We start from the raw sequence: 1,085,932 nt of genomic DNA, 5'->3' as shown, positions 1-1,085,932 counted from the left end.
GCTCTTTCTGGGAGATTCTTTCTACTGTGTCCTCCAACTTGCTGATCCGATCGTCTGCCTCATTGATCCTGCTTTTCATTCCTTCTACTGTGTTCTTCAGTTCTGAAATTGTATTCTTCATTTCCTCCTGGCCTTTGCTGATTGTTTCTATTTCCTTTTTCATGTTGATATAGTTTGCGGAGAGTTCATTGTAGCTACCCTCTAGTTTTTGGTAGCTCATTGTGAGCTCTTTGAATTTCCTGATAACTAGTGCTTTGAATTCAATATCTGATAGCTGACTTGCCTCTCTTTCATCTGACATCATTTCTGAGACTTCCACCTTTTCTTTCATTTGGGCATTGTTTCTTTGTCTTCCCATTGCTTATGAGACTCTTCTAGTTAGCCTCAGCTTCTTAAATTGATCTGTTCTGACTCCCTGGGTTTATGGTGTGAACTTATGTGGTAGAATACCTGTGAAATTCAGTGGTGCAGTCTCCTGCAGATATCTTGATGTTCTCCACTTCCACCTACTCCTTTCTTTGTGTGTGTGTGATCAGTTGGAGGGGGAGGCGAAATCGTTTATGACAGCAGGAGAGTACTTTATGATATTTACAGTCACAGCTGGTAGAGAAGATAGAAGATCTTTAGGCTATATATAGTGTTAACTGTAATCTTCAACCCAATTTGCCACTTTTAAGAAAGGATAGACCAAAGATAAGTCTCTTGTTGGGGAGGGAAGGCTTGTGAGTTATATCTCGAAAGCAGTGAGGTTGCGGGTGGTCAGATTTGGAGGTAAGGTGAGAGTAAAGAATAGTAAATAGATGTAGCGTGTGAGCAAGCAGAGTTAATCACTACAGTAATAGAATTCGGGAACCTGTAAAGTGGGCTAAGACCCAAGAGATGTGTTGTGAAGTATTTACAGTGGTGTAGAAAGCAACAAACAGACAAACAAACAAACACACAAAAAAGGGCAAGAGAAGTGAGGAAAAAGCAATAAGTTTGGGGTGAAAGGAAGAAGGAAACAGGAAAAAAGAAAGGAGAGGAACAGAGTACTGAAAGATACAGCAACAATAAAATTTAAAAAATATATGATTACTGAAAAAAGTTTTTAAAAAGTTAAAAAAAAACACAAAAAAACTCCTCCATTGTTGGTTTCCAACTGTCTAATCCGGTTTTTCTGGTTTCGGCAGGACCCCTCTGTGGGCTGGGTTGTAGGCCCAGGCACACACTGGCCCGCCAGCCAGGCTACCAGAATGGGGTGCAGGTGCCCGCCCACCCACAGGCTGCCTGGGTCCCACGGGATCTGGTACTGGTCCTTTCCAGTCCTGTGGCTGGGTGAGAAGCAACTTAAGCTGCCTTCACAGGAGAACACCTCAGTCCACTTTCCAGTAAAAACTTCTCCAGAAAGCGTGCCTCTCAGCACAGCCCAATCCCCAACCTGACTGGTTAGGACAATGCTCCTCTCAAATTTCCTGGGCTGGCAGGCTGGTGGGCTGGTGACCACAGAGATCGCAGCTGAACATGGCCCCCTGTCCTTGCCACCCTCCCTGTACACCTAGGCATACAGGTCTCTGCCCCCAGCCCTGCCTAGATGGTGAGGGAGGGAGCCAGCTCTTCCAAGGACCCTGCAGTCGGCCCAATGCTCCACTGGGTGCTGGGCTCCCTATGAGTCCTCCGTGGCACTGGCTGCAGATGGAAGCCTCTACACCCCTAACGCGGTGGCAGCGGCGGCTTTGAGGCGTTTGGGCTGGCTGAGGGAAGCTGGCCCTGCCACTGCCACTTTTGTCTTTACTCACAGGTGCTGGGCTCCCGGTGAGTCCTCTGTGACATACGGCCTGACGCTGGCTGTAGACAGAAGCCTGGGGCGGCAGCAGCGCTGAAGTCTTTACGCACTGGCCAATGGCTGCTGGTCCTGCCACTGCCGCTTTTGTCTTTACTCACAGGTGCCAGGCTCCTGATGAGTCCTCTGTGTCAGACACTCCTGTCCCTGGGTGCAGGCAGAAGCCTCTGGGCCCTGACCGCTGTGGCAGCCATGGCTCCGAGGTCTTTATGCGCTGGCCAATGGCTGCTGTCCCGCTGCCGTCCCGGTGCCCTCCCGCTGCCGTCCCGCTGCCGTCCAGCTGCCGCTGCCGCTGCCGCCCTTGACTTTACTCAGGGTTGCTGGGCTCCGGATGAGTTCTCTGTGGCAGACGCCCCTGTCGCTGGGCACAGACAGAAGGAAGCCTCTGGGCCCTGACCGCTGCAGCAGCCACAGCTCCAGGGCCGTTAATGAGCCAGTCGAGGGCTGTTGCCGGCCTGGCCGCCTCGTCCTTACTCACGTCCCTGAGATCCCAACGACCTGTAGCTGTCTGGTTCATCACTATCTCTGGTCTCTTATTTTCATAAATGCTGGGGAATTGTTGCTTGGGGAATTGATTGCACTGTTCTTCAGTAAATCTGCCAGGATTTTCTCCCAGGGGTAGGAGAACTGGAGTAGCTCCGTCTTACTCCGCTGCCATTTTCCTTCTCTCTATGTCTTCTTTAATTTCTTCAGGACTTTTATAATTTCAGTGTACAAGTCTTTGCCTCCTTCATTTTTCCAAAGTGTTTATTCTGCTTGATGCCATTATAAATGGAATAAGTTGTTAAATTTCTTTTTTAGGTTGTTCATTGCTTGTGTATAAACATTGAACTGATTTTGCCCTGGTTGGTGTGGCTCGGTGGACTGAGTGCCTACCTGTGAACCGGCAGTTGCTGATTCCCAGTCAGGGCACATGTTTGGGCTGTGAGCTGGGTCCCTGGTTGGGGGCATGCGAGAGACAACTGACCGATGTTTCTCCCACACATTGATGTTTCTCTCTCTTTCTCCCCCCCTTCCCCTCTCTCTAAAAATACATAAATAAAATCTAAAAAAAATTGAACCAATTTTTGTGTGTTGATTTTGTATTCTACAACTTTGTTGAATTCATTTATTAGTTCTAACAGGTTTTTGTGGGAACTCTTTCAAGTTTTCCACATATAAAATGATGTCTTCTGCAAAAAGATAACTTTACTTCTTCTTTCCCAATCTGGATTCCTTTTATTTCATTTTCTTGCCCAATTGCTCTGGTGAGGTATTCCAGTACCATGTTGACTAGAAGTGGCAAGAATGGGCATGCTTGTCGCGTTCATGACTTGGGAGGGAAACTTTCAACCTTTCATAATTGAGTGTGATGTTATCTATATAGTTTTTTGTATATTCCCTTGATCATGTTGAAGAAGTTTTCTTCCTGAGATTAAGTTTCTAGAAAGCCAGTATCCTCAAGGTGGTTGGAAAAAGTTTTATTGTTTTAGTAGTGTTAGTTTTAGTAGCTACTAAATGGTAGTATTTCAAGCCACAGATGGCGCTGGAACGAACTGGTACAACACTTTGGTAAAGGCAGTCCATTTAAAAGCTCTAAAACTAGCTGTAAGCTTGAGCCAATAATTCCATTTCTGGTAAATTCATTTCGAGAAAAGGGTTTATCGTAAATGTATAAAGAGCTTTATATGAAAAAGTAGAAAGAAGACTTTCTGTATATATTTTACCTTCCCATGACATAACTGGAAAATTTTAAGTAAAAGCGTGGATTAGTCCACAGCTGTAGAAAATTAAACTTTAAGGTCCGTTACCAGAAAAACACAGAGAAACTCGGGTGCTTTCTCTTTACTCTATATCCACAGCGCCTTTGTGAAATAAACCATTAAAAAAATCAAAATCAATGTTGTGCTCAGCACTGTTTTGGTGGCTCACTAAGATCTCACATTAAGGAACAAAATAGATTTATTTGGCAAGAAACAAAAGTGGGGTAAGATATAAAAAATGAATTTCGGAGTGGGCTAAGTGTTATTTGCATCAGAACTGCTCAAGAACAGTGGTTCTGAATTGGGTGATTTTTGTCCCAAGGGACATTTGTTAGTGCTTGGGGACATTTTTTGTTGTCCTGACCAGGGTTTGAGGGTAGGAGTGCGTTACTGACATCTAGTGGTGAAGTTCAGGGATGCAGCTGAACATCCCACGCTGGCTCCGGACAGTTTCCCTTAGTGAGTTACTGGCCCAGATTGTCAATAGTGCTGAGGCTAAGAAACTGGCTCTAAAAAAGTACTCAGCATAATTATACTATCGCAGGCATTCATTTACAAGGATAAGGGGAGTAAAGAAATAGATTCTGTATGCTATCACCATGTGTGGGATAGAATCACAAATGTGTTATGTTTGAACTGCGTGAGAAGAGCCTGATGGGTGGATAATCACATTCCAGAGACACATCCTATTCTCTGCAAAGGTGTCTTATAATTCTCCACCCCATGCTAAATTATTCTAAGAATATAATAAAAAATGGACAACACTGAAATAATAGAAATGAATTAGCATCCGTTCTCAAATAGATTTACATGAAATATACTATCATAAGAGGGTTTACAATTTAAAAAAACTTTTTTCATCCTCATCTGAGGACATTTTTTTCATTGCTTTTAGAAAGAGAGGAAGGGAGACAGAGAAGCATCGATGCAAGATAGAGGCACCGATTGGTTGCCTCCAGTACTTGCCTGGACTGGGGATTGAACCTGCAGCCCCTTGGTTATGGGATGATGCTTCAACCAACTGAGCCACACTGGCCAGGGCCATAGATGGGTTTGTAATATCTGATCCATGCAAAAGAATCTGTATAATTATGTACATTTATATTTTATATATGAATATCATATATGATGATGTAAATATATATAAATAATAATTTATTAAATGTCCACCACCCAACTTATGAATTAGGACAATAGCAATACAGTGGGGATCTCCTGGGTAAAATGCCCCTGCTTCTCCCAAAGAAGAATTCAAAAATTCACTGTATGGAATTTTGTAGTTATCATTCCTTGGTCCTTTAAAAATAGTGATATCATGTGTACATATCCCTATATTATTTTCTTTTAGTTTTTCTTTTTTTTTAAGATTTTATTTATTTATCTTTAGAGGGGAAGGGAAGGAGAGAGGGAGAGAAACATCAATGTATGGTTGCCTTTCGCACATCCCCTGCTGGGAGTTGGCCTGCAGGGAACTGGCCTGCAACCGAGGCATGTGCCCTGACTGAGAATCGAACCGCGATCATCTGAGTCGCAGGCCCGCGCTCAATCCACTGAGCTACACCAGCCAGGGCCTGCTTTTTTTTTTCTTATGTAAAAAATGGTATCATAATGGAGTTAGTCTTACATGACTCGCTTTTTCCAATCAACATTACGTATCTTATCACAGGTAGTTGTTGTCACCCATTACTGCCGTATCATGTTTCTTTGAGTAGTTATTCCAAACTTCTATCTATTCTCCCATTGCTATACATTTTTTGAGTTTCATTTGGGTTGAATTGCGTTCGCGAAAACTCACATGTTGAAATCCTGACCCCCAGCACCTTGGAGTATGACTGGATTTGGAGACAGAACCTTCAATGAAGTGATAATGTTAAAATGAGGCCCTTCAGAGAGGACCTAACCTATTCCGACTGGAGTTCTTCTAAGGAAAGGAAATGGGGCACGCAAAAAGGCAGCAGGGATGTGGGGAACAGAGGGAGGCTGTCCATCACCAGCTGAGGACACAGCAAGAAGGCAGCCATCTGCAAGACAAGAAGAAAGAGGCCTTAGAAGAAACCAAACCTGCCTACACCCTGAACTCGGACTTCTGACCTCCAAAACCGTGAGAAAATAAATTTCTGTTGTTTAAGGCTCCCAGTGGTACTTTGTTATGGCCTCCCCGGCAAACTAATGTAGGGTTGCTTCTCATTTTTTAAAAAGATTTTATTTATTTATCTTTAGAGGGGAAGGGAAGGAGAGAAGGAAAGAAACATCAATGTATGGTTGCCTCTCGTGAGTCCCCTGCTGGGAACTGGCCTGCAACCCAGGCATGTGCCCTGACTGGGAATCGAACCGCAATCGTGTGGTTCACAGGACTGCACTCAATCCACTGAGCTACACCAGCCAGGGCCTTGTTTCTCATTTTTAATATGAACAATGCTGCTAAAAGCATTTCTGTTTGTATACATATGATCATGAGATTTTCTACTATACCCTCGTACATACCTAAGTGGAACTGCTGGGTTGTAATGTATACAGATTTCATTTTACTAAGATAATGTCACATTTTCAAAACATGTATAAAGCTTTCCATAACTCCACAATCTTGCCGATACTTGGTATTATTAGATTTGTTCATTGTTCTTTCTTTTTTGGAATTTTTTTCTTACTCATGTTACCTCTTCCACCAGTTTGGAAGTTACAGATATTCTTTTCTTTATTTAGTGCTTACCCTTAGTATTTTACCGTAATAAAGTTAATCATAATGTTTCCTTCCCAGGGTCATAAAAAGCTTCAGAACATTGGTTTGTGACCATTCTTTCCAACTTATTAATGTATGCTGCTGTAGCCCAGCATTTCGACTTCATTTTTACCCATCAAACTAGACATTATCGTCTTATACAGACAATATCTGCTTTAGGTGTACACGTGCACACACACATTGACAAACTTCTCTGTGTCTTTGTTCATTCCTTCCTCCTCAAATCCCACCCTTTGCTCCCACAGCAGATTTTTATTTCTTTCTTTTCTGAAGATCTTTTACAAGCCTCTTCGAAGGTGTAGTGGAGTACACTCTCAATTTTGGTTTACCTCAAAACGTCTTCATTTCTGCTTTATTCCTGAAACATAGTTTTTCTGAGTGCACAATTCAAAATCCATAGCAGTTTGCTCTCAGCGTTGGGTAGATAGGGTTCGGCAGTTTTCTGGCTTCCATTGCTGCAGGTGAGAAGTCTGCTGTCCGTCTAAGTGTCATTCCGCAGAGGTGATCTTCTTGTGTCAAAGCCCTTGCATAGGATGACCCTGTCTCTGGGTTTGCTCAGGATAGCCTGGTGTGAGTCTGTTTGTTGTCTTAGGATAATGACTCCAAAAGAGCGTCCCAATTTGGACAATAAGTAATGTGGTTACCATAGCATTTAAGAATTTTTTTCTCTTTCATGTTCTTCCATTTCACAAATGTGTTCAGAATAAGATTTATTTTTATTCATGCCACTTGATACATGGCATATTTTTTTTAATGGTGATCTCTGAACTTTTAATTGGCCTCCTAACCCCCAACAGGTGCACCTCTTGAGCTGCCTCAATCCCTCAGAACTTTGGTGTCAATGACCGCAGACACCATGTTGCTGTCCAGCCCTGAGGCGCAGTGGACTGCATGGAGTTGCTGTTGTCCAGGGTGTCGCCAAGATCCACGTCCTCCTCTTATTCCAGCAGGAGGTGGTAGACGGTGATCTCAGCCTCCAGCTTGACCTTGATGTTCAGCAGGGCCTCGCACGCCTGGGCCTGGTGCTGCCCCTCTGCCTGGGTCTGGGCCAGGTCTGAGCCCAGGTACAGCGGATCCCGCTGAGCTGTTCCCTCTGCCTGGCACAGCACGTCTCCACTCCCTCAGGCTGTGCTTGGAGCTGGCCTGCGGGGTTCCCCTGGAGTCTAGGCTGATCTCCGAGGACTGGGTGGTTCCTCTCAGCTGTGTGAGTGTCTCAGCCATCTGTGAGGTGACCACTGTGGTGCTTTCCTCAGCCTTCTGAGACCAGCACTTGTTTAACTCCTCTCCATTCTTCGCAGCTAGTTTGTCATACTGGACTGTGATGTCCACCACGATCTTCCTGAGGCCCTGAGATTTGTGGGCATCCAACTCCATGGTCAACCCGGAGTCAACAATCTCGTTTTGTAGAACATTTACTTCCTCCTTGTGGTTCTTCTTCATGAGGAGTACTTCTCCACGGAAGCCTTCATCTCTGTCTCCAGCTGCAGCCAACTGACATTGATGTCATCAGTGTCCTTGCAGAGCGCATTGATGTCACTCCTCATTGACTGGTGCATGGTCAGCTCCCTGTCATACTTGACTCTGAGGTCATCAGCAGCAATTTGGGGCATTGGCAATCTGCACAATGATACCAGCATTGTCCACAGAACTTGCAAAGATCTGAGCCCTCAAGTCCTTGATGGTCTTGAAATAACGCCCCCAGTCTCTGACCTGGGGTCCCTTCTTCTCCTGGTGTTCCCAGATCTTGGTCTGCAGTCTCCGATTATCAGTATCCAGGCTTCTCGCCCTCTCCAGGGAGGCAACCAGACAGTCTTTTAGGTGTTGCATGGTTTTCTTCTCATTCTGGATGCCTCCCATGCCCGCCAGATCCCTGGTCATCCCCACAGTCAGGCCCCCACATGCTCAGTTGCCCCACGCACTGGTGGAGTGAAACACACAGATCCAGGAGCCTGAGTCCCCGGAGCCTGTATACACCCTGGCCTTGCTGCCAGCTGGCTGGGCCTGGTGGCTGAGCGACTGCATGGAGCCCAGGGGCTGGTAGCTTATGGAGAAGCCAGAGTGTCGAAGCTCATGTTGTTCAGGGAGGAAGGTGAGAGGCCAAGACAGGTTGGGCAGCAATGAGTGCCGGGTGCATGGCACATCCTTTATTTATTTCCCTGTCTTTGCATCAGTCTGTGCTATCTCTTCTAACCGAGCCTTGTGTTTGCTAGTTTTTTTCCCCAACCACATCAGTTCTGCCATTTTACCCATTCATGGAGGCTTCAGTGTCAATGATTAGAGTTCAAAGATCTATTTAGTTCTTTAAAAAAAGAGTTGGCTCATGTCGGTTTCGTTGCTTTCACATTCTCATTTTCTCCCTCAGCTATGTAAACTTTTCCCTCTTCATACAAATTAATTTTGTATTCTGTGCCTGATAATTCCAATACAAAAGTTCTTGGAGTTCTGAGTTTATTGTTTCCGAACTTTTGCTCATGGTGGCTTATTTCCCCATATATTTGGTAATCTTTCACTGTGAGCCCAGATGTGGTCGATTTTAATCACTTGGAGTACTGAGGGCCTGAATTGAGGCTGCTTTCTTAAGAAAGAATTGTTTTTTACCTTCTGGTGTGTGCCAGGGGGACTACCTTGGTGCCTTCAGAAGACCCAGCTTCATGTGAGACTCTGAGGTTCAGTTGTCAGACCTTGCGGTGAGCTCAAGGGCTGTGGATTTTTCCATGTCACCATTTAGTTCTGCCATTCTTGTTGCTTGAAGTTTAAAATACTTCAGGTTTTAAAACCTGAAGTATTGTAGGTTTTAAACTATGCAAAGTATTTAAACTCTGTTGCATAGTGCATACGTTCAGGATCGCTTCGACTGCTTGGACACTGGCCCCTTTTTCACTGTGTATTGCCCCTGTGTCTTGGACAGTATTTCTTGTTTGGAAGTCTACTTCAAAACAAGATATTAATGCAACCACTTCAGCTGTTTGTTCGATTAGAATTTGCATGGTATATTTTTCCCATCCTTCTACTTTAACCTATCTATGTCTTTATATTTCAAGATTTTTTTATTAGTCAGCATCTAATTGGTTCTTGCTTACTCTAATCTAATAATTTATCTTTTCATTGATCCTTATAGAGTTAATTTTATTGTATAGGATTTATACAAGAGAGGCCTAAAATTCCTAAACTGAAATTTTCAGTAGCATTATTGATATAACAATTTCATAATGATTAGGTGAGTCAAAAATTATGAAATACATTCATGATGTGGAACTTCTCAATGTTACCTAGTATTATTCAGCTCAAATAGCCGCCCAGGCTCTGGAGAAGCCCCAAGCACCAGTTCACGACCTTGGAGTTAGAGTCCCGACTCAGCCATTGATTTGCTCTGTGACTCCCGAGTAGATTCAGACTCCTCAGGATGGACCCACAATAGCTGCCAGTTTCTGACCCACGCCCCATTAAACAAAGAAGAAACCCATGGGTGATGTGAAACATTAAAAAATTTTTTGCTTTCTTAGTTTAATATTAGATTAACAAATGCAATTTTCATACCTTTACCATCAGAATCATGTTTGTTTAAATCTTTCCACAGCCTTCAAAAATTGGGCCTTCACTATCTGGATAGTCTAGACAATAACACTGAAAGTTAGCAAAAATGTTCCAATGTTCCCTACTTGCATACATATTTGCTTGTTGTGAAAGATGTTTTTAAAAATAGAACGGATCCTGCCCTGGCTGGTGTAGCTCAGTGGATGGAGCTCGGGCCTGCGAACCAGAGGATCGCGGTTCGATTCCCAGTCAGGGCACATGCCTGGGTTGCAGGCCAGTTCCTGGCAGGGGACGCATGAGAGACAACCACACATTGATATTTCTCTCCCTCTCTCCTTCTCTACCCCTCTAAAGATAAATAAATAAAATCTTTTTAAAAAAGAAATGTTATGAGCCAATTACTGAAAATCATTAAAAATTAAATGATACAAGTTTACCATTAAATTAAAAACATACTCAGAACTCATCACTTCTCTGGCCTTCACTGCACTTCGCTATTATCCGTGTCCTTGAGATCAGGTCCACTGTCTGTGCGTGGTAGGAGCACTGAACGGAAGGGCGCTGCTCTGCGTCTGTTCCCAACTGCACACTCAGCGGCAGCTTGAAATTGGCCATGTGGTATAAACAACAATTACACTGCGGAAATTGGCAAATACAAACCAGGCTTTGTTTATTGTTTTGTTTATTGTCCAGACTTAAGGATGTGACACAGAAAACATTGATAATGCAGATAAAACTTGACATTGTGTTGCATCATCATGCATTGTGAACAGTATGAAATGAGGAAAGGTGCTTCCAATACTTGAAAGCTATTACACAATTCAGCAAAGAAGTCTCTCACATCATTAATAAATGATGTTTCACTTATGTTTTACTCATCGATGACAATGAAAATACCAACCAACAGTCATGCTGGAACTATACTTCTTCATCAATTGCAACCATAAGGTTAGCCACAGTTTGGCAAAATTACCAAAGCATTCTCTAAGAATGAATTAACTTTATGAAATTTACAAAAACAAATGTAAAACATATCCAATGTTGTAAATTGTGTACTACAGATTGTTTTTATTAGCAAAATATACAGTATGTTTATGTGTGTATGGAATATCTACATTGTTGTTGGGGGTTTTTTTTTTTTGGTCTTTTTTTCACCCCGGGGTGAAACACAGGAATCTACATTTTAAATGAGCATCTCAGGTATTTTTGTGCCTATTAAATTTGGAGAGCCACTGTTTTCGCCACTGAACAAAAATATCAGGACCATTTATAGTCTCCAAAGGTTCTTCCTGATTCTTCATGAAAGTGAGATACAGAATGTGTTCTTTCAAATGCAGAGGTGTGTTTTTGAAATTTTAAAGTTAATTTAAAAATAGCTTAATAAAGGTATAAATAATATACAATAGACAGCACATATTTGGAATTTATAACTGGCTAAGTTTGGATATTACTATGTTTTGACAAAACCATCACTGCAATCAAGAATATGAACATAGCCCTGGCTGGTGTGGCTTGGTGGATTGAGCATGGGCCTGCGAACCAAAGGGTTGCTGGTTCGATTCCCAGTCAGGGCACATGCCTGGGTTGCAGCCAGGTCCCCAGTAGGGGGCACATGAGAGGCAACCACACATTGATGTTTCTCTCCCACTCTTTCTCCTTCCCTTCCCCTCTCTCTAAAAAATAAGTAAATAAAATATTTTTAAAAAAGAATGTGTACATACCCATTACCCCCCAAAATTTTCTCATGTCCTTTTGTGATCCTTCCCTTCTCTTCCTCCCTGCTCACTCCATACCCAAGCAATCGCTGATCTTCTTTCTCTCACTCTAGGTTAGTTTGCATTTTCTGGAATTTTATATAAGTGAATTCATAGAATATGCACTGTTTTTAGTTTGGCTTCTTTTACTCAGCATAATTGTTTTGAGGTCCATCCATGTTGTTGAGTGTCTAAATAGTTCATTCCTTTTTATTCTGAGTAGTATTCTGTTATATGAATAAACCACAGTTTCTTTATTCTTTTGCTGTTGATGGACATTTGGGTTGTTTCCAGTTTTTGCCTATTACAAATAGCACTGCTGTGAACGTTTGTGTGCAAATCTTTGCTTGGCATGTATTTCCTGCTCTTTTGGGTAAATGTCTAGGAATGATATGGCTGGATCATGTGGTTGATATGCGTGTAACTTTTAAAGACATGCCAAATTGTTTTCCAAAATGGCAGAGGCCAATGTTTTTCTTTCTTTCTTTTTTGGTAGTAAAAAAATATCAGTGTTTCTGACGCTGGCTTAAGGTTTTCACATGCACAGTCCAAGCAAGCTAGTACTGCAACACCACTCAGGTTACATTCTTTCAAGAACAATGTACCCTTCATTTAGTGGGAATGGGAAGAAACTGGTTTATAGTAATGAACAACTTCATTGGCTGATGATATATTTACTTAAATTTACTTACCATTTTTCTGCAGTTTTTGTGTGCACTTCCATTTCCTTTTGTGATTTTTATGAACCAGATAGCATCTTAGGGCATATATTCAAGGGGTTAGAATTTCATACATTTCAGTAAACATTATGGCATCCATTATTTCAGGCAACTAGTTACTATTTGGCACTTACACACCAACAAAATACCCAACAGAGATAGGCACGTGTGTGTGGTGTTTGTTTTCCCACTCCAGAATGTCATATATCGTGAGAGTGGTGAGACCGGTTACATTCTACTCAGACTAACTGGGGCTATAATTCTGACTTAGGTTAGTAAAATGTTAGTTTCCTTTTTTAGGCTGTTACTCTGCCTGCTGGCCTCTCAGTTTCTCTAGATCTGAGCGGTCCCTTTGGAGAAAGACAATCTAAAAGGTAAGACTAGGTATGCTTCTTTTATAACATGAATGTATTTTGCAACCCTCTCACTCCCCAACTAGAAGGGCATAGCCATTGGCAATCTCCAGTTAGTTGTAACTAAAAATTCAGAGCTGTGTCAGGCTCCTGCCAGGAGAGGACCCCAGGGACCCTGGCTAGGAAACACTTTCCCCCCCGTAAGCGTGACAGCGTCTTAACCACTTCCAAATGTGATGTTACTTCCCAACTTCTCTCAGAGTTGGGTTGTTTGGTGGCAGGATTGGAAGAGAGCATGAGCCTAGCCTCTGCTGATGCTGGGTGAGTTCTCTGGCAATGTCCTAGTGTGAGAGTTGGCCCCAGCAGCCTCTTCCGTCCCCGGGGACAGAGGCAGCACAGGCATGGGACCCCAAAGTTTAAGGAGGATGCCCAATTCTCTTTTGATGAAATTCAGCTGTAATGTGGTGTTGTGAAGTTATTTATCTGCAATCATAATATGACTCTGAAGACAAAAATAGAACTGCACATATGTCAACAAGCAGTATTCCCTCCTCCCCCGCTTTCCTGGGCGTTACTCTCTAACGCGAAACGGAAGTTATGTAATAAGTCTTCAAAAAGCCCTTTATCAGTGAGGGAACCATCCTCCTTTCTCTGGCCAATCAACACAAAATCTCTATCTAGATGGAAGCTCTGTTTATAGATCTTGGGACTGGTAGTCTTCCAAGATGCTGATGAAAAAAACAAATTAGGTAGGAACAAGAAGTGTCTGTTCTGTGAGAAGGAAAAACAACAAAAAAGCATCGCTATCTGGATAGGTAAACACAGGATGACTCTAGTTGTTGGCTTAATAAATGGAGAATGCATAAATGATGTTGATTATTACCTCAGTTAGAGTACAAAACATGATATCATGTGACTACAGGACAAAGCAAATGATGACGCAGGTCCATTAATTAGAATCTTGTTCGACTTTGCATTGCAATGCTTTGCTTCACTTCCCAAAACTTGGGTTGGTTATGTCTAGAACACACTGGAAGGACACGTGTGACGCCCAGTGAGGAGCACTGGTTTGTGAGTCAGGTGAGCTAGGCCTGAATTCTGGACTGTTATTATTTTTGTCTCATAAACATAATGTTTTGAAAAATTTTATGAGTTATCTGAACTCCTTTGTCTCAGGCTAAGAAGTGGGAACCCTAGGGTTGTGTCCGAGGGGAAAGAGAGTTGGTCTGGGTGTGAATCCTAGCTCCATGTCCTGTTGGCAGTAAGACCTGGGGAAAACTATATAAGCTCTCTACATCCCATTTAGCAGTGCCTGGAATATAGCAAAAGCCAAAAGCTCAGTAATGATAATATCAAAATAGTGTTGTCATTATTTGAACTAACCAGATGGAAGAGTTGGCCCTTCTGAGAGCTGGCTAGTGGGCCCACCCACAATGCCCATGGCATGTAAGAAACTTTGGTCTGAGTGATGTTGCTGAACTTTGAAGGGAGTGTGAGAGTGGGCAACAGGAGTTTAGGTGTGATGTTGTTATTATTTTTCAGGTGCAGAGATCTAAACTTACTTGGCCTGTGTTGTCAGGGTCAGAGCAGGATTCAGTCTGAGGACAGTATTGCAGATGGAGGAACTGAGCCTGGAAAACAACAAGAAGGAACCAGCCAGTAGCTGGCTTCAAAGCAGAAGTAATTCTCAGAGGACTCATACCTCCAGAAAACCAAGCCCAACTCTTAAAACTGCCTGGAAAAGCAGATGCTAAAGGGAGAGGGTGTAGCTGCTGGCAGGCAGCTGCTCATAGTGGACACAGACTGAGGGTAGCAAGACCAGTGACACCCCCTGCTCTGTGGCGGGGCCGTGGACCCCAACAGACCACCATATTTGTCTAGGACTAATTCAGGGATGGAACACAGCTGGGTCTGCAGATTAAAGGTCTCGAGGTTTTATAACAAAAATGACTGTTTCCATTTGTAGTTATATTAGTTTTCTATTTCCTCTCTGATCCAACTCACCATTATCAAAGGGATATAATAAATTTATGTCATTGCTTGAATGTTTGACATGATTACAATGCTAAAAATCAATCAGGAGCAGTAAACTGGCCACCCACTTGGCCCTGGCCAGTGTGCCTCAGTTGGTTGAAGCATCATCCTGTGATCGGAAGCTTGTGGGTTCGATTCCCCATCAGGGCACATACTGTACCTAGGTTGAGAGTTCGATCCCCAGTCTGGGCATGTGCAATCCCCAGACAATCCAGGTCTGGGTGCCTATGAGAAGCAACTGATTGATGTTTTTCTCTCTTTTCTTTCCTCTCTCTCTGTCTAAAAAAAAAGCAATAAAAATGTCCTCAGGTGAGGATTAAAAAAAAAAACCACATACAGACACTTGTGCCCTGTTCATGGCTTCTGGCTGCTGAATTCAGGTTGCTGTTTTCCAGGCCATGATTGATGACACATGGAATATTCTGTGCATGGTGACAGGGTCACCGTTCACGTCCCAGACAGTTCTATGATGTCATCAACAGCAAATTAGCTTGGGCCCAATGTAAAATGTCAGTGTAACTGCACATATTTTGTATAATTCTAGTAAAAACCAGCAAAATTTCTATATTTAGTTAGCAGATGCAGTTTCATTGTGAATAAATATACCTTTTCTTTTGGGTTTCCAAAATGCTAATAATGGTTCATCTACAGCTACAGTAACCTCTTGACAAAAACCCATGGATGCTACAGAATTCTGTGTGTAATATCATCCACCTCTTGAAGCTCTCTGGCCCCTAAGACACATCTCTGGTCCCCCTGTCTTTCTCTCCATTTCTTCCCAATTTCCTTTGCAGAACCCTCTCTGTCACCTTGTTAATCCTAACATTCCTCAAATCTTGCTGTCAGCCACCTTCTTTCACATGAGATGGCTTTCACTAGTTGGTCCTCTCATTCTTATTTAAATGATTACATTTTTTTAGATTTTATTTATTTATCTTTAGAGGGGAAGGGAAGGAGAGGAGAGAAATATCAATGTATGGTTGCCTATCGTGAGTCCCTTGCTGGGAACTGGCCTGCAACTCAGGCATGTGCCCTGACTGGGAATCGAACCACAATCGTGTGGTTTGCAGGCTCGTGCTCAATCCACTGAGCCACACCAGCCAGGGCTAAATGATCACATTTTTTTTTACGCGGAGGACTCCCCATCCTTGCTACACCTCTGGCTGTGGCCTATCTCTGTTTCTAGTTGATGCCAGACCTCTCTTCTAGAGTATCCCGCAGATACCCCAGTTCAGCCATTTTTCACACTGATTTTCCTGTTGATTCACCCCCAAACCCCCAGAGCTGGGGGTGTGTTTACTGCCATTTGGGGGCCTTATGGAGCATCTTGGAGATGGGCTTTGAACAAAGTTAGGGTTCTTCAGCCAGCAAGAAACGCTGTTGATCAGACAGCTAACAGAGCCTATTCACAAACACACTTTCCCACCCACTGAAATTCATAAAGCAAATCCCTTGGCTGTCATTCAGAGTCCTCCATTACCTAGACTCAGGCCACTTTTTAGACTCTTTACTTTTCTCCCTAAATGTCCCCTAACTCTGGCCACTGAGGATCACTGTCTGCAGGACACGCACAGCACGTACCCGTCTCGGCTTCACTGGGGCCCCCTCCTATTTTCTCTGCCCACCAAAATCCCACTCCTCTCTGAGGATCTGTCTTAAAGCTACTTCTCACATGAAGCCATCCATGGGCAGCTCATGGATCTCTCTCATTTTTTCCTTTGAATTTTTACAATATTGTATTTGGCTTTTCTTTGAGGTTCCTTGAGGTTAAGGACTGTGCAGAGTTACGGCTATAGTGCCCCTCAGCCTGGCACTCACTCACTGCCTCACTGCCTGCTGTCGGATGAATTATAACTTGACTAAACACCCTCCGGTTGTGCTCACAAAAAGCCGCCTCTGTCTCCAAGAGCAAGGGGGACACCACTGACATCATCCGCTTGGAGCACGAGTGTGCAGTTATGCATGATGGTGCCCTTGCCCACACAGGTTTCAGATACTTAAGAAGAACAGAAAGCAAATACTCTTCCTTGAAATGGGTAAAGTTTGGTTTCTGTATCAGCATCATCTTTGCCTCTCTACGTCTTTTTCATTTTCAGGTGGGTGTCTCCCTTGTTGCCTCTCTCTCAGGCACATCTCGTGTTTGGGTCTATTGATTTTGAAATCAATAGATTTCCCGTCCTGTCCCCAGGTCACTGTCCTGGGTCAGTGTTAATATTTTGAGCAGTAGCACTCCTGTTCTACACCCGCAAGTGCACCTCCATACATCCTCTTTCTGCTGTCAGGAGCAGAAACTCTTGTAACAGTGTGAGTTGTTGAAACAGTCTCCCATTCACGGAGCCCTTTCCCTTGTAGCAGTGAGAGGACAGCGGGTGGGGCCCGAGCACGAACCACATTTAGCAGAGGTTGACTTAGATGATGAATAAGCTATTTTTAATATATTTTATTGATTATGCCATTACAGTTGTCCTATTCCCTCCTTCATTCTCCTCCACCCTGCACACCCCCCTCCCCCCCCTTTAGTTTATGTCCATGTGTCTCAAGTTCTTTAGATTCTATATTTCCCCTACTATTCTTGCCCTCCCCCCTATCTATTTTCTACCTACCATCTATGCTACTTATTTTCTGTACCTTCTCCCCCCTTCTCCTCCTCCCACTCCCCTGTTGCTAACCCTCCATGTATTCTTCATTTCTATGGTTCTGCTCCTGATCTAGCTGTCCTCTTGGTTTGCTTTTGTTTTAGGTGTGGTTGTTAGTAACTGTGAGTTTGCTGTCCTTTCACTGTTCATATTTTTTATCTTCTTTTTCTTAGNTGTAGGTCTTTGGATTTCATGACTTGGAATACTTCTTTCCAGCTCCTTCTTGCCTGGAAGGTCTCTTTTGAGAAATCCGCTGACAGTCTGATGGGAACTCCTTTGTAGGTAACTGTCCCCTTATCTCTTGCTGCTTCTAGGATTCTCTCCTTCATTTTAGTCTTGGCTAATGTAATTATGATGTGCCTTGGTGTGTTTCTTCTTGGGTCCAACTTCTTTGGGACTCTCTGAGCTTCCTGGATTTCCTGGAAGTCTATTTCCTTTGCCAGACTGGGGAAGTTCTCCTTTATTATTTGTTCAAATAAATTTTCCACTCGTGGCTGTTTCTTTTCCCCTTCTGGTACCCCTATAATTCGGATGTTGGAATGTTTAAAGATGTCCTGGAGGTTCCTAATCCTCTCCTCATTTTTTTGAATTCTCGTTTCTTCATTCTTTTCTGGTTGGATGTTTCGTTCTTCCTTCTGGTCCACTCCCTTGATTTGAGTCCCAGTTTCCTTTCCATCACTATTGGTGTCCTGTGCATCTCCCTTCATTTCAATTGGTTTAGCCTTCATGTGTTCCTCTAATTTGTGACTAAAATCAACCAGTTCTGTGAGCATCCTGGTCACCAGTATTTTGAACTGTGCATCTGAGAGGTTTGCTATTTCCTGGCCACTTACAGTTATCGACTCAGGGGCTTTGAATTCTTCTTGAGCCATATTTTGGACTGTTGGTGCCTGTTATGTATGAGGAGCGGAGCCCTACGTGTTCACCAGGGCGGGGCAACTCAGTCACTGGGTTGTGACGCTGTATGTGGGGGCGGGGCCAAAGGAAATCAATGGCGGGCACCCTTTGCTTCCTCTCGCCACCACCGAGGGCCGCTGGATTCTTCCCACTGCTTGTGAATGTGTAACCGAGGTCAGCTGCTGCTGGGTTCGTAGCTGGGGGCTTCGCAGTCTGTCTCACTGCTCACTCCCGCCATCTGGAGCCCTCACTGGGTCCACCCGATGCTACCCCAGATGCCTGGGTGCCTGGGGTCCGGGGATCTTTCCTGCCCAACCCTGCTCCGCTGCTGGCTCTGCCCCTCTTACCCATCCGGTAGACCGGTTCGTTGTTGTTGGACTTCCGTATAGTTCAATTTTCTGTTCTTTGGCTGCGTCTTTGTTCTCCAAACCTTTATTGTATTCAAACTTGGTTGTGGGAGAAGGCACAGTGTTTCCACCTACACCTCCATCTTGGCGGAAGTCCTGAATAAGCTATTTTTTGAAAAAAAAAATGTCAATAACCCTTGGAAAGCAACAACAATAATAATTTGAAATAGTCTATCCATCAGAGTAAAAAAAAATAAGCTGGAGTGAAGGGCAGAGGACCTCCTCTCTGTAAACCGAAGAGACTTGAGTCATCCCAGGGAAATGTTTGGAAACCAGTGTTCCGGGTTTGGGAAACGAAAGGCCTGGGTGAGCCAAGTGCGCGTGGCTGGATGAGTGCAACTCCTATAGAAGCGAGAGGAGGATTTCGGGCTGTTCTGTAGTTAGTTATCTGGAATTTATGTCAGGCAGACACAGACCAGATGTGGATTAGTCTCTGGTGCTTCCCTGCTCTTGTTTTTCTGTAGTTCCCATGGTAACCCTTTCGTTTTCTTCTTTAAACAAGGGGGCGGCAAAGTTCTGGGCACAGAAGTTGAACGGAAGAGTCGAGCTATGCAGCACTTGGTGCACTAGGTGGCTCTCATGGGAACCTGCAGTGTTACTGTTGAAGGCATGGAGCTGCCCCAGTCACCTGTCATTTGGGGACAGAGATTTGTGGGTAAGCAGTGAGGAGAGCCTGTCCTTTTTCTGGAGTGATCTGGGCAGAAAGGGCACGAGTAATGCAGAGTGTAAGATGGAAAACATTATGAGCCAACCCACTCATCTGGTGTGCGTACTTAAAGATGTCAATATAAAGCATCCAGAAAAAGTTAAAGGCATCCCTTGTTCAGTCAACAATCTTAATTAAGCCCGAGTAGGCTGGAGTTGCAGTGCGTATCGAATGAGGTCTTCAATGTGGGTGATTTTTTTTTCCTCCCTAGAGAAGTAAAGCTTGCTTTTCTGGGTCATACATTATTTATTTTACTCATGCAAAATGAAAACCTATTTGGGAGTATATTGCATATTTTCAAGATTCTAAAGTAGACTATGTGGACTATAATTAGATCCTATCCTAGTGATTTAGCACCCACAGCAGGAGCATCTGGCCCGTCTTTATGCCTTAGTACCGCAGACCTCTCCCGCCTAACGAGCTACCTCTGACCACGCAGCACATTTGCTCTGATCTGAAAAACCAGATAACGCTGATTATTAGATCTATCAAAAGAGTCAACACAACGCAAGTGATCACCTGGTGCATCTCTTAGAAAGCAGAGTAATCGTATTTTAATGAATGAACTTCACGGCTGCTCTTTCAGCTCCTGGTTCTCTGGGTCAAGGTTCTCCAGGGTCCTGGTGAGTCTGAGAAGTCTGACCTTGAACCGTGTGAAATATGTCTGTACTCAAAGCTTAATGTGTATGCAGTATATCTTGAAAACAAGCTATTAAAAATTAAATATTGTACATATTTTACATTTTATGAGTATAAAAGTTTGACGCCGTATGTATTGTTTTAGAATTTATTTTTACACAGACTAACTTTCCCACCCCAAGGGGATAACATCACTCTGGCAACATGACCTATTTCCAGAACTTTCTACGTATTCTTTATTGCAACCACATCACTAGCCCCATATTAAGTTACCTTTATACTATGCTTGAAAATTCAAATAACATATTTTGATTCCTAAATCGTGACGGTTATGAAAAATGTATAACTACATAAAAACACTGCAGTGAAAGCTAAAATCCATGTGAAAAACATTTTTTTGGTAGTAAGCCTTGAAAATTGTTTCTTAACATCTGGGTTTGGTGATCAGCCCAGTGTTTCTAATCCTTTGGGCTTTGAAGTGTAAAGAAACACATTCTTTTACCAGCTCCACCGTCTCAGTTTTGCCAGGCAGTGTTTTGGAAGGGGACCTGCAGAGGCGGGCTGGCTGGTCCTTTCCCCTCCTTGATGTTTCTGCCAGTGATGGAGACTGAGGGTGACTGACACTGCTTCCTAGTGATAGTCCCCGGAAGGTCATCCAAACTGTAGCTCCTAAATAATAATCAGAATAATATCTACTTTCTTTACGGGTAGTGCATCTAGAAAAATGAATCTTTTTTCACACTATAATATCACTGACTTCCATAGTTTTATTACTTTTTCAGCTCCCTTATTTTTTTGAGATCACTTATTTATTTATTCTTAGAGAGAGGGGAAGGGAGAGAGAAAGAGACGGAGAGAAACATTGACGTGAGAGACGAACATACACTGGTTGCCTCTCCTTTGTGCCCCAACGGGGGATGGAACTTGATACCCAGGCATGTGCCCTGATGGGGAATCAAACTGGTGACCTTTTGCTTTGCAGGAGGTTGCCCAGCCCACTGAGCCACACCGGTCAGGGCAACTCATGTATTTTTTCAACTAATTATTGTCAAGATGTATCCAGAGGCACCAAACACTTAGCTAGTACTGGATTTATGACTCTTGATCTATATTGATGTGTACTGATATGCCACATATTGATATATTAGTACCCTCATATATTTGTATCCTAACTGTAAAAGTTTGGAAAATTTCTTCAGGTATCTTGACCAGAGTGTTTTGAGCCCCTAAAGGCAATGAAATTAATTCTGAAGTGATCTTCCTTTTTCTTCTCAAGGACAGGAATGGAGACAATCGCAGCCTCCTGCACCTTCCCTGAGCCAGTCCACTGAACCTAGCCTCTGAGTCCACCTCTGTACCCCTAGTCAAGTACTTGGTTTGCCTGCCAAACCAGGTTCCTTGCTTAAACTCTATTAGATAGAAATTCTGGTGACATCCCTGAACAGTGATGGGAGATACCTCAGAAGAGGAAAGAGTATCAATGCTTTAACATGAAGGAATGGGAATGTTTTGGTGACAGCTGGAGGTCTTTGAAGATGTTACCTGTTTATCCCAAGTGGGCTCCACTGTGTAGGCTGAAGCCCCTACACAACTGGTCACCGATGCCACCTCCATGAGGCCCTCCCGCCTCATCTGCCCCAGGGTGTTGTTACACATTTGCCTCCCCAGGCTGCTGTGAAATGATGCATGGAGGCTGCTTGGCCAATGGCGTGTATGTGGATGATTCCTTCCTCGTTCCTAAATCCCAACTGAGTTGCTGTGAGGATTTCATGCCCTGATGATGACTGACTCAGTCTGGTGTAGGGGTGGGGACAGAGACCCCTGAGTTCCCAGGGCAGCCTGGGTTGGAAGGAGGATAGACCCAGGTGGGCCGGGCAGTTGGTGGGAAGCGAGAAATTTTTCCAGGGTGCTACCCCAGGTAAGTAACTGCTTACCGGATGCTTCAGGACTGCCTATTGCCTCTAGGACTGCTATCCCATGCTCATCTAAAGTCTGGTACCCCCGAATCTCCCAGACTCGGGCTTTATGCATTCTGAAGGCCAGGCAGTAGAAGGAGCACCGTCAGGGACCGGTTTCTACCTCTGGTTCTGCTCTGATGGCTCAGCGGAGGGGCCTCTGCCAGTTGCATGTGTAGCACTGGAGAGTTGACCTCGCCTGACCTAACATTGATTCCTCTGAGTCTCCTTCATTAGCCTGAGAATTGCGGATCACAATACTCCCAAACGTCCTCTTCCTCAAAAAAATGCTGCAGCAAATATTTACAAATAAAAGGCATTCAAGGGTGCGTGCTTGTGCCCGTGGTTTTTGTGTGTGGCTTTTAGTACCCAGTAACACCCCGCTTACCTGTTTTCCATCCTTATCCCGCTTCCTTTCCTAGGCCTCCCAGTGACCGTCAGGGGTCTCTGCAGACATCACTTCCCCACCGTGGTGGGGTCTCAGGGCTTCGGGGGTTCTGACCTCCGCCGTAAATAAAAGCTCCCTGGTGAAAGCGTTATAACTAACCAGCGTCGCAAAGACACAGACTACAGAACAAATTCTCCAAGGTCCAACTTACAAAGTTTTTGTGAGCAAGTCGGCCCACAGAGGGGAGAGCAGCCCAATAAGGGCAAAAGAAAGGGGCTGGACGGGGACGGTGGGGCCTGGGGAACTCGTTCTTCAAAGAGGAAGGACCACATACTTGTGGGATAGGCACCTGATCACCCCTCTCCCGGCCGCGCGCCAGTGTCTTAGCCCCTTCCCTCAACTTTTCCGGATCTCAGTGACCAGTCACGTGCAAAACCGCCCACCTGCAGGGGACCCAGGTCTGCGGGAGTGCCCCGATCAGAGGGCTGACAGGCTTCGGCCAGGGCGCTCCGCTCGGAGCGGGCAGAGGGACGCACTGCGGAGGGGCGCGGGGGAAGCAGGTGGGCGCAGCCAAGCGCGACCCCCGCCGGCCGCCACAGCGCCGCTCGCGGCCCCGCGGCCCCCACGCGGCAGCGAGCGCTGGGGCTCCGCTGTGGTTCCGCCCGCCCGCCGCCGCCGTCGCCGCGGCTCCCCGCCCCTCCGGGTCTCTGGAGGCTCCGCGGCTGCCGGAGCCGGAGGTGGAGTCGAGCCCCCGCCGGCCGCGCAGGAGGGAAAGTTCAGCGGCGCGGGAGCAGCAGGAGCCGGAGGGCAGCCCCGGGGGCACCACGGGTGAGCGGGGACCCCTTCCTGGCCGGCGGGGTGTGGTGCGCCGCGCGCGGGGGGTGGGGGGGGCGTTGGTGCGGCTTCCTCGCAGTCTCCGGCCCGCGACCTCGGGGAGGCTCNGCCAAGCGCGACCCCCGCCGGCCGCCACAGCGCCGCTCGCGGCCCCGCGGCCCCCACCCGGCAGCGAGTGCTGGGGCTCCGCTGTGGTTCCGCCCGCCCGCCGCCGCCGTCGCCGCGGCTCCCCGCCCCTCCGGGTCTCTGGAGGCTCCGCGGCTGCCGGAGCCGGAGGTGGAGTCGAGCCCCCGCCGGCCGCGCAGGAGGGAAAGTTCAGCGGCGAGGGAGCAGCAGGAGCCGGAGGGCAGCCTCGGGGGCACCACGGGTGAGCGGGGACCCCTTCCTGGCCGGCGGGGTGTGGTGCGCCGCGCGCGGGGGGTTGGGGGGGGGCGTTGGTGCGGCTTCCTCGCAGTCCCCAGCCCGCGACCTCGGGGAGGCTCGTGCACCCGGGAGGAAGGTGCGCCGCCCGGCCTGCCGTCATCCTGTGCGCTGGGGCTGCGGGCATAGGTGCGGGGTGGGCGCTGCGGGCGGCTCGGCCCGGGAGGGCGCAGCGCCCCCAGGGGGTCGCACGGGGACCTGGGAAGAGGGCTTCCAGGGAGGGTCCCGACTGCGGCCGCGCCGGGTGTCACTTGGCTCCACCAGTCTTTCTCGTGGCCTTTGGCTGTTTAATGAGTTTCTCCTACACCCACGAAAAAGTAGCCCTTTTTCCATGCACATCCGCGGGGCTACTTTGCGGGTATTGGTGTTATTTTTGCCGCTATGGAGAGGGTGGAGGGGGCGTGCCGAGGGTGGCTGGTGGGCAGCGCGCCTTTCTGTCTTGGCCCCAGGCCGTGGTCACCGTGGCCGAGGATGCCCCGAGGAAGTGTTTTTGCGAGGTCAGCGGAGGGAAGCTGTTGGAGGGCATGGTCTGGGGGTACCCGGGTTTGCCTGGCGCGGGGAGGAGGAAGGCTGTACAAAGAGATGGCGAAGTTGTTGTTTCCGCGACACTTCCTGCACCTGCACTACCGTCAGTGATTTTTGAAGTTATCTTTTCATCAATGAGCAAAGAAAGATGTTGGGAGAGGAAACGATTTTAACAGAACTGTGCGGGCTGAAACAGTGAGCCGTGGGAAACACTAATAAACGACAGAGCGGCTATTTCGCAAACCCCGCTTTTATTCTGATTTCAAAGCCTCAGAGTACTTTTAACTTAAATGTCATTAGATGGGGCTAGATGATAAAGATAATTAACTGTTCTTTCACCTCTCTTTACTAGAAATTTAAATGTAAGTCTACTAGATTTCTTGGATTTTGTTAACAGTGCTCATACAAGAAAGTCATAATTATCTTAATGTTACTTGTAACAATGAGCGTCAATGAGCCCTGTGCGGTGCTGTCATGTTGCTAATTGGGAGGAGAAAAGTCTCTCCACTGTGAACGGAGTAAAGCGAACGCGAAAGCCCGAGTCACAACAAGGGGCCTGAGAACGTGTAGTCGTGCAGAATAGGGTATGGGGGTTTGTGCTGTGTACCCAGAGAATGGCAGCGCCCTGACAGCAAGGGTGGGCCATGCCCACTGTGGGAACCCAGCAGCTGTCTCGTGATATAGTTCCTCTACGTCGAACTGCCTTGCTGTGTGTACTCCAGATTACACAGTGCGGTTCATTGCTGTGCCCCACGTCTCCTACGTCAGTTTGCACACTGCGTCGATGGGGCTCAAAGCAAAGAGCCATCCCAGGTACCTGGGTTCCAGGCGGCCTCTCCCATGTGTTAACTGTGTGAGCAAGTGGAAGTTACTTCTTTCCTGGTCTTGCTTTCCCGCGCGCTGTGACGCTCGTCACATTCCTCACCTGGAGGGCACCTGAGGCAGGACCAAACGACATTCAGGAGCCCAGTCCTGTGTCTGGAGCCCCATAGCAACTTTGTCAGCGTCGCCTCTTGTCTTTTGCCTTCCTTTATTTGTGGGCATCCCCAACTTTGGCCTATTTCAACCTTTTTTTTTACATTTAAAATTCATCCTTCTTTGCAATCAATCTTGCTTGTCATTTATTTATCCAATTATGATTTGTTGAAGAACCTCAGATGCTGCCCCGGGTAGGCATTTGACAATGAGGAGCCGAGGCTTTGAGGTTGGGGTGGGCGATACTTGGGCTTTTCCTGTGGATAAGGATCTGTCATGGGGTCCTATGATGATAAATTGTATGTCCCGGTCTTCATCTCGCCTGAGCTCTGTCCTCCGTGTGATGTTATTACACCGAAAGAAGTTCAGGGGCGCTCTGTGAGGGTGTTCGTCTCTCCGTGCCCAGCTCAGGGCCTGGCAGTGTGTTGGGCTTAATAAATATTTGTTGCTTTGAAATACAGAATGCAATGGAGTTATTCTTCAGGTCCCATTTTTCTTCTTCTTCTTTTTTTTTAATATTCCTGATGAAAGAACCTTGGGATTCTAAATGATAGCCCTACTATATTTCAGGGCTAATAGAGGTTATTAAAGAAGCAAACTCAGGTAGGCTTTATTACCTATTGATTTTGCCCTTGTGATGAAGCAGTCTTATAAAATGGATCAAGCCAAGTTGGAGCGATGGCCTCACCACTAGGGGCCTCCTCTGCCTCGTGTATCACCCCAGGCTGCCATTTACTGCCGTTATTCTGTTCTTTAAGGCAGTGAAGGAATTTACTTCCTGGGTTCTCGACATGGAATACTTTATTAGAAAAGAGCAACCTTGTGTGAAAAGCATTACCAAAGGTCTAAAAATAAATGAAAGCGGCCTTAAATGACAGATGAGGCACCCTTTTGGAATAGCTTTCTACTTAAAGGCTTAAAGTAGATTGAAGAATTGGGTTTTTTACTTTGCACATCCTGATATTCAAATATATGATTAAAAAACTTTCTAAAAATCAAATATGGGATTTTGATCTAGTGTTTTCTAACTTTTTTGTGTGCCTTTCACGGAGCTTATTTTTATTTTTTCTATTTTAGAGAAAGGGGAATGGAGGGAGAAAGAGAGGGAGAGAAACATCAATTGGTTGCCTCTTGTACCTGGGGACTAAACCCACAACCAGGAATCGAACCGGCGACCTTTCGCTTTGAGGGACAATGCCCAGCAAAGCCATCCTGGTCAGCGTGCTTCTTTTTCTGTTTTAGAATGGCTTTGTTTCCTGACAGGTGCCCGTAGCACTAACAACAATATGAATTTTATTGTAGAGAAACAGGAATTTTATCTGGTCAGTGAAAACTCCCAGTATCTCTTCTTTATCTAAATGTGGGCCACATTAAACTCCACCTTTAAGAAACTGTTTTACACTCCAAGATGCAAAAAAAAAACCCCTCTTTTTAATTTTAATTTGTTTTTTTCTTCAAAGAATTTTTATTTAATTCTTGTTCAAGTACAGTTTTCTGTCTTATATTCCCAGCCCTGCCCGCCCCCCGCCCAGTGCTCCCCACCTCCCTCCCATTTCCACCCCCCACCCTTAGTTATTGTCCATGTGTCCTTTACACTTGTTCATGTGAGTCCATCCCCTTTTCCCCTATGATTCTGTCCCCCTTCCCTCTTTTTAATTTTAATTTGAACAAGGTTAGTCAGGCTTGAGACTATGGAACAACTTGAAGGTGTGTTGGTGTTTTTATTTGTCAGCTGTAACTTGCTGTTTGGTGGGAAAAGTACCGACAATATATGCAAGCAGACATTATTACTGCAAATACTGTGATACTGTTGGCATGTGAGTGAGAGAATACTATCTATTTCCAGGTTTTCAGTGAATTTAATTCCAGTGCCACACCGAACACTGTGAATCTCTAACGTAAAATTAACAGCAGTGAGAGAAGCGTTCGGGGCATCGAGGGCCGTAATCTCGCCGAGGGCCTTCTTCTGTCAGCAGACGGACCGCCTCTGAGTTCAGAACCTGATCCCGCCTCCAGTTCTGGTTTCCACGTGGTGGGATCTTAAACCAGGGCAGTCTGATTGTTGCTGTTTCTCTACCCCGGTCTAGATCAGTACTCTTTAGGGAACTGGGTGAGAGGAGTCACTTTTGTGTGAAGGTCGCAGATAACTTTTATCACTTCCCTCTAATTAAGCTCACTTTGGGGGATTATTTTTAGGATTTTTAGCATAGGGAAGATTATACAGATCCCGTTTGCATGAAGTAATGCTTCTCTAGAACTGAAAACGTATTGCTTTCGTCCTCAGACATCGACTAGCGAAGGCTGTGGCATCTCCCTGCTTCTCTCTTCTTCCCAGAAAGAAGCCGAGTCCAAGCCAAAAGGAGATGTATCAAGCTGTGTGCAGAACAGGGCGTTTCCGTATGGACGAGAGCCCTCCAGCTGACCAAGGTTGTGGATGCCCTCGGTGGCTGGGGATGAACAGGTCTTTTACATACACAGGAGTCATTTTTAGGGACCTGCACTTGGGAGGTGTGTCCTGGACTGTCTGTTCACTACAACTGGCAGTGAAATGTTGACCCTCTTACTTAGTGAAAATATCACTGTGCTGCACAAGTAATTTTTGTTGTTGTTTTTAGATAATGCAAAATATAACATTTGGTTATCCCGGCGTCATGTCTGATACTTTGTTTTATTTTCATCCGCAGGGACATTTGAGTTGATGGAGGAAAAGGGAAGCAGGAAGCAAGGTGGAGGTGGACAGGAATTGTGTATTTGTACTGAACAGGAGGGCCTGCTAATTTTTGGGTTCTCAAAGCATTTAGGTACATACTGTGAAGCTTAATAATAGGTGTTGTTTACTGGTGACTTTGGGATTACTCATCTACTCTCGTAATGAAATTATAGTCACGTGCCACGTGAGATTTTGATCAATGACAGACCGAATATATGATGGTGGTTCTTTAAGATTGTAATGGAGCTGAAGAATTCCTATTGCCTAGTGGTATCTAGCTGTAGTAACATCCTCGTGTAACTCATTACTCATGTGTTTGTGATGATGCTGGTGTAAACAAACCTGCTGGGCTGCCAGTCGTGTAAAGGTATAGAGATGTGCCTACAGTAGTATGCTCTACCATCGAGGTTTGTGTTAGAGCGCTCTGTGATGTTCGCACAATGACAGAATCTCCTAATGACAATTTCTCATACTGTATCCCCATCGTTAAGTGGTACATGATTGTCCTAAAATGATGTTCTTCCGCTTAGGTCCTAGGTACTCTCAGAAGTGACTTTCTACTTCTGTCTTCCATTTGTAAGAAACTTGTTGAAGTTAATGCATCAGTTCCCATGGAAACAGGGCACTGCTGGCCCACAAAGTGCCCTTCGTGGTGGACTGTCCTGTGTCAGGGTGCGTGGTGTGGTAAGCAGCGCGTGGACTGGACTCCAGTCCCACTCACTTCCCACTGGGCACTCTCGTGTGGCATGGTCTGCACAACCTGTGTGATGCTCTTGTCCGCAAAAGTGGTTAGAACAGTGCTTGGCACATAGTGAGAAGGGTATCACTGCCTGCCATCATCATCATCGTCATTAGTGGTGGCATTGCTTTCAGGGTGGCTATTTCTAGTAACCACAGTAACCTAGACCAGAGGGTTCCGGTGAATTTAGGGCCTTTAATAATGTTTACAAAGCAAGTGACTCATTTCAGGTTTCTTGTTGCACTTCCACTGCAGTTCTTTTTCTCTCCACGTGGTAGAAGTGGCCAACGCCTGTGGAGCGATTACCCACCTGGCACCCGCTCTGCCCAGTGTGGGCCGCGAGTTACTCATTTAGTCCGTACAGCCAGGGTAGGAAGTGGCATTGTTACTGTGTGCATTTTACAGATGGGAAAGCCCAGGTTGGGAGAGGTGAGTTACTTGCCCAAGGTCAGCTCGTAAGCAGTGGACCTTGAGTCTCTGGCCGCCTGGCTCCAGCACTGGGGCTCATAAGCTCTGTGCTGTCTTTTCCAGCACAGATCCTCGTTAAACGGGCAGCCCAGAAACGCTGTAGAGTTCTAAGGGTTAACAAAACATGAAGACATCGATTTTCCTTAGAATATTGTATTTGTATCCATTTCTGGGCATGATAGAGCGAGATGACAAGTGAGTTTTTATCAGTGGGTCTGCTTCAGCACTTTTTATTTATAGTTTTTTATATGTAGCTTTTCCTAGTAGCTCAAAATACAATACAATGTAGTACAACTTATTTACATACAACATTTAACTTCTTATCAAGGCACTTTGCAGGCGAGTTACAAGCAGAATATATGAATAAAATCAGGTGGGTTGCAGAATATTAAGGTATGAAGGCTGGAATCAACCATTTATGCATTCACTTAACAAATACAGGGTGGGGCAAATGTAGGTTTACAGTTGTTTGAATGGAAAATGGTACAATAATTAATAGTAACACAAGAATAAATTCTGTGTTTTGCACACTCACAACCATAAACCTACTTTTGCCCACCCTGTATTTATTACTTGCCCCCTATATGAAGGCACTTGGCTAGACACTTCAGAGATGTCAAAGATGAGGAAGACTGTGGTAGACAGGAAGGCATTCACGCCTTTGGAGCTGGGCAGTCCTGGAGTTTGAACCCCGGCTCTACCACTGTCCAACTGGGAGTCCTGGTTCCTGTCTCCCATCATCTTGAGACTTAGTGTCCTCATGTGCCTAAAGGAGATGGTCATACCTTAAGGCTGTTGCAAGAATCGAATGAGATGCCTAGGAAAGCTCCAGGCTGCCAGAAGTAGGAGGTGGTGGTGCCTTTCCTGTTCTTCCTTCTTGTCTGTGTCTTTGTACTTGCTCCCTTCATCCCTTTCCCCCTCTTGCTCCCACACTTATGGGGTGGTAGAGATAAAGATATCTAAAATCCATGCTAGACTGTGATGAATTCATTTAAAACGTTACTTTCTAATCCTTCCTCTTGGGACTGTGACAGAACTGGAGTGGTGCGGAGTGAGCTGGTGCCAGGGTAGGGTTCCCATCTCACTGGGCTGTTACCCAGGCTGGCCAGAAGCAGAGGAATTCCAGGAGGCAATGGCATCTTGGAGGCCAAGACAGGTGCCTGGGGTGACAAATAAGGTTTGGGTCCAAGGGGTGATGGTGAGGCTATTCGGGGAAGTGGCCAAGAACTCAGAAGCCAGAAACAGAAGGTTGAAGTGGGTCAAACGGACAGGGTTTGGGATGTAGGTGGAGAGCAGGGTGAGAATATGAGCAGCTTATTCTTGAGGGCATGAGGTGGGGCTCAGTGGCTCAGGTGTGCAGCTCCAGGCAGGGTGGGCTCTGCTGAAGGTTAAGAAGAGGTCTGCATCCCCCAGGGGGTGCTTGCTGTGTGCTTCTAGCTTCCTAGTCTCCTGCTGCAGGGTTTTGCCAAAAGCAATGCATCCTTTCTCAGCAAGGAGCTGAGTCAAAATTATTAGCTCTTGCCAGTTCTCACTCCAGATCTTCAAGGGGTAATTGGTGTCAGGAAAATAAACCTTTTTAATTTTTTTCCAGTTGGAGATTTGGTTAAATACACAGTGAGGTAGAGAGCCAGCTCCAAGGGGCTCCTGCAGGGGGTCCTGCTGGCATTTCTGTAGAGCGGGCTGGGTTGTGAGATCAGAAGATGTTTTTAGAGAGATGTTTCTGGTGGTTTTGCGATAATGAGCTGCCTCGTTTGGTGTCCAGGGTGGATGCCGTGGGTGGTAGGGAGGGAATGAGGGTTTTACCAAATCATTACAGTTCAGGACTGTCTGCCTCAGCCAGGGAGCAGGGTACCTTGACTCATTGTTTACTGTGCCTTAGCATATAGGCACACACCAGCCATTCTGTGAATAAGCAAACGGAACCTGCCCAGGTGCAAGAGAAGGTTGATTCAGGGTTTTGTAAAAAACGCAGAAAATTCGAAAAACGGTCTTGAATTGGGAATAGTTTAAAGCAAGTTACTGTAATTTTCAACAGCCCATTTTATAGACTTAATAGAGTGCCTGAAAGTGAAATGAGCAAACAAATGTGAAGAAAACAACACAAAGATAGCTTTGTAGGAGGAGGCATAGCCCTTGAAATGAAACCCAAGTTAGTTCGGATGGTTTGGGGGAAGAACAGCAGAACGACTGCATGCCAAGCGCTGTAAAGAGTGAGAAAATAGGGGAACCAAATGAGGAAGCACCTGGCTGTGAGTGGGCTTGTGTTCACTTCACTGGGCCAGTTCACCCAGTTTCACAACTTCCCTCTCTCTTAACTGTGATCTCAGACGAGTTGCTTACCATATTTTGCTGTGTATAATGCCCACTTATTTTGCTCAAATTTTTGTGGGAAAAATAAGACGCACATTATACATAGGTAGTACCTGAAACACCTAGTATCTCTGTTCTTGTGTTTTGGAATTATTTGATACAGAACATTTCTTGTACTATAATATATATTCAAAAATAAATGCTAAAATTTCTTTATTATACAAAAAGCAAGTATCTAAATATAAATAAATAAATAATTGAGTTAAAACATTAAAACAAAAGATTTTTTCCCTGAAACTTTGGGCCCAAAACTTGGGTGTGCATTATATACAAGAGTGCATTATACACCGTAAAATACGGTAACTCTTGAGATCTCAGTTTTCTCATCTGTAAAACGAGGGCCATAGTGCCTATCTTAATGGGCAGCTTGCTGATGGATGTAGAGAACGTACATCAACTGTTTAGCACATGGCACAGGAAGGAAGCGTGGAAGAGAACACAGGGGCCCAGGTACATTGGGAAGACTAGGAGGACCGGTCTCTATTTGTTGGATCTGGACCTTAACTCTTCTAATTCTGTTCTTGGATGGTTTTTTAATGGCTTAAGTTCTAGATGATTATAATAAAATGTGTCTTGAACATCCGCTGTGTACATGTCACTTGAGAAGGTCCCTTGGTTTGGAAACGAACTCAGAAAAACCACCCTTGGTATCCTTACGTAGCTTCCAGTCTCGGACTGAGGGGGCAGTGAGGCAGTGAGTGGGGCTTGATGTTAGAGAATGAATTCCTAATGCCCCCTGGCTACTTTAATTAGCTGTCCAAAGGATAGTAGCTGTTCTTTTATTTGTCATTCGCTCTATATACAAATGGAGAGGAAATAAATACTTCTTCTTGGGCTTCCATAGACATAAGTAACTCAAAATACCCAGGGTATTTTTGGATATATTATTTACGTAGAAATAAGATTGATGTAAGTATGTTTGCAGCTGCGTAAGGGGGAAAGAAGGGAGGAGACTCGTGTTTCGGGCAGATATTTCTTTGCATGTACCTATGACCTGCGAGCTCTGGTTTCTATCTAAAGTATGTTCTTTGGTGGGCAGGTTCCTTTTGCTTTTTTTCACCAAACTCATGGCCTTTAGGTTTCTGGGGCCCATAGATTTCTGGCCCTGAATAACAGGAGAGAGCTGAGTTTGAGGGTTTTTTATTTTTAATATCTCCTCCAGGTGGAGGTGTAGACAATTGCTAGAGAAGGTGACTGGCTGACAGCAAAGCTGAATGAAGGATTCCAAAGCTGACTCAATCTGTGGCCATAAGTAAGTTCTTAAAGTAGGAATTAAATCATTTCGACTCAGGGGCCATTTGAATGCAAATAAATGAAATTTATGGACTGTGAATGAATTCATCAATCCAAATAGTGGCTGAAGCCAAAATCTGAATGTAAAATTCGTTACTTCGTTGGATCTGATTCAACATCTTGGGTCTTGGATTGTCTGAAAAGTGTTTTTTCTTTGTAGAGAATGTTTTATTCACTTAAGTAATTAAACATCCTGAGGATTTTTTCCATGAATACCTTGGGTACTCAGGAGAACTTATCCAGTTTTACTGGAATTACCTTTTCGTCTTCCTCTGAGAGTGAGTCTGGGTCAGAATGAGTCTGGGCTGAGGGTAGTGTGGACAGCAGAGGCCATAGGAACACCTCTGTAGACCCTGCAGGCGGAGAGGGTGACTTCAAGATCATGTTCTGATGGAAACAAGATAGGGGGGATGCAGGAACTGTAGGCTTCTTGGTGTCTCTCCCACTCAAGACCAACCGTGGAAATGATCTGCTCACTGACGACCAGGACTGTGATTTCTTTCCCATCTTCCCCAAATGGTGAGTTTTGTTGCTGACCAGTGGGTAGCCAGTGGGTGTTGGAACTTTTCACTGGGGTGGGGCAGGTGGGAGGTGGATGTGGGTCCTTTATAGAAAACCCTCTGGATGCCTGAGAAGGGGCGTGTTTTGCTTGTGATGGTCCAGCCTGGGGTGAAGGTGCATGCATTGGAGGCGCCAGCTTCTTTAAACTCCTTTCCCTGGTCCCCACAAGTGACTGTTTGATTATTTTGGGGGGCACATGTCACACAGGTGTGAAATGGACAAGTATTACTGCTACTGTTTATCACTTAGGAATGAGGGTCAGAGAATAAGTGGAGAAGCTTTGATAAAGCTGGCAGTGTTGACTTATTTTATTTATATAAATTAGAAATCTCTGAAAAGGCAATATTGTGCATTTGAAAGGGATACTTGGGTCCTGGAGGATTTGTAGATCCCACTAAGTAGTCTGGACAATGACTTGTTGGAATTGGAAGTAACAGGAGGACCTCTGGTTAGCAAGATTACATCAACAAAAACAATATTGTCTGAGATCATTAGGTCTAGCATTTGTCTTTTGCAGAAATGATAGCATGTTTGAGATCATTTTGATGGTCTTCATAATCAGTTATCTTCATGTTTTGCAAATGAACAGAAAGAAGCCCAGAGAGGTGAAGTGACTTAATTAAGAGGACCCAGCTACTTAGTGGAATGACATTGTTGGGGATGGAAGTCAGGTCCCGTGTGTTCCGTGCTGCTCTGGATGGGCCACATGGCGCCCTTAGTGCCATAGCCACGGGCAGGCCATTTCCAGTTCCCCTTCAGCGATGCCACCTACACAAACCTCTGCTCTCAGAATCTGCTGAGAAGGTGGTTATGAAGCTCCTACCATGTGGCTGGCACTGTGCTCAGTACTAGAGGAAAATACAGGAGTTTCTGACCTTAAGGAACTCACCGTAGAGTGGAATACAGAGTAGAATATATTACGGAGCTATGGCTTAATGACATGTGGAACATCTTCCCTGGGGATGGCAAGCTTTCGGTACCTACTTCAAGGCCAAGGGGATTTTATTTCCTGTTGATTTTAGAATATCAGAAATGGAAACAATGGCAATAAGCTTTATGAATCGAATCAACTCTAAATGATCTCAGCTTCATCTGTAAACACACGGCTAGTAAATTAAACCTTGAAATCCTTTGTTCTCTGAACTTCAAAACCATGATCGATTCTGGAAATACTTGGTAAGAATAGTTTTGGAGGAGTTTGGTTAGGGACACAAGTCAAAAATGTTTGTGCCCGAGGAGAGAGAAGATTCACATCTTACCCGGGTATCATTAGATACAGTTATCATTGCAGCTTGAATACTTGGCTTTCCGATGAAAAGGAGGCCCATCTTTTCTCCTGGGAACACATACACAAATGGCAGAGGTTAGGGGAAAAGAATCTGTGCGCTAAACACTATTTGCAGCACTTTATTTGTGGAATTGAAAACAGAACCCGTACAAAAATCCTCGAAGAACTGAGATTCAGGTAGATGGAGCACCCGAGCTCCTTCAGATGACCACGACAGGGCCAGCATTTCAACACAGGTCCGTTCGCCATTGAGGCCCCTACTCCCATGACTGCCATGGCACCTCCATAGGTACCCCTGTAACCACACACTTCATGGCGACGGGCATTGTGGTTGCTTTTACGTCATGCTGGACAAGACCGGGCACTCCAAGAGCATCGGGACCCCGGTTTACACATTTTAATGTGTTCCACGGAGTGCGGTAGGCATGGTGGTAGTGTGCAGGCACAGTAGGTTCTCAGGGAATATGTGTGGGATGAATGAATGCAGCAACTTCATAGTCAGCGGGGTTGGGAGGAGACTGTTCACAAATGTGCAGATTGCCTTCTGGGTCCCCATCTTGAGTGTCATTCTGACCCTGGAGAAACTGAACAGATAACCTACCCTTAGAAATCTCCTTTGCTATAACTTTTAGTTCATAAGGAAGCCTGTTTTTATATTCATTTATACTGTCTTCTTTGTTTTCTTGAAAGATACCTATAAACAAATTATGTATTCATATTCTTTGGCAGCCTAGGTGGATTTGATAGAGTCAGGAAGGCTTCCAACACATTAAGTGTTCTTGAAGGTAATAAAAAGGAGGGTGAATTATCTAACTGAACGGATTATAGGTGGCGTTGGACATCTTGAGTCACTGGGCTTTTGACAGCAGCACAAATGGTTCAGAAAAGACAGCTCTGAGAAGCAGTGACGATGGTCTCTTGGAACCCAGTTATTTTGTCAAGTCTGTGGTGTGACTGTAGCTGTGGCCTGCTGAGCAGGACGACAGGCCTACATGATGAGCGGGGTGTCTGGGTTGAAGTGGCAATTTGAAGGTATGTGGCTGCTGTTCACAGCTGGAGCCTGTGAGGTCTCACATCTAATGCCTATACCTTTCCCGTAGCCATCTGTCTCTCTCTTTAATAAGCACTATTCCTTATCAGGCCTGATTTGTGTACATTGATTACACCATTATACTTGTTAAATATTAACGCGTTTTCCCCCTTGCGTGAAGTCTAATTAGGCAAAGTGTTCTGTGCAAGCCTGGCATTATCATTCAGAATCATAGCCCTGTCATTACCTGTGACATACCTCGGCCTCCCGGGTCATTTATCTACCCCCACCCCTGTCCCCTCTCCGAGTCCAGTGCATCCAACGCAGGGCATGAAAGTTGGATGAAGCAATCGGCACTGCTGGGCCATTAAGAAGGGTCGTGCTGCAGAGGTTATGAGACCTTTGAAAAAGGATGCTGAAATTTGTTTTCTGTAGTTTGCATTTTTTCATGAACCAGGGTACTGAATAGAGATATCTGAGAAAATTAATTTTACTAGATTAAATAATTTTAAAACAGCTCTAAAGGATAGAAATGCAAGTTGTAATGATGTTTAGAAGAAAAAAACAATCAGTAGGAGGTGGCATTTTATAAATGCTCTTGATAAAAAGAGTAATTTTAGATATAAGACCACTGTCACCCGAAAGTCCAGGTGGTGGTTCATTCTTACTTTTTCCACTTCTTCTCTCAGTCTAATTCAAAAGTTTATTTGCATCATTGACTTCATAGCAAGCATTTTGTTAGTACAGGGCCAAAGAAAGTAAGATTATGCATGCACAGACCAGGACAGATACACACACGTGTGTGCACAGGCACACGTGTGCCTCTTTGGAGCTCCAGCCAGGAATGCTCATCACTTTGCAGATTATGAATCATTTTAGCACCTCGGATAAGCTATCTAGCATCGCTTCAAGACAGCCACTGTGATGGATGTTGTCCTTTTTTGGAGTGTTCACAGTACTTTCTCATCTATTATTTACATTGCTAAAAAACCTGCAGTGTGCTGTGAGCACATACAAACACACAGGCACACACATGTGCACACATTGATTGACATGAACCAGATGAGGAGTAAGCCCAGTGGATTGCTTATTATCCTCAGGGAGAAAAGCTTTAAAGCCGTAAGTTTCATGTAACATATGGTTATCAGGCCAATACGATTTTTCCTCTCAGTGGTCCCAGCAGCAGCTCCGGTTGGGGGGTTTGAAAGTGCCTGTGTCCCTTCAGAGCTGCAAATAGCAACAGCATTGCTTTCTACTTATGCATTGTGGAAAGCAGTGCATCTCTTTAGAGTGAGCTATTTTGAGTTGCTTTTGAATATGATCAAATCAAAATGAGCTCTGGCTCTGAATTAAAACATGGATATAAAGATCAAAGAATGGAAGAGAACTTACAGATAATCTGGTCTAATTTTTCTGCTTCTCAAAATGGGGAAACTGCTGAAGCTCAAAGAGCCAAGGGGCTCAGTCAAGTTCACTGGGTGTCAGCAGCAGGAATGGAACTGGAGCTCTGTGCATTCGCTGCACTTGGCCTTCAGGTCGCTGGCAGCCCTTGGCAGGTGATGATGTTTGGACCAGTTCCCATTCGCGGGCCCTTCACAGGTAGAGTAGACCTTAGTTTGCGCAGGTTAGAAAGGTTCTGAAGGGAGGTTGTTCCTTTACAACCTGCTGAAGACAGAGTTGATATAATCTGAATCTATCTGGGGTTCCAGAAGAGTTTATATTTTATATTTGTGGATTGGCATATTGCTAGAAACTGAGAACTCAGAGTCTGGGGCCTGTCTCTGAGAATTGTCACTCAGTAGGGTGTCAGGCAGGATGGCCGACAGCTGTCCTGGGAGTATTGAAGGTTAGGTTGGTTGCTGTTGGCCCCGACCAAGGCTCAGCTGGGGAGAGTCCAGTCTCTGTTTTGAAGGCCCAGAGTCTGGCTTTCCTCAGCCTGCAGTGGTCGCCATCAGGCCTTGAGTAAGCCATTGAACCAACATGTCCCAAGGTCAAGGAGGACTCCAAAGGCACAGGTGTTAATTTACCTTGACAAATAACTGTGGTGGTGGTGAATAACAAGCATGATGGTTAAGCACATGGCATCTGCAGCCCATGGAATCTAGGCAGCTTGCTTTACTGCTCAAATAAACTGGAAATAATAGCAAATGTTTGTCTCGCACTATGTGACAGCTTCTGTCTCAGTGCTTTAGGGACAGTAACTCATCGAGTCTTCCCAACAACCCTGTCAGACAGGTATTGATTACCATCATTCCACCTCACCGATGGGGAAGCCGAGGCCCAACGAGGCTCAGGGTTATACAGCTACTAAGGGCGAGAGCCCTTATCATTGGAATCCCGGCCGTCTGCTGCTCTTTATCACTTTCCCATGCTGCCTTTCAGTGGGGTTCAGATTATTGTGAGGAGCAAGTGGGATAAGCATGCAAGAAATATTAGTTGTCATTGTTAATGGTAATAAAGCTAACATTGCCTTCACAACAACAATAAAACCAACATAATCAGCAGCTCCTTGCCCCACAGACAAGCGCCGTAGAAGCCAGATCATAATCAGCAAGTTGGGTCGGCAATTATAAAAGTAATGCAGAGAGACTCAGAAGACTTCATAAAACGCCCCTACTGTCAGGCGGCCGAGGGGGAGCCACATGGAGTTGGCCAGCAGGGTCAGCTCGTTTGAGGTTTTGGCCAAGACTCCTCTTCGGCTTGGAGGGCTTGCAGACTTCTTGCACCACGGATGGCTCTGGGGCGCCAGGTCACCTCTGCAGTGCTCCCCCCAATCTTCCCATCCGGACGGTGAAGGAGTGTGGTGCCAGCATCGTCTCTGCCACGGCGCTAACTGCCACTGCCGAAGTCCTCAAGAGCAGGACCCATTTTTTGAGAGAATCCTTTTTCCACTTGTAAAAGTCATTTTTTGACCAGCTTTCTCCATTTCGTGTGGCGTTCATAGGTTTATTCTCAGAGCGCAGTCTTATTTCCAAATTGTTTTGCTGTGCAGTTTAGATGCTATCTTCTGTCTGGTGTTTGCTTACATTTAAGTTAATAAATTATGAATAAATATATGTGTATATAACAGGTGTGTACATTTTAACTTACACTAATAAAGTAAATAACCATCCAAATAAGCATCCAGAACATTCCCTTTGAAGCCCCTGGTATGTGCTTACTGGTCATATTTCCTTCCTTCCTTTACCCACCGCCCCCCAGCCCCCACCTCAGGAGTAACTGCTTTTCCAAATATTGTATTAATGGTTTCCTTGCCTTTCTTTATAGTTTTAACATGAATGTGCATTCCCACATAATTTATTATTTTTGTGACAGGCTGTTGAATTGGAAAATTTGACTAATGCCTCAAGGTATACTAGCTAGCAGTTGCTAAAATAAGTTGTGAGCAAGACCACAATGGGGATTTTCAAAGAAAATCGCTGAACACCAGGTTCACAGCTCTTGAAAATCCTCCTCCCTCTGTGGGTATGAAAAGCATCGATGTAGGATTTGTAAGGGGATTTCTTTGGAGAAGCTTCTGCTGTGAGCCTGCATCAAACCCTCCTCCTGGAGGAAGTGTGAGGTGGGGGTGCTGCCCGCTCACCCCAAGTCTCGAGAGAGGCTGCCCGGAGAGCATGCTGTGTGCCCCCTCCAGCTGGGAGCGTGGGGGGCTGGCTCTGTCCCTGTTGAGACATTCTGGTGGTGGGACTGAGTGGACAGCAGATGGAGAGTTTGTTGGAGCAACTGTGGGTGCTTCGCAGGGACCAGATGTAGTCCCTGTAGAGATGGAGAGCCGTCCTGGAACTGGCTGACCTCAAGAGGCACAGCCCACCGAGCTTGTGGAGTGAATTTCTGAGGCTGGGTGGTGGTGAGGAGTGACAAATAGAACACTTGAATGCATTACCTGTACCACAAGGATTTTGAGGGGAACCCCCGGAGAACCCACAAAAGTACCCATGGGAGACAGGAAGTTGGGTTTAAGTATCAGCTGGTCCAGACAGTGTGAAGCCATCTGTAGTAGTGAGGAGTAAGTTTGCCTGCATATGAATGAAAGAACAATGGCAACACAAAATAGAAGTTTATTTCTATCTTACGTAGAATAATTCAGGAAGTAGGCAATACAAGCAAGGATGGGGTGGTGGCTCTACACAGTTATAGGGAATAAGCCGCTGAGGATGCTGCTCCCACAGCCCATGAATGTGAACTTCATGCCCATGGTCAGAGAGAGCTGCTGAAGCTCTAGCTACCACGGTATGTTCCAGGCAGCAGGGGGAAAGGAAAGGCAGAGGAAGGTTCTCTTTCCTCCTTTGTAAGGATACTTTCAGGATATTGCACCCAGTTATTTTTGCTTATATCTCACTAGAGAGGGTTCAGTCATAGGTTCACATTCAGCTCTAAGAGAGGCTAGGAAATAGGACCTTGTTGCAGGATAGCAATGGGCTCAGCTTAAAATTGGGATTCTTTTTTTTTTTAAATCCTCCCCAGAGGATATATTTACTGATTTTTTTTGTTTAGAGAGCGAGACACACATACAGACATTGATATGAGAGAAACATCGATCAATTGCCTTCCATACATGCCTGGACCAGGGATTGTACCCACAACCTAGGTGTGTGCCCTGGCCAGGAATTGAACCTGCAAACTTTTGGTGCACAGGATGATACTCCCGTTAACGGAGCCACCTGGCCAGGGCAGAACTGGGACTCTGATTTTTTTAAAGAGGAAGGGGCTAATAGATGTTGGGAGGCAGCCAGCAGTCTCTGTCACTCCGGGTTTAGCAGCCAGTAGCAGTCAGTGGTCTTTCTCCATTTGTTCCATTTATCCATTTGGAGTAACAGCAGCTAGCAAGGAGGGGAGGTGATGCACATCCTTGGTGGGGGTGGGGGGTGGGGGGTGGAGCAAACAACTCACTCTTTGGCCTTACTTAAAGGGTCAATTAATGTATTGACTCGGACATTCTGTTTTCTGAATCACAATTGTGTTTGTGACTTAATGTAACTTTAGGACTTCCTGTTACCTACAAGTGGCTGGGGAGTTATGGGACGTACTAGAATTTCCCTTGAGTAGCAGGGGGAAACATACTTCAACTTGATAAGGTCTCTATGAATGTAATCATCATGCTGTTTTTCACAGCTAAAATAATTATAATCATCCTTTAAAATCACCTAATGCCCATTCCTTGATTTATTTCAAGAAGTATCTCCTTTTGTTTGTTTGAATCTCACTTGCCGAAGGCCAGCGGGTGGCAGGCACAGGTGAGCACCCCAGTTCCGTGTCAGCAGACAGGCCCAGGCCTCTCTGTGTGCAGCGTGCCTTGTGCGTTGCTTGTTGCCCTTTGATTCAAGTTCTGTCTTAGGAGTGTGGAGGAGGTTGGCAATAGTTTATATGGGCATAAAACTTCACGTGTCACACAGCTGCCGACTCCTGCATCAGAAGGTTTGAGACAGTGGAGTTTAACCAGATGGTTCTCCTAGACAGAGAATTGATTTATTCTTGCTAATGGAAAGGACAGGTGTTTGAAGTGGGAAGTAATGGAACCTATTTTATGCTTAAGTAGAACTTCCCGTTGTCATTTGGTAGAGTGTGGGCTTTGGATGTGCTCCCGTAATGCAACGTACCTCAAGTACCACGTTCCACATCGATGAGAGGGCTTTATAACATTGTGTGTTTAGAATATATGATAAGATTTTTCTATTTAACCTGAGTTTGCTGGATACCTTCCAGGTAAAGCACAGCTGGGTAAAGCAATAGGAAACAATGGTTTTTGTTAGGTTGATGTTGCCTGTTCCTTCCACTTCTGTCCAAATGTTCTGCTCCTTGTCAGACTAGGTATGACCTGCCGAAACCCTTCGTCGGCAGCATCCCATTCCCCAACGAGGGCTGGTTGGGAAGTATCATTTGTGAGTACAGACAGTCCACTTCGTAGTTGTTTATTTTTTATCCTCTAGTTATTTACTTTTATCCTATTTTTTATTTAGTTAGTTATCCCCTTCATACTTCCAAAATGATTTGGAGATAGCTACGTGTTCTACTTTTATTATTATTATTTATTTATTTTTGCCACTCTGGATTTAAAAAAAATTTACATATTTTATTGATTATACTATTACAATCTATTCCCCCCTTCATTCCCCTCCACCCTGCACACCCCCCACTTTAGTTCCCCCCTTTAGTTTATGACCACGTGTCTCAAGTTCTTTAGATTCTATATTTCCCCTACTATTCTTGCCCTCCCCCCTATCTATTTTCTACCTACTGACTATGCTATTTTCTGTACCTTCTCCCCCCTTCTCCTCCTCCCACTCCCCTGTTGCTAACCCTCCATGTGTTCTTCATTTCTATGGTTCCACTCCTGATCTAGCTGTCCTCTTGGTTTGCTTTTGTTTTAGGTGTGGTTGTTAATAACTGTGAGTTTGCTGTCCTTTCACTGTTCATATTTTTCATCTTCTTTTTCTTATATAAGTCCCTTTAGCATTTCATATAATAAGGGCTTGGTGATGATGAACTCCTTGAACTTGACCTTATCTGAGAAGCACTTTATCTGTCCTTCCATTCTAAATGAAAGTTTTGCTGGATAAAGCAATCTTGGCTGTAGGTCTTTGGATTTCATGACTTGGAATACTTCTTTCCAGCCCCTTCTTGCCTGTAAGGTCTCTTTTGAGAAATCCGCTGACAGTCTGATGGGTACTCCTTTGTAGGTGACTGTCCCCTTATCCCTTGCTGCTTCTAGGATTCTCTCCTTCATTTTAATCTTGGGCAATGTAATTATGATGTGCCTTGGTGTGTTCCTTCTTGGGTTCAACTTCTTTGGGACTCTCTGAGCTTCCTGGATTTCCTGGAAGTCTATTTCCTTTGCCAGACTGGGGAAGTTCTCCTTTATTATTTGTTCAAATATGTTTTCCACTCTTGGCTGTTTCTTTTCCCCTTCTGGTACTCCTATAATTCAGATGTTGGAACGTTTAAAGATGTCCTGGAGGTTCCTAAGCTTCTCCTCATTTTTTGAATTCTTGTTACTTCATATTTTTCTGTTTGGTCATTTTTTTCTTCCTTCTGGTCCACTCCCTTGATTTGAGTCCCAGTTTCCTTTCCATCACTATTGGTATCCTGTGCATCTCCCTTCATTTCAATTAGTTTAGCCTTCATATGTTCCTCTAATTTGTGACTATAATCAACCAGTTCTGTGAGCATCCCAATCACCAGTGTTTTGAACTGTGCATCTGAGAGGTTCGCTATTTTCTTGGTCGCTTACAGTTATCGGCTCTGGGCCTTTGAGTTCTTCTTGAGCCATATTTTGGACTGTTGGTGCCTGTTATGTATGCGGAGCGGAGCCCTAGGTATTCACCAGGGCAGGGCCACTCAGTCTCTGGGTTGTGATGCTGTATGTGGGGGCGGGGTCAAAGGAAAGCAATGGCAGTCGGATCTGCCGCCTCCTGATGCGGGACCGCACCTCTGTCCCACTGCACGCAAATGTGTGACTGCGGTCAGCCCGCCGCTTTGCGTACTCACTGGGTTTGCCCACTGGGGCCTGCACGGTCCGTCTCACTGCTCACTCCTTTGCTGGTTTATCTGTGCGCAAACGTGTGACCTTGGCCAGCCTGCCCCGCACCCTCACTGGGTCCTCACTGCCACCCGCTGCTACTCCAGGTGCCTGGGAGCCTGGGTTAGGGGAGCTTTCCTGCTGGACCCTGCTCCGCTGCTGGCTCCACCCCTCTTACCAGTCCCAGTTGAACGTTTCATTGTTGTCGGACTTCCGTATAGTTCAATTTTCTGTTCTTTGGCTTCGTCTTTGTTTACTAAACCTTTGTTGTATTCAAACTTGGTTGTGGGAGAAGGCACAGTGTTTCCACCTACGCCTCCATCTTGGCAGAAGACTACATGTTCTACTTTTAAAACCAACGAATCATCATCAACAACAGTAAATCCAATATCATAAAAGTTACAAAATAGATAAATTAGGAAATTATCCACGTTCTTAAAAAGAACCACCAAACTTTCCTTCATAGGATGCAGTGATGCAGGGTGATACAGGTAGCAGTTCATATAGCAAGGCTCTGCATTTGGAAATGGAATAATTTATGAAGATCCACGTATGTAACTCTTTGCAACTTGATGTGAAAAGTGAGCTGCCATATATATATATATATATATATATATATATATATATATATGGTATATATTGTAAACTCTTGAACCTTGATATTATGTAAAATTTTTTAAAATTTTTATTTACTTATTTTTAGACAGAGGGGACGGGAGGGGGAAAGAGAGGGAGATAAACACCAATATGTAGTTGTCTCTTGGGCACCCCCTAATGGGGACCTGGCTCGCAACCCAGGCATGTGCCCTGACTGGGAACTGAACCAACAGCCCTTTGGTTTGCAGGCTGGCGCTCAGTCCACTGAGCCACACCAGCCAGGGCTGGTATTATTTTTTTTGTTGTTTATTCTTTTAGCATATGTTCACTGAGCCCCTGCTCTGTGCCTGGCCATTGTGTTGGTGCTGGGGAAAAGTCACACGAAGATACAGCAGTTTTTATTCTAATTTCAGGATTGTGGAAATTTAATATCTAAGTGAAGGGCCAAGTACTGGCAAGTCAGAATTTGTGTTCGTGTTCTGGTTTCCAAGAGATTGTCCTTGCACACAGCCACTAATTCTGGTACATGTTTTATGGCAGCTGATAAATAGAGTTAACCACAATAGATATTTATTTATTGATCTTAAATTGGTATATTTTGTTGTAGAAATACAGTTAAAAACTCTTTTTGACTTCTTCTGTATTTCAGGAAAGTAAAAGTAGTGGTTTTGATGGCATTTTTTTCTTGCTATTAATATACATCAAAGACAGTAGGAGGAACCCAATTAACCATTTTTTAATTTATTTGAAAACATGCCATTTTTATCAGACTAATTTTTAGAAAAAGAGATGTAACTAAAGCCAGATTGGTCCAGATTGCAATGTTACCTGATTCTACGAAGGTAAAAGATTTCGAACTGATTTAAGAAAGAGTTTTTCAAATGACGCTTCTTCAAAGAAATGGCCTTGTTTTCTGTGCGCTCTCAACGCATTTTGGATTCAAAACCAAAGACAATTGCAGTGTGGCCTGACAACTTAGTTATTAACTGATTCGACATTTTACTTAGTACCTAAATTATTAACCATTGCAACAGTTTAAAAGAGGTTTTCATATAAAATTATAGAGGATGTCGGTCAAGAATTAAAGTCTAGCCCTGGCTGGCGTGAGAGTGGTCCTGCAGACCGAAAGGTCGCCGTTTTGATTCCCGGTCAGGGCATGTACCTGGGTTGCAGGTTTGGTCCCTGGTCAAGGCTGGTACAAGAGGTAGCTGATCTATGCTTTTCTCACACATTGATGTTTGTCTACCTCTCTTTCCCCCTTCCCCTCTCTCTTAAAAAAAAAAGAAAGAAAGTCTAAGCAAGAGCTTTTCAAAAAGATGGTGATGTTAATTACATACCTCGTGGTAAAATAGACAGAACATAGAATTTACCATCTTCACCATTTTAAGTGTGCAGCTCAGTGGCATTACATGTACCTGTGTTGTTATACAATCCTGGCCACCACCCACCTCCAGAGCTCTTTGGGGATCTTTTTTTCTTTTAAAAATATTTTATTTACTTTTAGAGAGAGGGGAAGGGAGAGAGAAAGAGAGGGAGAGAAACCTCGATTGGTTGCCTCTCACACACCCCTAACTGGGTGACCTGACCCACAACCCAGGCATGTGTCCTGACTAGGAATCAAACCAGCAACCTTTTGGTTTGCAGGATGACACCCAACCCACTGAGCCACATCGGCCCAGGGTGGAGGACCTTATTTTCACTCCTAGTTATTCTGAGGCACTGTGTTCTAGCCAGCCTGATGGAGTTGCGTTACAGAAATGTGGCACCCCAAGTTTCTTTGGTCTCGAAGCTGTAAGATGATGTGTCACAAAACACCCAACTCTCAGGGGCTCCTCATTTCCTTTCTTTAAAGGAGTCCTTCCACTTTTCCCCACTCCCAGCGGGGAACCCTGTCAAGGTTAGTTCTCTCTGGTGCTTTGATGAGTTCTCCCACGCTTTCTCCCCGAGAAAAGTCCCTGAAAGCTTCAGAGCATGTCTTGGTGGCATGAAGACTGCAGTTGTCCCAAACTTGGTGCGTGAGGTCTGTTTTCAGGCTGCCTGGGAACCCTGGTTCTGGGTGAGTGAGGAAGTTCTGGCCAGTGGCAGTTGGAGTGTAGTTTGCAAGATGATTAGAATGACAGAACACAAGAATTATTTCAGTGTTACTGACAAACACCAGTGACTTCAAGGGCGCACTGCTCTAGGAATACAGTCAGAGGGATGAACGGAGACCATTGGAAAGGTCTGCAGACCTGTGGGCTGTCGCTCCTACTCAGGAGACCAAACTCCTGTAGTCGTTGGATGGAACTGGAACCGGGAGGGACAGCTGCCAGGCGGACCCATGTCCTCGGCTGTGCACACCAGAACAGCCAGCAGTCAGCTCAGAGCAGTGACCTTCTTACTCCCTCCTGTGGGTTCACCTTATACATTTAACTTTTTTAACCCCCCCACCCTCTGTTTTGGATAAAGTCTGTTCAGAAGAGCAATCTACTCAGGCTTTGTCGTTCTGTCCTCAGCATGCATATAATAGAAGGTAACTATGCAGAACATTTCTGGTCCTCTAGCATAATTAGCTTCTCTATTAGTATTTCATTGGAAGTCTTCCCTTGCACAGATTCCCTTAGTGACTGAATTTTAAACCTCTCCGCAGCCAGCTGGAAGCTGTGCTGGGAGACATGTGCCCCTTTTCCCCATAGTTGTTCCGTCTTTGTCTTCATAAGCCTTTGGCTGAGGCCTTAGGATATGGGAATGGAGCTCTTGAGAGTCTCGAGAAGGGACTGTGCTGACTTTTAATGTAGCATTTGCTTTGTACTCCTCAAGGATGAGCTTTCTGTTTCCTGTGACCCAGGCAGATGAGAGTTGAGATTGTACACTAGGAATCTCTGAATATTTCACGGGCACCATGAGAAAGAATTTTTAAAAAATCCTCACTCCAGGATATGTTATTTATTGATATTAGAGAGAGAGGACGGGAGAAAAAGAAAGAAAGAAACATTGACTGGTTGCCTCCTGTATGTGCCCTGACTGGGAATAGAACCCGCAGCCTATAAATATGCCCTGACCAAGATTTGAACCTAGAAACTTTTGGTGTACAGGACGATGCTCCTACCACCTGAGCCACTCGGCCAGGGCAGGAAGATTTTTTTTAAATTTATTTTTTGATTATAGTTTGCATTCAACACTATTTTGTATTGGTTTCACGTGTACAGCACAGTGGCTGGACATTCACATAGGTTACAAAATGTTCTCTGATTATTCAAGTGCCCACCTGGCCCCATAGACAGTTATTACAGTAATGCTGACTCTGTTCCCTGTATTTTACCTTACATCCCCATGACTATTTGGTAATTACCCATTAACTTCTTCATCCCATCACTTTTCAGAAAGATTTGAAAGGATTTACCTGGGAGGTCTCCAGTCCGCTGGGCTCCCCTTGGAGCCCTGACCTGGGGTCTCCCCCTCTGCACCCACGGGCGGGCAGCAGACCTCGGCACTGGGCCTGTTCATGACCCGAGTTCCCCTCCTGGGAGCTCATGGGAGAGCTTCCACCTCCCAGAGCTGAAGCAGCTGCGGAGAGGAAAGCGAGCGTGGGCATTGATTTTTCAAAGGGTATTTCTTTCCTTCCTTGCCACGGGGCTACTTTTCAACACACACTTAGTTGAATCTGGTAAGTCTCTGGTTTACCTGGTTTAAACTGTTATAGAAATATCCATGGATTATTTTGTGAGAAGACATAAGAGGAAATTTGTGTTAAAATTGTCTTGGGAAAATACATTCGGCTTAAAAAAAGTTAATATTCTCCCCTTAGTAATCTCCTTGAGTAACCTGACACCCGTAAACCCACATATACATAGCTCCTTAGAGACCAGGCTGCTTGTCCAAGGAACTACGTGTACTTAATTCTTCATTTCATCTTCTTGGAAGGCCCAGGCTTCAGGTGAGTTAAGTCTCCTGGGATCAAGGAAAGAGTTAATTCCTTTCCACAGAGCAGCAATGCACACCAAAAACATTCTCGAAAGTTTGGGAGGAATTGGAACAAAGTGTTAAAACGGGAGAAATGAATTAACAAGCCACCTTTTATGAGGCAGCAGTGTGCCTCCCCGTCGAATGAATAGCACTTTATTCCACAACTGCATAAATCGTGGGCTGAATGTGGAGGGAGCCTGTGGCCTCTCAATCAATGAGGGTGTGTGTGTGCCGGTGCATGCACACTCAGATTAGAACAAGTGTGTGCAAACAAGATTAAAAGCCTGCCCTGAACTCACAGAAATCGGAAACAAGCATTTAGCATAAAGCTCTACCTTCTGCTCACACCGGTGAGTTTAACCATTGCTTTGGGCTCCTCAGACAGCTCATTGCTAATTCCTGCTACAGAAACAGAGAATGCTCCCCATGACACTTAACTTTCATCCTTGTTCGCTTTTTACTTGGAGGGCCGACTTGTAGAAGTGTTAATTTTTTCCAAGTCAAATAGGTGAAGTGTGATTGTAAAATTGAGAGTATCTGTTTAAAAGTAATGTAGAAATGGTAAAAGTGATTCGTTTGTGCGAATCACTCTTGTGTTTTCATCCTCACAACAGTCCTCTGAGGTAGGTACCGCCGTTAGCTCCATTTTGTAGATGGGGAAACTGAGGCACTGACTGGCTCCATAGTGTGGCCTCTAGTAGGTGGTGGAGCCCAGGGTCAAGCCCTGGCTGTCTGCTCCTGAGTGTGGACGCCCACTGACCACGTGCCCTCGCCTCTCAGAGTGTAGCTCGCAGCACTACTATCACCCTCACAATGGCATCTCACTTCTATTGTATTCATTAGGACAAGGCCCAGAGGTTACAATAAAGGGTCTCAGCAATAATTTTAGTGGCTTAAAGAAATACAAGTTTTGGGGGCATTCCAGGTGAGCAGGGCAGTTTTGTCTCATGAAATCTTTCCAGGGCCCAGGTGCCTTGCAGGTCACGGCTTCGTCTTTGAGGAACTGTTGTCATTTGAATGATGGGAGCTGGGGGTGGCCACATGCAGAGTCCCCCCTTCTCCGCTGGGAAAGGGAAGAAAGAGTGGGGGTTGCAAATCTCCTGTTCTAAGGCCCCCTGGTTCAGAGGGGGCGCTCATCTTCCACTGGAGAGAGTTTAGCCATACCTGCCCTAGTCGCCCCACACCTGTCTGCAGAAAAAGGTGGGAAATGTAATCTATAGCTGTGGTTTAGGACCAAGGGGAGAGCAGGTTTTATGGGCAAGCAGCAGTCTCCACCATGTGTATAAAAAAGAACATACTTATTTCAATATAAAGAGCATATCATCATGATAAGAAACCCGGCAAATAAAAATATATTTAAAGAAGAGAAAAAAGTCACTCCTAATTCTACCAAAGCTGCTTCATTTTAAATTGCCCACCACCCTGCCCTTCCCCTGGGCCCTTTGACTTCCTTTTGGGGGATGACATCCCCCCCCCCCGAGGGTGGAGTCTGGTGGGATCGATGAGCAGGTGCCTTGCTCTCCCCTGGCCCCTGGGGTGTGTTTGAGGACAGTGACAAAGAGGTTAAAAATACTGGAGCTCATTCACTCCTGGTGGTGGCACACTGGCCAGCACTCCTGTCCCAGGACATTCCTGAAGTTGTCATTGGCAGAGCAGGCTTAGATGCCACTTACTGACAAGTGCAGCCCCCCAGCTTTCATGCCCTGAGTATTGTAGTGAGACCCCTTTCACTCAAGCTACTCAGAACTGGTCCCTGTTGTTCGCAACTAAAGATGGCTGATGGATACATGTGCTGTGCGGGGGAGTCTCTGCCCACATTTGATGCATTTTCCTTCTACAGTGTCTTAATATATTTTTACATAGTCGATGCTATATTGTTCTCAAAATTTTATACCCATTCTAAAAATACATGTTTTTTTTTGTAATTCACGAAAATAGCTGTGTCATATTAGATTGGATATGCCACTTTTATTAACATAGCTAACAATTCTTTGTGTCTAAAATAAACATTTTTAAATCCTGCACTGTGTTAGGCCACAGGGCTATTTCATTTACTAACGGTCCTGAATTTTATTGCATTAAAATTTAATTTTCACTTATGTTAAAGTTTGTAACTATTTACAGTATCCTTTAACAAAATTCTAAATATGCGGAGCTTATGTGCTTTCTAACACACAGGCAGTCCAGGCAAAAAGTGACAGTGTTTTGGGAGGGAATTCGAGGCCCTATGACCTTCCCCAGGTAATGTGGCTGCAGAGTCTTTGCAAAAGTTCAGGCCTGTCATTCCATTGTCTGGGGCTGTATCTTACTTACTGAGCCGCCTTCTGGAGCCACGCCGGGTGCTCCCCAGTGCCTCGGGCAGCCAGCAGGTAATCATTCGGATCGCTGCGCATCCCAGAACTCAGCCAGCTCTTTAATTAGAGTGCAGGGTAGGCGGCAGTGGCAAGAGACTCGCCAAAGGTTAGTGCGTTAGAATTCTCCACCCATCTGAAAGTGGCCAGTTCCACTTGCAGAGGAAGACTGTGTGCTTATTCTGATCTGATGTAGCTTACTGGGCAAGGATGAAGTCAGGGTCAAGTTAAACAGCAGTGGTCATGGGTGGATAGAGGCATAGATAAAAACGAGGTTGGAGTATGAGACCACCGCCATGAAGCCCATCAGAGGCGTCGGGGGTCAGGGACGGCTGTAGGTCAGGTCTGCTTGTTCAGGAGAGCGTAGTCATCCACCGAGGGAGGGATGTGGGCACACCAAGCGCATTCGGTGCTCTCTCCTTTCCACCTGGCTGACCCCCCGTGCCAGCCCTCTAGCCCCCCTGAGGGGTCACGACACAAAGGCCTGACTGACGAAGAGAGTTGGTAACTTGTGTACACGTGCAGCCCATGAGGCTGTGGGACCTAGGACATGTGAGCAGAATAGACTTACATTCGTGCCCTGTTTTGGACTCTGCAGCTTCACTGCCCTTTGTCAGTCCTTATTTACTAGTGGAGAGTGTGGGGGCCGGCCGAACCGTGGCCTCCCAATGGTGGCCACACCTGCATCCCTGAAACTGGCGTGTGTTACCTGACGTGGCAAAAAGGGCCTTGCAGCTGCGATTAGGAATAATCACACTGAGATGGGGAGATGATTCTGGATCGTCTGGGTGGGTCCAGTGTAATTACAAATCTGAAAGGAGTCAAAGAGGGAGACATAATGAAGAACACAGAGAACCGGAACGGTGCGGCGTGAGCAACATTCATTGCTGGCTTTGAAGACGAGGAAGGAGCCACCACCAAAGAATGACGGTGGCTTCTGGAAACTGGGAAAAGTCAAGAAGTGGGTTCCCCCAAAGGCTCTCCCCCGCGTTCCAGAAGGAGCACAGGCCCGCTGACACCTTGACTTACCCCAGAGAGGCCTGTTTTGGACCTCTGACGTCAGGAGCGTGAGAGAGTGAACGAGTGGTGGCAGTGTGTCCCAGTGGCCACAGGAATGAGTGTGAGTGTGCAGCTGGCTGGCTTTTGCTTCCCTGGCTAAGCCCCGCTCAGGTGCTGGACAATGGGAAGCCAGTAGGGATGTTTGCTGCAGAAACCCCACTTTATGCGGGGGACGTATGGGCACAAATAGACCCAAGGGTCAGAAAACTGTAAGGGTTTGGAAGTGGGATATTTAAAGTCCCCCTCCTCAAAATAAATGATAATATATTCCTATTCCATTGATAGAAAAGAGTCTTCTACCCTTTAAAGTTAGATAGTTAGATTCTTTGCTTAAAAATAGAACTATAGGTGAGTGCTCTATTTCAAACCAGCCGTTTTTATTTTCATTTGCGTTTGGGGCCAGGACTGTTTACAGATTATAATGCAGCCACTTGAATTTTCCAAAGTGTTTATAGAATTTTCTCACGTACAGTACCATTACATAGTAGAGGTGTATCATTAAGCTTAATTATGAACTTCACATAGGAGGCACTTTTTCCAGAAAAAGGTCGCACAGCGTGGGAGGAGCTAACCATGATCTCTATACTCTTGAACTAGAAAGTGAACCTGTTGACTTACCTTCCTCACCTGCCTTCCTTTTCTCTTTTTATCCCAGCAGCATCTACTTGTTGGTGGTTAGTTTTATAAATTCCATTTCCTTTTATTTTACCGTCGGTAACCTGAGACCCGACAAAGTCAGCTACTCTAGAGGTTTGAGATGAACACTGGTTCTTTTTCAGAATAGTGCATAGTATTTGGATAGCATGGAAATAATCTGATGTTTTCACTGATACAATGCTAATATTTAGTGTGCTAGCATATAATGTTAATACAGAGTGGCGATGGTCAGATTTTTGCTGTTATTGGTGCACGTCTTTTATTAGCATGTTAAAAATAGTAAACTCATGCCCTGGCCAGGTGGATCAGTTGGTTGGAACGTCATCCCCTAAACTGAAAAGTTGTGGGTTTGATTTCTGGTCAGGGCACATGCCTAGGTTTCAGGTTTGATCCCCAGTCCGGGTGCATACCTAGATTTTGGATTTGATCCTTGGTCGGGATGTGTACAAAACGCAGCCGATTGATGTTTCTCTCTCTCTCTCCCCCTTCCTCTCTCTCTAAAATCAATAAACATACGAGTATCCTTGGGTGAGGATTAAACAAAATCTTAAACTCACTCATGTATGATGCTGTTTTTGGTCCTTCCAACCATAAGAGCTTGAAAGTGAAGGAAATAAGGATTACCCTCACATCTTGACATCACTTTGTCGGGTCTCCAGGCCAGAAGGCCTTGTCTTTTTGAAGAGGTGAGGAGTTCCAGGACTTGAGCCAGCAGCTGACCAGAGTGAATTAGCTCATGTAAACAGAAGAGGCTTGCTCGAAGGTGGGGGCTTTGAAAAGGGGAAATCTTTCCACAGGGACTGGAATTGCCTCTCTACACTTTGTCCCTAGAGCAGAGATGGGTGGCAAGTAGTGACAGCCAGTGAAATCCATAGTCCAGCTGCTCTGAAAAGACTTGGAAATGACCGCACCCACCCTTGTCAGGTTTCCCCAGCAACCTGCGGAGGATTCCGTGGCTTCTCGGGTTGCAGACCGCGCTCTTCTGGAGAACGGAGAAACGTGGGGTCCTGTAATGTCGTCTCCCATCGCGGAGGAACTGGTGCTCCAGTTCTGCCTGGCACCGTGGGCCTGGTTAGTCCATGAGTGTTCGAGTGATGAGTCTGCACGCGCCGGAGGCGCGAGGCGGGGCCCGTGAGGCCTTGGGCGCGGGGTGGGGGAGGGGCGCCAGATTCCGTCTGGTGATCTCACACTCCAGTCTGCACGCTCCCCAGTAACCACCCACAGGCGCGAGGACAAAGAAGCCATGCGCAGGAGGCGGTGGGGGTTCGTGGGTAGCCTCAAGGCCTGATTCCTTTTGCTGCCATAATGTTTTATGTTTCTTTTTCATCGTCTAATTAGAAAATAAATAAACTAGTAAATACTTACTTGAAACCATTTGAAATGTAAGCATGTCAAGGTAAATGCTTGACCCAGAACTAACCTGTCAGCTTAAAATCACAGAAACTAGAATTCAATACAAAATTTATTTTTTGCTTGCATTGAAGACTCACTAGGTGCTGGCTGCCAGCATGTTAAAACACAGTGACATTTTAGCTTTAAATCTTTATATCGCATTCAACCGGGGATTTGTTTTCCTAGACATTGACTTCTCTTTTGACGTTAATATGCTAACGGCGGTATTTAATGATCCATAGAAATATCAACTTTCCGTAAAAGAAACAGCCAAAGCCAATTAGCGTGGATTGATTTGCATATGTAGTCCAGTTCATCAGTTGCAAGTGTGTTTTTGATGTAACACATATTTTTGATTGTGTGATGCGGTGAGAAGACTTATGGCTTTTTCAAATTTAACCTTTTAAGACAACAAACAGAATTCTGTTGACTTGTCGATCCCATATAACGCATTTCTGTGGTTACTGATTTCTTAGGGATGTGTTTCGATGGCAGTGTTTCGTTTCGATGGCAGTGTTTTCCGTACTTTTTGACCAGACTCCCTCTGCCTATGTGGGGAGGGGTAGGCAGAGGCGGAGAGCTTGAGGTCTTGGCTGGGGAACTTGGGCTTGTTGGGTGTGTCTGGAGGACCAATTTCATTGTCTCCGGGGTATTGTTTACAGGGAGGACCAGGAGACATCTGGAGAAAAGGTGCAGACCAGGCAAGATAGCCCTGAGGGTCAGTGGCTATGATCAGCTTTGGAAGGGAACGTGGGGTTGGCGCCCAGCACATTGTGTCATTGTGCCTGGCCTGGCCCGAGTCCCGGTGGACAGTGGTGCTTTCAAATCAAAGTGCAACGAGGTGAGTGAACACTGTCCGGCCTCTGGCAGGAGGCTGAAAGCACGGGGCAGTGTTGTTTCTGACTGCATGGAGTATGTGGGGGGATGAAGGGTGGTGCCCCAGTTGGGATTATGGGTGAGTCAGAGACTTGCAGGGGAAGAGTGAGGGACGGGCCAGCCCAGTCTGGTCGAGTGCAACAGCGGTAGGTGGTGGAGACTGCCTGTCACGGAGGACTCACCAGTGAGTCAAGAGGAAGACATGACAGATCCCCCATGTGGTTGTGGACACTGGCCTCGAATGGACAACCCAGTGGGGAATGTTTCAGGGTGACCAAGTTCAGGGACGGAAAGGGCTGGCTGCATAGTTTGGTGGCTATTCCTTGAGATCCCATATTGATTTCCTGGGCCTCCCAGCATCTGGGAAACAGCGCTGCAGCCTCTGCGTGGTTTTCTTGGACGTCCTGACTGTGCCACTACTACAGAAGATGAGCTCAGAGAGTCTCAAGACCTCTGTCCGTGGCTGTTACAGCCTCAGCAGGGCCAGTGTCAGGCTCAGATCCCGCATCAAGCCACTTGTGATGGCTTAAAACTTCGACCCAAACCCCTCCGTCTTCAGGGAGCTCTCGGCCAGGGCTTCCTTGGGTGTGAGCCAACAGTATCAGAACCAACTAGTGAGGAATGGGGCAAAGTTGTCCCGCCTTGGGCCCTGACAACACACATTTAGGACTCTGAGAAAACATGGGTGCATGGAAGGGAGAAGGGGAGGGAGAGTGGAGAGAGAATCCGAGGGACGCGTCTGTATGTCCAGGCCTGGTGCAGCCGCACTCTTCAGCCTTGGCTGGGGGGAGTGGGGTGGGGCGCCGCTGCTGGAAGATGCTTGGATGCACCCAGTTCTACCAGCAGAGATTTATTCTCTTGGCTTGAACAGCATCTCTTTAAGGAGGGATAAATATGATTATTTCAGAGTGAAGTGGCCCAATTGAAGTGCTTTTAGCTAGATTCCATTCCCTTTCCTCTGAACTCTCTTTAGGGCTGCAGCTCCGGCTCATGAACTTGTCACGTTCCATCTGGTGTAATGACTGTTCCTCGGAGTTTCTTATCTCCCCTGATAGTTCACTCCTGTTCAACGGCTGGGGCCAGGTCTTAATTCTCTTATTGTCAAGCCCATGGTTTCCCTGCATCACCTGGGGACTGAGTTCGGCTGCATGTTACAGAAAACCTTCAACTCTGGCTTGAAGTGTAGGGGTTCATTTTTCTCCTGCAGCAAGATGTGCAGAGGTTATGTCCAGGACTGGGGTGGCAGCCCCTCCACGTCACAGTGTTCCAGGGCCCTTTAGCTCTCTGCTCTGCTTTTCTGTCCTTCTCAGGTGTACAAAATGACTCTGGTGCCTCTGTCATTACGTCTGCCTTGCAAGTAGTGAGAACGGGAAACTGCGCAGTCAGAAGGCCTGGGCCGGCCAGGTGTGCTGCTTTCTTTGGAAAATGGCCCCTGGAAGGCCCCACCAGTAGGCTTCTGCTGACAGCTCACTGGCCGGCAGTACGCCATCCTTAGCTACGATGAAATGAATATTTTTTTAAAGGAGGGTACTTTGCTGTCTGGAGCAAACTTGGTGCTCTGTTGGGAGAGGACGAAGGAGAATGGAGGCAGCAGGCATTGTCAGGCCTACTCCTGTACTCCAGTCGTAGAAACGACTGAAACACTTGCCAAACAAGTGGCCGTAAGCTGGACAGGAAGCTGCATAGCAGGAGGGAAGACCAAGGTCCAGACCCAGAAACAACACAGGGATTTGGGGCGGCTGCTCCCATCATCAGACTATTTCGAGCATTTAGCTTTTGGTATTCATCCTCTTCTTGTTGTTTTTCCTCTGCCCTAGCTTTACTGAGGTATAATTGACAAATACATTTGTGATACATTTAAAGCATACAATGATTTATTATATATATATATGCATTAGGAACTGATCATCACAATCAAATTAACTAACACATTTGTTACCTGGTAGAGTTACTTTTTTTCTTTTTGGTGAGAATGCTTAAGATCTATTCTGTTAGCAGATTCAAGTATGTGAGACCGTATTGTTAACTAGAGTCAGCACGCTGTATCCTCAGGACTTACTCCTCCTGTAACTGAAGTGTGAGCCGTTTCACCAACATCCACCTGTTTCCCACACTTCCAGCCCCGGGTGACCGCCGGTCTACTCTCCTTGTCGACAAGTTTGAGTATTTTTTTCTTAAGCTCCCATGCATAAGTGACACCATGCAGTATTTGTCTTTCTCTGCTTGGCTGATTTTGCTTAGCAGAAGCCCTCCGGTGCCATCTACGGTGTTGCAAATGGTAGGGTTTTAGTCTTTGTCGTGCCCGAATAACAGTCCACTGTGTGTGTGTGCGTGCATCTTACATGTGTGATACATGATACATTTTCTTCACCCATTCATTCGTTGATGGGCACTAGTTGCTCACCTTTACTGACTACTGTGAACGACGCTGCGGTGAACGTGGCATTGCAACCATCTCTGCGAAACGGTGACTCCATTTCCTTTGGATAAACACCCGATATGGGCTCGTTGGATCCTACGTTGGAGTTCTAGTTTTGACTTTTTGAGGAAGCCCCACCCTGCTTTCCACAGTGGCCGCGCCCGTGTACATTCCCACCACCCGTGCACAGAGGTTCCCTTTTATCTGCATCCTCACCAACACTTTCATCTGCTGTCTTTTTGGTAGCAGACACCCTGGCAGGTGTGAGGTGCTGTCTCCTTGTGGTTTTGGTCTGCCTTTCCCTGATGATTAGTGATGTGGAGCATCTTTTCATGTGCCTGTTGGCCATCTTCTTTGGGAAAATGTCATCATTCAGGTCCTCTGCCCGTTTCTAAACCAGGTTATTTAAGGTTGTTTTTTTATCGTGTTGTAAGAGTGTCTGGTACATTTTGGATATTAACCCTGTAGCGGACATATGGTTTGCGAATGCACCTCCCCCCCCCGCCCCCGCCACTCATGCAGCTGCCTTTTCACTTGTTCCTGGTCTCCTGTGCTGCGCAGAAGCTTCCTAGTTTGATGTGGTCCCACTGGTTTACTTTTGCTCTTGTTGCCTTTGTTTTTGTGTCAGATCCAAAAAAAGTCATCGCCAACACCAACGTCAAGGAACTCTCCCCCTGTGTTTCCTTCTAGGAGTTTTATGGTTTCCGGTCTCACATTTCAGCATTCAGTCCATTTTGAGTAGGTCTTCGTGTGTGGTGTCATTTCGTTCTTCTGCATATGGCTATTCGATTATTCCAGCACCATTCGTTGAAGAGACTGCCCCTTCTCCGTTGTTTATTCTTGGCAACTTTTTAAAAAGTTAGTTGACTGTGTGTGCCTGGGTCGCTTTCTCGGCTCTCTGCTCCATTCCGTTGTCTGTGTTTATGCTGACACCATATTCTTTGGGTTTCTCCAGCTCTGTCATGCAGTTTGGAATCAGAAAGTGTGACACCACCAGGTTTCTTCTTGCTCAAAGTTGCTTTAGCTACTTGGGGTCTTTTCTGGTCCCATACACATTTTGAGATTTTTTTTCTATCTCAGTTAATAATACCATTGGAATTTTTATTCAGATTTCACTGAATCTGTAGCTTGTTTTGGGTAGTATGAACATTCTTGTCAGTTTTTCTAAAAATAGTTCGAAGGACTAGGAAATGTCTTGAGGGCAGGGTGGGGCTTCAGTGTGGTTTTCTGTCCCACATGGGTCCTGGTGGGTCACAGCAGTGGCAGCCTGAAGAACCTGTGCTTACTTCCAGACCCTCTTTCTATGATGACAATGTCAGCAAGTTTTGAGGGCTGATGACAACTTTGCATCATGGAGGGCGCAGGATGTGTGCACCAGTCACGGTCAGGGAGAGTCTGTCTTTCACGCATTTTCTTCTTTGCTCCAAAGAAATGCAAACACGTAGCATGAAAAATAAATTACGAGTCAGAAGACAAAGGAGTCAAAAGAAAATAAGGGTAGGGACCTATGATTTGAACCAGGGCTGAAGCCAAAGTTACTATACAAAATGCATGCCATAAAGTCCTGTATTCTTGCTAGAAGTAGGGCACAGGTTTAGCTCTGAGGTTTTTAGCAGTCGGCAGATAAAGGGAAAGAATCCGTTATCCAGTTCACAGTGTCCACAGGCCAAGACAGACAGTCCCTGGGGAGAAGCTTGATTCCTTTTTAAAAAATTAAAAAATAAAGGGAGAGGGAGAGAGAGAAACATCCATTGGTTGCCTCCCATACACACTCTGACTGGGGCTCGAACCTGCAAGTAGGTATACGCCCTGACTGGGAGTTGAACTAGCAACCTTTTGGCGTACAACCAGCTGAGTCATGCTGGCCAGGGCAGAAGCTTGACTCTTTGTGATCCTTGCAGAGATCTTGCAGGGCAGAGAGAGACCTGTCGACATCCTCACACACGAAGGTAGCTTAGGGTAATGAGGAGGTTGGGTCATAGAAACCCGGGTGAGGGAGGAAACTCGTTCCTGTTCGTGGTGGCGTGAGAGGACTGCACGGGGGTGGTGACACCCGCAGAAGGGGCAGGGAGGGAGTGGAAATACGTCCGGTTTGGCCAGAGCAGAGCTCTGCGTGGAGGCGTGTGGGAGGCAACGTGGCCAAATTTAGGGATGGCTGAGTGGTCTGGACTTTATCGGGTAAACAACAGCAAACTGTGAAACGGTCTGGGGCAGGGAAGTGACATGATTAAAGCAGTGTTTTGAAAACATCACTAAGTGCTCGTGATGAGAAAACACTGCAGAGAGTGATGATGAGTTCAAATAAAACCGAATCAGTACATGGATGGCAAGGGAAAAGAAAAGAGAATGTGTTCAGTGAGGTCATTTAAAAACGTATTTCCTGTGACCGTGCATTTCTCTCAGTAACAGGAATTGTACACATTTGCTTCAGCATCCATCTCTGGCTTCTACTTTGTAAATAAGAAGACAGATAAGAAATGAGAGCCTGTTGTGTGTACTGGACCGTTCAGGCATCACAAATGGGGACTGTCGGCCCCGAGCTCTGGGTCTCCAAGGAGAGAGGCTTCTGAGGCCCTTGACCAGCATGCTCCAGTCTGTGGCCAGGGAGATAAGGCAGGGATCATTGTAGGGCTCCTTGGCCACCCCGGATACTTGGTGCTTGCCATGTAGCAGTGCCCGAGGATGTCCTAGGGGACACTTTGGGGGTTAAAGTGTGAGAAACTAGAAATGGTCACTAGCTGTGAGGAAAACAGCCTGCAGAAGGACGGCATGGGTGGTCCTTGGGCCACCCAGCTGCGGTGGTGGCTAACTTGGTCCTAATCACTATCTTGGGAAACTGGGTTCTGGGACCTGAGTCTGGCATGCTAGCTTTTGGTGTTACCCTGATCCCCAAACTACACACAGGGCAGCAGGGTGGAATTTTCGGAGCAGTGGCACTGCTGTGTGGCGGCGATTACGTGACTTGTTGCGTCTGTCGACACCCTTATAGCTGTGCACATGCAGTGAACTCACTGATGTGTCACCGCACTGCCACCTCCTCATGCATAACCCTAGTGTCTCCATGACCCTCGAGAGGTTTTCTGCAGTCATAAGAAAAAAGCAACCACTCACTGTTATGCAGGCCACTTCAGCAGCAACACAGTAAATTTGTGACTCACTTCTGTCACTCAAGGTGGCACTCTCTGGAACCTGCATTGAATGAGACACAATGACGGTGACTTTCTCTAAGGAAATTGAAGTTGCTCATTAGTTGCTCAGTGAGCCTGGCAGGGCAACTTGAGAGGAGGTAAAGGAGAGATCAGCCCTGCACCCATTTCCACTGCGGTCATGCGTGTGGTGTGCTGGGCTCCCTCCCCGCTGCCTGGGAGGTCTCCTGGGCTGAGGCCTGGTGAGACAGTGGGTCCAGGGGTTTGGAGTACACCTTCTGTTTCTATAGTGGCCTTTTCTGAATGGATATGGGCATTTCACCAGGCAGCCCCCTCCCCTCCCACCAGTGCCTTGTGACACTCACCCTTACAGCCACAAGGGTTTGTGCCAAGTGGCCAGTGCTGTGTGCTTCTCCGAGGCCTTGGGTCCGCTATGAACAGAGTCACTGCACAAATCGCCAGGCCCAGTGGGCTGGTGGGGCAGTACTGGGTGTGGGAAAAGCCTCTGGACAGCCAGACTGGATCTGTCTTTGCCCCTTGTCAGTTACGTGACTCTCAATAAGCCACTGAGCTTCAGTTTCCTCACATCAAAATTTGAGTGGTGGTATGTGTATCTCTGAAGCTGGGCAGCCTCAGTGGGATAGAGACGGAGAAACACAGAGTTCTGTGCTTGGGACTCAGTAGAAGCTCATTCCATTTCTCCTCTGTCAAAGTGATGATTTCTTAAGTGATAACTATACAAAAAATTCCAATAGCTGTATAATGCTTATCACATGCATTTTCTCTTTTAATCTTCACCATTCTGTGAACTAAGTATTAACTCCCCACCCCCAACTTATCCCCACTAAGGCTTAGTGGTGTAAGTCATTTGCTTAAAGTCACACAGTTACTGAGAGGGAAACTGTGGCTCTAATATAAAACTGCTGACCTTTGCCCTGTCCAGGTGGCTCAGTTGGGTGGCTCAGAAGGCTTGGGGTTCAATTCCCAGTCAGGGCTCATACCTGGGTTGTGGGCTTGATCCCTGTCTGGGGTGCATGTGGGAGGCAACCAACTGATGTTTCTCTCTCTTTCTCACTTCTCTCTCTAAAATCAATAAATATATTTAAAAGAAAATAAAACTGCTAATCCTTAATAATGCATAATTACTACTATATTGTAATAACTGGCAGAAAAGGATCAGATGAATCTTGACTTCTGTGCCCTTTGTGTATTCGAAGGTTGAAAGAGGGTAAAAGCAGTGTGAGAGGAAAATAGTCATTTTTTAAAAAGGGAAAACATTTGTGTTGTGTTATCAAAGAACAAATGGTTTTGCTTAAGACACAGGACAGGCATGTATAGACGAATTTGCACTTAGAAGACAAGACTGACACCCAGGAACACCGTATGCTCTGCAACAGGGGGTAAAACATACTGCCTATCAGACAGCATGTGCTAAGCGCAAAAGGGGAACGAATACAGGGCTCTGGAGCTCCGAGGAAGGGGAGTGGCTGATGACTGGGAGGAACGAGGAGTGCTTCTGATGGGTCTGTAATAGTGGAGATGGGTTTTGGTATTTAGAGCTAAGTAGGAAGGCCATTCTCGGTGGAGGGACTAGGATGAAAATGCACAGAGGTGTTCAGTCTCTGGTGGGAGATGCAGAAAGACCGGGGAAGAACGTCACTCTCAGCCTCACAAGGAATCAAAGCTGCACAAACAGCTACTTAGCGACTGTTCTTGAACCCACAGGAGGGCTCAGGGTGCAAGGGCCAGAGCGTAAGGACAGACAGGCCTCTACAGGGACAGACACAGGCACTAACTTACCTGGGCAAGATGCTGCTTGACCCTGGCAAGCGTTCAGCTGGGTGACTGGAGAATCGGTGGAGGCTGGCTGAGTGTGTGCTGGTGAAAGTGAGCGGGCCCCTGTGGGGTGCAAAACTGGGGAGGGAATCTTTACCCTCCTGCAAGTTTTTTCTCATCCATGAGTCACATCAGTCATTCATAGAGAAGATTGAGACAGTCCAGAGAAAGTCTTCCTTGACAGGGAGAAGTGGGGGATAAAACAGACACTGCTGTGGAAAGGGCAAGGAAATTTGCCTCGACGCGTCTCCTTCATCTTCCTTACAGAGCCGAGGCTGCATTTTGGGAGACTGCCATCTTGAGGGCACTGGGGAAGTCTCACTATAGCTGGGGGAAGAAAACACACACAAAAAAATCTCAACCCCTGGGGGAGGAGCAAGATTACGGGTTGCATTCAGGACTGCAGGTTGAGGGGAGGACAGCATCACTGAAGGATGGGTAGGATCACTGAGTAATCCATCTCCCAGAGGTCCAGGCATACAGTGTCAGCATAAGACTGTGGTTCATCAGAACCACAGAGGACACCCTCCACTCCCACCGCACCCCCCATCCCTTCAACAAGCATGGAGTGTTGCAAGAGGCAGACTTTCTCTGGGGTATGATGCAAAGGACATACTTAAGGATGAGGATACAGCAGTCATCAGAAAATGAACAGACTGGCATTTGACCCTCAACCTGAACACAGGGTATTAATGGCCTGTGAGGCACTGAGGATGACCTGAGAACGCAACAACAAACCTCAAAGCCAGCCCAAACCTAATTGGATGAGCTCACACCTTCACATGAAGTCCTAGCAGAAGAAAAGTGTTCCCATTTACAGGCATTAAAAAATATTTGCCTTAGTCTGTTCTACCTAGATGTCCAACTTTCAATAAGCAATTAGCAGGCATATGAAAAGGTCAGAACCACTGCCCCCCACCCCCAGGAGACAAAGCAGTTATTAGAACCAGACTGAGGTATCTCACAGACCTTGGAAGTATCTGACAGGGAGTTTAAAATGACTAGGATTAGCTAGACTCTAGTAGAACATGCGGACAATGTGCAAGATCGGATGGGTCAATGGAAATTACCCAAACTGAAACAGAGAGAATAAAAAGTAAAATCAACAAGAACAAAACAAAACAAGCACAGAACATTCAAGAGCTGTCAAACATGCATGTCACTGGAATGCCAGAAAGAGATGTGAGAGCAAAAAGGGGAAAGAAAAAAATATTTGAAGAAATAATGGCTGAGAAATTCCCAAAATTGATGACACCACATAACTGCTCTAAGCAGCTCAGAGAATACAACAAAACAAAACACATGTAAGTGTATTACATTCAAACAGCTGTAAGCAAAGGAAAAAGTAGGCATCTTAAAGGCAGCCAGAGAAAAGGACACACAACAGAGGAACAAAAGTAGGAATGACAGCAGAGCCCTCCTCAGAAACTATGCAAGTTAGAACACAATGGAGTCACATGAAGGTAAAATAAAATTCAATTTTGCCTACTTTTAATTGTTCTAAAAGAGAACATTGTCTGAAGCAAAAATAGTTGCTGTGTATTGTCTATTTCTAACCTCCCTTTAAAAATATATGACAATAGTACAAATAATGGGAGTGAGGAGTTAGGAACATGCCCTGGTAAGGCTATCACTGTACATGGAGTAGTGTAGGAGGTAAAGTCAGATTAATTGAAGATGCATATTGTAAACCTTCGGGCAAATACTAAAAATAATTGCTCTAATGGAGGTTTGTATAAAGTACAGTGGTAACATATGAAAGGAGCACCTAAATTATCTTGAGCCAATGCAGGAAACAGAAAAAGAGCCACCCGGGAAATGAATGGAGTGTATTCCTCTAGGTGTCAGAAGAGGAGAGCGTTCTAAGTAGGGAGACATTGCACGTTAGTGTTGAGCAATGCAGAGGATTTGCAGAGAATGCAAAGGAAAGTGTCCGTTAAAGAGTCAGCGATCAGGTGGTGTAATCAGCACCCCTCCTGAGGAGCTTTGATAAAGGGTCAGGAGAGGTCATTGCAACAAAAGGTTGAGTCACTCATGTGGAGAGTAGAAGAATCTACTTTTAAAAGGAAAGAACGAGAGGGCCACAGTTGGGGAGCTGGCAGGGAGGAAGGGGAATTGTGGGAAGTATCTGGTTTACCCGGTGGACAACAAAAGTGCAAAATTGTTGGAGCAAGATGGTGAAATAAGTGGAGGTCACTGGGCAATGTTTAGAGGAGGCCGAGTCAGCCTGTGAAGGGAGAAAGAGCTCATTTTAAAGACAGGCTAGGAGAGAGGGAGGTGAAGTGAGCGCCCTCTGGATGCAGAGCGGGGTATGGGAGCGAGCTCATTCTACGTCAGGTGAAGGCCAGGAGGACGCAGGTCTTCTGCAGCTTGAAGGCATTTTCCAAATGTGTTCTGTGGTTTCCTTTCACCATGTCTTGTTTTTTTTCCTTTTCTTCGAATCCTCTACTGCATTACTTTTTTAGGGCTGCCATTACAAAGTACCAAGCACTGGGCGACTTAAAAACATTTCCTTTCTCAGTTCTGGAGACTAGACGTTCAAAATGAAGGTGTGGGCAGGGCCACGCTCCCTCTAGACCTGCAGGGGAGAGCCCTTCCCTACCTCCTCCCAGTCTCTGGTGGTTTGTCAAGTACTCCTTGGTGTTGCTTGGTTTACAGCTGCAGCCTTTCAACCTCTGACTGTTGTCACGTGGCATTCTCCCTGTGTGTCTCCGCCTTCACATGGTCGTCCTGTAAGGGCACCATTCACGTTGAGGTGAGGGCCCACCCTACTCTTGGCCCATGCTACCTCCTTTCATCTACTTTCTCATGCAGCGATCCTCTTGCCAAATAAGGCTACATTCTGAGGTACTGTGGGTTAGGGCTTCAACCTATATTTTCTTGGGGGACACAGTTCAATTCATATACCTACTAAGTCTTAGTCCCTCTTTACAAAATAAATTTTCTTCTGGGGAAATTTAACTCAGTGTCTAAGGCCCACTGAAATGTCACCTCTTATCTGCAGCCTTTCATGAACTTCCTTCCCTGTTGCTCTCTTTTTCGTGATCCCCAAATAAATTATGTCTCTTATGTGGCTCACGATCCCTGTCTGTTCAGCATGGCCCCTCTTCCTGAGAGCAGAACGTGTCCAGTTGCCTCCACACGTTCACACGGCCCAGTGGCTCGCCTTCGTGAAATAGCTTAGGTCACGGGTGTCAAACTCATTCATTTTTCACTGGGGCCACATCAGCCTTGCAGTTGCCTTCAAAGGGCCGAATGTAACTTTAGGACTGTGTAAATGTAACTACTCCTTACCAGTTAAGTGAGAGCTCGGCACTGCTGCTGGGTAGGAACGAGGTGCCGGGCTGGATAAAACAAGGTGGAGAGCCAGATTCAGCCTGCAGGCCTTGTGTTTGCCACCTGTGCCTTAGGGTCTCATGAGCCCACACAAATCATTACTTGGGGATTCGGAGATAAGGGAGAATGTGGGAGTTCAGGATAAAGGGGCTGCAGAGTGAATGGAAACCAGTCAGGTGAGTGTTCCTGAAAGAGATGGAATGCTGTGTTGGCAGATTGTAGGAAAGGAGCACATTCTGGGCCTTAAGACAGTGGTTCTGTTGGATCGGTCACTTCCTTGGTGAATGTGGAGACTGTCTCACTAATCCTCCTTTCTGCAGGGTTTGTAGGAAAAGTGTCAAAGAGGTGCTTAAGGCAGTGATTCAGTTGAGTAAAAATGAAAGAAGAGAATGTGAAATGGACAATCTACTGAGTAGTTAACTGCATGCTCCTTAGCCCTTGTGTAGAAATGTAACAGGAGCGCAAATGCTAACGACAAATTCGGGACCATCGCCTCCGAAACTGGCAAACAGCACTGGTAAGAAGTAATTACAGGGTTTCAGCCCATTTTAACACATTATGCAAGAAGTGTTAGATGAAGACTTTTTACCCTTCAAATGTGTTCTCTTTCCTTTTTCTTATATACAGAAAAGTACAGGGAGTAATATAACAAGCACTCATAGGTCACTCCAGGGAATTAATAAATATTAACACTGTGCCATATTTGCTTCTGATTGTTTTTAAAAATGCGAGAAGTTAAATACGTCTGGTAAGTACACCCTGTCCTCCTCGCTCCCTCCCCCGAAGAAACCGTGGTGGTGAACTCGGTGGGCTTTCCGCCTCTTCTCTTTCAGGATCCGCGTCTTCTACAGGCAACGTCCTTGTCACAGATGAGCTGCCTGCTTTCTGACAAGTGCCATAAAGTCATAGAGGGCACGGCAGCCCCTCGCCGTCTCCGCGGGGCATTATGTCTTGACCTTCGGATTATAAACCATATTTACTCCCCATGCATAGTCAGGCTGGGTTAATGTTTAATTTTGCACTTTATAGACTGAGACAATTATAATTAATTTATGCTTTTTGATAGGTGTATTTTTAACACTTTAGGTCAAAAGGCACAGGTAATTTTCAGAAATGTGGGTTAAGCCGATTTAGTTGCAGTGTTTTCCTAGAAGTATTCCTCAGGAGGGGGGAAAACCCCTAGCCTTCAGGGAGTAAATATTCACACACACACTGTCTCGCCTCCTTCCAGGCTGTGAGGTAAATAAGTAGTCACTCGTTTGCACCTATTGTGGACATGCCCCTCACCTGGCATCGCTGACCCGGGTGAAAGCTCTTACCAAAGTCCTTAAAAGAGGAAGGCCTCCATCCCCGAGGGCCCAGGGCTCTGTCCTGAGCCCGCTTACCTGTTGTGGTTCTCAACTCGGGCAGCGCCTCAGAGACACTCAGGAAGCTGGGTGAACGCCCTGTGCCCCGGCTCACCTAGATCATCACAGGAATCTGGCAGGTGGGGGGGACTTGGGAGTGGGCTCCCCTGTCAGCTGTCTAAGGCCCTCCTGGGGATTCTATCACTTACCAAGTTGAGAAGCACTGCTTGAAAGTATTGAGCCACCCTGGGCGCCTCAGAGCCCCTTGAACTTGCCGCGAGCTTTCCTAGTCCCAGTGGCACTCCTGGTCCCTCTGTTGGAGATAGTCCCTTTGTTCAGATTGTACCTCTTCAGACTTTCCTTAACCATTCTGCCTCAAACAGTCCCCCCACTCCTGACCAGCTGGACCAAATTTCCCTGGACCAAAGTATGGCACCCTATTTCCCTTCCTAGCACAAGAGTCATCTGAAATTGTCTGTTCATTTGTCACTTGCCTTGTGTCCCCTCTCCCCACTAGACCTTCAGTGCAGGACCTTGCTTTCCCATTTACCGCTGTATTCCTGGGGTGCATGGTGCCGATGCAACACGTACATATAAAATAATCATTGCAATGAATTCTAGTATCAAAATGCATCGAAGGGCCACTGAGCATTAGTCTGGGTCCTTTTCTATGATCCGAAGGAGGGTTAACTTCTTTTCTGAGAGGATGCCTCTGTCTCTCTGTAATGATAACGCAGGGCAGCATGTCCCTGAATCCTGCCCTGGTCCTCATCACCTCATGTGAATGACAACAACAGAAACTCGGCTGCAGACACAGACAGACATGTGATGACAGTCAGCTTTAAGGAGCGTCTGCACACTTTAGCTGGTCTGGTCCTTTCCTGTGGGTGGGTGTGAAGTGACGTGCACAGACGCTGAACCGGGCTGAGGGCAGTCACACAGTGTGTCACAGTGTGTCCAGGCCACAGACGTGGGGAGCGATGGCACTGGAGTGCACACCTACTCCAGGACACCGTGAGAGGGGTGCTATAGTGCGTCCAACTTCTCCAGGATTAGGGGGCACTCACTGCCCCTCCCCTCAGTGCTGACGGTTACTCTCTTGCCCCCCGATCTTCCATGCTCTCCTGGTTTAAAAACTCCCAGGCAGTGGATAGGATAGTGAGTTAAATGGAGACAGGCTGGAGAGGTGTGGAGGAGGAAGCCGTTGTCCCCCTTCCCTCTTGTTTTTGGGCGCAGCCCTGAATCTTTGCTGACTTCCTTCACTGTAATGGTTCACGCACACCCAATGCACACAACCTTCCTAACTCTCTGTGAATGCTGGGCAGCAGGATTTTTTAGACAAGGAGTTGGGGCTACTTGGCTTTATTTCACTTGGTTGGCTTGTGAAGGAAGCCACCCCTCCTCGGGGCACTGCTGGGGGGTGCTCTAATTGTGGTGGACAGTGAGTCTCACTCAGGAAGAGGCCCTACAGTCCGGAGTTGCTAGCTAGTGGGTCGGTGTCGAAGCGCCCGATTAACAGACATTCAAGAGCGTCACCTTGCCTGGCCTCCCGTGCCTTGTGATGGGACCGGTGCTGCTCTGCTTCTGAGATGGCTGCTGGGCTCACGGGTGCTGAGTTTACTTGTTGTCTTCGTCACTTACGTTCCTTCGCATGTGGGGAATATTGCATTATTCAGCCATTATAACATAAGAGACAACGCGGGACGATGTGACTGCTTACCTTGACCTCAGGACAAAAACAGCTGCTTCCCTCCCCCTCCTCAGTGCTCGCCTTTGTCACCGCCCCAGCTTGCCCTTCTGCCTTTCCCAGTGTGGATCTCCAGCGTATTTTTGTGACTTATATTTAACATGGTTTTAAGGGTGTTTTGGGGTGGACTTTAAAATCTCGTTAAACATGGGTCTCCCATCATTGATTTATTTGTGTGTACCCCTGAGCAGGGTCACTCTGCACCCTGGTTTGCCTGGGACAGCCCAGGTTGTGTCTGCTGTCCCAGCACGATTATTAACAGTGACGCCTTTGCTCTTAGAAGTGTTCTGCTTCGGATGATAAACTACAGAGGTCACTCACTGCAGCACAGTCTCCTCCCCAACTCCCCATGTTTGACCAATAAAGAAAACGGTCCCCATCTTTGGCACTGTACTCCTTACATGCAGGCTCGTAGAGGTCTGGCTGCTGGCCTATCCCCCACGTATGTCGTTGTTTTAAATTAAGCAGCTCTAAAGGACATAATCAGTAAATTGGTGACTGTTGTGTTATTTGGCTTCTTAGTTCACAGAGCTGTTAATTGCGATTTAAACCTTGTAATCGGCTATGCTTAATTATACAGTGCTTTTGGACACGGGCTCCTTGATCTTTCAACAAAGAATTTCCTGGCTCCAATAGCAGTATTTCCAGCCAACCGTTGGCATTTTCAGATCCTGTTTAACCTCATACTACTTTTATTTGTTTAAATCCTTACCTGTGGATATGTTCATTGATTTGAGAGGAGAGCAAAGGGAGAGGGAGAGAGAGAGAGATGTGAGAAACCGTGTTCAGCGGGCTCCCATATGTACCCCGACCAACTGGAAATTGAACCCACAACCTTTTGCTGTGTGGGACGGTGCTCCAACCAATTGGGCCATGTGGCCAGGCCTAACCTCATGCTGCTTTTGTCTGCACTTTTGCGACTTGGGTGATTTCAGTCAGTAGATTAGAGATGCAACAGCCTCATGGGGCCCCTGGTGCTGGGAAGAGCTCACGCAGGATCTGCCTCACTCTCATGCATCCTTAGGGCTGCGAGTTTCCTGTGGTGAAGTACTTTTAACTCAATGACGTCTGACTGTCCGCGGTGTTGATCCCGCTCAGGTCAGAGGTGGAGGGAAGTGAGGCCCACCACATGAGGCCTGTGCTTGGCATCACGGTCTGGAAGTGGGGGGCCGATCCCCAGACACCCTGGGGTGTGGCCACTGCAGACGTTTGTCATCGCTATTCATTCTCCCCCTAAAGTCACTCCTCTTCCTCCCTCGGGGTAGGAGGCCACAGGGGGATTCTTCTGGGTGTCTGTGCACTTGAGACCAGGAAGGGGCTCTCCTCTAAGCCTGAGTCGGGGCATCCTGGTGTCTGATTATAGTGCTGCGTCCTTCACATTCCTGGTGGCCTGCGTGACAGCGGCCCGACTGCTCCCAGAGGTGACCGTCCACCTCCATGGCAGTTTCCTTTTAGGAAGTCGTGTTTCCTTTGAGGATCTTGAGGAAATTCTGTTCCCCACAACACAGAGATATGGATTGAGCTGGGCTTTGTTCACATACCACAGGGTCAATGCTTTCTGCCCTATTGTGAAATCCTCTTAGAGCTGGGAACAGAATTATCCCAATGTAAGTGAAATAAATATTAAATTGGGAGGGAGTTTGGGGAGTTCACTGACAGATAATTAAAGAGAGGTGTGAACCTGTCTCCTCCACACTGTGGTTTACTTTGTAAGGGTGCTGTGTGAGTGGGGGGCGGACAGAGATTAGAAATCTATTTTTAAATGAAAAAAGAAAGTCTTTGTGATGCTTTGGAAAACTCCACCTAGCCTCCAATTACCAGGGGATGACAAGGGTGCGTGGTTCAAATGCCCGGTGACTTTTCTTTTCTCCTCTCTGGCAGTGCATTCATTTGTTGCCTCATTTCTCCAGGAGTTGGAGGAGGTGAGGGGAGTGGAAAGAGGGAAAGGAGAGAGAGGGGAGAGAGAGAGAGAGAGAGACTAATTGAATTGCTCAATTAACCATTAAATTTGGAGCATCCTTGTGCTTCCCTTCATTCAAAACTTGAAATAACTCTCCCACATGCAGTGTCTTGTGTTAGTCTTGACTGGGGGCTATAAAAGCAGATCAGAATAATCAAGTTAAAAAAAGAAAGACAGTCCCAGCTGGGTGGCTCAGTTAGCTGGAGCATGGTCCCATGTACTAAAAGGTTGCAGGTTCAATCCCCAGTCAGGGGACATGAACCAATGAATGCATAAATAAGTGGAACAACAAATTAATGTATCTCTCCCGCCCTACCCCCCCGCACGCCCCACTGTTTTCTCTCTCAAAAATCCATAAAAAGACATATCCTTGGGTAAGGTTTTAAAAAAATCAAAGCAAATAAAAATAATCAGGAGCTGATAGCTAGGAGGATGGATGCTATCTGAGGCAGCTGAGAGTGACATGCGATGAGGGGGGAAAGCAAGCCTGAGCTTGTGACTGGGCAGTTTCCTAGGCAACACCATCAATTATGATTTACCTTGAGGAGAAGTGAAATTAGTCATACCAAAAAGCTCCAGATTTGGACGTTGGTTTAAACGCGTAACTTGGTTTAGATTCTGTTGTGTTATGTGAATGAGTCTGATACCTTTCTATCAGTCAGCGAGACTTCCAAAGCGGGAAGGGGATTCTTTGTATTTGGTTAAACTTTGCTTCCCTGTGCACAGGTCGTGAATCCACCATAGTTAGTCTTCCAAGTTACCAGAGTGTCTTAGGAGAAGCAAGCCCCTTCTTATGATGTAACAACCTGGAGCAAGCTGCCTCCTGGATTTTCTGACTTGCATGATTTTGGTCCATAGGTGGGAAAGGCTTCTTGTCGCCTGGACCCCTCAGCACCAGGACCAGCTTTGCCATGGCCTCCCTCTTTCTGCTTTTTCCCGAATCCTTAGGGCTGCAAGTCTCCCTTTGGTGAGGTGTCTTTCGCCTGAAGACTGTCTGCCCACAGAGTTGATTTTGATCAGATAAAATGTGCTGGGAGGTGAAAGTGCACTGGGGAGGGAGGCTGAGGAAGGCAAGTTGTGGAGAAGAGGCCTGGAGTCCTTGGCCCTGGTTTCCGTGGGGGATGCTGCGTGGCTGCGTATCCCTTATCCCCTCTGTAGGGGAGACTCCGAAAGCCAGTGCTTTCCCTCCAAAACCATATCCATGCAGTGCAGCCCAGACTGGAGGGAACCACTGATGTGGCACGTGAGACATTTGACGTGGGTGTGAGGTGAGGTGTGGACACATGGAGCCGGGGAAGGGATGGGAGAGGATGTGCATCCCAATGGGCTGGGCAGTGTGTGTCCAGGACTGAGGTGGAAAATCCCAGGTGAATACAGGGCTCATCAGTGGCTTGGTTTGGCTGGAGGATTTGCAGGGTGAGGGGGAGTGGTTGGAAGGTGGGGCAGGTTGGGGAAGGCGGGGGAGGTGAGAAAGGTTGGGGCAGGTGCAGGCTGAAGAGTTAGGACTGTATTTAGGCAACAGGCATCCACTGAAGACTTATGTGAAGGGCTAATTTGTGGTCAAAGCTCCATTTTGGGGGGGATTAATCTTGCATTGGTGGATGGTGGGGAGGAAGAACTTCTATCAAGAGACTATGGGAATGGTCCAAACAGTATTTTATGTAACATGCAAGGCGGTTATGAAAGCAGTCAGGTGTTCGCCAGACCTTCAAGAAATCATTTCCCAAACAGAAGAACAATTTAGGGATGACATAATAATGAGAATTTTCTTTAATGAATCAATAAAACTTATTTGGAGACTAGTATATCTGTGGAGATTAGCTTGTGCTGTGTATATTAGTTTGTTGTGCTTGATATAATTGTCTTGTAGTTAAAGCATGGACTGTGGAGCCAGTCTGCCTGTATTCAAAGCCCAGCCTCACCACTTAGTAGCCGTGAGACCTTGGGTAAATTACTTAATCGTTCTGTGCCTCAGTGCATGCCAGCGAGGATACGCTTCATAAGGTTAATGTCATCATCATGATCATCATCATCCAGTAACATTTATTAATATTTATAGCAAATTAAATGTCTTACTTCACAGAGATGCAGAATCTTTTCAGTATCCTAAATATGCCCTCTTAGGCATTGCAGTTGGTTGACAGTAACAGATACTGGCTAACCCCACCCATTCCACTGCATGGTCTTAAACTCCTGGAGGCTTATTTCCTTAACGTAATGGGGAGACTAGAGTTAGACAGTTGCTGGCATAGTTTTGGTGTCGTAAGGATATGAAGGTAACTGAGATTCTCTTGCCTGATTTCCTTTCTTCACGGGCTCAACATGGCCACTGCAGCTCCAGCCATCACGTCTGGATCACCGAAGGGAGAAGAATGAAGGTTGGGAGGGAGAGGCAAGGGGGGGGATTGGGACAGCTATAATAGCACAATCAATCAAATATATTTTGAAAGGGTACCTGCAAATTGATGGACAAGTGCACTTTAAAATTTCTTCCTAGAAATCCCACCTAAGGACTTCTAGTGCCTACTCACCATCTCTATCTTCAAGGGATGTTGGAAAAGATAATTTTCTCTGGGCATTTTGCCCCTCTTAAAAATACAGATGATCTTTTAATAGCGTTGTTTTTCTTTCTGGTGTTGAGTTGCATAAGTTCTTTTACATTTTGAAAATTAACCCCTTATCAGATGGATTGTTGGTGTATATGTTCTCCCATGCAGTGGGTTGCCTTATCATTTTGTCAATGGTTTCTTTTGTTCTGCAAAAGCTTTTTAGTTTGATGTAGTCCCATTTGTTTATTTTTTCATTTGTTTCCCTTGCCTGAGGAGATATATTGGCAAAAATATCGCAAAGAGAGATGTCTGAGATTTTATTGCCTATGTTTTCTTCTAGGATTTTTATGGTTTTGCAATTTACATTTAAGTCTTTTATCCACTTTGAGTTTATTCTTGTGAATGGACCTGGAAATTATTATGCTGTGTGAAGTAAGCCAGGCAGAGAAAGACAAATACCATATCATCTCACTTATATGTGGAATTTAATCAACGAAATAATTTAACAAACAAAATAGAATCAGAAGCACAGATACATAGAAAAGATTGACAGCTATCACAGGGGAGGGGTTGGGGGAATTGATTAAAAAGGTGAAGGGGTTAAGCAAAAATATATGTATATGATGCATAGAGGTGGACAGCAGTGTAGTGACAGAGAGGAAGGGGAGGTGGAGGCGGAAGTGAACAAAAGGGGTAAGTGGGGACAGCAAGTGACCTCATTTGGGGTGGCAAGTGCATGGTGCAGCGTGTGGATGATGTTCTGTTGACTTGTACACTGGAAACCTGTATGCTTTTATTAACCTGTATGCTTTTATTAACCAATGTCACCCTAATAAATTCAGGAAAAAATACAGGCGGTTTGTTACTAAGGAAGAAGGGAAGGAGGGCTATTGGTGGGCGGTGCCTGATCTCTGCCAGAGTGGGACCTCGCCTCAGGGGCGCCACCTACAGGGCTTCAAGGAAGTTGTGTCTATTTCTAAGGTAGCAGTTGATTGCCTTCTCCAGGTTGACAGCTTCTGGTAGTCCAGTCATTTATACTTTTTGGTCTTGTTAAATTTTTGCCTTTCAAAATTTTAGAAAAGACGATGACAGGAAAAGATGGGGACATGGGATGGTTTAAGCCTAGTTATTGGCAGCATGAGGTGTAGTGGGGTTCAGAGCTTCTAACCAAAGATTCACCCTTTGGGTCACATAGTAGGCTCTTCGCGCATGATGGTGAGAAAGGCTTTGTTGTATGGTCCACAGCCTGTCTATTCAGGTTGGGTAGGAATGTAAAAAGCACTATCAATAGCATCATGAAACACAGAGAAGGAAGGAAACTAGTGTGATTCTGCAAATAAGAAAGATGATTCAGCAAGGTTTAGACATGAGGAAGAACCATGGCAACAAGTTATAAAGACTTGTTTAATCTCAAATTCGAGTCAAAGTTGAAGGCAAACCCATGTATGGGTTTGTGCATCACATCACATTGTCCAATGTGATCACAGGCTTGGAAGCAGGAGGGTTAGGTTCTCAGCCCACAGCTGCAGTCAGGGGTTTATATAATGTAGGGTGAAAAGACGAAGGGATTAAGCAGACTCCCACCCAAAAAACCCAGGAAACAAAGACAAAAACAAAACGCTTAGTCACAGACAACAATATGGTGATTACCAGAGGGAAAGAGGGGGGAGGGCAGGTGGAAGAGGAAACAGCAGGGACAAATGGGGGTGGAAGGAGAGGTGACTTGGGGTGATGAGCACACCATACAATGTAAACATGGGGTACTATAGGATTGTACACCTAAGACCTATCTAATTTTGTTAACCAATGTCGCCCTCATAAATTCAATGAAAAAAGAAAAAGAAGAAAAAATGCCTTCTCTTTTTTGTGCCTTAGTTCTCATTTTAAAACGAGAAGTAATGCCTACCTACGTTTTTGTTTTAACTGTGGTGAAACGCATAACGGAGTTTATCTTCTTGAACCATTTTTGGGTGCCGCTCAGTGGCTTTAAGTACATTCACATTGTGTAATTATCGCCACAGTCCATCTCCGGAGGCCTTCATCTTGCAGAACCGAAACTCTGCAGCTATTAAACAGTAACTCCTCACCCCCCTGCCCCCAACCCCTGGCAACCACCATTCTGTTCTGGCTCTATGAACTTCTACTCTAGATACCTCATAGAAGTGGAATTATGCAGGGTTTGTCCCTTTGCGACTGGCTTATTTCACTTAGCATAATATTTTCCAAATTCACCCTGTTGTAGCATGCATCAGAATTTCCTTCCCTTTTAGGCTGAATAATATTTCATAGTATGGATGGACCACATTTTGTTTACCTACTCATTTGCAAATGAGTGCTTGAGTTTTGTCTATTATTTGTTACAAATAATGCTGCTATGAACAGATGTACAAACAGTATTTCTTTGAAACACTGCTTTCAATTTTGGGGGCTATATATCCAGAAGTAGGATTGCTGGATCATATGGTAATTCTGTTTTTAATTTTTGAGGCACTGCCACACTATTTCCCATAGCAACAGTGCCAACAGTGCCCAAGGGTTCCAGTTTCTCCAAATCCTTGCCACCAGTTGTTATTTTCTGTCTTTGTTTTTCTGACAAAGAAAAACACCTTAAAAGGTGTGTGGCACCTCCCTAACTTTTAAAGTTGTATCAGCAGTGCCTCTGTATTACCTTCTTTTTGAATCCCATTTCCTCTGCTTAATCCCCGTGCCTCCTGGGCAGGTTACTTAGCCTGTGAGCGTCAATTCTACTTCTGTACAATGTAAGTGTCTTTATGGAAGGGCTGTGTGGATGTGGATGGAATATTGCCTCGTGCTACGTGCCCACTTGAGTATTAATTCTGTTGCTCTGGAAAAGCTAAAAACACTAACAAGTGTACATTATTGTTAATATTCCTGTTGTTTCTAGTGGTGGGTTTCCTCCCATATCCTAATCCACAGCGTGATATTTCCAAGTGTTACGGAGCACTGATCTTGCAGCCAGAAGTCACGGAGCTGAATTCCAGCTTTCCTGCTTTCTAGTTGAGGGACCGCGGGCAGACTCCTGGGCCTTACCAGGAGTAGCAGTGGGCACTGCGCGGGGCTACCCTCCCCCAGGTTAGCTTTTCTCCAGCTTCATTGAGATGTTGTAGACGTACAATGTATGTATGTTTAAGGTAGACAGTGTGATCATTTGATACATGTATATGTTACAAATGGATGGCACAGTAAGGTTAGTTAACACTTTCATCCCCTCACCCAATTCCAATTGTGTGTGTGCGTGGTTATAACATTCAAGATCCCTTGTCTTAGCAACTGTCAGGTATGTGGTACAGTGTTGCTGATCACAGTCGCCCTGTTGTACGGTAGACTCCCCACTTACTCATCTAATAACGGGAAGCTCTTAAGTTTTGAACAACAGCTGCCGTTCTCCCACAACCCAGCTCCTGGCAACTCCATCCTACTTGCTGTTTCTGTGAGTCTGGTGTTTTTAGACTCACGTGTAAGTGAGAACATCAGGTATTTGTCTTTCTCTGCCTGACTTCTTTCACCTGGTGTAATGCCCTCAGTGTCCCTACTGTGTTTTCTTTATCCATTTGTTGTGGATGGGCACTTAGGTTCTTTCTGCGTCCTGGCTATTGTGAATTGTGCCGCAGTGAACACGGATGTGTGGGTGCCTTTCTGAGACAGTGTTTTCGTTTCCTTCGGACATGCTCAGAAGTGGGGTTCCAGCCCTGGCTGGCGTAGCTCAGTGGATTGAGCGCGGGCCTGCGAACCAGACGATCGCGGTTCGATTCCCAGTCAGGGCACATGCCTGGGTTGCAAACCGGTTCCTTGCAGGCTAACTACCAGCAGGGGATGCACAAAAAGGCAACCATACATTGATGTTTCTCCCCCTCTCTCCTTCCCCTCTAAAAATAAATAAATAAATAAAATCTTTTTAAAAAAAAGAAGTGGGGTTCCAGCCGCCCATTCACTCTCTACCCCCTGCAGCTCGAGCCCCCCTGCGAACTTCTCCGACCTCCTTGCCATGACCTTCCAGTTAGCGATCGGAGGTGCTCTGGGCCTCCGTCTTCCTTGACTTGCTTGCAGCATCTGACAGTACTGATCCCCATTCTCGCTTTGTTTTGCTTTTTAAAATTGATTTTTAAAATTTTATTAGGTTTATTAGGGTGACATTGGTTAATAAGGTTAAAAAGGGTTTTAGTCACACTTTGAATGATTTTCTTTCGCCACAACGAGCAGATGTGTTTAGTGCCGGTGGGATGTGCGCACGTGAATATGGTTATGTGGATAGACCTGCCCGTCTCCACTCTCCAGAGCGCATACTCCGGCAGAGTCCCCTCCTACACTGTATGTGCGACTCAGTAGAAATGATGGACTTATCAGACTGCGTCATGGACAACATCAGCACCTCCAGCGTGCTCCCTTAGCTCGCTAGCCTTGGGGGAGTCCAGCCGCTATGTCCTGAGGACACTCACGTGGTTCGGGGGAGAGGTCCCTGGGGCAAGGAGCTGAGGCCTCCTGCTGACAGCCAGTGCCACTGCCAGCCATCCCAGTGAGCCGCCCTAGACGCAGGCCTCCCCAGCTCAGGCGAGACCCTGAGACAGAATCACCCAGCAAACCACGTTTTCTTGACCTTATAGAAAGTGCGAATAACAGACGCTATCATTTTTGAAGCAATTTGTTCATGCAACAATTAATGCTAGGCACAGGTTTACTTGATCTGAGATTTGTGTTGTATCATATCCTATAAGCTCACTCTATAGTGAAAGATTATATAGGTTTCAAGGGCACATTTCTAAGGTACATGCTCTGCATATTGCATTGTGTGCCCACCACCCAAAGTCGAGTCATCTTCCATTACCATATATTTCACCTCCTTTACCCCTTACTGCCCCCACCTCCCTTCCCTCTGGTAACACCACATGGTTGTGTGTGTCTGTGAGTTTCAGTTTTATATCCCACACATGAGTGAAATCATATGCTTCTTAGCTTTTTCTGACTGACTTATTTCACTTAGCATGATATTCTCGAGGTCTGTCTATGTTGTCACTGATGGCAGTGTTTCATCTTCTGGCTGAGGAGTGTCCTGTAGTGTATGTGGACCACATCTTCTTCATCGGGTCATCTACAGAGGGACACTTTGGTTGTTCCCACGTCTTGGCCACTGTGAATAATGCTGCAGTGACCATAGGGGTGCATGTATCTTGGAGACTAAATGTCTTCAAATTTTGGGGTAGATACACAGCAGAGGGATTGCTGGATCATACAGTGCCTATCTTCCTAATTTTTTGAGAAACCTCCAGACTGTTTTCCGTAGTGGCTGAACCAACTCTTGACCTTCCTGTTTGGTTCCTGGGATGCTGTATCCTTTTGATTTCCCTTCCTCTTCAGGTAGTTCTCTCAGTGCCCACCGTCTCCCCTTCCTTTAATCCTCCTCCCTCTCCCCGGGAGGGACACCCACCACGAGCTTCCTGTGATGACCCTAGAATTTGTATTCCTGGACCTCCTTTTCTGAACTTCTGACTCCTTACAACCTTCTGAGATCCTTAAAGTCAGCGTGTCCCAAAGTGAGCTCATACCTCCAGTTCCACTCCGCCCTGCTGAGGGCCTTGAGGCAGCAAGGCCAGCAGTGTGGCACTTGCTGGCCCTCCATTCCCGGGAGGGACAGTGCCACCCACTCTCTGATGTCCCTGCCCCAGCCACACTTGGTCCCGTCTCCAGGTTTTACTGACTGTTAGTCTTCCATCCTGCTGCTGCCTGGCCCTGTGATTTGGTGCCTTGTTATCCTGCAGGGATACGGCTGGATGCTCCCAGGGTCTGGGTCCCTCCACGTTCATTACTGTTCCCCTGCCTGGATTCCCATCATGGAGGGTCAGTCCTACCGATCAAGGCCAGAGGTCTGGGCATCATTCCCAACTCTTCCTCATTCCCCTGTGACCCACAGGGAAGGGCCACTATGACTCTGAAAGTGTCTCTCGTGGCTTCCAAGTCCTCATCTCCTCTGCGTCCTCACCACCATTTTTCTTTTTCCAGGGCTGTGGTCATTGGTCCTCGAAGCCCCTTACCCATCTTGTCCTCATCTTTGCCTCCTCCTGACCATCCTTCTCTCTGTTGTTAGGTCACGTGTTGTTCATGTTCTCAGCTGCTTAAAACTCTGTGTCCCCTTGTGTGTGGCATCAGGGGCCAAGTCCTATGAATGGCACATACAAGCCCTCTGCGATCCCTTCTCATCCTCTTCATCTCCTGCCTCTCAGCCTCCTTCACTTGCAAGCTACACCAGACCACTCCGGGCTGCTTTTCATGCTTGTCTTCATTGGCCGGCCCTGGTTTCTGCCTGGAAGGTTCTCCTGCCACCTGCCTTCCTGGGAAATTCCCACTTACCAGCTAAGATGCAGTTCACTCGACCCTCTCAGTCATAATGAGAGCAGCTAACATTTGCCCGCACTTCCTGTGTACCAGTTACTGTCCGGGATGCACTGCGTGAATTAATTTGCTGAGTTCTCACAACCCTCTTGTGGTGCCTGCAGGGGAGGCAGCGTTGGTATCACCCTCATCTTACAGTTGAGAAACGGCGGCACACAGCGGTTGCATATCTTAAGAGAGTTATGCAGCTAGCAAATGGCACACCGTCTGAAGGCAGTTCTCCTTCTGGCCTGTGGGTGCTTAACCACCAGCTGTGGCAAACAAAGGGGACCACTTCCTCCTTGTGCTGCCCGCCCTCAGCAGACTCATAACCACCTCTTGCACCGCATTTAGTATACACGCTTCCAAGCACACACACACCCTTTGGGGGCAGGCCTGTCTGTAAGTCACGCTGTATCCCCGGTGCAGGGCCCCCGACTGGCCCGTTTCTGTCCCCCCATGTTCTAGTGAAGCACCTGGCACATGGTTCATGGCGAACAAATATTTTTTGAAAGAATAACCGAAGGCATATAATGAATATCATCAGTTGGATACATGATTAGTGAAACAGTTTGTAAATGGGCAGACTCACAGCTCTGGGCAGACCCGGCCCGCTGCCTGCTTTGCGCTGCTCATGAGCTCAGAAGGGCTCCTGCAGATGGACATTTACAGCCCGTCCGAGGGCAGGGAGCGGCGGCGCTGAACCTCGGTGAAGTGAGACGTCACCCTCCCCAAAGAACTGTGCTCTTCCTCATTAGTGGATCTGTGCTATGTCCGGTTGTTATTACTATCTTTGAATTTTGTCAACAACAAATTTGAGGACACTTGTGTGCTCTCTGATTGTATGAGTACCTACATAATATCCACAGGTTTTCTCTTGCCCTGAAAGTCCCTACTCTTTGTAAGTAACTAAAATAGTTACTGGTCAGCCTTTTACGAGCAGAGTTTGCTGGCCCCTGCCCAGAGTGCTGTTTAAGCAGGGTTACCTTGTTTTGGGTTGTTATATATTTTTTATGTCCAAAGTATTTGATAACACATTAAAAATACTCATCCCCAAAACTGTTACTGTTATTGGTATGCATTACGATGGGGGTGATAAAAAAACATTAAGATGTTTTGGGCATACTGGGCATCAGGGGCTAAAAAAGTGTTATTTTTTTCTCTTGTTTCTAGACCTAAATTAGGGAAATGCCTAACTGGTCGGTCTGAGGGTAGGTGACTTAAATACGACGCACAATGTGTCGCTTCACTGGGTTATGCCGGAGGTTGGATAGTAGTGTTCAGGACAGATTGTATAAAACTTGAGTTGGAGACAGAGTCTTTTTCACATCTAAGGTCCCCAAATTCCTGGTGACAATGACCTGGACTGCAGGGTACCTAATTATTCATAATGGCTTGGGAAAAGGCAACACTCAGTAGGAGCCATAGCAGTACTTTGTACACATTAAAAAAAAAAGGCTACAGGCTTATGTATATGTGTGTGTGTATTTTGCTACTAGTCTTGTATCTTTAAAGCCTTTACAGATTTATATTCAGAGTGCGTTTCTGTCTCATTCTTTATTTTATTAAGAGGGAGCTATGACTAACCCTGAACAGTGCCATCATTTCTCACTGGTGCTAATGGCTGTGTGACGGGGGAAGGCCCACGTAGTGTAACGTTTGGCTTTTTTCTTCCTCAGATGCTGCCAAGCTGGATCACTTAGAAATATTACAAACTCCTCTGCACTGAAGGGAAAAGCTTTTGACTCCAAATTAAAAAAAAGCATGTGCATTACATCCTGTGAAGCCTTAGTGACTTCCGGACGCTACTCAGAATCACACAGGTGCCTTTGTCTGTACGTCGTTGTTGTGCTTATATTCCCAGTCTCTGCCCAAGCTGGAAGGCAGCCTCCAAAATACTTTAGAAATCTAAGGCCAGAGGTTTTATTTAGATGCTTCATATTTACCTCGCATTAAGATCTGGATTTGTTAGGTTATTATTCTGGAGACAACTGGATAGCTGTTTAGTTTATTTTTAGTTTTGTTATTGAGGTGACATTGGTGTATAACATTCTGTGTTTCACATGCACAACACCACAGCTTGACATCTGCATGCACTTCGACATGTTCCCCACCCCAGGTTCAGTGTCCGCCTGTCACCACACAGCTGGCTGACCCCCCTCAGCTGGTTTGCCCTCCCTCTACCCCTTGTCCCCTCTGGAAACCACTGACCTGTTGTCTGCCTCTATGAGCTCTTTTTTGTTTTTGTTTTTTAATGTTCCACATGTTAGTGAATTTGTCCTCTGGTATTTGTCTTTGCCACCTTGACTCATTTCACTTAGCACAATGTCCTCAGGGTCCATCCCCGTCATTGCAAATGGAAGGATTTTGTCTTTTTATTGCTGAGTCACATTCCATTGTGTGTGTGTGTGTGTGTGTGTGTGTGTGTGTGTATCACATCTTCTTTATCTGTCGTTCCATCGGCAGACACTCACTTTGTTTCCTTACCTTGGCCATCATAAATAGAGCTGCAGTGAACACAGGTGTACATATCTTTTTGAAGTAGTTGTACAGTCGTTTTAATAGGAACACTTTGGGCCTCAGAGGGACCAACCACCTGTTTACAAGGAAGAAAATGAGGCCAGAGAGAGATTATGAAATACGTTCATGGTAACATAACTAGATAGTGGCAAAGTCAAGAAGCAGGTGAGACCCCTCCCATGCTAAAATTTTCTTATTGAAATTTTTCCCTTTTGTAAATGTTCAGGGATGAAATTGTCCAGAAACTTGAGTGGGAAAAATAATAGGAGTCCCAATTCTTATTTTTGAAATTAAGTTATTAGGACTTAAATTATTTCCAATTCTGTAGAAACTTGAAATTAAGGCAATGGTTTTAGGGGAAAAAAAAGTAGCAACGTACTTTGAAAGTGTGCTGAAGCAATGTTTCTATAGCTAGGCTTGCTTGGGACTTCCCGTCACTGTTCACAATGTTAGGTGATGTTAAAATGCTCAACTGCATAAGCACTCAACTGCAAAGCAAGACAGGGTACTATTTTGGCCCACAAGCTTCTCATGGTGTCTGGTCCCCCCGGGCTTGGCAGGTGGGAGGGGCTCGGGCTCTTTGCAGGCCTGGTGCCTCTGGGCACAGTATTTGCTGTACAGGCATCACAGCACAAACTCGGGGGGACTTTGTGGGTTTGTGCAATGGATTGTTTCAGAAAAAATCCCGTAAGTTGGTGCCTCCTTCTTCTTTTTATTAATGTGCTTTTTTAAAAGACAGTTGCCTGCAGTTGCTTAAGGGAGAACTGGGAATAGCTGAGCAACTACAGAAGGACTCAAAAGCACCCATGAAGGAAGCAATCCCTTCTGGTGCTTATTTGACATTAAGGAAACCCATTCCTTTCCTGTGCTAGAAGGCCTCTCGGACGCTCCAGGAGCTGTGGTGCAGAATGCAACACGTATAAATATAGTGCTTGTCTGCCCAGGGGACTTGCTGTGTCTGCCAGTCCTGGCTCCAGTCCCGAGTCATCAACGCCACAGTCTTTGTTATGTGCAGTTGTCTCTGTTTTGATTGTTTAACTTTTTGAAAAATTAATTAAGAGAGTTGACCTTTCTAAGGTTGGTCATTAAAGATAATTCAGTGATTTCTTTTGGCATGCAAGACTTGAAGTGGGGGCAGCTCTCTCTGCAAAACAAAAGCCGTCACACAAGTGTAGTCATTAATACTGTATTTACTGCATTTATGAGTAGTTGCCAATAGCATCATCAGTTTCTGGAACACTGTGTTCTGACTCTAGTTGGTTCATCTGTGGTATCTTTTAGCCAAAAGAAAGTGGGATGTTGTGAAAAGATCAGGTGAGTTTGGGAGCCAGTTGGATAGTTATTTCAAATGGCAAATTTACTTTTGCCTGATTAACTTAGTGATTAATGGTATATGGTTGTTCCTGGAAAAAGTTTGCAGTATAAAATATTTATTGAGAACCTCAGTCTGCAGGCTAACTTAGTTACAGAGTTCAAGGACAGGCAAGTGGCAAATGTCAGTCCCCTATAGTGCTTGGGGTTAGACGGGTGTCAAAGTCTGGGTGGTCAGGGCTGGGGCTGGTGTTGGGGCACAGTTGCATGGGCTGGTATCAAAACTGGTGATCACAGACAGGTAAGAACTGAAGACCTAAATGAGAGCAAGGACTCCCCATAGGAGAAAACAGCCCCAGGGAAAGCGTTGGATAGGGAGCTGACTCAGTAGGGCAAGCATCAGGTAAGGCATGCTCCAGGCTGAAGATGTGAGAGGAGACGGCATTAGTCATCACCCGTGGAGTCAAACAGAAAACCTTTAAATGCAAGGACTTAGTTACAAAAGTCTTTGGAAGATTTGAAAGCCAAATAGGGGACGATGAGGTCATCCAGCGATTTACCAATAGCAGGAAACCACTAACACCTCTGAGGCTGATGGAAAAAAAGAGAAGGAGGGTGGGGTGTTGCTGCCAGAGGCTAGGAGCTGAGTCTACACAGAAGCTCCCAGAAGCAGCTGGGACCATCAGGGAAGGCCTGTCTGGTGGGAGTGGAACCCTGTGGAAGACAAAGCCACTGCTGGAGGTACTATCCAAAGCAGAGAGTGCAAAGGGGAAAAAATGCTCTGCCTTCTTTCTCCTTCCTTTCTTTCTGTCTTCCAGCTAAACCTAGCTAGAGCTAGTTGGCAAGTGTGTCTGGAAAGGTAGTTTGCCTGGGGAGTGGGGTGAGGGGTTGGGGAAGTGGGGGGAAGGGCAGGGAGTGGATCAGATTGCACACGGGCAAACCATCAGCACAGGGGCACAAGTCTGGGGCTGGATTGGGGAGACTCCCTTGTGCTGACAGGAGGCCATAGGCTAATGGACCCCACTGGGGCATAGAGCCAGACTTCACAGAGGGGTAAAGAGCCTGGAACATTGGCCTTATCTGGTTTTCCAAGTCTGGTGCCCGAGAACCCTGCGTGTGTGTGGGGTGACTGGAGGCTCAGGCACACCCGGGGGAGGTGGTATCCTTTCCAGAATGCAGGCACTCCGTTAGAGTCCTACCCCGTGTGAAGGCTCAGCAGCTGGCCCCCGACCAAAACTCCCGGAAACCGCCCTGTGAGTGAGTGGTTGAAACTCTCTGGATGAGTGACGAAGAGTTCTGTGGCCGTGAGTAGTAATCTAAAGGAAAATTCTGTAGAGAAAGTGTTCTTTCATGCCTTTCTGCCCCGGACAGCTACAGAAGCAGCGCTTCTCTGAGTTACTCATATAACTTCTCAGCCATGAATTAGGGCATCTTCTGGTCTCTGCCCCCTTTCTGGTCACTCTATTTAGAAAGACTGTCATTTGTCATCATCCCTCTTGTTATCATGACCATCTCCGTTGTCATCATTCCAGAGATTGAATCCACTGTAGGTAGAACATCGTTTTTTTGTGGTGGAGAAGGGGTGAGCTCAGCTGAATTCAGCTGTTTGTCACCATGGTAATTATCATTTATGGAACCATTAATATATGCCAGGCCCTGTGCTTTCAGAAGAGTTGTGCTGGGGTTCTCAGTGTGACTCAGAATCACCTCCAGGGCTTGCTAAAATGCAGACAGCTCCTTCACTTGTGGCCTCCCACTCCGTTTCCGATGCAGCAGGTGTGGAGTGGGGCCTGGTGGTTTGCACCTCTCACCAGTTTCTGGTTGTCCTGATGCTGTTGGCCCTGGGCCCCACTTGGGGAGCCTCTGCCCTGGCGCCTTGGCCGTTCACAGAGGCAGGTGTTCTTATCTCCATCCTGCAGCCTGGGAACTGAGGCCTAACGAGGTCACCCAACTAGGTAAAGGCACATGGCTGAGAGGCAGCAGTGGAGGTCATTGGTGATTCAGCTGTTGGTGTCCTCCCCGGCCTGACAGTCTTGGCCAGGCCGGGACCATCGGCAGGACCCACAGCTGCCATTGTCAGTGGGCCAGACCATTAGACGCCTGTGGAATTTGTGTTTGGTCATACAAATTTCTTTCTTAAATTTTATTCTCTGGTGAAAATAAATTAGTGAGTTATTATTTTTTAATTGGGTCCTGTTTATATTGGTTTGAGGATTTCCCCCTTTTGGCACAAACGCCCCTGCTGGCCGAGGCTGGTGTGTGCTGTCTGAGGCCGTGAGCCCCCACTCTGGGCATTTGGAGAGGGAGCCCCCGCAGGGCCAGCCAACCGCTGTGCCAGGACCCCCCGGAGGTTTGGTGGGGCACCTGGGACCCAGCGCCTGCGCTGTTGGGCGTTTGCCACCATGCCAGACCTCTCCTTCTACCCCGGTGCGTGGCCTGTTGCCTGCATTTTGTTTCACAGTAAACCAGGGATGCATTGAATAAGATCGGCCCCCACGTTGATGGATGTGTGACCCTCCTTAGTGACTGTGGCAGCGTCGTGGGTCCCTTAGCCCTGCTCCCTGACCCCTCACCAGCACACTTGCCTCTTTTCCCAAGTCGTCCATCGAACCAAACGGCCCATAGGAAGACCCAGGGCTTGATGAAAAGGGTTCAGTAGTATGCATAACACACCACCTCCTTCCCTTCTAGATTTCAGCCACATATTAATTATTAATTCAGAGTATCTTTATTTTTTCATCTGCACACTGCAAATGTGAACTCCAGCCATGTATTTTTAAACAGCGCCATTCTGATCAAGCAAATTTGAATATCTCATGTAGGTTATTACAAGTGGGCTTTGCTTGTAAAGGAAAAGGCTATTTTACATATGGTTTCTGTTTTCCATCTTGGCAAACTGTAGCCAAATCCTGAGTTAGGAGAACTGTGAGCCGCTTGCTATTGATTAGTTGTCGTTATCACACTTGCGGTGGCTCCCACCAGGTCTCCTTCGCAGAAATAGTGAGTTCAGACCCAAAGTAGAGAAATCTGTGTCCTGGGCCCTGGATTAGACTAGAAAAATTGATGCATTTATAAAAATATAGATCTCTGGATAATAAAGATTTAAAAACAGCATTACCTGGCTATAGATGCAGTTGGTGCTCTCATGTGGAAAGACAAGATGTAAAGTCATATTTTCTGTTAGTTTACACATTGATTCCAAAAGTACTCATATATTAATTACCCAATCCAGGAAACCTGTTAGAAAATAACTGCTTGTGACCTTTTTTTAAAACACAGTTTTCAGGCTCTGGTAAACTTGTACCTGTAGCACTCTAAAATATAGTTTTGTATTTTATATAATAGATTAAAAAATAGGAAATTCTCTCCATATTTCTTCTAGAATTTTTACAGAGAAGCCAGAGTCTGCTATGGTCTTGTGCACCAGTCGTTTGTTGCTGGGCGGCAAACCTTCCCCGCAGTGGATCAAAGCCGCAACAGTCACTTACTGAATCCACAAGTAGGGAGTTTGGTCAGAGCTTGGCATGGGAGACGTGCACGTTCTGTACATTCGCCGAGTGGTTCAGCAGAAGGACGGAAGGGTCAGGGGGATGGGAGGGCAGGGGGGGCGGGCTAGAGAGTCCTCTTCCCACATGGCCATGCACATGGCTGGGGAGTTGGCACTGGCTGTAGACTGGGAGCTCGATGGGGGCTGAGGGCCAGGAGCCTTGGCTCCTCTCCACGCGAGACACCCCAGGACGTGCCTGTGCTTCCTCAGACCATGGCAGCTGGGCTCTAAGAGTGATCACCCGAGAGAAGCAGGTGGCAAGCTATGATGTGGTCTCCATGAGGGCCTCGGCAGTCTCATGGCATTACTTCTGCTGGGCTCTGTTGGTGGGCCAATGCCGAAGGGCTAGGGACTGTGGACTGTCCCTGTTGATGAGGGAACTGCCAAAGAATTTGACATGTTTTAGAACTGCCGCACCCTAATAGGAGCTTCTGATGAACTTTTAACAGTGGCTTCTAAATGAAAGACTTGATCACTTGTTGACAGAGTGAGGCTGCACTGCTCCCCATAAATCACGTGGCCCGTTGGAGTCTGTCTCGGCCCATCCACTAGGCGTGCGCTGAGTGGAACAGTGTTCTCGAGGTCTGCAGAGCAGTGGGCCGGGTGAGCTGGCTGGGCGAGGGCAGTCCTGCTGGAATGGGAGGGAGGGAGTCAGGCTGCAGGGCCACCAGGAGAGGTTTAATCATGATGATGAGGTGAAGACTGTTGGGAACTGCCCTGCCTGGTTTCAGGAATTGTAACTGCCTCCTGTGGCTAAGTGAGCAACCTCTGGATTTCGGGCTACAGGAGACAAAGCTTGTCTCTGGTAGCAAGTACTGCTTCTGCTTCTTCTCCTGCCCCCAAAGCATGGTGCCGACCCCCAAAGCATGGTTGATATTCATGGTGGATACGACCCCTCAGAGAGGGACAACGTAGGCCAGACACGATCACTTGGGAGGCCATGATGGAAGGACCTGGGGGTGGGGGTGGGGTGGGGGTGGCTACGACAAAGAGGGGGCGATGGACCCTCGTCCCCCCAGCTATTGTGACAAAACCGAAGTTCTGTCTGGGAGAAGTGCTGCCTGGCTCTAATCCACTTAAGCCTAAAACCCTGTGAAGGAGAAGGTGGTGCAGCTCTGTGCTGGAAAGGGCGGGTATCGGGGTAAATCAGGCCTAAGAAAGAATATGTAAAAATCCTGTGAAACTTGCTTTGTTTAGAATACTCTCATTTAAATGATAAGTGTCCAAGCAAGAAGTTTGTTCATCAAAGTTTTATGGCTCTTTAGCTATCTGACCCTGACTGAGAATAAGCCCTCATAGTTCTCTGAATGCTATCTATTGTTTAATCCTTACCTGTATTCTTGTGCAAATGAACCCAATAAAAGCCCCTTGAGCAGGGGGCTCTGGGCCCTCCCCCTTTGAGGGATAGGCCACCTTTCCTCCCCAAGCAGATCATGTCTTGGTAGTGTTTACTTTCACCTGTGGCATGGGGCGGGGCGGGGGGGGGGGGGTGGGCTTGCTTTGTGGATGAAGTTGCCCCCACAGGAGACACTAGGTACAGGCAGTGCTATCAAAATGCTTGGTGGAGACGCAAAGAGAGAAAGGGCAGTGACAAGAGGCCGACACCAGCCAGCCAGCGTTTCCTTTTCCTTTTTCAAGGATAGGAGAGTTCATAGGGTGAAGGAAAGGAGCCAATGCAAACTGTAAGGCAGTGTTTTCCCCATTCACCTGTGTGACTTAGTTTTTCTTCTAGATTTTCTTAAGCGCAGGGATGATGGCCCAGTTTTGTACATACAGGCGCATTAAAAGTCTGCTGCAGAACAGAGGAATCCCGCCGGTAGAAGAGCATGGTACTCGGGGACCCTCACTACCTGTGCTGGCCTCCCTCCCTCCAGAGTGTGGCCTTTGCCTGTCATTTTGTTTCACAAGAGACCACAAGGAGTTTAAATGAAAATCTCCCACACTGATGGATGCCGTGGTCACCCCCAGTGACCTTCACTGGAATTCATAGTGAGTTCTCTTACCCTGACCTTAAACACCTCAACAAGAAACTAACCAAATTATTCACTGAAGTGAAACGACCCATAGGCAGACCCGTGGATTGGGGGCTCCAAGAAGCCCCCAGGGACCAAAACAGTATCTGTCAGAGCATCATTTTCTCTCAGGGTGTCAACTCGTTATCTATAAAACGGAGCGTGAACACCTGCTTCAGAGGGAGGTTGTGAGTGAGGAGGGATTGATCACTTGTATGAGCGCTTTCCAAACGGTCACAGCTGTGATCTGCAGAGCCTGTACTAATGTGAGGAACTGATGACTGGTATTCCTGGAGGCCACTGTGGGTGGCCTCTACATTTTAGTAGACATCTAACTCGTTCTCCGAGGGCCATAGAGCATCTGCTTCCATCAGCTTTCCATTTTTCGACTTCTCTAAGAAATTGGCATGGCAATGTCAGCCATTGAAAAGTTGCAGTGAGTTTTTGCTTCATGATCTACAGTGGTGATGGACACAGTAATACCTGTACCCTGCGTATAGTCTTTTCTCTAAGGAGTAAAAACCACCGACTGGAGTAAATAATGGGAGAAGGGTGCTTTATCATTGGAACGGCATGTCTTTAGAAGTCAGATTTTCTTCGACACGTGAGAATTGGCCGAAGACATTTCCAAAGTCACTCCCATTGTTACAGAAAACAACTCAGCCACTTTTGGGTGTACTGAGTGGAACTTTATTTATGCACGTGGACCCAGAGGAGGCAGTCTCCAAATTCTGGGCCCCGAGCTCGGGCAGGGGCTTATTTATATAGTGTGGCATGTGGAAGCGATTTTACTAAGCCTATGTGGCAGAAGCAGGTTTATAGAAGCAAGAAAGCAGGGCTGCTGAGAAAGCAGGGCTGTTGATAGGGTCATACAATGTTCTTTTGTTCTTACTTCTTAGTTACTTAGTTGCTCACCCTTCCTTATCTAGTGGCTCAGCAAAGGGACTGTGTCCTTCTGACTTGTCTGGGCTTGGCTAGGCAGGTCTCCTGCTACACTATTAGCGTGGTAATGGTCCGAGGCACACACCATGTAGATAGTAATACAATCCAGTTTATAATTTGTGCTAATTAACTGCTAGAGAAAAAGAATTTCAGCTTTAGTTCATTTCATTTTCCAGTGACTTGCACGTCTGTATGGCATGAGACACCAGATCATTGTTGCAATGTGCATACGTGTGATGTTTTTCAGTAAGGCATCTCTTTCCGGTCAACTGCGGCCTTTCCAAACCAAAACTTTTAATGGGGACAAAGGGTGAGACGTGAGTTGTGCATTTATTTCCTAAGTGTTTCTGCTCGGCAGAGGAAGAGCGTGGGTTGAAGCGATCACAGGTGGAGATCGACACTGGAGTGTTTGGCACCAAGCTCGGGGGTGGTCTGAGGCCTCAGTGACATCCGCTTCCTTCGGTAGAGTGCAAGTCACAAGTACAGTCCTAATTTCCTAGTGTGCGCGCCTCTGTGTTCTATAAGATCCTGTCCCTGATAGGAATTTCTGTGTCGGGCATGAGAGGCAGACGTATGTGGCCAAGTTGGAAGTGGAGTCAGTGAAGGGAGAGACGTGACTAACTGGACTAACCGCGGGCCCCGACTCTAGTCCCACCACCACAGTGACCCCTGTCGTTTACCTAGGGTGTTAGTGGCCTGACGCTGTCCCTCTCTGGGATTGCCACTTCCCCAGTGTCCTTGCCCAGGCCAGCTTGTTCTTTCTGTGCCAACTCGGGGGGAGGGAGAGGTGGTGAACAGCCACCGTCTGCAGAGGAGCCTGAGCTCTGTGTGGCCCGTTTCTGTGGGAACCAAGCGTTCAGAAGACTGCACATTTGTTTGGGCTTTTGCTGTCACGTCCATGTGGGGGACACCCCTTCTGGGTGTGGTCTGGGTGGCAGGCAGGCATTCACCCTGGCTGGTCACAGGTACGCCTCCTAGAATAGCCCCCTGGAACTTTGAAACTTTAAACTTCTTTTTAGACTTTATTTATTTATTTTTAGAGAGAGGGGGAGGGAGGGAGAAAGAGAAGAAGAGAAACATCAACTGAGAGAGAAAACATTGTACACGTCCCAGCGTAGGACCAAACCTGGAACCCAGGCATGCGCCCTGATCAGGAATTGAACTGGCGACCTTTCACTTTGTGGGGACAATACCCAACCCACTGAGCCACACCGGTCAGGGCAGGAATCTCAGCTCTGGAGCGAGCAGTTCACAGAGGAAAGATGAGTGGATCTGTCTGTGGCCGTGGTGGCGGCATTCCTGTGGGCTGCCTCGATGCCCAGTGGGCCCCTCCTGTGGATAAAGCGAGAGTGAGCTTTTGTTAGTCTGATTTTTTTCTCTTAAACTGCAGGTGTTGGATTTAGCCCTGTTATCAAGCCCTGACTGACATAGATAGAGACCCCCTCCCCTGGGTGGCTTCTGGGTTGCCATTGGTTTCACACTCTCATTTCTGGGGCATTCTTGTGGGTCTTCTCCTGCCCTGGGTGGAGCAGGAAACAGCATTGAAACTTCCTCCGTTAGCCCAGGTTGGTTTACCGAGGAGGAGAACCGGGGTCCTCTTGCCTTTGTTGTGCATGGCTAACGGGTGTCATCACCTTGGTCTCTACCTTTGCAGGACACTTTGCTTGAGCATGTGTGCACCTGATCCTTTTGATGTCTGCATACAGCTAAATACTACTATCCAAGTAGTATGGGTGGTCAAACAGTTTCAGTGAAGCTGAGTGGTGTGGTTGTAGAGCTGTTAACTGGCAGAAAGAGGACTTGAGCCCTGACATATCTCTCGGATACATCAGAGTTAGCCTTGTCATGAAACATCCTTCATTGAGAGATCACACCTATCATATTGAGAAATCTCAGCTACCGAGAATTGCGGATGAGGAATGTTTGAGTAAGAAGAGTTACCAGCTGATGTCATCACCACAAACAGTCTTGTTCTGAGTTCCCTGGGGGCGTGTGGGTCATGCTAGGTCCCATTGCCTGGGAAGGTGAGGGGCTGGTAGGCTGAACACCTTCTCTCTCTCTTCTCCATTTGAAACAGCACTGGGCTCTGCAAAGGTGATGGTCAAGGACCAGCCAGGATCCACACCCAGGCCCGCGCCTCTGGTCCCAACCCATTGGCAGCTCGTTCAGTCCCACGGGACAGCGTGATGGGTCAGCTCCCAAAAGGCAGTTCACTTTGAAGCTGCTCTTTCTATAGAGCTATTTGACACTGAGAACTAGTTAATATTAATTAGGATCATCCCAAAATAACTCCCCCCTTTTTCTCAAATAATACATGCTAATTGCAGAGAGATTAGGAAATACAAATAAAAAAAGTAAAGAAAAATTAGAAAATACAAATAAACAAAAGAAAATAAAGAAAAAGTCTCATCTTGCCATTTGGAAATAACTACTTTAAACATATATTTTCCAGACCTTCTTTCTATTTAAAGTTTTACTACTTTGTATTAGGTGTAGTTCTTAGCATGTTTCAAACCTAATCTCATCAAGTTCTTCCCAATTTGCAAGGTATGGTAATCCTTATTTTATAGGAAAAGGAACTTGGGCTTAAAGGGGCCTGTCTAATTTCAAAGGTTGTGCTTTTACATAAATGTACGTGTAATAAACGTGTGGCTGTTAGATGAATACTTACCGAGCACTGCCTCCAAAGCTCGCTCATGCTGGGCTGCAGTAGAAGTGTGTGAGCTGGGATGTGCCCAGGTTTTGTGGGGCCCGATGCTTAGGCAATTTTGGTTTTCTTTTTAAGAAAAAAAAAAATACCACTTTGAGTTACAGAATTAGATACAAACGTGCATATTTATAATGAGAAAAGCAATCACAAGAAATCACCGATGCTTTGGAGAGTCAAGCCCCCCTTTTCCTTGTGAGCTCTCCTTCGGCAGTTGACCGGAAAAGCTAACCCGGTAAGGCTTCCAGGTGGGACCCTGGCCTTCCCTCCTGCCCAGGACGCTCTGCCCTCCCAGGGCTGGTGTCAGGGAGGGGCCTTGCTGCTTAAGCTTCATTGTCTTCCCAGGCTTAGCAGGAGACAGTGCACCAGGGAGACCCAGGGTCCCAGGGCTGTGGCAAGGGGAGGAGAGCTCATGGGGGCTGTGGAGCGTCACCCCAGCAGGAGTGACACGGAATTCTTGTTTTGTTTCAAGACGCTATAAATGTTTGCTGGCATTTTCTTCTCATAGTTTTGTGGTTCCATGTCTTGTCTTTGTTATATCTTATTTATTATTATTATTTCCCCCAAATCTTAACCAGTTGCTTTAATACTATTTGTTTGCAGTTTTTTTGTGTTCAGTTCTAGGTAGTTATTTTTATTTTTCATATAAAAGGGATCTTATATCCTCCCCCAAACTCTTTTCTAACTGGCTCTGGTTGGTCTGTATAAAGGCCTTACAAAAAAGAATTTGACATATTACGAAATTCTTAGTAATTCTAATAGTTTTTCAATTTTCAGACCTTCAGATCTTCATGACCTGATCAGGCAGGATTACCGATCAGAATGATTGTGATTGACCAAAGTAGGGTAGAGGTCAGGATGCACAGAGCTGGTAGCATTTATCATAAATCATTGCAGGCCTGACCGAGTGTGAATCGCATGGCAGAGATTGAACTACAGCACCGTTCCAATCACATATCCTGATCTGACATTTAGCTCGGTTACAGTCCTGCGACAGAGCACGGCTGTCTGTTAGTTACCCCGTCCCTCCCGTCTCTCACGGGAAGTCAGTTTCCCCAGGGTTGTTTAAAGGGATGCTGTGCTCAGGGTGAACTTGGCCTACCACCTGCTCTTTGCTGAATAAAGGGCTGCAGCACACTGAGCCAGGTGGCGATAAGCACAGATTTTAGGGGTTTGTTGAACAGTTGTGTGTTGCTGGGTGTCCATACTGGTGGGGCTCCCACTGCAGCACCCCGCCTTCAGATGCACCACAGGACCGGGTTACCCCTTATCTGTGCCTACTGGAAAGGCAGACAGGCCTGTCCCAGATGAGCAGCTTCCCTCAGGCTGTGCTGTGTCATGGCCCCGGCTTGCGTGGAGGTGAGTAACCCGAGACGTGTATCATCTGTGACTTACTTGTGATTTAGATGGATTTTTCTTGAACATTGTTTCACACGGAAACACCATGATCTGTGGGTTTTACACCCCTGTGTGGTTAGTGAGTTCTGTTCTTCAAGAGAACCTGCAGGGGGAGGCTGCAAGTCCCAGGGGTGTGGCAGTACCTGGGGTCGACTGGGGTAATCTTAGATCTTACAGGTGCAGTATGTGGCAAAGGGAAGTGCCCCAAGTGGGGTGGGGGTGGGGGGATTTGGGGAACCTTCTGTTTGGGAAGTGCTGGGAGCCATTTAATTTCTAATTAAGAAGAGCCCCCAGGAAGGGAAGTTAGCTTGCCAGCTCATTAGCAGACTTGCTGGCCTGGTGGCCAAACGCAGGGAGAGGAAAGACATCCTGCCTCTAACAGTTGCTGGGCCCGGGGCAGGAATACACACGAAGGCCTCCACCCCATGTTTCTAAATAAATACTTCATTAAAAACTTTGTTTCAGTTATAGTTCACATTCAATATTATTCTGTGTTGGTTTCAGATGTACACTGTAGTGCTTATTTCAAGTGCCCACTCGGCCCCGCACGTAGTTATCACAGTTATCATTGACTGCGTTCCCGGTGCTGTACTTCACGTCCCCATGACCACTCTGTAACCGCCAGTTTGTGCTTCTCAGTCCCTCACCCTGTCCACCCCCCCCCCCCAGCCCTCCTCCCCTCTGCAGGCCATCGATCCGTTTTCTGTATCTATGAGTCTGTTTCTATTTCATCCATTTTGTTAATTTTGTTCTTTAGATCCCACATATAGTAAAATCATACGGTATTTGTCCTTCTCTGTCTGGCTTATTTCACTTAGCATAATAACCCCCCCAAACTAAATAAGTATTTCAAAGTCATAAGTCAACCTTTGCATGAATCCAGTTCTATCCTCCTGTCTTGATAAATACACCTTCCTGTCATCCTGGATGGCCAGATTCAAATTTAGAATTCCCAGACTCCTCAAGTTTCTGTCTAAAATCTCCCTGTGGTACGTATAGACATCCCAGGCCCCAGGCCCCAAGTCTGGCCACACCCTCTGCAAACAGCCTCCCTTGTACAAACTGAAGGTGTGTTCCACCTTTGAGAGACTGGGCCAAGCAGGTGCTGGAGCAGGCCCCATGGACCTGTGGTGTGGTCTGGAAGATGGGGAGGGGTCTGGGTAGGTGCATCCCAGGGCTCTGTGAGCTCCTGGCCCCTGGGCACATGTGGCTGGAGGAGGTCTGTGCAGGGACCTTTAAGCATGGTATCCAGCGCATAGTCTGAGCTCTTGCCCAGCCTAATATCGACTGGGTGGGGAGGGAGATGGGAGGAATGGGTGGGGCAGACAGGAGCATGAAATCCTGTCCAGGGCAGGTGAAGTGCTGTAAGGGCTGAGATCGAACACCCCAGGCACAGGGGTAATGGGAAGTGCCAAATTGTGTTCTTAGAAATGCCCTTTTAACTTCTGGATTGTGGGTGACTTGTGCACAGAATCACCATGCATCTGAAGTGGACCCAGTGGATGAGTCCTGCCCCGTCTCCGACCCCCTCTCCTTCCCAGAGCCCAGTGTTTCCGTGGAATGTGGCTGTGGTGTTGGGGGAAACCGGTCTGCTGTGACGAAGGGAGCCGCTAGTGGAGTTGGGGACGAGCCGGAGTGCAAATGGCTTCTCTCTCTCTGCTCCCCTCTGCTCTTACGGGTCTGCTGGGCTGGTCCGCAGTCTTTGCCCCACCCACCCAATATCTGTCTTTCCATTTCATTTCTGTTCTCATTCTCGCTTCCTTCTTTTTGTCTGAGAATCTCTTTCCTGCTGATGATGGTGGCTTGGCAGGGGTAGTAGGTGCTTTATAGGAAGGGGGGAGATGCTTCTCTTGCATCCCAGTGGGCTGGGAGAGCATTGTCATTGTACTGTATTCAGCTGTTTTACAAATTAAATAAGTTTTGTGGGCTGCCATGGAAATGCAAAGATCCCCAATAACATTATTTCTATGGAGAAGTACCTTCCAGGTTTCAAATCATTGATTTTCAAATGACCTTTCAGAACAAAACCTGCTTGTTGTTGTGGCTGTTACTTTCAGAAGTTTGGATCTGAAAGGTGTTCTGTGTCCATCAGTAAATGGATTTAATTAAACCTAAATTGTGGTGTGGGGCCCCTTCCATTCCTGAAGTGTCAATGATTTTTGTCCATTCCCCTCCTTTTAGTAGGTGAGGAAACTACTTTCAGGGAATCTGAAGAGATTTATATAGAAGGAAACAGAAAGCCCTGTCTGGAGCCTCTGATCCCACCTTGCTGTTGTCTCTTATCACTATCAGGATATAAGTGTGCCTTCTGCTTATCAGCGGGTCAGGCCCCAGAGTCTGTTCGGGAGCAGGGAGCTCAGGGAGGGTGAGCAGGGGCACACTACGGCCTGGGACCACCGTGGGTGCTGCCGGCGCCTGCCTGTGTGCACAGAAACCTCAGTGCCCCTGGTGCTCGTTAGATTTCATACACGTGGTCACACTAAAATGAGACCATATTTGAAGAGCAGAAGCAAGAATCATAGCTTTTCAGAGCCTAAAGATGGCCATGGGGCCATCCGATCAACATTCTCAAACCGTGCCCTCCTCCGTATTTTAAGGTGAGATTGGTCTGTACGTGGAGTACATTGTCGGAAGTGTTTTTATGGCTTTGCAGTGGTCTTGAACTTCCCTATCTTTCAGAGTTCTAATACCCAGAATGACAACTGCTGTTTCTCCGGACTCAGTGAAATTTATTTTCTGTGGTACTGATTGTATAACATCCATGAGGCTGTTGGCCATCTATAATATATAATATCTTCATATTCTGAAGAGCTCTCTTTCATGGATCAAGAGGTACAGAATTTCTTCTTTTTAAAAAAAATGTTTTTAAGATTTTTGGTTTGTTACATTCCAGGAATTCCTTTTATTCCTCTCGGCTACCTCGGAGTCTTTTCAGTTACAGCTTTTTTTTCTTGACCTTTCCCTATGAACCTCTCGTCTTGGATCTGGTTTTCTTGATAAGCTGGGGACATAGAAATATTCCTTAAGCTTACTTACCTTCTCTGTTGGGTGCCTGATTTGCATGCGTGTCAAACATCATTAGTGATCGCTCAACTATGAGGACAACAGCAGACAAGACCTCTGAGGTTGAGCCACCCTTTCCTGTGGCTTCTCCCAGAATCGTTTTTTGCGTATCACTGGTTATCTGGTGAATGACCAGTGCCAGTCTGGAGTTTCCCTCTCCCTTTTCTGACCTTTACCTGTTGGCTAGGTTTCACTATTTCACAGTAATTCTCACTATCTGATCCCAAGCCATGAAGCAAATATACAGAGACATTTCTCTACCTCCTGTCCATCCCTTTGCCCCTGATTGCTGGGTTTTTAGGTTAAAGTGATGGTGTAACATTTGGGATTAGTCCCAGAGGAAATGACTTGGGAAATGTGTTTATATTGTAGCTGAGCAGCATTTAGTGGGGTGTGATGTTTTCAGACAATTTGAAAATTCCAGTGATCTGTACCATAACATTCCCCACCGAGGAATCCTACCTGTTTCCGTGCACATTCCCCCATCCACTTATTCTCATGCTTCCAAATGACTTTTCACACCTTTTCTCCTCTAACCTCCAACATCTCCTCCTTTCCTTACTATTATCTGGTGATCTTGCCTTTTGTTTCACGGATGAAGTGAAAACACTCTGAAGGCAGGGACTATATCCTTTCAATGCAGAAACTACAAGTCCGTCCCGTCTATACTTCTGGACTCTGATTTTGCCCCACTAACCATCGTATTCAGCCAGGGCCTGTCCAAGGTCTGTGCTGCTTGTTGCCCTGGATTCTGTGTCCTCTCACTACTCAAGGGTGGCCTTTAAAGTTCTTCCTTTTCTTCCTGCATCATTGATTTTCCTTCTTGCCTGGGTCGGTAATGTCAGTATCCACCAATACCTTCTATCTTAAAAAATGTACTCTTGAACGCAGTAGGCCGTAGCTACTGCTCCTTTCTCCTCCCCTTTACAGTTACACTTTCAAAAGAATATCTACACTCCTCCCTCTCTCCCTCCATTCCTTCCCTCCTTCTTAATTAGTTTGGCCTTCGTCCCTGCCACTTTGCCAAACAGTTCTCATCAAGATCACCGATAGCTTTTACCATTGTCAAATCTAACAGTTGGTCCTCAATCCTTTAGCATACTTGGCTCATCAGCAGCACCTGACACAATCCTCTGCTCTTTTCTTCTTGATTTTCTTCCCTGATTCCAGGACCCATCTTCTCAGTCCTCGTTCCTTCCTTTTATTCCTCTCACTGTTGGTGGTTTCTCTTCCTCTTGCCAACGTGGGGACACCCCCAGGCCCAGTCATTTCGTCCCGTCTTTTCTCTCTTCACTTACTTGACCAGTGTTCTTACCTAGTTTCATGATTTTATTTCTTCAGATAATCATTTTTGGTCTTAGTTTAATGATTTGTTCCTTTTTATAAAACAGCAGTGTCTATTAGATCTCTAAGATTGTCCCGCAGTTTCCCGAGGCTGTGGTTTTTATATCACTCTCATATTGTTCTCTCTCTTCTTCCCATTCGGTAATGTCTATTGATCTTCGAGTTTACTGAGTTTTCCTCTTTCATCTCTATTCTGCTTGTGCAAGGGCCCCATGAGTTTTTGATTATAGGTATTCTAGTTTTCAGTTCTGTATTTCCATTTGGTTCTTATTTATAGTTTCTCTTCCCCTGTTGGGAGTACCCAGCTTTCCATCGATTTAAAGAGTACTTACCTCACGGAACATAACTGTAATAGCTGCTTCAAAGCCTTTGCTTGAATATCCTGTCGTCTTAGTCATGTTGAGTTGGCATCTATTGACTATCTTTTCTCTTGGGAGCTGTTTACGTTTCCCTGGGGTCTTTCTGCATTGAGTAATTTTGCATACTCCTGAGTGTTATGTTGTGTAAACTCTGGGTCCTTTTGTAATCCTGGAGAATGTCGGGGTGTTTTTTTGCTTTAGCAATCTACATGGCTCGGGATAGGCCCCTCTGTCTCACCCTCTTTGAGTGGCGGTTTTAACAGAGTTGAGTTTCCCAAAGGCTCTGCTTTCTGTTCTGGGCCTGTCCTGACACCTACAAACTGGGGGTGAACTTGAGACTTGGCTGGTTCCCGCACAGAGGTAGAGGGTCCCCTTCTCTAGCGCTCTCCTCTCTGTGGTTCACTCACACTTTTTGATTAACAGAAGAGAGATAGATGGGCTTTCTTTTGGAGATCTGTCTGACGGTGCACTTCTGTGAATGGGGCCTACTGTGGAGCAAAGCTGAGAGAGAGGGAGAGGGAGAGGGAGAGGGTGAGGGAGAGGGAGTGGGTGAGGGAGAGGGTGAGGGAGAGGGTGAGGGAGAGGGTGAGGGAGAGGGAGAGGGTGAGGGAGAGGGTGAGGGAGAGGGAGAAGGTGAGGGAGAGGGAGAGGGTGGGGGAGGGGGAGGGAGGGGGAGGGGGAGAGGGAGAGGGAGAGGAGCACTAACCATTTACAGGTCACTTTTCCAACTTTTGCCTCATTTCTACACTGTACTTTTTCCCCATTCTTTATTTTTGTAAAATACACTTAACATAAAATTTACCATCTTAAACATTTTAAGTAAATTGTTCAGTAGTATTAAATGCATTAATAATGCTGCATGGCCATCACCACCATCCATCTCCATCGCTCTTTTTATCTTGTAGAATTAAAATCTTTTTAGCTGACAAAACTGGAACTCTTTACCCATTAGACAACAACTCCTCATTTCCCCCAGTCCCTGGAAAAGGAACCACCGTTCTACTTTCTGCCTGTATGGTTTTAACTACTCCAAGTGTCTTATATGAGTGGAATCATACAGTAGCTTTCTTTTTTAGTGACTGGCTTATTTCACTTAGGATAATGTTTTCAAGGTTCATTCGTGTTCTCCCATACATGAGAATAGACTTCCTTTTTCAGGCTAAACAATATTTTGTCATATGTATATACCACATTTTGTTGATCTGTTCCTCAATCTGTGGACACTTGGGTTGCTTCTACATTTTGGGTACTGAGGATAATGCTGCTATGAACGTGGGCATACAAATACCTCCTCGAGACCCTGATTTCAGTTCTTTTATGTATATATTTATAAATGGAAATGCTGGATCATGTGGGAATTCTATTGTATTTTACTTTTCTGAGAAGCCAACACACTATTTTCCAGGCGCATCATTTTATGTTCCACTAACAGTGCATAAGGATTTCAATTTGTCCACATCCTCGTCAACACTTGTTATTTTCTGGTTGGTTTTGTTTGTTTGTTTGTTTGTTGGCAGCCATCCTAACAGATGTGAGGTAGTATCGTATTGTAGTTTTGGTTTGTATTTCCCTAATGATCTGTGATGTTGTGCATCTTTTCATGAGCTTACTTGCCATTGTATGTCTTGCTTAGAGAAGTGTCTATTCAAGTTTTTAGCCCATTTTTGGATCAGGTTTTCATTATTGTTGTTATCGTTGAGTTTTAGGAGTTTTCTGTATATTCTAGATATTCATTCCTTATCAGATATATGATTTGCAAATATTTCCTCCTATTCTGTGGGTGCCTTTTACCACTGTTGATATTGTCTTTTGGTGCACCAAGTTTTAATTTTTCATGAAATCCAGTTTGTCTATATTTTCTTTTGTTGCCTGTGCCTTTGGTATCCCATCTGAGAAATCATTAACATATCCAATATCACAAAGCTTTGTCCTATGATTTCTAAGAATTTCATAGTTTTAGGTGTTTGATACATTTTTTTAAAAAAATATTTTATTTATTTATCTTTAGAGGGTAAGGGAAGGAGAGAGGAAGAGAAACATCAATGTATGGTTGCTTCTCGTGCATCCCCTCCTGGGAACTGGCCCCTGCCGGGAACTGGCCTGCAACCCAGGCATGTGCCCTGACTGGGAATCGAACTGCGATTGTGTGGTTCGCAGCCCCGCGCTCAGTCCACTGAGCTACACCAGCCAGGGCTGTTTGATACATTTTTGAGTTAATTTTTGTATAGGGTGTTAGGTAAGGGTGCAACTTCGTTCTTCTGCACGTGACCACCCAGTTTTCCCCGCACCATCTGTTAAAAAGACTGTCCTTTACCCATTGAGTGGTTTTGGCACTCCTGTCAAAAATCATTTGACTGTATGTGCGAGGGTGTATTCCTGGGCTCTTTATTTCATTCCATTTATTCATGTATCTGTCCTTATGCTGGTACACACTGTTTTAACTACTGTAGGCACAATCTGCCTGCTTTTGTTTCCTTTTCACAGTTCTCAGCTTTTGGTCCTTTTTCCAAAGTTTCCAGTTGCAATCAGAAGGAGGATGATTATCACAGGCATTCACCAGTAAGATAGTTCTGTGATTTGAAACTTCTTTTTGGCCACACCCAGATTCTTATCTCTTGCCTGTGCTTCTCACTTAAACTCAACTTCTTCAAATAGTTGTTTGCTGAGGTCAGCATCCTCACCCTCTCTATTTTCAGCATCTGTGAAACACAACCAGGTTGGTCGTGAAGATACAGTAATTGTGTAGCTCAGATACTTAAACCCAGAAACCCATCAAAATCTCTGAAATCCTTCTCACCTTCATTCTAGCATCTAAGGCCCCATTTAGTGCAGTGAATGAGTGGCCATGTGGGTTATTCACAGAAAGGACAGTGGTCACTCCACGGTGTGTGTTCTCACTGCTGGTGAGTATTAAGAGGACATTTGCCTCTGGTTCTTCAGCTACATTATAAGTTAGGAAATATTTTGAGATGGCTTTCTAGATTCACTTTCCACTTCTGAAAGTGGACTTTCAGAAGGAGGATTTTGAGGATGTTATTCTAACAGCGAAATACGGTGCTGACAACTCAGCTCCCACTGCCTCAACAATGAAACTATTATTGCTCAATAGAGTGATCGCATAATGTACCAGCTTAAGTGGTAAATAACTGACGTGTCCTGTTCTTTCTTCGCTTTTTTGAGTGCAGTGTTTTCTTGTTTGTCAAGTTTATGCATGTTATTTAAGGCTTTTTTTCTTTCTTCATGTGACAGTGTAAGTGTCTTATTTCTATTTTTATGAGAGTAGCAGTTTAATAATGCCATGGTTGGAATTTAGGATGAATTGCGGTTTATGAACTATTAGAAGATAGACTTCTCATTTGTGTTTTGAGAGTAAGAAATTATACAATTGTCATCTTTAAGTAACTATTAAGGGGGAAATAGTAGAAGTGTTTTCTGCAATGTCTCTGTGTGCTGGTCAGCATTTTATTTAAATGGTTAATAGTATTCCTTAGCTGGCCAGGTCATATGGCAGTTTCCAGCATCCTGAAGACACTGTTACAGGAGTCCTGTTAGGAAGATGCTGACTGTGTCTGAGACAAGACTCAGTTCTCTTGGTGGAAGGAAGCCTTAGGGGGAGGGAATATTTCTAAGAGTCTCCCAGTTGTATGAAAGCCAGAGCATCTTTTGAGTACTCATTTGTTTTTTTGTTCATTTATTAATCAACTTTGATACTTATTGCATGCTCTGCTCTATCTATATCAGACCCTGTACTAGGTAGGCATCTAGGGAGGAGTTCCTTTCTGATATATGGACTTGCCGATGGGGGAGGGATGGGGAAGCCATAGCACTCTGGGAGCCTAATGAAAAGATGGTCAGGTGTGAGCCCTGGCTGGTGTAGCTCAGTGGATTGAGCACCGGCCTGTGAACCAAACGATCGCGGTTTGATTCCCAATCAGGGCACATGCCTGGGTTGCAGGCCAGTTCCCAGCAGGGGACTCACGAGAGGCAACCATACATTGATGTTTCTCTCCTTCTCTCCTTCCCTTCCTCTCTAAAGATAAATAAATAAAATATTTTAAAAAAAAGATGGTCAGGTGTGGGTGGCAGTAACCTTGACAGGAAGAGAGGAAGAGTCCGAGCCTTACATGCTCTAAGATATTGCTGTCCAGTGCTGTTAAAGTGTACACCATGGGCCTCAACCTTGTTTGTACCCAGTTCTATGTAATTTCACTTTTTTGTGTTTCTTTGGAGGAAATAGAAGCAGCATTTATAATAACAAACAAAAGGGAGAGAAGCTAATTGACCCGTCGACCAGAAGGATGAAATTAATTATGGTACCTTCATGAGATGGAGTTCTCTGCAGTCATTAAAAATCATATTGCAAAAGAATATTTAATGGCGTGGGAAATACCATCTAATAAGGGGGGGGAGCCTATAAAGCAGTATGATCTCAATTGGGTAATGCTACATTCTCAGTCAAGCCCACCTGGACTGCCCAACTGAAATCGCAGCCATTCCCACCCCCTGCCCCCGTGCACTTCCAGTGGCCTTACCCTGCTCTGCTCCTTACTGCTCCATACTTACCACTTTGTAACAAATACATACAGTTTCCTTGTTCATTATTGCTTGTTGTCTTTTTCTACTGATGGAATATAAGTAGTAGAAGGGCAGAATTTTTTTTTTGGTCTGGTTTATCCACTGATATATCCAAAAAGCCTAGGAAAGTGTCTGGTACGTGGCTGGCCCTAGTAAATACGATAATTGTTGAATAAATGTTGAAGGAAATGTGGTTGGACTATAATAGAGATGGTTGTTGAATTTTTTCTTTTTACTTTTCTGAATTTCACATATTTTTGTAGTAAACTGGGATTAAGCTTTAAGAAGATATTGGTACATAGGCATTCCTCCTGTAACAGACCAAACTCGTTTATCTGGGGAAGTGGCTGAAGGGACAATCAAAGAGGGCGGAACCAAAGCCTCCCAGCTGTGTGCAGAGAACAGTGTCCGGCTGGATCTCAGGACCTGACGGCTGTGGTCTGGGTCCTGACCTGGACTGGCAGCTGGGTGTTGTGCTGTTTCGCCGGTTGTGCCCCCTGCCTGTGGCTGCCTCCATTGCCTTGCTCCTGCATTCTCCTTCCTATTTTTCTTGGTCACCGTTTCAAGTTTTGCGTTTCTTTCAACTGCCAGCTTGAGTCATGCTTTCTTTTTACGGCCTTCTGTGACTACCCTGGTACATGGTCCTTGGAATTCCCACAGCACCTGCAGAGTGTGCCAAGCACAGTGTTAGAGGAGACCCTGCCCGTCATTCTTAGCACCTGGCTCTCACAGCTGGCCCTCAGGGGAGCCATGTTTGCGGTGGCCATCGACCAAGGAGGCTAAAGCTACCATTGCTGGGAGCCAAGTGGGAGCTATTTTAAGACAGAAACCATAGAAATACTTTAAGCACATATGTTCCATTTGTCTTATGTTATCTTTTCTCTGCAAGTAAATGACAAGCTGCTGAAGAAAAAGGTTTCTATTTTCCACTTTTCTTGCCCTCACTAGTGCATAAGCAGTTCTGGTTTCCAAGTTGATATTGCGTCCTTGTTGGTTGGTCCTTGGTTCCCATATATAAAATAAATGTTTCTGACCTTTCCTAGATGGCATAAGAATAATATAAGGGCAGTGATTCGAGTGCCTTAGAAGGCATTATATATGTATGCACATATATATTTAATGACATTTTGTTATTAATAATTTAAAGAGCTAATAAACTGAAGTGAAATGTCCAAGATATGACTTGGCTGCAGTAACATTCTGCCTTAGACTTGTACCATTTTTATTCATGGAATACAGATTGATATTTTGGCAGTGAGGTATCAGACAATAGATTATTCAACTCAGTAAATATTTATTGGGAGTCCTCTACTTCTGAGGTAGTGCAGTCAGCGCTGAGGGGAATGCAGAGGTCAGGCAGAGGCTGCATGCGACCCAGGGCAGGAGAGCATGTGTGGAGTGGGGCGCTCTGTGACGAGCGCAGCATGAGGAATTTTGTTAGGTGGGAGGCTGTAGACATGGGGAAACAAGGGATTCCAGGTGGAGGTAATAAAATCGAAGAGGGATGGGGGTGAAGTCATTTGGGAGAAGAGTGGGTTACTCCTGGGCAGGACCCTAGGGAACATGGGGTGAGGGGTGTGGGTGATGAAGCCGGCAGGGGGGGTTGGGCAGCGTGGGAAGCCTTCGTGCTGAGTGAAAAGCTCTGCTCTCAGCCTCCCAAGAGGCCTTTGGGTGTTTTATATTAGAAATGGGTTTTTATATAGTTTGATAAATAGAAGAGTGATCATATGCTTTTGATATCTGTGATATTTATGGTAATGCCTTTCATCTCATAATGAAATTTATTCAGTGAGAATACATAAAATCAAAGAGAGAATTGTTTGCTTCCAGAAACAGGTTTTTTTTTTCCTTTTTTCCCCTGTAGTTGCATAGCCACTGGATTGTACTAGAGATCAAATTGGCAAATTTACTCAAACCACCCTTGAGGAAATAAAAGTAAATTTCACATAGTTAAATTATTTTCTCAAAGCCAATATAGCAAATCATTAAAATATTGTACTTTTGAATAAGATCCATGTGTCTGGACTCTAAGAAAGCTGCTAAGAAGCTTTGTGCTGATTTTCAGAATGTTATCAATAAGATCCATGCCGTGTGTACACAGTGAGTGTTTTGATATCAATGCTCTTTCTGTCTATTGCTTTGTGCAGAATTTGATTTAGAGTCAAAAAATAGTCATCTGCAACCAGTTTTTAAAAAAGTTTTTGGGGGAGATATGTAAACCATGATTCCTGGCTCCCGTTTTGGCTGCATCTCTGTGTTTGTTTCTGGGTTTGGGCAGACCCGCATGGCTGGTGCTCACCTGAGTCAGACCCTGCCTGTGACTAGCCCTCCAACCACGGTTACTGGGAATTCGAAAATTATCTCAGAGTATTTAAGGAGGCTTCACAAGTATGTGTTCCTAACCCTATGTGAGCTACTCGTTTTCTTATTTAAATAGATTAGGAGTTTAGAATTATATAGTTAAGAATCTTTGGGTTTGGCTTTTCTCATGAAGTAATTGATCAGTGACTTAATAATGTTTTTCCATTACATAAAAAAATTTAATTTCTTCTTTGTTTAGTTTTTTAGATTCTGAAATATATTCAAAGAAAGCCAATTGACTCATATGTGGAATGTTTATTTTTGTAAAAACTAAATTTTCCTCTATTTTGTGTGTATATGTATGCATGTGTGCATATGAGTATATGTGTATGCATGCATGGTGTGTGGATGTATGGGTGTGTTGTATGCATGTGTGTGTACATGTGTGCATGTGAGTATATGTGTGAATGTGCACGGTGTGTGGATGCATGGGTGTGTTATGCATGCGCATGTGTGAATGTGTGTGCATGTGAGTGTGTGAGTGTGCATGGTGTGTACGTACGGGTGTGTAATGTGTGCACATGTGTGTGTGTGCATGTGTGCATACGATTGCGAGTGTGTGCACACACACCATGTGCATGTGTGAGAGTGCACATGTACACACGCAGGAACCACACATGTTTATGCATGTGTGCGATGCGTGCACACACAGCAGGTATGCATACACATGTGTGAGCTGTGGCTCTGGGAGTGGAGCAACAAGCTGAGGAACATCTGTTCCAAGACTGCATCCTTGAGCTGGCTGCCAGGATGAGGGTGGATTGAAGGGCTGGAGGAAGGGACAGTCACTACTTTCATAATTTTCAAAGAAATGGTGAGCGCATGTGTGATTTTACCTTTCTTTTTGCCCTTTTGAAAGAAAAGTAGAAAAAGTGCTTGTCAGAACTACTCCCCACTGTGTAGATGGCCGTGTTTCACATGTGGGGCCCATGTTCTCTTGCCGCTGGAAAAGGCGAAGGGCACGATTCATGCTGCTCACATTTCTCCTTTCTCAGTGCACTGCCAGCTTCTCCTCCTATCGGAATTGCGCAGTTCTGTCCAACTTCACTGGCCTCGTTTTCACAGCAGTTCTAATCTGCACTTTAATTATAGTCCTTCTAAAATATTAAGTGGAAGGAAATTCCATGGTCATTCATAGAGTTTAATACCTTTTCGTATGCTTTATCAAATGGTTGCATTCTTACCCATATTTAGTACTTTTATAATGAAATTGTGTGGGTGGCATAGTCTCATAGTCCATTCTCTGGGGTGTCATTTGTAGTGATTTGTGATAGCCTGCGATCTTCATGTTCTCTCTTGCACAGCCGCAGTGACCCTCTTGGCATTTTGAAAGTGTTCCTCGCTCGAGGGAGAGACATTCGGCTTTGAGCCGCGCGAACCGTTTTCCTTCCTGTCATTTCGTGGTCACGATGGACTTAGTTAGGATCCTGACCTGCTCGCACTCCCGTCGGGCTTGGTCATTGGGTGTGCACGGCACGCCCTGTTCCCTGGAGGTTATGTGGAGTAACGCTTAAGTCACTTCACCCTGTAAGTACTTGGGCAGAGTGGAAATTATGTGTTTTGAGGAGAAGGTGTTAATAAATGCCTGGGTGAACTAGCTAACTAGGACAGGAAGAAGTAAAAGAGATGGGGTTTTCTTAGGCCTGGGGCAAGCTATTGGATTTCTTTGGGCCCAGGTTTAAATGAACTAATTTAAAGGGAGGGCAGTGGATTGGATACTTTTTATTTCCCTATAGCACTGGTGCTTTATAGTCTGACTGCCAAAGGCCAATACCTTGGGCTTTGGGGCTGCAGGAAGAACACTGGTAGAATATTCTTCTCGTTTTCCTCTAGCGTGTGGATTGCGCTTCTGTGAGCTTTCACAGAGTGTGGAAAACCCTCCTCTTACCGTGTGCATTTCACACCAGGAAAGAGAAGTATTTTGCATGTTGCCTGGACTTAAACTAGATAGACAACTGGGAATGACTCGTAAAGGAATTAAATAAGCTAAATCCGGGCTGCCATGGGAAAGCTGTCATTGAGAGAATGTAAAATAATGAGGAAAAAATTTTTAAAGATTTATTTATTTGTTTTTAGAGAGAGAGGGAAGAGAGGGAGAAAGAGAGGGGGAGAAACTTTGATGTGTACACAAGCGATGTACACTGCTTCCTTCATGTCCCCAAGTGGGGACCTGGCCCACATCCCAGGCATGTGCCCTGTCTGGGAATTGAACCAGTGACCTTTCAGTTTGGTCGTGCTCAGTCCACTGAGCCACACCAGCCAGGGCAAACAATGAGGAAATTTTGACTGGAAAAATGAAAGATGAAGCTAAATCTGGAACATCATCAATATGTGGGCAGATAGATGTGGGCCCTTGACCTTATCTAGGGAGAAGAGATCACAACCTTACCTCTTGAAAGTTGAAATAAGTTTGAATGAGTGGAGGATGTGCGTTTGTCTAGGAGATAATACATTTTTAGTTACTCATTATCCCAAATGTAACTGACCCACTAGCTTACACAATGTGTGACGTGTGGGAGAAAATCAGTGTCCTTAGGGAGATAACGGGGAGAAAACCATGTCTTCTGAAGCTACCAGTCTCCCTTGGTTGCAAGGACGGCACCAAATGCCGTGGTGGGTGGATTGTGGTTCTGCTTCAGGGCTGCAAGTCAGCGAGGATGGTGGTGAAGGCCCCGGCCCTCCAGCTGGGTGCCGGGAAGAGGTGGGGTGAGTCATCCACACAGGCTGTGAATAGGAGCATTTATTCCATCAAAAGTCCACTCAGAGCCTGAGCACCTTTGAGACAGTTGCCTGTTTTCCATCCTTCCTTCTGAGTTCTGGCCCCTCTGTATTTATTATCTTAGGAGGCAAGCTAATGATTTTATACCTGTTTTAAACACTGCATTAAAAGCCTGAAGGAGCCGTGGTATTTAACACAAATCCGTGATGAGTACAAACAAATCTGTACTTTATTTTCATAAATTCCAAGTTTATCAATTAGGATAGTTTGAAGCTGAGTAAAAAATGCCATTTCTGCATCCAGCAACCCAATAAAACCAGTAATGTCTCATTCCCCTCCTAGATTTACAGCTTTGAAAAATGTTTTCAGCACAAATGGGCATCTGAGGAACTTTGGGGAAGAATATACCATAACTAAGAGATCATGAGACCAAGCTGCTCTATTTCCAAGAGTGTACCCTGAGCCCTTGCACGGGCCCTCCAAGGGCCTGGGAGCCCCTCTGCTGGTGACTGGAGAAGTCTTTGCTCTGAGGGGAGTTTCTGGTTTTGTATGGAAAGTGACGTTTGTCTATTGTTTTAAAACTGCCAGGGTCTTGGACCTGGCCAGGTAGCTCAGTTGGTTAGAATGTTGTCCCGACACACAAAGGTTGTGGGTTCGATCCCTGGTCAGGGTACCTATAAGAAGCAACCACTGAATGCATAAATGCGTGGAACAACAAATTGATTTCTCTCTTTCTCTCTCAAATCAGTAAGTAAAAATCTAAAACAATTGCCACAGTCTCATCAAAGCCAGATCTGAAGGCACTTTCAGGGCCACCTAGAACACCGAGGGGCGAGAACTGTGGTGCTGGGGAGAAGGGGACTGTTATTGGCTTGGCTCTTCTCAGCTCTCATTCCTAAGATTCCCTCTCGAGTTGAAACTTTTTGCACAACAGAAGTATGCTATTACGTTTCACTGGTTGCTTCAGGTAATACACATGTCTCTTTAAGTGCCATATAGTACAGGCTTTCCCCTAACCCCCCTCCTGTATTCTCAGTTTGTTGTCATTCTTTATACCTTCCTTCTTTGTCCAGGATTGAAGCCTAAGGAAGTGCTTCCATCCCTGGCCATGCGTGCCTGGACTGTCAATGAGGCCTTCTCTGTAGCCTCTAGGATGGTCTGTTCCCAGCTCCCGAAAGCATGCACACTGTGCCGTTTGGAAGGGAGCCCGTTGTAGGAGTCCCCCATCCTAGGAGGAAAGGCAAATTGGGGTGTTGGTCATTGGTTGCTTTAAAGTTGTGATTTTCTCTGGGTATATTTAGTCATAACAAGCAACACCTTTTGCTTTTAGATTGGGGTGGGGTGGGAGAGAAGTTTAAAAACAAAATAATCACCCAGAGAAACCATAGGGTTTTCACAGTGTTTTATATTTAAGCCATGGTAGGAGATAAAAAACATCCCAGAAGTTCAGACCTGATCTTAAGTCATGGAAGATGGAAAAATTCATCTTGAGGACTGCGGTCATTTTTAAATATGTTGATGGTGTTCCAGGGAAGTGGTTTCACAGCCGTTTGGGGGATCTGTGGCATTGCAGTGCAGAGTGATTGTGACTGATGAGAAACGTAATAAGTCCACAGACCGAAAGCGTGCAATAGTTCCCCTTGTCTGTGGGAGAGGATGCCCGAAACCGCGCCTAGTACCGAATCCTATACGTGCTATATTTTCTCCTGTACCTACACCCTTTTCACTTAAAGGAAGCACCTCACTGCTTCTCTTTGGCTTATCTGACTTGCCAGCATTGCTACTCTTGTGCTTTGGGGCCATGATTAAGTAAAATAAGTGTCACTTGGACATGAGCACTGTGGTAATGCAACAGTGGATCTGTGACCTAGGTGGCTACTCAGCGACTCCTGGGTGGGGAGCGTGCACCGTGCAGACACGACAGACAAAGGGGTGATGTCCCAGGTGGGACAGAGTGGGATGGAAAGAGATTTTACCCACTGGACACTGATGAACTGTCTACTTCTGGAATTTTCCAGGTATTGTTTTCAGACTGCAGTTGACAAACCGTGGGAAGTGCAACTGCAGACAACAGGGGCTGCCGTCCATCCCCCTGCAGGTGTGTGTGACCCTGGCTGGTTTTCCCCTCTGTGGGTGTGCTTGGCACTCTAGGCAGGGGATGCATGGGCTTGGACCTTTGTGGGTGTCCAGGGGGTGGCGAGCTGCAGGCAGAGGCATTTTCTCTCTCGGGAGTGGCTGAAGGCCCAGAGAGGCTGGATGCCCAGGGCAGCCACCTGACGGAAGGGAGATGGCCGCTCTGATGATGCCACAGCAGATGGTCTTGCCGTCACCCCGTCGCTCACAGTGGATGGTAGTGAAGGAGCCCGACGAAGCTATTACCAGCGTTGGGCACTGTTACCGGCGGAGTGAAATGGAGCAGTATCATTTCTTTCTGATATGTTTCCTACTCGTCGGAACGCCTGGGGCCAGTTGCTGTGTTTCACTTCGAGACTAAAAGGTTTCTGATCGGGAAAGAGGAAATCATAAATTATAGGAGGCTTTTCCTGAGGAGGAAATACTATTTACTAGTAACATGCAGTCATTATCTAGTTAGATGACATACAAGCCTTTTTTCATGAAAACATCGCTAACTTGTTTTTCAGAATTGAAATTTTATCTTATGTACAAAGAGCTAGCTGGTTAGCTAACATTGTTTCTGTGATGGGGTAGGTGCCTTAAATGACCCATTCAAGGAAGTGATTTTGGCCCAACTTAACGAAGCCCGTGTCCTTCCCGTGCTGACGGAAACACCAGCAGCCCATGTTGAGGCCATGTTTCCGACCGAACAGATGTGGCAGGAAAGAAAGCCTTGGCCAGGTTTTCTCCGATGTTTCCAGGAGAGCGGCTGGTGACGCATCTCGCTCTCTCGAGGGCAAAGAGGCAAAAAGGCTCCCCTTAACATGTTAACTTGGATTTTTAAAAATCAGTGAGCGTGTTGGGAACATAAATTTATGTTGTCCTTGTTTTAGTTACTGAATTTCAGTAAAGAGCAGGAGAAAAGGCAGAGAGGAACAGCTATAAATGATAGGTGGGAAGGAGTAGCTGCCAGACTCTAAAAATATCCAGCCTCCCAATCAGAGGACAGTGGGAATAGGGAAGGGGGATCGGGGGCGTGGAATCTGGTCTGTTACCAAACGTTGCCACACTGGCATGAAAGGGCACTCTTTGATCACAGTTAGTTTAAGAGGAGACACTGTGCACAGATGGAATTTACTGCTGAGGAGTGGAAAGGCAGGACATAGCTGCGACTTTGTGTCAGCGGGAGGTCCACAAGGATGTCTGCTAGGAGACAAGATGTACCTGACCTTTTGGGCTGATGGAAAGGGCTGACCCTGGCCTTCCACAATAGCAGGATATTCTAGGTGTCTGTCGCATTTAGTTTTACTGGGGTCATAATCCAGATGGTCATGAAATAGATCAGGAATGAAGGACTTTGTGTCTCTTCCAATCCAGACTATACTCGCCGGTGCTACTTAAAACAAAACAAAACAATATATCAGCGGTAGTACTATATTATGTAACATTTGAAAAGTCTTAAAGTGTGAGCCGTGATGTCAGATCCCTCACAAGGAATACATTCCTTGGATTCTAGAGAGTTTTTTTCATTTTAATTTTTGACCTTCATTGTGTAAACAGCGTTACTCGACGCCGCTGAGTGAGCGAGGTGGGAAAGGATTTTGCAGCGGTCCACTGAGGTCCTGTGTGGGGTGATGAGAGGAAACTGCTCCAGGTGATGAGAGGTGATGCAAGCAGGAGGTGCTTCCCAGGTGGTGACTCGTTCTCACCGGCTCTGAGCCGGGTCTCTGCCCGATGCCCAGGAATGAGGAGGGGGACGCCCAGCACACCGCAGCTCCAGGGTGGGAGGACTGAAAAAACCCCATCCCTCTAGAATGAGGTCGCTCTAGGAGATTTGGGGATGTGCACTCTATTTAACGTGGTGTTTGCTGGGTGAAGAAGGGAGTGTGTTCTGAGCAAAGGAGACGTGAGTGCTCCTGTGGCTGGTAGTTCTCACATAGGAGAGCATCGCCTTTGATCATGAGAATGGCCTTTTTTTGTGTGACGGCAGGCGGATTAACTCGGAACCCCAGAGTCTGTAGATGTCACGGGGCCAGGAGGTTCTGGTTGGAGGTACTCTGGCCTCCAAACCAGCCAGCAGCAGGGAAGCACTGGTATTTCCCACAGTTTTGCAAGATTGTAATCTTTTGGAGGATGTGGTACCATAGTGTTATGGAAAGATTATGGGGTTGAATCTGACTTCTGCCACTCATCAGCAGTGATAGAAGGTGTAATTATCTCCAATTTACAGATGAGGAAATTGAGGCTTAGGGGGATTAAGTAATTCCCTCCGGGCTGCGTAGTTAAAAGAGCCGGGCCACGGCTCAGGCTTTCCTGGCCCCCTGCACTGCACTCTTAAATCTGCTGTGCTCTCTCATCTTCTTCTCCTTTTTAAAAAATTGTGGAGAAGACATTTTTATCTCCTCTGGTCCCGTGGCCAGAGGGATAGGATAATACAGTAGGCCCTTCATAGTTGAGTGGATGAAATTGGGATTAACAGTGTGCATTCTAGAGCGCAACAGATGGACCAGGTTTCAATCAAGACCTGGACATTTCCTAGCTGGGAGACTGGGCAAGTTACTGAACTTCGCTGTGCCTCAGTTTCCCCATCTATAACCCAGGGACAGTGACAGTACCTACCCTGTAGTTGCTAGAATTTTAAATGAATGACTACCCAGAAAGCACTTAAGACAGAGTCTAGCCTACGACAAGCCTCCGATAAATGTGAGCCATTATTATTTTTGCTGTAAATCACTCCCATCTCTTCAGACGAGAGAAAAGGTAGGCCCTTTGTGGTTGGTAGGGAGCCCAGCTTTATCCCCTTGGCAGGTGCCTCGCTGCAAGGTTATGCACCCTGATGGCTGAGGTCTGGGCCGGCAACGTTGTGGGCAGCGCATGAAGCAAAGGTGGATGGCCTGCTCGTCGTTAGCCGACAGCCTAGGCTGTGGTAAGCAGGGTGTGTGTCCTTTACTTGTATTGTGCAAAAAGGAAAATGAGAATTTAAGCCGGTAGCTGATTTTGATGACCATCTCTTTCATTGGTAATTTATGAGGTCTGGGCAGATTCAGTCTGAATACTGCACAGCCAGTAGAGACATCCGTGCTCTGAGGGATTCCTACGACTAACTGTCTACTCCCGAGAAACGTTCCCTTTTGTGGTAAACACACAATCCCTTGCAGATGGCTTTATGGAAGTGTTCGAAATGGCAGTGAAAATTAATGTTTCGGGTCAATGCAGAGAGAGTGGGGAGCATCTAGGACAAGGGAAGGAGCCCTAGTAACAGATGATAATGTAGCTGGGGCGCAGAAAGGGTCGCTTAGAGTTGAGAGTTATGGGTGGGAAACAATGGAAGCCATAGGCGAGGTGGGGTTGGGTTGCGGAGTTCTGGTTTCCATCGTGAACTTAAGATGACGAGCAAGGAAATACCATTGCACCCTCTTCTTCTAGGAGATCTCTCGATCAACTCGCCCAGAAAATAGTATGTATTTCTGTAAAGGAGAACTCGATACTGAAATGCCAGAGCCTTCCTGCAGGAAATGTACATGGTAAAGACATGTACATTGTAAAACAAAATAAAACAGTATTATCAGTGAGAATTGAGCGAGTCATTCCATTACTTAGATTAATAGAAAAATCATTTGTGAAGCTAGTTACTACTTCAGCAAATGTAACTAGCTCTCACATACTGGCTTTTGAATATCACACCCCAAGGACCTATTTAACACACAGTTTTGTAGATTAGAAGGTGAGTGGCATGTATTACTTTTAGCCCCAAAATTTCCTTAAAGGAGTAGAAGTCTGCTAAAATAGCGTGGCTGATAAAAATCCGGTGGAGTTAGGACTTGCTTTAATTGTGGAATTCCTTATGACTCTTCTTGGTGGTTACTATTTTGAAACATATCTTAATAAAGGATGGTTGGTTGGATAATAATTAACCATAATTCTTCTATCACTGTTCTGCCTGAATAAGATTTCAAAGTTGAAGGATGCTTTAATGACAGCTAGTTAGAACACAAAGTGGATGCCCGAGGCTTCTCTGCATCAGGCGTCTAACTGATGTCTGGACACAGCGATACGGGGCTCAGCCCACGCGGCCTATCGGCCCCTCCTCTGGCTTCGCAGAGGAGAAATGCAGGTTCTCAAAATTAGCTTTGAAGGCCCATGTAATCTTCCCCCATGGTACCCTCTGTCCCGTCTCCTGGCACTCCATTCCCTCTGCCTTTGTCATACTGTCCTTGCCTGACTATCCCAAAGCATGTGCTCATCTCCAGGTGTTTGTACTGTCTGTTCCCTCTGTCTGGAGTACTCTTTCCATGGTGTATTTATTTTGCCCTCCTTACTAAGATGTTTTCTTAGTCTCTGTGAGTGCTAGATTGACATTGACTTTTCTCTCATCCCATGAAAATATTATTCCATTGGTTTTGGGCTTGTATTATAACTCCAGAGAAATCAGCTCCATGTTGTTCTTTTGAAGGTAGTTTTTATTCTGGGTGCTTTTCAGATCCCGCTGTCTTGAGTGTTCCGTGGTGTCTCTGTGCTGTGTTAGGTGTGGAGGTCTTTTGAAGAGTCGGTTCTGGGTGTATTGGGTCTTCTGTATCTTTGCATGGATGCTTTCCATCGCTTCTAGAAAATGCCCAGCCATCGTCTCTTCATACACTGTAGGGATGTCAAACCCATTTTCACTGGGGGCCACATGAGCCTCTTGGTTGCCTTCAAAGGGCCAAATGTAATTTTAGGACTGTGTAAATGTACCTGCTCCTTAACTAGGGGCAAGGAGCTCAGTGCTGCTGCCTGGTAGAAACAGGGTGCTGGGCCAGATAAAACCAGGTAGAGGGTCGGATTTGGCCCCTGGTCCTTGTGTTTGCCTGCCACCTGTGATATATTGTCTCTAACCCATTATCTTTCTTTTCGCTTGGAAATCTAGTTGGTTCTGTCAGATATCTCCAGCATCCTTATGTGTTTTTAACTCTCACTTAATATGCCATGTAAGTCCTTCTCTGCTTTATTGTCAATAATTTATTCAGCTTTATCTTCAGGCTCACGAAATGTCTCTTCATGAGTGCCTAGTCTGCTACTAAACATATCCTTTGTTTTAAATGAAATTCATCTTACGCACTTTTAATTCTAAAAGTTCTATTCAGTTATTTTAAAAATCTGCTCATTTTTAATAGTTTCTTGTTTCATACTCATCAAGTGCTACTTTTATTTCTTTAACCATAATTGTTTTATATTTTATGTTTGATAATTCCAGTATCTGAAATCTTTGCTGATCTGTTTTTTGGGGGGTGGGGTTCTGCTGGTTCTTGCTCCTGTGTATTTGTGACTTCTAAATGTGTATTCAGTTTTTTGGGTATTTGTCTTTGGGGATTCTTGGAGATCTAGACTGAAAGCGGTTTCTCCAGAGAATTTATGTTTGCCGCTGCCAGACCTCTGGGTTCCTCCCAACCTGGGACCACCTTAAAACAAATTTTTGGCTTGAGGTTTTCCAGGCCACCCAGGCGCTGTGAATTTGGACTGGAGGTCCTATGTGATGACTAGATTTTGGTGACAGATTTTTAGGGGAGTTTCTCTTTTCTTCACATATTTGTAGGGTCTGAGACAGTCAAATTTTCTTGCAATCCTTGGGACACAGCCATAATGCTTGCAGGTATTGTGACATTGTGTGAATTAGGAAAAGGCACTTTTTTCTCAAGACACTTTATTGCTATTGGTTAGAAAATTTTCATAACGTTAAAATCTAAAATGACTGTGAAGTGGATGATAGTCTTGGAGTTGCGTGACTCACAAGTTGCCCTGACTTCTGCTGTAGTGTACCCCCACCCCATTCTGCCCATCAAATCCTGTCCAACCTTTGGTGCCTTACTCTGCCCATCCCCCGAGCAGACACCCCTGACTTCCTTACTCTCATATGAACAGCATCTTCTCTTCTGAATTAGCATAGTAGCAGTGGTGCATTTTTCATAAATGTACTACTTTTTGTTACTTACAGTTTCAATCTTATCTCCACTACCAGACCGAGAGCTGCATGTTTTATTCATATCTCTATGTTCAATAGCACTCAGTGGAAGGCCTTAAGCGCATAGTTGGAATATTTTTCTTCAATAATTAAAGGAAAGAATTTAATTGAATAACAGGATGCAAACCTACTAAACAAAGGATTACAAAAGGCTAGCAATTTGGATGGTGCATAAAGATTCTTTGAGTCTGGCATGCATAGTTCAGTAAGGCTGTCGGAGTGGGTAAAAGTCTCCTCTGGGGAGTGGCGTCCTGTGTTAGAAAGAGCTTAGGATTTTTTTTTTTTGCACTGACTCAATGTTTGAAGTTTAGAGTAGTTTGGCAAAACTTTTGTCTGATTCAAACAGAGTCAGAGATGTCTGTTACAGAGGAAAGTCTTTGTATTCTTCCGGGAAAATGAGTTTTACCAATCACTGCTTTATTCAGAGATTAGGTCACACTGTTCTGCAAAGATTATTGCTCTAAAATTTATTTGATCAATACTCAATTTGTTAAGTGAGTGAACGCATGCCACAATTTCTGTTAGTTTCCAATTCTTTTCATTATGAGGTGATTTTTGAAAAATTTTAAAAGTTATATTTTAGTAGAAGTGGAAAAATGCTTTATTTTAAATCTCGACTTTGTTATGATACCCCTGGAAATTTCCTTTATATTGGACACTTTTTATAAATTACCTGACCTACATCTTTTTTTTCTTGCATTTTTCAAATTTAATTGTTGTTCAAGTACAGTTCTCTTTTATTCCCATCCCACCACCCCCGCAGTGCTCCCCACCTCCCTCCCATTTCCAGCCTCCTTAGTTGTTGTCCATGTGTCCTTTATACTGGTTCCTATAAATCCTTCCCCTTTCCCCCCTGAAATCCCCTCCCTTCTCCCTTCTCTGGTCATTGTCCCCCTGTTGTCTATTTCAGTGTCTTTGGTTATATTTTGCTCGCTTGTTTGTTTTGTTGTTTAGCTTCCTGTTAAAGGTGAGATCATATGGTATTTGTCTTTCACCACCTGGCTTATTTCACATAGCACGGTGCTTTCCAGTTCCATCCATGCTGTTGCAAAGAGTACGAGCTCTTTCTTTCTTTCTGCTGCATAAAATTCCATTGTGTATATGTACCATAATTTTTTGATCCATTAATTTACTCTGATGGGCACCTAGGTTGCTTCTAACTCTTGGCTATTGTAAATTGTGCTGCTATGAACATTGGGGTGCACAGGTTCTTTTGGCTGACCTACACCTTTAAAGATTCCACAAGCCCTGGCTGGTGTAGGTCAGTGGATTGAGCACAGGCCTGCGAACCAAAGGATCGAGGTTCTATTCCCAGTGAGGGCACATGCTTGGGTTGCGGGCCACTTCCCAGCAGGGGGCACATGAGAGGCAACCATTGATATTTATCTTCCTCTTTCCTTCACTTTCCCTCTAAAGATAAGTAAATGATATCTTTTTAAAAAAGATTCCACAAGATTTTCATTTTAAAGATGGGAAAACTTTGGCCAAAATAACTTGTCCCGGTCACTCAGCCAGTTAGGGATGGGGCTGCCATGTGCCGGGTCTAGGTTCCCCAGAGGACAGGGCTCTGGATGCCGCACACTCACAGATTTGGCTCCCTAGTATGATTTGGTCAGGCTTTTACATTGTCAGCATTAAGTGTGTTTAAACTTCTTCCCTACCCATTTGGAATTTAAAGCTCATTATGACAGTAACAGGATATGACCCTGTAGGAAAGTGATGATTTCTGTTCTTGTTTATTTGTATTCGGAGGGGCAGCTGGGAAGTATTATGTGAAGTGGCCATGACTGACCTGCTGCCGAGTGTTCACAGCCCAGTGTGGAGGTTCTAAAGCCCTCCAATGGCAGTCAGGAGGTGTGCATTTCACGATTGTGGAACAAGGCACTTTCGTGCAGTGGGCACACCGAGAGGGGTGCCGGGCTCTGACCAGATGGACCTTGCTTCTGGTGGGATATCCCCTACGAAGACTTCCTTATGAGGAAGACGAGTTCCATCACAGAGGAAGTGGGGCGTGGAGGGAGGCTGCACAGTCAAAAACTGCAGCTGCGCGTGCACTTGCAGCAACTAAGTGGATTGGGGATGAGTAGTTGGATGTAGGGCCTGGTGCTTGGGAGGAGCGAATGGCTAGAGACTCGGACTGAGTACTGAAGGCACACAGAGCGATGGGACTTAAAGCCACGTGGTTGGACCAGAACCAGGGGCTGGGGCCTGAGGCACACAACAGCCAATGAGAAGGGAGCCTCCGGGTGGTAGTGATAGCGAGTGCTGGGAGAGGCTGGAATGTAGGACCTGCACAGTCAGGGAGGGGCTTGCCCGCTCAGGGAGCACTCAACTGTGTCCATACCGAGGAGCTCTCAGGTCATAATGACGTGGAAAGTCCCCACTGGAGTCATGTGGCAACGAACTACAAGAAATTGAAACTGACAGGAGATGATTGTGGGTTGGAAAGGTGGGTTGAGGAGAAGAGAAGCAGAGGAGAACAGAAGTGTTCTGGGCTGAGTCACCAGGTGGTTGCCGGTTCCTTTTAGGGGCCGGCAAATCTGGGAGGAAGGAGCAGGTCTGAAGAGAAGGGGATAGATTCAGTTTTCATCACTTCATAATTCACGTCCAAGGCTTTCATTAAAGTAGTGGTTCCATGACTGTCAAACCTATATTCCATACATTATTGCATAGACAGAGTGGAAGTTAAAAGCAGAAACCTGGTGAATGGAGGTACTTGAAGGAAGAGGAGGAGTAGAACGTGAGGAAGGCTGAAGGCCAGAGAGGCCACAGGCAATGGAAGCTGGTGTCATCTCTTCAGCCAGGCGGGGAGAGAGTTTGGAGGAAAGGATGACTGTCAGCAGTTTCCATCGCTGGAGAGGGATCCAGTGAGTTAACGACTGAGAAGTGACTATTGATCTTGGCAGACTCTTCAGAAGTGTAGAGGGTCAAAATCCAATTTGCACAGGGGTTTTAAGGGAGTTTAAGTGGGTATGCTGAGAAGTGGGGAAAGCCGGTACAGTTTGCCCTTGCCTGAGGTTGACTGGGGGTGGAGATATAACGGGGTGTGGCCAAAGAAGTGAGGGGTTATTATTTGGGGGGATGGGATACATTTGTGCCATTCGTTTGCTGATGGAGAGAGGCCATGTAGAGAGGGAGTCTGAAGATCCCAGACAGGAGAACATTTAAGGAGTCTGGTGCCAGAGGAGATGGTGGATAGGAGGAGACACTTCAACTAATGAATTAGGAGGGAGGTAAAGATGAGAGGGAGCAGATATTTCTAGATATACATAGATACTTAACAGTCAATGAATATTTGAATTACTATCAGTGTCATAGTCGGTTTCATCAACTTCCGCTCCTGATCTTGGTCCAGAAATATTTAGCTTTGGGAAAGTTATTATCACCCCCATTTTACAATTCAGGGCATTGGCAAATCCAGCCCACCTGCTGCCTGTTCTGCAAACTAGTTTTACTGAAACATGGCCCTGGTCCAGTTCATTCATTTACAAATGGCTTATAGCTGCTTTTGCATGCACCAGCAAACCCTAAAATATTCACTGTCTGGCCCTCTTTAGGAAAGTTTGCTGCCCTGTTGTACAGTTGATAAAACCGAGGCTCGGAGAGAATGTTGACTTCAGAGGACCCATGCCTCACCATCCATCTCTGAGACCACTTTTTCTTCTGTGTTACTTGGTGTTGTCCAGGTGCTGTACACTCTTAGAATTATTTGGTACCTCCTGAACTGGGAACTTTTAATAGTTACCATTGTAAAGAGATCAAATTTAAACCTGTCCTGGCCTCACCCTAAAACACTACTTTGTCTCAGCTCTTCCTAAAGAGGAATGTGCTGGACAGGGGAGTGTGTCATGGCTCTGCTTTCCATGACCTAGGATGCACTGCTTTGTTCTGCTGTATTGGATAGCTTTTCTTCACCTTTTCTTTTCAATATTTAATTAATTTATTTTTAGAGAGGGGAAGGGAGGGAGAAAGAGAGGGAGAGAAACATCAATGTGTGGTTGTCTCTTGAGCACCCCCTACTGGGGACCTGGCCCACAACCCAGTCTTGTGCCCAGACTGGCCATTGAACCAGTGACCCTTTGGTTCACAGGCCAGTGCTCAATCTACTGAGCCATACAAGCCAGTTCTTTCTTCACCTTTTCTAAGCTAAGACTCATTTCCTCTCCAAAATCATGGCCCAAACTACTACATATGTGTTCCTTATCCCAGTGATTTTGTTTCTTTGCTTTGAATTTCATTAGCAGTTGAGTATGTTGTCGCCCCACCCCCACCTCCACCCCCCACCCATTTTTGGTTCTTGTCCATCTCTCATCAAAGATCCCTCCTGTCTGGGGGCTTCTGTTCTGTCTCCACATTGAATACCTGGAGGGCAGGGACCACATTGCTCCCGTCATCAGCACCTTGTGTCCCACCACTGCTGAGCATTCTTGGTGCTCATCAGATGAATTTTCATTAAGTTGAAAAAATGTAAGCGCTTTGCAATTGCTCACTTACATAAAAAAAAATGGTGTGCTGATTACCAGCCCTGCTCAACTATTCTTGAGACCAGATCCTTTCCTGAATTTTTTGAAATCTACATTGCTGTGACCAAACTTTGATGTATTTATAGGTGCATTTTTCCTCTCTGTGTCATACTGCCCAGTTTTCAAGCGAAAATGCAAATCTGTTCAAATCCATTTCTTTGCCAAATTTTCAAATGCTTCTGAAAGGGTTGTGCTTTTGACAGTGGTAGTTTAGGTCTACCCTTGAACTTATCAGATTGTGCTTGTATTCGCTTACACGTATTGGCTACCACCCTGCTACTCAAAATGTGGTCTGCCTACCAGCGGTGTAGCCATCGTTTGGGGGCACTTTAGAAAGGCAGAGTCTTGGGCCCCACCCCAGACTCGCTGAACCGGAAGCTGCGTTTTAACAAGATCCTTGTGATGTGTTACTCACTGAAGTTTGGGAAGCACTGCACTGGGTATTGACCTTGTAGTTCAGACAAGCACACGAAACCTAGGGTCCTACCTCACAGCCCTTGTATACCTTTCCTGTGTTACGATGGTGTGGTTCTATATTTTATGGTGAATATTTTCTCTATCAGAAAAAGATGCTGTTTTTCTCTGTTATTGTTAGAGATAGATCATAATTAAGAGATAGATCAAGTTTGCTTTCGCTCTTTACGCCACCTGGAGTGCATTAATTTCTCTCTTTATGTAGAAATAGCAAAGCCTAGCAACGAGTTGGGGGTGGTCTGTGAGAGGTGAGCAGCCTCAGCCCGCACTGTCGCAGTAGACAATGCCGTTTTTATGTGTATTTTATTATTTCCCTTTGATAATCTTGGAAATTGCTGTTATGTATAACTGTGAATTCTGTACTGCGGTTTTATTTCCCATTTTTTCAAGTCCTTGAAAACAAGTCAACATATGCATAAAACTACATTTCTTCAAAAACATTGTATATACAGGGTCCAGCACAAATAATGCCCCTTTTTTATAAGCTGGTAATCTATACCAAATCTAGTATTACAAAATCATAAGGATGCAGCATGTAATTCTATAACATTACAATATCACACTCAAGCCTACCATATGACATTTTAGGAGAAATGTTCAAATTGCTGTCCATCTCGTGTGAGACATTCATGTACCCTACCAACCACATTCCATGGTGTTTCTTCTGTCGGACCTTGTATTTCATTCGTAACAGTAATTCCTATCATCCTTCTTGCCCATGAATCCAAGCCGGCAGAGTAAAAAATTATTGCATATGTTTATTTTTGGACAGGTCACCCACATGTACAGAATTCACAAGGTTCAGTGAAAAGTTACACACTCCTTCCTACCCCCACCCTCTGGCCAGGTAGTTCTCTCCTTGGGGATGACTGTTCATACCAGCTTCTTATGAACACTCTCGGAGATAGTATGTGGACTAGAAAGTTTAATGTAGTTGTGGCCAAGGGGGTGAGCTCTGGGGCCAGAGTTTGAACCTCGGCCACTAACTTGGCGACCTTAACCTCAGTGTGCCTCAGTTTTCTTATCTGTAAAATGGGTATGTTAATGGTATATACAGAGTTGCTGAGAAGAACTAATGAGATATTTCATGTAAAGTGCTAAGAGCAATTCTTGGCATGCAGAACACATTCAACAAATATTAACTACTGGTATTATGTGAGCATTTCTTTGTCTTCATAATTTCTCTATATAAACAGTAGCATACCCTATATGCTTTCATTCCTTGCTTTAAAAAAAAAACAACTTAACAATGTGGATTTCCATGTAACCCTGTAGCTATTGTTTCATTTATTATGCATAGAACTGCCTCGTTCTTTTTAGTGAGCCCACATCATTCTGTTTCATGGATATAATTTATCCAGGCCCCTATTGGCGTTTATGGAGGTTGTTTTCATTCTTATACTGTTACAAAAGGTTTTGGGGAAGTGGCACTTGTCTGCGTGGTGGCGAGTCTGCAGGGCAGATTTGTAGAAATGGAATCTAGAAATGGTCAGCGGAGAGGTTTGGGTTTGGCTAGGCTGCCCTCCATAGAGTGATGTGTCCCTGCCCACACAGGAGTCTCATACTTGTGTCGACAGTCAAATGTTAACTTTAATTTTTAAGATAACAGTTTTCTTCATGGATATATTAAAAACCCCCACACACTTGGAATTTGATTAAGATTGCTTGATTCTTTAAGTGTGAGAAGGAGGAACGAAGTGGACCTAGTGAGCTGTTTTCAAAGAGGAACTGTGCAACATGCAACACACTGGCATTACGGTCACCTCCTCCTGCAGTGTTTTTGAGATGCTGAAACAAAACACAGCGTTTGGAAGCGCGCCCCCCCCCCCCCCAGCCCCAGGACAGCAGTGTATTTTTCGGGCTTCAGTTCGCATCCAGCCCGGCCAGCCTCTCCAGAGCTCCTTGAAAGGTCTTGGCTGCGCAGCGCTGTCTGTTGCATTTGTTTTCTGAGTTTGCCCCCACACAGAGGGCCTTTTTCTTTTACTCAGATGCCTCATTATACAAATCCTTGCTGCCAACCGAGCTGGCCATACAGCTTGCGTTTGGGGTGTAGGCAAAACAGTTTCTTCTAAGGACTTTTAAATAGTAATGTGATCTCTGAAGTAAATAGGAGCAGAATCTAGTATTCTATAACATGTGTGACCTTCAGTTAGTAATTTTTGAGCAATCCAAAATATTTGGAATTTGTTTCTTATCTATTTTTCAGTTTGGAAACAGTTCAGTCATTGAGTTTTATGGAGTGATCTGTTCTCCTGAAATATAACTCTAGTCTGTGGTGAGACTTGTGATTAGTACTGAGATACACATTTTTAATTCATTTAGCAAATGAGCGCCAGCGAGGTTCTTTTTGATTATTCAGATGAGATGAAGAATTGAAAGAGAAGAAAACGCAACTTGGCACTCCAGGAGGAGGCACGTGAGCACAAGGCCGTTTTTAGTCACTGGCACCCATCAGAAAATGCTGGCTGCGTATCACGCGTGTCCAACATGGCACTCGGTCGAGGTGACGCTGGGTGAGCGGGCACTCAGTGGACCTCTCCCAACCTGGTAGGAACGCCCGTGTTGCTGTGGGACTTTTGGAAATGACCTTCAGAGTGGCCTGTGATGCCTGAGGTTGGCGGCTGTGGATTTGTGGAGTCCATGGCAGAGGGTGTCGTGGGGACCACAAAAGGTTTGCTCTTGTTGAGGGGACCAGCAGACAGGTAGGGCTCCCAGATGCTCTGGGCTGGGCCGAATCACTCAGACATCTAGATAATGTGTGTTTTCTCGGAGGAGCCAGGCACCAGACTGTCAACATGGCGGTCATCCTTTTCTCTTAGCAGCTTGACACGATCTTGACATTGAGGATGTGTGTCTTTCCCCTGCTCTTTTGAATATAGTCAACACAAGAGATGCTGTTAAGCTTCACGATAGGTACGATTTATGTGGCTCTTACTATGTGGTAGGTCTTTTTGTCAATCAGTTGTCAAACACCAATGAGAAAGATGAAAGATTAAGGCTCATGGAGTTTAACTAACGTGTGCAAACTAGTGAGGCGACAGCAGAGATTCACACCCGTGTCTTTCCTACATGCTCTCCTGCCGGCTGAAAATGGAAGTGCCTGCACCAGGGGAAGGAGCTGTCCTGTTTGTTTGACACAATTTTCTTTTTCTAAGTAAGGGCTTGTTATTTCATTATTCTACTACCTGTAATGTAATTACAACCAATTTTAATGTTGCTAATGATTTTCAGTATCTCCTCACGTTACTTCTATAAAAACTGAGGTCTTGATCCATCAACAGGTTGTTAGAATTGCCCTTTCACTTTTGTTTTCAGCCATATCACCTGGGATCTTTCATCAGCTTCTGGTGATGGCTGGAGCTTTGCAAGTCTGTCTCTGTCTGTCTGTCTGTCTCTCTCTCCAAGGTCAGTGTCTGATTCTCTTATGCACACCAGGCAGCATTCATATTGTACAAATACTTATCGTGTATTTCTAGTATATTTCTCTTACCTGTCTACCGAGTATTATTGATTTTTGTCTTCATAATTCTTCCCATCACTGCCAGTTTTCTTCATCCTTTGTTCAACATATTTTTAAAAATGTCATTCAATAGGCTTACTCTAGAATTATTGATTTCTCATTCTTAGCTCATTTCTTGTTATTATAAAGCTTATTGTGCTTCCTAGAATGTGCGTCCCTTCTCCTGCGGTTATTTTGTAACTTTTCAGGGGATTATTTTGCTGTGTTTTTCCATCTCTTTGTCCCCAGCTCTGTTCCAGGCTGTTTGGAATCTGGGCTGAGGTATCGTGGAGCAGAGCCCAGACCAGTTGCCTGGGGAAACCCACAGGGACTGACCGGGCCTGGGTTTATATAACCACTCAGGGTTAGTGCTGTGTCATCCTCTCCCTACCTGTCTCAGCGCCCCCTGTCAGCTCCATGCCAGGCTTTTCCCCAGCGCCTGCAAGTCGGCCAGGAAGGGGAAAAGTAGGGCCCAGCACATCAGGGGTGCATGGTTGGCCTCTGTGGCCCCTGGTTTCGTAGGAGAGTAATGGGCTCCATTCATTGATTGGCACACTAGGCTTGAACTAGGCATCTAGTAGTTACTGTCTCAGACCTTGCACCCACCCTGCAAGGTTACTTACTATCTGTGTTTGATGGCTGGGCGAGGAGACGCATGCTCTGAGAGGTTAAGAGTCTTGTTAGAGAGCACAGTTTGTGAATGGGTGTGCTGGGATGCCAACTCCTGTCTGTGTGACTCCACAGTCTGCACCGTTTCTGCCCCAGCCTATCTTTCTCTGCCAAAATGAACTCGGTACTTGAGCATTTGGATTAGGTCCTTCGTGTCCTCATTAGAGGGTGTCTTCGGTGTTCCCTACTATTGTATCTTGATACCAGTGTGTCATGCTCCCTGGAGTTACTCGTTTCTCCCTGTGTGATTCATTAATAATCCTAGTCCATTGCTTCCTTTGTTCATTGTATCAGAACCAAGTAAACGGCAGTCTTGTTTCCCAGCTTCCTGCCACAGTGAGAGCAGGCCTAAATTAATTATAACATGTTGCTCTATAATCTAATAATATAAAATGAAGGTTATTGACTATTATTGTTACCGAACAAAGGGTCCGAGGGGGGGGGCAATACTTGGCCCACCGAGGGATGCCAAAAACTGCTGCAGAAAACAGGGGCCCCTCCCAAGGACGATACACTAATATCTATAGGGCTCTTCTGTCCACCGCCAATTGGAAACACATCTCTCAATGCCAGAGATTTGTGAAAAGGAAACAAAATGTTTATTTAATGCTATTCAGGCCTAATGCCTTCCTTAAAATATTAAAGTCTTTAAGGGTATACACCTACACACACACACACAGCGCTCCCTTCTCCCACTGTCCCAACTCCGGGTACCGTAAATCAGGAAAAGAGCACACGTCTGTTTTTCAGGTCGCTGGCACGTGAGCTGTGTCGCCTGCCTGTCCAGGCAGGATCTCCAAGTAATCCAAAGTCATGCGGCACCTCTCACCGGCAAGAGTTCTTTGTACCAAGTCCTAGTCAAAGTCTCTCCTGCTTTCCAGGCCACTCGGCCAAAGGGAGCACGCCAAAGTTGCGTGGGCCTCTTCTACCAAAGCCGCACTCCACCGAAAGCGCGTCTTTCTTCTTCACCTGGCCGCAGGGATCTCCATTCTGGCAAAGCTGCGTGGTTTTCCCTTTCACCTGGCCAAGAGGGGGTCTTCACTCTGCTAAAGCCACATGCCTCTCTCGCAGGCACTCTCTCTCCGAGAAGCAGCTTTCAATTCCAGCCTGGTTAGGCCCCACTCTGCTAAAGCCACATGGCTCTCAAGCAGGCCCTCTCTCAGAGAAGCAGCTCCCAATTCTAGCCTGGGTTCCCCACTCACTTCTCCCTGGCCCAAAAACTTGGCCACAGCTATTTAGCATATATATGAAACCAGTTAAAGGTTATAGATATGTTAAATACCATTCCAGAGGTTAGCTGCAAAACTGTTGCTATGCAAAACAGCTCCCAATGGCCCTGCTCCATTCATCCCTTCCCCCAACTGACAGCTTGTGGGGGGGTGGTGGTGAGGATACCTTAATATTTCCTCCGATATTCCTGTACACTTTGAGTTCTGGACACCATTCCAAATCTTTCCTGGGCACCCCCCTTTGGCTGCACCCTGTATCATTATTTCCCCTTTAATGAATTCGACTTTGCTGCTCACGAGGTTTGTAGATGAACCCTTTCCTTATTTGCGCCAGTGCTTTTGCTCTCAGACCCGTGTCTTGCCCGCGCTGCCTTACAGTCTGTACGGGTCTGTATATACTGAGGAATGTTAATGCTTTCTCCCTTACGTTTCCTGAAAATATTTTCCTAATTAGTTGTTGGCTTTTATTTTTTCATAGTTTTTGATGTTTACCTGTGTTTAATTGACTAATTTTATTTAGCATTTTAACTTAGTAAATAATTTATAATATTTAAAATGACTAAAATTATTTAGTAGAAAAATTTCTTATATGTAGTTTTCTATGTGAAAGCAAATTTATTAATTTAATTTACTGTTTTTATTTTTTAAACTTTTAACTGTATCTTTTATGTGTGTATATGTGATTTCTGCCATAATTTTAGGAAGTCTTTCCCCATACAGAAAGAGGGGAACTATATTGAACTATGTGTTTTTCTAGCTCCTCTATGATTTACTTGGAATTTATTTGGGAGTATATTTGTAGACTTAAAAACACCCAATTTGATTCCCTTGGAGATACTCGTTGACGCAGCGATATTTCTGTTGAATAAGCTGCCACGGACGTTTGTCACTGCTTCATCATGGATTTACCCTGTCTTAGGGTCTGTTTCTATGTTATTTTATTTAGCTCTTCCTTGTTTACTCTAGAATCACACTCTTAGTTACTGTAGCTTTGTAACGTTTTATTATTTGAGAGGTCGTGTTTTTTCTTCTTACGGTCATTGTCTGGAACTTAAGTATTTCAGCCTTTTAATTTTTAAAATAGATATGACATGAGTCATTTTGCCGACCTCTTCATCCTCCTGCCCTGAACCAAATCAACAACATAAAAAAAACAACAGGAAGCAGACGGCTCAGGGAGTTCTGCTGGAATTGTGTAAAACCAATAAAATGATTTAGGCAGAACTGCACTTTTTGACAGCTATCTAGAAAAACACTTTCCTTTTAAACCGAAGCTTGTTAATTTTCTGGATTTTGCCTGATCAGTAATTGTGTCAGGTCAGAGGTGGTCATTACGCATCGCTGTGTAGGCACCAAAGACCTTGCAAAGGCAGGTCTCTGCGGTGCAGCCTGCACGTGGCCCATACGCCGAATGCGGCCAGATATAATGTCTCTTGAGCTAGAACGTTTTTTATGCTTTTAAAGGGTCATAAAATAAACCAAACAAAAATATTCGATGAAAACCTATGTGGCCCACAAAGCTTAAAATATTTACTATCTGCCTCTTGACAGATACAGTTTGCTGGGGGCACCGCACAGCAAAATACTGGCGAGCAAACAGGAAGCATGTGGCGTTCACATGTTAGTTCTGAGTCATAGCTTTCATTCACTTGCTCCCTCGTCAGCACATTGACTGGGAAGTTTTTTTTACTGCCTTTAAGATAACCTTATGTGAGGCTATGAGTGAATGCTTACAGGTGTCGTGTCTTTCTTCCCTTATTTTCTTCCTGTGTCTTAAAATGTTTTTTTATTCATTTAAAAAAATGCTTTGAGTATGTGTTGCAAAACTTGAAACCTGGTACTTCCTTTTGGGAGATCATGTCTGCTTGTGGGAACATCTCATTTTAATGACCTAGCCCTTGGAGGAGGGCAGGTGAGGCCAGCCCCTGCCAGAGCAGGAACACTGGAAGACTCCAGGAGTCCCCAGGTTGGCTCTGATGCCGCAGCAGCTCTGAAACCCTAGCAGCAGCGCTGTATTGTAGAAATCGTAATAGAGTAAGGCGTTTTGTTAACCTGCGGTAGTCTGGCTTACTATTTGCCTAACTCTTGTTAATCTTAAAATGAAAAGCCAAAATAAGAGACCACAAATCCTTATTTGGGATCAAAAAGAATTGCAACTTGGGGAGCACCGATTTAGGCAGAAACCCCAACTGTGTCCAGATTATAGGGCGAAGGCAAGGAGTTTTTATGAGAAAAGGAAGGGAAATGATTACAGAAGGAGAAGAAAGACATTTCTATTGGTGCTAACAAGTTGAATTATTTTCTTTAGCTATATGCATGGCTAATTCCTGATCCTATCTTCAGAAAGAGTCTATGATCAGCAGTCCTTGTGGTTAAGATGTCTGCTTTCCTATTAGCTTAGCAAAAAGCTCTTGGTAATGCAGTGTCGTTGTGGCCCAGGCCGCGGTTATTTGCCCATTCAAACATTCCAGAGGTTCAAGGAGCAAGATGGTGCAAGCAGTTTTGCTTGGAGTCGCTGCTCTGGCTCCCTTTAAACATGGCTGCACTGAGGTCATTTTTTCACACTCCCATTTGTTTTCCCTGGAGAAAGTCCAAACTCCCCTGGGGATGGACCATGGCGGGTGTGTCTAGCAGGCTGACTTGAGGATCAGTCCAGTGGAGGCTTTGGGGGTTTCTTTAAGGAGCTTGAAGACATTTGCAAGGTCTTGGAAGGAGATGAGTGATTGTTAGAAAAAGAGTCAAAGACAATCTATACAGGTCATGGCTACTGGTAATGTGGGTAGGCTCTATGTTGAAGGGAGACATGAAAACCTCGAGGAAGGAGAGGCTTCAGAGAGATGAGCCAGAAAACCGACACTGATGCTGCTTCTGTTCCAGATGCTTTTACCGGTGCTGAGAAAATAGCAGGAGAGGACGCAGTGAGGCTGGTTTCGTGTTTAAGCAGCCTGAGTCTCACGGGGCAGGTCCAAGCTAAGGGGTTTCATGAGGGTTTCCCTTCTGTTTCTTAGACAGTATAATTGTTCAGGCATTGCATCTAGCTTTTTGGATAATCTGAAAGGAAACACGACCAAAGTGTAAGTCTTAAGCCCCTAAGTTTACTTTTGAAATGCAGAAGGTGTTCGCTAGAGGTCTCATATCTTTTTTCCCTACCAAGTGTAGAATTATTCCAGAGTAACGTAAGGTCCTGCAAATTTTGCTTAATAGAATTTGCAGCAGGCAAGTCAGGCAAAGACCAACTTTCACGGAAAAACTTCTAAAACAGAGTTGTTGGAAATTTAAATTAGATTTGAGTGTGACAGATTGACTACTGAGAAATGCTATAGTGCCTTATTGTTAAATTGTACATGAATCAGCCTAGAATTAATGGCATTGTTTTTTTCTGTTGCGGTGCAGTTCTGATCTTGAGTTTGAAGTCCAAGTATATACATTTTCCAGATGGAATGATTGTACCCAAGTAAATGAAAACACGGCTGTATCAGGGACTCAGTGCTATTGCATTGAGAACATGCCTAGCAGCAGTTTGGTGGTGTGTCAAGAATATTCTAGCAGCTGAACTCTAAGGAGTCTTTGGAGCAATTCCTGCTTCAGAAAAGCGTAGTTTCAAGAATCAAGGAGAAAACAAAAAGATTAAAATATTGGGAGATTTATATGTGTATGTATAAATACAAATATGTATTTCATGAAGGGAGCTGGATATACAAATATTTCTTGTTACAGTGATGCCATGTCTGGTGTGTGCTGGACGTGATGTGAGATGTTAATGCTGATAAGACACAGGGTGGGGCAAAAGTAGGTTTACAGTTGTCTGCATGGAAATCGCTATAATAATAAATTATCATTTAGTTTATAATTATCAATGTGTTGACATATTTATTATTTCTAGCAATGAAGTAATTAATAGTGCAACAATAATAATAATAATTCAAGAATAAATGCTGTGTTTTGCAGACTCATGACTGTAAACCTGCTTGTGCCCCACCCTGTGTTTGGTGACATGATTAACTTTGCTGGAAATCAGCACTCTCTCCCTGGCGTATCTTTGTCATTTCTGCTTGCATCAGCCGCGTCGAACATTGAGAGTTCTCATCAGTGGGCAGGACAGTTTAGTGAGTCCCACACGTGGCCTGGGCTGGGGCCTCGGGGGCCCCCTCGATGGCTGCTGTCGTACATCAGGTCCTCAGCAGGGTGGGCCTTCATTCCTCTCCAAGTCACTGGAGCAGTCCACACATATTTATGGAGAATTATGCCCAAACTGCCTCTGAAGGGGTGTCTAGATAATTTAAAGACATACGGTTTCCTTGGGGCTATATGAGCTCCAGAGTCTGTCTTGACCATCACTGTATATTCAGCTCCTGTTCGTATCTTGCATGTTGTAGATATTCAGTTAAACACCTGATGAGGGACTTAATGGACTCTAAATTAGGCGTCTTGAGATTATGATCCTAGTTCTCACATTTTGCCACTGTATAATTATAATAATGGGGCTGACTTCATTAATTGGTGACTGGACAGGCACTGTATCAAGAACTTCCTCTAAATTTCATTTGATTTTCACCACAAACCATGAGGAATCCATTAATCGCCGTATGTTAAATTCTGTGGTCACAACCCCACAGTTTCAGTGTCCTCAACCAACAGGGCAAAGTCCACTGCAGCCTGGACAGCATCACTCCATGAGGTGACTCCGTGACCCAGGCTGCTTTCATCTCAGCGTGACTCTGCCACCTCAGCGCAAGGCTGGGCAAGAGAGAGGCTGCAGCATCGCATGTTGTCCTAGCCTGGATGTGACATGCCATACAGCCGCTCGTGTTTCATTGGTCAGAACCAGTCACATGGCACCACTAACTGCAGGGCGGTGAGAAGGGCCGTGTTCCGTACTCTGGGAAGGGGAGGAAAACCAGAAACCGGCAGGTTCGTTATAAATTAACCCCGTGTTACAGGTGATACAGGTGATGCAATGGAGGCCGGAGAGGATAGGTTACTTGTCCAAAGTCAACGGCTGACCCGTGGCAGAGCAAGGCCTGGAACGGAGATTTGTTTGTTTTCAAAGCCCATGCTCAGCCACCATGCAATTAAGGGCAAGTTTTCGTTCTCCTAAAGAAAACTTGCCGTTAATGAGGGGGAGAATAATGAAAAGTATTGGATTTGGGGGTTTCATAGATGGATTCCATCACTGACTCTCTTTACAGCCGCCTCTCTGGGTGGACTTCTTCACAATAACAACTACTTTGACAGTAAAGTAACGTAATGCATGACGCGGCAGCTGGAGAGGCACGAGGCACTGTCTATAGGTGTCACGGTGGTGCTGCCGACGCCTGCTGTATGCGTTGGTCTTGTGCAGGTCTGTTCACAGGTAACAAGCGTCATGGTTGTTACAAGAAAATAAACCCTTGACCGGTCGTGGTACATTTAGTTGCTTTCCTTACAAAATAATACATGTTACAATATAAAACTTAACTTTATTGGCCTAATCTTTCAGACATTTCATTAGATTGAAATGATACTCAGTTTCAGCTAAACTGATTGGTTTTCACCTTCCAGTCACCAGCCCCCTACCTTTTTATTATATATTTCTATAAACTATTCTTTTAAAAGTGAGTATCCCAAAGAACACTCCCAGGTAATGCAAATGGAGGTGTCTCTGTAAATGCAGGGAACTCTTTAGTGCTTTGCCATGTGTTTGCGGGGCTGTGGAGTAGGTCAGAGCAGCTACACGTTGTCTGTGGCCTGATTCAGGAAAGCAGCCCTCTCCCCTTGCAGGTGTGGAAGGAGAGGGAATCTCTTCGACACATTTGTCGAAATGTGTCAAATTACTTGACCCAGCTTCCTGTCACTAGGAACTTGGGGTAAGGTTGTAGTTCTCAGTGCGGATTCGTCTCCTGTTTTCAGTATCCCCCAAGCCTGGCATTTTCTGTGCATCTCTCCTCCCAGTACCCCTGGCAGCCCAGTCACGTCAGAACATGCCGGGCACTCAGTGCCGTGGTTCTCTGTCGGTCCTGTCCCACATCCCTTCAGATATGCTTAGTAGACTTTTATAGTTCTTTGACTTATTCCTGGCAGTGGTTCACAGTGGAGGCAATAATGAGATTAGAAAAGAAAAAGCTTTCTGTGGAAATCTGGGAGCAAAATTTCCATTAATTAAAAAGGAAATACTCAGCATTTTTTTTTCTCAGACCCTATCTTATAGACATGTTTATCCCTCATTGTTTAAATATCACCCTTCTTGACCCAGGGCAAGCATGCTCTGCCCTTCTCCTTCGCTCCCATTTGGACATAATGCCCGTTATTGTTGACCACTCTGCAGTTGGATCGCTTGAAAACGAGATTTCATTTGAGTAGAGCATTTTAATTACAGGATAACGGGTATCTTTAATTTTGTTCTTATAGAGGGCTTAGGAAAACATTTGCATTTACTCCCAATTTTCCCTTTTCAGAGTGCTTAAGAGACAGGGAGCTTTCATTAGCAAATAGATCATTGCGGCGCGTCTATGGATTTGGGAGCCATGAAAGATCAGAAAAGAACACAGAAAGTAGACATTTAGGGTATTAAAAGCCTTCAGCAAATGATCTATGTGGTGGTTTTAACTGACCTTGGAAGTTATGTAAGTCTTTGTGTGTGCTTTTGTGTCAGAATGTGGTCTATAAAAACAGCGATCCTCTCCTGAATTTACAAAATACCTTCCCGGAGGCCTAGTTCAGCTGGTTCATGGCACTGAGCCGTGAACTGATACTGTATTTTCTTAGCTTCAGGAAGTAACCACTCAGTGGTATTCCTCTCTGTTCCTGTTCTTTTCAGTCCATTTGCATAATCACTTCTTGCAAAAATCTCCTAAAACTCTTTAAAATTCCAGATGGGTCAGTCTTCTGTGCATTTAGATTTCATTCCATTATAATACATTTCAAATACCCTTTTCTTCTGTGTGATTCTTTCTTCCTGTTGTTGCCTTTCCAATTCCTCCAGTTTCTTTTACTTTACTTTGGGACGACCTATTTGATGCTGCCGGGAACCGCAATTAATTAGACCAGAGCCAAGCGAGATGAAAATCTTACAAGGCACAAGGAAGAAGGGTAGGTCCCAGCTTAGGCTGAGCCCAAAGACAAGTAGGCACTGATGGGGCGTGGCTCGCACTCCCCGAAGCCTCCTGCCCGCTTCTTCCCTGAAGGCTGGCCTTGTCTGTTTCTCATTTTCTGCTCTGCCTTCTGTAGCAGTAAACATAGTCAGGGATGGGACTGGTCAAGGTCGAGCTGAGGCCCGAAGGGTGAGGTGGACCCATCTATGCTGAAAGGCAGGAAGGGAATTTCAGGTGGAGAGGACATCTCAGCGTATGTCAGGGGTAAATGAATCTTACATAGTGCCGGGTCAAGGAACTGACGGTGTGTTGTCAAGCGCTAAGCTTGATCCGAGGCCACTTCCTGCCTTCCTGAAACCCACATGTCCTGTAGCCTCTGGTTTCATTTAAAGGAGTTTTTCTCTTTCAGCCAGCAAGGTGGTTCTAGAAAACCTGAAAGGGGGCTCCTGAACCGATCCCTACAGCTAACTTCTGCTAACGTGTGTAAGAGGCACCGATTCTGGTGTGTTTGTTAAAGACGAACAACAAAAAAACTGGTCGGGTGAATTTAGGGTGAACGCTCATAAAATGGGGACAATTCTTAGGCTGCTATTTTCCATGTCAGATGAAAATGCGACTCAGAAGTCACTCAGTCCTGCGACAGCAGTGACACACTCACTCCTAGTTCCGTGCCCTTCCTCTTAGTGATTGCCTTTTAAAAACTCCAACCCCAGCTTTGCAGTCAGATCCGCCCTGAAGGGGAGTTGCTCACTACATGCGCTGCATTAGACTTAATTTGCATGGAATAATATTAACAGTATCTGTAGGCTTTCCCCCCAATATATGCGTGTGACCACATAATCATTCCACTACCATGAAGTTTTAAATGCTTTCATTGTAAAAATCAGCCTTTGGGGGGAATAATCATCAAGACCTAACAGAAGGGAAAATTAGGCTTGTGACATTATCATACAAAAAAGCACATTAACTCCAAAGTGGAAAGAAAAACAGTAGAATAAAAATCTTACCAACTGCATATGGTAAATAAAAAAGAGTGATTGCTGCCATTAAATCTAAATTCTAAAATCACCAACTCTAACTTGAGAAAAGTAGAGGTTTCTCATGGAAAAGAACAGGGTGGTTTGGCTGCACATCAGGTAGGAGAGAGAGAGCCTTTGGAAGCAGAACAGTTTCCTTAAGACATTTTAATGAGAACAGTTGTCACAGTGTAAGACACTGCTTTCTTTAATGAATGATGCATTTGAAGCCATTGTCTCAAGTATCCTGATTAGCTTATGAAAGCATCCATATTTAAATGGTATAAAATGATGCATTACATAATCAGGTTTCACAAAACCTCTGAGAAGAAAGACTCTCAGCCATTTCTGTTGAATGGAAAAGTCTAGAAGGATGTTACAAAGACCTCTCTAAAACTGGGAAAAGCACTGCTGGCTGTGTGTATGTGGCACCAGTGACCCACAACTGCTGTGAAAGCTGATTTCGGCCGACGGGTTTGTTGGCCAGGCGTATAAAAAAGTGATAAACCAGTCCTGCCTCCGTGGGACCTGTCTGTCCATCATGCTGTTCAGAGACAAACATAGAGAGACAGACAGACAGAAGTCAGCCCTCCTCAATGATATGACCCCAACTATGGAAAAGTAGTGCTGATTTCAGAAGTATTACTTTTTCTGGAATTCTGGCTTCTCCTGTGTATCACTTCTAGGAATGCTACCATGAAATTGGAGACATTGTGTGGGAAACCTTCTGCAAAAAAGCTTGAAAAGAGCCGGGAAGTGAAAAGATGAAGAGGAAAGTGGGAAGACTGCCTAAATGCCCACTCTGGGCGCCTCACGTTCTTTCTTCCGATGCCTTTATGAAGTGACCCCGGTTCCGTGAGGAAGTAGGTGGAGATGCATGGGGGTGGCTGAGGGGAGGAGCAGTAGACGTTCGGCTACTACAGACAGGAAGTAAGTACGTATCAGGGAAGATGGACAGCGAAGCCGCCCTGATTCACCCAAGCCTTGACTCCAACATGCATGGCCTTGCACAGTCACCACTGACCAGCAGGTGCCAGCCACAGCCCAGAGCCTTTTAACCAGCGTATGCCCCGGAGAAGGTAGGAGAGCCCTCTTCTCCCCCTCCCCTCCTTCCGACAGCCAACCCCAGGGCACAGGGCAGTGCTATGAAACATGAAATCAACAGATCTCATTTATTATTGAGAGAAAAGGAACGCAGAAACTTAGACACAATTGTTTAAACATTTGTTTGCTTAAAGTGCCTAAAATTTCCAGTGAAGGGGATAGCCCATTGATACCTGATTACCACGACTGTGTGTCTGAGGTGTTCTCATCACTTCATTAAATTGTGTTCTCATTTCTGTGGCAATTCNGACACCTGGGGGGGGGGGGTGAGGACATCCTAATATTTCCTCCAATATTTCTGTACACTTTGAGTTCTGGACACCATTCCAAATCTTTTCTGGGGCCTCCCTTGGCTGCACCCTGTATCACAAGTGCAAGCTTCGTAGGTTTCTGGTCAGGACTCTTCCTGGTTTATACACTTCCACCTTCTTATGGTGCCCTCACCTGACAGAGAGGGAGAGAGACAGACAGACAGACAGAAAGCTGCCTGGCAGCTCTTCTAGTAAGTGCACTAATCCCATTATGAGGGCCCCGCCCTCATGACCTCATCTCACCCTTACTCCTTCCAAAGGCCCCACCTCCAGATACGATTCCGCTGGAGGTTAGGGCTGCAGCATATGGATTTGGGGTGAGCACATTTCAATCCACACCAACAACTTTTAAGCCAAAGCTATTTTATATGCATAAAAGCAATTCAATATATTTTTAGGATTAATAAATATGACATAAAATATCCTAGGTACATTTTAATTTTAAGGTGAAATTATGGATTTCCCAGCATATTTTGTTTTTTTTTAAAATATTTTATTTATTTATCTTTCGAGGGGAAGGGAAGGAGAGAGGAAGGAAACATCAATGTATGGTTGCTTCTGGTGCATCCCTTGCTGGGAACTGGCCCCTGCCAGAAGCTGGCCTGCAACCCAAGCATGTGCCCTGACTGGGAATCGAACCGTGATAGTCTGGTTCGCAGGCCATATTTTGTGTTTATTAAATACCAAACTAACAAAAACAAGCTCATGAGTTCATGGGTTCTGCCCATAGACCTTTGGGTAGTACCACTGGAGGCCATGTCCTGGCCAAGGGTCCTGTGGGGACAGGTGTCAAGACACTGACTCTGGGTTTGGGCAGGATTCCGGCCCCTGGGGATGGGGTGACTGCTGCAAGACACCACACAGGGGCTTTGAGTGGTGTGTGTGTTTGTCCAGACGGCAGAGCGTGCACCTTACCTGACTACAGAACCCACTTTTCACAGGACATCACAGGGTCCGTGTGTTGGTTTGTTTTCCTTTTTATGGTTAATTTTATTTTTATTTCCCCTAGCTTTATAGAGATATAGTCAACATGTTGTAGAAGTTTAATGTATACAGTATGTTGATTTGATATATTTATTGATATATTTCTATATTGTGAGATGATGACTACCATAGCATTAACTAGCACGTCCATCTGATTGCAAAAATTACTTCTTTGTGCGAAAATATTTAAGACCCACCCCCTTTGCAACATTCATGCATATGATTCGGTATTATTAGCTGTAATCACCACACTGTATGTTAGAGCCCCAGAATCTGTTGTCTTGTAACTGGAAGTTTACAGCTTTGACCAACATCTCTCCACTTCTGTCTGTAACTCCTCTACTCTGCTTTGTTTCTCTGAGTTTGGCTTTTTTGGATTTAACATGTAAGGGATGTCATATAGTATTCACCTTCCTGTGTCTGACTTATTTGACTTAGTATAAGGCCCTTAAATTCCATTGAAGTTGTCGCAAAAGGCAGGCTTTTCTTATTTTCACGGCTGAATACTATTTCATTGTGTATGTATACCACGGACCCTTTAGCTGTTTATCTGTTGATGGACAGTTAGATTGTTTCCATGTAGTGGCTTTTGCAAATAATGCTGCAGTGATCATGGGGATGCAGGTATCTCTGTGAGGTCCTCATTTCAGTTCCTTTGGGTATAACCAGGGGTGGGATTGCTGGGTCGTATGGTAGTTCTGTTTTTAATTTTTGAGGACTCTCCATGCCGTCTTCCACAGCAGGTGTATCAACTTGCGTTTCTACCGACACTGCACGAGGGCTCCCTTTGAATTTTCCTCCACCCTTGTATCTTGTGTTTTCGGTGACAGCCACTCTAACTGGTGTGAGAACTGGTGAGAGGTGGTACTTCGTTATGTCTTTGTCTCGCAGGGATGCGAGCTGATGATTAGTGATGCCATGGACCTTTTCACACACTGCTAGCAGTTTGGATGTCTTCTTTGGAAAACTGTCTATTCAGTCGCTCTGCCCATTTTTAAATCAGTTTTTTTTCTGTTGAGTTCTTTCTATACTTTGGATATTAAGCCCTTACCAAGCAAGATTTGCAAATGTTTCCTCCCCCTCAGGAGGCCGCCGTTTCGTTTTGTTGGCTTCCTTTCTGCACAGAGCCTTTAGTTGAACGTAGCCCCACCTGCTTGTTTTTGCCTTGGTTGTTCGTGCTCTTGGTGTCGTACCCAGGAAATGGCTGCCAAGACCAATGTCAAGGAGCTTTCTTTTCTATTTTGTCTGGAAGTTTCACAGTTTCACGTCTTAATTTTAAGTCTTTAATCCATTTGTAGTTCATTTTTGTGAGTGCTAAGAGAAGTGTTCAGTTTAATGCTTTTGCATGTGATTATCCGGTTTTCCCAACACCACTCATCAAAGAGACTATCCTTTCCCCACTGTGTATCCTTGGTGCCTTTGTCAAGGATTAGATGTTTATTTGTGGGTGTATTTCTGTGCTCTCAAATCCATTCCATTGGTTTATGCATCTATTTTTATGCCAGTACTGTACTGTTTTGATTACTATAGGTTTGTAGTGTGGTTTGAAATCAGGAATCATGATGCCTCCAGCTTTGTTCTTCTTTCTCAGGATTGCTTTGGTCTTTTAGTGTCATTTTTGGCTCCTGGCTCCATGCAAATTTTAGGATAGTTTTTTTTATTCTGTGAAAAATGCCATTGGAATTTTGATAGGGATTCAATTGAATCTATAGATGGTGTTGGATAATAAGGACATTTTAATAATATTAATTTTTCTGACACATGAACATGGGATATCTTTCCATTTGTTCATGTCTTCATTTCTTTTTTAATTAATGTCTTTTCAGTGTATAAATCTTTCACTCCTCCTTGGTTAAACTTATTCCTAAGTGTTTTGTTGTTTTAATATTGTTGTGAATGGGATTGTTTTCTTTATTTCTTTTCTCAGATATATTGTTGTTAGTATATAAAAGCACAACTGTTTTCTATATGTTAATTTTGTATCCTACAACTTTACTGAATTTGCTGATCATCTCTAGCAGTTTTTTTGTGAGTCTTTAGGATTTTCTGTATATAAGATTATGTCTTCTTTAATCAAAGACAGTTTTACTTCTTCCTTTCAATTTGGATGCCTTTTAATTCTTTTTCTTACCTGATTGCTCTGGCTAGGACTTTTAGTACTATGTTAAATAGGAGTGGTGAGAGTAGGCACCCTTTTCTCGTTCCTAATCTTAAAGGAAAAGCTTTCAATCTTGTATTAGTGAGTATGGTGTTGGCTGTGGGTTTCTCATATATTACCTTTACTGTGTTGAGGTATTTTCCTTTTATACCCAATTTGTTAGACATTTTTTATCATGAAAAAGTGTTGTATTTTGTCAAATGCTCTTTCTGTGTCTTCTGAGATGAATGTATGACTTTCACTTTTCATTATACTAATGTGGTGTATCACCTTGATTGTTTTGTGTATGCTGAATGTTCCTTGCATCCCAGGGACAAATCCCACTTGATCATGGTGGGTACTCATTTTCTAAGGCTGCCACAACAAATTACTACAAACTGAGTGACTTAAGACAACAGAAATATATTGTCTCACAAAACCGGAATTTAAAAATCTGAAGTCTTTAAGTCTAAAAGGTGTCAACAGGGCCATGCTCCCTCCAAAAGGTGAAGGGAGTTCTTCCTTCTGGCTTCCTAGCTTTGGGGGATGGCCGTTGAATCTAGGCCTTTCTAGGCTTGGAGCTGCATCTCTCCAACCTCTGTCTTTGTGTTTATGTTCTCTCCCTAGGTCCTCACATTGTCTTCTTGTAAGGACCCCAGCCCTATTGAATTAGGGACCCAGCTACTCCAGTATGACTTAACTGCATCTTCAAAGATGCTATTTCCCAATAAGGCCATTCCTAGGCACTAAGAGTTTGGACTTCATATCTTTTAGGGGCACACATTTCTACTCATAAAAGTGTGCTAGAAAATTTTCCATCTCTGTTATGGATGGGAGTAGTGTATTTATCAAGGTATAGGGTGGAAAAGGAAAGAAATGGATTACAAAAATTTCCCAGTTACTTGTCCTATATTAAACATCTGCAATTCTCCTCTCCTGGAAACTTCAAAACACAGTAAGTAAGGATATATGGTTGAGCTGGTGAAGATACTGTCAATGCAGCAATGATAAACAAGTATTCTCTGGGCCAGAAGTACCTCACTGGAAAATTTTAAAAAGTTATGATATTTGAGTTTTACTAGTCCCCAAATTACCTTTAAAAAAGCTCTCAGCAGAATGCATAGTCACTCTGCTCAGGTTGACAGCAAAGTAATGGGGAGAATTTTCTTAGCGCCACTGAAGTGTGGGTGTTTCAGCTTTTTATTTGAAGTTTTTTACACTAGAGGATGTTGCCGTATAAAATATGTGGACCCCTGCTATGAATCGTATAGTCCAGTGGATTGAGCTCAGGCCTGGGAACCAGAGAGTCAGTGTTTCAATTCCAGATCAGGGCACATGCCTGGGTTGCAGGCCAGATCCCCAGTAGGGGGCGCGTGAGAGGCAAACACACATTGATGTTTCTCTCCCTCTCTTTCGCCCCTCCCCTCTGTCTAAAATAAATAAATAAACTCTTCAAAAAATATATGGGGACTCCTAGCACCAATTCTGGTATGTAACCAGTGGTTAAGAACAGAAGTATTTGGGTGCACCCTCCAAAGTGCAGTGATAAAAATACAAAAGGTATTACAAATGTTATTCTTATTCCTGGCAAATGCTTTTTTTTTTGTTTGGTACTTCTCTTAAATATTCTGCCATTTGGTTTGGAGAAGTTTTCAGGCATCTTTGCACCTAATTATGGACTATTTCCAAGGCTTTTGAGGAGCTGCCAGAAACAGCAGATCCATTGTTGAGGAAAAAGCACCTGTTTTATATGGTTATATCTTGCTTGTTAAGAATGAGACCACAAAATGGGCTATTTAAACATTTAAGATAATTGCCAATAATTTTCAAGGTAGATGTATTATGTGACTTTTGATTATGTTAAGTTTCATAATCATAAAGCCATAAGTATGGCACACTTAGTTGTTTGCAAAAAATGTGAAATTGAATGACTTCTCTTCCTTCAAGAATTTCTTTTGCACTTTATTGCCTAACTCCTCATAGAGATAAGAGCATGCAGGTGTGAAATGCTGCTTTGAAATAAACATAGTAAGAAAATAATGTTGAAAATTCAAGCCGTAATAGGTGCAATAATATACAGCAAAAACTTTCTTCTCGTTATTCTGTTGCTCCAGTTTCCATAAAAGCTCTGAGAGAACATCTGGATAAGCTATAGAAGAAGGAAAAAACACATACCTACTACTCTAACCTATTCAGAACTTTTAGTGTCTTAGAAATAGGACAAAGCAGTTTAGGAGCGCACACTGTTTAAGTCTGAGCAGAACTGCATTAAAGCTCAGATGGATGTTAAAGTTAATGATGGGTCCATGTCATGATATATCTGTGGAGACCCAGTGAACCTTAGTGCTAAAGCATAATTTCAGCTAATAATAAATAATGCATTAATATCGGTTCAGTCGTGATAATGTACCACACTGATACAAGCCGTAAAGAACAGGGGAACTTGTGCGTGTGGGGGGAGAGGTAGTATGTGGGAACTCTCCATACTTCCTGATTCATTTTTCTGTAAACCTGAGGCTGCTCTAGAAGAAAAACTTTATTAGTTAAAAAAATAAAGATCTATCAAGCCATGAAAAGACATGGAGGAACTTAAAAGCATATTGTTGCATGAAAGAAGCCAGTCTGAAAAGTTACATCCTATGCGATTCCAACTATATGATATTCTGGAGACAGAAAAAATATCAGTGGTTGCCTGGGGTGGGGAGGGATGAGCATGCAGGACTTTCAGGGACTTTTCAAAGTGAAACTATTCTGTGCGATACTATGAGGGTGCACATGTCATTATGCATTTGTCAGAACCCCTAGGACTCTCTAGTTTGTAACAGCAACTTTCCACCGGTACGCTGCAAGAATTTTTAAAACATGCAGCACCTCACTATTTATCCAGGGGCACTGACCTCTTTTCCCTGAGATTGTCCAATGAAAAATGACAACAGCCAGCACAACAATAGCCATCTGGTGTACAGGGTTCAAAATTATACCTATTTTTTGTCAGGTTGGCAAAAATATATATGATTTGATATGCTGCACGATTTCAGTAATCAGTTTATGTGTGCAGTGAGGTGAACAAGGTTTATAGTGATGTAACCACATTGGGCCATCATTCGTAATGACTGTGCCACGCAGCGTAAGATGTTAATAACGGGGGGGAATTGAGGAGAGTGGTTGGGAATATGGGAACTCTGTACTTTCTTTCCAATGTTTTTGTGAACCTAAGACTTCTCTAAACAATAAAGTCTGTTAACTTTTTAAAAAAAATCAGCAAAAAGTTATAGGAAATTTCAATGTCAGTGTCCATAAATAAAGTTTTATTGGAACACACATGTAAGCACACACCTGGGGGACTTTGGTGGCATACCACTTCTGACATCTTCACCAAGGCTAGTGTAACTGGCTGCGCAGGGCAGAGGCTGGGGAGCCAGCGACTGCCAATGGGCCCCGTTGGCTGCATGAGAAGAGTCCTTCCGGCTGGGCCCTTGCTCTGAGGAGGCTTCCACTGGGCGGTACTCATTCTGTTTTGAAATTCAGGAGTTTGCGCTCCCCAACCCCCCAGTCTCTTTCCATCTGTACACAATTTTGGTTCCACCCCTGCCTTACTGGGCAGCTCGGTTCCTCGTCTGTAGAGTAGGAGTCGTTGTGCTAACTCTGTCTCTTTAGTTTCTTCTAATTCAATCTGTCATACCCCATTGGGATGTTGTGAGGAGAATGCTAATTAGAAACATAGGGTAACTTACTGGACAAAATTGAGTTTCGAAAAGAAGGGCCTGACAGAGATAAAGCTGATGTCAAATCTGGATAGTCACATTCTGAGGGATAGATATTTTTGCAGCTGGAAGAGACTGTAATCGATGATTTGATTCACCTTTGCGCTGGCTCCCCAAGTTCATTAAGTCTCGAAGTTTAGCAGTGTGTGAGCAATGTAATGGAAAGGTCTGGGCTCTGAAGGCAGAGAACCCTGGGTTTGACTCTCACGTGTGCATCCCTGGCAGCTTGAAGGGCTCCTTTGAAACTCTGGTTCCATGTCTGTAACATGCGAATGAATGGCCACACCTCCATTATAATTAGCTGGTTAAGACAAATAGTATGTGTGTGATTTCTCCTCTATTCAGCCTCACACAAGGCAGGCTGCACCGTCTGCACAGGTTTAATTTTCAGTAGAATGAACTGTCAGTTTCATTTTTCCTCTTGAAGGTCTCAGGGAAGACAACATCCCGTTAATCTGCTTTAGCTTTATAACACCTCAGATGGTCAGGAAAATACCTTATTTTAAAATTTTCTTATTTACTTATCTTTTATTCAATTTATTGGGGTGACGTTGGTTAATAAGTTTTAAGTACACGTTTCTATGATACATGATCTGTGTATTGCATGTGTGCCCTCCACCCAAAGTCAAGTCATATCCCATCACCATGTATTTGGCCCCCTTTCCTCTTTACTATCTCCCACCCCCTTCTCTCTGGTAACCACCGTACTATTGTGTGTCTATGAGTTTCAGTTTTATATCCCCCATATGCATGAAATCATATAATTTCTTAGCTTTCTTCTGACTGACTTCACTTGGCACGGTGCTGTCAAGGCTCATCCTTGTTGTCACAAATGGAGGTGTTTCGTCTTTTCTTCTGGCTGAGCAGTGTTCCATTGTACATACTTATCACATCTTTATCCAGTACTTTATCCAAGGACACTTCGGTTGTCTCCCATCTTGGCCACTGTGACTAATGCTGAAGTGAACCTATGTTGCATATGTCTTTGCAAATAAATGTCTACAAGTTTTGGGGGGTAGATGCCCCAGCAGAGGGGTTGGTGGGTCATATGGTAACTCTATTCCTAATTTTTTGAGGAACCACCGAACTGTTAATAAAAGATTTGTTGATGTCAAACGCCCTTTTTCTTTTTTTACAATTCAAATCTCCTTTCATTGGTCCGATATCCTCTGCAAGTCTCTCTCAAAAGTCTTCATAATTGGTAATTAAACCACTTCTTGATTTCCTCTAGATTAAGCCCAATTGCTCTGATTGTTCTAATGGGAACTGTTTAACATTTCTTTGAAAAAGTTCCTGCCTCTCTACAGCTTCCCCGGTCCTTTAGCAATGTCCTGATCAAAACAGAAGGTTTTATCAGTGTATCTTCCTAAAGATTATTCTGGGGGCCCTTGCATGCCTTGCTCATTTTACTTTGTATTTTTGTGCTCTTTTTCTCTTCCTCCATAGTATTAACTTTTATCCTGACCTTTTCTTTGTCCTGCCTACCCCCCCCCCCGCCCCCCACCCACCCCCAACACCCTTCAGAAAGTGTTGCTTATTAGTTAAGATCAAGGGCTCTGGAACTGGACTTCCAGGGTTCGAGTCCCATCTCTATTACTTGCCAACTGGGTTGAGGGATGGATAAGTTAATTACCTAAATGCCCAAATTACTTAACTTTTCTGAAACTCAGTTTTCTCATCTGTAGAATATGATGAATGCATTATCTACCGCAAGATTTAAGTATTTAGTATGTTGAAATATACATATATAATTCTCAGAACAAATGGCTACATAGGGTACACTCAATGAATATTAGCTATTTTTTTAACTTTTTATTTTGAAGTAAGTTCAAAATGTAAGTTCCCATGTACCCTTTCTCCAGCTCTCTCTAATGAAAACATCTTCCATAATTATAATCCTTTTTCAAAACCAATTACTGGTATTGGTACAACACTACTAACTGAACTACAAAGCTTATTCAGAGCTTATTCAGATACCAGTTTTTTATGCTTTCTTTTGTATGTTCATGTCTATGTGTGTATAGTTCTACAACACTTCACTACGTGTTTAGGTCTGTGTAACCACCACCACAGTTGGGATACAGAATTTTTCCACTTTTACAAAGGCTGTTCCATTTTAGATATACCCTCCCTCCACTCCTACCCTGTGGCAACCACCGATTTGTTGCCCAGCACATTTTGAGAATGTCATCCTATTGGAATCACACTGTTTGAGATTGCCCTTTTCATTCAGTAATGACCTTGAGTTCCAGCTAAGTTGGTCATGTATTGTCCACCCTTCCTTCCTCCCTCCCTCCCTCTCTTTCTCCCTCCCTCCCTCTTTTTCTCTTCCCCTCTTTCTTTCTTTTTTTTAAATTACTGATTATTATTTCATTGTATGGGTTTACATGTTTGTTTATCCATTTATTCCTTGAAAGGCATTTGGGTTGTTTTCAAATTTTTTGGCTCTTACAAACAGAGCTGCTATGAAAATTCATGCACATTTTGTGTGAGCATGTTTTCATGTTCAGGTGTAAATACCTAAAAATATGATTGTGGAGTTGTGTTAAGTGCATATTTACCTTAAAAAAATTGTCACACTGTTTTTTTCTAGTGGCTTTACTACTTTACATTTCCACCAGGGATGGATGAGAGAGCCAGCTGCTCTGCATCCTGGCCAGAATTTGGTGTTACCACTATTTTAAAAGTTTTTGCTGTTCTAATAGATATGAAGAGGTGTCTTATTGTGGCTTTAATTTTCCTAATGGCTAATGATGTTGAACATCTCTTCGTGTACTTATCGGCAATCCATACGTTCTTTTTGGTGAAGCTCTGTTTGAGTCTTTTGCCCATTTAAAAAATTAGCTTCTTTGTGTTCTTCCAATTGAGTTTAGAAAGTTCTGTATATATTTAGAATACATGTCCTTTGTCAGATGTGTGATTTATGTATATTTTCTCCCTTCTTGTGGCTTGTCTTTTTGTCTTTTTCACATGGCCTTTTGAGAATCAATTCAATTTATTGATTTTGTTCCTCTTATTAATCATGCTTTTTGGTGTTATGTCTAAGATTTCTTTGCCTTACCCTGTCACAAAGATTTTCTCCAGTTTTTCCCTAAAAAGCTTATATTTTTACATTGAGATGTAAAAATGGATTCATTTTTTATTTAGTGTTTGTTTAAGGTGTAAGGTTTAGATTGAAATTTTATTTGCATGTAGATAATTCCAACATCATTTGTTAAAAGCCCTATCCTTCTTCCATTCAGTTGCTTTTGTAACTTTCTGCTGGTCATGTTTATGTAGAGCTATTTGTGGGTCTTAAATCTGTTTTATTGATCAGTACGTCTATTCCAATGGCAATAGCACACTGTCTTGATTACGTAGTTATATAGTAAGTCTTAAATTTGGGCTTTGTGATTCCTCTAACTTGATTCTTCTTTTTCAAAATTGTTTTCAGCTATTTTAGCTCTTTTCCTTTTCTGTATACATTTTAGAAGAAGCTTGTCTAGGCCTGCGAAAACCTTGCTGGTATTAACTATTATTTTAAATGTTACTATTACTACTTTTCTTCATTTTGTATTTGTTTCATTGTTTCACCTTACAGTTCTCATGTTATCTTAGAGCCGAAGGGGATTTATAGATCATTTAGCCTGACTGTAACATTTGCCAGTGGAGAAAATTTAATCTCTCTTTGAAACAGATTCAGAGAGGGTAAGTGACTTCTGGAGGTCACTCAGGAGGTTAATTGGTCAAGGACCAATTTCATGGCATCTAGCTCCTTGGTCCGTGGGGCTTTCAGTTTGTCCCAAGGCCCTGCTCTTAAATCTACTGAATCTTATCTGCTGTTCATACATTTTCCTACTTTCTTGAAAGGGCTTATTTATGTTGTTCAAAGGGAGCATGATCAAGTTTAGTAGAAAGTCCCCTTGGAAACGTGTTAAAAGTGTGGGTTCCTATGCCCTGGAGACTCTTGATCAGTAAGTGTGGTGTGGGACTCAGGAACCCACAGTCTGCAGAGGCACTTCCCGCGGGCTATAGGCCGCACTCGAGCAAGCTGAGATGAGCAAGAAAGAAGTGTGGGTCTTGGAGTCAGATAGACCTTGTTTTAGTTACTTGTTTAATAACTCTATGCTTTAGTTTCTTCGCATATAAAATGGGGATCATAATGTCTAGTTCGTAAGTTTATTTTCTGTTTCAACACAGTGTGTATAAAGTTCTTAGCATTAAACTTGTTACCCCAAATCAGTGAATGCTGCTTCCTACCTTTCCTTCCTCCTTAATATACTATGAGGTTTCATCTCTTTTTGAGGCAGAGACAGTGTTATGTTTAACAAACCATTTCACTTTCCTCCTGATCACTGGGAAATAGTCTTTCCAAAATAGTCAGCTCCTTTTGCAGCTAGGTAAGTTCATGTGACTAGTTCTGACCAATGGAATGTGAGCATAACCCATGTGCACACTTCCAGGCTGAGAGATCAAAGATCTGATTTGACCTGCCTTTGTGCTCCTCTTCTGTCACTAGCTGGTGGTCCCAGGATGACACTGAAGCAAGAAGGTGCTAGCTGCCTGATTCCCTGAGTCACCATTTGGAGGAAAGTACCCCCTTTAACTACGTTAGATGGTGATTTGTTCAAAAGGGAACTCAATCTTTGTTGAGATTTGGGGAATGGTATATAGCACTGAATGTTCATTATTCCAGTTAATAGTGAGAGGTTTTCTTAGGCTCCGCCGAGAAAGAAATGCCAATCAGCCATAAAATAGGCAATAAAGAGCTTTATTGGGGTTTGTGCACCCAGGTGAGATTCCACGGTCTGCAGGATGAGGCCATGGAAGTCACGCCCGAGCAGAGAATGTAGTGGGGTTTTATTTTCGTTGGCTCCCCGTGGGAGCTGGGGATTGGTGCCCTCTGAACAAAGAAGCAGTACAGCATTGGTGGTCTCTTCCTCGGACTCAGGTTACTATGAGGATGTCCGTCTTGGCAAAGTCCAGCCGGAGCTTCCTCCTATCCCCGCCCACCCTAACAAATATACTGTTGGATTTTAAAAACTTAAAATTATATTTTGAATATAATTCAAATACATTTGAATTATATTCAATATATATTTGTTATAATGTTCTAACTACTTTATGATTTAGCTATAGGAAGTACATCACAAAGCATGCAAACAATTCAGTAGGAGGCGCTAGCATGAGGAGATCTTCATTTGCGGTGAATAAAAAAATTTTTTTTTCAAGCCAGAATATTTCTGTGGCTTTGTTATATTGGTGTATTTGGTGTGTATATTGGTGTATCAGATGTAACTCCTGAGACTGGATTTGGTGCATTTTGGTTTTTATGTACTATTTGTGTATAGATGCAATTCCCAACATCACAAGGCAGGTCCCTTGTTGAGATAATAGTCCCTTTGGTATATTAGGACCATCAGGCACCAGAATGGCATGTACAGACCCTCAGCACTGTTGAGGAGGTGGTTCAAATAGTCTAGATGGGGGTGGCCATTCTATCAACAGGAGACTGGAAGGAAAGACAAAGGGTCTTTTCCTTTTCTGCAACATCTGTAGAGATGATAACTACAGCATCTCACTATGAAACAGAAGGGTGTTCTTGTGTTCCAGGGCGTGGCTACCCAGGGTCCAGATCCATGGTATTTAACCATTTGCCTTAAATGACCTCCTAGATGGAGGACAGGGTGCAGGCCCCTTCTTAAGCATGGGCTCAATGTATGATCCACTAGTAAAAATAGCAGATATCTTTGGTCAGCACGTTGTTGAAGGGGCCAAATATCCACCACTTGTAGTGGGTGGATCAAAAGACCCTTCTTGGCTTAGAGGTTTCCCTCTAGAAGGACTTATATTTTCATTATCATTTAGTTCTAAGTAGGTTTTCACTCATGAATTATTTAAAAATAATGTAATGAATTATTTAAAAGTTTATTGGTTAATATCCAAACACCTGAGGATTTTGCAGTTCTTTCTATTACTGGTTTCTGGTTACTGTGATTAGTGAGTCCACTCAATGTAATTTTAATCTTTATAGATTTGTTGAGATATACTTTCTGGCACAGCGTGTGGTCAATTGCTATAAACATTCTATTTACTCCTGGAAATGATGCATATTCTACAGGTGTTGGCTATAGTATTTAACAGTGTTAATAATATTCAATTAAAAATGTGTAAGACCATAAAGACCAACTTTATGCTGCTTACTATAGACAGTTCTTAAATTAAGGCTATAAAGAGGTTACAAGTAAAATCATAGGAAAAATGACTTTTCCTTCTGTTTATTCTATTAACTCCTGAGAGAGGTGTGTTAAAATCTCATTATGATTGTGGATTATAGCTCATGATTATTTCTCCCTTTAGTTTCTTCACTTTTTGCTTTATCTATTTCAAAGCCACCTTATATACACACAAAATACAGAAGAATTGCTGTATTAGTTGGTGATCATGGGTTTTCTCCTAGAGTCTATTTTGATTAACATAGCTCTTACAGCTCTTAGTGTTTGCATGGTATATCTTTTTTAAAAAATCCTAGTACTGTCAAATATTCTGTATCTTTATGTTTAAAGTACTAGGTCTGTCAGGAAAAAGTCCAGCCATTGTTGATGTAATGAGAATGGTTTGCATGACATTGATATAAGCTGGCAGCTAAAGAGAGTGGACTGGAATGTGCATGTGTGAACAATGATGACTTCACTGTAGTCAGTGGGGATGGTAGATGCTGTTGAGTGAGCATGTGTACTGTGTGGCTGTTCCATTCAAAATGACTGAATGAGTAGAGTAACGAATCTGCATCTGATTTTGCAGTAAGCTTGAACATTCCTCTGTGGAAACTATTCAGATGATGCAGAAGGCTTTAGGGGGTGATGCAATGAGTGCAGCCCAAATAAATGTGGCACAAATACTTCAAAGATGGTTGATAATCTGTTGAAAGTGATCCACATTCTGGAAGGTGTGCAATAAGCAGAATACCTGAGAGTGCTGGACATGTACAGGCTGCAGTCAACAAAGGTTGGTGACTGACAGTGCAAGAACTAGAAGCTGATCTGGGAATTCCAAAAATGATGATGCCTGAGATTTTGGCACAGGATCTTGGCATGCAGTGTACTGTGGCAAAATTCGTAATGTGGCTTCTGCTACCAGAGCAGAAGGAACATCGTGCTGCAGTTGCTAATAACCTGATTCAAACAGCTACCAAGGAGGTTCACCGATGGTGAATCATGGGTCTAGGGCTATGATCTGGAAATGAAGGCCCAGTTGTCCCAATGGAAGCTGCTTGGTTCTCCACCCAAAGAAGATGTGGCAAAGTCACAGCAAGCTCTAGACCATGTTAACTGTGTTTTTTGATTGGGAAGGGGTTGTCCAACATGAGTATGCCCCTCCAGGCCAAACAATTAATAAGGAATACTACCTCAGTCAATGTTCTCCGTTGGTTGAGAGCTGCAATAGGATGAAAACAGCCACAGCTGTGGGCAACTGGTGATTGGCAGCTTCATCACACAAATGTGCCCGCCCGTGTATCACGTCTTGTGCCGAGTTTTTTGGTGAAACATCAATTCACCCAGGTGACTAACCCCCTACAGCCAAGATTTGGCTCCCTGCAACCGCTGGCTTTTCCCAAAACTAAAATCACATTTGAAATGGAAGAGATTTCAGACCATCAGTTGAGACTCAGGAAAATATGACGGGGCAGCTGATGGTGATTCCAACAAAGGATTTTGCAGAGTGTTTTTGAAGAGTTGAAGAGATGCTGGGGGAACTGCGTGAGGTCCCTAGGTGCCTACTTTGAAGGGGACTGAGGCATCATTGTCCTATGTACAATGTTTCTTACATCTTCCTCAATAAATGGCTTTATTTTTTATATCACATGGCTGGATATTTTCTGGACAGACCTTGTATATTTCTTAAAAGCAGCGTAGTTAAATTTTGCTGCACGTCTAGTTTATCAGTCTTTGTCATTTAATTGGATCATTTAGTCTGTTTATCTTTAATGAAACCTCTTCGGCTTTCAATCTGCCATCTTTCTGTTTGTTTTTTTCCCCACCTGTTCTTGTGTATTGTCTCTCCTTTCTTGCCTTCGTTTTTCTTGTCCAATCTTTTTATTTTTAAAATTTAACTATAACTTAATGACACATTTATATAATTCACTTTTAATAATGAATATATTTAATACCCAGCAAAATTTCTAAACATTTAATAATTATCTCGTGAGCCGATACGGGTTGGCTCAAGTACACTACTAAGTGAGGTCATGTCTTAGATTGGTAGTCAAGTCTAATACAGATAACCCATGGAATTACAGACATCTCAGCATCCAAACATGGATATCTATGATTCCTGAACAGCCAAACAACCGCCATGTTTTGTCAAGTGCACCAAAAGGGGGCACATTTGTACCGATGACCCGGATGAAGGAATCGAGAAGTTTGCGTATGTGCAGCAGCAGAGAGTCTGTACGGTGGAGACACAGTGGAGCAATGTGCTAGTGCGTATGCCTTCCCAACATCGTGTTCAGTGGGGCTCATGCCGCAACTTGAAATTGGCCACGTTGGACTATGTACTTCATGGGAATGTTGACTGCACATCAGCACGTGGTTTATTGTTTTGTTTTGTAGATCTGAGACAATGAAGACAGTTGCTGATTGAACTTAATAGTGTTTCCTGTCTGTAGCGTTAGAACATGAGTAGCACCAAAAGCTGTGGGAATAGTCTTCTAATATTCAGAAACAATTATCTAACTCAGCAAAAAAGTCATTCTTGCCATTGATAAGCAGGTGATGTGTTGTCTTACTCTTTTTAAAAAATTTTTAAATATATTTTATTGATTATACCATTACAGTTGTTCTATTTCCCCCTTCATTCTCCTCCACCCTGCACACCCCTCCTCCACCCTTCCCCCCCTTTAGTTTATGTCCACGTGTCTCAAGTTCTTTAGATTCTATATTTCCCCTACTATTCTTGCCCTCCCCCCTATCTATTTTTTACCTACTGTCTATGCTACTTATTTTCTGTATTTTCTCCCCACTTCTTCTCTTCCCACTCCCCTGTTGCTAACCCTCCATGTGTTCTTCATTTCTATGGTTCCACTCCTGATCTAGCTGTCCTCTTGGTTCGCTTTTGTTTTAGGTGTGATTGTTAATAACTGTGAGTTTGCTCTCCTTTCACTGTTCCTATTTTTCATCTTCTTTTTCTTAGATAAGTCCCTTTAACATTTCATATAATAAGGGCTTGGTGATGATGAACTCCTTGAATTTGATCTTATCTGAGAAGCACTTTATCTGCCCTTCCATTCTAAATGAAAGCTTTGCTGGATAGAGCAATCTTGGATGTAGGTCTTTGGATTTCATGACTTGGAATACTTCTTTCCAGCCCCTTCTTGCCTGTAAGGTCTCTTTTGAGAAATCCGCTGACAGTCTGATGGGTACTCCTTTGTAGGTGACTGTCCCCTTATCTCTTGCTGCTTCTAGGATTCTCTCCTTCATTTTAATCTTGGCTAATGTAATTATGATGTGCCTTGGTGTGTTCCTTCTTGGGTCCAACTTCTTTGGGACTCTCTGAGCTTCCTGGATTTCCTGGAAGTCTATTTCCTTTGCCAGACTGGGGAAGTTCTCCTGTGTTATTTGTTCAAATAAATTTTCCACTCGTGGCTGTTTCTTTTCCCCTTCTGGTACCCCTATAATTCGGATGTTAGAACGTTTAAAGATGTCCTGGAGGTTCCTAATCCTCTCCCCATTTTTTTGAATTCTTGTAACTTCCCTTTTTTCTGTTTGGGCATTTCTTTCTTCCTTCTGGTCCACCCCCTTGATTTGAGTCCCTGTTTCCTTTCCATCACTATTGGTTTCCTGTGCATTTCCCTTCATTTCAATTAGTTTAGCCTTCATATGTTCCTCTAATTTGTGGCTAAAATCAACCAGTTCTGTGAGTATCCTGATTACCAGTGTCTTGAATTGTGCATCTGAGAGGTTCGCTATTTCCTGGTCACTTAGAGTTATCGGCTCTGGGGCTTTGAGTTCTTCTTGAGCCATATTTTGGACTGTTCGTGCCTGTTACCTATGGGGAGCAGAGTCCTAGGTGTTCACCAGGGCGGGGCGACCCCGTTGCTGGGTTGTGATGCTGTATGTGGGGGCGGGGCCAAAGGGAAGCAATGGCGGGCACCCTTTGCTTCCTCCTGCCACCACCGCCAGCCGTGCGATTTGTCCCACTGCTTGCGAATGTGCGACCGTGGTCAGCCGCTGCTGGGTTCGTTGCTGGGGGTTGCGTGGTCCGTCCCACTTCTCACTCCCACCGTCCCAAGCCCTCACTGGGTCCGCCCGACGCTACCCGATGCCTGGGCACCTGGGGTCGGGGCATCTTTCCTGCCCGACCCTGCTCCTCTGCTGGCTCTGCCCCTCTTACCCATCTGGTAGAATGGTTCGTTGTTGTTGGACTTCCGTATAGTTCAATTTTCTGTTCTTTGGCTGCGTCTTTGTTCTCCAAACTTTTGTTGTATTCAAACTTGGTTGTAGGAGAAGGCACAGTGTTTCCACCTACGCCTCCATCTTGGCAGAAGTCTGTTGTCTTACTCTTAAAGTAAAATAAAATATCAAGCATTTGTGCTGGAAATGTACTCGTTGATCAATTGCAACTGTAGGTTTTCTACAGATACAGGGATTTGGCAAACAATGAATGAGTCAGGTACATGAAGTTATTATAAGGAATAGTGTACATTTTATTTTTATTTGTAAAATTGTGGAGTAGTGCTTTATATCAGTAAAATTTATAAATGACTCTGTACAAGATACAGATATAGGTGTGATGTTTTCCTGGGAGAGCTGGCTGCTAAACACTTGCCAGATTCCACCGACCCCATCCCTCCAAACTGCAGAAGCAGCATCGTTACTGTGTCTACTGAGTTCCCGAAGCATCCTGGGATGGAAGTGAACCCATGATACTGACTTAAATAAAGCAATGGCTGCTTTGCGCATTCCTTATTCTGCCAGGGTCTTCCTAGAGACTGGACTAGTGGTCCTCTCATCACCTCAAAGCCACCGAGGATTCAAGGTTTTCACAATATTTTTACAACTGTTTTTTCATAGTATCGAGTTTCTCTGCTTATCTGTTGTGGACCTCTTTGCCTGGTTCTAGGAATTGTATCTGGACCCCTTGTGGCTAAGGGTGAGGGACAACCTCTGGAATGCGAGCCGCAGGAGACAAAGCTTGTCTCTAGTAGCAAACGCTGCCTCAGTTTCCTCTCCCTGCTCCCAAAGCTTGGTCAGAAGTCAATGATGGGTAAGACCCCTCACAGTGGGAGGGGCAACCTAAGCCAGACTCGATCACTTGGGAGGCCTTCATGGAAGGACTGGGGGGGCTGCAACAAAGAGCAATGGACTCCCCCCCACATACACACACACAGTGGCTTTGACAAAGCCAAAGTCCCCATGTTCCCTGGGAGAAGCGCTCCCTGGCTCTGATCCCCTTAAGCCTGAATACCTGTTGGGGAGAGGTGCAGCTCCTTGCCTTGCTAGAGAGTGTCCTAGGGAAAAATCTGGCATCACAAAGACTTCCTGATAAACCTGTGAAATCTGCTCTGCTAAGAGTGCTTTCATTCATATGTTAAGGGTTCGAGCAAGAAACCCTAAAACTCTGTTCCTGACAGACTCTGACTCACAGTAAGCCCTCAGATTTCTTTGAAATGTTATCTACTGTTTGATCCTTGCCACCCTGTATTCCTGTGTATTACAACCCAATAAAGGCCCTTGGAGGAGGGAGCTCAACACCTTTTTTGCCTGAGAAACTGGCCACTGCTCACAGCCTTTTTCCTCTAGGAAAATGGCCACTTCTCCTCCCCAAGTAGATCACATCGTGTCTCAGTCATGATTACTTTCATCCGTGGTGGCTCGGGGACTGGTGAGGAAAGTCGCCCCCACGCTTATCAATTCAGAACACAACATAGTTAATTCCTCTGCTTTTGCCTAAAAGGTTTTTGTCACTGCGTCATCATCTTGTAAGCTTTTATTGCCAGAGTTCTTCAGATAGATTTTGTTTGTGGGAGCATCTCACATGTGAAGAGCTGTGCTTCTGATGACTCGCCTGAAACCAGGAAGGTGCATCTGACAACAGCTTTAAATGAACCGCTACCCACCAGGGTACTGACGCTCTCTTTCTTTCCCAATACCCAGAACTCAGGGTATCTTAACAATAAAACCTAGTACTTCAAATTCAAAGATTATTCTTTTGCAGCCCCAGGAAATCCTCTATACTCCATAATAATGGTGTGCATTCAACAAGTATTCCTGGTATCAGATGCTGCATTTTGCACTTCCCACTTCCTGATTCACTTCTTAGGTAGGTCCTTATTGTCACCCTCATTTTAGAAATGAGAAACCTGAGGTTTAAAAAGGATAACTTGCCCAGGATTTCAATTAGTCAGACTGGGATTTGAACCCAAGTTCAGCTGACATCACAACTACTGTATTAGAAATTCTGTGACTTGTCCACAGGTCTATTCTGTTTCTTCTTCGTTTCTCAAATAACTCATTGGCCTATGCTTCACTTCCAATTGTCAGAATTTAGTCGATATTTCTTGAAATTTAAAGTCTGAGGACAAGTGCCATTTCGTTATGACATGAACGTGTAACTGATTCAAAATGTTTTCTGAAAAAGAAGAAACTTGAAACTTTGAGTACATTCTTCCCATTCCCTCGCCCCTTGTGAAAACGACCACCCGTTCTGGATTACACATCCAGATATTTCTCAAACCTGTCCCTTGGCTGGCACCAGCGCCCCGTCCTCAGTTGGGTAACTGCCGGAGGCTTCTGGTTGGTTCCACACCTCGGGTCTTCACCTCTCCAGGGCACCTCTGTCATGACCCCACAAAGAGCATTTGAAAACACAAATACGACCATTTCGGTTTCTTGCATAAATTCCTTTAGTGACTTTGTTGCCTTTCAGACATGATTCCGTCACTTACTGCAGGTCCCCAGCCTTCTCTGTCACCTTACCTACCGCTTCCACTTTCCCACAGACACCTGGCATTCCAGCCATGGTGAGCTCCTGGCAGGTCCCAAACGCTGCCACACTTTGACATCTGCTTCTTCCGAGGGCCGCCCTGCTGGGAACGCTATTTCCCTGCCTTCCGTTTCTGTCCCTCATCTCCCCTCCCTGCATGTCAGGTGTGAGCCTGATTAGTGTAATCTAGGTGCTCTGTTCCCTCAGAACCCTGGCGTGCTTCCTCGTACCCCGTCACTGTCCAACAGTGGACGGTTGGAGGGCAGATAATCTGTGAACTCCCTGGGGGCCAGGACTGCAGCCCCATCATGGAACTTGACACTTGGGAGGCACTCAGGGCGTTTCTGTTGAGGGAATGAGAGACGAGAGATTTGCCTGTTCAATCATCTGTGTTCCATGCTATTAAAAATATCTTTCTTTTCTCCTTTGGGGTAAAAAGTTCAGTGTGGAAGAAAATGGATGGTGGTGATAATGACATGATCTAAATGCAGCGTGAAGGAAAAATTCAGAAGAGGATAGAGATGCAGCTAGGAAAAAGGGCCAGCTAAAAACCTGGGCCAGTCAGTTCACTTCTCCCTATTGTGGCTTCTACAAGAATTGGAAGTGGGACACCATGGTTGCTAAGGTTCTTTGAGGTCTATGAAGACTAATCTTATAGTCACACTTGATAGCCCTTAGTATTAGAATGTTGGTTGGTATATATTGTGCAAAGATTGAGGACTCCAAAGATGTGGAATCTGATTATTTCCCAGTCATGATAGCTAGAACAAATCTCATGTGAAGTGTGGAGGATTACAGTGTCTCTTGGTTCTCTCTTCTTAAAGCTTATCTACTCTTCTTTCAAATTGTTAAACAAGTGATATGTTAATGTGAATCAGTAGAATTTTATTTTAAAGTGTCCTAACATGTCAAAATATATACATGAAAATGGATGCAATGCGATTCAATGAAGATACTTTGGGAGGCTATTCCCATGAGACTGCCTTGGCTTAAAATATTTCGGAACTTCTTGCTCAGAATTATTCTTTCTCAAGAACTTGCACATTCTTTTTTTTTTAACATTGGTAAATCTGTGTCTTTGCAGGATAGATTTATAAACAAAGTGGGTGATTGAACTGTGTTATTGTTTTGTTTATTTTTTGGTTATTTTCTCTGCTTAAGAAAGTAGCATATGTTCATTTAGAGAGCATAAAATTTAAAAAATTCACTAGAGCGCAGTAAAACATTAATCAGTCTTTGGAAGAAAACACTAAAAATCATGGGGCTTTAGAGCCTGAAGGTGATAGGAGGTTTGGAATTTTCATATAGTACAAAAATCTTTTCTCTGACTCCCTCGTCAGTGCCCTGGGATGGAGTTCGTCTGTGTCAGGAAATCCAGACGCCTGAGTCATTTAAAGAAACAAAGTCCCCTCATGCTATCTTTTCATTTATCTTGGACCTTGGGGTTCTCTCATTTTTCCTAATGGGAAAAAATAGCATAAAGAAGTAACTAGAAGTCTCCTCTAATTTAACCGGAGCATTATTGTAGTATATTTTCTCTAATTTTTTATTATTTTTTCATTTGCTTTAACATTTTATTGTTTATGCTATTACAGTGATCCGTTTTTCACGTTTTGTCTCTCTCTACCCAGAATGCCTCATTCCCTCAGGCAATCCCCACAGCATTGTCCATGTCCATGGGTCATGCATATATATTCTTTTTTTTAAAAGACTTTATTTATTTTTAGAGAGAAGGGAAGGGAGGGAGGGAGAGAATCATCGATGTGTGGTTGCCTCTTGCACACCCACTACTGGGGACCTGGCTTGCAACCCAGACATGTACCCTGACTGGGTATCCAACTGTGACCCTTTGGTTCCCAGGTTGATGTTCGATCCACTGAGCCACACAAGCCAGGGCTGCCTATATATTCTTTAGCTACTACCCTGTGCTGTGCTTTACATCCTTATGACTGTTCTGTAACTGCTAATTTGTATTAATCTCTTCACCTCTTAAGCCCATCCTCCCCACTCCCCTCACAACCATCAAAACATTCTCTGTATCTATAATTCTGTTTCTGTTCTGCTTTTTTGTTTATTTTGTTTTTTAGATTCAATTATTGATAGATAGGTATTTATTGTCATTTTATCACTCATCATTTTGATTATCTTCTTAAAGAAGACCCTTTAACATTTCATATAATACTGGTTTGGTGGTGATGAACTCCTTTAAATTTTTCTTGTCTGGGAAGCTCTTTTCCTGCCCTTTGATTCTAAATGATAGCTTTGCTGGGTAGAATAATCTTGGTTGTAGGTCCTTGCTTTTCATCACTGTGAATATTTCTTGCCAATCCCTTCAGGCCTGCAGAGGTTCTCTTGAGAAATCAGCTCATAGTCTTAAGGGAGCTCCCTTATAGGTAATGAACTGCTTTTCTCTTGCTGCTTTTAAGATTCCCTCTTTGTCTTTAGCATTAATTATGATATGTCTTGGTGTGAGTCTCTTTGGGTTCATCTTGTTTGAGACTCTCTGTGCTTCCTGGACTTGTATGTTTATTCCTTTCACCATGTTAGGGAAGCTTTCTATCATCATTTTTTCAAATAGGTTTTTAATTTATTGCTGTCTCTCTTCTGACATCCCCATGATACGGATGTTGGTATGCTTAATGTCCCAGAGGCTCCTTACACTATCCTCATTTTTTGGATTCTTTTTTCTTCTTGCTGTTCTGATTAGTTTTTTTTTTTTTTGCTTCCTTACATTCCACATTGCTGATTTGATTCTTGGCTATATGCACTCTCCTGTTGATTCCCTGTAAATTGTTCTTCATTTCAGTTAGTGCATCCTGCATTTCTGACTGATCCTTTCTGATGGTTTCCATGTCCTTTTGAATGACGTTCTCTTGAGTTCATCTCCTCTTCCTCTAAGTTCACTGAGCATCTTTATTGTCAGTGTTTTGAACTCTGCATCTAGTTGATTGCTTATCTCCATTTTGTTTAGTTCTTTTTCTGGAGTTTTGTTTTGTTCTTTCATTTGGGTCATGCTTGTTTCTCTCCTCATTTTGTCAGCTTCCCTGTTTTTGTTTCTATGTATTAGGTAGAGCTGCTATGACTTCCTGACTTGGTAGAGTGGCCCAATGCAGTAGTTGTCCTGTAGGGTCCGGTGGCACAGACTTCCCTTTCACCCAAACAGGGTACTTGAGGTGTGCCCACTGTGTGGGCTGTGTACAGCCTCAATTTATCTTACATAAAATGTACTTGTAGGTGAGCATCGATTGCTGTTGGCAGGTCAATGGGAGTGATTTACCCAGGCTGATCCGCTGTAAGGAATGGCTGTGATCACTGACCACCAACCTCTGACCACAGTGGAGGGTTAGTTGTGCAGGGGCCCACTCCTGCACAACTAAGTAAGAACAGGACTTACTTTAGCAGGGCTGTGGTGCCCACTGAGTCTACCGCTTCAGTGTGTTGCTTGTGGAGGTGGTTAGGTGGTGGTGCTTTGACGTGTTCTGTAGCTGTCTACTAGGTGCACAAACTCTGGGGCCTCCTGGGAGGTTCAGGCCAAGGTCAGCCACCACCTGCATTCTGTCCGGGGACCCCTGGCATAAGCTACACAGTGGTCTGCAGATGTCTGCTACTTGGGCTGGGCTTGGAGGTGCCAAGTGAGACCCAGCTGTAAACCAAGGCCAGCTGCTGCTAGTTTTGGTCTTGGGGCCACTTAGTACAGGGATGTCTACCTCGTAGCCCACAGGCCGCATGCAGCCCAGGATGACTGTGAATGCAGTCCAACATGAAATCGTAAATTTACTTAAAACATTTTCACTAGGCTCTGGCTGGTATAGCTCAGTGGATTGAGCATGGGCTGTGAACCAAAGGGTCTCCTGTTCAATTCCCAGTTGCATGCCTGGGTTGTGGGCCAGGTCCCCTAGTAGGGGGCAAGTGAGAGGCAACCACACATTGATGTTTCTCTCCCTCTTTTTCTCCTTTCTTTTACTTCTCTCTAAAAATAAATAAATAAAATGAATCTTAAAGAAAGAACAGTTAAACATTTTTGTTAGTGTTTATGTATTTAATTTGTGGCCTAAGACTACTCTTCTTCTTCCAGTATGACCTGGAGATGCCCAAAGGTTGGACACCCCTGAGAGTGGTACGGGAGTTGCTGAGGCCATATGCCACTTGTTTGGGAGAATTTAGGGAAATCTGAAGCATGAGCCAGGACAAACCATTTGTACGGAAAAGCCACTAGAAATAGCTTGGGTGGCCTGAAAGCTGGGTGGCTCGGTTGGTTGGAACATTGTCCCAGTCACCGAAAAGGTGTGTTTGATCCCGGGTCAGGGCACAGACCTAAGGTGAGAGTTTGAATCCGGGTGGGGGGCATGCAGGAGGCAACTGATGGATGTTTGTCTCTCCCCTCTTCCTCTCCCTGAATACATCCTCAAGTGAGGATTAAAACGAAAATATCTCACATATGTACTTTATGTAAGATAAATTGAGGTCTGACTGCATACACCTTGTATCTTGCCTCTTTTGCTTAGTATCGTGTTGTACATTGTACATTGCCATTCACTAAATATTCTTTAAAACGTGGTTTCTAGTGGATACATGTTTATTATGTTATATGCTCCATACTGTGTTGACCATTTTTCTATTGTCTTCTTAATAGTAGTGTATGTTTGTGTCTATTTGGCTATACGTCAGTGATAAAAAAATATTTAAAATATATTCGTCAGTTTGGTAAGTTAAACTGTCTTTTCATAGTAGAATTTTTAGTGAGGTTGAAATTTTTCACTTATTCTTGGTCTTAAATGTTCTTTTGCCTCAGATTCTGCTTTGTTTGATGTAAATATTGCCATCCAAACTTTCTTTTTAATTGTGCTTTCTAGGTACATTTTACCCTTTCTTTTACTTTAGTTTTCTGAGTCATTTGGTTGTAGGCCGACTTGCAGTGTTGAGAATCTTTGTCTTTGTGGAACCCATTGTGTGAATGGTGTTTAACCCATTCACATTTGTCCCATTTGATAGGCTCTGTAAATCGAAATCACGTTCTCTGTGATTTTGTTACATGGAATGTTATTTTTGTTTTTCCCCCCAGTGATTTAAAATGCACACATCTAGTTTTTATTCTGTTGTTGTTAAATTCATAGTTTTTATAAGTGAAACTGATTTGTTTCACTCAAATTAGCTCCAAAAGTTCATTTAGAAGGAGGCATTCAAAAGAAGTCACAAGCAATGGTGCATTATTGGAATAAGTGTCTCTTCTCTTAAGTAGACTGTGCTGAAGGCAAAACCCATTTTTTTTCAAGCGTGATACTTTTAGGTTAAAAAATATAGAGGTTTACAGTAAGATCAGCTTAATGAGTCTTTCTCCACCAATCTGACCCTTTGGTTACTTCCAGACTGATTTAAAATAAAGATAATGACAACAGTGAAAAACCTCTAACTAGGCCCTCTTTCTCAGCTATGCACGCTGCCTTCTTTGTCACCGTTCGCTGTGTCTTTAATGTAAGCACTGGAGAGCAACTGGTGAGTGGCAGCTGAAGGCAGCAGATGGCAGAATTAGCCCCAAATTGTTAGCACCTGGGTAAGTCACTGTCCTTCCGGGTTTCAGTTTCTGCCTCTGGAGGAATTTTAACATTATAGGTGGGAATGCATAATCTTTGAGGCCACTCTTAATTTTTATCTTCAATAATTAAACCGAGTTTATTAAGGACCTGTTGTACAGCTTCTCTACCAGGCCCTATAAAGAATGAGAAGCACAAAGTTTATCTATATTAAAAATACGGAAAAAAAGAAAGAAAAGGTCCTAAGTCAATAAAAGATTCTGTATCTTGATCTGTGTGGTGTTTCCATTGTGTACAGTATATAAAAACTCATTGGGTTGTACCTTTAATCACTTGTGTATTTTATACCTCAATACATAGGAAAACTACCCCCCCAAAAAAAACAGGAAAAAGAAAGAAAAGAAAAACTGTTAAGATGTTTAAGAAGAAAATAAAACCTAGCAAGATGTTTAAAGGTTGTGATTATGGAGCAGGATGGTGTGATGGAGAATCCACAGGAAGTAGGCAGTGAGCTTGAATACTGAAACATCAAATACTAGCCTTGGAATCTTATGCACATTATTTAACATTTTGAGACTCAGTTTCCTTAATAAAAATAAAATTTGTAGTTTCCACTTTATGGAGCTGTCAGAGGTATTAAATGAGTTACAAGGTACATACAGCACCCAGCATGTAGTAGGTGATCAATACGTATTTTTCAAAAGAGGCAGTAAGAGGATATTAAACAAGCATATGACAGATTCAAAGAACTAACGGACCTTACCTCAGTTTTCTGAAATCACCTCAAAATAAATAGAACCCAGAAAGCCCAGTGTTAGACTGTGAAGGAAAGCTGGGCTCATGTTTTTCTGGCGACATCACAGATTAGTGGCACCCATTCTGGAGAGCCGCCTGGCAATTTATAATAAACCCACTCAGCTGATCATGGCCTTGAGCTGTTAATCCCATTTTTCAGATTAGAGCTTGAGGAAATGGCTCCAAGAGGAAAAAACAAAATGTATGTGTTTAACAATGCTTTGTGACAGCATGGATGGACCTGGAGAGCATTATTCTAAGTGAAAAAAGCCAATCGGAGAGAGACAAGTACCATGTGATCTCACTCACATGTGGGACCTAATGAAAAAAATAAACTAAGAAACAAAATAGAAATGAACTTATAGATGGAGAACAGACAGCTGTCAGAAGGAAGTGGGGTGCAGGGATGTGTGGAAAAGGTGAAGGGGTCAAGCAACAAAAAGTCTTGTAGATACAGACAACAGAATGGTGATTACCCGAGGGGAAGGCGGCGGATAGATGTGATGGAAGGAGACTTGACTTGGGGTGGGGAACGCACAATGCAGTGTATAGATGATGTCTTATAAAACTGTGCACCTGAACCTGTATAATTTTATTAACCAGTGTCACCCTGATAAATTATTAAAAAAGAAAAAATGGTCAACTGGGTCATAATAACGTGTGGAAACAACTAGCTGAAATTGCTCCATTTACAATGACGCTTGTATGCACCAAGTAGATATAAAGAGAATTCAAGCAAAAAAAATGACAAAATAGTGTGCTCATAGTGGGCACAACCACATAAAACTTGTGTCTGCGCAGTGACAAAGGCTGGAAATGAGTTCTGTAAATCTCCGGCTTTACGTGGGAAAGGGGTGATCTGTACTTTAATTTTTCGTTTAGTAGTCAGTAGTCCACCCTTATCCACAGGGGCTACTTTGGGCCTCCAGGGGATGCCTAAAACTATGGATAATACAGAACCCTATATATGCAGTTCTTTCCTCTACATACGTACCTATGAGATACGTTGATTGATAAATTAGGCACAATAACAGGTTAACAACAATAATGATAAAATAGAGCAGTTATGACAATGTACAGTAATAAAAGTCACGTGGATGGCTTCACGGCCATTATGTAGGAAGGTAAGGGTCACTTGGTCACAAGCACTGTGATGTCACAAGTGTCATTCTGATCATCGAGTTGGCTATTACCTGGGAAGGGAGACAGGGTGCACAGGTGCTGGGTGACGGGTGTTCGTCCTGGGCAGGATGGAGCAGGACATTGCGAGAATTCATTATGCTGCTCACATGGCACACAGTTTAAATCTTATTGACTGTTTATTTCTGGAATTTTCCATTTAACATTTTTAGACCGAGGTCGATCGTGGGAAACAAACTGAGGAAAGCAAAGCCACAGATAAGGGAGATCTACTGCAGTGTAATGATGACTAAGTCAGTCAGTGAAAACAAAAGTCACGTGCTCTGAGACAGGACAGGGGTGTCTATGGAAACAGTGTGTACAGTACAGAATAAAAATGGAGAGCAGGCATATAGGGAGAGTTACAGAAAAATACACGTTATATTCCTTGTGTGTATTTTTAAAAGTTTGCCTCACCAATGCATTTTGAAAATAGTTACAGCACTTAAGAAACGCATATCCTAGAAATAATTAAGTCAGCTAAAACTCCAAAATACAGAGATGAAAATTCATGGGAGAAGTTGGTCATTCTGTAAAAAAATTTTATTTTAGAACTAAAAAAAAATTATTTATTGAATTTATTGGGGTGACGTCGGTTAATAAAATTATACAGGTTTTAGGTGTACAATTCTGCACTACATCATCTGTATAGTGTATCACATGTTCGCCACCCAAGTCATGTCTCCTTCTGTCACCATTTATTCCCCCTTTACCCTCTTCTACCCCCCCCCGCCCCCTTTCCTTCTGGTGATCACCGTACTGTTCCTGGTGTCTGAGGGGTTTTTTCCCCCAAAGGTGAAGGGAGAAGTCCTTAAAGACATTAAGGTCCCCTTTGGCTACACTTTTTCCCCCCCGAGCTGCTTTTTTAAAATTTTCTTTTGTGATAAAGGAGAAGATTTTATGGATGCTGAAATGGTTTACAATTGCCTTATTTAGTTGCTTTTATTTTTATGTCTCCCCAAAGGTCACGAGGCCCATCATTGAAAAAGAGAAAAATGTTGTGTTTTTAGTGTAAGGAGAGAAGAGCCACTCTGGAGAACCGACAGGAACGGAATAGATAGAGTCTGGCACCTGCAGCCACCACATGCTAGGGACTTTGGGTGGTCTCAGATGTCAGGGGCTTCCCAGGGAAAATGGGACAGAGTGTTGGGCGGTGGAGGCCTCCTGAACGTCCTCTTTTCCCCACCTGGAAGTCCAAATGAACTCTTTAGTGTTTGTAAGTGAAAAAGATTGTCAGAGTGCATGGCAGAACCCTGCAGGCCCTGGTTGAGAAACCTCTGCCTTGGCCTTCATTGAAGCCTGGCCCTTGGTGATAGAGTATCTTAGGGAAGTAATGAAGGAATTTGCTAGGTATGGGGGGCATCCAGATGTTTCTGGAGATGGAGGAAGCTTTGTATCTGAAATGGGTTTGGTGTCATGGAAAATTTTTGATCCAAGTTACAAAATATATAAGGAGTACTTCCCAAAAGTGGACTAGCAGAATCACCGAATTGGAAAGAGTCTTAGAATTTGACTAGTCCAAATCCTTAATTTTACCAAAGAGAAGGCAGGCTCAGGGAGAAATGGCTTTCCCAAGTTTGCAGGAACAGGCAAAAGCAAGTCTGTCGATTTCCCGCCATTACTGTTCCTGTGCCCCCTTGCCGCGGTCCCCCACCTTCCACCATCACTTCATTAATGGCCTTTTCTGCTGCTGCCATGCAAAAGATGAGCCCCCAGACTTAGAAATGTAGCTGACGCACAGAGTTTTTTTAAGCCGTCAGAGGCGTGAGTCAGCAAATCGTGATCGTTGGCATACTATCGGGATCCCAGTTGTGTAGCGAGCGGAGGAAGTGAAGTTTAATTTCAGGAGCTCCGCCTAGGTTCATATCCCAGGTCCACTGCAGGGATGGTGGATGACGCTAAGCTAGTTATTTAACCTCTTTGAACTTCGATACCATCAACTATAAAATGGAGGATCATAATAGTATCCATCTTTGTTTCCTTAGGTGAGGATTAAATTGGGTCATCAATTAGATTTGGGCCTGGTTTATAGTAAGTCCTCAACAGAGGCTAGCCATTGTTCTAACTACTCTGAGGGTAGTTAGAACTATTTCTGTAGAAAATCTTAAGGAAATAAGAAAAGGAATTTTTAAGGGAGAGATGGGTGCTCAGAAAGACTTTGCTGGGATCGTAAAACCTCTCGGACTTCCGAGAGTCAGAAATTTTTCTCTGGTCTCTTTCACGGGTCTATTGCAGCTCCCCCCGCCCCCCCCAAGTTTTACATCCAACAGCGAACTTAATTGCCCCCAAATTTTAACCGTTCCTTATTTTTAATTTTTTCCTCGATTTTTATCTCTCTACTCAATAATTTTTATAGCTTTATTGAGGTATAACCAATATACGGTAAACTCAGTATACAATTTGATTAGTTTTGACATACACATGAAACCATCACCAAAATCAAGACAATGGACATATGTATCACCCGGAAAGTTTTTGTGTAGTAATCTTGCCATCCTACCCCTTCTGGCTCCCCTGGGCCCCTCCCCATCCTCCACCCCCATTCCTAGGCAAAAGTGATCTGCTAGAATTTTATGTAAATAGAATCATACAGTATGTTGTCTATTTGTCTGACTTCTTTCACTCAGCATAATTATCATCCATGGTGATATGTGTATAAATAGTTCATTTCTTTTTATTACTGAGTACTCAAATGATATTTTTTTTGTTCACTCTTTACCCCTGTCTTGCTTAACTGGCCTTGGTTTGGAGTGAAAATAAATTCTAAATATTTAAAAATATTTATTGATTAAATATCTGTGTTTTCTGTCCTCCCCGTGCCCCATTTCATTGTTATGCAGTGTACATAGTAAATACAGCATTTGTAGTTTCACTGAGAATAAAACCCATTTACATTCTGTATGCATGTTTTTAAATGGTGTCTATAAGCAATATTACTTATTTATTTGAATGTTGAAGTTAAAATGCCTCTTTTCTCATTGGCTCTCAGTATAAAGAAAGCATCCTTCGATTGGCCTAACCCAGTGAATTTACCTAAGGAATTCAATTCTGTAAATATTTACATGTAGTTTTTTATTTTCATGGTGAAATATTTATTCTGTGAATGTTACAGTCTTTTTCTGAAAATGTAGACACTACGTTCTCAATTCCCTTGCAGCTGGAGCATAACATGAAATAAACTAAAAAAAAATTGATGCAGCAGAAGTAATACATTTGCAAGATAATGAGAGACCATTTGGGAGGCAAGTCCATTTTTGTAATGACTTTTGCCAACCTCATAGTATCTCTCAACTCTGGACATTCCTGCGTTTGGGAAGGAAGAAGATAAAAATTTCCATTCAAAATGCCTGTTCAAGTTTGGCAAAAGATTTAATTTCTTCATCTATCACAGTGTCACCAGCCCTATAAATACTATAGATCAAGCCTCAGTGCCGCAAGCACGGAAGCTTGGCAGTGTAGGAGGGCAGCATTTAGCCAGAGGGAATCATAAAGAAGCCAGAGAAAACAAACGTTCCCTATTCTGCGTCTCAAACTTGTGTTCCGAGCAGCTGTCCTGGGCGCACTCTGCCCGAGAGGCCTGAGGATACGGGGATTGAAACACTGAGCCTGCAGTGGCGGTGTCGATATTGACCTTAGAGGTGCTACAAGGATTCTAGTGGCACATTTTTATGGAGAACAATAAAAAGTAAGTGCGGTTTCTGTACTGGAAGGTAACTTGGAGATGATTTGGTCTGCACTTTTATGTTGCAGGTGACTTGACCAAGGTCAAACAATAACTCACTGGCAGAAGTGGCCCTAGACCTGGTACTTAAGAACCACACACTTGTGCCCTCTCCACGTTCTGCCTTCTGTTCTGTTGGGGCTGGTCTCTTGGTGTGTAGGGTGTTGGAATATCTGATCGTTCTTGTTGTGCTGCCCCGTGTCAAGGTCCCTGTTGCCTGGGACTTTGTATTCTTGGGCTGATCTTCTTGAGCATTGTGTCTTCCTTGGGGGGGAGCTCACTTCGCTGAGCAGAGAGTTGTGCTTGCTTGATTCTTTCAGCCAGCTGTGTGTTAGAAAGGCCACGGCAAGATGTAACAATTGCTTAAGGGATAAATTCATGGTTTTGATTGTCAAATGACCTATTATGAAGTAGTCTGGTAAAATCTTTTTTTTTTTTTCCAGGAAAGCCATCATTTTAATTCTTATAAGAGCCTGCACTGTTTTAAGCTCCCCTTCTCTAGTCTTAACATCTAAGTCTACATGCTGTGCTGCATCTTCATAATTTCTCCACGCAGCCTGTTCCCACCTGTAACATTTATTTATTTATTTATTTATTTATTTATTTATTTATTTTAGTACACAGGGATTCTCAGTGCGGGTGGAGAGGCAATAAATAAAGATCATCCTCTTTCACTGAAATCACTGATTTAATCCAAGTCCTTTGTTTTTCAGATCTGGGAATAAAGACTCAGAAGTTATAGACTTGTCTAAAGTCTTGCAGTAAAGCATAAACGGATGTATTAGTCAGCTCAGGCTGCTATAACAAAACAGTGTAAACTGGGTGACTTATCAACAGCACAGATTTATTGCTCACAGTTCTAGAGACTGGAAGTCTAACATCATGGTCGTGTCAGCAGGGTCAGGTTCTCTTGAGGGCTCTCTTTGGGGCTGTGGACAGCTGACATCTGTGTATCCTCATGTGGTGAAAAAAGAACTAGCTAGCCCTCTAGCCTCTTCTTATAGGGGCACTAATCCCACTCATGGGGGCTACGCCCTCATGACCTAATTAAATATCATCACATTAGGTCTAGAATTCAACACATGTATTTTGAGGTGACATGGCCAGTCCACAGGAGATGAAAACCCAATCTCTTGTTCTGCACAGGACTGAGTGTAGCAGATCTCTCTGAAATACTGTTCATGCCTCATTAGCATCTGTGATGGTACCTAACATGTGTTGGGCAGCTGTAGTGTCTAATCGGGGCAGGCCTGCCCAGAAGAATTTACTGGGAGAGGGTGTCTCATAAAATGAGCAATCGGGTGTGAGTACAACTGGCATTGCAGTCTGTGTTCTGGAAAACAGCTCTCTCTTGTGAAGGTCCATCAACCGTCTGTCTGTATCTTAACTGATTTAGGAGAAAGATTGGCAAACAGAGCAATTTAATTTCTTTCCAAGAGGCTAGCTATTACTCTGATTCTCTCCAATCCAAATTAGACCGTCTCCCTTTATGCTCCAACTGCGTATTATTTGTGTCTCTGTTTAGCGTGTGAGTCATTTCATTCTTCATCATGTTAGTGGTTCCCGTGTTGATAATGTGAAGATGGTTCAAAAAAGAAACTCACAGGCACCCCATTGCCTAACTTGGGAGGTGCTATATAAATATTTGGAGTGTAAGGAAAATATTACTTGATACCCTTGAAGATGATAATAAACCCATACATTTAAAAAGAGACTTCAAACGATTTAGTAAGATAATTTTGTTCATAGTGTTGGTAGTTCTTCTAATAGTATCTGAGCTGATCCCCATTTATCAGAGGGAAAAAATTGAGGTGAAGAAGATAATCGTGACCTGCACTGGAAGGATTAGGAATAGGTAGAAGATATCTTCTCATCTAGTCTGTGCACAGGAGACCAGGACACAGTGGTCCTGTTTTTCATTCCACTGAATAACAGAAAATAACATTTTGGGGGAAAACGCATGATGTTTAAAGTCAGTTGTGCCTTAAAACCTACTATTTTCAGTAAAACTATTTAATGTGGAGGGCAAGTAGTCAAGAATATAGTAACATGCAGTTTGTAATGTGTAGCATCCGGGGGCACCTTCTTTTCTGAAACATATTCTTGAGATAATTTTAGAAGTTGACTGCACAGATCTGGACCCCATCTGAGCTCTTTTCCAGTGTCATATTGTAGAGGACTCCATTGACTTATATGTGAAAAACAGCACCAAAGCCTAGAGCCGGGGTCCCCAACCTCCCCAGCCATGGACCTGTACTGGGTCCCTCGGCAGGAAGTGAGTGGTGGGCCAGTGAGTGAAGCTTCATCTGTATTAGAGCTATTCCCCATGGCCAGGTTACTGCCTGAACTCCAGTCAGATCAGCCTAGATTCTCCTAGGAGAATCCATGGGCCTGAATCATCCCGAAACCATCCCTCCTTCCCCGACTCTGGTCCACGGAAAAATTGCCTTCCAGGAAACCTGTCCCTTGTGCCAGAAAGGTTGGGGACTGCTGGCATAGAGGACTCCACTGATTTTACAAATAAAAAACATTATCATAATTTTAAAACGTATGTTATTATCCACGTATGCACAAACAAAATCTTACCAGACAGCTCTAGTTGGCAGACACATAGGTAGTCTCTTGGTACTTTTCATTTGTTATTCAGGAATCAGTGTGTCTAACATATAGTTTAGGCGAAATAAAGATGGAAAGATTTACATTTGTGAGGGTGAGAAGCCTTGGGACTTACAGGACACACCGATGGGTATTGTCACACCACTGGACCAATAGTGCTTTTGAAGTTCTTTGGAAATGAAAATGCTGGAACTTTCATTAATTATACATTGAATAGAATAGATTCCTAGATTGTTAAAATACTATTTTTAAAAAGATTTTATTTATTTATCTTTAGAGGGTAAGGGAAAGAGAGAGGGAGAGAAATATCAAAGTATGGTTGCCTCTCATGAGTCCCCTGCTGGGAACTGGCCTACAACCTAGGCATGTGCCCTGACTGGGAATCGAACCGCGATCCTTTGGTTCGCAGGCTCATGCTCAACCCACTGAGCTTCACCAGCCAGGATTGTTAAAATATTCTTGATCTTGCCCTGGCTGGTGTAGCTCGGTGGATTGAACACGGGCCTGCAAACCAGAGGACTATGGTTCAATTCCCAGTCAGAGCACATGCCTGGGTTGCAGGCCAGTTCCCGGCAGGGGACCCACGAAAGGCAACCATACATTGATATTTCTCTCCCTCTCTCCTTCCCTTCCCCTCTAGAGATAAATAAATAAAATATTTTTAAAAATTAAAAAAATATTCTTGATCTCAGTGTGCCCATTTTCAACTGCTCCTTTCAATAGTTGATTTTTGGTAGTCTTCTTTCAGCATCATGAAAAGCCAACTTATTTATGGAGTCCTACTAATGCATGTATGTCAAACTCTATTCCTGGGGGTGGAGCGGGGCAGACCTCCCGACCTTTAGAATCCCAACTGGGACCTTTCCAAACCCCATGTGTGTGATGCCTCCGTGGACATCCTCCCAGCCACTCTCATGCACCTCTTGCTTTCTCTCGTCCACTTGTTGCCACAATTAGAACTCGAGAAGCCACCACAGAAGCTCCTCTGCAATCCTCATTTTCTGTGCCAAATTGTCGAGAACACGCTGGGCATCAGATGACAGGAAAGGGGACATCAGCCCTGGATACAAGTATAAAACTGAGGGAATGTTTTTGACAACTATTTGCTGAGTCAGACAAAGCAAGGTACTGTATCTACTCGGTGTACCTGCAATTGCTTTCTTGGATTTAACTTTCATTTTTAGAACATTCTTATTGTTTGTTTCTTTGACACTCAGGAAGACTTGTCCAAGAGTGTGCTTTTGTCTCTGTGATGTCTTATGAAGGATGAGGGATGCAGGAGGTTGAGGAGGGTCTGTGTTTCCAGGCCTCAGAGACCGTGTTTGGAAGCTGGCAGCGTATCTGCCGGGTTACCATTTTAGGGTAGCTAGTGCCCGCCTCTGTTAGAGATTCACACCGGAGGACGAGTACTTGCAGATAAGGCAGGGTTGCATAATAGAAAAACTAAAGGCTTGCTTTCCTTTTTCTTCTTAGAGCTTCAGTTCTGAAGTGAGAAAAACGCTGGCTTCACTGTGTACTAGTTGGGAAGGCTTCCAAACACCTTTCAGTCCCATTTCCTCTATGTGTACAATGGGAATATTAACACACGTGTCCACAGCATTGTCATGGGGGGCAAATGAACTCAAACGTCAGGCCACTAGCTCAGCGTATGGAATATTCCAGATGTGTAGTCGGGGTTCCTTCCCTTCTCCTTCTGGGGCATGTGTGTCCAGCTGAACCCACCACTCTCCTCGGCAAACCTGTGGTCCACCTTCAGTAATTCTTCATGATGCCGATCCCCCTTTCACAGTGTTTCCTAGGGGAGTCTTGTCAATGGTTCTGTTCCCCTGTCTCTTTGCTTTTCCATTACCAGCTTGAGATGACTACCTTCTTGGCGAACATGATTTGGGTAGCTGCTAAGGAGACAATATACTTCTCAGAGCCAAAGATCAGGGTTTTAACAAGTTCTTTATTAGAAAAAGAGGCAGAAGCCAGGCCATCCTATGGCTCTTAACCTGCAGTTTGGCAACCCTAGGACCAGACTCTTAGAGGCTGGATGGATGTGTGTAGATGAAAATGCTCCTCATTTCTCTTCAAGTTGCTGGAGTGAGAAGAACAAATAAGATTATTAATGATCATATGGAGGTATGAGCTGACGGTCTACTTAGTTTCATTATTAAAACAAGAGTGGTTTTGAACAGTGGGAACATTCACCCTTTTTATTTAGATGGCAAAGAAAATTTATTGAGGATATCAATAAAGATCGTGATGGTGATGTAGCCTCTAAAGCTGCCCCCTGCATGCTAAAAGACAGAGACGAAAATTTAAGAGAATGAGAATATGAGATGAACAGCCACATTATAAACTTGTTTCAACTCTTGGCTTGCAGGCTCTGGAATAAGATTCCTTGTTGTCAAGGGTGGAAAACAACTCAGACTCGGGTCCAAGTGATCATTCCACTCTGGCGTTGCCGCCTTTCTGCCAACTGCTCTTCCTTGTAGACACAGATTAATTAGGCAGGCAGAGGCGGAAGTGTGCTGTGAGATCGAAGCCAAGAGAGGCAGGGCTGCAACCTGCAGAGGGCATTGTGTGGAGCCCGCAGAGCCACCTGGCCCAGCCCACTGTCACATGAAAGCCAGAGAGTGGGGGTGACAGTGTGTGTATGCAAATGGACTCCAGACTTCTGTAGTGACACCTCATTATTCTTCTTCTGACTTTGTTCATGCCTCCCAGAAAACCTCAAACTGCGGTGAAGGCAGACACAAAAATGTGGCCGATCCGCTTTAGTCACCAGGAGGCTGTCCCTTGGAGAAAGGGGCTCCTGGATGTAGATATGAACGGGTTAAAGCTTTCCTGGGGCCTCGTGTCCCCATTGGGCACCTTTTTTTTCTTGCTTGTAAAACGTAAAATGGGAACAATAGTACCTTTTACTTTTTGCTGTTACTTGAAATGCAAAGCCAGAAGAGATAAAATCATGAAAACTCTTGGGAAAGATGACTGCCTTAATTAATTGAAGGTAGCATTATTAACATTATCTAACAGGAGGGTTTAGTCCCTTTCCAGATATTTCCCTGGCTCTTGCTTCCAGAGTGTTTTGCTTGTGATCCCCTTTCCATCTGCTTTTATCTTCCCTGACACATCTGTGTCCTCCAGTAGAATTCCTTCAAGGAAAGGATGATGTGGGGGCGCGAGGCCGAACCTGCCTCGCTCGGCTGGGAAGACAGCGAGGGCGAGCGTAGCCGAGGGCCGGTGGTGTTGGGGCCGGGCCGGCGGCGTTGGGACCGCCGTCCCGCGGGGGCCCAGCGTGCGCCCACCCTGCCGGGCGCTCGAGCTCCTGGCTGCGGGCGCGGAGGCAGCAGCGGCTGCGCTACCGGTGGGGCGGCTGCGCTGCGGGAGGTCGGGGGACCCGGGCTTTCCTGCCATCTTCCGACTCTTCGGAACCTGTGGACCCTTTCCTTCCCCTGGGGAAAATTTCCAGGAGGATTTGTTATTATTACTATTACTATTATTATTATTATTTTGACATTTCACTCCATAGAACCATTTAAAAAAAACGTGGTGGCGCCAAGCACGGTCCTTTCAGAGGGGGGCAGCATTTCAACTCCTGGCCCCAAGCTGGCAGCCCAGTGGCCTCAGTGCTGCTGCGGCCCCAGAGCCGAGCAGCAGCGGGTTAGGAGGACGCAGCGCGTGGGCAGCAGGCACGTTTCTTACTTGCGAGGTTTGGGTTTTGTCCGTTCGTTTGTTTTGGTTCTTTATCCAGTAAATATGACTCTGTTTTGCTTTTACACACACTTCTTTGTGGCCTCACCATTTATAAAACCTTTATGAGTTTTTTTTTAAACAAACGTTTTGTGTATTATCAGTTAAAATAGGGAGGAGAAAATAGCATTCTGCTTTTTTGGAGCGATACTTGGGATGAATTGTATTTTATATACTAAATGATTTAAAATTTTACCATTTTGAAGTACCACTTACATTTAAGACAGGGAAATTCACAGGGGCTACCTTCTATTTTTATTTTATTTAATTTTATTTATTTATTTTGTATTTTAGAATCCTTTCCATTTCAAGGAGAGAAGCCAAGGGAATTTTACCCCGTGGAGGAATCATGTAGTTCCATCCTTAACCTCCTCTTTTTATACTTCCAGGTAAGTGAGTCTGTTAATCTTAAACTACTTAAGAAATGAAGATTTGTGTGGTTTGACTTGAACTCAGCATTGTGGCTGTGTTTGAAATATGTTCATTTCATTTCACTTTCAATAGTTTGGCAGCAAAGTACTGTTTTAAGATACGAATACTTTTCTGAAGTAATACAATTACTTCGCTGCTTTGAATCCTTTGATTCATTTTGCAAAGCCTGTAATCTACATTTGACTTCATCAACTTCTTCAGAATTTCTCACTTCCCAAAGTGGCAAATGACTTAAATCAATAATGTAATTAAAAAGAACTACATGATTCTTTTTTAAAACTGTTCACTTGAAAAGGAAAATTGGTCCTTTTGGAAGTAGTGACAGAATATTAAACTTTCTCGAATATGTAGCCCATAATCAGAGGGGCACCATCATTCTGACCATGCTACAAACTAATTATTTAAATAGAACGGCTTAGGAAATTGAAGGATGACCTTCCTTTCTGACTTATAACATCTTAAGGGTATGCTTTCCAGAAGTGTTGGAGAATAGCACCCTAACGGATTGCATGGCTGGTTTTAGTCTGAGGGCGATTGTAAATCTCTGGAACGTTGTCTTAGTGTAACCAGTAATTTTGTGTTTCTCTGCAATAAGAGATTTTATTACATCTGGCAAGACTAAACTTAAAAAAAAAAACCAAGAACCTTAGGGACATCATTAATGTTGAAATGCAACAGTATGAAATGGGAAGTTATATATATGGTTCCTGTCTTCAGCAGAGCAAACCTTTTTTAGTTTTCTTCAGAAACTGGATGTCTTAATAAAAGCTGTACTCACATATACATATGTCAAGAAAACTCTCTATGCCCTTCCTCTTCATTTAACAAATTTCTATAGAGGTTTTGTTCATGATTTTGTATTTTTCGTTTTTACTTTGGTTACACTGGGTAAGATTAAAGAGCGGACGTATAAACATTTGATTTTGTGTCAATGAACTGCCTTGTACTAAAAGAATAGAGTATTAGGAGTTTAAAAGGGATTGTGTCTGAGTTACTAATAATAGAAAAATAAATACAACATTGGCCAAAAGTTAACAATACAAGTAAAAATAACCAAAGAATAATTTTTCAAATTCTTTTTTCAAGTGGCTCAGAGGCCTGAGTAATTCAGGCCCAGCTTGGAGATGTAGGGAATTGTCTGTCTAATCTTAGTTCTTGTGATGTTTAATGTTTTTGTGAGTGGCTTGGAGGTGTAGAAGAGAACAATGTCATCAAAACACAGTGTAGACTGTAATTATTAAAACCTTGAGATACCCATAGGAAAGAGCCCAAGTAAACTTTTCAAAACAGAGAAGCAATCAAAAGCTGATGGAGGTCTGCCTGGGCCCATGCAGAGTAGTAGGGAGTTTGTGCTCTAATATGAAGCTATTAGAGTAGTAAGACAGGGGATGTTGGGGGTGGGGGAGGTGGGAAAGGGCAGAGCAGGACGTCCCGAGGTGGCTTCCAGTGGCAGTCGCAGTGCTGTGGCAGAGATCCCTGGGCAGAGACGCGGGGTGTTATCGGGGAGCCAAGTCTCTGACTGGGCAGCGTTGGCCTGGGAAAATCAGTTTTCCTGGAATGGCTCCTCCTTCACCGAGTCCTTTATGGACTCCCAGTGTGGCCCTTCAGCAGCGGGCCTTCCCCAGACCCGCAAGGAACAAATGATAAATTGTGGAAGAGCGACAGGGTTGTTGCTCCCTCTGGCAGGCAGAAAATCCATACCAGTGCATGGTGGTCACGGAATGCAAACAGGGAGAGGCTGGGTTGTTTGATTGAAATATTTAATAGCATTAGGCCATAAAAGACTTGCAGTACGGATATCCTGGTGTCCTGCACACGATGGTTTCTTCTCGGTGAATTGCTGCTCACCATGTTTTATCCCACCCTGTTGGCGTATTTCTGGTCCCTCCCTATCCTCAGATGTATTCCTGTTTCCATACATCCTTCACCCATTTCTCCTATCAAGGGAAAAGCGTGCTGCTGTCTTGCAACCCGTGCTCCTGGCCACACCCTCTCGGGTCTCCCATCTTCCAGTCCTCTCCTGTCTGGCCCTCCCCCGCTCGCTGGGACTGCTGGTAGCTGTGCTGGTCTCCACTCTCTTCTTTCTACCTGGAACCCTTTCTTCCTTCCCACCTCCACCCAGGGCACTGTTATTCATCCTTCAGCAGCCATCTGCGGAGCATTCCTGCACAGGCATCTCCAACACTTAGAAACAGCTCCTGGCACCTGCGAGGCCCTGAAGAAAAGAATGAGTGGGTGAGCGAGTGAGTGGAAAAGTGAGTAAAGGGATGTCCCGGACCTGAAGGTGCCTCCTCTTATCCCTTCCACATTCTTCTGTACTAGCACATGTCAGTGCATTAGCATCACTGCCGGTGGCCTCCTGGTCTCGTACCTGAGCAGGACACAGATCTCTCCTCATTTTCATGGTCTAGTTAGTTCCTTGTGTAGTTTCTGAGGAATAGAAACTCTATTTGCAGACAATAACCTTGTAGGTCTTGCAGTTCCGTGAGCCCCTGAGCTATGATTACTAGATAACATAAAAGTAGATGATTCAATCTATTTTTTAAAATTTGGAATGAAGCAGGTATTGAAAGTAAATACTAATATAAACCTATAATGTAGTAACTTGACACATTGCTCATATTCAAAGAAGCAGAGACTTGAGTAGGTCACTTCATATTTTATGAAGTGGCCTTCTTTCGGACATGTTTAGACTTTAAAAATACTTCCACATAATGGAGTGAGGTGTGACATGGGGCCAGCAATCCTTTAATGATCTTCAGCTTCTGCTGCTACTGTTTTAATGTGCACTCCTGGGCTGAACTGCACCAAGGGCCAGGAATGGGTAGCCAGTGACGCCTGACCTCTGTGGGTTTTCCTCTCCTTCTATTGATCGACACTTCATTAGGCCTTTATTTATTTTTTTCCTTTTCTGTTCTGTTTTGGGGGCTTTGCGTATGGGATTCCGTTTTCATCAAGTTAGATCCTGGCCTCTGAGCCTATGCTTCACCCTCTCACATCCACGTCTTGTTCTGCTGTCCCCTCTCAGCAGAGCCTTCTCCTTCCTCTGTGCCCTCCTGGCTCTTCCTCCTCCACCCAGCTCCGGAAAGCCTTTCCAGAGCCCTGCCTGAGGGCGGGGCGGGGCCCTCTCTCCTCACCTTACTTCCCTCATTATTTACAGTTGTTTACCGGTCAGATGTCCGTCTTTTGGCCATCACTGCCCTCAAAGGAGGCACTGTCCCTGCACTTTCCGCATCTAGCATATGCTTGTTCGTACTGAAAAACACATGTTTGGGTGAATTTCTGTTGTCTGAGGACCCTCAGCAGAACGTAGCAATGTCAGTGTTTTCACTTGCTGAGTGCCTCATGGTGTACCTGTCTTTCCTCTACCCTCTTTCTTTTAACGTGTGTTTTCTCAGCGACTGTGAAGGACAGGGGGTTGGACCCAGGTGGTCTGACTCCAGCACCGGTGCCTGCTCACTTAAATCAATTGTTTAAAAAGTAAGTCAGAGACAGCTGGCAGCAAGCCATCCACTGATAGATGAGTGGAGAAACAAAATGCAGTATGTGAACGCAGTGCAATAATACTCCACCTTAGACACCTGCTACAGCGTGAGATGAATCTTGACATTGCGCTAAGTGAAATAAGCCAGTCACAAAAAACCAAAATACTGTGTGATTCCGTTTATACAAAGGAGTGGTCATATTCGTAAAGACAGTAGAGTGGTGGCTGCCAGGGGCTGAGGGGAGGATGAAGTGTTGTTTAGTTGGTAAAGAATTGCAATTTTGCAAGATGAAGACGTTCTGGAGATTGGTTGCGTAACAGTGTAAATGTTCTTAACACCACTGGACTGTATATTTAAACATTGTTAAGATGGGAAATTTTATGTTGTGTGTAGTTAAAAATAACCAAAAGTAAGGCCTTGCTTTAAAACCTATAATTAATCCTGTTGTTAACTGATGGTTATTAAGTCCAATTTAACACCAACAGGACACTGCAATCTGGGGTGTGGTGGAAAAGAGAACTTCATTCAGTGCTAAACAGCTCAACTGTGATACAGCAGGGCTGCAGAAACCTCGCAGCTGTGAGGCAGCCCCAGGGCCAGGCCCCTCACTGTGCTGCTCCACTCCGCTCCAGGGTGGTCTGCTGTGCTACTTCCCAGTCCACTTTACACTGTGCTGGCATATATTTTATTTTAAAATGTATTTTATTGATTATGCTTTTACAGTTGTCCCATTTTCCTCCCTTTATTCCCCTCTGACCTGCACACCCCCTTCCACCCACATTCCCTGCCTTTAGTTCATATCCATGGGCCATACATATAAGTTCTTTGGCTTCTGTATTTCCTATACTATTCTTAAGGCTCCCCCATCTATTTTCTACCTACCGTTTATGCTACTTATTCTCCATACCTTTTCCCCCTTTCTCCCCCTCTCACTCCCCCACTGATAAGCCTCCATGTGATCTCCATTTCTGTGATTCTGTTCCTGTTCTAGTTGTTTGCTTAGTTTGTGTTGGGAACTGCCCTGCCTGGTTTCAGGAGCTGTAACATGCCCCCCACCCCCACCCCCGCATGGCTAAGGCTGAGTGAGTGACTTTGGAACCATAAGCCACTAAGGAGACAAAGCTTAGCTCCCTGGCAGGGGCACTGCCTCTGATCCTTTTACTTCACCCTGCCTGGCCCCCAATGCTTGATCAGTTAGCCAAAGACGAGTAAGATTCCTCAGAGGAGGGAAGACCTAAGACAGGCATGATCATGGGGGGCCCCCAGGGAAGGACTTGGGGGCTATAGAAAAAGGGGGTGATGGACCCTCACCTTTCACCTTTGACATAGCCTGAGTCCTCATTCTGTCTGCAAGAAATCTCCTAATTTCTTGGCTGCCTTACTTCCCCTGCTCAACCTAAGCCTGAAACAATGCTGGAGGTGGGTGCGGCCCTGTGCTGGAAAGGGCAGGTTGCCCAGGGCAGTCAGGCCTAAGGAAAAAAATTCTTAAAATCCTGTGAAACCTTCTTTGCTAATACCCTCAATTTAAATGATAAGGGTCCAAGCCTGAAATAAGTTTGCATCCCCAAAGTTCTGTGGCCCTTTAACTATCTGACCCTGACTCAAAAAAAGCCCTCAGAGTTCTTTGAATGTTATCTATTGTTTAATCATTTCTGCCTGACTATGATTGATGAGCTTTATTCCTGTGCAAATTGAACCCAATAAAAGCCTGTCAAGGCAAGGGTTGGGGCGCTCTTCCCTTGAGAGAGCAGCCTCACTGTCCCTTTTCCTCCACAGGACTTGGTAGTCCTTGTGAATGTCTTGTCTCATCCATAACACCAAGGACCCCACAAGCCAGGATCCTCGTCAAGTTTTTGTTTTTGTTTTGTTTTCTTTTTAGGTTTAGAACAACTAATAGCTGTGAGTTTGTTGTCATTTTACTGTTCATATTTTTAATCTTCTTTTTCTTATATAAATCACTTTAACATTTCATTTAATAAGGGCTGGGTGATGATGAACTCCTTGAACTTGACCTTATCTGGGAAGCACTTTATCCACCCTCCCTTTCTAAATGAAAGCTTTGCTGGATAGAGCCATCTTCTATGTAAGTCCTTGCCTTTCATGACTTCGAATACTTTTTTCCAGCCCCTTTTTGTCTGCAGGGCTTATTTTGAGAAATCAGCTGATAGTCTAATGGAAACTCCTTTGTAGGTAACTGTCTCCTTTTCTCTTGCTGCTTTTAAGATTCTGTCTTTGTCTTTAATCTTGGGTAATTTAATGATGATGTGCCTTGGTGTGTTCCTTTTTGGGTCTAACTTCTTTGAGACTCTCTGAGCTTCCTGGACTCCCTAGAAGTCTATTTCCTTCACCAGATTGGGGAAGTTTTCTTTCATTATTTTTTCAAATAAGTTATCAATTTCTTGCTCTTCCTGTTCTCCTTCTGGTACCTTTATGATTCAGATGTTAGAATGTGTAAAGTTGTCCTGGAGGTTCCTGAGACTCTCCGCGTTTTTTAAAAAGTCTTGTTTCTTCATTCTGTTCAGGTTGGATGTTTTTTTCTTTCTCCTGGTCCAAACCGTTGATTTGAGTTTCCATTTCCTTCTCATCATTGTTGGTCCCCTGTACATTTTCCTTTATCACACTTATCATAGACTTCATTTTTCCCCTCTAATTTGTGACCGTATCCCACCAGTTCTGTGAGTGTCCCGATCACCAGTGTTCTGAACTCTGCATCTGACAGGTTGGCTATCTGTTCATCGCTTAGTAGTATTTTTTCTACTACTAGCTTTGATCTGTTCTTTCATGCGGGCCTTATTTTTTTTGTCTTGTTGGCCTGTTACATAGTAAGAAGGGGAGTCTTAGGTGTTCACCAGAGTGGGGCAACCCACGTCACTACGTTGTGGTGCTGTATGTGGGGAGGGGGTCTGAGAGGGAACAGTGCCACTTGCTTCACTCTCTGCTGGTTTTCAGTCACTTCCCCCACTACCCACAATCAAATTGGGCCTGTCTGGTGCTGATTCCCCAGGTGGGTGGGTTTGTGTACGTTCTAGGACCCTGTGCGTCTCTCCAAGGAACTCTCCTGTGAGGCTGGAAGTTTCTCCCACTGCCTCAACACCAACAGGTGTTTCCAGTCAGAGGCTTTGAGGCTTTATTTCCCACACAGGAACCCTGGGTTGTGCGGTCTATCTCGCTCCCCAGTTGTTCCTTCCAGTTTATCTGCACGCGAATGTGGGACCACCCATTCCTCAAGTTGCCACCTCGCCAGGTCCACCAGCTACCGCCCTGCCCGCCCTGGTTCTCCAGTCGCTGCCTTGCTGTGAGTCCTCTCTACCCAGCTGCCCATCTCCATCCTTCCTACCTGTCTAGATGAATGTTTCTTTTTAAACTCCTTGGTTGTCAGACTTCTGTGTAGTTTGATTTTCTGTCAGTTCTGGTTGTTTTTTGTTTTTAAATTTGTTATTGTCCTTTGGTTGTGTGAGGAGGCCCAGTGTGTCTACGTATGCCTCCATCTTGGCCGAAGTCTCATTGTGGTTTTAATTTGTACCTCTCTGATGGCTAGTGTTGCTGACCATCCTTTCATATGTCTCTGGGCCCTCTCTATATCCTCCTTGGAGAAGTTTCTGTTCAGGTCCTCTTCCTATTTTTAATTGGATTGTTTGTATCCCTGGTCAGGTGAGTTCTTTATACAATATATTTTTGGACATTAAACCGTTGTCTAATGTATTGTTGGCAAATATGTTCTACCATATAGTCAATTCCCTTTTCATTTTGATCATGGTTTCTGTAGCCTCACAGAAGCTTTTTACTTTGATGTAGTCCCATTTACTTATGTTTTTCCTTTATTTTCCTTGCTGTAGGAGGTACATCAGCAAAAATATTACTATATGAGATATCTGAAATTTTACTGACTATGTTTTACACTAGGATTTTTATGGTATCATGACTTATATTTAAGTCTTTTATCCATTTTGAGTATGTTCTGGTATATGGTGTAACTTGGTGGTCTAGATTCATTTTTTTAAGTATAGTTTATTGATTATGCTGTTACAGTTGTAACAATTTTTCTCATTTTCTCCCTTTTACCCGGTATTCCCTTCACTCCAGTAATGCCCCCTGCTTAGTTCATGTCCATGGGTCGAGCTTATAAGTTCTTCGGCTTCTCCATTTTCTATACTTTTCTTAACTTCCCCTTGTGTATTTTGTACCTACCAATTATGCTTCTTAATCCTGTACCTTTTCTTCTTTTCTCCCTTTCCCCCTCCCTACTGATAAACTTCCAAATGATCTCCATATCTATGATTCTGTTCCTGTTATAGTTGTTTGCTTAGTTTGTTTTTGTTTTTTTTTTAGATGCAGTTGTTGATAGTTGTGAGTTTGTTGTCATTTTACTGTTCATAGTTTTTATCTTCTTCTTTTTCTTAAATAAATCTCTTTAACATCTTGTATAATAAGGACTGGGTGATGATGGACTCCTTCAGCTTTACCTTGTCTAGGAAGCACTTTATCTGTCCTTCCATTCTAAATGATAGCTTTGTTGGATAGAGTACTCTTGGTTGTAGGTTCTTGCCTTTCATGACTTTAAATTCTTCTTTCCAGTTCCTTGCCTGCAAAGTTTCTGTTGAGAAATCAGCTGATACCTATTGGAATTCCCTTGTATGTTACTAGCTGTTTTCCCCTTGCTGCCTTTAAGATTCACTGTTTGTCTTCAAATTTTGCCATTTTAGTTATGATGTGTCTGGGAGTGGGCTACTTTGGGTTCATCTTGAGTGAAACCCTCTGTGCTTCCTGAACTTGTGAGACTTCACTAAGTTAAGAAAGTTTTCTGGCATTATTTTTTCAAACAGGGTTTCTAGCCCTTGCTCCTGTTCTTCTCTTTCTGGTATCCCTATGATGTAAATATTGTTATGTAATGTTCCCAAAGCTCCCTTGAAGTATCCTCATTCATTTTAAGTCTTTCTTCACTTTATTGTCCTGACAGTGCGTTTTTTTTCTACCTTGTCTTCCAACTCACTGACTTGATCCTCCATTTCATCTAGCCTCCTTTTAATTCCTTCTAGTGTATTCTTCATTTCAGATATTGTAGTCTTCATGTCCACCTGGGTCTTATTCATAGTTTCTATGTCCTTTTTCATGCTGATATAGTTCTCACTAAGTTCCTTGTAGTTCTCACTAAGTTCCTCGTGCATTCTTTAACCATTACTTTGAACTCTATGTCTGATAAATTGCTTGTCTGGATTTCATTTAGGTCTTTTTCTGGAGATTCCTCCTTTTCTTTCATTTGGGGGTTGTTTCTTTGTCTCCCTAATTTAGTTCTCACTTTATGTTTGTTTCTTTTATGATCAGCTTTAACTCCCTGTAGTGTGGAGTGGCCTTATGTGCTAGGAATCCTGTGGAGCCCAGTGGTGCATACTCTTTGATCTCCAGATCTGGATGCCCTAGGAATATCCTTTGTGTGGGTTATGTGGACTCTCCTGTTGAATTTGGGTCCTGATTGTTACTGATCTGTTCATTGGTGGGGACTACTCTACAGTTGGCTCTCTATGAGGCTCGACCCCCACACCGCCTCATATGCTATTGTATAGGTTCTGCCAGAACACAGCCAAACAACACCAAGACAAGCAACTCCTCTACCCACAAGAGCAATATCCACAACAAAAGAACAAAGAGTAATACAAGCAGAAAGAGAAATAGAATAGTAGGAAAAGTGAAAAGGAAAAAAATATGAGTAGACCAAAGGAAAGAAAAGTGATTATGAGAGGAGAAAAGGGAACAGAACTAATACTAGTAATGAGCTGAAAGAGGAAAATGGGGAGAAGGAACACAGAAAAAGAAAAAGTAACAAAAGGAAAAGTAACAAAAGTAAAAGGAAAGAAGAAGGGAGCAATGGAGCAGTCAAAAGTAAAAGTAAAATAAGTGATATGAAAGAAAAAAATAGAATACTAAAAACACAATTAACAAGATAAAAAGTAATAAAAAGGCCATGAAAAAGAAAAATAGCAAAAATAATGAAAAAAAGAACCAAGTGCATTTTCCTCAGCAGAGTTTGGTGCTTGCCTGCTGGTTTCTCCCTTTGGATATGGCTCTGATGTCTGGGTCTGGTGTGAGCCGATGTCAGGTGCTGTCCATGTCTGGCCCTTAGCTGCCTTTTTGAAACTACAGTTGATCCACAGTTTGTGGCTGATTCCTCTGGGTTTGGCTGCTCCCAGGATGGGCCAAGCTGCTCTGCAAAGCTGGTTTTTATCAGCATTGGGTCCAATGGGTGTGTCAGCAAATGTCCCCAGTCACTGCAGGATCTGCCTCTGCCTGTCTCTGCCTGATGGCCTGCTGTCAATCTTAGACTGGACACAGACCTGACTGTTTCTGAGAGGGCTTCTCAGGAAAACAGGGGGCTGCGATTCCTGGATCTCCCATGGCAGGTGTCTTTCAGACTTTAGGGAAGATGGTGGGTGTGTTCCCCCTCCCCCAAGCCACTGGTCTGAGTCTGTCCTTGATTATTTCCTTGTACTCAGCAGGGCAGGGCCCCTAGTAGAGCCTCCAGAGCCCAGCTTTTGGGTCTGTTGGGTGTTGGGAGCATGTTTCAATGGCTGTCCTGTGAGGGGGAGTACTGGTCTGTTTGCCAGGAAAGTGTGTGGGTTGGCTGCATCCTAGAGGCAGTCTCTGACCCCTGCTGAGTTTGTTTACATTGCTGTCTCCTCCGCAGGGTTTAAGATGCAGAATGGGAGAAAAGAAAAAAAAAACAACAAGTGAAACAAAATACCAAGACAGAGCCAAACTGAAAGAGATCAAAAAAGGTTCAGGGTGGAGGGAGAGAACAGGATTCCGGAGGGTGTAGCGGGTGTGGCGAGTGGAATGTCAGAGGGTTGGCATAGCGGTGCCCTACAGGGTAAGGTAGTTGATTTTCCCCTGGGAGAGGCTAGCTCTTCTCCGGAAAGGTGGATGCTGTGGAGCCCAGGTATACCCTGGCCCTGAAAATCCCACAGCCACACCCCCAAGTCTCTCTCCAGTGCCTCTTGCTCCAGACCTTCCTCCAGTCTGTGCTGCCCTCCCTTTGCTGGGGCCCAAAGTCAGTAGCTGTGAGCACAAACCCCGTGCTTTGCTCCTTTAAGGAAAGAAAAAGACGATGGGTTTGTTTCCAGTGGTTTTTGTCTCCCCAGCAGAGAAAGGCCCCGTGGCCTTTCACCGTTGGTTTTGCTATGTAATGGGCTGATCTCGGCACTGGCTCTCCATGCTTGGGAACCTGGACTGTGGTCCTGGCTTCACTCCTCTCAAAGGGGGCCTTCCACAGCCTCACCGCAGTCTTGGCAGCCACTCGCGTGAATGGGGCCAGCCCCTTTAAGATGTTCCCACCCTTCCTACCAGTCTTGGGATAGTTTTGCGGCCATCCTTGGTTAAAAGTCTCTTTTTCAGGTAGCCTTCAGTTTAACTTGGGCAGTTGTTCTCTTTAATTTTATTTCCGGTCTGGTTGGGGAGGGGGTGCGTGGTCTGTCCTCCTGCTGCGCTGCCATCTTGGAGCTGCCCCCCAGGGTTCACACTTTTAAAAGGAAAAAAAAAATAAATCAATGGATGGACCTGAAGAATATTATGCTAAGTAAAATAAGGTAGTCGGTGAAAGACAAATATCACGTGATCTCACCTGTAAGAGGAATCTAATGAACATAATAAACTAATGAGCAAAATGGAACCAGAGGCACAGAAATATGGAACAGACTGACAGTGACCGGAGGGGAGGGGGACGAAGGTGGAAAGAAGGGGGAGGGACTAGTCACAGAACATGTATGAATGACCCGCGGACATGGACGACGGTGTGAGGATGGACTGTGGGAGCAGGGGGTGGGCAGAGGAGGGGGACAAAGGGGAAAAAATTGGGACAACTGCAATATGACAATAGAATTTTGTTTTTAAATCAAAAGAAATTTCTTTGATTTGGGGACTTTTCTTTCCCTGAGCTTTATTTTTCATTTGCTCAATTGTTAAAATCACTTTTTATTTGAAAATGCATTATGTAATAAAACAACCAGTATTTACATTGATAAGATCTTTGGAATTTAACTTTAGACTTTGTTCTTTTATTATTTTGCCCATACTTGCAGTTAAAATCTGTTTTAAAATTACCCACTTCCCTACCCGTTTTTCTTCAACAAATAGGATCTCGTTGCTTATCCAGAAATACTTGTATGACACTTAAAAATTATTTTTGTGATTAAGAGCAGAAATGTTTGTTCTTTCACGGGCAGAGGACATGACAAACTCCAGGTTTGATTTGGTGGCCAGGAGCCAGCTGCTTCCGTCATTTTTTTTATCACACTAATGGACCTTTCATGTGGAAAATCATGACTCTAAAACTGTAAATTACACTCTGGTGCTTGAAAGAGCACAATCTCAAAATGTTTAGCTGACACTTAGGAAGCAGTTCTTTTTACGCAAAGGTTCTGACCCACTGTGCAGTGGCTTTGCTGAGGAATTTAAAGCGAAACTTGAATCCTGTCAGCCTGGGGACCCGTTTGCTGAGAAGGGAAGGCCAGGGTCTGATGGAGCTGGTGTGAAGGTTTAAGGGAGAAGCGGGGATGAAAATTAGAGACGGAGGGCGGACAGATGAAATAATTTTAACTCTCTGGAAACTTGCAGCTCAGTTGTGACTTAGGCTTTTATAACACGGCAAACATGGTCTTATGGTCAAGGACACCAGAAAAAACAAAATTCAATCCCAGTTGCTATTTTAATTTTTTCTGAAGTTTTTAAAAAATATGGTCATTTGAAATATTAGTTAATGTTTACATTTAAGTGTTTTCATAACGAGTTGCGTATTTTCAGCTCAATGAATATATGAGGTCTGTCCGTAAAGTATCCAGCCGCACACTATGAAAAATAGAAACATTTATTGAAGAAGCTACAAGATACAAGAAACATCATGCATAGGACAGTGACACCTCAGTCCCTTTCAAAGTAGGCACCTTAGGATCTCACAGAGTTCTGCCAGTCACCATCGGCTTCCCCATCATATTTTCCTGAATCTCATTGATGGTCTGAAGCTCCTACCCTTTCAAAGGTGATTTTAGTTTTGGGGAAAGCCAGAAGACACAGGGCGCCAAATCTGGGCTGTAGGAGGGCTGAGTGACCTGGGTGATTTGATATTTTACCCAAAAATCTCTGCATGAGACGTGATGCATGAGCAGGCACATTGTTGTGATGAAGCTGCCAATCACCAGTTGCCCACGGCTGTGGCCTTCTGAGTCATCTGAGTAGTTTCCATGGAGGAATGTTTAAGCTTAATGCAAAATTTGATGCAGATTCATTGCTCTATTTCCTCAGTCATTTTGAATGCAGTGGCTACACAGTACACATGCTCATTCAACCGCATCTACCACCCCCACTGACTAGTACAGTGAAGCCGTCATTGTTCACAAATGTGTGTCCCAGTCCACTGTCCTTGGCTGCCAGGTTACATCAGTGTCATGCACACCATTCCTGTTATATTAACAGTGGTCGGACTTTTCCCCGACAGACCTCATATACTGAGACTTGCGAAGTGTTAGACTTTAAATGCACTTTGTGGTTACCAAGCACCAATCCTTGGATTGGAGTCTAGTTTTTGGTGAAGGTGGCAGTCATCTGCAGAGAAATGAGGAAAATCCGATAATGTTTTCAAAGAGGTAACACTCACTTTAAAGGAATAACCTTTCCTTTGAAGTTCTGATCTTTTTTCTTGTGTATTACATTTAAAATACTTTTTAGAATATAATGCTAGTTAATATGTAAAATTCTATTTGTTGGCAAATTAAAATGTTGGGTATAATTTAATAGGATTCTTGGTTCTAAGGGTAGAAATCAAATTTAACAGGAAAATACTCTATGGGAAGAATTTCCCACAGAATTGGTAGGAAAACCAAAATCTCATACACAGTAAAATATAAACTTTCAGCCAGAGTTCCTTGTATCACTACATGTGTTTCCTAAGTTTATAGAACATGTGAATAGCCAACCTTGCCCCAAGCCTGTGAGATATATGTGGAAAAATAGAGGTCTTGTTAGGGGGGAAAGGATTAAATTATGTACCATCATCTGATTTATAACATGTGTCTTTTATGCTAGTTTATTGCAGCAAAGTAAAATAAAGCATGCACTTACTGCCTCAGCCTCATTTGAGTCCTGACCCAAAGTTGGAGTGAGAGCCGTACCTGGGTGCAGGTTAGCCAGTTACACGTGGGCTGGCTATGTTGTTTTCACGTTACACGGTCACCCACCTTTTCTTCCCCTAAAGTCCTCATTGGGTGTTTCACTCCCGGAGTAATTGTTCAGCTCACTGCCATTTGGTACAAGGCATCGTCATTCTTATTTTCAGTACTTAGGGAGCCAGATTATGAGTATCAGATGTGACCCGACTTCTCTCCAGCATTTGACAATTTGACCACTCTCCTTGAAACTCACGTCCTTTGGTTCATACAAGGTGACAATAAGCTTGTCCAGTTCTTTGCACGTTCCTAGTTCTCTGCATGTTCCAGTCCTTACGTGTTGGTGATCCCTTAGCAATCCATACTCCTGTTCCTCATTCTGTATCATCCATATAGTTTCTTCTGATCTGTAGACCAGAAATGGTGAACTTTCACCCATGTACTGCAGATTTCCCAGTTTGTTCCCCTCACTCACTCTGTCCTCCTTGCCACAGACTCCTGCTCATTTCTACTCCATGTCCCACCAGCAGGCTCCACTCATGTCCCCAGCTGAGCTCTCACCTCAGTCACCAGCACAGTCCTCTTCCTTCCAATCTGTTACCAGAGCCAGGCACCTCAGAAAGGTGGCAGTGGCCAGTACAATGTGGGCAGGCTGGTGACCCGGCATTCCTGACCCTTCCACAGGGCCACTGCAGCGGTCGCAGCCGCTGTGACTGCTCTAGAGGTGGCCCGGGAGTGGGTCTCTTTCTCCAAATATCTGCTCATCAAAAACTTTCCTATCCTGCCATATTTTGGAGCTTGACCAAAATGTTCAGGTCAGACAGAGGTTTAACTTTCTCAGTTCATGATGCCATTGTGTCTCATTGATTTTTCTAACGCCCCTTGAGTAAAAGCAATGGCCAACAGTTTATCATCAAATAGTTAGGTCCACTAGTTTATGAGTGTGTCCTAATAACTTAGCAGCTGCTTGGGAAAAAATACAGTAAATGGAAAGAAAAATAGTTCTGTATCATTTGTAAGCCCAATTAATAATGGGATGTGTGCATCTCGACATTGCACAGCTTCTAAAACTTTGGAATCAGATTAGACACTGATTCTGTGCAGCAGTTGCTTTTTATCACAGTAACTGCTGAAAATGTAGTTTTGCAAAGATGTGATATCATCTTTGTAGCTCTTTGTAGAAGGAATGTAGCTCAAGCTAATGTTGAAATGTGAACTCTCTTGAGCTAGTAGTTTGCAAGATGTCCAACAGATGTCTCGAATTGCCGTGCTTTGCTTGCAAGTTTAAAATATTTCGAAGCACATGGTGAACTCCCTTTGGTGCCCTGGGGTGCCTCAGTGCACACTTTGAGAACCATTGATTTAGATATAAGAGTCTTTCTGGGGATGTTTTGCAATCCTTCTGTAGCCTTCAGCTACCCAAGTGTATGCCTTAGGAGCAGGTGAGGGGTTAAATAACTGTAAGGAGCCAGATTGTAACTTCAGCACACACGGATGGGAGGCAGAGCTGACATTTCAACCTAACTGGCAAAAGATGGAAATTCCTTCTTTCACTTATGATACATTTCAAGTGGAGGGAGTTCTGAGTTTTACCTCTCAGACAGCGCTGTGTTGCACTGTGCTTACCAGTGAATAAAAGATGAGCTGGTTAAGTACATTGTTTATTTGATAAGATTTTTTACTAAAGTTTTTTGTTTGGCACACTTACTATTCTCCCCATAAGCTGCTTATTTTCTATGGGCCCTCTCTGCGGCTTTTTTTTATTGTTGATAATTTTTTTGTAAAATATTTAGCATTATCCCACTCAGGCTTTGCAAGAATGCTCTAATTCTTCTCAAAACCAGGGTGGTAGTAAGGTTTATATCTTTGTGTAGCAAGATACAATAGCTGTGCAAATTAGCTAGATCCTAGTAGAAATTAGATCTAGGGGACATAATAATTTTAATTTTTATGAGCTTCAGCTATGTATTTGATTGAGCTTTAGCTATGAAAAGACTTTTTTAAAAAAATATTTTATTTATTTATCCTTAGAGGGGAAGGGAAGGAGAGAGGAAGGAAACATCAATGTATGGTTGCTTCTCGTGAATCCCCTGCAGAGAACTGGCCCCTGCTGGAAACTGGCCTGCAACCCAGGCATGTGCCCTGACTGGGAATTGAACCGCGATAGTCTGGTTCGCAGGCCCGCGCTCAATCCACTGAGCTACACCAGCCAGGGCCGAAAAGACTTTTTTTAAATGAAAATACTTTCTTGATAGGAATCAGGGGATGTTTAAAAAATCTAGGTAGTTTTAGAACAATAACTAGAAATGACCTTCTCTACTCAATCGGAGGATTTCAAAGCGCAGGATCTTGGCCAATAACTTTCCCATCAAAGTTACCTTTACTGTTTCATCTGGCCTTTAAAATGGATGGAAATCAGGGGGCATGTCATCCAAAATAATCCTTAAAAAAACGGAGTAGCATGGTATCTTGTGAAGGGCCCCAGACTGAGTGTCCCAGATCGTGTCCCTGCTCCCGGCTCAGCTGTCACAAGCTCTGTGACCTGGGTTAGGCTTGTCCTGAGACACGTGGGATGTCCAGCATTCCTGGGCCTACTCAGCCATTGTGTCCACCAGATGTTGCATCTGAGGTCAGACATACAAGCACAGATAGGATCTAGGTCCCCTGCCTACCTGCCTGGAATTCATGCCATGCACAGAATTTCTTTCAGCCCTAACAATCCAGAATTTTTTAGATCCAAGAGAGATAATAGTTATAATCACGAATAAACCTGGAAAGAAAATGGAAATGACAGAAATCCAGTTAACTTGCTAAAAAATGGGGTTCTTAGATCTAAAATAAAGGCTGTATGAGGGCTGGGGTTTTAGCTCCTGTTCACTGCTATGTTTCCACCTCCTAGAATACTGCCTGGTGCGTAGGAGACACTCAGCAAGTTTGTTGATCAGTGCCTGGGTTCACTTTATGGGTGATGTTTATGCTGGGTGACCAGTGTTTTGGTAGGATATGAGTTACTGGTTTATTTTTGAGTTTGCTTAGCTGAACTTTGTTTCATGTTACTCAAATAATGATCTACACCAATAATAATGTTTGTGATGAATTCTCAGTGGCTAGAAGATGATATTGAGGAGAGTAGTGTGATATTAGCATCTTTGTCATCGTTAATTGAATATCCTGTGTGCGGATTATGTTTATTGATTTTAGAGAGAGAGGAAAGGGGGGAGAGAGACAGAAACATCAGTTGGTTGCCTCCCATACATGCCCTGACCAGGGATCAAACCAGCAACCTGGGTATGCAGGCTGACCGGGAATCGAACCTGTAGCCTTTAGGTGTATGGAAAGATGCTCCAACCAACTGAGCCACCTGGCCAGGGCCCTCTCTGTGGCTTTTTTTTTTTTCATTGTTGTGTACTTGAAATACTGGTCATTTCACGAAAGAGAGTCCAAGTATGTAACTGATCATAGTTGGAAGTCTGTTGCATGTGATGAGGGTTTAAATTTCTGACTCCCCAAGTGGGAAAAACATGCCCTCTGATAACTGTGGCATTTTCTAACCCAGAGTTGGAAGGTACCTCTCTTCTAAGGACTTCTCTTCGAGCAGAGGTATTTACGCCCTTAGCATCAGCTCCTAGAGTACAGCGTATGCGGCTTCTGTGGCATCATCTTGACAGAAGGAGGTTTACTGGGAATGTGAATACGCTTGGCAACTTTGCTCCAAGAAATAGGGTGATGTGTGCACACTCTCATTTTCACTCACAACTTTGTAGCTTTTATTTTTCCCTGTGTTCGGACAGAGTTAGAGGAGAGTTGAGTTTAGAGGAGCCTCGCGGGCTGGTGGCGAGAAGTGAGCAACAGGCACCTCCTCACCTGATTCTAAGCTCATCTCCAACTGGAGCCAGTTTTCAATCCACCCCCACGCCCCCCACCCCGGGCTCCAGCTCTGAGGGTGGGAAGGCAGACATGCTTTGAAATGAATATTTTCACCAGTGTCCTTTCAGGAACCCTCTAGAAACAATGAAAGGGGGACAATCGCATGTGACCAGTGATTCCCAAAGGGTTTCTCAGAGATTGTTGGTGCTCTGGGATACTTTTCAAAGGGAGATTTTTGAGGTGAGTTTGGGATATGCACTCCTCTCTCTCTCTCTTTTTTAAAAGATTTTATTTTTTAGAGAGAGGGGAAGGGAGGGAGAAAGAGAAAGAAACATCAATGTGTGGCTGCCTCTCACACGTGACCCCCATTAGGGATCTGGCCTGCAACCCAGGCATGTGCCCTGACTGGGAATCGAACTGGCGACCCTTTGGTTCACAGCCCGAGCTCAATCCACTGAGCTACACCAGCTGGGGCATGCACGCCTCTCTTGTAGAATACAAGGCACCTCGGCCTATTAAAGGTCTGTGAGTTCTAAAGTAAAACCAATGTTGGTTTAACCTCAGGGTTCCCAGCTTTTTACCTCACAGAATCCCTTCCCAGCACATTTCTTAGTCTTTTTAAGAACAGTGTAGCCCCAAGCAGCCTTGAAAGGCATGGCCCATGATGGAAACCTCAATTTTGAGTGTGACTTTCACCTACCATTTAGTCATGGATGAAATCAGCGTTTCTCAACCTTTGATTTGGAGCTTAAAGAAAACCACAGATGCCCAGGCCTGTCCCCAGAGGTTCTGCTCTGGTGTGTCTGGGTTGGTGTCAAGTTATCTACCTTTCCGAGAAGCTCTATAAGTGGTCTTCTATGTCCTAGAGGCTGAGAAAACCACTCTACTTGGGAAAGGTTTCTAAGTTCCATCTCTTTCCTCTAAGGCTACAGTAGGTGTCTCCACTTCATAATTCTTTCTGATGTTGAACATGTTTCCCAAAGGGGATTGGTTTCATGTTTGAAGAAAACGGATGTGTTTCTGTGGCTCCGAGGTCCTCAGCCTCTGGGCCTGTCCCTGAGGCTGCATGCCTGGGCCCTGGCACTGTTCCTTTGCAGGTGTGGTCCCCAAGCTTTTTGGAAGGGCCTAAGGAAGGGGTAAAGAGCTGGGTCACTGTCTTTCCTTGTGGTGGGTGCTGCGGAGACCTACGGCTCTGGGTTGCAGTAAGCTGACAATTTGGTAATGGGAGGTTGATCTCATGTTCTCCTGGAGGGACAGGTCTCTGTTACTGGGCTTCTTGTCTTGTACCTCAGGGCCTAACAGCGTCTAGAATCTCTGTTCCTCCACCATCATATGGTGAGGGGCCAGGCAGGAAACAGCTCGGCGAGACCAGTGGTTTAGCAGTGGCCACTCGGGGAATGCATGCGGGGTAGAGGACTTGTGTGGCCGGGCGGCAGGCTGCTCGGGTGACTTGTCTAAGACAGCGCCCAGGTGAGGACGGAGGGTGCTGACATTAGGTCAGAATGTACCTGCGCTGCGAAGGTTGTACCACAGCTTGTGGGAAAGGCCCCCGCAGCTAAGTGTTTAAATCAGAAGCAAGAAAATCAAGCTCATCTTCATGTGGTTGGGGAGGTGCCTTGATGAGGACCGTTTGTGCCTTTCCTTCTTTAGTTACGTGTGGTCACTGGTCTTGCCACAGACATTGTGCCAAAGGTTACTAAAGAGAAAAAACTCAGACAGAAAGAAGCCCCCTTCCTGCTGATTTACGGTTGGAGGAGAGAATGTTTACCGGCTGCATTCTCTCCACGGTGCTCAGAAGTGATTTGCCCAAGAGTGGGCTGGAGGAAAAGAACAGGAACTGATTTCTGCACAGTGTTCTGAGCACTAGGTAATTTATTCTACACACACACACACACACACACACACACACACAGAATACCCTTATTTACATATGCACACATATATAATGCCTTTATTTATTCCCTACAGCAGCCCTGGGGAATGCTCCTTATTAGTTCTTTACTAGAGATGAGACATGCGGGCTCGGAGAGACAGCGCATCTGAAGGGGAACAGGGCTAGAAGGCTGGGGTTAGAATTCAAGTTGAAATCTATTCAAGTCCAAAGTCCATTCTGATGTTTCTGCCTCCATCCTGCTGCCCGCTGCTGGCACCCGTGGCAGTGGTGCCATCATTCTTACATCTGAATGTCTTTTTTTGCAGTTGAGCAGAATAACAAGCTCCTAATAAAAAAATAAAGAGACGGCTTGCCATGGTTTATTGCTTGTTCTATAGAGCTACAGCCATGACCTCAAATGCCTCCCGTTACCAGTCTTTCTGGGGCAGACTCTGGAAGAAATGAACGTGGTTGCCCAGGATCTTCTCTGCTGAGTATGTTTGGATTATGCTTCTTTTGATTTTAGAAATAAGCATTTGGTTTTTGAGGAAGTGATTAATAGTGTTCACTAGCAGTGTGTCTTATGCCTAGAATTTAGTGGCATTAGCTAGATCTTTGACATGACATAAACATTTTCCTGGAGGAAACAGAATATCACCATGTGATGTAAAGTTAACATTAACAAAACAAATATCAATCCAAGGTTAACTGTTAGCGTAAGCTTTCTCTTAATTCAAAATCCAAGCTAAGTCATACTCTTAAAAAATACCTTATTACAGCTCAGTTTGAAATTCTAATGTGGAAATCACCATAGACTTATAAAAATGCAGTATGAGTAATATTAACTGTCTCCAATAGCTTAATTACAGAATAGCAAATTACCATTGCCCGGGAGGCATGTGACTGTAAGCTTCCGGGTTTAGGGATCCCAGATTTCTCAAATATTAGCTCTGGCTGGTGACCATTTTGTTTGACTTTTATGTTCCACAGGTGAAAAAGTAAAGAGGCAAGTGATCTTTCAAAAGTCCTGAGGCTGGTGTCACCACAGAGAGTGTTGCCTTAATTGGAGCGTTTTTAAGAAACACTATGGACTCTGTTGATGTAACAGACTTGGCCCACTTTGTGCTTCTGATGTGTCATTGAGTCATAACCAAGCGACATAAACATGTCCCGAAAGCTGCAGACTGCATAAAGTGACAGTTGTCAGTGTTCAGCTTCCTTGGTTTGTGTCTCTCAAACCCAAAGTAAAGCAGGTGGCCAACAGAGTTTGGAAACCTTTGGAATTTTATTCCAGGTGCTCAGTTGCAGAGCACGCACTGTGGTTTTGTTTGTTTGTTTGTTTGTTTTTTGGTGGCAGTTCCAACCCAATTATGGAGGCCGTGTGGCTGGTATAGTGCAAGGTGGCAGGGAGGTGACTGGAGAAGTTAAATAAGCTGGAACTGAGTGCCTGCAGGTGAACGTGATCCAGAGCATGACCTATAGTCAGAATAACTGGATTCATAGTGATTGATAATGTTAATGGAAATTGAATGTAGATCTCTGTTGTTGTGTGTTCTGAATTGTCCCTGCTGCTTCTTATCAGAATGGACTGAGACATTCAGTAAGTAGCCTGATAAGTTTTGAGAAAAGGTCACTTAGCATGGAACCAAATGACCACACTTCTATTTTAACGTTAGAAGCTGGCCTGATACCACACATAACCCAGAGTTTTGCATTGGATTCGGTGCAGCTTAGAATCTTTTTCCCTTCAAAGTCTTCGTGTCCTTGTCAGTTAAGGGAGTGCATTGGTTTATATAGACACACAGAGGCAGCTGGCTTCTGGGGTTCCTTGATTCAGGCACTCGATCTTTTGGCTCTGCTCTCTATGCTAGCTTCATTTTTAAGTAGTTGCAAAAGGTTACAGCATCTCTAGATCTAAGTCTCGCTGAAGAGTGAGCATGCTTCTTTCTCAACCTTCCCAAAAAATCCCAAGAATGACTATCATTGGCTTCGATGGGGTCATGTGTCCATCTCTAAGCCAATCACTGTGGGCCCCGGCAGGGGTGGGGGCGGGGGCGTAGTGGGTGACATTGAATTACTCAGCTGACCAGGTTTTGGTCGGGTGTATCACTCTTGAAGCCAGATGACTTCCTTCACACGTGAGCTAGAAAAAATGTTGGTTTTAGTAGATGCTTTTAGGTTCTTTAAATACAAATGTCAGGATTTTAAGGGGAAATGAGTAACAGGTTTCCCCCCAGCCCCAGCCTGCACACTACAGTGTCATTAATGTGCGTTACAGGTTTGGAATGTTCTAAGTAGTCCTATTCTTTTATTATACTATCATTTGCCAGGACAATCTCTAAAATCTCGGCAAATGGGACATGTAGTCAGCTATAGTGCCTCGTAACAGCGGTGGCCCTCTTGAGGAAGGGCTAAGTGACACTTGTGTGTCAGGCCTCATTTTTCTGTCCCAGCGTTTTTAGGACTCATTTGGGTAAGCCACGTAGCTCAAACAGAGTCTGGGCTGGTAGATTATTATCATAACGGCATTTTAAGCTTTTGCATCTGATTTTTTTCCCGGTTAACAAAGACGAATAATTCTCTAAATTGTTGGGAAAATCAGAATAAATTTCTGAAATTATGATGAGCTTGCCACTCTTAAATATCTACAATAGGAATTCTCTGTCTCCCTGTTAAGAGATCATACCCCCTCACCAACATAATAACTCATTTTTATTCTGTACTGTATGGGCCTTGGTTCCCTGGAAAGTCACATTATGGGAATATATTAGTACAGTGATGATACTCAGTAGGTGATGTCTTTTTATATTCACTGTAGGACTTCGAGAAGCCTCCGACTTCAGTTCAAATCTTTTATCTTTATAGAGTAAATGACAGGTTTTGAAACTAAATAAAGAAGGAAATGGGTTTATATGTCATAATTATATCTTTCAGAAGTCTGCTCCAAATTAATTAAAACATTGTAGCCTTGAGACTTCAAGAGAATTATCTGACTTTTGTCCTTAGTTTCACATGACAGCAAAGCGGAGGAGAGGGACTGTCACCCTTCCATAAGGGAGCATGAGACTGTGAGTCAGGACTGCCTGTGCTGTTTAGTCCGCCATTGCTGCCTCTCCTCGCCCCCTCCCCGCCCCCGCCCCCGGGCGTGGATGCTTCTAAGGCTTTGTGCACATACTTGGTTTCCAGCACTTTTGCTGTGATGGGATTGAGGTGTGTTTTCTTTATATTTACCTTAGTTGTGGTTCCTGAAGTTTCTTGTATCTGTGGCTTGATATCTTTAATCAGGTTTGGAAAACTCTTTGTGACTATTTCCACAGCCACTGTTTCTTTTCTTCTCCTTTCTCCATTTGGGATTCCAAGTACATGTGTGTTAGTTCTTTTACCCATGTCTCTAATGTGCCACTTAAGTGGTTTACTGTATTTTGAATTTTTTTCTTTCTGTGTTTCTATTTGGATACTTTCTGTGGACAACTTTTTTACTTTGGCAAACTGCTGTTGCACTATTTCTAATCTGCTGTTAAACTCATCTGTTGGATTTTTTATTTCAATTGTTAGACTTCCATTTGGTTCTTTTTACATAGATTCCAGTTATCTAATAAAATTCTCCATCTGTAATCTGTGTTTGTGAACATAGTGATTATACATGCATCGAAATTCCTTTTTGATAGTTGCAATGTCTAAATCACGTAGTTATTACACTTAGAGTCTGTGTATTGTCCATTTTTTCTTTTAGATTTTGGTAATTTGTTTTTGTTTCTTCTTGGGCTTTGTAATTGTTAATTAAGGACCTGACACTGTGTAGGAAAAATTCCAGGACCTTTGGGTATTATTTTCCTCCAGAGTAGATTTAATGTTTTTCTGGTGGGTAGTAGAATAAAGCTATTCATCTGGATTCAGCCAAGAACTGTTATGATTGGTGTGGAGTTTCGGGCTGGTGAATTTCTGTTTACCTGACTCCCAAGGCATTGGACAGTCGGGGCCCTAGAAACGAAGTCAAGGGTGACTTCAGGGAGAGCAGATTGTTGGAGTGATGGAGGTGGAAGCCAGACTGAGGATTTGAGAAGTGAGAGGATGGTGATGAGGGCCGACACCATCTTGGAAACTTGGCTTTGCAGGGCTGGAGGGGGACTGTAGCACAGTTTTAAGTCACTATGTCTCCCTCTGTTTCTTCCTCTCTTCCTCTCTCATGTAAGGTTATAAATAATACAGAGACAATACGGTCTGCAGAATGGAAGGTCTTTCTTTTGCTTGTGTAGTGGAGCGTGGGCTAAGCTACTCGACTAGATAGAGGGACTTAAATAAAAGCTATTTCTTTCGCTTAAAGTCAGAGGAAACATTTCACCTGAAATGCAAGAGAGGCTGGGAAAATAAGTCTTCCTTCCTGCAGCAGCAGTTCACGGGCAGTTGATCCCTATGGAAAGGAAGGGTGCACACAAGGTCCCAGAGCATGACAGATGCCCACAGTTGAGAGTGGTAGGTGATCCCAAAGTCCTTTCTGCTGGCTGTGTGCTGGCCTAACTCACATAATAGGACTGGGCTTTTGAGAGACAGAATGTTAGAAATTGTGATAAACTATTATTCTAGACGCCAGTGGCAGAGCAACTAGCTGGGGGAGTGGGATTTAGGGCGGCGTCGGCAGCCTGTGTGCTGCCTTATGCCTCGCGGTGACCCCAGCTGCACCCACACTGGGACTGCTGTGGCTGACGTGGACCTGCATGAGCTCTTCGGACACGTGAAAGCAGGCCGTGGTTATGGCATAATTTTTTCCACCACTCCATTCAGTGCAGCCAGACCTATGGGATCCACTTATTTTGCATGGCAGCTAGTTCTTTATTTCACTTTCAAATTACGCGTGGCAGAAGGCTGGACTCATATGTTGCCAGTGTTGTGCAGTCGTTGGTTGAGAATACTCCAGGATCTGGGAGTCATCTCAGGTACCTCTCTCATTTTCTGGTTAGAGACACCATCAGCTCCAGTTGCTTACGTGAGTCAGACGGCTGGGAAGTGGCAGATCCTGAATCCAAATTCATTCTTTGTGATTTCAAAGCCAGTGTGAGTGTGTCTTATTTGCTTTCATATTTTCAGTACCTGGCGTAGTGACCTGGTGTCTAATAGATGCAGCAGGGCAGTGGGAGGGATAACTGACCTATTTTATACCACTTTCCCCATCCAATGGTAGAGCTAATATCCTGCTAAGAACAAAATTTGAAGTTCTCCGAGGCCCAATACAACCCCCAGTTGATTTCCAGATGTAAGAAGAGGCACTAATTTGTAAAGCTGTTACCAGTCACAAGCTGAGACGTAGGGTAGAGATGGAGGGGTGTTTCTGAATACAACCTTTGTGAGTAATAGTTACTTTTCTCTCATTTGCAAAGGTGGACAGAGAGGCTAAGAGGGTGTGGAGGTCACCATGCTTCTCAGCCGAGGTGGCAGGGGACAAGAGCTTTGCTCACAAAGGCCTTAGGGTCTCCAAGGAGTGAAGACTACTTGTGTGTTCTGTTATTTGATATCTGCTGAGCTACGGGACTTGCTGCGCTGCCCCAGTGCTAATGAGGTGCAGAGAGCATTGGTGAGAGCAGGTTCTGTGGTGTACCCTGTTGCAGAGGGAACAAGACAGTCTCCTGAAATCCGTGGTGTCTGAGAGAGATGCAGGTGGGATTCCACCCATGGGCAGGCCCGAGTGCTGGCCTTGGCCTGCATGGAGAAGCCTGGTGTGGGCTATCAGCAGGTGGGATAAAAAGGCTCCCAGGTCCATGCAAGGTGGCATGAACCTGTCAGCTGGAGGTCAGCTGGCGGGTGAAGTCACATCTAACAAGAGACCACCATTGCTGCTCAGGATTGAGACCCCTGCCAGCAAGGCTTGTCGGGGCCCCCACCCGTCTGTTCATCACTACCAGCTGCAGTGTAAAACAGGAGGATACCAGCAAAGAAAATGACAAGAAATGACTGAAGGAAAGGCCTCCCCCAGACTTTCTGGCATTGCTGTCAGAGGAGTGGACGCCGAGGAGAGACTTGGTGCGGAGAGCAGACAGCGCCTGCTTCCTGTGCCTCTGCCTCCTACCCGGCTCTGCCCCTGCCTTGTCTCTTCTGAGCCATCAGAACCGCCAGCTGGGCCTGCTCTGAAGAGAGGAGGGGGTCTTAGGATTGAACACAAGTCTGAAATGTTGCATGATCTTAAAGAAATTTTATTATGAACTTCTTCAAGTACACACAAAAGTAGAATACACTGAACTGCCGTGAGCTCATCACTGAACCTCAACGATCAGCATTTTGCCGATCTCACTTCATCTGTCCTCCAACTTTTATTTTACTAACATTTCATGGGACTATTTTAAAGAGAATCTTAGCCATATGTCATTTCACATGTAAATACGTTTGTGTATATTTCTAACAGGTAAGTTTTTTTTCAAAACCAGTATGCTATAATTGTTTCTGACAACATTTGTATTAGTTCCTTAATATCACAGGGCACCTAATCCACATTCAGATTGCCTTGATTCTTCTTTAAAATATTTTATTTGTTTATTTATTTATTTTTAGAGAAAGTGCAGGAGAAAGAGAGGGAGAGAAACATCAGTGTATGGTTGCCTCTCACATAGCCCCTACTGGGGACCTGGCCTGCAACCCAAGCTAATGCCCTGACTGGGAATCCAGCTGGTGATGCTTGGGTTCATAGGCTGGCGCTCAATCCACTGAGCCACACCACCAGGGCAGATTTCCTCAATTGTTTCAAAAGTATCTTTTCACAGTTCCTTTTCAAGTTAGTATGTAATCAAAGCACACATTTTGCATTTGGTTACTATGTTTTGTAAGTCTCTTTTATTATGTAGTTGTTCCCTTATTTTCATTCTCTTTTTTTATTTCATGACATTTATTTGATGGTGCTAAAGAAAGTTTCACTTTCCTGACCAGTTGCTTCCTAGTGGTGACGTTTAACTTGTTTCACTGTCCCTGGTCTTACCTGCAAGCTAGCAGGTAGATTTAGAAATTTGATTAGATACAGGTTCAGTTATTTTTAGGGAAGAACACTTCATAGATAGTGCTGTATACACTTTTGGTCATTTTAATGATCAAGGACTTTTGGTCACAATGACCAAGTGACTAACGCGTTTGGGATGGACTGAGGATAGAAACCGCTCGACTTTGCAGGGGCAAGGAAAGCTGCTGCGTGAAGCTAGTGGTAGCAGTTGCTGGAAAAAATAAAGTCACTGGCTTTATTACTCAATAAGTTGAGCCTCTTTGGCCGCTCTGATTGTGAAGGAGAGGTGTAATGGAATTTTAAAATTGCATTTTTCACTAGGGATCCAAATTCGGTCGACATGTGAGTTGGCAGACAAGGCAGTTTGAAAACAGCCCCGCAGCTCTGAACGTGTCAGACTGTGGAGAGGAGAGAGGGTTGTAGACACAGCCCGCCCTTTCACTCCTACCTCGTGGGATGGGGGCAGGGCTCCTTGGAGCAGCAGTTCTGTGGCTGGGCCGCCGGAGGGCGCTGTGTTGTGGGGCTCCTAAACCTCAGGTGGCCCGGAGCGGCTGGCTGCAACGTTTTGGTCTTTGGCATCTCGACCACCTGCCACAGCAACCTTACTGGAGCCAAGGGAAGCTGAGGGATTGTGATCTGTGCACCAGAGGTGCCTGTGGTGTGTCTGCTTCGGCTCTGTCTGGTAGGCTGGGCCACGCAGAGGGCCCCCAGGATCAAGAGGCTGGAAATAGATGCCATATTCCAAGGCTTGTGGAGCTTGACAGCGCTGAGTTTCTGGCAGTGAGATCTCCTAGGAACCCACTAAAGCAGCTCATACGAGGAAGAATGAGCTTTAGGTACTTGCCAGGCCCAGGGAACGGGGTGCCAGCTTACAGTGGAATCAGGTCTGTAAAACCTTTCTTATCCCTCTGCCCTTCTCCTTCCTTTTGTCCCCACACCTGAGGGGTCAGCAGCTGTAAGGAGGAAACCCCGACACACCTCCTTCCAGGACCAGGAGTCTGAAACCAGCCTGGACCTGGACAGGTTGGACTGCAAAATCAGATTGGGAGTGTTGGTTATTAAAAGGGACTGGGAAGTAATCTCAAATTAAGATTGTTTTATGGCTTTAAGTGACTTTGATTACCTAAGAGTCAGCAGAAAGGACCTGGTACCTGCTTGAGTTTTCCTCTGGGGCAAGGGAAGGCCACTTGCCACTGATGGGTTTTTAAAAAGCCAGGAAGAGAGGTCCTGTTTGGATCACGTTCCCTGGTTGTGCTCGTTCAACCTGCCAGCTGCCCAGCTAGTCAGTGCTCGAGTGGAGAAATGGGTGGGGGCTCGTTTGCTGGGCATGGCCAGGTGAGGAGAGGACGAACCAAACGGACATCGTCTTTTTCACATCCCGAAGTCAAAGCAAAACCTGCGGGTGCTGCATCTGTGGGGCTGTATCCTTCGGATGATTTGCTGGTGGGAGGTTCAGCCCATCCTCTGTCCTCTGTATTTCTCGTTTAGTGTCGTTTCCGTGGTCTACAGTGTTGACTCTAAATCCTTTCTTTGTATTGTCTTCTTGCTTTTGAAACATGATTTTTAGGGCCATGGTTGTCTTCTACAGAAAGTACCTAACAACCTGAACACCTCATTTCTGTTGTTTATCTTCACTAGGACAGAATGAAAAATAATATATTTTGTCTTCAGGGGACTATTGTGAAAAACTAAGTATGAATTCTCACAAGTGGCCCCAAATAGTAAAACATTAAGTTGCGTAAACATTTACTAGCCCTTATGACATGCCATTTTAACTATTTGCTACTCCATCTCCTTCCTTTTTTTGCACTGGGAGAGTGCCTTCCCACATTATCCCCCAATGGGTAAAACTGTTTGTAGTTGGTAAGAAGAGTCAGTATGAACTGCTGGAACGATTTATTTTATTGCCGAGTTAAACATTTTGTGTGTGTGTGAGTGGTACATACACATGAAATGTTCCTTTTACTGTCCAAACAGGACTTTGTCTGTTGATTGGTATCTGGGCCTTTATATCAGTAAGGCTAGTTTCCCAGAGGGGACTCTTTTTTCCTGTTTCAGTATTATTTCACATTAGTTTTGGGAGTACAGCATAGTGGGTACCTAATGATGTAATTTACAAACCGATCCCCCTGATAATTCAAGCACCCATCCTGGAAGGAACTCTTGAATCTTGCTGCTTTTGGTTCTCTTGACTTGCTTGTTAACTTGTTCTGAAAATTACCGTGATTTTTTTCACAGAATCAGTGTTAACACTGAGATACTACTCTCTTTTTTTAACTGCACTATATCCATGAAGAATGATAAGAAATGAGAAAATCAGTGGCATGACTTTGAAAGTTTTCATCCCTTTCATCAAAGGAGATGAATTTTATAGATAAACATTTAAGTCTTCTGGGGAAGTGGTTCTTCACGCTATGGGGGGTGGGGAGATGGAGTTTTGAAATTAAAAGACCATGAGAACAATGATTATTTTAAGGAAGTATTTACATTTCTTTGTTGTCAGGGAGGTTTTGCCAGTCGACTGGCTGATTTGACTTTTTTCAGCATGAGGAATACTCTTGACGGTGGATGGCTTTATGAAGTCATTTGAAAAACAAATGATGGCGTGACACACGATGAGTGTGTTTCATTCATGTGGGAAGTCAGCCGAAGGGAAAAATAATGCAGTAACTTGTTTGTTGATGAAAATGAGGCACACAGTTTTGATCTAAAGATTTCCAAATGAATCTAACTTATCTATCTAAGGCCCCACAGAAAACGTTCAGTATCTTCTTCTAAGAATTTCAGAGATAACATATGTAGGCTTTTCAGGTGGCCACTGTCCGGTTGCAAAAAGGGCGAAAGGTTCCTATTTGCATTTTACTGATCAGATGAAGGTCGCTTTAAAGTCCTCAGAAAAGTGGCTGATGTAGCTGGGGCCATCTTCCAGGGGCTCTGGCTTGTGAGAGGTGAAGGAAACACCCTGCTCTTTGGCTTTTCTAAAGAATTTTTCAATTATTGATTATTTTCATCTGGAGTGAATTTCAAAAACTCCCATCTGTCTTAATCATTAACTTAAAATATGTTTGGCATTTTTTTAGTGTAGATGCCACTTTGTCGCATCAGTTAGTGGAGAAGGCGGTGGCAGTGGACAGTGACCCTTCCTGGCTGTGCTTTCTGACTGCTCTCAATCGCCCCTCATGCTTCCAGACTGTGTCAGTGATGACTCTCAAGTGCCTCCCACCTCTGATTTCTGTGACTTCCTGAATAACAGGTCTTTAGCTAAGAGGGCGGGGGGCGGTTCATACAAGGCAGAGCGTTTAGCAGGGGTGTTTGATGCGTATCAAGTGCAGAGCTTCCTGAATCAGAGACATCTCAGGACCTGTCTGAATTAGTAGAACCCTCAGGGCTAAGCCTGAGCCATTGCCTTTGACCTTCAGGGCCCTTCAATCAGGAAGCGGGTGGTACTGCTCATTTCTGTTCCTGTCCTCATTACCTCTTGCTCTCTGTTTATGTCTGGATTTTGATTAGGGCTCTTTTTATATGTTAATGAAGAGCAAACTATTGAGACAGGACAGTTCATATCTCTTATCTGTGTGGGTGAGAAAATATTCTTCTTTATACGATTGGCTAGAAGGTCCTATCAAGTGTTGAGACACTCAAATTATACCCAACAGCAAAGATAGGTTTCAAGAAAATTGGCTTCCCATAATTAAGGTGATTAAAACAAATATTACTCATTGGAAAGCAGCCAACATTTTTTTCTTACTTACCTTTTTAATGAGGCATAATTTATATAAATACATGAAACTTGAGTGTACAGCTCAATGAAGTTTTGCATGTGAATATGCCCATTGTAGTCACCACAGAAATCAAGGATTAGGACACATCTAGCTTCAAAGAAGGCTCTGCCCAACTCTCTCTCACACTTACGATCCCTGCCTGAAGATAACCCCTATTCTGACCTCTAATCTAATTCAGTATCTCAGATTATCTTTGCTTGGTTTTGAACTTCATGGAAATGACATCATAAGATACGGACTCCTTTGTGTCTGGCTTCTTTCACTGTGTTTGAGAGGTTGGTCTCTGTTGCTGCATTTGGCAGAAGTTCGTTCTTCTTGTTGCCGTGTGCTAGTCCATTGAATGAATATTCTCTGTATCCATTCTACTGCTGGTGGACGATTTGTATTTTCCGGCTTTGGGTTGTTATGAATAAAGCTGCTCTGAATATCCTGGTGCATGTTTTCTGCTGGACACATCTGTTCTTGATTTTCTGGATCATAGAGTAGGCCTATGTTTATCTTTAGAACACACTAATAATTAATTTTCCAAACTGATTGTGTCAATTTAGACTCCTGCCAGTGATTTATGCAAGTTCCAGTCGTGCCACCTCTTTGTCAATGCTTGGAATTGTCAACAACCAACCTTTAACATTGAAAATGCTAGCTCTAATTTTAATACAAAAATTTTATATCCCCAGATCCCAGTTACTTGCTTTTAAATGAAATTTAAATCCATCAAGTGGTATTATTGAGTACCCACGGGGTTCAAAGGTGCTTCCCTGTGCTGTGGCACCTGTAAAAGAACAGAAGACAAGCCCTGCTTTCCCGGTTTTGCCGTGTTCCACTAGGGGCGCTGCAGAGCACAGGCCATCAGCAGAGCAGGTCGGGGTACGATCCAGTGCCATGATCAACAGTCTCTCAAACACGTCTGGACAGCAGGGTTGCTTCCCGCAGCTCAGTGGTCAAGTACATTGTACTTGTCTCCAGCATCTTTCCACTTCTCCCTGGGCACTTAATGTCATTAACTTTGTGCTTTCCCTGGTACCGCACTGTGCCAGCCCCCTGCCTAGTGGTAGCACCAGGTCTGTCCCCAGAAGTGCTCTGCTTTTTCTCCTGTGTTGTCAGACTCGATTCCCCAGAATCTTGCTTCCGAGTACGTTAAGTTTGGTATTAAAATTGGTTAGTGACTCACTTATGTTATCTCCTCCAAGAAGTATTTTCTTTTAAAAATGGATTTTGGGAGACCTAGTGTTTTAGCTCAAAGGGATTAACCATTGATGCTTGGAATTGTTATGTTTTTAAGCTAATGGAGAACTTTGAAGCCTACTCTATAAATATCACATTCAGGGAAGCTGTTCATTCTACCTATATTCAAAGATAGAGTTCATAAATGATGACTAAAAAATAAGGCAGGGATTTCCAATAATTCCCATGCAAGGATGAATTGACCTGAATATACAGCCACTGTTTAGGGCCACTTGTTCTAAATGGATTTGCTGAGAGGAATCTCAGATGTGTTGAAGTTTTTTATATATCCATAAAAATGCCACTTTATATCTTATATTTCAACAAACTTTATAGTAATTTTTAAATTAAAGGGCCTACAAAGTCTTCTTGTTTTCTTTTTACAGTTACTATAATACTTAATGTGGAAATTTAGATGTTTCTTCAATGTTTAGTTACAATATGGACTGATGATAAGGATTCTGGTCCACCATCAGAACACACATTATACCTGCCTGATCAGAATTCTTACACGAGCCCTGGCTGGCATAGCTCAGTGGATTGAGCACAGGCCTGCGAACCAGATGATCGCGGTTCAATTCCCAGTCAGGGCACATGCCTGGGTTGCAGGCCAGTTCCCTGCAGGCTAACTCCCAGCAGGAGATGCTCGAAAGGTAACCATACATTAATGTCTCTCTGCCTCTCTCCTTCCCCTCTAAAGATAAATAAATAAATACAATTAAACAAACAAAAAAAAGAATTCTTACACGACACATCAAGATACTGCTATATTTCAAAAGCAGTGTTTGAGAAGATGTGCTAACGATTATATTCAGTTTATTTTTCTTTCACTGGTTGCAGCTAAAGCCTATGCACACACCCGAGTTGCTTTTAGAAAACTCAATAAAGTTGTATAATTTCCCTAATGTAGGTTTTGCACATCTTTTGTTAAATCCATTTCTGGATACTTTATATTTTTGATGATATTGCCAATGGTATCTTATAAAAATATTTTATTTTCTAACTCTTTGGGCTGATATATTGAAATACAGTTGATATCATATAGCATTTGTCTTTTTTCTGTCTGACTTATTTTACTCAGTACAGTACTCTCTAGATTCATCCCTGTTGTTGCAGCAAGATTTTATTCTTTTTCATGACTGAGTACTATTCCATTATATATGTGTGTGTATGTATATGTGTATGCACCACTTCTTCATCCATTCAGCTATTGATGGCTACTTAGGTCTTAGGTTGCTTTCATATCTTGGCTATTGTAAATAATGCTGCAATAAACTTATGACTGTGTGTGTCTTTTGAATGGAAAATTTTTAACATTTCATCAAAAAGCATGATGCCTGTTGTGGATTTTTTGTAAATAATCTTTTTTGGATTAAAATAGTTGCCTTCTAGTCCCAAATGCTAAGGGATTTTATCCTGATCAGATGATAAACTATCACACGCTTTGCCATTGTCTGTCGCACTGTCTCTTTAATGGGAAGATGGCCATATTGATTTACAGTCCTTCAGATGTGAGTCTTTTAGGTTGGTGGTTATTATCTGGAATGGGTTCCAAGCAGATCCTTTCACACTCCTGGCTAATTGATGCTGGAAGAATTGATGTTTACAGTTGCCTACGGCTTCTTTTTTTGCTCTGGTAGAAATCTGGTTCTGAGCACAGACTGGCTCATTATCATCATAGTACATTGTGGGTTTTTGTTTTATCATTTTTTTTCTCCCATCAAGCCAAGGCTTGAGTCTTTTCAGTTAAAACAATCTGTATCCCAACCTCACGTTTTGCCATTAGCCCTAAAGGTGACCAGGTGTTTGCATGGAATCAGAGAGAACTCACTCCTGTTCTGGAGAAAGCAGGCAGAGTAGGTTTGAGTTGGGAATGTCATCCTCATTCTTCCAGAGGCAGTACATTGTTGTGCAAAGAGCTCTGAGCCAGAATCAAGATACCTGCATCTTCCTGGCTCGCTCCTGGCAAGGGCTTTGCCCTTGGGAGCCTTTGTGTTCGTCCTCTTCCCTAGAGCGAAGGCCTGGCATTAAATACTCTTCAAGGGCTGTTTTAGTAGAGTTTTCAAAGGGGAGCTGTCATCATCCTTTTCTACATGATCCCTACAATCCTGGGGGAGTCAAGAACTTTAATCTTACATTTTCAGATAGGAGCTGCATATGAAGGGAGAGAAAGAAATGCACTGTGAATGAGTCCTAGCTCCTCGGTCCGAGTGACCAGTGGATGGGAACTCCCTGTACTGAGATGGGGAAGCCCAAAGGGGAGCGGGTTGGCAAGGAAAAGCACGAGTTTGGCTGTGCTTTTGTGTTAAGTGAAACAAATACGTCACCTGAAGTTAAAACAAGATCTTCTGCGTGCCCAGAACGCAGAAGGATCAAATCAGGTTGGGGGCATTCCCCGTGGAAGAAATGTGATCTGCAGTATAGTGAGTAGGCTAGTAGAGTCATTCCTTTCAGGCTTGGAGTCAGGCGGGGAGGGGCCACTGTGGAGAGCAGCATGGCCAGCTAAGAGGCTGGGATGGTAGGTTGGAGGCCTTGGAGTGTTAGTTATGCAAGGGGGCTTAACAGTCCCCATGAGCCCTTGGGAGTTTTTCAGTGTGTCTGGGGCTTAGAGGGGTCTGAGCAGGTTGTGGTTAGGAGGCTTGGTCCAGTGGCCCTGAAGGGTGGACTAAAGATATGAACGGAGGTAGGGAGAGCACTTAGGAAGCTCCTGTGGGAAATTGTGTGAGAGCCCACGAATGAGGACCTGATGTGGTCAGTGACTAGGGGATGAGCCGAGAGCAGGTAGAGTTAAGGGAGATGATGGAGACAATTGGACCATGCAGTTGGGGTGATGGATGTGGAGGGTGGGGGATGGGCTTTCACAGCCTGGGAGCAGGGAAAAGTGACTCCGGGTCATCTGTGACTTGCTTGTTGCTTCTGTATGCTGAACATGATATTTTCTTGTCATTGCTGTATAAAAGGGAACTTCAAAATAATTTTTTGTGCATGTCAGCCTAAAGAATTTTTGTGAAGTGAGCAAAGCCATCTAATAAGAAAACCTACTTTACGCGACGGGAATGGCTTTTTAAAAGTTGAACACAGGTCACAGGGCTTGCAGCTTCTAACTGGGAATCTGGGAAGACTGGGGCTGTGGCAGGTCAGTGGTGTGCAGATGGGGGCCCTAGCAGATGCCCACCCCACGGCCCTCATGTGTCCTGGAGGCCTCAGCATGGTCCCCTGTGGGCGGGAGATCAGGCCTTGGAGTGGAGGAGGAGGGAAGACCAAGAGCCTCTAGGCGTCCAGCATGAGAAAAGGGGGAGACAGGGGCCTCCTGCTGTGAAAGTAGTGACTGCCCCTAACCCCTCTGGGCCCTGTTGGGGCTCACGTCTTCCAGACATCTTGCCTCCTGGGTCCCTGCTGGCTTCCCCTCTTGCTGTGGCCCTTGTTGCTTCCACCGGCCTTCCTCACCATTGGTTTACTGCGAGTAGAATTAGCTCCACAGCATGTACTGTTCGCTCTTGGACTTGTGACAGTTTCTAGTACCATGGCAAATGGGGTCAATAGAGTCCTCTTTTGGGGGCCTCCCTGCTCCTTCCCCCACTTCTCCCTTGGCCCTTGTGAAGGAAGACAAGGCTGGCACATGTGTCCTAGTCACCGGACCCCAGCACAGCGGAGGAAAGAGAACTCCAGCGTGAAAGCGACACTTGGATATGAAATTTTTGAGGGGCTCTCTGACACTGTGGAGGGCTTCCAGTTGAAGGGCCCAGCAGGGCTAAGAGGGCCTAATACACAGGGAATGGCCTCCACTCCTGCGTTTAGTGTATTTCTTACCATTCTCCTATCTTATTGCACTTGTCTATGCTAATGAACATTTATCCAATGTAGCCCCAACTCATGCTCTAAAGTTTGCATATTTCCTTTCAGTCTTTTTCGTCATAAAATACAATAGATGTACAAAAAAGTCCGTAGACCAAAATGGTGTAGATTAATAAGTAATTAGAAGGCAACCACCTGTGTGACCCAGAGCACTGCTGGCCTGCCCCGGGCCTTCCACAGTCCTTGCTGAATGACTGCCCTTGACCCTCCCCCTGGTAACCACTCCTGTCATTTTTATGATTTATATATGTCTCATCACTCTTTAAATAATATCATTTGGTTTTGCTTGTTTGGGGATTATATGGAAATGGAGTCAGATTAAAATCTTTTATGTCTTCTTTGTTCTACATTAGTTTTGTAAGATGTATTTCTATCGCTGCGTGTAGCTATAGTTTGTTAAACTTTGTTACCACATAGTATTTCCTTGAATGAAAACATGACGTGTTTATCTACCTCTTAGACTTGTTAACATTTGGGACATTTGAATGATGCATCTGTGACTATTTTTATGCCTACGCTCCAGTGCATGCTAGTGTGAGTTTCCCCGTCAGCCTGGAAGAGGAGTCGCTGGCTCATGGACGTGCCTCTCTCTATCTCTGCTGTACTGCAAGAGACCCTGGGACCCTGCCAACACTTAGTATGGTCTTGTGGTTGGTTTGTTTTGTTTAATGAGTGTGTGCGTTCATAGCTCTTTGTGTTTTTCTTTGCTTTTCTCTGTTTCCTAGTGAGGTTGATGACTTTTTTGTATGTTTAGGGCTGCGTGAATTTCCTCTTTTGTGAAATGGATCAGTTTTATATTGTGTTGTCTGCCTCTTTTGAATTGTTTGCAGATTTCCTTATACATTCTGGATCCTGTTCTTCTGTTAGCTGTGCACATAGCTAATCTCCTCTCCCACTCTGTGCCAACTCTTTGTGTTTCTTGGCAAACAGAAAACTTAAAAATTTGATACAGTCAAATTTATAACTCATTTCCTTTCTGGGTTGTGCTTTTTGTGCCTTGTTTAAGCAATCCTTCCCTACCCCAAGCTCACGAAGTATTTTCTATATTATATTCCATATTTAATGTATCTTCTATATCAGATTTAATATATACATGTAATGTATTTTTTACATTAAGTCATTTTCCATATTAAATTTAACCTCTCACATTTAGGTATGAAGTTCATCTGAAATTAATTTTTATCTGTGGTGTGGGGTAAAAATCCAAATTAATTTATTCTCTCTAGATATTTATTGAAAAGACTATCTTTTCTACCTCTGTGATGTATCACATATCATTATGAGTTTAGGTCTGACTCTGAGCATTTTAGTCTGTTCTCTTGGTCTATTCTGTGCTTGTACCACATTGGTTTACTGTTTTTTAAAAAGTCTTGATATTTGAGAAGGCATTCTTGATCTTCAAGAGAAACTTGACCTGTCTTGGCTCTTTACATTTCCATATAAAATTTTAGAATCAACTTGTTTAAGGTTGAGATCCCTCAAATGCAATTTTGGGATTTAGAGTGGGATTGCATTGAATCTGTGAATTAATTTGGAGAAAACTAAAGTCTTTACAATATGGAGTCTTCCTCTATTGTCTTTTAAAGTGTCTTAATAATGTTTTATAGTTTTCTTCAGAAGTCTTACATATTTTTATATTATTTTAAATGTTCTTTTTTTAGGATTTAATTTCCTGTTTGCTGTTACATAGAAAGTTAGTTTTTCTACATTGCTAATTACTTTCCTACATTGCTAAACTCTATCAACTTATAAATACCTTTGATATTCTACAAATGTAATCATATCATTTGTGAATAATGACATCTTTGTTTCTTTTCCAATCTTTAAAGCATGTGTTTACTTATGTTTACTGACTGGTCAGGCCTCCAGCTTACTGTTGACTAAGTTCTGGTGGGAGGCATTGTGCCTCCTTCTAACTATAGAGAGAAATTTTCTGCATTTGAGAATTACATATGATGTTTGCTATAGGAAAGAAAGATGTGACCTATTTCTACCTTTCTAAGGGCTTTAAATCATGAATATTGCATTTCATTTTACATATTACAATAATGTATTTATTGACATTATATGATTTTTCTGCATTAGACTGTTAAGGTGAGAAATTAAATTCCTGACCTCAGCATGTCAAACAAACTTAGCTCCTGGGGAAAAAGTCAACTTGATAGATACCTGATTGGGTTCAGTTTGCTAAAATTTTGAGTGGAGGGGGGTTGCATCTGTGTTCATGAGAGATATTAGCTTGTGATTTTTCTTTCTCATAACCATCTTTATGGTTAAAATGAGGCATTGAAATATTTCATTTCCTTCAGAAGTTCGAGGAATAAAATTACGATTTTCTACGTGAAAGGCACGGTTGCATTGAAATAGAACTATTTATCCCAGCTTGTAGTCCGGGGAGTATCAGGTATTTGGAAATAGGCTTCCTTCGGAAAATTTCAAATCATGCTCAGAATGGTTCGGTTGGCTGATAATGAAAAAATTCCTTTGTGTAAATTGTTTCATGGACTTATCCTTTGATAAATGTTTTTAAAAGATAATTAGAGTTAAAAGTTGTTCATTATTCCATTTCAGCTTCTAAATTAAATGTCAGCGTGGAAAGAATTTTTCTTATCTTGGCTAACTCATGACACTCATAATTTGAGTATTGAGTCAGTAGTTGAATAGTGCATATTCTAAAAATAGTTTTCATTTTTGGAAGGAAAAGACAAGTGTTGTAAGTTAAAAGGGTAAAATCTAGATAAAAGCCACATGGTGTTAAATATATGACATAATTTTGAATGGTGTTGATTAACTTTCCAGATCATTTAAATTTCTTTTTCTGCATTAACATATTATTTTACAAGTGTGTTCAGGAACCACCTGGAAACCCTGATGGTATAACTTGTTCAGCTATAGGGACCCTTGGATTCCTAATTCTTACAAAACAGAGTTCTGACCTAGTGTTGGGAAGAACAGAGAGCTAGGCAGCCAGCCTGAGAAAAGTGTTCCCACCTCCCAGGAGTGGCCAGGGAGTTGAGTGTATATCTGTATAAAAAATGATTCTACTGACAATCGAAACAAATTGGATCTGTTAAAGAACCACGAATCCAGAAAAAAGGAAAGTTGAAGTGTGCTAAGTCATAGTTTGGATGAACACTGGAGCTGTAATATAATTTGTAGCAAACCTGGTATATGGGGTGGGGCTGAAGTAGGATTACAGTTGCTCATATGGAAAACAATGCAACAGTTGCCACATGCTACAACAATCAACACTGTGTTGCACGCACTCACGACTGTACACCTGCTTTGCCCCGCCCCATATACTGAGCACCTGCAGTGTCCGCTGATCTGTGGGGGTGATAAGATGATAAGGACATGGGGGAGTTTTACAGTGCAAGGAGACATTAGCAACCGTGCAGTCTAATTTTCTTATCCTAGAGATAAGACCAGTGATTTGCCTAAAATCTGACAGGTATGGATTTTTAGAGTTGAGACTAAATTTCTTTCTTTCTTTTTTCCTTTATTCAACCCAGATTTACCAAGAACCTGTTATTTTGAGAAATTGTTATACATAGTGGGGCTATAGGGCCGAACAAATGAAGTTTGGCCCTCATGGGGTTTATATGCCAAAGTAGGAGGCAGGCAGTAATCAAAGAGCTATGTAGTAAAATGACAGGCACTGAAAAGAGGCAGAAGGAAAGACAAAGCAAGGGAAGGAACGGAGGACAGGGAATGCTGTTTGGGGTAGATGGTCAAAAAGTCTCACTGAAGCAAAGACTTTTGAGAGAAACCTGAGTGATACTCGTGAGGAAGAATGTTCTAGGAAAAGAGAACCAAAAGTGCAGATGTGTAGTGTGTTCCTAGAACAGCAAGGGCGTCAGTGTGGCTCAAGCAGGTAAGCCGCGGGGTGGGGTGGGGGGGCGAGTGGTGGGCCATGGCCGGGAGAGGAGGCCAGGTGTCAGGTCATCTAGGGACCTGGTGGCCATGGTAAGTACAGTGGACCCTTTAACCACAGGGTTTGAGCCCTGGCAAGGTAGCTCAGTTGGTTAGAACATCATCCTGATACACCAAGGTTGCAAGTTTGATCCCTGGTAAGGGCACACACAAGAAGTAATTAATGAATGCATAAATAAGTGGAACATCAAATAGATGACTCTCTGCCTATCAGTTTCTCTCAAATTAATTTAAAAAATGGCTTGAACTATGTGGGCCCATTTATATGAAGATTTTTCAATAAATATGTATAGTACTGCAAATATATTGTCTCTTTATGATTTTAAGTATTATTTTTTGTAGCTTACTTTATTATAAGAATGTAGAACATAATTCATATCACATACAAAATGTGTTATTTGACTCCTATGTTATTGGTAAGACTTCCAATAGTCTTCCAAACAGTAGGCTATTTAGGGAGTTAGAAGTTATATATGATTTTTCAACTGCTTGGAAGTTGGCCTCCCTTAAACCCCCTTGCTGTTCAAGAGTCAGGCGAACTTTGGGATTTATTCCCGGTGTCCAGGGAAGACATTGGAGAGTCTTGTGCAGGGAAATGGCATGATCTGACTTCAGTTTTGAAAGGTACACTCTGGCTGCTATAGAATAGTCCACAGAGAGACTAGAATGGAAGAGACACGGAGGTGAGAGTTTAATAGTGAGAGACCAAGAAGAGGGGGAATTAGGAGGAGGGAGTGAGACAGTCACAGGTCGATGACTTCTTGATACATCTTAAAGGTAGAGCAACAGTTTTGTAGAAGAACTGAATGTGGGATACCAGGGATACCCAGGATCCTCAATGGTTCTGCCCGTTCCCTTTCCCCTCACTAGGCCATGTTAGAGTGCTTTTCCCGGATTTTAATTTTGCTCTTTTTCTCTGAAGCATGTGCAAGTTAAGGTTTAAGACTATTTGCTGGGCAGATGATCCTCCTCATTTGCATGTGGTATAATGTTTGTTTGCAGCATATCTGCCTACAGGTGTCACTGACTTTGTATCTGACTTACTTAAATGTCTGCACCTGGTTCCACTTTAGTTTACATTCGGAAACTTAATAATATTCTACTTTAATCTCTGCATTGACCTAAAAATTGCAGAGTCTTTTTGAGGTTAGATTCGCTGCAAGATAGATGGTGCATTAATATGACTGCTGTAGCTCTGTGTATTGGCACTAAAGAAATTATCCTGGGGAAAAAAGAGAGAATCTATTAGTTTGTGCCTGCTTGTGGCAGATAAGAGCTTGCATGCAGAACAGTCCTAATAACACAGACTTCCAGTAGTGCGGAGAGCAGTCTCCTTTGCTGTGGCTCAATGACACTGGACTTGACCCTGAATTGATGCCAAAGGCAGATCCATTGGATTTGTGAACACTGATTGTCATCTATGTGCCCTGCCCCAAACAAAGGGAGCACAGGTTAAGTCAGGATTTCATCCACTAATAAAATGCTCCTTTTCGTGTAGTTTGTTAATGCAGGATATTACCTGTGCTTCCCATCACAACTTCTAGTGTTGTTGTTGTTCTCATCTCCGAGGGAAAAACGCACATGTTCCCGATGGCTGACTTAGAAATGGGGCTCCAGAGGCACAGTGAGGACGAGCATTTGACTTCCTCCGTTTCTGTGAGTCTCCCCCATGGCTGTTAGTTACCAAGGGGAGGAATGTGTGTGGTGTGGGTGTGTTTGCATAAAGCTGTGTTTTCGGCAGTTTACACACCAGGTGGAACCACAAAGCAGGCATGCCATGTTTTTAGGCAGAGCCTAAGGGTGACAACAAATTCCATTTTGTGAGAAAACACGAGTAGAAATGGATCTCTCAGTTCCCCTGGGGCCCCATCCCCTGGACCATGCCAAGTGACGTCTGAAAGTGTGTGGTTTGGAGCAGTAAACGGCCCCTTCACTGCGGAGATGCATTTGAATGCTTACAGATGCTTCCAGCTGGGCCAGTGTCAGGGTCCTGCTTTAGTTCCTTATTAAATACGTGGGGATTATGCTGGGTCGACTGGACAGATTTCAGATACTTAGGTCAGAGTACTGATGGGAAGGATGTGAAATCTTGGAAAGTTTGGGAGTTCGGACTGTTTCAAATGGGCCTCCCCAGTGCATCTGATAGCTCGTCACCCTCCTTCTTCAAACTGTACCCCTTTGGCTTCCGGAACCCCAAACATTCCTGGTTCTCATTGCAGACTTCTCCCTCCGTTTGACACTGACGTTCTCTAGGGTTTCACCCTTGGCCCCCTCCTTTAATCCCACCACATGTTCTTCCCGGAGAGTCTCGCTCACAGTCTTGGCTTTGACTAGCCTGGAGACAGATGACTGTCAAACTGTCCTCTCTGGTCCAAACCTCTTCCTTACACTTTTGATCTGCACATCCGAGTCTAGTGAGTCATTGCTTTCTGTGTGTGGCGCAGATGCCCCAAACTCTGCTACAGCTTTGCAGCCAGGTTCTTCACCTTGCCCCATAGGCCGGCCTTCTGTCTGAATGCTGTCCTCGTTGGTGGCCCCACCATCTGTCCCTCAGCCACTCGCAACAACAGACCAATAACCAAGTTATCAAGACCTTTTATACTAAAGCTTCGTTTAAATATTTTATCAAAGTAACTCATGCCCATGGTTACAAAGTCAAATAGTGCAGAATGGCTTAGAATAGAGAAGCAACTGTTTCCTTGTCTCACCCCTCCCCACGCCCATTCCTTCTTGCCAAAAGGCCCACTTTTAACTCCTGGTTGAAACTCCTAAAACTCCCTTTTAACTCCTCCTTCTGGTAGTTACTGTTGTGTATCTAAGTCCTACACTTACACTGCTCTTTCCCTATTTGTCATTGCGGATGTGTCTGCTGGTGTCCTGCCACACTTTTCTACCTTGCCTCCCCTCTTTGTCCAGCACAGCTGTGGCACAGTTTTTAGTTTCTCTGTTGAAGTAATTTAAGTAATGCAGTTATGCCTTATATCTTGCTTCATCACCTTTAGGTGGGATCACTTGGCCCTCAACTTAGTGAGTGAGGGTCTTGCACCTGCACCCTTCCCTTTAGCTCCTTGTTCCCCTCGTGTTGTGGGCATTGACTTTCCAGTTATCAGAACTGATCCTGTTTCGTTGATAAATTAGTAAATTGATTTTCTCAGATCTTGGAGACATTACTTCCTTTTGGTCTCTGGTGTTGCTGATAAGTCTTATACTGATCTAATGTCAAGTGATCTGTACATTTTTTTTTTTTTTGAAAACTTCAAAATTTTTTATTCCACTTTTTGGGTTCTGAAATTTCTCCATTCATTTTTTTAGCTGCTGTTCAGTAAGTTTATTGCGTTTATCTGAAGAATCTCTATAGAAAATTGTGGTTTATTCACTCTCAGCAGCCTATTCCTGAGCTCTGAGGAAGCTTGCCTCCTTCTGAGCAAGAGACACTTTGGGACGATTCCACCTCTTCTTTTTAATTTCTTTCTTAGGCTGCTTTTTATGGACTGGATTCTCTGGTGTAGCAGCATGAGCCTTCTTACACATGTCCTCCTCAGGTCTGGAGTTACGTTGTTCTTTATATACTGAGAGAACTGTTTCTTGTAAGCATCTTCATCTTCTTCCATTAGACAGCACATATGATCTGCCACCTGCTGACCCTTGATGTGCTTCTGATGCACTTCTGCATTGAATTCCTTGCTTTCTGGATCCTAACCAGGGAATCGATTGGTACTGGGAGGGATAGACAAGCCTCCACCCACAGTTCCTTTTAGGATCCCAAACACTTTATTTCCAGTAGTAGTTTGGCAAGCCCTGCCTCCAAATAGCAGGTACAGGCACCCGGTTGACCATCAGTGTTTTCCACATTGTGTTCATCTGCAGTCACCTGCACTCGACCTTCACAGATCCTGTCTGTGCCAAACGTGTTGAGAAGCTGTGGGCCAGTACAACGTGCTGCAGCATAATTTGTCAGGCTGACCTCCTGAAGCATGTCATGCTTTGGGAGTTCATGAGCGTAAGCTGCACAGACTGTCGTAGCTCCTTCTACATGGGCATAAGCAGTCTGACAAATGACATCTCTGTTGGCTGCACAAACCATCATCCTGTATCTGGGTGTGTTGTACTTACCTTTGTCCTGGATTACTAAGTGTTTCCAGGCATAGTAATCACTTTTACCTTCTTGTCGTCTTCTAAATTTCACTTGGAATCTCTTGAAGTAGGCCTTCCTTTTGATAGCTTTCACAAATCCCATCCTGCGGATGAAAGACGCCTGACTGCAGCTGGCCACAGACCTACAGGCCCAGCATGGCTCCGGTGTGGGGGAAAGCTCTCCATTCATTCTTTAATTACTGCAAAATATTCTATGACACGGATGTATGAAAATTTATTTAGCCAGTCTACTACTCATGGATATTTGTTTCCAGTTTTACACTAATATATTCACAAATAATACTGCTGTTTCCAGTTTTACACTATTATAAATAACGCTGTTATCCCAATAAATGTGTACTCATAGTTCTGCTAAATATATATTGAGAAGTGGAATTGCTTATCATAAAACATACATTTCTTCAAATTTACTGCATACTGCCAAGTAGTTTTCTGTAGGGGTTATACCAATTTATGCATCATATTGCCAGCTTTAAAAAAATTGTTATTCTGGTGGCCATAGAGTAGCATCTTATCGTTGTTTTCTTTTACATTTTTGCTGATGACTGATGAAGTTGAGCTCATTTTTGCATGTCAGCTGGACATTCAGATTTCTTCTTTACTGTTGGGTTATTTCTTCATTTCTAGGAGTTTTTTAAAAATGTGTTTTAGATTTCAATTGTCTATCAGTTACATGTGTTACAAACATCATTTTCTAGTCTGTGACTTGCCTTTCTACTTCCTTTTGAATTTCTTTTAATAAACAGATTTTTAAAATTTTGTTATGGTCCAATTAATCAGTATTTAATTGGTTAGCACTTTTTCTTTCTTATTTAAGAAATCTTTTCCTGATCAGAGGTTACAAAGGTATTGGTTTGAATCTTTTTTTCCAAAAACTCTGTTTTGTCTCTCACGTTCGGGCCTTTAGCCGACCTGGAGTGGTTTTCGTGTGTGGTATGAGGTCAGGCTCAGGTTTCCGCACAAAAGCGGAGGCAGCAAACCTGTGTTTCTTTAACAACAACACAAACATCAAGGACGTGATGAAGGCGGGACCCTGTGCGGTTGAGCCTTTGCACGTCCTCACGGTGTGGCCTCCATCTGTCCTCAGCACATGCTCTGCTGCCTCTGTCCCTCCTAGTGGCCCCTTGTCAGCCGTCATCCTGCTCTTGGTCAGCACATTCTTGGTGGTGAATGGAAAGGAAAAATATGTTACCTGTGGTCTTAACAAACATTCTATTTAGCTCTAGTTTGATGTTATGTGCGTGAGTCGTTTTATACCAGGAAACGAATACTTTTTTAAAAGTGCAACTGATTTTAAAGCAAAATCTAAAACTTGAGCGATGACTATTTTTGTTTCAATATTGAAGTGCTGCCCCATTTTGAATGTAGTCAGGCTCTTAACATGTAGATCTTTAATTTCACTAAAAAATTATTGGAACTTGCAAGTGTGAGTATTAAAGTTAAACCAAACTTATTTTAGAAATAGTCTAAAAGAATGAAAAAAATGAAAGAATAATTTAAAAGCCTAGAAAAGGATGTTTCTATTTGAAAAAATAAAGAAGGAGGGAGGGAGAGAGAGGGAAAAGAAAGAAAAAGAAAGAAAGAAGAAAGTAACAGAGGGAGAGAGGGAGAAAGAAAGAGAGAAAGAGAGAGGGAGGGAGGGGGAGGGAGAGAAGCTTGGAATAGCAGTGATTATTTTCTGTATTATAGGTCTATTGGAAAGAAGAAAAACATACACCTGGAAGGAATTTAAAAGTCATCTAGTGTAGGATTTTGCCTCTAAGAAGTGGACTATTCTCACTTTTAATATAATTGCAGAAAAGAAAATTCCACACTCTTTCCTAGTAATATTTAATATGCTTCACTGTCAGATAATTTTCCTTATGCTATGTCTTAAATCCATTTTCTTATTCTATTTGAAATGGAAACAGAGAGATCGGGCCAACCATCTGTGTCTATAATAATTCTTCATTTACTTGATGGTCATTACTAAATCCCTCAGCCTTCTCTTCACAGTATAATCTATTATGTTTGTTCAGTACTTTCTTTTCAGCCAGTTTCCAAATCATCTATTTAATGTTTTTTTATTCCATCTGAATTCTACCTGTGTCATCTGTAAATTATGATTTATAGGCTCAAAAACTGAGCATAATACTTTTGCCAAGGTATGACCAAATGCTAGTTAATCAATAGGAATGATATTCTAGAGAGTTCTCTAAGATTTATAATCTGAATTTTTTTCATGATAAGAGATTTTTTGATGTATGGCTGTGCATGGAAGTTTGAACACACTATTTTACCTGTGCTTTCTGAGACTACCCAGAATAGCAGGTACCAAATAAGAAGGTGTCCATCCACATGGGCAAAGGACATAGGAGATGAGGTGGAACACTAAAAGCCTAATGTCCTCAGAGAGAGAAGTCAGCCTGAGGAGCAGCATTTGCGGTTAGGACACGAAGTCTCTGCACTTGGAACCACATTACCTGTGCTTGACGACAGGTGTAAAGGGTGCAGTTGAAAACTGGTGACATTAGTTAGACTGCTCCTACTCCAGGCAGCTGGACAGATACCCCCGGTAGATACATTTTCTAGAGAAATTAGATCGGAGAGCCTTTGGACTTGGAAAACAAATACAGATGAAAGTATGGGTAAGACACCTTTTGGGCATCCAGAACTCTGACTGTCAGGTTTATATTCCTCTGTCCCCGGAACAGAGGATTAGGAGATTCTGGAGATCAGTTTGGGAAACTGACTGGTGGAGGAGAAAAGACCCATACTTGAACGGGCAGGAGACCCATGAAACGGCTGGGTCTCCTGCCCGTTCATACCGTGCGAGTTCAGTTGTTTAGGTCTCACAGTGTACTGCCAAGGATCACCACGTTTTTGAGGGTCATGAGTGAATGGGATCAAAACAAACCATCAGGACAAAAGGCTCAGAAAAAACAGAGGGAAAAGCAGGGAGGGCAAAACTTCCCCAAATTATAATTGACCATCTTTGAGAGATTAGAGGAGATATTTCATGTACAAAACAGGGCTTGGGAATTAAAAATATAATAGCAGAAATTAAAAATTCAGCAAAGAATTGCAATGTTGATGGCACTGTCCTGAAAATAGAATGAAAAGACAGAAACAGCAAACATGAGAGGAAAGGAGAAATAAGCTCTGTTTAGGAAGTTCAAACTCTGACTAAGGAGAGTTTTAGAAAGAAAATAAAGAAAATGCAAGGGGGAGAAGATTATAGAAGAACGATATAGAATAGTTTTCCAAAAATGAAGGATATCAGTTTCCATTTGGAAAGGGTGCGTTGAGTTCCCAGCACAATGAATGAAAAAAAGGTCAATCCCAAGACACATCTGATAAAGTCTGTGAATAAAATAAAAATTTTCTAAAAGTTTTAACAGAGAAAAAAGTAGGTCACATACAACAACTCAGAAAGCAGGCTGGTGTCTGACTTCTCAACTGTAATAGTGAAATTTAGAAGAAATGGAGCTTATACCTTCCAAATCCGGAGGAAAATAATTTCCAATTTGGAATCTTGTACCTGGCCAAACTGTCAATCAAGAGCAAGGGCAGAATAATGCTATTTTCAGAAAGACATGAAAGGCCTCAAAAATTGGCCTCCCATGCACTCTTTCTTGGGTAGTTCTTGGAGGAGGTGCTCTATGAAGGTGAGAGAATAAGCCAAAAATGATGCAGCAAGTAGGGCAAAGTGAAGGAGGATCCCTGATGGGAAGTAAGGAGAAGTTCCGGGCGACACCTGGATATCACCTGTATTGGGGCTGGAACACAACCTTTCCAGGTGAGGCTGGAGAAGAGAGAGGCCAGGAAATAAGGAAACAAACAACAAATGAGAAAGACCATCTAATGTGTTTCTCTTTGATGAGATGAGTTTTCTAGTTCTGTGCTGGAGTGTGGGGAAGATTAGTGTTAGATGCATAAGAAAAAAATCAGGCAAATGAAAAATCGAGGTCATTACATTAGAAAAAACAAATGATTGTATAAGACAAGAAATATAGACTTCCGGCCAAGATGGAGGTGTAAGTGGAAACACTGTGCCCCCTCCCACAACTAAATTTTAAGACAGCTAAGTTTTAGAAACAAAAACACAGCCAAAACAGTGAAAATTGAGCTGTACAGAAGTCCGACAACAACAAGCTACTCAGCCAGACCAGTAAGAGAGGCGGAGGCAGTGGCGGAGCGGGGTCGGGTTGGAAAGATCGTTCAGTACGACCAACCAAGGAGCAGAGGCAGAGGCGGTTGGTGGATCCCAGGCATGGGGTGGTGACGAGCGGACCCAGTGAGGGCGCAGGGCAGCTGGCTGACTGCGGTCATATTTGCGTGCGCAGATAAACCAAGTGAAGGAATGAACAGTGAGACAGACCAGCAACGTGAATTAGAGCCTGAAAGCACCAACTGGAAAGACTTTCTTGGGGTTGAGTGGCTGGGAGAGGCTCCCAGGCTCACAGAGAGTTCGTTGGACAGACCCACAGGGGTCCTGGAGAGTACACGGGCCCACACACCCGGGAACCAGCATCAGAGGGGCCCAATTTGCTTGTGGGAAGCTGCAGAGGGGACAGAAATCTGAGAGAGAGTGGAGCAGAGCAAAGCGCCATTTTTCCCCCCTCTCTGACCCCGCCCCTACATACAGCATCACAACCCAGAGACTGGGTCACACGGCCCTGATGAACACCTAAGGCTCTGCCCCTCATACGTAACAGGTGTGAACAGACCAAACATTATGACTCAAGAACAGCTCAAAGCCCCAGAGCCTATAAGTCTAAGTGACCAAGAAATAGCCAGCCTTTCAGATGCACAGTTCAAAACACTGGTGATAAGGATGCCCACAGAATTGGTTGATTTTAGCCATAAATTAGGGGAACATATGAAGGCTAAACTGATTGAAATGAAGGGAAATGCACAGGAAACCAATAGTGCTGGAAAGGAAACTGGGACTCAAATCAAGGGAGTGGACCAGAAGGAAGAAAGAAACAACCAAACAGTAAAGAGGGAAGAAACAAGAATTCAGAAAAATGAGGAGAGGCTTAGGAACCTCCAGGACATCTTTAAACGTTCCAACCTCCAAATTATAGGGGTACCAGAAGGGGAAGAGGAACAGCAACAAGTGGAAAACATGTTTCAACAAATAATAAAGGAGAACTTCCCCAGTCTGGCAAAGGAAATAGACTTCTAGGAAATTCAGGAAGCTCAGAGAGTCCCAAAGAAGTTGGACCCAAGAAGGAACACACCAAGGCTCATCATAATTACATTAGCCAAGACTAAAATGAAGGAGAGAATCCTAGAAGCAGCAAGAGATAAGGGGACAGTCACCTACAAAGGAGTGCACATCAGACTGTCAGCTGCTTTCTCAAAAGAGACTTTACAGGCAAGAAGGGGCTGGAAAGAAGTATTCCAAGTCATGAAATCCAAAGACCTACATCCAAGATTGCTTTATCCAGGAAAGCTTTCATTTAGAATGGAAGGACAGATAAAGTGCTTCTCAGATAAGGTCAAATTCAAGGAGTTCATCATCACCAAGCCCTTATATGAAATGTTAAAGGGACTTATCTAAGAAAAAGAAGATAAAAAATAGGAACAGTGAAAGGACAGAAAACTCAGTTACTAACAACCACACCTAAAACAAAAGCAAACCAAGAGGACAGCTAGATCAGGAGTGGAACCATAGAAATGAAGATCACATGGAGGCTTAGCAACAGGGGAGTGGGAGGAGGAGAAAACGGGAGAAGATACAGAAAATAAGTAGCATAGACGGTAGGTAGAAAATAGATGGGGGGAGGGCAAGAATAGTAGGGGAAATATAGAATCTAAAGAATTTGAGACACATGGTGATAAACTAAAGGGGAGGAAGGGTGGGGGAGGGGTGTGCAGGGTGGAGGGGAGTGAAGGGGGGAATGGGACAACTGTAATGGCATAATCAATAAAATATATTAAAAAAGAAAAGAAATGTAATTATAGTATACTGTGGGGCTCAGTGATGGATAATATTTAAACACAATAATGTAATGCAAATTTTAAGTATCATTGTAACCGAAATTGTGAGGTAGTTAAAGTGAGAGGATTTTGGGGTGGAGTGCAGGGAAGCAGGTGTGGAAGAAAGCTAAGTTCTCATCTTCCACAGCAGGAAGCCAACAGGCACTGGAAACTGATAAGAAATAACAATTTAAGAGTATTTGTTAAAATGTGAATTAAATGCTAAAAGAAAAAGCTAAAAGAGTTGAAAGCCTTTGGTCCCTAGGTCTCAATAATATAGAAATTGGGTTAAAATACTAAAAAGCAGATTTTTTGCTCTACTGAATATATCTATATATAGCTATTTGTGTCACTGAATTACATATGTAGAACATTTTGAGGTGTTCCTTGTTTCCTTGTAGAAACTATTTTTCCCTTTCGTTAAATGAAAAGTACTCTCGTAATTTGATTCAATACTGTGGCAACTACATGTCCTGAGTTTTTCTGGGTCATTCGGATTTCAGACTTTATCACACCCATAACTATTCTTGCAATTTACAAACTGTGTGCTTTGCTTGTTTGCTTCTCGTGTGGTGTGTAGTGTGTTTTGTGGTTGCAGACAGATGGGGTTGCCAGGGATGGTCCCCATCAGCTCCGCTCAGAATCTTGCATCCTTGGCTGCCTGGAGACTTTGAGAGGAACTGCATATTGTGGTTTTATCTGGTAATTTGATTCATTTAGTTCTTCAGAGGTTTTTTTTTTTCATTTTTATTTTTTACTATTAAATGCACTAATTTCATTCACCTGGAAACATTTATTGACGGCCTGGTATGTTTGAAGCCCTGTGCTGAGCATCAGCGAAGTCCTTGCTGTCAGCAGATCGGCCGTCCACTGACTCATCTGACAAAATCAGTGATGGCATTTTATACTTTCTCAGCACTGGTTATTATTTTAAAAAATAGTCATAGGCAAAGGGTTGCTTTTGCAGGATACGTCTGTGAGAAAATTCTCAAAACCTCATTTTCCACAAAAGCCTTACCTGCAAGTTAAAATGTTCAATTAAGTGTTAATTGTTCTACAGAACAATCTTTATTGGGGATTTTGTTCATTTCCTGCATTCCTGCTCCAGTGGAGGAGGTGCCCAGGACGGCGGCCACTTCCCTGCTGTGAACCGGCCTCTCTGCATAGGCGACACTCGGCCTTGGTTGGGTCAAGTCCAGAAATTGGACATCAGTAGGTTCATTGGAAAAGTGTGTCTCTAGCCTCAGGAATCATAGGGCAGTGGCCTTGCTGTGCTTCAGTCCCACCTCTGGGAATCGCTGGGCAGCTGTGGTTCCCCCTTGTCCTGGGAGCTAAGTTATTGAAAATAGAAAGCTCCTGAAAGCATGGGCTGGCTTCTCTCAGGGTTTCCACTGTTTGTATCTGAAAGCTTCTCTTTTGAAAGGAAAAAGGCCTATTTAGGTCTCTTCTACAAACTGTAGTTTATTTGTCTGTTGTCTCCTCAGAGGGCTTTTCTTGATTCTTAGATACACAGTCTCCATTTGGAGTGCAAGGTTGTGTCCACAGTTTTCCATCCAGTGCATGAAGATCAGACCTGCCGTATGAGTCAGAACTCTGTGTAGGAATGGTTTGGACTTTTAGCTGATAGGGGTTTATTAATCTGCCTCTGGTTCTCTCCCTGCATAATCATGGGGACATATCCATATTCTCTGGAAACATAATGAAATATTTGGATAAGCCAAGCTTAGACCCTCTCTAGGATTTGCAATATCAGAGTGGTTAGAAAAAAAATCATTTAAGCAGGTGCCTATTTATTTGGGGGCCGGCTTTGGTTTAGTTTTATTTCTAAAACAGTAAAAATCAGAGTTTTCTTTTTTCAGAATTATCAAGACCTCTGTAGTTCTTTTCTTCACTACTGGAGAAAAAAATTAAAGTTTTGTATTCTTAATTATGTTTATCGTGTCCAAGTATTTCAGTAATAAAAGTTACTTGGTGATAATTTGTATCCTGTATCTTTTAACTGTATATGGAAAAACCAGTGGAGACGAGTCCTATTAAATTATAATTGTCTGAAGATGGAGTTGGGGAAATAAAACCTTCATCTCCACGGTGGTAGCTCATGTCTCAACTGCCTGCTCTGGGTTACGTTGTCACCTCTGGCCAGGAGCAGATTTATTTATTATTAGGGCTCTGTCTGAATCCACAGCATGTGCTCATGTGTCCTTGTGGTCATGTGTGTCCTTGTGGCCACCAAGCTACTCTCTTTCTGTAAACTAAATAGCAGCAAATAATCTGTAAAAAGTTAAACGTGTCTCCTTAATAGAAACCCTTTACATTAGGAGCACCAGGTTATAATGCAGGCCAGATTTAATGACGACAACCTTTCCCTATTAGAAAAATTAACAAACAAACTATTGACCCAGGAAGAGCTCGTGTTTTGTTTTAAGCCTTGTTTTGGCGGTTCCCAAACCATCCACACATTTAGTGATTTCCTAGAAGGACGCACAGGGTCAGCACAGAGTTGGACCGTGGCTAAGATGGGTCACAGTGACAGCAAGGATGCACACCAGTGTAAGGGGAAACGACACAGGTGGCATCTGGAGGAATCCACGGGCACTCTTCCCACGCAGGCTGTCTCTGTGAAAGGTCCCACAGGGTGTGCCCTCCCTAATAACGGAAAACGCATCTCACTGTCTGCGGTGTTTCTGCTCAGGGAAGCCCATTTGAGACTGAGTTTGGGGTTTTTATTGGGGTCGTGTAGGCATTTTCTGCCTAATGACCCCTACTGAAATTCTCAGAGTGAAAAGCAGGTGTTCACTGTAAATCGTACTGTGTATTTATGCATACAGCCCAGACACAGCAGAACGCTCGTGTCAGGTACGGGGCTCTTCGTGTGGGCACAGGGCAGCTTCTGCAAGCCACGTTCCCAGATGCCGGTCCGGGGCCAGCCTTGCACGCAGGCCTTTCTCAGGACAGCAGCCTCCAGCCTGCTATGTTAGTGCTTTCCCCGTGCGGGCCTGTGTTTCATTTTTGCTAAAACAGTTTATGAAACACTGCGAATTAAGTGATAGTGATGGGGAAGGCAACGTGATTGCCTCTCTGAGCTGTCGGCAAGATCAGACTTTGCATTTGATAAAGGTATCTGGAGCCAAAGATGAGAAAATGTGAGAATCTTTGTATCATGTACTTCTATTTTTAGAAGTCTCATGAGCCTAGTATTTTAAAATTACAATTCACTCCTAATCTGGGTTACAGTTCGCATATGCAGGTGACAGCTTCTCAAATTCCCGGACTCGGGCGTCATATGGTTCAAATTGATTTTATTGCCAGTAGCTTTTCTTAGACCAGGCTCTCTGCTTGCTGCTAAACAATTACACCAGTGGGGGAATGTTCTAGGAATAGCTCTTACCTCTTTGATTTCATTATTGAAGTATGAAAACTAAATTGGATTTATCAGGAAACAGAATTGGAATCTAGGGAAGGGCATCATAAAGTGCTTTTGATGTTGTTTTTATAAAAGGAACCCAGTATTTTAGAGCCACTTAGGCAATGAAAACAATTAAGAAATTGTTTTCTTCTTTTTTGGTTTAGTTTTGAATAACAACTACTCTAAAGAAATCATTTGATGTGAGAGGTTTTAGGTAGGTAAATAAGTAGAAATGACTAGCGGAAGAGGCTGCCCATTTGTCTTTATACTAAAGACAGAAAGGTGTTTCTCTCCTCAGCGCGGATTCCCGAAACTCCCCCGTATGAATCAGTCATCATCTCCTGTCTGTGCAACACCATTAGGGTTTCAGAAGTCGTCGGCACCCAGAACCCGAGGCAGGTGAAAAGCTGGAAGGTGGAAAGCACTTACTTACCGGGAAAAGGAGACGCACAAGTTGAGATGTCTGGGACGTGGGAGACTGTCATAAGGAACTGTACCGCCGAGCCTGTTGTTTAAAATATTTAATGATCCCTTTGACACTAACACAGTCTCCGCCTTCTGTGAAATGAACATTCTTTCTTCCCTTCTTGTTACAGTTTCAGTGGCTCAGCTCTGGTTTGACTGACAGCGTTTTCTTTGTAGGGAGTTTAAATGGCTTTCCTTGGGGTTTACCTAACAGACGTCAGTGAACAATGAAACTGCGTGTGTGTTTCCTTGTGTGTTCTCTCTTCTTTCCTGGGTACATTCAGAGAAGGATGCCTTCTCATTTAAGTACTTTTATTTCCATCAAACACTAGACAGTCCTTTTGGATAGGAAATATTTTCCACAGTAAGGTCTACCCATGCCAAAGTTTCCTCTCCTTTTTTATAAATATGCCTTGTCCCCGTTCCAGAGTTTGTTGATAACTGACGACCTTTTCTGGCCAATGCTGTGAGATTCACTGAGACCTGCCAAGAGCAATGCTTGACACAAGCCTAGAGGGACTTCACTCAAAAGTGGCCCTTCATTCTTCCATTCCAGACGTTCATTTTAAGGAATGGGAAAATGGAAACATTTAAGAATTATATTCATTTCCTCCTACAAAATGCATTTTTATGAAAATAAATATTGAAAACCTTTGAAGGCCAAGCTACCAATAGTAAAGATTCTTTGTTACCCTATTACCTGGAGAAAACACGTATGATTGTTTCATATACATGGATACAGGCGTGCCTTGCAGTGGAGGGAACAATGAATGAGACACATCTCTTTCTTTCAATGACCTGGAGTGTGGGAACAGGGTTGGATGGAGAGCGCTGAGGGAATGGGCAGCTACACTACAGTGTGGGCTGTGCTATTCTGGGTGAGCACATGGTGGGGGGGGAGGGCATTTAACTTGAGGCCACATGAGGCTTCCTGGAAGGTGGCCTTTGAGGCTGATGCTGAAGGATGCATGGGGGTTACTCAGGCAGAGGTAGTGGAGGGAGAGGATAGACTTTCCAGGCAAAGGGAATAGGATGAACAAAGCTCTACAGGTGAGGAGACTGTGAAACAGTCAGTGCGGCTGAAACGTGGAATCTCAGCAGTGAGGGCTGAGGGTTGAGGCAGGAGAGGTAAGTGGGGATCAGAGCACAAAGTTTGGAGATGATCATTGTGTTGTTTTTTCTTCCAGTGTCTTATGCATCACAGTCTTTCCCTAGTTATAATCACAGGACAAACATTTATTCACTTCCAGAAATTTCTAAGCATTGGTTGGCTCTGAGCCAGAAACTTGAACTCAGATTGAGTCATTTTTGTATCTGTGTAGTGAGCCAGTGTGGTGGGAACCCAGAGAGCAAGTGGAGAGGGAGGGGTGGTAGGCCTACGTTAAAACCCTGGCCCTGATGACATGATAGCATCACTGTTCTGTCCATGTGATGGACACAGCCCTTTTAACAATCATTTTTAGCACCCGTATAATAATCTGACAGATGGAAGGACCGTAATTAACTGGATAGGGCCTGATTTTTCTGGCTGCATATGTAGGTTGTTAAACTATTTTGGTAGCAAGGAACAAACTCCCAAATAATGCATGCAGCTGAGAAATTGTCAAGAAACACACAAGGGAGGCAGGAATCTCATGGGAACCAGGAATGTTCATTTTTCAGGATCTGGGACAATTATAGTTGGCTTATTACCCATTTAATTTCAGGAATTTGTTATCTTGAGTGTCTCGTGGCTCTGCTACTCTCCCTGTGTCTCTAACTTCCACCAACCAGTTGACTAATTCTCTCAATATTTCTTCACTGAAGAGTGAGGAATCGGAGGGGTTGAGGTACTCGCCATGACTTTGACACAGAACTTCCTTTCCAGGCTACTTGTTACGCCACTCCTGTCCCTCCTCTTGAGGTCATCTCACTGGCCATCTGTGTTCAACAGCCCAAGACTGTCCTCTCAGTGGGGTTGCAGGAGGTGCATCACGTTTATAGAACAGTCCCCATGGCTAATTTCTGGGACCAGTCATTTTGATTTTTTCCTCAAGGGTAGATATTGCTGTGTCGCTCCTCACTATGCATGTTCCTGGCGTGGTCTGGTTAGTGCAGCCTTGCAGGACCACCACCGCCTTTGGTCTGAAATCATATATTTATCAGACAGTCTCGTTTGCAATATGTTGGTTGGCATTTATTTTTATTCTCACCCAAGGGCATTTTTTTTCATTCTTTTAGAGACTGGGGAAGGGAGATAGAGAGAGAAACATCAATGCGAAAGAGAAAGATCAATTGGATGTCTTCTCGTATGTGCCCCAAATGGGGATCCAACCTGCAGCCCAGGTGTGTGCCCTGACTAGGAATTGAACCTGTGACCCTTCGGTCTATAGATGATGCTCCAGCTAACTGAGCCACACTGGCCAGGGTGATGGGCATTTTTTAAGAGGATATTTTTCTACTTAACAGTCCTTCCGATATTCACAATTTATAGAAACCTTGGTCTAAATTCCCTCCCTCCCTCCCTCCCTCCCTTTCAGTCAAAAGTATTCAGCACCTCCTATATGCCAGGCCCAGTTGTAAATACTTAGAATAACACACCGAAGATTCCTAGTCTAATTGACTTAACTTTCTTGGGGTGGGGGGATGGCAAATAATATGTAAGACGATAATGACATAATTTCTTTTTTTAATTTTATTTTTTAAATATATTTTATTGATTATACCATTACAGTTGTTCTATTCCCCCCTTCATTCCCCTCCACCCTGCACACCCCTCCCCCACCCTTCCTCCCCTTTAGTTTATGACCATGTGTCTCAAGTTCTTTAGATTCTATATTTCCCCTACTATTCTTGCCCTCCCCCCTATCTATTTTTTACCTACCATCTATGCTACTTATTCTCTGTATCTTCTCCCACCTTCTCCTCCTCCCACTCCCCTGTTGCTAAGCCTCCATGTGTTCTTCATTTCTATGGTTCCTCTCCTGATCTAGCTGTTCTCTTGGTTTGCTTTTGTTTTAGGTGTGGTTGTTAGTAACTGAGTTTTCTGTCCTTTCACTGTTCCTATTTTTTATCTTCTTTTTCTTAGATAAGTTCCTTTAACATTTCATATAATAAGGGCTTGATGATGATGAACTCCTTGAATTTGATCTTATCTGGATAATAACATAATTTCTGATAGCTTCTTCTATGAAGAAAATGAAACAAAATGTGATAGAGAGTGATTGGAAGTCAAGAAAATGTCTCAGCTGAGACCTGACAGCTGAGACCTGGGAGACTAGATGGAGCCCTTAGGGCAGAAGTCTCAGGAGGAATGTTCCAGGCAGAGAGAAGAGATACTGTATTTTTCGGAGTATAAAACGCACTGCCCCCAAATTTGGGAGGAAAGGGGAGGTGCGTCTTATAGTCCAAATGTAGGCTACCTGGCTTGCTGTTGTGGGGGGTGGTTGAGTGGGGTCACAGGAGGCAGGAGCAGGGTTGCCACTGCACTTTCCTCCCCAAATTGGGGGGGGGGGCTGTGTCTTATAGTCTAAAAAATACTGTATATACAAGAATAGGGTCAAGAATGAGCCTAGTGGGTGCAGAGAAGACACCAAATCGTTGTGGGGCATTATGGGAACAAAGAGCCCAGGGCAGAAAACCTATATTGTAACCCTGACCCAAGTGCACAGAGGGAATTATACAAAATGTGCCATTTCCACCCACATTCTCATATTCATCTTCAACTTGTCCTGCCCAAAGCACAACTGGTTGGTTTCTCCTCCTCGCCTGTGCCTTTTCAGTCTCCTATAGTTCAGGAAATCAAACCTGTCCAAGGCTTGTGTTATCCATGCCACCTCCTTCTTGTTTCCCATCCAAATTGGCCAGCCCTTAAACTCAAAACCCAACAGACAGCTCAAGTTCACTCACTTCTGCTCATGTCCATTGCCCTCACCCTCATTCAAACCATTGTAATCTTTTGCTTGGATTGTTGTCTTGGCCTCCTGGCTTATATCCACAGGGTAAAATGTCTGTTTGTGCCATTTTGCCCATTTTCTAATTGGATTATTTGTAGTTTTTATTGTTGAATTTTGAGAGTTCTTTGTATATTGTAGATAACAGTCCTTTTTTGGATATACAGCTTGCAAATATTTAGTGTGTAGCTTTTCTTTTCATCCTTTTAGCAAAGTCTTTGGCAAGCAAAATTATTAATTTTGATGAAGTCCAATTTATCATTTTTTCCATTTATTCATCATACTTTTGGTGCTAAATCAAATAACTCTTTGTCTAGCCTTAGATCCCAAAGATTTTGTTCCATGTTTTTTTTTCTCCTGAGAACTCTGTGTTTTAATGTCTTAAATTTAAATCTGCATTGTGTTTTGAGCTCATCTGAGTAAGGTATGACATGTAGGTTGAGATTGTTCAGGGAGGTGTGGGGCTCTGGGTGTTTAATTGCTTCAGCTCCATTTATTGAAAAGGCTCTTCGTCCTCTTTTGAATTACTTTGCACCTTCATGAAACATCAGCTGCGCATGTCAGTTGGGTCTGTTTCAGTTTCTCTATTTCCTTTCTTGGTCTCTGTGTCTGTCCCTCTGGACAGTATCACAGCTGTAGTTTACTATAGCTATAAAATCATTCTTGAATGGGCAGACTGATTACTCTCACTTTATTCTTCTCTGTCTTTCACCTTCTTGTATACATTTTATTGTATCTTATTTATTTTTTTTATTGTTGACACTATTACAGATGCCCCCTTCCCCTCCCTTTGCCCCCTTCTCCCCCTCAACCGGCTTTCACCACCTTGTCAGTCTGTGCCTATACACGTGTATGTTCTTTGGCTAATCTCTTCCAGTTCCCCCCATCCCTCCCGAGATCTGTCAATGAGTTCCATGTATAGAATAATCTTGTGTGCATGTATAAGACAATTTTGCTGAGATTTTTAAATAAGGGTTTCATTCATTCTATATATCAACTTGGGGAGAATATATATCTTTCCTATGTTGAGTCTTCTAGTCCATGAATATGTTTTCTGATCCCTGAATTCATTTATTTAGATCTTTGAATTTTTGTCACTGTTTTGTAGTTTTCAGAACTTAGGTCATGGATGTTTTCTTAGATTTATGCCCAAGTGTTTTAGTGTTTTGAGTGATTATGACCATTATTGTATGTTTAATTTCAGTGTCCATACGTTCATTGGTAGTTGGTGGAAATGCAGCTGATTTTTGCGTTTTCGCCATCGACAGTCACGTCACCTGCCACTAAGGCAGTTCTGTTTCTTCACGTCCAGTTCGTGGGCCTTTGTTCTCCTTTGCTGGCTGTTGCGCTAGCGAGGACTCTCGATACTGTACCTCAGCAAAAGTTGTGAGAATGGGCATCCTTGCTTTGTCCTCAATTCAGTATTTCACCATTACATATAATGTTAGTTGTAATTTTTTGTAGATACTCTTAATCAAGTTTAGAAAGTTCCCTCTAGTCTAAGCTGTCTGTGAGTTTTTATCATGAATGGATGTTGAATTTTTTAAGTGCCTTGCTGCACCAATTTGATGAGATCATGTGATCTTTCTTCTCTAGTGTGTTGATGAGGTGTGTTACATAGCTTAAGTGCATGGGTTTAAGATACAGTTTGCAAATAGAATCATGCATAGTTCTTAATTTTTCAGAAATTGAATTGGAACATTGTGTTTAGCTCAGTAATAAGAAACAAAATCTTAATTTTCAGTTGCATATCTGGGTCTGTTAGTCACTGCTTTATGATTGCAAGTGTTTAAAATTTTCTTGTTGTTATTATTAGTGGCCATTTAATTGAACTGGTGATTCTGAGATTGAGTGCATGTATTTTTTTAACCTTCTAATCAGGAAAGTTCAGTTGATGAATCATTCATTACAAGGAGGTCTATTTTAAATAGCAATCAACATTTTCCTCATTTTTTACCACCATCATTGGAACAGAAGATGTAACTTACTAAGTTATCTTAGACCATCCATTTAGGAAATAGTTTAAGGAGCAGCTTGGATGATGAACCCTTTCTTCAGATGCTGGGAGAACTGTCTTAAAAATTTTAGCTGGCTTTTAGAGAGCTGTAAAGCTTCCCTAATTATTCCATAAGATTAAATAAGTGAGTAAATGTTTCTTATTTATCGTGTGATGTAGTCTACTTGCAGATGATTAGCATGGGGCTTATAATTTGGAAAAAGGTTTAAAATTTTTTAATCTATCAGGAACCCATCTCTTTAGACAATCTTTCCCTCATCACAGATGGTGTTAAACCTTTGCTGTTCTCCTCTGTAAACATGCTTCTGGTCCTCACTGCTAACTCTGTGCCCTCACCCACTTCAACCCAGCAATGCCATTGGCTTGTGTCTCAGTCACCATGGCCATTTGGGCAGCTTTCTGGGATCTGAAGCTTCTCCTGGAAGGAACTATTGTGAAGCGTGATGGATATACACAAAATATATTGTTATAATCACCAAACTATTTGGATTACAGAATCCCCACTTGAGTTGAAGAGGAAAAAATTATTGCCACGTGCAAGATGGGTTTTAATAAGCTGTCTGTTAGTATTATTTGATTGCTTCCAGGCATTTTTTAAATGCCTCTTTAAACTGTCATTCCCTGTGCATTTTAAATACATATGAGTGAGTTGAGGTCACTTGGGGCTTTTCCATTTCTGATTCAATTTTCTAGTCCTTTTGCCTTTATTTCTGCCAAGAAATGGTTCTTGGTGGATTTCATTTCATCTCTTCTGGCCCCTGGCTTAATGGCTTCTTCAGGGTCACAATCGGTTTTTCCCACTTATACGCTGTGGTCTCCAGCAGAGCGAGGGATAGGCATTTGATTTCCCTGCAGTTTGCTTCTTTATTACATAACTACTCTTATGCAGCTGAATATTATATCCAAATGTGAGCTTGCTAATATCAAGTGTTTTTTTCCTAACTTTATTCTATTCTGCAACATCACTGAACAGGATATAGTTTCCTCGTTATACTTACTTTAAATTTAGACCAATAGGAACAAAGCCCAAATGCTGGATCAGAGTACCTCAAAACCATTCATTTGATGCTGGAAGAGGGCAAAGGGAGAGTTGCCAGAAAGTTCTACTTAATACAAAAAATTGTTCTTTTCCTGACCTCATGGTTTTGGGCATCTTGTTATCAGAGTCCTGTTTAAGCATTGCTTTTCATATGTCTATTTTCTACTTAATTAGATGACATACTCTTGAAGAATCTTTACAAATGTCTTGTATATTCCCGCAGCAACAAACATGAAAAATATATTCTAGGTGCTCCCCCAATTCAAACAGTACGTTGTTCTGTCCCTCAGCTGCTCGTACACAAAACGGGCAAGATCTGATGTTTGCTCTCAAAGGGCTCACAGTCTGTTAGGAGCATGTGAAGTATAAACATATGTGATCTGAGCTCAGATGGGATATAAGTCATGAGAAAGAACCAATCAAAGTGTTTGAAGACTGAGCAGGATAGAATATGTGACGGTTGTCAACCAATGGTCATTGCACCAACTCAACTCCTGCAGGAATCCTCAGTTTGGGGTGCAATGAAGAAGGTATCTTTACTCACTGCAAAACAGCTCAACCGTGATACGGCTCGGCTGTGGAACAGCCCTGGGGCCAGCACATCTCTGGCTAGACAGGTCTGCTTCTGGAGAGTCTACCCTGCTCTTGCAGATCTGCTTTCTGCTGCCCTCATCCGCTCAACTCTGCCCTGGTGAGATGTCTTGGGTTTGTCGGCTCATCCAGGGAGGTGTCGTCTTCAGTCTTTGGTGGGAAGGGAACATGTGCTCTCACAGCCAGAGGGGAGCTGGCTTACGTGGTCAGGAGTCTCAGCACCTGGCCTCTGGTTGATCTGTCCTCACGCACACGAGCACTCCAAATCCTCATGGGCTACCTGACTGGAAAGGCACTGTCCTGATTTGTTAGAATAGAGCCCCTCTGGTGGTTTGGGGCTGCACAGCTCCAGTGGAATGGGGCAGCCTCAGTCCTAGTGGTTGAAATAAGACCCCAGAAACTTCTTCATAAGGGCTTGCTTCACCCCAGCTGGTGTGGCTCAGTGGATTGAGTGCTGGCTTGCAAACCGAAAGGCCATTGGTTTGATTCCTAGTCAGGGCATACACCTGGGTTGCAGGCCAGGTCTCCAGTTGAGACTGTGTAAGAGGCAGCTGACGGATGGACCTCTTGCACATCGATGTTTCTCTCCCTTTTTCTCCCTCCCTTCCCCTCTCTCTGAAAACAAATAAAGTGTTATGACAGGGCTGGTTCAGATGGCAAAAACACAGTGCAGGCAAGCAGTTCAGTGTAGAGGCAAGTGGGTTAGCACAGAGGCTCCTCTGTGAAGTGCGGTGTGTGTGAGAGGACCCTGGGTACTGATTGGTGCTAGGGTCTGTTTGTCATCATCTTTTTTTAAGCCCAGCTAATCACCAGGAACCTTTCTTAGTAGGTGTCTTCTTTCTCAGGGTTCACAAGAAGAGAAAAGCTTCGTGAACAATTAGGCTTTTAAGATTAGACTAAAAGAAGGAGTAGGATTTGGAAAGGGATAGATCCAAAGAAGACTTCCAGACAAAGATGACAATGTGAACGAAGCTACAGCAGTGGGAAAGCACTGAGTGCTAGTAGTGCGGGGGTGGGGGTGGGCGGGGGGGATGTGTAAGCATTGTCCTCGGGGCTGGATGGCTCCCCAACTGGGCGTGTTAGCCCACACCTGGCTCTCCACGCCGTCTCTGGCACAGGGCTAGCCAGCCCGAAGGGGCACACCCATGGAGCTGGGGCGCTCAGGCCCTCGTCAGGCACCGTCCATCACCTGAGCACTCCCGCTGTTAACATTATGGAGAAGGTGTTGGGGACAAGGAAATTGAGAACTAGCAGTGTGCTGAGGCCAAGAAAAGAACACTGAGAACAGGATGGAGTTGAGCAACTATCCGGCACAGTGCAAATGTTCTCCCTTGGGCAAACTAGGTCGATTATAATCTATATAAGGACTTATTTTATAATTTTCCACTCAGACCCCACCCTGTTCCCGCGCGCGGGCTCTGTAAGCCAACAGCTAACTGCCCCGTCTGCTTCTATGTAACGCTTGCTTGCTGGCCCCTATATAAGGACTTAGCTGTAAGTGCTAGGTGTGACTCTCATTTGCTGCCCTTGTGGGTATTATGTCCTCGGACACCTTGAGAGTTCTCCCCTAAGCAGGTTAAACTTGGCCAATAAAGTAAGATCATAAACCCTGAAAGGCTCCGACATTTGTTCTCGCGGGTGGTGGATACAACATTTGGAGGCCCCAGCGAGATCTCCCTCGGCAGAGTTTCGGTTCGGAGACCCAACGGGCAGCTCGAGCTGAGTAAATATTTACCGAGGATCCTCTTTTGATTTCTGTGCTCCGGAGCAAATAACCCTGAGGTAGTAGGTGGGACGCTGCCTGTGACCTACCCAGGGACTTTCAGAGGTGGGACGCTGCCCTCTGGAATTTGGTTTTGGTAATTTGGGTTGTGACCGGTCATGTTAGGTTTTCCTCCCCGCCCCCCAACCCCGCGCCACGTCGTACTGCGGATATTTCCTGTTTGTATGCCAGGCACGTCAGACAGTTGGTGTTTTCGTGGAACTGTGTTATTTGTTTGGTTGTTTGTCTGTGTGGTCTGTTTCTTTTCCTTCGAAATCCCCAGTCTTTTCAAGATGGGACAACAGAAATCGGTGCCCGGTTCCCCACTTGACTGTCTCTTAAAGAACTTTTCTGATTTCCAGCGATGGGCCCGAGACTATGGTGGACCATCACCGGACCCTGAGTTCCTATGAACCTTGAGCCAGTTAGAGTGGCCCACCTTTAATGTAGGGTGGCCCACAGAGGGCACTTTTGACCTCTCCACTTTGTTCGCAGTGCGAGCCATGGTGTACAGGGTCCCCCACCCTGACCAATATCTGTACATAGATGTCTGGGTAGATGTTGCAACAGAGAGGCCTGGGTACATTAGGAAATGTCTAAAAGGGAATCAGCGAGGCAGACGGGCAATCTGCCTAGCTGCGGGCGAAAATAAGGCAAGAGAAAAGGGATGCGGTAGCAGGGTCACCGCCCCAAAACCACCCCGAAACCAGCCCAGGCTCTACCCAGTTTTGCCAGAACCGCCGGAGGATCACCTAGACCCTGTGAGTGCACCCCCTCCATACCCGCGTAGAGAGGAACCGGATTCCTCGTGCCGGGACGTGGGCGGGTTCGCGAGCCCGTCACACACCCGAGGAGGCGTACTTTACGGGGAGGGAGTTTTGCCGCTGGCAGGAGGCACCGCCGGCACCAGATGCTCCTCTGCGGGCGCCTCCCCGTCTAGTTTATGTGCCCTTTTCCACCAGTGACTTATATAATTGGAAACATCAGAAGAAGGTTTCTCCTTCTCAGAGAAGGTTTCTCCTTCTCTGAGAAACCCCAAGGGCTAATCTCCCTCCTCGAAACCATATTCAGAACTCACCAGCCCACCTGGGATGACTGTCAACAGATTCGGCAAACTCTCTTCACTTCTGAGGAGAGAGAGAGGATAATACAGGAAGCCGCAAAGGCAGTATTTGGGGGAGGAGGGAGAGACTATGGCCAGGAGGAGGGAGATAGAAGACATTCTCCCTTCTCAGCCTGGAACTCTAATACTACCAGGGGAAGGGACGCGTTCCTCCAGTATCGCCGGGGTCTGCTGAGGGGGCTCAAGGCAGCTGCGAGAAAACCTACCAACTTTAGTACGGTCAGTGAAGTCATCCAGGGTAGAGAAGAATCCCAAGCAGCGTTTTTAGAAAGGCTTATGGAAGCATATAGGGTATATACACCCCTCGACCCCGAGGCAGAGGAAAATAGAAGATTAGTAAACATAGCCTTTGTAACTCAGGCAGCCTCGGATATTAGAAAGAAGCTTCAGAAGATAGAAAGATTTGAGTGAGAGAATAGGAGCAAGCTATTGGAGATAGCCCAGAAAGTTTATGTAAATAGGGATGACCCAGAGGTAGGCAGGGCGAAGGAGGTTGCCAAGATCCTGATTGCCGCACAGAAGCCTCCTCCCAAAGGAAAAGGGAGGCCACAAAAGAGCCAAGGGCGACGAATAGACAAAGATCAGTGTGCCTACTGTAAAGAAAAGGGGCACTAGAAGCGGGAGTGCCCAAAGCTGAAGGCTGACAGTCAAGGGCCGAAACAGGGCCCTGAAGTCTTGCTCCAAACCTCAGACTGACGGGGCCAGGGCTCCATTCCCGTCGGCTCCCAGGAGCCCATGGTCACCTTAACAGTCGAAGGTAAGCCAGTAGACTTCCTGGTCGACACAGGAGCCACCTACTCAGTCCTAAAGCAACCACAGGGGCAAATCCAGAAGGCAACTACCAAGATAGTGGGGGCCACGGGTAAAGCAGAGGCCTACCCATGGACTACCGCAAGAATAACTAACCTAGGCCGAGGCACCATTACCCACTCTTTCCTAGTCATTCCAGACTGCCCTTACCCACTGCTCAGAAGAGATTTGTTGCAGAAGCTCCAAGCCACCATCACCTTCAGACGTGAGGAGAGCTCTCTGAGAAACAGGGACAAAGAGGCGGAGGTCAGCTTAGAGATAACTGTCCCACTGTCTGAAGAGTACCTGCTTGCCACCATCCAAGGGGGTCCCGGATGCCCTACTCACCAAGATACCTGGAGTATGGGCGGAGACCAATCCACCAGGTTTGGCCACTCACCAACCACCTGTCCTGGTGCAACTGTCGAGCACCACCAGCCCAGTTGGGATCAGGCAATATCCAGTTCCAGCACGAGCCAAACAGGGTATTGCGCGACACTTGCAGCGCCTACTTGAGGTGGGGATACTCCGGGAGTGTCAGTCTGCCTGGAACATCCCTTTACTCCCTGTCCAGAAACCGGGAACCCACGACTACCCCCCCCCCCTGGTGCAAGACTTGCGGGAGGTGAATGCACGGGTAGAGACAATCCACCCCATGGTGCCTAACTCATATACCTTGCTGAGTTCGCTACCCCCAACTCACACCTATTATTCAGTCCTAGACTTGAAGGATGCTTTCTTCTGCATCCCGTTGGCACCCCAGAGCCAGGAGATCTTTGCCTTTGAGTAGAATGACCCAGAGAATGGACTAGTAGGTCAGTTTACATGGACTAGACTACCGCAAGGGTTCAAAAACTCCCCCACCATCTTTAATGAGGCTCTGAGCAAAGATTTGTAGGCTTTCCGCTTGTCCCATCCATCAGTAGTGCTGTTGCAATATGTGGATGACATCCTCATAGCTGCAAAGAGTGAAGAGGAGTGCGAGGAAGCTACTACGGACTTGCTACAGGATCTTGGGTGGATGGGGTACCGGGTCTCTGCCAAGAAAGCCCAGATCGTGACGCGAACTGTAAGTTATCTGGGATATAACTTACAAGGGGGTCAGAGAACCCTATCTAGTCAGCGGATCCAGGTGGTCCTACAGATCCTTGAGCCTACTACCAAGAGACAAGTACGAGAATTCCTAGGTGCAGTAGGATATTGCAGGCTATGGATCTTAGGCTTTGCTGAGCTGGCCAGGCCCCTACACGAGTTGACTAGAGGAAAGGAAGAGCAATTTACATGGACTGATAAAGAGAAACAGGCATTCCAGGCCTCAAGGAGGCATTAGTCGCTGCTCCAGCCCTGGCTCTGCCTGATCTAGCCAAGCCATTCCAACTGTTCATAGCTGAAAAGGGAGGAGTTGCCCTAGGGGTGCTTAGCCAAGAGCTTGGACCATGGAAAAGGCCAGTAGCCTACTTGTCCAAGAAGCTCGACCCCGTGGCATCTGGATGGCCGATATGCCTAAGGGCCCTCGCTGCCACCTCCATTCTAGTCAAAGAGGCCAGCAAGTTGACCCTAGGACAAGACATACAAGTAATTGGTGAACATTAAGTAGAGCAAGTGCTTTGGGCACCTCCTGACAGATGGTTGTCCAATTCTTGACTGACACAGTACCCAGCTCAGTTGCTTAATCCACCGTCTGTCCAGTTCCTTAAGACAACGGCTCTAAACCCAGGGACCCTGTTGCCGGTGCCTGATTCTACTTTAGTTCACAGTTGCAAGCAGATCCTAGACACTGTGGCTGGTTCCTGCCCGGACTTAAGAGATCAGGCATATGAAAAGGCCGACCTGACTTTGTTCACTGACAGCAGCAGTTTCGTCAAGGACGGACAGCGATATGCAGGAGCAGCAGTGACCACAGAAGATAAAGTCCTATGGCAAAGGGCGTTGCCAGCAGGGACTTCTGAGCAGAGAGCTGAGTTAATCGGACTGACCAGGGCCTTACAAATGGCAGGCCATTTGTATACTGACAAATACAGTATACAAATATACTGTATATTTGTATACTGTGGCCAATATGTATACTGACAGCCGCTATGCTTTTGCCACCGCTCACATACACGGGGCCACATATAAGGAGAGAGGCCTCTTGACTGCGGGGGGAAAGGACATTAAAAATCAAAGTGAGATTCTTGCCCTTCTAGATGCCATCTGGCTGCCCACCAAAGTTGCTATTATCCACTGTAAAGGGCACCAGAAGGGGGATTCCCTATCATCAAAGGCAACCAACTGGCAGATTCAGCTGCCAAAGAAGCCGCCTATGGGCAATCAGAAAACCTCCTTCCCCTCCTTCCCCAACCTACCTTACCTCCTATCCCAGGCTACACACCAGAAGAAGAACAAGAAGGGATTCAGTTAAAAGGCCAGAAGAATCAGCAAGGATGGATAGAGTTACCTGATTCTAGGCTTTACCTACCTCAAGGAGTTACAAGGCAGATAGCAAAGGACATCCACACCAGCACCCACCTAGGACAAAATAAGTTAGAACAATCAATAAAGAAATATTACTTAGGCCCCAACATTAGGGATGTGGTCCACTCAATTGTATCTAGATGCACTATTTGTGCTAAGGTAAACTCCCCAACTAAGAAGCTACCTCCCTTAGTAAGGTATCACGGGAAAGCCCCTGGGGAACTGTGGGAAGTAGATTTCACTGAAATCACTCCTGGGAAATCTGGCTATAAGTATTTATTAGTCCTAGTAGATGCCTTTTCTGGGTGGGTGGAGGCATTCCCCACTCGAGGGGCGATAGCATCCACAGTATGCAAAATTCTACTACGAGAAATTATACCCAGATATGGTATTCCCCTTGCCCTAGGATCAGATAATGGACGAGCATTTATCTCTAAGATATCACAAGAATTAGCCACTAAGTTAGGCATTAATTGAAAACTACACTGTATTTATAGACCCCAGAGTTCAGGACAAGTAGAAAGAATGAATAGAACTTTAAAGGAAACAATCATTAAACTGAAAGAGGAGACTGGCGAAAACTGGGTTGAGCTACTCCGTTTTGCCCTTTTTAGGACAAGATGTACTCCTTACCTTAAGAAATGGGCCCCCTATGAAATTCTATTTGGGCAACCAATACCCCTTATACCCCGGTTGACCACTGAGGAATTAGAGATTTCTAACCACAATTTCCTCAAGTCCCTACAGATTTTGCAACACATTCGGAGTGAATGTGTTGCAACGGTCAATCCAACGGTCAATCCAGTCGGATAAGGTTGACGGTGCCAAATTACTAGAAGCACCAGAACCTGGACAATGGGTATGGATTCTCAATCATAGGTGAGGCAGCCTGGAGCCACGATGGAATGGACCGTTCCAGGTGCTCCTAAGCACACCCACGGCTGTTAGGGTAGCTGAGAAACCCTACTGGATCCACCTCTCCCACGTGAAACCGGCCCATCCACCAGACGAGGTACCTTGAAAATGGCAAGTCAAACGGAAACCGGAGGAGCCCCTAAAGCTTACTTTCTCCACTACTTAAGACTGATAGCTTTCTGCTGTTTGCCTAGTAGTGGGTTAGAACAGCAAGAATGGGTCTTAATTAGAACTGCTGATGGCACAGTAATTGCTTCCAACTATACTTGGGGGGGAAATATTCCAATAACCCTAAAGGCTGACTGCTCTAAATTCTTTGATGATAAATTTTGTGAGTCTCCTGCAGCCATAGCCGTTGTAAACTCCCTTTCTGATTGGCAACGCCTCTCAATCCCATTCACTCCATGTGATAACACGGTCAAGAACTACGCCCTTAGGTACGCTGCTCATTATGGATGCCCGGAACCACCCCAGAAAAGGTTTACCCTTGTGGAACCTACAAGGATTTCTATTGTAGGCAATGGGGTTGTGAGACCCTGGCCATAGACTGGAACCCCGGAGGTAGGAACGATAAACATATATCCCTTTTCCGCGATCACGGTGGAAGACCAAATAATAAAGACTGTATGTTAGACAAATGCAGTCCAACCACGGTAACAGTCCTAAACCCAGGAGACCCCAAATGGATCAAGGGTCGTACATGGGGGGTTAGACTTTACGTGTCTGGGACTGACCCTGGAACCTTCTTCACCGCCAGAAAACTTCCTACTAAAAACAGGCCACTCCTTAGAGGAGTGGGAAGCGGGCTGCCACCCAGGCCACCTAGGCCCCCTGTCAGCTCCCCGGCAGCTCCTGAGCACCGGGCAGTGAGACAGACCCAGACCAGAGTGGAGCCACTGCGACTCCTACTGCTGACTCGTTCCCGATCCAGCCAGAAGAGCAGAACCACAAGTTACCCTTTTATACTCCCAGCCCGTTACTAGAAAGGCCACACCACCCAGAAATTTATGCCCTAGATTTACTAGATAAGGTATTTCCGTTCTTTAATAGCACACAGCCGGATATTACAGAGACTTGCTGGCTGTGCCCAAGTCCCAGATCTCCTTTCTATGTAGGGCTGGGGGCCAACACCTCGAGAGGAGGGGAACTGGCTCCCACCACAGTCACCCTCACGGGTATTCAAAACCAAGATCGGAATCAGATAAACACGATTGTATTTCTGAAGGATCCCTCACCCTAGCAGAGTTCCATGGGAAGGGAACTTGCTACCTTCTAGCAAACTTCACCTTGGATACATCCAATTATAGTGATTATTGCCTTAACCAAGAAACCCCGCCTGACACCCTAGAGAGCCCAGCAGTGACAAAGGCTCCTGAGGGACTATGGTTTGCATGCACTCAGGGCATTTTTAAGTGCATAGTCCCCACCCATCCTGAGGTTTGCGCGAACGCTTATATCATTCCTCAAGTATATTTATATGGAGGAAACCCTGAATTCCTAGTTGCTTCCCCAAGGCGGGCTAAGCCGACCCCACTCCTCATCCCTATCGTGGCTACCATAGGTATCGTGGGTTTTGCCGCTGTAGGAGTGGCATCACTCATTCAAGGGGAAGTCAACCTTAGGCAGCTATCTCAAACCTTTTCAAAGGATATCTTCCTCCTCCAAGATCAGGTAATATATTTAGAGCGCCAAGTAGACTCCCTTGCTTAAGTATCCTTACAAAATAGGAGAGGATTAGATCTCCTCTTCCTCGAGCAAGGTGGGTTATGTGGTACATTAGGGGAAGAATGTTGTTTTTATGCTAACCACTCTGGAGTAATTAGACAAAATATCAAGACACTCACCAAAAGATTAAAGGATAGAGAGAAAGAGGAGGAAAGTTCTAGTTGGTATGCCTCCATGTTCAAAACACCACCTCGGTTAACTACCCTTATGTCTGCTATTGCTGGACCCCTCTTACTGCTCCTATTAGCTATCACCGTAGGGCCTATCATCCTAAATAGAGTTCTTGCTTTTATCAAAGAGAGGGTAGAAGTAGTCAAGTTAATGGTCCTCTCCCAACCTTGTACCATCATCCCAAATGATAAAGAGTCAAGGATTTGACATACCCACAAGGAAAATGGAGGAACATTGGGAACAAGGAAATTGAGAACTAGCAGTGTGCTGAGACCAAGAAAAGAACACTGAGAACAGGATGGAGTTGAGCAACCATCCGGCATAGTGCAAATGTTCTCCCTGGGCAAACTAGGTCGATTATAATCTATATAAGGACTTATTTTATAATTTTCCACTCAGACCCCACCCTGTTGCCCCGCACAGGCTCTGTAAGCCAACAGCTAACTGCCCCGTCTGCTTCTATGTAACGCTTGCTTGCTGGCCTCTATATAAGGACTTAGCTGTAAACACTAGGCGCGACTCTTGTTTGCAGCCCTTGTGGGTATTATGTCCTCGGACATCTTGAGAGTTCTCCCCTGCACAGGTTAAACTTGGCCAATAACGTAAGATCATAAACCGTGAAAGTCTCGGACATTTGTTCTCACCAGTGGTGGATGCAACAAAGGCAAAGCTGAAACCGGCGAGAGGTTCAAATTAGAGAGGCTGGGAAGGTCAGTTATTTATTTTTAAAAGTCACCGTTGATGTTGTGAGTTTAGCCAAACTGTAATGGCAGCTGTGGAGGAGGCTGCAGTAGGGAGACTGTGCGGGAGGCCTTTGTAGTGATCAGAACCGCGTACAGGGAGACATTTAAGGGACTCAAAAAGAAGACAAACACAAAAGGCTTTTGTAACATGGATAATGTTTTTGAAAACACCAGACTCATGTGTTCTTGTCCCCAGTAAGCCCTAATTACTCCTCATTGCCCTGCAGCTTTCCTTCCCCTGAAACTGGGACCTTTATTGTTCCCGGAGGAGGGTGGCTACTGCCTGGATAAAGCAGCCATGGCTGGGCCTCCGGGATCCGGAGGAGAGTTTGTGTTGAAGCCCATCTTGAGACAATGATCTGAAAGCAAGCAGTTTCCATTTCCAAAAGCTAGGCTTTGTTGGGAGAGAGAAAGAAGGAAAGCGCACAATAACCAAAAAAGACCTGCGCTTTTCTGCGGGCCAAAGCTGACAGTCTCTGCATCGAATTTACAGTAAACCATATTACTGATGCAGGATGTGACCCCAAGGATGTTGTCTTGAGAATGGAAAAGAAAAAATGCAGGCAGCAGGCAGGAAGTGGAGAGATTCCAAGGAGACCGGCTCTTCCAGTCCCTTCCAGGAGTTTGTGCATTCAGGGAGAAGGGCAAGGGCAAGGGCAACAGAAACCTCAGGCGCTATTTTCTGGAAAGGGATTGAGCTTCAGGCGAATACAAGAATATCTGAATCCAGCAGAAAAGAACCCCTGTGCCACAGTGAGTACACCACAATGGGACAGGCTAGGCAGTCTGCTCCACACCGACCAGGCGTATGAAAGCAAGGTTGAATGCAGTTGTAGGAGATAAAGTTCTTTTCTTCCAGAGAAGTCACAGTTGGTATACAATTTCACTTTGGCTACACACTGAAGAACTGAGACGTTCAGGTCTGCTGCCCAGGGGTGGGTAAAGTTTTAACTTCTATTTTACACTTGAGAAACTTAGACCCAGGGAAGGTCAGTGGTTCCCCAAGGTTATTTCATTGGTCAGAGGTGGTGGGGAGGGGATGGAGTGATTCCATTGAATCATAAATTTTGATTGTGAGCCAAAGGGATAGCAGAGATTATGTAGTCCAACTCTAGAAGTTTTTCAAATAAGGGATCTTCAGTAAATGAAGTGATTCCCTTAAAGCTGTATATTTAGTTAGGGCTGAGGTGGGCATTCTGGAGTTTCTTCGCCAACCCAACGTATGTCTAATCAACACTGCAAAATTCTTATTTTTATTTGACATACATTTTCTTTCTTAATGACATGTAGATATGAGTGGACATTCTGGCAGACTGACTAATTATTTTACATTCGTCTAGAAAGGTTTTGCTTTTGGGAGTTAAGTTTTTCCATCTCAAAAAAATAAAAGATAGCTGATCCTTTAGTAGCTGATGATGAGGATTTAGGACATAATCTTATCTGTGAAGAGTTTTGAGCCCTCTGGAATTAGCCAAAAGTTTTTCATGTATCATAATCATGTTTTCATTTAATAGGAAAGGGCAGCTTTACCAAGTAATCACCGCTGTGGGGTCTTAGAAGGCAGAGCAGAGTTCAAGTCCAGGCTTGAGCTTCAGCCCGGCGGGCCCCAGCCGGGGAGCCTCGCTGCTGTGGGGAGGCGCAGAGCGCACGCTGCAGTCCCAGTCCAGCTGGGTCGGAAGCAGGAGCTGCGCAGGCGCCGTGTAGGCGCCAGGTCGCAGTGCCGCGCCTGGTGCTCCGGTTTGTGTGCCTCTTCTTTTCACCAACCCATTTCTCATTAGAACACTTACAACGTGAGGTGTAAAGTCTTAAAAATTTTGTGGACAATCACTTTTTACTACTTTCCTATTGGTTCCACAATTTTTTGGAAGCAAAAGTTTGGTATCTGGATTACAGTAAAGTTTATATATTGCGATACTATAATTTGTAAAAGTAGAGACTAAACTATAAATGCGAGGTCTGTTACTTATCTGTGTTAGCTAAGGAAGGAGTTGCAGATACGAGTTTGGGTTTGGGATTTTAGTGCGTAAGCACTATTTTCCTTTACCATCTTTTCATTGAGTCCAAAATGGGGAAGGGAGNGAGGTGTAAAGTCTTAAAAATTTTGTGGACAATCACTTTTTACTACTTTCCTATTGGTTCGACAATTTTTTGGAAGCAAAAGTTTGGTATCTGGATTACAGTAAAGTTTATATATTGCGATACTATAATTTGTAAAAGTAGAGACTAAACTATAAATGCGAGGTCTGTTACTTATCTGTGTTAGCTAAGGAAGGAGTTGCAGATATGAGTTTGGGTTTGGGATTTTAGTGCGTAAGCACTATTTTCCTTTACCATCTTTTCATTGAGTCCAAAATGGAGAAGGGAGGTGGCAGTGGTGATCAATTAAATGTTCTTCAGAGCCCAAATCCATAGGCCCAGTAAAACAGCAGGAAACGGTCCTGTTCTTGATTTAGCTCCCACCACTTGTCATCTGTCCAGGGCTGAACTGCACCCCCCGCCCCTCACCACTTACGAGGATGTTGTGAGCTTCTCCCCTGTTGCTTACCTTTCCAACCATTGTCCATTCTGTCACTCTTCTTCCTTGCAACTAAAGTTTTTGAAAAAAATTTCTATTGTTTCAATTTGCTTTCCACTTTTTTTTATCTTCTTACTGAAGATAAAAAAACTTTATCTCATGCTTACTGATTTTAGAGAGGATGGAGGGAGGGAGAGAAACACCGATGTGAGAGAGAAACATCAATCAGCTGCCTCTTGTGTGTGTCCTGACCAGTGACTGAACCCACAACCCAGGCATGTTCTCTGATAGGGAATCAAACTTTCAGTTTATGGGAAGATGCTCCAACCAACCTAGCCGCACGGCCAGAGCCTTCCCGCTCTTTAATCCATTCTAATCTGTCATCTGTATCCATCAATTCACTAACAGAGTTGTTCGCTAAATTACCAATGACCTCCATGTTGTTCAGCTCAGTGGCATTTTCTTAGTTTTTAGCTTATTTGATTTCTCAGCAGCACCTGACATTGTTGTTCATTTTGTCTCCTTAAAATATTCAGACTTCAACATTTTACGAAGAATATGACAACCCCATATACCTACCACTCAGTTTAAGAAATAAAATCTTAGCAATGTTAATACCTACTTCCTTACAGAGTTTCCAAATACTCTATACCCCTCCCCAGTCACATTCAACTTCTCCCTTCCTGAGAGGTAACTCTTGTCCTGACCTTGGGGTTTGTGGGGCCTTAGGTGCTCAATGTATTTGTCTTCCACCTCTGAGTTCTGTCAGTTCCCATCAGGACCACAGTCAAAACCTTCAGTCAAAACCCATCAGGACCACAGTACATGGACATGCTGGGCTTGTTACTCACTGCAGTGAGGGGGAACATCCACCTTGGAGAATCCTGGGGTGTCTCAGTAAGAGGGTGTTAGAGAGAACCTATTGTTTGGATTTGGGTTTTAGTTGGATGTGCAGGAGGGTCTGCGGGAGGGCAGATTTGCTCTAGATTGGATGCTGTCAGAAAGCGGGGGCCATTCTCTGATTAGGTATCTCCCCGTATGTTCTGTATCGGCTTGGGGGTGGGGAAGGCTAGAATGAGGATATGGTCAGTACTGGTGAAGCAGTAGTAGTCAGTCATTTTGGCCACGGAGTGTGTGGTATTTTGTGGGTGATACGGTGACTTTGTTTTTGTCTTGATTAGATGAAATTATGACATGGCCTTACTCTGTTTCTTTTTATCATGGTCCCCTAGTGACCTTGGCTGAGGCTGGCATTCTTTCAGATAGTTTATGTCCGATAGAACACATGTTCTTGCTGTGGATGTCACAGCAGCTTCTGAGTGTCAGGGGTTGCCTTCTTCCCTTTTTCCCCCTTTACAGTTCTGAACAAGATTGAGAAACTATTCAGGCAGAGGAGACCAGAACAGCAGCTTTGTTGCCAGTTTAGTTTGGAGAGCATCGTTTGGGTATGTGGCAAAGATGGGCTTCCTAACATTGTACTTAGAATAGGCAGAATTCCCTGCTCAGTCATGGCCAGCACTAGAATGCTTAAGCTGAACCCCACTTGGGGTCTTTGCCCCGTTGGCAGGCTCATCTCTGTTCCCTGGCCATCCAGTGTTGGAGTTCCTGCGGACTCAGAACCAGGTGTTCTTCTCGCGCTGCACCCTCCCTGGGTCGCCTCACTCTGTCCTGTGGTTTGATTGCCATCTGTGGGCGGGTGACCCTGAATTTCTGTCTCTAGGTTAGACTTCCTCTCTGTTGCACTCATTCACCACCTCCATCTGGATGTTTCAGAGGCACTTCAACTTAACATGGCCAAGGCCAACGTTCTTCTCCCTAAATCCAGTGTTCAGGGTTCTCTGCAGCCTGATCCTACAGCCTCACCCCATGTTCCAGCCATGCTATCTGCCTGCAAGGTGCTGCTGGTGCTGCTTCAGGCCTCCAAGCCCTGCCTCTTGGTTGTTTCTTTCTCTTCCTTGCTAAACTCCTTCAAGACCTAAGTCAGGTGCCGCATCATGCAGAAAGCCTTTCCTGAACTCTGGAGGTTGGATTGAATGCCCTCTTCTATGTCAATTCCTTATTACACCTGTATCGTAGCCGTTAACTCACTGATTTATCTGTTCATGTGTCTCTCCCCTTCACTATACTTTACTCTCATTGAGGGCAGGAGTTCTGTCTTATGCATCTTTATATTGTGAGCTATATCTGTGTCTGTGTATCTACACTTAGTCTATCTAAGTATCGTCACATAAGTACAGATCAATACCTACATCCAGATAGATACAGAGATCTACTACCTTGAACTAGACCTGGCACTTCGTGAGTCTTCAGTACGTTTGTTAAACTGCTTGTCGTCTAAAGACTGTTAGCGTTTTGTCCGGGCCTAGAATGGCCACATCTTCCGTAATTCCAGTGTTGAGAAGAATAATCCAAATATTTAAAAAATCTGGTTATAGTTTCCTTTATGTGGGATGTAGTTCTGAAGAGTGGTATATAGACTGAACTTTGTAGAGTGCACAGCTTTTTTTCCTATAAAATTACATGATATTTTCAGAAATAGTTTATTTTCATTTCTGATTGACTGCTATTGGATATAAGTAATATCTTTATCAGTCATATAAGTATTTTTGTTTTTTTCTGTAATTTTTATCTGTGTATCTTAAATTTATCTACAAGTTTAAAGTTAAAGCTCCTTAAATGATGCCTATCCTACCCTCCTAGTTAGGGGCTGCAAGACTTGGAGGTGGAGCCCGAGCTCCTGCCTCCCAGGACCATGTTCTTTTCCCTAGAACCTGTTGGATTTGGGGACAGGTGGGTGGGTGGGCGGTGGGATGGGACAGCGAGTGGCATCGGTGGGCCTTGGCCGGAGTCCCTCCTCGGGCAGCAGCCAGGAGGCACCTCTGGCCTCTCCCATCGGGCGCTGACAAGGCGCTCAGCCTGTGGACCCTGCTCTGGGCATTGCTACGACTTGGATCCGCTCCCAGTGCCGGCTGCTCTCGCCCTGCTCCCACCTGGCAACTTCCCTCTGGGTTATCTACTGCACCTTTGTGAGCGAGGCTTCTGAGAGGTCTCCGCTCACCTGTCTGAGCCAGACCACACGCTGAGCAGTCTCCGCCAGCTGCCCTCCTGTGTCTGAGGGGAGGGGGGCTGAGTGCAGCGGGCGGGCTCTGCAAGGAAGGCCCTGTGGACACACCTGGTGCCAGGTAGGGGTGGGCATTGGGTGTAGGGGTGTAGGGGTGGGTGGGTGGGCAGTGGGTGTAGGGGTGCTACTGGGGGGGAGGGGGCAGGCAGAGAGAACTGGAGGAGAGAGGCGGGCGCCAGTGATCTGAGAGCGGAAACAAGGACTTTTTTTCCCTGAGTCTCATCTCCTAATTTGGTTTCCTCAAGTGATATCCCTTTGAAATTTCTGCAAGTTTTTAGTGCCGGTCATGATGAAGATAGAAGTCATAATAATACCACCCATTGTGAGTGCCTCAGTTTATACTTGGCTAAGCGTTTTCACATTTGTTTAAAGAAAATTAACATCACTTTTTTATCAGCTTTGTAACAGGGATCATGTGGCCTGGGTACCCTGGTCTGGCCTGGGAGTTAGACAAACAACAGACACTTTCTGCACTGAAGGGCCTCGCTTGTCTGTCTGACTTGCTGGGGGGAAAAGAGCAGTCACGTTATGCGCAGTGCTGAGAGGCCTGAGGAGGTGGCCATTTGTGTATCGCACCGTTTCCGGATTTTCCTGGTTGCTTCTCAGAGCTGTCCTCTAAGTGACCTCGGTAGAGAAGGCCTCTTTTTCTTTTCAGCATCTTTGGTCTGATTCGTAAGCTGAGGTTGAGGACTATCTGACACAGGTACCCTTCGCTTTGTTTTGTTATGTTTTGGCTTATGTCAGTCCTATCCCTGAGCCAGAAAGTCAGAAATAAGTATCTGCGAAGTGCTAGCCAAGCAACAGTGTTAGCCCTCCATAGCTAAGCAAACTTCTTAAAAATCTTACCTCACTATAGGCTTTTAATAGAGATAAAGCAACGCTCAGTAAAGGCTGAACCCTCCTCAGACTCACTACTCCACAGGATAATTGCGTTTACATCAATCTTGAGACCCATTAGTTTGGTTTCAAGGAAAAAAGAATTCCAACTCTTCTCTCTACATAGAAGAGCTAATGTTAAAATGATAAGTAAGGGCTGCGATGAGGTTGCATCTTCATCTGGCCCTGGGGCATATGCAAGAGGCTTGAACAGTAATAGACACAATTAGACCAGAAAAATATCTAGGGAAGAAAAATAAACACAGTTCGTAAAATGGTAGGTTTTTAGAGTTCTTTATTTTTTCATTAAGGCAATATGCATCCTTAATAGTAGAGTTGGAGTAGGAGTGGAATAACCTTAATTGGATCTGCATATTTTCTCTCCGTGATCATTTCCTGCTTCTCCTAGGAGTCCCCATCTCCACTAAGAAATACTACCCACCTCGAAAAGTCCATCGGAAACTTCTGTGATCTTTCCAGCCAGAAGGATCTGGTTCTCCTCTGAACGACGGCAGTGTTTCGTTTAGGTCACTGATGAGCGATCACATTCCTCAGATGTCAGAGTCATTTTTATACCTGCCCCGCCCTCTTCCCGTTACTTTGTGAGAGGGAGGACTTTGACGGACCCTTCTCCATGTCCCCTACCGTAGTCAACATGGGCCCTTTCAGGTATAAGTGTGTGGTACATATTTGATGGTTGGGTGGACAAAATTCACACTTATTGTAATACTTTTGCTGAATTTCAGAAAAGTTATTTTCTGTGTTCATGTTGTTTCCCTGGAGTACATGCTTTTTAGAAGAGTCCTATATACCACCTCTAAAAACAGTTCTTTTATGCTCACCTGGGGACATATTTTCATTGTTTTTAGAGAGAGAGAAAGGGAGAGAGGGAAACATTGATGCGAGAGAGAAACATGGATTGGTTGCCTCTTGCGTGTGCCAGGACTGGGAATCACATACACATAGACTGGTCCGGGGATTGAACCTGCAACTTAGGTGTGTGGCCTCACCAGGAATCGAACCTGTAGTTTTCTGGTTACAGGACGATGCGCCAACCGACCGAGCCTCACCAGCCAGGGCCCGTGTACCACCTTTGCAGGGAGGCAGGCGGGGTGGAGCAGCAGGGGGTGGTTTGGCAGCCGAGGCTCATCGCCCACAGGTGCCTGCTGCGGCGGTTTCGCTCCTCAGCGGCGGTGTGGTAAGTACCGTTGTAGGCACTTTAGCAATCGTTGCAGGTTTGATTTGGGGTACTCAAAAGGGTGCTATGCCAATTTATCTGTCCAGAAGAGGCGTCTTCTGCCCGTCCTGGACAGCTCAGAGCTGAGAGCTGTTACGTATCAGGATAATCGTGTGCTGTCAGAAGACAGTGTCAAGGATCTCCTCTCACTGGAGACATCGCGAGGCCTTATTTTTGGAAGCAACTTTTATTGTTGTTTTAAATTTTCTTCTGAACCCTAGGAATACCTCTAGTTCCAGTAGCTGAAATTAGAACACGGGTGTATTGAATCACCTCATTTTGAGCTACTGGAAACTGCATTTCAAAATGCCTTAGGAGGTTCTGAGATTTCTCCCAAATAGTACCCTCTGTCCTTTCGCTAGTGACTGACTCGGCAGGTCTACGCCAGTGGAGCTGTGCCCAGGGCCTGAGGGGTCCATCCTTTGGTCACAAAAGTTTGCTTACTGCTTGCAGTCTCATGTCCACAGCTATGAAATGTATCATTCTGAGACCCACATGGTGAAGAAACATAAAGAAACCTTCCCCTGTACCCCTCCACTGTTTTGGGGTCACTGAGCTGAGCCTTTTACATGCAATTGTCTTTTAAAATCTCCCAGCAACCTGCATGAGATCCGTACAGCTTTGTTTAAAGGGCAGCTTGGGGAGAACTTTTCAATACACTACTATTTCCTTTTAAAAAATAGACTGGGCTTTATGGGATGATAAGGGTATGAGAGAGTTAGTTTGATTTTAAGTTAGAGGCAAGCGACTGGGAGTCTAGAATTCTGGGTTCTGGTTCTGACTGTGCTTTAAACAGCTTTGTGAGTTCATCTGAACGTCAGCTATTTCTTCATGTTACGTTTTCTCGTCAGAGAAATGATGTGAGTGCCGGGCTTGTCTCTCTGGTACGGTTTGGCTGTATTCTGGCTCGCATTGTTGCAGAGGACCTCTGGGCCGAGTACTTCACACACACTGTCTCGTTCACTGTTCACAAGGATCTGGAAGACAGGCCTTCAGTGCTCCCTGTGTTCGAGACACAAGCACTGAGACAAGCCACGTAACTGCAGGACTTCAATAGGAAGCACCCCGAAACCTGTGCTCTCAACTGCCACACCTTACTGATAGGACACAGGCGGTGGAAGACAGGAAAGCCCTTCAGAGAGTCCAGCGAGTCTAAATGTCAAGTCTTAGCAAGGTGCGGGATCAGCAGGGTGGGCGCTTACCTGTGCAGATGGATGAATGCAGCCAGGGCCTCCCTTCCAAAGTCCTCCCGCTCTACCTGTTATTCCCACGGGCAGAGCCAAGTCTGCACACCTGAAACCAAACTTGTCTTTCTGCTAAATCTTCTCTTGTGTGCGTTGTTTTTCTACAGTAGTTTCATCCTGTGAGTCACACAAGCCAAATCCCGGGCTTCGTTCTCCAAGTCCTGGAGATGGTACCAAGAAATAGCTCCTGAACCTGCCCCTCCGCCTGCATTTAGTGCTGTGCCTTCGTGTCCCCTATTCAGAGCGTTGTGGTGGCACGGCAGCCTCACGTGTTGCTGCTGACCTTTCCCTCTCCAGCCCATCTCAGCACTGCCCCCTGCTAAAATTACTCTCTGGTCACGTGACTTTCTGGTTTCGAAACCTAGATGGCTGGCTCACCATCCCCTAGAGAATAAAATTTAAATTCCCTGTCGTGACACAAGGGCCTGTCCTAGTCAGCACAGGCTGCTGATATAAAGTAACCGCGACTGCTAGCTTAAATACCAGACATCTGTTGTGCACGGTTCCGGGAGATTGGAAGTCTGAGATCACGGCCCCATCACGGTCGGGCTCTGGTAAGAGTGCTCTTCCCTCCAGGGCTCTTTGCTGGACATCCTGTCCCCGCTCCTCCCCTGCCCCCTTCCACTCCAACCTGTGCATTCCCAGGTCAACCTTCGCTCTCTCTCTGCCTTCCTTTCCTGACAAGCACACCTCTGTTAACGCTCATAGCCAATTACAGAGAAACAGTGTGGCACAGTCACCAAGAGCGCAGACAGGAGAGAGACACTGCCTGGGTCAGAAACCCAGTTTTGCCCTTTTGTTGCTGGTTGACTGAGGCAAGTGACTAATGTCTGCCTCCATGTTCTTCTCTGCAAAGTGGGAGTGTCATTAATAGCACCTGCCTCCTGGAAGACAGAGGAGAAGTAGATGGAGTGGGTCGTAGATAGGAAGGCGAACATTTCCAGAAGAACATGGAATAGTTTAGGAGTGATGCAGAGGGAACATGTGAATGGACTGTTAAATAGTGTTAAACTATACAACAAACTTGGATTAAGTAAGGGCTCTGGGACATCTGTCTTGTGTAGAAACAGGACAATGTCTATTGCAGATAAATTTCTTTATAGGAGTAAATATCTTAAGAATGCTTTCAGTGGCACCCTCAGTAAGCAGTGAACCTCCCAGCAGGGAGAGGGATGACGAGGTGGATTTGGTCCTGGGTGCTGGGGGGCGGAGGCCTGAGGGAAGGGTGTTCCGGAACCCTGGAAGGGGCGCTGGAGGCATGGTGGATCGGAACCTGCACCTAAATGATAGGATCCGCTATCAGCTTGAGGTTTCTTGTGTGTATGAAAAGAATAATGTAATTATCTATTTATATAATAGTGGGCATCCTCCTGGTAATTTTTTCTGTGGTACTGGTTCTATTTCTGCACTCAGAGAGATGGCCCAATGAGCAAAGGCTCCGCTGGTCTAGCTTCCTGGGGTTTCTAAAATAATTCTGCACAAACCGGTCTTTCTCTAGCCCCATCGTATAATAACCGCTTTCTAAAGAAAGACCCTTGTTTGTGTGCTATTGTGTTCCTAGTAGGTGGGGAAGGAGAGGGGAAACCAAGGGGAGCTGTGCTGTGCATTTTGAATTGACTCAAAGTAGCAGTTTTTTTCTTAACCCTTCTCACTTCAGCACGCCCGCAAAACACATCAAAGGACTCATGAGGGTGGGTGTCAGCCCCTCTCAATTCCAGATGCTTCCAGGGCTGGTTCTTTTGGGCCTCACCCCTGGGTGTGGAGACTTCTCTTCTTTCATGAGACCAGAACTCATGAGTCTTGCTGACTGATGCCCCAGACTGGGGAGGGGACCATAGCGTGACACCCCTGAGAGAGGGCAGCACGCACCAGCCCCCAGGAGACCTCGGCTTTGGCCGGCTCCGTGGATCGTCACTGTTTGCACTAAAGCAGAGTCTCACCCAGGGGGGCTCAAGATGGAGAAGGGGAGGGTGCCGCGCGCATCCCCCAGTTCTCTCGCTTTCGGGTCAAAGCCCCGGTCTGTGCTTTTACAGACTGGTGCCTGCATCTGGTTCTCTTCGGTCTGTCTCGTCCTGTTGCCAGGGCTGTCCCTGCGGCATGTGTTCGTTCTCAGCTTCCCAGCTATGTTTCCGTGGCCCCACTTGTGGGCACTGCCTCCCTTTCGCTGGTTTGAATCCTGTACACGTCGTGTGGCTCTGACTGCACTCTGCAAGGCCAGGTTGACTGGACTGCTTCAGTCAAGTTGGGTTGATGGAAGTCGATGACTTAGTAGTGTTTTGGGATGTGGAGGCCCGCTACCTGTGTGGTAAGTCACCCCGCCTCCCCAAACCCTGGAGCATAGGGATCAATGCATGACTCACATGAGGTTAGGTGGGACGGTAGGTAATGCAGGTGTAGTCATTCCCTGACAGTCCTTGGGGGAGCCCCCTCTTTTGGGTGATCTGCCTGAAAGGTGACTGCCTCTGACCCAAAGTGAGCATTTTTACCTTTAGCTGTTAACGAATTAGGCTTCTCATAGTGTTTTGTTCCGGGAGTTCTGTGTCTAGAAACATTTTAAAACCATTGCTTGGTACAATGTAGAGACATCTGATATACTTAATTTCTCATCTTCCTCTTCCCTTCTGTCTGCTAATAAGGAAGGAGGGGGCTCCTTTTTTTCCTCCCTGTGTTGCTTCACGGTGACTAAAGTTGAGCCCATCTTGGTGCTGGTCAGGTGGCTTAGCTGGTTGGACCGTTGTCCCAATGCATCACATCAAAGTTGCAGGTTCGACCCCTGGTCAGGGCACATACAAGTGTCAATTGATGAACGTATTGATGAGTGGAACAGCAGGTCGATGTTGCGTGCTCGCTCGCTCTGTCTCTCCCTCCCCACTTTCTCTCTCTCAAATCAATAAATCAAAAATCAAAATAAAATAAAGGGGAGCTCGTCTCAACTGGAGCCACCGCAGCCACTTTCACGGCACAGTGTGTTATGATTCGCACCTCTGCCCTCACCTTAGAGCTCGCATTTGCCACTCTGCCTGGCATTCGCCCGGGCCCTGTGCTTACTGCTCAGTCAGAGGGACTTGGCTGCGGAGCATTGCTCACTTTTAATTAGTCCTCTTCCTGTTAATTAGCTGTGTGCATTTCCCTGGAAGCTGTGCTGGGTGACCTGAAACCTGGTCGGTCCCCTGGGGGTGTGCTTCCCGGAGGCTCCACGATGTCCGGGCTGACTTCTGCTGCCCCCGAGCGTGTTAGTTGACACGAGGTACGAGCCACTGCACGGGCATCTCACTTGTTGCACTCTGGAGGGAAGAAGCTGGGACTCAGTGTTTGACAGGAGAGAAGTCCAGGGTGACACCAGCCAGCATCTAACTGACCTAGAGAGGTTCTCTTTTTTCTCCCTCCAAAGAAGAAAATCTCTCAGTTGACTAAAATTTTCATTTTCTGGGTTGCTTTTTGGTTGAGCTGTCTTAAACCTGATGTGTGGGTATGAGCTCTGGGCACTTGCTCAGAAGCACGTGACTGCTGCTGAGGAATTCTGTCCAGGCCCCAGCTGTGGGGCCGGAGCAAGGCTTGTGCTGGGCACAGCGGGACTGGCATCATTTCCTTGAATAGTTAGTGTGAGTTTGCATAGCTGGTAAGGGTTTGGAAATGCAAATCCCAGCTAGCCGGGGAGGCAAAAACTTATATAGAGAGAAACAGTGCCCCATCTAAGGGGCCAGGCAGATTCACGAATAGGAAGACCTGTGATGAGTTCAGAAGCAAGGAAAATTGGACATGCTGTGCACACAATGAATGACACGTCAGCTTTATTCAGGATTATTGAGGGTGGAGAGTAGCATTGCCTAGTGGGTAAGAGCAGGGTTTTAGCATCAGACTGAGCTGAATTTGAAGCCAGGCTTGGCTGCTGGCCAGTGGTGAGCCTTGGGCAAGTTACTTCACTGCCTAAGCCTCAGTTTCCTTATCTTTAATGGGGATAATGAGACTTAGCTCATGGGATTGTTTTGAGGATTAAATGAGATAAGGTTTGTAAAGTGCTTCCTACCAAGTCTGGCCTAAAGTAAAAGTGCACAAATTGGTTGTAATTATGAGCCAGAGGAGGGTGTTGGAAGCCTGGTTTCAAGGGGTTCTCATTCTGAGGAGCAGGGCGGCGCCACCAGCCACAGAGAGCCCTGCTGGACGGGGTGCCAGGTCTCTCTGCGGACTTTTGGCAGCCAACTCAGCCCTGTCCATGTGCTTGAGATACCTCCCTGTGGGGAGAGGGCTCTTTATGCTACTTATTCTGAGGCTCTTATAGTGCCTTCTTTTTTCAGTCCACCTCCCCGGTGGAGGTGGACTGAAGGTGGACTGACTGGAGGTGGACTGACTGCCTGAGATCCTTTCGGAAACCGTGTGGGAGGTGCCAGAGGGATGTGGGGGGATGGAAAAGCTGTGCTATTCAGGAAGCCCCTCCCTACACGTCTTTCCTCCAGAGGGCCACGAACAATTACAAATCAAAATAAAAACAAAGGAGAATCCCAAAAAGGGGTTGGGCTGTTCCCGCCTTTGTGGCACACGAGGCCATCATTAGTCTCTGTGTCTTCATTTTCTGATTAGTGGCCCCCATTTCCTTTTTGTCACATTTCCCTTTTCCTGCTTCAAAGTAGAAAACGAAGGCGTCAGAATGAAGCTTTCAGGAGGTCTGTGTGGAGTCCAGGCAATGGAGGGGCGCCTCTCAACTAGGAAATTTCCCACTGGGAAATGATTAGGCTGGTGTTTGGGGGGCACTCACTCCATGCTGGTCCCTGGGGTTCAGAGCTGGGTTATATATAGGAAGGACCTCACAGAGAAGACCCTTGAGGGCAGTTTTGAAGGCCAAGTCCAAGTCCTCCGGGTTAGAAAGGGAGGGAAGCATATTCCTGCAGAGGCCTGGCAGCAGGTGTTGGGGACCCTGGCATGGAGTCAGTGGAGTACAGAGGCAGCGAAGTCACCCCAAGGAGCAGGGCAGTGAGGCAGGAGCCTGATGCCGGAAATCAGCAGTGGCTGGAGCTCTGACCCGTGGACACTTGCAGCACAATCAGGAAGTCAGTTCTATGGGAACCTAGAGCAGGGCCCCTGGGGGGCCTAGGATGGTCCATCAGGGTGAGAAAACATTTATACTTTCTTATTATAGGGGTATTGTTTTGTGAATACACAATATAACAATACTATAACACTGTATATAACTTATAAATGAATAAATTCCATACATGTACTTGCTCAAAGCTATTTGCTGCCTGGAATGTGCTATTTGTGTTTACTACATTGGAAGACAGCTGATGCTGAGTGCCAGAGTCAGCAGAACTGCTGAGTCTGACCTGGGCTGCCTCCGCCTGTGCGGATCCTTCCTGTGTAAGGGCAGAGCCTCCAGTGGCAGCTGAGTGGCCTGGAGTCTGCACTGGAGGAGGACTTTGCCTGGCAGCCCTGTCCCCTCTCTGGGATGTGGCTTTAGCACCTCTTCGTGTGTAGACTGACCCTGATCTGCTAAGCTTCTTGCTTTTCGGTTGCTCCCCGCAACACACTTGAGGCAAAAGCTCTCAGCACAGGAGTGCATGCTGACTAAAGACTCGGGGGAAGAAAGAAACCTGACCATAGAGTATACAGATACTTCTGTTTGTACATACACCTGAAATTTACATACTGTTATTAATCACTGTTACCGCGACCAGTTTAGTAAAGTAATAATAAAAAGAAAGAAACTGAGTTCTAGAAAGACCTGTAACATTTGAGAACCCCTGCTCTAAAGAGTCCAGATGGACGTGGCTTAGGGAGATTGTGGGCTCTTCTCACAGTCATTTTCAGGCTATTTTAATTTCTTTGCGAGCACTCAGCCCTCAACAACTACTTAAGTGTGTATAAGAGGCAGATTATTGTGGACTCCACAAAGCAGTTGTAGGAGTTGAGTGTATCCACTCATTTCCTTTAAGTGAAAGCAGGTGGAGGAAAAATGGGGCAGTAAAGTCTGTAAACACAGTGTATACTGGAAATTGGGCTGAGAAGTTCAAGATCTTTCAGGTCGTAAGTGGCTTTTTATCGTCTTCTGTCTTCTGTTAAATTTTGCAGCACTTTCTTCCCCTCTGCTGCTCAGGTCGGTCCCTGGGACAGCGTGGGTGGGAGAGAAACACGCCGCCTGTGGAAACAAGGAGGCAGGAGTCCTGCGGGCCGTCCTGGAAGCTGGCTCCCACCCCGCACATGGGGGGGGGGGGGAGCTCAACTGCGGCACAGGGCATTGTAAATGGAGCCAAGTATTGGAGTTAAATTTGCAGTGTTCGCCTTATGTGCATTTTCGAGAGCATTGAAAAACTCCGAATAAGAATCCTTGCCCAACGCCTTTTCCACACATACTTAGGATGGGGTGTGTACTCAGGAGATACGACCTCGATTTATGTTCTGTGAGCACAGCTTACCCTTGACGGAAGGCTAGCTTGTGCCCTTGCCATCAAAGAGCCCATTGTATGTGCCCAAGTGGGACAGACTCTCGCCGCGGCGCGGGCTTTGGTCTGCCCCTTCCTGGCCCAGTAGACACTGCTTGTTTTCTTCCCCATCAGCCTTTTTTTGGCTGTGCCAGGACACCAGGTGGAGGTGTCTTGTAGATTTTATTGCCACTCCTTGAATAGTTTTCTTTATCACTCACAGGACCAGTCAGGGCAGTATGCGGTGCTGCCTGGCCTGGCCTCACTGTGAAGCCGCCATTCGCTCTGCCTGCTGCCGACCCAGCAGCGTTTCACCCGCAGGACTTGTCCGGGAGTCCTGTGCGTCTTTGAGCATCTTGTGGACATTAGTAAACACGTCTTGGCAGCTCTCTGTCATCATACGCAGCTCTTGTGATCTACATGTTCTCCAGGACCTGTAGAGTAAAATGCACACAGCCCTCCTAATAGCTGTCTGTCCTGGCCATAGAAATTCTGATTTCCACTGTCCCTGTTTTGGGGAAGTGTGAGACTCTGGACCACACTTAGCTCTGTCTGAGTTTCACTGCTGGGACCTTCACTCTAAGATAAAATGATAAACGTTATCTATAGCCACTTGCTTCTCTTATTTCAACAAGTGTTGTTGATGCCTAACATTTATTTTAAGCTCTTGTCACTTTAAAATTTATTTAGAGCATCATCTTGATATGCAAGGTTGAGGGTTTGATCCCCAGTCAGGGCATGTAAAAAAATCAACCAATCAATGCATAAATAAGTGGAACAGCAAATTGATGTTCCTCTCTCTCCTTCTCAAATCAATAATTAAAAATTATGAAAAGTTTAGTTGTTTATACTTCTCAATCCTCTGCTTCCATTAATACACATATATTTAGTAGGTAGGAGCGTGGCATTAGCATTTTGTATCTATTTTAATGGCATTTGCCTCTTTGGGCTCATGTTATAGTTATTGGAGAAGGCCTCAATTAATTTCTCAATAAGCTTATAAACTTGCTGATGTTGGAACTTGTGCTTGACTCATCTTTCTGTCTATTGTACCTTCTTACACAGTATATAGGACATAGTAGGTGTTTCATAAACATTCGTTACAAGGATGGATAACGACAGTGTCCTAGGAGGAGTGGACTATGACTTGGACCCATCGTGGTGCCGTTGCTATGGTATTTGGAGATCAGGGTGGTAGGGTGGTGTCTGGGATGCTCCCTGGGCTGGGCAGGGTGTCAGGGCTGTCAGGCACCTGGAGTCTGAGGAGCCCGTTCCAGGGCTGGGCCCCTTGGCACAGGCCCCACGTCTTCCAGACTCCTTGCCTTAAGGGCTCACTAAGTGCCAGAACTCCCTTAAGCAGCCCCTTGCCTAGATTGTAAGATTGGCAGCAATACCGTTGTGATTGGATGTTCCTTTCAGCCTAATCAAGGAATCCATTGTTTTGGAGAAGAACCATCCTTAGGGATTTGGCCAGGGACAAAAGGCGGCAAAAGCAATTAGTAAGGATGGACATTTAAAAATGCGAGTGGCGAGGAACCAGCTCAGTAACAAGGATTTTCTCCAATTAAAAAAAAAAGGGATATGCATTTCTCTTCTCCCAATGTCCTAAAATTGGCTACTGACAGGGGATTCTTCTTGCTCACCACTCCTCCCCTGTCCCCAACCACCCCCAAGGACCCAGCTAGTCTAAAATCTGGGTGCCTTTTCTAAGTTTCAGAAATAGTAGCACATGCTGCTGTGGTCCCCTAAAGCTATATTTTCACTGTCATCTCTGACTTGTAATAGTGCTTGGTAATTACACGGTGCTTTCCATCTGCAAGTCTGTAAACACATTATAAATGTTAACTCTTTAATTCCCCCAACACCTCTGCAGAGAGAGGGAGAGATTGCGCAGGGCCTTTGCGGCTTAGCTGTTTGTTTGGTCCGGCTGCATCTCTTCGGGGTGTTCTTCCCGAGATGTGGCGGAACCGCTAACGTGCCATCTGCTCTTAAGAACGACGTTCTGTGCTGCCAAATGAAAAGCTTGAACTTTCCATAGAGGCAAGGACCTGAAGGATAAGGCTTCTGACTTCATCAGGCAGGTACTCCCAGCCTCTCCAGTCTGGCCAGTTGTTGCTGTTTTGATTATGGATAAGATTGCTGGAATCGTTAGAAAACGCTTGTCTATAAAAGGATGCAGAATTTCGTGTCTGCCATAGTTTCTGCCTCTGACATTTAAAAGGAGAAATTCATTACTGTTTCTTTGGAAGTAATTTTTATGGCTTTTTATTATTCCTTTTAATAAGTCGTTTATTTCTAAAATCTGTTTTTTTTCTCCTTTTGCATCTGGAAGAATGGAATATTAAAGAACTTTGAAATTTATACTAGTGAATTCCAAAAGCTGAACTAGACTTTAAAGAGACTTATGGAACAGAACAAAGTAATTATCATGTAGCGTTAAGTTTCTTTAGCTTCGGTACATTGCTTCAGCTCACCAACATGATTTCAATTTATTATGCAAATGTGACAATTATTCCATTAAAAATCTGTTAGTAGGATGGTGTGCTTTGTTTCTGCAGCATAATAAATTATGTTGAGAATTTCATTTTTGCTTTTTGATTTGCTTATTTTGTTTTTAATGACAACTCGTTTAAAGTAAAAGTCTTTAAAGTGGCAGAATAATGTGATAATATGTCTTCACTAGTAATTTAATACTTGGGATATAATGAGTTTATCTGAGAGATTTCATTAAAAACAGCAAGGTGCCTGAATACCAAAGCGGAGATGTTTTTAATCACAGAATTATAGTAATTATACAAATCCCAAGATTTCCATCAGACAGCAAAGGCTCGCGGGCTGAACACACACGTTAGACTTGGCGCTAGTAACTGTGTATTGTTCTCAGTTATAGGAAAGAGAATCTTCGGGCCAAGGGAAGTGCTGGAAAGAATGTTGTGTGTTCAATGGTTAACGGCAATTAAGAAATAAACTACTTTGATAACATAATGATATCTGTAAGAGTCACATCACCAGGGGAATCGAAGGGGGACTGTCATGTGTGACCGTGGGGTATAGCGGGTGAATACTTAGATGGTCAATGAGCCTTTATTGTTTACGACCTTGCCAGCATAGAGAGAATGCTAGAAGGAATAGCTCTGTCTTCTCCCAGGGGTCCTGAAGTTCCTAATCCACTGCAGTAAATGGGTCAGACTGCCAGTAAAAAAGAGGATTTTTGGCCCAGATTCTGGTTGGGTGAAGACGAAGTAATAATGTAGTTATCATGTGGCTTATTGAAAATGTCAAATTTTATAAAAAGGCCAGCACATGGTACCCTCAGAGAGCTTTATTTGGTTTAAAAAGAAGTGATAGAAAAAGATGCATCTAGGAAGATTTTTTAAAAACCTCTCTACACAAGAAATGTTTCTGGATCTATTTTCCACTGATAATTGCCTATTTTTTCTGGCTTAGGCTGGTGTTAAGGAAGGGAGCGGTGTGTTGTGTCATGTGCATGATGGGTGGGGGACAGAGGAGGGACGCCTGGGGAAACGGTGAGTTGGGTTGACTCCCATGTTACAGGGGTTTGGAGTTGAGGGGCAGAGCGTGTAGTCAGATGAAAGGCCTGGGGATCCGTCCGGGTGTTTCTGATCAGTATCAGGACACAGAATTCCTCCTAGAGGCTGGAGCAGAGGTAAGCCTGGGGTTTGAGTCCTGCCAGGACAGCGTATCGGGTCCCTGCTCTTCTCCCACCTGCATCCCTTCCTATGGTGACCTCATCGTCCCCTGTCCACAAGCAGAATTGGAGAGGCAGCTGCAAACAACGGTCCCCTGCCCCCTTCTGAATGCTGTTGGCCACATTTACTGTTTGCATGTTTGAACCTCCAGGGCCTTCCCCACTTCCTCAGCAGTTAGCTTGAAGACCACTTTGAGCTTGAGGCCTTCCCTGAATGGGTGCCCACGGGTGAGACCATGTAGGCCTCACCTTTTGCAGCCATGCTTGCTGGGCAAACCCTGGTCAGAGAAGCCCCTGCCTGCAATTTCCAGTGTAATTCAAGTCTTGCTTTTCCCCTTTGAAGCATCAAAATAGTATGTGCCATTGTAGAAAATTTATAAGACACATTGAAGTGTAGAGATACAGAAAAATTATGGTTAATCCTTCTGCCCAGAGAGAATTCACATTTTGCCATCCATGTTTTCTTCTAATCTTGTTCCGTATCCTTTGTTTTCTGTGTACCTTGCTCTGCAAGTGCGTGTTTGCATTCTGATTTACAGACACTTAGCAGTATTTAACCACCTGTCATAAGCATTTTCCAGAAGCCTCAAGGGCAGCCTATTGAATATTGATTACCATTGTGAACATAAGGGTGTTATTATCTTGATTAAGTGTTGCTGTCATTTGGTCTCTTCCCAGGTACCCTACTGTCCTCTGCTGCAGATTTGGAAGGATATGATGGGCACGAGTGTGAGAATTTGGAGGTTTCAGCTTGCTTGTTGCTTCTGCCTGGAAGATCATCCTTTAGAAGCAGGAAAAGTGCTCCTCGTGCCAGTTGACTCCAAGAGACGAGAAGTGTTTTAGAAGGAAATGGATGAAGGGGGCCCCAAACGCATGCTCCCTGCGGTCTAGTCCGGGGAAGCCCTTCCGCGGGGCCCCGACGTTCTGGGATGTCACCAGTGCTGGACGCATAGCTGATTCCTGAATGACGATGGTTCGCCGGGGGCTGCTTGCGTGGATTTTTCGGGTGGCGGTTCTGCTGGTGCTTCTCTGCTGTGCCATCTCCGTCCTCTACATGTTGGCCTGCACTCCCAAAGGCAACGAGGAGCAGCTGGGGCTGCCCCGGGCCAACAGCCCCACGGGCAAGGAAGGGTACCAGGCTGTCCTGCAGGAGTGGGAGGAGCAGCACCGCAACTACATCAGCAGCCTCAAGAGGCAGATTGCACAGCTCAAGGAGGAACTGCAGGAGAGGAGTGAGCAGCTCAAGAATGCGCAGTACCATGCCAGCGATGCTGCAGGCCTGGGCCCCGAGCAGGGCGCCCCTGAGAAAACCCAGGCTGACCTGCTGGCCTTCCTGCACTCACAGGTGGACAAGGCGGAGGTGCACACCGGCGTCAAGCTGGCCACCGAGTACGCCGCAGTGCCTTTTGATAGTTTCACCCTGCAGAAAGTGTACCAGTTGGAGACTGGCCTGACCCGCCACCCCGAGGAGAAACCCGTGAGGAAAGACAAGCGGGATGAGTTGGTAGAAGCTATTGAGTCGGCTTTGGAGACCCTGAACAGCCCTGAGGAGAACAGCCTAAATCAGCATCCTTACACAGCCTCAGATTTCATAGAAGGTTGGCAAGTTTGTGGATTGGGGTAGGAAGTAGGAAAAAAAGGCATCTGGGTCTAGTCCCCCAGGCAGGTCACAGCTGCGGGAGGCTGGCAGTTGGCTCTGGGGATGGCTGGTGGGAAGTTCTGCGTGAGCGACACCAAAGGTATATAGTGTGGTTTCTATTTCTCAGAAACATCTGTTTCCACTTACTTTCTCATGGCAACCGCAGTCATTGAGTGGACAGATTCATTGTTCCTTGGCAGAGGAAAGTAGAACTTGCTTTCTTTTAAAAAAATAAAGAAATAAAGTAAAACAAAATGTAAACATAAAACTTTGAAACCCAAGAGGACTGTGATAGGCAGTTTTAATTTAGCCCTTTTCACAGGCATTTCTCTCTAGACACGGCCTGGTCGTGAGGCCCAAGAACAGGAGAAGGGCAGCAAATGTGCTGTATAGTTCTCACGTTTGCCGCATGCTGTTCTAGGGACTTGACACTTACTAATTCACTTTTTCCTTGTAATGATGCCATTAGGGGATAAGGGAATAGAGGTTCCAATTAAGTAAGTAAATTACCTAAGGTCGCTCAGTTAGTAAGTGATAGAGCCAGGACTTGAACCAGGGAGGTTGGATTGCACAGCCCAAGCCCATAACCGCTAGGTCGCTTTGTGTGGATGGAGCCCAAGGAGCATATGGAAGCTAGTGAGATGAATGAGGTTTCTTTTTTTTTTTTTAAATATTTTATTTATTTATCTTTAGAGGGGAAGGGAAGGAGAGAGGGAGAGAAACATCAATGTATGGTTGCCTCTGCCGAGGACGCACAATGTATCGTGTGTCCCCTGCCGGGAACTGGCCTGCAACCCAGGCATGTGCCCTGACTGGGAATCGAACCGCGATCCTCTGGTTCGCAGGCCCGTGCTCAATCCACTGACCTTTCTTTTTAATAGGCACAGAACAACGTTGTATTAATTTGTGTTTGATTTTTGTCTAACTTCAGAAGAAAGCGGCTTTTCTAGTTTCTTGGAAGACTTGTTTGTATTTTCTTCCTTAATCAAGTTCCCCGTTGTTACTGGTTCAAAATCAGCTAATAATCTGGGAGAGAAAGCGCCTTCAAAGGCATCCAGCTCTTTCCCCTGTTTCTTGACAGAATCCAGTCCAACTTCCCAGACCTGTACAATAGCTGTGTCCAAATGCCCCCTCCCTGCTTAAGCTCTGTACCCACCATCTCCCGTCAGCCTGTAGGCGACACAGCCTCTCTGCAGTTGTGACAGAAATCCTTCCACTGCTGTTTATGCCTGTGTTCTCTTTGGACATTTTCCTGTCTCGTGATTTCCCCCCGACTTTGTATGTGAATTATAAATTCATGTAATTTTGTGATAGTGTCATTTTTCATAGACGTAGAGTGAGGGCAAGAAATCTTTTACAAGACCAAGCTTTTGGTGTCAGGATTTTTTTTTTTTTACTCACTTATATGAGGTATTAAAAATGCCTGGCACATTCAGCAGCTGCAAGTATAAATTCATGGAGAGCACTCAGACTCTGAAATACCATGATGATGCAGCCTCAGATTTTACAGTGTCCCAGAATTTATGGAACATTTCCACATATATTATCTTTCCCTAGCTGACCCCTAGGGAAATCATTAAACATCCTTAAAAATGAATCCCGGTTGCCACTGGCCCTGAATTATGCTATGAAAGCTGTCCGCATACAAAGCAATTTTAAAAGAACTCCATTACAAGTCAGAGTGTACAATTTGGAATGTTTACCCCTATGATTTTTAACCTGTGTTCATAGTTGAAATCTCCTCCTGCTTTTCTCACACGTCTTAATACGTGAGGACTGTTGTTCTCGATGGCCGTGACACAGGCCTCTTGCCCCCAAGTGTGTTTGCCCTGAGATATGGCTGACTTCCTGTCGGAGGTGTTGCGACCCTGGCCACGGCTGCACCGTGCTGGTTTCACGGGCAGCGCACGCGAAACAGATCGAAGCAGATCAATCCACATGCACTTTCCAAATGTGGTGAAAGTCTGGTCAGTGCTCTTCACATGATGAGTGACTAGGCACACCCGCTTTAAATACACAGGGGTGGGTAAGAGTAGGTTTACAGCTGTGAGGACGCGAAACGGAGTTTATTCTTGGGTTGTAATTAATTATTTTCCATATGAACAACTGTGAACCTACTCTCGCCCATCCCTGTATTGACACGTATTTGACTGTCATCAGAAGCAGTTTCCTTCATTGTTGCGCTCTTGTGGCAAAATATTGTGGAGGCAATCTTTCACAGTCTCGGGCAACGGGGCATTTGAGAGGTGCCACTAGTCAGAGGAAGTTGCAGGAAGGCAGAGATAAATTCAGCGGAAGGAGTAATTCTGAAACAGTGCTGTTTCAGAACAAAGCAGGTCTCCTGTGACCACAAGGATTAACTGACGGCTGCTGGGCCAGGGCTGGAATTCGCACTGCTAGCCTCAGAGGCGGTTGGACCGAATTACCTTTGAGGACCTTCCAATCCTGATTTATGATTCTTCGATCTATACCTAGTTAAGGAGCGAGAAGGGGGATGGAAAGGGTCTCATTTGAAATCTGTTTTCTGTGATGAGTTAGAGCAAGTGACAATCTTATAAGGGTGAAGTACAATACATCTTTGGAATAACGTGTTTGGGTCTCTAAGCATAACCTTAGAGAGAGGTTTTGTGTTTGGGAGTTAGTGGGCCGACAGTCGGGGCAATTTAGAAGTCCATGGGAACATTCTAGCTTACTACCAGGATGTTCTACACTCTCACAGCTTTAAACAAAGGCGACAGATTTGCTGAACCCTGAACTCATACAGTAAACACGGGGATTCTTTGTGCTTACAGAAACGTAATCAAAGCCCTGGAATGCTTCCAGATGCTGATAGGTACATAAAACCAGAGGCTAACTGTGAGGCAGGTGGCGTGACGATGTGAGTGTGGGAAGCTGTGCGACTCGACCAACACACTTAAGCTCCTTGAGCCTCAGTTTCTGCATCTGTCGATAGGAGACTGGACCTGGACGTCCCCCAAGGCCTGGCCAAACCCCGGCCTTCTGCACAGTACAAAGCGCTGCTTCCACTTCTGTTCTTCTTCGCTTTGCCAGGCAGCCACGCCCGAGACGCTCTGCCAGACGCTCTGCCTGTTGACCGAGGACACGCCCCCTCCCCTTTGGGAACTTCCTCCATAAAAGGAGGAATTCAAACAGATTGTTCATAGTTTGGTCTGATTGCGTCCACTTCCTACAATTCTGTGAAGCTTGCGAAGGGAGAATACCACCTTGACGACTATCTAATTTATTATCTATATTGATTTAATCCTTATGTATCTCTAATATACAGAGGGTGCAATGCCTGCCTCCTTTTTCTTTCCCCAGATGTTTCATTGGCACTGATTTTTGTGTTGGATTCTCACACGAACTTTTTTTTAAACAACCATCTGGGAAAAGCAGTCCGAGTAGAAAATCGTGACCAGACCCTGTGCCTTTGGACACCTATGTGTCTCCTCGAGGCAACGGAAACCCCTTCCTCGCACATGTGGTTCAGTTGCTCCTTCGGTACGGGGTGTACAGGCTCTGAGCGGCACAGCTTGGGGCTTGGACTTTGTGTTTCGAAACAGAGCTCTCAGCTGTACGTTTGATGGCCATAGAACAGTTTGGCTTTTGAATTACTCCACTCTTACGATCCAGACATCTGATCGTGTGAATGCTGTGCGAGGCATCTGTGACTACTGACCCCATGGGGCCGCCCTTGGTCGCCAGCCCGTGCAACCCACCGTCCTGCAGCTTTTGCGGGGTTAGTGGTGGCGGGAGAGGGTCAGACACTGGAAGGCTTGATTTGGGCTGATGTGGAGCCAAGCTGTGATCCACTAGAAAGTGAAGGTTTCGAGGGCACCCTACAATGTATTTTAAAATGAGGCTATAGAAAGAACTATACAACTTCAGTAGCTGCCTGCACAGTAATCCCAACATTCCGTGCTCTGCAGCCAAGCCCTCGTGCTTTCTGGGGAGCGAAGGCAAGGCGTGGAGATCCTGAGCTTTTGACTTCCATTGTCTGTCTCATCATAACCTCTAAGGGACACCCTGTGACAGCCTTGCTGAAGAGCTTTTAGACAAGTCAAATCCAGTTCCAGGCCCTGGGTGCTTGGAGAGCAAGGTACTTGGGACTGTGAGGATGTATGGTGTGCTTCTTTGTTGACAGCTTTGTGACTTGCGGTAGAGATGGTGAGCTGGGCATTCACATGCATTTCTGGGCCTCTGGGGAGTGGTGCGGTGTGGAAATACACCAGAGCGGGCATTCTGCCCAGTGGGTGGGCCTAGCCTGTGTTTGGAAGAGAGCGTGGTGTGGGGAGACCAGCTGGCAGGCAGGACAGTGAGGGGACTTCAGGTCCTGAGTTGCCCCAGTTCTCAGCTGACATCTCCAGGGGAGCAAGGGCAGCAGAGCTCAGGGCGGCCCTCCTGAGCCCCTCCCACTGCCGTGCCCTGGACCCACCGCAGTGGTCTGCTGCTGAGTTCCGAACTGACCAGCGTTCCCATCCCCTCACCCTGTCCCCTCTATTCCACTTGCTCCCACAAATCTCCTCATTTGTTTCTAATTGCCTTAATTTCCTTTTAGGAGAGAGAAATGCTCATTCTGAAAAAAGGTGTGAAGCTTAAGTGCAAATAAACGGTTTGAAGCTACAGTTTGGAGAGTGAGTTCTTCCCTTGGTGAGGGGGAGAGAGAGTGGCCCAGCCCCGTGTTTGCCACTGGGAGGAGCCCCGCCCCCCAGCCCTGTGCAGAAGAGCCCGGCACTAGAGTGAATGCTTTGCTGTCCCAGAATATTTTGAAATCCTCAATATGTTTTGAACAAGGGACCCCACCTCTTCTTTTTGCCCTGAGCCCTGCCGTCTAGATTGTACATGCAAGGTCGGGAGAACAGGAAGAGAGAGGAAGGCAGAGTTAGAAGATTAGCTGTGAAGTCTGACGTGTGTGGAGCGGCCCCTGTGCTGGCCCTCAGTGGGCGGGGCACACAGAACCGTGTGTGACAGACATCCTGTGTGTACGGGGCCTTTTGTTGCAAGACTGCAGAAGTTGGCAAGTCGGACTTTGTTTTGTGATGCTTGTTAGTATTTCTGTCATACTCCTTCAAAGCAACTTTGTTATCGGGATTTTAAAAAATATTTGAGGTACCATTTTCTTCAAGCCTTTGTTTTGTATTACGAATGGGCTGCTAGAGAGCACTTGTGATGCTCTGGGTGTGCAAGACGGAGGGGCTTGGCTTCAGCCAGAGCGGCGAGAGCAAAGGCTGGGTGGGGAGAGGGCCAGACCTAGGCCCTCACACAGATCCGAAGGACACGTGCTCTGTGGGAGTGGGAGGGGTGGGCGAAGGTAGGGAGGCAGGTGGCCACCCTCACGTGAATGTGCAGCCCCGCAGGTGTGGCAGGGGCTGCTGCTCACACTTCAGCCTGTTCAGCCAAGTTGGGTAGGAACTGATGTTTACAGAGAGGGTCTGTAGTTTTTAATCAGACCCCTAGTTGGTCCTCCGTGGGGAACACAGGTGAGGTCCTGCCCCATGGCTTAGTCAGCACGCGTGGGTGGGCACCTGCACTGTGTGCAGACCGGGGTGGGGGTGGGGGGGTGGGCAGGAGAGGAGAATAAAGCCAGGCCTCAGACCCGAAGACCGCGGTTAAACACACTCGGGGACTAAACTCGGAACGACTGAGGGTTCAGTTGGGGGAACTTACTCTTAGTCAGTGGGCTTCAGAATTGGTGGCGGGGACACAAGCTCAGGCAAGATGTTGGGGGAGGTGGGACTAAGCCCGTCTTGAAGGGCCAGAAGAGGTTACTGCGGAGGGAACGAGGTGGGGGACAGGTTGGTGGCAGAGGGTGGGCTACCAGAAAGCCAACTGACTCAGGACTGGGGTTGTGGTGCAGGGTTGGGGTGGAGACCAGTTTAGCCAGCAAGCAGGACCCCAGTCGCTCGGGCTGTAGCTCACAAGGCACCACAGTGCTGGGCACAGGAGCTCGGCTTGCAGGGATTGTCTGTGTGGGGGGTTTGAAGGTTCTTCCTTCTCAGAAGGCGGGGAGCTCGGCTCCAAGTCCCATGTCACCCAGCACCTCCCCTCACGTGTGTGGGTCACATGTGCTCAAGCAACGGCAGCATCGTGGAGGCCCCGGGGGTCAGAGAGGGGGCTGCCCTTGTTTTTCGCGCTGACCTCATGCCTGCACCAGGCACTGTTTCTGACCTTTTGCAAACACTAATTGTAGCCCCTCCTCCACTAGGGAGGTGGACACTCTCATTATCTTTATTTTGTCAATGTCGAGTCCAAAACCCAAAGTGGTTGAGTAACATCCCCAAGGTCACTCTGCTGGAGAGCAACAGGGCCAGGATTCTAGAACTTTAGAGATTAGCGCCTCACCGTGTGGCCTGTCACCTCCCTGGGGTCTCAGACACACACAATGCACGTGGCATCTCCAGTCCCACAGTGATGTGAGAAAATATTTTAAAAACACACGCAAGGCTTGCAGACCCCCTTGGGAGAGGTCCTACCCTGGTGAGTTGTAGAAATTTTCTTGGGAAGAAGTTTTCATAGGAAGAGAAGGAGAACATGAGCTCCTAGGGGAGACAAGCGGAGACACAGGAAGAAGCTGCAGGAGACGAATGGTGCACTTCACCGAGGGAAGGGCGTGCGGCGTCCAGGGGCCTTTAGCACAAAAAGCTTTGTTTAAATGGCCCAGACATGTGTTTTTTCTCAGAATTCTGGAAAGGAGCAGGGAGTTGAAAGAGTCAGGAGAGAACGTTGAATTCAGGACTAGTTGGGCTCCCTTCAGGGTTGTTTGGGGTGTTGTCTGTTCCTTAAGGGAAGAGATGGGGCTTACATTTCTGTTCTATTCTCCAAAACATACAACTTTCCTAGATTGGGATTTTACATAAATTTACGGTGTAGGCCACGCTGGAGGACTCCAAGATCTGACCCCAACTTCCCTCTTCACTTCCTGCTGCTCCTTCCTGCCCTCCCCTCCTGCCACCGAAGTCTTCCTGTTTGCTGTGTGCCCTGCCATTCCTCTGCCCTGTGCACACTCCTCTGCTGGGAAAGCTGGGCTCCTGTCCTGGCCCCGGGGCCAAGCATGGGACTTGCTGTCAGACATCCCGCCTGAAATCTATTCTGATGCGTCCCGCAGGAAGTTCTCTCTCATTGTCCCCAGGTAGTATATCCTGCTCAAGGGCACTTCGCATTCCCTGTCTAGGTCTGTAGTTCTCTGTTTCCACGCAGCCAGTCTTTACTGACAACTTCCAGCAGCAGGAATCGATACACAGTAGTTTTTTTATTCATGAATTGCAGGGCCTTCATGCCATCTTTCCCTTTTGGGAACCAGCTAAATGAGCCTTGGGGAAGTCTCACTCCACCAAGGTCCCCCTGCCCGTACCTGGAGGTCCCTGGCCTCACCCCCCACCCCCGTCTTTGTACCCCTTGTATGCGGTCCACTCCCAGGGGGCCGGTCCATGTCTGATTCAGCTTCCAACTCCCATACTCCTTGTACACACTGCACAATCAACATGTGTAAAAGAAATTGCTTGAGACCTTTGGAAGAAAAGTTTATATAAAATCTAAGGTATACACAATGCTCACCTTACAAATCCGCTCTGCTCTTAAAGTTCCATTGTAAATTCGTGTTTAGATTGGAGGATATTTTCCCTTGAAGTGATCAGTCAGTTGGGCTTGGTTCCTAGAACAGACGGCAAAGCTGATTTGCTCTAAACTCAAGAACACAAATGCCAGGGGATAAGCGGGTGTAGAGGGTCCCTTCTTTAAAAAGTTATTTTTGGGCCCTGGCTGGTGTAGCTCAGTGGATTGAGCATGGGCCTGAGAACCACACAATCGTGGTTCAATTCCCAGTCAGGGCACATGCCTGGGTTGTAGGCCAGTTCCCAGCAAGGGACTCACGAGAGGTAACCATACATTGATATTTCTCTCCTTCTCTCCTTTAAAGATAAATAAATTTAAAAAATCTTTAAAAAATGTGGACATTTGCTATATAAAAAAATAAATAAAATAAAATAAAAAGTTATTTTTATTTTCTCCCCTAGGTTTTACTAGTACGCTCTCAATGTAGTACCTATCACTAAAACCACTTTTAAAACCTTTTCACTTTGAAATATTTTAGGATTATAGCAGTTGCAAAAATAGCACATAGGGCCCCTGTACAGTTCACCAGCTTCCCTCAGTGTTATAGTTCTACATAACGGGGCAGTTCTCCAAACTGGATGGTAGCGTTGGTACAATACTGTGAACTGAATGATGCCTCGGTTTGGTTTTGTGCGGTTTTTGTGTGCCTCCCACTGGCTGTTGTCCGAGCTCCTTAGATCTGTAGCTTGGTGTCTGTCATTCATTGTGGGCAATTCTGAGCCAGCATTTCTTCGGCCATTTCCGTGCCCCATTCTTTCTGTCTCTTCTGGAATTCCAATCCCATACCTGCTCCGCTGCTCCACACTGTTTCATAGCTCTCGGATGTTCTGGTTTTTTTGTGTGTGTTTCCACTTTTTTTCTTGTTGTGTTTCAGTTTGGGTAACTTTTAGTGACCCACCTCAAGTTCACTGATTCTTTCCTCAGCAGAGAGAAGGCTACTAATGGGTCCCTCCAAGGCATTCTTTATCTCTTTTACTGTATTTCTAATTTCTAGCACTTCCATTTGATTCTTACAGTTTCCATCTCTCTGCTGGAGTTCCCCATTTGATCACACATGTTTTCCAGTTTTTCCATTAGATAAAATTTTTCCATTTCTTTTAACATATTAATTATAATTTAAGTTTTCTCCTGTATAATTCTAACGTATTTGGTATCCCTGGGCCTCATTCCTTTGTAGTTCTAACTCTTGCTTTCTTTTTTTCTTGCCTTTTCTGATGTCTCATAATTTTGTTGAAAACCAGATGTCCTGTGCAACTAGTAGAAACTGAAATAAATAGTGTTTATGCCTGGAGAGGGCACTCTTTTCTTTTTCCAGGGTTTTTAGTGTGTTGTGTGGATATGAGGATGAGTTCATCAAGTCAGGACTTGGGCTGGGTGTGAGTTTTGTTGCTGTTAGGGTTACCCTCAGTGCACCCCATGCTTTAAATTCCGCTGGTGATACTTTGCATCTACAGGAGGGAAGTGTTTTTGCCTGAGGCTGTCTGCTCAGCCTGCAGCTTAGGGGTTCCCTCTGCACTGAACCTTCAGGGTCTTCTCCTTGTGCTTCTCTCCTGTCCCTTCGCAGCGGTTCTGCTGTGACTGGTTATTCGGGTCCCTTGGCTTAGCTGTGCAGCACAGTGCGGGGTGGGGCCATCTCCGAGGTTCCAATTGAATCTCGGGCCTAAACAGGCACCGCATCCCTGGGTCTCCAGGTGTTCTGCTGCCCCACTGCAGGTAATAAGGCCTTTTTTACTCCTCCTTCCCCCCAACTCCGTGAGTTTTCACCAGTTCCCTGAGGGTGACAGCGTTCCTTGCCCTTTCCCCACTCCTAAAGTTTTGGTTCCCGAGGGGAGACAGTAGAGATGGGTTTGGGAGAAGTGTCTCGCCTCCCCCCACGCGGCTGCTGCTCCCCACACCTGGGCCTGCACCACGTGGGCACTCTCTAATTTCTCCGCAAATACCCCGTGAGGTTCCGGGAGACAGAGCCCGTGGAGGAGCCCAGACTTCTGGAACCCCAGGGGCTTCCCTGGCCTGCCAGCCTGCACTTGGCCTTCATCCTTTTGTTCATTTCTTCTTACCAGTGTCCAGTTGCCTCTTCTCTCTCTGCAGGCCCCTGTCTGTTCTCAGATTTTGGGCCAGCTGTTTGTTCCGTGACCTCAGCTCTCCATTAAGTTCAAAAAGGCTTGCACTTGAAAATGGTCTGGCTCTGTTTTTGTTGCAAGTGATGCTTCTTCAAGTTCATTACATCCTGGAGTGGAAGCAGAAGTGTGAAACCACTTTTTAAAGTAATCATTTAAAACCTATTGATTCCTTTGTCTACTTCCATTTCCATACAAATCAATAATCTCTTCTTACAGTCTGGTTTCGGGCACCACGCACAGTCTAGCAGTTTGACAGAACTGACTTGCGTTGATGTTACCTGTGGATGGGGATGTCGTGGTCACATCCCAAATCCGGCAGTTTGTCATCTGCTTTACTTTAATGAAAACCTCAAATTCCATGACCTCTTTCCTGTGGCCATGAATCAAAGAAATGACATTGTTGCCTAAAACCCTACCTTGTAACTGTATATCTGTCATTTGTTTGAGTTTTTAATGTTCAAGTGATGGGCGCTTGGATTTCATCTGTCAGATGCCGTGTCATCATAAAAGTCAATTTATGCTGATAGTGATGAGGTATCCTTTACAAGCACACTTCCCCAGATACCCCAAATATCTCCTTCCTTTGCTGCTTTTCATCTTGGTCTATACCCAGAGTCCCTGGTGTCCTCACACCAGTGTTGGCATAAGTCCTACCGTAGCTGGGCTGGAAAAGGTAAAACGGTAGGAGAGGGAAGGGAAAAGATAATATCTTGTCCCCACCTCAAATAGCCACCCGTTTCTGCATGTCCCTTCCCCTGCAGGTCTGGGGACACATTGGTGGTGGTGGGGCAACACCCACTGCTCACCACTTTATCTGCACCCTGCACAAACCCTTGGTTAGGAAATAAAGCTAAGACTTTAACACCCTGGGGGACTGTACACTCCCTTCTAATCCTCTTCTTCCTGTGGGTCCCTGTCCCAGGCAGTCACTGCTGCTTCCCTGCCCCTCCCCCCCAACTGCCACCTCCCACTCCTGTGCCCATCCTCAAGGTCTGGAGCCCATCATGCCCTATAAGCCATTGGAGTCATTGCCAGTGACTTAGAGTTCCCTAGTGCCCAGCCTGCCACCTGTCTGGTGGGGGAGGGGCAATTCCTTTTCCCGTTCAAAAAGTTATTCTACCTTTTGAAGTCCTAACTGAACGGATTTCCCTGTTAGGTGCTAGAGCCAATTTCTATGGCACTATAGATGCTGCACTGCAGGCACGCTATGGGTTACAGAGGTTTCTGTGGGCTGGTCTGAGGACTTCGCCACCCAAATAGATCATATTGCTTCTGTGACTTCTGAGTGACTTCAAGGTAAATGTTTGAACACAACCCATTTATAAATAAAGGACTGTTACCCGACCCCCACCCGAATTTCCTCTGCCCTGTAAATGTCTCTGGGAGCAGCCAGCATTTCTCTGCACAAGTCAGAATGTATTTGACTTACCAGGAAAGGGAGCTGGGGGGGTGGGCAGTGCTGAGACCGTCCTGACTGTAAGCAGCAGACAGGGGCCTCGAGGCAGCTGTCCTGTCTCTCCATCTGTTTCCGTCAGGTTGCTGATCAGAAATCTACGTCTGCAGGGTGAGGTGGGCTTGTTCTTCAGAGAGATAGGTCTGCTGAGCCTTTTGGCCAGATGGCTTCATTCTCGTCGTAGGACCTCCAGGAGCTGAGGTGGGAGAGGGGTAAACACCAGGGTGACTCCATCCTGGAAATGCTTACCCGAATCCTCCCTGGCTCTCCTTCTGCCTCCAGCCTGCGGTTTTTACTCTTACCGTAGACGGAGCAAAGGAATAGACCTTTCCAGCCTCGGAGAGGGCTCTTTGGTTTGTTAAGTACAATTCTGAGAGGTGACTTCACGTGGAGCTTTTTGTAGGGGGAGTACTGATGGTAGAGAGCAGGACTGAGAGGAAATTAAGTTGCAGGAGGAGGTAATTAGGTTGAGCACCACTTGAATGAACTTCAGAGCTTGTTAATGCAGGAATAGATGGGTAATGGGAGTGAGTGAGACTTATGCTTTGAGAGTTTTAAAGGCTTGGATGTTAAGTGGTCTGTTCATGCATTGGACATGCTCTATGTAACAGACATTGTCAGGGGTGGGGACGGACAAGGTTGCATACACAGTCCCTGTGGGAGGGAGCCCCATGGCCCAGTGGGAGGGACACCCATGTACACACGAGAGGAGAGCAGAGTCACACCTTAGGTAAGTGGTGCCAGGAGAGAGAATTACCCACAAGGTGGCACGGTCAGAAATTATCAAGGGTTTTGCATGGTGTCCTAGGGTTTATACACTAGTCTACCCTATGGGACAAAATGCTAAAATGTTAAACACACAGGTACTACATGACCCAACAGTTCTACTCGAGAAATGAGGACATATATTCACCCAAAAACTTGTACACGAATGTATGTGGTAGGATTGTTCATAATAGCCAAAATAGTGGAACATCCCAAATGTTCGTAAGTACGCAGACTAATACACAAAATGTGACGTATCCATACAACAGAGAATTATTTGTCATAGAAATGACACACATTACAGCACAGACTTTTCTTGAAAACATGCTGAGTGAAAAACTGCAGATACAAAAGGTGGCATATATTGTGATTCTGTTTACATGAAATGTCCAAAACTGGCCAAGCTGTAGAGATGGAAAGTGGAGTATGGTTGCCTGGCAGGTGGGGGGGGGGGGGCGTGAGGCGCGATTGCTGATTGGTCCAGGGTTTCTTTTTGGGGGGAGCTGAGTGCTCTCAACTTAGATTGTGGTTGCACAGCTAGGCAAATATAGTAAAAAATGTGACTGGTATGTTCTAAACAGTAAAGTGTTTGCTTTGTGAACTATATCTCAGTAAAGCCAATTATAAATAAATAAAAATATATATGACATGATCTTTGTTCTCCAAAAAGGTGGGGGTGAATGCTAGGAGACTAATGAGGAGAACAGGTGACGAAGGCCCCGGAACTGAGGCTGTGGCACTGGGGTGGGGAGGAGGGAGGCTAAGTTTGTTCAGGAGGTGGGGATTCCTCACTGCTAACCATGAGCTCCTAGGGGTTTCCACAGGCATTTCTCAAGAGTGTTTAGTGAATAAGCTACTAGGAACACATTTGTATCATGGCTTTTTCACAAAAAAATTGAAGGCTGCTGTGATATTTATTGATGTAAAATCTCTTTCCTGCTTGTGTAAGTGCTAAATCACATCTTTCTTGCATAGGGGGGCAGGGGCTGGTGGACAGGCTGCAAGAAGGAAGAGCTAAATTTGCTTTTACTCTAAGGTTAATTCAACAGACAGGAACATGAGAAATCTGTTTTCAAGTTTCTGACCAGGGAGTCCACCGACTGCCTTAAAAACAAACTTCCAATTTGGAACTCATTCTCCAGACATGCCTTCATTAGTTTGAAGCTAAACGTCCAAGCACGAGAACTGAAAGCACGTGAGCCACTGCTGGGCGGTGGCTGTCAGAGCGGGGCCCAGAAGCCGGGCTGGCAGGAGCAGCTGCGAGACCAAACACAGCTGGGCCTCCAGCTGGTGGTGAGGAGGAGCAGCCACCCCAAGAAAGCCTGCAGGGCGAAACCAACTGAGATGGGAGCAGGAGAAGGCTTGGCTGCTGCCAGTTGGCTGGGCGGCCCAGGCAGATGGCACAGAGTTCAAGGGCCTGGACGGACACTGACAGAGGTCAGGGGTTCAACTCGACACCAGGAAACAGGAGATTAGATCTGAACCAGGACATCAGGAATAGCGTGCCAGAACCGAAGAGGCTGGTGGCTTTGCTGCGTAGCATTTGCTGAACCTTCGCTGTGTGTCAGGCATGACCCAAGGGGATGTCAGTCCATCTCAGGCTGGGGGCTGCGTGCTTCTCGGAAAGGAGCCTTCATGATTTCAAGGAGGTAATACTTTGTTACTTGAATCCTGTGAATTTCTGGATAACACTTTCTAAAGGATTCTCAAAAGGTGCCAGTGTTCCTATAAGGCTATACAGTTCATAAACGTGTTATTCATTTTCAAGTTCACGGCTGAACCTCCTCAAATGATGATTATGGTCAATAAGTAAATAGAGTTTATTAATAGTACAAAGTGTACTTTGGCCTTTCTTCTGTGTTTAATGAAACCATTAATCTCTGAAACCTCTACCCACAAACTAAATTGCACTGGAATTCGTGAAAAACAGCAGGCTGTGTAGCCTCATACAAAGTGAATGGGTATAAAAGTATGACTTAGCCCCCTTCCGTTAGGCGCCAAAGTTACTCAGAGTCAGTCATGTCTTTTGGAGAGAGAAACAGAGACACACATGAAATGCTGAGAGTGGAATCGAAAAAGACCTTGTTTTATTTGGTTAGAGAATCACATGTGCACCATACAAGTTCTCGCTTAACCTTAAATCCAGATAAACATTGTGAAAGATAAATGGGCAAAAGATATAAACAGATCACAGAAGAAGAGAGATGAGTGTCTGATACACATATGAAAAAGTGAGAAATAGATACAAGTTAAGACAAAAGTAGCATGTTAAATTGCCACCCTTCAAAAAGTGACAACACATGACACTGGTGAGGTGAAGTGAACATTTATCCTGAGTAATGACAGTATACATTAATTCAACCATTGTGTGAGGTAGTTTGTATCAAGAGCCTTTGAAATGTTTATGCCTTTCCCAGTATTTTTATTTCTGAGAACTTATCCTCAGAAATGACCATGAATCTTTATGTCAGGAATGTTCATCATAGAATTATTTTTAATAGCGAGTAAGTAGAAATGACCCAAATGTCTGACAACAGGAGACTGGAAACATCATGTGGGTTGATGAGGTGGAACACTGTGTGGCAAGTAAAAATCACTTACTTGGTAACTGTTGAGCAAAATGGGTCAAAGCCTAGGCTGTGAGAAAAACTATAATTCTAATTGTGAAAATAATGATAAAGATTACATCTTTGTAAGGAAAAAATTGAGAGGGTGAAAATACTGTATCAAAGCATTTGTGGTTTTTATCCTCAGTGGTGGAAATATAGGTGATGCTGTGTTTTTCAGATATTCTACTTTGAAAATTTGTTGTTCTTATATTTCGCAAAAAGATACGTAACACTGCTTGAGTGGTGTTGACATGGTTTAAAAAAGAAACAATGTTTGACTTCTTCATAGTGAGAAAGTCTGGGAGTTGAAACAGACATAGAGTTCCAGGTGGTATTAGTGCACTTCTTCCTGCTTCCTGGCCCATTGGAAGAATTCAGAAGGAAAAAAAAAAATTGTAGACCACTTTCTCAATCTCAACTGACCTTCACCCTAAATAACAAGACTGGAGGAGGCAGCCAGCCTGTGAAGGTGAAGATTGTTTTTAGGAAGGTGATTGCCAAGGCCACCAGTGGCCATTGGGACCAATTTGATGCCAACAGGAGTCCCTCATTTTGGGTGTGGTGAAGGGGAAACTATTTAGTGCAGACAGCTCCAGATAATACAGCAGGCTGTGATGCAGCACCCCTGGGAATGGCTCAGGTCACCACTGAGTGTTTCCTGATAGAATCTGTCCTGTAACTCAGCCTCCGGACTTTGTCACAGGTAGGAGGTGTGGGGCCACCGGCCCTACGGGCAACACCGGCACCGAAAAATAACAGTGAGTCAATGCAGGTGACGATGCTATTCGCTCAGCTTTTATTAATGCAGGTTCAGTCCAAATCTGTAGTAATCACTCAGAAACAGTCGACAATAATATCACACAGAGAACTGGGGGATGATGAACCGGAGTCCCAAGGGTCCAGATCGGGTCGGGGTCTGGGAGGCGAGGCAGCATCTTGCAAGGTAGAGTCTGTGGCAGCTTCGGGGTCAGCTGCAGCGGGGTGGACAGGAGCAGTGGAGCCTCTCTTGGCCGTCTCAGCTGTCTGTTCGAAGGCCTCGGCTTTCATACTCGTGTGTGATGGCAATGTTGCATCGGCCTTTAACACATTTTCTTTGTGCCACCTGGATAAGCGTGTGTTGACTATGTTGCTGTACTGCACATGTTTTGAGAGGGTGGTGTTACCCTTCAGATGAGCACCTGTTGTCTACCGTGTTGTACTGTGCAGACTTGAGGGATGGCAGCATCCCTCTGAGTCATTGCCCTGCTGTGCACACTCTAAACATGGCTTCCCTCGATGCCGTCTTAGTTGACAGGACTGACGCCATCTTCGTTCAGACTCGCTGTGCACTGCTCTGCAGAGCTCCACACTGCTTCTGTGGAAACAGCACGGTTGTGAAGCAGGTCCACTCTGCAGTGGTCCGCTCTAGCCGCTTAAAGCAGAGTTGCATAGTTTTCAGTGGAAAGTGTGCTCCCTAGCCAGAGGGGAGCTGGTTTATAGAGGCAGAAGTCCCTGCCCTGGTCCCTGATTGGCCAGAATGGAGCCACCCTGATTGGTCAGAGCTGCACAACTCCAGGCGGATGGGAAAAGCCTCAGTCCTGTTGGCTGTGATAAGACTCCAGGAACTCCTTTATAAGGGCTGGCTCTATGGCAGGAGCTCATTGCAGGCAGGCAGGCAGGCAGTCTAGTGGCTTTTCCATGAAGCACAGTTTGCAGGAGAGGCCCCAGTGCAGAAATGGCTGCCAGGCTCCGCCTTCTCCCCAACCCCCTGCTCCAGGTAGCCACCAGGAGCCCTTCTTAGTCCTCAGGGTTCTCATTATCAGCCTCTTGGAAGAAGTCTGAACACAGGGGTTTTTTGCCCTAAGTTCCGTCTCTGCCTCCACCGGGGTTGATTGCAGGTATGCACACTGGAGGGAACAACTCAACAGAAAGCTCCACGTGGAGGCAGCTTTAGCCCCACAAATTAGCTCTGGAAGACAGTGGCTCTTGGTCTTCGTGGGCCCAAACGACAGTTCGGCAGGACCTGTGTTCAGCTGACATTTCCAGCCGCTCTGCTGCTCGCTGTCTGAGTCGTGTCCTTCTGTCTGACAGCTTACATTGCTTTCTAACTTTTTTTAAAGAAAAGCCTCCTATAACTCTTAGAGGCAGGATAGGAGTTTTAAATGGCAAGAGGAAAGAACAAAACACCTCTTCTTCCTTCCCTTAAAAAAAAAAAAAGACCCCGCTGTCAACAGTGCCTTTTCTTTTTTAGCCTGTCTCTCCCTTTTCCCTTCTTTCCCAAAAATGTTTTGCAGTCGGTTTGTGAAAACTAGTGTGAGCTGCAGCAGCCTCTCATATGTGGCCTGCCATCTGCGGCTTGGTCTGTATTATGCGCCATATATTTAGAAAGCCTAAATTAGTAGTGTTCCATGTGCTATTTACAGAGGAGCTGGAAAGTCGGCTGCAGGAGCGAGGCTATTGATCAGCATTGGCTTCTGGGCAGTGCTGGCTCTCACGCTCGGTCCCAGAAGTTAGAGACATTTTGGGGACATGGAGAGAACAGATGATCTGTGAAGGCAGCTGGTCCATGTGGTAATTAGTCCATGGAGGCAATGGGTCATTTTCTGAGCCTGGAGCAAAATTTGGCTTCTGCTTGTGCCACTCAAGTTGTGGACAGAGGCTTGAGTTAGAACACCCAGCGCCAAGAAGTGCATGTAAATGAACCATCACAGCTGATAGCAGCTCGGCTTGGCTTCCTGAGTAAAAGGCTCCTAGCAAATAGGTGGAAGGATGGAAGGAGAGCTTTTTAAAAAAAATTTTTTTAAATTGGAGATACACACCTCAACTCTGTTTTATAAGGTAAATGAAAGATGTCATTGTCCAGGGAGCCAGTGACAATAGGAGACGGGACACTCAGTGGTGCAGACCCCACTCACTTCTCTCTCAAAGCATCTGTGTCCTGCGGTTGCTACATTTTCCGGGCCCCGCACTGGACTGAGATGAGGAGCCATTCCTCGTGGCTATTCCACTGAATAGCCCAACTATTAAGCCCTGACACGTGGATGCTGACAGATGTTTGTTGAGTGAATGAATGAACTCATAGAGTGGATAGGAACAAGAGCACAGGAGCAAAAACACTTCCTTTGACGGCTCTGCAGTGGTAAGTAAGTTTTTGCTCTCTTGATTTTTCCTCTGAGACAAAGGCTGGGGATTTAAGGTCTAAACACATAAAAGTAACCACTGTACTTTCAGTAAGTATTTAACAGTGATGATTTCATATGACACTTTTATTCCTCCATATCTGTCTTTTGATTTGAGTCTTCAAAGTAGAAAGCTGATTTAATTGTGCTGATTCAATTTAATTGTTTTAGTAATCATTCTGGTTTTCTCACGTGGTCCGTCTTCCATTTCTTCCAAGGATACAATTTCCCACCACAATTCACACCCCTCTCTTTTCCTATTAACTTGTCTCAGGGATCCCATCCCCCAGTCTCCATACCGTACCTGTAGGAGACACATCTTCTACCCTTCCAGTGGGGGCCATTGTTTCTTCTTGGCCATATTTACACACAATTATAGTTGCATATAATTAATGTTCAACAATCTTGGCTCTATGTAAAATGAAAACCCGTCAATTCTACTGTGACTCGCGAGCACGTGAAAGGATTCTACACCCAGTTCCAATGTGTGTGTGGTGGGGGGGGAGGTTATTCCCCACACAGGCAACAGGCAGTTCTTTTAACACCAGCTGGGTGTCCTGCAACTCAACTGCGTTCTGAAACTATCTACCTGGAGACAGCCCTGGGCTCCACAGGTTAAGGGCCCAGTCCCACAAGACCCTTCTCTGCCCCTTATCCCTGTTTTAGATGCTGGAGCAGCTCACAGAACCCAGGGAGACATTTGACTTACTAGATAACTGGTGTCTTAGAGAAGGATGTGGTAAAGGATACAGCTGAACATCCAGGTGGAAGAGATGTGTGGGACAGGAGGGTGCAAAGCTTCCACACCCTCTCCAGGTCCACCCCCCTCCTGCACTTCCACCTGTTCACCAGCCCGAAAGCTCCCTGAGCCCCGTATGTCTGGGATTTTAGGCAGGTCTCGTCATGCAGACACAGCCAATCATCAACTCCATTTTCAACGCTTCTCTCTTCTCTAGAGAACTGAGGGCAGGGCTGACAATTCCAAGCTTCTAATCATGACTTGGTCCCTCTGGTGACCAGCCCTCACCCGGGAGCCGTCCAGGAGCCCACTCAGAGTCACCTCACCAGAACAAAAGACGGTCCTATCACCCAAGGAAATTCTAGAAGGGTTTTAGGAGCCCTAGGCGAAGACCTGGGTTCAAAGGCCAAATGCAAAATGAAAGATGCTCCTAGTGCTCTTATCACTTGGGAGAATACGCAGTGGAGCTCTGTGCCAGGAACTAGGGAAGGAGACCAATATGCATCTTCTGTTCTCTCCCAGCAGGAACATTGATTAGACAGTCCCTTCCCTGTGCTGCCTTCTTTCGTAAGTCTGGCTTCGGAGGCAGGCTGCCTGGATTTGAGCCTCAGTTGAACCATTTAACTAGTTGTGTTGTGTGGATGGGGCGCCTACCCCTCTGAATGAACATCCGTAATGCCTCCTGAGTTTTGTCAATCAATATGTGGGCTACTGCACATAATGCGTTTACAGCAGAGCCTGGCTCAGCAGGTGCTGAGGACTGTTACCACTGTTACTACTTGTCCGTGGGCTGGGACAAAGTGCTCTAGAGTCCCAGACACTTTTTAGATTCCTTTCCTGGCTCCTCACACTCTCTGCCAATATAGTTCATTTTCTCTAAGACACTGTTGAGATTGGTAGGTTCATTGCCCTTTTTCGACTCATCTCCAAAATATCATTTAATGTAAGCAAAATTACAAGTTTCTCAGTAAAGAAGGTTTGAGAAGTTTTATTTACAAAGTTGGAGTTGCGATCTAACCCAATGTTAATACTGTGGTTACCAGTGTCCGTATTTGAAATGTCTGCAGTGTGTTAATCATAGTTTTTGTGCATATGGTGTCTGTTGGGGTGAGAGGGTGTCTCTTGGGAACTGTATGATGTGGAGAATTTGGGGGCTAGGATGAATATCAGTTCACTCACATTTATTCACTCGCTCACCACTCACCAGCATACCTTGGAAGGTGAGTTTTCGTTCTTCCTTGTTTCTTTCTCTGCACCGCAGTGTTCCATTCCGAAGCCCGAAGCCTCCTCTGGCTAGAGAGAGCACCATGATTTCACGATTCCTCGACATTTCCCTAATTAGAACCCTGTTAAGAGGAGGATGGCAGGGGCAGGATGGTGCAGCTGGCACATGGAAAGGCACTTGCGGGCTGAGAAGCACTGCGAGCAGCGGACGTGCACCGAGCCCCTGAGCCGAAGCTGCAGGCAAGGTTGTTAGGGCTGTGGCTTCTCGCCTGCTGGAGTTCATGAACAGCTGAGTCTTTCAAAGCCTGACTGTTATTCTTGCCTGGAATTTTACCCTTTATCCTTATTGACTTTCCGTTCATCATGTTAATTGCTGTTAAGCTCTCGTTTCTCTGGCCCAGAGCTCCTTTGTTTTGCCCTTTGTGCTCATGCAAACTCTGCCGTGGTCTTGACCGAGCTGCCCCTTCCTCCAGGGTGGGGGCTGTGTCTGGGGCCTCCCTGTCGTGGAGACAGGGCATTGGCGCTCTGTGGACCTGGCCCCTGTTTGAGGAAGCGAGAGCAGCAGTGAAAGGAGCTCTTCATTCCCAGACACCGCAGGTACGGCGGGCAGTGAACTGGTCGTCTCCTCTGGGTGTCGGTTGTCTTTTGTGAAACTGTTTGTCTTTTGAAAGCGAGACTGTGTGGCAGGACTTAGTTCATAGAGCTTTTTAAATGTTCACATGACAGATGAGTCCCTGGGGCAGAACATGAGTAAGTGCTGAAGCACACGCTCTCAGGGATAAAACGTAAGCTCTTTAGAGTTGTCAGCCTGAGAAAAAAATGGAGCCAATTCTTCAGAGGAGAAGCAGCACGTAAAAGCGTGAGCTGGCCTGGGAATGTAGGTTAACTGTCTTCCCTGCAAATAATGGTTAAAGGATTTCCCTTCACCTTGGTTTCCTCAGAGGACGTGTGTTCACGCAGGCGTTAAAGAGTAGACGGCCTTTTTAGTTCCCACTCCTTCGACGTCATTGGGTGCCCGCTCAAACACTGTCGCAGGTGTGCGGAGCGGGTGACAAGAGAGGACAGGTGGACATGAGGTCACAGAGGGGAGTCCCATGCGGACCTCTGAGGGGACTGCATTCAGGGGTGGTTGTGTGTGTGTGGGGGGTGTGTGTGTGTTTACATAGGAAGACAAAATACTGGTTTATCCTCGTATCCATAGTTTTTAGCTTTGCGCATAAAAAGGGGTTGATGCATGTTTGTTGATTTAAACTCTGAGGGGCTACTGGGGCGCCGGTGTGCCAGTGATGTCACACACATGTGCTCACGGAGCAAACTCATGCCGAGCACTTCCTGTGCCCCAGCTGCTGTGCTGCATCTTGAGGACCCAGAAGTGCATTTTGGCTACAAGAACGGATTTGTGTCTGTGGTTTGCACCCTCCTCCAAACCCAGGGCAGTTCTCAGGTCCATTTGGGTGTTGCCCGTGCTGTGATTTGGGGGCCAAGGGGAGCTTGGGCAGCCTTGCCGAAGTCTTCGGGCAGGGTCGTTAGCTAGAGCTGTGACATTTTGTATCCCCAACTACACTGCAGCCCCTAGGGTCACACCTGTGCACATGTGTTTATTGTGCTGATGCTAAAGTCCTCCCCATTTGTTAGGTCATAGAGTAGCAAGGATTTCAAAGTAAGATGAAATCCCCACTCTAGTTGGGCATAAGAGACATTGTAAATGCAGTAAGAGACATCATAAATGTGTGAAGATGAAACAGGACAGTGATTAGGGAGGTGCCTCCTGGGACCGTGGGGCGGGTGGGAGGGCAAACATGTTAGGCACCAGGGGCCCAGCCGGGGTCACCGAGGCTGCATAGGAGTAAGATGTGACTGGAAATTGCAGTTGTGATTTTATTAGCTACATACGAGAATCTGCTGCGTTCTAAGGCTGGTGTCTGACTCATGATGGCCTTTAAAACTTGGAAAAAGAATTGTAACTTTGTTTCCAGCCACGAGGAGCATGACTGGTACTTGTGCAGGGAAATGGCCTGGCGCGGGGGGAACTTGCTCAAGTACATGAACCTGGTGTCCCGCACTAGCCTGTGACACCAGAGCTGCAGAGAGCGGGGGTGGGACACAGCGTCCTTGCCTGCTCCTGGCACGGAGAGAAAATGTCAGTGTCGCTGTTGAAGAGGAACAGACCCCTCCTTTCTCTTCCAAATACTGTCACATTGCTTCTAATCTCACACACAATGCACTGCTGGGGTAAACGGGGGGTGGGGGGGTGGGGTGGGGGGGCAGGGTGAGAAAAAGCCCCTCTGGGTAAAGTCACATTGTACTCTCCAGCACTACACGCTCCTCATCACTACATTACTCGGAGGATCAGAGGTTCCTGGCGATGGATGCTTCAGCATCTGTGTGCTTTACTAGATGTGTATAAAATACACTACTGGTTTCCTGGTTGGAATTTAAGAAGGAGGCAACTGAAATATGCATTGGTGTAGTTATTTATAATTTGAACTGAAAATAAGCCTACCAGCCACACACGAATGTTTCTTTTAGTGCTCTGCTACAAGGCGGTGTCTGTCATCTCACCATTTCTACCGCACCTGCTTCTTTAAGAAGCCCAGGACGCAGGGCAACGGTCTTTCCTGGGGACAGGTGTGATCCAGACAGCACACAGGTGCTGGTGTGATTCACGGACAGGTGTCTTTTCCGCCTAAGTCGGGAAATGTGTCTTTCCCTCAGTCCTTGATGTGTCACAGCTTCTGAGGGCATTTGATGGGGAATCCTAACTGTCCAGGCTTTCTCTACCAGTAGCTGCAGGACTGCCCCATTATTCTCGGCATGTGCCCGGTTATAACAGCACTTCACAGGCCCTTTGACCTGGATTCCTTCTGTGTGGCACCAGGTTTCTTCATAAGCCCCGACCACTACAGTTAAGGCACCACAAGCTTATATGAAGGAGAATTAGTGAGAACGTATGAAGTATCCAGATTTTGCATGGGGTCATGGGAGAAATCAGCTGTATCCGGTTATTAACAGGGGTGAAAGGGAAGGCCAGCCTGCAGGGCATTTGGAACGCAGGCCCACAAACGATGCTTTGAGAACCCTTGTACTCACCATGGTCTCCCAGTCCCTGACACCTGTCCCCATGGTCTACTTTGAGAATGAACTATCGTACAAAGGAGGACAGAGTCTGGAGTGTTTTTCTTTGTAGCTGTGGCCTTTGAATTGTCTTATTCTGTGTGGGTGACAGCATGATGACTGCCATCTTTATTGGAATGGATGAGGCCATGAGGCCAGAAGACAGCTTTCACCAAAGGTTTACAGATGGGTCCCCATTCCTAAGTGCAGTGTTTTCTCATATCGCTTCCCAATTCTGTCTCTTCACGCCGGAACAACATGTCACAACTGCAGTTGTTCACGAGGCCATTTCCCATTTGGGTTTTTCTCTTAGTGTTTCATGCCTATATCACCATCAGATAAGCCATTCTCCAGGCACTCACGGTGTCTTTGTGCTGCCTATACTTCATCTCCACGTTCTTATGGAAATGCTCCCCATCCGAACACTAACCTAGAATGGATGTTATAGAACATGCATAACCCAGGGCTTACCAAGATCATTGCTGTTACCCGTATGTACTTAAAGGTCCTTTTAGCGAGAATAACAAGTGCAGAAGGCTGGAAGCTATTCTGATTTCAGTGTCGCTCGCTCCAGTTTTATTTGATTCTTAGGCCTTCAGGGATAAAAACTTCCATTACATTAGACCCCTGCAACATTAATGCTCCTTTACCGATGTAATTCAGAGTAATGGAGCAGTTCAGTGGTGGAAAAGGGGAAGGCATTACTGTTGTCATTACTTGACTCTGGAATCATACTGAAGTGTACCAGTGCCCTGTGACTGCCGGTGAATGACTTTGCCTCCGTTTGGGAATCACTAGATCGTGGAAGCAGTGAAATTATGTTCCTGGAAGCAGTGCTTTCTAACCTTGGCTGCACATGACAATCTCTTGGGGGTGGTCCGGGCTGCACTACAGATGAATGAAATCAGAATCGCTGGCGGTGGGAGCGGGCATCATGATTTTTAAAGCTCTCCAAGTGATTCCAATGTGCAGCCATGGTTATGAACCGTTGCTTTAAAGGTGTCATGAGATGTAGAGCTGAGGTACCTTATGGGTAGTCATTCTCAAGCCTGTGCCTGTCCCGGGGGCTGCTCCCTGGAAATTGTGGTGTTCTTTGTGAAACGTAGTGAAATATATTTGCTCTTCTCTCTTTAACGAGTACTTGACCTTCTTTGGGGAGGGGGAATGACAATTTTCTTCCCACAAGCCCAAATAATATGCTAGCTAACGCTTACTGAGTGCTTAAAATATTTTGTGTATCGTGTGCACTTCAGTCCTCACAACAATCTTCTTTTTTTTTGCTTCTCATTTTTTAAAAGTAAATTATTGTTCAAGTACAGTTTTCTGTCTTTTACTCCCATCCCAGCCCACCCCCCAGTGCTCCCCACCTCCCTCTCATTTCCACCCCCATTAGTTGTTGTCCATGTGTCCTTTATACTTGTTCCTGTGAATCCTTCCCCTTTTCCCCTGAAATTCTCTCCCCTCTCCTCTCTGGTCCCTGTGAGCCTGTTCTGTATTTCAGTGTCTTTGGTTATATTTTTCTTGCTTGTTTGTTTTGTTGTTTAGCTTCCTGTTAAAGGTGAGATCATATGGTATTTGTCTTTCACTGCCTGGCTTATTTCACTCAGCATAATGCTTTCCAGTTCCGTCCATGCTGTTGCAAAGGGTAGTAGCTCCACAGTCTTCTGACATAGGCCTCTTAGGATGGTCAATCTTATTTCACGACTAAGGACACAAAGTCAAAGATTCCATCGCTTCCCCGTGATTCCACAGTGGGAACTTAAACCCGAGCCCCTGGCTCTAGAGGCCATGCTCCCATCCACTGCCTGCGAGTCCACACAGACAGTCAGATGTTGGTTCGTTCAACAACTATGTATGGACTGAGCTCCTGTCATGTGCCAGGCACTTCCCCAGAATGTTCAAGCTCACTGACTTATGCTTTTATTGTTATGAAGAGCTGAATAGATAACAGACCTGTGACTTAAAATCTGTAGTTTTAGAATAATTATTCTTGGTTAGATATCCTATAATACCAACTCTTCTATATCTAACCTTACACAGCATGTTAAGGATTTAATTAAATGTATTTTTAAAATTTTCTTTGAAATTCTCTCTTTGACCCATGGGTTATTAAGGAGTGTGTTGTTTAATTTCCAAATGTTCAGAGATTTTCTTGTCTTCCTGTTACTGATTTCTACTTTGAATTTATTATGATGAGAGCATTTACTCGGTATAGTTTCTACTCTTTTAAAATGTTTAGTTTGTTTTATGTCCCCAAATATAGTCTGTCTTGTTGAATGTTCCACGGTGCTTGAAAAAATATGTGTATTATGCTATTGTTGGGTAGAATGTTCTGTATGTGTCTACTAAGTTCTGTTGATCTATTGTGTTGTTCACATCTTCTCTCTCCTTCATGATTTTATGTCCAGTAGTTCTTTCAGTTGCTAGTAAAGGGATTGAAATCCCCAACTATGATTGTGGGGTTGTTTCTTCTTTTAGCTTTATCAGTTTTTGTTTTGAAGCTCAGTTGTTCGGTGCATAACCATTGCAGCTCATTATGTCTTCCTGGTGGATCAATCCTTTCATCAGTTTATAATGTACCTCTTTGTCTCTAGTAATTTCCCTTGTTCTAAAATCTACTACCTCTATTCTATCTTATGTAGCCAGTTCGCTTTTTATGAATATTTGCATGGTGTACCCTTCTCCATCCTTTTTCTTTCAGCATCCCTCTGCCATTCGTTGATGAGAGCTTTTTTGTGAACAGCCTACGGTTGTGTTGTGTGTGTGTGTGTGTGTGTGTGTGTGTTTATCTGCTTTGCCAGTGTCTTCCTTTTCATTGGTATATTTAGACCTGAAGTAATTATTGGTGTGTTTATGTTTATAGAGTTATGTCTCCCAAGTTAACTATTTACGTAACCAGAGTACATTTTTATTTTAGAGACTGAATCAAGAGACCAAATTAAAATGGCTATTAGTCAGTGCTTGACCAAAGGGTCTTTGTTTATTTGTGTGATTTTATAGCCAAAGTAAGAGTTTGATATCCACTTAAAAAGTTTTCTATGCTAAATTTATTGCAGCCATGCTCAGTTGCATGGGGTTTGGGGGTCTAAGCTGCATATTTGTTCATGTATTTAGTAGGCCTAGACTGTTTTTCTGAGGAAAAAATTTTTAAGTGTATTTTATTCATTATTCTATTACATTTTGTCCCATTTTCTCCCCTTTATCACCCTCTGCCTGTACCCCCTACCTTTTTACACCGCCCCCCCTTAGTTCATGTCCATGGGTTGTACGTATAAGGTCTCTGGCTTCTCCATTTCCTATACTATTCTTAAGCTCCCCCTGTCTATTTTGTACTTACCAATCATGCTTCTTCTTATCCCTGTACCTTTTTATACCATTCCCCACTCCCCCTCCCCACTGATAACCCTCCATGTGATCCTCATTTCTGTGATTTTATTCCTGTTCTAGTTGTTTGCTTAGTTTGTTCTTGTATTTTAGGTTCAGTTGTTGACAGTTGTGAGTTTGTTGTCATTTTACTGTCCATAATTTTTTATTTTCCTCTATCTCTTAGATAAGTCCCTTTAACATTTCATATAATAAGGGTGTGGTGGTGATAAACTCCTTTAACGTGACCTTATCTGGGAAGCACTTTATCTGCTCTTCCAGTCTAAGTGATAGCTTTGCTGGGTAGAGTAATCTTGGATGTAGGTCCTTTCCTCTCACGACTTGGAATACTTCTTTCCAGCCCCTTCTTGCCTGCACAGCTTCTTTTGAGAAATCAGCTTAATGTCTAATGGGAACTCCTTTGTAGGTAACTGTCTCCTTTTCTCTTGCTGCTTTTATGATTCTCTCCTTATCTTCAATTTTGGGTACTGTAATTGTAATGTGCCTTGGTGTGTGCTTCCTTGTATCCAACTTATTTGGGACTCTCTGAGCTTCCTAGAATTCTTGGAAGACTATTTTTTTGGCCAGATTTTGGACGTTCTTGTTCTTTAGTTTTTCAAATAAGTTTTCAATTTCTTGCTTTTCCTCTTCTCCTTCTGGCACCCCTATGATTCAGATGTTGGAATGTTTAAAGTTGTCCTGATGGTTCCTAAGACTCTCCTCATTTTCTGGTTTGAATTCTTGTTTCTTCATTCTGTTCTTGTTGGATGTTTATTTCTTCTTTTTGTTTTGAATCATTGATTTGAGCCCGTTTTCTTCCCATCACTGTTGGTTCCCTGTACATTTGCCTTTATTTCACTTTTGGTATCCTTCATTTGTTTCCTCATTTTGCAATCAAGCTCAGTCAGTTCTGTATCTTGATTACCAGTGTTTTGAACTCTGCATCTGATAGGTTGTCTTCAACCTCCTTGTTGCTTAGTTTTTTTCCTGTTCTTTCATTTGGGCCATATTTTTTGTGTGGGCATACATGTTACCTAGTAAGGGGCGGAGCCTTCAGTATTCTCCAGGGTGGGGCACCCCTCTTTGCTGGTGTTGTGGCGTTATCTGTAGGGGAGGGGTCAGAGAAGGAACAATGCAGCTTGCTTGGCTCTCTCCCCACTGCCCATCACTCCCCTTACTTCCCACAAGTGGCTTGGGCCCTTTCAGGTGCTGATTCCCATGCTGTTGGTTTTGTGTATGTTCTAGGACCCTGTAGGTCTCTCCAATGAACTCTTCTGTGAGATGGGGGGTTTCTACCCCATCACGGCCCCCACAGGATTTTACAGCCAGAGGTGTTGAGTCTTTAGTTGCCTGTGTTGGAACCCTGCAGTCTGTCTTGCTCCCCAGTTTTTCCTCCCGGCTATCGCACCCGAATGAGGAACTGTCCAGTCTGCCACCTTGCTGTGCATCCTCTCTGCCCCAACTTCCCATCTCAGCCCCTCCTACCAGACTGGATGCATGTTTCTTTAATTTCTCAGGTGTCAGATTCCCATGCAGTTTGATTTTTTGGCAGTTCTGGTTGGTGTGTGTGTGTGTGTGTGTGTGTTTGTGTGTGTGTGTGTGTGTTTAAATTAGTTGTTATCCTTCTTTTGCCTGTACAAGGAGGTGAAACCTTTCTACCTATGCCTCCGTCTTGGCCAGAACTCGAAAGTTTTAGTCTTAATTGGGGAACTCCCTCTGCCCAGCTCCATGTGGAGGCTGGATGGCCTGATGTTCTGGCACATTTCTAATGAGTGTGCCCTAAGGGGGTGCCGATAGTGCCACGAGCACGGAAACTGATATTGAGTGTTTGTGTCTACTGTCACCGAGCAGCGTAGCATATTTACATATTTGCATGTTATTACCAGTTACTCATGCCCCAGTTATTCCTGCTGCATTACAAATCATCCCAGAATTTAGTGGCTTGAGATCACCATTGTTATATGCTAATGGCCAGGAACTCAGAAAGGACGCAGTAGGGATAGCTTGTCGCTGTTCCAACACGTCTGGGGCCTCGTCTGGGAATGTTGGAAGGCTGCGCCTGACTGGGCAGCTGGGGTCTAGAATCATCGAATGCCTGTCCCCTCACAGATCTGCAGCTGGGCTGTAATGACTGGGGCCTCCGGACTGCTAATGGACCTGCCTAGGCGTGGCCTGTCCCTGGGGTGGTGCTCCTTCACAGCATGGCCGTCTCGGGGTAGCTGAACTTCTTACACGGCAGAAAATGTTCCAACAAACAAGGTGGAAGCCGCATGGCTTAGCTGTCCTTTTGTAGGCGAAGCAGTCACCAGCCCACTCAGATTCAAGGTTAGGGGAAGTAGACCTCTTAGCTTGGTGGGAACATTGTCAAAGAACTTGGTGGTCATGACTTACTTGAGAAAAACAGTATTTTGGTTATATAGGTTAAATAGGTTCAACAGTATTTAAGTTATATTGTCTAAATAGGTTAAATAGTACCTATTGTTTTAATCCCCTCTGAATTAAAAGAAAATTCCTAATGTTAAACTATCATGAAAACTGCATGTCTGATAGACCACGTTATTTTGCTCTATCTTATGGAATTCCATATCTTATAGAATTTATGCTTTAATTGTACAAAGTCACTCTTATGATATGTTACTGAAGTTACTGCAAGAGTTTTGGAGAGGCAGTAGCTCTCTTAATCCTAAGATTATAATTGTATTTCTTCTGGCTTCTTGTTATTTCATGGGCACAGTGAGTCATGTGTGTTTAGTGCCTGTGTTACACAGCTGGGAAAACTGAAGCTTTGAGAACTTTGTCCAAAGTCACAGAGCAAGTTTTTGGTTGAATGGAGTGAAAATTCAGGTCTCTCTTTCTCCTGGGTCAGATTGTCTCTCTAAGAACTTTCCTTCGCTTCGTTACCTAGGCCTTCGGATTCCTTTGTTGCTCTTCAGTTTGCTGTGGTTTATCTGCAGTTCAGAAGTTGCACAAAAATGCACGTATATTTTCCCAAATATCCAGTGATTCAAACTTATAGCCTATTTATTAAATTAAAATGAATTCTTTACAATTTTTCAGTTACAGTTGACCTTCACAATTATTTTGTATTAGTTTCAGGTGTAGGGCGTAGTGGTTAGATATTTGAATAGTGTACAGAGTGATGCCCCATAAATGCAGTGCCCGCCCGACACCACGAGTAGTTACAACAGTATTACTGACTGTGCCACACTTTACACCCCATGGCGATGCTGTAACTCCCGATCCGTACATCTTGATCCCTTTTACCTTTCTCACCCAGCCCCCAACCCCACTGCCCTCTGGCCACCATCAGTCTGTTCTCGGCGTCTGTGAGTCTGTTTCTGTGTTGTTCACTTTGTTCTCTAGATTCCACGTATACGTGAAGTATTTGTCTTTTTCTGATTTATTAAAGTGAATTCTTACCACTGACTAACTAGATGAGTTCCTCAAAATAAATGCGTTTGAGTGATGCAAGTTATCATTTTGCTTGATATATTCAATGTACTTTATTTTGAAGACTAGAACATAGGACCCAGAGTCATTGAGTATTTTGTTTAAGGTGGCACAAAATCAGGGCCAAAGTCAGGGTTAGACCTGAGCCTCTGGCACAGGTGTTGGCCAAGCATCAGAGGCTTCAGGAGCAGCCAGGAGACCGGAGTGTCTAGCATCAGGAAGGAGGCCGTTCTAATTATGGTTGGGGGTGGGGGCTGTAGGTGCAAGGTGGTGCGAGTTGTGCTGATGGTACGAGGGGCAGTGAAGAGAGTTAAGATGTTGTGGTACCTGATACAGGGCTAAGGGGTCAATGATTAGAAAATTCCCATCGATTTTATACAGTAGAAATGGGTTTCTCAAGCAACAGCTAGAAAACCCTATTGCAGGATTGCTAAAAAGTGACGTAGACTCAAATATTTATTATAAATGCTAATTTGTACATCCCCAGGCTTTTCTTTTTACTAGAATATCAAGAATCCTCCCATCTCTGGATCCACAGTGACAACCAAAAATAAATATGTGATTAGGTTTAGCTTCCAAGCACATTTAATGTCAGTGCACAGCCCAGCAGGAGGGGGGCTCATCCCTGACCTGACCTGCGGGACCTAGAACAGCAAGGCATGAAATGGCTAATGAAGCAAAGTGGGATGACAGAATAACCATGTAGTGACAATTGTTATTGCTACTGCTGACATCACTGAGTCCCTCCCATTACCAGGCTTGCTGGTTTGCATGTATTAACTTACTTCACGCATGCATTATTATTAATCCCACTTTTCAAAGTTGAGGAAACCAATGTCAGTGATTCAATCAGTAGTGTATTATCTTAATCTTCAAAGGCAAATTTTAAGACTGACTTTTCTGGTATACATTAAAAGTTGATTAGCTTTTAGAAGGATCTTTATTGATGTTTTCTGTCTTCAAAAGTCAGTCTCAGAAAGAAAAAAAGAATAGAAAGGAAAGAAGAGTTGTAAACATTCTTTTGATTGTGAAGTTGATTAACCTTTAAAGAACTTTACCATCCCACACTCTTAAATTTGGTCATTTTGCCTTTTCTCTGTGAGTTTATCATTTGTAACCTTGAACAAGTTATTTATTTAACTTCTGTCAAGGCCCCAATTCACCATCTGGAAAAGGGAATGGGTAGATGGCCTACCTCTCTGAAGACTTTTTGGAATGAAGATGACATTTGTGAATGTGGTTTGAGACACATTCGGGTAATGCAAATACAGTTATGCTGTTTGTCGTCTATTTTGGGGACAGCCGTGCACAGACCAGCCCGATGGTTAGCCAGAGACAATGGTGTGGGCATCATTGTTCCTTGCTCTTTGACCTTGCTCTGCTGCGGCCTCTATCTTCAGTTTTCTGCTTTTGAACCACATCCTGGATACACCGTCTCCTGGTGTTTTGAGAGGAAGCGCCGCAGCTGTTCGGAAACGTACTCTGATAGTGGCTGCCCTGACTTCCCTTCCTCGGATGTTTGTTCTGGAATCCCTGCAGAACTCTGCACTGCCTCAGCCCCCACACCGCTGTGATTTAGCCTCTTAAACTCCAATTCGTCCAGGTGGGCTGTGTACATTTTCACCATTGGTTTCTTAAAGTAAGGTTATGGAGGTGGTGGGGCTGCCATTTCTTCCTAAGAAGCTAACAGCCCTCTAAGAATAGAAACTTGGGGTGAAAAGGCGATCTGTGTGTCTGGGGTCCTGAGCAGCACCCTGTCTGCTCCCGCCAACGTGCGTGCCTGGAGGGAGAGAAAGTGCAGAGGCCCGATTTCCAGCGCAGCCATACCCGGGGCCTGTTCATGTTCTGGGAGAGCCCCACTCTTTCCTTAAACGTAAACATCCTCAGAAATCCTTTTCTTCCCATGCATTCTGTTATTACTCCAGACTTCACTCTCTTCATGGTTTGTCCTCACTTTGACCCATTTCATATCCTTCAACTTTGCCTTTTCTCCTCCCTCTCCTGGACCCCATAGTACTTTCCTTCAGCCACTTTCTTCCCAGTGCCTGACTTCCATGCCCTCACACTTGTCCTGCAGTGAGTGCCCAGTCCTAAATCAATGAGTCCCCGTCTTTTCTCCCCCTTTCCCCATCGTCCATGCCACTGGGGGCATCACTGAATGCACCATCTCTAGCCCAGCCTCCCACTTGTGCTGTTTTGTAACCCCTTTCCACGTCCTTGCCCCGCTCTGCCTTCCAAACTCCCCATCACCATCCCGGCCCTACATCACTCCTCTCAGTCTGTGCTGTACCCCGAATCCACTCACTCCCAGTGTTGCCTTTCCCTTCCTTCACTGAGAAATTACTGACGTTCCTTCTCATGAGTTCCTTTGGCTCTTTGCCTCAAATTTGCACCGTCCATACCCTGCTCTCCTCCTTACCCTTCTCTGTCTATGACCCAGTCCTTCCCTGAGTGGCGGATGCCACCTGCCTCTCATTTCCTCATGCCATTCTGTAGCCTCATTATCCATTTCCATTTGTTCCTTCCTCTCAGCATTTGGAGTTGTTTCTCCCCTCCCCCCAGTCCTTAAAAAAAAGGCACTGTTAACTCTGTAAGTTCCTCTGGCTACTACTCCATTGCATTCATTCCCTTCTTACCCAATTGCCTTGCTTCCTTCGCTCCCTTCCTTCTGTGCTGTGTAGCAGATATTCATTAGGTCTCCAGAAAAAGATTTCTAGTTTTCTTAGAACTGACTTTCTAGTGGGAGGAACAGTCATGTAAATAGGTGGCTAAGTAAACACATTCAGATAAATGTGCAATGAAAACAGAGTCATGTGAAAGAGGTGACAGAGAGAGAGAGAGACAGACAGACAGACAGACAGACAGACTGGGGGTGGAGCACTTCAGATAGTGAAACCAGGAAGGCCTCTTTGGGGAGGTGGAATTCGCATAGAGACATAAACGGGGAGAAGGGTGAGTCATGCTGGGACCCTGAGGGGGAAGCATCCCAGGGAGAGGGCAAAGAATGGGCAAAGTAAATGTCCTGAGGCAGCAATAAACTTGCTGAGTCACTTTCAAAGAAGAGTACTCGTACTTCCTCAACTTTCAGATCTGGCCTCATCACTGAAGCCCGTCACTCACCTGAAATCATTACTGATGAGGTCACCGGTGATCTCCTGCTTGCCATCCAGGGGCCCGTTTTGTCCTCAGTGCACTTAACTCTGATGTACCAGCTGCACTGTGGGGGGCCCCTTCATCTCCTGGGGTGGCCTCCCTGCTGCTCTGTCCTGCCGCTCTCTGTGCTTCTCTCATCGCCACGGACCTCTCCGTCTCTTCCATGGGCACCTGCATGGTCTGCTCCCCAGACCTGCGTCCTCGGCTCCCTCTTCTCATTCTGTGGGCTTCCTGTGTGATCTGACATCTGACCTCCCCCCCCACACACACACACACAGAGCTTCCCCCATGTGCTGGGCCACCTAACTCTGTCTGAAAAGGGCCTATCTGCTGGGCATCATACCCCCCCATGGAGCTCCTCAAGTCAGCACATCCAGAGCTGAGCTCATGTCCCTTTTCTCATCTGTAACCCGAGTCGCACTGCCTTCCCCTGCCCCTCTCCTGCCATCCCAATTCTACCCTACTTCTCCCCAGCTCTTTCCACTTCTCATCACTTTTCCTGCCTTGCTGTTCTTGCTGAATGGTTGTGGTTCTTTCCTCGTTGCTCTCTGGTCTCATTCCCCCATCATGCATGCACACTCCACATGGCTGTGAGATGGTAGTAGTGGAATGGTCCCGTCTCATTCCTGTTACAGACCTAGCGTGCTCCCGAGCTCCCGCACTGTGAGGATGACCTGCGGCCCTGTCCGGGGGTGCCCTGGCCAACTTGCCGGCCTCATCTCCCACCTCTCTCCCACTCCTGCCTTTTGCACCCCAGCCTCACTGAAGTTTGCCAAACATAGCAAGTTGGTTTCGGCTTGTTCTATTTACTCAGTATATTTGCTTGCGCTGTTATCTTCCACAGAATGCCCTCTGATTTTGTAGCCCTGGCAAACACATAGTCAGTCTTCAGTTCTGCTGAAATATCCTTGGTGTCAAACTGCCCCCACCCTCTGGCAGGTGAAGTCGCCCTCCTTTTTCTTCCCTTACCCTGGGCCAACTCTCTCGCAGGCGCTTCTCCTGTTATTTTTTTGCCTGTTTTGTTTACCTGCCTGCTTTCGCTAGAATGTGAATTCTGAAAGCGTGGTGAATTTTATCATGCTCACCTTTATGTCTAATACAGAGCACAGTGCATGGTAAATAACAGCCATAAGGAAGATCGATAAAGATGAAAATAGCCATGTCAAGCAAATATGAACCGTGGGAGGCTGGTGGGTCACCTGATGAGGAGCCCAGCTCGCTGCTGCGCGGGAATCAGTTTGCTTCCTACTTGCTGTCAGATTCCGATCTGTTTCACTGAGTGGTAGGTGGGTTGTAGTTTTGTGGGGAAGAATGGCTCTAGAAAGATGCTAGTACTAGTGACGAAGTAAGGAGGAGCTCTGAGTGAGGTCCTTAGACATTTCTGCCTTTAGGTGTTGAATTTGTCTGCTTCGATCTGTGACACGAATACACACCAAATGCAATAAATAGAAACAGGAAAAGCGTTTTATGAATTGTTGCAGTGAAGACATCAGTCTGGGCAACCCCTTCTTATCAAATGAAAGACGTGTTTAGTGGAAGTTGGAAACGGTGATGAACTTGAATCAGAATCTGTCCAGAAGCTGCTACGAACAGATGCCCTGTGGGAAAGCAGGGTGCCCACAGACATTTCTGTGATCTTGCAGATGAGGAAAAGCATTGAAGTGGTTACTTTATTTTATTTTTTTTTAGGGAGAAAGTATTGGTATTAAAGTATCTGAGCATTTGGCAGTCTTTAGGACATCTTGGCACAAATGTCAAATGTCAACTACTTTCTCTAAGAAAATAGAGCTGACCACAGATGGCACTGGATGGTGCCTCGTTTACCTCGTGTGGTCTGGGACTGAGATATCCCATCTACGCAGACTTTTGTAGCTAACTGAAGCGTCATTTTGAAGGAGAATCTCTCTCGAGTATTTCCGAATTGTGCTTCTTGAACAAAGTGAGAACAATGTGCTCTTGCCCTTGCAGTAACAGAGTAAGTAGGTAGGTGCTCTTCGTGGTAGTTCAGAGGCAGTTTACATGGGTGGAGTGTTTTCTCTTTGTACTGAGTGACCACACACATTTCAGTTTCTTTTCAGAGTGATGGCCTGCCTCTTCGCCCACTGCGGGGGGCTGACCTGTCACTGCTGACTCCAGTCAGCATTCCTGCCGGTTACAGATCTTCCGTTGTGGTGTTACCTTTTTTTCTTCTCACTATACTTTTTCGTAAAAACACCTCCTTTCCAAATGCACTGCTTTGAGTGTGTAATAGACTAGGAATTCAGTTGATGGTTGTTTAGCAACTGTTACTATTGTTACTGAAGGAAAAGGAGAGCCCTGAGGGTGGATGTGAAGATTACCTGTGGGTAAGTGAACTAAGACTTCACTACAGACTTGTGGTTGTTGCTTCTGACTTCGGGTTTTATGTTCCTGCTTTTCTACACTCTGAGTTACTCATGCCATACATGAAAAGTGACCTCCGGGATGTGAACACACGTGCAGGGGTCTGTTCCCGTCAGTCATTAGTGCGTGTGGTGAACACAGGCAAACCACAACTTCCAGGGGCCTCGGTGTGCTCATCCGTAAAATGGAAAGGCTGCATTCAACACTATCCTTTCGTGTTCTCCTGTGCCGAAAAGGTAGTTCAGTAAAAAAAAGTTTGAAAGCCCTTCGACTCAAGTGCCTGGAATATCGAGTGATCGCTTGGGCCTGAGACTGGCATGGAGTCTTCCCAGAGGAGGAGGGTCCGATTTAGGAGGGTGGAAGGGGAGGGGTAGACTGCTGGGAGACTGTGGCTTGAGAAAGTGCAAAGCCTTGTCAGAGGAGAGCAGTTCCTGTGGTAAAACACACATAACATAAAATCTACCATTTCCACCATTTTTAAGTGTATAGTTTCGTGGCATGAAGTACATTTAAGTTGTTATATAACCATTTCTAGAACTTTTTCATCATGTCAAGCAGGAACTCTGTGCCCCTTAAATACTAACTCTCCATTCTGGGCTCCACGCCCCTCTGCACCCCCCTCAGCCTCCTGCCCTGCCCAGTCCCTGGTAACCACCAATCTACTCTCTGTCTCTATGAACTTGACTATTCTAAGAACCTCATGTAAGGGGAATCCTACAATATTTATCCTTTTGTGACCGGTTTATTTCACATCACTTATGTTTTCAAGGTTCGTCATGTTGTGGCGTGTTGTCAGAATTTTATTCCTTTAGAGACTAATATTCCATTGTATGCATATAACATGTCTTGTTTATCCATGCATCTGTTGATGGAAGCTCAGCTTGTTTCCATCCCTCGGCCATTGGGAAGATGCTCCTGTAAACATGTGTGCACAAGTGTCTGTCCAAGTCTCTGTTTTCATTTCTTCTGGGTACTTACCCCGAAGTGGAATTGCTGGATCACATGACGATTCTGTGTTTGACTTTCTGAGGAACCGCCCGACTGTTTTCCATTTTACGTTCCCACCAGCGCTGTAGGAGGCCTCCAGTTTCTCCTGTGGGGAGAGTAGTGGTATGTGCTCAGTATCCACCAGCTTGACTGGAGCCCAGATTTTACATGAGGCAGGGGCAAGACCTACAGTTAGGACAGTAGATTGGGGCCAGATATGGAGGGTCTTTAAACCTGGCTGTGGTATTGGCATTTTATTCTCTAGGCTTTGGGAAGCCGGTGAGGGCTCCTGAGCTGGGGGAAAGTGGGATTACAGTGGTGCTATAGGATGGCTAAGGGTCAGAGGGTACGTGCAGGATGTATCGGGGCCTGGCCGTGGAACGTGGGTGTGCAGAAGATGGCAGCAATCCTGCCGGGAGACCTGGGCTCCCTGTAGGAAGGTGGCAGAGGCAGGGATGAAAGTGGAGACACTTCTGGGCTCAGCAGCACAGCACTGGCCACAGCCTGTGCACACTCAGGTTGAGCGAGGTTGAGGATGTGATTGTAAGTAGTGGTATCTCCTTGACCTCATGATTTCTTCTTTATTTTTTCATCCTCACCTGAGGACATGCTTATTAATTTTAGAGAGAGGGGAAGAAAGGGAGAGAAACATTAATGTGAGAGAGAAACATCGATTGGTTGGCTCTCACATACACCTTGACTGAGGTTCAAACCTGCAACCCAGTCACATGCCCTGACCAGGAATCGAACCTGCAAGCAACCTTTCTTGGTTTGTGGGATGACTCTCCAACCACTGAGCCACACCAGCCAGGGCCTCACCTCATGATTTCTGATGTCCTACGTTGAAGACAGGATGTAGAAGGGGAGCATCTGGTTAGCTCCTTGTCTGCTGAAGGCGTGAACATGTGCATCAGGCCACGGAGCTGTCTCTTGGATACCAGGAGGTGTCCCCACCTAGCTGGCCATTCTAGGGCTCAGGCCCTGGAGTAGGGTAAGACGAGCATTAGGATGCGTACGCAGGGAGCAGAAACACCGAACTCAAAGTAAGCATGGAGAGAAAGAAGGGAAAAGGGGGTGCCAGTTAGGGCGTCTAAACCAAAATTTAAGCTAGCTCCCAAGTTCTTATTCTGATCTTCAGTTTGCATAGTGCATAAGAATGATGCTGTCCTATAAACCATCACAAGCAAGGTGTTTGTAGGACCAGTTTACTTGGCGTTGGCCATTGTGCATGCCAGCTTATTGGTTAAAACCATTCCTGCCTCAGAATGTTTCTGTCCCCTTTTCTCTCAGTCCCTTTGTGTTTCCACCAATAAAGATTTCTAGAAGGCACAAGGGTCCAGTTAGGTGGTGTCCTTGGTGTCATGGGGAGCCCGAGAGGGCTACATGTATGCCTCTGGGTGTACGAGGCCAATGGCTGGGTGTGGGTTTTCCTGGACATAGGTTGCAAGAGAGTTTTAAATAACTTTGTTAAAATAGGTAGACTAAAGGAATCTAAAATTAGATTTATAAGCCAAAATTAATTTGATTAGGCAGAGTATGGGGAAATATGCAGTAGTGTTGATGTAATAACTGTTTCAGGGCAGAGGAGGCAGAAGACAATGGGAAAGCAGCTGGGATGGTGGCTGCGAGTTAGCCTGGGTGCACTGGCCTCCCTGGAAACCGCTAACGTGCCTGCTGCCTGTCAGTCAGGCTGGGTGCGCATGCTCCGCACAAGCAGCTGTCTGATGTGCTTCTGAGAATCCTTATTAATAAGACATTGCATTCTCTGGGTTCTTTATAAATAGATGTCCATCTCTTGAGACCGGTTTGTGTGTATCTCTACCTGTATTTTCAAATCTGTGGATTTGGATTTAAAAAATTAATGATTCTTATTCTGGTGCCAAGAAAGAAAATGACTCAGTTAAAAAAAAACAACAATGCCTGGCCCACGTACGTTTTTATCTGCATGTTAAACTGTCAGCCGCCTTTCCCACGTTTATTGCTGTGTAGAGAGGGCACACTTGCCGACACGAACAATGGAAGCTTGACGAGACTCAGCGACTGACCCCGGCGGCCCTGTTGCCGAATGCAACTCCTTTCTGACTCAGCCCGATCCTGTCTGGGCCCTGGAGGTGGTGGCCTGGCCAGCTGTGTAGACATGTTAGCGGTGGGGGGAAGAGCCTGATTCCTTTATGAGTACCAGTTGCCTGAGAGAATTACCAGCCTTTGAAGGGAACCAGTTCCCATTTTCACAGAAGTCCTCTGAGCTTCCTAGGAAATGAACCTCCTCCTCTATCCCATAATGGCCCTGTCAGGGCCCTGAATTGTTTCAACATGATCTCAGCAAACTTCTCTCAGTTCCTCTGACTTTCCTGTCACCCAAGGAAGTGACAAAGGATTCAGAAGAGGACTCAGTCCTTGTAACTCTGCGTCAGGCCCTTCAGTCACCTGTGCGCAACTGTCTCAGCCAGAGATTGCACATTTGTGTCTCCAGACAGGTGTGGGACAGCTGTGAGAAGTGGCACTATAAAAATCCCAAAGTCCTCTGCGTCACACCTAAGGGGGATCCAAACTCAGAACAGGATCAAAGTGGCCGTAAAACAGGGTTGTCGTTTGAAAGGCTCCTATCAGGCGAAGAACAGAGGTGAGGACTTGGTAGTTGGGAAGGAGACCTGTAGTTCCCACTGAAGAAAAGAGGAGGGAGAGTGAGGGAGAAAAGAAGCCGTTTGGGAGAGGCCTTGAGAACTGTAATGGCCTTGGCTGACAGTTCCCTGGAAATGTGCTTTTGTGGCCACTCAAAGCGCTTTCTAGCTACTGCGGGGTTAAGGGGAAGGAAGGGACATGGAAAAGAAAACACGACAAACCAAACATAACAGCTAAGAAAGCTTATCTGGTGGTTTGTTGAATTTCACCTTTATTTATTTTTTTACTGTAGGAAAAACGCCCACAATACCAACGACTTTGGCAAGGCGATGGAACACAGGCGCCAGGGGGCGGGCGCTCATTAAATAGGGAAGTTCTGCTGGGCCTGGCCTTTGGGAGGCTCGCCCTGGGAGTTGAGCCGAGATTCTGGGTCACATGTTCAGCCTGGGAAAGGAGACTTTGTGGGGATTCAGTGACAGTGACACGGAGCAGAACATAGTTTGGGGGTGGGGGGTGGTCCATAAACAGACTTGCACTGGAGCACCGAGCTCTGCTGCTTCCCAGAGGCAGGACAGGCAACATGAAATTAAGATGTGTGCCTGTCATGATACAGGGTATTTTAAGCGTTTTCTGTTTTAATGCTTCCAGAAGCTTTGAGAAGGCCCTATGACCATAGGATTGACCTTGAGCCACTCCAAGTTACCTTGAATAGATCACTATGGTCAGTTCATCTGAAATGGCTATAATTTGGAAGAGATAATATTAGTGCAGTATTTGAATTAAATAAATATGATCATTTATCTAATCTTATTGCAGAAAATGCGGACAGTAGCAGAAAAGAAAAAACACATAACCCCACTCAACAACACAGCCAGTCTTATTTTGACATATTTCCTTACAGTCCTTTCTTTAATGCTGCTAAATATAGTTTCATATCCAACATTACAAGCTTCCCCCATGTTTTTATGAAGTCTTCATAAGTTTGATTTTAGATTAATGGTATTTTGATGTCTTTGGGGATTTTTTAAAGTGGGAGCATTCTGAGGTTTTTTAAAATAATTATTAGATGTAGAGATTTTATTTTATTTTTTAATTTGTTTTTTTAAAGGCATTTTGTGCTAGTTCTCAGCTATAAAACATTATCTTTTCCTGTGTTTCCTGTTAACAGGCATCTACCGCACAGAAAGGGATAAAGGCACTTTGTATGAGCTCACGTTCAAAGGGGACCACAAGCACGAATTCAGACGACTTGTCTTGTTTCGACCGTTTGGCCCTATCATGAAAGTGAAAAAAGAAAAACTCAACATGGCCAGCACACTTATCAATGTGATCGTGCCTCTGGCAAGGAGGGTGGACAAGTTCCGACAGTTCATGCAGAATTTCAGGTTGGTTTGTTTGCACCTGTTTATCTTCCTCCGTGTGGTGCGTGTTAAACGCTGATATCATTTCCCGTCATCTCCCTCATTTCCCCTGCCAAGTACAAAGGCTTCTTTCTCTTCTTGTTCACTTCTGTTTTCTTCATATCGACGCTATCATTTGTGTTTGCCTTTCCCTAAAGCAGTTAAAAAAGCTTCCCGATAAGCAGATTTACCTTCGGAAGGGGAGAGTAGGAAGGACTGAGTTTTCACCGGGATCTGCAGAGGTGGCCTCCTGCCTGCTGTGTGCAGTTCTAACTTGACTTTGGGCTCCGGTTTGGGACAGCAGGGCCATGCTATTTCATCAGTAGAGTGGGCCCTCACCCAGACTCTCAAAGGCAAGCACCTCGTGGCCATGGACTTGTGCTAGAGGCCGTGCTCCCACTGCTGTGGGCTGGCTTCGTTTGCTGGCCTGCTCTAGCAGCGGCTGGAGTGGATTGAATCACAATCTATTTTTTATTCTAACCTATGTCTCTCCAGAGATTAAATTTAGAATTAGGCCCAGAAGTTTCCAGGCACTCGTTTCTGTAGCTACTCAAGAAGACTAAGTGGGGCTTCATTTTCAGATGCAGGAATGTAGTTTTTACACATGCGTCTCTAAGGTCTCGTGCAATGTTGGATTTTATGAGCTGGAGCAACTAACATTCACTTAGTGGTCGAGGTTAATCAGCTAACTTACTCAGCCAGCTTGTTTTAAAGTTAGGAAGTCCTATGTGTCCGATTATAAATCTTGGGAGATCAAACTAATTTTTAATCTTTTATCACTAAATTCACATGATTAAAATCCAGTAATGCTGAGTATAAGGGTATGGTTCTTACTTGCTAAAATTCTGGATAATGAATGCACTCTTTTTGTGATGTTTATATTTGAAGAGTAGCCCTTTTTCATTTTTAAGTAACCCTAATTAAATTTTAAGGCCAGAATCCAGTAGTCTTAGGAGAGGCCTTTGGAGATCATTTGGTCTAACCCTCCCTTAGTGCAGAACCTGCCGAGAGTGTGCTGATGGGCAGTTTTTCTATGCCAGCTGTGTGTGTCCAAGGTAACCACCTGCCTCCCAAGGTAGGCTGCCTCTGCGTTGACCAGCTCCAGGTGGAAAGCTCACGTTTATTGAGACCCGAAGTCTGCCTCCCTGTGATTTCACCCAGTGGGCCCAGTGCTAGCCTCTGAAGAAATAACTGAACAAATCCATTTCCTCTTAAACATCGTAGCCTTGCAAATACTCGAAGAAAGCTATCAAAACTCTCTTTGTCTTGTCTCTGATATCATACGGGCTGGGGGGACCAATCTTTCCATCTGTCCCCAGTTTGTAGAACACCCCTGTGGCCATGATCTCTTGACCGTTGGCTGTGTTCTTCTGGCTCCGGTGCCGAAGTGTCTCTGTAGCTTTGGCTTCTCTCAGCCTTTCTGTGGTGTTTCCATGTTCCGTCTCTGTGTTCTCTTTGGAATGACAGAGTGCTGCTGGTTGATTAAGCGCCATATCCTTAGAAGGACTGAGCCTGTGGCTGGCACTAGGCGGTAAGTCGTTAGTCCCGGCAGCTGATGTGCCCATTTCGAGGACCAGTTCCTGTAGCTGGGACGCTGCCCAGGTTAAGGGCCCTGAGAGGTGCTTCAGCACACAGGCCAGCCAGTCTCTGAGTGTGCCGGCCTTGGTAAGGCAGTGCTCCTGCTAAAGGCATGTCTGCTCAGGGGAGGGCCGGGTCCTCTGGGTAGGGATCCGGGGCTTGAAATAGCAAGACATCCATGACGGGCATGTATATGTAAGATACATACTGCCTTGGTGTCACGAGGATTGCAAGTAATTAACAACGGAAATAAACCTAGAAGGGAAATATTGTTGGAAAAAGTGAAAGTAAGTAGCTCCCAGGTCACCAGTAGGGAGATGGTGAAGTGAAATGAACTTCTAGTTGAAGTTTTAAAAACAAACTCACATCTCAGGGACTTTCTCTTGACGGTCAGCCTTGCGATGCCCCTTGCTCTGGGGAGACCAGAGAGGGTGGCAGGAAGATTTGCTGCGTGGGTGGGGTATTTGGAGGTCTGCATGTGTGCCGGACACTCAACCCGACTTAAGGCTGAGAAGACGGGCTGGAGATGCAGTGCCCACCTTCACGTAGGTAAAGCCACTCACACGGAGCTGGAAGCGACAGCGGAGGTGGCCACAGGGGACAGTGGGGCCCAAGAAGGGCTGCCCAGGGCAGAGGACACTTGAGCAGAAACTTGAGTGGGGAGTTTGCTCTGTAGTCCAGGCATTTCTGAGGGTATTGAGGATTCTGTGAAAATGAGATGAGTGATGGTACTCAACCCTGAGGCTGTTTAATTCTACATCAGTAAAGGTGGCATTTCACATTAGCCAGCAGAGAGTGGATTGTTCTAGGCATGGCTTTAGCACTGCTAATTAAACACAGAAAAAAATTAATTGTTACTTCACACCAAAACCCAAAGTAAACTCTGGTCAATTAAATATGTAAATGCAATTAATATGGCCATAAAAAGTACTGGGAGAAAATATAAGGCTCTATTTATTAACTATTTGATGTTGTCTTTATGAAGTCCCTTTCATCCCAAGAGTGGAAATTATTAACTGCTAGGCACTGAAGATGACATGGTGGGTCAGTTATTTTCTTCTTTTGGATTCTTTCTGTTTTATAGATGTTTATATAGTTATTATATGTTTTGTTTAAAAATTAATTGGCAGGATTTTTTAAATCCTGACTCTAGACTAATTTAAATTTAAATTTGACTCTAGACAAATATTGGCTTTTACAATTTAAACATGACTTTTTAGTTTTTAAAAGTGATACATGACTATTAAAAGATTTTAAGCAATAGAGAACACAACAAGGGTTAAGTTCTTTAAAAATTCACTCCTGACCCTGCCTCCCAAAAGTAGTCATTTAAAAAATATTTATTTATTCTTTAAATTTATTTTAATTGTTGTTCAAGTACAGCTTTCTGCCTTTTACTCCCATCCCAGCCCATCCCCCCAGCTCTCCCTCCTGTTTCCACCCCCTCTCCAAAATTAATCACTTTTTATAATAGTGGAATACTCTTCTAAGTACCTTTCTTTGTATATTTGCAGATGTAAGAACTGGCTAGGGACACTTTACTACAACATGAGACAAACTATATACTCTATTTTCAATTAAAGACCTGAGTCTCACCTGACTTAAATTTATAGAAGACCATCTAAAGTGTAACAGGGGAAATTGCTGATCTCTAAGAAAATGTTTCTCAACTATGACAAATATTGGTTCCTAAGAGATACCTCTAAAGTTAAAAAAGTGATTTTATAAGACAGAAAGTTGGAATTATTATGTGTTTTTTTTACCACACACTTTAACTTTAGCCTGGATTGATTGGAAAATTATAATAAGAAGAGGAAATGAACACAGTTATGCTTTCTCCCTCTCCTATGTCCCATTGTCTAATTTGGTTAGTTATCTATCATTTTTACGTTGTCGGGGTTTGCAAACATTGCATTCTGTTGCATAGCCACAATCCCTGCACTTACGTGGATTTAGTGTATTTGTCATCAGCCCTCTGACAATAGCTTCTTCATTTCTGAGGCCTTGGTTGGCTATATTTCATGGTCAGGAAATTTTTCAAGAAGAGTCAAAAGTTCTTTTCTTTCTTTTAAATATTTTATTTATTTGTTTATTTTTAGAGAGAGCAAAATGGAGGGAGAAAGAGAGGGAGAGAAACATCAGTGTGTGGTTGCCTCTCATGCGCCCCCTACTGGGGACCTTACCTGCAACCCAGGCGTATTCCATGACTAGGAATTGGACCAGTGACCTTTTGGTTCACAGGCCTCAGCTCAATCCACTGAGCCACACCAACCAGGGCTGGATCATAAGTTCTTGAGAGTAGCAGGTCTACTTGTTGTCTTGATAGTTTAAGTATAACTTGACTGGACTTAAAATTCTTGGGGGACTCTTTCTTTCCTCAGGAGTTTGCAAACATTCTCTGGCACCTACTGGTACCATGGAAAAGTGCTTGGACAACTTTATTTCGTCTCTCCTGAAAGCGACTTATGTTTGCTTTCAGTCCCAAAGAATTCCTTCTTTTCTCTTGAATCATACAATAGTAACTTAGCCAGGACATATCTCATCTCGTTGCCTATTGTTCTCTCTCTGACTTTCCTGTAGTGAGTTACCGGTTTTTTTTGCTCTGTGGATATTTTTGTTTTAGAGAACTATTTTTGCTGTTCTAATTTTGAGTACTTCTCCTGTTTTTGTTGTTGTTGTTGGATTCACGGCTTCATAGACACAATTGTGTATTCTCAGGTGTTCTCAATTTCTTTTTAGTTCTATTTTTTTTTGAAGATTTTATTTATTTATCTTTTAGAGAGGAAGGGAAGGAGAGAAGGAGAGAAATATCAAGGTATGGTTGCCTCTGCTGGGGACACACAATGTATCGTGTGTCCCCTGCCGGGAACTGGCCTGCAACCCAGGCATGTGCCCTGACTGGAAATCGAACTGCGATCCTCTGGTTCACAGGCCTGTGCTCAATCCACTGAGCTACACCAGCCAGGGCAAGTTCTCTCTATTTTTAGTGCCTTTGTCGTTTATCTGATTTCGCATAAGCCTTTCTTTTATGTGAGGAATTGATTTTCAGATATATGTATTCTATACCCCAGCACTCTAAATTATTACTTCTCTTTGTTTTGTTTATCAGTGTATTTTCTGAGCATAGAATGTACCCATGAAGCATAATCTGTTGTTTTTGTCATTTCTTCTGTGAACATTTTTTAACAGATTTTATTTATTTATTTTTAGAGAGAAGGGAAGGGAGGGAGAAAGAGAGGGAGAGAAATGTCAATGTATGGTTGCCTCTCATGTGTTCCCTACTGGGGACCTGACCCACAACCCAGGCATATGCCCTGACTGGGAATCAAACTGGTGACCTTTTGGTTTGCAGGCCCACGCTTAGTCCACTGAGCCACACTAGCCAGGCCCTTTTTGAACATTTAAAATTTTATTTTTAATTTTACAGATAGGGGAAGGGAGAGAGAGGAGAGGGAGAGAAACATTGATGTGAGAGAGAAATATTGATAAGGTGTCTCTCATGTGTACCCTGACCGGGGACTGAACCTGCAACCCAGGCACATGCCCTGACCAGGAATTGAACCAGTGACCTTCTGGTTTGCTGGACAATGCCCAATCAACTGAGCTAATATAGCTGGTGCTCTTCTTTGAACTTTTAAAAATTGCATCTACATTTTATTAAGAAAGTGTGAAACATGTGTAAGACATTTTCTTCTGTTTGAGTTGTAGTTTCTTTCAGACTAGGTTTTTCCTTGGGTTTTTGAACACTATTGCTTTCTTAATTCTCTTTCCCTTTTTTCCTTTAATTTGGTTGTTATTCTTGAAACATGGTAGCTGTGATGTTTGTCTTTACCTATCTTCTTGTAGCACACAGAGGCCGCCCGAATCGTTTGCTCTGACGTAGGGGTAGATTCTTCTTGGCTACCTCTGTGTCTTGACCGAGAACTGTTTGTGTCCCACTCCTGGCTGTATTTGGAGGGCAGGGTATTCACTCTATTCACTTCATCTGTAGTTTGAGAGAACAAGCAGAGGGGAGCAGGAACTTGGCTGAGGCTTTGTGTAGCCTTTGTTGGAGGTTCCTGCGGCTCTTCTGAGTCCTGGGATGGACCTGTGAGCAGCGCCAGGCTCACTCTGCCCAATGGTGGAGGGATCTTTTCCCTGAGAGGTAGCTTATTCGGCTTTCAGGAGGGGCCCTCAGGTAAGGACTGAGGCCTGGAACATCAGAGAGAATCAGCCCCATGTGCTCGCTTCTCATCTCACCTACTGGTGTCTTCAGCAGCTCTCTCGAAAACTCCCACAAGTGAGAAAGAGGAGAAATGGTAAGGTTTCAGCTCCCTTAGAGGTTCGCGTGTGTCAAGGGGAGACACGTCTAAGATACTTCATCTGGCTGTTAGCGTCTCTCATCTCTTCTCCTCTTCCTGCTCTTAGGACAGATCTTGACTCCATGTGATGGTCTTTTGTCCTTTGGTTCTTCCAAGGCTACCTCTTTTGCAGGGGTCACGTCATGCAGCATGATGAGGTTAGTTCTTCCTTTCTTCTCAACTTAACGCGTGATGCGGAGAGACCAAGTGTCCGCTGTGGCTCTTCCTGTGCCGAGACCCTGCAGCGGGAGCTGGGGCTCCTGTCTCTCCCCAGACCAGCTGTCCCCCAGGCTGCCTTCTCCCAACCCTGCTTCTCTAGCTTCTCCCTCTGGGAGCCACATGCAACTGAAAATAATCTTCCATTTCTCTTCTTGGCTTCCTTTTTGTGACATTTAAGGCAGAAAAGTATGTCCCTTTCATTGGTCATTTATTGGTAGCAAGACTTTTGCTCTTTTCTGCATTTTGATACATGGTTTACAGTGATCACTGTTTGAAATGAATTTATTGAAAACATTATCTTTTCAAAGGTAAACACCCTTTGTAGACCACCCTACTGTCACTGATGTTATTCCATCCTGCCTTGTATGATCGCACTTCAACTGCCCACGTCTTCCAATACACCGTGAAGTCTCTGAGACAGGTCAGGTGACCAGTTGTCCTGTTTGCTTAGGACTGAGAAGTTGCCCGGGGTATGGACTTTGGTGCTAAAACCTGGAGAAGCCCAGGCAAACTGGAAGGTTGGCTTCCCAGCAGGGACTGTACATTATTATTATTTTTTAATCTGACGCAACTAGAATAATGCTTTGCACAGCATGGTTAGCTTGAGGGATCCAGGCAGGCTGTGTGCAGGTACAAATAATTAGAGGGAAAAAAAAGGTGTCATGTACATGGTCACCCACATGCGCACTCTTTCTCATTCACATCGTTGGGATGAGTCTAGGGAGAACTCTTTTGAAAAATACAAACATTACAAGACCTTTCAGACAGAGAGTGATGTTTCCACAGTACTATGGCGCATTCTCTCATTGAGTATTTGTTTATTGCTTTATAGACAGTTTCAGCCATGCGTAATATGGAGAAATTCTCAAGGGCAGAAATGTCTTATTTTTTAAGCTTCCCTGGTAGAGTATTTGGCACATGGTACGTTGTTTGTTTGGTTATTGTTTGTTGAATGAAGAAAGGAAGGAAGGAAGGAAGGAATGGAATGGAACCCTTAGAGAGGATCTCTGAGCAAATTCTGCTTTGCTTTGGGGAAAGCTTCAGCTAGTGAATGCAGAGTCAAGGTCCAGTGTATCTGTTTTATTGCTTAAAAACAGGAAGTGCTTTGAATGGGTTTTAAAATGCCAGTAAAGATGTTCTTAGAAAAAAAATGAGAATACCTTTTTATTCAGGCTCAGTGGGTAACGCCTCTAATGATTCTGGGATGGATTTTTTGTAATTGCACACACCATTTCAAAGCAGTTTTTCTGGAGCTTGGTGCCGTGTGTGTTCTTTTATTCTACTTGGTAAGTGTGCAAAAGGGATCATTTATGCACAGAGAATTTTATTGTCCGTAGGTGATGATTCAGTCTGCAGGGACTAGGGCTCTGGGGGAGCTCTCAGTTTGAAGCACATTGTCACGTCCGGGCATTTGTTATTGGTCCCTCATCTGCTTTTAAGAGCTCTACCATCAGCCTGAGTTTTAGAGGCAGCTCTTAACTTTTTTCAGCAGTAAATAAGCAGAATTCTCAGAACCAAGCCTGTGAGCAGGGGAGCCCTGCATGCCCCTTGCCCAGAGTCAATACAATCTTCCCTCATATTTCTTCCACCTGGGTTCTCTTTGTCCCCCCCTCTACCTTTTTAAACGCTGTCCATCTTTCAAGGCCCCTGCCCATCGAATTTCCTGTGCTTTCTGAATTCTCTTTAATTTTTGTTAGTGCCATGAGGTGTCCTTATTTTATTGGATCTCGTATTATTTCCTAGAAGAGTTTTTTGAGGTCGGGAACTATATCATCTGTTTCTTGGGATTTCTCCCAGCCATCCTGGCTAGACAGTCATTCCTTTTTGATGTCATTATAAAGTGCCTTGAATAAACTGGCCTCTGCAGTTAGAGCTCAGGGCCTTCCGGAAAGCTATGCTGCAGACCGTTCTTTGGGGGCCAAGGAAAGTAGCTAACATAGGGACAAAGCAATAAAATGGAAGGACATGCAAAATAGCAACATATCACAAAACGCCATCTCATTAACATGCATTAACGGTAGCATCTTTCCATTAACATGCTCCCAAAAAACACCTATAAAAATTATGCACACACACATATACAGATACAGATACATACATATAAACACATTTATCACGTATATTTATTATATACATGCACACACACATCTGCATGTATGTGCACATACATTTTACACACACAGCAGCAGATCGTACCACACTAAGCTCTCAGGTTGCCGTTGAGAGCACAGGACATGGCTAATTAATGTCTGCTGGGGAAAGTGGCAGTCCAGAGCCAGTCCAGAGCCAGAGGCCTGGCCCTGAGAGGGCCATTGGGACCCTGCTGACAGCCAGGTGATGTGCCAGGTGCCTGGGACAATCCCAGTCACGGGGAGGAGGAATGGGGTGTAGTGAAGGTAACTGTATCTGCTTGGGAAGGGTGACAGACAGCACCTGTGCTTCTGCTCTGTCACACCTTCAGACAGCCACACCCCGGGTGTCAACAAGGGTTTGTACGGTCTTACAAGAAAGAATGTCTTTTCACCTTTACGCATCCCGTCTTTGAGAGGGTTTGGCACACAAGAGAAAAGCCGCAGACAAGGATTCTAATCTAACCCTCTCTGGACTTTGGCTTGCTCGTCTGGAAGATAGAATGTGTGTGTTCTCAACGTCATAGACTTCTAACGGCAAAGAAGGCAGGATCGGCACCCTTCTCCTGACGCTGGAAGGTCCCGATGGGCGCGGCCTATGGCAGATTGGACGTGTGGCCTCTGAGTTTTCATTTACTAGGTTTGCCCGTTTAAATGTCGTTGTTTTTTGTAAGATAAAAACAAATAAAGGTAATTGTGGTCACCGGCCAGAAATGCCCCCTCTCGGCCCCTCCTGGCAGGCAGTTTACTTCAAACTCTTGTGCACTTTACAAAATAGGCATTTGTTTGGGCCTTTCCCGTTGTTGGGAAAACAGGTCCAGACGTGCATGCCTTCTGTTTTCCAGGGAGACGTGCATCCAGCAGGATGGGAGGATTCATCTCACCGTTGTTTACTTCGGGAAAGAAGAGATGAACGAGGTCAAGGGAATACTTGAAAACACGTCCAAGTAAGTACGATGTGGGGCCGTGGCCCAACGTCATGGCACCTGAGCTCAGACACGTCCCCGGCTGAAACTCCTGCTTCAGTTTATTGTTTTCTCCCCTAACACTCTGGGTCAGCTGCGAGACCGGCTTGTTGCTGACCGTGTGTAGGGAGAATCCTGCCTCTTTCCCCAGGAGACCGCCTGGCGAACACCGTCCTCATTGTGCTCAGTGTCGATAGTGGCTTTGAGAGAAACTGCCCTGGGCACAAAAGTAGGGAACAGGCTTCTCTGGGCTTCTGCATTCCTGGATGTCTTCACTCTGAGCCCTGCAGATGTGGGGCCTTGGTGCCAGGGAGGGAATTAGGACGGGCACAGTGATGCAATGGCTCCGTCTCAGCCACAGCTTGTAAGGCTAAGAGTGAGATGCTAAGAGTGAGATCCGCTCAGCAGATGCCCTGCCCCTCTGACTTTCATTTGCTGTGCATTTGGAGAGATTGGGGGAAGTCAGAAGTGATGGCAGGATCCTTAATTAAATGTACTCAGTTGAACAAAAATTATGTCACCAAAAGGTTAGACTCAGGATTGTATATTTATACCCCATTGATGAGTTGTATGGGGGGGGGATACATCCACAGCCAGCAGAGATGGATTTTTTCCTATCACAACAAACATACAAGTACTGATTTAATAAATATCTATGGCATTTTCTACTAGCGAGGAAGCTGGGACGGTGCTGCCATGCTCCCCTGGGGTTTGCCAAGGAGGTCTGCAGAATTTTGGTTGAGTGCCTGGGGTTGGGGTGTGAGGGTGGTAGCCCCTCCATAAGTGAAGCCTGGAGGGTGGTCAGTAGTCCTCAGTGGCAGAGAGAGCCTGAAGAGGTGCGTGTGGTCTAGATATAAACAGGGCTTCTGTTGACTTTCTGGTCAATGGCAGTGAGATGATAGTCAAAGGATAAGATTCCAAGATGGAACGCACTTTTGGTGTTTATTTTCATGCTTTGTTACTAATTTTGTATCAGTGGGCGTAAGATCAGAATGCTGATTATAATCATTCGAACGTTCTGAGGCAGCCCACCAGCCAAAGTTCGGCCACCACTTCTTTGGCTGGAGAAGTTTGTATCGCGGTGCAGGCACGCTCCTTTGTTTGCATGGCATTTAGGGTGGCTTGGTGGCCCGGCCGCAGAATTCAGTGGTTGGGACAGAGACTGTATGACTCACAGCCTAAACTCTCCACTTGTCCTTCACAGAGAAAGTTTGCCGACCTCTGTTCTAAATCAGTTGGGACTTAAGAGCTTAAAACTAGTAACAGCTTAAAGCTATGGCCTCTGTTGAAGGGACATCAAAGAATGAAATAGTTGAATATCCCAAATGTAAGTGAAATAGAAATCTCTCAACTGCAATGCATTGCAATATCCTTTTCATTTCTGCTCAGGAATGAGGAGCATGAATTGTTAGAATTCACATCCTCTGCATAGTGGATAGTTTCTAACATCTCTGGAAGTGTCTGTCCCTGGGCACCGATCTTTTTAAAGTTTCCCAGGTGATTCTAACATGCAGCCAGAATTGAAAGCCATTGTCTGAGAAAGTGGCAATTTGCCCCAGGGGCTGCCTGCGAGAGGCCTGGACTGCAGCCAGCTGCCCCTTCCGAGGTTTGTTAAGTAGCTCTCCAGGTGTCTCTAACATGCAGCCAGGATCGAGAAGCTCAGTCCTGTTGGGTCTGGCACCTTCCCACGACATTGAAGGACCAGACATTTGCTGACAGAGACATATAGCCAAATTGGCACTGTCGGATGAGTAGCCAGTTTAGTCATGGTTACGGGAAATACCCTTTGTCGAGACTGGAGTGCCTGAGCACCCATCACCAAGCCATGCTTTACCGTATCAACTACCCGGCAAGCTGACTTCTCAATCAGAGGTTGGTTTATAAGCAAAGAATGAATAGAATCTGAAAAAGAAAATTTATATCACTGGAGGATAGAGATCATTTACTTAAAACTTTGTGCGGATAACTTTGTGTTGGAGATCAGTGCTTTACAGGGGCACTATAGGAACTTCGGCAAAACCTGGATTTTATTAGAACCCCATCTTCTGTGTTGGTGTTCTCATTCTGTTAACTAGTGATAATTGCAGGGTTGATGTCACCACTGCCTTGGGATTGTCCTACCCCCTCCAGTGTGTTGCTTTGGTCAGGGCCCCTCTCCTAGGAATGCCCCACCCTCTGCAGCCAGCCTGAATCAAATTCCCATTGCCTGAGCCTGGTACCCAAACTGCCTCTTACTTCTAACAGTCTTGATGACTCACTGTGCCCAGCCAAACTGGGGCCATGGTTGGCCCCCCTTGTCTTTGCTCCCATTATTCTCTTCCACTTGACGTTTTCTCCACCCCCCTTTCTACTTACTCAACCCCCACCCTTCCATCCCGCCCTGGGGCCCCACCTCTGGAGCTCTCCCTGACCTCCAGTCCCCTACTCTCTGAACTACAGTCCCTTTAAGCACCTGTTATATTCGGTACTTGCCATAGGATTTGGTATTTACATTTCTTCCTATTGGCCTGACTAGGTGACAAGCTGCTTAACAAGTGTCACCACATCACATGCTTCTTCGTGACTCCGGCACTTGGCAGGGTGCCTTCTTCGAAAACCATTCAGTGTTTATCAAGAGAAAGATAATACCTGGTACACAGTAAATTTGTACACATGGTAACCTAAATGAAAACTTATACAAGGAGCTTCATTTAATCATTCTTTTAAGATGGTATAACTTTTGTTCAAATGCATCTTTTCTTTGAATAATAATAATTATAATTATTTATGTGGATGTTCTTATTTAATATTCACAGCAACCTTACGAGATCAGTGCTGTTACTGGCCCCATGTCCTAGATAAAAACGACTGAGGCTTAGCGAGGTTGTCACTCAGGCTGACATTTCTGACACTGGGAAGAGCCAGGTTCTCGGCCTCGTGTGTGAATTTTCCGGGACTCCCAGTCTTAAAATTGCACCCAATTTGCACTCCAATGTACCCTTAATCCTAAAACCCTTAATTGTCAGTTGACAGTAATAAGATTGAAAATCAGGCTAGGCAAAATTTCTTTCATTTGGATATCAGTATCGTGATTAAACTGTTCTAAATCCAGCTAAATATATATATTTTAAGGCTATCTTTTAAAGATCTCATTTGATGACTAGATGTGATATTTCACTCACTGGGTTTGTGCTCCCTCGACTGGGCTTTGCCTCTCAGTTGATTGCTGGAGATCAGTGTTTTGCAAACTGCAGTTTGAGACTCATTAGAGGATTGTGAAATCAATTCAGGGAGCTCTGTTCAGTGTTTTTAAAAATTGAACTAGAGTGAATAAAATATATCAGAATGCATCACACGTATCTAAGGATAAATATTGTTTCATGAAATTTTAATTTCTGTTTGTGTGTGTGTGTGTTCTGTGTCATAGTATATAATATATTCCTTTGTAAGGGCTTTGGTCAGAATATTTAAAAGCCACTTCCACAGAAAACAGTACAGATCACTTTGCAATAGCAAACTGGAAGAATCCTTATTCCACAGAGTTTTCCCCATGAAGCTTCAGTTAATCTCAGGTTAAAGCCTCACCCAGTGGTTCTCCAATACAAACGTATTTTGTATAACCTGGAATGCTTTTTAAAATGCACGTTCCTGGGATCAACCCCAGAAATCCCGAGTCAGTGGGCTGAGATGAAGCGTGGGAGCCAGCACCCAGAATGAGTTGCACGTGTCGATGTGGGTGGTCTGCGGTTCGCACTCTGAGAAATGCTGGCTTAGGTGGACATTAGCCTAGAGCTGCATTCGGTAAGTCCTCGGGAGGGTCCGTGACTTGAAGTGAAACCGTGGATGATGGAACCAGTTTCACTGTGGGCTAGCTGATTCAACCAAGAGTTAAGTTCCCACAGCATTTCATCAACTTTATAACAAAACGACATTGACCATAACGTCATCTGGGGACCTGCTGTATCAGGAAATTATATTTTAAAAATTGTAACTGGTGAATGAGTTGGCGTGAGCCGACATTCACTACATTGTGAGTTCACCTTTACTCAGTCGTGAGGTCACAAAGGTGTCTTTCAGAGGACTCGTCTCTGAGATTGAGGCACTAGAAATAAGACACTGCCCTGTCCTCGTGATTATGTGACATCAGAGAGGATTTGTGTGTGTGTGTGTGCGTTTGCGTGTGTGTGGTGCCTGCCTTTGCTGTGGGTGTGTCAGCACGTCACGGCTCTTTGAAGGTATTGTTTGACATGTACCCTCAGGAAGATTTTATCAGGACTCCCCAGAAGAAAATTTGGGGGGAAGGTTTTATTCTGTTTGGTTGTGATTTGTTTCTGAAATTTGGCAGAATTGCTGCTTCATTTAATCTTTTCTTAAATGAGGAACTTTTAGATCATCTCACCTGCTCAAATGAAAAAAGCAACACAGTGAACCCCTCCTGCAGATGAGGCATCTCACACCCTCGGAAGAGCCTCACACACGAGGGCAGCGCACAGGCCTGTGGCCGCCTCTCCCAGCGCTGGCTGGAGACGACGCTCGGCCCGATTCCGCTTGGCGTTCCAGCTCTTTACGGACATGTGCCTGTGTTTTCAGGCATTCTCAGTTCTCTGGGGGATTTGAACGTGGCATATAGATTAAAGTTTTGTGTCAATGTTAAGTAGCCTGCGATCATTATAAGGTCATAAAGGAGAGTGCCAGGGTTCTTGAGAGATACTTGTCTTTGAGGGTAAAGCTGCCCTGACCTCCGCACCCAAGTCTCAGACGGTTCAGAGGAGGGAAGGACGGGTGGCTGACGCTGGCACCTGGTGGATCTAGCTCGGTGAAGGGTGTGTGGGTACTTACGCTATTCTTACATTTCTGAAGATTCAACATTTTCCCATATAAATATATTGGGAAAGTATATTATGAAAACAATTAAGTGATACAAAGTTCATGCAATAGAATATAATGCTACAGTTAAAAGAAAGAAATGTGATGTCAATGAAATGGTGAAATAAAGATCTATGCAAACTCTGTCCTCCATAAAAGCAATGAGAAGTTAAAATGGTTAGAATCAGCTTCCTAAGAATTCTGGAAATTAAACAGAACTTGCAACAATCTGTAAAGTGTTTATCCTAGGGAAATGAAAAACTTGTTCAAGTTTGGTGTGAACAGGGAGCTCCTTGGAGCTTTAACTTGCCCTGTTCCCCCACCCCCTTCAGCTCTTCAGTAGCCTTGGAATCCAACAGCCCTCAAGCACCACAAGAGCCACAGCCCGGCAGCCGCCAGGGGCCAGGACAGGGCTAAAGCTCCTTCCAAGCATTATTCCCAAGAACGCTCATTATTAGACCTGTCTGGGGTCCCTTGAAGACTCCATTTACAAGGTTGTCCTTATTTCACTTGACTTAGAGCTCTCCAGTGGAAAGAGCCTTTTCTCTAAGGGGAGTTTATTTTAAAAAAAAAAACCTAAAAAATTATAGAAAGCCTGTAACTTTGTGGCTGCCTGCAGTGGTAGGTAAGAGTTGGGGCAAACAACAGACTAATCAAAAAAGCTTAAAAGGTGAAGCTGGGGAGTGAGATTTTCACAAGGGCTTGAAATGCTCCAGTACATTTCCGGAGACCTGGAAGGGCAGACACGGGTCAGGGGCTGTGCTCATACTTAGGAAAGACCTGCACAGGCCCTGATGATTCACCTCTGATGACCTTGAGGCTCTGTGCATGAAGGAAGGAAGACTAAGGTTAAGTTGTCAACTGCCAGGTGGAGTGTTCGTGGCATACTCCAACATGCACACAAAGTCCCTTGGCAAAGACTTAAAGATTTACTGGTTTCAGGCATTAAAGGAAATCTCTTCCTAATCATTAGTTTAATACTAAGTGGTCACACATAATAGAATTATGTATGAAAGTTATGAAACAAGCAAAAAACTGCAACAACAAACCCTGGGGAGATTTTGATTTCCAGGGTTGCCACATTGCATTATATTTAAAATGTTCAATTTTTAAAAATTATGAGGCATACAAAGAAACAAAACATACAATTCATGCACAGGAAAAAAACTGATCACTAGGAATTGTCTCTGAGGAAACCTGGATTTTAGACCAACTAGACAAAGACTTTAAATCACTGTATTAAAAATGGTCAAAGAATTAAAAGAGACCATATTTAAAGAACATATTTAAAGAAAATTTTCAGAACCACATCTCACCAAATAGAACCATGTCTCACCAAATAAAGAGAAGTTTGTTTTGTTTTGTTTTTAAAGAGCCAAATAGAAATTCTGGAGTTGAGAAGTAAAATAACTCAAATAAAAAATGTAATTGGTGGGGAGGGTGCTTATTTCAGGTTTGAACAATCAGGAAAAAGAATTAAGGAACTTTAAAATAGGACCATGATATGATCCAGTGTGAGAAACAAAAGTTAAAAAAGAAAATGAACAAACCTTAGGGACTGGTAGTATATCGTCAAGAATGCCAGCAAAGGCATAATGGGGCTCCCAGAAAGACAGGAGACGGACAAGGGGCAGAAAACATATTTAAGAAAAAGGCCCCAAACTCCTCAAATTTAACGAAAAACATCACACATCCAAGAAACTTAACGAACTCCGAAGAGGAAAACTCAAAGAAATCCATATCAGGCACCTCTGATCAACTGGCTGAAAGACAAAGAGAGAAAGAATCTCATGAACAGCGAGAGTGAAGCAACTCATCTGATCCAAAGGATCCTTAGTAAGACCAGCAGCTGACTTCTCCTCAGAAACTTGGAGGCCAAGATCGATGGCATAGTCAAAGTGCTGAAAGACAAACAACTCAACCAAGAAATCTGCATGCGGCAAAACCATCCATCAAATATAAAAGAGAAATGAAGACCTCAGAGAAATACGAACTCCATCACTAGTGAACATGCTATGAAAAGGAGTCCTTGAGTCTGAAATGAAAAGTCACTAGACACAAACTAAAATCCACATGAAGAAATAAAGACTGGAAGTAAAAGCAACTACATAGAGGAATATAAAATACAGTATTTTTTCTACATGATTTAAAGGATAACTGCATAAAGCATTAAGTATAAATCTGTATTGATACACACATGTATGAAGATATCACTTTATTTTTTATTTTATTTTTTAATCCTCACCTGAAGCTGTGTTTATTGCTTTTGGGGAGAGAGAGAGAGAAACATCGATGTGAGAAAAACATCAATTGGTTGCCTACTGTGCATGCCCCAGCTGGGGATCGAACCTACAACCTAGGTATGTGCCCTAACTAGGGATTCAACCCACAACATTTTGGTGTACGGGCACTCCAACCAACTGAGCCACCTGGCTAAGGCTATAAAGATATCGTTTTAACAAAATAACAAATAAGTAGAATGAAATAGTAATAAAAAACTACCCACAAAGAAAAGCCGAGCTGAAATCACTCCACTGCTGATTTCCACCAATCATTACAGATGAATTAATGCCAACACTCCACAAACTTTCCAAGTTTAGCACAGGGAACACTTCCAGTCTCGCTCTGTGAAACTGATATAACGTTGTCTGTCAGCTGTAATGAAAAACCAAATGAAGTGAAAAAAGACATAACAAGGAAAAAATACAGGCCAGTATCTCTTATAAATATTAGATGCAAAAATCTTCAACAAAACACTAGCAAACTGAACCCAGCAACAAAGAAAAAGGGTCCTATACCATGGCCAAGTGAGATTTATCCTAGGAATGCAAGATCAATTCAACAAAAATCAATCAGCATAATACACAAAACTGCATGGCCATCTTCATACACACAGAAAAAGCATTTAAAAATATGTGATTTGCCCTATTCTGTGTATTTTATATACATGGAATCATATCATATATGACCTTTGGCATCTGGCTTCCTCTCTTAGCACAATGTTTTTGAGGTTCATCCACATCGTAGCATCTATCAGCACTTCACTCCTTTTTATTCTGTTGTTCTTGATGTCATTGTAAGTGGGTTCTTTTCTTAATTTCTCTTTCAGATAGCTCCTTGTGTGTAGAAACACAGCTGATTTTCATGTTATTTTTTTATCCTGCAATTCTTCTAAACTGCTGATTAATTCTAGCAATTTTCATGGAATCTTAGGATTTTCTATATATGGGATCACATCATCTGCAAACAAAGACAACTTTACATCTTCCTTTTCTATTTGGATACCTTTTGTTTGTTTTTATTGCCTGACTGCTCCGGCTAGGACTTTTAGGACTATGCTGAGTGGGACTGGTGAGAGAGGGCACCCTCATCTTGCTCCTGATTTTGGAGGAAAGGCTTTAACTCTTCACACTGAGTGTGATGCTGTCATACCCGGCCTGGTGCTGAGGTGCGTTCCTTCTATACCTGGTATGTGGACAGTTTTTGTCATGAAAGATGTTGCATTTTTCAAATGTTTTATCTGCACCTATTAAAACAATCACATGATGTCATTCTTCATTCTGTTAAGGTGGTGTGTTATCGTTGTTAATTTGCAGATGTTGAGTTATCCTTGCCTCTCAGGGGTGGGTCCCACTGGATCGTGGTGTGTGATCCTTGCAGTGCGCTCTTGAATTCAGTTTGCTGTCTTTTGTTGAGGACTGTCGCATCTATATTCACCAGGGATATTGGCCTGTAACTTTCTTTTCTTGTAATTTCCTTGTCTGGCTTTGGTATCATAATAAGGCTGGCCTTGTAAAATGAGTTTGGAAGTGATCTTTCCTCTTCGGTATTTTATAAGAGTTTGAGAAGGACTGGGATTAATTTATCTTTAAAAGTTTGGTGGGATTCTCCAGTGAAGCCAATGGTCCTGGGCTTTTATTTGTTGGGAGATTTTTGATTATTGCTTTAATCTGCTTGCTCATTATTAATGTGTTCAGATTTCTCTATTCATGAATCAGTGTTGGTAATTTGTTTCATGAATTTATTCATTTTTATAAGTTATATAAATTATCACTATATCATTATACATAGTAGTCTCTTATAATACTTTGTGTTTCTGTGTTACCAGTTGTGATGTCTCCTCTTTTGTTTATAATTTTATTAATTTGAGTTCTCATTTTCTTACTTAGTCTAGCTAATGGTTGGTCAGTTGCTTATCTTTTCAAAAGAAACTTGTTAAACCAGTTATATAAGCAGGCTTATATAGGCTCACAATCTAGAAAATTCTTAACTGATTGTTTAAAATGCCTACTTTTAATTCTTTATTGTATTCAAATGTCTTCAGTAAGTAGAACTCATAAGTGAGTTCAATATTTAGGGCTGTTAGATTTAAAGTTGTAAATTACACATTGAATATAATACTGGTTTCTATGTAAATTTGAAGTGCTTTTCTAAAATGAAGGGCTATTGTGGGAAGTCCCACATTAACACAATTTCCTTGCAATGATGGGAAGAAGTCTGTGTTAGAATAAATCATATTAGACAGCAAGATCTTTTATCATTTTTAATCCAGCAGTTCTGGGAAATGCAAGTCAGTTAGAGAAATTAAATCTGTAGTAGAAACTGTGATTTTCCAGGTCATTATAACCTCTTCCAGAATGGTTATATATAACTGGGAGGAGTCCCCATAGACCAGACTTACTCCATAAAAGAGAGGAATTGAAGGAGAAGCTCAGGAGTTCATCAGCCAATAATACAAGTCAAGAAGAAAAGAAGAGATAATTATGAGTAATCATGTGGCCTTTGAAACTGCGGACTCTGACTTATAATAGGAAATCAGGGAGTATAGAAAGTAGTGCTCTCGTCCTGCCATAAAAAATGCCCCTGCCTTATGAGATATCCCACGAAATGTTACGTTTCTTTGTATGGGTAAATTATATTTTTCAAACCAGATTGCATCTTTTTTCCTCAGCTCTCCTTTTTTCTGTTATTGATGTATTTGTCTTCTTATTAAAAGCTTGGGTTTGTGCCTGTCCTTTGGAGTCTGTTGGCTACGACTCTCTCTGATGTGGGAGGTGGACCAGGTGCCGGGGTTTCCCCAGAGCCCACCTGAGGGAGCAGTCCCTGGCCTCCAAGGTCAGAAGCCTGCTAGGTCATCCGGTGCATGTCTACACAAGCAAAGGCAGAAGATGGCATGGACACAGGGGGGCAGAGGTGGGACTGGGTAGGGAGCCCAGAGAGGGGCTTCAGTTTGCAGCAGGCGTGAGGGGCGGTGACTCCTGACATGGGCCCCGAAGATGAAGTGGGACTTTCCCTGGAGTGGATGGAGAGAGGGTACTCCGAGGAGGGACCCCCGAGCAGAGACAGGAGGTCCCAGCCATGTGCATGCCGTTGGTAGCCATCTTCTGGCTGCCCACTGTGGGGCAGGGGGACAGACAGGAGACAACACAGGGTCCACGTCTGTGCACCTCTGTGGTCTGCATCTTGGTGTTATGGCCTGTAGCCATGCTGGACACCGTTGAAACCCACCACGGCCAGACTGAGTTGGAGCACATCAGTGTTTCACATTGAAGTGTGTCCTTGCTTTTGAATGGCATGGCTGCCTCTTAATACACTATTTCCAACCCTATTGAGCAGGGGTGCTCTGGCCTAGTGAGCGAGCCCCTTGCCCAGTGAGCAGCATTTCTGAGTGAGGTCATGGGGCTCATTGAGGGAAGGGGCCCAACTATCTTGCAGAATCTAGTTGCCCCATTGTGCCCTGTGCTCCGGAGCTGGTGCCGATGAGTTTCAGGTAAGAGGAGGGGAGTGAAGGGGGCCCCACTTCCAGGTGCAGGTGTGTGACAGCATGTTCGTCTCTCTGTTCTGGGAAAGAGGGGGAGTGAAGTCATTCCAATTCTTTTTCTGGTGTTTCCAGCCCTGCCCTCTTGTTTTGTAGAGAACCCTGGTTAATGATCAGAGGCTCTTCTTGGTGGCGAGAGAGGAAAGGGAGGGCCTCCCCCAGCTAATGGCTGATCAACCCCAGAAGTGCTGGGCTTGAGTGGTCAGGAGGAAGGTTAGTGCCATTGCCCATCCGCAGAGGGACTCCTAGCTCAGCATGGCGGTCTGGCAGACACACTCGAACCACATGTGGGTGACAACTTCAGGTTAGCCCTGGGCCTCCTGCCGTGCCCCAGAGTGGCTGGTGGGGCTTCCCAAGCTGGTGATGACTGTCCCCGACCACCCCACCCCCGCATCTGTGTGCACTGATGCCCGGCCCCTGGTTAGGCCTTCTGCACAGAGCTGTCATATACAAGTGTTGCCAGGCCAGCAGTAATGATGCGTGGCTCCTGCTGGCCAGCTGTACTCAGGGTGGGTGAAGGAGGTAGGCAGCACTGGGCTGGGTGGGGTCTGTGTGGGTGAGGGGAGGCTGCTGGTGCCACATGCGAACTGGCCCAGGGGGCTCACAGGCGTCTGTGTGGGCAGTGGTTGGACAGAGCTGGGTGCCATGTCCTGGGCCTCCGGTGTGGCCTGCAGATGCGCTGGAGACGGTTGTGAAATGCTGGTGTAGCTTGGGTATCACCGCAGATACAACGTGGAATGCCTCATCCTTGCAGAGAGGTTGGAGGGCCCCCAGCATCCACTTTCCTGAATTCCCTTTCCCTAAAGGCAACACCTCAAAGCATAGAGGGAGACGTTTTAGGACTTTTTAAAAAGTTCTTCCAAGTTAAGGTCATCTCAAACACTGGAACAATGTCCTCCCCACCCCTTTCCCCTGTGACTTTGACTAACAGGCAAGCCCCACTCCCTCCCACTGCTTGCTGCAGCAGAGCAGAGAAGAGCAGGTCAAACCAGGGTTTGGAGAATTTGGGGGCAGAGCAAATTAGATTATGTGTGTATTGGGTGAGTGCGTACACCAAACAACCACTTTACTGTCTCTCTCCCATGCACTTCAAGGTTGACCACCTCCAGGCTTGTCATATCTTTAATACTGTTACCTTGGTTTCTAATGCTGCCTTGCATTCTTATTTAAGTATTCAACATCACTTTTGTAAATATATTTTTAAAGATTTTATGTATTTATTTTTAGAGAGAGGGGAAGAGAGGGAGAAAGAGAGAGAGAGAAAGAGAGACTTCAATGTGTGGCTGCCTCTCATGCACCCTCAGCTGGGGACCTGGCCCACAACTAAGGCATGCGCCTTGACTGGGAATTGAACTGGTTACCCTTTGGTTCACAGCAGCCACACCAGCCAGGGTGACTTTTGTGGACATTTGGTCCATCTGTACAAATGGGCTGTAGACTGTTCAGGGAGGGAGATCGGCAGTTCCTTTAACACAGAGTATTAGGAAACTGTTCTTCTCGTGGCAAAGATTGCTTGCTGTTGTTGGGCTATGAAGCATTTTCGTATTTGAGCTCTCAGGTGGTAGCCTCTGGAAGGCCTCCTCCTCTTGCAGGAGGACCCCGAGCTGTGAGTCAGACGCAGCCTGAGTGAGGATGCCATGCCGCCCCCTGGGCTTGGCCGTGCCAGGGCTTGGCCGTGCCAGGCCTCCCTGCTCTGCAGAGCACCTGCGGCTCTCCCTGCGGTCTGGAGGGAGGGTCTCAAAGACCACAAACCTTGAGACACGCAAAGAAAGAGACCTGCTCCTGGCTGTGAGAGAAAGACGGTCACAGGATGGTGGCTGAGAACTGTGAGACCTGTTCGGAGACTCCCTGAGAGGAACAGGCAAGCATCCGGGTAAAACTTTTCATAAAATGGAACACATAGGGCAGGGAGAAGAGAGGTCAGCCCGACTTTCAGGAGCTGGTCTACAGAAACCTCTAGGGAGACAAGGAGGACCTCGCCTGACCAGGTGTGGAGACGGGGAGGTAGCTGTCCCTTAGCGGGGCCCGACCAAGGCCTAAAGGGGCCGTGGAGCAGCACCTGGGGCTGCGCACAGAAAATGTGAATGCGGTCCCCCAGCCAGAGGAGAGAGTGAAGGTCAAGTCCTGAAAGAGGAGGAAAATGTCTCTAAATGTGGAGCCGTGCTGAGCAGGGTACAGAATGCAGAAGAACAGACTTGTAGAGTGCAAAGGGGCCCTCGAGCTCCGTAACCATCGGATTCTACAGTGAGGAAGCTGGGGCCAGTGAAAGGAAGGGATTAGAGGCAGAGCGAGGATGGGAATCATTCCTCTATTCACACGTTCATTCACAAACATCCTTGGAGCACCCACAAGGTGGGGCTCAGTTCTAGGCCCCGATCTACCTTTCCTGACTCATCACCAGGGCCCTTCCCAGCGCCAGGCCTCCTGCCTCCATCTAAGTCTGAAAAGCCTGGCTGGCTTCGGGCTCAGACAGGATTTGGGCCCACAGATCCCCGAGATAAAACACCAAGCTAACTCCCAGATCTGAAGGATGGTAAGTGAGAGAAGGGGTAGCAGAACTTGTTCTGCTGATTAAATCACCAGATACAAGCACAGTGTAGCATTTGAAAAGTTTATGACTCTACGTATGTGTTGAACTTGACCAAAGATAGTTCCTTGGAATACACAAATTACTATAAAAAACGGAAATCGGGTTCTGTGCTTGTTTTGACTACATCAAGATTAGAGAGAAGTTGGGGGAGGGGGACAGGCCAGGTAGCGGGGAGGGAGGGCTCAGAGTACATGAAAAGAAGGGTGATGTCAGCAGGAAAGGGGGGGGGGTTGCCGCATGCCAGGCGCCTGCACAGGTCGAGTTAGGAGCTAGAGTAGGACTGAACGTGGTTCTCTGGTTCTGTCTGGGAGAAGGCAACCCCTGTCCCACGAGGTACTGAATGAATTCCTGGAACTTGTGTTCAGGACATTTCAGAAGGTGCTGCTGTCCCTGGGAAAGAACAGCCACATGGAGCCTCTGGGCTTCCTGCCACAGGCCTGGGCACCTTGCCTGTGCTAAGGACAGTGATAGCCGAGGCTTACCCAGTGCTTTACAGGCTTGGCAGTGCTTATCTAACTAATAACTTTGTGAGACAGTTAGGGGAGGTGTTATTATTCCTGTTTTGCAGATGAGACAACTGAGGTTCCGGGAGATTAATGGGCTTGCCTAGATCTGAGTGAATCTGCGGGAGAGCCGGGCCGGAGGCAGGCCTAGCTTCTGAACCCGTCTGTCATTTTCCTTGCTGTGCTCGTTCTGCCCTTGCTTCACCTGGGCGAGGGGAAGGAATCGGGTGTGAATCTGTTTGGGGATGGGCTCGAGTCAAGACCATCCAGCCTGGCTGCAGGAGCTGAACAGAGGTGAAAAGAGGCTGGGTGGGGCCATTCCAACGGGACTTCATTTCCCTGGCCCAGTGGTTTCACTGGGGTGACTCAGAGGTGTGGAGATTTGCTTGGTTTTGGTGACCTAGTCTTCACTGGTTCAAGTTTTCTCCATCACACACAAAAATTATTAATCATGACAGTACAGTTTTCAATTTGGAAAAATTACTGAGAAACAAGAAATAAATTGCTATTGAAACTTCACTAGATGTTTGCTCTTGGTGCCTTCAATGCCAATAAGTTTCCGATGAGTCTGGAGCATTCTGTGACTGCCTGGTTGTCTCAGTGCCCCCAGGGTCACACAAGAAACGTGGCCAGGTGTGGATGGGCCATGTTCACACATTTCCCAGGGGATTCCATTGGCTTGGGGAGCGTGGGCCCATGGTGACCATGTCTGTTTTTCTATTTAGAGCTGCCAACTTCAGGAACTTCACCTTCATCCAGCTGAACGGAGAATTTTCCCGGGGAAAGGGACTTGACGTTGGAGCCCGCTTCTGGAAGGGTAGCAATGTCCTTCTCTTTTTCTGTGACGTTGATATCTACTTCACCTCTGAATTCCTCAATACCTGTCGGCTGAATACACAGCCAGGTAAGGGTCCCGGGAGTCGACTCCTTGTCCACCTCAGGATGGCACTTAGCTCTCTCACACTCAACGCTCATCGCCTTCACAGTTCACTCTGTGTCCTGCTTCTGAATCAGCTTTTTTTTTTTTTTTTTGCCCCAATGAGAAAGGAAAGGAAAATTCTCTAGCTTGATTTCTCCTCTGGTGTCACAGCATTGGCCCGTTGGCCACCATAACTTTCAGGCTCTTTATCCCAAGTTCACATTCATAACCTCTTTTCCACTTCCACCTGCGAGGTCAGCTTTGGTGGTCGTCCACAGGAGAAAGTAGGGTGGGGAGGACATGACCTGGAGAAATGCCCTGAAACCAAAGGGAAAGGAGCAGCCGAGGGCAGTTATGAAGGGAGGAAGTGCTCTGAGCAGAAATGGTCCTCAAGGTGAAAGTTATTTTCATGGAGTCTGACTCGTAGACAAGACTGATACTCAGCTGGTAACGACTAGAATGGGCACATCAGTTGTTAAAATCTTGACACTCTGCATGTAAACTGGCTAAGAGTAACTGCCCTGGGCTCCCTAATTCTACTTCCGCTGCCCAGAGTCACCGCAGCCTTGGCAACCCCTCAGACTGCCCCACGGGCCAGCAGTGAAAGGGGTCATGCCTGGCAAGGCAGAGGGCATCAGGTTGACGCCACCCTCATTGGTTGATGCCACTGACTGTCGATATTTTAAGTATCACTCTTGGGCTGAGGGGCCAGAACTGTTTGAGAGTCTGTTCATCTGGTCCACGTGGTGCAGCACTTCTAAGACCCGTTTGAGACTTGAGTCGAGGGAAAGGAAGAGCGAACGCAAATACCTAGGGCGATTCAGACGGCCCAGTACACAGGAACGAGCCTCACAGTTTCATCTGTCGCTTTCAGCCAATGTCTGTTTCCCGGTTTGCAGGGAGGAAAGTGTTTTACCCCGTCCTGTTCAGTCAGTACAACCCCGGCATAATATACGGCCACCATGACGCGGTCCCTCCCTTAGAACAGCAGCTGGTGAGTAATGGCACCGCGGGTGCTTTTGTGTGACTCGGTCGTGTCTTTCATTTCCAGGGGCACCATGGTACAGGTAAGTGGGAATCTGTGGATTGATTCGGGTATTCATTTTTAAGTTTGGCAGACATTCTGGCCTTTGCTCCCAGCGCCTTGTTGATTGAATGTGCTTGCAACATTTAAAAGTGGAAAATAAATAGGAACAGTACCTTGCAGAAAGGTAATTTCACACCTTCCTGGTTTTCTTCGATGGTTTTTGGAAACTAGTATTAGGGCATTATGAATGCAGCACATTTTCTCTTTATTATTACCAAATCCTGCAAGGTAAGAAAGGTGAGATGCGTGTCCCATTTGACAGGTGGGAGCCGGAAGCCAGGAAGGGGTGGTTCACCCCAGCACACAGTGAGCGAGTTGGTGGGGGAGCAGGGACTAGACCCAGTGCCCTCCCATCATGCTGTCATTCGTATCGCAGTGCCTGGGGAAGGGAGGGGGGACATTGGCATCAGCAGTGTCACCTGCAAGGTGGCTTCTCTGCTGGGATCTTAGCTGCATAGGTGATGGATGGTGGAGTGGGGCCACATAGCCACGGAGGAGCGCTCTGTAAGCTGAGTCGTCTCTGCTGGTGGTGGCATGAGCCAGTCCGTGTGGCAGAGAAGCAGGACAGACAGCAGGGAGACGAGAGCAGCCAGGAGAGGGTCTCTGCACCACACACAGGCGCGCCCCTCTGGGAGTGAACTGCCTGTTCTTGTTGTCGTTCCCCACGTTGGGCTGTGAGCTTTTCCTGCAGAGAGCTCCCGCTGTGCTTCTCCGAGGCTGTGTTCTAGCTCAGGCTGAATCTCAGGGGAGCACCTGGCCTGGGGGCTTCTGCTCTTCCTCGCCTTGCTTTGTCTCCTGCTGAGGCAAAGCCATGTTTCTTCCCATCCAGTGCATCCTCGGCTGCAGAGAGGAAGTCTGCCATGTGAAAATGGAAAGTGATAGGGCCAAGTCTCGCATGCTTGTACGCAGTGGAAGGGTAAACTGCTTCCCCCTGAAAATACGTCTCATGAGATTCTTTAGTAAGGCAGATTCTGTGTTTCAGCTTCCGGAGGCAGCGACACCTGTTTTCTCCAGCCGTGTCCTGTGCCCCCCTGCAGTTAACCTATGGCAGCTGATGTTGCTCCCTGTGGTAGAAAGTTACAGCTTGGGCTCTTTCTGGTTGGACAAGGCTCATGTCCCAGCATGGTCCCAGCATGGTCCCAGCACTTGGAGCCCAAGCCATGCAGGGCACCAATAATGTAGCTTCCCTTCCCCCAATGAAATTCTAACACCAGACATATGCTGAATGTCTGTTTATGTACTTTATGTACAATATACTTTATACATAAACACAGGAAGAAGTTTTCACTCCCCCCAAAACGATTTTTATCCACCCTGTTGAGACAGAAAAAACTTCTTATTTCCATTCTGGAAGAGTTCTAAGCTTCTAATAGGATTTGAGGGGGAAATGGGATACAGGATTTACTTTCTTTCAACCAATCAGAATAAAAGTTCCTTTGATTTTTAGATAAAGTGCCATGTTACATTTGACATCAAGTGTGATTAAGGTTTTAACTTTAAACTCCTAAAGACCTTCTTTGCTTGCCAGGACTTTTTTTCATTTCCCAGGTGAAAAGTTGTATTTCGTTATTACCATTCCTGCAGGGCAGCAGGGACTAGGGAGGCCAGAGGCGTGGCACAGTAAAGCCAGGGTCTCAGACGCTCAGCATTGGTGGTCAGGCCGGAAACAGAACTCAAATTGCTGCGTCCGCAGCTGGAACCTGAGTCATCCTGCAACCTTTAACATTTACTTTTAAATGTACCTTCAACCTTTCTCAGGCCACATAAGTCTGATCTTTTGGGGTTCAACATTTATGACTATTCAGTCCCGAGAGACACAGCAGCCGTCTGTGAGTTGCAGGGGTCTCCATCCGAAAAAGAGAGGCACTCATTGTGGTCATTACCAGAGGAGCCGTTTCTTCAGCACTTGCTGCCTGGAGAGCTGGGCCAGGTGCCACAGGTCAAGGAGTCAGACAACTGGGGGAGTTTTGTGTACTCAGAGTAGTTGTGCGAGTGTTTCCACTACCCTCTTCTTTTTTATAGACTGGCCCAAGATCACGCAGCCAGCTGGTAGCAGGGCTCAGGCCAAAACTAGGGTTTCCTTACTCTAGCGCAGTGGAAGTCGATTCGCGTAGACCTAGAGGAGGCTTAAACATGAAGGAAATGACCTGACAGCATTTCAAGGGAGACACAAAGCTACAGAGATTAATATACTGGAACTAGAATGTGCAGGAGCCAAGAAGGTATAAAATAAAGGCAATAATTAGAGAGGGATAACTCAGGAACGACTTCCTACTAAGGGTTCATGTTGGCTCAGTCTAGAATGATATGATGCATATACTGTATTCATACGTTCTCAATCTTACATCCTGGAATGCAACAGTACCAAAGGTGGAGGGAGAACATAGACCCCGAATATCACAGTAACAAAAGTTTCTTATTAGTGCAAATAAAAGACTTTTCCCCCCAGCAGCCCTGCAGATAGGACCTCATAGTCAGCGTGCTAGTTATTACTTCCCCTGACTGTTGCCACTGTCATCTGATAATATTTTGTCTGCAGACAAAAGCAAGAAACCAAACTTAGGACTTTTGTGTGTGTTCAGACTACTTGTTTCTTTACTTTTGAGTACAGCCCAGTAGTAATACATAGTGAGTGAAACCATGTATTTTATACTAATATTTAATTGGAAATGCAAGAAGAATTTACACCTGAAATGAAACTTGCTGATGCTTTGATGTAGAAACAGCTCTCTGAGAAAGAATGACCGTAGCTTCAGCAACTATTAACACTCACCTTCTGGTTCAAGCCCTGTCAGTTCTGGCTGGGGCCATGGCCGCAGCCTCTCAACCACTTCTGTCTTCACACTCCTTCACCCGCACCCGTCTTTCCTTCACCCGCTGCCATTGATGTTTCCAAAACGCAGATAATTCCATTAAAAAATCTGGTATGGCATAAAGCCAGCGATGTGCTGGTAAATGTTTAACAACCCAGTCTCTGAGAGGGGCAGCGAAGCCCTCACTCACAGTGTCCGCCTTCTCCCACGGTGTCAACACCCCCACTGAGGCCTGTTTCAGGCTACTGACACCAGGTCACTCCACACGGAGCTGGCAAGAAATTCGTGGCCTCCCGCTGGCTCCGGCACTGCGGCCCTGATTCCTTGTTGGGGTCAACTCTCCTCCAGAAACTGACTCTAAAACCAACCCCAGAGAAAATGTTCGCAACCCCCAGCACCCGGTTCAGGGTCCCGGCTCCATAGACTCTGCCAGGCGTGCACCCTGCCCAGCGTCTCCTCGTGTCCTTCCACCTCATGGCCGTCTCCTCACCACTGCTGCCCATGGGGCCCAACATCTCAGGCTGCCATGCGTCCACCCACCGTTTAACTCTGATGACTTCATGCCACTCTGTTCAGTGTGCAAGAGGCGTGCTGGCCTTTGTCCTCGCCCTCTTTCTGCTTAGACCCTTACCTCCCCAGTTGCCTCCGAGAAGTATTTACCACTAAACTGCATTTTAGTTTAAACTCACAAAAATCGCTGCCCAGGCATAATCTGTTTTTCTTCCTTCGGGGAGCAGACGCTGAGTGCCACAAACAACACTAACAGATGCGGCCTCTGCCGTCATTCGTAAGCCGGCACTGTGCCTGCGTTATCTCACGTGGCCCTCGGTAAGGCGAAGGGGGTTATCGTGCTCATTTCCAGATGAGAAATGTGAAGCTTGAGGCAGAAGTCTCTCCCCCAGACCGCTGAGTGGCAGGACCGGGAACACACATGCCACCTGTGTGACAGAGACAGGGGAGGGTGCCAAGTGGACTTACCCTGTGGCCTCTGAGCGCTTCCAGGAGGGCATGCAGTCTGGCCTTCAGTTACAGGTCCCCAGAACAGAGGGGGCCCGGACCATTCCCTGTCCAGCACAGCACACTTCAGAAGACACGTCTTTTTTTAATGAAGACGACCTGTCGAAAATGTGGTTTAGTACAAGTCTCGGAGGAGATGGCATTTGAGTCCATTCTCGCACCAATTCTTTGAAAGCTGTGGCTCCAGAATACTTTATTTCCCAAGAAACAGAAACTGTCATGGCACTGTGCCTTACCCATGGGGCACAGGCACATCACACGCAGCCCCCGGAATCCGGTGCAGTGTGCTCACTAACCTCCCCTGGGCCCAGATGACGAGGAAGGGGTAATGTGGGGTCAGGGGCACCTGACCCAGCCACAGAAGACCCTGAAGCTCAAGGTGTCTGCTGCTCACAGACAGGGCTGGCTACCTACTTGGCAGGGCCCAGTGCACAATGAAGGTGCAGGACCGTGTTCAGAAATGACTAGGAATTTCAGGGTGGCAACAGCAGAGCATTGCACGGGGCCTGAAGCCTTCTCAGCATGGGGCCAGGGGCCGCATGGGCCGCACACACGCCCAGGGAGTTTGGCAAACGTGAGGCTGTGCAGGCCCAATTCGGTGCTTGGGAGACTCTTTGATTTAGGGGAACTCCTCTGCCTGACTGTACATTATTTATTTTGTTTTAGGGCCCAGATTGCTTCACGGGCTGTTGTCCAAGTGAGCGCCACAAACCCAACAGGCGCTGCCGGCCTCCCCAGCTCCCGCCCCCGGCAGCTACAGGGTGGTCGCCTGCCCATGTCTTCAGGGGAGAGACGCTGATTTGTGCTTGTTGTTTTGGTCCTAATAGAAAATAATCGCCCTGTCACATAAATCACTGACAGAGCTGTGGGTCTGGGAGAGCAGGCTTGACAACTGCCCTTGCCGGTGTATTCATGTCCTGCAGTGCTCTGCCAAGGTCAAGGTCCGGAGCGGAAGGGGTGCTTCAGAGAGTTCGGAGGAGGCCAGCCCTGGAAGGACATTTTTTAAAATGAGAATAATACTTGAAAACATATCGGGAAATTCAGGACGAAAGGAGGAGATGTTTCTCTTTATTTTATTTTTTAAAAAACTTTATTTACTTTTAGAGAGAAGGGAAGGGAAGGGAAGGAGAAAGAGAGGGAGAGAAACATTGATGTGAGAAACATTGATCAGTTGCCTCTTTTACGCACCCCCAATCGGGGATCAAACCCACAACCCAGACATGTGCCTGGACCAGGAATTGAACCAGAGACCTTTTGCTTTGCAGGATGACACCCAGCCAACTGAGCCACACCAGTCAGGGCGAGGTGTTGCCCTTTTCAAGTCTGATTTTTATGTTAGGATTTCCTTCTCCTCTAGACATCACTGGTGTGCCTCTTTTCAGTGCTGGTCCAGAACACCGGAGCTCCTTATGCTTGGAGCACAGGTTCTGTGAAGCCAAGCCCCCAGCTTAGACCCCAGGAAGGTGAAAGTGTTTTTGTCTGTGTCCAGAGACACCCAGTTCTGAGCCTTTTCCCACTGGAATTCCTAGGCCTTCACTGAACCACTCACTCTCTGATGAGATTCCCGGGGTGGACCACGTCTCCGTCCACTGGCTTGAGGTCGTCTCTGCCCTGGGACTGCCCCCCATTCATTCACTGGAGAAGTACAGCAGACCCTTAAGTAACATCGTTCTGTTCAACGTTGTTTCTGTATGACGTTGATGAGATGCCGTAGGGACTCAGCTCCTGCTTGTATCGATCAGCCTGTGGTAAAACTGGTTTTGTTCCATGTTGTTTCACTTGAAGTCCCAGAACCTATCCGGGATGTTAACTGACTTACCGTGTTTACTGAGTGCCTCGTGTGTGTGAGACAGTGACCTGGGGGCTGCAGACACAGCCGTGAACAAGACCAGGGCCCTGAGCTTGCTTTCACTTGTGGTGGTGGGTGAAGCTAACAGAAACAGATGCATCCGGAGAGTCTGGCTTATAGAGAAAGTAAACCAGGGGATGGTGTCGAGGGTGACGTGAGTGGGGAGGGTTGACAGTGGCTGGGAGGGCCAGGATGACGACTCTGAGAAATGACATTGGACAGAGCTCAGGAGTGAGCAGGAAAGGGTGACCCAGGGGCAGGGTCTGCAAGTATCCAGCTGTGGAGACCTGTGAGCCAGGTGTGTTCGAGGAGCAAAATAGAAGGGGTCTGTATGTAAGGGGCACACGAGATAGGCAAGGCAGGCAAGGGCCAGGTCACGTGGGGCCTTCGCAGGCTGGAGCTTTCCTTCCTGGATTTTACCCTAATTGCATTGGAGAGAGTGCAATTAAAACCATGGCAGGACTTGAAGTGGGAGCGTGCTGTGATCCGACGTACACTTGAGAGCACTCACTCCCGCCTGGCCGCTCGCTGGGGGCACCACTCAAGTGGAGATGCGGCGCGGCTCGGGGGGTGGAGCTCCGATACATGAACTCCAATAAGTGCACTCCATCTTGCCCTGACATCCTGTGCTCTGGGCACTTTCACATCGGCCCCAGCAAGGGCTAAATTCCAGTGAGCTCTTCAGACAGTGGCTTTTCGTGGCTTGCCAGCTTTAAAGCCAATGTTAATAAGTATTCATATAGCCAGTGAGCTATAAGTATTCATATAGCTCATTCCCCAGCTCACAGATCCATTTGTTTCTGTCACACTGCCCCCAGCTGAGGGTTGTTCTTCCCTTTGTTCAGCTAGCGAGGCCCTGCGTCCACTCACCCCAGGGCCTGAGAAGGCCACATCTTGCAACCCCCTTGTCTCTCTTCCCAATCCCTGACCCACTGTTTTCTCTGTTTGGAGCCTCCTCTTTTACGTTCCATATAGGCCTCAGCCAACTATTTGAAGTTTGGATCCTGGCACTTCCCTGCGGCTCCACTTCATGCAGAGGCTTCGAGGGCGTGGCTGTGTCCAGGCCAGCGGGAAGGCTGTGGGGCCGTTAGCTGCAGCAGAAATGGGGCCCCTGCTATGACAGGGATGAAACAGAAACCGTTTTTAAAAACCGGCTCACCGAAAACTTTCCCAGACTTTCCTGCCCTGAAAAATCTTTCCAGGTGATACTAATGAAATTGTCTTGTCACTTAGAGATATTGTACAACAGGCCTCTGTTCTGAGGAAGAAGTGGAGAGTGTGTGCTGGGGACCACACAAGCGGACACACCTCTTTCGGTTTTGATTTCCTTAGGCAGTCCCGACGCGTGCTAGCCTAGTGCCGGCGACATCGCTGTGGAGGTTAGAGTGAAAATAAGATTGTTTTCAAGTTCATCAACCCTCCTGCAAGCCGTTTGTCATTTGTCAAATACAGTGTAGCCGTAGAGGAAAACTCCAGGGAGGGGAAACGGCAGTAATGGGATAACTGTTCAAATCTTAGAGCTGGAAGAGGCCTTTGGGGTGATTTAGCTGAACTTCCTCAGTCATAGGAAAGGAACTAGAGGCTTGGAGAAGTGCAGGACCTGCTGGAGGCAAAAAAGCCAGCCAGTGGTCAAGCTGGGACCAGACACACACTGTTTCTCCTTAGCTGCAGATAGCGCCAGATGTCCCAGGCGGAAAATGTGGAAATCCAAGGGGTCTGGCCCTGCTGCGGCCGCCCCTCCCCTCGCCCCCAGGGAGCTTCCTTTCATGGAGTCACCTGTGTTAACTACAAAAGGGAATCATGAAAAATAACTATTAAAATAGGTCCCCAAACCATTCCCAGAACTACCTCAGCCAAAAATACAGAGAGCAAGCCGTGTTTCCAAAGTCTTGCAGCTTCAGCCAGCACATTGGAAATTCACTTGTGAAGTAAGAGATGGGGCAGGGCCAGGTCTCGAGTTTGAAAGACAGTCGCTGCTTGGATGGCCTCTCGGCAGCCCTGCAGCCTGGCCACGCTTGCACGGGGCTTTGGAGCGGCTAAAAGTGTTTGGTTTTAAAACAATTTAAAGATGAATGGACAGAGTCCTCCTTCATAACCTGGACTCTCAGTGCCCTTTTCCTCAAGCAGAAGAGCAGAGCCCGAGTCACACGCCCGAGTCTCCGGTTTCCCTCTCCTTCCCCGAGGGGGCCCTGTGTGCCGGCCGAGCCAGCGCAGCTCAATTCCGAGTTGTTCTCTCTCCCATTGCTCAACTTCCTGAGCCCTTTGCTGGCTCCCTGCCCAGCTCTGTGTGAGGGGCCGAGGCCTCCAATTCTCACTGGCACTGGTGTCGGGCCAGGCACGTAGGTGGCTTTTCCATGGCGCCGCCCAAAACCTTGCTCTCTGGGGTGTGTGTGTGTGTGTGTGTGTGCACGTTTTCATGCCAGTGCCCTAGACATGTTCCAGCCGGAGGTGCCAAAAATCACAAGGCCCTGTTTTGGAGCTGGTGAGCTGGCTATTCCTAACCGTCCGTCCTCAAGGCATCAACTCCATCTGCATTTCCCACACAGAGCTGTGGCTATTTATCAGGCCTGGGATAGGCTCCCTGCTAAACATTACTTAGATGAGTTTGTGAATGATCTCTCTTTCTTGTTATCCGCTCCGTCCTTCCCCCTCAAATGACAGTGTTTTCCCCGCAGGTCATAAAGAAGGAAACTGGATTTTGGAGAGACTTCGGATTTGGGATGACATGTCAGTATCGCTCAGACTTCATCAATATAGGTAAGACAGACCGACTTGCAACAAGTCTGCATCTCTACTGCCACCTAGAGGCCAGGGAATGGCCACAAGGGACTCAGGTCAGCTTCCAAGGAGTCTAGGGCCACAGGTGGTGACACTTTTTAAGGAAAGGCCGTTCAAGTTCATTTCCTCTTGTCATGGACTTGGGGCTGGACCAAAGGCCTGCGAGTGTGTGGCACTTTCGCCCCTCTGATCTCCATCATCAGTACCTGTCAGCCACCCCAGATAAGGCTCATGTCTGGGGAGTAAAGGCGGCTTTGAAACAGTTCCCCCCACCCCGTGCCGCCTTCTAGCCCAGTCTGGCCCCCGCGCCCTACCGTGTGGCACTTCCTGGGCCTCTGCTGTAGGGGGTCCATTGAAAAATAGGGTGACATGGGGAATTTTGGAAGGCCACGCACCGGAAAAGATCCTACTTTCTCTCTGCTGCACCTTCGAAGATTCCAGATGTACCCCGGTCTCCGACCAAGTGTGCCATCACTGCGCACACACCCACACACACAGGTTGGCAGGGCACGGACAGGGAAGGCCCTCACTCTCAGCTGAGGACACCAGGGCTCTCAGAGGCAAAGGGACTGGACAGCAAGGCAGTGGCTGGGCTGGGATGAGAACAGAGCGTCTGCCAGCCCCCTGGAGATCCCACACTCTCTCCCCATGGGGGTGCGAGCTCACGCTCCCCTGAAGGGACTGGAACTGCGAATGGTACATGATTAGGAACGGGTCAGAAACCTTGTCTGGGCTCGGGCCAGGCCGGAGCCAGGGGAGGTCCTGCCCTCCCCAGTGTGGAGACATCCACCTCCACCTAGTCCCCTAGGGCCTCTCAGAGCCTGCTCCTCTGTCTCTCCCCCAGAGCCCACTCCTCTTGCTCTCTCCCTGTCTGCTCCCCTCTGGCCCAAGGCCTGAAGCTTCTCTTTCCAAGATCAGTGAGTGTCTCTGAGCAGCCTGGGCGTTTGTTCAGAGGCGAGGAGGTCTACAGAGACCACTGAGTGCTCACAGAAATCACCAGTTAGAAAGAAAAAAAACCCCCTCAGACTACATGAAGTCAGGTCCTGTGAGAAGCGCAGCGCCCAGGATGCTGGTCTCTGAGTGGCGGGCGCCCTCAGGTAACCGGCAGGGAACCACAGGTGTTCTCTGATTTCTCTAAGAAATGATCCTAAATGATTTTTTTGTGCAAATCAATTTCCTAAAATGACATATTAAAAATTTTTCTAAAGGAGATTTCCATTTCAAGAACTTGTTTCCTTGTTCTATGTACAGGGAAATGTTATTTTGTGATGACATATGTTTATCAAATTTGGGTTTATAACACATATTTCTCCCTAAAGACAGGGCATAGCTGTAATTGGAAAACATGGGAATGGCAGGCTGGGAAGGGTGCTGTCTCTCAGGCCTCAGATTGAATCTTTGGGTCACACCTGTCCCCCCGTTGTCCCTTGCAATCTTGGGTTAACTCACAAGTGCCATGTACTCACACACCATCTATTCATTGAGCCGGTTGAGACCTGTGGGAGCATAAACCAGTTACAGCTGACCAAACACTGCCCCATACATTGCTGTCTCTTTAGGTGATGACATCTACTTCATTTCAGGATAAAGAAACCAAAGTCCAAGACAGGTAAAGTGGAAGAGAACAGACTCAGATTCTAGACCCTTGACTCAGCATGGTGTTTGCCGGCACACATATGAGGGGCCACAGATCACTCATATACCTGGCCTGGTATGGGGGGACATGGTTTTACCTGTGCTTGGTGAGCCCACTTCGATCTGGGGGTGGCCTTGATCCCAACAGCCCAGCGTGGGGACTATGGGGGACAGAAGGGCTACATGCTGACTGAGGAAAGGTGCGGGGAATCACTTCACTGTCTCTTGTAAGAGCCGGGTAAGTCCCCCAGGTGAGAAAGGCACAATGACAAAAAGGAGGCCAGGTTTTTTTGGGGGGGTTCTACTTGAGGCATGGTGGGCTTTAAGTTAAGAAACAACCTGGGGCCTCTCAACTTACAAAGGCGAGAGTTTAGGGGACCATTAATCACATTGAAAACGAGTCCATTCCCACATGAAACAAGATTTTCTGAGTAGAGCTTCAGAACTGACTGAGGCTGGCCCTTTAACGTGAGTCGTTTCAGCAGCTTGTAGTAGATACACAGCTTTTGGGGACCACTTTAGTCCCCAAAAGGAAAGGTGCTTCTGTGGGATGTGGTTTTCCTTCACACAGAGATGCTACTGCTCGCCTCTGGTCTGTTCCGTTTGAATGGCGGGAGCAGGCTGATCATTCACTTGCATTGCTGAGACCTCTTGAAAGCAGGCAAACGCTGGGGATTCTGTTTGCAGTCTCGTCATCTCCAGGACTTGGTGCTGGCCGCCATCAAGCTCCTCTCTGTTCACAAATTCTCAGTTCTCTGACGCAAGTGGACACTCGTAATTTGGAGGGGCGGTGAGACACATCTCCCCTAAACGCTTCCTCTCTTCCTGCAAAGTTCTGTGCTTGTGCAGCTCGGGAAAGCAACTATAGACCAGGAGATGGGGGTCCAGCATGACTCAGCAGTGTGTTCTCTCCCGGCAGGTGGGTTTGACTTAGACATCAAAGGCTGGGGCGGAGAGGATGTGCACCTGTATCGCAAGTACCTCCACAGCAACCTCATAGTGGTGCGGACGCCTGTGCGGGGGCTCTTCCACCTCTGGCACGAGAAGCGCTGCGTGGACGAGCTGACCCCTGAGCAGTACAAGATGTGCATGCAGTCCAAGGCCATGAACGAGGCCTCCCACGGGCAGCTGGGCATGCTGGTCTTCCGGCACGAGATAGAGGCTCACCTTCGCAAACAGAAACAGAAGACGAGCAGCAAAAAAACATGAACTCCCAGGGATGCGTTTGGGGAGATGTTCCATTTTTCCTTTTGCAATTAACCTGACAGTGTCTGCCACAAGGAGAAGATTTTGGTAAAGGGCAAAACAGAATCTGACTGATGAGTAACAGACGAGAGGAGAGAGCCTCTGGTTTCTGCCTGTGTGGTTTTATGCAGCGGGAATCGACCCCCCCACCCATGGCCTGCAACAGCAGCCCAAATGCGTCCTCTGCAGCGTCTGACAAAGGCGAGTGATTGTGAGACTAGAAGCCTGATGATGTGGACGCTTTGATTGTGTGTGCAGCAAAGTGAGATCTGTGTTTTCGGTGCTCACTGAAATATTCATGAATTAAGACCAGTTTTGAAAAAACTCATTAGAATAAAAGGGAAGCAGATTTGTCCCCATCAGAATGATATATCAGTAGGGCTGTAGTGTCTAGGAATGCTAAAAATCAGAAGGCAGCCCAGAAGACCACGTGGAAATTCAAAGATACCCTCCTTGAGATCTTGTGAGTACACTAAGGAAAACCAAATGGACTAGAAAAGAAAGAATAACTGTGTGTCATTTCCCCCCAAGATTAACCAAAAATAATCTGCTCATCTTTTTTATTACAGTTTTAACTATGTCCACTTGTTAATTTTATTTTAAAAATGCACTTTCCTTTTGCCCAAGAGTTATGTTTTGCTTATTTAACGAACAATTTCCAGGCCTTACTCAGCGAGCACGAGTTAGCATACACTCTTATGTTCTTTAAGAAGATGCCTTTGGATGCATCGTGGGAACTTCCCGTCCAGAGCAGCAGACGATGCCCATCTCCGAGGCCAGGCCGAGCGCTGGCCTGTCAGGCTCTGGTGTCGGAGCTTCGTCATAGGGAGGGCACGTGCGGGGCTGCTGCCGGATGAAGACACAAACACACTTTACCCAATGAGCGACTCCGAAGAGGAGCCACTGAACACGGGAGGGAAAGAAAAACATACTCTTTTTTAACCTTGACAGAAAAGGAACCTCTTTCGAACTGGTGGTACCTTGATTTATTCAAAAGTCAGAACACACAACTGTCCTCAGGAGAACTGGGGCTCACTTTCTTACTTGTTTAAACAAACCAAAGTATATACCGTGTGAACCAAACAATCTCTTTTCAAAGCAGGGTGCTCTTCCTGGCGTCTGGCTGCTGCGAGAAGAATCGCAGGAAACTGTATTTGTGAGAGGTCACTCCATCTGCCGGAGTCTCGTGGGATGGGAGATTTTGCTACATGTTCACCCACCCCAGTGCAGGGGACGTAACTATTATTTTTTAAAGGAAGCCGCTCTACTCAGTCACCAAGACGCTTCTGAAAATTGCATTTTATCACAGTTTCCAACTATTTAAAAAAATAAACGGAGTTAACATTGAGTTGTTTCTACTTTAATGGGAAAATTATTTATTTATTAGCCAGCACCAGATGCATGAGCTATTTATCTGATTCCTTGTCTTCTGTTTGCTCACAGTCCAGTCCTTGTTCAAAAGCTTCAAGAACATTCAAGCTGTTGGTGTGTTAAAGACAAAAACGCATTGTATTGATGTGTGCTGGTAGTTCACAAAATTTAATTAAAACACAGGACATGGATGGAAGGTGGCATTGGGTGGCTAATAAAATATGACCTGTAGCTAAGACTTCCTCCTGGAGTAAGGATGCCATGTCTTTAGTGTTTGGAAGAGTTTCCTTGAGCATAGACCAGGGTTTCTCAGCCTTGGCCCTGTGGCCACCTGGGGCTAACCTATTCTTTGCTGTGGGGCTGCCTGAGCACCGCAGGGCATCTGGTGGCATCCCTGGCCTCTAGCCACTAGACACCCGAGTGTCTCTCGCCCAGGCTGACAACCAGTGCATCATTGCTACACGTCCCAGCAAGGCCAAACCAACCCTGGTTGAGAAACACCCGATCGAGAGCAGCGATTTTTAATTGGTGTGCTGCAAGCATTTGTAAAACATGCAATACCTGGCTACTTAGTCAGGGGCACTGGCCTCTTTTCCCCTAGATCAGTGGTCCCCAGCCTCTGGGCCATGGACCCGTACCAGTCTGTGGCCTGTGAGGAACCGGGCCTTGCAGCCGGAAGTGAACTAGAATGCAATGTACTTGAATCCTCCCCAAATCATCCCCCCGACCCCAGTCCCTGGAAAAATTGTCTTCCATGAAACCAGTCCCTGGTGCCACAGAGGTCGGACTGCTGCCTTAGATTGTCAAATAAAAAAAAATGACAACAGCCAACACAACAATAGCCACCCAGGGTGAATGAATCAGAATTATACCTACTTTTTTGGTCATGTGGGCAAAAAAAATGTATTTTTGTGGTGTGCTGCAGAATTTTAATAATTAGGTTATGTGCACCATGAGAGGAAGAAGGTTGAAAATCCCTGGTCTAGAGGGAGGAGAGAGCCATCAAGTGATAAACCTGGCTGTTAACACAATTTATTCATTCTTTTTATTAGGAGAAGTTGAGAAATGATTTCAAACTCTCTTTAGACTCTAATTGCGTTTTATGTTTGTATACACAATGGTGATACTGGAGGATCAGGCCACGAGTCTGGCCTGTCTCCGCAGTGGTTCTGACGGCTTTGTGGGACTGACCTGCACACCTGCCGTACTGTCCCCGTGTCGGGAGGCTGCATTTCCAGCAGGGCTGGCGGCAGGGGCAAGTGTTTGACCCTAGGGCTGGGCGGGCCTGCAGGTCCCACGGGTGATGTGGTCCCAGGCAGCGCGGTGGTGCTGGTTTAAATGCGAATCACAGATGCCCGAGACAATGCAGTTGGGTTTTAAAGTTGCTGAAGGTAGCAGAAAAGAGGAAACAGCATAATACTAAACTGTTTTTCTCTTTTTAAAGCTTAGTCAGGTAAAAACAGTTTTATCAAAAGGTAGGAGCCCTCTTAATGCACAGACAAGAGGGAATCTGGCTTAGTTTGGGCTGCGTCACCAAAAATGGCTCAGACTGGTGCACGCAGCAGGTTGATTCCCCACGGTTTGGAAGCTGGGAAACCCAAAATCAAGGCACCGGCAGACACGGGGTCTGGTGAGGGCCCTTCTCCCTGTGTCCTCAGGTGGCCAAGAGCCCTCCTCCTATTCTTACACAGGACACGAATCCCATCACGGGGCTCTGCTCTCATGACCGAATAACCTCCAGAAGGCCCCACCTCCAATACCATCACATCGGAGATGGAACACATGCATTTTTGTGGGGGATGTGCATCCACAGCGGGACCTCTCCCTGGTCCTTCCCCAAGAGAAGGACTAGCAAAGGCCACTGAAACGTTATCATCAGGGGCTTGGAGTTTAACCTGAGACAGCAAAGGAAAGCAGTAACGAGCCCGTGGCCTGAAGGACCAGTCCCACTACATCTTCGGAAGGAAGGGTGCTGCCGAGGGAGCCCCGAGGCTTGGGTCTGTGTCAGGTCCCCTCCCACCCTCTGCACCCTCCCTCTGTGCTTATTGGGTTGGCCAAAAAGCCTGTTTAGTTTTTTCCCATAAAATAAAAGACACAGTTTTCATTCTCACTAGTAACTTTATTCATTTGGGTATTTTGAGTATGTCGGCTATCTCCCGCTACTGGCTTCTAGTGGGTAGAGGCCAGGGCTGCTGCTGAACATCTTCCAGAGTGTAAGACAGCCCCGCAGCAAAGAATTGTTTGGCCAAAATGTCAATAGTACCAAGAACCTTCAAAAACCACTTTTGACACAGTCACAGTCTCTTCTCCATACACTGCACAAATCTTTTCCCTGTGGTTCAGTTGAATTAATAAAGCATAATATGCCCAAAGTGTTGTGTATCTTCTTCCATCTTCAATATTAAAATGGCTGCACAAAAATTCACTAATTTAGATAATATTTTAAATGCACACTGATAGGACAGCTGTTATGGTACAGTCCAACAAAATCATTTCAAATGGAGTTAAAAACAACTAAATACCACTTAGAGCCATCGTATGGCAAAAGCGTGACGGGCTTTTTGGCCAACCCAGTACTGGATGTAAATCACCTGGTAACTGGCCCCATCATCCCACTGGAGCTGGGGTCTCTGATGTGAGCCTTGGGTCTCCTCCACGCAGTGTTGCACTCGTGCGGCCTCAGAAGAGCCGACGGAGCACCCCTAGCGCCTCTTCCCACCCCTCACTCAGGAGTGGCAGACTGGGAGTTGGAGGTCGACCACGGTGGGGGTATTTACGCCATGGAAACTGGCAATTAGCAAAGGCTACGTACACATCAGGACTCCCCCCGAGCCTCCCCCTTCACCCCCCACACAGCCAGTTGTTAACTATGTGCCCCACACCGCTGCCTCCAATCCTCTACTTTCTGGCCCCTCCGTTGTATTTGTGAATGTGGCCAACCTGCTTCTCTCCACACACGTCGGGATGAAGAGAGAATCGGGTCTCGGAATTTTCAACAGGTAAGAAAAATGTCACAGGGCACTGTTTTGAGGGTTTGGAGAGACTTCCAATGCCATCTGACCTTATGAGGGTTCTGTTCGGTGTGGTGGTTAGTATCATGGCTTCCCCAAAGGGACTGCTGGGCTCAAACTCCACGTCCTTCACCTGCAACTGTATGACCTTAAACCAGTCACTCAGTGTCTCCACACCCCGGTTTCCTCGTTCAGGGTGATGGACACAGGCACATCCATGTCATGTGGTTATTGTGAAGACTAAGTGAGCAAACATGTATGATGGCCTTAGGACGTCAGGCATGTGGCAGGTACCCATGTTCAGCTGGCGTTAGTCGATGCCAACCGCCATGCCCAGTCCCACTTGGCTACAATCAGAGGGCCACCGTGGGTCACACATCACAGATTCTGAACCCATTATGTGCGTGTTGCTGTCCTTTTTTTGCTGTCATTCTGAAAATAATTTCAGTCTATCTGCAGAAGGGCCACTAGGAGCATAAAATAGAAATATAATGGACGATTTCTCCCCTAAATTCAACACTCAGTATTCGGAGTTGATGACCCCCCTGGGCATTACAGGATTTTGAAGTGAGGAGCACAGCCAGGCACCTTCCAGACACAATGCCGACCTTCTGAGGTAGGGAAAATCATGACTTCCATTTTACAGGTACAGAAAACCAAGGCTCAGACAGGGTAAAGAACTCGCCCAGAGGCCCAACCAGAAAGTGGCCCACACTGTGGTCTCAGCTCTAGAGGGCTTGAAAGTCTTGGGGGTGGGGGTGGAGGAAGCTTTGGCCTGGGATGAGTCCAGGGCCTGTCCTCTGGAGCCTGGGTTTCCCACGGGTTTTCTGCTCACCAGCTTCACCTACAGATTCCTGACAGTGAACGAAGACTTGTTAACACAGTGACCCAGGGACAGCTGGCCGCGCCTCCCTCCAGCTGCTGTGTGACTGCCTGCCAGTTAGTGCTCCGACGAAGCCTAGGAAGCCCAAGGCGCTAGATGTACAGACTGCCTTGAGTAGGAGGGAAGGGCAGATGGGAGCACTTACTTTTTGAAAAAGACATTGTTTCTGAGAATCGATGAAGCCCTGGGGCAGCCCCTTCGATGGGTGTGTTTTACGGCCAACACCCATGGAATAACACGCAGCTTGTGTGATCCGTATTATGATTAGCTTCATATTTGAACTCAAAGCTGCTTCTCTTGGTGGGCTCACTGCTTTGCTGTTGCCGCCAAAGTCTATGGGGACTTATGCCAGTTGGTTGGGGGCTTTGGGTGTTGGTTTCAACTGAAAAATTCTCTCAGCAGAGGTGCCTTTCAAAATGTCCCTGCAGGGCCGATCATTCACAGACGCCCTGTGGAGCAGTGAGCCCCAGTGCCCACGGGCTGTGCCGACCTTGTCCGCTCTTCTAAGGGACAGGGTGCAGGGGGCCGTCTGGGCAGAGGAGCCGTGCTGTGCCGCGTGGGGGCCAGTGCTGCCCACAGTCACCCAGGGTCCAGGGAGGGCCCGGCCACCTGCTGTGGCCTCTGCCCAGGGCTCACCAAATGTCCTTGGACTGGCAGCTGGCTGTGTTGGTGGCCTGTGGCTATAGGCAGTCCCCAGGTGGGATGCTTGGTAAACTGGTCTGACTCTTCATCCACCTGAATCGAGCAATGAGCAGAATAGAGTCCCGCCACCATTACTCCCACAGTTTCTAACTCACCACCGCCCACCAGCCAAACCACCTTCCAACTCGTGGATAAAGGGCGAGAACAATAAATATCACCTGGGGTGTTAGGGCCTTAAACCCCATTTGAAGAGGTTAAGAAAAATAAGTAAAAATTTTAAAAAAATATTTAAAAACAAACTGTAAAACTCTCAAGTTACATCAAAGAAAGGCTGAAGGAAAAACGTATATAAATACTTACTCCAATTATTAGCCTCACATGGACCCACGTAAACCCCACCTGCAGCACGTGGGCTGTCAGGGTGGTCGGGAGGGGCCGGTTGGGAAGCCAGTCGGGGAGCTCGGCCACGCCCCCCACCCCGAGAGAGAAGGTGCTGGGTGTGCTGTTTGGTCATGGAGCACAGGGTGGTTAATCCAAAGTGTTAGCTCTGATGGGCAATTTCTCACGTCAGTGCCCTTGAGATATTTTTAGTGGCTTGTGCATGCCCCACGTTCCCTTTTTCTCCTTTGTCTTGGTCCTTTTTCTTAACTGTCTGTGTTTTTCCTCTTCTCAGTGTAAGGTTTGAGCCAACTCACACTCCCTGGCATTGCTTAGCATTGCTGGTGACACTGAGGGACAAAGTACCTTTCTTGTGCATCCCACTGCAGCGGTGTGGGGCAGGTGACCAGCACCAGGGGCCTCACAGGTAGGTACCTGCGTCTGGCAGTGGGGAGGCGACAGCCAGAGGGTCTGCAGTGAGTGTAAGGAGATTCCGGAATCTTACTGAGGGGGTCGAGGGAGAGGAGTGGCCACTGGGTCAGGGAGGGGCATTTGCTCACAGTCCTGACAAGGCAGGCGAGTTGTAGTACCGGGAGTTGGGGTACGTGATGTGACGTGGGGGCAACACCCCAACGGAGAAACCTCGGGCAGGCAGGTCCAGGTGCTGGGCTGGTTGAGGCAGCAGTAGGAGGGGACCAGGACCCGCTTTGGACATCCTCCCCTTGGGCCCTAACTAGGGTCAGACACAGGGAGAGGGTCTGACAGCAGAGCTGGGGTGAGAACTCGGGTCTCCTCAGCCCCATTTAGTTGTAATCAATTTCGGAATTCTGTAAAGTTACCTCCTTCCCTCAGAGTTTCAGGTGTTACTTCTCACCATCACGTCATCAAACGATGGTCAGTCTCGTCTTCTGAGTGGCCATAAACAGCAGGGTAAAGGTACAGAACTCAGTCGGGTCACTTCCTGTTTCCTAAATCTTCCCCAAGGAGGATGTCCTCTAGTGTAGCCAAATCTGGATATGACTGCCCTCATTTCCTCCAAAATTAATTTTAGGTGGAAGGTGATGCTGGAATCTTCTATGTCTTCATAGTTATTAGCGACTACAGGGTGCTTTTCTATTCGTTCCAGAACTGTAAGATTTCATGGCTGAATGTAAGTAACCAAGATCACCTAGTTAAAATACCTTGTTTTATTAGAAGTGAAAACTGAGGTTCAGGGAGGTTCCTGACTCCTAGTGTGTGGCCTCTGCAGTTCTTCCGGGCCGCGACTGCTGAATCGCAGAAACCAGCTGAGAGACAGGTTCTCTTAGACAGTTGTCTGAGGGTGTCTCTCAAACCGTGGAAACCACACCAAATGGTTCAAGAAACATCCGTGTGTAAACACTTTTTCATTCAAGTACACATAGCCACCCATGCACACTCATACATATGTATGCACAGACACACACCCTGCCCTCTTTTCAGGGCACATTTTACACTGTCAGTGAGTGCTTTACACAACCAATCACCTCCTGAACAAGTTGCTGCCACCCCCTGCTTCCTTTAAAACAACGCTGCCACAGGGAGTTGGGCCTAAAGTGTGAGTAACTCTCCACCTTCCCGATCTCGTGGCTCCGAGCCTCCTCGGCCAGGCCATCCACGTGTCAAGGCCGAGGCCGGGTGAGCAGAAGACTCCTGACTCAGCGACTCTTCATCCCCCCCAGCTGGATAGAGCCAGAGGAAGGTCCTTCTCCTCTGTCATTTCTCCTTCATTATGAGGAGGGCGGACTGGACATCAACAAAGGGTAGGCAATGCGCATTACGTTCCATAATGGTAAAAACGTCTGTGCTAGTTTCCAAGGGCTACGGTAACACTACCAGAAACTCACTGGCTTAAAACAACAGAAACTTATTCTCCCACAGTTCCAGAGGCTAGAGTCTGCAAGTCAAGGTGTCAGCGGGGCGACGTTCCCTTTAAGGGCCTGGGAGAGGCTGTTCCATGCTGCTCTGCTCTCCTAGCTCCTCGTGGTCGCCGCAGATCCTTGGCAGTCCTGCCTTGTAACGGCATCACTCCAGTCTCTGCTCTGTCGTCTCACAGCCTTGAGAGGCTGTGTGTGCCTCTGTTTCCAAATCCCTCTTTCCTTATAATAATGCCAGTCACTGATGATGTGGGCCACCCTAATTCAGTATGACTTCATCCTAACTTGATTCCGTCTGCAAAGACCCTGTGTCCCAATAAGGCTACATTCATGGGGATGGGGGCTAGGCCTTCAACATATCTTCTGGGGCACACAGTTCAACCTGCAAGAAGTACTGTCCACACCTCTCGCTCTTCTCTCAGTCGCCACCGGTAAGTAGCACCTCACGTGCGCACGCCCGTCCTCGGTGTCTGGGCTGTCCTGACTGCAGAAGTGCTCTCACATGTGTTTGCTCGCTCTCCCGGTCCACCGCGGTTTTGTACTTGTTAAGCCTCCCACCTTGTATTTTAAAACGCATTCAATTTTCATTCCCAACTGTGTTTTGCTATGTGTCTTACATCCTGGCTCCCACGTGCACAATAACTGACGTGTGGGGGGGGGGGGAGGGGTCACCAGCCATCAATAAAGAGTTTTTGGTAGCCGCCTGAAGCCAGAATGTAACTTCACACAAACAGGACTGTGAGACCTCCTGAGATGATGCAAAGAGAGTGCAGATGCCGTGAAATAGTTCCCACCAGCTACTGGTTTTGAAAGAACACCTTCATCCCTAAAAACGTTGTGTCTTCTTTGTTTACTTTATCTTACGTGCATCACTAAGGTGGTAGCTCTCATGCTGGGCGGTCACCGAAGTGGGGGGGTCTCCCTTCACTTTTGGAGCGCATCTTGTTCCCAGGTAACTTCCTCTTAACACGAGACACCAGCATTTGTGCAGAAGACAGATTTCCGTAGGACTCCAAGGGCACTTTCGGTGGGTCGGTACTGGCTCGGCCGCAGGGTCATTTTGGCTTCACACGCAAACATCCATTTCAGCAGAGTCTCTCGGGAGGAAAGCCCCGCTGGAGGCTGCAGGTGATGTGCTGGGGGCCGTCACTCGAAGAGCTCCAGGTAGTCAGGGGGCTGGTCCTGCTGGCCGCAGGGGTACAGGAGGAGCTCCTTCCCCAGGGAGGTGATGGGTTCCTCCTGTGGATCCGAGGGCACAGGTCAGGCTGGGCTGGGTGTTAAGACAGTCTAAACAAGGGTGGCTCGCCACTCCCACGTCCTGGGAGGACAGACCTCCCTGCCAACCCTTGGTGTACACCCCGCGCTATGGTTTACGACAATTTAGAAAGAGATTTTTCTCATCTGCACACTGCCCTGGACTCTCTTTCCCTCCCTTGAATTCTAGCTTAAGAGTGTCCCAGGATGCAATCGGGGGGGCACACGTTTTCTTCCAAAGTGGGGTCTCCCTGAGTATTTGAGAAACTAGGCTCAATGATAAAGGCAATGCAATTAAGAACCCTGATTATCCGGAGGAATGATTGAAGACTAATCCCCCACTACTCGTCTCAATCATTATTCTCGTAATTGCCTTTCATTGTTGGAGTTGCTGCAGAGCGGCAATTCACAGGGCAGCTGAAGCCCGTGGGTGGGCGCCTCACCTTGTGGTACTCCACCAGCTCCGCCAGGGTGGCGTGCTGCAGCTGGTCCACGCCCAGGAAGCTGTAGGAGTCGGCCGAGGCGTCGATGAGGAAATGCTTGCAGCCGTCCTGGGACAGGTAGGACAGGGCATAGCCTCTGATCCTTTCGCTGACGCGGATCAGAAAGCTGCCCGGCACGCACGTGCTCAGAAGCTCGTTTGCTCTCTTCAGTGTGAGGATTCCTGTGGGCGAGAAAAGCAGGTATTTCAGCCAAATCCTGTCCAAAACTCTCCTCTGTGAAACACAGCTGTGCGGATCAAGTTTGGTAAACATAAGCATGCTTTTAAGTCCGTCTTGGACTTAAGTCCATACAATCTAATGACTACAGTAAAATACTCATCTTCTGGAATTTGATAACTGGGCAGGGTAGGTGACATCTGCCAGTGGAGAGTATAAATAAGAGCATAAATGTTTAACAGTCAGAAGGACAAATTTCCACTTATACAGCCAGTTGTAGAGACAAAGGACTTAGGTGGCTTTTGAGGCTGGTAGGACACTTGATGCTCACCCTGGGAGAGGCCTTGACAATGCTCTTCTCAGTGTAGTGATGAGGACTCTGTGTCCCAGGGAACGATCCTGTCTGGTCCAGAACAGTGGTTCTCAAGCAGGGCGATGTCAGAAATTCCCAAGAGACCTTTATGGTTGTCGTGGGCAGGGGGTGTGTGTGCTACTGGCACCCAGAACGTAGAGGCCAGGACACTGCTGAACATCCCCTAGTGCACAGGAGAGCCTCACACTACAACCCATCACCCAACCCGAATGTCAGCAGCGCAGAAGCTGAGAAACCCGCGCTTGAAGTCAGCGAGTTAGTGACACATCCAGGCTAGACCCAGGTCTACAGAGTGCCCTCCGCTGCAGCTGCTTGTAAAGGATGGTCATTGGCATGAAGGGGAAAAAAAACATACATACATGTGTGTGTGTAGATGCATGCATGTGTATACACATGTGTGTGTATATTATACATATGTGTGTGTAATAGCCCAGCAGAACCATAACACCTGCTTGAGTGTGGTTGGTAGGGTAACAATATGGGTGTAATGATTTATAGTTTTATTTTGAAAATTTTACCTAAAATATCAAATGGTGTGCTTGAGTGTGATATTGTGATGTCACAGAATTATATGCTTATGATTTTGTAATAAAGAGGGGTGTTATTTGTGCCAGACCGTGTGTGTGTGTGTCTTCACACACACTCAAATGAAATTCTTCATATATATAGAGAGAGAGACAGACGGATATACACCCAGGGACAGCACATGTATATGTGTGTATGTATCTTCATATATATATGTATGTCTTTATACATGTATACATTTTCATATATTTATAGTTTAGATGCCTCATGAATTCACACTAATTCAGACCAGACTTTTCTCCAATTAGTTCAAACTCGTGAGGTGTGACTCATAGTCCAGTTTCCCTTCTTACTCTTACTGTGTTTCTTCAGATGAATCGGGAATGTTCAAACACACGAAAGTGCACAAACATATTTTGGGAAGAGGGTGAGGTCGAACTGCTCGGTGAGCTCTGGTTTGGGAGGGAGGAGCAGCGTTCCTCTGGTGCAGCCGTCCCCGACCTTTCTGGCCCCAGGGACGGGTTTAGTGGAAGACAGTTTTTGCACGGACTGGGTGGGGGGTAGGAGGGAGACAGGAGGCGGGGCTCAGGCAGTAACTTGAGCAGAGCTCGCTTGCTCACCCACCGCTCACTCCTACTCTGCAGCCCAGTTCCCGACAGGCCAGGGCCTAGCCCCAGTTCATGGCCCATGGGTTGGGAACCCCTGCCCTAGTGTCCTTTTCCATTGCAGCCAACAGAAGCTCTTGTCTCCTCCTGTTCTGGGACTAGTACTCAGTATCGAATCATCAGGGGAAAAGCCACCCGATGAAAAGGCAATCACAGCCCTTCTGTCTTGTTGGTAAAGGTCAAATGGTGGGTTAACCATTTGAGTATTACACCCTAATTGTCCATAGAAAAGCATAAAATGAAAACAGTTCTATTTTCTTCTTGTAAGTAGGCCTTTAATAGAGGGAGGATTTAAAAAATCCCCTGTTGTTTCCCAGTTGAGACCAACCAGCCAGGCCTTCTGGTTCCGTCTCTGCCCTGCACCCTTCAGGGGGCCCAACCTCAAGGTTGCAGTTCATGAGGCTCGACCCCAGGAAGTTGCAGGGGTAGGAACTGCAGGTGATGAAAAGGCATGGTACACTCCCCCCACACTGTCCACTCACAGGTAGGGAATGTACCTGGAACAGAAGACCAAGGCCCCTCACCCATGGGTCCCCAGCTCTAGTGCATTCGTGCCTGGTAGGGTTAAGTGATGCTGGCAGGTGATTGCAGCCACATCTGGTCACCTCCCTGTCTTGTCCCCAATAGGACTAAGCCACTGGAAACCACAGACACTACTGATACCAAGTGAGCCTTCTGGGTCAGCGGTGGCACTGTCCGCTTTAGGTGCTTGAATGATTCCTGCACAAGCTCGGACAGGTCCGGACTGCTGCTTCTGTTGGCCTGTTTTACCTTTCTCAGCACGCCCAGTCCCACTGGGAAGCTGCAGAGGACTGCCGTAAGCTGAAACGAGGCAACAGGGAACTGGCCTGCCCAGCAGGATCCAGGTCTGAAGATTCTGGGTCGGACTGTACGGAAGAGGGGCAGCTTTCCTGGACGCTGCCACTCCCACAAGTGAAGGAGCTGTGGCGCTGTGGAGAAGGATTTCTCTCCCCTCCCAGACTCACCGACAGGCTAGCTCTGAAACCCCAGTGACTTCAACGGATGGCACAGATGTAACTTACAACATCTGGATGTTATATCCAGACGGGTTTGGGTCCCTAAAATGAAAGCTATTCTGGGAAATTATAACCAAACCTGGGTTAGGGTCAAATTGCTCCTAAAACCAGGTCATATAGTAGCTGTAAACCAAATGCTCAAAGCCTCTCCATCTATAATTATTGCCCATTATGCACAGACCTTGGCGCTGTCTAATCTCCAGAGACACCAGAGCACAATACAACAATTCCGTGGCAAATCAGAGGCCCTCACGGAGACTCCTTGCACACGGTGGTTTTGATGGCAGGTGCAGAGGGTAAGTGCTATTGGAACCGGCTTTTGTTCCTCCTGCTTTAAATGGGATTCTTATTCCTGAAAAGCAGTCTCTTGGCATATCTGGTGACATAAGTCGATGCGCAATTTGTCATGACTGCAGCAAGGGCAGTGGGTGCATTCTGGGAAGCCTGGCTCAAATCACTGCCAAGCAGTGATCTCGGTCTGCCCATGAAGGGAGGCCTTGAATGCCAAACCAAATCCAGTGTCAGACACTAATCACAGTCCCCTTATGGTGTTTTTCACACCCCGATTCACCCCCACACAACTAAGAATCCTGAAGCATTGGGCCTCATCCGACCATAAAGGCTGTGATGCCACCAGGCCACCTCCTTCTGACCACCACTCTCCACGCAGCTTACAGAAGCCCAACCTCTCTGAGGTCATAAGAACGTTTCTGGGATGGTGAAAGGGGTAATTGGAAAAACCTTTCTTACGTTATCAGTTATTTTTATTCTTTCTTTATCTTCACCCAGGAATATGGTGGGAGGGAGTTGTGAGGAGAGAGAAACATCGATGCGGAGAGATAGAGATCAGCCGCACCCTGCCTGGGGATCAAACCCATAGCCTTTGGGTGTACGGGACAATGCTCCAACCAACCGAGCCGCCTGGCCAGGGCTTACCTCACCAGTTTCTGAAATGAACCAGATCTCCCAGCAACAGTAGAGCTGAATCCAGGCAGGATTCAGAACAACGCAGGGGACTCTCCACACGAGGGTTTTACTGGACAGCTCCTGGCTCTGAAGAGCCAGCGGTGCAGCTGGGCTAAAGCCCCTGAGAGCCAAACACCCGCTCAGAGGCTCGCACCGCTGGGGCTGAGGCGGAGCAGAGGGCAGCGCCCCACTCTCTCCCTGCCTGGCGCCCAGGTGCCCCCTGGAGCAGGGCCGTTCGCAGGATTTTCTGTGCCGATGGAATGTGGTCTGTGTGGCCCAGGGGGTAGCCAGTAGCCATGTGTGGCCATGGAGCCCCTGGAATGTGGCCAGTGTGACGGGGGGATGTAACTTTTATTTTACTGAATTTTAGTTCATTTTGATACAAAGCACTACACGTGGTTAACCGCTGCCGTATTGGGCAGCACAGCTCCCACCCGCCTGGAGTGGAGGTGGGCTCGTGACAGGCCCCGGAGACATGTTTCTTTGGCACAGGGGAGGGTAAACAGACCCTGAGAGGCCTGAAATAACTCAGAAACACTGTGGCCTTGAAGTTAAACAGATCCGGGCCTGAACGTGGACTCGGCCACCAGTGGTAGAAGCCTAGCAAAGAATTTAACACCTTAGTTCCTAGGTTCGTAGTCTAAAGTGGGAATAAAAATTATCTCCCTGAAAGTGCTCAATATAATGTGTGGCACATATTAAGATCTCAAAAAATTACAGCTCTATCAGAATCTTCTGACAGAGAATGAGAATAACTAACAGACTTCAGTGTTTCTGGATTCAAGATAAATATATAAAAATGTAGTTTCCTGCCCTCACCGGTGTGGCTCAGTTGGTTAGGCGTTGTTCTGCAAAGCAAAAGGTCATTGGTTCATTCCCAGTCGAGGTATCTGCCTGGCTTGTGGGTTCAGTCCCCAGTTAGGGGATGTATGAGAGGCAACCAGTCGATGTTTCTCTCCCTCTCATTCTCCCTCCCTTCCCCTCTCTCCAAAAATAAATAATAAAATCTTATTAAAAACATAATTCCCTTACACCAATAACTATCAGTTCAGTTTAAAAATCCCATTCAAAATAGAAATAATTATAAGTACATAGGACTAATCTAGTTTTGTTTGTTTGTTTTAAGGTACATGTCCTGTATGGGGAATTTATTTAACAATTCAAAATTGCGTACGAAAAAATAAAAAAATACCAACTACCAAATTCCTTCACAAAGCCTTTTGCCAAAACCGTCGGGGCTTCCGCATGTCCTGCGTGCCCCAGTGACTGCACAGTGCAGTGAGCTGAGCCAGGAATGTGTGGGGAGGTCCTTCCCACGGCACAGGAGGAAAGTGTCCTGGGACGGAATGAGTGTGTATGACCTGGAACGAGGTCCCTGATCTCCAACCCGCTACGGGGAAGCAGCCAAGAGATGGCCAGCAAGTCTCTGAGTTATTTCATCTGGGTCACAACAGCAAACCGATGCACGTAAAAGCTAGAAATGTGCTTTGGCACCAAGTTAATGAAACGTGAAAAAGAATGTGAGAACCTTTCCAGTGTGCTTTCCCACCTGTCCCACACAACCAGTGGGACCACAAGTCCAGTGAAAGTGGGGAGCCCATGGTCTTGCTGAGGGAGAAGAGCCTGTGGGGAGACTTTCCTTCCCTGGATTTGCCTGAGATCATGAAAAGATGCTCAGGAAGCAGAGTTTGGCCTTGCCCTTCAGGACCTCTCTTGCACAGGGGTTTTTCATCAAGCTCCTACATCTAGGAGTTCAGAGGCAACACCTATTGCCCCGATTACAAAGGGGGCATCACAGAGCATGTCCCTGTGGCAGGATATCCCCAAGCTGTACATCACTGTGCTTCTTATGGTATACGGGAGGGACGGGGACCTGAGACAGAGCTCTGGGCTCTCTGCCATCACACCGCACACTGGGGCTGCCCCGGCTTTTGTCCTGGGTCTTCTCCTCACTCCTGGAAAAGCTCATCCCCGCAGGCTTTTAATCCTGTGCTGACGATGCCAACCTGTTGCTCTAACACGGATCCATTAATCTGATTGTCAAGTGGATATTCCCAGAGGACTGTCCCAATGGCATTTCAGACTCATCCCAAACGAGCTCATCGTCTGCCCTGTTCACTCCTCTCCTTCCCTAAGTCTCTTCGTCCTCCTCTGTTCCTTAACTGACAGCAGGCCACCTCCCACCCAGCCCCACAAGCCCTCGACCCAGTACCTTCATTTCCCTCCTCCCCCCATCCATGCCCATCCCCAGCACAGCTAATTAGGGGGAAACGGTGCAAGGATGAACCCCCCGGGGGGGGGCGCAAAAAGTCAGGTGACCCAAACAATAATTGCAGAAGGTGAATTTATGACGATAAAAGCAAGATGGTACATCGGTACGGAAGAGCTTCCACCCCAATGTTTTGAAGCAAGGCTCCTGGTAAATAAATGATTATACTTCAAAAAGATGTGATCCCTCTTTATCATAGAAATATGTGAACTTCATCTTCCTAAAACTGAAAACAATTATTTATATTGACTCTATGGTTGTGTATCTATTATGTTGTTTAACTGTATGTTTTTTATTTTGCTTAGGCCTATGATAAAATATTTGTATAAACGAAAATAGATCCATAACAAAGCAGTTAGTACGTCTTTCTATGTAACACTCAAGGATCTTATTTTTAAACCCAAAGTCCATCTGGAACTTTAGTCCAACTGTCTTCTCTTAGCTTTAGGCAACTGTTTCAAATTGAACTGCATGTTAAAGTACCAGGATTTTTAATAATGTCAACTGACATTTTCAATTTCTCACTCTCTGCTGTTAAACTACCACCTTCGTCCTTGGGGATGAAAACATCTCCTGCCCAATGACACAGAGGTGACAGAGTGGCTGGTTTCCTCAGTTCAGTCCTTATCTGACAAAGGGACATAACAAGGCAGTTGTGAGACACGCCACAGTCGCCATGACGAACGTGTCATTGACCCGCGTTCTCTTTGTCTTTCAATGCTGTTGTCCCTCGTCCAGTGTCTTTACGCAAAATGGGAAGGAAGGGGGTTGATGACCTGGTCCTAGGAAGGAGGGGACCACCCCTGAACGTGGACGCTTATAAAAGCCTGGATTGCCAAAGAACAAGCATTTTCCAGGACAACCAGCTAGGTCTGCTGACCTGTGCCAACCACAAAAGCAGCCCTTTAGCAGAAAGCCTGCCATAAATAATCATGTTCTTTGTAGAAGAGTTTGTCACGTATTATGATTAAGAGCTTATTCTGCAGATCTTCTCTGTGTGAGATGATACCACCCAAAAGTGAGGAGCCTCAGACATCACTCAAACCGAGGCACCCGTGAAGACAAGCACGCCCTGTGAGAGCTTTGTTCTTGTTTAAAGCCCTTGTGTTGAACTTACAGCCAAGTAGTCCAATTTAACCACAGACCTAAGAAGCCAATTGAGGCAAAAAAACAAAAAACAAAACCACTTCATTTTCTTGAAGTCTAAGAAACTGAGAGCTCAGTGAAATGTGAGCTGGGTACACAGGGGCTTGAGTTAATCAAGTTTCTAGGGTCAAATAAAGAAATACAGGGTCCAGCGGAAGTAACACCTGCTTGAGTGTGGTTGGTAGGGGAATAATATGGGAGTAATAATTGACAGTTTTAATTTGAACATTGCACCTAAAATGTCATTTGGTGTGCTTGAGTGTGATTTTGTTATGTTACAGAATTACATGCTTATGATTTGGTAATAAAGGATTTTGTAATAAAAAAGAGGGGGCGTTATTTGTGCCAGACCATGTAGTTGATGAGCTAATTTCTGCTCAGGCTCCAACAAACCCACCTTGCAGCCCTCACTACAGACTGGATCAATAGCACAGGATTTTTAAGTTAAAGGTCACAGGTTCAACTCCCACGTGTAACAGATGAGGGTCATGAGGCTCAGGTAGGTTGATTTGCTGCAGAGAAAGGTGATTCGCTCAAGGTCGCTCAACTAGGTATTGGACAGCCGACTCTGTGACTGCCGCACTGACGCCTAGCCCCCCATGCCACGTGGCCAGGTCTGACTCCCTCGGGGCCCGGGGACAGAAGGCGGTGCACTGGAGCCCCGGCACTGCTTTCCCCTGCCCCCCGGTGGTGTTTTGTTTGTGGTGATACATTAACCCACCGTGCGTGCAGCGACCGCGGCTGCTGACTGCTTTTTCTAACTATGTCGCGGAAATGGAGCTCACAGAGAAGCCTTTGAAAAACTGCATTGTGAAAATAACTGCAAAGACTCTTCTTGGGCAGCCCAAATGAAAGGAAGCCTTTCTTCTTTGTGCCTTCTTGGCGGATCAGCAGTTTATCAGCCTCAGAAGAGGCAGCCGTGGAGGGCCCTCTGCACTCACCGTGGAACCAGGGGGCGATGGTGTCGGATGCCGTCTCGTAGCCTGCTCGCAAGGGTAGCTGCTCCTCTTTAAACCATCGGATGATGTCCTCTGGGGCACAGCCGGAGGCTGTCCTCGTCACTCCTCGATTTCTGTCATTTGTAAGACCATTAAGTTAGATTGAACTATTTTGAAAACAATGCCTTCAAAAATTATATATGCACATATATATGCACAGAGTGGGGCAAAAGTAGGTTTATAGTTGTGAGTATGTGAAAGTTTGTTCTTGTATTAGAATTGACTAATTATTGTATTGTTTTCCATACTAAGACAACTGTAAAAACAACTTTTGCCTCAGAAACAGAGAGACAGAGAGAGAGAGGGAAACGAGAACTATAAACATTAAAAAATCTAACTACACGGGCCGAGCTAATGGGAGGTTGGACACACACATTGCTACCACCCCTCACGAGCAGAAAACAGGAAGGACGTAAATCTGTCACTTGTCCCTCCAATCCTACAGAGCTAGCCTTGGAATTAAGCTACTGCTGCGTTGATGCATAGATTTTAATTTATTTTTAGTATGAATCAGAAGCTCCATTAACTCCCAATTAAACTTGAGGAAATAAGCATTAAAGAGTGAAATATACCCCCCAGCACTATTTTCCTGGAGAACAGGTACTTGCAAACACAATAAACCAAATGCAACAAAATAAACTTTTTCCCTAACCTTTTCTTCCTCTATCCACTCACCTCCCTGACTTGGTTTCTTCTCTCCCACACTTTGAAGAGGTCTAGTTCTGTTAAAAGACAGTCTGAGAAATATAAAGTTAAAGAAAGAAGAGTGTTTTGAGATTGGTAAGAAAAAGACACAGGCATCAGAGGCCTTCGGAAATCTATTCGGTAGCAGAACTGAAGTTCTGAATGTAAGTCAGTTTCCATTACAAAAAGGTACCACTGCAATGTAACAAACACATACCCGAGTCCCATGAAAAGCTCGCTATTCTGAGCATAATTCAGCGTACAAATGAGTTTGGATGAGCTACCGGAATGTCCTGTCATGAAATTAACATTATGACTCTTTATGCTTTTTATGGTAACATATGCCACCATGAGTTACATGTGACATATATGTCAGACATTTATACACGTACACATGCATATACATGCATACATTTTGGAGAAAAAAGCCTATAATATTTAACTTTCCTGGGGAGCAGGTACCACACACACATGAGATCACATGGGAAGTTTTTTTTACTAGTTTTCAAATTAGGTATTTTTTTCCTTTAGAACTCTCTGGAGACCAAGGGAAAACTCCGAGGACAGCTGGCCTCTGTGTTTTCCTGGGCTGGACCCTACCGTAACCTTGGTCATCACTGTTTAAAACATTAGCCTTAAAGTCAGCCAGTCTGACTGCCTCACATGAAGCCCTTACTGCAAGTGGCTTAGGTAGAAAGAATGAGCCAAATGAGCACCGCTTAAAATAAGAATAGCCCTTAGTAAAGGCCACCTTCATTGTTGTCCCTCGCAGACAATGTACTCTAAAAATAGCACAGGCGAGGGCACAAGTCACTCTCCTACCCTTGGAAGGGCCTGGGGAGCAGGAGCAGGTACCCACCCCGACCTGCTGGGCCCCTGTCCACTGCCCCCAGACAGGCTGGGGTGCACGGCCGCAAAACCACAAGGAGCCTGCTTCCTGATTACCTTCCTTGTTTTGCTGTCCGTCAGACAAAAGTCATTCCCCAAACTGTCCCTTGGTGAACATGGTCATTTAGTCCCAAAGTGGAACCTTTCCACTGAGTAAGAAATAATCACAGCAGAGGAGAAGGCCCACCTTCACGCCTCCTCTGAGGTCATCGTCCCCGTCAGGGAAAACCTTGGGGGGTAAGTACTGTCTCCGAGCAGAGGGAGATTTTTGTTTGCTTCTATTTCTCCATCCTCGTAACAGAACTATTTTTAGTTTTTATTCCAGAAGGCAGCCTTTATAGACAGTTCTGTTTCATTCAGTCAATATTTCATTTCTCCTGGTTATTTTATATATTGTCTTTCTACATATTAGAATATGAAACAATTACATATCAATAGCTTGGGAGAATAATTTTATAATTGGGTTCTGCTGTAACATTATGGTGCTGTGTCTTTAGGAATTGTTCTGCCTAGTCCTTCCACAATTAGGAGGCAAAAGCACCACTGCCAACAAGCAGAGAGTCTCGCAGAAAGGGGCACTTCCAGCTCCTCAACATGTGTGTGTGCCTCCGTGACGCAGAGGAAGACCTGCTGCTAAGCCTTCAGTCCTGAGCCATGGAGACTGAGCTCTCCCGATGACTTGAAGTCAGCAAGCCCTTGGGTTCCTGCTTTGATGTTCTTTCGCCACTAAGAGCCACGCTGGGAATCAGGGAACCAGAGTTGTCTCCTCTTGACCCTTCATCCGCTCACCCACTGCCACCAGGTAGGGATAGGCTAGCGGCACAGGACGTCAGCGAACACAGGTGCGTGCTCACTGGGCATGTTAAGTATTGAGGTGTACTGCTGCGGATGTTCCACAGACAAGAAGGGGGTGAATGCCACACCAGGCATCTCAGGAAGACAGGCCTAGAGGAGAGGCTGAATTTAGCTACCCAGCCCGTCCTCCACTTCCCATGGCCCATCGAGCAACTTGTCCTCACTCAGCTCATTCAGCCCTTGCTCTTAAAGGCATCTGCGTGGCTGCTTACCTAAAAGGCTTTTGGGGGTACTCTGCTGGGTGTAGGAATTTAGGCTTGGGTGGAAGGGGCGGTCTCTTTGGTTTCTGTGGAACACTTGGGGGGCTCTGCAGTCCCTCACTGCTTCTTGCTTTTTGGGATAACCTCTTGTAGTCTTCCCGAGCTTGTTTAGCCAAGGAGCGCCTCTTCTCATCAGCTGCTTTGGATTTTCGCACTAGAGAAACAAAAGGTTTGGGGGAGGCCCCCAGAGACAGTTAGAAGAATCAGCACCGCACCTGGAGAACAGATTCTGGCATCTGCTGATAAAAATGAACAATCACCCTTGATGCCTTTTATTCCGATAATTAGGGCCTGCACATTCACCAGAGCCCAGCATCCAGGGCAGAATTCCTCTCTAGATGGGAGTCCGGGGACTGTCTGAGAGGGAGAGAAGGAAGAGGAGGAAGAAGAGACAGGACAGAAGTGTAGAACCGTTTGTTAGAGGCTTCCCTGCGGTCAGCAAGACTAAGTGAGGAGTCGCAGCCTTAGTGAGGATTCTAGGTGAGGGGTGGGGGCGAGGGGGGTGGGTCTTTGAATAATAAGAGGTGATGCTCACTCTTTCCCACCAACAGGAATTCAGGACGTCACCTGCCCTGAGTCAGGGGGGAAGATCAGGCTGTCAGGAACTGGTCAGAGGTTCAGGCTGTGCACGGGAAGTGGGGTGGGGGTCAGGCAGTGAGGCCCCGATGTCAGAGCCCGCTGTCAGCTAAACCCCCTCTACATCGGCCAGTCAGACCAAAAAGTAAAGTGATTCTCAACCTCGACAATCATACAATGGGTCGGTACACATGAAAGTACCCTGAGGCTGCCTCTTCATACTGTTTTGTAAATAGAGAGTTTATTGTTTTATTTTGCTTTTGTTTTAGCAACATAGCATTAAAGGACTCTAATGCAGGATGTAAGAATAATTTTTCTTGAGTGTATTTACACTTCAGGCATCATTAGTCAAATCCTGGTATGTGTGACTTCGAAGAGATGCCAAAGATTTCTATTATGCTAGGATTTCACTGCAGAAAACTGATTGGATCTTGCAAATATTTTCATTTCACAAACACTGTTATTTTAATGGTGTTCCTCGTAATGGAACTGAAGATCAATTTTTGGATTCTCAGCATCTTGCAAACATTGCCACTTCTCTCCTCCAAGTGGCCTTAAGGGCTGATCTGGCAGTGACGGCTTCTCTGTCTGAGGCAGATGGAAACCCTAGTCCCACGTCAAACTTGAACCTGCCTAGCATCTCAGAATCTCTTGAATTTGCTCTGCCTTCACCTGCGCTGACCCTTCCCCAGGGGTTTATCTCTGATGGTGCTAATTGAAAAAGGGTCAGGGCTGGCCACAGGCCTGGGAGGGACACTAAGATAGCCAGCCTGTTATTCCTGTAATCCAGCCTATTCTGATTATAAAGTTTAGATGTGCTCACTGTTGAAAATGGAGGAAATTACAGAACAACAAGAACTCAAAGAAGTAATCTTTAGTCCCACCTCTTGAGTGATAACATGTTAATAGCCTTCCAATTCTTTTCCTCCGTATACTTAGACATTTGAAAATAGAGAGGATTTGCATACTATTTTATAATTTTTTTCTTCTCCAAGCTAAAAAGATATAAACATATGCCAATGTCATAAAATGACTCTTTGGAAAGATTTTTTTAGTAGCTATATACCATCCTCTCATATAAACACATCCTAATTTTGATGGTACAAGATGAACTGAGAACCTTTCTGCTATTCAGCAAGTGGCTCTTAAGCCTTTTGGGGACAATTTAGTGTTAGGACACCGACCTCTCAGTGACCTCTTCAAGTGCTTTCTAGATTGGCCATTTTATAGTGGGAGCCAATGGGCTCCCAGAGGCCTCTGGGTACTCACAAGACGCCTGCCACTCCGAATCCTCTTTCCAGCTCTTATAAATCTGCTTGGTTCTCTCTTCCCCTATTTGTTTTATTTCTTCATCTTGTGTTTTCTTCGTGGATTCTTTCTTCTGTTTAAAAAACCAGAAACAGACACCAGTAAGCAACTGTGGCAGTTTTCCTGGAGGAGGGCTCTGCACTAGCTTGATGGCTCTCTGACCCCCTCTGGCCCTGGCCCCAGGGTAGGGGGCGACGGGACGCTGTAGGGGGAAAGCATGGTGTGGCGACAGCTGCAGCTGACTCCTCATTATACAACCCCTGGCGGTTCCTGAACCTCTTTGGGGCTGCTCCCCCTAAGTCAAATTAGAAAATCAAGAATGTTTTGTAGGTTATAATGAGGGCTAAGTAATTTTTTTAGTGCTTAGCACAGTGTGTAGTAAGAGTTCCCTAAATATTCATTCTTCTCAGACATAGCACTTATCTGCTTGAAACTGAGTCCCCTGAGTGGAAACACTGTTTCCTGGGAGCTTCGGAAGCGCTACAGTCCCTGACGGGTTCCCAGGACAAGGGTGCTGCTTCCTGGGGGCGACTCGGCCTCGTCCCCGCGCGCCCTGGAACCATGTGTCGGAAAATGTGCTCCTGACATATGGCTTTAGGTGGCTCCACAAGGAATTCTTTTGTTTTGAAAAGTAAAACAAAAATATTTTAAAGTAAGAAACATGGCCAATATAAAACAAGAAACACAAGTATTCCTTTACGAAGGAATTCAGGTTTTTTTGTAGTAAAGTATGCATAACATAAAATTTACCATCTTAACCATTTTTAAGTGTACAGCTCTTCAGCACTGAGAACGCTCATGGGAATTAGTTTTTAACTGAAGAGAAACCAGCACATCAGATTGCTGAGACCAAAAGCGCACTCTGCCGCTACAGGGACCTTCTGAGTGCTCGTGGGAAGGCTGGACTCATGGCCTGGGTGCAAGAGGAAAGCCTCGCTCGGCCCAGCAATGGGACGCGCTGAGAGGGGCAGGAAGACCGCGCTGCTTTCTCTGTGGGGAAAGTGACAGTTCTTTTCCCTTTGGTGTTTTCCTATAGAAAGATCATGATTATCTTGCTGTTAAACTATTTCACCAGAATTAAAACATAAACTTCAATGTTGTAAAACTTACTTTTTGTTATTGCAGGAAGTCAGAAATCAGTTCATGTAAAAGGTGACAATTCATAAACTACACTTCACTTTAGATATAACCAAACTTTCGTTTATTTACTCTTTTCTTTTCTTTTTTTCTTTTGGTACATTCATTTCCTGCCTAGAAGTAAGTTCCTTTGGCTTGTCAACAGAAGAAGAACCAAAGAACTTTCAGTGTTTGAAATGAGTGCAAAGATTTGTTATCCCCTTACTGAAAGTCTTTACAAGCCTGAAATACAAATACAGCGCTACTAGCGATTTCTAAGTTTAAATGGGGGAAAAAAACAACTTGGGACGTGAGAGTGGAGCTTTGTGGTCAATAACACTGTAATAACTGTGTGGGGCCGGGGGGCAGCACTTCAAATATGAGGGAGGGGAGCACTTTGTAAAGCACAGGCCTGTCTGACCCCTGTGCTGCTCACCTGAGACTGAAGCAGAGTCACATTGAATGTAAACTGATGGAAAAATAAAATTTTTAGAAAGTGAGGCTTTGTCTTCCACATGCATATTTTAAAATTATTAAAAATGACTAGAAAAATATAAGTTATTAGATGAAGACACCATGGATATTATTGCTTAGAAAAAGTAAAAAGTTCATAAAGTGAGTCTACCTAAGGAAAAATATTAAGTGAATAATATTGCAGATGATACTAAAATGTCCGAGAGTGCTATACTTAGTAAATCACATTCATTTTTAATCTGCAGTGTAATATGTGTGGACGCAGTGGGAAAGGAGACAAAAGTAATGAGTTTCACAGAGTAACAGCAGATGAGGTCTGGCCCTGGCCTCTGTGTTTAGTCGAAGCAGCCAGAAAAGTTAAGAACTTATCCTGAGTTTCTCTAAGGATTCCTCCAGAAAGTTTACTTTTCGCAAATCCTTATAAGCTGATCTTTACTTTCTGTATTTAAAAAATTATAGTTTCATCCGGCTGCTGTGGCTCAGTGGACTGAGTGCCGGCCTGCAAACCAAAGGGTCACCAGTTCAATTCCCAGTCAGGGCACATGCCTGGGTGGTGGGCCAGGTCCCCAGTAGGGGGCACACAAGAAGCAACCACACACTGATGTTTCTTTCCCTCTCTTTCTTCCTCCCTTTCTCTAAAAACAAATAAATACAATCTTAAAAAGAAAATTTAAAAAAATTATTCTTTCCTCCAGTGTCCATAACAGCACCTTGCACGTGGGAGACACTCATTAATGTCGGCTGAATGGACACCAAGCCTTTGTCTTTCTCCTCTGTCCTCATTTAAAGTGATACCATGTACCCCGGGCAGCATTACAGAAAATTCCCTTTAGTTACTCTATTGCTGCTCTCTTAGAAAAAGGTACACATTATACCTGCAGGACTACAGCTCTGAAACTTCTCCAGGATTTCCTGAAGTCTAAAACATGTGAATTATTCAAGTTAATATATGTCCCCACAGGGAAATCAGAGAACCAGTCGTACCGTTCACAGGAACACAGGCCCCAGAGCCAGCCTCTGCCGCAGTCCCCATCTCAGACCTGTGGTCGGTCACTTGGACCCTTCCCTTACAGCCTTGATCCTGACCCTGCTCTTTCAGACCCTCTGCAGGTCAAGTCCTACTACAGTTTCCAAGAGCCAGTCTATACCTCATTGATCATGAGCAATGCATGACATGGTACCAATCTAGCACAATGGAGGAAGTGGGCTCGGCCTGCATGGGGGATCTCCTGTCTGGCTGGATGCTGGGGAGATCTGAGCGCCCAGAGACACTCTGGCACAGTGGATATGGGTGGTACAAGACACTGGTCACTGTAGAGGGACAGGCTGATAGAAAGAATGAACACGTAAGGGACTTTGTCTGAATGCACTATTTCTGGCAAGTCAGTGCCTCATTTATCACTCTCCGAAACTAGTCTTCCCCAGTGTTTGCAGCAGCCAGGGACATCGTCTCCGGTTCAGATCTTCACTGAGGAGTCTAGCAGATACGCCTTGGCATCTGTTCTTTCCATGATACTCAATACTTTTCAACTCCGGCTGAACAGGCGAAGATGAACAGCTATGTTCACACGCTTTTAGAAACAGATTCCACATTCTGCTGCTTAATTTCACTGCTGCATGAGACTAACAGACCAATTTATGAAACATTAGTGGAAATGGCTATGCATTTAGCCCCCTAAAGACAGAATGTAAATCTTTTACCTGGTGAAATCCATATGCCTTCATACGATTGATAGAATCTGCCAACATTTGTTGAATATTTCTTGAGGAACTGGAGGGTGACTGAAAATTAAATGAAACACATTTTTATACCATTTTAGAAATGGCAGTTTCAGAAAATAATCTGTTAATGTTTCCCTCCTTTTAACACCTCTAATGCTGTCCCCACCATCGCAACCAGATCCTCAAATGTCCCACCAGCACCTGGGCTCCTGAGCAGACCCTGACAGAGGCAGCAGGGCCACCAAGAGCCAGGCGCTGGTGCTCTGCTCATGACAGGCAGGTGTGTGTGTCTTGCTCACAGCAGGCCCCGGTGCCCAGGGAGATGACTTCTAGATGTCCACATTAGTTCTTAATCTAAATTAAGATTTAGATTTCTCTGCTTCCTCTCTGAATCCCTGTGCTACCCATACCCTGTTTTAGGTCAGATCAGAGAAGTGTTTAGTCTCTGACATTTAACTGTGTGGCCTTGCTCCCCACCTAGGACGGGAGGCATGCCTGGAATACCAGCTTGGTGCCTGGGCGCCCTGCCTGATCACATTCCTCCCCTCTCCTTCCTCTGACCCCGTTACCCAGCCCGGTATCTGCGTTTCTGCTACTCTGGATGGGTTTCCCAAGGGGGAACTCCTGCTCGTGGGGTTCCCAGATGCACCACCTGGATTGCCCGGTGCTCCTCCTGCCAGCCATGTGCCAACCTCTCTGGCACTGTGACCGAGCTGGCACATCACACCAGGAGCCTCTTAAAACCAGGTCAGTTACACAGGCCCTCGTCACCCTGTCCCTGGCTTGAGCGCAGAATCTGGGCCAAGTCTCAGCAGGAACTGCACAGCCCGAGATAGCCACCCCCCACCCCTATTACCATGACTTTGTGCTTGTGCCTGAGGCCTCATCCCTGAACTCTGGCACAGACCAGAAACTATCTGCCTGTTTTCAGGAAAAGGTTGGTATCAAGATACAAAGGGTATCTTGGAATCAAGATATAAAGAGCAAAAAGAATAGCTACTTCTGGGTACTTGCTATGCTATGTGAAAAACTAGCACGGGTACCTCGATTTTGCCTCTTTTTTCACAGTAACTGGGCATGCGCGCTAGGGCCTAGGTAGCTCTAGCAGTTAGGTGTGCCACGCGAACATGTGATCTCTAATACAATGCAGGTGGTGACTGGCATTTTCCACTTCTGTTTGGGCCCTAAAACCTCCTTCAGACAGCGTCCAGGCCACTTCCCCTTCCTTTGGGCTGGAATGGTGGTGGCGGTTGTGCTAGGACGACTGGAGGTGGCACAGCCACCGAAGCCTGAGGCCCTGCCTGACCGCGCCCTCCCACACCAGACCCCGGTCCTGGAACGTCATAAAGGAGAAAGGTGAATTTCTACTGTGTTTTAACCATTGCCTTTCCGGTCTGTTACAAAAGTTGGGTCTATCTTAGCTGACAGAACTGGCTCCCACAGTTGCTGGCGGCACACTCACCAAGCCGTCTGCTGCGTTTCTGCTAGTCATGCCTGCTGCTGTGAAGGCTAATTCCACGAATGGCTTCTACACACTGGAGGCCTGCTATGACCCGGCACCGGGTTAGTGAGTGTTACTTTTATTTCTTGCAACATCTCGGGTGGGTGGGCAGCACCATGCCCCATCTTCAGGTGAGAAAAGTGACCTCGAGGAGCCGCATGGCTTGCTGAGACCACACGCTCGCTGGCGCCCGAGTGCGTGCTTTTCCCACGGGCAACATCGTAATGATAGGAAAATGAGGCTGCAGGTCAAAGATTTCTTACGCTTATTACCTGGCAAAGTAATGAATCGTATAGGTTTCACAATTGCTACTTACACACTCTGTCCCACTTGTTTCTTAGTGTTCTAGTGTTACAATAACATACAGCGCTGCTCTGCATCCGCAGCAGAAAGGCCCAGTAACCAGTTCCTCTCTCTATGAACAGGTTAGAACTGCTCCACCAGGTTTTGCCTAAGTCTGTTCAGAAGTCCAGCGTAACTTGGAAGGGCTCGTTCTTGCAGCCTCTGAATACATTTCCCACTCTAAGGAATGTCAGCTTTGAAACCAGGCTCGCGTTCCCTTTCGCAATGACAGAAGATCTGTGGGGCATCATCATAGTGCAAAAAGGATCGGTTTCTTCTTTGTTGAGAACTAGGAGGCAGGCAACCTCCACTCTGCTTCAGAAGGACCTGGGCCCATGCTCCCAGCAGAGCCGTGGACCGAGGTTTTGTCAGCCAGCCGCTCCTCCACCGTGCTCAGCCTTCACGTTGTTGAGCAAACCAAACTGTCAGGGGTTTCCTGAATTAGCGTCAGGCTAAGAGGCATCTGGCTCTGCTCTTCTAACTCATATATTCCAAAGCGATGTCTGTCTCACCAAATATTTCTTCCCAATCACTGGCCTAATAGTGTCACCTGCCCAGGTACAACGCTTCAAACATACTGTGTGAGTTACTCTTTGTCCCTTAGGAACAGCCCCTCACCTGGGCTGTTCATCTGTATCCACACACAGCATCGTTTTCTCACCACTTGCTTTTCTCTTATGGTTAATTGTTCTTTCATAGTCATGTTCCTTTTCTCACTAGCACTTTCCACATACTCACTGCTTTTGCACCTGTCAGATATGATGGGCTATTTATATTCTTAAAATAACTCAAAGCTAAGCACAGACGTATGAACCAGACAATGAAAAGGACGTGGTGCTGGGGACTAAAGGGGCTGCCGTGACTGTCAGCACCACCTACTGGCGCCACTCGGGGTTGGCATCCTTCCTTTGAAGTTGTAGGTGTTGGTTTTAGTTACCAAAGCTGGTTCTTATAGAAGAGTTGTAGCCTAAATAATTGATTAGTTTAACAACCAACCCAGAGATCGATACTTCTATGCAAGGATCTCCATATGGCTAAAACATATTGTAAACTCTAAAACTATTCACACGTGCTAAGAACCACATTTACAAAATTATAAAAATACTGATTTTCGAGGTGAATGAAGATTTGCCATTATTCCAAAGTGTTAAAATAATGTGAAGAACTTAAACAAGAATTGTGTAGAGCAGGTTCATTCAGGTACACTTACAAGTTCTACAAATCCAGGGAGCACACTAAGTATGATGTCATAAGCTGAGAATACCGTGACCAGGGGATTCCCTAAGGCTCTGCCCCATGCAATTTACAGGTGCCTTTTACAGGAAGTCAAAGCCTGTACACGAAAAACCTGATACACAGAAATAAACACAGGGAGGCTGATGAGTTGAGGAGACAAAGAAATATGGCCCAAATGAAAGAACAGAATAAAACCCCAGAAAAAAGAACTAAATGAAACAGAGGTAACCAACCTATCAGATGCAGAGTTGAAAACACTGGTGATCAAGATGCTCCAAGAACTCACTGAGTATGAATGGCAAACACATAGGGGAAGAAACGAAGGTTACATTAAGTGAAATAAAGAAAAACCTACAAGGAACCACCAGTGGTGAGAATGAAGCCGAGAATCAAACCAATGATTCGGAAGACAAGGAAGGAAAAAGCATTCAATCAGAACAGCAGGAAGAAAAACAAATTCAAAAAAACAAGGATAGACTTAGGAACCTCTAGGACAACTTTAAACATTCCAACATCTGAATCATATGGATGCCAGAAGGAGAAGAGGAAGAGCAAGAAATTAAAAACTTATTTTAAAAAAATGAAAGAAAACTTCCCTAGTTTGGTGAAGGAAATAGACATACAATTACAGAAAGCACAGAGAGTCCCAAACAAGTTGGACCCAAAGAGAACCACACAAAGACACATCATAATTAAAATGCCAAAGGTTAAAGCTAAAGAGAGAATCTTAAAACTTTGTAGGCAAGAAAGGACAGTCGAGAAGTATTCAAAGTGACGAAAAGAACCTACAACCTAGATTACTCTATCCAGCAAAGCTATTGTTTAGAAAGGAAGGGCAGATAAAGTGCTTCTTAGACAAGGTAAAGCTAAAGGAGTTCATCATCGCCAAGCCCTTATTATATGAAATGTTAAAGGGACTTATCTAAGAAAAAGAAGATCAAAGCTATGCACATTAAAAGGGCAACAAATTCACAACTATCAACAACTGAATCTACAAAAACATAATTAAGCAAACAAGCAGAACAGGAACAGAATCACAGACAAAGCACTTTCATGTCCAATACGTCATCTGATCTTCATATCAACCCCAGAAGGGTGTCAAAAGGGCAAGGTGACTGACTAACAGGTAGAAGAGCAGAGACCACAGCCTATGTCCTCGCCATGTCTACTTGCTCGTTCTGCGGGGTGTCCCCGAGAGCACACGTCTGCTCCCATGCACGCAAACCACTGCAGTCACCGCCCACCCGCTGACCTCTGTGACTGCCGAAACTTTGCGAGCGAAGTTAAAGCAGTCTTATCTGCTTCACATTTGCTTTATTGAAAAATAAAAACTGTATTGCTGCGATGAACATAGGCACTATTCACAGTAGCCACGACATGGAAGTATCCTAAGTGTCCTTTGAAGGATGACTGGATAAAGATGTTGCACATACGTACAAAGGACTACTACTCAGCTGTGAAAGATGAAATATTGTCATCTGTGACGGCATGGGTGGATCTTAAGCATTATGCCAAGAGAAATGAGTCAGATGGAAAAGGCTAGGAACCATAGGATTTCATTCACATGTGAGATATAAAACAAAAAACAACAAATGAACAAACAAAATGCAAACAAGCAAAAAACAAACGCACAGATACAGACAACAGGATGGTGGTTACCAGAGGGGACGAGGGGCGGGGAGGGGAAAGGAGAGCAAACACATGGTGGTGGAAGGAGACCAAGCGTAGGGTGGTGGGCATGCAATACACAGGATACATATGATAAAGTTGTACACCTGGAATTTACATAATGTTACTAACCAATAAATTTTATAATAAAATAAAACTGCCACGTAATATTTATGCAAAAGTCCTCCCCCCCTGCAAAATAAAGATAAAACTTGAAAGCCAATGACATCAGGAGCCAGCGCACACCCTCCAGACACCAAGTCGGGATGTGGTTACGGCCCTCTCTGACCAGTGGGAGCAGAGCCCGCCCACACTGACCGAGGGACGGAATATATGTTATGCACATTTACCACTAAACTTACAGTATCTACAGAAGCAGCTGGGTTATCCAAAGATGCCGCTAGCAACATTGATATGTTCAAACATTATATGCCCCCCAGAAACTATGGGTAATATGAGGGTTTAGTCTAATTATACTTTTAAAACTGGTTTGAAAAACAGTTCACTCTGGCCGCTAAGTTAATACTTACACTGTCTAAAAGCAGAGCCATGCAATTGAATAGATGCCAAGCACCAAGTAAACCAGAAAGTTTCCGTAAGTAGAACATTATTAGCACTCAATTTTTATGGTGAAGATGACATTGATGAATTAATGGGCTAAAATCAAGAGTTTACTTTTGAAAGCAAACTGCTAGGTTAATAACTGGGCTTTACTCACCCTGCTCTTACACCTCTTAAATCCATGGTTCCTTAATAGACTGATGGTTGGAATAACAAGCTCCCTGAGGGCCAAGACCCAGTCGGCCTGACTCACGGGTATCTGGAGTCTCGGCAAGCGCCACAGAAACTGGCATTTGGGGAAGCCTCAGTGAGCATTTGGTGAATGAAGGAGCACATTATAAATCCTCAAGCACTTTCTTAGTCACCAAAAGGTATTCCAGTGTAGTTTTAACATTAATCAAGATCGGCTGAATTTAAAGTCTGTGAAAACTGGTGGTTCAACAGTCACTCATGGAGCTACACAAGCCACTGAAACAATCAGATGGTACTATTCCGAGCTGCCGTAAGTGCAAAAGGAATTTCCCAATGATGGCTCCAACCTTCAGCTTTTGAACCGCTGAGTTAGTTTTCCCTTTATAAAATAATGGGAGAGTCAGAATAATAGACCTGTGCTTTAATAAAGTCACAAAGAATAACGATTCAGAGAGAGTGGAGATATTTCCTAAGGCCAACTAGACTAACAAGATTAAAAACAGGATAATCAATTTTACTGCTGAAAATATAGTACATAGTCCCTGTAGAATGATTTTATTGAAACATGAATTAGGACAACGAAGACCAGAAGGAATCTTTGCTAGGGGGCAAAATCTACGCACGGAGACTACTGGATAGCCTGACAACGTACAGAAGACTCTAATCTGATGTGTGATTCTATGGCACGCCTTTAAATAATACAGTTAGAGTGGATTTTGAGCATATGGAAGGACAGAACTGGATGGACATATGTCCACTTTCATCACACTGTCGCCCTCCAGCCCCGCAAAGCAATGCGCAAACAGCAGAGCTGGGCAGTAACACGCCCCGAAATGCAGTAATGCAGGACTGGTAAGGGTTGTCAGGGCAAAGCATTCCAGATGGGAGAGAGTCAAAGGCCACTCTTACCTTCTCACCAGGGAGATGTCAGACATGTTATCCATAAAAAAAAAAAGAAGAAGAAGAAGAAGAGCAAGGGAAATAAAGTCATATAAAGTCATTATTAGATATAAAGTATAAGATACAAAGTAATAAAGGATTGTTAAGACAATAGACAAGGAGTCTTAAAAACATGATTGATTTGGGAAGTCTTGACAGTGGAAAGTAGGAACCTAACTATAAATAATGATAGAAACACATTGATATAATACATCATACTTCACATAACAACTTTATGTATATTATTTCATTCTCACATCCAAACCAGTGACATGCAGCTATTGTAACCTCAATTTTTTAGAGAACAAAACCGAGTCCTGGAGAGATTTGAAGCCAGACTCTGCGTGGTCAGCAGGACCGCATGTCCCCTAACTCAGGACCTTCCCCCCTTCTTCCCCGCGCCCCACCTCCAGTGGGTACATGGAGTATTGCAAATATCACTCGCAGTCATACAAAATAAAACTGTGTCACCAACTTCCTAATGTACAACTCTTACACTAGAAATGTTTTTCCCTTCTGTAATTTACTTTCTGTTCAGCTTTTCTCGTAGCATACTGTTTTTTAAAAAAACACAAAAACTTCAAGGGCTTTTGAAGTCCAGGATTTATGAATCTATCTTACATAAAATTGCATCTTACACACTATCACAAATGTCTATTACAGTTATGCAGAACTGCTTGGGTAATTGTGTAACTCTGATTATGACCTTCCTCCTGAATTAACAAAATGAATACAATTAATTCCTCTTGCCGGTACACCCAATGCTTATCGCTCACAAAAATAATATTGAAATGTATCCTGCATGTAGGCCGAGGGAGGGTATTACAAACAGGAAATTTTTACTGGTTTGGGATGATCCCCCTTTTTCCACATCCAACTCAAAATTCTGGTTTGCATTTCAGGAACACTTCTTTCGTCCCGTTTACAGTGGGCTTCCTGATCCTAAGTGTGAACCCGACTCCCTTGGGCTGTCTGCAGACAAGAGGGAGATCACCCCGGGGCAGCTCCACCAAGCCCAGGCCCCGGGCATCTCTTTGGGGCAGGGGCAGGCTTCCCCACCTTGCCTACTCACCAAGCTTAGCACTCACTTCCAACTACATCACCTAAGGAGCTGTGCCCTTACCCCATACTGCTTTTCACCCTCTACAGAAAGCCCAGGCCACACAAAACCCCAAACTCTGGTTGCTAGGCAGGAGTACCTGGAGATGAATAAGGGGCCAAAAAATGCAGTTCAGCGTATTTTCTATTTTTTCAAAGAAGTGGTCTGACCTTAGTCTCTTGTTTTCGAATCTCTCATTGATAGGGGCCAACAACTGAAATCTGGTTTTAGGAAACCGCTGGTTTCTGAGCAGACAGAAGCTTCACTGCGGTATCGGAGGGATGCACAGAGGGAGCAAAACCTACACGAAGTCTCGTTACGTCTGGAAGTCATTTTATGGGTTGCTTCTTCGCTGTTCCCTACTAATGGCAACATATGGGTAAGAATTAGAAAAACACTTAAAAATATAACTGAAAAAAAAATTAAAAAAAAATATATAACTGAAAACCACCATGGTTTCAATGTCAAATTCACAATCAAAATGTACATTTTAATGGCAAGTTTTTGTTACCATTTGTTATAGTGAAATGACAGGCTTAAAAGCTGGTGTCAGAGCCTGTGGTGTTGTGGGAAGTGTCTGTGCGTGTATGTTGCTAGTGCAACGTGTGTGTCAGTGTGCACACAGGAGGGGTGGGAAGGTCTCACCTCTAACTCCCTTTGGTTAAAGAAGATATTAAAGGGAAGAATCTTGCTCAAGGCTTTTCCTTCTGCTAGTTTCAAGGTTGTTTTTTTTTTTTTAATGCTTTGAATCCTACATGTTTGTGTTCTAATTTTTTTAAATCTCCTGTTTTGCAGTGTGGTCCATGCTGAAGGCCATTTCTATAAAAATAATGACTAATTCTCTGGAGATAAAATCTACAAGTGAGCAGATATAGTTTTATTCAAGGTCCCCTTTGGGGCAAGGACAGTCAGCCCACTGATTATTGAGTTCCCAGCCTACAAATTACACATAATGGAAAAACACAAAGGGGCTTTATCTTCGAATTAGCATTCTCTGCTTTTCTCCCAAACACACTCAGAACTGCTGGGTTCTCTCTCAAATTCTCTCGCAGGAGAGGGGAAAAACACCGGCTGCCCCTGGAGGGCTGTCCACACTGGGGGTCCCTAATGATACCTAATCAGCTACGATGCCCCAAGTTCTTACCCCAACTCCCCCCAGGGCCAGGGCACAGGGTGAGTCTGCTCACAGAGTGCATCACAGTTGTCTCCTCTGGCTCCTATTAACTCTCCTCCAGACTCATCTTTGCCTGCGAATGGTATCTGCTTCCCAACCTGCCGGTCTTGGAACCTGGTGGAGTGACCGCTAAACCCGACATGCACCACCACCTCCAGTTTGGTGACAGGCAGCAAGCACACTGAGTGTTTGCTGTGACCCACAGAAAACCACAACCCTCTGACCAGGTACTGAGCAGAGCATTATTTTGGAGTTTCCCAAGTGCTGTCACTACTGCCAAAAATAAGGACCGGGCAGGTATTTTGTAGACGGCAACAGCTTTTCAAAATGAAAACCACACACTCAGCTCTAATCTAGGCATTATTTCAGCCTCCTCCTTAGCTTGCACAAGCCACCCAGCCTCCCTTTGCCTCCAGCTCTTCCTCTGAAAGATTAGAAAGACCAACGCTGGGCTCACAATAGTAAGAACAGCATCTTCTAATTGAAGGACTGCAGGGGACAATTCTCGATGCTTTCATTGGATGATACTGGGCAAGCACCCTTGTGTTTGCAGTGTCTCAGCTTCCTTTGTAAAGAAACAGTATGCTAACTTCATCCCTGTTCTATGACGGAAATTAAGTCCTTCCAGAACACTCTCCCAAGCCACAGAGCTGCCTCTCAGGACTGAAATGCCTACTCCTAGACCAGAGGGTACCCGCTGGGTCAGCAGTCCCGAGTCAAGGTATCTGGTACTTAAATGGGTACTTTGTTATGTTAAAATGTTTAAATCAACATAAATATGTTCTTAAAATTTCTTTGTAAAGGTAACTGTGTCCGACACTGCCTGCCCTGTGTTTTCTAAGCCCTGAAGCAGGGATCAAATAACCCCTCTCAAAGCCCCCAGATTTGCTTCTTGTGGCTCTGAGGGCCTTTGGAATGGGGCAACTCATTGTTCCAGGAGAGATCTCCTTGGGTAAGCCACCTGCCAACACAGGTGCCTGAATAACATGAATCACGGTACACAAGAATCCAAGGCAGCCCTGTGGATTGGGCTTCTTAGTGTTCTCACTGCATGGAGAGAAAGGTACAACTCCGTAATTTTCAGTGTGTGAAGATCAGCTATGTCCCAGCTGGATGAAGAGTTTCAGTTTTGAGTCTAGGAGTGGAGGGCTGTGGTGAAAAGCTCAGGATAAGACTGCTAATTGATTGAGAAAGACATAACTCATGCCTTATTTCCAGATATAAGACTAAGTTAACTCTGGCCCTGTACCACTGGCCATAGACCTCACACATCCTTGTCTAACTTCTGCTTAAATGTGAAAAGTCTGGACCTTATGGTACAGCTCATCCATTGAAACTGTATAAAAGCTCTCCTTAACAGCCAAAGTGATATGAGAAAATATCTTACTTCAGGTCATTCAGGCATGGGTGTTTTTTAGGATCATGAAAGTTTAGAGCTAGATGGAAACCTATGAAAAATCATCTCAGCAAACAGATTCCATCTCTACAGCTAGCTTCCATGACCAAGCATGGCTGCCCAGAGCAGCCTGTGGACAAGGATGTGACGGCAAGCCTGGCTCTACAGGGAGGAGTGCTGCCATCAACTAGTGATGTCTGCTCTGGGTGCAGGCATGGGAAGTAATGCACTTATGCTCCATGGCTACAAACTGTTTAAAAGTCCCTCATTGATAGACAAGGAAAAGAAAGTCCTGCAGAAACAGAGTCAGAATGAAAACCCCATTCTTCTGACTACATTTTACCACACTTGGCCTCATTATATTAACACAGCTCAAAAACCTACTACAGGTCCACAAGCCCTTACTAAAAATTCTGAAATCCAAATAGCTCTGAACATAAGTATCTTATACTGAGGAGGAAACCCAACTTGAAATAACATAGGGCTACTCACCATATTTATAGCACTGATTATAGAGTACCACTCCAAACCTCGTGGGGGGGTCAACTGGCTGATACAAATGCAAAAATCCAGTCTTCTCTTCTTCCTCACTACAAGTACATGGGGTCCTTATCAACTAGAAGCACTGCTTCCTATAAGTAAGTGACTCTGGCACAAGAGTTTCTATGGTGCTGGTCAATATTTGGGTTGAATTTAATTAGGGCACGCCAGTAGTGATCTGTCGTGTGGAAATGTATTGCAAATCTAACACGACCACTTTACATGGTAAGTCTATAGCTGATTTTGTTTGCAGTTTATAATATCCTGGAAGACTGATTGCTTTATAAATCTTTTCATGGTTATTTAGAGAAACATCAGGATCACTAAACTAAATAAAATCTGCTTGATAATTTTTCTCTTTATTATAAATTTTAGGCCTGGTGTAGGCAATTAAACTTTAAATATATGACAATATCCTTGTAGATATTATAGTTCAAGTGTGGCTGGAACATGAGAATCTTTACTGTGCAAACCTGAACTGCTTTTTGGAAATATATACTGGATGGCTCCCACAGCTCCAGTCCTGCTTTCTCACCAGAGTTCTCATCTAAAACGGCAGGCGATGAATTCTGTTTCAGATACATCAAGTGTGGTAGAGAATGAATTAAAGTAGCTGCACAAAAACACGGCTTTCTGTTATTTGGAGGCAAATCATTTCATCTCTGAGCATTCATTTCTTTACCTGTACAAAAGAAATAATACTGGCATGGCCCAGCTCACAGGAAGTTTTATGAAACGAAATAAATGTATGCGCAAAGGCTTTGCGAACTCTAACTCAAACTGTACGTATTTTACTATTACGCATAAAATCGTTTCATAACCCCCACTGCCACTCAAGTGGCGTGAGAAGTCCTTGCTGTCTCTAAACCAGACCCCTGATCTCCTTTAAAACCAGCTCCTCTCCAGTTGTTCCTATGTATGCTTACGGTCCCCCCAATTCTCCCAGGCACCCACACTTAGAGACTTGGGTTGGGCTAGGAACCTTGCTCCTCCCACCCACTCTGATCCACAAACGATCAGTTCCTTTCAAAATATACATCTGCTCAGGTCAAGCCCATGCTTCAAAATCATTGACAGTTCCCTATTTGTGAATAAAAAGGTAAAAACACTTAAGTTGTCTCCAAGACCCTGTCCTGCCTGGCCCTTCCCCACCCACCCTCTTACTCGATAATGAACTCTCCCCCTTCCCATCTACACTCCAGCAGCCTCCTTCGGTGTCGCCAAAGCCCCATTCCCTCCAGGGGCACAGCCATTGCCCACACTGGCCCTTTGCTGGAACTGTGTCGCCGTCTGCAGCTGCATGTCCTCTGCAAAGCCGTCCTGCGATCCCTGGTACTGCTCCAGTGCTAGTGTGACCGGGGCGCACGGACACGGGCCCTTTCCCTGGGAGCACTTATCACCGTTTGGAATGACACGGTACATGCAGTCTCTGCCCCGCTTCCTCAACTGTGACGTTCATGACAGCAGTGCCTGTTTCACTCCTACACTGTCGTCTCAGTGCCTTGCACGTAATGGGAACTTTTTAAAGAAATGAGTAAATCCACTGATATTGGGCTTTCTCCTCACTGTCTACAGATTTTTTCCTACAACCCTGAAAGCATTTTCTTTGATGCAGGGAAAGATACAAAAAGCTTCTGCCTGTGTTTTCCGTAGGCCTGTACCTCCACGTTTCCCCCGCCCCAGTGGCATTTTGTATGACAGCGAGCAGACGTCCGAGGAACGGAAGAGCACCATTCTCCCTGGAATATTTAGGACCCAGGAAAAGCAGAACCACCATGGTATCTAATTTTTATTTTAACCTTTCATCTTACTTGTGAAATTTGTTGTCTAGGAAAGTACTGTAATTCAAGCACAAAGAGAAGCCCACAGACTCAATGCTCTTAAAGGAGCTATTTTGCTGTGGCTGCTGTTTCAACGTTAGGGACGGGGAAAGGGAGCCAGCTGTGTTGGGGGAGTTTGGCATTAAGTGTGTTGAGTGCAAAGCAGGCCTGGGAAAGAGAATCTGCAGCCGTGAGGAAAGTACCCAGGGCTGACCCCGGGGCATAAACTAGATTTTAGAATTTTGTGGCTCTGGTTATTTTAAACCTCATATTTTTAGCCCTTTATAAAGCTTCTTCGTATTTCTCATATTAATAAGGCGATCAAGCCCAGTAGTTATGGAGAGACCCAGGCAGGGGGTCCTGCAGACCTAGGTTTGGATCCTGGTTCGGCCTCTTACCAACCATAAGACCCTGGGCAGGCAGAGTAGCCACACCTACCCACAGCTTCCTCATCTGTGAGATGGACAAATGCATCTGTAAGATCCCAGGTCACAACGTCACTGTGAGAATTTAGATGAGACACTCAGCAGTGTGCTTTGCCATGTGGCAAGCTGGGAAATTAGGCAAGACAGACAACTGTACCCCTTCGGGACAGCCTCAAAGAGTCAAGAGGACACACCGCCCGTGTCGTAGAGCCGAGGACCTGAACGGATGTCGAACACCTGCAAACCCCTGCTAATTCTCAGTGTAATAAAATCCCTAGCCGAAGGAGGTACTTTATAATATAGCATGATTGCTCTTTCAAACTATAATCCAAGCAGCAAATTACGTTCGAGCTTCTTCAACTACCTGGAACATAAGAGAATTCCTACCAGTTCTGAGTAGAAACTTCTGCTGTGTTGAGGAATAGCTGTCTCCACAATCACAGGCAGGGACCTCTGACCAAACAGGCACCAATGTTTGTCCTCAACAAACAGGGGAAGACTCGACAGAGCAAAAGCGAGAGCACAGACAGGCCAGCGTTACAGGACAGGGCTCAGCCAACTGCAGCCCGCAGACCGAGTCCGCCCACTGCCTGTCTTGGCAAACAAAGGCTTTAAAAGCAGCGTAGACATGCCCTTCATCCTAAGGGCCCACGGGGCCCACAAAGTCTCAACTGTTTACTCGCTGGCCCTTCACTGAAAAACTGCCAACCTCTGTTATAGAAGATACAGAACAGGGAAGAATAAACCCTGAAAATATCTTCAAAAGCAAGACTTTATCCCTAGAGTTCTTTTTTTCACACTTCGGTCCCATGAAGAAGGGGTGCTTTACCTTTTTGTGGGAGTAACAGGTGAACCAGTGCCCCCACATGAATAGCAGGGCCTGTAAGTAAAGACCCCGACACCCAGCTACACTGACCGCATGGCCCCAACATCTTTGTCTCCCACCTCGACGAAATTCTGCACATCTAGAGATAGGAAGGACTCACTGGCGTTTTCTCTCCTTTAAGGGGCGCTGCTGGTCTCGAGTCTGGCCCCGACTCCTCCTCCCCTGACTCTCTCTGACGGAGGTTCGGAGACTCCCAGGTGCGTGGTGGCTGCAGATCGCAGTAATGTGACTTCGAGGTGAGGCTGTTGGTGAGTTCTTTGGACTGAGCTTTGCTGAAGGGAAACAAATATGGGATCATCAAAACATTCTTCCGCATGAACAGCCTTTCCAAAGCAGATGTCTACCTTCAAATTATGTGAAAACCAGTAATAGATATGATTTACTGAGGGCTTATAATATGCTGGGCTCTTTGCTTGGTATTTGAAAGACATTAACTTAATCCGTGCGAGAAAGTCCTTTACTTACCTTCACTTTTTATAAAAAGTAAAAGTAAAGTTACCATTACTTTTTGTAGGAGGCTCAAAATAATTATATGCTTTATCCAAGGCCTCATAGTGGAGAGCCAGGATTGGAACTCACAGCTGCCTGACTGCGCTCCAGAAGTTAAACTGCCAGGGTGGTCCACCCTGTGCCTCCCTGTGACCAGCAGCAAACACTGCCTTCATCTCTGTAGGCCCATTCGCAGTTCTAAGTTATGGAACTGAGGGGGGGGGGGGGGGCAGCAGCATCAGCCCTTGGGATCTGCGTGGAGGTCCACGCGCCTGCATCTATTTCACCAGCTCAGATAGGATTGTCAGCGCTCAAGGGACAGCAGGCTTCACAGAGGCCCCCAGGGGCACCAAGCTGAGGGCATCTGTCACCTCTCCCACTGCTACCACCAAGTCATCTTCCTACATCTCCAGTTGATCACGTCCCTTCCTTATTCAAAAACCTCTTCACTGTTCACAGATTGAGGTCCGAACTCCTGAACCTGGCCTTCGGGCACTTTAGATCATGGCCCCATCCCCTGCTGTGTGTCCGTATGCCCTGAACACTCAGAAGACCTCAATGTCACCCGAAGAGCCACGTATCAAGTCTAGGGGTCCTGATTACACCCTCTGCCTGCAATTTCCTTCCTGACCTTCTGTAGCTAGAAAATGCTACTTCTCCTTCCAGGTTCAAGTCAGATGCCCCCTCTTCTATGGATCAGAATGACAGACTCAGTTAATGCCCTGTTTATAACTTAATTGTAGCACACATCACAGTCTGTTTTGGCTGCAGGCAGCTGCCTGTTTGTCCTCCTCCAGTGGAAGCTCCTTATTCATTTTTGAATTCCCAGTGTCTAGCACAGTGTAAGCACCTCACGGGCCTGCCTACTCAGCTGCCCACGTCCAAGCCATCTTCTTTGAAGGCCTGAAGCATGAACAGTCACTTACATCACTGCTGTTCAGCTCTGCAGCTCTGTATCGGCCCGCATTGCTCTAGCGTGCTTCTGGTGAAGCCAATGATCGCTGGGAAGACCACATCCAGATCAAAACGAGAATGACAGGTGGGAAAATGACACAGCTGACTGGATAGCACCGTGGGAAGGAAGGGGATTACCAGAAGTCTAAAGAGACTTTCTGGAGAGATCTAAGTCAGGGACCCTGAAGTCCCATCCCACCCTCCCAGGAGAAACCGTGAGCAAGCGGCACCCCGGCCTCATCTCCTGTGGGCTTACAGACCTCATACCTGAGTTCTTCGGCCTCCTTCTGTGCCTTCAGGGCCCTCTCGGCGACAATTTCATCACAGAGCACGTCGTAGGGTTTGTCCAGGTGGTGCTCGCCCATCACCCAGACCCAGACCTCTTTATCCGCTCCCAGTTTCCAATGAACAGATTTGCTGTTCTCTGCAAGCAAAACAAACTTCGGATCAAACAAAATCTTTAGGTGGGGGTTAGTATGTTCCCCATCACTCAAGGACTTAGGGTCTTTGGGGGAAGAATAATTAGCCAAGGAAAGCACTTCCCCCTCGCCCGGGATGGGCAGACTTCTTCTGGGTAGCAGTGGACGTGGTGACAGTTGGGCGGGGGCTGCAGCAACGTTTGTTTTAAACTATGATAGATACGGTTTTTGAATGTGTCCATTTTACAGATGAGGAAGGTGCGGTGGGAAGAAAGCACACATTATTTGCCTCCACATTCAGGGTAGTCACGCTAAGGTCGGCTACCGGAACCCCTGGACTCTAAGCATCTCCCCGTGTCCCAGAATGAACAGCTGCTCCCGGGCGTGGTGTCCCCAGTATCTCTCTAGGCTCCATTGCTGGCTGAAAAGCATACATTTTGGAGTTAAATCTTAGCTCTGCCATTTACTAGCTTTGTGACTTGGACAAATCACTCAACCTCTTTAAGCCCCCGTTTCCTCCCCTGCAATGTGGGAATACTAATACCTACTGTGCAGGACTGCCGGGGGGAGTGGGCAGGCTAGGTACACCAGCACGTCCCCGAGGCCAGGGGCGTCACACTCGTTTTCTCTGGGGCCACACCAGCCTTGCAGTTGCCTTCAAAGGGCCAAACGTCATTTTAGGACTGTAAATGCAGCTACTCCCTAACAGGTAAGCGCGAGCTCAGGGCTGCTGCCGGGTAGGAACAAGGTGCCAGGCCGGATAAACACGGTGGAGGCCCGGATTCGAGGCCCACGGGCCTTGTGTTTGCCATCTGTGCCCTAGTGCCTGCCTCGTACTAGAGTTCAAGAGAGGTTAACTGCTATCATCACTCTCCTACTGTTTACTTATAGGGCTGCTCAGAGATTCACACCCTCTTGTGAGAAGATAATACTACGGGTAGTGTGATACGTGGTGAAGCTACTTAAATAACCCTTGTTTACAATTGGTCAGAGGGTTCAGTTACATCCCAGTGCCCTACTCCTGGGACTGGCGGCAAAGGTCATGCTCCCTGAAACCTGGGGAAAGTGGAGCAGAGCTGGGAGAGGCCAAGAGCTGCAGCTAAACCTGAAGGCCCCAGCGCAGAACTACCCGGTCCATCCTGGTCCACGGTTGGTTCTGGTCAAAATCCCTGGGCCCCGAGGACCTCAAACCTGCGGGGGATCCAGGTGGAACACAAGCCAGGCCACGCTTCCAGGTTGGAAATCCACACTGGGATGGTCTCGTCTCCTCCCATTAAGTGGAAGAAGGTTTCCAACGAAAGCACCTTCTGTCCCACGCATTGTTGCCCTACTTCCTACTGTTGCCTGGGAGTTCGCTGACGAAGCAGGCCACCCAGTCCGGCCTGTGCGTTAGGCAGGCGCTTCCCCTCCGCTCCGCACAGTGGAGACTTTCTGCGGACCCTGAATAAGATACTGGGTGGGGGTGGGGGGATGAATCACGGCCTTCACTATGAAAGGAGTAACTGTATCCTTCAGGAGGAAGCTGACCTCACGCCGTTTCACTAGTGGAGAAACAGGGAAGGGCTACCCAGGAATGAAGGGAGACCAATCCCGAATGCGCCCTCCTGGGGACAAGCCCTGGAGATGCCAAATGCTGTTAACTTTAGACAGCTGCCACACCTCATAAAACTCCCTTTGTCACACTCTCTCGGGGCAACTAATAATATTTTTCACTCCGTCCATCTCTCAACCTTCACCTAAGTCACACTCAACCATGTTTTTGACAGCAGGAGGGAGATGTCCTGAGAGGAAACTAGCAGAGTGCCAGGCCAGGGTGGGGGACACAGGGGGGACCCAGGAATCCCAGCAGCTCTGCTCAGTACTGCATGGCACACGCTTCTCCCAAAACCATCTCCAGAGATGCCCATAAGGTGCAGGCTGGGGCAGAAGGCACTGCCCTGGAGAGTGGGGGAGAGAAATTCTGGAGCTGTCTGGGGGCAGAGCAGGTTCCTTAGAAACTAAGAGAACCGAAAGAGAGGACCCAACGGAGTCTTGGCGTTTTAAAAGGAGGTGAGTGGTAGGAGTACAGTGAAGTTAAAGAAGATTGTGGTTTGAGGACAAGAAGAAAGAGAATTAGACACAAAATGTCAGATTGAGCTAGGTGCCAAGAAAAAAGGGAGGGCTCTTGATGGAGTGGCATTGACGGTAATCTCTGTCCCGACCACTCCTCACCCTCAGGAGCTCTCACTGGGGGCCTGAGCTCGCTAAAACCTTAGGGGAGGGGGAGCTCCGACACCCTCAGCTTCACGCCAACGTGAAGGAAGGCATTAAGGCCTGTGTAGTTCACGCCACAAAGACTTGGGAGTCCCCAACGCTGAGCACGAGGCAGAACTAGATGCTGCAGGGGATACTTGAATGAAACAGCTGTGGCCACTCCCTGCAAGTCACCTAGAGTCTGCGAGAGGAAGAGCAGGCATGAGGTTACATATTTGATAAACTATATTGTGTGTCTGCACAGGCACTGAGGTAGATGCGTGTGAACACACGAACGACAGCAACCACTTCCTGCCCTCAGGGAACTTATGTTCCGGCTGGGGGAGGCAGGCATTGAACAATTAATTAATTATAAAAGTAACCCACTGCAGGAGGGTGGTGTTAAAGGTGCTAAGGGAATGCTTAAGAAGATGAACTAACCAGTTCAGAAGGCCGTCTTAAGTTTTAAGTCCAACGAAGGTTCAAAGGATGGAGAAATTGCTTTGGAAGGACAGAGAAGAAACTAGAAGAGAAGTTCCCTGCGCTGAGTTTTGGTGGGATGTGGAATGTAGACAGGGAGCAGGAAAGGGTTTGGCGCCCAACACAAAGACCAGCAGGATCGGAGGTCACGGCGAGGAATTGGTGGGGGCCGTGGGGGAGGAAGGGTCTCAGCCAGAGCTGGGAAAGGACTGGCCGTCACCTGATCACGGGGTGCGGGTCATGCAGGGGGCAGAGGCCCACACGGCACAGGTCCTGGACACCTGGCTGGAGGGTTTAAACTCTGCCCTGTACCGCATAAAGCCAGAGAGGGGCACTGAATCCAGTGTTCCCACCAACTTCTTATGTGACCATGTATACGTCACGTTGCTCCTCTGAGCCTGAGCTCCCTCTTTAATAAGACCGAGGTAGTAACTCTGAGCCCACAGACCTGCTGCATGATAAATGCTCAGAAAATACCAGCTCCATTCCTGATCGCATCACCAACGAAGAGCCCGTGACTGTCTATGCCAGCAGCACCGGGACAAGAGGAGCCATCTAAGAAGTGCCAGGGCCTGTCAGCACGTGATGGGTGAGGGTGGTCGAGGGTGGGAGCTCAGGGACTGAGTGGGGAGAGAAGAGGGCTGGGAACACCAGGAGGGGGGCAACCACAGCCTGAATGAGGGAAAGGGCAGCATCACGCAGGACAGTAAGGCCCAGGTAGCTGACTCAAGGAAGGACTCAAAGATGATGCCAACATGTGGAGACTTAGCCGCTGGGAGGCCAGTGGGAGGACAGCAGGAACAGTGACGATGAGAAGATGCTTTTGTTCAAGGAGTTAGAGAGTGAGCTATTTTGGAGATGTAGAAAACATTATTATTATTATTTTTTTTAGTGTGCAACAGGGTTTATTAGTGACACTTTCTCATGGAAGAGGGCGACTTGCTGAGATGAGAGTGAAAGACAAGAAGTTGGGTGGCAAGAGCACCAGGTCCTTTGTCCCGAGGACTCATATAGTTGGTGGGATGCGGCCAAGAAGTTACATATTGATTGACGGGTAAAAGTGGTGCCAGCTTCCACAGGGTATGAGACTACTCAAATGTAGGTATGTGTGGGGGTCCTTAGCCCAAATCCTTATCTTGCTTCAGACCCAAGTTGGTCATCTTGTAAAATAGATACATGAGACAGGAGAAAGTTAAAGTTGAGGCAGTTACCCAAAGTTACCTATGGGCTCTTTCTGTAAGCACTAGGGACCCTGTCATAAAAGATAGTGGCCAGAGGCAAGCAATTAGCCAAATTTGTTTTATGGGTCCTTTCCTTGAGTGTTATAGAACCCCTCCCATCTTCTTCTTCTTTTTTAAAAAATTATTTATGTATCTTTAGAGGAGAAGGGAAACATCAATGTATGGTTGCCTTTCATGCGTCTCCTGCTGGAAGTTGGCCTGCAGGGAACCGGTCTGCAACCCAGGCGTGTGCCCTGACTGGGAATCAAACCTCAATCCTCTGGTTCTCAGGCCTGTGCTCAATCCACTGAGCTACAACCAGCAGGGTTCATTATTTTTAATTCTACTAGAAATCTGCATGCAGAGTTTCAGTTGAAACCAAAGTATGGAACTGGAGTTCAGAAGGGAGGCTGAGATGGACCATGTGAACTCGGGGTGACTTCACAGATGGCGCTGTTGGGCCACCGGCAGGAATGAACTCACAGAGAGCAAAGCCTAGAAGAGAAGCCTGGGAACAGCATGTGCTCTATCCAGGAGGCAGAGGCAAGGGAGGGAAAAGAGAGTGCTGGTTCAAAAGGAAACAACACAAAACCAAACCGGATTCCGATTCCCAAGTAACGACTAATGTGGAAGGAGACGAGGAGCACGCAGGGCCACACGGCCATGGGAGGAGAAGGGGAACAGAGCACATGCTGCTGAGAGGAGGGGAGAAGTGAGGCGGACTGAGCCGGATCTTCGGCAGCTTCGGACCTCAGAGAGAACCATGTGGAGGAGACAGGTGGGGGCAGGCTGAAAAAGTGGGGCAGAAACAATGGTGAACGACAGAGGCTGCAAGTATGTGCTCTGGAGAAGTTCATCGTTTACTGAGCGCCTGCTGAGCTCCGGGCACTGCGCACAGGCTGAGAGACAGAAGGAGCCAGGGCGGAGCACAGGCGGCTGGAAGATTTCTTTACACGGGAAACATGGGCAGCTGGATTGTAGGACCGGTGCCAGGGACCAGGCTCAGGGACTGATGGGTAGAGGGACATGTGGAGAACAGGTAAAGGAGAATGTGTTGATAAGGAGAGCAGAGAAGCTCCGGTCTGGCAAGAGCTGAAAACTGGTAGGCGCAGAACCACATTTCCATCCCCAAATACTTCCTTAAGGTAAAGGTACAAACGTAAGGGCTCCTAAGCAGGCAGCCACACCCTGTGATTTCACTGATATGTGGGAGGTAAAAAAATATAGAAAAAAAAACAAAACAGAAACAGACTCCTGGATACAGAGAACAAACTGACGGTCAGATGGGAGGGGAGTTAGGTGAAGAGGTGAGGGGATTGAGGAGCACAAATTGGCAGTTACGACGGAATAGACATGAGGACGTAAAGCGCAGCACAGGGAATACAGTCCATAACACTGTAATAGCTACGTGCGGTGCCGGGTGGGTACTGGACTTCACTTTGTAAGTTACGTAAATGTCTAACCACTGTGCTGTACACCTGAAACTAATACAACGTTGAATATACACTGTAATTGAGAAGTAGTTTAAAATGACAAATTAAGCCCCGGCCAGTGTCGCTCAGTTGGTTGGTACATTGTCCCATGACCAAAAGGTCGTGGGTTTAATTTTTAGTCAGGGAACATACATAGGTTGTGGGTTCAATTCCTGGTCTGGGTGCTGATCCCCAGCCCAGGTGCGAATGAGAAGCAGCAAATGGATCCTTCTCTCACACATCAGTGTTTTTTCTCTCTCTAAAAGCAATGAAAAATAAAAGTCCTTGGGTGAAGATAAAAAATAATAAAATGTTAAAATATAATTTTTATTCTAAATTAAAATTATGTTTTCTATATGTGTGTGTAATATATACATACATATATGTTGTGTATAGTATCCAGGCATTCTGGATTTCCTGTCCACTTCCCCTTGAAATTACAAACACTTCAATCAGAAGGCAGGGAGTGAGGGAACTTTATATAGCACTTCCATTTAATTACAAGTTTTTCTCCCAGTCCTTGAATCATGTTTATATATTACAGTGCTGTTCATGTTTGCTATCTTAGGGATGCTTGAGAACGTCTTCTAAAAATGGATTTTCTAGAATAGTGGGTGGGGCCTGCTTGGTTCCACAGCACAAAGAATTGCTGTGCAGAGACACATGCCCACCCCTCGTTCCCCACATATAACGTCTAAATACAGTGCTGTAGAACACCACACTCAGCAGATGACACGCGTCCTCGGCGAGGAGGTAGCCAGGCTTATTCCAGGCTCACATTTCTGCATGACACCGCTCAGGTCATCCCTGTGTCTGACTGCTCTGCACGGGCCAGCCCTGCAGGGAGAGACTGGAGGTGTCAGTGTGGATGGTCTCCTCACGTGCAGGTCCACCCAGCGCCAGGGCCCTCCTGGCTCTGAGACTGGGCTTCAGAGAGTCAGCACGTGGCCTCCACCTCGACCTGACCCGACCCGACACAGAACAACCAACCACGGGAACAGGTGAGGGTGTGAGAGGGAGGGAGGAGAATTATACAGTCGCCCCCCCTTTATCCCCGGAGCATATGTTCCAAGACCCCCAGTGGATGCCTGAAGCTGTGAATAGTACCGAACCTTAAGCATACTATATTTATTCCTATATGCACATCCCTATGATAGTTTATAAATTATGCACAGTGGGAGGTTAAAAATGATAGTACTAAAATAGAAAAATTATAACAATATACTGTACCAAAAGTTATGTGAGTGGCTTAGGGACATTATGAAGTAGAATAAGGGTGACTTGACCACTGGCAGGGTGATCCTGCCACAGTGGATCTGAAGCTGAGACAGTGGCTCAGCTGTGGACAGGCAGGGAGCACCGACGTGCTGGACGGGCGTGTCCGGAGACAGGGCGCATGGCAGGGCAGCGTGGGATTGCATCATGCTGCTCAAAACGGTGCAGCTTAAAACTTAGGAATTGTTTACTTCAGGAATTCTCCATTTAATATTTCTGACGGCAGTTGACAATGGGTAACCAACACTGTGGAAACCGAAGCACTGGATGAGGGGGAAACTGTACACCCCATCCCCACAAAGAGAGGACTGGCCAAGGACATGGAAGACAGGAGAGCAGCCACACGAGGGGCCTCCGAACAAACTGAAGTACAATGGGGGGTCATCAAGGCTGACACAAGCAGGGCACCTGCCTGTACCCGGTTGTTAAAACAGATACACTTCCCTCAGCTCTGAACATTCTAAGCATCTCCCACCGCTCTGCCTGCTCTATCCTGCTTCCAGGATAACCGCCCCCCCCCCCCCCCCCCCCCCCCCCCCCCCNAAACAAAAGACAGATGCCTGCCTGGTGGGGACCTCGAGGGCTGCTCTGGTCATGTCCCTTCGTTCTCTTTATTTTCTTTTTAATTATTGATGAGAGAGAGAGGTCAATTTTATTGCTCCATTTATTTATACATTCATTGGTTGATTCTTGTGTGTGCCCTGACCTGGGATCAAACCCACAATTTTGGCACATCTGGGTGATACTCTAATCAACTGAGTACCCGGCCAGGGCCCCAGGGCCCGTCTGGTGGACGCTAGTGTTGGGTTTGCCGTTAAATATTTAGAGTCTCCCTAAGGCTATTACTAACCCTATTTTACCACGAGGAAATTACGGCTTAGGCAGGGTAAGCCCGAGATCACAGAGCTGGTGAAATTGAAACTAGAATTCAAAACTGGTATGTGTGACCACAATACCTGTGGTGGGCAGCCTCGTACTGTGTCGACCAAAAACTGAAACACTTCGGAGAGCAAGCAGTGAACCCCCCCAATGGATTCTGTGATAACGAACATAAACAGGACTCTGCTGGACGAGCAGGGGGAGGGGGCGGCAGTTACTGTCACATTCCCTCTGGGCTTTGCCCAGCAGGATGGGCCAGGAGAAGGCTCCATCCAGCCCAGGTGCATTTTAACAAGGACCAGGGCGAGCCCTATCAGCACTTCCTGAAATGACTTAAGGCTGCTGCTCTCCCCATGGTTCGCTAGATTTGTTAACCTGGGTAGTCACCCTGTCCTTACTAACACTGACGTCCATCTTTTAAAACTTGAATAAATTGTTATGCTTATTTTAGAGAGAAAAGGACAGAGGGACGCTGGGGGGCCTGCGCAGTGCCACCTCCGGGGAAGCAGCGGGTGGTGAGGTGAGAACTTCAGTCAGGAGAGGAGACCAGCAGCATCCGAGAGCTCAGGAGGGAAAGGGAAGAGGAACTGGTATTACCTACACATGGACGCCCACCGCGTAAGAGGCCACGCTCAGTGCTACTCGCAAGGTCAGAGTTAGGGGAACAGACTAAGGCAGGAGACGGGGCCAGAACCAGTGCTTCAGACTTCAAGTGAGGCACCCCCTGGGGAGCACAGATATTCAGGGGTCAGGAGGAGACGGAAAAGAAATGGTCCCAAAGAGGGCAGGGGACTCACGACACCAGGAGAGAGACTCTGCAGCGGCTCCGATGAGGTTGAAGCATCGGCTAAGACAAGACCTGAATCCAATGGTGGGGGACACCACAGTGGGGGTGAGAGTGAAGGGAAAGAAGGAGCTGGACTTTGCAGGTGGCAGGAACCACGGGCTAGATCACTGTTTCAGGAAAAAGGGGAGGTTTTGCATAAAGAGCTTGCCCATTTGGTAACGATGAGAATCCAGCAAGTGACGTTCCAGGACCCCAAGTCCCTTCCAAGGGCACACACACAGTGACCAGGTCCCAGCCTACTGCATTCGGTTTCTGTCAACCTCAGAGAGACCCAGTGGACTGGCGCTGGGCAACTCTCTGCTAAGCAAAGGCCTCCTCCGTTTGTGCTACCAGAAAAAAACCACCCAGAACGCAGAAGGCTCCAGGGCATGGCCCTGACGTCAGCATTCGTTATCAAGCTCCAGGTAAGCTCCACGGGTAGCATATCTGTCCATAGGACCAGCTTTGGGAGAGAAGGACTCAAGGCCCATGCGGCTCTGTGACTGACTTATTCGTTGTTGTCCTGGGCAAGTTAGTTAACATTCCTCAGCCTCAAAAGTGTGAACATGAATGGAGCTTCAGGTCTGGCTGTGAGTATTCATGTGATAATGTATTTCCTCACTGAGGTCAGGGCCCCGTACACTGTCAGCCCACTAAACACCGGCCGATGCTACTTTTATAGACGGGAGCAGCACGTCCGATGTGAGCGGCATCTGTCATCACACCTTCGGAGTAGCTCCATTGCAAAATCAAACAGCAGGTGAATTAATTTTAATATGTTTCACTTTACTCAAGATATCCAAGACACTATGTCAATATGGGATGAATGGAAAATTATTAATGTGGTCTTTTACATGATCTCCTTCCCATGTCTTCGAAATCGGTCACTCACACTGCAAGCGCACCTCAGCGCTACAAGCTTCATTCCGAGGCTCCACAGCCACACGTGCCTCACAGCCACCACGCAGACAGCAGCGCTCTGGACCCCCCGGGCAGAGGAGGTCCGCAAGTCCCCCTCTCTAGGAATCCCATTTTCCCACAACATTTTGAAACGATTTTCTGATCTGTTATGAATTAAAGCCTTACTTCCGGTTGTTTCACTTACTTCAGCCCCTCCTGTGATAAAAGGTGGGCAGGCCCCTGGGACGCGCGGGGTCACACAGTTCAGTGATGCTCTGAAACTTCACCAGGGCAGCAGGTGCAGAGAAAACAACACCCAGACCGCAATGAAAGCATGGGCTGGAAGTGATGGGCTGGAATGGGGTTAAGCAGTGGGGGGTGGGCCTAAGATATATTTATTTACATTTTTTAAATTAAATGTATTGGGGTAACAAACTCACAAGACAAACCAGACAAACTCAATGATGTATTTAGAGTGCCAAGAAAAGGCCAACCTCCAAAGCTGCAGCTTGGCTAAGAACTGCTGAGAAAAAACAGAATTCAAATCAGCCAGGTACAAGCTGGGTGGGTGAGGAGGGGGTGGAGGTGGGGGAGGCAGGGAAGGCAGGGAAGGCAAGGAGCTTAAGCCTGGAAGGAGCAGAGCCCTCGTGAGGCCTCTCAGCAAACACTGACCAGGGGCTAGAAGGCCTGCAGGAGAAACACACCCCTGGAAATCACCTGCCACCACAATACCGCCTTTATCTGTGGCCTCAGCTCCAGAGGCAGAACAATATGAAAGACAGAGAACTACTGTCTTTTTAGTGGGAAGTAGGAAAAGAATCTCAAAAACTTGCCTTTTCTGTAATCAGAAGAGGAACTAGCTTAATGCAAAATATATTTTTTCCAAGTGTTCAATTTAAGGGAATAATAAACTTCTCACATGAAATACCAATAAAACTTTCACTGTGTATATTCATATATTTTTTCATGATCACTTAACTCATACAGTCATACAGGTTTTCTGAGAGGTAGAATCAAAACTCTGCAAAGGAAGAATTTAAGCAAAGAAACGGAAACTGTTTCTTGAGTCACCATAGGGAGATCAATTCAGCAAACGTAAGAAGCCCAGAGTCTAACAAAAAGCCTGGACCATTGACTCCAAAGGACAGAACCTTTCAGCTCTCACTGATACAGGGTGCAGCCAAGGGAGGGGGGGGGCAGAAAAGATTTGGAATGGTGTCCAGAACTCAAAGTGTACAGGAATATTGGAGGAAATATTAAGATGTCCTCACCACCGCCCCCCCCCCCCCAAGGTGTCAGTTGGGGGAAGGGATGAATGGAGCAGGGCCATTGAGAGCTGTTTTGCATAGCAACAGTTTTGTAGCTAACCTCTAGAATGGTCATTTAACATATCTATAACCTTTAACTGGTTTCATAGATATGTTAAATAGCTGTGGCCAACTTTTGGGCCAGGGAGAAGTGAGTGGCAGCTACCCAGGATGGAATTGATGGCTGCTTCTCTGAGAGAGTGCCTGCGAGAGAGGCATGTGGCTTCAGCAGAGTGCAGACCCCCTCTTGGCCAGGTGAAAGGGAAGACCACGCAGCTTTGCCAGAATGGAGATCCCTGCGGCCAGGTGAAGAAGAAAGATGCGCGCTTTTGGTGGAGTGCGGCTTTGGTAGAAGAGGCCCACGCGGCTTTGGGGTGCTCCCTTTGGCTGAGTGGCCTGGAAACCAGGAGAGACTTTGACTGGAACTTGGTACAAAGAACTCTTGCCAGTGAAAGGTGCCACATGACTTTGGATTAATTGGAGATCTAGCTTGGACAGGCAACCCAGCCACACAGTGCTAGCGACCTGAAAAAAACGGACGTGTGCTCTTTTCCTGATTTACGGTACCTGAGTTGGGACAGTGGGAGAAGGGAGCGCTGTGTGTGTGTGTGTGTGTGTGTGTGTGTGTAGGTGTATACCCTTAAAGACTTTAATATTTTAAGGAAGGCATCAGGCCTGAATAGCATTAAATAAATATTTTGTTTCCTTTTCACAAATCTCTGGCATTGAGAGATGTCTTTCCAATTGGCGGCGGACAGAAGAGCCCAATAGATATTAGTATACCGTCCTTGGGAGGGGCTTCTGTTTTCTGAAGCAGTTTTTGGCATCCCTGGGTGGGCCAAGTATTGCCCCCCCCCTCGGACCCTTGTTCGGTAACATCACTTCTCTCCAAAGTCACCCACCACAACAGTATGTTATGCCCACAATGAACACAGTGCCCAGAGAGGCCCCGTGGTATCTGGGCCACTCTGATAAAGAACTTGAGGAGAGACATAAACCAGTTCAGAAAGAGAAGAGGGTGATGCTTCAGTGTGGACGTGTTACTGTGGAAGTAAATTTCTCTTTAGATAGTGGAGAGCACTGCAATAGCCAACAGAACTGGGCACCTACTGGAGGTGTGACCTTGCATATATTACTGCTCTGATCTTGGTTTCTTCATTTGTAAAATAGGAAAATTAATACTGACTTTGCAGAAGCTTTGTGAAGGTGAGATATCATGTGCATAAATGTGCTTTGCATAGTGTCTGTCAAGTTTAACAAATACCTGCCATTGATAATAACAAGAATGCTAATGAATGAGATACTCATTTCTATGTCATTATAAAGGCTTAATTGGAAAAAGCTTTTAATAAAAAGAAGTATAAGGCAAAGGTCACTAAACTGACTTCCTTTTTAAGTCTGCTCATACCAGCATTCAAGTAAGATTCACTTTCTCAATCTTTGGAGCCCGAATTGCTTTATCAAATTTTATTTTTCCTAGCTTAACAAAACCCGAGGAGAAATTGGTCTTGAATGCCTGTGTAAGTGACCTTGAAAACTGCATGTTTTTTAAAAACAACTTAAGTTATTCATCCATAACAAAATTTGACAGGGTGAGGGCGGGTAAGGGCGCTGGCTTGGGAGGGAGGTCAGTGTGTGCTTTCCTATGACTGTGAGCACACACTCTAAGTCCCGACACACGGAGAAGTCCTCCCCCACGCTTTCAAAAGGCCTCAGAAGCTACCAAGGCATTCCTTGGCTGAGGAAGAAATACATCTGAAAAGTTAACTTCCACTAAAAAAGAAAAAATCATAATCCTAAAAGGTATTATTACTTTTTTCCTTGTAGCAGCATTTGTAGTTCAAGGGGGATTTCTCTTAAAATGATAACTCAAAGAAAAATCTCTTAAAGTCTAAAAGATGCACACATAGTCGCTATAAACATGCGGATACAAGGACTCTGTGTGCTGGTAAGTAGATCACTAGGCATCTGTGACAACAGGGGGGACAGAAACCTTCTTTAATAGCCCTCACATCAAACTCACAGGTGACTTTTTACTTCAGCCCAAGGTCGGTCTGGTTGCAAGCAAGTAGCTCCAGGGTAATTGCTGTGTGTGTCTGTGCCCCTGAGTACAGACTTCAAGTTGATAAATTGCCCTATTACGCTCTCAATAACACTTAGGGTCCATCCACTAAACCGGAACTCGCACCGGCCTCCCTTCTGACTCCTGTGAAATGTTCACACGAGCCAGCAGCCTCCCTCCTAGCGCATTCACAGGAGAAACGTGGCTAAGCTTACCTTTCTTCGGTCTGGATTTCACTGGCAAGGCCTCCTTTTTTTCCATCGCTGCTTCTCTTTCTTTCCATCGGCGGATCTGTTCCTCCCTCATCTTGAAGAACAGGATCTGTTTCTGCTCTTCGCTGAGCTCTGCCAGCAGATCGGGATCTATGCGCATCTCCGACAGGATCTGTTTCAGCATCTCCGCAGACCTGGAGTCCTTGACACCTGAGGCAGAAGTTCTCGAAAATGGCTTCCTGGGGTGCCCTCCACCTGGGCTGGCGCTTGGAAGGACCTTCCTTCCCGGGGGCCCACAGCAGTCCCGAGTGGCGGGGATAATAATTCAGCAAACCGGCTCTTGGTTCCTGGCACCAAACATCCTGCCCGAAACACCGCTCGTGAACCTGCCAGGAGCAACAGCCAAAAAGCAGGCACCATTAAAATGTGCAGGCGCCGGGCAGGGACAGGCTTATGAATAAAGCTGGGCGGAAATGCAGTATTGTTTTTCATTTATGAGGAAAAGAAAAGAAAAGCCAAGGTACGCTTTGTTGAGTTTGTGTAACCTCTACCTGTAATTTCCAAAGATACTTTATCAAAAAAAAAAACCCCACCACCAACAACAAAGCAAACCCTAACTTTTTTACAGGTCAACCCCAGGGAAACAGAAAGCTTAAGAGGGGTTTGGCCTTGTTCCAACCAAGCAAACACGTTACTACCTCAGAGCCTAACACACCGACTGTGTGGCTCAGAAAAGAATTAAAGAGGTAAAAAAAGATAGGAAATGAAAGACTCTTTCCAAACAACTTATTTTTTAAAAATACTGTTTTTGAGACTTCACAGAATTGCCTACCTGAAACCAAACCAAAACAACCATGCTCGGGGAGGGAAAAGGAAGAAGTAAAAATGAGACCACAATGCCACATTCCCATTTTCTCCTTAAAAGCAGCAGTGAATAAACTCCCATGTTCTCTCATCTTCAGAGAAGGACAATGCCATTTCAGAAGACCTACTGGAACCATGGACACAGTGTGAGGGCAGGAGAGAACCTTCCCGTACATTCTGGAAGGTCACCAGGTTTTCGGCATACCTCCTGCAGTTCGCCTAACTTAATAAAATCTAAATTTACAGATCAGATAAGCTGGGGGAACGGAGAGGTGACTGGGTTCAGTACAAAGAATCTTTGCTTAAAAAAGTTCACTAGATGCTCCTTTAAAAAGACTGTGGTGGTCAGTGAGTGGAGGCACAGAAGGACCAACAGGAAGACGTTTACTGGAAGGTCAAGGAGTCGTCTACTCTGATTTCTCACCAAGGGTGGCTGGCCTAGTGCATTCACAAGTGGTCTTACAGTGGCTCTACTGGGAGGGGGCAGACGATTCCACTGACGCTTTAGTCCACTTTACACGTTTCTGTTTGGCTGATTTAAAACAAACAAACAAAATGCCCTGGCTGGTGTGGCTCAGTGGATTGAGTGCCAGCCTGAGAAGCAAAAGGTCACCAGTTTGATTCCCAGGTGAGGCACATGCCTGAGTTGTGGGCCAGATCACCAGGTAACGCTGTGTGAGAAGCAACTGAGATGTATCTCTCACACATCAATGTTTCTCTCCCTTTCTCCCTCCTTCCCCCTATCTCTAAGAATAAATGAACAAAATTTAAAAATTAAAAAGAAAAGCCAATCATGCTTTTTTTTTTAACAAGAAGGAAATTATATGTACATTTCCATTCTGGAAAAACAAGTCTTTCATTCCTTTCAGTATGAGAGGCTCACCAAAATTGTAAGAAACTGACTAATAATTTGGTACTTATAATGAATCCTCAATAACCTCACTATGTAGCCATGCCCTTTCAAGTGTCATTTCTCCAAACCAAGTTCAAACCCTCTTTGACTCCACTCCAGTCCCTGAACCTCCCAGTTCCTCCCCCTGTCGCCATCCACACAGCCAGACTGTGAAGCTCCTCCCGCCCGCACCCCCCCCACCAGTGTCCCCGAGCTTCCTCTCTTCCTCCTCTTCCTCGCAAACTGCACCTCCATCTGCACCAGACTTTTGAGACTCGTGCTGGAACCTGAAGTGGTTTGCGTAACATAGCACAGAGATTCACTACGTATTCATTGTGCAGCCGGCTGCAACTATCCTTGCTGACTGCATCCTACAATCTGTCTTCGGCAGCATTCCACTAGTGGAACTCAAATGGAACACAATAGTAAGAGAAAATTAAAATAAGTTAAAAGCAGTGTCTGGCTCCAATTCAACCAAGCATGCCTATCCCAGGATCTACCTTTGTATTTTGCTTTGAGGTGAGCCTCAAAGGCTATAACTGCCACAAAAATAGGTGTCCTGTGGTATTTTCTTGACTTTGGGGTTCTAACAGCTTCCCAAGGGGCAGGGCTCACTGAATTCACACTAATGGAGAGACAGGGTCCCAGAGGCCGACCTCTCGTCTGTAGATGAAAAGAACCGGAGGAAGAATTTGGTTGAGATGAAGTCCTAAGAAATCAAAGTGGATGACTCCTTAACATCCCAGTAAGAATGCCCTTTGTTGGCCCTTCCAGGCCTTTAATCTCTGACTTTCACAGAAATAAAACATGGTGGAAAATGAGGAGCCCAGTGAAAACTGAGGCTGCTTCTCTGTTCCCTATTCTGAATGGGGTGACTCCCAGCAACAGTGACAGCGTGGGTTGAGCCTAAAAGCTGAAACCCTGAAACCACCAAACTCACATCCCTCCCCTCTCCCCTACAGAGTCTGCCTGGTAATAAGAGCATCCACTCACGGCTGCAGCCACTGCCTTCAGCACGGCACGTGCATTAGCTCCTTCAGTCTTCACAGCAGCCCTTGGAGTTCAGCCTCCCACTCGCCCCACGCCTCAGGTGGAGCTGGCTCCACGGGACTCCACCAGTGCCGGGGAGTTTCTTTGCGAGCCCAGAATCAGAACATCCTCAGGATGTGGTTGGTATCACATGTGAAATATCTGAATGAAGACCAGCGCATTCTGGCACGCGTGGAAATGCTGAACTGAAGGTGTGCGACAGAGTGCCTCTCGGGCAGACACCACAGCCATAGCAGCTCTGTGGGGAGATGCTGAAGCTCACCCACAGTTTCAACTTTTGGTTTTGCCTTTTGTAGCAAATGTGGATCTTTAGCATCAAAGTTAACTAGCAGATCTTGAAGGAAAGACAGTGGCTTCCCTGTGCCCTTAGAGGATGCCTGGGGACTCAACTGACAACAGTCCTGTGGCCAGGCAGCTAAGTGACACAGATGCCACTCTAAGCCAGATGATTCCTACAGGTGTGAATGGACTCCTTCCTTCCCCATGCTCTCAGATGGAAAGGTCAAACCCAGCACAGGGTGCTCAGAAAACAACCGGCAAAGGCGCCTCACTCCCCGGAGTCCCAGCTCTGCCTCTCACGAGCTGTGTGACTTTGGACTGTGACTTCACTTCTCTGGACTCAGGTTCTGCATCTGTGAAATGGGGGCCTGCACTGTGCATCATCTGGGGACTATGCCAGATAATCTATGTGAAGGTTCAGAGCCAAATGGAGTCAGCCAGGGTAGAGGAAACAGGAATGAGGAAATTAACCAACCAAGGTTTGCCCCACTTGCACTGTCTGATAGATAGGACAGTCATCCTGACGCTGAATCAGACTCCCATGACTTGCCCTGACACTGCACGTGCTGCGCGCTTCCCCTCACTCAGGATCCGACAACACCACCACAACACTCAGCGAACTCAGTTTTCTTCTACACCACTTATCTTAAAAGACAGTAACAACAAGCCACAAGCCCACATCTGCTATTTATTCCAAAAATCAATTTCTCAAGGGCCAGAGGGTCAGCTGTTTCCTGGGATGCCCACAGATCTGGCCTGACTCTCACACTTCCCAGCCCTGTTCTACAAAAGGAGAGGTGTGCTTCTATGATGCTGAGACAAAACAAAAACCAAAGCCAGCCAACAAACAAAAAGCAAACAAAAAGATACAGCATAAATCACAAGAAATTATAATACGGACAGTATGACTTTAATGTTAAGAACAGAGTTTGAATTTTAATTGTTTTAAAATAGCCAGCTCTGTTTTCAGATCTGCAGTTATCCTTTTCAACTTTATCTTATTAGTCTATCTGTAAAGGGGCCATTTTGAAAATAAAATAAATTACTAGAGCTGACAGCAGTTTGGTAAGTTTTGTAAACATATACCTTTCTTTAGAAATTTGAAATTACTGCACACACACACTTCTCTAGAAAATTCCACTCACATGCCAAATCTATGGCCACATATGATTCCATGTATTTGCTCACTTAAAAAATTTTTGCATCTAAGTCGTCCCCATTAAACAGGCAATCAAATAAAAGCCGTTTCGGAGGAGAGGAGACCACGTTTAGAGAGATCCGCCACACTCGCTTCTTCCCTGTGACCCTGGGAAGGGCAGAGACAAGTTGCGACTTCTCACTGCGTCTCCACGCCCACCCGCTTCGGGCGCCGCAGGGAGGGCAGGGACCGCCCGGCACCCGCTGGCTGGAAGGAAGGCCGTCGCCATCGAACTAACCCGGGGCCCTGGTCTGAGTCTGAAGCAGGCCCCGGCCCTCCGTGCTCAGGGCCCGCAGGGCGCCCCGGAGCTGGCGTGCTGAAACCGTTTCCCCGACTCTCCTGGAAGGTGTGGGGCGAAGGGGTCCCCACGGCTCTACCCACGTGTGTGCTCTTATGCTCGTCCGGCGAGTCTCTGCGGCCGCACCGGCGTGGGGCGCAGGTCGCGGGGCCTCGGGAGGCCGGGGCAGGCGGGGGCCGGCGGGGGAGACGGCCGGGCGCTGGGGCTGTTGGACTAGAAAGTCCAGAAACCTTCGAGCAGCCAGACCCTCCCGGGCGGCCACCACCCTGCAGCCCCAGCTCCCTCCCGGGCGGAGCCCCGCCTGACGAGTGTGCATACGCCCCTCCCGGACACTGAGCTCCGCCCGCAGCCCAGAACTGCCCCGAGGCTCTCCCACGTGCCCTGTGCCCGCCCCTCCGGGGTCCCCTTAGAGCGACCGCCAGCCCCGGCCCCCGGCTCCCCCGCCGGCGCTCCAGACACCGGACACCGGACACCGGACACCGGACGCCCGCCCGCCCGCCGCGGCCCTGCTCGCCGCCGGTCCCCGCACCTGAGCCTGCCCGCGCGCGGCGGAGGGGCCGTGGCACGCAGGCCCAGCCGCTCGCCAGCCCTGCGCCCTCCCGCTCCCCCCGCCCCCAGGAACCCCCCTCCATCTCCCACCGCCCGGTCCCGGTCTTCTCCCGACCTCCCGTTCTCTGCCTCTGCTCCCACCGCGGCACCCACCTGCAGCGCCGGGGCTCACCTGGCCGGGCGACCCGCGCACCCGCCACGTCCAGTTGGGGCGGCCAAAGCTGTCGGGGAAGGAAGGGAGGGACAGGCAGAGGCACCCTGGAGCGGCACTGGCCGGCTGGACAAACACTCCAGTGAGAGGCTGGCAAACAGCCTCCCTCAGCCCCGGCCCGCCCGCGCTGCCCCACCCACGGCCCGCATGCCGGGGTGACTGGCTGGGCGCTGGCGGCCCCGCCCGGGCTCCTGGCCATTCTCCAGGGCCGGGCGGCGGCGGGGCCCAGAGGCCGGCTGCACGCCAGGCCAGCTGTCCCGGGGGCCCACAGGCCCTCGCAGCGGGGGTCCAGGCCCAGGCCACACCGTCCACCTGCAGTCTCCGACGGTTCACTGCTGGTCCCGCCATCTCGCGTCTCTGCGTAACTTATTCATATCAGCGGCCCGGCCCCTCTCCACCCTTGAGCTCAGGGTTTCTTGCAACGTGGAGCCAGCGGGGGGCCGGCAGGCCTTTCTCAGTTACACCGAGTCCCTCGGGCCAAGTCGGCTCACCTCTCGGGTTCTGCTCCTGCGTCTCTTGGAGCTTGCTTTCCCCGCCCCCACCCCGCCCCTTTTGTAGTCATTAAGTAAATGATCAAAACTCTCAGGCACTTGCCAGTACCGGTGTGGCTTTGTAGGACAGGAACAAGAAGGAGAAAGGCTGGAAAGATGGAGACTAAAAACAACAGTGACACGCAGAGAAAAGTTAAAGAAATCTGAAGGTCAAGAACCTTGCTTGCGAATTTCAGCCAGCACAAGTCACGGTGGTGCGTGAAGGGAGGAGCTGACGGAGGCCAGGAGGGGGAGCTCTGGAGGAAACTGGAGTAGAAACAGACTTGGGAGGGTATGTTCCCCTGAACAGAAACATACAAAACTGGAGGAAAGCGGCTTGATTTGGTGAACCCCAGACGGCACGTGGTGGGGAAAGATGTAATAAAACAGTCCGCCTCTCCACAGCCTGTCTAGTAAATTCAGCAGCCTGGCTTGCTCTGTTCAGACAGCACACTCTCACCTTCAGCCTCTCCAAACTGCAGAAGGTTCTCAAGGTTAGAAAGAGCCTTCGGGCAGAGATCCGTCTATCCCCAGACCGAGCTATTGGGAACTGTCCCAGGCATCTAACGGGGGGGTGGGGAGAGATTTCTGGTTTAGGGTCGGTTCCCTGCGCTCATTAAATGAATGGCCTGCGGGGTGTTTTTTGGCCGCAGGGTCATTTGCCCTGGTAAGCTGTGACCAGCTCACAGTGAATCCTAACACTCTGTGGAGTGAACAGCTGATGAACCGCGAAGGGTGGTTCATTAGGCAGTAAAAATTCCGTAGTGCACTAACAACCAATTACCTTCCACCGCATTCCACCTCTCCCCAGGTCCTTTATCACAGCGCTCCCACGTTGCTACTCACAGAGCTCCCACGTTGCTACTCACCCCTCTGTCCTTTGGTTTCGCCCTCTGAATAAGTGGTGCCTACCTAACTCATTAAGTTGTTGCAAGGGTTAAATGAGGTAAAACATGTAAAATGCTTACAACAGTTCCTGAAAGTGGTAAGAGTTCAGACATATGAGTCCATGTTATTTCACATCACATACTATAATTTCGAGTTATCGCTTCACACCTAGGATACCTAGAGACCAAGGCGGCCTCAGCGACGCCCCCTCGTGGTGCGGCACTCCTTCCCTTGCCTGTGGGGAATGCATTCCAAGACCACCAGTGGTTGACTAAAACCACGGGTAGTACCAAACCCTACATATTCTAGGTTTTTCCTATATATGCATATGTATGATAAAGTTTAATTTATAAATTAGAAACAGTAAGCAATTAATAACAATAACTACTCATAAAATGGAAGTACTATAACAATACAGTGTAATCAAAGTTATGTGAATGGCTTTGGGCCATTGTTAAGTAAAATTCCAGTGACTTGAGCAGAAGCACCACGATGCCATGACTGTCGATCTGATCACAGAGACGGCTACTAAGTGACTAAGGTGTGCGCAGCATGTAGAGTGTAACTATGCTGGACGAGAGGGTGGTTTACGTCTAGGGCAGGGCAGAGCAGGGAAGGTTTCATTGGAGTGGCACTCAATTTAAAACTAGTGAGTTGCATAGGCACAGACAGTAGTGTGGTGATTATCAGAGAGATAGGGGGTGGGAGAGTAGAAAAGGGTATGGGGCTTGGTTAATGGGGTTGGAAGGAGCCTTGACTTGGAGTGCTGAACATATAATACAATATACAGATGATGTAGTAAAGAACTGTACACCTGAAACCTATGTACTTTTATTAACAAATGTCACTCCAATAAATTCAATAAAAAAGAAGGGCCCTGGCTAGTGTGGCTCAGTAGATTAAGTGCTGGCCTGTGAGCTGGAAGGTTGCTGGTTCGATTCCCAGTCAGGGCACATGCCTGGGTTGTGGGCCAGGTCCCCAGTTGGGGGTGTGTGAGAGGCAATGGATCGATGTTTCTCTCACACATTGCCATTTCCCTCCTTCTCTCTTTAAGCATAAATAAATATGTCTTTTCTAAAAAGAAAATGTGAGTTGTTGTTTTTTTCTGGAATTTACCATTTAATATTTTCAGAGCACTGTTGACCAACCACAGATAAGGAGGGAGGACTGCATTATGTTGCTTATAAAAGGTGTCACAGCTTGTCTTGTTGTGTGTGTGTCTTCTTCATTTGGGTCATTTACTCCTCAGAAAGCCAGCTGCTATGTTATGACCAACCCTATGGAGAAGTCCATGTGGAGAGGAACTAAGGGCTTCTGCCAATAGCCACAGAATGAACTTGCACATGGAATCTATAGCCCCAGTCAAACCCTCAGCTGACTGCAGCATTGTCCTATAGCTTCAACGCAAATTCATGAGATCACACAATTAAGCCACTCTTGAATTCCTGACCTGCAACATTGAGGTGGTAAATTTGTGTTGTATTAAGATGCAACTGGGGGACACTTGTTACACAGCTGTAGATAACTAACACACCTCCTCACTGGTCTAGTTTCTAAGCCAGTTTTAGCTAGTTTTATGTATAGGAAATTTCATGTACTGGGTAGCTTACTTAAACACAGATCTTTGACCTCTCCCCAGAACTATAGTATCTGCAAGGGCCAGGCGCCTGTGTTTTGAGCAAGCACTCCTAGAGAGTGAGTCAAAGACGGGATTACTGACCAGTCAGAAACTCTGCTCCAGGGGTTTCTGAGTGCAGTTGTCAAACTCATCTTGATAAACCTGATTCTGACCCTTCCCTTGGATGCTAAAAACATCTTTGTCGCCCACCCCTCTTTCTTGTCCGAAGGAAGACTTAACCTCTTGCCATCTTTCAAAACCCAGAACAACCTAACACTAATGTCTTTCAACTGTATCATCTTCCTGATACAAATCCTGCGTTCAGATAATCTGGCATTTTCAGGCTCTAACGCTTCACACTATGGAGCTTGTGTAAAAAGTCTTGTCCCACAACCTGGCTTCTGAACATCCTACCTGTCCTTCAAGCATCGATCTTTAGGAAACCTCTCTTCCCTGCCCTCCTCCCAACTGGAAACAGTCCGTGCCTCTTGCATGCTTATATATTTGTATCACGGGTTAGCACTTAACACGTCAAGAACTAGGTGCCGGGCCCTGTGGCGACCCTGGGGGACAGCAGAGAGCAGCCAGCGAGGGTCCCTGCTGCTACTTCCTGCAGCTCTGCCCTGCTCAGGAGCTGTGTGTGTGTTTGACCTCTTTCAAAGCGTGAGCGTTGTAAGAGCAAGGACTAGCCTATGCAAATTTGAAACCGACCCAACACCCAGGCACACCACAGGTGTGTGGTGCGTGTTGGTTGAATGGGTGGTGTTAACAGCCCAAATGAATGCAGGTTGTGCACACATCGTGCGATCCTCCGCTCAACGTGGAGCCCAGCGCCTCCTTCCTTTTCTCTCCTTGTCGCTGTTCCAATTCTTCTTGCCATGTGTCTCTTCCCTATATTTGTATATATCTCTCCTCCTTTCAATTTCTGTGGTTCTTTCTCCATCCTCTTCACTTTGTCTCCCCTCTCCTCCACCACCTCCCCTTTTTGTTTCCTTTCCCCCATCTCCTGGGGTTTCCTCTCTCCACTGGCATAATCTAGAACCAAAAATATAGTTCTCCACTTTAAAAGTAGATAAAATGTTTTCTATTGCTTAAAAAAATCAAGCAGCTGTTACTTATTTACGAGGCCCTCGACAGGGTTCTTAGTAGGAAATACTTCCCCACCGGTGACCTAGGGCATGTGTGGGGAGGATTGCTGCCTTCACTTGCTGGCAATACTCCTGATCAAGTGTGAGGTCTGGGCCACCCGCTGAGCATCCCGTGCTGGCTAGCCACTGGCTAATTGGAGACATACACAATGGGTGTCACCAGGACACGTGTTCAGGAATGCCCCAATGCCCATCCAGGGCCAGTGGTCCATGGGAAAAGCTAATATCTATTCATGATTGTATATACCAATTTTTAAAATTGCTCATTTATTCCCAGTAATGGACACCAAAAAAACAGATAGCCCACATTTTAGCTGACGCATTCTCTGGCGTTCCTTTTGGAAGGTTGCTAAAGAGCCCTGCTGCCCAGGGTGTACAGCCACCGGTCACGGCACCTCCCACTGGAGGGGGGTCGAGCAGGGCGGACAAAGCCTGAGGCACCCCTGCCCCCGGGCTGAGAGGCACAAAGTCACGCTGCTGCCCGAAAGGCAGGAGGGGCCGCTGCTCCCTTCCTCGAGGCCAATTGTGTTTGAGTTCCACAGAAAACGGAGGTTGCCTTCAGATCTTTTCTTTAGGGGAAGAGATAGGATAAACAATAATATTTTCCCTGTCATGTTTTATCATCTACAAGCACTTTTTTTAAAGAAGTTCTACCTTTGTCCCACAGTGAATATAAAGTAGATGTGAAAGAAAAAGACTAAACATTTCCACTTTATTAAAAATTGATTAAATTTCAAAATACATCCCAGTCAAGTCACCGATCATAAAAATATGATTGAAGGTCTTCTGCATGTTTAGCTTGCTGCCAGCAGTTAGATTTGATTATGAACTATTTTCATCAGTTTATGACTCTATTGGGGCTTTATTTTTCATCTTTATAAATATCAAGGTAAACTGTCGGCCTTTTTATTCATCTTTGAATTCATTAGATCACTCTAATTTTTCATATTTTTCCCTGGATTACCTTTACGGACTTGTTTCTGAGAAGACATCCTTCATTTTCTGTGTTTCTACCTCACAGCGGCACGTAGCCTGCGGCCCAGAGGAACCACTGTCCCGAGGCTCGTGCATGGAGTTGAATAACTTCTACCCCAAGTGACAGGGGCATCTGTGGAGAGCTTGAAGTCACCAGTGCCTTGACCGACCTGACCAGGAAAGGGGCAGAAGCAAGTTCTCGTGAGCATGATGGCTTTCCTTCGATCCTTCCCGGCAGATTCAAGTAGTTTCCTAATGCTAATAAAACCGGTCTCATCTCTTCCTTAGACCAGGTTCGGAAGCAGGTTTTGATTTCTTAACTTTGCTCTGGTGTGCCATCTTTGCAAAAAGTACACAAATTCATTTTAGTTTTATGAGGGTTTACTGCCAGTGAGCACAGAAGTAGTTCTCCAGCACATGTGACAATAGCCTAGAGAGAGCCAATGTTTGGCCCTTTGCCTCCCCCCTTCGAGGGGTTCTTGGTCAGGATAGGATGGAGCACAGACATCACAATTTTTTCAGAGCACCCCAGGGGGTTCTAATGTGGGGCCGAGGTTAGGAACCATTAAAATGTGTGGAAAAGAAGTTAATTGGTTATGGGAGATTTTGAAGGCGCAGTAATGGTAGCCCTTAGATGTTACTAAAATAAACACGACACCAGATGTTCATCTCCTTGGTTCTGGCCTTGAAGTAAGTCCCATAATCTTGTCCCACGGGGATGGATGATCCACCAGATCAGTGCATCGTTTAACGGGGCGGGAATTGAATGCAATGCATGAGATGACCGTGTCTGGCTGCCCATGGCTGCCCCATGTGTCTGAGACTTGCTAATTTTGTTCCTTTTACTGTTGCCTGGTGATGAAACCCAGGTACTGCCCCCGGCCTTTTTGTTGAGGAAAGCGCTTCCCTCTTTGGCCCACAGACTTCTTACCTCACTCTGTGGCCCCGGGTGTTCTCAGTCACTTCCTTGTCTTTCCTGGAGGTGGCTTTAATTCTGCTCACTCGAACTGTTCTCCCCACTAAACCATTTCCCTCCGCTATATTCTGTGTGCCTGAAGATTGCCTCTAACTGGAAGTTGAAGTTCATTCTACCCTTGGGCAAAGTAAGACACTTTACCTCTTCCTCTAAGTGTATGTTTAAATAAGAGCCAACCCATGACCTCAACACTGCACGCTATTGTTTAAGTTTGAGACAGAGAGTTTATTGGCATTTTAGAGTTTTAATGACAGAGAAATTTGTGTAGCATCCAGTATAGTGAAAGTTATGGCCAATAAATGACAGATCATGCTATGCAAATAGAGAACTATGAAAGAGAGTAGAGTCCCTTAGGCAAAAGAAATCGATATCCATTTAGAATCTATATAACCACACTTGTCTCTCATTGGGAAGGAATGCTTCATGTTAGAAGTCCTCATTAAAAGACAATAAGTCGTACAACATTTAGAAGGAATCTGAACTTTATTTGGACCTCACTTGGAGCTGAAGAAAGGGACGAGGGGAGTAGGTTTAACTGTCACAGAGCTACCTAGTGGTGTGTCCAGAATTAAAACAAAGAGTCTATGACCCATGACCCTCACAGGTATCACGCTACCTTAAATGAACTAGATCGCTTACCTAACTGATTTCAGGAGGAAGGGTGAAGGGAACCTGCATTCCTCTCCTAACATAAAGCCCCTCTGTCTCTTGATGAAGAGGCAGACAGGAGTGGCTTTCTGGGCTGTACTGGACTCCACTCCAGTTTCCTCACAGCCCTGGGCTCACAGCAGACGACTGCAGGGACCACGTCGAGCTGTGGAGCCCACTCCGGAGAACAGCTGAGGCTGTGATCCTCTTAAGTGTGACAAGCAGGTCTTGATAGAACAATCAATCTGTTCTGAGTGTTTCCTTTGGTTAAATTCTGACAAAAACAAGAAGCACATGGAAAAGAAAGTGGGGAATGAGAAGGAAAAAAAGGCATGAACACCAGAAGAATAATGAGAATGGAGGTGATTTTTACCTGTTTATTTGTTTAAAAGGCTTTACTTATTTTTAGAGAGGAGAAGGGAGGGGGAAAGAGAGGGAGAGAAACACAACAATCTGTTGTGTCTCGCACGCTCCCCAGCCGCGGACCTGGCTGAGACCCAGGCATGGGTCCCAGCCAGGAATTGAACTGGTCACCTTTCACTCCTCAGGACGATGCCCAATCAATGGAGCCACACTACTCAGGGCTGGAGGTGATTTTTTAAATGAATACATGATCCAGTTGTTTCCTTAAGTGAGCTTTACTGTCCGCAGAAGCCTCAAAGCCACACTCCTTTCCTGTAGGAGGGCGCACCTGGCGTCTGGAAATGATTTCGAGTTGAAAGAGGAGGAATTTCTCTGGTCGATACTGGCTTAAACGTGTACACTTCATGGTTAGTTTTGCTACGTGGTGAACAGCCCTTCTAAATTGGTTAAATAGAAAATCTAGGAACAAAAGACTCAAATCTTACTGTTTTTTTTTTAAAAATACTGTTTCCCAGGTAGACTCCATGAAAGTAGAGTATGTCCCTAAAGAGGTAACACTAGATGGTCTGGTGGACATAGTTGCCAGTCTTCTGGGTATGCTGTACCTGACAACGACACCATAGATCTGTGCAGATGAACATTTCAGAGCACTTTCAAGCTATTGTTTCATTCAGCCCTCACTACATATTTATTTGGTGAGATAGGCGTTTTGGTCTTAACTGACAGGTGAGGACCTTTGCCTAGTTTACATAATAGCTTGGGTAGTGATGGGACTAGGGCTGGGCCTTGGGGGTTCTAACACCCAGTCCAAGCCTCCCTCTGCCCCCTCACCCACCTGGCTGCCGCTGGCACTCTGTTATGGCCCCTCCTTCCATAGGAGATCTGGAACTTTGTCTCATTACATTTGCATCCCCAGAGCCTAGTCCAGTGCCTGATATAGAATAGGTACTTAACGCATGTTGGTTGAAGAAACAAATTAATCTAAATTTGGGCTTGCCCAGAGAGAATCAGTGCTTGCCTGAATAGTGTGGGTAAGCTCATTTTTGGAAATTAAGGTCGAGTAGTTTTGTAACCTAAGAAATTATCAGTGTGCTTTGTGGAATTATCCCAACCCCGGGAATGGCTCATGTAGCTTGAATGTGCTGAAATGAGATGCTATTCGTTATGAAAGTGCGGGGGAGTCTAATGTGGATTTGCATTATTATCTTGCCACAGAACAATATGCCTCTATTTTTATGTTCCCTTGAAGTTTTATTATATTTTAAATTATCTTTCATTATATGCAGTGATATAAATCTTTTATCCCTAGAATGTGAATGACACACCCTAAGTAACTATTCTTTGGAAATACACAGCATTTCTAGAATTCTGACGCAGAAGGATGATCACTTACATAGCTGGTCTTGCGATTGTAATAATGTCATCGTGAATTATAATTTAATAATTTCTTTGTTCTTGGTTCTCTGACTAGATTATAAATTCTTTCCTTCACCTTGTGCATTCTATTTAGTTTATATCCACCTCATGTGCAATGAAGGGCTAACTGCTCAGAGATGGGTGTCTGAGAGGCAGATCAGGGCGCGGACTGGGGAGCTCCCTTGGTGGGGCTCTGTGGTCATGAGAATATTTGTTAAAGTATCATCTTGATCCCACTTGAACATATTGTAGTTGGAATGGAAATCTGTTTATTAAACTTCTCACAGTATTTCGTAAGAATTATATATTTTTATTGTAAAACTTTTTCTTGTTAGGGCCGAAAATGTAGACAGAATTGAAGGAGCTCCTTCTAGCTCATTTGAGTTAAGAAGAGAGCCACACATGGCTCTTTTCTTCCTGCTTTCCTTCCCTTCCTACTGAAATCATGGGTTTAAAGTGTGCGGGTGTGTGGTTCCCATTGTTAAAGCAAAAGGGAAATGAGTGATTGTTTCTGCTTGCTCCTCAGACACACAGTAAATGTCGGTTACTGCTGGGAGAGGGAGTAACAGAAAGAAACCGTTCTTGACAGCAATAAGCATATTATCTAAAAGGGGGAAATGTCATAAATAAAAACCATAGTAATCATTTTAATAAAGGAGTAAAAGGTATGAATACTGCAAAGGTCCCAGACAAAGCTGGGAGCGTTCAGGAGAAGATGCATCCCGCCTTCTTGCAGGGTCCTGCATCCTATGCCTGGCACACTCCAGTGATCATGATAAAATTCACCTCACTCTCCCTCCTTCCTCCTGGGGCTTTGGTGAGGAAATGGCGCAGATTCATGGGACAGTCACTGAGGCAGCTGAGGTTGTCAGTGAGGCTGGAAACACAATAGGATTTTAGGAACATTTTCTTAATTAGACAGTTTTAGTCCTCCGGTCTGATCTTCCCCACTTGTATCAGTTATCTCTTGCTGCATAACAAACACCCCCAAACTTAGAGACATTAAACAATTGCACTTTAATATTTCTCACGAGTGTGGGTGGGCTGGTTCTTCTGCTTGTCTTGCCTGGACTCATCCCTGTGGGGCAGCTGGAAGCCGGGACAGGCTGGAACAGCTGGGCCTCTCTCTGCCTGTGGCCTTTCACTCTAAAGTTGTCTAGACCACAGAGCAGTAGCAGCATCCCAAGAGGACAAGTCCCAGAGTGTTGCTGCATGTGTGCTCATGTTCTGCTGGCCGAGGCAAGCCACATGGCTGAGTCCAGAGTCAAAGGAGGAGGGACTTCACAGTGACGTGGAGACTGGGAGGTCTGACTCACTGGGAACCATTAGTGCAACATTCTGCCACACAGTCTAATACAAAACTCTCTAGAATGTAAACACTGTGCCCAAGGAAGCTCAGATTTGTACAGGAATTTATTTCTCAGTGTCCTGGGGTGGCTCATTTCTGCAGAAGACTCCTGTGGAGGGTCTGGACAACTCATAAATTAGGATAGACCACTGTGGTACTTCTTACAAGGGCCTGACTTCCTTTCTCTTTCTCTCTTTCTCCCTCTCTTCCTTTCTCCCTTTCTCTTTCCTCCCTCCCTCCCTCCCTTCCTCCCTTCCTTCCTTCCTCCCTCCCTCCTTCCCTTTCTTCCAAGAGGAACAATGACCTACCCATATTAACCTAGAGACCATTAAAGACTAGAACTCAGATCTCAATCTAATGATCTTTGCACAAACAACTCCTCTCTCCATCCCTTGAGGATATGTTTTAAACTATACATTTGAGAGCTTTTCAGCTAACACTCCATGTGATGTTTGTTTAATGTTTATAATTAGTTTATTTAATATTCCTTTACTTTTCAAAGCTGTAAATGACCCCCCCATACTTTAGACTTTCTCATTGACTTTCTTTATATTATGCTTGACATTAGCTAATGGAGACACTAAAGAGGAACAGCCCCCAAACAGATCTTGCAGCACTGAACTTGCGTTCCCCAAACTGTGCTTCGTCTTGTTTGCTGTTAACTTCCATGTACCTTGTTTTAGCTGGTATTCTATGAGACTAAGGTCTGATAGATGATAACTTGGGTCATTTTATAGAAAAGAGGCGATCATTCCACATCAAACAAACTCTAACTTGTAACTATAAGTGAATTCAAAGTACCTGTTCAGTAGATTTTTTCATTAAGCCTAAGGGTGTAATTTAACAATCAAGAGCGCTGCATGGGAGCAGGATGTTGAGTACTTCCTTCTGCTGTGTGTTTCACGTGAATCGGAATTCCCCAGAACATAAGCTACTCTGTGGAGATAAGTCAGGCATTTCGAGGAAGCCACATTAATGTCCTCAGCTTGCCCAGCCTGATTTAAACCAGGAAGTACTTTGGGCATTAGCATAACAGGTCCCTGAGAAATCACACATCCTTTGTTTTACCTATAAGGTTCAGGTTAAGTAAACAAACAAAACCTGAATATTCACGATCCAACTCATGAATGCTTATGGAAATCTTGTAAGATTTTTGTCACTCATGGATTGCTTTGCGCTTCACCATCATCACCATTACCATTTCTGTTGTTCTCACTTGTCGTAAATGAGCAACTTTTTGTTTGGGCACAAGTACATTGGAAGGAAATGGAGAGAAGAGGGACATCACAGGAGACGAAGTCAGGGCCTTTGTTGTGGCCCCATGAAGCAAGTTCGGTCTGTAGGAAGGACAGCTGACATGATTCTACTGCATTCTCCTTCAGGCGATACTTTGTGATTTTTCTGTGCCACGTGTTAAGATGACATGGGTCACAACCTAGTGCAGTGTTTCCAGAGAAGAGTGAATGGGTTAAGGGAAGGGCAGTGGAAGGACTTGGGGACAGTTGGCCTGAGCAAAGGAGGCTTGAAGGCATGTGGGAGCGTCTTCAAATCTCTGAAGGTGTGTCGTGGGATCTCAGGGGTGCTTAGTGCTGGTCTTCAAAATGCCTTGGACAAAGCTAGGATATTGAAATTTGAAATCAGTTACTACTCTCCAACCAGACCTTACCACCACCCCTACCCCTTTTCTCTTCCATTTCATTAGTTATTGCTACACTGGGTTTCATTAACTGAAAAACAAAAAGCCAAAGTGAGGGACAACAAGTATTTATCTGCAATCCCAGAGATACAACTCAGGGGCACAGATTCAGGCAGAAACCCAAACTGTGTCCCAATTACAAAGTAAAGGCAAGGGGTTTTACAAGAAAACAGAGGAAAATCATTACCTAGATAGGAGGAAAACATACCAGTTGGACAATTCTTTACCTCTACGTGGCTGATTTCTGATTCTGTCTTCGGAAAGAGTGTCCCTAACTGTTGTAAGGCAATGTTACTTTGGCGTTTTGGCCCGGCCCAAAGGTTATGTTTCCTCGTTCAAACATTCCAAGGGGTCAAGGAGCAAGGCCTGCGAGCAGTTTCTCTGGATTGGCTGCTCTGGCTCCACTTTAAAACGGTTGGTCTCACGTCAACTTTTCAGTTTCATCATCCTCAGTTCTGGCTGCATCTTCTTTCCAGATATTTTCACCTCCCCACCCCCACACTGTTTCTAGTCTATGATATCTCTTCTGTTAAAGCTCACGCTGCAGTTTTAGATTACATTGGGCTCAACCATCTCATCCCTCTGCCCAACGTCATTCTCATAGCTTCTCCACACTGCCCCTCACGCAAAGACTTTGCAACATGATACAAAGGTATTCTCTTCACATGCTGCCATTATCCTGGGAAATGTTTCCATCTGCACAGGTAGGTGACCCATTCATTCCTCAGCATAGCTCACACATTCCGGGTCTCTTTAATCCCAGAGACATCCTCTGCTCCTCTGGATCTGTCCAAGACCAGACTTTCCTCTGGCTCTAAAATCTAATGTTTGAACATTGCAACTTCTGGCTACAACCTACTGTTCTCACAGCATTCCCATGAACTCACTGTATAGTGCTCTTTTAGCTCAAAGGAACTTGAATTCCTTTAATTCCCCCAATTTAATCATTCCCCCAATTTAAGCAATTCCCTTAATTGCAGCTTCTACCCTTTCTTTCTCTCCCCAGGCTTTCAGTTCCCTCACTCTATGCCCTATTCTGCTGGAGGAAGAAAATGACTCAATAATGGAGATACCATGACCCATGGGTCTAATGTTAGCTGGACCCTCAGGCTTCCCATCAATTTCTCTGCTCGAATCAGCTTCTTCTCCAGGTTTTTCATCAACTGCTTTAATCCATTATCTGGCTCTTCAAGCCCTCGCCTCTCAATTTCATCAGATGACCTTGCTTCCTCTCTTGGGAAAATTGGTGCTTTTAGACGCGTTTGGTATTCTAGTCAAGGTACTTTGTTCCAAACGACAGACTCCAGTCCCCTGGTTAAATGCCACATTGGTTATTTTGTGGTTCAGAGACCCTCCAGAAGGATTAGAGAGCCATCTTAGAAACCACCCAGCCGTAATCACACCACAGGGGCTGTTGGGAACCAACACCAGGGTCGGAATCCACACTTTAGCCTGCACCAGGCACTAGTGATTCTTAGAACTGGACAACAGAAGTTTTGTACCTATTATGTTTGAAGAGAGAAACATTTCATCTCACTTGCCAAACTATAGAGTCTGCCTGTACCTAGCTCCTCACCTTGCTCCTCCCAAGTCAGTATCTCACACAGAAACATCTGACTGGTGGAGGCTGGATGACGTGCCTGCACCTTTACCGCGGGGGATGCCAGAAGCATGAGGTCTGGTTTCTACCTTGTGGAGGCAGGATTCATACGTGGACAATTCATAACATGAGTCAAAGACACGTGGCAGTTGCGCACATGGCGAACAGCTCCTGTAATCTGTTTTCAGTGTCTCATCCGTCTGCCTAAAAATGTATCTGCCTCCATACCTGTCCCATCTCTTTTCTTCCAGTCCCAGGACCTTCCACTTTTGAAGGTTGTCTTCTTTATTTCTATACTTAATTCTACCCTTTCTGCTTCTTCCATGTTCTCTGTCTATCATGGCCTCTCCTTTCTATACCCTGAGTCTTTCTCTATTTTGGCAGTTATCCTCAGTCAGTGAATACATTCAACTTTCTCCTGCCCTAAAAATCCCTTGTTAGACTCCCTCAATTTGCTCTCCCTTGCTTCCCAAGCTAGCTTTTAAAAAAGCCCTTGCTCAAGGATATGTTTACTGATTTTAGAGAGAGAAGAAGGGGGAGAGAGCCATTCACCAGGTGCCTCCCATACATACACAGCCCAACTGGGGATCAAACCCGCAGCCTAGGTGTGTGCCCTGATCAGGAATTGAACCCGTGACACTTTGGTGTGTGATAGGACACTCCAACCAACTGAGCCACCTGGCCGGAGCTCAAACTAACTTCTTGAAATAGCAAAGTAAATTAATCACTTGTATTTCTTCATCAACTATTCACCTGAACCTGTTGCTGTCAGGCCCTGGCTCACTCCTCAGCTCTCACAATGCCGTCTTCCCACTGAAACTGCTCTCCTTCTGCCAAACGAATGTCCTCGAGGGACTCGTCAGATCTAACGAACACAGGTTAATCCCTAACTCCCGGGACCCTGCTGCTGCTTTCGACCCTGGAGATGTCTCCCTCTTGAAACTTGCTGCCTCGTTGTCTTCTGGGGACGCCCACTCTCCTGGCCCTTTACCGTTCCAATCAGTCCTTCTCTGGTTTTCCACAGGCTCTTTTCTCCCACTTGCTCGTTCAGTGCTGGGGGTCCCAAATCCGTGACCCCTCTGAGCCCAGCGAGTCTGTAAAGAAGCTCCTCATTCTCCTCAACGTCTGGTTGGCACGAGTCCCTACAGGAAACCCTCTATTGGTGCGTCCCAGACTCTCAGAGCAAGCACGCCACGTAAAAAGACTCATACTCTTTATTTAACAAACTGTCGCCTTCTATAGGCTACGGCCTGTAAATATTATAGTGTAATGAAGGTGACAAACACCTGTTATAGTGCCATAATATAAAAAATTGGGGGGCACACATTTTACATTTGAATTGCAAGCATGTCATTCATTGGCTTTTACTAAGGCAGCTTGAAAGAATTGGTGGGTTAGTTTTATCTATGAGCTGTCTAGTCCATGCTTAGCTGGCCCCTCTCAGCAGGAGTCCTGACCATCAGCCCTGTGATCGCAGAGTCCTTTGGTCCTCGGCCTGTAGAATGAGGCACACTGTGGTTCCCCCTATTCTGTCAAACCTGGTGGAAGCCCCAGTGGAAATGTTTCCTTTCCCTCCCTGGGGACATGATAGCTGTTGGCATGAGGCTGCCATCCCCTCCTCCCTCCCGCACTGCCACCATGTGCTGCCCTCTGCCCAGCATGGCGGGAGCTGTACTCTTTGCGGCTAGGAGCCTCCCTTTCCTCCCCACGTGGATCTCCGTGTGACAGTCAGCAGTCCTGGGACCTCATCTGGGGTGGCTGGGTTCTTTGGCAGGGAACTAACTTCACCAGAGGACAAAAGAACCTTCTTGTAGCTCCACTTTTGGAAACAGTGAGTTAGTCATTACTCATATTTTGCTAAACTTACTAAAACACCTATGCTTCCAGAGATGAGTCCTCACCAGCTGAATGCTGTTCTCTTGCAGAAGTGGCCCATGAAAGAGAGATGACAGTTTAGAACAGAATAAAGACCAATTGGAGAATAGAACGAGGAGGGGTGACAGCTGGAGTCTTATCTTGGCTCTGACAGAACAAACAGGGGCTGGGGCTCATTCTCCTTTCCCACTTTCCTCATCTATACAATTAAAGACTCAAAAGAAAAGGAGGCTAAAGGTCTAAATTTCTACACTTTCATGAATCTTGAGAAACAGACAATGGATTAACCTGAGGTCGTGAGTTCAATGTAATTAAAGGCATACTCAATATATTTCCAGGTTCCAACAAATATTCTAGGCCGATGTATACAAAAGGATACATGGGGAAGATTTTGAAAATGCCACGTCTGTAATTTCCAGCCCATGACAAGATTTATCCAGTTGTCAATCTATTTCTATTTCTTTTTCTTTTTGTAAACCAGGCACCTAATGTTAGAAGTTGTAGTGTGAGATGATTCAAGACTAGAAATTCTGGTTGTGTCAGTAGGACTGACTGCTTTTTTTTTTTGATTTGTAAGGATCAGTCTGAAATTCAAAAGCAAGCCAATTCATGTGTCAAATAAACATTGGTCAGGAGCGGCAGTTAGCTGGAGCTTCGCTGAGAACAAGGGTCTAGGAGCGTGCAGAGGTCCTTTGGGTCTTTCTTTGCGTGATGCACCTAGATCAGTTTCAAAACTGCTCTGCCATCTGCCAAAGCTCAAAGGACATCAGATCCAGGTCCCGTCATGCAGTGGTGATTAGCCAGAGGCTGGTGACGTGTGAGGCTTTGGAGACTAAGATGCTTGGTAGGTTTCCAACACTCGGAATGCCTTTCCAAATCTATTGCATGTTCCCCAGCTTGCCCCCTCCCTTCTAAAGGAAGCAGTACAAATGCATGGACACCTGTGTGAAACTGAAGTATCTGAGCTATTCTCAGTTGCAAGTTTCCAGGATCTGATCTAGCTGTCAAAAAATACGTATGAAGTGTCAGTGTGTCCTCAGCACAGTAGTAGGTGGGAGAATATGTAAAAAGCAAGATAGACAAGGTTTCCTCAGATTGACAGAGCAAAGATTTCAAGTAGATTTCTACTAGGTCCCCATAATAGGAGACCAGGATTATTTGGGCAAAAAGATCACTCACACTTTGAATGTCCTGATCATTTAAATGTCCTACTTCCCTCAAAGGCCCGTTGGCCACAGAAATAACACAGGAGTGATTTAAGGACTCAAAACACTGATGAAGAGGTATCTTTCCTCATCTGTCTAAGAGCCTCATCTCACTCAGGCTTTATGCACTGCCCCCTCTCCCCAGCTTTTCTCCTTGTCTGGCTCTAGTTTTGTCTGGTTTACCATGTACTTTAAAATAGAAAAAAACAGACTAAATAACTATAATTTCATCCTGGATGTCATCTACCGACCTCCAGGGGGTCATCTGGAGGCCATCCACCTTGAGAGCGTGTGCCTCCAGCTCGTGGAGCACTGAGAGACAGCAGAGTGTAGATGTGTGTAAAATGCTGGGTACAGAGGATGCTGCAAAGTCTTGTGAACTTTGTCATTTCTCACCTTTTCTTTTCTCTTGCTGATTTATAGAGCTGGGTAGAGTCCTGAGGGAAGGAACCAGAGACCATTGTCCTGTGTGGACTGGTGTCTCCTTTAAGAAACAATTCACATGACTTTCAGTGAAAAAATAGCTTACATTGACCAAATGGTTACTGGGTACCAGGCAGCGCATGTCTTACATGTCTCATTTATTTAACCACCATAGTAAGCCTTTCAGTCTCTCCATGTTACAGATGAGGAGACAGAGAAGTTACTTGCCCAAGAGCACAGAGCTAAAGGGTAATAGAGCTAGGGTACCAACCCAGGTCACTAGGCTCCGAAGTTTGGTCCTTAACCATTACACATTCTTCGATCCTGGAGTATAAAGTAGGCAGGAAATCTTCTTTGTCACGTTTCACATTCCTCTGGAATCTGTGTCCACCAAGCTGCAATTCCAAAGTACGCCCAGCACCCGCTGACGCTGTCCGTCTCCAGAGCCGGTCTCCCTGAGGTGAAAGGACAAGTACCCCCTGAGTCACTCTGGATGTGAGCGTCTGGCTGGAGCGCGCCCTTCCGTGCCAGCTTGCCTGCCTGGAAGTGAAGCTGTTTAACTGGCTTTTCAACTGACATCACACAGGGGAATAATTTTTAAGGCATCTCTGTACTTCTCTAACTTCCTTGAATGATGGTCTTGTTTCAGGGGTTGTAAAACAACTTGAAAGTTATTCTTTTTTATTTAAATGCTTGAAAATATAATTGATTTACAAATTCAAGCTATGATGAGATGTCAGCTCACACCTGCCAGAATGGTTATTATCAAAAATGCAACAAACAACAAGTGTAGGCAAAGGCGTGGAGAAAAGGGAATCCTTGAACACTGTCGGTGGGATTGTAAATTGGTACAACCACTATGGAAATAGCATGGAGGACCCTGGCCTGGTGGCTCCGTTGGTTGGAGCATTGTCCCATATACCAAAAGGTTGCGGGTTCAATTCCCAGTCAGGGCACATACCTAGGTTGCAATTTGATCTGTAGTCGGAGCAACCGATGATCAAATGTGTGGGAGGCAACCGATCCATGTTTCTCTCTCACAGTAATGTCTCCCTCTCCCAGTTTCTCTGTCTCTGCCTTCCACTCTCTAAAATGAATGAACATATCCTCAGGTGAGGATTAAAAAAGTAGATGAAACAGTATGAAGATTTCTCAAAAAAATAAGGATAAAACTACCATACAGCCCAGCAATTCTAATTCTGGGTACATACTCAAAGAAATCCAAAACACTAATTCGAAAAGACATATGCATCCCAGTGTTATTGCAGCACCATTTATAATAGCCAAGATAAGGAGGAACCTAGGTACTTGTTGATAAATAAATGGATAAAAATGTAGTATGTGTATAAAATGGAATATTACTCAGACATAAGAATGAAGTCTGGCCATTTGTGACAACAGAGTTTTATGCTAAGGAAGTAAGTTAAGTAGAAGAAGACAACTATTGTATGATTTTACATATATGCGGAAGCTAAAAAACAAAATAAGCCAACAAACTCATAGATGCAGAGGACAAATGGGGGGTTGCCAGACGAGAAGGGGGTTGGGTGATGAGGAAAAAATGTAGAAGAGATTAAGAAGCACAAAGTTAGTTATAAAAACAGTCATACCTGTGTAAAGCACAGCACAGAGAATATAGCCAATAATATTATAATAGATACGTGTGGTGCCAGGTGGGTACTAAACTTACTGAGGTGATCACTCTGTAAGGATCATAAATGTCTAATCCCTACGTTGTACACCTAAAACTAATATAATGTTGTATGTCAACTATAATTGAAAATAAATTTTAAAAAATTAAAGAGTCAGGGGAATCAAAGACCCAGCAATTGACAAAATTTAATAAAACTCCTGTCAAAAAGTTAAGTCAATGAGGCCTATCACTTTTTAGAATCGCTGCATGATGTCTTGCCTCGTAAGTGCGCTTTATAATTTTGGATTGTGAATGGTCAACCAACACAGTGCTTTAGAAAAGAAAACCATCCTCTGAAAACCATAAACGTGTTCCTATAACCATCTCCTGCTTCTGAATCTGCAGGGGATGTAAATTCATTCTGTCTCGGGTTGTTGTTTAATTGTCTCACATGTGTAAGCCTAGCTTCTACACTAGATTTTAAATTCCTCAAGGACACATCAGGACAGCTGGGGACACAGTGAGTGCAGTGCTAATAAATATTATTGCAAAATTGAATAGAAAATACACAGGTACTAAATTATTATTATGTACCAAAGACTAAGACTTAAATGCTAAGCAAAACTTCAAAGTTAATTTTGAAAACAAAGATTCCCCTTTACTCCCAAGTGACCATAAATCTTCTTTTCATTTCTGTTTAAAGTTGGAATTAAATGGTCCATCTTTGTGAATAGTTATTGTGAAAAAGTGTCTTTTTTAAAAAACAAAGAATAATGTGAATTTAAGAAAGACGTTAAATGCCATAAGCAAATATACTAGCTTTTCTCATAGCAGGATTTCAAATAAATAAATGAGTCAGGGTTTTTTATTCTATCTGATTTTATTTTATTACTTTCATAAAGAGGACACTTTCTAGTCCCATGTATGAGAGCTTGATGACCAACCTAATATCTCCCAGTTCTACCTAAAATTCTCCTTAAACAACATAGCTCACATGAATATTTCTATCAGTATGTAAAATAAATGCTTTAATGATATGACTGAAACCAGGTAAGGCTGATCAGAAAGAAGTTCTGGGGGTGGGGGGAGAGGTTCTCACTGTGCGGGGGTTTAAAGGGACCTGGTCTGGTGAGGCCGCCCTGCTTCGGACAGTGCGCAGAGTCTGCCCAGAGGCCCAGGGATGAGAGTAAACAAGCCATATTTGGGGAAGAGGAATTGCTCTGCTTGACTAGCCCCCAAAATAAGGTCAGAGAGTAAACAGCATTAAAGTAAATCAAGTTAAAGGTGAGATAATTTGTCAAGAGCCTGGAGCTGGGAGGCAGCTTGGAGGAGAGGAAGACCACGTGCCGTCAGGGACAGAACACTGGAGGCGGAGAGCCTGGGTTTGCCAGGAATTAGCAGTTTCTCCTCGGGTAACCGCATTCCCTGGGCCTTCGTGTTTTCAGCTGTAAAATAAGTCCATGATTCTGCCACTGGCAACTGTGTTTTATTTATTCACTCAGAAAACATTTATGGAGCAACTACTATGTATCAGGCAGAAGTTAAGAGCTGATGATCCAACAATAAACAAAACAAAGTGCCTTCCCTCATGCAGCTACGTGCCTAACTGATAAAACAACAGTCAAAACAGTGCCAGATTCAGACACATAGTGATGGTAAGGCCTGCCTTGTCTTCTTGCTGCTGCATTTCCTGTGCACACTTTCTTCCACGGAGCCTTCTTGGGGCCACGCTATTCCTCTGCTAGCTCTCCTTGCCACGTCAGATGGCTTGTTGTCATCACAAGACATTTACCACAAGACATTCTTAAACTGGAGTGTTTGAAGAGTCATTAATAACACCGCTCTTTGTTCTTTAAGTTCTGAACCACTTAGGAAACGAGATAGGAGCAGGACAGGTGGGAGCCCAGATGACTCCCTCATTACTGGTAAATGCTAGCGCACGGTGTCGGTCTGCTGTGAAAGAGGCTTTCTGAGACCGAGCTCCTGAATTAGACACACATACCTGGTGGGTCAGGTCAGCCTCTCCGCCTGGTCTTGCCCCGTGTGGTTTCCGGATGGAGCAGAGAGCAGAATGAGTCCTTCCTACAGGCTGCTAGTTCCCAAGAGAGAGAGCCCAGCCTGTGCACATACAGTTCCTCTCCCCAGTTCAATTAGGACGTCACTTCTCTCTGTCTGCACTCACCACTGTTACATTGTTGTCTGTTTGCTGATTTTTTTCTCTGTAGATAAAGGGGGAAATTTTTGTTCCACTTCTCCAACAGAAGCAGAGCAGACACAGAGACCCCATGAAACAATCCACACTTACATTCCCCCCCGACAAGAAGTCCAGGGCTCCCTGCTGTAACTGCTAGTACACAACCCACTTCGGCAAGTCCTCCAGCCTCTCTAGACAGCGTCGTTGTAAGTCCTGGGGGCTATGGTGAAAACCTGGAGATCAGGAAGATTGCCACCACAAGAGACCCGGCACAGATATGTCATTTGAAGGACATGGAACTAACTACCAAGCCAGCAGTTACTGACTAAAGGCTAGATCTTGCTCCACATATGGCTGTTTAAATTTAAATCATTTAAAACAAGATACAGTAATTACAATTCAGTCCCCCACTAGTCGCATTTCAGGAGCTCAGTAGACAATGTGGTGCCTTTTATGTGGGACGGTGCACACTGAGGTCACTCCCATCATCCCAGAATGCTCAACTGGACAGTGCTGACCTGGCAAGGCTCCTCCTGTTCATTGGTAGAAGAGCTGGTCAGTTGATCAACCTCTGAAGTTCAGACAAGTCAAAACTTGGCAGTGAGCACCAGACTGGGTCCTAGGAGAAAACAGATGGCACACTTAAGGGGGTTAATTGAAGATAATTTAATTAACAGATTATTTATAAAGGTGTGGCCAGGGCTAAGTGGACCAACAGGAGGTGGTGTAGGATCTGGAGACCGAACAGTGGGGAGCTATCACCAGCCAGTAGTGGAAGGCTAGAGGGAGGAGTGGCATCCCTGGGCCTCATGGCCACTGCCAAATTGATGGCCCTCTGTGGGCAATTTCAGAAAACACCCTGGCTCATTCTCCTCCTGACCTCCAGTGATCTTGCTGGTGCCTCTCACTGGCGTGAGACTGGAAGCCAGAGGGTGAGAGGGCCTGGGAGGCAAATTGCCAAGAGGGGCAAAGGAAAGGGATCAGTGCTTCCTTAAGAGCTGTCCGGGGCAGACGGAGCTGTGACCTGGCTGAGAGGGTGCGAGCTTCAGGGGGGGTTTCCAGGGGGGCTGCAGGTGGGGCAGTCCTAACTGGAGTCAGATGTGGGAGGATGTGGTCATGGGGAGATGGTTTGGTTCTGGCATGGGCCTGGCTGTGGAGGAAAGCATACCCACCATGTGTGGCGCACAGGCCTGTTCACAGGGCCCTTTTCTCTCTCCCTCTCCCTGAATATACTGGAAGTTTGGGAAACTTGGGCAAGTGTCTCTGAGTCCGAAAGGTGGAAGGCCTCAGAGCAGCACGAATTTCCCACCGCCCTGCGAAGACTCTCCGGAGGACTCCGAAACAGGCCCCGAGCTTGGAGACAAGGGTTTCGATTCCTGCAAACAAGATCTGCCCCATGGCGTTGCTGAGAGTCTTTCGGGATTCGACAGGCCGAGCAGGGGGTGCAGGGGGCCATTCGTTCATCCACATGAACGTGCGATCCTGTTTGTGAAAGCCTGGCCTGCGCAGACACATCCTGGCCTGCGTGGACACAGCCTGGCCTGCGGTGTAGCAGTAACAAAACAGACAGAATTTCCTGCCCTCCTGGAGCATACATTTTAGTGGAGGAGGAGGATAATAAGCAATATAGATTTTTTTGAAAAAAACCATGTGTTATGTTACACCATAGTAAGAGCTAAGGACAAAAGTAAAGTAAGGAGTTGGGAATACAAGAAAAGGGGTTGTGAATATAGATAAAATGCCAGGGAAGGCCTTCCTCAGAGCATGAAACGTGGGTGAAGCTGAAGGAATGGGAAAGAGTAACCTCGTAGACATCGGAAGAGCCTCTCAAGGCCAAAGAGAGCCTGTCTAGAGGCCCTTGGGTGGGAGGGCCCCCTGACCTGCTCGGAGAACAGGGAGGTAGCCAGAATGATCCGGGCAGCAGGAGGGGGAGGGAGACCTGGGGAGGGTGGGTGGCGGGAGTGGGTGAGCCATCAGTGTGGGCCTTGCAATCAATCAGTCTGTAGCAGTGACTTTCCCTGTTACTGGACTCTTCTGTTTTTACTTAACATTCTGTCTGATCGAAGATGCTCAATCTGAGCACGCTGAAAGCAGGGCTTCTGTCATATAAATAACCCATTTAACTTGCCTTGTCCAGGATAGTAGTGCCTTGCATCATGCCGATGCCCACAGGATGCTGATCGACTGATGCAGAAATTCCCACAGGCTTTCAATGTGCCGCAAAAGAAATTCAGTGATGTCCTTGTCCGAGCATCATATGAACTCTTGGAAAAGAGAGCAGATTTTTAAAATTTGACAGCAGAATGAAGTAACCTTATCTTATCTGCATAGTAATAAAAGCCCAGGCCTTATCCTTCAGGAATGATATCTTACTTAGTTCATCACTCAAGCAATAAAGCAGCAGAATAATTTCAGCCACTGGTTAAGTTTTCAGATAATCTTTTGACTGGGACCAAAGCCATATTCGGCCACCCAACAATAGAGGCCGGGTGTGCCAGCCAATGCCACACGAGATTGAGGGGCTCGCGGACTGGCAGGGAGGCCGAGAACCCAGCCTGCGGAAGACCTGAGTCAGCAGTGCTTATCCATCATCCGTCTTCTCCGCAGACATGACAACCTGAGTACTGTGCTGTGCTAAGACACTTGATTGAAATTGCTCAGATACATCAAAATGAAAAAGATGTGTGTGCACGTGATCGAAATGGAGTTTCCAAGAACCTCAAGTAGAAAGCAGCAACGTGAAGCCAAACCAGAACTCCGTTTCTTTCATAATGGTACTGTCAAGTGTCGTGTGCTCTGCGGCCCAGGCAGTCTGCTTCCCAGTATGTGTTTTTTATTTCAGTATCTCTGCAGTCCTACGGTTCCCCGCCCCTCCTCTTCTCTTGCCCTTCATCCAGAACTTTGGTCTTCATTTGTACACCTCTTGGTTTACTGTCGTATCCCCATTCTGTACACCCTCCCCATGGCCCCACCTTCCCTCCCAGATGGTAGGCCCCTGTGAAGGCAGGCGCCCTGCTTAAGGGTTCTACCAGGCCGCTACCAGAATGTTCTGGATAGTGCTGGACATAGAGTAAATTCTTGTTGTTGCCTTGTCTTTTTATTTTTTAAAATCTAGATGTTTTATTTACATAGATAATCAGCCTATTCCAGTAGGATTTGGAAATGGTTTATAGAAATGTGCACCATTCAGTGTGGTATTTTTTGATGAGGACATTGTGGTGAGATTGAGAACACTGGTCTTTATTCCTTTATGAACCTTCTTTGGGTCATTTCCATAGCTCTTGTGATACAACAAAGGCCCAGATCCCATAAGACAGGTCTCCTGAATATTGCCCCATCCTGAACCCACCCCGGGTTGGGAGACACAGAGCTCTGTGGCTTCACATAGGTGGGGCGGGTATGCAGCCTGTCTGCTCTACGCAGTGGCCACTCGGAGATTGGATGTTTGTTATCATTTAGTTCGTCTGGTTTCCAAGACACCCCAGAGACATTCGAAATGTCTTGTATTCTTTGGCACTGTGTCTCCAATTAAGGAAAAAAAAAACCCAACCCTAACAAGTGATGCCTGGCAGGCCAAAACTTCTTGCTTTCTTTCATTTTGATGTGATCCGTTGAATCACAAAGAACAAAGTACTTTTCTAACTCAATTATGCTCTAATTTTACTTTTCCTTTATTATAGCAGGGAAACTGCAGAACATTTAGTAAGGAGAAAGTCAGATAGCCTCTTAACATACGAAGTGTAATTTTTTAAACATCTGTTTCTAAGCTTTTTACTAGTTGCAACAATAGAGCCTTGCATTGGGTTTCATTCCTTGACATTATTTCCTGTGCAATAATTTTAATATCTGCATAATATTCCTTCCTCGGTGTACCACAACCACTCTCCATTAGCTGGCATTTAAACTGCTTCCAAGTTTTCACTATAAGTACTGCAGTGAGCATCTATGAGCGTATGGTTTTGCTTATAGTTTGGATTATTTCCTTAGGATACGTTCCCAGAGGTAGAATTATGGGCCAAAGAGCTTTAATATGTTTTATGACTCTTTACACATATTGCCAAATTGCTTTCCAAAGGATTGTACCGCTTCACAAAGCCACCATTGATATAGGAGCCAGTGGGCTGCGTAGCACTCTGCCAGCTCTGGAATGTAGGTACTTAACCTGTAAATTAACTAGGGGAGAAAAAATACGTTGTGAAACTGTGTTGTAAGTAAGAAGTACATCTATTGCTATATTCAGTATTGCGCAGTTCTTGTTTCCACAGACGGTTGGCCTTTGAGCAACACAGGTGTGAACTGTGGTCCGCTGATACACAGATTTTTTTCGATAAATACCTGCTCTGGTTTTGATTGCGGATTGGAGTCTGCAGATGCATTGAATTATGGCACGAGGGTCCTGGAACCAACCCCTGCAGGTACCGAGGGACAAATAGAAGTTATCCTTGATTTTCGAGGGCACGGGGTTGGCACCCCTCACCCCCCACGTGTTTCAAGGGTCAGCTGCATTCATATGTGTGTGGTATATTTGTATGCTACGTTCACCTGGCATCGGGGGCATTAAGTACTCTGTCTCAGGCCCTGGCAGACAGGTGTGTCCCGTGCAAGTTCCCACTGCGATCCGGCCTCTCCCTACACTTGCAGGGACTGGGGACCTTCAGGTCTGTGTGAACAGGGGCTGCGTGTCCTGCAGGCCGTCTTCCTGCCACCAGGGCTTCCCCACATGGCACTCTGAGGGGGGAGGGGTGGGCCATTTGAGGCAGATCCCCGTGGGTCCACGGAGAGGGAAGAGGGCCGCTGTGGTGTCTCCCAGGCGTCCCTCATCAGCGGACGACGCCTGGGATGGCCATGCTAAGCAGCTCCCTTGACACTTGGCTCCAGGGCAGGGGTTGCTATTTTGGAACCAGGGTGAACCTTGGCATCACCGCGAGTCCCCAAGAAGTCCTTACCCTCATCCATTCCCTCAACTGCCAAACCAGGGGACTGACCCCAGGGGGCCTGGAGGCCGTCACAGAGGACAGGTGCTGTTTGCTCCCACGTACCGGCCCCCAGGCATCAGGGCCCTCTTGGCCTCTTGGATGGGGCTCACCCTCTCCCACCAGGATTCGACCTGAGGAAAAAGTGAAGAAACAAAATGGATTTACCACTTGGTTATTGATTCACTGTAACCAAGGTAACAGAATTACTTAAATCAAAATGGGCAGAAACACGAGGAACAGGCTTTATTTTTACTCTAACTAGCGTGAGAACTTAAATCCCTGACATTTTCAGTTATGCACCAATGCCTGGAGACATAGATAACCCTGAGACCTTAGGAAAGAACGCTCTTGTGTCCAGACCACCTGACCTCAATCATCCAGAACACTGGACACCTGGAAGAGCACCATATCTGACCAGTCTGGAGGCTGACAATGCAGGACTGACTGTCCTCAAGAGTGTCCTTTTTCACTGTAAGAACTCTCAATGTTCCTGCTTCCTTCAGAACACGGCGGGTGTTAGCTGGTAGTATTTTGACTGGCAAATCTTAAGACCCTTAAATAAAACGCCATCATTCAATTCCTATGAAGACTCCTCATTCATTCAAGCATAGGTGAGCGAGGTGAGTTAGGTGAGCAAGGGCTGCACCACTGACAAGGCATCTGAATGGTGATTATTGTCAAACCCCGTGTGTCCCTGCTGTCCTAATAGGACTAGCAGCCTGTCTCGCAATCATGATTTCCAGGTGTCCTCCATGCCAGATGCTCCTGGTCAGGCCCAGAATGGTTTCTTAGATCTTGGGAGATCTGGTTTGGAAACATCTCAAGATCTGACATCAGCAGAATTAGCTACTCTGTTGAGAATAGGTCCCCATAAGTCCCCATCTGTGGGGAAAGATTTGGGGACCAATCCCAGGGAGCCTGTATCCTAAGTCACAATCACCGGTGCATGTGCCATTTGCTTTCTGTGCACCTCCTGCCCTTAGGTAGCCTGGACCTCTAGAACTGCAGGGACGGGGGTCACTCTGCCTAGCAGGCCACCTTCTTGGGGCCAGGGCTCCCCACATGGAACTCCTGATGCAGAGCACAGAACGGGTCTTACAGCCAGCCCATGCATGGTCCTGTTCACTGACGGGGACCTGGGGTCATTCTATTAGTCAAGCCTTCCTGGAATTCCATGCTGACTCATCTCTCTCGCTGGCTTGACACAGAATTGCTCCAGCTCCTGCGAAATGCACATTCCAGGGAATCCACGTCTCTGTTTTAGAGCAAGCTAGACCTTGCAGTGTGACCTGTTTCCCAGATTCCCCCTGCCTGTCACCTGGCTCATCTCTACCCAGATCAGGGGCAGCTCCCAGGGAGACTGTGTGCTGGGTTGCACTGCACAAGTTCATGGAGTTCAATGTGGCTATAGTCCCTCTTGCCCTGTTTGATTGGGGCTGGGACCTCCCACCTATTCAGATAGAGGCAATAAGGGGGCACCTTGGGCCAAGCACTCTTTCCTTTCTCCTTGCCTTCTGTAAGCTCACTGCCCTGTCTTCTTTGTGCCCAGCACACCTTCCATACGTCCTCTGCCTGCATACCAATACAGTGTCATAACACTTCACAAAAGCAATAACCGAAACTCAATAATCCAATGGCAGAGACACTTATTGACAGTAGGCATGGTAAAGCTCTATGTTAGAGGCCAAGTAATAGGTCAGTCACACATGTGTTGATTAGGTCACACCTTCAATTATACGGTGGGAGCTTCAGATTTACAGCACATCATTTGTTGGTGAGAAGTTTGGAGGGTCTGAAGTGAACGTGTCACATAGTGCCTGGAGAGAATCTTGGTCTTCTTGTTCTGTGTATATGTGTGTATGTGTGTGTGTGTGTGTGTGTGTGCGCGCGCGCGTGCATATAATGTTATTCCCATTTCACAGATGAGCAAACTGAGCCTCAGAGGGCTAAGGCATCTGCCTGGTGTCCCAGGGCTGGTGGGTGGTGGGGTCAGGATAGACTGTCTGCCTCCAGGGAGGCACTCTGAGGAGGCTCAGGGTTGGAACCAGAGAGGGACGATGTGAATAACAAGACAGCCACCCTGCCCGAACTCTTTACAAGCAGCTTTCAAGAGCGATTGGTGCCTTAGGTCTGTGCAGGTCCTCTGACCCCAGCAAGTCCCTCTGTCTTCTCTTGGTCCTTTGGACATGTCAGCCCTGCCACCTAGCACAAATGCCAACCTCCTCCCCCTCTCCTTGTCCTCAGGACCCTTGCCATCCTCATGCTTTGGGCTCCTTCTAGGAGCCTGGCACCAGGTGAAACATATCGCATATTTTCTTGTTCACTTTCACAACTTGTTAGGCAGACCCCATGAGGTAGGCACCGCGTGACTCCCACTGTCCTTGGGAGGAGCAAATATGTTCAGGAAGATGAACGACATTTGCCTAAGTCACCCAGGCGTGAGTGACAGAGCTGGGGTTTGGACCCAAGTCTCCCCGACTTCTGAGCTCACGTTCTTTATGTCACTTCTCGCCGACATTTAGAACCATTTAGGCTGTGAGTGGCAGGCAAAGAAAACGCCCGCAACCACACACCGATTTAACCTTTACAGTTATTTCCAGTAGTCTGGCCTCGCCTTCTCTTTCAGGGTTAGAAGTGCTAGGCCAGCAGCACTAGCACGCAGGGTATTGAGTGGTGCTGCAGAACCCGAGGAGGGTCCCAGATCCTTCTGAACAACCGCGGTGGCCCAGACTGAGAAGCAGGGAAAGCCCTGAAGAGAAGACGGGCTTCGAGGAGTCTCGGTCTCTGTAGAAACTCCAAATAACCATCAAAAGACTTTGCACTTTCCTGGTGTGCATTAAAGAGCCAAAAAGTCTTAGTAAAAAATTCCGACATTTTCCCCTCCCCAACCCACTCTGTTCTCAACAGCATTATGGGACTTGCCCGTTGTTATCGCTGTACTTAGGGAATCAGGCTGCCGATAAGGATCAGCAGAGCGAGTGACTTTACCGGATGTGGAATGAGGAAGTAAAATCTTTTTGCTTTTCGGAGCCAGGTTTTTACATTCCTATGCCCAAATCTAGACACGGCAGCGTCCTTGACAACGGTGGTGTTGGTGGCACCCACCCTAGGGGCCGCATCGACCACCTACAGTCGTAGGACTGAAAAATCCCGGATTAAATCCCCCAGGATCTTTGTTTGTATCTTATTTAAGTTCTCTGGCTCATCCCAACATTAAAATTTCCCTAGGTGTAGAATAGCTGTTTTCATTGCTTGCCAGATAACTCCTCTTGACATTGTGCTTTTTCCCCTCCTCCAACCTGTCAGAACCCATCATTTTTGCTTCTAGCTGGAGTAGCTCCTACGGCCGTATAATTTCCTTGTTGTGATTTTAAGCAAGATTCATTGAGCAAAGAGCTGTTTTGATTGGCTTAGAGCCTCTTTTTTGGCATAAAATATGGTATTTATTGATTGTGGAGCAGATCCATGGGTTTTAATATCTTGCTTTTCCTGTTTTTGTTTAATGGGCATATATTTTCTGTATGATATTGCCACTGCTGCTCCTAGGCATCTCATAAAGCTGTCTAGCTGCGCATCAGCTTTCAAGACAGCATGTGTAGGATAGTTAATATGGTGATTGCCTAACTGAAATGCAATAACCCATTTTCCTTCCTTCCTACCGCCCTCTCTCCGCCCCTCTCATTCTTATATCCTTGTGCAGAATTTCCCTTTCAGACTGACCTTCTGTTTGCCTACCTGAAAGGGGTTGACTGACTGCTTTTGTATTTTTGTGCTCTTCCAGGTTAACCAGTTTACTAAAATTGCATGAGATAAAAAGTTCTTCCAGCAGGCGGCACCGTAGGCTTATAAAGGCTGCCGCGGGCTCCAGGTGCCTATCTCACAGCCCCAAAAGAACAGGCACTTCCTGAGTTTGCTCAAGGACAGAGTCGCAGGCCTGGGATTTCATCCTGGAATCCAGCGGCGCTGCCACGTGATCCATTTACAGACCTGGCAATCAATAGAGGCCATGAGGGAAAGCAGTGCATGCAGCCTTCCTAACGCTGCAGTCCTGAAGAAACAGAGGGTGAGTTGGCCAAAGTAAGCATTGAGAATAATCCTGGGGAAGCAGAAAACACTGGCATCAGACATGCTGTGTTAACAGAAACTGGACTGACTTCAAGGGGGAAGCAAACACGTGAACCAAGCAAACCAAACAACTGAAGTCTGAATAAAGTGTATGATAATGCGACGGTTCTTAATCAAAGGCACTCATAGCTGAAGCACCCTTAGGGCTTAAAACAAACAAACACTCCTCGATTGCACCCCTGAATGCTCTGATCAACAAGGATTCCCTGGGGGGAATCCAGGCATATGTGTGTTCTGGAGTCCCACAGATGATTTTAAAGCATGCTCCTAGCCTCCAGGACAACACTTCAAAGGCCATGTATTATTCTTCACCCTGCAGTTACTGTGATATATGGGAAGGAAAGGTCCCATCTAGTGAGCTTTCACTTTTCTGAATCAGTTTGCTCATCTGTAAAATGGACCAGTTCCCTCAAACCCAGAGACCAGACTTCAGCTATGATCAGGTGCTGAAGCTTCTTCCCATCAGCACCCCACTGCCCTCAGCAAAAAAAGCACTGGGAATATGCTGAATGGAGAGACATCCATCACTGCTGAGCTTCTTGCCTTTTTCGGTAGTTGATTATAGTGATGTCATTAGCAGCATTAACTTGGCCCTTCCCCTAAGGCTGGTAAATATTAGGAAATTGAGCCTGTTTCATTTTCTAGTCTAAGGAGTAGCAAATACATCTTAAAACATTGCTCATTCAGGTCACTAATTATTTAATGATTTGGGACTCAGAGACTCCTCAAAGGAATAATTAAATCTGTTCACAGCAGGAAGAAAGTAGTACAGATGCTCCTTGACTTTTGATTGGGTGACATCCTGACGAAGCCACTGTAAGTTGAAAATGCACTTAGCACACTTTACCTACAGAACAACATAGCTTAGTACAGACTACTAAATGTGCTGGGAGCGGAGACTGTGACTCATTCAAAGTAAAGTGAATTAATTAATGACAGAGGATTGATAGACAAGTAGGCTTTTCCTTATCTGCAGGACATGTAAGTGGTCATTTAAGGGGTATGTCTGAAATAAAGAGAAATGACCCCTCACACGTCCAGTATCCTGTATATTAGCTGAGCAAGTATTTCATTTTACAAACAGTTTATTTCTTTGGGTTAAACTTTGCCCACGCCTGAGGACTTCTTTGAAAATATAAGCATCCCTTGGAAGGAGAGACCACTTCCTTGGAATAAGTGTGATTACAAAACCTTTTCCTCTCGGGCAGAAGCAAGGGTTCAGGGTGGCTCGTGGACGCACAGTGCTGGAGCACAGCATCGGAGACAGGAGCGTCGCCTCGGGATTGTGCAGAGGGCCAGCTCTGGACAAAGGGATGTCCTGCTGGGAAGGACAGGTTTTGCTACAAGGGAGAAGCGCAGGTGGATTATGGACGAGTGGAACATCCAGGTTAGAAGAGAAGGCAAACCTTTATTTCACAGAAGCAGCAGCTGAGGCCCAGGGAGGGAAAGGACCTTGTCCAAGGTCAGCATGGGGCCCTCACGTCCACATGACAGGCAGTTTCAGTGGTGACGTAAGCAGTGCCCTTGTGTTGTCTCCAGCGCTGCTGGCGAGGACACAGTCCCAGTGCCAGGGCTGTGCTCTGCATTCCTTGGAATTCTTGGAATTCTCAGGGGCTCTTTCTTCAAAGCCAAGGGACAATATTTTTAACATGAATCTGCACGTTTAGCCGATGCTCCCAGATGCACAGCAGGTTAGGGAACTGTTATCTGTCCGGGTTGTTAGGACTGGTCACATGATAAGCACAGAGGGGTGTGTGTGTGTGTGTGTGTGTGTGTGTGTGTGCTTGAAGCACCTTAGAGCATGGATTCTCTTATTCTTCCCTTTTAAAAAAATTTTAATTGTTGTTCAAGTGCAGTTTTCTGTCCTTTACTCCCATCCCAGCTTATTCTTTCCTTTTGAACTACAGAAAAGTTATACATTACTCACAGTCTACTTCCATGAAAAAGTACAGAAACCCCCAAAAGGACAGACTTAGAAAGAGGCCAGAGGAAAAATGAGCTTGCTAACGCTACATCTTAGCATCTCCTTGGCCCTTCGTTTCCTAAAGGAGAAAACCTGATCTCTGGATGTTAATGGTTTTTCTCAAAGTCACACAGGTAGTGTGTTCACTGCAGAGCTGAGCCCAGGAACCGGCCACTCTGTCACCATTCTCCTGAACACGGAGGGCTGTCTCCGCTCCGAGAGAAGCCTCGTGGGGAAGAGACCACACTGTTCACAGAAGTTAGCTCCAGCGACTGAGACAACCAACTCAGACCCTCATTTTACACCCATCTGTGTTGTGTAAACTTGTTTCAGCCATAAGCAACACAGAAGACTACACAGCCTGAAACCCCCCTCCTTCAAACTCTTCACAATGCTGCATTGCAAACGACCCTTTTATAACAGGACTGAGCTTGCAGAAGAGAAAGAGAAATGCTCAGGTGCTGAGAATGGAAGGGGTTTGCCCGATGCCATGGCGCTGCCCTAGAGACAGGACATGGAGCTGCTGCCCCACAGCCTGCTGAGGCCTGAGTGAGTCCCTCACACAAGCCCGGCCAGGAGGGCTGAACCCACACAGGAAGAGCACAAGGAAATGCTGCCGTGTCTGCCGCATATCAGAATAGAAAGTGTCCCTGAGGACCTGCAACTTTAGATTTATTGGAGTAGAAATTGTAGTTCATTCAGTACAATTAGAAATTAATAGCAAAATTATAACTAAAAAAATGTTTGAAAATTTACTAAGTTCTAAGTTAGCTTTGGTTTAAGAGGAAATAAAAATAACAAATGCAGCCTGGCTGGTGTGGCTCAGTGGATTGAGCACTGGCCTGTGTGAACCAAAGGGTTGCCAGTTCAGTTCCCAGTCAGGGCACAGGCCTGGGTTGCAGGCCAGGTCCCCAGTAGGGGGCACACAAGAGGCAACCACACATTGACATTTCTCTCCCTCTCTTTCTCCTGCCCTTCCCCTCTCTCTAAAAATAAATAAAACCTTTAAATAAAGAATACACCATTTTAAAAAATTAATAAATTGTATAATTATGGGAGAATACTACATGTTGAGATGTGTGGAAAAGCTGAAGAAGTACTTTTAGGTAAAATTATAACCTTAAATATGTTTAAAAGGAAATAAAACAGGCTAAAAATCATGAGCTCATTGTCCAACCCAAGAGTTTGGAGAAAGAGCAATGGAACGAACACAAAGAAACATCAGGAAAGGAAACAAAACTAAGGACAGAAACTAATGAGATAAAGAGGAAAACTACCAACAGAGATTAACAACAGCAGCAGCTGGTTTTTTGGGGAAAAAAGATTAGTAAGAAAGGTATATGAAAGGAAAAAGAAAGGAGCAGCAAATATATAACATATGTAACAAAAAGGCGAATAACTTCAGGCACAAAAATGTTTTAAAGATTGTTGTGAATGAATATATACTAATGAACTTGACCCATAAAAGCCACAGGCATAGTTGCAGAGATGAAGGCTGTGCCTGAGACCAACAGTGTGGAGTCCCTCTCATCCAGGCTGATCTAGCGACCACAGCTGCTCCAGTTCTGGTACACAAGTTACATATTCAGCACGCTCATACCAGTCTGCATGCAGTGCACACTTTCGTCCCTCACGGCGATTAGTTAGCCATTGGATGGCAGGCGATTATACTGGACTCTCTCGTCCTCCTTAATTCACCCCATTGTCAGTGACATGTTTCCTACTGATGAGTTTCCCTTTCCTGGAATAAGGAATACACTCTAAGAAAAGGAGTGATCCCTCAGAAATAAGAGCAAACCAGAATACATCAGTATCTTGGCCAGTGCCTCTCTCTGAATTCTCACAGCGAGTCTGATTCATACAACAGTCCCCACCTAACCTTGCCTCAGACCAAGGGGCCTGCTTAATGTGACAACATGTACATGACTATGGGATCTGCGGGGCTCATCATACACCACACCATTTGGAAGCTGGGGCCTGATAGAGTATTAGAAGGTAAAGCTGTACGAAAGGCAATAGCTTTGGGCTGGACAGCTGTCCTCCTAGATGAGGCATGATAGATTCTGAAACAAAAGCCATTATAACATGCTATGTGTTCATAGTTAGCTAGAATGCGTAGGTCTGAGAACCAAGAGGTCAGAGAGGGCATAGCCCCTTCTGCCATTACTCCTAGTGACCAGCTTGGGAAATTTGTGCATCGTGTCCCTAAAATGTTTACCTCTGCTGGGCTAGAGGCCCTTGTTGCCTGAAAGGAGGTGTAAGATGGTTAGTTACTGCTTCTGGAGACCTAAGCTATGATGGAAGCCCAATCATTTCAGATCCTCGTGCCGGTAGACCATCTGGCAAAGAAAGGAATTACACAGTCATTATCATGAGGAGCTAGAATGGCTGCTGTGTCATGGGGCAGGGAGAAGTACATTTGAACTTGAGCATTAACCTGGATGCGTATTGGTCTTATATGCCTAGTGTTCTAAACAAATAATGGGCAACCACAGCAGCCATTCCATGACAATGGCCTGGTAGCCAGGGTCTCAGACACTCAGGGACAAAGGTCTAGGTTATCCTGTTGGGCAAGCAGCCTAGACCCAGAGCAACCCAGCGGAACTGCTGGCCAAGCATGAGAGGCCAGAGCAGTGTCAGAGGAAAGAGTCAAATACAAATTGTGGCTTTAGCACCAACTTCTGTAGCATGTCCTGGGGACCTTCCCATTGTACTTTGAAGAAAACGTATTCATTTATGTATTTAAATATTGTGACTGGCCGCCACAATAACAGAGCAGAGTGAACTTAATCTGGGCACGAGGGGATCTGAGTGGTGCAAGGAACACTCTGTGATAGGCGCTGTGGGTGATCGTTTGTATCTCCTAGGCACTCACTGCCTGGGTTTCCTGATACCATAGGGCTTCCAACAGCAAGCCTGGGCCTTCTCCAGCTGCTGGAGCATAACCGATCTGCATGAGGTTAGGCCTGAATGTTGGGGGAGTGACTGCCTCTGGGGATCAGCCCTGAACCAACAACTGACCAGTTAGTGGATACAGCGTGGGTAGGGTTTGTCAAGGAGACAAGCGAGGAGAGCCTTTAGCAAATCACTCTTGCCACCATTCCGAATAGCTGTGTCTTGTAGAACCTACCATTTTTTTACTTTAATAATGTCCGAATCGGGCACATTTTGCTTTCACTCTCAGGCTGTTTTGTCCCCTCTGGTCCTATGACAGTCTCTTTTCTTTGCACTGCTCTTGCTTTTTGTTTCAGAAGTCAGCAAAGACGTCTGAAACAAAGAGTGGGCCACATGATGAGGCCTGCTTTCCAGTTAAGGCCAAATGGGGTCATCGGTCACCAAAGACCCAGAAAGCAGAGTGGGGTCGCCGGTCAGCCCCTTCCTCACCGTCTCAGACTGCCTGGTGCGGAGGCTGCTATCCATTCTCAGGTGGTGTCAGAGGGGCCACAGCCCCACTTCGGCACATTGCCCAGGGGATCTCACCCTGCTGCCCACCGTGAGGTCCATCTTGGGGACCCCCTCCACCTGGAGGCCTTGTTGACGAGGTTCTCTAGGCTGCAGGGCCGTTCCCCTTGCTCCTGTCATTGAAACTGTCACTGGCAGATGGGTGGCCACCTCTAGGATGACAAGCCACCAGTCCAGCTCCAGGACGGTGGTGGGGTGGGCTTGAATGGTGGGGTCTTCCCAAGGGAACAGCGTGCACAGCCCCAGAGGCTGGCCCCACTCCCCCTGTGAGGCCTCTTTGCTGCACAGCCAGTCGGCTTCCACGTCAGCACTGCCGCCGCCACCACCACCACTGGGGGCCTCGCACAAGCCACAAGCACCCCTCTGCCTGAGCAGGTCACCGCTGTCCCAACACTGGGCATATTTCCTCCTCTTTTCTGCTGTTTTCCATGGGCTCCCAGACCCCGGCCACAGGGATGGCCCTGTGCCTTTTACCTGTACCCCCAGCTACTCTTACGGCACCCAGAAGTACCCCTTTTCCCATTCTGGATCCCACCTCTCGGTCTTCCCCGAAAGCTGAGTCCTCCTTCCACCACACACAGCAGGCTCTTGGAAAGTTTTAAAGACACCCAGCATGGAAATCCAGGAAGACCACCCAAATGAGAATCAGTAGAGGCTAATTATTCAGAACTTAACTCTGGCACAGGGTTCAGCCAATAGCACTTGTGTTGGGCAGAGGCCCCGAGGCTGGCAGGGAATGGGAAGGCTTTGTGCTAGAAAACCTAGAAAAACGCAATGAGATACCACTTAACACCAGTCAGAATGGCTACCATAAACAAAGAAACAAACAACAAGTGCTGGAGAGGTTGTGGGGGAAAAGGGGACTCTAGTTCACTGTTGGTGGGATTGCAGACTGGTACAACCACTATGGAAAACAGTATGGAATTTTCTAAGAAAACTAAAAATGAACGTACCTTTTGACCCAGCAATTCCACTCTTGGGAGTATATCCTAAGAACCCTGAAACACCAATCCAAAAGAACCTATGCACCCCGATGTTCATAGCAGCACAATTTACGATAGCCAAGAGTTGGAAGCAACCTAGATGCCCATCGGTCAATGACTGGATCAAAAAACTATGGTACATTTACACAATGGAATTCTATGCTGCAGAAAGGAAGAAGGAGCTCCTACCCTTTGCAACATCATGGATGGAACTGGAAAGCATTATGCTGAGCGAAATAAGCCAGGCGGTGAAAGACAAATACCATATGATCTCACCTTTAACAGGAATCTAAACAACAAAACAAACAAGCAAGCAAAATGTAACCAAAGACACTGAAATACAGAATGTGCTGACAGGGTCCAGAGGGGAGAGGGGAGAGAATCACAGGGGAAAAGGGGAAGGACTCACATGAACAAGTATAAAGGACACATGGACAATAACTAAGGTGGGGGGCGGAGATGGGAGGGAGGTGGGGAGCACTGGAGGGGGCAGGGCTGGGAATACAAGAAAGAAAACTGTACTTGAACAAGAGTTAAATTTTTAAAAAAAGACAAAAAAAAAAAAGAAAACCTAGAAAAGGGGGAAGAAGGCGTCAGATTGCCCCTCTGAAGGCTGTTGACCTGGGGAAACTGGAGGCGAGCATCCTGTGTGATGGATTGGAGAGTCGACCTGGCTTTCTCTGGCTGGCCCTGAGTCGGAAGCATGGTGGGTGGCAGGGCAAGCATGAAGAAAGTTTGCATTTATTCATCAACTTTTGGCTGTTTGGACTGGTTGCTACAGAGATTGTGGGCCTGAGTTCCATTTTTATGCACCATCTGGCCATGATCCCACATCCCCACCCCTCATTCCCTCCTGTCCCTCTGACCACATGCACCTTTCCAAGTTCTCAGCAGGATCTAGCCTCTTGGTGTGCTGGGATTTACCTTTTTTCCCCCCTGACAGCAAAGGCTTCAAGTGCTGGCATCTGGTACAAGCAGCCTGTGGCCACGGCTGTGGCTGTGAGGCCTCCCGCTCTGTGATGCAGATGGGCAGCTGAGCTCTTTGGTTTTAAAATTAGGACACCGCCCCCCTCCCCCAGCTTAGTTCTGTTGCCACACAGATAGTCAGGTTACAAAAAACATATATTGTCTATATTTTCATGAAAAGCAAGTAAAAACTGAGCACACGCGCCATGNCATGATCCCACATCCCCACCCCTCATTCCCTCCTGTCCCTCTGACCACATGCACCTTTCCAAGTTCTCAGCAGGATCTAGCCTCTTGGTGTGCTGGGATTTACCTTTTTTTCCCCCTGACAGCAAAGGCTTCAAGTGCTGGCATCTGGTACAAGCAGCCTGTGGCCACGGCTGTGGCTGTGAGGCCTCCCGCTCTGTGATGCAGATGGGCAGCTGAGCTCTTTGGTTTTAAAATTAGGACACCGCCCCCCTCCCCAGCTTAGTTCTGTTGCCACACAGATAGTCAGGTTACAAAAAACATATATTGTCTATATTTTCATGAAAAGCAAGTAAAAACTGAGCACACGCCATGGGCAAAGCTCTCTGTTACACAAGCGGACAAAGTAAGGTGGTAGACATTCTGTGGCCACAAATTCGGTGTCGACCAAGTTTCTGTATTCGTTTTTGTTGCAGCCTTTTTCTGTGCCCGAAGCTTAACCCTGGTGTAGGGAAATATGCAATGCCCTGACACTGAGCTTTCAAGCATCTTGAAAAACCTTCCATCCGTGAAGAATAACGTTTTGTCTCCATCCTTACTCTCCCCTTGCATCTAGTTAGCAGCAGTGACGGTCAACTGGCCGTTCACTGGATACTGTTTAGTTTGTCCTGCCAGCTGTTCATCAATCTGAGACTTCCTATTAAGATGCAGGGTGTGCTTTTTAAAGAAACCTTACACAGCATAAGTTTTATTTTGGAACTGGGTGTACTAGTATATACAGAGGATCTTTGAGAGTTGGTTAGTTCTGTACACAGCTTTTTTCTCCCCCAACAAAATGTTGTGGGCACTCAGTACGTGGCCCGTGCTGCTTGACAAATAACAAGTGCTTCCAAAGGATATAATGTTTATTTTAAAATATAGTTTTCAGGTAAAATGTGGGACTCAGATCATGGTTTGTTTCTTTGATGGTGACAGCTCTTATGTGGAGTGCTAGGCAGATCAGGAAGGGAAGGGAGCAGTGCAAACTAGGAACAATCTACAAATTAAACTCCACGGGCTGACACCAACGTTGAAAGTATTGCTTGCTTGTTCAGAATTAGAGGTTTACAAGACACCCGGATAAACTACAGAAAACTGTACAGTTGCATTTAACCTTGGGAAGCTGTAGATGAAGGTTCTTTCCCAACAGCATCATAGTAGTCCTGGGGAAGTGGGCAAAAATGCGAAAGGCCTGTTGTCTTTTACTATATACAGTAGAATTTTTAAGAGCACTTTTTCAAATGCTTACAATTTTTTGTCAAAGTGCCCTTCGTAACAAGAAATCTAACCTAGTCCCAACCTTAATTCTAAGCCTAAATTGTAGCCTTCTAACTCTGACTCCACACCAACCTGGAACCTAAGTATAACACTAACACTAATTCTAACGTAAACCTACATCTACACACCCAAATCTATACCACCGTTTAACTCTGACATTCATCACAAATCTAACTGTAACCCTACCTCTAAACTTAAATGTAGCACTAACCTAACTCTCGCCTCAACCCTATTCTCTGTCACTAACTCTAATCTTAACCCTAGAACTGGCTGTTTTAGGGGTATACCTATTGGGGGAAACTGTTCTTTAGGTCTCTTTTTACAAGATAAACAAAACTGCGAAATGAATTTTGGATGAAGTGGGTAACCTATAAGACAACATCAGCAGATCATGAATAGGGAACCTGACGTTTCTGACCAAGATACCCAAAGGTCTGGGTACTGCTCCTGTGTGTCTACAGGACATCCCTGCTTCTGTTCTCTGATCTCAGTAAGTGTGCCTAGTAAGGGTTGCTGTGAAAATTCAGTGAATATCTCTGAGAGGCAAGATCCAAACTAAGGCTACATTTTCATAGACGTCACAAAGGCATACGTAGGCTAACCTTGATCCTAGACTTCTAGGACTCTCCAAAATATAAGACCTTCCTGCTCCAGAAGACACACAGTAGGTTGGGGCTCTTCCATTTATATCTAAATCCCAATGGGACCCAAATCCAGACTTTACCAGCTAGAACTCATCCAGATTAGACTATCACTCTTGAAGACAACGTGCAGTGTTAAACTCTGGGGATTACAAAGCCATATAGGGCACTATAATGTATTCAGAGACTTTACAGCCAAGCCGAGGAAAATGAATTAACATGCATAAAACATGAGAGTGAATGACAGCACAGAACGTAACTCAACGCTACATTATGTGGAACAAGCTGGGATACTGAAGTGGTTCGAAGTACGGGAAGTAACTTTCCCCCATCTGTCCAGCACTTAGCTTATCAAAGTTTTGTAACATACATCCAATCTTTCCTGGGATGTTAGGAGGCCGATATCGGTATAATTATTCATATTTGCATACACAGAAACAGGCTCAGAGGAATTAATTATTTCTCCCCAACCCTCTCAAGCAAAAGAAGAAAAGCAGAGCTTTGAAGTCAACTTGGCCACAACCAAATGCAATGGAAAGCTCCCTCTATTTCAGGGAGTAAATGAGACTTGAATTGGGCCTTGGACCGAGTACAATTCGAAGTGATGAGTGAAACAGAAGAATGAGTATTCTGAACGGGGTAAATACTATAAGGAAAAGTGTTTAACTTTTAAAATAGTAAGGAAGGCAGGAAGCCAGGAATGGGATAGTGAGCAGACAGAAAGGGGAATGGATGAGGTAAGACTGGATGGGAACTGTGGGCCTCTGAGAGTCAGGCACAAGTGTTTATATTTCATCTAGGGTTTTGCTAAGAAGTCAGTGAAGTTTTTGAACAGGATAGTGCCATCAAGAGGGACCCATGTACTAGTGGTGAGTAGGAAGGAACCGAACAGGGAGGTCCCAGAGGTAGGAAGGCCCTCTAACGGGCTTCGGGGTGTGGCTACAAGCAAGGGCCTGGAATGAGGTGGTGATAGTACAAAACAGAAATAAATGGGTTTGAAAGAGGCAATTCAAATAGATAGTGCAAGTGTTTGATTAAGCATACGAGATGGAGAAAGTGAAAAAGCAGCAAGAAATTCCAAATTCCAAATACGGTGATGCTCTACTTAATGACGGGATACATTCTGAAAACTTTGTTAGGCTATTTCGTTGTCACTCACACACACCAAGAACGTACAGCGACTACTGTGACTGCGCTGCGCTTTTACGCAGCGGGCAGTGCAGCAGGCTCACCCACGACCGCTTCACCACCAGCACGTGAGTAAAGCGAGGCTCTACGAACTTCCGAGTTAGGACAGGTGAGTTACGGCACAACTTTACGACAGCCACGACATCTCTGGGCGATGGGAGTTTTTCGGCTGTATTATAACCTCTCTGGGCCGCCTGGCTCCCTGTGGTCGGTCACAGAGCAGAATGTCCGTGGGCGGCGCAGGACCGTCCCTAGTTCTGTGGCCTCGGGCAAGTAGGATCTCCCCGGGCCTCTGAGTAAAGACAATTCGAGGACAGCCATCACCGCACAGATGACTGACCTCGTTACGTATCGATGCTGTTTAAATGAAGAGAGGCAATTTAAAAATACCTACAAAGATATTCTAAGAAATAGTATTTATAATAATAATAAATTGGTACATATCTAAATGCTCTACCATGGGAGAAGAAGTAAATAAATTGTGAAAATTTCATAGGAGTTAAAATCATATTTGAAGAACATTGGGACATACATATTCAAAATATAAAGGTAGGTGGAGAAAACAGGTTACAATGCCATCTAGATACTTAAAATAAATATATGAATTGAAAAAGGGACTGGAAGAAAACTTCGAGTGATTATCTCTGACTAATAATATGTGACTGATTTTTATTACCACTTTGTGCTTTTCTAGAATTTATTAATTTTTTACAATGAACCTTTATTACTTTTATAATGAGAAGAAATATTAAGCAAGAGAGGAGAAGAAATATTAAGCAAGAGAGGNATAAAGGTAGGTGGAGAAAACAGGTTACAATGCCATCTAGATACTTAAAATAAATATATGAATTGAAAAAGGGACTGGAAGAAAACTTCGAGTGATTATCTCTGACTAATAATATGTGACTGATTTTTATTACCACTTTGTGCTTTTCTAGAATTTATTAATTTTTTTACAATGAACCTTTATTACTTTTATAATGTGAAGAAATATTAAGCAAGAGAGGAGAAGAAATATTAAGCAAGAGAGGAAAAGAAATGAGATCGACTACTGTTTAAAATCTTTAGATGTGTTGTGTGCTTTATAACTGTTCCAAAATAAAACAGTATATTCTAGGTAGAGAGAGAGCGCCCGTCTCTGTCTGACTTAGGAAATACCAGCGGAGTGGATAGACACTGAGACGTGCCACGGAGGCAGAGGAGTCGGCCACAAGGGACAGGGGCTAGAGCTGAAGGAGATCACAGGCCCCCCAAACAGAGCCGGGCTATAGGCCTGGCTGAAAGGAAATCGGGGCGCCCCTCTGTCAGGCCGCCTGGCCCTTGGCAGCTGTTTACAGCTCAGATAAACAGAAAAGCAACTCCGGAAGTAGATAAGAATGCAGTTCTATCACAATGGCAAACAATGCTGCGTTGTACAATGTGTTTTATTAGGTTTGCTCACTTTAAGGAGACCTTTGCCACAATTCATCCTGGTTTGCCACTGGGACTGCAAAATGTTTTCAATAAATGGGCATTCAGGAATAATGAAAATTGACTATCCAGTGACATTATGAAACACATGTTGAGAATTCTTTATGAATTAATATTTAATCAAATAAAGTATTTCTAGGATATAAGACCAGAGTGTGCCCTTGAAGAAAGTAGTAATTGGAAACCAATAGAATAATTTATCTTAGAATCTTGATATTGATCCATGATAATTCCTGGCTTTGTGCTGAGTAATCAGAAAATACGATTTGACAAGGCCTCATATTTGAGGCAGCCTGGAGTGGTAAAATGGCCTGACTCCAAGTTTTTTGCTAACTGTGTCATTTCACATAACCTTGTGCTGTGACTTAAATGGAAAGCCATGGGAATGATCTCTGACAGATCAGTTTCTGATAAATGGACTCCTTCTTTTGGTTTATCTTTGCATTTATTTTACTTTCAGCTGTGCGTTGTTGTTTTCCACCAAATACATGCTGCTCAAAGTTCAGGGAGCGCTCTTCAAATATTTTGTTTCCTTCCAGAGTAAATCCACTGGCCTTGCTCATATTTACCGTCACTCTCTGTTCTGGATGTCCCCCCACCATATCCCAGGTGAGACACTAGGGTCTGCCTGGCAGAGCTTCAGGATTGCCTAAATACAAAGTTCCCCAAACCACAGTAAATACCAAATCTGAAAAGGGTCAGGGTGCAGCCTGCGTGTCTGGTTTACTTTAGGATCAGCTAGTTATTAGACTTTGAGAGACCCACGTGCACTAATTTTCTTGGCTGTGCTTGCATTAGCGAAACAGCAAAAAAGATTAGGAATTTCTCACCGTCTCTTGCCATCCGCCAGTGTTTGTGATCCTTGCCTGTATTTTATATGTGAAGGGGGCAAAACTGCTCCATAGAGAAATAGAAGATTTTTCCCAGTTGCACAATATTTTTCGATATCTTAGGTTGTTAAAGTAAACACTGTAAGATTGTTTGCTTATGATATCACCACAGAGGATGCCAGGAACATTAGGAAACTCAAAATTCACAGGTTGATACTAACGTTTTAAAAGTTGAGCCTCATTAGCATATGTTTGCATCTTTAAAATGTCTGGACAAGGAAGGTGAGCACTGTTGGGAAGACAGGGTATGGGATAACAACAGAATGGGAGCTTTTCAATGTTATTTCTAAAAATGAAATAATTAGGCCTAAGAGGGCTTTCCTATGGTAGTCCTCTCACTCCATACTTTCACTTGGTGTCAAAGAGACTACAAGCCACCACACCAAATGCAATTGGTGTGGCATCTGGGACTCCATAAGAGGCCACTGTTTCTCTAGCTTTGGCTAACCAGTGCACTTCCTGTAACTGGCTTTGGATTAATTATCAAAGCGAAAGGGTCCGGTTACCCTCCAGCTTGTTTTAGAGTCACTCTCCCTTTCACTCCTGGCCAGCAGAAGTGTCCCTTGCTGCACTGAGATCATTCCAGGATAGGAAAAAAAAAACCCAACTTTCTCTTTTGACAAATACAGGCAGAGACCTCATGGGGTTAGCTTCCAGTATTTGAAGAAACTTGTATATCATTTTGCAACTGATGATTCCTGATTTGCTTGATATATGTACCTTTTACACCTTTTCCTTGACAAGTTAACCAAGATTGAGTGGTTTTCAATTGTGGCCCGAAGTGTAGAAGAGAAAGAGAATGAGGAAGAACGTCATTTGAAGATTTCACAGAAAGAAGAGATTGGCATTTTTACTCTGTTGTGGAGTCCTCTGGGATAAACAGTCACTGACATCAGGCAGCTTAACTGAGTGCATTTCACATTTCGAGATTCAGACACAGCCTCAAAGCAAAGAGGAACCTCTCTAAGAACTTGACCAGATGCAGGCCTGGTAAGTCACTGCTTGGCATTGAAATGTTCATGTGAAGAAAAATTCTAGAGAGAAAATATTTTAGGAAGAGACGTATTAAGTCCTAAAAAATACTACCCTTTGTATAATCGTGACTGTATAAAGATAAGAATTCTCACATGGTAACAGAAATCATTTGGGGTATTTTGCTGTGCTAAGAGAAATATTCTTGTTTTACCATCTAAATCTATTGTAGCATAAAATCAAATGGTCAGTGGCTTGGTATTTGAAGATCCAGGCAGGTTGATGAACTGTGATTTATGCTTTTCTTTCAATGTATTCTGAACTCTTGACTGGTTGGATATGTAGAATTTTTTTAAATATAACTGAGGGATGATTTTAGCTCAAGTCTTTTCTATCCTGATTTAAGGAGATGTAGTTCCATTTTCCAAAATGTTGCTTTTTGCCTTTTATTTAATATCTTTGGTGTTAAATAGACAAAGCTGTAACCAAAGCATTAAGTTGATTACAAATACATCATAAAGGCAATCTGTGAACAGTAACGATATTAGGAAAACAGTTCATGTATTGCCAAAGAAAAACTTGACATTTAAACTTAGAAAAAAACAGAGGTAGAAAAGACAACTTTAAACTTTCTACTTGTAATCAGACCCACTAAGTTGGCCTTTATATGCAATCATATAAAGGCCTCATCAAGTAAGTGGAGAAATACCTAAATATGAAATCATTGCAGTTCATTACATGTCAAAGAGAAACTTGTTAACCCAATATATCAGATAACCAACTGCCAAGCAGGGCAGTTTCCAAGCACAGGAAATGTCAGAGTTCCCTTTAAAGATAAATGATAATTGCACAAAATTTATAGTTTGTAAATATTAGAATATTATTAAAAAGCATGCCACTTGTGTTATACTGTATTCTTCTAAAAAGAGTATATAGTATACTTATTGTCACTAATGATAATGATTAAGTATCATTGTGTTAGAATCTGTGAAAAAGAATTGTGTAATTTCAATTAGGTAAATGAGCAGGCTATGAGCATACGAGTAAGATTTGGGGAACGGGGATTGGGGAGGAGGGGAGTGTCCACGGATGTACTTCACAATGTGCGCTGAAAAGACGTGTTTCTCAGGAAGAGCTTTTTCAGTCATGAGAAGTGATGTCCCCTGCCCTCTGTCCTGGGAGTTTTGCTTTCCCGAGATGAGGGGGAAAAGGAGCCTCCTCAGTCTCTTTTCTAGATGCTCTCTCTTTGTCTTTGAAAAGGAGGAAATGAAATTTTCAGAAAGAGATCCTGACCAAATCAGAGAAACCCTGAAGGGATCTGTGGATTCTAGATGGTTCATCCTTGGGTGAACCTGAGAGGCCTCTGAACCCCCTGCCATCTGTGCAGAATTGCTGTGTGTAGAGAGAGAAGAGAATGGGCTTCCTGCTCCTTGTAAGCAAATGCAGGTCAGCCAGTGACATTTAGGAACGCTGTACAGTCAGTCATTGCACATAATGATGTTCTGGGCAGTGGTGGATCACGTATACGATGGCGGTCCTGTAAAACTTTAATGGAGCTGACAATTCCTATGGCCTTGTGACATTGTAGCCATCATAACATCCTAGTGCAACTCATTGCTCACACGTGTGTGGTGATTCTGGTGTAAACCCACTGCACCGCCGGCCATATAAGAATATAGCAATACGATTGTGTATAGTACATAATACTTTATAATGACAAAATGACTATGCTATTGAAGTCATTTTATGTATTTGCTATACTATACTTTATATTGCTATTTTAGAGTATACTCTTTCTACTTATAAAAAAAAGTTTTCTGAAAAGTAGTATGCTATTACACCAGCAGCAGTCTCATGCATCTCTATTTACTGTGTTTTTTGATTGCATAAATTTCTCTTGTGCTTGACTTAATCTAGTGTTGTTTTATAAATTTAGTGTAGCCTAAGTGTTTAAATTGTACAGTAGTGCACACTAATGTCAGCCTTCACAGTCACTCACGACTCACTCAATGGCTCACCCAGAGCAGTTACCAGTCCTGCCAATTCTGTTCATGGCATTTGCCCTATATGTACAGTGTGCCATTTCTTATCTTTCATACTGTGTTTTGGCTGTACCCTTTCTATGTTTCAGTATGTTTAGATACACACAAACTTGCCACTGTGTTACAGTCGCATGCAGTATTCAATACAATAATGCACTGTTCAGGTCTGCAGCCGGGGAGCGGTAGGCCATGCCATAGAGCCTAGTTGGTTGCAGCCTTCACCCTCGATTTCAGTGGTTTGTGCACATGCGCTCTGTGATGTTCACACAATGATGAATCACCTAACAGTGCATTTCTCAGAACATATCCCCATCATCACGTGGCATGTGACTATAATTGGGTTAGTGTTGCCCAAGCAGTGGTTGTCTTGCCATGAAAGAAACTGAGGCTTACTGGGGTGGCTCTGAACTTTATCCTGGAGGGGTGAGATGAGGACTTAAGTGGAGAATGAGAACACTGGAGCATTAAGATCATAGCAAGGAAGAGAGGTATGTGGATCTGAGGACCAAGGCAAGGAGAAATGTTGGAAGCTAAAGATGGTGATGAGTTAAGAGCAGAATAGGGCGGGTTGAAAGGAAGGAATCATGATGAATGATTCTGAATTGTTTCTACTAACAAGGCGTGTACACAGATGCACTGGCCGAGCTGGGCACGGGTGACCAAGGTGGCCAAAGGGTGCTGTAACAGATCGGGCACACTGTTTCCTGAATACTGTGGCTAGGCAAGCTCTGGCTAAAATCTTATATTACAGACTAAAAGTTACCTTAAGAAATCTTTTGTAACAAACTCCACTTCTTCCCAGGAGCTTGGATTCTCTCAGGTGGATCTCATAGCTTTGCCAGGCCATCTTACCCCTTGGGAACAAAGCATCTTCTGTTACTATTAGTTTCAAGAGGAGTCTCATGTCTGTATTTGACTGTCCAATCTAGTGATATAATCGAGTGTCCAGCGTCATTCAGAAGAGACGCTTCTCCCTCCCTGAGGCCTGTTTCTTACCTCCAGTGTCTTCCTGTTTACAGAGTACTGGAGTTTTATTTTACTCAGGTACGGTGGGCCATGCAGACGAAGAAATGACTGTCACCAAGGGAGATGTGTTGACTCACAGTTTCCTAGAAGTAAGAGGTGTCACAAGGCACACAGAGGCACATGCGGGAGCACCGGGGTCAGCTGAAGGTAGAAGGAATGAGGGAAATGTTGAGCAAGTGCTCCTATTGTGGTTTCCATGGGAATGGGCAAGGTGGGCAAATGGGTCTAGGATTGGCTGCTTTGAATGACTTCAGCAGGCTCTGGGGTATAAGGGCTGTCTCTAGTTTTCTGGCACTTGGTCCTGGGGCAATTAGAACAGGGGATAATGGCTCAGAGTGTGATGGGTATGGGCTTTGGACTGGCTGCTTTGCCTATGAAAGGTACACTCCCAGGCAAGTCTCTAGGAATTATCTAGCCTTGGGAGGGGCAGTGTCTCTGGGGGCAGCAAGATTCCAGATGTCAAAGCATGAGGCATAAAGAAAATAAAAAGGCATGATTAATGCACTTCTGCTCTCTGTTCTCATCTTTCTCTCCTGTCTGATCTCTACCTGGATTACCACCATAGACAGCTAGTCTGACCCACTGAGGAAGGGGAGATGAGGCTCCTGAAAGCTCTAGATGGTCCATCTCTGAGTAGATATGTTGTGGATGCTCTTGGAATTGCCACAGCCAATTCATGTTCTGGGGGATGAGGGAGCTTTTAGGAGTTTTTAAAGAATCCCTCTGGGCTCTTCTGACTGAATTCTAGTGAAGTGGATCTTGATTTGCCTGGCTCATCATGACCCACTTCTAACCCTCTGCCCCTTTGACTAAGGCACACCTCCAGTTTCATTCTGCTACAGTGAGTTAGGCTTGTCCCCAGCAGAAGTCCTTGGGGGGAACATCCCCTTGCATAAATGATCCGGTCTGGCTCTGGTGTCTGGGATGGCCCACTGGCCCAAGGGAAGACATGTGCACCTGTGTCCAGCCATTCACTGGCGGAGTGTGGTGGCCTCCTGATGCAGCCCTTCTCCGCCACGTCAGGCGGATAGTCTAGCAGCACATCTCAGCCACCCTTTAAGCTTGTGCCAAACTCTCCGCATGGTCCTACTGAAGCTTCTTTCCCACTTGGACTAGGGTTGTGCAGAGCCTCCTCCTCTCCTCCCCCACGACAGGGTGAGGCTGCGGAGGAAGCAGGAAGCACCACAGCTTGACCGGAAGAAATCATTCTCTTCCTCTTCATGCTCAGTCTTTTCACGGCTTCACTGGGCGTTGGGTTAAGTTTTATATAAAGTGGTTTTTACTTCTTACGGGCCTTGTCTGGGTGGTCTTTGAAATTTGGCAGTACCCGGAACCTGTTATTTTTCACTCTTCGGGGAAAAACTGAAACAAAACAAGTCACATCCCAATCTCCTGTTAAAATTAATAAAAACCACTAATGAGGAAAAGGGAACACACATTGAATATCACAAACTGTGCTGACTCCAAAGGATTTCAGAAGAAAACCACATTCATCACTTCAAAAGTTAGTCAAACATGAATTTTTTAATAATTGAATTACAGCACCAGGGACACCTTATGGCCTCAGTAATTTAATGCCATTTCTATGCTCACAGGTCAGCTCAGATATTTTTCCTGTATCAAAATTATATAAACCAATATTTTTTTACGTTTTATTTATTTATCTTTAGAGGAGAAGGGAAGGAGAAAGAGAGAAAAATATCAATGTATGGTTGCCTCTCGTGCGTCCCCTGCTGGGAACTGGCCTGCAACCTAGGCATGTGCCCTGACTGGGAATCGAACTGTGATCCTTTGGTTCACGCAGGCCCATGCTTAATCCATTGAGCTATACCAGCCAGGGCTAAACCAATATTTTTATACAAAAAAGTCAGTCAAGGGAAAGAGTTTGGTGCTACATCAGTCAAAGAAAGAGTTTGGTGCTATTTTTAAGTATGATAGAGTAAAGTTGCTGGAAATTATATCCAGTGACTATATTTGGGCCTTTGGTGGTATCAAATGATGAAATTAGTGTTTTCAAAGCTATCAAGTCCCAACTTTCTTTAGATAAATTTAATTGGCTAGCTGTGCTTAAAAGGAATATTATTTTGACTCAAGGAATAATTTATATCAAATGGTTTCTTTAACATTTTCATTCACAGCAAAGCTTATAAATAACTGCTGAAGATCTGAGAACAGTATTTCCAATGTTATTCCTGGCATATGTGTACTTTTGGTGGTATTGTTCTTATTTATTATTCTAATTTGTGCTAACTAAAATCTTTTAACTTAGCTTAATTCTGTGGGAAAAATAAAAATTTTATACTAATTAAATAATGTTGGCTAGAAAGCTAGGCATTATATCTTATTCTTGCAGAATAGAGTGTAAGGCACTCAGATAACTAAATATGGATGATGTGTATGAAATTAACCAACGTCTCTTGCATTCCAGAATGAATTTCAAAACTTGAGCTGTTTTTCACACCACTCCTGAGTTTCTTGTTGAGTTTAAATTCAGTAGAGAATTGAAATTATCTTATTTTGTGAGCAAGAATCAGTATCAGTTTGTGTTATTCAGTGCTGTGTAACAAATAACCCCAGAACGTAATGCCTCAGAATAATGACTCATTTGTTATTTCTCAAGATTTTTGTGGAAGGGGACCTGGGTGTGGCTTGGCTGCGCAGCCCTGGCTCACAGCGTCTGACATGGTGTAGTCTGACGGTGGCTGCTGCGGGGTCAGTACTGTGCTGGGACGTTGGGGGACTGGCCTGGCACCTCTCTGTGCAGAAGACCTCTCCTCATGTCTGGCCTGTGGTCCCTCACAGCACAGCAGCCTCCGACTTCTTACATGGTGGCGGCTCAGGGCTCCGAAGGCTAGTGTCGAGAGGGAGAGGGAGAGAGAGAGAGAGAGAGAGGGTGGGGGGGGGGAGGGAGGGAGGAGGAGGAGGGGGAGGGAGAGTGAGCTTGAGTGCTAGGAGGAAATTGTACTCCTTGTAATGACCTTGCCTTGGAAGCCGTTTGTGTCACTTCTGCCATATTCTGTTCATTGAGACAGTCAAGTTCAAGGGGAGGTGACAGACTCTATCTCTTAATGGGAGAATTGAAAAGTTCTCAAGAGAGTCTGTGGGGTCAGGAATATTGTCCATTTTTGGAAAATACAATATTCTACAGTTTGTTGTCTGGCTACAATAATCCTCATCCCAACTATAAGCAAAATGTACTTGTTCCTTCTGGTAAGACCCCCAAATGTTGTGCATGAAGGCACCAGGCTTCGGCTTAAGCTTCATGTTCAAGTTATTTAAGTCAAGTATGGGCGCAGCTAAGGCCTCTCAAGTGCAATTTTTTATGTGCAGCTACTTTAATAACATACCTCTTGATCTTAAGCCTTGCAAACTATTTAGCTAACCGCTGTAAATGCTCTCATTTAAAAAGGGGGAAAACAGGAAGGACACAGTAATTCTAAAAGCCTGTCAGGCACCCATTGCCAGGTTCTTGATGAGGGTGCAGGCCCCCTACTCCAGGAATGGTTTCCCACAGCTCTCGACTCTGCTTCCTGAGCTCTCCACTCCTCGCTTTGAATGAGATGTAGCCCATGTGCATGGCTGAGCGCTTTTCCTATTCTGCTTCCTGTCTGTGGAAGTTTGGGTGGGCTCTAGAGTTCTTTTTATTTTGTAATGTTTTTATCCTTTTCTGTCCCAGTTGATGTTGTTTCTACTAGTATAATTCTCCTAAAAACCCTTGTGGCTTTCCTATAATTCACACTGTGGTTCACTCAGTAGAAAAATGGCAAAATATTCAAAGAGAAAATCCCCAAAATGTCCATGGCTCTTAAACCTATGAGAAGAAGCTTACCCTTGCTTAAAGTAAGAGAAGTAAAAATTAAAATTCACCAAGAGAATTCAAGGAGACTTCTAGAGTACTAGGAATTTTCTGTCTCTTCATTGGTGTGGTGGTTACATGGGTATGTTCAGTTTGTGAAAGTTCACCATCTATGTACTTATGACATGTACACTTTTCTGTATGTGTATTATACTTAAATAAGAAGTTAAAAAGCAAACCACACCAAGATACTACATCTCGTGTGTCAGATAGGCCAACATCCCCCCGTTAGACACTACAGCCTCTACCAGAGGCCGTGGGAACCCGGCCCTGCTGTACAGTGCTGGTGTGCGGGCACTGGGAGACCCCACGGAGGGCGCTTTGTGATAGCTAGCTAAGTCTCTTCTTTTCCTCGAATGCAGAAGGAGCTCTTTTCATCGTTCTCCTGTATCACTTTGCCTCTGTTATAACTCCCCTAAAGTTTTTCTTTCTTTTTATGTGAAATATTTCTCTTTGAATACTACTTGTTCTCTCCTCTTTTTCTTTCTCTTTCTTGATCCTTCCCTTCTGTCTCCTCTGTCCTTCCTTTGTCCTCTCTGTCTTTCTAAATATATTTTAGATTATTGCTGTTTTAGTTAAGGTTCGACATCATCTGCTCTTAATTAGCAAAGTGATTGGATTATTTTACTATTCTCTCAAAAATTAAATTGCTTTGAACTTACATGAAGTCTTTAGTTGAGTATAGTCAGTAGACCTTTATAGGAAAAAAAATTTCTCACCGTTAAAGTGACAGACTGCATACTTGGGCTTCTTTGGCCTGTTTGGCTTCTTCCTAGATGTGCTCCTGGAAATATCCTGCCGTTTGACTGAAACATGTACTTTTACACTAAAACGTGCACTTTTACACTAAAACGTGCAATTGCCGTTTACGGAAGATTTCATTCCCCACTCTCCATGTTCTGAAGACTCTGCCATCTAGCACAGCATGGTAAAATGCTGCCATATTTTTTTGCAGTTTTTAAATATTTCATATGTTGTAACAGTTACAAAAGAGCAGACTGTGACTCACACAGTTTTCCTGGAGCCACACTTCAGGAAAACTCACGAATAACATGACCTCACCAGTATTTTGTTGGATGAAGCATCAACAGAAACTGATAATTTAGAGTTTGAGAGATTTGCTTAGGGAACGGTAACAAACACAGACTTTCTTTCTAGTTTATATCTCATGTTTAGCCTTGCAGTTTGTTCTGTTCTATACATGTGTCTGAAGTTTTAATAGGAGATTTTTGGTTAACCACAATTCCTGCTCACTTTTAAACAAGGAGTTTAATATCTTTTAAAAATTTGATGTTCGAGTGACTTCTCAGAAAAAAAGGTCTCATAGGTTTCATAGGCAGAAAATACAGAACAACTATCAGAATAGACAATATTTTCTTAATCATGAAATGATAATAGCAACTAACATTTTTAGTATTAATCTTTTTTCACTATCACATATGATTTTTTAAAAAATTTTATTCATTTATCTTTTGAGGGGAAGGAAAGGGGAGAGGGAGAGAAACATCAGTGTGTGGTTGCCTCTCGTGTGCACCCTGCTGGGAACTGGCCTGCAACCCAGGCATGTGCCCTGACTGGGAATCGAACCGCGATCGTGTGGTTCGCAGGCCCGTGCTGTATCCACGGAGCTACACCGGCCAGGGCACATATGATTTTTTAAAATTATTTTATTGTTCAATTACAATTGTCTGCATTCACCCCCTACCACTCCTTCCCCACCCCAGTGCTCCCCACCCCCCTCCCATGCTTCCACCCCCACCTTGGTTTTGTCCATGTGTCCTTTATAGTTGTTCCTGAAAACCCTTCTCCCCTTCCCCCCATTATTCTCTCCCACCTCCCCCCCATTATTCACCTCCCACCTCTGGTTACTGTTAGGTTGTTCTTAATTTCAATGTTTCTGGCTATATTTTCCTTGCTTGTTTGTTTTGTTGATTAGGTTCCAGTTAAAGGTGAGATTATACGGTATTTGCCTTTCACTGCCTGGCTTTTTCACTTAGCATAATGCTCTCCAGTTCTACTCATGCAGCTAACATTTTTTAACACTTACTTACTTATAGGCACTTTCCTAAGTGTTTTACATTACATGTAATTAATTTATATTAATCATAATTTTTGAGAACTACCTCATGAGGTTAAGACTTGAATGATTGGAGATAAAAGTAAAATTGCCTCAATAAAAAATAAATTTGCCTTAATATATTAATGTGTAAAATAGGTACAGTCAACAAATTTGATGATGGGAAAATACTGGAAGATTTAAATTATTTTTTCTAAACAGATATTTTAAGAAACTACTGAATAGCTTGGCTAAAAACACATTTTTGGGTGTGGCTGGATCTTAAAATGTTTAGGAAAAAATGGTTTGACCCACTAAAAAGTGTCTTAATCATTTCACAGTATATTTAAGTGAAATTCCTATGCTGCTGTTCACCTTAAACTCGTACAATGCTGTGTGTCCATTATGTTTCAATGCAATTAGAAAAGAGTAGAAGAAGTCTTTTAGGATGAAGAGTCTCAAGCTAAGGAATTATTGAATGCAACATAAAACTTGAAAATAAGAAGGGAGTCATTCAAAGAAAGTTAGTAACTTAATTGCCAGGGAACTCTTTCACGACAGAACTAGAGGAAGGTACTGGAAGATATAGTTATGTGCCATGGGGTTTTTCTTTTTTCTTTTTTTCCCTCCTGTTAGTCATAAGGAAGAAGATACTCAGGGTTTTGGAGCAGAGAGGAAGTAACTTTCTCTTAGAAAAGAAGGTTCAGAGAATTCAGATTCCTATAATTAGGAGAAAAATATAGATAAATTCTTAGTAATTAAAATAAGGAAGTAATTAAAGCCTGATAGCTAAAGCAATATGTTTTCTTGTCAAGTAAGTTTGTTCTGTGTATATAACGTAGAAGTCTTAGGTAATTTCTGATCTTAAGAAAAGTCTCAGTGAGTACTAAAGTTTAAAGAAGTATTAAACTTGGATTCTAGTTTATTCAATATCAAAATATACCTGGGTGTTTGAGTTTCTTTAAATCTTGTACTGTATGGGCTTATATTGGTTATGCAGGAGTTAGTAAATGCTTTTTCTCTCTTAATATATTTTTAGAAAAGAATAATTAGATGAATGGTGTCTAAGTGTATTACTTCTTAGCTAGAAAATATACACAGCTCATCTTTGTATCCAAACTTTAAAACACCAGTCTTTACCTGATGGTCGTTTATCCATTGGGAACACAATCAGTGTTCTAGGCTAGAGAGGATTGAGTATTGGTATACTCAAACATTTTGTGATCACACATATTTTAGGTTTAATATTTTATAAAGGATTATTACACATATTAACTCAGTGTCTGTATGATAAGCTGAGTATTTTCCCATTTCTAATAAAACCTAGCTTCTTAGAGCTTACTGTTTTCTGAGCTTTCTAGAGCTTACTGTAGAAAGCAGACAGAAAGCAGTATTATCTGGTGCCGTGCTGAGACTTGTTTCCTTTGGCTCTGCGCTGAGTTTGGGTCATGTTCCTCTGGCCTTGGCAGAAGCCAGGCATTAGGACCTTAGAGGGGATGTAAGTGCAGGCGTGGGGCTGCACTCTGCTTCCCTGTTTTGAGCCAAGCAAGCAGGCCAGGGACACCCAAAGTGAGGTCATGACAAGTTTCCTCAGCCCATGATGGCTGAGAGTCCAAGAGTGAAGGCAGTCCTTGGCTTGCCTGGGGTTGATGTTATTTGTGTCCCCGATGAGAGCAACTGTGACAACAGCCATATGTGTCCGATTCAGATCTGAGGTCACAACCGACTGTGTTTTTTCTTTCAGACAAAAGTGGTACCAATCAGTGTTACTTCTTCTTCTGCCTCTCCATCACATTGAGCCCCACTTTTCTTCTCATTTTAGGTGGTAAACACACAATAAAGTATACAGATGCTGTATTATGGAGTTGTACACCTGAAACCTATATGATTTTATTAACTGATATCACCTTGAAAAATTCAATAAAAAGATGAAAAAATAAAGTGTCCTTTTACCAGAAAATGTAGTGATTGGAGCAAGAAGCTTTAAATAAATGTGTTTTTTTTAGATGAGTGTCCATGCATCTCTACATAAACTCAGTTTACTCCTATTCCTACTTCCACCAGCCATGTCTGCTCTTGACAGAGAGCCTGGCTTCCAAGGTTATTCAGAAAAGAAGCTATGAGACATTTCATGCCTCAGTTTCCCTCTTGTCCACTTCCAAAGTTACCCATCTTATTCTCCCTTCTATCAGAGGGAAAAAAAATCCTCATTTCTTCCAAAAACCATTTTTTTCATCTTTGCTAATGATCGTTCTCTTTTTCCACCATCTCTGGAGATTTATTTAATTAGTTTTCCAACTCTATTTCTGTCTTCTATTTATTCCTTTGTCCCTGCCTATAAATGTGTATGAGCATTTTCCTTCCTTAATGTCACCCTGTCCTGTCCAGTTACCTCCCTTTCCCTCTCCTTTGTTTCATTGCCAGGCTTCTTGGTAGCGTTTTCTTCAATCTCTGGTTGTACTTTCTCTCATGTACTTCTCACTCCCTTGAAACCTGGTCCTGTCCTCTCCACTCGACTGAATTTGACATAGCAAAGGTCACCCATGATCTCAAGTCCAGTGTCCTTTTGAATGGTAGTGTTCCTGGATCTCACTACAACCTCCCTTCCGAAAACTCCCGTGGGTCTATGAAGCAGCTCACTTCTCCTCCCTCTCCACCTAATTTCACTCTTGAATGTTTCCTATGGTTCTTTCCTGCAGTCAGTTTTAATTGGGGTGGAGGAGATGGACTGGGCTTTGCTCCTACTGTGTTCTTTCTAGCAACGCTTCTAGGCATGGAGCATCCCGTGGTTTCCGTTTTCACTTCTTCCCTAGGGTATTACAGAAATTAGAATGCTTCGAAATATCTGACACACAAATCTAGATGTTGACATTTTTGTTTCCCTTCTTGCCCTGCCCTAATAGAGGAAGGAAGTTACTTTTGGTGAGAAAGGCTCTGTAGAGTGCTGGCTGTTGAAAAGGATCAGAACAAAAACGGTTTTACGAGGATATGTAAAACCTTGGAGCAGTATTTGCTTCTGAGCCCTTTAGATGAACTCAGAATGAATATTGGTGTGACATTTTCCTGCACTGAGTCTTCAAGCCCTCATGAGCCCAATCTCCCAGTAGAACATGGGGCAGCACATTCCATTATAAGTGAAGAGTCATTGCATAAAATATTTTTGAGGCACAAGTACCGAATCTTTTATTTAGAAAACTGCAGTGCTTATCACGAGGTTCATGACATCTGTTCACCACAGCATTGGGAAACACCCCGGAAATCGGCCAGTGAAGCCCTCCCGTGGTTTCTGAAGGCATTCCCTTGGAGGCTTCTCCCAAGTCAGGTCACTCATTCATGCCCCAGGGTCGTGTGTAAAGACTGCAGTGACTTGCCTACTTCTCGTTTTAAGTAAGGCTTCCTTCCTCTTCCACTTTTTTTTCTTTTCTGCCCTTCCTTTTTGTTCATGGGACTATTTTGCTGGAAACCATTAATAACCCCCCCAAAATTGCACTTTCAACTTTCTTCTAAAGAACAGAAGACACAGATGACAGAAGTTGAGCAAATACTAAACTGGAAGGGAAAGACTTCTTGAAAAGTACTGTAGCAAAGAAGACTGAAGTAAGATGTGAGGCTTGTGTACGTCCTGTGACCCTGAGGGAGAAGGAAAGAGCAGAGAACCTGTCAGAGAAGCTCTAGGAATTCCGAGGCCCGTCCTACCCCCACAGTGTCAGCAAAGGAGACCTGCCCAGGGGGAGCTGAGTTTTGGAGGTCCAAAAGTCACTTAATGTGGCACTCTCTCGTGTCTTAGGAAAGTTTATTTCCAACACTCATTAAAAGCCCAATGTACTGGTTTTTTGTTTTGTTTTGTTTTTTTGGAGGAGGTAAAGATACTGATTTTATTAGACACAAATGGTCCTTTGGTGTTTCTTTTTTTAGGCCTATTTTTAGAGAATGTGAACCTTCAATCATTTTCCAGAGAGCATTTATTTACAGTCATGCTTTTAAGTTGCAAAGATTTATAAAAAGATTCTTCCTCTTCTTTACTTGCTTTTTCTCCTTTGGATATTCTAGGTAGTTTCAAGGTTTACACAGGAATAAAACAGCTTTATTTAAAATGGAAGTGACCTGAGTGGGAAGGAGTTGATCATGCTGATGATACTATGTATTGTTTGTTCTTTCCTTTGGTCTCCCAGATCTTTCCATCCATTCACATCTAAACAAAAAGTTGTTTATTCCTGTGTGTTTAGATTTCCATCACAGCTCTTTTTGGAGTCAGAGCGCCCACTAATTACTCTGGGAGTTTAAGTTGCCCTGTCTGATCAGATGCCACCCAGAGTGTGAAACTTTGCAACATCATCGTGTCTTTTAGAATAATGTACAGTGTCAGCAACTTGGCTGCAAAGCTGGTTTTTTTTTCATAATCTAATATTTCTTTAGAAATTGAATGGCAAACAACAAGGAAGCTATCCTTTCAGAATTCCCTTTTCAGTGGATTTATGTTTTAGATGCATGAGAACATAGGAATTCCAAAATTATGCATCTTGCTCAATAGCAGATGTCAGAACAGACCCCCAAACGAGCAATTCAGTCATTTCCTTTTGCTTAATTTATAATAATGAATCCCTGTGATCAGTAAAAAATAATGATAGTGTTTTTCTCAAACTTGGCCTTGCATCAGAATTGGCTGGAGGGCTCATTACATACAGGTTGCTGGAGCTCACCTCCGGGGTTTTTGAGTCAGTGGTTCTGGGGAAGCCAGCAACTTGCAGGGTGATGCAGCTCTGCTGGGTCAAAGGCTGCGCTTTGAGAACTTCGGCTCTGCTGGTAATGTTACAACCTGATCAGTACTCCTGAGACTTAAATCGGTTTCTGTTTTCACCCTCTGTGTATGGGAGAGAAGCCACAAAACTAATGTGGGAATTTTTGATGAAGAGCCCATATGGAGAAAAATTATATGTAGAAAAACCTGCTGTCTCCTGTGACCTCAAAAGTGTAACACAGAGTATGAAAAATACTGAGATGAAGAAGCCAAACCATCTTTTTCTCAAACCAGTGATGGGTGGCCAAAACCAGGGACGCTGGCTTCCCCAGAACCACTGACTCAAAAACCCTGGAGGTGAGCTCCAGCAACCTGTATGTAATGAGCCCTCCAGCCAATTCTGATGCAAGGCCAAGTTTGAGAAAAACACTATCATTATTTTTTACAGGGACGCCTGTCTCTGGTTTTGCCTTTGCAAGTGCCTCCTAGGACTTGGTGTCAGATGGCTATTGCTGAGGCTGGATCCATTTATTTAATCAGCAGTTCAGTTGCATCTTTAATCCGGTTGGCCTGTTTGACACTGGAATATTTAATTGTCTGTCATCCACTCAGGTGACAGGATTGAGTCAGGACATGCTCCTACAGCCAAGTCATAGGGCACTGGGAATCTCTCTGAAAATTTGACCTTTGGAATTCAAACACGGCCCAAATTCCCTGTGTCATTATTCAAAGAAATGTTGCAAGAGTACCTTAAGATGTGTTTTCCTTGGGTTGACCTCACTTTATTTATTTTTTAAGTTTTAGGTGTTTATGTATTTTGAAGCACTCTTAGAACACCAGTCTCCTCTTTTATATTCTCCTCTTTTATATTTCAACTTTTTACAAATTTTGTGTGTTGGAAGAGATAAAAGATACAGTTGCTATGTGAGCTGAAGCTTAAACACTGTAACAGTGAGCAAAGACGGTGCCGCCATAACTGAGCCATGGGTGTGGCTGTGGGTATCCTGCCAACAGAGGCTTACACACTTGGGCTACTGGAGGAAGCAGAGCCCCATGACCCAGGGGGACTGCGCTCTTATGGGACCATTGCTCTGGCACTTGCTCTGCAGGGGCTGATGAAAAACACTGAAACTGGCTTGAGCATTAAACACACATGGCAGCAGAAGTGCCTCCATATTTTTTAATCCAAACGTCTACTGTCCTGAGTCTAATAGAACTGTGCAATCCCTCTTATTTAGACCTGGGTCTATGAGTATGTTAGCAAAGTAATTGTAGAGAAAACTTGGGGGAATGAGCCAACAATATTACATTGGGTTATGATTGCCAAACAAGTGTTTTCTCTACATATAAGTATTTCTCTCTATATAAGTTCTTTGGCTTCTCCATTTCCCATACTATTCTTAACCTCCCCCTGTCCATTTTGTACCTACCATTTATGCTTTTTATTCCCTGTACCTTTTCCCCATTTCTCCCCATTCCACCTCCCCACTGGTAACCCTCCATGTGATCTCCATTTTTGTGATTCTGTTCCTGTTCTAGTTGCTTGCTTGTTTTTGTTTTTGTAGGTTTAGTTGTTGATAGCTGTGAGTTTGTTGTCATTTTACTGTTCATAGTTTTGATCATCTTCTTTTTCTTAGATAAGTCCCTTTAACATTTCATGTACTAAGAGTTTGGTGATGATGAACTTCTTTAACTTGACCTTATCTGGGAATCACTTTATCTGCCCTTCTATTGTAAATCATAGCTTATCTGGATAGAGTAATCTTGGATATGGGTCCTTGCCTTTCATGACTTGGAATACTTCTTTTTAGCTTTTTCTTGCCTGTGAGGTTTTTTTTGAGAAATCATCTGACAGTTTTATGGAAACTCCTTTGTAGGTAACTGTCTCTTTTTCTCTTACTGCTTTTAAGGTTCTCTCCTTATCTTTAATCTTGGGTAATGAATTTATGATGTACCTTGATGTGTGCTTCCTTGAGTCCAATTTCTTTGGGATTCTCTGAGCTTCCTGGACTTCCTGGAAGTCTATTTCCTTTGCCAGACTAGAGAAGTTCTTTTCATTATTTTTTTCAAGTAAGTTTTTCATTTCTTGGTCTTCCTGTTCCCCTTCTGGCACCCCTGTGATTCAGATGTTGGAATGTTTAAAGTTGTCCCAGAGGTTCCTAAGCCTCTCTTCATTTTTTTTCTTTTTTTTGAATTCTTCTTTCTTCATTCTGTTCTGGTTGAATACTTCTTTCTTCTTTCCGGTCCACACCATTGGTTTGAGTCCCAGTTTCCTTCCCATCACTGTTGGTTCTCTGTGCATTTTTCTTTTTTCCCACTTTTCATAGCCTTTACTTTTCCCTCTATTTTAGGACCATACTCAACCAATTCTGTAAGCATCCTGATTACCAATGTTTTTAACTCTGCATCTGACAGGTCGGCTATCTCTTCATTGCTTAGTTTTATTTTTTCTGGAGCTTTGATCTGTTCATTCATTTGGGCCATTTTTTGTCTCGGAGTACCTGTTATATAGTAAGGAATGGAGCCTTAGGTATTCGCCAAGGCGGGGTAACTCATGAGTCTGTGTTGTGGCATTGTGTGGGGGAGGAGTCCCAGAGGGAACAGTGCCACTTGCTTGGCTCTCTGCTGTCTTTCGGTTACTTCCTCTGCTACCGACAAGCAAATTGGGCCCTTCTAATGCTGATTCCTGGGTGGGTGGGTTTGTGTACATTCTTGGACCCTATGGATCTCACCAAGGGACTCTCCTGTGAGGCTGGGAGTTTCTTCTGCCACCGCAACCTGCACAGGTTTTTTCAGTTAGAGGTTTTGAGGCTTTATTTCCCTGTGCTGGAACCCTGGTTTGTGCTGTTGTGCTCCCCAGTTGTTCCTCTTGGTTTATCCATGTGCAAATGTAGGACTGCCTGCTCCACCAGTTGCTGCCTGCCCCTCCTACCAGTCTGAATGAATGTTTTTTCTTTGACTCCTTGGTTGTTGGACTTAAATGCAGTTTGATTTTCAGTCAGTTCTAATTTTTTTGTTTTTAAATTTGTTTTTTTAAATACATTTTATTGATTATACCATTACAGTTGTTCTATTCCCCCCCTTCATTCCCCTCCACCCGCACACTCCCTTCCCCACCATCCCCCCCTTAGTTTATAACCACGTGTCTCAAGTTCTTTAGATTCTATATTTCCCCCACTATTCTCGCCCTCCCCCCTATCCATTTTCTGCCTACCATCTATGCTATTTTCTGTACCTTCTCCCCCCTTCTCCTCCTCCCACCCCCCTGTTTCTAACCCTCCATGTGTTCTTCATTTCTATGGTTCCACTCCTGATCTAGCTGTCCTCTTGGTTTGCTTTTGTTTTAGGTGTGGTTGTTAATAACTGTGTGTTTGCTGTCCTTTCACTGTTCATATTTTTCATCTTCTTTTTCTTATATAAGTCCCTTTAGCATTTCATATAATAAGGGCTTGGTGATGATGAACTCCTTGAACTTGACCTTATCTGAGAAGCACTTTATCTGTCCTTCCATTCTAAATGAAAGTTTTGCTGGATAAAGCAATCTTGGCTGTAGGTCTTTGGATTTCATGACTTGGAATACTTCTTTCCAGCCCCTTCTTGCCTGTAAGGTCTCTTTTGAGAAATCCACTGACAGTCTGATGGGTACTCCTTTGTAGGTGACTGTCCCCTTATCCCTTGCTGCTTCTAGGATTCTCTCCTTCATTTTAGTCTTGGCTAATGTAATTATGATGTGCCTTGGTGTGTTCCTTCTTGGGTCCAACTTCTTTGGCACTCTCTGAGCTTCCTGGATTTCCTGGAAGTCTATTTCCTTTGCCAGACTGGGGAAGTTCTCCTTTATTATTTGTTCAAATACGTTTTCCACTCGTGGCTGTTTCTTTCCCCCTTCTGGTACCCCTATAATCCGGATGTTGGAACGTTTAAAGATGTCCTGGAGGTTCCTAAGCCTCTCCTCATTTTTTTGAATTCTCATTTCTTCATTCCTTTCTGGTTGGATGTTTTGTTCTTCCTTCTGGTCCATTCCATTGATTTGAGTCCCAGTTTCCTTTCCATCACTATTGGTTTCCTGGACATCTCCCTTCATTTCAAGTAGTTTAGCCTTCATATGTTCCTCTAATTTGTGACTATAATCTACCAGTTCTGTGAGCATCCTGATAAATAGTGTTTTGAATTGTGCTTCTGAGAGGCTGGCAATTTCTCGGTTGCTGAGAGTTATTGGCTCTGGGACTTTGAGTTCTTCTTGCGCCATCTTTCAGCCTGTTCTGTAGCAGGATCAGAGCCCTAAAGTTTTCACTAGAGCAGGGCACTATGACTATGTTTTCTTTTAGGATTTTTATGGTGTGAGCATTATATTTAAGTTCTTAATTCATTTTGAATTTATTCTAAGTCGCTGGGTTGTGACGTTGTATGTGGGGGCGAGGGTCAAAGAGGGACAATGGCTTCCTTCTGCCGCCTGCTGCTGTGGCCCCCACCGGCACCGCAGCCACCACCATCACCAGGCCCACGCATTTCGTTCCACTGCACTCGAGTGTGCCACCGCCGTCAGCCCTCCACCACTGGGTTCACCCCCTGGGGCCTGCGTGGTCCGTCTCACTGCGCGAATGTGCGACCGCGGTCAGTCTGCCCCACACCCTGACTGGTTCTGGGCTGCCTGCGCGCCTAGGTCAGGAGATCTGTCCTGCCTGTCCCTGCTCCGCTGCTGGCTCCGTCTCTCTTACCGTCCCGTTGAACGGTTCGTAGTTGTCGGACTTCCATATAATTCCGTTTTCTGGTCTTTGGGTGTGTCCTATTTCTCCAAACCTTTGTTGTATTCAAACTTGGTTGTGGGAGAAGGCACAGTGTTTCCACCTATGCCTCCATCTTGGCGGAAGTCCTGTTTTTAAATTTGTTGTTGTCCTTTTTTTAGTTGTGCAAGAAGGCACAGTTTATCTACCTACTCCTCTGTCTTGGCCAGAAGTTCTCCTTTTTAATTTTTTTTTTGAGGACCCTCCATGCTGTCTTTCGTAATGGCTACACCAATCTAAATNCTGCGTGCCTAGGTCAGGAGATCTGTCCTGCCTGTCCCTGCTCCGCTGCTGGCTCCGCCTCTCTTACCGTCCCGTTCAACGGTTCGTAGTTGTCGGACTTCCGTATAATTCCGTTTTCTGGTCTTTGGGTGTGTCCTATTTCTCCAAACCTTTGTTGTATTCAAACTTGGTTGTGGGAGAAGGCACAGTGTTTCTACCTATGCCTCCATCTTGGCGGAAGTCCTGTTTTTAAATTTGTTGTTGTCCTTTTTTTGGTTGTGCAAGAAGGCACAGTTTATCTACCTACTCCTCTGTCTTGGCCAGAAGTTCTCCTTTTTAATTTTTTTTTTGAGGACCCTCCATGCTGTCTTTCGGAGTGGCTACACCAATCTAAATTTCCCACAGCAGTTCCCTTTTCCCCATATTCTTGCAAACACTTTTTGTTTGTTGATTTATTGATGATAGCCATTCTGATAGATGTGAGGTGATACCTCTTTGTGGTTTCATTTTGCACCTCTCTGATGATTGGTGACATTGAGCATCTTTTCATATGCCTATTGGCCATCTGGATGTCCTCTTTGGAGAAGTGTTTATTCAGGTCCTCTGCTCATTTTTAAATTGGATTTTTTTTATGTTGGGCTCTATAAGTTCTTTATAAATTTTGGATATTAATCCTTTATTAGATGTATCATCAGCACATATCTTCTATTCAATAGGTTGTATTTTTGCTTTGTTGGTGATTTGCTTTGCTGTGCAAAACATTTTTAGTTCAATGTAGTCCCATTTGTTTATTTTTTATTTTGTTTCCCTTGCCCAAGGAGATATATCAGAAAAAAATATTGCTAAGAAAAATGTCAGAGATTATACTGACTATGTTTTCTTTTAGGATTTTTATGGTGTGAGCATTATATTTAAGTTCTTAATTCATTTTGAATTTATTCTTGTATATGATGTAAGCACATGGTTTAGTTTCATTCTTCTGCAGGTATCTGTCTAATTTTCCTAACACCACTTATTGAATAGACTATCTTTACCCCATGGTATGTTCTTGCCTCTTTGTCAAATAGTAAGTAATCATATAGATGGGGGTTTATTTCTAGGCAATCTGTTCTGTTTCATTGATCTATATGGCTGTTTTTATGCCAGTATCATGCTGTTTTGATTACTATGGCCTTATAGTATAGTTTGGTATCAGGTAGCATAGTTCCTCCAAGTTTGTTCTTCTTTCACAAGATTGCTGTGGCTATTCAGGGTCTTCTCTGGTTCCATATACATTTTTGGAACAGTTGTATTAATTCTGTAAAATATACCATTGGTATCTTGATGGGAATTGTGTTGAATCTATAGATTGCTTCAAATAGTGTGGGCATTTTCATAATGTTAATTCTTCCTATCTCTGGTATGTACTTCTATTTATTTGTATTTTCAATTCCTTTCTACAGTGCCTTATAATTTCTTGAGTACAGGTTTTTTACCTCCTCAGTTAAATTTATTTTTAGGTATTTTTTGAAGCAATTGTAAGTGGAATTATTTTCTTAGTTTCTCTTTCTGATAGTTTATTATTAGTGTGTAAAAATGAAACCAATTTCTGAATATTTATCTTGTATCCAGATACTTTACTGAATTCATCAGTTTCAGGAGTTTTTAAGTGGAATCTTTGGGGTTCTCTCTATCCAGCATCATGTCATCAGCAAAAATGACAGTTTTACTATTTTTACTATTTTACTAATTTTCTCTTTCCAATTTGGATGCCTTCTGTTTTTTTCTTATTTGATTGCAGTGTCTATGACTTCCAGTAGTATACTGAATAAGAGTGGTGAAAGCGGACATCCCTGTCTTTTTGTGATGTTAAAGGAAAGGCTTTAGTTTTTCCTTGTTGGGTATGATGTTGGCTGTGGGTTTGCCATATGTAGACTTTATTGTGTTGAAGTATGTTTATTCAAATTTTGCTGAGATATTTTACCATAAATAGGTACTGGATTTTGTCCAATGCTTTTTGTGTATCCATTGATATATAATTTTTATCTTTTATTTTGTTTATCTGGTGTATCATACTAATTTATTGGTGGACATTGTGCCAACCCTGCATCCCAGGAATAAATCCCACTTAATTATAGTGTATGATCTTTTTACTGTATTTCTGAATTTGGGTTTGCTAACATTTCGTTGAGGATTTTTGCATCTATGTTCATTATGAATACTGGCCTATAATTTTCTTTCCTGTAGTGTCTTTATCTGGTTTTAGAGTCAGGATAATGCTAGCCTCATGAATTGAGTTTGGAAGTCTCCCCCTTGAATTTTTCAGAATAGTTTGAGAGAGGTAGGTGTTGGTTCTTCTCTGATTTTTGGTAAAAATCACCTGTGAGGCCATCTGGTCAAGAATTTTCATTTTTGTTGGAAGTTTTTTCATTACTCTTTTGATTTTGTTGGTTGTAATTGGTTTGTTCTAATCTTTTGTTTTTTTCTTGATTCAGTTCTGGAAAATTTTATGTTTCTAGGAATTTATTCTAGATTGTCTAATTTTTTGACATATACTAGATCATAATATTTTTTATAATCCTTTGTATTCCATGGTATCATTCTACTTTTCCTATTTCATTTGTAATTTATTTATTTGGGTCCTCTATTTTTTCCCTTGATGAGTCAGGTTAAAGGCTTATCAATTTTGTTTATCTTTTCAAAGAGCCAGGTCTTTGTTTCACTGTTTTTTTGTATTTTTACACTGTTTATTTCTGCTCTGATCTTTATTATTCCCTTTTTTTCATTCATATTGGTCTTTTTCTTGTTCTTTATCTAGTTCCTTTGGGTATAAAGTTAGATAGTTTGAGATTTGTTTCTTGAGATAAGTCTGGAATGCTATGAATTTTCCTATTGAGACTGCTTTTGGTATGTCCCATAGATTTTGGGTTGTTGTGTTTCCATTTTCATTTGTCTCATGGTATCTTTTGATTTCTTCCTTGATCTCATTGTTAACTCTTTCATCTTTCAGTAGCACATTATTTAGTCTCCTTGCTGAAATGTTTGTGTGTTTTTCAGTATTTTTCTTGCAATTGAGTTCTTGTTTCATACCATTGTGCTCAGAAAAGATGCTTGATATGATTTTAATCTTAAATTTATTGATATTTGTTTTGTGTCTTAACATGTGGTCTATCCTGGAACCAGGTGCACTTGAAAAGAATGTATATTCTGCTGGTTTGTATATTCTGCTATATTCTGCTGTATATTTCTGCTGAAATTCTCTGACAATATCAATTAAATCCTGTTGGTGTAAAGTGTCATTTAATGCCACACTTTCCCTGTTAATTTTCTTTCTGGAGATCTATCTATTGATATCAATGGGGTGTTATAGTCCCCTACTATGACTGTATTATTTTAGATCTCTCCTTTTATGTCCATCAAGATTTGCTTTATATATTTAGGTGTTCCTGTATCGGGTATGTAAGTGTTTACAAGGGTTATGTTCTCTTGTTGGATTGATCCTTTTATCATTATCTAATGTCCTTCTTTGATTCTATTTATAGCCTTTGTTTTCAGTTCTATTTTGTCTGATATAAGTATTGCTACTCCAGATTTTCTTGTTTCAATTTGCATGAACTATTTTGTTTCATCCCTTTACTTTCAGTCTGTGTATGTCTTTCATCTCAAAGTGGGTCTCTTGTAGACAGCATATATGGGTCTTGTTTTTTTATCCATTCAGCTACCCTGTGTCTTTTGATTGGAGGATTTAAGCCAGTTACATTTAAAATGATTATTGATAGGTATGTATTTATTGCAATTTCATTTGTATAACAGTATTTCTCTTTTTATCTTTATTATTTAAAAAGTTTCTTTAACATTTCCTGCAATACTAGTTTCATGGTAATGAACTCCTTTAGCTTTCTCTTGTCCTGGAAGCTCTTTATTTCTCCTTCAATTTGAAATGAGAGACTTACTGAGTAGAATAGTCTTGGTTGTAGGTCTTTATTGTTTTGAATATTTCATGCCAATATCTCTGTCCTGAAATGTTTTTTTTTGTTGTTGAGAACTCAGCTGACAGTCTTATGCAAGCTTTCTTGTTGGTTCTCTTGCTGGTTTTTAGATTCTGTCTTGTCTTTAACCTTTGAAATTTTAATTGTGATGTGGGCCTCTTTGAGTTTGTCTTATTTGAGACTCTGCTTCCTGGACTTGTGTGACTTTTTCCTTCATCGGGTTAGGTAAGTTTTCAGTCATTGTTTCTTCAAATAGGTCCTCAATCCCTTGCTCTATTTTTCTCTTTCTGGTACTCTTACGATGCTGATCTTGTGCTTAATATCATCCCAGAGGTCCCTTAAAATATTCTCATTAAAAAATTCTTTTTATTTTTGCTGCTGTGATTGTTTTCTACTGCCTTGTCTTCTAAATCACTGATTTGATCCTCTGTTTCATCTAATCTGCTATTGGTTCTTTTTAGTATATTCTTCATTTAAGATATTGTGTTTCTTATTTCTGAATGGTTCTTTTTTATGGTTTCTATGTCCTTATTTATGTTGGCTACCTCTTTGTTGAAGTTCTCACTGAGTTCATTCATTTTTCCTTTAACTTCCTTGGACATCTTTATAACCATTGTTTTGAACTCTGTATCTGGTAGATTGTTTGCCTACATTTTATTTAGTTCTTTTTCTAGGGATTTTTTCTGTTCTTTTTTGGGGGACATGTTTCTTTGCCTCTCCATTTTGGCTGCTTCTCTGCATATGTTTCTGTGTATGTGGATCTGGTACATCTCACAGTCTTGATACAGTGACCTTATATAATTGGTGTCCTATGGGGTCAGTAGCATAATTTCCCTAATCATCTGAGCTAGGCATATCAGACTTGTCCCTTGTGTGGGTGATGTGAGCCCTCTCGTTGTAGTTGAGTCTCGTTTGCTGTTGGCTTGTCTATGGGTGGGGTCGGCTTTCAGGCTGGCTGACTGCGAGGACTACCTCTGACCACAGTATACAAGCTGTTGGGTGGGGTTGGGGGTTGATCCTGTGAAGCAGAATTCACCCCCTGCAGGGTCTGGTGACTGCCTAGATCAGGGGTGTCAAACTCATTTTCACTGGGGGCTAATCAGCCTCGCAGTTGCCTTCAAAGGGCCAAAATAATTTTAGGACTGTATAAATGTAACTACTCCTTAACTGTTAAGGAGTTGAAATTACATTTGGCCCTTTGAAGGCAACTGTGAGGCTGATGTGATCCCTGGTGAAAATGATTTCGACACCCCTGGCCTAGATTTTTCACTGCAGTTTCCACTTGTGGAACTAACTGGGTTGTTCTGTGATATGGTCTGAAGCCTTCCACTACATGTGTTGTTTCTGGGGCCTCTTGGAGGTACTCCAGTGAAGGTCAATGTCAGACACTGCCTGTGACCATCCAGGGCTATCTGTTAGGAGGTACGAAGTAATCCACAGTGTTTAGCTGCATCTGCTAGGTCTGGATGAGTGTGGGAGGGGTCATGCTGTGTACTAAGGCTGGCTTCTGCCAGCACCAAGCCCAGGGGCAGGTGAAGAAAAGGCCCAAGGTCATCCTGAGACCTGCCTCTGCCTGTTAGGCTCAGTCACTGAAAAAGCCTCTGGTAGTACATGAGTTGTATGAGGTAGGTTCTCAGTGGGTTACCAGGTAGGGCAGGTGGTGTTCACCAGGTTTATACAGATTCAAACTCAGTGCCAATGCTTGGTCTGAGGCCACTCGGCAGAAGTCTCAGTGTACACCAAGGACAGGCACTGCCTGCTTGCTCCTGCAGATTTTTGCTGTGAGGTGACATTTCAGGGAGTTATGAGGGAGAGGCCAATAGAGTTTATTAGGCTAAAACAGGCCATGGTTTGGCTGTGTGGAAGGAGGGCTCTGTACAGTGGCACCAATTAGGTGGGAGAGAACAATGGCCTTTACCCTAGTACCACACAACTTAGCCTTTCTGTGCATTTCTGTGTATTTCTGCCAACCCCTGAGTCTGCCTGGAGCTCTTAAGAGAGCCTTCCAAGCAAGTCTGCACCACAGGTCCAGGCTGGCTACAGCTAGCTGACTCCTCTGCAGAGTGTAACCTTGGCAGGGCAGGCCCACTAGGAGTTGGGAGGGTGGGCTAGTGGATTTCCCATGGGAGGACAGCACCAGCAGGCATGTGGTGGGGGGGGGATGGCCCTTACTCTAGAGCCACACAATTCACTTTGTCTCTCTGTATGTGTCTGATAACTCCTGAGTCTTCCCACACCTCCTCAAGAACCCTTCAAGAAAGTCTGTGTTGTGGACCTAGGCTGGCCACAGCCAGCAGATTCCTCAGCAGGGTGCAAGCTTGGGTCCACTAGCCCCAGGGCGGGGCCACTGGGAATCAGAAGGGTGGGGCTGGTGGACTAATACAGTCTCCCAGGTGATGCTCTAGGGAGGGGTGTGCCCAACCCAGGAAAGATGGCATCTGTGGATGGTAGGGGAAAGGGGCTCAGCCCAGGGAACTTGGCAGCCATCCCTTCAGCCCTCCTCCCAAAGCCATACAACCCAGTCTCCCCCTGTAAGACTCTAGTTTACTCTGAGCCACCTTCCCTCTGCTGGAGCCCAGGGCGAGTGGCTGTGAGTGAGATTTTCTGTGTTGGCCCTTTAAGAGGGCACCTGGATTTCTAGCAGACTCCTGACTCTCCCTGGTGGACAGAATCTCTGCTGATGTTCACAATCAGATGCTGTGTGGGTCTTTCTCCTTGGCTCTAGCTGGCTGTAATTCTGGTTTGGTCCTGGGAGGAGGTGAGTGTGACATTCACCTACTCCACCACCATCTTGCCATGCTTAGGCATTAAATTATTGATTGACTATTTGTCCATCTTACTAGTTTAATGATGCAAAAAGTGAATGATTGTGAGTGTATTTTTATGATTATTCTCAACCCAATGGCTTATTTAGTAAACCACATTATAACAATTTCTTGAGCTTGACCAAAGGTAAATTATTTTTCTTTAGTTATTTAAAAGCAATGTCCTTTGAGGATGCAAACAAATACCAGTAAACAGATCAAGCTGAAAACAAAAAAAAATAGCATGGATTCAATCCACTAGTAAGCTATTATTGGGTAGTTAGTAGCCACCAGACTCATATATTTGGGCCCAAGCTTAAAAAATAAAGTTAAAAATAAGGCAAGAAATTTGTTCCTGCCTAAGTACCACATGAACATCTCATAACAGATTCAACTTGTCTCCACACAATTTATTACCTTGTTCTGGCTTACATCTGGCCTCAACGGTGACTTTGAAGAAGTAATTGCTCAGGAAGGAGCCCAGCCATGGTGTTCTGTCCTGTTCTGGAGATGAAGTGGAGCAAGCCCTGGGGGAGAGAATGTCCCTCCTGAGACTCCCGTAGGGCCGTGGGGGCTCCCTCAGGGGCTGTTGAGATGCATGCTGTGCAGTCCCCGCTTTGAAAGGAAGTTACTTGCACTTTTGTGGGCAGAGGGATCTGATTTAGGCACAGAGATTCAGATTAAGACTCTGCGGAAAGATCCCATAAATCTTAAGAATTCTCAAAGGTGAAGGTGGGCAATGCTGAAAGAGGCTGGAATTCTGTAGAAGAAATATTTTTGAGAATTGGCTTCAGGTGAGGACTCAGGGGCCAGACTCTCTCAGACCCTGCTGGCTTAACTTGGAAGATATTCCCGGTCACAGAAACTGGGAGAAACTAGGCTTTTGGGATGATGGCTTGTGATATTCATAGCTTTGAATATGACTTGTCAGAACATGAAAGAATGGTGGATGTGTGCATGTGTGTGTGTGTGCACACATACATGTTTTCCAATAGGAAGAAAAATAAAAGCACCATGAGATCTCGAGTGGTTTTTGGGGAGCGAGGGGCATTTATAGACACTGAAGAGCTACTTATTGACTGATTTAAATGCACCTTTTCAATCCAGACAAAATTCTGGTGTTCACTGGTTTGATGGCCACTCAAAAAATAAGAAAGAGAGAGAAAGTCTGTTGTTTTTTCCTCTGGGTTCTAGGATAGGAAGAAAGTGTGAGGTAGGCCTATGGTATGTGGACAGGGAAGAGACTGAGGGAAGCTTAAACTTTGGAAACATTTACATTCTATTTTTATCTCCTGAAGATGCAGAGTATGATCCTGAGAAATGCTGAGGATGGAAAGGAAAGCGCGTATTTGATGTGCCCGTTGTTAGAGAATACCACAGACATAGGCCCTGGGGCACCTGGAAAAAGAAAGCAACAGAGGGTGTAGACTCTAGGGTAGGCGAGTGAGGCACTCGCCCTGGGTGCAGACTTTAAGGGAGTGTCAGAATTGATACCCCCTTAAATTTTGTACCTTAGGCAGGTCCCTCACTCACCTCGCCCTGTTTCCTATGATGGACTCTCTAAAGAATTGAATTAATCTGCTGTAAACAGAGTTATAGAAAGCAGAGTTCTCAGGCCAGGGGCTAGGGAGGCTGTGTCAGTTGGGTTCTGGTTTAGAGTGGGGACGCCTGGGGTATAACCGTGTCAGGTGTAGAGACTCAATAGAGTCTTTGAGAATGTGATGCAGAAATCCCGTACTTTCAGAAAGGCGATTAGAAAATGTGAGCTTAACTTCAACACGTGTAGTCGATCACATAGTGGCCCCCAAGAGATGTGTCCAGGTCCTAGTCCTGGGAATGTGACCTTGTTTGAAGGGGGAAAAAAGTCTTGCAGTAATTAAGCTAAGGATTTTGAGATGAAGAGATCATCTTGTGTTATCCCAGTGGGACCTAAGCCCAATGATGAGCGGCCTCACAGAGGTGAAACGCGGCAGATTTCAGACAGAAGGAGAGCAGGCCATGGGCCTGGAGTGCCGCGGCTGCCACCAGGAAACACTGAGGAGTGCCAACAGCTGACAGGCAGAAACTGGGAGAATATTTTCCCCCAGAGCCTTATGAGGAGCACAGAATGACTTGCATGTTGATTTTGGACTTCTAGCCTCTGAACTGTGAGCAAATACATTTCTCCTGTGTTAAGCCACCAAGTTTGTGGTAATTTGTTACAGCAGCCCCAGGAAATTAATGCAATATGGCAATGGATTGACAAATAATAGTGCAGATACTGAGATTTTCATGTTAGTAAAGGGGCTACTTGAGGAGTGTTGTCATCTACACTAAAAGGTCCTGAAACTTGCACTGACAGTGGCCTTAAGTCGGTTGATTATATAATTCATTGACCAAATCAGAACACTTTTTATGAGAGAAGAGGGTACTGCCAGTGGTCACATCTGGACAGCTGGCATAAGTCCAAGTGACCTGTGTGATTATGCCTTAAGCTATTCATTTCCAGAAAATTGGTGGTCACTGGTGAGTCTGGTATTGGAGCCACAGCCTCAGTGTATTAGTAACAGTTGTTCAAGGAATTTCAGTGTGTGATGAAAGTGCTGCAGGCATTTCTGTTAAACAGATCAATTAGAGAAATGAGTACTGTGGCCTTTGAAGCAAGGATTAGTGTTGCAGAAGTCACCAAGCTGACGTTTACAGAAAGCAGAGACTCCAACTGCTGGGGAGGACGGTCTCTGGGAACCGGGAGCACCAGCGGCGCCTGCTTTGGAACTTGGCAGGCACTGCACAAAGGTCCGGGGCCACCTCTCCAGTTTCTTCACACGTGGTGTGACTGATGTATTTGTGCATGTTTGTCATTAGCAGCGGCATTTGCTATTCTAAGTCTCGTGATGTTTTAATTATTGAATAGCCTTAGGAGCTTCAGCATTTGGGCAACAGAAGTAGAACAAAAATACATTTTCTAATACTGAGGAGTGTACAAGATCTCTGTCTCCATCCATTTGGTGGGAAAGAATCGTAAGTTGATAATCATACGATGCCATATACTTGTGTTGTTATACCGTGTAACCATGACATTGTTAAACACAACAATTAGTTTTATGTTTTGGTTTAGACATCTAAATTCATCATGACAACATAACACTTTAAATTTTTTATATTTATCTGGTTTAAATGGTGCTAAATGTGCTCTAACAATGTGAAAAATTGCTTTCTATATTTCTAGGGTATATCAGTGAGGAATATATAAGACTCAGCAATTCAATGAGAAATATTTCTGTGCACTGACTATGTGCTGGGTGCTCTGTTAGCGCTGTGGATACCAAGATGTGAGCACGTTCTCCATCCGTCCACTTTCGGCCCTCTGCTCCCTGCTCTGGGCCTTGGGGGTCTGACCTCCATCGATGGCTCCCTCGTCTTCCGGCTTCTGATGAGGGTCAGCTGCACCCAAGAAGGCTGTCAGCAGCTCTGTTCATACGGCTTTCTCTGATTCCAGGAGGGTGTCAGTATTGATCAGGTCTAGAAGTGGTAAACGTGGCGGGGAGGGGGAGAGCACGAGAAGGAGAGAGAGAATACTATCTGATTTCATTCATTTTCCTAAGCCCTGCTCACATCTTTGTAAGTAGTTCCTTAGTGAAACTTGCTCGAAATGACTAATCTGGGGGCTGGGACCCTAGTAGATGAAGATACAGACTCACCATCAAGTCTGTATCACGTTTTACTCACATTTTATCTGGAGAGACAGACATATAAACAGCTAACTGTAACTAAGTGAAAACTCTATTTCACTAAAGGCCTATGCAAATACCTAGGGAAGCGTGATGAAATCTTCCCTGGAAAGGCAGAGGTGCAGGGAGACATGGCAGTCTTCACCCAGAGGTAGCATCTGGGCTGCTGGGGGTTCTGGGGTGTGGAAGTCCTTCGTGTCTTTAGAGACCTCAAGACCTCAACCTCAGAGACCTTGGGCTGGTTGGGTGAAGATGGTGGCACCAGCTCAGTAAGAGAGAGGAAACTCCTAAAGGCCCCTAAGACTATTGCAGAATAATGTTACATGGTGAAGTGAGCAATGACACTGAGTTAGAAAGGTGTGTGAGTCCTGAAGTTGTCGCTAACTGTCTGTGTGGACCTGGGCAAGTTTCCTAACCTCGCTTAGTCTCAACCGCCTCGTCTACCTAATGGACAGGATAATCACTACCCTTTCTCTTAGAGGATTTCTGTGAGGCTCAAAATGAAATAGTGTTTGTAAATATATTACAGTACTAAACCACTGTACCAAGGGGCAGCATGTATGTGTAGGGAAATAGGAAATGAGATTAGCCAGGGGTTGATAGTAATTGAAGCTAGGCGACAGGTGCGTGAGACTTCATTGCACTGTTTGCTGTACATGGGGTGTGTGTGTGTGTGTGTATGTGCAAAATATTTGAAACAACTGACTTACAGAAAAGTTGTAAAAGTGCAAGAAACTCCTGTGTACCTTTTACTCAGATTCCTCAAATGTTGGTACCACCACTTCTGCCTCATCATGTTCTGTGTATGTATTTGGGTGCATTTATGTGTGTACATGTATTGTTGTTGTGCTGAACAATTTGAGAATGTTGTAGACATGATGTCCTTTACCTCTGTCGTTCCCACAGACAGATTCATTCTCTTACATGCCCATAGTGCAATGGTCACATTCAGGAAATTAACACTGATACAGTACTATTGCAATATCTAATCTACATAGCTTACTCAGATGTCACCAAATGTTTCACTAATATCTTTTATTGCTAAAATTTTTTTCTGATGCAGAATTCAATCCAGGACCACAGATTGCATGTAGTAGTTCTTTAATCTCTTTAATTGCCTTAAGACTGGAACAGGCCCTAGGTCTTTCCTCATCTTTTATGACCTCATCTTTAAAAAATACACAGGCCATTTATTTTTTAAAATGTCTCTCAATTTAGGTTTGTCCAGTGTTTCCTTATGATTAGATTCAGATTACGCAGTTTTGGCAGAAGTATAGACTCTGGGTTCTTGGTGCATCATGTCCAGTCATACCACAGGTGTCTGTCCCATTACCCGTGTGTGACTTCACTTGGTTAGTGTAATTTATGCCACAAAAGTAACAATTACTCTTTGTTGTGAGTAAGCATCTTGTGGGGAGATAATTTGTGTTCATATTTTCTTACATTTTTATAATAAAAATGAAGAATCGAGAGTTCAGTTTTAGGTCCATTAAATCTGGGATATCAAACAGGCAGTCAGGTGTATGAATAGGGAGCTCGGAGAAGTGTTCTAAGTTAGTGAGTGTGGTGCAAGATAGATGGTAGGTGGGGGGATTGAAGAGAAAGTAGTAGATAAGCAAGTCAAGAGGCTTTGTAGAAATCTTTTATAAATGTTGGTGTGAGAAAGAGCAAATAATAGGTTTGGTAGCTGACAGAGTATAAGGTCAGGAAAGGACTTTTTCACGTGGGGAAATACAAGGGCATTATTACACGGCGGTAGGAATGCTGAGCAGAAGCTGGGCAGGCTCGGAGCAGGTTGTGTGCCCGTCAGAAAGCACGGCTCTGCCACTCGCCGGCGGTGTGGCATCGGTGAGTAGGTCAGGCTCTTTGCACTTCAGCTAACTCCTGTGAAAAACAAGAATGTTACAAGGATTCAGCGAGATGATATTTATAAACAACACAGTACTCTGCCTCCTCAAAGTAAGCACCATGTCAGTGCAAAGTTGAAGATGTGTTACACTCACTGTCATTTAATATCACAGAATTGTCTTAGGTCTGAATTCCGGGGGTGTTTTCCTAGGTCCCCCTTCTCTTAAAGTGTATCTGGTTTGACATTTAACCCATATTTTGAGTCTTTAACTTCAGTAACTATATATTTAATTTTTAGTTCTATTTGGGTTCTCATATTTAAAGATAGTGTCCTTTCTGTATACTTTTTACCAAATGATAGAAGGAGTACATATTTAAAAAACAAAAATAAATCGAAATAGTGTTCTGATTGTTCATATGGTTTCTATTATGGCTTTTAATTTTATAATTATTTAAACATAGTTATTATATACACCCTTCCTAATATTTCAGTTTGGCCAAGAGCACATATTTTCCTGTGTATTTATATCTCTGACTTTCCCTTATGGTGACTCATTTTCTTTTGTGGTTTGTAAATTTTTACTGTGAGCTCATCTTTAACTGAAGTTGTTTGTTTCTGTGGGCATCCCACGAGCCTCGGTGGGGAATGGTCCCTGCAGACTTGTCTGGTGTTTTCTTTCACCAAGTGTTCCATGGATTTCACTGGTCTGGGAACCATTTTTGTGTTAAGTGTGCAATTTGTGATCCCACAAATTGAGACTCTATACTTGCATTTGGCTCTGGATGGTATTTTATTTTTCCAAGGCGGATTTTTTTCATTTATTTGATTTTCATTTTTAAGTCAAAGCCCTCCCCAGAAATGAACTACTAGTAGAGTTTTTCTAGAATTTCTTTCCAGAGACTTGGCTGTATAAAGCGTTTCCCAGTTTTATCCCTACCTTGCAGGGACCTAAGACCTATCAACATGCTCTTCTTGGGCATGAAAACCTCACCCTGTGAACCTGTGTTCAGGTTGGCAGTCTCCCTGCTCCTCCAGGGGCAGCTGGTAAGACTATACCACTCTGCCTGGCCTCTCTCGCTCTTGCCGATAACTAGAGAAAAGTCCACCTGTTTGTCCCGTCTCGGCTGAGTCTTTACATCTCTTTGTTACAGTTTATGTGATTGAGGAAGGGATAGTTTTTGTGAGAAACAACTTTGTGAAACCCCTCACCACATTTACCATAAAGATCTTGTTGAAGGCCGCCTTATCCTTTCTGTCAGTACCACTCCTGAGTAACTGGATTGCTTTTCTTTTATGAAAACACTGTGTTGTGTAACTACTGTTCCTCCTCTTTGAATGGACTGGTAGAAAGCTTAGAGCCAAGTTCGTGGCCAAATTCTAATAACAGTGTAAGATTCTCGGTATGCATTATTGGATTCTAACCTCACTCTTGACTTCATCTTACTTTACTATGCTTATTTTCTCTTTCAGTCTCATATGTTTAACACATGCCTTCTCTTGCTATATTTTTTCTCGGTAAATGATTTTGCATCTTTGATAGGGTTGAGTGAATGATGTGTCAGGGAATGAATAACATTAATGTGCAAGGCACCAAGTTATTTGAATGACACAATAAATTGACCTTTATCAATTCCTGTTGTGTTCAGAAAATAATTTATAATCCACGTGCCACAAGAAAGATAAATACCATAGACTAACAGGCCATTAAAAATTAAAAATTATAATTATAATTGAAGAATATTTAAATAAAGGGGATGCACAGTAACAGACTATCTCATGCTTCACTCTTCACAGGTACCAGTAGTAAATTAGCCGTAAGTCAATAATGATTCTCTCTTTTTGGCAGAATTCTGGTTAGTTTTTATTTTCTTCAATTTTAATAGTGAACATACAGTTTTATTATGATTGTACAGTGGAGGAAAATATGAATACCACTGTAACAGGACCATAGTAGGAAACAGTACTTGCCCCCAAAGGTTCAAATGAAGAGACTTGACTGATGGATTGTGCACCGCGGTGTGTGCTAGGTTAAAGGAATCAGCAAAGGTTGTTCCGGCTCCCAAAGACTAATGACAGAGGGAGATATTACTACCTTCAGGGTATTGGAGGTGTAGGAAAGAAACAGAATTATAGTAATTATATTGATAGTTAATGGTACCTAGCACTTACCCTGTGCCAGACACTATGCTAATTGCTTTACATGAGAAATTGGGTATTTCCTTTTAAAATATTAGATAATGAGGCAGAGACATCAACCCCTTCACAGAGAAGCAGGCTTTTAGAAGACGTCGACCCCCTTCACACGTGCAAATCCAGCAGACTTTTGGAGGAGTAACTGCAGTCTGCCCAGGTACTCTGAAAATAGGCAGCTCTAAGAATTAAGTAGCTGCCATTGTGGGCTTCGCGCTCATTCGGTGCAATGCCAGTTACTGCCCGAGTAGTACTGGCCTCGTGGTCAAGCCAAAGCCACTTCATGTGTAAACAAACAAATGCCCAAAGCCCCACCCCAGAATGGTTTAAGTCCTGCAGGAGGAGAGAAGCTCCTTCCACTTGGGTGCCCTGCTGATTGTCCCTCATGGCTGTGGCCCATGGCCAAACCTAAAAAGTGAGTAAAACACAGAAGACTGCTCAGAAGAGCATATCATTAGACAACCGGCACCCCAGAAAGGAGAGAGGAGGCGCTCGGCTGTTTGCTGGTGTGACGTGCTATTGCTGCCTGTTGGAGCCGGGTCTTGCCCAGCACTGGAAGAAGGAGGGCGGTGGTTGTCATTCCATCAGATGTCCTTGGGTCCCTTGATAGGAAGAGAAGAAGCCTAAGTGAGAGGAAGGCAAGAGCAATGGATCAGGTCCTTCTGTACAAAGTGACCGTGTCCATGGCAGGGCAAGAAAAGCTCCTTCTCCCCGTCGCCAGGCTTCTCCTATGCACAGCGTGGTGAAGGTCAGCCGGACACCAAGTCTGACTCAGGGCCCTCAGCTGGCTCTCGCCACCTGCAGACTGGAGAGGACCATGGGGGCTTGTTCAGGGATCTCCAGAAGCAGGTCGAGGACATCCATTTTTGTTGCTCACAAATGGTTCCTTATAAACAAACGACACTGTATTACAGCTTGAGTTTTGACTGGACACGTTAAAAGCCACCATTATTGTTATATCCTGGATTGATGTACCCAGTGAGCCACTGGATCCTGAGGAACAAGAGAAAATCAATCCTGTCACATCGAAATGAAACAGGAAGAAAACCTGTGAATGCCACTGGCCCACAGCCCAGAGATTACAAGTAGACAGAGCTTTTTTTTTTATGATTTTTAAAAAAGATTTATTTATTTATTTATCTTCAGGGGGGAAGGGAAGGAGAGAAGGAGAGAAATATCAATGTATGGTTGCCTCTCATGAGTCCCCTGCTGAGAACTGGCCTGCAACCCAGGCATGTGCCCTGACTGGGAATCGAACCACGATCGTGTGGTCTGCAGGCCCGCACTCAATCCACTGAGCTACACCAGCTAGGGCGACACAGAGCTTTAAGATTAATCTGATATGGTTCCCCAGGACCTGGGGCCAGCACTGTGGGTGGGAGCAGGAGAGGGGCTTTCTGTTTTCTCAGAGCTTCAGGTCAAAGGTGAGGGAGCTAGGGATCTTGGGCTCTGGTCCCAACTTGACCTGTAACTTGTCTTATGTCTCATGGTGATAGAGCGTCTCTGGCCTCAGCATCCTCATTATTAAAATGATACAGTTGTGCAAAAAAGGCTTCTAAGAACTTTCCCTGTAGGAGGTATAGCTCAGTATATATTCATGACTTCCAGAGCCTAAGGTAGTGGCACCTAAAAAACGGGTTCCTGGTCTCTCTGCTGCTGGAATCCTTTGAGGGAGGAGCAGAGAGGCTCAGCTCCAGAGCCCTGGTATAGGCTGTCCATGCTGCCCGGGGTGTCTGGGATTCTGACATCCAGCTGTGGTCTAAGAGAGCTTTGCAAATGGCAGACAGGCTGTCGCTAGCTTACCCTAGGCTGTGGCAGACGTCACCAATGGATCAAATTGTTTTCCCAAAACCATTCTCAACCTGGAGCTTCAAGCAAACACCACTAATGAATTAGGGTAGGCTTGCTAGATAAAATGTATTTGTCATCCCTGCTCCCTTCTCTTTCTTTCCAGCTTAACATTCTTTATTGAGTAGCATCAAGACGAATTGGCTCAGATGGAAAATTCAGCTGTGACATGAGATTACTACATTCTATTTAGGGCTTTGAGTAATCAGCCTCTCTAGGTAACAGGTTGTGTATTTAAAATATTATATAAATGAATAAATCTGTGCTCATCATTTAGCACTGGGAAGCAAAGACGCAGTCACCACAGGATCATGGCATGTGGAGAAGAGAAACAGGACACATGTGCCTGGACAGCCCTTTCGTGCCTGGAAGAGACACAGTGCAGTTGCTCATACCATTCAGTGACAGTATTTTTTCTCAGTTCTGAGTAATGGTGTTACTTGCAATTCCGTTGGGAGAGTTCTATAACCTAATGCAGTTTCACAGCATTTGGCTCTAATTACCTTTAAATTAATTTAATCCATTTGATTTAATTTAGATGCTTTGCATCAAGCTAAGTTATCCACCCATCCCATTCCTTGCTAATACACAAAGCACTTATTGGAAGGCAGCTATATGTCCCTTCCCAAATGTCACAATGGGGTTAAAGATTCTTTTGGGCTTGCACTCTATGATCTGCTCCTTTTCCGAATCATTTCTAAGTTATCTACATTATGACCAATAGCATCAGATACTTGGCAACATTTTTTTTTCTCATTGTTACCATACAAAGTGTGTTTAGGGTCTTTGAATTTTGCCTGGTAGAACTTGTGTTTCGCTTTTCATAGTCTTCAGACACTCAGTGATCATTTCTGCTGTAACTCATAGTGAGGACCTGGCGCTCGGCTGAGGCAGCCTGGGTTATCAGAAGAAGCTAGGAGACATGTTTGCGTTGAGACACAACAGAAGACCTGGGAGGAATTGAAAAAACCGAAAGGCTTGATCCTCGGGCTTCTCCACTCTGGCTGATGATCTGGAATAAAAGGGATGCGTGTTCTGTGTCTGGACAAAGAGCACAGGGCATGGGCACAGAGTGTACCTTGACAGCTGAGGTACCTGAGCCATGCCTGACGTAAGAGTCGAGGCTGACCTGCTGTGAAGCTAATAGAGCTTAGCCTTTAGAGCCCCTCCCTTGAGTGGACCTCTTCCAAGACCCCTGCAGGGGCTTTAGAAATGCATCCACATGGTCAGATGTTCTTGGAAACTATGCCTCCAAAACATAAAGGAAAAAATATTTTAAGCACCGTCAGTCAAGACTTCTGTCTCTGTCCACCCTCACTTTGCCCCCGTCCTTCTTTCTCTCGCATGAGTGTGGTGAGTGCTCGTGGAGTTTCGAGGTTCCATCTCAGGGGAAGTCGAACTGAGGGTATGTTTAGTTGGGTAGTGGGATTTATTTATGAGGTTCACGTTACTTTTCTGCAGGGTCTATCCCAGTGTGGAGGGTGCCGTGCCCTCACACTGACTTGGCTGCTGTGGTGTGATGAGACAGGACCAGAGGTGACACTGTGATAATGACATGTCCTGTGTCATCCACACTGGTACAGCCCAGCAGTGGAGGAGAGCCTAGGGATTCAACAGGTGGAGGCAGGAACGGGTCTGTGGAAAACTTTCGGTTATCAGACATGGAGAACAAGAGGTAGAGGATTCTGCTTTCAGTAGCACCTGGTAAAAATAAAAGTGCTCTCCTCGTAGGAATAGACTCAATAATCTAATGCATGGAATAGTAGAACTCCCATACAATGTTTTCCTTTGTTGGTGGGAATCAAGGAAATGAACTGATCAGCTTTCTTGTGCTTGAAGGGCTATACCAATACTTCATGCAGAGGAGATGTCTGTGTGAGGTTATGTGCTTTATGCATCTTAAGATACTGCAACCTATGAACAGCATCTTAATACGTTCTGCCTTGCCACACTCTGGTAGTTCTGGAAGAAACAACGTGCAAAACAGTTGCCAGCACTAGAGATCCAGGGAAAGTGTGCACTCGATCACGGGCAAGCCAGTGTGCACGGCAGAGGAGAGAGCTGATTGCACAGCAGCGCTGCTCGGCACACAAAGCAGCCTCAGAGCCATTCAGAGTCGCCTTTCAGCTGCTCTAGTGATGCCCTAATTTATAATTAATTTGGTATAGTTCTTCAGATTTATTGTTCATTCATAGTCAAGTTCAAATGCAAAAAGTGGCCTAGTAGAAGCCCAAATTGCAAGCTGAAAGAAAGACTGGCAGCGTTTAAAGTGACAAAAAAATCTGCATAGCATAATGGAAACTTAAGAAGAAACCCTGATGGCTAACACCCATGGAGATGAGGATAAAACGAGTTGATGAAGCCAAGAAAATACAGAGAAGGAAAATCACATAGAAGAATTTTAAAAGATAATGAAGACCAGGCCACTTTTAAATGAGAAAGAAAAAAAAGAAGAAAAGTTAAAATAAGAATGAAGTAAAACACAGCTTTCTTTTGTGAGTTTGCTGGCTTATATACTGTGATTGCTCTTTATGACTTGTTCCAATGACCAGTAATTTTAGTCAGTGCTATTTAAGGGGAATATATGGTGGTTTTATTTCTTTTTTCCCCCCCAAATTGTCATCCCAGTAACTTTTATAGAAAACCAAATGGTACACACACAGAAAATGATGTTTTGAAAATAGACATTCTGGAAAAAAATTAAATCATCAAACTGTCACGAGATTCCAGTTGGCCTGTTCTAAAACTGTATGTGTCATTTTGCTTGTAAACTGTCCCCAGAGACAGCCAGTCCTTGTACCAGATCAGTTTTTAGACTGCCCGGACATGTCGAGAAGCTTCAGAAGCGTAAAGAGTCCGCAAAGCACGGGAAGGCTGTGTTTGGTTAGATCACATGTGGATCAAATAAAAAATGATGTCTCAAAGAGCAGGCAAAGAAATACAGTATTATTTTGATTGCTAAAAAGAGTTGTGTCATTTTCCTAATGAAACTTTGTTCTCTTGAGGTTGCTGTAAAGAGTGGCTTTTTCAAATAATGAAACTTTCATGGGAATCATTGAGCCAGTACTAAATTCGATTTATTTTTGAGTGAGCAATTGGCAAGTTTTAAAAAGAGACTTGCTTATCCAAAATAGTTTACAAAATATTAATCAAAATAACTGGAAAATGTATACAATGTGAGTTAGACAATCACATAAATGAGCCAGAAAACAAACACGGCTCCATTAGTGTGAATTCTCCATTGACTCTGATGAATGCCTCATCAGTGGTGATTGTTACACATTCTTCTAATAACAGAAAGCTCTAAGCATGATTTTTAACTTTTTTTGCCAGTTGAAAAACCATTTATCTGTGACTTTGTTCAGTAAAGAAATGGTCAGTTGTGTGACAACATATGAAAGGTGAGTGCGAAGGTCTGCAGGCATTCTTTGAAAACGTTAATAGTTATTTAGGGTCTGACAAACACAGCTGGTTCCCTAATCTCTTCAGAAAAAGAGCAGTCCCCCCCTCCCCCCCGTGCTGAAGTCGTTGATTACGGCAGTGTTTCTGCAGTTGTCAATGTGCTCCCTTTGGGGTTTGGGTTTGTCTGGTCCGGTGTTTCCTAATAGAAGTATATGGCAAGCTGTATTAAAATTTTCTCAGAGTTACATTGAAACAAGTAAGAAGAAACAGTTAATTATCTTAATGATTTATCTAACCCCATGGATCTTAACCTCTAATCAATAAAAATATTTAAGCTTTTAAAATTTTTTTATTTTTGTACTTAGTCCTTGAAACCTGGAATGCAGCGTAGTTCATAACACATGCAGTCTGTGAGCCCCATTCCAGGTGTCCAGTAGCCCATGTGGCTCCCGGTTACCGTATCGGACAGTGTGCATTGCAGTTGGTATATTTTGAACTCAGACAAATGAGATTTTTCTTTAAAGGATCTACATGCAATGAAACAGTGTGCCCATTACAAAGTGTTCAAGTCTTTGCATCAGGGGTGCAAGTTAATAACAAGCTAAATCCACTGCAGGGCTGGGGCTGGACCTCTCTGGGGTGATGAAAATTTAAAAAGCGCAGATCAGTGGGGCCTGTGCAGGAGTGGCTAGGCAAGGGCAGCAACACTGGGGACACCAGCGACAGCTGGTGACTAAGCAGCTGAACCACCGGTCCTCAGAGCAGCACCCTGGGCCAAGCATACAAGGCTATGGAGAAGATGCCCAAGGCTCACGGGGGAAATGAGGGGACCCTGGCAGAATAAGCGATGATTAGCCCTCTGGAATGCCAGTGAGGGTGTGCCAGGGCCCTGGATGCTTTCTATTGGTAGGACAACTCCCTGAGCCTCAGAGCAATGCGCAATTAGGCATCATTCTGAATTTACAGCCAGCGCCAGGGAAGCTGAGACAGGTGAGCTGTTTGTTTGCCATCACACAGTTGGGCATGGAACCAGAATTTGCACACGGGCCTGTGTTGCTGCAAAGCCTCTGCATTTCATGCTGTGCTATGTGCCCTTTCAGGAAGAGCGGTGTTCTGGAGAATGTGCTGCACCTGTGAGGAGCCAAATGATTGAAATTATCTCTCCACCTGTACAGACCTGACTCTCAGGTAGACTTTCTCCCAGGAGGCGATTTTCATACTCAGGTGCCATTGTTTGGGTGATAAGAATCAATTCTGAGCACTCTTTAATTAATCAATACAAAGGCTGTGGAGTTGGAAAACTGGGGTTCGAATGTTGGCTACTTAGCTACACTAACTTGGGCATAATGAGTAAATAGTTAACTTATTGCCTAGTACATAGTTAGTGCTCTATAACCTTTAAGTATTATTCTTTTCATCATCAGCACATTTTGTTGAGCACCTATTATGGATTGTTCAGCAGTGCTCAGTGTTGGCTCTAAAATGTTGACAGAGGAGAGGTTCAGGGGTAGCCTTCTGGTTAGAGGGAAAAGACTTGGCAGAGAACTGGTATTAAAGCTGCTTCACATAACGTGCTGCTTGAGAAACATCAGTTTTAGATAGCAACTACTAGGCCAGGTAGACTGATAGAACCACAAAGGGGCTTATGTGCTTCTTACCACCCCTTGTGGCCACGCTGCAAGTTTTGTAGAGTGCATATTCATTTCTCCTTACCTGCCACTGTGCTAGAAAAGAACATGGTACAACACCGTCTTTAAGAACCTAGCCATATTGTTGAACAAGTGGACATGTAAATAAATGACATGGTAAGAGACTTCCTAAAGGAGAAGTCTCCTTTACCAATCACTGTGCCAGCTTCGAGGTGGGAGCTAACAATGCTTTGTGGAGTTGGGTTCAATGTCACAGATTTCATATTTGAGCTGGGTCTTGTAGGATGCATAACAGTATTCCAAGTGGGGAAATGCAAGAGCCAGCTAAGCAAAGAGAATGTCATGAATGAAGGCCTGATAGCACTTAAAGAACCAGGATATTACAACTTGAGGAAGGTCTAGGCAGCAGGCTGCAATGTAAACTCTAGGTTAGGGGGTGGACTACCAGGAGATTAATTAGCCCAAGGAGACGTTGCACCACGTAGTCTGCCTGGGGAAGGCATTTGGACCCCATCGTTTAGGTAACGGCAAGCTCCCGGTAATTTTTAAACCAAAAAAGTCTATGACTGAATCCTTATTTTCAGGATGTAAAAAGATCAAAGTGTAGTGCCAACTGAGACAGCCTCTCCAGTCGTGTTAGTCAGAATATGCTAGATGATACTGCAGCTGTTTTGTTTTTTTAAAAACAAACTTTAAAGGCTTAAAACATTTATTTATTTCTGTCTTCCACAAGACATGTTCCACATGGGCCAGCAAGGATTTTGCAACACATAATCCTCAATATTCCATCTTGTAGTTAGTTGCACTATTTGGGGCAAGGAGAGAGAGTTAGTCACCCAGCCTTGCCTAGCTCTAGAAGGGCTTGGGTTTTGATGAACCAACGAAATGCTGGGTGAACCCCTGTTTGGAGAGTCTCTGCCATGTCAGTAGAAAAAGAATTTTAAAACTCTCTAGGTAGGGCAACATGGGAGCCATTGGACAGGTGAGAGTGAGGCTAGGTGTAGCACCTAGCTTGTAGCGCTCAGCCAGGGCCAGCTAGCCACGGAAAAAATGGTCCTTCTGTAGCCTGCCTGCACGCTTCTTTGTCCAATCCCCTACTCACGGGTGATTGTTGGCTACCTCCACTGAGATAGTTATGGATATTCAAAGAGTAGGCCACTGAGCAGTCTAGACCTAGTCGGGGCTGGGAGGACCTGGTGTGTGAAGAAGACCCAAGGCCACAGTGAGTTACCAACCCCAGCAGCTTTTCAGGAGTGTGGATGCCATTGCATCCATTTCCCTTCTTACCTCTCTGAACTATCTGTAATGGGAGATAAACTAGGCAGCCTCTGGATGAGAGGGGGAGAGAAAGGGACCGAGAGGGGAGAGGGAGAGCAAAAGAACAAGATACCTTATACTGGGAAGAAAACCACATGTTAACTGGTTATTTGGAGATAGTGAGATTATGGATTACCTTTTCTTTTACCTCCTTTCTTTTTGTGTGTTTTCACATTTTAAAACTAAATATTATTAGTTTTCATCATTTAAAGGCAACTTGTTTTATTGAAAACACAATATGGCCCTGACCAGTGTGGCTCAGTCGGTAGAAGCATTGTTCCATAAACCGAAAGGTCATGGGTTCAATTCCCAATCAGGGTACAAGCGAGGGTTGTAGGTTCAGTCCTCCGTAGAGGTGCAAGAGGCAACTGATTGATGTTTTTCTCTGAGATCCATGTTTCTACCCCCCACCCTCTGAAATCAATGAGTATGGCCTCAGGTGAAGATTAAAAATATATATAAATTAAAAAACAATGTGGAAAGTTTACTGCTTATCCTGACAATAGCTCTGTGAGGGTGACTCAGGGTATTGATTTACAGTATGCGAGTAAAGAATAGAAAAGATTGGCAAAGATTTTCCTCAACTTCTCCGTGAAAGAAGTAGTAGGGTAGATCAGGGATCTGATGGCAGAGTTTGGACCACTGCCAGGGAGGAGGGTCTCCAGGGAAAGGGATGGAGCCTGGCCTTGGGCACAGGGGCTGCTGGCCCACTCACAGCAGTGAGGACAGAGGCTGAGTCGTGAGGGACAGAGCCAGGTTCTGTCCTCCCAGGCTTGCATTCTGAGGGCTGGTCAACATCTGAGTTCTCCACCTAGCTAGAGAAACTTTGCTCCCCTCTGCCTCTGACTGTATAATGAAAATAATTACTTTCAATTATTAAGAATCTTACATTAATATGAATACTTAACAAATCCCTGTAAAGACAAAAAGGATGTGCTAATTAGCACCATGGCAGGTGTTAGCAGCAGAGGAGCAATGGTAATTTGAACAGACATAAAGATAGATGCCGAAAGGACAAGTAGTTTGGAGCTTGTAATTGAATTAATGCAAATTATTTTCTGAATCAAGCCAGGATGGTAACTTGTGGTTATTTCACTGAATGTTGTGTCTCTCTGCGTCACTGGAGAGGTTAGATGGTCTTTCTCATTCCCCATCTGTTTCTAATCAGCTGTTTCTGATGAAATGAAAACGTCAAAATACACTTTGAACTGAACCCACACCATTGCAGACAGTTCTTGCTTCAAGCAACATTGGGGGAGTGGAATCCTCTCATCACCTGCATTGAGCACACTGATTTCATTCCTAACAGAAAAAAAACCATGCTAAGAGCTAGTGATTAAGCACAAAATCTTCTCTTTTCTCTCTCTGGTCCCCTGTCCTTTGTACATTCTGCTAGAGGAACTGTGTGCCAAGCCCAGACATTCAGCGGTGTGTATGAAATGGACCAGTCAAATGTGATAGCTGAGACTTCAGGAGATGTCAGAGGCTCTGGAGACTGGCCAGAGCCAAGAGGTAGTTTAAACACCAACGTTAGGAAACATGTCTGCAAGGAAAATGCCACAACATAAGAATGTTTGATGGTAGCTGCAAACATCACAACTAAAACACTAGCAGAATGTGTGCTAGTAAAGGGACAGAATGGTAACATTCCATGTAGATGGGTATGACTGACAAGCTCCTAGGTGGAGTGATACCCAATTCCAGCTCCATGTACTGGACGTCACTGCACAAGTAGCCCCCTTCTAACTGCTAGTTCCCCACCTGCATGAGGGGAGCACACTCCTCTCCTTGGATTTCTTTCTGTTACTCTTTTTGCCCATCATCATGAAGATATTTCTGGTTAGGCTTCTCACATTTGCTTCAGAATATCTGGTGTAGCCTGGGTTGTAATGCTATAACAATCTTGGCATAATTAACTATCACTTTAAAAGTATTCAATGGTTATAAATGCTCATAACTAAAATACAATATTATGTGCAAAAAATCAATTATGTTTAATTTGTATACTGTTATTGAATGGTCCTAAGAAAAAGAATATTTTGGAGAAAAGTCAAAGAATTGCCTTTAGTTTCATTTCAATTATCTTAATCTTCTGCTAGTCAATTTACACATACATGTTTTGTAATGGCCATTCATTTATTTACCTGTCTTCCATTTAAGTGTATATTAACAACCTATTTAAATAACCTGTGAAAACATAGTCATCCATTAAAGAATTCCCAAGATGAAAAATAGCATAGTAACATCGACCCAAGTGAACTATGCTGATGAAAGAACATTAGAACGGATGAATTACCTTCACTTTATTTTTAGGCAATACTCGTTCTTCATTCAGACTAGAAATGTTTCACTTTCTTTTGTTTACTTCAACTTCTCCAAATTATCCCTTTCTTCTTATTTCTGTTTACTTCTTGGTTGTATATTATAGCCTACAGCTAATTGAACACTTTTCACCATTCAGGCATTACATGCTGTTAAATTTCTTTAAAAAATATTTTTTAAAAATCGTCTTACTTCCTGGTTCTCCCTTTCTTCTCTGTAATCTTAATGGCACTACTTCCTGGTATTTCATGCTTTTTACAGAATAACACTCATTGCCGTTGTTTCTGAGCTTAATTTTGCCAAATTATGCTGGAAAGCAAACTACAAATACTGCTAACTTCCCCCAAATGCAGCGCTACCTTTAACTCAGCCGTAAAGCTGTATGGGAATACAGGGATTGGAGGATTGTTTGTTCTGCACAGTCTCTGCTGGAATATTACTGCTTCTCTTCCTCATGGGCAATCAGGATAACTTACTCTCTTCGTGGGATAATACTTTTTCTAACTGACTGCTGTGCCATCACTTGCAGTCAACAAGGGCAAGTTCATTTATCCGAGGGGAAACCTGCGTAGGTTGGTACATTTCCTTAGGCATTAACGCCTCCTTCACCTGTCTCAGTATAAACCTTCGGGAAAGTGAATAAAAGTAGTTCCAATGGACTTTGATCAAAATATATGTTGTTAGGAGAAAAAAATTAAACCCTAAAAGATTCAACTGTTAAGCTGAGGATCTAAACATTTTATGAAAAAAAAAAGTAGAATCAAAGAAAGTGATGGTTGAAAAGGCCTAGGGATCACCAGGGGCCACTCATTTTAAGGACAAGGAAATGAAGTCCAGCGGCAGGAAGGGCCTTGCCCAAGCCCTGGGGGAACTACTGGTAGAGCCGGGGTGGAACCAGGCACACGCCAGTGCGCTCACCGGAGTCTGTTGGAAATGCCAGAATCAGTCTCTTAAAAGCCATTGCTTCAGTTGATTGTACTAAATCCTTCTAGAGACCTAGTGATTATCCTAAAATTCACTGAAAGAAGTTAGAGGATATATTTTCCTATTGTTTTGCTTCCATAAAAGTGTACTTAAATAAATATTAAATTCAGACCGTCAAAAATGTTTGCATAATTTTACCATGGTTTTGAGTCTTCAGTGTACTTGTGGTCTGTTGTGGTTTGTTGCAGTAAAGGTACATTAAGTTTCTCTGTTATAAATGTATTTTTAGACAAGCTGGAGTTTGCAGCTAGGGATGTTTTAACAGGAACATTCAGGAGGAAATTCCACATTTCCAAAGCATATCTTCAGTACAGAAAAAAAGCAAATATGTTGATTTTTCTTTGGGATTTGATGTTTTGGTGTAGGTCGTAATCATAGCACAATATATGGAAAACTCATAGGACTTTATTTTGGTGAATGGAATAAAACAGAACAGTTATCTAAAGCAAAAAGATATCTGGGCAAAAGCCCAAGCCCCTGGCCTTCTAAGACACAGAACCTCATCTGGAATGGCCCCCTTCCTGTGTGTGCACTGAGTGTGACTTTCATAGGAACAGGCTTGGGTGTCCAGAAATCTGACTGCCTGTGTTGTCCTGTAATGAACCCTGAAGTCTATCTTAAGCCCCCATGCTTCCCGAAGGTAGGAAATATAGTCAGTCCCAATGAAACTATTACCACAAGGCTTTTTCAGACATTTTTTGGATTTTCCCTGGCCCCTTTCTGCTGCCTAGACAGGTGCTGTAAGTTCCAGAGGCTTGTCCAGCATCACAGCCAGGGCAGAGGTGGCACGTGAGAAAATACGAGACCTCTGGTTGTTCTCCATTCTACAGAGGTGTCCAGTGAGAGGAGCAATCCTGCCTCGGCCTTGGGTGTGGGCTTCCCTGCACACTGGCCGCTGCTGGGGTAAATTCATGCCCAGCTTCTTGAGGGCTGTAAGATGCACCCCCTTATCTTGGCCAAGGGACCCTCTTCAGATTTCCACAGATGAGACCACTGGCTTTTCTCTAAGTACATGTTCTCATTTCTCTGTTTTCCAACCTACACTGTTCCCTCTATTCCCATCTTATTCTACATTGTATTGTACCTTTACACTATTCCATGTTGATAACTGAATATATTATGTTAAATTATATATTTTGCTTTCAATCCATATACGGTTGGGCTTTCATCTCCTAAAATAATTGATTATGGAAATGCCACCTCTTTTAAGAAGCTCTATGGTTCCTCTGAGTCAGAAATCATCTCTCCTCTAAAGTTCTTATTACACTTTATATCTCTCATGTTACTCACCACATATTTTGCATTTTATTTGTATCCTTTTCTAGTTTACCTTCTAGATTGTAAGGTACCTGAGAATATCAGAAATTAAATCTTGCTTATTAAAGAATAGCCATAGACTCTATGCATGGTACTGCTCAAAATATGTTTTCTGAATGAATAAAATGATGATTGTATTAATCAGCTTTCACCATGATAATGCTGTATAAAAAAATCTGTGTCTCCTAAACACATAGCTTTTCCTTGGAGATCATGGACAGCCTGGCGTAGCTCTTCTCTAGGCCGATGTTCAGTTCAGTGCTGCCCCACATCTTCTGTCTGGGACTCAGGCTGAAGGAGACATTCCTATCTGAAATGCTCATGTCCCACAGTGATAGCTATAAGAAGGTTGGCAGGGAGTCTCCAGGGTTAGTTAGTCCACTAAGAGTTAGTTCCAAGAGTCCACTTGGAACTAACTGGAGTCACTACTTCCCTCGCTACTCAGCCAAAGCAAGTCACCCAGCCAAAACCAACTTCGGTGGGAAATGGTCTTCTCTCCTGGGGGTGGGCGAGGGGTGAGATCATACAAGTTCAGAGGTGTGAGGGAATAGTTGCTGAAAAGTAATAAAATCCACACGAGGACAGTGAAGAATATAGAATGGTAAAGAAGCAGATCCACAGGGGAGCTTGAGTACCGTAGCACAGGTGCCACCAAACTAAGTAACTGCCCCGAAAAAACTCTTTCACATTCATTTTCCATCCTTATAAATGTCCTGAATGGGGAGCTGTCATATATACATAGCTCTAGTTTGGGTGGAAAATATGCACCAAAAAAAAGTCATGTTGGTCCAGTCAAGATGGTGGCACAGGTAAACATAGCTCATGTCCTTGCAGGACCACATCAAAATTGCAACTAAGATATAGAATAACCATGACTCAGAATCACCAGAAATCAAGATGAATGGAAATGCTGCAACTACAGAATTAAAGAACAGACCACACTGAGACTGGTAGGAGGGGCAGAGACACAGAATAGACTGTTCCCATACCCATGTGTGACAGAAAAAAATTAGGAGGGATATCTCAGGAGTGAGGGATCCCAGACCCACACCAGGCCCCTTGGCCCAGGTGTCCAGTGTCAGAGGAACATGGCTCCACAACTTCTAGCTGTATAAACCAGCAGGGGTTGAGACTGTGGAAGACAGATTGCTAGAATCCCAGGCAGTCCTGTTACAGGGCCTGTGCACAGACTCACTTGGACGCACTCCCTTGAGCTCCAGTGCTGGAGCCGCAGATTGAAAACCATCAGATATGTATGGGGAGGAACTGAATTGTCCAGCATCAAGGTGAGAGCTGGGGGGGGCAGCTTTCCCCCAGACAGAAGTGCTGGCGGAGACTATTGTTCCCTTTCTGAGCTATCCCTTCTCAGAGCCCATAGGTGGGTATTGTATATGAGACTCCATCAACCTGGCTCACACTGTCTGCCTCACCCTGATGATTCCCTGAGGCCCTGCCCCACCTAAAGTTCAGGCCCACCCAAGCTGTTTCCAGTGGCTTTTCCATATGAACAGCCTGTCTTGGTCCATGCTTCAGATTTTCCTAAATTCTCAAACAAGCAGCATCTTGCTTCAGTGTGCCCTGTACTTCTTGCTAAATTGACCCAGGTCTGGCAATAGCAGCAGCTGGCCTTCGCTCACAGCCTGACCTCTCCAGAGCATCTCGAAGCCCAGCACAAGTAGTAGCCACCTGCAGATCACTTCGTAGCTGGAACACAGGTGTTGGCTGACTTTGGACATGCCAATAGCAATCAAGACTCAACTACAAGAGGAGGGTATACGCAGCCCACATAGTGGGTGCACCTTGAGTACTGAGCTCAGGTAATAAGGGAAGCTGTGCCACAGGAGCCTACAGGGAAGCTACTACATTAAACCACTCTATCAAGCCTGGGAGACATACTAACTATCTAATATGTAAAAGCAAACACAGGAAGGATGCCAAAATGAGGAAACAAAGAAGCATGGTTTAAATGCAAGAACAGAATAAAACCCCAGAAAAAGAACTAAACAAAATAGAGTAAAGCAATCTATCAGATGAAGAAAGAAGAGTTCAGGACTTCTGGCCAATATGGAGACGTAGGTAGACACACTGTGCCTACTCGCACACCCAAAAAAAGGACAACAAATTTAAAAACATAAGACAACCAGAACTGACAGAAAATCGAACTATATGGAAGTCTGACAACCAAGGGGTTAAAGTAGACACATTCATCCACACTGGTAGGAGGGGCAGAGTGTGGCAGCTGGGTGGAGAGGGGTTGTGGAAAAAAAGCAGTGGCTGGCAGACTCCGGGTGCCAAGGCAGTGGTCGGTGGACCCAGCCAGGCAGCGGATTGTGGAGGGGCATGGTGCAGGAAGTGGCTGGTAGACTGGGTGGTCCCACATTTCTGTGCAGATAAACCAGGAGAAACTGGGCAGTGAGACAGACATGCAACCCAGGGTCCCAGCAATGGGAAATAAAGCCTCAAAACACCAATTGAAAACACCTGTGGGGATTGAGGTTCTGGGAAAAACTTCCAGCCTCACAGGAGAGTTTGTTGGAGAGACCCATGGGGTCCTAGACCATATAAAAACCCACCTGCATGGGAATCAGCACCAGAAGGGCCGTTTGTTTGGGAGAAGCGGTGAAAGTGACTGAAACCCAACAAAGACCAGAGCAAGTGCCATTGTTCCCTCTCTGACCTCTGCCCCACGTACAGTGTCACAACCCAGCAAGCCATTGGGTGGCCCCACCCACGTGAACACCTAAGGCTCTGCCTCTCACTACAAAACAGGTGCTGTAAGACCAAAAAAAAAAAAAAATGGCCCAAACAAAGAACAGATCAAAACTCCAGAAAAAATACAACTAAGTGATGAAGAGATAGCCAACCTATCAGATACACAGTTTAAAATACTGGTAATCAGTATGCTTGCAGAATTGGTTGAATTTGGTTAAAAACTAGGTGAAAAAATGAAGGTTATGCTAAGTGAAATGAGGGAAAATGCACAGGGAACCAATAATATTGGGAAGGAAACTGGTACTGAAATCAATGGAGTGGACCAGAAGGAAGAAACATCCAATCAGAAAAGAATGAAGAAACAATTCAAAAAGATGAGGAGAGACTTAGGAACTTCCAGGACATCTTTAAATGTTCCAACAGCCGAATTATAGGGGTACCAGAAGGGGAAGAGGAAGAGCAACAAGTAGAAATGTTATTTGAACAAATAATAAAGGAGAACTTCCCCAATCTGACAAAGGAAATAGACTTCCAGGAAATCCAGGAAGCTCAGAGAGTCCCAAAGAAGGTGGACCCAAGAAGGAAAACACCAAGGCACATCATAATTACATTAGCCAAGATTAAAATGAAGGAGAGAATTCTAGAAGCAGCAAGGGATAAGGGGACAGTCACCTACAAAGGAGTTCCCATCAGACTGTCAGCTGATTTCTCAAAAGAGACCTTACAGGCAAGAAGGGGCTGGAAAGAAGTATTCCAAGTCATGAAATCCAAAGACCTATAGCCAAGATTGCTTTATCCAACAAAGCTTTCATTTAGAATGGAAGAGTAGATAAAGTGCTTCTCAGATAAGGTCAAGTTCAAGGAGTTCATCATTACCAAACCCTTATTTTATGAAATATTAAAGGGACTTATCTAAGAAAAAAGATAAGAAACATGTACAGTAAAATGACAGCAAACTCACAGTTACTAACAACCACCCCTAAAACAAAAACAAAAACAAACTAAGCAAACAACTAGAATAGGAAGAGAACCACAGAAATGGAGGTGACATGGAGGGTTAGCAACAGGGGAGTCGGGGGAGGAGACGGGGGAGGGGGAGAAGGTACAGAGAATAAGTAGCATAGATGGTAGGTAGAAAATAGGGGGAGGGTAAGAATAGTATGGGAAATGTAGGAGCTAAAGAACTTATAAGTATGACTCATGGACGTGAACTAAAGTGGGAGGAGGTGTGGGTGGGAGGAGGTGTGCAGGGTGCATAATCAATAAGATATATTAATAAAAAATCTTTTAAAAGACTCCAAACACAAATTGTCGGAGGATGTTCAAGGAGCTTAGTGGGGACCTCAACAGCACCAGCTACACTGCAGGATCCTGAACCACCAGCCGACTCATCTGTGGTTTGACTGGCAGCCCCAAGAGCAATGTCTGCTGTCACTACGGTGGGGCCCTTTCTTCTTTAATTGGAGCTCAGTGTCAGGAGAGCCTTTCAGCCTAAAATATAAGTATCACTGCTTCTTGCCCTGTGGGTCACGTCATCATGAGAATTTGTTTTCTATCATTAAGAAATTATTTTAGTCTTATCTTCACATTTAGTCCCAGATAATCTAATTAGGGAAGGTACAGTGCACTTTGCACAGACTTTACCCATAAGTCAAGTGTCTCCTTTGGAGTGGTTCAGAGGTACCCGAGACAGCTTCATTATTTCTAGTTAATATTCCATGACCATACATGCGTATTCTCAACCTTTAGGTCTAAACCCTCAAGATATGAATGACCCAAATGAATATGCTGCATCTATAAACTTCCAAGTATGAAGGTGTTTTTGTAAACCTGAGATCTCTAGAGAGCTCTTTGTATCCGAAATGCAGACAGACTTTGGTATGTGCAAAGCTTGCTATGAGTCTCAGGCAGTCTTTCAATTAGCAAATTGTAAGCTTACGTGGAACTATTACAGGTCATATGATCCTAAATTCATTAGTGAAACTGACTGGAAGCATAGAGAACTGAGGCCTTTACAGAGCTCTCAGAGCTACTGGATGTGCTGTGGTTAGATTTATGGATATTAGTTTCCCCACCCCCGCTTCCTGTCTTTTTAAGTACATTAGAACATTTAAAAGTGTGATGTATGCAAATAGCCAGCCTCCATGGGGTGACGACAACCTCTCAGGCAGGATTTCCAGGAACCAGTCCTGAGGCAGAGATTGGCTTCCAGGAAGTCTGTGGGGAGTGCTCTCAGGAACCACTTCTGAAGGAGAGTGAGGGATGCAGGCTCACACTGTATTCTCAGCATCTGGATGCTGGAGCTCAATCCCAGTTACAGGACAAGGGCGCAGGCAGTGAGGTGGGGGCAGGATCTGATGGGGAGAGTTTGAACATACCGGAGGAAAACCTCTGTGGAGTTAGAGAATGTTGCTACTCTCATTCTGTGACTTGGGTGTTAATACTATTTTAGAGAAAGCTAGACTGATATTCAGGAAAAAATGCCCAAAGTCATCAAGCTATGGAAGTAAATGTGATTTTGTTCATTTTTCTTTCTTGTTAAAAATTATGAAATATTCAAACATATGTAAAACTATAAAGAATAATTTAACACCCAAGGGCTCAAGCCACTCGAAGAAGTCTTGGCATTTTGTTGTATTTGCTTCAGATACTTTACTTAAAAACACTTAAACAGTTAAAAAAAAAACCCTTTACACTATTACTCTGTCTCCATTTCTCTTTCTTCTTTTACAGAAAGAATTCATACCATAAATGTGTTTTTATCATTCTCATGACTTTTTGTATGATCTATGAATGTATAAAGTATTATGTTGCGTGTTTTAAGCTTTGTGAAAATGAATCGTGACAGGACAGGACTGAAGGCAAACATCCTTCCCCATAGCCCTCCATCCTTACGTGGGCACATGTCCTGGTCGGGGGTTCAGAAAATGTGAATACCACACTCCTAGGTCATGGCTGCAGGACTGCTCAAACCACCAGGACTCGCAGGGCCACGTCTTACACACTTTTCTTCCTGATTTATTTTTATACAAGTAGAAATGCGAATTATGGTTCAACAACTGGAATTCAGTAGTGTAAATCTAGGCCTTCCAGCAGTTATGAAAGATGGTATCTTCTTTGAGGAGGTGCAGGAAGCCCCTTATTGCATAGAGGTGTCATATATAATTTGAAGACACTTGATGCTGCATCTGCATAATAAGGAGGAGGTCCAAAAGGTTTCCCCAACCCAAATGAGCCAGCTTTTCTCAGAGCTAACCACCACCTGACCTTTGCTTAGATCTTTCGGAGGGATGCTGTATTTTTCTTCATCACCAGCAAAGCACACATGCTGCATGCTTTGTGCAAAAAGCATAATCCTGAGAAATTAAAAAAGATAAAATGTTATTTTTTTGAAAAGTTTAAAAATCATTACAAAGTACGAAGATTAAGTTAATAGATACATTGTACCCATCAGTGTGCTGGTCACTGTGAACAGTGGTCTCCAGAGGGGAAAAGAGGATCTAATTTGTAGCATTTGCTGTTCTCTGTGGTGTGAGTACTTTCCCCACTGATTTCAAGTTATCATGGCGACGTCATCGGATGGGCAGTTGGGAAGAGATGTGCACAACCCACTCTCCCCCAGGTGATGCAGCTCCGGCACACCACTGATGGCACCCGATGGCCATAATTAACAAATATTAATGACATTTTCACAAAAGAAATAAAACACTATGAATAATATTGAAGTCCTCCTTGTTTCTCTCCACAGATCTTCCCCTTTACCTTCCTTCCCAGAGACAACTACTATCAAGAATCTGGTAGGTGTTCTTCCAGACCACATTTTTATACTTTTCCATACATGTAGATAATAAAAAAATGCATATTTATGCTTTGTATACTTTGAATTTTACCTTATGCTATTATATTGTACATATTCTTCACCTTCTTGTTCTCTTCAAAATTGTTTTTGAAATTTATTCATATTGATATGTATAGATTCAGCTCATCCATTTTGTGCTCAATTATATGAAAATATCACAATTTATCCATCCTCTTACTAATGCTCTTTCAGGTGGTTCTAATTTTTGCTAATACAAGTGATGTTATAACTACCCTGTAGGTGTATCTCAGTGTGTAAAGTTACTATACCTAGAAGTGCAACGAATGGGCAACAGAGGTTGCTTACTTTCTACTCTAGTAATTTTGATAATTTTTTCTTCAGTGGTTATATCAATTTATGCTTCTGGCAGAAGTATATGAGAGTTCCTCATTTACTTCAAGAGTACCAAATTCTTGGTATCATCAGATTTTTTAAATGTCTCCAATCTTAGGGTATGAAATAGTATCTAGTTTTAACTTGCACTTCTCAGACTTCCTAGTTAGGTTGTGTTAGTTAGGTTTGTTGCTATAACAAATAGAGCCCCAGATAGAGTACTTTAAATGGAAGACATTTCTCTCTTGCATAATAAGACTACATTGGGTAGTCTAGACTGGTAAGGTGGCTCTGCTTCACACAGTGTTTCAGGAATCCTTCCATTTGTTAAATTGCCATCTCTTAGGTCATTGTCCTTCTCACCACGAGTGTAGTCTTGGATTTTTGGCACATATCAACTTTTGAAAAAAGATTAGAAAACTTCTGACAAACAGTCTTTTTCTAGGTAATAAGACACAAGTTACACACACCTCTTCAACTCATATTCCACTGGTAAAACTTGCTCTTATGGATACGTAAGTACATCCTTAGGAGGAGGCTGGGAGATCTAATTGCTGGCTGGACAACTGTGTGTCCAGGAGGAATGGAAGGGGGGCAGGAAACTAGGAGTCCTCCTTATGCAAGTGTTTGTTGGCCCTCTGGGCTTCCTTCTCTGTGACTCAGCTGGTAATATGTTTTGTCCCCTTTTATTTTGTTTGTTTTTCTTACCAAGTTATAAGAATTCTTCATATGGTCTAGTTTGCCCATCTACTTTTTACAATAAATCTGAACATTTAAATGTACCACTGCACATGCATCACTGAAAACATTTTAAAATATTTTAGTTTTTATTTAAAGGAGTTTATTTTTTAAACAACTCTATATTCTTTTTATATATTAAGATTCCTTTTATAAAATGAATAATTAACACCAAACCCAGTTTTCTCTTTAGTGAAATATATGATCTTACTTACTCAGTTTAATTAAAATAAGATAGACCTATATGCTGTATTGACTTCTTAAAAATTAGTTTTATGGAAATTCCTTAGGCCAATATAAGTTACTCAAAGTTAAAACTTAGAAAAATGGGATTTCTTACATTTGATGGAAACTTCTGAACCTACAAGGGAATCTGAAAACATGTAGGATAATGTGGTAGGTTTTAATTTTATTATTTTTCCCACTTCTTTTTATTGTTGTTCAAGTATAGTTGTCTCCATTTTCTCCCCTCCACTCCCTGCCAACCCACCCCCACTTCCCACCCTTTTGACCACTTCATTTCCATTTTCTCAACTGTAAGGATGATATTATTTGCTCTGCCTACCATATGAAATTGTAATAAAGATCAAGCAAGATGATGTAAGAGAAAATAGTGTATAGAATTCAAAGTTCATGTAATCATTAGGAATCAGAATCACAATTAGGATTTCAGTTGCATGCAATAGATTTCATTTGAATTCTAAATCTGGTTATCAGTTCCACTGACCCACTCCATGCCATCTACCCAGGTACTCCATACTCCACAATGGCGTCTGACTTCTGACAGTCACTGCCACACACTGTGTAGGTGTGGGTGGAGTGAAAGCTGTGTGTACAACCACAGCTGTGTGAGATCAGACTGTCCTGTGAGTTGCTTTTATTCAGAGCTGCTCCTTTCCTTATGGCAACCTGGGAGATGCTTTTCAACCTGTTTTCAAGCATTTTCCAGCTGCTCTCCATCACCTCAAGTTATGCCTTGGAGTTTTTTTCCATCACTAAGTCAGACTAGCTCAACCTGTCATTCATCCCTGCCTTTGCTACGGCAATTCTCAGTGCACTGGAATTCTGCATTTGGCTTGTCCCACCCATGAAAACCCACTGGAGTAAGGAGGGCAGCCTGGGGAGCCCGTCTCCCTGCCGCAGCCCATTAGCCCCTCTCCCCAGTATCTCTGCTGCAGCACCACCCAGCATGGCGGTCCTCGGGCTTGGCCAAGGGAAGAGAGAGCTGCTGGCGGTGGAGACCAGGAGAAAAAGCATGCCCTGGAATGCGATCTGTGCTTTGTTAGTGATAAACTAACTTGAAAAAGTTAGAAAGGAGAATTTTAACAATGTGTTGAAGGAGTGAGTACGTAGTAAAACTTTCATTAGTTTATTGCTATACTTGAATTTCATTTTGAAAATGAAAACGGCAGTGTTCTTGTGACAAATGCAGGACCGTTGTTTTTTGCTGTGTGGACTAAAATTGCAGATGCTAGGTATGCCCGGTGAGAAAGAGGTGTGAGTTGAGGTGATGTGCACTGGCCACGATGGGGGAATTAGCAGAGCGAGGGTCTCTGTCCTCCCTTTTACCCAGGATGGGGCTAACATTCCTTCACTTAATACGTTTTATTGAGCACCTCCTATGTACCAGAAGATACCCTAGGTACTGGGGTATAGCACAGGCTGAATGAAGCAGGTGAGGTCCTGCTCTCATGGCGCTTCAATTGGTAGGATACGGAGGAAGTTAAGGGGCAAGAGACAACAAAGAGACACATGATAATTAAAATAAATACAAAATGTCAGTTAGTGGTAAATGACATGGAAATATTTCAAAAACAGTGATGTGAAAAAGATTGGGGACTTCAGAGAAGGCCTTTCTGAAAAAGTGCCATGTAAGTTGAGAAATAAATGGTAAGAAGGAGCAAATCACATACAACTAGGTGGGAAAAACATGTAGGACAGAGGGCTCAGCTAGTGCAAAGGACCAAAAGTAGGACCAAGATTAACAGGCCTGAGGGACAAGGAAGAAGGACCAGTGGGGCGGTGAGCGCAGATGACAGGGAGGCTCATGGGCAGAGGTAGGCTGGGGCCCTCTGGATCATGTGGGGCTCTGCCAGGCAGGGCCGATTCACAAGTCCAGGGTTTAGTCCACAATGGGGCCCATCTTGGGGAGCTTCTGGGGCTATGAGGAAGCTATGGTTCTCAGAGCCAGGCCACTTCCAAGTCCAGAGAGTATCTCTGGGTTGGCTCGAAGACCAGTCTTTGCAGGTGAAGGGCAGACACTGGGAGACAGGGGCCATTACAGAAATGGTGTCCCACTGGGAGGAGTAGACTAGCAGGTATTGTGTGAGCTGGTGATGATCTAAACCGGTGAGAGTGAAACCCCAGAACCAGATAGGACCGACTGACAGACTCTCTAGGTGAACATGGAGTGGGTGTATACTGAGACTGTCAAGTCCGGTGAACATCACATAAGTATTTGTTCAGCCTCTCACATCCCATGCCACAGACCTGGAGCATGAAACAAGCTCCTGAACCCATGTGCCCGTGTGTGGGAGCTCTAATGTGCTGCAGGACCTGACCTCCATGCCCACCTCGGCTGACCCTGCAGTGGCCAGGTCATTCCAGAGGGAGGTGGCAGTATATACACCATGCTAGAGCAGACGGAGAGTGACAGCCAAGAGAGACAGAACTTGCGTTTGAAGGTTACGAGTAAATTCAGCATCCTGTCCCTTTGAGTCCGGGCACCACTGAAGCCAGACCTTTCACATTTTTTGTCCTTGTGAGTTAACCGACCACCTAGTAAAGGAACAAGGCAAGAGTCCATTGTGAGTGAGACTTGACTATGCATTCTGCAGGCAGATAAGCCCTGGAGCAGGCCTGGCACAAGTTGAGGCTTCCAGTGCCAGTAACATCTCAGGACTGCAGGGAGGGTCCTGCCTCAAAGAGGGCACCATGTCTAATACAAGGCCCTTAATTTTTGTGTCAGGAAGAGCTCCGGAGTGCCCTGAAGCCCATACCTTCCCCACTAGATCATCTTGTCTCCTGAGTAAACGTGTCCCTATACTTTTTATTTGTTGTAGCAAAATTAGTCCATAATTATGAGGAATTGAAATAAGGCCCATTTCACAGAGAAATACTATGTAACACTAAGTTAAAATGCATGTGTCTACCTGCTAGGTGGAAACTATATAAATAGACAATCTACCTGACTACATATATCCCATTAAGAGATTTCTATAGAAGCTAACAACAAAACCCTTATTATTTGCAGGGGAAGCACTTGTTTCCTGGTACCTGTGTTCTAGGCACATGCTGAGCACCTGCTACGTGATCCCCTTGATTATGCCGTCATTTCTAAGTAAAAGTAATACACTTAAGAAATCACGGGGTTTGGAGGGTCATCTGGTTGGATGTGCAGCAGCTTTCCCATTAATCTTTACCTCATGGGACTTGGGTGATCACCTATTTGTACTTCCCTTTTTTATCTTGGGAGGATGAGGACAGTAAAAAATTAAACTAAGTGTTTGGTTCATAGACATTAGAGAGAGAAAGGAGCTTGAGAGGCCTGAGCTAGCCTTCTGCCTTCAGACAGTTATGCGTAGGAGAGCAAGAGATATTAAATCGCCTTCTCAAGGCCATCTAGCTAGAAAATGGGAGAACTGATGCCACATTCCCGGTCTCCTGTTAAGATCCTATCTCCCATTAAGATCTCCTTCCCCCACACTGCTTCAGTGCGAGAGTGTGTCAGTGAGTGTTGAGATTTAGCACATCTGTCCCACTGTTCCTCCCTGACAGATTGTGCTTTCAAAGCACAGAATGGAGAGGTGAGGGTGCAATAAAAATATGGTTCCGCAGGTACTATATTGTGCTTCTAACTCACCAGTTTGGAAGAATTTAGGAAAAGAAGCTGAAAACTGAAAAAACATCTATCAGAATAAGCACCCCATCAAGAAAAAGAATCAGAGCCTTCCTATCCAGTCCCACCTGTAATAACATTCTACCAGACAATGAAACAAATGCACCTCCCTCCTGCTCCACGTCTCCTACTCCAGCATGCCCACTCCATCCCTCCCATCTGCTAAGGTCCCAAACCTCGGGACAGCTGGAGGATGCAGTGCAGGATTAAAGAGGGAAGATGCTGAAGGACCTTTCTGCTAGTTTCAAGTGGTTTTCATGATGCAGAAGTGTGTATGTGTGTGTGTGTGTGTGTGTGTTGGGGAGGGAGCAGTCTTCCTGATGACTCTCCCTGAGAGCCAGTTTCTCTAGCCCACTAATGAGGTTTCCTAAATGGCAGAGCAATAGCCTCTCCTACCAGTTAAAGAGCTAGTCCCCCCCAAATCTCTGATGAGACAGGAAGATCTGAACAGACAAGACATTGCTTTAATGTATATGCTGATACCCCAAGAAAAATGAGAAAAAAGAATATTTGGAGAGAAGCAGCGGGGTCTCTTGAAAGGAAGGAGAAAGTAAAGGAATGACTGACAAGATCATGAATTGGCAGCAAGGAATTTATCTTGTAACATTCATTACCATGTCAACCAGAGCATGCAAAGAAGGGACTCTGGAAGCAAGAAGGAAAACACGGAGCTTTAGCGGAAGATCAGGAACCAACTGAGACATAAAGTCTGCTCACCCAGCTAGCATCTCCCTACTAAAGAGAGATTGAGGTTCAAACTGCACTTTCCCTGGAATGAATTTATTTACAAATAAGTTATATAGCTATAATTAAGTACATAGATTTAACTGAAATATTTAGTCATAGTAGTATTTGTGTCATGCTTGTTGAACTAAACTTAAATTACTGTTTTGCATTTAAAGTGCCATTAGGGAGCTGGGTAGTGGAAGTGGGGTAAGGGAGAAGGGAGGAGATGATGGTGAACCTTGTGATAAGCTGCATTCTGCCCTGACTGGTGCAGCTGAGTAGTTTAGGAGCTGTCCTGCAGACCAGAAGGTTGGAGGTTCGCTTCCCGGTCAGGGCACGTACCTGGGTTGCAGTCCAGATCCCCAGTTGGGGGAGTGTGAGAGGCCACCAATTGATGTTTCTCTCAGCACGTCCAAGTTTCCCTCTCTGTCTCCTTCCCTTACATTCTCGCTAAAAAATAAACTCTTTTTTTAAAAAAAAAAAGCTTCATTCTGCACAGCAAAAACCATCCTAGATTGGGACTCCCTGTAGCTATACCTACTTGCTGGAGAGAGGGTGTGATGGAGTTAACACCCCCAAGTGGAAGTTCCGTCGGCGTATTGGAGGGTTGCTGGGGGACTGAGTCAGTGAGTGAGTCAAACCCTTGCTCCACCCAGGAGGGAGACAACAAGAGAGCCTTTCAGGGCACAGGTGTGAGTCATGCCTGAGCACCAGCCCAGGCAGCACAACACCATGACATCACCTCTGCTGGCCCACAGCACAGCTGCTGAGGGAACAGGGACTGAATCTGAATCAAATTCAACTCCGTTAAGTTAACCTTTGCAAGGTCAACATCTGCTACTTGATTTTTGGCCAGCCGGCAGTCTCGAAAATGAGTGTAGATGGCTTGGTTAATGAGGCTTCCAGAACAGAGATCTGGGTCCTGATGGAACTTTGCGTGGTATGTGTTTGTGGATGAAGGGTACCCACCTTGTTGGGTTTTTCAGGGTTGTCAGTTGTATGTCAAAAATTATAACAGAAAACACCTTTTTAAAAAAAGCCCCACAGATAATTTCACTAAATGTACATACAAACAACTTGGTATACATGTACACATATATGCTTACATATACTGTACTCATGTATATGCTATAGGTACTTAATGCTATGCATCTGTATCTGTTTCTATGTATATAGGTATATATATGTACATATACACAAAGTTGTTTTGTGTAGCCCTTTTTGTTGTAACATAAACATCTAACACTCAGTGCCCAACAGTAAGATATTTTTAATTAGCTTATGGTTCATTTATCCAGTGGGATGTTACAGAGCTGTGGATAAGAAAAAAGTATATCGATAGTATTGGCACATGTGCTATTATTACGTCCTATGATTTTTAAAATGATGAAGACATGTTAAGTGAAAGAAAACTATGCAATAGAAAAATATGCAGTAGGGTTCTATTTACATAGAAAAAGGATAGACATAAGTATAAATATATATTAAGGCTTGAGCAGTCTGAAAAAATGGGGCAACAGCCATTAACTGGCTTAGGCTGTGGAGAAGGCTGGGAAAGGTAGAGAGGTGGGAGGGGAAATTTGTTAAAATGAAGTTTTTTTCTTAGTGCATCTTTTAAAATATGCCAAACATTTATTTATTTTAAAATATTTTATTGATTTATTTTTAGAGAGAGGAGGAAGGAGGGAGACAGAGAGGGAGAGAAACATCAGTGTGCGAGAGAAAGATGGATTGGCTGCCTCCCTGCGTGTGCCCGAAACCCAGGCGTGTGCCCCACCTGGGAATCAAACCGGCAACACTCCACCTCATGCAGGACGACACCCAACCAACTGAGCAACACCAGCCAGGGCTAGACATTTAAATAAAGGAAGACACACTAAATGCATCAAATATTCAGAAGCTGGACTATTGTTACTAAGTCACTGGCTGAAAATGTACTTTATAAATGATTCCAAGTTACCATAAGGAAGGATTCAAGTGCCCCCAGAGCAATTTCATTGTTAATGGTTTTATAATGTCATGTCTTCTCTTTAGCACCATTTTCAAGGAATCAGGACATTCTCTTTCTAGATATTTCCTTTCTCAATAATTCAGACAATCATTGATCTAATGATAAAAGGAAGCCATTAGAGACTCTGTGGGCCAGATATTACTCATGCTTGATAAATCGCATGCCCAAGGGAATACAAAAAAAAGCACATCAACAAAAATCGAATTTAATTCACATTGATTAAAACAATATGTGCTAAACAGCCCCTTTTATTGGAGAAAAAAGTAGTAACATCTATCAAGAAATCTAACAAATGAATATAGAAGATATGGCCCTCATAGATTTCAATTATTCAGTGAACTCTTAAAATTATTTATTTCGTATCAGACATTATGCTGAGGGTGAAAAACAGGACAGTGTAGTGAAAGGAACAGCTGAGTTAAAATAGTAATTGCAATGCAGTGCAATAAGTGGTAAAATAGGCCAAGAACAAAGTACATTTAAGCGAGTTCAAAGAGCCTGTAAACCTGAAAGAAGGAGGTATTGAGGGAAAGACTAGAACGCAGCTATTCCTGGGTATGAAGGGTACTTTTCTCAACTGCTTCTCAAGCCGCCTACTTGCCATGTCCGCCTGGCTATCTAGTAAGCATCTCAAACTAAATACACCCCAAACCGAGCTTCTTATTCGCACACACAGCCTTCATCAGCTCCTTTGTGGTCTTCTTCTTCTTAGTCCATGGCAACCCCATCAATCAGTTGCTCAAGCCAAATGCCTAGGGCTCACTATTGACCCTTTCTATACCCCATATCCAGAGTGTCTGCAAATCTTTGGGGCTCCACTGAAAGGACCCAGAACCTGATCATGTCTCTCCAGCTCTATTGCTTCCACCCTGGTCCGAGCCACCATCATCTCTCATAGGGTTGCCCCACTTCCACCTATTCTTAGCATAGCAGACAGAGTGATCTCTTCATATGGTAAGACAGGTCATGTGCTTCTCCAGCTCAAAACCCCAGTGACCCCCATTTCACTTAAAAGCTCAAGTCCTCACTGTGGCCAACCAAGGCCCTCAGTGGCCTGACGCTTGCCCTCCCCTCATCCTGCGGACCTTCCCTCTTTTCCCCCTTCTGGCCCACTCTTCCTCACCCAGAGGGTCCTAGCTCTTCCTCCGGGCTTCGGCAGACACGCTCGCTCTGCCCCGCAGTTTTTATTCAGTGACCCTTCTCAGCAAGTTTTTCCTAATCCCCCACGTAAAATTGCTGTCTCTCCTCTTAGACTCTGTCCTCTTTTTAAAAATTTTTTCATGCCACTTTTAACTACCAAAAACACTCTATATTTACCTACAACCCATCCCCAAAATACGAGCTCCAGAGGGCAGAGATTTTTGTCTGTTTTATTCCTGCTATATCCTCAGAACCCAGACTAATACTCAGAATATTATAGACATTCAAAAATATTTGTGAAATTCATGAATGAATTAGGGGTATAAAATGATCAAAGTGGACATTAAAGGGATACACAAAAGTCTAGTTCGTGAAGGTGCTGTGGTGAGATTAAGAACTCTGAACCGTAGCAGATAATAGAAGACCACTGGGACAAGGGAGGGGTGATACCATGCGGGTCACCCCAAAGTAACTCTGAGGTTCTAGTGTGGGGGTTTGGACGTGTTTAAATGCCATTAAATGAAGTTAGAATGACCCACAAGGAAGTTTATAAAGCCCAGTAGCAGTGTCTTCCCAATGGCAGGGTTTAAATGCCATTAAATAAAGTTAGAATGACCCACAAAGAAGTTTATAAAACCCAGTAGCAGTGTCTTCCCAGAGGAAATGCAAACTGGCTGGCTCCTGGACTTGCACAATCTCATGCTATGAGTCCATTTTTACTTCGTGTGCAAGTGATTTCCTGCAGCAGATGGTGAACCTACTGAGTTATGGTCTGTCTTTCTGTCCTTTAAATTCATATTCTCTAGTATGAATTTGAACCTAAGGCTGGAAATGTGGGGTTATTTAAAATAAGCAATTCATACTGAACTTGTAAGCATTTGAAATGTATTAGATAATACTGCAAAATTTTATGATAGAGTGCTTCACAGTCATAGACGAATTTAGTGACCATAAAAGCAGTACATATTTTGCTAAATAAAAGAGGAGAAATAAATAATAGATAAGTTAATGCTGACAAAATAGTTGCTAACATTGTATAACATGTTAGAATAGGCGTCAGAAATATTTGGGCTGGGTCTTTTTTAATAAAGGCATCTTGGGGTATGCTTTGAACACAGATATACTTTATTTGCATATTAAATATGTGAGTATATTCTCAGCTTCTGCAAAGAAACATGCTTTCTGCTGTTTTTTTCTGAGCTACGTGTGATCCTCTCAATCTAGTTTTCATGATCTAACTTTGGATAAAGACATGAATCTAAGAAGTGCTTCACGTTCCTCTTCACTCTATTACAAGAAGAATTCCAGTGCAATCGAAAGAAGAGGCAGGCCCAGGGGTCAGTCTCAGCTGTCACCTGGTCTCCAGGTAGTCCTGCTAGTTGTGTTCCCAGGAAAGTCAGTCCAGGGCAGACAAGAGGAGACATATCCAGGTTTTCATAGGAAATCTCCTTTCTAAGAAGGTTAGCAAGCAAGTAGAGAAATGTTAAAGCACTGTGTGGGCCGATAGTATACACAAACACTAAGCCTCTGCTACCTCAAGTAGAAGTTTGAACTCTGCTCTAGAGCCTACGAAACTCTTCAGGTACATTCTCTCTCTTGACTTCCTAACAATCCCATGAGAGAGGAATGTTACCGTTTTCCTGTTCCGATATGGTAGGGACCTGAGAGGGGATGAGAGGCCTGCCCAGATCACATTCATCCAAGCCTTTACCGGCTAAGCCTCTTAGTCCAAATCTTATGCCCTTTTCTCTATTCCACATTGTTGTTTTTAAAACAGAAGATTAAGACAAAGTTTTAGATTCTGGTTACTTTCCTTTTCCTTCAAATTACACACATTATTTGAGATCAAAGTAAATATACAGAAGTTAATATATATATATATATGTATATATATATATATAATTTCATTGAACTCACTTTATAGATGAGGAGGAAAAGATAATCATGAAAAATGCAGCAAAGTTTACTGTTCGTCAAAATCTTAAGTCTGACTTTAGCTGGGTCACCTATAATTGTTTCTTCTTTGAACATGTAGATACTATACCTCAAAAAATAAGTACAAGAAAAATAAGATCTATAAATACCTATAACCTGTCAAGAATGCTACTGAGACTCCTACCCTCACAGGAGAGTTCATTGGAGAGACCCACAGGTCCTAGAATGTACACAAACCCACCCACACGAGAATCAGCACCAGAAGGGCCCAATTTGCTTGGGAAGAATTGGCAGAAGGGACTGAAATCCAACAGAGAGTGGAGCAAGCGCCATTGTTCTCTCTCCGACCCCTGCCCCACATACAGTGTCACAACCCAGCTGACTGGGTTGCCCCACCTGGGTGAACACCTAAGGCTCCTCCCCTTACTACGAAACAGGTGTGCTGAGACAAAAAAAAAAGGCCCAAACAAAGAACAGATCAGAACTCCAGAAAAAATACAACTAATTGATGAAGAGATAGCCAACCTATCAAGATGCACAGTTCAAAAGCACTGGTGATCAGGATGCTCACAGAATTGGTTGAATTTGGTCGAAAATTAGATGAACAAATGAAGGCTACGCTAAGTGAAATGAAGGAAAATGCACAGGGAACCAATAGTGATGGGAAGAAAACTGGGACTCAAATCAATGAAGTGGACCAGAAGGAAGAAAGGAACAACCAAACAGAAAAGAATGAAGAAACAAGAATTCAAAAAAACACAAGGAGAGGCTTAAGAACCTCCAGGACATCTTTAAACGCTCCAACATCCAAATTACAGGTGTACCAGTGGGGGAAGAGGAAGAGCAACAAGTGGAAAAGTTATTTGAACAAATAATAAAGGAGAATTACCCAATCTGGCAAAGGAAATAGACTTCTAGGAAGCTCAAAGAGTCCCAATGAAGTTGGGCCCAAGGACGAACACACCAAGGCACATCATAATTACATTACCCAAGATTAAACTGAAGGAGAGAATCCTAGAAGCAGCAAGAGATAAGGGGACAGTCACCTACAAAGGAGTGCACATCAGACTGTCAGCGGATTTCTCAAAAGAGACCTTACAGGCAAGAAGGGGCTGGAAAGAAGTATTCCAAGTCATGAAATCCAAAGACCTACAGCCAAGATTGCTCTATCCAGCAAAGCTTTCATTTAGAATGGAAGGGCAGATAAAGTGCTTCCTGGATAGGGTCAAGTTCAAAAAGTTCATCATCACCAAGCCCTTATTATATGAAACGTTAAAGGGATTTATCTAAGAAAAGGAAGATAAAAAACATGTATAATAAAATGACAGCAAACTCACACTTATTAACAATCACACCTAAAACAAAAACAAACTAAGCAAACAACTAGAATGGGAACAGAACTGCAGAAAGAGAGATCACATGGAGGGTTAGCAACAGGGGCATGGCAGGAGGAGAAGGGGGAAATAGGTACAGAGAATAAGTAGCATGGATGGTAGGTAGAAAATAGACAAGGGGAAGGCAAGAATAGTATGGGAAATGTGGAAGCTAAAGAACTTATGACGCATGGACATGAATTAAAGGTGGGGAATGTCGGTGGGAGAGGGTGTGCACTGTGGAGGGGAATGAAGGGAAAATGGGACAACTGTAATAGCATAATCAATAAAATATATTAAAAAGAATGCTACTGAGAGAATTTGTATTGCATTACATTTATACAGCATTTAAGACTTTATAGTTATATGTTAATTATACCTTAATAAAATAAACCTTTATAAATCCTTCCTACATATGTGATCCTATCTGATTCTCATAACAACTTGTGGGAGATGAGGAAATTGTAGCTCAGAGATATGAAAAGATCTATTTGCTCAAAGTCATACTGTTTATGAGTAGAGAGCAAGACATTAGTATCAAGGATCAGATTTTCACACAAACTCAGCCACTACATAGCTCTGTGATGTATGCAAGACACATTTCACTGGGCATCATTCCCCTTTTTGAATGAAATAATGGGTTTTAACTATATTATCTCTAAGTTCCATCCAGCTTGGGCATTGCAGGGTTCAATGACCAGTCCCCAGGTCTCTGACTCCTGGGCCAGCACTCTTTCCACTGCTGCACCCTGCCTTCCATGCTCTAGTCAGACAGACTCTTACTCTGTTAGGAGAACTGGGATATCTCTGACCAAACAGAGGCACTGCCCTAAACGTGAGCAGCTATTGGGTCGGGACAGTCAGGCAGCAGCTTCTCCAACTGCTGCTGCAGGTCAGAGAGATCTAAGTAACTGATCCAACAGAATAAGGCAGCAGCTAAAAACACTGGGTTAACAGTAATCAAAACCAGATGGGCACTGGAAACCAAGAGTTCCAAGGTAAGGATGGAGGTCTTTGGAATCGTCAGCCATGAGCTGCCCACAGATCAAGAAAGAAGAGGGTCATGCTAAGAAAGGAGACTGCCATGTGTCATTAGGCAAGAAAGAAAAATGGCCAGGTGGGTGCCAGGTGGTGAGCTGACCCTTGGTGCCAGCAGTTAGAAGGCCAGGGTGAGGCAGGTGCTGGGTGAGGACAAGGTTGGTTTCCTCTCAGGCCTTTTATTATTTTTGTTTTATTTATTTAGTATGTAGGGTATAAACTGAAGTGATCATGGCCAACTTGGGAGTGGAAACTTTCTGGATGAAGGTATGGGTCAAAGATCAGTGGAATTACGGAATAGGAGGGAGTGGGACTGCTGAGTTCACACAGTTTTTCTTGCAACTTGTACCCAGGCAGAGCACGTCACACCTGCAGTCGCAGCCTTCCTGTGGAGGAGGAGGTGGTTCAGGCCTCTTCTCTCTACTCGGAGCCAAAATTGGTGTGACTTTGGCACATCGATGACTAGTGAGATAAGACCCGCTGCCCCATGACAAGGCCAGTCTTCCATAAAAGCGTATTCACCTGAAGCGAACAAGTGTGGAGTAGGAACTGAGAATTCACCACCTTGGTTTATGAAGAATGATGAATAGATGTGACTGTGAAAATTATTGACGAAGGCTGCTCCACTGGGGACAAGTATAAAACCCCGATCTGTTGGATGCTGTTGGGACCGCTGTGGTGCACTCCCCAGATTACTGCCCCACCAGCCCTGCCCGCCCCGCCTTTTTGGAATGAAAGACTCATTCAGTTGCTGGAAGTGTTTGTGGGCTGGCAAACACTGAGCTTTCACCTGAGTCCTTCTTCTGGATTGCCAGCCACTGGAGGGAACAACTTTGTCCAAGTTCACACCCCCTGCCCAGGGGCAGCCCACATCCAGTGACGGCTGATGTGAGACTGTGAAGGTCCAGGCGCCTTGCTCCAGTGTGGACGACACTAGCTCCAGAGTCCCCACAGGATCGATGAGACTTCAGCTGCGAGGGCGTGGTGCTCCCTCAGTCTGGTCCTGCTGCTCCTGTTTCCCTGTGGTCGTCATTCACAGGGTGATCCCGGGAAATGTCCCACGTGTGAATCTCGAGTGTTGGCTTCCGGGGTAACTGAGCTGCAGCAGGCACACTCCCAACAAATATTTAGAACAGTTACAACTCTTGAGCTGGGCTTTATCAGATTTATCAAATTTTATCAGATTTATCAGATTTTATCAGCTTTATCAGATTTATCAAATTCTAATGCATTTTTCAAATCATCAGTAATACAATTTATCAAGCGACAAAAGAACACAACAAAAAGTCAGTAATAATGATATGGCTACCTTAAATGAGCCCTTACTATGTGTCAGTTATAGTCTATTATCTCATAAAATCTTCACATTATTAAATAGATTTATTAGTACCCCAATTTTATAAATGAGAAAACTGAAGTTTTAAGAAATTGAAGCAATATTCTCAAGGTCACAAAATTAATTGGATCTGGAACTCCAATTCACACCTGGTCATAAAGCCTACACACAACCTCTGTTCTGTTATCCACACTGGAAGCACTTTTGACCTCGGATCAAATTATGAATCTGAAAAATTATTATGCAATGATCACCTCAATATTCTAAAAATCACATTGCATTGGGAAAGACAGGAAAGATAGAAGGGAAAGGGGTGTAGGGAATGCTTCCTATGTTTTTTTCTAACTAAAATCAAAGACAAACAGATTTTTCTTAAGGTCTTATGAAAATCCATTCTTTATTAGTAATTGTTATGAGTTGAATTGTGTCCCCTGAAAAAGATGTGTTGAAGTCCTGGCCTCCAGAATATGACCTTATTGGAGTAGGGTCGTTGCAGATCCAATTAATTAATATGAAGTCACACTGCAGTGGGTTGGGGCCTTAATCCAATATGATTAGTGTCCTCAAAAGAAGTCAACATGAAGGCAGGAGGAGAAAACACCACGAGATGACAGAGGCAAGGACAGAGAGGTGCAGCTGTGAGCTAAGGCACGCCGAGAATCAACTGTCACCTCCAGAAGCTCGGAAGAGCTGGGGAAGGTTCCAGCTGGAGTCTCGAAGGGAGCATGGCCCTACTGGACTTTGATCTTGAACTTCTAACCTCCAGAACAGTGAAACAATGAATTTCTATTGTTTTGAGCCACACAGTTTATGGTATTTCATTACAAAAGCCAAAAGAAACAAATACAGTAATCATAGAAGTATAGATTAAAACCACAAAGATGTAGCAGTTACTATGCATATGTCCACTGAACTTTTTATTTATTTACTTATTTTTAAAGATTTTATTTATCTATAGAGGGGAAGGGAAGGAGAGAGGGAGAGAAATATCAATGTATGGTTGCTTCTTATGTGTCCCCTGCTGGGAACTGGCCTGCAACCCAGGCATGTGCCCTGACTGGGAATTGAACCGTGATCCTTTGGTTCACAGGCCCGCGCTCAATCCACTGAGCTACACCAGCCAGGGCTGTCCACTGAACTTTTTAATTGGAAAAGTTCATGTCTGATAATCCCCTCAGAGGCGGTAATGTGTGTGCCAGTAAATGTTTAGCACCCAGCTCTGAAGAAAAGATGTTTGTAGGTCTGTATGTGTAAATGTGTTGTTTTAAACTTCATTGGCATAAAAGACACATAGCACAAAATTTAGAGGTAATAAAATAGGCCATGATTTTCTATTATCAATATAACCAAAAATCAGCTTTCTGCTTTCTGCTGATTTTTGCTAAATTCCTGAATCCATACCCAAACCAGAGTTACAACAGACAAATGAGTGTAGGTCTGACATAAATGTTAGTTGATATGTAATTTATGTGGATGAGTAAGGCAAAGTGAAATGATAAATATATATGTAATAACTGCACTTATTGTCATTCATGTGAGTTGATTCTTTGCTTCATTAGATAGTAGTTTTTGAATACTGGAGAAGTATTTCCTCAATATTTTGTGCTATTCATAGTATAACAACTACACAAATAATGCCCGTTAAGTTTAGTCCACATTATTAATGTTTTTACCATCTGTTTTCTTAAGTCTAGGCAATCAACAAAACAGTAAATCAAGCACTGGTTGTTAGTGTTTGCCAATTTTCTTGGCTGATTTAATACTACCAACAGGATGTCATTGAACACAGAGTTATGAAGTGATGCGTGAAATAGCACACCATTCTCTATGTAGTACTTTCGCCATTTAAAGACAGTGGAAGTGAGTAACCTCAAGAGTACAGATGATGGTAAAGTGCTATAAAATAAGCAGAAGGTGATACATTTTGAGTTTGCTCCTTATTTTTAATATAATTTATTTAGTTATAAGTTTCTATAATTGGATTTTTAATAATGGCCATGTTAAACAAGTGGCTTGCAGATTTCCGAAATATTAGCAGTCGGTTCTCATACTCAGTGAAGCTGCCCAGTGAAGCTTCCACCGACAAGATTGCCTAAGAAAAGGAGTCTGTCCTATACTAGTGCAGGCGTAAATTTAATATAGCCTAAAATTTAGTTTTCACTTGCAGAAACTTTCACACACAAGCACAAAAGACATGGACCCAAGGGTGTTTACTGAAACATTGTTTTACAATGATAAAAAGAATAGGTTGATGAACAGCCTAAATGTTCATCAGTAAGGCAATGCATGGATAAATTGGATTATATTCACATGATAAAGTATCATATAAAAGTGACTATTTTAAAAAGGAACCTATAGATATCAGCATGAATACATCCCTGAAATTACCCTGAGAAAACCAACTTGCAGAATGATATGCAAATTATGATAAATACAAATTTTTTAAAAAGCTAGAGTGAATCTGACCAAATAATAAGCTTTGCTAAAGCTGGGTAATGAGTAATAGGTATTGGTTATATTATGTTCTTACTTTTCTTTTTATTTAAGATACTTTCTGTGTATTTAAGATACTTCAAATGAAAAAATTCACCTCTTTCCCATTCATCTTATTTCTTTTTAATTTTCTTAGTGTAAACAGTTAAAAGTCTCTTTGTGCCTCTAGAAGGATCTATTTTTGACTCTGTTCAGGGGGCCAGTGAACGCTGTGTCAACAGCCACTTCGGATTTATTTCTCTGCAACAGACCTGTTGGTTTCCTTACAAAGGGACTGCCAGGCCGCGGTGCCCAGAAGTAATAAGTGAGAAGTATTTGCACCTGTTTTACCCTCTGATCTCTCAGGTACAGGGTGACTAACGTTTCCCTTAATTTTTTACTACAAAAATTTTAAACCTACAGGAAAATTAAAAGAATAACAAAATAAATGTCACACACTCTTCACCTAGATTAATTAGCAATATGTTTCCATATTTCATTTCTCTCCCTCAACATTTTTAAAGGTCAATTTGTTCTGGATGTGAACACTATATAATCTTTACCTAGATTCACCAGGGTTAATATTTTACTGCATGCTTTATTTCTCTCTCTATATATTTTTCAGTAACTTTTTTTTAACAAGTGATTTGTTAGTTGCAGTCATTCTGACATTTATTCCCTAAATACTCAGCATAAGGTCATTCCCCTACCCACCCATAACACCATTAAGATGGATAACAAAATTAACATTAACTCATCTAATATTTGACCCATATTCAAATTCCTCCGATGTCTCAAAAATGTCTTTTATATCTGTCCTTTTAAAAAATTATAACTCAGTCAGCTTTCATATTTGGTAAATCACTTTGGTTCAGTTTTTATTTGTTTTGTTTTTCATAGTAGTAACTTTCTTGAAGAGTTCCAATCAATTTGTTTGTTTTCAAAATGTTCCATAGTATAGATTTCTTCTGCTTATTTCCTCATGATCAGATTCAGGTTAAATTTTTTTAATAATACTATGTAGGTAACATGTGCTTCGTATGGCATTGTATCAGGAGGCACATAATGTTAGGATCCCGCATTATTAATGATGCTAATTTTCAATAACTTGATTAAGGCGGTGACCATCAGAAGTCTCCATAAAAAGTACATTTTTCCTTTGTAATTAATTTCTAAAGTGATTCTTTGAGACCATGTAAAATGTTTTACTCTGCTTTCCTTGAATCAAATACAACACTGGGGTTTATGTGAGAGATAGGTAGGTAGGAAGGTAGATAGATAAGGTAGATATATGTATATTAGATATGTATTATAAATTAAATCTGGGAAAGTTATAAAGCATGAGAATACACACACACACACACATTAGCCATTAGAATAATAACATCATGGAAACCTATTGTATACTGGTGAGAGAAGGAAGGTAAAAAAAGGCAAAAAATGTCTTAAAATTATTGGGAAAATAGTTTTAACCTCACAGAATCCCTGAGTCTTAAGGAACCCTAGTGACCTTTAAGAGACAGCACTTTGAAAATTGCTCTTCAGGACTGCGGTTTCTGCATCTTCATAGTATGTCACTGGACTAGATAATCTTCAGTATTTTTTTATGGTGGCCTGTGATCTCTGATTTCCATTTTATCTGTCCTTCTAAGTTCACAAAACATTCCTGCACTCATTGACTTATTTTCTTCCCCAGTGATTTATAGTGGAGTAAATCACATTTTATGTAGAACACCAGGAAAGACTGTGAGTGAAAAACATATTTAGAATCAGCCTTAAAGGCTTTCATAGCCTTATCAGATGTACCATAGAATCCCGATGCCTCCTATCGTCATCAGAGGTGTGGGCCCCCCACTGGAGTGGGGCTCTCCACTCACGGCCCCTTCACTTTCTGTCCACTTTATAGACTGGGGTTCCCCATAGATTTAATTTTTGAAAAAGATTCCTCCAAGCATAAGCAACCAAATATATATATAAGTTGAACCTCATCAAAATTAAAACCTGTTGTGGATCAAAAGACACAAGAATTGAGCAGAAGAAAATATTGACAAATCATATATCTGATAAGAATCTAGTATCCAGAATATGTAAAGAACTCATCAACTTAATAGTAAAAAGGAAAATCCGATGTTAAAAATGGACAAAGGATTTAAATACACATTACTCCCAAAAAAAGATAAGACAAATGGCTAACAGCACATAAAAAGATGCTCAACATGATTACTCACTAGAGAAATGCAAATCAAAGCCACAGTGAGATACCACTTCACACCCACTGGGATGGCTATAATTAAAAAGAGAGGTAATGACAAGTGTTGATGAGGCTGTGGAGAAATTGGAACCCTTACACACTGCTGGTGGTATTATAAAATGGTACAGCTGTGGAAACAGTTTTGCATTTGTTTGAAAAATTAAACATACCATTACCACATGACTCTAGATAACATAGCTAAGAGAATTCAGCACATGTTCACACACAAACTTGCATGCAAATGTTTATAGCACAATATGTCAAAAGAACCCAAAATGGAAAGAACCCAAATGTCCATCAACTGGTAAATAAACAACAAATGGTATAACTATACAATGGAATATTATTTAGCCTTATAAAGAAATAAACATGGATGAACCTTAAAAACATTATGCTAAGTGGAAACTCCAGACACAAAAGGTCAGGTAGTGTGTGACTCTGTTTATATGAAATAGCCAGAATAAACACCTTTGTACAGAGAGGAAGTAGATGGATGAGTGGTAGCTAGGAGAGGGGGAGAGAGGGGAGGACGGTGTGTGACCGCTGACAGTACGGGGGGGTGTTCTGTTGCGGGGAAGGCAATGTTCTGGAATTACACAGCGGTGCAGTGGCACAGCCTTGTGAATATACCGAAAACTGGTGGAGACACTGAAACACCAATTTCAAATGCTCAATTTTATGTTATAGGAACTATATTGCAAATAAACATAGCAAAAAAAAAAAACCCACCCGGTGGCCTCCAGAAATTACTATCTGGAGCTTTGGAGACGACTCTGTGATCCAGAAAACAAACAAGTGTCTAAAGGTGACTCTGCCCTACACCTGTGCTGAAGAGGAACGTGCAGGGGACTCTCGCTGCCGCTCAGGTCAGCGGAGGTTGGCTGAGTTCTCGGGGCTCCACGCTCCCAGGGCAAGTACTGCAGTGCACAGAGTTGGGAAACGCTGTTGTTCCAGCTGAGTGAACATGACGCTGCTGCGCCCCGTGAAAACTCACGAAAAAGTGCAGATAGGGTTGCTTACATGCAGGCCTTCAACCTGAATGAGGGCACAACTCTCACACGTTCTTACAAAACTCAGGCAGAAATACAACTCTTACAAAGAAACAACAAAAACACCACCCTGACGGTAAAAGCACGTGCATCTCACACAACACGGGAAAATTACCTATCTGTGCAGGGAGTGACTTTTCTCTGGTCATCTGTGGAGTTTAGGTGACCCAAGCAAACGACACTCATTTAAATTCATTCCCGAAGGAACTCAAAAGAATGAGGATTGAGTTTAATGGCAAAAGACAAATATTTTAATAAATATGAGCCAGTTAAAAGCTCATTACTCAGACACACATCTGATGGTGTAGGGTTATATAAATCGTGAGAGGCAGTGGTCTGGCGACCCTTTCCTCCGAGCGACCGCCTGACTTACAGCTGGAGTAAGAACCAGAGGAGGGATGGGAGAAGGGGGTGCGACTCCGCCTTCAGGTGGTAGTGTCAGGGGACAACCAGACAAGGTTGTCCAAGGCTGGGGGAACTTTCAGAAAGGGAGTGCAGGGCGGCTCCAACTGCCGACCAATGGGATACGACCTCCTATGAGTGAGACAGTCTTAGGGTGTTGGCTTTCTTAGGGGACCTGAGGTTGCAGAGGGACCTTGATCAGTAGGTAACCTTGTCTGGATTTCCTTTTTTTTCTTTTCTTTCTTTCTTTTTTGGGGGGGTCGGGGTGGAGGGTATGATAGTTTCGTGTTTAATATTCTACAAAATTTAAAAGACAAAAGCATAAAAATAATTCTAAATTTACGTTAATGAAAAAACAATATATATAGATGTAATTTTTTGGATTTTCAAGTCATGACTAAAATGACCCCACCCAAGTAGGAGCGATGAGGAGGTTCCAAGCAACTTGGCACATCAGAATTCTGTGTACTGCACAGGGCTGCAAGGTGCATTTTGTCTGGTGTGTCATGTAGGCTGACCATACTAGAGTTCTGAATTTATACTAGAGCAATAGTACTCAAAGCAAGCAAGTGTTAATTTGACAGATATTTGACCAGAATGACTGCACATAGTGAGCTATATATAGAGTTACGTATTTAAGTCACTCCCAGGGAGAGGAAGAGATGGAAAGTTATTTTTTTTTAAGACAAAAAGGTATACATTCTCTTGATTAGTTTTCTCATGTGCTATCAAAATGAAATTTAAGTCCAGGGGGCAGTAAGCAGTAACAAATATGCAGCATCCATCCGGAATGGTGCATGAATAGTCACTAAGGAAACGTTTCCAAGAGAGAAACCATAAATGCTTTCACCAAAGGCAGATAATTTGAGTGCTGTTAAAGAAACAGTGTAGGATATTTTTTTAACTTCCTGGTTAAGGTAAATCAGATCTGATTATATTTCAGTTGTCCTTGAAATCTTTTATGAAAATGAATGAAAACTATAATTCTTAATAGGAAGTTGGAAGTTGGAGAACAAACTCTCAATAGAGTAGAATGTTGCCTAGTTTCTCAAAAGAATTTGTAAGTTTTTAAAATATTTTCATTGATTTTTAGATAGAGAGGAAAGGGGAGAAACATTTTTTATTCCACTTATGCATTCATTGGTTGGTTCTTTTTTAAAAAAAATATATATTTTATTGATTGTACTATTACAGTTGTCCTATTTCCCCCCTTTTTTCCCCTCCGTCCTGCACATCTCCTCCCACCCGCACCCCCCCTTAGTTTATGTCCATGGGTCATACATACAAGTTCTTTGGCTTCTACATTTCCTATACTATTCTTAACCTACCCCCTGTATTTTCTACCTACCATTTATGATTCTTATTCCCTGTACCTTCCCACTATTCCCCCTCTTCCCTGCTGATAACCCTCCATGTGATCTCCATTTCTGTGATTTTCTTCCTGTTCTAGTTGTTCACTTTGTTTTTGTTTTTTTTAGGTTCAGTTGTTGATAGTTGTGAGTTTGTTGTCATTTTTACTGTTCATATTTTACATTTTTTAAATTTACTTACTTTTAGAGAGAGGGGAAGGGAGGGAGAAAGAGAGAGAGAAACATCAATGTGTGGTCCTCCTGCGTGGCCCCCACTGGGGACCTAGCCCACAACCCAGGCATGTGCCCTGACTGGGAATCAAACAGGTGACCCTTTGGGTCATAGCCTGCCCTCAATCCACTGAGCTACACCAGCCAGAGCTACTGTTCATATTTTTGATCTTCTTTTTCCTAGATAAGTCCCTTTAACATTTCATATAATATAAAGGATGATGAACTCCTTTAACTTGACCTTATCTGGGAAGCACTTTATCTGCCCTTCCATTCTAAATGAAAGCTTTGCTGGATACAGTAATCTTGGGTGTAGGTCTTTGCCTTTCATGACTTTGAATACTTCTTTTCATCCTGTTCTTGCCTCTAAGGCTTTTAAGAAATCAGCTGATAGTCTAATGGAAACTCCTTTATAGGTAACTTTCTCTTTTTCTTTTGCTGCTTTTAGGATTCTTTCTTTCATTTTAATCTTGGGTAATGTAATTATGATGTGCCTTGGTGTGTTCCTCCTTGGGCCCAACTTTTTGGGGACTCTGAGCTCCCTGGACTTCCTGGAAGTCTATTTTCTTTGCCAGATTAAGAAAGTTCTCCCTCATTATTTTTTCAAATAAGTTTTCAATTTCTTGCTTTCTTTTCTCTTTCTGGCACCCCTATGATTCAGATGTTGGAAGGTTTAAAGTTGTTCCAGAGGTTCCTAAGCCTCTCCTCATTTTTTTTTTTTTTGAATTCTTGTTTCTTCATTCTGTTCTGGTTGAATGTTTCTTTCTTTCTTCTGGTCCAAACCATTGATTTAAGTCCCAGTTTCCTTCTCTTCACTGTTGGTTCCCTATTCATTTTCCTTTATTTCACTTTTCATAACCTTCACTTTTTCCTCCATTTTGTGATCATACTCAACCAGCTCTGTGAGCATCCTGATTAGCAGTGTTTTGAACTCTGCATCTGATGGGCTTAGTTGTATTTTTTTCTGGGGCTTTGTTCTTTGTCCTTTCATTTGGGCCATATTTTTTTTGTCTCAGCACACCTGTTATGTAGTAAGGAGCGGAGCCTTAGGTATTCACCGAGGTGGGGCAACCCACATGGTTGCATTGTGACACTGTATGTGGGGGAGGGGGTCTGAGAGGGAATAGTGTCACTTGCTCTGCTCTATGCAGGCTTTCAGTCACTTCCTCACTTTCCACAAGCAATTAGGCCCTTCTGGTGCTGATTCCTGGGTGGTTGTGTCTTGTGCATTCTAGGACCCTGTGGGTCTTTAACAAACTCTCCTGTGAGGCTGGGAGCTTCTCCTGCTGCCACCTCAACCCCCAAAGGTATTTTCAGTCAGAGGTTTGAGGTTTTGTTTCCCTGTGCTGGAACTCTGGGATGTAGTCTGTCTCGCTCCCCAGTTGTTCCTCCTGGTTTATCCCCATGTGCATGTGGGGCCACCTGCTCCACCAGCCACCACCTCGCCCACCCTAGTCCTCCTGCTGCCTCCTTGCCCACCTTGAGCTTCAGCCACTGCCTTGCTGTGAGTCCTTTCCACCTGGCTACCCATCTCCACCCCTCCTACCGGTCTGGATGAATGTTTCTTTTTTTAACTCCTTGGTTGTTGGACTTTCATACAGTTCAATTTTCTGTCTGTTCTGATTGTTTTTTGTTTTTAAATTTGTTGTTTTTCTTTTGATTGTGCAAGGAGGCACAGTGTATCTACCTACTCCTCCATCTTGGCTGCTATAATCTTAATAGGAATGCATCTTCACACTTTACTCCTTTCTCATAACTCATTGCATTCCTTTTCTTTTGTGGTTATACTAAAAAGATCTTATATAACCGTCTTCTGTTTTAGCAAGTTCAGAGAAGGAGAATTTAATTACTGTGATTTCATGTAGGCTTGCCAACAGTGACTAGTCCACATCATAAAGGGACAGCAAGCACATTGTCACTGTGTCTGAAGCATAAGCTGGCAACCGCCAGATCATCCCCTCAATTACCTTCAAGGTAGGGCAGGCTCGTGGGATTAAGGCGCGAGACAGCACAGGAGGGAAAGTAACTGGTAGGACATTGGCTGAGTTAGGAGCAAACATTGGTAGGTGCAGAGCTGTTACTCCCTTGCCTTCCAAGCGGTGATATCCCAGAAGTAGTTCATCACCTGGAATTTGTAGGGTTAGATGTGTTTTCAAATCCTGGATGTTTTGGAGTGTGGAGGTAAACTACTCCACACCCCAGGCTGCCTGTGAAGCGGCTCAAAACCAAACATAGCAGCCTGTCTGGAGCGTAGGAAGGGAAAATGCCAGGCTCTCCGTCTGCAGAGCAGCCTCCTCAGGGACGGTGAGCAGTGAGGGAAGAGTCTTAGCTGGCAGGACGCAGGGCTGGGTCAGGGAAGATGCACTGCGTCTGTGCGGACCGGTGCTGCCCCACGAAGCATAACATGAGCCTCGCTTGTCCTGTGAAGTTTTCTAGTATGTAAAAAAGCTAAAAGAGTCAAATGAAATTAATTTTAAGTATATATTTCACTTAAGCCAATGTATTCAAAACATTAACTTTCTGGTATGTAATCAACATAAAAATTAAACATGATCTACTTTACATTCCTTTTCACATGAAGTCTTTGAAATCTTGGGTGTATTTTATATTTAAAAAAACATCTCAGTTTGCACTAGCCACATTTCAAGTGCTCAGTAGCCACATAGGACTAGTAGTGACCATATTGGGACAGTGTAGTGACTGTGAAAGATTCGAAAGCCAGGCTAGCACTCAGGCCCTCAGCAATCTGTGATTCTTCTGGGGAAAAAATGGCTGCTACTTGGACTTTTCCCTCCACATTTATTCAACTATTTATTAGAAATGAAGATAGAGACTATCAACTAGTAGAAATAATTTCTAGTAGTCCCCAGTAAATCAATGAAGTACACTGGGTTCATGCTAAGAATTGCACACCATTCTTTGCTGGCAGACGCCACAATCTGAGTCCTGTGTGCGGTGCACTGTTTAATCACATAACATACTACAGCGTTTAGTGGTGAGTCCATGAAGGCCTTGGATACTTGTTCAGTTCTTCCCTTCCCTTCTTTGTTTCCAAAGAAATCAGAGCCAATGACTAGGCATTCAGGCCTCTTGCCTGCTCCCAGAAGCTGTAAAGTTGGCCTCAATGCTTTCATTCATCTGCCTCTCTTCTGGGTCAAGAGGGCACAATGACAGTGTGGATTATGAAACAAAGGGGTGTTAACTTGGGGGCAGGAGGCCAAAAAAAATCCACGTAAACAAACCGTACATGTCAATGCTAATGAGCAGAGAACCAGCTTATAATTAAGACTCTCCCAGGCTTCGAGGAACTTAATCAAATTAGATTATGTTTCAGTGACTGGCATCACAAAAAGCTAAATAACAATAATTCAGTTAGTGCAGTAAATATAAATTAGTTGTGTACATAATTATGGATTAATGCAAACTAATGAACCAAATGAACTTCTCCCTCATCTCTGACTGGGAACCTTTGTTTTTCTTCTGGGACTTGGAAAAAGCCAGTGTGTCAGCGATTCATCTACTTCTGCCTGTTAGTTCATCATGCAGAACTTACATGAGATGCATAATGTGAAACTAGATGTCAACATTCTGTTAAACTCCAGGAAGATGCACTAAAATGCTTAGTTTGCATTACATTTCAACAAATTTGTGTCATTCTGAGTTTGTTAATTTTTGGATTATGAAAAATTGAAGATTTGCATAAATCTAAATTCCACTAAAGACCCTATACTAACATGTTCTTTATATTATTTTTCTGAAGGACAAGCTTTGATTTATTCAAGCTAATCTTTTAAATCTTCATTATATATTATACTTTGGAAGGCAATATTCTTTTCAATCTCAAATATTCAGCTATTAAATTAATCTTTTGAACAGGTCCTAAAAAGTTAGTAGTTTTAGCTATCATCATGTATTTTAAAACAAACCCAAACAAAACACAACAAAAAAACCAAAGCCCATGCTGTTTGTCACACGACTGGTCTGTGCTAGCGTCCCTTGTTGGTCCTCGCTCAGAATGACCTGACCAATGGCATGTGTCTGGGAAGAGGGGCTGGCCAGGCCCAGCGCTCTGGGGCTCAGTCATGGGACTGAGCACAGCTAAGTGAGCTAGCCATCCTGAGCCCTGAAAGAATTATGATTACTATTTAAACAAAACCAGTTTTCATATTCTGCAATATCGCAAAGCAACCTACAGCACATGGCACATACTGGTTCGTTTATGTGATAGCTCACCTTGAAACTGGCTCCTTGAAAATGTCCTACTCCTTCTTAAACATCACCACCGTCGACGCTGATCTAACCCGAGTCATCCACTCCCTGGGTCACTCTGACTCACCTGTTCTGGCCTTAGCTTCATCCCTTTTAAACTGCTCTCCACAGTCAAACTGATCTTCCTGTAAGGATGCTCTTGTCACGTTGTACTGCGTCTGAGCCCCAAGAGAGGCACACAGCTGCCTGTTGAAGCAGGTTCAAGCTCCTCAACCTGGCTTCACATCTTCCCTTTCTTCCCTCCCTTCTTTTTGTGCCCCCCCCGCCTCCTTTCTTTTCTTTTTTCCTTTTGACTTTTTATTGAATTATAATACATACAGAACAGTGCATAGTATACAGTAGCTCAGTGGATCTTCCACAAACTGTACACACCCAGGTAACACCCAGATTAAGAGAACCAGACTGGCACCCAGAATTTCCTTCTTGCTCCCTCCCAGGCACTCCTGGCACACCCCAATGGTGACCACTCTTCCACCTTCTATGAGCAGAAATGAATTTGGTCAGGCACAACTTTTACTACCTCCCTCCTCCATGCAGGACTCAGGGAAAGGCACCGACTTGGGGGCCATCAGGATGCCTTGGGTCCCCGAGCCTTGCAGCCAATGGCAGCAGGTCTAATTCCTCCACTGATGGGACTGAATGTCCTGAGATATCATCTGCCTTCATCACAATTCGCTCAGGAACTGTCAGCTGGAGATGCCAGGGTGACAGCTGAGCAGTTGGGCAGGGAGCCATGGCAATGTGTAGTGTTTGAAGATAGTGATGTGAAGCTAATATCGAATGCGCCTTGGCCACCCTCCCATTTCCCCATCCAAGCTCCTTTCTTCTGCTTCCTACTCAGTTGCATTTCCATGAACAAAGTCACAAAAGGCTCCTGCAATTGTGGCGTTCAACCCACAGATTCCCCAGATAATATCTAAGTGGCCTTTTTCTGTTCTGACCTAAAGAACATTCTTCCTGTCTTCTAGGAGCAAAGACCAGAAAATACTTTTTCCTCTCTGATTCTTTTTAACAATTCAATAAATGCTATCAGTTGTTGCCTTGTTGTAAAGCTGAGACTTTCTTGAGCATATCTACTGAATATATAACATGAAAATAGTAAGTGAAATATTGAAGAAAAAACAGGGTGTATGACTTACAACCCCAACCTAACTCTACGACTACTTTAGTTCGGCACGCCACCTCCCAGGTGCTGCCCACTCCAGTTTGATAGTGTTGTTACTGTAGTGTTTGCTTCAGGGAACTGTCTTTAAGGCGGACTTTTGTTTATACAAGCCAAAGGGGTTAGGTTTACATTAAATTGAGTCTTTACCAAAAGGACTGTTTTAATTCAAATAAAAAATCCTGCTTTTTCTCTTCTGGCATGCCCCATTCTGTTTATTCAGGGGAGATGTATAGTTGAGCTTAAACAGACCGTGATGATGCCAGTCCATTAGCAGCCTGGCTTCCTCTCTCTCTTACTGTTTAAGTAAGCGTATGGACATCGTCCTTACCTTGTTATGCCCCGGAGTAAAGAACAGAAGATGATACTTATTCCATGTACCTCACAGGGTATCTAATTGACTCTGTAAACAGACACCGAGCATCTACCACGCATGTGCAAGGTCCCTTAGTAGGGACTGTACCAGTAATTGCAGCTACCTGGTCAGTGAACAGGTGAGTGGTCTGTTACAGATGAGCCGATGCTTTTACTCAGGAGGGCGCTTGAGTCAGGCCACAGCCCAGGCTTTGGTTATGTACAGTCCCTGCCCATCCCTGGCAACCTAGCACTCTCTTGCAGGAGGGTCCCACGGTCCCCAGGGTGAACCCAGGGATCTGAACTGGGCTGGGATCCACCTTGTCCTTTCTCCCCAGGCTCCCTCTCTAACTTTCACCACACCTTTATTTGCCCTCCTTCACCAAAGTCTCATTCTCTCCTTCCCGTAGGCAGGGGCTCAGTAGTCCATCAAACTCTATCTCCAACCCTGGGTAACACAAAACATGTTTCTCTTCCTGGGAGGGAAGCGCGGGGGCCTCCCTTTAGGATATGTCGCCCTCCCTCAAGCATACACAGATTAAAAGCTTTTCTCCTTAAAGGGGGAAAATTGCTTTAAAATATCCCTCCCATTCATTTTGAATTCCCCCCATAGGCCCTGGCATCCCCAGCATCCCCAGCATCCCCAGCATCCGTCGTCACCTGGGCTCTCACCCTCACTTCTCCTGCCTGCCCTTCACTCACCCAGCCCGCCTGCTGGTACCTCCTGGAGCTGTTACCTCCCTCCCGTATCACCACCTCTCCTCTGAAGTACGGAGGTTCTCCGAAGACCCTTCTCCCACGGCCATCAGAGGCTATTATTCCTCTTTGCCCCGTGTAACCAGGGGTCCAGAGTAGGGTGGTGTCCTCCTTGCTTCCCTCTGCCACCTTTGGACCAGTTTCCCCTTTCTCTGCAAAACCTTTGCTCTTTGACATTCATGTGGCTTGGACACACTACCTCCCCTGTTTCTGTCATCTCCTAGTCACTCCTCTTCCTTCACTGACTCCCAGTCCTCCCTGGCACTCCAGGTCCGTCGCTCTTTGCAACTTCTACATTCCCAGGAAAGACCATTTTTAATTCTCCAGCCTCTTAGTTTCTTCACTTCCTCATCTCAAATGACCCTTCCTCCTTTCCACCTCAGCCATCCACCCCGACAGTTGCACCCTGGGCCATTGCGCCACCTCTAAAATCTGGAATGCCAACATCAAGCTCCCAGACCACCCACATCCTTGTGGTTCAATTATTCAAGTATTTCTGCTAGACGGTCCTTCAGTCTCCTCATGGCTTCCCCTGCATTGTCTCTCCTGCTCTCTCACTGTCCATCCACATCCTCCTAAATGCCTCCTTTCATGCCTAGGGTCAGTCCTCACCCCAGCATTCTGATTATTTGTACCAATGCCGTAAATTCCTTTATCTGTTGCAGCCTCATGGGTGTGTTGCAGGCAGATATTCTAGCAGCAGTGTGAGAGGTGGATTAAATTAGGAAGAAACTGGAGGCAATGCTTCTGGGAAGATAAAATGATTCGGCAGATATGTACTCGTAGATATTCTCTGGAAAGGCCAATGAACTATATAAATGTTATTGTTGCACTAAGTTACATATAACAATTATATTCTTCATTAAGAACCTATAACATTTGATCTGATCAAATAGTTTTGGACTGGATGTCCCAGATTATCACGGAATGTATTTGTGCCCATAAGCTGTAAAACGTTTATAGTTTGTGGTATGGGGGGCTGATCAATCCCAGAAGCATTTTTCCATAGTAATTAGAAAATGCCTCCCATAGTTAGCTGGTTATTTTCAGACACAAGTGACCTCTTACTCCTTCCAAATCAGATTCCTTCGAACTCGGAGAGCAGGAGCTCTCACTCAGGACCTGTGCGCCAGCCCTGGAGTGGCAGGCCCCACGCCTTTGGGGCATCTGGACTGAAATGGTGCCTGGAAAACGTGATCAAAGTAGCAAGTAGCATTGAGTTTTGAAAACTTCAAAAACAGCCATAGAGATTTTAAAGATGTGTTTAGAAACAAATAAACAAAAACTAACTCTACCCAAAGTACCTGGAAAAAGAAAGAGGTCAAGAATAGCTCTAATCTAAATACTAGGAGAGCCCTGGCTGGTGTAGCTCAGTGGATTGAGCATGGGCCTGCAAACCAAAGAATTGCAGTTTGATTCCCAGTCAGGGCACATGCTTGGGTTGCAGGCCAGTTCCCAGTGGGGGATGCATGAGGAGGCAACCGTACATTGATGTTTCTCTCCCTCTCTCCTTCCCTTCCCCTTTGAAGATAAATAAATAAAATATTGTAAAAAAAATAAATAAATACCAGGAGAGAGGAACAGTGGGGAAAGAAAGGTGGTGAATTGAAGCCCCTGGCAACAGGCTTTCTGTAACTATTTATTCACATGTTGTCTCTAAATCCGAAGTTTGAAGTGGAGCCACCAGCCTGGCTGTGTTTGTTTCTGTGGTGGTGACTTGGGCAGGGGCATGATGATGACAGCGAGTTTGCTCCCTGCCCAATGAAGGTCCTGCTCAAGCGCCCGCCTTCAGGGGCCCTGCAGGTGTGGGTCCCCTGTGCTCAGCTCCCCAGGGCACCTCAGCCCAGCGGGAAGCAGAAAAGGTGCTGGGAAAACGTGGAGCTCCTCCGAAAGGCAGCCGAATGAATTAGTTTTGGCTTCGATCATTAGGACAGAATGCATTACATTAATCCCTGGGTAAGTTTAGTCCTAGAATGGTTTATCTTGAAGAAACAGCGCAGTGGAAAAGGGAAGGAAACAAGTGCAAACTGCCAGTTATAAAATAAGTCTCAAGGCTGTAAAGCACGGCCTTGGGAATGTAGTCAAGGGTACTGTAACAACTATGCATGGTGTCAGGTGGGTACCAGACTTACGGCGGTGATCGCTTCGTGAGGTATGGAAATATCTGATCGCTATGCCGTGCAACTGAAACTAGTGTAATACTGCATATCACCTATAGTGTAAAATAAATTTGAAGGTCAGTTTCCTGTTTTGATTACAGTTTGCATTTAACACTATCTTTATTATTTTCAAGTATACCACACAGTGGATAGACATTCATATAGGTTACAAAATGTTCCCCCCAATAATTCAAGTGCCTCCTTGGCACCATGCATATTGTTAACTGCATTCTCTATGCTTTATCTTATATATAAAAAGTTAAAAAAATTAAAAAATTAAAAAATTTAAAAAATTTTAAAGAAAAGAAAGGAAACAAAATAATTCTAGTAAGTAGTTCTAGTTGACAGGATACTAGCAATACACACTCACAATATTACTAGGTAATTTTATTCTGTCTAAGCAATGTATTAATGGCATGTGTCTGTCCTATGTGGGGCTCTGGGACAAGGACTCCCTCCTGGAGGCATTTAGATGGCAGTGTGGCCTGGGGAAAGGCTCTCACCTCAGCATCAGGGGACTTCTAACCAGATCCCTGCCTCTGACAAACTCTCTGACCCGGGAGAGCAGCCTCCCTCCTCTGATAATTCTCTCCTCTTCTTAGACTGAAATGCTGCCATCCGTGTTGGAGGAGGCACGACATCTCTGGGAGTAGCTGGGACAGTCTGTGGTTGTAGGTGGGTTAAAAGGGTAGAATGGAAAGAGGCCTCTAGCTTGGACTTCATCCTTTCTGGGGAGTAGGAAGTGAGCTCACCCCTGGGGGGAGAAGCAGGGGCTCCTATGAAGAGAAGGCATGGAGGGTGCTCTGGGTGAGCAGACAGAGATCAGGAAAAGCTGGCAAAGCCACAGTCACGCTGACAAGTGTAAGTGCGGACTGAACCTGACGAGGCTCCTTACAGTGGGTGGTAGCATCTCCCCGAGGGTAGAGCTAGAAAATGGAAATCCTGGAGCAGTGAGAGTGTAAAAGAACGTGAGGGTCAGAGAAAGGTCAAGTGTGAAGGCATACTGCAGAGTACATTCCCTTTTTTGAAAATTCATGATACATACTAGCATATTAAAGGCTCTGAGAAGTCCTGCAGTAAAGAAATAGGATTAACTGTTTAATCTTGAACTTGTTTGGCTATAGAAACTGTAAAAACATGCTTGTTGAAATGTCATTGAACATAGTAGATACAACATTGTTCTAGGGTGTAAAATGCAAGCTTCCTAACAAGGCATATGATGCCCTATAGGATCGAGCTTCTGCCACCCCCTGCCTCTGCCCTCAGGTTCAGAGCTACTGAGCCCAGCCGCCCAGGCTCGCCTCTGCCTGCCTCTGCCCTGCCGCCGGCTGCACGCCCCGGCCTGTCCTGCCCACCGCATGCCTCACGCTCACTGAACACAAATGCTCTCTTTGCTCACAAAGGCTCTCCCTCTTCTTTGATTGGCTAATTCCTATCCATCTTTTAAGATTTTTAGATCATCTAGGAGGCCATGTTTGTCAGAGATATGTTATAACCTTGAGTAGAACCGTCTTTTCAGAAAAACAGCTCACCCGTACATAGCAATATCCAGTCTATAAGTTGCTTTTTGAAATATTATCCCATTGAGTCCTTGCTTCTGTTCTGCAGGGGAGGCATTGTATTGTCATCGTTTTACAAGTGAGACAATGAGGATCAGAAGGCCCAAGTGACTTGCCCAAGACCACGGGTCAGGAAACGGCAGAGGCAGGGCGCTCTCACTTCAAAGCCCGGGCCTGCCTGTGTAGTGGTGTGTGAGTCACCATGACTAGGAAGGCTCAGAGCATTTGAGGAGCTTCCTCTCAGACAAATCGCCTGCCTGCTTCTCCCCCCCCCCCGCCCCCCCGCCTCTCTCTGTCTCCATCACTGCCAGCACCGCGGTGTCTGCCTCTCCGATGGCCTCTGCTGACCAGGAAGGAGAAAGAGTCTAGGGTGGAGGAAAACCGATTTTGTACACTGTGCAAACATCTCTCCTTTCAGCTGCCGCTCTCCCCAGTTTTCTGCTTGGCTAGACTGTTTTTTAGAGAATGAACTTTTTTCCCCCTATTGCTAAATGCAAGACAAATAAGCACAGTCACGTGTGTTATACATGCGAGTGTGCGTTTCCTTTAAAAGCAAATATTTGTAATAACAGGAGCTAGAAAGAATAAAACATATCTTTAAATTTTTATACATTATTTTACATAGTTTAAAAGTAGAAAGAACTAGAAAAACAATTCTCCCACTATAGATGTGAACACTGAACCCAATAAACCTGCACTGTTTTAGGACTTGACCTTCATGAGCTGCCCCAAGTTCTTGACCTGTGTGGAGTTAGCCTGCTCATGGCTCCTTCTTTCCCCCTACCACCCTTCGCCCCTCTCCAGGAGCCGGTGAACCTGGACAGCCTATAAGGGTGCAGCCTAAGAAAACCACTGGGCCAAGATCTCAGCAGTGTGGTGGGTTTGCTCCTCCCAGAGTAATTAATAATTTAAAAGAGAATCCATCCTCACGCCCAAGGCAATGACTAACCCAGAGATATTAATCTATGAGGGTAGAACTTTGGGGTTTTTGTCATTCTGATAAGCATGTCTTTCAGACAAGTAGGCCTCCCTGGCATTTTCAAGTTGCCTCATGTGAAAGAAGCTTTTCCTCTCCCACTTATAAGGCCATCCTGACTACAAGCGGGGGTAAGAGATGCTGAATTGAAAAAGAGGCCCCAGTGCATGTGTGTGTTAAATGCAATAAAGTCATTTTCCATGATTTAAACAGCTGCACAGTCCTAATGAAGAACATTCTGTTTTCAAACAGTTGCACTTTTAAGTGTTGCTTTCTGCCCTCTGCCCCTCACTTTTCTTTAACTTGATGTGCCTTTCAAGATAAATAAGGCCTTTTTTCTGCTTTTGCAAGATTCCCTTCTGAAAGGTGCAGTGCATGTGTGAGGAGTGTTTCCGCTCATCTCCCATCGATGTTGTCACCGCTGCCCCCGCCTGCCTGTCAAAGGTGAACGGATCAGCAGGCCTGTGTCTATCTGCAGCTGCTTGGCATGACTGTGTGTCTGTAAGCCTCAGCGCTCCCCACTGGCTCCATCCTTTTCCAGCAGAAAGGATACACTGTGTTTCAGGGGCAGCCTCCTGACAGGGACAGCTTGAATGCTGCAGAGAATGGCTTTGAAGACGGGCAGATCCTACTACTTACTGAGGCTGTGCTTGGTCAAGTTACCCTCACAGCCTCTGGTTACTTAGCTGAAACTAGGGGTGCCAGTGGCTGGTCTGGGGACTTGGAAATGCAGTCTAGAAGGTGTTGTCCCATGGCAGGTTCATAGCCACCATCAATCCACTTCCCTCGTGTCCAGCAGCGCAGAGAAGTAGCTTTGGCCAGACATCTGAGTAAGGTTTGTTGGGATGAACTGAACTGAATATACTAATGAACTTTCACAGACTCAAGGTCATTCCCCCCTGTGAAGTCCTATGAGACATCTATCCCCCCAAGCCCCTGCTTTGCCTTAGTTTTAAAGGCACCATGATCTGGAATGGCCTCCTCCAGCCTCGTTTCCACTGTAAGCCCCCCTGCTCCCTGCGGGTGCTCCGTCACACTGAGCCACATGCCATGCCCTACCTACACTGGCTGTACAGTTCCCATTTCAGTGCCTGTCCTCTGGTTTCCTCGGCCTCAAATGCGCTAACTGTTGGAAGGCTGACCTGTAAAGCCCAGCTCACAGGGCATTTCTTCCATGAGTCTCCCTGACAGATCCATCAGAATTCATCTCTATCTCCTTGTACCCTCTATTCAGCATTTATGATGTTCTCTCTGGTATTAAAGCTGTATGTTCTCTGTCTTCTCCATTAAATTACAAGTTTATTAAAGGCAAGAACCTGTCCATTTATACGCTCTTTTTCTTACTTGACAAATGTTTATCAAGCATCTACTGTTTGCTTAGCTCCATGCTAGGGACTGAATATAGAGTGGACAACAGAAGCACCTAGTGCCTGCCTTTGTGTTAGGGGAAACAGACTTCAAACACTTAACCGAGCAAATAACCTGTAATGACTCACTGTGATATGGGCGACGAAACCTTCCTATTGCACAGACTCACCCACAAGTAAGCAAATGTTGGCTAAATTGCCCTCTCTCCCCTACTCTGGTCTTAGCTTGATCTTCAAAAGTAAAATATTTATGATACTTCTTATATGGCGGTTCACACCGATACCAATCTCCTTATCAAACGGTCCCTTGCCTACGCCCTAAGTGTTCTCTTCCAAGAGCGCATTCTCATTTTTGCAATATGAGCATTTTCCAAATCTTTCCATTCTAGCTCCTTCTTGTTTAATAGTTGGATCTTTAAGCCATTTCTCTATTCTCATATTTTACTATATAAAGTCAGATCTCAGCAACTCCTTCAACACTGCTTAGACATTTTCTCAACTAAATATTCAGTTTCATCACTGGCCAACTTCTACCTTCCACAAAATTCAATTCAGCCAAGTTCCCTGCCACTTTATAACAAAGGATTGCTTTTTCTCTGTGGTCCAATAACACGTTCCTTATTTCCACCTGAGACCTCATCAGAGTGGCCTTTACCGTCCATATTTCTACCAGCACTCTGTACATGAGTATTTGTATGTTCTCTAAGATGGAAACTTTCTCTCCTTTCCTTTCTGGGCTCTCACCAGAGTTGCCTTTAAAAGTCCTTTTATGATAATCTCAACTTCTTCCAGCATGCACTGCAAGGTCTTCCAGCTTCCACCCGTTACCCAGCTGCTTCACATTTTTGGTTGTTTGTCATATAGCAGCACTCCATTGCTTGGTAGCAATTTCCATCTTAGTTTGGGCTGCTACCACAAAAGTCCATGAACTGAGTGGCTTATCAGCAACAGAAACATTTCTCACAGTTCTGGGGGCAGGGAAATGCAAGATCAAGGTGCTCACCAGTTGGGTGTCTAACAAGAGCCCTCTTCCTGGTCTCACAGTGCTGACCTCTTGCTGTGTCCTCACATGACAGAAAGACGGTGAACTCTTCCCTGGCCTCTTCTTCTAAGGACACTAATCCTACCAAACGAGCTTTACTCCCATGACCAGATCACCTTCTAAAGGCCCCACCTCCAGATACCATCACACTAAGACTAGTTTCAATGTATGAATCTTGCAGGGAGCCAAACATTCGGTCCAAAATGGCAGTATTGTGTTGACTCTCCCCAATCCAAGCAATGCTACTCATGACACATCAAATAATGCTTCAGGGTTGCCCGGGATATTCCATCCACCGGTTGGGAGGACACCTTCACCGCAGTAGCGTAGTTGCCTCCATTCCTTTAAGAATATTTGTGTAATAGTGAGCGTGATGATGGTCATAATGAAGAGCTGCTGGGTGTCTAGTATGTGCCTGACCCCGCCATGGGCATTTTCGTGTATTACTTCTGATCCTCAGAACGAGGTAAATACTAGATTCTCTGCCTTAAACACAGGGGCACTGAAGTCTGCATGAGTTAGACTGTTTTCCCAAAGCAAATAGCAGTTAAGTGGGTAGAGTCAGATCTTTCGGGCTCCAAAGTCCGTGCTCTTGAGGGGATACTACCCTGCTTCCCAGTGCACATACCTAGGGGCAACTTTATCTCCCACTTTATAAGGCAAGGACTTGTGATTTGGAGAGGTAAAAAAAAGAAAGAAACCTTTTCTCACACTGTCTCCAAAAACCAGGAATACATGGTACTTGCAATTCCTCCACCTCTTACGTTCTCCAAACTAACTCCCCTTTGGCTGTTTTTTGCCTCTTTCCAAAAAACAAGTCCAGCTTATTTTTTTCAGGAGACAACACTGTGTCAGATAGTTCCTCTTGTGGTGATTATTTATGGAAGAACCAGATGGGAACACTTGAAAAATATTCCAATTAGAAGGTCCTTCATTTCCGTCCCGTTTCTATTTTCTTTGCTGCCCGCCACCCCGACCCCATACACACATGGGTGTATTTTGGAGCATTCTTTGTACTTTTCCTTTGGGATGTGCCTACGCTGGCGTCTGATCACACAGGCGGGCTGCTTTTGAAGTAATGGGGAAAAGTCTTGAACAAACCAGAGTGCCAGCCGTGAGGAACTTAAATGCTCTGCTTTGTGGCGTGCCCTGCAGGCCATGGCCCTCACCTCCTTCACGGTTTCTAAAGCCCTTTCCCCTTCAGAAGTGCTGGGCAAGAAGGAACTACTACCCTTTGCAACATCATGGATGGAACTGGAAAGCATTATGCTGAGCGAAATAAGCCAGGCGGTGAAAGACAAATATCATATGATCTCACCGTTAACAGGATTCTAAACAAACCAAACATGCAAGCAAAATACGACCAATGACACTCAAATATGGAACAGGCTGACAAGGTCCAGAGGGGAGAGGGGAGAGAATTATAGGGGAAAAGGGAATGGACTCACATGAACAAGTATAAAGGACACATGGACAATAACTAAGGGTGGGGGGTGAAAAGGGGAGGGAGGTGGGGAGCATGGGGCAGGGAGCGGGCAGGGTTGGGAATATAACACAGAAACCTGTACGTGAACAAGAATTAAATAAAAATTATATTTAAAAAAAAAAAAGAAGTGCTAGGCAGATAGAGGCGGGGGGCCTCACAACCAGGCAGGGGTCAGGTTTCACTTCACAGAGGGGATGAAGTTGGGGGTCATTGAGGTGTTCGAGATTGAGGCTCAGGCCAGAGCCAGAGGCTGTACTTCCTTCAGTTAGTCCCTAGTTGCTCCAGATTGGTCCTCAGTGAGGCCGTCCTCCTAGTGTGGCGAGTTTACTGGAAGCGGCCCTTGAAAAAGCTCTCTTAGCCTAATAGGGATTATTTCTAAGTGCATGTTTTATAGGCAATCAGACACAATGGCCTGTTTCTCTTAAACTTGGTGATGGTTGTAATTTTTTCTCCTGCCCCCATGTACCAAGCCCTTTTCATTTGCTTTCCCATTTTTGTCTGCGAGAGACCATAAGGATAAGACACTGAGGCCCAGAGAGAAGAAGCAGCCACCTGTCCCCATTCCCAGCCCATCCCGGTGGGCTCTCCCAGTGTGCGCTCCAACCATTTACAAGCTACAGCTGCACTGGTTGGTAAGCCCCATGTCGGCCACACCTATGGCCTGTGGTGACCAGTGTCTCTGACATGAAGATCAGCTCCTCAGCCAGTGGGTTGACGTTCCTCCCACGCTCCCCTGTGGGTCCCCTCAGACGGGAGGTGGCAGAGCCTCACTCGGACCCTCGCTGGAGCCCTTTCTCTTCTGTCTTCCCCACGTTAATGCTAGCGTCTCCCAGTTTTGTCTAGATTCCACCAGCTTGCTCCCTTCCTTGTCAGACGCTCCACCTACCAGGAATACTTCCCCTTTGAGAACTTTCTACCAGTAGCATTTATTCTGATGCCAATCACATGTTGTTCCTTATGGTGAAAGAAAGAAAACACAGACACGAAAGGGGTTTTCAAAGGACTTAGGGTCAATTTCAAAAGCCATTCAAACTATTTCAGTGTTGCCACTCTCCTCCCCTTCGGCTCCACTGTGAACTCAGATCGGAACTGCATATTGGTAATTTTTAACTATATACCAGACAACAGAATTTACTAAAACACAATCAAAATATGCCTACTTGGCAGTGAGTTTGGAAAGCTATGTGCATGATATACAGACCTGCACCATGAGGTACTGTTTAAATAGAAGTGAAAGAGGTTTTCATTGGGTCTTAATAGGAACAACGTTTAAACGCATATTGACCAAGTACCCACTTTTTACCCTGTAGTCAGACTCTCCTCCAGTAATAAGGCTTCAGAGATAGCGCAGTCACTGTGATCCTCAGTCCTTCTTGGGGACTTTGATCTTGTTCTCTATTCCCTGATTCCTGCAAGGGCAGGATGACCCAAAAGGCAAGAACCAGTCACCTGGATCAGCGCTAACACATGTTCTGTCCCAAGAAATGCATGACGTGATCCCTTATGCAACGAGAAGGGAGAAACCTAGAATCCAATAAAGCCAGAGAATATTTGGCATTTTTCTTTGTCCAGATGCTTATTCTCGACATTTCCCTGACTTTCCAGGCCATTTCCTTCAGTTTGGTCCTCATGCCCATGGCTTGGATATTCCCTCTCCTGACTTCTTCATGCCTCCCTAGCCATCCTGGTTTCATTTCTGCCATGCTCTCCCGCAGTGCCGTGCCCCACCCGCACCTCAGCCGTGGCTCCCACTCTCCTTGACTCTGGAATGCACTTTCCAGAAGCAGCCTTAGAGGGGGAGAGGCCTACAGTTACCGCCTTGTTTTCCTCCCTCGGGCTGTGAGGCCCACAGGCCACCACCGAATTGGGCACAGTGACTCCAGAGGGCGCCCAGGTTAATAGCCGGGGACAGACTGCTGTGGACTTCACCTTCTGAAAGGATGCGTGAGTTTTGAGGAGCAGATTGTTACTTCCTTGACGGAAAACTCTGAATGGACTATTCTTTGGGATTTCCTGGGACACGGGCCTCTAGCACCTGTTCTCTGGAATTGCCACTTTAGGGAGAGTTACATTCTACAATGCAGACAACAGATCTTGATACGGTGCCATTTTTGTACACTCTTGAATCATGTAAGCTGTTAAAAACACTAAGGAAACAACCTTGGAAAGGGTGGAGCTCCCTGGGTAGCAAAGGCAACGTGTGTGTGTGTGTATGTAGGGTGGGGCACCTTTCCTGGGAATCTAGGTTTGGGAGACAGGAAACACAGATAGGCTGGACTCCATGTGTGGTTTAGGTCCTCCAGCTGGAGAGAGCTAGAGAAGGGTCAGACCGGACGAAAATCTCCACCTCTGCCCTACCTCAGGGTTGTTTAAGCCAGTCCCTTCATCTCCCCATTCTCTCTTTCCAAGTTTCTGAAAGGGGAATTGGGTGGCCTTACTGCATCAGGTTGTCATAGGGGCGAGAGAAATGAGTGCGCTGATACCCTCCTCAGTGCCCACCCCCTCTCCACCCTTGTTAAGATTCTAGAAGGTCCTTTTTCTCTTTAGATGTAATAAGACCTCATTAACCGAATGGAGTCAAGTTTAAATTATTTGTTGTCTGCATTCATACCTTGTGGATCTTGAGGATCAGTGGTGGTGGAGAAATGTGAAGTCAGCTTAGAATCCTTTCATACCAAGGCCTCTTGAGTCTTCAGAGGCATCAGATACAATGATTTAGAGTAATCATAAATGATCATGGCAAACCCATCCTAACTTAAAGAATGAGTATATAAATTTTGTGCTTGTAGAGGACCCTCACATAGATTATCCTATTTGACCTTCAAAACAATTCTGTAGGTCAAGAAGAGCAGAAATTTGTTTCACACAGAAACTCGCTGTGGGTCCCAGCTGAGGAACAATGGCAGCAGGACTCACACATGTCTCCAGACCCCAGATTTACTGTGGACTCTCCCCTCACCCCAATTCATTCTCCAGCTCTTCGTGCTTACCCATCAGGTAGGAAGCACAAAACCACGCGTGTGGTGCCTGTTGCAGCTTTAAAAAGAAAAGATGTGCCCTGGATGGTATAGCTTAGTGGACTGAGTGCAGGCCTGCGAACTAAAGGATTGCAGTTTGATTCCCAGTCAGGGCACATGCCTGGGTTGCAGGTCAGTTCTTGGCGGGGGATGCACGAGAGGCAACCATACATTGATATTTCTTTCCTTGTCTCCTTTTCTTTCTCTCTAAAGATAAATAAATTGAAAAATATATTAAAAAAAAAAAAGAAAACATGTGTTTCAGGAAACAACTCAAAGTGTCCCATTGGGTCAAACCATTTTCTCCAGGCCCCCACCATGGGTGGGTCTAAATTCTAAGGTGGCTAACATTTGCTAAGAAACCATTACGTGCCAGGCACTACGACGGCCTTGCACATGCACATGCATTCAGTCCTCTCAACAACCCTATGAATTAGGTATCAGGTATCGTTACCTCATCTCAGAGAGGAGGAAACTATCATATTTTCAGACGATAAGACGCACCTAGGTTTTAGAAGAGGAAAATAGGAAAAAAAATTTTGAAGCAAAAAATGGGGTAAAGTATTTAATAACATAAATAACATAATTTTCACCAATATAAATGTAAACAGAACTCAACAACAGCATTAACAACCATTATTCTTCCCAAATTGGGGGGGGTGAGTCTTATAGTCTGAAAGATGCAGTGATTATCAGAGAGGCAGAGTAACTTGCTCAAGGTCACACAGTGGGCTCAGAGCTGTGCCACTTACATTGCAACAGAAACCCGTGTTTCTCTGGCACTTGCTCCTATTTCTCATACAGAACCTCGGCCATCGAAAGGTGCCCCCAGTACTCGCAGAGTTGTCCTACCTGTGTCACAAGTCAACCCTGCTGTCAAGTCCCCAGCGACACCCACCATTTCTTTACTCTTCTCCTACTTCAGCCCGCACAGTGTCGAAGTGGAGCATTTGGCAGTAACCACCTCTGTGAGAGGCTTGCAAATAGAAAATTGGAAAAGTGTCCTGAACATACCACGTGCTTTTGTTGTAGTTGTTGTTGTTTTGTTCTCATACATTGTTTCATTTGGAGACTGGAGTTGAAGTGAACCTTCTCATCCAGGAGCTCTGTGAAGCCCCTGCCCACCCGGGGCAGTTTTGGAAGAAAGGCACCAGGCAGTTACTCCACACTCCTCAGTTGCCTCGTAGGGTTGTATATGCCTTGAATAACACGAGGCATGTAAAGTAATATAAAGCACCCAGTGTAAGGCTTGACACCTCTAGAAGCCAAAACAAAAAATGGTTCCTTCGCATCTAAATCCCTGTTCGTTTTTGTCTTTTGAAGAGGTTTATTGAAGCTGTGCACCACGAAGCAAGGAAGGGCTTAGGCTAGAAGAAGCAAGAGGAGAGAGCCCAGGCAGGGCTGCTTTGGCTCTCTGAGAAATGAAAGTCGGTGACAGAAGTGAGCCCAGGCGGGGCTGCTGTCAGCTCACGGCAGTGTCAGAGCAAAGAGGCCCTGGAGACAGATTCGGGGGGTTAGCCTGGGACGAGCTGCCGCTGCCTACTGCTCCCTTGTTGCACGCCTTGTGGGATCCCTCAGAGTGGCCCTCCTTTAGGAGATGCACTCCAGACAGGGAAGAAAGGCTTGGGAGTGCTCCCGGGAGGGGAGCCCCTGTTCTCTATGAAGACACAGCTACTCACCTTGTTAGCAGTTCATCAGTCAGTAGAGTGGTATTTGTCAAGTCATTACAAAGTTCAAACAAGTTCTATAGGAGAGTGGGAAATCACAAAAAAGGGACTAGATATCACTCACACAGAACTATTGTTGAACATCAGTGCAGTCAGATAATCATCATTGCTTCAATGAACGAGTCTAAGAGGTGGGCATAATGGTGTTTTGCTGAATTTTCCTCTGTGATGGTGTTCGCTATAAAGTGACTATAGAGGACTGTAAGATGTCTCCTGTCTGGAAATATGGGTGAAGCTGTCAAAACCTTGTATGAAAATCTGTATGAAGATGCTTTAAAAGAAAAACCAACATAGGGCCCCAAGCACCCAGCCTGAGAATTTCCTAAGATGCACCCTGACCAGCAGTGGTCAGCCAGGGCTGAGGGCCTCAGTCACCGCACGGGCGCTGCCAACACGAGGCAACACCCAGGTGTCAGGGAGAGCGACGGCCGGGCTCCTGCGCCACAGGGCAGCCACCTTTAGGGGCCACACGGTCAGTTTTTCTCAGAGGATGCTTCCCTTTCAGTCAAGGTCAAACTGATTAAAGAAAGAAAGCTTCCTCCCCTCCCCATCCTCTTCCTCCCCAGGAGCAAGGTCGTCAGGGCTCGAAAGCTCCTTTTCCGTCGTGAGAGCTGGCGAGCCCCGGTGACGCTCAGTGCGAGCTGCTCAGCCAGTTTTCAGGTGACTTGCTATTGTTCTCATGAGTGAAGACGGTGAAAGACTTTTTAAAACAAAGAGAAAACCCTCCTAAATAAACCCATAATTTGTTACCTGGATTTCTTTTTTATTTCTTCTTTCCCTCTTTTTTTATTTTTTCTTTTTCACTCTGGTCTCCTGTTTAAAATTTATTTTGCACGCATGTGTGATGACAAGCATTTTGATGTAGGACCGCGGGAGCACCCCTTGGGAACTCCTAAATAGCCACAGGATTTAAAGTGGAAGTTCATGAAAACGCGAATGCTGTTTACAGCAGTGTGTTATCAGGGCAAGCGAGGACGATGCCAAGTACACTTTGAAGTGTGCCGAGGCCTCTGCTACAAATCACAGTGTCTCACAGGCCAGACACCCAGCAGGTGTAGCTCACAGACAGTTTAGGATTAAACAATGAAACAAATCACTTTAGTGTTTTCCTTTCAAATATGGGGAAGGGAACAGTTAAGAAAAAGGAATTCCATGGGGCACACTGAGGTAGAGAAGCCAGGCCCTGACTCCCTGCCCACCCTCAGTCTGAGGTTGTTCCCCACCAGTTTGTCTGTTGTGGTTCTGTGAAGCAAGTGTGGCGTCCAGTCCCATGGCTTCCCAAGATCACCCCCTGATCCTTGCTTCTTAAAGATTCCCCCTGGGTGCTGAAGATGTGTCATTTGCTTCCTCAGGCTCTCGGTGGAACCATGGGGCCGCCAAGTCACATCTGCCCACAGCTGCTGGCATTCGCATGCCTGGGCACTGAGGTCTGAACCGCGACCCTGGCAAGGACCAGCCCTACCGCCTTGGAGGAAATGGCTGAGCAGCCTAAGCAACAGCAGATGAAAACTTCCTTCCTCTCCATCCAGCTGCAGGCCCCCCCTGCCGGAGCTCTCCCCGCCCTGTCTCCAGCAGCTACTGCCTGGACAGCAGCCCCAGGGGGCCCAGAGGAGGGACACGTTTTCCAAAGTCCCAGGACAGGCTTCTTGGCAGGCCGGGACCTCAGACACACTCAGGGCTCGGCTGCCCCTCCCTCGTGCCTGCTGCCAAAGGAGGGCCGTGGGGCAGAGCAACCAGCTGCTTTCAGTTGCTCTGCCCAGAAGGAGAAGGAGGGAGAGGAACAACCTCATGAGCTGGGTGTACCGAAGGGTAGCTTCTGCGGTTCCCCACGTTGCAGGCTGTCCCTGGCCCCTGCCTCCAGGAACCTTGGCCGGCTCCAGCCCTCGTCATGCAGACCTCCCAGCCCTGATGTCATCATGAGCAATGGAGGCAGCAGTCCCTCCACATGCTGGAAGGAATGGCCAGTTGTTACTGTCCCCCAGGACCCGGGGGGCACGGACCCTCAGGCTTGGAATGCTTTGGAATGCTCAATTCCACAGGCCGCCCTGGCCCTTGCTGCTGACTGGAGTGAAAGGGCCCTGCTGAGGAGGGGTGCTGCCACCTGCCAGGTACTTCCAAAAAGCTGTACAGAGGGCCCAGGTACCCCTGTGCGGGCCAGGAGGGCGAAGCTCTACAGATACTGTCCACCCGTCCAGACCAGCAGGAGCTATCCGGCCCCGCCTACCACTCAGCCTCTCAAGGTAAGGAAGTGTGTGTGGCTGAATCCCCTAGACCCCAGCTGCCCCCCCTGGATGAGGGAATGGAGAGAAGGGTCAGAGGCGCCATGAGGGTGCCCAGCTCCTCACACTTGGGTTTCCCTCCACTCCGATGGGCTATCCCTCAACAGCAGAAGTGCTGCCGGCCACGGTTCTCCTGGGCCCAGCTCTCCTCTGTGCTCTGACACCCAACCAGCCACTAAGAACATTTTATTTGCAAACAGGGAATGAATAACTGTTTCCCAAGATTTCTGCCAAAGATAGAAGGAAATTCCGACAGAGAAGTGCATATTTGGTAGGGGAAGACCAGAGGAAAAGACAAAGAGGGTGTCGGGCTCTCGGGAGAGCTGCTGGACAGTTATTGAGCCCAGCGGCATGCCAGCCATTAGGCCAGGTGGTTTCTTACTTCTCATCCTCATAACCACCCCCAGAATAGAGGCTCACTTTCCCAACTTCAGATGAGGGAACTGAGAAGTGGTTAGGCAAAACTCTTCTCCATCCTTCCAAAAAGACACTGCAGAAAGGGCACTGGGGACTTTGGGGATGTTTTGTGGAGGATTCCAGAACTGGAGTACAGCTTAGAACTCAGCCACATCCTTGCATCCTTGACCTTCTAAGGATGACCTCTACCTCCTGGACCCCCCAATGGATGTGTAGCCCTGCGTCAGCCTCCTTCCCATTTTCCACGAGGAAGGAAAAGGGTAATGCTGTGTGGTGTGTAGGGTCACTTCCAGCTCACATAAGCCCTACCTGTGGGCACGGCCATGCCTGCTCTTTGTTATTAACATCTTATTCTCCGACTCATACCCCTGAGCCCAGCCTGCCTTCTCCACCCAGCTCAGGTGCACCACTCCCAAAATAGGTGGACACAATTAGAAAAGATGCATTTCCTTTCTCTTTCCCGATAGCAGGGACATCTTGCTATACTCTGCACATCTCTAGGTGATGGGGGTAAGAGTGAGGAAGAGTATGTGTACTGGGGTTTGGGGGGTGAGACAGAGGACCGGGGACTGTTGTTGGAGTGTGTGGGAGGTTGGCGTGGAGGGCACTCTCAGGGAGGTCACCGGGGAAGTGGAGGAAATGCACAGCGTTGGAAAGAGGCCTTCCCTGGGCTTGGAAGTGACACTGTTGCATCTGGACTCCGTGGCTCCCCTACATGTGTCTTCACCCCATCCCTCCGTCCTCTTTCTCCTTTCAACAGGGAGCCTGTAGAGCCACAGCTAAGAATCAGGCAGAAAGGATGAGCCTGAGTTTTCTTCAGAAGGGAACTCTTGGAAAAAAGGAGAGATGCTCAAGAAATAGTTTACAGTTTACATTCCATCCCAGTTCTTCTATCAGTCATTTCCTACAGGAATTTAGGACACATGACATACCCATGTGTCAGAGGCCAGTCTCTGTGGGGTCACATGGTAGTTGTTTGTGTGCTTTAAAGCTCCTCTGATGACTCGAAACAGCATCTTTACCCACTTTCTCCCTTCCTGCTTGCTGGGTATAAGCCAAGCCTCAGATTGCCATTTCTCTGCAGAGAAGTGCTTGGGGAGTTGATCTAGTTGGGTAGATTTTTGCCTTGTCTGCAGAAATCTGACGGGCCCTCAGACATCTAAAAGTAAGGACTGCAAGATTCCTTGCTAAAATCTTAGAAACCCCAAGTTCAAGTTTAATCTTGAGCAACCTGCCAGAGCCCTCAGTTTTCTCATCTGGAAAAGCTGCCTCACAATTGCTATGGAGACAGAGTGTTGCACAATTGAAAAGAACCCTCTGCAGCCCTGTCTTAAGGGAGAGAAGAAGTGAAGAAAAGTCACTGAGACAGCAGGTAGAACCGGGAAAGCCAGGAAGTTAGAGGTGTAACTGTAGGGTGGGTCTAGGCAGGGAGCAGAGCTACAAAAACTCACTCTTTTTTGTTTTATTTGTCATTGTATTTTTCCATTACCATTTAGTCCCCTTATACTTCCCTCCCTGCTCACTAGCCACACTGTTGTCCGTGTCCATGAGTCCTTTTTCCTCTTTGCTTAATCCCTCCACCCCCAGCTTCTGCTGCCCCAGCTGCCATCCTGCTCCCCATCTATGAGTCTCTCTCTCTTTTCCTCATCAGTTCAGTTCATTGGAGTCCACCTGTTAGTAAAAGCACATGGTATTTGTCTTTCTCTGACTGGCTCATTTCATTTAGCATAACGTTCTCCAGGTCCATCCATATTGTCTCAAAGGGCAAAATTGTGTTGTTTTTTTATGGCCTAGTAGTATTCTGTTGTGTAAATGTCCCACAGTTGTTTTATCTACCCATTTTCTGATGGACACTTGGGCTGCTTCCTTATCTTGGTGATTGTAAATAATGCTGCAATGAACATAGGGGTGCTTATGTTTTTTTGAATTAGTGTTTTAGATTTTTTTTGATATATTCCTAGAAGAGGGATTGCCAGGTCAAAAGGCAAATTCATTTTTAATTTTGTGAGGTATATCCATACTGCTTTCCACAGTGGCTGGGCCAATCTGCAGAAGAAGAACAAAGTTGGAAGAATCATGCTGCCTAATATCAAACTATACTTTAAGGCCACAGTACTCAACACAGCATGGTACTGATATGAAAACAGACACATGGATCAAGGGAACAGAATAGAGAGCCCAGAGATAAACCTACATATTTATAGTCAATTAATATTAGACAAAGGAAGCAAGTACATACGATAGGGTAAAGACAGTTTATTTAATAAATGATGTTAGGAAAACTGGACAGATACATGCAGAAAAATGAAATTAGATCACCTTCTTAAACCACACACAAGAATACATTCAAAATGCATTAGGGACTTAAATGTAAAACCCAGCACCATAAAAATCTCAGAAGAAGACATAGGCAGCAAAATCTTGGACATTGCTCATAGCAATATTTTATCATATATATCTACCTAGGCAAGGGAAACAAAAGAAAAAAATAAGCAAATGGGACTACATCAAATTAAAACATTTTTGCACAGCAAAGGAAACCATCAACAAAATAAAAAGATAACTCACAGAATGGGAGAACATATTTGCCAATATATCTGATAAGGAGTTAATATCCAAAATTTATAAAGAACTTACAAAACTACACACCAAAAACACAAACAACCCAATTAAAAAATAGGCAAAGGACCAAGATAGACACTTCTCCAAAGAGGACATACAGATGGCCAATAGATGTATGAAAAGATGCTCAACGTCACTAATTATCAGAGAAATGCGAATTAAAACCACAATGAGATACCCTCTCACATCTGTCAGAATGGTTGTCATCAATAAATCAAAAAGCAAGTGCTGATGAAGATGTGGAGAAAGGGGAACGCTTTTGCACTGTTGGGGGGAATGCAAAAACTTGCTCTTAACCTTGCTGGCCAGACGCTGTGGTTTTCTCTGCCATGGAGGGGAGGTGGAAATTGGCACCTTCAGAACCACAAGTCTTTTAAATGACTATGGCATTTAATAACCAGGTGACCCCCGCCTGGTCCTGGGTTTCAGGGAGATTAGCAAAATCAATAAAGATCATTTTTCATTCATTGAGTTCTGAACAGATGAAGTTGTCCTCTGGATTTGATAGATTGGTGTATGAGAATTACCCAATCCTTTCATATTTTGGAATTTAGATCTATGAGTCATAGCGAAGTGGGAGAGGGCTGATTAAAATTGCCTTTCGGTCAGCTATGAATGGTGAGGCCCTTGGTTACCTATAGTGGGATCTCTCACTCGAGATACTCGAGTGAGAGAATAATGTATTCAGTTATATTTATGGAAGTGAAGTGTTGGTTTCATGGAAGCAAATCTGTTCCTACATGTGTATCATAGGATTGATACTTTCCTAGCAGAAAAATCTGGATCTTAAGAAGTGTAAATTCTCTTCTCCAAATGGCTAAATTTATACTTTCACTGTTAAAACAAATTGACTTCTAAGTGAAAATTGTTGACTTACATCCTTTCAAATAGTTTAAGGAGTGATTGCTGTGAATTAAATCACTTGGTTCTTAATTTATACTATCAACTAAGGTTTGGTTAAAACAAAAATAGCCCTTTGTGACCTACAGAAAGCTTCAAAAACCTCAAAACTTTGTGAGGATATACATTGTTATCATCCTCACTTCATGGATGAGGAGACAGGTGCTTGTGGATGGTCCGTGACTTGCTGAAATCTGACACTGAGACCTGGCAGCTGGAGACGGGGATCTTTCAGCCTGTCTCATGGGCTTCTGAAACAAGGAGATGTCCTCGGAAGCCCATGCACCATTTCCTCACCTGGTAGGAAGTTGTCTCTACTGCACTCCTGCTTTCTCTGGTGGGGAGGGCGGGCAGAAGGACCCTCCGGGGTCCCCGGTCTAAGGACCTGACCTTGCGTGAACAAGCACTGTTTGCTAGCAGCAGTGGAGGCCTGGGGTTGGAGGCCATGGGGTTCCAGCTCCGGGCAGTGCCTGCTGAGGGTAGTGACATTTCTGTGTTGAGTCTGTCAGTGTGAGTCAGAGAATGTTCCATGGTCTGGGGCCAGAGCCTGCCCTCACGATCTCTTGCGTGCCACGTTCTGCTGCCTCTCTGTGGGAAGGCAAGGAACTGACAGTGAGTGACTGGAGCTTGGGGCTGAAGGTAAGAAGCCCAAATGAAGACACAGAAAACAGGTGCAACTCGAACGAGGGGAAAAAGGCTTTTCCTACAGTCGTTTTGGGAAGTGTACAACCTTTTCTTTACCAAGTCTTCATATCGTAACGTGGTCTTTGCACCTTAAATTCCCTTCTGCAATGGAAGACTGATCCCCGGGTGTACTTAACCCCCAGGAAGAGGTCATTTATTTCATTTAGGGTAAACAGTTATAAAACCAAGCCTGTTTGACCTTCCAGGCCTGTCATACGTTTAGAAACTATTCCCCTCATAAAATGGTATTCTACATAATTCTGTCTTTATATCAGTCCTTCTTGGTGAGGTATTTGACATTTAAAAAAAACCTAGAACACAGAGAGAGCTTGCACAAATGCTTATGTAATTTTAATAGCAATATAGATAAATTGCTGTGCAGTGGTGTCTCTTTAAAAGATTTTGGTATTTAGGGGACAGTGTGGATTATATTGAAAGCTTATCTTTAGTCTATTTTACACTGCATTGGTTTTGACACAGATGTCTTGATTTACTACTTGAGTAAATAAAGCCTGAGATAGCAGAATGGGTTTCAGTTCTTTTTCATCTTGTGATTTGCCTTGGTGTTCCCATGACAACGTTCTCAGTCTTTTCTTACCATTTCCTTTGACGTTCACACACAGAAGTCTTCTGGATCCCTGTGCAGGCACAGTCCTCCTGGAGCTGCGCACACCTCAGCATCTCGACTGGAAAAAGACAGTAGAACGCAAGCACGTGGACCACTCTAAGCTGTGTGTCCCCACGTGGTGTGACAGGCAACCGGAGTGGGAGCTGGGACACAGGGGTCCCAGACCTTTCTCTGGTTCGAGTTAGCTAAGGGCAGGTCTCTGTATTCTGGGTGTTAATTCCTTGTTTGTGGTGGGAAAAGGTTAGACTGGTTTTCTCTCTTGTGCCATGATTCTAAAACCTTGCCAATTCATTTGTGCCTGTATTTCTAAGAACTTAACTGAAACTACAGTTTTTGGTGACAAATCCTTAGAAGTCCATACTATTTAGAAGTCACTACTGTTGCGAAATTCCCTCATTCATAAAATTAGATCCTCCTCCAGTGTCCAGAAGATAAATAGGAGCTGAAATACACCTTTAAACATTTTATGCTGACCTATCTATACCCAATCTTCTAATCTTGAGTGTTAAATTATTTTTACAAAATATTGGTAGCATTAATCAAGTATTAAGCTTTGTCTGAGAGATATGGTCAAAAAGACCAGCCTGAGTTTTTTATAACTGTGCAAAACACAAAAAGTTGTGTTTGTTATTCTCCCACAGTAAAAGGAAATGAATTTGCTTAAAGGGGTTGTCCTGTATTTTTAGTCTCATGAATTAATTATTCAGCAAAGGGAACTGATATTGAAAATCAGTTCCACTTAGGTAGTTTTGATCTGTTGCAACAAATTGCTTCACTTCAACTTTGAAGTTTTGCACCCTGGAACAAAAGTGTCTTCTATCAGCTGTAGATTTAGTTAGGATTCTTGGTTGTGTGTGATAGAGACCCTTGAGTCTATTTAACCCCAGACAAGAGGGACTTGTTAGAAGGAGAACACACGTGTGTAAATGTGGGGTCTTGCACATGGGCCTCAGGGCCTGCTGGATCCAGGGTTCTAGATCCAGGTCTCTCTTTTCATCTCTTCTCTCTGTTGCCCTGTGCCTTTCTCTGCAGCCTTCTCTGACTCACTCTTTCTCTGTCTGCATATCGGCTCCCTCCACTCCCTAATCCACAGGGAGGAATATGGCCACCGGCTATTCCCAAATTTGTTCTCTCTCTCTTTAGAGACACTTCAGACTGAGACTGGAGTCCTTAGGCACACTCCCCCTGGGAGGAGGCTCCTTGGTGGTGTCTCCACCAACCCCACCATGCTAGGTGATGGCCAGTGTGGGTTGGGTGTCCACTCAATCTCCTGTGGTGGGTCCGGGGCCGGGTGCAGCGCATGTGGTTCTATCCAGCCTGCTGAGAGCCCACAGATGGTTAGAACCATGTAAATCTTAGAAACTGATGGGACGTGGAGAGGATAGGAGCAAGTATGGGCAGCCAACCCAATACATGGCCAAAAACACTTTCGGAGAGTTGTCAACTAAAATTTATAAGATGATTGCTTTGTTTAAATGGTCTGAGACCTCTCAGATTTTAAGGGAGCCAGTTTTTAATAGTCTTCAGAGAGATTTTTTAAAAGATCATCCCTGAACTAAGCAATATGTTAGAATCAAGTTATTGCCTATGTGGTTTATAAATAGATTTGTTTTCAGAATCTGCTATTGTTATGATACGGTAAATTTTCTCCTTCAAATGTTTTTCCAAATATTTACAGACTGTAAATGCTACAAGATTTACAGACATTTAGGTCCGTAGGTGAAAGTGAGGTTCTGTATAGTAAGCACATTCCCGTCTTGGATTCTGCTTGTGATCCTTTCAACGTTGTAGCAACTCGCTGGGACTCCTGACCCGGTCCTGCAGGCTGGAACAACGACGGAGTAGTTACAATAAGCTGTGCTCCTTGAGCTGGCTTATGCTGATTCCTTAACCTAAACTGTATCAGCAAAAAACAGAACGCAGGCAGAAGGGAGCGTGAGGGAGGGCTCCAGGCGGCTCCCGTCCCCGGGTCTAGGAAGTCCACTCTCCTCCTTTCCAAAGGGATCAGCAGCTGTGGCTCTCTTTTGGCTGCCCTTTGTGTTGTGCATATTTCCTGTGATTATATTTAGTCAATGTTAACTTTTTGGAATTTAACTTTCAATTTTCAGGATGTGTGATTTTTGTATTAACCTTTCCATGACCAGGTCCAGATCACCCTCCAGGCTTCATTAAAATGTTTATCATTTGAAATCCTATTTCACCTGCAAGGAACTCAGTTCCTCTTCATGAGTGGTCACCTTATTGCATGATGAAGAAACGTGATTATAATGTCACCCTATTCCATGCCATCAGCAGAGAGATCTCAGGAGAGTTTATTTGTATACACTTACTGTCTCCATAAAAGATTTCCAGTGTTCACAATTATAGCACAAATAATGAATTAAAATAGTGGTAAAGGTTACTGCAGTAGTAATAAAGAATCAGTTCTAAGAAAATATACATATGGATCAAGATGAAGAAAAGATCTGGTCAAGATCAGGAAAAGAACCCCCAAAAACATGCCCCGAAGGCCTACAGAACTGGTATGTTTGACAGTCAGAGTCAGCCTTGTGCTTTCTAGCTGCCCCAGCTTAAAGAGGCATGCGTAGCTGTAGAGTTCTGATTGAGAGGAGTAAAGGAGGAGGGAGGGGAGGAGGGATGGAGAAAGGGAAGGAGAAAGGGAGGGAGGGATGAAAGGAGGGTAGGAAGAAAGGAAAGGATTTCCTTTTACATGTTCCACAGATAGGAATTTTCTTAAAAAAAAAAAAAGAAACCTGAATTTTGCTTGCCCTTGAAAATAACAATACGGAATAACATATTGGATAAAAGCTTTTTTCTAAGGAACAGTTAATATTTACCATTTGCCTGTTTCCTTGGACATACCTACAATATAATTTGATTTTCTGGATAATTGAGGTAACCTCTGTAATAGTGGTATTGTTTGCTGGTAACCTAGATCGGGGACCCTGTTTGCTTCTGTACTTAGTGCCTCGAGATATGCAGCCCTCTGAGTTCTTTTTGGTTTGTAGTGACCTTTCAGTTTCCTCCAGGCTGGCCTCTCCTTTCTTGCTTCTGTCAGCATCCCTACCTCTAATGCACTTCTTTTAACCCACCACAGGCCAGGAAACTAAACAACAAATTTGCTTAAGTTGTCAGGCAAACATGTTAATTATGTAAGTAAAAGTAAAAAAGGGATAAGTGACTCATTGAGGATAAAATCCCCTGAAGTTTATTATAGATTGTTTTTAGCTTCTGATTTTGGGTGTTCAGGGAGAATACTTTTGCTTTCCATGACAGTGGGCATGTTACAGATGAAAAAAGTTGGGGAGCAAATAACCTCTGGATTCATCTGGTCCCCGAATATTTCTTGCCCACCAGCTGTGAGGCAGGCACTGTTCTAGGTCCTGGGGATTCAGCAGTGAGTGGAACGAATGAAGGCCCTGTTCATACATTCTGGTAGGAGCAGGAAACAATAAACAAGTAAATAAAGCATGGACATCAAACTTCAAATTGTGACAAGTGCTTAGAAGAAAATAAAACAGGAGGAAATGATGAGGTGAGGGGTGCTAGAGTGAATAGTTTAGTTTACAGTGAGAGAAGGCCTCATGGAGAAGGTGCCTGAGCTGAATGAGACTTGAATGCCGGGCCAATAGCCATCCACAAGGAGGGAGCCGAAGGGTCCTGGTAGGGGTTAGCAGAAGAGTCCCATGTGCCTGCGGGACTGTTAGTGAGCATAAATTACTGAAAAAGGTAGGCCCATAGGTACAAGCCAAATCCCACAGGGCCTCAGAGTCTCAGATGAGGAGCGTGAATTTTATTCTAAGTACAAAGCGGAGCCTTTGGAGAGTTTTCAGCACAAGAGAAGCACAGAAATTAAGGAAAGGGTGGATGCATTTATGAAGTGACTTCCCTAAAGCTATTCTGCTGATTAAAACATTTAATATCTTTGCCTCCCACTTCCTAATCCTGTTGAAGAATGCTTGAGGCACACCACTTAAATCCCTCTGAGCGGTAGGATGCTCTAATTTTTTCCCCAGAAGTGCTTTAGTTCTGGAATAAAGGTATGATAAATTCATGAAGGATTAAGGCAGGTGAAGGTCCAGTTACTCAAGGATTTGAGATTTCCCCAAATGAACCTTCACTCTAATCATAGCAGATACAATACAGCAGATCCCTCCAATAGTTATAACCACACCTTGCTTCCCTCGCAGGCATGCATCTCTTAAACTCTAGGGGTCCCCATGAGACTCGCCACCAGGGGAGCAGTGGGCAGTGCCAGCTCCCCCTGTGAACCCGTCCCCAAGGCCCCCTTTTCTCTGACTGCCCAGTGAGCTAAGGCAGTCCTGCCTGGGCTCTCCTGTTGCTTCTTCTGTGCTGAGCCCTTCTTTGTTCTGCTGTCCCAGCTTTAATAAACACACCCTCAAACTAAAACAACAGCAAATCCATTACATGTAATAGGTGCTCCATACATGTTTCTTACCATCTATATCGCTTACAGCAAAGCCACTCGAAATGACCTCCTCTTTTACTAATGCCTTCAGGTCTTTCCTCCCAGCCTTTAGTCCCTCCATTTCACACTCATACCGCATTGAGCCGTGAGGCCACCCAGGCTGGTCACCTGTCAAGCGAGGGGTGGCTGGCACTGTTGGAGTCAGTCCGAAGCAGAATAAAATTTCAAGCTATCTTTGAAATCATAAATAGTAGTGTTTTATGAAAGCCTGTTTCTCTGGTGTGACTAATGTTGAAGGCGTTCTCGAGTGGGCCTGTGGCCAAGGAATTACAGTAATATTTCTCTCTGGCTGAGCTTGTTGACCTAGTTTTCTAGATCTATTCTGTGAATAATTCTTGTGAGTCGTGTCCAACAGGGATAACTGTTCTCCTCAAGGACCAGCTCGCCCCATGCCTTCAACTACTTATCAAATAAATGTTTGCCACTTAAATCACTCCCACTTTTCATGCCATTTGAAAAAGCTAATAGCAAAAGCCTTTCTCATCCTTAACCTATTTTAGTGATTTTTTTTCCTTATAATTCTCTGCAAATTGCCCTTCCATCACCTTTTCATGCTGTTTGGGAAACACTTATGGCTGGCTGAATTTTGTTCATTTATTATGTTGTCTTATGGTTTGTAGCCTAAATCCAATAAGAAGTAATTGCAGGAATTATGCTATTGACTACCTGTAAGTTACTGTAAGCATTATTAAAATAATTTATTAAATGTTTCTGTAGGTCATTTATAAAACACAAGGCAGATGGAGGATTCTTTTTCTGCTTTCTATAAGCTTAAAGTCTGAGGCATGTATGCAAAGAGGCATTTTTAGACATATACAAGAAATACCAGCAGAATGAGGACAGAGGTTTACTGGTTTCTGTGATAATCAGAAACTAGACCTACAGTGGAGTGATGGCTGAATCGGCAAGGTGCTCAGGTGACTGTCTGTGCATCCCAGTTTGAGAGGAGTCACTGTTGCTGTTTCATTTGGTTAGGGGAGGGTTCTTAATGGGGATGAGCTTCAGAGGCTGTGTGAGTGAAGGAAGGAAAGCTTGGTGGATTAACAGAATGTAAAGAGGGTTTCAGTTTGGGGTTTCTCCCAAGAGCATATGTGAATTACGAAGGAACATATCAACTCTGTGATCATATACACAGAGAGTGAATGTTTTCCAATCTGAAAATTAAGATTTCTGCTTATAAATTTATACCTTTTATTCAAAAGTATTTTAAACAGTTAAAAAAGTCAATTGGCTTTATTAGAAAGAATAAAATATCATTAAAAAGCACATCTTTCAGTAAAAAAACAAAAGCATCATTCAATGCAACATTGGAGAATTTGAAATCAGGCCCAGAAAATCTGGACCTGTTGCCATGTCTGTGCATCACAGTGGTGGCAACCTACTAGCCCTGGAAGAGTTTCCCTTGCCCTGGAAGATTTCCTCTCCCAGGGCAGGCAGTGGTGGCACCTGAATAAAGCCACACTGTAAGGCGTTGCTAAGAGACAGCGGAAACAGAGGAATGGGTCCCGTAAGCTTTTTTTTTAAATTTTTATTTAACTCTTGTTCAAGTACAGTTTTCTTTCTTGTATCCCCAGCCCTGCCCCCCCCCCCCAGTGCTCCCTACCTCCCTCCCATCTCTGCCCCCCACCTTAGTTATTGTCCATGTGTCCTTTATACTTGTTCATGTGAGTCCTTCCCCTTTTCCCCTGTGATTCTCTTGATCAAAGTTAGCTATTTCCTGGTCGGAGGGTTCAGGGAGGTGGGGAGGGGAGGCTGGGCTTGGGACTTTTTTGAATGAGGCCCCTTGTGTGATTTTGCCATAGCACAAGAAGGATTCTGCTGCTTGAACGGTAAATTGAAGCAGGTAATCGAGGTTGGGAGCAAGTAGAGTGTGACCCCTGAACAAAAATGAGATTTAGTAATTTGTGATACTCTAACAATGCATCAATTCACAGCAGTGATGTAAGATAGAAAAGGGTCTCAAGGTCTGGGCAGTTCTTTCCAAATGCTATTCTTGCTAACTGTTAAAACTGAGCCCAGTATTTTGCAGGCACAGCTGTAAACAAGATGAGCTTGACAGGAACCCAGCTGGGTAAGTGTAGCCAACTGCAAAGAAGAAATCGGCATGTAATTAAGCGAATAGTGTGTATAAACAATGGGTAAGTCTCCCTTGCAGGAGACAGCGCTTTGCATGTGAATCCCCTATGTGTTGTATTTGCTGCAAGTACAATAGATAAAACTACCTAAAAACAATCACATCTCACTTTTTAGTAGAGAACCCCAAGCAGCAAACCCCTTGAATTCGGTAACAGCAATGTATAGATTGGCGTTTCTGCCTCTTTCCCTCCAAGACAACATGATTGTTAAGCCTCTTAGTCATAGAGACCGCCAAAGAACTTTTAACATTAATTCCCTTCCCTTTGCAGGCTTACCTGGTCTCTACTGAGGGTGGAAGAGTCTTTGCCTTATCAAAAAAAAAATGGGTTCTTACTTATTAAGAATAGGAAGAAGGACCAAATAAGTTATTCATGAATTATGTAGCAGGTGTCAAAAGCCATCAGCATGCTCAGAGAAAGAGCCATTGTACTATTTGCAATGAAATCACATTAAAATCTAGCTCTAAACTCCCATGCTACTGGACTAGCAAGACATGCAGTTTCAGCTGTTCTCAGGGCTCCCTGCCCACCAATGTGGGCTGAGGGTCTAGAAACTTTCATGATAGGAGGACACCCATGAATTCCTGAGTTCACTTGTTCCTCTGGTGCCTGTCTGCTCGGCACTGCGTTGAAGAGCACAGACCGTGGAGCCAGTCCTGGCTCTGCCTGCCCCTTCCTGTCTGGGCAGCCTGCAGTCCTTGCTTCATCTCCGTGGACCCCAGTTTCCTCATCTGTAAAACAGAGATCAGATGAGCACCTACCTGACAGAAACTAAGGATCAAACAAGTCCTAATAGGTAAAGTGCTTGGAGCCATGCCTGGCACAGAGTGTGCAGAGGCTGGGGAAGCCTCCCGCTTTGGTGTCAGTCAGTCCTGCCCCGTCCTACCTTTGCCAGACGGCCTCCCATCCTCGGCTGTGTGCTTTCTGGTCTGACAGCCACCCATGCGCTTCTGGGAGAGTAACACCTAGAAGCACATAAGCCAGGAGTGGAAAGGGGGCAGTCAAGGGTCTTCTCTCTCTTCTCCATGCCTGAGGAGAGATGACTTCTTCTTCCCCTCCCCTACTCCCAATAGGAAGACAAAAGTTATTATTTTCTCCATCTAATCATAAATTCTGTGTTATATATACCTCACATGTGATTTCTCTATGAAGTCATCATCCACTGCAGTGCAGAACTGATGAGCCCCTGAGAAGAAAACTATGGAAGCTGGGAATCTTCTGCAAAGATCCTACAAAGAGGATCTTTGTAGTTGGAAGGGGAAAGGCCTGGGCCTCTGGGTCCTAAGACAAGGTTACAAATTGGGAGGCAGCAGTTTTGAATCTTGTAAAGTCCTGGCTGTCTGCCAGTTATTTCACAAACACACCCACCCTTCCCTTAATTTCTGCCACTCCCCTGCTTAAAACTGCCCCTAGGAAACTGCCCCTGAGCTGCCCCCAGCATTTACTTTCTACCCCTTTCGGGGCTCAAACCAATACCCTTCTCTCCCCAGACACTTGCTATAGCATTTTCTGTATCTTCTAACAGAAGGAAAATGTCTTGAGGGGACCTTTTGCTCTTGACACATAAGCTTCCTCAAGACACAGCAAAGGGCTTGACCTAAAGGGAGGGAGGCTGAAAAAGAATCAGAGGGAAAGCCACAAGTGTCCTGCCTCTCAAGGGTGACTTGGAGAGGTTTCTGATCAGTAGACCGTGTTCCACAAATAAAAAACCAAGACCGGGTCTGCCTAGCCCAAGTGAAAGAAAGAGTTAAAGAAAACGTGGATTTTACAAAGATGTGCTGGTAAACTGTATTAGGTTCAGTGTCCCCTATATTCAGTGTCCTGGATTCAGGTTTGCTTGGTTCATTCCAGTGTCTGTGTCTTTTTTCTGGGTTGGGGGACAACCCACCTTTATTTACACTTGGTTCCCTTTCGCTGGAAGGCAGCATCCACATCCGCACAGACTTGCACAGAATGGTGCGTCATGTGTTGAAGTCTGCAGAAGTACGGCCTCTGCCCAAGCACTTCTGTTGAGTCCAGCTGGCTGGCCGCTTCGCTGGCCCCTCTTCCAAATCCCCTGTTCCCTTTCCCTTCACTTCCCCCACAGGAAGAATGAAGCTTTGTTCTTAAGTTATTTCAAGCAAACTGAGCCCTCGTGGAAACGGCTTCACTCAGTTTTTATAGGCCAGTAGATTCCACAGCACGTATAAGATTTATCATTCATATTAAAGAGAAAAGCTCCCCTGTGTGATTCTTTGAACGTTGTAAAGATTTAATGACATTTGCATTCAAGCTGATGAAAGTAAATAATTACGATGCTGGGAGCCTCTTCTTCCTTTGAGCTTGGACGGCTTTAAAGAACTGGTTCTGTGTTCGCTCGGCATCGACTCAGGGTGTGTGAACAGTCCCCGTCAGGACTTGGGGCTGAGTATGATGGACACACAGACACTTTTATGAAGCGTAACAAGGCTTTGGGTGAGGGACTCCAAGGACAGCGACAGGAGGTGGTGGGGAGGACTTGCTGGAGGACTTCTCAAGGGTGGTCAGCTGCCCAGATCACCCTTGAGAAGGAAGAAAAGGTACTGCGGAGTGAGCGTTGTTGTCACAGTCACAGCGAGCTGGCCTCCAGGCGGTCTGTGTGTCACTGCACCAGGCCCTGTGCCCTTCCTCCATGTCAGCTCTTTGTCCCAACCCCACTTGCTATCAAGAAGGGAGATTAGTCCTGGCCCGGTAGCTCAGTTGGTTAGGGCGGCGTCCTGATGCACCAAGGTTGTGGGTTTGATCCCCAATCAGGGCACATGCAAGAATCAACCAGTGGATGCATAAATAAATAGAACAACAAGTCGATGTTTCTCTGTTCCTCTCAGTGAAATTAATTTTAGAAATTAAAAATGGAAGGAATATTAAAGTGAGAATTAAAGACAGTCTGACTCTATTTAAAAGAAGGTCTCTGACTTTCTTTTAAATGGTTTATCTTCCCCCCTTATCAACTCTATTACTAAGTATCCGACTGGGCTGCCCACTCTTGCAAGGTGTTCTGGGGGCTCTGACAGGTGTCTCTGGTATTTAGGCTGCAGCGGAGCCAAAATCAGGGGCCCGGGCATTCAGTTCCGTGGTCCTGAAAGGTGGACCTGAAACATGAAAGGATGAACTTAATTGAACCTTTGGGCATGTGGAAGATTGTTCTCTTCTCCATCACTAACAGAAAGCATTTCCCATATGCCTACATGATGGAGGGGCTTGCCTGCCGACTCCAGGTGTTCCACGCTGGAAAGCTCAAAGGATAAGGACAGAAGGCAAAGGCAAAGGATAGGGACCTTCCTTCCTCTCAGCTGCCAGAAAATGTCAGCCCAGCAGCCACCCAGCTGGCTCCCGTGGGGAGCAGCCCCTGCCTGTGTCACCTGGCCCCTCTGTGGGCCACTTTGGTTCATAAGCTAAGCACCCACTCATGGGGGGACTTGAGTGTCCCCTTTGGCTGCTGGCTTGTGAAACCCTTAGGAGGACTCTGGGCCACCGGGGTCTAGTTCTATCTGCTCATTTTTGTAGGATTTCCTGTCCTTTCTCAGGCTACTTGAGTTGTGCTCAGAAAGTTAGGAAGGATTCAGACTGCAGAGCCTGTAGACCCCATGGTTAGAGCCCAGCGCTTTTCTCTGGCCCTTTCTGGGGGAGGCGCGTGGAGAACGCAGGGGCGGCCTTCAGTTTCCTGGTCTCAGAGATGAAGCGTTGGATGAGGCGACTCTGGAGTTTCTTCCAACGCTCGTATTCTGTGAGCTTCTGAGAGTGACAGGAACACACCGTAAGGCACAGGAGGGTAAGGCAACCTTAGGTAAGCACTGCTGGCATTATTGATATTTGGTTTCCTTCTGGGTTATATCACGAACTAAGGCACAACACAATACTGGTTTCTCTCAATTCACAATTCCTGGAAATTGACCGGTTTTGAAAAATGATAACTGAACATACGTCTGAAGAACTCATCTGTCTTACAGCTTCTGAGTTAACTCCCCCCATTTCACAGATACCCATTTTCAGGCTCAGTGCGAAACACTAGTGGTACTGTTGTTTTTTTTAAAGATAGACCTTTTCTTAAAGTGTGTACAATATAGCTGAGAAGACAGACATTGAATACGTAATTGAAAGTATGATGAGTGTTACAAGCAAGGTCAAGATGATAGGACTGTGTAATGGGTTGGGGGGACGGTTGGTATCTAGTCTGGTTTAAATCGAAGGGAAAGCTTCCTGCCAGGAGTAGCTATCCAGGTGAATAAGAGCTAACACTTCTTGAGCAATTATCTGTCATCATGTTAGGTGCATTATGTCATTTAATCTTCACAAGAATGCCATCAGGTAGGGTCCATTACTGTTTCTGCTCACAGACAAAAGATATCAAGAACAAGAGGTGAAAACCATGCGGAGGCTCACAGCCAGCTGGAGATAACACCTGCACGTGAGTGTGGGTGGCTGTCCGCTAGGCTCTGAGCTGACTCTGGGGTGGAAGGGCAGCTGGACAAGCCGTCAGGCAAAGCAGAGTCAGACCCTGCAGGGCTCGACGGACTGTATGAAATTGTACTGGAAGGAAGCTTCAGCTGGTTGCCCATGAACTTGAAAGGGAGTTTTCTTGTTGCCCCCCATTCCTTCAGCAGTAGTGTGTTTGTGAAAGAAAAACCAGCTGCTTTCTAAGTCAGAAAAGAGGGAGATGGAATGGTTTATATGCCTCCAGAGGTATTAGGCTTTGTGAGAAGTAAAATTTCCTTAAAGTAAATTTTTCTCAAACTAATCTGTGCATAATCGAGTTTTCTAATAAGCCTCGAATGATAGAATTCTTTAGTGGTTTTAATGAAACTCCACCTTGTATCTATCTGGTGGCAATAGAAGTAGGTGTTCACTGGTCCAATAGAATAATCCTAGCTAAAGTCACAAAGGCATTGATTCTAAAAGTTCTTTTTCTCAATTCTTGGAATTACATGTTTGGGGGGAAATGTAGGAAAAATAAGGAAATATTACAATGATGGGAGGGAGGAGTGTTATGCCTGTGTTTTAAGCAGAGCTCTAAAGGTTAACTTGGACCTTTCTTGGCTAGGGATGACGTGACAGTTGGGAGGTGGGTTCGCTGGCAGCAGCTAGATTCTGTCTTATCACAACGGTTTCACCTTAACTTCAAGAGGAGCGATTTAAGCATGCCCATGTGCATTGTGACTCTATGTAGGCGTGCACCAAAGGCATCTTTAATCATTAGGAATTACATGCTATTCAAGTTTAATGAACTGGAATTCAGCTCCCTGGAGTTTTCAATTAACTTGCATTTATTTTTGTATTGTATCTAAGGTTTAAGGGAAATTGCCAGATTATAAAGTGTTTAAAAAAAACCCCAACTCATATTTTAAGACTAAGCACTGCCATGCGGCCGTGAACCTCAGTTCTGCCACGCTGGCATTAAAAGCATAAACTTGGAACTCAGGTGGACCTGGCTGAAAGTCCTTGTTACACTCACTGTTTGTCTTCAGACAAGTTATTTAATTTCTTGATAGCTCAGCTCACTCATCTGCACAAAGGAGATACTAACACCTGTCCTGCTGAGAGGTGGGGAGGGTCACATGGGGTTGCCTAAATAAAGCAGAGTGCCCCCTCTCTACAGGCGCTCAGGAGATGGACTCATTCACAATCAGGGATTAGCCTGAGCCGTCACACTGTTACAAATAACCCAGCATGACATTACTGAGGAATTGGATGCCCGAAACCTGTATAATTGTATTAACCATTGTCATCCAATGAATTCAGTTAAAAAACCCCTTTTTTACATTTGGTATTCTGTACTAACTCTGACAGAAAATTATGTGTTCAGTTTTTCAAGTTATTTTTCACAATGACAGTTAAAATATTTTCTTGTTAACCCTTGGCAAACTCTGATTAAAATGAGCTAACTAGAATGATCAATTTAAAAAATATGCAGCTTAATAAAGACTTGAGTTTTACTATATTCAGATATATACTGTTTTATCTACAGAGAAATAGAAAAGTGTTTCAGAATCAACAAGACTGTCAACTCGGATTTCAGCAAAGTTGAATAAACTGCTAGGTAGAGACTAGTGGTGTGTTTCCTCTGCCTTTAAAACTAATTCTGAATTAGTCATGCCTCACTGTCTCACACGTGCATTGTAATGAATTTCTTTTTTGTTTTTTTGCTGAATACCTTTTAGCACCTTCACTTTTGGATAGCTGACAGACCTTTTTTTTCTCGCCTGGTTTTAAATAGTTCTGAATTTCTTTTTTGCATGTGGATCATAACTTATATATGTAGTAACATCTTTGTGAAATACACACTCATCTCTCTGATTGGTTGGTATGGATTTTGCTGTAATGGAATGTTTCTTCAAAAAGTAGACTTTAGGTAGTAACACAACTTTATTATTTCTACTTTAAAAATTATATATTTTAAAGAATATTTGTATAATACCTTCTACTTGTAGAAAATGATACTGCCTTGCCATTTATCTGTATTCATAATTCTAAAGATTCCTCAGTTACTTGCATAAAAAATCAGAAATTGAACAGGTACTACTTATATGCAACCCAAATGGGGTAGGTGGAGTGGGGGTGAAGCTGGAAAAATAGTGTACACGGCTGCCTGTCACGGCATGACTTGGCAATTCACTTCACTTTTTTAAGCCTCAGTTTCCTCATCTACACAACACGTAGAAGACCTGCGGGCATCGACTGCGGGCATCCTGAGCTTTCAGATCCCATTTCACGCACCTTTCTCTTCCAACCGCCAACACAGTGAGAGGAGCACCCCAGGGAGGCTCAGTGTCTGACTGGGAGTTTCCATCAAGTGACTGACACCCTCCAACTCTACAGTTTGAAGGGCCTCTAAGTCTGTAGCAAGTCTCCGTTTTCACAGTTGCCCACTACTGAGATGCATTGTGCAGCCACAAGCTCCAATATTTAAACAATGGTTTGAGTTCATTTGGGCCCCCAACAAGCAAGGTGCAATGAAGGAAGCGAGCGAAGTGTCAGAAACAGTCACTGTCCTTGAGGAGTTTACAGGTCCATTAGGAAGACACTCAGAGGGCAAATTGGGTATTTGCACAAGCAAATGTAACTGAATGTGCCAAGTTTTTCCCAGGATGGGGAGAGCACAGTTGCCAACAGTTTGGGGAGAAGATGGCAAGCGACCTTGAAGGAAGAGGAGTACGAAATGGGGTGGAAGGAGAAGAGAACGTTCTCAGCCGGGCTAGCCATGCGTGCAGTGTCTGGGAAGTGATGTTTTGAATCCATAGTTTCACAAATTCATTGGCAAACAAGAAAAGTAGTATACCTGTCTATTCCTGTTTTAAGCACAGTATTTACAATGTAACATGCTTGTTGGTTGAGTCATTTTGTTAATTTTATCTATTTGCCAATGATTAAATTATTAACCATGTTTTCTATTTTATTTCCTATAATATTCTTTAACTATAGGGAACTTGACCAACTAGAGTACTCTTTTTTGCTTGTTTGTTTTGTAAGTGTGGTTGTGTGTGTGTGTGTGTGTGTGTGTGTGTGTTTATTTGTAAGGACTGCCAAGTATGATTTCACTTGGTTTTTTAAAGAAATCCCCTGCTGTTATAGGAAAATGGGAAGGAGTGGGGGCAAAGGAGGCGTGGTGCTGCCGATGGAGGCTGGCACCTCTCTGATGCCTGCAGTGTGCCAGGCTATGAAGGAAGCCCGGGCTCATGAATGTGCCCTGCTGTGTTTTGTGGGTGGTTGAAAGGGGCCGAAGAAAGGGCCAGTCACAGTAGGTAGAAGCCAGGAGCCTTCAACAAGGGGCTGTTGTTGCCTTGCCAAGGAAGATATCTAGATAACCGGGGACAGGCTCTCCTGTGCCTCTCGTCATTCTTAAGCCTCATGCTCTTGCACGACTGGTTGTTCTCATGTATCATCTTTCGTTTCCCTCTTTCATCCTTTAGTTAACTTTATAGCTGAGGGAATCAGAAAGGAAAATTCTACCATATCGATGAAAATAGGTATTACAGTGAAACACTTATCAGTTGGGCTTCATCATGGAAGCATGTTTCAAACTAATGAGATCTATTGCCATATTAATGTGTTAATGTTGAACCATGTATAAGATCTATAGATCTCTGTGACTGTAGATATAAGGAAACCAATAATCATAATAGTGAAGCTGTAGATGTCTAAATTTTGACAAATAAGAGGTGTTGATAGCAAAATCTCTATATGGACATTCTTAAAGGTACTTCTTGGAAACTTGATTAAATTTTTAAAATGTGTGTGTATTTTTTTAAGTTTTCTCTAGTCACCCAAAACCATATGCTGCTTAAATCCCCAAACTTCGAAATGCATTTGATTCCTTCAGCTGACATTATGCACAAATAAGGAAGAAAACAAACCCCATCAAAACGAAACCTGATATTTTAGGGAGTTAGGACCCTCCCAATGTCATAACACAATGTAACGTCTGTCCTCTAAAATGTGAGTGACATTTAGGGCTGCCCTCGGTCAGAAGCACCCATCTCGAACACAGATTTGGCGGCAGCCCCTGCAGCCTTGCTGATCTGTTGGTTCTCAAGGCAGTTGGTCGGGAGGCAGCGCTGGGCACAGAGCAAAACCGAAGTTCTCATGGGTGTAGGAGACAGAAGTCGGGCCATGCAGGTCCGCTGGACAGGAGGCCAGCCACAGAGGGCTGAAGGGGACTCTGGCAGGCTAGAAAAAGGGGAAATAATCCAAGAGAAAGTAAAGCCTTGAACTTTCTATGAATTATTATTTCTTGTCTCTCTCCTTTTGTTATCTCCATAATCTGTTCCCTACCCTTCTTTCTGTTATGAGAGTTATTAAAGGTCTCCACTCATTACTTCATGTACATAGAGAAGTTTTTACTTAAAAAAAAATAACTGATAATGAACTTGCTCTCATAGTTTCCCTCCCAGGGTGCTGGGGTGGGAGGACGAAGAGGGAGCTATTTGATCTCATAAAATAAAATATCTCAGTTCTATCTGATACTGGTTTAAATCCTAGATTTTTCTGAAAGCTTAAATCTCTCACTGCCTGCTCAGTCTGGGTTTTCTTCAGGAGCCGTTGCTACTGCAGCTGTTGGAAATTCTGAGTTGCAGAGCGTGGCATGCCCTGTTTTCTGTCCTTCTCATTATCTCCTCATTTTTTCCTTCAAGCTTCACCTTCCGTAGAAGCAGCAGCAGAGCTGGAAAGTAGCGGGGCAATCTTCCCAGAGGGGCGAAGGCAGTCTTCCAGATCCAGAAGCCTGGGTATGGCCCCTGCTTCACTGGTGTCTGCCGCCGTGCTGTTCCCTGGTCCGGTTCCTGGTGTGGTGGTGCAGATTCAGCCACAGCTGGGTGCTGTTTGGGTGGGGGGAAGTGCCCATGACTTAGACTTTGGTCATTCTGTTTTTCATGACCTCCGCCCAAATGGAAATTGTATGTAGGTGACATACAAGTACAGAATTTTCACGGTCTGCCTTGAGCTCTGGTACAGCTAACCAGCCCAGAAGATTGTTGGACGGTGGTCAGGCTTTCCCGTGGCTCTGCCAGCTGTGCGCGCTGTACCCCTGCGGGCTGGGCAGCTCTGCTTTGCAGTGATCTCAGGGCAAGCTATTGGCTCCCATCCCTCAGTGAGCCTCACTTGGGAAACGAACCCGCTGAGTGTCTGCCTTGATCCCCAAAGCCATGGAGGACTGAGATGGCAATGTCCTCACTTTCTTCTGGGTGTGCTGCTCCCCATGAGGGTCCCTTCTCACCCACTGGCCTAGGTCCTGATGAGTTGCCTTCAAAAATACTTAGATAAGGAGCTGGTACGGTCCTCTAAATTCCAGAAACATCTCCAACCTTCAGTGGACTTTTGTGCAATGTGTTTAATCACTCCAGGGAAAGGGAAGGGATACTCTTGGTATTTCAGTTGGGCCTGGCTGGTAGATAGAGTAGATGACACTAAAAATTTACCGTAAAGTAAAATTGACCTTTGTGTGTATGCATGGAGTTCTCTGAATTGTAACATGCTCACACATTTGTCTGGCCAACCACCACCATAACCAGAAAATACATTACTTACATTGCACCAACAAGGTCACTATGTTAGCCCTGTATAGTCACACCTTCCCCGCCACCCCGTACTCCCTGGAAACTCCCAATCTGTTGTTCTTCAACACAATAGCTTTGTCTCTTCAGAAATGTCATTAAAATAAAATCATAAAGAATACAATCTTTTGAGACTGGCTTCTTTCCACCCAGCACATCTCAATGGTTTTGAGATACAACTGATTTAGTAGTTACTGCGTGTATGAATAGTTTGTTTCTTTTACTGCTGCATATTTCACTGCAGATGGCTATTCCATAGATTCTTTTATCCACTTACTCTTTGAAAGACACTTGAATTGTTTCAGAGTTTTGGTGATTATGAATAGAGCTGCTGCGGACATTCACATACAGCTTTTGTGTGGACCCACATTTTCATTTCTTAGTGAAAATACTCAGGAGGAAGATTACTAACTCGGTCATATGATAAGTGTATGCTTCATTTTATTTAAAAAACTGCCAAACTGTGTTTTCAGAGTGGCTCTACCATTTTGCACTCCTACCGGCCGTGTATGAGAGGTCGTGGTTCCCTCATCCTTGCCAGCGTTTGGCATTTTCCTGTTGTTTAAATTCGCCNCTGCGGACATTCACATACAGCTTTTGTGTGGACCCACATTTTCATTTCTTAGTGAAAATACTCAGGAGGAAGATTACTAACTCGGTCATATGATAAGCGTATGTTTCATTTTATTTAAAAAACTGCCAAACTGTGTTTTCAGAGTGGCTCTACCATTTTGCACTCCTACCGGCCGTGTATGAGAGGTCGTGGTTCCCTCATCCTTGCCAGTGTTTGGCATTTTCCTGTTGTTTAAATCCGCCATTCCAACACAGGTATAGAAGCATCTCCTCGTGGTTTCGGTCTGCACCTCCCCAATGGCTGTCCTCGTCAGTGAAGCACTTGTTCAAGTCCTTTGCTCCCCTCTTTTCTTTGCCCATTTCCTGCTTTTTCCTTTTGGTTCAGTTCTGCATATCATTCTAGATGCAACTCTTTCCCTCTGATTTGTGGCTTGTAAACATTCTATCAGTCTGTAGAATAGATCGTCTTTTTCATTTCTTTAACAGTATCTTTCACAGAAGTTTTTAAATATATTTAAATTTTTTTTCTACTTAAATGAGCTTTTAACCCTGTAATTAAATCACTCTTCTGGGTTATCCAAATATGTGCTCTGGGATAAACTAGTCTCCAAGATTTTCTTCTAATGAACCCCACTGGGATCTAATGGAAGCCGAATAGTCGCCTTAATTGCTGTGTTCTGCATGAGGAGAACTGCCAACTGCTGAGCCTAGAACATCCTCACTCTGCTAAGAGCTTCGGCCCCTGGTTTTTGGCAGTTACTTACTCAGACAGATGGCAGATGGGCCCATCAGGGCAGTGACTTGTGTTCTGCTCTGAACTGCAGTTTCACTGTGGACATCGTGGCTGCCTCCACCACTAGGTTGTAAGCGCCTCAAAGGTGGGCCTGTGCTTTATCCGCCTTTCTGTGCCTCCCTGGCAGCTGCAGGAGGTAGACCCCAGAACACTGGGTGCAACTCCACAGTTTTCCTGCAGGAGGGGAGAGGTCAGAAGCTGCGTGTCTCAGCTTCAGCTCCGGAACTGGTAGCTTCTGACCCTATTGTTAGAAATCCTCTGCGTCTGCTGCTGAAAAAGCTCTTCCAGTCACTTACTCTTTCTTCATGCGGCTGATGCATTTTTGGGGTCTGTGCTGTTCTAGGACCTATAGTAGGTGCTGGGGACACTGAGAGCGAAGCCCTCCTGCAGCCGTCAGCTAGATGACAAGTTTATTATAAAAGGACATAACCAGGCGTAGCTAGGTGGAGGGTGCATAGGTATGGGAAAGAGCACCGAGTTTCCATTGCCCTCTCCCCATGCACCTCTCTCCCCGAATCTCCACATGTTCATCAACCCAAATGCTCCCCGACCCAGTTCTCAAATTCGTTAAGTTTTGATGAACTACAATGTATCACTTTTTTATAGATCATGCTTACAGAATACCATGCAAAAACAACTCTTTACCTGATCCTACATCACAGGATTTTCACTTGTTTTCTTCTGAAATTTTTATAGTTGGAGGTTTCATGTTTTGGGCACTGTTACCACTGCTGCCACCAGTGGGACGGTGGCCATTATTTAGCTCTATCAACCAACATCATTCTGTAGCTTATTTTACATCTCTGTAACGTCAGCATGGTCCAACCCTGTTTCCCCAGAGTTCTGTTGGCCAGGAAACCCAAGGAAAGCTTTTGTCCTTGCGCTAGCGTCAGCGTCTTGGTATATAACAGGGAATGAAAGAGATTAGCTTTCTATTCTCTTATGGTCCGTGGTCTAATGAGAGAGAAAAACCACAAATAAACAAAAGATAGAATTACGAACTGAGGAAAGTACTATAAAGAAAAAGAATAGAGGCCCTGGCCAGTGTGGCTCAGTTGCTTGGAGCATTGTCCTATAAACTTGAAAGGTCACAGGTTCAATTCTCTGTCAGGGCACATACTTAAGCTGCAGGTTCAGTCCCTGGTCAGGGTATAACGAGGGGCAACCAACTGATGTTTCTCTCTCACATCAATGTCTCTCTCTCTCCTCTCTCTCTCCCTTCCCCTCTTTCTAAAATAAATGAGCATGTCCTTGGGTAAGGGTGAAAAAAATAGAGAACTGTGGGTGAAAGTAACGGGAGGAGGGAGGAGGTAATATTTCACATTCAGTATCTAGAAAGGTCACCCTGAAGTGAGAAGATTTATGGCTGAGATCTGACACTGGGAAGAATCTCACCAAAAGAGTAGAAACGAAGAGCATTTCATATAGAGATGCAAAAGTCCTAAGGTGGCAAGAGGCTTGGGGAATATAAGGAGCTGAAAGAAGGCCAGTGTAATGGTATCCCAGAAATAAAACAGGCAGTAACACGCTTACTTACCACTTAGGTATTTTGTTTTATTCCAAGTGCTACGGGAAGTCATTGAAGAGTTTGGGGCAGGGAAATACTATAACAGGATATATATTTTTAGATCACTCTGACTGCTGTGAGGACAGCAGACTGGATATGAGAATGGAAGCAGGGAACACAGATTGGAGGTTATTCGGTGGTTCAGGAGAGAAATGATAGGAAAATGAACATGAAATATATTGGGGAGTAAAACTGACAGAAGATGGAAACAAAATGGAAGATTAGAATGAGGGCAAAGGAGGAATCCTGAACAATTGGGCTGCAACAAAGACCACTTTCCAAGAAGCTGGTGTGGGGAGCCTGGGGTGGTGAATTACAGTTCCTCTGGGATGTGTAACGTCTGAGATGTCTCCAAGTTCATCCAAAAGGAAATGTTAGGGAATTTATTGAACTCTGGGGAGAGATTGGCACTGAAGATAAAAGTTTAGGAATCATCAGCATAGTGGAGATATTTAAATCAGCAGATATAGATGAGCTCACGCAGGACAGAATGTAAGGGATAAAGAACCTGAAGTTCAGGACGAAGCACTGGGCCTCTAAGACATTTAGAGACCAGTCAGGGACCAGGAAGAGCCACAAGGGTCAGGCACAGACACTGGCCAATCAGAACAGGTGCCAGTGGCACTCCTCAAACAGGGTCCTGGAGGCAGCCTGCCATGCCGGATTAAGCAAAGGTTTCCCAGGGTCCAGAGGAGGGGCAAGACAGGAGGTGGGCTGGCACAGGGTGGCTCAGGACGGCAGCTATTAATGAGCAATATAAAGTAGTTTGATATTTTAGCAATGGGGGTAGCCACACTGGTACAGACCAGTTGAATGTCAGTCCTGTATCTGGAAAAGGAGCACAGAAGGAGTCAGCACTGGGGTAGGCAATTTTTGGTGTTACAGAAGCTTGCAGGCTTAATTGTGCCTAACATTGCTGTGATGAGGCAATGTAGAAACCTTAAAAAGAGAAATTTCCATGGAAAGATGAGAGTGAAGTCAAATTCTAGTGGGTTAAAGAGCCAAGGAAGAGCAGGATGCATATACCATGCTTTGAGACATTTGGCAGCTAAAGAGAGAAGATAATTGAGGCTGTTCATGGGGGTAAGGGGAGATGCTTAAAGACACAGTAAAGTCTGTTTGTAAGCCGAAGAGAGCAATACAAGAAAGTGGTACCAGTGATGCAGGGTCAAGGGTAGAACCAAGGGGACACAGTTTTGAGAAGACGAGAGATGAAGTAGTACCAAGAGCTCATCAAAAGTTAACAAGAGGTGAGTGCAGAGGCAGGCTGGCCTGTGGGTTTGATAGGGGCAGGATGAAAGATCCTAGCCTTGTCTGAGAGTTTATATATATTTTTGAACTTTAATCTTTTAAATTATATTTTATTGTTCATGCTATTTCAGTTGTCCCCACTTTCCCCCCCTTCACCTACTTCCATCCAGCTCCCCCCACTCCTTCAGGCAGGCCCCACACCATTGTCTGTGTCTATGGGTTATACATGTATGTTCCTTTGCTAATCTCTTCACCTCCTTTCATCCAGTCCCCCTCTCCACTCCTCTCTATTAGCTGTCGATCTGTTCCATGTATCTATGCCTCTGATTTTATTTTGTTCATCAGTTTATTTTCTTAGATTCCACTTGTAGGTGAGATCATATGGTATTAGTCTTTCACTGACTGGCTTATTTCACTTAGCATAATAGTCTCCAGGTCCGTCTACACTGTCACAAAAGGTAAGAGTTCCTTCTTCTTTTTTTTTTACTGCTGCATAGTATTTCGTTGTGTAAATGTACCACAGCTTTTTTATCCACCCATTAGCAGATGAGAGATTATATTTTTATTTTTTTAAATTGTATTTATTTATTTTCAGAGGGGAAAGGAAGGAAAGAGAGAGAGAAATATCAATGTATGTTTGCCTGTTGTGTGTCCCCCACTGGGAACTGGCCTGCAACCCAGGCATGTGCCCTGACTGGGAATCAAACCGTGGTCCTCTGGTTCGTAGGCTTGTGCTCAATCCACTGAGCTACACCAGCCAGAGCTGAGATTATATTTTTCTTAGTGAAGAGCAAGCCGAGGTGATCACCAACAGCCTGGGAGACCAGGTGGAATCTGGGGAGCAAAATAAGCTTCTGCCCAACTGCCTTTTGTGAATTCTCAGATAATGAGTCTCTTCATTGCATCTTTACATTCGTTTTGTTTTATTTTTGTCTTTGTTCATTTATTTTCAATCTGTGCAAGTAAGGAAGGGGTTAGCAAGGAATATCCAGGTATATTTGTACCAGATAGATCCATGTTTGCTTAGCTTTAGAATATGGAAACTAGAAAACAAGGGAAGGGGTTTGGAGCAGCTGGTGAGAAAGCCAGACTGCTAAAGGGAAAAGTGTACAGACATGATATGTATTTTGGAGTCTGTGAGTGGAACATTTGCTTTCTGTTGAAATTTGAAAATGATAGTGAGGGGAAATGCAGACAACTATAATTGAACAACAATAAAGTAATTAAAATAATAATAAATTTATAAAAGAAAATGATAGCAACTGCCTTGCTAACATGGACTCCTCTTAGCCATATCTCGGTTTGCCTGTGCGTTCTTCTCTGCAGTGAGACTGCGTATGTGGAATCTGTGCAATCTTTCCATTGAGAGTCTTCTCTGCACCTTGTAATTATACAGTGTGTCAAAAATCTGGCTTGCTTCTCTTCTGCTGAGAGGAATCGTTCCAAGACACATCTTATAATTAACACAAATATTCAAACACCCAGATTCTGCCTGGCCTGAGTAATTAGGGTAGAAGAGGGTCAACTTGCTTTATTTGCAAAGCTATACCATAATAAGGTGCCCAGAGGCCACAATATATTTCTTTTGCAGCTTCTGAATGCTAGTTTGCATTAAAACATTATCTCTTGTCTGCTTGTATTTGAAAAAGATGGAAGGGAAGGAAGTTGTCTGATGAGAAAGTTGCTATAAATGATCACACTTAAATGAAATTAAAACTCAAAGAAGAGCAACAAGAGGCACAACACTGAACCTGGAAGAAAAATATCAGACCAAGAAACACAGATTTGAAAGATAATACCATTGCCTTTCAGTAGGATGTATCTTTAATACGGTATGGAGCAGCGGGTTTAGCAGGAGAGGGACAATTCTGAGGAGCAGTGTGTTCTCTTGCTCTACACATATGCATGGGACTGAAGTGGAATTGTTCTGAATTCTGTCCCTGTCTTTGTTTCATGGACTGGCTTTTGAGTCATGTTTAATGTAATCTGAGTACAGGAAAAGGAACCACTGAGAAGATTAGATCTCTGTGGCACAGGTCACAGAATGGGGTGTGGATTCCATCGGAACTAGGGTTTCAACATACTGGTCCTAATTTGGTTGTTTCACGTTGTCGAGGCCCCTCATCCTGAGTACCAACTACACTTAACCTTCCTGAACCCTTTGCCTTTTTTTGCTCTCTTGAGATTGAAATGCATAACAGTCTTCTCACCCTGGGACTAGTGAAGTTGATGAAAAACATTACACGTCATTTAGGAGGTGAGGTGTCACTAGTTACTGATATGTATGAACTGCCTCTTCAGCTGTTGTACTAGTTAAGTTAGGCCAAACTGGGGGCCTCGGGTGTATCTTCTGCATAAAGTATAATTGCTCTTAGAAAAATCTGAAGCAAATATGGCATAATGTTTAGACTGGATAAAGCTGGACATAAGCATGAATGTTCAACATATCACTATCTATTTTTGTTGTTACGTTTGAACTGTTTCCCATACCCTTTTCAACGAGACTCATTTTCTCCTATTCTCTTCCCATATTGCCCCCTCCTCAGACATCCCACATACCCCCTGACTAATATCTCAACTATTGGTCCTGATCAGGAGAGACAATTTTCCCGCCTAGTTCTTAGGTGATGCCTATGAGGCAGTGCAGACAGGCTGCTGTGAGGCGGGAGGAGGAGCAGGGCGCATGTGTTAGACTTCCAAGTGAGGAGGGTGTGGTAGGTAGAAACAGGGTCACAGCAGTTCATGTCACCTGTCTGTCTTCCCAAAGTCTGCAACCAAAAGGTCTTCGATTCATCTGTCATCCAGAATCCAGCACCTGGTTGCTCCAATAGCTCTTCCAATGGGAGAGACCCCCTAATTTTATCATTTTCAAGAGAATTCAACAAACTCAACTTGTTCAACTTTAAGAGTAGCAGTGTATGTGCTAGGAGTTCATTTCACCATGCTCGGCCCCTTGGAGTAATGTATCCTCTGGGCAGATGCTGGACCATCTGAGTCTCCTAGACTGAGCAGGCTAATTCTTGTATCAGCAAAGCATTTTTAACTGCACACGTTTGGCTCCCTGATCTCTATCATATAACTGTGTTCACCACTAGAACGATGAGTCCTTCTTCTTGAGCCTAGGACAACACAAACACATGAGCCTGGTGGCCCAAGGTAAACTCACGGGCAAACACCAACTCACCAGCTCCACTCCAGACATGGAGACCTAGACTAGAACAGGCTGAGATGATATTTTGTCCAAGGTGCTTCTTCGTAGCATGGTCTCATCATGGGTTATATTCTTTCTTCATTGTGCTTTACACATTTGCCATTTCATTGTAAATCTCTTTATATCCTTTTTTATCTCCTCATTTTATAAGAACCTTCCCTTTCTCTGAATCACTGTCCCAGTATTCTCTCTCCCGAGGACCTCGTGTTCTCCCGTTCTTTCTGTCAAAAGGGAAGGAGTGCATGCGTGTATGAGGGCATGTGTGTTGGGATGGGGATGCCACCGAAGGCTGGAACGCATGCGTGTAAGGTGAAGAGGCACCAGTGGGGAGGGTCTCACCGAGCAGGATGAGAAGCTGTATGTTTACTTGAAGAGACACGGAGCTGTAGAAGATCTTTAAGCAAAGATGGGACATACTCATGTGAACAAATGAAAGCTCTAGCTGAAGTGTGGGAGGACAGTGTGGAGGGGTTTGGGGACAGCTCTGGTGAAACTGAAAGAGCAGTGGTTTTGGAATTCGGAATCATAGTTTCTGCCTCCAAGTCTTATGAGCCCCAAAACCTTGGGTGAACTCTCTCTTCTTAAGGCTTGGTTTTCTCCTCTGGATGCTGGGACAGTTGGGAAGGGGCATAGGACTAGGTTCTGGCCCACGGAAGGTTTTCAGCCCACTTGTTTAGTCCTATATCTCTTTTCATTTTTCCCTGAGCCTGGTAGCCATTATTTGCCTCACAGGAAGGCATGTGAGTGGTGGGTATAGACTGTAGAATCCACTGCATTTTTGCAACTGGTTTGAGGAGCATATTCAGGCACACCTCACAGGCCCAGGAGTGGTGGAGGCTCTTAAATTATAAGATTTTCTTTTTTTCTATTTGCAAATTGCATACCTCAAAGACTCATTTAGCTGGGCTGACATGGTCTCCTTGACCTGTGTTATAAGTTAGGAGCTCTTGATCTAAGAAGTATTGCAATCTCCATCATAAATTGGCTGGTGTGTTTGAACAACAGTGTTATATTTTAAAAACTCTGACTTCTCCAAGACTTTCAGCTTTCTGCTAGATACTGGCTAGAGATAAGAATTTTACTTGTTCCATTCCTTCCCTCGTCATGATCTTTCCCCCCATTACTGAGTTAATTGATCAAGTAAGAGATTAGGCTAATAAGTGGCGAGGATAGGATTTGACTGCAGGGAGTTTGGCTTCAATCTCTGGATTTTGCCAGGCTGCTCTGCTGTCTGTCTCACTAGTCAATGAGGCCTCAGGAGCCAGGGAGAGAAAATATCCAGGTTTTCACTTTATAATTAACTGTGAAAACAAAGCCATTTTCATCATCATTCTCTCTCAGATCTGAGGGGCACTGGAAACTCATCCGTACATGTGATTGAAGTGTAAGGGACCCCGGCCTCCTGCTTGTGTAGGACTAAATGATGGGAGATATTCTCCTCTGTCTTCCTTGAATAGTTCCTAGAGGCTATTATGGGCTGAACTGTGTTGTCCCCGGACCCAAAATTCACATTGAAGTCATAACTCCCAGTACTTCAGAATGTGACTATATTTGGAATAGGGCCTTAAAAAGGTAATTAAGCTAAACTGAGGTCATATGGGTGGGCCATAATCCAGTATGACTGGTGTCCTTATAAGAAGTGAGTAGAACATAGACAACACACAGACTATGTGAGTACAAGAAGAAGGTGACCATCTGTAAGCTAAGGAAGAGAGGCCTCGGTAGGAACCAAACCTGCTGACACCTTGATCTTGGACTTGCAGCCTCCAGAGCTGTGACAAATAGATTTCTGTTGTTTAAGCTCCCCATTCTGTGGTATGTTGTTACCGCAGCCCTAGCAAACTAATGCAGGGCCTAATGTCGCGCTACCAAACCTATGTAGAGTGAGAAAAGTCAGTGAGTGTTCCTCGCTTCCCTGCCCATGTGGAATGAGGCCGACTCTACAGTGACAGTTTTCTCTAGTTTGTCAATAAAGCTGCTTGCTGATTCATAAGACAATTACGTCTCTACATCTTTCAACTCAACATTTCACAGGTCTCCTGTTTATTGGCCACGCTGATGATTTGGAGTCTCTGTCGCTTCTCGTTTATCCTCTGTCATTTCTCTTATAGGGATATATAAGCTAACTCTTTGGCATTTAAATGCTTGAACTACATAAAATATTAATTCGGCAGCTGAGCACCTTTCACTATCTTATCCATATATCTTTGTAACCTAAATGACTTTTTCCATGCTAAGGGCTGTAAACCATTTCTTCAGGAATCTGACTTTTAAAGGTGTGGGCTGTAAATGAGGAGACAAAGTACACCTTGCCCTCATAACTGGATCCCATAAAACACCTCTCTAGCTGCTCTTGCCTCCAAGGTGATAGGTGTGTCAGGAGTCTGTGGCCTGCAGGAGAGGGTGGGGCCACTTCTCTTTGAAGAGCCAAAGAGGTTGGCTCCATTGTCTCACCAGACTCACTGGCGTTTTGGTTAATTTTAGTCCCAGGGGCAGCCATTAAGTCTGCTCTCACTGTAGCTGACTGGTGCTTCTGGCACAGGCTTCAGGAGAGTGAACTAGACGTTGTTTTCCCTGTTCTTTGAAGTCGTTGAATGTGCACATACTGCTGGTTTCTGGTTGGGCAAGCCCAGGATGCTGGCAGGCCAGTCAGTGGAGCTGCTGCATAACCAAGGGTAGAAGGTGGTTTTGCATGATGCTTCATTAAAACACGTACACATACGCACACACAAATCTAACCTAAGGACACTCAATGGTGCCCTAGCCAGTGTGGCTCAGTTGATTAGGCCACATAAGTGGTCTCATAAACCAAAGGGTTGTGGGTTCAATTCCCAATCAGTGCACATGCCTAGGCTGCAGGTTCTGTCCCTGGTCAGGGTATGTACAAGAGGCAATGGATAGATGTTTCTCACATTGATGCTTCTCTGCCACTCTTACTTCCTTCCTCCCGCTGCCCTCTCTTTCTTTCTTAAAAAAAAAAAGACACTCAGTGCTTGAACCATGCTGTGAGTAGGTGTCATGATTCTGACAGCAGAATCTTCAGCTTCTGCCTGGATCAGGGGCACCTTGGGATCCTTGTTCTAATGGGTTCCCATTCCTAGGAAAGAAAGGGCTGGTTCTCTGCCTTGTTAATTCACATCATTCAGCACATCGTATTGAATGCCTGCTTTATGCCAGGTGTTATGCAAGATATGGGAGAACAGCAGTGAGTAGACAGATGTGGTCCCTGTCCTTTGGGCTCCACAGTGTAGTTGTGTGTGGGAAGCAATGGTTGTGTTTCCTTCCCCCTCCCACACTCTCTATCTCCCTCTTCTCTGTCCTTTCTTCCAATTACCTGTGATGTGCACACTCCTACTTGCAGAGGTTTGCGCCGCAGGAAGAGTGATGCTTACCCCTGGCCATGAATCCCGAAGGGCAGGATTTTATCATCTGGCTCAGAGATATTTTATGATGAATGAGCATCTTGCGGCCCCTCCAAATACAAGATTCTGAATCCCTTGCTTGTGATGTAATCTGCACAATGCAGATTGTGCAGATTGACACTGCACTCATACTGCTATAGCCTGGAGGCCACATGCAGGCTGATGGGGACTGCCCCAGACTGCCAAGAACTGCAGTTAAAGACCTCCAGGCTTGCAAATCCGCAAAGCATTTTGTCATTAGCAAATAAACAGCTGAGTGGCACTGCATTTCTCTGCTGAGGCTCTTAAGTAATTCATCTACTCAAGCACCTAGCTTAGTTCCTGCTTCCTACAAACAGATTTATGTCCCCACATGCACAGGAATAAGAGGCCTGCTGGCTGTGAGCCCCAAGGAGGTAGTAGGGTTTGCAGAGAATATGCTGACAAATGTAATTGCTGGCAGCTGTTGGCCCCAGGGCTGCCAACTTCAAGAGTTAACCCCTAACTCTCCAGGTACTATGTGAGCTGGAGTTAGGTGGAAACCACTCTTGATCAAAGGCAACTGTTCACCTGAACCTCACGCCTGAGAACATGTCCTCGTCCCTGCCCAGTTTAGTACTTTTTCTTCTATTACAGGGCTAACCAACCATTTCCCTTGCCAAAACTCGAACGATAGTAAGCCTCAGTGTTAAATACTGTTCAGTGGTGTCAACAGTATTTCTCCGACACTTCTTTTGTCAGCTTTAACAAAGCCTCATCAGATCTTAATAAAAGGATTAGCATCTGAAGTTTTATTTGAGTAACCCAACATTGCATCAAACTTGGAAGAAAAAAGAGCTTTAGCTTGCCTTGGAAACCCAAGGCATTTCAAGAGGCAGAGGAAGTGATAGGGCTGCATGGCCAAGACCTAGTGAAAAAGAGTAGACGTGGCCTTTGTTAAGTCTGACTTCAGTCAGATGTGTGGTCCTGGGAACTTAGCTCATTTCTGTTGAATGAATAAGTGGTGGCCCAAGAAAGGAAACTGGTCAATGCTAAAATGATAGAGAAATTGGAACTGCTGTCAGGTAAAATGTATTCCATCCTTGCTCTACTCTTGTCTCGTATTGGATAATCCCAGTAAAACTTTGGTTCCCCAAACTAAACTTGAAATTGAGATCGAATGTCCTTGGTAACCATCTATTAAAGACAGAGCATAAGGAATGATGGTTATGGCCAAGAAGATTTAAAGGCAATAATTTAAGAATCTGGTGATGATCAGATTGATGCAAAGCCCTGAGTTCAACGGGATAAAAAACACCTACCTGGCAGGCTATCGTGAGGATTAAGTGAGATAATGTGTATAAAGCATCTAGCATAATGCTGGCCTCCAGGAGGTACCCGGTAGTTGTTAATAGGTTCTTCTCAACCCTCCCAACACTAGCTGATTCTTGGCTAAATTAGATGGCTAGGTTCTTTTGCTTTTCGAAGATTTCCTTCCTCTTTTGATGGAAAAGATGTTATCAAGGTAAGGAATTATTATTCCCTTTCTCTCATTCTATAAAAAGACCTCAGCGTTGCAAGAACAGAGAGTTTTCTAATCACTTGGCTAAACTTTGTAGACTCAATCCTAGAAAACAGTTGCTAGGAACTGCTATTTCAAGAGCTCCATGTTGCGGCTAAAAATGCTCATCATTTTTCTAGGAAAGATGTTTGGCTGTGTTCAAGGGTGTTTGGCTACTGTCAGACTCAACTCCCTTAATACTTCTGATATATTCAAAATAAAAGAAGTGAAGGGAATATCCAGGCCCTCTGGTCAACTTTTTCTGAGGAACAGTGAGTCTTTTGGTTTTATATCATCCTCTGCTTAAAATGTTCTCCCTACTGCCTATTAGAAGTAAGGTCCAAACCTCTTATAATGCTATTCAAGGATTTTCATAATTCAAACATTAATGTTCTAAAAAATCTCATCTCTGTCTCTCCCCCAGATATACCTAAGCCTTCGCATTTTTCTATATTGCCTTCCCTATCTCTCCACCAAACTTCTATTTATCTTTGAAGAATCTCTTTTGCGAAGCTTTATGGTACCCCACAGAGCAGGGTTCTCATAGTACTTTCATACATCTTTTGCTCTCTTAATACTTTTCACTTTTTATTGTTATTTTTATGTTCTGCCTTCACTAGACTGCAAATTCCTAAAAACCAAGACCTAGGTATTATCTTGGGGACTAGATTAAAAATGACAGAATGAGTTAGTAAAGAACAGTAAATATCGTGAAAAAGACCAGGTGATCATTTACATTCATTTAATTGTCTGCTATAAGCTAGGTACTGTGTAGATGCTTTGTAGGATATGATTGGCATAATCTTATTTAATTTGCTTAACAACCGTGTGGGGATTAACACATTTACAGATTAGTAAATGGGTTTAAGGATAGAGTGACTTGTTTAGACTAATTAAGGATGGAGCCTAGATATGAATCCCAGGTGACTCTCCAAAGCATCACATTACATTACACTAGGCTGGCTCCAAGAAGGGAAATGCTGAGATCCAGGCTATAGGCTGGCATTAGTAAACAGAATGGATTTGAGAGGGAGGGAAAAGCAACTAGGAGACTAGTAGAATAATTCAATTATGAAGTAATGATGGCCTGGATAAGAGTAATACATAGAGAGTAGTCAATGAATAGGATAGTCATTGACAAGGAAGAGCCAGTCAAGTACCACTGAATGAGCAGCAGAGTTTGGGAGATGGGCAGTGCAGCACAGCATCAAACCTGGTCCCAAACGGAGGAGGGGGGCAGGGTTGGGTCTGCCGCTAGGGGCTGATCATAGCCCTGAGCTCTGGTCCCCAGAGGCAGCTGCTCTCACCCCTGCGGAGCAGGAAACTAAAAAGATTCAGGTCCTGCAGAAAAATCGGAATGTGGCGAATGCCTGCAAGAGGATTTGAGATTTGTCACAACATGTTGTTATGGTATTTTACCCTCAAGTGGGAACCAAAAATTAGCCTACAAAAGTAATGGACTGGATCCCACGTCCCTCCCAGCTGGGATTTGTCACGTCCACAGGGAATATCGGCCACTGCACAGAAAGTGTGGCACCTCAGCCCCGCAAAAGCACTCACAGGTGAGAGATTGCGAGCTCTATTTGGCTGAATGTCACAGTGTATGGAAAGCTTTTTGACCCTGAACTACCACTAAAACTGTTTTGAAATCTTGTTTATGTAGCATGGTTCCACACATACGAATTTTCACCACAGCCGCTTTGGCCAAAAATGCTATTTGCCAGTCTATATTCTTTGACAAAAATCTGTGGTCTGACGCTGAATACAGAATTGACCTCCTGGTTAATATGCTTCAAGTCTTGGGTCTTTACTCTTTTCTTTTTTTTCCTGTTCTACCCATTTTTTAAATTACATTTATTGGGGTAACTTTGGTTAATGAGATCATACAGATTTCAAGTGTACATTTGTTTTCATAAGAGACTTTCTGTTTCTGTAAGGTCAGAGTGGTTTATGGACAGAAACCAGCTCTGGGGGGAGAGGAAGTAGGACAAGCTCCAGACCACCCGTGTTTGTGAGCAGCTCCCCCCTGCGTGCGCTGTGGGCCGCTCACCGGTAGAACTCTCCTTCATTCACTCTCACCAAGATGGAGCCGTGCTTAGCTGGAGATGGGAGCGAGTATTCTTGCAAAGTTGTGCTTCTTTCTTAGCAAGTATGGTTCTTTCATAGTCATGTAATTCAATTAAAAAGAGAGAGAGAAATTGAACTTTTGGCAACGAACTCCAGCATTATGAATGAAATGAAAATGCCCCAGCCTGTGCTCAAGAGCATTATGTAGATTTATGACACTCCTTTCTGCTCGCATGAATTCAGTTATTTTGAGTTTTAGCAACCCCTGAAAAAAGCACGTTCATGAGGCGCTTTTTGTTTATGTCTCAGACTTTTTTTTTTTAAAGAAAACTGCAGAAATTCCATTGGTGTCTAGACGTGGTCAACTTTATAGACACCTGCTCTGCCTGCACGGGCTTGAAGGTTTTTGATATTTCTGTCACTGATGTTCTGCTCTTATGTATGATTTTCTTCACTTTACAATGTGATAGACCTAGATTTATCTTGCCTGGTATTTTGCTTTTAAATATATGCCTGGGTTTGCCCGAAGAACATGATGGGGACTTACATGGGAGCTTCACTCCACATTTCGCTCACTATATGGAAGGGAAATGCTTCTCAGAATGTAATCCTAGAAGCTGGGTCACCTGAGAAATCACTCTGCAATTTGATATCCTTTTTCTAAAAAACAAGAAGCCTACAGCGAGGAAACACCATATGTTAGGTGCAATGTGGGGATCTGAATCTTTCTCTTCTCTTTTGTTATGTAACGTTTTTAAAACCACATGCTCATCCAGCTGTTTCTCATCAGTTCTATTTTGTTCTCATATAAACACATACACATAAAATAAAACAGTTTTAATGAAAAGAGTAACTCCCTTTTTCCTTTAAAGTTTCTTTGATGATGGAATTCACGTGAAGCTTTTCATTACAAGAATGTACAAGCTAAAGAATCTAAAAGAGAATTTAAAAGAAAATGTAGTTTTGATGGTCTCTTTTGTCTTGTCTCCTCTTTTCAAACACGTTCCTTTACTTTCTTTAACTCTCTATACAACCACATAGGAAAAGCACAGTTTTGAAATATTATTAGCAGTCCGGGTTTGGGGGCTTTCTTTTTTACAATGAGAAAAGATAAAGTGGCAGAAAGTCTTTGTGGACCAGATCAAAACAGAGAGGAGTACTGGTTGTTAGAACACTTTGGGACATACCCTTACTCCCGTCTTGCCTATTTGAAAGCTGTCTGGCCATGTAGTCCCGTGTGTTTACCTGACCCATGTTGACGTACCGCTTCTAGCTGTCTTCGTGTACGGCCCAGGTACGCTCAAGAGGTGTGCATTTCCAGCAATCACAGCTTTACAAAGTGACATAGCACATTACGAAATACTTGATTGCACCTTTTGCACTGAAATTCATTCAAATAAAGACAGTACCTTAGATTTTCATAAAACTTTATAGCTTTATGTTTTTTACATACATTCTCTTTTAATCTTCATAAGCCGATATCCTTTTTACCACGAATATAACGTTTAGGGGATTCTGACTCTTCATAGACAATGAAGATGAATGTTACGCAGGGAGGCCCACTCACTGTGGCAGCCCACCCCCTTCACCAGGGTCACGGGAGCTACTGAAGGCAGGGTAACCGGCTAGCCCAGCTCCAGTGAGCTTTGTCCTTCTCTGAGTCAGTGCCTTTCCCATGGGGCTTCTGCAGGGTGTAGAGGGTGTAGAGGTGTAGAGGGTGTAGAGGCTCATACAGGGTGTAGAGGCTCATATCAAAGATATATGAGGTAGGTTCTACATAAAATAGGATTAAGTCTCATAGTGTGTAGAATATTAAACCTTACAAATTATGTGGTCAAAGCACAACTCACAGGCAACTGCCCTGATTCCCCCCTTTTTTCTAGAACATTTCCAAGTATAAGGGACACAGCAGCTTATCCAGCAAGCTCATCACCTGCATCGGTATTCTCATCCAAGCCTCACTAATCTCTTACCTGGTTCACTGGGCCTTAACAGGTCTCCCTGCCATCACTCTTGTCCTGCTCCAACCTCCATCATCTGTTCTCCACTCAGCAGCAAGTGATCTTTTAAGAATGTAACCAGGCCCAGTTATTCTTAAGCTTAAAATCCTCTGAGGTCTTCCCATCACACTTAAAATTTAGATCCAACTCTTACCATGGCCTTGAGGTCCAATGACCCAGCTTGGTGCCCGCATCTCCTGCCCCTCAGGTGCTGTACTGAACACACGCTCTTCTTGCTGTTTCTATCCCACGGCCTCTGCACGCTGCTGCCTGTGCCTGAATGTCTCTTCCCTTGCAATTTGTGTGGCACATTCCCTCATTCAGGCAGGTCAGTGCTCAAATATCACCTCCTGAAACCACCCTAAAATAGGCCTCCCTGTCAGGTCACTCACCAATCTTTGGCTGGCCTGATTTTTTCCTTCACAGCTCTCATTGCTCCTTTCTCTGCCTTCATATGCGCATTTGTGCAGGTGTTTATGGTTGGCCTCTCCCACTAGACTATCAACTGCATGAGGTAAGGGCTCTGTCTCCTTCCTTCTCCACCAGGCTTTCCAGTGTTGTCACATAGTAGGTATTCTACAAATATGTTTATGGATGATTCAATTGTTATTGGAAACATTTCTTATTCATTCCTAGGCTGAATTAATGTGGAGTGAAAGATGACGCTAAGATTTCATTGGTGGGTATGTGAAAGAAGGTTGGACATGGGACGTCAGGAGTTTAGAAATACAGACTCGGAAGCCATCTAGTATCATTCAGCCCACCCACTTACTCTGGAGGTAGGGCTGAGTGATAATGACCTCCAGGTCATACAGCCAGTGTGTCAGGGACTAGAATCCTATCTTCTGATTTCCCCAGCTTGTGTTTCCCTGCCATCACCCCATCTCATCGGAGTCTGCAGAAGGCGATGAGGTTGGGGCACAGAGGAAATGGTAAAGGGAAGATGACAGATTCAGCTTTGGACATACTGAGCTGAGGTGTCACTGGGACACTCAGATTCAGATGCCATTTCAGTGTAATAGTCAGAAGTGAGCTCCAGCGCCTGCCCTGACTTTGTAACAAACTGTGAGAAGGATGAGATTGCCCAGGGTAGATAAAGAGCAAGAAATAAGAAAAGGAAGAGAAAAAAAGGTAGGAGAGGCAAAGGCCACAACCTTTGCACATGGAAGAAGTTTGAAGAGAAGAAAGGATATACACAGTGTTGTAAGGTCAAGGAAGGAAGAAAGTCAATGGAGGAAAGGTCTAGAAGGATAAAAACTAGGCAGGCGGAGAGGCGGATTCATCAGTGTGGGGTAAAAGGTCAGATCGCTGGGACTGAGATTTGGGGGATGAGGTGCTTCATGGTTAAGAGTCTGGAATAAAACTGCCTGCATTTAGATCCAGACTTCAGCATTTCTTGTATGTCCAGGGGCAAGATGTTTCATCTCTCTAAGTCTTATTGCTTCGTGTATTAAATAGGGACAGAATTAATAGCCATCACATAAAAGTGTGATGAGAAATAAATGAAATATTTCATTTAAGTTGCTTAGCCCAGTACCTGACACATAAGAACTGCTCGATAAATTTAGACATTACTTCTCTTGGCAAAAGTTTGGAATATATAGGACAAGAAAAGAAAAGATACAAATTTGGGGGATTAACAGGATCAAAGGAAGACTTCTCTTAAGTGACAAAATCTTGTAAAGAAAGAAAAAAGAACCCCCTTCCCAGATTGAGGCACAGTGCAGGTCACCTTGTTATACACATGGCACAGCCCGCAGAGAGCTGTTCGGTCCCTTTCTTACAAGGCCACGGTTGGCCGGTAACTCCAACGTTCCGAAGTGCTGTGGTTTGGGTAGGCACGCACAGGGCTAAGCACAGATTCCTGCAGCATGCCATGGAACAGCCTCTCCAGTTGCCATTGATTCGACACAATCATTTTAGAATCTCAGGACAGGAAGGCATCTGAAAGCCATCAGGTCTGGGGACACCTGAATTTCTTCTACAGCATCTCCAGCAGGGAGTTGCACATAAACTGTACACGAACAGCTTCCCATTTGGTATCTTTCAAGCGATCTTTCTTTCTCGGGTTAGATTCTTCACAGACATTCTTCCACAGATTCACCATAGGCCTTGAAATTGCCACTTTCAGTCACTCCTTGGGTTATGGATCCTTTTAAACCAGAATATGTAATCTGGGAATGGGAACACTGGTAATGACTCCTCCATAGGGTCCTTTGGTAGCCACAGAGGACAGCTACAGGGTAGGTAAATTCTACGATGGAGCGGGAAGGAGCGGAGCACAGGGGAAGCTAAAGAACCTAAGATGCTGCTAAAAGGGTCTGGCCAGAGACTTAGAACCTGAAAGCACAGGTTTAGAGGAAGGGGATTATTAAAGTCATATTCATCCTTCTTCACACCCTTGGTCTGTTCTGGCTCTCTGCAGGTATTGGGGTGAGCCAGTGTGCCATCCAAAGAGGGGCCAGGCCCTGGCAGAGTAGCTCAGTTGGTTAGAGCATTGTTCCGATTCACCAAGGTTGGGGATTCGATCTCCAGTCAGGGCACACACAAGAATCAACCAATGAATGCATAAGTAAGTGGAACAACAAACCAATGTGTTTCCCTCTCCCTCTCTCTATAAAATCAATAAGTTTTAAAAAAGTTAAAGAGGAGCCAGGGCCTAGTATTCACGCACCACCATTCTGTAAGGGAAGACATTCAATGACTGGCAATGAGATCATCTGTTTAACCCATTTAAATGAAAGCAGGCAGAGGCTCATGGATCTGGTCTGAGAGGATAGCAAAAGGTATTCTCAGTCTACTTGGAGAAGACTGCAGCTCCAGCCCTACAACCCTACCACACAGCTGGAATGGGGTCCAGCCCAGCCCCCTTCAGCCCAGCCCAGCACTCTCTGGGTTCAGCCCCCTCTGAACTTTGTAAAATACTTTACCTGTGAGAACACAGGGAGCTAGATTAGAGGGCCTCTGCAGGCAGGGGGTGAGGGGGGGGGGCTTCCCACTTCCAAATTCCATGGTAGAAGCTCAGCTACAAGATCTTCCTGCAGACTTGAGAGCTCATGGCCAGAAATAGACAGGAAGGGAGCAGTGACAGCCCAGAACACCAACTTGGGACAGACTTGGGGCCCATCTATTTGGAGGGAAAGTCTGAGGAGCTTGTCATGGAGCTGTGTGTCCCTGGCAAGCAACTGTTTTTCCTCAACTGCCTAAGCACTGGGAGAGTAAGGGGAGGTTACCAAGATTTGGGGGGATCTAAGGGTCTCCACAAGCAAACTTTTATGCCAGGAAATAGTTCCTGGTATAGGCGTAGTAACTCTTCAAGCTCTGCACTCTTGGCAATCTTCGTATCTTTGTTCAGCTCTAAGAAACGAAAAGGCTTGGTGGTGTTTGACCATCAGGAAGGTACTCTTTATTACTGTATGCATTAATTTTCTCTTCCACCCGAGTGTATATTGTATATTGTGGTAGAGATTTGGCCAAGAGAAGCATAAAAGAAAGACCAGACAGTTTTTTTAAGGCAATAAGAAATTTAAAAAACTTTTTTCTAATTCAATAATGAAATTAATACTGCTAATGGAAAATGAATTGGTCTTTTCTGGCCATAAACACTTTACCAATTATGACAGTAACATTAGTAGTAATACTAAACACTGTATATCTATTAATAGCAGTTTTCACTTTCATACTGCTTTACTGAAAACTAATTAATCAAACCTATTTTAATTGGTTGCCATGGTAGTAAATAGAGATTAACAAAAATGGTTGCATCCATTAAATTTGTTCTTAGCTCCTGAAACATAATTCAGTTTGGGCAATAAATCATCATTGTGTGGTACTATAATGTATTTAGAATAATAATTACTATGTTAGTAATGAAAAGATTTACAAGTATACACAAATATATATGCATGCAATAACAAATATCTGTATAATATTTATGTTTGTTACCCATAAAATATTTTCCTTTACTGAATCTGATACTTATGAAAATTTCATCAGTAATTATTACTTTGTATCTTGCCTATTTATTGTGTTTGTCCCTGAGCACCCCACTTGAGAAGAGGGTCATCTGAATGAGAGAGGTTTCTAAAAATTTCCACTGACTGAACAGTGAGCAGAGGAGTTGTGGGGGAAGGGCTCGGGGATGCCACAGTTACATCTTCAAGTGTCTGCAGGGTTTTTGGAGTGGAGGAGGAATAGGGGTGGTTTGTCCTCTGGGGTCCAGACCAGGGTGAAAGGAGGAGGAAGCCACGGGGAGGAGGCAAGTGTGGTCTGAGGCCTTCTGACACAGAGGTTATGGAGAATGCTCTGCAGTCAAACAGTCGGGGCCCGAACCCAGACTCTGTCCCTTCAGTAGGTTGGGCTCCCTGCTCTAGCCTGTTCCGTGGGGTCGTGTGGGGATGACCAGGCGAAGGCACTGAGAAAGTGCGCAGGCCTATGCCTGGTACGTAGGAAATAGTGCATGACTATTAGTTCTCTGTTAGTGGAGGATTTTCCTTAAAAAGGTTGTTAAAAATGGAATGGGCTGTTTTGTGAGTCAATGACTCACAGCTTTGTCACCGGAAGTAATGAAGCAGAAACTGGATGGTCACCTATTAAAAATATTGTGTAAGGGCTTTCTGCTCTGATGGTGTGGTTGAAATAGATGATTTCCAGGTGTATATGATTCCATCATTTTGGGGGGGTGGGGGAGAGGAGGAAGGACTTCTGTTTCATCCTTCAACCTTTTCTACACTGGAGTCTTGCTATTAAGGTAACATTTGGGGGGGGCCTATATTTATGACATAGTGTCATTGGTTAAATGTTATCATATGGAGCAAACTTTCTCTTTGAGATTTTTGCCCTGACCATCCTTAACCAGGGGGAAAACATCCACTAATTTTGACTATCCAGTGTCTGCCAGGTTTTCCTCTAAGATCACTTAGATCCTTTACAAATAGAGATTTTTTCCATCTGGTTTCCCTAAGTCTGTGGCTCACTGTTCTAAAAGTACAAATTACTCCCTTAATATCCTGAATGTTTTCTGTTTATCATCACACTTCCATAAATATTTACATCTGTCTTTACCTTGTGACTTAACTTCTCTGTCAGTGAGCAGTGAACAAATCCAGGATTTAAATAACGTGGACTTCTTTCTTATGAGAAAAATAAACGTTGTCTCATTTTTGTTTCTTTCCCCCTGTAGCACGGTAGGGTGGTAGCTTGGCCCAGTTGCTCAGTGTATGCACAGAGCTGCTGAAATTCACACACTGACAGGCCAGTTTGTGGGACTGGTGTCGGGTCCATCCCAACTGCTCAGGAGACAGCTACTCCTGGGAGGGTGGCTGTCACTAGGGAGGGTGGCTATCACTATGACAATAGGCTGAGAATCACAGGGAGCTGACTAAGAACCTTGAAGGAGGCTGAGAGGGAGCCCAGGGAAAAGGAAATGAGAAAATGAATCCCAGGGAGGTAACTAAGGTGAAGGTGAAGGGCTGGGTGTAAACAGTACAAGGCGAGGAAGGAAAGTGAAGTCAAGGAAGAGCACCAAGTGGAGGAAAAAGAAGGGAGGTGTACAGTCTGTCCTTATTTTTACTTTTAAGACTTACATGAACGGTGATGCTTCAACTGCGACAGAAATGTTATTCTTTGGAGAGAATAAAAATTAAAGTGTTCAGAACAAAACAGGCAGTACAAGGAAAAGAGAAATGTCCTTTCGCAGATAGCCAGTCTAAAACCAATCATTTACTAGAAACACTGTAACAGCGTAGGCAGTATTAACTAGTATGGCCGGTATAGGCACTTTCCATGGTCACCCACAAGTGAAAAAAAAAAGGAAGGAGAAAACAATCTCATACCACAAAGTAGGGAGATTGTGTATCTCTATCTATTAAATAATTCTTAAAGTCACATGAAATATCTTTTGGGGGGACCAAAATAGATTTAAAGATATGCAACTATTGTTTTCTTTTGTGTGTGTATGTGACATCTATGTGACCTTTTTACCAAATGACAAGTTTTAGAGCATTAAGTAGCCCTCCATCTCAGCTTCGTCTGACATTCTTTAGAAAATTTGGGCGTATTCAACTTACATTCACAACAAAAGGAGAGGCAAGTTTTATACTCTGACATTAATGTTGAATATCCATCAACTACAAGTTATTAATACTTCCATGGAAAAATTTTTATCTGAAAAAATCAGTATCAGATCAATATAGCTTACATTAGAAAATGAAGTTAACTTGTTTTCAATTTTGTTTCTAAATATTATATTTAACATATACACAAAAGGGATAGATAAACCACATCTCACTTATAATTGTGTGTGTCTGTGTTTGGGGCCAGTCTAAGAGGATTAAATGTTGATTTTTAAAGAATAAAAATTGCTCCACAAATCTTAATGCCTTTCTTTTTTTTAAAATATATTTTATTGATTATACCATTACAGTTGTTCTATTCCCCCCCTTCATTCCCCTCCACCCACGCACTCCCTTCCCCACCATTCTCCCTCCCCCTTAGTTTATAACCACATGTCTCAAGTTCTTTAGATTCTATATTTCCCCCACTATTCTCACCCTCCCCCCTATCTATTTTCTACCTACCATCTATGCTATTTTCTGTGCCTTCTCCCCCCTTCTCCCCCTCCCACCCCCCTGTTTCTAACCCTCCATGTGTTCTTCATTTCTATGGTTCCACTCCTGATCTAGCTGTCCTCTTGGTTTGCTTTTGTTTTAGGTGTGGTTGTTAATAACTGTGTGTTTGCTGTCCTTTCACTGTTCATATTTTTCATCTTCTTTTTCTTATATAAGTCCCTTTAGCATTTCATATAATAAGGGCTTGGTGATGATGAACTCCTTGAACTTGACCTTATCTGAGAAGCACTTTATCTGTCCTTCCATTCTAAATGAAAGTTTTGCTGGATAAAGCAATCTTGGCTGTAGGTCTTTGGATTTCATGACTTGGAATACTTCTTTCCAGCCCCTTCTTGCCTGTAAGGTCTCTTTTGAGAAATCCGCTGACAGTCTGATGGGTACTCCTTTGTAGGTGACTGTCCCCTTATCCCTTGCTGCTTCTAGGATTCTCTCCTTCATTTTGGTCTTGGCTAATGTAATTATGATGTGCCTTGGTGTGTTCCTTCTTGGGTCCAACTTCTTTGGCACTCTCTGAGCTTCCTGGATTTCCTGGAAGTCTATTTCCTTTGCCAGACTGGGGAAGTTCTCCTTTATTATTTGTTCAAATAAGTTTTCCACTCGTGGCTGTTTCTTTCCCCCTTCTGGTACCCCTATAATCCGGATGTTGGAACGTTTAAAGATGTCCTGGAGGTTCCTAAGCCTCTCCTCATTTTTTTGAATTCTCATTTCTTCATTCCTTTCTGGTGGGATGTTTTGTTCTTCCTTCTGGTCCATTCCATTGATTTGAGTCCCAGTTTCCTTTCCATCACTATTGGTTTCCTGTGCATCTCCCTTCATTTCAATTAGTTTAGCCTTACTATGTTCCTCTAATTTGTGACTATAATCTACCAGTTCTGTGAGCATCCTGATAAATAGTGTCTTGAATTGTGCTTCTAAGAGGCTGGCAATTTCTCGGTTGCTTAGAGTTATTGGCTCTGGGACTTTGAGTTCTTCTTGCACCATCTTTTGGGCTGTTCGTGCCTGTTCCATAGCAGGATCAGAGCCCTAAAGTGTTCACTAGAACAGGGCAACTAAGTCGCTGTGTTGTGACGTTGTATGTGGGGGCGGGGTCAAAGAGGGACAGTGGCTTCCCGTCTGCTGCCTGCCGACACGGCCCTGGCACTGCAGCCACCACCGTCACCAGGCCCACATGTTTCGTTCCACTGCACGAGAGTGTGCCACTGCCGTCAGCCCTCCACCCCTGGGTTCGCCCCCTGGGGCCTGTGTGGTCTGTCTCACTGTGTGCGAATGTGCGACCGCGGTCAGTCTGCCTCGCACCCCGACTGGTTCCGGGCTGCCTGCGCGCCTAGGTCGGGTGATCTGTCCTTCCCAACCCAGCTCCGCTGCTGGCTCCGCCTCTCTTACCGTCCCCATTGAACGGTTCGTAGTTGTCGGACTTCTGTATAATTCCATTTTCTGGTCTTCGGGTGTGTCCTAGTTCTCCAAACCTTTGTTGTGTTCAAACTTGGTTGTGGGAGAAGGCACAGTGTTTCCATCTATGCCTCCATCTTGGTGGAAGTCTTAATGCCTTTCATAAAAGGTAAAAACATTTTTATTTGTAACTCATTTCACCAATAAAGACAGTGATTCGAGTAAAATGAGCAGACAGATGTTTGTTTCAGGTTGGCATCCTCTGTTGGGCCCTCCCTCCAGGTACCCAGCTGCCTGAGCATCCCATTGCCTGGTCGCGCTGAGTGGCAGGAGCGGCTCCTCTAGGAAGGAGGAGGGATGTGTCCAATTAGAACCCTCTTGAAGTAAAATGTTATGATGACTCTACTCAATTATCTTGCAGCCTGTGCCAAGCATCTACAGAAGGGTTTTCTCATCTGCAAAAGAAAGAGATTGAGTTAAATCATCTCTAACATCCCTTTGAGTTCTGTCTACAAAGCTGAATCTTTTGCTCATAGTTTTATTTTTCCACTCCTATTTAGGTAACATAGAAACAAATCTATCATCAGAATGTCACCTCCTTTCCTCACAAGGAGCACCCACATACTATGATGTAGATAATACACTTGTTATAAAGGTATAAACCTTTATCCTAAATCTCCTTATTGGAAAGCTTCGTAGTCCATTTGTTGGGGGGTGGAGGGGAAAACCCTCATCTACATATGTGCTTAGTCGTTTTTCAGATTGTTCTTGACTGCATTGTGTCAAAAAAAAAACAAGGGTCAATTTAGCAGAATAGATAAAAGAGTGACTTTAAATTTGTTATATTACTATTTTGTTCCCTGCTGTGATTCCTCCTCAAAAAGTGGTGTGGCAAATGTGACTAAACTGATAATGGTAATAAGAATACACGATTCACATATTTTTGAACACCAGAATTGTCTTACGCTTTCAAAATAGTGTGCTTAGCATTAGCACTTGATCATCTGCAATTTGCGATAGGTATTTGTCAATGACATAATGTTCTTGCTCTCATAGAAAAACACATAAGTGTCAGTAAATTAACACAATACAAGTTTATTTTTCGCTTGCTTCACAGAATGTGTGTTGGTGAATGTTCTGCTCACTCTGGGCACTGGCGATTCTCCAGGGACAGAAAAGAGAACATGAAGGATCTCTTGGGGGTCTTAGGCACCAGGCTTTGCAGTGGCGTACACTGTTTCTGGTGACGTTCCATTGACCAGAACTAGAAACCCGGCCCCACGTAGGCAGAATTGATCTGGGAGATGTAGTCCTTCTGATGTGCCCAGGAGGACATTGGAATGGCATGGTGAACACATAGGATTGTTTATGCTACAGTATTCTGCAGCAGTGAGCCATATTTAGCAATGAATTGAAGAAAAGGGACCTGAAGGAGAAAGCAGCTTATCCCAGTACACTTTCCACAACCAAAATTAGAGTGGGCCTTGGAGGCTGTGACAGTTGTCATGCTGAGTTTCTTCTCTTGGGGGTGATTTGGAAATGAAAGAGCGGTGCAAGGTTGGAAACTAAGTTGAGCTCTGGTAGCTCAGTTGGTTAGTGTCATCCTGAGATGCCAAGGCTGTGGATTCAGTACCTGATCAGGCCACATACAAGAATCAGCTAATGAATGTGTAACACGTGGAACCACAAACCAATGTCTCTCTCTCAAATCACTAAGTAAGTTGTTAAAAACAAAACTAAGTTGAAATGGGGGTGGAGGGGATTCATGCTGAAGAGGGAAAGAGTGCAGAGTGCATCAGTGTGCAGTGTGTGCGTGAGCGTGTGTATGTGTGTGTTGGGGGATATTTACAGAATCTAGGGCATTCTCTGTCAGACAGCGGCTTCACATTTTTGTCTGGATTTCTATCTCCTGACTTTCTACAGTCTACACTCGCTTATAATCTGCCCTGTTTCCTTTGCCACTGGTTTAAGCTTAAACTCTTTCTAAACTGCAACTTTAAGAAGCTAGAAAAATAAAAGCAAATTAAATCTATAGTAGAAAGAAAGATGGAAACAATAAAGACAGAAATCAATACAACAGGAAATAGAAACAATTATAGATAAATAAATAAGTATCAAATAAATTCTGATACTATCTGCCTGGAGGTAGCATCAGATTCCACAGGTTAAGGCAAGGGTATCGAACTCATGTTCACCGGGTGCCATGTCAACCTTGAGGTTGCCTTCAAAGGGCGGAAATAATTTTAGGACTGTATAACTATAACCACTTCTTGTCTGTTAAGGAGTTGAAATTAAATTTGGCCCTTTGAAGGCAACTGAGAGGCTGATGTGGCCCCCCACCCCTGCCCCCTTGAAAATGAGTTTGACACCCCCTGGTTAAAGACTCGGTCCTTGAAGGATTAAGGGCAAGATTGCCCCACCCCCAACCCACCCACTTCCAAAATCACAAGTCCAGGTTGTCACCTAGGCTTCAACTGACAGGTTATATAATTTTGTCATTTCCACAACCCCCTTGTCACATTCAATTAGTTTGTAAGAGCAGTTCATGGAACTCAAAGAACTTACTAGATTTTGGTTTATTATAAAAGGATTAACTCAGGGACAGCCAGATGGAAGAGAAGCTCAGGGCAGGGCGAGAACCCTCTGTGCCCTCTCTGAGCAGGCCAGTCTCCCTGAATCTTCTCTGTCCTCCAGCCCAGAAGCTCTCTGGACCCTGTTGTTCAGGGTTTTATGGAGGTGTCATTACACAGGGACAACCGATTAAACCATTGGGCTCAGCCCCTCTGCCTTTCCTGGGGGTCCAGGGGTGAGACCGAAAGTTCGAACCTTTCCTGGCAACTAACCTGCATCTTCGGGGCTGTGCAAAAGTCATCTTGTGAACGTAACAGAAGACAATTTTATGCTCTCATTTTTCAGGAAATTTCAAGGGTTTAAGAGCTCCGTGCCAGAAATGGGGACAAAGACCAAATATATATTTCTTACTATAAATCACAATATTACAATACTTAAATCTGGTGAGTTTAGCAGTATGTAAATCTGACTTAGAAGGAAAAGGAAATCCTTTCCTCCAGGGTCCTTAGAAAGTGGAAATATATGAATCAATAGACCCAAATACCTCTGTTCACAGAACTTGGAAGGGAAGTTAACTAAAAAGGAGTCACTGTCAGAATTCAGCCCTAGGAACTCGTGACCTCCTGCAGGTAATTCAGTCGTTATGTCTGGAATGAGAGCACACTGGAGAATAGGGAGAGAACCACAGATACTTGCAAGTGTGAGTGTTCGTAATACATGTATTTTGTGATGAGAGTTCAAGTCCTTCTACCTAATTTGTTGACAATGTTTACCAACATTTCTCCCTGTAAAGCCACTGAAATCCAGGGAACTCTTTTCCTTTTTTCTTTTTATTTTATTGATTATGCTATTACAGTTGTCCCATTTTCTCCCCTTTATTCCCCTCCACCCTGCACATGCCCTCCCACCCACATTTCCCCCCTTTAGTTCAAGTCAGTGAGTCATACATATAAGTTCTTTGTCTTCAACATTTCCCATATTATTCTTATCCTCCCCCTGTCTATTTTCTTCCTATCATCTATGCTACTTATTCTCTGTACCTTCTCCCCTCTCTCCCCTCCCACTCTCCCACTGATAACCCTCCATGTGATCTCCAGTTCTGTGATTCTGTTCCTGTTCTAGTTGTTTCCTTAGTTTTGTTTGTTTGTTTTAAGGTTCGGTTGTTAATAACTGTGAGTTTGTTGTTATTTTACTGTTCACATTTTTGATCTTCTTTTTCTTAGATAAGTCCCTTTAACATTTCATATAATAAGGTCTGGGTGATGATGAACTCCTTTAACTTGACCTTATCTGGGAAGCACTTTATCTGCCCTTCCATTCTAAATGACAGCTTTGCTGGATAGAGTAATCTTGGATGGAGGTCTTTGCCTTTCATAACTTTGAATACTTCTTTCTAGCCCCTTCTTGCCTGCAAGTTTTCTTTTGAGAAATCAGGTGATAGTCTGATGGGAACTCCTTTCTAGATAACTCTCTACTTTCCTCTTGCTGCTTCTAAGATTCTCTCCTTATCCTAAATCTTGGCTAATGTAATTACAATGTGCCTTGGTGTGTGCTTCCTTGGGTCCAACTTCTTTAAGACTCACTGAGCTTCCTGGACTTCCTGGAAGTCTAGTTCCTTAGCCATATTAGAGAAGTTTTCCTTCATGATTTTTTCAAATAAGTTTTCAGTTTCTTGCTCTTCCTCTTCTCCTTCTGGCACCCCTATGATTCAGATTTTGGAACGTTTAAAGATGTACTGGAGGTTCCTAAGCCTCTCCTCATTTTTTTTTTTGAATTCTTGTTTCTTCATTCTGTTCTGATTGAATGTTTCTTTCTTCTTTCTGGTTCAAACCATTCATTTGAGTCCCAGTTTCCTTCCTGTCACTGTTGGTTCCCTGTATATTTTACTTATTTCACTTTGGGTACCCTTCATTTGTTCATTCTGCTACCATACTCAACCAGTTCTCTGAGAATCCTGATTACCAGTGTTTTGAACTGCATCTGGTAGGTTGGTTATTTCTTTGTCACTCAGTTGTATTTTTTCTGGAGTTTTGATCTGTTTTTTCATTTAGGCCATTTTTTCCTCTTGGCGTGCCTATTACATAGTGAGGGGCGGAGTGTGTTCACCAGGTGTTCACCAGGGCGGGGCAACCCACTTCACTGCATTGTGGTGCTCTATGTGGGGCAAGGGTCCAAGAGGGAACAATGGCACTTGCTCTACTCTCTGCTGGTTTTCAGTCACTTCCCCCGCTACCCACAAGCAAATCAGACCCTTCTGGTGCTGATTCCAGGGTGGGTGGGTTTGTGTACATTCTAGGACCCTGTGGATCTCTCCCACAAACTCTCCCGTGAGGCTGGGAGTTTCTCCTGTTGCTGCCTCAATCCCTACAGGTGTGTTTAGTCAGAGGCTTAGAGGCTTTATTTCCCCGACTTGAAACCCTGGGTTGTGCGGTCTGTCTCACTCCCCAGTTGTCCCTCCAGTTTTATCTGCACACGAATGTGGGACCGCCCAGTCTGTAAGCAGCAGCCTCCCCTCCAGTCCTTTCCTCCCGGCTGCCCTTCTCCGCCCCTCCTGCTGGTCTGGATGAATGTTTCTTCTTTAACTCCTTGGTTACAGTTCAATCTCCTGTCAGTTCTGGTGGTTTTTTGTTTTTAAATTTGCTGTTGTCCTTCTTTTGGTTGTGTGAGGAGGTACAGTGTCTCTACCTACACCTCTGTCTTGGCAGGAAGTTCCCAGAATTCTTAAACATGCTGTTCCCTCCCAAAATAAAGAGAATTCATTAACTCATTCACTCATTCATTCATTCACTCATGCATTCAGCAGCGAACATCCCTTGAGTACCTCCTCTGTGTTGGGCAATACACTATGTGCCGGAGACAGAAAGTGAAAAAATGAATAAGGTGTGGTCTTTGTCCTCTGGAGTGTGCTGACTACCCTGAGTTTCTTGGGGTCCCAGTTCAGAACACTGAGAGATTCAGCCTTGTCACTAAAGACTTGCCAGAAAAACTATGAGGACTATGATAATGAAGATTGCTTTTAATGGGAAGTTTTTTAAATCACAGAACACTGGAATTCTGCTAGTGGGAAGGCTGGGTTTCCCATTCACAGAAAATGGAGTGGAGGCCTAAGAACAAGCAGGTCACATTTCATGTTTAGACCGTGAGCGAGCTGGGGCTCCACCTGTCTCCTGACTCCTGGTCAACACCCAGGCAGCCCCTGGGACCCTCCTCATTGTCCCCCATCATCGCTCATTGCAGAGCAGTGCTGTTGCTGTGGCAGAGTGTCCTCTTGGAGAGAAGCCAGGGTGCATTTACAATTCAAACACACCCAGTCACCGGTAATTTCCACAGGTCATTTCTACTCTGGAAAAAATATTATAAGTGAAATGCTTATTTCAGCAAAGAAATGTTTTTGTACGGAATCCCCCTTCAATACCACTCTTGAAACAATTTCTTTTCACTTGTTGAAAAAGTGATTTGTTTTTTGAGGGAAATAGGGTTTTTTCTAAAATATTTTCAGCAATTATTTTGATGGTAAAGAATGTGTTGGTGCAGTAAGAGAATGCACATAGGTGTTCAAGTGTGAAATAGAAAAACACCTGTAGCTTTCTGTGTATCTGCATGTATGTAAAACTCTGGGTTTGGGTTTTTAATGCTTGTTAGTACATAATCCTGTACTATATTCTCAGAACAAACAAAGCAGTGCAATCATGTGGTATCTTTGGACCAAACTTTAATTGGTCATTTTTTCAGTGCCTCCCATCTGCCAAAGCTCATGCAGGGCAGTGCTGTCCCACGATGATGAACATGTTCATCAAATCACTGTCTAAACACAGTAGGCGTCAGCCATCTTTGAAATCTGGAGAGTGAGACTGGAGCACTGAATTTTTATTTAATTTTGTTTTAGTTCATTTAGCTTTACATTTAAACGGTTACATATGACCAGAAGTTACTGAATTGGATGGAACAGGGACGAGGAACAGGCATGAAGTGTCCCAATGTCCGTAAGGTGGCCATGGTGGACTGGCCTAGGTGTAGAAGTAGGACTTTTTTTTCAGCGACATCTGTCCACAAGGGCACCAGACATCCAGAATCTTCACCTGCAAACACACAAGTCTACATGGGGGGGATTAAGTCTATATGCACAGGTACAAGATAGAACATATATAGTTAAATGTCCTTGTAAATCCATGTGCACATGCATTTATAGAGAGAAAACAAAGTGCGATGACTCACACTAGGAACTGTAAGAGCGAGTTAGAAAGGGGATCTTTCTGTCTCAGGTTCTACTGAGGCGTAAGTGCAATAGATATCAAAGGAAATCAAGGTGAATGTGGGACAGACCTCCATCCCATGCACAGATTTTAAAGGAAATGGTCCTGACACCCTGTTCTGCGATCTTGGATCGCAGAGTCAGATCAAAGCTATAAAAAGAAGTGAGAATAAGAGGAGAGTGCGAGGAGAGGGTGATGAGAGCTGCTGCCTGGCTCCCTGCCCCATTAGGGGGAGGGGCGGGTGTTACTGTCCAATCCAGAGGCTGTGACCACTTAGAGAAATTCTGGTTGTTCCCTGTTTTCCAGGAAAACAGGCTGGTGGCCTCACTCCTGCCCCAGAAAGCTAATGGACACTCTCCTTCCTGGGAAACTCACTCTGAGAGTTGTCAGTACTTCTGGGGAAGGCGGGGTTGTGGGAGGAGCCTCTGCTGTGTGGTTGGGATTAGCCTGCACTTCCTGAGCGCCTGAAGCAGGGACTCGTGAGTGTTTCTTGCGGACTAGATGTGGGCCATGTGCCAGAGAGCAGAGAGCAGGACTGCAGGCTGCCTGCTGGGGTCTGTCTCACAGGGCGGGCTGGAGAGAGACACAGCAGGAGGAGGAGGTGTCCTACAGGACACGCAGGGCTGAGGGACGCAGAGCACTTCGTTCACCCTCTTTCCTACTGCACACTTCCAGCTAAGTGGGGAAGATTTAATGCTAGGTCAAGTTTGGACTGGCTAATTTAGTTACTGAATAGACCCTTGAGGAGAGGACGGATGAGTGAGCTGAACAGTTTTCGGGCCTGTCAAACTGTCGGTTAATGTCAGGGAAAAGTTTCTCCACTGAATGTAGTGATCATGGAGACAGTTCTGGTTACACCAGGAATGGAATTTATTCGACATCCTGATTTCAATATGTATACTGATATCATTAGCTTTTTCTTGTTAAAATTGAAGATGCTATGTTTGGTAGTTACTTTCTCTGGTAACAAAAAATAAACAAATTAACTATAAATTAATTAATAAAGAGTTAATTTACATCATCCTGGAAACATATGTTAATCAGGTTTTTTTAGTTAATTCTAGAACTAATTACTTTTGCGAAGAATCAGTGAACAAATATTAGTAACTGGGTCAGGCATAAAAATAGGTTGAGACAAAGTGAAAAATTGCCAGAGATACAGGCATTCCACACTCTCTTCCATGCACCTTGGAAATAATGGAATATGTGGATGCAAAGAGCAGTGATGATCTCAGGATTTAGGGAGAGACCGCTAGTTGAAACCTTTAGAGAGGAAAAGGTTTCATGTAAGGATAACCTGAAAATATTCCATTAAAGAGCATCTATTTGTTTTCCTCCTACTTTCCTCGCTGTTCCTTTTTAGTCTCCTGTGCTGGCTCTTACTCATCTCCCTAACTTCTCCACGTTGCGTTGGAGTGTGCTGGACTCTCCTCTTTTCCATTGCTCCCTTGGTGATCTCATTTAGCTTCATGGGTATAAATACCATCTCTACTCTGACTCCTAAATTTATAGCTCCAGCACCAGCCTCTTCCTTGAATTCTGATCTCGTATATCCAACTGTTCACTCAACACTTAAGCAGGAAATGCAAAATGCAGCTGTAACCAAACACATCCAGAACTGAGGACCTTGTCTTCCAGCCCAGTCCTGCTCCTTCCACTGCATTCCCCAGATTAGTCAGTGCAACTCCATCTTTCTAATATTTCACCACCCCAAAGCCCTGTTGCCATCCTTGACTCTCTCTTTTATATCCATTGGCAAAGCCTGTCAGCTCAACCTTCAAAATATAACCAGAATCTGAACATTTCTTACCATTTTCTTTGCTGCCACCTTGTTGAAGTCACCATCATCTCCTGCTTGGATTGTGGCTTTAGCCTTCTAATTCACTTCCCTGTTTCTAATACATCTTACAAGGTAACCCTGGTAAAACATAAATCAGATTGTATAATCCCTTTGCTCAAAATCTTCCAAAGTCAGTTAAAGGCCCAGATCCTTACCATAGCTTCTCAGAGCCCACTCCTCACATCTCCTACTGCCCATTCCTTGCACCCACACATCTTAGGCATGAGACCTCTGTGCTTGGCCAGAACCCGCCAGGAAAGTCGTCAGGGCCTTTGCACTTCCAGTTCCTCATGGATCTGCATGATTTACCTCTGTCCTGTCCTTCAGGTCTTGACTCAACCTTCACCTTCTCAGTGCAGCCTTTTCTGAGCATCCTTTGAAACCATCTACTCCCACCCACCCCCACTCCTTATTCCTTATCCTCTGTTTCATTCTCTAAAAAGCCTATTACCATAAAACATCATATATTTTTATGATGCTTATTTTCTGTCTCCCCAAGTTCGTTAGACTGTAAGCTGCATGAGGACTGTGATGTTTTGTTTACTGATGTAAACAAAACTATACCAAGTTTTATACCAAGTTTACTGGTATAGTTTACTATACCAGTAAACTATACCAAGCATATAGTAAATGTTCAATAAATGTTTGTTGCATCAATGAATGTAAAGATAAGAAAAATAAGCTGAAACCATTATTATTCTTATGTTTTGTAACAGACTTAGCCTAACTTATTTGGGTCATGGGTGAGCTGAGGTGAGCAAAGGTGAGCTGAGTCCGTCCTGTGCAGCAACAGATCATCCTCTGATTGAACATTTTCTGCGCACCTGCTTCAAGGCGGGCAGTACCTACTTCCTCTTCTGTCTTTCCCAACTTCCCTGCCCCTTGCAGTCACACAAGCACATTAACCACATTTTTCTCTTTGCTTTCATCTCCCAATCCTCGTATTTATCCATCATTCACTTAGTATTCGGCAGAGTCAGATGCCGTGGTGCATTTTGTCTTGCACATGTCGTCTTAGATTGACTTTGGGCTGCTGAAATTTAAGTACAACCTGACTTCAGATTATTGTATATATGAGCTGAAAATTAGTTGGATATTTAAGTTGAATACTTCTACCTTAAATAATAGCAATTTTCAATCCCAAAATTATTTATTGAGCCCCTACTATAGGCCAGGCACAGTGCTAGAACCAAATTAATGTCCTTTACTCTAGTATATGAATTGTTTGTATGAAGTTGGAATATGATTTATAAGGCACCCTATTTATGCACTGAAGCACACATAACTTCTAATTGAAAAAGAACCATTCTAAATGCAAATACTGTAAAGTTTAGAGTTCTTTGTGTATTTCAAATAAAAAATTTTAAAAATGCATATTTTAAGATTCATAGATTGTCTGAGAATGTAAATAATGAAGTGTGAACCATACAACAAAATGAAAAAATATTTTCTCTTTGTTATTTTGACATGAACTAACTGACATCTGTGAAAGGACAAAACTCAATGATAATAATAAAAATGAGTTAATCAGTTTCAGTTTCGAGCACTGAAGAGTAATCATTGCATAGAAAACCTTAAAATGTCTTGAATTCCTACAGTTCACAAATGAAAGAAACTTAAGAAGTCTTCTCAAATTTGACAACATACTGAAATTGTACAAGCTATTTTCAACAATGATTGTGAGGTAGGAACTTTCTGAAATGTCAATAATAAAAAAATAACCTTTGATCAGGAAAGACTGGACTGAGTTTCTGTTGTACCCTCAGAAAATTACATTACAGGATCACTCCACTGTATCACACCCACTAGGCCGGCTATAATGAAAAACATAGACAATAAGAAGTATGGGCTATCATGTGGTGAAATTGAAACCTATTGTTGGTGGGAATATGAAATGGTGCAGCCCCCGTGGAACGCAGTTCGGCAGTGAAGTTAAATAGAGGTACTTATGACCCACAGATGCTAGTATAGAGAAATGGAAATGTAACATCCATGCAAAAACTTGTACATGAACAGTTGTAGCAGCATTATTCATAAAAGCCAAAAAGTGGAAAGAACCCAAATGTCCATCCACTGATGAACGGATCAATAAAATGTAGCCTATCCATATGGTAAAACATTATTTGGCAGTTAAAAAAATAAAGTTGTGTTACATGCTGCACATGAATGAGCATTGAAAACATTATGGTAACTAAAAAAAACCAGGCACAAAAGAGACTTGGTCCCATTTCTATGAAATGTGCAGAATAAACAAATCCATAAAGACAGAAAGTACATTCGTGGTTGCCAGGGGCCGAGAGGCTTGGCGGGAAAAGAGGCATGACTGCTAGGAGTATAGGATTTCTTTTGGGGGGTAATAAAAATTTTCTAAAACTGACTGCGGTAATAATTGCTCAAAAACCATTGACTTGTTCCCTTCAAATGTGTGAGTTGTATGGTATGTGAATTATATCTCAATAGAGCCGTTTAAAAAAAGTATTCCAAAGGAATGGTCAAGAGTGTGCAGCCAAAACACATGAGGGAAAGTATTATGGAGGTATTTTAGGAGCTTAATTAATAAAAATATTATGAAGACAGTTAATACAAATGTGTGGTTTTTCTGGAGTTGGTAATGTGTGTGGAATTTGTCAGCTTTTATAAATTTGTATTTGAAATTTTTTCCCATTCTAAAAAAATATTCAGTTTTGCCTCCCCCCCAAAAGAATCCATAATGTATTTTAAACTGGTCTTCAGAAACAGTAAGGATTGACTGTATGAATGACTTATACATGAGAGAACTTTAACTTCATTTTCATTTCTTATTTTGACCTCCAGTATCTAACATCTTGCCCACTTCATAGTTTCTCTTTCTTTCCATGTATACCAGGCTCCTGGGGAGAGTGTGGGGGAGGAATACAATGTGGATAAATATTGACCAGCTGGTGCCTCTTTTAGAGGCTGCTGCTCAGCTGGCCTGTGTGCCCCCTCCCTGCTTTTACCAAGGTGGATGTTTGTGTATTCTGACACTGACCTTGAGCACAGTTGGGATTATTTGAGCTGGGTGCCTGGCATCCCTGGGGGCTAGAATAGCAGAAATGGGGATTCCTCCTCTATTTTCAATATTTTAAAACACCTAACAAAATATTTACACACAAATAGTGCTGGCAAAATGAAATGTCAACCTTCATTTTGTTTCCTTTGTGTTTTATCAACTCAGAAGTCGTCAGAATTTCCATCATTTATACCTTTGATTATTTAAGGTGGGAAAAAATGAATGATTATTTAATAGATGTAATCACCTTTGTAAGTAAGACCTTGAAGCATTTTGGATTCAGGGAGAAAAAATTTTCTTAGTGGTGAAAATGGGAAACATATTGTTGCTTGCCTACTTTTTGAAATGTCCCTTTAATGAACCTTTTCTATGGGCCAGGAGCGCTACATAATCTGTCATGCTAATAACAATTCTGCAAGTTATTGTTATCTTCATTTTATAATTAAGGACAGAGAGCCTTAGATTACAAGTATCTATTTCCAGGTCCCTTAACTAGTAAACTCATGTAAATCTAGGTCCTCCTGGCCTGCTGTATAAATAGTTATGTGTGGGAATAGTTGGTATAGTTTTATATTCAGCTTAAAATCCTCTACCTTCCTCCCTATATAAAATGTTGGTAACTTTTCCAGTTATAGGCCACCGGGCCAGTGGTGAGGCCCCAGGTAACAACTATTATTTCCTGCATGTTCATACTCCTGATTCCTTGCCAACAAAATCATGAGACCCCGAGGTTCAAAGAAGCTGAAGTTTACTGGAAATGGGCACACAGGGATTGACTTCTTGGGATATTTCTGTAAAGGTGAATGTAGGATCCAAAAAGGAGAAATATACCCAAATAACTGGGTCCTTTAAAACCCACACATCTGACCAAACTGCTGTGCTAGCAGGGGAGCATGGGTTGAGATCACTTCTCAGAAACGGAAATGGATTTGTGTAAATGCTCCCACACCCTCCTTCTGGCTCCTCTGGTGGGTGCCACTGGCTGACTGATAGGTGTAAACAGGGCAGTCAGAGCAAAAGGCGGGGAATCATGTGCCTGGCTGCGTCCTGCCCTGGTGAGCTGGTTCCTTGGGCCCTGAAGGAACTTGACCCTTCATACTCACTCAAAGCCTGGCCGTGGTGGCCACTTCCCTTTATTTGGGCATCTTCTATGGGTCGCAAGAAGTAAGACTAGTCTTCGTGGCATTAAAGCTGTAACACAAACATACCGCAAGCCCCACGCTACTGGCCACATGGGGTTCCATCTCCAGGTGCTTGGGTCTGGCAAACTTTGAATTTCACCTTAAAATTCAATGTTTGCCAGATCCAAGCACCCTAAGAGTTCACCACTCTTTCACTCTAATAAACCTTACAGAGGGTGGTTTTTAGGTCTCCTGTCCCCTTTGCCAGGGGAGGGCGCCCTTGCAGACTGCCTCCACAACACTCAGTCCAGGGGAAGAGGGGAAAAAAGCACGGGTTTTCGGCACTTTCGATTGAAAATGCAGTTTTGAAGTGAATTATGCCCTGATACGCATATTCGGTTAGGACAGTCTCGAGACAAGATTGCAGGACCGAGGCGAGTCCCGTCCCGAGGGGCAATAGATCTTATATGGGTCGCCCATAGAGCTCCCTCAAAGAGGCAAAATACAACAGGAACTCAGGAGGTTACCCCTCCTCATCCCCCCAGGCCCCGAGGGGACGCCTGGGCGCTCCTTGCGGGACCGAGCAGTAGGGCGCCCAACTCTCGGCCCTTCCTTAGAGGAAACACCAGCCAAAGCGCCTCTCACTTTTCTTGGGGTAGGAAAACTGTTAGCGAACGAGACAAAGCAACAGGCAGATTTCCGCCGGGCGGAGGGTGAGTGCGCGGCGCCCGGGCTGCTGCCTCTGCCTACTGTGCCCTCTCCACCCCTTCCCGGCACGCTGCCGCCTTCCCCCTACCCGACGGGAGCCTCGCCCCCCAGCCGCGGGCCTCCGCCCTCTCCACCTCTTCCAGCCCCTTCCTTCCCCTTCCCACTCCCCTTCGTCCTCGTCCTCCAGGCACCGCCCCCTCCACCCTCTCACCTTCGCCCCCTCCCCCTCGGGCTCCTCCCGCTTGTCCCCTATCCCAACCCTTCCTACCCTCTCCGCCCCTCCGTCTCCCTACTCCACTCCACACTCCTGCCCCCACCCCGGGCACCTTCTCCGCCGTCCCCCGAGCCCTCTCTCACCCCATTTCTCCACTTCAGTCTCCCCCGCCCCCCAACTCCCCTCCCCTCCCCTCCATTATCCTCCCCCCCACCCCCGGCCCGGGCCCCCTGCCCCCTACCCCGTCGGGCCCCGCCCCTAGCCACCCCGCCCCCTCCACGCCCCCGAGCGCCGTCCCGCCCACGCTCGTCCACAGTCTTAGCTTGGACAGCGCTGGGGGCCGCGCGGGCAGCCTCCACTAGGGTGCGCGCCTCCGCCACCGCTGCCGCCGCGGGGCTCCTGCCACCGCCCCTCGCTCGGCAGTCCCGGGAGCCCGACCCTGAGCGCGCAGCGCCGGCCGCCCGCCTAGAGGCTCCCCGCGCGGTGGCGGGCTCAGCGCGGGCGATGGAAGATGGAAGGAAGAAGTGCTGCGGTGAGGCTCGGGACCCGCGGGGCCGAGGGAGTTTGGGGTCGCGCCGGTGCTCACCGTCCGTTCGGGGTCGGGGTTTGGTTGGCTTTGTCGCTCATCAGTTTTCCAGGTTCCCTGGGCCACTCGCGTTTGTGCCTTAGCATCAGTATCTAGTAGAGATGTTCCTTTTGCTCTTTCTTTCTTTCTTTGTGTTTGTTAGGAGCCCAGAAGGGTCAACTTTGTGGTGTTAAGATTTTGGGGGTTTAATTCAACCCTGGGCTTTGAAAACCTGAGACTTGGACGAGAAGCCCGAGTACTCATTCTTGCTTAATGATCAAAAGGAGGATAGCATTAAAGAGGACCCGATGTGCCGATTTTACTCTGCCAGGTCAGCTCTTGTATTTAGGGACTATCGCGTTTCTCTGTCAAAAAGAAAAAAAAACCCACAAACTTGCGTTGAGCGAAAACGGAAGATTATCTGGTTTAATATTCCCAGTAGTTTTTAAAGATGTTTCATTCTGTTTCACATGCATTTAGTGTTATCCGCCGTTTTCAGCTATATGTTCTAATAAGTGATGTTCTGAGATTTAAAAAAAAATCAGATTAACACTTAAAGAACGTGGCTTCAGAATGTTGTTGCAGACCTAAATAATAAATGTGTAGTTTTACTGTTCCCCCTGATGTCTATGGATGTTCAACACTCAGTAAGTAGGCGGGGGAGGTAATGGGCATTACGATTTCATTTTCCAGAGACTGGTTTGCCCGACAGTGCAGGGGATCCAGGATTTCCACTCCGGAATAGCTCTTGAGTAGGTCCAGGTGTTAGTGTGGGGAAGAGGGAGATCTGGAAAATTAAGTGGGATTCTGGGAACAAATGCTGCAGTTCGTTAATTGTGATGAATGCAGCGTATGCAGAGATCTTTGCAAAGCCCACTTGCCCGGTGAGCAAGACAGGATTTCTGCTGTCAAGGAGCTTGCTTTCTAGTAGGAGAGACTTCTGCAAAGGTTATGAAGGAGGAACCCGGAAAAGGAGAGAGAGGATCTGGCCTAAGAGCTTGGAAGTCCTCTGTGAGGACCTGGACCTTGAAGGGGAGCGTTTGGCTGGCTTTTGGGGAGCGAGGCGTGGATGTTCCCTGCTGAAGGAAAGGAAATGCGTTTTCCTCTTGCAAGAAATACTTTATCATCTTTTCTTTTCTTAGAGTGTTTACAAATCAAGAGATAACTCTTTAAAAGTCAGTAAATTCCTTTTTGGCACTTAACAATGCAACATATCAACAGAATCAGCAAAACAATGCAAAATAAATTTACACCTTCCCAACCAATTTTTAGTGGCATGATGTGTGTTCTACAACTTTCTTGTATCCATCTACAAGTCATGGTACAGATATACAGGCTGGGGCAAAAGGAGGTTTACAGGCACGAGTACATGAAACAGTTTATTTTGTATTGGCATTTATTAATTATTGTATTATTTTACATAAGAGCGACTGTAAACCTACTTTGCCCCACCCTGTATGATTTTTGTCTTGTGTGTTAGATATGTCATTGATACATGCTTTTGTGCTAAAAGGAGCACAGTGGTACCATGGAAAGCTCTTGGACTAGTAAGTAGGACACCTGGCTCATAGGTTTTGTCACTGGCTGAGTTTTTGCCATTGTCCTGGGCAAATCATTTAACCTCCCAAGCTAACCTGTTCTTCCCTACAGGATGAGGGCATTGGGTTGATGCGCTTTCAGAGCCTTCTAGCTCTGGCATTTTATGGTTTCATGCTTAAACATGTATGTGCATTACTTACTCAGTGATTTACTCTTAACAGCACATTCTGAATATCTCTGTATGTTCTGTGAACAGATCAGTGCTCTCTTCCTGGCCGTTGAATGTGGGAGGGTGATTAAAGCTGCAAAGTTAAAATAACCTTATTTTAAGGTGAAATTCCACAGTTGAGTGTTTTTTTAAAACATGGAAGCGTAAGAAAGTAGATTTGCAAATCTGAATGTGTGTTGGCTTTAAGAAAAATTTTGTTGGCCCTGTTCACTTCATTTGTGGCCAAAGAATAATACATACTTTATGATGCACTGGGTACTCAAGAGGCTCAATTTCGCCTAAATACTAGCAATTAAAAATACAGGATACCCTGGAAATCTTTATAGGGTAGTAAATCGTAGGGATTTGGAAATAAAAGTGAAATAAGACAGAAAGTCAGCTCATTGAAAAAGGAAAATGTAGAGATACTTTCCATGAGTGGCTCTACTTGGTTTATAAAGCCTTGATATGTTTGTTTGTTAGCCCTGATGGAAACACAGGTGAGTGGGATTCAGCCTGGCGTTACATTAAAAATACATCTAAGATGTTGCTACTTTTAGAGGTGATTTACTTTTGCTTTAGAAATTCTGGAGTCATCTGTCACACATTATTCATAAACTAAGACCCCGGCGTGGCCATGCGTTATCTGTCTTAGTTATGAAGTGCTGAGGCAAACACTGTGTGAACATTGTTAGTGTGTGCGCTTTGGCCTCAACACTGGTTTGTTTAAGGTTTACCTGAGGTAATGTTGTCGTTTGGCAACTATGAAAAGAGCATTTCTCTGAGCTTGGGTTGGATTAGGAGGTGAGTAATGGATGGTGATCCTTTCCAATTTTTAGCAATGAATTCAGATGTGATTGAGGTTTAAGCAGTCAGTCGTGAAAAATAACCTGGTTATCTATCAGTAGGTGACCCAAATCTGTCTACCTGAGGATGTGACTCAAGTTCACAGAAGGCCCGCATCCAGTCTAACTTCAAATCATTGCTGCTTCCAGGGTTCTCAACATTCAAGGCTTCCCCTATAGGCTGGGCCAAGCAAAGCTGTCCGTGGCTTCCCTTTGCTATGAGTGGAGGTATTTTCACATTGAATACTGCCCCTCAGTGCTTCCTGAGTTCCTTTACCGTTAAACCAGCCTAACCCTTATTATAGGGGAGTACAGGGTACAGGTGAAACTCTCCAGAGCATTTGCTTGGGGTGCCCAGGACTGGACAGCTTGTATTGTTCATGGTATTGCATGCAGACTAAGAGATTTGCTGCAGAGAATTTCAGTGCTGGCATTATTTTTTTGAGAGTGTGTCCCTTTGTATGTTTCCCATGTTTCTGAGGTACAAGACCATCTTCCAGGGACATTTTTCACAGGTCCCAAATTGCCTGGTGTTGGTGTTGGTGCTAATCAGCAGTGCCAGCTGCAGTTGCGGGTTACAATGGAGAAAAAGGATAATTTGCAGCACGCAGTGAACAACTTATTCTTAAATCCAAATTAACAAATTTCTATGCCTTGTTCAGAGAAAAAGGTGATACTCATATCATTAATAAAGGATCTTTGCTTCTGCTACCTTGTGTATATGAAAATAGCACATGTCCCAGCAGCCTTTGTTTTCCTCTGGGCCCAGAAGGTCAACGAACTGGGGCTCATTGGTGCCCAGTGGGCAGGAACCTCGTTGACACTTCAGGGCACGGAGGTGTGGAGCGTTTTCTCTCTTGAGGACAGCTGTGGTGAGGACAGCCGTGGTGTGAGGGAGTCACCAGCTCCTCTCCCCCTTGTTCGCAGGGGGGCCAGGTCTTGACCAGCGCCCAGCACTCATTCCTTGGGACTTGCTTAACCAGGAACTGCTCTCTAGTTTGCAACTCCTTTCCTCCGGCCACAAATGAGTGAGATGAATAATCTGTACATGTTCATGGGTATTTTGTAAAGTTCATCATTGGAGTTTGGGATTTAGTAGGAAGGTGAACATTTTGACCTGGGGCTGGGGCTCTTTTTTTACGGACTTTTCATGTGGGTTGGCTGGGAAGCATTTTCCTTTAAGTTTCATGTTAAGTCCTAACTTTTGGAAAATGTTGAAGTGATGTTTTCAGGAATGATGCATTGTTACAATCACAGCATATATATACTTGTGTGTGTGCCTATACACACACACACGTATATATATGATAAAGATTCTTTTTTTAAAAGATTTTATTTATTTATTTTTAGAGAGGGCAAGGGAGGGAGAAAAAAAGGAAGAGAAGCATCAGTGTGTGGTTGCCTCTCACATGCCCTTTACTGGGGACCTGGTCCACAACCCAGGCATGTGCCCTGACTGGGAGTCAAACTGGTGACTCTTTGGTTCGCAGGCTAGTGCTCAGTCTACTGAGCCACACCATCCAGGGCCCAGTCACAGCTAATATTTATTGAGATCTTATTATATGCTTTAACACAGATTACCTGTGACAGACAACCGCATGAATTCAGTTTCCATTCTGAAGTCTGGAGAGGTTAAGGGATATAGCTAATAAGTGGCAGAGCTGAGAGTTAAACTCAGGCACTCAGTTTCCGTAACCACCAGGCTGTTTCCATGTCCTCAGAGTTAGCATTGTGTGTTGCAGAAACTGAGCTTTTTGGTTCTAATATTTAGATTCTGTGGATCTTAGAATCTGAAATTGAATGACTGATTCATCCAACAACCATTACTCTATGTATCCGTTGACTTAAATAGCAGAATGAGTATTGCTGTTTGGCTCAAGAAATAGAAATTGTATGCTATTCTTTTAAAATCACACGTCATGTCTAAAGGGGTGACTGTAAGACCACATGTGAGGACTTCCATACAGTTATAAATAATTAGAATTCAGAATAGAGCAGATTAACAATTTAGAATTGAATGTTAGGCTCACCTTTTTTAACTTCTAGTTACGTCACCTCATAGAAGTGATCTCACCTTTTTTGCAACTGTGGTTGTTGACACAAAGAAGGCTGCTTCTGTGTGTGTGTGTGTGTATGTGTGTGTGTGTGTGTTTGTGTGTGCATGCCACCCAAGAGCTGGGACGTGGTTGTTGAGAAGAGGTGCCTGGAACAATAAGGAGGAGAATGGGAAATGAGCCTGGGGGGCATCGTGAGAAATCAGGCGGCAGCTGCTCCCAGCTTCTCCTGCCTTCTGTGCCCAGACTTTGCTAAGGAAAGGTCAGTTACAGAAACGGAGCAGCTTGGTTCTTCCTATGGCTGTTTGGTCTGCGAACAAGGGATATAGAAAACTTTCAATAGAAGCAGCTGTAGCTCCTTTTGTTGGGCCTCCAGGAGGTTATTGGTTAAGGGCTCGCAGAACTGCTTGTCTCTGTATATGAAAACTGACACCCTTTTTTGAATTTCAATTTCAACAATACTTGATTTCCAAGAAGTTATTTGACAGGCACAGTGTAGAATGAGTCATGGGGCACTGAGGGGAAGGAGACCTAGGTGTGAGGCAGTGTGAGTGGATGATTGCTGCCTCTGTGTGATTTTGTGATTCTCCAGCAAAAGTTATTCAGGGAAACGCTGAGAAATGGCAGCAGCTCTGTGATCTCCTGTAGTAACCCCCTCCGACCTTCCCTTCACGTCTCTAAAAGCTACACGTAGTGGGTGTTTGAAGAAGCAAGATGTCTCCTTGGGCCCAAAACTTTTCATTTGAATATAAGTTCCTTTGGGGCAGATGTTTTATGTTTTTCAGCTTCATTTCTTGTGTCTCTCAAGGGTCCGTGAGCTTCCTACCCTTCCTGCTGATGCAGAAGCTGAAATACAGAGATTAATATGCTCTTTATTCATTCGTTCAGTGAATATCACGTGTTTACCATGTGTCAAGCTCTGTGTTAAGGTCCAGAAAACCTTGTCCACTAACCACTAAGAAAATCTGCCAAGAATGTTCAGAGGCACTTGGATCATACATCTGAGAGATAAACGTCTCGATCTGTAAATACTAAATCTACTGCATCTGAGAACTCTGCACTGACAAACTTTCATGGACTCAGTGAAGGTGCGCTCTTAAGTCAGCATTATTAGTGCAACTTCCCACTCTGATGGAAGTATTCTCTATCTGTGCTATGCAGTGTGGGAGGTAGTCAGCAGGCTCAGGTAGCTACTGAAAGCACATTCAGTGGGGAGGGAGATTTAAGAACTGAGTTCTAAATTTTATCGCATTTCACTGAGTTTCAGTAGCCTTCTGTGGCCAATGGCTAACATACTGGGCAGCACAGCTCTGGAGCAAAAATGCTTTAACAGATAGCACTGGCTGTCCTGAACAGTCATTTCTCACTTGCCTGTCTGGTTGCTTATGGTGTGTTTACCAGCTGAGCTCTGCTGAGCTTTGAGTTTCACACACATGTACTCCATGATGTCTGATAAGCAGCGAGAGTGTACGGAGGCATGGGATTTTCATGGAAATAAAAGTGCAGGTAAAATCATTGAAAGTGAAGAGAAAAAGAAAGTGGATTTGTCTCAAACTGGTAAACTCAGTTGGTTAGAGCTTCATCCCAGTGCGCCAAGGTCACGGGTTCCATCCCTGGTCAGGGCGTGTATAAGAATCAACCAATGAATGCACAGATAGGTGGAATAACAGACCTATTTTTTTCTCTCTCTCCCTTCCTCTCTCTAAAATCAATTAAAAGTAAATAACTGAAATGTATTGGACAGTAGGAACTCTCCTGAAAAAAAATTGAAACAGGTAGCAAGAGATGGTTGTGAATTGTTTGAGACCTTGGGGAGGGGGAGAGAATGCTGTAGTTGACCTTTTCTATTGCAGCCTGTGGGTAATAGTCCCATAGCTCCAAGCCCCTTTGACTCTGCATAGCACACACGGTATCCAGGTGGGGAGCGCTGGGTATTTGCAGGGCTCAGGTCTTCCCTGGGGCCCCCGCAAAGCTGTCTTGGAGGCCTGGCAGATTTCAGTGTAGGTGAAACTGACTGGGAAAGATGCCTGAGCAGCATAAATCTTGGCAAGGGTGTGCCTGGTTTTAAAACTGTGTGCTTGTGGAGGTGCTTCTGCTCCACGTTAGAAATAGAGGATGCCCAAAGATTGAGGAGCAGAGAAGAAAAATCTTACTCTTATCTCCAAAAACCTTATAGTGACAAGTCTTGGAGATGGACAGTCACATTTGCAGGCTCCAGGGTTTTTTTCAGGGGCAAGCATGTAGGAATAGCCTTAAGTTTAGCATGTGTGAAGTCATGAGAGAATTCTCATGTTTGGGCCTCTATTGGAATACATTCCAGTTTGGGGTTCTGTAACTTGTGAAGACAATGATATCAAAACGTAGCAATGCAAAAATCTGGGGATAGGAAGAGTCGAAAGAATAACATGTATTCTGTAGCTATTATGTGCCAGATACTCTACAGGAAGCATTGTTCATATACAGATTTCTACCTTCTCATATGTTCTTTACAATATTGTAAGATAGGTGGTATCCTTATTTTCAGAGGATGAAATTGAGGCTCATGGAGGTTTAATGGGATTCTTTTGGGGGGATTCTTTTTTTAAACAACTTTATTGAGTTATAATTTACATACCATACATACATACCATACTCATCCATTGAAAGTCTACGTTCAGTGACTTTTGTGTGTTCACAGAGTTGTGCATTCATCATCACAGTCAGTGTCGGAGCATATTCATTGCCCCAACACAAACTGCAGACACATTAGTGTCATTCTCGAATGCCGCTGTTGCTCCCATCCCTGACCCAGGCAACCCCTCATCTACTTCCTGTCTCTATGGATTTGCCTATTCTGCACATATCTTATAAATGGAATCATACAATATGTGGCCTTTGATGCCTGGCTTCTTCCATTTAGCATGTTTTCAGTGCTCATGTTGCAGCATGTATTAGTACTTCACTCCTCTTTATTGCTGGGTAATATTCAATTGAATAGACAGACCACATTTTATTTATTCATTCATCACATGATGGGTTGTTTTGACTTCTTGGCTACTAGGAATAAAGCTGCTATGAACATCCATGTACAGGTTTTTGTGGGACATGTGCTTTCGTTTCTCTGTGGTATGTACCAGAGGGTAGACTTGCTGGGTCATAATTGTAACTGTGCTTAACGCTTGGATCCATCGCCGAAGTTTTGCGCAGGCTGCACCATTTTACATTTCCGTCGGCAATGTGTGCGAGTCCTCATTTCTCCACCTCCTCCTCAACGCTTGTTATTTTCTCTCCGCTTGATTCTAGCCATGTCAGTGGCTGTGAAGTGATATCTCACTGTGGTTTTGCATTTTCCTAATGATGCTGAACTTTCTCTTCGTGTGTGTGTTGGCCACGTGTATATCTTCTTTTAGAAATCTTTTCAGATCCTTCGCTCTTTCAAAAAATTGGGTTGTCTTCGTATTATTGAATTGTAAAAGTTCTTTGTATATTTTGGATACAAGTCTGTGATCAGATATGTGCTTTGCAGATACTTTCTGTTCTGTGGGTTGTCTTGTCACTTTCTTGTTCCTGTCCTTTGAGGAAGTGAGGTTCTTTATCTTAAGCAAAATGTGAGAGGTCTTAACACACTCTCTAGGGCCTCACATATTTGCTGATGTCAGTCAACAGAGTGATTTGTGTCATGAATATCATTCTTTTTGGTTTTGGTTGGAAAAAAGGGTGGATTTAACTCTTGCCTGAACCAGGGATGTCAAACTCATTTTCATGGGGAGCCACATCAGCCTTGAGGTTGCCTTCAGAGGGTTGAATGTAGAGCTCCTTGCCCCTAGTTAAGGAGTACTCACATTTATACAGCCCTAAAATTACATTCGGCCCTTTGAAGGCAAGCTCAAGGCTGATGTACACCCCCCCGATCAGATATGTGCTTTGCAGATACTTTCTGTTCTGTGGGTTGTCTTGTCACTTTCTTGTTCCTGTCCTTTGAGGAAGTGAGGTTCTTTATCTTAAGCAAAATGTGAGAGGTCTTAACACACTCTCTAGGGCCTCACATATTTGCTGATGTCAGTCAACAGAGTGATTTGTGTCATGAATATCATTCTTTTTGGTTTTGGTTGGAAAAAAGGGTGGATTTAACTCTTGCCTAAACCAGGGATGTCAAACTCATTTTCATGGGAGTACTCACATTTATACAGCCCTAAAATTACATTCGGCCCTTTGCAGGCAAGCTCAAGGCTGNTGAGTGCTCCAAAGGCCCCCCCCCCCCCCCCCCCCCCCCCCCCCCCCCCCCCCGCCAATGAAAATGAGTTTGACACCCTTGGCCTAGACTAAGCTACCTGGGAGGATTGCAGAACTCTGAGGATTCCAGACTGTCGGGCGCATTGCAAGGAAACTTGCGAAGTCATTTCTCTGGAGACTTTTATGTATAGGAAATAGTGCCTTTCTTCTGGATTAAACAGTGGACTGCTTAGGAGGAAGAGGACACCTACTCAGAACACCCTTCCTGAACTTTTTAGGTTCGTAATTTTACGAAGTAAATAGTAATTCCCAGACTTGTCTATCACAGGGATCACCTGGTTTTCAATTTCCAGGGCTTCGGGAAGGTTTGGGTTCAGTTCTGCAGTGACACTTTTCATAGTCACCCCTACTTGATTGAGGTCAGGAGCTCCCGAGAAACTCTGATTTAAACTGGTGATAATAATGACCTTTTCAAGAGCCATTGCCCCTAGGACTTAATCAGGCCTCTTTAGTGGGTGTGGCCTCCAGGTGACAAACATCCCTCCCGGAGGGTGGTTACACAGAGCAGATCCAGCCAGTCTGGCTGCTCTGCTTACAGCAGCTACTGATCTTGATCCAAGGCAGCCTGTGCTCTTCCGACCCCTCGCATAGTAGATAGAGATAGTTCCCCTTAAAAAATTTAAACCAGACGAGAGCGGGCACATGAGAGAGAAAGAGGTGAAGAGATTAAGAAGTACAAATTGGTAGTTACAAAACAGTCACGGAGATGTAAAGTACAGCATAGGGAATATAGCCCATATTAATGCGGTAATTATATATGGTACCAGATGGGTACTAGACTTATGGGGAATCACTTCACAAATTCTCTACATGTCTGACCGCTGTGCTGTACACATGAAAGCACTACAGAATAACACTGAAAGTAAACTATAACTGAAAAATAAACATTAACAAATTTAAACCAGTTTCATAAACATTTTCAAGTCACAAGGTTGCCAGCACCCTCTTGACTGTATTTTTCCCCTCTTTTTCTCTCTGAGATGTGTTCATGTTTTTTGGTTGGTGGTTTTGTTTTTACCGTTGTTGAATCCTCGCAGGCCTCCGTAGCCACACAGATCTCCACAAACGCCTATGGGGAGCGGAAGGTGTGGAAAGCAAAATCGATGGCATTATTTGTAATCCTTACATTTCTTGTTTGGGGTTGTCTGGCAGGGTATCCTGAAGGACTTGATAAACATGAGGTTGGGCCAGCTCATTAATGGGGGAGGCAGAGACTCATTTGCCTGTCCTTCTCTGAAAGGACACTGTGTCACCAGGGGGGCAGCAGCGCAGGTAGTGGTTGGAGTGTGGCCTTGCATCTGACGGTCTGATTGGCATCCTGCCTGGCCCTGCCACCCTCCAGCTGGGGCACCTTGGGGAAGGCATTTGATGTCTCTGTACTGCGCTGCCTCATTGCCCCATGGAACGCCTTGCTGATGCTTAGCGGCTGTGAGGGCTTAGGGCAGTGCCTACGGGAGAGAAGCAGTAACCTAGCAAGTGAACCGTGAATGGGACCTGGGTGGTAGCTTATACTTATCTGAGAAGGAGGCAGAATCATTTCCTTCCTTAAAGTCACACAGCTCATTGGATGGCAAAACTGGTCGTGTACCCCATACTGTGATTGCCTGTAGGTGTGCAGCTTGGAAGCTAAGAGGAAAATTCTGTTATTTTGTGTGGTGCATTGGCACAATAAATGTTTATTCAATGGATGAGTTAAAGATGCCAGGCTATTTTGTAGCTCAGCCCAGGAACCCTTCTAAGAATGTATGGACAGAGTAGGTGCGCTCACATTTAGCCTTGTACTCCGGTGGAGTAGAATTTCCAGAGGCAGCAGAATTCCTAGCCTAATCATTTTTGCTATTGGCTTTGCTGTGGGGTTTCTTGCATCTCCTGTTTTGGCAGAGTGGAATTTTCCTTGCCTTGCAGTAATGTTCATGGGTTGCTTTTGGAGCTTCATGTGTGTGACTTTCATTAGAGCTTTCTTGCAGATGACAACCCAGGGCACAAAAGATAAGAGTAATATATTCCTTCGAATTTCCTCACACAGGTCTCTCCCTTCTGGCAGCGGCGTCTGATAGAGCAGGTAAAGGCTTGGGCTAAGTTTGCCGGATGTAATGGTCTTACAGAACTGTTGCATTCATTCTCTTTCATTTCATCTTAATTTTTTTCATTCCTGATTCCTGTCCTCCTGCCTTCCTCGTATGGTTTGTATGTCAGTTGATGGTCTCTTGTGCTGATGGGTCCTGTTTGGGGGGAAAAAGTCTAATAAAATAACAGCGTAATATTCTAAATCTGGAGCAGTAAAGACATATTTACTGCAAATATATTTTTATTTTATTTATGTACAAAACAGTTTATCTGTTTCAAAGATTAAGCCATGCATGCTGTTTATAAGAGCTAGATAGGCTCAGAGTAATTAAAGCCAAAGTTTTAGAAGCATTGCTAAAATACATGTATCTGGTATTCAGTGAGACAGTGTTTTAGTTTATATAATCATTATATAACAAGAAGGTTCACTGGGAAGTTAAAAGGGTCATGGTAATGTCTTGATTTACATAGGAATATTTACATCACAAATCTTTATGTGTGACAAATAATGTATTAGTTACATTTGCCTCTATTTAGTAAAAACAGTTTAAAGATAAACCATTGTTGGTAGAATTCTCCAATGACCATTTAATGTCTTGTTTCTCCAGCATTACACTAAGCTTTCTTGGTAACAACTCTTTCTTATTATACCTGTACATGATTATTTTACGTAATATTTAATGACATTATGTAATTTCAGTAGCAAACAACTGGCACAAATGAGTGCGGGAGCAAACTCAGCTGATTCTTGGTAACTATCAGCTCAGTGATGGGAGCAGAATTCTGTGAGTTTGCCGGGGTCTTGATTACCAGCTGTGGGCGCCTACTGGGAATGGACATTCGCTAGGTTGTTTCCAGGGGGACTGTTCGTCCTGGAGTCTGCTGATTGGAGGCTGGGTGAGGCCTTCCATAGTATGTGTAACTTTGGAAACGGAAGCAATGTTATCAAGTAGAGAAGCTATGACACTCCTACATTTTTTATTTGAAATCACATTTAGCTTTTCTGTGCCTCACATCATGTTTGTGTACAGTTACTTCCCTCCTGATTTCTGCATCTAAATGTTTTTTTGAAATCATTTGGCTCCTCCCTGGAAGATAATTTTAAGTTCTTTTAAAGTGCGGTTTATAAAAATGGGAGCCGCCCATGTTTACCCATTGAGTGAATGTGTTGCTAAAGCCTGACAACCACTCCACGTTTTCCTCTCGCACTCGAGTCCGAGGTTCCCCGAAGGTGGGTCACACCCAGAATTTATACATCGTTAAAACGTTAAGTGCCCTGCACTTGGTGTCGTAATTTCTCTGTTATTTGAGGGAATCAAAGTTCATAGCATTGGCCTGGCGACTTTCTCCTGCTCCGGGGAGGGTGGGTGTACTGACCCCGCCCTTTCTGTGTGCTCTGGGGAAGCAAGAGCCACGGGTTTGGGAAACCCCAGGACCTCCTAGGGTTGTAGAGCATCTCTCAGTTTAGAGGACTGTTTCTTTATAATTATTCAGGTTTGTATGATATTGATTTCATTGTGAAATGGGAGCAGCTTTTTTTCCTGCAATATATGAATATGTATATGCATACTTTCATTGTGAAATGGGAGCAGCTTTTTTTCCTGCAATATATGAATATGTATATGCATACAGAGTGCCCTGGTAAAATATAGCCCTTTAAAAAGAATACGCAATATATATCATAGATCACGTGCAGCTCTGTGTCACTGCCCCCTCTCATTTACTCACAATGCCTCTTATGTACCAGGCATCATTTTAGGCATCAGGGATACAGTGGTCAAAATTGACAAAAAAAATCTTACTCTTGCGAGGCAGGATAGACTGTGTGTGTGTGTTTTGTATGAAATCCTTTGGGGAAAATGAAAGCAGAGGAGAGAGGAGGGAGGTTAGGAATGGGGGCTGCAGTTATGAATAGGGTGGTGGAGGGTGGCCTCACCGAGGTGACTGGTGATGAAAGGCCTGAAGAAGGCGGAGAGTCTGTGGCTGTGTGGGGAAGAACGCTGCAAGAAGCGGGTGCAGCAGGTGCAAAGTCCTGAGGCCGAGGTAGGCTTCCTGCCTTCCAGGGACCGCGTGACCAGGGTGACTGGACTGCAGTGAGCAGGCACCCGTTCCTGTAAGGCCTCTGCCTTATAGGCCATTGCAAGGGCTTTGTAGAGTGAGCAAAGAAGCAGATGGAGAAGTTTTTTGTTTTTTAAAGATTTTACTTATTTTTAGAGAGAGGTAAGGGAAGGAGAGAGAGAGACATTGATGTGAGAGAGAAACATTGGTCAAGTGCTTCTCTTATGTGGCCCATCTGGGCCAAACCCACAACCCAGGCATGTACTCTGACTGGGAATCGAACAATGACCTTCCCCTTTGCAGGATGATGCCCAGCCCACTGAGCCACACCAGCCAGGGATGGAGAGTTTTAAAAAAAGATCTGACATGATCCTGCTCATGTTTTAAGAGGACACATTACTGCTGTGTCTCCTGAGGCTAGACTTTAGTGGGGGTGGACAAAAATAGGCAACCAGTCAGGGGGCTGCTGTAATAACCTAAGTGAGCAGTGGTGATGGCTTGGGGCCAGAGTGGCATGTTATGAAGGAAAAGTGGGAAGGATTTCCTGATTGACTGTATGTGAGATGTGAATGAGGAAGGTCAACGGTGAATTGCAAGGGTTTCAGCTTATGCACCTTGAAAGACGGAGTTGCATTAACTACTGATACTATAGGGAAGAGTTGATTTGGAGGGAAAGGTCAGGAGCTCATTTTGGAGACATACAGGAGGCAGTTGGATGTACTAGTCTGGGTTTCAGAGGAGAGGTCTGGCTGAAGAGAAATATTTGGGAGTTGTCAAAACATAGAGACTGGATGACATCTACAAGGGGGTAAGTGTACATGGAAAAAAGAGGTTCAGGACCAAGAACCCGGGCTCCTTCGACACCGAGGTCATACAGATGAGATGGAACCAGTAGAGAACAATGAGAAAAAGCAGCTAATGAGAGAGGAGGAAAACCAGGAGTGCCGTGTCTTGGGAGCCAATGGTCAAGAGTTCACTTAGCAATTTAGCAATGGGGAGGTCATTGGTGAGCTTGGCAGCACCGGGTTTGGTGGAGTAGTGGGAACCAGCAATTGATTGGTGAGGATTCAAGAGAGAACAGGAGTAGAGAGATGAAAACAGCCGATGTGCACGAATGCAGATCCGGGAGAAGTAAGGCCTGCTCGGGTGTGGTTGGCAGGGTATGTGGATGTCCCGCACGAGATGGACAGCAGTTTGAACATTTCACCTGTAATGTCATATGGTGTGCTTGAGTGTGATGTTGTTATGTTACAGGATTACATGCTTATGATTTTGTGATAAAAGAGGCACGTTATTTGTGCCAGACCCCATATTTGGCAGATTTTCTCTGTAAAGGGGAGATGAGGTCAAGAGGAGTTTTAAAGCGGGCAGCGTATCAGCGTGTTCGCTGGTAGGAAAGACAGTAAAGAGGAGAAAAACGGCCCCTCATGTAGTAGCATAATTCCCATTCAGAAGAACTCTGGTGTAGTTTTAAACAGCTAATATCATCGAGCTTACTATGAACAAACATTAATTTTTATATTAATAAATTATGTATTTTCCACAGTTTTTATCTCCCCATCTCCATTAAAAAATCAAAACTTTTTCTTTTGTATGAGTTTTTAAATTACTATTTGGTGTGGATAATTTCTGTTCACCTATTCAGCTTAAGGCAATCCTTACATCTGCACCAATTGCACTTACAATAATTGATGATTTTTTAAAGACTTTATTTTTTGTTTTTTTAAAGATTTTATTTATTTATTTATTTTTAGAGGGGAAGGAGAGAGGGAGAGAAACATCAATGTATGGTTGCCTTTTTGTGCCTCCCCTGCTGGTAGTTAGCCTGCAAGGAACCGGTTTGCAACCCAGGCATGTGCCCTGACTGGGAATCGAACCGCGATCGTCTGGTTCGCAGGCCCGCGCTCAATCCACTGAGCTACGCCAGCCAGGGCAAGACTTTATTTTTTAAGAGCAGTTTTAGGTTCACAGCAAAACTGAGAAGGTGCAGAGAGGTACATTTCCCACGTACTCCCTGTCCACACACATGCATGGTCTCTTCTCATCAGCTTATGTCAGTTCTGGCCAATAGAAATATGTGAGCTATATGTATGGTTTTAAAGTTTCTGGAAGCCATTTTAAAAAGGTAAAAAGAAACAGGTGAAATTAATTTAAATATTTTATTTAACAGAATATATCCAAGATATTGTCATCTCAATATGTGGTCAGTATAAAATTATTAATGAGGTTATGTGTATTTTTTTCATACTGAGTCTTAGAAATCAGGTGTGTATGTTAAACTCACAGCACATCTGCCATATTTTAGATGCCAAAGGGCCCCATGTGGCTGCCGTGTTGGACAGTGCAGATCCGCATGCAAACGGTTGTGGGCAGGATAAGCACAGTTTGTGTGTACGTTTATTGTCTGTGAATATCAATCCACTATTTGCTTTAGAAATAGCATTTATGGTTAAAGATTAAAATTAGGATAGGATTTTTTGTGTTAATTTAAAATTTTACCCTAAAAATAAATAGATTAATGTATGGAAAATAGACAATTATAAATATATGAAAAACACAATAAGCTGCTGATTGACTTTAGCAATGGTTATTGGGGTGACTGTCTACATAAATTAAAAATGGCAGAGACTTTCAAGTAAATAAGTTATAGCAAAATTATTTAGGATGACTTGCCCTTTGGATAACTTCTGCGTAGTAGTTCTAACTGTAACTTCACTAAGGGTTCTGAAAGGGGAGAAGTGCCGTCCCAAACGCACTTCACTTCTATTTCGTGTGATTCCCACAAACTCCCATAAGGGGGGGACAGTGTCATGGCTCACATTTTACTGATGGGGAACCTGAGAGACCAGAGAGGTTTAGTAACTTGTCCCAGGTCATGCTGTGGGTAAACTGTGGATCTAGGATTTGAACTCTAGACACTCTGATTCCAGAGCTTTCTGTCTTAAATCTGTGCCAGACTGACCTCCTTGGCATGGCTCAGCCGTACGTCTCTGCATCGTACAATGAAGGGGTAAGGGGCACAGATTGTTTTGTGTCCTGGGGACTTGAGTATATGCTAACTCTCAAAATAAATCACATCCTGCCATTAAGTTTCCTTACTTTGAGTTGCTTTATCCTGATTTCTGACTGATTGTCAATTTAAATTGAGCCTCAACACTTTATTCCTCTGCCCAACCCTAACTTGGGGAAAAAAACAGCTAATAATGAGGTAAACCTTCAGTGTCATAGAGAACTAGAGCTTAAGCTTGATTAGGGAGATAAGGCACTAATACTAATGAAATATGATTACAACTTACTATTAACAGCAAGCGCATCAGCTATAACCATTCATTGAGTGAGTGCTCTATGCCTTACATTGTGCTGAGACTCATTATCTTATTTAATCATTGAAATGATGCTGTAAGATTGACTTTACGTAAGTGCCTGAAGCAGCGCCACTGTTGTCTGAAACAGATGCTGTGAGATTATTGTATTTAATTCTGGGTGTCACCTTTAAGAGAGATTTTAATACAGTAAAAGGCCAGGTAGGCAACAAGTGGTAAGGAAGTCGTGTGATGTGCGGAGAGATTGTAGAAAGTGATCTTTAACCTAAGGAAAGAAGACTTAGTGTGTGAAATAGTTGTCTTTAAGTATGTGGAACAAGGAATATGACCTAAAGGGAGACTTGACTCTGGAAAAGGATTGCATTTCTTCTTTTTCCAGAGAATGTGGAAATGACATTTATAGAATAGCAGATTTTTACTTAAAAAGAAGAAAGTACTTTCTCACAGAGTTGCTTGCAAAACTAAACCAGCTTTCTTTTAGATGTCTTTGGATTGAGACTAGGTCTCTACTTGGGTACTTTAGGTTACGTGCTTGTATTGGAAGACTCTGATCACAGGAAGTGGCCACCTTCCTCAGGTGAGGTTCAAACAAAGGACCGTTTTAAGTTCTTTCCAGTGTTGAGGTTTTGTCCTAAGTTGTGTTCTGAAATCACATTCTTCTTCTACTACAAATCCCCTCTCAGTGCTTCTGCAAATTAAGGTGGAGATTGTGCTATCACGCTAGAACGTTGGAGCTGAGGAGGACTCGGGCAATTTCGCAGTCTAACCTCATTTCGCAAAGAAGGCAACCGGGAAAGAGAAAGTAAAGACCCGGTTGGACAGGTGCTCAGGTATCAGCCTCAGCTCAACAGCTTTTTTCTTTTTTTTAATATTACGATTACTCATGTTTAGGGGAAACGGACTAAACCACTTACAGCTCATTTTAAAAGGTCCTTTGTAATGTTCTCCAGAGCTAACATAATGAAGCAGTTGGGTTCATTTTGTTCTATTTGGGGCATACTTCAGTCCTTTTGAAAAAAATCCCGTCCGAGCCTAGAATCAGTGATTTTCCTAAAGAGAGGCTTTCTGTTTCTTCAGTTTATTTAATGCCACAGTGCTTTATTTCCCTGAAAACATAAGCATCTCCACATTGAAAGCAGAAAGGCTATAGTGACCTTTGTAATTTATTATTCAACCAATATTTGTTGAGGGCCTCCTCTGTGCCAAACACTTTCCAAGCACAATTGCAGGCAATTGTAGTGTCATTGGCTTTTACTCTGAGGTGGGAAGCCTTTACAAAATTTTATACATTTTTTATTTATTGATTTTAGAAAGAGAGGAAAGGGAGGGGAGGGAGGAAGTTGAAGGGTGACGGCGGGTGATGGGGAGAGAGAGAGACAGACAGACAGACAGAGACAGATGTCGATTTGTTGTTCTACTTCTTTGTGCATTCATTGGTTGATTCTTGTATGTGCCCTGACCAGGGATCGAACCCGTAACCTTGGCACATTGGGATGACACTCCAACCGACTGAGCTAGCTGGACAGGGCTACATGTTTTTGTGTTTTGTTTTCTTTCTTTCTTTTTTTGAGCAGAAGATGAGATCTACTTTCTTTTTTTAAAGTATCACTGACAGCCCTGGCTGGTGGGGTTCGTTGTGTTGAGCACCAGCCTGAGAAGCAAACAGTTGCTGTCTGATCCCCAGTCAGGGCACACGCCTGGGTTGCGGGCCAGGTCCCCAGTCTGGGGCACTGAGAGGCAACCACACGTTGATGTTTCTCTTCTTCTCTTTCTCCCTCCCTTCCTCTCTGGCTAAAAAGAAATAAATAAAATTTTCAAAAAATATAAAGTATCACTAATGATTTTTTCCTTCACATTCTTTAAAAAATTTTTTTTATTGTTGTGTAGGTACAGTTGTCTCCATTTTCACCCCACCACGCCCCACCCTGTGAAGTATCACTGACAATGTAAAAGGATCCCTTGGGAGTCCGGCCAGGTGTAGCCTTGATTTAGTGAGACACACCTTTTGACCAGTTGGTTCAGGATTGGAATTGGTGCAGTTAGAGCTTTAGTCCTTGTAAGTTACATAAATAAATTAACAATAAAACAGGTATAAAGTGCTTGAAAATATTCTACCATACGGCCGTTTGAGAAACACTGTAGCTTCATCGTAGAGTCTGACAGACCTGGGTCTGAATCTCAGTAGTGATCTAATTTGAGCAAACACATTAATTCTCTGTACTTCAGTTTCCTCTTGGGAAAATGGGGTGCAGCCTGTTTCTCGGGGCCTTTCTGATGATGAAATGATTCCCTATATTAAATGCTAAGCTTACTGCTTGTAAGCATTCAATGAGAGCAAAGCTATTATAATTATTTAGTCAAGGAATTTTAAGAATAGGTAAAAGTTATTTGAAAGATAGAATAGGGTACTAACTTAGAACCGTAATTTATTTTAGTTTAGACTAAATGTCTTAAATGCCCTTATCTAAAAGTCCTAACATTGAAACAATGCTTAACATAATACCTCTAACTTAACACTGTTTTACATACATAGAATTATGTATAGAATTAATCCTTTTAAATGTCATCAGCTGTTTTTGTGGTGTTGTGATTTGGCAAGTTCTAGAATTCTCTTCCCCATTGCACAGGCGATTGTCAGTTTTGGACCAGTTCTGGAGGTTTGGCTGTTGATTACAGCAGGCAGAGGAGGTCTTGCCTGTCGGTCACATTTGACCTCTAGCCAGGGCGCTGGTTCACTGTGATGCCTCCTGCAGTTTCAGGTGCGTGTGTATACGTGTGTACTCTGCTACCCAGGATCTGTGTTCTCCCAGAGAATAAACACAGCACCTTACGATTCTTTGGACAAACTCAACGCTGTAATGGGTTTTTCTTTTATTAAATCTATTGGGGTGACACAGTTAGTGAAATTTTGTAGGTAGCAGTGTTTTCTGTTTGCATGTTTTTACACCTAGAAATTTAGTCTGACTTTCAGTTTGTTGTGGTATCCACAGTAGTGTCTGGATAAAAGCACGGGCACGCTGACTGGACAGCCTCCGGGTGGTCCCGGAGAGAGTGCCATGCAAAACCGAGTCAGACTCTGCAAAGCCCATCTTCGCGGTGCCTTACTTCCTGCAGCTTCTCCTGCCCAGCTGTGCGCTTGCTTATTTCCCAGGGCTTTAGAGGTCACTGAGCTGAGCTGATAAATTCATCTGGGTCAGAGGGTTAGAGGGCCCCGTGGACATCTTGTCTTTGGAGGCAATATTTTGCTTCCCTTTCCCTTCAGTTACCTGAAAGTACTTTGGCAAAACTAAAACCCGGGTGTTAGTGTAACATTTCACCATTATCTCCGGTTGGTCCATCAGCGGCTGTGATCATCAACAGAATTCTAGACCATAGAAAAGGCACGTGCATGGCAGCTCTCTGGTGAAAATAAGGGGCTTATGCAACCTTTTTCTGGGTTGTGTAATTTTTAAAATTCCATGTTGAAACATAAAATTTTAAATTTTAACCTCTTTTTTCTGATTATGAAAAAGGTCTGGTAATTAGATTGGGATATATAAAGATATTTAAAGAAGACAACAAATCAGCTATTATCCCTTTGCTCAGAGATAAAACACTGTTGACTGCTTTGCGGCATTGCTGTTTCTTCTCTAATTCTGAGCGTTTGCGTGTTTGTGCATTCACACAGGATACACAGCTTTACATGTTATTTTACTTCGCTTAACATTATGTTGTAAATGGTTCCCTATGTCATTAAAAGTATTTGCAAATATGTTTGTCTAAATGACCACCTACTATTTAGTCTTAGGGCTTTTCTGTAACTCATTTAACCAATTCCCTACTGTTGGATTTTTAGGGTATTTCTGGTTTCTCATTGTGACTACATACATATGTTTGTGCATATGTATACTTTATATATAAAAGCTTTATATATATATATAAACTTTTGTCCATATCTCTGATTATTTCCATAGGATATTTTCCTGTAAGAGGAGCTGAGAATCAAAAGTGTGAACTTTTTAAGGCCCCCAGGTCCATATTCCTCTCTGAAAAGGTGGCACCATTTACATTTACATCCGCCACTTTGGTACAGAGTCCCACTTAGTTTTTAAGTGGCATAGGTTAGAGTTGGCTTTGTTGGAGCCATCATCTAAGTTGACACCTTTAAAAGGAGGCTGTGGAATGACAGCACTAAATCCTTTAAGATCTGAAGCAGATCTCGTTCTACCTTGATATTTTACAGATGGGAAACTGAGAACTCAACAGTTAATTAATTGATTTCCCCAAGATCGTGTGACTAGTAATCGGCTAAGCCAGCGCTGAAGACTTCACTCCTCGTCCTTCATATTCTTTGTCTTGATCCTGATTCGCTAGAGAACGTTGTCCCCCGGGACTGGATTAGAGGGAGTAGAACCTATGGCCAAGTCTTTTTTTTTTTTGGCTATGGCATAGCCTCTCAGTACCCTTACCCATCAGCTGGCCCTATCACTTGCCTGTATTTTCAGCGAAACCCCTGGGCTTCAGTTTGACAGGCCTGGCTTGAGTTATCTGTCTATGCCTGTGGCCAAGGGGATGTGAAGCCTGGCTTACACACCGACATTGCATGGCCCTGGGTGGAGATGAGGGGAAGCTGCCAACTTAAGCCTAACTACATGGGGTGAGAATAGGAGAGAAATGATTTAAAGAATAAAAGAGGTACTCTGTTATCAGAAAGAAGTGTGCTGGGCAGGCGGACACAACAGATGTCCCTGGCAGATGAATTGGAGCTGGCCAGAGGAAGCATATGCCATACAGGGGGATAGCAAGCAGAGGGGCCAGGGGCAGCTGGAGCCTAGCACAGGAAGAACTGAAAGAAGGCCAAGGGCCTAGCCACGTGAGGAAGGAGGTGTTGGGGTGGGGAAGAGGGAAATGGAGAGGAGGGAATTGGAAAGGTGGGTGGAAGCCAGATGGATTAGGACCTTATAGTTAAAGTAGGGTGGTTGGATTGAGTCCTCTGGAAATGAGCAGTCATGAAGAGGTTTAAGCAGGTCAGCCTTTTATTTATTTTGAATAACAATTTATTTATTTATTTATCTTTAGAGGGGAAGGGAAGGAGAAAAGGAGAGAAATATCAATGTATGGTTGCCTCTTGTGAGTCCCCTGCTGGGAACTGGCCTGCAATCCAGGCATGTGCTCTGACTGGGAATCGAACTGTGATCGTGTGGTCTGCAGGCCTGCACTCAATCCACTGAGCTACACCAGCCAGGGCAGGTCAGCCTTTTAAAAAGATGACTCTCTATTCCATTGTTCACACTGCGGAAAGGAAGCAGATCCGTTAGGAGGTGTTTGCAGGTGAGAGATGAAGGCTTCTTGGACAGGGAAGGTGGCTGTTGTGATACAGACAAGGAGGAAGATAAATGCCCCACATTTTATGTGGATTCATGGAACTCGATGACTGAGGGGATGTCAGGAAAGGAAGAATGACGCAGATTTCTGGCCTGACGAGCAAGTGGATGAACTGGCCTTTTTGAGATGTAGTGCTCTTGGATTTTTCGTGTGTGCTACTCAGTTCCTTCCACTTAGACTGAAAACTTCTTGAAAACGAGGACTAGATATGGTCCCCTCTTTCTTTACCATCGATTCTCACACATTTCTGGGGCAGACGTATAAGCACAGAATATATCCGGTGGGCAGTTGATCTTAAACCCCATTCCCAGGGTGAGTCTGGAAAGGAAGCTTGAAGGAATAAAACCAAATCCTATCAGATATTTGTTGTTGTTGGTTTTTAATTGTTTTATTTTTCATTATTTTTAAAATATATTTTCTCGATCATGCTGTTACAGTTGTCCCATTTTTCCCTCTCTCTTCCCCTCACCCTGTGTCCCCCTCCTCCCGTGTTCCACCCCCCCTTAGTTCATGTCTGTGGGTCGTACATACGAGTTCTTTGCTTCTCCATTTCCCACACTGTTCTTGACCTCCCCCTGTCTATTGTGTACCTACCATTTATGCTTCTTATTCCCTGTACCTTTTCCCCGATTCTTTCCCCTCTCTCTCCCTGCTGATAACTCTCCGTGTGGTTTCCATTTATGTGATTCTGTTCTTGTTCTGGTTGTTTGCTTTTGTTTTTGTGGGTTTTTTTTAAGTTCAGCTGTTAATAGTTCTGAGTTTTTTTGTCATTTTACTGTTCATAGTTTTTATTATCTTCTTTTTCTAAGATCTTTTCATATTTTCATATAATAAGGGCTTGGTGATGATGAACTCCTTGAACTTGACCTTATCTGGGAAGCACTTTATCTGCCCTTCCATTCTAAATGGAAGTTTTGCTGCATAGAGCAATCTTGGCTGTAGGTCTTTGGATTTCATGACTTGGAATACTTCTTTTCAGTCCCTTCTTGCCTGCAAGGTCTCTTGAGAAATCCGCTGACAGTCTTATAGGAACTCCTTTGTAGGTAACTGTCCCCTTATCTCTTGATGCTTCTAGGATTCTTTCCTTCATTTTAATCTTGGGTAGTGTAATTATGATGTGCCTTGGTGTGTGCTTCCTTGGGTCCAACTTCTTTGGGACTCTCTGAGCTTTCTGGACTTCCTGGAAGTCTATTTCCTTTGCCAGATTGGGGAAGTCCTTCTTCCCAGTTTGGCTTTTTTCTATTCACGGGTGTTGCTGTTTCTGGCATGCTTTTTATTTCCACCTAAGAGAAAGTTTAAAACAGGAGGTCTTGAATAGGGGTAGTCAGAGAAAAAAATGCCTCTGGGACCCCAGGCATCTTCCTCTGGGGTCCTGGCTGGGCAGGCGTGTTCTCATACACTGTGGCTGCGGTCCTGAGGGTTGCCTGACCCAGGCTTGCCGTCCAACAGACCAAACAGGCTGCAGTCCCAACACGTAGTCACCTCCCGGGGCGAAAAAATGCTTTTTGTTGTCATTTCTCCATTTGCTACAGATTTTTAAACTGATGATTAAGAACATTTCAGACATCAAAGTTATTTTCCCTACTTTTATTTGCATATTCCTGAGGAGTATCAGAACTTTTAGTTCTTTTCCTTAAGTGTTTATGAGGAAACCATGCCCCAGAACTTTGGGGTCTCTTCCATACCCCCATGTCAGTACATCTTGTTTTTAACATGGGGTGGAACGACTGTGTAAGGAAATAGAGGTGTGGAGGGGCTCAGCGCTTGGGGGTCAGGTGAACAGTTTTGAGTTGGGTGACTAGGCAGCTGCAACCATGCGGAGCAGAAGTGATGATTAGACTAATTAGTTAAGCCATTTTGTAAGTGCCGTGTGGACCCAGGGGTAATGGCCTAGAAATGCCACCTTACCTGGTTTGTTTGATTGATGAAAAACAGGTTTTACACTCGGGGGGCTTACTTATTTTTAAACTTAGAGATTTATGGGTCTGGTTTCCATCTGTTTGGGTTTTATTTCTCTGGTTACAGAGAGACAGACACGTCTTATTTTGGAGGCTGGGGGTGGGGCTCCCTCACCACTCGGCTCCGGTGGAAGAGATCGAATGGGCGCCTCGAGTCAAGTCTTTGCAAAGAACCCGGGTGTTTATTTTCGTCAGCACACAGGAGACCTGACAGGTCTCTTTCTGGTCATTTCACAAAATATGTAATTATGTATATTTGTCAGCAATACGTCATAATGAAGTCGCAAAAAAGTAGGCTTAGTTTAGTTCATAATATAGATTGTGTGAAAACACACTTTTTCACTTTCTCTGCGGTTCACCATGCTCTGCTTATATGTAAATTTAAAGCAGTTCAACAACATTTCAGATTAAATTGGTAAAAAATTCATATTTCAGAAACTTGTGAAATAAAAGGTCATGATGGAGAAACATTTAGAAAGTTGTACAATTACCAAACCGTCACAGTACCATATTCCTTTATAAAAGCATTTCCATGAAACAAAATAAAAACTGCAAAAAAGTAAAACCTGTAGAAACAAGAAATTTGGTTTAGTACTTTCCCCGAGTCTCTCGTTTTTTAAAATGAAATGCCAGAGAGGCCCTTCACCGTGGGCTCATAAGTCTTGCCTCCTCCACACTGCTGTGAGGAATACATTGCAGACAAGAGGCTGTGCACTCAGATGGCCCCAGGGCTTTATGCAAATGCCAGTTTGCTGTGTCACAGGGTGTCTGACCCCTGAGCCGGGGCCTGGGGAGCTTTCAGGATTGCATCTTGGCCTGCCCTAATACAACAGATTACAGTTATTAATAAATATTAAATTTCAAAGTGGACTTTGAAACAATACACATCAAAGTATGTTAACTTGCTAACACAGAAACAAACACTTTTTATGTTTTAAAAATCTTACATAAATACGAATTGGGGGAAAGTTGTCTTGAAAACTTTAAGTCTCAGATGTTATAAGAAAAAACATCAAAAAAATTGAATTGGCCAGTCCCAGTAAGTAGAAGAAACTGTGAGTTAATGCTTGGAATGAGGTGGGTTTGCTGATTCCAAAGATGGAGTTGCCGCCTCAGTCCTTCAGTTCGATCAGCCCCTGCAGCGTTTCTGCTCCATCACTCAGTTGCAGTGTGTGTGTGCACATCCATGTCTGTTCACATGCTTGCAAGTGATCACTGTATTAACCAAAGGAAGGATAAAGGCTTATTTTTTATTGAAACAATGTGTCAACTTCTTCATTTCTTTATTTTTAGAGTTGGGGATTTTATTTGATTTTTATGTTTTTTTTAAATTGAATTTATTGGGGTGACATTGGTTTTCAAAACCATAGAGGTCTCAAGTGCACAACTCAATACAACACCATGTGCACGCTGCGTCATGCACCCGTCGGCCCCAGCAAAGTCTCTTTCTGTCCCATTTCTCCCCCTTTGCCCACCCCCACCTGTCCCTGCACCCCTTGCTCTCTACCACCACACTGTTGTTGGTGTCTTTGTGTTACATGTGTATGTTTTTCTGCTTAATCCCTTCACCTCTTTCATCCAGTCCCCCAGCTCCCTGCCCCTGACAGCTGTGATTCTGTTCCATGTAGGATCAAAGGTTCATTAGAATCTAAAATTATTTTTTACTTCAAATGTATTAGGTTACTCACTGGGCTTATGCCTCAAAGGCACTAAGTAGTATGGATCACACCGTCTAGTCAAATGTAGGAAAACTTCCTCCACAGACATGTGTCTACAGTCATTCTTAGGGCATGTCAAAGACAGGTGGCAAAGCACTGTGTCTCCCTCCGTCATGAAGAAGTCTCAGTTGCGGGTGGACAGCCAGCATTTCAAAAGGTATAATCACACATTCTTTTAAAATCAAGGGGTGAAACGGTAACTCTAACCACCAAAGCAGAATGACCTGAATAGGAAAGTCTTCACATTCCTATTAATTTAGTAATGTAGGTACCCCAATGCACAGGTGGGGAAAGTGAGGCATGGAAGTGCATTTTTAAAAGAGGTTTTTCTAGTTAACAAAGTCATAGTCATAACATGGTCATACAATCAGAATAGGGGCTTGACACCTCTGGGATGTAATGGATTCCAGATTTGCACGCAATGTATTTAACTCGCCTTTGCTGTTTGCCTCACACTATTTTAGTCTAACTTCTTGCCAGCTCTTCAAAGCATGGAGCTGGCAAATGCCACCTACCCCTGCCTTCTCTGATCATGGGGAAAAGGCTACCCAGTGCTTGTGTGGAAAAAGATTACCCGTATTATTATTTACTATGCAGTTTGCAAAGTTCAGCTGTGAAAATACTGCGTACCTGAATTTCAGTAGCTCTCAGGAAACATCCACAAAGTTCTGGCAATGCCCTCGAAAATAGAAAATTCACCTATCCTTTGCCTTACTGTTGACCACCTCATAATTGGTAACATCAAAGTACTAAACTGCTAAATAAAACAAAAAGGATCATCCAAGTTCCTAGACATTACCAAAATATTTATCTAGGATTGTTAAAGAAAACAGCACTTTGGTACCATTATCAGAAAAACCTATAAAGGTAAATAAGCATGTGGGACTTTACATGGTACTGACCGAGTGATGGGAAGTGGACAAGGTGTAACCACTGTACCTTGTTGACCCCTGCCAGCCATCAGTCCGATTCCACAGGGCACCTTACAGTGAGACAAGCTGTACATACCATGGCTGCTCCTTTTACTGTGTATTTTGCAAGATGCTCCAATTCTGGTTTAGTGGCAATGCGCTCTGTTTTTGTAGGTGTGTTTATTCCCATGAAGCAAGGGTAACTAATCGTTGGTGAAGCTGCTTGAGTGTGTACGTGCCTGTTCTGCACCAGAGTCTTTAAGTGATATTTGATTACCGGTGAGATGGTATTGCTCTCGTAATTGAATCATCTATAGAACAGTTGCCTTTAAAGTTCCCTGACAATACCCCTATTTTTTGCAACCCCAAGTTGTTAACCTCACACTCGACTGAATGAAGGTTCTTCTACATACTGGCCTTTACACAGCACCTCTGCACACAGGAGCCGCACTTTCCTGCGTAACCAAGCACGGCCGGTGTGCAGTGGATTCTGGATCAGTGCTAATAACCAAAGCTGCATCCACAGGGGCTTTGGGTGCCAGCTGCTGACCACACTGGGATCTCAGGTGTCAACCATTGGTCTTCAAGTAGACCATCTGGTTTTGCAAAATAAACATATTTAAAGATACAAAAAGCCATTGGGTTCCCTTCAGACCTTGGTGTGATACCAGGTAACTGGATACTCATTTCACTTTCAGAACTTGTTGACACCAAGCAGCTCTCCTAAGAGCAGCACTTACCAGTTCTCCACTCTGTGCCACGTCTATCTTCCTGTGAAGTGTTTCAACAACAAAGACTGACAGTTTCCTAATCACGGTTTCTGGTGGTGATGTCCCATTCTAAGATTCGAACTGTAGCATCTCTTCACATTGACTCCAGTAAAGACATGATTTATGATACCCATCCCCTGGGCTGTTCTGAGTGTTGTGCGGAAGCTCCGTCCCTGCGGACGTTACCAGCACTCTCCATCCGACCCTGGGGCTGCAGCCCCACGGGCCCCAGAGAATCACATGCGGCACAGCCAGCTGCGTGGGCCACCCTCCTGAGCAGATGCACCTGAACACTCCACATTCCTCTTGGTCCCTGACTCCTCTAGCTCCATGTCCCCGCAGAAAGCACGTGGAGGGACCTGCCACTGAGGCAGGGGTCTGAGCACCAACCAGCTGCCCCTACAGCCAGCCCAGTATGCTCCAGGAGTGTGGGTCATTGACCTCTGACCATTTTTGTACGGTACATTTTTATGTGTTTATTTACTTACCCAACAGTCCTTGGTGCCTGCAATGTTCCAGGGCTATTAGATGTGAAGGATACCAAGGTAGGTATCTAGCAGGTAAAGACTGGTTCAGTGTTATCGCCCTGCTGCTTGGCACATGGTAGATACTATGTAAATATTTTTTTAAACACTGAGAGAGTTAAAGGTTAGTCCCTTGTTTTGTGTTTTGGGTATATGCTCAGAATTAGCTCATGCAATTGTAGCTCATTGTGCAAGACATTAAAAATTTTTATAAATGTAATCCCATTTATTTCCCTGTAGTTTTAAGATTTGGGCTAAATGTCCTCAAAGAATTTGCTTCTAAAAAATAATAGCAGGAACGCTGTAGCTCTTTTAAAAATGAAACTGTGAGGGGAAAATGTTTTGCCAGATTTTAGTGTGGTGCTGGGTGTAATTTACCAAGTGCATGTACACGTGCTGTACTGTTCGATCTTCCATGAACTCTGTGGAAGGCAAGATAAGCATCACTGTCCCTGAGATGGTGGCGCCCTCAGAGCGGGCACATTGTGGGGGACGCACAGATGTTAGGGGGCTTTCCTCATGGGTACGCAGCTAACGTAGCAGAGACGGGGGAGGACCTTGTCCTCTCGCCCCGGCTCCTTTCAGTCCCCCCTTTCAGAGACTGCTCCCTCTGTGCCCATGCACAAAGTGCTCGTTTAAAGAAGGCTGTAGGGGCATTCAGTGACAGGTGACATGTCTGACTCCTCAGAAACAGCATTAGTAACATATACACTCATCAGGTAAGTGAAATATAGCACTATTAAAACATGCTTGTGAGACTGTTTTCAAACATTGAACAGCTTGTGCTGCTTCGACCACTCTCCTGATCTCTGTGAGAGCTGAGGGGCTTCACGAAAATGTGCAGTGAGGTAAGGAGCAGACAGGCCTTTCTGAGCACTTCGGTCCCTGCGTGTGTTTAGTGATGTATAATTGGGCAATAGTACCAGCTTCGCAGGAGTGTGCTGGGGACCGACTGAGGTGCCGTGTAAGCCTAGTGGTCCTCACAAGAGGTACTCGGTGACTGATAGCACAAGCAAAATAGGACAGTGACAGACGAAAACCTAAACACCGTAGGGGGAAATGAACTATTTTCGGGTGCTTGTGTGTACTTTAAAATCCAGTTTCTAGTCACAGTAATTTTTATCTACTTATTAATGTAGTTTTTCCAAGGACCTCTGTTGTTAACCTGATTTCAGTTACTCCATGTACATGAAAGGATCAAGATAATTTTCTGTTTAAAGTAAAAAGGAAATGGGAGGGGGGTCAGGAGAATGAGGGAAAGAGGCGAAGAGATGAAGAAGTACAGCGGGTTGTTACGGAACAGTCAGAGGGGTGTGAAGTGCAGCCCGGGGAGCGTGATCGGTGCTCCAGTACCTGCGTGTGGTGTCGGGCGGGGTGAGGTTCATCGGAGTGACCATTTAGTAAGGGAAGTGATGTCTGGTCACCCGGGTGTGCACCTGAAACTCAGACAATAATGTATGTCAGCTGGACTTGAAAAATAAAAACATTTTTAAATAAATGAACTTCCCAATTTGGTGTGACCTTTCCTAGTCTGAATTAAGGAGCCTTTATTGCGTTGGTACCACTCGAATATTTTAGGACTTGCTTGCTGGGGTGCCCTACGTGTTAGGAATTCAAGGCGCAACTGGAATCCTGGTCTTTAAAGAAAACCTTGGGGAGTAAAATAAATTAGATTGTCAACAGCAAAGCTTGATAAAATATGATTATAATGCAGTGTTATTCAGAGTCATAAGATTTCTATTAACATTAAACCAATTAGGAAAAATTTAATTGGCTTTTAGGGAAAAAAATCCGACATGCATAAGGGTACTATTCCACGTCTCTGTGCCTTGGAGGTTTGTTTTCACAGCAGAGAAAAATCCAGAAACACTTCTACATACAATAAGGGACCTACTTTTTCAGAAAAACATCTTATAGCTTGAAGATTATTCTTTTATACTTTGAAAAGCATGATTTATTTAATATCAAAACAAATGCTCTACTCATATAAAAGCTGTGATAAAATGTTAGTAGTAAAATAATAAAAAGTGTTTTTCTTGGAAGAAATATTAGGCAGAGCATATCAAAATAGTAACTTTGGGTTGTTTGTTTGTTTTTCTTTGATTCTATTAGTCCAAACACCTAAAGTTACTTGTTGGCCAAGTGAGCTGCCACGTAAGGTTAAAGTTAGGTAAATGCTGCTTCCCTCCAACGTCCCGGTGGTTCTCCTGGTTAGTGACCTTATTTTGCTGTCATGGAATCATGACAGTGGTGAAGGGGTTGAACTGAGCTCGTATCGCTAACCTAGAAGGATCTTGGCATTCGGACTCTGTCTGGGAACATCCAATACTTACTTGCAGTACAAACTCCATCTTGAATTCACTGTGTCTGTAGGTTTGTTGGCTGTATAATTCCGTCCAACCAGTACAGCTGGCTCTCAGGTTATGTAGAGATGTTGAGGGAAGAGGCAAATTGAAATTGTGTGGCTGACAATGAGTCAGTTTTCAGACTTTTTTCAAATCTTAACAAAAGCCCTGGCTGGTGTAGCTCAGTGGATTGAGTGCGGACCTGTGAACCAAACAAATCTTAACAGAAGAATATAACCTCACATTTCCCTTTCTACTTGAAATGACCCTCCTTGCTTACTCAGGGTTTGACTTTTTAGGAGAGGTCATCATACAAACTGATTTTCAAAAGGCACAGTTTAGTTGTCCATCCCCAGTCCCTCAGGGACTGTTGGGGATCTGCTGCTGCTGGAACACGAGTGTTGGGTGAGTGGTGCAGCTTTTGATCGTTGCCCACAGCGCCCTGTGGACTTTCGTCAACCCTGGCGCCAGACTCAGGTCCCTCAGGAGGGAGCCTGGCCATCAAGGAGAGCAGTCTCAGCAATCAATAATCAATTCGTTTCTTCAGTATCATAGTGATATCTCAGGAAAACATGTGATGTTCATTTGTTTTAACTCTCAAGTCCATCTCTGGTTACATCGTTGGAAGTTTATTAATATAACTTCTTCCTGTGTAGGTGCCACAGTTGGAAATAACTTCTGAGAGGTAAAATTCTCTTATTACACAGGTAACGTAAATTGATTTTAGGAAAATCAGGAAATAAGGAAAGCAAAAAGAAGAAAATAGAAGTAATCTATAACCCACCTCTTAGAGAAACCACTGGTAACATTTTAGTGCGTATCTAAATGTTTTCCCATGTGTGTTTATTTGCATAATATTAAATACATTTTAATAAAAATGAATTTTGCTGCATGTACTGCTTTGTACTAGTATTGTTCATTGTACAGTATTCTGTGCATCTCTCGTGTCCATAAATATAATTGTGCTTTCAATAGACAGGTCTCTTTGTCTCTATCTTTTAAAACATAGGCAAAGAAGACAAAAAAGGCCCGTAATCTCACAACCCATGTTGACCTACTTCGATGATTAGTTAAATAACTGGCATTAACTGGTTGTTTACTACATGACAGGGGCTGTTTTAGCTGTTGGTCCCTTCAATCCTCACAAAAGCTGTTAGAAGTAAGTACTGTTATTAATCCCGTTTTACAAATGAGAATACTGAGGCTAAGAAATGGGCAGCATTATTTACAATATCCAAGATTTGGATGCAGTCCAAGTGTCCATCAATAGATGAGTTGAAAAACTACTACCCGGCCATGAATAAGAAGGAAATCTTACCCTTTGCAACAGCATAGATAGTCCTGGAGAGCATTATGTTAAGTGAAATGAGCCAGTCAGAGGAAGACACGTACCATATGATTTCATGCATATGTGGAATCCAATGAACAAAGTAAACAAACTAAATAGAAACAGACTTATAGATAGAGAGCAGGCTCACAGCCCTCAGGGGGGAGGGGGATTTCAGGGCTGGGTGAAAAAGGTTACGGCAGTTAAACAAGCAAAAAAACCAAAAAAAACAAAAACTAAAACAGAAAAACCTCATATATACAGACAACAGTTTGGTGGTGAACAAATAATACAATATGCAGATGAAGTATTTTAAAGTTGCACACCTGAAACCTACGTAATTTTATTAACCAGTGGCACCCCAGTAAATTCCATAGAAGAGGAAAGAATGAGGATGCACCAGGACCCAGGCAGTCTGGGTCCAGAGCCCATTTCTTAACTACTGCGACCTTCAAACACAGACAAGAGAGCTGATATGTCAGTTTTCGTACCCATCCATTCACCACCCATCCATCTCTGTTCATACAAAAAGGAACATGCATGGTTTTCTACATCGTTAAAGAAGATAAATGTGGGGGCCCTGGCTGGCGTAGCTGAGTGGATTGAGCACGAGTCTGCGAACCAGAGGATCTCGGTTCATTTCCCAGTCAGGGCACATGCCTGGGTTGCAGGCTGGTTCCCTACAGGCCAGCTCCCAGCAGGGGACGCATGAAAGGCAACCATACATTGATGTTTCTCTCCCTCTCTCCTTCCCCTCTTAAAAAAGATAAATAAATAAATAATCTAAAAAATTTTTTTAAAAAAGAAGATAAATGTGGGGATCGTTATCAGCACGTGCACAGCTATCTCGTTCTGTGACAGCCACCGGGGCATCCTTTGTGCACCGTGGTTTAGTTACCTAGTTCATGCAATGCACACTTTTTTGTCTCCCGATGTTTGCAGTTACAAGCAGTGCAGCGTAATATTCTCATACTAATACAAATACTTACTAGGTGATAAAATCAGGTGCTGTATGTAGAGTTTCATAAGACAGTGCCTGCTACATAATGAGACTGTTAGTGCTATTACCATCAATGCCGTGTGCCACACTGTGCTAAGATTTTAATCTGCAAAGTAGCCCTATGAGGTCGGTAGTGTTGTTACTTCCATTAAAGGTCTTGGGACTGGTTATGGCCAGAGAATGAATATTCATTAATTTATAAGTATAAGTCAGCCTTTGTACCTGCTACCTCTTTAGGCCAAGTAATTTTTCCAAGGTCCTATGGTTGTAAGTGGAGGCAATAGGGTTTGAGGCCTGCGATGCCTGTGCCTTCTATTCGGCCTCGTATATGGCCTTCCACTCCCGGGCTGTGCCTTGTGAAGACATTCACGTTAGGTGATAAGTAGATGGGTTGAACTCTGAGGTACATTTTGACCAAAGAGGTGAAATTTTTGGAAAATATCCAGTTTCATACAGAGTACTTAAGAGACTTGGTGTGTCTTCTGTTGTATTAGGCAAAGATTTTCCCCCAGCTCTGACCACCTCCCCTGCCCCACACCTGCTGGCCACTTTTGAAGGCTTTTCCCTTCCTGCCTGCCTCCCAGCCGGGTCAGCACTCCCCTCCACTGAAACCTCCGCTCCCCTTTGTCCTCTCCTCGCTCTTGTTCCTCTTCGTACTTGTGTGGGCATGCTGCTTTCTGTAGTTCCCCAGTGCCATGGCAACAGTACGTGGCAGCTGCTCTCCTGGTGGTCAAGGAAGAAGGCTGCGCGCTTCTCTTTGAGCTGTTTGTTGTTTGCAGTTAGCTCCGCAGTGCACCCTGTTCCCCAGTGAATAGCAGGGCGGTACCTGACCTTAGTCAGGGCCACAGGGCCTGTGGGTTGGAGTAGCTCGCTGCCTGCTGGGCTGCTTTGTCTCAGTTCACACTCCAGCGTCGCCTGACCACCTGTTCTGAAGTAGCACCCGTTGCCTCCTGCTCCCTGCCCCTTCACTGGACTTTTTTTTTTTAGCTTGACGTGTTAAATATTAGAAGTTTGTTCAGTCTCCCCCTACTCTGAAGCTTCCAGCTTTAATCACACTTGTGTTCTCTAGAGTGGTGGAAAATATCTTCTTCCTGCACATGACAGTTTCTCGTAGTCTCCCTTTACCTCTTCTGTTATTTGCTCTGAACACTGTAACAATATTTTACTGTAACAATATTTTACCAAGAATCATTGGGGGAAATCAGTTTTATTTCGTCTTCACAAGCCAAAGTTAAATAGAAAAATGAATCTGTAAATAGATAAATGACAGAGGGATGCTGTATTTGGTTTGTTTTAAGGAGTAGCTTCTACCAGATCATTCTCTATCAAAATAGATTGAGAACGTAGGCTAGTTATTCCTTATTATTGGAATCAGTAAGATCTGTACCTTCTCTGTTTAGTGTGACAGACATTAAATCTTTATCTGAACTCTTCATAGTATTTTAGAACTGGAAGGCACCCTACAAATCATTTCTTCTAGACCCTTCTGTGGCAGACATTTATTCAGTTGGCTACAGAGTTTATTTAGTTTTTTCCATACAATGGCTCCACTAGTGCTTAGTTGTCTTTACCATCATTTGAAACAATTTCATTAGATTGAATTGTGATAGCTGTGACATCAATGTGCTTAAAAAAACTTACCAAACTTGGTGTTTTTGTGTAGTCATTTTAATATTGAAGATGGAAGAAAATAAGCAATGTTTTTAGCATGTTATGCTTTATTTCCAGAAAGGTAAAAACTGAAATGCACAAAAATCTCTTTGTGCAGTGTGTGGAGGAAGTGCTATGACCGGTCAGACTTACCTCCAACAACAAAACAAACAAGCAAGCAATATATAACTAAAGACACTGAAATAGAGAACAGGCTGACAGTGACCAGAGGGGAGAGGGGAGGGAATTTCAGGGGAAATAGGGGAGGGATTTAGAGGAATATATATAAAGGATACATGGACAACAACTGAGAAGGGTGGAAATGGGAGGGAGGGGGGAGCACGGGGGTGGGATGGGATGGGAGTAATAGACAGAAAACTGTACTTGAAAAATAGTTAAATAAAAAAATTGGAAAAAAAGTGGTTTGCAAAGTTTCTTGGTACTGTTGACATTTTGGCCAAATAATTCTATGCTGTGGGGCTGTCTCCTGCATTGGAAGATGTTCAGCAGCACCCCTGGCCTCTACCCACTGGAAGCCAGTAGTGAGAGATAGCCGACATACTCAAAATGTCCAAATCTATAAAGTTATTGGTGAAAATGAAAAATGTGTACTTTATAGAGAAAAACTAAACGGACTTTTTTGCCAACCCAATATCTCTTCTGTGCCTGGTTCTCTTCCTTTTTCTGTGGGACTCAGAAGCGGATGGGGAGCCCAGCTCAGCTTCCCTGTCCTGAAGCCTGTGGCAGGCAGACCTCCCCGGGCCTGTCTCTGGTCATCGTGTAGGGCACGGCATCCCCTCTGGCATCTCCTTCCAGGAGAGCCGCTCTGAGCTCCTCTTGCCTATGCAGACCTGGGGATTGTGGGCCAGTGTCCTGCTGATGGTATCAAGGGTCCAGAGCCCTGGTGAATGGAGGCGACTCCCCTGTGGAGAAGCAGCGGCTGTAACCGTGAAGGCTGTTCTGGGGTAGGACTTTGGCTGCGCTTTATCCCCCTTGGTCCCAGCCTGGGTTTGCGTCTGCAGCCCTTTTACTGACCACGAGCCACCTGGAACCTTGCCAGTAAGCAACACTGCTTTTGTCTAACCTGGTCCGAGTCAGTTTGTTTTTAACTTGGAACTAGACAGGTACGTACTTCATTGACTTTTTAAGTCACGGTGCAGGATCCTGGCGTTTAATCATCCTGCCCAAGCACCTCTGAGGCTTTCCTGTGCTGGTGAAGGAACACACTTCCCAGGGCAGGTAATTGCTATTCATGTGGCAACTGGGAGTTATTTCTTCTCACCCTTAACTGATTAATTTTGTAGTCTTCTAGGAAAGGTTTAATTTTTTGACCCTTTCAAAGCAGGTACTGTTGAGAAGAGGTCAGGCCAGGAACATGCCAGGATGTTGGAATTTAGGATGTGGAAAGTGTTATAAAAAGGTAAAGCTATGTCTGATTGGCTTATAGAAAGGTTATGATCTAATTAGGAACCCTGAAGGTTTTAATTGAGCTCCATGGAGGGGCTGTAATTGCAAATATAAGAATATGAGGCAAGTTTGTTTATCAGTGATTGGATATATTGAAGTAAATGAATTGTCTGTCTTTTCTTTCTTTCAAGCATATATTTCTCATTTCAGAAAGCTAGATAGTTAAGAAATAATGTTATCATGCAAGTATAACATTATGTGAAATATAAGGTGCATATACATTATTAGCAGGAATAAACTTTTTTAATTCTTAAAGTTGTATTAATCTGGAGGGTTTAAATAAACCCTGTGGGCCATTCATGGGGAGACCACGTGTCTGGTGTCTGCAGATTCATAACAGTAATCCATCTTTCCCTTGAATATTCATTCCTTGTGACTAGAATTTTCAGATTTTGAAAGGTTCTTGGGTTTACTTTAAATTATACTCATTTCCTTAAGAGTACGGTAGCCAGGGCTGACAGTAATGAGAGAACCCTTTTGAATTTTCCTGAAGGTGAACATTCAAATTATCAAGGGCATTTGATTAGTGTGATCTTACATCATCTTGCTGAAAACTCCAGGGGGAATGTTTTTGTTTGTTGGTACATTTCTGTGAATGCCATGCCCTGAACAAATAAGGTACAGTGTGACCTTTCTTTAGAAATGGCCATTAATAAAAGGCCACTTGTATAAAGTATTTTTTAACAAGGCCTAAAAGGTGTATACTTTGTATTTCACTACTGGATCTGCTGCCCCCACCAGGAATGGGTAAGGTTTTCTGGTCATTCCACAAATTCACACTGTACTGTGGATTTCTATACAGGCGAAAGCCAAGATAATAATACAGCAGTCATTTTTTTTCTGTCTTTTGTATCTAAATTCAGCTGTTTTGTTTTCAGGGTTAATTAAGATATGTAGTATACTTTGTGGGACACTTGAACAGTCCAGGAATATTTGAGGGAAAAGGATTTTAAGATTGCATGGTTATGATGTAATGGCATCTTAGAGCTGCTATTAAAATGGATCCCCGTAAGAGAAGCCATTCTGGAAGGCATTGCTGAACATTAGCCACCCCCTCATGTTTATTAAATAAGTAAATTTTTTTTATCAAACTTATGGATTAAAAAGAGTGTTACCTTTTCAGAGTAGACACTTTGGAAAGCGATACAATTACTTCTGTGATGTTGTGGATCTTCTTTGGAATTTATCCTCCATTTCATTTGAACAGTTTTCCTCAGTGGTAATGGACCTTTATTTTTTTATGGGTAGCTTTTGTTTTTGAGTCAAGCCACAACTTCTCAAGCTTGCTCTGTAAGCCAGCTGATAGCAAACTGGGAACAGTTTTTCTTTAGTGAAACCTCTTTTGTGTGATGTGAAAACTGGTTTTGGAGGTGAGTTCAGAATAGGAGTTTAATAGATCTGTTTAGGGTACCTTGAAATAACATGGGTGATTTCCCAGGGTAACTCTTTGAATGAGGACAATTCGTTTAGACATACAAGTTCTGTTCTTAAAAATCAAGTTTAATAGGGGGGTAATGGGGGAAAGAAAGGGAAGTGTCATCAAGGAATGTGTATAAAGGACCCATGGACAAAGGCAGAGGGGGGAAGGATTGAGGGTGGGAGGTGGGGAGGGGGCAGGGGAAAGTGGTGGTGGGAAAATGAAGACAAGTTACTGTACTTGAACAACAATGACAATAAATAAATAAAATAAAAAATAAGGTTTAGTATACTTTATGATCTCCTTGTGAAGCCTTCCTCAATGTCCGAGTATCCTCATTAGTCAGAACTGATTTGGGAGCCGTTTTTCTAAGTTGGGAAAGGTCGGCCATTGGGTAGAAATAGACAGCTGCTCTGAAGCAGCGTGCGGAGCTGAGTGGGTGTGCAGAGCTGAGTGGGTGTGCAGAGCTGAGTGGGTGTGCAGGAGCGAATTTGTTCCTCCTGGAGGGAAGGGTGCGGTGTGTGTGCCACTTGGGGGCCTGGGACCCTGAAACAATTGAGAACCGAGAAGATGCTCCTTCTCTGGCAATTCCAGGAACTATAGGAACATGGAATGCATTTCTGCACCCTGGTTCTTAAATAAATCAAGGGCTGTCCTAAGGAGTGGAAGTGAATGTCTCCCATGGTCTTAGGTGCTCAGGTAGTTGCTCAGTGCGGTCACCTGTTTAGTTTCCGTACTTTAGGTTCAGATCTTTCACTAGTCTCGTGCCAAACTTCCTGGATGTTGAAAGCAATTCCCCTCATACCTCCCAGGAATATATGAGTGAACCTCCAATACCTAGCCCTGGTTGTGTGCATTTGGAAGAAAGTGTTGGGAGAAGCTTGTGTTTGCCCAGTCTGTTGGTTTTTTGCGATAACCTGCCTGCTATTTTTATGTGCCGTCATCTTTGCTTACTGACTTGATCATGTGAGTGGGTATTTTTATCGAGTGTGAAGGAGTCACTCCCAACACATGTGGTCACTTGCCTCTCCTTTGTTTTCTAATTTCCCAGTTGAAATAGTAAAAAGAATGCTGTCCTGAGAGCCAGAGGAGAGCATGCCCTTTATCAAAGGGTGTCAGCAGGGTGAGCCCGGTACATGTTAGGCATTCTGAAATGGCTAAATGAACAAATCGGGGAGCTTTTGATGTTGTCTAGGTTTAACACGCATATGACGTTTTACTACTGGTAATCGTACAAGAGTTCTGTAGATCAGAAGTAGAAACCCACTGTGAGTTTTCAGGGTCTAAGTGGAGAGCATTCATGGAGAGATGTGTGCCCATCTGCCAGGTGAGTGGGTTGGAATCATTTTTTTCTCTGAACATCTTAGTCTGCTTCTCAGAGCTTCTCAAACATTTTTCCTGAACCACCTAAAAGCAAAAGACTGGTCACATCTCTTCTACCCTTTCCCAGTCGTGTTTGAGGGCATGCGTACCCTGGACAGCATGCAGCGTTGGCCTGATTTCTTTTATTACTCTTTTGAAAACTTCATGCCAATTTTGCATTCCATTTCAAAAAATATATTTACTTTAATAGAAAAATCAGGTTTTTATGATTTTAAATGATCTGTTCAAACTGAGCGCCGACAGATGTGCCCGTTAGTTCTGAGACTTGGTGAACCCCTTGGTGCAGTGCCAAGGGACCCTGAGGATTTGGGGATCCCCTCATTTGAGAAGCACAGTCGTGGGGCATCATGGGAAGTTAAATTGTCTGGGGAAGTACACCTTTTAAAAACTACCTCGAGGGTCTAGTGGAGAGTGTGAAAACTTTGTGAGAAGCAGACTGGCAGTCCGTTCGGAAAGTACATAACATACAGCCGCTGAATTAAACCCGTCTGATCTCAGGGAGAAGACTTCCTTTAGAACAGCCAGGTGTCCACTCTTCACTGTGTCAGCCGTTTACCCGACGGCCAGGCCATGCGCCAGCTGTACCCCGGCGGGAAGTTGTGCAGCACGTTTTTCTTCGTTTCAGAAGGGGAGGTTAAGATGCTTGCTGCTCACTTCCCTCAGGTTTGGTGAGGGTGAACGAGGTCATGCTACTAATATGCCTTCAGCTCATGCACCGGAAGGAATGGGCCTGGGAGACACCGAGCGTTACCATGTTTTGCAGTGTATAATGTGCACCCAGATTTTTGGCCCAAATTTTCAGGAAAAGAAATCTTTCATTTTAATTTAATGTAATTATTTACTTATTTATTTAGGTACTTGTTTTTTGTATTATAAAGAAATTTTAGCATTTATTTTTTAACATACTATGGTACAAGAAATTTTATGTAACAAACAATTACAATACATAAGAACAGATACAAGGTATTTTCAGGTACTACCCATGTACAGTGTGTATCCTTATTTTCCCCTCAGTTTGGGCAAAAAAGTGTACATCACACATGGTATAATACAGTATATTACCAGGAGTTTCACCCAGGCATGGCTTTTACTCCACTGTGAAGCTTCCTCTTATTTTGTTCACATGTTGCTTTAAACAGTAAAGTGCCTTGTTAATCCTGAGGTCCATTTAGTAAGTGTGATGATGTCCTTCAGAATGAAGCCATCCTGCTGGCTTCTCGTGTTTGCCTTACCATTCGTCCCAGGAATCCTGCAAACTGACCACCACCTGTCAGATCGGACACCTTTTCTGTAGAACTCTTACTTGCATTTTGCGGCCTCAAGCCTGCAGATAACACACGGCTGTCTGTTTTAGGAGCATAGTTTAAACCCTGTGCCCTGTTTGAGTACTAAATTGTCATCCTGGCAACCTGATGTGTGTGTTCACCAGGGGATGTGGCTCATGCTGGCACCCTCCAGGGAGGGGCTGGTAGGGTGAGAGGGAACAGAGCCTGGCCAGTGGACCCTGTCATCCCTTCACGAATGGCCCACAAGGAATGCCAGCTCCTGGAGGGCACAGCCTCCCGTCCATAGGTCAGTCTGCCTCCGATTCAGTTGGAGGAGCTTCCCTTGGGCTTTGGCAGGACGTGATCATACTTCTTGACGTAGCCAAAACCTGACTGGTACCGAAAGTCAGATGTCAGAGCCTTCAGAAGGCGTATTGCAATGACCAGTGAATGAAGCTACTGTTAACAGAAACAGCAAAGTTTAAAATAATGTTGATATTCAGGATGGCAGAATTGGGGGAGGTGGAAATGAGCTGGGAGAAGTATACTTTTAAAATTCCACTGACATATAATGCTTTCTTGTTAGTGGCTATTGAGCAGTGAGTTAGGCACACTTAAAAATAGCTTTTTGACATGAATGAACCTTTTTATGAGCCGAGCTTCAATGAAGAATAAGTTGGCCATGCAGATTGTTTTCTAGTAGTCTGTTTTAAACACTTCAGGGCTGGTATTTTTAAAAAACATTTTAGGGCTGAAAACAATGACATAAAAACCACACTAGTTATAGTAATAGTTCTGTCCTATAGCCCAATGGTGAAATCTGTGTCACTTTGTTTATATTTATAATGTTATGTTTTCTTTGAATTTTAAAATATGCAAAAGGGGTATCTTGGATGTAAAATGGAGACCACTGGCGCTGAGCAGAGCGTGTTTGCAGACACAGGAGTCCTTTGTGCCTCTCTGGGCAAAGACAGCCCGTCCTGAACCACTGGGCGGTTCGGCTGCTTTGAGATCAAGGAGACCTTGCCACACACAGAGAAGTTAAGAGTGGTTGGTTGCTCCCACCATACCAGTGTAAGGGGACAGTCAGTGCCTGGACTGTGAATTAGTTTGGAGGCCACCCCGTCCTTGAAGTAAGAGAGTGCTTCAGGCTTTAAGGAGTAAAGCATTAGTGTTGTGCAGTGTAGCCAGAGTTATTTATTTGAATTAGAAAATGATATTTCTTAGGACTTGTTTTAACTGAGCTATTTTGCCTATAAATACAGGCATATACAGGTAGAAACTATGCATATATATGTGCTGTCTTCTTAGTGAGTTACTACATTTTTTGTAGAAAGTGCTGAAATGCATAAATTCCATATCTTTTGTAACTTCTCTCTGTGTGTGAAGTAGGCCTACTTACTGAGGCTAAGTCATGAGAAGCAGGTATTAGCATTCAGAGAGGTAACGTGCAAGTGGTGTGTGTATGGGATGCTTAGGGCATATCCCATCTCGTGGGCCAGCTCCATGCCTCCTACGTTTTCCAGTAATGGATTTGCTTTGCGTTGCAATTATGTGGCCTCTTTATTTTAGCAATATAAGCAAAGCCTTAACATATTGCTATTTCATTAAATTTGTAGTATCTTAATACTTGTGTGAACCCAAAACACTGTTACTATTCACTCATTTTGTCACCCCAGTTCTTATTCACTCCCAGCTCTGCGTAGAACAGAGATTCCTGGGCAAGATAAGTACAAGGAACTAATCAATGGTTCTAATTTTGAAACGTTTTGATGGTTTCAGCTTGCCCTTCTGAGGAATTTTGAAAAAAGAGAGTTGAATTTGTCTTGATGCTTTGAATTTTGATGCTAGTTAGGTATGTGTAAAGTAAGGGGGGAAACCTTAAAGTTCATAAACTGGGAATCTGTAGACACAGAGACCTTGGAGAATCTGGTATGGGTACAAGGAAAGTTTTGAAAGAAACTTTTTATTTTAGAAGTGGAAATTAAGAAGGTCAAGTTCTTTGTGGTTTTTAATGTGTAGGAATGTATATGGTATCCAAGCAGAATTCGTCCAAAAATCATGGTAAATCTTGGCTCCACTGGTCACTCATTGTGACCTTGTCTTTCTGTGTCTCCTTATCTTCTAGCTAGGAGCGACAATAGAACCTAGATCTCAAGTGCTTGGAAAGAAAAAGGTGAAAGGATATTTAACTGGCTCATAGTTTGTAATCATACAACATTAAGAAAAAAATCATTAAGAAACTGTCAGGAGCTGTCTAGGCCGGTCAGTTCCTCCACACTTGGAGGTGTTTGAGGGCACCGTGCTCGGATCCAGGCATCACTGGAATACTGGGGTGACTCCAGCGTTGTTCCAGTCCCAACCTGAAACGAACCTTTTTACCCAGTAAAAGATGCTTAGCAGCGTGCTTGGTCATTTTTCCCACGTTAACATTATCGCTACCCCTACCCCAATTTTTTTCTTTTGTGTTTGTATTGTCATATCTTCCTAACTTTAAAGCAAACCAAAGATTTCTAAACTTTTTAATGTTGGAGAAAAAATTTTATGGGCATTCCTGATAGGTATTACATAGTTTTAAGAATTGTAGTTGACAATATCTTCATTTTGAGACTAATACACAATTTCTGCAAAACGCAAGTGTTGTAGATTGTCCATGGTGTCACCCAGATGCAGGCCAGGTCTGCGTGGGCTCAAAGCAGTGAGCTCTGAGCGCCGGGGGCAGCGATGTGCTGTGCGCCGGGACTCAGAGATGCTCCTGTTAGACAGATGCCTGATTTATACTGCTGTTTTGACTCAGGACAGATGAAATACCTCCACGGCAGTTTTAAAGACCTCTTTACAGGAATATTTACATCTACAACTACCTTGTGCATATATTTAATTTTTATGGCTCTTCTTTTGTTGTTATCTTTTTCTTCTTTGTCTTAGATAGCTTAACTTGTAACCTTTTCTGTGTTCTGTATCGCTGTCCCATTGTGCTTACAGCTGTGTGGACCACCAAGCACTGAGTTAACTAATTGAAAAAATAATATTTTTTCTCCTTTTGCTCCATTAGCAGTGCTTATGTTTAGAGTGTTTCTCCTAAATGTCTAGCTAAAATTTATCTGTTGCTGAATTTCTCCATTGTCCAGTGGAGTTGTAAAATGTCTGCTATATTCTCTTTAATTTCTAGTCTTTCACGAATATGCTTACCCCTCAGAAAAAAATTCTATGTTTGCCCTAAACTTTGTCATTCCCTCCAGAAGTCTCCTTTTCAGCTCCTTGAGTCGCCGTCATTATTCTTTTAGGTAGATTTGGAACTCTCGTAAGGGCCTAGCTGGCACCGTTGGTTACGCATAGAAAGAGAACAGGAATGCCCTGGTGCCGCCCCTTTGTAATGGCCCAGATGTCTTAGCAATGTCACAGAAGTATCAGCTTGTCATCACCTGGTGACCTGTGGCAACCCTTATGCATTTCCTGATGTGTTTTCATGATTTTATTCCTTTGTCTTTGTTGGACAGCTCTCCTTTATTTTTAATGATTTCTTCTTTAATTTACATTCTGACATTCAAAGAACTCTTTTCCAAATTACATCTATTAACTGCAGTTTTCTCTCTTCTATCTTTTCTCTTGTGTCTTCTTTGTGTCTTCTATTCTAACCAGATATGCCATTCACTATTAATCTTCAGAAAACATCTTTTGACCATATGTCTCCCTTAATTAGGATTCCTTCTTACCTATCAAAGACTAAACTCCACATTCCGACATTAATAACTTCTCAGAAATCAGTGGATAGTTGGGTGTTGTCTTTTTTCAGGGCATGCGCCTAAATGATGAAAATTCAAAGAAAGATAACACGGCCCTAGGATCAGAGGGTCTAGTGTCTATTTTATCTTGACAGACTACCGTCAGTATGTACAAGAGATGCTGTTTTAGCCCAGGCACCCAGGGCGATGGGAATTCCAAGGAAAGGATAACACGATAAATGTTGCCTGGGATGGGATGGTCTCAGTCAGGGCTGGGACTTGTACTGTGTCTTGAAGATAAAAGAATTGGCTATTAGTGAGGCAGCCTACGTTGGCCTGGTCAGAGGGGCCGCTATGGGAAGAGGAACGACCTGTCTGGTGGTGAACTGGGCAGACAGAATGGAGATCCTCAGCTCAGTGCTCGCTGGGCCTCTGTCCGGAGTCGGGCCCTGCCAGGGTGGCCCGGGGCCGTGACTGGCTGGGGAAGTCTGTCAGTTCTCAGCATAGATCTATAGCCACTCTTTGTAAGCAGCTCTGTCAGTCATAAAGATGATGACTTGACTCTCATTTCTCTCTTGGCTGTTTGTGAGCTTGGAGAAGACAGCAGAGGACAAGGCTGGTGGAGTCATCGGCATTAAACACTGAGTCGAGGAATACTGTTGGTTGGTTTAGTGGAACAGTGAGAGAGAAAAGCTGGAATAGGAGATTGGAGCCACATTGTTCGGGCTATAGAGTGTGGACTCTATTTTGTAGGCTGAGGACCCACTGGAGTTTTTTCAAATGCTATTTGTATAGAGTCTCATTTTAGTGCCGTGAATCCGATAGTACTATATTCTATAGTAATGTCAACATAGACAGTACTTACTTCAGGGCTTCCCCTGGGATTCATGAAACTTCTGGCTTTGGAAGTTCTGAAATGTACTGTGTTGTGAAATATCCTGAAATCATGTGGAGGATATTTTAAGGGTTATCTTTCATAAAAGAGGTGAAAACCACTACTAAACTCCTTTGTATTGTTTGCTTATAGGATATGTAGGAGAACTTCACCATTAAGACTTTATCAGATTCTAGAAGTTTCTGTCTATACCTAGTTTCCTAAGGCTTCTTTTAAAAATAATAAATTGATGTTGAATTTTATCAAATATTTTTTGCATGTATCCTGATAATCACATAGGTTTTTTCCTTGCATTTTCAATGTGGTAAATTCCATTAATTGGGTTCTAAAATTAAAACAGCTTTGCATTCTTAGGATAAAGCCAACTTGGTCATGATGGATTGTGTTTTTAATAGATTGTTAAATTCACTTTGCTGACTTCTTGTTCAGGATTTTTACATTGAGTTTTGTGAGCCTGCCCTGCAATCTCCCTTCATGGGAAAGTGTATCAGTGTTTTCTGTAACTCCTTGAATGCTCGTGCACTTGGAAACCTTTAAAAAATGACAAAACCAAATCACCCCAGAATTGGAAATATTAATACATGGTGTGTGATACAAACATAAATACAAAGGAACAACAGGGTAGGAGCTATAAGACGGAAGTCTTTCTCTGACCTCAGAAAGCCAGTTCCCGTGGCGCTCTGTTACCAGAGGTAGTCTCTCCCACTCTGCCTCTTCCATCAATAATTGCATATCTACATACTGTTTCCCACCGTCCTCTTCACTTATTAAGGTAGCTTGGAGACAGTTCTAGTACAGCACACAAAGTCTTCCTTATTCTTTTCTTAATATCTCTGTTGTATTGCATTATATTCCAGTACAGTTAGCTAGACCCCTGTCGATAGACATTTAAGCTGTTTCTCATATTTTGCTGAATATCATTTTACCACCGTCTTTGGTATGTAGTTTTTTTGGAATAAATCCCTTCAAGTAGAGCTGTTAAAAGGGTATGCACCTTTAAAATTTTAATAAAAATAGCCCAGTTGTTCTCCAGTTGGGTTGCATCTCTACTCCCCCCCCCCCCCCCCCCCCCCCNCCCCTCCCCCCGCACTGTACTAGTGCGCAGGGCCATGGCGAGCATCTGAGTGTTCTGGTGTAAGACACATTCATCCAAGACGCAGCACAGGTTTCTCGGTCATGCTGGTTGCACACACACGTATGCGTGCATCATTATTGACTTGGTGATCTATCTCATAAGCTTGGGCAGGCAGTGATTTCCTGCCAGAGAGCTTCATGAGAGCCTTGGAAACTGCTGTGCTCTGAAACATGACCGTATAGACGAGAGGATGCTCTTAGAAATGCCAAGGTCGGTACTGAGTGCAGCCCACCTAACATATTCCTGCCTCCTCTCTATAGCCCTCCCTCTCCAGGCCATCATGGAGTAGCAGAAAGAAATTCCGCACGTGCTGCCTTCTGCCTCTGTCAGCTTTCCAGTGCTGATGATGAATAGATGACATGGAGTTATTAGCTCTTGGGGACTTGGACTCTGGCTAGGCAGTTCTGACCTTGGACTGTCCTTCCCTGAGATGGATTCACTTCTCAAGTTGGAAGCGTAGGCATGTTGAGGTGATTGGCATGTGCTCCAAGAACTGACACGTGTCGTGGTGGAATCTGGAGTAGTTGTCGTCCGTATAGTCATGGCGGTGGGGAGGGGAGCGTGGTGGGGGAGACGTAGCACTTGGCTCCTCCTGCATGATTTTTATGCTCAGGACCTCTAACTGGACCTCCACAGACAGTGATAATGCAGTGACCGGTAGCTGTGGGGCATGGCCTCAGCTGAATGGGCCCAGGGAGCTCCAGGGTAGGGCAAAACGGAAGTACAACGCTTTTAATCCTTTTGTTTTTAATCTGTTAATTGTCTTTTCCATCATTAACAATCATGTTTAGTCTAGAGAGGGATATATGTAAAGCACTGGTACTTTGCCAAAATACCCTCACACTTGTAAACAGTATTAACCAAGGCTGAGAAAAGAATGGAGTGACAAACAAAACCAACTGTCCCCTAAGAAGGACATGGTTGATAAATGTGACGTGTGAGTTTTTCTTAGCTCACTTTTTCTCTAGTAATCAGGTCTCCCCAGATTAGAAACTTCTCACAGATGCCTGCATTAAACTGACTGCTAAAGTGATTGAATACCGAAGTTCAAAGTTTAGCCTGACATTTGAAAGTCTTCAGTGCTAATCTGCCTCTTCTGTAATCATCTGCTTCCTCACTGTTTAAACCACAGTCCCTGGACCAACATCAACAGCATCACCTGGGAGCTTTTATTTTAGAGTCTCAGGCCCCACCCCAGCTCTGCTGAACATGAACTAGAACTTAGTGAGGTCCCCAAACACTTGGTGTGCCCACTGCAGTGTGAGAAGCCCTCATCCATGCCACTCTTCTTGGCCTCCCCTATGTCGTTTTCTGACCTGCTCTGCACTTCCCTAGTGGCCTGCCTTTCCTCAGATGATACCATTTTCTTCCTCCTTCTGTCCTTTCTCCCATTCATCCAATTTATTATGTGTCTAAAATGCACTAAGAATGGTGATTTGGGTAGGAGTTCGGACACACTGGAAAGGTGGTTCTTGCCCCCTGCTGGCTCTCTGAGGACAGCTCAGCAGCACCTGTCCAGGACTTTGAAGTGTGCATTTCCTTTGCCCCCAAATCCCATTTTTAGAAGGTTTTTCTAAACCAATAGTCAGAAAAGAATGTAAAGAAATGTGTAGGAAGTTAATCACTACAATGTTATTTGTAATAGTGAAAAATTGATGAATTTAAATTATTTTACATTCATACAGCAGATTGTTACATATATTACTGAAATGAAAATGTCAGTAATATCATTGAGTAAAATGTATTTAAAATATACACTCAGTTTCTGTACTTCAGGGGCTTATAGTTGAACGAGAGATGTAAATAAACTAATATACAGGGTGAGTGAAAGTAGGTTTATAGTTGTGGAAACACAGTTTATCCTTGTATTATTATTTATTAATTATCATATTATTTTTTGTAACAACTGGAAATCTACTTCTGCCCACCCCTGGAGAAATATGAATGTAGTGATGGTGACGACGATGACGATGACGACGACAGTGACAATGACAATGGTGACAGCTACAGCTGACGTCTGTTGGGTGTTTATCATGTTCTGGGCTCTGTTACCTTCTTTTATCCTTTCAAAAGCCTTCATGAGTCAGACTGTTGTTTCTTCCAGATGAGGAAGTTGTATTATTTTTGTACATTTTGATCTTGCCACTATGATGGGGTAAAAATGGTAACTTTTGTTTTAGTGTGTATTAAAACAAAAACTGATGGTTAGTGAGGTTTAACATCGAAGTGTGTTGTCATTTGTATTGACATTTCTCAGGTTATTTTTTGTTTGGTTTGTCTTTTTCTCATCGATCTATTGGAATTTGCTATATGCCGGGTCCTTCAATATGTCACGCACTCTCTGCGTCTGTGCTTGTCTTTTGTCCTTGTTTGTGTTGTCTTTTCCCGTTTGTCTGTGTTGTTAGACTTGTGGTTGTCGTTGCTGTCCTTTTCCCCTGGGCCATTCCCCCTAAGAAACTGGAGTCCTAACGAGTTAGGAAATAACAAAATTTACCCAAATTCTCCGTATAAGAACCCTAACAGGCTCTCCTGAACAAGATACCTATATTCAGTTGCAAGAACATTTAAAATTGCCTACTTTGGCCACTCTGAAAATCTGTTCTGAACATGTGTGTGTTGGTTTTGTATTCCCAATAAGGGGAGTGTTAGATAATACCACCACCTCCTTATATTTTTAATTCATGTTTTTCTTGAATAGATGATTCATTCTCCTTTCCCCCCAAGGAGAATTAGGAATCTGTAATCAGGCTCACATCAGCAGTCTTGGTTCATGAACTGATGTGAGTTATCAGCCTCAGTTAACCAGATTTTACCATATGTTTAAATAAAATGTATAGGCAGCCTCCCCCTTTCATATGTGAATCTCAGATATTAATTTGTAGCTTTGTTATTTGGAACTGTGCTTTTAATATTCCCCAGAAACAAAGTCAGTTTCTAGGTTTCCAGCAAGTCCAAACAAGCATTTTTAGAATTAACTATTAATAATACTTAGTAAAGCACTGAGAATGATTTGAACTCAACCTAAAAATACAGTTCATCGTATTATTTTTAGATTCCAAGTATAGATGTAAAAAATAGAACAAGCGTCTAATCCTCAGAAACCCTGGTGCTCAGAGACTGTGTGGTATGTAGATGTGTGTAAATGCCATTAAAACTGTGAAAGAAAAGAAGTCTCGTGAATTATTTATTCTTCAGTGTTCTGTATTCAAGAACAAAGGTAATTTGCATTCACTCATTATTCCTTAGCTTGTGCATTGTCTGCTGGAATCCAGCATCTGTGAGGGTGACTTGCCCTGTGTAGCAAGGGAGCTTCCCCGTAGTTCTTGCATTGCTTGGTTTCAAAAGCAACTTTGAGGCTAATAGCATTGTCTCACTCACTGCAGAGATACGAGGCCATAGTCAGTAGCAACTGACAACTTTAATATCAGTTGTGAAATATCCGCAGTAAGCCAGAAAGCCTACCAGTACATTTTCCTGGGTGTTCTGTGGTTGTAGTTTGTGTTGTAGGGATGGTGGTGGTGGCCTGACAGGAGTGAGCTGTATTCCTTGCTGCCCGCTGTCTTGCTGTTCCGTAGTGCTTTTTGAGGACTCAGTGGTATCCTCCACAGAGCTCCAGGATAGTAGCTTCCTAAGGATCAGCTCAAAGTGTTGGGTAAAAAGTCAGGTTCTGTACCACTTCTAGGAACTGGGTTCACTGGACCCAAGTAGCTCAGCAAGCTGTAGCTTATCCACAAACATCCCAGGTACTCCATTGCAGGTTGCACCTAGACCAGCAGAAACACTGCCCTAGCCCTGGCCTCTATGACTCAGGGCGTTGGAACATCATGCCGTACACCGAAGGGTTGCAGGTTCGATTCCCGGTGGGGGCATGTACAAGAAGGCAACCAACTGATGTTTCTCTTTCTCACTGATGTTTCTTTCTCTGATCAATTTTTTCTCTCTCTCCCTTCTTTTCTTTCTCTCTAAAAGCAACGAGAAAGCATCCTCAGCTGAGGATTAAAAAAGAAATACGGCTCTAGAATGTTTCACTCCTATGTTCGCTTTCTCAAGAATGAGTCAGAACAAGACAATTCTTGGATCACCTGCTTCTGTGGGTGAGGCTGACAACGCTGTTAGGCAGCAGCTGATAACCTGAGGTCCCTGATGAGGTAGTTGACCACATTGGACCTGAAAGTCCTGAAAGCATTATTTACTTTTAACATGCTTGTGTAAGCAGTTTGTTTCTGAGATGTTTACTCATTTTGGCTTACAAGTAAATAGTTTGTGTCAGTGTGAAATGGGAACCTTTTAGTATTGTGGTTGTGTGAGCATCCTAACAGTGCCTCTGTTTAAAGAATGGAGATCTTTGGAAAATCAAATTCCAGACTGTGTGTCAGTTTGTGTATGTCTTTCACTGATAGCCCTTCCTTCAAGGCTTTGCTGAAGCTGAACGCTGAGAAATTGTCAGTGAAAATCGGGCAATGAATACATCTTGCCTTGTCAGGACATTCTGAAGAAATTATTTTACTGGTTATTAACAGAAGTATTAAGGACCCACGTAACACATTACACTTTTCTCTATCATTTTAAATTAAAACGTTGCATCACGGCCATGGGTAGTGTTATTTGTCTGAGAATTGACTTGGAATCCTTTGTTAAGTCTCAGTCTCCAGGACCGTATGTTCTCATTGGTGCCCTTTCTTGCCTTTGTGTGACAGATGTGTGTTTTATGGGTCCTTCTACCTCAGTGCATGCACGTTGCTTCGTAATAGGCATCTGCCGACAGCCAGGGCCGAGGAGCTCGGTGTCGTCTGGGCAGGATTTATGTCCTGTGGGTGGAACCAGATGCTGCCCAGGGGGCGAGCAGGCTCTCCTGATTTTTTTTAAAATATATTTTATTGATTATACCATTACAGTTGTTCTATTCCCCCTCTTCATTCGCCTCCACCCGCACACTCCCTCCCCCACCATTCTCCCCCCCCCTTAGTTTATAACCACGTGTCTCAAGTTCTTTAGATTCTATATTTCCCCCACTATTCTCACCCTCCCCCCTATCTATTTTCTACCTACCATCTATGCTATTTTCTGTGCCTTCTCCCCCCTTCTCCCCCTCCCACCCCCCTGTTTCTAACCCTCCATGTGTTCTTCATTTCTATGGTTCCACTCCTGATCTAGCTGTCCTCTTGGTTTGCTTTTGTTTTAGGTGTGGTTGTTAATAACTGTGTGTTTGCTGTCCTTTCACTGTTCATATTTTTCATCTTCTTTTTCTTATATAAGTCCCTTTAGCATTTCATATAATAAGGGCTTGGTGATGATGAACTCCTTGAACTTGACCTTATCTGAGAAGCACTTTATCTGTCCTTCCATTCTAAATGAAAGTTTTGCTGGATAAAGCAATCTTGGCTGTAGGTCTTTGGATTTCATGACTTGGTATACTTCTTTCCAGCCCCTTCTTGCCTGTAAGGTCTCTTTTGAGAAATCCGCTGACAGTCTGATGGGTACTCTTTTGTAGGTGACTGTCCCCTTATCACTTGATGCTTCTAGGATTCTCTCCTTCATTTTGGTCTTGGCTAATGTAATTAGGATGTGCCTTGGTGTGTTCCTTCTTGGGTCCAACTTCTTTGGGACTCTCTGAGCTTCCTGGATTTCCTGGAAGTCTATTTCCTTTGCCAGACTGGGGAAGTTCTCCTTTATTATTTGTTCAAATAAGTGTTCCACTCGTGGCTGTTTCTTTCCCCCTGCTGGTACCCCTATAATCCGGATGTTGGAACGTTTAAAGATGTCCTGGAGGTTCCTAAGCCTCTCCTCATTTTTTTGAATTCTCATTTCTTCATTCCTTTCTGGTTGGATGTTTTGTTCTTCCTTCTGGTCCACTCCATTGATTTGAGTCTCAGTTTCCTTTCCATCACTATTGGTTTCCTGGACATCTCCCTTCATTTCAATTAGTTTAGCCTTCATATGTTCCTCTAATTTGTGACTTTATTCCTCTAATTTGTGACTATAATCTACCAGTTCTGTGAGCATCCTGATAAATAGTCTCTTGAATTGTGCTTCTGAGAGGCTGGCAATTTCTCGGTTGCTTAGAGTTATTGGCTCTGGGACTTTGAGTTCTTCTTGCGCCATCTTTCGGGTTGTTCGTGCCTGTTCCATAGCAGGATCAGAGCCCTAAAGTGTTCACTAGAACAGGGCAACGAAGTCGATGGATGTGACGCTGTATGTGGGGGCAGGGTCAAGGAGGGACTATGGCTCTCACTGGTATTGCAGGGCAACTAAGTCGCTGGGTTGTGACGCTGTATGTGGGGGCGGGGTCAAAGAGGGACTATGGTGTCCTGTCCACCTTCCGCCACGGCCCTTACCGGTGCCGCAGTTGCTGCCGTCACCGGGCCCACGCGTTTCGTCCCACTGCGCACGAGTGTGCCACCGCCATCAGCCCTCGCCCCCTGGGGCCTGCGTGGTCTGTCTCACTGTAGGCGAATATGCGCCCGAGGTCTGCCCCGCACCCCAACTGGTTCCCGTCGTCTGCCTGCGCGCCTGGGTCGGGGGCCCTGTCCTGCCCGACCCTGCTCGCTGCTGGCTCCGCCCCTCTTACCGTCCCCGTTGAACGGTTAGATGTAGTCGGACTTCCATATAATTCAATTTTCTGTCTTTTGGTTGTGTCTTTGTTTCTCCAAACCTTTGTTATATTCAAACTTGGTTGTGGGAGAAGGCACAGTGTTTCCACCTATGCCTCCGTCTTGGCGGAATTCCTCTCCTGATTTTCTCTGTGGTAGAAACTCATGATCGCTTCATGTTTTTCAGAGGGGCACACGCTTGGGTGGAGATATTTTGCTTTGGTGACATTTAGGTGGATGGTATATTTTCTTGTACAATTGAGTACAGTGATTATATTATTCCTCCTATTTCCTGTGCTATTTTAGCTTAAATTATAGCCTGGATTTTATGACTTTCAAAATGTTTGTGCTTGTCCAGAGGCACTTTTTCTCCCCCCTCAGGCAAGTTGGCTAAATACTTTATGACTAGAAAAGAATGTTGGGTTAATTTATTTAATTACTCACATACCTCTTTGGAGGAGAAGAAAATTAAAGGTGATTTTCTTAGCCATAATCAAGAAAAATCTTTAGCATGTCTTATTTGTGAGAGCCAGCCCTGTATTACATATGTCAGTAAAATGCATCACAGCCCCCTGGAGCTGACTTTCAGGGGAAGGGAAGTAAAGATGTCTCTGGCTAAGTTAGGAAGGCACTTACCTCTCACGATACCCACTGTGAATTCACTTTTAACACATACTTTTTTCTTCTTGTCAAAGAGCCAAAGGACTTGCTTTCAAAAAATGAGAGTGGATTTAGTTTTCTTTCAGAAGTTTCTGGAACCTTTGAAAGAACTAAAGATGCTTTTGTATTTTGCAAAGCTTAGATTTAGGTGAATCAGGCTGAAACTGAGTTTATGTAACTTGTTTGTGGTATTTCTGCCAAGGTTTCCAGGCTCCTCCTTCGAGGTTGCTGGGTTTGTAGGTGCCCGGCCAAAATCGGTGTGCGCACGGGCCGTGAGCACGTGGTCTCTGCTTCGCGTGGTGCTTTTTTCAAAGTTTTCTTCGTGCCCAGCCTTCCACCCTTTCCCGAGCCCACAGAGGGGCATTTGTGCATGCCACCGACTCAGAGTCCGGTTGGTTTCCTCAGAGGGACCCTGGCCCTGCTGGGCTGACTCTCCCCGTTCTCTGTGGCCCTTGTCTTCCTTCATGCCGCCCACCGCACACCCTCAGGCGCCCTGTGTGTGGGGAGCTCCAGCCTCCTGAGTAGAACCCAGCGTCTGCAGCAAGGACGGTGTGTTCAAAGGCTTGAAAATGTGTGTTTTCTTTTTAAAATCGGGGTCTTTAGATTGTCCACTCCATGTGTGAGTGTAACATTATCAGAAGCATATAGATCCAAAGCCTGAGGGCGGGGAAAAGGCAGGTAGTAGACAGACTCAGATCAGACCTGAGTGTCCAGGCCTGTGCCATCGCTGCCACAGGGCCCCCCATCTGTCACTACCGATTGTCAAATGGGGGGAAGGCAGAGAATGGTGTGAACTAATACTATCTGAATGATAATTTTCTTTTTATTTAATTTGTTTAGAGATTTTATTTATATTTAGAGAGAAGGGAGGGAGAAAGGGAGAGAAACGTCAATGTGAGAGAGAAACATCAATCAGTTGCCTCTGACACACAATCTGGCCAAGGACCAACCCCACAACCCAGGCTTGTGCCCCGACGAGGAATCGAACCTGCAACCTTTTGCATTGCAGGATGAAGTCCAAGCCACTGAGCCACACTGGTCAGGGCTGGTTGTTAATTTTCTTTTAAATGCTTTCTTTGGAGCTCTCTAATATTTTAGTGACTTAGTGCCATAGTGAAGGAGCTTTGAGGAAAACTGAGTCCCTTTGTCTCACATTTGTTTTATGGGAGGCTTTGTTACAAAGGAATGCTTATTGTCCTAGTTTCCGACCCCCTAACTTTCTACATCAGTCTCCAAAAAAAAAAGTGGCTCTCACCATTTGTAATTAGTCATACTGTATTATGAATTCAGAGCCTTGCCCAGGTCAGGCACAGTTCCTAGAAGGGAGATAAAATCTTCCCATTTGATCCAAAGACAGCGAAAATGTCTCCAAGATGCAGATTGCCTTGGATTCACCAAAGACTTGCTTGTATGTCCTTCCTTCTGACTTCACACGCACGGCACTGGGAGGCAGCTGGTGACTGGGTCTCCACTCTGGAGCCCCTGCCACTCCCGTGAGGCTGGCTCCCTGACTCAGCTCCATGCCTGCAGCAGCCGCAGAGTCCTGGGCTTGCCCTGTCCCAGGGGAGTGTACTTTCAGGACATGGGCAGAGTGAATAGACAGCATCTGGTAGGAAGATGAGAATGGACCTCCAGGGGCTTTTTAAAAGGCCTTGAATTCAGCTCTTGTCTGTTTGCTCACATAGTTGAGACAGCCTGGCAGCAGGGCTGGATAGTGAACAGAGAGGAGCTGACTTGTGGAGACTGTTTCCTGCTGCCTTTTCCTTGGCCTAGTCATCCCACTGCCTGCTCTGCCCTTTGGTTTCTGTGCTGTTTCTCACCTTTAAAAGTCAAAGATTTGGTCTTTCTGTTACCCCATTTGCCTTCTAGCTGTTTTTGACCTCTTTCTACTCTTGAGGCTCTCTGTCCCCGTTGTCCTTGGTGCTGTGACTGGCTTTTGGAATGTCTATCCAGTTAGCCCGTCAGGGGTAAGGGGCTGCTTGCAGGGGACTGTAGATTGCATGGGCCGACCCCTTCTTCTCACACACCAGCGTTATCTCCACTTGTGTATATGCAGGCATTGGGTCAAATACATTTTTAGAGGGAAAAATGCTGCATGGGACAGGATTTGAGTCTCTCTCCATAGCCTGAAGGAACCAATGGTTTTGTTTGTTTCTCAGCAATTCAGTCTTTTAAATTATAGTGGAAGGGTAAAGTGTATTTCTTTAAAAAATTTTTAGAGCAAAGTATATTTGGATGAACTGCAATAACAAGGAATAGTAGAAGTGGAATAATAACCAGTCATTAAATCTTGTGATTCTTTTACTAAAAACTCACTTGTTTATGCTGGAGAGCAGCAGAAGCATCTTTATGGAAAAGAGATTTGTGTGAACTCATGGAGTTCTTATTAGATGTAGAAGTAAACCTAGGTGTAAAAGTGCGTAGACATTTGAATATAAATGTCTGTGTGTGTGTGTATTAGTTTCCTGGAGCTGCTGTAACAAAGTACCACACACATGCACTTGGTGGGTTAAAACAACAGAAGCGTCTCGTTCCCTCCAGTCCTGTCGGCCAGCTGCCCGCAGGGGTGTTAGAGGCTGAAACCACGGTGCCCGTGGGCAGTGCTGCCTCTGAGGCTCCAGGAGAGGACTGGCCCCTGGAGCTGCGGTCCTTGCATTCCTCAGCTCCTGGCCCCTTTCTCCATCCAACAGCAGGCGTGTCTGTTCCCTCACTCTGCTTCCCTCTGACTTTCTTTCTTCTTGTCTCAGCTTTTGTCCCACCCAGGTAATCAGGATAATCTCATATCAAGAAACTTAATCACATCTTCAAAGTCTGCCATGCAAAACAGCATTCATAGGTTTTAATAACTAGGATGTGGACATCTGGGGAGGCTTCATTCAGCTTATAGCAAGTGTGTGTGTGGGTGTCGGTGTGCATGTGTGTGTGCGCACGCGCGCGTGGGTGTGTCTTTTAAAATTCTCCAACTCTGTCCCTTGAGTTGGTCTACGAGCAAGTCCCTCCACCTCCTCCCTACAAATATAAGTGAGCACACATGACCACTCAACATCTAGTTTTTGTATTTAAACCCTGAATAATATTATTTACTGAAAGGGACCAAGACTTTATTTTATTTTGATTTAATTTTATATTTCATTTTAAAGAAATGGCTGATGCCAGAATGAAGAAGCCTGAACATCTTCCTGTACCAGAAAGTAAAGATGTGCTCAGAGAATAATGGGGGCATACCAGAAAGACACACAAGCCAGCTAGAAGGAGCTCTCACTGGCCAAAACTGGGTATTTGGGACATTAAAATAAATACTAAAAGTACCTGGGTAACCCATTGGATAAAATAGTAAATTTGGTCCATGTTCATAAAGTAAATGTATAATCTGAAAGTTTGATGAACAGCAGGATGTTTCCAGTTTCCAAGTGTCTCCCCACAGCATACTAGTTAAAAAGACCCAGAGAAACAGTTGAACTTGATGCTGGGGAAGCCTGGCAACTCAGAGTGCCTGGACCAGCAGTGGGGCAGTTGCAGTCCTGTGCCTCTGAAGAGGATGCAGGGAAGGCCGTCACTTCTGTGATGTTCCTGTCAAAGACTCATAGTCTGAATTTACTCGTGAGGAAGTGGAATGGCAACCCCAAGTTGAAGAACATCCTACTAAGTGACTGCCCTGCAATTTTCAAAACACATCATGGCCGTGAATGTTAAAGGGTAGAGTGTAAGAGTGGGGTCTAAAGAGCCAGTTGGAAGTTCTGAGCTTCACCGAAGGAGGGTCTGATTAGGCTGTTTATTTGTTTTTTCTTGATTTAATTATTTAGGTCGTCTTGGGCTGGTTGCATTCTGCAGAGAAAGTTCTTCAGACCTCCTGCTGGCAAGGTGTAGTCTAGGGTGCACCCCATAGGTCAGGTGAGGGAAGTCTAAGCATCTCAACCTCCGGCCAGCAGGTCCCCGTATCCACTAAGGCATCCCATGTCAATTGGGCCTGGTGTCCCCCAGGCCACAGATGTTCTTTGGAGTCTTCCCAGTGAATAAAGCGTTATTCTGGTGCCCGGGTGGAGGAGGTACAGTTAGCTAATGAAGCAGAGGCAGGGATCTAGGGATCTAACTGCTTGATAACCCTTCCTTTTCACCAACGCTACTTGTTTTAGCCCCTCCTCACCCCCTTTCCTGGCCTTGGAGTATTCTGTGGTGTGACTCAGATCGGTCTCTGTCCTTTTAACAGGACTTGCATTACCTGTCATCTTAAACAACTTCCCGTTTTCGCCTAACTCTTTCAGCCTTCCCCAACGTGTCACTTTGCTAGACAGCTATAGTAAACTACCGCCAGACAGGGCGACTTAGCCAGAGCAAAAGTAACTTTTCCACAGATCTGGAGGCCAGAGGTCCAAGATCAAGGTGTCAGCAGGGCTTGTTTCTTCCAAAGTTTCACTCCTTGGTTTGCAGATGGTTACCTTCTTCCTGTCTCTTCACCTGGTCTTCCTTCTGTATGTCTGTGTCCTGATCTCCTTTTCTTAAAAGGACACCAGTCATCCTGCACTAGGACCCATCCACATGAATTGATAGACCCTGTCTCCAGATAGCGAGTCACATCGAAGGTGCTGGGGGTTAGGGCTTCAATGTACAAACTTCGGGGGCACATTTCAACCCGTAGCGCCATGGCCTTTTGTAGCCTTAGCACTAAGGTGCTAGTCCCTGCCTGCACTGAAGGGTGGCCTGTGTGGTGCCCTGTTTCCAGAGCCCAGAGTGGAATGGGGTTGAACAGGATGTGGAGTGTGAATGCTGGAGTCAGGTGCTGGTTCTGAGTGAGTTGCAAAACATTTTTATAGTCTTTCCTTCAGCTTTTAATCTTCTCTGTCCTAAAGCACCTACTCAACTCTGACTGAGGAGGAGGCGCTCACATCCTCTGAACATCATACTGAGACTGAAATGAAAAGGAAATGAAGGAGCATGCTACCCTCCTCAAACTCGACTCAGCCCTCGTCTCCATCACATCTTCCTCTGACCCTGTTGTTCCCCTCCCAGATCTGCTGGATTTCTTTTAATGTTTGCTTGAGCTTTCTTCTTTCTCTTTATTTTTTGTAGCTAAAAAGAAGTATTTTACATCAATAGCATTTTTTGTTTCTCTAAAAATGGGTAATTATAATCAGTAACATGTTGAGAGTTAGATAATGCAAGTGCAAATTCATGTAAAATGTAAGAGCAAGATTTTGTATGTCCTGTCCATTTTTTTAATCCTCACCCAAGGATATATTTATTGATTTTGGAGAAAGAGGAAAGGAGAGAGAGAGAGAGAAACATTGATTGGTTGCCTCCCGTATATGCCCTGACCAAGGATCAAAACCACAACCTAAGCATGTGCCCTGATTGGGAATCGAACCTGCAACCTTGGTGTACAGGCTGACGGTCCAATCAACTGAGCTTTTGGCCAGGGCTCTCCTGTTCATGAATGGTTGACTTGCTCTTTAAGCACAGGCATGTTTTGGTGATCATGTCACTGTAATTTTACCACAAGGAAAAGATTTCATGTTATTGCTTCTTAATGAAATACCTGTGCAGATGGCTCAGTAGTGTGAAGAGTCTTTGTGCTTCCAAGTTAGAAGGGACCTTACGATAAATTTGAATAGCGCTGTTTATCAATAGGGAAGCTAACGTCCAAAGGCTAAACATTAGTGCATGATTGAGTAGAAGTCCCAGCTAGAATTTAAATCTGGATCAGCTGACAGTCCATTTGCTAATGTTACTTCATACCCCATATTTATTAATGATATTTATGTTTCTGAAATGACTGCGATAAAACCAAAGAGCATATTTTGTTCAATTAGTAATTACAGAAGGAAAAAGTAGTGCTGAATTATATGGGTCTTCTATTAAGCTGTTTCAAATAGGATTTTGCAGAGACCTGCAAAAATCATAAGATGGGTGAAGATTTATAACCCTTGGCATGGGGAGAGGGTACATCAGTGGGGCTCTCAGCTTCGAGAACTCACTTGAGCAGAATGCATTTTCTTTCATTAGGCAAGTCAGAAAATGTTAATGCTTGGAATGGTCCTGAATCACAATTCAGGTCCCCCACAGTTGTTACAGTATGGAATACTTATCAGAGCGGAGCCCTTTAGTATATTTTACTCCTGGATAGAGCATCACCTAAAAGTGTCTCTTTTCTGAGAGTCTGAATATGCTTCGGACGCTGCTTCACTTTCAAGCCTCAGCACAAGGATGCTCTGTGGACCAGCATCACCTGGGAGCCTTTTAGGAATGCAGAGTCTCTGGTCCCACCCAGACCTGCTCAGTCTATAGTTTAACAAGATTCCCAGGTGACTCATATATACAGTAGGTTATGGAAAACATTGGTCTAGAGCAGTGGGCACAGATCTTGGTCTCTGAACAGCAGCATCAGCATCACCTGCGAAATTGCTAGAAGAAGAAATTCTCAGGCCAAACCTCCCATTCCCACGAATCAGAAACTCTGGGCCAGCCCCCTACCCCCTGTGTTGTAACAGGCCCTGCAGGAGGCGCCCACTACGCCAGACTTTGAGAACCACTCTGGAGCAGGGGTGTCTGGCGGTTTTGATCATGACTCATGGGGAGAAGCACATTTTATGTCATGTCCTAATATACACACAAAGTTAGTTTTATAAAACACTGCTTATCTTGCTCTGTGCTACTTATTCTGGTCTTTTCAGTTTTATTCTGTTATGTATGGGTGTGTATAAACTTATGTAAAAATCTGGTCATGACCCACACAGCTGATTACCCAAGTGACTTAACAGGCCATGACCTGCAGTTTGAGGCTCAATGCTCTTGAATAGTCTATTAATCTTCTGTTGTGCCAAGGCCCCTTTTGACAGCCTGGTGAAGCTTCGGGCCCCTCGTCAGAGTAATGCTCTTTAAGTGCATACAATAATATACATGGAGCTGCAAAAGAAACAAACTATGTTGGCTACCAAAATATTTCACGAATTTGTGATGTGCTAATATATTGTGTTTTTTTATTTAGTAATAAGGTTTAGTGGTGGGTCTAGTAACTGCTATCATTTCAAAGTAGGTTTGAGTGTAAATGAGTGCCGGTATGAGTTTGAAATACCTGCAGTAACTATTACATGATGCGAAAGTGGCTATGATTTCTGCTGGTGACAAATATTATTATCTCATGGTAATACAGTGGTTTGCTATGTACATTTATATTTGAAAAAAAAACTAAGTTTCAGCTTAAGGTGAGTGAAAGTAAAAATGAATTGTTTTTCCCCATCTAACTTAGAATTCCAGAGTTCCATGGACAGACCCCCTTGGAACTGGGGTTAAAAACCTTTGCTCAAGGGAAACCTTCCTTTAGAGAATCCTTCTCAGGCTTTAGTTGACACTATACACCAGAAAATTATCTTCCTGAAATTTCTTTTTTTTTAAAGATTTTATTTATTTATCTTTAGAGGGGAAGGGAAGGAGAGAAGGAGAGAAATATCAATGTATGGTTGCCTCTTGTGAGTCCCCTGCTGGGAACTGGCCTGCAACCCAGGCATGTGCCCTGACTGGGAATCGAACCGCGATATTTTGGTTCGCAGGCCAGCGCTCAATCCACTAAGCTACACCAGCCAGACCCTGTATTTTTTCTGGTAACACCATCTCCTGAAACGTTCGTTCTGAACTTTAGTTGGAGAATTCCAATAATGGGGTTCTCAGACTGTGAACTAGGGGTGCGTTTCTCAATCATGCTACCTTCTGCATTTGTTTTGACTTGCTTCTGTGATTAAATTTTACTCTTACTGTTTTTCTGTATTTTAGCAAGAGCTTCTCTCAGTTGCCTAGGACTCACTGATTTTTCTCTAAATACAAAAGGAAAGCCCTCTTTTCTCTGAATGCTCAACCTTTCCCAACCTGCATACTGTTACCACACACGTGATAACACGCCTCCCTTACAGAAATCCCTCACAAGATAAAAATACATATTCTGCAGCATGTCCCATAAGACCACTCACACGCTGACCCCAACTGCTCTTAGACTTATCACCTGCCATCGTCCTCATGCTTGGGAAAGGACACAGGAATATCACTCCTTCACATGTTGTTTACTCTGCCACTCTTGTTACCCAAACCCAAAAGTTCTGGAGCAACAACATGCTGCAGACCCTCACTGACCCACAGAGACCAGGTGAAACAGTGAAGTTCTGGGGCAACAACATGCTGCAAACCCTCACTGACCCCGCAGAGGCCAGGTGAAACAGTGAAGTTCTGGGGCAACAACATGCTGCAAACCCTCACTGACCCACAGAGACCAGGTGAAACAGTGAAGTTCTGGGGCAACAACATGCTGCAAACCCTCACTGACCCGCAGAGGCCAGGTGAAACAGTGAAGTTCTGGGGCAACAACATGCTGCAGACCCTCACTGAGCCCACAGAGACCAGGTGAAACAGTGAAGTTCTGGGGCAACAACATGCTGCAGACCCTCACTGACCCACAGAGGCCAGGTGCAACAGTGAAGTTCTGGGGCAACAACATGCTGCAGACCCTCACTGACCCACAGAGGCCAGGTGAAACAGTGAAGTTCTGGGGCAACAACATGCTGCAGACCCTCACTGAGCCCACAGAGGCCAGGTGCAGCAGCTGCTTTTCTAAGACCCAAACTCCAACTCACACACCCCGCTGTATTTTCAGAACACAGAACATACACTTTCACTATAGCTCTCCCTCTTGAAAATCCCACCTCGCATCTACCACAGTCTTGAATTTCACTGTGTATCCACGTCATTAGAGTAGATTGAAGTTATTCAATATCTGTCAAAAGAATGCAAGAACCAAGCCATGAGCTGCATCCATGTCCTCTCATCCTCTCTGCTCTGCTATCAGTGCCACGCGGCCCAAACTTTCTGATTCACCACAACGAACCCTGGAAAAGGCCTCCAGAGGCCGACTTCAGCAGAGGGCACCAGGTGTATTGTCTTATTTCATATGCACTTTGAATTTAAGTTTTGAAAAAAAATTTTAAATTTTAATTAAATTGTGCTTCTAAAACTAGAAGCTTCCCTCCTCCCCCCTGCATTTATAAAATATGCCCCGAGACCACTTCTGGGAATTTATCCAAAGAAATCTAAAACACAAATAAATTCAAATGAACATCAGCCCCACATGTTCATTGCAGTGTTATTTACAGTCACCAAGATATAGGAGCAGCCAGGTGTCCATCAGCGGATGAGTGGATAAAACAACTATGGGATGTTTACACAAAGAAATACTACTCGGCTGTAAAAAAGGAGAAAATTTCACCCTTTGTGACAGCACGGATGGACATGAAGAACACTACATTAAGTGAAATAAATTAGTCAGAGAAAGACAAATATCATGTAGTTTAACTCGTATGTGGAACCTAACGAACAAGCTGAACTAATAAGCGAAACAGACACAGACTCATGGGTAGAGAGCAGGCCAACAGCTCGGAGCAGGGAGTGGTTAGAGGGTGAGGAGATCGAACAAAAAGGAAAAGGACTCATGGACATGGGCAACCGTGTGGTGATCATGGAAGAGAGGGGAATATAAAAGGGAAGAATGGTAATGAAAAAATACAATAAAAAATAAATTTCAAAAGTAAAATAAAATATGCCCTGGGAGTTGTGCCTGGAAGACAACCACCACCAACACCTCATTCAATTTTATACACAGGCTACATAGCAGGGCAAACATAGGTTTAGAGGTGTGAGTATGCAAAACACGGCTTTTATTCCTCTATGTATTATTTATTAATTATCGTATTGTTTTCCATACAAACAACTGTGCTCCATCCACTGAGCTACACCAGCCAGGGCATCTTCCTGAAATTTCTTGAAACTGGTGCTTTGTCAGTTGCATCTTTTTCCGCCCCCAGCACTCTAGTAATGGATTTTTCTTTGGAATTTTTTTCTCTTTTCCTGAGCCATTGGGAAATCGAAGCCCAGATTCATGCTATTGCTACTTTTCCTTCTCTCTCTCCCCCTTCTTAGTCCATGTTTCCAGCTACTCAAGCCAGATTCCTGGGAGTCATTCCCTGGGTCATGAGTTCTGGATTCAGGATACAAGTCTGGGATCCGCAATTTACCAGCTGTGAAACCTTGGATAATTTGTTTACCCACTTGTGGTCTCCTTTTCTTTACCGGCGAGACCAGGGTATTAGTAGTGCCCACCCATTAGGTATCTCTGAATGAGGGGGCCCGTGGATCTCACGAGAACAGCACCTGGCCTGGAGCAGGTGGTTAGTAGTTATTATTTCTTATAATTGTCCTTCATTTCTTCCTTCCCTTCGTTCCTTAAATTCACTTTATCAGAACATTAATGTCGATCCTCCCTATAAAATATAGTTCAAATTCACCCACTTCTGTTTCTATGGCTATTACCGTACTCCGAGCTTCCAGGCTCTCTCATGTGGACTCCTAACTGATTCTCTGCTTCCTCTTGACTCGCTCCAGTCCTTTTCTCCTATAAGAATCTTGCGATCTTTTAAAGTATAAATGATCTTTAAAATATGTTAAGGAACCACTGTCCATTTAAAACTATTGGAGTCTTCGCATCAGACCTTTCCTTGACCTGTAGACCCTGTGTGTTTGGCCCCTGGCTCCCCTCCAGGGTCACATCCTGCTGTGCTGTGCTCAAGCCTCACACTTGCCCATTTGCCCGCCGTTCTGTGGCCCCATTGGCCGCCTCTCGGTTACTAGAGCAGCCTAGTTCTTTCATACTTTCAGGCCATTGCATGTGACCCTCCTTCTGCTTCATTGGGTGTTTCTGTCCTTCCCCAGCCTCTCATTCTTCTTGGCTCCACAGGTAGAGTTGCTCAGAGAGCCTTCCCTACCCTACCTAAATTAGGGCACCGAGTTCCTCTTTTACCAGCCCGAAGCTCCCTAAACACATCAAAAAATTAACATGCTTCTCTATGGGGAGAAGGATAATTAACGACCTGTGATTGTCAAGCATGTAACTCCAGGAGGAATGTGTGTGCCTTTTCCAGAAAGAGAAATTTTACACATTAGGGGCATGAAGTGATTGTAGAGCTATTTCAAGAAATTGCTAATCTCAAAATTGTACGAGATAGGTGTGAAATCGGTGTACAAGAACAAAGAGAGGCCTGCCCACTGAGTCTGTCTGCCGGGGGGGGGGGGGGGGNGGGGGGTGCGGGGGGGGGGGGGGGGGGGGGTGACGGAGTTCATCATAACCCAGTCCCAGGCCTTCTTACTGCTGCCAGTCATTTCTATTCCAAAGGATAGAAAAGGTGTCAGAAGGTTTCCCTCTTTGAGGTGGCTGTCTGGTTGCTGGCGAAACTTCATATTCCTCTCTCCTAAAGTGAATGGTCATTTGCTGCTCAGACTTGGGAAAGATGTCTCATTAAATTAGAGGGTAGAGACCAGTGTGGGTAATGTCTGGGTCCAAATGACTCCCTGATGGGACGAAGTCAGCTTCGTGTTAGGGGATTTCTACTTCATTGCTCATTTTTAATTAGTCCTAGCGGAGAAGGGAGGCGCTCCTGATTTTTGTCAGCTGCCTAAAGCGACGAAGAAGAAGGTGGTAGGAATTCAGAGTCACGGTGTGAACCACTTTCACAGCCGCCTTTGTGGTTTTTCTTTGAAATAAGGGACTTCTAAGAATTCCAAAGGGCACTGGGACAGGTGCTCAAACTTAGGACAATTAGAATAAATGGGATGCCTGACTCTTCTGTGCCTTGTTTGGCAGAATGGGGTTCCTGACTGAATAGCCATGTGACCACTTTCGGGGAAAGGTTCCTTTCGTTGGCGCACTTTAGCAGACCCTACATGTGGCGGAAACATTCATTCCGTGGGCTGCGGGTAATGGTAATTATTTGGAAAATGATGTGCCTGAAATTAAACACAGTTTTCTCATTGTAAAAAGGTTGTGTAAACCTAATTTTAAAATTTTCTGCCGTAATTCTGCCTACCAGTCCAGCCAAACTCTTCCTGTTTTTCTTATCCCCCTACACGTGTTCATATGTTTATCTTTTTAAATACAGGGTCCGGCAGAAGTAAGGCCTGCTCGAGTGTGGTTGGTAGGGGAATAATGTGGGTGTAATGGTTTATAGTTTTAATTTGAACATTTCACCTAAAATGTCATATGGTGTGCCGGAGTGTGATACTATTATATTACAGAATTGCATACTTAGGGTTTTGTAGTGAAAGATTTTGTGATAAAAAGGGACCAGACCCTGTATAGTTGTAATCTCACAGTCATCATCTTGTCTTCTGATTTCTGTCAGCGTGCGTTTTTCTCATTTCTTTTTTAGTGGCTGTATAGCATTCTATTGAGTCATAATTATTTAGCCAACTTCTTGGTTGGTTTGCTGCATGATGTGTTTTTAATCATACCTTTGTTTTCTTCTGATTTTGCAGGCAGAGACATTTGTTTGGGGTAACAATGCATCAGCACATTCCCAGAGTGTTGCCAAGGCCAAATACGAGTTTTTATTTGGCAGATCTGAAGAGAAAACTCCAGATACTAGTAAGTGTGTCCCTGCCCTCCCCTTTCGGGTCACAGATATGAAGCACTACTGAAGTTCTAGTCTTGGGAACTGAGAATTCTTCAACCTACTTGAAAATCACCTAACAAGAATCACATCCCATATTTCTAAATTCTACATCTTAGGAAGACCGCTTTGATGCGTAACTGAAGCAGACGTGTTTCACAGGAGTAGAAAGGCAGCAATACAGGTGAAAGGTGGGAGGGAAAGATGATAAAGGGAATATTAGCATGCATGGAGAATTGGGAAAGGGATGATGCCTGTGGTCAGGAGGAGCCTGGACTCTGGATCAGGTTCTTCCTGGCTTTGAAGTCCCTGACTTTGAAGTCCTGTGCTGCACCTTGTCAGGTGTATGACCTTGAGTAAGTTATCTATTTGTGGCTTAGTTTCCTATCTGGAAAATGAGACTGTAGTGATACCTATTTTGGAATTCTTTTGAGGATTTAGTTGACAATGTAAGGATCTCAGAAGGACACTCTACACGTGCTAACTGCGGTGAAAGTGTTTGCTGCCGTTAGCATCATCGTTGTCACCATCATCGTCATCGTCATTGTCATTGTCATTATTGTATACTTGTGTCCCTGAGCTGTGAGTTGATGTTTGGAAGAACAAACCTGATGGTCTTCACTATCTGAGACTCTATTTCTGTTGTGGGTAGACAAGGAGTCTGACCTAATGTAGTTGTCGTTCAGTTGGAAAAGTCAAATAATAACTCTACATTTTTGACGTGTTAGGTGGGATTGTTTAGTGGACTCCATGATATTTGGGTATATTAAGAATGCAGTGAGCCCTGGCTGGTGTAGCTCAGTGGATTGAGTGCGGGCTTGCGAACCAGAGGATTGCGGTTCGATTCCCAGTCAGGGCACATGCCTGGGTTGCAGGCCGGTTCCCTGCAGGCCAACTCCCAGCAGGGGACCCACTAGAGGCAACCATACATTGATGTTTCTCTCCTTCTCTCCTTCCCCTCTAAAGATAAATAAACAAATTAAAAAAATAAAAAAAAAATTAAAAAAAGAATGCAGTGAATATGTAGCCATTTAATGATTCCTTTTACCTTAATAATGAATACTTATTAGATATTTCAGTAGTTGGGGACTGGTTAATAAAGCTTAAAATAGCTAAGTTACTTTTAAAACATCCTTCTGCATTTATAACAGGCCCCAATTTGCTGTTTATCATGTAGCATAAATACCTAACTCTTCTGGGCTCTAGGTTTGGGGCACTTTGTCATCTGTTCACTATTTTCAGAGAGGGAATACTGACTACAGTTACTCCAGTGCTGTTTAAAACTCACATAGCCTTAACTTGGAATATCACATTGTGATTTTGTGCTGATTAAGCATTTTTGGGCTTTGATAACACGAGATTTTTACTTTGCTTTGTAAATCAAATGTCTGCCTAGTCATGTGACTTACTGATGTGTGAGCTTGGTTCATCTTTACTCATAGGTTTGGAGGTGTTTTCTCTGTGTACCTGAGGCAAATCAAAATGATATTTTAAACATGTTGCTTATTTGCTTTGGTAAGAAATGGGTGTTGTTATTTGTTCAGTGTGATGTTATTCTGCAGGTGTGAATGTATGTGTGCATTTATTGAACAAATATGTTTAAAGGGCACTTACTATGTGCTGGGCACTGTAAGGGGGCACAGAAGTACAAGGTGCAATTCTTGACATCTAGCAGCTTATTCTTCGGTCAGGGAGAAATGTGTCTGTAAGTGACTGAAGGAGGGGAACGATCACTTTCAGCTGTGCTCTGGTGTTTGGAGCAGAGGGAAGTTGAACTTGTTTGTAATAACTAGGATTCTGATTGATACAGTTTTGGGATAGGGCAAGGGTATGGGCAAGGGTATGAGCAAGGGTGTGGTAGCAGAAAATATCAGTTGTTTGATGAACAGGAAGGGGACTAGCCTGGTTGGTGTGTAAAGCCTGTCAGTGGGAGAGAGGTTTAGAAAGATAACCATTACCAAAGGGGCAGAACCTTGCAGGGCCTTCTAAGGCAGGGTAAAGAATTTGCACTTTATCCAGACATGCAAAAAGGAAGTGCCAAGTTCTGTTTTAGATAGATAAATCAAGGTGAATTGATCAGGAAATTGAAATGGGCAACAGATGCTGTTTCTTACCATAGGAAAGTAAAAGGCAAGTTTTTATTGGCTTTTCGAAAAGTCCTCTTTTCTTAGCTTCACAAAGAAATGATGGCATATTTTTATCATTTCAAAAATACCCTTGAAGTTTATTTTTGTAGACCATTCATCTGTCACCAAAATACTGCCCAAACTCAGGGGACTGTAGGTAAAGGTAGTAGAGAGTAGGATCGTGTTTCTGCTTGAATTTGATTGATAGACATGCCTGTTGCCACCCAGGACTTTTTAAAAGTGAATTAAAGAACTGACTTGAACAGACTTAGTGCTCCAGACACAGCCTGCTGGAGAAATGGAAATGCTGGAGTGACTTCCGAATGCATCTCCAGGGACAGGCCGGGGCATCGCCTGAGACCAGTGGGCTCAGCGGAGTCATGAGCCCCAGTTAGGCCAAGGAAGGTGTTGCTGCTGTAGGAAGGGAGGCTTGGATTTGGCCACTGAGTGGGGCCTTCACCTGGGTTGCAGGTGGGAGGTTCTAGGAAAGACAAGTCAGGATGATTTGCAAGCTGTTGCCTATTTCAGGGGTCTGCGTCAGTGACCAGTGTTTAGGGTATTGGATGGAGTGTGGAAGGACATGTGAACAGTGGGAAGAGTCCCGAGGCTGGGATTTATTTATTTATTTATTTATTTTTATTTTTATTTAATTCTTGTTCGAGTACAGCTTTCTGTCTTATATTCCCAGCCCTGCCCCCCCCCGTGCTCCCCACCTCCCTCCCATTTCCGCCCCCAACCTTAGTTATTGTCCATGTGTCCTTTATTCTTGTTCATGTGAGTCCATTCCCTTTTCCCCTATGATTCTCTCCCCTCTCCCCTCTGGACCCTGTCAGCCTGTTCCGTATTTGAGTGTCTCTGGTCATATTTTGCTTGCTTGTTTGTTTTGTTGTGTAGATTCCTGTTAATGGTGATATCATATGGTATTTGTCTTTCACCACCTGGCTTATTTTGCTCAGCATAATGCTTTCCAGTTCCATCCATGATGTTGCAAAGGGTAGGAGTTCCTTCTTCCTTCCTGCAGCATAGAATTCCATTGTGTAAATGTACCATAGCTTTTTGATCCAGTCATTTACCGATGGGCATCTAGGTTGCTTCCAACTCTTGGCTATCGTAAATGGTGCTGCTATGAACATTGGGGTGCATAGGTTTTTGGATTGGTGCTTCAGGGTTCTTAGGATATACTCCTAACAGTGGAATTACTGGGTCAAAAGGCACATTCATTTTTAGTTTTCTTAGAAAATTCCATACTGTTTTCCATAGTGGTTGTACCAGTCTGCAATCCCACCACCAGTGAACTAGGGTCCCCTTTTCCCCGAAAACCTCTCCAACACTTGTTGTTTGTTTCTTTGTTTATGATAGCCATTCTGACTGGTGTTAAGTGGTATCTCATTGTGGTTTTAATTTGCATCTCTCTGATAGCTAGTGATATCGAGCATCTTTTCATGTGTCTCTGGATTCTCTGTATGTCCTCCTTGGAGAAATGTCTGTTCAAGTCCTCTGCCCATTTTTTGATTGGGTTGCTTGTCTTCTTTGAGTGGAGCCGAATGAGTTCTTTGTATATTTTGGAGATTAAACCCTTATCTGAGGTATCATTGGCAAATATGTTTTCCCAAGCTGTTGCTTCTCTTTGTATCTTGATACTGTTTTCCTTAGCCATGCAGAAGCTTTTAATTTTGATGAGATCCCATTTGTTTATTCTTTCCTTTATGTTCCTTGCTCTAGGGGACGTATCAGTAAAAATATTGCTGCGTGGAATATCTGAGATTTTCTTGCCAAGGCTCTCCTCTAGGGTTTTAATGGTTTCACGGCTTATATTTAAGTCTTTTATCCACCTTGAATTTATTTTGGTGTATGGTGTAAGTTGGTGCTCAAGTTTCATTTTTTTGCATGTAGCTGTCCAGTTCTCCCAACACCATTTGTTGAAAAGGCTGTCTTTACTCCATTTTATGTTATTGCCCCCTTTGTCGAATATTAATTGACTGTAGAGAGTTGGGTTTATTTCTGGGCTCTCTGTTCTATTCCATTGGTCTATGTGCCTGTTTTTGTGCCAGTACCAGGCTGTTTTGATTACAGTGGCCTTGTAATACAGTTTGATATCAGGTATTGTGATCCCTCCTACTTTGTTCTTCTTTCTCAAAATTGCAGCAGCTATTCGGGGTCTTTTCTGGTTCCATATAAATTTTTGAAGTGTTTGTTCTATGTCTGTGAAATACGCCATTGGTACTTTAATAGGTATTGCATTGAATCTGTAAATTGCTTTGGGTAGTATGGACATTTTGATGATGTTAATTCTTCCAATCCATGAACACGGTATATGTTTCCATTTATTTGTGTCTTCCTTGATTTCTTTCTTCAGTGTTGTGTAGTTTTCTGCATACAGGTCTTTTACCTCCTTGGTTAGGTTTATTCCCAGATATTTTATTTTTCTTTTTGCTATATCGAATGGGATTTTTTTCCTGATTTCTGCTTCTGCTGCTTCATTGTTGGTATACAAAAATGCCTTTGATTTCTGGATATTAACTTTGTATCCCGCTGTTATGCCAAATTCATTTATTAGTTCCAGCAGTTTTTTGGTAGAGGCTATAGGGTTTTCCATGTACACTATCATGTCATCTGCAAACAATGCCAGTTTTGTTTCCTCCTTTCCGATTTGGATGCCTTTTATTTCCTTTTCTTGTCTGATCGCTGCAGCTAGAACTTCTAATACTATATTGAATAGAAGTGGTGAAAGTGGGCAACCTTGTCTTGTACCTGATCTTAGTGGAAAAGCTTTTAGTTTTTGCCCATTGAGTATGATGTTGGCTGTAGGTCTTTCATATATGGCCTTTATTATATTGAGGAATGCTCCCTCTATTCCCACTTTGCTGAGTACCTTTATCATAAATGGGTGTTGTACCTTATCAAAAGCTTTTTCCGCATCTATTGATATGACCATGTGGTTTTTGTCCTTGCTTTTGTTTATGTGGTGTATTACATTTACTGATTTGCGAATATTGAACCATCCTTGCATCCCTGGGATGAATCCCACTTGGTCGTGGTGTATGATCTTTTTGATGTATTGTTGGATGCGATTTGCCAATATTTTATTGAGGATTTTAGCGTCTATGTTCATCAGCGATATTGGCCTGAAGTTTTCTTTCTTTGTTGTGTCTCTATCTGGCTTTGGAATTAGGATGATGCTGGCTTCATAAAAAGAGTTGGGGAGTTTTCCCTCCTTTTGGATTTTTTGGAATAGTCTGTGAAGAATAGGGGTTAGCTCTTCCTTAAAAGCTTTGTAGAATTCTCCTGTGAAACCATCTGGTCCAGGGCTTTTGTGTGATGGGAGTTTTTTGATTACTTCTTCAATTTCATCTGCTGTTATTGGCCTGTTCAGGTTTTCTGCTTCTTTTTCATTGAGTTTTGGAAGATTATATTTTTCTAGAAATTTGTCCATTTCACCTAGGTTTTAAAATTTCTTGGCATACAGCTCTACATAGTAATTCCTTACAATCCCTTCTATTTCTGTGGTATCAGTTGTAATCTCTCCTCTTTCATTTCTGATTGTGTTTATTTGGGTCGTCTCTCTTCTTTTCTTGATGAGCCTTCTTAAAGGTTTGTCTATTTTGTTTATCTTTTCAAAAAACCAACTCCTGAATTCCATGATCCTTAGAATTGTGCTTTTAGTCTCTATGTCATTTAATTCTGCTCTGATCTTGCTTATTTCCTTCCTTCTACTTGCTCTGGGCTGTCTTTGTTGTTGTTCTTCGAGTTCTTGCAATTGTTGGGTTAGGTTGTTTGTTTGAAATGTTTCTGTCTTCTTTAGGTAAGCCTGAATTGCTACGAACTTCCCTCTCAGGACGCCTTGGCCATGTCCTATAAGTTTTCGGTTGTTGTGAGTCCATTTTCATTTGTTTCCAGAAGCTTTTTGATTTCTTCCCTAATTTCTATCTTGACCCTTTCATTGTTTAATAGCATACCGTTCAGTCTCCATGATTTGGGGTGTTTTGGTTTTTTTTACTATGGGGTTGGTTTCTAATTTCAGTCCCTTGTGATCAGAGAAAATGCTTAGTATGATTTCTATTTTCCTGAATTTGTTGAGACTTGTTTTGTGTCCAGTCATGTGCTCTGTCTTTGAAAATGTTCCATGTGCATTTGAAAAGAATGTGTATTCAGCTTCTTTGGGATGGAGGGCTCTCTATATATCAATTAGGTCCATTTCATCTAGGGTGTCATTTAATGCTGCGACTTGTTTTGTGTCCAGTCATGTGCTCTGTCTTTGAAAATGTTCCATGTGCATTTGAAAAGAATGTGTATTCAGCTTCTTTGGGATGGAGGGCTCTCTATATATCAATTAGGTCCATTTCATCTAGGGTGTCATTTAATGCTGCAATATCGTTGTTGATATTTTGTTTGGTATTTTTGTCCATTTTAGACAGTGGGGGGTCTTAAAATCCCCTACTATAATTGTGCTGCTGTCAGTATCTTTCTTGAGGTCCTCTAGGGTTTTCTTTATATATTTGGGTACTCCTATGTTGGGTGCATATATATTTACAATGTTAATGTCTTCTTGGTGGATTCGTCCCTTGAGTATTATGAAGTGACCTTCTGGGTCTCTCTTTATGGTTCTTTTTTTGAAGTCTATTTTGTCTGATATGAGAATTGCTACCCCGGCTTTTTTTTCTTGTCTATTTGCTTGGAAAATTTGTTTCCATCCTTTCACTTTTAGTCTGTGATCGTCTTTTGACCTGAGGTGGGTCTCTTGTAGGTAGCATATGTGTGGGTCTTGCTTTCTTATCCATTCAGCTATTCTATGTCTTTTAATTGGTGCATTTAATCCATTTACATTTAAGGTTATTATTGAAAGGTACTTATTCATTGCTATTAGTGCACCAGTGTTCCTCTCCTTCTCCCTCTTTTCCTTCCTTTCCTTAAAGCAGTCCTTTTAGTAATTCTTGTAGAGCTGGTTTGGTGGAGGCGTATTCTTTTGGACTTCTTTTGTCTTGGAAGCTCTTTATTTGGCCTTCTATCTTGATTGAGAGCCTTGCTGGGTAAAGTAGCCTTGGTTGTAGTCCTCTGTTTCTCATTACTTGGAATATTTCTTGCCATTCTCTTCTTGCTTGGAATGTTTCCATTGAGAAGTCAGTAGCCAACCTTATTGGGACCCCCTTGTATGTTACTTACTTTTTCTCCCTTGCTGCCTTTAGGATTCTCTCTTTGTCTTGGAGTTTTGCCATTTTAATAGTGATGTGTCTTGCAGTAGGCGTCTTTGGGTTCCACCTGATTGGGACTCTCTGCGATTCCTGGATTCGTGTGACTTTATCTCTCCTCAACTTAGGAAAATTTTCCGTTATTACTCTTTCAAGTAGGTTTTCCATCCCTTGTTCTTCTTCTCCTTCTGGTATTCCTATTATTTGGATATTATTACGTTTCATGTTGTCTTGCATTTCTCTTAAACTCTCCTCATTCTTTCTGATTCTCTTTTCCATTACTTTGTCCGTTTGGGAGATTCTTTCTACCCTGTCTTCGATCTCACTTATGCGATCTTCTGCCATATTGATGCTATTCTTCATACCTTCTACTGTGTTCTTCAGTTCAGAAATTGTATTCTTCATTTCCTCTTGGCCTTTGCTGATGGTTCCTGTTTCCTTTTTCATGTTGATATAGTTTGCAGAGAGTTCATTGTGGCTCCCGTGTAGTTTCTGGTAGCTTGTTGTAAGCTCTTTGAATTTCCTGATAACCAGTGCTTTGAATTCAATATCTGATAGTTGACTTGCCTCTATTTCATCTAACATTCTTTCTGAGACTTTCTCCTTTTCTTTCATTTGGGGATTCTTTGTTTTCCCATTGTTTGTGTTGCTCTTCTTGTTGGCTTCAGCTTCTTAAATTAATCTGTTCTGGTTCTCTGGGTTTATGGTGTGAACTTCTGTGGTAGGATGCCTGTGAAATTCAGTGGTGCAGTCCCCTGCAGGTATCTTGGTATTCTCTGCTTCCACCTACTCCTCTTGTTGGTTTCCAGCTGGTCAAACCTTTTCTTCTGGTCTCACTGGCTGCAGCAGCCTTAGGGGCTATTAGTGTGGCCTTTCTCACGTTTCGGTGAACTCAACTGGTCTCGCCAGTGCCCTCCCAAGATCCAGACTAGTGCGCTCTCCCACGCCCCACTGAGAGCAGGTTTTCCCCCAGGCTTCCCAGCCCTGGCCTGGCTTGAGGGCAAGCGCTTCCAGCCAGGCTTTCCTGGTCTCGAAGGCTTGGGCAGGGACCCTTCCCAGTGCTGTGGCGGAACACACAGGGCAACTCACAATTCTTCCAAGCCGGAAACCATGGCCTGACTCCCGGGTTTTTCAGTCTGTGCCTGGCTGGGTAGGGATGGAGCTGATGGCTGGCTCTCTTCCAGGGCCCCTGCCAGCAGCTCGAGGCTCCTGGAGACTGTGGGAGGTCCAGCTCAGGCCCCGCGCTACAGGGAACGCACGGGCGACTCTCAGTTCCCCAAGCCTACAGCCACAGCCTGACTCCACGGGTTATCAGAGCTCTCTGGTTTGCTTCCCAATGCCCACTCCTCTCTCTGCCACTACAGGCAAACCGATCTCTCCTGGTGTTTTCCAATCTGCGCCCTGCAGGATAGGGAGGTGCCAGTGACTAGTTCTCTCCCAGGGTTGTTGCCCGCCCTCGGCTCTCAGAGACCAAGGCGACCCGGCCAGGGCCCTGGTGTGGCCTGGCGGAGGACCTGCAGCCTCTGCGCTGCTCCCTCGTACCTTGTTGATCTGCAGTCGTCTCCTCTCCTCAACCTCTGGTCATTCAGTGTCCGCTACACTTTCTGGGGTCCTGCCTTCCTATATGCTGGGTCCCTGTTGGGTATCCGCTGCGCTCCTCTGCAGATCAGCCCGGTTTTTCTCCGGTGCGTGGAGGTAAGCGAAATCCTTTGTCCTACTCTGCTGCCATCTTCCTCCGAATCTCTGCGAGGCTGGGATTTAAAATCTAGATTCTCATGGTCTGTTCATCAACATAGTGAAAGGAAGGAGGGGACCACGCTTCTCTGTCTGTCTGCTCTCTGCTCCTCTCTGGGAGCTGCTGCAGGTTTCAGGAGCTGTTCCGGGGCCAGAGCAGTAGTACGTGGCTGTTGAGAGGCCCTGGGCTCTCTGCGACATCAGTTGTGCCGTGACTTAATGAGGAAGGAGGTGGGGGTACTAGGGGTGAAACCGGAAAAGATACCAGAGTTCAGGCTGCCTGTCACTACCAGACCCGATAAGCAGAGACAGGGATTGAATCTTTATGGGCACTTTATTCAGATGGCCAGCGATCTGAGAAGATGGCGGGTTCGGACTCTAACAGACCATCTTAAATTCCATTTTGAAATGGCCCTTTTTATAAAGAGAACAAAGTATAGGTAAGGGGTTTGGAATTTAAGGAAAAGTTAATTGGATTAAGAAAAAACGACTTCAGCATTCTTGCCCTGGCTGGTGGTCTTAAGCTGTGCCCCAGGTGGTGGTCTTAGGTTGTGTCCTGGGCAGTGGTCATTTTTCCAACTCTCAAGTCCCCTATCAGTGGTAGGTTCACCTCTTCCATTCCTATTTCTGGAAGCTGCAAAGCGAAAAAAGAGGGGCCATGGGAGCCTCACCTGGGGCTAACCACCAGGTCTGTATCCAGGAGCAGACGGGCGGTGGTGCCTCCCGGACTTGCTGCTCCCACACATGCCCCTTTTCTCAAGATTGCTGCACTTCCGAGGCCAGCAGGGCTTTCCTGAACTGTGCAGGTGGAGTCCATTGAAGCGGGGGTGGTGGTGGCATGCTTCACTGTGGGAAAGGGCGTTCTTCAAAGTGTTCCTAAGGCAGTGTCAGATGGCCAGGATTACTGGTCTCTCTCTTTTGGCCAAACACCAGGAGGAAGAAATACTTGAGAGAAACTCTGAAGACTAAGACTCCCCCAGTTGTAGGGAGAATACGTGACTGATGGAGGTGTGGGAGGAAGTGGCCAGGCCTGTGCGGTGCTAAGAGGAGGAATCAACTAACTTCTTACAGTAACCCTTGGAAGTTTACAAAATCTCACTCCTGTGTTCTCTATTGATTTTTAAACTTTCGATTGATATTTTTTCTTGAGGGAAAGAGACATCGATTTGTTTTTCCCCTTATTCATGGTTTCATTGGTTGATTCTTATGTATACCCTGACCGGGAATTGAACTTGCAACCTCACATATCAGTGCAATGCTCTAATCGACTGAGCTAGTCGGCCAGGGTTGTCTTACCTTTTCTTTTACAGGGCGTACAGCGTTTATGTTCTGTTCTATACCCATAACAAAATCTTTTTGTGCTTAGTCTCTACATGTTCACTGAAACCCTTTAAAATCTAGCTTCAGCATGTACAGGATGCAGCGTCCAAGTAGTACAGTTGGACCTCGGGTGAAGAAGTAGATCTCGTGCCCCTAACCTCCTCTGCTCCAGGGGCGGTTCAGCCACCCCGAGCAGAGGGGAGAAAGAGCAGGGGGAGGAGGTAGCAGGTGGTTACAGTTTGTTGTCTCATTGTTAGGTCTTCACTTCATCACTAGGTAGAACTGTATTACTTGTAACTGGCAATTCATTTTCATCTCGAGGACATTCTTCTTAGAACCTCCTGACAACTTGTAGATTATGCCTTACGTTTTCCAGGCCTTTATACCACTGTTCTCCTTACTCTCTGAGAGAATTCTTTATTGCATTCTTAATTAGATGTACTGCTCCTTGGATTCCATGCTGCATTCTTAGAATTTTTTTTCCTGGAGTATATCACTTAGTAATATTTTCAGAGAGGTTCTGGGATGGGTAACATTCTTACAACTTTGTCTGATAATGACTATTTTGTTTTTTTGCTTTGTTGCTCATTTCTTTGGAATCGAAGTCCAGGTTTAGCTCATTTCCCTTCAGAACTCTGGAGCATTGTTTTGCTCTCCGTGGGCACCCATCGGCCCTGGACTGCTGCTTGCTCCTTTGCGTCTGCTCTTCTCGCTGGGCGCTCTGAAGGACTCTCTTTACGCAGCCCTCTGACGTGTCAGGGGATATGGCAGCTGGAAACATTGTTGTATTTTTTTAAATCATTCCCCCTCTATTTTTAAGGGTTTTTACTTCTGAAATTCCTATAGCTGAATGTTGGTTCTCCTGGATTAGATTAAGTTTATATATGTCTCTTAATTTTTTCTCCTGTTTTAAAATATCAGGAGATATTTTAAAATATCTGCCCTAGCTGGTGTGGCTCAGTGGATGGAGTGCTGGCCTGTGAACCAAAGAGTCACTGGTTCGATTCCCAGTCAGGGCACATGCCTGGGTTGCAGGTCAGGTCCTCAGTAGGGGGCGTGAAAGAGGCAACTGCACATTGATGTTTCTCTCCCTTTCTTTCTCCTTCCCTTTCCTTCTCTCTAAAAATAAATACATAAAATCTTTTAAAAAATAAAATAAAACATCACCTTCTGTTCTTTCTAGGAACATTTTTATTTTGATAATCATATTTTTAATTTCAAGAGCTCATTTCCATTCTGTGATCACTCAGTTTTCATCGCACTCTGTTCTTTTATGGATTCATTAGTCTTGGATATCTCTAAAGAATTAATTAGAATTTGTTTTCTAAGTCTGCTTTCTGTTTCTGCGGTTCTGCTTCATCCAGTGCCAGTTCTGTTTCATTAAGTCTTGGAAATTCTCTCGAAATGTCGGTTGGAGTTTGGTTTTCCATTCCTACTCGTGAATGAAGAACCGAGCTCCCAGATACAGAGAGCTGGGGTTTCTCTGTGTGTGCAGACTCCGTGCCCCCGGGCCGGCCTCCTCCCTGTGTGGGGGAGAGCCGGGCAGACCCCGAGTGAGGTCAGGTGAGCTGTGCAGGGGCCGGTGGGTGTGCTGCCTGCTGATGACACCCAGGCCGAGTGCCTGGTGCCAGCAAGCTTCTGGGTAAGAGGGGAAGAAGGGAGGGGGCCCATGTGGGAAGCTGTTCTCTGGACCATTCTTCAGTTAATTACAGTTGACATCTGTTCTTCTTCCCATTCCAGGTATGGACACCTGCCAACTCTGGGCTTTTAGCTTCTCTGCGGCTCTGCTGTTAGGATGACTGAGGCTTTCTGGGTTAGTCTGGGTTGTGACCTCTGCTGTTATTTTGTCTGTGGTTATCGTCCTGTCCCTTTTAGTGTGACAGACTCATTAAAATGTCTAGCTTTAAATTCATCATGTTTCTCTTTCTGTCAGCACTGTTATGAATTTACTTACTTTTGAAATTTGAAATAAGACTTCGAGGAGACAAACTTCTGTCCCACTACCATAGTGACCCAGGAGCCTGAATAATTCTTTATTTTCTTCAATTTTATTGTAATTGACAAATAGCATTGTGAAAGTTTAGGGCGTATGGTGTACTGATGTATGTATGTGTTGTGAGATGATTACCGTATTACGGTCAGTTAGCACGTCCATCACTTCCTGGGGCTGCCTTTCTTTATGTGTGTCTGGTGAGCACATTCAGAAGATAACGCCATTCTGAAGATACCACACAAAGTCCCTTTCTGAGTACAGCTGAGACCTGCTCTCTGAACAGATTTCAGGTGTACAGTACAGTATTTTTAACTGTAGCCAGCATGCTGTACTTTCTACCTCCAGACTTGATTCATCTTGTAACTGGAGTTCTTACCCTTTGACCAGCATCTCCCTGCTTCCCCCTCCGCCCAGCCCTTGGTAACCACCGATGTACTCTTTCTACGAGTCTGTCATTTTTAGATTCCACATATAAGTGAGATCATCTGGTATTTGTGTTTCTCTGTCTCACTTAGCACAATGCCCCCAAAACACATCCATGCTGTTACACATGGTAGGTATTTCTTCTTTTTTATGGCTGAACAATATTCTGTTATATAAACACATGCACACACCCCCTCCAGTCTTATTTATTCATTCACCTGTCAGCGAATACTTTGGTTCTTTTCACGTCTTGGCCATTGTAAATGATACTGCAATGAACATGAAGAGGCAGATACCATATCCACATACTGATTTTGTTTTCTTTAGATATATAGCCAGAAGTGGGATTACTTTTGAGTAGCTTCATTGAGATAAATTTATATACCACACAACTGACCCATTTAGAGTGTAACCTTGGCGGTTTTTAGTATGTTCACAGAGTTGTGCATCCATTTGCCACAATGAACTTTAGAGCATTTTCTCACGCCAAGAAAACAAGACTGTACTCACTAGCGGTCACTGCCTGTCTCCTGCCTCCACTGGGCAACCATTACTTATTTTTGTCCCCATGGAACTGCTTATTCTGGACATTTCGTAGAGATGGAAGTGTGTAGTATGTGGTCTCCAATAACCAGCGTGTCACGCCCTGTGTTGTTTCTATCCATGCTGTCGCACGTGTCACTGCCTTGTCCCACAGTAAAAAGTTGTGGGATCGTTCTCCTTTATGTGGAGAGTCTCCACGTTAGCTATCTATTCATCATTTGGTAGACATTGCATTGCTTCCACTTTCGGGCTGTTTTGATCAATTATTGGATCATATAGTGATTGTATTTTAAACCTTTTGAGGAGCTTCTAAATTGTTTTCCACAGTGGCTGCCCCATTTTACGTTCCCACCAGTAGTCTGTGTGGGTTCCTGTTTCTCCGCATTCTCACCAACACGTACCATCGTTTTCATTATAAACAGTTGCAGCCGTCCTAGTGGACCTGAGGTGGCATCTCACTGTGGTTTCCATTTGCATTTCCTGAATGATAATGAGCATCTTTTCATGTGCCTGTTGGCTTGTTTATATTTTCTTTGGAGATATATCTGTTCAGATCCTTTGCCCAGTTTTTAATTGGTTTGTGTTTTTATGATTGGATCGTAAGAGTTCTTTATATATTCTGTATATACATCTCTTATAAGAGATATAATTTGCAAATATTTTCTCCCATTGTGTGGATTTTTTCACTTTCTTGATAGTGTCATTTTCAGAACAAATATTTTTAATTTTGATCAAGTACAACTTACCTATTTCTTCTTTCATTGCTTGTCTCTTTGGTGACATCTTGATGAAGTTATTGCCTAATCCAAGGTCAAGGTTTTCTCCTATAGTTTCTTCTAAGTTTTATAGTTCTAACTCTTACATTTAGGTTTGGGATCCATTTTGAGTTACTTTCTGCTTATGGTGTAAAGAACCTGAATAATTCTTAATGGTAGAATGTGTTGGGTGACTGTAGAGCATCTTACTGATTTGGGCGGGCACCTCTCCAGACACACAGAATTCCTCAAGAGCAAGAGGCAGAAGCGGTAGCATCGCTGCTTAGCCTTCCGCAGCTCCTGCGCTCGTCTGGCAAAGGGTCGGAGGACCCAGGAAAGCGTGGCTACCTGGTGTAGAAAACCCCCACTGTGCAAGGCAACGAGGACAAACCCACTACTTCTAGGGTCTTCTGTTGAGTTATTTTCTTGTCTCCACCTCAGATACAAGTTGGTTTATAATTTCATGCCTATTCTTTTAGTAAATCCTCTGTTTTTGGCACAATTTTCTTTAGTTTGCTCCTTCCTTTCTACTGCCCAGCCTCCTTTCCACCCATTATGGAAAGGAAAAAATGATTATACAGTATGATACACAAGTATGCATTAGAGTAGCTCACCATTCCTTGGCCTTTATTGAGTTGGCCAGGTGTCCTCTCTTATTTTAGCTATTCTGTAGACTCTGCTTGATCAGCAGTAGTTTTTAGTGGTAAGTTTCGGCGCGGCAGAGTGGGCCTGGGAGGGACTGTAGACGTGCCTTCCCTTTGGCCGCGGTGAGTCAGTGTTTTCACCTCGCCCCACCTCGGCCCACACCTCTGCGCCCTGAGCACGCTCATCGGAGCAGCCTGGTGTTCCGTGTACGGAGAGAGCTAAGGAGCGCAAAACCAGGCTGGAGGGCCTGCTGGAAAGCTTATTGCTGTTGTCTATTCAGAACATACTTTAATTTTCTCTAGGAGCTTCATTATTTTTGAACCAGGGTTCATTGTAGTTTTTTTTTAAGCAGCTATTGAACAGCTGGGAAGCAGGATTTGCCTTTTTTTGAGAGTGGGATCAGATCAACTTCAGTATAGCGTTGGGCAAGCGCCTGCCTCTCTCTTAGAACAGGGAGTTCTTATCGCCAGAAACCTGCAGCACCGAATGGAACTGAGGTCAGAGTTTGTATGTGCACTTACTTATTAGCCATTAAGGATTTATTTTTAAAGATTTTCCTTTTTGTGTGTTTTTTATGGGAGAGCTAGTCTTCTCTTGACTTACAGAATTCTTTGAGTGCTATTAGGGTGTTGTAGAATAAATTTGGGTTCTTGAGATGGGTCCCTGAATAAAATTTTTTATTGTCAGGTGTACAAACTGCTTTAGAAAGTAAGTTTTTAGCCCTGGCTTGTGTAGCTCAGTGGATTGAGCACGGGCCTGCGAACCACACGATCGCGGTTCGATTCCCAGTCAGGGCACATGCCTGGGTTGCAGGCCAGTTCCCAGCAGGGGACACACATGCCAGTTCCCAGCAGGGGACACATGAGAGGCAACCATACATTGATATTTCTCTCCCACTCTCCTTCCCTTCCCCTCTAAAGATAAATAAATAAAATCTTAAAAAAAAAGAAAGTAAGCTTTTAACAGTGTCTCTCTTCATAGTTCCTTAAACCTACCATGTAATCTTAAGTTTGGTTTTTTTGTTAAGAGGAGGTATCTTTTCCCTTTTATTTTGTAAAGCAAAGGTCACATACTGGCATCTTTCATGTTTTATTTGGTCTAGCCAGTGTGTTGTGAAAACATTGAGCTAACTTCCAAAAATTGGGAGGTTTTTTGTAAAATCCCAGGTTTTGACCTTCTGTTGAAAAATCTGAGACTTCAGCACTGAGTGGACATTATCACTGGCACAAATCAGCAGCTGGAGCCGTGGGAGCTCGGGTGTCCCCAGTTTGAGGCCGGCCTCCTGTGTTGTCTCCTGCTTTACGTTTATGTTCCTCCCAAAGCTTGTAGGCACTCGGGCTTCTGGTCTCCGCTTTAAAGCCATGCTAGCGTATGACTTGACACTTTGGGTCATGGTTCCCAGTCGTGATTCTCATTATGTCATGTTTGCAGTCCTGAATAGCACCCACCCAGACTTTGGGAGACCTAGCAATTTTTCTTCTTTTCCTTAAAAAGAGCATCTAGCCCTGGCTGGTGTAGCTCAGTGGATTGAGCCTGTGAACCAGAGGATCACGGTTCGATTCCCAGTCAGGGCACATGCCTGGGTTGCAGGCCAGTTCCCAGCAGGGGACTCACGAGAGGCAACCATACATTGATATTTCTTTCCCTCTCTCCTTCCCTTCCCCTCCAAAGATAAACAAATAAATAAAATCTTTTTTTAAAAAAGCATCCAACTTGTATAACGTTTGAGCCACAAAACTGGATCTATGCCTGCCAACCAAAGAGTTTACAGACCTTTGAAAAAGAGTGAGATTCTTGGTCCCTGTTCTTTCCAGGTCTGTGCAATTAGAATCTGTGGTCAGGAGACTCAGGCAGCTCTCAGTTTTTAGGCAGCTCCAGGTGGTGAATGTGATGGACACCAGGCTTAAGAACTACTGTATTTAAAAAGTAATTACTTGAGCTGTTTATAAATCATCTGAGTACTAAAAGGACTCAGTCTTATATGCCAGAGGACTCATTGTGGAACTATCGTGTGACATTTAGAGCTGAAGTGCTTGGGCACCACTGCCAACTGGAGAGCAACGGGGTACGCGAGAGGACATCTCTGAAACTGAAAGGTGACATCAGTAGGAAAATGTGCTTTGATTGTAAAAGAACAGCGTGCATTAGTTTTTCAGGGTCTCGTATCTGTGATGGTTGTGCATTCATGTGGAATTTCGCCAGCCATTCCTGTTATGCTTGTATTCATGTAAATATTTGCTTTGGAAAGTTTTCGTATGGGTAGAGTCAGGCAGAGCTCCTGGAGTCAGTATAGTGTGAGACAGCAGCACAGGGCAGAAGTCGTATTGCAGCCCCAGACAAGTGCCCCTGTCCTGAGTGGAATGGTTATTTTAAAGCATTGGTTTTGGAAGTTGGTGGGGATACTTTTGAATGTCACAATGACTGGGAGTGAGGTTGCCTACTGGCCTCACATGGGCAAGGCCAGGGATGCTAGGGGTGCAAGGGTAGTGCCGTGCAGGAAGAGGTGTTTCACGGGCTGCTTGTCTTTGTCCACTGGGCACTTACCTAGAGGAAACACATGCTCCTGGTGATCTGGACTTAGGGTCCAGAAACATTTTTTGTGTGGTTTTTTCATTAGTGAGTTTTTAAGGACTGTAACTGCCATGTGAGTCCAGGGAAGATTTTATAGTCATACCCCCTTATCCACTTTTCTGACCCCCAGAGGATTCCTGAAACTGCAGATACACTGAATCCTGTGTATACTCTGTTTTCTCCTGTACGTACATATCTGCGGCAATTTAAATTATGTATAAATTAGGCACAGCCAGAGGTTAACAATGATTACTAATAATGAAGTAGAACATTATAACAATGCATTGTAATGAAAGTTAGTGTGAATGTGGTCTCTCTCAAACTGTCTTATCATACAGTACTTACCCTTCGTCGTCTTGTGTTGACGTAAGATAATAAAATGCCGCCGTGATGAGATAAAGTAGGTGAGGGAGACGTTGTTAAGTAAACTACACAGGCACCGTGATACCTTCACACGCGATCTGGTAACGGGGAAGACGGCTCCTGAGTGACTGACTGGTGGGCAGGCAGCGTGTAGAGCGTGGACACGCTGGGTAAAGGACCGGCCCCTGTCCCAGGCAGCGTGAAGTGGGACAGAGCAGGGTTTCGTTGTGCTGCCCAGAACAGCGCACACTTAACACGGATTGTTTATTTCTGGAATTTTCCATTTAATATTTTCAGTCCGTTGTTGACTGTGGGTAACTAAAACCACACAAGGGGAAACTGCCGATACTTTGTACCACTGTGGGTGGGACTACTGTACTTGGTTGTGTTTGGAAATTTCCTAAAAATTGTTCACCATTTCTAATTATGTCCCACAAGGCAGTGCTCTAGCTATTGAGCCATCAACTCAACACACCAGTGTCAGTCTACACTTGAACCTGGCTTTCGGGGGGACTCTCTGTTTAGGTTCAAGCAGGTGTCTGACTGACTTATTTCATCTTCGTAAACTGCTGAATGTACCACATATAGTAAATTATTGTATCGATTGGTTTGAATTTATACTTAGGTTATGTTATGAATGTCACTTCAGAGTAATAAAGGAGGGATTGCAAAATACTTGCTATAAAAGGGTACTTTTGCCCTTAAAGAGTTGAAAATTGATATTTTAAAGCACATTAGATTGACCCGTGGAAGTTTTAAAAACGATTGCTGTGAACCTGCCTAGAAATGCTGACTTGGTAGTGCTCTCGGAACTTCCAGGAGCCCCATGGCCTTTCCCGCCCCGTGGCCTGTGAGAAAATTATCATTCTCTGCACTGCACAGCTGGGGTGAGGGAGGCGGCTGCTCAGGCTGCAGGCGACAGTCCCCGGGGGTGCTGGCAGCCAGTGCCTTGCCCTGCCTTGTTGGGAATGCAGTATGGGCACATGCTTGTGTTAAACATTTGGATTCTTCTTTCACATGTATCCGTATATCAAATCATTACCTTGTTCACTTTAACATCTTACAATTTTGTCATCTGTACCTCAGTGTAGGTGAAAAACAGTCAGATTCTTGACTTTCACTGCAGGAATTCTGATTTTGGCATGTGATCCAAAAAGCTACTACTGTAGTGCATTCCCAGGTAACTCAGAGCCAGGCAGTTCTTGGACAGCACTGAGCAGTCAGCCCTTCTCCTCAGGGTCATGGGCGGTGACTACGTGGTGTCTGACAGAGGCTTTCAAAAAGGAAAGGTCAGGCTTCTCCTAAGGGTGGGTGAGGAAATGCTAAGAGATTTCTGAGACAGCGTGGAGTCATGAAACTTCCGATTGGTTGGGTTTGCTCTTCATGGAGAGCACTTGTCTTGCTGGTATTGGTAGAGAAACTACTGAGAAACTGAAGCCCCAGAAGAGTTCACCTTGCTCCTGCTACATGAACTTGACCTCTGATGATTCTGTCCTATGAAGCTGAGCACATTTACAGATAAGGTAAAGATCCACACTGTAGGTATTCTTTGGAAATCATGAAGAAAGAGACAAGTGCTAAAAAATTTTAAGGTAAAACCTAGTTTTAGAAAGAATAAAGCTGATTGTAGAGACTGATGAACTTAAGGTCATCTTCAGCCACATTTTACAGGATTATCGAAAGTGTGGGAGAGTAGGGAGTCCTCCCCAGATATGAGCTGGTGCTGAGGTCTAAAGGAGCAATGGTGGCAACCAGAGGCTGAAGTGGGAGATGCCAGGAGGGGTCGGGGGCGGGGTACTTGGAGGGTGCAGGGAGTTTCATAGGTTAGTGAACTGGAAGCTATCTGGGGTGGCTGGAAACCCACATGTTATTAACATTGTTAACTTCCCCTAAACGGGTGTTGTTGAAACACGGTTGGTGAATGCTCCTGGACTGGAAACAGGCCCGGGTGAAGAATCGAGAGGCCCAGGTTTTCATTTATGTCAGGTATCAGATGCCAAAAGCTTCCTCAAGACCAGTGAAGGCACTCCTGAGGGCGTTTGCTCTTTCAGGGTTCAGGAAGATCAGTAGTTGCTGGGCTGGAGACGGACAGATAAAGCACCCGGTCTGACTGTGGAGTTGGGTTGGGAAAAACGGCCAAGTGACGAGATGATCCGGCATGACGCAATGCCACAGCAGTGAACGTGAGGGTCGGGCGCTTCGGGAGGCTGCTGAAGGCACAGCTGAGTTAGACAGGAGGGAAGACTTCCTGGAAGAGGTGATGCCGTGAGCAGCGTTTTCAAGGGTAAGCTGGATGGGGGCTGGGAAGTGACAGGTGAAGATGTGGTGCCATGAAAACCACAGCTTGTTCTGAGCAGCTGGTGCCATCAGGACAGGAACGAGGAAGGAGGGTCAGCGCGGCAGGGGCCAGGTTACAGTCTATATGCCGTGCTAAGGAATATGCGTGTTAGTGATTAAAGAATAATGAACTGACTTCACACTTGGGACGTAGGCAGTCAGTCCGGAAGCAGGTAGAGCTGGGATGGCAGTTACAGAAAGTGGGACTGGAGGCAGTGCACCTTGTTGGGACGGTTCACACACACACACAGCAGTGATTTAAACAAGATAAAAGTTCCCTCTTCCCTTCCCTGGAAGGAGTTCGGGTGATTCCAAGCTCAGGGGTGGCCCAAGGTGCTGGGCAGTGCGGTCTGCCGGCCACTGACCATTTCTGCTCCTTTGGTCTGCCTGCTGGGGCTCCGGCCACATTCCTGAGAGCAGGGAGGAGGAAGGGGAGGATCAGAAGGGCAGAGGGGTGTGTGCGGTCTGTAAGTTAAGGATATTTTTGGAGAAATTGCTGCAGAGCACTTTCAGTTACTCCTCATCGCTTAGACCATGATGCCATGGCCGCAGTTAGCTGCAAGGGAAATGCTGGAAGTGTCATCTTTATTCTGAGTGGCCCTGTTCCCAGCTGAAAATTGGGTGTTCTGTGAGCGAGAGAGGAGGCATGGACAGTGGGGTTAGACCACCCATGTCTCTGCCATGAAGGAGTGAGGATGGGGCTGTGTTGGCGGAGGTGGGAGCAGCCCTACTGACCAGACTGAGGCGCTGCCCTGGGCCCCTCAGTGGACGTAGAAGGAGGGCAGGGAAGCTGAGGGCGGTGTCAGCCTTGGGCGGCTGGGTAGATGGCGATGCCTTTCAACAGGGTGCAGGCCTGAAGGGGGAGCGGGGGTGCGGTAGGAAGAAGGATGACGTGTTGGACCTGTGGCATTTGAGATGCCCGTGGCACATTCAGATGGAGATACTCAGTGGCAGGTGGGCGTGTAGGTCTGGGCCAGAGAGGGGAGGTTTTGCAAGTGGCTCTGATTGCCCTGGAAGCATGTGCAAGATGAAAAAGAGGGCCAGGATGGCACTGGAAGAAGAAAATTGTTTGAAGGGCAGGCTGAAAGTATGAAGTGATTAAAGAAATTCAGCACGATCAGCCAGACAGGCAGGAGGAAAATCAGAACAGAAAGATATTTGGGAAATGAGAGAAGCATTTAAAGAAGAGAAGAATTGCAGAGACATGCCGTAGATGAGTCCAATAAGATAAAGCCCAAAGCGTCTGGCAGTTAGGAGGTAATTGAATGTAATGAAGGAGAGGTGTGTGTGTGTGTGTGTGTGTGCGTGTAAAGTTCAGATTAAATCTAAATATGACCATATGACTGCAAATCGGGGTAGATGGTTGCTGTCTCCCTGAAGTGGTGTCTGGGGCTGGCCCCTCACCCCTTGGTATTTTGCACTTTTGTCACTGTGACAGGATAGTGGCTAAATCGTTCAAGCTGGAGTTCTGGGTGTATTTACTGCTAAGTGAGAGTGTTTTCACAGCATGGTGGGTGGGTATTTAATACAAGCGTGCCCTAAGCATCATCAAATGGTTTAAAATATGTAATAAAAAGTTGGGATTCCAACTGCCACTGCCTGCTGCCTTCTTTGAGTCCTGTGTTATATACTTTTAAAGATTATATTTATTCATTTTTAGAGAGGTGGGAGGAGAAGACAAAAGAGGGGGGGAGAAAAGTCATTAGGTGAGAGAAACAACATTGCCTCTCGCAGGTGCCCCAACCAAGGACTGGAGGCACCCCAGGCATGTGCCCTGATGGGGAGTCGGACTTGACCTTTCACATTGGGGGGTGATGCCCAACCAACTGAGCCACGCCAGCCGTGGTCTCTTTGAGCGTTAGCATCAGGCTGTGAGTGAGGATGGGGGCCGGTGAGAGCTGCAGTGGCCATGGTCCCCTGAAACTTGACATCTGAGTCTCTCTTCCTTGGAGAATAGCCCTACACAGGCACAGAATGGTTTTGAAAATGGACCGTCTTTTATGATATTTTAACCTAATTACAGGTATCTAATGACATATTCTCGGTTTTCCTTCAATGCATGTGGGGTTTTTTTCTTTTAAAAATACAAAATTTTATTCCTGAGTTTTAAATTATTCATCTGTCAATAGTTAAACAACACTTCCCCCTGGTGGACAGAGTAGGAACATACAGCAGTTCTCAATGGGTCAAGTGGTTTGCTTTTCCTGCAGGCAGATTTCTTTCAGATTTGTTTTGGAGCTCAGCTGATTTGCTTCTGCTCTTTCTGTTTAATCTAATCTGGGAGTTTGTGAATGCTTCAGTGGTGTACAGATATGCCTTAAATCTGTTGTATCTTAATCTTATGATGTTATGAAGTTTAAGATTTGGAATTTTTGTGACAAAACACTGAAGTTTTTGAGATTGAAATATTAACTAATGATATTCTCAGATGGAAAAATTTTGGTAGGCCTGATAATAATAATTCTTGAATACAGGATGCATTAAAATAATTTATGAAACCTAGTATGGAGTATTTCTACTCATTTACAAAATTTTGCAAAAACCTGTGAAGAACTCAGTACTGTTAATCATTTAAAGACTAATGTGGAAGGCCCTAAATTGGCTGTTTCTTAACAGGTAGTTTTTTAGTTGTTGCGTTTGTTTTGCTCTGTATTAAGTTATGGTGACAGAGTGAGTAGGCTATTTTTCTTAATTTTTTTTGGTTTAATCCTGGGTTCTCTGCTTAATTTTAATAATATTGACTAGTGACATATAAATATACATACAACTCACATATCTGTGTCTACCTCTCTCTGTTCCTTGAAATGTGAATTGTAAAAAAAATTAAAATGCAATTTGGGAAGCAAAGATAAAGCTTCCATTTTCTATCAGATAATGGAAACGGAAGAGAATAGTGTTGCACACTTCTGTAACAGACACTGCACTAGGAAATTCCCCCCTTTCACTTTGCAGATGGGACTCACTGAGGTTTCAAAGAGGCGACCTCAGGTTACACAGCCAGGAAGCCATGGCCCTGGCTCCACTTCAGAGCCTGGCTTCCCCCGTCTCCCGCAGCCTTACAGAGAATCCGAACAAGGTACCGCTGTACCCAGCAGCCAGTCTCCTGACGTCCCATAAGAGTGGGCTGTAACCCTGCCCATGTCATTAACTGGTAGTGGGAAGAGCAGTCCGTGCCCCAGCCCCCTCAGCCACAGGCACTCCGTTCTGTTTTACACGTTGGCCTTCCGGGTCAGACGTCATGTGAAGGCAGGTTCTCCGCTCAGAAGTTTCAGCTTGGCCCCTAGGATGTCCTCGGTTCCTTCCAGTTCATTCTTTCTTGAGGGATGTTGATGTGGCACGAGAGCTCCTTGCATCTTCCCTTTGGAAGGGGCAGAAAGTGTGGCCTGAGGCATCAGACGAAGTGCAGCCCCCTTTCCCTGGTATCCTAGGGTGTGATGACAGGGCCACTGAATTACAGCGGCTGCCCGTGTTCTGCGTCTCAGGCTACTGAGAAGTCCGAGTTCTTTATGCATTTAATTGGGACACCCGGCCGCCCCTTTTTCTTTGCACTGTGGATTCCAGCAACCTCCATATCCCGGCAGAGGCTAATTGGAACGCAGGAATGTGACAGTAGTGAAAAAGAACATTAAAATACTGAAACATAAATTAAAACTTTTATTTGTTTCAACACCGTAGAAGTAGAGAAGATTTCTTGGCGAGACACAGAGGAGCAGACAGCAAGACCAAGCATCCCGCCATTTACAGCCAGGTTACCCGCGCCTTCTCCCCACGGCTCCTGGTCCGCGTGGAGCCTGCCTGTGATGTTTGTGTGTTGTGGTGTCCAGTCCACGTCCACTTGAGAAGGCAGCGCTGTTAACACGTCTGGGTCAGTTCGTAAGGTGTAGATAGCTTTTATTCCAGTGCCTCGGAATCCTTGTAAGCTATTTTAGAAAAACGTTTCTGTTGGTTAAAGGGAGGCCCCAACAAATGAGTAGGGATGGCTCAATTCAAAACCTAGCCCCACTAGGAAGAGGAATTTAGAGAGATCACCCCAAATGACAGATTGTCAGACATCTAAAATATGGCCCCTTTGGTTGTCCTTGGGACCATGAACAGAATTTAAAAGAGAAAATTGAGGCCTTGTTCTGATTTTCAGTTTAAAGGAAAAATGACCAGAGACTCTTTTTTTTTTTTTTTGGTAGCAGGTTCCCCAGAATTTGTTGGAATTAAGATTTCTGTAGTTTTGGTTCTTATATCTAGGTAGTATTTTTTTAAGGGGGTAAAGGGAGTCAACTGTATGGTGAGGGAAGATGATTTGACTGTTGTTGAGCACACAGTGCAATTTACAAACCATGTGTCATTGAAACATACACTTGAAATCTGTATAGTCTTATTAACCAATGTCACCCCAATAAATTTGATTATAAAGCCATAACACTTTTAGGAAGTCTTAAAAAGAGGGGCAGGAAATGTGTTTGTTTGTTTGTTTGTTTAATACATTCAGTTTTTATAAATATTTATTTCCAAATATTTGCTATGTACCCAATACTGCTAATCACTGCTTATAAGAAGCTAATAAATTTATGAGCAAGACAACATTTCTACCAGGAGGCATTAAAAAGGAGAAGATGTATAATTAAGTGCCAGATAATTGGAACAAATCTCACGAACAGATGACCGATTCCACATTAAAGGCCCTGCAGAGAGACAGACTGTGGGAATAGGAGGAGGGAAATGGGTCTTCGTGGTCATCATCGCATGCACAGCAGAGGAGGGGACACAGCAGGGTGTGAGGGAGCCATCGGGGCTTCCTGGAGGGGTGCTGGTGGCCTGTGCGGTGCTGGGAAGCAGCAGTTAGTGTTGAACGTGTGGAAGGAGTGGGCGGAATACTCTCTTCTGGGAGAAGAGGAGAGTGATGTGGAGGACAGCACGGTACTGACTCAGGTGGAGAAGTGAACTTGAAGGTGTCATCGTGGAAGGCCCTGAATATCAGTTCAGAAAGTTGCAATTTGAAGTATATGTCCTGAGAAGCTTTATTTAATTCCTCTCAATTGGATTGACTACCCCCGCCTTTGACAGTCGTCCCCACTGTGCCGTGGAGTCTGCCTCTGTTACTGAATCAGTCACTCCGAGAGGCACTCATTTATTTACAGGTTTTTCTTTGACTAAATTAGACTAAGTTTACACCCCATACCTTGATTAGAATTTGGCTGTTTTTGAAACTTACTACATTTACCAGTTCACCTACTTTATGTTCAGGGTGGGTTACCTCTACAGATAGCTTGATTTTAGCCATTTTATTTTATTTTATTTTTATCCTCACCTGAGGGCCTGCTTATTGATTTTAGAGAGGAGGGTAGGGAAGGAGGGAGAGAAACATTGATTGGTTGCCTCTCTCATGAGCCCCAAATGGGGGCCTTTTGAACCTGCTGGGGCTGATTTTAACCATTTTATGTTGAGTCCTAAAATTCAGATTTTTGTGATATCTTGCTCTCATTCTCATGCTGACTACAAAAGACATAAAATTAAATTCTATTTAACAACACATTTAACAAATAAGTCTTACACAAAGGGTTGAATGGAAAGAAATGAAAATTCCACAACTGTGTGTCATTATTACTGTTTGTCCTTTATCGACTGTTGCAGTCACAGTGTGTCAGTCCGCTGGTATGCAGCTTAGGAGCTTATTTTTATCTCCAGATTTGAGTTTTAGAGGGAGGGTTTATGATTAGTTGTACCTGCCGCTTTTTCTTAGCTTGAGCTGTTGTTTTTAGGATGTGAAGCCGCTACTTCTGATGTTTGAGGTTTAGCAATAACGTGTTGCCCGTAGGAAACCTGTGCTGCTCACTCGTGGGCGTGTGTCCAGGGCACCTGAGCTTTCATGCGAAGCGGAGGCATGAAATTGAAAGCTGCCAGTCACTGGTGATACTTCTCCTCTCCCCTCCCACTCATTGACTGTCAACTCCATTTCCACTGTTTATGATCTTTGACGTCTGATTTGGGTGTAGTCATTTGTTCTGTGAAAATGTTAACAGATTACTGCCAGATACTTTTGGCACACTGAAATTTTCTTGAATGACTTGAATGAAAAGAAAAATGTCTTTGGGGACTGAGAGCTCTGAGTGTCTAACAGGAGACCCTCTGTGGCAGGGTATTTAACTTGACAGGGTCTGTGAGCCCCCAGAAATTGTATGCAAGGTTTGTATAGATATCTATGTGGATGTTCTGACTCGGACAGAGTCCATTGCTTTCTCATAGAGGCCCATGGTACCAGGAAAATTAAGACACACTTCTCTTAGACTTGGGTAACAGAAGAAATCAGCTTAAGGATATTTTCCTAGTCCTACAAATACAATTATTACTCTAAATCAACTACACTAATAAGATGTTTGCAATAAAATAATTATTTGTGTAGTTCAATTACTGAGTCTATAGGGTCGTAATTGTTTTTGCAAGATGTACCTCAGACTAGAAATGCCAAAGGGATCGATTTGTGCTCTTAGTTTCTTTTCATCCATTTGAGGAATGGATGTATTTAGTGTACAGAGACCACTCACTATAATCTGTGTAAATATGGAGAGTGGTGGGGGTTGTTTTAAGTGCACGTATCCTTGGGTTGCCTTGTGAGTGAACCTCATCCTCCTGACAAAGAATTAATGAATACCTTTTAATCTCTGAACACCATGGTAGTTACTGAGGATATAGGAAATGTGAGCTAGAAAGTAAGTAGGGGAGACAGTTGGAAATTCTGAAAAAACAATATATATATATATATATATATATATATATATATATATATATATGTAGAGAGAGAGAGACATGCAAAGAAAACCCAGACAACATATACACAGGGTCCAGCAGAAGTAAGGCCTGCTTGAATGTGGTTGGGAGGGGGAATAATGTGGGTATAATAATATATAGTTTTAATTTCAGCATTTCACCTAAAATGCCATATGGTGTACTGGAGTGTGATATTGTTATGTTACAGAATTGCATGCTTATAATTTTATAATAAAAGATTTTGTAATAAGCCCCGGCTGGTGTAGCCCAGTGGATTGAGTGTGGGCCTATGAACTAAGGGATTGCGGTTGGATTCCCAGTTGGGGCACATGCCTGGATTGCAGGCCAGTTCCCAGTGAGGGACACACAAGAGGCAACCATACATTGATATTTCTCTCCCTCTCTTCTTCTCCTCCCTGCTAAAGGTAAGTGAATAAAAAATTTTTTTAATTAAAAAAAAGATTTTGTAATAAAAAGGGGCATTATTTGTGCCACACCCTACGTCTTGAGAGTGAAAGGGAGGGAGAGGTCACTCTGAGCTGGGTCGAGCATGAAGGACTCCATGAGAAGTGCATTGGAGTGGAGACATCAGAGATGACTAAGAGGTGGTGGGAAGGGAGCGAATAACCATATGAGCAAAGTTCCAAAAGGGATCGTGCCACTTAGGTGGGCACCAAGTGGACCAGTGGACAGGCAGCATTGGATGGTGGCTTTTCCCCTGGCTCCCAGTCCTGGCTGGAAGCTGCTTAACCACTCTGCCTTCAGTTTTTCATTTGTGAAACTAGGACTTTTCTTACAGCGTTCTCTTATACGGTATGTGTTTGGTACATTTAAAAAGGAAACCCTGGTGCACAGCGCCATGGAGGTGGCCAGTCTGCCTAGGGTCTCTAGTGGAGAGCTGAAGCAGGGGTTGGCAAACCGTGGCCCTCGGGCCAAACCCTCCTCACGTCCTGTCTCTGCAGGTAATGTTTCGTTGGAATACAGCTGTGGAATAAATTACTGTTGTCGGTGGCTGCTATTGCATATTTGCACAGAGATGAAAAGGCCCACGAAGCTAAAAATGTTTACTTCTTTTACAGAAAAACTTTGCTGACTCCTGAATTAAAGAATTACAGCTTTAATTTAGTTACATTGGGGATCCATTTAAAATTTTTTTCCTGTTTCATTGGGGAGGAGGGGAAGCACGTAGTGGACAGCCATAGCGCCGGTGCCATCAGAAAAGCGTGTTAGGAGGAAAAATCTCACACAGTGCTTGGAGCGCGTTGAGATGGGCAGGCCACTTAGGACCAGCGGTTAATTTCTGTAGCAATAGTACCTGCTCTAGAGAAGAGATAGTAATAAAATGTAAAGGAAGGAATGGGTGCATGACTTTAAGAGAGTAATAATGGTCTTGGAGACTAAGGATATGGTGGGGTACGGGGACTCCAAGACATGGCACTGCAGTGGCAGGAGGGGTAGCGGTGCATCTGCAGTAGGGATTCTCTCCCAGGAGCTGGATTTCAGGGGGGCTGATCAGCATGGGTTTGACATGTTGAATGTGTAGCACGAGACACCTGTCAGGTAGTTAGAAAGTACTGACTGCTTTTCCTCTGCTTCTCTGGACAGGCCCACCTCGTAGGGGTGGTGCATACAGTTCAGGGAGGCCAGTGGTTACTTGGACCCCACACATGATCCCAGGAAAGGGAGCATCTGCTTCTTCAGCTCGCATTTCTTCACCTGGTGGTGCTTTCAGAGAAGGCAGTAGGTAGCACAGTGAAATAATGTGGGTGGGTTGTGCACGGTCAAGTTAGCCTGTCACAGGAAATGCACATCCCTCCCTGCCGTTCTCAGCGTGAGACACACACCCCTTCCAGGCTGCTCCTGGGTCCTCTCCCTGCGCCAGCTGACTCCCTTCTATGTGAGCTGCTTCTAGCTGGGCTTTGCTGTGTACTTTTTTCTTATTATGTTGTCATTATTGTCAGTTACTTATTATGTTGTCATTATCCTAAGTTGCCATTATCATAAATCGAGTGGCCCTTTTGCCAAGACTGGTAGGAATGTAGCCTCGAGGCCTTTAACTGTACCTGGTGAGAATTCGCGCGCGCGCGTGTGTGCGTGTGTTTGGCTTCATTCACTCCTGTAATTAAAAGGGTGCAAGCTGGTCTCGAATTTTCTGGTTTTTCTCTCCTTGTTCTGTTCATGGCAGTCCACCTCTAGCCCCTGTTCACGCAGCGTAGTCTCCTCCCTGTGGGTGCTTCCCACTCAACAGGAGAGTGAGGCGAACTGACCCTCGGGGGAGGTGCCAGGTCTGTGTGTTGGGAATTACAGTCCTTGCTTTCAAATACATTTGGTAGTTTCCAGTTACTTTTTCATGGGACCTTTCTAATTTTTATCTTAACAACTCTGTGAGAGAAGCATCTCGTTTGCCTGCAGTTATGATTGTTTGGATCATGAATCAAAATTAATTGCAAGTCGTTACTTCGCTGAGTACAATAGGCTGGAAAAAGTTGACTTTTAAGGAGATTTTAAAAGCTCAGAGAGGCCAGATTCCTTACCTGAATCGCACGGTAAGTGACCCCGCGAAGGCTGACTTCGTTCGGGAGGAGGGAGGCACAGAGTGGGCAGCGACAGCAGCGTGTACCAGGCAGTGTATCTGCAGCGTGTATCGACGTCCTCCGAAGGGTGTATCAGGCAGTTCTCACTAAGCATTCCTCTGGGCTGGTCGTGTTAGATGCTTTATGTGTGTTAACTCTTTTAGGATACGTTTGCCACCGTACCAGTCTGTCCGTTGGATGATAGATCGTTCTTCTAAGCTTGCGTTTTAGGAAGCCAAGATTACTAAGTGAGAAGAGCAATGGGTTGAGAATTAATCATTCATGGTACTATTTATAATTAAAGGGCAAAGAAGCACCACAAGCCAGGGAAGCCGCAGAATGACAGGGGGAGACACATCACAGGGCAGCACATTGTCACAGGAGCCAGTGGGAGAGAGAGCTGGTGAGACGTTCTTTGCGCTCCCATCCCAGACTGTGCTCCGCTGTCGGGCTGGGTCTGGAGTCGCCCTGGGCCTGCTTCCCCGCCATCCGTCCAGCACACGATGTGCATATTCACCTCTGCAGAGAGGTAGGCCGTTACGTGGTTCTCTCACCGTTGCTACAGGATGAGAGTTTTTTGAACAGAATCTCTTACTGAAAGAAAAAAAAACAGAAACAGCAAATGAATAGAAGAGTTTATAGAGTAGAGAGTTCTAATCCTAGTTTAAAGTCGAGCCAGCCATCAGCTTGATGAGGGCAGCTTCCAGGGCCCTCCTGGCTGACTTCAGTTAAACGCCTTCGGAGACCTACTGACTTGTCTGCTTTGAGGAAGGTTCAGTTTCTCCAAGAATGGGCTTTCAAGTTTCGCCTTTGGGTCTGGATAAGGGCCCCCCACAGGTTACCCCATTAGCCCAAGACTCTGCTTTCCTTCTGCTCCTGTGCAGTCCCGGTGCCCACGGGTTCCGGTTCCATCCTGGACCCTGCACATGAGGGAGACCGTTTCCCATGACCATAAACATTCTCCTTGCACGCTGCGGTTCCTGCTTCCTGGGTGTCTCAGTGACGTGAGGATACGGTAGTGAACAAAGCAGATGCAAATTACAGGTTTTATTGGGGTCAGTGGAGCTTATATTTTGATTACGTTCTGTATAATACTAATTAGCCAGTTATCATTTCACGAATCTACCTAGGATACTATTGGAAATAACCAGACTATTCAATAATTTTAAAAATTCTTTTACTAGATGGCATATTATGTATTTGTTAAAAATGAGATTTATATGGTTCCTACTAATAAGAATGAGTACTACTGTAAATAAGTTAATACAAACAATTAACAAGGGAGAAGGTTAAGTTCCCAAACTACGCTAGAATAAAAGACAGGAGTGAAGCGCACCCCAGTGTAAAGTACTGGTTTTGTTGGTTCCTGTTGTTCTTCCGTGTCTTCACATTTCGGCAGCCAGTACGTTCCATCTTCTCTCATCTTTAAACTTTGGTCTCCTGCTCTGTTTGTCTTCTAATTGTGTGTTGGCTGGGGCTTCAAGTCTGTATGTTTGTCACCTGTGAAAAGAAGTTAAAAACCTCTATGCCGGAGGTTTCCACTGGGGGCCGTATCATTCTCACGGTTGCCTTCAAGGGGCCGGATGTAATTTTAGGGCTGCATTAAGGTAACTACTCCTTAACTAGGAGCAAGGAGCTCTGCGCTGCCCCCGGGTAGAAATGGGGCCGGGCTGGGTAAAACAAGGTGGAGAGAAGGCTGGACTTGGCCCTCGGGCCTTGTGTTTCCCCCCCCCCCCCCCCCCCCGTGCTCTTACCCTAGGGCAAGGGTGCTTTCCTCGGAAAGTTATCAGACAGGAGGTGTGGTCTTGTGTTCAAGTTCTTACTGATTCTGTATTAGGGATGTTTTGGTTATTTTGAATAACCAAGAACTTTTTGGAGAAGACATACTAACTTGAACTAACTACAGACAGTGCCAGTGGACTGTTTGAGGCAATCACTAAAATGGGCTGGAAAGTGGGGAAGAGAACAAAGTTAGCACATGTTTAGTAATTATCCCCGGAGAAATGATCCTGGAGTTGTGAGTGATGCTCGAGTGGGGGCTGTAGACCATCTTTTTAAAGGTGATTTGAAGGTCACACAGCGAGTAGGTGGCTACGTTGGGGAAGTTACCTGAAGTGGGTGGATTCTGTGGATTGGGATAGAATTCTCAGTTATGGCATCGGGCAGATTTCAAAATTGCTGTATCTCAACATAAGACCAAGCCGAAGTTGTCATATAACTCAGAGTGAGACTCCAGTGGTAGCAAAGATCCTGAGGACAAATTGCACGTGAGAAGCTTGAATGAACTAACTCCCTGAAATGTAAGTGAATCAAAGCAAATGGTTTTCATTGTTGTATGTAGTATGTGATTGTATGTAGGTGCAAATTAACATAATGAAGAAAATATTGTAAGTTATTGGATTATTTAACCTACATCCTAAAAAGGTATATATTTAAAACTTTTTTAAATTAAAAATCTCACACTAAATTGCCTGTTTGTATTACTTTGACTTTTTTGAGAAATAACACATTATGTCAAATAACAATTTATTACCTGCAGCCTGTCATTTCTATGCTAAAGAGACAGTGCTGGTAATACTCAAGTCTAGAAATACATTACTGATTTGAAATTTTGTTCTTACTGAATAATTTTTCATTTCTCTTAAAACTTTACAAAATCTGTACCTGCGATTTGTTTCAATCAGGTATGGTAAGACCTACAGACACAGACATAGTTGTCATGAAGGAAGAAGTTTGTTCCCATGAATCCCTACGAGGAGGAGGCATGGCGCACCTGCAGGGCCACTACGGATAAGGCAGAGGGGCCTGGGCAGAGCATGGCCCAGCATTCAGTGGCGTTTTTGTGGGAAGGAATGGGTGAGGCAGGTGGATACCTGAGTTAATTTAGGGTTGGATAGTTTGAATAATTTCATGGGTTGTGGTCTATTGGGGTGGTTCCTAGTTGTCCGGGCCAGGCCCTGGGGTGATTGAGGCCTCTGGACTGTATTCGTTTAGAGCGAGAGAGACTGATGAAAGGGGCAGTGGGGCGTGGCTCTGGACCGGCTGGTTGGTGCATCAGAAGTGCACCCTCAGGGAAGTCCTTTGCTACCCCCAGGAAATAGCTAGCCATGGGAGGGGCTGCTGCTTCAAGGTCAAGGCCCCAAATGCCAACGCATCACTACAGGAAATGAGAAGGTATAGTCAATACAGATATAGTCAGTATATGTTAACATTAAACATATTTCATACTTTAAATTTCATACACTTTATTGAAAATCATTGGTTGCAGTCGGTGGGCATACTTTTATTGATAAAATATTTCTTTAGCCCTGGCTGTGTGGCTCAGTGGATTGAGTGCCAGCCTGAGAGCCAAAGGGTTCCTGGTTCAATTTCTCACCAGGGCACATGGCTGGGTTGTGGGCCAGGTCCCTATTAGAGGGGCATGCGGTGGCAACTGATTGATGTTTCTCTCCCTCTCTTTCTCTTCCCTTTTCCCTCTCTCTAAAATAGATAAAGAAAATCTTTAAAAACTTTTCTTTAAATATCTTAATAGGTTATCTTTTACTGTATTTTTTCCCATTATCATTTATCCCCCTTACACTCCCACCCACCTGCCCCTACCCACAGTCGCCACACTATTGTCTGTATCTATGAGTTCTTTTTCTTCTTTGCCCAATCCCTTCACCTCCTAACCCCAGGAGCTGTCAGCCTGCTCTCTTATCTACAAGTCTGTCTCTATTTCGATTGTTTGGTTTGTTCATTAGCTTCCACATGTAAGTGGGGTCATCCTGTATTTGTCTTCTCTGACTGGCTTATTTCACTCAGCACAGTATTCTCCAGGTCCATCCATGCTGTCACAAAGGGTTAAATTTTAATAAAAAAATACATTTTATAAATCCAGCTTCTTTTGATTATTTCAATCTGTCAATGATATTTCTCAGAAAATAATTGTGTATTACAGAAGAGGTGTAAACACAATATTGGTGTATGAATATTTAGTAGTTTTCTCCTCTGAATATTATTGACGTTACCTAACTGTCAAGGATAAAGGCAGCTTTATTAGAGTACGTTTCAGAAACAAAACACAAAATAATCAGGAGCCTCAGGATGGCACTGCTAACCCAGTTATGGACTCATGTGCTGTGTCCGTGTGCATACTTTTTAGAGGTAGTACACATGAGAGAAAGTATGTAACAAGTTTACTTTCGAGTCTCACTTTTTGAAATGGCAAGTTCCAGGGGATCAGTCAAAGACAGTGTTAATTAAAATCTAATGTGACTTGCTATAGACGCTTGGAAAGGAGACATTTGTGCAGTGGAGACATACTTACTTCCTGAAGGTTACTAGTGGTTGGCAGTTTAGGGGACTGTCTTAGGTACACAGCCTGTATGATAACCCTAATTTTATTAAGCACCCTTCCTCATGTATTTGAGGGTTTTTTCCTCCTTTTAGCATTAACTTAAGAGCATGCAGATGGGATATCTGAATCCATTCAGAGTTTGGAAGAAAGTCAGATGGAGGAGGAACATCTCACATGCCAGCCCACTCGGTCCTTCATGGTTCTGCTTATAAAATAGGACAACAGAGCTACCGAGTGTTGGGAAGCAGTGTATTTTGCTTTTCTTGTTTCCCACAGAGACATCCATTGACTTTGACGTGTCATTGGACAGGATGTAGGCTCAGAGGACTTTACAGAGAAGTCGCACTAAAAAACCCGTCCGTTAGAATCTCCTTTATAGGGAAATTGCGCCTTTGTGTATCAGGATCCTGAAGAGTTGTGTACACTAGGAAACCTGAATTAGATGCTGCAACTTAATAGAGGCAGGAGATCTGTGGTGGGCTTGGGACTCTCTCTGTCCTGTCTCCCTGCCTGATGGGATGCCCACAGTTAAGGATGACTGTGTCAGCCCTAACCCCTGTCCATATTCCAGGCAAAGGAAGGAAGAGGTTGGCGCTGGCAAAAGGGTTTGTTCCGTGCTCCTGTTTTTCCCCTTGTAAGGAGCTTTTTTGGAAGGCATGCCCAGCAACTTCAGCTTACATCTCCTGGGGAGCTGGTGATGCTTGGGTTGGTGAATGTTTGTGTGAAGCCAACAGAGATTGTCCTTTCTGCTTTCCAACCAACACTGGGAAATCGCAGTTCTTCTGGACAGGTTTTGGAAAGGGTAGAAGCTGGCATGTTAGTTTAAAAGTAATCCTAAATAGTCATGATAATACTAAAAGTAATGAGTATATTAATTATAATAAAATGTATTACCGTCAGCTTTTATTATATACTACTAGTCTGAGTGCTTTATATATTTATTTTCATCATTCATTTAACCCCAAGAACAACACCATTGTTGTCCTTGTTTTTTCAGATGGGGAAATCGAGCCCCTCAGAGGTTAAGTAACTTGCTTATGGTGACATAATTGGAAAGTGACACAGCCCCGATGACAAGTCCAGATCGCATGCTTTAGGCACATTCTTATACTGCCTGTAGTTTTAAAAGCTCAAAAATAAGGAGACTAAAGCTGGAAGATTTTAAGCCGTTGGCCCGAGGTCGCTTGAGCAGTGAGCACTAAGCTTCTGTCCCCGGGTGGTATTTTCGCTGTCTCGCTGTGCTTTCTCTCCGTGCACTCTCTGCCTTAGTCCTCTTCTATTTGGGCATGTCTTCTTCAAGGTGGCTGTTTTTGGCTTGTTGGGGTTCTAAATCCTGAGAATTATTTTCCTTTAGAATTCTTCTACTTCACAAGGAAGGCCTAAAAAGCAATATAGCTTAGTGGCCCAGAGGGTGGCCTTGGTAGCCTTAGTGCCTGTGTTCGAATCCTGTCTGTGCCAGTTTTAGCCTCATGATCTCAGACAAGCTGTGTCTCTCTCATGTTTTAGTGGTCCTATCCATAAAATGGGCCACTTAAGGTAGCTATCCTAGAGGCTGCGGGTAGAAGTAAGAAGTTAATACAATAAAGTTGCTTAGTGCAGTGCCCGACACATAATAAGCATTATATAAATAATTTTGTATTCTAGTTACATTATTTATCAGAAATATGCACTTTAAGTTAAATTCAATACATATTCTAGCTCCTATTAAGCACTTGGTAAAGGTATATGGAATGAATGAAAATAAACATCAATTGCTTTGTGTTCTTGGCCTCTGCCTTTTATACTGGTTAGAATATTTAGGTTATAGAAGATGAGTTACTTTTAATGTTTGTATTAACCTCCATTACCAAAACTAAGGACCAATATTGCATTATGCTCTTCGTCTTATGCTATTCTTCACCTCACGCTTCTCATCTACAAAACCATTAGGTTTTATATTCAGTGTTTTTATTGAGATTGTGTTGGAAGGTACTGCATACATCCAAGGTACTATTAGTGATATAAAAGTTTATGCCATCATATTTTAAAGTAGACATTAACGACTGGGAATCTTTTCATGACACATTTTCCAAGTAACATCAGTCACCCATTAAATATTAATCTAATGACAGGAACGGTAATGTATCATCGCTAAAGTGACTTTCGATGGCAGCGTCATTCAGCAGTGGGATAAGGACGGGCAGAGCAGGATTTTTACCTTCCTGCGGCAGCTTTTCAACATTATATTTACTTTTGCCTTTTCTGCTGAAATAACCCGAGAGTTAAATGCTTTTAAAGGGAAACCACCCCCTCCTTTCGCGAGGGTCATTCTCGCAGTGCAGAAAATGCTGCATAATCCTTAGATGACAGCCCCACCTCTGATGTCACCCAGGATGGTACAGTCCTCTCGGAGCCTTTGCCGGGGTTCCTGCTGCTGCACTGGGAAATGGTTACATTAAAGCTCACTCCCATCATCCCAATTATCTCTTTGGAAGTAGTTTTCACAAATATAGAAAAGCCCCACGGTGGTTTTTTTTTCGGTAAGCGACCAAGGGAGAGAGCAGCGACAGAGGCAGAGAGGGCGCGAGGCGGGCTGCTGAGCCTTTGTGAGAGGGACTGGGGCGGCAGCTCCTCTCCCGGGCTCCCGGGGCTCCAAGTGCTTCCACTGACATCACCGCGTGCGGTGCAGGGCTAACGGGGCTGCCAGGAAATTTGAAACTGATTTGCTTCCAGTTGACTAGAACAGCAGATTTTGAATTAGCTGGCTTCTTTTCCTAGCTAACTTTTCTCGAGCATTAAGCTGATGAACTGGGCAATTTCTATGATCAATGGGTAACTGCTGGAGCTACAGTAATCTCTGTGAGTAACCTCTTTGTAGGTCTATGCAGGCAAATCTATTTTTATATCTTTATCTCTTGTAAAATGCTGCTGTGAAATGATCCGTCTGTTTTATTGACTGTTTTTGCTTACTAGTCTTGTCTTTTGACCGTCCCAGTAGGAGACTCCTGGGGCTACACCAGGTTTGCTGAACCCCGACACAGAGAAGAGCGTGCTGCATTCGCTCAGGGCTGCCCATGCCAACTGTTCTTTTAATTCCCCAGTCATCAGATCCATGCCACCTGCCCTCTGGGTGCTCGCGCCTCACCAGGCTTTAACCTGGAGTGTTTATTTCAGCATCCGACATTGGATTTTCCCAAATCTGTATTTTTAAACAGAAAGCAGAATATTATTCTTACCTGTAATTTTATCTCCTTTTATTGTTTTGGTTTTTTTTCCCAACCAGCTTCCTGGCGATGCAGGGTTCTATCGTACCATTTCTGCTCCCTGTTTTCTTTCTATTACATAGAAAGAGAGAGGAAAACAGGCTTCCCCTGTAGTTTTAGAAAGACATAATATTGTGGCACTCAATGGGAATGGGGGGAGTTTCTCTTAAAGAGCTCGAACCCTTTTCCATCTGCATGTCTGGAGCATGGCTCTGCCTGAGTAACCTGGAAGACAACAGGTTACCTCATAGGGCAGCACCGAAAGGGTTCTGTGAACATGTGGCCTGAGGTGGTCTCTCCTGGAGTTTGTGATGGGTGTTTTGTTTTAACTGCTCGGTTTACATACAGCGCACGTGTTTCCCGTCTGTTGAAAGTGTCATTTTTAGAGTGATTCCAGATTTATTTCTCCCCCCAGGCAACTTGATTTTAAACTTTCTGTAAAATTTGCATTTTCAGATATACTTGAAATTATTGGTCATGTCAGGTTGCAGCCTGAATCCTTAGCAGAAGTGTGGGTTGCTTATCAAACATGAAATCTGCTGAATGCAAATAGGAATCAGCTGAGACTTGTGGCCGACTGGAGGCTGAGTAGGGTGGTGGTTCACCAGTGCGCCTGACATCTGTCTTGACACACAGCAGCTTAGGGAAGTCCACCGCTGTAGTTAACCGTCACTGCCAGGGACTCCAGCTATGTGGCAGTCATGACTTTCTAAAGATTATGGAGTATTTTAGCATCAATTTCATTTTTTAGAATATTAAAATACAAAATTTTATATAAGAACTTATGTTAATACTGCTATATCCATGTTAACTTTAGCAGGAGAGCCTACTATAAACAAGATTGTGGAGTTATTTAAAGGTTTACAATTTTTTTGCTTTTCCAAATAAAAACAAAAAGGTAGTAAAGATGAGAGAAATTTCAAAATTGGGTTTTTCAGAGAGTAGTGTGGTGGTTAGCAGGGCCCAGGGGTGAAGGAAATAGGGACTTGTTAATGTTGATCAGAGGGCACAAGCTTCCAGGTACAAAATGGGCACATTCTGGGGACTGAAAGTACAGCATAGTGATTATAATTAGTAATATTGTATTATGTACTTCCTAGCTGCTGAGAGAGTTGATTTAAAATGTTCTCACCACACACACACAAAAGGTAATTATAGAACATAATGGAGGTGTTAGCTAAAGCTATAGTGGTAATCATTTTGCAATCTATAAGCATAAAATGAACATATTGTAAACTTTAAACTTATAATACTTCGTATGTCAATTATATCTCAGTAAAGCTAGAAACAAATTAAGTTGGGTTTTTAAAAGTGTGGATTCCTAAACAGGAAGAAGTGGTAGAAAATGGGTGGAATGTATGAAACCAGAGGGGCAACTCTGATCAGAGGCAATAAAGCTGGAAAGAGAAGCACAAGGTGTAGAGATAATTAAAAAATGCAGAGAAGTGGATGGTAGATAAAAGTGAAAAAACCTATTGTTCGAAAACAAGGAAACCAGCCTTAAAAACAATGATTTTAGAGGCAGACTTAAATTCAGCCCTTACAGCTGAGTGCAGTTCTTCCCGATGGTGAGGGACAGAGCACACTGCAGAGATTTGGGTTTGAAGTTAATGGGCTGTTCCTCGTCTCGCTCACTGTACCTTCTCTGTGCTGCGTGTGGTGCGGCTGCTGCTCAGCTTGCAGAGCTTCCTCTGAACTTGACTGGTAAGCTGGTGTCATTTCCCCAGGGATTGGAACTGAGTGAGGGGAAAAATGGGTTCTGAATCATTAGCATGTGAGGTTTAGTTTGAGGAAAGCACAGCTCCAACCATTAATCACTCAGGAAAGAGCATCCATTTAATGGAACCACTGTGTTTGTGTGCACCTGCTAATAGCTGGTGTAGTGGTTGGCAGGCCTCTTCCTGGTTTTGCAGCATATAAACACCTTAAATACCTGTGCTTTTGGAGAATTATTAGTGACCAGACAGTAGCCAGCCAGCATCCTTCACTATGTACTGTAGCCTTCTCCAAAATGTGGCTTTTATTAGAGTAAAGCACATGTGCCAAAATATAATGTACTTAGATTTCTCATTTAGTAAATTCTCATTAGTCATTCTCATTTTCTGTTATTTTGATCACAGTAAATATATTGTCTATTGCTTAGGAAAAAATGGTTTAGATTATTCTCCTGTGTGTGTGTGAGAATACAACCTTTTCTACTGATCGCCAGTCTGGAGCATGTGTGCCTCACTGTGGCACTGGGGGGTGTCTTGATTGTTTTACACACAAACATTCATCATCATTATTCACAGTTAAGGTTTATAGTTACTTATAAGTGAAATGCATTTGAAATTTTTTTAGTTCTGCAAACCTTACTTTTTATGTTTGCTTGGTAAATTGGATCTTTGTCTTCCAAAATTTTACTGATTTTATGAAATTTCAGACTAACGGGGACAAGCCATCACTCTTCTGTCTATGGGATTGAATTCCACTCTGACACATGAAGGAGAGTGTGTCTGTGAGCTTGTTTTTGCACATTGTCCAGTATTAAAATAACTTAAGAACTCAGTTATTTTGTTATATTAACCGATTATGTAAGGTTTAATGTGTTTGCTGACTGGTGGTCATTAGGGAACAGAGAATGCCAAGCACATTATTGCATTTATGAATAACCTACATGGAAAGGAGAGAAAATGGCTGGGTTCAGTGGCTGTGTTAGCCATGATGTAAAGGACTGAAAATCTGTTGACTTATAGAAAATAGACTATAGACCCTTAGTACGTTCTTGAAAGTGCCTCTTCAGTGTGAATTTGCCCATGAATTTTTATTTTACAAGTAATATGTCCAATGACACGAATATTAGAAGTCTGGGAAAATATCCCTGTTTTGAAAAATTGAAAAACCTTAACCTTTCCCTCAGCCCTTTTTCTTGAAGCACCAATGTAATTTCTTTTTGTACGTACTGTGGATGGAGATCGAACCTGCAATTTTGGTGTATCGGGACGATGCTCCAACCAACTAAACTTCCCAGCCAGGGCCTCCGATGTCATTTCTTTAAGGCTGTGTATTTGCTAATGCTCAAGTTTACATTTGCAGTTATTTTAGGACTTTATGGGTTTTTGCAGAAGTGTGGAGTCCCGGACCATTCGCTGTGATGAAAATCAGCTGTGAGCTGTGAGATAAGAGGTCGTGTCACTGGAGGCACAATCTCTTCCTCTCTTGAAAACGAGCCCAGGGTGAGCGGAGGGCCGAGCAGAGCAGATTGAGCAGGCCTTTCCCGGGTAGGAGGGAGAGGCCGTTTGCTTTCTTCAGGACTGTTTGATTGAAATAGTTGGACCTTTCCTTCAGGAGGTAGGAACTCTTGAGTTTGTCTTTTAGAATAAAAACACAGCCATTGAAATTGAAAGGTTTTCTTAGGCTCCTCCGAGGAAGAAATGCCAATCAGCCACAAAGGTAGGCAGTATAGAGCTTTATTGGGGTTTGAGCACCCAGGTGAGGTTCTCTGGTCTGCGGAGTGAGGCCAGGAAGTCACGCCTAAACAGGGAATATGGCGGGGTTTTATTTTAGTTGGCTCTCTTCGTTGGAGCTGGGGATTGGTCCTTTTTGAACAAAGTGGCAATATATCATTGGTGGCTCAGGTTGCTATGCGGATATGTCTTTCGGCAAAGCCCACCCTTTTGGCTCTCTGGTTTGACATCAACTGTCTTTTCTGGGTTGTAGTTCAGCCACCATTTTGGATTGTAGTCCAGGCGCCATTTTGTCCTATCCCACCCATCCTGACAGAAATGTGGTCAGAACTACTTCTGGATATTGTTGTAGTTCTTTGGAGAAGCACTTCTCTTCTCATCCTTGAACATGTAGACATGTTTTCTGGGGTTCTTTTTAGAAATATAGGTTCTGATTAGGAGGCCTGGGTGGCACCTGAGTCTGCGTTTTTAACAAACTCCTGCGTAATACCTGTGCTACTGCCCCAAGGCCGCACTTTGAGTAGGAAGGTTCTAGGGCAGGACTTTCAAATAGGATTTTCTGTGATCAGGGAAAAACGTTACATTCCGTGTGGTGCAGTGTGGTGGTCCCTAGCTACATAGGTATTGAGCACTGGATTTTCAATTTTCTTTCACTTTAATTAATTGAAATTTACACAGCTGTGTGTGCCTGCAGCTGCCACATTGTATAGCCTAGCATTTAGGGACTAAGATAATCAATTGAAAAAAATTGTGCTTAATGGTAATAGCCCATGTGAGGTCATGTTGAACTCTAGAACTGTGGCTGAGGTTGTCTCCACCTGACTGGACTGCTGCCCAGTCTGCCTGCGGCAGGCGAGTAATGCGGATGGAGGCACTGCACTGCATGCTCCCTGGTGGCAAGAGCCGTGCTGACCTTGCTTGTTGCCCCGTTTTCCAGTGCTCAGTGCACACTTGATTCGATGTTACGTGAATGTTGGCTGAGCAGATGGAAGAATTAACTAACTCTTAACGTTGGGAAGGACCCCCGGTTTCCAGCATTCTGTTCAAGCCTCTGCTTGGGAGTAGGGGACAGAGCTTGGGTGGCACTGACGTGGAGTATTTGGCCAGATTCAGGAAGCATGTGTGTATTTCATTTCTATTAATTGGTGTCCTGTTGACTATAGGACATTCTTCATTTACTCATTGACTGAACAGATATGTTCACTTTGCTAGGTATTGTTATTCCAGGCTCTGGGGACCTAATGGTGAAGAAAGTGGACAAAGTTCTTGCCTTTTGGAGTTTCTATTATAATGGCAACAAAACAAGCAAAAACCCTTTGCCAAAAAATGATGGGGCCCAATTTCTAGGGAATGTGTGCGAGAGTGCATGGCAGCAGTTCTCCCGTAGGTGTAGACATATTCCCTCGGGAGACCTGCGTCCCATTGCTCAGAATCTCTCATGATCGACTTTTTTACTTGCTTTACATTTCAGCTTCCTGTGACCCACAGTAGGTAGTAGACTTGCCAAATAGTTTTTGTTATGAGTATTATATATTTTTAAAGATTTTATTTACTTATTTTAGATTGTTTGCTTTTATTATATAGAATTGTATGAGTTCTTTATATATTTTGGATATTAGCTCCTTATCAGATACAGAATTGAAAATATTTTTCACTCACTATGTTGCCTTTCATTTGATCATTTTCTTTGTTGTACAGAGCTTTTTAGTTTGATATTGAAGAAGTTTTTGCTGTTCCATTCTGTTGTATTACAGTCCTGTCCTTGTGTTCCAGAAATGGACGACTGGTTAATATATCACCCTAAGCTCTCTAATGTTGACTCGTTAACATTCAAAAGTATCCTATTTTTTTTTCAGAATATTAAACAAACGAACAAAAATTGAGTCAGTGGATTTAGTTCCTCATAGGAAAAAAAGCATTGTTACTAAACAACAGGGACTAATTTGTTGGGAATCTGGCCAAGCACACGAAGCCGTGGGTAAGAGTCCTGTTAGAGAAGGATGACTCCAAAAGGAGTGTAAATAGACACCCCCAAAAGTGTGTACGTTTCACGTGAGGGCGAAGAGCTCTCCTCCTTTCTCCTCCCTTCCCTCCTGCGCATCTTTTATACTACATTTTTATTCCTTAAAGGGGAAAAATAAATGCAGTAAAGCTATGAACTCTTACCAATTCAGATTCTACTAGTGTGTGGTTATATTTAGGTAAGTGCTAAAGTTCTTCTTTTTATACTTAGCAAATCTCTGTCACATATATCAGACCAAATTTGGTGAGGACTAATTCAGGAAGACTTTCTGGAGGAGTGACAGCTATTCCAGCGTTGAGTTGCGACCTTACATCGTTGGCAGTTGCAGACTGACAGGGGCAAGGCAGAGCCCTAACAAGTTAGACATCAGAGCCCACAGGAGTAGGCAGGGGCTGAGCCTTGGCTTTGTGGGTGCGCAGGAGAGGGCGGGGCGGGGGCAGGAAGTGATAGTGGGGGTGGATATGGCTGGAGTGGGAGGAGGGCCAGCTCCTGCACCTTTGCACCATCCGTTCCACCTTGGTCCTGGCTCACCCACCGTCTCACCCACACTACTGCCCGCAGCCTGTGTTGTTAGTCCTGAGTCTACTTACCCTTGAACTTTCCCCTCTGTGCTTCCTTCACATGCTGCAGGTGAGCTTTCTAACATGCAAAGCAGACTTTTCTTATCTGGGCAATATTCAGCTTTGAATCCCTGATGTTCAGAACATAGCAGGTTATTAGTAAATGTTTGCTGAATGAGCGAATGGGTCTTGGAAGTGATGGGCATTAACAGAAGGTATAGCCCAGTTTTAAAAAGGAGCATAACTAAAACCTTAAAGAAGAAGAATCTGTTTGTTTGTTTTAAATCACTCTGACATAAATAGTCCTGATTTTTTTTTACATAAAGGAATAAATCAGAAATTCTAAATAAAAAGGTCAGGATTAAGATCTTATGTAGTTTCGTTGTTAAAGTCAGTTCAAGTGTTGACAGGAAGAGTGAATGGCAAAAATAAGCCTCTCGTGCCCTCTAACAAAGGTGCCTTATTTGAAGGGAAGGACTCGATGTCATGCCGAGGCGGTGATGGTGCTCAGACCCAGAGTCTCATGAGGTTTATGGCTGTTTCTACCCAGAGGCTACAGGTGGAAGACTTTCTCATTCTTCATGATGTTTGGTGGCGTTACAGTATTGCTCTTAGAAATGAAGAGGCCTCCTAGGTTTTCCTAGGCATTCACTCCTGAGAAATGAAAGACGAGGAATCTAGTCTGGACTTAATTTTCGTAAAGTACTTTATTGAAAGCATTTCATCTACCTTGGTTAAGTCATGTAGCTTTTTTTTTTAAGGATTTTATTTATTTTTAAAGAAGGGATGGGAGGGAGAAAGGGAGAGAAACATCAGTGTGTGGTTGCCTCTCCTGTGCCCCCCGCTGGGGGCCTGGCCCACAACCCAGGCATGTGCCCTGGCCGGAAATCTGACCAGTGACCCTCTGCTTTGCAGGCTGGAGTTCAATCCACTGAGCCACTCCAGCCAGGGCCAGCTTCTTGGAATATTTGTTTCCCTAGGTCTGTGCCAGTCCTTACTTAGTTAAGTGTTAGATAAAACTTGTGGAACAGTAAACTTAGAACATGAGGACTGATTGGAATAGTAGAGCAGCTGTTCCTCATGCAGGGCTTTGCTTTTGCCCTTCAGCCTTTTATCTCCTTCCTTCGACTAGTTGCTGAGTTGTTGTATCAAGACATCACAAGCATTTGCCCACAATTGATGCATTTGCTGCCTCCTTTAGAAGTTGTTACATGTTAGTGAAGAGTGTTAAAAGTGGGCTGGAGAAATTAATTAATTTCTTGAGGCCCTTTTTCTTGATGTCTGTGTGCCCAATTTTCTCTGAGCCATTGTGTCCGTGTCTCCGTGGTGGTTGTCTAGACGGCGATGTAAGCTGTTAAAGCAAAGTGGGCTTTGAAATGATAGCGTTTAACTTCATTTCATTGAGTGGATTTCACTGTAGTGGGTTTTGGAGTTAAATTTCCATATGGCTTCAGTGGTCACTATGGACAGTTTCATTAAAACACTTCATGATAGGTTAAACATTGTAGCCTTTTGAAGCTTTAAAATATGAGTTAACACGGTTATTTCAAGTATATATACTATATGCAATGTATGTATAATTCTGCTCAAGTTTTCTTGACGTTTGTAGGAGAGGTGACTTCTTGCAAGGTTGATGATTATGGGAAGGCTGAATTCAGAAGAGGGAATTTGACTGGGAGTTGAAAGGTGAAAATGATCTGACCCTGCAGAGACAAGAGGGAAAATTATGCCATGTGGAGAAAAGAGGTTGAGCAAAGGCAAGGGAGTATGGAGCTCAGAGTGTACATACAGTTAACTTTATTTTCAGTGTACAGTAGAGGGAACCTTTCCAAAGTGGTCCCCTCCTTCAGTTAGAGAAGCAAGGACACAACGTATGAGAAGGGAGTCAAGCAAGAGAAAGAGCAAGTGGATTGGAGGAGACGGGTTGGGTTGGGCTGGATCGTGGAGCACAGAGTTTGGGCTTCACTCTATTCTGTGGGCGACGGGGAACTACTGAAAGCAGCCTGGAGTTTTGTTTCAGGAAGATCGTGGTACACACGATGACGTGGAAAAGTGAGGCTGGACTTTGGTTAACCATTTCTGAAGATATTTTTTTAACTTCAGGGAAAAGACTGAAGACATACCCTCGAGTATCTCACCACCAGTCAAGGTGGCGGGAAGGAAGGGATGCGGGCATAGCCAGGTGAGGTGAACAGGCTCTGGCTTTGATTCCTGCCAACACTCGGTGGGTGCACCGTCCTTTGAGCCTGTTTTCTCACTTAATTTCCTTGGGTCTGTGAGTTCTTAGATTCCTTTAGCCTTTGGACTTTTATACTCTGTAAACCTCAACTTTTTGTAAAGCTATACTGTAGCTTAGTGAAATAATGAAAAGTATCATAAAATCTAAAGGAAATATTTCCCTCTAAGAACTAAGTACTTCTTTGATAGCTTTGCGCTATTTAACTGTGCTGAAGAGAGAAAACGTGTTTTTGGGTTGTTCATGTTTTCCCTTTCCTCATGTATTAGCAATACATTTGTAAATAAACAAAATGCTGTACAGCCATCCGGTGAACTGTTGACTCGGCCATAGAGAGGAGTGAAGCCTGCCACCAGCTGCAGCATGGGTGGCCTCGAACACAGCGTGCCGCGTAAAGGCAGCCAGAGCCCCACCCAAAAAAGAGCATTGTGTATGATTTGATTTATATGAAATGGCCAGAATGGGCAAATAAAGAGAGACAAAAAGTAGATTAGCAGTTGCCAAGGGGTGGAGGTGGGGAGAATCATGTCTGACTGTTAATTGATAGTCTTCTTTGGGGGTGACGGAAATGTACTGGAATTTGGTAGTGGTGATGGTTGTACAACATGTAATCATAAAATTTAAAATGAATAAAATGGCAAATTATTAAGAAATAAATGTAGAGCTTTAATGTGCTAAAGAAACTAAAGTCCTCAGTGAGTAAGGGAGAAAAACAGTTAAAAGCCTAAAAAGGAGTCAAAAGCTGTAAACGAATGCCACGTAGAATACTTCCCAGTTTGTTGTGTGAAGTCAGCAGTACCCTAATACCAAAACCAGAAAAAGGTGATACAACTGCAGACCCACACTGTTTGTGAATGTAGATGCAAAAATGCTAGAAAGCTGAATTTAGCAACATATAAAAAGCATTATGCACCATGGCCAAGTGGGATTTATTCCAGGAATGCAAAGTTGGTTCAGTATATAAAGATCAATGAATGTGATACATCATGTTACTAGAATAAATGACAAAACCCACATGACCATCTCAAATAACAGAGAAAAAGCATTTGATAAAGTTCAGCACATTTTCACTGTGAAAACACTTGACAAACCAGAAGTGGGAAGGACCCGCCTCATCCTGATACAGGGCGTTTGTGAAAAACCCGCAGCTAACATCATACTTCGTGCGGAAAGATTAAAGGCTTTCTCCTGAGATCAGACACAAGACAAGGATTTCTGACCGTAATACTTCTGTTCAGTGTCCTGCTGGAGGGTCTAGCCAGGGAAGTTAGGCAAGAAGAAATAAAAAGTGTCCAGATAGGAAAGAAAAAAGTAAAACTATCTCTGTTCACAGATGACATATATGTAGAGGGAAACTTTAAGGAATCTACCCACGAACTGTAAGAACTAATAAATTCAGCAAGATTGCAGGATATAAGTTCTATGTACAGTAACCAGCTGTGTTTCTATATGGTAGCAATGAATAACCTGAAAGGAAACCAAAAAGGTCCCACTTGTCATAGTATCAAAAAGAAGAAAATACTCAGGAGAATAAATTCAGTCACTAGGGAAACAAATGCAGATCAAGACCACGGTGACATGCCACTTCCCACTCACTAGGATGGCTGGAACAGAAAAGACAGACCATAATGGACCCCTCAGCTCTAGCTGGTAGGAAGGTACAGTGGCGTAGCATCTGTGGGGGACTGGCCGTGTCTCAAAACATGAGACATAACCCAGAAATTTCACTCATTGGTGTAGACCCAAGAGAACTGAAAATAAATGTAGATGTAAAAACCTGTAGCCAAAAGATGGAAACAACACAAATATTTATCAGTTGATGAATGGCTAAAGAAACTGGTATATCCATACAATGGAATATTATTTGGCAATAAAAAGGAATGAAGTTCTGGTACATGCTACCATGTGGGCGAACCTTGAAAACTTCATGTTGCCCTGACCTGTGTGGCTCAGTTGGTTGGGCATCGTTCACAAAGCAAAAGGTCGCAGGTCAGATTCCCTGTCAGAGCACATGCCTGGTCTGCAGGTTCAGTCCCCGGTTAGGGTGCCTCTGAGAGACAACCAATCCATGTACCTCTCTCATGCAGATGTTTCTCTCTCTCTTAAAAAAAAAGAACAAAAGAAACATTGTTTAGTGAAAAAAGACAGACACAAAATGCCACATGGCGTGATACCATTTCTGTGAGATGTTCTGAATATGCAAATGCACAGAAACAGAAAGTGGCAGTAACCAGTGACTGAGAAGACAGGGCAGTGGGGAGTGACAGCTAATGGACATGTGTTTGAGGGGAGGGGAGCGGTAATGAACATGTTTGGAATTAGTGGTGATGGCTGCACAATTTCGTGAGTGTACTCAAAACCACTGAATCTTAAGGGAGGGAACACATTAACAGGAAGAGGGACCTTTCGTGTTTTTCCAGTGTCTTCCTTTTGAAAATCAGAGTTTGAAAAGGTGCTTCCTCTTCAGATTCCAGCAAGCCATGTCTTCTTGGCTCTGTCTCATGACGGTGTTCTCAGTGCTGCCATCACAGAGCTGTTTCTTGGATTCCATCAGTGCCTGATTCAAGTTGAATTTTAAAGATTGATTTCAAATTATTTTAAAAATGGAGAATGGAACAGTAAACACTCCCAGACATGTTGCCATTCATCACATTTGCACGCTGCTGGGTAACATGCATTGCCTCCTGTTTCCCAGTTTCCTTGTTCTGTGCCGGCCTCGGACTCAGGCCTTCCATGTTGTTTTAATTATGTTGTCAGCATTCGTCAACTATTGCACTCAAAAGGAAGGGTGTAGTTCACGGTGCTTTAAAAACAATAGATGTCCTTTTTCATAAGTTGTCAAAGTAAACGCACTGCATTTCTAGTGTAATAGGGTTTTCCTGATACAGAGCAACCAAAACCAAGTTCTGAAGGAAATCGGGTACTAGGGTAGTGTGACTATGACTGTTCACCATAAACCCCTGTTTAAGGTTTTGCTCATGAGAACGTCTTTCTTGTTCTGCTATTTGAATAAGAAAATGTGTATCTGATCCAATATATTAAATATATATATTAATTATTGTTTTCACTGCTTCATATAGTGGGACTCTGCATAAAATGTGAAATAAAACATTCCAATTATATGCATATGAAATAAAACAATTCAATTTTATGCATTGGGATCCTGGAAATTTTTCTCAACATATTTAAAGCTCCCTATTCCATTTTGAGTTCACTCTTTTTTTCAGGGATGTTCAGAAAGCTTTCCCTCCTCCCCCAGAGAAATCAAACAGTGAAACGGGAAGGCTCTCTGCTGAAAAAATATTTACTGACTTTAAATAGCTCGTGGCTTTCTTCTGAGGCCTGTCTCAGACTGCACTGCATGGATTTTGTTGGCTGGACCATAAGGCTATTGTTATTATGCCCAATATAAATATTTTAGTTGCTGTTCCGTGAATGGTATTTGGAAAGTGATACGTATCCTTATTTGAATCTCTCTTTGCATAGGCAGCAACTGAGCAGCCTGTGTGGGACTTTGTCAGAGGCCGGGTGGAGTATGGCCTGTGTCATTAGATTATCTCCTTCCCTCCCAGACCTGTGCAGTGACACCCATGTAAGCTAAGTGAGAGTGACCACTGGCGAGTTTCTAAGAAGTGGTAAGCAGAAGGAGACAGCAAAAGAACCAAATACAGACTATTGTGTGCCTAATATGTGTGGATGTTTGTCAGTACACATGGGAACCTGTGGTTCAAAGCAAGTCATGTGTCCATTCTGTTCTGCTCACAGGTGATCATGGAGGAAGCACTTTACTCCCACCGAATGTCACAAATGAATTTCCAGAATATGGGACCATGGAGGAAGGTGGAGAAGGCCTAAGAACCTCTCTCGAGTTTGATGCAGAGTCTCTGCCATGCTGCCCACAGGGGCAGGAGGGCGTCCGGCTCCTTGCTGGCCCCCACTCTGGGCCCAACAGTGTTACAGCAGGACCCAAAGGTGTTGGAGAGGCCCCCTCTCACAGCCACCGCACAGAGCAACGTTTACAGCCCATAGACTCTTTGATTTCAGCTCTGAAAGCTACTGAAGCCAGAATAGCTTCAGGAACGCTACAGGCTACAGCGGTACTGGACAAAGATGCTGTTTCTAGTTTTCCAGTTCAGCGGCTGGAAAAAGAGCTGGGCACTGCCAGTCATCAAACACAGAGGGCCAGCAGCAGCACACTGTTCCCTGCTGGCCAAGAAAGACTGCCTTATATACCTCTCTCAGCCAAAGTTACGACGGAGGACCATTTTCATTTGAGCATCCAGGAGGACCTGACAGTGCTGTTAACGGCAGAGACTCAGGCGAATGCTGGGAGGAAAGGGGCTGTCAGTGTGCAGGAGCCAGCTTGTCCAACGGCCTCGCTGGGGAGCACAGCAACGACCCACAACTCTGTGGGCAGTGCCGGTGTTTGGAGAGAGTGGAGGTCTGATCTGGGGAGAGAGCACCCGGCGGGACATGATCGAGGCAGCTCTGCAGGCCCCCCATGCCGGGTCAAACACGTGGAATTTGAAGGGGTGGACATACTATGGACAGGAGGGGAGAAAAGAGAGACACGGCAGCCTGTGGATTTGGAGACAAAATCTACCTCTCCTGAAAGCAAGGGGCTTTCCAAAGTGCCAAGCCATGTCATCTCCTCTGCTGGCTTGTGCAGTTCAGCCGGTGCCACTGAGAGTGTTGGGGGTGAAGCCTGGAGAGGTCCTTCAGGGAGGCCCGCCTCAGGGTCAGAGGCATTTCCCCCTGTGCCTCTTGTTGAGAGTGGGGAGGATGAAGTCTTCCTAAAGGAAAACAAAGAACATCTTGAGAAGAAATCTGACCTGGAGAGAGACAAGGAGAGGTGAGTCCCCATTGCCCTGCTGTCTGTGACACCTGGGACGTGTACTAGGAAACTGTCACCTTTCTCACAATGACAGCTCAACTCACAGTGTCCTGGGTGCTTTTAATCATAGAACGGAAAAGAAGCCACTGTGCGCTGGATTCCGTCTAAGTGTCTGAGCTGGTCAGGTGACCTTGTTACGGCGTTGTCCGTTAGCCATGGGCCAGGGAAGCAGAGTGATGGCGAGACGGGGAACCCGGAACGATGTGAATGCACCTCTGACGTTGTGTCGTGTTTGACAGGTTTCGAGTTTTCCAATATTAGGGTGATGGCAGCACCCCACAATTGTCTTTAATAATATGAAAGGATTTGGACTCTTGACCCATCCCGTACTCATTACATCCTAACTTAGGCACGTTTTTCTGGTGCACGACCAGTGCCTGCAACCAGCCCACATACGTGTACAAACGGGGTTTTGGCTGACTCGGTGTTTTAGGTTTAGAGAGGCGGTCCAGAGGTCAGACGTGGACTGCACAGTTCCGTTGTCTCGTGGCATTGGCATGAGAGTCCTTTCTCACGGGAACAGTATGTTTGGATTATGTCCCTGACAAGTAAACTCGGCACCATGTGATGTTTCCTGGCCTTTCCATTCATTTCTGACATAGCGTTCACGTCGGCACAGAGCCCGATGGGTGGAAGACGTGACCTGCCTCTTCATTTCCTTGCTCAGAGTCTGGCTGCATGGTGCTCCTTTAGGCTGCCATTTGTTCTGTCATGTCAGATTTGCACCATCATTTCTTCCCTGTGTCTTCATGACACCACGTTTCATAGTTTTTATGGGAGAACATCTGCGTCCAGGCTGAAGGGTTCTTTGTTTGTGGGGTTGGTATAAGGAGATGCCTCTTCCTTCTGTGATTAGGTAACAAATCCACGGAGAATGCCCTTCCTTTGGGATGGCTGTCAGGGCTCCTCCTCCTCACCCTCCCGCCCAGCCCCCCAGCGCATGAGATCGCCAGACTTCCCTCCAAACCTGCTTGGGGTGTGTGTGGCACATGGCGCAGCAGTTGTATCCCCACGGGAATATGTACTTCGGCTGTTCTGTGGGTTATTAAGTCACGTCTCCTTTCCTCCCTCCCTCCTTCCCTTTGTTTCCTCTCACCAGTATTCCTTGATTGTCCTCTGTGCCCTTGACGCTGCTAGATGCTGGGCGCAGAGGGATGTTTAAGATAGACATGGCCCAGGGCCCCTGCCTTCATGCAGTTTACTGCTGCAGATAAACACTGACCACAGAAACACAGTAACAGCTACGAGATCATAAATTGTGCTAGGTTCTGTGAAGGAAAAGGAGAGACACACTAGACATAATCATTTGATGCAGGAGAGGCTAATTCATCTGATGACTTGGGCAGGGCCTTTCTTTGGAAATGACTGTTGGGTTGAGACTTGAGGGGTGACTCTGAGGGAGCCAGGGGGAGAACGGGCGGGAAGACTGTTCCAGGCAGAGGGAGCAGCATGCACTAGGGAGGGCCGCTGGGTTGCCTGCAGCTGTGTGAAGTTTGGCAAGTTTGAACATTTGACACTCCACCGGTGTGACTGGAGCATGAGGAGCTGGGGAGAGTGGTGGGATGTCAGCGTGCGGGGAGGGGCTTCGTTACAGGAACTTTCCATTTTATTCCTAGTCCAGTGAGAAACCACTGAGAAGTATAAACCCAGAATCATGTTTGGCACGTGGCAGGCCTTCAGTAATTTAAAAACAAGCAAGACAGCTGTCTTGTTGAAGGTGAATTCTGGCAATACCTAGGAGGACTGTAGGTTACTTAGGAGGTATTTGTATTCCTATTTCTCTTTTTTTTCTATTTGTAGGAATCTGAGGCTCAGAGAGTTTATGTAAAGTTGCCAAAGTGACATAGCTAGTAATAAGCACATCCCGAGTTCAGCTCCAGGTGTTTGTAAGTCTCGACCTCTTGCACTTAACTGAGTGTTTAAAATTTTACTTAGTTATCCTACTGTTCATATTTAATATTTGAAGAACATGCTACATATTAGTTAATGCCCACCCCTGTGTATTCAGTTACAAATTGTTTTATGTTTTCACTGTTTTGCTTAGCCTTGCAATAAACATGTCTGTCGGCTTTTATTTTATTTTTAAACCCTTTACTAATTTTGGACCTGAAATCTGTCTGCAATGCTGCCTTATTGTCAGCAGGGGGCAGCCATTGGATTCTAATATAGTCATTTGCTGGGAGGTGTTTGGTCTTATTTAAATCAGAAAGTATAAATAGACTGATGAAAGCTTAGTGTATTTTTACTTCATTAAGTTTACACAATATATTATCTGCTTCTGTTAAAATTAAGCATGGCGGTAGCTGTTAATACTTTGAATTTGGGGTTTAGCTGGCTAAAATGAGAATATTTTATTCAAATATTCATTGGACTAGATGTATTCACATACAAGGAAACTAGTTTGAGACAATGTTAAGTTATTCTGAAGGTAGTGAAGCACATGTATGCTAGGAGTTTTTTTTTTTCTTCAACCTGAACATGGGTCTGTGTTATCTTCCTTCCCCAAAATATTAAGACATAAGCCTGGTGAGTACTAGTGTTAGTTCTACAGAACATTATCTTTTTTATATGGTTGAAGAGGAAAAAAATAAAAAGAAAAAAATTAACCCACGATTGAAATTCCCCACTCTTATTTCCTTCCCAGGATTCCTGAACAAGAGGAGCACCTTGTGGGAGGAGAGGAGGATATCCTGGGCCCCGGGTACACGGAGGACTCCACGGATGTGTACAGCTCCCAGTTCGAAACCATCTTGGACAACACCTCCCTGTACTACAGTGCTGAGTCCTTGGAGACGCTGTACTCCGAGCCCGACAGCTATTTCAGCTTTGAGATGCCCCTCACTCCGATGATCCAGCAGCGTATTAGAGAAGGCACTCAATTCCTGGAGCGGACAGCAGCCGGAGGACAGCAGGACCTCCTGGGCGTCTCAGCAGATGGCAGAGTAGTGATGGGCTACTCTTGCGGGATCACCAACGGGCTCAGTGACGCTGGGGACTCCAGCTACGTGAAAGGCGCCCCGGAGATTGTCTTCTGGGGAAGGTACTGGTCCCGTTCTCATTGATTTTGTGCTGGTGGGTTTTGTAGAGTTGTCTCTTTGGGAAATCTGAGTGTGGAATATATTTGAAAAGCATTTGGCCAGTTTCTATGCATAAATGTGAATGACGTGAGTAAAAGTAATGTGAGTTTTAGGGGCAGGTCAAGTGCACATTAGTGGTTTGTCACTCTGTTTGGTGGTATTTCTTGGATGCCCATGTAGAAACTGGCCACATACCTGAGCACTTCTCTGTGAGCGGCGAGCAGGTATTAGGTCGGGTGGTGCAGCCCTGGTAGCAGTGGCATGGGGCTGTGAAAAGGAGGCTGACAGGCCTCGGCTTTCGTGCTGACACTGACATCGATTGGTGACATGGAGCAGGTTGTTTGATTGGGCCAGAGGTTCCTTAACCATAAATCGCTGATGTGGATTAGATGGTCACCAGAGTTCCTCCCGTCCTCTGCTCTGTCAGGTCCTGTTGGCAGACAGTCTTCCCGTTCCTGCAGTGGCGGGGTAAGGATGTGATTATCTGGGAGCGCGATGGAGCTGATGCCTTGGTCAAGACTATACATATTTACTCTCTCTCTATTTTAGGGTTTGTCTACCTGGGAGATAGAGTGACAAATTCTGTAGGTTGTGTGTGCCATACCTGTCATTCAGTGATTCCCTATCTTGGATTACCTAGCATTCCATTTCCTCTTGCTCATCACCCTTGGGCCATTGACCTGTTCTTTAATATCCCCATCAGTTGGCAGAGCCTGATAAACTTCCTAAAGATGTTATAAATTTAGTTTTGATATAGTTTTCCTTAATGACAGTGTGTCAGTGTGTGTGGGTAGAGGTGGCGGGGCGGGGGTTAAATGGGGAAAAACTGTTTTAAAGCTGTATGAAAAAAGTCAGCCCTTGTTTTTAAAATGAGTGTTCATAGTACAGTTTTCCGAGGAACCTCTTTTAGTGAGCAGTTCATCCTGTATTAAGCATTTTCTATAACCAGTTTGTTTATAGGTGTATAATTCATTGAATGAGCGTAGTCAAGACTGACCAGGACATTACAGTGTTTTAGCTGTGTGTTTCCACATGAAGTGGACCATGGGTGTGGGTTGTCTTCTTGGGTCTCAGTGAAATAATGAAGAGAACACAGATTTCAAAAGCATGACACCTTGGTCTGAATTACTTGGGCAAACCAATTATTCCCTCTGAAACCTGCTTTATATATTTGCAAAATAGGCTTGATGATACCCAGTACACTGTGTGACTACAATTTAAAGAGAGTAAAGTACCCAGCAAAGTGCTGGTACAAAGTAAGAGCTCCAGTAAGTGTGTGAGTCAGAATCGGGTGGCTGATAAGCCCCCAGTCGGACTTCCTGTCTCCCTGACAGGGGCGTGCCCCTGAGAAGAGGGGGCTCCTGAGAGCAGGCAGCCCAGAGAGGGGAGTGTTCTGAGAAGGAGGGTGTCTCTGAGGCAGGGTCCCAGAGAGGGGGTGGCTCTGAGTGGAGGGTGCTGCTTCCGTCCCATTTTTCCATCAGTATCTCCGGTAACTATAAATTGTGGTAAAATGCTGTCCCACAGGTAATGAGAAATTTTCATTAAAATTCCAGAACAACTTTCTGGGGAGCTGAGCCTTCTGGGCTGAGAGTTTTGCTGCAGAAGCCACAGGGAAGGTGAGCAAATAAAGAGGAGGTGAACGTCACTGAGTGGGAGCAGGACGGAATTGGGAGGGGGGCTTGTCAAGTGGGGGTCTGCTCCCTCAGAATAGAGAATCGTCATCCCTGGGTAGCCACAGTGCCAGGCATCAGTAGCTCCGAGTGAGGCAGCTCGGAGAGGGTCCTGGGGTAGGTTAGAGTGTTTTAGCGCCTCCGACCTGGACAGTGGTGTGCCTCAGGCCTTCTTGAGATGAGGTTTCAGCTGCGTCACCTGCATTGTTGAACCCTGAGATCTTTCTCAACGATAAGACTGAATTCTAATACTGGATGAGAAGACTCTTAGAGATGAGCCAGCCGAACTTCTCACCCAGCTCTGGGCACTTTTCCCATGTGTATATGTGTCAGTTTGGGGTTTAAAAAAAAATAGGGCAGCCCTGGCTGGTGTGGCTCAGTGTGTTGAGCGCTAGCCTGTAACCTGAAAGGTTACAGGTTCGATGCCCAGTCAGGGCACATGTCTGGGTTGCAAGCCAGGTCCCTGGTTGGGGGTGTGTGAGAAGCAACTGATTGATGTTTCTCTCTCACATAGATGTTTCTCTCCCTCCCTTCCCTTCTCTCTAAAAACATAAATAAAATCTTTAAAAGGGGCAGTCTCAGTGATCCTAAGATCTTTTAAAGAAACTGGTATAACTTTCATGCATTTTCTTTCTTTTGTTTTCCCCCCTTTGCCTCTTGGTGCTTTGGGGAAGCTGTGGAACCAGAGGAGCTGTAGGACGAAGAATTATGCCATTTTCCCACTTGAAGGGGGGCCTTAGAGAGCCTTGCTTTACGGTAACGAATCAGAGTCCCAGTTTGGTGGGATGGATTTGCCCGATAACAGATTCTGTAGCAGAGTTCGAATTGCCTGGTTCCTACACCAGGAACAGTCACTGTTCTAGGCTGTCTGATCGCATGTACTGACTCTCTCTCTCTCAATCGAATTTCTCTCAGTGCCGCGTGTCTGGAGAGCTGGGCGTCTGCGTTGGTGATTGTAGGGTTGCTTGTTGGTAGTAGTGGTGTGTTTTCAGTTTGAGAAAAAATTTACCAAAGCATTAATAAACATGTCTCCATACATTTTTAAAGGAATCAGTGAGCAGGCTTTTAAAATAGAGCATTTCTCTGCAGAGGTGAGGAAGCAGACCCAGGTACCCAGCCCATCAGGGAAACCCAGAGGAGAAGGCTGAGTGCACGGCAGACTGGCCACAGCCAAGCTCTCCGAGCTGAAGTGTTGGGGTTCGAGTTCTTTTCAACTGTATTAATAAGTGAGGTATTTACACCAGGAAAACAATAAATAAAACAAGTACACATGCCTAACATTCCATATCCATTCACCAGCCTTCCTGTTTTCTTGGAAGTGGACTGGCCCGGGGGAGGGGGAGGGTCCTGACTGTGTTGGATAAAGTGAACTCCAAGGAAGACGAGCTGCAAAGGGGTGATGTCTGTGCCCCTGATAATGCTTCTGGCATTCTAACTAGACATGAACCACAAAAGTTAAGCCCATCCCTGCTGAGGCATTGATTTTAGTGTTAGTTGACAGCCAGTAGAAAATATGATAAGATTACTTTAGGTAGTCTCTAAACACAGTTTTATATCATATGCATCCAGTAGGTTTGGTTATTTAGTAAATACATCGTGCTTAATTCTCATAATAAGCTGGGAGAAAGGAACTATTAGTATTTCCCCTTTCCAGAGGAGAGTGAGACACAGAGCAGTTGAGTAACTTGCTCAAAGTCACACAGACAGTAAGTGACACACCCAGGATTTGAACCCAGGCAGTCAGGCTCCAATATATTTTGGGTTTCAAAACAAAAATATGTTTGTTTGGCATTGCCTATATATATATATATATATATATATATAGGCAATATATATATATATTCATTCTTTATATATATATATATCCCTTAAATATATATAAAGGATATATATATATATATATATATACCCTTTAAATCCTTTTTGGTTTCAATATGTACCTTTAGTTAGTTGTTGAGATTATTTCAATGGCTGTATTTGAGTGATTTCTTTTGAACACAGGATGCCACTGCTCCCCATTGCTGCGCTTTAAAGGAGGGCGGAGTGGGTGGGGAGAGCTGATGAGGAGCCTGCAGCACTTGAGCAAACCCAACGCCCCCTTCCAGGAATGCCCTTCAGTCTGGGAGTTAGCCATGCTTTGGTGGCTAGAGGCAGACTGTTCATCCATGTTCCTGCCTCCACTTAGGTCAGAGAAGGAAATAATTTCAAATCTGTTGTAGTTTCGTATCAGGTTAGAAAGGACATCTTTAGAGAGTATGGGTGTTCACTGTTTGTCTTTTAAAGGATTATATGTACCTTACCTTTGTGATACCAAATGGATTACTCTCTGTAAGGTGAAAATGTCTTTTAACAGGCTGACAGTGGCTGGGGTGGGGAGGGGATAATGATGGAAAGAAAGGGAAAGAACTAGTCAAAGAACATGTATGAATGACCCATGGACATGGATAACGCGGTGTGGGGGTGGACTTTGGAAGCAGAGGGTAGGCTGGGCAGAGGAGGGCAAAGGGGAAAAAATTGGGAAAACTATAAGAGAATAACAATAAAAAAATCCTTTTAAAAAGTCTTTTAAGATCCTGGAGTAAATCTAGACAGGAAAAATTCTCCCAGGTGCTGTGAGTGCCCTGAACACTGAGTGTTAACCAGGGAACCGCGTGTCCGTCAGGAAGTAGCTCGCCCTGTGAATGTAATACAATATTTTAATGAAGGAGCACAGGGTAGCATCCCCTCCCTTTGTGGTCCAGCTCCAGAGCACTCAGGCTAGTGGGTCAGCGGTGCTGTGTGAAGTCCAGTCACATGGCTCCAAAATTAGAAAGGATAATTAGAGACTTACAGTAATACATGTTCCAATGGGTTCCTTTGTGTCTGGGTGCTTCTCCCTCGCCGGCCCATCAGCTGATGACTGCAACTCCAATCAGTAAGTTCTGACCTGGAGAGTGTAAGGCACAAACGTTGTCATTGTGGCCATGGATAGAGCTGAATATTGTCCATTTCTATGGAGCTTAGGTTTGGAAAGGTAGAAGGAGAAAGACAGAAAATACAGTAACATGGCAGGAGCACTTCTCTTCTGATTCTCTGAAATATACAAAACTCCTTTTTCAAATTACCCTTTTAGTGTAATAGGTATATTTTGTGCCTCGGCTTCCTAGGTTTTCTTTCAGATATGGCTCAGGATACGGAGTACAGCAGAGGAGGTGAATTACATCTCTGTGCAACTGATAAGCCTGAGAAGAGTGCTTCAGTCCGACTTGGGTCGCTTTGAATTTGATAGTTGCGGTTTTGTGCCTTCCTCTTGTTTTCCCTCCTTCTCAGATGGAATGCTGGCAGTTAGAAGTATCTTCTCTCTTCATCAGCTAGTCTCTCTCTTCAGTGTTTTTCTGTCTGGGGAAAAAAGTCACATGAAACAAGATTAATACAGAAATTTGCTGACATGTGATTTCAACATTTTTTGACATCCCAATTGAAAACCTGCAGGCATTTTAATAGACTGTATAAATGTTAACATAATGTGATATTAGTTAAGCTGGTGACAGAGGAACAGATTTTGACTTGAAAGATCACCTTTGGAGAGCAGATGGGCCGTGGGTTCTCAGCTCTGTGGTCCTGAGGAGCGGGAAGCTCTCTGCCCTGTAGGTTCATTATGGGGCTGCTGCGACTCTCCTGGTCTCTTAGTCTTTTCTTTTACTGTTTCAAACTTGTTCTGTACAAAATAGATTCTCATGTTTCCCTTTCTAGCTTCCTAAAGCGGTTGTGATGGTGGGTTTTTTTTTGTTTGTTTGTTTGTTTGGCCAAAAAGGATTCCTTGGTCAGTGATAAGGGGGAGGGACTCTGCTAGGTTTCAGATACAGTCATATCTGGGTTCGCATGCTGCCTCAGGTACTTACTAGGTGTGTGATCTTGAGTAAATTACAATCTGGGAACCCTTCCCAGGGTAAGTCCGAATGAGTAATGCCTATTTGGTATAGGAGGGAGAAGCAGATGAGATTATAATCAAGTGGGAAAAGAATCAAGAAGGGAAGATCAAGCAGCTTAACAAGGCTGGTACACAGTAGGAGAGAAATAAATGAGAATTAATAGTAATACTGATGACAGTAGTCCCTGAGAACTGTCACTATGCCACTCTGACATGGGTTCGGGGTCTGTCCCAGCTTCTCAGCTGCCAGCACCATCCTCCAAACTCTAAGCTTATTTGAAACCCTGATTACCGGATGTCCTGAAATACACTTTTCCCATAAGAGTACAATGCACCGAGGTAGGGTGGCAAAGATAAGGGTTTTGGGTGTCAGACAACAGGAGGTCAAGTCATCCTCTTTCCTGGCTGCCTGATTTGGGGTAGGTTGTTTTACTTCAAGGCACCCCTTATTCCTTATTGGTAAAGTGGAGGTAGCCTACCAGTCAATTTACAGGGTTGGTTTTTTGTCTTTTAAGATTTTATTTGTTGATTTTTAGAGAGCGGGGAGGGGATGGAGAAAGAGGGGGAGAGTAAAGAACATCCGAGTATGAGAGAAACATCTATCAGTTGCCTCTCACACACCTCCCACCCCCGACTGGGAACCAGTCCCACTACCCAGGTGTGTGCCCTGACTGGGAATTTAACCTGGGACCTTTTGGTTCACTGTTTAGCACTCAGCTGAGCCTGGCACTGAGCCACATCAGCCAGCGCTCAACTTGCAGTTTTGTTTTAAGAATTTGCTAAGTTCTATTTTGTGGATATTCATTTTAAACCTATAGTGATTTTGCAATAGTCTGGATAATAGGAATATAAGAAAACAGATAGGAAAAATCCTGGTAAAGATGAAAAACCATAAGGACAGGGCATGTGGGCTGAGTCAAAAAGATTGAGAGATTTCAAGTGTGGATGACATGGAATCAAGCAAAGATCAGCAGGAGTCAGGGAGAACAGCAGGGTTCATAGGTGAGGACCCACCAGTGGGGGCAGTTGAAGCAGTTAAACTTGAGGACAACAAGGGTCCTTCGTGTGCACCCACTAGTGGGAGTGTGGGACTGAAGACCAGCAAGAGAGCCTCGAAGTCCGCATTTAGAGGTGACACTGCAGCTGTGGGTGTGAGCGAGCTCGGGGGTCAGGAGTGGCTGAGGCCCCAGGGGAGCTCTGCAGGAAGGCTTGAGTGCTGCTCGCGTGTCTTTCCGATCCCATCCTCGTGGAAGACGTGCTAAGGTGAGTCTCCTGGTAGCTTTCTGGGCTTGTGCCCTTGCCTAGTGCTGGCGTGGCTGCCAGGGAGTGCCTCGTGGAAGCCATGTGCTCTGGTCATTGCCATTCTTTGGGTTCCTTTCAGAGAGGCTTGGCCTCGGCTCTGGTGTTTTGGGCTCTCCCTGTTTTTTCGGTGCCTCTCCTGTAAATTGGGGATGACTTCAGGAAGTGGCCCTGGATTGGAAATAGGGTTTCCCAGAAACATTCTAATTCCGTAGTTTAAACCTTAAAACAAACAGGTTAGTGCCCTAGATAGTGGGAGGCATTGGTGTGAAGAGTGCTGTGGATTGCTGGTTAAGTGGCTGATCTCTTATCATAGAATGCACTGAAAGACATCAAATGGTGAAGGACTTTGGCCCTGTGTTATTACAAGGAGAATCATCGCTCTAAATAAAAACTGGATTTGCAGTTAGTATTTAAACCAGTCAGGATGATACAGCACTCTTTTTATTTGCCTATCAGCGCAATCTTTTGCTTTTAAAGGAAGCAGTAACCTTTTTTCTCAGCGGAGGCTACTTAACACAAGATTCGCAGTACTGGGTGAGGAGGTTATCCACGGGTCCACGGTTTGCAGCCCTGACCCGTGTCCTTAGTTGGCTGGGTGTCATCCTACAAAACGAAAGGTGGCTGGTTCAATTCCCAGTCTTGGGTCACTATGCCTTTGTTCTGTTTTTGGTGAATCATCTCTCTAAACCTCAATATCTTTATCTGGGAAAAGGGATAATAATTTACACCATTTGATGATTACTCCATAAGTGTTGGCTGTTATTATCAGTAATAGAACCACCTGAAATATTCAAAACTTTTTCAGTCACCTGGTGTGAATGCATTGTGGTCAGACTGACTTAGGATGCTGTGGATCTGTAATAATAATCCTAAGGGCCTTGGGTTGCTTGAAGGTGAAGAGATTTAATGGTTGTTCACTTTATTGTGTTTATAATTACTCTATTTAGCAGCTCCTCAACACAAGGAAGCTGGCATTTTCTAGTCAAGAGTAGTAATATAAAGACTTTAGTATAGAGAAAATAAGAGGTATTGAATAATTATTATCATGAAACAAAATCATAAAAGTTCATTATTCACACTCAGCATTCATTTAACCACTATTTTTGGGTCCTTCATATAATGTTATACTTAGTCAGGTATGGGCCTGTCCTTTTAGGCAGTGAACTTCCCAAGTCTTTAGTCTTGAGACTCAGAGATCCCGTGACAGGGTCTAGCACATACTGGACACTCAGATTTTCTTGGATGAAGAACTTCATTGGCACTGTGTTGTACTAGGTACTAGGTACCTCCCAGCGAGGAGGCAGGTAGCCTCACAAACAGCTCCGGTGTGCGAGAGGGCCCAGAGAGCCAGGTGGCAAGGCTCCCAGGCTGGGCTGCTCAGCATGCAGTGCCACCAGGCCCTCCTGGAAGGCCTGCTTTTCTGCAGTGGGCTTTGAAGGATGAGGGGGCAAGTGTAAATAGCGGGGGGGGGGGGGGGGGGGGGGGGGNCTTCGCAGGAGGGGGGGGGGGGGGGGGGGGGGGGGGGGGGGGGGGGGGCAGAGTCGGGCAGGGTGACTTTCCAGATGGAGCCAAACTGAGGCAGAAATATTTACAGCTGCTTGGACATGGGACCCTGAGAGCTGGGAGTTGGGGGGATTACTAACCTCTTTGCCTGCTGTTCTGTTCATCTGCTGGACCAAACACATGCAGCTATTCTCAGAAGGGTAGCCATTGTGCAGTTGACATTTTACAACTCCCGAGACATTTCAGGCTGCCCAAAGTGCAGAAGATAACCAAGACCTGTGCTCTCACCCCCCAGTGTCAGAAAGAAAGCACTGTGGGTGAATTGCAGACTCCTGTGGATGCCTCCCTGGTCCGGTTCCTCTCTCTCTTTTCCTAAAGGGACCTGTTACCTGTGAGTGTTTACTCTTCCTCCGTGGTGTGCATCCATAAACAACACACAGTATTCACTCACATACTTTTGAACTTCATGTCCATGCTATCTTCTCGTTTCCTTTTGTAACTTGCTTATTTTTTGCTCAACATTTTAAACCTATTCTTACTGCTTCATAAAGCCCAAAGTTATAGATTTATTTGCTGTGTAGAATTCATTACATGAACATATACTATAGCTTTCCTGTTATGAACGTTTTGGCTGTCTTATATTTTTGTTATTTCAAACGGCATGCCAGTGAATATATACTAATTCACGGCCTCTTGTGCACATATAGGGGAGTTTCTCTAGGCTGGGTATATATTTAAAAATAAATTTCTGGACTGTAAGATATAATCATTTTCTGGGTGAACCAAGGCATTGTTGAAAGGGCATATTACATTTTCTTTGAGAGTATGTAGTTTTATTGACTTGTCAATAAAATAATTTTGAGTTATTTTACCTCCTGATCCTCATAATTCCCCTACCCCAACAAAAATAGCAGGAACGCAAAGAAAAAGCCTGGGACAGAAAAACGCAGCGAAACCAATCTCCTTTCCCTGTAGGAGCTCTGGTGTGGACTCTGCTATCCATTAGTTAGGTCTGGTGGCAGTCCTGCCCATCGGGGCGCCCCACTCCTGGAGCTCCCAGATCCTCCCCCCAGGGCGGCAGCTGTTGCCCAAGTCTGACAGCTGTGCATGTTGTCTGTCCACTTCTGGTGGTCTGACGCAGGACTCGAACAGCAGGACACGTGCATATTTTCACCTCAACCGTAGCAGAGAAACAGGCACAAAACTAGAAATAGAAGTTGAACAAATCACATACGATTAAGTGTGAATTTAACACAGCTGAGTTTCCTGTGACTTCAATGAACTAGATTCATTTTGTTGCTGTCTCAGTCATTCCTTTAGGGCCAAGAATGCATGTGCTGTATGAAATTACAGTCTTTAAAAATAGTATTTCAGAAACTTAAGGGCTGTAAGGGAAAAACAATGCTGAATTTACTTTCTTTTTTTAACAGTGTTGGGCAAACTTCACTTTCTTCCATAAGCTGCAACCACTCCAAATAAACTCAGGCGGTCGTGCTTCCTCTCTTTACTCAGCTTGCTGCCTGGCTTCTAAGGAGTTAAGCCTCAGGTCTGTGAGGTCATGTGTGACTTCACTGAATCTGGACTTTTGAAGCAGATCTCTTGGAGGGAAGCTGCCTGTTTGTGTGAGAGGCGAGGCTGGGCAGAGGGGAAGTGCTCCAACTTTTCTCAAGTTCTCATCCCTCAGCCCCCGAGGGGCTTAGTGGCACTCTGGGAGCATGTCCCTTCGGAGCCAGTGTGCGGCTGTGTGCGTGCACAACAGAAGTAGCTGTGGCAGTCCACTGAGCACGTCCTTGCAGAAGACGCAGGTTTGCTGAACAGATGGCCCGGGAGAATGCTCCTTGTGTCGGGGACAAAATCGTGGGCAGACTGGGTAACTGGAATCAATTTCTTTTCTTTGTTTGGTCCTAGGCAGTGCTGGTTTGTGTGTGCTGGTAGTTACAGAAAATGCCTTGGATTCGAGGCTGTTTTCTTTCCAATGAAAACCATCATAAGAAAGTTTTAGAAAGTTTTAGAAAGTTAGGAGAGTGGTTGATGGTTCATATAGATTGTTTTCTAAATAAGGGTGACAAAAATGAAAAGGGTATATTTGTTACAGGGTTTCTGCTGTCTGGTCCAGATGAGATGTCCCCCTTTCTAGATGCGTGCTGTCTTTGAGGTGGGTAGGTGCAGCTTGTTGTTTGCTCCTCGACGGTGGAGAGCTTTCAGCTGCCTTTTGTGGACCTTCATTCAGGCGTTGGAAGGTCACCAACTTGAGCTTGGCCATTCAGTGGGGTCCATTCTGACTGCAGCACAAGGCTGTCATTCTTATTCCAGCATGCGGCTGCTCTGAAGGGACTGTGCTGTTGGGGTAGAAACACGATTTGTCTTAGAATTTGGTATTTGGTTTGAAACTCCAATGGCTAGCCAGTCATCTAAAGAAAAATGCCGTAGCATTTTCGTTTTTTTCCCTCTGGAGCTGAGGGAACTTCAGATCCACAGTTCATCTCCAGGAAGGTGACCGTTTTCGTGTTCAGCAGGTACAGGCAAGTGTAGGTCAGCGGCTCGGTCAGTGATGGCAAAGAAGGGAGCGCCAGCCCAGGGCACTGACAGTATGTTCATTCCTGAGGTGCTTGGGGTTAAAGGTGATCACCCAGCAGCCTGTGGGAACCCCAGTGCCAGACCGTCCAGGGCAGTCAGCTGATTATAACAGGTGTGTTTGTGAGTGTAGATTGGTTACCTTGGTAGTTCTTGCCTTGGTTGCAGGTTTTAAGTTCATAATTTTAAGTTCACATTTCCATTGGTCTTACATAGCCCATCAGTGTAAAATGTTTGCCTTTTCCCAATTGGATATTTTGTTTTGTAGCTTTAAAAATAAAGGACAAAGAAAGTGCTTGGGGAGCGGGGAAGGACCGAAGACATGTTTTGTGAGAGGCATAAAGCATAGTGGACTTCCTTCTGGTTGTAGGCTCGTTGGTTTAAGTTTTACCTCTATTTCTTACAGTTTGACCTCTAGTAATTACTTAATTACACTTGATTGGCTTCTTCATATGTAAAGTAGAGATGCTAATATGAGACATGTGTGGTGTGAGGATTAACTGAAGTACAGTCCGGAAATTTTGCATTTAGCAAAATCTTTCCCCCATTAAGAAAAGCTAGGTACATATTAATAAACCATGGCTGCTGTTCTCTTTAAATTGTTCTTCCTTACGTTGAGGCACATAGGAAGGACTCAGATCCTAGAGCAAAGGGGCCCGAACTTGGCATTGCAGGCATGTTGACACTGGAAACATGTCAGATTTCTTTGTGGCAGGGTTCTAGGTAGCACCTTTATAGTGCCGTGTACCCCACAGGGGTCCCCTCTTCCTAGCCATCAGTCACTGCTCAAATTGCTCATCAGTCATAGCCTTCGGGGCAAGGACGGCTGAGAGGGAAAAGTGGCTGGATTAGTACAAATCCATCAGCACTTTGTGGAAACACCTTTAGGCTCCTGTCCTGTCTTGTTCTGTCAACAACATGTCAGTTTCATGACCTTTGAATGTGGAGAATGGCATTACCACACATGTACCTCCTTGGTGGCACGTGACCCACACTAGGAAGAGGAGCGAAACGATGGTCAGGACCTGGCCATCCTCCTGGGTTCCTCCCGTGGGGGGCAGAGTCCCCTTTGCCGCGCAGTGGTGGCCACTCTTGGAGGGTTTGTCTGTATTTCCAGCTTGGTCTTTTCTGTCTTTATGTTCCAGGAGTTAGTAGCTATGCAGCTGTGTGAAGCTGCTTAGCCTCTATTTCCTGGATTATAACTTATGGATAATGTATTTTTTCCATGGTTATTGCGTAGATAAAATATGTGAAAATGCCTGGCACAGGGTAAGTACTAACAAACATTTTGCTCCTCCCAAGATTGCTCCATTTTTTCTGTTACTGTGAAGGGAAATTTTATACAATTTGTAAATGAGTCTCCTTGTTTTGCTTTATAAAGGACTCATGTCTACAGCAGTGTTTCTAAAGCTTTTGTTTTAAAATAATTTGCTTATGTTATTAGTTTACTTTACCTAGTACCAGTTTCTCATTTGCCTCTGTGACTTTCTAGAGCAGTCTATAATCTTTAAGCTTTTCAGTTTAATTTTGAACTAGTTTTCAAAACTGTGAAGGGAGTATGTGCCAGTGGTAAAAATTCATATGGAAGTCCTTTTGGCGTCCCTTCCTAGAAGGAACCTCCTGGTGTCTTCTGGTGTATCTCCATGGCATGGTCTGGGCAGCTCACTGGGACCTGATTTTAAGCTCCTTACTGGTGCAGAGGGGCAGGCGGGGCACGGAGCATGCTGTCATCAGGCCAGCTCCTGCACAGCCCCGTCTCTCTCTGCTCCACAGCGTGTATGGAGTGTTTGGGAACTCCCTTGGTGGGAATTTGCCGCACAGCCCGGGTTTGTCACCAGGAGCCGAATGCAGTTGACGGGTCCAGCTTCAGCCACACTGTTGCTCATGTGGTCAGGCCAGAGCCCTTTGGGATAGCAAGGCGCAGGCTTTCTCTCAGCTGCCAGGTGGTGAATCTACTCTGAAATGCTCAGTTCTGAAATTCAGGGGAGGCAGAGCACAGATTCTGTGCTGGGTTCCAGCAGAGATTTTAGTCATTGTTTAGCTGCCCTGAGGGTGTAGTTCAGTCAGCCCTGTGGTCTACTGCTGTGTTTGGCTCTTGGTCATCAGTAACTGGGCAGAGGTGGTGTAGAGGAAGGGCCACTGACCGGGGAGCTGGAAGATTCGGGTCAACTTCCAGCCTTACTTTTGCCAGCTGTGAGCTTGTGCAAGGATTCTTTGGTCCTCAGTTTCTTTACTTGGAAAATGGGACCATTGTGAGGGTGAAATAAAATGAGTAAACAAAGCAAACAAAACCCCAAACTCATAGATACAGACAATAGAATGGAGAAGGGGGTAAGGAAAGGACAAAGGGGTCAAATAAAGGTGACGGAAGGAGAATAAGGGACTTTGGGTGGGGAGCACGTAATAGAACATACAGGAGTCATATTACAAAGTTTACACCTGCAACTTACATAATGTTTTTAACCAATGTTACCCTAAGAAATTCAATAATAAAATAATATAATGCATGTAAAAGTGCTACAAAGGCTGCAGAGCTCTATGGGTTTTTTAAATTAGCTTTTCTTAAAGGACTGGCTTATTCCTGAGAAGTGGCTTAGGTAGATTGAAATCCTTCTGCTTTGGAGGAGGAGGAGGAGCAGTGTAGCCCTCTGGTGTGGGGTGCCATTGGACCTAACCCCACTTCTCCATGAAGGCCATTTGGCCCTTCTGCTCTTGAGTGCTCGCAGCGTCTGAGTGCTCGCAGTGTGCCTGCAGCCTGCATGCAGGAGGGCGGAGGGCAGTCTAATTTCTGGGCTCAGAGCACCCTTCACTCCCTTTTGTTGACTCAGCTGGTCCCTTATCGAGGCCCTGCCCTTCAGCAGGGGCAGCACTGAGGACTGAAGCCCTGAGCCTCCCTCACGGGCCCAGCTCTGCTCTGGATTGTGAGGCCTGGGATCCCCCAGTTTCCTGATCTGTACCACAGAAGGGTTGGACTAAAAGACCTTTTTGTATGGGGGTGTTGATGGTTGTCATTCTTTTTCATCTTAATGACCAATGTCCCCTTCTGCTTTTAAACAACTTAGGACAGTTATCTGAAAAAAAAAAATACGGCAAGTGAGTCATTAGGCTGAACATCAAGTTAAGGGCTGCTGTGTTGACTTCTGAGACCTAAATGTAATAAAAAACCTTTTAAGGAATGCAGAGTGTTAAGGGTGAGTATCAAATTGTCCTGCCTATAATGTACTGACTTCAACATTGCTCTGTTTTATAGTCAGCCATAACTAATGATCTTTGATCAGGGCTCAGCTTGGCTGTGGGAGCTGTAAGTACCTGCAAGGAGGATAAAAAGGGTGCTGTGGCAGCTGGAGGGGCCATCCTGAGAAGAAATGGAGAATGAATATTCTAGTTGGAGGCAATAATCCCTGCAGGGCAGGGGTTGGGTCTTTTCCCAGGCTGTGTGGGAGGTGTTTGCATTGCTGTGGTTTGGTTCTCTGTACTGGCCATCCATTCTGCTTTCTGAAGTTTTTTATCTAAATCTTGGTGACAAGAGGAGTACATCTGTCCTGTGTGGACGGTTCCCTCTGGCTTTCCCAGGTTAGACTGTGTTTCTAGGTGACAAAATGGCAAGGAAACATTTGTATTTCTTCAGTAGTTGGCTGCTAAAAGTTAAACAAAAACACAGTTAAAAACTACCCCTGCAGCTTGCAAATCAGAAGGCTCAGAACTGGCCTGAATTATGAGAGTCTCTGGCTGCTGGAACTTGTGTGTCTAGTGAGTACTTTGGGGTACTCAACAGCTGGGCCAGCTGTTAGAGACCTGTGGAAGATGATGTTCTTTTTATTGAAATACTTTCACCTAAAGAACCAAGACTTATGGCCTCAAAAGGCAATGTTTGGTAAGAGGAATGCAGGTTTGTGTGTGATTGAATAGTCCAAGTGTCTGGCCGTGTGTTGTAGGAGTTCTCTCTGTTGAAGATCCTTACAGTAGCAATATAAATGGAGATTCTATTGATCAAGATTTTGAAAGCAGAGAAGTCAGGATTCGTGCTGCCTGTCACTACCAGAACCAATAAGTTGAGACAAGGATTGAATGTTTATGGGCGCTCTATTCAGATGCCAGTGATCCGAGGGGATGGTAGGTTATGTGTCCTGCAATCCATGTTAACATCTCATCTCAAGTCAGCCTTTTTTTAAGGACAAGAGAAGGGTAGGTAAGGGATTTGAAAAAGAGGTTAATCAGGTAAGAGTTGTAGTCTCATGGCAATTTTCCCACTGTTTCTTTATCTGCTGATCAACAATTCTTTGTCTGCCTCACTGACATCCCTCCCTGAATACAATAGCTCGGATACTATCTCTCCAGCTTGCAGACCCCCCTTGGGTACAAAGGTTGAATTGTTTGTTGACCTCCTGAAGTACACTGGTCGTGCATTCTAGTTCCTGGAAAAACAGCTTCCTACATACATTAATCAGTTAGGCAAGCCTATCAACTATAACTACAGCTGAAATCTTTAACTCTTAAGTTCCCCAATCATTCCCCACTGTTAGTTTTTACTTATCTCATTTCTACGAGATTAGTTTCATATGGAAGTAGTCATTTTGTTGAATAAACAGTCCTTACACCTATTAGAAACCATCCTGCAGACAATCTGATGTGACTAAAGGCTTAAGATACGTTAGTGGTGGTGTTGCAGTTCATCCCCACGTCTGCTGAAAGCAATAAAACAGTTTTCAATTCAGTTAACAGAAGTTGTGCACTCCCTAGCTGGTGCTATGTTAGTGATTTTTAAAACATTTCCCTGTCCTTTAGAGTTACCATAGGACCCCAGTTACAAGTATCGGATGTCCCAAGGTCCAGTGCACTTTTCTTGTAGTTGGCTTTCTGGGAGTCCTGTCCTCCGAGTCTTGAGTAGCACCTTATCTCCAGGCTCAAAGGAACATAGTGAGCCTGTTGGGGGAGATCTCTAATACAAGCAAGGTCATTAATCACAGCTAAGGTCTGACTTAGATATAGTGCATAGTTGGTTTACCTTCACTTCTCAATCCACATACATGACTCCCATCCTAGTCATAGCCTGAAATGGTCACCTGTACACAATTTCGTAGGGACTCAACTGAATTCCATTTCGAAGAGCCACCCTTATCCTGAGCAGAGCAATAGTTAAAACTTAGTCCCAATGGAGATGAGTTTCTCGGCACAATTTGGCTACCTTTTTCTTCAACATGTGATTCATCTTCTCTACTTTCCCAGAAGCCTAAGGTCTCCATGCTATGTGGAGTACCACTTGATTCCTAAAAGTTTACTAACCTTTTGTGTAATTTCTGAGACAAAAGCAGGTCCATCGTCACTCTGGATGCTGCTGGGTAGGCCAGAGCGAGGGATTGTTTCCTTCAGTAGTGCTTTACTTACCTCTGAGGATTTCCCAGTTGCAGTAGAACAGGCCTCTACCCACCCTGAAAGGTGTCAAAAGGCTAACAAACATGTCCACCCGCAGACCCCTGGTGTCCTCAGATCCTCCACATCCTCGTGTGTTTGCCAGTCTTCAAACAGGCACAGTCCTTGGTATTGTTTCCCTTCTTTGTTCTGCTGGGGATCTGTCTTCGGATGTTCTCCTAGCACACATAGCTTTAGAAATTTCAGGACCTCTGAACTATGGTTTAATATAGGAGGTTCAAAACCCCAGCTCTTTAGCTTTCCCTAAGTTTGCAGTCAAATATTCAGGGTCAAATTGTGACAAGTCTAGAACAGGTACTAAAGCCATTATAAATATTCCTTTAGCAGCCTCTTCACTGATTGGCCAGATTTTTTCCTTCAGCTACTTCAGTGTCCTCTTTCTGATGCTCCAGGCAGTACATAACTGCCACCCGTAAAGGTACCTGAACAGTCTCGAATAATTTAAAACTTATGTGGCATGCTTAATTTCCTTTTTATTGGAGGTTAATAGTCCTCTTCCCTTACAGATACACATTTAGTCTCTTTTAAATCAATTCTGTTGAATAAACTTTATCAATTATTTCAGTACAGTCATGCATTAGCATGGCCATGCCAGGTTTCAGGAGAAGGGAGGTAAGATATAACTTACAGCTTTGAATTGCTTGGTACCTGCTCATCCTCCCATCAGTGAGCCATGACTTTCCTTTTTTCTCTAGCAGGCTCAACACTTGGTGGAGTGCATAAATAGTGATAGTCTGTCCCGAGGAAAACTTTTCAGCTTCCTATAAAAGCTCACAGGTGACTGCCACAGCTCTCAAGCAGGCTGGCCACCCCGACACGGTGATCTAGTTTCTTTGACAAGTCCTTTTACCAGGTTCAAGTAGGAATGCAAGAAACCTTACTGCTTGGTGACAAATATGGGCCTTCTGTGTTGATACTTTATAGCCACAAGGTGCCAAATGGTTCAAGGTAAATATTTCAGTCCTGGCTCAGGGTCTCGCTGAAAATCCTGGCTGAGTTCTTGAGCCCTTGTGGTAAGACTGTCCAGCGTACTGAGTCTGTCTTGACCCTGATTCTGGGTCCTGCCATTCAGAAGCGGTTGAGAGTCTTGGTCAACCAGAATGCACAAGAAAACATCTGTTAAGTCAAATACTGAATACCAGAGGCTGTCCCTGGGTCTACTGTTCTGCACAATATCGTTTATAGCCCTTAACCTTGTGTTGCATGGGGAGCATCAGGACCAAATGAGTCCATATTTCTGACACTTCTGAATTATTGGGCATATTCCTGCCGGGAGCCCCTGCCCCTGGTTTGAAGTCAGCTTTAATGAGGGAGGCTCACTTAGCCCTCCCTGGCCTTCCAGCTGCCCACACGATGGGGTTTCCCTGATGCTCGGTTTTGTCAGGCAAGGGTCACTTTTCTTATTCCCACAGTTTCATAAGGAACTGCTGGGCATGCTCTGGAGGGACCTGTAGGTGGAGCTGTTCTGGAGAGAAAAGTGATTTGAGCATGCAGTCTTGACAACCAGTTCTTTCCCAAAAGAGGAAAATCATATCTCCCACAGCACATTCTAATGGTTTCATGAAAAACTGACTTTGTCCGCAGCTCAGTGGATTGAGCATGTGCCTCTGAAGCAAAGGGTCACCGGTTCAATTCCCAGTCAGGGAACATGCCTGAGTTGTGGGCCAGGTTCCCAGTAGGGGACATGAGAGGCAACCACACACTGATGTTTCTCTCCCACTTTTTCTTCTTCCCTTCCCTTCTCTCTAAAAATAAAAATATATTTTATTTATTTATTTATTTATTTATTGGCCAGGGCTTATTTTTATTTTATTTTATATTTATTTATTTAAAATATATTTTATTGATTATACCATTACAGTTGTTCCATTCTCCCCCTTCATTCCCCTCCCCCCGCACACTCCCTCCCCCACTATTCTCCCCCCCTTAGTTTATAACCACGTGTCTCAAGTTCTTTAGATTCTACATTTCCCCCACTATTCTCGCCTTCCCCCTATCTATTTTCTACCTACCATCTATGCTATTTTCTGTGCCTTCTCCCCCCTTCTCCTCCTCCCACCCCCCTGTTTCTAACCCTCCATGTGTTCTTCATTTCTATGGTTCCACTCCTGATCTAGCTGTCCTCTTGGTTTGCTTTTGTTTTAGGTGTGGTTGTTAATAACTGTGTGTTTGCTGTCCTTTCACTGTTCATATTTTTCATCTTCTTTTTCTTATATAAGTCCCTTTAGCATTTCATATAATAAGGGCTTGGTGATGATGAACTCCTTGAACTTGACCTTATCTGAGAAGCACTTTATCTGTCCTTCCATTCTAAATGAAAGTTTTGCTGGATAAAGCAATCTTGGCTGTAGGTCTTTGGATTTCATGACTTGGAATACTTCTTTCCAGCCCCTTCTTGCCTGTAAGGTCTCTTTTGAGAAATCCGCTGACAGTCTGATGGGTACTCCTTTGTAGGTGACTGTCCCCTTATCCCTTGCTGCTTCTAGGATTCTCTCCTTCATTTTGGTCTTGGCTAATGTAATTATGATGTGCCTTGGTGTGTTCCTTCTTGGGTCCAACTTCTTTGGCACTCTCTGAGCTTCCTGGATTTCCTGGAAGTCTATTTCCTTTGCCAGACTGGGGAAGTTCTCCTTTATTATTTGTTCAAATACGTTTTCCACTCGTGGCTGTTTCTTTCCCCCTTCTGGTACCCCTATAATCCGGATGTTGGAACGTTTAAAGATGTCCTGGAGGTTCCTAAGCCTCTCCTCATTTTTTTGAATTCTCATTTCTTCATTCCTTTCTGGTGGGATGTTTCGTTCTTCCTTCTGGTCCATTCCATTGATTTGAGTCCCATTTTCCTTTCCATCGCTATTGGTTTCCTGGACATCTCCCTTCATTTCAATTAGTCTAGCCTTCATATGTTCCTCTAATTTGTGGCTGTAATCTACCAATTCTGTGAGCATCCTGATAAATAGTGTCTTAAATTGGGCTTCTGAGAGGCTGGCAATCTGTTGGTCGCTTAGAGTTATCGGCTCTGGGACTTTGAGTTCTTGCACCATCTTTTGGGCTGTTCGTGCCTGTTAAGTAGCAGGATTGGAGCCCTAGGTTTTCACCAGAGCAGGGCAACTAAGTCGCTGGGTTGTGACGTTGTATGTGGGGGCGGGGTCAAAAAGGGACAATGGCTTCCCTTTGCCGCCTGCTGCTGCGACCTCCACCGGCACCGCAGCCACCACCGTCACCAGGCCCACGCGTTTCGATCCACTGCACGTGAGTGTGCCACCGCTGTCAGCCTTCCACCACTGGGTTCGCCCCCTGGGGCCTGTGTGGTCCGTCTCACTGTGCGCGAATGTGCGACCTTGGTCAGTCTGCCCCGCACCCCGACTGGTTCCGGGCTGCCTGCGCGCCTAGGTCTGTCCTGCTGGACCCGGCTCCGCTGCTGGCTCCGCCTCTCTTACCATCCCGTTGAACGGTTCGTAGTTGTCGGACTTCCGTATAATTCCGTTTTCTGGCCTTTGGGTGTGTCCTAGTTCTCCAAAACTTTTGTTGTGTTCAAACTTGGTTGTGGGAGAAGGCACAGTGTTTCCACCTATGCCTCCATCTTGGCGGAAGTCTCCTAAAATTATATTTTAAAAAAAGAAAAACTGACTTACAGGGCTTCCAGAAATTTCAGTTGCAGTTCAGTTAGAGGTTTGTTGGCCACAGAATATGTCGCTCTGGTATCAATCAAAAAGGTCTAAAGTTTGTCCCCCCACTGCTAGTTTTACCTGAGATTCCTGGGGTGACTTTATAGGTTGTCATTCATCATCAGAGCTGTTTCTTTCTCCAACACAACTCTTGGGTTCACAGACTCTGACATCCCTCTCCCTGTTCAGGGCTCTCATTTTTACAGTGCCCTTTCCCCTTGCAGTATGATTGCCCTGTCCCAGCAGGGGCTTTTCCTCCACCGAATTTGGTTCCTTGAGGGGTTTGGGATGGAGAGACCAGTTCAGGGTCACCTCCTTCATCTCCCTCAACCCAGGAAGAGGAGGATCCCCCAGGGGTAGGGGGTCTGTGGGAGCCCTGACTGTGCTCGTAGCAGCCCTCCTGATCTTCCTGGTCCCTCTTTTCTGAGCTTCTGCCATCTGCCACCAGCAAATTCCCTTTTCTCTGGGCCATTAACCTGTTTCCTTTTAATTCTGCATCTTTATTAAGTAAAGTCATAAAAGCCTGTACATGAGGTGTCTTGCCCTATTTCCCTGATCTTTGACAAAACAACTCTAATTGCAGTTAGTATAGTAGTTTAAAGACTCATCCAGCTTTCAGTGTTATCCTGAGTCCAGATTATACATAAGCCGCGCAGTATTGCAATAAAAACAATGTTCTTAGTTTCATAAGCATAGGTTGACCAATGAGCCAGAATTCACCCCACAGGGCTGTTTCTCAGGATGGAGGCCACCCTCCCCATTCTGCCAGACAGAGCTCTGTAACGTCACCCAAACCAGAAAGCACCTGATTTCCTGGCGATCATTCTAAGCCATAATGAGAGGCTGTAGTCCTGAACCAGAAAGCACAGCAATTTAATCAAAAGTAAGGGTGATAGGGAGTGCAGAGAACTGAAGAAGGTGAGTGAGTCCCCAAGTGAAATCACTTGGCAGCTGCTAGGGAGTCCCCAGAGCTGTACCCCAGAGCACCCAGTCCTGGCAGCCAACAGGACTCTGCCAAATATCCAGAGTTACTGGAGAGTCAGTCCCAAAGGTATCACACCAGAGTCACCAGAAAAATGAAACCAAAAAAGTCATCATTCATGCTACCTATCGCTCCCAGAATCAATAAGTAGAGACAAGGATTGAATCTTTGTGGGCTCTTTATTCAGATGCCGGTGATTTAAGAAGACAGTGGATTATGTACCCTAAAATCTGAGTGAACATCTCATCTCAAGATGACCTTTTTATAAGGAGAAGAAAAGGGTAGATAAAAGGGGTTTGAGAAAAAGGTTAATCAGATAAGAGTTGTGGTTTGGTCGCACTTTTCCTGGTATTTTTTTCTTTTTTTTTAAATTAAGATTTTATTTATTTACTTATTGTTAGGGAGAGGGGAAGGGAAGGAGAAAGAGAGGGAAAGAAACATCAACGTGTGAGAGAAACGTTGATCTGTTGCCTCTGGCACACACACACCTGGGACTGGCTCTCAACCAGGCATGTGCCCTACCAGGAATCGAACCAGTGACCTTTCGCTTTGCAGGATGACAGTCAACAAACTGAGCCACGCCAGTCGGGGCCCTAGTATTTCTTTGCCTGTTGATCAACAATTCTTTATCTGTGTCACCACATTTCCCCCAGGAACATAGTGGCTCAGATGCCATCTTTCTTGCCTGCAGACCCTCCTGGGGCACAGAGGTTGAATGGCCTGTCGACCTCCTAGAGGTACATAGGTTGTGTAATCCGGTTCCTCAAGTAACAGCTTTCCACATGCATTAATCACTTAAGCCTATCAACTATAACTGCAGCTAAAATCTTTAACTCTTGAGTTGCCCTATAAATTTTATGTTTGCTAGTGCCAAAGGGTCAGGTCTCAGATATTTATTTTGCACAAACTTTGAAACAAGTACACCAGTATCTGTTATGCCAGGTGTATAAGTGTTGGTTCTGAATTGGACTTGGGGATATGGCTGGCAGGTTTAGAAGCTAATTAAGAGTAAACCTAAGGAGTAGATTAATTGCATTTTTTTGGCATCTTGACTTTGGGAAACTGCTATGTCCCATCCTTGGCTATAACTTTGGATACACAATGGAAATCACATAGCTTATCATTTTTAAAATATATTTTATTAATTATGCTATTACAGTTGTCTTATTTTCCCCCTTCATTCCTCTCCACCCTGCACACCTTCTCCCACCCACATTCCCCACCTTTAGTTCATGTCCATGTGTCATAAGTTCCTTAGCTTCTACATTTCCCATACTATGCTTGCCCTTCCCCTGTCGATTTTCTCCCTACTGTCTATACCACTTATTCTCTGAACTTCCCCCCCCGACCCCGCTTTCTCCCACTCCCCCATGGCTAACCCTCCATGTGATCTCCATTTCTGTGATTCTGTTCCTGTTCTAGTTGTTTGCTTGGTTTGCTTTTGTTTAAGGTGTGGTTGTTAATAACTGAGTTTGCTGTATTTTAACTGTTCATATTGTTCATGTTTTTTATCTTGTTTTTCTTAAAGAAGTCCCTTTAACATTTCATATAATAAGGGCTGGGTGATGATGAACTCCTTTAACTTGACCTTATCTGAGAAGCACTTTATCTGTCCTTCCATTCTAAATGAAAGCTTTGCTGGATATAGCAATCTTGGCTGTAGGTCCTTGCCTTTCAGGACTTGGAATACTTCTTTCCAGCCCCTTCTTGCCTGTAAGGTCTCTTTTCAGAAGTCAGCTGACAGTCTGTTGGGAACTCCTTTGTAGGTGACTGTCCCCTTATCTCTTGCTGCTTTTAGGATTCTCTCCTTCAGTTTAATCTTGGCTAATATAATTATGATGTGCCTTGGTGTGCTCGTCCTTGGGCCCAATTTCACTGGGACTCTCTGAGCTTCCTGGACTTTCTGGAAGTCTATTTCCTTTGCCAGATTGGGGAAGTTCTCATTTATTATTTGTTCAGATAAATTTTCCACTTGTTGCTCTTCCTCTTCCCCTTCTGGTACCCCTGTAATTCGGATGTTGGAACGGTTAAAGATGTCTTCGTAAGCCTCTACTTATTTCTTTTTGAATTCTTGTTTCTTCTTTCTTTTCTGTTTGGTTGTTTCTTTCTTCCTTCTGGTCTACTCCATTTATTTCAGCCCCAATTTTCTTTCCATCACTGTTAGTTCCCTATGCATTTTCCTTCATTTCACTTAGGGTAGCCTTCAATTTTTCATTTAATTTGCAACCAAAATCAACCAATTCTGTGAGCACCCTGATCACCAGTGCTTTGAACTATGCATCTGATAGGTTGGCTATCTCTTGGTCACTTAAAGTTTTGGCTGTGGGGCTTTGATTTATTCTTGCATTTGAACCATTTTTTTGGCGGGGGGTGGTCTGGTCTCAACTGTTACATAGTGAGGGGTGGAGCCTTAGGTGTTCACCAGGGCAGGGCAACCCAGTTGCTGGGTTATGACGCTGTATGTGGTGACAGGGTCAGAGAGGGAACAATGGCGCTTGCTCCACTCTATCTCGGATTTCAGTTCTTTCTGCTGCTCCCCACAAGCAAATTGGGCCCTTTTGGTGCTGGTTCCCAGGTGTGTGGGCTTCTGTACATTCTAGAACCCTGTGGGTCTCTCCAGCAAACTCTCCTGGAGAGGCTAAGAGTCTCTCCCGGCACCTCAGCCCCCACAGGTATTTTCAATTGGTGCTTTTAGGCTTTATTTCCTGTTGCTGGGGCCCTGGGCTGCGCAGTCTGTCTCACTGCCCGTTTCGCCTGGTTTAGCTGCTTGCGATTGTGTGACTGTGGTCAGCCAGCCGCCTGTCGCACCTTGTTGGGTCTGATCGTTGCCTTTCCGGGTCCGGGTTTAGGGTCAGCTAATTGCTGCCTGTGCGCCCCAGGTCTGCAAGCCTCCACTTTTTCCTGCAGAGACCCCTTTCCACCAGCTGCTGACTCCGCCCCTCTTACAGGTCTGTATGAATGGTTGTGGGACTTCCATACAGTTCAGTTTTCTGTCTGTTGGTTGTTTTTTTTTGTTTGTAAATTTTTATTGTCTTTAACTTTGGTTGTGCGAGGAGGCACAGTGTGTTCACCTACACCTCCATCTTGGTGGGAAGATAGCTGAGCATTTTCTACAGCTTAAAAATGGGAGAACCCAGACATAGCTGTATGAAACACAGCCAGAGAATGTCAGTTGCAACATTTTACTGTAACAACAAACTGCCTAGTCCATAGGCCTCACCTTCTGTGTGAGATTCTGGTGAATTTGCTAGACATTCCGGGGCTCCCCAGTTGACAAGTAATAGGGATTATACAACCCAGTCCTTTGAAATTAATTTTTTAAAGAGAAATTTTCTAACAAAATATTTTACTGGGAAATTGAGGTGAACAAAACAGGCATCTGCCACCACACACACACACGCATACACTCGCACACACACGTCTATTTCCAGAAACATTGCGACAGGAGAACTCACAGCGCTAACATTTGAGCCAGTCAGTAAAGCATTTGAAATGTCAACACTGCTCGGTGCTGCTTCTCAGTTCCATGCCGGCTTCCCTCAGAGTGGGAGCTGGCCACCTCCTGGGTCAGCAGTATCTCTTTCAGTGGCACCCAGGTCCTCCTGGGAGGCCTCAGGGCTGTGTGGCCCTGAGGCCAGCTTTGGCAAGAGGCTGAGAGAATCATTTGCTGAAGCTACACTGTGGGCCAGGGGTGGAGTTGCCCCACCCTGTGTGTGTTAAGTATCAAAATCCACCCTTGGCTAGTGTAGAGGTAATAATTTATCTTGTGTTGCACTCAGTTTTATGAAAACATGTCTGAAGACAGCAGTCTGCTGTAACTGTACACCAACTTGGTTAAAAATTGCATTAGATAGACCTTCTTGAAGAACTTCTAGAGAAAGTGTCACTGTGAAGGAACAAACAAGATTTAGGGATTTTTCCCCCTTAAAATAAGCTGTTCTCTCGGGCCTCTAATGGCATCTTTTCACTCGCTTAACTGATGGCGTGTTTTCTCCGTCCTGCTCTCCTTCCCCTGCCTTTCCTGTCCCGTCTTCAGTTATTCAGGTTATTAGGAGTCTTTTCCTTCCTCCCGAATATCCAGCCATGCTCGTGTCTCTCCTTTGTTCACCCAGTCCACATCCTACCTTACGCAGCCTCCACCGCTGCTCATGGCCTGGGACTTTAAGTGGTCACGTTGTAGCCATTGCACATCTAAGGCCAGCGCAACTCTGGTGAGCCAGGCCTTGCCTCCAGACCCTTCTGTGGAAGGCAGGTGTCCGCAGCAGCGCAGGATCTGCTGGCGATGGAGCGGTCTCCTATGGGAGGAGCCCTGTGCTGGGAGCAGGGAGCCAGGGGCGCTGCTCCAGTTCCGTCTCTGTCTAAATTGTTCACCTCTCTCTGCAGCCTTCATTTACTCATCTGGCAAAGGGGATGAGATTAAATAATTCAGAACATATATTTCCCATCCTAAAACTCCATTACTTGACTCTGAAATCATACCAGTTCTGGCTCCTTTGATTAGATCTTTGTGACCATTTAGGATCTTCTGAATAAGAACAACTTGAAAGGCAATGAGGAAACTGGGATTTGAGTAGGTGGAATAACACCAGCATGTAGGAGCAGTGCTCGCAGCTCGACCAGTGATAGATGGAGAGCAAGTGGTCGGGCAGCACTTTGGGTTCTAGGGCTGTCTCTCTGGGGCTGCTTACACAGCTTCACTCTTTGTATTGTTTTCTGATGGAAGCAACCTCCACTGGTTACCTGTCCTCAGTCTGAGTTGACCGATAAGAAGTGTACCTCTTCCAGGCCGGTGAGCCCAGAGGCAGTAGGAGATTGCAATTCTCCTTCTCTTGGCCGAGGTAAGAGACTGATGGTTGTCTTCCCCTGCCTTTTCATAGTGTCTGTGCTTCTCACTTCAAAGCAGAAGTGGGAGCCACAGCCACTGAAGTGAAACCAGGACATAGGAGGTACAGGCCCACGTGATTCCTTCTTGATTCTTAGCTGTCCAGCGTATGGATATTGTAGGCCCGACGTGCAGAAGAAAACTACGCCCCCATTGGAGTTGAAGAAGCGTGGAGTTGGCAGTCTGGGGTCCATCACATGAACTCTGTGGTACTGGGCGTGCCGTTTACCCCTTTCTGAGCTGATCTGAGCTGTAAAACGAGGCAGTTCCGCTGGGCAATATTTAAGGTTTTTTCCCAGGGCCAGGATGCCAGGAACCCATGGTTTCCCTCTTCATTTGCAGGACCGTGAGAGAGGAGTGTTAGTGGGGGAGGAGGAGGGAACCGGAGCAGCCGGGTTCTGCTGATGCCTGGGCTAGACCCTGTAATGTCCTTGAAGGCAGAGGCTCTTTTTAAATTTTTGTGCAGCACTGAGTCCCGCTTACCACAGAGCATCTTAAAATGTATTGTTCCTTGTGGTCAGTGTACTGATTTTGGCATTTGTTTATCAGGGCATCAGCAGTCTGAGGCACTCTGGTAGGAGTGCCACCTCCCAGAAACTTCAGTGGCAGAACTTCTCCCACGGCAGGGGCAGAACTTCGGAACTAGCTGCACCTTCACAAGGAAAATGTCTCCCTCCAGGGGGAAGAGAAACTTTTCTGTCCATCTCCTTCTTTCTGTTCCTTTGGTTTTTTTCTTCAGCATGTCTTCAAGGATGTTTTGTTGTTCCCCAGCCTATGTGAAATGTCTCTTGGCATTTGGGTTGAAGGACCTAATGGTGCTTTCAATCCTAGAGATGAGGATTAGCAGGGACCATCCCATCGGTGGTTTTCCAGGGAATTACTCACCTTTGCATTCTTGATAATAGTGCCAATCACAACATTTTTATTCTGACCAATAAGGTGGAGCACATGCATCAATAACTTATTGAGAGTGCTTTCTGGTCCTCATGGGGTCTGAAAAGCCCCTGTTTCTATCTTTACCTCTTTTGGTGCCACAGGATGACTTCAGAGTGGGCAGATGGCCTTGAGTTTAAGATACACCCCATCTCAGTGAAGGGTACTACTCTGCTCAGGCTGGAGGAGGCTTGTGTTTAGGCTTGTCCCACTGACTTACACGCAGGGTTCAGTGCAGTGCTGATGGTTACAGTTGCATTCCAGTCTCTCTCTTCAGCCATGTGATGCAGTTACGAGATCTGGGAAACGTCACCTGTGGGCAGCAGAGAGGGGAAGGCGAGAGAGAGACACGGAGGGTTCAGGTAGCCCCATCTGTACGACTGGGGGTTGCTCTAGTAGACCCAGAACACTCTCAGTTGGGAAGGGAGGCAAGATGGTAAAAAGCTAGAAAAATTCCTCAACAAACGGAGTGGGGAAACTGAGACGCGTAGCTGAGCAAACTGGCTGAGTGATTCACAGCCAGATACAGAAGGTCGCCTCCCTGGAGAGAACGCTTAGACCTCAGTTGTATTTCAGCTCCAGGCCCAGAAAAGCAGCAAAACCAGGTGGGCAATGCCAGAACCAGCTGCAGTAATTGAAGACCCCCCCGCCCTGTCGCTGACCAATTGGTGGGGACCATGACCCTAAAAGTTTTTCAGAGCACATCTGAAAAACTGATGAATATTATTCTGAACCCTTCCACTGTGGCCTCCCCTAAGATTCCCACCTGCAAGACAGAGGTACGAGCTTCCGGGGAGCATGCCCACACCCTTCCCTCCCCCTCTTCCAGTCAGGCACGTGTCTCCCAACTCGAAGGGACCCCAGGGGACTTGTGACTAGGGGAGCAGTGGGCAGCAGCAGCTCATCCTAAGCTGACCACTGAGTCTGTCTCCACGGCCCCCCTTTCTCTGACTGCCCAGTGAGCTAAGGCAGCCCTTCCTGGGCTCTGCTGTCCCAGCTTTAATAAACATACCCTCAAGGTCACCTGGACTCATGTTGTGAAATCTTTGCTGCGCCAAGTCAAGAACCCACACACTCCAGGCTGGCCCTTGGCAGACCTGCTCTGGGCCAGGTCCTCTGTCCAGTAACAGAAGTACCTGTCTCCTAACACCCTGTCCTGCATCCCTGGGAGTGACAGCTGAAGAGGGAGTTGCCATCCTGTTTCTGTCACTAACTCTGGGGCACAAACAAGGCCACGTCCATGATGGCGCAGCCGCCAAAGGCCCAGGAGGCAGTTCCTCCGGGAGATCACAAGCTTCCTCCGTCTCACTGCTGAGGTGACAGCCTCTCTGTCCCCGTCCTTTTCAGTGTAGCCTCTGTGTAGCTGTGCCAAGCTTCTGCGAGTAATACAATCTCACATCGGTGTGGAATAGGAAAATATGCTTGTTTGAGGAAATATTCTACCTTATTAATGTCATATTTTTATCTCATGAGTTTTTTCCCTTTAGAACAAACTTACCCTCGAGTTAAAACTTTATTCTGTGTAAATAACAAGGTTTGAGAAAGCCCAGGCCAGTTGTGAACTCACTCGTATGATGTGCTGTGAGCAGCGCGTGGTTGTGCATTCCCAGATTGGAGTTTCCCCACCGATTGGGAATGAACTGCTCATTGTAACCGGTTCTGTGTGGAGCAGTTGTTTCTGATCCCAGCCCCGTCACGATGTCATTTTCTTTATACCCAAAGTGAACGCCCTGCAGACTAGATGACGCTGGAATCTGACTGCTCTGTTTTCTCCTGATTACAGTCTTCTGTGGCAAAGAGCTCTGCTGGTGAACAGTGTGTCCTTATAAGTTATTGTTTTTGTGCTTATAACTTCTCTGATAGCAAATCTTATGTTTCCATGAAAAGATTGTTATTCTATTTAAGGTAGAATAGGGGTTGTGCTTGAAATTACAAACATCTGTCTGTTCTGTTTTGCTTTTGTAGCTTCAGAGTGTCTTTTCACTGGAAGGGATTCAATCTCAGTGTGGTTTGGGTTCAAGGGTACAGAATAGTAAGAGCTATAAATATGGTGGAAAGAAGGATCATTATTATATTTAGCCAATATAAGGCTGTACTTAAGTTGTTTACATGTAAGGCCTTGAGTTAGAGGAAATATATTAGATCCCCTAGGAGTCATTAATACACTTTTCAGGTTTCTGGTGAAAGATATGTGTCTCTACCTCAAAATTTGTATGTGAAAGAGAATAGAAGAGAGATTGACCCTGTAGGAAATTCCACCCTCTTTAGAACTCTCAGGGGACTGAAAGGGGGACCTTTCTGTGATAGCTTCTTTTTAAAAAATCTTTTTCAGAAGTCTTGTAGTTTTTTCCTGGGAAGATACAGCTCTTAGATTATTATGGGCCATTTCTGTTAAGTAGAAGGGATTGATGCAGGTCGTCCCATAATTATGTTAAAATTTGTAATCACATCGTGCTGACTGCTTGGCCTCCTTTAGGGCCAGAACTCTGTGCAGTGGGTGGGACCGGGTTAGGCACGTGGTTCTTTCCAAGGGATTTGTCGTCGTAGCCCAACCTGGCATTTCCTGACAGTATCGCCTTGGGCAAAAACCTCCCTCTGTCATTTCTAACCTGGTCATAGTAATATCTGCCTCCTAGTGGTGTTCCCAGCATCAGCTGAGATAACGCCTATGACATGCGTAACACAGTGCCTAGAACTAGTAAGCGCACAGGGTATGTCAGCTGTCATCATCATCTTCGTTGCCGTCGTCATCGTCGGGTAACTCCATTTACCGGAATATGCCTCTGCTTCACCGTGCTGCTTCTGTTGTTTCCATTAACTATAAAGCTCAGATTAGCAATAGGGGACATTTCTTTCCACTTCTCCTCTACACTGTGTACCTTCAGGCAGGGGCCTAGGTGAGGACTCAAGTGCATCTCAAAGCTCTTTCAGAAGGAACTGCACATCTAGGACACAGAGTTCTCTGCAGGCGTCTTCCCAGGGAGAAGGAATTGACCACTGCCTCTTCTACTACTTTATTTCACAAAGGGAAAAGAGGAAAAATACACTCAAATCACATCTGACCTCTTGCTCATATTTTCAGGTATGGCGATTCTGATTCCTCGTGCTGGGACTGGTCTGTCTGAACAACTTTCAATAATGGGTCCCTGTAGTCCTTCTGATGACTTTATTGGTTTATTAACAACTGCTGCAGAGACACAGGCTTCTAGAGTGGTGCATTGAGAGTAGAAGACAACATGGACATCGAGTATCTCCTCTTATAAAAGTTATAATAATAGGAAAATTTGTAGGTCTCTGCTCAAGAAAAATCCACTCCTGTTTCCAAACGTTCTGACAAAAGGGAACTTCAGGGGAAGGCTCCCTCTGCGCCTGCCCGGTGTGCCAGGCTGTCTTCAGTGCCTGTACTCCTTCTCTGGTACATGCTTATGTCTCAGACCTTCACTGAAGAGCTCTCATTGAATGAATGTTAGTAAAGCCATGCAATATTTGTGAGATCTGAGTCATCTTAAAACTAAATAAAACATCCAGAGTGCTATGAAAGAGAACCAAAATAGTTGTTTCCACTTAAGCCCCTGGTGGGAACAGTTTTATGTCAAAAATGAACTACCTCTAAGCAGTTGCTGCAACATAGAAGGGCCCTAAAGGGGCAAGTACACGTGGGAACCATGGGATTGTGAGCTGCTTTGGGTTCATGGGAATTCACAGAAATGCTGGGTAGAGTCACTGGTGTTTGGTCCGGGGAGCTGTGGTTGTGGGCTAAATGCAGGTTGGCGTGCTCTTCGGTTAGCAGACTCGGGTCTCACTGTGTAGCCAGCAGCGGGCTCTGGGTGCTTTTCCTCCCTGGGATCCTAAGACATTTGAAATACTGGCTAAAGTGGGCAGATGGTGGTGCCTAGTTGTCGGCCTTGAGAACAGCAGAGGATGTTGTCTACCCTCTGCCGTCTTTCTGCTCCTGTGACCAGTAGGTAGGTTTCTTTGTCAGCTCTACCATTGGTCTTGACTGTTCTGCTTACAAATAGGTAGGTTCTCATTCATCAAAGGAAGAGACCAGGGACCCTTTATTAATTTATGCCTTTAAATTCATCCTGTTACCTTCATGTACTGAGGAAGGACAGGGTCTCTCTCTAGGTGGTGTGGTTCAGTACAGAAGAGTCTTCCTACCCTGCTCCATCTGACACTTCCTCAGTGGTTCATTCCTATTAGCAGCAGACAAGGGTCCCTTGAAAACCTCAGAAAATTTTGGCCGTCTTCATCATTGTTGAGTCACCCAGGATGACTGACTGGTCGATACCAGCTGGCTGGGTGCAACCCAGAAAGGGCCACCCACTCACCAGCATCCTTCCTCTTACACAGTTGTCTGCACTCCCTGTCTCCATTTCCACATGGGAGCCAGAGCCCTTTCTCTTCATGGAGAGTGAGTGTGATTTCTCCATGCTAGTGGGTTTTAAAACTCTGTGTGTTGGTTTTAATAGACATTTTTAAAAAGAAAATATTGAAAAGAACTCTGTTTTGTCAGATGGTTGAAAGCGGAGCTGCTTTGTGAGAGGCTTGACTGGGGAGATACTGAGCTCTACCCTGGGCATCCCTAATACCCTGAAGGGCTGCTTCCGTGAGTTGTCCTCACTGAGAATACACAGTGTATTCTCTCCCCTTTCCGTGCTGTACACGAGTGCGCATAGACACAGACACACATTAGCACACCGTAACAAGCAGGACAGTGTATTAGGCCATCCGATGAGTGGGGCACTGCCCACCTGCCTTAGTTGTGAGTTGCCGCTGCTGTCTGCAGTTCGCTGGGCAGTTTAGGTTGTAAACTTGAGTTTTATCCAGCAGAAGTCAGGAGACTCCTTTTGCTTTCTGTCCTCTATTAGGTTCTTGTTTTAGTAATTTTTAAATAGTAATAGTATTTTAATAACCTTACCAGGCATAGGACAATGTTGTAGAAGTTTAGAAGGGACATTCATCTTGCCCTTCTGCACACACAGACACATGAGTTGTGCAGATGAATGAACACGTGGAGGCCGGGAAACTGAGGTGTAACTTGTCGCAAGTCTCATAGTGAATAATGAAGCTGAAGCAGTAACTCAGCTCTCTTGACTCCCACAGACGTCCTGCTGTTCCAGAATGTCATTGCCATGTGCCTTCCACACTGACCACTGTGTGTGATCACCGTATGGCATTGCAACCACAGACCTGTCCCAGGGAGGTGCGATGAACAAACACTTCACAGTGTGGTGTCTGCAGTCAGATGGCCTGGGGACACATCGCAGCCCTGCTGTACTTCGCACTCTTGCCTCAGTTTCCCCATCTGATGAGTGCACATACTCTGTGAAGATTAAATGTAAAAGTCTCAGAACAGTGCCTGGAACATTGAAAGTACTTGGTGCACACTCATCCTCGTTTTCGCCTGAATGCTTTAAGTGGCAGTGGAGAAGGTTGGGTAGAGCCCCTTGGATCCCACTGAAATGTTTACCTCCGCCTGGGCAGACCACCTAGGGTTTGTTGAGTACATTTAGCCTTAGCAAAATATATGCCAACCCCCTCCTTTTTGGCACAAGTTTTTTGAAACATTATGGCTCCGGCATCACCTCCAACACTCACCTATTATTATTGGGCAGGCCAAAAAGTCCGTTTGTTATTTTCCATAAGGTGGCTCTAGTAAGTGCTTAGTTGTCTTTATCTTCATTCGAAACCATTTTGTTAGATTGTATTGTGACAGCTGTCATATCAGTGTGCACTTAAAAACAACACATAAAATTGTTGAATTTTTGTGTAGCCATTTAAATACTAAAGATGGAAGAATATATGCAGTGTTTTTGTCATGTTATACTTTATTATTTCAAGAAAGTTAAAAATGCAGCTGAAATGCATAAAAAGATCTGTGCAGTGTGTGGAGAAGGTGCTGTGACTGATGGAGCATGTCAAAAGTGGTTTGTGAAGTTTTGCACTAAAGATTTCTCACTGGATGTTGCTCCACAGTTGGGCAGACCAGGTGAAGTTGATAGCAATCAAAGTGAGATAATAATTGAGAACAATTTATGTTATACCATATGGGAGATAGCTGACATACTCAAAATATCCAAGTCAATCAAGTTGTTGGTGAAAATGAAAAATGTGTCTTTTATTTTAAGGAAAAAACCACATGGACTTTTTGGCCAACCCAGTCCTTGAGAGTGATTGTGGACTGCTTAGCATGACGTGTGGGACGTTCTCAGGCAGAGGATGGTTCTCACAACCTCTTGCAGTTTATTCCCTAGGCAATCACATTCCTTTGAAATACTGCAGAGCAATTGTGTTCAACCCAGAGACCAAAGGGATCAGCAGTAGGAGCCTCAAAGGCGCATGGGATGACTGCTTGCTACTGAGCACGAGCCAGTATTTCGTTGCTCCGTGCATAATGTGGAGTTTAGCAGGAGGTGGACAGAGAGGTCGACAAGTTTTTTATGCAAGGATGGCACTGCTTTGTCTGTCTCTGTGAGTCACGTGGGTGTGATAACCACCAAGGATTGCTAAGTAACTGCCACATCTGTCAGCCCACTGCCATGGCTGTGTGGGAGGCAGGGAGATGCCCTGTGGAACTCGGTGTGTCATCACTCTGTCCTGGGAGAGCGGCAGCCACGCTCAAGTCTTGCTTAGTGTGCTGGGACACTTGGAGGCCAACCCCGTTGGTACTTCAGGCTCAGTGTTGTTTTGACTAGAGGGTCGATACCTGTGGTGTGAGGGGTGTGTCTAGAACTCTTGGTGCTGCAGAACCTTCCTGGGAAACTTGTTTTTCTCTGGGTGAGTAATCCTGGCTCCGGCTGCGTTTGCAGAAGTGCTCCTCCTCACAGGAGGCCTCCGAGGCGGCTGGCTCCCTTCACTTTGCTGTATCGAACAGAGGCTCCACCTCTAAGAGCCAGGAGTCGCAGGAGGAAAAGCAAACCCAAGGTGCTTTAGTGGACAGAGAATTCTGAGAGAGTGTTGCTAGACCCACCAGGGAAATTTACTTTTTGACAAGGATCTTTTCAAGTGAAAGCTGTGCTCTGCTGTTTTTGGTCTTTTTCCTCTTTCATGCTCAAGAAAAGATTTTCCTTTAAAAGTTAGATTTGTGTCTAGAAGTTCAGTGGAGGAAATGTATTTGGACTAGGGGTACCTTTTCTGTCTGTGATCTGATGAAGTGATGCCACATACCTGTGAACTGACCAATCAGAGGGAGCACTTGTAAATGGTCTACTTTCCAGTTATGATACTGGCATGCCTTTGAGGGGCAGTAGCCTGGCTCTGTGGGAGAGCTGGTTAAAATGAGGGGCAGTAGCCTGGCTCTGTGGGAGAGCTGCATTCAGGAAGTGGTGTTTTGAGATTTAGTTCCTTTTCAAGGGCCTCTCCCTTCTGTTTGTTTTAACATTGGTTTTGAGTTATCTGCCACTTTTGTTTGTATGATAAGCCCATTTCCTTCGGGTCATTTGTAGAGTATTCAGAGACCCATTAAGATTACCGAGGAACAAACAGCCATAGTTAACAAAACATTTCTGAAATGCAGTTAACTGAAATAAGTTGCCTGCCACTGAAGGCTTACATTTGCCTTATTGAACATTATTTCAAAAAAAATGAACTTTGGTTTGCACTTAATTTGTACTTAATTTCCCAACTCAATGTACATTTTTTTAAGAGGACAGGACACATTTAGTGAAGAATGATACACTGATGACCGAGTGCTTTTGGAGAACAGATGAGGTGAGGAAGGGAGGTCAGCTGTTTCCTTTCCGGAAAACCCGTGTCCTTTCACTTGTCCAGGGGTGAGACAGTGCTGACCTTTCCGTGGTTTTTTATACTTAATGTTTCTTGATCGTGTCATGAAGCCATAGCCCTATATGAAATCAAAACTAAACATCCAGTGTTATTGGCAGAAGATTGTTTTAGGTCTGGACTGCAAGGTGAATTGAGGGGAGCAGTCTTCCAGTCAAGATGAGGGTATAGCAGACACGGCTTGCCGCTTTGCTCAACCACATCAAAATTTAAATTAAAATCTAGAACCACCAGCACTAGGAACTGTCAGAAATCAAGTTGAATGGAAGTCTAACAGCTGCATAATTAAAGAAACCACATCCATCCAGACTGGTAGGAAGGGTGGAGATGTGAAATGGGCTGGTCCCACGCCCACATGTGGTGGATAAAAACTCAGGAGGGATATTTCAGGAGCAAGGAGTCCCAGCCCCCCACAAGGCCCCCCACCAGGCCCCACAGGGTTCCAGTGCCAGGAAGATAAGTGCCCACCACTTTTGGCAGCAAAAACCAGGGGGGATTGAGTTGGTGGAAGACACTTCTGGAGCCCCAAGCAATTCCTCTTAAAGAACCCACACATTGACTCATGTGCTCAGACTCACTTCCTCTGAGCTCTGGCAATGGGGTGGCAGCTTGAAGGGCACCAGTGGCACACAGGGAGAGGTTGAAGTGTCTGACATCAAGGTGAGCAGAGGCTACTGTCCCTTTTCTGAACCCTCCCGGCACAGAGCCACAGAGCTGGCAAGCTGGTGCCATATCTGAGACTCCATCAACCTGATTAACTCTATTTGACCTGGTTGGAGATCTCCAGAGAATCTGCCCCACCCAATTTACAGGACCACCCAAACTGCTTTTCTGTATGAATGACTGGTCTTGGCTCATGGTTCACAACTTCCTAAATCCTCTCAAACAAGCCACAGCTTGCCTCAGTAAGCCCCAGGCCTGGCACCAGCAGCAGCCAGCCTAGATTCACAGCTTAGCTTCACCTGGAAATCTCCAAGCCCAGCACAAGTAGCAGCCATCTCAGATTGCTTTATAGCTCAGGCAGGGTAGCCCAGGTGAAAACATGGGTAGGGGCTCACCTTGGCCTGCACCACCCAAGAAATCCCAGGGCATGGATACAGACCATGTCAGCACCACCACCCTGCCCCTGCAGAGCTGATTCTCCATAGGGGATGGAGGTTGATGGTAAGTGGTCACAGCCAATCCTTGCTATTGACTGGCCTGGGTAAATCCCTTTCATTGATATGCCAGTAGCCACCAAGGCCAAACTACAAGAGGAGGATATACTCAGCCCACAAGAAGGGTGTACCTCAAATACCCAGCTGGGGTGATAGGGGAGGCTGTACCACTGGACCCTGCAGGACACCTACTACATAAGGCCATATTACCAAGACACAGAGTCAAAGCAGCTCTACTTAATACATAGAAATAAGCACAAGGAGGCTGCCAAAATGAGGAGACAAAGAAACCTGGTTCAAATGAAAGAATAGATCAAAACTCCAGAAAAAGAGCTAAATAAAATGGAGATAAGCAACCTATCAGATGCAGAGTTCAAAACACTGTTTTATAAGGATGCTCAAGGAACTTAGTGAGGACCCCTCAGCCCCATAAAAAAAGATCCAGTCAGAAACAAAGGATACACTTACTGAAATGCAGACCAAGTTGCAGGGAAACAACAGTAGAATGGATGAAGCCGAGAATCAAATCAATGATTTGGAACATAAGGAAGCAAAGAACAACCAATCAGAATAAGAAGAAGAAGAAAAAATAATCCAAAAATATGAGGATAGTGTAAGCAGCTTCTGGGACAAATTCAAGAGGTCCAATATTCATATCATAAAAATGCCAGAAGGAGAAGAGAAAGAGAAATAAATTGGAAATCTATTTGAAAAAATAATAAAAGAAAACTTTTCTGATTTGGTGATGGAAATAGACATGCAAGTCCAGGAAGCCCAGAGAATCCCAAACAAGAGGGGATGCAAAGAGGCCCACGCCAAGACACAACCTAATTAAAATACAAAAGGTTAAAGATAAAGAAAGAATCTTAGAAGCAGCAAGAGAGAAGCATTTAGTTACCTACAGGCAAGTTCCCATAAGACTGTCGGCTGATTTCCTTAAAGAAACTTTGCAGGCTAGAAGGAATTGGCAAGAAGTGTTCAAAGTCACGAAAAGCAGGTACCTACAGCTAAGATTGCTCTACCCAGCAAAGCTATCATTTAGAATGGAAGGGCAAATAAAGAGCTTCCTAGATAAGAAACAAATTAAAGGACTTCATCATCACCAAACCATTATCGAATGTTAAAGGAACTTACTTAAGAAAAAGGAGATTAAAACTATGAACAATAAAATGGCAAAAATACAAATCTATCAACAATTGAATCTAAAGAGCAAACTAAGCAAACAAGAAGAGTAGAGACAGAATCATGGATACAGAGAGTGTTTTGATAGTTGCCAGATGGGAGGATGGTACAGGGGAATAGGTGAAGAGGTGAGGGGATTAAGAAGTACAAATAGGTAGTTACAGAATAGCCACAGGGTTGTAAAGTGCAGTATAAGAAATGGAGTAGGCAGATAACTTACATGCATGACCCATGGACATGAATGATGGTGGGAGAATTGCCTGAGGGAGTGGGGGTACTGGGTTGAGGGGGGCAAAGGGGGAAAATTGGGGCAACTGTAATAGCATAATCAGTAAAATATGTTAAAAAATATGAATTCAGGGGTAAAGTTTATCAGATGGTGTTTCATGATTAAGTAATATGGTTCATTTGATAAATGAGACAACTTAAACCATTCATAACTGTGCTCTTTATTAGAGAAATCGGAGAGCTGTCTGTGCACAACAGGCTTTTAGGACAGTCCACTATCGTTTCGTTCCCAGAGTGGCGCTGTGTTACCCAGTAGCTGTCTGCCTGATGTGCAACACGATCTCTTGAAGATAAAGTGAGTTGTTGATCTGATTGAAGTTAGAAGAGTCATCTCAGTTCTTAAGCGAGGTGGAGAATTACTTGAAAACCTCAGAGCTGACCAGAGTGCTTTTAGTATTTAGTATTTCATTTCATTTACTATGCATTTTATGGTGTTTGTCAGTTCCTGATAAAACATCAAGAACAGTGACATCTTGATAACCTAAGTGGTTGCCCTAAAAACCTCCACTTAATCCTAGTTGCCTATGAAAATTACACCATTAGAGCAGCGAGGGGAAACAATCTAGTATTTCTTTTAGAGCCCGCTCTGATTTTTATTGAACTTGCTCTCACTCCCCTTGAGTTCTGTGTATGCATACTGATGTTTATTTTTCCTTGGTAATGTTTTAGGTGATGTTTACATAGGAGCAGTTGAGCAGGTTATTCAAATGTAACGATATTTGCATGTGCCAGGAAGGCTTGTGGAACACGAAGCAGTGAAGTCTCTGGACCACTGGCCCCCGGTCCAGTGAGTGCTTGGAGCTTGCTCGTGGCTGGTTCAAGACTCTCATTTGTCCTCTGACTTCTGCTTTCTGAATCTTGATGTTTTGTGTGCGGTACGCCATCCACTGAGCTTTCCAGGTTATATGCCCTACCGTGTTGCCACTATCTGGTATTTTTAGTTTCTGATATTTCTCACTTCTGCTGGTAGGTCTCTTTTCTTACCTTTAATACCTGTGTATTAAAAGCCTTTCTCATCATGTCAAACCAGAAACAAAGAACGTGATTTGAACATGACTTGCATGTATATATTTCTAGAAAACAAAGTACATATTTGTTGGAGATGATTTCAAAAACACACAGAAAATTATCTACTATTATTCCACCTCCAAGAAATCAGTACTATTAGACCTGGCTGGTGTAGCTCAGTGGATTGAGCGTGGGCCTGCGAACCAGACGATTGCAGTTCAATACCCAGTCAGGGCACATGCCTGGGTTGCAGGCTAGTTCCCGGCAGGGGCCAGTTCCCAGCAGGGGATGCACGAGAAGCAACCATACATGATGTTTCTCTTCCTCTCTCCTTCCCTTCCCCTCTAAAGATAAATAAATAAAATATTTAAAAAAAAAGAAATTAGTACTATTGCCATTTTGGCATATGCATTGCCAATGTGCGTGCGCATTTGAGTGTGCATGTACACAGAATGCATTTAAATGAGTGCTCCCCAAAGGCTGGTACAGACACTGTTGGTGGTGTGTGAGGTTACTGTAGGAAACATGAATAAGCATGTGTAGTTAATACCTATATAGTCTAGTATGTATTATAGAGTAACAGCTAGTGCATCAAACCTATGATGTCATGGTTAGTTACTGTGGAAGACCTTTAGGTGCTAGGGGTCCTCAGGCCCTCTCCGAGCACCTCGCTCATTATACGGCTTCACTTGGGTCCCCAGTGTCCAGCACATCAGCAACCAGGTCAGCTCTGCCTTCAAAGTGTAGTCATAATTTAACTCTTTCACCACTCCTAGTACCACCATGTCCAGATGATCCAAGTCCCTGGTTTACGACATCTTTTTCACTGGTGTCCCACTTCAGTCTTTTCTCAGTCTCTGTTCACTTTCCATCTCAGAGTCAAAGCCTGCAAGTCCCTACGCAATCTCCCCCATCTGCGCCCCATACCTCTGTGACCTCATCTCTTCCCACTCCTCTGGCTCACTCTGCTTTAGTCCCATTGTCTTCTCTGCCTTTCTTTGAATGCACCTGGCATGCTTCCACCTCCGTCCTTTGCCCTTGCTCTTTGATCTTCCTGGAATGCTTATCTGCAGAGAGGCCTGTGGCCAACTCCCGCACTTAAGTCTCTAAAGGTTCCTGACTACCTTGCCTAAAATTCTAACTCCTCTCTCCCTAAAGCTTCATATTCCCGTTGCCTGCTTTAATTTTTCTCCCTAACCAAGTCATTAACATTTTGTATATTTTACTTATTATCTGTCTTCCCCCTAAAATGTAAACCCCACCGGGGTAGGGATTTCTGTTTTAGTTATTGCTAAATCTCCAGCACCTAGAATGGTCTTGGGCACTTTATAGGCTCTCAGGAAAAACTTACTGGGAGAATTAAATGAAGGCATGTGCTGATTTAAAGAATAGTAACAAGTAAATCAAAACATGTGGTACCAGAGTATGCACAAGGCACTCGAAGAGATGCATGAATGATGTTGGACAACTGATTTAAGTAATCTTTGAGTTCACGTTCTTATAAATAAATAGCATTGTAGTAAACAGTCTTAAGTAATTTATTTTGCATATTTATGATTATTTTCTTAAAATAAGTGCTTAAAAGCATAATTGCTGCTACTCAGGACATGACTCATTGAAGCTAGAAAATTTACCAGTTTACCCTCCTCTCCTGTATGAGCGCCTGCATTTCTTCCCTGCCCCTCTGTTACTGTCACCACAGTGCCTTTTTATCTCTGCCCATTTGGTAGCTGAACATTCTGAGTGCCTTAACTTGTCAACTTCTCTGATAACTTACATGTGTGAGCATTCTTTTTCACATGTTTAATTCTGATTTTTTTATCCTTTTTTGTGAACTGCTTGCTCATGTTTGTGTTGGCCTGGGGCTCTCCTTGCAGCGGACTGACAACTACATAAACTGGTTTTGTGGGATGGATACCACAGGCCTCTGGTTTATAGCCAGCAACGATGCAGAGGACAGTTCGACCTCCAGAGACTAGAACTGGGGGTCCGCCTCCCTTCAGCAGCTTCACTCTCCTGCTTCTCTTTGCAAACTGAACTTCCCGTTGCTTCCTTTCCTGGAGGTCTCTCTGCCCTCCCGTAACTCCGTATCCCACCTGTGTTTGGCTTGTCAGTTTGGCCCGACTCCAACATAACCTTTCAGTTCAGTTATCCATCATTATCAAAGTGCCGTGGGTCTCTGTGTCCCAGATTTCTAGGGGTGAGCAATCAGTTGGCTTCATTAGGTGGCCCCTCCCGGTTCAGTCAGCTGAGGTCAGGACAGAGGAGTCAGGCAGCTTCTCTAGGAAGGGCACAGTGACTAGAATGTTCAGTAAAGTGCCTTTTGCCCGTTTTTTGATTCGGTGTATTCATCTTTCTCTCGTGGGTGCACAGAAGTCCGTCACAGACAAAGGCTGGTGTTGCCTTTTCTTTCTTGGGTGTTTTCTGTCCATGTACCATTTAATTTGCTTGGTGTTTTTGCCGTGCAATCAGATCTGTTCATTAAAGGATGACTTCTCTACTGTAAAGTTTAGAAATGCCTTCTCTATGAGGGAGTTACACATTCAGCTCTATCTTCTTCTACTTCTTTATGGTTTTAATTTTATGTTTCCCATGAATTGGGATAAATTTTAGAGGAATTTGAGAGAGAATATTTTTGCCATATTCATTCCAGAAGCATTGTGTTCATTTAGTACTAATTTATTTCAGCAAAATGTTGTGGCTGGCTTTATTTTAGTTTTATACTTTTAAAATGTTTATTTCCAGATACTTTATAAATTTAATACTGAATAGATTTTTCCCAATTATGTTTTCTAAGGGGTTCTTCATGATTTATTAAAGCTATTGTTTTTATATTTTTATTTTGTAACTTGCCCCTTACTAGTTCTATTGTAATAGCTTTTTTTCCTTGATAACTTTTGAGCTTTACAGGTAGATAGTTATGACATCTGCAACTGTGGGGGAGACTTTTCCCACAAGTCCCCCCATCTGCCACGGATGAAAGTAAACACTACTAAGATATGATCTGCTTGGGGAGGAGAGGTGGCCAGTTTCTCCGAGGAAGAAAATGCCTGGAGCGATGGCCAGTTTCTCAGAGGAAAAAGGCCTTGACCCCCTTCTTCCAGGGGCTTTTATTGGGTTGTAATACGCAGGAATACAGGGCAGCAAGGATCAAACAGTAGAAAACATTTCAAAGAAGTCTGAGGGCTTAGTCTGAGTCAGAGTCTGTCAGGAAGGGAGTTTTGCAGAAACTTTAGGGTTTCCTGCTCTGACCCTTAACATATGAATGAAAGCACTTTTAGCAGAGCGGGTTTCACAGGATTTTTAGGAATTCTTTTTTTTAAGCTTTTTTAGGAATTCTTTGTCATGCCAGATTTCCCCCGCCCCCAGATCTGCTCCAGCAAGGCAAGGAGCTGCACCCCTCCCTAACCAAGTGGCTAAGTGGATCAGAGCCAGAAAGCACTTCTCCCAGAGGACGTGGGGACTCGGGCTATGTCAGAATAGCTGGGGGGTGAGGGTCCATTGCTCACTCTTTGTTGCAGCCCCCCCCCCAAGTCCTTCCATGATGGCCTCCAAGCGAGGCCATCAAGTGAGTCTGGCTTAGGTTGCCCGTCCTCTGAGGGGTCTTACCTATCCCTGACTTCCAACCATGCTTTGGGGGCAGGGAGGAAACTGAGGCACCATTCGCTACCAGAGACAAGCTTTGTCTCCTGTGGCTCGAATTCCAGAGGTCGCTCACTCATCCTTAGCCATGGGGGGTAGTTACAGTTCCTGAAACCAGGCAGAGCAGTCCCCAACATGCAACTATTTCTAGCTTCCTTTTATCTCTTTATTTCTTACTCATTTAAAAGACCTTCATAGGTCTTTTAGAATAAAGATAATTGGAAAGCATTATGCTGAGCGAAATAAGCCAGGCGGTGAAAGACAAATATCATATGATCTCACCATTAACAGGAATCTAAACAAACCAAACAAGCAAGCAAAATACAACCAATGACACTCAAATATGGAACAGGCTGTCAGGGCCCAGAGGGGAGAGGGGAGAGAATCATAGGGGAAAAGGGAATGGACTCACATGAACAAGTATAAAAGACACATGGACAATAACTAAGGGTGGGGGGTGGAAAGGGGAGGGAGGCGGGGAGCATGAGGTGTGGGGGCGGGCAGGGTTGGGATTATAAGACAGAAACCTGTACTTGAACAAGAATTAAATAAAAATTATATTTAAAAAAAAAAGAATAAAGATAATTGTAATGGAATATGAGGCATATCTTACACTGTTGTACAATATTTTGTTAGAGATAATTTTTCTGATTAGATAGTCAAAATGCTTTGGGAACATATAGGTAAACAAAAGCAGTGAGAAACAGGTCCTGACTAAAGCCGGTTCCAGGCTTGTGTTGGAACCGGAACATTTCACTTGTTACACTCTTTCTGGTCAAATCGTTGCGTCTAGGAAGTCCCTGTTAATATTCACATGTGATCTTGCCCATTAACATTGTACTTGCCAATATAGCATGTCACAGATACAGTTTTCTGATTTTCTGTTGATTGACAGTGGCCAACTGTTATGGAAAATTGAGAAATGGACCTTAATCAAATGGAACAGGATGTGTTTTAAAAGCATTGTCAGCAGTAGCCTTCCTAAGGTAACAGCTGCATCTTCTGCCTGCTCTGCGTTCTGCACACCTCCCACCTCCATCCCCAAACTTCAGCCATGGAGGACTTCCTTTGCTTTTTGAAGTATCTCTTGTTCTCTTGCCTGGGCTTTCCTGTGCTCCCCCCCCCCCCCCCCCCGCACTGTTAGCCTCCTGAGGCTCAGGGTCAAGTGCGGTGGCCCTTACTCTAGGAAGGCTGATTCCCTCAGTGTAGGTTATAGCTCTTCATGTTCTTCTAATGCACCCTGTATTTGCTTTAAAAGAATATTCTTTCTTGAAGTATTTATTTTTAGAAGAGGGATAGGGAGGGAGAAAGAGAGGGAGAAGACCATCATTGTGAGAAACATCTACTGGTTGCCTCTCATGCACACCCTGACCAGGGGCCAAACCTGCAACCCAGGCATGTGCCCTGACCAGGAATCAAACCGCCCGCCTCTCAGTTTGTGGGACGATGCCCACCCAAGTGAGCCACACCGGTCAGGGCTGAGTGGATCATTTTAAATTGGTGAGTTCTATGATGTGCGAACTATATCTCAATGTAGCTATTATAAAAATAAACTGGGCATATATCATAAAAAGTATATATGAAACACAATTTAATAACTAGCTGTTCCACTTTTAACTTAATGAAATATTTTTTATGATTTTAAAATAATATTTTTATAATTGGTTTTGAAAATTTTTTAAAAATTGTTACAGCTACTCACCTATTAACTCAAAAAGCACATGGCCAGGCAGTGTTCCTGCCTCATTGACCACTGTGCCTTCCATGTATGGAGTCCCTCTGCAAATGCTTCCTGAATCCTGACTGCAGGGGCGTGGAGGGTCGTGTTTGGCATGTACATTAGTGAGCTTGAGTGAGGGGCTGCCTTGATAAGCACACAGAGTGGCTGGCAAGAGGGAAGGTGAGGAGTTGAAAGGGGTAGGTACGCTGTGCGCCCGAGCCAGAGCCATTTAGTTCTGTGTGGACCTGAACCCAGAGAGGACTGAGGCACGGCCTGCCTTCTGTTACTGGAGTTGAACAAAGAGTTTTGAGGGATCTGAAAGGTCATTTCATACATGGATGAACTCTGCACCCTTGGACACAAAGGAAAGTAAAACCCTATATTTACTGTGCTTTTCCCTTTAATTTCTTGCTCTTCGGGGTTGCAGAAGGCAGCCACTGACTGGGCTTTTACAGCATGCAAAATGGCAGGCTAGCTCGAGAAGTTCAGGAACCCCACCTACAATAAAGACCATGTTTAAAAAGCCAGAGTGGAAAAAGGCAGCAGGAGGGAAAAACCAGGGGTGTGTACTGAAGTGGTGTTTGTTTCTCTTTCCTTGGCGAAGAAAGGAAGGTTTTGTTTTTGTGAGCCCGAAAGGCGACAGTTTATGGAAATCTTCCTGGCAGTGAATAAAACATCAGCATATAGTATTAGTGTTCCTCAGGTTGGAGTAAACTTACCTCCCTGTGCTCCTATTTTTATATTACTGTAATTCTATGTATATTAATTATAAACCGTGAACTCAGAACGGAATATAAATTGGAAGACCAAATGCTTTTTTTTGGTTATTATTTTCTGTATCTCATTTATTTGTACCATGTCTTCCTGATGGAACCTGCTGGTTGACATAATGTTGAAACACACACACAGTGATTGAGCTGATTTTGTGTGAAACTGCTACGTGACTAACGAAATGAGACTGACTGCCCGTGTGGCAGATTGGGTTGGTGAGGTGCGGTATCAAGGGGACAGCAATACTGGAGGTGCACAAGGGCTCCAGTTTGCCCGCTTCCCTTTATGGATGGGGAGCCTGAGATCTTAAGTGACTCCCCAAGGTCACGCAGCATTTCAACTTCAGGGCCAGACTAACAATAAAGCTGCACTACTGTATACACTTGATGCAGAAAACGGTTTTACGTATTTTACAGATGGGGAAACTGAGGCACGGAGAAGTAACTTGCCCAACTTCACACAGCTAGCACATGTCAGAGCCAGGATACAAACCAAGGTCTTGGCCTCAAGTGCCTGCTTTGGAACCAGTGAGCTTTGGTTTTGCATCTCCCCCGGTCCAGTATTCTCTGCCTGTTACCTTGCTGTCACCTGGAAGAGTCTCAGCATTGCTGCCTCCCCAGTAGATGGCTGCTGGGGGTGTTTTCTATTCACGAAAATGGTGTTAGCTTCCCTCTGATATATCATGCTCTGGCTTCAGAGATGGTCAGACTGGATTCATCTAGTCTGGGAGTAAGGATCCCTGAAACAGGAAACATACCCATAGGCCTGCGATCAGCGGGGGCCACTGCCTGCAAGACAACTCCTACTCCTTCCTGCAAGGGTGCGGTTTGGGTTATGCTGTAGTCTTTCATTCCCCTTCTCAACCAAAGTTGAGAAATGGTTTCTTTTTTAGTTGGCTCAAAAACCAACAAATGAAATTGGTTGATGCTATAATGGCCAAAGACACTTTGATACTTATTAGATATCTGTTTCTCTGGCATTGATTACAAAAGGTAATTTCTATTACCTAATTCTTCTTCTAAGTGTGTTGCAATATACATTGTCTGTTTTCTTCTGGGAAATTGCTAAAAGAAATCCCAGAAGCTGTAAGGCCAGGTTCACCCAAAATAGATGTTTCAGATAGGATCCCTTGGAGTTTATAACAGGGAGACCAAGCAAGGATTCTTGCTCAAACCCTTAACATATGAATGAAAGCACTCTTAGCAGAGCACATTTCACAGGTTTATCAGGAAGTCTTTGTGATGCCAGATTTTTCCCCAGGACACAACTCTAGCAAGGCAAGGAGCTGCACCCCTCCAAAACAGGTATTCAGGCTTAAGGGGATTAGAGCCAGGGAGCGCTTCTCCCAGGGAACATGGGGACTCTGGCTTTGTCAAAGCCGGGGTGAGAGTCCATTGCTCCTTGTTGCAGCCACTCCCCACCCTGCCCTGAGTCCTTCCATGAAGGCCTCCCAAGTGATCGAGTCTGGCCTAGGTTGCCCCTGCTCTGAGGGGTCTTACCCATCATTGACTTCTGACCAAGCTTTGGGAGCAGGGAGAGGAAACTGAGGCAGCATTTGTTACTGGAGACAAGGTTTGTCTCCTGTGGCTCGCATTCCAGAGGTTGTCCCTCGCCCTTAGCCACAGGGGGTCGAGATACAATTCCTAAAACCAGGCAGAGCAGTCTACAACATGTATGGGCCCAGCATTCTACCGGTTTTACTCCTTTCTCTCAATTCCACTCATCCACTGTCACCTGCACCTTTGGCAGTAGTTTGCTCATGGGACCCCTATCTTCAGTCTCTCATTGCTAACAGACACCTGTACAGCACTTAATTATTGTCCAGGTGCTGTTTTAAGCACTGTATAAATCCCAATTCATTTAATCCATATAATTCCATCACCATCCATAATGCCACCTAGTGATTTCTCTGAATTCTGGCCACTTTCTCACCTGCTTAAAGTCTCTCTTTGGCTGTATTCACACTCCTCAGCCTCTTCTTCTGCCCCCTGTAATCTGGTTGCATGGCCTTTTGCACTGCTTTGAACAAGAATGTGTTTTTACACCTTAATGAAGTGTGCATTTTGGGCATTGATACACGGATCCTGGGTTTATTCTGGGCAGTTGGCAGAGAACTTTTTTTTTCTATTTCAGCTTTGTAAAACCAAGAATTCTGGGAAAGGGAAAACATGAAAGTAGTTTTAAGAATTTTAATAGCAACCAGTATCTTTGAATTGCTAGTTTTGTCTTCACAGTAACCCTTTAAGGCACATCACAGTTGTTATTTTCAGGTGAGGAGACTGAGAAAGGGTGGTGACGTAACTTGGTGAGGCTGAGACCTGAGCCCAGGTCTTTTTGAGTCCTAACGTATACTTTTTTTTTAACCGATTTTTGCCTTTCAGTGTTATTCAGTGTTGGTGCAGGGAAGTGATGCAGGGAACTGTTTACTATGGCAAGTCCTCGAGGATTGAAGGTAGATGTGGTTCATTCAGTTCCAGCTTTGTATCTAAAAAGCTTTGTGTCTTTGGGAGAGTCAGCCTCTCAGAGCCTCACTTTTTTTCTTCCGTTATGTTTATAGCGCTTTCCAGGCCCTACCCTGGGAGTGCTAGGAAACGTTTGTGGACACGGGCGTGGGAGTGTGTTTAATGTAAAGCATCACTTAGAACCATAAGGAGAGAGAGCATGGAGTGGTATGCTCTGTAATAACGAGCTTTCCCCCAGCTTTGGCGATTTTTAAATGGTATCAATGGGAGTTACTTCTGCAAGTATTTTAGTTGCTGTGAAGTGACTAGCATGTGACAACACTGTGACAAGGTGCAGAAGCGTCATCTCTTGGGTGATTTGGAGCTGGCGGTATTACAGCAAATTGTAGAAATTAGAATCTTGTCAGACAGGACCAAAAAGCCAGCCTGAGGTCCAGGACTTTTAGCGCCTCTGGTGGATAAAGGGGAGGGGAGAATTCACACCTTCGCTATTATCTCCACTTGGCGTGTCATGGGTCTTCTTTTTATTTCACGTGACTGTGGTGAAAGTCTTTTGATTGGACTGGTGAAATTGACCTGAAAGTGTGTTTACATTTTACTTGATTAGCTCCAGTTCTAAGGCTGGGCATTCAGATTGTGGAAGTGAGACTGTCTGGTGATTTGACTGTAGTTGAAGGAGAAATTTAAAAATGAACTTTAAGAACAGTGGCAAAGTGAAGCCTGTTTTCTGCAGACCCCGAGGGAAGGAGTATATCCTCCAAGTGGAAGTCCCAGATCGGTAGGTTTTTCTTTTTTATCTTTTTGGGTATTTTTCTAGCTGTTAACTTAGTCAGATTTTTTTCTTTTTATAGCCCTCTCTTCTTCCCCCTCCCTCTTTTTCTCACTGCTTTACAAAACCAGAGTGATACTGTTTGTAATACATTTCAGAAAACTAAAGAATAAGGTTTAAGTAAAAACTTCATAGAACTGATTGACTGGGTCGATTCATTATCTTTGAGTGCATGTGTGTTTTCGGGCCATAAGACACACCTAGTTTTTAGAGGAAAATAAGAAAATAATTTTGAAGCAAAAAATGTGGTGTAATATTTAATAACGTAAATAACGTAATACTTCACCAATGTAAATGTATAACAGAACTCAACAGGAGCATTAACAACCATTATTCCTCCCAAAGTTGGGGGTGGGGGGAGTGTGTCTCATAGTCCGAAAAACGCTGTGCATGTGCTAGGATGGGAGGTAAGTGGTGCCGGGATCTTGGAGAAGGTGGGCAAGCAAATATTCTTGTTCCCTAAACTCATAAAATATCTGAACTTAGTCGTCTGACATGTATTTTTTATTTTAGAAGAGAGATGAACTATGTATGGAGTTAATGTATTTAGTGCCATGAATAAAATAGCAGCTCCAACCAACCCTCTTGTCCCTTCATTGGGCTGTGTCTCTCTGGGGCACTAACCACTGTCACTGCTCGAGTGTCAGCTCCGTGAAAGCAAGGCCTCCCTCTGTCCATGCGTTATCGAACACCCAGTATTAACCTAGAACGGTGTGGCTCATAACGGGTATTTAGCAAGTATCTGTGAAAGAATAATAGGGGAAGCAAGGCGGGGAGCTTCATTTGGTGGGTTGTCTGTCTCCTCTTATTAGGAAGTAAACTGCACAAGGACAGGGCTTTGTTGCTTCCTTCGCACCTAGAAGTGTGCCCAGTGCACAGTAGGTGCTTTAATAAGTAATTACAAAAAGAATTTATGCAAATGTATTTGTGTATATTTAACTGCATAACTATACCAAGCCTGTTAGTTTAGTCATATGATGTCTTTAAAAAGTAGATATTTTTGGCTCTGACTGGTGTGGCTCAGTGGATTGAGCACCTGACTGTGAAGCAAAGGGTCATTAGTTCAATTCCCAGTCAGGACACATGCCTGTGTTGCAGGCCAGGTTCCCTGGTGTGTGGGGTGATGTTTCTCTCTTTCTGCCTCCCTTCCCCTATGTCTAAAAATAAAATCTTTTTTTTTTAAAGTAGACATTTTTGTTCCTCTATACCAGCATTACACTCGAAGTATCACCTGTAGCGATGTAACACAGAACGGCTACACAGCATGTTGGTGAAGACCTCGAACTCTCCAAGCAAAACTGCCCAGCTTGCAGTCCAGTCCTAGCTTTGCCATTTCCTAGCAGGGTCACAAGTTACTTAGTGTCTCCACGTGTGTTTCCTCCTTTGTAAAATGTCACAGGGTTGTTAAGGAGATTGGTCGATTCATATAAAGTGCTTAGAATCAGGTGTAGAGGACAGTAATCACTCTAGGTGCCTTTAAAAAATTTGTTAAGACCGAAGTGTGTATGGATATTCCTGCTACTTTGTTCATTGTGGGCAATAAACAACGGGAAAGTTCCTCATTGTCCCCAGAGCCCCAGGTAAGGATATCCTCTTTGGTCTGTCCCTAGATGCCCTGGATCCTTGTAAATCGATGAAAGCAGGAAGTGACTGGTAGCATTTTACTTCCTTAGGGGATTGTCTTCCTGACTTCTTCCTACCGATCTCTGTGCACTCTGGTCAGGGAGCTAATGCTTTCTCTTTAAAATTGCATGCCGAATTTCTTAAGTGAATCTGAAAAACCTTCCATATATCAGATGACAGCGGCTTGCGGTGTTAACTGCAGTAAGTAGCACCTCGGGAAACTCAGGGTGGACAGGATATGCCGACAGCTGCTGTAGGAGTTGCTGCCTGGGGTGTGCAGACTGCAGAAGGTATTTGCAAGGTGAGCCTGCACAGCCGTGTGGCGAACGTGGCAGCAGAGAAGGGCCCTCCTGGCAGATGTGCAGTTCTGAGCACATCAGGGAAGTGAGGAAGAGCCATGGTACAGGACAGTGAAAAACAGGCATCTGTAAGAGTTTGGAGAGAGGGCAGAAAACACTAATAGAGGTAGTAAAATTGGGTAATCGCCACAGAGTGCCCATAGAGCCATAAAGCCTCTTGCTCTTTAGGAGATGGAAGAGTTAGAAAAGGAAGAGAGAACGGGAGAGCATAACCAATCTACTATCGTCTGGTCAGATAATAGTAATTTAGTACCTCAGTGTGCAAGGGCAGGTGTTTGATCTGTTACAGAAAACAACTCAGCCGCTTTCAGGTATACGGAGTGGAACTTTACACGTGCAGACCCAGAGGAGTGTCTCCAAATTCTGGTCCCCGATCAGTGGGGAACAATTGCTTATATAGGGTGAGGGGTGGTCTGCCACTCAGACCGTTACTTCTGGCGCGAAAGCAAGAAAGCGGAGCTGCTGATAGGAGTTAATGCATATTTCTTTGTTCTTACTTCTAGTTACTTAGTTACTTGCTCTCCCTGATCTTGTTGACTCAGCTGCCAGCCCCTCCTGGGCAGGCTATTGGCCATTACATCTATCCTATTGCTTCAGGGGCTAGCTCTCCTCCTGGGCAGGTCACTACAGATCAAGTGACATTCATATTTACAAGTATACTGTTGAGTGGTTGTGATGTTTCATTTAACGGTATGATAAGCTAATTTTTATTTGCTTATCCCTTATATTTTAAATTACATTGCAAAGAATTCAGTTCTACTTGAGACCCCCAGCAGGGATGGACTAAAAAAACACACCCAGGTTAAACTAGGCACATCTTCGGACTCTGCGGCCACTGCTCAAAAGGTAGACAGGGGCTGTTCCACCCGGCCTGACACCTTGAGCTGTGTGCTCAGCAGGAAAGAAGGATTCATGGGACAACTCTTGGATGACTGTTTAACAAACTGTACGGTGTTAAAACCATAGTGATTAACTGTGTGAGTATCATCTAATTTGTAGGCTATCTATTGCTCGTTAGGTTGGTCGGAGCGCATACGTTCCCTCACTGGCCAATCCTGAACTTGCTTCTGTTGCCCACTTTCTTCATGCTTTCTTTCGCTGCCCAGCTTCTGATGGCCAGTGAATATATACTACTACTAATTCAACCCAGCAACAATGTGCGCAGAAGAGAAATTTTTGCATAAATTATTCATTGCATTCTAAAATGTGTGGAACATCCATTAATATAACTAATTAGAAGGTGGTTTAAGAGCACCTTAAAAGTGGTCTTAAAAGTTGAAAGTAGTTCAGTACTTCATATTTTTTTAAATTGAAATGGACTGTGTTTTCCCCTAGTGGGGGAAGGGGCAGAATACAGCTCTTTGAAACCATTTTTCAGTTAGAACTTTTCCTTAATATATATCCAATCAATGATAGAAAACTAGTCTGGGGATCCACTGCTTTTGAGTTGACTCTTGGGCAATGACTGCGTCGTTGAATGGGCTTCCACGGAGGGACACACTGAGGAACAGTGCTTTAAGCATCATATGGAAACAGCCATTGTCATTAATTTTTTTATTATCGAGGAAGTCTGTGTGACTAGTTTTTGTCTGTCTCTTTTCAGTTGGTAAGAATTTCAGAGGGAAAAAAGCAAAGACGAGCTAGTCCATGTAGTTTCTGACTTCAATATTTGACATTTCTCTTCGTACATTTTCTTTAGAATGACAGACTTGAGTCACTCTGTTGTAGTAAACATTCTGCCTCAGGGCACGAGACGGCTTGTTTACAGTTGTATTGGGTGGGACAGTGAGCGTGCTGAGTCCTGTGAGGGAGGCACTGGCTCTGGCAGTTTCGACAGTCCCTTCACTTTTCTGGTGTGTCACCGGCCCAAGTGGCACCTCCATCCTCCTCCTGCAAAGGAGGGAGTTTTTGGTTAGTTTGAAGGATTTCTTGGGAGGGGGGTATAAGTTTATGATGTATTTATTTATTGAGACTGTTAATAACCTTTATTTAAATTATTTTTAAAAAATTAGATCAGTTGAATTTAGAAAAACAGGAGGGGATGTGATACCTTGACCTGGATAAGCTGAGTTTTTCTGTGTGGAGAGGCGAGTGCGTTGTCTGAGCCCAGACCACTCTGTCTCTGGCAGTGCGTGCGGTGTCTTGGTCACGGTCATTACGGACACGTCAGCTTCAGACTGCCTGCTCATTGATTTACAAGGACACAGCATGCAGTTGCCCCCTGGCTTTATTTCCTTTTGCTAAGGTGGAGCGTGTTCTGGTGTCACTAGAGAGTTTTAATGCTATATAAAGGCAGTGAAGTAGCACAGCCAAAAGTTGTTTCTCATGGGAGACGTGAACTCAGAATGTCCACTGACATTTTAAGAGCATTTCAGGAGAACGAGTTAGTCCATGCCGATGATTCACTCTTCCTTTCTTGTCCCCTGAATTGGAATCCAGTGATCCCCACAAAGAAGCTTCTGTGCAAACAGCGAGCATGCACATGTGTTTGCATCATTTTCCTCTTTATTTTGCAAGCTGGACATCTAGTAATACTTGCTTTGCAAAGGATTCATCTGAAATTATTATAATGTCATGCTGAAGTTGACTTGGTAATAATGCAGATATCACATTCTCATTTGAAATCTGGCCTGGAAAAGCTGCAGCTTAGTATAGAAAAACAAACCCAAAAAGCAGAAAAGAGAAAACCTGCATCATCTGGACTGTGCCCCCAGAGGCATGTGAACCTCTAGGAGAGTGAAGAGTCTGCTCATGTTTTGGGAATCCTGCTTCCAAGGCAGATGCAGCCCACTTCCTTTGCTCGGGGAGCCTGGTCAGTGGCTGTACCGCTGCCTGCATGCAGGTGCCCTCTGCTGGGCTACTGACCGCAGGGAGGCTGGAACTCTAGCTGACACTTGTGGAAATTCTTCATCAGCAAGGACTGGACTGTGGCCTGTGTGCTAAACAGAGAAGCAGTTATTAGGGGTTTTGACCATTCTGTTTAGTTTATGGTCCTTACTTTTAAAGGCCCTGAAATCATTTGTAATAAAAAAGATGAAGTCCCTTCTGGAGAAAATGCATTCTTTGTAAGTGTCAAAATGGGGTCATTTGGGGGCAGTTTAAATCAGTATTAATTTCTACTGAGAGTTAGCTAACATTTGTTTACTATACAAATAGCAATTTACATTTACTAAGATACTGTCATATGTAATTATCTCGTGAGCTCATGCAAATAACCAAGCAATTTGAATCTTAATGAGGCAGGGGTAGGGGTAGTGATGAAAATGGGTTGGTGATGGGAGCTGACTGTGCCCTAGGCTAGGCATCTACGTGGATCTTCTCACTTAATCTTACAACAGCATGGGGGTTGGTCTGTCGGATCCATTTTACAGGAAAACAACCTGAGACTTGTGGAGAAGTGAACTGACCCAAAGTTCCACAGTTTGAATCTTGGCAGTTTACCTGGATGGGACTTGCTTTTAGCATCTTCTAAATTAATAGTTGTTACTTGTTGGTGAACTGAGCACTTGCAAGTAGAACCCCACAAATAAGTGACAGACCTAACTCTTATTGTAATGGAATCGTGTTCAGATGCTTGTACTGCCAGACGTATTTTGTACCAGTGCGTTCGGGGTTCCTCGGTCGTGTTGCACACCGCAGCCTCTCACGGGCGGTTCATCCCCCGATGTGGGGTGACTGCCTTTCCTGCACTGAGTTCCCACAGGTAGGGGATGGTTGGTGTGGCTACCAGAGAGCTTGCCTGTGTATCCTGTGGATACTTACCACATCTTTGAACTAAACTCGGTCTTTTCTCCTTCTGTTTCCTGTTTCTGTCTAGAAGCACACACACATTCTGTTATACACCCCTCTCTCCTGGTACTCATTATCTTGGCGGGGGCATCACATTCTACCCGATTTCTAAGTCAGAGTTAACCTCTCCTCTCTGTAAATAATGCTCCCCCCCACACCCCAAGTCACCATTATGTTCTTTCATTTTACTTTCTGAGTATCTTTTGGAGCAGGCTTTTCCTTTATATTTGCATGAGCTACCTTTCAACTCAGATTCTTGACTCTTGATCAGAGTATTTTGCAAGCTTTCCTAGCTGATTTCTCTGCCTTCAATTTTGTCTCCCTGCCGTTTTTCCTCCATGCTATAAGCAGAAGTGATTTACCAAAATCCAAGTCTGACTCATTCATTACCTTAGCCCCAGCACAGACCTGTAGTGGTCCCTCATGGGTTGTGGCGGTGGCCCAAAGTCCTGACGTCATATCAGAATCATCTTCGATGATTAAAGAGAAGAGTGCTGCCTTTGCTGGGGTGCCTCAGTTGGTCGAAGCATTGTCCCATAAACTGAAAGGTCGCAGGTGTGATTCCCAGTCAGGGCACATGTCTAGGTTGCAGGTTTGGTCCCTGGTCAGGGCATGTAGGAGAGGTAAGTGATCAGTGTTTCTCTCTCACATCCATGTTTCTCTCCTTCCTCCCTTCCTTCTCCACTCTCTGAAATCAATGAGTACATCCTCTGGCAAGGAAAAAAAAGAAATGAAAAGTGCTGAGGCCACTTCAGGCCAACAAAAAATTCCCTGGAGTGGGGCCCTGGCGTGTGTCTTTTCGGGAAGGTTCACATGTCTTCGTATCAGCCTGTCTACTTGGATATATAACAGTCATCTCAGAGTTAACATGTCTAAAATGGGAATTTCCCCCTCAGAACCTGTGCCAACACTGACCTTCCCCATCTGAGCTGACGGCAGCTCTGCCCTTCAGTTTGCTCAGACCTTCCCGGGCCACTTTATATAAAAATATATGTACGAAAGAAGCGAGTTCAGATCTCTTTTTTCTTTGTTCTGTTTCTAGCAATCACCACCTTCTACCATATCATATACTCATTTATTATGTTTGTGGTTTATTTCTAGCTCCCCCGGGCAGCAGTTTTCCTTTGTTATTCTGTTTTGTTCACTGAAGCATTCCAGATACCTAGAGCATTGCCTGGCACATGGTAGGGAGTTGGTTAACATTTCTGGCCTGTCCGCAAATACAGGCCAGAAAACGACCAGCAATAGCAAAATGAAAGTAGTAGAAGGTGTAAAGGACTTGGGCACGGGAGTCCCACTGTCTGTGTCCAGCCCTGTGCCTCAGCTTCCGTCTGTGAAATAGATACAACACTGCCCACTTCATAAGGTCGAGGACCAGAGGAGACAGTGCCTAGGAAGCCCGTATCCAGGACTAGCGCCTAGTGACTGAATCATGTCATGTGCTGTCAGGCGAGTGGTGCCACTGGAGGTGCTGTTGTGGCTCTGAACCATTTCTCACTGGCATTTCCTTCCAGGTTGGAGACAGGTTATCACTGTCTCTACTGTGCCCGAGAGATGAACACCATACATGATGGTCAACAAGATTTCCTTTCTAAGCAAGGAAAGTCATGTTTGCAGTTTTAAGCGTGTCTCACTTACGATGTACTTAGACCTCTTCGTGACTGCCTGGCACTGTGGCCATGAAAGCCGCACATTTGTGCTGGCTTTTCTGCATCTGTTGGTTTCGGGCTCCGTGTCCCATTCTGCAGCCTGAAGGGTGACAGCGGGGTCCTATTGCTCCCTCTGCTTCTCTTATTCCACTTGCAGCTGGAGTCACTTCTTCCCACTCTCGGGGATTCCTCTGAATTGCCTTCTCCTAGCTTATACCAGGGGGAGAAAGAGTCAGTTTACAGTTGTTTGTATGGAAAACAATACGATAATGAATAAATAATACATGCAGGAATAAAAGCCGTGTTTTGCATACTCACAGCTCTAAACCTATGTTTGCCCTGCTATGTAGCCTGTGTATAAAATTGAACGAGGTGTTGGTGGTGGTTGTCTTCTAGGCACAACTCCCAGGGCATATTTTATTTTACTTTTGAAATTTATTTTTTATTGTATTTTTTCATCACCATTCTTCCCTTTTATATTCCCCTCTCTTCCATGATCACCACACTGTTGCCCATGTCCATGAGTCCTTTTCCTTTTTGTTCGATCTCCTCACCCTCTAACCACTCCCTGCTCCGAGCTGTTGGCCTGCTCTCTACCCATGAGTCTGTGTCTGTTTCGCTCATTAGTTCAGCTTGTTCGTTAGGTTCCACATACGAGTTAAACTACATGATATTTGTCTTTCTCTGACTGATTTATTTCACTTAATGTAGTGTTCTTCATGTCCATCCGTGCTTTCACAAAGGGTGAAATTTTCTCCTTTTTTACAGCCGAGTAGTATTTCTTTGTGTAAACATCCCATAGTTGTTTTATCCACTCATCCGCTGATGGACACCTGGCTGCTCCTATATCTTGGTGACTGTAAATAACACTGCAATGAACATGTGGGTGCTGATGTTCATTTGAATTTATTTGTGTTTTAGATTTCTTTGGATAAATTCCCAGAAGTGGTCTCGGGGCATATTTTATAAATGCAGGGGGAGGAGGGAAGCTTCTAGTTTTAGCAGCACAATTTAATTAAAATTTAAAATTTTTTTTCAAAACTTAAATTCAAAGTGCATATGAAATAAGACAATACATCTGGTGCCCTCTGCTGAAGTCGGCCTCTGGAGGCCTTTTCCAGGGTTCGTTGTGGTGAATCAGAAAGTTTGGGCCGCGTGGCACTGATGGCAGAGCAGAGAGGATGAGAGGACATGGATGCAGCTCACGGCTTGGTTCTTGCATTCTTTTGACAGATATTGAATAACTTCAATCTACTCTAATGACGTGGATACACAGTGAAATTCAAGACTGTGGTAGATGCGAGGTGGGATTTTCAAGAGGGAGAGCTATAGTGAAAGTGTATGTTCTGTGCTCTGAAAATACAGCGGGGTGTGTGAGTTGGAGTTTGGGTCTTAGAAAAGCAGCTGTTGCACCTGGCCTCTGTGGGTCAGTGAGGGTCTGCAGCATGTTGTTGCCCCAGAACTTCACTGTTGCACCTGGCCTCTGTGGGTCAGTGAGGGTCTGCAGCATGTTGTTGCCCCAGAACTTCACTGTTTCACCTGGCCTCTGTGGGTCAGTGAGGGTCTGCAGCATGTTGTTGCCCCAGAACTTCACTGTTTCACCTGGTCTCTGCGGGGTCAGTGAGGGTCTGCAGCATGTTGTTGCCCCAGAACTTCACTGTTTCACCTGGTCTCTGTGGGTCAGTGAGGGTCTGCAGCATGTTGTTGCCCCAGAACTTCACTGTTTCACCTGGCCTCTGCGGGGTCAGTGAGGGTTTGCAGCATGTTGTTGCCCCAGAACTTCACTGTTTCACCTGGCCTCTGTGGGTCAGTGAGGGTCTGCAGCATGTTGTTGCTCCAGAACTTTTGGGTTTGGGTAACAAGAGTGGCAGAGTAAACAACATGTGAAGGAGTGATATTCCTGTGTCCTTTCCCAAGCATGAGGACGATGGCAGGTGATAAGTCTAAGAGCAGTTGGGGTCAGCGTGTGCGTGGCCTTATGGGACATGCTGCAGAATATGCATTTTTATCTTGTGAGGGATTTCTGTAAGGGAGGCGTGTTATCACGTGTGTGGTAACAGTATGCAGGCTGGGAAAGGTTGAGCATTCAGAGAAAAGAGGGCTTTCCTTTTGTATTTAGAGAAAAATCAGTGAGTCCTAGGCAACTGAGAGAAGCTCTTGCTAAAATACAGAAAAACAGTAAGAGTAAAATTTAATCACAGAAGCAAGTCAAAACAAATGCAGAAGGTAGCATGATTGAGAAACGCACCCCTAGTTCACAGTCTGAGAACCCCATTATTGGAATTCTCCAACTAAAGTTCAGAACGAACGTTTCAGGAGATGGTGTTACCAGAAAAAATACAGGGTCTGGCTGGTGTAGCTTAGTGGATTGAGTGCTGGCCTGCGAACCAAAATATCGCGGTTCGATTCCCAGTGAGGGCACATGCCTGGGTTGCAGGCCAGTTCCCAGCAGGGGACTCACCAGAGGCAAGCATACATTGATATTTCTCTCCCTCTCTCCTTCCCTTCCCCTCTAAAGATAAATAAATAAAATCTTTAAAAAAAGAAAAGTATTAAAAAAATACAGGATGCCCAGTTAAATTTGAATTTCTAGATAAATAAGAAACAATATTTTAGTGTTAAGTATGCCCATGCAACATTTGAAATATACTAAAAACTTTTTTTTTTGGTTAATCTGAAATTCAGATTTAACTGGATGTCATATTACTTGTATTTGGAAACTCCGGTAATCCTAGTGTGATTTTTTAAAAAGGACCATGAAAAGGCCTGGTGGTCAGACTCAATGACCTTTTTTAAATGAAAGTGTTACCCACGTTTGTTTGGAGGTTTGAGGTACAGGCCCCAGTGAGGCATTCCACAGAACACAGGGACAGTCTTTTGGGCAGTGTTTTCTACATTCAAGGGATCTCACCTTGTGAGATTGTGAAGAAGAAGAATGAACTGGAGAAAAGGGAAAGTTCAAACCATTGAAAGCATGGGATACTCAGCAGACTAGATGGACAGCGTCCTGTGTATTCCGGGACACAAAGCGGGGCGGCACCCTTGCTGAGGGGGCTCGTCCACAGTGCTGGATCAGATGTGAGCAGGGCAGGGTGCCATCCCTGGTAATGCTCATGCTGTACAGTGGCCCCTGTGTTCTGGCTCCTGCTGTTATTGAGGCTCTGAACACATTACAAAACCCCAACAATAAGCACTCTGCTGAGAATGTGAGGTCATAGTAACGTGACCTCACTGGGAGCCGGTTCTTTGGAACCCCTAGAAGACCAGCAGACTTTGGAGCTGTGGGGCGAATGGGTACTGGGAAGGGGCGTGGGAGAGGAAGGATGGCCCCGGCGCATCCTGGGCTCCATTATGAGCTTGTCCTGGTGTCTGTCTGATTGCTGGTGAGTTGTATTGCTGTCCTTTGCTGATTGCTGATTGTTGTGTTACTGTCATTTCATAGACTTTCTGATTTAAAAGGAGCAACCTCTCTTCTTATTCAAGGAATCTCATAAATCATGAAATAGGACAGAATGAAGTCATCTAGGAATAGAGATAGTTAACCTCACTTTATTCCCAATTTTCTTCTTTACTGAGAATCCTGAGAAGTCTGCTGTCTCTAGATTTTATTATTTCCTCCTCCTGCTGTATGTGAGAAAAATAAGAAATAGACTGGGCTGGGCAAGGCGGTAGGAAGAGGAGGCAAACGTGAGGAATGAGAAGCCTGAGCAACAGGGTGATTTGGGCCACTACGTTTAAAACAATTGTGCTCATTAGGATAAGTCTCTCGTCCTTGGGTAAAATCTCTGCAGTACGATGTATGTGGTATAATCACATGTTTTCCTGCAGTAATTAAGTATATGAATTTGCCCAGAGAAATGAACAGTAAGTCCTGGTTTAACTGAGGAAAAAACCGATTCTCTGACATTCATTTTTTGTCATGATAGCTCATATACAGAGCAGGAAGAGAATGCGTGAGAGCGCAACTCCAGGGTTTTTTCTAATTTATAAAAATTACTTGATTTTAACTAAAACAGTTATTGGAGTAAATATTTTACATTTATTTGCTTATGTGAGAAACACGAAGTTCAGTTGCCTTTAAAAGAAATTTCTTCTGTACATTTACTTATTATAGATTTGCCACATATAATAATTATTTTGTTTTCTGATAGGATAAATTTCACAAATTTATCCTGGTAATGTGAATTCTCTAAAGGCAGGTTTAGGATGAAGAAAATATTTGAATGTATTTGCATGAAGATTTCATCATGATGAAGCAATGTATCGTGATTGGGGTTATTTCTGATGGAAGATTGTTTGAGGTGGCCGACTGTTGAAGGAGGGTTCCCAAACTTCCTGGTTTCCCTGCGTCAGGTCCAGGTCGTCTGTTGTACTGGAAGTGACTACACTTCAGCATTGGATTTTGACCTTGACTTTGACTTTGCATACCCTTTGGACACAGACAATGTAGTGAAGACAGGGATGGGGGGCAGCTGGGGGAGGAAATGGGTAAAGAGGGGGAAATGGAGGATATCTGTAACAGTGTTAACAATAAAAAAAGAGAATGAAGTAATATCATTAATAGTTGCAGTAAAATCAGTCAGCATGGGTTTGATAAACCTCCACCTTGTATTTCCACTTGTCTGCAGTCTGTCCTGGAAGGTGTGAGTTGACCTGTGCGTTGAACAGAGTTTTCATGTAGTTGATGAGTCTCAAAGGCAATGTGGGGTAACCTTTCTTTCTTTTCCTTCCTGATAGCCTCCTTTCGGGGACAGGTGGAGTACTCGCTGATCCTGGGAGCTGGGACGGGGGGCGCTGGGGACAGTTGACTCCTTCAGGTCTGGCCATGGTGGGAAGTCCAGGACTCGGCAGCCCCTGGGAGTATGGGGACCGCCAGCGGGTCGTGCGGTAGCCCTCCCGCATTTGGCTCATAGTGAAGCTGCCAGGCTAATGAGTTGGTGGGCGAGTGGAAAATGGGAAATTGTAATTTAGATGGAATGACAAAACAGAGATGGAGCAGTTTTTAAAATACTCATTTTTGCTAAAATGATTTTTGTTATTTATTACATGATGTGAGTCCACAACTAATTGTTTTCCTATTGGCAGTGCTTTTTTATTTTACTTGTAATAAGTATGATTACATATTTAATGATTTGATCATCCCTGGTCCCTCTTCAGAGTGTCCTCATTTAGACAGTGAATGGTCACCGTGCTTAGAGTTCAGGCCGAGTTAAAGAAGTACAGGATAGAGCAAGGACACTCAGCCTAGCCTGGGGACCCTTTCCGCCTTGCCTGGAATGGATTTTACGTTTTTAAAGGTTGTGAAAAAACAAAAACAAAACAGAAGCAAAGAAGCACATGTGGCAGTGGCCTTCTGTGGCCTGCCAAGCGCAAAACATTTACTGCTGGGTCCATGACAGAAGCATTCTGACTGTCTGGGGTCAGTGGTAAGTGCACTGGAAGGCTACTCGTGCACAGTTTATCATGAACACAGTTTTGTTTTGTTGCCAAGTTAAAGTGAAGACTTGGAGATGACTGTGCTCTCATTGGTTCTGGTGTTATAAATGTGTGGTGTACAGTGTACAGCCAGCCACAGGCTGTAGTTTGTGACTCCTTTCTGGAACAGAGGCCTCACAGTGTGGTCTGGGGGCTTCCCGAGACCCTTTCTGTAGGTTTGTGAGGTCAAGTTTATTTTATGATAACAGGACAGTATTATTTTCCTGTTTCACTGTGCTGATATTTGCATTGATAGTGCAGAAGAATGAGGTGGCCATGGGGGACCTTGACCCAAATCGAGGGAGCGGCACCAAAGTGTCTAGTTGTTACTGTGTTGCACTTTACTGCCATGCACTCGAAATGAAGACAATGGCCTTGATAGAGCAGTGCAAATTGATTACATTTCAGCCCTTGACTACACGCCTTTTTAATTTCTCACCTGATGAACATATGCATGAAGCACCTCTGCTCCTGATGGTTGCCTACAGGCAAAAACACTTGTATGTAATTAGGTTTGTGAGCTGGAAGACACTCCCTTTTTTCATGGAACGATGCTTTTCCTTCGAAGTATGACTGGAAAGCTGTGGTTGTTGGCAAACATTCTCTCGGAAATTACTAGAGTGAGCCTGTTACTTTAAGGAAATCAACTGGCAATTTCTGTTGCTAATGATAAAATGTGAGCTTTCAAGCAAAAATCAGAAGTTTGGAAAAATTAGTTATCTATACCAAAAGTTTGACCACTTCCCAGTTCTCAGACTTTTCAGAAGATATTAGTGGTGACATTAATGAGTGTGGTTTTTTTTAATATAGTACTAAAATGTGTCAAACTATCTTTCAAATGACCATTGCATGTTGCAGAATCATGCCTGGGTAAAAGATTCAAAATGTAAGACAGATTTTCATATGAGTACAAAAAGTTCATTGATGCATTTTTAGTGTCTGTATTGCAACCAACCTTTAAGAAATTATCACTTGTTTTATTTTGGTGTCATAATCAGAACAGAATATCTATAATTATCTGAAAAGGAAATTAAAATTAACTAAATATCTCTATGATGCTGGATTTTCTTAGTCTTTTTCAACCACAACCATGTATTTTTACAAATTAACTGTTGAGGTTGCTATGGGAACCAGCTGTCCTCTAGTATGGCCGCCATTAAAGAAATTTGTAAAAAACGTAAACCATGGTTGCTTGTCTCACTAAACTTTATGTTGTTTTGGAAACTATAGTTATCTTTAATAAAAATATATAACTTATATTCATGGAACAGATTCTTTTTCAATGAGTTAATATTTGAAACTTTTCTATTTTGACTAGTAATGTGGTGGATATCAATGAGTATAACCCAGGTAAACAAAGGTCTTTGGAGTTCTGCTCTATGCCTTTAAAAATGTAAAGGTCCCAAGACCCAAAGATTTGAAAACTGCTCTCCGGGGTTTAAGCAATCACTTCATTAACACATTGACATAGAGTGGTTGAAAATATTTTTATGAATAATTAAGCGTACAACAATCTCATTGGAAATAATTTTTTGTTGGTTCTACATCATCATGTTAATTTCATCAGCTATTTTCCTCTTTGCCACACAAGAAAAACCTTTTCAATTCTTTCTCCCCTCTTTTTCGGTTCTCACAGCCATGCTCGGGTGAAAACAGCCCGGCTGGAGGCTCCGTCTGAAATGGGGAACACCGAAATTCTGGAAAGGGAGCCCTTGGAGAATCTCAGCAATGGCACCAGCAGCAACGTAGAAGCTGCCAAAAGGCTGGCCAAGCGCCTTTATCAACTGGACAGATTCAAAAGATCGGACGTCGCAAAGCACCTCGGCAAGAAGTATGTCCTACCCAGAGGCCAGTCATCTGCGTGTGTGTGTGTGTTAATATCAGCTCTGATATCAATAACCAAGTCTATTCTGTTTCCTTCTAGCAATGAATTTAGCAAACTGGTTGCAGAAGAATATCTGAAGTTTTTTGATTTCACGGGAATGACGCTGGATCAGTCTCTCAGGTAGAATTAAACATCACTTCTGTTCGTTTGTGCCTCCATAGGATTTTTTTTTAAGACTTTATTTATTTATTTATCTTTAGAGGGGAGGGAGAGAGGGAGAGAAACATCAATGTATGGTTGCCTTTCGTGCGCCCCCTGCTGGGAGTTGGCCTGCAGGGAACCGGCCTGCAACCCAGGCATGTGCCCTGACTGGGAATTGAACCGTGATCCTCTGGTTCGCAGGCTTGTGCTCAACCCACTGAGCTACACCAGCCAGGGCGGATTTTGTTTTTTTAAACTCACTGTTACTTTATGAATTTAGCCCAGATTGTACTAAAGGTATTAAATGTACTATAAAGTGAGAAAATACACGCTGGGTTTAGGCGATCCCAGGAACTCATGTTCTGCATGACGCAGTGAAGAACGCTGGGCAGCAGAGGTCTTGAGGAGGGGTGGGATCTGTGGGAATTCGATTTTTAGATGATTAGTTTTTTTGAAAAAGGCAGTTTACAGACTGTAGAATTTTAGATGTTTTTCCTAAGCATTTGTTTACCATACCGATTAGACTTTTAAGACAGTACTTTAGAATTGTCATGAATGGAATAACCAGCAGGAAGTATCAGTATAAGTGGTCAGGCCGTGACACTTTCTGCTGACCTATTCAGATGAAGGTGTCTTAAACAGACTGGTCCTCACTTTTCACACCGTATTGTACTGTACATTTGTAAGAGCAGCTGAAGGCTATTAGATGCCCAGTCAGCATCTAATCTTACGAACTTTGTAACCTGGCAGAGCCTGGAGGAATACTGAGGTCATCTGCATAGCTGTCTGTTTTCACACATCAGCTACTGAGGCCTGGGAGGTGAAGTGGGGGTGTTTGGGTTATAACGCACACAGTGACTTCTTCTGTGGCTCTTTGCATGAATCCAGCATACACATGGGTTTTGCAATGAAAACAGGTAAGGGAGAGATCTGTAGTTTTGTTTTGCTCTTCCATGTGGTTTATTTTTAAAAAGTTGAAAAAAACTCAAATTTGGTCAGTGTAACTTAGATTAACAAACTATAAGGAAAACAGCAATATTTTCATCATAGAAAAAGGTTTGTTACATGTTTCTTTCAATAAGATTTCTTGGAACATTCTAAATGACTTTTTTTTCTTCCCGTCTCATGCTTTGGAGAATACATCTACTTTGCTAAGTGAGGAACGCCTGCATTTATCTATAATAGACGGTCCTCTCAGTGCCTCTGATTTAGAGTAGTGTGTGGTTCTGGGCATGTTTTCTGTTGTTCACAGAAGCTTCATACTAAATAAATTGATTGATTCCTAATTTATGGAGTAAATTGAGTTTTATCTCTCAATTTCCTCCTCATGTAATAATTTAATAATGTGGAGGTATAGGCAAAGTAAAATGAACAGAAATCTACTGCACAAGATGATAAAATAGTAATTTTGACACCGGATCAGTGGCAATGACAGTCATGTAACAAAACGACAAAGAAGCTGTGATCTGTGGAGAGTTCGGAAGCATAGCCCACGTGGCTACGAGGTCAGTCCGGTGGCCTTTGGCCTCGTTCAGCTGGTCTGAACCGGCAGCCTGGCACTTGGTCGTATGGGGAGGTCACCTGCCTTTCCCAGGCTTTCCTTGGTGGTACAGCCCTGTCATCTTTTACCTGAACAGTCAAGAGAATTTAAATGTCAGTACAAATTTATACTGAATGGCCATTGAGTGATTTTTTTTAAGTAACTGCAGAACATTTTACTTTGTGTAAAATATTTATTATGTCTATATGAATTAATTTTAACTGTCATACATAAAGTGTATGGTAACATTTTCTAAAATTATACTTCCCGACTCCCATTCTTTTTTTTTTTTTTTTTTAGGTATTTCTTTAAAGCATTTTCTCTTGTGGGAGAAACTCAAGAACGAGAGAGAGTTTTAATACACTTCTCCAGTAGATATTTTCATTGTAACCCGGACACCATTGCCACACAAGGTAATCTGATGGAAATGCTGGATTTTTCTTTTATCTTCACACAAGGACTTGCTTACTGGTTTTAGGGAGCAGGGGAGGGTGGGAGACAGAGAGAATATGTGAACGCGACGCAGAAACATCGATGTGAGAGAGAAACATTGAGTGGTCGCCTCTCATGCATCTCAGCTGGGACCAAACCGGCAACCCAGGAGGCATCGCCCTGACCGGGCATTGAACCGTGAATTTCAGTTTATAGGACAATGCTCCAGCCGACTGAGCCACACCAGCCAGGGCTTGAAGTTCTTTTTTTTAATAAGGGTTGTTTTCCTCATTATCAAAGTTTACATTTTGGTGGAAAATACAGAAAATTATACAAAGAAAATTAAAATGATCTAAATATTTCTATCTAGAGATAACTATTATAAATAAACTTCTTTGTAGTTATTAGTACAATATTTACTTAATGTCAAGTAGAATTGTTAGAGTTGTTTCCTACTACCTCTCCCTTTTGTTGTGAGCATTTTCTCATGCCATCACGCCTTCTTTAAAAAGAGTATTTAGCCCTGGCTGGTGTAGCTCAGTGGATTGAGTGCAGACCTGTGAACCACACAATCGCGGTTCGATTCCCAGTCAGGGCACATGCCTGGGTTGCAGGCCAGTTCCCAGCAGGGGACACATTAGAGGCAACCATACATTGATGTTTCTCTCCCTCTCTCCTTCCCTTTCCCTCTAAAGATAAATAAATAAAATCTTTTAAAAAAGCGTATTTAGTGATCCATGATATTCTTTGCTCTCCTTTCAGTTATTTTCCTCTAGTTTCCAGTTCCATAGTATTCTTTACATCGCTTACACTTTGTCACTCTGAGGTTTTATGTGCAAAATGGATTGTAATAAATGAAATTCGGCTTTCTTATTTTCTTTTCCTAAGCATCTGATCTCTAACTTTCTTGATGAAGTGTGTGCATGCTTAGTTTCAGGTTTTGGAAATACTTACAAATCTCACTGGAGTTTACGGTGTGTCTGGTGCTGCTGTTTGATGTTCATCAAAACAACACTGACCACTGACTGGGGTTTATGATTTGAGTGAACCATAAATCTATGTTTATTGTACTATTTTTATTTTTTAGTTTAATTTTTAAATTATATTTTATTGATTATGCTATTACAGTTGTCCCAGTTTTTCTCCGTTTGCGCCCCTCCACCAGCACCCCCCACTCCCTCAGGCAGTCCCCCACACCTTTGTTCATGTCCATGGGTTATGCATTATGAGTTCTTTGGCTTTTTTTGAAAAGCAACTTTAATTGTTGGTATAACCTATGAAGAGTGATTTCCTCTCCATTTCAATTCTCACAGTAAAGCAAAATTTTCAAGATTTGAAGTCAAGTACATTTACTTATAATTGGAGAATCTTCCATAAAGAGACAAACTCTGGAATAAATCACTGAGACTAGATGCCCTAGAAACAGTAATGACCCCTTGGCTTTCGTATTACCAGTCAACTAAAAAATACGGGTTCTTGATACTGAGTGGAGTGAGTGCCCCCACCCCTCTGTCCTGCAGGCGATAACTGTCTAATTATTAAATCCACATTCTTATCATAAGATGGAAACTTGTCTTTCTTGCTCCTTTCTTGGGCTGTATTTAGACCCTTTATTCACTGTCTCTATCGCTGTCAATGTTGAGTAGCAAGTGCAAGGGACATACGAGGGCTGTTTCTGTTGGAACCTTCTTCAGATCAAAGATGCTGACGCTCCTGAATGAAATAAGGAACATGGATTTGCGCGTTCACGTAGCTGTTGATAAGGAAATCTGAGAGTTGGCTGCTGAGTTTACTTTCAGGAATTTGCTTTAAACATATTTAGAATTTGCGATAATCAACTGAAGCTGGAATAAATATATTTTCAGTCATTTAGTAGTATCTACCAAGAGACGTTAATAACAGAAATTTCCTACTATACTTAAAGGCATACTTTTGAAAAATAGGCTGTCTGTAGTTCTTGAGTTCAGTAATTGGACAGGCCTTTCTGTACAGTTAGCACAGTTCATAAGATTTCCCCGAGTCTGCAGCTTCTGTGGTCTACTGTGCTCGGATTGAGAACTGCAGGGAGAGAGTACGGAGGCAGCTAATTCTGGAGCCTGGAAATGAGAAGCTTAGCTCAGTGCTTTTTCTTGTTTTATATAAAATAAGAAGAGTGATGTTTCTGTATAAGCGTGAATCCTTCTGGTTTGAGCTAATCTTTTCCCCCAAATATTTAATTTTTTAATTTTCACAGATTATTTCAGTATTCCGCTTTTGTCTGATTCGAAGTATCTTGGACCATTCAGTCTAAATGTTTTCTCGAATGGCAAGATTCATTACAAAAAAAAGAAGAAGAAGAAGAAGAGCAGGAAAGAGGAGATAACATTCCTGCCTGTATATTTTTAGCCAGAGAACTGGAATTCAAACAGTAAACTATGGAAGATGCAAACTGTGGCTTTCTTTAACTTTGCTTCTTTCCTAATTCACTTTCCTCCCAGAAAGTAAAAAAAGTAACTGTATTAAAAAATACTGTTATTAAAAGTAATTTATTATTTTCATGTCTTGTGTTAAAAAATTGAGAAGACGTTGATGAAAAAAATTATAGTCTCACTTTCCAGAGATAATAATCTTTTTAAATATTACCTTGCACAGTATTGCAGATGTATTTATATTTAAGAGGAATCATACTCCAGATATGTCTTCATGTAATAATGTATTGTGAAATGTCTTTCCACTCTACATCTATACTTGGACAGCACTTTTAATTACTTAACATAAAAGAATTATGTTTTGAGGGGGTCATATTTACTTGTTTCCTATTATAAGCAATGTTTCTTTGAATATCCTTGTATTTTGTGTACATTTTTAATTACTTAGTGTAAAGTCCTAGGAGTAAGTTTGCTGTGTCCAAGGACATTGTTTCAGAGTTTGTGGATATGTGCTCTCAAGTTGTCCTCCTAAGAGGCAGGAATAATTCACTTTATCCAGCGGAGTCCAACTCGGAGGTCTTTAATGCCTTATTCTAATGTAATTCCTGTCTCCCCAAACAAGTGGGATGAATTGGGCCTCGCTGCAGTATTGTGCTTTCATGGGTTCTTGGTGTAGGCTATTTAACGGTAACAGGAGTCGAACAGGAAATAGTGAGTGCTCTCTGTCCTGTCTTTCCTTAGACGGAGTCCACTGCCTCACCTGTGCAATGATGCTGCTCAACACGGACCTGCACGGCCATGTAAGTGTGTGGTTATAAACTGTCTGCAGAAACCCGAAGTATCTCGGGCTTGTCTTTGCATTTATGTTCATACACATTTGTTGTCTGCCCTCCAGCCCCTCCTTCTCTTCATGGCAGGTAAATACACATAAGTCTTCAGAAAAAGATATAACTTATTTCACAGGCTACCATAGAGCATAATTTCAGGTGAATGCCATATTGTCACATGTCTGGACTTGTATCTGTAATGCGTGTGTTCTCTACCTCCTTTCTCCACTAGATGGCAGAGGCAGCACTTTTACTTTGATGTTTTTGTTTTGTTTTTCATTTCGTTGTTAGGGTTGATGTTTTATGATGGGAAGAGAGGATATAAGTTATATCTGAAACTGTTGAGTGTGTTTTGACTGAAAACAGTAGAAAGTCTTACAAATTCAGTCCTTTCTACACTTCCTACACTCAGCTCACCTGATATTTCACTGGTTGAAATATCAAAATAACATAATTACTGTCTCATCTTCTATTTAAAATATAGGATGAACTTAAATCTATAAATATATGTATAAACCTTCACCTTTCATAGATGTGAAATTTTAGCATTTACTTTAACTCTTCATATTAGAGGAAATGAGAATGTTTTAGTTCAATATAAATCAATGTGTATTAAATAGTACAGTAATTATTTCACAGTCCCAAGCTCATTTATTTTGAAGAGAAAATCAAGTTTCTGTAATTAAAGAGTCAACTCCATCCCTTGATTTGCTATGTGATTAACCTTACAATTTAAAAATCACTTTAAAGGAATTGAAACTTAAATATTGGTCCAAATTTGCTCTCCTGTTCCAAAGGACATATAATCCCCTTATTTAAAACTACAGTGCTCCTCTTTAGGAAAGTCAGGAAGTAACTGTGTGAGGCCATTAAGATCCACTGGGGTTGAGGGGGGGTTCCACCACCAGAAAAGTAGAGAGTATAGTGATAGAATCATAATTTTAACAGTCTCACAAATCTCACAGTACTTCACTAGGAAGTTCCCTTGGTAATTTCCAAGAGGTGAATTTAGACCAGCTTAGTGACTTGGAGACGAATGTAACACGTGTGCAGAGGTTTTACAGACTGAAAGTGTGGATACCCCCGTGCTTTGAGGGGACATTCCTGGGCGATAGAGTGGTAATATGTCTTGTGGAAATGAAAGTACTGGGATTCCGACCATTTGAGCCTTCAGGAAGAATCAGATTCTAATATTCCTCCAACTTGTCACTGGGGTGACCAGTCAGTGGACTGTCCTGACCTCTGTTTTCTCGTTACCAGTGAAGCAAGTTTTCACTGCTTTCTGCTGTCTTATAATGACACTTGCAGCTCTGTTTCCTTCTTTCCCTCCCACTCAATTTCTCAACCTAACTTTCAGCCAAAGGAGACGATTGTGAGTAGGCTTGACCAGGGGTGCCTAGCTCTGGGCCCTGGACCAGTAGTGGTCTGTGGCCTGGTTAGGCACAGGCTGCACTGCAGGAAGTGAGCTGCGGACCAGCGAGCTATCTAAGCTTCCTCTGCATTTACAGCCGCTCCCCATCACTCACGTTACCACCTGAGCTCCGCCTCCCGCCAGATCAGCCCTGTCATTAGATTCTCTCTTAGGAGGGCAAACCCTACTGTGAACTGCACAGGTCAGGGATCAAGGTTGGGTGCTCCTTATGAGAATTTAATGCCTGATGATCTCAGGTGGAGCTGAGGTGGTGACGCTAGCGCTGGGGAGCAGGTGCACATGCAGGTTATCCTTACAGGCAGGTTTGACTGCACAGAGACCACAGTAAATCAGTTACTTGCAGATTCATATCAAAACCCTGAATGGCAAGTGGCAACTAGGCTGCATCTGGTGGCAGGCCATAAAGCCGTCCACTGCCTCCTGAGTCTTCCATGAAAGCGGTCCCTGGTGCCAAAAAGGTTGGGGACTGCTGGGCTTGACCGCATGTCACATTAGCAATTCCCACCATGAGGAAGCTTTCCCACAACAGATATTTTTGAAGTCTCATCTACATACCAATATTGTGCACTTAGTGTCTGTTGACTGAGAAAATGTGTAATGAAAAAAAGAAATCAGTAACAGTTCAATTCTTACTTAAAAGTTGAAGATCTGATAGAATTCTATGGAAGTTACTAGATCTGGGGGGATTTGTTCTATTAAAAGTGGATTGCTTTAATAATACTTTCAAATAAACATGTATCTTATTAATCAGAAAAACTCAAAATAGCAGGAAATAAAGGTGTGGGGTTTATTAGTTATTCGGATAACTCAGTGCCCACTGCTCAGACAAGCCGTGGGCACCCCAGGGCCAGACCCGCAGATGTCGGCTGTGCTCTGGCTGTCTCTTCAGGCCACTTTCTTTTAGAAATTGACAGAAGATTAAACGAGGCATCACACTTTTTTGGCAACTATAATATAAGACACAGTTTATTTAAATGAACACTTAAATATTAGCTTGAGTTATGCCAATTATGCATACTTAATAATTGGCTGAAGTGGCAGAATTACATAGGGAGAAAATTATAAATACAAGTAAATCTCTCTGCGTCATCTTCAAAATCTTGTTTTGGGTGATTATTAGTTCTCAGTTATTTTTTCATAAATGTGTTCTGTATACTTAAGATCATCTGTTTAGGTGTTTTAATTAATGTTTTTAAATCCTTATTTATAATGCATACTGTTACAAGGCTGTTGAATGTAAGTAGCTATCATAAGAACTAACTATATGAAAATGTGTTTCTCTTATGTGTTCCTCCCCTGGATTCAATTTTAAAAATAAATTTTCCTTCTAGGTGGTAAGTTCCTATCCATCACTCTGGATGTAGCTTCTCTTGCATCATGAATGCCTGGTTCATTGTTAGAGTGTCTGTTTGACTCATTAGCATGACCCCTGTGGAAATGAATCACTCAGAATATAAAGTGAATTATTCCTCACCTCTGTCCCGTTCACCCTTCTCCTTGTTTTGTACTGACTAGGCCATCATATCATCTCTCATTACTTACTCCAATGGCACAGTAATCCTTGGGGGGTTGGACTAATAAGCCACTTTGCTTTTCTTCCGTACATCATGTCATCATAGGGACACACCAGCATGGCCTTTCTTAGAAGTGCTGAGACAGTCCTCATGCTTTCAGCGGGGAAGACATAACTGGGGAGATTGACTTCTTTGGGCTGTTCTTTGTGAATCTTTCACATGGGTTTCATTTACTGGAAGGAATGAAGCCTTAGTATCAGCCATTTGTTCTTCCTACTAATTTTCTCACTAATAAAATGATGGAATGTATACTAATAAATCTAATAGCATTACATGGTGAATGCCTTTGTATCTTTCTTTTTCTAATTTATTCTCTCATTAAACAAATACTTAGAGCGTGTCTCCTCCATTCCCAGTTCTCTGCTCTTTGGGTAAGGATCAGAAATGAATGAGTCTTGTTCATGGAATTCAAATCTCATTTCTGGTAGCGTTGGCTAGGCTGACCTCCGTGGTCAAGTTTAACTGAAGGAATGATAGGTGACTGAGGCGCTGTGGGGGGAAAACACTGCAGAGTGGTTTTCATTATACGTTGGAACAAGTTAAACCTCACTAAGAAGGCTAGGAAAAAACCAATCAGTCTGAAGTGTATACAACATTTTGGGGAGAAATTCATTCAGCTGTTATAATTATTTCATTGGAACTAAGAATGGCAATTTCCTTCAGTACCTATTTTTGAGAAATATGAATGATTTATCATCATCTTAGCAATGGTCTTGACTTGCCTTTACTTGTCTGCAAGTGGTTTATTTTCATAAATATTTTGTAATCGTGGCCACATGCCTAATTTGTTAAGTAATCTCTTATTTTTAAAGTGCTTCTTCATCATGAAATATATATGTAAATTAAGCTTGCACACACAGATAAATTTCTATTCGAAGTAACTCTAGAGTTTGTTTTTCTCTTGCTACAATAAAACTAAGTTATATTGAATTTTGTTTGAATTGTTAGCAAGGAAAGAGTTAAAAATCTTTTTTGTATTTTATTAGAAATGATATAAACAGAAGAATCTGTCACGTTAGAATAAATTTGAACCTACCCTTTTCTGGATTAATCCTCAGACAGGCTCACTCTTGCCTACAGCTAGCTCTCTGTCCTTCGCTCCAGCCTTCCCTGCAGGATCACTGCAGAGGCTGAAGACAGGCCGCAGGTCGGGCCAGCGGGCGGGAATTTCTCACAGGGGAGGTGGGAGGAAGTTTTGGAGACAGAACCGGGTCGCACTGAAGAGTGGGGTAGACAGGGGCATAGTCAGTTGGCCAGTTTCACAACTGAAAGTCGAGAGATGCCCACAAGACAGTGGCTGGCTGCTCAAGGTCAGGCCATGGTCGGAGGCAGTAGCCAGGACGTTGTTTTTAATCAAGATTTGTGACAAAATCTACCCTTTAATATCGTGGCTTGGGACTTTCAGTAGCTCTTCTACCCAGAGACTCTGCTTTTCCATATTGGCAGGAGCCAACCCCGCTGTTTAATGGGTGTAAGGGAGTGTGGTTTTCCTGGAGTGGCGGCTCTCCCTGCCTCAGTCCGGGGTCCTGCAGAAGCTTTGTCTCAGGGATGCTCAGTGAGGCAGAACGTTCTGTGTTTACTAAACTCAGTGTTCTGAATTTAATGTAGGAGGCAGGACCCTACTGGCACTTTTTGTGGGTTGGGTTATGGGTTGGATAAGTGGTACAACCAGGGCTAGTACCTCATTCTTGTGGCAGGGGGAGCAAGGAGTCAAGGAATGACTTTTTTGTAGGTTTTGTAACAGAACAATGTTAAAAGATGTGCATAGTTCAGTTTGAGATAGGTCATAGGAAATCATTATTTCAAATCTGTAAACTGCTTTGATAATTGTGAGTTTTTTATCTTAGGTTGTCTCTCTAGGAGCCTAGAATTTTAAGTAATGGGTGAAATATCTGGTTTATTATCAGAAGTGGAAAACAAGTGTTAGAAGAACCGTTATTAAATAATTTTCATTCTCTTTTCATATTTCATAGTTCCACCCTCAAAAGGTAGAACTATGGAGGTACTTCAGACCTCCATGAGGTTGATGAATAATTAATATGCTCAGGAAATCTCTGTATCTGTGATTATCATTGTTGTAACTGGCAGCTGCCCCAACTGCATTTTGCCTGCTGCCCGCCCCCCCCCCCCCCGCCTCCTGCAGGGCTCTCTTCTCTGGGGGGGGGGGGCCTCCTGTCTGGGCTGTCCCACCTCCTTGTCACCTCTGCCATTAAAGCCGGCCCTGGGGGTCATTTCTTTTTCTCTCTGGGCTTTACCCTGTTGCGATTCCAGCCTTGGTCTTAATTTCCATTGGGTCAGCGCTGGTTCTTCTCTTGGAGTCCTCTTTTCCACCTCCTCGGGGCCAACTCTTTCTTCTCACCTGACTGGGACTCCCCAGCTGGAGGGACTCCCTCCAGGCACTCAGCCCTTGGAGCTTCTCACAGACACTGAAAGTTTATGGACGCATCAGATCTAGATCTGAGTTGCTAAGGGCAGCATGGGGTTCAGTTCGCTGTTACTATTTCTGTCACCAGAACGAGCATTTATGGGATAGCCTGGGAATCTAACCATCACTGTGAAAATGCTTTTATTGAAAAATGTGATGGTTTCAAATTATTCAATTTAAAAATGAGCTTTATAATACACTATCAGATTGATAACTACCTCGATTTAAAATGGGAATCTTTATTTAAGCATGATTCCTCACGCACTGGTGAAAGCCTTTCTCCCTTCATTCCTCCCTCCCCATGTACCTCCCTCTCCCTTCTCTCTCTAGCTCTTTCTTTTTTTACTTTTTTTTGGTAGTTATGCTTTTCTTAGAATAGGTTTATATGGGATGGAAAATACAACACTGATAGCTTTTATCAGCTGAGTCAGTGGTGCTCATTAGGAATATCTCATTTATACATTATTCGGTCAGTACGCCCCATCTCCTTCTGACCATTACAAATACTTTGCATGTGCACAGCTAGTTAGAAGGAGGAGATAAAGGAAAGTAGGTGAAACTCTATTAGGTCCGTTTTGCTCTCCTTTCATTCTTCAGACGTTTTGGGGAGGGAGGGAGGGAGGATGAAGAAGGTGATCGAAACCTTTCACCTCTAGTACCATTGCTTAATTTAATGCCTGTTCTTCTAAAGCAATCAAGTTACAAGTAGAGTTTAGTTCAAAATGTATTAAAGACTTACATGTTGACTCAAACACATAGGCAGTAAAATCTCAGATATTTCTCATAGAAATATTTTTTCTGAAATATCACCTCAAGCAAAGTAAACAAAAGAAAAATATGTCTACATCAAAATAGAAAGTTTTTGCACAGCAAAGGAATCTTTCAACAAAATGAAAAGACAACCTCACTGAATGGGAGAACATAATCATGATACATCTGATAAGGGTTTGTATCCAAAATATATAAGAAACTTAAAAAAACTCAACACCCAAAAAGATTCAGTTAAGAATCTAAGAAGCTAAGAACCTGACCATCACTGCGAAATGCTTTTAAACAGGAATCTGAATAGACAGTTCTCCAAAGAGGACATTCAGAGAGCCAGATAGATGTATGAAAAGATGCTCATTGTCACTAATCATCAGAGAAGTGGAAATTAAAACCACAATGAGATATCATCTTGCTCATGTCTGAACAACTAGCATCAGTAAATCAACAAACAAGTGCTGGCGAGGATATGGAGAAAAGAGAACCCTTTTGCAACGTTGGTGGGAATGCAGATCAGTGTAGCCACTGTGGAAAGCAGCATGGAGTTACTTCAGAAATTAAAAGTGGAACTGCCTTATGACCCAGCAATTCCATTTATGGGAATTTATCCAAAGAAACCTGAAATTAATTTGAAATAATATATGCTCCTCTATGCTCACTGCAGCATTATTTATAATGGCCAAGATTTGAAAGCAGACCAAGTGCCCATCAGCAGGTAAGTGGATAAAAAAGCTGTGGTGCATTTACTCAATGGAATGCTACTGAGCCATAAAAAAGAAGGAAATCTTAACCATTTGCACCAGTGGGGACGGACCTGGAGAACATTATGCTAAGCAAAGTAAGCCAGTCAGAAAAAGACAGTTCCACTTGGGTGTGGACAAAATAGACTAACAAAGTGGAGACAGACTTATGATACCGAGAGCAAGACTGACAGCTTTCTGAGGGGAGGTATCTGGGGCCTGAGTGAGAAGGGTGAAGGGATCAAGCAAAGAAAAAAAAAAGGCTCATGGACCCAGACAATATATGGTAGTTGCCAGAGGGAAAGGAGTTGGGGGAAGATAGAAGATAAAGCAGGATAAGTGGTGATTTGACTTAAGGTGGTAAACACAATATAATGTATAGATGAGGTATTGTAGAATCGTATACCTAAAATCTGTATAATTTTATTTTTTTTATTTATTTATCTTTAGAGGGGAAAGGAAGGAGAGAAGGAGAGAAATATCAATGTATGGTTGCTTCTCATGAGTCCCCTGCTGGGAACTGGCCTGCAACCCAGGCAGGTGCCCTGACTGGGAATCAAACCACGATCGTCTGGTTCGCAGGTCTGCACTCAATCCACTGAGCTACACCAGCCAGGGCTAAAGTCTGTATAATTTTATTAACCAAAATCACCCCAATAAATTCAATGAAAAAACACCATATTTTCAGACCATAAGATGCACCTACGTTTTAGAGAAGGAAAATAGGAAAAAAATTTGAAGTAAAAATGTGATAGTATTTAATAACATAGATAACATAATATTTTACCAATGTATATGTAAACAGAACTCAATAGCAGCATTAACAACCATTATTACTCCCAAATTGGAGGGAGGGGGTATGCGTCTTACAGTCCAAAAATACGGTAAGTAGAGTTTCTTCAGTCTGTAATTTGACAATGAGGCTGGTGTCTTTTCCTTTATCTTCCCCAGTTTTACAGGAAATACTGTCTATGACACAGTGATCGAATCTGCTGCCACTGTGCTTTCAAACGTCATGATACCAGCATCCCTTTCCACTCTTAAAATTTTTTGAGGACCCCAAAAAGCTTTGTTTAATATCTTTAAAATATTTATCATATCAGAAACTAAAATAGATAAGATTTTAAAATACTTATTAAATTAATAACTTAATATTATAAAATAGCATTTAATAAATTCATTAAGTGAATAACATTTTTGCGAACAATAATTATAAGGACAAAAAGTTTAGTGAAGTTGCCATTTAAAATTTTTTGCAAATCTCTTTTATTTAGATTTTCTGCTTCTGCATTTTGTCTTACAATATAGCCTAGGTTATGTAGCCCCTAGAAAACCTCACTTAACTTGTGTGCGAGAGAGAGAGAAATGTCTTTATAAGAATAAGCTTGACCTCATGGACACCCTGAACAGGATCCCTGAACCATACTTTGAGGACCACTGTATCACAGTACTATTTTCAGTTACCATATTTTTCTTGATACCAGTTCTGGTTCTTTTTTCAATGGCAATGTGTTATTCAAGTGGCAGGAAAACTCCCAGTAATATTTCAGGTGTCCCCAGAGGTTGCAATTTTAACTTACATCAGCTCTGATTGGGGTCTACGAAAGAGTACTATGAATATAACAGCTATAGCTTCCGGTTTGGAAATTTACAAGCATCCTGCTTTACCTGCTAATTCTGTATATAAAAATGTGGACACCTGAGGGCAGCCTAACACTACTTAGCTTGTTAGGGAAACCTCCAAAAGAAAAATTGGAGCTTCAGCAGAGCTTCAGAACTTAATTACCAGATCCGTAGAGTGCCTTTTCACCGTAACATGTTGGAGGAGGTGGCATTGTCACGTAGGAGAGAATGCCTGCTGTGTTTTTAATATCCCAGGATCAAAGGAGCCAGATTTTACTAATGGATCATGAGAGCTTTTAGTTTCTCCCAGAGCATCTTTTCCATAAAGCTTCTGGACTTGATACCATTAAACATGAGAAACTCTAGGATCATTTTGTCTAATTCTTTAACCTCCAGATCAGAATAGATGCTGTGGCCTGCTTTCCTGGTAAATACTGGACAGCTGGCCTATCAGCAGTCTCCCATAGGACTGAGGTTAGGGTAGGTTTGACTGCCGCTTTGTAGAAGGTTCCATTCCCCCAGTTGTCGGGGAAGGCCTGCTCAAAGCAGAGACTTGGGCTCCCTGGCTGATTTTGGGTGGTAGCTTGTATCATTTCTAGGTGACTCTCACTTTGCTCTCATCATCACTGCTAAGGTTGGGAGCTGCCTATCTGCTGGGGTGGGGAAAGGTGCCCTGACTTTAACAAAGGAAAAACCTGCGGTCAAGGCACAGAGTACATCAGGGTGCCTCGTCTATGTGCGTGCCCACGATGTGGTCCTCCAGAACAGTGCCCCTTCCTCCCAGTTTTCCTTTAGACCAGGGCTCTGTTAAGTATGACCCACAGGCAAAGTCAAGCAAGTCAAGTTCTATTGGAACCAGCCACACCTCTCTGTTTACACGTTCATGCTGAAATGACAGTGTTGATACTTGTAACAGGGACCTTGTGGCCTGTGAAACCTAAAATATTTCCAATCTGGTCATTACAGAAATTTATAGAACTGGTCTTTTCCAGACTCTGGTTCTTAGTCCATGAAGCCTTCTGTTCCTTCCGCAAACGTGGTAGGGTGTGGTTGAGGACGATCCTTTTCCTTGACATTCAAAATGGGAACATGTTAAAAACATCTGAGTTCAGTTTTTCAGAAATGATGAATTCATCAAAGAGTTTCTCTCTAAAAGACATTTAATCTATTTTTAAAGAAAAGACTTGGAGAAAACAGCTCTTTCTTTATTGCAAATATGTTTGATAGTGGCAATATAATTATTTTGGAGAATAGTTTTAAATTTGTCTGGGCATGTAAACTCCCAGTCTAGGTTTTTTTGTTTTCTTTTGTTTTGTTTTACTTTTTCATTAATATTTTCACTCATTAAAGATGGTACCGTGCTTGGCTAAATATTCAAGACTTGGGCCTGACTAGTATTTTGCGATTTCATATAAAATACTTCTTGTAGGTTTTCCATTGTATGTATTACATTTTTAGGTTTGATTTTAAAGGTAGTGATTCAGAGACTCATTTTCATTGAGCATCTGAGAACTGGGCACAAATGCTGCAGTGACTTTAAGGGATGATCTCCGTGGCTCTCCATGCACAGAAAGGCCTTTGTAAACCTGCACACTTCACTCGGTTAGCCAGGAGAAACTCAGAATAGAGGAAGGTGCTCTGAAAGGGCTGCCTTGGCAGGCAGCAGGCCAGCGTCTAAGTCAAAGCAGGCCTACTTCCCCCAAGTCATGGATCTTTTGGGGCAGAGAATGAACAGAACCCTGACAGTGTGTGAGCTTCTCTGTTTTACTTACAAATCATTGAAATGCAAAGTCAATGGTTAGAGTTAGCCTTGTTTACTGAATAGTATTAGTCTGAATAATAACATTTCATAATAACTGATGCAGTTTGGTATACCAGCAGAAAACAATCCAGCCATCATAAGGAGTGTTTGTTAATGCCAAAGACTACTTCATTTTAGTTTTACTCTGATGAAAGTGATATAAAAATTCAGGGAGCATTTAAACATCACTGTGGGGCTGTTACCCACCATGCCCCTCCAGCCCCGCAGTGATGCTGAAACCGGATAGCCGCACAGTCGCACAGTCACAGTAGCTATGCAAGCAGAAGCCCGGCATCCACCGGAGCCCACAGTCAGAGCTTTTGTGAGTTGAAGGGAGAAATAGACAATTCAACAATAGTAGTTTGAGGCTTCAGTAGCTCACTTCCAGTTATGTTTAGAATAACTACCGGGATATCGACAAAGTAGTAGTAGGTGTGACTAGCACTATAAATCAGCTCAATTGGACAGACTTCTGTAGCACACACCAGCCAGTAACAGTGTGTGCTCTTTTCAAGTACAAATGGAGTACTCTCCAGGACAGGACAAAAAACAAGTCATAGCAAATTGCAAAGGTGTGAAAGTATGCCACATATATTCACTGATCAAAATGAAATGAAATTAGAAACCATTAGCAGAACAGAGTTAGTGGAAATAAACACATTTCTAAATCACCTAGGGGTCAAAGATGAAATTCACAAAGAAAATTAAGTAATGCTTTGAGGTAAATGAAAACAAAACCACAACATAAAATGTATAAGATGCAGCTAAAGCAGTGCTAAGTGGCAGATTTGTTGCTGATAATGCCTGTATTATAAAAGAATATCTTAACATTCTACTTTTCTCATACTGAAAGGTTAGCTCGATGCTAACCTTTCAGTATGAAATACAAAAATGAAGCAAACTAAACCCAAAGAAAACAAAAGGAAAGAAATAAAGTAGAGCAGAACGAACTAAAAAATTGAAAAACAAACATTTTAATGAACCCAAAAGTTTATTCTTTGAAAAGGCCAACAACATTGACAGATGTCTAGCTAAGCCTGCTCATGAAAAAAAGGTTTGAATTACTAACATTAGTAATGAGAGAGAGCACTTTACTATTACCTTACAAAAATGAAAAAGACTACAAGTGAATGCCATTCACAATGGTGTGTTAACAAATTAAATCACTTGTGTGAAATGGACGAATTTTTAGATAGAAACTATGAAAACTAGCTCAAGAAGAAATACAGGGTAGGCAAAAGTAGGCTTACAGTTGTGAGTACACTAAACAGTTTATTCTCGTATTGTTTATTAAGTATCATATTGTTTATTTGTGTTACAGCTGTAAACCTACTTTTGCCAACCCCTGTGGAAATTCTGAATAGACCTATAACAAATAAAGTGATTGAGTTAGTAATTTTAAAAAACTCACAAAGAAAGGCCCAAGACCAGAAGGCTTCACTTTTACTAATTGTGAATTCTATCCAACGTTTGAAGAAGTTTTAGTATAAATCCTTCTCAAAATATTCAGAAGAAAAGGTAGAGGAAATACTTCAAAAAACATTCTTTGAGGACTATATTACCTTGATTACAAAACCAGACAAAGCCATCACAAAACTAACATCCCTTATGAATGGAGACACAAAGTTTAAGTTACGTACCTAATACAGCAACATATCTAAAAGATTATACATTATAACCATTTGGGATTTATTTAAGGAGTGCAAGATTGGTTCAACAGATGAAAATCAACCTAATATACTATGTTAATGGAATAAAAAAAGCTATGTGATTATCCTAGTAAACATAAGTAGAGCATTTTCCAAAATTCAGTGCCATTTTATGATTTAAAAAGAAAAAATAAGCTAGGAATAAGAAGGAACTTCCTTAATCTGAAAATGAGCATTTATGAAAAACTCAGAGCTAACATGTAGTACTTGATGGTGATAAATAGACAACTGTTCCCTAGATTAGGAACAAGACAAACGTGTCCGCTCTTGCTACTTTTATATCATTATTGAAGATTTTAGCCGGGGTAATTAGAAAAGAAAAAGCAAGAAAACTTATCAAGATCAGAAAGGAATAAGTAAAATGATTTCTGTTTGCAGAAGGCCTGATTTTGTAAATGGAAAACCCTAAGGAATTAAAAAAAAACTACTAGAATCTAAAAAGCAAATTCAGCAAGTATATAGAATTCAACATACAAGATCAATTGTATTCTTGTACTAACAGTGGACAGTATAAAAATGAAATTAATTTCATTTATAAGAGCATCAGAAATACCAAGCTACTTAAGAATGAGTTTAACAAATTACCATATTTTTCCGACTATAAGATGTGCTCCCCCTTTCCCAATTTGGGAGGAATAATGGTTAATGCTGCTGTTGAGTTCTGTTTACATTTACATTGGTGAAATATTATATATGTTATTAAATATTTCACCACATCTTTTGCTTCAAAATTTTTTTCCTATTTTCCTCCTCTAAAACCTTGGTGCATCTTATGGTCCAAAAAATACAGAAGGTCAAGTCATTAACATTGAAAACTACAAAACATTATTGAAGGAAATGAGTGGAAAGGTAACCCATGGTCCTGGACTAGAACACAGTGTTAGAGTGGCATGTTCTCCAACGTGGTCTTCTAATTCATCACATTCATTGTCCAAATCCCAGCTGCACACCCCCCAACACACAAAAACCACATTGACACACCCATCCTGAAATTCATGTTGAAAAGCAAATGACCTAGAATAGCACCATGAAACACCTAATTTGATCTGATACACTTGATAAAGACTGGAAAAATTGAGAATGTCTTTAATATAATATTGTGAAACAGTCTTTTTCATTAAAGTTTCTTTTTGGGCTTTAAATGAATTTTCATGAGAATTTAGAATGGCATATTTAGCTATTCAAATAATGGGAAATACCTGCCAAATAAGTTAATTGGCAAAGCCAGTCCACATTGTTAAAACATTCATCCATCTTTCATGTGAAGTCTGGCTGTGTCCTTCCTGCTGACGAAAGATACAAGGTTTTTAAACTACAGTTATTTTGGACCTTGACTGTAATTAATTAGATTGTATGGTATGGATGAACTGTTTCATTTTATAAATTAGAAGGGCTATTGTGAGAGAGGAAGTGGAAAGCAATTGCTTTTAAGACACACAAAGGCCCATAGACATATGAAAGGGTGCTCAGCATCACTAGCCATTAGAGAGATGCAAATTAAAACCACAATGAGATACCAGTTCACACTGGTGAGAATGGCCACCATTAATAAATCAACAAACAACAAGTGTTGGAGAGGATGTGGAGAAAGGGGACCCTAGTGCACTGTTGGTGGGAATGCAGACTGGTGCAGCCACTGGAAAACAGTATGGAATTCCCTCAAAAAACTAAAAATGGAACTGCCTTTTGACCTGGCAGTTCCACTCCTGGGATTATACCCTAAGAATCCTGAATTCAAAAGAACCTATGCACCCCAATGTTCGTAGCAGCACAATTTACAATAGCCAAGTGCTGGAAGCAACCTAAGTGCCCATCAGCAAATGAGTGGATCAAAAAACTGGTACGTTTACAGAATGGAATCCTGCACTGCAAAAAGAAAGAAGCTCCTAACCTTCCCAATAGCATGGTTGGAATGATCTCACCTATATGTAGAACTTAATCAACAAAACAAGCAAGCAAGCAAGCAAAATATAACCAGAGACATTGAAATAAAGAAAAAACTGACAATAACCAGAGGGGAGGGGAGGGGGATAACGGGGAAAGAAGGGGAAGGGTAGTCAAGGAACTTGTGTGAAGGACCTGTGGACAAAGCCAAAGGCTGGGAGGATTCAGGGTGGGAGGTGGGGATGCATGGGGTGGGGGGAAAAGTAGTAGTGAGAAAATGGAGACAACTGTACCTGAACAATTAAAAAAAACCTAAAAAATATAAATAAGGAAATAAAGAATATATAATTTTTATTCAAAAAGACACATAAGTATGTCTGTTCTCAGGCAGATATGTGTGTTTATAAAGTTAAGTTAAGTATGCATATTCCCATTAAACCATCCATGGCTTTGCATTCCTTTTCATGCCTTTCATCTTCAGGAATGTGCTGCCTAGTTGAGAACTATTCCTCTACACTACCCTGAGCCTTTTGTGAATAAAATAGCCTTGCCTCGCATGCACTTTATTTGTATGCGTGTCATGTGCTGGGATGCTCTAATGTTGGTGCCCTCAGGTTCCCTTGGACCACACTTCGCAGAGAGCCATGCCTGTTTGTACTCCTCGTCCCCCTCTGTGCCCCCTCTTGCTGTCCAGACAGAGCCTCAGACCTTCCGCCCCTGGCAGCTTTGCTAGCTGACTGGAGCTGGTGTAGGGCCTGATGCTCTGTGAACTGCTTTTATTAGTTTTCTCAGTCAGCGTATTTGTATCTTTTCTCTTTTTATAGTTTATACTTTCTAATTACATTTTGTTTATTATTTTTAAAGATTTTATTTATATTTTTAAGAGAGAGAGGAAGGGAGAGAAACATCAATGTATGGTTGCCTCTCACGTGGCCCCCCCACTGGGGACCTGGCCCGCAACCCAGGCATGTACCCTAGACTGGGAATTGAACCGGCGACCCTTTGGTTCACAGCCCACACTCAATCAACTGAGCTACACCAGACAGTACTACATTTTGTTTATTAATGTGGGTTTTGTTGTTGATCCTTAAATATGTGTTTACAGACAATTCTCCATGAGGTTCTTGCTTTTCTTTTCATTTTGTGCACAGAAACCTTGGTTGCCTTTGCTCTGGTCTATTTTTTCAAGATTATGTTTGTAGTTGAGTAGCTGTGGAGGATACAGTGACTCCAGAGCCGGTGGATAAGTTTGTGTTTAGCTTTGGAAGATAAGGGCTGGTTTCTCCCTTTAAGCCAAGGGGTAGACGTGCTTTCTGCCCATTCCAAAGATCCAGGTTCCCAGAGCTCAGGGACCCTTCCCTGTATGTCACCCCACTGCAGGTGCGGCTGTCTGCAGGCCCCCCTCAAGTTACCCTGGAGCAAGAGAATGCTACTCCTGTTGTTGTAAATTCCCAAGCCTCTGACCCAGGAGTCTGCTTGCACTCGTGAGCTTGTGAGAGGCTAAAAATCTCAGATCCTTCACACTTCTTGACAATATGTAGGAAATACAATTAAAAAGGCAAATAAATAGCTATCAGAGTTCCACCCAGAAATGTCATTTTTATCTATGTTTTTCATTAAAAACTAAATTATATATTATTTATATAAATGTAGCATGGATTTTTTCCTTAGGGTTAAACTAAAGGTTTGGCAGAATTTTGCTATTCATTTTAATGACAATTTTTAAAGTATAAAAACTATCTGTTTTTCTTATGCATATAAACTTACACTGTAGGTGTGTGTGTAGTATACATACACATATTGGGGTATGTGTGCATTCATGGTTCTGAAAAACCAAAGCAATTTTTTGAGAATTAATCTTAATTCCATATGTATCATTAGGATGTATTATTTGTCTCTATTCCAGAATATTGGAAAGAAGATGACCTGCCAGGAGTTCATTGCAAACCTCCAAGGTGTTAATGAGGGTGGTGATTTCCCCAAGGATCTACTGAAAGTAAGCACTGAAATACTGGTTTCTAAAATACACTTATGTTTCTATTTTCTTCTGCGTATATTCCTACCTAAAATAGGCAGGCTTGGGAGCATGTTTGGTTTTCTGCTTCTGGTTCTGTTGTCGGCGTTTGGTTGGGCCTTGTCTTTGACACATCAGACCACACAGTGCCCTTCAGTTCGCTGCTCCTGAAAGTCCACACGATGATGACTAATGCAGAGATAACGAGTGGGTCTGGAGTCATTGCTCATACAAATGGCTGGTGGGCAGTTTTTGTTCATTTGTAGGCGGACTGTCAGAACTCCAGAGTGGTCACAAAGGTGGGGAATTCACTATGGAAACAAGAAAGCATTTGCAGACTGGCACTGGAAGCAGTTCAGACTATATTCAGTCTCTAGTCACAGCCACTCAGGTTGTCCCTGAAAAATAGAATAAATTAAGTCTGAGTAATTGTAGAATGCCCGAATTGTTTGCACTTGACTTTTTTATTGGTAACCGTCAGCATGATTTTTCTTATCATCAGGTTGTTTTCAAAGAAATAGCTTGAAACTCATAACATTCTACAGTGGCATAAATGAGGTGTGTGTGATCAAGTACAAAATAGTGATTGATAATGAATGTGACTCTTTTATAAGTTTAGGATAAGATGTGTATGTTGAGAATGTGAATTTTAGAGAGTTCTGTTTGTTTCTAGCCTTCTTTTGAAAACCTTTGTACATGTGTAGATTTCTTTTGAAATCAGTTCCTTTGAATGAATTTGCTAAAAAAGATGACATTTGAATCATTCATAATGTGCAAATATACCAGCTAAAAGATAAGCCCTATATTATGTTTTATGTGACTTTTAAACTATAAAAAATACGTAGAATAGAATTCTGCAAAATTTGGAAAGATATATATACTGTGGAAAATGAAAGAAGTTGTTAAAATAGGGTACAATGAGATTGTTAGTCTTTCTGACATTAATTGCAGCTTGTTGAAAAATTGCATTATAAAAAAAGGAAGAAAAATAGCTTCAGCTCACTATATAAGGTATAATTATATAATTTTATTACATAATTTTTGTAATTGTATAGTTCTATAATTTGAAAATAATTTTAGTGAGGTATAATTGACAGACCACTATACTTGTCTCAGGTGTGTGACATAATGACTTGCTATATATTGTGCAGTAGTCACAGTAAGTCTAGTTAAACATCTGTCACCGTGCATAGTGACAGAATTTTTTTTCCTCTGGTGAGAACTTTTGAGATAGACTCTCTCAGTAGCCACGGCACTATTTACTGTGCTCACCTCGCTGCCCCTCACATCCCGATGACTGGGAGTTTGTGATTTTGACGCCCTGTGCCCCTTTCGCCCACTCCCCCACCCCCTGCCACTGGCAACCACTGATCTGTTAAGGAAATGTCTTTTCAGTTGTTTCTTTTTTTTTCTCAAATTATCGAATTTTATTTAACGTTTGTTCAAGTACAGTGTTCAGTTGTTTCTTTATAGAGCAAACGCTGCCCTTTGTGAGGCTGCAGTTCCAAATGGGAATGGGCAATAAAAGGTCTTGGACTGTGACGTGTTAAATATGTTCTGTATATCCCTTGGAGCTGTCCTGTCGATACAGGTTAACAAGTCTGTTTTCAGTCTAGCTGTGTGTGCGTGGACAATAATGGAGTCTTTTAGGAGAGGATTTGTGAGGCTTTTACCCAGTTATCGGAAAAGAAAATGACAGGAGCATTTTTCATGGCGAAGCGTTTACATTTCAGTGGTGAACTTACAGTAGCGAGTGTGACTGGGAGTAAATCATTGGGCAACGTTGGAACGCGTTGGGTGGGGCTGCCTGGAGCCAAAGTAGTTAGCTTCCAGTCCGGGGGCTGCCACTCACCTCGAGTAAACACGGTGGCTCCAGTTACTCTGCCGAGACCTCGTGGGGTGATTTGTTGCAGTTGCACAGTTGAGATCATGGTCACACATCTCGGGGGAGAAAATACGCATTATACTACTTTTTATTTACTGTGGGAATATGACAGTGAAATGGCACCGAAAAGTGACCGTGGTATTTAGCACGGAAATTATCAAATCAAGTATTGATTTTCTGTCACAGCAAAGCTCAGCCAGTCACCATCCCAACATGAGTTTTTCATTTCGGTAGGAATCTGGATTTTACTGCAGATTTCAGCAAGAAAAGGTTTTCTCCAAACCATTTTTGTTTTATTTCACTCTTCTATGGCTCTTCCTTTTCCCTTCCCTTCCCTCCCCTCCTTCTCCCCCTCCTCCTTTCCTCCCTCTCTCCCTGTTTCTCTGTGTTTCTCCTCTCCCTTACGTGTGTCTCTCTCTCTCTCTCCCCCCCTTCCCCCCTCCCTCCCCTCCCTTCTCACTGAAATTAATTATTGGGCGGATTATTAATCTGAATTTTGGAGAACGCGATACATATGCCACACAGACAGATGCATACTTGTGTACAGATACCATAAAAGTGGTATCATCTTACAATCTTACAGTGCCCCCTCTCCAACGTAAAAACTTCCACATGTGTACATGAGTTTAATTAGTGAGGTAAAATACTTACTGTTACATAAATTGAACTGAGGCTTTTATTGTTACATATTGATGTTATTACTTTTAGATTTCCTTGGATTGGAAGTAACATTTCAGCTCATGTCTGATGTTCATTGTTTTTCTGTGTCCTATAATGTTTGGTGGAGTCCACTAGATTCCTCGGTGATTTGGAGGACACACTGGAAACCAAGTAGGTTCCTGTCCTCAGAGATCACGAACCACTGAGAAAGACGGAAGGCTCTTTCTCCCTTAAAATAAACAATGACTCCATAGTAAAATGAAAGTACAGAGAAAATTCTGCTTGTTCTCAACAGAACTAGCAGAAACAAGTTCTCAAGAGAAACTTGTTTAAACCTTTAGTTCGGAGACTAGAGTTAATATTTTGCTTTCACTTTGCCATAGGCTACACTGAAGGGATGGATGTGTTGAGCCCTTTTTCAATTTGCAGTTCCACCAGTTTCCCCTCTCACTCAAAGGACCTGAAGAGATGCTTCCTTGAGTGCTTTATGAGAGTGAGAATTTTCCCCCACAAGTTGTTTAAAGTATAAGCTATTGATATCTTAGTGAAAAGGGGGTAGGTTGGATATCAAGGACAACCACCGATGGGTTATTATTCATGTTCTTTGCAGCTGAAGTCTTCCTGGGGCATGTGAGGACCTTTGAAGTATCGGTATAACTGAAGTATGAGAGTTGTTTTGACTTTTATTTAGGTTATTATTCCATTTCATCTCCCACCCATAGACATTAACATTCTCTCTTTCTCATAAGTACCCCCCATGACCTTGCCACATCAAGACAGTAGCTCATTCGATGGAATATGCCAAAACACGTGGCCTGTCTGGTGGCTCTGCGGGGCCTGCCCACCCCGACACTCGGCTGTAGTTTGCCTTCAGGCTTCACTGGAGAAGAAGGGGGAGATGTTCTGCTTTGATTATGACAGAAAATCATAAGACACTCCTGAGACTCTCTAATATCCAGTAAAACTCTTAAGGACACGAATGTAGAGGGATGGGACTGCAACACAACATGTGGGCCAGTCCTGGGTGGGAGGCCAAACTTTCCGAAAGATGGCTGGGTGTGCTTGTGTATCTGGGAGCTGTACTGACTGGGTTCTGATCCCACCCCCTCTCTTATTAGCTGAGGGATGTGAGCAAATTTGTTTAAATGTTGTGTCTTGCTTTCCCCACCTGTGAAATGGGATATTTTATTAGTCCTTGCCCCACCTAGTTGTTTTAATAGTTACAACTTTTTATTTAATATTATTTTATTCCTTACCTTGCATGAAGTGGACCGGAAAGGGGCTCCATCCCTTCCTGAAGGTAGGCGAGCCTAAGACGTTTTACAGCTCCTAGGGGCAATGTGACTAGTGTCAGCAGACAAGACATCTGTCCCCCAACCCTATTTAGCCCATGTGCACACATTCTCTTAGTCATTAAAAGGAACCACCTGAGACCTTGACTTTGATCATTTCCCTCTTTGTAGTAAGATTTTTTTTTAAGATTTTATTTATTTTTTTTTAGAGAGGGGAAAGGAGAGAGAAAGAGAAGGGGAGAAAGAGCAATGTGTGGTTGCCTCTCATGCGCCCCCCACTGGGGACCTGGCCCGCAACCCAAGCCCGCGCCCTGATTGGGAATCGAACCAGTGACCCTTCCATTTGCAGGTCAGCACTCAATCCACTGAGCCACACCAGCCAGGGCTCTGTAGTAAGATTTTTAATGCTCATCATTTATACTTCCTTTTTTCCCCAAAGACTAGTTGGTTCCAAAGAATGGCCATCAAAATCCCCACGAGAGGCGTTTGTTTCGTACGATCTGTCTCAACATTGCATAGGCACCCGAGAATGGACCTTGGCCACCCCTCCATTTCCCTGGCCTTTGACCTTGTCAGCAACAGTCTCTTCCTCCTGAGTCTCTCTCTCTCTTGCTGTGTTTTTATTTTTATACCTTATATGTGGTGTGTTTCTTTGATGCTGCCAAAGTGGAGATACTGTGGAGAGCTGGGTGTTAAACCAGCCTTGGACTCTAGAAGAACCTTTGAAGAAGCACACTGGTCCTTGTACTCTTTAGAGACCCCAAGATGATCCTGGGATGTTATTGGGGATGTGAATTCCTTGAAGTGACTGAAAGTCCCTGAGTAAGTACCTGCTGTCCCGTGTTTTCTCCAAAGAGAGAGCCTAAGGCCAGAGAACTCAGGGCACCAATTGCTGGTGTTCAGCCTGGCCTCAGCGGTTTGGGCAGACTCTTCACTGGGTTGGCCTGTGGGTCTTCTCCTCCCAGTCCTGTCAGGGGCGGATACCGAGGTACCAGTGAGAGTGTTGGCATGTCATCCTAAGGGTGTTTCGGAAGCTCTTTGTAGAATAGGCTTTAAGAATTGTCCTAAATGTTCCTCCGTCTTATGCTCAAAATGTAGCACCTTACTTTTTTGCCTTCCCATTCCCTAAGTTTTATTTCTTCCAAGTCTCCTATGAACCTCTGTCCTTGGTTTTGGCAGAAAAGCAACATTTTTATCCTTAGTCCAGTCTGCTTTCCATGTCTAATCCCGGCGGTCGATAATCCCCCATTTCTTACTACATGTAGAGAGAGACTCGGGGACCTTCATATAATGGCCACCAGTTATTTAGATATGTAGGGAGGGAATAGCCATTTCAAAATATGCTTCCATGAAAGAAGGGCAGAAACAACATGAAATAAGAGAAAAGGAACCAGTGAGAAGGGGCATAGCAACATGAAGGGTGGGAAGGTCAGGTGTTGGCTGCACGATTACGTTTTGAGGAGACATCCAGACAAGATTTTGGCAATGAAAGAGGAACCGTATTTGTGACCCCAGTTTTCTTACTGCCACCTACCATTTCATGCTCAATTAATGTCCTTCTTAATATTTTCATCCTACTCATGGTTAGATCTTTAATTTTTTTTCTCGAGCAGCAGTTTAATTCAGTACATGCCAAAAGGAACTAGAAAAGAAATGGCTGAAATAATCTCTAATTTAAGAATATTTATATTACCTTAATGATAGAGAGGACAGAAACAACAAAACAACCAAGTCTTTCAAAAATTATTCTAATATAACTGGACAACAAAACTGAATGCAAGGTGCAGAGTGCTTTAAAACATCCCTCCTCCTAAATCTGTGTGAGGACACAAATAGCTTTAAGAGTAATTCCAGTGAAAGTGCAGTCTCACTAGAAATCATTAAAGGGCGAGGTAAACAAATCTTGCTTGGGCGAGTCAGTAACATGCCACCCTTTCAGGCTTATGATTACAGGTTTGATTTTATGATACTCTTCATAAATTTAATTTTTTGGCAGAAACTGTTTTCTTGTCTCTTCTTTACTTGGGAATTTATTAACTTTGAAATTAGCTTGCAGTCAAGGGAAAATCAGGGTTTTCTTTCACTCTCAGGTTTGTAGCTAATGTTGGGTGGGGGGAGAAAGAGAGAGTGGGCACAGGATGGGAGGGGAAGTGGCACGTAAAATGAAAAAATGTAAATCAGTATGCCTGGCTTAGTGGAGTTCGCCCGCTTCATTCTATTAATGGAACGATAAAAAGGAATTAAGTTGTTACTTATTCTTTTGGGTAGAATCCCAGTCAAAGTTTTTATTCAGATGTATATGTTTGCCCTTGCTTTTCCAAACAAAAAAACAAAATTTAGATGAAGCTTCTAAGAATGTATAGATTACCTGCATACATTCCTTAATATATATACTTGGCTGATGGTATTATATGTTTTGTTTTAAATGCAGTTCTTTCATTTGGTATTTTTAGGGAAAAATAATTTGTGAAAACAATGGAGACCTTAGCCAGGATGGTAGCATTTAAACAGACTCAAAAGGTCAAGAAAGGAAAACACATTTTAAATAAAGATTAATGTGTCTTGTTGAACAAGGAAGAACATAAGTAGGAAATATAACGTTTTACTATGCAGGTTCATAACCATTAGTCTTTTAAAATGTATTACAGATATATATAAGGGTAAGCAAAAAAAAAAAAAAGAAAGAAAGAAATCAGTCGGCCATTAAAGTTTTAGAGATAAGCAATTTTTTTATAAGCTCCATCTCCAAAAAAAGACTTGTGTACACGGTGACAGCGAGAGCCGTAAGGATTTTTCTAAAAAAGAGAGAGCGATGCCAGCCTGGCTCTCTGACAGAGCTCTGTTTACCGAACTGGCCCTTCAGCCAGGGAGAAGAATGGGAAGTTAACGATGACAGTATATCCCCTGCTTTGCTTTCTTTCCACCAAAAGGCTGGCCTTAACATTCTCCTCTGTCTTTGCTCTCTCTTCTTTCGTCCTTGCTTCCAGTATTTTAGTGAGGACAAGTACAAGAAGAAAGCTGAGGAAGAATGCGTTTTAGCATACTGCTATCTTGGTCGTGACATTGTACTATCAGTTTGCAAACGTTATTGCTGGAGGAAACTGGGTAAAAGGTGCCAGAACTCTGGTCTGACAAACTGCAGGTAGATCTACAACTATCTCAATAAAACTTTCAATGGAAAAAAAGAGTCCACTGAAAAAAGGCAAATGGGACAGTTTCTTTCCATTCAGCCAGGGACTTACATGTGATGTAAAAATTAGCCTAATGCAATTTGCCTGCTCTTGGCCTTTCTTTCGGAGTGCTGAATGTGTAGCTGCAGTAAAGACGGTGGTATTGAGAAAAAGGCAGTGGGGGTTATCTTCAAGAGATGAAATTTGGAAAGTCATATGAATCTATTTTTTTAAAAAAAGTATTCCTGTTTACTCCGCATGTTGTGGAGAATTGTTCGGAAGGAAGTGGGAGTAGAAATGGAAAGACGGTAAAGAAATTGGTTGCAATTGTCCGCGGAATGTGGGTGGTGTCCTTACTGAGGGAAATACATTCCTTATGGAAGTATTTTGTGCTTGTTATTAAAGTTCCATTGCAAAATTGTTTTCGCAGATTGACCCCTTGTCCCCTCCTCTCTATCACCTGTATGCTAAACTGTGTGGAGTGGAAGAGCCATTAGAAGTAGAAAAACCTAATTTTTTTAGAAGTTAATGTCTGGTATGTGAGGCCAAATGTAATGGAAGGCTTTGTGGCAGTGTGAAGTATGTAGTGTCAGAGTTGGAACGCCAGCCCAGTATTTGACCTTGCCAGTCAACTTAAGTTTTTTCAGTTTTCTCGGGTAGGACATGATTAAAAAGACCTTTCTCCAAAAGTGACCGTGACGATTAATATGGTGATGTGTGTTCAGTGGCCGGCACTGTACCACCTAGAATGCATTCGCCTGTGCCTGGTGTTAGTGTCTTTGTTTTCTTGGCATTGTTCGTTTCTGCGTCGGGGCTCTGGGGCTATCTTGGTGCTGCTCATGACAGGTGACAGAGGCCCAGGATGGTAATCCCACCTCTTGGTGCCTTCGTTTCTCTGTAAAATAAGCTCTCTGGGCTGTGCCCATGACGCTCCAGTTCCAGTTCCAGCTTCTGTGGTCCACAGTGCCTGGTGCCCACCCCTTCCCTGTTGGCCTCCCCACCTGGACAGTGCTGTGTGTCTGGTCCTCTGTTGTGCTCAAACTTATGTCTTTTGAGCAAAATATTCCAGGCAAAGAATAGGTTGCAAAAACTACACATGATCTTTAAGGATCTTTTCAACCTAAGTACTGGGAGCATTCTTAACATCATTTATTTCTTTGTAAACTCAAGTCATATCTCTCAAGTTTTAACTTCTATATTTTATATATTGGTTTAAACAAAGAATGCATACTTAATAGTGAAAGTTCAGATTAAAGTTCAAGAAAATTACCTTGGTTGTAGCAGTATTCTCAGAGGGTTACTCTTACAGAATTATGTGAGGGAGGAACAGGCCCAGTCTGGAAAAAAGTCTGAACTTGATTATTATTATTGTTGTTGTTGTTGTTATTGATTTGAGAGAGGGGGGGTGGGGGGAGAGGGAAACAGCAGTTTGTTGCTCCATTTATTTAAGTATTCATTGGTTGATTCCTGTGTGTGCCTTGACTGGGGCTTGAACCTGCAACCTTGGCATATCAGGATGCACAGTCTAACCAACTGAGCTACCTGGCCAGGGCAAGTCTGAACTTTTTATAAATGAAAGGCTTCAGTGAATTTTCAAAAATACTTGATTTCAGTTACATTTGGAAAATGTAGTTGAAAATAGGAACTTACGGGTGGTATTTAAGTGTAGCTAAAAAAAAGAGCATCAGCCGTTGCCTAGAGTAGGTGAGCTCTCCGAGAAGGTCGTGGAAACCTCGTAGCAACAGTATCTCGGGAGGAAAGGGCTTGGATGCTTATCCTAATATAAGCAGGAGGGCATTTAAAGGGAAAAGCTATGTTAGCAAGCTTTTTAAGAGAAAAGCTTTAAAGGTTCTGGCTTAGAATACGGAAGATTGCTTTTTTCAGTGAAGCGGATCAAGCTGGGTGGTGATGAAAGGTTCCTGGTGTGTTTCTGCTTCTGCCTCCCCACGGAGATCTGGGAGCACAGTACTGCTGACAGTGACGCGCTCGTCACGGGCGGAATAACGATGCTCCCTTCGGTTTGGTTCCGACCCTGAGTGAAACACGGCACTCATAATGAAGATAATCCTTTGAACTATCTGAAGATCCACAAATCATGTTCCTGCTTTAAAAAAAACTATCAAAAGAAGTCCGTTAGAACATTTTGACAGAACAGATGCTGCTTAACAAGTATAAACAGATTTTCAACCAAAAGAAAAAGCATTTGGCATAAGGAGGCATTAATCATTAAAGGTACTGTGATGGAGTATTAATAATTCCTAGGTGGGTTCTACTTTTAACTTGAACATGAAGAAGTGCTACAGAAGTTCATACTCAGATGCAACCATAGCAGTTAGAATGTTTGTGTGTCTGGACTATTGTTTAAACGTCGTAACGTAGTCCATCAAGGTTGCCGCTGCTCTCGCTCAGGCGCGCACACACAGTGCTGATGTGAATCCAGTGAATGGGTCACATGTGAATCTAAACCATCCTCCTCTCAGGTGGGCACGCCAGTGAGAACGGCGGCTGGGCCCTCAGGAGCCCGCTTTTCACAGGCCCGCAATCCAGTGGCAAATGAGCTCCCATAGCGAATGTCCCTTCCTAAGTGGGTGAGTGTTCACCTCTCCACTAAAGACACACAGAAACCAATTCTAATTTAAGGGCATCTGTCTACAGCTTATGCAGTGAGAAAAATCTATTAAGTAAAACAGTGTGCTCTGTGGTTGTATTAGTGCTTCCCTTAGGTAGAGGTCAGCTGTCTGAAACAGCAAACAAGCTGAAAACACACAAGAATAAAAATAGCTCTGAACAGCCAGAATGAAAGGGTATTACAGAGTTTGTATAATGAATCTCACAGACTTTATTCTGACCCTCATTTATGGCCTATTTTTAATAATAACTACAATTTTTACTTCAGAATGCTGGCCCCGTCTTTTTTCCTGGAGTGTCCTAGGCAAATGGCCGTACAGACACAGGGGAGTATCAGTTTACGGGCAACTTCTGACACCTGGGGACAGGGGCAGGCACCTGCCACCGATCCTCTCTGAGCCAGAGCTTCATTAACAAGGCAATAGCCATATCCAATTGATTTTTCTAAAACAATTTAATTAATAACAAGCATTTAGCTTGTTACTAAATGTTTAAATCTAACTATTTGACATCAATTATTTTGAAGAAACCATTCTTTTCCCACTTAGCCATGAATTAGAAGGACGAAGTTGGGGGAGTCCTGTTAGTCAGCTCTGTGACAGGAAGTGATTTGGTCATGGAATGTAGAGAGAATGAGCCATAAAAACCCTGGTCTCTAAACCTAACAGGCGGAGCTGTTCTGACAAAGGGCAGGCGGGTCTGTGCAGTCAGCAGCTTCTCGGAGAAGGGCTGCCTTGCCGCACAGCAGAGCAACGGGCATGCTTAATGAGTCGTCAGAAGTGTTTCCTTTTAATTTTGATTAGATCCCATTTGTGTATTCTTTCCTTTATATCCCTTGCTCTAGGGGACATATCAGTAAAAATATTGCTGTGTGGAATGTCTGAGATTTTCCTGCCAATGCTCTCCTCTAGGACTTTAATGATTTCCCGGCTTATATTTAAGTCTTTTATCCACCTTGAATTTATTTTGGTGTATGGTGTAAGTTGGTGCTTGAGTTTCATTTTTTTGCATGTGGCTGTCCAGTTCTCCCAACACCATTTGTTGAAGAGGCTATCTTTACTCCATTTTATGTTACTGCCCCCTTTGTCGAATATTAATTGACTGTAGAGGTTTGGATTTATTTCTGGGCTCTCTGTTCTATTCTATTGGTCTATGTGCCTGTTTTTATGCCAGTACCAGGCTGTTTTGATTACAGTGGCCTTGTAGTATAGTTTGATATCAGGTATTGTAATCCCTCCTACTTTGCTCTTCTTTCTCAAAATTGCAGCTGCTATTCGTGGTCTTTTGTAGTTCCATATAAATTTTTGAAGTGTTTGTTCTATGTCTGTGAAATATGCCATTGGCACTTTAATAGGTATTGCATTAAATCTGTAAATTGCTTTGGGTAGTATGGACATTTCGATGATGTTAATTCTTCCAATCCATGAACACGGTATATGTTTCCATTTGTTTGTGTCTTCCTTGATTTCTGTCTTCAGTGTTGTGTAATTTTCTGCATACAAGTCTTTAACCTCCTTGGTTAGGTTTATTCCCAGATATTTTATTTTTCTTTTTGCTATATCGAATGGGATTTTTTTCTTGATTTCTGCTTCTGCTGTTTCATTGTTAGTATACAAAAATGCCTTTGATTTCTGGATATTGACTTTGTAACCTGCTGTTTTGCCAAATTCATTTATTAGTTCGAGCAGTTTTTTGGTAGAGTCTATAGGATTTTCCATGTACACTATCATGTCATCTGCAAACAATGACAGTTTTGTTTCCTCCTTTCCGATTTGGATGCCTTTTATTTCCTTTTCTTGTCTGCTGAAAACAGTATCAAGATACAAAGAGAAGCAACTGTTTGGGAAAACATATTTGCCAATGATACCTCAGACAATGGTTTAATCTCCAAAATATACAAAGAACTCACTCAACTCCACTCAAAGAAGACAAGCAACCTGATTAAAAAATGGGCAGAGGACTTGAACAGACATTTCTCCAAGGAGGACATACAGAGGATCCAGAGACACATGAAAAGATGCTTGATATCACTAGCTATCAGAGAGATGCAAATTAAAACCACAATGAGATACCACTTAACACCAGTCAGAATGGCTATCATAAACAAAGAAACAAACAACAAGTGCTGGAGAGGTTGTGGGGAAAAGGGGACCCTAGTTCACTGGTGGTGGGATTGCAGACTGGTACAACCACTATGGAAAGCGGTATGGAATTTTCTAAGAAAACTAAAAATGGACGTGCCTTTTGACCTAGCAATTCCACTGCTAGGAATATATCCTAAGAACCCTGAAACACCAATCCAAAAGAACCTATGCACCCCGATGTTCATAGCAGCACAATTTACAATAGCCAAGAGTTGGAAGCAACCTAAATGCCCATCGGTCAATGACTGGATCAAAAAACTATGGTACATTTACACAATGGAATTCTATGCTGCAGAAAGGAAGAAGGAGCTCCTACCCTTTGCAACATCATGGGTGGAGCTGGAAAGCATTATGCTGAGTGAAATAAGCCAGGCAGTGAAAGAAAAATACCATATGATATCACCTTTAACAGGAATGTAAACAACAAAACAAACAAGCAAGCAAAATGTAACCAAAGACACTGAAATACAGAACGTGCTGACAGGGTCCAGAGGGTAGAGGGGAGAGAAGCACAGAGTAAAAGGGGATGGACTCACATGAATAAGTATGAAGGACACATGGACAATAACTAAGACGGGGGGCGGAGATGGGAGGGGGTGGGGAGCACTGGGGGGGCAGGGCTGGAAATACAAGAAAGAAAACTGTACTTGAACAAAAGTTAAATAAAAAAAAATATTCAGTAAACCAAAAAAAAAAAGTGTTTCCTTGTGTTTACTCAGTTTGATTAAGGAGCGTGAAGTAGAGTCGGAAAGATTGCCGGCAGAACTGTTTGGTAAAGATTTTGGCATATGGAGAAATTAGCTCCCATCAGAAAGTAATACAGGATAATTCATCTCTATACCCCCAAATCATTCTTGAACTCCATTCCCTGTCAGTGTTGTTTTGTTGTATTTTAGAGATTTATATTTCTTTTGGTAGTTTTAACATTCGCCCTTAGCTCAGACTTCCTGCAGATAGCAGCGCAGGGTTGTGCTGTTATCTCAGAAACCCCAGGAAGCACCTCTCCCCAGACATCACCAGGCTGATGCAGGTACCGAACCTTCCTTTCAACACTGTGCCTCATGGTCAGAGGGGACACTCCCGTGGTTCTCCCTGACCGTCTCTCCAGACCACCTGCTGAGAGCCCCTGCGCCTTCACATTCTTCCCCTGATTAGAACACTGCCACTTGAAGGCCGTCAAAAGGCGTCAGTGCTTACTCCTGGCACAGGTAATTTCGCCAGGAGATTCTTAACTCTAGAAACAGTTAGTTAGTCCTTGAGCATACAATACAGATAAGGTGTTACTCTTTTTATTTCATTTCCAGAAGCATAAATCCGGGGTAAATCTGTGTTCCCAACATATAACCTTGAAGGGTTATTCTTCGCATCTCCAGTTGCTAATCCTATGTTGTGGAGTTAGGCAAAAAAAGACACCTTTGAAAAGAGTTGTGGATAGGTAAATGCAGTACCCACATCCTCCTACAGCCACGTCAGAACTACAGCAAAACCACAGAGCAACTCTCATTGATATCCACCCGAAACCACTTGAATGGAAGTCCTACAACAAGGGATGTAAAGAAGCCACATCAAGACTACAAAGCCAAGTTCTTTGTCAGTCACATTACAGTCAGATCTATGACCATGCCATGTCTAGTGTTATCATTTTCAGACATTGTTTCACTCTGATGTGTTTGCAAATAGTTTCATCTTAAAGATCCATGGAAAGGACTCTGACTTATTCTGAAAGAGTTATCTGAGAATAAATTTTCAAATCACACCCTTAAACTGGACGCAGACTCACAGAACTCTAAGGAATAACCAGGTTTATGGAATACAGGCAGGGGATCTGGATAACAAAGAATTGATCATATGAATTGAGGATGATTATTATTTTTATTACGTTTTTCAAAATATTGCTGGCTTTAAAAAATTTTTGTTTCCCAGATATAAGGACATTTGTTTTTTTTTTCCTTAGAGCAGTTTGGTAAATTATACCTTTGTAAGCAACACAGAAGCATTTATATTTGTCTCCCTATCAGTGCCCTCTCGGATTTGGAAATGCGTAGTGATTGTTATTTAATTTTCATGGCAGTATGGCTGTTCACATGAATTCAATGAGTGTCTGTTCTCTGTAACAGGACACAATTGGAAACTGGCTTACTAACCAAGACTTTGAGTGGCATGTCATGTTTGAGAGACATGCATAGACTCTCATGTTACAAGAAAGCTTTAAGAAATTAAGATTGACTTTGGAAGCCAGTAAAAGCCCCTTGGAAACCCACCTGGTACTGGGCTTATTTACACAGTTCACGGCAGTCTTTCCAGGTAGGGAATGCAGGTTGCTTTCCTGGGAGATGGCGAAGAAAGAACCTCAAGACACTTGGGGGGAACCCTGAGAACCTGAGGAATTAGCCCAAATCCGTGGGTATTGCAGGCAAAATCTGGTGGTAACTATGTAGCTCAGCTGCTTTGCCCTGAGAGGTTCTTTGAAGTTCAATTTGGAGGTTCCTTATAAGATTCCAATAAAAGAAGATTTAAGAGCCTACACGATCACGTGTTGTTCTGACTGTATTTGTGCATAATCAAGTGAAACTTATTGAAACCAGACTTATACAATAGTCTGATGGTCTTTGAGAAAACTGAGGACAATTTTAGGGAGAGAAATTGTGTTTCCATAGAATCTACCATACTTCGCTGTGGCTATTAAACTCTCATCCAGTTACTTGTTTACAAATTTTAGTTTTCACCTGTAAGCTGTACTGGATCTTGAGTTTTTCTAGTTTCCTTAAATATTTAGCTATAACTCTCTGAACAATGCTTCATTTTTTCCCCACCTTTTTTTCTCCACTGTGTGGCCGGCTTCAGTGCCTGCAGCCTACAGGCAGAGGCCGGGCAGTGGTTCCAGGCCAGGGTGCTCTGACATGGGGCACTGTGAGAGACCCAGGGGGCTGGGCCTGCCAAAAATCCAAGCCCATGAGTTTCTCCCACCCTTGGACTTGGAGTTACTAAGAACTAAAACTTTCTGGAGCCATGCAATTGCCGATTACAGCTAAAGGACGCACTGTGAACTTCAGAAAAATCACCGCAACAGCTGATACACATGAACCCATCATGGTGATAGATCACAAGCCATGCAGAATTCACCTGAGCGCCTGATGGCATCCTCAGGGACACTCACACGGCAGACGCGGAGGGTCTGCCAGACCCTCACTGCCTGCTTCGTTCCAGCAAGAGGAACCTTGAACCTCACATCCAGAAATCTCAACTGACAGCCTCACAGAATCAAACTGGTTTATAATTCCTCTGATTGTTAACCTTTTTTCCCTTCTGTTTTCATAGACATGCCCCTTATTAAATACCTGGTTACTTTAAAAGAAAAGAGCTATGGATTTTGAGTCTATGTGGATTTTGATTAAGTGCTGTTGCTTGTTGCTTGTGCATATATCTCCTCCCCACCCCTATCCTTAAGGGCAGAGACTGTGTCTTGCTGGTCACAGTATCCCTTACACCCAGTGCAATACCAGGACAAATCAAGGATTCTGTAATGCTTGTGAGAGAAGTGATTGTAGTTTTATATAAATCACAGTGCAGTGATTTCTGACCATTGGATAGGCTTTGTGAGCTCATATGAACAACTCAATATTGTATATAGAATTGTGAATGTGTGAGAATGTATCTGTCATTTCGAGAGAGAGATAGACAGACAGAGATTGAGATCCATAGCTTTAATCAGATTTTCAGACGGATCTGTGTCCTCGAAATATTGAAAGCTATACACCTAGGACTCTCCCAGAATGGAGCCTTGTACTTTGTTGTTTCAATTACAATAAACAGAAAACTCAGGAGAAAGGATTTTTCTTTTGCCAGAACAGTTTCATTCACTGAGGCCTTGCTGTTTGCTGGACTCTGTGCTGGATTCAGGGGTACAGCCCCCAGTAAGACAGATAGGGGCCATGCCCTCAGGGAACCCAGAAATTGGCCGGGAAACAAATATTGAACCTACAATGATACAGACTATGAAATGCTTTATTCAAAATTATATACTAATTGTGTTTAGGTGTAGAAGGCATACTTTATAGATTTGCCATGTGTGGCAAAGTCAGAAGGTGAAGCAAGATGAAATTTGCTAGGATTCATGGATTTTTGTTTTGGTAAAGGCTGTGCTAAATGTACTGGGGAAAGGAAAGGTGAGCAGGGCATGCATCTGCCCCGAAGGAATTCTTAACCTAGTACAGTGGCTCTCAACCTGGCTACACATTAAAGTCATTGGAGGTGAGAAGAGGAAAAGCAGGCACCTGCCATAGTCTCGCTCAGGTGGAAACTGCTAAAATAGCATAGACACTTCAGAGAAAGGTCTTGAACTTTCTTATAAAATTAAACACATACTTACCCTGTGATCCAGCAATTCAAGAAAAATGAAAACATGTTACAAGAATATTCCTAACAGCTCTATTCATAATAGATCAAAACTGGAAAGAACCCTAACGGCCACCAGCAGATGAAGGGGTAAACTGTGGTATATTCATACAATGCGATACTTAATAAAAAGGAGCAGACTGCCAATATGCACAACATCAAGAATGAAAGAAGCTTCATACAAACTGTGCAACGCATGATTTTCTTACATGAAGTTCTAGTGTAGGGAAAACTACACTACAATGCGGCGAGAAAGCAACGGTGGTTTGCTCTGAGGATGTGCAAGGGTTGGAATTTCCTAGGAATGGGCCACACACACACGCACACACGCACACACGCACACACGCACACACGCATGCTTCCGTCACTGGCTCGGGTGCCCAAGAGCCCAGACCTGGCCTTTATCTTTCATTAAGTTTATTGGGGTGACATTATTAAGAGTACATAGGCTTTAAGTGTTCATTTCTTTGATACACAGGCTGCTGTCTTGCGTTGTATGCGCACCACCCACGGTCAAATCATCTAATGTTTCTAAATGTTGGGGGAAATGTCACTGTCAGAGCTGTAATCAAAAACTTGAGATCATCCTATTTTGCCCTCCTCCCCCTCATCAGTTTCAGATCTCTAGGCTGGGACCCCTGTGCATTTTTAAAAGCTCCTCAAGTGATCCCGAGATCCACTGAGATTTGAACTACCAAACAGAAGAAAGTACAAGAGAACCCATATTAGTTTTCTGTTACTATTGTAACAAACTACCACAAACTCAGTGGCTTAAAACAACACGGATTGATTATCTCACCACTGTGTAGGCCAGAGGTTTGGGTTGGCCTGGATTCTTTTTCTGCTCTAGGTTTTATAAGGCAAAACCGAGGGGTAGGCAGGCTTATGTTTCTTTCTAGACATTCTGAGGGTAAATCCACTGCTGAGTTCATTCAGGTTGTTGGCAGAAATCGTTCCATGTGGTTGTAGGACTGAGGTCCCATTTCCTTGTTGGCTGTTGACTAGGCGTCATTGTCAGGTTCTAGAGGCCACCCGCATCCCTTGGCTTCTGGGCCCCTTCTTCTGTCCTCACATCCAGCATTGGCAGGTCAAGCCCTTCATCTCTCTCTGCCCACCTTCTTCTTCTGACACTTTTGTCTTCCTCGTATGCTTCGAAGGGTACATTTACATTGACCCTCCTCCCAATAATCCCGAGTAATCTTTCTGTGTCAAGGTCAGATGATTAATCTTAATTCTGTCTGCAGAGTTTTTTTCCCAGCAGCATCTAGCTGAGTGTTTGATTAAATAACCAGGGGATGAGAATCTTGGGGGGCCAGCACCTTATAATTCTGCCCACGCAAAAGAGATCCATATAAAATGCTGAGGGCTCTCAATAAAGATAACTGCCTTCCAATTGGGGAGCATCTGGGAGACCTCCCCCGAATCGGTAGCACTTCCTTGTCATTTGAAAGGCAGCTCTGGTGGATGCTGTGGAGCCCGAACAGGAGACAGTAGTAGTTTAAGTGCCGTGTGGAGAAAGGTGAGGTGTGGTGCACTCGGAATGGCCTTGTCCCGTGAATACTCTCCCTGTGCGCTAGTTACTGTTCACGCAGAGCCGTTCAGGCTGGCTGTAGCATGCAGTCAGATTTTCTTTGTAGATCGAAGTGGAAACATAGAATGTCAAAAGGCTACACACTCAATGTGTAGAAATATTATTTTTAAGGGACTGGGGCCATTTTGTACTGTGGTTCCTGTATCACCTTCTCTTTGGCTATTAGAACACGTGTGAAAGTCTGTATTTCCATATTGCTAAACCGTTCAAAACTCCTTATCTGCTGATGAAAACCAGGGGACGTGGCCTTCCATATAAGTATAGCGCTCTGCCTCTGATTCCTGTGGTCTTTGACTGACTCACCATTTCAGTGGACCTCATTCCCTGCTGTGTGTGGATGGTGACATCGGTACTATCTTCGCTTCTTCCGAGAGAGGCTGCGGTCCTGGGGCATATGTCAAAACACTGCAGCCTTATCAACTGATTTTTTTTTTAGTAATTCCACAAAAAGGAAAAGTCCTTTTATATATGCATTAATTACTTATCTTCCTTTTTATCTGTTTATAAGCTTTTTTTAATTTGAGAGAGAGAAACATTAATTTGTTGTTCCACGTATTTATATGTTGGTTGATTCTTGGCTGTACCCTGACCGAGGATTGAACCCACAACCTTGGCGTATCAGGATGGCGCTCTAACCAGTTGAGCTACCCAGCCAGGGTTGTATAAGCTTCTCAAAGGATTCTGTATACCTTTTTATTTTGAAAGGCATGCATGCATCTATACAAAAAAGTCTTACAATACCTCCTGTCAACCTTTTAAAAATACAAAGGACATAACTGCCAATGGTGATTTTTATTCAACCTTGTTTAGCATGTGTCCATAAGGGCTAAAATAATGAAACCAGCCCAGCTAGCTGGTATTTTTTGGCAAAGCCGGATGTGAGAAATAGAATTCAAAAGGGAAGGCATGGTGACAGAAAGCCAAGGGGTCTTCTAACGAGGATCAACAAATGTCACCTTCCTTGTGTGACTCACACTTTGCTATTCAAACTTCTAGTGCACTCTCAGCATGCCAGGGTCTTTCCAGAACTTTCTTCCTTGTCCCTTGCCCGTATGTATTTTCTTTCCTTTTTCTTCCTGCCTTCCACTCAAGCCTAAAATGTCGGTCATGATGATTAGGGAGGCCTGCCAAAAGAAACCCATCCTTTTGTGCCATTTTTTACTGGCTTGGAGAGGAAAAATCGTTTTTTGTGTGCGTTCTGAGTAAATAGTATACAAGCAATTCATAGGGCAGTTCACGTGGCCGTCAGCACCTGCGGGCAAGCACCGCCTCCTGGCCAGGTTGCAGACTTCTCGTCTCCACCCTGCCGTGGTCTCCCAGGTGGTTTACTAAAGCTTTGGGTTGTCCTGTTCAGAGACACCGGAAACTGTTTCTGATTCCACCTTTCACCATTGGTTTTCCGGCTTTAATATACAGCGGTACGATCTCTGGTAGCTCTAACCAATTGCTGTAGCTTTCGCTTACTTCTCTCCGTATTTCCACAGTGCCAGCCCACCACATCAGTTTGCACATATTTTTCTATGGGCAATATTGAATTAAAAATACATATAATCAATTGTGCAGAAACTTTCTTAGGTAATTTCTTCAGGCTCTTATATTTTCAGTATTTTTAGTACTTAGTTAAAAGCTTACTGTAAAGATCCTTCAGTGCTGTTGACATCCAGTCAGTGGTGTGTTTTTATGAAAAGGCCCAACTCCGATTTATGGTGTATCTTTACATCATCATTATTAAGCACAAAGGATTATTTTTCGATGTTTGTATTCAAGCAACCCTTTTCAACCTTAAAAAAAATCAATAGGTTTCTACATTTCACATTATTTTCTCTGAGCAAAGGAGGCTATAAGCCAGCAATTCTGAAACTAGTGCTTTATGTATACACCATGATTGAACAAATAAGCAAATATACTGCAGATGGTAAGAGCCAGTTTCTCTCTGTGGAAGAAACAAATTAGGAAAGGAGGGAAAGCTAAGATGAACCTTGTCATGTTAGATTGGAATTGGAGTTACCCGTGTGCATTCAGAGTTGTTAACGCAGAGCCCAGCACAGCAGTGGAGATAGCTGGGGGTGTGTCTCTGGGTTAGTAAACGCACAGACGTTTCCTGCTGAGAGGCCTGCTGCTGGGGTCCAGAGCAGAGGCCCTGGATCCCAACAGCAGTGACCAGCCCAGCCTCCGCACCTCGGCTTCTAAACACCATTTACCAGTAAAAGCACCCAGGGTTCCTTGGAGAGAAGTGTTTGGTTTTAGACCTGGGGCAGGGAAAAGACAGGAGGAGGCTAGGACATCTTGTGGTGCCAGAAAATGATGGAAGAGCTCAAAGAGGAGGGAGGCGTGCCAAAAGGCCAGCCTGGCCGACCTTGGAGGGCACCTAATGGCCAAGGCTGGAACAATTTGGCAAGAAAATGATAGTTTTAGATCATACCCCATAGAACAAAATAATTTCCCGTAGAATAACTAGATAAATGGTGGAGAAGGGACAGGCTTTTCTTACAGAAGAATTTTAGTTAATAAACGTGAGAGCAAGGAGAGAACGAGAAAATCACCGGGAGTCAGACATGCAGTCATCGCAGCACACAGACTCACGGGGACTGCTGGCACGGGTGGGCCCGAGAGGGTTGTGCCGAATGAAGTCAATCGCTCAGAGGACGCCGAGCACCTCATGGTGTCACTCGTATGTAGGATATGAAACTGAAGCTCCCAGACACAGAGGCAAGAGGGGAGGAGGGTAGTAAAGCGTAAAGTGGGACAGACGTATGGTGACAGAAGATGATTTGACTCTGGGTGGTGGGCACACACCCGATGCAAAGACCCTGTGTCACAGAAATGTGCACCTGAAACCTGTGTGACCCCATTGACCAGTGACCCCAATACATTTGATTAAAAAGTAAAATAAAATTAGGAAATGAAAGTTTGAGGAAAAACAGGATGTTTGCATAGTCTGAGAGTGTCCCTCCCAAAATACTAATTACAAAGGGGAAAATAGTAAATTTACTGTGTAAACACCCAGCTCACGCCACCTCAACTGATCAAGGCATATGGATGTCATAAACCGAAGTGTCTGATGTGACACATGAGGAAGGACATGGTGTCCCTTCTGTGATAGCCTTCTCCAAATGCCTATCCTAAGTGTAAACATGAGAAAACATTGAGCAAACACAAACCCAGGAGTCCACCATGGAATAACTGACCCGCCCTTCAGAAGTGTCAAGGTTATGAAAGACTGAGAAACTGTCACTGATTGGAGGAGAATAAGAACCCACTAAATGGAGTGGTTCTCCATTCTCCAGCTACTAAATGGAGTGTGTGATCCTGGAGTAGAAAAAGGACAATAATAGAAAAGCTGATGAAATTCCAAGAAGGTCTGTGTTTTAGTTAATACCGTGCCAAGATTCACTTCTTGGTTGGGTGACTACAGTGTGGTCATGTAAGATGTTAACATTAGGGGAAGGTGGGTTAAGGGAGTGCAGTAACTCCCCGTACTATTTATTCAACTTTTTATAAATTTCTATTGTATTTTTTGTATTACCATTTAACTCCCTTATACCCCACTTCCCTCCACCACAGTCACCACACTGCCATCTGTGTCTGAGTCCTTTTTTCTTTTTGCTTGGTTGCCCTACCCCAGAGCTGTCAGCCTGCTCTCTCTCTCTGAGTCTGTCTCTGTTTGGCTTGTTAGTTCAGTTTGTTCATTGGATTCCACATATGAGTGAAATCATACAGTATTTATTTTTCTCTGATTGGCTTATGCGTATTTCACTTAGCCTAATGTTCTCCAAGTACATCCATGCAGTCACAAAGGGTAAAATTTTCTTCTTTTTTTAATAGCCGAGTAGTATTGCATTGCGTAAATGTCCCATAGTTGTTTTATCCATTCATCTACTGATGGACCCTTGGGCTGCTTCCATGTCTTGGTGATTGTAAATAACATGCAGTGAACATAGGGTTGCTTTTAGAAGTCTAAAATTATTTCAAAAGAAAAAAGATGCTGGATACTTACATGTACAGAGATGTATGTAAAAGGACATTAGTTGCAGCATTTTTCCCAATAACAAAAAATTGGAAAATAGCACAAATGTCCATCATTCAGGGATTAACTAAATGTTTATGTTCATATAATTAATATAGTTATTAAGAAGAACTACAAAGCGCATTGTACTGATATGTATGTGATAGCGAAGGAAGAGGGTTGAGGGTGTGTACCTCCATTCAGGCTGCCTGGATCCTCGTCCCATCCCCAGCACGTAAAACTAACTCTGCAACCTTGGGCAAAGTGTGCCTCCTCTCTCTGTTCATCAGTTTCCTCATCTGTAAGTTGGGAATAATAACAACAATAGTAGTATCTACATGTGGCTCTGGGGAGTAAATGTGAAAACCCGTGCAGAGCACTGAGGTTAAGACTTAGCACATGATATTGGTAAAATATTAGTGCTTTATTATTTTCTAGGAATAAATGGGGGAATAACCCCAACATAACAGTAGGTATCAAAAGGTGCCATTTCTGTTTTTTAAAAAATTCATGTGTATGGCTCTCAAAGATTAGATATGAATGTGTCACTGGTGGTGGTGTTTGGGGGGCAGAGGGCAGAAGGTAGGGGAACTTCTGCTAAGCTAAACATTTAATATTTTACTTCATATCAAGTGTATAGTTAGAGAAGCATGTGTAGCAGTCTTTAAGAGAAGCTGCTAGCAACTATTAAATAGAAATCAGTAAGAGACAAGAACTATATTTCTACTGCTAAGGGAATTGGGTAGTCATTCTAGGTAAGTCTCCATGGTCATGTGACTTGTCATCTGTCATTGTGGAAAGCGTAAGAGGCCCGACTCTGCTCTCTGCCTCGGAAAACTCAAAACTTGTCAGTCTCTGTAATCACCTGGAAGGTGGTTCTTAACTTGGAACATGAAAAAGTTAATGGCTCTCACCTATAGTTCTAGGCTATGAAAGGTTATTGTTGAGGATGGTTGTGACTAGCCCTGTGTTTTCATGGGAAATAAACCAAAAGGCCTAATTGTAGAGTTGAGCCAGAAATAAATAATTCCAGTAATTTTCACTAGAATGACTAAACCCTGGAGTATAGCACCAAAATGATGTATTATCCAGGCCTGTCGTTAAAAACAGGATAGATGTCAACTGCTTTTTGATTCCCAGGTTGTGGAGGCCCAATTACAGTACAGGCCAAGATTCACTAACATCTTAACAAAGGCCATCCATGTACAGCCTATACATGGCACATTTTCAAAGAATATGTTTATGTTCAGATTTTGGATACGACATCACTTTCTATGATTATAAAGGTTTTAGGGGGGGTTTCCCGTGCTTTCTTTATTGCCTGTTCTGACGTCGTTTCTAGTGTTAGGGCGCTAAGCCCGACCACCGCGCTTTAAGAATGCACAGGTCTGTGCAGCAGATTTACAGCCCACCTGTCTTCAGGGTTTGGGCTGTCTTGGGTTTCTAAAAAGACCCCAGGCTGGAGATAGGGTGAAATGTCAAAAAGTAAGGAATTATTGCAGGAATATAAAAACCGTGAAGCATCAATCCAAAAGAACCTATGCACCCCGATGTTCATAGCAGCACCATTTACGATAGCCAAGAGTTGGAAGCAACCTAGATGCCCATCGGTAAATGACTGGATCAAAAAGCTATGGTACATTTACACAATGGAAAGGAAGGAAGGAGAAAGGAAGAAGGAGCTCCTACCCTTTGCAACATCATGGATGGAACTAGAAAGCATTATGCTGAGCGAAATAAGCCAGGCGATGAAAGACAAATACCATATGATATCACCTTTAACAGGAACCTAAACAACAAAACAAACAAGCAAGCAAAATATGTACTTGAACAAGAATTAAATAAAAAAATATATCATTTAAAAAAAAAGAGACCAGTCCAAGAAACGAGAATGAAAGGTAAAATGCTCTGCTCTTCTTGTGCATGTGAAATTCCTTTTGCTATGCCCCCCTAATATACTTCTCAAATACAAATCGCCAAAGCCTTCCAAGGGAAAAAGCAAAATTGTTGAAAACTTCATTTTCCTCATCTGACTTTTGGTAATGTTTTTACACATCTTTCACCCTGGTTTTCTTAAACACTTGTTTGCATAAACACTGGCTACCGGTTGGTCTGCTACTCTAAGATCATTCAGATTTCATTTAGGTTCCACTTTCTCCTTCAGGGCTCCTCCTGCGTTTCTCTTCTGTTTCCGACAGTCACAGTCTCATCCGTGCGAACTGGATGGCAGAGCGTGTTTCTTTTATGAGAAAATTAGATGCAGTGCAGTGAAGCCTATATTGTGGTATTGACAGGGGTGGCATCCTAAGTGCAGTGTGCCGCTGATTCTGGTAAAGAATTTTAGCATGAGGTTGGGTTTTAGAGTATTACATTTTAAAGGTACTGGTTTGCATAGCTAGTGCCAACATGTGATTGTAGAGTTTATGCACGAATAACAGCCCAGCTGCAGTGTTTGTAGAATATCCCACATCTTCCAAGTACTTTGGTTTTAGAGGCTAGGATTTTAACATCAGATGGAATTGGCGGGCTGTGCTGGGCACTGCTCGTGGGAGCCACTGCTGCAGAGTTGGGGTGACAGCAGCAGGCCCGGGGGAAACGGCCACATACTCTTGGAGTTTCATCATTTTGAGTGTAGTTCTGCCCCTGCCACTTAACTGGCTGTGTGTGACAAGTTATTGAAGCTTTCTGAGGCTCCTTTCTCCAGCTGTACAATGGAGATGACATTCCTTCATTTGAACAGTTGTCATAAGGATCACATTAGATTATGTGTCAAAGTGTCCAGCACATCCTCTGGCTAATGACCAGCACCAACAAGCCCCTCCCCACCCCTGCCTGTTCTAACCCACCTCTGGCTCAGTGTTGTGTTGGCTCAGATTTTGAAAAACAGGCAACAGGAAATACAAAGTTTCTTTTGATACTGGGTTTGAAAATCCGTATCAGTTCTCTTTCTTCCTTTCATTCCTCCATTTATTGTAGACTGTGTACCAGGGATAAGATGAGTCCTCCTCTCCTTGAGAGGCACTCGGACTGCTGCACACGCGGGAGAGACAGGAGACACTGGGGGAGGGCAGAGGCAGCATCGCCGCGTGCACCCTCCGAGCGAGGAGGTGAGGGAGGCTGGGGTGGCCTCACAGAGGGGAGTGAAGTGATATTTAAGCAAAATCTGGAGGAATAGGAGATAGTGGCAGGGAGAGAGGGAATGACTAGTTCATTTGGATTTGGGGGTGGATGACAGAGGATTTCCAGGTGACTCCCAGGAGGTGCCTGGTGGTGCCAGTTCACTGAGATTAGGAATGCAAGAGCATCGTTACTGGAGCTGGAGGTAATCATAAAAGGCCATCTATCTGGTAGCCCTGAATGCGGAAACTGAGGAACTGTTAAGGGGAGGCTCAAGGAGGAGTTGAGACCTTTTCAAGGCCTGTCACACTCCCCTTGTGTTAACAGAAATATAATCGATCGTTAAAAGGGACCCTAAAGAACAGGACTGAGAGTTTGATGTGTTCTGCCTGAGAATTTTACACATGAGACACCAAGGCATTTCTGTCTTTGTAACAAGAGAAGGTCACTGCAAGCTGTCAGAATTGAGAAGGAGGAATGAAGGGGGCCAGGGCGGGGTGGGGGTGCCGCGGCAGGCAGGCCGTGGTCTGAGGTCAGATCCTGAGGCGAGAGTAGGTAGGTAGCCAAAACCTAGTGCTGGTCGAAGCAGTGTGGGATGACCCAGACCGAGTGTCCACAAAAGAGCTCTCAGCGTGGAGCCCCGGGCAGTGTCCCGTTCTGTGGGCACGCCCCACATCGGATCTGGGAACAGGAGACGAGGAAGCCAAGCCAGTGTGCATGTGGAATTGGTCCAGAGCAGTGCCACCGACAGCAGCCGTTGGGGTGGCCTGGCACCCGTCCTGCTGGCCGGCCCCACTCTGTTGCTTTGCACCGTTCGGCTGATGTCTTTCAATTTTGTTTCTCCGAGCTTCCATGAAGAGGAAAGTTACCAAGCCGTATTTCATCCCAGATTTGATCTTACATTATTTAGGGTTGTGTGAAATTTCTCTTCTAGATAACTTATGTTCTGAAAATAGCTAATAGTGTTAATTTCATATGGCCTCTAATTGTCTTTAAAAATATTTGCTGTATATGTTTTGCTACTAAAAATAGCATAAATTAGAATGTTGTAACCACATTTATTAATAAGATTTATTATCTTATAATAAGATAATAAGATATCTTTATAAAACAGACTTCTTAGTCTATAGATAATGAGACACTTGGAAAATGAAAGTGTAAAAAAACAAATTGAAGCATATAATCTTCTTCTTCATTTCCAACCTTACAATAAAACAGGTTTTAGGACATTTTATGATTCATCATACAGTTCAAATAAATGCTATGTATTTACATTTGATATTTTCTAAGTTTGCCCAGCCCTTTGTTTCATGAAATACTTGTGGTATTTCAGCAGAGAGCCTGAGACAAGTAATTAAGCCTGAGAACATCTATTTTTCTCCTATATATCCTATTCCTTTTTCTTCCACAAATATTTGATTATTGCCTGAAGTCTTTATTTCTGCTGAGAGAATTACATGTCTCCTTCTTATTAATTATAACTGAGCGAAGTGTTCAACCTAAATGAGTTTTTCAGTTGTTAGATATTTTCTTAATGATATTTATTGCTGAATTTTGATCCATTTGAATTTTTCCTAGTTTTCCATATGTGCCTTCCACAAGGATTTAGGCATTGGACTTACCTACTAATTAACTCATTAAGCAAAATCTGTCCTTGGTATGAGTTCTGAGCAACCCATTATGCCACAGTACCTAAGGTTCTTCCTGTAAGGAAAAACATCTTTTGTATGCTGGTTTTTGTGAGTATATTAAAAGATACAACTTTAGGGGGGGAAAGATGAGAATATTTTTATAGAACACTTGTTTTGTGGGGGAGGTGGTCAGGTTTTAGAATACAGCTTAATTTTGTCTACTTTTTAGCAATACAAGAAGGCCATTTCTGGAAAATGATTAGTTCAATGAAGGCATCATAAGCCCTCCTTCCTGTGTGATGGCCACACCTCTCTCGCATCCATTGTTCGGGAAGGTATGAGTCTTCGTTTGGGTGCTGAGAGTTAAGGGCCAACTTGGCATTCACACCTCCTCATGCTGCATTTTAACCTGTGATGGATTTACATTTCCAATAATGATTAGTTTTCAAAATTTAATGTAAATAGGTATGGTGGACCCCCTTACAACATGGATTACCATGTGGAGTTAGATATACCATTTCATGGGTGGTGTGCATGTGTTTTAATCACAGATCATTCAAGTTGGAAGTCACCCTCAGGATGGTTCTGACCCCTCTCATTTGACAAGCGAGAAAATGGGTCTCAGGGAGATACTGTGACTGGCTCAAGGCCCTCGTCAGTGTGGATAGGCTAAGAGAGCAGAGATGAGTAACGCTAATTCTTCTCCCCACTGCCATGGTTGCCCACCTGCCAGGATGCCCGTAATGTGAAATGACATGCGAAACTGGTTCCTGGAAAGTTGTGATAGCAGTCTGTGACACAGAGGAGTACAGAATTACCACTCAGGTCTGGGTTTGCTGTTCTTTGCCCGTGGCCTGTGTCAGGGATTCAGTTTTCTGATCTCCACTTCCATTGCCTTTCTCACAGTCTCACACCAGTTAAGACTTAGTTTTTAATCTCTCTCACATGTAAGTAGAAAAGACTTTACAAGAAATTCCTCTTGGTCACAAACTGATTAGGAGGGGCCAGTACCAGTAACACGTTGTAGTGAGGATGTAAGCAGGGAATAGTCACTCAAGCAATGGGAATGGGGGCAGAGCCAAGTAGGCCAGAATCCAAACTAACCCATTTTACAAGGTTAGTTTTGTGCATCTTTTTAACTCAAGCTTAATGATATCTCGGCTATAAGACTAGAAAAGGTATAATGGATTAGAGAATAATCTGTACCCTGGGGGGATTTAAAAAGGACATACTTTTTTCCTTTTCAAACCTTTATCCACAAGTCTGGTTTATAGTCTTACATGTATAAGACTTCTTGAGTAATGTAGTGTATTGAAAATAACACAGCACAGTAGCTGGGTTCAAATGCTAGCTCCATCACTTTCTAACAGTGAGCCCTAATTTTCGCGTTTGTGAACTAAGGTGGTGTTTCTGGTGCGGCAGCTGTGTGTTGGAGTCATCTGGAAGGAGTTATGAAGACTGCCCAAAGCCAACAGAATACTTCCAGCCTCCACCCCCAGAAAGTGTGATTTTAATCAGTCCGTGTTTGATTGGGATTGTGTTTAAAGCTCCCCAGGCCATTCTAATGGACAATATCCACCAGACCAGGTGACTCTGAAGTCCCTTTCACCTTCTAATATTCTGCAATTTGAAATTTTTTAAGTGTCATCTAGCCCAACCACACATAATCAACCCTCCTTAGTTGAAAGGTGGCATCTTGTTTTTATGTTAACACTCATGTTGAAAGGATGCTTATTATAGCATCAGAAATCTCAGATTCTTAAAAAGTTTTTCCTGATAAGCAGCCAAATTTGCTTTTGGAAAAACAGATAATAAATCTTATTCTTTATTTATTTTATGATATTTCTGATATTTGAAGATGATTTTTATGATTCACGTATTTAGCTTTTAAGGCTGAATACTCTTCATTTTTTATCTCTTGTTCCTGTGATACTACCGTGTCCCGAGCCCCTGCTTGTCCCAGCTGCAGAGCCGGGTCACTCCGTGAAGTATCTTCCTAGAGTTGAACCTAATCGTCCCTTGATCAGAGGAGGGAGCCCAGAGGGTGTGGTGATCATCCTCCTCAGAGACTCTCGCCCAAGCATAGGGTTAAGCAAAGTCCCTGGCTTTAGTAAGTAGTTCATTATCAACAACACTCACCAGTCTACAGGTACAGCCTGTATCATCTACTAATAAATAAAGTAGATGATAGAATTCCTGGTATTTTTGAATTCTTGTATGTATGTACCAGGCATGGTTCTAGTATTTAAATACAACCATACTTGAACAATAAAATAACAAAAAATAAATAAATATATTATACATTTGGTTCTTGCAATAACCCTATGAGTAAGGTACCATTATTATCTTCATTTTATGAATTAAAAGAAGAAATAAGTCAAGGAGTACAGAAGGTAAGTAGCTTGCCTCTGATTTCTTAGTAAGTGCTGGAGCTAGAATGTGAATAAATCAGGCATCTTAACTGCAGAACCTGTAACCCTTTAGCCTTTCAGTAGAGGTCTCCTCATCTATAAGAACATTGATTTCTTAGGATCCCTCCACCTTCAAGTTCTTAAGTTTCTATATGAGTTAATAGTAGTATGTTTGTACCAATCAGTTTAACTTAGTATATTCGAATAAAACACTCTCCAGCCACTTAGGTCTACCTAGAGTAACAAAGCCAAGAGTTTCTCATTTATTTTGTTCTAAATCACTGACATCATTACCTGAATTTGCACAACGAATCACTCTTTTTACTTTGTGGAACTACTACATACATGTGTACATGGCTACATGCATACATACATAACATAAAGGAATTTAGATTCTGTCCATTCATCTAGCACCTGCAAGTATGGAGAGAGCCCGTTCCGAGCCTTACATATTCCATAGAATTCTCCAGCTCTGGAGTTTCAGATATTATGACTCGTGAAGTCAGTCACCCTTAGTTTGTAAGTGCGGAAGATGTGGGTTGAAGAAATTATATGGCAAGTATGAGGTTTATACGCACATCTAATTAGGTAAACTAGATTATAGGAGATATGTCCAAATTTGTTAAAATTACATGCTGTTTTTAAGAAACAAAGTATTTCAGAAGCTACTTTCCATAAAAACAATTTATATGCTAATTATGTTATTTTTATTTTTAAAGGAGATTTTTAATGAATTCTGCTAGGCAATCTTTGTTCAATTTTCCCAAATAAATTTCCTAAAACATAATTTTATTATTCAGATGAGTGTTTCTTCAGTTGACTCAAATAGAAACTTTCTGACTCTATCATTGAAAAATCATTTAAAGTACCCTTGTTGATATCCAATAATCCTTTGTGTTTTCACAGTTTCACCAGCCTGAGAAATTTGTATTGATTCTAACTCTTTATGAATATTATTTCTTAGTCCTTGTCTGATTCATTCTGAAAGCTCAATCTTTCTGTGTAAGGCATATACACTTGAGTTTTGCCAATAAAAAACATGCTGTGGGGAATAGAAACATTTCAGAAAAAAAATGACCTTGTAGAAGCCGTTCTCTCCATCTGATTGCTTTATATTAGCTTCAAATATGTTTGTATGATTGATAACAGAATATAAAATTGAAAAGCTGCAAATACATATTTCTGCTCACTGGGAATCTTAGCCTAGAGGCTGCTGGGTCTGCTTCTGTTCAGTTTTGCAGACCATGTGCCAGCTCAGTATATTTTTCTGAATTAGGCTTGTGAGCGTCTCAGCCATCAGTTGTGATTGCGGATGCTAAGGCTTGGGTGTCCTTGTGTATGTGTGCCAGTATTACTGTCTAAATCATTGTGTCAGGAGCATAAAGAAAAGCGTACTCTTTGATCTATAGATCTGATTTTCTCTTGAACAGCAAAGGTTTCTCTTTAACAGCAGAATTTCAAGTTTTCATCTACAAGAGGACTGTTGCTTTTATAGCACAGAAGGGCTTTGTTAAGGGCGCTGCCGTTCTTGGGAAGCTTTTGATTTTAGTGGAGAGAGTGATTTGACACCTTATGAGGCGCAGGATGGGAAACTGAGATCTCCCTTTCCTTTTGCTGACCTTCCTGTCACCGTTGTAGATTCCTAGACAGATGGGGGTGGGGGGAGCGTGAAGCTGATCTAGCCCAGTCACCTCGTTTTGTAGGTGACACTGCCCGGCACTGTGCACTTGTTTCCTTTACGTTTCTCCATGACATGGGAAGCTCCACGAGGTGAAGGACCCGATTGGCTTGGTTCATTGCTGGGTCCCGGAGCCCCAGTAGGTACTCAGTTCAGGTTTGCTGAGCAAAGGGAGAACCCAGGATTTGGGAAGAGAAAAGACTTGCCCAAGACCAGCCAGCCCATGAACAGCAAGAGCTGACCTAGAAACTTCATCTTCTAACCACAAATTTTGTGACTTTTCCATAATTAAAAAAAAAGACTTTGATTTAGGAATCTAAATTATTTGGGGGCCTTAATCTATATAGGAGATCACAGTTTACATGTATTGGATACTATTTTGCAGGTATATAAACTACTTATTTCATTGAACCATGTAGTACAATTCACTGATTAAAGGTATTTTTGCCCATATTTTTCAAAGGTGATTTGGACTTTGAAAGATTAATTTATATAGAGTCAAAGCCAAGATTCAAATCTTTTCCTGCCTCCAAGTTCAGTGATCTTTCTACTTTTGCGTTTTATGTGGAGATCGATGTTTGTCAATGTGAAAAATTACCCAGGCCCGTAAGTCACAGCAACTGAGATTATTTAGCCAGTGCTAACCATGGTGTAGAATTTAATACCTGTAGAATTTCCACCTGTAGAATTTCCTTAAGTAAGTGCTGGTTTAGCTTAGAGATCTTTATTTAAAAGGCAGTAAAAGAGGCATTGCTTCCAGACTCTCGTCTGTGTGATTGTCTTGGCCTCCTGTGTGGTCTAATCTGAAAGGCTTTTCTGCTCCCTTGTCTCTTTTCCCATAAATGGGCTTGAATTTCCTCATTTCTGTTCCTAAATGATTTTCAGCTTTTGAGGCTTTCCCTCTGAATCACAGATATCCCAGAGATGGAATGGTATTAAAACTTCACTGGAAGAAAGACTTGCCTTTCTTTGTGTTTATTAAGGAGAATGGAGATGAATGAGGGCCAACGAGAAAAAGAGGCCACTGTCACACAGAACAATGCCTCACATGCTTTCAAAGTGATAGACCTCTTCTTCCCCAATGAGATTTTTGTCCAGGCTCCATTGGACTAGTTCCTTGGGACTCAGGATGTTCTCCTCACATCTCCTCTTTGGTGTGTAAACCCACCTGCAGCCACCTTTTGGCAGAGGCCGTGCGTGAGTAGCGCCGCTGTTTCCTGTACTCAAATTGGAGGTTTCAGGAGGGGGTGGCGCGCTGTGGCATTGCGCTCTGCGGCGGGGAGAAGCAGCTGCCTGTGCATAGGATCGACTGCGCCACTACCTTCGTTTGTTTGTTTTATTTCTCAACTGTGGATACTCCAATGCTTGTTTCTGTTAGGACAATAGGTTAGAAACATTGGTCTTTTAAAATCATGACCCTAAAAAGTAGAACTTCTCATTCTTTAAAAAGGACATTTTCTTTTTTCCTACCTTTTTACAGTTTTTACTCGGTACCAGACCTTTGTGTCTTTTTGCATAAAACGTACATTTAGCTAAAGGTACTAAGCAGCACACTGGTGGTTCTACCACCTTGTTCTTTTGTGTTCTCTTTCTGTATTTTTGAAGAACCCTAATCAGTTGTTTGTAATCAAGGTTGCTGTCTACACAGATACAGCCTGCGCTGCGTCTTCCATCTGTTCATTCTTTTTTGGCTGAACAGTCAAGGGCAGGAGATGGGGTATATTGGCAAGAAAAGGTGCTTAATTCTGGTCATCTTTCAGTTTCTTTCTCTTGATTTCTTCCATGTTATTCTGGTTTCCAGCAATGGGGTTTGTGGTGCATTATTTGCAAAGATGGCCCCCTGGAGTTTTCCCCATCCCTGTATGCACACGCTGTCCTACCCATCAAGAGGCAGAGTCTCTGTCCCCTCCCCTTGAAGTCTGGGCTGCCCTAGGTGACAGAATGTGGCAGAAGTGATGTCGTGACAATTGCAGACTTTAAGAAGGGGCAGCTCCTGAGCCACCGTGTAAGGAAGTCAGTCCAAGCTGACCTGCTGGAGGCGGGAAGCATGCTTGTCGCAGGAGCACAGAGGTTCAGCAGACTGCAGCCAGCCAGCACCGCTCCCGCGCGTGGCTCTGAGGCACCTTGGATCCTTTAGCTCCAGGGGAGCCTGGCCGACACCCTGTGGGGCAGGGATGAGCAGTCCTCTCTGAGCTCTGCCCCAAACTGAACATCCGCAGAATTGCCAGCAAATAAAATAGTAGATGTTACAAGCCACTGACTTTCGGGGTAGCTTGTTGCAGAGTAGATAACTGTGACAGGGTTTTTATATTTTCTAAATCTCCCCCCCTCCTTTTCAGATCTGGTTACTGTTTGTCCACGGATGTCCATGACCCTGTATTTCTGAGGGGCCAGCTAACTGATGAGGATTTCTTTGTGGTGGTAAAATTTGTTCAGCATTCATTGGTGCTGTTTCTCATTTTGTTTTTTACCAGCTTTATATTTGTCTTCCTGGGAGCAGATGTGATGTGTCACCCGACATGCCCCGAGAGGTCATTTCACTGGGGCACACAGTAACGCCAATTTTTACAGCTGTTTATGGCAGAGAAAAAATTACTTCTCTCCCTCAAAAGAAAAATAGTGAAGATGGAAAAAAAAGACTTTTTATTTTCTCTAAACAATGTTTCCTGCTACTAGATTAGACCATACTCACCTCTCAGACTCTGTGAATAGCTGACTGTTCTATTTATTGGTGAATAAAGAACGAAAGAGAAGGATCTGGATTTAAAAAATGAAGCAAAGGCCAAGACCATCCAGGGAGAGTTTGCAATGCACATTTTCTGTTCAAATTATAAGTATTCCCAGGAGAGCTTAGATTTCTGGGAGGATCTGAAATAAATTTTTTTCTAATCACATGTTTTATTTTTATTAAATTGTATTCTTCCAAAAGGGCTGATACTACATAAGCCGCAAAAGGTTCCATTTTAGGGAAAGTCAGTCTTTTTAAAAAATATATATTTGTTTTATTGATTATACTATTACAGTTGTCCCAATTTTTTTCTCCCCTTTATCCCCCCCACCCTGCACCCCGCCAGCTTATAGCATTCCCCTCCCTTAGTTCATGTCCATGGGTTGTACATAGAAGTTCTCTGGCTTCTCCATCTCCTATACTATTCTTAACCTCCCCTGTCTATTTTCTACCTACGAATTATGCTTCCTAGACCCTGTACCTTTCCCCCATTCTCCCCTGCCCTAATGATAACCCTCTACGTGATCTGCATTGTGTGGTTCTGCTCCTGTTCGAGTTGTTTCTTAGTTTTTTAGGTTTAGTTGTTAGTAGTTGTGAGTTGGTTGTCATTTTACTGTTCATAGGTTTTGATCTTCTATTTCTTAAATAAGTCCCTTTTAACATTTCATATAATAAGGGCTTGGTGATAATGAACTCCTTTAACTTGACCATGTCTTGGAAGCACTTTATCTGCTCTTCCATTCTAAATGTTAGCTTGCTAGATAGAGTAATTTTGGATGTAGGTCTTTGCCTTTCATGACTTCGAATACTTCTTTCCAGCCCCTTCTTGCCTGTAAGATTTCTTTTGAGAAATCAGCTGATAGTCTTATGGGCACTCCTTTGTAGGTGACTGTCTCCTTTTCTCTTGCTGCTTTTAAGATTCTCTCCTTACCTTTCATCATGGTTAACTTAATTATGATGTGTGTTAGTGTGTGCTTCCTTGGGTACAACTTTTTGGGACTCTCTGAGCTTCCGGTACTTCCTGGAAGTCTAGTTTGTTCAGCAGATTGGGGAAGTTTTCCTTCATTATTTGTTCAAATAAGTTCTCCATTTCTTGCTCTTCCTTTTCTCCTTCTAGAATCCCTACAATACAGATGTTGGAATATTTAAAGATATCCCAGAGGTTCCTAAGCCTCTCCTCATTTTTTTGAATTCATGTTTCTTCATTCTCTTTTAGTTGGATGTTTATTTCTTATTTTTATTCCAAATTGTTGATTTGAGTCCTGGTTTCCTTCCCTTCAGTGTTGGCTCCCTGTATGTTTTCCTTTATTTCACTTTTATAGCCTTCATTTCTTCCTTCATTTTGTGGCCAAACTCAATCATTTCTGTGAGCATCCTGATTACCAGAGGTTTGAACTCCACATCTGGTAGGTAGTTTATCTCCTCATCACTTAGTTCTCTTTCTGGAGCTTTGATCTGTTCTTTCACTTGGGCCGTATTTCTTTGTCTTGGTCCACCTGTTCCGTAGTAAGGGGCAGAGCCTGAGGTGTTCCCCAGGGCGGGGCAACCCTCTTTGCTGTCTGGGGGGGAGGGGTCAGAGAGGGAGCATTGCTGCTGGCTCAGCTCTCGCCCCACTTACTTTCACTTCCCCCTCTTCCCACCAGCAAACTGGGCCCTTCTGGTGCTGACTCCTGGGTGGGTGGGTTTGTGTACATTCTAGGACCCTGTGGGTTTCTCCATGGACTCTCCTGTGAGGCTGGGAGTTTGTCCCGCTGCTGACTCAACCCCCACAGGTGTTTTCAGTCGGAGGTTTGAGGCTTTATTTCCCTGCTCTGGGACCCCGGGTTGTGCAGTCTGTCTCACTCCCCAGGGGTTCCTCCCGGTTTATCCCCATGGGAATGTGGGACTGCCCTGTCCACCGCCTTGCTGCAGGTCCTCTCCCTCCGGCTGCCCGTCTCCGCTCCTCCTCCCAGACTGGGTGAGTGTTTCTTATCTCCTTGGTTGTCAAGTTCCATGCAGTTTGATTTTCTGGCAGTTCTGGTTGTTTTTGTTTTTAAATTGTTTGTTACCTTTCTTTGGGTTGTGTGAGGGAGCAAAGTGTTTCTGCCTATGCCTACATCTTGGCTGGAACTCCTCAGAAAGTCTGAAACCATTTTTAAAAGTACAACTTTTAATTTCCTGAGTAAATGAATGCTTGTTCTTGTGTCAGCTTCTATAAGCAATTTCCTTTGAAAGCTCAAGGTAGTATTTTTCTTGTTTTGTTGTCAGTTTTTTGTACTTTAATTAAAGATTTATTGTTTTTCCTGTTGTCTTCTGCCTAGCAATTACTTTCCTCAAACTCTTCTAAACAGTTGATTAAAAACAATCACTGGGATCCTGGTTCTTCCAGGGCAGTGAGGTTTAGTATCAAATGGATGGAAGAGGCTGCGTTTAGAGGCTCTAAGTTGCCTTTTTTAATTGATAAAATCATATCAAGCCCACCTTAATGATTTGTTTATCATTTCGCACACTTCAGTGACTATTTCATAACACCGATTCCACAAGATTGGCAGTCAGCAGTTCGCTTAATGTTTTCTGTGTGAAGTGGGTTTATAGTGGGAGATGGATAATTTTCTAGAGAGGGCAGTGGGGAGTGGTTTTTAGGAGCACATTCTCTTTCCGTAGTTTCATTTAAGAATAAACATATTTTTAACCTTATTTAGGTATATGTGAATTTCTACTTGGTCGTCATCTCTCTCCAACTTTAAAATGCTATTACAGGCTATTTATGTATTTTTTCAACATTTCCAAGCATATTTCAAGTATGCATATTTTTCCAGTTACATTTTAAATCTCTGATAAATGATGACAATATACCCTGAACCCCTAAGAAGCTGGATAGTACTTAGAGACAGTTTTCGGTGTTACCGCTGGAGGTGGGCAGGAGCTGTGCAGTTCAGTGGGCAGAGGCCAGAGCTGCCGCTAACCATTCTGCAGCGCGTGGTGTCTGGCGCGCAGGGTGATCAGTGAGTGCTTATCGAATGGACAGGTGAGCTGTCAGTGAATGTCACAGTGGACATAGTGCTTCTTCTTTCTTCTTCCTCAAAGGCGCTGAGGGTAGGCTTATTAAGGATCAGATTGCTAGTTCAGAGATAACCCATGATTGTCTTGTTAATATAAAGGGTTTTTGCATTTCTTCCACAGTGACAAAGATCAAAGCTAGGTAATTTTTTATTTACATGTAATGCGGTGCATGTGTGTGTGTTTATATTGGAGAATATGTGCCACGTATCAGCCAGAAGGATGGATTAACAGATGAGAATTGATGGTGGCATAGGGTGATCATGCCATTGGCAGGCCCTCCTCTTGTTGTCCTGCAGTTCGGGAATGAATCAGAAGAAAGCCATACTTTGGTATAGTTCTTACTTTTGAGAGTCAAGAGCTAGTATGCCTGACTGTGCCCCTATTTGAGAAACAGGGAATCTTTTTTTGCTTTATAATGTTTTTTTTCCTAGTCTCCCTGGAATTTAGGTTTTGCTATTTTAATGAAAGAAGAAGTAAATGCATGTGATAATGAGGGTTGTTTTTTATTGGTTAAAGACATTATTTAATGCATTGTAGCCATAGTACTATAAAAATTGCATTAGTAATTTCCTCAGTAGGAAAGTTTAGCGGGGGATTTATTCCCCTGTCCTGCATAGTGGGTTGGAGACAGGGGTAGGAAGGAGTATTCCCCAGAATGGCATTTCTAGTTTTTCTTAGTGCCCTCACTTCATTCATGACCCAGAGTAAGTGTTTGAGTAACTGTTTGGGGGAAGAATAATGTTTAAAGGTGATGTACGAGACATATTCGGTAGCTTTTCTTAATACGGTGAATATACTAAATACTAAGAGTTGTCCAGTTAAAATCCATACCTTTTCTAATGCATCCTTAGAAAATGGGTGCTTTGCATTCTGGGTGTACCTTTTCTTTTGTTGCAAACTTACTGTGATGACATGTTCACAGGAGCACTACATCTTGTCCCAAACAAGATGCCACATTTAGACAGAACTCTGTTTTGACTACGGACTAATGTTAAGAACTGCTGTGGATTAAAAGAACCAATTAATTCGAAGCAATAGTAAAAAGGGAATCAAAGCCAGTTGGAGCTGTTTCCTTAGCTCATTGCTTAAGCTTTTACAAATTGCCTGGTAATTACAAGATTTTTTAGGATTGTGGATTCTGAGGGGAGTCTGGTTCAAAAATCCCTTCTGACTAGCCAAGGAAGTTCGGAGTCTCAAAGGTAAAATAAAATTAGAGACAAGGTTCATAGAGTTGATGAAATGCCCTTCATTTAAATGTATTAATCTCTTGGTTCAATTGTTACATTTTAAAAGTTATCCCCTGCTTCCTTGGATGGGAAAGGGGCGGGAAGAATCAAAGTTTTTGATTAGCCTTTTGAACACTGCATTTTTTGAACAGGCATTTTTGAGTTGCAGAGTAAACACAGAACCACAGGGAATTTATCCTGTGGTTTTCCCACGAGAAATTTCTTCTCTAGACTGAGGGGTAGAGCTGGCACACAAAGCCTCGTGCTTTCCTTTGGCCCACCCCAGCCTTCTTTTCATATTCATTCTGAAAGCTCATCCTGGTTTTTTCTTTCTTTTGGTGAGAAAGGAGCAACCAGAGGTGATTCCAAGACCCTTCAAACTGTCAACCCACTGAACTCCTTTCAATTCCCAAACACTTTCCCACTCTCTCATTTCCAGGTTTTCATCCATCCACTCAGTTCCCGCTGCCTCAAACACCCCTCCCTGTTCTGCACAGGGCTAAGTCATACTCATCGTTCAAGTCTTCCCTTAGCTGCCCCTCCGAGAAGTCTTCCCTGTTACTGAAGTCCAAGTTAAGTGGTTTGTTTTTTTATGCACATCTGTAGCACCTGGTTTTTAATTGGCTTTAATGTTTACACCAGGCTGTGAGTTTGGAGATGATGAAGGCCTTGTTGGTTGAGCTCCTTGTTGTATGGCCAGTGCCTGCCATGGAGCTTGACATGTAACAGGCTCCCAGCCATTCATTGAACGCTTATTTGATGAGTGTTTAAGTGATAAATTGTCTGAAGAGAGAAACCAGTGGAAGATAGAAGTGATCAGCGAAAATGGGGACTCGACCTGAATGATAAGCTCCTCCATGGAAGGAGTTTGACACACTTTTTCCTACTTCCCTTCCTCCCTTTTTTCTCTTTTTCATGTAATTCATTCACTCACCCAGCAAATATTTTTCTGAGGGTCTAATATGTTTCAGCATTATTCTAGATGCTGAAGAGAGAACAGTGAAGAATCCCTGCCCTCATGGCATTTAAATTCCAGTGAACTAATGGATAAAGAATGAGTTTAAATATGACTATAGAAATTAGTTTAGCAGGCTGGCAGGGTGTCGAGGAGGCCAGTTTGATGGGTAGGGTATGTTGCAAAGTCAGATTTTGAATGCTTCCCTTAAGAGGATAATTTTACTTTGGAAAGTAGGTGGGTAATGGAGAAGTATATATAGCTTTTGAGCAAAGGAGGTTTTTAGTCTGTAATTAGTATGCAGAAACTGAAAGTAAAAAGGCCAACTTAGACAAGATTGCCAAAATAGGGGTTAATAATACCCAGTTGGCATAGAGTAGTGACAGAGGTAAAGATGAGCGGAAGAGACTTTTTGTTTTTTTCGGGGGGGGGGGGGGTATGTATTTGGATTTCTCCTTAATTCAGGACTGTGGTTTCTAAAGATAATCTCCTTAGTGGCAAACTATCTGGATAGAGGAGATAAAGGACAAAGATAAATCACAGCCGTAAATTTAGAGCCCAGAGAAGTGGTGGGGCACTGAGAAAGACCGGGCAGTGGTTGGGGGTGAAATGGAGGCTTTGGCATAATTCAGCCTTAGATGCCGACAGACTTGGGTCCATTCATTTAATGTTTAGTGAGTTCCCTCTCTTTTCCATGCTCTGGGTGTCATAAAGGTGCGCGAGACACGTGAGGCCTTGGCTATCACCGAGTTTACATTCTGCTGGACACCCAGCTGAGAGGATGTAGTTGTAGGTCAGGGTTTGGGGAACTTTCTGTTGGTAAAAGTACGACTTAAAGCCTTGGGGGTGGGTGGGGATTTGGAGCTAGGTAGCAGAAAATCCTGTAATTGTTTTAATTTTACATCTGAGGTTTGATATAATATAATGATTGTAATAGTTGTATAGCAATTGCTAGCAAAATAGATAAAAAATCAGGGAATTACTGTACATCTTTTAACCAGCTTTATTTGTTTTTCCAAAAATAAAAAAAAAGACATTTCTTTGTCTTTAAATTCTAAGCTGTCGTTTTATTAAAGTTCAGTAAGTAACTTAATGTCTCTGCCTGCTTATTACTTGGCAATATCTCACTAGCTCACAGATATCCATTTAGGCTGCTCTCTACCAAATGCATGAAAGAAATAGAGCTCAGTAATTCATATGATATTTTAAACAGATTTAGCATGAGTGCCTTTCTGGGTTTAGGAAAGCCATGGATAAGTAAAGAGAGACCCATGGCCACAGCTTTCCCGTTGTCTTCGTCTTCTTTTAATAACGGCCATGAACTGGGAGGTTAGTGTCTTGGCTCAGAGCGAAGATGGTTTGGCATCGATTCTTCTGTTGCTCTCTCAAGCTGTTTTTTTTCTTTTCCATCCCCGAGAACAGCACTCTCAGTGGGTGTGGAAGTGGGACGGGACATGAAGCAATGGTTTGCATTGCATTGCCTGGCGACAGCTTGGCATTTCTTTCTTTTTTCTTTCTCTCTGCGTCATTGCCGCTGGTGCCACTAATTTTACTTTCCTTCCCCAACCTGTGTCTTCAGAGTAGCTCAGCGGCCCAGCATTTGGTTTTCTTTGGAGTTGTGGCGGCGGTGTTCTCCAGCAATAGCCTAGGAGACGTTACTCATCCCATCCTGCAGGGTTAGTGCCAGAAGAAGTCCCTTTCCCCAAGGATCTTCCACTTCCTCTCTCTGTTGTCTTTCCCTTGGGGGCACATCCTAAAAACTGTTAGACTGTGGGCCCTTGAACAATGCAAGAGTTGGGGCACTGACCTCCCGTGATGTTGAAAACCCACATGTAACTACAGGTTATGTCTGTATGCTAGCACCCCCACAGCAGAGCTGATCCTTAAACAGCACAGATGTGAACTGTGCAGGTAAACATCCATGTGGTTCAAACCAGTGTTTGTTCAAGGGTCCCCGGTACACTGGATGCCTCAAGGCACCAAAAGGAGGGGGAACTGGGATATCAGGTGGGAGGGGGTGGAGTGCCAACCCCATTGCCTTGTGTGATTCCAGAAATTAAAGGCTAGTCCCCTTGAAGGAAGTTTAGAGGTTGTGTACCCCCTTAGGACAAAATGTGATGAGAGACCTGGTTTCACCTTTCTTCAGATCCCAGCCAAGGAAATCTGGAATGTCAGTTTCTTCCAAGCCCTGATCCTTCTTGCCTCTCCCTCTTTATCCTTCTCTGCCCCTTATCTGTAGCCTCTCTTCTCAAAGCAATTTTCCACATTTCCTAAAGAAGAAAGAGTCTTGGAGCTTGTGTTGAGTTAGACCTTAAAGGATGGGTAGGATAAAATGGGAGTAGGGTGGGGAGTCAGTAAATAGAACATGTTTTCTGCATTGAAAGCGTAATGCAAGGTTCTTTGGTGGAAAAAAAAATAACAACAACAAGGAAATTGGGATTTGCTCAGTGGTCTCCTATGTGAGAGATCACTTTATCTTATAATCTCATGTACTAAGTTTTCTTTTTTCACCACCCCCAAACTGGTGACTTCACCCAAGCACAGCTACCCGCTGCAGGTCCCCCAGGGCCCTTGTCCGGTGACTGGGGCTGTCCTTGTCCGCTTCCTCCCCCTCATGTCCAGGAGTTCATGCTACTCATCACCCCTCACGCGTTATTTTACTCATGCGTTCCTTCATTCCTTCCGCCGTTTATTCACACTCTCGTTTGTTCTAGAATCATTTGCTAAGCAGTACCTACCTTCCTCACATTAAATATTGCATGCCCACATTAACTTTTATGCATCCTCCAGGAAGAATTGTAAAGAGATTTCTATCCTTAAAATCACTGTCATTTGTCTTGGTGCCCACTCTGTCATTGCCTTATTTTTCTTTGGGTACCCAACCGCTGTCACAGGCCTCAATAATAGGCATCGCCCCTCTGTTTGCTCTGATGCCAGGATCTCCAGTCCCCGTGACACTTCCACCCTCACCTGCTAATACATGACCCAGACCCTAGGCACATATTTCTGTCTTCTCACAACAGACATAAAAAGAACATACATCTGTTCTTTTTATGTCTGTTGTGATTAACCTTTGAAAAGATAACTTGCTGTGTAACTCTCTTTATGTGTGTGTGTTTACAGTCCTGTATTGTATTAACAAGGCAACAGCAGACTTCCACAGCTGCTCTGAAGTATATAGATACAAAAGTTGCCTCTCAAATTCATCTCTGCTTCAGGGAACTGCAAGGTGATTTAAAATCAATAACTGGTTTTTCAGGGACAGTATGTAGGAGAACAACTCTTCTCCATAAATTAAATCAAAATTAAAAAGTTCTTTAAATATATTAATTTGTTTCTATGTATGTGGCTTTTGTAGGGTTCTTGATAAAGGGCTACTGTGCTTTGCTACCTATAAATTTCATTATTTCATAAACAGTACAGCGCCACTTAGTGTGTGCACAGCCCTGGGAGAAATGGCGTTAGAGATGCCGAGGGAGCAGGCTTTTGTTCTCTCCCTGGGAACTCTCTGTGTGTGTGTGTGTGTGTTTACGTGTATGTACATGTGTGCTTTGTACACTGGAGAATTAACAAAACAGAAAGGGAACTCTGTCATATGTCTTCTTTGTATTTCTTTGAGGGTGTTGCTTGGCACTAGGCACTCAGCAGATCTTCAGTAGAGGAGTACCTACGGAACTAGCTTGGATTGCATGAAAGTAGCGGGCTGAGCTACCCTTCTAATGACTTGCTATGAGATGAGAAATCCAAAAAGAAAGGAAAAGTTATATTCGTATATGCACAAAGGCACCTGAGGAAATTGCATGAGCAAATATGCCTGTGTGTTACTTACAGCACGTAGCTTTCTCTGCAGATGAGCGACAGCAGTGTCGATGGTTATGTCTGGTCTCTTCAGAAGAGCTGGAGCGCAGGTGGAATCTGCAGCCACCTACCTCCCACTCAAGCCTGCGTTCATGCACAGCCACAGGGAGGAATATGGGTCGCTGCTGAGAGGTCAGAGCCTGACTGTGTTAATTCAGTGCAGGAGGGTCTCCCCCCAAACGCCTTGTCCGCTTGCATGCTAGTGCTATGGAAAAACATTTTTAAAGTAAGGCTTCTCATGTATGACCTTAATATTACAGTTTAAGTGGGGAAACAAAGCTGGTAATGTACATGCATCAACTAGCAAAAGACATAAGACATTCTGTAATTGGTGCAAATTATGGGACTCACCTAATAGTGCTGTAAGAGCTCTGAAAATGAGAGCTTGTTTGGTGCATGACGCTCCAGGGAAGCTCTGTGGGGTTGACGATAGGTAGGTGGGATTGAGTTGGGTGCAAAGGGCGCGTGTAGCAAGGAGGAAGGAACATCCTGGGGTTGGAGAAAAGCAGGACCTGGGTGATGGGAGGGAGCACAGTGTTAGTGTTGGATGGCAGTGAAGGCGGCCTGCCTAAGGTCAGGCTGCACAGGTCCAATGGTTCCTGAGAGGATGTGCCACTGGTCGGAGACACTGGAACAGCGTCCTGGGGACCAGGGGGGTCGATGTGCTGTCCCAACGCCATCAACAGGTGCTACCACATCTTCCTCCATCTTGGCCTCAGGCTTTTGGAAGTGAGATCGACATCTTTCTCTACTGATTATATTTAGATACGTTTGTTCACATCTGTACTCCCTTAAAGTGGGATTGAAGGGGGAGGAAATTGGGAGAAAGAGTTCCCGTTTGCTCATTTCTTAGATTGAGTTTATTCTTAGTGCAGATTTCGCTGTTACCCAGCTGAAGGGAAAGCGTTGCAAGGCCATTTAGGGGAGAGACCTCCCAGATGATCAGCTATGATTAGTGTTTCTATTGTGCTACAAGAGAACATCTAAGAACATGTACATCTTTAAATTGTGGTTTAACTTTTATGTTTAAAGCTGTGTACAGTAGACCAAGCAAAGGAAGGACAAGGGTTGTTTCTTTAAAAGAGGGAAGAACCTGCTCCTTGTCGAATCAGGGAAGTCTCTAAGTCTCTGTCACACACTTTTTAGTCCCACTGACATATTACTCCCACATCCTTGTGGGTAGTAAAGTTAAAAAATTTTAAGTGTTCTTTGATTTTTTCCACCCACTGATCTAGTAGACATTTAAGTTCAATACTGCAGCTAGGAGAAAGGGAAATTGAAATATAATTTATACTTATTTTGTTTAAAGTCTCAAGAGTCACAGACTCTATGTCTGCACTAGCTTAGAAATTACAACAATAAATTGGCTTCCGTTTTAGAATGTGTCGTTAGTCATCGCACTTTAGATTACATGGCATTACTATTTGTGACCTACTTAAAATGGTTGCCCCTGCAGCGGGAACAGTATGTGTGCACACATATGTTGCCTTCTCGACGTGAAGGCTTTTAAAAAAACTGTCCTTTGCCCTGGCTGCTGTGGCTCAGTGGATTGAGTGTCAGGCCTGTGAATCAAAGGGGCTCCCCAGGTCTGGTCCCCAGTTGGGGGCATGCAAGAAACATGCAACCACATGTTGATGTTTCTCTCCCTGTCTTTTTCCCCCCCTTCCCCTCTGTCTAAAATAAGTGAAATATTTTAAATAAATAAATAAAACTGTCTTTTGATTGCATCCATATTTTGAACATCAAGAGGTTAAATAAATATACAAGTAGACTGTGAATCTCTATGGGCTGGATTTTTTGGAGTGAAGAAGTGTGATGAATCTTTGTCTAGGGAAGCACTTAGTAAATAGTGTAATAATTAAGTGACTCCCCTCTGTTCTATGTTGAGGTAACTCTGTGTTACAGTTTAACACAATTTCCGGAGTGATCATCTGTTATGTGGAGCAATTCCCAGAGCATCAGTCGAGAGACCCAAGCCCAACCCATGCCCTTTTGGCACACTGCTCTGAGGCCTTGGGCAGATCACACAGCTTCTCTTTCTTTGTGTATGAAATGAGACATTGCATTATCATCTCACTTCATTTCAGTCTTTCTAACTTCTAAAATTTGGAAGGTCCTAGCTATGCTACAGAATCTCAGAGGAATGTAAAGGATAAGTACAGGATAAATCCTTAGTCTAAGGTTGCACTGGTACTTGTCCTCATTACCTGGGGCACAGTTGATTTCATCCAGGTAGACATTTGTAGGCGGATCTCAAAATGAATCTCATATCAAACAGCATTATTGCCTCCTCCACCCCATTGGGAGCCTCATGAGAGCTTTGACAGATTCTGTTCAGAAATAATTGATCCTTAAAAGGAAACCATAAGATTACTTGAAAAAAACATACCAGAAATTGCATGCACCTGGCTTTGCTGTCTGGGAGTGAGTGCTCTGAGGGGGCGTCCTGCTGGTCGGCTGGCAAGGATGTGACTCATTTGGGCTGTAGGGGCGAGGAGGGCTTTGCTCGCACAGGGACATGGGTGGGTAGTGGACAAAGGCTTCTTTCCCGAAACTAGTAGAATGTTCATGATCGAATCTCTTTCTTCACATTGGCTAATGAGGCTTTCCCCTTAATATGAATATTTCTATCTTCATGCTTTCTTTTAAAATTAAGTCTTATTTTTATTTCTCCAAATTCTAGGGAAGAGTGATATCAAGTAGGAAGAATTAAAACCACTACTAATAATACATTACTGTTTAGAAAGGAACCTTTGAACCTTCTTTTCTTGACAACTTGGGTTGTAATCACTTGCGTATTTAAAGCACATTGCGTGAGTACATCTGCACCGTGCGTTACGGGTGTTGCACACCGTCTGCGGAGCACTGTGGGGATATCAGGCAGGGAGGAGGGTTTTGTACTAAGGACTGGATTTTTTTTTTTTCAGATTTTTTTGGCAGATTCAACATGTACTTCTTTAAGAATCTTTCACTTTTTCATTATTTCAGCCAGTTGCATATAATACTTTATATTTCTATTCCAATCAAGAGCTTCTAATTATTTTTACTTTTTGCCAGCTGTTGATAGCTGTAAACACACATAATTTAGGTGGTCTGAGACTATGGATAGGTTTTTTTTTTGGTTCCTACATTGTTTGGCCTTCACTTTTAAAAAATTGCCCTGTTTTCCAGAGGTTTCATCAAAATACATTGTCAATTCAAAGGATGTTCTTAAGAGGCTGATAGAATACAGTTGTGCCAAAGTGTATAATCCAGTAAACCTCTGGTCATACAGGGGCAATGACTGGAATATGCCGGAGCTCTGAACTCATTTGCATTTTTCATCATGCCCCTCCTTGCAGGGTTTTCTCTGTGCGTGTGAGTTCTGCCATATTGGCTGTAGCCGAAGTACTTAATGGGGTGGGTCAGAAGGGGACAGTCATAACTGCCTGTTTTATATTTTAGCTAATTAAGGTTAAGACAACTTACATATGTTTACTTTTCTGTGTTTCATTGAGAGAAACAGAGTACTTACAACACCATGAAGAGAAGATGATGTGTACTTTCTAATCCTGTGTGTTAGTATAGAGTTTTTATGGTATTCAAAAAGCTTTCTTAACTATTACCTCGAAAGACCTTTGGCAAAACAAAATATGAAGTACTGAATCTGGCCTACATTTGTATGCTGTTTTCTTAAAGAGCTATTTGGTTACAATGAAACCAAGTGACTATAAAATAGTAGACACTGGCCAATTGACTGGCAATTTGAGGAATAAAAAATAAAACATTCTAGAACACACAAGGCAGTCTTCTGTGGAGTGGAAGAGCCTGTAGGTAAAAATGCACTGCCTCAGTCAAAGTGGCTTCTTTGACCCGAAGGTGTTCAAGCACAGACTGGGCGACTAGGCGGGGTGTTGAACCCAGGGTTCAGGTAAAAGAATATTTGGACTAAATGGCTTTTAAAGTCTTATTCAAATGATACTCAAGGTGTGTATATTGTTTCAGTTTAATGTAGATGTGAATGTTTTAAATCGAGATGACTAGTAGCACATACGAAGATGTCTTCAGTTTCTGCCAACATTGTGTGTGGCTTGAGCAAGCCCTTTTGCTTTGGAGTCCCCTAAAACACAGAATAAGGGATAATCCTGGGTTTGGTCATTTTTCTTAGGCCAGACACTTAATTTCAGATTTTTAAAGTTTCCTACAGACTTTGTATTTTGGTAAATATCTCAGTACAGTCTGGTTAAGAGGAACTTGATGTATGTTCCAAACAGAACTTGTTACTTTGACAGTCTCAATGGAGTCCACTCATATCTCTTCCATGGTGCTTTCTATAGCAGCCAATAGGCTGCTTGACTATTGGAAGTGGCAACCACCTCATTCAATCACTGTCTTGATTCCTTCCTTCGAGCCTCATCCTCCTGATCTGGGTAACTCTATTATCACTGACATTCCTTAGTCCTTTATTCTCACAGGCTCTCCGCATCAGCTGCCCACAGCGTTACAGATGTCTGTGGCAGCTGGGTGGAGTCTGCAATGCTGTGATGTCTGATTTTGCACATTCTCTAGGCATTTGTGCCAGACTCTGCTCTCTTCACTTGCCTCCTTTTCTTTTTAAACCTGTTTTTTTCCATTTCAGTTTAGGCCTGAAGGGACACTAAACCTGTCTACTTTCAGACTCATTATATCTCTAAATTAGATAATTTCCCTGACTTCCTACTTTTTTCCTACCATCGTGTCCTGCCTTTTTTCTTAGCACCATATTTCATCTGCTACATGCTTTTTTAGAGTTTTATTCCCGATTGTATGACAAGTTCAAGTCTTAGAAGAGCATATGCCCAAGAACACAGTTAAGACATGAATACATGCAGTAGTCATATGTTCTTTATGTTAATTTTTCTGATTATAAAATTAAACACTTGCTATAGAAAATCTTTTTTTAATAGAAAATCTTTAAGTATTAAAAATGCTTTCAGTATTTCTATAGCCCAGAGATAATTAATGTTTTTGACTATTCCCTTCTAGTCTTTTTTATCTGTGAACCTAAATGATCTGACCTCTTTGTCATCCCTGCCTCTGCCTACTTTGTCACAAAAACAAAAAACAAAATACCCATACAAGAGTATGCTGAAGTTAGCGATCCCCTCTCACAATTCTTTATTCTGGGGGAAGGGAAGGTGATGTGAGCGGGTAAGGGATGACATGGGAAAACAGGGAAACATACCCTGACTCTGGGGAAATGAGCACAACTGAATGGAGGAAGGAATGAATCAGATAAAGAATGTGAGGGTAAAAGACTGCACACTGCCACCTCGTGAGGGTATTCTTCTAGGAAGTGGAGGTGGGTGCGTGCCTGGGAGCAGCGGCCAGCGGGAGGGGACGACACACCCAGCTCCCAGTGGAAGGGACGTCAAGGGCTCCTGGGAGCACATTTAAAACCAATCCCCTTGCTACCAAATATACTTGGGAAAAAGTGTATTAAACCCTGATACAGAAGTGGGAAGGGATGCACAAGAGCGTGGGTGCCTTCTTGAAGGCTGGCTACCATGAGTCCTTCTGAGTCATCTCTGGCATTTAGTCTGACCCTGTGGGACATTTTCTGTATTTCTATGTTCCCTGCGCCTCCCCTCAGCTAATTTAGTTTACTTTGTGGGGCTGGAGCAGTGAAGTGGAAAGAGAGTGATTGGTTCAGATTTCATTTGTGAAATGAAATCACGCATTTCATGTGTGAAAACAATTACCAAGGCAGACTGTATGGAAAGAGGGCAAAGGAAGTAATGTCGCTTATCTTTCTGGTTCAGTCAGAATGGCAGGAATTCGTCAAGAGCAGTATTATGGCTGCTTTGGAGGAAAAGATAAAAAATTATATCTATAACTAATATACAAATACATAAAATATAAGATAATAGATAATATAATGAGTGTATTTGAAACTGACTTCCTTTCTGCAAATTTGTTTCATGTTTTCTTTCAAAATTGGAGTAAAGTATCCTTAGGCTCACAAGCTTAAAACATCAGTACTGTAAAATGCAAAGCAAATTGGAACATTAAGACCACAGTTATGATGCATGACCTCAAAACAGTAAGGGGTGCTGCTGGCAGAAGCCTAACAGTTGCTAAATTAAGTATATACTTACGGCAAGTTCCCCTCACTCCCTTTATGGAACACACTGGCTTTCCTTTTGATTGAGTTTACGGGCGACACTGGTTAACAAAGTTACACAGGTTTCAGGTGCACAGTTCCACAGCAGATCGTGTGTTCGCTGCCCCCAAGTCCAGTCTCCCTCCATCACCACTGACCCTCCTTTTCCCTCTCCCACATCCACCGCCTGCCTCCCATGATAATCAACCCAATGTGATCCGTGTCCGTGAGGATTTTTCTCCTTCTTTCTTCTCTTTTTGCTCAGTCCTTCCACCCCCCTCATAGTCCTCCAACCCCCTCCAGAGCTGTCAGCCTGCTCTCTGTCTGTGAGTCTGCCTTTATTTTGCTTGTTAGTTCATTTTGTTCATTAGATTCCATATATGAGTGAAACCAGGTAGTATTTGTCTTTCTCTGACTGGCTTATTTCACTTAGCGTAATGTTTTCCCGGTCCATCCGTGCTGTCGGAAAGGGTAAGGTTCCTTCCATTTTACAGCTAAGTGGTGTTCCACTGTGTGAATGTACCCCAGCTTTTTTATCCACTCATCCACTGCTGGGCACTTGGGCTGCTTTCAAATCTTGGCTAGTGTAAAGAATGCTGCGGTGAGCGTAGGGGTGCATATATTCTTGGAACATTTTTTAAATAGGCATTTTCTTTTGAATGGCTCCACCTTACAAAATATAGGTCTATTGTAAATGGAATATTAGAGTGAAATACATACTCTCCAAAAAAATCAAGAGAAACATTTTATTTTATCCCATCATCTTGATTTTGAATTGTACATTGGACAGGAAAACAAAAAACTTTCCTTAACACTGGAACGAGCCCTTTTTAAAAAGGCTGATTTTTAGGCCTGCTGGCTAATCTCCATTTTCTTTTCTAATATTTTTTTCATATTTAAAGAATCTAAGGTTTTCTAAGTTCAGAAGTTTGAAAAAAACTTTTTAAAGAAGATCCATCCTTGGTCACCCGCATCTCCGTGGAGGATGGCAGGAGGAGTGTGCCCGGGTAGTGGGGCCGACCTTGCTGGGCCACCTCCCAGTCCTGGAGAAGGTGGAGACGACTGTGCTGACATACACACTGTCTCTGTGGCAGATGGAAATTGAGAAATATTGACTTGTAGGCCTTCCTTCTGATTTATAAAATTCTCATTCTATGCAAGATCTAATTAGCCATTTTAAAATTGTGTGTTTTTAAGCCATTGATTTATATCTGACATGGAGAATAGTTTATAGAACTAGAGTGGTCTATTATCAAGGTTAATCAGATCATGTTATTCCCCTGCTTAAAGTCCTTCATCCTATAACTGTCCTCCATACTTAGAAAAATAAATTTAGATTCCTTATCAAGGCCTACAAGGCTCTACGAGACCTGGCTCCTGACACCCTATTCTACTCCCACCTCATCTCTTACCAGTTTTTCCCGTATTGCTCAGGCCTCAGCCACGCTTGCTGCTGTGTGAAGACACCCAAGCTCATTCCTGCTCTCAGGCTTTTTATGGTTTCACACAACTGGAACAGTCTTCCTTTAGTTGGCTTTTCCTTGTTGGCCAGGGGCCTGCTCAAATGTTGCATTCTCATAGAGGCATCCGTCGGTTCCATGACAGTGCAGTGCCTGGAAAGGTAAAGACTACATTTCCCTTACCCCTTCTGCTAGGATTCCAACGTGAGATTCAGATTTGGCCATCAGACACAGGTGTGAAGTGTGAGAGGTGAACGCGGGCTGTTTCTGCTGGGGTTTCATTATTCTCTGGCTTCCATGGCGGTGTTCAGACACCTGTCGCTTATGTGCATCTCCAGGGGCGGATGCGGGGTACCCATTGTGTTAGAGGCCGGTGGCTCAGGGCCGGGCCGTGGCTCCCAGAGCAGCTCATTTCCGCAGTGCAGCTTGGGGAGTATTTCCTGGACACTCAGTCTGGACTTTTTCTCCCACCTTCCCAGCAATCACAGTCTGACAAATCAGTCTTAAACTAACAGAGTGATTCTGTTCTCTCCCATCATGCCCTAACCAATATTCGTGCTGTGCCTACCTACCTGCTCAGGTAGCCCTTCCCCACCCTACCGATGTCCTTCCCAGCACTTACACAGTCCAGAATGATGAATATATCTCTTTCTCGTGCACCACTACCTCCCTCACTGGGATCTGTGTTTTCTAAGGGTAAGTGTTTGTACTTCTACACTTTGCTTATTCATACCCAGAACAATGCCTGGTACACACTAGGTCTCAGTCAGTATTTGCTGAGTGGACTTACGTGCCAACTCCAGTTTTTGGTTGCCTGCCTGGAGAATGGAGACGGAAACCGAAGGCTGCAGTGGGGTTCAGTGAGAGAGCAGCATTGTTAACAACTGGTACTTGTGCTGAGGGACAGGGCAGCAGGGCCCAGTGTCCACCATGCCTGCTGTAGGCTGTAGCCGAGGCAGACCATTCAGACCTGTATCTGGGAAATCCTCCCAAGGGGTTCTCCTTGTTTGAGAAGTCTGTTATATTCAGCATATGGGACTAGTCTGACAGTTTCCAGTCTCTAGAAATTCATTTAAAATTTTGCATGATGGACTACTACTCAGTCATAAAAAAAGAAAATTTTACCCTTTGTGACAGTGTGGATGGACCCAGAGAACATTATGCTAGTGATATAAGTCAGAGAAAGACAGATACCATATGATCTCACTCATATGTGGAATCTAATGAACAAACCAAACTAACAAACGAAACAGAGACTGACAGATAAAGAGCAGGCTGACAACTGCGGGGTGGAGGGATTGAACAGAAAGGAAAAAGGGCTCATGGACATGGGCAACAGGGTGCTGAGTGCCAGGGGAAGGAGTATAAGGGGGATAGATGGTAATGGAAAAATACAGTAAAAATTGTTAATTTTACAAGCTGGGTAATTTAGAGTTTGTACACTTACTTTTCTGGAACATGCTGAATTAGGGTAGTTCAAAGAATAGCAAAATATCATTTTTCCTTAAACTATTAGAATTTGTAGATGGCCATAAACCAAATACATACATGACTGTATTAATAAAAATATGTGTCCTAAAGTTGTTTTTCTTTAGATCAGCTAAACCTAGTCCAATGTAGTTAGCATTTCTTTTATTAAAATGGAATGGAACAGAATGTAGTGCACATAGGAATGGCAAGTATTTCTGAAACTGTGTGTTGTATACCCATCATGATGAAAGTGGCATCTCTTCCTGAAGATTCAAGTAAAAACTTCTTGGAAGACATGGAGAGAAAACTGTATGATCGACAACTCTACACACAAGTACTGCTAAGACTGCTAAGACATCTTCCAGGCCTGGAGCCGACACCTGAGGCTCACTCAGTGTTCACACAGGTGGGAAGGCGGGTGAGGGGAGGGGCGCCCCTGTGTGGGCTTGTACTAAACACTCCACCACAGTCTCATCTTCAGGCTTTTCAGTGCAGCTTGGAAGAATTGCTGTTACATCACCCCTGCTTCACAAGTAGAGGAAAGGAGTCTTACTATGATTTTTATAATTGTCTTCTTATTGCCCTAAGTATAAAGGAGGAAGAAAGTCATTCTGAGGGTTAACCTGAGTGAGCCACATTAAGCTGTATATGAGATGTAACTCCTTGGTTTCTTTCCCATTTCCCCTACCTCCAGGGCGAGGTGGGGCATCTTTGCCAAGATTGTCCTAAATATTCTTTACAGAATTGTCATTACAGCAGGAAGGTTGTTTGTTACCTGGGCCATGAACCAAGGAGACCGTCTCTGGCAAAGCCCCATCTGTCCTCTGTTGTCCTTAGAAATTCAGCTCTAGCCTAAAACTTCCTACTCAACCAAAAACTGCAGGCAGTCAATGCCCTCCGTAGAAGGTGGGCTGATGTCTATCTCTGCTCCTCCAAACCTCCTTGGGGCTCTGACTTCCCGTCCCAAACGTTCCAGCTTCACAGGGCACCCTTTAGGAGAGGAGTGTGATCGTTTCTGCTGAGTCTCACAGCATTATAATGAGCTGAGCTCAGCAGGAGGCAGTACACCTAAGACTCAGCTGTGGGCTCCAAGTCCCGGCTGTACCCCCTCCTGCGCTTGGGAATGTTCTCACACATCTGGGCCTTGCGGTCTCATCTGGAACATGGGACCCTAGTAAGTGGGCTTGTTGTGGGGCTGCTGCCCGTAAATTATAAGCCTCCTTGCCCCGGAACTGCCAGATCAGTGTGGTCAAAAATCAGTCCCATGAATATTTCTCGAGGATCTGCCGCTCCCCTGATGCTGTGGGGAGTTTAGGAGAAGCTGTCAGGGAGCTTATCATCCTCTGTAGGGGAAAAGTCCTGTGCACTTGGCCCATGAGCAGAGCAGCATAACCGGCATGCCGTTCTGAGTTAGAAAGAGCGGCAGTGCGGGAGGGTGAGCTTTGAAGTGGTTTTTGGTTGTTTTTTTAACGATTTCTTGCTATTCACTCTCCCTCTTAAAAATGGAATCTAAAATGCCAGTTTATTAACGTTAAATTTATTTCATCTGAACCCGTTTTATCAGCTGGTTTTTTCCCGAGAGGTGGAACTACTAAGAAACTGTATAATACTCAGAAATTGTTTAACTGGTGTGGTCTCAGGACAAAGGAAGTTAGAAGAGTTGAATAATTAATGTCATTGAACTAAGGCAGTTTGACGCAGCCCTTTCCAATGGGGCTGGGCTTGCCAGTGGACCACAAACGTCAGAGTTCCTAGCTGCAGCTTATGTACCCATCTCCACGCTGAGAGATTGTCCATTGTACCAAAGATGTATTCACCCCCATTAGCTAAGACCCCTTCTCCCCTGGCCCGTGCATGGACAGGCACTGCTGTTCTTCTCTGACTGACAGTAGCTGACAGTATTTCTTTAGATATTGTTTAGATAACTTCATGCGCAGTGAAGTTGAAGTGAATCCTTCTAATTCGTTGAGCTCTTCTTTTTCTTCAAACTGTTGTGTGATTATGTTATAGTTACAATATAAAAATTAGGAAATACAGATAAGCAAGAGGAAACCATCCGTAATAACATTTTGCAGAATAGCATTGCATTGTGTACTTATTAAATAGCTTTGCTATGTTAACAGACAACCCCAAGATCTCAAAGTCTTAAATCAGGTATTAACTTTCCTCCCCGATTGTGTATTGGTGGTTCTGGGGTGGCCATGTCCAAGCTCTGTCCTGCCCAAGTGTCTTCTCGTTTGGAGACCCAGCCTGAAGGAGCCATCCCTCCACATACAAGCCCATTCTCATGGCAGAAAGAACAGGAGAGCCTGGACGCAGCCACACAAGACATTCAAGCTTCCCCTGGAATGTGACGTAGCTCACATTCACTCAGATTCTATTGGCCAAAGCAAGTCACAAAGCAGGTCAGTGAAGTAGGAATGTTTCATTGGGGGAAACCCTGGGAGTAGGGTGTATAGGAGGTATTTGTGAAAAATAATACAATTTATCTTAATTTTGGTTACAAATATTCCCTTTCTCCACATAAAATACACATGTATACAATAATTCAAAAACCATATTCCACTTTCCTGTTCATGAATATTCTCTTTCATCCACAGGTGAAACATACTCACCTCCACCCCGAAGATGAGTCATCCAAACAACATATGTTCCACTCTTTAGAACTTTTACAATATAGCTATAAGTGCACACAAATGTCAGTGGTTGTGGTCTGCCCTGTTTCAATTCATATCTTAAAACTGGATAATATATCAACATGTATTTCAATGGAATTTTAATGCTAGCACTGAATTTTATGACAATATATTGCTGAAAGTTGTTTAACCAGGCCCTAAACGTTGGGACTGTTTTTAGTGTTTGCCATTTTAAACAGCTGTTCAAACTAAACTTTAAAAAATGTCTTCAGCTCAGTATTTCCTTAGGAATTAGTGAGTCGAAGGATAAATGCATATTTTTAGTAGTTCTTTATTTTTGAATTACCTGTTTATCACTTTTTCCAATTTTTTAAAAATTGGGATTTCCATTTTTTTCTAATTGATCTAAAAAAAATGACATCTCAGGGATTTTTTACCCTTGTCTGTCATATGTGTTGCTTATGTTTTTTCTAGCTTGCCTTTTGACTGTATGATATTTTCTTTTTTTTAAATAATTTGTTTATTGTTTAGATTTTATTTATCTTTCAAAGGGAAGGGAAAGAGAGAAGGAGAGAAATATCAATGTATGGTTGCTTCTTGTGTGTCCCCTGCTGGGAAATGGCCCCTGCTGGGGACTGGCTTGCAACCCAGGCATGTGCCCTGACTGGAAATTGAACCGCATTCCTTTGGTTTGCAGGCCCATGCTCAATCCACTGAGCTACACCAGCCAGGGCTGACTGTATGTATGATATTTTCTTTAACTTTCAGTTTTTGAATCTTAAGCAGGGCAGAGACATTATATGGTATGAAGTTAGAATGAAATACAAAGAGGAAATGAAAGCAATAGTACTAGATAGGAGGTCTCTCAGGAACTGGTCAGGACTGAGGTGGAAACTCAAAAAAGAGCCAGAAGCATCAGGAGTCTCGATTTTCTCACTAGAGAGAGAGGGGCCCTGGGGAGAGGAGGGAGAGGGAAAGGGAAAAGGTTTTCTCTCCTTTTTTCTTCGCCCTTGGTGTCTACGCTTCCCACGTTGAAGCTCATCTTCTGGCCCCTCTCATAAAGGGACACTCTCCATTCCTAGGCTTATAAGAGCAGAATGTTCAGAGTAAAGCCATTGAACATTCTTTGAGTGACAGTAAAGTCTGTGTTTGAAGAGAAAACGAAATATATCTGTTTTCAGTTGGGAAGTAGCATTTTGGAACATTATGCTTTGCTTTGGTTTTTTGCTTTTTCATCTTTTTGGCATCTTTGTTTTAGAACTTATCTGCCAGAAACTTTCCTTTTTGGTGAGTCAGCTGCTTTTTGAAATCAGTGCCACAATTTTAGGGACAAGCCAATGATGTTGCAGTATTTTCAGGGTTAAAAGCATTTTGATTAAAGTGAAATTTGTCAGTATACTTCAGGCCAAATTCTGAAAATGATTACTTGGGAGTTTCACCTGCATTCATTTCTATTCTTGTGCTTTACAAATGTCAGGTACTTACTCATTTTCAGGCTTATATATTCTCATTACAAACAAATTCATGCTATTTACTTTATATTTAAAACACTGAAGATTAGCAACTGGCCTTTTAGAAATAGCACCCATTGTGCTATAATCACCCAGTCTTTGTGGAAGTCATTTCCTTGATATTCATTTTGACTACAAATCCCACTTCCCAGGGAATTCTGTGTGTGGGAGTCTGATTTCTGTGTGTGCTTATTTACACCAACAAAAATGGCACGTTGTTTTTATTCTGAAAGTTTGTTTTAAACTGTTCCTTGAAAAGTAAATGCTTGCTCCCCTCAGTTCAAGTCTCATGATACTGAAGAACTGAAAGAAAGCAAAGCTGGTTTGAACCTCCCTAGAGTCTGTTGAAACGCCTTTGGGTGCCTTGGAGGGGACAATAACTCAGTATAACTCTGGGTAAGCCCTTCCTGAGCCAGGCGGGGAGCTTCCCTGTCTTTTACAGCCACAGAATACGTGAGAGAAATCTCTGCTGTGGTTCCCAGACTGTGAATTCATCAAGGAGAAACCACCCCCCACCCCAAATACCCAAGGAACAGCCAGGCCCAGCTGGTAGCACCGCCTTCTTCTGAGTGTAGTGCCGGCAGCAAAAAAACTAAAGGACTCTTCAAGCAGCCCTTGACCCTGGAGAGTAGGAAGAATTTCTCCTGCCAGGGTTTCTCACTGTTCCCATCCTCACAAAAACAAGAAAATCGAGACAGCACCAGAAAAGAGACAGAAAGACATTTTAGGAGAACGTAAAAATGGCCCCGGCTAGTAGTGCACAAAACAATAACGTGCCTCCTGTAAAGAGCACCACTTGAGGCATAGACGTTTTACAAATCAGTTAACATTTTAGGGATTCCCATGCATAACCCTGAGAATAACCCACAAGTAGGTTACATGTATATACTTACATAGATAACATTTCCCTACTTTATGGAATTGAAAACTGAAGCTTAGAGATCACAGGGTAGCCAAGGTTTTCCTCTGTAGTAAATGGCACGTCTCCCCTCCCCATCTGTCGTTACCACTGGACTCTGTGGCCGCAGTACGAGTTATTTCACTGATCAGGCCGTGTTTTGACACCATTGGGGAAGATGCAGATCTGACGCCTAGAGCTACAGTTTCATCTATTTCAAGGTGATCCTTTTTTTAAGATTTTATTTATTTCTACAGAGAGGGGAAGAGAGGGAGGAAGAGAGGGAGAGAAACATCAGTGTATGGTTGCCTCTCATGTGGCCCCCAGTGGGGACCTGGCCCACAACCCAGGCATGTGCCCTGACTGAGAATTGAACCAGCAACCCTCTGGATTGCAGCCTGCGCTCAATCCATTGAGCCATACCAGCCAGGGCTATTTCAAGATGATCTTAAATATGTAGAAAGAAGTGTTAGTTGCAAATTGGTCATTTCAGCCTTCTACAGATGGATGAGTTATCTGTGTAAGACCTGGTGCCAGTAAACTCACTCAAGAGTGTGTGTAGTCAACCTTACGATTCCTAGGAAACATTCTGCCTTGACAAGTAAAATGTTAAAACTAATGGGATCTTAAAGAATTTTTTTGTTTGGCTTTTATTTGTAGTTCTTTCACATAATTTTTGCCAAGAGTTATAAATGGTCCTATGAACATAGTATTTCACACCAAAGACTTTTCCATGATTTGTTTTGTCAGATTGAAAAAAAGATTGTGATGAAATATTGTCCCCTAAGGCTCTGGCCAGTGTGGCTCAGTTGGTCGGAGTGTTGTCCCATAAACAGAAGCTCGTGGGTTCAGTTCCAGGTCAGGGGACATACCTAGGTTGGGTTTAGTCCTTGTATGGGGCACAGACAAGAGGCAGTTGTTGGTGTTTCTCTGTCACACAATTGTTTCTCCCTTCTCTCCCTCCCTTCCTCTCTCTCTAAAAGCAATAAGCATGTCCCCCGCAAGGGTGAAAAGTAATTTAAAAATATTGTTCATAAGTTTCTACTTTGTTTTACACCCTTGGGAAAGCTGAGGGCTATACCATCGTAAAGCTCTTTACAATTGGTAAATAACTCCACTTTAAAAGTAAATATCATTTAAAGACAAAAATACTAAATATTACCAAATAAACTCAGTGCCTTTGAAGAAAATTCACCCTGACAGATACATGAGTATATTCTGTTAAGCATGTCGGAATTTATTTGGTCTGCACTATTAGGAAGCCCCTTTTCTCCCCTTCTCCAGTGAAGGCCTTAACTCAGCCACCACCGGCACACACACATTTGGTTTAACCCGACTGCACCGCAGTGGTCAGCTGCGCTCTCTTCATGAGTGTGCTTCTGTTCTGTCCTGTATAGGAGGCGCCTTGCTGTGTGCCAGGTTCTAGGTTGTGCAGTCTTCACACGGGGGCTTGGCAAAATAGGTTGCTATATATAAGGTTAAAAATTGTAGCAAAATAAAGGAAACTTGTTTTATCATTGACATTGTACCAATTCAAAATATATATCATTTCCTGTGACCAAAATAGTCTTTTTATTTGTAGAATTTAAGATTGATGCTATTTTGTAAACTTGTAGAACTGTAAATCTGCAAGGACCTTAGCAATCATACTTTCTGTACCACGGAGTAAACACGGCCTGGAGCCTTGAAGGGACTCTTCCCAGTTGTGTGCCAGAGGCAGGCAGTGCTTTGCTTCACTCAGGAACTCTGACTCTCAGTCCTGCACCCTTTCTCTGCTGCTCTTTCTTTAGACCGAGGTAGAGGGAAAGGGAAAAAAGACTGACAGGAGAGGAGAACACAGTATTCTGTGGACCGGCCTTGACTGTTATGTTGCGAGATCCGTTGGTTTTGAAGTCTGGAGGCCTTAGCTTCTGTCCCTGTTTTTGCCTTTGTTTTGGTGTCTTGGGAAAATGGTGTAACTTTCTGGCATCATTTTCCTCTTAAGTAAAAACTGTCTTTTCTGCATTGTTTTATATAGCTGGCCTGCTGGCATGATTTTGTTTTTAGTTTGTTTTTTATTGGGGAAACACGCCTTTAAAGAATTTTGTATACAGTGACATTTCTTTAAGTCTTTTTTCTCCAGAGTTCAATTTATAAACCGGTAACTATGTTTAATTATAAAATTATAAACCCCTACAGCTGCCTAGATGCTGTTATTCCATTCTGCAGGCCAGTGACCAAGTTGTGTTTCTGCTTATTCTTAGCTCCCAAAGCAAATCGTTGATCTTATCAAACATGGTTTTCAGGTCATTGGAAGTGTAGCAGAAAGGTTTAAGATGACAGATTTGGGGTGTCACCTCTTAAGCAATGTTTATACTGTTTAAGTGGTGCCTTATGTCCTTGAGTACTTGGTCCAAAGGAAAACAGTCATACTCTAGAAAGTACATCATATTTCCTATTACTAATATAAATATATGCCCGTTTGATAACTCATTCATGAGAACCCATAAAGTATTCATCCTTTTAACAGCATATATAATAAACTCTTGGACTTTAAGTACCTTTTCAATTATATCTAATTAAATGATTAAATTAAGAAGTCAGTATTCAAAGGGAAACAGAAGAAATGCTGCATTATTATTTCATTCTTGTTTTTAAAAGGTACATTATGCCTGATGTTAATGTTAAAGCCCGAAAAGATACTTGTTAATTTCAGGTCCTATATCGCAAATAATTCTTGCCTAGGAAAATGATACAGGCTTTGACTAAAGAAAGATCCCCTCAGCTTCTCTTGCATATGAGAAAGCCCCACATTATCAAAAGTTTCCAGGAATTTTATTATTAATTAACTACTATGGTGAAAATTTTGTACTTGGAAGTAATTTTAAAAATTTAACTATTTCCAGTGGGCCTAGTAAAGAAAAGAAAAATTAAGAGCAGAATCTATAGCTTGGTTTTTTCTTTTGTAAGGCCTCATTGCAGTTTGTGCAATGTACTGGGAAGAACTGCAATGAACTTTGGTTTAAATGATGGAAATAATTAAAAGCTGCGTATATTGCATTTTCCTGTCTTACCCCACACCATTTTATGTCTTAGTATGCCTATCCAAAAGTTTCTTATTAATCTGTTTTTAAACCATTTGAATTCCTTTTATTTTTTATCATTATATATTGCCTAGTAGTTGTTCCACTACCTGAAATCTTTACAAAGAATTAGAAACATTCTAGCAAAAATTTTCTTCATATTGAGTAATTGGCCAAGTGAGTAGAAGATTAGTCAACTCACTAAATTTTATTTTATTTTATTTATTTATTTTTTCTTTTTAAAATATATTTTATTGATTATACCATTACAGTTGTTCTATTCCCCCCCTTCAATCCCCTTCACCCGCACCCTCCCTCCCCCACCATTCTCCCCCCCTTAGTTTATAACCAGGTGTCTCAAGTTCTTTGGATTCTATATTTCTCCCACTATTCTCGCCCTCCCCCCTATCTATTTTCTACCTACCATCTATGATATTTTCTGTGCCTTCTCCCCCCTTCTCCCCCTCCCACCCCCCTGTTTCTAACCCTCCATGTGTTCTTCATTTCTATGGTTCCACTCCTGATCTAGCTGTCCTCTTGGTTTGCTTTTGTTTTAGGTGTGGTTGTTAATAATTGTGTGTTTGCTGTCCTTTCACTGTTCATATTTTTCATCTTCTTTTTCTTATATAAGTCCCTTTAGCATTTCATATAATAAGGGCTTGGTGATGATGAACTCCTTTAACTTGACCTTATCTGAGAAGCACTTTATCTGTCCTTCCATTCTAAATGAAAGTTTTGCTGGATAAAGCAATCTTGGCTGTAGGTCTCTGGATTTCATGACTTGGAATACTTCTTTCCAGTCCCTTCTTGCCTGTAAGGTATCTTTTGAGAAATCCGCTGACAGTCTGATGGGTACTCCTTTGTAGGTGACTGTCCCCTTATCCCTTGATGCTTCTAGGATTCTCTCCTTCATTTTGGTCTTGGCTAATGTAATTATGATGTGCCTTGGTGTGTTCCTCCTTGGGTCCAACTTCTTTGGGACTCTCTGAGCTTCCTGGATTTCCTGGAAGTCTATTTCCTTTGCCAGACTGGGGAAGTTCTCCTTTATTATTTGTTCAAATACGTTTTCCACTCGTGGCTGTTTCTTTCCCCCTTCTGGTACCCCTATAATCCGGATGTTGGAACGTTTAAAGATGTCCTGGAGGTTCCTAAGCCTCTCCTCATTTTTTTGAATTCTCATTTCTTCCTTCCTTTCTGGTGGGATGTTTTGTTCTTCCTTCTGGTCCATTCCATTGATTTGAGTCCCAGTTTCCTTTCCATCACTGTTGGTTTCCTGGACATCTCCCTTCATTTCAATTAGTTTAGCCTTCATATGTTCCTCTAATTTGTGACTTTGTTCCTCTAATTTGTGACTATAATCTACCAGTTCTGTAAGCATCCTGATAAATAGTGTCCTGAATTGTGCTTCTGAGAGGCTGGCAATTTCTCAGTCACTTAGAGTTATTGGCTCTGGGACTTTGAGTTCTTCTTGTGCCATCTTTCAGGTTGTTCGTGCCTCTTCCATAGCAGGATCAGAGCCCTAAAGTGTTCACTAGAACAGGGCAACTAAGTCGCTAGGTTGTGACGTTGTATGTGGGGGCGGGGTCAAAGAGGGACAATGGCTCTCACTGGTATTGCAGGGCAACTAAGTCGCAGCGTTGTGACGCTGTATGTGGGGGCAGGGTCAAAGAGGGACTCTGGCCTCCCGTCTGCCTGCCGCCCTGGCCCTCACCGGTGCCCGAAGGGCAACTAAGTCGCTGGGTTGTGACGCTGTATGTGGGGGCGGGGTCAAAGAGGGACTATGGCGTCCTGTCCGCCGCCTGCCATGGCCCTCACCGGTGCTGCAGTCGCCGTCACCGGGCCCACGCGTTTCGTCCCACTGCACGCAAGTGTGCCACCGCCATCAGCCCTCGCCCCCTGGGGCCTGCGTGGTCTGTCTCACTGTGAGCGAATATGTGCCCGCGGTCTGCCCTGCACCCCAACTGGTTCCTGTCTGCCTGCGCGCCTGGGTCGGGGGGCCCTGTCCTGCCCGACCGTGCTCGCTGCTGGCTCCACCCCTCTTACCGTCCCCGTTGAATGGTTAGATGTAGTCGGACTTCCGTATAATTCAATTTTCTGTCTTTTGGTTGTGTCTTTGTTTCTCCAAACCTTTGTTGAATTCAAACTTGGTTGTGAGAGAGGGCACAGTGTTTCCACCTATGCCTCCATCTTGGCGGAAGTCAACTCACTAAATTTTTAAAGCTGCAGTCTTTACCACCTATTACGAAGTGTCACCATGGAAGCAAACTGAAGCACCAAATGTTGGTCCTCTTTCTTCATTGGAATTAGGTATAGCCTGGGTAGGCTAACTGTTCTGGTTAACGATCCCAAGTCGTATAGTGTCTCAAATGCAGCAGAGGTTTGTTGATTGCTCATCCCCTTGTCCAAGGCAGATGTTCCTGGTGAGCGGGTTGCTTGCTTCTGTGCAGAAACACTGCAGCCCCTTTCCAGTGTGTGGCCTCATCACGCCCACGGATGTCTTAACTTTTCTGTCTCTGGCTTGTAAAAGGGGAAAGAGAGCAGGAGGGATACTGGTTCTTGAAGAGGTTGGCCTGCAAGTGGCACCTGGCCCTGCTATTCAGGATCCTTTGGTGAGAGTCCTGCTGCAGGCAGGGCTGGGAAACGATGTCTGGGTGTTCCCAGCAAGGCCCTGGTACCGTGGAGAAGAGGGGTTTGGGCTGACGAGAGGATGTTCGTGTCCCACTGGGTCATCTTTCCATCCATTCCCTGGTGAGCCAGCTTGAGTGAGGTTTCTCCTTTGCCTCTTCAGATGCTCTCAGATGTGTTCGTTTTTATGTAGTCATGCTGTCTTCATTAATAGTAATTTTAAGTTTAAACATTTCTACATATTTTCTTGAGAGAGCTGGTGATGTTTTTAAATTTATTTTTCAGTTACAATTGATAATATTATAGTAATGTCACGTGTACAATGTAGCAATTAGACATTATGTACCCTGCAAAGTGATCACCCCAATAAGTCTCTAGAACCTATCTGGCTCCATACATAGTTATTATAATATTATTAAATATGTTTCCTATGCTGTACTTTACACCCCCATGACTATTTTTATAACTGGCAATTTGTACTTAATCTCTTCCACCTTTTTTTTTGAAACTTATATATTGCTATTGTTCTCTTATATAAGAACCAACATAAAATCTGTCATTCCTAATGAAACGGGAACATTACTTAGAAATTAGTACTCCTAATTCTGATAAAGAAGCAGGATACACACACCATCTGGGATGGTATTTGTATGATATATAGGTACTGGTTTCTCTTTGCTTTAATAACAAATGACCATAAACTTCATAGTCTGAAAACAACACAGATGTAGTAAGCTCTGCTTCTGTCCTTACATTTCCTCTGACCCTCCTACTTCTCTCCTAGAAGAACCCTATGGCCCCATTGTGCTCACTGAGATAACCCAGGATAATCCCCCTGCCTCCAGATCCTTAATTTCCATCTTAAAAGTCCTTTTTGCTGTGTGGGGTAACATATTCATAGAGTAACAAAAATATGCTGATCCAGGGAAGAGGATGTGTACATCTTTGGGAGACCAGTATTAAGTTAAACACACTAGGTAAATAATGTGCAGCCTTCTCGTAGGCAAAAGCAATACAACAATGAAATGAATTTTGGATGCTTTTCAGAAGACAGTTTGTTCAAATTGCTGATTCTAGAAGAAACTGTAGAGATTATCTCATCCAATACTCATACTTCATAGATGAGGAATGCAGGTCCCTAAAAACATGAGAGACTTGTGCTGGAGGTCATTCAGGTCACCAAGGCAGAGCTTGGAAACCTTGTGGGGAGTTTAAGGTAAAGGGAGGGAGGTATCTTGTTCCTTTCTCAGAATTCAATTTAAGGTTTTAAAAAAATAATAATACCAGTACTCAAAGAAGACAGCGTGTTTCCTAATCTACTTCTGATAGCAAAGAAATGATGTTTCAGCCTATCGTGGACTTCAAATCAAAGACATATTGCTTCAGAGTGTTCTGTAGGCTGCTCTTGTTTAAATAGATCATCAAGGAGACAGGCTTCGTATTTGAGAGAACATCTTTTATGATGAGTGCTGTCAATCTCAAGTACTTTTGTTGCTGGCTACAAAGGGAGTGGCTAGTGGAAGTACTGCAGATTCTCAAATCTCGTAATTAGCCCTTTGTTCTCTGCCCTTCCATCTCTACCTGTGTTACCCAGCACTGTAGCCACTGGGCCTGTGAGGTCGTTGAGTGCTCGGTGCGTGACCATTCCAAACTGAAGTGCTCTCTGAGCGTAATACACAGCAGATTTCAAAGACTTGGTGCAGAAAAAGAGATGCAAAATATCTTACTAATTTTTATATTGATTATATATTGAAATGATGTTTTAGATATACTAGGTTAAGGAAAATTTATTGTTTAAGTTAATTTTGCCTGTTTCCTTTTTACTTATTATGATGAAACTACTAGAGCATTTAGAATTTGACATGTGACTTTCATTGTATTTCTGTTTAACAGTACTGCACAAAACTTTCCCCCAAATTAATGATGGTGTGATTTGATTCTGAACACCTCTCCTAATCAGAATGAATGGTGGTGGCAGAGCCCAATTTTTTAGAAATGGCTCAATAAATATTAAGTGTCTCATTTAACTTGTATATTCGCAAACCAGTAAACTCATCATGACTTGAATGATTGTGATACTAGGTTATATTAATATAGTAAAGCCTAGATAATTCTGGGGGCAAATTATCATTAGTGTCTGAGTTAAGTAGTATTTTCAAAGAAATATATTTCTCTTTGCTTCTAGGAATATATACTGAAACAAGCTAAGCAAAGTGCTTCTTAGTAAAATAGGCCACAGAGAGTAATCGAAAGAGCATAGCTTTTAGGATCCTAGTAGATTCCACCCTGAATTCAAGTCCTTACTTTAGCTGAACAACTTTAGGCAATAAAGCCAACTTCTCTGAAACTTATCTCTAAAGTGAGATTAATAATAGCTACCTAATAGGCTTTGTCATCAGGATTAAAGGATTAAGTGAACTAATACTGTGAGTGAAGTTTCTGGCTTGTGTAAAGTTCCCCGGGAAGCACACTCACTGATGCAAAATTTAACCTGTAGGAAGTTTATGAGGGATTAGTCTCCAGATCTTCCCAGAGGTGGGTGAGCTGTGGAGGAGAACGGCAAAGTAGCTGGACTGTGACGAAGTCTCAACAAAGACCACAGCCAACCCTCCTGGGGCCCTGAAACCTCGAGGTGGCTCTGCAGCGCTGCCCTGCTGGAGGACGAAGTAGCCAGGCAGCCACTGCCTCGTCAGCAGATGCAGGGGATTCTGCCCCAGGAACTGTGAATGTTACAAATGGCAAGATTTCATTCTTTGTTATGGCTGAGTAATACTCCATTGCATATATGTACCATATCTTTATCCATTTCTCTATTGATGGACACTTTGATTGCTTCCGTAGCTTGACTATTGTATGTAATAATTTTAATTGAATATCTAGGTAAGAAGTGAAAGAAGCTTTTATCTGGAGAAGCCCCTTACTTTTTAATGTTAGTCTGAGGTCTGTAGAATGTTTTCTCCAGAGACCAGGAAACTACCACCACTTGCTCCCAAGTTGCCCAGCAGGGGCCAGGGGTGGGGTGATAGTGGTGGTTGGGTGTGTAGGGCACAGGAACAGGGATGCTTTGTTGATGATCGTGCCCTGTTTGGTGGCTTGGGCATAGATAATAACCTTTGTTACTGAAATGAAGCTGTGGCTTCACCTACTTCATTGTTTGTTTCATGAAACTCAGGCAGCAATATAATCAGATCCCCAAATCACAGGACTCTCGGAGCTCAGCATCCATACTACCCACTTCCCGCAAATATACCACCTACGTATCAGGTGCTGCGGGACGTGCTTCATCTGTGTTTCCTCTCCGCTGTCTCCCATAATGTCATTTATAAGAACCCAGATTCTTGGCTACTTAAAAAAAAAAAGGAAACCGACCCTCAGTAACTTATGGGCGAAAGGCATGTATTGGAAGGTTACCAGGGAGCTCACAAAATGAATGAGGAGGCTGTTGAGAATCATAGTAGGAAAGCAGGTTCCAACCAAGGGAGGCTCACAGCAGAGGAAAATGCCACGTTGCTTCCATGGGGAGGATGTAGTCATGACCTTGCAGCTGCCACCACTACTACAATAGGGCTGCTCTGTCACTGACCGTGTGTCTTTGTGTCACTCCCTTAGGAGCATGAAGTGGCCAAGCTGAGGTCACATGCCCTTTGCTCTCAGCTTATAGCTGTCCTGTTGATCCCCCAGCCTTTGGCACACAGTGGGGGTTCCCCCTAAAGTAGGCCATCGTTGTGAGTAGCCTAAAATCAATGACCATTGAGTCATGTTTTTCCCCCTTTTTCATTGCGATTTAGAGAATTTAGGTAACTTATGTGGAAGCGATACATCCAATCAGTGATAAGCCAGAATGCGGATGCGTGTCTGTTTGGCCCACAGCCATGGCGCTTTCCTGCCACTGTTGGTGCTGTTAACCTGGTTGAAGCCACAGTTCAGGGACCTAGCCACAGTGCAATTTGGAGGAGGCACAGAGTGTTATACTGAAATCTGTCATTTTGTTTTGTCTGAACGTTGCCCCTTTCCAGCAGGTTTGGTTCCGTAGAAATCCTTCAGGTGTTGCTAAGGACTCACTTGGTGGGCAGCTGTACTGTAACCAACAGGTTGGGCGAAGGTGTATTTGAAATGGCCCTGTATCCTACACACTTGGCAAAGTCTGGCTCAGTTTGTGAAGTTGATCGTCTGATACCTTGTGACACGTATAGTCTAACCTTTTCCCATTTCACAGTGGACTAGACTCCTGAATTTGCTCCAAACCCTCCACTGGAGGGTGAGCTGGCATCAGTCCTAACTCCCAGCCGCACCATCTCCCCTGAAAGTGACCTGAGGCCCAAAGCACAGCTTCGGTGTTATGGGAATTTACATTGTTCCCAACTCTCTGTATGTCATTCTTTCCTGTTATTCGGATTCTGGGGAGACCTTGCTGACTGAGAATATAAGATGACACCTATGTGGTATGGGCAGTTTGGTGTACTGTTTTTTTGAGAATGAAAACCAAGGATATGTTTGGAAACAGGAAATATCCCCAAATTACCAAATTTTCAGCTCCTTGGGTAACTATATAGCTACGCTATTGTGTTATAATTGCTTAGACCAGTGGTTTTCAGGTGGTGTGCAACAAGAATTTTTAAAGCATCCAACACCTGACCATGAATGGGACCTCCAAAAATGGAATTTCTTTATAAAAAATTGTGTATTTATTCTTACATGTTTAAACTTCAGTCACCTTCAAAGTACTCTCCATTTGCTGCAATGCACCTATTGAGACATTTTTCCACTGCTCAAAACAGTTTTTGAACTCATTGATTTCGATGTCTTTTTAGTGCTTCTATTTTTTGTGTCACTTCTTCCACATAGGCAGAATGTTTCCCTTTTTTCATCCAGGGAAACAAAAAAGAAAGTCACTCAGGGCAAGATCGGGTAAATAAGATGGGGTGCAGGGGTCCTGCCATTTTTGGTCAAAAACTGCCAAACACTCAGCGTGGTGTGGGAGCTGCACTCATAAGTCATCCATCACGAAATGGGCAAACGCGGTGATAGAATCTTCAAAAAAAATCATGGAGCCAAACGCAGCCTCTCACAACACCACCAGCTGCTGCACTGATACAGATCGTTTTCTAAAACACTCACCTAGCAGGGGAAGCCTGCCCTCCAGAAGGTAATTCTGGGTTTTTTGGGTCCCCCCTTGCATTTAGTCAAAGGCACTGACCTCTTTTCCCGTAGATTGTCAAGTTGAAAATGACAACAGCCAACACAACAATAGCTGTTTGGTGAGAATGAATCAGAATTATACCCCCTCAGCCCCATTGCCCACTTTCCTCAGGGGCACCTTCTTGAACATGTCAGACCTGGTGCTTTCCTCATAGCACAGTCAGATTTCCTGTGCCCTATTTGCAGTGGATTATTTTATTATTTACTAATCAATGATTATTTGATTAATGTCTCTCCTAATATAAGTTCAGTGGGAGCAGCAATCTGTTCGGTTTTGTTTACTCTGTTTTGAATACTGAACAGAGTAAATGAGGGAAATCACAGTGGTGAACAGAAACGGGTGTTAGTCATTTCCACTGTACAGCTTACAGTTATTCTTACGTAGCAGCAGTGGGGGCAATTTTTTGGTAAAATGACTTGAAATTATTAAGGACTGGTGGAAACTGATAAGGAAGGGACCAAAACTACCAAGTGAACTAAGCAAAAAAATTGGAAAGTGAAATTTTGTGGTTTCAGGTGACTTTCGGATAAATGGAAGTGAGGCAACAAGATCTGGCATGCTGTCCGCACAAACCCTCTCGTTTATTCACATTGCAAGTAGAGTCGTGTGTGCTGATTGGCAGCTTCTTACTTGGGGAATAATTTGTCTCTGGTGTGAGCTCCTCAAGGGCTGCCGTCTCTGACCATTTACGGTGCCCAGCATGTGTTAAGTACTTAGGAAATGTTTGTTGAACTGACACTAAATGTTATAAAGGGATTATTATATGGGCGGGCTTATGCAACAGAATATTTTCTCAGCACTTATCCATTCCATCTGTAATTATTGGTTTACTCACTGGAAGAACAGCTTGGGGGCCTCTGAAATGATGCCATTTCTGTGTTTGCATTTTCTACGCATTTTGGGGTAGAAAGAAGAGTAGCTTCTTTTGGCTCAGAGAGGAGAATTTATGGGGTCTCCGGTACACATAGTAGGCTTTTCTGCACCTGCATAAAGCCTGGTAGCTTCAAGATAAGGTTCTGAATTTTTTTCCATGGGATCATTTGGAAAGGTCTGAACTGGAAGTGATAGTGTGGATTACACAGAATTGTCTTGTGAACACACACACACACAGATGCAGCCCCCCCCCTTTCCCTCCACATAGCACAGCTTATGTGCGACCCTTGTCGAAACATCTTCCACGGCTGGCTTTGGTTTTTGAGGGGAAAATGGTGTTTTTTCAAGTTTGGAACTATTTCACGCTTACAGAGTGTGTTTTTCCCCTTAAGAATGTTATTTAATTTTAAATGTAAGAAGGTTCTATTTAAAGATTTCTTCCCCATCCTGTTGCTTTGTATGTTTGAAGAACAGATGGAACTTAGGCATGTGATAATACAGGGAAGACTGAGGGCTGTTAGAATGAGCTGACGTGTCCTTTGGGTTGAACATGTCACGGGGATTTTGCCTTCCAACTGCCAGTTACTGAAGACAGTGATCCTTCATTAAAATTGGGCTTAGTTTACATTCTAGATAACGACTTATGAACCTAGGAGATCCACAGCCCCACTGCTAGACAAAGCCTTTCGCTTTGGTATCTAGTTGAAAGGGATAAAGAAAGAAAAGGGTCAGTGGAGTCCAGAGAGCGATCCAGCATCCGTTCTGGTCTGAGTCCTGTTTTGGAAAGTAGTCCTTTGAGGGGTGTCCAGTCCCTTCGAGTGGTACATTAGTGACCCGGGCCAACAGGTTCCAGTTCAGACTCTTAACACAGAGCCCAGCACGAGAGGCAGCCGGAGGCCTCGCGTGGCTGCACCGCCCAGGCATCAGGAGGTAGTCCGAGGGCGTGAGCACGGGATGAAGCCAGGCCGACGTCACATGCTGGTTCAGAAGGAGTTTCCCAGATGAGAAAAGTACCAGGCGGGGAGGCCTGGAGGAAGACAAGAAAAGTAAAGCAGGAACAAATATAAAGGACACATGGACAACAACTGAGAAGGGTGGGAATGGGAGGGAGGGGGGAGCACGGGGATGGGATGGGATGGGAGTAATAGAAAAGTGTACTTGAAAAATAATTAAATAAATTTTTAAAAAAGGAAAAAAAAGTAAAGCAGGGAGTGAGTTTTTACCTAATTTATCTAGTTTTAACATTTAAAATCATTTGTTGTTTTTATGTTCTCTCAGTGACTACAGTAGACATTGTTCTCTAAAAGGTTAGTTAATCCTGCAATTGTGTTGCTGTATGAAGAGCAACGTTGCCCAGAAAACGAAGGATACATACCTCACTCCCACCGTGTCAGGTCAGCAAGCTGTCACTCAGTTTTCTGGACCTGATGCTGGTTCCTAAGCTATTGGTAGAGCCGATTGTTCCAGTCTCCTTTCTGCAGTTCCTGTGTGTGAGTGGCTGCCCTCCGCTTCATTTCTGGAGTCAGTCTCTTTGTACTGGATTTTCCATTTCGAGGTGACCATTCCAAGGCTTACTGCAGTCTGAAAAGGTGTGTGGGCGTGGACTGTTTGGCCTTCAAGAAGCAAAGAACGTAGGAGAAAAACAACTTTTATTGGAAATTAGAAAACCTGGATACAAGTCTCAGTTCTGGCACTTACTAGTTATGAAATCATGTTTCTGGGTCTCAGGGCATCTTCATCTATAAAATGAAGAGATTGAAGGCAGTTATTTCAAAGGGCCCTTCTAGCTCTACCAATGATGAAGTCCAAATGAACATTCTAGAAAAGAAATCATTCATTAGTGCCTTTATGACATTAGCGTCAGATTCTTGAGACGGTGGGCCATGTGACAGCCAGTGCCAGAAAGCCCCGGTGAGCACCAGTCCTCTGACTTTGAGATCAGCATTCTGTCACTTTCCACCACACCAGTGTGACCTAAAGAACACAGGGAGACCCATGAGATCCTTTTAAGTTAAGTGAATATTACGTCCACCATTCTGTTCTGAAAATAAACTGCAGCTGGTTTCCTCCCCCCACCTCCCCTCCTCCTCCCCCAAACCTTCCGTGTGTGGTGTTAGTTGTACCTCTGGACACTTGGCATTTAGAATTCATTACCGCTGTGGCTTCTCTCCAGTCCTCGGAAGCTTTTTCTGCTTAATGCTTCCATGATATTTTCTCAGAGGAAGGCAGCATCTGCCTAGATGCCATTGATATTCTCCTGTCTTGCCCATTTGGGGTCTGCAAGTCTTCACTTCACTGATGTCCTGAAGGTGTTCACTATTATAATTATGGCAATAGAATGTTTTGTCCTTTCTACCTCCAACCCCCACCTGAATGCGAGCGGCCTGAAATGAGGGCCCTCATCTTGGTGGTGGTGGTGCAGATTGCCAGCTTGTAACACCTCATAGGCACACACAGGGTGTTCAGTTGAGCTGATTTCTCTGGGACCCTGCCTGTTGGTAGGTTAGAGAGTTTTCCTATTGACTGGGACCCTTTTTAGAGTCGTTTAGGGCTTGTGTACCAAGTAGTGTCCTCAGTCAGAGAGAGCATCAGAGGATAATGCCTAACAGGTAATTAATCTGCACAATGAAATTCTCCTGCAGTTTTTATTGGACATGGAAGTCACCTTTATTTTCTGCTGAAGTTTTTATGGAAAGTTATTTTTGTACTTTTAAACAGCTGCTGCTCTCCAGGAGGCTGGCCTTCATTTTATAGCCGGCGGGCTTTCTACCCACAGGCTGGCCGGCATCTACACGCAGGCCCTCCCAGAGCAGGACAGGGCAGGCCGGGGCCACTCAGGATGTCTTTGAAGGGATATTTCTCATCTCCAATCTGGTTGCGAACCCTGTGTGTACCTAACACCACGACTGTGGGCGATTTGAAATAAATGGAGGAGGAGGAAAATAAGACTTGTTCTGAGAACAACTGGAAAGCCAAATGTTATTTAAGGTGTGATATATAACAGGTATATTCACTGAACCCTTAGTTGTGGTAACACAAGACTGTATACTAGGTACCCGATAGTAAGACCCTGATAACACGTTACACCGGTGCACTGGAACGCTATGTGCAGCTATTGAGGAGAGTGAGGCAGCTCTATGTGTGCTGATGTAAGAAACAAAGAATATATATCATGCTTTCACTTCAAGCCCATGAGAAGAAGTAGTACACTCACTCACTCACACACACACACAGCACATGGCTGGATTATTTCTGGAAGGATAAATGGGAAACTGGCAATAGTGCTTGTTTTGGGGCGAGGGACTGGGAAGCTGGGATGGGAAGAAAAAGTTCACTGTACAACATCTGTCTGGAAAAAGGCCAGCCATTGTTGACACGAGAATGGTTCATGCAACATTGATGTAACCCGGCAGCCAAGGAGACTGGACTGGAGTGTGCATGCATGATCAATGAGGACTTCACCGTGCTGGTCAGCGGGGGCAGTAGATGCCATTGAGTGAGCATGTGTGCGGCCATCACATTCAAAATGGCTGAGGGAGGAGAGCGACGAATCTGCATCAAATTTTGCATTAAGCTTGAACATTCCTCTGCAGAAACTATTTGGATCACTTGGGCTGCAGCTGGTGATTGGCATCTTCGTCACAACGACATGCCTGCTCATGCATCATGAGTTTTGCAGAGTTTTGTGGCAAAAGCTCAAATAATCAAGGTGACTCAACCCCTGTACAGCCTGGATTTGGCACCCTGCGACTTCTGGCTTTTCCCAAAACTAAAATCAGGATTGAAAGGAAAGAGATTTCAGACCATCAGTGAGATTCAGGAAAATACAAGGGGGCAGCTGACAGCAATTGAGAGAACTGTGTGAGGTCCCAAGGTGCCTACTTTGAAGGAGACTGAGGTGTCATTGTCCTGTGTACAATGTTTCTTGTATCTTCTTTGATAAATGTCTCTATTTTTCATATTACATGGCTGGATGCCTTCTTGGCAGAATTTTTTCTTAAAAAATATTTTACTTATTTTTAGAGAGAGGGGAAGGGAAGGAGAAAGAGTGGGGGAGAAACATCAGTGTGTGGTTGCCTCTCATGTGTCCCCCACTGGGGACCTCACCCACAACCCAGGCATGTGCCCTGACTGGGAATCGAACCAGTGACCCTTTGCTTCACAGGCCCGTGCTCAGTCCACTGAGCTACACTAGCCAGGGCTCAGCAGAATTCTTATACCTTCTTGTATGGAAAGACATTCCTTGTGTATGAACTATTCATTTTTCAGAAAAAATAGGCTGGATTGTTGTAAAAGAAAGGTTAATAACGTGAACTACAACAGAGAAGGGCAGGAAAGCGTGCTGTGTGTTTAAGGAATGTGTCCATACGACAGATAGTCCTTGAGCTTCTGCTCTTCGCCAGGCAGAGCTTTGCTGCCGGGCTCTAGGCTCCGCAATGCGGATGAACTCGGATAGCAATGAGTGCTGTGAAGACAGGAGGTGGCCGTAACGGTGGAGAGTGACTGGGGTACAGAGTACAGGCTCTTTTAGAAAGGGTAACTGAAGACAGTCCCTTGAAAAGGTACCATTTGAGCTGAACTGCGAATGATGAGAGGCCAGCCGCTTGGAGAGTCAGGGTCCAGCAAGAGTCCCAGGCAGGAGGATAGCAGACGGGCGTGAATCAGAAAGGAGGAGCGTTCCCGTGTCCTGTGTGGACCGAGTGGAGGCTGCAGGCCAGTGTACCATATTTTTCCATGTATGATATGCATGTTTTTGCCCAAATTTTTGAGGGAAAAATAAGGGGACGGATTATACATGGGTAGTACTAATTCCACATCAATGTAAATGTTTTTAATTCTTTTATTTATGGTTATGCGTTTAAAGTTTAACTCTAAAAAGAAAGTAATGATGTCCATTTGCAAAATAGTAACCCAGAATACAATAATTGGTTTTATTTCTAAATATAAATAAATAGATAAATAGATAAAGTTAAATTAAAACAAAATAATTTTTTTCCTGAAAGTTTGGGTCAGAAACATGGGTTCTCATCATACACTGGAGCCCGTTACACGTGGCACAATATGGTGTTAACCTGGGGCAAAGTGACGGGCCTGACTGAAGGAGACCGTGTCGTGGGAAGCAGAGGAATTAAGTGTGGGTCAGTAGGATGAAGCCAGAGCAGCCCAGGGCCCTGCCCTCTTCCTTATACGCCTCTTGAGGACACACTCACAGGCAGTCTAGACATTACCTGTTTGTTCCCAGGCTCCTAGAGGCCCTGAAGCTGTTCTGCTCACTCTGTCCAAGTGCAGATCAGATCGGAACAGGGTCTGCAGGGGGGGGGAGGCTTTTCTATTCCTAACTTGCTGAAAGGTTTGTTCCTGGTGTCAGAAGGCACGGGTAATGTGAATAGCATAGAGTGTGGGAGACAGGGTGGTCTATGGTATGGCCCACAGCAAGGACCTGACTGTGGGGTCTGTCCCAGTCGCTCAGCTGACTTGTCCCTAAAGAGGGGGTGGTAACATCACCTTGTGCACCTCACAGAACAGTCATGTTATCAGACATGCCACTTCCGTAAAGTGGAGGGCTAAGTAGGTGAAAATTTTATTAGTAATGGCACTGCAAGAATAACGATGCCAATTTGGCAGTCTTTGCGTGAAGGTAACATACAGTAAGTCCTCCCTGAATGTCGTGAATAGTTTCTGCCATTTGAGGCAAAACAATGTATAATGAAATCAGTTTTACCACAGGTTAATTCATAGAAACAAGAGTTAAATTCCTACGGCACCTCGTTAACATTATAATGAAATGATGTTATCTGAGGACCTGCTGTATTCTGGCAAAGATAGCGTATTTCTGCTAAACCCCTCAGAAATCAAGCAGTATATTAGATTCCATCCCTGTGCATGTGGTTTTCTTCTTTTGGGTGGGAAAAGGAAATTTAGTTCATCAGGAGACATAGTCTAACTCCTCACTATGGTGACTGACAAATAACCAAAAGACGTTTCTTTTAAACCAGTACTCTGCATTTATAACCACACGGAGGCAGGGTCTCTCGTGTCTTTTACATAATCCTGTCTAAATTTTCATCTTGGCTCAGCTGTTAGTTCCCTCATGGGTTTTACTTCAGGCTCACTTGTGTTAAATGGAGATCTTTGCCTACAGAATCATCATATGCTTAAGATAGAATTATGCATATTCTAAATGATCACTTTTATCATAATGTCTTAGTTCTACCACTTTTTATGACTTTGTTACATGCTTTGTAAAGTATAAAGACACTGCAGAAATTCTTCTAAGTTTACTTTGAAGGACAGTTATTCACTACCTTCAAGTGACCTGTCAAGAGAGGCAAATTTACCTCAAAATAGCTAAAATAATGTCAAACTCCAAGCTCAGTGCATTCTTAAAGAAGCAGATTCCCCAAGATCTTCCAAAACCTTTAATCTGTTATTTTAGACAAAATTATACCAAAATTAGTTGATGTCTTTGTTCTGCTTATATCAAAGTTGAAGCATCAGGTACTAGAAAGAGATGGAGAGTGAAGAAGGCAGAGAGGGGAGGGTGGCCGGAAGCCTGTGATGCGAGGGTGAAACTTCACGGTGCCTGGGCTCGCTGACAGTGGGGAGCCGGCCCTGGGTGCCCAGCTCCCCAGAGTGCGCAGCACCCTGCCACACGCTGTACAAAACTGGCAATCCAGAGTCGTCACAGAAAAGTCCCTGTTTGAGGAGTGGGCCTGGCACGCTCTTTCCGGATTAGCATTTGCAAACTACTTTGAAGTGTTGTAATTTATGCAGTCGCTAAAACCTCCTTTGCCTGGAGGCTTATCTGGTTGACCCTGGCCACCCTTGGGATGTTAGGTGAGTGAGGCATTGCGATGCTGAGGCTTGGGCTGCAGGCTAACTGCCTGTGTCAGGAACTAGAATTATCTGGGCTTCTCATAATCCCCACTTTGTAATTCTTTCTCAGAAGATTGTGCGTGTTCTTCTACACTGACAGCATTTACAGCGCTTGGAAAAGCTTGCTCCTTATTGATCGCCATTGGTTTTATGGGTCTCACTCTAAACCATATTTAAAGTTAACACGTGCTAACCAACCAATTTTTTTTCACTTTTCAGTGTGTCACGGAGGTAGCATAACATTTTTATTCTTGATTTCTCATACAAACTGACATAATTCCTGTTTAAATATCTGACTGTAGAAGCCTAAAGCAGTATGAAACATTTAATTCTTCAGAAAGCAATACAATTTGAATTGCTGTTAAACAATGTACGCCCGGGAACAGGAAAGGAAGGGAAATAAATGACCATTGAGATGCTTTTGTGGCTACCACCGTTACTAGCCTGCAACTGGCTGAGCCTTTTGAGGTCCCTGGGTAATTTTTTCCCTTTTGGAAATTCATCATTGGTCCCACCACACATGGTGCCTAACGGATTACTTGAGACTTTTATTTGTGGTATCTCTATTTTGTTGTTGACGTTAATGAGCTTACAGCACAATATCACCAGAGAAAGTGTTGCTATTTGGAATGTTAATGAATTGCTCGCCTGGCCAATTGCCATTTGTTCCAGTGTGCGAATGTGGGGTGTGTGTGTGTGTGTGTGTGTGTGTGAGAGAGAGAGAGAGAGAGAGAGAGAGAGAGAAGGAGAACTGAGTAGCAGGGGTGGGATTGCATTTTTTTTTTCCTTCTCGCAGCCAGTGACGTGAGCTGTGCCTGGAACAATCAGACTGGCTGCAAACAGGGTAGTTGAAGATGCTGGGGGAGGCAGCCTGGTGTCCGTTAAGCTAACGCGGATCACAGCGCTCCGAGCTGCTCAGGCAGAACCGGCAGAGCTCCTCCAGCATTAGAGCCTCGCAGCGTGTGGAAAGTGCCTTTTGATTTCTCCAAACCCCTTCCCCAGTCAACCTTCAGAATGATTGGCGTGAATAGTGTTCAGAGTGCCAGCAAGGTGCGGGTGAGGACCTCGGGTTCTGTGAAGTACTCCCGGGAGGATTCTATTCGGCGCCAGTCCCACCGGTCAAAGTCCATGAAAATTTCCAACTCCTCAGACTTTTCTGCTAAGGAGACCAAGGTAAAGAAATACCGTGTTAAACCATCTTGACAGTCGTATGTTCGGATAACAAAATCCGGTAGTCTTTGGCAGTGTCTCATGTTCAGTGACAGACTGAGAAAGTAAGGTATATAAAATGGCTCTAAGAGAGGCAGGTGAGATTAGGTGAGAGGGATGCTGTCTGAACTCCAGGTAAAAGGGTGCTGTGGCCTGGGTCAGTTTCCCGAAGAGCCAGTTTGTGGGAGAAAGGGGAAGCAATGCCCAGCAGGAGATGACTGGGAAAGTGGTGGTCGCACGCTGATCTTCCTTTCAGTCTCAGAAGGGTTGCCTTGACAGATGATTTGTCAGTGCAGTGTATTTTTAGAACGGGAATACAGAGACATCGTCTGTGATTTTATCGTTTGGTTAGTTCCTCTTGCTTTCTCTCCTGCTCTCCTCCCAGTATGTGGAGCTGATACACAGTAGTGACCTGGTCCTATTTTACTACATTCTTGTCCTGTTCAGAGCCCTCAAACTCAGGTATATGCAGCTGGGAAGAATTTCTGTCATGTTCCTTACGTGTATGTATGTGTTGCCATTAACTGTTTTTTGGAGACTGACTGTAGGATAATACCATCTCTGTTCATGTGAAGTGCGAAGGGAGTGATTACGTAGTGAAATGGGCATTTACTACATGCAACATATTCTTGAGATGCTTCCCACCACCATCTGTGTGAGCAGGGGACTCAGAAACACTCCCACTCCACAGGTTTAAAAATGGAATCGTAGAATCACAGGATCGCAGAACTCTATGGCTGGGGATGTAGATGATTATAATGGCAATTCAGAGGTTTGATCGTGCACAAAAAAGGCCTCAGGAGGTGGGTCTCAGTGTCATTTCAGTCTTCTTGTGGGTTATATATCCAGATCCACTGAGTGTGACTTAGGCTTTTAACCCTCCTAGTCCCCTCTGTGACATTTACATTATTAAAAGACTTTGCCAATAATAGGCTTCCCTCAAAACACGGCGGGGGTGGGGGAGAAGGGGGCAAAATACCTCAGTGTGACTTGAAGAAACATGTTGGCTTCCTATCCACCCCCTTAGATTATGACACAGTGGGGTCTGACCCCATCAATCATGAGCGCAGTTTCTAGCTGTAATCCCTTCAGCTGTAGCTCCTTGGTATTTTGTTGAAAGCGGTACCTTCAGGGAGAAATGTGTCTTCCCAGTTCTGTGAATGTGACCTGCCTGGGGATGTACCAGTTCCTCCTGAAACTGTGATGAGACCTCCTGTGGTGTGACGGCTGTTGTCTCCTGCCGAGGCAGGGACATGGATGGCTCAGAACATTGTTAAATAACCAAGTGCAGGGAGGCAGTGATTCTCAACATGTCTCTAGAATGGGCTTCTGTGAAGAGTGCTAAGAAGCATTTAGGTTTTGTTGTAGTCGGGATGATGCCCACAGTATACAGTCGGAGGCTTTGGGGAATTGACAGACCATTCTCAACTATCACCAATCACTATGGTAATTTAGCTTGTAATATCAGTTTAGTCATCCAGAATTATGGCGGTTTGTGTGCTTTAATGTTGGAATGTAGCATAAATGCAAAATGAAGACTCCCTACTATCTTCTCTGTTACACAGAACACGTTCTCATTTCTGATGTGTGTCTATGCAAGAGAAAGCCAAACCTCTGGGGGCACATTGCAAACCTTATAAGGTACCAGCAGTATAAAAGACCCCTGGTAAAACTGTAGCTAGTAAGTCATCACACAGTACTTTAGAGATTATAGTCAATGTTTTTAATTATATTTTGGGGGCATATGTGGTCTCTAAGTTCTGGAATGTGTATTGAAGAATGTGTATCACGGTTCCCAATATCTCACAAGAGATATTTTTATAGGATTATGTAGTCTTTTAAAATTGAACATCAGGCCCTGGCTGGTGCAACTCAGTGGATTGAGCACAAGCTGCAACCAAAGGGTCCCCAGTTTGATTCCCAGTCAGGGCACATGCCTGGGTTGCAGGCCAGGTCCCCAGTGGGGGCCACGAGAGAGGCAACCACACATTGATGTTTCTCTCTTTCTCCTCCCCTTTCCCTCTCTCTAAAAATAAATAAATAAATGGTTTTAAAAAATAAATAAATAAAATTGAACACCACAAGTAGCTGGTAGAAAATCATTAGATTATGCTATTATTATTCATTTTTTGGACATTTATAGGATATCAGATAAATTGAACTTAATTTCACTAGCCATTTTTGTTCCCTGGATGAAGTAAACTAACACAGAGGCTTGTGCTCTGAATGTAACAAACTGAACTATATTGTAGATGTGCATAATGCATATCAAAACATCTGTCTGTCTGCAGTTTACGTGTTATACTCCGGAGGCGAATAATCGGCGTTCTCATCCACCTTCCTTAGATCTAGTAGTACTTTTGCAGCACTGCAAACCAGTTTATAGCATTCCTCTTGCTAATCATGCAAATAACACCTTTGGAAGATCAGATGTCTAATTTAATGATTAGAAGAAATTACCCCTCACTTCCCTCCCCATAGAAAGGGGAAGGTACCCTTAACTTGTAACACGCTCCTGGGTTTTGATTTTGCCTCTTTCGAACTCGGGCTTTTTCTAGAATGGGTGTAATAACTGTTGACCATCATCAGAGAATTGGAGTTAGAACATGTTTTGCAGTCCTTGAAAGCTTTCATTTTTCTGCATTTCTGACTTCTGTTTTATGTTCATTAAAAACTAATGATTTGTTTAAAGATTGATTCATTGTCATCCTCACTTTTTATCTGGTTTATTCCTTTCTGTTGTTGTTGTTCTTCATTTGAAGCAAGTGTTAAGGGCTTCTGAAAGGATTGACACTCTTGTCTTTGATTTGAGCAAAAATATCTTCAAAGCTTTCCTTGTTCCCATTTTAAATTCAGAAAATTGAATTCTCTAATCCTTCGTGGTTCATATTGAATAGTATTTAAAGTACTGAAACGCAGTCTATAGGTTATTTTCTTTTCAACTCAATCCTTTGTGTGGCCTTTTCTTTTTTTCTTTAAGGTATTTAAAGTTGAACTCTTTAGACCCCTGGAAAGCGTGGCTTTGTTCTTTTCTAGATAACATTGTTTACATCAAATTCTGAAGCAGATAAAATGGGTAGGACAGAAACATCAAGATGTTTTAGACAAATATTTATGCATTTTGTGGAGGATACATTCATTATTAAAACGTCTCAATTAAGTCTGACTTTGATCTATTTATCAGGTGAGGGCCTGATACAGGAAGAGGTGTCCGTGAGGCTCCCGACAGTGGGGGGCAGTGCAGACCTTCCTGCTGTGGGCCCGCTGGGCGCGCTTCCTTTGATGGAAGTAATATTTTGAAATCAATTTCTTTAAATGGGAATACTCGGGAATTTGGTGTGTGTGGTACAAGATGATGTTAAGCCTCAGTTCCACCAGACATGTCCACACTTCTCCTCTGGATCTAGGTAAACCTCAAATAGAAATTATTTTGGTGTGGCTTAATTTAAAACTCCAGTGAAGTTTACTGCAGGTTTAAAACATAAATCTGTAAAAGTTCGCGTTGATAATATCCCTTTTTCCTTGCCTGTCTCTTGCCAAACTACATTATACATTATGGAATGGGGAAATCTCAGCTCGGTGCTTTTGTTTCTTCCTGTTGTGGGGGTCGAACATAATATGGGGGCATTTTTATAGGAACCTAATGAGACTAGAGATTACACCAAGAATTGTCTAATCATCATATGGATTCAAATGAACTATTTAAAGCTATTATTCAAAGAAACCAATCTTCCCAACAGTGAAGTTTCAGAGTGAAGCCCCAGGAGCTCCTCTGGGTGGGGCCGGATGAAATCACGGGCCTCTTGCCCACTGTGCCTGGAGCCTCGTCCTCTGGTCTGGACTGGGTTCTGCTCACTCGTTGGCAGTGGGCATCTAGGTGGGTCACTTCTCTCTGAAACTCATCCGTAAAATGCAGGGGTTGACAAAACGGTATCTTTGTTCTGAGCAATGTTAATTTTAGAAATCTTGTGGAGGTTGGTGGGGGTATTTCTTCCGCGAAAGGAACCTAAAGACTGAGCTAGATTCAAGAAAGGTGACTTTCATACGTATTTTGAACACACCTCCTCCTGTCCTCGGAGATGTTAACCGTAAACATGGTAAAGGCAGGTGGGAGTGCCTGATTCATGGTTCTGCCAAACATGTTGCCGTAGCATTGAAAGGTACCTCCAGCTCCATTCTCTCCATCCTATGTAGGCTTTGCTTATTGTTTCTTTAGCATTGTTAGGTAAATATTAATCATTTCTCCACCTGTGAATCAAATCTATCCACGAAGGAACCTTGAAGAAATCATTACAATACCCTTTTACAACCTGCAGTTTTCCGAGAGTGATTTGCAGATTGTCGCCATCTCCTTCCTAGATGCCTTCTATTCTTTAGACTGTCTGGAGCGTGGAGAGAAGATTCTGGTTGAATGGGTCATTTATATCCTCCTCTTCAAAATGTCTATTTCATATAACATGGGGAAAATCCTTAGCCTTAATGTGAAAATTTTCCTACAGATGTCTTTTTACATATTATTTATTCCTAAATTGAAGTAGGAATATCTGTTAACCTCATAAGTTCACCCATTAGCTGGATCCTTTCAGAGGGTGAGTAGATTAAAACTGTTGGGGTCAAAATATCAAGAACTTCCCTCTGTACTGGTTAGAGCCCTGGCACATGAGGGAAGCAGAGAAGAGGTGTCTTTCACAAAATGAATCTAGTAATACAAAGATAAAAACAATTTTATCTCCAGAACTCTATTTTCCTTCTATTGATTCTACTACCTTTCCACTGGAGTTATTCGTTGTGTTCCAAGAAGTTGTTGACTAAGAAAACAGGATCAACTAGGTATTCCATCACCAGAAGGAGTATTCAGGAAAAAGGAAGGGTCACAGTCCCATGCGTGCAGATGGACGAGGAGGTTAGGGGGAGGGGCTGCTAACAACCACGGAGCTCTGGTGCGAGCAGGGTTCTTCCGATAGTGTTCTCACCATGACTTAGAGTGCAGGACCTCCTCCGTGAGCCCCAACTCCTCCCGGATACCCTCTTACTATGTCCAGGTTAAAATCTTTGCCGTATTTTATCAAAGTTATGCATTTCCCTCAGGTGTGATTCTGCCAGATTAACACACTTCGATTTAATATAATCTTTAGCCCAAGGAGATCTTAAGAGACCTGGCCCCTTCTGGAAGGTAGCTCTATAGATGACTGTTCACCCATTTTCACTTGATTAAAGTGCTGGTGATGGTGCGCTTGGTTTGAGTGTCTCCGAGATGACTCCCAGGATCAGTCCATCCTGCATTTTTGCTCTGTTACGCTCCTGCCTTTCTATACGGAAACATTCAAGCAAGTGTTTCTGAGCTTCCACACAGTATTTGAACATTGTAAAGAAAATGATGGTCCATGCCATCATTCCTGGAAAGCTAGTAGAATACCCCTGTCAGAATTAAGGAAAGGAAAGAAGAAAAATCTGTGACAGGTAGGGAGGAAAAAGTAGTACAACTTTTTGTTGTTGTTGCAGATCCTAGGAGGTTAGTTAGCATCATGACAACCTGAGGTGAACCGTCAGAAACTGTGAGCATTTGTGTGGAATAGACATGGCGACCAGATGTCTTACATTTTCCAGGATAAAGCCTGTCCTTAATTGCAATCTGTTTCAGATCGTGTCTGCTTGCCTGGTTTAGAATTTCAGGCATTGCATTCAGTTTAGGGACTAATAGGAAATCTCTGGAGCATTTTTTTCACTTACTCATCTGTAGTGAGGCAGAAATCGTGAATAGCTGGATAAGGTGGCTCCTCAGTATTTGTCATGGGAATTACTCTTCTAGCTTTTGTTTTAATTATTATTTTTGACCATCATCTGATTCTTAAGTAGGTTATTTTTCATTACATTTTAAAAATCTAGTCTACTACATTTGATGGTACATTTAATGTATTGTTTGTATGCACAGATCATCTAGTTTCAGCAGAATGTGTCTTTCTAGGTAGATTACTTAAAATGCTTCGTGTCCAAATTTGTAAGGAAGTACAGGCTGAGGCCTCGTCTTTACAGCCTGACTCGTCCTATGACATGATGCTGGCTGTAGCCTGCAGTTGAACAGTAGCATGTGAGGCAGCACCCAAGGCAGCTAGACGCATCAGTGGGCTTGCTATCAGCAGATTCAGATCTGAGGAGCCAAGTTGTTCTATGATTCCACTACAGGCACACCTCATTTTATTGCACTTTACTTTTTTTTAAAGATTTTATTTATTTATCTTCAGAGGGGAAGGAAAGGATAGAGGGAGAGAAATATCAATGTATGGGTGCCTCTCATGCATTCCCTCCTAGGGACTGGCCTGCAACCCAGGCATGTGCCCTGACTGGGAATCGAACCGCGATCGTGTGGTTCGCAGGCCTGTGCTCAATCCACTGAGCTACACCAGCCAGGGCTTGCACTTTACTTTATAGCACTTTATAGATGTTGAGTTTTTAGAAATTGAAGGCAAGACCCACCACCAGCAAAAAAAATACAACTTGCTTTCATGTGGTGGTCTGGAACCGCACCTACCATATCTCAAAGGTGTGCCTGTAAACCAGATGAGTTTATAAATCCATCCCAGACACACTCATCTCCTCCTCGCACCAAGGTACAACTTGGTAGGGTCGGCTTTACGTCTACAAACGAGAAACCCTCGGGGGCGTGCCAGGGGTTCGAGCGAACATCAAGGCCTTCTCCAGCCCCTGCAGCTCAGAACAGGGGTTTAATTTCTGTCCAGCTTTTTATTACAGTTCTCTTCTAATCCAGCATAAGTAAACAGGCAGGGTTGGGGTTTGGTTAACTAACTAGATCTTATAGGCAGAAAGATACAGAAAAGTGCTTGGAGAGAAAAAAAGCTTTTTATTGTCAATTAAAGGGATGATAAAGTACCAGCAGTGTGCTGGCTTATGACAGTTCTCTTCCTCAAAACAGTTTTTTAAAAAAAACAGGTAAGATAGAAAGGCTCTCCAGAACACTCCTGTTAGGTCGGGCAGCAGCTTCAGGGTGTTTTTGTGCCTCATCAGCCCTCTGCCATGATCTCTGAGACCGTGATTAAGTGATGCTTACGTGCTGCCAAAGCATAGCCCTCAAAGGTTAAGGTGATGGTACACTTGTCTCTCTGTGCTTACGAAAGCACACTCAAACAACAGTATAACTCAGAGGTATTGAAGAACACAGAGAACAAGATAGTATGCCCTCAAGATGTCTAAAAAATTTGGATGATGGAAAGCACATAGATTTGCTGGCTGTTTCAGCACCCCAGAGAAAGCTGAAATCCAAATGTCCACAGACCTCAAAGCCAAGAAAAGAAGGGGCTGGTTTTTCCCCACAGAGCACAAGAAAGGCCTAGAACTGGAGCCACCAGCTGCCTCTGAGGACAGTGGGTCCAAACAGGAAGATCCCTGTAGCACTTCTAAAATCAGTAACCGGACCCTCCCCATGGCCTCTCCTACTTTGTACATCTGAGAGACCATATTCCCCATGTCTTTTGTAACTCCTCTGGGGAGAGCGCCCCAGAAACTTTTGGTTTAGCAAATCAGGCTCAGTCCAGGCCCTAGTGAGATTCCCACATTGAAAATAGCAGGACTGAGTGAAACATACATGAATTTCACAGTGGGCAGCCTCTTCCATCTGCCCTTACCTAGGTACTTTTCCTCAGTTGCTTGGAGAAAGCATGATATGGAGAAACAGAAAGTGGAATAGTCAGAGGCAGAGGGAATCCCCAGGATGATGGTGAAGGGAAGCCCTAGAGCAGCAGCTCTGCAGGAGATAGTGGGAGAACAGAGGGTTCCAAGGATGCTTGCAACAAAGTCACTGAGAGAACAAGGGCTGTGCTGGACCATGTGGAGAGATTTCCAGCTCTGGTGGACAGTGTGGAGATGAACCAGAGATCCATGTTGAGAAAACGAAGTAAACAGCAGCAAAACGAGGTGATGGTCAACCCCAGAGAAAACAGAGCTCATGAAAAGCAAATGTAGTAGAATGCACACACAGCTCAGGGGCAGCTTATACCTAGAGCATCATCGTAATGTAGGCACTTAAAAATGGTGTATCTCCAGGGGACTTCCACCAAGATGGAGGCATAGGTGGAAACACTGTGCCTTCTCCCACAACCAAGTTTGAATAAAACAAAGGTTTGGAGAAACAAAGACACAACCAAAGGACAGAAAATTGAATTATACGGAAGTCCGACTACATCTAACCGTTCAAAGGGGACGGTAAGAGGGGCGGAGCCAGCAGCGAGAAGGGTCAGGCAGGACAGAGCCCCCGACCCAGGCGCGCAGGCAGACTGGAACCAGTTGGGGTGCGGGGCAGACCGCGGGCGCATATTTGCGCACAGTGAGACAGACCACGCAGGCCCCAGGGGGCAAGGGCTGACGGCGGTGGCACACTCGCGAGCAGTGGGACGAAACGCGTGGGCCAGGTGACGGCAGCAACTGCGGCACAGGTGAGGGCCGCGGCGGCAGGCGGCTGACAGGACGCCATAGTCCCTCTTTGACCCCGCCCCCACATACAACGTCACAACCCAGCCACTGAGTTGCCCTGCAATACCAGTGAGAGCCATTGTCCCTCTTTGACCCCGCCCCCACATACAACGTCACAACCCAGCGACTTAGTTGCCCTGTTCTAGTGAACATTTTAGGGCTCTAATCCTGCTATGGAACAGGCACGAACAACCCAAAAGATGGCGCAAGAAGAACTCAAAGTCCAAGAGCCAATAACTCTAAGTGACCGAGAAATTGCCAGCCTCTCAGAAGCACAATTCAGGACACTATTTATCAGGATGCTTACAGAACTGGTAGATTATAGTCACAAATTAGAGGAACAAAGTCACAAATTAGAGGAATATATGAAGGCTAAACTAATTGAAATGAAGGGAGATGCACAGGAAACCAATAGTGATGGAAAGGAAACTGGGACACAAATCAATGGAATGGACCAGAAGGAAGAACAAAACATCCCATCAGAAAGGAATGAAGAAATGAGAATTCAAAAAAATGAGGAGAGGCTTAGGAACCTCCAGGACATCTTTAAACGTTCCAACGTCCGGATTATAGGGGTACCAGAAGGGGGAAAGAAACAGCCACGAGTGGAACACTTATTTGAACAAATAATAAAGGAGAACTTCCCCAGTCTGGCAAAGGAAATAGACTTCCAGGAAATCCAGGAAGCTCAGAGAGTCCCAAAGAAGTTGCACCCAAGAAGGAACACACCAAGGCACATCATAATTACATTAGCCAAGACCAAAATGAAGGAGAGAATCCTAGAAGCAGCAAGGGATAAGGGGACAGTCACCTACAAAGGAGTACCTATCAGACTGTCAGCAGATTTCTCAAAAGAGACCTTCCAGGCAAGAAGGGGCTGGAAAGAAGTATTCCAAGTCATGAAATCCAGAGACCTACAGCCAAGATTGCTTTATCCAGCAAAGCTTTCATTTAGAATGGAAGGACAGATAAAGTGCTTCTCAGATAAGGGCAAGTTCAAGGAGTTCATCATTACCAAGCCCTTATTATATGAAATGCTAAAGGGACTTATATAAGAAAAAGAAGATGAAAAATATTAACAGTGAAAGAACAGCAAACACACAGCTATTAACAACCACACCTAAAACAAAAGCAAACCAAGAGGACAGCTAGATCAGGAGTGGAACCATAGAAATGAAGAACACATGGAGGGTTAGAAACAGGGGGGTGGGAGGGGGAGAAGGGGGGAGAAGGCACAGAAAATAGCATAGACAGTAGGTAGAAAATAGATAGGGGGGAGGGCGAGAATAGTGGGGGAAATATAGAATCCAAAGAACTCGAGACACCTGGTTATAAACTAAGGGGGCAGAATGGTGGGGGAGGGAGGGTGCGGGTGGAGGGGATTGAAGGGGGGAATAGAACAACTGTAATGGTATAATCAATAAAATATATTTTTAAAAAAATGGTGTACCTCCAAATCGTGATTGCGATATAATTTTAGTGGAAGGATTGAGGGTGGAGGAGAGGAGAGAGACCGCAAGAATGAGCGGGGTGTGTGCGTGTGCAGGTGTGTGCATGTGCAGGTGTGTGCACACAAGTGTGTTAAGAGAACTGACTGCTCTTTTTCCACAGTTTCACATTGAAAGTCAATAGTTCATACTGAAATAGGAAAACCCAATGGGAATTGAAATGGGGTATCTCTGGGCAGCAAAAATCAGAGGTAAATCCAGGGACTGTCATGTTAATTATAAGCCTTCTAGTAATTTGTATTATAAGTTGATATTTATGTGTTGCTTTGATAAAAGATAAAAAATGAATAGCAAAGAAAATATCATGTATAGATATATATGAAACTGGAATAACTAGACTGGTTTGTGAATCTTAAGTTTGTTCAGCAAATACCAAAGAACAGAAGATGTCTTATAAAAATTACATGTTTTCTTAAGCACTGTATTCTGGTGTTTACGGAACTGGTCTGTGTTCTGCTGCTGGCTGCTGTCACAGCTTTTGGGCTATAGTGAAGATGTTAGGGTCCAGCCAGCCCTTTTGTAGGAAACATTCCTGTGTTTTGAGATTGTTTTTATTACTTATTTTTGTGGAATGATGGTGGTAGTAGATAGTATTTATTTTGTTTTGTTTAAATTTATTTTCTCACTTGGCAAAATGAAAAGCTGACAATTCTGTGTAGGTTCCTAAAACCTCTTTTGAAAATTTTCCATTTTATGAACTTCAAAAGCCTGGTGGCCACTGGATTAGATTATTTAATTTGGCTGTATTGATTGCTGTAGATAAAACTGTTCCCATTTGGTTTGTCTTCATTGCTTTGTCTAATGCTTGGAAATGACTGAGAACAAATGCCGTGTCTGTTGATCTCTCTAAATGTCAGAGTCCCCCAGGGATCAGTCTCTACGAGCCATTTATAAAAAGAACACTTCATGTTGCCCAGCAAACAATTTTTAGCAGTGTACATTAACTTTATCATCATGTCTCTGTAATCGTTAAATATAATTGATCATTTTTCTTTGGTATTTAAAAAAGACTGCATGTAATTTACAAGGTCACTTTGGATTTGTTTTCCTTATGTTGTAAAGTTGTGAGGCATCCTTTATTATGGCGTCATACCTGTCATACGCCCACAAGTACAGTTTACCAGCAAGAGGGACTAACAGATTAGGGCAAGTACAATCCAGAATCTTCTTTGAAAATACTGATTATTGTTACATCTTTCAAAAGCATGGCTCAGCTATCCAAATCCAGACAGGTTTTGATCAATAAATTCCAGTTGCAGGGGATTAGGGTGTAAGAATTAAAAGCAAAATCAGGAGGTGATTGTGAAGGCAATGAGTTTGAAAATCATGGTACTTGCACAGGTCGGGGAATAGTTACATATGCTGAACACTACTTTGGACGTTCATCTTAATGCATATGGAAGAAGATGGTGATTCACTAAGACCTAATTACATTAACTTTGTCCCAGCTCTCAGAGTGGAAGGATTGCTACATTAAATCACATCTGCATCATTTCGGACACCAGTTTTCAATGCCTGCGTCAGTTTGAAGGTGAGGATGCTCTCGTGATATATGTTGCAATCCTTCCATCTGTACTGCACTGAAAACACCTCTTTACCTGGGATGCATATCCTCTTCCCAGGAGGGTTTTGTCATTGTCAGAGCAAGTCCACTTTGGGGAGGGCAAGGAAGAAAGTATAACGTGATGAATGACGGTGTGGGCTCTGGAGTTGGATAGCCCTGTGTTTGGGCTGCAGGGCTGCCCCTGACAGCGCTGTCGGGGGGCTAGGGTTCTGCCAGAGTTAGCAAATAAAAGTGTAGAGCACCCAGTTAAATAGTAAGTACTATTTAGTGCAAATATGGCTCTTGCAAAATCTGGGGTATACTTATGCTTTAAAGAAAAGTTTCCCATGGTTTACCGGAGGTTCACATTTGTGTACTGAGAAAAAAAGGCTGGTCTGCAAGGCGTAAAAAAGCATGTATTCAGGGTCGTGAGTGGTAATTTGGGAACATAGATTCTGACAGCAACCAGAAAAGCGTCCCCTCCAGGGATTAGGTGCAGGGACTTTTAAAGGAAAAGGGGAAGGACATTCAGGTTATATTGGTTGTTTACCAAGAACTGTGATTGGAGGGAAATTTATCTTCTCCAAGCCATTGGTTTCTCATGAACATCTTGTTCCATTACCGTGAAAGAAACATTTTTTTTCAGTCTAGTCCTTGAAAAGCACAGCTATTTTGTACAGTCCTTGAAAAATTCTAACAAGTACCTTCTTTTGGCAAGTCAGTAAGGTCAGTGCGATTTGCCCAACAAGGTGGAGTCGCTGTGGTCTCTGCTCCTCTCACACGTGGAGCAAGGCGTCCTGCCTTTGATCCGGCCGCCTACAGCCTGTAGCAGGTAACAGTCGGCCTGACCCGCAGCTTTGACAGCAGTGGAGAAAACCATACTCCACAGGTTGCAGAAGGTCAAAATTTAAAAGGCACGTACATGCTCAGCCCAGAGTCCAGTGTGTAGTATGTAGTAATGCTCAACAAACGTCTGCTGTGTGGAGGCTGGCCCTTCCCGCCCCCATCAGACATGCAGCCTAGCCTCTTCTGAAATAGGACTCGAGCTATTAAAAAAACAGAGTTAGATGTCCAGGTTGGAGTTCTGTGCCAAACTCTGAGATCCTTGGGAGAATACTATACTGGTTGAAGCATATAGCGTATACTCTGTATAGTATACAGGGACGGTGTACTCCTGTCCTTCTAAATTGCGGGGGGGGGGGGGGGGGGGTTATACAGCAGAGGCTAGCTTATGTGCCCAAGAAGTGAAAGGTTTTTTTAAGGAAAATAAAAAGCCAAGGGAAAAAATGTGAAAGCTGTGCAATCAAACCGCTCTGTGATTCCTTTTTGAGATCTGCCACTTAATACCACTTAACCCCTCTGCACCCCATCTTCCACCTCTCTAAAATGGGGATGATACACCTGGGTTTTGTGGAGAGTAAGAGGTGTGATGCAGGTACAACCCTAGGAATAGGGCCTGGCACGTGTTAACTACTCAGTGAACGTTAGTTGTGGGCCTACTTTGTTCACGATGCCAAACTGCCAATTTGATTCAGAATAAGTGATTCTCCCCACACCCAGCATAGGTCTGGCATGAGTATTGATTGGCTAAGGGGCATGGAATGGACAGATTCCTGACATTTAAATTCAAGTGTTCTGTAAGGTCTAAGGACAGGAGTAGACTGCGTATAACAACAGTGGTACCTTTTATTTACATTGGCTTTACAGAGTAGGAAAGTTTTCATATTGATGCTTTCATTCATCTTCATGACTCTGTGAGGCAGGTGTTGTGATCCCACCAAAGGAAGAATCACAGGCTAGTGTTAGTGGCCTAAAATCACAGAGCTGATGGGAGAGGCGGGTTTGATACAAGTCTGTTGATTTCCAGTCCATTGGTTTTTTCCCTACATTTGCCACCTGTCATTATAATTGTGGTGTTAGGGTCATTGTCACTGAGGTTCTCATGGTTCTCATCTTCTCAACCAGTGCATTTTAAAACACGTGCTGTGATCAAGGTCACTTATGAGACATTGTGGGAAATGAAGGGAAGCAGAAGACTTCCTGACATGTGCAAGGAGTTAAAACTCTAGTATCACCTAGATTTTTAGTTGAAAAAGTAATATATGCATGGTGTAGTAAACACTCAAATAGTACAGAGAAGATTATACATTGAAAATTCTCTTCCCAACCCCATTCTCCCAGTTGCCCCATCCAGAGGCAGTTGCGGTCAGTGGGTTCTTCTGTGTCCCTTCAGAACTGTCTGTGGAAGTAAATGCACACACAGGTACATGCCAAACACAGTGTTTTGCACCTTACCTTTTCTTTTAACACTGTATTCTAATACATCTTCCTCATTTTTAGCTTATGTGACTTTAAATACTAATAGCCGTATTTGTGGTGCTGCTGTTGAGACTCTTACCCAGTTTTTAATTTGTGCTTGAGGTTTGTGAAAACAGGCCACCCTTCTTCCACGATTTAGGAGATAGCCTAATATACCCCACATCTTACACTGCCATCACCCCAGTCCAGGTCACCTTATCTCCACCCAGATATCCCCAGTCTCCTTACTGCTTCTCTTGCCTTCTTCCAGTCCTTGCCTCACACAGCAGCCAGGGCGACCTTCAAGAACATCAATTAGGTCACTCTCCTGCTTAAAATCCTGCAGTGGCTGCCCAACACGCACGAAATAAACCCTTGTTTTCTGGTCAAAAAAGCCCTACTTACCTGCTTACCTTTTTGCCCTATGACCACACACCCCAGGCGCACCACGCTTCAGCCACACTGGCGAGTTTGGTTTCTCAGACGCCCCAAGTCAGTTGGGCCAAGGAGCTGCTCGCTGCTCTTTTGCTTTATCATCACATGGCTACACCTTGTCACTTGTCTCAAAATTTCCTTGTACTGAGGCTTTCTTGACTCTCCAGTCTAAAGCTACTCTTTTGAATTAGCTTATTCTAATGACCTTATAATAATTATCCAGTAGCCTACCAGAAAGTGACAGATAAAGATGTTTATCTGATTTTTTTTATTCTTTTATTGTCTGTTTCTACCTCTGCTAAATCTAAATGTGTGTTGTTTATCGAGGACCTTTTAGAGACTATACCCTCTACCAATAGCTGACAACCTGACAATCTGATAGTGCAGATGCACTAAATATTTGTTAACCGAATAGACGAATGAGTAAGTAGTTTTAAGAGATTTATTTATACTGTTACTGTTACGTTACACCTGTTAAAGTATTCTTGTTACAAACATGAATTACAGTCGTACTAGCTAAAAAAATATACTATTCTATATAAATATTTATAGTATAATACATACTATATTATTATAGAAAATGCACTTTTCTTATTGTCTAGTAGTTACAAAAATACCGTCCCTTCTGTTGTGGTTGTTGTTCATTAGACTAATACAATAAATATGAATTCAGCACGGTATTCCATGTAGGAACAGGCAGATTGTAGAGATTCAGTGGGTGTCAAAGGGAGACTGGAACTACTGACTGTTGATTCATGCGCACTGTGATCATACGTTTTCTTAGCTATGAGCTTAGGATCAAGCTTATCCTTCCATCTACAAACAACATTTTCAAATAGACCAAATAACAAGTCCTGAGCTGATGTAGTAGAAAGTTAAAGACTAAGCAGTTAAAGAATATGGATAGCATTGTCTGTCTTTTTATGGTAACATTAGTAGTTTTCTTTTTTTATTGTATTTTTCCATAACCATTTAATCTCCTCATACCCCACCCACCCCACCCCACCCTGCTTAGCAATCACACCACTGTTGTCCATGCCTGTGAGTCCTTTTTCCTTTTTGCTCAGTGCCTCTCCCCTTTTCCCTCCCCGCCCCCTAAGCTGTCATCTATCCTCAATATTCAACAGAGGTAGCAAGCACATAAAATGGACTAAAGATCGTTTATTCAATAAATGGTGTTGAGACTTCCGCCAAGATGGAGGCATAGGTGGAAACACTGTGCCTTCTCCCACAGCCAAGTTTGAATACAACACAGGTTTGGAGAACAAAGACACACCCAAAGACCAGAAAATTTAATTATACGGAAGCCCAACAACTACGAACCGTTCAACGGGGACGGTAAGAGGGATGGAGCCAGCAGGGGAACAGGGTCGGGCAGGACAGATCCCCCAACCTAGGCGAGCAGGCAGCCCGGAACCAGTTGGGGTGTGGGGCAGACTGACCGCGGTCGCAGATTCGCGCACAGTGAGACGGACCACGCAGGCCCCAGGGGGCGAACCCAGTGGTGGAGGGCTGACAGCGGTGGCACACTCGACTGCAGTGGAACGAAACGCATGGGCCCAGTGACCGTAGTGGCTGCGGCGCCAGTGGGGGCCGCGGTGGCAGGCGGCAGACGGGACACCATAGTCCCTCTTTGACCCCGCCCCCACATACAACGTCACAACCCAGCCACTGAGTTGCCATGCTCTAGTGAACACTTTAGGGCTACGATCCTGCTACAGAACAGGCACGAACAGCCCAAAAGATGGCTCAAGAAGAACTCAAAGTCCCAGAGCCAATAACTCTCAGCGACCAACAGATTGCCAGCCTCTCAGAAGCACAATTCAAGACACTGTTTATCAGGTTGCTCACAGAACTGGTTGATTATAGTCACAAATTTGAGGAACATATGAAGGCTAAACTAATTGAAATGAAGGGAGATGTCCAGGAATCCAATAGCGATTGAAAGGAAACTGGGACTCAAATCAATGGAATGGACCAGAAGGAAGAACGAAACATCCAACCAGAAAGGAATGAAGAAATGAGAATTCAAAAAAATGAGGAGAGGCTTAGGAACCTCCAGGACATCTTTAAACGTTCCAACGTCCGGATTATAGGGGTACCAGAAGGGGGAAAGAAACAGCCACGAGTGGAACACTTATTTGAACAAATAATAAAGGAGAACTTCCCCAGTCTGGCAAAGGAAATAGACTTCCAGGAAATCCAGGAAGCTCAGAGAGTCCCAAAGAAGTTGGACCCAAGAAGGAACACACCAAGGCACATCATAATTACATTAGCCAAGACCAAAATGAAGGAGAGAATCCTAGAAGCAGCAAGAGATAAGGGGACAGTCACCTACAAAGGAGTACCCATCAGACTGTCAGCAGATTTCTCAAAAGAGACCTTACAGGCAAGAAGGGGCTGGAAAGAAGTATTCCAAGTCATGAAATCCAGAGACCTACAGCCAAGATTGCTTTATCCAGCAAAGCTTTCATTTAGAATGGAAGGACAGATAAAGTGCTTCTCAGATAAGGGCAAGTTCAAGGAGTTCATCATCACCAAGCCCTTATTATATGAAATGCTAAAGGGACTTATCTAAGAAAAAGAAGATGAAAAATATTAACAGTGAAAGGACGGCAAACACACAGTTATTAACAACCACACCTAAAACAAAAGTAAACCTAGAGGACAGCTAGATCAGGAGTGGAACCATAGAAATGAAGAACACATGGAGGGTTAGCAACAGGAGAGTGGGAGGAGGAGAAGTGGGGAGAAGGCACAGAAAATAGCATAGAGGGTAGGTAGAAAATAGATAGAGGGAGGGCAAGAATACTGGGGGAAATACAGAATCTAAAGAACTTGAGACACGTGGTTATAAACTAAGGGGGGGAGGATGGTGGGTGAGGGAGTGTGCGGTTGGAGGGGAATGAAGGGGGGGAATAGAACAACTGTAATGGTATAATCAATAAAATATATTTTAAAAAAATAAATGGTGTTGAGAAAATTGGACAGATACATGCAGAAAAATGAAACAACCATCTTCTTACATCACACACAAGAATAAACTCAAAATGAATTAAACATTTAAATGTTAGACCCGAAACTCTAAAAATCCTAGAAGAAAACATAGGCAGCAAAATCTCAGACTATCACTCCTCACAATATTTTGTCAGATATACCTCCCCAGGAAAGGGAAATAAAAGAAGAAATAAACATAATGGGACTACATCAAACTAAAAAATTTTGCACAGCAAAGGAAAACATCAACAAAATAAAAAGACAACTCACAGAATGGGAGGAACATATTCACCAGTACACCTGATAAAGGGTTATACCCAAAATTTATAAAGAACTTACAAAGCTCAACATCAAAAAAATAAACAGCGCAATTAAAAAATGGGCAAAGAACCTGAATAGACACTTCTCCAAAGAGACATACAGGTGGCCAATAGACTTATAAAAAGATGCTCAACGTCACTAATTTGCATTTCATCAGAGAAATGCAAATTAAAACCACAGTGAGATACTACCTCACGCATAAAGGCTATGATCAATAAATCAACAACAAGTACTAGTGAGGGTGTGGAGAAAGAACCATTTTGCACTGTTGGTGGGAATGCAGACTGGGGCAGCTACTATGGAAAGCAGTGTGGACATACCTCAAAAATTAAAAATGGATCTGCCTTTGACCTTGCGATCCCACTTCTGGGAATATATCCAAAGGAGCACTGTTTGTTTTTAACTTCATAAACTCTGATTTCTAGTAAGTCTTTTTGTCAACAATTTATCAAAGTTGTAAAATTTATCGCTGTATTTGTATTAATTTCTTTTTTCTTTTTTATTGTTGTTCAGGTACAGTGGTCTCCATTTTCTGCCACCACTTTCCCCTGCCCCCCCCCACCCCTCCTCCCACTCTCAGTCCTTCCTCGCTTCGGCTTTGTCCCCGGGTCCTTTACACATGGTCCTCGGCCATCCTTTCCCCCCTTTCCTCTGTTATCCCCTTCCCCCATCCCTTCTGATTACAGTCAATTTGTTCTTTATTTCAGTGTCTGTGGTTATATTTTGCTTGTTTGTTTTGTTGATTAGGTCTCACTTATAGGTGAGATCATATGGTATTTGTCTTTCACCACCTGGCTTACGTCACTCAGCATATGCTCTCCTGTTGCATCCGTTGCTGTCTCAAAGGTTAGGAGCTCCTTCTTTCTTTGTGCCAGCAGTACTCCATTGTGTGAGTGTGTGTCCGTACCGATTTAAAGCATATATATAATACGACAGTGTTGGGTCATGAGTGGGGCAGTTAAGGCACTGCCAGCCTGTGATCAGCCTGGCTTTAGACCCCAAGGTCTGTTCCATGACCTTGGGAGGTTCCTTAACCTTTATAAGTATTACTTATGTCATTTCTAAAGTGAAAATAATAATACACTCCTACAGTTGTTGGGAGCAGAATTCAGTGAACTTAAGTGAAAGTAAATCTCTCAGCCCAGTGTCTCACAGTGTGTGGACATCATAGAAATCTCATCGACTGAAACATCAAATATACAGAAGTTTAAATCTCTAAATCATAAGCCAGGAAGTCTTGCTGTGCCTATTTAGTGGCTCTCGGTGTTTCAAAATGGGTCCGGTTGGACCACAGATGTGTTTTATTTGGCCCACAGAGGTTTTGGGGTTTGTTGCTACACTTGAAAATGTGTAGGTCTTGAATAGTTTGTACTTCTAGCTACATCTGAAAAATAGTAAGAGCTCGCAATAATGAATCTATGTTCGTACCTGGTTGAAATCAGACTACGGCTGAGTATTAGCTGCCCTCTACATGGAGCTTTCTCGGGCCCCTGGAGTCTCTCCCTGGCTATCTTGTACCCGCCTACTTCTTCAGACATTTGAGTCTTTGTTTTTTGATGTTGGGCGAGCATTTGGACTTGATAGTCAAGCCAACTCATGATATGCCTACAGTTTTTTTTTAATTGAGGTATACTTGACATATCACATATTAGTTTCAGGTGTGCAACATAATGATTTGACATTTATATACATTGAGAAATGATCACCACAATAAGTCTAGTTATAAACCTATCATCTTACATAGTTACAAGAAATTTTTTTCTTGTGATGAGTACTTTTAAGATCTACTTTCATAACAACTTTCAGGTATTCAATACAGCATTTCTTAACTATAGTCACCATGCTGTGCAATATATCCGCAGGACTTATTTCTTTTGTAACTGGAAGTCGTACCTTTTGACCCCCTTTACCCATTTCTCTTAACCTTCTGGCAACTACCACTCTGTTCTATATGTACAAGCTTGGTTTTTTGTTGTTGTTGTTTTTCTGTGGTTTGTTTTAAAGTTACATGCGAGTGAGATCATACAGTATTTGTCTTTCTCTGCTTTATTTCACTTAGCATAATGCTCTCTAGGTCTATCCACATTATTGCAAATGGCAAAATTTCATTTGTTTATGGCTGAATAATATTCCTTTGTGTGTGGATGTGTGTGTTTTCATATTGTAAATAACAGTTTCTTTATCCACTCATCTATCAGTGGACACTTAGCTTGTTTACATATCTTGGCTATAGTAAATGATATTGCAATGAACATAACTGATTTTAAAGTTAATGTTTTCATTTTCTTCATATAAATACCCAAAAATAGACTTGCTGGATGATCATATGGTAGTTCAATAATTTTAATTATCTCGAGGAACCGCCATACTGTTTTCTATAGTAGCTGCGCCAGTTTACACTCCCACCAACAGTGCCACAAGGATTCCCTTTTCCCCGGTATTGGTTCTCTCCTGTCGTATTGGGAGTAGCCGTTCTAACAGGTGTGAGGTGCTGTCTCGTGTTGGTTTTGATTTGCATTTTCCTGATCACTAGTGATGTCAAGCATCTTCATGTGCCTATTGGCCACTTGGATGTCTTTGGGAAAATGTCGATTCAGATCCTCTTTAGAAAAACATCTGTTCAGTTTCTCTACCCATTTTTAAGTCAGATTGTTTGTATTGTTTCTATTGAATTGTGTAACTTCTTTATCTACCTTGGATTCTAACCGTAATCCGATATATGATTTATAAATATTTTCTCCCCCTCAGTAGGTTGCCTTACTATTTTGTCGATGGTTTCTTTTCCTATGAAGATGCTTTTCAGTTTGATGCGATCCCACTTACTTATTTTTGCTTTTGTTGCCTTTGCTTTTGGTGTCAAATCTAAAAAATTATTGCTGAGACTAATGTCAAGGAGCTTACTACCTATGTTTTCTTCTTGGAGTTTTATAGTTTCAGGTCTTATATTAAAGTCTTTAATCCATTTTGAGTTTATTTTGGGGTATAGTATAAGATATAGGTCAAGTTTCATCCTTTTGTACGTGGCTGTTCAGTTTTCCCAGCACCATTTATTGAAGAGACTGTCCTTTCCCTACTCTATATTCTTGATAACTTTGTCATAAATTAACCTGACCATATATGCAATGGGTTTATTTCTGGGCTCTCTTTATTGTGTCCCATTGATTTGTTTTTCTTTTTATGGGAATAACATATTGTTTTGATTAACATAAGTTTGTAATGTAGTTTGAAATCAGCGTGATGCTCCTAGCTTTGTCTTCTGTCTCAGAGTTACTTCGGCTACTCAGGGCTTTTGTGGTTCCATACAAATTTTAGTCAGTTGTCATATTAATGTGAGAAAATGCCATTGGAATTTTGATAGGGATTACATTGAATCTGTAGCTTGTATTGGTACTACAGCTATTTTAACAATATTAATTCTAATCCATTAACACTGAACAGCTTTGCATTTATTTATTGTCTTCAGTTTCTTTCATTAATGTCTTGCAGTTTTCAGTGTATAAGGCTTTCACTTCCTTGGTTAAATTTATTTTATTGTTTTGAAATAATTGTAAATGGGATTGCTTTCTTAATTTCTCTTTCTGATAGTTTCTTATTAGTATATAGAAACCCAACAGATTTTTGTTTATTGATTTTGTAATCTCATTCTGCAAATTTACTGAATTTTTTTATTAGCTCTGTTTTTTTATGGAGTCTTTAAGGTTTTCTACATGTAATTTTATGTCATCCGAAAATGGTGCCTTTTTTACTTTTACCTTTTTGATGGATTCATTTTTTTCTTTTTCTTAGCTAATTATTCTGGCCAGGGCTTCCAATTCTGTGTTGAAAAGAAATGGCAGGAGTGGACATCCTTGTCTCTTTCCTGATCTTAGAAGAAAAGCTTTCAGCTTCTCACTGTTAAGTGTGATGTTAGCTGTGTGCTTGTCATATCTGGCTTTTATTACCTTGAGGGATATATTTTCAGTTTTAACAAAGGGAAAAAATGCTCTCTACTTAAATTTTTTTCTTAAGCAGGAACTTAGTACAAATATTGCATCACTATGTTGTACACATGAAACATATAATACGTCAATTACATTTCAATAAAGAGAAAGGAACTTAGTGGCTATTTAGCATTTTAAGTTTTGGTTACATTTAGAATAATGTCACTTGTACTAGCATATTTAAAACTTTTTCTAAGACACAGCACCCGGTCCAATGGAAGGCAAGCATTTCTTCAATGGAAGGTGGAGAAAAGGCACTTTAGGAGTTGTGTGCTCTCTGTAAATATACATGACACCTTATTGTCCAAGCCTACCCTCAGAGGGAATGAGGGAATGGACATGTACATGTTATTGACAGTTTGGAGTACTGCCTTAGTACAAATGATAAGTAGCAGTTGCATGTTACTCACTTACATGTTTAGTTTAGTGCACCTCAGTGCTGCTCACCACATCTTTTCCGAGGATGCCTATTCAATATTATCTTTACCTGCCTTTTCCTCCTTTGGTAACGATGAATTTACCAGATTCATCATTACCTCCTACCCCTTAGAGAATCAGATCAATTTCTCTCTCCTCCTCCCCCTCCCCCTCTTCCTTTTAAGGAAGGAAGTTTGTCCACGTGCAGTTTTAAAATGTTTCTTTATTAATTTATATGAGTCATGCCTGGGATTTGAGGGCAGGCAGTGATCCTACTAATCAGCAGCAATGGCAAAAAATTAATGGGGGACACAGGGAAAGGAGGCTGGGACTAGGGAAAGAACTAGTTTGAGAGTTGGACCAGATGACTTCTGATATCCTTTTCCTATAGAATCATAAAATGTTAGATCTGGAAGGGGAGCTAAAAAGATATTCTTAACTAACCTTCTCATATTGCATATTGGAAAAATAAGTGCCAGGCAAATGAATTAATTTGTCTTAAGGAGGCCAGTTTGTGACAGTCAGATGTCCATCCCTCTTCAAACTCTGAAATTCGGTCTATTCTCTCTTCTATTTCATTTTTCTCTAACTGCACATAATACAATGTCACATGTTAGATACGGTGTGTGAAAGGGCCTTGCACATTGTAAGTAGGAAGTAAAAGGTTAGACACTGCTGTTAGCTGACTACTTCTCCAGTAAGCCAAGCAGCACATTTTGTTATCCTTACATAAGAGGCCCCTTAAGGCGGGGCAGATGCACCTGCACCTAGCACAATGCCACTCTAGCTTAGAGAATAATGTCCTCAAACATGTTTATTATGAGAGGCATTATACCTGCTAATTATTCCTCAGAGTCCCTTTCAATAAGGTGAAGGCTTTGTAATTGATTTTGTAGTGCCTGTTATGGATTTGTGCTGGTGCCTCTAGTCAGTAGAGTCAGGCACTTCACGGTTAGATGTTTCTGCCATTCCTGGCTGGGTCCATACCTGCGGCACAACACAAGGTTAATTGTCCAGGACACCAATTTTGACTCTGTTTACATCCAAAAAATAGATCTGACTATCTATGGGGGAAAAACTCAAAATAAGTTACTTTATTTTGAGCATGCTTCTGTCACCCTGAAGGAGAGCTAGAAAGTTGAATGTCTGTGAGGTTCCATGTGAATATATTGGTATTTAATGTACCTCTTTGAACACGGGTGCCTGAAAGCTGTCCAGTGGACACAGAAACACAGGTAGTCTAACGAGAGTCGGTCTCCAGAAGCTCATCCACAGTGCATACTTCTTCCTACAATGAATCTGCCTGTCGATACTCTTGTCAAAGTTTATCCTTTTTAACTGTTTGATCATTGCCTTCTGCCACTTAAAAAAAACCATAAATCTCACCCATAACCTTTTTTGATTACGAGCAGCATTAGAGGGGGCAAATGAAGAATTAATTATAAATACTGGTGTTAGAGAAGCCTTCTTTAATGAGGGAGTAGTGCAATTTTTCAATATTTTAAGGAATAGAAAAGAACATAAAAGTCGAGGCCCATTGCTTTAAGATATTTTGAGTTTTCCTAGCCAATTTTACATTCATTTGGTTTTATCATTAATTTTTAATCAATACCATTTTCAAACACGGTCTTTCTCGAATGACACTTCCAGAGTGGCACATACTTAAAAGTCTGCTTGATCTGAATAGCTTCATGAAACAGCATTGCCCTTGGAAGAGACAGCCAGGGTGCTAATGCTTTCATGATTTTGACTGTAAAATTTCACCGTCAGCGGTCACTGTGGGTCTCCACTAAGGGAAATTGGGGCTCTGTTATCCTCCATGCCTTTCATAATAATTCAAGAAGCACAGAGAGAAAAATAAGTAGAGTTTAAAGATGACTGAACTAAAACGCATGAATTCCATAGACTGAAGAATGTGCTGAGAGACTCGTGGTTACACAATGCGTGGTAATGGGGGAAATTTAGAGAGCCATGCGTGGGCTGTCAATGGCACTGCTAAGCCTTGAATAAAATTGCATTTATCATCTCAAGAAGCAATCAAAAGTGAGGAACAAAGAGTCAAAAGTAAGTTTAGACCGAGATACCTTGATCTCTGTAACTTAAGCAATTTGCTTTGCTTTCTCATTTGAATTTGAAGACTCATTCAGTCCTGTTCAGTCTCAGCCATCTAGCTCCTGGTTAAGTGGCAGGGATTTCGGTTTCCAGAAAAGATTGGTTAACTGGTAAAATGGGAATTTTGAGCCAATGGTTTCTATCAGTGTCTCATGTGGCATTTGGAAATACTCAGGTATAGGTTCCTCATCTGGGAGTATGATTCAGTAGATCTGAGATGGAGCTCAATAATCAACATTTTTAAAATTTTTTGGCTGATTCTGGTGTGTACTCCCATGCCTTCCACTATAGTAAAAGACTATGCTTTACCTAAGGGCTGACTCTGGAAATATTTCTGAAAATCAACTTGTGGTATGGTTATTCTTTATTCAGAAATCTGTCTTCCATTTACATCCTGGTGTATTACTTTTCTCCAGCTGCTGTAACAAAATTACCACAAACTTGGTGTCTTAAAACAACAGAAATGTGTTCATTTGCAATTGTGGAGGCCGAAAGTCTGAAATCAAGGTATCTAGGAGAGAATCTGTCTGCCTCTTCCAAATTCTGGTGGAATATCTTGGCTTGTGTCTAATCACTCTAATTTCTGTGTTCATCTTCACATTGCCTGCTCTCTGCCTTAAATCTCCCTCTGCCCTCCTTCTTATAGAGACACCACCTCAGCCCAGATACTCTCCATGTCTCGAGATCATTAACTGCATCACACTTGCAAACTTTATGCTCTATACAGAAACCTTCACCAGTTCCCAGGCTTAAGAATCTGGCCATCTCTGGGGATTTATTATTTAGCCTGGCGCAGCTGGTTATCATCTCACTACACATAATTTATATGGGCTGCTGTGGCCCATTAAGGTTGATGTTAGTACCTTTTCCATGCACCCCTACTGCCAATGCATGGCTCCAGGGAAGTGGCAGCCTTCCGTGACAGTGTTTACCCACAATCCTTGTTCTCTCAGAGCCAGCTCAGGCGACCCCTCCCATAGCTGAGATATAGACTGCACCTCCACTTTTAGCCATTTATATGGCAAATACCTTTGTTTGTAAGTGCACTGAGAGTAAGGGTCCGTGCAGCAAACCCATCAGCCACACCAGCAAAGGCATTTCCATTTCGAGCCTGTGTCCTAGTAACAGTGGCTCTTGTTGAAAGCTCATCTTTTAAGAATAGACTGTGACCAGCATTATTCGAATCTACTGTAAGAGAGGTACAAGACTTGTTACCTGTTCATACAGGCCTTAACCCATGTATTTACAGTGCTGTAAAGTTTGGTTTTAGGAGGAAACAATAGAGTTGGTTGGATTTAGTTAACTTTAGTTAGTGGATTTCTAGAAGAAATGTGATTACCAAATCAAAGTTTGTGAAAACCAGCTACAGGACCCCAAAAGAAGTTAATTAACATACTGGGCTTCATTTTCCTTATCCACAAAAGGAAGAATTTGTTTCATGAGCTTTAAAGCCTCTTTCAGCCCTGAAATTCTATTTTGTTTCTCGAGCGGAAGTTAGAGAGTTTTAACACTTTGGCAAACATTGTTACTAAACAGTTTGTCCTTGTGCCATTAAAAGGTAGGTACAAGATGGAACAGCTGCTGGAAAAATTCTAGCCATTCTAGGATTCTGACTTGAGTGTTTTATACTACCAGAAACTACCTTGTGGTTTATATGCCATGTTTCTGTACCCAGAAATTAATATTTCACACCAATGCCATTTACCAAGATTGAAAGGACACTTTCTCCAATAGGTCTTCATGCCGTGGTTCCTCTTCACTGAGTCTGGGATGCTTTGGGAACACCCAAGTGCAGCAGACACATGGATCTGAAGTTCACAAGAGTTCACACAGGCTGAAGATAAACCCATAAGTTCACTCATACTTAAGAGATGAGATGAGAAAGACAGGAGTAATGAGAAGGGTCGCCCAGAGGAGATAGGAGAAAATTCAGAAGACTGTGTTAGGTGTCACAGAAAATGCTTGAGAGTATTTTGAGTGCTGCTAAGCACTGAAAAGTGGCCTTGAGGTTAGCACTGAAAGAAGCTGATGAATGTACTGTACCCAGTTTTAGCAGAGGAGTAGGGCTGAGATCTAGATAGCCTGAGTTGAAGACAACAGATTGAGTGGAAATGAGAATTACAGAAACATGTCTCAGAAACCTGGCTTAGGCCTCCAAGATGGCTGCAGGGTATCTGGAAGTTTCATCTACTGGCTCCCAGGCCCATACCAGACTTGCAGCTAAGCCATAGAACAATCAACTCAAAAACCCAGCTGAGGGTGGGTGACAGCATGTATGAGTGAGTGTGTACACGGGCCAGTGTGTGGGTAAATGTGAACGTGTAGCCCAGGCTTTCCTGTTGGAGTAACTGCTGCTGCCACTGCCCAGCCCAGCACCTCCGGCAACGCACATTTGGGGTGGGAGCCATTTTGAGGAATTTAAAATATCCTACCCAGGAAGAAGCCTCCAGAAAGCCTGCGCCTGGGTGTCCACACTTGTCTCAGTGCCCTCCACCCTGGGCAGGGCCAAGCACCCCACCAGAAGCCAGGGTCCGGAGACTACAGAACTTACTGGGTAGGGGGAGCTATTGCCTTTCCACTCCAGGGAACCATGGGAACTGCAGGAATCCTGAATGGGCAGAGTCTGACTGAGGAGCCTGATGGCAGAGACCACCCTGGTGGCAGAGACCACCCTGGGAGCTCACTGGTGCAGTTGTGGCAGCTCAGTGGTGGGAGCCCAAGGCTGACTCACTGGAGGGAAGGAGCAAGGGATAGAAAACCTGTTTGAAAAAATAATGACAGAAGTTTGAAAACTTCCCTAACTTGGTGAGGAAAAAAGTCACACAGGTCTAAGAAACACAGAGGGTCCCAATTACAATTTAAAGGGCAAAATTTGAAGACAGACTTTAAAGGCAGCAACGGAGAAACAGCTAGTAACATACAAGGAAGCTCCGATAAGGCTATCTGCTGATTTCTCCATTGAAATTTCTATAAGCCAGAAGGGATTAGCAAGAAGTATTCCAAGTAATGAGAAGCAAAGATTTGCGACCAAGACTACCTTATCCAGCAAGGGTCTCATTTAAATGGAAGACAAAATAAAGAGCTTCCCAGACAAAAGGAGGCTGAAAGACTATCTCCACCAAGCCAGCCCTGCAAGAGATATTAAAGGGACTGTTTTAAGAAGGAGGAGGAGGAAGAAGGGAAGGAGGAGAAATAATGAAGAGAGAGATGAACACAGATACAAAGGGGGAAATGGCAATAAATAAGTACCTATCAATAATAATCTTAAATGTAAATGAATTAAACACTCCAATCAAAAGACATAGGGTAGCTGAATGGATATGAAAACATGACCCATATATATGCTGCCTACAAGAGACCCACTTCAGAACCAAAGACCTACACAGACTGAAAGTAAAGGGATAAAAAAAAAATGTTTCTGCAAAAGGACATGAAAAAAAAACTGGGGTAGCAATACTTATATCTGACAAAATAGACTTCAAAACAAAGGCAATAATAAGAGATGAAGAAATTCACTACATAATACTTAGGGGAGTAGTCCAACAGGAATATGTAACCCTTATAAACATATATGCACCCAATATAGGTGAACCTTAATCTATAAAGAAAATATTTGAAGACTTTAAGAGTGAGGTAGATAGCAATATGAGGTAGATATATATATTGCAGAGTTGAACAACTCTCTGGATCAGATGGATTTAATTAATATTTTAAGAACATTTTATCCCAAGAAAGCAAAATACACATTGTTCTCAAACCCACATGGATCATTATCAAAGAGAGACCACATGGTAGGACACAGAAAAAGCTTTAACAAATTCAAAAAAATAGAAATCATATCAAGCACCTTCTCTGATCACAAGAGTTTGAAACTAGAAATCAACCTCAAGAAAAAAAATTCAAAAACATTTAGATACATGGAGACTGAATAACAGGTTATTAAATAATGAATGGTCCCTGGCTAGTATAAGTATAGCTCAGTGGATTGAGCATGGGCCTGTGAACCAAAGGGTTGCCATTTCGATTCCCAATCAGTACACATGCCTGGGTTTTAAGCCAGGCACCCATTAGGGGGTGCTTGAGAAGCAACCATATGTTTCTTTCTCTCCTTCCTTTCCCCTCTCTCTAAAAATAAATCAATGAAATCTTTAAACAATGAATGGTCAACAGTGACTTCAAGGAAGAAATCAAAAAGTATCTGGAAACAAATGAAAATGAACACACAGCATCCCAAAACCTATGAGACACAGCAAAGCCAGTACTGAGAGGGAAGTTCATAGCAATACAGGCCTACCTAAAGAAGTTAGAAAAATATCAAATAAACAACATAACCCTACATCTACAAGAACTAGAGGAACAGCAACAAAAAAGCCCAGAGCAAGAAGAAGGAAGGAAATAATCAAAATCAGAGCACAATTCAATGACAAAGAAACGAAAAGAACAATGTGAGGATCAGTGAATATAGGAGCTGGTTCTTTGAAAAGATAAACAACTGACAGACCATTCACCGTATTCATCAAGGAAAAGAGAGAGAACCCAAGTAAAATCAGGAATGAACGAGGAGAGGTCATAGCTGATAGCACAGAAATACAAAGGATTGTAAGAAATTACCAACAACAGCCATCAGCCAAGAAATTGGACAACCTAGGCAAAATGGATAAATTTCTAGAAACATTCAGTCTTCCAAAACTGAACCAGAAAGAACCAGAAAACCTGATGACAACTAGCAAAATTTAATCAGTAATCAAACTACCGATGCACTAAAGTAAAGCTCTGAACCAGATGTCTTGACAGGCAAATTTTACCCAACATTCAAAGAACTAACACTGATCCTTCACAAACTATTCCAAAAACTCCACAAAGAGGGAAGATTCCAAAAGTCTTTTTATGAGCCCAGTATTATCCTAATCCTAAAACCAGGTAAAGACATGACAAAGAAAATTACAGAGCAGTATCTCTGATGAACATAGATATGAAAATCCTCAACAAAATACTACCAAACCAGACCCAACAATGCATTAAAAAGATCATATACCATGATCAGGTGGGTTATTCCAGGGACGCAAGGATGGCACAATATGCACAGATCAATAAATGTTATGCATCACATAAACAAAATGAAAGACAAATCACATGATCATATCAGTAGATGCAGAGAAAGCATTTGATAAACCCGGCACCCATTTATGATAAAAACACTGAGCAAAGTGGGGATAGAGGGAGCACACTTCAACATAATAAAGGCCATATATGAAGAACCTACAGCCAACATCATACTCAATGGACAAAAACTAAGTGTTTCATTAAGATCAGGAACATGACAAGACTGCTCCCACCACTCTTACTCAACTGAGTACTGGAAGTTATAGCCACAGCGATCAGACAAGAAGTAATAAAAGGCATCCAAATTGGAGAAGAGGAAGTAAATCTGTCATTTGCAGACCACATGATAGTCTACATGGAAAACCCTATAGGCTCCACGGAAAAAACTGCTTGACTTAATAAGTGATTTTGGTGAAGTAGTGAGATACAAAGTCAGTATTCAGAAATCAGTGGCATTTTTGTATACCAACAATGAACTATCAGAAAGAAAATCTAAGAAAAAATCCCATATACTGTAGCAACCAAAATAGGTAAATAAATGAAGTACCTAGGAATAAACTTAACCAAGGAGGTAAAAGATCTTTACTCAGAAAACTATGGAACACTGAAGAAGGAAATTGAGGAAGATACAAATAAATGGAAGCACATACTCTGTTCATGGATGGAAAGAATAAACATCATTAAAATGTTCATACTGCCCAAACCAATCTATAGATTCAATGCAATGCCTATCAAAATACAAATGGCATATTCTGTAGATCTAGAACAAATACTTCAAAAATTTGTATGGAACCCAGAAAGACCTCAAATAGCTGCAACAATCTTGAGTAAGAACAAAGGTGGAGGGATCACAGTCCCTAATATCAAACTATACTACAAGTCCACTGTACTAAAAACAGTCCAGTCCTGGCATAAAAACAGACACATAAATCAGTGGAACAGAATAAGGAGCCCAGAAATAAACCCATGTCCCTCTGGTCAGTTAATATTTGGCAAAGGGGTTACAGACATACAATGGAGTAAAAATAGCCTCTTCGATCAATGGTGTTGAGAATTGGAATGGTACATGCAAAAAAAAATGAAACTAGACCACTAACTTAAGAATACACCAGAATAAACTCAAGATGGATAAAAAATTTAAATGTAAAACATGATACTGTCAAAGTCCAAGAGGAAAACATAGGCAGTAAAATTTCAGATATCCCGCATAACAATATTTTATATGACACATCTCTTAGGGCAAGGGAAATAAAGGAAAAAATAAACAAGTGGGGCTACATCAAATTAAAAAGTTTCTGCATGGCTAAACAAACCATCAGCAAAATGATAAGGGAACCAACTATATGGGGAAACATATTTGCTAATGATACATTGGAGCAGGGTTTAATCTCCAAAATATATGAAGAACTCACATGACTCAACACCAGGGAGAACAAACAATCTAATCAAAAAACAGACAGCACTAGGGTGCAGGAGAAGATGGCGGGCTCCACGGGTATCATAGATGATAAGATTTTCAACAATGTTAGTTTTGGGGAAATATTTTAGTATACTTTGGGTCAGAGCAACCAATAAAGGAAATATTATTTTAAAAGTGACCTTTTATTGAAGTTACAACTTCAGTTACTGTACTTGATGTTTGATGTCGACTGTGCTTGTAATGAAGCCATAACTCTTTTAAAAATTGTACTCAGTACCTGTAGATTCTTGAACATTTAGTAATAAAATGGTGCATTTATTTTAAAAAATGGACGGAAGATCTGAATAGACAGTTCTCCAAGGAGGACATCCAGAGGGCCCATAGAGTTAGGTAAAAATGCTCAGCATCACTAGCCATCAGAGAAATACAAATGAAAACCACAGTGAGATACCAGCTCACCCCTGATAGAATGGCTATCATTAATAACTCAATGAACAAGTACAGGTGAGGATGTGGAGAAAAGGGAACCCTAGGATACTGTTGGTGGGAATGCAGACAGGTGCAGCCACTGTGGAACACAGGTGAAATTTCCTTAAAAAATTTTTAAATGGAACTGCCTTTTGACTCAGCAATTCCACTCTTGGGATTATACCCTAAGGATCCCAAACCACCAATTCAAAAAAACTTAGGCACTCCTATGTTCATAGCAGTGCTATTTATAATAGCCAAGTGCTGGAAACAGCCTAAGTGCCCATCTGTGGTTCATCCACACAGTGGAATACTATGCAGCAGAAAGAAAGAAGACAGAATTCCTACCCTTTGCAACAGCATGGGTGGTACTGGAGACTATTATGCTAAGTGAAATAAACCAGTCCATGAAAGACAAATACCATATGATATGAGTTATAAGAGAACTAATGAACAAAATAAACGAATGAGCAAAACAGAAGCAGAGACATGAAACAATGAACAGAATGGCAGCTGCCAGAGGAGACGGTGGGAAAAAGGGGAAGGGAAGAGTCAAAGAACAGGTGTGAATGACCCATGGAGAGCGGGGCAGGGATGGACTGTGGGAGCAGGGAAGGGGGCAGGACGAAGGAGGGCAAAGGAGGAAAAATGGAACAACTGTAATAGAAAAAAAGATTTTTTTAAAAAGGAGTAAGGAAGGACGGTGTTTCTCTTTCACATTGATGTTTCTTTTTCCCTCCCTCCCTCCTTCCCTCCCTCCCTAAGAAAAGCAATAAAAAAAAAAAAAGTCCTTAGGTAAGGATTAAAAAAGACAGAGAGAGAATGAGAACGAGGCTGAGAAACAAAGGTGAGAACTGACTCACAGAAGCGGGATTGGGAGAGATGCACAAGTTTGAAACTGGTCAGAAAGGAGACGTTACCACAGAAAGGGAAGGTATCAGAACCAGTGGCAGAGGCTTAGCCTTGCACAGATGGGACACTCCTTCCATTTTAGGGAAAATGGCAAAAAGGTAAAGAAGGCTCATGAGTAAGGGCTCTGCTCAGTCTCTAAGGATGATCAATCTTCAGTGGCATTAATGTGTACTATTGTTTAATCTGGTAGTGTTGAATTAGAGACATACAGTAGGGAAGGCTGCGAGGTTCTGACTAGGTCAGTGCGTCTCATTTTAGATACCCAGGGGTGGGCCCAGTCGGAGACTGTCATCTCCCAGCCACGTGGATTGGTCCGTGGAGAACACAGGTGACCTAAATCATACCAGTTATTCTCTTTTCAAACTGGAGCTAGCAGAAGAACTGTTGCTTTTCTCTTGTTGAGAGAGACAAAGATGTAAATGGGTGTTGCTTATCGTGGGCACCTATTTCGTGTAGTAAAGAAACAAGAGGTAGAGATGTTCAGGGTGGAAAGAGGAGACGAGTTGAGAGGAAATGGGAAAGCTTTAAATTCCCGTGTCCCTGAGCCCAGCTCCATCCATTTCTCTTCATGATTTGGCTATATAAACTAGTAGACCCCCCTTACCCTTAAGAGAGAGCTTATGAGGTATTTGTGTTTGAAACCAAAGAAACCTTAGCTAAAATATGGTGTGTGAATGTGGAGAAGTCAGAATGGGTTCGGCCAACAGCTACAAGTACGACAGGAGCTACTGACAGGACTGGTTGTGAGGTGACGGGGCTCACACCACATAGGGCAGGAAGTGATTCCCAGGACAGAGCGGAACCCAGGGAGTTCAATTCTCAACTAAGTAGATAAAAAGATAGGAAGTTGTGATGAGGGTATAAGAGTGTTGGATGCATTTGCAAAACTTCTTAAGGAAAAAAAGAAAGATAACAGATCACCATAAAGCTCTAAAGTGATTCATAAATATTCATAAACAGATTAAGGATAATATCTACCTTTTATATTTGTCCTCTTATATACACAGAGGACTTGACTTACAATTTGGCAACTTTGCTGAATTTTGCAAGATACTTTATAGTCGATTTTAATTGTACTGTATGCAGCTGAGTAACAAGAGCTTTCTAATTTGGAACTCTGTCTCTTTAAGCAAATTATTCTCATGGGTAAAAAAAAATACTGTTCTAAGACAGAATTGAATGTAGTAGAAAAGTGTTAGAACTTAACTATCATTTTCAACTGCATTTATAAACACATTTTTTTATCTTTACCACATTGTTAAATTACTCTGGGTAGTATTAAGTATGATAGTTTATAAAGAACCTTTAATGATCTGTCTCTTTTCAGTTGTAGTTTCTCAGCCCATTATTACTTGTGGGTGCAAAATGGCTCATACGAGTCCTAGAATCCGTTCAGAAGGCGTTTATCCAGCTGGAGTCTCTCGAGCCCAGAGTCACGCTCCCTGCGCTCCTCTGATTGCAGCCTCGTGAGACGTTAGCTCTGTAACAGGTTGTTACCGGTCTTCAGGAAGTTTGAGTCCTACAAAAAGAGTATGCAATTCACAGCATGGTTTTTGTGCCTTGATTTACCTCTTATTTTAATATGCTGTTTTATCATTTTTGTATTTGAGGCCGTGCATCACCATGTCCTGATAATAATGAAATGCGCTCTGATTTTTGTTGCTCCCATGATTATCCAGTAGTTAAATTGACTATTGCAGCCACACTGAAGAATTCCCAGAGTCTGTCAAGGTGCTGGCTAAGGATGCATGGATTGAACCTTAAATAATATACAGTCTGTAACCTAAGTAGATTTAAACTAAATTGGGAAGGGCTTTTGCTGCAGAGGGGACTCACTGCTGGCGTGCAGTCTTCCGTTTGCACAGGTGCAGACCGTCTCCTACACTTGGACAAGGCAGAGAGAAAGTCAAAAGGTGTTTCTCCCTCTGCTCCGCCACCTGGGAGACTGTCTGAACCTGCCATTTCCTTTCCCAGAGATAAGGGGTTGGGTGGCACCTGATCCCCGACCTTTTCCCACCTCAAAGTAAAGGAAGTCTTTGCTGAGTCTAACGGGGCCACGTCCTTCTTGGAAGACAACTGTTCCAACTTTGTTATGATGTTATAATGCGCCCGAGCTGTCCTTTTCCTCAGTGTAATTTGCTGTTGTGATTTGGTATCTTAGATATGCATTTGTGTTTTTCTTATAATACCTTACTCAAAATTAAGAAAGTTGAGATGTGGAGTTTTCTTGAACCATTGTCATAGTGAAACAAGGTGATTGCAAGTACCTTACATGTGATGCCAGAGCTGGGAGACTCAGGAGCAGCCCTATGCAGCCCTGTCCTTGCTGTGACCAAGGCTCCGCAGGGGATTTCTGTCCCCTCTGCCACCTCGCACAAGCCGGTGTCACACTAACTGTAAAGCAGGATCATAAAGTTAAACCAGGGAAAGCTGCTTCAGTCATTGGTATAGAAAACTCTGAAATTATTCTAAAAAATTTTTAATGATTTGTCTCTAGTCTTCTTTCTATGTACCTTGCTCATTGACTTGTAAAAAAAGTAGTTATATTTACTTCATTGGTGAAAAAGGTGTGAGTACTCCAATATCTAAACTAGTGAAACTACGAGACCATAAGAAAAGGTAGAGTACATGATCTAATTTTAATCATATCCTAAATAGGATATAAATATTATAGTAGTGTTTAACTGTGGTAAAATGTAATACAGTAGTGTGTGTTTTACTTATAAAAGACCTTTTTTTTTTACTTTGTGAAAATGCTGTGTTGCAAAATGCCACTTGCCACACTCATCTCCACAAAGGAAGATCAGCCCAGAGGCTTGGGAGTTGCCTGCTGAATCCCTCAATCCTTTTGGCTTCAGTCATCATCTGAATTCAAAATGTGGAATGGAATGAAGAGAATAATTCCATCTTGTTTTCTCTCTTTTCAGGCTCTGTACAACTCAATCAAGAATGAGAAGCTTGAATGGGCTGCGTAAGTATGCTGGATGTCAGCCTTTTAATAAATAAGTGATCGGCTTGCTCTTTCTTATTGTCCCCCTGTGGTGCCTGCAAGGCGATCCCAGAGGAGGACTGAATGTGCGCGGACACTTCTCATTCCACACAAGTGTCTCAGCTACTTTGTGCAAAACTTAAGTATCCCTTGTCTTTCTCTTGGTACCCAGCATGCTCTTTTTCTCCCTTTAATCTGGTTGTTTTGCTTATAGGCAATTAATTTTCTTTTTAATGTGTCTTTAAAAATAGCATTTTAAAAGGAAGTCTGATAAAATCCCATACATTCCAAAATCCAATGCAAATGATTTTGGTACCATCCACTTACTTTAATTCTCTGCCCTATCATCATAGCTCAAGGTTTCCAATCCTATTTTCCTCTGATACTAGATACACTGGGATATTGACAGATAAGCCTGGGAAATGATAGATTAAAATAAGCTAAAAAATGTTTTTAACTGTCCAACTTCTAGAGGCTTATACAATGCCAGTATATATTGTCTGTCTGCAAGAGAGGAGTGCATTGAAATGTTTCCTGAGCCTGCCTGACAGTGAAATGTGGTGTGTCAAGGTGCACACTTTGGAGATACTGCTCCAGATTAATTATGCATAACTCTGTGTAGGCCAACGATACCATTCTTGTGAAATTTTCACTGCTCGATGTAGCAGTTAAGAATTTAATCTTTAAAAAATTATTAAAGAAGAATCTTCACTAAATTTTTAATGAAGTTGTCAGAAGTTAGGTCAAATAAGGTTTTTTAATTAGAACTACATGTGAATTTTATTTTGATTTTCACTCATATTAAGCATTCATAACTGCTTTTCTACTCAGTGGCCTAACATAGCAGTTTGCAATGGACTTGTTTACAGAACCATAACATGGGGGGTAAATCTTATTCTTTCATATGCACAATGGAAAAAAGTGGTTTAGCAATTGACTGCATCTCATATGTAATATGCTAGAAGGAAAAGAAACTATCAATACCACTTGAATTGTTTCCACTAACTGTAAGATCATATGGTACTGTTTTAAATTAGAGATTCAAAGATGAAGTTGAGACTGTAATATTTACAAACATATGTGATGGCTTTAGGTGTCTGTGTGTATACATAGATAACATGAAATTCACTTAAAGACACTGTGTCATTTCAAGGAAAATACATTAATATAAATTAATGGTCTAAGATCCAAAGTGACCATTTCTGGACTTATCTCTTTTCAGCAAAGGTGAGTTTCCTAGAAAAATTACATAAATATTGAACAATGTACTTAGAATCTTGCTGAAATAGTAAAAGCATGTCCTGGCCCACACAGAGTACACGTGAGAAAATTAATAAAAATGAAATATTATGAGCGTATTCACACTGTCGAATTTGTTGCAGTAGGCTCTGTGTTTAGTTACGTGTAGTGGCAGTTTGGTGCAGGAACACTTGGTCTTGGGCCCCATCCACGTGTGGGGAGTGGGCGTTTACCTGAGAGCTTCTGTCCCTATCTTGTCAAGTCAACAGAGCATCGTGTTCCAAAGGCCAGATCCCAGACTCAGATTTGGGGTTGAGTGCCGGCTCAGCTATAAGATGCTGCTACAAAATGTGTAGAATAATGTATACTTACTTGCAAGGGAGGTACCTTAATGTTGATTTAGAGCCTTGGAAGAAATCAAATTAGAGAATCCTGGAGGGACCTCAGAGGTTTCCAGTTCATTCGGTTTCTAACTGCCTTCCATGGAGCCCTAGGGACAGTGATGTGAGCGAGGGGGAAGGGGAGGGTGCCTGGGACTCGGCTCCACCTCCCATGGCCATCCCTCCTCCTTCAGCTGACCGAAGCAGCCCCTCTGCTGTCTTTTTAAAGTACATATTTGGAGTTCTAGGTAGTATTTCTCTTTTTAGAGGTATCTGTACTTAAAGTTTTTTTGAAAAGTACTACTTCAGTCCAGTGTTCTCATTTCTTATATGCAAAAAAAAAAGAACTCAAGAAGCCTTCATTAACAGGTCAGAAGCTACAGTGAGTGCAGTGGCAAAGCCAGCGTTTGTCCCCTGCACCCTGGCCCCCCACGGCAGCACAGGTTGCCTCGCTTCTCTGTAGCCCCATTCTCAAGGTCTGTGTGGGCAGCGACCGTGCCTGAAAGTCTGTGCCAGTTTTCAATGCAGTGTGAAGTAAGAGTTTTATGTTACATTTTTAGTCTCATCAAACGCTCCTAGAATTACTAGGATTCTTCCCCCAGGCAAGTTGGGTAACTAAGATCATTCATTCATCTGTTCTAGTCTTTAGCAGCTGCTTCTGTGTCTGGCCCAGTGCTGTGCCCTAGATACAAATATGAAGACAGGCTCTCCGCCTAAGGAGACACAGTGTGGGGGTGGGTGGGAAGAAGTGGACTGTACAAAGGGGAAAACACATATAATAATTGTAGTGAAGGGTGCCATTAGCTAAACTGCCTTGCGGAAGGTCTCGGCTCCCTCATGCAGGACAATTACCATTTCTTCCCCAGACCCTTTGCTCAGTCATTCATTATTCATAAAGCATCTCTTTGTTGAACTACTTTGTGCTGGAAATTTGGAGAGAACAAAAGTACATAAGGCATTAAGGCATTTTCCCTGGCCTAAGGAGTTTTGCAGTTTAATACAAATGATGAAATAAAAGGTAAGGAGCAATTTGTCTCTGATGGGGGTGGAGTGGGGTGAGGTGAGCGGCAGTAGACATTGGAACTTCAGACTTACATTGGAATTGTTTAAAGTGTAGCTGCCTGAGGACCTTCACCGAACAGAACCAAGGGAAAATGAGTGCAGTGTTGTTAGGAAAATTGACCGGCTTCTCTTATTTATTGCCATTATTATACAGCAGTGTTTAGAAACTGCAATAAATCTTTCTTTCCCTGATTTTTAAAAATGTTAAAAATGTATGTATCCAGCCTCACTTTAATTAAGACACGATAAAACCAGTTTTAAATCATGTGCTTCCAGGCTCCCCTTTCCCGGCCTTGCTTCCCCCACCGTCTGGGTCGCAGCAGCGTTTGCTTTGCTGCTTGTAATACACAGCTGTTCTCTTTAACTCCAAAGGAGCATTTTTACATCTTGCATCATGGAGTGATCGTTGCTATTTTATGTTACCCTGTAACTCATTTTAAAATCTTTATCACCCTTGCTCCTAAATTAAATTGCTTTCTTTCTGCCCTTGCTTGTCAAATTGCCCTGGTTAATTAGGTGAGGTGGTAGGACTTCGGGGTCTTTGTCTTTCAGATCAGGTGTTAGGCAAGCCCAGAGCTTGAAAACAAATGGGGTTTTAAATGACAGCAGTCCACTGGTTTTGTTTCTTTACCTTTTTCCCTGTTGTGAACTTTCATTATGGCTGGTCTTTTCAGGAAATGAATGCTGTCCGTTTGTTGGCTGATTTTGGGGGGTAGAGAAGCTCTCCAAGTATTTCCACCCTCTTTGTTATCACTGTTTTGTGTATTGCTGCCTGTGAGTGAGAGTGCGTACCTGTGTTGGCATCTGTGTGTATTGTTGGAGAAGGATAGTTAAAGGCAATGGAATGACTAGCACTTATTATTTCCCGTGGCCCTTTAATTCTTTATCCAATCCAAGGGTCTGGATCTGAAATTGACAGCTGTTTCCAGAGTCCCTTTGCTAGGCAGTCTCTGAAAAAAATTTATTCAAAAATAAAACCTTTTGGCATCTCTGGGCCACACTAAAAGGACAGTTGTCTTTGGCCACACAGTAAATACACAAACACTAACAACTGATTAGCAAAAAAAAAAAAAAAAAAGGTTTTAAGTAAATGTATGATTTTGTTTTAGGCTGAGTTTATAGCCATTCTAGGCTGTGCACAGCCCGTAGGCTGCACGTTGGGCACCCCTGTGAGTTAGAACCTACTTTCGTTACTTAGTCCCTTTTCATATTTTATATAACTCAGTGTTGACTCTAATTTTATTTTAGGTGATAATACATATCAATTGTAATGTAGTTTTACTTGTTGCTCTGTAGAAAGTGGCCATCTCAAAAGATAGTTTTAGTTCCAATTAAGAGAGTTTTCCTCTTACCTTGGACTGATTTAGATGAGCCACTTTGAGCTACGAATGTCATTTATCACTTTGCATTTAAGTTTTCTCTATCATTTTCCTCTTTGCTATAATTCTTCATGATTTTTTATTTGCCAACATCAGAGCCCTCCAGGAAGAAAAATTGATATTCCCTACCTGTACTTTTTATATTTGAACTTGTATCCTAAAGAAAAGGGTGCTCCTTGTCTTTTTTTTTAAAGACTTTATTTATTTATCTTAGAGGGGAAGGGAAGGAGAGAGAGAGAGAGAAATATCAATGTTTGGTTGCCTCTCATGCGTCCCCCACCAGGAAGAAGAAACTGGCCTGCAACCCAGGCATGTGCCCTGACTGGGAATCGAACTGCGATTGTGTGGTTCGCAGGCCCGCACTCAATCCACTGAGCCACACCAGCCAGGGCCTCTTTGTCTTATTTTAAAATATTTTTTTTACCTTGAGCTAAAATTATTTTATTTTCACAAAAGAAGATAAATCATGGTAATTCATTTTTACAATGAGTTAGTCCATTAAATAACTTTATCACCCTAACGCCCTGGTGAGTCCAGATACATGAGATTGTTCATCAGCACAGTGTTTCTTAATAGCAGTTGTAGATAAATGATAACTTTCTTACTCAAGTCATTCTGGATCAAGATGTTTATGTGGTATTTTGATCTAAGAAGTTCAAAAGTAATTCTCATTTTAATCTTCCAGATAGCCACCTGTAGGTTGATCATTACTACTGGGAAAACTAAGACAAAAATAAATGGCTAGTAAGTTGGACAATGATTGTAGACCTAGTGAACATATTCAGTATATAAAGAAAAACTTGAGTGTGTGGGCGAAGAGGCAGCAGAGTTGGCATTAGGAGTTATTGGTAAAAAGAGAAGTAACCATGGAAAAAATTTATGACATATTTAACTTAAAGAATTAATAAAACCCCATCTTTATTTGAGATGTTCATATTATTAAACATCTTCTACATATGCATTGTGCATCGTTAAAATACTTAAAAAATAGGACAGTATTTAACATTCCTACCATCATTGCTGTACTCATATATTAGATCTTGGTAAAATAATTGTAGTGTTAATATTTGCTGGAACTCACAAATTTAGAAGATAAATTTAGGAGATAGTATATATGAATATTAAGCCAGGGTAAATCTAAATATATAGTGGATTTGTAAATGATATTATTAGTTTGATTGTTCTGTTTACTAATTGAGTGAAATGCATTGAATACTAGATGTGGAAAGAAAAAGAAAAATTCTCTAATCATGAAACAATGATCATTAACTTGAAGGAGATTTTGAGCTAAAGAATTCACATCATTTAAGAATTTGTTAGCTAAAAGTGACACTTAACATGAGCCAGTTTCCAGGATTTGGGTGTTAAAGGAAGAAAAGATACCAGGGTTTAGAATTAGGGGAGATTGTCTCACATAGCTCAATGAAATATAATTTTATTAAGAATCCCAATCATGCCCTGCCTGGATGAGGATTAAAAGAAATCTAAATCATACCTCACACTTAACATTTAGTCTCTAAGTACCTATTTTTCTCAGTCATCTCATATGCTGAACTTGGGTATGTAAGTAACTGGAAAGAATTTGCCATCCAGTTCTTAGCTTTAGAAGGATAAGTTTTGTAAAAAGTCCGTTTTCCATATAATTGGCATCTCAATGCTGTGATCATGATGAATACTTAGAGTTTTTCAGGACTTTATTGTTATTACAGTTTTAATATCTACAAAGATGAGGATGAAACTGGTATAATTTATAGATATTGTATCTTTGCTTCACATTATCTTTAACTTCAAAATATGCGCAGCAGACAGGTTGGTGAGCAGATGAGCTGTGATTGTAATGTTAGTAGCCTACTTGTCCCAAAGCAGTTTTTTAAAAGATTTTGTTTATTTTTACAGAGAGGGGAAGAAAGGGAGAAAGAGAGGGAGAGAAAACATTCATGTGCAGTAGGAAAATCAATTGGTTGCCTCTAGTGATCCCCCAACCAGGGACCAAACCTGCAACCCAAGCATGTGTCCTATCCCAGGAATCAAACCTGCGAGCTCTTGGTTGGCGGGACAGTGCCCAACCTACTGAGCCCCACCTGTCAGGGTCCAAAACAGTTTTAGAATCACTGAGGTGCAATGAATTGTGGAGGCTGGGATATAAGAGAGGTGTTTTTCTCTCTCTAATAAGCAGATGATTTTGAATTTTATATGTTAGCCATTGTTAAGCCTTTGATTTTTGTTGAAGAATGACACAAGAAGAAAATATAATAAATATAATTTCTAATGAAGTATAATATGCATGCAGTGGCTGATACAGTGCCTTGAATATTTCAGGCAGCAGTTGGATTGAGCATTGTTGGATTCCAGTGAGTGTTTTGTATGTGTACGTTCTGATATACACACGCACATCATTTTTAGAGGTGAGAAAATTTCACCTCCTATCAATCATACTGGAGGAAGTTATTTTTAGTTGCCCATTAAAAATTCCCTAGTAGATCTTTTGGAAACATGTCGTGTCTAGCTTGACACCAGTGTACTCCCAACAACTAAAAAAAGACCTTAACGTCTGTAGTTAAGTTTTTCATTTGGAAAGTCTGCTACAGTCATGTACATACAGTCCGATCCTGTATTTCAGAAAGCCGAGTTATTAGTCTGTTCCTTCCTTGCCTCTGGCAGCACCCTTCTTGGTGTTGAATGGCTAGTGATGGAGTTCAGTGCTTTTCATAAAAGCATATTCTCTTCTTTACGATGAGAATAAGATGCCTGTGTCAGAATAGGGTATTTTTAGAAAGTAAAATGTATTTCCAGTTTTCATCAGAATTTTAACATGTACATGCCTTTTTATTTTTTATTTTTTGTAAGTGTGAAAGGCAGATTCTTTTTAAAATCATTCTGCTTTTTGGCAATATGATGTGAAATAATAAAAAACCCATGACAAGTGAGCACATTCTTAATAAGTTTATTCACTTTGTTTTTAGTAACATACCTGATCACAATATTGCAATGATATTCAAGTTCATGTTCCATTCCTACACTCAACCACTGAGTTTATTTTTTAAAAAACAGGTTTATTGAGGTATAATTTACTCACCATAAAATTCACCCATGTAAAGTGTGTGGTTTCAAGGGTTTGGTTGGTTCACAGAGCTGCATAACAGTCGCCACAGTCCATTACTGTCACTCCATAAAGACCCCTTGTGTTCGTGAACCAACGCAGCTGTGAACAGCTTCAGGGAGATCTGTTAGCCACTTACCATGAGAGGTCCACCTGTCTGAGCCTTGGGTTTTCATTGAGATCACGACATTTACCTTTTTAGAGTGGTTGTAATATTAAGAAATTAACTTATGATGATGATTGTAGTCATCTTTGGAGGTCCAGGATGGAGTTTGGTGTCTGATTCATACCCCACTTCCATCTTTAATATTCTGGCTAGAGGAGTACTGAATCAAATGAAGTCAAATATTTGCTCTGTACCAAATGCAAGGTGCCCTAGGGAAGTTACATTGGAGGATGCGAGGGGGATCTGAGTGACTGCCAAGTCTGCTGAGCTCAGCCCACCTGACTTGAATATGGACCGAGAACCCAGAATTAAACAAGCAGAGAGAAGCCTGACCCACTGCGTTTGCCGCAGTGAGGCAGAAAGGAAAGAGTACTCTTCTTGATGCTGCGTTGGGAGACAGGGGGAGGTGGGGACAGAGAAGTTTACGTGAGGTTCACAGTTCAGTAGCGCACAGTCAGTAAAGACTAAGACCAAATCACAGAACTGTAGAATGGTTCCCTTCCCCACCTTATTGCCGCATCACTGAAGGCCTGCTTACGGCAGTTCCTTCTGCTCAGTACATTGTTTCTGACTACCAAGAGAAAACTATAAGGATACTAAAAGGTAATAAACATGGTCTGGAGAGAGAGCAAGCATCAGAACCAGACTCATATATAGCAGGGATTTGGAATTATCAGACCAGAAATTTAAAACAACTATGATTAATATGCCAAGGACACTGATGAATACAGTAGACAGCATGAAAGAACAGATGGGCGATGTAAGCTGGCAAATGGAAATTCTAAGAAAATAAAAAAATGCTGGAGATCAAAAACACTATAACAGAAGTGAAGGATACTTTTGATGGGCTCATTAGTAGACTGGACACATCTGAGAAGAGAATCTTTGAGCTTAACCATGTGTTGATAGACACATGAAAAGATGCTGAACCTCACTAATCATCAGAGAAATGGAAATTAAAATCACAATGAGTTATCACTTTATACCTGTCAGAATGACTATCAGCAATAAATCAACAAACAAGTATTGGCGAGGATGTGGAGAAAAGGGAACCCTCGTACACTGTTGGTAGGAAAGCAGATTGGTATAGCCACTGTGGAAAGTACATTGGTGGGTCGTCAAAAAATTAAAAATAGAGTTGGGTAAACATCCAGAGAAACTCAAAACACTAATTTGAAAGAATACTAAATGCACTCCTGTGTTCGTTGGAGCATTATTTACAATAACCAAGGTATAGAAGCAACCCAGGTATTCATCAGTAGACAGTGGATAAAAAAGCTGTGACACATGTATACAGTAGAATATTACTCAGCCATAAGAAAAGAATGAAATCTTACCATTTGTGACAGTATGGATGGACCATGAGGGGATTATACCGAGTGAAATAACTTAGAGAAAGGCAAATACCATACGATTTCACTTATATGTGCAATCTAAACAAAATAAATGAATAAATCAAATTGAAACAGACTCATAAATACAGAGAACAGACTGGTGGTTGCCAGAGGGGAGGGGCTTGGGGGACAGGCTGAGAAAGATGAAGAGATTAAGAAATACAAATTGGTAGTTACAAAATATTCATGGAGATGTAAAGTGCAGTGTAGGCAATATAGTCACTGATATTGTAATGAGTATATGTGGTGCCAGGTGGATACTGGAAATATTGGGGTGGAGGGACACTTTGTAAAGTATACAATTGTCTAACCGCTGTGCTGTATTCCTAAAACTTATATAACATAGTATGTAATATAAACTGTAATTGAAAAATTTAAAAAAATTAAAGAATATGTCAATGGAAACTTCAAAAATGGAAAAACAAAAACAAAAATGCTGGGTGTGAGGATTTGGAACGAAATACCAGAGAACTATAGGGACAACTACAAAATGTGTAACATACATATAATGAGAATATCAGGAAGTGAGAAAGGAAAAATTTGAAGCAACAGTGACTGAGAATTTCCCCCAAGTTAATGTTAGACATCACACCACAGATCCATGAAAGTCACAGAGATCACCAAGCAGGATAAAAACTGTAAGTGTAAAACAAAAACAAAAAAAAAAGGCAGATGATACACAAACTGCAAAAAAATCAAAGAGAAGAAAACATTTTTGAAAAGCCAGAGGAGAAAAACACCTTACCTGTAGAGTAACAAAGATGAGAATTACATTCAACTTTTCAGAAATCATGCAAGAAGAGAGTGTAGTGAAATATTTAAAGTATTGAGAGAGAAAAAAACTCAACAAAATCACTAACCTAAAATCTATACCCTCCGAAATTATTTTTCGAAAGTAGAAAGTTTACATTACCAAGATGGTGACATAGGTCATTTTAGACTTTGCTCCGCCTCACAAGAAGAACAACTAACAACTGTTCATGGCCAGGACATTGCTGGGGGAACTTCAGAATGAGGCTGAAGGACTCCCCCACTCCATACAGCAGAGGCCAAGGCAGATTCCCTTAGAAGAATAAGGAATGGCTGTTGGCTGCATTGCCCCTCCCCCAGGCCAGTGCAGCACCACACCGAGAGGTCTCCCCTAAGCCTACAGTCCCACCAATGAGAAGAGAGCTCAAAGTGACGTCCAGACCTCCAGCATTGTGGGTTGCTTTGTGGAAGCCCCTACTGTAGTTTTGCCCCTGGGGATCTCAGTGAGACAGAGAAGGCAGGGAGGGATTTTTAATAACCAACACTTGGCAGTCTGAGTTCTTAACTGCAGAGCCCAAACAGTGGTCCCAACCAGTGGCTTTGCTCATCTGTGGAACCACATCGACGTTTCAGTAGTCTGACCAGGGGTGTTGGCAGGGTGTGGGTCTGCCTCATTTGGATTCCTAAACAAGGAGTTCTGCTGGCCCTGGAGCCTGGTCTGCCCACATCAGAAGAGCTGAGTCATAGCCTCACTTACTGCTGAATACAGTCTTCAGCGCACCCAGCCAGGGAACCTTACCAGACAGCACACAGGAAGCTGCAGAACCCATCCAGCAGCCTGATTATCGTGGCACTTGAACAGGGGGAACAGCCTATGGCTTTTCCAGCCTGCAGAGCAAAACAGCTGGCTGTGTCTGACCCGGGTATTCAGTGCACCCTACTACCTGGGTTATTGCCAGTTACTGCCAGTGGTTAAGGGAGGAGGGAATAAGGAGTTGTTATTTAGTGGGTACAGAATTTCAGTTTGGGATGAGAAATTCTGGAGATGGGTGGTAGCGCTGGTTTCACAACAAAGTGAATGTGCTTATGCCACAGAACTGTGCTATTTAAAAATGGTTAAAATGATAAATTTTAAGTATTTTACTACAATAAAAAAGGAAATGCACATAACAATGTGAATGCTTGGAAGTGCCCTCTTCACTTTTTTTGCCTGCTGAACTTGAACTTCTCTTTATTCCCCAACTCCAATATCACATTCTTAGTGAGCATTTTGCGGGTTGAGTAATATTTCAGCTTGGATCTATACAGTGTTTCTTTTAAACTGTTATTTCCCACTCTGACACCCCTTACACACAAAAGGCCCACGGATGTATTTTACAGTATTTGAATGCCGAATAGCAGGCCCTTCAAGTTAACTTAATTTTCTCACATGTTGCTAGCCGAAACCCCATTTCAGTGAGACTTAGCAAATCATGCATTTCATAGTCTGTTTAGTGGCTAAGTCACTGTACAATATTCAACTATTGTGAATTTTAGGAAGCAGTTGTTTTTCATTTTTGTGGAATTTCAGTGAAATACAAGGGTCCAGTGGATTTGTGTGATTGCTTATCTAATTTTTTATTTAAAAATAAAAGCACCTGTCATGAGTAAGGCAGAACATGGAAAGTTCGTGATTTATAGTCGCCCTTTAGAAAGAACAGAAGTAGAAAAGTTCCCCACGTCCACTGCATCGTGATGTAGTGGGTGTGGACTGCCCGCTGAGTGGTACGCTTGCTCACCAAGAGAACAGGTTGGGGTGAGGAGTGCTGGGGGGAATTTTGTCGGTTGTAAGGTGTTGAGACGTCTGGAATCTCAGTAGACTGCACTCCACTAGGAATCCTTTAAAATGTACGAAATACTCATCTATGGCTCATTCTTTTCACAGTCAAGACAGAGAGCCCTTTGGGTCTTCTCTGTTTTAGTTTAACAAAATCTTTTGTACTGTCACTCTGAAAATGCCTCCGTGGGTCAGGGTGCACGGGAAAGCCCTAGTTAAGGGACTGATTTCTATAGAAATGAGTTAAGTTGATTTTCAGAATCACTTCTATGAGTATATAGTGTTAATTTATATCTACTTTCACATACGATGAAAAGAGCCTTCCTTATGGGGAGGCACTTGCATTTCTGATATCTGTAAAAACAAAGCCCCCCACAATGATGCCAGCAACAACAATGTGACTTCAGGTATTTCGTGATTGGTTCCTATTCTCTGCCACTTCCTCTCTCAAATGGAGCCAGGCAGAAGTTCTGGGGACTGAGGAGATGGAGGAGGAAGGGCAGGAATGAAAGAGGAGGGAGTGCGAGATGGTGGTGGGGAGTGCTCGCAGCAAAGGGGAAGGTCCTTTGCTGAGAGACAGATACTGGACAATACTGTCCAATGCAGAGACACTATTGTCTCTGCTGTCACTTCCGCCCTGGAAGTCCCAGCCATCACACACACACGTGGATTTAAACCCAGAAGACCTTAGCCATCACCAGATGGTACCAATCTGCACCTCTGGCCACAACAGAATTTTGCTCTCAGAGTCTGCCGAGGTCATTTCATCAGCCTTCACAATATCAAGAGTACTTGTTTTGCAGGATTGAATATTTTCACTCACTGTCGCAGAGCTTCACTGAGCTGTACGTTGAACATTTCTCCAATTATTGCCCCATTGTTGTACTCGGCCCATAGTATTCCAACTCCAAAGGACATGCAAGCCTTTCTAATGACAACCCTGTTTAAGAGAAATGTAATCCATGCCACATATGTAATTTAAAATTTTAGTAGGCACGTTATAGCAGGGAAAATTTTATAATGTATTTTTTAATTTAACCCAATGTATTCAGAATATTACCATTTAAATGTGTAATTATATAAAAATTATTGAACTATTTTTTGTCTTTTGAAATCTGCTCTGTATTTTTTCACTTACTGCACATCTGAATTTGGACTTTGTGCATTTTAAGTTCTTGGTAACCTTATGTAGCCAGCCTACTTGGTGTAACTCCCAATGACCAAAGCTGGAAACGTTTGAGCAAAAAAAAAATAATCATACTGTTTGATTATAACCCAAAGAAAAATTTTAAATCCATTGTCCATACATACAGCAAAGTTGCAATCAATAAGGTAGAAGAAATGAGGGGAATGAAATCACCATTACATCACTGCAGCAATAATTGTCACGGGCAGGAGTCATTGACAAATGCTAAAATTAGCGGTCAGATGTTTAAAGAAAGAGGATATTTTCATAGTCATAAAACATCTTCCCAAAATCATTTTCAAGGAAAAATAATAACTTCACAGTATAGAAACTTGCTAGATGCCACCTTACTGAGCAATCAAGGTTCATATGCCTGGCAGTAAAAAATCCGAGGCACTCAGAAGGTGCATCAGCTATGACATCCTTCCCCAAAATATATAACCTTAACCTAAATATGAGAAGACATCAAACAAACCTAAACTGGGGGTAATCTACAAAAGAACTGACCAGTCCTCTTCAGTGTCAGGGTCATGAAGGACAAAGACTGAGGGACTGTCACTGACTGGAGGAGACGTGAGAACTAAAGGCACTGGGGGGTCACGGGTGGGATCACAGGTAGGATCCTGGGACAGAAAAAATATTAGCAAAAAAACTTGTAAAATCTGAATAAACTAAGTTTAATTCATTTCATAATGAATTTCTTTGTTTTGAATTTTTGAATTTTTTCTTTATTTTTAATTTCTTTGTTTTGAATTTTTCCTGTAGTTATATAAGCTGTTACCTTTGTGGAAACTGGGTGATGGGCATATGGGAACCTGTGTACTATCTTTTGAAATCTAACATTATCTCAAAAGTAAAATATAGGTGTCTCAGAGTCCACTGGTATTTTCATATATCTCACAAACTTACTAAGCATCAGTGGAGAAAAAAGGCAGTTTTTCTCAACCACCAAATAAACACTTTTGATAATTGTTAATTTTGTGGTTTGTTTTAAATATATATATATTTTTAAAGATTTTATTTATTATCTTTAGAGAGGAAGGGAAGGAGAGAGAGAGAGAAATATCAATGTATGGTTGCCTCTCATGCACCCCCTGCCAGGAACTACATCCCCTGCTGGGAACTGGCCTGCAACCCAGACATGTGCCCTGACTGGGAATCGAACCGTGATCCTCTGGTCCGCAGGCCTGCGCTCAATCCACTGAGCTACACCAGCCAGGGCTTGTTTTAAATATATTTTTGGGGATTGTTTTGGCAAAGTTTTAACAAAAAGATTCAATAATCAAAGTTTAATAAGCAATGAAACCAGAGGTTAATTGAGAAAATTAAAACAGGAGCTAAGACAAATGCTCTTATTGTCTACTGTGCTTTGTTTTCCAGCAGCGTATCAGAGCTTATTAACTTCCTTCTACACTCCAATTTTCTCCTTATACTTCATGCACATTACAGTCCCAAGCATGGCTGATAAGGTGCCCCACACTTTTGTGGTGGTTCGGAAAATAGTAGCTGTTAGATACCAAATCACTGTGCAGGGCACACCACCCTAATCCATTGGTTGCTTTACCTCTGGTTTCGATATTTGAAGTTAACTTGGTTATTTGGTAGATATAGTTCAGTGCTATTCATTGGACTTAACCTATAATTATTTGTTGTATTCTGTAGGTTTGGCACTATGCTAGATTATGCAGATACCAAAAATCAATATCAAAGTCATGATCTCGGCCAAAGAATATCCTCTCATTTGAAAGAAGGTGAACATGAGTGGGAACATGAGAAGGCACTGTAGTGGGTGGGAAGAGCAGAGACTTTAGAGATTGGACAATTTTCTCCTCACTATTCTTCCTTTAATTACTAGATCTCAACTTTAGTACTTATTTCAACTCTGAGTCTGTTGCCTTGTCTCAATATAGGCTACTGCTAATGTTGTCTTACAAGAGTGGCATGATCATTAATACCTGGCAGATAGGAGGCATTTAGTAAATGACAGCTGCTGTTACCACGGTTTTATTAAGGCTGCTAAGCCATTGGAAAACACAACAGTTCCTTACACTAAAAAACTTGTTCGCTGAGTATTGTGGTAGTTGCTCAGTCCTTGGTGTTTTCTCCCTTTAGAGATGATGAAGAGAAAAAAAAATCTCCATCAGAAGGCACTGATGAAAAGGCTAATGGAACACATCCGAAGACCATCAGTCGCATTGGGAGTACTACCAACCCATTCTTGGACATTCCTCACGACCCAAATGCCGCCGTGTACAAAAGTGGATTCTTGGCTCGGAAAATTCACGCAGATATGGATGGAAAAAAGAGTAAGCATCATTCGTTGTCATTTATTTCATCTTTAGGCTCAATTTAAAGTGAATTCTTATGAAGTAAAGTCAAAGATGAGGGAAAATTATGTTGATCTAGAAAAGTATTATTAAAGTTTGATAAAACGTCTAACTCTAAGTCAGAAATCCACTGTGGCACCTGAGCTTCTCGAAGTAGAATGACAGGACTTCCGAAATGGAAGTCTCCTTACAGATTATTCACTTCCAACTTTTAATTCACTTATTCTTGGTTCCCACAAATACTTTTGAGAACCTACTTTGTGCTAGGCATCAAAGAATATAGTAGTGGAGAGGATGGATAAGGTCCCTGTCTTCGAGCCATTTACATTTCTGGTAGGTAAAGGGAAAGTTGAACTTACAACACACAGAATAATCATGGGAATAAAACCGAAGCAACAAGCAGGGCTCGAAAGAATTGAGAGGTGCAAGTGAATGTGAAAGAATTGGCCCTTGTGGAGATGGGCAGGTGTGACGTAGGCGAACTGGCATAACTGGGACATTGAAGGAGTCCCGTCTGACGGTTCTGTGAAGGGTGAGATGTGAATATCTCCTGCCAGGTCTAGTGTTTGAGATGCGCAAGAGACAGAGTGAAACGGCAGTGTGGTGTCGTCAAGCAGGCTAAGCTAAGCTGGTGTGTGTGCCAAAACCGGTGGGCTCGGCCTCCAGGGCCGCCCTGCCCACCCGCAGACACCAGTGTGCGGTGCCGGGACGGGCGTGCTGCCCTTTCCATGTGTGACTGGGCACTGTTCTTTGTAAGCCGGCATATTCTGTTAGGCTGCAGTCAGGGAAACTTTGTGGTAGAGTGGCTTTGCCACTGACTTAAGATGCTGAGAAAGTTTCTTAATATTTCCAAATTCTTTAGGATTACCCCACCATGTTTCCAGAACGTCTCCACACTAGCCTGCTAGACTACTTAATTTTCTCTAACAGCCTGGCATCGGGACTCTTGTAGTCACAGGTGAGAGCAGGTCCAACTAGTTTAGGGTAAAGGGCAAGGACACACCTGAAGGTGAAAGATTGGCACAGGACACCGAACCCTTGCTGTCTCTGCATTGTTTTGCACGTCAGCTTTATTCTTTGGAACAGAACTCTTTTACATGGCCGGGTACGTGATTACTGGCAGTGCTGCAGAGCACGTGTTCAGTTTTGTTCCCCAGAGGGTTCTTTTTCATCCTAAACTTCCCGTGTTGTCTAGTTCTGGGGCAGAACTCTGTTTTGTACCACTGAGGGGATAGGGTACTTGATGGACAGGACCCACGTGGTTGTAATGGCAACAGGGAATTTGTCTCCAGAAGGAGTAAGATACAGTTCTCAGAGAAAGAGTTCTTGGTAGACAAAGCAGCAGACACTTGTTTCTTCGTTTCCAGCCTGCACACACACCCTTCTCCATGCGTTGAGTTCAAGCAGTGCTTTTACCCAGCGCAGTGCAGTCTTTGATTTATAACCACGAACGCAAACGTACTTGCCTCTGCCCCACGTGCCGCGCCTGGCTGTGGCTCCCGTCTCAGGGCTGCAGTTTGCTGGTCCATGTCCGTCCTCCTCAGGGGGGATGGGCCTTCACTCCGTGGGCTAAATGGGAAAATGCAGAAATAACTGACATACTTCATGCGAAGTGTCAGAGGCAAAGAGGGAAAACAGAATAATGGTGGTTTAAAATACCAATTCAAGAAAAGGCAAAAAAAAAAGGAAGAAAACAGATGTCCCCGATTTGGGCTCTGGCACTATGTCCCGCAGGACCAGGAGAGCATCAGTGAGCGCCCCTGCACTGACTCGCTTCCCTGGTGATGGGTGGACACACTTGTTTGTTTAAGTTATTCTGGTGTGTCCCCACATTTAGCCTGTTTCTGAAGTTTTTCTTTGTCCATGTTTTCCTGGACCACCGCTGGGGTTCCTGGAGAGACTCCCCAGCTGGAAGCCGTGTCTGTCCCCTTAGCCGTGCACGGTGCATGGGTGTGGGTGTGAAACCTGGGGGTTTCTCAGCAGTGGAGCCCTCAGAGGCCTCTTGTACCAGATCAGAGACTTTCGGGCCGGTAAAACACCTTTAAACCTTTAGCTAACCCCTTTGAGAACTTCTGGTTGATTAGGGCAGTATTAAGTGTCACAGGCTTTTGTCTTTTTAGCAGCTGTAAGAGTTTTACCTGCCCCTGCTTCTGTCTGTTTCTGCCTCAGAACAGACATGAATGGAAAAATAGATGGATCTAGTCATCAGAGGCTGATTGGGCCCCATCTCTAGGCTTCATTCCTGTCCGTTGCTTTATCACTGCATGGGGTTGGGGAGGTGCGTTTTCCCCTCTGCCTTTGAGAGAAGGGTATTGGAAGTGATCTCGAAGTTTTAGCTGCCTTTAATTATTTGGGCTCTTCCTATGTATTCCATTCCAATTTTCCATATTTTTCATGCATAATCTTTATTATGTTTTTCTATTACCATTTAGTCCTTTTATACCCCTCCTCCCCCAGCAGTCACCACCCTGTTTTCCATGCCCTTCAGTCCTTACTCCTTTTTGCACAATCCCTCCACCCGCTAAACCTCCCAACTAGCTGTCATCTGTTCTCTCATTAACTGTAGTGTGGACAGATAATTTAACTTTTCCAGCACAGAAAGTGAATAATTTCTAGTGATAATTTACATACACTGAAACCTACCAAGTGTATACCTTGAGTTTTGAGAACTAGATAGAGTTGTGTACCTGCCATCACAATCAAGATGCGTAACATTTTCTTTGCCTGGAAAAGTTTTACTGTACTTTTGCAGTTCATTTTTCTCTGCCTACCCCCTTCAGTCCATGGTATTCAGTGATCTGTCCACGAGCACTATACTTTACCTTTTCCAGAATTTTAGTAAATGGAATTAAGACTTTGACTTAGCAGTGTTCTTTGCAGATTCATCCATTTTGTCGTGTGCCCTGTGAATTCGTAAATTGTCTCTCTTATTGCTGAGTGGCATGTTCATTCCACAGTTTGGATACCCCGTACTTTACCAGCTGGACACTTGGGTGCTTCCCATGTTTGGCCCCTACAAATAAATCTGCTCTAGATATTCACACAAAAGTCTTTGCATGTATGTGTGTTTTTAGAAGTTACCTAGGACTAAGGGTATGAGATTGCTGGAGTGTATGTTAAGTATATATTTAACTGTATAAGAAACCTCCAAACTCTTTTCTAAAGTGTCTGCACCATTTTGCATTCCTGCCAGACATGTACGTTTTGTCCTCTTGATAAAATGATCCCTTTGCCCTGAGATGATCCTTCTGGTCCCATTCCTTATGTCAAAGTCTACTTTGTCTAATATTCACATAATGACTCTAGCTTTCTTTTTAGTTTTTGCATGATATACAGAAATTTCTTCTAACTTCTCAATTTTTATCTGTGAAGTCTTTAAATTTTTTTGTATGACAACGATGGGTCTTACTTTTTATTCAGCTGACAATCTGTCTTTTAATTGAAGTGTTTAGACTGTTTACATTTGTGGTCATTACTGATGTTGTTGACTTCAAATCTACCATCTTATTTGTTTTTTACTTATTTCATCTTTCAGTTTTCCCTCTTTCCTGGCCTTGTTTGTGATTATGTGTGTTCCTATTTTCACCGTTGGCATATCAGCTGTGCCTCTTTTGTTTTGTAATTTCAGCAGTTGCTGTGGTGTTTACGGTAAAACCTTCAATTTCTCAGTCTGTCTTCAAATTTTACTATTTTACATGTAGTTTGAGATCCTTATACATGTTGCTCACCTTTCTCTTTCCCTAACATGTATGCAGTTGTCATACAGTTTGATTATGTATCTGTAACGCGTAGTACATTGTTACTGTCTTTGCTTGAAACAGAACTGTTTTTTACTTTTATACATACTGCCCACTCCTGGTATACTGGATTTCTTTTTGCAGTCCCAAATTTCTATTTAGTATCATTTTTTAATTTTGTTTTGGGGGGTTTTGCCTGAATACTTTCCTCTAATATGTCTTACAGTAAACTCCTACTGGGAGGAACCGTTCTCATGTTTCATTGATTCCTAAACAATTTATATCGCATGGTAATTTTAGAAATTTACCTTCAATTCTTCAGCAGTGTTTCCTTTTTCTCTCAGTGATTTTAAAACATTGTCCCATTGTCCCTGCCCTGCACGGGTTCAGACGGAAAGTCTGAGGCCAGTCTTTGTTCCTCTGCACCTAGGGTGTTTCTCCCTCTCTGGCTGCTTTCAAGACTTTTGTCTTTATCTTTGATTTTCATAATTTCATTTATTATATGAGTTACCTTAATGTGTTTTTTAATGTTTTCCTTATCTGCTCTTTGTTGTCCGTGTATTCATCAGTTGATCTTTTTCACCAGGTTTGGGAGTTTTTCAGCCATTATTTGCATAGCACCCATTCCTCTTTCTGGGACTCGGTCTCCTCTGGCTGACCACTCGGTGTTACACTAAGGTTCGTTGGAGCACCGTTCAGTTCTTTTCCAACTTCTCTTTGTATTTCCAGTACTTCATTATAATAAATTTATAGTCCTATGTCTTCAAGCCTACTGTAATGTTTTTCATTTCATATATAGTATTTTTTATCTTTGAAACTAAATTGTGAATCTTTTACATTCTCCACTTCTCTCCTATCAACTTTGTATTTTTCTTAATGTCCTTGAGCATGTTTATCATGTTTATAATAGCTCTTTTAAGGTCCTCTTCTTAGAATTCTTTTCCCTCTTTTATTTCTGGGATATTACATTGTTTTTTCTACTAGCTATAGGTCATACTTTCCTTTTTTTTCATTTCTAGTAATTGTTATTTGAATGTCAGATATTGTGACATCTTTCAGGGCTGGATTTAATTCTATTTCTCTAAAGAACATTGGATTTTACTCTATTGTGCAGATAAGTAACTTGTAGATCAACAGAATCCGTTAGAGGCTCACCTTACCCTTTGCCACATGGTAGATTCAGAGAAGCCTTATTCTGTCACTATTTAGCTCCATTACTAAAGTATTATTACTCTTAATGAGACTCCATCCAGTCCTTGGTATTATGAAGTCTTTCTACCCTGTCTGATGAGAACACAAACTATTGCTAGTTCTGTGTGAGCCCTTGAAATTTTTCATTCCACTGCTTTTTGGTGGGTCACTGCCATGCACTCAATAGTTTGCTTTTAGGTGAACTCAGGTCAATGCTGCAGCCAAGACGTGGGGATTCCTCTGCAAGTCCCCAGAGCTGTCTTTTCATGTGTATTTCTCCTCTACAAATTCTAGCCTCTTCAGCCTCAGCAAACTCCCCCTTGAGCTCTTGAATTCAGCACGACTTACAAGCTCTGTTTAGGTATACTCTTTCACTGCTGGGTCCCAGGCATTTCCTCCAGGTCGTAATCTGGGGGCTCATTTGTTTCATTCTCTTTGGAATCACAGTCCAAAATTGCCTACTGTACAAGGTCTGAAAACATTTGCTTTATATATTATCCTGTTTCCAGTTATGATAGGAGCATAATTTCTGTAGCAGTTAATCTTTTATGGACATAAATAGGACTAAACTGGTTACTGATCCCTTTTGTTGAGAAATTTCTTTCTTGTTGCCTCAGACCTCAAGAGGCCTAATATTTACTGAGCTGTGAAAGTGATAAGGAAATGAGAGGGTATGAGGGAACTAAATGGCTATTTCAAAAAAGGAAAGAAAGAAATTTAGAAAACAGAAAGTGATAAGGAAATCTAAGTCTTTCAGTACAAAACCTTTAGGTTTGTATTTGGAGAACCAGAAAGGGGTACATTTTCTTCCCCGCTAACCTTCCCCGTGCTCCCCGACCCCAGTGTTCTGGACTTCCAGTCACGTGCGGTTGAACCGGTTCATCTCAGTGCCCCTGCTGCAGCCCCCTGCAGTCCGCCGGCACGCCTGAGCTGCTTCTGAAGGCATCTGCTTTCTTTTTTGAAAGGTAGTCACTGTAAGTAAATTTGAAATATGCTTTGTAATACTCACGTTTAATGTGCTCTGAAATGTAGCACTTTTGTTTGCAGTACATTAAAAATAAAACAGCAGTGGGGCTTTGTGGAACTTGCGCTTCAGATAATTTGGGGGGGTCTGTATAATGGTACCTTCCGGGTGTGTTAATGCTGCTGGGTCTATAGACGTTTCCGTGGGTTTATCACGTTCAGTGTCAGGAGAGCTACGCTGGCATTTCTCCACATAGGTAGTAAACACCACCAGGTTCTCTGATGGCAGATACTACTAAAAGGGTTTAATAAGGGGAAATTTGGGTCAAAGCTCCATGGAGAAATTTGAAACCTGATTAACATGTCTCTAAATGACCGGTTGTCTGACTTAAGATTTGGTATCTTTCATTTTTTTAATTAGCTCTAAACTCAGTTTGTTAGATGGCATCTGTAATTGCTCGTATTAACATTTTAAAACCTTGGAGGTTTTCTTTACTTCATTTTATTTACTTACTCATTTAGCATTTTGAAGATATGCCCAGCTAAGAATTTCCGCCTCTGGGAGACAGATCATGATTAACAGCAAACGTATCCCTCATAAAAGTATGTTTACCAAACCCATTAAATCTGACACTAAGGGAGAGCTTTGAACAGTCAAATTTAGAAAAGAAAATGTGTGTTCTGGATTTTTTCAAGTAGAATGAAAAACAAAATGCAAAATAAGCTCTTAGTTGTATCAATCTGATGTAAGATACTTAGGGAAATCACAGTGATGGGAAACAAGATACTCTGAACACTCATGTTCTGACTGAGGGTGATAATAGTCACAATTAAGTGATTACTCAGTGAGTAGAGCTTTGTTCTAACCCTCCGTGCACTAGTTCATTCATCATCACCCCGTGAAACAGGTGTCGTCGTCATCATCATCGTCATCGTCATTGTCGTCGTCATCATCCCTCCTCCTGAGGAGGAGATTAGTTTTAAATGTCTTATCCAAGGCTGTAGTGTAGAATAGCAGGACTTCTGGTGAAACTAAGGTCTGATTATAGCAAACTAATGGCAGCATATTGTTAAAACCAGTGTCCATGAGAAAATAAATGCTTAGAAGATGCTTAATTCAGCACTTTTGGTGTGGTCAGGCCAGCCCATCACTGTGTAGCATCTGTGTAGCTGACCGTAGGTCTCAAATTAGGGCTGGTGGGTGTGAATCGTTCTTTGGCTTGGCCACCGCAGTGCATGTTGTAAACTGACTTGCACGAACTTAGTTAGGCACGCTCCCGCTGACCCCGGCTTGCACAACTCCCTGGAGCTCCACACCAGGCCTCCTCACACAGTCACTGCTGCTGTTCTGGCCCCTGAGCCTTTTGAAATTGTGACTCGCCCCCTCCCCACCCCGCCACCGCATTTAGACTGACAGAGCACACGGGATGGGGACAGACAAATGGAAAAGACCATACGTAATGCTGTATTTTCATTGTAGTGGTATCTCTAAGTGAGCTGCTTGTCTAGTGTTTGTTACCACGGTTTCTAAGCTGAGGTGCAGGTAATGGATTTTGTCTCCTGTGTGAGTTAAGCACTCCTCAAGTACCGGAGACTGCAGAGACCGTACAAAGACATGTCATACACAGCCTCTCTCTTCTGTGGAGCTTACGTTTAGCTACTCTGTACAGAGTAGTCACCATCCAGAGTTACCACAGGACATACACTGTTTGCTCAAGGTACCACAGACACCGTTCAAAATGGAGCCGAAAAAGTGCCGTTGGGACCATGCCGACATTCTCCCTGGCAATCGGCAGGACCACGGCCCAGGAAAGAGTCTAGAAACTGCAGTGTTTGTGGTAACTTGGTATATGACACGGGAAGTAATTCAGATAATTAGGGACAACAGAAATGCTTCCGTAACTGGTGCTGTATGGTGGGTGGAGTATTGGGGTGGGGTTGGGGGGTGGGAGAATGTCCAACCAGAAGAAGCGGTTTCATGTATTCATAGATTAGAGGGACATTTGAGAGACAAAATCTAAAATTTTTAGAAGAAAATGTGGAACAAGCCTTCTTTGTATTAAAATCCTCTTTAAAAAGTTAAAAGTCAGTCCAAATATTGGGAGAAGATACTTGCAGCGTATTACTAATAAAGGATTAATATCTACAATATTAAAAATCTTAAATTTATTAGAAAAGACAATCCCATAGAAAAATGGTCAACAATTTGCACAGACCATGCACAGAAAAAGAAATTGAGATGATCTTATAAACTTATGAAGAGACACTCACTCTTACCAATAATCCGGTATAATCAAATGAAGCATACAATGAGATATGTCACATACGTCACATTAGCCAGAACTGGAAAGAAGGGTAACACCAGATGTTGGCAAGGATGTACAACAGTTGTCACTCTTCTGTCCTGTGAGCGTGTCTGTCATGTCACCACTTTGGAAGATAGTTGGCAGTAATCAGCAAAGTTGAAAATACTACGTTTACTACGTTTATATCTCAGTTAATCCAGTCTTAGGTGAATATCTACAGAAACTCTTACAATTTTACAAGAGGGGGAATGTTCATAGCAACATTGTGGTAACTCAAAATAGAACAACCTAAATGGCCCTTAATAAGAAGTAAGAGGAATGTTATATGTCATATAATAGAAAACTATATAAAAATGAAAAGCAGGGAACCTAGAGTTCCATGAGTCACATGAAAGAATTTCACAAACCTAACATTGAGTGAAAAACATCAACTTGCAGAACAATGTGCACATGCGACAACACTCTAAAGCAGGCAGAACTGTTGTCAGTCGGAATACATTCGCATAGGGAGATCTTTAACTGCGGAATAGCGGTTACCTCTAGCAGGGGGAGGACGTGCAATCAGCAATGAACAATCACCCGAACGACACAGGGTCGCAAAAGTGGCTTTACAACTGTGAGTATGCAAAACAGAGCTTGTTCCTGGGTGATTATTTATTGTTATATTATTGCCCACTGTAAACCTGTAAACCTGCTTTTGCCCTACTGATATCAGTACCCTGTACTGATAATTTTTTTTACTTAGGTGATGGTATGTGTGTGTTTATTGCTCTTGATTAACCTTTTGATGTCTCCTCATTTCATAATAAATTTTTGGAAACTTGATAGAATGCCTGATTGCACAGGAAATTTAGAAACAATTGAGGAATCTTTTTGGAAATCTGTGCAAGAGTAATAACAGAAAACCTAAAAATCAGTAATTAGAAAACCTGACAATAACAGAAAACACAAATTAGTAATTACTGTTGCCACAGTGTAATATTTTAAAGCTTCAACACAATAACAGAATTTTGATTGTTTTTCATTTAGAAATGTGGAAGATTTAAATACAGGAGATAAAACTGGAGAGAGCAATGGAGGAAAGCAGGGAGGGAGTACGGTTGTGCTGCCCTTACTGAGAGAAAGTGGAGAGGGGACCACCAGGCCAAGGGAACACAGGCAGGTTGTTTGCCGAGACACGCAAGTGAAAAGCCACACCAGTGTATTGGGAAGGTGGACTGGAGCGTTACATTCACTGACTCCTCATGTGTTGCCACAGAAAACCGCTAGGAAACTTTACAGTCTCTTAACAATACACCTTGTTTAGCGATGTGATGGAAATAGCACCTTGTTTAGTGATTTGATGGGAACTAACTACCCACAGAAACAGCTCAATGTTAGTGTTTTCTTTCAGAAAATGGAAATGAGGGAGTTGGGAGGAGGTGAATCAAAGAGTTAATCGAGTGGACAGATCACTTTAATAATTTTGAAATATTTTAATCGCATTGCATTTCCAGTGTAGTTCCTTCGGTGAGTGTACCCCCCCCCCCGAGACTTGTTTCTAATTTAAAGTGTTGAAACGTTTGTTGCTTTTTAAGATGTGAGGACCATGTCTGTTTCATATTTTCAATCTAGTTTTAAATACCCCAGACATAAGTAGTGCTGTGCAGCAGCGTCTTGAGAAGGTTGGGGAGGTTCACTCACTTCAGAGGGTTTACATGCTTGCCTGTCAGTGACAGTTTTGCAAATTTGGTCCCACGTGTCAAATTTAAGAGAGTAGATGCTGCCGTGAGGCACACGTACTGAAAATAGTGTCTCTAATAGCCGTGCAGGCAGAATTCTTTGCTATTGTGTAACACTGGGAACAGTGACATTATAATTAAGAATAACAAAAGTGGAATAGTTTTTCCAACTGTCTTCCCCCAGAAGACAGTTGTCTCCTCCTGTTAGAGGAGGATTCTTCCAATGGAAGCAAAGCAATTATTTCAGAACCAGGCGAGATCCACCTCCTTCCCACCTTGGTTCTGTGGCCGCGGGGCCCCGGTGCGGCGACTGGCGCCACAGCTATGAGGTCGCGGACCAGCACCAGAGGGCAGCCCAGTGTACTCACCGGCAGCGGTTTGCCCCTTGATAGGCCAGTTTTGGTGGCATTTTATGTTTCCAGTGGGGAGCACCTCATCACAATTCTACATTTAGACTAAAAAAACTAAGTTTTAGGCTTTTAAGTTCCATTTGATAGCTCATGTCCGTAAAACCCACCCTTTCCTGCTGTGGAGTGGAGTTGGTTACAAGGGGCCGCCCCCCCCCCCCAGAAGCACTGCTGGACAAGGGCCAGGGCTGGGAAAAGCAGTGCCATCTTTTAGCACATGTGCACACGCACACACACACACATAAATCTGCGTTCAGAGTCTTCCCTTTCTGAAAGGGAAATGCAGTTTGCACTGTGTCTGATTATTCTCTTTGGACTGTTGACTCATTTTGTTTGCATTTTCGGTTTAGTTAACATGTAGGAGAAAGAAGAGAATCTTGATGCCTCTGTATGATTATGTAATGCACTGTTTCAAATCCTTCCGTAATCTGATGAAAGCATGAAATTAAAAATACAATACTAGTATACTAACGGAAATGATGGTGATAGAAATGTATGTACAAAAAAATTACCACTGGATTGTTTCGACTTAAGAATTTGAACTTTGAAATGAAACAGGTCATTGATACACTTTTTATTTAATCTGTGGTGTCTTTTCCATTACTATTTAGTCCTCTGATCCATCTCCTCCCCACAGCCATCACCACCCTGTTGTCCATGAATCCTTTTTCCTTTCTGCTCCATCCCTCCACCAGTCCCCCTCCCCCACTAACTGTCATCCAGCACTCCATCTATGATACTAAAAAAAAAGGACAAAGAAAACAAAACAACTCTTGAGCACTGTGGGGGCAATTTTGCCCGCAAGTCCCCCCCATCCACCACAGATGAAAGTAACACTACCAAGACATGATCTGCTTAGGGAGGAGAGGTGGCCAATTTCTCAGAGGGAAAAAGGCCAGGAGCCCCTTCCTCCAGGGGCTTTTATTGGGTTGTAATACACAAGAATAGGGTGGTAAGGATCAAACCGTAGATAACATTTCAGAGAAATCTGAGGGCTTAGTCTGAGTCGCTGTCTGTCAGGAAAGGGTGTTGCAGAAACCCTGGGAGACATACTCATTTCCTGCTTGGACCCTTAACATGTGAATGAAAGCACTCTTAGCAAAGCAGGCTTCACAGGACTTTTAGGAATTCTTTCTTATGCCTGATTACTCCAGATCCCACTCTAGCCAGGCAAGGAGCTGCACCACCTCCCCATCACAGGTTTTCAGGCTTAAGTGGATTAGAGCCGGGAAGTGCTTCTCCCAGAGGGCATGGGGACTCGGGCTATGTCACATAGCTGGGGGGGTGAGGGTCCATCACTCCCTCTTTGTTGCGGCCCCTCCCCCGAGTCCTTCCATGATGGCCTCCCAAGTGATGTTGTCTGGCTTATGTTGCCCCTCCTCTGAGGAATCGTACCCATCATGGACTAACCGACCATGCTTTGAGGGCAGGGAAGTAAGTAGAGGCAGCGTTTGCTACCAGAGACAAGGTTTGTCTCCTTGTGGTTCACATTCCGGAGGTCGCCCACTCAGCCTTAGCCATGGGGGGCAGTTACAACTCCTGAAACCAGGCAGAGCGGTTCCCAGATGTGTGCCAGTGGAATGAGTGGGGGAGAGGCTATACCTGAGCAGGCATCATGCAACTTAGAGCTGAATTACTAAAGGTAGTCCATGAAATCTTTGGACACAAAGATCGAGGATGAGATTACTACATCCAGGGAACAGGTCATCAAAAGCCCTAAGCTGAGAAGGATCAAAAGAGGTTTGACTCCTTCATTTGACTGTGAGGGTGTTTAGCACAGCCATGCAAAAAAAAAAAAACCCTAATTGTTATTTTAGCTACAGAATGGCATCATCTCGTGGTGATCATCACCTTGGAAACAGCTTAATGGCCCACATGAGATGCACTGCTTGCAGTCATTTTAAAAATGACATATGAGATGTATACACATGTGTACGTAGAAGTGTCGAACAGAAACCAGCATAATATCCCAGCTGTGTGGCAGATGTGTGTATAGTAAAATGATGAAGAGGTCACGTACCAAAATCTTAGTCACACTTGTCTTTGTCATTAGACTGGTGATTTATATTGTTTTCTGTGTTCTGCTATTTTTTTTCTTATTTTTTAATTTCTTTTTTGCCACTGACACTGGACAAATATAACTTATCAGGGAAAATCAATACTCTAAGTTGAATACTTGTTATTTATAAAATATAGAAAAAGGCTTTCAAAATAATGACAAATGCAAAAAGGTGTAACAAATGTGCACTCTAGCATGAGTAACAATGAAAACACCAGAATGACTTAGGCAGGATGGGTGGGTGCTTCCCGTTTTCAAAATTTGCTTAACGACAGTCCTGGGATTGTTCTCACTGTAAAGAAACTGGTGGTGGGGGTGATGGTGCATGGTGGGGGGAAGATAGTCCGCAGACAGGGTTTCCTGCCTTCCTGCGGCACTCAGTAATTTGGGTAAAGGCTTCGGTTGCCACGGCAGTGGGCGGAGCCCTGCCGTGGAGTAGCAGCAATAAACACACCGTGGTGGTCCTTTGGAGACAGCCTCCCACTGCTGTTACTGACACCTGTGCCTAAGAGGACCCATCTCAGAGGGAGGGGCTGGGCATCTCTCCGAAGCTCCCAGGTTTGGGAAGGGTGGTCAGACTGCTGTCACATCCTCAGGAGAGCAGGCTTTGTCTGGTGGCTCCTCACCCTTACCCCTGGGAATTACTTCTCTTGATGTATTTTTCAGGTCCCAATGGGCCTTGGGCTGTTTTTGTCATTACAGTGGCTTCCTCAAATTGCTGCTTGTAGAAATGCAGCTCAGCAGGGCCCTGGCCTCTGCTGGGCTTGGTCACAAGGGGCTGAAGCTGAAGGAGTCGGGCTTGGTGTCTGATTCAGCAGCTACATGCACTTCTCGGATGTGATAACTTAGCTGTACATTTCATTTTAGCGCATTGCTCTAATTTTTTTTATGATGAGCTCTATAAATTACTCAAGAAATTTTCTCAGCATTTAGTTTCATACCTTTCAGATAAAATAAAGTTACTGAACTTCAGTAACGTTTTGCCATGTCCAACTTTTTAAGAAGGCTATTAAAAACAGCTTCCTCCTTTAGTTTATAAGAATTATGAGAGCACTGACTATAGTCAATAATACTGTACCGCATAGTTGAAAGTTGCAAAAAGAGTGGACCTTAAGTGAAAAAATTGCAACCACGTATGGTGACAGATGTTAACTACACGTGTGATGGGAATTATTTCACAATATATACAAATATCCAATCATTTTGTGAAACTGAAACCAACATGATGTTAGATGTCAATTACACCTCAATTTAAAAAATTGAGTTTACGTTATGAAGTCACATTTGTTTCCTAGAATTTTGAATTCCCTCACCACAGAAGCTCGTTCTTTTTTACCAGCCCCTGAAAACCTCTGGTAATTTGTCAGGTTGTATTTGTTCCCATGAGCCTGAGTTTCCACTGATGATCTTTGTTTCATACCCAGCGTCTTGGTGACAATAATCTGCACCAAAATTTTATCCCACTTTCTCATCTCTTCCAGCAACCTGAATTTTCTAATGTGTTTCACCTGTTATAAAGAACAGATTTTTAAAATCTCTTTAGTTTTTATTGAGTCACATAATCTACATGCCTACTTAATATATCTGATTTTTTCCATGTTTTAATCTGCTCTCTGGACACAGCCACAAACCAAAGTCCATCCTTGGAGGTTCCATTTTGGTGTAGAGGAATGTCAGTAATAAACTTATATGTAATATTTCAGGCAGGTGTGAATGATGCAGAGGCAGAATGAAGCCCAGGTGAGGAGACTGTGGAGGAAGTGGGCAGGCACTGGGTTGTGTAGAGTGATCCAGGAGGCCTCTGGATGAGGGGACATTTGGGTGAGAGAACGAGTAGAAATGAAGGGACAAGTCGTGTTGATATTTGGGGAGGAACATTCTGGATGAGGTATATAGTTCACTTGTCAAAATTCTAAACAAATTTATATGACACTAGTATTAATATTATATGACTTAAGTTTCTTCTGAAAAGTATGTACAGAGTCATTTTGGTGTTCCTTTCTACCTGCACTTTTCCCTGCACCCTGAGCTTATGATGACCCAACTTGGTTACGTTCCTGTGCACCTGCGTCTAGTCATGGCCCCCAGCGACGCCGTCTGAGTGGAGAAAGATGCGTTTTTGTTAGTTAAGTCTGTGTATTTTGTAGGGTGTTTCTCAGGAATGGAAAGTTCTCTGCCAGTTTTTGTCTCTTCTGCCATCTTTCCCTTTTATTGTTTACATTCACGTTTGACCTCTCAGTGTCAAGACAGGGTCCAGGACAGAATGGAAACCATAAATGTTAATAAGTGGGTTGCATCCACCCTCCCTTAAATTAAGGGTGAAAGGTGTATCTCCTTTCTGTTAAAAATTCATCAATAGTGTCAGGAGGTTTCTCTTCTCAAAATACTTTAACAAAGAAAAATCATGAGTACATGAATGAAATTTTTAAAGTTTTTATGTTTTACCATGAAAATTGGATGCATTTTCTTTTAGGAGGCAGCATCCTTAACTTTAAAAAATACATTTCTAAAGGATTCGTATATATTAACTTACCTACCTTTCAGAATAACCCTATGAAGTAGGGACTGTTTTATTTCTACTTCACAGAGAAAGGAGGTGAAGCGCGGAGAGGCCTCGTGACTTACCCACCCGAGGTCACTCAGGTGAAGACCAGAATTTCAAACCAGTCGCTCTCTGTTAAAAAACACTGTGTTGGCTTCTGTCCAGGGGCCACCTCGTTAAAGGATGGTGGTAAATAGCAATGCTATGAGACTTCCATAATTGGGATTCGCATTTTGATTCAGTGTCTCAGGTCAAATATCTGGCAGAGATGCTGGAGGTCAAAAGAACATCTTTTTTTTTCCTTCAAAGTCCTGCTGAAAACTGAACCCTCATTTAACACCTTCTCTGTCTTACAAATATTACCCAGTAATGGAACGAATGACTTCTTCCTCTTTTTACACACTTGATGCCCATTGTGCTGTTTCTTAGGTTAGTGCCACACTGTCATTGGGTGTTTACAGCTTATCACACAGTAAGATAGAGTGTTAATGCACCCGCTTCATCGGGTGAACTCTTTAGGGGTAGGGACTGTGTCCTTATAACCTTGATGTAGCAAACACTGGAACAACACTCTAAAATAATTGACAACTTGTATTTATAGATTTATCACCAAAGACATTAGGTTACTTATCCAAAATCAGAAATAGTGGACGTCATGGTGTGAATAAAATCCAGGTCTCCTGGCTCCCAGTCCAGGGTACTTTTTGAGATTCTAGAAAGATTGGTTTAGGGTAAGTCTTAACTTCTTAAAGGGCCAGAACTATATCCAGAGTAAGCGTTACCCTCGGGGGACACCGTGGGGAGGATGTGTTACAGTTCTTGTCTCATGTTCGGTTCTCTATTGATGATAGAAATGTATTCCTGTCACATAAAAGAAGGAAATCTTTTTCTGGGAAAAGCAATATATATAAGTTGTACTTCTGGTTCCTTTAAGGCTTCCCCAGTTTTTCCTTTTATAAAGTGGAGTTGACTACATGTAATAGCCCCTAATCTTAAAGAGAAAGATTGCAAAGATTAACTGATTTTTCAAAAATGTGTAAATTGTCTTAAATGTCTCAAAGATATTATTTATTAAGATAGGATGGTACTGGTAATAGTTCATCCCTACCACTCTGTTATGAACCTGGGGGCGACCCATGCTGCCGGCCGCTCCCTGTGGGCGGCCCCCTCCCATGGTAACCTCTGTCAGGCTCAGCTTGGAGCTCATCGCTTCAAGCAGAATCTGAAAGGGTCTGAGTTACTCTGTTAATTAAGATGCAGTAGTGCTTCATGGTGGTGCCTGAAGCTGTTTTGTGAAGGTGAGTTGGGGATAAATACGCAGGGATTACCGGTAACTTCACTTGATGATTTGCAGGGTTGCCATCCAGGGATCCATCTGACTCCTTTGCAGACCAGCCCCAGACCGCAGACTCCCCTGCTGTCTCAGTGACGTAGAACTGCAGAGCTTGCTTCCTGCCCGAGTGCATATCTCCTCACCCTGTAAAGATAGAGACTTCAAGAATTTTGCCCAAATTTGGATTACTATCACTAGGGAAATATAGCAACTTTAAAAATGTCTTTTTCAGGTCATTGCTGGCAGGTCTTATTTGATCCACAGTTAACAACATTTAAAAAAATAAAAATTTCCTGGCTGCTGTGGCTCAGTGGACTGAGTGCTGGCCTGCAAACCAAAAGTTCATCAGTTCAATTCCCAGTCTAGGGCACAGGCCTGGGTTACAGGCCAGGTCTCCAGTAGGGGGCGTGTGAGAGGCAACCACACATGGATGTTTCTCTCTCCCTCCCTTCCCTTTTCTCTAAAAATAAATAAAATCTTTAAAAAATAAAATATTTCCCATAAGCATCCTGTTTTATTTTAACCTCTCCTGAAAAATCAGGATGGTTTGGTTTTATCTTCCAGTGTGGTCATTCAGTGAGACTAGATAGACAGAGGTGTGCACTCTCCACTCTTCAGGGTTGTATAATAATGTATACAGTTTCCCTTCAGTGTTCAGCATTATCATCTTGGCTCCTATAGACATTGGTTCTGTAACCCCTGATGTGTTGAGTTCAATACTCTTCCTATAAGACCATTCAGCACATGCAGGATGAAATAACCGCCTAAGTTTTCTGCATCAGATACCCTTTGACATTTAGTCCATCATGCTTGTGTTTGTGATTCCACACTCACCAAGCAGTCCAGGGGTTCCATGGAGAGTTACCTGTGGGCTGTGATTGTGCAGGACCTGGACCGTCGGAGACGGGAGTCTCGGTGCTTATATGCTCTGACCTCAAGCCCTATCAGTATCTAAGTTTGCTTATCATTAACATGGGGTTAACGAGTGTAGCTGGCCATAACACTGTTTCGAGTATTAAAATGAAGTAATGCATATAAAAATAAAAGTAAATAAAAATGGTGTCTTGTACAAATCTAGCATGTGCCCAGTGGCCCTAGTGGAAAAGGGCTTTTGCTGAGTACGTACATCTGTGTTTCCACGTGCAACAAGGTGTTGGATTTAGTTTGGAATGCCCTCCTTGGTATTGCCTTATATTTTAAATGTCTTTGTCCATTAATATATGAAGAAATTGAAGGTGTTTTGCATAAAACTACCATATCCTCACCTTTCCTTGTTTTCTAGGCTCTCAGGGCCTGCCTTCATGGTCAGGCTTCAGCCATGCATGACTCAAGCATTCTTTCTCATTAGTGTGGATACAGCTTGACTTCCAACCTTCTGGACTCTTTGGGGGTAGGGGAAATGGTATTGTTTTCAGGGAAGGATGTTTTTCAAGGCAAGAGACAGGAAAGATGAGTATATTAAAGAAAAATAAACAACACACATACTGTGTCTTTCTGTGCATATTAAGTCATTCTGATATTAAACTTGAAGAAAAGGGAAAAGTAGATGATCAGGAACCCAGAGTGAAGGTCAAAAACAGGATGAGATCTTCATGCAGGAAGAAATTCCCTTCCCTTTGAATAAAATAAAAAATTGGAACAGTAAGATCTTAAACACAATCTGTTCACAGTTCAGTTCAGAAGAAATGAAAATTGGAGAGTACAGCATGCTAATAGGAACTTTTGCCTGAAGTTTATACCTTTTGATGGATTTTTAAAAACTTTATTTCTGGCAGATATCCATTATTACTCTTTATTTAATATTTTATTACTCAGGGATATTTTATACAAAAGAAGGATGACAGTTGTTTTTTATTCCCAGTTGTGCATTTAACTATTTTACAAAGATCAGTGATAATAATTGAAGCCAAATATTATCCATTCTACTTTATATTTCCAAAAAGAAGTCTTCAAATGTATACAAAAGATGAGATGAGAAAATTAATAAGAACTGCTGTGTAATATTGAAGACTTAATGATATGTCCAGTATCACTCATCTTTGGAATAAATCCCAATTTCTCTTTTGCAGAAGTGTATATTCTGAATGTGTGCATAACAGAATAACAGTCACAGGAGCCTGTTCACGTTTTTTGTTTGTTTCTTACTGTTGCCTGGAGCAGGTGCTGGTTCATTTGCACAGACGGTTTGCCAGGGTATCCCTTCAATCCTGAGTGGGCAGTGTTTTTCCTGATAGGTCAGGTTCCATGCTGAATCAGCTCTCAAATAACTTGAAATTTCTCCCCTCTTCCTTCCCTGCATCAGGGAGGGGAGAATCCCCCTCTACCCTTCTTAAGTTCTTGTGGCTGGGCTAATCAGAAAAGTGATGAAAGACCAGATTACATGGAGAAAAAGAATCAATTTAATACATGCACACAGGAGATTATAAATGGTGTCCTCAGAAATGATGAACCACCCAGCCTTTTAAACAAATAAACAATAAATTTTTGAAGAAATAATAGGACAGAGATACTTAGGTTTGGGTGCCCATTGGTGAGGAGTCTAAACCCAGGTTGGGCTGGGTGGTGTATTAATAAAAGAGTGATGAGCGGTATTCCTGTAAGTTCCTTGGCCCCAGCTTCCGGAGCTCCAGTGATAAGGGCATCTGTCTAGACCCCGTGGGAGCAAGGAGGGCACCCTTCACAGGGGAGGTTTATGCCCTGCATTCAAGGAGACAAGAAGGGGTCAACATGTCCTTCTGCGCTGGCTGCTTATCAAATAACTCTAAATCAAAGTAATCACTGTGCCATTGTGGGATTCTTGGGGCCAGCAGCCCTGGGCCCCAGCACCCGCAACACAAAAGTGGTCAGTGCTGTGGGGAACTGAGTGGTGCAGGTTAGAAGGGGTCTTGGGTTCCGCATCTGCAAAATGGAGTTCATACCGGTGGTCCTGTGGAGTTGTGGGCGTTAGTTAATACACACCAAGTTTTGGAGCAGCGCTTAAATCAGTGTGCCCTCAGTCAGTGTTGGCTGCGGCTGCTGCTCCTGCTGTCACTATCATTGCTACTAGTGTTACTGCTCTGCAGAAATGCGGGCCGGTAGCATTTGAGAGGCCGGCACGGGACGGTGCCTCTGTTCTGAATCGTGGCTGTGAGCTGTGAGCAGGGATACCTTTGAAGGTCCTGGAGTTCAGTGAGATGAGAGAACACACCTGACCTGTGTTCCTCTCCTTTCCCTGCACCCCACATCCACCTCAGTCCAGCCAGGCCTGACCATGGCAAAGGTGGAAAATGTGTCCTTCTTCATGCATCCTTAGAACACATGTCCTCGCTGAATCGCCCTGTACAGTGGCTCTGAAACCCTTAGGTAGGTAGGCTCCTCAGCAGCTTACTCTGTCTCTTAGAACTGCAATGTAAGTAATAGTGGAAACATTGATGTAAAATAGAGAAATTAATACCTAACTAAATGAATTGTTTGGCTCAAATAGAATGGATGTTTACAAATCTAGCCCAGTGCCCAGTGCCTTCTCCGTACCTTCCATTTCTATCTTAATTTACTTTGCACCTCTGTACATATTTGGGGCTTTTTCTCCCATATGGGAAATCATCATCTCCTTACTGTGTTCCTTGTTCTGATTTCTCTTGTTCTCGCCTTAACCTCTACCTTCCATGGCCTGCTCTAAATGAATGCTCACTGGGTTACAAAGTTTGCGAATAATTTTTTTAAAAGAAAAAAAAACTAGAGACTCTATTTCTGGCAATATGATGGCCTAGGAATTGTGAAACTCTTCCATTATAAACCATCTGAACGTGATAAGATATTTTCAAATCCAGGGAGGTAAGCTAACCCTGGGACTGCTAAAACCCCTCAGTGCATCTCTGGATCTGGGTGCTCAAAGAGCCGCACTAGAGACGGAATTACCCAGCTTTTGGCACAGAAAGAGAAAAAGACAGAGAATAGGAGGGAGCACGGAGTGGATTGAGAAGTCAGAGCCCCAGAGGTTACAGTAGTGGGCCTAGTAGAGGAGAGAGTATTCAGGGTATAATGACTACAAGTATATGCAGGTGATAGAGGAAGCCTAAAGAAAACTAAGTTGGATAAAGTTAAACCTGTTTCTAAATGTCATGTCTGAGTGTCTAGAAACTCAGACATGACATTTACACTTCAGATAGATATCCCAGCAAGGATGGGAGCCAAAAGGTACAAAGTAATGCCTTCATAAGAAAAAGGACTTGTGGTCCTAGGATTTTTAATGAAATAAAGACATTTTTATGTAAATAAAAGTAGAAAAAGGTTTATCACCTAAAGACTCTCAAAATGGGGACACCTGTAAAAGGTAAACAATAAAAAAATTTTTAAATTAAAGAAACTTGCTAAGTATAGATTTCAAGAAGTAGTTGAAATAAGTCGGCCTGAGGTGCCAAAGGCAGTAACAAAGAAAGGTAGTGGTAAACAGAGTAAATCTGAAGGGAATGACAGCTGATAGAAAAATAATGATGTCTGTTTTAACAGTATTAAAAAAACTAACGCTTTTGCACTATAGACAACCAGATTTGTTAAAAACACACCCACTTGCCAGCTTCTCTACCACGTTGTAAGTAAAGCCTTTGAATAGGATGCATTGGGATTCTTGTCAGTAATGTCCTTGCTTCCTCCCATCCTGTTCATTATATAACTACATTACAACTCTCTCCTTAGTTGTGTATACTTAATATGTGCTGCGAAGTCAGTTTTAACTACTCTCTAGTCACCATCACAAGGAACAGTGCCCCTCATTCATCGGTGGCTAGCCCATGCATTTCACCTGAGGAGCTTCACCAAGGGTGCAAAAGCCAGAGGAGCAGTCGGGCAGGGGGGGGGGGGGGGGGGGTATTTAAAATCCAGGCAGTTGAACCTGCCTCTAGGGACCCTTCCCAGCCTGCCCTAGTGCACGCAGTCCCTTTCTTCCCTGAATTCCACTCATCGGCACCCACACCATCTCATCTGTAAGTGGAGGTGATAGTAGTGCCTTATTTTTATAGTTATGGTGTGGGTTAGATGGGTTAGTACATGGAAAATCACTTAGGACAGCACTTTTACAGCATACTGGCTGTATACTGTTGAGCACTTGCTTCTAATCTATCTTGTTAGGAGGCTTGGTTGCTTCATTTAGGTTTAAACAACTGAATTATTAATTGACCAAAAACCAGATTAAGTTTTACATTCCTGTGGGAGATGGAAAAGTAGAGAATGCAATACAGGGTTAAAGCTCACTGCATTACCATTAGTCACCCTGGGTGACTTTGGATCACATTTCAGCTGGAGAGGGCTTCGAGATTTGTTTCTAGTAAGTTTAGCATGGTAATGAAAAAGCACTGTTAAAAAAATTTGTGAACATGTGCATTCATAAAGAGGAGATTTCTACTTGAAAAGTAGAAAAATAGATTTGTAGATCTTGCAACCGAAGGAATCTCAAAAGTGCCGCTAAACTAGTTTTAGGACTGTGGGGAATATCTTTAAAACTTAGGACCTATATTTCTCCTATAGAAAACATAAGAGTTTTTTCCTAAATTTCTTTCTAGTATTAGCCAGTGCTTTGCCTTACATTACATAGATTATCCACATTTTAAAATGAAGCAGCTCAAGTCCCAAGAGTTGGAGGGACTGGTCAGCAGTTACCCAGTTGGGGTCAGTGCATGAGAGGACAGGTTTAAGTCCAGGTTCAGATACCAGCTGGTCTACACTTGAGTCAGATGCCTCCACCACCCCGTGGTCCTGCTCTGCAACAGTGCCTGCCACCCATGGTCACTTCGTGTGCACTGTTCTTATGTGAAGCATGTCAGTATTTGATACCTATTGAAAATAGTGTGTGTGTGTGTGTGTGTGTGTAATCTATGATTCTATGTATAGTGGTCCCTTCTTTCTTTATAAAGGTTATGGAATACTCTTCTGACCATTTATTTTTGAATACACACTTTTAAAACTTACGTAGTGGAAACAGATGGGACAATTTTTTCAAATTTCCCCTGGAAACCTGCGGAGCGGATGTTGTGAGTCCTCTTGTGCCAGGTGGACGGCTCAGCATGGTGTTGGCAGGAGCGCCTGGGTTCTGTGGGTGGGTATACACCCAGCTCCCAAGCCTGAAAATTCTTGAGTCTTCAGTTAAAGGAATGTTAAAGGATTTAAATGTTAAGAATAATGTTCTTCCTAAATTAATCAGGTGTCCAACTCAAAGACAGTCTAAAGGCAGCCCCAGAGTTGACAAAGGAGTAAGTATAACTAGCCCTCCCTCCCTATTGGGATAGACATATTTAGAAAAATGCCAATCATTTTAGCATTTCCAGTTACAGAGTTCATTTTATTAAGATTAAGAATTAATAGTTAAAGTGTATTGCTAATCTGTGTTTTTGCTTTTAGGACAATCTATAAAAGTTTATTTAAGTCAATAGAGAAATTCTATTCACTTTTTGGTCCAGCAAAATAGGAAGAAAAGGGGTGTAAGGGCTTCTGAAAGAAAATTTATTTCAAGAACTTCTAAGAGGGTGGCGAATGTTTGCCTTGCACTGTGCCAGGTTCTGTGAATTCTAAAGATGAAGGTATCTACCTGATCTCAGGTCATTCACAGTCTCCTGAAGGAGAAATTTAGACAAAAAATTATGTTACAGTGAAGCAGGTTCTGCCACAGAGGTATCACAGGTGGTCACAGAAGTAGTAATAATCGAAGTTATCCTCTGGTGGGGGGATGGCAGAAATGCCGAGAGGAGTCCTTTTATATTCCGAGACTTTTTTTATGACTCCTAGAAACTGTGGCAAAGACTTAAAGGTGTTGGTGCATGAGCGGTGCAAACATCTCTTGGATTAACGTGTGTCCCCTTGTGCCTCCTCTGCTGTCCCAGCCCCAGAGCCCTCTGTCCCAGAGGGCAGACTGCGGAGCCCTGCTGACTGGGTGTGGGTTCCTCCTTCCTCTTCTCACCGTGTGACCCTGAGAGATTAATTCTCCGTGCTTCAGTTTTGTAAACAGCAGGAGGAATAGTACCTGGCTCTCAGGATTATCATGAAGATTGGATGAGCTAATTCATGGAAAACATTTGTAGAATACTGCCTGTTACACAGTAAAACTTGAGAAAGCCTTAGTTCTCCTTACTAGTTCTGGTGGCTGATGAACCAGGACACTGAAGCACAATCACCCTGTTGATCGTGTAGGTTCTCCTTCTGAAATGCTCGCGTCTGTCTGATAAAATTCTTATTTTTTCTCCTTTCTAGCGCCAAGAGGAAAGCGAGGCTGGAAAACCTTTTATGCTGTACTGAAAGGAACAGTTCTTTACTTGCAAAAGGTAACAATAAGTTAATTAATTAATTTATTCATCAAAACTGCGCAATGATAGATAATTTACCTCAAAAACATTCAGTTTGTACAAACACCCAGCAGACTGTTTAATTGATGTCTGAACTCTTTTAACATTCAGTTAGAAATTTTGCATGTATGTTAATAAGTTGAATTTCCTAAGGTCCTTGCAGGTACAGACCTGTGGTAGCACTTACTCCAGTGGATGTTTGTGCTATAAATTAGTTACCTTTTATTTACTGTTATTTAATAGTATGTCTTTACTTAGTTATTTACCTTTATTTAGCTCCTACCTAGATCTAGAAACACAGCACGTCAAAACTTATGAAACACAGCAAAAGCAGTCCTAGGAGGGGAGTTTACAGAGAAAAACACACACATTTAAAAGTAAGTATCAAATCAACAGCCTAAGTTTTACACCTCACGTAGCCAGAAAAGGAACAAAGCCCTAAGTTAGTAGAAGGACGGAAACATTAAGGTTAGAGCAGAAATAAATGAAATAGAGACCAGAAAAACAACAGGAAAAAAATCAGTGAAAATAAGAATTGATTTTTTGAAAAGATCAATTAAATTAGCAAAACTTTAGCTAGACTGCTAAGAAAAAAAAGACTCAAAATCAGAAATGAAAGAAGGGACTTGGCTGGTGTAGCTCAGTGGATTGAGTGCGGGCCTGCGAACCACACGATCGCGGTTCAATTCCCAGTCAGGGCACATGCCTGGGTTGCAGACCAGTTCCCAGCAGGGGACTCATGAGAGGCAACCATACATTCATACTTCTCTCCTTCTCTCCTTCCCTTCCCCTCTAAAGATAGATAAATAATTTCTTTAAAAAAATAAGAAATGAAGGGAAGAAGGGATAGTACAGCTGATATCACAGAAATTAAAAAAAAAACCAGCTACACCAACAACCTAGAAGAAATGGATAAATTCCTAAAACATACAATCTGCCAAGACCAAATCATGAATAAATAAAAATCAGGACAGGCCTATATCTAGTAAGGAGATAGAAGCAGTGATCAGCAGTTCACCAGTAAAGTCTACCAAACTTATACAGAAGAATTAATGCTTCTCAAATTCTTCTGAAAAATTGAAGGGGGTCAGGGGAACACTTCCAAACTCAGCTTATGAGACCAGCATTATCTTCATACCAAAACCAGAAAAAAATACTACAAGAAAAGTACAGGCCAACATCCCTGACAATTATAGATACAAAAACTATCAACAAAATACCAGCAAACCAAAGTCCGCATCATAATGAAAGAAGCACACATATACCATGACCAAGTACGATTTACTCCTGGGATGCAAGGATGGTTCAACACATGAAAATGAGTTAATATGATAAACCACACTAACACAACAAAAGTTATAAACCGCATGATGTCTCCATAGATGTAGAAAAACATTTAGTGAGAATTCAGCACCTTTTGTGATTTGAAAAACCTCAAGGTAGGGATAAATGGCATTCACCTTGTATGTAGAGGCCGTGTCTGAGAAGCCCACGGCTGGCAGAAGATCCTCTGTTTAGGTCAGAGAGTTTATTCTACTTGTACTTGAACTAACTATTGATAGAGGAGGACTTACTATTAGCATTTTGTACGTTTTCTCCTTTGTAGCTTTTTAACCCTCTTTTTTTCTGTTGCTGTCTTCCTTTGTGTTTTGTTGATATTTTGTAGAAGCGTGTTTTGATTACTTTCTCATTTTTTTGGTATATTTTCTATAGTATTTTCTTTGCGGTTACCATGAGGCTTACATGAAATGTATTATAGTTCTAATAGTTCATTTTAAGCTGATAACTTAATTCCAATGGCATACAGAAACTCTTCACTTCTTTTTGTGTACCCATTAGCAGATTTGGGGGTGTATAGTTTTTCTTGGTACTTTTCTTTGTTCACATTTATAGTATGGTTAAAAGTGATCTGTACAGTATTTCATTATTTTGTATTTGTTCCTGTATTTACTTTTACCAGTGAGAGTTATACTTCACAAGTTTTCATGTTGCTGTTCCATTCCCTTTCATTTCATCTTTTTCTTTTTATTTTAGTTACTGTAAGACAGGCCCAGCAGTGACACAGTCCATCAGTTATATTGCTTATCTGGGAAACTCTTTATCTCTCCTTTGTCTTTAAAAAACTAATTTGCTGGGTATTCTGTTCTTGGTTTGCAGGGGTTGGGGGTTTCCAGCATTTTAAATACATCATTCTACAGTCTCTTGACCTTCAAGACTTCTGCTGGGAAATCCTGTGATAGTCTTAAAGGTTTTTCTTGTATATGACAAGTCACTCTTGCTGCTTTCAAAATTCTCTCTTCATCCTTGATTTCTGAGATTGATTATAATGTGTGTTGATCTGGCTGCCCATTTTCTTCCCCAGATTTGGGGAGTTTCTGGTTCTGCAGCAGCAAGCCACCCAGCCCTCCCTTGTTCTTAGTTGCAGCCAGGGTCCAGAGTCTTCCAGATCCCCGCCAGTGTCCCGAGTCAGGTGACACAGACACCCTTTCCCTGGGGCGGCCCTCTGACAAGCCCCAATGCCAGACACACACTCTGCTCCCCTTTCCCCTCCCAAGAGAGAAGCCTTAGGTTAGGCACCTCTCCCCCAGCCTTTGTTCCTCACCCACTTCAATGCAGCTGTTCTTGGGTTTTTGCTCACCTAATGTAGTGCGACTTCTTGATTGCATTGTGGCATTCTCATAAAGGTGTTTTGACCGGTATCTCATTGTTAAATGGGTGTTTCTGCAGGGAGCACGAACTGAGAACTTCCTGTTCCACCATCTTGCTCATGTTATTCAAAGGAAAAGAGTTTAAAATCTACTTGGACTGTGATACAGTCTGAGCATCCTTTTCTTTTTACTCTACTTATTATCACAAATATCTTTAAATTAAAAGGTGTGTAGAGGCATGTTTTTTGGTCAATCCGGTATCTGGTGACTATGAAATAGTAAGTCATGGTTTTATTCTTCCCTCTTTTCTTAATAAAGTTTACAAAGCATTTGTTTTAATTGCTTATAATGGTTTCCATTGAACAGACTTACAAAATTTAACCTTTTCCTGTTTTTAGACATCCCCACTTTCAGTTTTGCATAGTTACAGATAATGGTATACATATTCGTGCACATATCTGTTTATTTCCTGGAGGCAGAGCACTGCATGTCGGGGGCATGGGGACAAGGCAGGCGCTGGCTCACGTCGTAGGCGCACCACGGGCGTGCTTCCAGTTTGGTCCAGAGCACTGTGATGGGCAAATTGCACAAGTGTTTTGGTTTCCCAATGTACATAAAGTTATATTTACACTGTATTGTGGTCTGTTGAGTGTAAGATGGCATCATGTAAGAAAACAATGTTTATACCTTAATTAAAAAATACTTTATTGCAAAAAAATGCTAGCCGTCATCTGAGCCTTAGCGAGTGGTAATCTTTTCGCTGGTGGAGGATCTTGCCCAGGTACCATCGAAGATCACTGACCCCAGATCACTGTAACTAATATAATAATAGAGAAAAAGTTCAAAATATTGTAAGAGTTATCAATGTGATACAGAGACATGAAGTGAGCAGATTCGGTGGAGAAAGGGCACCAGTAGACTTGCTCTGTGTGGGGTTGCCACAGACTTTCAAGTTGTGAAAACACACTCTCTGGGAAGCACAGGAAGGCGAAGTCCGTGTGGCCACGTGTTCACAGATTGCCCCTGGACAGGGCAAACAAGGTCTTTTAGTCCCAAGAGCAGTTAAGGACAAAATCCGTCTCATCACAACCAAGAAAAATGCCTCATTCAGTTTTGAGCATTATGTTTTCAGTGCCCAAACACGTGCCCTGACACAACTGACATACTTCTCTCCCACACTTGCGTGTCTGTGGGAGCCCCTCCCTGAGAGGTGGCGCCTGCAGTACCGAGTCAGCTGGCCTCCCTAACCTGACCCATTCAGAGAATGAACTGCTTTGCAGTGGAGGTACAGCTGTTGGAGGAAAACATATTTGATTCATTCAAAAATATTAATGCGATATATAATAAAATTGAAAGAATTATCCTTTTTGAGAAACCAGCCTTGCTTAGGAATCCCCCAGATCGACATTTTAAAGGGCCTGGACTGCACTACATCACATCCTGTTCCAGCATTTCGCATCCTGCCAGGGCAGCTCTGCAGGGGACACCTCTGTGATTCCTTTTTGTCCTAGTTCCCTACCGAACTTGATTCAGATGTCTAGACTGGGAAGGACCGTATTTAACAGAAACCCCCTTTTGTGAACATTTCTTTAGAAGTAGATTAGGTAAGGAATATTAGAGCATGGGATGATTCCCTGGACCAGGGCTTTTTTTGTGGGTGAATAACTTCTGCAGGGAAAGGTATGGAGTTAGTTGAAATCCAAAGATGAACAACAGCAACAACAACAGACGACGGGTGACATCCTGCTAAAATGCACACATTACTTGGAGGGACAGAGCAATGGGGAAAATGGAGATGGTTGTTGATGTTAGGAGACAGCCCTGCTTTTAGGTGGCTGGATAGCTGGTATTGCCTGTATTTCCCTGTGGAACCAACACCGCGTTGGCCTCCTGCAGAGCAGCGTGTGGGTACGTGCCGGGTCCACATTAGTCCTTTCAGCTCGCTTTGTCTCCGCAGGGAACAGCCTTTGAAATTAAACTTCATGTATCACAGCTGTTTCCCCAGCATAAATCCTGTTCTTTCGGCTTACGTTTTCATTTTCTCTAAAAGCTCTCTATGGGGCATGGCTGTCTTTGGCAAACCATTCCATTGAATACCTAGTGACAGGATTTCCACCCACTCCACCCCAGGGTGAGCCTGGGAAGAGGGAAGAACGCTCTCCCATTGAACATCTGACAGAAGTGAGGCAAAGAGAGATGCTGTTCCCAGCTCACCAGCCTTTCCTATCTCCTTGTGCTCTCTCTGAGGTCAGAGAATTGAGTTGAGTTGGATTCATCCAGACATAGAAGAGAAAGAACTAAATATGGACAAGAGAGTTGAACTTGGAAGCCTTAACCTCAGTTTGGATACAGTTCCCAAATTAGACCACATGGCCATATTTAGGGCTCCTCTGGAGTGGCACAGATGCGGAGTTCGGGAAGTTGGGTGAAATTCCTTGTGTACATTGAAACACAGGGCACCGTGGAAGCAACACACTTGTGTAGGAGAGTGTGGGGTGGAGCTGTGAGTGCCCTGTCCAGTTGCTGTTTCATTTGAATCAGAGTGTAAGCATTGCTGAGAAATACTACTTAGGGTGAGAGTAAGTCTGAAAAAGGGCAGCCGTGTCTTGTATCCAGTCTCTCTTGTTATGGCCATTAATGCCTCGAAAAGAAAAGAAAAGGGAAGGGTTGAAAAACATGCATCCAGTGCTTGAAATCTTATCATAATAATCAGCCAATATCTATTCCCAAAACTTCACAGGAATCCTAGAGATTAGCTCATCACTCAGTGAAAGCTTCATCATAGCAGGCCCCATTCTCGTAAGGATATATCTGCTCTGGGTTTTTAATTAGCCTTTTCCTGGCTTGGAAAATTTAAAAAGCGTAAAGGCAGATGGGCAGTACAGATGTGAAGAAGGATACATCTGAAAATGCCAAGCACTTGCAACGTCAACAGGGTACTGTCTGCTGCCACACAGCCCGGTGCTGCAGGGGGACCTTGGCAACAGTGGGCCACTCCCCAGAAACAGTGGCCGTGGGCATTTACACTTCTTCCTTGCAGTGCCTCTCGGTCCCAGCGCATGCAGGGGGCTCAGTGCTGGTGCGGATAGTGTCCAACAGAGGGCTTCCCATACCCTGCGGCGAGTGAACCCTTGGCCTTGCTGGAGTCCTAGCCTGTCAGCACCATGGCAGATGCCGCAGGCAGGCGAGGTGATAAAAGGCATTTAGGCGGAGATGAGAGAAGGAACAGATTCGAGAGACTATGACGTGTTCAAAGAATGGCAACATAGCTTTTTACCTTTGGATTATAGGATGAGTGGGGGAGAGCAAGTGGTAGAAAGTTCTGAAAAATTACATATTAAATAACTAGTGTATCATGAAAATGAAAGAGATGGTGTTACAGTGTCATAAACTGTCCACTTTACAAAAGAAGCACTTTTCTTCCCTGAAGGAATTTCCGATTCTTTTGCATGTCAGTTGCATGCTGCTCCCACTGCCAGCCAAGTACCCAGTAGATTTAGACAGCATTGCACCCTGTGCTAGGCAGCCGCTCTCACAGGACCTGCTGGGTGAGGCATGTGCCCCACATCGCCCTTCCCTCTGCACCCTTAGAATGCCGCTGTTAACATTCCTGGGATTCAGCTGTAGCTGCGAGAAAAAGTAGTCACCTCCCTCTTTTCTTCCCTGCTTTGGCCAGTTCTCTCTTATTAGGATCAGGGTAAAGAGAAAAGGACCCACTTTTGCTCTGGCCCAAGACTAAATTCAGTTTGGCAAAGACTTTAGTTAGCGCACTCTGGCCAGGGGCTGTGCCAGGTGTGGGGCTATGAAGGTAACAGGACCTAGCACCTGTTCCTAGAGGTCTTGCTAGAACACTTAGGTTCTGCCGCCATTCCAGCCTTCAGTGACTCCCAGGTTGATGTTTAAAAGTGACCCAAAGCATCCATTCTTGGCTGAACTCTTAACAGACTACTCTTCTGATAAGGGCCATGAAGGAAGCCAATCAGTAATGAATGCATGGGTTAGATTAGAGGTCTGCCAATTTTTCAGAACGGTTACGCTGGAGATGTGGTTGTGAGCAAGATACAGTTCCTGAAGGAGCTTATGCACCATCTGCAGAGATCAACAAATAAAACTAATTTCAGTGCAGTGTGATATGTGCCACAAAGTGGGCAGCGTGCCGTAGAAACGCATTTGGGAGGACACGTAACTGAGCCTCGGAAAAGAAGGGAAGATCGTGGAAGAATTCATGGAGGAAATACCCAAACCTACCCTGAAAGGACAAATAGAAGTGAGTCATGTGGAGGATTCGGGGAGCGGTCTGTGTAGATGTCGAGGTGAGGGAAACCACAGCCCGTTCAGGGAGCTGCCAGTTCAGCAGAGGTGAAGGGCATCTTGGGTAGATTATGAAGAGCCTAGAAAGTCTGTTCAGAAGCTGAGATTTCATCTTGGAGCAATGTGGAGCTATCAGAGTATTTTTAATGGTGTATGACATAATCAAATTTATATTCTAGAAAGATCAGTCTGGTGACAGGGTAGAGAACAGGATGGGGGCAAATTCCATCAGAGGCATAGAGACCAGTTAGCTCGGCTCTGGCGGGATAGTGGAGAGGGAGAAACAGCCTCGGTGGAGAGCTCAGTTTACAGCGTTGAAGTCACGGTGTCTGTGCAGTGATAATAAATGGCTCTGTCCAACAAGCAATTATGAATATTCAGATCTGGAGCCGAGGAGGGAGCCTAGAAACACAGATCTGGAGAGTCCTCAAAAAATAGTTGGTAATTTCAGCCCTGCCTGGTATGGCTGAGTTCACTGAGCATCATCCCACAGGCAAAAGGTCACTGGTTCGGTTCCTAGTGGGGGCGCGTGCCTGGGTTTCAGGTTCAGTCCCCCGTCTGGGCGCAAACGCTCTCACAGCCATGTTTCTCTCCCTTTCTTCCTCCCTCCCTTCCCCTCTCTCTAAAAAATAAGTAAAATCCTTTAAAAAATGGTTGGTGATGTCAGCCGTGGGAGTAGATGGTGTGTCTCAGGGTTTGTACAGGGAGGAGAAGACGGAGGAGAGAACCAGTAGAACATGTACGCTTCGTTTCTGCCAGAAGAGGACTAGATGGTGAAGGAGCCTGAGCAGCGAGCAGCCAGAGGCAGGAAGAAACCAGAGGGAGAGAGGGAACGACAGAAGGACGGACGAGACACTACACATGTCAAGAGATGGCAGAGTGTTGCCATGTTCTGAAAAGCTTAAGATAGGAATGGGAAAATGCCTCTGGATTTCAGCAACAAAGGCAGTATTGATAAAGCAGCCACAGTGAAATACTGAGCATGGAAGCCAGGGTGGAATGAGAGTTGGAGACATGCAGGCGGAGAATACAGACAACCACTTTCAATGGGCGTGGCCTGTGGCTCCCACTTGGATCGACCCTCTTCCCCCTTTTCCACTGCCCCTCCCTTATGTGACTTTTGTAAATAGCAGGTCCCCAGGGCCTGTCTCATTTCTTCTGAATCTCTTTTCTTTCCTGCTATTGATTTCTCTCTAATGTGAAGTGAGCCCTCCTCCTTCTTCCTTCCCCCTGGATAGTTTCTAACATTATCCAAGCCCTGTGTTGCTCTGCAGGTTACACTTTTCCCCGTGACCACCTCATTGCTCTGACTGGCCCCCTGGTTCCTGTTACTTAGTCTCATTTGCCTTTGACTTTCAGGCAGACAGTACATCCTCAGAGCATCACAATAGTAATGTCAGAACCATTTACAAAAGATCACTTTGGGAACTGTATGTGAAATAACATGGTGCCCGCCCCCTAAACAAGCTTCGGTTCACTGTGCAGATGAGGAGATCAGTCTTATGCAGTGAATGTAGTGGCATGATTTAAACCAAATGCATTGGTGCAGACTGGCAAAAACAGGGTGAATGGACTAAAGTTGGGTGAATAACTGGTTCTGGTTTTTAGAACTCTCTTAGGTAGATAGAGCACAATGGGGCATTTATCATAGAGTGGTTTTGTCTGTCTGCTAGCCAAGTGAGAATGCACTCCTCTCCTTACCTGGTTCCTGTACCTGCTGTCCTCTGAGCCCAGGCTCATGTATAAGAAATCCCTACCCTACTGATAACTGTTACTATTGGAACAGTAAGTGTTTGTGGCAGAGACATCTGATGTTATCATTTTAATGCAACACGGTTCATATGTCCTTTAAAATTTTGAACTTGCTAGGAATTAATAATAAGATGATTAAATTCCTATTGGTGCTGATGGTCCATCATTTCTGATATTGGATATTAACTTTCTGTCTGAGAACTGAGAGTGAGTCATCTGCTATCCAAATGCTTAGCCAAGTCCCTGCTATTGCATAGCTTCAGAAATTCTCTGTCAATTTCTGTTGCAGGCTTTGTGTCTGACCCTGCTAGTCTCTTTTTTCTTGAAACTATTTTGTTGTAAGCTTTATGATGCTATTCTTGTTACAGGTCTGGTAATGACAAAGCTGAGCTAATGCGGCCTTAAAATAAATTGTCAGGTGATTGATCTAATGGTTAAGAATAATGGGTGTAGGTGGCTGGTTTGTGCATGGGAGTGAATTACTTGATTATTGTATTATTCTCCAGACCCGGTTCTTGAGAATGTTCTGATGTCTTTTATCTCTAGGATCTAGAAAAACAACTATTCACATTGGAATATATTTGCCTTTACCATGTCTATCGACAGTAAACCATCAGTTTGTTACCTAAAATTTAGGTTGCTGTCACAATATTCTGGGAACTGTCCTTGAGGCCAAATCATCTTTCAATTTTTTTTAAGTCTGATTGGGAAGAGGTGTTTATTTTAGTTTTTGCACTATTTGAAGTGTAAGTGACATCAAGAGTGAGCTGGGCCAGGCAGAAGAAAGGCCCCGAAGATCCAAGGCCCCCAGACCGAGGTTGCCCAGCCTGAGGTTGACATGCCCGGTTGCATGGTGCCAGGAGCCGGCCGGTCGCTGGCATGCTGCCCGGCCACGGAAAGCTTTCCTGTGTGCTCAGGGCATTTCGGCTTCCTTTTGTGAAACCACTGGCTCTGTGCCCTTTCTCGCTTGGAAAAGGCCGTATGGACCCTCTGTCTCTCTCTACAACAACGGAAAATGCGTGAAAGAAAACGTCGACTAGGCTTTGAAGTCATGTTCTCTTGGGAAGAGAATGATCATATCCAACTTTTCATTAGTCATTAATTAGGTGGATGACCCAGTGCAACAGAGGAGTCTGGCCATTATATAAAGGATACTTAGGCGTATTCATAATTATAAGAAACTATAAATTTAGAAAAAGACATTATTGCTGGAGACATACCTTGTCTGTAGGGTTTAAGACGTATAGACTGTGCTCTGAAGGCTCCTGTTTGAAAACACAGTTCCAATTCTTATGCTTAGCAAACAGAAGCTGGGTTATTCCTAAAGGACTTTTTGTCCCCATGTAAGGAGATGATGCAGAGCTTCGTGGCTTCCTCCAAGTCACTAGGATGTGAGGTAGGTCCTGGGATCAAGCCTCGTTTTCCGTCTGCTGCTGGGGTCCTCGGCAGTGCTTCCTCTGCCTCTGTGGCTCCCTCCCTCCCCCCTTCATTCCTTTCAGTGCATACTACACCCACACCAGCCATGTTCGAGTTGTGGAGGGCAACGTGAGTCGAACACTGATTTGGGCTCACAGGGCTCAGAACTGAGTGGTGGGAGGGCAGCCGATGGACAGACACAGCCACACAGTGATGGGCAGTGCCAAGTGCAGGCTTTGGCGGAAGGTTAGACAATCCTGAAACCAAGCGGAAGACCTAAGGTATCCTTTCACCAATAAACACTTGGATCGTTGTCTTAGAAACACAGGAAAAGTGTGGAAGGGGGCAGAGACATGTTTTCTGCTGAAACACTTGAAGACTTAACTTTCTTCAGATATCGAGCCAAGGAACTGTCTGATCTTTCTGAAGGGTTGCTGGTAGTCACCTGCTCCAACTCTCCTCCAGTTCAGCTGGGTAATCACCCAGAAGATAAATTGTGACTTCCGGATTCTCTCACCAGAGTCATCCCAGAAAATTTCCCATGCCTCACTGAAGTCCAGGGCCTACTGAGAAAGCAGGCCCAGTCCCTCGCCACACAGCCTCTGTGAGGGAGGGCTTCCCTCTGGTGAGTTGGGGGCTGAAGCAGAGGGTTTCGGTGCTGACAGAGGTCCTACCGTAGCTCCACACTGCTGTTACCTAGAAGAAAGGCACCAAATGCATGGTAATTGAGCAAAACAATATAAATATTTTGAATCCTTTGACTGTAACTTACTTGTTCTCTCTTAATTGCCCTTAGTTCTGTAATATAGGACATACTTTTCTGGCTCTAAAATTGCTTACCTAGCATGAGAAAATTAGATGAAATGATCTTTTAGGTTCCCTTCAGTTTTAAAATGCGGAAGGTAAATGATTTTTAGGGACAGATGTGATGAGTGAAGTGATGGGCAAAATATGCCTCCATTTGATTGTTGTGCACATACACTCTGCCTTCCGGTTTGTAGGAATACAAATATATACACACACACTCTCTGCCTTCCGGTTTGTAGGAGTACAAATATACACACACACACTGCCTTCCGGTTTGTAGGAATACAAATATATACACACACACACACACACACTGCCTTCCGGTTTGTAGGAGTACAAATATATACACACACACTCTCTGCCTTCCGGTTTGTAGGAATACAAATATATACACACACGCTCTCTGCCTTCCGGTTTGTAGGAATACAAATATATACACACACACACACTGCCTTCCGGTTTGTAGGAATACAAATATACACACACACACACACACTGCCTTCCGGTTTGTAGGAGTACAAATATATACACACACACTCTCTGCCTTCCGGTTTGTAGGAATACAGCACTTTCTTTGCTCCCGAGTAAAGGAAAAATGAAGCTGAATTATTTTTAGAAAGATATCTAACCATAAGTTTTTTAAATGTTTAAAAATATCAAAATTCTGAAAATACTTTTATAGCCTTTTTAAAATCAGGAATTAATTAACAGTTTAGGATCCAGTTTCCTTGAATTACTGACATTTTTATAAGTAGCCTCATAACTTCGAGCAAGAATGTGTGCTCAGTTCTCCCGTCTATTCTCTCAGTGGAAATCAAGACCATTTCAACTTTGTTTTGAATTGTTTTCATAAGGATTTCCGCCAAGATGGAGGCATAGGTGGAAACACTGTGCCTTCTCCCACAACCAAGTTTGAATACAACAAAGGTTTAGTAAACAAACACACAGCCAAAGAACAGAAAATTGAACTATACGGAAGTCCGACAACAATGGACCGTTCCACCAGGACTGGTAAGCGGGGCGGAGCCAGCAGCGGAGCTGGGTCAGGCAGGAAAGATCCCCCGACCCAGGCATGTAGGCAGCCAGGGTAGCAGTGAGGACCGGGGCAGACTGACCACGGTCACACATTCGCATGCAGATAAACCAGCAGAGTGAGCAGTGAGACGGACCGCACAGGCCCCAGCAGGCGAATCCAGCGGCAGTGGTGCTGACCACGGTCCCACATTTGCACGCAGTGGGTCGGAACGCACAGGCTCCGGCAATGGTGGCAGCTGTGGTGGGAGCAGCGGCAGCAGCGGGAGGTGGCAGACGATACCGCCATTGCTCCTCTTTGACCCCCTCCCCCCACATAGAGCGGCACAACCCAGCAACTGAGTTGCCCCGCTCTGGTGAACGCCTAGGGCTCTGCTCCTCATATGTAACAGGCACAAACAGTCCAAAATATGGCTCAAGAAGAACTCAAAGCCCCAGCGCCGATAACTCTAAGTGAAAAAGAAATAGGGAACCTCTCAGATGCACAGTTCAAAACACTGGTGATCAGGATGCGCACAGAACTGGTTGATTATAGTCACAAATTAGAGGAACATACGAAGGCTAAACTAATCAAAATGAAGGGAAATGCACAGGAAACCAATAGTGATGGAAATGAAACTGGGACTCAAATTAATGGAATGGACCAGAAGGAAGAAAGAAACATCCAACCAGAAAAGAATGAAGAAACAAGAATTCAAAAACATGAGGAGAGGCTTAGGAACCTCCAGGACATCTTTAAACACTCCAACATCCGAATTATAGGGGTACCAGAAGGGGAAGAGGAACAGCCACGAGTGGAAAACGTATTTGAACAAATAATAAAGGAGAACTTCCCCAGTCTGGCAAAGGAAATAGACTTCCAGGAAATCCAGGAAGCTCAGAGAGTCCCAAAGAAGTTGGACCCAAGAAGGAACACACCAAGGCACATCATAATTACATTAGCCAAGATTAAAATGAAGGAGAGAATCCTAGAAGCAGCAAGAGATAAGGGGACAGTCACCTACAAAGGAGTTCCCATCAGACTGTCAGCGGATTTCTCAAAAGAGACCTTACAGGCAAGAAGGGGCTGGAAAGAAGTATTCCAAGTCATGAAATCCAAAGACCTACATCCAAGATTGCTCTATCCAGCAAAGTTTTCATTTAGAATGGAAGGACAGATAAAGTGCTTCTCAGATAAGATCAAGTTCAAGGAGTTCATCATCACCAAGCCCTTATTATATGAAATGCTAAAGGGACTTATCTAAGAAAAAGAAGATGAAAAATATTAACAGTGAAAGAACAGCAAACACACAGTTATCAACAACCACACCTAAAACAAAAGCAAACCAAGAGGACAGCTAGATCAGGAGTGGAACCATAGAAATGAAGATCACATGGAGGGTTAGCAACAGGGGAGTGGGAGGAGGAGAAGGGGGCAAAAGGTACAGAAAATAGCATAGAGAGTAGGTAGAAAATAGATAGGGCGGAGGGCAAGAATAGTAGGGGAAATATAGAATCTAAAGAACTTGAGACACATGGTCATAAACTAAAGGGGGGGAATGGTGGGGGAGGGGGTGTGCAGGGTGGAGGGGAATGAAGGGGGGGAGTAGAACAACTGTAATGGTATAATCAACAAAATATATATATAATAAAAAAGATCTTATAAAAAATAAAAGGTTTTAGCCCTTAAAAAATTATTTTCATTAGGCATAGCAATTTTTCCTGTTTAATAAGACTAGAAGTAGGTAATACTTTGAAAACTGAAATCACAGCATGTTCTTAATGATATTGATGAATTTCATTGAGATTTGGTTACTTTCCAAATTGGACTTGAATTTCACCTGAGAGCACAGAGTTTCAGACCAATGACAATTATTTGCACATATGTAGGTGATTGTGTTGGTTGTTATGATTCAGTTTCACAAGAGGTTTAACTAACCAACTTCTTAGGGGAGAAAGCTTTTTATTTCATGCTGTAAATGAAATAAAAATAAATAGCTTTGTGAAACCACATTCTTGGTGCTTATTAGAATGATGGAATGCTCTAATAAATCATAATAGCTAAAATGTAGATTGGAGGTGAATATCAAGGGGAGTAACATGGTTTTAGGTATCATTTTCACCCTTCACTTGTTTGAGAGAATGGGTAGTAATTAGATATCATGGAACATTTTCCTTTCTTATAGAAAATTTTGTGATTGAACTCATCTTCCTCTTTGTTTCACACTTCGTTTGCATTGGACAGCCAAGAATCTTAGGTTTGAATTGTTCAATTACAATAATTTATCCCTTATTTCTTTCTTCCCAATTTTATCATTGAAACGCTGTCTTCTACTTCAAGCAGTGAAAAGTAAAGATGTAAGAATGAACTCTGTGGGATAAAATTATTTCTTTTCATCCAGTTATCAACCCTGATTTTTCCAATCTACCCTGGGTTTTGCTCATTTTTTATGGATTTGAAGTTTCATTTTCACGTGGGAATTCAGAATTTCAAGTATATTTTGTCTGTATTTTGTCTTTTTTAGCGGTAAAATGATATCATTGTCAACCAGAAAAGCAGAAGCTTGTTAAACTTAAAATTCCTGGACTTTGGTTTCATCCTAATTAAATAGCGCTTGCCTTCCTTTTCTGTCCTTGCAGTATTTTCCTCCCGGTGTAAAGTAAGCTGTCAGTATCTTACAGTTTGGGGAATGGCTTTGGAGTCCACAGCAATGACACAATTCTTCCAAGTCGACAAGTTAGTCAGCTTTTACTCAAGGCTATAACAAATGTTGCATTTTAAAATTCTTTGCACTTTTAGAGAAATGTGAGAATATCATCCTTTAGGCTTGATTTTGAATGAAAATATCATCAGAGAGCTCATACTCCAAGTATGAAGGTCTAGGTTATCCAATATGAACAGCTCTCGCTTGGTCTTGTTTTTCTTACTCACCTGTGGCAGTGTGTTAGACTCAGGATCTACGTGGGAGTTTAATGACAGTAGTTGTCATCATTCCGAGGGGAACTTACAGAATGAGAAGGGACGAAGGCCAATGGCAGAACTGACATCTGAAGGATGGGCTAAAGAAGAGATAGCAAAGTCATTGTCAGGAGAGGTAGGAGAGAAACCTGGACATTATTGTAACAACAAGCTAAAAAGAATTTCAAGAATATTGTTGACTGTCTCAGGTGTTATGAGATGAGAACTGAAAAAAGTCTGTTGAGTTTTGTCATTAGGGGGCCCCCGCTGACCTTTGCCAGAAAAGATTCAGTGAAGTGCAAACATGGACTCCGGGTCTCAGTGGGTTAGAGAGTAAACTGGCAATTAATGGGTGAAGACCACTAATGTGCAGTGCTGACTTGGCACATAGAAAGGCAAGGGGCTGGGGCAGCTGGAGGAGAAAGCAGTGCTCAGGAGGGACCGTTAGGTTACGGAGATAGGTGAGACCTTGAGTGTATCTATAGGCTATGGGGGAAAGCCATTAGACAGAGAGCTATTAGCCATTACACATTTAAAATGTAGAAGAAATATAATAACCAGTGAAATAAAATCCTAGGAAAGGTTGATGGGGGTAGATTTGAGAGCACAGGATTAGCCTTGATCAGGATTTCAATGTTTTAGGAGAAAAGATAAAGGTAGCCACAAAATACAGGTGTTTATAGGTTATGTGAGCAGAAAGTTTGATATTTATACAAGATTAACCTTATAAAATATTAGGTCAAGCTATATGCTACTAAGAAATGATTACTAAACATACCACCTGGCATTTGAGTGCTTACTATGCGCTATGAAGCAATTGAGTTTAGAAAAACAGTATCATTTAATTTCACCTTACAACTCTGTGAGGAAGGCATCATCATGACTTAATCAAGGAAGGCAAGGCTTAACAAGTTTGGTTAACCGGTCTAAGGTCACAGAAACCATAAGTATCATACCAGAACTAGTCTTGTGGAGCTAGATGGTTCTAATTTCAGGCACCAATGTTCTTAACCACAGTTGTGGGGAGTTAGGGGTGTTGAAAAGAATGGTGGGCATTCGGTCGAATGGAACAGAAAGGTCACTGTGGACAAGCCAAAGAGTGGTGGGTTAGCACTGCACAGCCGTAGCTGGAGACCACAAATCTGTGTGGGCACCTGGCTGCATGACCAGGTTAGGTCTAGCAACAGTTAGGGGCCTAAGAAATGATTACATAAGAAGGAGTTGGGGTGGGAATTTTTTAGTTACAGACTGGATGTATGAGAACATTAAGGCATATCCTAGCAAAAATCCCTGCATTCTAAGGATGAAAAGAAATCCCTATGAGATTCTTAACAGAAAATATAAGAAAAGGAAATAAGAACCCAGACAGCTTCAGACTTCCGTAAAACTGGAAGGTAGGAGACGGTGGAATAGCACCTGTAGACCAGCGAGTGGGGAGGAGTGTGACCAGGAGAGACCTCAGGATGGGGAAAAGGCTGAGAGTAGGGGGCAGTGAAACACGGACACAGTTAAACGTGGTGTGTAATGTAAGGGCAAAATAAGGTTTCTTCAGGTAGGAAATTCACAATACAAGATAATTTTAATAAGATTCCAGAACAAAGTATTCTGAACTATTTTGGCAAAGTTTTGGATTAATGGAATGGGGGGAGAATTGAAATCATTTTAAAAGCTTTAACTTGCTAATGTAGACAAGCAGTGAACAGCCTTGATGGGAAGGAACCTTTGAAGTTTCCGTCTTGTGTAACTGAGCACCATACAGGTAAGAACATTTTAAAATAATAACTAGCACATAGTTATAAGGGAGATAACAGTCATAAATGTAAATATACAAACAACATAGCAACTAAAATGTAAGATAAAACTATTAGAAATGCAAGGGATTTCTGAAACTACTACATATGAAATATGATACAGCAGAAGAAAGAGATTGTATACACCAATACTTGTCTCAGGAGGTTGAAGCAGTAGAAAAAAAATAATGTAACAGATGAATCGAATCAAACTTGAATATAACTATCCCTCAAAGAATAACCTTTCTTTGTATGTTTGTGGAACATTAACAAAAATCAAAAATGTAGCTGGAAAGCCTTCACAAATTAACCTTAACAAATTTCAAGGTAATAAAATAGATTTTACAGACCACATTCTCTGGTCACAAGCCAATACAATTAGAAATACATAATGATAAATAACTAAAACTTCAGGTACTTTAGATTTGAGAAACATGTTCTTTAGCATAACTAAGATCAAAGAAAAGATCAAAAAATAAAACTACAATCTACAGAATAGTAAAAACGTACTCTTCATTTTCAAACTACATGTAACCTGTACTCAATGAAAAAAAAACTACAGCCTTAAATTTTCTTAAAGAAACATGAAAAACAAAAGAACTAAGTAATCGTCTTAAGTTCAAACCACAATAGAAATTAACCAAAAGACCCTGTCTGGTGTAGCTCAGTGGATTGAGCACGGGCCTGCGAACCATACGATCACAGTTCAATTCCCAGTCAGGGCACATGCCTGGATTGCAGGCCAGTTCCCAGTGGGACACTCACGAGAGGCAAACACACATTGGTACTTCTCTCCTTCACTTCCCCTCTAAAGATAAATAAATAAAATATTTTTAAAATTTTTTTTAAAAAGAAATTAACTAAAAGAAACTAATGAGAAGGAATTAAGATAAAAGCCCAAATTATGGACCCAGGACATCAAAAATGGTGCACTCAAAATTTCTGGGCTGGTCTGTGTGCCCACTCGCAGATCAGGTGTGTCACAGGTCCACACGAATGGAAATGGAAGTGGCCTGCCAGTTCTGTGAAGACAATTTTGGCCCAAGTCATTCCCCCTCAGATTCCTGTCTGGAATCAAGTGGTTGAGTGGGGACCAGCTCAGCAGGGTTCTGTTACAGCTTAATCGTGAGTCCAGAGGGGTTTCGTAGTTGTTACTACCTCTAGCAGGTACCCATACTCTAAAACTAGTCCCTGGAAGGAGGTTTGCAAATCTGTGGCATGCTAAATCACTAATAGAAATCTTATTTGGAAAAGATAAAACCCCAAAACATAAGTAGATTATCGTTGTATGCATTAAAGGTAATCACAGAGGAACAGCTACATGGAAATAGGTTACATTTTATTTTTTAAGATTTCTTTTTATTCTCCGGCTGGCGTAGCTCAGTGGATTGAGCGCGGGCCTGTGAACCAGATGATCGAGGTTCGATTCCCAGTCAGGGCACATGCCTGGGTTGCAGGTCAGCTCCCAGCAGGGGATGTAGGAGAAGCAACTATACATTGATGTTTCTCTTCCTCTCTCCTTTCCTTCCCCTCTAAAGATAAATAAATAAAATATTTTTTAAAAAGATTTCTTTTTATTCTCATTTATTCATCATATGTCTCTAAAAGACTGGTATTGTCAACAGCAGTTCTTTATCTGTAGACTTGTAAAATAGACTTGTTGCCATCTTGAAATAGAAATTTTATCATTTAATATAATAAATGTAGGCAATTTTCATGCGGCAGTTGGTGCATACTGTGTGTTTTAGCACGTCCCCACCTCGGTGTCTCAGCGCTGTCATGGCGGCGCTCCTTGGGGATGGACAGCGGCTGCTTGTTCCAGACTCAGTTCAAAGTGGCAGCAGGACGGCACTAGAATTACTGATCGCTCAGTGGAAGGGGAGGGGAAGGGGAGAAGTATGGGAGAGTCTAATTGCAGTTGTTTTTGAAAATTTATAAAACTATTCTGTGGTAATAGACAATGTCTTCCCTTAGCCTTTTGCTACTAATTAGAAGATGAAGTGTGTGCACGTGTGTGATATGTGTCTCTGTGTGTACATGCATGTGTGTGTCCTCTTCACAGAACTTCAAGTTTAGCATCATACCTGATAAAATATGTGTGGGGGGAAGAGAAGACTTTGAACACTAGAAAACAGCTCTTAAAACAGTTCGTAGTGTTTACTATAGTTACATGGGTTCAGAGGCCTTCTTTATTCTAATAGACCCGGGAAAACTGCTAGATAGAATAATAATCACCATCACCATCATCCAGTAAAACTACTGGCTGAAATAATAATAGTGGTAGTAATAATAGAAATAAATTTGTTTTAAATTTTTATTATTCTACTGGTTGGGATTTTTTAAGGTATGTTTAGAGGGTGCCATATAAAATAACCTTTATAAATGCTATGAATTTTGTATATAGATCATGCCCAAAGATAAGATTGCATCTATTTGTGGCACCTTCCTTTTTATATAACTTTACCCATTTTTCAAATTTACGATAATACAGTTAAGCTTCATTCTGATTATTAAACTGATTTTCCTCTCAGAGAACAGCTAGAGAAATCATTTCATTTTGCTGTTCATTTTTTCTTTTGATAATGTTAGCCTAGAAAGAAAGTAGCAGGACAATGTAGTGTCTTTAGAGCAAAGAAAACAGTGGCCTGGTTTTCGCCGTTCGTGCACTTCTGTTCATGGGTATCTGGGATCGTCTGCATTTGTCTCTTTATCCCTGAAACCACAGCATGCTAATTGTACCTAGCTTCATTTCAAACCACTGCAAAACTTCGGCGACAGGTATCTCGTCTTTGGTCCACTTTAGCTATTCACCTTCATTATGACAGAGCAACTTATTCCGAAGTGCCCCTTAAGTAAAGTGTGCTTTCTCATTGCGAGCATTCTTTTCAAGCAGCAGGAAGTCACATGACATTTGTGAGGTAGCAAAGGGTTGTCTTCACTGGCCCTTCATTTCACGTTTTCCACACGCCATCGTGAACACTCAAAAACTTTTATTTTTATGTTTTATCAAGAGGTGAAATCTAAACACCATCTCATCCTCGTTTCTTTTGTGTCTACCCACAGGATGAATATAAGCCCGAGAAGTCGCTGTCTGAGGAGGATCTGAAGAACGCGGTGAGCGTGCACCACGCGCTGGCGTCCAAGGCCACGGACTACGAGAAGAAGCCGAACGTGCTCAAACTGAAAACCGCCGACTGGAGGGTCTTGCTTTTTCAAGCCCAGTATGTTTTGTGGGTTTTGTCTCTTATTTTTTAGGCTGCAGAGCATCACCATGTTCTGAGAGAAAGAATCAGGGTCTGCAGAGGAAATGTTTTTTTTTTTTTAGATTTTATTTATTTATCTTTAGAGGGGAAGGGAAGGAGAGGAGGAGAGAAATATCAATGTATGGTTGCCTCCCGTGCGTCCCCTGCTGGGAACTGGCCTGCAACCCAGGCATGTGCCCTGACTGGGAATCGAACCGCGATCGTGTGGTTCGCAGGCCCGTGCTCAATCCACTGAGCTACACCAGCCAGGGCCAGAGGAAATGTTTTGAGTTGGAAAAGGCATTGGTTATATTAGAGACACAGCCAGCTACCTAAGAAAACTGGAATGAGAACAGAAACCCTGGTCCAAGTTCTTGTTTCTGCAAAAGAGCCCCGTGACTTTTACTCAGCCAGTTACCGTCTCTAGAACTTCATATCCTCATGAATAAAATACAAGGGCTTTACACACAGTGAATAAAATAAACCTGGGTTCAAACCCCCATTTCCTAGCTCTTTGTTCTAGCATGTAATTTAACCTCTTGGAACTTCAGCTTGTCACAAGTGTAGATAATCACGTGAATCTCGTAGGGTTTTTGTAAGAATTGAATAAGATCAAGTATAGAAAGTACCTCACAATAGTGCCTGGCACACTGAAACTATTTAGTTATAAGTGTAGATTTCTGTTCATTCTCTCTCTTCTCTCCTTCTGAGTTCTAAATTGTGATTTAACTAGGAGGAAAAGATAAAGTCATATTGTGGGAAGGGAAACGGATGGATTGCACATTTAATAAGGGGTCCACGACGGCCGTTACATTAGAGGTAGAACATTCCACATGGAGAATTCTGGACTTGTGAAGTGAGAAACTAGGTTTTCAGACTGATCACCTAGAACAGGAATTTTTCATAGGACCGTGCATAGCATCAGTGTCCGTGGTGGACAGTGTTACCTGTTCACAACGTACTTCTCACATCCTGGACTTGACATCAGAGTCACTCTCAGTCCAGTCACCAACGGACCGCATTTGGCAGTGGGGTTAAAATTGACTGTCGAAATAGTGAACACAAGTACCTCCGTGCTTGTTGACCAAAACAATGTAAGATCCGAAAAAGAAGTAAGAACAAGAATAGGTACTCTGGTGAGCTGTGGATGCTGAGCTTGCAAAGGTATAAAATTGTGGCCATCCAGAGAGGAGGAAGTTGTAAGGAAATCTGAGCTACACAGGATTTTTGTCATGTGGGAATGAGACAGTTTTACCACCACAAAGGGAACCAGAGCCAGATGTATCATTACAGCTATTAGTAATAAAGTCCTTCAGATTATTCTATTCCCCAGTGTTATTGTATTTTCAATCTAAAATTCTGTATGTGATAACTAAGGAGATCTAATTAGTGCAGATAGAACCGATGCTGAAACCAGTCCATTGAAAGAACAGACCGGCAGAATCAGACTAGAGAGGCACAGTGCAATGTGGCACTCACATGGTCTCAGGTTAGGGTGGCTTCTTTCTGAGAGATCGGTGCGGGAAACGATTTTAGATTGGCTGACATTTTGTCCATCTTCTGTTTCTCGATTGTATGCATGGTGGACGATTTATTCTGGTTCACAACTATTTCTGCCACTCATAAATTTGCAACTGTTTATTAACTGCTGTCAGTTCATACTCTGGGAGTATGTGACATACAAGTTAAAGTGTGATAATGGCATCAGATGATTTCTACATCCTCTCAGGTAGATTTTTTAACATCGTATGTGTGTATGTATATGTACATACATACTTTATATACCATTTAATTTCACCTGTTTTAAGTGTTCAATTAAGTGATTTTTTTAAAGATTTTATTTATCTTTCGAGGTGAAGGGAAGGAGAGAGGAAGAGAAATATCAATGTATGGTTGCCTCTCATGAGTCCCCTGCCGGGAACTGGCCTGCAACCCAGGCATGTGCCCTGACTGGGAATCAAACTGTGATCTTTTGGTGTGACCCCAGCCAGGGCCAATTAAGTGATTTTTAACAAGTTTGCAGAGTTGTGCGACCATCACCATTGTCAGTTTTGGAGCACTTCCATCACCCCAAAGAGGTCCCCTGGCCCCCATTTTGCATTCACTTCCCATTTTCCACCCCAGCCCCAGACACTAACTTTCTTTCTGTCTCCCTAGCATTGCCCTTTCTGAGCATTCCGTATCGATGAAGTCCTAGAGCATGGGGTCTTCTGTGTCTGGCTTCCTTCATGAGCATGAAGCGCAGGGGCCGGTCCATGCTGCAGCACTTCATTCCCGTGTCACCGAGTGGTCGTCAAGTGTGTGGATGTGCCCATTTGGTTTACTCATTTACGGGCTGATGGACATTTGGATTGTTTTGTTTTTCTTATGACTCATAAAGAGTGCTGCTGTGGACATTCACACACAAATCTTTTTGTGCCTGTGTTTTTATTTCTCTTGGGTGTGTACCTAGGAGTCACATTGCTGGGTTGTATGGTAATTTGTAGACATCTTTTTAGTAAACTCAAAACTGCTTTCCAAAGTGGATGTACCCTTTTTTATTCCCTCTGTCAATTTATCCCTCAGTTGGATTTGAAAATCAAATATGGGATTGGAGGAGATGAGTTCATTTTTTAATTAATTTTTTATGGAGCCTAGTATCAAACAGAAAGCAGAGTTTAATATTTATTATCAAGTGATTTCACTTTTTTCCTTCCCTCTGTGTCCCTAAGGGATAATCACAGCCTGACTTTCAGTGCCATTTGAAGTCAGCAGTGGGGAATGGGCCAGGTGTGATGGCCTCAGATACAGATATGCCCTGACGTCAGCACATGTGTTTTCATAGGAGTCCGGAGGAGATGCAGGGGTGGATAAGCAAGATCAACTGCGTCGCAGCTGTGTTTTCTGCACCGCCGTTCCCAGCAGCCATTGGGTCTCAGAAGAAGTTCAGTCGCCCACTTCTGCCCGCCACCACAACAAAACTGTCTCAGGTAAGTCATTCTGATAGCGCTTTGACCTTGGAAATATTTGTATTTGAAGTTTCGGGGGTGAGACCTTGCCCTGGAAGGGCATGTTGTTTAAGTGGGCCAAAAGGAAGTAAACTGGGTCTTACACTTCATGCAGGAAGCTGATACAATTGAGTCAAGGTTAGGAGGACACATACTTGGAATTAGTTTCTAAAATTTGTATGAACATACTACTCAATTGGTCATACAGGCCTGGTATTTTTTTTTATTTTTGTTTGTACTAACAGCTCATATTTTTTTTAACAAATTAGCTAACATTAGGTGTACTGGCTTGGAAACAAGCTTTTTATACTTTCTTTCCATTTTGTTTTTCTTCTTTAAATTGAGATTTTCCCATATCCAAGGCTGTATTTGGTGCCAAGGGTATAAACATATTCCCAGGGATCCACTACTCACAGCTGAATGGGGCAGAGCCTCCCTCTCCGCTCAGGGCGAGCTAAGTGCGCCCTGTGGGTTTTTCCCAGCTTAATCAGGACAAGGTGCCCGAACTCCCTCCCAAACGCATTCACGTACAATTCTCTCCTACTGTCAGATCGCTCTCTCTAAAGATCGTGTTTCGCTGTGTCCCTCTCCTACTTCAAACCCGACTGGATCCAGGCTTGCCAACTTTAAACCTGTTGGCAACACCCTGTTGCTGTCCACTAGCTAAGGATTTTGGAGTTACTTTGATGTCTACTGTGAATTTCTTAACTGGTGCAATCATGGAAGTAGTTTCACCTGGCTCTCCTCAACCAGGTCTTGATATTTACTGGCTCCTCTACCAATTTGGTATCATAATTATCAATGATACATTTATTTAATAAATATGTATTATGTGCCCCTTGCACTTCAGAGACTGCTTTAGGCTGGAGATAGAAAGGCCAGTGAAGCCCAGATGCTGACGTTGGGTTGACCAATGCCAGTGAGGAAGTAACTGTAACAGCACAGCTGGGTTAGAGGTGCGGGAAGGATAAGCCCAGTGTGCTGTGGGGGTGCACGAAGCGGGCATCTCTCCTGGCCTTGGAGGGGAAGGAGGCAGCATGGTAGCTATTATGCAGCTCAAAGGCTGAGCAGTGGTTGGGTGTTGGGGGGGCAGAGGGTGCGTGGAGGGGGAGAAAAAAGAAGACCAAAAAGGCCCAGAGGAGAAATCCCCAGGATGCAGGAACCACCCAAAAGTTACCAAATGTGATTTGAGCACAGTGTTGAGAAAAGGCAAGAGATGTGCCTCCAGAAGTGAGCAAAGGGCAAAGGGTAAAAGGTCTTTGTCATGCGTGGGATTCGGGTGCCTCACTAATTACCCAGCATCCTTAGAATAATAATGGGAAAGCAGCAAAGTAACGTGATTAAATTTGTGCTTTAAAAATCGTTCATGTAAGAATAGGAAGAAAGTATTAGAGAAGGAAACCACTAGAAGCAGAAAGGCTAATTTTGAAGTCAGCGTCAACGATGCAGAACACAGATGACTAAGTTGTGGAAGAGATGGGTTGAGGTGGCAATGTTTGAGAGGGCTCGAGGGTCTGGAACGGGTCCTCCCGGTGGCTCGCTGAGTGGAGGAACAAGGACTATCATCTGGGCTTCAGCAGCTGGGGACTGTGGTGTCTGGCCTGGCCTTTGGGACCTCGTTGTCTCCTGCTTTCCCACCTGTTTCTTCTTCCCTGGGTCTTTCTCCTTTTTCTGACTCCAAATGTCTAGTGCCCCGGGCTCAGAAGCAGATCCAAACAGACTTGACAATTTTTCTAAGTTAGTTGAGAAAAAAACAGGTAAGATGTAATGCCAAGAAAAGGTAGAAAAGTCATGTAAAATTAGGACCAAAGCTGTCTCCTGTGAGTGGTGGGCAGGTCGTTGGGCCCCTCGGTGAGAGCAGGAGTGGACTGACGGGGGAGAAGCCACACTGGCCCTCTGAGGGAGAAATGGCAGGCAGTGAGGAAGTGGGTGAGGGGCTTGCACGTAAGTCTCAATGTAAGTTTATTTTTAAAAACAGGCTGGTAGGAAGAAGAAGGGAGACATGGTTTCAGGAGGGATTCTTCGGTTTTTGTAAATACATCATTATTCTTAACATGAATTGGATGCTCATCACGTAAGCCATTGCTGGTGTTATGTATGTAGTTCATGGACTACCGAGAAAGCTGGTGAAAATAGAAAGGACCAAGCCAGCTCACTTTACAAGGCAGAATGGCATTTAATTTTCACTTTAAGAAAAGAAAGGCTTTACCTGGGATTGATGACCAGAGAATATGTGGCAGTGCCCACCTGAAATAGCAACACTTGAAGCAAATGCAGCTGGTTCCCCACTTTATTTGGGGTGTTTAACATAAATAGTAAACTGCGTTGCATAAAGTAAGTGGAGAAAAAAACTACTGAACAACTAGAGGCAAAAAAATACCTTCAGAAGTTGGGTTTTGTTCTATTAATTTCATTAGGGATTTCCAGTTGTTATTTTTTAACCAATTGGTCTTTCTCATAATTACTCCCTTGAAAGATTCCGGGGAAAAGGGAAGCTGAAGTTAAGAACGAGCATCGGTAAGCACGGAGCTATGTGGAAGTTCTTCCTTGCTCCTGCCTCACTGTAGATCTGCATCTCTAGTTGCTGTTGTCCTGTGTGTGTGTGGGCTGTATTACTTTGTCACTTTATCAAGGCAGAATCTCTAATTTAAACAAATCTTATATTAGAACTAAAAAAGTGTTGCATAAAATTTTTATGCATTTTCTTATTTTGAACACAAATCCAGAGAAGCGCAAAAAATGCATATGTAATGTGATCAAAATGGTGAATTCAAGATTTTAAGTAAGAAAGCAATAACCGAAAAGAAGTATCCTCTTGTGTCACGTAAGACAAGATAAACAAGCCCTTTCAGGAATTTAATTTCTTTGTAAAACAGTAAGGTGATTTCCTTCCCTACCAGTAGTAAGCAAATCTGGGTGGGCCTCAGTTTTCCATCTGGAAAGCAAGGAGATCATTCTAGAACGTTTTTCTGAGGTTCTACCACTAGCTCTGTTTTGTGTCATTTTTGCTCAGGTCATCATGTTTATTTACTAAAAATGGAAAAGATGTGTTGTCGTTGAGAGTAAAAGGACAGTTTAGAAGCAGATAAGTGAAAACAAGCATGTGGTAAAAAACAGGTTGGAAAGCGGGGAAGACGAGCAGGCTGCACACAGCCTGGGGCACATGTTGGGGGCTCCCTCTGCTTCCAGCAGCTGTCTCTGTGGGAGTCATGGTGCACCGCCGTCCGTGGGTCCTGGGATGTGCTTGGACGCCCACGAGGGCTTCAGCGCCTTGGAGACTGGTCCTTGTCCTGCAGCCCAGGCATCCTTGACCTCAGGAGTAGCCCAGCGTTGTGGCCTGGAGAGTTCGTTGGTGCAGGATGAATTCTAGGATGTTTCGCAGTAACCCCAGCCCGTAGCCCCTGGATGCCAGTGTCATGCCCCCAGCTGTGACAACCCGAAATGTCTTCAGACCTTGCCAAAGGCCCCATGGGGTCAGAGTATCCCTTCCCCCACTCCCTCCTCCAGTGCGGAGAGCCCCTGCTTTCACCCAGCTGCCTTCTTCCCCACACGCCCACATGCCCCCAGCCTGGCTGAGATTCCCCTAAATGCCAGAACCACTGGGGTAATTTCCATTTACAAACTACATGCATAACATTGTGAGTACCCTGCCAGGAAAAAAATTAAACCGTGTTAGGAAAAAACTAAACATTCAATTAAGATTGTTTGGTGCTTTTAAAGACACACTGTTCATCACCCTGTCATTTGCAAGCTTGTCTTTAATTGATTCTTGTCTTCTCTCCAAAACATTTTAGCCTTCACTATGAAAATTGATCATTGTCAGCGTGGCCTGGCTCTTCCTGAACAACTCCGCTGTGTGGGAGGGGTTGCCTTCCTCAGTTGTTTTTCAAGGCAGTGTTGCCAGAACACTTTTCTTCTGCTGGGGGGTGGGGTGGAGAGCCCAGTTTGAAATGTTAAGTTTTGTTTCTCCTTCTGGTGGAGCACTTCAGGCCAGATGTTGAGGTTGGCCCTGTCCAGATCTGTTCAGGACTCCCCTTCCTGCCCCTCACAGCAGTCATCTTCCAACTTCAGTGTGCGCAGGATTTAGGTAAATCTGTGCCCACCCACCAGAATCTTAACAGTTTACACAGAGGCCTGAACAGGGTCCAGTCATGCACGCCACACACGTGGCCTCAATAATGCCCAGCTCCCCCAAGACCGTGTCCTCGGGGCATTTCCAGTGTGTGGAAGACAAGCTGAGCCCACGAGCCAAGGACAGGGCAGAGGATGAGAGCCTCCAGTTGCCTGCGGAGCTCGAGGGCCAACCAGCGGCCACAGCGCCTCGGTGACCCCCTCGAACAGGTGGACATTGGGTGGGAGTTCAGAGGAGGAAGTCATTCTCATAGCGTGTCCCTCACCAGCCAGCACCACTCCCTTCCCTGCCCATCCAGCTTCATCCTTTCAGTCACAGTTCTTGTCACATCTGAAACATCTTGCCTATCCTGCACCCCCCCTTAATTCAGACTTTCGGCATCCTTTACCTAGGTCATTGGTTTCCTGACTGCTGTAGTCACTCACTTCACCAGCACCAATATCTGAGCAGAGGCCCTCCGATATATGTATTCTCTATGTAAAAGGCACCGCGTGCCCTGCTGTCAGCACAGCATGAAAGAGTGCTGCGCGTCAGGAGGCACTAGGGACATACGGCACCAGCCAAGCCATGAGGTCCCACCTTCCACTCATTAGGATGGCTGTAATTTTATAAAATCTTTTTGTTTGAAAAGGAGAATGTGTGGGTGTGGGTGTGGAGTTAGAACTCTGGTTGGGGTGTAAAAATGACACAGCTCCTTGGAAAACAGTTTGGTGGTTCATTACATGAGTCAACGTAGAGTTAACATGCGGCCCAGCAGTTTCACGCCTACTTGGGTATCCAGAGGATGAAAACAACACCCACGCAAAACTCGTCCACGGGTGTTCACAGCAGCATTGTGCCTTGCAGCCAAAGGTGGAAATGGCCGCCAGCTGATGACTGGATGATGAAATGTGATACATCCTACAATATGGACGAACCTTGAAAATGTTATGCTATGTGAAAGAAGCCAGTCACAGAAGGAACATACTGTAATTCCATTCCCAGAGTCTTTCTTTTTAGGTGAACTAAAATGTCATAAAACTGAATTGAGATCATGGCCTCACAGCCCTGTGAATATGCTAAAAAAAAAGTGAATTGTACACTTTAAATGGGTGAACTGAATGGAATGCGAATTATATCTCAATGCCGACTTTAAAAATCCCTCCTGAAGGGGTCACCTTGCACACACCCCGCTTTGGAAAACTCGGGCAGGCTATTCTTGTGACTGCTCGACTGTCTTCCTCCAGTCTGGCTTCTCTCCAGTCCCTCCCTGGTTCTGGCTGAAAGATGTTTTGTACTATGTCACTTAACCTGAACTGGCTCACTCTTGCCAATAAGAGGCAGCCCAAAGTCTGCCATGGCCTTAGATTGTGGCTCTACTTCCCCAGAAGAGATAAATGTTATATTCTTGTCTTAGAGGTCTGTATTGAACATATATTAAATACTTAAATGAAACAGTTAATTAAATCACATTGATGTTATGCTAAACACACTAAACACTGTCTAAGGTCTTTAAAACTGGTTTAAACACGATATGATGAAACAAAATCTTTCTCAAGGTGCTTTCGGCAGTAGCTCCCCTCACACTGACTCAGGAACAGATGTTCTTTATTCCAAGTTCCATACTGCTTAGGTTTGGTAAGGTTGCAATGCTTAGCAACTTGACTTATAAACTACCTCGCAGATTCCTAGAAATGTCATTACCTTCTGAGTCATCTGCCTGCTTTAAAACAGCACAAAGGAAACAATGGGAGCCCTCCCATCTATACCTGCTTCCCTTTAAAAAAAAGTCTTCATTTCCTGAGGGACCTCCGTATAGGGTATGAGCTGTGTGCGCATTATGAAATAGGTAAGGCAATGAATGGTCTTGACTGTCAGCTCAGTAGCCCTTAAGGTGTGTGTTAATTAGTGTTAGGCAAGTGATACCTGGAAGCCAAAACTATGCTACAGACGATGGCCTCTCCTCAACAGTGACGAGATGCTGGAAGATTTGAGAGAGGGACTTGAGGAAAAGAACCCTCTTCAGCCTTTAAAGAGCTTGTGGCCATTAGAGGAGACACAGTCACACACAAGTCAGAGGCCATCTTGTAATAAACACATGGTATAGACATGTGTGTGCAGGAGAGGGAGCGAGTGTGTGGTCTGGAGTGGGGTTCCAGGGAAGGGCCTGGGCACACCCTGCACGTTCGAGAGCCACGGGAGAGGGCGCATCAGCACTGACCGGGTTTACCAAGCTCCAAGAGCTGAGGTCGGCCTCAAACCATGAAGAAATGGAACATTTTGAAGCTTGTGTTCAGCAGCCCTTTGGATTTAAGAAGGTCGTTCCAAGGCGAGTTTATGACTAGGAGTTGGGAGAACGGGGTGCTGCCCACTGTCCTTACCTGTGTGGCCTTGAGCCATACCCCTCTGGATGCCCATCACCTGTAAGAGGAGTAGGTCAGAAGGGACCATGGCCGGTTCTCTTCCCTTTAGAGTTCCAAGGATTCTGTGCTCCACCCCTGGGGGGGGGGGGGCATAATGGCAGGAGCCATGGCTTCTCCAGCTCCCAGCACAGTGCCTGTCACATAGTAGGCATTCAGTGAGAGTTGTGGGTGGGTGGCTTTTCTCCCGCCCCAGCACACTCTGCTGTCTCTCTCCAGTCCTCGCTGTCCCTGCTCCTTTCCTCTTACATCTGCGTCTCTATATTGTCACTCCCGCTTATTTCCCACATCTGTTCTTTCAACCTCTCCTCCATGAGAAATGATAAGTAAGCCTTACGCTTGGTGAAAAAGGTAAAAGAGCTGATTTCTGAGCCTCACTAGGCGCGGCTGGGCCACTGGGCCAAGCATCAGAATAAAGGCCCAACCTTGACTCACTTCGAGACTTCGAACACGTGCCTGGCCCCATTGCCGCATCCGTTAGAAACCCTTTCTTCACGGAAATGGCATGAGAGTTCAGTATTTTAAAACAGGATAGGAGATTTTCATCAAAGTACTATATATCTGGGGTGGGGAATCTTAGGTGATGTCATCTGATCTTTGCCATTTACATAAAATTTCACTCTATGTATTGTCAAAGGACTTACCAATTACATGCACTGACACACAACCATGGTGGTTTTTCTTGCATCTATCATTTTGATGCCTCTCCTTAAGTATCCACTTCCTAACTTAAAAATTTCTAGGAGTACATACTGTTTCCTCTCTCTGTTTTCTTTCTTTAAACTGTCAGCTGTGTTTCTGTTTCTTTGCCTTCTCTGAATTCCCATTTGTTCGTCTTGTCTCATAAGAACAGTGTATTTGCTCCCCCAGTGCATTGTGGGAGCAAAGACCAAAGGGAGGAACCCCGCGGGGCCCGCCCTTGCCTATTACAAATTCAGTTGTCCTGCGCCTGGGAACATGCCACTCCTGTGGGGCTGCTGCCCCTCCCCCACGCTTCCCATTGGGTTCTGCCAGGAACGCCTGCATGCCTCCTTTGCCAGCAGGCTTGAGCGCTGGTGTGATTTGCGTGGTCTGACAATCTAGACTCTTGAGAGCCACGTGGTGTTTTATTATCACTGGTCAAAATGGACAGATTAGGAGAGTGATTTTAAAAGCCTTTTATTTTGAGGTGATTTCCTGAATCTTCCCTCATGAGGGAAGTGCAGTAGGAGTTAAGCATTGCACATTGAACTTCAACATTTCTTCAACTATAGAAATATAGCCCAAATGACTAACCCTTTATGCTGCTGTAGAAATAGTCATGCTTATAAACCATAGTTTAATAACAATGAGTAAATCCTAGTAAACTTTGGTTTTTGTAGTAAAGTGACAAATATGGTATACTTTGCATAGGACTGTCCTGGCATAAATTCCTCATTAAAATGAGTATAAGTTGGGATTTATTCAATGAGAAAGAAATAGGAATACTCAAGATGAATATTGGAATATTTATACAGAGGCAAAATCCAAAAATACAGAGAATTTTGTAAATTCTTTTACCAAATTATATAAATTCTTATTTGAAAAGAAGCTAGTATTTGGATTCAAATGATTTTATTAACCAAAAAAGAAAATTCATTTTCTTAAAATGAGCTGTAAGTCAGTATACTTTAGAGTGGAGAAATGGGCCCAATGTTTAGCAGCCAGTGCACAGAAGAGGAAACCCAGTAAACGCGAAAACGCGTTCTTTCCCCGGTAATCGAGAAAGCGTGAATTCAAGTTGTAATGGGTAATGAGTTCATACCCAGGAAATTAGTAAAAACTGGCAAGTGTGATATACAATGTTGGCAAGAACGTAGCTCAGTGGGAACTTTCCAGCCCACTGGGGAATTGTAAACTGGGGGCCATGCTTGGAACACAGCTTAGAGTCACGTTAAGGGTGCGCATATCCCGAAGTCCAGAAAGTCCACCTGATGCTGATTGTACTGCAGAAAAATCCTTGCCTGTGTCCCTTAGGCAACGTGTCCAACACAGTGTCACTCACAGTAACGCAAAGAAGCCTGGAAACAACCTAAACATCCTTCAACAAAATTGTAGTGTGTCCTGCAGTGGAATACTACGCAGTGGTGAAAAGGAAGGAACTAGGGCTTATGTGTGAACACATTTCAAAAACATGTTGAATGATAAAACAAGTTACAAAAAGAAGCTTGTTAAGTATAAAAACCTATAGAACATACTACTCTTTCTTTGGTATAGGAAGAGCATAAAAAAAGGAATAAGAACAGTAGATATACAGGGAGTTTCAACTTATTTTTATAATGTTTCATTTGTTCAATTGGGGCTAGATACATTAGTCTTTTTCAGATATCATTCAGTATGACTTTTTAATATACTTGTAACATTTTATTAAACAATAACTTTTATTTTTCAAAATGATCTAGTCACCCACTATCTTTTGCCAAAAATTCTATTCAATAATTTACACATTGAAATAAACATACGAAGGAATGTCACTTTGAATGAAGATGACTGTTAGTACATTCTTCTTCATCAGCTCTGGCTGCCACAACAACATACCACAGACTGGGTGCCTTAAGGTACGGAGTTTTTTCTGTCGAAGTTCTGGAGACTGTAAGTCCCAGGTCAAGGTGCCAGCAGGACTGGGGCCTGGTGGGCCATCTCCCTGTGGGCCACGTTTGGCCCCCCTTTTTCCTTCTGTCCTCAAAGGGCCTTTCTTTGGTGTTTGCACCCAGAGAGAGTATGTGTTCTTGGTGTCTCTTCTTACAAGGACACTAATCGGGCTGCATCAGGGCCTTGCTCTTACGACCTCCCCTGACCTTAACAACATCCTCAGAAGCCCCACGTCCAAAGATAGCCACACTAGGCTTCAACACATGAATTTTGGAGGGGCACAAACATTCAGTTTGGTTCATAACATATAGTCTGTAGTCTCCTTGTAGAAAAGAAGAGAAGATGAATGAAAAGTTGTAAAGAGAAGCTCTCTGCAGTATGTTCCCCTTGCACTTGGAACGATCGGTACACAGATGATAGGCATGGAGACATGGGCCCCTTTCTGAAATCTAGGTATAAGTTTCTTTCCCCCTGTACTTTTCCAGGATTTCTTTGAGGGTCCTGTGTTCTTTTGTTTATGTTTGTTTTAGTTAGTTGGCGGTTTTAAACGACAGTGTTGTCATTTTTGATGGCTGTGCCTATTCCCACCACCTCTGTTGTTCCTTCCAGTCATGCACGCTGATTTTTTTAAATGTCCATTGTGCTTTTTTATTTTGGTGGCTTTACACTTGGATTTGGTTTCCTTGTTTGGCTTTTGGGAGGTACATTATAACAAATCCTGAAGATATACATGACTCATAATTCTTGAATATCTTTTTTTTAATTTACGTTGATGTTATATAGTCTTAATTAGTGTCTGTAATTATTCATTTTTGGTAGTCTTTTTAATTATTTCACTCACCTTCAATAAAATGTTTATATTTTGAAATTACATTGGTGTTATACAAAATGTATTGATCACCTAGTTTAATCAGTTCCCCTTCATTTGTTTTCTTCCACTCCTTATTGTACATGTGAAATTAATACCCAACAAGGATTCAGATAATTACATGTGAAGGTGGAACAGTAGGCAAAGTAGATGTGGAATTTTAGTAATGCAAAAGAATTCCAATCTCGTTTCACTTTTAAAATACTGCCAGAGAGTTTGACAGTGTCTCTTGTTAGGTAGCACATTGCCAAGGTGACGTAAGTGCCCCCTGGAATGCAATTCTGTGACACAGGGACAGCCGTGCTGCATTGGCAGGGGATGCCGTGACAGCCCCGTCCAGGCGGCAGTCTGTCTACAGGTGCACTTTATAAGAGTAACTGCTGGGGGTCAGTAAAGATGTGCTTTGGAGGAAAAAAGCATAGATTGCTCTGTTGTTTAGAATATTATCTGACAGCTTTCAGAGAATTACTTTTTAGTGGCATTGCTTATTTCAAAAAGGGAAAAATACCAGGCAGGCTCTTCAGTCATTGTGACAGATGGGGAAACCAGCAGCATTGCTGAGTGGCCATGAAACGGAGAAGCCAGCTTGGGTGGCACTCAGGACAGGTGTCAACTGCCCAGAGGGTGCCTCGCCTGTTGGATATCGTAGGAGACTTTGTCTCAACTCTGTGGCAGTTACACTGGATAAAGGGCTCTGAAAGCATTGGGCTGTGTGCGGGGCCTGGGGCGGGCGGCTGGCCTTGGCTGCCATTCTGCCAAGGTCCCTATGAGCCGGCTTGGGAAAGCTATGGGCTGTGGCAGCCAAGGCACACTGGACTGTTTCAGTGAATTAAAGTCATTCATCATAAGGGATTTTTGTTGATTTATGTTCGGACATTAAATGCCTTAATATTTCCTGCAGGAGGAACAGCTGAAATCTCATGAAAGCAAGCTGAAGCAGATAACCACGGAGCTGGCTGAGCATCGCTCATATCCCCCGGACAAGAAAGTGAAGGCCAAGGAGATAGATGAGTACAAACTGAAAGATCACTACCTGGAGTTCGAGGTACGTTGGACTAAGTGTAATAAAAGCCTGTACTGAGTTATTTTATGATTTTTCCGTGAGGCGACTCTTTTTTTGCAGTTACTGAAACTGCGGGGAGTGTGCCTTGCCCCTGGTTCTAACTTGGGAGCTCCGGGCCTGGTCTAGGTCACGGTGGCCCCTTATGTGTATGATCCCATTTAAGCATCAAACGAGCATCCGAAATAGCGGTTAGTTTATGTGGTTCAAAGCACATAGCCCCCCTGGTTGGAGTGGCCAGTGTGAGGGAGCACACCAACAAAAGATGGACGGGCCAGGGCGGGCAGCTGCTGGCGTCAGCCTGTGACGTGAAGCATCTCTCTCTCCTGCTGTTGGCAACACCGATGCGTCCTTCCTCTTACCACTGAGTGCCCTTCAGAAGGACACTGATAAATTGTGGCACATTCATACACTGTAGCAAGTCCGTCTATGAAAGAGATTGGGGAGGACACATGAACTCCGGAAGGGTGGAAAATTCAAACACAAACAGAAAGCAATGCATGTCGTAGCGAATGTTACCTTTGGCTGAATTCCCCCCAAGTCAAACAGCGTCCGGGTAATGCAGGCTCAGTCCTTTGGCTCTTCCCCGCTCAGGTGCTGCTTCTCAGCGTTTTGCTTTTTTCCCCTCTGGGTGTGCTGAATCCATCTTTAGCTCTTCTCTTCCATTCTAGCTCTAGTCCGTTTCTCTCCCCACTCATCTCCTGGATCCATCTTATCATCCTGTTTCCTCCTCAGCCTCAAAGCTTCACATCATCCTGGCCCTTGCAGTCCCCCAAGGTCAGATCCAGAGCCAGGGCCAGCACAGCCTCTGCAGCACCTCACACCTTCTTTTTTTTTTCCTGGCCGTTGCTTTTACACATCCTTGGCTCAGGCCCTGGGCGCTCATTTCCCCCTGAACCTGGCAGTTGGTCCAAACTGTCTCTCTTCATTTCACCCTACACACTTCTGATTGGTTTTTCCCCCAAAGCTCAACCCAAATTACTGCATTCCTCTGGTCCACTGCTGCCCCTGATTTTCCCCCACGCCCCACCCCCCAGAATTTGCCTTCTCAAGAAAGTCTCAGTCCTCTTTGTTCGTAATTTACTTGTCAATTACAGTTGACATGCAGCATTATATTAGTGGTCAGACATTTACATAACATAGGAAGTGACCACCCCCAGTGAGTCTAGTGCCCACCTGGAACCGTACACAGTTGTCACAATATCATTGTGTTCCCTGTGCTCTACGTCACATCCCTGTGACTGTTTTTATAACTGGCAATTTATATTTAACCCTTCACCTCTTCTGCCTGGCCCCTAGACTCCCTCCCATCAGTCTGTTCTCTGTATCTATGAGTTTATTTTGTTTGCTTATTTATTTTGCTTTTTAGATTCCACATATAAGTGCAGTCATGCAATATTTGTCTTTCTCTGAAAAAGACATATTATGTCTAAGTGACATATTATATCACTTAGCTAATGCCCCTTAGGTTCATCACAAATGGCAGGGTTTCATCTTTTTTATGGCCCAGTAGAAATATTCTGTTGTATGTATGTACCACCTCTTCTTTATCCACCGTCTACTGATGGACACGCAGGTTACTTTCATTTCTTGGCTATTGTAAATAATGCTATAAATGTATCTTTCTGAATTAGTGTTTTCCATTTCTTCAGATAAATACCCAGGAAGGAATTGCTGAATCGTGTGGAAATTCTATTTTCAATTTTTGGAGGAATCTCCATGCTGTTTTCCATAGTATCTGCACCAATTTACAGTCCTCCCAACAGGACACGAGGGTCCCCTTCTCTCCGCATCCTCACCAACACGTTGTTGATGTCAGAGTCCCAGTCCTTAGTCTGCGAGGACGCGGGTCCCTCCTCCTTCCACAGCGGGGGTCTTTCCACAGCAGCCTCAGTGCGTTAGTTGCGTTTCTGCCCACTCGCTCCAAACACACTTTTATGCCTATTTACCTGCTTTCTTCTTCCCTAAATGTTCTTCCCCTTGCCTTAATTTCTGAACGTCTTACCCTCCAAGATGCAGCCCGAATTCCTCCTGCGAAAAGCCTGCTCTGCACTCGCTGGCTGGGTTTGCTCTATAATGGCCCATCCACAGTTGCTGTGTGTTCAGATTATTTCACTTCGTATTTATAGTGGATTCCATATCACCTCCCTGGCCCCAGCCTATGTACCTTTGGAGTGCAGGGACCTCAAGTTCATTTCTAATCTTGCTCTTTGCTTACTCCGTGAATGTAGCAGGATTTTATGGAAGCTTTAAAAATCTCTCTCTGAGTTATGAAATGTCTGTTCTAAAATGTGGCATTGGATCCCCTGCAGATCTGTGTAGTGCTTTTCTCCACAGTCAGGCGAGTCCTTGATCTGGGCACAGGAAGATAAGCCTTTCTTTTAGTAAACGTAGAAGTTTATTAGCACTAACTACAGAAGATTTACCAACAAAAGGCTTGAACAAATTTTTTTTAAAAGCCTAGGCAGCTCACCTTTCCCTGGGCTTGTTCATTCCTGGGAAAGGGGAGTCTCAAAAAGCAATCATAATTCTTCACACTTCCAGAATGGCTTTCAGCACCAGGCCCTTTTAGCTCCCACGTGCTAATTAAATCTCCCAGCACCTCAGTCCCTGGCTTCCAGCACTCAACACCTTGCTTCTGCCCTTGATGCAAGGCTGAGGGCCTGTCCCCAGGAGGTGGGGACGTGGGGAGACCAGGGAAAGGCTGCCACTGCTAGAAGCATTTCCTGCTTTTGAATCCACTGGGGCCCCTTCTGTGCCAAGGTGGCCCAGCAAGAGCCAGCATTTTCGTCTCCCAACGTGAACTTGTCCTCAAGCTCTATGGGGACAGGTCTTGCTTTCATCAAATTCTTGCCTCCGTGAGCCTGAAGATTGTATTCCAGGAGTCTCCCTCCGCTCACAGAGTCAGACTCCAGTGCTGATACGTCAGGCACGTGGGATTACCTGTCGGGCTGCGTTAACCTGTGTCTCCCAGGAAGGCAGAGGGCGCCTTGCTTTATAGATGTAATCTAAAAAGGTTCTGATAGGAGTAATTGTTTTTTTAAGTGCGTCCTTATTTTTCACTCATGTAAAATTGAAGGAGGGTATCCTGTGGGGGGTCCCCTTTGCTATTATTTCAGTCACCAGATTTTGTCCTGGGGGTTTGCCGCTGAGATCCCTCGCGTGGCAGTAAGTACTTGGCTCCGTAAGCACCACCCCTGAGCGGGCCGCTCCATTCCCTAAATAGGGGGCGTGGGGCCTCTGGACCTTTTGTGCACTCTGTTCACCACTTTTTCCTCAGCTTCTAGAACACAGAGTGCGTCTCAGCACATACTTTGGGAATGAAGGAGTGGGGCTGTGTTACTTATTACGTGTAGAAGATAACATCACTTGAGGTAGTTTTCTAAGAACACCTAGGAGCTCCCCTGACGCCCCGTGGGCGGGTGGGGACCGATGGCAGTGTCTACGGGTCAGTGAGAACCTCACGTGGGCCGTGGCAGGAGGGGAACCTCAGTCTGTGTATGGCCTTGTCACCAACAGAGAACCACAGGCAGGAACTAGCTGTCTCCCCTATTCCTGAGTCAGGGCTACCCTGGGACTTCAGCACAGTTCTGCCATCTCCACATCCCGGTGAGGAAAACTGCTCTCACTTTGGTAGAACATTAAGCTGTCAGTAATGATGCTGGGAGTTGCCCCTGACTTTCTGCATTTTGCTTGCTGATTTCCCAGGTTGCTTTGTATAGACAATTCTTCATGATGGCCAAATTCACAGCTCTTGCTATGCCTTAGAAATTCTCCAACCCCTGACTGACAGCAAGTAATTAGAAATTCTGCTAAGTAGCTGAATTCAGGGTTTGTTTTTAAGTCTGCACAAAGTCTGCAGAGAGCCAGGAGGCTTCCGTCTGTCTCAGGCTGAGCCTGTCAGAAAGACACTCCAAAGCAGCAGTGGGCTGTAGCTGACTGCGTGCCCATTCCCCTCTCCGCTGGCTGTCAGTTAAGGGGCTTGTGTAGTGTGTGACGGAACTCATGCCCCCCAGGCTGTGGCTGGTACTTTTTCAGAAGAGTCCACTTGGAATCTAATGTCACTTTTTAAAGCGTTGTTAGGCACCACAAGTCTAAGGTAAACTCACCATCCTTTCCCGATTTCCAAAAACGAATGATCAGAAGTAGCCTCATTTCTTTACATTAATGTATTTCTACTTTATTCAGTTCCCATTTCATATAACAATGTTTGCACTGATCTCCATGGTTCTGGTGTCTTTGGAAGTGTATCCAGGTATGGGGCTGGTGGGCGGTTCGTGTGGGACACAAAAACTCTGGCAAAGGCCTGGGCTACAGCGGTTCCCGTGGTAGCACTGGAGTCGGCCGCAGAAATCCAGCTTTGTGTTTCTTGAGCTTTAAAAAACAACAGCAATTAGAAGGTGAAGGTACTATTTACTCCGGGATGATTTTCATGTAACGTTTAAGATGTTTTCAGTGGCTTGTGTAATTAGTTCTTAGACCCGAATATGGAAAGGGAGACTGTGTATCAGGCCAAACCGATTAAAAACAAGACGGATTAGAAACGTGATGACCTCGGACATACAGTGGGTCCAGTTCCAGACCACGGCAATCAAAGGAATATTGCAATAAAGCGAGTCACATGATTTTTTTGGTTCCCCAGTGCATGTAAAAGTTGTGTTTACACTATGCTGTGGTCTGTTAAGTATACAGTATAGCCTGATGTCTACAAAACAATGTACTCTACATACCTTAACTTTGAAAAAAATGACAGTGCTATAAAACATTTACTGAAGAGGGATCACTGAGGGTCAAGTTCATAGATAGAACCAAGTCCATGGTCCATGGTCCATGGTCCATGGTCCATGGTCCATGGTCCATGGTCCATGGTAGAACCGGGTGGAAACCTGGTGGCCGACACAATGCCAGTGGATTCTATACGGTTATCAGACCAAATGTGAACATATTTTTTGGCCAGCACAGTGCTGTATTTGCCTTCATTGTGACTGGAATGCATTTATGAAAAGCAAGCAGTCTCCTCCCCACCGTGTTATAGCACATTGGGTAGGTTTTCACATTGTGTTGTCGGCCTGGTCCCAAAGGCATCTGCCTCTCCATCCCTGCATAGAGGCTGAGCCAGTCGCTTAAGTTCTTTGTCTTAGATCTTTGAACTTGGGCTTTGGAATCACTGTCCCTCCATGGTTAGCAAGTGCATACTGTCAGGTGTTTGCATTTGCAGGTTCCACTCTAGCAGAAAAAAAGGGCACTTCCCTGATGGCTCAACCCAGATGCAGAGTCAAGTCCTGTGGGCTTAACGGGCTGGAATTCAGCTGAGTGTCACTCCTGCATGGCAACCTAGAGTGTTCTGTGCTTGTTATGGCTTAAGACAACCAGGACCCACACAACCGCATGGCTAGGAAGTGCAATTTTAGAAACAGCAAATGTCCACTGTAACAAACATACCGGTGTCTATGGGGCTGAATGTTTGAAATCTGGAAAATCTAGGACATTATTGAGGCATGGTGGATCTTTTCCTGAATTTCTAATTTTTGGTGGCATGGAAAATGGCGTAATTCCTTCTGAAACTCATACATTTGAGAATGAGAGCACATTCCATGCAGCATCATTAGGAGAACTCGAGACAGCTCCTATCTGGATGCGCACACAACAGAAATTTCTAGTTGTACTCCCTCCGTTTCATTGTTGGCTTGTCTGCTGCTGGCCGGGTGGGTGGTCTGATGTGCTTCTGCTTGAGCAAATGCTCTGGCTGTGACCTCGGCCCTATTTCCTCAGATTGCTCGTTTCATATTTGTCCGCGTGATATGCGTGATTTTCACCCTGGACCACTTTTCCTCTCCCTGGTGCTGCAAGGGCTGCCTCAGCACAGTGCCACCTGTCACAAGGCAAGTCTGCCTCTGAAACAAAATGATCTCGCTATTAATCTGTAAGTGGCCTTGCTCATAGTAGTACAAAGTCGTAGTTATCACCCTTCTTCTCCCTGACAAAAGCAAGGGAAACGTTCCCTTAACCTAGTTAGAGAAGATTGCTAGAGTGTCCAGGTCTTAACAACCCAGTCGAGCCTGGAATGCAGTGCCCTCCCCCGTTTACAAAAAACACAAAGATAGTTAGTTATGTGTCCGGGTCTGAGAAGCTAAGATATTGCAGGTTAATCAAATTCTTGGGAAAGTTTAAAAAAATGTTTTTAGTCAGATGCTAAGTAGTATAATTATAAAGTAAAAGCTGGAGACCTAAGATCAGCAGTTGTCTCAGCTCTCAAGTCCAGTTAATAATAGAGACATAATTCTTGTATTGCCATCTGGGATTACATTTTATATGACATGGTGAAAGAAGGCTGAGGCACTCTGAATTTTAATCTGTAAATGATGCTGTGCTTTTGAGAGGAGAAGCTTAGCAACTGGATCCTTTGAATTGCATTTTGAATAAATGATTGAAAAGACAGAATAAACAGCCAGTCATATGACTGGACATGACTCCCTGTCCCTGACTCCGTCCTTATGCCTGAAATGTCTGCTGTGATGAAGGTCAAAGACTTAAGCACTAAATTAGTGACATTGGGGAAATGACTAGACCAGGAGTTAGGAGGCCTTTTTTGTCTCACCCTTGGTATGTTTATCACATAGTTGTCCATTCTGAGCCTCAGTTTCTTGAGTATCGAATTGCGATGGTATTGGGTGAACTAACCTGTAAGGTCCCTTCCAACTCTGTATGCACTTTTGAGAAGAATGGCATATTAGCACCACTTAGTGTATCAGAGTAACTCACCTCACGCCAACAGAGTTAAACACAGAACAGGAATGTTTCTGTTTGGGGATGTCAGGGGGTCTAGACCAGCACTATCCAGTAGAGAGATAATGCAAATCACATATGTGATATTAAATTTTCTAGTAGCTACTTTTAAAAACTTAAAACTTGTAGAATTAATTATAAGAAGATATTTAAATTTAATACAACAGCCGTGGCCAGGTGGCGCAGTTGGTTTGAGCATCATCCTGACACCAAAGGTTTCAGCTGCCCGTCAGGGCACATACCTGTGTTGTGGGTAAAGTCCCCAGTCAGGGTGTGTACAGTAGGCAGCTGATCAGTGTTTCTTACATCACTGTTTCTCTTGCTGTCTTCCTTCATCTCTCTCTCCCCCCTTCCTCTCTCTCTCTGAAATCAATAAACACATCTTCAGGTGAGCATTTAAAAAAAAAGAAAAGAAAAAATAAATTCAATACAACATATCCAGAATATTATCATCCCAACATGTAGTTAGTATATTAAATAATTTACATTCACTTTTTTTCTTACTACATCTTCAAATTTAGTGTCCATTTCACATTCATGGCACATCTCAGTGCAGACCAGGGCTCGTGAAGCCACACGGGGCTCACGGCTGCTATGGGGGTGGCCCGTATGCACACGGTGCAGTCCAATTGCATGTCGGTCAGGGCTGGAGAGGCCTGGGAGCTGCCCCCGTGTAGGCTCCATGCTCCATCTAAGAGGTGGAGGCCGAGCAGCTGTGACATGCAGGTGCTGCGCCCCCATCATGCTCTGCAGTGGTCGCAGACGGCACCCACTCTGATTCAGCAGTGCCTGTGCTGTGCCGTTGGTTGGGACTTTGGTTCTGACTTCCGAGCAGAGAGAGGAGGCCCACCTGGTGCGAGTGGTGTGCTCACCCGCAGCCTTGTAGCTTTTTCCTGTCAGCAGCCCGGGCAACAGGATAAAACCAAACACATTTCCCTCACAAAGAAAGTTCTCGTGTAAGTCTCGGGAACAGCCGCCCTCCCTGTCCCCTTGCACGTTTTGGTAAATGACTTGTCACACCTGTTAGTTTGCTGTTGCTGCTCTGGAATCAGAGCGATGAAAGAGGGATGCTTTTTGGTTTGGGGCTCACTTTGTTTTTATTTTTACCCAGAGTACTTTATTTCTCTGTAAACCACATTAGGTTTCTTCATACTATTTTCCAGAAGAATCTCTGTGCTTTTGATGTAAGGGTTTAAAAACTTGTTCGCTGAAGGACCTGACCTGAGATGAAGAGGCTTTTTGTGGGGAGCAGGCTGTTGAGGTTCTTTGGGAGTATCTAGTTCAAAATTATTCAGCGGACTTACAATGAAAGCTTATAATCTGTTTCAAAAATATTTTCTCTGACAGAAATCATATGCAAGCCAAGAGGTGTTTGCTGGGAGAATTCTTGGCACAGCACTCATCAGAAGGCTAGAAATTGGTTCCAATTGAGCCACATAGAGCATCTTAGAGGAGCGCTGAACAACTCGTCTGCTCGTGTTCCTCCCCAAGGCATGCCCTGGGAAGCAAAATACGCAGAAGGAGACTCAGGCTGATCACACACATTAGTGAATGTACGGGGCGCTCTCGTAGTGGCCCTCTTCCCCAGCCTGCTCTGGCCTCTGACAAAATTGCGAAATAGCTGCACCAGGGCTGCTTTTCCTGGTTCCTTTCAGTGCCCTGTTCCCACCCAACACTTCACCATTCCCTCCCAAGGATGTAGTGTGTCATCTTCCACACATCTTGCTTCCAAGTAGCTCTCACCTACTTGGAGAATCCTGGGAAGTTTACAGCTGCAAGTGGCCGGATCCCCTCCTGTGTGGGACCTTAGACCTGGAGGGAGGCAGCAGGGACTTTGCTGAGGTCCAGTTGCTGGGTGTTCTGATTCTGCAGGTTGGAAGGTCCTTCCAAGGTCCTCTGCCACATGGGGCAGAATTGGACTTGACTGGTAGGATGCTGCTTACGGGCCTTCCCATGGAAAGGGGCTTTTGAACCGAGAGTACGGGAGACGTAAAAATGCTTTCAGCTCAAAAGCAGTGACTACACCTTGGCCATGGAATGTCACGGGAGGTCAGTGGGGAAGGTTGCTTAGAACAAAGGCCCTTCCAAGCCTCCCAACATCCTCTTGAAACATTGCCTGGAGAGACTGTCCTGTCCCCTCATGCCTGCCTTTGGCCGTTTTGGAGCTTGCGTCTGTCACAGACAAGCCGCAGTGAAGAAGTTCAGGGCATACCTCTGAGGGACATTCGTGTGGTGTTCGACACTCCAGTACAGTCAGAAGCGTAAACAAAATATACACCAAAATAATAAGAGTGTGCCCTGTATAAAAATGTTGTCATAATAAACTAAAATTTTGTTTTAGACAAGAGTTCCCCAAGGAAAAATTTAGTGAGAGACAAACTTTTATCCCATAAGAACTGAATTTATCTTCTATCCAAATAAGTAGTGTTTCTCTAGCTCAAATTACTTGTCCAGGTACAAGAAACTTCATTTTACATCCCTGTTTCAAAGGACAGTTTTTCCACTTTACTGAACAACAATTATTTTAATTAATTAATCCAGTCTGGGTGATATTTTTAAGTCAGTTTTAGACTTGGCTGTTGACGAAACCATCCCACAGTACCAAGCTGGAAGGGGCTGGCAGGAACCGGAGCCCCCAGTCAGCGGGTTGGAACTGGCCAATTAATTTCTTGAATTTTCCACCTAGAAAACAAGCTGTATATTTTTCCTAACTGAGCTTTATGGGCTTTTAAATTCAGAATTTGGGTTTATGTCTTTTAAAGATAAAAACCTGGGCACTCATACAGACTGGGTTTATGGAAAGGGTTTTGAGAACTAGAGAAACAAAGAAAAGAATAAAAGATAGCAGTTGTATTTATTTGTTTATTTTTAATCCTCACCCAAAGATTTGTTTTATTGATTTGAAAGAGAGAGAGAACCATCAATGTAAGAGAGAAACATCCATCCGCACCCTCCCACACTCACCCCAGCCAACTGGGGATCAAACCCACAGCCCAGGTACGTGCTCTGACCAGGGAGGGGTTGGACAAGCAGCCTTTTGGTGCACAGGGCCTACCCTCCAACCACCGGAGCCACCAGCCACCAGCCACCAGCTAGGGCAGAAATTGCAGTGTTTCACAGATTAGTTCTCAGCAGGAGTCAGGGAAGCCCTGCAAACAGGCGGGCCTCCGGAGGTGGGGGAGGGCTCACCATGCCCCCTTTCTCTCTGGGGTAGTGGGGTTGGCTGATCCGTCACTTGGCAAAGACTAGATGACAGGGGAGCAGGGGGACACACCAAAGCTCTCACAACTGTCCCCACCAACCCAGTCCTTTCTGTCTGTATCACAGCTTTTGGACCTCTTCTGCTTATATTAGCATAAAAAAAGTAAGCTTTTTATTTTAAAGGGTTTTTTAAAATTTGAATCACAAAATTTATTTAGAGAGCAATAGAGCCAAAAGGCAGAGTGACACAAAAGAACTGAATCCCACTTCCGTAGGTTTTCCCAGAAAGCCACAAACCCTAACCACACAAATGGAAAGTGGTGTGTACTTGCTGTATTTAGGTGGGTGTTTTCACTGCCTGCTGAAACCTGATAGGGAAGTAACACAGGGGCAAAAAATTTAAAGTTTTCTTTTTAAAAGTGTAAGTCCTGGCCTAGCTTGCAGGTCAGAACTCAGAGAAAGCTCCTTTCGAATGGGACTACTTTCCTGAGTTAGCAGGCGATGGCTGAACAGGAGGAGGTCTGCACAGCTCCTGCCCACGGAAGGCGAACACAGCCTCTGTTTGAATGACAGTTACTGCAAAGAGCTCCTTCTTGTTTGGTTTGCTTTTCTGTTTTGTTTTGTTTATTTTCCAGCATAGAGATCTAGGAGCAAAAAGTGTTTTGCTATGTTCATGACATTATTAGTTTTCTCCCCGTTTCATTTTAAGATGACCTTTTACACCTTGAGACAGGAAAATGTCAGGAGGAAATGTATTCAGGGTTTGATTGTTAATGGTGAGGTCTGAATGCAAATGGCCGTGCTCAGGGTACAGTCATCGCACAGCTCCATTTCCATTCAGGTGGCTACCGTGGGATTCATATCAGAGGTCAAAAGGAGACAGGCTTCTGTTAAATCAAATAAAAACAGTATGCAGGGCTCAAGAGAAAAGAGACTGCCTAGTCAGATGCCTATAAATCTGTATGTGGATATGATTAAATTTCTCTTCAAATACTATCAATATTTGTGATTTTTTTAAGCAATTAACATTCAACTTAAGCAGCAGCTTGGCCTTAAACATGATATTTTTATCCCTCCCTAGTAGGCATTGCTGCTAGTGCACAGCAGTGCACTTTCCCACATATTCAAGGAGTGTTTTTGTAAGTGATTGAAAATCAACTTAAATAGCAAAAAATGGGGACTTCCGGCCAAGATGGAGGCATAGGTGGAAACACTGTGCCCCCTCCCACAACTAAATTTAAAGACAGTGAAGTTTGAGAAACAAAAACACAGCCAAAACAGTGAAAATTGAACTGTACGGAAGTCTGACAACAACAAACCACTCAGCCTGACCAGTAAGAGGGGTGGAGTCAGCAGAGGAGCGGGGTCGGGCTGGAAAGATCCAACCAACCCAGGAGCGGAGGTGGAGGTGGAGACGAAGGCAGTTGGTGGATCCCAGGCGTGGGGTGGTGACGGGCAGACACAGTGAGGGCACAGGGCAGCTGGCTGACTGTAGTCACACACTCAAGTGCAGATAAACCAAGCGAAGGAGCAAACAGTGAGACAGACCGCTCAGGCTAGGGCCCCAGCGACGGAAATTAGAGCCTGAAAGCACCAACTGGAAAGACTTCCTCGGGGTCGAGGGGTCGGGAGAGGCTCCCAGGGTCACAGAGAGTTTGTTGGAGAGACCCACAGGGTCCTGGAGAGTAGATGGGCCCACACACCCGGGAACCAGCACCAGAGGGGCGCAATTTGCTTGTGGGAAGCCGCAGAGGGGACAGAAATCTGAGAGAGAGCAAAGCAGAGCAAAGTGCCATTTTTTCCCTCTCTGACCCCGCCCCCACATACAGCATCACAACCCAGCGACTGGGTCACCCGGCCCTGGTGAACACCTAAGGCTCCGTCCCTCATACATAACACGTGCGAACAGACTGAACATTATGACTCAAGAACAGCTCAAAGCCCCAGAGCCTATAATTCTAAGTGACCAAGAAATAGCCAACCTTTCAGGTGCACAGTTCAAAACACTGGTGATCAGGATGCTCACAGAATTGGTTGATTTTAGCCACAAATTAGAGGAACATATGAAGGCTAAACTGATTGAAATGAAGGGAAATGCACAGGAAACCAATAATGATGGAAGGGAAACTGGAACTCGAATCAAGGGAGTGGACCAGAAGGAAGAAAGAAACAACCATACACAAAAGAAGGAAGAAACAAGAAGCCAAAAAAATGAGGAGAGGCTTAGGAACCTCCAGGACATCTTTAAACATTCCAACATCCGAATTATAGGGGTACCAGAAGGGGAAGAGGAACAGCCATGAGTGGAAAACTTATTTGAACAAATAATGAAGGAGAACTTCCCCAGTCTGGCAAAGGAAATAGACTTCCAAGAAATCCAGGAAGCTCAGAGAGTCCCAAAGAAGTTGGACCCAAGAAGGAACACACCAAGGCACATCATAATTACATTAGCCAAGATGAAAATGAAGGAGAGAATTCTAAAAGCAGCAAGAGATAAGAGGACAGTCACCTACAAAGGAGTGCACATCAGACTGTCAGTGGATTTCTCAAAAGAGACCTTCCAGGCAAGAAGGGGCTGGAAAGAAGTATTCCAAGTCATGAAATCCAAAGACCTACAGCCAAGATTGCTTTATCCAGCAAAGCTTTCATTTAGAATGGAAGGGCAGATAAAGTGCTTCTCAGATAAAGTCAAATTCAAGGAGTTCATCATCACTAAGCCCTTATTATATGAAATGTTAAAGGGACTTAGAAAAAGAAGATAAAAAATACGAACAGTGAAAGGACAGCAAACTCATGGTTATTAATAACCACACCTAAAACAAAAGCAAACTAAGAGGACAGCTAGATCAGGAGCGGAAACATAGAAATGGAGATGACATGGAGGGTTAGCAACAGGGGAGTGGGAGGAGGAGAAGGGAGGAGAAGGTATAGAGAATAAGTAGCATAGACAGTAGGTAGAAAATAGACGGGGGGGAGGGCAGAACACTATGGGAAATACAGAATCTAAAGAACTTGTGACACATGGACATGAACGAAGGGGGGAGAATAGTGGGGGAGAGGTGTGCAGGGTGGAAGGAAGTGAAGGGGGGAAATGGGACAACTGTAATGGTATAATCAATAAAATATATTTTAATAAATAAATAGCAAAAATGCAAGGAGGTTATGGAGGGGAAAAACAGGACTTCATGTTAGTAGATAAAGAAGTCATTAAACATTTGAGTTGTCTTTGGCTCTTGGGCACAGAAGACTTCATGAAAATAGCAAATCTTAAGAAGGAAATTAAGGAAAAAAGTTTGCTAAATGGGAAAGCCCCAGAAGCAATGTTCAGTTACTTATCTGCAGAATGTAGCTGCTGGGCTCAAAGGGTGAAGTCCTATCCCGAGTTTTCTTTTCTGAGAGCGCAGTTACACTGTCAGAAATTTGTTCACACTGTCAGAGAATTCTTAAGGAAGGATCTGAGCATACAGCTCTGAGTTTTTTAGAATTGATCTGAGAATGAATCAGCAGAGACTAGTGCAAAACCGTTAGTGACCCAACCAAAGGCAGTAAATGGTCCCTGCTCACTGCTTATTCTCAAACCTTCTTTGTCCTTCTAAATAAAAGGCACACCTGTAAGGGGCCCATAATGAAGACCAAAAAATGATCTAGGAAAATGAATTAATGCCACACTTAATTAGTGAGTGGCCATGTCAGCACCCGACCACCTGACCCCAGACTGTCTCTCCGCGGCCACATGCGTCTCCGGCTCACATCTTCCATCCCATCCCATTTCTAGTCCTATCTGGAGCTTTGTTAATTCTTGCACAGCAATCTGTGGCATGAAATTACATTAATAAAAACATTCAGTCTGATTATGATTATTATTGTCAGAACGAAGTGTAGAGCTTCAGTGTTGTTATTGATTAGTTTTTAGTTTAGTGTCAGCAGCAGATTCCTTTCTGTCTTAATATCGATGAGACTGACTACTGTCCAACCAGGGACCTCAGAATCTTAGGTTCCTGTTGAAACATTTTCCAGAGGTAAATGTGATCCTGGAACATTATGTGTAAATTACACGTAAGAATGATCTTTTAAATGGATGCTTTTGTTCTAAGGTAAATTTAGAGGCTGCTCTTCATGTATGAATGAGACCTGGTGACCGTCCAAAAGAAGAGCCAACACAGTCCCTACACAGTGGTCCAGTTTCTCTTTATTTTTAAGATGAACGTGGATAATAAAATTTGATCTTCATTTACTGCTGCATAAGAGATACCCAGAAAACATGTGCATCTTTTATGAGCCTCAAAACTATGGTACAAAACTACTTTCCTCTCTGTGTGAAGAGAGAAGCCCAGAGCCTGCCCCTCAGTGCACGGTGTGCGGTTCGTTGTGCACGGCGCCGTGGCAGTCGCGGACAGGTGGACTGGGCGTGGGAGGGTACCGACCAGCCTTTGCTGAGTGCCGGCTGCCAGGCCTCCATGCCGCCACGCAGGCCGGGCCCTGGTGTTTGGGAGAAATGCGGAGGGTTGGAGCACCGGAGGCTGAAGGGCGTCCCCAGAGGTGACGGGCATCCCCAGAGGCGACGGGCTTAGGAACCCATCGGGCATCTACCCCTCCATGTATCTATATCCCCCCTATTTTGATTTTTCTAGAATTTGCCATATTGAAAGTTCTAAATACATTTTTACTAAATATGGGAAATTTCATTTTCTCATGTTTATTTTTTCTTTCCATTCATACATTCCACAAATGCTTATTTAGTGTGTACTATGTGTTTTTATGCTGGGGGTATATTAGTGAACAAAATCAAAGCCCTGCCCTCATGCCGCCACATTCCAGTGTTTGTACGGGGCACAATAAACGAGACTGTTTTGATGAACATGAGGCTGATGGTGAGAAGTGGGAAGGAGGAAAATAAAGCCATGAACTGCACTACGAGTAGGTGTTAGGATTTCAGGTGTAGCTGGCCAGGGAAGGCCTCTGTGCAGGTGACATTGGAGTCAAGACTGAAAGAGGCGCAGCAGGGAGGGACTAAGCCCCATGGATTCCTCGGGGAACCGCTCATGGGGCAGAAAGAACGGCAGCACCAAGGGTTCTAGGAGCAAGAGTGTGTCCCCTGTGCTCAGGGACAGCCAGGGAGGGACATGCTGGCACGCAGTGCGCCCTGGAGAGCACTGAGAGATTAGACAAGAGAGGTGGAAGAGCGTTGGCCAGAGCAGGGCTCTCTGGGCTGTTCGAAGGATGTGGTGTTGGGAAGGATTTCTACAGGCGCAAAGCCACTGGAGCAACTGGAGCAGAGATGGAACGCTCTAACTTACATTTTAACAGACTGCATGGGGTGGGGCGAGGCAGGAGTGGGGAGACCTGTCAGGCAGCTGTTGCATAAACCAGGCACAGGGTGATTGTGCTTGTCCAGAGTGGAAGTGGTGGATTTTTGAGGATATTCTGAAAACAGAGGGATGGGAATTGTTGACAGAATGAGTGTGGGATATTAGAGAAAGAGAAGAATCAAGGAGCAAGGTTTTTATTGTCAAGTTTTTTGTCTTCAGGGTTTTAGAAGTAGCTCTAGCCTGTTCTGTCGGTGCTGGAATACTCATTAGCGAGCGGCAAACACTGTCATAGAACTTTCAATAGTTTGGTTCACTCTTGGAATCTCTTAGGTGCCCTCCATGCTACAGGCTTATGGGAAAGCACTGAGAGAATTGTACTCTGGCATCCGTAGAGATACAGCAAGTGATATGAAACCACTAATGGAAATAATAATTTAGCCACTGATTTAATAGTTATTATGTGGCCAGAGTATAGCCTATACTGGATAATGTCCATTGATAATTTGTTAAATATTCAGAGAAAACCCAACAAAGGTACATCACACCAAACCCTATTAATCAATCATATGAGTGTATTTTTCTAAATAAAAACGAAGGCAGGAGGTGCAAGTACTCAGTTGTGATTTTTTTTAAGGCATGAGACCAAGCTGAGTGTTATTTTATTGGTTAAGAATGCTTTTGGCTGCAAATAACAGAAAATGTGACCAAGTGTTTAAACAGTATAAACAGTCTTTATGTCACATAAGAAATCTGGAAATGCTTGGTTACTGGCCACTAAGTGCTGCCATCCAGGTTGTATAATCTTTCTAAGTTTTCGGTTTGCTGTCCTCGGCACACCAGCATTTTGGTTTCCATGCTGACTGGTTTATGGTCTCATCATGGCTTCCTCAGTTTCACACCCTGTGTTCTCCCACTTTTTATCAGGGTCACAAAACCTGCTTTCACAGAAGGACCCTGGTCAACTTCTTACATGTCACTGGCCAAATCTAGGCCACGTGCTGCAAGGCTGACTGGCCGAGGAGGGAAAGGGTTATTGTGTCCCGTGTGCAGCACGATCCCCTCCTGGGGTGCGGCACACTCACATCCTCCATAAAGATCACAGTTTCATTAGCGCCTGGCTGCTGGAATATCGTACACCGGCTGCTTGGCTGAGGTTGACCATTTGAACACAATGATCAAAATGCTAGTCTCTGAACTGGTATATCAGACACTTTAAACGTGATTTGTGCTGCTGCTTTACTAGTCCTTACACACCAGCTTTCACTTAAAACTTAAATTTCACAGTTGGTCTTTCTATAAAAAAGATAAGAATCATGTCTTCCCTCAAAGAAAGAAAGGAAATAAACACTCCTGGTGTCTTCACCACCCACAAAAAAAGGAGATGTCGATAAAGAAGCAACACCTGAAATCAGGTTCACTCCCCTGGCTGTTCGGGGCTGCATACTGAGCTGTTTCTTTACTCAGAGCCAATGCTGGGGCGGGGGCCGGGAGCTTCTGGAGAGAGGATGTCTACACCGAGCTGAGTCTGTAATCCGGGAAGGACAGAGTGGAGACCAGTGCCCACTGAATGGTTCTCAGACCAAAGGTATGTTTAGCTCAAATATTTTGAAGAGGCATTTGGTTTGGTTTCAGGGAACATGGAACGCAAAGCTATATTACTGGGTTCCATAGCCCTGTCCCTGTAGCCTTTGCAACTCAGAAACAGAGCACAGCCATTTGAAGTTCACGAACCCACTTCAATTTCCTTTTCCTTATTTCTCTTAGCGGTGACTGAGCACCCCTCATTTTTGGGCTCGTTGCACCCTTTGCTTTGCTTTGTCTCTCCTTCTTTCCAATGACTCAAGTCCTCCCACACCTCTCTGCTGTGCCTTTCGTTTGTTGATTGACTCATGGATGTAGTTCGTTTGGGACAAAGCTTTGCAGCTGGAGCCATGGAATGAGCAGACGAAGTGGTTTTTCCTCATGTACTTTTCAGGTGAATTTTCCCAGCAGTATCAGTTTCTTCAAAGACTAGGTAGGAGAAAAAGGACCCTGTCACCTTCTCTGCTTCTGTCTCCTTTCAAGATCATCTCCAAAAATTGTCCTCATACCCTCTGATTGCGTAAACGCCCCAGCTTCAGAAAGTAGTGGCCTTCGCTGGTTTTCTGAATCTCATTTTACTAAATCTGGTTCATATTGGGAGTAACTCTCTCTTGCAGTTTAATCTTGACACCAAGGCAGTTTAGAGAGAGATTAAGTAATATGTCTCTAGAGTGACTAGGACTTTGGAACTGGTGTGGTATGCCCTCTGAATGTTGTCTAGTTCAATCCCTGATTTCACTGACTTGCAGGGTGATGTGTAAACCAGTGATGTCTTTTTAACTAGCAAATGCCCTTATTAAACTTTTATGCAGCTTTCTGAGATAAGCTGACTATTTTATTCTATTCACTACTTGTTTACAAAAATTAGAAAATGTATCAGTTAGTAATGCTTTCAGCTGCAATTAATAGTACCTGATGAACAGTGGCTTAGTCCCCAAGGATATTTATTGTTCATACTTAACAAGATATGTGTTCAGAGGTATTAGGGAATCTTAGAGTTGGGTCCAGCTCACTGTGTCTTCAAGAACCCAGCCTCCTGCCATCTTTCCATTTTCCTCAGGCCCCTTGCGTTGTTCGTTTGTCTTCATGCCCACTGCCCACAGCGCAGGGGGCAGCTTTCGGAATCACATCCACATCAAGGAAGGAATAAGGCTGAAGCGTTAGCATGAGTGGCTTCTCCTCTGAAACCTATTATCTCCTTCCATTGGGAAGCACAGCCGCTTTCCCTGAGGCCTTTCAATAGACTTCTTATATCTCATTGGCTGTGAGATCTCATGGGCCATCTTAGCTACAGAGGGGCTGGGAAGCAAGTATTTGGGTTTGGGCAGCCTCCGTAGTGGGAGGGACATAGGGGAAGAGAGGGCTGAGAGTGGCTTTTGATTAGCCAAGCCAACAGTGTCTGTCACAGTAGTGGTCCTAACACTACACTCTTGTGTGTATTTCCCTCGCCAGAGGGAAATACAACTTGAGAACGTGGGTTTTGAGTCAGGTTTCCACAATTCAAATCCCAGCTTCACTTTTCTGCTAACTCTAGCTTTGGGCTTTTCTCTGCCTCTATTCCCTTTACTGTGAAAGAAAGATGCTAATGTCCTAATCGTAGATGAATAATGTATGGATGACCTGAAGCCAGTATGTGGGCATTCCATAGATATTGTCTCCATCACCCGCCCGGGCCCCCACACAGACCAAACCCAGCGTGAGCGTAATGATTAGAGGCTTTTTCCACTTTGAATGACATAGCTTGAAGGCGTAGCTCCCCATAGCTTCATCTCCGTAATTACTAACTTTAAACTGAGATGCACAAAGATCTCAGTCTGACTAGAAAAGTTCCTAAAAGGTTTATAGTCGTAACAGAATCTGCTTGCCTTTGTTGGGACAGTGTATAACTGATGTGGGTTTTGGTTTAGAAATAAAACACTTTGGAACTTCTGTAAATTCTTAATGTGTTGCACCAATACAATGAAAGACTTATTTTGACTAGAATCTATCAACTCAAGAATCTGAAACCCTTTTGTAATGTGCAGTTGTATATAATGGTTCTAAAAAGGGACTCAGAAACTTTTTTAAAAACCACCAGTTAGGGTTAGAGGGAAAAAAATCTCTGCCATGTTCTCAATTATTCTCATGCAAACATGGCCAAAGATGAGAGAATCTGGAGCTGTTTAAAATGTAATGGATACTCAACAAATAATTAATGAAAAAATGTAGAGTGAGAAAAGCATCAGAAAATATTTTGAAGATTGGCAGGAAACCCAGAGCAGCTCCTAGAAGGCGTTGTGATCTTCTAGAGTCGAATCACCATAGTCTGATTCCTCCTTTGTAGAGGTCCAGGGAGTAAGAAAGAGAGTGAACAACCACACCCAAGCCAGGTTCAAGTGCCACCTAGGTCTTATGAGGGGCATTCAAGTGAGTACAGGCAGCGTGGAGCCGTTCAGAGCCGTCCAGTCACCAAAAGCCAGGTTACAGCTCCCCCATCCTGCACCCGCTTGTTCCCAGGCTCTCGGGAAGCCTGGCTCCTCCGTCTGTATTCCTTCGGGATGCAGAACTAACGAGAACTAAATTCTGTCTTCATTTCTTATCTAAATGAGTGAGTCCATCAGTCTCCTGGAGCTGTTGCTCACTTTGGGGAATGAAGTCAAGTCTTCAGCAGGCAGCCAGTCTTGCTGTCCAGACAGCTAACACGCTAGGTGTGTTGCACATGCACATTTGTGAACAGTGTGTTGACTGTCGGTCTTCTCTGACTTCCCTCCAGCAAACCCGTTACGAAACTTACGTCAGCATTCTGAAAGAAGGAGGCAAGAAGCTCCTGAGTAGCAGCGAGAGTGAGGCTGCAGGACTGAAGAAGTCACATTCAAGTCCATCGCTGAACCCAGATTCATCTCCCGTCACTGCCAAAGTCAAGCGTAATGTGTCAGAGAGGAAAGATCACCGGCCTGAAACACCCAGCATTAAGCAGAAAGTTACTTAGAATCCATCTGCGACCAGGAAAGTGCTGGTCATGGAGCAAAATAGAGTTTTTCAAGATCTTTCTGGTAAATCCGTGAATATATTTAAAAAAAAAAGTCTGTGACTAAATGGTGCATTAGTAACCTTTTCTATTGTATATTTTTTGTTAGTTTCTGTACAGATTGTCTCTTTGCTCTTGATTTCTTTGCTTTGGTCATTTTTGCAACTTGATACTAATGCACCTTTTTGTGAGGCAGAGGGGATCGTGATTTCAGAGGGAATTATGTGTCCCTTCTCCTTTGGTTTTCTCTCATTTGCACTCTGCTCACTTGTTATGTATTTTCAAACCAACTGTTACACTTTTTTTTAAGGTTAAAAAATTTAATCCATTGTGAAACACTTAACTGGACAAACTTTGTAGCTTAGTAAATTCTAGCCAGAGTTAATATAAACCTTTGTATGTGAGATCTCTCCCGGTCACAGAGATAGAGTTGAGCACTCACAGAAGTTCAATTCCAAGTGACAGTTCCGGAAATCATGGTGGCCCATGGGCTGTGGGGCCATGCGTGCATCTCATTAGCACTTACTGTTGAGTCCTGACCCTGCTGACGGCAGGGAGTGGGGTGCGAAGATCACAGACTGGAGGCCATAGGAAGCAGGCGCCTTGCTTCAAGTGCGGAGTCCATTTCAGCCAAGCAGAGAAAAGAGAAAGCGGAACATTTTTGCCATTGAAAGTTGAGAAAAAATGACACCAAGTTCATTTTGTTTTCTAAAGAACCGTGACAACACGCAGCTCTTGGGAGCTGTGGCGGTAGGCGTGTGTGCGGTCCGCAGAAATTGTTACCTCACTCCTACAGGGTCTAGACTAGGAATCCAGAGTCATCTCGGCTGTCAGCACCTTGCCATCCGGGAAGTTATACATGCCGAGGCATGGCTGTAAGAATAGTGGGGTCTTAAGCAAAACAAAGTGAGAGAGGAAAACGAAGTCACAGTTTTCCAACAATGGAATACTGACTCTTTAAAATCAATCTAATAGTAGTAAGTAGTCTGAATGAGTGATGGTTGGGAAGCTGAGGAAGCTACTGGTTGCATTTGCAGAGTTACTTAGTTCATTCTTAGTCTTTCTGCTAGCCACTTCTCTCTGCTCCTACTGAACTCTCTCCTAAAAATAAACACTTTATTTTACATCATTTCTTTCCATCTACTCAAAATAGTTCTGTTGACCTTTAAGTCATGCGCTGTTCCAGTGACCATCCCTTTGAAATTCAGGGCGATAAAAAGAACCCTTCCTTACACAGGAAGAGAAGGGAGTGAAAATTGAGCCCACTGTGAGTTAGAACTTTCTGGTCACGAAACCTGGAAACTTTGCGACCCTTAAAAGCTGTCATCCCCACAACTTCAGGACTAATGGAATCTCTTTGAACACCCCGTTCCTCCCACAGAAGTTTGCTCTAGTTCTACTCGGTCTTTTAGTTGAAGGTACTATGACCAAAGAAGCAGGGACTCTGCATGCATTGCGTGGTTCCAGTGAATCAGAGGGGGCTGCTGGAAACCAGGGCAGTCTCCAGTGGTATCTTGTTCTGCTGTTCCAGCATTTAATTACTGGATTATTTATTCACCTTCCCTTCCTTCACCTCTGTAAGTGTTTGTATTTTGATGGTGCCCAGAAAGAGGAGACCCCTCTGTAAGGTTGTAGCTGCTTGTTCTTGGATGAGGATTTTGCCACACCTCTGAACAACTCACTCCAGCCCTCTGTGTCGTGTAGGTGGAGACAGTGACTGCATTTCTGTCTCAGACAGGGCGCTGACCAGTATGGTGCGTGGGCCTGAGTCGCTGTTGGAGCTGCTGACTGGATTCAGGATGTCCGCAAGGGAATTGTCTTTTTTCCTAGGATCTGAGCAATCAGCCGGTTTCTTTTCTGCCTTGATATCTATCCCAAGGTGGAGACAGAGGGGTACCCAGATCCCGTCATCTTCAAACTTCAGCCACCAAAGGAAAATAGACATCCCCACCTGGCCTGAATGTGTCTGCCCACCCTGTGAGTGTGTCTGTGTGCACAGGACATCTCTGCGTGTTTTCCTTAGAGCACTTGATGTGCGTCGAATGGTACCGTGCTGCCGTGTCTGACGTTCAGAGTGCCGTGGCTCTGAAACACTTGGTTCTCATCGGCAGAGCAGCCTCATCCCCATTACATGGCTCACTGATGTTATCTTCAGGAACTTCTGGACATGCTAGTGGAGTATTGGGTGCAAAGGGCACTTCTGAAGCTGCAGTATACTGTGTTTGCGCAGTTTGTCGTTGAAAACAACTGCAAGGTTCTTTGAAGAGTCAGGATGGCAGGTCGCCCTGGCATGGTGCTGTCCATCTTTAGGGGCTGGGCTGTGAGCACCTCCTCCCAGTGGCCTCTAGGTTACTGTCTGTTGTCAGCGCGCCTATCAGGCCACAGGTTTATCCTGTAGAAAGCAATGGCCCCTGGTTTGACTGCACTTTGACACTCTTGCCCATAGCCAACCTTCCTTCTGCGGTAAGTTCTTTCCTATGGTATCGAGTCAGAAGATACTGAAGACATTCCTTTCCCAGCTAAGCCCCGCCTACAGCCAGTTCACGGTACAGGGAGCTCTCCCCCTTCTCCTCCTCCTCCAGTAGGTACTCCCCACCCCACCCATGCCTCACCCACTGCTCAGCATCGGGAGCCTTGGGACTGCTCTCCACGTGGTAAGCATTATCCTTCTTCACATACATACACTTGACATTAGTTTTCAGTCTAGGAATCTGGATAGTCATCAGAATACCTGGGTGATAGTCTTGTTGCACAGTTGACCGTAGAGGTGGCCCGTGTGTTGAGTCTTCCCCCACCTCACATGTTGACTTTGATGGGGAGATGTCAGGGATTCATGGTTAGCAATCAGAACTTAATTACTGTCATGCAGAGTTCTTATGTTATAGCTAGCCCATAGATATTAATTGAAGTGCACTTTTTTAAAAACCTATTATGAGCTCTTAGCAATGCCTAATTAAGCCAAGCAATACTTCTGTGCATTTTGATCAGTCTCAGTAAGACCAGCGTGTGGCAGAGTCATCTGGCGGCACCGCAGTTCCTGGGCCAGAAGCAGCTGTACGGGACCCCCTGTGCCGCTCTGACTGCCGCCTTAACTCAGAAGAGGGGGGTTTCCCAGTTAGAAGTGATACGAGGGAGTTAATTCTGCAAGAGGAAAGTTGGTTGGCTTTCTGAGGCCAAGCCAGCTGGAGTTCGTATTTCACCCTGTGGCCAAACCCCAGAGTTTCTGAGGCTGGAGAGGAATCTAGACAACCAGCAGGGAAGGAGGCCCTTTGCCACCTAAGCACAGAGGTTTGGACTCTTGCGCTGGCCCCTGCCTGCCTTCCCTCCGTCGCGTGGGGAGCCCGGAAGATGTTCTGAGACGAGACAGGGCCTGAGGCAGGAGCTGCACCTCTTCTCTGCCTTTATCCCTCATTGACCTTAAACAAGTTTCTCCACTGTCGAACTACCAAGGCTTCCTTGGGTTTAGTAAGTTGCCTTGAAATTCAGATCCCTTCGCCATTTCTCCTTGTAGCCGCCAATTGAGTTCGCCGGGGGTCCGTCAGCCTTCTTGGTGCAGACCCCATCATCTAGCTCTCCGGGACCATGTCAGGTTTTCAGCTGGTCACCGGCCACCTTCATTCTTTCAGCAGCGAACAATCTTATCACTTCCCAAATGACAGAACTTTCCCCAGTTGTTAAATTAGCACTGTTAACGAGGAACCAGAGCGGCATCCCAGGACTTGTTAAAAGTAGAGTCTAGTTACGAGTAGTGGTGTGGTGTGGGGTTTAAGTGGCACCTGCTTTTCTCACAGAACATCTGACTTCCTCTGACAAAAAGAGGTCAGTCACCTTTCCAAGCAGGCAAGCCTCTGGGCCGGCCTCGCCTGGAGCTTCCCGGCTGTCTCCTGCCCCGGGCCCAGCCACCAGGCTGCCCCAGGCCAGCCCATCTCTCCACCAGCCCTTTGCCATCCTCCACCATCAAAGCGTCCACAGGACTTCCGAGACCAGTAGTTTTACTGCAAAGTTCACCCAACAAACGCCTCTCCTCTCAGATTCCTTCTCAGTGTCTCTCTCACAAGGAGGACGGAAGTCCAAAGTCATTGCCATTCTCGTGTTGTACCTATAGTATCCAAAGCCCAAGGGGGCGGCCTTCTGCTTAAGACAGTGCATGCAGAGAGAATGTCGTCACAGAAAGAATGTCAGTAAATACTTGAATCTGCATGACAGTTTGTCGACTTGAATGCAACAGCAAGAAAATATTGCAAGTTAAGTAACTGTATATACAGTAGGATTCCTTCCATCTCTTTGGCTCATCTGTGGAATTCACGTGTGTATCTAGTTTTTCAGGCCTTTGGAAAATATTCATATAGATAGTATGTCAGACATCAAAGAAAATGCTTTCCTGTCACCTGCCAATGTTGTATTTGTGGGTATTTATGGTTGTATGTATGTATATGTATCAATGTGTAGATTGTATATCAGTATATGGTATATGTACATCAAATTTATTTTTGTCCTTAATAACCAGTGTGATATGAAAAGCAAGTAAAAACCTCATAGGATTGAGTATATAATGCAGTTATTGAGAATATATATATAGTGGTACTGTTTTATTAAACTTAAATTCAAATGATATTTTGATTAAATTTTTGTAATAATAAGATTTTATGCTAGAAAATTTCATCTTTGAGCTTTGAATCACCAGGGCAAAAATGACTCTGAACTAACTTTGTGAAACTGTTTTAGTGTGCTGTGTACAATACCAAGAGGGGTAGCTCATTATAATTTGGGATTACAGAAAGGGGGGAAAAATCAACAAACAAAAAAGAAAACGGCAGTCTTAGCCACTTCAGTATTCAGAGCACTCAAACGTGAGCCAAACCGGCCGTGTTGGGCTTTTTACGAAATGTGATGCTGTAAGGCACACGTTCTTTATTGTTGTAATCAGCCCAGGGAAAGGAGCTCTCGGAACTAAGTCCGCACCCACCGTCCGGTTTGGGTGCCTGTACCTGTTCCGTAGTAGGTCCAGCCACTCTCCTCCTGCCGCATCCTTGCTTCTTTGCTTTAGAGAAGTGGCGCACACACTAAGGTGTATCAGGGCTTCCCGGGATCGGGTACTGTGGTCTGGGTTCGCAGCTGCACGGACTGGCGTCTAGTGTCGCAGGTAAAAGCATTCTCGGACAAGCTATGGACCAGGCTAAAACTTCATTTGATATTTTTATACTTCAGTCTCTTTTCCTGCCTCTCCCCAAAGAAGAGCCACTGGCCTTAGTCATTTGAGCTTACTGCTTACCTGACAGCATGTACAGAGAGGACTAGAAATTACAGTTCTATTAACCAGCATGTGTGGCTTATTCTGCGTGAGTGGTGGAGGGCCGTGAGTCTGTGTAAACATGCTGCCTCGTGTTCTTGCATCTGACCTGGTGTAGAGAACTGAAGGCGTGGAGTGGGAGACTGATCTTCGGCTCCAGGCCACCATAGTGTGTTGGTAGTTACATTTCAGCTTTTCTTATTAACTCTACAGTCACAGACTGTTTTTGCAAATATATCATACTTCCCGACTTGTTCTTGACGTGCAGTAAACAGGCTCTGTGACTGATCGGCAGGGTCTTTGTTCTGCAAGACTGTGTTTCCTTCTAAGAATTATAGTGCTTTGCAAAAACATCCATTCTATTCAAGAATCATATACAGCAGGAGTAGCAAAAGTAGAAAAGCTTCATTTTGGGCCTTAATTATTTGAAATGTTTGGACTTTCAGTATAAAGCCATGTAGGTTATAAAGCCAAGTAACTATTTGGCGTGGATAATAATATCTACTCTTCGGAGAGTATATATGCGCATTGATTTTAATGCCATTAGCATACTTTTTTAAGCTATAGAAACAAGAGTACTTAGACCAAATGAAAGTTGGGGGGGTGGGGGCGTGTGCGAGCTAGTCACCTTTCCTTTGGGGGTAGAAGTGCATGTGCTCCGTCCTCTGTCCCAGTAGGTGTGTAAGGGGAAAGGGTCACAAGTCTAGGCTTCTCACACATGTATGTACACATAGTGTTTTAAGTTCCACAAACTCGAGACACCAAGGCCAGAGTGCTCTAAGGAGGTGATGGGCAGAGGCATGGAGATTGCCTGACAGGAATGTTCTCCCAGGGCGGGGAGGAGTCCAAACTCCAGTGCGCGACTTGGAGGCGCACTGCATTTCAACAAATGAGGGGATACACATCGCATCCTTTCTGGCACACCACCACATTGATGACTCGCTTGTCATCCACAAGCAGCCACTCTCCAGTGTCCCCCAGTAGCCAGGGGAAGTTCCAGAAGGCTGGTGTGCACCATCTTCCAGGGCAGCTTGCTGCCTGCTCTGGAGATCGTGTGCCAACGGAGAGGCGACAAAGCGCTCTCCGCGGAAGCACCGTGTGCTTGTCCACTCTCCCCTCGGCGCTGCCCTGCTTCGAGAGCGCAGGCTGAAGGTTGCTGAACAGCCCGGTGAGCACTTTTCCTTCAGCAACCACGAGAAGGAACCTTGCTAGTTAAAATATGTTTCCCTTTGCGGGGTAGAGTGCTAACCTCTTCTGTATAGTGTTGTAAAATAAGCACCTTAACTTCAATTCCTGAAAATGTTGGTTAATGGAGAGAATTTTGGAGTTTCACTGATTATTTCTCTGTGAGCCCGCCTTGGTAAGCCTCCAGACCCCAAGTCCCAGCCACAGGCTCAGCCTCAGGTCTGAGGCTCCTCGCCCCGACCCCTGATCCTGGGGCCCTTGGAGGGTGGTGAGGCATTCTCTCTGCAAAGAGGAGCTTCGCCTGGCCTCCCACTCCACTGGGGCTCCTGCTGAGCAGCAGGCACACCCCGGGTTTCACAGGCTCCTTCCCTGGCTTTAGGAATCCAGCTGTCCTAATGGGCTGACCTTGCTGAGGCCAGATATCAACTCTGAGAGGGACTGAGTCACTGGGGGTGATGGCACGTGACAATGGCATAAAGATAATTCTCGGAAGGAAGCCAAGACCAGATATTTTTGCCTTTGCACCCAGATTTCTGGAAATGGAAAACCTTCCATTTCTGCGGGGAGGGTCAAGGAACACGAAGCTCACCGCCTAGCCATCCTGCTCAGTCCGGGGGAGAGCTGTCGGGTAAAGGCCTGAATGCCTCCCCGCATTCTCTTCTACCTCAAGTCATAGGAGCCCGTTGCTGGAGCAGAAGTCGACCCAGTGGAGAACTGATGCCGTCAGCCTTGATGGCTGTAGGACAGGCAGAAGGGGGTAGTTTGTATTCTTAAATAACACACGTGTGTATATAGAAAGCGAGCTTTTTAACTTTCTGACCTGTTCCCTGGACTAGATTCACTGTGGCTCAAACTAATTGGCAGTGTGGAACATTCCTTTACCTCCAAAGTTCTCTCCGCCAGTCATTTCAGTTTCGTTGCAGTCCTGGTGCCATATGTCCCTGCAAATTGTGAAAGTAATTAGTGACAAAGTAACCACCACCTCCTTCTCAGTGGCCAAACTGTCAGCATCAGCAGGCCAGGGTCAGCCAGTGGTACTGAGCCCTGTTCCTCGTCACCACCCAGGAGACGTGAGACAGGCCACCTCCTGGAAAACGGGGGCGTTTGTGGTGGTCGCCTTTTGGATGGAACCGTAATTTATGTGGATATTGTTAAAGTGTTTAAAACTATTTTGAAAATTAAGTTTACATTTTACAGTTGCTTTCTTTTGTATTAAACGAGCTGTACGTAAAGATTACAGTTCGCTGTGTTGCAGTACCCGAACCGTGCAGCACTCGCCTGGTGGCGTCGGTGCTGTGGGTGTACAGCGCACTTCCCTAGTGTGTAAATGTTCATGAGTGGAACTGCTCCTGTGTTTTTACAAGTTGGGGGTAATTTGTTGTTTCACAACAACAAAATTTATTGCATTGAAATGGTTTTTATGTGATAGAAATCATGCGAAATAGTGAAGGATTTAAAGTATGTATATGATATATGTACATGTCCAAACTTTAGAAAGAAATAAAACTGACAAATTTCAATCATTTGGGGCATGTCTTTATTTGCTTGGTTAAGCGCCTAGAATAGTACCTTTAAAAAATCCAAACAAGCAACACAACGTGTCCTGCTTCTCTGAGAAGACAGCCACAAGCCCCACAGTGGGAGACTCGGCCACGGTGGCTGAGGGAGGTGGTGACAAGGCCAAGTTGCTGACTCTGACCAGCCTCCTGACTGCCATCATCGTCGGGGCTTCGAGAGGGGAGGCACAACACTTTCTGAAGTGATTTCAAGAATGCATCTGCATTCCCCGTCACCCCTAATACCACGCATCGAGGCCAAGGGCAGAGGAGTTCATTGCTGCCCTAAAATGCAAACGCTGACCCCTGCTTCCAGGTGTCTTGTGTGTACTTATCACTTGTTTGATGTGAACTGAACTTAGTGGTTAAAATAACATCTCTGTCCTTGGAACATGAAAAAATTCCACCCTGGTCAATTAACTTCTGAGTATTGGAGACCACATTTTAAGTTTGGGGTTCTGGGCATTTGAAATGAGGTCGCTGGTGACATCCTCCTGAATGTAAAGGAAACGGCTCTCAGAAGAGATCAAAACCATGGTGATGTGTGAACCTCACGGGAATAAAGGGCTTGGGCCAGGGGAGAGCAGAGATGTCTTCCAACACCCTTGGCTTGCACAGAAATTCCGTTTGGAATGTGAGCCTGAAACATGAATCTTAAACAAACATCGAATCGCTGTACACCTGAAACTAGTATAATGTTATATATCAATTATTTCTCAATATTTTAAAAGACCAGGAAAAGAAAAACAAAACCACAATCTGCAGTGTCCAGTTGTCCTCTGAGGCCACAAGTTTTGTGTATCTTACCACATTCTGTTTGTTGCACAATTAATAATATTATAACCAGAGGATACATAGGTCATTTGTAAGAGATGGGCAGTCAGGAGAGGAAACTCAAACCCAGAGCAAATTAAGATATTATCGTGAAAAAACTGGTAGCTCTAAATAATGTCTTATCCACATTCTATTCCACAGTACTCTGAGATTTACCAAATGAAACTGCTGAATCACTCAACTTTTACTGAAGAAAAAAAAAAACCTGTATGCAGTAGGAACTATTGGAGACAGGCATATTAGAGGGGAGCATGAGCTCTAAATGCTGCAGACCAGCGGGCTCTAAATTGACCGTGGGCGTACCTGTAAAGTGAATTATAAGGGAATCGGCAATTACTGGAAGCCAGCCTGGGTTCCCAAGAACAATTCATATGAGATTATGTTCATTTCCTACTTTGTAAGATTAGGCAGATTAGGAAAATGCAGTAGACAGACTCTCTGAGTTCTAAAAAAAAGAATTTAACATGGTCTTGAGTGTACTATGCCTGGGCAAATAGAGAAATACTGTCTGGACGTTAGTGCCGTGGGTGGATGTGTGACCTCTTGAATGGTACTCACTAAGCCACAGGTGGCCAACCCAAGGCCTACAGGCCAAATCCAGCCCTCCACCTTGTTTTATCCAGCCCTGCACCCTGTTTCTACCCCATAGCAGCACTGAGCTCTTGCTTAACTGTTAAGGAGTAGTTTGTTATATTTATACAGTCCTAAAATTGCATTCGGTCCTTTGAAGGCAACCTGATATGGCCTCCAGTGGAAATGAGTCTGACACCCCTGCATTAAGGGGTTCCTTTCCACCTGGAAGGGCAGAGCTTGCCTTATGGCCGTCTCTGTTCAACCTCATAATAACTTGACTGAAGCTACCAGAGATGAGTTTGTTAAAAATGTGTATGTCTTAAAGCTGAGAAAGAATGATTATACTAAATGACCGAATCAGGATTTGGAAAAAATCTCAGGCAGAGAAACGGGGCAAAGAAACAGTGTGAAATGTAAACGAGTACCATCTTTCCCTTCAGTTATAAAGAAAAACAATGACCAGGGTCAAGGTAGGACCTTGTGCTGCATAGGACACAGGAATGAAGGCCTCCAACTTTAATCCACGACAAGGGCAGTGAACTAGGGATGTGGCCGCCAAGCCCACGTGTCCTTCTCGGGCATGCTCTCTCTGCAACATCTCCAGGGCAGCGCAGGTCCATGGCATTGCCCTTCGCCAGTGGCACTGCACCTGCATAAATGGCCTTGAGACTCAGGACGCCAAGCGGAGAGCGTGCAAGAGCAGCAGCCAGGATGGAGAAAACGAGAACGATGAAATTAGAGGTACGTGGGCGATGTGTGAACCCGGCAGGGGCAGTTGACCTGTGACGGAAAGAGGGGAGACTGGCTTTAAGTGCACATCGTGAGGGAGGGCCATGAGGAGTAGCTATGACAATCTGAGGGGTTTTACTAGGGCTGGTTATTGGAACCTGCAAGAAGCAACACAACAGCTCAGTGGGAGGGACAGCCTCCCACTCAAAGCCAGGGCGACAGACAAGCCCCAGCCAACAGCGCAGGTCAGATGTGGGCTGGCAGGGGGAGAGGTGTACAGAGAACCAAGAGAAACCTCAAGTGGGCAGTTGGATTACAATGACATTAATACATGTTACGATTTAAAATCTCTACTGAGCACTTAGATGCCTGGCAATTTGCGAGCCGCTTAGCACAGGTCCTCTTGTTCCATCTCCATGATAGCTCAGTCAGTTCTGTGAGGCCACACCACTGTCGCCCCCAACAGACAGTGGAGGACAAGCCTGTGGCCGGCTCCCAGGTGGCCTTCGCACAGGGCGGAGGCTGTCTGCACAGGTTGTTTTCCTCCATGTCTGTTCTGGTCTCAGCTTCGGGCCTTCCTCCATGCTCCTGTGACAGCCTGTGATGGGCTGAATGCTCACGTCTCCCCCAAATTCGTATGCTGAAATGTAACCCCCAATGTGACCAAGGCCTTCGGGGGATTAAAGTCATAAGCGTGGAACCCTCAGGGGGAGACCTGTATAAGCAGAGGCCCAGGAGCCTTCCCCCATGTCTGGCTGAAATGAGAAGTCAGCTAGCCACAGCCTAGAGAAGGGTCTCACTGCACCCCAACCATGGCCTTGGCCTTCCAGCCTCCAGAAAGGTGAGCACCTACATCTGAGGTTTTACAAGCACTTGGCCCCCAGTACTTGTTATAACAGCAGCCTGAGCCAAGACGCACCCCGTGTTGTCTTCACGCCAGCCTTGCCACCTGGGGAAGGGGGTGGGGAAGCATGTGTGTCCTTGGGTGTCTGTGTCCCCATCCCTTCCTTAGCTGTCACTTGGGGTGCCTGCAAGGACAGTTGACCCTTGAACAACACAGGTTTGAATGCGTGGTCCACGTAGACTCAATTTTTTCAATAGTCAGCCCTTCCAGTCTGGGGTTTCGCATCACAGATTCAACAAACCATGGGTCGAAAACTCTTTTCTATTCGCATTTGGGAAACTGCGATTGGGCATGTGAAAATACTATTTCTGATCTGGTCGGTTGAACCTGGGGGGATGCGAGTGTCCTGAGGGAGTCAAGCGTTCTGCCTGAGTCTTCCTGCCCAGGCTGCAGAGCTGGAGCCCTCCTGCTGGCCCCGTTCACCAACTGGAACGGGTTTTTATCCCGGCAGTCCAGTGGGGATGGTGCTTGTTGCTTTTTCTCACAGCAGTTTGTGGCTTTTGTCTCGTGGGGACAAGGGTATGGGGGTTATGCCTTTCCTTCAGCAGCTGCTCCTTCCTTCCCAGGGCTACTTTCTCAGGACTTGCCAGTCTTTTCTGTGAGGTCCATGGAGAGAGCCTGCCCTCGGATGTAAATGCCTCTGACATCTGCAGCCCCCAGCTGCTCCTTACTCTCCCTGCACTCAGCCTGGACCAGCCCATTAAAAGGGGCAAGTGAGAGCACAGCTCCCGTTGCTCCCGGACGTCTTTACCGAGACTGCAGGTGGATGGTCAAACGCCTGCAACCTCAGGGCTCTGGTGGGTTCAAGAAAAGTCAAGGATAATCTGACTTTTTTTACTGTAATGGTGGGAGCTATGTTTTTTTTCAACTTTTACATCCCAAGCAGAAGCCAGAAATTGATTTGTGTGTGACCGAAAAAAAGCGATCGAATTGTGTATGACAATTGCATACCCCAAATTTCCTATTCTACTTTCCTGAACTGTATTATTTTTATCAATGATTCTCTCGGGTTTCCAAGTATGTTACCATATAATCCACATACTTCTCCAGTTTTTATGTTTCTAATTGTTTTCTTTTGCCTTATTTCATCTGTTAATATCTGTGGTTGCCAGATTGGACAAGTGAAAATAGAAGATGCTCCATTAAATTTGAATTTTAGATAAGGTAATTTTTTCAGTATGTGTCCCATGCAATTATTTGGGGGATTCAAATTTAATTGGTGTCTTATTTTTTATCTGGCAATTCTACTAGTATCTTCAGTACAACATTACATAGTAATGAAAACAGTGGGCATTCTCGACTTCTCCCTCACCTTGTGTACATTTTCTATCATGTTAAAGAAGTTTCTGCAATTCCCTTTCATTAAGTGTTTTGTTTATCTGCCAGGAATATTAAATTTTGTGGAAGCCTTTTATACATGCGTGGAGATAATCATATGATTTTTCTTCTTAGTTTTATTTACATGAGGTGTTATATAGACAGATTTCCTAACTATTGATCATTTTGCATTTCCAGGTCCACTGCTGCTAGATTCTATTTGGTCACTTTTTTAAATGTTTGCATCAATATTCATGAGTAAGATTGGTTCAAATCTCTATTCTGTGTTTATTTATTGATGTTATCTCTGCTCCATAACAAAGAATTTGGAAGTTCTTTTTTAATAATTTTAGAATATTAGAATTACCTAGACTTTGAAAACTTCATTATAAAACTACCTGGTTTGGTACTTCTTTGTGAAATGAATCTTCAACAATTGCCTCTGTTTCTTTCATGGAAACTGCTCTGCTATGGTGTTCCAAGTCTGCTGGGGTCAATTTTATGAAATTGCATTTAAAATATTATTTGCATGAAGTTGTGCAAAATAAGCTCTTATGGCTGTTTTTAATATCCTGTATTTTGAGGGCTATTTTCCCCTTGACATTATTTATTTTGCATATTTATGCTTTTTCTTGATCAGTTTAAATGCTGGTTTGTGTATTTCTGTGTTTTTTTCAAGGGATTTTGTGTTTTGATATTTATTTTTCTGCTCAATTCTGCTTTAATTTTTCTTATTTTCTCCTGCTTTTATTTTATTAGTAGCTTTTTGAACTGAAAATCTAATTTTTCATTCTTAAGGACTTACTGTTATTAAGTAAATAATGTTATTAATTTTCTCCTCTGATCAACATTATAATTATGAAATTTAGTGATGTTTAGTGTTTTCCTCATCGTAGTTTAGGAGAAATTTTGCAATTAAGATTATCATTTCAGCCCTGACTGGTGTCAGTCACTCAGTGGGTTGGGCGGCATCCTGCAAACCAGAAGGTTGCCCATTTGATCCCCAATCAAGGCACATGCCTGGGTTGCAGGTCCCCAGATGGTGGTGGCATGTGAGAGGTAACTGACGGATGCTTCTCTCAGACATGAATGTTTCTCTCTCCCTCTCTTTCTTCCTCCCTTCTCCTCTCTCTAAAAAATAAATAAATAAATAAAATCCTTTTTAAAAATATTTATTGTTTTTCTATGACAGTGTCCCAATTTTCCCCCTTTGCTGTACTCTGCCCAGCCGACCTGCTGCTCCCACAGTCAGTCCCCACCCTGGTGTCCATGTCTGTGGCTTATTCATATGTGTTCCTTTACTCGTCCCTTCCCCTTCTTTCCACCCTTATCGCCCTCCCCTCTCCTCTGGTCACTGTTTGTCTGTTCCCTGTTTCCATGCCTCTGGTTCTATTTTGCTTGTTTGTTTGTTTTGTTCAGTAGGTTCCTCATATAGGTGAGTTCATATGGCATTGTTTATCACCTCCTGGCTTATTTCACTCAGCATAATGCTCTCCAGTTCCATCCAGGCTCTCACTATGGGTAGGAGCTTCTTTCTTTCTGCTGCGTAGTATTCCATTGTGTAAATGCACCACAGTTTTTTTTATTGTTGTTCATGTGCAGTTGTCTCTGCTTTCCCACCACCACCACCCCCATGCCCAGCTCCCACCCTTCATCCTTCCCCCCCTTTGGCTTTGTCCATGGGTCCGTTACACATGTTCCCTGACAATCATTTCCCTCCTTTCCCTCATTATCCCCCTCCCACTCCCCTCTAGTTACTGTCAGTTTGTTCTTTATTTCCATGTCTCTGGTTCTACTTTGCTATCTTGTTTGTTTTGTTGATTAGGTTCTACTTATAGGTGAGATCATATGGTATTTGCCTTTCACTGCCTGGCTTAATTCACTTAGTATAATAAAATCTTTTTTAAAAAGTAAGTGGAACAATGGATCGATGTATCTCTCTTTCCTTCTTTCTCTCTCTAAAAATTAGTTAAAGAACTCTTTAAAGGAAAGAGACATTTTTAGCCCTGGCTGGTGTAGCTCAGTGGATTGAGCACAGGCCTGTGAACCAGAGGATCGCAGTTCAATTCCCAGTCAGGGCACATGCCTGGGTTGCAGGCCAGTACCCTGCAGGCCAACTCCCAGCAGGGGACGCATGAAAGGCAACCATACATTGATGTTTTTCTCCCCCTCTCCTTCCCCTCTAAAGAGATATAAATAAATAAAATCTTTAAAAAAAAAGAAAAGAGACATTTTTAATTTTCAGGATAGAGGGCCTGTTAAGTGTGTGCTATTGGTGTCCAATTTGATTGTATTCTGACCAGAGAATGCTGCTTACAATTCATCTGTCTCGTGAATCACGATGTCCCTGTGTGACAGCTCAGTGTGGGTGGTTTTCATGCCTGTTCCACGTGACCTTGGAGGGAGTCCTGTCCCACTGGATGGGAAGTTCGGTATCTCTCCACACTTTCTGCTTTTCTGATTGTGCCTTGTTTTGTTTCGTTTGTGGTCTTTTGGAATTCTAGATATTTCCACTCATGATCTGCCTTGGACCATGAGTAGCATATTAAATCCTATTATTTGAGTGCTTTTCTGAGTTATTAGTGTGGTTTCTCTTTTGTGAACGTGGTTGCTATTTTATTGGTGTGTTGACATCGATAACTATTGAACTTCCTCATGAACTTGAACATTAGCATTCTAAAGCGCTTAATACTTTTCCTCTGAAATCCACTGTTTGCCGTAGGAGTCACACCACTGTTTCCTTATGGTTCACACATGCCTGGTATAACCTGTGCCCTGACCTTCATGTTCAACCATCCGTGTCTTTTTGTGTTGGCTCTGTCACCTGTGTGCGCCGCAGAACTGTGTTTGCTTCTCGAGCCACTGTGAAACACTTTTCTTTTAGTTAGTGACTCAATTCCATTTACATTAGTTCACCAACTAGTATTTTTATCTCAAATCTGTCATATTTAAGTTACATTTACTGTGTGTGTGGTGTTCCATAGTTAGTATTTCAGTGTGATCTGCATTTGATCATTTTTATATTATTCTTAGTTGTGTTTAAAATTGAAGTGAAATTCACTTAACATAAAATGAACCCTTTCAAAGTGAACAACTGAATGGCAATTTGGTACATTTAAAATGTGCAGCCACCACTTCTACCTAGTTCCCCCCAAATCCCACCACCCTAAGAGGAGTCCCCACACCCACTAAGGAGTTACTCCGCATTGTGCTCTCGCCAGGCCCTGGAAACTGCTAATCTGCGTTCTTTTTCTATGGACTTTACATTACTCTGGGTGTGTGTGTGTGTGGTTTTTGTAGGATGTATGGAATTTGCCAACTTAGGAAACACTGTCGTTATGCCATGAGAACTGGCAGGTCTCTGTACCAGTGACCCTTCTTCAAACGAGAATGCCCAGAACTCACCTCTCAGTCATTTCCATGACCAAATGTAGTGTGTGGCATGAATTAAGTGCTCAGTGAATTTGGTTATTATTACTGTTTCCCTGTTGCTGTTCAGATCCACGTGGAGTCTTCCCCGCAGTGGAGGCTTTCACACGGCCCCGGGTCAGCCACTTCCCAAGGGGCGAGGAGCTGAGTTTCAGTTCTCGGCTGTCTCTGTGGGAGACGCAGATACTCACCCTGCTGTCCTTCCGCACTCAACGTGGGTTTGACAAGGAGTCATTTTACCATTTCTAGAAATGATTTTTTAATCTCCCATACTTTCCCTCTGAGGACAAATGCTTCTTCAGAGCAATTAATCACAGGAGCAGATGGAGTAGGGACGGGGACAAATGCTGGTGGCTCGTGGGTCCCAGCGCGAGGGCTGCTGTGCTCCGCCCTCACTCTGCCTGTGCCATTTGGTATTTTACAAGATTCCCCTTTCCAAACGGAGTGTTTCTCCCTTCCTCCCGGTTGCTTTCTCCTCCCCCTGGCTCGCTCTCTTCCCATGGGTACCCCCACCCTCTCCAGGCCCCCCACCGGATAGGTGATCGCTCCACAGTGCATCGCTTGAATGAACAGCCCAGACTGGAGGGAACATGTGCCCTCCCATTCAGTTCCCAGTTTGTTCTGGCTGCCGTTAGGAACCCGTCGCTGCCTCTGGTGCTGGCTGTATAGCAGGCACCACATTCTGGCTAAATGGCCCACTTAGGATGGGCCACTGGGACGCAGTTGCCCTTGGACCTCAAGCCTTTAAGGAACAGTGATTATTCTTCTGTCACCCCTCAGGCCATGACATACGCAGGGCCAGAGGCCACTGTGGCAGCTCAGGAGTAAAGAATCCTCAGTTATCATTGCCCAGGATCCGTGGAAATCATTCCAGTCCAACTTCCCAGCTTTCAGACAGAAACTGTTCTTTGCATCTCTTTGCTCCCAGTGCTCCTAACGGGCACCGAGTCCTTAGGCACCGGGCAGGCTGAGCAGTGGCCCCCAAGCACGTCCCGGTCCCAGTGCAGAGCCTGTGAGTGCAAGCTGTATGTCCAAAAGGACTTGGCAAGTGTAGTTAAGCTTAGGGCCTGGAGGCGGGGAGTTACACTGGGATATCTGGACTGATCCGGTGTGACTGCGGGGATCTGTATCGGAGGCAGGCAGGAGATAGAGGGGAGGTAGGAGCTGTGTGGACAGAACCGGGAGGGCGGGAATGATGGGAGGAAGGGGTCATAGGCCAAGGAACATGAGTAGCCTTCAAAAGCTGGAAACAGCAAGGAGACAGATTGTCCCCAAAGGCCTCCAGAAGGAACTAGCCCTGCCAACACCTTAACTTTAGCCCATTGGAACTGATTTGGAACTTCTGGCTTTCAGCATTGTAAGAAAATAAATGTGTTATTTTAAGCCACTACGTTTTTGGCAATTCGTTACTGCAGCAACAAGAAACTAACACAATCAGTGTTAGTTGCCTCTTGACAAAATTTACGTTCTCTGCACTTAGGGGCCCACTTCCGCAATGTTCGGGGACTCATCCCATCTCACAGGGATGCTTAGCCACGAAGTGTTGATTAGAACTAGAGGACCGTGTGTCAGTTCGCTTTTGATGCATAGCTTACCCAGAACTTGGTGCTCTAAAACAACAGACGTTTATTTAGCGAATAATTCTACAGATCATAAATGTAAGCTAGGCCCAGCTGGGTGTTTCTTCTGGCGTTGACTGAGCTCATTCATGCATCTGCAGCCAGAGGCTAGGTCATCTGGGGCTTGACTGGTCTGGGATGGTCTCTGTGGGCGGGGCCTGCCCCCACAGCATCTCAAAGGGCTCACTCGCATGTGTTCTCCCAGCTCCAAGAGAAATGGTGAGAATACGCCAGTGCGGAGGCCTGGGCTTGGGACTGGAACGTCACTTCCACTGTGCTGTTTTGGTGAAGCCAAGGCATAAATTGAGTCCACATTCAAGGATGGGAAGGTTCCACTTTTTATTAGAGAAGCTGAGAGTCATCTTGGAAAAGATGATGTTGCTATAGAGAGGAATGGTCATTTTTCAGCGTGCCCCATCACCTAATTTATGTCTTGAACTGGGACTGTTTTCTTTTTAAAGATTTTATTTGTAGAGAGGGGGGAGGAGAGAAAGAGAAACATCAGTGTGTGGTTGCCTCTTGAGAGCCCCCTACTGGGGACCTGGCCCACAACCCATGCATGTGCCCTGACTGGGGATCAAACCAGCAACCCTTTGGTTTGCAGGCCAGGACGCAACCACAAACCACACCAGCCTGGACGTAAACTGGGGCAGTTTTAAAAGTGAAAGGGAATGCCTTTAAGAATTACATCAAGAGAGCAGCTATAACCCAGGAGGGTCCCAGGCATTAGGGTATTAGGGCCCGTATCTCCCGATCCCAGAGCCCCGGGCTCTTTTTTCTCCCCCACACAGTGTGACAAGGCTGCTTCATGACGCTGGGAGGAAGCCACAGAAGACAGACCTCAAACATGAGTCCACGCCGCTGGTTAGCATGAGTGATATTGCCAGAGTCCAGGCAAATACCCACAAAGGATTTACTTTCCCATTTCTCTCTAAAACCCACTGTCTTCCCTGTTGAAGGTCTTCCCTCTGGCACATCTGAGCTGTCACCCAGGTGTCGTCATCAATAAAGACAGTCGCTGCTCCGCTTGGCTGTTGGTGCTGATGTGTGCGTGCGTGCTCAATGGGGACAACTCTTAATAAATATAAAAATGAGACAAAAATAATTGATGGGATTTCTTCTGTAAAGCTCACCTCTGTGACCTGAAACCTTGTCACGGGTTTCTGTCGCCCTGAGCTGTAGGGGGTCTGGCCTCCTTTTCTAAATCTGCCAAAATCTTTCAAAGCTTATTTCAAAGCTTATTTTACAGCTTGGCTTATAAAAAGCTCTATTTTTTTCTTTTAAATAATACAGTATTTTTGCCACAGAATTTCTCTGTCAACCTCAGAAATTCTTGTGCTCTGGCGTGAAGTCATGGGCCGGTGCATTTTGGAACTTGTTTAAAACCTAGAATCCTGATGTGTGTGCGGTGCTTTTTAATAACCTCCCGGCAGGAGGCCAATTTGGAGAGATCACTCAGCCGCTAATAGCTGTTCTGTCTGATTCGGGGGCTTCCGTCTTAGCAGTCCCAGGCCAGGTTTCTCGAGAGCACCCGGCTCCCTCTCGGTTGGGTCTGGAGGCCTCTGCTGGCGCAGCACTCCCTCTGGACCCAGACGTTTACCTGCCTGTCCTGCCTTATCCTCCAGGCTCTGAGACGGCCACCGTGAGCCCATCGGGCTGATTCTCCTACGCTCCCCACATGCTCCCCACACGTGCCATTCCTGAGATGCCCCTCAGCCCGCCTCTGTTGGCGGGAGTCAGAGAAGGGCCCAGATGGAAGCCACAAGTCAAGGTTGGGTGGGAGGGGGTAGGCAGTGTGTGTCTTCACACACAACTGCCCACTGTCCCCTTTCCAAGCGGGGCCATGCCTGGCAGGGAGGGAGCACACAGCTGCACCCCACCACCCCAGTGCTGTGCCCCCTTCCTCACATCTGTGGCTCATCAGCTCCCTCTCTTACCCCCTCACACCTTGCTCCTGCCGAGTTATAAGCATTCCTCAAGCGTATGTTTTCGTGCCCCTTAAAGTACAACCTGTGTAGAAAGAAGCAGATGTCATACATGTACGAATCAATTTCTATGAACTGAACCCAGTTATAACCTCTGTATTCCTCACCTCCAAAATTACGCTCCTTGTTAATTACGCTCCTTGTTAATTATGCTCCTTGTTAAGTACACTCCTGATTTTTTTTTTTTAGTTTTAGTAACCTTTATTTATTTATTTATTTTTAAATAATTTTTTTATTTAATTCTTGTTCCAGTACAGGTTTCTGTCTTATATTCCCAACCCTGCCCGCCCCCCGCCCCATGCTCCCCGCCTCCCTCCCCTTTCCGCCCCCCACCCTTAGTTATTGTCCATGTGTCCTTTATACTTGTTCATGTGAGTCCATCCCCTTTTCCCCTATGATTCTCTCCCTTCTCCCCTCTGGACCCTGACAGCCTGTTCCATATTTGAGTGTCATTGGTCGTATTTTGCTTGCTTGTTTGGTTTGTTTAGATTCCTGTTAACGGTGATAGCATATGATATTTGTCTTTCACCGCCTGGCTTATTTCGCTCAGCATAATGCTTTCCAGTTCCATCCATGATGTTGCAAAGAGTAGTAGTTCCTTTTTCCTTTCTGCAGCATAGAATTCCATTGTGTTAATGTACCATAGCTTTTTGATCCATTCATTTACCGATGGGCATCTAGGTTGCTTCCAGCTCTTGGCTATTGTGAACTGTGCTGCTATGAACATCGGGGTGCATAGGTTCTTTTGGATTGGTGTTTCAGGGTTCTTAGGTTATACTCCTAATAGTGGAATTGCTGGGTCAAAGGGCACATTCATTTTTAGTTTTCTTAGAAAATTCCATACTGTTTTCCATAGTGGTTGTACCAGTCTGCAATCCCACCAACAGTGAACTAGGGTCCCCTTTTCCCTACAACCTCTCCAGCACTTGTTGTTTGTTAATTTGTTTATGATGGCCATTCTGACTGGTGTTAAGTGGTATCTCATTGTGGTTTTAATTTGCATCTCCCTGATAGCTAGTGATATTGAGCATCTTTTCATGTGTCTCTGGATCCTTACACTCCTGATTTCCAATACAATAGGTTCCAGTACAACAGTTACCTTATCATGGGAAATTGCGTAATATTTGCTCTTTTGTGTGGGGCTTCTTTTACTCAGTGCTGTGTTTGTGGGACTCCACTGTGCTGTTGTGTGTAGTTGCAGATCGTTTGTTCATTGCGCCTCACAACACTCCTCCGTGTAAATGCCACCAGGAGTTCACTCATTTTTCTGTGCGTGGGCACCCCCAGTTTGGAATTACTACGAGTAGCGCTGCTCTGGAGTAAAAACCCTTCACGGTGGGCCGCCACCGTGCAGCAGAGATAGCAGGCCCCTGGGAGGCCGGAGGCCCCTCCAGGGAGATCGGCTGCTGCCACGCAGTCCCCCTCTCGTCTGTTACCCTCCTAGAGAGTGGCGTGGGCCACATGGAGTACCTCCAACCGAAACGCCTGTCAGTGTAGCGTCTCTCTGCAAACACACAAGCTTGCACCTGCCTTCCAGCCGTAAGACATCCTCTCACTCGGCCTGTGGTCAGTTTCTGACAGTCACTCTCACTTTTCAGAGGAGAAATAACTCCATGTAGCACTCTCATGACCCCATGAAGTCAGTGCTGTCACCGTCAGTACCAGACAGACGGACCTCCGCTGGAGGAATCGCTGTCGTTCCCACTTGGCTGCCATAGCTCAGGTCCACGGTGCGCTCTTCCTTCAGAGACGGATGGATGGGATCGTCGTCTGTGCAGGAGAAACTTGAAGTACAATATTGCATGGGCCAAGAAAGGTGTTCTTTTTTCTCTCTTTTTAATTATCTCCTGAGGATACCTTTTTATGGATTTTAGAGGAAAGAAGAGAGAGGAAATGTCAGTGTGAGAGAGAAACATCATAGGTTGTCTCTTGTATGCACCTCAACCAGGGATTGAACCCACAACCTAGCTCTGTGTGCCCTGACAGGGAATCGAACCCGTGACCTTTTGCTGCATGGGACCAAATGCTCTAATCAGTTGAGCTGCCTGGCCAGGGTGAGAGGTCTGTCCTTTCCTACCCTACTCTCCCACCCACCACCAACTTCGATTTCCAAGAACATTGCTCTGGAGAGAGACTCTCATTTGGATGCTTACTTCCTGTATGTCCGAGGGCAAAGCCTCAGCCTCCCCCTCGCCAGGCAAAGACCTCTTGTCTGGAAGTAGAGGAGCCCTACCCCCTGCCTGGTGTTCTGCTCAGGCGTCTTGTCCCCTCTTCTCGCCCTGCTCTAACCAAGCCCACCTGCAAAGCAGAGCCTTTTACAGCTTACAGCGCCCTCAGAGGCCACCCCCTGTCCCGAGCTAAAAGCACCTGCCGATTTGGACCGAACAGTGGAGCTCCCAAGCCTTCTGTCCTGAGCAGGCTGCTCCTTGTTTCCTGGCCGTTTGTCTCTTTTGCAGCCTCCAGAGAGATTCCAAACTCTCCGAGGCCACCGTGTCTCACTCACTGGACCACGTTCCTGCGCAGGCCACACTGGGTGCGCCACGCTTTCTTACTGCTTATTTCGGCTGTGCTCTCAGTCACAGGAACTGAAACACTGAGCTGCCCTAATACCTACTCCCTCAGCTGTTGTCATTTCTGGGTGTGCACCACTGACTTCTGCTCTTAAATAAAATCTTTTCCTTTGGGTCCTGGGGAGGGCGGTGCCTCATTGGGAAAGAGGGCCCCCACAGGCATTAGGTGCGATCTGTGCGTTCCCTCCCACTCTTGGCGCAGTTCTGGTTCCCCCGTATTTCTCTGGGTGTCTTCTTCCATGTAGATGGTTAGAAGTCCCTGACGCAGACTGAGGGCCGCTTAGCAGGTCTCCAGCTGTGGTGCAAGTTCTGTGGCGCATTTACACTGAATGCGATTGATTTGCGAAACTGTCAAAATCCCTGGAGCTGCTGGAACTTCAAACACTCTCCCCGAGCTCTCCAGAGCCCCAGTCAAAGAGGCTACGGCTTGCCCCATGCGCTTTGTGCAAGGTCGTTCGCCATCAGGACCGAGTGTTCATGGGCAACAAATTTGCCAAAATGCAGGGAGACCCAGGAGGAAAGGCAAGGTCTAGATCATTTACAAGCCCAACCAACCGCATTACTGCCTGGATAACTGAAAGGTACCTTCTTTTCATCTCTCTTTTCAGCCCCAGTCAGGGCCGCACGACTGAGAACGGTTCTGTCTCCCTGTGCACGTCCCTTACAAGCAAGGGCACCCAGCCCTTGGTCACCTCCCTCCTCCACTGCCGTGCCCCCCCCCCCCCGCCCCCGCCACCCGCCTCAGAACAGCAGCTGCACTTCTCCTCTGTTGGTCCTTTGCTGTTTTCTCTTCTTTACCAATTTTAATTTTCCCTGCACCAAACATAGTAGAGTTGAACAGCCCCCGCACCACAGCCCGTGGCTCGCTCACCAAAGCTTTCCTGAGCTGCATTTCCTTTGTCCTTGAAGAGGCCAGTGCTGTAGGATGAATATTCAGTAACTCAGACCGCCCTCACGGACCGACCCAAGCCCACTCTACCCTGCCTCCTCGCTCCCTGTTCCTCAGAGGGTGGCTTCTGAGGAGAGAGGAGGGGTGAGCAAGCTAAGCGCCTGGCTTTTGCTTTCTGCGCACGGACAGGGCAGGGGGGCACAAGCTGCACTGCCTCGGGGGTGCTCAGAACAGTGTCCCCGTCCGGTGCACGGCTGGTTCTGTGTATGACTGGAGGTGACCACACAAATCTGGACACGTGATAAAGTGTGCAGAACCACACACACAGATGCATGGATGCGCATGAACTCTGAGTGAGGTCGGCAGTCTAGGTAGCAGTATCCATTCCATGGAGTATAGTCATCTAGTTACCACTGGAAGAAGCTGGGTGGTAAAGGGAATGCAGGACTCACTCTCTGTGCTATTTCTGCAGCTTGCTGTGAGCCTGTAACTATTTTGGAAACGCAAAGTGAAAAGTAACTGGAGTATATCCGTTGCTAGTTATACTTCAGCATGCGGGGCCCTCACAGTGACAAATGGCTGAGTGGCAATATCACCACCACTTGCCACCAGTGTCCACTAGCTCTGTCCAATGTCATTGCTCCTGGATCCCCCAGGAGAAACCTAGCAAGAAAGGAAGACAAGGCACAACAGCCACTGTCACCTTCGTTACTCTAGCTGATTCTCACGGTAATCTTTTGAGGTTGGTCCTGGAATTCCAGAATCAGCAGTGGCGGTTAGATGATCTGGCCCCCTGTTTGTGCCTAAGCTGGGATTGGCAGGGGGACCCTAAGGCCAGCCCTTGGCAGACAACGGGGCGCCCCTTCACTCTGAAGCCGCCCTTCGCCGGGTTTCTGACGGAGGCACAGCTGTGGACACCAGGAAGGGCGCACTGGTCCCCGGAGCTTCCTTGCCCTCCAGGACCCGCTCCTCGGCTGAGATCGCCTTTGAGCTAAGGCAGAATTTTCCAAACCGCTGTTTGGAAGAACTCTCTGGAGGTTAGAAAGTACTGCATGGGAGGAAGGGACCTATTTTCAACTATGTTTGGGAAAATTAACACATCAGGATAAATGGATGAAGTTGAGAAATATGCTCTGCTTCAGTTTGAAGTATTTCAGGGCACTACCGTAAATCCTAACTCCGCTCTCATGAGAGGCCTGGACCTCACCATTTACGTGATGGTTGTAAGTGGTCGTCACAACGGTCATCATCACATCGAGCTGTTTTGTGTGCTACCTTCCCCAGGGGCGTTCACTTTTAAAGATGCCAATGGATGGTGTAAGGGTAAGTTGCTTTGAGCATACACAGGCATTGGATGGAGGTGTTTCAGGGAAGGGATTGGAGGAAGGACACTGAACATCACATCTTGCAGGTCACTGCCTAACCCACACTTCCGAATGGAAACCCTCTTCTGCTCGCCCACCCACAGCTAAAACCCAGTCCTCAGTTCCACAAAAGGGTCGGTTCCTACCCCAGTGCCAAAGACAGAAATTTGTTTTTAGGTCAGATTTCTCGGGATTACAGACAGTGAAGTTCACCTTTTTGGCCATTGCCCTGTGAGTCCCGAGGCCAGCTTCACAGTGGAGCCGCTTCTGCAGTCAAGGGGGGGGAGCGTTGAGCAGTGCCCACTGCCCCCAGCTTCCCTCTGCCCTGGGGTGCACGGTGGCCACACCCCACCCTGTAAATGCTCCTCTGTTTTCTGAAGTTTTCTGCATCAAAAACTTCACCTTTTCCAGGATGTCACAGAATGGAGTCACGCACGACAGAGCCTCTGGAGCCCGCTGCCTTCCCCTGAACGCAGTTGAGAGTCTCCCCTGTTGTCGTGGGTGGTGGGGGTCGATTCCTTCATTTTTGCTGAGTAATACGCTGTCTAAGCCAGCAGTATGGAGTCGTGTGAAGTTGGTTTTTTGCTTCCATTCCCTACCGAGTCCTGTTGATTCTGCTTCCTGCATTTCCCTCAAATTCTTCCTTTGCTCTCCTCGCGGGTCCTCCTTCGGAGGCATTTCTCACTTAGGTTATTTCAGTGGCTTCCTGACTGGCCTCTCCGGCCTGCCTTGCTCTCCTCAAAGCCAGGCGGGTCAGAACACTGTCAGCGCTTCCCCACCGCTGCATCCTTGGTCACACCCACCCCATCCTTCCCGTAACCTTTTCACTTTCCTTCCTCCCGTGAATCCAGGGCCCCATGGAGCTCACAGCCCTCTCTATACCCTGGACATGTTGCCAGGTGACCGTGTCTCCCACCCAGCCTGCCCGATGACCAAGCCACAGTTCCACCCTTTGGACACTCGCTCTTAAAACTTACTTCATCCCCCAGAGCCTGGATGGGTCCCAGCGAGTGCCCGTCCATCCAAGTCCTGGAGGAAACTGTCCCAAATGGCTGTGCAGACATTTCATCTGCATCATTACTGTTCCCTGCTCTGTAATTAGAGGTTATTTGAGCTGCTACTCCCAGAATGTCAGTAAACTGCATCAGAGCTTATAAAAAATACAGCTAATTAAACTTCTTCACTCACTCACATTTCCATCTTCTCCTGGGAATTCATAATGACTTTTGGGTGCTGAGCCTGCATTTTCCTTCCTTTGAGGCTGGAAATGCGCTTGGTTGGAAGCAGGGCTGGGGCCAGGGTGAGGGAGGGGACTAGCCCTTGCTCTCCGTTCTGCCCACTTCCCATGAGGAAGAGCGTTCTGCAGGGCGCCCGAGTGGACTCCAGCTGGTGCTGTGCTCAGCTGCTCCTACTCGTGATGTGGACAGACCCCGGCCGTCCCCCCCACAGACCACCACCTCTGGGACCACAGCCCCCACAGGTACCAATGCGCTTTGCACCGCACATTGTCCCTTCTCGGGGCCACGGATACTGCTTTTCACTCTGTTTTAGAAATTACTAAACAATTCCATGTATATCTGCTATCAGTTCCCCCAGCAGCTTATTTATTATATGATTTTCTCACCTACTGTTATTTCATATGTTGATGGGAGAGACCTGGTTCTCGCTGATGCATGTAAAAAATTACAGATCAGCAAATCTAGTAGCGTGTAAGCCATTTTTTAGTGGCCCGTTCCCATGGAAGAGAACAGGACTGTGTAGAGTAGGGGGTGAAAGGCAAAGTTTCAGGGCAAAGCAGGGAGACAAAAGCAAGAGCGGCTGAAGACCAGGGTGGCAAGCCCCTGGGCAGCCTGAGGCCGAGTGCCAGAGACCCAGGGACCTGAGAGCCGAGAGTCAAGAGCTCCCCGAGCCCCCGAGAGAGAGAGCTCTTTGTTCTGAGGACTTACATAGCTGGTGGGGTAGGAGGGAAAAAGTTACACGTGGATTGGTGGGTAAATGTGGCGCCAGCTTCCCTGGTGACTACCCAAACTTAATTATGTATGGGGGTCTGTTACCTGGAATCCTTATCTTGCTCCAGACTCCATTTGTTTATCTTGTTGTAAAACAACTAGGAGATAGGAAGCAGTTAATTAACATCGAGTCAGTTACCCAAAGTTATTTGTGGGCTCTTTCTGTGAGCATCAGGGACTCCCTCGTAAAACAGACAGTGACCAGAGGTAGACAGTTCACCAAAGTTGACTTATGGGCTCCTTCTTTGGGCACTGGGAACCCTCTCCCATATTCAGGCCTTGGGACGAAAGCACAGTCTCAAGGCTTCCTTTCCCAGATAGTGGGAACGATACATAGAGTTTCAAGGACTTCCCTTCTTTCTTGCTAACATAGTGTTTCTTGTGATGTTGGAACACCTGGCCATATTATCAGACCAGGCTCAGGGCTGCTGAGTTAGCATGTGAGACCTGTCTCCTTCCTCCCTCTGCCTCGGTTTACTATTTAATCTACCTAATTGGTAGAAGGCGTTTCCTGGCAACCAGGGTGCTGGATGCTGGCCAGTGACAGCATTGCAGTACCAGAGTTCTTCCTGTGCTGTCTGCTGCCTCACATAGACTGACGCATGTCTTCAAGTTATATTTTTAAGGAATGGAGTTCCGGCCAAGATGGAGGCATAGGTAGAAACCCTTCGCTTTCCCGCACAACCAAAAGGAGGACAATGACAAATCTGAAATCGGTAAACAACCAAAATCGCCAGAAAATCAAACTGCATGGAACTCCAACAACCAAGGCATTAAAGAAAAAATCACCCAGACCGGTAAGGCAGAAAAACTGAGAGGAGGCAGCTGAGGGGCGGGGCTGACTGCTGAGCAGGGCAGAGCTGTGCGGGAGAGACTGACTTAGGGGGGAAACTGAGATTCAGAGATGACTATGGGCTAAGGCAGGGGTCGCTGCGGTGGGAGGTACTTCCAGTCCAACTCTAGAATCTGTTGGAAAGTGCACTAGAGATGAGCAGGTGAGCTACATTGCTCCCTCTCTGGCCCCTCCCCCAAGGGTTACCCTGCCCAGGTGAATACCTAAGGCCCTGCCTCTTACATCTTATCAGGTGCACCAAAATAAAGAAATATGGCCCGAATGAAAGAACACAGCAAAACCTCAGAACTAAGTGATGAGGAGATAGCCAACATATCTGATGGAGAATTTAAAGCTTTGGTAATCAAAATGCTCACAGAACTGACTGAGCTTGGTTGGAAAATGAAAGATACCCAAAATGAAATAAAGCAACATATTCAAGGAACCAACAGTGACAAGGAAGAAACCAGGATTCAAAGCAACGATTTGGAACAAAAGGAAAAAATTAACATCCAACTGGATCAGAACAAAGAAACAAGAATCCGAAAAAATGAGAGGCTGAGAACTTTCTGGGACAACCTGAAATGTTCCAATATCCAAATTATAGGGTTGTCAGAGGGAGAAGGGGAACAGCAAAAAATTGAAAACTTAGTTGATCAAATAATGAAGGAAAACTTCCCCAATCTTGCAAAGAAAACAGACTTCCAGGAAGTCCAGGGAGCCCAGAGAGTCCCAAAGAAGTTGGACCCAAAGAGGAACACACCAAGGCACATCATCATTAAGTTACCCAAGATCAAAGACAAAGAGAAGATCCACAAAGCAGCAAGAGAAAAAGAGACAGTCACCTACAAAGGAGTTCCCATCAGACTATCAGCTGATTTCTCAAAAGAGACCTTCCAGGCAAGAAGGGGCTGGAAAGAAGTATTCCAAGTCATGAAATCCAAGGACCTACATCCAAGATTGCTCTATCCAGCAAAGCTTTCATTTAGAATGGAAGGGCAGATAAAGTGCTTCCCAGATAAGGTCAAGTTAAGGAGTTCATCATCACCAAGTCCTTATTACATGAAATGCTAAAGGGACTCGTCTAAGAAAAAGAAGATCAAAAATATAAACAATAAAATAACAACAAACTCACAACGATCAACAAATGAACCTAGAAGGAAAAGAAAAACAATGAAAACAAAAACTAAGCAAACAGCCAGAACAGGAACAGGATCAGAGAAATGGACATCACACAGAGGGAGGTTCGTGGGGAGGGGGAAGGAAGGAAGGGGGGTACAGGGAAGAAGAGCATAATTCGTAGGCATAAAATAGATGGGGAAACATAAACATGGTGTAGGAAACAGAGAACTCAAAGAACTTGTATGTACAACCCATGGACATGAACTAAGGCCGGGTGAGTCCTGGAGGGTTGGGGGGCAGGTTGGAGGGGCGATAAAGGAGGAAAATTGGGGAAACCGTAATAGCATAATCAATTAAAAAATACTTAACAATAAATAAATAAATAAATAGAAATGTACCAGAAGTCACCTTCTTCCTGTTTTCTAAAACAATTCATACTGTTTTGCGTTGTGCATTCATGTCCCTAAACCACCTTCTGCTGTCTAAATTTTGGCTTTGGCAGATCAAGTACCGAAGCTGCTACGTGAGACCGCCTGCCGACCAGACACGTCTGTTCCAACAGCTTCGCCGCCTTTGACAGCACAGCGGTGTTTGGGGAGTTATTCAACCTTTTGATGTATCTTGCCCTTCTTGAATAAAATTCAGTGGGCATTTAAAGATGTTTTACATCAGTGGCCTTTTAAAGTGAGTCTCTGTCCCCCTTTCCAGCGCACTCACCCTGGGCGTCTCTGCTGTGTGGAGGTGGGCATCCTCTTTGCCCTTGGTTAGCTGCTCTGACGCTCAGACCCAGCTCCCTGCAGGCGCCGCCTGTCTCTCCGCCCACCCTCCGGGTTCTGCTCTTCGGAACCAAACCGAGCTTCCTGGGGGAAGTGTGCTGTTACGCAACCCCTCCTCCCACCCCTGAGTCTGTAAGGTGTGGACAGATGTGGGGGCAGAGTGGGGAACCCCATTTTGGCCACCTTGGAAAGCAGTGCCCAGTGCTGGTGGGACAGTTAACCCTGTTTTCTTTCTGTTCCCCCCGCAGTTCCTTCCCCACAACCGCCATTTTATAGCACAAACGCTGTGGGAGCCTTGTCAACCTCTAGCTGACCAATAGTAGATTTTCGCCCTAGAATCTGGAAACACATCATCTTAGTTTATAGCATTGTGATGGGTTTATTCCCTCCTCTTCTGCATCATTGCTGTTTAATGTCAGCCAGGTACCGCTGCACACTGGAAGTCTTGTTAGGGTGCTGCCGGTGAACTTAGGTATGGAGTGAGTCTTTCTTGGCTTCATTAAAGGATTATTTAGTTTCCTGTTTATATCCCATAAGTTGTTATTATAGAGCAGTTTTATCTAAGGCCATTCCACAGAAGGGACCCAAAGGACAATGTTAAAACAAAATTCCAACATCAGTTTTTAATTGGAAGTTATCCATGACAGCATCACGTGCTCAGTACTCTTATGAACATTCTCTAACCTCTCGAACAACTCCAGGATGTGATGCCGTTTTCTGCCATTGTAAAGGGAGGGCAGTGAAGCTTAGAGTGAATGAAGAATTCACCCAATAACAGCTAATATTTTCCAGAGTGGTACTGGACAGCCATCAGAGCAGAGAGACCAGGGCCTAGGGCAGCGGTCCCCAACCTTTTTGGCACTAGGGACCAATTTCATGGAAGACAGTTTTTCTACAGACTGGGAAAGGGGGTGGATGACTTTACAGCCTGCCACCAAATGCAGCTGAATTGTCACTTACCACTCACTGATACGGTTTTGATAGGAGTCTTCAAGCAACTCATTTGCTGTGGTCTCTGTGCAGTCCAACCTCCCTGCTAAGGATAACCTGCATGTGCACCTGCTCCCCAGTGCCAGCATCACCACCTCAGCTCCACCTGAGATCCTTAGGTATTAGACTCTCATAAGGAGCGTGTGACCCAGCCCCCTCACATGCGCAGTTCACAGTAGGGTTTGCCTTCCTATGAGAGAATCTAATGACAGCACTGATCTGATGGGAGGCGGAGCTCAGGTGGTAATGCGAGCGATGGGGAGCGGCTGTAAATGCAGAGGAAGCTTCCATAGCTCACCATCCCACCACTCACCTCCTGCTGTGCTGCCCAGTCCCTAACAGGCCACGTACAGGTCTGTGGTCCAGGGTTTGGGGACCCCTGGCCTAGGTGCGCATTTCGACAGGAAGAGGTCAGGGAGTGTGGTTCTCACCTCTATCAGCACGAATGTTTCTCCTCTGTGGACATTGGAGACAGAAGAAATTAACATATGTAAAATTTGTCTTATTAGCAATTCACCTTTCAGAACTGTGCAGTTCCAACATCAGTTCGAAGTAGACTTTGAAGTTTGTGGCGAAGGAAGGTCAAGGCAAACAAGCAAGTGCGACTCTGATGGCAGCCCTCCCCAGCGGCTGAGAAATGGGCATGCGGGGCGGGCGGGGCCACAGTGTCCCTTCTTTGGTAACAGGATACTTTCTTTGGGTTGTTTTGATGGATGCAATCCTGTTTTTAAATTGGCGAATTTGTTTGCTCGCTCGCATTTGTCTCAGCCTCACTTCTCTCCGTACTTGCCTCTCCACCCTGAAGCCCGGTTCTGGCAGCCTCCCACATTCTCATCAGTGCCTCCTCTCGGTTGAATCCAGATGTACCGGACACTTCCTGGGCTTTGCCCATCAGTGGGGACACAGAGGTGACTGAGAGGACAGTCCCTCCTCTAGGCCGCATGGTATGGACCCTGAGGAAGGTGTGAGTCCAGGAACTTCAGGGAAGGGTCCGTCTGTGACCAGCACCTGAGGAGAGGGCGCCTCCAGTACAGGACGAGGCCTGCCACTGAGTCAGCTGCACAAGAACATCTGCCCTGGAGTCAGACGTGCCTGTGCCGAACCCCCAATCCACCATTTCCTGGGTGACCTTGGGCAGGTGAGCAATGCAGAACTCATGGTGGGGAGGGTTAGCCAGGCCTAGCTTGGAGCAGATGCCCAGTGAGGGTCAGAGTCAAGGTCAGATGGTCACAGTGAGCGCTCCGTTCTGGCGTGGTCCTGAGCCTGCGCTGTAGCAACGCCTGGCAGAGGCCCACCTACACGGACTTCCCCATTTGCCCTGATGCACGTCCTGATTTAGGTTTCCTGTTACATAAGACCCAGCTCCTAATTTTTCCATTCCAAAATTCTTCGGTCTTCTGTCACTCATTCCCCATTTCATGTTTCCAGGTGCCTGTTCCAAAGGGGGGACCGTACAGTCTCAGTACTCCAGTGGGACATGCCTACAGAAACACGGGGGAAACCCCACTTCATCCTTGCCTCTGCCCACAGCGAAGCCGGGGCAAAGCGCTCAGGTGTGTCGGCTCTGCCCCTGACCGCTTTGCTGCAGGGAACTCCTGAGAGCAGGGAGCGGGAGGCCCAGGGCTAGTGAATGTGTCCTGTGTCCTGTGGGCACATAAGCCTCTGACGTCCCTGGGATCATATCATCTCAGGCCCGAAAGCAATTGTAAATGCTGGCTTTTGGCTACTCCAATAGCTACTCCAATTGTAAATGCTGGCTACTGGCTATTCCCTTTTCTATGCTTAAACCCTCCCTACAGCCGCCCCCTGTGACCGACCACCCACTGCAGCCAGACCCCAGCCGGCCACATGACAGTGCTGAGGCTGTGGTTGAAATACATGGCTGGCCTCTGTGTTGCCTGGAAACGGAACTTCTGCTTTGCCGTCAGAGCCTAACCATTTATATCTTGCAATTCGATTGGTTGAGATTAGCACCTGGAACAAAGATCCTATTTTCACCTACTACCTTCTTAACACATGGGAAGCTACAAATAGTTCAGTGTGTCCTGTCAGTGAGGGAAGAGATACAAAATTTAAAGAAAAATAGTCAGTAACATGAAACCTGGCAACATGTATTCTTATGAGCATTAAACATTCAAAATTTTTACCAGCTTAAAATTTTTACTGTGTATACCAGTAATGGCATATGTTCGATATTCTGGTATATTTGTTGATGGTGTGTTGAAACTGACCTCTAATCATTTTAATATCTCAAATGAACATAGAAGTGAAAGGCTTGCATCCTATAGGAAGAAATGCCAGCGACGCCTCCATTCAGACATCACGGTTCTTTTGTTGGCCAAGAGCGTCAGACCAGTCGAGTCACACCAGACGTCGGCTCAGCAACCTCGGTGCTTCAGTTCCAGCTGAGAAAGAATTCAGAGCCAAGACTCAAACTTTACGAGAAAGTTTATTTAGAAAGTCACAGAGGTAAAGAAGTGAACCTAGAAGAAATGGGCTGAGAAAACAAGTTACAGAAGCAAAAGAAGAGCCCTTGGAGCTTGGGAGGAAGAGAGAGACAAGGAAAGGTGCCTGGGGAAGAGGGTGGGGGAGGCGTGGGTGCGCGCCACAGAGAAAGCCTCACTGGCTCCTCCATCTGGAGGGTGTTCATCTGGAGGTCTCAGGGGAGGCTCCCTATGGAACACAGGTGTCGGACTCATTTTCACCAGGGCCACATCAGCCTTGCGGTTGCCTTCAAAGGACTGAAATAATTTTAGGACTGTATAAATGTAACTACTCCTTAACTGTTAAGGAGTTGAAATTATATTCGGCTTTTTAAAGGCAAACACGAGGCTGATGTGGCCCCGGGGGGAAAATGAGTTTGACACCCCTGCAATAGAAGATCCGTTAGCTTTCCAGGTGTGTCCTTTCGGGCCTGTGGTCTGCACTGATTGGTCAGTGCATCTGGTTCTGAGTTCAGTCACTCGTCTGGTCTTGCTGCTTTTCTGGCCCTGGACCTGAAATACAACTGAGGCCTGCACGTATCTGATGTGGGTCAGAACCTCAGTGTCCTGGGGCTTAATGCTTAAGTCTATTCTCTAGCATCTTGTACGTTCTCCCCCTAAGGGGGTCTGACCCGCCTAGCAACATGCCGGGGAAGAAAGGGCAGGCAGAGAGGGGACAGGTTGGGTGAGCCTTGCTCAGACTGTGGGGTGCCTTTTGCCTGGTTCAGGAACATTTAGATAAAGCATGAACAGAGACAAGCAGCAAGTGAAAGGGTTCTGGAAGAATCTGTGAGGACTGTTAGGAAATACCAGTCTCATTTCCTGCTCGATCACCATTTCTGGCAAATGGTCTCCAGGATTGTAAACTGTTTATTTGGTATCTCAATTTTTCTTGATTAGCTATTTTGGGAGACTGTCTTGAGGGTGGGAGATGGGGATGTTTGATTACCCCACACCTTCAAGATGAGTAATGGTGTCTTAAGCTCGAGCCCCCGAAATGATGGATTTCCAGGACAGCGCCCTCTGCCCGTGACGTCTGGGTTTGCAGCGCCGGTGCTCCGCGAGCTGCCTTGCAGGCACTGAGCCTGCTGCTGAGGCAGCTTTGCCAGAAGACGCCCAGACTATGTGCTCATAACCTAAACAACCTGGCTTTTCACCCAGTTGCTATTTTTAAAAAATAAGTCATTTTTATTAAAATGATAGAATTTACAAATCTCAAACCTGAAGCAATAGCTGTATCATTTGAGAAAGGACAGTGGTTTTTGGAATCCCAAGAACTGGATTTGAATCCTGACTCTCTGCCTTGCTAGCTGTGTGCGATTAAGCAAATCATAATATTTCCTTGAGCTTGCTTCCTTATTCATCAAATTCAAATACTAATGTCTATCTCAAAGATGTGTGAAAGATGCAATTAAGCAAAATATTTAAAGACAATTTTACTTGCACTACCTTATGCAAAAGTTAGTTATAATTATACTGTGGTGGAGAATTTCATTACATATCAGTACTGAAATTATTTAACACATCAGTCCCCTCAACTTTCATTGCTCTGAGATCATAACTCTTTAGATTTACAAAGTTAGACACTTTTGTTCCACTCTACTTAACTCTTGAAACTTCCTTGAGGTTAGGTCTGCTCACAGCTTGTCTATATCGCTGGAAATTGAATAAAGTTTTCTCAGTGTCAAACCCAGGAGAAGTCTCCTTCTTCTAGGATGAGAACACTGAGGGAAAAGACAACGTGGAACTTGTGAGGAGGCCGTTAGAATATGAAAAGGGGAATCATCCTGAGGAAGCCTCTTTTTAAGAGTCATTAGAAATGTCCAAAAATTGTTGGACGTGTTAATAAGAGATATGAACACATAGTCTCTGTGAAACAGGCCGGGGTGAAAAAACCCACCAGGATGAGACAAAATATAGGAATGGCATTTAAGTCTGTAAAGAAACAAAATAAATAAATGAAAGTTCTCAGTAAAAACAGAAGACTACAGAATTGACACTGGTGAACATTTGAGATAATATGAAGGATATACCTGCAAACCAGAATGCAGAGCAAAAGGGCCCAATGATTAAAATCGTGAGAGCAATAATGACAAATGAACAAGTAACAGCGTCAACCAAGGAACGGGGTGCACAGGACGAAACGGCCAAACTAACTGGGAAAAAAAGTAACTAAGGCTTATTGGAAAAAAAGTTCCACATTTGAAAAAAATAAAAAAATATAGAGACCCAAAGTATTCATTATTGTTAAAAAAGAGACAGCCGGCCCCAAATGGAGTCACTTGCGCTGAGCCTCACATCACGAAACCGAGACGTAATATTTAACCCAATTGCAGTTACAACCTCTTCCAGGAACCAGGTCTTAACTGGTCAGTCTGCAGTTTCCTGGTCACCACCAGCGAGGTCATCTACCCCAGACCCGCTGTCTATCCCCCAAGGAGAGATGAGGTGATCCGTTCCCATCTTTCTTCTGCCCCTAAAGTGTTTCACTCTGTACAGTTCCTCAGAGCACCTTTCTACTTGCTAGATAAGATGCTGCCCGATTTGTGAGTCATTCAATAAAGCCAATTAGATCTTTAAAATTCATTCACTGAAGTTTTTGTTATTGAAAACTATGTTCCAGTTGAAAATCAACAATGTTCTGTGTATGGTCACAGTATAGCAAAAATCATTCCATTATAATGTCAAACTTAAAAATTCTATAAACATTCAATCAGAAAAAAAATAGTTTGCAAGTAAATGAAAAAAAAAATCAGCCTAACTTCAGACATCTTGACAACACTCAGCACCTGAAAAAAATTAGGGCAATTTACAGAGTTTGAGCAGAAACGATGGTGATCTAAGGACTGATTGCTTATTCTTGTTGAAGGTGAAGGTAATCAAAAGACATTCTCAAATATGCAAGGCAGAAGAAAATATGCATTGGAAAAAATACATACTTGGAGACATATTACTTAAGTAATAGCTGAAAATTAACTCAAGAAAGCAAAAGCACATATGAAAGACTCGTGGTCTTCTTTAGTTCAAGTTCAAAATCCGTGTGTCACATGGTCAGGGTGAATTCTCCTACAGCACTTTTTGGGGGGGTTTTGTTTGATTGTTTTTGTTTTGCCTTCTCTATTTTCTTAAGCAATTTCTTTCTTGATGCACAGTGTTTATCCCAAAATTCAGTTGGAATTTTTTCCTTAGCTCTGGTTACTCTTTGAAACATTAGACACTCGACCAAAACACTGGTGTGGTTGTGTCAGCATTTGCTTAAAGCTAAACCCACCAGCTTGGGGTGTTTTACCAGAGGAAATCCTACTCAAGCGGATCAATAGTTTCATTTTTACAGCACCAGAGGTTTCTGGAACACTTTAATTTAACCTTGGGATAGGCAAAGCTTTCTTAAGCAAGACCCAAAGACTGCTTCGCATACAGGAAAAGGTGAATACATTGGACAGCATTTAAATGCACGATACTTTTTTCATTTAAAAAAAGCCATAAAACCCCATCGTTAAAGAATCAAAAAGCAATCCAAAAAGTTGGAGATTTCAACAACACATTTAACTAACAATGGGTATATGTCCAGTATATATAAAAATGTCCTCCAAGTCAGTATGCAGGAGACAGTCTCATGGAAAAAATAGCCAGAGATGTGAGCAGAACATTTATAAAAGAGAATAACCCAATAGCCAATAAGTATTTGAAGTGCTCTACTTTATTAGTAATAAATCAAATAAAAATTAGAACCACAGTAAGCACCGCTATAGACTTACCAGGGTAGCAAAAAAGCGAAGACTGACTCTCCCAGGTGTTAAGAAGGATGTGGACCAATGAGGTTCTCACACCTTGCTGAGAGCGTGGAGTGGTGCAACCGCCTTGGGAAACCATTAGTGCTTACTGACACTGAACGTGCAAATGCACTACGACCAGCAACGTCACTCCTAAACTGTACTCAGAAAAATGTACTTACTTGTGCTCTGAAGACACGTACAGGGACAGGTGAGCTACCCACAGTAGCCAAAGGCTGGACACAACTCAAATACTCATCAATAAGAGAGTGAAGGACAGAGTTGTGTTGTATTTATATCATGAGACACTACACAGAAAAGAAAATGACCGAACTACAACTACACACAAAACCATTGCTAAATTTCACATCACTGATATTAACAAAAGAAGCCAATGACATAAGAATGATATTGTATGATACCATTTATATAAAATGCAAACATAAGTGATGTGGTCGGGGTAGTGGTTCCCTTCGAGGGGGAGGGCGTGGTGACTGGGAGGGTGCTTGGCAGGCCTCAAGGGACTTCCGAAACTCTCCCAGTGTTCGCTTTCCTAGTCTCAGCGGTAGGTGTGTGGTTGTGTTTGCTGAACTACATGCTTAGGACCTGTACACTTCTATTTATGTCTATAACACTTCAATTGAACTAGTTTAAAACTTAAAATGAAATATATATAGAAAAAATTTCCCCACTTTCTCCTTTGTCTCTCACCCAAACATCCTAATGGCTTCCCAGTTAGCATTCCCGCAGGTGGAATCTTCCAGAGGCACGAGGCCAGTCTTGAGACTTGTCTGCTCAGCGTCTTCAGTGCCTCTCATGCGGAGTCCCTGATGCGTCTCCCCAGCTGCTCCCTACACTAACGCCCCGCTGACACACTCTGTGGTCTTAGCTCCCTCTCCCGCCTCCCTTCACACTGCGGGTTTCCCCACCCTGGATTCTTGGATTCACACCCACATGCAAAGGCCTCGCCACATTTCCATCGTGCACACAAAGCCCACACAGTCTTGCAGGTTGCTGGTGTTGAGGGTTCTCATAGCGCTTTGAACCTGACTCACACTTTCTTTCATCAGGTTCTACTTTATAAATTAAACCTCTGTTAGAGTAAATGCTTTCTATGGCCAAGGGCTGTGTCTTTTTCTTCTTTTTGTAAGCAATGAAAATTTTAAAAGGGAATTTCCAGAATTATGTTTCTCTCTTTTTTGAGCCCGGGCAAAGTTAACTCACAATTTCTGCACGCATTCAACTCACCCACCAGTCTTTTTGTAAATGGAAAAAGAAATCATCAAAGTCCTCTCATAAGGATGTAACACAGAAATGTAATTTCATCCACAGAGCTGCAAAGAAGAAAGCCTTGTATTTAAACGACCACTTGGGCAGACATTACATGTTCCTACTGTTTAATCCTCACAGCTAATGACACCCTCTGTGTGATTTATTCTCCAGAGTTGATTTCACCATTTTACTTTCTTTGCCTTCCAGCTTTAAATTCCGCGAGCTTGGTGAGTTATCGAGCTGTTTCCCAGTCGCGGCGGCTGCAGTTCATTCGGGGCGCAATTCATTACGCAGCCTCGTCGCGCGCAAGCCAAAGCACTGCGGAGACATTTGTTTTCCTGGACACTTGTTTTTCACCCAATGGCTGCTTGAAACCTTTTGCACTTTCTTTCTGGACCCAAACGGACCATTATCCCACTCGTTCTTAACAGATGACCTTGTCTTCTTTATTGAAGAGATCGATGCCATCTTAAAATCTCCCAGTTTCTAAATGTCTTGATCTTCATCCATTCCCATTGATCCAGGGAACAAAGTATTTGTCCGAGGGAGTGGTTCTTCACCCTGGATGCTCGTGAAGACATCCCGAAGCCTGGGCCACCCCCACAGAGGGTCTGACTGTGTTGATTGACGAAGCTTAGACATTGGTATTCCGTACAGCCTCTCTGGGTGAGCCCCTGTGTGCCAGGCTTGGGAACACCGGACTGCGGGGGTCTGTCCACTCTTCCTCCTGGAGGGCCTTGTCCGTCTGCTATCCGCGCTCCCCCATCCTTCCTCAGGCAAAACCCCTCTCCTTCATCTGGCTTCTCCAGAGCCACTGTTCCCTCTCTGTTTGTTCCCTTTTTTTGCCAAAGCAAAAGATAAGTGTAGACTTCGTGCCGCTTGTCCTCGCCTTGATGCCTGCTGCGGACTCCATGCTGCTCCAGTGCAAATACGCTCTCGAAGTTCCCAAACGCCCTCTTAGCCGTCACCGACAGAGTGATTTTGTTTCAGTTCTTTGTCTCACCTGAAGCACTTTGCACTGTTAGACATACCCTTTTCCTCTGAGTTTCTGGTTTTTGCATCCTCTCCTGCCTCATGGAATTTGTTTTCCACCACTTGTAACTTACGGGCCGGTCCAGACAAGTGTTCTAACACCTGGTGCCAGTAGCCGTGGTGATGACTCTTAGAAAGAAAATCACATAGGCCCGAACCAGCCACTTAGATGTCACCCTAAGGTGGACAAAAAGGTGGTCCAGAGTGTAAGGAGAAAACAAAAGTGGTGAGAAGTGGGCATTTCCAGTAGGATAATCTCCTTGCCCCATAAAATTGCCATTTTCATCTGGAGAAAGTCATCTCTTCTATGTATCAGTTGCAAATGATAGAAACCCAGGTTAAATTAACTCAGGCAAAGTGCGGCAGTAACAGGTTTGTTGATTTAGGGAATACACAAGACCAGGTGTGCGTTACTTCAGACACAGGTGCTCAGGTGATGTCATCAGGACCATCCCTCTCCCCGCCTAACAGCTGTCCGTGCTCCCTCACACCAGCTTGTGAGGATGGCTGCCAGCAGGTCTAGTCTTGCTTTTCGAGCTCAACTACCCCAGGGAACTGAGAGCACCTTTCTCAGTAAGACCTACGAAAGTTCCAGACCGGGACCGATCATCGTGGTTTGGGGTGCATGCTCATTCCCAAACCCAACACTATAGCTCTAGTTGGTCAGTCTTGGGCTGTGGGTTGACATCTTCCAACTTGAATGACACAAGTTGAGGATGGAGAAGGATGATTTGCAAAGAAAGATCGGGGACCTGGTCACTGAGGATGCAACAGACCGGATGGGCAGAAACAGCAGACGACCCGTGAACTGCCAGACACACTCCCCTGTGGAAGACACCAACTCCCCGCACTGCCCCTCTCTCCCAGCCAGAATCATCTCGGTGGAGCACCACCCATTCTCCGTTCCCCGGTGGAAGAACATATAAGGACTTGTTATCACATCACACATTGCTGGAGTCTTCTCAGAGGACATGGCTCTGGATGTTGAGATTGATACAGACCAAGAGAGAAGCCAAGTGTTGTAGGCTGCTTTGAAAAGGACTCCCAGGATCCCCTGCTCTTGGTGTTCATGCCCTTGCCTAGTCTCCTCCCCTCGAATGTGGGTCTGACTTCTGCTCTTAATCAACAGGACAGAGTGAAGGTGGGGAGACATATGGGGTTATGTGTTGTGTTCGGAATATGGAAGCACCTGTCTGTTCCCCTCTCTCTTCCCGTTGCTGCTTTGAGGAAGCAAGTGACTGTATTAGGGAACCCCATGTAATATATATAAATACATATTGATGGGTTTTCATTAAAGCTTTCTTTATAGTAGCACAATGTTGAAAGCAATCCACATGTTGAGCGATAGACTGGCTAAATAAATTATGGTGCATATAATGACTACTTTATATATATATATATATATATAAAGGAATAAGTAGGCTCTTTATGTATTGATGAGAACAAGCTCTGGAATATGTTGCTAAGTGAAAAGAAGTAAGTACAGGAATGTATATAGTATGGTATTATTTTTAAAAGGAGGAGAAAAAAGCATATGCCTATCAGATCCTATACGCATAATGGTTCTCTAAAAGGAAAAAACAAGAATTGTGTGTGTAATTGGGGAGGGGGAGAAAATTGGGACCTGTGTTGGGGACTGGGAGGGAGATAACAATTTTTTAAATACTTTTTGGTGTTTGAAGCATATAAATGTATTAACTCTTTATAAAATTAAATGAAAGAATCTATGCCAAATGGTGTCCAAGTTAGAAAGAAAATGTGGAAATGTAATTTATCCTTGCTTTAAAATTTGCATTTTGGGCAAGTTTCATTTCAAACCATGTATTTTCAGACATATGAGAGTCTATGTTTCTGGAACTATTTTAACTTCCACTTGGGAACTGTAGCCATTTACGATCTATTTGTAACCCCCGAGCACGTCCCCAGAGTTCCCCAGAGGGAGGAACCGATGTCAGTAGCCCCATCACGAACATGGCCAGTTCAGTGGGAGGCACTGAAGGAATGGCGGGCACTCCTGAATTACACTGTGTGGCTCGGAGCTGCTCCTGTTAGGATCCTAATTAACATTTTTCTCCTAAATGCAGGCTTTTACACTTACCCACCCTGAGGCTTTCCTGCCGTTTTCCTTCCTCCCCACGCTGCCTGGGAGGCCTTGCTACAACTTGTTCCTGTCAGTTTGGCATTTCTCTACTGAGAAGAGCTAGCCATAAATGGTGGAAGGGGAAAAATCCCTGTGCTTTCTCCCTCCCCCCATCACTTTCATTAAAATGGTGTTTATTTGTAATCTTTATTCATTTGCTCCCAGCATGGGTGGGTGAACTCCAATCCCTTCAGGGGCAGGAGGTCATGTAACAGAAAGCAATGCAATGGGAGATGGGCCCGAGAGCCCGGCCATCCCAATTTTCAAGAGCAGCCCAAATTCAATTTTTTCAAGAAAAATTTTTGAAATTTTAGGATTCTGTGTGGGCTAAACTAAGATTATCTTCAGGCAGATCTGAACTGTAATTTCCAACCTCTCATTTTAGCCATTTTTTCTTCCTTGACAAATCTTGCAAATCCCACAGTAATTTTACTGTTCAAACAGCCCTTGAGGTGAAGTCCTAAAAAACATTTTTCAAGGTTAAATATATTATTTATTGTTTTTTGCCATTACCTTCAAGATAACTTTTTAAATTCTATCGAGATAACAATAGATACAGCATTTCCTTGGCTTCAGTGAGTGTGTTGGCTTGTGTCAAGCATTTAAGCAACTTCGAAAGGGTGTGACCTCCCGCAAGATGCGAACCTAGCCGAGGTTTAGTAACTTTCTACATAAAAGGGCTTGTAAAATAGGAACACGCTTGGCAGGGGCTGCACAGATACTGTAATGCTCACGTTGACGAATGTAAATAAAATGCATGACTCGGACGTCTCCGTGGCTGTATCTGAGTGGTAGCTACCTTAGTCTATGATAATCTCGGCTCAAAAATTTATAGACTCTTAAGTCATTATCCTTATCTAATGTCTTTTGACTTGTGGATAAAATCATACAACAGCAGAAAGTGAGGCCCTAATGAGGATAAGAAGTTTGTCAAATGGCAAAGTATAGTGCTTGGGCCAGGCTCGAACCCAGGTCTCCTGGCTCCTATGACTCTGACATGTCTGAAAATACGCGGTTATACCTTTTTATGTCATAAGCATGTGTCATTCATAATTTTTGGAAAGCTATTAATTGGGGTGTGAAAGTTACTCCCTTCATTTTAATGTTTCTTGATTACTCCGCTTAAATTTTGGATATAAATTCAAGATATTGGCATTTCTTTAGTCTAAGAATGCAACCCATAGGAAAGGAATGCCAGTTCCCATAATCCTCCAGTTCTCTTTGTTATGCAAATCATTTCAGACAGCAGAAACTCCTGTAAGAATGACGTCAGGGTTTCTACCTTTCTAGCCCTCCTCAGGCCCAAAATGGATTTGTGGTAATGCTTTGCTTCGTCGTCATGCCCCCCACTCACCCAGAGCTGAGCGGGGCTCTGTGACATGGGAGAGACTTGAATGTAGTGTACAGGTATCAAGTGCTAGTGGTCGCTGGCCAAGGACCTTCTTTGTTCCAGAAAATTGCTAGTTTCATAAGGGAAAGTCGAAGGGAATGACATGTAGAGATCAACGACATTTCTGAGATCTGTCCTTGCTTGATTCCCACCAGGACCATTTCAGGACTTCTCCACAGGCCTCAAAATCCTTGTCCCATGGCCCCTAGCAGGTGAGCTTGCCTCCACTGTCACAGAGCACATAGAAGCCATCAGATGTCCTCAGTCTCCTGTCCCCCACACCACAGATGTATTCCTTCCTTCCTCACCCTCTTCTCCTCCCCTTATGATGGAGGACGTATCCGGTCTCGTGTTCCAGGCTGACCCCTCAGCCCGCTCTGGATCCCGTCCAGCCCTGTCTCTCAGGGGTTTTATCAATTGGTTGTCTCATTTTTCTCTTATAAATCCAAACTTTCCTTTCTACAGGCTCCTTCCTGTTAACTTGTAAACAAGTTCAACACTTACCTTTAAGAAAATAAAACCTCTCCTTCCTTTAGCTATTTCTTTCCATGTTTCACAGGAAATTTCTTGAAATTTTACTTGTTTCTACAAACATAGTGGACTCCTGACCACTACTCATTGCTGACACTGCTCTGCTGAAGTCACTGATGACCTTCCTGGTGTTAAATGAACTAACTACCAATCCTCAGTCCTAAGTCCGCTGGCCCCGGTGCAAGCCGGCGCTGTTGTCCATACCACTCGCCCCCGTCACTCACACCCTGGCTCCCCGCCTTGCTCCCTGTTTGTTCAGCCTCTTTTGTGAGCTCCCCTGCGTTGAGCCATCTCTTAACCATTTTTATCATCGCCTTTGGCCCTTTTCTTTGTTTATTCTGTAGTAATTTCACACTTGACTTCCTGCTCTTTCACTGATAAAGTTACCATCTGTTTACAGCCTCATGGTTTTATTTCCAGCCAAGACATTCTCAACCTCAGGAGTCACATACTCTCCTTCTTACTAGAACTTCCTTCACACGCTCTCAACATCCCACAGGCCCCATGAGGAAGTCATTCACTGCTTGTCCTCCTCTGTTCCTTCTCAGTGAGTGGCACCAAGCCAGCCTTGGTGCCTTCATTCTCTGCCCCTTGGGAAGGCATCAAGCTATGCAACCCCGCATCTCATCAGGTTTACCTCTTAACTGTGCCTCATGTATGTCCATGTCCCCTCATCCCCATTGCCCAAGAGACCCACCTTCAGGTCACTAGGACCTCCTACCTGGATCATCCCCATTGTCTCCATGGGGCACCTCCTTTTTTCTTGCACAAGTGAGGCTGACCTTCACCATGGGTCTGCTTACCCCGCTCTCCTTCCGGGCATCTCACACGTAGATCAAGTCCACAGTCTTTACTCTATTCACAAGACTGCAGATGATTCGCCTTCACCTCTCACCACCCTCCTGCCACCCTCCACACCCAGCCTCGCTGCTTTTCTCTCGATTTTTAGGCCATGTCCTCATCTCCTTTCTCACCAGACCTTTGTGCATGTTGTTGTTTCTCCTCTCACCTCCCGAATTGTTAAATAACTCTCTTCCTCATCATTAAAGCTACATGGGGTAGGGATTAGCTTCTCCGGAAGTGTTTTTGCTACTTCTTCCTCACCCTCAGTCCAAAGTCTGGGTCAGGTGCCTTACATCTGCGCTGCTCCCTCAAAATCTCATTTATCCTGGTTGTCACCAGCTGTTTGCTTCTCCATAACCCTCCCTAGACCGTAAGCTCCTAAAAAATAAGGAATGTGTCTATCTTGTGCACATATTAATTCGCAGTGCCCAGCAGATCATGTGGTACATACCAGTCACTCAAATGTTTTCTGAATTAATTTGTGTATTATGAAATTAGGAATGACTTAATATAACTATACCTATGGCAAAGACTGATTTGAGAGGTCATGTCCAATCACTCTTGGGAAAAATGATGACCAGATACACAAAGATTTTTAAAAATACCCACTGAGGGTGAAATTGGAAGAACTGTATCATTCAAGAAAGTTTCTGTTGCCCATAACAGAAAACATAACAACCTAAATTCAGCTGGGTATGAGGAAAAAAAGAGTGGAAATTTACCTGTTCAATAACTGAAAAGTTTCAGGGTGGCTGACGTTGAGGCTGAAACAAGGTCATCAGGACCTGATGGCTCTGCATCCGCAGTGATGCCCCTGCTGCAGAGACTGTTTCCAGGCTCCGTGTACCGCGCCCAGCAACAGGAAACTCCCATTGTCCCTTGTCCAGCCGGCTGAAAAGAACAGATGACTCCCAGTCTGTTTTTTCTCTCAGGCATATAGATGGACAGATGTATGGATGGGTAGGTAGGTAGGTAGATAGATAGCTTGATAGATTGATAGATAGGCAATCCCTGCCTGGGTCACATGCCTCTGTGCCCTGATTTTTATGGCTAGGGACATGTGGCACTGTGTGGGTATATGGACAAATACAGTAGGTGTGGCAAATTGGGGCACCATTGTCAGAAGAGGAATGAACAGATGCCAGTCGTCCCATTTATCAATCCATTGTCTTTCAGCTCCAAGTCTACCATTCTTTTCCATTCTTTGAGTGACTGGGCTGAGCCCTGTGAACATTCTTCATCATCCACCTGGGTTGTCTACAGAGGGCACTGGAGGCCCGTGGCAGGAGGAAGGTGCTCTCCCACCCGTCTCAGTGTTTGTCACAGCTGTTCACTGTATTTGCAGTGTCACGGTGGCGCTCATCCACGAGCAAGTTTTGCTTTTCAGTTCTGGCCTGTGGTTTCCTGCTCTCCAGCCCTGACTCTCCAGCTGCAGAACTGGCTCTGGTCCAGCACAACCCAGGGAACCTTGCCGCCATCCACGGACCCACATCCACACTGTCCAATGATGTTGGACACTCAGGCTTGGAGAGAGAGGTCCCCTTCCATGTTTGTGTCTTCCCTAACCCTCAACCCAACAGCTAGAAACTTTCCTTATTCCCCACCTTACAGATGAGGAAACTAAGGCACAGGCAGCAAGAAAGAGAAAGGTGCCTGTGCCCTCACAGGCCCTGCTCTCTCAGCTGCTGAACATAAACAACTTCACAAGACGCCGATGTCACACCAGGCCACTCTGTGATCAGGATGGGCCAAGACTAAATCAAGAACCCCCTGTCACCATGTCTGAGCCTAGGAAAACAAAAACATTGTCTAGACCCCTTAAAATCACCAAACATCTCCTCTCGCAGCCAGTCTGAGTGCTGGCTGCTGCTTGGCCCATTAGAAGTGTAGCCCCGCCTCATCTGTCCTCCGCGCATCCTGAACCACATAACCAGCAAAAGCCTGACAGCATCTACTCCAGAGGCCAGCCCCGCTCTCTTCAGCCCTTCCCGAATCACGTGACACAAGCCCTAACCCTCCGAGTCTATTCCAACACCCTCTTACTGAGTCGCAGGGTGCGCACGGCCTCCCCTGCTGCAGCCAGTAACTCGGGTGTGTCCCTAGGAGTATGGGCAGGGGTACATTGCCAACGACCTAAATTGCTCATCTGAGGTCACGTATCTAGTAAGTCACAGGGCTGCTAAGGTCAGTTTGCGACCTGGCTGGTCTTTAAAGTCCTCTTTTGTCCCTCCTCAGTAGTTAATTATTCCATTGCTAGTTGAGGACTCTTTATGTCAAATTTCCTCTTCAAATTTTTGATGTGGTTTCTGTCTCCTAAGTCCTGCGTAATGTTAAAAATGTCTTCTGTTGAGAGTTTATAAAAGACACCTTCCTTATATCCAATTTCTCCTCATGTCAGAAACCGCGTCAGCAAGAAGACAATGAAGTACTTAAATTGTTGAAAGGGAAAAAAACCACCAACATAGAATTCTGAATGCCATGAGAAATTCAGAATTTTTCAAACAATCAAAAACTAAGGAAGGTTTTTATCAGTAGACTTGCCTTGTAGAAAATGTTAACAGAAGTTTTTTAGAAAGATGGAAAATGATATAGGCCAGAAACTCAGATCTCCACATAGAAAGGAAAAACATCAGAGCGGGAATAAGTAAAAGTAAAATAAAAACGTTAATTTTTTAATTTTTTAAGATTTTTAAAATTTATTTGTTTTAGAGAGAGGGGAAGGGAAGGAGAAAGACATGGAGAGAAACATCAATGTGTGGTTGCCTCTCACCTGCCCCCTACTGGGAACCTGGCCCCTAACCCAGGCATGTGCCTTGACTAGGAATTGAACTGGTGACCCTTTGGTTTGCAGACCAGCACTCCACTGAACCACAATCCACTGAACCACACCAGCCAGCGTATATTTTTTAATTTTTAATTGATCTAACAGATAAGAGTTTGTTTAAAATAATAATAAAAATAATGTATTCAATTAAGTATGCTTATATATGCTTATGTATATTTTCATATAAAAAATGAATGACAGCAGTTATACAAGGGTTGGAGGAACAAATTAGGAGTATTTTGTCATTTGGCACTTGTAGCGCCTGTGAAACAGTACAGTGCTATTCAAAGGTGGACCTGGATTAGGTCTAAATGTTTGTCGCAAACTCTAGGGCAACCCCCAAAAAGTAAAAATAGAAAAAAGAAGCACAGCTGATTTACTAAAAAAGAAATGAAAATCATAAAATGCTCATTTAAAACCACAAAAGGCAAACAGTAGAATATAAAATAGAAACAAAGTACAAGAGCAATGAATAGAAAACAATATCAAATATTGTAGATATTAGTCCAGCTATATCGATAGTCACTTTAACTGTCAATGGTCTAAAGACAATAATTAAAAGATAGGGATTGTCAGTGTATGAAAAGCAAGACCCAAGGGGATGTTGTCTGCAGGAAACCCACTTTGCATAGACTCATATAGGTTAAAAGTAAATGATGGAGAAACATACACTAAAACTAACCATAAAGAAGCTGGAGTAACTTATTTTCAGGCACAGGAGTCTCCAGAGAAGGAAAAATATCCGGGATAAGGAATGGCCTTGCAAAATGGTGAAGGAATCGTAATGACCCTCGCATGTAAGCACCTCACAGCAGAGCTTCAGAACATGTGAAACAAAAGCTAGTAGAACTGCAAGAAGAAATAGATTAATCCACTATATATAGTTAGAGACTTCAATGCCTCTCTATCACAAATGGACTGATCCAGTAGACAAAAACTCATTAATATCATCAATCAACTGATTAAAATGAACTTCCACAGACTAATTTATCCAACAACAGAATATACATTCTTCTCATGCTTACATAAAACTTCCATCAAGATAGACCACTTTCTGGGCCACAAGACACATGTTAACAAATCTAAAACAATTGGAAGCATACAATGTCTGCTCTCAGACAGCAATAAAGTTAAACTAGAAATCAACAATGGAGAGGTAGCTGGGAAACCCCAGAGTCTAAACAGCGCACTTCTAAATAATAAATGGCAAAAAAAATTTTTTTTCAAGAGAAATAAAAATATTTGGAATTAAACTAAAGTTAAATTAAGACTTTTCAAATTTATAGGATGCAGCCAAAGCAGTGCTTAGAAAAAAGTTATAGTAGTGAATGCGTATGTTAGAAAAGTAGAAAGATCTAAAATCAGTAATGTAATTCTTCATTTTAGGAAACTACAAAGAGAAGAGCAGATTAAATCCAAAGTAAGCAGAAGAAAAGAAATAGTCATTAAATCAGAGTATAAATCAATGAAATTAAAAACAGTAAATCAATTGAGAAAATCAATAAACCCAAAATCTGTTTATTTGGAAAAGTCGATAAAATCAATAAGCCTCCAGCCAAGCTAAATAAGAAAAAAGAAGCAGACCCAAATTACTATCAGAAATGAAAAAGGAGACAGCACTACAGATCCCACACTCTATCTTCTTATATATCTATTAGCTGGAATTTAGTCCCACGGTTCTATAGAGCTGCAAGGAAGACTGGAAAATAAACTTTCTAAATGTATGAAAACAGGAAAGAATGGACTTTGGGGAGTAGTTCTCTCACCAGAACTCAGTTTGTATAATTGTTCATCCCAAGTGCACTAGGAGTTTGCAGACAAAAGAGATCAATGTGATCATGTAACAAGGTAGAGCCAAGGGGGGGGTCCCAAATGGGGATTTGTAATGGGGTCCAGAACTCAGAGTGTCCAGGGAATATTAGAACATATATATATGATGTCCTCCCGCCCGCAAGTCTGAGCTGGGAGATGGGACTCATGGAGCTGGGCCTTTGAGAGTTGTTTTGCATAGCAGAAGTCTTGCAGATAACTTCTAGAATGGTCGTTTAACATATCTATAACCTTTAACTGGTTTCACAGATATGCTAAATAGCCATGGGCGTACTTTGAGCCAGGGGGATGGGAGTGACTTCCACCCAGGAGGTACCTAGGAGGCAACTCCCTCTGGATACAGCACCTCCATAAAAGCTTGCAGATAATTGGCTATACCCTATGGGGCCACGCCTGCTTAGACTCACTATGGCAGCCCAGTAAAGCTGGAAGAATACAGGAATGCTGGCAAGTGTAACTGATTGTGGGAGGAGTCAGAAATGGGGCTATAGAGGAAGATTGGCGCTGGGATTTAAACCCAGGTGCAGCAGCCATGCTGGGGCTTTTTGGGACCACACAGCACTGCAAAAGCTAGGATTGTGCAGCTTTAGGGTGCATCCTTTTTACCACATGGCTTAGGAAACAGGAGAGACTTTGCTGGAAGAAAAGGGGTGAAAGGATTCTTTCCGGTGGGCCATGAGAAGGTGCCCCATGGTTCTGGATTAACTGGAGATTGTGGCAGCGACACCGCTGATGGTGCCGGGAGTCTGAATCACAGACTTCTGCTTCTATTCCCCAGATAGGTACCCCAGATTAGGGCAGAGGGGGAAGGAAGGGCTAGGCATTTGTGGGTGTTCTAAAGGACTTTAGTATTTTAATGAAGACATTAAATCATTACTCTAAGCCTGTGTAACTCTTTGAATAAATAATTCCTTTTCACCAATCTCTGGCATTGAGAGACATCTTTCCCTGGCAGTAGGCAAAGCGAACCTAGTACGGGGTGGGGGACCCTGGAGCACAAGGGTGGGTCCATTCAGTAATAGTATATCATTCATCCCTCCACCCCGGGTCTGTTCGGTAATAATCAAGTTTCATGAAGAGCTCTTTCTTAAATATGGTTAAACAGGATAGGTAGAGTTAAAATAAATGAAAAAATACTGTCTTCTTAAGCTGTGCCACAGTTCTCTAGAGTTCTCAAAAATGAATATCTTCATAACATATTTAGGGAACGATATGCATTTCAGAAATAAGCACCCAGGTAGGGAAGTGGCAATGGTTGAAGTCCAGCTGTGCGAAGCAGGATTTTGATAAGTAGTGCAGAGCTTTGAACGGCAGCCAGAAAGACTTGGAGAGACAGCACATTGTCCAGGGAGAGGATCCGTTTGCTGTCAAACTGACCTGGGTCCAGATGCCAGTGTTGCTGTCTAGTGCAGTGTACCTGTCTCTGACACCTTCCTTAATTGATCGTCTAACCCCTCTCTTGCAGTCTTATTGTAAATTTTATTTTTATTGTATTTTATTGAAAGTGCTATTTCAGTTTTCCCAATTTTCCCACCTGTGTCCCCCTCCACCCAGCACCCCCCATTGCCTCAGGCAATTCCTTCACCATTGTTCATGTCCAGGGTCATGCATAGAATTTCCTTGGCCACTCCATTTCCTATACTGTACTTTACATCTCCCTTGCTATTCTGGGACTACCAATTTGTACTTCTTAATCCCCTCACCTCTTCACCCATTCTGCCCCCTCCACCCCCATCTGGCAACCATCAAAATGCTCTCCATATTCATGATTCTGTCTCTGTTCTTCTTGTTTGTTTAGTTTGTTTTTTAGACTCATGTGTTCATAGATATGTATTTGTTGCCATTTTATTGTTCATAGTTTTGATCTTCTTTTTCTTAAGTCCCTTAAACATTTCATATAATAATGGTTTGGTGATGATGAACTCCTTTAGTTTTTTCTTGTCTTGGGAGCTCTTTATCTGCCCTCTGATTCTAAATGATTTCTTTGCTGGTAGAACAATCTTGGCTGTAGGTCCCCACTTACCATGACTTTGAACATTTCTTGCCAATTCCTCCTAAACTGCAAAGTTTCTTTTGGGAAATCAGCTTACACTCTTACGGGAACTCCCTGTAGATAACTAAATGCTTTTCTCTTGCTTCTTTTTTTTTTTTAAAGATTTTATTTATTTATCTTTAGAGGGGAAGGAAAGGAGAGAAGGAGAGAAATATCAATGTATGGTTGCTTCTCATGAGTCCCCTTCTGGGAACTGGCCTGCAACCCAGGCATGTGCCCTGACTGGGAATCGAACCGCGATCGTGTGGTTCGCAGGCCCGCACTCAATCCACTGAGCTACACCAGGCCAGGGCTCTCTTGCTTCTTTAGAGATTCTCTCTTTATCTTTAACCTTTGGCATTTTAATTATTATGTGTCTTGGTGTGGTCCTCTTTGCACCCATCTTGTTTGGGGATCTCTGTGCTTCCTGGATTTGCATGCTTATTTCCTTTACCAAGTTAGAGAAATTTTCTTTAATTATTTTTCCAAATAGATTTCCAATTTCTTTCTTTTTCTCGTTTCCTCCTGGTACCACTATGACGTACATGTTGAAATGTTTGAAGTTTTCCCAGAGGCTGCTTACACTATCCTTGTTTTTTTGGATTCTTTTTTTCTTCTTGTTGTTGTGATTGGTTGTTTTTTGCTTCCTTATGTTCCAAATCATTGATTTGATTCTTAGCTTCATTCACACAGCTGTTGTTTCCCTGTAAATTGTTCTGTATTTCAATTAGTGTATCTTTCGTTTCTGACTGGATCTTTTTAATACCGTTGAGGTCCTCACTAAGTTCCTTGAGCATCCTTATAGCCAGTGTTGTGAACTCTGCATCTGATAGACTGCTTTTCTCCATTTTGTTTAGTTCTTTTTCTAGAGTTTTGATCTGTTTTTTCATGTGGGCCATGTCTTTTTGTCTCTGCATTTTGGCAGCTCCCTTGTGTTTGTTTCTGTGTGTTATGTAGAGCTGCTATGACTCCCTGTCTTGGTAGCATGGCCTAACATAATAGGTGCCTTGTCAGGTACAGCGGCACAGCCTTCCCTATCACTCGAGCTGGGTACTGGAGGTGCACTCTTCATGTGGGCTGAGTACACTCTCTCCTTGTAGTTGAGCCTTCATTGCTGTTGGAAAGTCAATGGGAGGGATTTACCCAGGCCAGTCAGCTGCAAGGACTGACTATGACTGCAAGGACTGACCACAAAACTCCTCTCTCCATGGAGGATCAGCTGTGCAAGGGCAGGGTGGTGGTGCTCTGACATCATCTGTAGCTATTGACTGGGTGCACAGGCTCTGGGGTTTCCTGGGCAGTGCAGACCAAGGTCAGCCCCTACCTGTATTCTGCCCAGGGCCACCCTGCATGAGCTATAAAGCAATCTGAGATGGCTGCTTTTTTTGCTGGGTTTGGAGGTTCCCAGGCAAAACCAAGCTGCGAATCTAGGCTGGATGCTACTAGTGCCAGGCCTGGGGCTACTTAGCAAGAGGTACAGGGGCTGGGGGCTCACTAAGTCTGGCTGTTGCTTGTACTAAGAGGATCTAGGAAGTGTAAAGCATGAGCCAAGACAAGCCATTCATGTGGAAAAGTCACTGTTAACAGCTTAGGTGGGCCCGCAGTTGGGTGGGGCAAACAGTGTTAGCCAGGTTGATGAAGTCTCAGATATGGCACCCTCCTGTCAGCTCTGTGGCACTGTAGGTGGAAGGCTCAGAAAAGGGACAATGGCCTCTGCCTGCCTTTCTGTATGGGAGAAAGCTGTCCCCTAGTTGTTACTTGGATGTCAAACACTTCAGTCCATCTCTGTATGCCCCTGGTGCTTTTTAAGCTGCCTACCCTGGTTCTAGAGCTTAGAGAGAGTGAGTGTAAGTCTGTGTTTGGATTCTTTAAGAGGAACTGTTTGGGACTCCAGAATTTTCTTCCATCAACTGAGTCTCCACTAGTTTTTGCTGCCAGAAGTTATAGGCACTTATCTTCCTGACACTGGAACTGCGGGCTGTAGGGCCTGGTATGGGGCTGGGACTCCTCACTCCACAGATATCCCCCTGAATTTTTATCCACCACACATGGATGTGGGACCAGTCCACTTCACTTCTCTGCCCCTCTTACCAATCTGGGTGGATGTGGTTTCTTTAATTCCATACTTGTCATACTCCATTCAACTTGATTTGTGATGGTTCAGAGTGATGGTTGTTTTATAGTTTAGTTGTAATTTAGATGTGGTTGTGTGAAGAGGTGAGCCATGTTTACCTATGCCGCCATCTTGACTGGAAGTCTCTATTGTGAATTTTAAGTGAAATAATTTATTTAAGACATTAAGCCTGGTACATAAATTTCTGCAGTCAACAAACCAAAAACATTGTAATATCCACAGGCAAAAGAATGAAGTTGGAGTCTTACCTTTCGCCATGTACAAAAAAATGAACTCTAAGTGGAGCAAAGACCTAAATGCAACAGTGCCTAGCAGATATGTTTCTTTATTATTATTTTTAATGGCATTCGACAACAGGCATTCATTTCTTTGCTCATGTGCCTATGGGGCAGCTGGGTTTTCCTGACACAGCTGGGCTCTGCTGTGTGTTGAAGCTGTGAGTTAAATCCAGATCTGCTCCTCAGGACCCTCTTCCTTCCCAGAAAATCAAAGCATACTCCTCTGATGATGAAGGCCAGGAGGAGTTCAAGGTGGGGTGGGGTGGGGCACATTTCAAATCTCTGCTTACAGAAATTTCTAATTCAACCCAAAATATTTTCCTCTCATGAAAGATTCAAAACGTATAGACTCTTTCTCAAAACTATAGACACTAAATTATCTGAAAAGAAACTAAATGATAAAAAAGATGTTCCTTTTTATCTAATCATGTTTCAGAGGTCAATAACACTGGACAATTGAAAATTATAAATAAGATTGACGGTTGTTAATTTTGACATTCTCACTACCATTGTTTTGAAAATTCAACTGACATTGACCTCATGAAATAACCAGCAACGTGCTGGCAATACAGGGCCAAAACGTTCTCGTGTGTTCCCACAGCTGCCCTGACTTTATTCACAACCACATCGCCATCTGGAGACTGTAGCAGCTGGTGAAATGCATTACTGATACACAGTGCACGTCTACTGGCAAAGCCATTCACCGCGCAATAATTTAATAACAGGAGTGACGGCACTAACAGCGTGCCTAGCATATGGTAAGCAACTTCATAAATGCTAATTGAGGCTCTCATGCATCCCCTCCTGTCCTCATTCAGTGAAGCCAAGGTTATATTTAAATCATCGTTTTGGATCCGTGAAAACTTCCTGCTGCAGTAATTCATCCTCCCATCACCGTCTTGACTAGTCTTTCAATGGTGAAAGACTGTGGTGAAAGACTTTGAGCAACAAAACGTTCACTCTCTCAAGAGGTGGATTGCCCCATTGTTGGACGATAATATCAATTAGGGCCCATCTTTACAAAGTCAAAATCCAGCTGTCACTAATTTTTACCTAATTCTTCCCCTCTAACAAGGCAAAATGAGTTTGATGATAGTTTTGCCATGCCTAAGTCTTCTTTGAAAGAGAATAAATGTCTTCAATCCCTAAATTCTTTGACACGCTAGTTGTACTCATCAGCTTTACCTTCCAGAAAGTTGGTCGCTAGAGTGAGGGACATTCCCCGAGCATCTGGGCAATGCACGTGCACTGCGACAGCGATTCCCATCACTCTGAGGGCTCAGCGTGTTGTCAAGCTGCCCAGGTTACCCAGAGACACTTGAGGTAGCCTCTATCCACCAGATCTTCTCCACTGGTTCAGGAGAATTTTAGAAATATGATTGTTTATGTGGCGAAGTTAAAAGTACCTTGAATGGGGTTTTACAACTAAGATTTTCATGTAAAAAATTTAAACCTTGTTATTACTCATAGGGAAAGAAATTTTGTGTGAAAGAAAAAAATGTAAATGTTTATAAATCCCTGTCTGCTTTCCAGGAAGATGAGGTCCAGGTATGAGGAAGGCCTTACTACTGAGCAAGGTGAATGGTGTAGGTTTGTAAGTTTGTAGGTAGAAACTGCCAGCAAGTCGAATTGTTCTACTGCCCACTGTTGGAGGGGCCAGGCAGGGGGGTGGGAGACTGGGGCGGAGATGGGGCTGCCCTCCAGGAAGACATGGTCAGAGGCTGAGGGAGAGCGGGCTGAGCTTTGGTCAGAAGAGGAAGAGAGAAGACCTGGAGAAACTAAGGATGAGAAAAGAGAGGTACTAAGAGGTGTCCAGTGTGGATTCTTGAAGTTTACATGGAGCATCCTCCTTATTTCCTTTAAAGACTTTATTCAAACATTTGTTATTAATAAGTGCTCAGTGCAAGTGGTCTCTCTATGTCGCATGTAACAGGAAAAACAGGCGGCCTGTGGAGGCTGACACATGGGTTGTGGGGGCTTAGGAAGGTGCCCGGGAAGATGCTTTGGGTGAAGTTGGGGTCCTGAAGGACCTGAGGGGCCATTTCTCTACTTATTTCATTTCAAGAACTTTGTATAAATGGAATCATACAGTATGTAACCATTGGGGACTGGCTTTTTTCACGCAGCATAATCACCTGGAGATTGATCAAGTTGTTGCGTGTATCAACCGTTGGTTCTCTTGTATTACAGGATAGTAGCAAATGGTAATGGTGTATCCATTTTCCAAGCACTCAGCCCTAGCCCTTCCCCATCAGTAGCTGCTGCCCTCCAGTGCTTAACCCAGCTTTCTTCTCTTGTCTACTTTCATATTTTCATCTTGGACATCTTGGTTATTTCCAGTTTTTTCTTATTGTGAATAAAGCATCTATGAACATTACATCCATGTTTTTGTGTGTTTCACTTCTTGGGATAAAAGCCAAGAGTCCAATGGCTAGGTTAAATGGTAGTTGCTTGTATACTTTAATAAAAAACTTATAAAACCTATATTCTGACGTGACTGTATCATTTTACATTCTTCCCAAGAATGTACTGAAGAACTGTTAAGTCCCTGCTAGTTCCAAATGCAGGGTCCCTGAAACCCTGGCAGTTTTCTGGGTGGTAGGGTTACACAGCAGACCCAGGGGTTGGGGGGAGGGGGCAGGTGAATGATACACTATTGCCGAATGGACCCACACTTGTGCTCTGGGGTCCCCCATCCCGTACTAGGTTTGCCTTGCCCACCACCAGGGAAAGACATCTCTCAATGCCAGAGATTGGTGAAAAGGAAAGGGATTATTTATTTAAAGAGTTATACAGGTTTAGAGTAATACCTTAATGTCTTCATTAAAATACTAAAGCCCTTTTGAATAGCCACAAACTCACAGTCCTTCCTTCCCCCTCTACCCAGTCCGGGGTACCATATCTCAGGGGAAAAAAATAGAAGTCTGTGGTTATTTCCTGCCCAAGCAGTGTGGTCCCCAAAAAATGTGTGGTCCCAAAAAATGTGTGGTCCCAAAAAGACATTGCATGGCTGCTGATCCTGGGTTTAAATCCCAGCACCAATCTTCCACTGCAGCCCCATTTTCGACTCCGCCCACAATCAGTTACACCTGCCAGCATTCCTGTATTTTTCCAGCTTTACTGAGCTGCCATAATAAGTCCGGGCAGGTGTGGTCCTGTGGTGTGGAGCCAATCATCTCCAAGCTCTCACACAGGCTCTGTAACCATGGGGAATTGCCTCCCAGTTACATCCTGGGTTGAAGTCACTTCCATCCCCCTGGTTCAAAGCACAGCCACAGCTGTTTAACATATCTGCGAAACCAATTAAAAGTTACAGATATGTTAAGTGACTATTGTAGAGGTTATCTGCAAAACTGTTGCTAATCAAAACAACCCTCAATGGCCCTGCTCCATGTATCCCATCCTCCAGCTCAGATTTGTGGGGGTGAGGACATCCTATATGTAATTTTTTTCTGATATTTCTTGGACACCAAGTTCTGGACCCCATTACAAATCCCTATTTGGGGCCTCCCACTTGGCTGCACCCTATTACAGTAGGCAGGTCCTGTTTTTAATGGGGTGACTGACTGGGCTTCTAGATGAGGGCTGGTCACTGCAAAGAACAAGCCATGATCAGAAGCTTGGAGTTTTCGGGTCCCCTCCCCATTCTTTAGAGAAGAGAGAAGGGCTGGCATGGAGTCAAGACTGAGTGTGCCCATGCAACCAAGCCCCATAAAACCCCAACAGTAGAGGATTTGGAGAGCCTCCTGGCTGGTGAGCTCATGGCAATGCTGGGCAAGCAGTGTACCTGGAGGGGACCTGGGGGCGCTGTCCTCTTCCTGTGCACCTGGCCCTGCACATCCCTTCCATCCAGATGTCCACCTGTATCCTTTACTGATAAAGTGATAAATATACACAAGCTTTTAAATATATATATTTTTATTGATTATGCTATTACAGTTTTCACATTTTCCATCTTTTATTCCCTTCCACCCTGCACACCACCTCCCACCTGCATTCCCTCCCCCTTAGTTCATGTACATATAAGTACATAATCAATTAAATACAATTAAAAAAATAAAGAGTTTTATCGATAAATCACACACATAAAAAAGAATCCAGGAAAGGATTTAACCTCTGTTTCTTCCCTTTACACTGTAATTGTGCCCCGTTTTGCGTGGCGTCCATGTAGCAGCACATGCAAAAATTAATTCTAAGCCAGATGTATGCAAATAACAGCTTAATTGGAGCTAAATATTTGCATGTAGTTAGACTTCCACAAAGCAAACTGTGATATTTCTGGCATGACATATCATTGGCTGGTGCAAAAACACATAACTGATCTTCCCAAATAAAGCTGACAGACAGGTGGGGATGGTCTGGCCCTGAACTGAGGACCATTAATCTGGAGTCTACAAGTTCCAGGTTCTATGGATGACCATCAGGAGCTGTGTGGTTGTTTTTCTAAGGGGAGACCCATAACTGCATCAGACTGTGAAGCAAACTGAGATGCAATAAAACCTGAAAATCATTTCCTAGGTGTTATATAGAAACAGAATAGATAACTTACTCCCTATAATGACTTGAAGGTCATTGTATTAATCTAAGTTCTCCAGAGAAACTGAACCAATAGAAGATAGAGATTTAGATCTCAAGACATTTATTTTTAAGTATTTATTAATTATGCTATTAGAGTTGTCCCATTTTTCTTCCCTTTATCTCCCTCTGCCCTGTGCCCACCTTCCCTCTACCATTGCCCCCCTTAGTTCATGTCTATGGGTCGTATATATAAGTTCTTTGCTTCTCCATACTAAACGTAACCTCCCCCTGTCTATTTTGTATTTACTAATCCCACTTCTTATTCTCTGGACCTTTCCCCAATTCTCTCTCTTCCACCTCCTCACTGATAACCCTCCATGTGATCTCCATTTCTGTGATTCTGTTTCTGTTCTAGTTGTTTGTTTAGTTTAGTTTAGTTTAGTTTTATTTAGGTTCAATTGTTAATATTCGTGAGTTTGTTGTCATTTTACTGTTCATATTTTTTATCTTCTTTTTCTTAGATAAGTCCCTTTAACATTTCATATAAGAAGGGCTTGGTGATGATGAATTCCTTTAACCTGACCTTATCTGGGAAGCACTTTATCTGCCCTTCCATTCTAAATTATAGCTTTGTTGGGTAGAGTAATCTTGGATGTAGGTCCTTGCCTTTCATAGCTTTGAATACTTCTTGCCAGCCCCTTCTGGCCTGTAAGGTTTCTTTAGAGAAATCAGCTGATAGTCTTATGGGAACTCCTTTGTAGGTAACTATCTCTTTTTCTCTTGCTGATTTTAAGATTCTCTTCTTATCTTTAATATTGGGTAATGAAATTTTGATGTGCCTTGGTGTATGCTTCCTTGAGTCCAATTTCTTTGGGACTCTCTGAGCTTTCTAGACTTCCTAGAAGTCTCTATTTCCTTTGCCAGACTGGGAAAGTTTTTCTTCATTATTTTTTCCAATAAGTTTTTCATCTCTTGCTCTTCCTCTTCTTCTTCTGGCACCCCTATGATTCAAATGTTGGAACATTTAAAGTTGTCCTAGAGGTTCCTAAGACTCTCCTCATTCTTTTGAATTCTTGTTTCTTTATTCTGTTCTGGTTGAATTTTTATTTCTTCCATCTGCTCCAAAATGCTGATTTGAGTCCTAGTTTCCTTCCTGTCACTGTTGGTTCCCTGTACATTTTTTTATTACTTTGCATAGTCTTCACTTTTCGCTCTATTTTGCAGCTCTACTCAATCATTTCTGTGAGCATCCTGATTACCAGTATTTTGAACTGTTCATCTGATAGGTTGGCTATCTCTTCATTGCTTAGTTGTATTTTTTCTGGAGCTTCCATCTATTCTTTCACTTGGGCCATGTTTCTTTGTTTCAACACACCTGTTATGTAGCAAGGGGCAGAGCCTTAGGTGTCACTAGGACAGGGCAACCCAAGTGCGGAGTTGTGATGCTGTATGTGGGGGAGGGATTGAGAGAGAACAATACCGCTTGTTCAGCCCTCAGCTGGCTTTCAGTCACTTCCCCCGCTACCCACAGTCAAATTGGGCCCTTCTGGTTCTGATTTCTGGGTGGGCAGGTGTGTACTTTTTAGGATCCTGTGGGTCTCTCCATCAAACTCTCCTGTGAGGCTGGGAGTTTGTACCACTGCAGCCTCAACCCCCACAGGTGTTTTCAGTCAGAGGTTTTAAGGCTTTGTATCCCCACACTGGAGGCCTGGGTTGTGTGGTCTGTCTTGCTCCCCAGTTGTTCCTCCCAGTTAATCTACATGTGAATGTGTGACCATCCAATCCTCCAACTGCCACCTTTGCTACAAGTCCTCTCTGCCCAGGTGCCCGTCTCCACCCCTCCTACTGGTCTGGATGAACGTTTCTTCTCTAACTCCTTGGTCATCAGACTTCCGCACACTTCAATTTTCTGGCAGTTCTGTTTTTTTTGTTTGTTTGATTTTAAATTTGGTATTGTCCTTTTGGTTGTGTGAGGAGGCACAGTGTGTCTACCTACCCCTCCATCTTGGCCAGAAGTCCCGTGCTTTTTTTTTTTTTAGTTTGTGAGCCACTCTATCAAATCAATCAAAACCAAGGAGGACGTCACCAGTACCTTTGGTTTATGGACCAGAGGCACGGGTGACAACCTGGACTTGTGGTTAGCCTCTAAAGTGCAGCTCAAACAGTCTATGGGACTGACCCCTGAGCCTGTGGGATCTGACGCATCTCCAGGTAGACAGTGTCCACACTGAGTCAAATTGTAGGTGATATAGCTAGTGTTACAGAAAAACTCCTTGGTGGGGGCAAGTCCCATTCTGCCCCAAATCATTCTGGGGGCAGAATGGTGTAAGTGGGGCAGTAGTGTGAGAGTAAAGGAAAAACACACAGGAGGACTGAACTGAGTTTTTTCTAACTCAGACTGGAATCAGAAAACCAGTGCCAGAAAGAAGAAAATAATATTCAAGTGTGGAGCATTGCATGGACCAACGATGTCCATAAACCATGAACTAGGTGCAATTAATTGAACATGGGACTCTCAAAAAGTGATTCTTTTATCTTCATTGTCTCCATACGGCCCAACGCTCTTTTGTTTCTTCCCATCAGAATTAAATTACAAGCAGCAATTTCCCCATTCATTCCCCAGCTTTTAAAATCGGTTCTTTGGCAAAGTTGATAGCTGAAAATATTCCATGCTTGTGCAATTGATTTTTACCCTGGATAAAAACAAATCTGAAATACTGCCTCTGAAATAGTAGCTGAATTGAAGCCTGTGTTTAAGCTTCCTTGAGCACACACGACTCTCCTACGGCCCAGGAATCCCTAATGATAGTCCTCCTCACTGCTGGCTGTTTGTGCCAAGACTCCCTCCACTTGCCTGGTGAAAAGGAATGCCAATCACATGGGGACAATGGGGTTTCTAACCTCATGGGAGAAGCATTGAAAATGGATATTTGTAGCTTAAAGTGGAAAGCTTTTTACTTTTTTTAATCCATAGATCAAAGCACGGTGAAGGTTTTCTCTTGAATGTGGTTAGTCATATCAGCCTTTATTTCCATTTTGTTGTGCAATAAGCTTTATTTCTTTATTATGTGTCCCACCAGCTACCCCAGTTCTTCTGGGTTCTTAGCAAACAAATTCCATTGGAGAATGGCTGGGGCTCAGCTGCGCGAAGAATGTGGCACAGTGTGTCCTGTGGCTTCTTCCTCCCAGGCTCCGCCACTGTTCCCGCCTGATTTACTGTGACTTAGTCAAAATAGTCGTTTAAATGACAAGAAATTGTCTTTAGATCTCTGTTACTTAAAGCCCACCCAGCCCAGCACAAAGATGAAGCCCTTCGATTCTCATTGTTTCCAAAATTCAGACATGTAAATAGGTCTAGAATTTAGTTTCTTTTAAATAATGAACAGATTGTCCTAATTCAGAGTAAAACCAGATTTGAAAAGTTTCAAACATTTTTTGATGACCCTTTTCAATAATAGAAAATCCACTGTCTCATATACACAAAGGGAAGAGAATCTGATTACTCCCTGAGTCCCTCACGGTTTTTCACTTTGAGGTGCCCAGCAGATCAGATCTCGGACTCAAGGAGGGCCTGAGGCGATGAGGTTGATAGTAATCTGGCCGGAACTCTGTAGTAGGGTTTCCTGCACTAGGCAGGGAGTGCGGACTCCTAGGCCTCTAAGGTTTCTTCTAGTGTTGAGTCAGTGAAAGCCCTGTGTTAAAACTGGATTATAAAAATGTTTTACCAAGACTAGAGATTCTTCCTCAGATGAGAAGGAATACAGAGGTATGGTCACAGGTGGCAACTGGAGCTCAATGGCTGAACATGGGAATATAATGCTCAATGGCCTTATCACTCCAGAGGGCAGCACCAGAGCCCCAGGCCTCGGGAAGCCTGCAGAGAATCCCCAAGTTCGCCCCTCCTGGTCGGAGCAAGCTATGGATGTGAAGGGCCAGGCTGGCTATCTGTGGTCTCCACAGTGGCCAGAAGGTATCACTGTTTCCGGCTCTCCTTCTAATGGCCAAGTGTCTGTTCTTCCAACAACTGGAAGCCAGTCAGTTTACCAGGCTATTCAAAACAAATTGCTAGGACTGTGACTCGGGGCCCAGACTCCTCGTTTTGGGTTTTAGGATTAATCCAGGGAAAACTCATGGTCTTGTCTGCCTGTTTTATTGACATGCTTGTCTTGGTTATATATTTATTTTACTTTCAAGTGGAATACTTCCTCGCCTTCTTTCCACCGCACCTTGCCCTCTGCTCTCTTCTCCATCTCAGTCCAGCAAACCTGAGGGATCGTCCAAAGGAGGGAACGGATGGGAGAGTATAATCATTAAGGTAGAAAGATTTGGGGAACAGGGATTTAGTGCCCACTTTTGTAATTTCCTGTACCCCAGAGTGACATCATGGTACAACTGTTGGAAAATGAGATCCCGTGTGCTCCCAAGCCCCTTGATGGAATGTGTTTGGCTTTCTCGTGAAGATGCAGTGCGTGAGCATATATGGAGGGGACATTGAGAAGAAGGGGTTCATCTGGAAGTGTCTGGACAGCAAGAGAGAGCTGCAGTGACACGACTTTTTCCCTGAAACTCGAAGGAGTGAAAATGGCGGCTGGGTGAGTTGGGAGCTGTGCTGCAGGAACGGTGCTCCTTTCCCATGAGAGCTGCTTTGAGGGCTGTGGGAGTGTCTTGGCTCGTCGTGACTGCCAGCGTGCTGACTTGGCTGAGCCACAGGGGCCACAATATTGGGGCAGACGCTACTCTGCGTGTTTCTGTGAGGTCGTTCTAGATGAGATTGAGCTCTAAATTGGTGGTCATTGCAGAAAACAGATTGTTTACATAAAGTGGGTGGGCCTCATCCAATCAGCTTAAGGCCTGAATAGCAGGGAGGGGAGGGGAGGCACAAAAAAAAAAAAAGACCAGCTTCCCCTGAGCAGAAAGGAAATCTCCAGCAGACCACCTTTGACCTCAGCGTTGCCTGCTCTTCCTAGTTCTAGGACCGACTGCTTTCAGACTCAAACTGGAACATCGACTCCCATGCTGCCGATTTGGACTTGCTGGCCTTCACGATCCCATGATCCAATTCCTTCTAATAAATCTCTCTCTCTCTTTCCCTTTCTCTCTCTCTCTCTCTCTAAACACACACACACACACACACACACACACCCTATTGATTGTTTCCAAGGGGAACTCTAATACAATGAGGTAGTATTTCTATCCTTATTTCAAAGATAGAGAAGCTGAGGCTCAGGGGGGACACATAGAGTGTGGTAGACAGTCAGGAGTGTCTAAGTGCAAAGCCTGGCCCACTTCCCCCACTGCCTCATGGGAAACTGTGGCATAAGAAAAGGGGTAGCTCTAGAATGATGTGGCCAACGGGTCCAGATTTTGAGCTCTGGCTGCCGGGTCTGTCTTGGACTCCTTCGCAGGACCTGTATCACATCTTGCCACCATGTTCCTTTCTGTTCCTGCCGTTGGTTAGGAGACCACTGGGGGTGCTGGTTCCCTCAGGAAGTTCCCGGCACAGAGCAGCAGAGGCGGGCAGTCCCATTGCACCCTGACTGATGAGGCTCACGTTTAGTGATGGACTTCCCCTGGGAGGCAGCCCCCTTCTGCGTCCTCTGTCACCTGCATAAACACACAGAGCAGACATTGCTTTCAGGCATTTCAGCAAGACGTGTGGCCTCTGTGAGGTTACCAGCCAAACAGTATATTTGATTTTTAAATCAAGGCGTCTGTAAAAACCAATTTGTCAGACTAATACATTCAATTCTGAGTCACAAAGCACCGCCAGAGGGTTGAAGCTTTGAATTCTTATTTTTAAATGTTTCATCTCTGATCTGAAAGAGAAGCCCTTTCCTCCCCCTCAGGGATGAGATTGTCTCACTCTGCTGATTCATATTCATCTTTTAAGATACAGGGATTTGTTCAGAGTTCTTTTCTTTTTGACAGTGGGCGTCTTTTTACCTGAGATTTAAACCATAACAACATATCCCCAGTGCTTTATTGCTTCTGAAAATATATTTAATTTCATAAAACAAGTTACCAGAGCATGCACACTAGCACAATGCCATTTTAATAGCACCTTCTCTCCCTGACAGGGGGCCTCAGACGAAGGAGCGCCGGGCGTCTGCGTTGCCGACGCTGCCGCTCTGTGGGAGAGATGCCTGTTTGCCTGAAACGCATCTTCGGTCAGGCCCATTTTGGAAGATAAAGATGAAAATATAAAATTGGAAAATCACTTGCTTTCTCATTGCTTTGGATTTGTTAGAACAATGGACACAGCCCACTGTGGACGGCTGGACACTCACCCAGCCGTCATTTTCACTCCTTCGAGTTTCAGGGACAAAGTCGTGTCACTGCAGCTCTCTCTTGCTGTCCAGACACTTCCAGATGAACCCCTTCTTCTCAATGTCCCCTCCATATATGCTCACGCACTGCATCTTCACGAGAAAGCCAAACACATTCCATCAAGGGGCTTGGGAGCACACGGGATCTCATTTTCCAACAGTTGTACCATGATGTCACTCTGGGGTACAGGAAATTACAAAAGTGGGCACTAAATCCCTGTTCCCCAAATCTTTCTACCTTAATGAGCGGGATCCCAAAAAGGCTAAAATGAGGAAACAACAAGAAATTCGTTTTGGGTAAAGACGTACGAGGCCGGTGAGGTCTCAAGGAAGGGGCTGAGGGCTGCCAATCACCTGTGGGTTCCATGGCTTTTCTTCCCGTCAAAATGGCCTTGCCCAACTTCCACCAAGATGGAGGCATAGGTGGAAACACTGTGCCTTCTCCCACAACCAAGTTTGAATACAACAAAGATTTGGAGAAACAAAGACACAACCAAAGGACAGAAAATTGCATTATACGGAAGTCCGACTACATCTAACCGTTCAACGGGACGGTAAGAGGGGCAGAGCCAGCAGCGAACAGGGTCAGGCAGGACAGGGCCCCCGACCCAGGCGCGCAGGCAGACGGGAACCAGTTGGGGTGCGGGGCAGACCGCGGGCGCATATTCGCACACAGTGAGACAGACCACGCAGGCCCCAGGGGGCGAGGGCTGACGGTGGTGGCACACTCGCGTGCAGTGGGACGAAACGCCTGGGCCCGGTGACGGCAGCAACTGCGGCACCGGTGAGGGCCGTGGCGGAAGGCGGCGGACAGGACACCATAGTCCCTCTTTGACCCCGCCCCCACATACAGCGTCACAACCCAGTAACTTAGTTGCCCTGCAATACCAGTGAGAGCCACTGTCCCTCTTTGATCCTGCCCCCACATACAACGTCACAACCCAGCGACTTAGTTGCCCTGTTCTAGTAAACACTTTAGGGCTCTGATCCTGCTATGGAACAGGCTCGAACAACCCGAAAGATGGCGCGAGAAGAACTCAAAGTCCCAGAGCCAATAACTCTAAGCGACCAAGAAATTGCCAGCCTCTCAGAAGCACAATTCAGGACACTATTTATCAGGATGCTTACAGAACTGGTAGATTATAGTCACAAATTAGAGGAACAAAGTCACAAATTAGAGAAACATATGAAGGCTAAACTAATTGAAATGAAGGGAGATGCACAGGAAACCAATAGTGATGGAAAGGTAACTGGGACTCAAATCAATGGAATGGACCAGAAGGAAGAAAGAAACATCCCACCAGAAAGGAAGGAAGAAATGAGAATTCAAAAAAATGAGGAGAGGCTTAGGAATCCCCAGGACATCTTGAAATGTTCCAACATCTGAATTATAGGGGTACCAGAAGGGGGAAAGAAACAGCCACGAGTGGAAAACGTATTTGAACAAATAATAAAGGAGAACTTCCCCAGTCTGGCAAAGGAAATAGACTTCCAGGAAATCCAGGAAGCTCAGAGAGTCCCAAAGAAGTTGGACCCAAGAAGGAACACATCGAGGCACATCATAATTACATTAGCCAAGACTAAAATGAAGGAGAGAATCCTAGAACCAGCAAGAGATAAGGGACAGTCACCTATAAAGGAGTACCCATCAGACTGTCAGCAGATTTCTCAAAAGAGACCTTCCAGGCAAGAAGGGGCTGGAAAGAAGTATTCCAAGTCATGAAATCCAAAGACTTACAGCCAAGATTGCTTTATCCAGCAAAACTTTCATTTAGCATGGAAGGACAGATAAAGTGCTTCTCAGATAAGGTCAAGTTCAAAGAGTTCATCATCACCAAGCCCTTATTATATGAAATGCTAAAGGGACTTATATAAGAAAAAGAAGATGAAAAATATGAAGAGTGAAAGGACAGCAAACACACAGTTATTAACAACCACACCTAAAACAAAAGCAAACCAAGAGGACAGCTAGATCAGGAGTGGAACCATAGAAATGAAGAACACATGGAGGGTTAGAAATAGGGGGGTGGGAGGGGGAGAAGGCACAGAAAATAGCATAGATGGTAGGTAGAAAATAGATAGGGGGGAGGGCGAGAATAGTGGGGGAAATATAGAATCCAAAGAACTTGAGACACGTGGTTATAAACTAAGGAGGGGGAGAATGGTGGGGGAGGGAGGGTGCGGGTGGAGGGGAATGAAGGGGGGGAATAGAACAACTGTAATGGTATAATCAATAAAATATATTAAAAAAAAAAAGAAATGGCCTTGCCCAAAATGCTGGTGGGCTGTGTCCTCACCCACACAACTAGATTCATCAGGTGCCCGTCTGTAAACACTTAAATCCCCGCTGTAGGATGAGGGTTAACTCTTTGTGATATCAGTTGTGTCCTGTCAATATTCCATGATGGGACCCTAAAGGGGCACATCAGAACGATAATAAACAAAAGGGGAACCAGGGTTTAACTGGGAAGTGTGAAGCTCATCTGACCTTCTGGGGCTCACGCTCCCTAGGACAGTGATTAGTCCTCAGGAAGACTGTATAGGATCCACAAAGCTGAGGGTAAAAATCGAATTGCTAAATCATCTAAGAAAACAGCTGTCTATAAGTTGTTGCAAACTATCCACCTATATCAGGAGCAAATAATATAACACCCTTTGAGAAACTGTTGGGGGATCAGGGCAGCTGAAATGGTGCTCAAAGGCTGGGGCATTCCGGTCGAGGAGCCGGGAGGAGGGGCAGTGTTGTCCCTGGTCTGAGTCACAGCCAGCCGCCCACCTTGTGCGTAGAAGCGGCTCTATTTTTTCCTTTTTTGGTTCTAGAGTAATTACTTTCTGCAGGGAAAATGTCAGAGTATTAAGGGATGAAATGTGACTGCCAATTGATTGAAGGGATAGAATATACACAAGACATGTTGTTATGTAAAAAATCTCTGGAGGTCCTTGTCACCTTGTCCAGCCTTTATTCCAAACAAGGGATAGGAAGGTCTTACCCAGCCACACCCAGTCGATCTTGCAGGGTGAAGCACATGTATAAAACTGTGTCCTTGTACTAGAAGATGAGCAGGTCATAGTCAGGAGGGAAAAAACTAAGTTAAAATAGTGCTGGAATATGGAAATCAGATGGAAAAGAGTTAAAATGTTTTTATTTGTTTTATGCTATTCGGCCCTTTCCTGTGATCAGAAATTAGTGTGGCTCAGAGACTAAATCCTATACAGAGTGGGACAAAAGTAAGTTTACAGTTGTGAGTCCGCAGAACACAGAGTTTATTCTTGTGTTATTAGTCATTAATTATTGTGTTATTTTCCATATGAACAACTGGAGAGCTACTTTTGCCCCACCCTGTACTAATGGTAGAATTCTAGTTATAGACAAATCATCTTAGTAGCTCATAGGACTGTGCTAATTTCATGAGACAAATAACTGATTTCCCATCATCACACTAACTTCTCCTCGGCTCTATGACTCCAGAATTTGCCCTGACATGACACAGTCACCCCTGCAGAATGACATTTGGATCATGAGAGACCACCTATATGACAGTAGCTCCACAAGATCATGACGGAGCTGGGCAATTCCTACCACCGAGTGACGCCGTCATGTTATGGGGCAGCGCATTGCTCCCGCGTGTGTGGTGCTGGCGCAGACAGACCCGCCGCGCTGGCAGCCGGGCAAACCTGTAGAGATCCAATTACGTACAGTACGTAATACCCGATGACGATAACAGTGACTATGGTACTGCCCTATGTACTTTTACCATTTGCTTAGAGTGCATGCTTTCCTCTTATACAACGTTTGCTGTAGAACACTATGCCATGTTACTCTGGCGGCAGCCTCATGCATCTCATATTTAATTAACTTCTTGGCTGCATCATTCTCTCTTGTGCTTGATTTAATCTCGTGTGGTTTCGCACAATAACATCCTGTGCTGGCTCCTCACCTGGGAGTAACAGTGTACCGCGTGCAGGCTAGGTGTGCAGGCCGCGCCGTCCGGGTTCGTGCCAGTGCTCTCTGTGACGTCTGCACTGGGCGGAAATCGTTTAATGACGCACTTCTCAGAATATCTTTTCCATCGTTAAGTGGGGCATAACTATAGTCCCTAGTGGCCCAGGCAAAACGATGGGTTAAAAACAACCCCAGAAACTGTCCCAACAACGTGGGACAGTTTCTGTCATGATGACTAGTGTGTTCACACTGTTTGAATTCCGATTTCATTACGTACAAGGCACATTCGCTGGCAATTCTCTCCCAGCCGCCCTGCCTCGGCTCTGGCAGAAGCCTTCACTCCCCACCTCGCTCCCCCTCCCTACGCAGAACAGACTGGAATCCTCCACGTTGACTTCTCAATCAGCAGAGATATTTCAAATCGGAAGTAGTAAAAACAACCCTTAGAGGTGAAAATAAACAGTTAGGAAATATTAGAGGATGAGAAATAAACCGCTTAGGTGTCTCGTGATTATAAGTAATTGAAAACTCTGATTCATTTCATGAGAAAATTTATCATCTCAGAAAACAGGAAGGGTAGACATGGCTGAGGCTTCAGGGTGGACAGAGTCACTAGTTCAAAGGCAGACCTCAGTTTACTTTGTTTTTGCGGTGTTCCGTCCAAAACATTAGCTGTATTCTAATGCTGGGCAGCCTCATGACGATCTTATAAAATTACTTTCAGAAGTTAATGGCCGCCATGCTTTCTTGTTCACATCAGAACGTGAAACGGTCCAAGCCTGGGGGAGAGTCTGGCTCACTCCAGCTGGGTGCCTTCCCCCAGACCGGAAACGGGGCTGAGGAAAGGCCTTATCTCCACTGACCCAACCCAAAGAAGCAGCACCCCCCACCCCAGGAAGTGGGAGTGAGGAAGATGAGGAAACAAAGTCAAATTTCTGTTGGGAAGGACTGAGGAAGAAGGAATACTAAGCTGGCAAAAGACTATTCCGAAGGACATTGGCTGGCAAGGGGCACAGTTATTCTAGTAATTTAAAACACCTAGCTGAACCTGACTCCCCCGATGGAGAGAACGGATCCATTTACTCACAACATCCTTCAGTGGTAACCTAGGTGCCAGGCACTGTCCTAGGGGCTTGGTATATGCAGGTAATTAGGGCTGTCCCCACTGGGAAGGTGTCTGTCACGCATCTCCCCAACAGAGCCCAGGTTCCTGTGGCTTCCAGCCTGAGGGGACCCTTGGGTTTATCTCACTCGGCAAGACAGGATGAAAGCTTCGTGTGTGAAGAAACACGTTTGAGAAATATTCAGGAAGAAAAGTTCAGATTTGATGCCTGAAAAGATATGAGGGGGAAGTTAAGTATGATTCCAAGGTTTCTGCCTTGCTCAACGGTGGTGCCCCCAACTGAGATTTAAATATATATGAGTTGTGTGTGTGTGTGTGTGTGTGTGTGTGTGTGTGTATGAGGATGGGTCCAGTGGGGTGGAGACAGGGTTGGAACTTTTTCCCCAGCTCCCCTACTTACTTCTTTGTGTGCTTATATACTTGATAAACATGAGAAATAAAAACCCAAATACATACACATTTGCTTTACAGTATAAAAAAGATGCCTCCAGCCCTCATGCCCTCTATGATTTGTAAAATGATGTTTGATTGCACATAAGATAACAGATAATCCAAATGCGACGGCAGGAGAAGGTTCATGGGCCATGGGAGCTAAAAATTCCTCTGAGACAGTGGCGTTGCTGTAAGCGAGGAAAGCTATCCCTCTGACCATTGTCTTGTAGCTGGGAAAGGAAGAAGTATTAAGATGGGAGAATTGAACGGGGGTGGAAATGGGAGGGAGGGGGGAGGGCTGGGTGAGTGGGCTGGGATGGGAGTAAAAGACAGAAAACTGTACTTGAACAACAATTAAGACAAAAAAAGAAAATGTAAATTATAGAACTTTGAAGAAACTAAGAAAAGCAAAAAAAAAAAAAAGATGGGAGACTTGGGTGGCTTCTTCGGGGCCCTTTGGGGAGGGGTGCTGGATATCCACCCGTTCTCCATCAGACCCACGACTGTGCTTTGACACTCTTCGGTAGTCTGGGGTGGACGTCGACAAAAGGCGGTTCTCAGATACTTTGCCAGGGGTTTTCTATTTAGTTTTACCAGTGGGAGACCCTGAGAGATTAGCAGACAGGAGATAGGGAGAAATTAGTATTTTTCTTGCTCTTGCTCTCTTTCTTGTACCTCTGTCTTCTTCACTTCTTTTCCTGGGCCCATCGCCTCCAGCCTCTGTTTCCGAGGCAGCGGGGCCTCTGCCTTCCCCGGTCCCGCAGCCCAGGGCTGGGGCTTGCTTCCAGAGGCACCTGGTAGCTGAGCCCTCTCATCTCCCCTCATTGCCTCCAGCTCTTGAGCTAGATGGGAGGGATCAGCAAGTGGAGCTGAGCCAGCACGCAGGCTCCCTTCATTATTATTCCAGCTTCCTCCTGAGGGAGGGCTGTCCGTGCTCGTTGTCATAGGTTGAAATATCAACTCTAACTGTTCACTAAAGCTATACATGATTTATCACTAATATGATTCTACTATTTTCGAGTAATTCCTTCCTTTCTAAAGTCTCAGTTTAAGGGTCTGGTCTGGAAGAGCAACCCCTAAGCTTTTGCAGGCTCCAGACCACCCAGGCATCATACCAGAAAACCAATGTACCCTCGCCATGACTACAGATTGTGCCTTGGTCACCCTCTTCCTTTTCTGGACTTTTCCCCCAGCCCAGGGCTGCAAGCTGGTCCTCCATCCCTGGTGCCCAGGGCTTCCAGGGTGCCCAGAGGCAGCCCACAGTCCCTCAAGGAATCAATTCTGTGAGGTCTATTGCTACAAAGGGTTATCTAGATTTTTTATCAAAACTATAACAATAAAAAATAAGCAATGTTGTCAGTGAATTCCATTTTAAAAGATTCTTTAATTTGTAGAGGCCATTTTAATGTCATAGCTGACACATCCCTGGGAAGCAAGGTGAAGCAATTAGCCACCAGTGTCAGGGAGGGCTTGGGGGCAGGGAAGGGACGTGACCAGACCTGTGAAGAGGCAGGAGGCAGCAGGAAGATGCTGCAGTAGAGGGGTCAGTGAGGAGTCCCCTGCGACGGTCCAGGGTAGTCAGAAACAGGGTCTGAACCTGTGTGGTGGCAGGACTGAGAGGCAGAAAGCAATGCCAGAAACACACCACTGTTGAATGTCAGTACCTGGTCATGGATTTTCAATAAGGAGGTAAGTGGGGAGAGGTAGAATGCAAAGGTACCTGTAGGAGTTTCGATCGCAGGTGACTGGGGAAAAGGGTTCAGTTAGGAAGAGGAGCTGGCCGAGGGCAGGATAACAAAGAGGTGAGTTTTAGGCACATTGAGTTTATGACGCTTGGCCAGATACACAGGTGTGGATGTCTGGTCGACAGCTGTACATGAGATATCAGAAATCAAGGGAACATCTGAAGTTTGAGATACAGATTTAGGTTCATCTGCCTGAAAATAGTTGCTTCAGTTCTGGGAAAGAATGAGGTGGTTGAATGCAAAGTCTGTTATGGGGCACAAGGAAGCTGTTTCTAGGAATGGCAGTCCGGGGGAAGCTCTCTATCTGTGCAAGCTTTATCTGAACAACATGAAATTAAGATCATACGGTCTGCTGGTTGCACATTTGACATGAAAACGAACAAGAATATTTGTTCTCCTTGGTCCATGGCGATTCTAAAAATAATGATAACACCTGGGTAATTGCTAGAACTCTACACAGTTAACTTTATACCAAATAACCACACAAAGTTAGATAACAGTTTACAGGATGACATTAAAAGTAGTAATTATATGGCTCAGCGATATTTTTAGAAATCATACACATCCTTCCCTTATGCGCGTACAAGGGAAACTCAACTGATGCCAGGGATCTGTACTTTATAAAAAGTTAGATGGGCCCTCTCCCCAAATCGACTTAGCCAGAAGAAAAAAAAATCAAGACAGCATTTCCGTCTTAGCCAAGTTCAGAGTCAGGTGCATGGCTACGGTCATCTGCACAGCAACATTACAGCGGAAGTGGAAAAATGCAGCATCCAAGGCCCTCCTCTCACCCCACCCCGTTTACTTCCCACCCAGACTGCGGGGGCAGGCCTGCTGCTCCCGGGCCCCACGCCTGCGCAGCGGGTCACTGAACAGCGCAACGCAGCACCAAGTGAACGCAAGCACAAGAGAAAACGATGCCACCCAGGTCCCACCATGTACTTAACACGAGACCCCCTTTTGAGCAGGTTTTCTCAACCGTGGCACGATCGTCACGTGCCACAGGACATTTCAGGGCATGACGGACAGCAGAAGCGATGGTGGTCCCATGAGGTTGTAACGAAGCTGAAAGGTGCTCATCACCCGGTGACATTTCAGGGTCGCATCACTCGCATGTTTGCGGTGATGCCGGTTTGAACAGACCCGTGCGCTGCCAGTTGGGTGAAGAGACAGCACACACAGTTACGTACAGCACGTAATCCAGCCAAGGGTAATAAACGACGGTGTTACTGGTTCATGCATTCCATATACTCTACTTTTATGGTCATTTTAGAGTGTACTGCTTCTGCTTGTTTAAAAATGCTTGTTTTAACGAGTAAGGCTGCAGGAGCCTCATCTCGTGGTTTCTGCAGCTCCTGACGGCGTCGTTTTCTCTCCTGCTCGATGCAGCCTGGTGTGTGCTGTGCAGTGACCAGCGCACAGACTTGCAGCCCCGGAGCGCAGGCCGCCCGTGCAGTCCAGGGCTGCAGTGGGCTAGGCCACCCAGGTCTGCACCAGGGCACCCTGAGACGTCAGCAGGAGGACGGAACCACCTGATGACGCACTTCTCGGAGCCAGTCACCATTGCTAAGTGGCAAGCGACTGAATTGGCGTTTGTTGTGAGTGGAGGGCTGACCTGTGCACTGTAGGAATCCACAGCTAAATGTCCCATTGCGGGTAGAGATGGAACAACTAACCAACCCGGGTAGAGAACCACTGCCTTGAAGATATTCACCGCTGTTAGTTCCCATCAGCCTCTCTGATCCGCTAAGGTGTGGGGAAGATCGAGCCACAAGCATGTGTGCCTTAGGGAGGCCCCTCATGGAGAAGGTCAAAGCGGAAAGGGCCAGGATGCCTGCGGGTGACAAGGGAGCCGCGGCACGGTCGGCCAAGGGTGTGCACTAACCGCCATCCCCCAGGGATGTGACTCAGGGCTGGCCGGTCCCCCTGTGGCACAGCAGCAGGCGATGCCGCACTGCGCACAGTTACGTCCACGCACTCCTGGCCTGCGGTGCGTAGACTGCTGGGAACTACTTGGCCCCTTTGGGTGGCATTTGTACTGAAGCGTGAATGGCGGCCTAGCGCCGCGAGTGGGGTTGCATCCCTGGAACTGGACCTGCTGGTTTCAGGTCCCAGCCCTCCACTCAGTGGCCAGGCCAGGCCTGCACTCAGTTTTCCTGTCTGAACAGTGGGAAGCTCGCGATGCCTAAGCAGAGGCGGGTGAGCGGTACCACAGTCTAGTCCGTGCCCAGGGTCGCTGCTGCCGACCCTGACGGCCCTGTGGGCCCCGCTCAAGGGTCTCTGTATTCCGAACACCCTGAGGGTCCTCACAGGCCTGAACTCTTATCCCAGCCCCCAGTTTACACTCCAGCCTCCACACGTTTTCAGCTTTGGTCCCTCTGTTTAAGTTAAGTAATTCATACCAGTAGATATACATTTCCATATTTGAATTAATCTGAATCTGTTTTATGAAAGTTCTTCCATTTTATAATATTGAAATACGATATTCACAGACAGTATTTCTATAAGATTCCTAAACCAGAGGTGGAAGGTGGTGTTGTTTCCTGACAGGCGGTAAGGAAACATATCCTCTGAGTTTCTCCCGTCTTTTTAAATTCCTCACAGACTTGGTGCTATTTTAGTCACTTCAGCTATAAAACAGTCTCCCCCAGAGACAACAAGGAAAAGAAGTGAAAACAAGGGGTAAGAAGGAGAGGATGGCGTATTGTCACGGTGACTCTGTCAGAAGCCCAGGTCTGCCCTCACTCACGGTGACCTTGGACAAGGCCCTCAACCTACTGGTGTCTCCATTTCCTCACCTGTGACAGGTGGGGACATTAACAGTAGTTACCTTTAATTTTTTCCCCTCAGGCAAAGAGTCCTCCCTAATGCCTTTGTCAAGTTTTTGTAAGGGTTCAAAGAGTTAATGTGTGAAGCCATTAGAATGCTGCCTAGCCCACATTGGTATTACTTGAATAGAGGAGAAAAGCCCTACTACAGATACAGTTATATAATATACCTGCAACACCTGGAAATACCTGAAGGACCATTAGAAGTAATAAGTGAGAGGAGTAAAATAATTAAATCTTAAAAATCCAAACATTTTCTTATACTTCAGTAATACTGAGTGTTATGGATCTGACCCCGCCAACAAACTCACATATTGAAATGCTAACCTCCAATACCTAAAAAAAACGTGGAAGTGGCTTTGGAACTGGGTAATGAGTTGAGGCTAGAAAAGCTTTGAGGTATGTGTTACAAAAAGCCTAGGTTGTTCTGAAGAGACTCGTCGTAGCCACATGGGCATGTGCTCCCGGTAAGACCGCAAGCAACGGAGGGAAGGGGCCCCTTGTTATCAAGTGGACGGGAACGTGGCCGGGTTGTGCTACCTGTTCCGTGGAAGGCAGAACATGCCCATGATCAAGTTATTTAGCTGAGGAGACTTCTGCGGGTTGAAAGCATGGCCTGTTTTTTTCCTTAGTGCTGGCAGCTGGATGTGAGAGGAGAGGAGTAAATTGAAGGAATTGTTAAGCAAAAAGGAACCAGACTTGAAGATCTGGAAAACTCTGAAAAAACAAGGAAGGGTATTCTAGAGAGAACGCCAAAGGTGCTGGACAAACATCCCATAACGAGATCACAGTGAGACTCACGGGTCTCAGCAGCCGTCTCAGAGGAGATGCTGCCAGCGTGGGCTGAACACGGAGGCGACAGGAAGGAAAGAAGCTGCCAGGGGATTCGGTTGGTGGGCCCAGAGGATAGAAAATGGAGTCAAAAATGATCATTCTCCAACCTTGAAATCTGATGGAATTTGCCAGGTTTTGGACTTGCTTGGGACCCTTTTCTACCTTCTGATTTCTCTTTTGGAATGGAACGTCTCTGCTGTGCCTGTCCTTCCATGTGGAAGCAGATACCTTTGAAGTCACTAGTTCGTGGCTGCAGGGGAGTTTGAACCCGGATGAACCACACCTCCAGTGTCACTCACACCTGCCTTAAATGATACCCAGATGAGAACTGGAACTTAAAGCTGATGTGAGAATGGATTATGACTTTGGGGGCTATTGAATGGGTGAATATATTTTGCAGATAAGGACATGAATTGGGGGGGGCAGAGGGCAGACTGTTTGGGGCCGGATTGTGTCCTCTTGAAATTCACATTTTGAAGTCTTGAGCGATAGTATCTCAAAATGTGACTGTATATGGAGATAGGGCTTTTAAAGAGGTAAAGCAAAATTAAGTCGTATGGGTAGGCTCTAATCCAGCATGAACACTATCATTACAAGAAGAGGAAACTTGCAACAGCCTGAAAGACCTGGAGAGCATTATGCTAAGCGAAATAAACCACACAGAGAAAGACAAATACCATATGATCTCACTTTTACGTGGAATCTAATGAACAAAATAAAGTGATGGACAAAATAGGACCAGAGGCATGGATACATGGAGCAGACTGGCAGATCTCAGAGGGGGAGGGGATAGGAGGAAGTGGGAAAGGTTAGCTAAAGAATCTGTATGCCCATGGATGTAGGCAACAGCATGGTGAAGGCGGGTGGGGCAGAGGAGGTGGGGACAGCAGCGCTGGGTGGAAGAGGGTGGGGAGACATCTGTAGTGGTGCCAGCAATAAAAAGAAGAGGAGGAGGAGATTAGGACACAGACAATACAACAGGCCATGTGCTGACACAGGAAGACGACAGCCAAGGAGAGAGGCCTCAGAAGAAACCAAACCTGCTGACATTTTGACCTTAGATGTTTAGCATCCATAACTGTGAGAAGTTTTAGTCTCACTTGTGAGACAAATTTCTGTTGTCTAAGCCACCCAGTCTGGAATATTCTGCCCCAGCGAATTGTTAGAAAGTAATACATACCAGTTAGAAAATACAGTGGGTCACTACCATTTAAAATGAGCACTTCTGTAGACTGTCAGAGAAACACTCTCCAAAGCAGAGGGCGTGGCTTCTCCTCAGTCCGGGGCCTCACGTGGTCACCCGAGCCCTGGAACTACTGCTGATGTCCAACTTACTCCCAAGAATAATCCATCAGCTTTCAATCTCTGCTTCTCTCCCAAGAGAGATGCAGTGCTCTCAGGTGACCTCTCACTTTCCCACTGGCATCCCCAAAACTGTTCTGCTCAGGGAACTGCTGTGCCCAGACCTCTCCTGTCTGGAAAACAACTTAGCCTCACATTTGCAAAGCTAAAAGGTCAAGATTGGGAGATTTCTCAGAATAAAGCATAAACCTCAGCCAAGGGAGAGCTGACATGAGCATTAAGGAAGATGGTGGGGAAGGGAAAAAACACCTAAGAGTTGGAGTCAGGAATGCAAGCAGTTCCTTTCATCCGTAGTGGCTTCGTGTGGGTATTGAACAGGCATTTGGTCACTGAAGTGGGGAGGGGTGGAGGGGTGGGCACCCTGGGGCACCTACCTCATGGCCTGCTGAGCCCAGCAATGAGGCAGGTGAATTTCAGTCCCCAGAGTCCAATGTGCAAGGACAATATAGCATCTGCTTATTTTCTGCGAATTGGAACAAAGTCCACAGAATGTAAAACCAGGCAAGCACTGAGCTTATTTATTTACCAGACAAAGGAGCCAGGACAAGTGAATAACCCACCGAGCAGCAGCCTGGAGGGGAACAGTTGGTTGATTGTATGGCTAGGAGGGGAATTTGGCGGTGGCTTTTTTAACACTTTCTGGGCAGATAGAGCCAAACGGTTGCATACGTCTTTTTATCTTGATGGTTAAACAAGTTCCTCCTTTTATTGGTCAGGAATGAGGAGGTCCAGCAAGGCCCTGGTGTGGCGAGATCAAAGGTCTCAGTTGTTTTTCAGCTTTGGCTAGAGCGAACAGCTGCTTTTCAACGCTGGTTTGTTAGAATGAGCTCTCATAAAACAGCATACATTTTTTATACCTCCTAGGCAATGGAGGGTGCCCATGAAACGTTATTCATCTACACTAAACACTGAGCCCGGCCAGTGAGAAAGCAGAGCACCAGGGTACATGGCCCGCAGCTCGCCCTCCATCTGTACTGCAGCTTCAGAGGCGCGCGCATGCAGGGTGAGGCGTCTGCGCGCGCCCCTGCGGAGTCCGCTGCTCCTTAGACGTCTGCTGGCGCCCTGGCGCTGTTTTCTCCGAACCAGACCCTCCATGCTCCGCCCCAGCAAGGTTCAGACGTAAGGGGAAAACTCGAACTTGTTTTTTTAATCTTGACCCAAGGATATGACCTAGGGAGAGACGAAGATGTGAGAAACATGGATCAGCTGCCTCCTGCACAGGCCCGACAGGGGATTGAACCCACAACATCTCAGTGCTCCAGCCGACTGGGCCACCCGGCCAGGGCTCAGAGCTCTTACTTATTGTTCAGCTCAGCCAGCAAGTCATCCAAAGTCTGCTCCCTCCACTCTCAGCTAAAGCACTCCCACCTCCCCAGCCGGCAGGTCACACCCTTCACACACACACACCAGCCCAGCCTCCCCGTTCACCCCCTGACAAGGTGCGCTCAGTGTTTGTTTGCAATATGATGGATTTAATGATCTAACAAGTGTAATGTTTAAAATAAAATATTTCGGGCATGGTCGACTACAGAATTTTTTAGTTGGCCGCCAAAACTCTTTCCTTCACTAGGAATATCTTCTTGGCCCTCCTACTGAATGATTACTGACTACCCAGTTAACACTTCAGTAAGAATCAGTTTGTGCATAAACCCGTCACATGCGCCTCCACTGCCTGATGTTAAAAATGACCCGAACCATCCTGAAATGCATCTATCATCTGTACACAGATAATTTTTGAACAATTAAAAATAAACATAATTTGAAACTTAAAAATAGACTTCTGACCAAGATGGAGGCGTAGGTGGAAACACTGTGCCCCCTCCCACAACTAAATTTAAAGACAAGCAAAGTTTCAGAAACAAAAACGCAGCCAAAACAGTGAAAATTGAACTGTATTGAAGTCCGACAACAACAAACCACTCAGCCAGACCGAGAAACCAAGCGAAGGAGCAAACAGTGAGACAGACCGCTCAGGCTAGGGCCCCAGAGACAGGAATTAGAGCCTGAAAGCACCAACTGGAAAGACTTTCTCGAGTCGAGGGATCGGGAGAGGATCCCAGGGTCACAGAGAGTTTGTTGGAGAGACCCACAGGGTCCTGGAGAGTAGATGGGCCCACACACCCGGGAACCAGCACCAGAGGGGCCCAATTTGCTTGTGGGAAGCCACAGAGGGGACAGAAATCTGAGAGAGAGCAAAGGGGAGCAAAGTGCCATTTTTTTCCCTCTCTGACCCCGCCCCCACATAAAGCATCAAAACCCAGCAACTGGGTCACCCGGCCTAGGTGAACACCTAAGGCTCCATCCCTCATACATAACACGTGCGAACAGACTGAACATTATGACTCAAGAACAGCTCAAAGCCCCAGAGCCTATAATTCTAAGTGACCAAGAAATAGCCAGCCTTTCAGATGCACAGTTCAAGATACTGGTGATCAGGATGCTCACAGAACTGGTTGATTATAGTCACAAACTAGAGCAACATATGAAGGCTAAGCTGATTGAAATGAAGGGAAATGCACAGCAAACCAATAGTGATGGAAAGGAAACTGGGACTCAAATCAAGGGAGTGGACCAGAAGGA

The 1,085,932-nt window shown here is 44.2% G+C and overlaps 4 protein-coding genes, 2 long non-coding RNA genes, 1 other non-coding gene and 2 pseudogenes across 19 annotated transcripts; 3 read left to right on the top strand and 6 right to left on the bottom strand.

The window, feature by feature from the left end:
- Positions 1-7,125: 7,125 nt before the first annotated feature.
- LOC118984291 (keratin, type I cytoskeletal 18-like) lies at positions 7,126-23,680 on the bottom strand. The gene is given in 7 exon segments (XM_037042142.1): positions 7,126-7,373; positions 7,376-7,423; positions 7,426-7,761; positions 7,764-7,905; positions 7,907-8,368; positions 21,523-21,652; positions 22,767-23,680. Coding segments are annotated over 7 exon segments (2,280 nt in total).
- CSGALNACT1 (chondroitin sulfate N-acetylgalactosaminyltransferase 1) lies at positions 23,000-342,615 on the top strand. 5 transcript variants are annotated; one of them, XM_037042132.1, is made up of 9 exons: positions 23,000-23,151; positions 173,238-173,332; positions 263,569-264,488; positions 304,448-304,664; positions 313,791-313,892; positions 328,392-328,570; positions 329,485-329,579; positions 338,027-338,108; positions 340,684-342,615. In XM_037042132.1, the coding sequence occupies exons 3-9, from the start codon at positions 263,855-263,857 to the stop codon at positions 340,971-340,973; spliced, it is 1,599 nt and encodes a 532-aa protein (XP_036898027.1). In that variant the 5' UTR covers positions 23,000-23,151; positions 173,238-173,332; positions 263,569-263,854; the 3' UTR covers positions 340,974-342,615. The 5 variants fall into 5 exon arrangements, with proteins under 5 accessions (XP_036898027.1, XP_036898023.1, XP_036898024.1 ...); XM_037042128.1 differs by lacking the exon at positions 23,000-23,151 and adding an exon at positions 83,115-83,224; XM_037042129.1 differs by lacking the exon at positions 23,000-23,151 and adding an exon at positions 109,537-109,608.
- On the bottom strand, positions 215,891-216,758 carry LOC118984290 (60S ribosomal protein L5-like; annotated as a pseudogene).
- Positions 342,616-348,466: 5,851 nt separating the features above from the next.
- SH2D4A (SH2 domain containing 4A) lies at positions 348,467-400,979 on the bottom strand. Of its 5 annotated transcripts, none has more exons than XM_037042122.1 (10): positions 400,754-400,979; positions 395,474-395,856; positions 382,454-382,610; positions 380,844-381,015; positions 366,944-367,024; positions 363,614-363,725; positions 361,721-361,922; positions 359,025-359,155; positions 350,887-351,107; positions 348,467-350,428 (listed from the first exon to the last, which is right to left on the bottom strand). In XM_037042122.1, exons 2-10 carry the CDS (start codon positions 395,652-395,654, stop codon positions 350,336-350,338), a joined length of 1,350 nt encoding a protein of 449 aa, XP_036898017.1. In that variant the 5' UTR covers positions 395,655-395,856; positions 400,754-400,979; the 3' UTR covers positions 348,467-350,335. The 5 variants fall into 5 exon arrangements, with proteins under 5 accessions (XP_036898017.1, XP_036898019.1, XP_036898018.1 ...); XM_037042124.1 differs by having other exon boundaries at positions 400,773-400,979; XM_037042123.1 differs by lacking the exon at positions 400,754-400,979 and adding an exon at positions 400,135-400,355.
- A 42,566-nt stretch (positions 400,980-443,545) lies between these two features.
- Positions 443,546-1,015,701, top strand: PSD3 (pleckstrin and Sec7 domain containing 3). Of its 5 annotated transcripts, none has more exons than XM_037042118.1 (18): positions 443,546-444,504; positions 497,028-497,076; positions 540,647-541,534; positions 667,049-667,157; positions 716,122-717,208; positions 719,895-720,290; positions 782,554-782,748; positions 782,842-782,922; positions 784,784-784,896; positions 788,065-788,123; positions 804,010-804,099; positions 915,401-915,444; positions 930,047-930,240; positions 953,739-953,809; positions 973,588-973,745; positions 976,591-976,735; positions 987,664-987,807; positions 1,007,452-1,015,701. In XM_037042118.1, the coding sequence occupies exons 3-18, from the start codon at positions 540,770-540,772 to the stop codon at positions 1,007,665-1,007,667; spliced, it is 3,867 nt and encodes a 1,288-aa protein (XP_036898013.1). In that variant the 5' UTR covers positions 443,546-444,504; positions 497,028-497,076; positions 540,647-540,769; the 3' UTR covers positions 1,007,668-1,015,701. The 5 variants fall into 5 exon arrangements, with proteins under 5 accessions (XP_036898013.1, XP_036898012.1, XP_036898015.1 ...); XM_037042117.1 differs by having other exon boundaries at positions 443,678-444,504; positions 782,545-782,748; XM_037042120.1 differs by lacking the exons at positions 443,546-444,504; positions 497,028-497,076; positions 540,647-541,534 and adding an exon at positions 601,941-602,203 and having other exon boundaries at positions 782,545-782,748.
- Positions 628,426-629,319, bottom strand: LOC118984277 (amidophosphoribosyltransferase-like; annotated as a pseudogene).
- Positions 735,439-735,660, bottom strand: LOC118984279 (uncharacterized). Its single transcript, XR_005065891.1, has 2 exons — positions 735,584-735,660; positions 735,439-735,548 (listed from the first exon to the last, which is right to left on the bottom strand). It is a non-coding gene; the product is annotated as an uncharacterized LOC118984279 (long non-coding RNA).
- On the bottom strand, positions 818,721-818,852 carry LOC118984298 (small nucleolar RNA SNORA42/SNORA80 family). Its single transcript, XR_005065896.1, has one exon. It is a non-coding gene; the product is annotated as a small nucleolar RNA SNORA42/SNORA80 family (small nucleolar RNA).
- LOC118984278 (uncharacterized) lies at positions 829,613-835,015 on the top strand. Its single transcript, XR_005065890.1, has 2 exons — positions 829,613-832,733; positions 832,786-835,015. It is a non-coding gene; the product is annotated as an uncharacterized LOC118984278 (long non-coding RNA).
- Positions 1,015,702-1,085,932: the final 70,231 nt, after the last annotated feature.

This window comes from Sturnira hondurensis, unplaced genomic scaffold (genome assembly GCF_014824575.4).
Source record: "Sturnira hondurensis isolate 20B ecotype Veracruz unplaced genomic scaffold, ASM1482457v3 Scaffold0003681, whole genome shotgun sequence".
NCBI classification, from domain to species: domain Eukaryota; kingdom Metazoa; phylum Chordata; class Mammalia; order Chiroptera; family Phyllostomidae; genus Sturnira; species Sturnira hondurensis.
This window is presented reverse-complemented; position numbering and strand designations above follow the sequence as displayed.

Excerpts from the sequence above, each read along its gene's own strand:
- CSGALNACT1 (XM_037042132.1), top strand. The coding sequence starts at position 263,855 with ATGACGATGGTTCGCCGGGGGCTGCTTGCGTGGATTTTTCGGGTGGCG. Across the intron at positions 313,893-328,391 it reads ATACTTGAAAACACGTCCAA|AGCTGCCAACTTCAGGAACT; the intron begins GTAAGTACGATG and ends TTTTCTATTTAG. Across the intron at positions 329,580-338,026 it reads CTCCCTTAGAACAGCAGCTG|GTCATAAAGAAGGAAACTGG; the intron begins GTGAGTAATGGC and ends TTTTCCCCGCAG.
- SH2D4A (XM_037042122.1), bottom strand. The coding sequence starts at position 395,654 with ATGCTGAAACAGATCCTGTCGGAGATGCGCATAGATCCCGATCTGCTG. Across the intron at positions 382,611-395,473 it reads GAAATCCAGACCGAAGAAAG|AGAACAGCAAATCTGTTCAT; the intron begins GTAAGCTTAGCC and ends TTTTGCTTGCAG. Across the intron at positions 381,016-382,453 it reads AAGGAGGCCGAAGAACTCAG|CAAAGCTCAGTCCAAAGAAC; the intron begins GTATGAGGTCTG and ends GTTTCCCTTCAG.
- PSD3 (XM_037042117.1), top strand. The coding sequence starts at position 540,770 with ATGGCTGAGCAGCCTAAGCAACAGCAGATGAAAACTTCCTTCCTCTCC. Across the intron at positions 782,749-782,841 it reads GCAAAGCACCTCGGCAAGAA|CAATGAATTTAGCAAACTGG; the intron begins GTATGTCCTACC and ends GTTTCCTTCTAG. Across the intron at positions 987,808-1,007,451 it reads ATCACTACCTGGAGTTCGAG|CAAACCCGTTACGAAACTTA; the intron begins GTACGTTGGACT and ends ACTTCCCTCCAG.